At 42.1% G+C, this 1,147,506-nt stretch overlaps 15 protein-coding genes, 2 long non-coding RNA genes, 3 other non-coding genes and 4 pseudogenes across 44 annotated transcripts; 15 read left to right on the top strand and 9 right to left on the bottom strand.

Moving 5' to 3' along the window:
* Positions 1–39,314: 39,314 nt before the first annotated feature.
* On the top strand, positions 39,315–39,388 carry TRNAS-GGA (transfer RNA serine (anticodon GGA)). Its single transcript has one exon. It is a non-coding gene; the product is annotated as a tRNA-Ser (tRNA).
* Positions 39,389–43,838: 4,450 nt separating this feature from the next.
* On the bottom strand, positions 43,839–59,186 carry PTPN18 (protein tyrosine phosphatase non-receptor type 18). 4 transcript variants are annotated; one of them, XM_031451170.2, is made up of 15 exons: positions 59,030–59,186; positions 56,758–56,866; positions 56,388–56,464; positions 56,213–56,308; positions 56,063–56,101; positions 47,831–47,899; positions 47,167–47,229; positions 46,812–46,954; positions 46,335–46,401; positions 46,175–46,252; positions 45,999–46,088; positions 45,647–45,735; positions 44,774–44,982; positions 44,249–44,323; positions 43,839–44,024 (listed from the first exon to the last, which is right to left on the bottom strand). In XM_031451170.2, the coding sequence occupies exons 1-15, from the start codon at positions 59,120–59,122 to the stop codon at positions 43,957–43,959; spliced, it is 1,365 nt and encodes a 454-aa protein (XP_031307030.1). In that variant the 5' UTR covers positions 59,123–59,186; the 3' UTR covers positions 43,839–43,956. The 4 variants fall into 4 exon arrangements, with proteins under 4 accessions (XP_031307030.1, XP_064340722.1, XP_064340723.1 ...); XM_064484652.1 differs by lacking the exon at positions 59,030–59,186 and adding an exon at positions 57,107–57,916 and having other exon boundaries at positions 56,758–57,016; XM_064484653.1 differs by lacking the exon at positions 59,030–59,186 and adding an exon at positions 57,107–57,907.
* Positions 59,187–64,318: 5,132 nt separating this feature from the next.
* Positions 64,319–68,023, bottom strand: IMP4 (IMP U3 small nucleolar ribonucleoprotein 4). The gene is made up of 9 exons (XM_010982103.3): positions 67,871–68,023; positions 67,617–67,725; positions 66,231–66,314; positions 65,427–65,536; positions 65,216–65,348; positions 64,975–65,129; positions 64,785–64,879; positions 64,588–64,661; positions 64,319–64,501 (listed from the first exon to the last, which is right to left on the bottom strand). The coding sequence occupies exons 1-9, from the start codon at positions 67,871–67,873 to the stop codon at positions 64,389–64,391; spliced, it is 876 nt and encodes a 291-aa protein (XP_010980405.1). The 5' UTR covers positions 67,874–68,023; the 3' UTR covers positions 64,319–64,388.
* Positions 68,024–68,552: 529 nt separating this feature from the next.
* CCDC115 (coiled-coil domain containing 115) lies at positions 68,553–72,556 on the top strand. Its single transcript, XM_010982102.3, has 5 exons — positions 68,553–68,804; positions 68,881–68,984; positions 69,072–69,154; positions 69,796–69,927; positions 71,729–72,556. Exons 1-5 carry the CDS (start codon positions 68,694–68,696, stop codon positions 71,839–71,841), a joined length of 543 nt encoding a protein of 180 aa, XP_010980404.1. The 5' UTR covers positions 68,553–68,693; the 3' UTR covers positions 71,842–72,556.
* A 1,223-nt stretch (positions 72,557–73,779) lies between these two features.
* TRNAE-UUC (transfer RNA glutamic acid (anticodon UUC)) lies at positions 73,780–73,851 on the top strand. The gene has a single exon. It is a non-coding gene; the product is annotated as a tRNA-Glu (tRNA).
* Positions 73,852–90,797: 16,946 nt separating this feature from the next.
* On the top strand, positions 90,798–137,268 carry TUBGCP5 (tubulin gamma complex component 5). 6 transcript variants are annotated; one of them, XR_010380525.1, is made up of 24 exons: positions 90,798–90,978; positions 93,301–93,354; positions 93,477–93,585; positions 108,329–108,425; positions 108,831–108,910; positions 109,311–109,446; positions 114,166–114,283; positions 114,839–114,928; positions 115,696–115,789; positions 116,256–116,502; positions 118,101–118,303; positions 119,347–119,462; positions 120,796–121,064; positions 121,987–122,185; positions 123,374–123,562; positions 124,453–124,635; positions 126,046–126,069; positions 129,858–129,942; positions 130,046–130,166; positions 131,086–131,264; positions 132,594–132,719; positions 133,292–134,117; positions 135,060–135,160; positions 136,888–136,918. XR_010380525.1 is itself a non-coding variant. In XM_064484651.1 (24 exons), exons 1-24 carry the CDS (start codon positions 90,833–90,835, stop codon positions 136,932–136,934), a joined length of 3,099 nt encoding a protein of 1,032 aa, XP_064340721.1. In that variant the 5' UTR covers positions 90,798–90,832; the 3' UTR covers positions 136,935–137,268. The 6 variants fall into 6 exon arrangements, 4 of the variants coding, with proteins under 4 accessions (XP_064340721.1, XP_064340720.1, XP_031307027.1 ...); XM_064484651.1 differs by having other exon boundaries at positions 114,169–114,283; positions 133,292–133,380; positions 136,888–137,268; XM_064484650.1 differs by having other exon boundaries at positions 133,292–133,380; positions 136,888–137,268.
* Positions 110,092–110,560, bottom strand: LOC105090767 (procathepsin L-like; annotated as a pseudogene).
* Positions 137,269–171,578: 34,310 nt separating the features above from the next.
* CYFIP1 (cytoplasmic FMR1 interacting protein 1) lies at positions 171,579–265,224 on the top strand. 2 transcript variants are annotated; one of them, XM_064484646.1, is made up of 31 exons: positions 171,579–171,706; positions 201,490–201,607; positions 201,692–201,781; positions 201,973–202,050; positions 202,231–202,332; positions 203,176–203,357; positions 205,368–205,464; positions 205,584–205,712; positions 211,170–211,274; positions 213,397–213,488; positions 216,268–216,385; positions 222,518–222,640; positions 224,050–224,175; positions 228,037–228,203; positions 229,421–229,568; positions 230,698–230,851; positions 231,816–231,972; positions 233,011–233,107; positions 235,028–235,104; positions 235,200–235,308; positions 236,194–236,313; positions 238,107–238,306; positions 244,730–244,817; positions 249,709–249,852; positions 250,058–250,148; positions 252,753–252,883; positions 258,549–258,621; positions 260,912–261,006; positions 261,780–262,018; positions 262,434–262,581; positions 264,447–265,224. In XM_064484646.1, exons 2-31 carry the CDS (start codon positions 201,491–201,493, stop codon positions 264,609–264,611), a joined length of 3,762 nt encoding a protein of 1,253 aa, XP_064340716.1. In that variant the 5' UTR covers positions 171,579–171,706; position 201,490; the 3' UTR covers positions 264,612–265,224. The 2 variants fall into 2 exon arrangements, with proteins under 2 accessions (XP_064340716.1, XP_064340715.1); XM_064484645.1 differs by having other exon boundaries at positions 201,486–201,607.
* A 1,283-nt stretch (positions 265,225–266,507) lies between these two features.
* On the bottom strand, positions 266,508–283,897 carry NIPA2 (NIPA magnesium transporter 2). Of its 7 annotated transcripts, none has more exons than XM_064484647.1 (8): positions 283,583–283,897; positions 282,723–282,858; positions 280,060–280,180; positions 275,947–276,174; positions 274,508–274,564; positions 272,793–272,883; positions 271,439–271,599; positions 266,508–267,830 (listed from the first exon to the last, which is right to left on the bottom strand). In XM_064484647.1, exons 4-8 carry the CDS (start codon positions 276,083–276,085, stop codon positions 267,196–267,198), a joined length of 1,083 nt encoding a protein of 360 aa, XP_064340717.1. In that variant the 5' UTR covers positions 276,086–276,174; positions 280,060–280,180; positions 282,723–282,858; positions 283,583–283,897; the 3' UTR covers positions 266,508–267,195. The 7 variants fall into 7 exon arrangements, with proteins under 7 accessions (XP_064340717.1, XP_010980409.1, XP_064340719.1 ...); XM_010982107.3 differs by having other exon boundaries at positions 283,610–283,897; XM_064484649.1 differs by lacking the exon at positions 280,060–280,180.
* Positions 283,898–286,608: 2,711 nt separating this feature from the next.
* On the bottom strand, positions 286,609–331,333 carry NIPA1 (NIPA magnesium transporter 1). Of its 2 annotated transcripts, XR_010380524.1 has the most exons (6): positions 331,171–331,333; positions 313,799–313,846; positions 312,791–312,881; positions 296,596–296,756; positions 289,492–294,789; positions 286,609–288,904 (listed from the first exon to the last, which is right to left on the bottom strand). XR_010380524.1 is itself a non-coding variant. In XM_031451161.2 (5 exons), exons 1-5 carry the CDS (start codon positions 331,331–331,333, stop codon positions 294,278–294,280), a joined length of 975 nt encoding a protein of 324 aa, XP_031307021.1. In that variant the 3' UTR covers positions 289,017–294,277. The 2 variants fall into 2 exon arrangements, 1 of the variants encoding a protein (XP_031307021.1); XM_031451161.2 differs by lacking the exon at positions 286,609–288,904 and having other exon boundaries at positions 289,017–294,789.
* Positions 331,334–357,756: 26,423 nt separating this feature from the next.
* On the top strand, positions 357,757–534,230 carry HERC2 (HECT and RLD domain containing E3 ubiquitin protein ligase 2). 4 transcript variants are annotated; one of them, XM_064484642.1, is made up of 93 exons: positions 357,757–357,997; positions 358,443–358,545; positions 369,514–369,628; positions 384,891–385,028; positions 394,206–394,425; positions 398,099–398,199; positions 398,693–398,849; positions 400,134–400,244; positions 400,797–400,968; positions 402,597–402,770; positions 404,440–404,628; positions 405,206–405,357; positions 407,352–407,509; positions 407,599–407,712; positions 408,772–409,023; positions 413,278–413,471; positions 418,275–418,475; positions 422,464–422,692; positions 422,819–422,943; positions 426,607–426,785; positions 429,339–429,523; positions 431,627–431,782; positions 432,462–432,647; positions 436,462–436,632; positions 437,023–437,126; positions 438,262–438,412; positions 440,513–440,727; positions 441,006–441,138; positions 441,237–441,364; positions 441,452–441,647; positions 443,781–443,914; positions 444,519–444,692; positions 444,773–444,909; positions 445,029–445,180; positions 445,848–446,039; positions 451,177–451,364; positions 452,533–452,725; positions 454,012–454,194; positions 455,588–455,769; positions 456,308–456,455; positions 456,539–456,735; positions 457,147–457,377; positions 458,187–458,325; positions 460,473–460,616; positions 462,823–462,965; positions 465,768–466,035; positions 466,179–466,315; positions 466,989–467,087; positions 470,853–471,021; positions 471,112–471,237; positions 472,337–472,445; positions 472,564–472,703; positions 477,074–477,264; positions 477,993–478,098; positions 478,187–478,278; positions 479,343–479,518; positions 482,511–482,622; positions 484,066–484,147; positions 484,252–484,395; positions 485,856–485,946; positions 486,256–486,433; positions 486,619–486,700; positions 486,788–486,959; positions 487,698–487,842; positions 488,489–488,714; positions 494,699–494,870; positions 495,715–495,904; positions 496,604–496,744; positions 500,550–500,741; positions 503,272–503,425; positions 506,328–506,435; positions 507,860–507,991; positions 508,524–508,682; positions 508,766–508,884; positions 509,400–509,525; positions 509,941–510,096; positions 510,723–510,838; positions 510,922–511,120; positions 514,962–515,176; positions 517,595–517,772; positions 518,393–518,554; positions 520,613–520,704; positions 520,919–521,058; positions 521,723–521,910; positions 522,401–522,598; positions 525,124–525,207; positions 528,757–528,898; positions 529,003–529,197; positions 529,825–529,937; positions 530,499–530,689; positions 531,540–531,645; positions 531,941–532,153; positions 533,293–534,230. In XM_064484642.1, the coding sequence occupies exons 2-93, from the start codon at positions 358,474–358,476 to the stop codon at positions 533,563–533,565; spliced, it is 14,514 nt and encodes a 4,837-aa protein (XP_064340712.1). In that variant the 5' UTR covers positions 357,757–357,997; positions 358,443–358,473; the 3' UTR covers positions 533,566–534,230. The 4 variants fall into 4 exon arrangements, with proteins under 4 accessions (XP_064340712.1, XP_064340714.1, XP_064340713.1 ...); XM_064484644.1 differs by having other exon boundaries at positions 357,757–358,074; positions 436,477–436,632; XM_064484643.1 differs by having other exon boundaries at positions 357,757–358,074; positions 454,015–454,194.
* TRNAG-GCC (transfer RNA glycine (anticodon GCC)) lies at positions 510,455–510,526 on the bottom strand. Its single transcript has one exon. It is a non-coding gene; the product is annotated as a tRNA-Gly (tRNA).
* Positions 534,231–540,736: 6,506 nt separating the features above from the next.
* On the top strand, positions 540,737–717,149 carry OCA2 (OCA2 melanosomal transmembrane protein). The gene is made up of 24 exons (XM_031451151.2): positions 540,737–540,847; positions 557,073–557,366; positions 574,533–574,631; positions 575,613–575,792; positions 578,671–578,728; positions 580,630–580,702; positions 586,546–586,706; positions 588,410–588,492; positions 589,182–589,335; positions 610,201–610,272; positions 611,517–611,582; positions 614,560–614,616; positions 615,702–615,826; positions 618,945–619,083; positions 624,252–624,384; positions 628,474–628,621; positions 631,460–631,517; positions 634,499–634,607; positions 661,010–661,137; positions 690,942–691,001; positions 691,629–691,733; positions 697,982–698,075; positions 707,313–707,406; positions 716,696–717,149. The coding sequence occupies exons 2-24, from the start codon at positions 557,119–557,121 to the stop codon at positions 716,778–716,780; spliced, it is 2,529 nt and encodes an 842-aa protein (XP_031307011.2). The 5' UTR covers positions 540,737–540,847; positions 557,073–557,118; the 3' UTR covers positions 716,781–717,149.
* On the bottom strand, positions 679,541–680,028 carry LOC105102684 (small ribosomal subunit protein uS12-like; annotated as a pseudogene).
* On the top strand, positions 693,858–694,403 carry LOC105102687 (large ribosomal subunit protein uL22-like; annotated as a pseudogene).
* An 18,596-nt stretch (positions 717,150–735,745) lies between the features above and the next one.
* Positions 735,746–866,434, top strand: LOC105102688 (ankyrin repeat domain-containing protein 26-like). 3 transcript variants are annotated; one of them, XM_064484639.1, is made up of 39 exons: positions 735,746–735,893; positions 740,375–740,461; positions 770,417–770,545; positions 800,015–800,144; positions 801,301–801,434; positions 802,641–802,777; positions 807,146–807,432; positions 808,109–808,223; positions 808,386–808,559; positions 814,808–814,914; positions 816,205–816,342; positions 817,789–817,871; positions 819,943–820,095; positions 820,698–820,749; positions 821,128–821,197; positions 823,872–823,932; positions 824,020–824,207; positions 825,483–825,612; positions 826,018–826,079; positions 828,590–828,683; positions 831,116–831,144; positions 831,334–831,406; positions 833,148–833,399; positions 834,989–835,059; positions 836,225–836,941; positions 839,012–839,166; positions 839,659–839,826; positions 842,186–842,219; positions 842,498–842,639; positions 844,795–845,005; positions 846,189–846,372; positions 847,211–847,348; positions 848,792–849,304; positions 850,775–850,927; positions 857,291–857,664; positions 858,245–858,435; positions 860,031–860,241; positions 864,949–864,994; positions 866,156–866,434. In XM_064484639.1, the coding sequence occupies exons 7-35, from the start codon at positions 807,218–807,220 to the stop codon at positions 857,393–857,395; spliced, it is 4,587 nt and encodes a 1,528-aa protein (XP_064340709.1). In that variant the 5' UTR covers positions 735,746–735,893; positions 740,375–740,461; positions 770,417–770,545; positions 800,015–800,144; positions 801,301–801,434; positions 802,641–802,777; positions 807,146–807,217; the 3' UTR covers positions 857,396–857,664; positions 858,245–858,435; positions 860,031–860,241; positions 864,949–864,994; positions 866,156–866,434. The 3 variants fall into 3 exon arrangements, with proteins under 3 accessions (XP_064340709.1, XP_064340710.1, XP_064340711.1); XM_064484640.1 differs by lacking the exons at positions 735,746–735,893; positions 740,375–740,461; positions 770,417–770,545; ... (5 more) ...; positions 808,386–808,559; positions 814,808–814,914 and having other exon boundaries at positions 816,209–817,046; positions 817,789–817,874; XM_064484641.1 differs by lacking the exons at positions 735,746–735,893; positions 740,375–740,461; positions 770,417–770,545; ... (5 more) ...; positions 808,386–808,559; positions 814,808–814,914 and having other exon boundaries at positions 816,209–817,057; positions 817,789–817,874.
* Positions 866,435–886,078: 19,644 nt separating this feature from the next.
* On the top strand, positions 886,079–891,002 carry LOC135321199 (uncharacterized). The gene is made up of 3 exons (XR_010380765.1): positions 886,079–886,209; positions 889,177–889,283; positions 890,598–891,002. It is a non-coding gene; the product is annotated as an uncharacterized LOC135321199 (long non-coding RNA).
* A 1,081-nt stretch (positions 891,003–892,083) lies between these two features.
* LOC135318436 (ankyrin repeat domain-containing protein 26-like) lies at positions 892,084–929,163 on the top strand. Its single transcript, XM_064485392.1, has 19 exons — positions 892,084–892,271; positions 894,342–894,509; positions 895,108–895,159; positions 895,539–895,608; positions 899,979–900,072; positions 902,499–902,527; positions 902,717–902,789; positions 904,644–904,717; positions 905,209–905,350; positions 907,502–907,712; positions 908,894–909,077; positions 909,927–910,064; positions 911,509–912,021; positions 913,514–913,666; positions 920,028–920,393; positions 920,974–921,164; positions 922,760–922,970; positions 927,678–927,723; positions 928,885–929,163. Exons 1-18 carry the CDS (start codon positions 892,160–892,162, stop codon positions 927,687–927,689), a joined length of 2,793 nt encoding a protein of 930 aa, XP_064341462.1. The 5' UTR covers positions 892,084–892,159; the 3' UTR covers positions 927,690–927,723; positions 928,885–929,163.
* A 20,222-nt stretch (positions 929,164–949,385) lies between these two features.
* On the top strand, positions 949,386–954,339 carry LOC135321198 (ankyrin repeat domain-containing protein 7-like). The gene is made up of 3 exons (XM_064485403.1): positions 949,386–949,541; positions 952,509–952,615; positions 953,930–954,339. Exons 1-3 carry the CDS (start codon positions 949,389–949,391, stop codon positions 954,069–954,071), a joined length of 402 nt encoding a protein of 133 aa, XP_064341473.1. The 5' UTR covers positions 949,386–949,388; the 3' UTR covers positions 954,072–954,339.
* A 1,076-nt stretch (positions 954,340–955,415) lies between these two features.
* On the top strand, positions 955,416–966,215 carry LOC135321115 (uncharacterized). 4 transcript variants are annotated; one of them, XM_064484637.1, is made up of 7 exons: positions 955,416–955,603; positions 957,674–957,826; positions 958,440–958,491; positions 958,871–958,940; positions 963,309–963,402; positions 965,829–965,857; positions 966,047–966,215. In XM_064484637.1, the coding sequence occupies exons 1-7, from the start codon at positions 955,492–955,494 to the stop codon at positions 966,152–966,154; spliced, it is 618 nt and encodes a 205-aa protein (XP_064340707.1). In that variant the 5' UTR covers positions 955,416–955,491; the 3' UTR covers positions 966,155–966,215. The 4 variants fall into 4 exon arrangements, 3 of the variants coding, with proteins under 3 accessions (XP_064340707.1, XP_064340706.1, XP_064340708.1); XM_064484636.1 differs by having other exon boundaries at positions 957,674–957,841; XM_064484638.1 differs by lacking the exons at positions 965,829–965,857; positions 966,047–966,215 and adding an exon at positions 965,119–965,257 and having other exon boundaries at positions 955,422–955,603; positions 957,674–957,841.
* Positions 966,216–968,483: 2,268 nt separating this feature from the next.
* LOC105104713 (ankyrin repeat domain-containing protein 26) lies at positions 968,484–992,487 on the top strand. Its single transcript, XM_064485391.1, has 11 exons — positions 968,484–968,680; positions 970,832–971,042; positions 972,224–972,407; positions 973,257–973,394; positions 974,839–975,351; positions 976,844–976,996; positions 983,358–983,723; positions 984,304–984,494; positions 986,089–986,299; positions 991,002–991,047; positions 992,209–992,487. The coding sequence occupies exons 1-10, from the start codon at positions 968,551–968,553 to the stop codon at positions 991,011–991,013; spliced, it is 2,109 nt and encodes a 702-aa protein (XP_064341461.1). The 5' UTR covers positions 968,484–968,550; the 3' UTR covers positions 991,014–991,047; positions 992,209–992,487.
* An 11,241-nt stretch (positions 992,488–1,003,728) lies between these two features.
* On the bottom strand, positions 1,003,729–1,005,663 carry LOC135321185 (basic proline-rich protein-like). The gene has a single exon (XM_064485390.1). The coding sequence runs from the start codon at positions 1,005,661–1,005,663 to the stop codon at positions 1,003,729–1,003,731; it is 1,935 nt and encodes a 644-aa protein (XP_064341460.1).
* A 63,705-nt stretch (positions 1,005,664–1,069,368) lies between these two features.
* LOC135321197 (programmed cell death protein 6-like) lies at positions 1,069,369–1,070,402 on the bottom strand (annotated as a pseudogene).
* A 68,052-nt stretch (positions 1,070,403–1,138,454) lies between these two features.
* On the top strand, positions 1,138,455–1,139,300 carry LOC135321196 (uncharacterized). The gene is made up of 3 exons (XR_010380764.1): positions 1,138,455–1,138,576; positions 1,138,766–1,138,971; positions 1,139,152–1,139,300. It is a non-coding gene; the product is annotated as an uncharacterized LOC135321196 (long non-coding RNA).
* Positions 1,139,301–1,147,506: the final 8,206 nt, after the last annotated feature.

The following is a 1,147,506-nucleotide window of genomic DNA, read 5'->3' as shown; positions in this document are numbered from 1 at the left end:
GCCGTACCAGTTTCTCTGATATTTTTATTTAATAGATCAATATTAGGCCTAAGGAGTATTCTGTAAATGCTTAAAATGGATTTAATCGTGATCATTTTGACATCTATGATAAATACTAAACAAGGTCATACATATCTTACTAGACAATTTTGAGTTTTCACCTACATATTTTTAGAGGATTTAATTTTAAAAACTAGCATTATTTAGCATTTTGAGTTATGTGTGCTTCGGGAGGGTACAGCTCAAGTGGTAGAGCATCTGCTTAGCATGCACAAGGTCCTGGGCTTAATCCCTAGCTCCTCCCCTGAAAATAAAAAGTAATAAATAAATAAATGAATAAACCTAATTACCTCCCCCTCACTAAAAAAAATACTTTAAAATTGAGTTATGTGTGCTTTATTTAACAACTGAGTGAAAATACGTAAGCATTTGTATAAAAAGTTAAATGGTAGTACTTTGCAATCTGTATTTCTTATTGAAGTTTTATACATTACTTTATCATTGTTCCCGAATATGTTGTCCTACACATATAATAAACAGAAATGTGGATAATTTTTAAAAAAAAAGAAAACAAGCTTATGGTTACCAGGGAAAAAGGGGTAGGGGTGGAGGGATAAATTGGGAGTTGAGGATTTGCAGATACACACTACTATATACAAAATAGATAAACAACAATGTCCTACTGTATAGCACAGGGAACTATATTCAATATCTTATAATACCTATAATGAAAAAGAATATATATGTATAATTGAATCACGATGCTGCACACCAGGAATTAACACAACATTGTAAATCAACTATACTTCAATAAAAAAGAAAGAAAGAAAGAATATGGATTTTACCAAGTAAGACTTAGGTGAGGGACACTCTCAAGTTATTTATCATTTTGTCAGGTTCTTTCCATGTTCCCCTAATCACTATAACTGATTCATTTTCTGGATTTGTAGAAGTAAATTATTATCAACAAATAATTAAATATGCAGATATTAAAATATGTGGTGAGAGGGAGGATATAGCTCAGTGGTAGAGTACATGGTTAGCATGCATGGGGTCCTGGGTTCAATCCCCAGTACCTCCATTAAGATAAATAAACAAACAAACAAACCTAATTACCTCCCTTGCCAAAACAAACAAACCAAAAAAAACCTATCAAAAAAAACATATGTGGTGAATATTGAATGACTACACTCCACTGAAACCAGTAGAGACTGCCACTGGTTAACAAGTACTTTCCAATCAGGCATCTCTCTTGGGTTAAGAGCTTTGGACTTAGCAATAACTTCCAGAGTCCTGCAGGTGAAAGTTTTGGCTTTTCCCCTAGAGTCTCTTCTTCCTTCAGTATGATTCATCAACTGAAACAAGGAACTGCTCCTACTCACCTGTAACTATGTCTTGTGATTAGAGCTACCTTCCTTTCCCCACCAGTTCACAGAAACTACCTGTATAGGGCAGGAGACTTTAATTCTTCCCCAGTGAATCAATCTACCGCTGAATGTTCCAGCTTGAAATAAAAATACTATGAGGTTCAGGCTCTGGAGAACACATTGTCTTTATGACAAGAAATGAGTCTGTCTTCCTTTAGGCAATGACAGTTTGCCATGGTGGAAATTTAGGAATGTCAGAAGATCTACATTTTCTTTTCCTTATGTTTTAAGTCTTTTCTAAGCTATGAATCATGTTTTTATATTAATATTTTTTGAACTCCAGTTTATTCATAGGTTGTTGGAATATTATGCGTCCTTATTTTCAGTCGTCTCCAAAATGCTATTTTCTGAATTCCCTTGTCCATGAAACCTGAGGAGCCTAACTTTTTAAATTGTATTTTATCATTCAACTTTGTTACAAAGATAAAAAACTGTATGTGACAATGAGTGTGTATATGTCCATGAATAACTGAAAAATTGTGCTGAACACTGGAATTTGACACAACATTGTAAAATGATTATAAATCAATAAAAAATGTTAAAAAAAAAAAAAGATAAAAAACTGTATTTGCCTTGAAATGCTGAATGCTCAAACTACCTCTCTCCAACACAGTGCTAAACTACACTGGGAAAACAAGCTTCACAGGAAACTTCCCCCAACCTACACTGGTTCACCTGCTCCTTTTGCTATTCGACTTATACCCTTGAGGTAGAAATGTAAATATGTTTCTAATGATCAAATTCACAAAAGGGGGAAATGCCACACTCTTCCAGGCACCAGATGCTACTAAGAGAAAGGGCCTGCCCACTTTGAAAACAGCTGACTGTGGACAGGGCTCAGGGCTGTTTGAATCAGCACCCTGGAGAGCACTCCCTGTATCAGGTTGAGCCGTGTTCCTGTCAATACTGTCACTGTCATTTGTGACTCAATAAGAAAACCACTTGTGCACAATTTTTTTATTAGACTATTTTCTCCCCCCCTCCCCAATTCTACCTCCTTTAGTGCCCAAGCTCAGACAGTTTCACTAGCAAAGCACTATTGTGGTTATTTTAAAACCAGTTTCCTGAGTTGACTGGGCAGCAGTTTTCCTGAGTAATGAATTAATCAAACAATGACTAACTGTCCAGTCCCCACAATGCCACTCTCAGTGTCACCCCCGAATATACACTGCACATATCTTGGCTCACTGCATGCATATGCCCAAGGTGACTTGATATTAGTTAATATTTACTGGTTCACTTATTCCATTTTGTCTTGATCAAAATTTTGTATTAGAGGGTATGCTTAGGTTTACTGGAAGTTCTACAGAAATGGAAGATCATGTTTTAATTTACAGAATAGGTATAAATCTCATAGTTAGAATAGGCTAGTGTTTAGTTGCTCAGTATGAAGTGGGCTTCCACCAACAGCCCACTATTTGTCAACCAATCCATTAAAATGTAAGAAGATTGATCCTGCCAAGAAAGAGAACAAAAGAGCAGTCCCTGATTCACAAGCTGGCCCACATTTATAGCTCTTCCATGTTATTCTCCTGTTGGTCATAAACAATCTCCTGGGACACTAATGTCAGAGAGAATTACTCTGAAACCATGCTAGAATAAGGCAGAGAAATCCACTTCATAATTTTGTCTAAGCAGAGAAAATAAAGTCAATGAGCCACCCTCAAAATACCAAACTCCCCCTATTAATACCGAAACGAGTCCCTGCTACTTCTTTTCCAGTTTACAGCTTCATTCTCATTCTAGATTCTTCTCTCTCTGGGTAAAATTTATTGAGTTACCCAGTCACAGAATTTCCCCCACTTTCCAACTAAGCAAAGTCCCACTTTCTTAGATCCTCTCCCAAATCACCCAAACAAAGCTCAAATTCTATAAACAGATTCTTTGAGGGGGGTCATGAGGTCTGTTCATTTACTTATTATTAATTTTTGGGGGTTGGGGTTTTTTCAGTGAAGATACTAGGGATTGAACCCAGGACCTCGTGCATGCTGAGCATGCGCCCTATCATTTGAGCTATGCCCTCCCCCATAAATAGGTTCTAAAACACTTCCCTGAGAACCCCATGGTTCCCCGTGGTGTGCCCTCCCCCTCACTGCAATGTGGAATGAACCCAACTTGTTCAACCACAGGTGTGCTCTCGGTGGCCTTCGGCTTTGGTGCTTCTCTTTATATTATCTTTCCTGTAAAACTGTATCACCATTTACTTAGTAATATCTCAGTGTCAGGGACTTTGCATGTATTTTCTTGAATTTCAAGATAACTTTGCAACCAACAGTTGTTGGGGAAACTGAATCCCCATGAAAGTGGTTTTCCGCTTTGGAAGTCACAAAGGAACCAAGATGCAAAGAGATAATTCAAAGTAAGGTCTGTCTGTCATCAACACTCTTGTGCTTATTTTTAAGGTACTTCTCAATATATATTTTCAATATGCGTTAAATGTATGTTTTCTCAGAAAACTTTGGTTTTCTAACTTATTTGTGGGAAAGGTGTGACAAATGCCCCCTGAGGCTTCAGCTGTTACCTGATGGGACCCTGAACATGGGATCCAGCTAACCTGTGCCAAGGCTGAGCCAAAGCACCTCAAAAGCCAATGGTGAATTGAAGACACTCCATTAGCTAACTCCTGAAAAAAAGTAGGCCTGACGTACTTTTTAAAATAATCATCTTGGAAGACTTTATCATCTACCTATTGGCTTTAGCAGGAGGGCAGAAGGTTATAGAAAAAAATGAAAGGACAATGGGAAATCATGTTTGGGAAGACACGCTGTTATGCATGCCTAACCTTTCAAATGCACAGGGTGTATCAGTTTCCTCTTGCTACTGTAATAAACTGCCACAAACTAGCAGCTCAGAGCAACAAGAATTTATTCTCTTACAGTTCTGTGGGTCACAGGTTCAACATGGGTCTCACTGGCCCAACATCAGGGTGTCAGCAGGGCTATGTTCCTTTCTGGAGGCTCTAGAGGAGGATCCACTTCTTTATCACTGGGTTGTTGACAGAATTCAGTTCCTTGTGGTTGTAGGACTGAGGTCTCTGCTTCCTGAATGGCTGCCAGCTCAGGACCATCCTTAGCTCCTAGAGGTTGCTTCACAGCCTCCTTCCTCTGTCTTCAAAGGCAGCAACAGCAGGTGGAGTTCTTCATGCTCTGAATCTCTCCTCCTTCCTTCTCATCTCTCTAACCCACACTTCTGCCTCTCTTTTATTATTTTCTCATATGACGAGATTGGGTCCACGTAGATAATCCATGAGATCTCCTCACCTCAAGGCCCTTAATTGCATCTGCAAACTCCCTTTTACATATAAGATAACACATTCACTGGTTCTGAAGATTAGGACGCTGACATCTTGGTGGTGGGAGTCAGGGTGGGGTTGGGGGTGGCAAGGAAGCATTATTCTGACACTACACACCAGCAGAGGCCTAAGATGGAAAAGACTACTCAGAGGACAAGACATTTCATTTGTAGTGACGTAGGAGAGACAGCTGAGAAAGACAGCTGGCCCTTCCAGACGTGAAGAGGTCACAAGCTCTCTCCCATACTAAGATTTTAGCTCCCAGGCTCCTGAGGACTCTGTGTCTGCCCCTGTGCCCTCTTTGATTTCTCTAGTTCAAGAAGTTCTTAAACTGTGGACTTTCTTGGTGAGAAAAGCACAATAATATTGACAGATGAAAGTAGTTATTAAAAATCTATCCGGCTGAAGCAAGACCTTGAAGAGTTTTACACTCTGTAAATTAATTCTTGGCTTTTATATCTTCTTAATCATGAATTAAAAACTGTAAAACAGACATTAAATCAAAGGCAAATAAAAAGTGAAGGATTAAAAGAAGATAAAGAGGGGAGAAAAGGGAGAGTTTTGAGAGCAAAACTTATTCTTATTACTATTATTATCATTTTTTGAATGACTACTTTTTTTATTTTTGAAAAACATTTCTTTAATGACAACATTTGGACGTATCATCCAAGTTAGTTTTAACGCATCTAAGATTCTAGAAATTAGATTACACAATTATCCTCTCTATTACGGTAAGAGTGTCAAAATCCAGTATTACTGGATTCCACAGCTAATTCCAAAACCAGAAACTCAACAGCTACACAACTTAGGTGAATATTTCCAATGGCAAGAATAACACAGAGGAACACATGATTAAAATCCTCTGATGTAATGGCTAACTGTGGGTGAAATGGCATTTTTTTTTACAGTGTATGTATTTTATAATCACAGGATAATGCTGCAAGATAAGGTTTTGGGAAAAGAATTATTCCTATATACTGTTCACGGGAGTGTCAATTAGTGTAAACTTAAGTACAGGGTAATTTGGTAATATCTCTCAACAAATAAAATACATATGCCTTTGGTCCAGCAATTTCATTGCTAAGAATTCATCCCACTTAAATATACAAAAATGTGTGTACACGCATGCTCATTTCAGTAGGTCTCAATGTAGGAAATGGAAGGAACTTAAGTATATGTCATACTATTATTATCATTTTTATTGTTCAGTGCAGAAAGCTGTAAAGCACAAAACAATCTCTAGGAAATTGCAAAGAGTTCTTCCCATTACTGGCCTCAAGGCTTTTTCTTAAATTGAAGTATAGTTGATTTACAGTGTTGTGTTAGTTTCCAGTGTACACCAAGGTGATTCAGTTATATATTTATATATATGTGTGTGTATGTATATATATATATACATATACATATATATATGTATATATATATATATTCTTTTTCAGATAAGATATTTTTAAAATAAATGGTCATAAACTGACAAATATTCATGATGGATCACACTGGGAAGATGGAGCACAGAATGAAAAGATCAATGTCAAAACACACATTTATTCCAAAGAAAAAAGTTCTGTAGGATTATTCACTTGCTGAACAACTGTGGGACTGTTGGCCATGTAAGCTTTGATATCACGAAGTTAGCCTAAACTCGTGTATTTTCCCTGAGGATCATTTAATCTTTCCTTTATTACCTGTGATCTTGTGTCTTCCCAGACAACTATTATGATGAACCCTCTCCAAAAATAAATGAAGCAGTGGGGACGGTATAGCTCAGTGGTAGAGTGTGTGCTTAGCATGCATGGAGTCCTGGGTTCCATCCCCAGTACCTCCATTAAATAAATAAAAATAAATAAGAACCTAATAACCACCGGGCAGGCTCCTGGAGGTTTTAGAGCGGGCAGAGAGCCAGATATGAGCAGAGAAAGGGAGCCACGGGGCCAGATGCAGGAAACCATACATCTCGTGAACAACGGGGGTGTCTGGACAGACAGAGGAAAGCAGGAACCTCTGGGCCGATAAGTGATCACACATTTTGGGGTGGCAGGCAAAGAAAGGTAGGAAAAGGCAGGAATCGCCAGTGTCCAAATGTAGCCTTTTGCCCATTATGCCCTCATTTCAATAAAATTAGTCTTGCAGATTAGAAGCACCCATCATGCACCAACATCATGACACTTCCAATCCAGACTAAATACAAACCAAAATCCCTCCTCTCCTTGAGAAGGTGCAGCTGGGATGCAAATCAGGGAATACGAGCCCAAATCCTTCCCTCCGCAACGAATATTCTGCCCATCCATTTGTACACCCTATGTAACAGGCTTGCCAGAGAAACTCAGGGCAGCTGCTCACCTGAGCCTGCCTGCTCTCCCCTTGAGAGAGGCTCCAACAAGAATAACCCACCCTGCTGCTGGAGAGTAGGAAAGTCTGGCTTCAACCCCAGATCCTCTGACACACATCATGCCCTGCTCCTGTGATGCAGCTGGAAGGAGGGCAGCTGAGTCTGAACTCATCACTGTCCTGTGCGCCCCCTTCACCTGGGGACTAACAACGATTAACAGCACTGATGATAAATTCCCAGGGACTGTGCCAAGCCCTTGACATGGAGTCCGACAGAGGTCCGGGAAGGAGCTGTGAGGTGGCCCTGAAGCCATTTCCTGTCCCCGCAGAGACTCGCAGAGAGCATCCCTGCTGAGAGCAGGGGAAGAGGCTCCTGCCTGCTGAGGCAAAGCATGTCCCTCTATTCACTAAGGTCAGGCTGCCCCCTCCAGACGCGGCAAACAGGAAAGTGATGTGTAAAATTACAGACAAGGGGAGGGTGGAGCTCAGCGGCGGAGCATGCATGAGGTCGTGGGTTTGACCCCCAGCACCTTTGTTAAATGAAAGATAGTAAATAAGTAAACCTAATTATATCCCCCCACAAAAAAAAAGACAAAAATTAAAATAAAATTATAGAAAGACCTCAGAGAAATTGCAGGTTTGGCTCTAGACCACTGCAATACAGCAAATATCGCAGTAAAGTGAGCCACACAAGGTTTTCGGTTACCCAGTACATATAAAACCTACGCTTACACTATACTCTAGCAAGTGTGCAGTAGCATTAAGTCTAAAAAACAATACCTTAATTTAAGAATACTAGATGGCTAAAAATGCTAACCATCATCTGAGCCTTCAGCAACTCATAATCTTTTTGCAAAAATAACATCAAAGATCACGGATCACAGATCACCCTAACAAAGATGCAAATAATTGTAAAGTTGGAAATATTGGAAGAATTATCAAAATGTGACATAGGGACACAAAGTGAGCAAAGAAGGTTGGGGAAATGCTGCCAACAGACTTGACCAACTCGGAGTTGCCACAAGCGCAGTGTCTGCAAAGCCTAATAAAAGGGAAGTACAGTACACCCGAAACTGACACATTGTAACTGACTGTATCTAAAATTTTTTTAAATGTACAATAAAATGAGGTCGGCCTGAATAAAACTGTGACAAAATTCTGCCACTGTTTTTTTAAAAAAGCCACCAATTAACGTCCAGCATCACCATCTCTGATGAAACCTGTTCTGGCTGCTGATCTGCCCCCTGGCCTGGGAGCCCCTCAGGAAACCATGGGAGCAGGAAGCCGGCCCTCATCTGCTGATAAGACAAACACCCCATCCTCACTTGCTGGCCCCACCCAGGTGGCAGGAATCCCTGAGGGTGTGGTCCCCCATGCAGACTCACAAACATGTTTCAATATATTAAGGCAAAAATTACAAAGTTGTGTTGAGAATATATCTCCTAATATTATCATTTATACACCTGAAGACAGCACATGGTCTGTGTGTCCAAAATGAGCGTTTACTAAACTGAAGCATTTAGTAAAATTTCTAGAAGAGTCTGAATGAAGCAATGTTAAGATTTTTATCAGGGGCTGGGGGTGGGGGGTGTATAGCTCAGTGGTAGAGTATGTGCTTAACATGGATGAGGCCCTGAGTTCAATCCCCAGTACTGCCATGAAAAAATAATTTTCTTTAAGAAAAGGATCTTTATCAATCAGACACCCAAGGCTTTGGGCCAGTCCCCAGGTGTGGAGGGAGAGTCTGCCCCTGGGTTCAGGTAGACAGCTCCTTCCCAGCTGTGGAATCTTGACTGCTCCCCGAATGGCCCATGTTTCTTCTTATCTACACATGCGTGGCAGTACTGACTTCTTGGAGTTTCTGTGGCTGAAAGATCAGCCCCCGTCCCTGATGAGCCTAATTGAAGCTCAGAGACAGGGTCTTAGAGCATAGTAGAAAAGAGGCAGCTTTATCCCTTTGCCAGGCAAAGGGGACTCACAGCAGGCTAGTGCCTTCAAAACTGTGAGCCCATCTTGGGGGTGGGGTGGGGTGGTTATATAACCATAGCTTCAACAGTAAGGCATTAATAACAATCAACAGAATTTTTCTCCTCATAAGACTCGGAGCAGCATCACAGCGTCTCCAGGTGACCAATTCTATAGAGGTTAGTGGTTGTCACTCTTTCAATCTCTTTATCTTGTAAGTGCCCACAGCGTTGTCTTCCAGGTAATTCAGCCTATTTCGTAAGGTTACAGTTCTGTGACCTTCTCCCTGGAGAACAACTCAGAAACCAAGCATGATTATTGCTTTTGGTCACTGGAAAAAAGCAGAGACAGTAAAATTAATAGCTTCATGTTAACAATGGGCCTGGAGCTGAGAACGTCAACCAGTCAGTCAGATTAGCTGGCCAGATTAAGAGTAAGCATAAGAGTAAGCAACCATTAGCCTAAGTGTGGCCATTTTATTAATTCTCCTTCCAAATCCCCACTGTCAGTTTCTCTCATTCCGTTTCTATGGAAACAGGGAGATGGGCGTCTTGTTCATTCGGCTGCTTCCTGCTGAACGGGGGCGTAGTGTGGGGGTGAAATGGAACAAGCAAACCCAATCCTGCCATGTGGCTGGGGGTTTAAAAAGCGCCTTAGAGGCATGTTTCCCACACATTAGACAACAGAAAACAGTTCATCTAAATATTATATATATACACCAACTCCTGTTAACAGAAACGATAGCAGAAACTGCGGAATTCCCATAAGAAAGGATTTGAGACCTTGGGCTATCCATGAAGAGAGACCAGAAAACCAGGTGTTAACTTGCAATGTATCTTCTCGCACATATGCATCTGAATCCTCTACAGTATGCATTTGTTGTTCTGTGTCCTTAGGGCAGTTGTGCCGTTTCTGGATTCACCTAGTAGGAAAATACAACAGGCAGTGTGGGTAACAGCACAAGTTCCTCCTTGCATCACAGAGAGACACTCGGTTTTGCAAGATGGCTCCTCTCAGTTGTGCCTTGGCGTTGAGCAGAAGTGTCATTGAGGGCCCTTTGGGTGAATTTAGCTAAGGGCTCCATATGGAAGGAATGCTTTCCAAGCCTATGTTAGGTAAAAAGAAGTTAAGCAGGTGATTATACCATTAGAAAACAGACCGGCTCCAGCAAGAATGCAGGTATGGCAGGTTAGCATATGGGTGAAGGGTAGTGTTGTATAGCAATGACCTTGAACCCATGGAAACCCAAGGGTGCACCTCCCTATCCAACCGGATGGCAGCCAAGGCCAAGTATTATTTCCACATAACCATAACATGCTGTTAGGAGCATTCCAGAACATGTCTGTCCTCTGCTCCCAATTTGTGGTGAGCCAATCGGTATTTTTAAGAATAACAATCTGAGTACAGGCTTCTAGAGACGTCCATCCCATACACTGGGTGGAACGCTTGGATGATTCTAATGAATGATCTCATTGTTCCCAGCATAACAGGGCTGGCATATTGAGTCTCCTGAACTCAGGAGTCAGCCAGCAACTGTCCCTCCCACATCTGACTTCACCCTCCTTTTATTCTGTGGGAATAATCAGGATCTGGGCTCCATCTGTGTTCTTTTCGAAGTTCGAAGTAGGTACTCATTCGCGGTGTGAGAGTCCCCCACAGGAGAATGAGAAATGGTAGCCCGCTGCTTCAAGAGTGTTATTAATGGGCCAGCCTAGGGGATCATAATTAGTGATCTGTTTTGCACATCGTTCAGGTTTTAGCAGAGCTGGGGTCATACCAAAGCTGCATGCCCATTCTTTGGGCCTGAATATATTTAAATAATTATTTCCAGTCAGTTCCCTGGAGAGGGATACCCACCAAGGGAGACCAGGGTCTCCTGAGACCAGAAGTTGGCTACAGACCCAACAGTTAGAATAATTAAATGAGTTTGCATATGAGGAGGCCCATTGCATGAAAACATTGCCAGCTGCAAAAGGAAACTGCATAAGGAAGACACATTTAAGTAGAAATATTTTTCATAAACAAATGTTTAAGTCCCCCTAAAGGTTAGATATTCCACTCAGCTGTGCCCGTAGGAGCGGCTGACATGTGGCCCTATGGTTTGATTCCACAAAGTTGGAGCGATTTGTGAGAGGTGAGTGGCACGTGGTAGGGTCCCTTCCACTTTTCTTCAAGTTGTTGGTCATGTCCTTGTTCTTTCCGGACCTTTAATAACACCTGGTCTCCTAGTTTAAATGCGTGTAGAGGAGTGTCTAGCTGAGGCGGGAACCTGGAAGAAACAAGCTCATGTGTAATAGTTAATATTTGACCAATCTGCAGTTATGTATAGTTTGACCCTGGTTTCTTGGGTCAGCTGCAAGCTTTCCCCTTTTCTTCTAGGGCTTAGAACTGGTCTCCCCAAAAACAATTTCATATGGGCTTAAACCAAGCCCGCTTCTCGGGGCTACCCTTACCCACAGCAGAGCAATAGGCAATACCTTATCCCATTTTAGTTGAGTTTCTTGACATAACTTGTCTAAAGTTTTCCTGAGTGTATGATACATTTTTTCTGTTCTTCCTGTAGACGGAAGCCTCCATGCAGCATGTAATTTCCATTTAATTCCCAGATGTTTACTTACTTGTTGTAATATTTCTGCAATAAATGCTGGTCCATTGTCACTTTGGAGGGTAGACGAAATCCATACCTGGGGATGAGTTCCTTGAGAAGTATTCAAGTGACTTCTGTGGTCCCTTCCGTGTAGGTTGGGAAAGCTTCAGTCCATCCTGAAAAAGCATCTACCAAGACTAACAAATAACGAAGGTTACCTGTGGTTCGAGGCACCTGGGTGAAGTCCATTCGCCAGTCTTTGAAAGGGTGGCCTCTGATGTACTGAGTTCTTTGTGGGAGGATTTTCTGAATAGATTTTGGGTTATTTTTAAAGCAAATTGGGCATCCTTTAATGACTGTATGGCTTGATGGAGTTTGGGGGCTCCTATCCAAGGCTTAATTAGGTCCATTAAAGCATCCCTTCCATGGTAGGAATCGTGTATATGTTTGATTGTGGGCCACACCAAAGTCCGAGACAAGATCAGTCCGCGGTCATTTAGTTTCCAATTGTTGGAGGGGTCTCTTTTGTCAAATCCCCACTCAATGGCCCTTTTACTGTCTTCTTCTGAATACAAGGCTGGTATTGAGTTTAACTTAGCTGAGGAATTAGCGCCCCCTGGGCTGGAGGTGAATGTTCCTAGAAGGCAGCAGTTTCTGCAGCCCGACCTGCCATGTGGTTTCCTGGGACACACAGCATGTAAGCTTTCGGTGTCCAGGGCAGCGCATGATGGAAACAGCTTCTGGTTCATTTACAGCCCGTAAGAGGGCCAATATTCCCTTAGGATGTTTAATCTCTTTGTTTTGAGGTTAAGAGACCCCTCTCTTTCTGAATTGCTCCCTGGGCATGGACCACCACAGGTGCATATTTAGAGTCCGTGTAAATGTTGACCCTTTTTCCCTTTGATATCTGGAGGGGCCCAGGTTAGTGCTATAAATTCAGCCTTTTGGGCGGAGGTGCCTGGGGGGCTCTGCACAGCCTCTTATCTGGTAGTTACTATGTAACCAGATTTGCATTGGCCATTTTTTATGTAGCTGCTCCCGTCTGTAAATAGTTCCCAATCAGGTTCTGGGAAAGGTTTGTCAGTTAAATCTAATGTGCTTGAATAAATAGCTTCTAATGTTCCCGGATAGACATGATCTAATTTGCTGTTTTCAGGTTCTGCTGTGGGTGTTGGTAACAGGGTGGCCGGATTTAAAGTCATCACTGTTTTTAGAGTGACGTTTGGATTGCCTAGTAAAGTTGCTTGATATTTTCCCATTCTTCCTGCGGTGAGCCAATATCCTCCTTTTTGCTCTAGTGATACAGTGACCTGATGAGGCCTGTGGATTATTATGGGCTGTCCGAGTGTAAAGTTTTCCGCTTCCTGTAGTAAGTCACAGGTGGTGGCAGCTGCTCACAGGCATAGGGGCCATCCTTCTGCTGTGCTGTTCAGTTGCTTGGACAGATCTGCAACTGGGCGGAGGTTAGTCCCAAGCATCTGGATTAAGACACCCAGTGCTGTCCCCTGTCCTTCCTGCACATACAGCCTGAATTCCTTCTTCAGGTCTGGCAACCCCAATGTGGGAGCTGAGAGCAATCAAGTCTTAAGAGTGGTGAGCGCCTGCCGGCATTCCCCAGGCCATACTGAGGGCTCTGTGTCTGTGCCTTTTAGAACATCATAAAGGGGTTTGGCGATCAGTCCAAAATTAGGTATCCAAAGTCTACAAAATCCAGCCATTCCCAAGAAACCCCGTAACTGTTTTTCATTACTAGGGGACTTTTAAGGTACAGATTGCCATCTTGTGGTCATATAAGAGATTGCAAGTTCCTTGGGCTATCTGGCTTCCCAGGTAGGTTGCTTGCTTCCTGCAAATTTGGGCTTCATTGGGGCATATTTTTAATCCACACCAAGCCAAGTGATTAAGCACAGTTATTGTGTTTTCCTTACAGTTATCAAGGTCTGGGCTTACAATTAATAACTCATCTGCATATTGTTAAAGGACTCCTTGATTCAGGTGTAGATTTCTAAGATCCAGAGCCAAAATTTCATTAAAGATGATAGGGGAATTTTTAAACCCCTGAGGAAGCACAGTCCAGCAGTAGTGAGTCTTGATCCTGGTGTTAGGATCTTGCCATTCAAAGGTCAATAATAATTGTGACCTTTTTCAAGAGGTATGCAAAAGAAGGCATCTTTTAAATCCAGGACTTTAAAATACTCAAATTCTCCAGGAATTGTAGCTAACAAGGTATATGGATTTGGTGCTGTTGGCTGGATGTCTTGGTCAATGTCACTGATGGCCCTCAAGTCCTGCACAAATTGTTATTCTTCGGAATGGGGTTTCTTAACTGGCAATATTGGGGTACTGTAAGGCAATCTGCAAGGCTTAATCAGTCTATATTTAAAGAACTGGCTGTATTCCTTTTAGAGCCTCATCCTTTAATGGATACTGTTGTTTCCTAGCATTTGGCTTTAATTGGATATTTACCAGGGTGGAAATCTTGCCCATCCCGGGATCCCGCCAGCCCAGATGGTTTTACTTAATTTTTGCAGGATTTCTTCCGGAATCCTTTCAGGTTCTTTGGGTGTGGAGTTTAGTTCCTGTTGTAGCCTTAGGGTGGCATCTGAAGGCACAGCTATGCAAATCCTTTGGGTCTCTAGGGAGAAAGTTATCTGGGCATTCAGTTTGCATAGAAAATCTCTTCCCAGCAGTGGCACAGGGCGCTCAGGTGCATGTAGAAAGCTATGTATTAAAGTCCTTCCTCCTAATTTGCATTCCAGAGGTTGTAACAGTGGGTTTGTTATCGGCACCTCTGTAATTCCCACTGATGGGACAGAACAGTGCTCCCAAGTTACAGCTCAGAACTGAGTATGCCCCTCCAGTATCTACTAGAAGGTCCACTAGTCGGGACCCGACTGTCAGCTGTACCTGAGGTCTTGAGTGGCAGTTGTTTTGGGGGTCTCTCACATGGCTAAGAGCCCTGGGCCGTCAATCACTATCTTCCTTGTCACACTGGTTGGCTTTGTCTTATCTCCCTTTTGCCCTTTGGGCTTCTGTTCACTAAAGGCCCGGGGTGATTCGCTATCATGAGTTAACTGGCTTTCTGTTTTTCTCTTCTCCAGCATCACAAACCTTAAAGGCAACTTCCAATAATTCTCCGGGGGTTTTGGCTACTGCTCTTTCAATCTTGTTTAATTTACACCTTATGTCATCTGAGCTTTGGCTTATGAAAGTCATATTTCCCACGCGTACATTTTCAGGACCGTGGTCAGGGTTTATGGCGGGTACTTTCAATAGCGTGATGGACCTGTTCCCGAAAGCGGAGGGGTTTCCAGTCGGTTCCTGTTTAGGGCTTGTGCATTGTTAAGCCAGTCTGTTCGGGGAGCCCTTTCTGAGGCCGGCTAGGACACACTGTCTGTACTGTTTTAGGATCATCAGAGCTTTGGTGGTATTGGGGTCCCAGTTTGGCTCGGCAGCAGGAACAGCTAAGCCTATGCTGGGTATTTCTGGGTTCCCTTGACTTAGACACTGGGCTTCCTTCTGACCATTTTTTCTTCATCTGAGGTCAGTAACACCCCAAGCAGAGACTATATATTGGCCTAAGTTGGGCGATGGGTTGAAAATATAGACTCAAAAAGTTCAGCCAGTTTTCTGGGGGTCGTCACTATAGGCTGGGTGCCGATTTCTCCAGCAGACCACATCCGTGGTTGTGCATGGGCTATCTGCCCAGACGTAATTAGCGGCGAGTCCATTTGCCCTGATACCAACTGGCAACTATCCCAAAGGGTATTGCCCTGCTATAGGCAGGGGTTTTCCTGAGCCAAATTGGGTGCCCTGTTGGGTCTTGGAGGGGGAGACAAGATCTACTTCCCCCCGCCCCCCGGGGTGACTGGAGGGGGCAAAGGGTCCATAGGTAAAGCTGGGTATAATTGGGGAAGAGGCAAAGGGGCCAAGGTAAGCAGGCAGGTGGAGTTTGTCACGGGAGTGAGCGATAGAAGGCGAGCTGGGGGAGGTGGCAAAGATGTCGGGGATGGCAGTGCAACCGGAGAAGTGGTTGACAGGCCCTCTGAAGATGGGAGGAGCGATCGGTTGAGCTGCCAGAGGTGGCGGTGGAGTGGGAGCAGCAGGGGAGTCTGGGAGAGCCTCATCCCCTGATGAGTCCTCGTCCTCCGGAGGGGGGTTCATGATTCTAATTGTTCCTAAATCTTCCTCCATCTGTTCATCTGGTGTCTTCTCATTAAGTATTTTCCCTGACTTTTTTCTTTGTTTTAGGAGGGGTTTTCTTTCTTCCCTCACTTGCTGGTAACCTTTCTCTGTTCATAGTTACAATCTTTTTCTTCTTTTCTTTGACCCATCAGTCTGGTACCTGGTTTATTCTCTTCCTCACTGTGGGCCTTCATAAAGGCTTGCACATATGGCATTTCATCCCATTTACCACTTCTCTGGCAAAATAGTTCTAACTGGAGAATGGTGTAGTAATTTAATGACCCTTTTTCAGGCCACTGTTCTTCAGAGCCTAAATTGTACATTACCCAAGCAGTATCACAGTAAAATGCCATCTTTTTCTTAGTCATAGGTGGATAACTATAATTAGACCAGTCATTCAATGTCTTACCCAATGCGCTATTGGATGGAATAGATGGTGCACCCCCCATAGTAACTTATTTCAAATACAAAAATACAAATACAGATTTCAGGTTGTAATGTCAGGCCTTCATCAGTAGATGGAAGCACAAACCTGTAAATGACAGGTTAGTCAGTCCAGCTATGAAAACATGCAGATTTTACTTTTGCTTCCAAATTCTCTTAGCCCAAGATCTCCGTTACAGGTGGGTACCCGCTGTGCTTCAGATTTGGATGGGAATTCTCCACCTGTCTAATCAGACAACTGCCAGTGGGAGATCAAGGGACCTCAGTCATCACCAGGTACTCACCCTAAGCCTGTAGATTGGCTGTGACACTTCAGAAGAAACAGAGCCTCCTGTTTTCCTCCAAAGAGTTAGTTCAGGTGACGGCGGTCCATTGACGGGGGGAGTGGCAAGGCGTGAAAGGATCCCCAGAGTGAAACAGGCCCTGGCAGTTGCTGGGCTCCATTCTCCATTGCCTCTCCTGTCAGCACAGAGGGGCAGTCGTTCAAGCCTTGCTGGCCAGGCAATTGGGTGGAACCTGAAGACCCCTCTTAGAAAAGAGTCTCACACCTCGAGTTGGGTGCCATGAATTTGTTGCCAAAAGATCGGCCCCCATCCCTGATAAGCCTGACTGAAACTCAGAGACAGGGTCTTAGAGCATAGAAGAAAAGAGACAGCTTTATCACTCTGCCAGGCAAAGAGGACTCACAGCAGGCTAGTGCCTCCAAAACCATGAGCCCATCTTGGGGATGGGGTAGGATGATTTTATAGCCATAGCTTAAATAATAAGGCGTCAATAACAATCAACAGAATTTTTTCTTCTCATAAGACTCGGATCAGCGTCACAGCGTCTCCAGGTGACCAATTCTATAAAGGCTAGTGGTTGTCACTCTTTCAATCTCTTTATAAGTGCCCACGGCATGGGCTTCTAGGTAATTCAGGCTATTTTGTAAGGTTACAGTTCTGTGACCTTCTCCCTGGAGAACAACTCAGAAACCAAGCATGATTGTTGCTCTCGATTACTGGAATAAAGCAGAGACAGTAAAAGTAATAGCTTCATGTTAACAAGGGGCTTGGAGCTGAGAACAGCAAGCAGTCAGTCAGGTTAGTTGGCCAGTTTAAGAGCAAAGGTAAGAGTAAGCAATCTGTTAGCCTAAGTGTGGCCATTTTATTAATTCTCCTTCATTGCTAGGAAGATTACACAAGATGAGCAAAATGCAGGACACAGGGCCCTTGGTGCATGAATCACAGCCAGGTCCCAGCCTCTCGGTCCTCTCTCCTTCCCTCCCCTGGGCTGATGTCCCTGTAGGACAGATGGGAGGGACCGGAGCTCACCAGACAGGGGCTGCCTGGATGTAGAAGGTGCCTGTGGCCACCGCCTGCACCAGACTTCCTGGGTTTTGTGCCTCGTGGGGGCTGCAGGGTTTGTCCCCCACCTCCCCCGCCCCGTCCTTCACCACACCTCCTTCCTGGCCCATCTCACCAGTCCCCACACCAGGGCAGAGACCAAATGACAGAAAAGGCAAATGTTTCCGCCCCAAGTGTTCCAGCTTGAGGGCCTATGCAATCAGGCTGTGGTTTTTCATCAATAGCCAAGAAATCCTGTACAATGAACATAAATACAAGGAAAACTATTTCAGCACATGACTTCTGAATAATTTTTTTGTTATGGTGCATGGATCAGATGCTTCACACATACTATGCTATTTAATACTGTAAGGATAAATGTTTTCAATGAATCCCTCCTGTTGTTAAGATGGAAAGAGAGCTTTCCCCCACCTTTCCTAGGCCATTTCTGTGAGAAACTTAGTGACTGTGAATCCTTCCTTTAATCTTTTTTTCTTTGTCTTTTTTTTTTAAGGGGACAAGTAATCAAGTTTTGTTCTGTTTTGTTTTTTTATTGTGGGTACTGGGGATTGAACCCAGGACCTTGTGCATGCTGGACACACCCTATACCACTGAGCTATATCCCCTTCCCCTCTAATCTTTTTTTTCTTTATTTTTTTTTACTTATTTTCTAAATTGAAGTACAGTTACAATGTGTCAGTTTCTGTTGTACAGACAATCTGGTGTAGGCAGTTCGGGACCTTTTGACTTCATCACCAAGTACCTTCATGAGGAAGGTACTTTGTACGCCTGAGACTCAATTCCCTAATCTGAAAAATGGAGCAGGAAATATCCGCACCACAAGAGCTGCAAGAACCAAGCTTGATAGCAGACACACACGGCAGCAGCGCCAGAGCGCGGCCCTGATGGAAGGCTGGGGTGCTGGAAGTGCGGGACACGCGCTCTTCGGAACCGTGCTCGGTGCAGACAGTGTAGCCCAGGGCTTACGTGCTTTCCAAGTTGCTGGACACGACAGCGGACTGTGAGATCCACCTATTGAACTGTGACCAGCGGAAAAGGAGAAAAGTAGTCGAAAACATCAAAGCACTTCTCCAGTTAAGGGGAAAAATTGTTCTCAGGAACCTTTATTTTGTGTCTGTGTGTGAGCGTGTAGGAATGGACTGAGACCCGAAAACTGTTTCTTAGTAGGGAGGATGGAAAACTTTTGGAAGCTTCCGAAATAAACTCTTTAAGGGGCTGGCATTGGAGCAACACAAAGAAGAGATTGATGAAGGGCCACTAGGAAAGTGGGCGGAGAATCGCGAGAGGGGCTCCTGTGGGTTTAGGAGGGCAAGGACAGCAAGGCGGGCACCAAGCGGGCTTGGACCATGTCCCCTAAGGTAGTAAGACGTAGGGACAGCCGGGGGCAGGGGCCAGCGGCCAGGCCACCCCTGGAGCCGCACCACTGACCCTGAAAGCGAAGACGACTGGCTCCACCCGGCCCGCCCTCCCGGGCTCTGGGCTCCCGCAGGTCCCGCCCACAGGCCCCGCCCCCACGACGGGCCCCGCCCACGACGGATCCTCGCCTGCTGTCCTTATTTCCACTCGCCTGACTGTTTCAGGCTGTAGGTGTGGCAATATGGCAATTTTACGAATTTAGTGAATCACCAGCCGCTGTTGAGAAAGTTCCGCTGCCTCCACAGGAGCGGGCTTCGCTGAGCAGCTCTGGGACGCACACGGAGTGGCCTGTCAGCACAAGGGGACCCAGCGGGCACCAGAAAACGGGGACGAGGAGACATTCTAACAGGGTGTTAGGGTGCAAGTCGGCAAAGGAGGCTGCGGCAGGGTGTGCTCCCATCCCGGGGCCTGAGGGGCAGGGCCGGTGGGCAAGGACCCTGTGGACAGAGCGCGGGAAGGGGTAGGAGTAGCTGCCCGGCTCTCTGTCCCTCAGGGCTGCGTCTCAGGGGCCTCCTAGCCAGGGAGCCCTTGCCTGTGGCATGCAGGTCGCCTCCGGAGTTTCAGGCAGCTGTCCAGGGTAGGGGTTGGTCTGACCCAAGAATCCATCACTTCAGAGAACTTTGGAAAGACGCAGTGAGAGGGGGGAGGGTATAGCTCAGTGGTAGAGCGCATGCTTAACATGCACAAGGTCCTGGGTTCAATCCCGAGTTCCTCGTTAAAAAAAAAAGTTAATATAAATAAATAAACCTAATTACCTCCCCTCCAAAACAAACAAAAGAGAAAACAAAGCAAATATTTTTAATGCAGTGTACTTAGTCATATCAAAGACTCGTGTGTGTGTTTTTAATAAAACTGTTTAAAAGAAAACCTCATTTCTCTTTTTCATGTAATAGCAGTTGACATCTATGGTAGGCAAATTAATGGCCCTCCTAAGATGTCCCCATCTGAACCCTGGAAACTGTGACTATGTTAGGTTATATAGCAAAGAGGAAGTCACTGTGGATTATCCAGGTGGGCCCAGTGGAATCAGAGGGGTCCTCAAATGTGGGAGGAGGCTGAACGTCAGAATCACAGGAGATGCGTGGTTGGAAGCAAAGTCAGAAAGACATATTCGAAGATGCAATCTGCCAGCTTTGAAGATGGAGAGATGGAGGAAGGGGCCAAGAGTCAAGGAACAGGAGCGGTTAGCCAGAAAAGTTAAGGAAATGGCCCTGGAGAGCCTCCAGAAGGGAACTCAGGCTTGCCAACACCTTGGCTTAGCCTAGTGAGATCAACGTCAGACTCCTGACTTACAGAACTGTAAGGTAATTTGTGTTGCTTTTAGCCAGTAAGTTTGTGGTAGTCGGTTACAGCAGCTAGAAACTAACACAGCGTCCTACATGAGGAGCCATTGGTCTATAGCATACTCCTGATCTACCTAATATCCCAGTCAAAAAGGAAGACGGACACCAAGCCTGTGTGCTCCAGAATAAAGAAAGAGCTCAGTCCTGGTAACCATCACTGTCCTCTGAGCACTCACAGGCCACCACTCATAACTCACCTCTGGGATCTGGCCCTCCGATGCCCTGGAAAACCTAACTTATCCTGATGAGCACCCAAGGGCACATTTTACTTATGAAACCATGAGCAAAGAATGCTCCAGTTGTTTTAAAGAGAGGGTTATGCACACAACTTATATATACTTGCATCTTTCTGCAAGACTGGGTGAGAAGTTTGCTAGAGAGAGGGTTGGGTGCATGGAACCAGGAGGAAGATTCCTTATACTGTACGTATTTCTGTGTGTGTGTTTTGAAGTATTTGTATAATTTTACCGGTACCATTTCTTTACTGTGATTATGTGATGTTTTTCCTGTAAAACACAAACAGCTAAGGAGGAAGAAGTGCAGAATACAGGTGGAGGCCTGTGGGTCAGAAGCAGCACACATGAAAAAACCTGGGGGAGTCCTTGTTCAACTGTGGGGGCCACATGAACAGCATGGCAATCTATCTGCTGTATTTCCACTGGGAGCCTCCGTTACTAACCCATGTTGCCCTTTGTTGGAAGATAGGATATTAAGGGTTCTCTGAAGGCACTGTGACCATCGAAATCATGGTAGTGTGACAGCAAGCAGGGAGCTAGAAATGAGCAAAGGGAAATGCAGACCAAATGGCAAGAATTGGGCAAAAAGGAGAGGGGCACGGGCCAAATGCAGGAAACTCTACATCTTATGAACACCAGGGGTCCCTGGGCAGAGAAAGAAAAGCAAGAACCTCTGGGCTGATCAGCGGTCACACATTTTGGGGTGACAGGTGGCCTGGAGGCCAACAAAGAAAGGTGGGAAAAGGCAGGAATCTCCAGTGTTCGAATGTAACATCTTGCTCATTATGCCCTCATTTCAATACAATTAGCCTTGCAGATTAGAAGCACCAATCATGCACTGAGGCCATGACACTTCCGATCCAGATTAAATAAGGACAAAAATCCCTCCTCCCCTCAGGAAGGTGGAGCTGGGATGAAAATCAGGGAATAGAACACTAAACCCTTCCCTCCCCAATGAACCCTTTCCTCCCGTTCATTTTTACACCCTATGTAACCAACTTGCCAAAGAAACTCAGGGCACCTGAGTCAGCCCGCTCTCCCCCTGAGAGTGTCCTATCCATCCCTTAAGAAATCCTCACTTTACTTTCTTAACCTCTGTGTCTCATCTCTGAATTCTTTCTGTGACAGGACAAGAACCTAATCACTGGCAACAAAAGGAGGTGGTAAAAATCCACTTCCACAGAACTCAATAGCAATAAGGTAGAGCTTTGCCTGCCTGGGACACTCAGGCCTGTGAGTGGGGTGCAGCATCCCCTCGGACACCCTCTACTTTGCCATGGAACCAGCTGCAGCAGCCGTTGTGGACAAAAGGTCATCAACTTGTGCTCGCTGTTCCTACACTATGAGCTAGCTTCACCACATCCTTCTCTTCCTCATTCTATTTTTAACATCACTGAGACAAAAAAGGGTTGTTAAGAAAACAGTGTGCATGAATGCAAACAAGCCAAAAGATCAAGGTAATAAATAAAATTGACTGAATGATATTCGATTAGAGCAGAAACCTTTTACAGAGATGTGCTCTCCAGGCTAACATATCCCTGGCTTTCCCTATATCCACCAGCTTTCTAGAGCAAAACAGTGGAAACAGGTAATGTAGAAATATAAGATGGGACAATATCCCCACTTTCAGCAGTCATTATTCCTCCCTTTTTCTCGAGCATAAAGGAGATGTGCTGTGTATGCCGGGGCAGCTGCAGCCAATTTTGAGGCCATGGCTGTCACCAAGCATCTGTGCAGTTTGCTTCTAAGAGCTGGTGTTTTGATCCAGGTTAGGAGGTTAATTCCAAAGAACATTTATCTTACTTAATTTTGAGGGAGAGTCTCTGTAAGGAAAGAAACAATCTCTTTCATTTTTGTGAGTAATTCTTGCAAGCCTGTTGTCTCTAACCTCTGGGTTTTCTGGCCAGTGTCTGTTGCTGAGAGAGCCCTGCGGGAGAGGGAGGACCAGAATCCACTCAGTGTGGCTCCTGGTCACTTGCAGCCTTGTTGACCCAGCGCAGGGCTCAGAGGCAAAGCCACAAAGAGGCTGTGTCCCGGAAGTACCTCTGCTGACGATTAGAGTCCTAGCTAAACTTAACGTATTAAACAGAACAAATGTGTCAAGCAAAAATGTAGTTCCTCTAGTCTCTTGTGGTCCCTGGCCTGTGAAGTGTGTGATTCTGGGGATGACGGGTTGATGACAGGGACTTTGATGAAAAGGTTTTTTATTTTAACAGTTTTGTGTGAATTTTGATACACATTAAGAAATGTAACTAGCAAAACATGACTATTATTAAAGATGCAACCAAGTTTAAAAAAAAAAAAAGATCTAAAGTCAATTCAGAGAAAAACGTCAGGAAAAAATAGAATAAAAACTGAGATATCCATGACAAATATCACGAGTTGTAGGCCAGTGACTGATGCTGGGAAAGGCAGATGCAGCGCGGGTCAGGCCCTTCACAGCTCTTGCCCAGACCAGGCCAGTATATCAAACAGCACACAGCCAACTCCTCCACTCTGCAGACACGTGCCCCCCTGCCGCCCCCTCCCCAGCTCCCGACACTTTATCCCCTGACTTGTCTCGTTTAGGGATTTTCATTAGAAGAGCCTCCTGTAATTTCACCTCTCTGACACACCTCTGTTTCCACTTTTCCACACTCTCTTCCAAGAAGAAGCATGAGGCTATTTGCATGCATGTTTTCCCATGGTCGTTGTATTATTACAGATAATTTGCATTTGGTGTTATTTCAAACAGTGTTATATCAGAAGCATTTTCCTTGTTGCATAATAGTTGTCATTTTTAAGGGTTTGGTTGTTTCCAGTTTTTACAAATGAATCTCATTGGACACATACCTTTTGAACTATTGAACTATTGGTTATTTTGGGAGACTAAATTCATGCAAGTGACATAAATGGGTCAAAGCATATAAACTATCGTCACTTCCTAACTGTCCATACCCACGAATCTTGATGCTTCTTAGCCCATTAAAAAATGATGACCACCTTTGCTCTTATATGCAAAGAACCTTTTCAAAGAAAGGGAATTTAAAAAACTTCAGCGGAAAAAAAGGACATGAATGCTATCTCAGAGAAAAAGAAATACACTTGGCTGTGAGCATATGATACATGCTCAGACTCACTGAGCATTGAAGTTTTGCAAATTCAAGCAAAAAAAGGATGCCTGGTGAGGTCTGAAAAGTTTGATGACACTCCCTGAAGGTAAGGTCCAGGAACCAGCCACTTTCATTGAATTTTTGCAGACATGTCAATTGACAAGGTTTTAGGGGACGATAATTCGGCAATCACTGTCAAAATGTAAAATGTCTGTGCTTTCTGACCCAGCGAGTCTACTTCTAAGACGAGGTCTTGAAGACCCAGAAAAGTACACAAAGATAAATGAACAACTGTATTCATGTCAATATAATTTTTAATAGTGAAAGCCAGAGGGATTTAAAATTTCCACCAATGGGAAACCTGGTGGAATAAGTTAGGATACGTGTACTTCAGAGCCTTGCCACCGACAGGAAGCGGGTGTCTGCTGGCATGGGACAGGCATCTGCTGAGGGTCAAGCCCCGGGCTGCGGCTGCCAGAGCCTGTAATGTGAGCACTACCGGGTATTAACATCGGAGTGGGAGGCGTGTCTGATTCTTCACTTTATATCCTTACTAGAATTTTGTATAAAAGGAACTTATTACTTTAGAAATGTAAAACATTAAAGAAAAAGAAAACTTCTCACTTAACAATCAAATATATATGCATGTATGTGTATATATATATATGTGTGTGTATATATATGTATATTTTAGAAGGAGTCACTTGGAACATGATTGACGAAGGAACCATGGTATTTCCTTTCTCATTAGAACCTGCCGGTGAACACGTCCTTTTTCTCTCAGTGAGTCCTCAAGTGACCAAAAGACTAGCCTTGGTGTCAGAAAATTAGCATTTTTCTCCTCTCACTACTCAGTCCCTGAATTTCTCCATGCTAAAAGCTGGGTAGGAAATAAATTATCTTGTCAGTTATGGATGGGAAAAATTGAGCACAAGGAATGCAACTGACTGCCAGAAGGGTGTGCAGACTGCAGTCCGGGGAACGCTGGCCAGCGCTGGGGCCAGGGCACCTCCACCCTTGCTCTCTGCTGCATGGAAACAGAACTTGTGCGCCAAACCCCACTTTCCACGCACGCCAGCCTCAAAGCTCTGAGCACTGTCCACAGAGGTTAAATGCAAGCCTGCCTACAAACGCTGCTGTGCCCCGTGTCCTGAGACGCACTGCTGCACCTCCAACCGGCTCCACCCCAGATCCGTGCCTGCCAAGGGCCAGCCTCGGGAGCAGGGCTGCCCAGGAACACTTCCTGCCGAGATGGAATATTCTGGACCTGCGTTCAGCAGGCCACTGCAAACCACAGATGCTTACTGAGCACTTGAAATGTGGCTAGAGCAACTGAGGGACTGGGTTTTTAATTTTATTTACTTTTAATAAGCATCAGTTTAAATAGCCCCATGTGGTTGGTTACTGGCTACCGTGCTGGACACGTGATGCTCTAGAAATGAAATATCCGGTGGACCAGCAGCCTTCCTTGGGGTGTGTCTGGAGAACTCTGGCAAACCCGACAACACCATATTGGATTGTGGTTAGCTGGACCCAGTAAATCACTTTATCAGGGAACTGTGTGTGCAACCCAAGAAGGAAGGATAGAAAACAAAAAAATAGCGGGAGAAACAGAAGAGAGGAATAAGAAAGTGCCTGCTTTTTGAAGAATGGCAAAGTGACAGGGCCTGCAGGGTTTGTGGTTGTATCTGAATGGTCTTGGCCAACGCCCCAGGCCTGCTGAAGTCTGGCTGCACAGCCTCCTACAAGGGTCTTTGCCACTTCCGGCCTCTCAGCCTGAATTACTTAATAAACCTAATCACCTGCTTCCTCACTAAAAAAAAAAAAAATTTTAAAAAGAAGGAAAAGAAAACAATGTAGTGGTAAGTTAAAGGTTACCCTTTGTGAATCTTGCCTCCTCCCTACCCCGACGGACCCCCGTTTCCACACCCTCCCCTGTTACCGAGTCCAAACTCGTTCTGCTTACCGCACAACAATAAATCGAGAGATGAGGTGTTGGGGCAAGGAACAGCAAGTTTATTCTGAAAGCCAGCAGACCGAGAGGATGGCAGACTAATGTCTTAGCAAGCCATCTTCCCCAAGTCAGAATTCAGGCTCTTTTTATATAAAAAACACGGAGGGGGTGTTTGGTTGTTGCAAACTTCTTGCTGTAGGAATCCTTTGTTCCTGCAGCTGTCCATGTGCCCCCGTAAAACCCCTAACAAAACAAACGTTACTCTCTATTCTGCAACTTGATGTCTTTACGTGAGTGCAGAGCTAGCAAGACTAAGCCTAGAAAACAGGGCGCAGGATTAAACCCAAAGGAACAGATCTAATATGGAGTCAGATTTGTTCTTTTCTTTTACACCCCTGCCGGACACACCACACGTCACTGGCCGAGGACAGCAGCAGTCCTCACACAACACACCCTGTGTTTGCTCATCCCATGTTCCACGTGTTACCAGACGCAAGTTCGGGTGCCTGCTGCACCACAAGGCCAAACAAAATGAAACATCAGAGTTTCGAGCAGAGAAAGGTTTATTGCAGGGCCGAGCAAGGAGGACAGGGTGACTCATGCCCAAGAAATCCCCAAACTCTCCGAAGGATTTCAGCAAAGCACATTTAAAGGCCAGGTGAGGGGGGAGGAGTCACAGGATACATGATCAGCTGGTGCACAATGCTCTGATTGGCTGATGTGGAGGGAACTGGGGGGTCAGCACCATTAACCCCTAGGCACCAGAAGGTCTGGGGGCAATGCGCCGTTGACCATCAAGTAGTTAGTTTCTTCCCTTGTGGTTTTTAGCATCTGAAAAACTCAGGAAATATACATGAGATTCTATTATCTGGGTCCTTCAGAGAGGAGCTGCAGCAGAGGACGGGGGAAAGGGTCTGACTCTGGAAGGCTCCCCAGGGTCCTGCTCAGTTACACACAGGAGACACCAGGGCCCGCCACGATGCCAGGCTGGCCGCTGCGTGTCAGGGCTGCTGTGGTCTTTCTTGCTGCCTTTTCACCCCAGGAGTCCACTTTGGGGGACCAGCCCTAAACACACTGATACACATGCAAGTGAAATGTATGTACACCCCAGCATTGTTATTAACAGAGAAAATACCCCATCAACACAGGCACAGTAAAGATGTTCTGTGAAGCGAATATATACCACAAGGCACGCTGTGAGGACCAGCTGCTGGAGCCCTCAGTCACAAGGTGCCACGCTCGGACGGGGCTTGATGCTGCCCTGACAGCGATGTCCACAGAGAACGCAGATACTTCAAGGCGCTTCAAGAATAATGGCAAATAGAGGGGGAGAGTGTAGCTCAGTGGTACAGCATGTGCTTAGCATGCAGGAGGTCCTGGGTTCAATCCCCAGCACCTCCATGAAAGATAATAATAATTATTATACAAATTGAATTACCTACTCCCACAAAAAGAAAAAAAGGATGACAAATGGAAAAGCGAGGCATACAGCTGCAAGTATAGATATGTATAATCTTATCAACCGTGTAAAAGGAACTGACTTATTCATTCAATAAATACTTCCCGAGAATTGACTCCCTAGGGGACGGACGCACGCTTAGCCCATCTCTTTCTCCGTGACTCATGGCGATTTTAAAGGGAGATGGCATAGAAGGTCCTTAGGGAGAGGCTGGCTAAGCCCCTGGACAAGGCTTCATGAGGTGTCCCCACCCGCTGTGCAGGTCCAGAAATTGGATTTTTTTTCCCCCGATGCCCAAAATTGATGAGGCTTCTGAGGACCAAATAATGATGATAAATTCATAATTCAATAATTGCCAAGGTGGCTAATGTGCCATTAGAATTCCACTTTCTTCAGTGCCAATGGAGATAGAATTCTCCAGTGGGCGGAGAACTCAGGGATCCCTCGGGAGCTTTCTGGCCGGTCCGAAAAAGCCCTAACTCAGCCTTTGAAGAGAACTGGCTGACCCTGGAATTAAAGCCAGAAGAGGAGCGTCTTGGAGGAGGGCCACCCAGGCCACAGTGGGAGAGAGCTCAAGCCCCTGGAAGGGCTCCTGATCCAAATGACCCACTTTTGCAGGGCTCCTAGCAGGCCATGACCTGCCAGCTAACACATTTTGCATTTTATATCTACTGTGTAAAGCCAATGATCCAAACTTAGAAGCTGAAACAATAACACTTCTTGTCTCAGTTTCCCTGAGTCAGGGATCTGGGCGTAGCTTTGCTGGGTCCTCCAGGGCCGAGTGGCTCTGGTGGCTCAGGACACACTTTGTGTCTGTGTTCATGCATCGTTGGATGTTTTATATTTGCATGCTCATTTCCAGCAAAGCCTCACCCTGACTAGGCAGCTAAGCACAGGAAGTTTCAGTGCTACTTTTTTCAAGTCTGAGTATTCAAATAAGTCCTGACCCGACCACTGGATTTGATGCGATCTGACCATGCAGGTGGCAGGTTAGTGCCCGAGCCAGTCTGTCCAGGGGGGTCAGCGTGAGTGGGATGAAGTGGGCGTCCCCTCCTCCCAAGCCTCCCTGAGACAGTAGATCATCTTGCTCCTGGAGGGTCCCTAGTGCTTGAGGCCTTATGTCTTTTTTATTTTATTTTATTTTTTATTGAGGTGTAGTTGATTCACAATGTTAGTTTCAGGTGTACAGTAAAGTGATTTAGTTATACATATACATAACTATATAGATAATATATTTTTGTTACTGAGTCCAAACTCGTTCTCTTGCTGCACGATAGGCCAATAAATCCAGAGATGAGGTGTTGGGGCAAGGAATGATGACTTTATTTGGAAAGCTGGCAGACCGTGAAGAGGGCAGACTAATGTCCTGGAGAACCATCTTCCCCAAGTCAGAATTCAGGCCTTTTATACTAAGAAGGGGGAAGGGGTGTCACTGGTTGTTCCAGACTTCTTGGTGTCAGACTCCTTTGTTCTTGCAGCTGTCCACATGGGTCAGGTCATGATGTCCCTGCAAACCTCCAACAAGACAATTGTTATTCTCTGTTCTGCAACTATTTATCTCTATATGAATGGGAAAGTGTTATACCCTTAAAGGTCAGAGCCTTGAGAATGGGCTCTCCTGTCTATTTCAGGCTCTAGGCAACATCCTTTTACAAAAGGTGCAGAACCAGCGTGACTGAGCACAGGAGACAGAGCACAGGGTTAGAGCCAAGGGAACAGATCTCATGTGGAGTCAGATTTGTTCTTCCCTATTACATTTTCAGATTCTTTCTCATTATAGCTTATTACAAGAAATTGAATATGGTTCCCTGTGCTGTACAGTAGGTCCTTGTTTAAACCCTCTCTTACAGACCAGAGGCCAGACCAGGGTGGGGGAGGGGCTGAACAGGGTGCCCCTTCCCCGCATTGACCATGCCCCCCACCCCTCTGTGCACCAGCCCCTGGTGCCCCTTGCTCTTCCACCCACACACTTGACACGTGGCCCTGTGGATGTGAATGTGATGACAAGACTCAGCGTGGTCAAAGGCCCTGAAGGAAACTCTGTCCCTTAACCTAGAGTACACCCTGGGGGAACCAGAAACCAGGCTAGTGACTCTGACCTGGAAGCCCCCCATCTCTGCTCTGCTCTCCCTCCTCCAGGACTCAGGCGTAGCCTCGCTGGGCATGGGATGAGAGGCCACCCGAGATGTGGGCTTGTCTTCTGCTCACGAGCTGGGAACGTCTTTCCTAGTGGTCCTCAAAATGCACGGGAATTGCAGTATAAATAAGATGATTGATCAGTCGGTCCTGCTAGTCCTAGACCCAGTGGACAATGCCTGGTCCTCTTGCTGTGCTGAGGGACAAAGACTCTGATAAACTCACTCTGCCTCTATTACTGCCAGGAACTCAACTCTTGAGCCTACTTTTCTACAACTGACCAGTCCCAAGCAAGGCAACCAGGTTCCTTTCCAGACTTTGCATCTGCACTCCCTTTGCTGTGCCTTCATCCTGGCTCACATCCACTGATGCCCGTCTCCTAAGTGATGTCTTTGTCTCTTCTGCCTGCCTCCTTTGTGCCCTTTTTCCTCATCTAGAAAACATAGTGCTTGCTAGTTCTAATATACCACGTTTTGGTTTTTTTCTCTCTCCCTTCCCCAATTCCACGTTAAAGCTAAAATTTCCTACTCATCTTAGAACCACGAAATTCAGTTGCTGGGGGAAGGGATATAGCTCAGTGGTAGAGCACCTGCTTAGCATGCATGAGGTCCTGGGCTCAATCCGCAGTACCTCCATTAAAATGGAGAAAAGAAACGAAATATTTAAGAAAATAAAAAATAAAAACCAGAGAGCAAGTTTTATTTAAAAAAAAAAAACTCAACTGCTTGCAAGAAAAGAGTAATGAGTCTCTTTGAAAAACTGAATATATCAAGAATCTTAGAATTTGGGGAAAATGCAGAAAGAGCTGATGTTGACAAAAGAGTGTGTGTGTGTATACGTGGAAGTGGGGGAGTAGGGGAAAGAAAGCGAAAAATTGGTAGGGAAAAGCTGTGAAGCGTTTTATCCTCTTCCAGAAAATGGTAATGTAACAGAAAAGAACAAATCTAACTCCATAATAGATCTGTTCCTTTGACTTCAACCCTGTGCCCTGTTTCCTAGGTTTAGTCTTGCTGCTTCTGCACCTTTTGTAAAAGAAAATCAGGCTATAGCCTGAAATAGACAGGAGAGCCCATTCTCAAAGCTCTGACCTTTAAGGATATTAACACTTTTGCATTCCTATAAAGGTAACAAGTTGCAGAATAGAAAATAATGTTTGCTTTGTTGCAGGTTTACAGGGACACCATGACCTGACCCACATGGACAGCTGCAAGAACAAAGGATTCCTACACCAAGAAATTTGCAACAACCAACCACAACTCCTCCCCTTTTTAGTATAAAAGGAGCCTGAATTCTGACTCGGGGAAGATGGTTCTCCAGGACATTAGTCTACCGTCTTCACGGTCTGCCAGCTTTCCGAATAAAGTCATCATTCCTTGCCCCAACACCTCATCTCCCAATTTATTGGCCTGTCATGCAGTGAGCAGAATGAGTCTGGGGTTGGTAAGAGTAAAGCCACCCTAGAAATACATTCATTACTCCCCAAGAGGACACTCAGTCCTGGGAAGCCTAAATCTCTTTGTAATGCACCGTCAAATGAAGCATTTTTCAAACATGAAATTCTCTAGACATCTAAACTTGTCTTTCCAGAGAAAAGGACAAATATAACTGAATGCTAATCTTGTACGGGAAGAGAGGCACTCAAGACGAGAGCCAGGCACACGGCTAGTGTTAATTCTAAATTTCATAGTCTGATTATTTTAGTGTGATCAAAATCCTACCCCCCAACTCAAACAGACTTTATAAAGGTTTGGATTGGAGAGGGTTCACAGGATCCCGAAACTTGGAGGTGGATCATTGGATTCAAATCGTAATGTGGATAGGACAGGGAGGATGACTGACAAGGACTCACAGAGCGGGTCAGATTACCAGGAACATAGGAGTGGATTCCCACCCCAACCAACCCGCATTCATGTGGATTTTTTTTTTTATTCAACTTAATTGGCTATTCCAAAGATTTTTTTAAAGATTTTTTCCCCTATTTTTGACGATTGGGGCCTTTAAGATGCACGATGGAATTGTGTTTTGCATTTTTTGGTAAAAGGAGCAAAGTGAGGACCTGGAGAGATACGCTGGCTCAGTCTCCTGGGAAGGATTCAGCACGAGTAGATGGTAAATATTTCAGGGGGGTGGGGTGGGGTTGTTTAAAATAGTAAATCAGGAAGTCACTTCTAAATTTAAAGAAAACAAAATTGGAGTTGAAGGAAAAGTAGGTTTCCAATTGGCTATTGCCATTTTTCTTTGAAAAACAGTAAACTTTTTTTTTTAAATTAAAAAAATAAAAATCACCTATGCAAAAGGAACAAACTAAAGCCTCTGAACAAATAGTAGCCAGAGTTCTGCCTTTCCCACCTGGCTTCTCACGCTCTTGTCCCGCGAGGTTGGGGGTCCCAGGTTGAGGGTGGAGCATATGAGATGCCCCCATTTTCCAAATGTCACTGGGGGGGTGGTACATGCATATACAGTAGGCACATTTTGGGGGAAGTCAGGAGTCCCAGGAAGCAGCCTCGAAGTTTCAGGATGGAAAAGCAGGTGGTATAAATGAGGGGACAAAATCATGTTTCAAACACCATTTCCTGGTTGTCCTTGCCAATCTCTGTGGTGTCCTTTCTATGCTGACAACTTCGCCCATAAAAAGAGGGCACAGCCACAGAAGAACACTGTGCAGGAGCCCCATAGGTTTGAACTTCTCCTCTGAAGTAGGTGAAGAGGGGGACAGGGGCCACAGCTGACGCAGGGCACACTGGAGTCTCCCCCACTGTGCCAACAGGTCGCACAGACAAGCCTGCCTTTCAAGACCCTTCCAGGAGAGTGCTTTATTCGGCTGCTTTTAACAATTACACAGCACTGTCCCAGAGGGTGACCCCCATCTTCACAGCCAGACCACCCCTCTCCCTCTGCTCCAGAGAAAATCACGTTCTAGTGAACTTTTGAGGATACATCCAGAGAGTAGATTCTTAGTAAACTGGTTTGTTAAAGTGTCACACTGTCAAATAATGCTTGCAAACAGTTACCCCAGTGTATTCTCCCACTGGCAATATAGGAAAGGATCAATTCTTATTTTATGGGGTCTCTGTGGTTCCCTTTCAATGACCTGCCAGGAGTAAACATAAGGTCAACTCTCATTGGTAATTAACTTAGCCCACAAGTGACTGAATTCAGTGAGGGCAGCTCAGCCCAGGTGTCATTTCCTCTGGGGGTGCTCCTGGCCACCCATCCTTCCTCATTCTTTACTAGATCAAGACACACCCACTCTTGCTCCCCTGTGTGGTTTACTGTACTTTTCATACGGATAGGACAATGCTTCCTTGTCTTTCTTCTCCCCTCCTCCCTCTGTCCTGTGGACCCGCGTGAGGTTTCCCCAGGATTGCACCCACGTTGGTTGCCCTTAGCTCACTTCTCAATACATCTGTCCTATCTGGGGAAAGCAGAAATACAGCTGAGTCCTCTCTCCGAGGCTAGGAGGTACTGATCATGAAGTCGATTCCCTCCCCCACAGAACAAACCTAAATTGAGAAATAAAAAGCCCACAGCAATTCACAGCAATTGTTTCCAATCTGTATTTTTCCCAACACCACCAGGCAATTCTCCAGTTCTCAGCAGACGCTGACTAGGTGTCCCACAAGTAAAGCTCAGTTCTGACATCTACCTGCAGATAGCATCAGATCCCGCAGGTTAAGGGCTCAGTCCTATGAGACTGCCCCCACTCCAAATGCCAACCGCAAGTCCAGGTTGTTCCCTGTGCTTCTGACCAACTGGCTGTCACCTGGAGGTTCTCCAAACCTCCTCCTTGGGCTCAATTAATTTGCTAGAGCAGCTCACAGAACTTAAGCAAACAGTTTACTTACTAGATTACCGAGAGATTACAAATGATACTTGGGGAACGTGGCGGGCTGGTGCGCTGGCAGTGAAAGAATTTACCAAAGGCAAAGGATGAGAAGAGAAAAGGAGTGTATTAGGTTACTCTGCCATAGACCACAGTGGGCCGCACAGACAAGAGGTTCCTGTGTGAGCACCAAGGGTCGGTTGTTGGGGTCTTTTATGGGTAAGGGGTTGGTGAACACAATGGGATGGGGGGCTGTGTGCATGCACAAGTCTGATTGGTTGTAGGTGAGGTAAGAAGTTTAGGGTCCGTGAAGGGTGGTGGGGTTTATGATTCACAAAGTAGAAGCATGGGCTGAAGCAAACCAGCCTGAGCTGTTGTGAGACCAGACATTCCCTAGGGCTATTCGTTTGTCAGGGCAAACACGCCCGGTAAAGAATGTACTTCATCTTTTGAGGGATCGCAGGCAGAGATCTCAGAGCCCACGAATGGGGGTTGTTGGACTTCGAAGGACACCAGTTGGTCCCACAATGCTAAATGAGCAAAGAGATTCACAGGGTGAGATCTGGAAGGGTCCTGAACACAGGAGCCTCTGTCCCTGTAGAGCCTGAGGTGCGCCTCTCTCCCAGCATGTGGATGCATTCTGGTTCACCCAGCTGGAAGCTATCCAAAGCCAGAAGGTCACAGGTGGAGGCTGCATTACGCGGGCAGGATTGGTTAGATCATTAGCCGTTGGAATTGAACGCAATTTCCAGCCTCCCCAGGTAGGGGGCTGGTACCGAGTGTTCCAACCCTCTAATCATCTGGTTGGTTTCCCTGGCAACCAGCCTCCAGCCTTAGTTATCTAGGGGTTTTCCTAAAGTCACCTCATTAACAGAAAGTCGGGTGTGGAAGCCAGGAGCTTGTTATCAGTCGCCTGACACCCGTTTCACCTTCACAGCACTGACGCACTTTCAGGAACTGAGGACAAAAGACCGACGCTTACAATAGAAGATGCTCCCATTGCTCTTATTATGTAGGAAATGCCAAGAGTTTGGGGACGTGGGAGCCCAGAACCATAGACAAAGCCCCAAAGATATATTTATTATAAATGACGATATCACATATTTGGTATTTTCGATGTTTCTTGATTCGAAAGCATCCACTGTACACAGGACAATGTGCATTTGGGAGATTTTCTGGTAGCTGTAGAGCTGCTGACCCCACACTCTTGTGGGGCCCTTGACCTGTTCAAAGGTCAGGGTGGGGAAGTTCAACTTAAGGCTCTTAGGCTTGGCTACACTATAGAGCTCTTTCTCGCTAAGTTTCTTTTCTTATTAAATTCAAAGAATATTTACCAACCCAAACTTTGCTAAACCCATTGAGGGCATCCGAAGATGCTAAAAACTGGGGTCTTGCTCACCACGATACCTTTAACAACATAATGCAAAAATTTATATTTGTGCCACTTGGAAAAAGTGCTGGGAACTGGAGAGGTCATGGAGAGACAGGAAGGAAGTGGGCAGGGCACAACTATTAAAGGAATGACACAGCAATTGAAGATTCAACTCCCAGTAGATCTTGGGGCCCAAGATGGTGGAAGATTCAATTCCCAGTAGACCCTGAGCCTCATTATAGGCTCATTATAATACATTAGCATGCTAAACTGCACTCCCTCAGGCACCAGGACAGTTCTAAGGCTGACCATAAAAGGTGAAAAAGTAGGCGGTGGCCCGCTTCCTGGGCATCCCAGCCTCTTCCCCAAAGTGGTTGGAATAGTCCTCCCACTTGTTAGCATAGGAAGTTACCGATCCCATAAAAACCACCACCGCCACGCCTCGTGGCTGCCCTCGTTGGCCCTCTGAGACGGCTGCACTCCGCCTGTGGCTGTGTGTCTACTTTTTACTTTAACCGCCCCCACATCTCACAGCTGATCTCACTTGCCTAGACGACGCCATGCTCTGAGGCCACCACCTCTCACCTCTCAAGCTGGCCCGCATCCTACCTATGGAATGTGCACCTCTCTGAATAAATCTAGCTTTATTCAATTGTGGCTCGCTCTAGGATTCTTTCCTGTGTGAAACCAAAGACCCTCACTTGATGAGGTGCGTCCCACGGACTTGACCAAGACCTGGGACACAACCGTCCTCTTGTGCCCCATTTTCCTGTACCAATGGCAGTCAGCCTGTTGAACTTGTCAGTCATCAATCCCCAGATAGCCAGCCAGACATACAGACCTCTTGGACGAGTCACCCTCAGAAAGAAGGCGGTAGGGCCATAGGTTTGCTTGAGACCCGTGGGATTCCACTGAAATCTTTTTTAAATTGCATTTTCTATTTATATTTGGATATACTTCTTGTGAAATTACTGATTGATGAGAACGCTGGTGTGGGTTTACAAACACTGGTCTTGCTTTTACTTTCTTAAGGATTTATGTCCCCTAAAGCAATTTGTATATTCTAAAAGAAATGTGCCATAACAGAAGTAAATAAAGTAAGTCCCACTTAGGAGATAATTTATTCATACATGGACCTTGGGCTTGGGCTAATTTGAGCTATTATCAGACACTGACCGATGAACAACAGCTATTTAGTGATTTCTTCCATGACCTTCTCTGAGTCTGCAGTGAGCTCCCTGCAGGCTTTCCAACAAGACCATTTTGCAGGGACACAACTGAGCGATTCAGCTCACTGAACCAAAATCCACATTTACAGAGCCGTTCTGTGCAGAGTATGCTCCGAACACACAGGCAGCAAAGAGGAGCAAGACACATCCCTGACTCGCAAAACTGCCCTGCAGCCCCAGGGTCATGACAGCCCAGACAGGACCAGGGCTGACACCAGGTGCTCCGGGAAATGGAGGTGGGAGAGGGAGGGCAGGTGCGAGGATGCTCCCTACTGCACTGGGCAGGTGAGATGCCAGCTGGGTCTTGTGGGGTAAGGGAGGCTAAGACTGTATGAGAAAAGGAGGGAGCCCAGGGGAAGGCAGTGCATTTGCTGGGAGTCCTGGCTTTGTTGGGGTGGGCAGTGGGGGGCAGGTGGGAAGCGGAAGTGAAAGGCTGTAGACTCAGCATCCTCAGACCTCAGAGACTCCCGTTTATATTAGGATTTGAGAAGTTCGCTGAGGACCCCAGAGCTAAGCAAATTCTTCACCTCTGTCCTTCTGCAGCATGAGGTCAGATAGCCACTGCCCAACATCCAGAAGCATCTTTAGTACCACGTTTTGTGTCTGATGGTAATGAGATGTATTTGCACAGGCTGAGAGAAAGAGCACTGAATTAAGAGTTAGGAGACCCAAACCAAGTTTCCATCACTGTGGAAAACACCTCTGCATCAACCGGGATTAAAAACCACACACGAGGCCACAGAGAGGGCCTAGTTTTTTCTCAAAGATGTCATGATCTAAAATAAGAAACAAACGCCGTATCCAGAGAAGGAAAGTTAGAAGATGTTGCGGGGGGAGGCTGAGGGAGGAGTGTTAGAGCGTGTGCTTAGCATGCACGAGGTCCTGCGTTCAATCCTCAGTGCCCTAATTAAAATAAATATATAAATAAACAAACCTAATTACCTTCCCCATAAAATAAAAATACATATTAAAAGAGTTGCATATATTAAAAAAAAAAAAAAGAAAGAAAGAAAGAAAGAAAGGCGGGAGGAATCAGTGAGGGTTGTGTGGAAGAGATGTCACCGGCTAGCACCCTACTTAGACACGGATGACAGCCTGTCCCTGTCTCCTGGGTCCTGGCAGAAGATACAGGATAATGAGGTCAGAGGTCAAGGGGCACGCATCGTGCTTGCATCCTTTGCCCCACATCCCAGTGGGTCGTGTGAGAGACGGGTACCACTCACACAATGGGCTGTGTCACAGCTGACGAACACTGAGCTCAGGGACCATTCCAGCGGGAGACATCACCTCCCTGAAAGTCTCCTGCTGCAAACGCAGCTCTGAGAAGGGCCCAGGGAAAGAGCGCTCAAGACTTGGAGTCTTGGCACACCCAGCATCTGAGCTCCTGTGGCTGCCACAACAAATGACCATAAACTAGTGGCTTAAAACACCAGGTCTGGGATCCAGAGGTCTTGAACGGAGGTGTTAGCAGGGCTGGTTTCTTCTGGAGGCTCAGTGGGAGAATCTGCTGCAGGCTCTCTGCCAGCTCCTGGTGGTTTCCTAGTGGCTTTCTTTGGCGTTGCTTGGCGTGTCGATACCACCATCTTCAATGGCCTTCTCCTGTCTCTGTCTCAAATCTACCTCTCCTTTCTTGTCTCAGGACATCGGTCACCTGATTTAGGGCCCATCCTAAATCCGCGATGATCTCAGGGTGCTTAAGTTAATTACACCTCTGCAGACCTGCCCATCTGCACCGCAGAGAGAAATCACTCACTGTCCCTGCGATGTAAGCAGTTCTCTTCGGGAGAGACAGAAAAGTGTCTCTAGGCATATGACCCTGGAATACAGGCTACCCTCCAGGGAAAGAGGGCTTTCCCTCCTGGACCCTCTCTGTCTTTGGCTTGCTGTTCAGTCGTCCTTGGAAAGCCAGCCAGTGCCTCTGCCCTAAGGCAGAGGGATGTCACGCAGGAACAGGAGACGGTTAGAAGCACTGTCTCCCCAAAAGGGGTGGAGTGATGACAGGGAGCAAGAGCTTTACAGGGTCGCAGCGAGAGAGGTGACCAGCCCTTCTGTATGTGGAAACCACCGTCAGCACCCGGGTGTTTAATCTGAGCAAAAAGGGAACCACAGGAGGATTCTGAGCAGAACTTCGTGACCTGACCTCAGGTGCAAAGGCATCAGACCAGCTTCTGTCTGAGAACAGACTTCAGGGAAGCAAGGTGGAAGCAGGGGACCAGCTCAGGAATGCAGGAAATGGGCTGGTGGGAGCAGGTGGCAGCCAAGGAGGTAAAGGGAGGCAGTAAGAGTCCAGTTATATACTGAACATAGGACTGGGAGGACCTGCCAACCACTTACAGGAGAGAAAAGAGTCAAAGGGGAGTGGCTTCTGGGTTGGATGGGAGGACGCGGAGCAAGGAGCTGGCATGAACTGCTTTCCTATCTCAGTGGAGTCAGTTCCAGTAGGAAGAGCAGGACTTCAGTTTAGAGACTATTACATTTGAGATGCTCAAGTGGAAAGGCTGAGATTTGGACTTCAGTGGCCTGTATTTGAGCCAGAAATCAAGAATTTGGAGTTGTGGGTGTTTAGCAGGGATTCACACCGGCGGTTGGATCGATCCCTTGGGAGGCTGTTTGAAGAGACAGGAGCACAGAGCCGTCAGTCAGGGATTCAGAGAGCAAACAGCCGGGGACAGGCAGGAGTGGCCGGCTGGGCAGGGAGGACGGGAGGGTGGGGTCCAGACCCCCACATCAACCCAGCGGTCAGAGCAGGAGAGAATCGGACGCTGCTGCCTGGTGAGGGTGACAGGCTGGGGCTCAGCAGCATGGAGGGCACGTGGGAAGATGGGGGACACTCCTCGGAGTCAGCTAAACTTTTGAGGAAGCAGAAAAGGGGCAGCGCAGCGACCAGAGCGGGAAGTGGGGTCCCAGATGCCGTGGGCGGCAGGGTTCAGTGCGAGCTGCTTTTCTGGGAGGTGCGGCAGCCAGTGAGCCCGGGAAAGGTGGCAGCCAGTCAAGGGTATGCGCTCACACCAGCTCCACTGAGCTGCACTGGCAACTGAAGTTCAGTTCTCCTGGGAAGGTTTTGGGAGCACGTGAAAATGCATATCTCAGTTCTCCTGCCCAAGGGGCAGTTAGGTATCTAGACACCCCCCCCCCCCACCATGCTTAAGTGTCCCTGGGCAGAAGGGGAGGTGTCATTCCAAGGATGTCATTCCACTTCTGGTCACCAAGCACGTGGGCAGGTGGAGGCAGGAAGGCCGATCCTCACTCAGAACAGGGCATGACTGTGCTGGACGTGGGACCCAGGGGACCAGAGCAGTGCAGGCAGGAGCTAAGTGGATCACACGCAAACACCCAAGCGTGGACGGTCTGAGCAAGTGAAAGAAGGCAGGGTGGTGAGAGCACTGGGCCCCCAGACGGCCAGCCCTCCGTCAGGTTTCTCATGCTTTTATCAAACATACTTTATGTGTATCCAAGGAAAAACATATTTATATATGTACATATAAAATATTTTTTAATAGAAGTTAAATCATACACTTTCTTTTTTTTTTCTTCATTTTACAATGTGATCTGGAGATTTGTCCACACCAGTGCATAGAGGTGTTCTCAAACCCCTTTTTAAACTGCTGCGTAATATTCCATCACAGCATTTATTTAACCAGGATCCCACAGAAAGCACTTGAAATGTTTCCAATCCTGGGGGAGGGTATAGCTCAAGTGGTAGAGCACGTGCTTGGAGTGCACAAGGTCCTGGGTTCAATTCCCAGTGCCTCCTCTAAAAATAAGTAAATAAACCTAATTACCTCCCTCCTCCCTCCAAAAAAAAGTTTCCAGCCTTGTGCTATGCAGTGAATAACATGGTGTAACAGGCACTGGGGAATTCTGAGAGTACACGTGTAAGATAAACACAGAAATGAAATTTCTGGCTCAAAAGAACATGTACACTTTATATTTTAATAGTAATTGTTAAAGTGCTCTCCATAGAGGTTGTCTGAATTTACACACCCGCTGGCCCTCTATGAGAACACCTGTTTTCTCACATCTTAGCCAACACTGTGTCATTAAACTTTATGATTTTTGCTAATATAAGTGACGGCAGCTAACTCGGTATAATTCTGATTTTCATGGTTTTTATTACACGTGAGATAGGGCATCTCTGCACATTTTTTAGACCGGGGACTTCATTGATTGATTCATAGAAGCTTTGTACATCTCAGAAAATCAGCCTTTTGTTCGATCTCAGATGTAAATTTTTTTCAAGTTTGTCACTAATTTTCTGACATGCTTATGGTGATTTTGGGGGGACTGAAATTTTTTTTTGCATTAACACTTATCAGTGTTTGGGGGCTTCTGACTCACCTTTCCATAGTTAGCAAGGAATGCTGCAGTCCAGAATTATAAAGAAATTTTCCCATAATTTCTTCTAAGACTTTCCTGGCTTAATATTTTACATTGAAATCTTGGATGCATTTGGAATTTAGCCTGCTATAATGTACATAGCTCAAACTTCTTTTTTCCTAAATGGCTACTCAATTATCTCAATAATCTATGTTGAATAAACCATTTTTCTGCCCACTGATTCAAAATGCAACTGTTATCAAAGACTACAGCCACTGGATTTTAAGCAGGAGAACGTATAATTAAATTTACTTCCATTGATTTCTGTCTTCGATAGAGCTTTTGATATTATCATTTCAACTGTGTAGAATTCTGTTTTATTCTGAGGACAATCCCTGAAAAAAAATAAATCTTATTTTCTATGTCTACTGTAAAAATCCAGATTCACAGTCATGTATGTGGCAACCCTATGATAAATGTAACTCTACTGACCCAATTTATAGATTGAAAAACTGGAGCAGTGAGAAATTAAGAAACATGCTCAAGGTCACACTAGGAAGTGACTGAGTCCAAGCTATGAACCACTATGATACAGGCCTGCTTGGTTTGTTTTTTTTTTTTAATGGTTATACTTTATTTTTATTTATTTTTCTTTTTTTCATGTATTTTTATTTTAACTTATTATTTTTTTCTCCCCCTAACTGGGGCACTGGGGATTGAACCCATGACCTTATGTACGCCAAGCACGCATTCTTCCACTGAGCTATAACCCCCACCCCAGCCCAGGTCTGCTTGATTTAAAGAAACATCGAATGATGCTGTGCTGATTGCAATTGTTACCAGGCTCTGTCAAGCGGGGACAACAGAGTTACCTCTACAGCAGGGCTGCTCTGCAGATTAGTGACCCAGCTTATGTGCACATCAGGCACCCAGGCAGTGATAGCTATTTGTATTAATTTACTGACTTAGGGTCCCTTTTTCCTAGAGACATACATGTCCTTACCACCAAACACAGAGACCTCCAGCTAGGATCCCAAACAGCCATTTTTTCTGAGCCTCCTTTTCATCTGCAAGATGGGTGTGGTAACAAGACCAACTTCCAAATATTGACTTACAGATTGAATGAGATAAAATCCGTAAAGAGCCTGGCCTAGGGCGCTCTGCCTTGCAACCTTACGAATGCAACCCTCTGTGGCTGGATCTCTTCCCACTCTGTCCTCAACGTTAGCAGCACTGCTCTTCATTCTGTCCAAAATGGGGAGCTCAGAATTGCCAACAGCTCAGCCTCAAACCTAATCGCTGAAAAATTCTCATCTGAATCGTGTACTGCAGCCCCACTGTCAGGGTTTCAGATGGGATGGGCAGCGAGGGCGCTGGCCTCAGGGCGGGATCCAGAAGACCCATGTTCTAACTGACACTGGTTTCTCTTTGCTTAAGAAGGAAATACGCCTCTTCCTTCTGCCGTTGGCCCCTCTACCACTGCTTTCCCCCTCCTGGTCTCTGGAGTGCAATGACTTAATATTTTGGCTTTGAGGTTGCTTTACATCCTAAATGACACTTTCAGCCTCCTCTGCCACCAGCAGCCCCTGGGCCTCCTGCCTCCCTCTTTCCATCCAGATCAGCTCCAACTTGCCCCTGAGAGTTTGCGCCCCAGGTGGAGCTGCCCGCCTGGTCCCCATGAAGCTGGAGAATCTCTAGCTTCTCTGCAATCCCTAGTTTCTGCTGGTTGAGCCGCTTCTTGTGCAGACTTCACACATTTGAAAAATTAAGTCACTGCCAGCAAGCACTATTGTTGTCAAGAAAGGCCAGTTTCATTCTCCTTCTACTAACATTTAAAGGGCAAATGACTTGTCTCAGACCCGATTATGAACGCAAGGGCTCGCAGCTAATCATGGGCTAACATTCATCAAGCACAAGGTAGGCGCTGAAGCTAAAGCTTTATAGTCTCTTTTTCCCTGAATTCTCACAGTAACCAGAAGAGAGATGTGGGCCTGGCTGGGCAGGGGGCAGGTGGAGGCTTTGGTGGTCCACACTCATCCCAGACACAGGACAGCTTTCCCACAGCCTGGGGAGGCACTGTGCCGGGAAGGGACGGCTGGGAGTCCGCCTAGATAAACCTGACATTGTCAGACACCATCAGGAGGAAGACCATGTCTGAGGGAGGTTCACTGAGCAAGATCAGGGTTTTGGAGCATCGAGTGTTAATCCACTCATCTTTTTGTCCACCTGGGGTTCTAAAGGTCTATCTGGATGCGTAGCCCATCTCTGTCCCGCGGAAGATGTGTGTGGCTCACTAAGTGTCTACCTGTCTAGATGGGGTCTGTCTGGCTGCTGTCCTTCCGGCTGGGATCTGCGTGTCTGTCCAGCCATGAGTTTGTCTGAGAATCTTATCAAGCTGAGAGTCGGTCCGTCTGGAGTTTATTTTTTCAGCTGAGTCTACTTGGAGGTTCACCAGTCTTGTCAGTCTGAGGTCAGGCCATCTGACTGTGAGGCTAGAGGGCTGTCTTGCTGGTCTCAGATTTGTCTACCAGGCTGGCAGTCTGTGTGAATCTGCTGTCCAGCTCAAGGGCTTGGGGCTTGTCTGGCTAGGAGCCTGGGTGAACAGCTAGGGGAATAACTTGTTGGGAACTCATTCATCTAACCGGATGGGGGTCCAGCCATTCATCTGGTTTGGGAGTCTGTTCATCCAGCTTGGGGTCTAGCTGGCCAGTTGGCTTGGGGTCCATCTATTTCTCTGGCTGAGGACAGTGTCTCACTGTGGCCAGGAATCTATCTGACTAGGGGTCCACCCAAAAGTGGGGTCCTATGTAGCTGAGGGCTGGGAGCCCATCTGGCTGGTGGAGAGTCCCATCTATCTGAAGGATCTGCAGTGTATGTCCAACTAGCAGATGGTCTGGGTGGTGGGGGATCTGACTGGCTTATGATGTTTCTCTAAAGGTCCATCTGCCTATCTGATCAGTTGATCACCTGGGGAGGGGGTCCACCTGGCTGTCTTCCCAGCAGGAGACACATCAATTTGTCTGCCAAACTGTGGGTTCTGTGTACTTGGTGAGTTGGTGGGGGTCTGTCTACCTGTCTGCCTAGCTGGAAAAGTCTGGCTGGCTAGGTGGGTCTGTGTGGCTGGTATCTGCCTGGCTGGAAGTCCATTCTGCTAGCTGGGAGTCTGTGTGACTAGAAGGTCTGTCAGTCGGTCTGCCCATGTTGGGGTGGGTCTGTGGATCTGGGAGCTCTAGCTGAGAAGACATCTCTATCTGTTTAGCCAGAGATCTGTTTCTGTCTGTCAGAGAAGCTGTTCAGCCAGGGGTCTATCTGGCTAGTGTCTTCTGGTGGCCTAGCTAGGGGAGGGAATCTGTCTTTCGGGTGGTGTCTTTTGCTGGGGGGGGGGGGTCTGTCAGGCTGTTGGGTGGCCTGTCTCTCTGGCTGGAGGTCCACCCATCCAGCTGTGCCTGTCCCTCTGCAGGTCTGACTGTCTGGGGTATGGCTACCTCCCTGTCCAGGTTGGGGGTCCATCTGTCTGCCTGCCCATCTGGGGAGTTTCTACCTGTCTGTCTGAAATAAGTCTGCTTGGTGGTTGTTATGCCTGGCCTCCATCAGTCTGAATGGTGGATTTGGGGTGGGGCCCATCTATTTCTCTGTGTCATCGGCTGAGTCTCTGAGCGAGGGAGACTCAAATACTGACACCAACCAGTCCTTTAAGTGCTGATGGGGACAGTCTCCAGAAGCCTACCTGTCCATCCGCCCCTTCACAACTGGAAGCCCTGCCCCAGACCCTTGGAGTTGAGTTCATTCTTGAATCTTCTCAGAGTAACTTCACCAGCCATTACCCGCCAACTACCTGCCCAAGCCTCAGGCCTTGAATGCTACAATCACGGGGCCAAAACCTCATCTCCCACACGGAGAAACCTTTATTTTGATCCGACCCCCATTCCCAGTGCCAACACTTCACAGAGCAGAGCAGGGCCCTCAGCTCCCATGCGGAGCAACAGGCAGGCAGCTGCGCAGCGCTCACACCCGGGTCCACTCGGCAGGGGGGTCCCGGGGTCCTTTAGGCCTCCCAATGCGCATGTTGAACCCTGGAAGAGGAAGGGCACCGTCGGTCTCACGGAGAAGCTGAGGCGTGGAGAGGCTGGCCACTGGTGGAAAGTCATCTCCAAACCTCCAGGTCCTCCTGGTTTACTGCGGCCACATCCACAGGACTCCGCGGTTGTGAGTTCCCTGCCACCATCCCTAAACCCCAAACGCCTGGGACTCAGTCAAAGCTGCAGAGAGCCCGAGCGCCCCGGGCGGTCTGACTTACCTAGCCCACCGCTCTGGGCTCCGTCCACCACGTCCTCGTAGGCGCCGGGCCCCGCTGCGCTCTGCTCAGCCGGCACTGCGGGCAGAAAACCGCCCTCACCGAGTCAACTCCGGCCGCCCCGCGGAGTTCCGGAAACCCACCCCGGGCAAAGCCGCATCCTCCCCAGCCCGAGAAGGAGGCCTAGGCGAAGAGGACCGGGCCCTGCCGGAGAGGCGCGGCCAAGACGGAGACCTCGGCCCGGACGAGGTGGCCTGGCCAGAGAAACGTCACGGCCTCGGGGCCGCGGTTGGGCCCGCGACGCTTCCGGGCGTGACCGGGGGACCGGCGAGAGCCGCAGAGGCGTGGCCGGGGAAGCCCGCACGTCAGCGTCCGGGGCGCCGCTGGTCCGGGCTTGCGGGCGTGGTTGGGGGGGGGGGGTCCTCGTGGCCGCCGGGGTCCTCCAGGCCGCAGCCAGCGGGGAATCGGGAGAAGGAACAAGTAGGGGGCGGCCCTCCCCAGCCCCGCGCCCCTGTTGCCTGGACTCACCGCGGCCGGGCAGCGCCCCGCGCGTGTCCTCCGCGTGCGACTGGGGCCGCCGGCCGCGCGGCATCACCTGGCTGTAGACCGGCGCCTCCAACGCGCTGCGCGCCCGCGCGCCCGCCGCCTCCCCGGTACCCGCGGGGGCCGGGCGCTTCTGCACCACCGCGTACGTGTCGTTCATGGCGAGGGCCGGGGGCCCGGGCACCGAGATGCTCCTGCGGGAGGGGAGGGCGGGAGGAAGTGAAACGGCGGCGCCGAGGAAAGGAGGGGGCAGCGCGCTCAGCGCACAAACCACTGGCTTCCTTCCCGCCCAGGCGGCGCGCAGTTAGGGAGGGAGGAGGCGGAGGCTCTTGTATCTCTGGGGAAGGGGGTCTCATTTCTGTGTCCCTATCGCCTGGCAGGTTGCGTGCATGAAGGAGCGAAGCCTGGCAGGTGAATGGGGCGGGTGCTGGAAGTGAGGGGTGGTCATCTCCGTGTAATTCTTTGTTGAATAAATGAATGAGGAAGTGACATCTAAAGGGAAGGAAGGGAGAGCCTCAAAATGGAGAACTGGTCTCAAGGACCGAGGGCTGAAGGCTCCGCTGCACCCGACAGGAGGCCTGACAGGTGGGCAGCATCAAGAAATACCTGCTGAATTAATGACTGGGGAGCGGGGAAAGGGTTAACATCGCCCTGTAGGGCTCGCCTTAGAGGCTGAGACGATGGGATCGCTGGGATTAAGGAGTCAGCCAGCGGAGGGTTCCAGAGCTCCATTCAAAGGGCCAGTGAATATTTGAAGTGAACGGCAAGGAAGGGGCTGGTGTTTCCAGCGTGAGGAAAGGGTTCGCCTCCAGGCGAGAGAAATCGGAAAGGGAAGAATGCGGGGATGGAGCTGGGTACCTGAGGATCCCGCCGGACGGGCGGGCTATGGCAGCGAGGGCCTGGGAAGTCCGGACGGAGAGGGCGTCGTCGTAGAGCGGGGCACAGTTCTGGGGGAAGACCGGAGGGCAAGCACGTGAGGCTTGGGAGGAAGCTATCCGGGCTCCTGACGGAGGTCACCGTGGGCCACTGTGGGGGAAGCTTAAGAGGGGACAGTCTGATAAGGCAGCAAGGAGGAGGACAAAGGTAGGGATCACAATGTGTCAGTCCCTGCTCCCAGGAGGAGTCCAGGGGCTGGACCCTGCGAAGGTGGCGGTCATAGACCTCTTCTCTGGGTTCCGGTCTCTGAGGGTTGGAAAGGGGGCCGTGGTACCTCCTTGAGGTTCTGGTAGTGAGGGCTGGCATTTTGGAGCGCTGAGAGGAACATCTGAGCCACCGTGTGGTGCAGGAACCTGTACTGCTCCTGGGGGGCAGAGGGGGGAGGGGTCATCGGGAAGGGCAGACGAGGAGGAGGGACATGTCTTTGGAAGGAGGAGTTCAGGCTCCCACCTCAGTCTGTACCGCTGAAGGCCGCTGCCTCCGAATCTCGAGGACCACATTGAAGAGGCTGAAGTTAGGTGGGATCATCTAGGACAGAGAGACGGGTGAGCAGGACCTCGTGGGCAAAGGACCCAGACTGCACAGGTGCACATGGACACCCTCTTCCTACCTGGGTCAGGAGCAACTGTCTCACATAATCCACGGTGCACAGGACACCTGTTCGCCCACAGCCGGCGCTGACAAGTGAGAATCAGAGCAAGCTAGGTCAGGGACTGCCCACAAACCCCCTTTAAACGGTATTTGGGGTTGGGTGTGAGGGCCTTGCGGGGGGCGGGGGGGGGGGGCCCTGCAGCACCTTTTGATTCCCAGAATCCCAGATTATCATTTGAAAGGAAAACTTTTAGATTGCTTAGAGTTGCTGAGTATCCGCTGTGTGCTTCCTCCCCAGCGGACAGTCTGTGCTCAATAAATGCCAACAATTTTGGTTGCAACTTGAGCAAGCTTGGCCCCTGGTTTCTCCGAATGGGCACTCAAACGGCAAGACCGGCTCCAAGCCCTCCCTGCACAGTCATCCCCTGCCTCCCTCCCCCATCGCCTTCCCCTCTGTCTCACCAGACCACCCCCCAACAAAGCCCGTCTCCTAAACCTGCAGTGGACACAAAGGGGGCTGGGACCAGATTCCTGGAGGCGACGGGCTTCCTCCACCATGGCAAGCACGTGGTCGGGATTGCTAGGGACCCCTCTGTCTGGCCAGGACATATACTGCAGTTGGTACACACAGCGGGATTCCTGAAACACAGGAAAAGAGGGGGAAAGGGTGAAAAAAGAAAGACAAGCATTTATTGAGCCCTTACTACATGTCAGCCCAGTTCTACACATGTTCCATTTAAACGCAACAGGCAGTAACTGAGAGATGGGTATTACTGTCCATGCCCATTTTACAGATGAGAGGCAGGAAACAGCCCTTTCCGTGTGGGAGTCTCCTCTTTCCCTTTCAGTACCTTCTGGAAGGTGACCTGGAGGGTCCTGAGCATGATGTCTGCATTCAGCCACATCTCCCTTGTCTGTGGATGTGGAGGAGGTGAGAAAAGGGCGGGGAACGAAGATCACAGGTGCCAAAAGACATATTTACAGAAAACAAAGCATTTCTGATTAAAGATCAAATACGAAAGCATCTTTTCGAAAAATTCATTTAGCCCAAACGTCCCCCATGACTTTTGTGAAGGAAAGAGGAGAGAAAGAGGAACTATGGTTAAATATCCCACATGCTCATTTCCAGTGAAACAAATGTCTTTTGTTCTAAAAGAAAACAGTTTCACTGTATTTATTCAGGACCAACTGTGTGTCTGACTTGAGGTGAGAGATTTTCCTGAGTTCTTTGGGGACGGTAAGGGAAATAAGTTTAAGAACCCAACCAAGGCAAGTTTATATTTACAGAGATAACCATGATTATAGTTCAAATGCAAAAGCAATACCTAATGAGTTCTGACTATTTGCATGCTTTCTGCAGTGTGTGCGTGTGTGCATGTGTGTGTATGTGACCGTGGGAAAACTGTTCATCCTTTCGGGCCCAGCCCACAAGATTGCCAACTCAGAATCTCCTGTGAAATGTCCCACAACATCCCAGACTCCATCAAATGCTGTCCCCCCTCTGCCCCAGCTCACCAGAGTGATGTAGAAAAGCCCAATCTGCAGCGGTTCCTGTTCTTGGGCCCAGTAACGCTCACACTTTTTCTACAAAAGGCAAGGGAGGAAGGGCAGGGGGTGAAGCGGGGGTCTGCCTCAGAGTTCACGTTGATACGTGCACACGCCTACTGGACAGCCCAGGTTGCTGATGGAAGCACAGGTGGCGGCAGCCACGAAGGAGGCCAGCACCCAGACTCAGTAGAGATGAGAGCTTCCAACAGTGCAGGAGGAAGACGGTCCAGAGTGTTCTTCTGCTTGTAAGTAACTAAAAACCTCCATGAAATATACAAGCCATTATTTGCAGACATGGGACCTGAACATTGCAGGACTGTGATCACTGACCAAAGGGAAACACATGAATCGAACCCTAGGACCACCCCAGCTTACTGCCTAGAGGCAGTCACCAGGCTGCAGGGCACAGAGACTGATGATCCCAGTAAGTTGAAAAGCCAGAGATCATGGCCCAGGAGGTCAAGGCAGAGTTCTTGAAAGAACAGAGCTACAGAAACCAAAGCAACAAACTCCAGGACTCTGCATAGGAATCCCCTTAAAGCTGGAATAATAATCTGGGTACATAGAACCAGAAACCCCCAGAGGCCAGGCAAGAATGACTTCCCATGAAAGAATAATAATGTTCATCTCATTTCCTAGTACTCACAATGGGACAGAAATAATTTACATTTCCTCCAGCCAGAGAGGAGAGACCTGATTGGGCGTTCAAGAGGGAACTCGAAGGACACACATCAGAAGTAGAACAAATTTACTTCTAGAAGAAAGGCTAGTCTAGGCCCGCCCCGCTACCCAAAGCTTAAAAACAAAACTTAAAATGATCAAACACCCAAAAGTAACTTAACTGCCTTCCAGAAAAAGTTCAACACCCTTTAAAGGAAGATAACAAAGCCCAACACTTACTTGTGTAAAATTAAAAATATTAAGCATCTAATAAAAATTTACTAGACATACAAAGAAGTGAGAAAATGTGACCTCTACCCAGAAGAAAAAATCAGCAAAAGGAGACCCAATAGAGATGAGGAAAAAAGCAAAGACTTTAAAACAGCTTTTATAAATATTACAAAATATATTCAAAATGAAAAGGAAAACATTAAGGTGATGAAAATGAAATGAAAGCTATAAAAAAGACCTCAGTGGAACTTCTAGAGAGGAAAAATTAAATTTATGAAATTGTGGGAGGGGATAAATTTGGGAGTTTGAGATTTACAAATGTTGGCCACTATATATAAAGATAGATTTTTAAGAGTTTCCTTTGTATAGCATAGGGACCTATGTTCAATATCTTGCAATAACTTTTAATGGAAAAATATGAAAATGAATATATATATATGCATATATATATATATGCATGACTGGGAACATTGTGCTGTACACCAGAGAAAGACACATTGTAATTGACTGTACTTCAATTAAAAAATTCACTGTCTAATAGATTAGACATCAGAAGAAAAGCCCAGTGAACATAAAGACATAGCAATAGAAACTATTCAAAATGAAAAGAGAGAGGAAAAAAATGGGTAAAAAACGAACAGAGAATCAGATTCCTGTGAAAATATATCAAGTGGTCTAATGTATGTGTGTCTGTAGTCCAGAAGGATAGGGAAGAACAGAAACTATTTCTGAAGAAACTAGAGCTGGAAATTTCTCCAAATTTGATTAAACTATGAACCCACAGATCCCAGAAGGTCCGTGAAGCACAGGGAGAGAAAAATCATAAAGCCACACCAAGGCAGTTTGTGAACAAATTGTTGAAAAACAATGATAAAGACAAAAATCTTAAAAGCATCACACACACGAGACACATTACATACTGAGGAACAAGGATAAGAATGACAGCAGAGTTTTGTCAGAAACTCTACAAGCCAGAAGTCAATGGTGGGACATCCTAAAACTGCTGAAATTAAATAGCTTTCAGACACACAAAAGCTGAGACTTTATCACAAGCAAGCCTGCACTATGATAAACACTAAAGTAAGCTCTTCAGACCAAAGGAACATGACACCAGATGAACTACAGACCTAACACAAAGGGGTGAGGAGTAAAGAAAAAGGTAAGTACACAGCTGGATGTAAAAGGTATCTCTCATTTTTAACATCTTTAAAAGGTAATCTAATGAATTTTACCCCAAAAGGAGGAAATAATAGCAATCCTTCACAAACTACCCCCCGACACACACAAATTTGAAGGGACATTTCCCAACATATTGTATGAGGCCAGTATTATTCTGATACCAAAACCAGACAGAAGAGCGGAGAGGGTGTAGGTCAGCGGTAGAGTGCATGCTTAGCATACCTCCATTAACAAATTAATTAATTAAATAGAATAAATAAGTAAACCTAATGACCTCCCCTCAAACCAGAGACATCACAAGAAAACTACTCAACGTCTCAAGAATACAGACACAAAACTCAACAAAATATTAAGAAATGATTACACACAGGGACCAAGTGGCATTAATCCCAGGAACCCAAGGTTGGTTGCATCTATGAAAGTCGAACAATATCATGTACCATATTAATAGAAAATAAAACAAAACCACATAATCAACTGAATAGATGCAGAAAATATTTTTGAACATCTTTCATGATAAAACCATGAAAGGAACTAGACATAGAAAGGAAATTCCTCATCATGATAAAAAAAAAAAAAACCCAAATCTACCAAACCCTACAGCTAACCTAGTACTTAATCATGAAAGACTGCTTTGCACTTAAGATCAGAAACAAGACAAGGGTGTTTGCACTTTCCTCTTCTGTTCAACTCTGTACTGGAAGTTGCAGCCAGTGCAAATACAAAAAAAGAAATGAAGGAAGGAAAGGAGAGAGGGTGGAAGGGAGGAAGAGAAAGAGAGAGAAAAAGAAAAAAGACAGGGAGAGAAGGAATAAGAAAGACAGGAAGGAAGGAAGGTTACCCAGATTGGAAAGGAAGAAGCAAAACTATCTCAATCTGCAGATAGCATGACGTTATATATAGAAAGCCCTAAAGAACACACACACACACACAATTAGAGCTAATAAATGAGTTTGGCAAGGTTGTAGGACACAAGATCAACACAGAAAAAATTGTTATCTTTGTACCCTAGAAATTGATAGATTCAATTCCCATCAAAATCCCAGAAGGCTTTTTGAAGATATTGGCAAGCTGATCTTAACACTAATATATAAGCATTAATACGTTAACATTAATAAGTGTCTTGTGGATACCCAAGACCACACTTAGGAATTCAGTGCCCTGCGTATTTCCTGAGGCACTCTGTATGGTATGTAGGCATCTCTGACTAGCATGTACCAAAACCTCAGACTCCCAGAAAGAAAGCAGGTGTTCACATAAACCTATTGTCACATAAACACATTGTCTGTATAAACAGTTGAGGTGTAGTGAGCCACTCTCACTGGAAATCCTATTCCTAGCCAAGAGCCAACCTTGCAGGAAAATCTTTTTAAGCATAAATAGTTATGCCTGCTATGTTGATTCTTTCCTGCACAGCAAGTGACCCAGAAAAGCCAACACAGTCTTGAAAAAAGAAGAACTGATTTGGAGAACTCATCCTTCCTGATTTCAAAACTTATTACAATGCTACCATAATCAAAATCATGCAGGACTGGCACAAAGATAGACATATCAATCAATGGAATAGAGCTGAGAGTCCAGAAATAAACCTTTACCGTCATGGGCAACTGGTTTTCAACAAGGCACCAAGACCATTCAATGAAGAAGGCACAGTCTTTTCAACAAATGGTGCTGGGACAAATGCATATTGACATACACAAGAATGAATCTGGACCTCTAACTCCCACCATATACCAAAATTAACTCAAAATGAATCAGAAACCTAAATGTAAGAGATAAAACTATAAAACACTTAGAAGAAAACATAGGAGTAAATCTTTTTGACCTATGGTTAGACACTGACTTCTTAGATACAACACCAAAAGCACATCAAAACAACAGAAAGGAATTTTGAATTCCTCAAAATTAAACAGTGTTTATGTATTGCTAGTGAGAGTATAAAATGGTGCCACCATTGTGGCGGGGGGGGGGGGGGATTAAACACAGAATTGCCGTATGAACCAGTAATTCTACTTCTAGTATATACCCAAAAGGACTGAAAACAAGGACTCAAAATACTTAATATACCAATGTTCATAGCAGCACCAGTCACAATAGCCAAAGGTAGAAACAACCCAATGTCCATCAACAGATGAATGGATAAACAAAATGTTATTCAGCCCTAAAAAGAATGAAATTCTGATACATACTGCAACATAGATGAACCTTGAAAACAGGATAACCGAAATAAACCAGAGACAAAAGGACAAGTATTGTATGATTCCACTGATACGAGGGACCTCAAATAGGCAGCGTAAACCTTGTGAATGGACTTAATGTTTCTAAATTGTACACTTGAAATCGTTAAAATGGCAATTTTTATGTTATATATATTTTACCACAACTGGAAAAAAAAAAAAGACTTGATGAACATCACTTCACACCCAGTATGATGGCTATAATAAAAAAGAGACAGTAACAAGTGTTGATGAGGATGTGGAGGAATTGGAACCTTCATACATTGCTGGGTGAAATGTAAAACAATGTAGCCACTGTGGAAAACAGTCTGGCAGTTCCTCAAAATGCTAAAAATAGAGTTACCACATGACCCAGCTATTCCACTGCTAGGTATGTACCCGAAAGAAATGAAGACATAGCATCTGCATGAAAGCTTGCACGTGAGTGTTTACAGCAGCACTGTTCATAATTACCAAAAACTGGAAACAGCTCGAATTCTATAAAGTGATTAATGAATAAATAAAATGTGGTATATCCATTCAATGGAATGTTATTCAGCAGCAAGGAGTGAAGTAGTGCAGTATTGACACATGCTACACTATGCCTGCACTTTAAAAACACTACGCTTAGTGAAAGAAGCCAGTTGCAAAAGACAACGTATCATATGATTCCAGTTATATGAAAAGTCCACGGTGGGCAAATCTGTAGAGACCAAAAAAGAGATTAGGGGTTGTCTAGGGTGGAGTTTAGTACGAAATGGAGTGTGACTTCCAATGGATAGAGAGTTTCTTAACGGGGTGATGAAAATGTTCTAAAATTTACTGCGGTGATGGTTGTGTAACTCAGGAATATACTAAAAACAACTGAAATTGCACACTTAACGTGGATGAATAGTATTTCAGTAAGGTTGTTTTTTAAAAAAGATAATCTATATCAAAAATAATAGCAGTGTGCTGTGTAGTATATTTTATATTTTGAAGTAAATCCTATGGCAACAATAGCCTAAAGCTTGGAGAGAGAAAATTGAAATATGCTATTGTAAAGTTCTCACATTTTACAGGAAATGGCATAATATTATTATTATTATTGTTAGTCTACATTCCATGAAGCACACAAACACATAATACAAAGAGGTATAACTAATAAATGAATAATGATTATGAAATGGATTTATTAAAATTCTCATTTAAAAAGAAGACAAAAGGAGAAAAGGAACAAAGAACAGATGGAACAAATAGAAAACATAGCAAAACGGTAGATTTAGACACATTATTGATGATTATATTAGAGACTAAATACTCCAATGAAAGGTAGAGATTGTCAGACTGGGTAAAAAAGTAAGTCCCCACAATACGCCAGCTATAAGAAACACGCTTTAAAGATAGAAATGAAGACAGATAAAAAGTAAAACAATAAAAAATATATATATCATGCACACTGTAATCTAAAGAAATTTAAATGGTTCTATTAATATCAAAGTACACTTCAGAAAACAGAATATTGCCAGAGACAAAAGGGACATTACAATATTGAAAATGGGACTGATTTACCAGGAAGACATAATCCTAACTGTATTTGCACTTAACTATAGGGTTTTAAAATACTTGAAGCAAAAACTGACAGAACTGAAAGGAGAAACCGAGAAATCTAAAATTAGAGTTAGAGATTTCAAAACTCCTCTTTCAGCAAATAATCAAGCAAGCAGATAAAAAAAAGTAAGAATAATAAGATCTGAAAAATATTATTGACAAGCTCGTCTTGACAGAGAACAGTTGTAGGTTCCAACACTCCTCTCTTGTCAATTGATGAAACATCTAGAGAAAAAAAAAAATCAGTGAAGATCCGGAAGACACAGTAAAGATACAGAAGATATTAAAGTGTCTTTCAGAAAGACAATCAATTTGACCTAATTGATATTTATAGGACACTCCACTCAAGAAAACCAGAATACACATTCTTTTCAAGTGCACACAAAACATTTACCAAGATAGATCATGTTCATGGCCACACAACAAGTTTCAGAACATTTGGAAAGACTGAAAACATATAAAGTTGTTCTCTGACCACAATGGAATTAATGGAAACTTAATAACAAGAAGATATATGGAAACGTCCCCAAGTATTTGGAAAGTAAGCACAGCCATGGTCAAATACCATCAGTCAAAGAAGAAATCAAGGAAAATTAGAGAATACCTTGAACTTATTGGAAAAGAAGCCACAACATACGCAGTTTGTGAGATGCGGCTAAAGCAGTGCTTAGAGAAAAATGAATGACATTAAATGCTTACATGTGAAAAAAAATCACAAATTTTATCATCTAAGCTTAAGGAACTAGAAGAAAAAAAAAGAGGAAGTTAAACCTAGATAACCAGAAGGAAGGAAATAATAAAGGTGAGAGAAGAAATTAATCAAATAACAATGAAAAAATAGAGAAAATGAATAAAACCCAAAGATGCTCCTTTCAAAAAATAATAAAATTGATAAAACTCTAGCCCAGAGATTGGCTGTTTCTATAAAGGGCCAGATAATAAATATTCCAGACTTTGCGAGCCACAGAATCTACCTAACTTACAACTACTGAACTTGGCCCTTGTAGCATGAAAGCAGGTTTCCACACTGTGTAAACAAATGGACATGGCTATATTCTAATATGTTTTATTTATAAAAACAGACAGCAGGACAGACTTAGTACAACAGCTAAAGTTTGCTTGTCTTTATTCTAGCCACACTGCACAGGGGTGAGAGACAGACCACAAACTACCAAAATTAGGAATGAAAAAGGTGCAACACTGCAGACTGGACAGGCTCCATGATGGGCCAGCTGTCCCAGAGCAGGACTTTCCCACCTCCAGTCCTGGCCACAGAGCAGGCCAGGGTGCAGAACCCCTGTGCCTTCACTGCTGACGTACATTTACCAAGTAACGAATTTATTCTAACAGGCAAAACAAAGATCCCTGCCCTCCTGGAACTTTTCTTCTAATCAGGGAGACTAGGGATAAAGAATACATTTGTAGAGTATCTTGTATGTTAGAAGTTGGTAAGAACTTTGAAGAGGGTGGGGTATAGCTCAGTGGTAGAGCACGTGCCTTGCATGCACGAGGTCCTGGTTTCAGTCTCCAGTGCCTCCATCAAAAAATAAATAAACCTAATTACCTCCCCCCTAAAAAAACCAGAAGCAGACAAATAAATAAGTAAATAAAACAAAGAGAATAAAAATTTGTGGGGAGGGTATAGCTCAGTGGTAGAGTGCTTGCTTAGCATGCACAAGGTCTTGGGTTCAATCCCCAGTACCTCCACTAAGAAACAAATTAATCAAAATTAATTTAAAAACACGTAAGTAAACTTAATTACCTCCACCCCATCCAAAAAACAAAAACAAACAAAAAAAGAACTTAGAAGAAAAAATGAAAGTAGGACAAGGGAAGGAGAGTGGGAGTGCTGGGAGTTTCAGATGGGGCGAGATTCAGGAAGATCTCATTGAGGAAGCAGCATTACAGCCAAGATGTGAAGGTGGTGATGGAGCAGACGAAAGGGGGTATGTCCCAGACACAGGGAACAGACAAAGCATAGGACCCAAGACAAAGCAAAGGCCAGAGAGATTGGAGTGGACTGAATAAAGGAGAGAGGTGGAAAGAGATCGGAGTTGTACTGGGGAAGCCACAGTTACGGGGCCTTCTGGTCTATGGTATGGAATGGGGTGGAAAGACCAGCAGGTCATTGGGGATATAAGCCCCACGAATAAAAGGAAAAAGAACAACAACAAAATTAGAGTAATAGCGGGCTCCAGCAGTTACAGGGGGGTCATTCCAAGGAACTGGGCTCTCGAGTCCTAGGGTCAGGGAGAAGCAAGCAGGATTTCTCCCGCCTCCTCTGTGCACAAAGACATGCATTCCAGGGGCTGAGGACACCTACCCGCCCGTTCTCCGTCTCCCGGCAGGCCATCAGGACCACCTAGACGAGAGGGGTAAGGGAGAAGGAGGTGATCTGGGCTGGGGGTGGGGGAAAGAGGGCCAAGGAAGGACCCAGAATGTTGGCCCCACCTCACCCTCCCCTCAAGCTGACCTTGACCCCAAACTCCCAGATCAGGCGCCAGAAGTCCAGCAAGGTGTGAGGCAGTGGTCCTTGTGTGGCGATGTAGGCACGCCTTCCGTCTGTGCCCTGGTAAAGGCTGAGCTCACCATGGAGGTCCCACTGTCGCCCCCACCCCCTCTGCCCCGTCCCTGACTCCCAGCCTGACCCTGATGAAGTTGCCGTTGATGTAGTCGCCGTGGCCCTCTTCCTGGAGCAGGGAAAGGCTCACTCGTGTCTGATCGTCTGCCAGCGGGAGAGATGAGAAACGTGGAGTTTGGGAGTGACAGGGGCATCTGTTGGGGTCCTGGCTAAACGATAGCAGGCGGTGGCACGCCTAGCAGGGATGCCACCGAGATGCACTTGGGAAAAGTGCGCTCGGAAGAAGTGCAGCCAGGCTCCGGGAGGGGGCGTGCTGGGAGCCCAGTGGTGACAGAGGGACCCGCGCGAACGCCTGGACCGCAGGGCAGCGGAGGGCGTGCGGAGCCGCACGGACTCCCTCCGGAGGCCACCCACCCACCCACCACTCCCCGACTTACAAGGCACCACGTCTTTGTAGCGGTTCTTCCTCATGTTCTCCGGCCGATTACCGGCCTCGGTGGTGCACACGTTGTCGGTCTTCCAGGCGGCTGAGCGGGCCCGGATGTCCTGGAGGGGGGCACCGCGAGAAGACCCGGGGGACGGAGGAGAGAGCCAGAGAGAAGCCAGGTCAGAGTCCTGGGACAGAGGCTTTTCTAGGGATGCGCGGCACGTGGCCTGTGAGAGGTGACCGCGGCGCCCAGATAGCACAGAACCTGCCTAATGATAGCGATTCAATAATAGTAGCGACTCAGAGCGCCGTCTCTATGCAGGGCTCTGTGCAAGGGCATTGAACAACCTGGAAGGTACCTCCAAAGCGGGTACTCTTATTGACGTTCCCATTGTGCAGGCGAGAAAGCCGAGGCACCACATGGTTGAGTGACTTGCTGAAAGTCCCATCCAGGAGTGTTGAACTCAAGACTTCTCAGCATTTACCTTCAGTACACTCAATGTGTATTACACTGCATTGTGAACAATAATTGTAACACAATATGTATTTAATATACCAAACATGATGCTACACAATGTATATGACAATATACAATGTATGTGAACTATAATGTATAACATGACATATACTAGATACTATAGTTAGATTACTGTAATTAGTGAATAGTGTATTACCATCATCAGGTATTCGTAATCATGACAATAATAAGTAACACATACGAAGCCACCTCTGGGGGTGACCATCTTTCTAAGTGTACTTACACCCATCAGGGCATTTAAGTCAAGTCCTCATGGACACACTAGTGCACTAGGTACCACTATTAATATTTCTACTCTACAGATGAGGAAACCAAGGCCTAGAGAGGCTCAAAGACTCCTGTGAGGACAGGAGGCTGCCTGCCAGAGGATAGTCTCCAGCAACTGGCACTGCTCACCACCACCCTTCTGCATAGAGGTCCTTGGCAATGCTCACTGTCCCACAGCCGGACCCAGATGGGGATGATGTCATGCACCACCTGGGTATTGTAAGTTTACATTTATTATCTACATTTTCATATTGACTAAATTACATATTTTGCATTTTATATATGTCTATGTTTATATTTGTGTAAATTTAGATTTGTATCTACTTTACCTGTTTGTTACATATTTGATTTCTTAGGAACTTGAATAATTGCTTATTTTATAAATTACAATTCTATCTTGTATTTATGTTCTATTATTTCATGAACTTAAATAATGTTTATTGTGTAAATTATAATTTATAACTATATTTATACATGTTCACTGTATATTTTATAGTCATTCGTAAAATTATTTCATAAATTTGGTTATCTATTTTGTACTTAATGATTATATAAAGTGATTCATTATATAAAGTACTTATATGCATATATTTATCAACTTATTTCTAAATGAAAGAAATGTCACCATATATTGTGTTTACCTGTTTGCACTGCACATTTCTATACGTTATATTTGAAACCTCTCCGTATGTGTAGTGTGTGGTGCCTACGACGCTGCTGCATTAGCACTCATTACATACGGCTTGCACTACCTATTGTAACGTTCATACTATTTATAACTAGCGACAAAGCGCCTACAAAATGAGAGCTCAGGATATGCTAAGCGCTTTTTTACTCACACTAGTTATTTTAATCCTCAGGCCAGTTTGGTGATCAACGTCTGCATTTTACCCAAGGAGAAACCGAGGCCAGAGGGGCCAGGTAAAGCGCCCCGAGCCACAGCGCCCATTAGAGCCGGTGTCCACACCCTCACCGCAGCGCAGCCTCTTGGTTCCTCTTCGCCCCGACCCAACCCCCCGCCAGCCCCTTCCGTCCCAGAACCACAGGAGTGACCGCCGGGTGGCCTGGAGCGAGCGGCCGGGCGTCGCGCGTCCAGCGCAGGTGTGCCACAGCCCTCCCCTCTGGGGGGGGCCCGCCCGCCCAGCCTTGCAACGGGACGGTTCCGGGAGCGCGGAGAGGGAGCAGGGACTCGAGGGCATCTGCGGCCCCGCCCGGCCCGGCCGTGGACTTCGCCCTCTGGGGCGCTTCGGGCAGAGGGTGAAGACAGACAGGGAGAGAGCGCGACACAGAGAGGTGCTGGGGAGAGAAAACCAGAGAGACCTCGAGGCGAGGAGACACCCCTGGACGCCGAAAGAGAGAGAGAGGCAAAGCGCGGCAGGGCGCACAGGAGAACGGGCGCACAGGAGAACAGACGTCCGGACCGTCCAGGGAGAGGAGCCGGAGCGCGCCGCGCGGCTGTCCTCACTCGCCCACTCACGCTGAACTCGCTGGCAAGGACCGCCCCCTCCCGTCCGCCTCGCGCCTCCAGCTGCTCCAGGAAGCTCCGCGCCGCGTCCAAGCTGCCGCTCATGGCGCCGCCGGCCAGCGAGCTCCTGTCCAGCTGCGGCTCTGCGCGCTCCCCAGCTAGCGTAGACTACGCGGGAGGCTGCCAAGGCCCCGCCTCCGATCTTGCCAGCCAATAGAAGTGCGCAGCGGCGGACAGGGCGCGCCCCTCGGCCAATGACATTCAGAGCCCGCCCCAGCCCCCCCACCCCAGATTCCTGGACCCCTGCGGCCGCCAGAGCGCTCGGTACCCCCGCGCTGGGCCGGGAACGTGGATCCACCGCTGGCGCTTCCCTTTTTTATGACCGCCACACTGGCTGGCTGAGTCTACATGGTCCTGTGTACACTTCCTCCCGCTTGGATCCAGGGTCTGCGCGGGGCAGGGCAGACGGCCGCGCGCCCTCGCCCCGCCTCCGCAGTCCGGTGTCCTGGGAACTAGGCTTCCTCCGGGTCCGAGCAGGGGTGGCGGAGCAGCTGTGAGATGGACGGGCGCCGAGATCGACCTGCAGCTCCTGCCTGGGGGACCCGGGTTGGGGTGGTCCTGAGCTTTGCGCCCCGGCGGGTTCCGAGGTGGGTCGGGAGAGGCAGCGGCAGGGGAAAATGACACGAGGGCACGTGGGCTGTGAGAAAGACTGAATCCGTGTATTTCCCGAGATTCCTTCTTTATCTGGATCGGGATAGGAGGAGCTGGGGGCACCAGGATCCAGTACTAACTTGAAGATCTCAACCTGCATAAACCTGCTGGGAAACTGAGAACCAAGGCGCTGGAAGTGGGTTCCAGGGAACCAGGTGTTCTCAAACGTTTTAATAGTTTCCCTTCTTTTATTTTTCTTTTTATGTCCCCACACCCTCATTTTCAGAAAATGTGGAGCATGCTGGGGGACAATTGCTACCCCAGCTCCCAGGGCCACCAAGGGGAGGCTGGAGAGAGCAAACAGGAGCCTAGGGGCCTGGCCAGTGTAGATGAGCTACCCCACCACACCTCAGGGGTGAGGAGTGTGGATTAATTCATTAGGGAGTTATAAGAGTGTTATTTAAACCAAGGGTGGGCAAACTGTTTCTTAAAGGGCTTGGGTCCCTGTCCCAGCTATTAACTCTGCCATAGAGTGTAAAAACAACCATAAGCAACATGTAAATGAGTGAAGCTGGCTGTGTTCCAAACTTTAACTTGTGGACACTGAAATTTTAATTTCATGTGTCATAAAAAAAATTTGGGGGGCAGCCTGCAGGCTGTGGTTTGCTGACCCAAGTTTAAGTGACTGAGAGGTCAAAGCAGGTCAGTGAGATGTTTCACTTACTGAGGGATCAGTAGGAGTCACTGTAGAATTGGTGTTTATCACTGTCATATTTGAGAGTTCAAAGATGGTCAGTAGTGATCACCGAGGATGGACACTGATAGTGAATTCTTTGGAGGCCAGTAGAGTTCCCTAGACGTTCATGGACTGTCAGTGTGTTGATGGTCAGTGAGAGACAGTGAAAGTACCAGGGGCCACCGGGACTTGGAGTGTTAGTTTACTAAGTAATCGAGGGGACAGAGTCAGGGAAGGTCATTGGCGACTCCTACTCAGGCCCATAGTGTCAGTCAGACTTCTGGGATGGTCATGGGTTGTTGGAGTCTCAGGGTGGCGGGGATACAGAAGTATCAAGTGAACTTTGAGAAGATATGGAGGCTCCCTGAAGGAGTGAGAGAGACTCTTGAGTCCCCGAGGACTCATGGGCAGTCATTTGGGACCAGAGGATGCCAGAGTAAACAGGGAAGAGCCACTGTGGGATTACGAAAGGTCTTTGGGGACCCTGGTGGTAGGGGAATCACTGGGAAGTCGAATGGTCATGGGAGACAGTAGTGTCTGGAGAGCACAGGCAACACTGCAGGGTCAATGGGCTGTCCCTGCCATCTGTGATGGCGACCGGGAGGTAGGGCAACTTTCCCAGGGGCTGTGTTCTGGCTAGCTGGGGAGCTTCTGTTGGACTAGAGGCTGACGGTCTGTTTGTTCGACAGGGTGAGGTGTACCTCTGTCCCCCTGGCTTGGGGAGCATCTGTCTATCCTACTGAGGGCCTGGCTTTCTCATAGGCTGGGGTCTTTCCTACTGGCAGAAAGTCTATCAAGCGGAAGGTTTAGCGGGCTAGTTGACTGGATAGTGGGGTGTCTCTTTACTGAGTAATGTCTCTGTGCAGTTGCGGGGGTCTGTTCTTGAGAATTGTTTTTTGGTTGGCTGGGGCCACCTTCCAACTGGCTGGAGGCGGGGTGGGAGGGGTGTCCATGTGTCTGGACACAGGTCATTCTGGATGCCTGGCTGGGCATCTTCCCACCTGTCTAAGAACCTGTCCAAGAACCTGTCCTTTTGTTTGGTTGTCTGTCCTGCTGCAGTCTGTCTCTCTCTGAGATTCTATCTAGAAGTCTGTTTGTCTTGCCAGGGGTCTATGTGTCTTTGTCTGCCTGTTTGGGGGTCTCTCTGCCTATCTGGCCTGTGACAGAAGTGGCTAATATTGCAGTCCACCCGCTGTGCTCCCAGCAGGGTTGTGTCTGTCTTTCTGACTGCATGTCCACTCCCAGCTCCGTGCCCTGCTCTTACTTTACTTGCCTGTCCTCCTGACACTGACCACCCTGCCATGTCTCTCCAACATACACACTCTCCTGGCTTGCCCTCTGCTCAGCTCAAGCTGGGTGTAGGGGGTGGGAAGACCCCCCCCCCCATCAAGACCTCCTCCAGCAGCCCTGGCCCGCCCCTCTTCCTTCTCCCAGAGAACTGCAAGCTGTGTTCTTGTAATGGGACTCACTGCTACTGGTAACCCTCTTGCGCACCCTACTGGTGGCAGTCATGAGTAGCGGGAGCAGAGCCCTGCCCTGCAGATCCTGAGCACCCCAAAAACCAAATGCCAGAGTGCTAGCTTAACTGGCCACCCGACAGAGCCAAATGGACTGAGTGCTGGAAGGTGCTCACGGAAGCTTTCACAAGGCTGTGAAGAACCGAGCCTACGCTGATGTCGCAAATTCGTAACTTACACAGTGGAGAAACCTGGCAGACACCACTGTCACCCTAGAAAGCTTGTGGGGAGTTACTTTGAGACTATTGACATCCCTACTGTACAGTTCTTCTCTGACTTCCTTTTTTGCTAAGGCACAGAAAGGAAGAAATTTGAAAAACTTATCTCACTGCTTCACTGTTAAGAACTTTTGGGTTGAGTGGGCTGACCTGGCCCATCCACAAGTCTGGCATATGGCAAACAGGAAAAATGCCACTCTCTCCAGTTACAGTGGCAGGTGGTGTCCACCCGTGATTGGAACTAACTGCCTTTGGAAGGGCTTTTGTTCCAGACTCTGGAAATTCCACAAGACAAACCAGGTTCCTAACTGAATAAATTCCAAAGAAAAAGATTAAAAGAGAGAACCCTATAGGTTAGGAGACTTAGAACTTATATAAAAATGCTCATAGCAGCATTATTCAGACTAGCCCCAAAGTGAAAAATAACCCAAATCTCATAAAGTGCTAATAAATAAAATACAGTATGCACATGCAGTGGAATACTATTTAGCAATAAAAAGGAACGAAGTGCTGATTGATGCAACAACATGGATAAACTCTGGAAACAGTGCTTAGTGAAAGAAGCCAGTCACAAGACACCACGTGTTGCATGATTCCATTCCTATGGAACGTCCAGAAGAGGCAAGTGTACGGAGACCAGAAACAGACTAGTGGCTGCAAGGGGCTGAGGGTTGGGAGACAGTGGGAGGGGAATGACTATGGGGTCTCTTTCAGGAGGGACAAAAATGTTCTAAAATTAGATTGCAGTGATGGTTGTACAACTCTGTGAATGTGATTTAAAAAAAAATTTACTCATACAATTTAAATAGATTAACTGTGTGACATGCAAATCATCTCAATAAAGCGGTTTAAAAAAATATAAACTTGTCCATGATTTACAACGAATGGACCTAAGTTGGATTCTAGTTCAAACCATCATACCATAATCAGGGAACATTGAATATTAACTAGGTATTTAAAATAACATTATTGGAGTATATAAAGAAAGAATTTGGAATAATTGATCTTTTTAGGTGTGACAATGGTATTGTTATTCTTGTTGAGTCTTCTCTTTTAGAGACATATGGAAATACTTATGGACTAAATGATATGGTTTCTGGGATTTGCTTCAAAATAAACAAATGGAGTGGATACAGGGAGTGAGTGGGGCTACGAAGGAAACCAGACAGGTCAACACTAAGATGGACTCATGGACTCACTGCACAGTCCTTTCTGCTCTTATGTTTGGAATTCTCTGCCATTAAAAGATTTAAAATAATCAGTCACTATAGAGGTGAACAACTGTTTCTATAAAGAGCAAACAGGTCACAGAGAACACACACATATCAACAGCCAATGAGCATCTGAAGATGCAGAACCTCCATCATAATTAAAGAAATGCAAATTCAGTTGGGGAACCACTGTGAATCCAGAGCTTGGCCAAGATGGAAAGTCTGACAGCGCCCAGTGCCAGCAGGGACACAGGCACTCAGACCTACTGACAGTGGCTGGGAGAGACAGCCTCCTGGAACACAGCTCAGCAGCATCTGTGATCATTTTAAAGATGAAAGGCCACCTGTAGGAGTGTGCTCATCAGACCACTCGCACAAATGTGCACAGAGGTGCATCCAGTGTTCTTGAATCAGTGTTTGTTAGTAAAAAAGGAAACAACTTGAATATGCAGGCTTTAAAGAGGGGTGAATCCACTCATTCCAGATAACCTAGGTATATCCTTGGTAACCCAGAGAGGTCCTGAAGAGATCATTAAAGGGAAAGGTGGCTATTATAAAGCTCTCCTCCACTGGTGAGCCTGAGTGCCCTGGGTTCTCTGGGGAACTCGAATGACACTCAAAGGAGGCCACAATGAACTGAATAAATGATTTGCAGCTTACTTATTCTCTGTCTGTCCCCAGCTGAGAGCTCGCCCCCAGCGCCAAGTCTTGCTCAAAGTGACATCTCTGTGCTCATAGTACTATCCCCACTCCCAGACGAAGAACTCACAGGGCCTGACTCCTGAGTGACAGCAGCCCTTCCTGTGGCCAAGGGGCAAGCCAGAGCATCGGCCCTGCCTTGTCCTAGACACAGTGTCGCCGCCAGGCCTGAGAATGCCCCAGAGCTGTCAGGTCCCCGCCTGAGGGGACCCCACCTCCTTCACGCTCAGCCTGACAGACTGGTCGCAACCACTCAGAGGCAAACAAGGTGCTGTGGCACACAGATTTTATTCTGACCCCTCCCCAGTTCCCGCTCCACATGCTGACCGGTGAGCGGGCTCACTCGGCGCTCAGGAAGACCCTCTTGTGCGCGGTGTTGGTGTAGGGGTGCCAGCGCCACTCCACATCTGCGGTGGCCTCCTGTTCCAGTGTGCCCAGGCGGATCATGTACACTGGGGGAGGAGGAGGGGAAGGCGATGCGGTCACCTACACAGCCAGCATTCCCACCACCAGATATGGGATAAAGCCCCCAACTCACACTTCAGCTCAAAGCGAGGCCCGACCTCGGTCAGCTCCACGTCGCGGTGGTTGGTCTTCTTGTACACATGGTGCCTGGGGCAAGGGGGACGGCACAGGGGTGAGGGGAGGCAGGGAGCAGCTACAGGGTCAACAACAAACAATAATACAGGGACACAAAGGTCAAGACGCTACACAGGGCCCAGCCCACAGACCCACCGGAAGGAGATGTAGTCCTCCTGGTTGGCAAAGGTAATGACCCGGTGGCTGTCATCTTTGGGCACAGGGAACAGGTAGCGGAGTATGTCAGAGACCTGGGGCAGAAGGAAGGAGAGCGACAAGTGCCTGGCCCGGCCCCATCCCCTCGCCCAGCCCCTAGCCCTTGCTCAGCCCATGGTCCAAGACTTACCCGCTTACCCAGGCGGGAGGAAAAGCCATGCATGATGAGGTGAGGCTTAGCCTCAGACATGGTGCCCAGGTCAGGGATGTCGTGCCGCATGACCACATTGCACAGGGTGAAGTACGCAGTTGGGCCAAAGGGCAGGTGGCTGACAATAAGTCCCACTGGAAGGGCCAGGCAAGCTGTCAGAGACCCTCCACTCTCAGCCAGCCAGCCTGGCAGCCACCCTGCTCCCTCCCATCAGACTTACCAGGTGTGCCTCGATGCTCGTGGACAACCAGCAAGTCAGTGACCCCGTTGGCTTTGCAGGCTCGCACCAGGGCCCCTACCTCATGCCGGCCACGGTTCATGCGCTGGGCGCCCGGGAACACCAACTTCAGCTCCTGCACACAAACTCGCTCCCGTTAGGACTGGGGTCGCTGGGGCCTGAGCATCTCCCACTCACTCCTCAGCACTGGTACCTTTGCAAACATCTTGAGGCGGGAACTGGGATCTCGGGAGGTAGTGATCATGATCTTGGGATCCTCAACTCCTGCCCACCGATACTCATCATCCACGTGGCTGGTCACACCTGTCAGGAGCATGAGGCGCAAGAACGTGAAGTTGTCTAGGGAAGGGCGATGCTAACCTGGGGTGGCCAAATCCACCCGGAACAGCACTATTTGATTACACCTTCAAGGCTGGAAATGCAAGGGGGTGGCCCCCAGTCACGCTGGCTACATACATAAGGGTGACTGAGGAACTGAATCTTTACATCGGATTTAATTTTAGTTCACCTAAGCTGCAGTCATCACATGGAGCTAGTAGCTATCATGTTAGCAGAAGTCCAGATTCCATTAAGGCCAAAGGTAACAGGCTCTTCCATCATAACAAACATTTATAACGTTTCTTACTTCTTTCACATTTGTTTAGTAATGCAATGAATGAAACATCTGGGTGCCAAGAAAGTGCTAGTAACTGAAGGCAAAGCAGTGAAAAAATGGACACTGTTCTGCCCCAGCAGAGCCCACATTCCTAGGGAGGCAGACAAGTAACTGACAAAACAAAGCAGAAAGTGGGCTAATACTAGGTCATATAAACAGAGCTGGGAGCATTCAGGGAGAGGTCCTCGAGGTGACATCCGTGCAGAGCCATGAGGCACCTGGGGGACAGTTTCAGGAGCAGGAGCTGCACAGCCTTTCTTCAAGGTGTCTGAGAAATGACGTGGAAGCCAGTGGGCTCAAGTGCAGGGAGCGGATATGGCCCACGGGGTCAAGGAAGGTCACCTTCACCGCCAGCATCGTCAAACTCCAAGGACCCCTGTAAGGCCAGAGCTTCCCTGCGTAACTCGGTGGGAATCAGGCGGTTCTCTGTAGGAGGAAGACAGAGGGACTCAGTGAGACATGTGCAGGGAGCCTTCAGTTTAAACAACACTGTATACACCTGATGGAAAAATACCCTGTGAACTAAAGCTGGGCTGGGCAGAGGGCCTGAGCTGTGGGCATGCCCACTTTGGAGCATGCCCTGGAACCCAGGACTTCTCTCCAACATGCCCTGGACAAACTCCTGCAAACGGAAGAGAACGTTCATAGCAGCAGGGCAGCCCCAAATGAAAAATAAGCTCAACGCCACCCACTGGGAAATGGATGAAGACCCTGTGGAATATTCACTTCAGGGAGCCCCCACGCCACTCAATCGATCATAGAAACAATGCCAAACAAAAACACAAAGCTGCAAAAGAATACACACAACCTAATACTACCCTTACAACTAAGAATTCTACCAATATGATTTAAGGATGCAAACATGCATGATATAAACAAAAAGAAAAGCAAGGAAGGGGGTTTATTTTTAAACAACATTCAATACTGTGATTATCTAGGTTGGGGAAACTATTTCTGAATTTCAATATATTGATCATTTTTCATCTCTTAACGTGGGCAGATAAATCACAAGCCTTTAACATTATGCTTAATATAAACACATACACATACCACATATGCTTTATACATCTAAAACCTAGGAAAATCAAAGTGAATTTAAAACGGAGATATTGAGCTGATGTACTATCAGATAGGAAACAGAGCTCCACTGACACAAGAACCAACAAAATCGGGATAAATATGGCATTTCCAATCAGGCACGTGTGACAGACTCTTCATTATTCATTCGTTTGGTAAATGGAAAGTGGGGAAACTCTTGCAAAGTTAAATTCCTAATTTACAACGCAAAAATTAAGTTCTACTCGAATTAACAGTTTTAAAATACAAAGGAATCGTAACAGCGCTACAAGACAATAAGCTATTCTTGTTACCTTGTAGTGGAAAAAGTAGCAAGAAGAAAAATGACAGGGGCGGGGGGAATATCTATAGGACCACGTAAATCTTTTTAATTTGGGAAGAATAAACACTGTAAATTAATTAACAAGCGAGCTGTAAAATCTGGATGCTGCAGCAGCAAAAATTGACAATTCACAACATCGTGGAAGGGGTATTTGCAAACCAACAGGAAGACCCAACAGGCAAAAAGACCAGTAAATACTTAAAAGGACGCTCACCACACTAACACAAGTGGTAATTAAACGCGTTTTATACTGAGGAGCCTTTTCCGCGTTGGTTTTTAAAACACAAGCCCAAGGTCTCTATAATGACCGGGGGGCGGGACGGACCTACCCTCGAGCGCGCGCCGAACCTTGTCCTTCCTCTCCTGGGCGGTTCGCTGAGCCTCTTCCCGCGCCTTGCGGTACAGGTACTCGCGGCGAAGGCGGGCCTCGCGGCGCAGCTGGGGAACAGTGGGCCCGCTCAGATGACTCTTTGGCGCCACGCACGACCGGGCCTCGGAGACACCCGCCCCGAGCCCAGAGGCCACATCCCCAGCCTCCGCGAGCCCCCAGCCTCCAAATCAGGAGCTTAACCATCCCTCCTACCATCCTGAGCGCGGCTCCCACGTGGGCCCAGGAGATTCTGCCGGAGTCGCTGGCGCAAGGCAGCCCTCGCTTCCGCCCTCAACCGAGAAGGTCGCCAGAGGCCTCACTAGACTCACTAGACCGGGGTTGCCGAGAATGCCCAGAGTTAAAATGGCGAACGGCGGGTGGGAGCAGCAAGGCGATTGGCCAGCCCGGAGGCGCATGCTCATGGAGCAACCAATAGGGTAGGGGAGTGTCAAGTGTTGTCACGTGGCTTAGGACGGCCGTAAATAAAGGCGTCCGTCCGTGACTACGCTACCTACCATCGCGGAGCGGGATACTCAATTTTAAGATGCCGGGCTGCCAAAATAATGATAATTGTTGGCTCGAAATAGCCCCGCAACTATAAAAGCAGCACAGCGATCGACCAGAGAGTCGCCTACCGGCTCCTTCTGGAATTAAATTTAAAGCCGCTCCTCCCTTAAAATGGTTGCCGAACAGCTACGCCTCCTTTCATCGTCACGGCAACAGCCCAACTTTTAAAATGAAGCCGCTTCCAGAAGCAACTGGGAACCACCCACGGCTCTCGCCGGCTGTCCGGGTGGCTAGTCCTCTTCGGGAGCTAGTCACCTCCCCCAGGCCGCTGAGGGGAGAGCGCTTGTCCTGCTAGAGAACCAGCCGGCAGCTTAGGCCGGGTGGGCGTCTTAGGCCAGCGAGGCGTCTTGGGGGGCGGGGGACGCCCCATCGAGGGCGGGTCTCGCGCGCCTATTGGTTGTCTTGCCGGCACAGCGGGCGCTGATTGGGCAACTTGGAAGGAGCCGGCACCCGACTGTGTGCCGAGGCCATGGCGGCGCCGGACTTGCGGGCCAAGCTGGACTCGCTGCTCCTGCAGCTGCTCGGGGACCTGGAAGAACTGGAGGCGAAGCGGGCGGCGCTGAACGCCCGGGTGGAGGAGGTGGGAGCCTGGGGACGGGCGGGCCTGTCGGCACGCGGAAGTTACCGAGTTTCACCGCTCTCCTCTCTCTTCCCAGGGCTGGCTCTCGCTCTCCAAAGCTCGCTACAACATGGGTGCCAAGTCGGTAGGGCCCCTGCAGTATGCCTCCCGCATGGAGCCCCAGGTCCGCGTCGGCACCAGGTGAGGAGCCTGGCACGCTGCAGCGGGTGGACAGGCGGGGTCCGCGCCAGGGCTGCCAAAGATCCAACCTCCCTTCTCGTTCTTTAGCGAGGCCCAGGACGGACTCCAGAAGTTCTGGTTGGTGAGAGCCGGCACCCAGACTCCAGAGGAGGTGGGGCCCCGCGAGGCAGGTGAGCCACCGCTTTTTCCCTTAACAGCCCGTCTCACTGTCAAAGACACAATGCACGCGACAGCTGAGGAGATGATTTTACTCAGGCTGTTGTGATAGAACGCCCCAGATCTGAAGATCAGAATGTCTCAGCAGAGTGGGGTTTTTCCTTAGACTTTTACAAGGAGAAATAGACAAGTTGTAGGTGAAGTCCTTTACAATTGGGATTGTTTTGCAATCAGAGGAAGTCTCAGCTGAACAGAAGATGTTTATTTCAGTATCTAGCTAGTTTAGTGGGATAGACTAATCTCAATTAATCATTCGTAAGTCAAAGAACCCTGAGTTGAAGGGTCTGTCTGACCTTTCAGCACATTCAGGCAAAATGGGAAATGTCAGTGTGTGGCTTTTTCACAGGAAAACGGGGAGGGGGGGTCATCTGCTGGTTTTATGACAGTCATGAGGAAGAGTAGACAGACTCATCTGAATCACAAGGGGAAGGGTGGTTGTTTGTGGTAAGCTGTTTTCCAGAACATAAAAGGTTGAGAGGATTTTCCACCCATCAGTATTTTCAGGGATCATGAGCTCAGATCACGTTCAGTGTTGTCACTGAGAGGAAAAGGGCCAGGTAACAAGACCCCCAACCTCCAGCCTTCCTTTCTCCAGCTCTTCGCAGGCGCAAGGGCCTCACCAGGACCCCAGAGCCAGACCCCTCGCCAGCTCCCCAGGACCCTCTGAACTGGTTTGGAATCCTGGTTCCTCACAGTCTGCGGCAGGCCCAAGCCAGCTTCCGGGAGGGTGAGTGCCCCCTACCAGGGACCTTCTATCTACTAATGCCAAGGCCAGTCTACACAGGGCTTTGCTGGTTTTCCCCATTGCAGACTTTTGTTGCACACCTACTATTTTTTCAAAAAGCATTTATTGGCTATTGGCAGAGTTCTAGGCTCATGTTAGGTTTTGGGAACATAGCTGGAAACAAAAGGGACAAACACCCTCAAAGGATATTTATTCTGTTGAGAGGAGAACGACAACATGCACACAAAAGAAGTAGGCCCTAAATATACTACCAGGTAGTGAGAATTGCTGTGAAAAAATAAGGTAGACTGTAGTGAATGAAGTGGACTGGGGGAGCTGTCTTATAAGGGTAGCCTGAAAAGACCCTAAGAGATGAAGGAGAGAGCTTTGTTCATGTTCTGGGGGAACAGTGTCCTAGGGAGAGGGACCAGCCAGGGCTGAAGCCCTGAGGTGGGGTTGTGTCTGGAATGGCAGAGAGGAGGCCAGTGGGCTGGACTGGAGTTGGTACAATGGGGTGTGCCAGGCCCTGAGGTCAGAGGGGGCTGGACCCAGGTGATTCAAGAGCTGGGTAGGTCCTGATGAGGACTTTGGGAGTGACAGGGTGGCTCTGAGCAGAGGGAGGTGCAACTGGACTTGCAGGGTGACAGGAATCTTGAGGATGCTGGGGAAACAGACAAAAGCAGAGGAGAGAAGCAGGTGGCAGGGAGTAGCCAGCGTGAGATGCAGGTGGAGGCAGTGGAGGACGGGGGTAAGTGGTGGGAAGCTGCAGGGTTTTTGAGTCAAAGCCACAGATGTTCGGGAGTCAGGGAAGGAGAGTAGTGAAGGATGCGTCCACACTCTCCAGAATGCCTGAAACGTGGATGCCCTCAGCGGGGGTGGGAGGGCCACCGAGCAGCAGCTGAGAGGAAGTCAGGAGTTGGGTGTGGGTGTGTTCCTAGTGCTGTTGTGTGGCGGAGATTCTGAGTGGGTGGCAGAGATTCTGAGTGGGTGGTTGGGACCATGCATCTGGGGTTTGGAAGAGGCATGAGCTGAGAGAGAGAGATTTGGGAGCCTACTGTGTAACACTGGTTTTAAATTCCCAAGTTGCTGATACAACAGTATTCAAGTTGAAATGAGATAAGATCAGCAGAGGGTCAAGGAGTGTGGACAGGAAGTGAAGGGAAGAGGAGAGGAGAAGCCAGTCCAGGAGACTGAGAAGGAGCAGTGGGGCCAGAGCAACACCCAGAGGGCAAGGTGTCCCAGAAACCGAGAGGAGAAAGTGTGACCTAGAGGGAGGTGATCAGGTGTGCGGCTCGCTCTGCTGCCGGGCACGCAGGCTGAAGACAGGACTGACTGGTGGGCTCAGGGGTGTGGATGGCCCAGAGGACTTGACAGCAGCTGTTGGAGCAGAGGCATCAGGTGAAAGCAACCTAGAGGTGGATCCCAAGTGTGGGCCACTCCTGGGGGCAGAGAAAACAGGTAGAAGAAGAGAGGGTGAGAGCAGTGAGGGACTGTGATAAGGGGGAAAAGAAGGAAGGAAGGGAGACAGTGTTACGATCTGTGAATTTTTAGTTCCTGGTGGGTGATATAAGGGAGTCGAAGTCTTCTGAGAAGGTGTCATTTTAGCAAAGATCTGAAGGAGGTGAGGGTGTGGGTCCAGTGAGGTTCTCAAGGAGCCAATACAAGGTGATACCTGGAATGTTTTAGGAAAAGTGTGGAGGCCAGAGAGGCCTGGAGGCTTTGCAATCCCTGGGGATGTGCAGCACCCCCTGAGTCATGTGTCACACCACAGATACCATGGTTACAATCTGTCTTCTTCTTCTAGGTCTGCAGCTGGCTGCCGACATGGCCAGCCTACAGAGCCGCATCGACGAGGGTCGCAGCCAGGTCCGGGGGCTCCAGGAGAAACTTAAGCAGCTGGAGCCCAGGGCTGCCTGACCTGCCACCACAGAGGCTGTTCTTCAACGTGGCTGTCTTCTCTCAGGCCTTCTTCCTTCACAGAATCCGCCCCCCCCCCCCCCATATCCCAGCTAATCCCCTTCCTTGAAATTTCTCTGGTCAGCATGTTTCCAATTTTATTAGATGTGAAAGTTTGAAGAGGCAAACTAAGTCATGTTCAAAGTCACTACTGTGAAAGCACTTCTAGGCTTGTGTTGTCCTGGGACATATTCACGTGGGGAAGGCACAAAGCAGTTAGGTTAGTTCGTATTACGTTGAACTGTAACCACCTCACACATAAATCAGCTGTGGCTTTTCATTACACAGTGAAATACTGCCCAGCCAGTGGCAGGGAAGGAAAAGAAGTAGGTGCTTCAGTTTCACTAGATCCTGAAACCTGATTGTGATGGAGGTAAAAAACGATACACGGCTAGCAGATGAGGACAGAGTGATTCCTCCTCAATAAAAAAAAACCACAAACACCTGAGTGGATGGGCAGCCCTTAGCAGGTTTTAAGCCAGAAAGTTAAAAAAAAAAAAAAATCTGACCTAAATTTTCAAGGGAACTCTAGCAAGAGACCTTTCAGGTTTTTAAAAATCTATCTTTATCTTTCCAGGAGTGAGTTTTTTCATTTGTTGAAGGGCCAGTTGTATTTCCTGTTCTGGGAATTCTGTGTCCTTCATCTTCCTACTGGCTTGTTGATTTTTTTTTTTTTTCCAGTGTCTAGGAGCTAATCTTTATGTTTGGGGGATATTAGTCTTCTGTTCATAATATGAGATGTAAATATTTTCCCCCAGTTTGTCTTTTAACTTAGGGTGGTTTTAAAAACAGTTTTATTATAAATAAAACATATGACATTAAACTGCACAGAACAATTGAATAGCTTCATGGAAAAGATGAAAACTATCGTGAATGTCACCCTGCTCTTGTGTTTTAAGTCAATTTTTGTCATAGAGTTGAATTTATCAATCACCTGTTTTATGATTTCTGGATTTGGGGTTGTAACTGATGCGATAAGGGAATTCTCCAGGGTTTTCTCCAAGAACGTTTATGTTTTCACTTATGTATGGGGTGAGTCCTGCACTCAGCTTCCTCTTTTCTACCTTCCTCTTTTCCACTCTATGTGGACCACCCTTACTGCTGATTCGAGATGGCCCCTTTTTCTTTTGCTTAATCCCAGTGTAGTGTACCAGTACCGTATTTTGGGGGTCCATCCTGTTTCATTGATCTTACTGTCAATTAAGACACAGGTACGACACTTCTAATCTTGAGTGTATAACACATACTTCAACCGCAAGTCAAATTTTCCGATTGGATTGAGGGGGAAATCTTTTGGAGGGGGTGGGCAATGTTGAACTTGAGTTGTCTCTGAAAAAAGCCCAATGGAAGCATTCAAAAGGAGACGCTGGGACTAGAGAAAAAAAGGACGCCCCTCCCCAGAAAGGTTGAATTTCAGGCCGAAATACTGCTAGTAACCAAGTGCCAACCTCTGAGATTTTCAAGGCAAAATGAGTGAAAGATAGCATCCCGGTTTCGCGTCTCAGAGAAGATTTTCACGTGGAACTCCGATCCTGGGTGGGGGCGGGGGTCTTTTATTTTAGATGATAGTTAATGTTGCAATGGCCCTCTTTCATTTACTGTGGTCTTTCGGGTGAGGCTAGGGTCCCCGCAGGGCCTGTAGGTGGGGACGCGGAGGGCGGCTCCGGTTGCTGGGGGCGCTTTCGGGAGCAGCAGTTCCCGCCCACCGGGAGGGGCCCGGATGTGTGGTCCACCGCTCGGCGGGGAGCTAGGTCCGTGAAGCCAGGACTCGCGCAGCCGCAGTCAGGACGAATTTCTCCTGGAGAGGAGGCCCGAGGTGCGCAGCTATTATGTGGAGGTGCAGACGACAGACTGACGTAGATTATATATACCTCAATGAGGAAATCGTTTCTTAACAGTTCCCATATGGTCTAGCGGTTAGGATTCCTGGTTTTCACCCAGGCGGCCCGGGTTCGACTCCCGGTATGGGAACAAAAGATTCATTTTTCTTTTTCAACTTGGAAATTTTTGCTTGAATTTTGGCTTTTTGCCACTAGAACACCGTAGATCAAACTGACTGTTTCTCTCCATTTAAACCTAGAGAAATTGAGCCCCATCCTTCAGTGTTTAGATCGGAAGTGTCGATTTTCATCACATCATTAGGTAATTGTTTTCTATCAGTGACTTTTATTAAGATACCATATACACTGCAGCCGTGAATTATATGAATGTTTAAACATTTGCTGTGGAGGGCGACCCTTGCCCAGCTCCTCCCCCGAGGGCTGTGCGGGAGGGAGAGGCGGTGCAGGGGTCCCAGGACTGAGGGGAGGGAGGGCGAGTTGCGAGAGGTAACCCCAGCGCTCCCTGACAATTTAACTCTCTCTAGTCCTGCGGCTGCTGTGTTTGCCCTGTGGTCCAGTGGTTAGTGTTCCTGGTTTTTTTCGCGGGAGCAATCTGTGTCAGCCGCAAACCACCCGCCGAGCCCCCCACTTTATGAAAAAGACTTAAAACTTTTAAGTGACCTTCTCCTGCAACACATGCACACTCCCCACAGAAAGGAGAGCCAAAGCCACAAACATGAGTCAGTAAGTGCTTTCCTCAGTTTTCCATCTCTTTTTTTATGGTTGGATCAGTTAATCCAGGGAGGTTATGTGCAGGCCTGAGGTCCTGTCTCCAGGAGTGCACTTCCACACTTGTTTATTCATTCACAGTTGGGGGGTAGGGGTGTGGAATTACCTCTATAATCATATTAATTTCAAATGTAGAACTCAAAACAGGATACAATGGTTTCTGTTCTGGCATGCAAAGAGCATAGAAGTCATCACTCTTGTCCTCACAACTAGAAAAAAGCAGAATAAACTACAACTCTTTCTAGATCATGAGAAAATTGAAGTCACACGGCAAGCTGATGCCTTGAGAACTGGAGAGAAGAGTGAATACAGAGTCGTAGCTTAATGGTTCCCAAGCAGCTGCTAGAGTCAGCATGAGTCAGGAAGGAAGGGGACAGGGCACAGCCATTCAAGAAATAACACAGCAATTAACACTGAGGAGGACAAAAATTGAACTCAGGCCCAAGGTGGCGGGAGATTTGACTTCCATTGACCTTGAGCCTCATTATACGCTCATTGTAATATATGAACATGGTAAATGGCACTCCCACAGGCGCCATGACAGTTCTGAGGCTGACCATAAAAGGTCAAAAAAAGTGGGTGGTGGCCCAATTCCTGGGAATCCCAGCCCCTTCCCCAAAGTAGTTGCAATAATCCTCCCACTTGTTAGCATAGGAAGCTATCAAGCCCATAAAAACTAACATCACTCCCTCGCCTTCTGAGATGGGCTATTAAGACAGGATAGGAAAACCAGACGAGATTCTTGGTGCTGATCCTTAGCTGCTCTGGGTGGCTACTCTAGTCTTCAGAGTTTCCCTCTTTTACTTTAAGAGCAACTACTCATCCCAAATTCCCCACAGATAGTGGCCAACTTTTCTGAAATCCAGATAGGTTTTCTAATGCTCAGCCCTTTCTTCATCAGTTCTTCCTGTCACTAAGAAATCATCACCTAGGAAATGCTTTTGGAGAAAAATTGTGTTAAAGATCCTTTGTTCTAGAGGAAGGACAAATGGACCTGCTGTAGCCCCAGGTTGTGGCTCCAGCATTCACCTGGGACTATGGGGGTATTTGGGTGCTAACAGAGACACAACTAAAAACGACACTATACTTCAAATTTAAAATTAAAATAAAAAAAAGAAAAGGACACAACGTGGGTAGGGTATAGCTCAAGTGCACATGCTTAACATGCATGAGGTCCTGGGTTCAATCCCCAGTACCCCCTCTAAAAATAAATGAATAAATAAATAAATAAATAAATAAATAAATAAATAAACCTAATTACCCCCCACCCAAAAAGACACTTAAGAAAGGAAAGGGTAAGGAAGACAGGAGGAAGGAGATGAATGAACATAGACTTCTGTCCTCACCTCACCCAGGACAGTATTATTTGCATTGCCCTTAATGCAACCCCTTTCCTATCCCAACATAGACAAAGCACGTCTATGCTTCATACTAAAAGTTTATCCTTATGGAAGAAACAGTTCTAAGGGAAGGAAATCCTGTTAGGTTTTCCAAACCAAACTCAGTTTGACTCACAGCAAAGCCAATGTAGTGACACAGGCTTGTGGTGAAGGCAAGTACAGCATTAGTTGCAGGGCGCCAAGCAAGAAGAGCAGGCAGCTTGTGTTCAGAAGTCCTGAACTCCCCAATGACTTTCAGAGAAAGGCTTTTAAAGGCAATGTTAGAGGCTGTCAGTGCCATTTCAAAGGCGAGAAGGAATGGTGTGTGGATCTCTAACTTGTTCTCACAGTGAGGGCAGTGGCAACTGGATGGTGCAGGGACTTAACAAAGCAAATCTTGTGACTGCGCTTTGCCCAGAGTAGAGCCCCAGAGGCAAGAGCGCTGTGGCAGTAGGTGTTTGTATGTGAATGTCAGAAATGCTCTTTCTGACCTGACACGAGTGTATCTGGTGTAAAAGGCTCAGGGAGACAATTCTGCTTGTTGTTAAGAACTTCGAAAGTCTGGTGATACTCCACACCAGTGGTGATGAGCTACAGAAGAGGGGTGGGATGGAGAGGAGACACAACAATGCGCAGCATTAGGAGTGAGCTTCAGGTGGTCTCCAACACTTCAGCCAAGAATAAGCAGCTGCCCTTTTCCACTCAGGCTGGAGAAGAATGGAAATGTTGCTTGGTTTGTAAGCTCCTACAGGGCAGGCAGAGCAAGAGGCTATTTTAAGCTTGTGTACGAGGCCACTCTGATGTCTTGGGAGCTCCTATCCAAGCACAGAATGGGTGTTGCGGGTAGTTCACAGCTGCCAGTGATGGCTGGTCTTGGCTCCCTATGTCCCAGGCTTCTCCCGATTCTCAACAACGTTTGTCAGTCAAAGGCAGAGGACTCTTATTGACCTGAAGGCACAGAAGAGATACAGGTCAAGAACCACGGGACTCTATCAGGTCTGATGAGACTCACCCTCTGTCTGCACAGAGCTTGCAGTCCAGCAGGGAAATTAAATGAGAGAATCACAAGTCTGATGTGTCTGTTACGAAGGCCGAAATCCAGATAGTCTAGGAGTTGATGGTGAGGGTCAGGGAAGAGCTCCCTGAGGAAGGAGTTTAAACTTGCGATGAAATAAGGAGGAGCTGGCTGGTGAAGAACATGGGGAGGAGCTCTCTAGGCAGAGAAATGCATGTGCAAAGCCCTGAATAAGGAAGTCCAGGGTGGCTGGCAGGCAAGACGGAGAGAAAGGCAAGGACCATATCGTGGAAGGCCCTGGGAGCCTCAGCCTAAGGATGGCAAGAAACTATTCAAGTTGTAAAGCAGGATGAGGTTCTTATTTCTGAAAGGCCACATTGTCTGCTGTTGGGGGAACAGATTGGGAGGGACTGGGCATCATAATCCAGGTGAGAGACGGTGGTGACTTTACCTAGGATGGTGACCACTGGAACAGAAAGTAGAGTCACCATCACCCTGAGAAGAACGTGGTTTGGCTCGCCTGCTCCTCCAGGGAGAATGAGAGTCATGTGGAGCAGAGACGCCCCAGCTAAGCCTGGCCTGGATGAGCCAGCTCCTCATCTGCCGATGCAAGAGGAAGTCCAGCTGAGCCTCCCAGCCAAGTCAAGTTCACACCAGTTGACTGCCCTTAGACATGTGATAAGTAATAAGTTGCTATTTAAGTTGCTGAGTTTTGGAGTAGCTTGTCATGACACAATGGCAAAATAATGAGCATCTGGTGTAACACCTAAAGTTATTAATTTTTCAGGGCCACTAGAGAACCAAAGCTTAGGTAGAGGAACTTGGTGAAAGCTGTGGGTCTCCCTGGAGGGCTGTTTCTACACATATCTTCAGAGCACAGGCCTTTCCCTTCTGAGACTGTGTATTAGAAGAACAGGTGTCTCATGTCCTACAGACAGAGGGCTCACAGATTGTTGGAATCCCTTAGGGTGGATATTAGGAACAAAAGGGAAAGAGAGAGAAATACAAAAACAACAGTAGGAGAGAAAGAGAGAAATAGAGAGACAGACAGATAGACAGATAGAGACAGAGAGGTTGAGAGAGACAGAGATGGGGAGGAAAAGAAGAGAAGTTGAGTCAGCAGGACTTATGATTGCTGTGGGGAGACTGGGCGTGCGGGGAGCCTGGGAGAAGTCCCGAGTCTCAGGCCTGGATAACTTAGCGGACGGGGGATCACTGGTTGAGACTGAAGGCAGGAGGAGGCACCGTCTGAAGCATTCTGCCCCTGCTGGATTCAAATAACTTAAACTTCAAACAGAAAGACCAGAGTCTATAAATTTATCTTGGATTCCCAAAGGTTGAAATTATTGTTTGTTAATTTTATTTTGCAAAAAAGAAACAATTCACTGGAAGAGAGCAATTTGATCTTTTTCAAGAGATTTCACCAGTAGCTCTCTGCAGAACAAGCATCATGGTTTCGTAGGGAAAGCCTTCTGTAGGTAAAATCTTCGGGGAAGGAAAGATGGTAAGGGAACAATTTTCTATATTTAGCAGAACTGGGAATGAGATATTCTTTTAAAATTTATTCAAGTGTCGTTGACTTACAATGTTAGTTTCAGGTGCACAGCAAAGTGATTCAGTTATACATAAACATATGTGTATATGTGTATTTCTTTCTACACATGTTATTTTTTTAATTTCTTTTTTGGAGGTGGTTTATTATTAGGTTTATTACTTTTTTAATGCAGGCACTGGGGATTGAACCCAGGACCTCAAGCATGCTAAGCACTACACTCTACCACTGAGCTATACCCTACTCCCAAAATTACTTTTTTTTAAAGTTAGTTTATCCCTTCTTCTAGTGTACATGAGTTCCTGTGTGTGAGCTGGAAGGGGGCAGGGCCAGAGTTGGAGGAGGAAAACTGTGTGCACAACCACAGGGAGCCTTTTCACCCACATATGCCTGAACACTGGATTCCTTGGGGTGGTGATGGGGACTTGGGGCTCCTGCACTTTAAAAAATTTAGCAAATTCATTCTGGTATATTTTCCTTCTGTGCTGTTGAAAACTGCCATTTAAAATTATGAGCCATTCAAGATGAAAAAGAATCCAAAAACATAAAAATATTTTTGGTAGGGAGGGAGGTTTATTTATTTTATTTTTTAGAGAAGGTAATAGGGATTGAGCCCTGGACCCCATGCATGCTAAGCATGCACTCTCCCACTTGAGCTATACCCTCCCTCCAAAAAACATAAAAATATTTGAAAGTTTTTATTTTAATAATGAAACTGGGAAAGTCCCAAGCAAAGTGGGATGGTTAGTTGCTTTAGTATAATCATCTATGGTGTATTTTACCCATGTGTATCTTGAGATGTTTTTAAATCAAGAAAGTTCTACTGTACATTATGGCAGAATAAAATGTCCCTCGTTTTTGTGCCCCTCTCAACAAGAATTATTTGGCATCTGTGCACGGATGCAAGTGCCTTTGACGGAGCTGTGGATGCCAGCACCATATGCCAAGGGACCTGGGAAGAGTCTCACCTCGCCCCCCTCCACACCCCGAATGCACTGGGTAATAGGCAAATACCCTTGCTCCTGGCTTTGGAACATGCAGTGGCCAATAAATCAGCTCTAACTCCTCTAGGCCAGGGTCCAGTTCCCTCTGGAAAACACTATTTTAGCCAATGACCCACGAATGAGAGCACTTTTGTGGAAATCCAGGTTTCCAGAGGAGAAGTTCCAGCGCATCATGGGAACCAAAGGGTGAGTTTGAGTGCACTGGAGAGGCATCCTGAATCCTGGGCTGCATGCGCGGTGGGTGGAGAGACTAGGAGAGTGGCAGATGGCACTCTCTGAGAGCCTTAAAGTGTCACTAATCCTACTAACTGCATCATAGGCTCTGTCAGGAAGCCTGCCCACAAGCTGATGGGAGCACCTTGCCTGAAGATCCCCCAACAGGCCCACAGGCATCCCAGCCCTCAGTAAGCCCCACTGCTCCCCTCCCCCCAACCCCTCCCTCGGTGCCAGCTCCCAACACCGCACACTCGCACACTCCTGAGCTTTGGCAGACAGCTAGCTGTTGTGCGTGCACGGAAAACTAGCCCAGATCAGGCCTGGGAGAGACTACAAACTTGAGTTTGAGTCCCACGTTGTGGAAAACAAAGGGGAGTGCATCCAGGCTGGTGCATTGCAAGATCGAGGGAAGGCATACAATCTTAAGAATTCTACCCGCTACCAAGAGGGAGCAAGAAGGGTGGTGCAGGTGTACCCACAGAAGGCCCAAGAAGTCCTCAGAATCACTAGCAGCACTGATAGAAGGTTATTTCTCTCCTGAAGGCCATTAGTAAAGCCTGAAGGAGGGGACTGCTATTTCAAATGCAAAGACAGCAACGCAAAACTTAAAGGAACGTGAAAAATCGAAGAAACCTGACACCACTGAAAGAACACAACAATCTTCCGGTAACTGATACCAAAGACATGCAGATCTGCAATTTACCCAATATCGAAATTCGAAATAGTTGTTTTAAGGAAACTCAATGAGCTACCACTGCTGCCCTGCTGCAGGCTGTTCACCACCTGCTCAAAGTGCTGTTGCCCCCTGTCCAAGCTGGTACCGAGGAGACTCATAATTTATCTTCTGGGGACCAACAGGGCTGGCAGGACTGCTAACTACAAAGCATCAAATGGGCCCTTCCGTCTTCTTTCCACCCTTTTATAAGCCTGACTTCTTCCCTGATTGATATTATTGAATGTCAGGCAAATGCCCCACAGTCTGAAAACGACAAATGGCTGCAAAAGGGTGACAATTACCAGATGGTTTATGCTTTGGTGCCTAACAGACTTCATGGGAGCCCCATTCTTTTGCTCTTACAGTTTGCATTTCTTCCGCCAGATGCAACATGTGTGCAGACAGGAGAGAAGGAACTGGAAAATAATTTTGTGGTACATTCACAAAATTTATGACCAGATTATTTTCCAGTGCACTGCTTGTAAATCTCACCAAATTTCTGGAGGAAACTAACATACTTCAGGAAATCCTCCACTCCAAATGGGTTTATAGATTTGCCTTTAAGCTTGGACTACTCTCACCATTTGGTTATTGTCTGCATACTTGGTGGATGGACTGAATACTATCCAACTAAACATGCTGATGCCACAACATTAGTGAAAAACTTAATAACTGACATTATTCCCCCATTGTGATGTTACTTTATGGATCGAGTCAGTCCAAGGAACTCATTTTACAGCAGAAATAAACCACTTGCTTGCAGAAATTTGGGGGGGCTCATTAAAATTTCATACCCTGTACCATCCCCAATCCCAGGGCAAGTAGAACATAAAAACATAGACATAAAGGACTTTAAGAAAAGTCTGTCAGTGGCCAACAGGTGCATGAAAAGATACTCAACACTGCTAACAGCAGGGACATGCAAATCAAAATCACAATGAGGTATCGCCTCACTCCTGTTAGAATGGCTATCATCAAAATACATAAAGAACACAAACAGCAAATGTCAGCAAGGATACGGAGAAAAGGGACCCTTGTGCACTTTGGGTGGGAATGTAAACTGGTGCAGCCACTATGGAAAACAGTATGAAGGTTTCTCAAAAAACTAAAAATAGCACTACCATATGGCCCAGCAATTCCACATCTAGATATATATACAAAAAACCCAAAAACACTAATTCAAAAAGATACAAGCACCCCAATGTTCACAGCAGCATTATTTACAGTTGCCAAGATATGGAAGCAACCTAAGTATCCATCAAAGGATGAATAGATAAAGAAGATGTGTATGTGTATACATATGTATACAATGGAATACTACTCAGCCGTAAAAAAAAAGAATGAAATTTTGCCATTTGCAGCAGCATGGGTGGACTTGGAGGGTATTATGCTAAGTGAAATATGTCAGACAGAGAAAGACAAATACTGTATTATATCGCTTACATGTGGAATCTAAAAAATACAATAAACTAGTGAATATAACAGAAAAGAAGCAGACTCACAGATACAGAGAACAAACCAGTGGAGGGAGGGGTAGTATGGGGCAGGGGAGTGGGAGGTACCAACTACTGTAAGACAGGCTACAAGGATGAATTATACAACACGGGGAACAGAGCCAATATTTTGTAATAACTGTAAATGGGATGTAAACTTTTAAAATCGTATTTTAAAGTCTATTAAGGAACTAGATTTTAAATGGCCTGAAGCATTACCTCTGACCGTTACAAAGAAAAATCAAGAATACTCCAAGTGCAGGCATACATTAGAAATATTGTGGGTTTTCAAAAAAATCACAATAAAATAAGTCACACAAATTTTTTGGTTTCCCAGTGTGTATAAACGTTATGTTTACACTATGCTGTCTATTAAGTGCACAATATCATTATGTCTAAAAAGCCAATGTACATACTTTAATTTAAAAATGCTCTATCCCAGGGATGCAAACAGGATTTTTTCATTATCTGCAAATCAACGTGAGATGCTACATTAACAAACTGAAGAAAAAAACCATGTGATCATCTCAATGGATGCAGAAAAAGCTTTTGATAAAATTCAACATCCATTTATGATAAAAACTCTCCAGAAAGTGAGTATACATGGAACATACCTCAACATTATAAAGGCCATATATGACAAACACACAGCTAACATCATACTTAATGGGGAAAAGCTGAAAGCATTTCCTCGAAGATCAGGAACAAGACAAGGATGCCCACTCTTGCCACTTTTGGAAATCCTAGCCATAGCAATCAGAGAAGAAAAAGAAATAAAGGGAATCCAAATTGAAAAAGAAGGAGTAAAACCGTCACTGTTCACAGATGACACGATACTATACATAGAAAAATCCTAAAGAAGTGACCAGAAAACTACTAGAGCTCATTGATGAATTTGGTAAAGTTGCAGGATACAAAATTAATATAAAGAAAATGGCTACTTTTCTATAAGCTAACAATGAAATACAGAAAAAAAATTAAGGAAACAATACCATTTACCATCACATCAAAAAGAATAAAATACCTACGGATAAACCTACCCAAGGAGGCAAGGGACCTGTACTCTGAAAAGTATAAGACACTGATGAAAGAAATTGAAGACGACACAAACAGATGAAAAGATATACCATGTTCTTGGATGGGAAGAATCAGTATTGTTAAAATGTCTATACTACCCAAGGCAATATACAGATTCAATGCAGTCCCTATAAAATTACCAATGACATTTTTCACAGAGCTGGAATAAAAAAATGTTAAAATTTGTATGGAAACACAAAAGATCCTGAATAGCCAAAATAGTCTTGAAAATGGAGAACAGACCTGGGGCAATCACGTTCCCTGACTTCATCAAAAATAAACCCGTGCACTTATGTCAATTAATCCATGACAAAGGAGGCAAGAATACACAATGAAGAAGGGTCTCTTCAACAAGTGGTGCTGGGAGAACTGGATAGCTACTTGTAAAAGATTGAAATTAAAACATTCTCTAACACCATGCACAAAAATAAACTCAGAATGGGTTAAAGACCTAAATGTAAGATCAGATACTATAAAATTCCTAGAGGAAAACATAGGCAGAACACTCTTTGACATAAGTCACAGCAATATTTTTTTGAACCAGCTCCTAGAGTAATGGAAATAAAAGCAAATGGCATATAATTAAACTTAGAATCTTTTGTACACCTAAGGATACCATCAACAAAGTGAAAACATAACATACAGAATGGGAGAAAATAATTGCAAATGATGCTACCAATAAGGGACAAATTTCTAAAATATACAAACAGCTCACACACCTTAATATCAAAAAGAAACAAGCAACCCAATCAAAAAATGGGCAGAAGACCTAAACAGGCATCTCTTCAAAGAAGACATACAGATGGCCAACAAGCACGTGAAAAGATGCTCAACAGCACTAATTGTGAGATAAATGCAAAGCAAAACTGCAATGAGGCATCACCTCACACCAGTTAGAATGGCCATCATTAAAAAGTCTACAGATGATAAATGCTGGAGAGGGTGTGGAAAAAAAGGAACCCTCCTACACTGTTGGTGGGAATGTAAATTGCTGCAGCCACTATGGAGGACAGTATGGAGATTCTTTAAAAAACTAAAAATAGACTTACATATGATCCAGCAGTCCCACTCCTGGGCATATATCCAGAGAAAAATACAATTCAAAAAGACACATGCACCCCAATGCTCACAGCAGCACTATTTACGATAGCCAAGGCATGGAAACAACCTAAATGTTCATCAACAGATGACTGGATAAAGAAGATGTGGTATATTTATACAATGGAACACTACTCAGCCATCAAAAAGAATAAAATAATGCCATTTGCAGCAACATGGATGGGCCTGGAAATTGTCATTCTAAGTGAAGTAAGCCAGAAAGAGAAAAAAAAATACCATATGATATCATTTATATGTGAAATCTGGAAAAAAGAAGGATGCAAATGAACTTATCTACAAAACAGAAACAGACTCATAGACACAAAGAACAAACTTATGGTTACTAGGGGGTAAAGGGGGCAGGAAGGAATAAATTGGAGATTTGAAAATTGCACCTCTTGGAGAGTGATGGATATGTTAGCTATCTTGATTGTGGTGGTGGTTTCATGGGTGTATTCATATATCAAAATTCATCAAATTGTACATTTGGAATATGTGTAGTTTACTGTACAGGAACCATACTATAATAAAGTGTTAAAAATTTAAAAGAAAAAAAGAAAAGGATAATCCAATGAAAATGTTTTAACTTTTTATTTTGAAATAATTTCAAACTTAGGAGAAAAGTTGCAAGAATTGGACAAAGAAAACCTGTATGCTCTTCTCTCTATTCCCGTGAAGTTAAGATTTTACCGTCTTTGCTCTCTATTTTTCCTCTTCTTTTAATTTTTTTTTCTGAGCTTTTTCTGATCAAGTTGCCCCATCACTCCAGAATATATCAGTGTTTGTCCTGCTCCTGCGTTATTCAACCATCAAAACTGAAAAATCAAAATATATTCAGTATCTTGTAGCAGCTCACGGTAAAAAAGAATATGAAAATGAATATATATATGTTCATATATGACTGAAGCACTGTGCTGTGCACCAGAAATTGACACAACACTGTAAACGGACTATACCTCAATAAAAAAAGATAAGAATGTTCCATCCAGAAAATAGACAAAATGGAAAGATATAAAGAAAATAAAAATCATCCATAATTCTACTCAACCAGAAAAAAAAGCTACAAAAACCAGCACGGAGACATTACCACCCAATCTTCTGCCTCCATTCAGATTTCACTTGATTTGTTGTCAAGTTATGCTCTTGACAACAAAAGAATCCAGCCCACAAATACATGTACTGTGTTCAGTCACCACATCTCTTTATAAACTCCTTCCATCTGGAACAGTTCGTCAGTCTCTGTTTGCCTTACAGGAAGATGATGCCTCGTGTGGGCTTTCCTGATGCTACCTCGGGATTAGATGCGAATGTACACTTAGCCCAGGGACACCACGGAAGGGACGCCCTGTTCTCTACATATCTTATCAATCAGCAGTACTGTGGTTTCCGGTTACCCTGTTACTGACAGTAACTTGCTCGCTTGGTTCAAGTGCAGTCTGCAGGCTTTTTCACTTTAAAGTTCTTTTCCACTTTGTAATAAATCAGTATTTCATGGGGACATTTGTATTAACAGAGCAAATAAATACCCTGTGACTCCTCAAATTCCACCCGCTAATTTTAACATCCATTGATAACATTTTTATCGTTGTAAAAAAATACTTAATATAAAATTTTCTTTTAAATTGTTTGTTGTGTTCTTTTATCTCATAGTCAATCAGGTATGTCCACGAGAAGAGGCCCAAGCGAGGCTCAGGAAAGACAAAGTTTACAATACTCACAAGTCCTAGAGACCGGATCCTAACATGCCTGCAGAGTCACAGGCGAAGTGACAGATTTTGATCAGGTACAGAAGACAGAAGCCAGGGTTAAGCTGAGCCTTTACTGGGGTTTCCAGGGAAGCAGCAGGAAAGGCCAGTCTGAATACTTTCAGTGGGCTCTAGGCTGCAGGAGTGGTCCCTCGCTGCCTGGTACCTGACTGTAAAATGGTTGAGGCAGAGGACTATTTTCTTCCTGGGGTACAGGAGCCGGGCAGAGGAAGTATCGCCTAGATTGGTTAGTTTCCATGTCAATGATATACTGCTAGCTGAGTCCTTTGCTGTCTCTAAGAGCGGGCTAGCCTCAGGAGAAGCGGTCTTCCTTACCCAGAAAGCATTTTTTAAGATGTCAAAATATCACAAATATATGAAATATATATGAAAAAATTTAAATATACAATATACCATTTTTCAGTGTATAGATCAGTGACACTAAATATTTTCATGTTATTGTCCACCATCTACACTATCCATCTCCAGCACTTTTTCATCTTCCCAGACTGAAACTCTGTGCTCATTCAACAATAACTTCCCATTCCTTGCTCCCCCAACCAGCCCCTGGCAACAACCACTATACTTTCTGTCTCTATAAATTTGACTAACTGTCTCATGTAAGTGGAATCATACAGTATGTGGCCTTCTGTAATTAGCTTATCTCACTTAGCATACTGTCTTCAGGGTTCATCCATGTTGCAGCACGTGTCAGAATTTCGTTCCTTTTTAAGGCTGAACAACATTGCACTGTATGGAACACGTATATCCACATTTTGTTTATCCATTCATTCACTGATGGACATTTGTGTTGTTTCCATATTTTGGCTAATAGGCATAGTGCTGCTATGACTATTAGTGTACAAAGATCTTTTGAGTCTCTGCTTTCAGTTCTTTTGGGTCTGATTGCTAAATCATGCACTAATTCTACGCCTCATTTTTTAGGAACTGCCATACTGTTTCCCACGCTGGATGTACCACTTTACATTCCAATCATGTAAATGGGGTCCAGTTAGACAGTAAATTCCCTGTCAGCACTGAGATTTCTCAAACAGGTATTTTATTTGGGGTCATCCTAGAGACACAGTCTTATGCTGCCAGAAGCCAGGCTAGAGTTTGGTCAAGTTTTTCAGTGCAAGGGTTTGGATGGAGTTGTTCTGTGCAGAGCATTCTGCTGTCCTCATCCCTTAGGCCTCCCAGAGTGGCCAGTTTGCACCAACACAAGGATGTGAGTCCCATGCAGGGGTGTGGGTGGGCGTGGACAACTGTTGTGGTCACCCTCTCTGGAAGCATCCTTCCAAGCCTCTAGGAAACACTGTGTGAGGTGCTCCCCATGCTGGGAGTGGGAAGCTGGTCCCAGACACCCTTTCCAGGCCTTCCTATCTGGTTTCTGCACACGGAAACATTTTCTAGAGGGGCAGGTGATGAAGGGGTCCATGAGGGACTGTGGTTGGACCATCTGCCTCTCCACAGGCTTCCCTGGCTGGCCACTGCAGAGACATGGAAAAATATTTACGTGGTACATCTGACCACTGAGCCACACGTAGGACTGTGGCCAGGACAGTGATGGGCCTCCCTTTCCATCCCAGGTCAGTCTCTGCCTCCAAAGGGGACTTAGGAAAATTTTTAACAGGCACATCTGGTATCTAGGCCCCATGCAGGACTGTCTGGGCCCCGGTACCGTCTCACGGCCTCCCTACCCAGGGCTATGCACAGAGAGGACTTAGAAACGTTTTCCACGGGTGACCAGGCCTGAGCCTGACCATGGTCAGGACACCTCCATGGGGCTCCCTGCCATCCCAGGCCAGTGAGAGCTTAGGAAAGTTGCTGGGTGCTGCCTGCAATGACTGGCCCTACAGAGGACCTCGATGAGGCTGGGTGTGATCTCAGGGTGTATCTGACCTGCCTGTGTATCCCCTTCTCTGGTGGAGACATGAAAATATTTGGGGGGCTGCATGCAATGACCAGGCCCATATGGGAAACCACCAGGCCTGGGAACCCCCTTCTTGGCTCTCACTGGCTCACATCATTGGCTGGGACTTAGGAACATTTTAGGAGTGCCCTCTATGACCCTTCTAGGGGCCTCTCTGGCCAGCTCTGACCAATCCCTATTTGTAAGGGGGATCTGGCAACCATGGTCGGGACTAAGGCGCCCTCCTGGTACCTCCTTGTTGGTCACAGGCTGGTGTCCACCTCCAGCAAGGGACATAAAAAGTTTCTGGACCTTACAAAGCACCCTCCCTGGGCAGGCCCTGATGACCTGGGCAGATGCCCACATCCTCCAGAGGTGGACATCCAGAGGCCATCCAATGACCAGACCCACACAGGACCAGGGCCTGACCTTTAGTGCCCTCTCAGGCCATAGGGGTTCCCCTCCTCCCCTACTTTGAGGGGACTGTTTTAGGAGACACACTAATGACCTGGACTCATGCAGGACCATACCTGAGTCCACCTGCCCTCCTCCACTTCCCGCCTGGCTGGGGCTAGAGTGTGACTAGGAACACTCAGTGGGTGCTGCTGACAGCCAGGGCCCCTCCCCAGGCCTCCTTGGTAGGCTGTTTACATGTCAGTCAGTGGAAGGGGAGTGAGAAACATTTGTGGGAGGGACCTTTTCACTTTGGAGTCAGGTACCACCCAAGGGGCACCCCAGTTCTGGCCATGGTCCCACCTATAGATGCAAATTACCAAAATGTTTATGTCTCCCTCTCTAGGGGGCAATCACCAAGGCAGGCATGGGGCTCCGGAAGGGGCACCTTGGGCCTGGCTGTGGTCCTGCCTGGGGACTGGTCTTTGGAGTCACCCTCAAAACATTTCTAAGCCTCTCCCTGGAGTGGAAAGGCCTGGGCAGGCCAGGGAGGCCTGGGGAAGGAGCCTGGATGGGTCCTGGTATTGGGAGTCCCACCCCAAAAGTTTCTAATTCTCCCTCCAAAGGCCAGAACCAGCCCAAGTAGTACAGACAGGCCTGGGGAGGACACTCTGGACAGGCCACAATCCTGCATGAGTCTGGTCATTGGCTATATCTCCCCCAAGCATTTCCAATTTTCCTCAGGCTAGTGATGGATATAGAGAAGGGCATTGCCATCCCCAAATTTTTGTTAAGTCCCCTCAGGAAGCCAGGACAAACTTGGCTGGGCATCTGGGGTAGGTATTCTTAGACTGGCACAGTCCCATGTGTGGCACATTCAACAGAGACACCCCTGAAATATTTCTAAGTCCTTCCACAGTGGCCACTGGGACAGGCTCAGACTGGACAAGAAGGATGGGGATGGTGCCCCCTAATCAAGCTACCATCGTGTGTGGGGCCTTTCCAGAATTTTTCTTTCCAGAACCTTTCCAGAAAATTTATCCAAGGGCCATCCTTGAGGGTTGCAGAGTACACCCAGGCCCGTTTGCCATCCTCTTTGTATAGTCTTCCTAAAATGTTCCCACGTCCCCTGAAGAGTGGGTGATCAGTCTTAAAGTCCCACAGCAGGTATCTGGGGCCCAATGGTGTTTTGAAAGGAGCTCAGTCTTCAGAGGCACCAGAGACACCTTTGGAAAATTTTTCCAACTCCTCTTCCAGAAAGGGGAGACTGGCCCAGGCCAGCCAGGGAAGCCTGGGAGAGTGGCTCAGTCCCTACCAGTTCAAGTTACTGCGAGCACCCTGTTGTAAGTCTCCCTCCAGAGGTCAAGACCAACCAGCTAGGTGGGGAGGTAGAGGAGGCACATATAAGTGTGTATGTATATTTTGATTTTTGGAGATGTACAACATGCTATTATAGATTTGGAGTGCTAAGTAAAATGTGAGCTGCATACACAAATTTAAGAGTTACACAAAAAAATTGTTTTTAAGTTACACAGATGATAGCTGAAACTGGGGTAGAAAAGATTGCCTAGGAAGCAAGTATAAATCCCCTTTCCTAGAGTTATTTCTACTGCTATGAGCTTCCTCTTCTTGTGGGATTTGTGCAATGGTGTGCAGTGTATGTTTTAGGTAGTTGCTATGGCCTGGGTGTTTGTGTCCCCCGCAAGATTCATACGTTGAAATCCAATACCAATATGATGTTATTTGGGAGGTGATGGCATTTTGGGAGGTGATTAGAAAAGGAGGGTGGAGCCCTCAAGATTGAGATTAGTGCCCTTATAAAAGAGGCCCCAGTGAGCTCCTTGCCCCTGTCAACCGTGAGGACACAATCAGAAGTCTGCTTCCAGGAAAAGGGACCTCACTCAACCATGCTGGCACCCTGATCTCAAACTCCAGCCTCCAGAACTATGAGAAATAAGTTTCTGTTGCTTACAATCCACTCAGTCTGTGGTAGTCTGTTACAGAAGCCCAAACGGACCACGTCAGTGGTGTATTATCAGCTATCTTTTTCTACAGTAATGCAGTGTAATAAATCACATGAAAACCTGCTAGATCTAGAAAAGAAAACAAAAATTAAAGAGTTCCATGCAACAAGTCTTGGAACGGTTATGAGCAATACTTAACAGAAAGTTAGTTTAAAACTAGTTTTAATTACGAACAACGACAAAGACCTTACTCCACCTCTAGCGGACAGGGGTTTACCAAAATCACCGGGGACAGAAGGAAAGGCAGCGCTCCGCCCCTGTGCGGGACAACGCGCTTTCCGTACACCTGCTGCAGTGCGGGCCACGTAGGGCGGCCGGTGCAGGCGCGGGGACTGAAACGGCACTAGAGATCACCGCTAGGAGGGGAAACCGACGCCTGGAGAAGGAGACAACTAACGGGTCATGGCACCTGCAAATGCAGATACACTGAGAAGTGGCTGTTCTCAAAACATCAGCAGTTAAACCACCAACCGAGGTTAGCCTGAGACTATCAGTAAGATAACTAATAATAATGACTAACCCTCTGAAGACGCGCCTAAATTTACCCACGTGGTACCAGCGAACACACAACTGAGCCACCAATAAAAATACGCGTGGAGACTCGACGCTGCAGCAGCGCGAACTCTCGCGAGAGCCGCGCAGCCTCTCCGAGGCACCAGCAGCTCGAACTCTCGCGAGAGCGGGCGCGACCTCACGGAGGGCGGTGGGAGCGCGGGAGATATGGCGTCGCCGGCGCCGTCCTGGAGCCGCCTGGACCCACAGCAAGAGCGCGACGTGCGCGAGCTCGTCCGCCGGGTGGCGGGCATCCAGGACGAGGCGGACCCCAATTTCCAGCTCGCCCTGCACTTCGCCTGGTCCAACTTCAGGTGTGGGCGCGGCACCGGGGCCAGGGACGGGACGGGGTTAGGCGAGGGGAGGGGCGCGCGGCCGGACCCCCGGCACAGCCCCCGCGCGCCGTGCTGCGTCGGCAGCGCGGTGCCCTCCGCCTTCTGGTCCCCGGCGCGGTGACACACGCAAGCACAAACAGTGGTTGTGGGTGGCTGGGGGTCGTCTTCCCGTTCTAGAGGCGCGCTCCTGGGGAACGGGTCTGTCTGTCCTGTTGCGCTCCGCCCACTGCACTTATCGCCGGACAGTGCGCATCAAGTATATTTTGAATGGATGGGAGAGTGAAGTTTTAGAGCAAAATAGTGGTCACATCCTATTTAAAACCGCATTCTCATTTACTCCCTCTTCCTGCTCTGGCCACTCCAGATCTTCCTTACCCTACTTATCTTTTTCTTTTTTCCAAAACGCATAGCGTTACACATCGGATAACTTCTCTGTTGTTTACTGTTTCTCTCTTCCACTCCCACCTTCAGTTCCACGAGGGTAGGGATCTTTGTCTGTTTTGTTCATTTCTTATCCCAGAACCTAGAATAGTTCTTAGTACAAGAGTACACCAAATCACGTAATATACCTTCTCATACAGTTTCTAGTGTAATTAATTTTTAAAGATTTATCTGGTTAGATACTTTCGTGAAATCAGAGCTCTCATTTTTCTTAATGGAAGATGTAAATTAGACAATACTGTTATGATCCTTACCTGAAACTATTATTGAAAGAGTGTTAGTCATTGTTAATATTGTACCTGTTTAATTTCATTAGAAATCTTGAATAGTAAAGTTTTTCAGAATCTGTAATCTTGATTATCAGCCTTAATGATCATACATAAAGTGCTTACTTGGTTTGTAATAAGAATAGACAATGAGTCTAAAAGCCTACCAGGTTTCTGAAACTACTCAATTCTTAAATGTGACTTACAAATATAACAGCCTCTGAATAGGTCATGTAAGATAGAAAAATGTAAATGTGAAATCCTAAATAATTTTTCTGTTGATATTTCTGAATGACAGTAGGTAGATGGACATCATTTTAGAGTTGGGAACAACATTACAAGTTACTATCTCCTTTTACACATTGAAAAGCTAAATTATAGTAGGTAAAGTAGTGTTCCACTCAGCCATTTACTGGGTTAGAATTAGATATGTTATTTCGTAGTATAATTTACTTCTTTTTTTTTTTAACAGTTTTTTAAATAGACTTACTTTATTTTTATTTTTGTTTTCTTTTTTTTGAAGGGGGAGTCAATTAGGTTTATTTATTTACTTACTTTTTTTTTAATGGAGGTACTGGGGATTAAGCATGCACTCTACCACTGAGCTTATGCCCTCCCCCACAATTTACTTCTTTTAAGTACAGACTATATGGCTTTGATACTAAAAGAGAAAACAAGAGTTGGGTGACCTATATGGTAATTTCATGTTGCTTTAATCCATCAGAAAAATGAACAGTTCGTGCCTGCTTTTTTAAAAATTGTGAACACATTCTAGGCCCTAGAAATTCATAGGTAGATGAAGCAGTAGCTTCTATCCTTAAGGAAGATAGACAAAAATTAATTACATGTGATATAAAACAGGGGTTCCTAACCTGAAGGCCTGAAGATAGAATTCAGGTGTTATGGATTTGGACAAGAGAAAAATTACACTAACCTCTAACTAAAAAGTAACATTTCCTTCAACTGTGAGTGAAAGCAGCAAGCAGTAATAGCTTATGCATGAGTGTCACCAGCAGAAACCACGTATTTCACTATCATAGTGTAGTTACTGCAGGTATTTCTAGATGTTATTTACTGTTACTGTCATGTAGTTATGAACCCACTACTAGGTCTTGTTATTTAGTGCTTTAATAAAGAAATATATTTCTTACTATGTTACACACTTTAAAAAAAATTCACAGCTGTATTTCAGTATACTTGATTTCTTTTTTATTTCATTTTATGATTTGAAAGCATTATTCTGAGAAGAGGTCCCTGGGATTCCCTGGGCTTTGCTATGGCATAAAATGATTAGGAACCCCCACTGTGGAATGTGCTCTGCTGGACCTAGACACAAGGCGTTACGGGCAGACAAAGGAGCCAGAGGGCAGGACTGGGAAGCTCAGGACAACCTGTGTCCTGTGGAAAGGATGCTTAAGCAGTCTGAGATTCAGTGGTTATTTGCTTGGATGATGGAGGTGATACAGGGAGAGAGGTGCACTCGTTGGGAACATAAAGCTGAGTATAGAGTGTCTGGGGGGATGGGGAGGGCTATGAGACTAGTCTACTTAGCTATATAACAAGATTAATAGAAGAATTACATTTTATCTTTTAGATTTCATCGTTTCCTGGATGTCAACAGCCATAAAGTAGAAAAGACAATAGAAGGGTAAGTCAGTTTCTTTGTATATATATATATGCGCATATTCAGAAATAATGTATCTTTTTCTTTCTGACCTTTTTATTAATAAAGCTTTATAATTATGAGTTGATTTTTCTAATATATTTTAGAATTTATGAAAAATTCATCATTCATTCTGATCTCAGCAAAGCTGCTAGTTGGAAGAGATTAACTGAGGAATTTCTAAATGCGTCACTTCCAAGCATAAAGGAAGTAAAGGTATGCTATATTGTGAGAGCTCTGTTGTAGTTTACTGTTTCCAATCTGATTATTGTCAACTGTTTCTCTTAATATGTAAACATTCATTCTGTATTCGTATTATCCACTGGCTAGAGCAGAATCTCCTGGAAGTTGACTTAAGTGTTGCCATCAAATCCAGTGTGCCTCAGGCTTGTGACGAAAGAAGTGTGTTCTTGTTTGTCTTCTTAACCCCAACGTACTATGGAAATTGAGATCAGAGATTGGCACAAATGATAGCAATGGCTGGCTGTCTTAAAACAAGCACAGACTTCCCGATGTCGCTTCCCAGGGAAGTCGCGTGGGGATGTACATAATTCTTCGAGTGACAATGCAAATGCAACAGCACATGCGGTGTCGCAAACCAGGGAAACTCACCTGAGTCTTGGTGTCCAGGGTTTTTCTAGGGGTCAGTCACATGGATATGCAGTGCCCACCTGGCTGACCTTAGATGCTCAGTCTCCGCCCCCCCCCCCTCCCCGGAACAACAAACCAAGGACCTCATGTGTACAGAATCATTCACCATAAGTCACATTGTTAGCATAAATAATGGTCAAACTGGTAATAATGTGGCCCAAAGACTCTGGCATACAAAAACACTCTTCTATCTGGATAACCCAAGGGCTCAGAAGGTAACTCTCAGAAGCCAGTCAAGGGCCAGTCCTGAAGACCTTTGAGATGTTCAGGGTTTGGGCAACCCAGGCCTCCTGAGTTAACCCTTCATTGCATACATATAGTAACACATAATCTTCACAGTAACCTCTGTAGGGTGTTCAGTTACTGATAGGCTTTCCCTTTGTGTACGCTTTGTTGGAGCCTAAGGAAGAGAACTTTAGATAATTTTTAAAACTGTCCATCAGTTTAAGGAAGGACTATAAAGATACTTCGGAAAAAGAGAACTGCAGTGCTCTGAATCCGTGCCCTGAGGGTTAGGGGTACACTTCCTTGTATTATTCTTGCCGGGATCATTTTGAAAGAGAAGGAGGCAAACCTTTTTTTAGATCTCTTCTTGTTTCATCTTAATATGACTGTAGAATTTAATAATTTAGGCACCATGACACCATAATATTAATAATAAAAATAGTGGCAAGCATGTTTAGAGCACTTACTATGTGCCAGGCACTGTTAGTCCCGTGAAGACCATTCTCAGTAGGTTCTGTTATCGCTTTGGCCAGGCAGATGCCCTAATCTCAGTTTCATCTGTACCAATACCTATGTTGTACAGAATGAAAGAGTGAGTGTCACTTCTGATTCCTGCTTTGACCTTTTCGTTACCGTCTCTGGGCATTTTTCTGTAGACCCCCAGCTATAGGGCTCACCCAACACAGTGAAACTGTATTCCCGGCTTTTCTGCAGCACATCCTGTGTCCTGTGCCTGCGCTGCCTGTCCCCTCCTCTCCTGCCCGAAGAATCTCATCACTTAATAGTAAAGGCACATCTTGTCTAGACATACTGCGTATTTAACTTACTGTGTTTGTTATGTTTATTTCCTGTCTCCCCTTTACTGTAGAAGTTTTACACATGTAAGCACCTAGAACCGAGTAGACAGTAGATATTTGTTGAAGAAATAAATCTGTGTGGTCCTTTCTGCCTTGCCGTGCCTCTATCCTCGGCTCCTGCCCCACTTTCTCAGCAGAGTTGATTGCTCTTTTCTGCTTTGCGGGGGCATCTGACAGGTCTGTTGTAGTGTAGCAATAATGTCACGCTTTTTCAGCTTTATTGATTTATACTTACATACCATAAAATCTGCCCACTGTGAATGTTCAGTTCATTGATTTTTTAGTATATATGTAGTCACGCAACCACAGTCCAGGTTTAGAACATTGCCATCGCCCCAGAAGTTTTCCTAAAGCCCCTTTGCAATCAGTACCCACTTCCACCCCAACTCTAGACAACTATGGATCAACTTGCTATACATTTTAATTTGCCTTTCTGGACATTTCGTATAGATAAGATCATACAGTTATCCAGTTTTCGTGTCTACTCTTCTTTCATGTTTTTGAGGTTCACCCTTGTAGCATGTGTTCATAGTCTACTTTTAATTACTGTGTAGTATTCCTTGGATGGATATGCCTCATTTTGCTTATTCACCAGTAGATGACATTTGGATTGTTGCCAGATTTTGGTTAGTATGAATGACAGACTGCTGTGAGTATTCTCATACAAGCTTCGCATGGACATAAGTCTCCACACTTCCTGATAGATCTCTACAAGTGGAATTGCTGGTTTATATGGTAAGCTTATGTTTAACCTTTTAAAAGCTGCAGCATTATTTCCCAAAGTGGCTATATCATTTTATATTCCCACCAGCAATGTATAAGGGTTCCAGTTTCTCCACATCCTTGCCAACACTTGTTGTTTGTCTATTTGATTGCAGACATCCTAGAGAGTAGGTAGTGATACTTTGTTGTGGTTTGATTCATATTTGCGAAGTGGCTAATGATGTTGAGCATTTTTTCATGTGCTTTTTAGCCATTCATATGCCTTCTGTGTTCATCCAAGTCTTTTACCCATTTTTAAACTGGCTTCCTTGTCTTCTTATTGAGTCATCGAAGTTGTTTATATATTTCTCATAAAAGTTCTTCATCAGAATGTGATTTACAGATATTTTCCTCCAGTCCCTAGCTTGTCTTCATTTTCTTAGTGGTGCCTTTTGAAGCTCAAAAGGTTTTCCTTTTAATTAAATCCATTTTAGCTATTTCCTTTTTTCATGATTCGTGCTTTTGGTGTCATATCTGAGAACTCTTTCCCTAATTCAAAGATATAAAGACTTTCTTCTGTGTTGTCTTCTAGCAATGTTAGCACGTGCATTTAGATATGTGATCCACTTTGAGTTAATAGTTGTGTGTGTTGTAAGGAAAGGATCCAAGGTGGATTTTTTTTTTTGCCTACAAATATATCCAATTGTCCTGTCACTGTTTGTTGAAAACACTGTTCTTTTCCTATTGAACTGTCTTGGCAACTTTGTCAAAAACAAATTTACTGTAAATGTAAGGATTTACAGGCTCTCGGTTGTTTTCATTACAGGTCCCCCACTGTATGCCTGTCCTTACATAAATACTACACTGGCTTTATTACTGTAGCTTTACAGTAAGTTTTGGGATCTGGTGACAGAAGTCCTCCAACTTTTTTCTTTTTCAAAACTGTTCTGTTTCTCCTAGACTCTTTGGATTTCCATACGTGTTTTAGAGTCAGCTAAATTTCTGCAAAAGCCAGCTGGAGTTTTGGCAGGGATTGCACTGAATTTGTACATCAATTTAGAAAGTAGTGCCATTTGCTAGGCTGAAGTGTGTCCCCCCAAAAGATATGTTCAAGTGTTATCCCCTGATACCCCTGAATGTGACCTCATTATACGGTCTTTGATAATGTAAGCAAGTTAAAATGGCGCCGATGAAGTGGAGACCCTAATCCAGTGCTGGGTGTCCTGTTCAAAATAGGAATTTGAATACAGAGGCACACACAGGGGAACACTATGCAATGAAGGAGGCAGAGACTGGAGCAATGCAGCTATGAGCCAAGGAACACCAAAGATTGCCAGCAACCGTGAGAAACTAGGAAAAGTCAAGGAAGCATTCTTCCCTTGAGCCTTCTGAGGAACATGGGCTGACCTTGACCTCAGACTTCTATCCTTCAGAACTGCGAGAGAATAAGTTCTTTTTGTTTGAAGCCACACGGTTTGTAGTATTTTGGTAAGGAAGCCCTAGGAAACTGATACACAGTCTTACCAATATTAAATCTCTTAATTCATGAATATGGACTCTTCATTTATTTAGATCATCCTTAATGTTTCTTACCAATTTTATTTTTTCACATACAATTCTTGTACTTCTTTCACATTTATTCCTAAATATTTATTCAATTTGATGCTAATATGAATGGAATTGTCTTCTTAATTTCCTTTGTGGTTTGCTTATTGCTAGCATATAAAAATATAACTCATTTCTATATTGATTTTTGTACTGTAAACTCATTCTAGTAGTTTTCTTCTAGATTCCTTAGTATTTTCTACCCTTTGGATCATGTCATCTCTGACTAAAGACAGTTTGACTTCTTTCTTTCCAATGTGAAGTGTTTTTTGGTTTTTGTCTTACTGTACTGGTGAAAAGCTCCAATACAGAACAGAAGCCAAGTGCACATCTTTGCCTTGTTCCCAGTCTTAGAAGGAAAGCTTTAGTTTCACCCATTAATTACCACGTTAATTGTAGCTTTTTCACAGATGCCCTTTATCAGATGGAGGATGTTCCTTTTAATTTCTAGTCTGTTGAAAGTTTTAATCATAAATGAGCGTTGGCTTTTGTCGCATCTCTTTCTGTGTCTTTGAGATAATTCTTTGTTTTTTGCCTTGTATTCTATTCATATATCTTAGTCAGCTCAGGCTGCCATAACAAAATACCACAGGCTGGGTGGCTTGTAAATAGAAATTTATTTTCTCACACTTTTGGAGAGCAGGAGTCTAAGATCAGTTTGGTTGCTGGTGCGGACTCTGCCTGGCTCGTAGGTGGCTGCCTTCTCCCTGTGCCTTCATGTGGTGGAGAGAGCTCGCTAGTGTCTCTTCTTAGCCCATTGGACCAGTGCTCCACCCTCAGGACCTAATTACCTCCCAAAGGCCCCATCTCTAAATACCATCATATTAGGGGTTAGTTTCAACGTCTAAATTTGAAGGGGACACAGTCAGTCCATAACATATGGTGTATTGCGTTAAATGATTTTTGGATGTTAATCTGATTTATTTGTGTGTGAAGTGAGAAGTACATTCCTACTACTTAAGGCCATTGTCAAGACTGTCCTGGCTTATACTTCCTGTGGGCTCTCTCTCATCTCTGTTCGTGAGCAGCTTGGGTCCACTCTAGTCTCTGCTGTGCACGTCACAGCCTCTAGTCAACCCAAGACATGTGGAGAGCTTAGCAAGCCCCCTTCGATTGTCTTGCATCCAGGAGCTCCCCAGTAAATCCCCAACTATTTGGCTGGCCTGTCGCTTGCCCAACATGCAGGCCTGCGACCACTGGCTCCCCCACTCACTTGCCACGGCAGTCACCACTAAGACACTGGTTGCATAGCTGCCAGCTTTCACTTCCTGTCCAGCCCTGGATGAGCTACTGCTCCGATAGGGCTGGTGGGAGGAGGGAGATAGTTCCAGGCTTATATGCCTCAGACTCACACTGTTCTTACCTGAGGTCGTTTTCATGGATAAACACTTCTCTGCAGTTGTATGACTATGCTTGATCCAGAGCGCTGAAATGGTTGTCTTTGGCAGTTTTGTTCAGGTTTACAGTTACTTTGGAAGGAGATTTGAAGGCCACCTCCCTGCATCATGCCAAAAGCAAATCTCTAACCCCCTGTATTTAAATTTCTATATAGATAGGGATATATAGTTTCCATAGGAGTTACTCAGTAAATGACAGTTTACCATCCTCTGGACTCGAAATGATGTTTGGCAAAGTAGATTGAGTTATTTCTTATAATAAGAGAAATAACCAGAGACTTTGGCATGTCTGTAAAACCCCACTAGAACTAGGAATTCTGGTTCTTAGTAGCTTTGGATTTCAGGGGATGTGGAAGTGGAGAAGTTAATTCTAACTTTGAGATTCAAGACCACCTCTGATATAATGTACAGCACACGGGGCTGCTGCTTTCAGCGTGTATGTACATGTGTTTCTTGACTTTGCAAAGAGTAGCAGGAATTATGCAGGTCTTCATGAGACAGCCTCCGAAGGGACGTGTGGCTGATGTGGAGATGGAGTTCTGACTCTTCAGCTTCATCGTGAAGAGATAACATGAAAGAGCAAGTTAGCCCATGTCTTAAAGGTTTAAGAATTACAGTTTATATCTTTTTGTTTTTAATTAAAATGTAATTGGCCTACACCTGACTATTAGTTTCAGGTGCACAGTGATTTGATATTTCTAGTTACCATATGTCACCATACGAAGTTATTACAGTATTATTGGCTATACTCCTCCTAGTGTACACTTCTTCTCTGTGACTCATTTATTTTGTAATTGGAAGTTTGTACCTCTTAATCTCTCTTACGTATTTCACTCATTCCATGCTCCTCTCCCCTCTGGTGACCACCCATTTGTTCTCTGTATCTGTGACTGTTTCTGCTTTGTTATGTTTGTTTGGTTTAGTTTTGTTCATTTGTTTTGTCTTGTAGATTCCACATAAAAGTGAAATCATATGATATTTGTCTCTGTGTGACTTACTTCACTTAAGCATAGTATCCTCTAGGTCCATCCGTGTTCTTGAAAAAGGCAAGATTTCATTCTTCTTTATGCCTGAGTAATAATCCATTGGATATATATACACTGCATCTTTCTTATCCATTCATCTATCAGTGGACACTTACATGGCTTCCATATCTTGACTATTGTAAATAATCCTGCAGTGAACATAGAGGAATTGTTTTGAATTAGTGTTTTGTTTTCTTAACATAAATACCCACAAGTAGAACATTTCTCCAAAGGTGAAACAGGTGAAACATTTCTCAAGGTGGCCAACAGGCGCATGAAAAGATGGTCAGTATCCTAATTATTAGAGAAATGCAAATCAAAACTACAATGAGATATCACCTCACACCAGTCAGAATGGAGATGGTGTGGAGAAAAAGGAACCCTCCTACATTGTTGGTGGGAATGTCAATTGGTGCAGCCACTGTGGAGGTTCCTTAAAAAAACTAAAAATATACTTAGCATATGATCCAGCAGTCCCACTCCTGAGCATATATCCGGAGAAAACTATAATTTAAAAAGATACATGCACCCCAGTCGTCATAGCAGCACTGTTTACAGTAGCCAAGACATGGAAACAACCCAAATGTCCATCAACAGATGACTGAATAAAGTAGTTGTATATGCACGTGCGCGCACACACACACATGCCTATATACACACGTGCGCACACACGATGGGATATTACTCAGCCATAAAGAAGACTGAAATAATACCATTTACAACAGCATGGATGGACCTAGAGATTATCATATTGAGTGAAGTAAGTCAGAGACATATTATGTGATACCACTTACGTGGAATCTAAACAAAAAAATGATACAAGTTCTGTTTACAAACCAAAAACAGACTCACGGACGTAGAAAACAGACTGGTTACCAAAGGGAAAGGGCGGAGAGGGATAAATTAGGGGTTGGGGATTAACAGACACACATTACTTTATGTAAAATGGATAAACAAGAACCTATTGTACAGCACAGGGAACTATATTCAATTTCTGGTAATAACATAATGGAAAAGGATCTGAAAAGAAAATATATATGTATGTGTATGTATAACTGAATCACTTTGCTGTACACCTGAAACTAACATTGTAAATCAACTACACTTCAATAACAATTTAAATAAATAAATAACTGCTTTATTGTAGTGAAAAAAAAAATACCCACAAGTAGAATTGCTGGATCATATGGTAGTTCTATTTTTTTAATTTTGAGGAAGCTCTGTAGTTTTTTCCATGGTGACTGCACCAATTTACATTCCCACCAACATTGAACAAGAGTTCTCTTTTTTCCACATTCTTTCCTACACTTCTTATTTGTTGTCTTTTTGATAATAGCCATTCTGACAGGTATGAGGTGATGTCTCATTGTGGTTTTAATTTGTATTTCACTGGTGATTAGTGATGTTGAGCATGTTTTCATGTCTCTGGCCATGTGTATGTCTTCTTTGCAAAATGGCTATTCAGATCCTCTGCCCATTTTTTAATCTGGTTGTTTGTTTATTTGTTTGTTTTTTGATGTTGAGTTGTGTGAGCTCTTTGTATATTTTGGATATAAACCCCTCTTGAGTATATTATTTGCAAATATATTCTCCCATTCAGTTGGTGGCCTTTTCATTTTGTTGATAGTTTCCTTTGTTGTGTAAAATCTTTTTAGTTTGATGTCTCATTCATTTATTTTTGCTTTTGTTTCCCTTGCCTGGGGAAACATACAAAATATATTGCTAAGATTGATGTCAAAGATCATACTGCCTTTTTTTTTTTTTTGGAGTTTTATAGTTTCAAGTTCTACATTGAGTTTTTAATCCATTTTGAATTTATTTTTGTGCATGGTGTAAGAAAGTAGTCCAATTTGATTCTTTTGCATGTAGCTGTCTGGGTTTCCCAACATCATTTATTAAAGAGGCTGCCTTTTCCCTATTGTATGTTCATGCTTCCTTTGTCATAGACTAATAGACCATGTAAGTGTGGGTTTATTTCTGGGCTCTCTATTCTGTTCCATTGATCTATGTGTCTGTTTTTGTGCCAGTACCATACTGTTTTGATTACTATAGCTTTGTAGTATCGTTTGCAATCAGGGAGTGTGATCCCTCTGGCTTTGTTCTTTCTTAATATTGTTTTGGCTATTCAGGGTATTTTTGTATTTCAATACAAATTTCAGAATTATTTGTTCTAGTTCTATGGAAAATGTCATTGGTATTTTGATAGGGATTGCATTGAATCTGTAGATTGCCTTGGGTAGTATGGTCATTCTAACAATATTAATCCATAACCATGGTAGACTTTTTTTCTTTGTGTTGTCTTCAATTTTTTTCACGACTGTAATATAGTTTAACAACTATAGGTCTTATAGATCTTAGATTCATTCCTAGGTTTTTTTTTTTGATGCAATTATAAATGGTATTATTTTCTTAATTTCTCCTTCTGATAGTTCATCATTAGTGTATAGAAATGCAACTGATTTCTGACTATTAATTTTGTATCCTGCAACTTAGTAATTCATGAAATAGTTCTAATAGTGCTTGGTGGTATCTTTAGGATTTTCTGAATATATTATCATGTCATCTGCAAACAGTGACAGTTTTACTTTTTCCTTCCCATGTTGAATTCCTTTTATTTCTGTTTCTTGTGTGATTGCTGTGGCTAGAACTGTGTTGCATAAAAGTGGCAAAAATGGACATCCTAGTCTTGTGCTTGATCTTGGAGGAAATGCTTTCACTGTTGAATATGTCAGCTGTGAGCTTCTCGTATATGGCCTGTATTATGTTGAGTTATGTTCTCTCTATACCCATTTTTTTGAGGTTTCTTTTTTTTAATCATAAATTGTTGTTGAATTTTGTCAAAAGCTTTTTCTGCATCTACTGAGACGGTACTATGATTTTTACTCTTCAATGTACTAATGCGATTTATCACATTAATTTGCATACATTGAATTATCCTTGTATCCCTGGGATAAACCCCACTTGATCATGGTATATGATCTTTCTAATGTTTTGCTGGATTTGGTTTGCTAATATTTTTGTTGAGGATTTTTGCATCTATGTTCATCAGTGATATCGGGTCTGTAATTTTCTTTCTTTGTGGTGTGTTAGTTTGGTTTTGGTATCAGGGTGATACTGGCTTCACAGAAAGTTTGGCAGCATTCCCTTCCTCTTCAGTTTTTAGAATACTTTGAGAAGGATAGATGTTAACTCTTCTCTGAATGTTTGGTAGAATTCACTTGTGATGCTGTCTTGTCCTGGACTTTTTGTTTGTTAGGAATTTTTGATTACTGATTCAATTTAATTACCGGTAATCAATCTATCTGTATTTTCTGTTTCTTCCTGATTTAGTCTTGAGAGATTGTACTTTCCTAGGAATTTATTCACTTCTTCTAGCTTGTCCATTTTATTGGCATATAGTTTTTGTAGTAACCTTTCATGATCCTTTGTATTTCTTTGGTGTTGATTGTAACTTCTCCTTTTTCATTTCTGCTTTTATTGATTTGGGCCCTGTCTCTATTTTTCTTGATGAATCTGGCTAAAGGTTTATCAGATTTATTTTTTCAAGGAACTATTTCTTAGTTTCATTTATTTTTTTCCTATTATTTTTTCATTTCTATTTATTTCTGCTGTGAGCTTTATGATTTCTTTCCTTTTACTAACTTTGGGTTTTATTTGATCTTTTTCTAGTTCCTTTAGGGATAAGGTTAGGTTGTTTATTTGAGATTTTTCTTTTTTCCTGAGTTAGGTTTGTATCACCATAAACTTCCTTCTTAGAACAACTTTCGCTGTGTCCCATAGATCTCAGATTGTTGTGTTTACATTTTCATTTGTCTTCATGTATTTTTTTATTTCCTTTTTGATTTCATCAGTGACCTGTTGGTTCTTTAGTGGCATATTGTTTAGCCTCCACATGATTGTGTTTTTTGCATTTTTCTTGTAGTTGATTTCTAGTCTCAGCATTGTGGTCAGAAAAGATGCTTGATATAATTTCAGTCTTAAATTTGTTTAAGACTTGTTTTGTGGCCTAGCATGAGCTCTATCCTGGAGAATGTTCAATGTGTACCTGAAAAGAATGTGTATTCTGCTTTTTTGAATGGAATGTCCTACATATATCTACCAAGTCCATCAGATCTAATGTGTTGTTTAAGACCAGTGTCTCCTGATTGATACTCTGCTGGATGATCTGTCCATTAAGTTAGTAGGGTGTTAATATCCCCTACAATTATTGTGTTATTGTCAGTTTCTCCCTTTATTATTATTTGCTTTTTGTTTTTAGGTGCTCCTATGTTGGATGCATGTATATTTACAAGTGTTATATTTTCTTCTTGGATTGATCCCTTGATCATTACATACTTTTTTGTTTCTCAATACAGTCATTGTTTTAAAGAATGTTTTGTCTGATAGAACTATTGCTACAACAGCTTTCTTTTTCTTATCATTTTCCCAGAATACCTTTTTCCATTTCTTCACATTCAGTTTGTGTATGTCTTTAGAGCTGAAATGAGTCTCTTGTAGGTAGCTTAAATATGATTCTTGTTTTTGTATCCATTTAGCCACTCTGTGTCTTAGATTGGATCATTTAGTCCATTTACATTTAAAGTAATTATTGATAGATGAGCACTAATTGCCATTTTGTTCATTGTTTTGTGATTGTTTTCATATTTCTGTTTTGTTCCTTCTTTTTTCCCTCTCTTCCGTGTGATTTCTTGATTTTAGTGTTCTGTTTGGATTCCTTTCTCTTTTGTATGTGTGTATGTATTATAGATTTTTGGTGTGTGGTTACCATGAGGTTTATATATAGCAATCTCATATGTGATTATTTTAAGTTGCTGATCCTCTTAAGTTCAAACACATTTTCTACAACCCTGCACTTGTACTCCTCCCAGCATTTAATGTTTTTGACATCATATTTCCTATATTTTGTTTTCTGTATCCCTTAATTACTTACTGTGGATATAGTTCATTTTACTACTTTTGTCTTTTAACCTTCTTACTAACTTTATATGTGGTTGATCTAGTACTTTTACTGTGTATTTGCCTTTATCAGTGAAACTTTTCCCTTTATAATTTTCTTATTTCTAGTTGGGCCTTTTCTTTTCCACTTAGAGAAATCCCTTTAACAATTCCTGTAAAGCTGGTTTGGCAGTGCGGAACTTTTTAACCTTTTGCTTGTCTGTAAAACTTTTTAATCTCTCCTTCAAATCTGAATGATAGCCTTGCTGGATAGAATATTCTTGTTTGTAGGTTTTATCCTTCCATCACTTTAAATATATCATACCACTCCCTTCTGGCCTGCAAAATTTGTGCAGAAAAGTCAGCTGACAGCCTTTGGGAGTTCCTTTGTAAGTGACTTGTTGCTTTTCCCTTGCTGTTTTTAAGATTCACTCTTTAATTTTAATGTTTGCATTTTAATTACAATGTATCTTGGTATGGCTCTCATTGGGTTGATCTTGTTTAGGACTCTCTGCTTTATGCTCCTGGATATCTGTTTCCTTTCCCAGGTTAGGGAAGTTTTCAGCTGTTATGTCTTCAAATAAGTTCTCTGCCCCCTTTCCTCTCCTTCTTCTTCTGGGACCCCTATAATGTGAATGTCAGTACGCTTTATGTCTCAGAAGTCTGTTAAACTGTTCCATTTTTTAATTTCTTTTTTCTGTTCAGCTTGTGTGATTCCCACTACTCTGTCTTCCAGCTCACTGATCGGTTCCTCAGTATCATCTAATCTACTGTGAATTCCTTCTAGTGTATTTTTTATTTCAGTTATTGTATTCCTCACATCCGTTTGATTTCTCTTTATATTTTCTAACTCCAATAAACTTCTCACTGTGTTCATCCATTCTTCTCCTGAGTCCATTGAGCATTTTTATGGTTGTTACCTTAATCTCTGTATCAGGTAGATTGCTTATCTCCACTTTGCTTCCTTCTTCTGGAGTTTTATCTTGTACCGTCATTTGGAACGTGTTCCTCTGTCACCTCATTTTGCCTATTTCTGTTTTTATTTCTATGCATTAGGCAGAATGGTTACATTTTCCAATCTCGGGGAAGTGGCCTTATGTAAGAGGTGTTCTAGGGAACCCAACAGCACCCTCACCCGTGGTCACCAGAGCTGTATGCTCCAGGGGTGCCCCCTCTATAGGCTGCATGGGCCCTTCTGTTGTGGTGGACCAACTACTGTGGGCACACTAGTAGGTGGCCCTGGCTCCTGGCCGAGTCAGCTGCCAGGCTCATATAGGTCTGCCAGCTGCTGGTAGGCAGGACTGGGTTCTGTGGGACCTGGGGGTCCTGAGACTGGTGCGAACCTACTGGTGGGCAGTGCTAGCTCCTGGCACAGCTGGCTATAGGAGCTGAGGGCTCCTGGGGCTGGTGCTGGCTTGCTGGTGGGAAGGTCAGGTCCCAGGATGACTGGCTGTGGGGCCTGGGGGGCCTGGGGTTCCTGGGACTGGTGCCTGCCTACTAGTGTGTGGGGCCAGGTCCTGGGCACAGTGGTAAGCAGGGCTGTGTCTCCACATGGCTGGCGGCTGGCCTTGGAGTCCAGGGATTGTTGCTGACCTGCTGGTTGGGGAGTAAGCCCCCTGCACTAATGGGCTAGGGGAGGACTCCAAAGTGGTGCTCGCCCACATCAAGGCTCCCCGAGATGGCTGCCGCCAGCATGTGGGTCCCCAGGAGGAGTCCCAGTTGCCTCCTGCCTCTCTGTGAGTCTCCTCAAGATCAACAGGGTGGGTCTCATCCAGGTTTCTTTCAAATTACTGCTTCTGCCCTGGGTCCTGGAGCACGTGTGATTTTGTGTCCACCCTTTAAGAGTGGAGTCGCTATTTCCCACAGCCCTCTGGATCACCTGACTATAAGCCCTACTGGCCTTCAAAGCCAAGCATTCTTGGGGGCTCGTCTTCCCAGTACAGGATCCCCAGGCTGAGGGGCCTCATGTGGGGCTTGGATCCCTCGCTCCTTGGGGACAACCTGTGCAGTTGAAATTAACCTTTGTTTATGGGTCACTGACCTGGGGATATGGGTCTCCACCCCTCTTACCCATCTAGGTGTGGTTCCTTCTTTATATCTTGCGTTGTAGAAGACCTTTTCTACTGGTCTTCAGGGGATTCTCATTGACAGCTGCTCTGTAAGTAAGTGTAATTTTGGCGTGCCCGTGGGAGGAGGTGAGCTCACCGCCTCCCGGTCCTCCATCCTGGTCACTCTCCTGTGTTACGTTCCAGAGCCCTAACTCTTAACAGCAGTCTTCTGTTTCTTTAGTACAATTAGTGACTTTGGTCAAAGCATGATATTAGCTGATTGACAGGTTATGTTTTTGACCATAATTTTTAGTTCAGTGTTTACCCAGAAGTCCTCTAGGCGTCAAGCTCCTTTATAGATGTTAGCGAAAAAAGTGAACAAGGCGCAGCAGCAGCAGGGGAATGGCGTCACCTACGTCCTCTTCCCAGGACCGCGTGCTGCTCTTGTGCATCCTCACGCAGCTACAGGGCAGTGGTTCTGGCCCTTGGCAGAGGAGGGTGGTCTGAAGGGTGCGGCGTGTGCCCTTCCTTTCTCTGTACGTAGTCCTCTCTCCTCTTCCTCTGGTAACGCTCGCCTGTTTCAGGTGCACTAAGTCCTCCCAAAATAAACAGTCTGACATTAGCAATTATTGCTAAATAATAGACATATATTAACAGTCATTTTCTTCAAGTATTTACATTTTAGACCAGTTTTCTCTGTGGAATAAAAATTATTTTCTTTGTTGAAGGAATTTAAGGCATTCCCAAGCAGAGAAATTATCCACAAAAGGGCAACTCCTTACAGTCTTGCTAGTGATATATTGCCTTATCATTCCCGGGAAAGTTCACCAAGTGTCTCCTGTGTCCATCACTGGGCTGTAGGAATGTGAAATAAACAGGACGTGATCATCACTGCCCACGTAGTTATTGAATGTGTATTTAGTATAATTATGATAAAACACCATGTACTGTAGAACATACAGGAAGAGGTCATCTGAGACTTCACTTACTTCCCTGAATTTAATTCATCTCCTGTCTCCTTTCCATACTTGGTTTATGACTTTTAGCTCATTTTGCATTTGGAGTATTTTTATTTTTTAGCAGTTTTTTAAATGTGATTTTTAAAAATATAATTTAAGTTTTAAAAAAACATAAACGTTGAAAAATAGTAAAAGGAACTCCTGTGTACCTTTTGCTGAGGTTCGGTGTCCTTTAATCCGGGACATTCCTCAGCCTTTCTGTTCTTGACTTGACACTGAAGAGAACAGGGCGATTGTTTGGTGGCTTGTCCCTCAGTTTAGGCATGTCTGACGGTTCTGCCTACGAGTCAGGTAGTGCATTGTTACCTGTACACGTCTGAACTATAAAAATAAGTTTAGAGGTTGGGATTTATTTAGGTATGATCTGTGTTTTCTCAGACCAGGAAAAAGATTTGAGGACATAACTGTCATGGGGTTGTCATCTTTTCCCTCAAACTAGTTTAGAAAGCTCTTACCAACCTCAGTGATTCATATTTTTCATTTCTTGTTTTAAAGACAGATGCACATTATTCCATCCTGTCCCTTCTTCTGTGTCTGTCTGATTCGCCTTCAAACAGCAATTATGTGGAAACACCAAGAGAAAAAGAAGTGGGTACGTTACCAAATACCTTAATATATAGCAAATGAAAGAGAAATTGGTTTTATGACTTAATTACTAGACATTGAGATTTTTATAAAAAGTTATAACACTTTGTGAAACTAAAATATTTCTGTTGCACTGAATGCAATTGCAATTGTAAATTTTCGTTTAAAATATAAATTCTGACTTTGTAAATTAAATGACTTCAGCTCCATAAAGAGAAAAATCATTTTTAATATAAAGAAATTAAAGTTCTAAATGTATTAGAATGTCAGTTTGAGTGTTTTCAGTATTTTTGAACTTTCATTTCCCAGGTGTATTTTATTTTTGAGTTTTGTTAGGCTTTTTTAACTGTAATTTAGATTGTTTTTCACATATTTTTGATAAAGCTGATGAGATTCCTCTGTTACGTTTTAGAGAAGAAAGATGATTTTGACTGGGGAAAATACTTGATGGAAGGTGAAGAAGTTGACCTTGGTCCAAGTGTAGACACACCGGTAAGTGGCAGCAGTTTTGATACTGAAAATATAATTACACGCCAGGTGATACAGATTATTTCTGTGGGTCCTTCTGTCCTACGGCACCTCACCTAAAAGAGGAACACTCTTCACTGTATTGGAGTAGTTTACTATGGAAGTTTCATTAAAATTTTACATCAAAATTTTAGTACTAGCAAGTTGAATAGAATGAATAGAAGTATCACTTAAGGAGCTGTTAATCTTGGGATTTTGCCACCAAAAGTAATTGCATCATAAAATAGTCATTTTCCAGACATTTAGGGAAAAGTTTCACGTGGTATAGTTTTTACTTTTCTTCTGAAGTTTTCCTGATCTTGTCAGTAAATAGCTCCATTGTTATGCACAGTAAGGCGAAGGTGTATTTCCTTCTTCTAATCAGAATTGGTCTGAAGACAGTGAAGATGAGAATGAACAGCAGCCCTTAAGCAGAGAGGACTCTGGGATTCAGGTGGACAGGACGCCCTTAGAAGAGCAAGACCAAAGCAGAAAGCCAGCGCCTCGCATCAGCTGGAAAGGTACTCTGTGTTCTGGGATGCTGGCATCATTTTCTTATTTATTTATTTTACATATTCAATCAAAATTTATTTTAAAAGGTAAAATTTTACATATTCTTCTTAAAAATGAAAATTTAAAAATCTTAAGAGTCACGCAGTGAATCTTCAACATATAAAGCTATAGCAGAAATTAAAGTAGTGATAACATTAAAAAAATTTTCTTTTTAATAGACTTTATTTCTTTAGAGCAGTTTCAGGTTTACAGCAAAACTGAGTAGAGAATACATAGTTCCCATACAGCCCTCCCCTCCCACTCATATAAACTCCCTTACCCTCAACATCCCTCATCAGTGTGGCATTTTTGGTACAATCGATGAACCAACATGGGCACATTATTATCAATCAAAGTCCATAGTTTACATTAGGGTTCACTTTTGATGTAGTACATTCTGTGGCCTTTGACAAATGCATAATGACATGCAGCCACCACTATAATAAGTAGTAATAACGTTTTACCCTTATAAAAATGTCATAGAATTCAAACCACAGCTTGGATCCTCCATGATTCAAGTGTCTTACGTTACACAGTACGGGTTTGGTCAGTTTTAAGGTAGACTTCCTCCCGACACGCTCTCCTCAAGTCCTCTGTTGTCACCGCCCGTCAGCTCACACAGTGGGACAGCTGGCTGCTGTAGCAGCTCCACGAGGGTTGTTCTGGTCTCTGACCATTTCTACATAGCCATTCCAGCCCCATTCTGAACCCCAACTGTCCTAGACAATCCAAAATGTATTGTTTCTTTTTTTTTTTTGAGTCTGTTCCTTCAAAGCCATAGCCAACCACCAAAACATCATGATGCAGGTCTTTGCTGTTACAGTCTGGCTTGTGGTAGATGCCTGATCCACAGAACTGGAGAGAGGCATGGCCTGCATCAGCAGCCACAGAGATGGGCCCCACACTTGACACTGCCTCCATAAGGGCCTTCTGCTGCTGACAGATGTCCGCGAAGCCAGTGTCATTGGCAGCAGAACACTCCGGTTTATAGTTACAGCTGTTTGTATCCCTTGCAAGACATGGCTAGGATTCCTCTGAGCACAGGCCTCTGTTGTCCTTAACACACTGGAAGGCATTGTCCATCAAGCCACCACTGCAGCCTTTGTTGCCTTGAGGCTGAGAGTAGTCCACCAGGTTCTGCTCACTCAGTGAAACAAGTTTGCTAGTTTTCCAGAACACCTGTCCTGCAGGGGCACCAGTGGCAGTAAAAGCCCAACAAGAACCACACTGACCCTGATTCTTTACCGGAGTTACATAGCCTTTCTCAGTCCAAGCCACAGATTGGCATCATTTTCTAATAGAAGAATTCTCTACAAGGAAAGGCAGCCTTTGAGAGTCAGTTCCATGTGATTTAAGATGTGGTAAGCTCTGCCATCCTTATAAAACAAATCTTTTTAAACCATTAGTAGATCTTTCTTCTGTGGTGCCTAAGAAGTAGCTCTATAGAATTAATGTTGAAAGGGATTTACAGTGCGATTTTGGACTCTTTTTTTAATTGTCCTGAGAACTTCGTTAGTCCTAAATTATTGTTTATTTTTTTATTGGAGAAGGATTGGTTTTGCTGAAGTTCGCTGAATAAAAGGAAAATATCTGTACAATTTAATTTTAAATTTGAATGTCTGGTTTTCCAGTTTTTAGTGAAGAAAAGTAAATTGTATCTAGAAACAGCTGGAAGCAACCTTAGAGATGAGATCATCTAATCCTACATCTCATTTTGTAGGTGAGCAGAGGTGTGGTTACAGTGGTTTTTCCACGGTCACAGCTGTGAAGCTAACCCCAGAAGCTGGGGTCTGTGACCTGGCCCTGTTCACTACACGTGGTCCTCTCCAAGTGGACAGAAAATAATTAAAGCTGATTTAGCACGCTAGCAGTTTTCTGGTTTCTCTTCCTTTTCTTTTTAATTCTTGAATGGGGCCTTTAGGACAGAGTGTGGATTAATCAGCTCAGGGCACATCATCGTCACCAGGCCTTTTAGTTTAGTGTGTGTCTTCTCTTCTGCTGGTTCTGATTCTCACTCCCCTTTCCCTTTGTCTGCCAGCCCAGTGACAGTTACATCCTAAACTAATGTATTTCGTACCTGTTCTCACGTATGTTGAGTTCTTGTAAAGTGCTTTGTGTTGATTGGTGTATTCTTTTCTTAAATTACATACTGGTGTTACGCTGTGTGCAAACCTTGTTCTATTCCTGTTTTCATTTAACTCTTTTAAATCTTCCCGTGTCAGTCTGTGACCATCTCTACTGTCGATCCTAGCACGGCATAGGATGCTGTCGTTTGCAGCACTGTGTTTCTGTTACTGCTTCTCTTGTGGACAGGCCTGAGCTGCCTTCACGCCTCTCCTTGCGTGGGCCCATTATGGACCTGGCCCACAGTCTCGTCCCTGCTTGAGTAGACCCCCCTCTGACTGGGTCTGCAGTTGTTTTCATTTGCATCTGTCTGACCACTCGGGTAAGTACTTGGCATCCTTCAGGTCCCTTAGTCTTGTCCCCTCTATGATGTACACATTGACATCTTTTGCTTGTTTTTCCTTGGAGTTTCATGTCCTTCCTGCCCATGTGTCTAGATAGTAATTCCTAGATTTTAGACATTGCAGTTACTTTCCCTAGCTAGTCTCCTGTTAGCATTTTTCATGGTATCTTTCAAACAGAATCTGTGATTTTAAAAAATATATTTTATTGTACTCAAATCCGTGAATTTTTCATGATATGGTTAGTATTTGGGCCTTGATATTTTTCTCTGCAAGAACATTCCCCTGTATTTCCCTTCTGTGTGCTTTTTGATAGCTGGTGTCTAGGTCTTTCATGACCACCAGATCCTCTTTTATGTATGAAATGAGGTTAGAGGGTCCAGCTTATTTTTCTCCCATGTCATGAGCAGATTTCCCAGCAGCATCTCGGGAACAGTCCCTTCTTTCCACATTGCTGTGTGGTTCTAACATTTTGTATATCGATACCTGTTTTTAATTTCTGAACATTCACTTCTCTTCCCTGAGTGTGAGTGTGAGGAACAGACTTTTTATTTATATGGCTTCGTAATACGTTTCAACACGTGGAAGGCAAGTTTTCCCCTTACCTCCTTTACCCTTTTTCCAAGTTGGCTTAGCTATTTATGACTTTTATTGTTCTGTGGACATCTTAGGAGCAGTATGATAAGTTCTTTTTAAAAAATCCCATTGGAATATCTGTTGGGATTGCATTTTTATAGATTTAGCTTGGGAGGATTTAACATCTTTACTATGAAAATATCTGCAGTTATTCTGGTTTTTATACGTTTTACTAGATTTTTGGAAACTTTCTTTATAAAGATCTTAAATATTTATTAATTTCTATGTGTGTTAAACTTGTTATTGTGAATTGTGTCTTTTTTGTTTTGTTTATTGCTGGTGAGGGGACACTATGGGTTTTTGTAAATTGTTCTTATATCCAGCATTCTTGCTGAACTCATGCTAGTTATAATTGTTGATTCCGTTGGGTTTTTTGTGTAGGTGGTCGGTGTTGTTTGCAGACATTGACAGTTATATCTCCTGCCAGTTCTTAACCTTACAGCTTCTTTGTGACTCATTAGCCAGCCCTCTAGTCTGCAGAGGAAGCAGTGACAGTGGGCGTGGGTTTCCTGGAGTAGGTTTTATCCCAGGAGGGTTGCCCCTCAAATTCCTCAATTAAGTGTGATGGTTTTGGGTGTAGGTTCTGGATATGTGGCCTTTGTCAAATTAAGACAGATTTCTTCTATTCCTGTTTTTCTAGGAGTCTTTAATCGTAAATATATATTGGACTTTATCAATTGCTATTCTTTGTCTGTGAGATAATCCTAAAACTCTTCTCTTTTACTTTATTACAGCATTGATAGATTTTCTAATAGTGAATCATTCTTGAACTCCTGAGCTAAACTTCCTTGAGCATTGCTATTTTTTACTATATTATTTTATTGAGTTAGCTATTTTTTAATTTAGGATTTTTAATCTTTATTCTTTGATGAATTACTTTTTCTTATCATATCTTTATCTGGTTTTAGAAGCAAGGTTTTATTATCCTCATAAAATATTAGTCAGCTTTCCCTTTTTCTGCTTTCTACAACCATTTATCTAATCCTTTAGAGCTTAGTACCAAGTCCTGAGGCTTTGGGGGTGCTTGGGAACATCTTTGGTTATCATTTCAGTTTCTTTCATGATTATTGAACTATTTAAATGTACTGTTTGTATCTTTTTATTCATGGGGTCATTTTTTTTACCATATTTTTATTTACTACATATACTATTATAAACATATACAATATATGCTACAAAAATTTTTTTTTAATTTAACTGTCAAGGAAGTATGTAGTGTTTTAATACAATGACACGTTTGTATTTTATTTCAAATTGATATGCATATCACCCATTTCAAACCGTTAATAGTGAAATTCATGCAGTCGTTTTTAAATTGAGCAGTTTTTTTTCTAGCAGTGACAGTTAATTAAATTTTATGTCTCTCTCCCCTCTCTCCCCCCATATATGTGTGAATATTTATTTTTATATATATATATATATATAGTTTTAAGTAAATATACAGATGTTGTCTGGTGGCTGTTCTTTTAAAGAACTTTTTTTCAGTTGACTATTTGAATGGAGTCTTAAGTTCAGCTATTGTGGCAAAATTGATCAAGTGTTTTTTCATTAATTCTTAGCACAAAACGTAACCAAATTCCCTTCCAGTAGACGAGCCAGATGCCCGGAGCTGGCTGGAGCAGAACGTGGTCCGTCAGTACTGGACAGCCAGGTCCTCAAGGTTTCCTCATAGTTTACATTTGCACTCCAATCTAGCTGCTGTCTGGTGAGAGGCTAAATTTTTCATTTAATGTGTTGATAGAAGAAACTTTGATGTTTTAATATTTGGTTTTGATTTGTGATTTAAATCAAGTGCTTCCTTGAAATTTAAACTTTTTTTAACAATTCCAGTTGAACACAGTTTTAAATTATTTAATTATTATTTTTAAAATGCATTTGTTATTCAACTGTAGTCTGTCTTTTGAATTGTTATTTTCAGAGTTATCGATTGGTATATATGAGGCCATTTATTTGATTACAATTTTAGTGCACCTACTACAAAAATAGTTACCTTTTTTCTAAAACACCAATAATACATAGTTTTAAACATTTGCCTAAGTCAGCAATAGACATAACACTTGCACTTGGTCTGAAAGGGCTTCTCAGAATATTTCAGTTGACCTGTGAAAATGAATATGGGGAGACATTTAAAGCCTGTATTATGCTTATTTGCGTTTTGATTACTGTCAAATTACCACTAAGTCGCATATATTCTCTGAGACATGTAGTTTTACTTAGTGAGAAATCTTTTCATTGACATTTGACCTTTGCTGTCTAATAGGGATCAACACTTGTACAGCAGTGATCCATTATATGTTCCAGATGACAGAGTTTTTGTTACTGAAACGCAAGTTATTCGGGAAACCCTATGGTAAGACCTGTTGACCTAATTAATAGTCTATGAGACACAGAATTTTGGTTTTTTTAAAGAAAAGTGTTCAAAGATTTTACAGATGTAAATTAGAAACTGGTCGTTAGGTACGAACCCAGAACAGTTCCCTGTGGGCCTCTGAGCTTGGACTGTGGGACTCAGGAAGCCCAAACTCCAGATTTGACCGTGGGGATTGTGAGAATTTGATACATTTACCTCTTTTACATTTTAAATAACTTTATATATGATTTAATTAAGATTAGACCATCACTTTTTTAATAGCTGGATTGAAATTAAAGTTTCTAGTTTGCTGCTGACTGCTTTTTAGGCAGAGCATATCAGTGAGAGTTACCTGTGTCGATACCCTGCCTAGAAACCAGGAGTCTAAGAATTTAGACTGTGTTCATACAAACATGAAAGTGAGAAATGTAACACATGGTGCTGTTACTACTGAGATTTCCAGGTTCTGTATTCCATAAAATACAAAACTGGCATTCTTAAAAATGGGACGATCTCTTTAGACCACCACATATGTGAGGAGACACTTTGACAATACTATTTTGTACTTTTTTTTAAAAAGAAGATATTGAAATATTTTGAGTCTTAAAAGTAACAGGTAAAAAGATTGATATCTTTAATTTTCTGTCTGACTTCTTTGCTCTTCCCCGGAGCCCTCTTCTGAATCTTTCATGAAAATTTCTTAGGCGTTAATGTAGCGAATATTTTTCTAAACTTAAAATACATTCATCTTTTTTATTTCATTTCAGGTTACTATCAGGGGTAAAAAAGCTCTTCATATTTCAGGTGATAGATGGGAAGGTGACTGTGAGAAACAATATTATAGTAACTCATTTGACACATGTAAGTTATTTGTATTTATTATCATTAAATATATATAAAATATATATCACTTATACATATAAAATATTTTCATATTTTTCCATTATGGGTTATTATAAGATACTGAATATAGTTCCCTGTGGAGAATTCTTTAATATTGTTTGTGATGTTTATATTCAGTTTTGATTGGTGTTTTCTGCTTTTTATTTCTGTCATTCTGTATTATGAAAGCTGTCCACTATAATTTTTTGCTTATAGTGCATTTACCTTATATGCGTGTGCTTTTAAAAAGTATAAGCCATAGTTCTGTATTTTGTAAAAATTAATGCTTTGAACTATTTCCTTTGAATTTAAAACTAAAGATTCGTTCTACTGCTTTGTCTTGTACTAAGCATGCTGTTTAAAACACAAAAGAAGTATTTTAGACTGAGGGGGATACACATTAAAATGCCTGACTCTAAATCATTGTGGTTTGCTTCTGTTGTAGAGTTGTTTACGGTCAGTGTTAGAACAGATAGCAGCGTATGGCCAGGTTGTGTTTCGACTCCAGGAGTTCATTGATGAAGTCATGGGGCATAGCTCCGAGGGCGTGTTACCTGGGAATGGCTCCGCTGCGAAGAAGCCGACTGAGGCGCCCTTTAGAACATACCAGGCTTTCATGTGGGCGCTGTACAAGTACTTCATTAGTTTCAAAGAGGAACTCACGGAAATTGAGAAGTGCATCATCAGTAACGGTATTTAAATATTCTCCTTTTTCACTCTAAGACACAGAACTCCTATTTTGAATGCCATTAGGTTAATAATTGATACACAGTTTAAAACTTACATGGCAAATAATCTTCCTGAATACACTCATTTTTTAAAAGTGTTTGAAACTTGTGTTTTTAAGCCATTCATATGTCTAAAAATCCAAGCAGTACAGAAAGATTTATAGTGAAAATTCTTCCTCCTGTGCCAGTTCCCCAGCCCAGAGGCAACCAAGTGATCGATTTCTGGTGCATCCTCCCAGAAATAAATCAGACACATGCAAGCAGTGTGTGTTCTTACACGCACACGTACTAGGCTATTAACTGCTCTCTTTAAATTGTTTTCTGATTTAAATACTGAGGACTATACCCTGCAGGTATGTAAAGAGCCTACTTGTTCTTTTTTGCAAATTGAGCATTTTGTTGTGTGGATAGATCACTCGCCCTTTGCTGGATGTTTGGCTGTTCCTGATCTTTAGCTATTGCCAGCAGTGCTGCAGTGATAGCTGCCTACATGTGAGTGTTGTCCACGTGTGCAGCAAGTTGCCCACAGGGTAAATCCTTACGAGTGGAATTGCTGAGTCAAAGGGTATTTGATGGCGTATGTGATTCCAGTAAATACTGCACATCATTCTCCACAGAGATACAGATAGATAAGTTTACACTCTTGCCAGCAATGTACATGAGAACCCATTTGCTCACAGTCTTGCAAGACAGTGGGGTAATATCCGACTTCCTTGTCTTCACCAGTATGATAGGTGAAAATGGTAACCCACTGTAGGTTTTACAACTACTGCAAAAAGTAGCACGGTGGGTGAGGGGGAGGTTACAGCAAATGGTAGAGAGCATGCTTAGCATGCATGAGATCCTGGGTTCAATCCCCAGTACCTCCTCTAAAAGTAAATAAATAAACCTAACTACCTCCCCCCAGCCAAAAAGAAAAAGGCAGTGCAGAGAGGTCCCGTGTTCCCATAACTCAACTTCCCCCGGTGTCGACACCTCATAGAATTATAGTACGTTATCAAAAGTAGGGAACTGACACCGGCACGGGACATTTACAGGCCTGACAGGGTTCCACCAGTTTTGCAGGCACTTGGTATTTTGCAGGGAGGTGAGTGATGTCTTTGTATAGTACTGTGACATTTTATCACGTGTGGATTTGTATGACCACCTTCGCATTTAGGATTCAGAGCTGTGCCATCCCGACCAAGGAGCTCGCTCTTGCTGCCCTTAGTTAAAGTCGCCCCTCCATTCTCCCCTCACTAAAACAGGAGCCCACAGTAGTCTGTATTTTATTTGCCCGGTGTAGTTTTAATTTGCATTCCTCCTTCATAAGCGAGGTTGAGTGTCTTTCTGTTTATTTAAGAATCACTTGAATCTCGATTTCCATGAATTGTCAGTTCCTTTATGCATTAGTTTTCTACTGAGTTGTCTTTTCTTTCTTTAGGGAAATCAGTTCCTTGTGATGTGAGATTAAAACCCAGCATCCTCCAGTTTGCCTTTCCATAAGTGGCTTAGCGTTTATGTCACATTGGGAATGCGGGTATTTTTCCTTGCTAATATGTTTAATTTCTTGATATTTACAGATACTACAATAACTCTTGCCATAGTGGTGGATAAGCTGTCACCTCGACTGGCTCAGCTCAAGGTTCTGCACAAAGTGTTTAGCACTGGAGTAGCAGAAGTTCCACCTGACACTCGGAATGTCGTCCGGGCATCTCACCTGCTCAACACGCTGTACAAAGCCATCCTTGAATATGACAACGTTGGAGAAGCCTCTGAGCAGACCGTATGTGGGACCCTTGTCTAGTCTACCGTGTGAGACTCCAGCCTGCTCAGCCACAGGGGTGCTGGGTAGCCTGCCCTAAGTCTTTGTAAAAATGATGTGTCAGACAGTTGTTCAGTTTTCAAATTAGCTTCTAAATTCAAGGCAGCACGAAACTAGCTTTTCAGCTATAATTGCCAAGATCGCCAAAAGGATGAGGCAAGAATAAAGCAAAACGTAAAAGCAAGAGATGAAAAATAGCTAGCTGACTTATACAGATGTTTGCAATAACAAACTTTCTTAAATAAAAATACAGATCTGTTATATGAGGTCTCTAGAATAGTCAAGTTCATAGAAACAGGTGGTTCCCAGGGCCTAGGGGAGGGGAGATGGTTAGTGGGTACAGAGTGTCAGTTTTGCAGCGTGAAAAAGGTTTGAAGTTCTGTTTCTGCAGTATGAATACACTTAACACTGCTTAACTGTGCACTTTAAAATGGTTAAGATAGTATAGTTTATATTGTACATTTTTTTACCATAATTTAAAAAAATACAGATCTGATTAGAGACTATGGTCTAGAAAGCTGCAGGTTTCTCCAGGCACATATTTTAGGTTTTTTGTCTCATTTGTGAGTATAACTGTTTTCTCACCATTTTGGTGCTACAGTTCAGTGTAAAGGAGGTTGGTTTCTTTGGCTCTATAATTTCTTTTTTATTGGAAACTGCAGTAGAATGAAATCACGTCCTTGTTCATGGACGTCTTGCTAATAGCACTGTTTGGGCAGGAGACCCATACACCCCAGTTTGAGGTCCAGTTGAGAACTGTTGTCCCTGTGTACCTTTCACTCTCAAAAAGGTGCTGGTATGGACAGTATGGTGTCCTCATATTTGGGTGAGGTTTTTTTCAGAAGGATTTTATAGCATATAGTTTGGAGTTTTAATTTCTTACTTGGTTTCAAAAAAACATAGAAATCAGATTGCTTTTTAAAAGGCACTTGAGAAATGCTAAAACCTCATTGTGTCCAGAGACAAGAGGGTTCTGAGAGCGGGTGTGCGTGGCGCCCCCCCAGGTGTCCTTGCTGTTCTCGCTCTGGGTGGAGACGGTGCGGCCCTACCTGCAGACTGTGGACGAGTGGATTGCGCACGGGCAGCTGTGTGACTGCGCCAAGGAGTTCATCATCCAGAGGTGAGGGGCGCGCGGGCCCGGTCCCCTCTTCTCTTACTGCCGTCCGCTTCGGTGATGCTGAGGGGCTGCAGTGCAGGTGGCAGAGCGGTGTCGCCACACGCCAGTTCTGTTGCACTTTCAGAGAAGACATCAGGTACCAGCCAGAAAGCATCTTTTTTCCAAGTTTTATGTCAGTTCACAGCTTTGCTTACTAGCAAATTGTATTTTTGAACGGCAGTCTGTTTATGGCTGGCTGGTCTGGTGGAAGGCACACTGTGCCCTTAAAATGAGTTAGGTGATGTCAGGTGGCTTCGTTAACGGGAGTCAGTGGGAATAAATTATCGGTAAGATGAAGGATGTGAAAATATTACAGAATATGCCTCTAATATATTTATTTCTCCTAATTAGTAACCCTTTTTTAATACTCTTTTAAGATAATATTTAATAAAATAATTAAAGAAAATCTTAATCCAGTTATGATGGTTCCCCTTCACTTAATTGGTTTTTCTGAACACTCATAACTCAGTCTTAAGTTCTGCACTCTGTTTAGATATGTGGGGGTTTTTTTAAATATTTCATTTACTTATTTATCATTGTATTATTTAATTATTTTTTTATTATGGCAGCAGTGGAGATACTTAGGTTTACTTATTTATTTTTCTAGAGAAGGTACTGGGGATTGACCCCAGGACCTCGTGCATGCTAAGCACACTGTACCACTGAGCTGTACCCTCCCCCCTTAGATGTGTGTTTTTACTGATAGCTATCCATCTAACTCATCAAGAAGAGTAACCTTAGAGCCCCAGAAAGGTAACCGTGTTTACACAGTGCTCATGTAAATGAGCCAGCCTTTCTTCAGCTGCGTTTTGGGTGTGTCCTTTTGTCTTGTTTCATCTATTGCATGTGAGAATTTTGTGAAAACTTGATTCTGACTGTTCTTAGAGGGTGATGGATGACCCCCATTTCATTGTTAAAACAGTCCAGATAAGAATCTCTGGAAAAAAAGACTTGGAAGTCTGGAGAGTACTTTGACAAGAGGTAGCAAGATGGGTAAACTTTTATTCTACCTTTAAAGAGGACCAAATTAATCATATTTTGTTTAATTCTAATTCGGGAAATTTTGTCTGCTTAGTTAAATTTTACCTATGCCGTTCAGAGTATTTATCCACTTTTCTGTGTTAAACTGAAAGCAGATAAAACTTCTGTCCCATTTCTACCTGAGGATTGCATTGTTTACTAATAATTGATATGACTGTGTTTAGGAATGTCTGGACAACATGCCTAAGCTAGAACAGATACACTGTTGTTTTTAAGGAAGAAAAGATAAATTTAAAAAATTTTGTAATCTCTTTAGAAACAAAAATGTTCCGGTAAATCATAGAGACTTTTGGTATGCAACTTACACGCTGTACAGTGTATCAGAAAAGACAGAAAATGAAGAAAAAATGAGTGACAACGCCAGCGCGAGCTCCGGCAGTGACCAGGGGCCCTCCAGCAGGCAGCACACCATGGTGTCCTTCCTGAAGCCTGTCCTCAAGCAGATCATCATGGCCGGCAAGTCGATGCAGCTGCTGAAGAACCTGCAGTGCGCGGACAGCACTGCGTGCCAGGCCACGGCCAGAGGTTAGCCCTGCGGCGCTGCCATCCTGGGGGATGTGTGATTATTGTGCAGTTGCAGAATTATCAAAGCCTTTTATTTTCATGGAAATTCTCACCATGATCAAATTAATAGGTCATGCTGCTTCTGTTTGAAAAAAGCTTGTCCTCATTGGAAACTTCTGGCGCGGGGTTTGGAGGGCAGTGGTAGTAAGTTCCGTATGCATTTTCTTCACTCTTAATTCCTTAGGGCTGATCCTTTAACAGTAATTCTCTGGCATTTCTTAATGCACTGCAGCATTTAGCATCTGAGGACCGTGAACTCCGGCAGATAGGAATTTGTTGGTGAGCGGTTCAGACTTGATCATAGATTTTGAGAAAATCTTGATATAATTTCTGGTCTTTTTTGATGCAATGTAAGTAATAAAATTTTATCAGCTGACTACAGAGGCTTAGAGAGGTACAGATATGACCTTAGTTGTGTTGTTTGTAAGTCACCTTAATGTTATCTTAGTTACTTTGTGGTATTGCGTCAACTTTAATAATATTTTCACTTCACAGAATATTTCCTTTTTTACTGAATAATCAAATGTAAAGCTCTTCCCATGCCACTGTTGGAAGTGCTTTCCCAATGAAGTCACAGCTCCTATTAGTGTTATCATAGTGCTGTCAGGTGTAGTGGTAACTTTTAAGCATCCTGCTTCGGCTGTTACTCTGTTCAGAGAAAACTAGCTTATACTTTGAATGTTCAACCATGAACTTTGCAGTCATCTAACGGGGGTATAAAAATGTTCCCTTGTGCCGAACTGTAAAGGTAACAGAACAGGGATAGACCCTCATGGCCCAAAGGGAAAATCCCAGTCTACATTTAGGTAAGATTACTTAATATTTCTTAATGTTGCTTATTTACTAGAACACAGTCCACCTTACACATTTTTTTATGTTTCAGATGCAGAAAGAAAAAGCCTCTATACGCTCTTTCTGGAGTCTGTACAGTCTCGTCTTCGGCATGGAGAAGCGCCCACCGCCCAGGCCCTCCCTGAGCCACAGACCCCCAGAGAGGCCCTCGTGAAGATGCAGTCCATCGCCGAAAGGCACCTGGAGCTGGATGACGTTCATGACCCACTGCTGGCGATTAATTTTGCAAGGTGATACACGCCTGCAGGATTTTCAGTGATTGAAATGGCAGAATCTGTGCTGCAGTATTTAGTAACTGTTTATCTCTGCCAGGTAGGGCTTTCCAGCCTTAAAAATGGAAACCTTTGAAGCCTCTCCTTCCTAATGAATGGAATACAAGAAGACACTGTGTTCACTTAGCTCGGATGTATAACTTGGTCTCCTTATTGTTTGTGAAAGTCCACAGATTATCATGTCCCTAAGGCCATTGGCCAGTGCTGTCACTCATACAGAAGATGCTGGTGGAAGTGGGGGTCGTGGGGTCCTTGGACACGTTGAGTCAGACCCTCCCTATGTTTCTTGGCCCTCAGGTGCTTTCAGGCACTTAGCCCGATTGAAGTGAGCCGTTCAGACGCATACAACGCCCTGTTTATTGTCCAGTGGTCATATTTACTGGCTCCGCTCCAATGGCTAGAAAGACCTACTCAGTACCTGACCCTAAAGGGAGGAGCAACTCCGTGAAGGACTGGTTTACACAAAGAATATTTTGAGGGTGTTTATTTCTATAAGCTTTGCTATAATAGTTGTATTTTTAAGACTAAAGGTAAAAACGGGACTCCGGAGTTTTGATATAAGGCAATTCTGTTGAAATTAATGGATATGTATATGTGGTGTGTGGTGTGTACATATCTGCATGTCTGTATATGGAATGTTGTTCAACCATAAATGACGCTTTGCCATTTGCAGCAACATGGATGGACTTGGAAATTATTATGCCAAGTGAAGTAAGCCAGACAGACGAAGACAAATACTGTATGACATCACTTACATGTGGAATCTAAAAAAATTAAGCAGACTAGTGAATATAAGAGAAAAGAAACAGACTCACAGATGTAGAGAAGGAACTAGCGGTTACCATGGGGAGCGGGGACCAGGGAGCGGCAAGATAGGGGCGGGGGCTTAAGAGTACAAGCTACTGGGTATAAAATAAATAAGCCGTGAGGGTTTGTTGTACAGCACAAGGAATATAGCCTGTGCTGTAAAATATAATATTTCATAATAACTGTAAGTGGAGTATCACCTTTAAAAATTGTGAATCACCATGTTGTACACCTGAAACTTATATAACATTGTGAATCAACTATACTTCAATTTTTTTAATGATTTTTTTAAAAAAAGAGAACTCTTTTTTCAAAAAGACTCATGTTTTTATGTTAAAGGTTGTATTTGGAACAGAGTGACTTTTACGAGAAGTTTGCTGGTGGAGACATATGTGTGGATAGATCATCAGAATCTGTGACTTGCCAGACTTTTGAATTAACGCTGAGATCTTGCCTGTACCCTCATATTGACAAGCAGTATCTAGATTGCTGTGGAAACCTCATGCGAACTCTAAAAAAGGATTACAGGTGTGTAGTAGCCAGTAGTTTGTTGTATCTTCAGAATAGTTGAAATTTTCTTTTTTTAAACCTGGATTTCAGGTTAATTCTTATTAGAGTAGGAAATGGCTATGCAACAGTTTTCTTTTGAGAGGATCAATTAACCATGAATGTTTTCTTAACCTGTTGTGAAATTTAATTCTTTGTTTCTGAGAATTCATCCCAAATGAAATCTAGCAAAAGTTTGTTGTACAAAAATGCTCATCATGAAGTTTGCTCTCAGAGGGAAAAACGTGAAATTACTTAAGAATGGATGACTAATGGGGGTGGGGGCATAGGGTATAGCTCAGTGGTAGAGTGTGTGTTTAGCATGCACAAGGCCCTGGGTTCAATCCCCAGTACCTACATTAAAAAAAAAAAAAAGAATGGATGACTAGTTCTTTAAATTACAGCATATCTGTAAATTGGGCATATCCATCTTCATGTATGAACTTTACAGTTCATACAAATTATGTTTAGAGTTTTGAATAACTTAGAATTTCTGAAAGCTTAGAAAGCAGAATATATAATATGGCAGGAACTATATGTATTTTTAGTGCATAAAAAAGAAGACTGGAAAGAAACACCCTAAATATTAACAGTGGAAATTCATCATGAATAGTAGGATTTGGGTATTTTTTGTTACACTTTTGTGACTTCGCCAGTTTTCTTCAGTGTTACAGAAAAATAACTTACTTCTTTCTGATAATTAAAAGTAAAACATAGGCTATTTTTATTATTTTTAGAAGTCTTTAAGATGTGTTAGTATGTCTAATTTTAGTAAATATAGAACGTAAGTCTGTTTCACTTGGTTTAAATTGATCTAGAATCCCGTCTTACAAGCCTAAGACCTTCCCGTCACGTATTTTCTCTCCATTCAGGTTGGTTGAGTACTTGCAGGCCATGAGAAACTTTTTCTTGATGGAAGGAGGAGATACCATGTATGACTTCTACACATCAATTTTTGATAAAATCAGAGAAAAGGAAACCTGGCAGAATGTGTCTTTTCTTAACGTCCAGCTCCAGGAAGCAGTAGGACAACGTTATCCTGAAGACAGTTCTCGGTAAAATATGGGCGGCACCTTGTAATGTCAGAAAATAGCCCACATGCCAGGAACTCCCCTGGGACCTTCTCAGGTGCTATTTAACCCTCACACTAATTAGAGCTCTTCTACACATTAGAAAACAGGCCCCGGGGACGTGCCCACGGAGGGGAAGAGTCAGTGGGGTGGGGCCGTGCGATCTGCCCGGGTCTGGGCCGTCCTCCTGTGACGGGGGTCTGTGCGGCCACCTTCCCGCCCCCAGGCCTCGCCCCCCCGGCGGCCGCTGTTCTGACAGTGAGAGCAGGGCCCTCACAGAGCCTCGCTTCCAGCACAGACCGGTCACAGCACGCCCACGGTCAGCAGAGGGAAGCAGATCCCACCACCTTCAGGGCAGGGTTGCCTGTTTCCAGGCTGCTGTACCGGCTTCTCCCCAGTCCGGAGGCTGACCTTCCGCCTTCCTGTCAGCTGCCTGCTGAGCAGCTTGGCCAGGGCCATGGGTTGGGGCCACTAAACCCTTGTGTCGCAGAGGCTCATCTTCCCCCGCGCCTGGCGGGCCTGTTTCCTGTCCCATGTTCTTGCTTAGCTGCCTTTCTTGGCTCCCTCAGTGGCCCTTCGAAGCAATAATGATAATAATTAACATTTATCACATGCCACGTACGGCATTCTTTCCCCGGTTACTGACCATCTGCTACTTAGGAGTAGATAAAACAATTCCTTTCCTATGTCATGTGTTAACTTTGATTTTTCCATAAAAGCAGAATATTCATCCATTACATGGTTAGTAAAAGCCGGGTAACTACTAGATTCTTATCATAGTAAAAAATTAGTGCCCAACAACCCCGAAGGGGCTGTGGAAAGTTATATTTTTCACTATCAGTAGAAACTCGTGAATTTTGTTATCTTTAGTATGTTTCCATTTATTACAGTTATTCCTCTGGTCTTTCCCAGGCTGTCCCATCTTTACCCAGAGAGAACTCCCTCACTTGACCCTGGTAATCTTGGGGAGCATCCTTACTTATAGAACTGGATGTCCAGGCTCATCCTGTGCACGTCCCGCCCCAGGCTGCGCACCACTCCCCAGAGCACTGATCCTGTCTGTTCCGTGGCTTTAAAAGCCTGCGATCTGGATGCCAGAGTATTGTCTGTACTGAAGCATCAGTACTTCTGGGCTCGCTCAGCAGATGGAGCTAGGAAATAGATAGGAAGAAAAAAATCATAAGCTCGTATTGATATTTCCAATATGTATTCAAAATAACAGGATTTCAGTTCTTTGCTTTTCCTTTGTGTCTTTTCCCTTGAGTCTTACTAATGTGAACACTTGCTGGTTTTATTCTATTATAAGTCTTAATAGTCCCAAAGTAACAAGAAGAGCAGCAAGCCCCCTGAGAGTTTAAAACATGCCTGATTGTTTTCTCTTCCTTGTACGTTCAGGTCGTCAGAATCCCGTATTTCAAGGTCAGTTGCAGTAATTCTCCGCGTGATTATACCACTGACTTAACTTAGGGTCAGGTTCATTTGTTTTAGTTTACTTTCTGCTTTTAGGAATTGCTTTGTTTTTGTTTTTTCTTGATTCAGTTTTGGTTTTTAATTATGTAAAACGGCTGTATATCTCTTAAAGTTAAAATCATTGGTACGAAGATCCTTTTAGGGAGCTCTGGTTTCTAGTCCTGTGCTGCCCACTTTCTCCCTTCCCTAGTAACCATTTTTATTAGATTTTATTTTATCCTTACAGTGTTTATTTTTTGGCACCAAAACCGCATGTGTATGAATTCCTTTTTCTCCTCACATGTCACACAAAAGGAAGCACATGGTGAACACTCTCCAGCACCTGCTTTGTTTTTCTCAGGTGAACAGTACATCCCAGACCCACTCCATCTGCAGGCTGGAGAGCCTGACCTCACTCCTTTACGGCTGACTGGCCTTCCACTGTGTTCATTGACCAGGTGTCCTGTTGGTGGACGTTTGAGCTTCTGTTCTTTCGCTGTGTGTGTGCAGTGACTGGCCTTGTGCATGTCACTGCTGGTTTTTGCCAGTGTGACTTCGGAGTATGTTTCTAGAAGGAGAGTGCCAGGTGAAAGGGTAACCACGTGTGTAGCCATCCTAGCTGTTACCGAGTTCCTCTTCATAAAGGCTGTGTGTTTGCTGATTGCCACCAGCTGTGTGTAGAGGGGCTTTCTCCACAGCCTCACCAACGGAATATGTTGTCAGATTTTTGGATTTTTTGCCAGTCTGATGATGAAAAGCGATTATCTCAGTGTAGTTTTAATTTACATTTTTCTATATGTGAGCTTAGTCATCTTTTTATGTTTATTTTTGCATTTCTTTTTTTAATGAAGTATAGTCAGTTACAATGTATCAATTTCTAGTGTGCAGCACAATGTCCCAGTCATGCATACACATACATATATTTGTTTTCATATTCTTTTTCACTAAAAGTTATTAGAAGATATTGAGTATAGTTCCCTGTGCTATACAGAAGAAATCTGTTTTTTTAATCTATTTTTGTATATAGCAGTTAATATTTGCAAATCTCAAACTCCCAGATTTACCCCTTCCCACCCCCCGTTTCCCCTGGTAACCGTAGATTGTTTACTATGTCTGTGAGTTTGTGTCTGTGTTGTAGGTGTGCTATTTAGCGCCTCTTTTTCTTTTTTTAGATTCCACTTATGACTGCATTTCTTTTAATACGAACTATCCATATTTTTCACTACTATTTCTATCCAGATCAGGTTGTTGATGTTAATCCTCTCCATTTTTAGGAGTTCTGTTTATAGATTTACCAACTTGGGATTTGTATTTTTGTCCTTCTTATGACATAACAATTTCCTGTTGTTTTGACATGCAGACTTTTTTAGTTTATCTCTTATTACTTCTGAATTTTGAGTTAAGAAAGTTTTACTGTCTCTCAGGTTATGAAGAAATCCACTCATCTTTTCTTTAAATGCTTGAATGGATTTTTTACATTTAGTTGTTGATCCATATGGAATTTATTCAGCTAAAAAAACATGAGAAATAGATCCAGTTGTATCTTTTTCCAAATGATTAATTGATTCCCATCACTTATTTCTTTTTAAAAAAAAATCCACCTTTCCCTGTTTATTGGAGGTGTCACTTGATCGTTAAATTTTCACGTACACTGGAGTCATGTGCATTAGGTCTCTTACTGGATTTTCCATCCGTCTCATTGTTCTGTTTATTCACATGCCAGTAGTATTCGGTTTTAATTATAGAGTTTTCCTGGCTATTGTTGCTTATTTATTTTTCCAAATGTACTTTATCATCGGCTTGTCTAGCTTCCTCCACCAAAACCAAAACCAAAACCAAAACCAAAACACAAACCTTGGTGGTATTTTCATTGAGGTTGCATCCCATTCACAGATTAACTCAGGACAAATGAGCCACCCCATTGGGACCCCTCCTCCTATGACTTCCATGTGTTCTAGGTGCTCGTCTGTGCCCACCTGCTTGCTGAGGCCGGGCCCCTGAGTCTCCTTCTCAGTTCCAGGCTTCCCTGCCCTGCCCACGCCCTCCCATGTCCCTGCTGCTCCTCTGCAGCCTCCCTGTGGGCCCATTGCCCTCTACCTGCCCTTGGCGTAGCTTCTCCTGCCTGGGGCCCTTACACCCATATTGATGGCCTCAGCGACCCCTGATGACCTGCAGATCAGTACCTTTAGCACAGGTGTCTGCACAGCCAGCACCTCATGACTTGTCTCAGATGTCACATATCCAGTGGTGACCTTATTGTTTCTTAGCCCTTTGTTTATCCTGGAGGGCAGCACGGTTCATCCCAGTGCCCAGGGCCATGTGTGGCTCACCCTAGACTCCTTCCCCTCCGCCAGCCCCCACACATCCCTGGCCACTCAGTCCTGCCTCCTGGACAGCGTTCCCGGTCCCTCTCGTCCCCATCCCCCTCATCCCTCTCGGTGCTCACTCGGGGGTGTCCCCCTGCCGCCTCCTGACCTCTGCCTCTCAGCTTCCCTCCCTCCCGCTTGACCCCCGCCAGGCCACACTGGAAAGCCGTCTCTCCGTGCCCCGTGACAGATGGTCCGAGCTGCTCGCAAGAGAGAAAGCTGCTCGCTGTCTGGCTTGTTTTCCCAGCCCCGTTTCTTGCACACAAAAACGTGTAGACACATCATGTTCTGTCTCCACCATACTTTTTCCATTTCAGGGGTTTGGACTACTTCTAGTTTCCCCAAGAGCTGTACTCTCCCCCAGGAGCCTCCACGTGTCCCGCATCCCCCAGTTACCTGCTCTCTCGTGTGCGTGGCCTGCCAGTGGTCTGCCCTCCTGCAGAGCTCTGCCGGCCTGGCGTGGTGACAGGAGGGTGACTACGTGTTTCCTCTGGGCTGTGAGCCCCTGGGTGGGGGAGGGGTCGGCTTTCTGTCACCTGCCTAGTGCAGTGCCTGACAAGGTCTTCAGTAGGTGCCTACTGAGTGCTTCGTGGATGCACATGTAGCAGACTTATGAGCAAAAAATTCTGACTAGCCTGTGACGCGGAATGAAGTGGCTAACTCATAAATCACGCACCAGCTTTCACATGTCTGGTTCAAGGCTGACTCCTGCCTCCTCCTCACAGTTAGCCCTCCGTGGGCTGCTGTCACAAGGTGCCCCTGCGCCCCTGGGGGAGTAGGGTCATTCTCAGCCCGCGGAAGGGACTGCAGCGAGGAGGGAAGGAGATGAGTCCTGGCCCGGGGGCGTTTCCGTGCCCTGTGGCTGCTGCTTGCTTTCTGTGGGGAGTCCCATTCAAACCCGCCGGGGAGGGGTGGACGAAGCAGGGTGACGCCCGCGCTTTAGAAGCGGACCCCGTTCTTGCCCCGGCACGCGCACGCGCGCTGTCCCGCGGGAGGAGCGCGCCCCGCCCGCCGCCCCCAGCCGAGGGTCCGTCTCCTGGGCCTCTGGCTGAAGTGTACCAGGACCGAGTGCCTGGCGATTGCAGTTCATCTTCCCCGACCCGTCTTTTTTCCTAAGTAACTTACTGTAGTTGTTAAGTAGCTCATCTGTTTTAGAGCGAAACCCCTTACTTGAAAATTTTGCCCCTCTTTATTTCTAAAACCTGATTTCTATCCTAGAATATGTGCTAGAAAATATGTCTTTATTGGAATATTTGTAGTCCTTTTATGAAATACAGTCTTTTGGAATATATAAATAAAATCACTACTAAAATGCTAACGCTTTTTTTAAAGAGCATTTTTATAAGAGCATAGTGCTTTTCACAAAACTGAAGCCGATGTTTCTTTATCTAGTCTGTCTATCTCTTTTGAAAATGTTGACACAGCTAAGAAGAAACTGCCTGTTCATATCTTAGATGGTCTGACCCTGAGCTACAAGGTATGTGCTCATAATCTTTGTAAAAATACTATTTTCCATTAAAATTAAAACATACAAGTAATAGGTTACTTTCTATTCTAATTTTCTGGTTTTGTTTTCATAGGTCCCATGGCCTGTGGACATTGTTATAAGTTTGGAATGTCAAAAAATTTATAATCAGGTGTTCCTTCTCTTACTGCAGATTAAGTGGGCAAAATATAGTCTGGATGTTTTACTATTTGGTGGTAAGATTCGTTTTCAACAGACAAATTATAATTTAATTATAGTCCTGAAAAAGAGAGGTTGGTCGTCTTTGGTCATTTTTCATGTGTACACAAGTGCCAAATTGACATGTATTTATAGCAGCAGTTTCATAGACAGACCTCAGAATTAACTTCCCTGAATGAATACAGTTAATCTAAAATACAGTAAAGAGAGTGGGAAGGGATAAGTTTGGGAGTTTTAGATTTGCAAATGTTAACCACATTTGTAAATGTTAATCATGTAAAAATAGATTTTAAAGAAACAAACTTCTCCTGTATAGCACAGGGGACTATATTCAATATTTTATAATAACCTTTTTAAAAAATTTTTAATAGACTTTATTCTTTTAGAGCAGTTTCAGGTTCACAACAGAATTGAGCAGAAAACAGAGTTCTCCCTCCCCTCCCACACATATATACTCCCCTACCCTCAAACATCCCTCATCAATGTGGCATATTTGGTGCAGTCGAACCAACATGGGCACATTCAGTATCTTATAATAACCTTTAATGAGAAAGAATATGAAAATGAATGTGCAGGTATATGCGTAACTGGGACGTGCTGTACACCAGAGATTGACATGTTGTAACTGCCAGTACTTCAATTAAAAAATAAAGTATGATAAATTAGGAATTCAGCCAGAATAAGAATTCTTAGACTAGGTGAAAATTTTTTATGACAAGTTAATGGGACTCTGTTTACATTTTTGATGCCAGTGATAAGGTGATACAGCAGTTCTCACTGCCTCACCTTCCAGAGACGCTGAAGGTGAGGTCCCTGCTGTGAGTCCAGCCGAGGGCCCTTTGCAGGGCCGACAACCACCCGTCCCAAGTCCTGCCCTGGGCACGTGGGGTCGGGTGGACGCTCTTCCCACCCACTCTGCTCTTCATTCCTTTACAGAGCTAGCTAGTCCTGCTGAAAAGCCACAGCTTAAAGAAGGGCTTTCCTGTGATCAAGACACAGCTGCTCAGTTTGGACCACAGAAGAAGCCAGTAAGACAGCAGATACATCGCATGTTCCTCTTAAGAGTGAAGCTCATGCACTTTGTGAACAGCTTGCACAACTACATCATGACCAGGGTGCGTGTCTGTCCATCCACTCAGTTCTGTCACCATGTGTGCGGCTATTCACAGCGAATTACAAGTAATGTATTTATAAACATGAAGATGTCCACAGAATGCTTACAGACCATACATGTGGAAACAGCACATACTAAAAACTTGCTCATAAAATGATATGACAGCAGGGGAGGTGTTTTTTAAACACTTCCAGAGCCTGTGTATCCAGAGACTGCTGTCTCTCCTGGCCAGCAGCCCTCTGGGATGGACACCCAGAGCTCCCCTTTTGGAATTGCCTTCAGGACTTACCACATAGTCCCTTAAATTTCATCAGTGGTGACAGAGCAGTCCCTGGAAAATGGCTCCTGTTTTCAGTGAAGCCTAAGAGCATGTGTCAGGCTGGTGCAGAGTGTAAGGAGGAAGGTGCGGCCAAGTTACATGCTTTTTTCTTAAATACAAGTAACTCATTACAAAGTAAATAAAACTGCAGTTCTCACATGTGTTAAAACCCGTTCCAGGGGAAGTTCTGAAGACGAGTTCAGATACTTGAACAGTTGTAGGCATTATTAGAGGACAATACTTAGTGTTTAAAATGGTTGCTAACTATTTGTAGGCATTCTAGCAGACAGGGTCTAGAATCCACTGTGGTTCGGGTGCAGGGAGCCTTTGAAGCCTGTGTTTCAGACGTGCACACGGTAGACACGCTCCCTGCTTCCCGTGCACCGGTGCCTTCAGAGGGCCAGCCGCAGGCCCTTAATTGTTGAGAGTAAATGGTAGGAGTTTAAGTTTTTGCTTAAATTTGTTTTTTTCTACTTGCAGTACAATTATGCTTCTTTTAAAGAAAGACCATTGTATAAACAATGGAATTTATAAAAACATATAAATTAAGTATACCTGACGACTTTTTTAAAAATTAGTGCATTTCCTATAGGGTTTGATATTCTTGCCCCTCCGCACAGGAGCAGCCTGTTAGTCCAGAGTGAGGCCTCCCCCCACTGTGCAAATGGGTGTCCTAAAGACTGTGCCCACCGTCATTCTAGGGTAAGAGGGCCAGCCTGTGAGAAGGGTACTTTCGTGGGGAGGGTGTAGCTTAGGGGTAGAGCGCACACCTAGCATGCACAAGGTCCTGAGTTCAACCCCCAGGACCTCCATTACAAATAAATAAACCTCATTACCTCCCCCCAAAATAAAAAATAAAATTAAGAAAAAAAGAATGGTACTTGATACGCTTTACAGGTGTGACTGTTGAAGGAAGAAGTTGAGGGGAGTAGAAGAGGGTGGTGAAAAGTTACGTGTGCGGCACACACGTTCTCGAAGAAGAAATCTGATTCGGCCTCTTTCTCTTTCAAGATTCTTCACAGCACAGGGCTGGAGTTTCAACATCAAGTTGAGGAAGCCAAGGATCTAGATCAACTGATTAAAATTCACTATAGATACTTGTCAACCATCCATGATCGATGTCTGCTCAGAGAAAAGGTACGGGAGCTGTCACCTGCAACCTTGGCCAGTGAGGCTGGGCCGAAGCAGCCAAGGGAGGTGTCTCTCTGCTTTATTGTTTTGTACTTATTAAGCGTCTGATCTGCAGAATGTTCTTTAAGGAAGGACCAGATCAAATGAGGTCAGAAATTTTTGCCATATTACTGGAAATTATTTCTAAGAGAAACAGATGACAGCTGTGTTGTGACAGTCAGCAGTCACTCAGCCCTGTGTTAGATTCAGTGGGAAAATTTTATCTGCAGTTGTGGAATAAATAGTGCTCTCGTCAGGAAGTGCGTCCCGCTTGGTGTGAACGTATGGCATTAAGTCACCTTACAGCCATTGGAATGACTGGTGAACGTCCATGGCTGTCCCAGGAGAGGGCACTTGCCAGCTCTGTAGCTCAGACTCCGCTGCGGATGCGCCTGTGCTGTGGGTGTGGCACCGTGTTCAGAGCCTAGCACCCTTCCTTGTATGCAGAAGGCACTCATTGCCCCGATGAGCTTTTTCTGTGACTCGTTTGAGTTAGGTGAAAGTGTTGGTGTCAGTGCTCTCCCTGGCTTTCCCTCCAGGTCAGCTTTGTGAAGGAAGCCATCATGAAGGTGTTGAACTTGGCCCTCATGTTTGCAGATGGTTGGCAGGCCGGCCTGGGGGCGTGGCAGTAAGTACGAAGCTCCTGCAAACTCTGTGCTGTGACCGTGTCCCCTTCCCTTCTTCCTCTGGGAGCCTTGTTTTTCATCCAGACAACAGATCACGTCCACTTATACTTTTAAAAAAAGAATCAAAGAATTGGCTTTGTTCATCTAAACTAGGCAGCATCAAGACTTGTGCAATTCTTTTATGAATGGTGAAACAATAAGAAAAATCTGAAGTCTTTGATTGGGACAAGCAAATATCCGTAAATTACATTCATGTTTTGCCATATAGGTTTTGTTAAGTTTTTGTCACGGATGCCGTCAGACATGCAGAAGTGAGGGCGGGGGGCGTAACAGACCCTGGGACCATTACTCCCCTCGAGCAGGTGCCAGTGACCGCCGGGTCTGTATTGTGTCTACTGCCCACCCCCGTGTGCTCAGTTATTTTAAACCAAGTTCTGGACACCATGCTAGATTATAGTCCAAAGTTGTATCTTAAAGAGCTCTAAAAGACTGTATGTTTTACTTCTAGGGTGTTTATTATTCACACCCATCGCATAGAAAGGCAGAGGACAGTTGAGGGCCCAGGAGCAATTCCGTCCCGTCCTGCACACCGTCCCCTGCTGTTCCTTGGACATGCAGCCAGCAGCTCGCCCCTGTCTGGCTTAGAAACTTGGTGCGATGCTGCTCTTGCCCCTGAAGTAAAAGTGCGAGTCTGGCTGACCAGGCTGTCGGGGTAACAGCTTGTACTTAGTTGGTGTTGGTAAGGAGCTGAGAATTCGTTGTAATCTGAAATCTTAACCTGCGATTGTATCAGAATACTCTAAATGAAGAAACTAAGGCAGTAGATAAAGTTCATAGTTGCAGGGATGAAAGAAGTCTTGTTGGTGGAAAGTCTCGAGTGTGGCGAGCGGACTTCTCTCTCCACGTGCTGTCGGGTGGACTGTGTATGCTTTGCAGGAACTGAGCTGTTCCGGTTTCTTCAAGTAGATAGTAAGAAAAAAGCAGGGAGGTGAGGAGGACTTAAGCATATCGGCCATTGCAGTTTATGGAAATGGACTGATCCAGATTCAAACTTTGGGCAGAAAAGTGAAAAAACTTTCAAGCGTCAGTGAAATTTGAGCACTATTTGATGATTTTTTTTAAATCGTTAGGTGTTTTTAAGCAAATGCTGTTGAGGTTTTTTTAAAGGAATCTCTATCTTTAGTGTATGCACATTGAAATATTTATGACTGAAATGCTGGGATGTCTCAGATTTACTTCTAAATGGGGCTGCCTGGGGATGGGGGGTGACTGCTCAAGCTGGGTGTGTTTGCTCATTCCCATAATAACAAGGTTTTAAATGATTTTTAGATGTAAGGTTTTATATCTTTAATGTGCTCTTTATTTCAAAAGAAGATGCGGCTGTGAACGTGAAAATGCAGACCTGCACAGTAGGGAAGGCGGGTCCCCAGGTGTCCTCGCTCTGGAGCTCAGGGCCGTCCTGAAGCTGCGGTTTTGTGTCCCAGTGATGCTTTCCTTCAGACACTGAAAGTTCCTATTTTAAAGTGGGGCAGGAAATGTTATATTTTGCTTTATAATCTTTAGAGTTAGGACGCTGAATAATTAAACTGAAGCACATTTGAAATTACTTCAAAAGTATTTGACAGCTTACCTCTTAACCCCTTGTGCACTTACTTAAATCGAAATTTACTTTCTTTCCCAGAATGGAATCTATTGAGAAAATGGAGTCTGATTTTAAAAACTGCCACATGTTTCTTGTAACCATTTTAAACAAAGCTGTCTGTAGAGGATCCTTTCCCCATCGTGAGTATCACACTGAAATGTCACAGCTTTATGTTTCCTTGTAACTAAGTCCACACATTATTGTTTTGGTACTGATCTCATGAAGAATTAGCATTTTTCACCATTTCTAACCTGGAAAGCCCCTCGGCAGTTGAATTTTACCCCAGTTACAGTGGTGCGAGTGGATCAGTTGAGACTAAAGACCTGTTTTCTTGTTTATCACTTGGTAGAGCAGTGGATTTCCAAAACCATCGTTAAAGCAGACGGCAGAATAGGTTTCAGTCACCCTTCACTGTCATGTGTGGCCTTTGTAACAACTATTCCTTTTCAAAAGATAGGGGGTTTTTTGGCGGGGAGGGGTGGAGGCTTGTTTTGTTTTTAGCAATTTTAAAACTCCCAGTGCTGCCTCTTACACAAGGAAATAACAGGCCTGACAGTTGAGAACACAGCGTGTGTGAAGCAGACAGAGAGGTCTGTGGGCCGAGTCCTGGGGAAAAGAGAGCTGCTTGATCTGCAGAGACAGAGGGCAAAGTAGCATCTTTCTGCAGCTTTTTTTTTGGAAAAGAATACAGGGCTCATTTTTCCCCCTATTTCTGAATATTCAAATTGTGATATGCTGCTCATTAAGAGTAGCTAAACGTGTTTTGAAACACTGTTAGAGTAACAGTGCGAGAATGCCTAATAAGCAAACAAACAAAAACATATTTTGTTTAATCCTGTCAAAAAGTTGTGAATGCAAAGAAGTCTTAAATTCTGGGATGATGTGAGCCCTTAAGTGCTGAGCTGCTGCACCTGCAGTATGGACAGGTCGGGAGTGACCGGCCAGAGGCACGTAGACCTCGCCAGATAGAGAAACCTGCCGAGCATGGGTGATGTGTGTGTGGCGGACTGGAATCCCAGGCGCCGGGATCGCAGAGCCAGCCCCCCGACCCCCAGCCCTCCCGTGTGGGCTCTGTAAGTGGCCGTGTGGAAGCTGGGGGCCAGGTGGGAAAACAGAGAGAGCGCTCTAATCTCACAGAGCTCAGATCCCTGTGTGCCTGTGTCAGAGTGTGTCAGAACTGAGCCCACAGTGAAGAGGCATTCTCTTACTGTGCATGTATTTAAAAACAAACAAGTGAGGGGGGAGGGTATAGCTCAGTGGTAGAGTGTGTGCTTAGCATGCACGGGGTCCTGGGTTCAGCCCCCAGTGCCTCCATTAAAAATCAATTAATCTATCTATCTATTTAATTACCTCCCCCGTAAAACAAACAAAAACAATAAAAAATTTTTTAAAAATAAGTGTCGTACACCCCTGCTGCCACCTCTCAGTCCCCTCCTACCCAAAAAAAACCTGTTAGAAATGTGTTAGAGGAAACATTGGTGCATTTGTTCATTTTTGTACTGGAGAACTATTATGCAAGTGGATTCCATTTGTAGGTTAGAACATGGCGTTTTGTTATTGAGTCCAGATTTTTTGACATTTGGAAGAATGATTTGTGCAGATTTTTGTTTTCGAAAACTAAAATGATCTGAAGTAGAAGTTAATACTTTTTCAATTTGTATTTAAATAATGAAGATGATCTTTATTATAAGTTAAAAATCAGTGTTTTAATTAAAAGTAGAAAATGTGTCTAAATACTTTCCAGGTTTGAATTTATTAAAGCCTCATTCAGACATTTTCAAATACTTAAACCTATTTTGTGGTGACAAGGGACAGACTGGGATTTCAAAACGTAGAATAGGTAACCTTGTTTTCATTCCTCCCACAGTGGAGTCTCTAGCACTGTCGCTCATGGCTGGCATGGAACAAAGCTAAACATCTCCAGTGCGGTAAAGATCTCAGATTTAATCTTCATACAGATACATTTCGACCACATGCAGCTGAGAAACGGAAATCTATTTTGGTTTATTTTAAAAAACTGTTGTCTGCTATCTAGACAGATGTTTTTGGTGTTTTCTCTGAAAATTATTGATTAGTATATAGGGTTATGTGTATAAAATTGTGTCAATAATGCAAAGTGTATATAAGCTGTTTACACTTATATTTCCTACTGTAAGCTGCAGATTTATGGTATTGATACCTTTAAATATAAAATATATCATTTTTGAAAATGTAATTATTAATATTAAAAATAAATTAAAGCATTTTAAAGTATTTCACTCCCCTTTTGCTCAGTCACAGAAGTTTTCGCACAGAGTTTTACATGCTCTCTTCCCTAAAGCTTGTGTTAGATTCGGCAGTCTGAAAAGAAGTATTTTTTTGTGCCTGGGAACTTCCAAAATGGAAAATATCTTCAACCAGTGTCAATAAATGAAAAAGCCAGCTTCACTTAGGGCCATCTGTTGGCACATCCTATTAGTTGGCATTTGTGAGTAATTTTTATGAGTTAACCAGTTACATCTTAATTACAATTGCGTTTACCATTCAGTTCGCCCACATTTTCTTTCTATACTTCTTGGCATGTCTCTGGCACTTACAACTCAGCACTGCACTTCCTACTTATTTTTTAAGAACAGCTGCTGAACTCCAGATAGCCTGAGAGCTGAACACCAGGGCCCGTCCCCCTCGACACAGCCTCGTTCTCCTTGCAGCATCAGCATTTCCTCGCGCAGAGGCCAGGTCTGCTAGCGGCCCCTCCTGGGGGCCAGCCGGCTCTCAGGCTTCACTCTGAAGTCTTGGAAGAAATTTACCGAGGAGGCCTTCAAATCTCAGGGATGAGAGGTGACTTCCAGGTCTCGGAGACACGCTGCAGTATAACCTAACAGCTGTGCGATGCGGGAGGCGCCTTGTGGCCTGGTCCTGTCAGTCAGAGCCCTGTAGGAATGGACGGGAGCCTCTGCTCTCTTCCAGGTGTCATGATGGAGCTCTTTTGGTAAATGCCATGATGTACATTAAATTGCCCTCTCCTCTGTGTGGAAGAGGTTGGATCCCTCTCACTTAATTTTTCTGGTGGTTCCTTTTGGTATCTTATGATCTTACAGTTTTTCCAGTTGGGCACATAAAGAGCTTGGAAGTCATCACTCCCATCTTTGAAACCAGAAAAAAGCTGCACAAACTGGAAATCAGTCACTCTTCTTAGATTCTCCAGACTTCAGGTCACAGGGCAAACTGCTGCCGCAAAAGCAGAGAGAAGCCGATGCAGAGAATCACATGGCAGCAGAGCAGCCGCACAGCTCTGCGCGAGCCGGTGCCGGGAGCTGCGGGCTCAGCTGGCAGACCACCGAGGCTCCATGTGGACAAGACTCTCGGTTAAAATCTCCAGGGGCCCAAACTTGGGCAGGTGGGGCCCACTTCTGTGAGTTTTAGGAGCACTACCGGGTTCTCCCAGTGAAGATCAGAGGGAAGTCCTCTTGTGCTCCTGGCAGGAAGACGGGAACTGTGTCCATTTTGCAGCAGGCCTGAGAGTGCTGTTCTCAGTGATGCCCAAGTCGAGGGAAACTGAGTAGAGCCTAACCCCTTCTAGCCTTTCTGTGTCACCTGTGTGTGTGTGTGTGTGTGTGGAGGGGAGATGACTGAGAAGCACCTGTGACGGTCCCAGCACGCGGCACAGGCTCACTACAAGACAGAGGACTAACGCGGCAGGGTGCCTTCCCTCCCCGACACCTGCTGCCCTGTGTCAGCAGGGCTCCTGTGGAACGGGTCCATCACAAAAGGCCTGTAGACTAAAACTCTATTTTAACAAGAAGTCTCTAGGGAAACCTGACCACAGCAGAAGACAAAAACCAAGAGATTAGAAGGAAATTTTAGCCTCTGACACCTACAACTATAGAAAAAACAACAGTCTAACTGCAACCCCAGATAAACCTAAAATGTCGCACTAAAGGCCTGTTTACCTCATGTCCTTTTACCTCGTACATCATGCCCAACTTCTAACAAATTTACACAACATACTAAAAAGCAAAGAGATTGAAGAGACAGAGTAAGCCTCAGAACCAGACTCAGACTTGGCGGAGGCGCTGGGATGACCAGGCTGGGGTTTAACACACCCACGGTTAATAAGCCAAGGGCCCTGGTGGGAGACATGGCAGACAGCCCTCCTGAGGCACCACCACCCTGTCTTGATCGCCGCCGCTGGGTGGGAAGGTGTGAAGTCAGGAAGTGTGATTCCTTTGGTTTTGTTCTTTTTCAAGATTCTTTTGGCTCTTTTGGCTCCTTTGCATTTCACTACAGATTTTAGGAACAGCTTGTCAATTCCACAAAAAGGCCGTTGGAATTTTGACAGGGTTAGCATTCTGTCGGTAGACCCAACTGGGGAGATGTTTCCATTTTCATGATACTAAATTTCTAACCCATGAGCGTGTCTTTGTTCTTGACGTAGGTCTTCTTTAATTTTTTTCCAACAATTTAAAAATTTTTAGTGTGCTGGATTTGTATTATTAAATTTATTCCTTTTGCTATTGTTGATGCTATTGTAAGTGGGGTGGTTTTAATTTAATTTTTAATTGGTCATTGCAAGTATACGGAAACAAACACAGGTTTTTGTGTGTTAATCCTTATCCTGCAACTGCTGGACTTGCTTATTAGCTCTAATGTATGTGTGTGTCTGTTCCTTAGGATTTTCTGTACACAAGTTCATGCCATCTACAAATAGTTTTACTTCTTTCCTTCCAGTATGGATGACCTACGTCATTTTCACACCTAGTTTCCCTGGCCAGAACCTCCACTACTAAAAAGAAACACTGTCCTTAAAATCAAGAAGGACTGCCATTACCATTAAGAGAATGCAATTATATGAAAATTCTTATTCACATAAAAAGTGACTTGCTGAAACCAAGGCAAAAAGTAAATTTAATGAAATGAAGATTTGAAGTTGTAAATTATTTCTGCTTTTCTACTAAGCCAGGCATTAAAAGAGATTTCAAAAAATGGAAAGCAATACCACTCTCTCACTAATGTTCTTTGTTTTGGAAATAATTATTTTTCATAAAAATATATTATTTATGTTAACATGTAATAGGTTTATTGCTGTTATTTTTAAGTAAATAAATAAATCTAAATTTTCTCAAAAAAAATTATTCCTGCTTTTATTTTTATTACCCCAGCTTGCCCAGTTGACTGAACTCAATGTGCTATAAAGTTACTCTTACATATTTTGCTGTCAATTTTGTTATGAAGATAAAATTGTCAGGTAAGAAGGTAAAACATACTTTATTAGTTTTTAACATGATTGACAAATTTATACACTCAAGTCTATGACCCTCTTGCCCCAGATTAATTTCACCTGGATGGTAAATACCTTTATGCCAAATTGCCTTAGATCACCCCTTCGCCTCTATGAAGGGTCTTGCTTTTACCTGCTAGAAACATAATGCTTGCTATTTTGTCAGCTATGCTTAAGATTTTAAGCTTTCTACAGAACGTTTAAACCAGCACATTTAGTTGTTTTCAATGAAAAAATTTGTTCTGAAAAACCTCGCCTGCCAATAACCAAAATAAGTCTCCCATTTAAAGGAAATGAATTACTCTAGAAATAAGCCTCCCAAATACGGTAGCAATAAATAAGCTGCAGTCTGGCACCTATCCACTGTGACTCTGAGTTTATACATAAGATATTTTTCACTCCAAATATAAAAATTTAAGAACTACAAGAGAACTTTGAAAGTACTCTATACAACTTTTCATAAAAAAAAAAAAAGGGTCCTTCCTGCTCCAAAGATTTTTTTTTTAATTTCCCATGATTTCCCTTATGAACTTTTCATTTTTATATTTAAACATTTGTTCCATCTAGAATTTATCTTGATGTAGAGTGTAATGTGTGAGACCAACTTGGGAGTAATTTCCTAGGCGAACTGATCCGGGAAGGCCTCCTTGAGTAGGTGTCTTTCAAAAGTCATGTCATGTCAGTTGTGTAAAATGGGGTGGGAGGAATGAGCCTGGCACGTCCATGACAACGCAAGACCTTGTAGCTGGAGCACAGAGAGGAAGGGGCATGGCCAGGAGACAGGCTTGGAGAGGTAGGTGGGCTGTGTCTTGCTGATAGATCAGTTGTGGGGGTTGAGAGGAGAAGTCCAGGAGGAGCCCCTGCGGACAGGAAGCTGGTGCCCCCGACAGACCTAAAACTGTGCTATTTGCCAGTGGCCTTCCAAGTGCAGTTTATGTACTCTTGGGGTACATGACTCCACATGTTATGTGGGCATGGAAAGTTTAAAGGAATTTCTACCTGTCAGTCCTAGAATTAGGATTCAGAAGTGACATGGTTGGCCTGGGCTATCACCTATGAAATTAAAAGATGAAATCAGACATTTTTCTGACGGGAAGTAATCTGACTTGACTAAGTCAATCAGGATGGTTTTGTCAGTGAGGTTCTGTCAATTGCATTAGACATAAGGCTGTTTACCATAAATTGCATAGGTAATGTGTAGCTTTAAATTTAATGACAATGTATTTAAAGCATTTGTGATAAACTAACAGAGCAGAAATTTTACCCTTTGCAAAGATTTTAAATATAAACAAAGAGGTGTCAACTTTAAAATGTTACGAGAGGATACAGATTTATAAAATTTTTATTTAGGAGACAAAATGTTTGAAGAACACTGAGTTGGAGCATAGGCTCAACTTCTGTAAAACAGAGATCAAAACACATTTCCATGAGGAAACAGAAGTTCATTCTCTTTCCCATGACAGCGCAGACGTCCAGCGTGGTTCAGGGCGACTGAGCGCCTCTGTGCCGTGAGGGTGAGGATGCAGGTTCCTTCCGGCTTCTTGCTCCAACCCTGCCTATGGTAGTGCGCTTATAGCCAGAGCTGGGGGTAGCATTCTGCCCACCTTCCAGCCCACGGGGAGAAAGAGAGGAAGCAGAGACAAGCATCTGTCCTACGTGTCATACCTAGGGGCAAGGGGGCTGAGAATTTAGCTGAAGGACCTAGAGTTCCAGCCTGTTTCAAATACTGGTATAATTTACCTGTGCTCATTTCACTCTGATGAGACTGATCTGGGATCCAAAATTTTCTATCTCAGAAAATGCTCTACATGCTTCCACTTTGGGTTAGGATATAAAGGACACTAAAGACCTTCACTTCTGTGGTTAACAAGAAAAAAATAAGACAAAACAAAATTTGTACTTTCCTATGGGATTAGTCCAGACTGTGTACAGAAACCTTGAGCTGAATTCTAGAGAGAAACAAGCCCTAAGAGAGCAAAGAGCTATGCAGCTTGCATACCCTGGGAGGGATGAACGGTGACAGTGTGGGCTGGCAAGAGGACCCCGTTGGCCACAGATGGAGAGAACACACAGGGAGGAGAAGACAAACTTTGAGTCTTTGCCAAGCAGTGCAGTGTGGTAGGATTGCATGGAAAGTGAAACCTGCAAATGCAAAATCAATTGCTTGTCCCAACAGTTTTCTCCCTGGGTCCTGCCCAAATTTTGCTGAAAAGGTGGCAGGAGATAAAAAGCTGGGAGTGGAGGAGTCCTATGCATTCTGAGTGATTCTATTCTGGAGATCTAACAAGGCTAATCCAAATGTGAACCAAAAATATCTGAAACTGCAGCCCGACCCCTCCCAGTTCAGATACTCACAAGATAAAAAGGTAGTGGTATTGGAGGTTAGACACTAGGAACCACAGATAATTTCAATATGACTAGGGAGGCCCAGGTGCAATTCAATTCAAATCTAGGTGGAATCTGAGAAATCCTTTCCCATCACCAAATATAAGACTCAGATTCTAACACTTACACTCATTCTCCTTTTTTTTTTAATTGAAGTATAGTCATTTACAATGTGTCTATTTCTGTTGTACAGCATAATGTCCCAGTCTTGCATATATATATATGTACTCTTGGGGTACATGACATATATATATGTATACATATATATACATATATATATATATATACATATGGTGTACAGCATAATGTCCCAGTCTTGCATATATATATATGTACTCTTGGGGTACATGACATATATATATGTATATATATATATACATATATATATGTATATATATATATACATATATATACATATATATATACATATGTTCATTTTCATATTCTTTATCATTAAAAATTATTACAAGACATTGAATATAGTTCCCTGTTACTCCCATTCTGATGTGAGTGTGTGCGTGTTTTCCCACACCAAACAATTCTGACACCAGCTGGCTTACAGTTCAACTCAATTCTGACACTAACGACCTGCAGGTAGACTCCCATCCCACAGGTTAAGGGCTCAGCCCTCAAGACTGCCCCATACCTTACTTCAGATGCCAATCACAAGTCCAGGTTGTCACCTGTGCTTCTGAAGAACCAGCTATAAATCAGAGGTGCCCACGACTCCCTGCTTGGGTTTGATTAATTTGCTGGAGTGGTTCACAAAACTCAGAGAAACATTTTACTTACTAGATTACTGGCTTATTATGAAAGGATATAATTTAGCAACAGCCAAATGGAAGAGATAGGTAGGGCACGGCATGGGGAAAGGACGTGGAGCTTCCATGCGGCCTAAGTGTGTCACTCTCCCAGCACCTCCACGTGTTCACCAACCCGGAAGCTCTCTGAATTCCATCCTTTTCAGGTTTTCATGGAGTCTTCATTACATGGACATGATTGATTAAATTATTGGCCGTTGGTGACTGAACTCAGTCTCCAGCCCCTCTTCCCTCTAATCACATGGTTGTTTCCTCTGGTGACCAGCTTCCACCCTTAGGTTACCAAGAAGCTTTCCAAAAATCACCTCATTAACACAAAGAACGTGGAAAAACATCTTTAAAGTATTGGAAAAGACCACAGGTTCTAATGATGGCAGAGTGGTGCACATTGGACTAAAATTTATGCCAATAATGATAAAGTCTGAACAAAATTTTAAAATGATACTAAAAAAATTAACAAACAATACTTTATTGCTCTCATCACAGGAAATCCTAAGGATTTTAGGAGTTCTGTGCCAGGAACAGAGATATAGATCAAATATATATTTCTTATCTTAAATCAATATCACAAGGACAGACAGAGTTGCATTCTATAGGAAACAAAACAAAGCAATACCAGTGTTCAGTGCTCTTTTTATAAGCAATGCCTAAAATACCATTTAAAACTAAAATTACACTGTATAGCACAGGGAAATATACACAAAATGTTATGATAACTCACAGAGAAAAAATGTGACAATGAGTGTGTATATGTCCATGAATGACTGAAACATTGTGCTGAACACTGGAATTTGACACAACATTGTAAAATGATTATAAATCAATAAAAAATGTTAAAAAAAATAAATAAAAATAAATAAATAAAACTAAAATGGCTAAGTGTAACCCTATATAACAAAATGTGACCCATAATCAAGGGAAAACATAGTCACTGGAAGCACAGCCACAATGGACTCAGTTGTTAAAATTAGCAGACAAGTACTCTGAAATAAGTATTATAAGCATATTGAAAAATGTGCAGGACTAGATGGCATCCATGGTGAAGAAGATAGATACTTCAGGAAGGAAATGGGAGGGCTTAAAAAAAGGAAGCTTTAAAACTATAAATTATATATCCTGAAACTTAAAAATTTATTAGATGAATTTATGAGCAACTCTGCTGACACTCAAAACAAAAAGCTTAATAAAGCTGAAGACATCACTAAACATTACAGAAGGAAGAGAGAGAGAGACAGAAATTGGAAATGAAAAAGTATCAATAATTTGTGTGATAATATCATGTAATCCAACATATATGTAAGTGATGACCTAGAAGGAAAGGACAGAGAGAATGTGCCAGAAAAACGTCTTAAGAAACAGTGTCCTACATAGTACTACCCAAAACAATCACATATTTAATGTGATCTCTTTCCAATTACTCATGACACTTTTCACAGAAATAGAACAAACAACCCTAAAATTTGTATGGAACCATAAAAGACACAGAATTGCCAAAGCAATCTGAGGAAAAAGAACAAAGCTGGAGGCATAACCCTCCCAGACTTCAGACAATACTACAGAGCTACAGTAATCAAAACAGCATGGTACTGGCTCAAAAACAGACATATGGATCAATGGAACAAAATAGAGAGCCCAGAAATAAACCCATACATCTGCAGCCAATCAATTTGCAACAAAGGAGGCAAGCATCTACAATGGAGTAAAGACAGTCTCTTCAGCAAGTGGTGTAGGGATGACTGGACAGCTGCATGGAAATCAATGAAGTTAGAACACTCTCTCACACTGTACACAAAAATAAACTCAAAATGGCTTAAAGACTTAAACATAAGACAAGACATGATAAACCTCCCAGAAGAGAACATAAGCAAACATTCTCTGACATAAGTCAACATTTTCTTAGATCACTCTCCCAAGGTAATACAAATAAAAGCAAAAACAAACACATGGGGCCTAATGATACTTGAAAGCTTTTGCACAGCAAAGGAATCCATAAACAAACAAACAAAAAAATAACCTATAGACTGAGAAAACATTTGCAACAATGCAACTGAGAAGGATTTAATTTCCAAAATATACAAACAGCTCATACAACTTAATAACAAAAAAGCAAACAGCCCAATAAAAAAATGGGCAGAAGACCTACCTAAACACACATTTCTCCAAGGAAGACATACAGATGGAAAGTAAGCACATGAAAAAATGTTCAACTTCACTAATTATTAGAGAAATGCAAATCAAAACTGCAATGAGGTATCACCTCACACTGGTCATAATGGCCATCATTAAAAAGTCTACAAATGATGAATGCTGGAGAGGGTGTGGACAAAAGGGAACCCTCCTACACTGCTGGTGGGAATGTAGTTTGGTGCAGCCATTATGGAAAACAGTACAAAGTTTCCTTAAAAAACTAAAAATAGACTTACCATATCCAGCAGTACCACCCCGGGCATATATCCAGAGGGAAGTTTAATTCAAAAAGATACAAGCATACATTGTTCATAGCAGCACTGTTTAAAATAGCCAAGATAGAAGCAACCTAAATGTCCATCAACAGATGACTGGATAAAGAAGATGTGGTATATAGATAGATACAATGGAATGCTACTCAGCCATAAAAAAGAATGAAATAATGCCTTTTGCAGCAACATGATGGACCTAGAGATTATGATACTAAGTGAAGTCAGACAGAGAAAGACAAATATCATATGATATCACTTATATGTGGAATCTAAAAAAATTGATACAAATGAACTTATTTACAAAACACAAACAGATTCACAAAAACAAACTTATGATTACCAAAGGGGAAAGTGGGGGAAAGAAAATTAGGAGTTTAGGATTAGCCAGTATAAACTACTATATATAAAATAAACATCAAGGACTTACTGTACATCACAGGGAACTATATTCATTATCTTGTAATAACCTATAATGGAAAAAATCTGAAAAAGTTTGTATTTAAATATATACAACTATATAAATATATAACTGAATCGCTTTGCTGTACAGCTGAAACTAACACAACATTGTAAATCAACTATACTTCAATTAAAAAAAAAAGAAATAGATTCACAGACAGAAAACAAATTTATGGTTACCAAAGGGGAAAGGCGGGAGGAGGGATAAATTAGGAGTTTGAGATTAGCAGATACAAACTACTATATATAAAATAGATAAGCAACAAGGACCTACTGTACAGCACAGGGAAATATATTCAATATCTTGTAATAAACTGTAATTGAAAAGAATCTGAAAAAGAATATATATATATATGTATAACTGAATCACTTGGCTGTACAGAAACACGACATTGTAAATCAACTGTACTTCAATAAAAATTTTTAAATTTTTTAAAATTCAAAGAAATAGTGGCTTAAACTTTTCTTAATTGGATAAAAATCATGAACCCACAGATCTAAAAAAGTCAATGACTCGCAAGTTAGCTAAAGGAAAAGAAGGCCACACCTAGGTCCCTCATAGTCAAACAGTTGAAGATAAAAGATAAAATCCTAAAAAGCAGCCAGAGGGAAAGAGATCCATTACGAATGGGGTAACAATGATAGGAATGATACTGAATCAAAGCAACGAAAACAAATTGGAAAAAATTATTTAAAGTGTTGAGAAAGACAGCTGGTTCCAGTCACGGCAGAGTAGAGCATATTTATGCCAATAATGATAAAGTCCAGACAAAATGTTAAAAATGGTTCCTAGAGAAAGAGAGAAGCAGAAAATTCAGGATATTTACTCCTGAGAAGGGACCGACACTGGGTGAAACCCACATTTTCAAGACTTTCTTTAAGAGCACTGCCAGGATGCACGGCACTGCCAGGATGCACGGCGCTCCCAGGATGAGCAGATAGTTCTCAACAGGAAAGCTGAAGTCTCACCAGCTTGGGCTCCACAACTGCCAGGAAGGCTACAAACAAGGGGAGCCCTGAAACCTGCATTGCACTCCTCTCACATCCTTAATTGACTCCTAAAGACACACGTGTATGACAAGACCTCCGAGAGTAAAGGAGTGAAGGCCAGCTGACAGTGAAAAGCGCTGAACGAGGACTTTGAAAGCTACTCCTTGGGGGAGAAAGTATTAAGACCCATTAGGTTAGACTCAAATAAACGAGGGAAAAAAGAAAGCAAATTAAACCAAAAAAAAATTGAGGTTAGATAATGAGGAGGATAAATAAGGCAATAAAGAAAGAAAAAGTATTTTATGAGTTCAACATAACCAAGATAACATATTTAAAAGGAACTGCAAGAAAAGAAATTTACAGAAAAACACCCCTCGTGAAATTTATACCAAAATTCTCTAATGAAATCAAGTCCTTAAGCAAGTCACATTAGCCACAGGGGTTTATCCTTGGAATGCAGGGTTGGTTCAACATTTGGAATCAAGCAATGTAATTCATCATATTAACAACACAAAGGACGAAAATTATCTAATCATCTCAACAGATACAGAAATGTATTTGAAAAAAGCCAATGGCCATTCATGATAAAAGCTCTCAGAGAAAAGCACTTTTTCCACCTAATAAAGAGCATCTTTTTTAAAAAATCATATTTAATGGCAAAAAATTGGGTGCTTTACCCCTAAGGTTGGGAGCAAGGCAAATATGCCTGGTTTCAACACTTCTATGCAATATTATACTGAAAGTCCTAGCCAGTGCAATAAACAGGAAAAAGAAAAGTCACAAAATTTGGAAAATAAGACACAAAAATTGTCTTTATTCACAAATGACGTAACTGTGCATGTAGAAAGTGTAAAGGAATATCAAACTAGAACGAATAAGTGAATTTAATAAGTTCACGGGACTCAAGTTCAATATAAAAATACTTCTATATAATACCAACAAACAATTGTAAATTGTTTTAATTATTCCCTTTTTTTCTTTTAAATGGAGGTCCTGGGAATTGAACTCAGAACCTCGTGCACGCTAAGCATGAGCTCTACCACTGAGCTATTCCCACTCACTGTAAATTGTTTAGAAATTTTTCCTTTTTTAAATTATTTATTTATATATTTATTTTTTGGTGGTGGAGGAGGTAATTAGTTTTTATTTATTTACTTTGACGGCAGCACTGGGGATTGAACCCAGGAACTTGTGCATGCTAGGCAAGCACTCTATCACTGAGCTATACCTTCCCCCCCCACTGAAATTTTTTTAATATGAATTAGCAAATTAAGTAAAGTGGCATTTACAGGATCTTGGTGTTGGGTATATAAGTGTTCACCGTAAAATTCTTTCAACATTCTTGTATGAAATTTTCATAATAAAATAAAGAAAATCATAAAATATAACATCAGAAATATAAACTTTTTAGGGATGTATTAACACAAGATATACATGATGTCTACATTGAAAACTATGAAATTGCTCAGGGAGATTAAAGACCAAAATGAAAAGATATAGCATGTTTATTAATTAGAAGATTCAACATGATTAAGATGTCAGTTCTTCCCAGCCAATCTATAGAATCAGTATAATCCAAATTAATTCCAGCAGGCATTTTGTGGATGACAGGCTGATTCTAAAATGTAGATGAATATGCAAACGACCTAGAATAACCAAAGCTTTGAAGGACAGGAACAGGGTTAGAGGACTTAAGGGACCTGATTTCAAGACCTTCTGTGAAGCTGCAATAATCAAGATTAGTGTGGTCCATGCAAAAGCCTAGACAGATTAATGGAATAGAAGAGAGTCCAGAAATAGCCTTGTATCTATATAGTCTATTGATTTTTTTTTTTACTAAGATGCCAAAAAGCTTAATGGAAAAAGGAAAACTTTTAAACAAATATTGCTAGAACAACTGGGTGGTTCCAACTACCTTTGATCCTTGAAATAACATGGGGGTTAAGAGTGGCAGCCACCACCCACCCTGTCCCCAGAGCAGCTCAAAATCCAAGCTTAACTTCACAGCCGGCCTGCCCTCCACATCCGCAGTCCGGCATCCGCAGATGCAACCAGCCACGGATCATGTGCTACCGTATTTATTGAAAAACTCTGTATATGTGGACCCGGGTAGCTCAAACTCATGTTGTTCAAGGGTCAACTGGATGTGACATTCTGGAAAAGGCAACACTATGGAGACAGTAAAAAAAAAAAAGATGAGGGGTTGGGGGGTGAGGAAAATGAATGGGCAGAGCACAGAGGATTTTAGAGTGGTAAAACTATTCTGTATAATACTGCAGTGATGAATGCACATCATTATACATTTGTCCAAACCCATAGAATGTACAGCACTAAGAGTGAGCCATTTGCCCTGAACTTCCTGTGAACTCGAACAGCCTAACTTATGGCCTGTCAAACATGCGTTGCATGGCTGCTTTAACCATTCAAGAAAAGAAAGAATTATTACCCAGGTTATTTAGAACGTCCACTTTGAAGACAAGGAGAAGTGCCTCCCTTCCTAAGACACCCACGCTCGCCCTCCTCTGAAGATGAGTTTCCCCTCCCAGGCACCCGGCTCGTGCTGACTCGTGTGTCCGCGCTCACCTGTGACTGCACATCTCTGCTGAACCCTTGAAGCAAGGCTCCCCGTCGTGATTGAACGTTTTTTGTTCTGATGACGTATTTACTGTGCTGAAAGCCATACTTCTCTAGACCGCTTTCCTCCTTGGTGGAGTCTGCACTCGGGCTAGTCCTCAGCTTGGCTTGAATAAAACTCTCTTTGTTCTTCATTACAGATTGTTTGCTGATTGTCTGCGTTGACATTAGATCCATCAGTTATAACTAACTCTGGTACTGCTCTGGTTGGGGGTGTTGACATGGGAGAGGCTGTGCCTGTGGGCGGGGGGAGGGGAGGGGCAGGGAATATATGGGACATCTCTCTTTGTACCTTCTGTTCTATCTAGCTGTGAACTCAAAACTGCTCTGAGAAAGTCTTTCCTTAAAAAAAGAAGAAAAAAAGTAACACATGGCTGACACAAATAACAACATAGATGAATTTCAAGAACTTTTTGCTGGTAAAAAAGAAGCCAGACTTGCAAGGTTTCATATTGTATGATTCTATTTATATAAAATTAACAAACAAACTAATCTACAGTGACAAAAATTGGAACAGTGGTTGCCTCTCAGCAGGGCGCGGTGCCTGAAAAGGCACAGAGGGAGAGCTTCTGGGGTTTGGAAATGTTCTATAGCTTTACTGGTTAAACAGTGATCACATTTGCTAAAACTCATTGAACTATATAGATTTAAGATCTATGCATTTTACTGTCTAGAATACCTCAATTCTAAAAAGTAATTTTTAAAAACTTCAGCACAATTCTATACCGCTACACACTTACTAGGATGGTAAAAACGAAACAAAAAACTGACAGTAGCAATGTCTGGAGAGGAACCCGAGCCCCTGCGGTTCCTGGGGAAGGGGGATGTTTCTCCTGGTCCAGGTAGCCCTTCTCCTCAACCACTGTCCTAATGAGTAAAATGTCAAGCGTTTGTAAATGTTGGAGAAAGTGATCAAGACAGATGAGCTGATGAAAACATTTGGAGCTCAGCTGAGGACTGAGCTAGGCTCAGAAGGCAGGGTCATCTGCTTTGGGAATACCTAGCACAAAAGTAAATCATCAAAATGTGTGCTTCAGCACAGTCTGGGTCTTGTGGAGAGGCCAAAGCTGGTGGGGAGGAAAGCTGGAAAGGCCAGCTGCACTGGAAACCGCACTGGAGTGCAGAGGGCTGGGTGTCCCTTCAGGCGTCTGTGACGAACCTGTACGTTGCAAGTAACAGAAGCAAACTGTACTGTCTTTTGCTGCACAAAAAATAATCCCTGACTTTTTTGCGTCTTAAAACATTGATTATTTCACAGCTCCTGAGTCAGGGATTTGGGTCTGATTTAACTGGGTGCTGCCAGCTTAATCAAAGTGTCGGCCAGGGCTGCAGTGACCTCCTCACTTGACAGAGGCAGTCGGCCTCCACGCTCACACACAGGGGCCTCTGCAGCGGCAGGGCCTCACTGGCTGCTGGCCAGGACGTCCGTTCCTTGCCAGGTGGGCCTCTCTGCGGGGCTGCTCACCTCGCAGCAGCTGGCTTTCCCCAGAGCAAGAGATGAGAGAGGGGACCCAAGGTGTAAGCCAGTCTACTTAAAACCTATTAGGAACGTCATCTGATGGCTTCTGCTGCATTCTGTCCATTAGAACTGAATCTCTAAATGCAGCCCACGCTCAAGCAGAGGGGACAGCGTAATGGAGGGTATACCAGGAGTCGGGGATTCGGGGGACCATCTCAGAGGCCATTTACCACCATCTGCCCTGCAGATTGACCTCCTGGTCATTCATGGCACTCAGAATACCAAAATACATGCACTGTCCTCCGAGGCCCCCGCACCCTATCCGCGGCAGCATCAGTTCAGAGTTCAGAGTCTGATCATCTGTATCGAGTTCACCCTCTTGGGGCGGGTGATGGGGCATCTCGGGGTCGTTCCTTAAGTGCGTCTCCTGGCTGCAGTTCCTTTATTCGAACTTATGTGAACCTAAGACATAAGCGATCTCCCCCCCACCCAGCACGCCGTGGTGGGACAAGTGTAGGGTAATTGTTAGGCTCACACCTGTTCAAACAGGGTAGGAGTGGGCAGATCCATAGCAACTCTGTAATCAGATGGACAGAACCCAGAAGTTCCTTGACTCGGTCTAAATGTAACAGGGAAGAACAAATCTGACTCCATGTTGGATGTGTTTCTTTAACTTTAACCTCTGTATTCTGTTGCTTTTGCTACGAGTTAAGAATATTGCCTGTAGCCTGAAATGGACAGGACAGCCCACCCTCAAGGCTCTGACCTTTAAAGATATAACAGTTTTCCATTCATCTAGAGATAAAAAGTTTCAGAACAGAGAATAACATTTGTCTTGTTGGAGGTTTAGAGGGATGCTGTGATCAGACCTATAGGCCTGCGTGGACAGCAGCAAGAACAAGACTCCTGCACCAAGACGTCTGCAGCAACCAGCCACACCCGCTCCCCTTTTAGTATAAAAGAAGCCTGATTTCTGACTCCGGGAAGATGGTTCTTTGGGACACTAGTCCACCATCTTCTCAGTCTGCTGACTTTCCCAATAAAGTCCCTATTCCTTGCCCCAAAACCTCATCTCTGGATTTGTTGGTCTGCCATGCAGTCAGCAGTACGAACTTGGACTCAGTAACATGAAGACCTGAATTTTCCAAAGCTCTTTGCCTTACCCTCTGGTCTCTTGGTCCTGCACTCAATAATCCATTCTTTTTCCTAAAAGGTGTCACATTTGGAGCTGAGTCATTTTCTCAACCTGGCTCCTGGCAATAAAATTCTGGGGGTCTAAAGCCCTTCCTCATTCATACAGTTGCTGTTCCCTTCAGTCCAAAATGGCAGTTCTTCTGGTGACATAATACTATTAAAAACTCTGTAGGTCTCCTGTGAATCTTTTCAAGTTCACTCTATTAGACAAGAGCCACATCCACAAATTTCTTTAAAATAGTTGACCCTTGAACAACATATTTAAACTGCACAGGTCCACTTACACATGGATTTTTTTTCCCCATGGTAAATACTGTAACTACAAAACCAGCTCAAACGTATCCTGTTTCTGACAAGATTATCAAGTTGATTTTCAGAGACAACAGAACCAAACCGCCAGTCACGCAAGTAAAGCATGCGCAGAGGAGAAAATTTTGATCTCAAATAACACCCAGAACCAGAGTTCCCCCCTCACTCCTGTGGAGCCCAAAGACAGAGACATGAGCAAACCAGAATGCTGGGGCCCTTGCGGAAGCGAGGGGTCCGTCACGCGGGATGACCCAGGGCCGAAGCCCCTTTACCACACCTTGTAAACGTTCAAAGTCCCAAACCCTCCAATTGAAACTTGTCCCGCCAGCACTTCCACACACCCGCCCTTCTTCCCGAACTCACAAAGCTTTGACCAAACGCCAGAGCAGAGGCGCCGATCTGAACTGTATATTTGATCTTGGCACAACAGCCTTTTAAAAAAATATTAGCATCCTTTGCCACATAGAGAAACAGAACATTTTCCAAATCATTCATTCAGGCTCCTTTTTGTTTAAAAGTCCTCTCGAGACACCACTCTCCTCTCACATTTGACTATGACCGGCAAGAGGAAACCAGGCAGCATCTCCAATAGTCTGCTTGAAGACCTCACTAGCGAGATGGCTCAGTTCATTAGATATATTTTCTTCTTTCCATAAACCTGCAGGCAACAACATTGTTAAACTGTCTCCTCCAGTTTTCAGTGATATTTGCTCCCATTTTTTTTTTTTGAGATCTAGTCAGTTTACAGTGTTGTGTCAATTTCTGGTGTGCAGCACAATCCTTCAGTCATACCTGAATATACATATATTCATTTTCATATTTTTTTCACTGTGAGCTACTACAAGATATTGAATATATTCCCCTGTTGCTTCCTTTTTATCTTATTTTTTCTCATTTAATTTTATTATTTTCTCTGTTTTCATTCAATGAAATTAACACTCATAACATAACCCAAGATCTAGAATATTACCAGTTACTTACATTTCATTATGTGTTACTTCTCTGTTTTTGTCACTCCTCCTGCACAGAGAGAAATGCTATTCTGAATTTTATTTTATTTACAGACATTATTTAAAGAGGTATGCCTAAGTGCTGTTTAGTTTTGCTTGCCTTCTGGAATTTTGAAAAAGGGAAGCTTCTGGTATTTGCTCTTAGGACTTAACCTAACGTTATTAAGATTGATACACAAAATTGCTGTGTGTTAACTGGTTTCCACTTTTATATAATAAAATGAACGTACCACTATTTATTTGTTCATTCTCCTGTTACTGAGTATGTGGGCTGTTCCCAGTCTTTACTATCACTGACAGTGCTGCTGGCAACAATGTCCCACGTCTCAAACCGAACGTATGCGATGGTTCTTGTTTGGTATATGCCGCTTCCACTTGGGAACTGATGAGTCCAATTCATAGACATATTCAACTTACAAAATAATGCCAAAGTGTCCCAATGAGAAAGATACCTCAAATGATTCCAAATTTGTTTTCTCCCTTTATTTTAAACTCTCTCCAGAAACTTCCTTAAAGCCCTAAGTTCTAAGAACTTTGTGTTCTAGGCACTTTACGTTATCACTAACCCTCATCTCAGACCCTGGTTTTAAAGCCACATTGTAAGGTTTTGTTTCAGCAGCATCCCTCCCTCAGTAACAAATTCAGTATCAATCAAGATTCAATGTTGAGGGGAGGGTATAACTCAGTGGTAGAGCGCCTGCTTAGCATGTATGAGGTGCTGGGTTCAATCCTCAGCTCCTCCATTAAAACAAATAGGTAAATAAATAAACCTAATTACCTTCCCCTCAAAAAAATTAAATAAAAAAATTCACTGGGGAGAGGGTACAGCTCAAGTGGTAGAGCACATGCTTAGCATGCAGAGGTCCTGGGTTCAATCTCAAGCACCTCCTCTAAAAATAAATAAATAAACCTAGTTACCTCCCTCCCCCAAAGAAAAACAAAAAAGCATTATTAAAAAAAAACTCAATCCAAGAGGCAGAACCACTAGTATATATGAGATATGTGTATATAAGAATAATTATGTATGGATTTGTCACAGTGATTTTGCTATAAGGATGTGACCTTGCACAGTTGTGGGAGCTGGCTTACAGGTCCCCACGGGCTGCATCTGCATCAGATGCTGGAGTGTGCTGTCCATAGGGCTGGTGGGTCAGGAGGAGAAGACGGATGTGAATTGAGAGGAAAAACAAGCTGGAGCTTTATGTTAAGCCGTTATGTTTCCACAAGCATGTGCCAGAAACCCCATTTGGAGAGACTGAAACCCACGTCCGTTCCTGCTGCCTCTGACTTGGTGGTTGTGGGTGTCCTACAAAACTGGGGTCCTTCATCAGCTAAACACATGACCAAGTGTGCAAGTCAAAGGTTGGAAGAGAAGGCAGTGGTTGCATGTCTCGCCGCTGCTTCGGGTTAACTGTCAGACATACAACACATGTGGGGGCTTCAAATAACTGCTGCTTCACCCCCAAGTCTCCTGTCAAAACCTCTGTTGTTCAGTGGTAGAGTGTGTGCTTAGCGTGCATGAGGTCCTGGATTCAATCCCCAGTACCTCCACTAAAAATAACAAATAGATAAATAAACCTAATTCCCCCCGCCAAGAAACTTTTAAAAATAAATTTTAAAAAAGGTTTTTAAAAAAAGGACTTTTGTTATCATCCCTCAAGAACATATAGGAAAGAGAACACAAGTTAGGTCAGGTGTCCATCCCAGCTTCAAGGAATATGAGACCAGGTTGTCCAAATACAGCTACTGAGACCCTGGCACTGTGAAGTGGTGGACTCAGCTAAGAAAGAATTAAGTTTCTGCTTAATAGAATAAGAAAGAAAAAGCATTAATTTTGGAAAAGAAATGAAATTACCATCATCTGAAGGTAACATGTCTTCCTGGAACCCCTTCCTCTCAGAAACCAGAGAACGATGCTCTGCAACCAGCAAGAATGCTTTCCTAGACACCAATGGTAAGTTATAAAACATCCTGGAGAACAATAACCCATATCCCGAAAGAGTCTTGCTACATTCGGGCTAAGTTGTGTGGACTTCCTCCTGTGTAGAATGAGGAATATATCAGGATTCGACTGAACAGAAATGACAGAAACCCCAAAATACCAAGGACATAAAGAAGTTAGAAATTTGTTTCTCATGTTAAAAAAAAACACAAAACAAAAACCTCTGGAATGAGTGCAGCTCAAGTATGGCAATTCTCGGTGATGAGGTTGTGGAGAGGGAACGCCCCTTGTCATTTCACTAAACAAAGCATGTTGTGGCCCGTAAGCCATTGGCCACTGCAGCCGCCCCCAACTGTGCGCCCTCAGGGAACTCAGGACGTGGGAGGCAGGGGGACAGGACACTGGCCCGAGCTCGCTAGGTGCACTTCAAAGGAGTGATTTCAGTGCACCCAGACTCTTGTGTTCACCCATACACAGGAAAACGCTAAATTCACTAACTGGAGATGTCTGGTTTTCTTTAATAATTAGCAGTAATCTTTCGATGTTTGACTACTTGTTTGCTTTTGTTTTTGCAAAAACTCCTGTATATCCTGGCTCCTCCCTTACCTCTTCAGAGCAGTCCCTCAGAGCCATCTGAGAGACTGTATCGGAGCTCAAGTCCTCAGTAACAACCCCCCAAACATAATTCTCAACTTTCAGATTGTGCTTTTATTTTTCCCACTCAACAGGGTCATAGAATTAGTTCTTTTTGGCGCGCCATCCTCAGCTTTCATCTCATATTTCATGAGGGTTATTTTATCAGCCAGCAGGAAAAAGGAAGTGCTGGAGACTGACATATCCTCCCTTTAAAAACACCTTCCAGAAGCTGCGCACCTACTTCGGCTTAAGTCACATCAGCCAGAACTTTGTATCTAACTGCCGCTGGTGATCAGGTTCTCGTCCCACCGCGGGAAGAATTCAGAGATGGGACACGGAGGTTAAGACAGTAAAGTGCGGATTTATTAAAGGATGGACAGCGCACTCTCAAGGGGGAGCGGGCGGACTCAGGTGAGCGGCTGCCCTGTGTTTCTCTGGCAAGTTGGTTACATAGGGTGTAAAAATGAGTGGGCAGAATGTTCATTGGGGAGGGAAGGGTTTGGGGACATATTCCTTGATTTTCATCCCAGCTGCGTCTTCCTGAAGGGAGGAGGGATTTTTGACCTTATTTAGTTTGGATTGGAAGTGTCATGGCATTGGTGCATGATGGGTACTTCTAATCTGCAAGGCTAATTTTATTGAAATGAGGGCAAAATGAGCAAAATTCTGACACTAGAAATTCCTGCCTTTTCCCACCTTTCTTTGTCAGCCTGCAGGCCGCTTGTTACCCCAAAATGTGCAACAGCTTATCAGCCCACAGTACTTGCTTTTCTTTGTCTGCCCAGGGACCCCTGTAGTTTACATGATGTAGGGTTTCCTGCATTTGCCCCATGCCCCTCCTTTTTGTCCAATTCTTGCCATTTGGTCTGTGCCCCCTTCCTCTGCTCATATCTAGCTCTCTGCCTGCTCTAACATAACTACACCTAACTGTAAGCAGGGCAGGGACGTGTGCACCTGGATGATTAGGCAAAGGTGGTCCTGGAGGTGATCCAACCACTAACCAGGAAGCAGGGAAGCAGGTATTGTGGGCCACCATCAGTGTCTACCACAATAAAAGCCAGAGAGAGAAGTGAGTACCACCACACTTCACTTTCTGTTTTGTTTTGATTTTGGTTCTTATTGTTTTAAAAACTGATTCTGGGAGCAAAAGTGCAGTAGATACAACATAGGGTCCTATCCCAACAAAAACATGAAGAAAAATTGTCAGAATCAACTTTGCCAGAACTCTGGAATAGTCAAAGGTTAACAGCAACCAAGCAAGCACTGAATCAAGAAAAAGCCAACTTGAAAACAATAGAAAAGCTTTGCCCATTTTTATTTGTCTTTGTCCCATCCCCTCCTCAACTTGCTGGTGACCCTGGAGACAGAAGTTCACGTTCCCAGTTCAGGATCCTGGTCCCTGGTTTCAGAAGGAACAAACCACATCTTATTTGTAACAAATTATGTTTGTCTGTTCCAGACTACCTGCAGCTCCCTGACAGAAGGTACTTGCCTTTGTTTTGCCTAATTTAAAACTGAGTTACTCAGGGAAGAAATTCCTCAAAAACATTGTGAGGCAAAAGCCATTCAAAGCTGAATGGGGCTAAAGATTACAGTTGAGGCACCTAAATTCTGGGAAAAAAAGCCAAGGAGAGCATTTCTTGAAGAAATTAAGGCATTCAAAATAGCATCAAAATGTATAGCATCAAATGTGCCTATTGTAATGAGGCCACCCCAAAGGCCCAAAAGGAGAGGGTTGGAATTGGTGACTGGGCTTCATGGAGATTCAGGAGAGGAGCGTGTTTGCAGATGGCACAGGAGCTCTGCGACCTCTCCCCATGCCTTGTCATATGCATCTCTTTCAGCTGGATTTCCTGAGTCATATCCTTTTGTCATCAAACATTATCTAGTGGCTCTTCTGAATTTCTTCATCCCTGAAGAAAAGTCATATTCTGAAAAGGCATGTTTGCTGCAATAAAAGAAGCCAAAGCAGTGGAGGAGCAGATGGTATACATCTGAAGGAAATGAAATCACTGTCTTGAAGAGAGAGCTACATCCCCGTATTTACTGCAGCATTATTCACAATAGCCAAGAGATGCAAACAACTTGTGTCCATCTACAGATGAATGGGTAAAGAAAATGTAGCATATATATGTAGTATATATTATACAATATATACTAATACATTTATAATACATATGTTATATATAATATATAATAATATATCTATATTATCCAACCATAAAATAGAAGGATATTCTGCCACTTATAACAACATACATGGACCTTGAACTTAATGACTATCAGTTTAATCAAGTGGATATAATTATGGGTCAACATACATGAACCCCATTGTAACCACAAATCAAAAACCTACAGTAGATACACAAAATCCAAAAAGAATGAAACCCAAGGATACTACAAAAGAAAACCACCAAACCACAAAGGGAGAAAAAAAAAGAAAAGAAATGAACAGAGAAGAACTACAAAAACAACTGGAAAACAAGTAATAAAATGGCAATAAGTATGTACCAATCAATAATTACTTCAAATGTTGGTGGACTACTAAATGCTCCAATGAGAAGACATAGGGTGGTTGATTGGATGTGGAAAAAAGACCTTTCAATATGCAGCCTACAAGAGACTTGCTTCAGGGCGAAAGACACACACAGACTGAAGGTGAAGGGATGGGAGAAGATATTTCATGCAAATGGAAATGACAAGAAAGTTGGGGTGGAGTCAGAATGGCCATCATTCAAAAGTCCACAAATGACAAATGCTGGAGAGGCTGTGGAAACAAGGGAACCTTTCTACACTGCTGGTGGGAATGCAGTTTGGTGCAGCCACTGTGGAAAACAGTATGGAGATTCCTCAAAAGACTAGGAATAGACTTACCATATGACCCAGTAATCCCACTCCTGGGCATATATCCAGAAGGAAACCTAATCCAAAGAGACACTTGCACCCCAATGTTCATAGCAGCACTATTTACAACAGCCAAGACATAGAAACAGCCTAAATGTCCATCAACAGATGACTGGATAAAGATGTTGTGGTATATTTATACAATGGAATACTACTCAGCCATAAAAATGACAACATAATGCCATTTGCAGCAACATGGATGTCCCTGGAGAATGTCATTCTAAGTGAAGTAAGCCAGAAAGAGGAAGAAAAATACCGTATGAGATCACTCATATGTGGAATCTAAAAAAAAAAAAAAAAACAAAGCATAAATACAAAACAGATATAGACTCATAGACATAGAATACAAACTTGTGGTTGCCAAGGGGGAGGAGGGTGGAAAGGGACAGACTGGGAGTTCAAAATTTGTAGATACTGATAGGTATATATAGAATAGATAAACAAGATTATACTGTATAGCACAGGGAAATATATACAAGATCTTGTGGTAGCTCATGGTGAAAAAGAATGTGAAAATGAATATATGTATACTCATATATGACTGAAAAATTGTGCTCTACACTGGAAATTGACACAACATTGTACACTGAATATAACCCAATAAAATAATAAAAAAAAAAGAAAGCTGGAGTGGGAATACTCATAACAGACAAAATGGATTTTAAAACAAAGGCTATAACAAAAGACAACGAAGGATATATTATAATGATAAAGAGATCAATACAAGAAGAAGATATTATACTCATTAACATATACACACCCTACAGGAGCACCTAAACATATAAAGCAAATACTAACAGATATAAAGAGAGAAATTGACAGTAACACAATAATAGTTTAACACCCTACTGAATCAATGGACAGGTCATCCAGGCAAAATCAATAAGGCAACAATGATCTTAAATGACACAGTAGAACACTTGGACTTAATTGATTATCTATAGGACATTACATCCAAAACCAGCAGAACATATGTGCTTTTCAAGCGCATATGGAATGTTCTCCAAGATAGATCACATTCTAGGTCACAAATCAAGCCTCAACAAATTTAAGAGAATAGAAATTATGTTAAGAATTTCTTCCTACCACAATGATATGAAACTAGAAATCAACTACTAAAAGAAAAATAAGAGAAGAACAAACACATGGAGACTAAATAACATGCCACTAAAAAAAAATCAAAGGGTCAACATTGAAATCAAAGAGGAAATCAGAAAATACTTCAATACAAATGAAAATGGAAACATAACTTTCCAAAATCTATGGAATGCAGCAAAAGCAGTTCTAAGAGGGAAGTTCATAGTGATAAAGGCCTTCCTTAAGAACCAATCAAACAAAAAACTCAAATAAACAACCTAACCTACCACCTAATTCTAAAAGAATTAGAAAAAGAACAAACAAAACCCAAAGTTAGCAGAAGGGAGGAAATAATAAAGATCAGAGAAGAAATAAATCAAATAGAGATTTAAAAAAATAGACCACAAATGATAAATGCTGGAGAGGGTGAGGAGAAAAGAAAACCCTCCTACACTGTTGGTAAGAATGTAGTTTGGTGCAGCCACTGTGGAAAACAGTATGGAGATTCCTTAAAAAACTAAAAATAGACTTACCATATGATCCAGCAATCCCACTCCTGGGCATATATCCAAAGGGAATTCTAATTTGAAAAGACACCTGCACCCCAATGTTCATAGCAGCACTATTTACAATAGGCAAGAGAAAGAAACAACCTAAGTGTCCACTGATAGATGACTGGATAAAGAAGTTGTGGTATATTTATACAATGAAATACTACTCAGCCACAAAAAAGAATAAAGTAATGCCATTTGCAGCAACATGGATGTACCTGGAGATCATCATTGTAAGTGAAGTAAGCCAGAAAGAGAAAGAAAAATATCATTTGATAACACTCATATGTAGAAACCAAATTTAAAAAAACATACCAGTGAACTTATTTAAAAAACAGAAAAAGAAACAAACAGAAAACACATTCATAAACATATAAGACAAACTTATGGTTACCGAGGGAAAAGGTGTTAGGAAGGGATAAATTGGGAGTTTGAGATTTGCGGATACTATTATATATAAACTAGATAAACAACACGTTTCTTCTGTACAGCACAGGGAACTATATTCAATATTGTCTAGTAATCTATAATGAAAAAGAGCATGAAAAGGAATGTATGTATGTGTATGTATGACTTATGTATGTATATGGATGACTTAAACATTATGCTGTACACCAGAAATTGACACAACATTGTAAACTGACTATATTTCAATTAAAAAAAATTTTTAAAAGCCACATACAAAAAAAAAAAAGAGTTATTGGAATTCAGTAAAGCATTCCCCATAATGAATGGTGAATAGCAGCTGCTTAATATATGCACATATTAATTTTCTGGAAAAAATAATAGAAAAGATCATTGAAACCAAGAGCTGTTTTCTGTTTTTGTTTTTGTTTTGTTTTTTAGAAAGATAAACAAAATTGACAAACCTCTATCCAGGCTCAAGAAGAAAAGAGAGAGGACCCAAATAAACAAAATAAGAATTAAAGGAGCAGAAATAAGAAAAATACCTCAGAGATACAAAATAATTATGAGAACACTATGAACAGTTATATGTCCAAAAATTGGACAACCTAAAGAAATGGACAAATTTCTACAAACATACAGTCTACCAAGACCAACTTAAGAAGAAACAGACAATTTGACGAGTTTGATCACTAGAAGTGAAATTGAATTTGTAATTAAAAAAAAATCCTCCAAGCAAGCAAAAGTCCAGGACCAGACAGCTTCACAGGGGAATTTTACTGAACATATAAGGAAAAACTAATACTTACCCATCTCAAAATATTCCAAAAAAAAAAATTAAAGAGAAGGGAACATTCCCACATTTATTCTACAAGATCACCATTACCTGATACCACAAAGGTACTACAAAAAAAAAATCATATAGGCCAATGTCTTTGATGAATAAAGATACAAAAATTCTCAACAAAATATTAGCAAACTGAATCCAACAATACATAAAAAGGGTCATACACTGTGATCAAGTTGAATTTACTCAGGTTCACAAGGATGCTTCTACAGTCACAAACCAATCAACATGATATATACCACATTAGCAAAAGGAAGGATAAAAATCACATGTTCATCTCAATAGACACAGATACAGCATTTTACAAAAATCAACATCAATTCATGATAAAAAACTCTCATCAAAGAGAGTATACAGGGGACACATCTATACACAATAAAGAGCAAAAAGGCAAACCCGCAGCCAACATCATACACAACAGTGAAAATTTGAAAGCCTTCCCGCTAAATTCAGGAACAAGACAAGGATGCCCATTCTCACGACTTCTATTTAACACAGTAGTGGAAGTCCTAACCCGAGCAATCAGACACGAAAAAGAAATAGAAGATATTCAAATTGGAAGGGAAGAGTTAAAATCGTCACTATTTGCAGATGAAATAATACTCTATATAGAGAACCCTAAAGTCTCTACCCAAAACCTATCGGAACTAATAAATGACTTTAGCAAGACTGCAGTTTACAAGATTAATATACAGAAATCTGTGCATTTCTATACACTAGTAATGAAATATCAGAAAGAGAAAGTTAGAAAAATCCTGTTTAAAATTGCATCAAAAAGAAACAAGAAATAAACTTCAATAAAGAGGTGGAAAACCTACATACTGAAATCTATAAAACACTGAGAGGAAAACTGAAGATGATTAAAAGAAATGGAAAGATAGCCCATGCTCTTGGATTAGAAGAATTAATATTGTTAAAATGGCCTCACTACCCAAAGCTATCTACAGATTTACTGCAATACTTATCTAAATATCCATGACATTTTTCACAGAACTAGAACAAATAATGCTAAAATGTATGGAACCACAAAAGACCCCAAATTGCCAAAGCAATCCTGAAAAAAAAAGCTGGAGGTATCACCCTCCTAGACTTTGGGTTCTACAAAGCTACAGTAATCAAAACACACAGATCAGTGGAACATGATAGAGAACCTAGAAATAAACCCGTGCACCTATGGTCAATTAACCTATGACAACAGAGGTGAGAACATACAATGGAGAAAAGATAGTTTCTTAAACAAGTAGTGCTGGGAAAAGTGGACAGCACATGTGAAAAAAAAAATAGATTAGAACATTCCATCATACCATATACAAAAGTAAACTCAAAATGGTTTAAAGGTTTAAATGTAAGACCTGAAACCATGAAACTCTTAGAAGAACATAGGCAGAACATTCTTCAGCATAAGTCATAGCAATATTTTCTTGGATCGGTCTCTGAAGTGAAAAGTAACAAAAGCAAAAATAAACAAATGGTGTCTAATTAAACTTAAAAGCTTCTGCACAGCGAAGGAAACCACTGACAAAATGAAAGGACAACCTGTTGAATGGGAGAAAATATTGCAAGTAATGTGACTGACAAGGGGTTAACACCCAAAATAAACAAACAGCTCGTGCAACTCAACGTCAAAAAGATAAACAACCCAATAAAAGAAAGGGCAGAAGATCTAAATAGACATTTCTCCAAAGAAAACATACAGATGGCTAACAGGCACATGAAAAGATACTCAACATCACTAATTGTTAGAGAAATGCAAATCAAACCTACAATGACTTATCATCTCATGTGGATCAGAATGGCCATCATCAAAAAGTCTATAAATAATAAATGCTGGAGAGGGTGTGGAGAAAAGGGAACCCTCCTACACTGCTGGAAGGAATGTAAATTAGTGCAGCCACTATGGAGAACAGTATGGAGATTCCTTAAAAGCTAAAAATAGAGTTGCCACTTGATCCAGAAATCCCACTCCTGGGCATATATCCGGAAAAGATGAAAACTCACGTTCAAAAATATACATGCATACTATGTTCATAGCAGCACTATTTACAATAGCCAAGACATGGAAGCAACCTAAATGTCCATCAACAGATGACTGGATAAAGAAGATGTGATATATATATATATGAATATTACTCAGCCATAAAAAAGAATGAAATAATGCTACTTGCAGCAATATAGATGGACCTAAAGATGATCATACTAAGTGAAGTAAGTCAGACAGAGAAAGACAAATATCATATAATAACATTTATATGTGGAATCTAAAAAAAATGATACAAATGAACTTATTTATAGAACAGAAATTGACTCACAGGCATAGAAAACAAACTTATGCTTATCAAAGAGGAAGCAGGGAGGGATAAATTAGGAGTTTGGGATTAACATATACACATTACTATGTATAAAATAGGTAAACAACAAGGATCTAATATATAGCACAGGGAACTATATTTAATACCTTGTAATAACCTCTAATGGAAAAGATTCTTAAAAAGAATATATACATATGTATAACTGAATCACTTTGCTGTACACCTGAAACTAACACAACATTGTAAATCAACTATACTTCAATAAAAAAAATTTTTTTAACTACTACAAAGCTACAGTAATTATAACACACAGTAGTTATAACAGTGAGGTACTGGCATAAAGACAGACATACAGACCAGTGGAATAGAATAAAAAAGCCCATGAGTAAACTCTCACCTATGCAGTCAAGTCATTTTTCACCAATAAGGAAATAAGGTACTTAAACAATGTGCCCTTAGCATGTCAATCACAGCTAAAAACAAACAAACAAAATCCTGATCTAGCAATTCCAACCTGCTTGCCAGGTCTGAGTCTGGTTTTAATGTTTGCTGTGTCTCTTCAAATTGTTTTTTGCCTTTTAGTATGCCTTGTAATTTTTGCTGAAAGACAAAAACAATGTACTGAATTAAACAGGCCTTTCCTGATGATGTGGTAAGGTGTGGGGGGAGGGGTAGCATGCCACAGTCCATGAAATCATAGTTCTTAGTGTTTTAGTGAGCCGGTGCCCCTGAGCTGCGAACTTCATAAGTGTTTCTCAGTTTTTCCCCTGCTTTCAATGGAAGAGGATGGTTGGAGGGGCTGGCATTGAGTATTTCCCTTCTTTCAGATTGGTTGAACGCTGATAAAACTGCAGTAAGTTAGATGTTGTTGAGATAGTTCTCTTGAGGGCAGGCTTTGTTAAGAACAGAGCGCTCTGGCATATTTCAAAAGGGTTCCTTTTCCCCTCCTTCTGCTGGAAGCACAAGGGGATTTTTTCCTCTGACCTTTACTATGAGTACCTGGTAAGGCTCCTGGAGCTAAAACTCACAAAATTACCAGCACAAACCATCTAAGAATGGAGTTTTCATTAAGACAGTTGTTTCAAAGTAATTGTCAAATAAATTTGAAGGCTATCTTTAGGGTCATTTTCTAGAGATTTATTCTGTTTCTTTGAATAAGTCAGGGGTGTTGCATATTGGGCGTTCTGACAATCCAGGCATCTCTGCCAGTCTTTGTGGCCTGACTCTGTGCAGGGAAGCTCTCCCCTAACCAGTGCAGCGGGAGGGCTCAGAATGATCTCAGGGCTTTTCTGGTGGTGCATATTACTGTGTGTGTTTGTGTGTGTTTTTTAAATTCTTCTATATACACAGCTGCTTTTCAAAATATCTTGTATCTGTAAGAGTCTCATCCTTCGCAGGGCCTGGGATGTTCTATTGTACTCCTCTGTACACAATCTCTTGCTCCCAGGTACCCATAGGTCTGACATCCCTCTGAAGCTCTTCTCCATATCCTGGCACCTCCCTGCTGTCATCAGCTCCATTGGGCTGCACCTTGCAGGCCTATAAGCCCTGTACCTGCCCAGCTTCAAGCCCAAAGAAAGAGCCTGCAGTCAGCAACAGAGACATCAATTGTTTAATGGATAGGGAATCTTACATGTCTGAAACATGGTCCTGGAGTGACACCCCACAGTGTGCAGGCGGAGGTGGGAAGGACATGGCGGCAGTCTTCACCACCGAGGGAAGGGAGGTCACCATTTACAGGGGAACTGATGTCAGGTTGGCTCACTGGTTACCAAGGAAACCAGTAGAGGGGCACACCCCTCACCGCCGGTTTCCTAGGCTATCATAGTGGAGATGTTCTAATCTAAAGCTAAAACAATCATTAGCTAGGGCTGTTAGAGCAGGCAGATAGCTAGATATGAGCAGAGAAAGGGGGATGCAGGCCAAATGGCAGGAATTGGGCAAAAAAAAGAGGGGCACGGACCGAATGCAAAAAACCTTACATCATGTAAGCACCAAGGGGTCCCTGGGCAGACAAAGAAAATCAGGAACCTCCGGACTGATAAGAAATCACACATTTTAGGGTGACAAGTGCTCGGGAGGCAGAAAAAGAAAGGTGGGAAAAGGCAGCAATCTCTGGTGTCTGAATGTAACCTTCTGCTCATTATGCCCTCATTTCAATACAATTAGCCTTGCAGATTAGAAGCACCCAACATGCACCAATGCATGACACTTGTATCCAGACTAAACAAAGACAAAAATCCCTCCTCCCTTCAGGAAGGTGGAGCTGGGATGAAAACCAGGGAATATAACCCCAAACCCTTCCCTCCCAACGAACATTCTGCCCACTCACTTTTACACCCTGTGTAACAACTTGCCAAAGAAACTCAGGGCAACTGCTCGCCTGAACCTGACCACTCTCCCCTTGAGAGTGTACCATCCATCCCTTGATGAATCCCCACTTTACTTTCTTAACTTCCATGTCTCATCTCTGAATTCCTTCTGAGACAAGAACCTAATCACCAGCCACAGGGCGCGGGCAAGTATGCAGGAAGGTCAGTCATGTGAGTAGGGAGGGTGTACGGGAAGCAGGCACTGGTCAAGCAGGGGATGTACAGACAGCAAGAGAACAGCCATCCTGAGCGGCCTGACCACACATCTTCCAACCTGATACCCGACTAACCCACCATCCCCATCAGTGCTCTGAGTCAGGGGAGTCAGGGAGACAAAACCAGCCCTTCCACCAGCCCCAAACAACGTTGTAAACAACTTCTGCTTTTTCCCCTCCACCCTAAGGGAGGGACCAGACATTAAGTGGCTTCCTCTGTCTGCACGATGCCTGGGTTGGGGTGAGCAAGTGTGATTAAAAATGTCATGAGATTTTTGTTTGGAATGTTTTGAGCGTGGCTGTTTCTTGGTTGTGCGTTCATTTGGTTGCTGCAGATCCTTCACTGGTTTCTAGAGTTCTCACAAAGCTCCTTAGGTCAGTATGATGGTTACATGGTGTTTCTGTGGGGAAGTGAGGGCCTGGAGCTTCCTACTCTGCTTTCTTGCTCACAGCAACCAATGCTATCTTCTGTATTTGGTAAAATCACATAATAAATTTGAGATTCATCCATTTTGTGATAATACTTGGATCAGTCAATCCTTCCTCTTTATTACTGATATTCCATTGTATGAACATACCACAATTTGCTTATCCATTTTCCTAGTTATGCACTTTGAGCTGTTTTCACGTTTTTGCTATTATGAATGAAGTTCATAAGAATGTTCATGCACAAGTCTTTGTGTACAGATACATTTTCATTTCTCTTGGCTAAATACATAGAATTAGAATTTCTGCACCATAGCATATATGTATGTCTAACTTTATGAAAGAATTCCAAAGTGGTTTCTTCTTTGAAGTGTCCTAGTTTTATTGGGTTGGAATTTAATTGTTGATTTGTAGGGGTTCTTTGTATATTCTCAATACAACTCTTCCACACTTGCACCAAGACTGCTTCCAGTCTGGCAGTTTATTCTCTTAACATTGTCTTTTGATGAGAAGTTTACATTTTTTGACCAAATCATTCATTATTTTTTTCTAAAGGTATTAACCAAAGAAGTTAGTACATTTTCTGTTCTAAGACATCTTTGCCTATCTCAGCCCTAAGGTTCTGAAATTATTCTGTGTTTTCTTCTAGAAACTTTGTTTCTTCACCTTCACATTTAGGTCTACGATCCATATTGAGTTAATTTGTGTGTGTGGTATGGGCAAGGGGCTCAAGGTGAGACAGGATGGAAGAGAGTAAGGCACAGTCATTAAAGGAATGACATAACCCTTGAGGATATGGCATAAACTGGTTAGAACCAACTAGGCCCAAGATGGTGGAAGATTTGACTTCCAGGAGACCTTGGGCCTCATTACACGCTCACTGTAATACATTAGGGTGCTAAATGACATACAAATGACATACCCAGAGGGACCCTGACAGTTCCCAGGCTGATCATGAAAGGCCAAAAAATTGGGTGGGGGGCCCAGTTCCTGCAGATCCCTCCCCTTCCCCCAAAACCCTCCCACTTGTAAGCATAGGAAATTACCCAGACCATAAAAATCAAACACCCCTGAACCCTGAGGCCACATTCCCTTCTGAGACAGACCACATTCTGTCTATGGAATGTGTATCTGTCTAAACAAACTTGCTTTCATTTTGCTGTGGCTCACCCTTGAATTTGTTCCTGGGAGAGACAAGAACCTATTCTCTGGTAACAAAGGTTCAGTTTTTCCCACAGTTATGCAGTTACTTAGCACCTTTAACAAGAGACTTTCTTTATGATACAAGTGAACTTATTTACAAAACAGAAACAGACTCACAGACATAAAACACACACTTATGGTTACTAAAGAAGAAGAGGGGAGAGGGATAAATTAGGAGTTTGGGATTAACCATATATAAAATAGATCATCAACAAGGTCCTACTGTACAGCACAGGGAACTATATTCAATACCCTGTAATAACCTATAATGGGAAAGAGTCTAAAAAAGAATAGATTTATATACATATGCATAACTGAGTCAGTTTGCTGTACACCTGACACTTACACAACATTGTAAATTAACTATACCTCAATAAGAAAAAAAAGACTTTCCTTACTCCTTTGAACTCCCTTGACATCTTTATTAAAAATCAACTGACCATATAGGTGTGAGCTTGTCTTAGTCTGTTTGGACTGCTGTAACAGGTAGACTGAGTGGCTGATAAACAACAGAAATTTATTTCTCACAGTTTGGAGGCTGGAAAGTCCAAGAGCAAGGTACTGACAGATTTTGTGTCTGGTAAAAGTCCACTTCCTTCTTCACAGACCTATAACCTCACATAGTGGCGGGGATGTGTGATTTCTTCTCTGATTAAAGGAATATTTAGAAATGCGCTGTTTAGTTCTATAATATTTGGGCATTTAAAAAGTTATCTTTTTCTTACTGCTTTTTAGTTCAGTTTTGTTGTAGTCAAAGTTCTATACAGTTTCAATCCATTGAAATTAATCCACTGAGATTAGTTTTACTTCCTAACATATGTTACATTTTGTGTGTGTTATCTGAAATCTTTTAATTCTTCTCTGTACACCTTGAGAGCTCAGTATAAATATTTTGAACATCTTTTATTAAACACAATGTATTCTGTATTTTGTTTTGTGAGGATACTGTTGAGGTCAAATAGGTCAGTTGTTTTAAATTTTTTTTTTGTATCTTTACTCTTTTTGTTGTCTGCCTGTTCTATCATTTACTAAAAGACAGGTGTTAAAATCTCTAATTGAGACTGTGTATTTGAAATATTTCAAAGCTTATTTGGTGCATACACATTAAAAATACCATTTTTTCCCTGAATGAATAGACCCATTTATCTTTTTCAAATATCCCTTCTAATATCTGGTGACAGTCCTTGTCTTGATACTAATATAGTCACTCCTACTTTCTTATGATTAGCATGTGCATGATAGATGGCTTTTCATCTTTTAAAATTTCAATCTCTTTGTGTCCTTATATTTAAAGTATGTTGCTTTTAAACAGCCATATATTTGGGGTTTGTTTTTATCCAACGTGACAATTTCTTTTAATTGGAATGTTCAGTCTATTTACATGTAATGTAATTACTAACATGGTTGGATTTAAGCCTGACATCTTGCTCTCTGTCACTGTGTGTCCTATGTGCTTTTTTCTCCTTTGGATTGAGTTTATTTTAACATTTTATTTTCTCTTCTTGAATTTTTGACTATGCCTCTTATTTTTTATTAATTGCTCTAGGGATTACAGTATTTTTAAATTATCACAATATACCTTGAATTTGTATTCCTTCACTTCACCTACAGTGTTAAACAAAGAAACAAAAAACAAAACAAAACAAAGAGACCTTTGGAATCTAACTTTGAGACTCAGCCCAAGGCAGAGAGAAGCAGTTTTCTTCTGACTGAAAATGTGTAGGCAGGCTGGGATCCAGAAAGTCCCTCAAAACCCATGTTGTGCAGGAGTGTGGTGCACCTCCAAAAACTTCTAGAAAAAGTGGTCTCTGAATATTCAGACAACTGATGGATTCTGGTTTGGTCAGGATCCATTTGCTGTAACTTTTTGCATTATCCAGAGGACCCCCAGGGAATAATCAAACTTCATGTGTTTTTCGTAGTCTAGTACCTGCTGCCCATCTTTACTGTCCTCCCTTCCAACTAACCGCGTTGGGGGTGGCGGCGAAGGGCGAATGGGTGGAGTGGGTGGGTGGGGCTTAGGGACCCCCATTCCCAGCATTCTGCGTTTCCATATAAGGAGTTATTTAATTGGCCCCTCTGAATTCTGTGTTTGGGGGCTAGTTCGTTAAGATTTGTCAGCCATTCCCACAAGCGTGCGCACGCAATTGTCCGGCCCAGAGGGGAGACTGAGTTGTACAGATGCGATCACTGCAGGGGCGGGTCCGGGTCACTTTCTCCCAGTTGGCCCGGTTCCGGCGGAGTGTCCCGGTCCCACCCGGCACCCCGGCCGCCTGTGGCGCTCCGGCCCGCGGAGCGCAGGTGCGCGCGCCTCGTCCCTGGCTGTGGGGCGCCGGGCCGGGTGTCCCCCCAGGTTCCTTTTGAAGCCTATCCCACCCACCGCCCGGACCCCGTGGAGCCCCGGGACAGGGTGTGAACCCCGGCTCTTTCCGGCCCAAGCCGGGAGGCTGCACGGGGAAGCCCCTCGTCGGTCCCCCTCCCCTCCCCTCCCGCGGTCCCGGGCAGAGCTGAGGTCGCCTAAGCCGGCAGGTGGCCCTCGGGCTCCCCTCCCGAGGGAGCGTTTTCCGCCCAGCCGAGCGCTGGGCGGCGGCGCGGTGGAGGGCGCCCGGCGCGGAGGAGCGAGCGGACGGGGCTGCGGCCGCAGCGCGGGGGGAGGAGCGCCAGGAGGAAGGGGCCGAGCCGGGAGAGCCCCCGCCCCGGGAGGAAGGGGAGGAGGCCGGGTGTTTCCTGGCGCATTCCCGGCCCGCCCGATTGACTCACTCAGCCAGGAAACTCCCAGGGCCTGCCCGGGACCCCCCGAGCCGCCTCCGCGGACCCAGGTGAGGAATGCCGCTGCCCCGACCCGACCCGCGCCCCCCGCGGGGTCCCGGCCGCCCTCGGAACCGAGCCGGGCGGCTGGGGCGGGAGGGGTGCGGCGGCGGTGCCGGGGCCTCGCGGGCGGCCGGGACTTGATCCTGGGCAGCGCGGCCTCCCCGGCGTCGCGGCCTCCCGGGGTCGCCCCGGCCCCTGCGCGCCGCTGACCCCGCGTCCCGGATCCCTGGCCCCCGCGCTGCGGCCTGGGAGTCCCGAAGCCCGACCCGCACCCCCTGCCCCAGCGCCCCCGGCACGTGGCGGAGCTCCAGTGGGGAGTGGGTGCATTGGGGTTTTTCAGTTATTGTTGGAAAGTAAGGAGCCGGCGGTTTGCACTGAGGTCGTGCGAAGAGACCTGAGCAGTTTGCTTTGTGCCTTTTTCTGAGGGAAGGAGAGAGACTGTGGCCGAGCGAAACCATCTTGCAGATTCTTGGAGAGAGGAGTTTGAGGCTTTGTTAAGGAGCCGAGATTGTTACGTGGGCAGCGCGGTTCCGCACAGCCAGACCGAAGGGTGTATTTTAAGCCTGAAAGACGTTCTCCCAATTCGCGGAGTTTGGTGGGCGTGAGAAAAGGGTGGAAGATTGATTTGGAAATGGGGTTTAAGGAGTGTTTTCTAAGTCGAGAGGCGTCCGGACCACGTCCACTCCAGGGTTAGGTGTGCGCGGCAGGATAGCGATTGCTCGGGAAACCCTGTGCTGGACGGTTTGCGCGTCTGCGGGCGCCCGAGACCCGGGAGTTTCCTTTCCCGGGGAAGTGGGTGCTGCGCGCCCCGCACCGTGTTTTGCCCAAGCTTGGCAAGCCGGGGGAGTATTCCTGCCGGTTGTTACGTGATTCCGTCCATGATCGTGATTGAAGCGGCAGTGATCCCCGTGCCGTAGCTCGGGTTGCTGGGCTTAACTCACCACCAGCTCCGGCGGCTGGTGTTGGAGAACCCGGTTCCGGCCGCCCCGGGAGGCGCGGGCCTCGGACGCTCTGCGCGGTGCCGGCCGTCCCTTCCCTCTGAAGGCCTGTCGTGATTTTCCGGGGAAGGCGCAGATCCGCACGCCCAGAACCCGAAGGAGTAATCCCGTTTTAAATAAACGTGGGCCGCGGCAGGTGTGTGTGGGAATTCAGTAGGAAGATGGTGCGAACGCCGCCTCCGCCGCGCAGCCGCGTCATCTCTGTGACAGAGGCCAACAGGGAAATGTGGAAAAGACGTTTCTTGTGTGAATGCATACGTTTGTGTGCTGATAGAGCGCTCCAGGAAAAGTTACCCACCAACTGTGTTTGTACGTGTGTTTGTTTACATTTATTTTTAAGTTTATGTATAGTTAAATTCCCTTTGTGTTGGACAGTTCACTGAGTTTTGACAAATGCATAGAGTCGTGTGACTGCCACCACAATCAAAATACACAACAGTTCATCACCCCCTAAAGGCCTTCTTGCTGTTCCCCGTTCTCAACTCCTGACCACGATCTGTTCTTCATTCCTGCAGTTTTGGTTTTTCCAGAATGTCTTACGTGGTTTTTGAGTCTGGCTTGTTCATTTAGCATGATGCCGTTGAGATTCATCCATTCTCTCGTTCGTCTCTTTAACGTCTCCTAAAGACGTTTAAGTTTGAAAAGTGTACCTCTTAGGATACAACCTGAGCCATTCGAATAATATTTGTTAAGTCAGGAGAAAAACGACAGAACATCAGCTTATTAAGAAATTTAAACAGTATTGGGGGTGGGGGGAAAAAAGAAATGTAAACGGTTCTGAACTACATATACTAAAAGTGAAATTCTCTGAGTACTTCTTGATCTACAGCGTTTTCTGTGCATGCATATAGGTTTTGTTTTTTGTGTGTGTTCTTTTTCGTAACATAATGAGATTATATTGTATGTATCATACCTTTTTACTTAATGATTCTGGATTACTTGAAGATCTTGGAGAGCTTAAGATGTTGGCATTTACAGTATACATACACATAGACATCCTATCCCATAGTATAAATGTACTATCATTTATTTAATCAACCACCTGTTAACTGGCATTGTTATTTTGCATTTGTCACCCCGATAGTCAATGCCTGTGTCTGTATCTTTATATATATACACCCAGGTTTATCATTCTGGAAGTGAAATAATAACTAACATTTCTTGACTACTTATTTTGCTCCAGCATTGTTCTAAGCCAGGGTTACTTTTCCTGTAAAGGTCCGGATAGTGACTATTTATGGCTTTGCAGGCCATAGGGTCTCTGTCACAACCTAGCCAATTCCGCCGATGTCGCACCAAGTCAGCATAGACGATCTGTAATGAATGAGTGTGGCTGTGTTCCAATAAAATTTTACTTCTGGAAACAGGCAGTGAGTGGGCTGTAGTTGGCCAACTCCTGAGTACTTTACGTAATAATTATTCTCACAACCCTCAAAGGTCGGTGCAATTTATTATTCCTACTTTATGAATGAAGAAACTGACAAAGAGATGAAATATGTGTTCAAGGTTACATGCCTGGTAAATGGCAGAGCCAGACTTTGAATCCAACCTGACTGCACACTTCTAAGTTAAAAGTTAGGAAGAAGCTGCCAAAAATGCCTTCCCCCAAATGTTAGACCCTGGGAACTGACACTCACGCATCTACTCAATCACTCACTTATGATTCTTTGAAGGCACTGTGCTTGCTCAGGTGCCACTCCAGAATCACCAGTCTCCACTCCCCAGTTGGACCAGTGTCCCCTCAGCCCTCTTACTGAGTGACTGTGCCCTGGCTTTTGAGCTGTGTTTCCCTAGCACCAGCATATAGAGGTCAGCTCAGTCAGTGCTTGGGGCTGCCCAGCCAGCCAATGAGAGGAAAGACAGATTTCTGCAGGTGGGGTCAGGTTGGGTCCAGGCAAGTCTTTGTTGTTGAGGTCGGCTGCAGTATGATCACCCGGAACGCCGTTGGCTACATTCCTTGGCCTGCCTTGGCCCATTTTTCTTCTTCAGTGACGTGGAAAAAGTACCTATTAGATTGTTGTGAAGATCAAATGAGATAATGTATTTAGGAAATATACTGTGTAAGGGACTGTTACTACTGGTGCCATGTTTTCTACAGCTTTTATATAACTAACCAGCCCTAGCTACTCTCGCTGTTTTTGCAGCTAATTTTTAGCCGGCCCTCAGCAGCCACAGGTATAGCATGAATTAACTACATCTGCATAATTTTGAAACTTTAGCCAGTGCAGTAAGGTCAGAAAAATAAATAAAAGGCAGATTTGAAAAAGAAAATAAAATTGTCCCTACTTGTCCCAGGGAATCTATGAAAAAAACTACTAGAACTAGTAAGTGAGGTTAAACATGGTCAGAAAATACGGTCACTGTAACTCAGTGTTATTTCTGTATATTAGCAATGAGCAATTAGAAAGTGAAATTTTAGAAAGTACCATTTTCAATAGCTTCAGAAAAATAGATCCTGAGATGTCAATTGAATAAAACGTATGCAGGGCTTAACATGCTGAAAACTACAAGATGCTGATGAATGAAATCAAAGATCACGTACATAAATGGAGAGGATTATTATGGTCATGGATTGGAGCACTCACCATAGTAAGGATGTCCGATCTCTCCACATTGATCTATAGATTGAACACAATTCCAGTCCAATATTGCAGCAAAAAATATTTTTAACAACTTTATTGAGGTGTGATGTACATACTGTGAAATTTACCTACTCTAAATGTACAGTGATTTTTAGTAGGAAGTTGTGTAGCTTCACCATAATCCAGTTTTGGAATGTACTTACCACCTCAGTAAGATCTCTCATGACCTTTTACAGTGCATCCCCATTCCTGGCCCTTATTCCAGCTCATCACCACTTTACTTCCTGTCTTTTATAGATTTGCCATTGCTGGACATTTAACATAAATGAAAGTATACAATTTGTGGTCTTCATGTGTGGCTTCCTTCACTTAACATAACATTTTTGGAGTTCATTCCTGTTGTAGTGTGTGCCAGCATTTCATTCCTTTCTGTTGGATTTCACATTTTGCTTAAGCATTCATCACATTCTTTGCCTATTATGAATAATGCTCCAGTGAAGACTCATGTGCCCATCTTTATGTGGGCATATGCTGTCATTTCTCTTGGCTAGAAATCTAGAAGTGTTATTGTTGCGTCAAAAGATATTTATGTTTAATTTTTAGAAATCTCAATAGGCTGTTTTTATAGATAAAAAACAAGCTGACCCTAAAATTTATACGAAGGGAAAAAGAAACTGAAATACTGAAAAAATGTTTAAAAACAAAAACAAATTGGAGAAATCACCTGATTTTTTTTTTACTGTAATAAAATAGAAATAACCGAAAATTCACAGTTTTAACCATTTTAAGTATACGAGTTAGTAGCATTGAGGCCATTTGGATTGTTGTGCAGCCATCACCACCATCCATCCCCTGAACTTTGTCATCATCCCAAACTGAAACTCTGCACCCATTTAAACGTTAACTCCCCACTCCTTTATTCCCCCAGCTCCTGGTAACAACCATCCTTCTGCCTGTCTGTGAACTTGACTGTTCAGATACCTCATGTAAATGGAATCGTACAACGTTTATCCTTTTGTGTTTGACTTATTTCACTTGGTATAATGTCTTCAAGGTCATCCATTTTATAGCATGTATCAGCATTTAATTTATTTTAAGGCTGAATAATATTCCACTGGATGCATGTACCGTATTTTCTTTATCCATTCGTCTATTCATAGACATTTGGGTTGTTCCCACCTTTTGCTATGAACATGGGTGTACAGATAGCTCTTCAAAAGCTTGTTTTCAATTCTTTTGGATACGTATACTCCGAACTGGAATTGCTGAATCATATGATATTCCAGTTTTTTTTTTTTTTTGAGAAATTGTCATACTGTTTTCCGTAGCAGCTGCACCAGCATGCCTATACCAGCAACGCACAAGGGTTCCAGTTTCTTCACATCCTCACCAACACTTGTTATTTTCTGTTTTTTTGTTTGTTTGTTTTTTGTTTTAAATAATCATCCTAATGGGTGTGAAGTGATAACTCATTCTGGTTTGGATTTGCATTTCCCTCGCAATTAATGGTGTTGAGCATCTCTTCATGCACTTATTTGTCATTTGTAAATCTTTGTTAGAGAAATGTCTGTTCACATCCTTTGTCCATTTTTTGATCACGTTGTTTGGTTTTTTGGTGTTGAGTTGTAGGAATTCTTTACGTATTTTGGATGCCAGTCCATTATCAGATACATGATTTGCAAGTATTTTCTCCCATTCTGTGGGTTGTATTTTCACTCTCTAGAGAGTGTCCTTGGGTGTACAGAGGTTTTTAATTTTCACATCCAGTTTATCTCCTTTTTCTTTTGTTACTAGTGCCTTTGGTGGCATATCCAAGAAATCATTGCAAAATCCAGCATCATGAAGCTTTTCTCATGTATTTTCTTCCAAGAGTTTTACAATTTTAGCTTTTGTGTTTAGTTTTTTTGTTAATTTGGGTTAATTTTTATATATAGTGTAAGATGATGGTTCAGTTTAATTCTTTTGCTTGTGGTTATCCAGTTTTCCCAGCATCAGTTGTTAAAAAGACTGTCCTTTTCTTCACTGAGTGGTCTTGACAGCTTTGTTGAAAATCATTTGACCAAACATGCCAGGGTTTATTTCTGGGCTCTCCTACTTCGTTGGTCAATGTGTCAGTCTCTATTCTAGGACCACACTGTTTTGATTACTGTAGCTTTATAGTAAGTTTTGAAATCTAAGTGGGAGATTTTCAGCTTTGTTCTTTTTCAAGATTGTTTTGGCTATTCTGGTCTTTTGAAATTCCATAATAATTTTAAGATAGGTTTTTCTATTTTTGCAAAAATTCTGTTAGAATTTTGAAAGAAATTGCATTGAATCTGTAGATGGCTTGTGTTATACTGTCATCTTACCAATATTAAGTCTTCCAATTCATGAACATGGAATATCTTTCTATTTATTTGTGTCTTTAATTTCTTTCAGCAGTGTTTTATAATTTTTGGTGTACAAATCTTTCACCTCCTTGGTTAAGTTTATTTAAAACTTTTTTTCTTTTTGATGCTATTGTAAATGGAATTATTTTCTTGATATCCTTTTTGGATTGTTCATTGCTAATGTATAGAAATGCAGCTGATTTTTATGTGTTGCTTTTGTATTCTGCCGCTTTGCTGAATTCATTTACTATCTGCAACGGGTTTTTTGTGAAACCTTTAGGATTTTCTACATATAAGATCATGTTTTCAGTGTTTTCATGTATTAGGAGGCTGTGTTGTTAGGTGAACATATGTTTATAGTTGTTACATCTTGCTGATGGAGTGACCATTTTATCATGAGGTTTCTAGTAACAATTTTTTTTCAAGTCTAGTTTGTCTAATACTTGCCCAATAGTAGTATTGCTACTTCTGCCCACTTTTGGTTTCTCTTTGCATAGCATGTCTTTTTCCATCCTTTTAGTTTCACTCTGTTTATATCTCTGAATTTAACGTGTCTTTCATAGATAGCATATAATTGGTTCATTTTTTTTTAATCCAGTCTATCAGTGCCTACCTTTTGATTGTCTAGTCCATTTACACTTAATGCAGATACCTTTATGACAGGATTTACACCTGCCATTTTCTTAGTTGATCTCTTTACGTCTTCTGTCTAGAGACCCTTTGGCCGTAAGTGTGGGGCTTAGGCACAGCAGCTCTGTAGGAGCCCATAGAGACATGAGTGGGGCTTACCATTGACACCTCTGGCCTGATTCAGGTTAGCTAATAGAATTTCAGAGCACCCCAGGGATAAGATTTTCATTTATATGAGTTTTTTGTGTTACAGGCCTCTCAGAATGTGGTCTCAAGAACATAGGATGTGTTTTTCACGTGTGTTGGTTTGAGTCTGGTGTGCACTCGTGCTGTTGAGCATTCATTGACCCGGCTGTGCCCTCATCCAACTTCATCCACTTGTCTCACCTCCATGCAAGGCTGTGGGGACAGAAATCATCAGCCTTGGACTGGTTGTAAGACAGGTGGACAGTGATAGCTACCGTGAGTTTGAAACAAGCTTATTTGTCATTTGTATTTATTTTTTACTCTTTTGGGGATGAAGGGGGAGGTAATTAGGTTTACTTACTTATTTCATGGAGGTGCTGGGGATTGAACTCAGGACTTCGTGCCTGCTAGGCATGCGCTGTACCCCTGAGCGCTACCCTCTCCCCTGTGATTTGTATTTATATGTCAGATACTTCCCTAGCCAAGCTTGTCAGGCTCTGTTTTTCACTCTCCCTTGGGGGAATTTTGCTCCTCGGGGGAGAAAAGCCAGTGCTTAGAGAGCAGTGACTTCCATCTGGGAACCTGATTTCATAGAAAGATTTTATGCCGAGAGCCAGTAAGGTCATCCTTGTGCTCACATTGTCCTGGCCAGGACAGTGGTGATGGGCAATGATTCATCCTTGAAGATACTCACAGAAGAAGGTGCACTTTACTCTGAAGAACAACATAGCCCCGAGTCAGAAGTGGTGATGAGGATTTGCATCATTTTTATTTATTTATTTGCCTTTTATTTTATTTATTTATTTTTTAAAATTGAAGCATAGTCAGTTACAATGTGTCAGTTTCTGGTGTACAGCACAATGTCCCAGTCACGCATATATATACATATATTCGTTTTCATATTATTTTTCTTTGAAGGTTATTGTAAGATATTGAATATGGTTCCCTGTGCTATACAGAAGAAATTTGTTTTTCTAAATCTATTTTTATATGTAATGGTTATCATTTGCAAATCTCAAACTCCCAAATTTATCCCTTCCCCCTCCCCACCCCACCAGGAACCATAAGATTGTTAACTATGTCTGTAAGTCTGTTTCTGTCTTGTAGATGAGTTCATTAGTGTTCTCTTTTTTTCTTTTCTTTTAGATTCCACATATGAGTGCTATCATATGGTATTTCTCTTTCTCTTTCTCTTTCTGGCTTACTTCACTTAGAATGACAATCTCCAGGGCCACCCATGTTGCTGCCAGAGGCATTATTTTATTCTTTTTTATGGCTGAGTAGTATTCCATTGTATAAATATACCACATCTTCTTTACCCAGTCATCTGTTGATGGACATTTAGGTTGCTTCCATGTCTTGGCTATTGTATATAGTTGTGTCATATTTAAATCCATGACTCAAGCTGTTCCACAATTTTCTTCTTTTCCCACAAATCCTGCCTGGAAGAATTGGTCTCCACAAAACCAATGAGCTTTAAAACCACCTGGACTTGGCTTTTTGGAGTTGCCTACCCCCAGGGATCATGGCATAACCAAGTGTGTTAAATCAAGCAGAGCTGTACGTGTGGGTAATTACACAGACTCTGGAGGGTGGGCTTTGCTCCTGCCCTGGAGACCATACTGATGGTTTTGTACACACAAGTTGTGCTTTTCCCTTTGCTTTGATAGGGTGGGGGGTGTATATTAGTCAGGATTCTCCAGAGAAACAGAACCCATAGGGTATTGTATATATAGAGAGATTTATTTTAGGGAGTTGGCTCATGTGATCATGGAGGCTGGCAATTCTGGATTCAGAGTAGGCAGGCTGAGACCCAGGAAGAGCTGATGTTGCAGCTGTAGTCCAAAGTCCGTCCAGAGGCAGAATTCTTTCCTCTTTAGGGGAACTTGCTTGTTTCTTGTCAGGCCCTCAACTGTTTAGGTGAGGCCCACCCATGTTCCGGAAGCTCATCTGCTTACTCAGAGTCTGCCCATTTAAATGTAAATCACATCAAAGAACCACCTGTGTAACAACCTCTACATTGATGCTTGGCCGAAACCTGGATCGTACCATAGTAGCCGAGGTGACACATAAAATTAATCATCACAGTGGGTCATTTTTACGTTGTATTTTAATAATTTGCGTTTTAGGTCATTGTCTCCTCCAACAAAGATTGGCTGAGTGCGTACTTCAGGGTAAGCCCCGTACAAAGGGCAGAAGTGGAGGGGGTCCCTGCCTTCTGGAACTGCCAGCTGAGTGAGGGGCCCACCCTCCCTCCACCAGGAAAAGGGAACACATCCTTACTGTCAGACCTTGTACACAAGCTGTGAGAGGCTGTGACCCTCTCAGTGGCCACATAGGCCCCGCATCCACCAGAGGCGGACAGAGTGGGGCGCGTTCTCTCTGGGGATGCCTCTGCCAGGATGGCCCAGGTCTGGGGTAGCTGCCAGCGAAGACGTGAATCCTGCTCTGCACTTCCATGTGACCCTGTGCCAGGTTCTCTGTGTATCGCCTGGATTCCAGGGGCACATTTTGGGCTTACCTCATAGATTGTCTGGGCTTAATTGTGATTCTGGAAAGGCTCACAAGAAGCTTCTTGAGCTCTCAGTTGGCCTGATTCTGCCTCAGGGTCAAGACAGGAGGAGAAATGTGCTGCATTATCCGGCCGCACTCAACCTGGGGGTGCCCACAGGCTGGGCGGAGTTGTGAAGACACGGCTTTCTAAGGACTCCGAGCGTGAAAGGCTTAAATTCCCACTGAATTCCCTTTGTACATAGGTCAGGTGCATTTCTGCAGAGTTAGCCAAGGTTGTGTAGTTAGTTGGCGCGGGTAGTAATTAGATTTATTTACTTAATTATTATTCTTAATGGAGGTACTGGGGCTTGAACCCAGGACCTCATGCATGCTAAGCGTGTGCTCTACCACTTGAGCTGTACCCTTCCCCTGCAAGAGTGTGTATTTGAATGTACTTAGAACTCTGTGCCTTGGGAGCTTGTGAGTTGGTTTAGAGCGACTGGGATGGACGTCCTGCTGGACAGCCCCGCCGGCTCTCCCAGAAGGTCCTGCCCTGGCCTGCTGGCCACAGCAGTGGACACAAACGTCATCCGTCCCAGGTCCCCCAGCCCGCCAGGCCAGGCGTGTTCTGGCCAGGCCGTTCTCACAACCCTGCACAGCTCTCCCGGCCTTGGAACCGTCGGTTCCCTGAGGATGGCAGCCCCAGCCCTGTTCCCAGCCTTCTGCCCCTTCAGCCGGCAGCTCCCAGGAAGGGGTGCTGGGGAGCGCCCGCCCTTCCTCCCACAGCCCTGGCCACGTGTCCAAGTAGAGGCTTCCAGGTACCTCAGGTTGCTTGAAAAAGTTTAAATAACTTATGCACACTTATTCAGGATTTCTCCTTTCATTTTTTTTATGTTTCTTTATTAGCTCAACCTGCAAAAAAAAAAGACGGAGGTGATTTTGAGAATCACAGGATTTCACCTCCCAGTATTCATACACTGCTTACCCCATCCCTAAAGCGTCTCTGTGCACGTGCCCCAGTTGGTATCTCTGTCCAGACGTGCTGGGTGCACAGTTCATGACAGCTAGAGGTCTTGAAAAGATGTAGAAGGCAGCACTGTGTTTGCCGGGCGGTGGTCGTGTCCACATGCCAGGTGTAGAAGTCCCCACGTGGCACCCAGGAGCCAGGCTGGGGAAGTGCAGTGGGGGCTGCGCTTGCCTGGGGCTGTGGGTCCTCCTGCCTTCCATCCCCGGCACATTTGCAGGAATGAACCCTTTTTCAAGGTTTGTGTATTACTTTGCTAGGGGTCCTGTACCAAGGTACCTCAGATCTGAAGCCAGGAAGTCCAAGATCAAGGTGTCAGCAGGGCTGGTTCTTTCTGAGTCCTCTCTCCATGGTGTGTAGATGGCCGCCTTCTCCCTGTGTCTTCACATGGTCTTCCCTCCCTGCCTGTCTATGTCCTGATCTCCCCTTTTTATAAGGACACCAGCCACATTGGACTAGGACCCACCCTATGACCTCATTTTACTTTAATTACCTCTGTAAAGACTCGTCTCCAAATACAGTCACACCCTGAGGTCCCTGGCAGTTCTTTTAGTTACAGGGACAGGGTGCCCGGGAGCCCTGGGAGCCTTGAGGACCAGGCGAGGAGGCAGGGGCAGGCAGGTAGCTGTCAGGGAGGCTTCATTCCTCCTCTTCCTGTAAAAAATACAGATGCTCCAGGGTTTTATTCTGTCATTCTAAGGGATTACATGGTACACACGACGTTGGAGACAACTGCCCTAAAGTATTTTCTTGAAGTGTGGGCCAGGGACTCCACATTCAGGAGGGGTGGGCTGGACGTTACAAATGCAGGTGCCCCGAGCACCCCAGCTCCACTGAGACGGGGCAAGGTATGAGAGTCAGTGTTTGTGCTAAGTCTCTGGAGTGTTTGTTTTAGTTGGCAGCCAGCTGGTACCCCAACTCCCAGGGCATCCTGGGGTGCCACTTACAGGATTTTGTGATTCTCTAAATAAAATACAGGCACACCTTGTTTAATTTTTCTCCACTTTATTGTGCTTTGGAGATAATGCTTTTTTTTTTTTTTTTTAAATAAATTGAAGGTTTATGGGAACCCTGCATCGAGCAAGTCTGTTGGTGCCATTTTTCCTTCAGCATTTGCTCGCTCATGTGTCTGTGTCCCATTCTGGTAGTTCTTGCAGTATTTTTAACTTTTTCGTTGTTTTTATATTTGTTAGGGTGATCAGAGATCTTTGATGTTACTATTGCAAAAAGATCATCAGGTTCTGCCGGCTCAGATGATAAAATGTAAACACGTGCGTGTATGTTTACATGTGCGTTTGCACATCCACATTCACACCTAAACGTGCATCTTAGTTTCTCAAGAGAAAGCACGTTATAAACAAGGGGGCTGGAGTAAGTGACAGGGGCATTTTTCAGCAGTAATGTATTTTTTAGTTTAGTTATGTACATTGTTTTTGGGTTTTTTTGAGGCGACATTATTTATACTCTTAATACCAAGTAATTTTAAGCTGTTTTTACATTATCACAATGGTATGCTTTTCAAAACACATTTCCGACACCCTTATTATTCCCCCCCCAAGTATTGTCATCAGATACTCCTGGTTGACATTCCTTTGGGACTCTTGGCCTGTCCTCTCTGCTGTTGCAGGGCAACCCCACACATTATTTCCAACGCACAAGCAATACTAAAGCACGGTGAATTTCCAGCCTTGATAAATACCGTTATCAGAAATAGTCTTGAATTTCTTGTGCACACCATAAATAAAAATAGTCTACAATTTGCTTAAAAGCCTGGCAGAGTTGGAATGGTGGCAAAAGGGATGTGGGACATTTGGGGCAGAAGCAGCATGAATCAATCAACCACGTAGTTGAGAATGATACTGAAAACAAGCTCATAGTTATTAAGCTCTTTTGTGTATCAGCCACTGTTTTATTGAAGTCTAGTCAGTTTACAATGTTGTGTCAATTTCTCGTGTGTACATTGTTTTTTAAGACATAATGCTGTTGCCCACTTAATAGACTACAGTACAGTGTAAACTTTATAACTTTATATGCCCTGGGCAACCGGAGAATTTGTGTGACTTTTATTGCAATATTTGCTTTGTTGCGGGGAGGTTGGAACAGAACCCACAACATCTCCGAGGTCTGCCTGTACTCACCTTAGCAGCTTTGTTCATTGTGGGCAATTCCATACTGTGCAGAGGCACAGAAAGTAGCGTTATGAACCCTCAACAGGTCTCAGTTCCCCGTAACCCCTGCTCAGGCACACATCTGCAGTCAAGAACTTAGGTCTGTTTTCAGCGTTTTTAATTCCTTTCCCCTTATGTTTAAAAAAGTTTCTAGGGGAATGTTCCATTTTTCACTCTTCGTAAATAATTTCAACCTTACAAAAACTGCAAAAATAAAAATAGTGCACAGAACACATGGCAAAACTTCTTCCCATCCATTTGAGGCCCTTTATCGCTTAACCCTTCAGTGTGTATTTCCTAAGGAGAAGGCTGTTTCCTGACGTGCCCACAGAACAGTTACCAGCTCTGATCCTTTATAGAAAAAGTGCTGATCCCTGTCCTGGAGACCCCATTGCACATGTTAATGTGCAAGAGTTTTCCTCAAGGTTTGCAATAACAAAGATCCTGTAAACCGCCTCTGGAGGTGGTGCGCAGACTGGTCCATTAGTGAGTGGAATGGTATACAGCTGTAAAAAGAGCGCTTCAGAGCAGCACGTGACACTGTGGACGCCTCTCAGTGGCGTTAACAGCAGTGCAAGGAGTAAGTCAGACGGTTATAGATAGCATGATATCCCTTTTATAAAGGCTGAGTTTAAAAGTGCCTTTTGAGAATGTGTAGAAGTGAGATGCAACTTATACAGAAGCAGGCAGGGGATCAGTGCTGGGGTGGGATTCACTGTCTGCATGGGCAGGACCCTGGCTTTTGCTGTGGATGGTGCTTCATCTGTCTTTGCTTCACCGTTAAACTTAGCAAGGTGAGAAGGGGCCAGGACCAGACTCTATCATGCATCTGAGGTTCAACGAAAGAATCCCTGACATCAGTCCGTTCCTGAACTGTTAATCGATCTCAGTATTAACCTTAAGTTAATTCTTTGGGATTACCTCAGAGCTGTGTCTCAGATGGGCAGTTGTTTGCTTTCTGACAGAGGGCCAGCACTTTGCTCAGACGGGGGCTGTGGGTTAGAAACTGCTTCCTTCCCTGGCTGGGGCTGGTAGACTTCTTCCTACTTGGTAAATTTTAAGTGAAAGAGGAAATTCCAAAGGGAAAAAAGGCTGAAAAGTTGATACGGTACACATTTAAAACTGAGGTTTCAAGAAAAAAAGTCAGTGGTTTGAAGGCAAGTAGTCTGACCTAGGAAAAGTTTTTTGAAAATTTGTAATTTTCACACAGTTTTATTTTATTATCATTATTTTTTAATTGAAATACAGTCAGTTACAATGTGTCAGTTTCTGGTGTGCAGCACAATGTCTCGGTCATGCATATACATCCATATATTCGTTTTCCTATTCTTTTTCATTAAAGGTTATTTCAAGATACTGAACGTAGTTCCCTGTGCTATACAGTGTCTTTAACATCAGAGGGTGTAGGGAGCGCCTGTGGATATGGATGAGGAAAATAGCAAGATTCGAAGGACAAAGTAACAGGGAAAAACAAACCAAGCTGGCAAGTCACATAAGAAAAAAAAATGGGTTATTGTATAAAAATTTGTTCAATCTGAGTAGGAATAAAAGGAATGCAAATTAAGAAGAACATTTAGGTGCGGTTCCACTTGATAAATTGTAAAAATGAAAGTGACCCCTGATTTGACATATTGTGAAGTGACCACAGTAAGTCCATTTAACATCCGTCACCGCACGTACAACATTTTTTCTCTTGTGTTGAGGACTTAGAAGATCTATTCTCTTAGCAACCTCCATATACGCAATGTAGTATTATTAACTATAGTCACCATGCTGTACGTTACATCCTGGTGATATTTATTTATAACTGAAAGTTTGTGCCTTTTGACCCCCATCACCTGGTTTTCCCACTCCCTACCTCTGGTTACCACCAATCTTTGGGTTTTGTTTGTTTCTTTCCTTTTTTATTTTTACTTTTTAAGATTCCATAATTAAGTGAGATCATACAGTATTTGTCTGACTTACTTCACTTAGCATGATGCATATCTTGGCTATTGTAAGTAATGCTGCTGTGAACATGGGGTGCAGATTATCTTTTTGAATTAGTGATTCTGTTTCCTTCAGATAAATGGGCAGAAGTCGGATCGATGTATCACCTCCTGCTGATTTGAAGACAGTCATGAGATTTAAGAATCCTCTCCTGGGGTGTGCTGTTAGGAAAGTCATCTGAAAACACAGTTGTCTCTCGGTATCTGGGGGATTGGTTCCAGGAGCTCTCGTGGATACCAGAATCCATGGATGCTCAAGTCTCTTATATAAAATGGCATTTATAGCATGAATACAGTCGGTCCTCCGTAACCCCAGGTTGTGCATCCGTGGGTACGGAGGACCCATCATACTGGACTTTTCTGCTCAGATACGGTAATCTTAGGCTTTTCTCTAGAAGGTAAACACTTGTTAACTTAAAATGGTGAATACAAGCGGATGGCTTAGAAGGACCCCGGGGTCCGAGGCCATGGTGAGCATTTATGGGGCTGTGTAAGCGAGGCTGAGGCCCCCTTCCAGTATGACGGGTGCTGGTGATGGAGCCTGGGCGGGACGCGTCTGGGTCGTTTGTGGGGACTGAGCTTGGGGTGGGCTGGAAGGGCAGGCCCCACCGTGCGCTCCGGGTGGCCATGGGCCATGGGGGTTCTGGACTGTGCAGCTGTTTCTGTGGTGGTGGAGAAGATACGCTGAGGCTTGGTGAAGGCACTGCTCTCTGCCTTTGTCCCATCGAGGCCAAGAGCCAGCTGAGGGCTTCCTTGGCCGAGACAGATTTCCCACACGTCTGGAGAGGACCCGGTGGTAGCTGGATGAAAGAACCAGGATTCTGGTTCCCTGAGAAGAAAGCTCGCCTTCTGTAAGTTCCATCCCCACTTTCAGAATTGGTGCCTCTGCAGGAAAGCCTTGGATCTGATGCCAGCTTCCTGGGAATCATGGGAGTCACAGGGTGAGGAGGAAGACAGCAAGACTGACGCTTTCAGCCCTAGTGGCAGTTTTCCTAGGTAGAAACTGGGGGCTGGGATGTAAGTAAGGTGGTGCCCAAGGTCACGACCTTGACCTCAGGCTGGATGCCAGAGAGGAGCAACACTGGTTGCAGTCTGGCCCGGGGCCGCAGCCAGTCTGGAGCCCCTGGAGGGGTACACCTGGACTGGGAGGCCATCTGGCTGCTCCAGAACCACTAGGAAGCTTTCCGGAACCCTGATGGGTGCCTAGGTGCACCCCTACACCTGGAAGGGGATGTGGGAGGCCAGGGTCCTTACTGGATCAGGGGAAGGACAAGGAAGGAAGAAAAGGCACTTTCACAGGTGGTGTGGGGAGCCCGATGACGGTCGTTGTCTGCAGCCCCCTCTGCCCCAGGCAGAGTCCGAAGGAGGTGGCCCGAGGAGGTGGCCGTGGTGGCGTGTATGTGCAGGATGGTCAGGGTGAGGTGAGGCGGCTGCAGGGGCTCCATCCTCTCCGGCATTCAGGGGCTGAGTGCCCACTGGCCTGATACGCAGTGGTGTCACTTTGCCAAGTGCTTAAGTCAGTGCTGGGCACCTGATGGGAGGCTTGGCAGTCACTCGTCGGTTGGTCCAGACAGGACTGCGCAGGCGCTGGTGGCCGCACTGCTGGCCGGGGTCCGGGGTAGCAGGGGCCGCGGGGGCCCAGCCTCCCCTGCGGTGCACTGGGGAGGCCTTTGCACCTGGCTGGCCGGCCTGCGTGTGGGCTCCGTCTCCCTCTGCTTCTGGGGCAGGGAGCTGTCCCGATGTCCTGGTTGATGGGGAGCCCCCAGCCTGGCCGCGAGGTTGGTGGCACCCTCTCTGTGGTCTGACCGCCCTGCCCCCCCCAGTGCCAGAGACCGCCAAGGCTGGCTGTGTCCTAGAAAGAACACACTGGGCCAGGCAACTGCCATCTTCCCTCGTGTCCCAAACACACACTGGATTCTGTCTGAAAGATGAGGAGCCACCACAGTCACAGAGAAACATCAGGGTTAGTAGCCCACTGGCTCCCGGATCCCAGACAGAGGAGGACCCTCCCCATCCCAGCATCTGTCCCACAGCCGTGAGTCCGGCTCCCTCGGCCTCACCTGGTTGCTGGCTGTCCGGCCGTGACAGCTGGGGAACATTTCCATTTTCCCACTACTTCTGTGTAGTTTTTTATAGAAATCTCAAGAGGAGCCCCAGTTCATAAAATAAAGGCAGGGCTACTCTCTTGCTGTCGTGGGGTACCCTGGGGTTCCACGGAACATGGTTTGAAAACCACAGCAGTGTGTAGAGGCAGCCAGCACAGATGTAAGCAGGAGCGCGACAGGATCCAAGGTGAAAGGAATTAAGAGGGGGCGTGGCAGGCGAGAGTGAGGCTTGGGAGCGCCCCAGGTGGGGAAGGGGCTGGTCCGGCCCTTGGGGCAGCGGTAGGAAGGCTGGGGAAGGGGGTCGGCATTCAGGAGGCGGAGAAACCCCTCTGTTTTGGAAAGACCCTGTCCCAGGGGCAGCCTGACCCTGGCCGCAGGGGCTGACAGACTCGAGATTCCCAGACAGACTCCAGATTCCCGGACAGACTCCATCCCAGACTTCACCTTACTGTGATTTTCAAGCAAACTTGATTTTTGTTTCTCTGCTGATACAGCCCTTCTTTTGAGGTAATTGCAGAAGAGACCAGTGCTGCTTTTGAGGCTGGAAATTTTGTGCCTTAAAACAGTTGAATGTCTTTGGTAGTACAGTTGGGCGGAAGGTGACATTTGGTTTTGAATTACGAAGTTTCTGCCTACTGACCCCAGCAGCCCCGTTCTCCTTCCCCACCCCACTTGATCTGAGGAAACATGCTGAGGTTACAAAATTGTTTTAAAACGTGGGAGAGAAAGACACCTTTGAATCAACTATGCTTCTCTTCCTCAGATGATTTATTTTGCATGTGAACAGACTGCACAAAAAAATGGATGCATAGTGTTATTTGCATATAGAAGAGGAAGAAAATCAATGTCTTGCACATGTTAGCAGAAACATTTTGTAGTTTGGAAGATCCTCTTTCCAGCAAAGCCCCCCTCTTGGCTCAGGTCACGTGGGCTGACTGGTAGGGTGACAGTGACACACGCGTGGTGCTCGCTGCGGTGCCACAGGCAGGACGTCTGGATGGACATCAGAGCTGCCACTTCTGCATTCTCTCTCCTGTGGTTTCACCATGTTTTGCAATCTTGCTGTCCCGCTGCCTTGCAGTTCTATTTTAAAGCCTCCTGGGTCTGAGCACAGCGCCCACTTGCCGGCCCGTGGCTGAGACGCACCCTCACTTAGCTGACAGTGGGCCCCGCCTGTGTCGGATGCCACCCCACCTGGGTACGGCTGCCGCCTGCCCTCCCTGCCCTGTCTGGTCCGGCACCGTCCCCCCCACCAACCCGCCAGGGTGGTCCAGCTCCTGGCCCCTGCATGAGCATCCCCGCGCCTCAGACTTTTCTCGGGCACCCAGTTGCCCGCTGCTGCCGGTGGTACTGCTGCCTGACCCTCCGGGGCCTCAGGGTCAATTTTTAGTCCCATTTATGAGCCGGGCTAGCGGCCACCCAGCTCACACCCCCCACTCCGCCCCCGGTCTGGTTCCCAATCCCCGGAAGTCGATGGTTTATTAAAAGGCGAGCACCTAGTGTAACAGTTTTCATTTCCATTTTCACAGACAGTAAATTATCCAGTTAAGACCTTGTCTTGACAGAAGTTATAGATGCTGAGTTCTTTTGTGGCTGTGTGAGACCCATTGGATTTAAATGTTTGATGTGCAGAAGATCTAAGCTTATCTGCTTTGGAAGCAGAAGTAGCCGGGAATAGGGCTGGCTTGCTGTTTCTGTCCTGAGCTGCCTCTGTTAGTGTTTTTAACTAGCACTTCTGAATGGTCCCCCTCCTCCAGCTGGTGTCCCTTTGTCCCTGGGCTCACCCTTTACTGCAATTTATTTTCTCTTGCTTTTTGTTTTTACCTTCTATGCTGGTAGATGAGGGGCCTCTTTCAAATACTTGCAGATTATTCAGTCAGAAAGTGTTCTAGCAGTTTTTTGTTTCCAGAGCAGTACTAGGGAGAAGGTCATAGAAAAGAAGTGTATACATCTCTATGGTGACAGAAGTTTATCTTCTAATCTGGTAAAACACAAGGCCCCCCTTCATGGCCTGTGTCCTGTACCAGGGTGGCCCCCACAGGTGGTGTGGACTGAGGTGGTCCGGGCTTGGAGGAGGCCTTGTGTGTGGGTGGCAGCTCCGTGACACTGTACCTTGGGCCCTGTAGTCACCCGAGATGCTTAAAGGGCCTGGACCAGGCCTGGACCCCTCAGGAGTGGATGCCTCCACACTGTGCTCTCTGGGGCCTTGGCAGGGTGTCTGGACTGCGGACCCCTGAGGGCACCCCAGCTCACTAGGGCGCCCCCCACCCCCGCCTGTCTTCACACCTCACGTGTGAAGCCATCTTTCTCATTTTGCTCCTTTGTTTCATCTTTCTCTGTAGCCGATGTTCTGACGGGGTGCCTGCGTTCTCCCAGTGACGCTGGGCTTGTTGAAAACACACACACACAATTTTTTCCTCTTTCCCTTTTACTTTCTTGACACCACCTATGCTTCCAGGTGGAAAATCAGTCTTGCTGCTTTAATTGCTATTAATTCTTGGCAGCCTAAGTGTTCTTTTTTTTCTTTTTTAAGATCGTTGGGTTATGTAAGGACTCATCTGTTACTACCTTTAACTGAACCACCAGCAAACAGAGGAGGCTTCCCTGTCTTCCCGCCCACCTTCCCTCATGCTGCTCAGAAACGGGGAAGATGACCAAGTCATAGTTACTAAACAGCAGGGGTTCTGTTACCCACCGTTCCTGGTTTCGAGGTGCGTGGCAACTGCTGCCATTCACAGAATCATCTTGCCTTGTCCCTGGATTGCTCACCGCAGCCCTGTCCCCATCCCTAATCCTGTCCCCTTGACCCTGAAAGCTGGCGGGGGTTTGGGCTCTCGCTGCCCCTCTCCTACCCTCAGGCCTGGCTGGCTTCCCTACACCTGCAGTCACCCTGGTGAAAATCGCCATGTTGACCTCTGCCTGCCTGTGTCCCTGGCCCCCATGGACGCGGTGCCTGGTGCCAGGGTCAGGATGGCTGTGTCCCCGCCTCTGCCGTGTGGCTCTGAGCCTTGCTGTGCTCATCTGTCAGAGTGTGATGACCCCACCTTGGGGGTGACCGTGAGGACAACTTGCTGGGAAGATGAAGGTGGTCAAGGCTGAGAGGTGGACAGTGCCCAGTTGGGGAGGAAGGGGGTCAGCAGTGTGGGGTCTCTACCCTGGCGCTGGCAGCCTCGGCCTCCTGCCCACCTGAGGTTGCTTGACCCCCACTCCTGGTCCCCTGATCCCATTTGGGGTCCCCTGATGCCTACCTGTCGTGGCCACTTGAGGTTCACAGTATTCCTTCCCTGGGCCCTAGTTCTAATCACACATAGGCTCCAAGTCCAGCCGAGGGATGAGAGGAAAGGGTGCCCCCAGTCGCCCCCGCTCATGAGCTGTGCGGGAAGCATCGTCGAGGTGCTGGTCCTGTGCGGGCCCATGCAGTGGTCCGTGCATGGCAGGAGGGGGTGGTCCCCTTATGGAGGCAGGATTTCAAAGACCCTGCCCTGCACAGAGCTGAGCCTGGGTCTGGGTGCAAGATGGTGTGTCTGCTCTGGGCTGAGTCAGAAGAGGCCCCTGGGCCCTGGGAGCCCCTCACTCAAGGGCAGGGAAGGAGGAGGAAGTAGCCGGGGTCAGGGTCTCGCTGGCTGGGAGCGTTCTGGTGTGTCACAGTTCTCCTTCACCTCGACCCTGCTTTGGGGGGCTTGCCCACACCCCTCCTCTCCAGCTCATGGGCACAGACACACTGTCTGCATGCCAGGGCCCTGCCACGGGAGCCAGGACACAGCCACAGAAAGGAACAGGCCAGTTAGGTGCGACACACAGCGTGGGGTGACTTGTTACCAGCTCGGAGCTCTGGCTCTGCTCTTGGCCACCCCACCACCGACGGGGACCATGCTGACTGGCTGCCCGGAGCCCAGGTGTCCCCAGGGCGCTGGGCACCCCTGAGTCAGGGACACACGGACAGCAGCAAATGAGATCAATCTGTCCTTTTTTGAAATCTTTATTTTTAAAGCTCTTAAACTTTCAAAATCAAATAGTTGATAGCTTGTTAAAAGGCAGCCCCCCCCCGACACATTTAAGTTCATTTTTATAACGTGAAAACCGTTGCAATCAGAAACAAAGTTGAGGGTTGGGCACTGCTGCTGAAAAAGCAAGCCAGTCGAGGAAGAGAAAGCCTGGCTTTTACGTAGATGTGTGGCCTAAACCCGTTGTTTCACCCCCATGGGGAGGGTGGGGATAACAGACCAGAACTGCCCACGCTGGCCCTTTCTGACCGGGGCCGTAGCGGGTCAGCTGGCCTTTTTTGCTGCCAGCAGTCTGCTTTTTCTGCATCGGGCAAGTATTGTTTCGTGATCAGAGAAACACAAGCACGTGCTGGTTTTCGGGGTCACTCAGCACGAGGGCGTGAGCAGAACCGTCTGGGCGGTTCTGCTCTGCTGGTTCTTGGCTGTGTTGCTGGTCTGCTCGGGCTGCTAGAGCAAGTACGCAGCCCAGGCGGCTCAGGCGACAGGAATGCATTGCCTCCCAGTTCTGGAGGCTGGGAGGCTGGGAGGCTGGGAGGCTGGGAGGCTGGGATCCAGGTGCTGGCAGGGTTGGCTCCCTCCGGGGCCTTTCTCCTTAGCTTGCAGACAGTGGCCTTCTTACGTGTCCTCACGTGGTCTTCAGTCTGTGCCTGTGGTCACGTGCCACCCTGCTGTGACCAGGCCCTAAGCCGTGCACATCTCTGTATGAGCCCATTTGAGCTGGACCAGCAGAGACAGAAATGTAATCGAGCTGTTAGATGGTAACTCCTCGACGTGGCATCCTGGCAGGTCTGATTGCGGTCCAGACTCGTTACTTTCATTACGCTCTCGGGCACTGGCACCGTGGAAGGCGGTTGTGATGGCTGGTCGGTCCTTCAGGTGCAGCTAAGGCTCGGTCCCAGGGCCGAGCAGTGACCAGGCACACATCCCGGGTCGTGCGGGAAGGAAACCCCAGTGGGCTGGAGCGAGTGAGGGGAAGGGGCCGGTCGGATCCCTGACCTGCGGGCACAACAAACGTGGACCTCATTCCCTGAGCAGCAGGCCACCAACGAGGGGATGGTCAGAGATGCAGAAAAGGAAATGGGTTTACAGGAAATCTTCGGGTGGAGTTGTGAGGGGCCGGAGAAGATGTCGGGATGGAGACCTTGGGGACTTGGATTCAGAACCAGCTGTTCCTTAACGAGTGAGAAGAGGCCATGCCGGCAGGCCCTCATGGAAGATGCACACGCCCTCGGGGGTGCCCCCAGGCCCTGGGACCGGGTGTGTGCCAGTCAAACAGCTCCCCGCGCCAGGTGATGGTGGGGGGTCTTCGTGACCGAAAAACTCAACAGGAAGGAGCCTCAGTGAGTGACAACAGGGCCTTGGCTGGTAGTCCACACGAAGCTGAAAAGATGCTGTAAAGAATGTCCAACAACTTGAACGTTTTTAGTGGAAGTTGGAAGGAAAGAGCAGCTGACGAAAACAGCTGACGTTACCATGTTTCTATGAGGGGTCAGGGGAATCATGGAAGATGTCTTTTCTTTTACCTTTTGTGTATTTTCTGATTTATCTACAATGCATATTGATTTCACTTTTGCTCCTAATTTTTAAAAATTTTTATTTAATTTTTTATTTACCTTAATTTAATTTTTTATTTTAAATCATAAAATTTACCACTGTAACCATTTTTAGGTGTCGGGTCCAGGGCAGTCACAGTGTTGTGCAGCCAATCACCACCGTCCAACCCCATCGTCCCGTTTTCCCAGACTGGAGCTCTGTGCCCATCAGACAGTCCTCCCCAGCCCCCGCCTCCTGCCCCCGGGGACCAGCGCGCTCCCTCTGTCTGTGAATTTGATCCTCTCACACGAGTGGGATCGTGCACTATTTGACCTGTGCCTGCTTCTGTGACACTTGGCACGTTTTCAGGGTTCATCCATGTTGTCACGTGTATCATAATTTCCTTTCTTATTAATGCCAAATAATATTCCATCATATTGTAAACCAAGACAGAGAAAAAAGGTCCTGAAACACTGATTTGAAATAAGTTGAGCATTTGATGTTTGTCCCGGGATGTGACCTCAGTGTGTCACAGAGCCTTTCCTTAACCCTCCTGCACCACGTCCTCTGTAACTGGGTGGTCCTGTCCCATCCTGGGCAGAGGCATGGGAGGAAGGGGCACTGGGTGTGGAGGCCAGGGCTGGTCCTGTGGCTGTGTGGCTGTCCCTGGGTGGCTGGATCAACTGTTTTCTCATTGACGATGGTGGCGAAGGGGATTGGGGAACTGGGGAAGGCCATCAGCTTTGAGATGCCCTGTGTGGACCCCACTGGGGCCCTGGCAGTGGCTCTCCAGGACGGTGACCAGGATGAGGACATGACTGTGCACCCCTCCTCTGGGCGTCTCCTTTCTTGACTGTGTGGAATAGGAAGTTGTGATGAGAGAAGGAAGTGGTCATGGAAGGACACTGCTGTCATTGTTTTGAAAAATTGCTGTGACATTTAAAATGTGTAGTCAGAACCATGCAGAAGAGACCTTGTGCTGCTGTTGGAGGGCTGTTCTGTGGCATGCCCGCCAGGCCCCGTGGCTCCCTTGGTGTCCGTCCCGCGTGCTCTGCTGATTTCCTGTCGCGGGCTGAGAGCTGTCGCCGAGAGCCCTGCCCGCCGCCCAGGGGGAGTGACTTCTCCTTTCAGCGCTGGCGCCTGGTGTCGTTGGATGCGCCCTTGTTAGGCGCATCCCCGCTGAGCGTGCTTCTGTCCTGGCGCAGCGCCCCCTCCACCCCCGGTAATGTCCTGCCCTGCGACCCTCGGGGCCTGCCGCTCACGCAGGACTCCAGCCTCCTTCTGGCTGTTCTTGGACGGTACCTCTCTTCCCCGTACACTGTCAGCCTTCCTGCTTAAAGAGCGAAAACTGACAGGATGGCTGTTGTTCAGGCCTGTACTTCTAGCTAAACGGGCCTAAAGTCTAACACGCTCCCTTCCCTGTGCTCTCCCTTCTCAGAAGAACTTACCTTTTACTTTTACCCTGAAGGTCTGGAAAGAAGGTCATGGACTGAACCTCAAGAAAATGGGCAAACCCTCCTCAAATTCCTCCATAACACAAGTTCTTACCAAGATGAAAAGAGTGTCAGAATGCAACACCCTGTAAAACGCCCTGATTGTTATCCCCTTTCCTGTTCACCCAGTTTCTCTATAAAACGTCAAGACCCCAACCCCAAGAGGAGCTCAGGGTCTTTAAGGCACGAGCCTGCGTGACTCCCCTGGCCTGGCAAAGCAATAAAGCTGTTCTGTTCTGTCCTCCCCAATCTCTGCCTCCAACTCTTAAATCCGCTCTCTGGGGACGGAGGCCGGTTTTTTGACAACACTGTCATTGTGTTTGAAGTGAGTTTCTTGTGGTTGGCATATGGTTGAGTCAGCAGTTTTTTAATCATACTGATGGTGTCTGTCTTTTAATTGGTGGGTTTCAGCTTCTTTGCGATAATCTGATTATTGATAGGTTTGGGGTGAGGTCTCCCATTTTATTATTTGATTCTGGTTAGATCCCTCCCTGTTTTTTTGTGGGGGGGGTGGCAATGGTGCTTATAAACAATGGAAATTCATTTCTCACACTTCTGGAGGCCGGAAGTCTGGGATGAGGGTGTCAGGGTGCCCCCATGGGTCCCGGTAAGGGCCTGTGATATTTGACTTATAGTAAGGAATACACATTTGGTCTTTGTTTCTGCCAGAGAGCTTTTAAACCCTTGGGATTTCCGAAGTGAGGAGAGTGATAAGGTGTCTGTGTTCACAGAAACCCCCTGTCAGCCACACCTGAGTTTATGTTAATGCGGTGCCTTCTGGAAATTGACCTAAGGATGAGGGCTGGCTGCTGGGAAACCAATTACAAGAAAGGGTGGAACCTTCCCTCCACCCCCTGACCTCTGGGGAAGAGACAGGGGCCTGAGATTAAGTTCAGGAGCCAGTGGCCAATGACTTAATGTCACACCTGTGTAATGAGGCCTCCATTAAAACCCAGAAGAACGGGTTCAGAGAGCCTCCGGGTTGGTGAACACGGAGATGCGGGGAGAGTCACACGCCTGCAGGGGCTCGAAAGCCTGTGCCCCTCCCCCCCACCATGCTCTGTGCGTCTCTTCTGTCTGGGGATGCTCCTGAATTGTTATCCTTTATACTAAACCAGTAATCTATTTTTTAAATTGAAGTATAGTCGATTTTACAACATTGTGTTAGTTTCTGGTGTCCAGCAAAGTGATTCAGTTATACATGTATATATATGAATTTATATATATTCTTGTATATGTATGTGTTCATGTATATATGTATTCATGTATATACACAAATATATATATACTTTTTCAGATTCTTTTTGATTATGGTTTATTACAAGATACTGAGTATAGTTCCCTATACTGTACAGTAGGAGCTTGCTGTTTATCTGCTTTATATATAGTAGGTTCATCTGCTAATCCTAAACTCCTGTCCTCTTCCTTTCTCCTTTGGTAACCATAAGTTTGTTTTCTCTGTCTGTGAGTCTGTTTCTGTTTTGTAAATAAGTTCATCTGTATCATATTTTAGATTCCACATATAAGTGATACCATATAGTATTTGTCTTCCTCTGTCTGACTTCACTTAGTATGATGATCTTTAGGTCCATCCTTGTTGCTGCAAATGGCATTGTTTCATTCTTTTTTATGGCTGAGCAATATTCCATTGTGTGTGTGTGTGTGTGTGTGTGTGTGTGTGTGTGTGTGTGTGTGTGTGTGTGTGTGTATGTATGTTTATCCATTCATCTGTCGACGGACATTTAGGTTGTTTCTGTGCCTTGGCTCTTGTCGGTAGTGCTGCTGTGAACTTTGGGGTGCATGTATCCTTCCAAATTAGAGTTTTCGTCTTCTCCCAATATGTGCTCGGGGATGCGATTGCTGGATTATAGGGTAACTCTGTTTTTAGCTTTTTAAGGAACCTCTGTACTGATCTCCATAGTGACTGCACCAATTTACGTTCCTACCAACAGTGCAGGAGGATTCCTTTTCTCCACACCCTCTCCAGCATTTATCATTTGTAGACTTTTTAATGATGGCCATTCTGACTTGTGTGAGGTGATACCTCATTGTAGGTTGGATTTGCATTTCTTTAATAATTCGTGAAGTTGAGCATCTTTTCACGTGCCTCTTGGCCATCTGTATGTCTTATTTGGAGAAATGTCTGTTTATGTCTTCTCCTTATTTTTTGATTGGGTTGTTGATGTTTTTTGTTATTGAGTTGTATGAGCTGTTTGTGTGTTTTGGAAATTAATCCCTTGTCGTTTGTATCATTTGCGAATATTTTCTCCTAGTCCCTACATTGTCTTTTTTTTCATTTTGTTTATGGTTTTCTTTGCTGTGCAAAGGCTTATCCCATTTGTTTATGTTTGTTTTCACTTCTGTTGCCTTGGGAGACTGACCTAAGAAGACACTGCAGATTATGTCAGAGAACGTTTTGCCCATGTTCTCTTCAAGAAGTTTTGTGGTATCATGTCTTTTATTTAGGTATTTAAACCATTCTGGGTTTATTTTTGTATATGGTGCGAACTGTTCTAATCACATTGATTTACATGCTGCTGTCCAGTTTTCCCAGCACCGCTTGCTGAAGAGACTGTCTTTTCTCCATTGTATATTTTTGCCTCCTTTGTCAAAGATTGATTGACTGGAGGTGTGTGGGTTTATTTCTGGGCTCTCTATTCTGTTCCATTGATCCATGTGTCTGTTTTTGTACCAGTACCATGCTGCTTTGACTACTGTAACTCTGTAATATTGTCTGAAGTCTGGGAGGGTTATGCCTCTAGCTATGTTCTTTTTCCTCAGGATGGCTTTTAAACCAGTAATCCAGTAAGTTAAATGTTTCTCAGAGTTCTGTGAGCTGCTCTAGCAAATTAATGGAACTAAAGGAGGGGGTCATTGGGATCTCCGACATATAGCTGGTCAGTCAGAAGCACAGATGTCAACCTGGACTTATGATTGGCACCACAGGGAGTGGCCGTCTTGTGGGGCCGAGCCCTTACCCTGTGGCATCTGACACTGTCTGCAGGTAGATGGTGTCAGAATTGAGTTGCAGGACACCCAGCTAGTGTTAGGTGGTGTGGGGAGGCCCACACCTTTGTTACAGAATCGGAGGGCCCTTTTCTGGGTTGCAGACTCCAACTTCTCATTGTGTCCTCATGTGGCAGAAAGAAGATCACTATTTTTTGCATTGCTGTTTCCTTTTTCTGTCATCTCTTAGGTTATTTGAGTATTTTTTAGCAGTCCATTTAAATTTATTTTTAAAAAATCTTTTTATGAGTTATGTATATTGCTTCGTGTAGGTTTTTTAAGTGGCTGCTTTAGGGATTACAAATACATGCTAACTGTTCAGTCTATTTGCACCACTTTAAGTGGAATGCAAAAATCCTACACCATGTAGGCCCTTTTGCTGTTAGCGAGTCAAACTCGTCTGCTCGCTGCACGACAAGCCAGTGAATCAGGAGACGAGGTGTTGGGGCAAGGAATAATGACTTTATTTGGAAAACCAGCAGACCAAAAAGATGGCAGACTAATGTCTTGGAGAACCATCTTCCCCAAGTCAGAATTCAGGCTCCTTTTATACTAAAAAGCAGGGGCGGGGGGGGGGGGTTGTGGCAAACTTCTTGGCGTAGGATTTCTTTGTTCTTGGAATCCTTTGTTCTTGCAGCTGTCCATGTGGGTCAGATCATGGTGTCCCTGTAAACCTCCAACAAAACAAACATTATTTTCTATTCTGCAACTTTTTACCTTTATGTGGATGGAAAAGTGTTAATATCCTTAAAGGTCAGAGCCTTGAGAATGGGCTGTCCTGTAGATTTCAGGCTTTAGGCAACATTCTTTGAGGAAAGGTGCAGAACCAGCGTGACTGAGCACAGGGTGACTGAGCACAGGGAACGGAGCACAGGGTTAGAGCCAAAGAAACAGATCTAACATGGAGTCAGACTTGTTCTTTCCGATTCATTGCCTTCCCCCTTTGTGTGATAGTTCTCTTATATGTTACATTTATATACGCTGAAAACCCCATCAGACAGTATTTTAACTTGCTTTCAGCCACCAAACATTTTTTCAAGAGCTCTGGAGGAATAGTCTATTTTGTTGACTCACTATATACCATTTCTCTTGCTTTTGCTGTTTTTCATGCCCCAGGTTTCCTTCTGGTTTAATGTCCCTTGTATTTGAAGAACTCACGTTAGCCTGCTTCTATGAGTCCTCTTGATTTTCCTTCATCTGAGACTGTCCTTCTTTCATCTTCATGACACTTCTTTTCTTTCCACCCTAAAATGTGTCATCTCACTTCCTCTGGTCCCCTGACATTCAAATTGGTGTCCTCCGGGTAATGAGCCACTTTTCTCTGGCTGCTTTCAAGGTATTTTTTCATTGTCTTAATTTTTGAGCAGTGTGACAGTGATGTGTCTGGGTATGGGTCTTTTAGGTTTATCTTGCTTGGGATCTGTTGAGCTCCTTGAATCTGTAGACCCAAGTATAGCCACACTTGTGAAGTTCTCGGTCATTTTCCAGCTGTTTTCCAGCACTGCCCGCTGTCTGCTTCCCGTCTCGCACCCTGATGACACAGTGTTGGACTTCTCCCCTTGTTCCCAAGGCTCCCCCTTGTCCTAAGTCTCTCCATGTTTTTTTCAATCTTTTTTTCTCTCTGTCATTCAGATTAGATCCTTTCTATTGCTCTCTTAGAGTTCACTGAATCTTTCCTCTGCTCTTAATAAGCTCCTGTGGGGAGTTCTTAAAATTTCAGTGGGGTTTTTTTTTAGGTCTAAATTTCCATTTGGTTCTTTGTATCTTTTTATTTATTTATTTGCTAACTCCCCATTTTTGTCTCAGGAGTTTGTTTCCAGCATTGTTATAGTAGTTGCTTTAAGTCTGGTGGATAATTGTAGCATCTCTGTTCTGGCGTTGCTATCTGTTGCTCATCTGTTCCCATAGGAGTTAAGACATCACTGGTTCTTTGCTGAGGAGTTTGGATTGCAGTTGGACATTTTGGATATTATAATAGGAGACTCTGGATCTTGTTTAAATCTTGGGAAAATTGTAAAATTTTTTTTCTGATTTTTTTTTTTTCAGCAGGCAAACAAACCATCTGGTTCGATTTAGGCTGCAATTCTGACCTGCCCTCTATGGGTTGTGGTGTAGTGTCAGGTGTCCTGGGGGCTCAGTAGTACCATTCTGATTTGTCCTGCATATGCCTCCTGTCGCCAACTGGGACCTGGCTGTGGACTTGGTCTTGGGGGTGTGACAGTCAGATCCGCGCATGTGCAGCTTGGACACCAGCCTGACATTTGCCAGCAGCTTTGTGGGCTTGCTCTTCCAAACGTCTTCCTCCCCACAACTGCCCCTGGGGCTTTCCAGTGCCCAGGGTTCCCTTTTTGTTCTCTGACCAGCACACCAGGGCTTTGGGAGCTTGCCCCGCCGCGCACTTCCACTCCCGCGCCTGGTCTGGGGCCCAGTGCCCGGGGGAGCAGCTGGGTGCTTCTTCTGTTCTGTGTTCTTGTCCAGCTCCTCTGCTGCTCTTAACTCGTCAGAATGAACAGAGCTGCCCCACGCATCCTGTCCGGGGTCAGGGCAGCATTCAGCGGGAAGAGAGTGCTGGTTCCCTGTCCCTGGAGCCAGCACAGGTGTATCCATGAGTCCGGCTCCACTTATGCGCTTCTGAATGCCAGCCACGGAGTGTCTGCTGTCGGTCCTCTGCCAACAGCCTCCTCCTGGTTTCCTTCCCTTGGCCCCCGGCCTCACCTAAGTGGGTATTGCAGGCTGTCTTGTGCTCCTGGAGACCAGGCTCTGGCCTTTTCCATCCCCGTCCCTAGCGTGTGGCCCTGCTTGGAGGGCCCGCTGGGGAAGCATCAGTGGCGGGGAAGCGCTGTTGCCCCTCCGAGGCTGTGCTGGCTTCCTGGGAGCCCACATGCTATTGTAGGAGCCCTTTCCTCCTCCACCTCAGTGCAGGGGTTGTCAGACCCTTGCAGAGAGCCCTCTGGGACTGTGGCCCAGAGGTAGGAAGGTGACAGGAAGCGATGGCATGTGTGTTGGCCCATGTGCCCTGCACCACGACCAGGAGAGGCTGCGATGTGACTCCCCTGCTGGTGAGCCCAGAGCAAGATGCCAGACCCCGGGGACGGGACCCCAGGAGAGGACACAGGGGAGCAGGGGCCTGAAAACCCTACCCTGGAAGGACTGTCAGGGTGCCACTGCCCGTCCTCACGGCACAGGTGGCTTTGTGCTTTGTCCTAAGCCAGGATGGCGGCCCAGGTGACCCTGGAGGATGCGCTGTCCAATGTGGACCTCCTGGAAGAGCTGCCTCTGCCTGACCAGCAGCCCTGCATCGAGCCCCCACCATCCTCACTGCTCTACCAGGTGGGTGCTGGGCGGCTATGGCTGGGGAGGTGGGGGGGACAGCCTGTGATGCTGATGTCTGCATGATGGTTTTCTTCCTTTCAGCCAAATTTCAACACTAATTTTGAAGACAGAAATGCATTTGTCACCGGCATTGCAAGATACATTGAACAGGCGACCATCCATTCTAGCATGGTAACTCCGTCTGCCTGTTTCCCTTGGGGGGATGGCACAGCTGAATGGCAAATGTCACTTGTTCTGTACTATCCTGATAGGATACCTAGTAAGGAAGAAGAGAAGAAGCCGAATGATGTTAGCAATTTGGCATCCCCTTTCTTAGAATTGTTCTCCTACTTGCCTTTGATTTGCCCTGTGTACCTTTGCAGAATGAGATGCTGGAGGAAGGCCAAGAATACGCTGTCATGCTGTACACCTGGAGGAGCTGCTCCCGGGCCATCCCGCAGGTGCCGCCTCCCAGCCAGACCCCACCCCATCCCTACTGGCCACGCCCTGCCCCAAACAGACCGGGTCCCGCCCCCCCTGCCCAGCCAGACCACGCCCACCTCCCGCCCACTCCACCCCAGCGCCCTCCCTGTATTCTCTCTGGGTTGAAACCTCTCTATGTCGTGATTGTTTACCCCCAGGTGAAATGTAACGAACAGCCTAATAGAGTGGAAATTTATGAGAAAACCGTGGAGGTCCTTGAGCCTGAAGTCACAAAACTGATGAATTTTATGTACTTCCAGGTAAAACGGTGAAATAATCCCCGGGGTTTAATGCAGGGGGTGGGATGCTGGCGCCCTCTCACACATCCATCACCAACTGCTCACTAGAAGTGCATATAAATTACAGTCGACACAGCAGGTCTGAGACCCAGGAGAACGAATGAAGCCTTTGACAGTCTAATGCTTTACTGTCCCTTTCAGAATAAGGGCTGCATCTGTGTTTCACTTCTCTTCTGCCTTTGGGAGTGAATTTATTTCCCCACATGAAGGCTGCTTTCCACCAGTGTGCTTGCTTGGCCTACTTTCGATTCTTCTGGTTTTCAGGTGCTTTTGCCTCGATTGTCCACTCTGGTGGGCTTCACCCTGGCCTCAGCTCCTTCTGGCCCTTGGGCTAGGCAGAGGGGCCACAGAGAGGGGACTTGCTGGCTTTTTCAAGACATACTTTAGAAATGTGTGCAAGTTTTTGTTAGATTCCTTTAGCAAAGGGAGAGAACTTATTAAGTGATAAATTTGTTTGATCTTAGGTTGTCAGGTGGACATCCCCCCGCCCCCCTTTTGAGCTCTGAAAGCTAAAGCACCTGCTTTACAGACGTTCTTTGGAGTATTTTGCTCTGTAACCTTGCTGGAACAAGCAACACAATTCTTTTACTTTGGGGACCTTGTTGGTAAAGGGCACAATTAATTCCCCTTAACAGAGGAAAGGCAGTTAGAAATCAGTTTCTGGAAACGCGTGTCTTTACCTGAGCTGTAAACGTGCACTTGAGGGGCCACCGTTTCATCAGCAAGTAACGCGAACCTGGGCGCTGGGCTTGCGGTCGGCGAGTCCCTGAAAGTGGCGTCTCTGCCCTCCCTTCCTCGGCGCAGAGAAACGCCATCGAGCGCTTCTGTGGGGAGGTGCGGCGCCTGTGCCACGCGGAGAGGAGGAAGGACTTCGTGTCGGAGGCCTACCTCATCACCCTGGGCAAGTTCATCAACATGTTCGCTGTGCTGGACGAGCTGAAGAACATGAAATGCAGCGTCAAGAACGACCACTCCGCCTACAAGAGGTGAGCCCGGAGCACCCCGCGCGTTGCGCGCGCCCCAGTCGGGCGCGTCTCAGCACCGCCGGCGAGCGGCTCTGGGCAGGTCACCGCGCTGCTGTGCATCCTGGCAGGCGTGTGTGTGGCCCGACTGGGCTCTGGATGCCCCGGGAGGACCGGCCTTGGCAGGTGGCTCCGCCCCTCGTTCCCTGATTGGCGCGTCCCCGCAGGCGCACACCCTCGCAGCGGTGGGCACATCTGGCCCCTGGACCACAGGCTCCCCTAGACCAGCTCTCCTCCCGGGCAGTTTTCTTTCTGAGTGTAGAGACCTGGAGGAGAGAATTGGAAAAGGTGGGCTTGACAGGCAGCGTGTGTCTGGGGGACTGTGAGTGCGTTGGTGGCCAGCAGAACAGAGACCCTGTCCTCTGATTGTCTTCAGAAAGTCTGTGCCCAGGACAGAAATCCAGGGTTCATTCCGAAGCAGGAAGGGAAGAAGATGACAGTTGGGATAGGTTACCGGTCTTTGCCGTGAAGCTTTTCTTTCGGAAAACCCCCGAGGCACTAGGTTGCACAGACAGGTCCTGACGTGGGCGTTTCCACTAAACGTTTTAGGGGAAGCCCTCCGTGTGCTCTCACACTGCTTGGCAAGACCTAGAGACTCGGGCCGAGCCACGCAGGATTCTTGGACCTCAGCGTACAGGTCCTTCTGTGTCCACCTTCCCCTGTCAGCCCCGGGGGTTGGTCACGCAGCTGTCGTTTTTCACAGATACGATAAGTGAGAGTCAGGGTTCAGGAGGTGTGGTAGTGATTTATAATAAGATATATTTGGTCCTCATCCCCATTTTTGGCACAGAGCTCCTGAAACCCTTGGGATTTCCTGTGATGAGAGCAATAAAGTGTCTTTTATTATGTTAACGCGCTGACTTTTCGAAAGCCCTTAGGTAACCTGAGGATGGGGGCTGGTCACCAGAGGAACCAACCCTGTGACTAGAGGGTTTCAACTCTGGGTCCTATCCTCCTGACCTCAGGAATTGGAGAGGGGTTGGAGGTTGAATCCATCACCAGTGTCCAGTGATCAAATCAGGCTTATGGATGAAATCCTCCGTAAAAACCCCAAGGGAGGGCATGCAGGCAGCTTCCAGGTTGGTGAACATGTGGAGGTTTGGGGGAGAGTGGTGCTTAAAGAGGGCATAGAAGCCCCCTACCCTTTCCCCATACCTCGCCCTCTGTATGTCTTCCATCCCGTGGTTCTACATTATATCCTTTATAATAAACTGTTCATCTAGTACATTTCTCTCAGTTCTGTGAGCTGCTCTGACAAATTAATTGAACCCAAGGAAGGGGCTTTTGGGACTGCTGATCTGTAGCTGGTTGGTCAGAAGCACAGGTGACAGCCTTGACCTCCAGTTGGTGTCTAAAGTGGGGGGATGGCGCACAGTCTTGTAGGACTTGAGCTCTTACATTGTGAGGTCTGATGGTGTCTTCAGGTGGTGTCAGAATTGAGTTGATCGTAGGACACCCAGCTTGTGTCAGGGAATCGCTAGGCGGTGTGGGAAATCCCACCTCCCATATTAGAATTGGCACCAGATCTTTAGGTTTGTCCAAGATGGAGCTGCAAGTCGGTGATGGAATCAGGATTCTAACTCAGACCTTTGGCACCAAAACTGTGGTGTGGTCCCTGACCTGTGGGAGGTTCCTGGTGGAGAAGCTGAATGATGCTGTCCATCTTAGTCACCCAGCTCTGGGAGTCACGGGGAGTGGCTGCCTTTCTCAGACTTGGGGACAGGGAGCCCAGGGGAGAGGCCAGTGTGTGGGTGCCCTTTGGGGACGCCTGTGGGCTGTGCTGCCACATCTCTGAGGAAGTCCGTCAACTGGACAGTGGGGTCCTGAGCTGTCCTGGTTGCAAAGAGACTTCCCTGGAGTTCAGTGGAAAGCCGTAGGAGGCTGAAATCCTAACCAGCTTCTAAGATGCACATTTTAAGCCATTAAGCATGTTGGTTGATGAACCCTGGTTTGGTTTGGTTTTTTCTTTCATAGGGCTGCTCAATTTTTACGTAAAATGGCAGACCCACAGTCCATCCAGGAATCACAGAACCTGTCCATGTTCCTGGCCAACCACAACAAGATCACACAAGTAAGTCACGCTCTTGCCCCTCGGGGGGATGTGGTGCATCCCCGCCGGGGGACAGAGGCGGGTGGGTGGTCTGGGGAACAGAGAGCAGTCAGTGACACAGGTCTCGCTCGGTGTTTCAGTCTCTGCAGCAGCAGCTCGAAGTGATTTCTGGCTATGAAGAGCTCTTAGCGGACATCGTGAACCTGTGTGTGGATTACTACGAGAACAGGATGTATCTGACGCCCAGTGAGAAACACATGCTTCTCAAAGTACGTGTGTTGAGGGTGGGCTGCCCCAGGACCGTGAGAGAGGGGCGGCCTGGCTCTCGTGAAGAGGCTGCACTTTGTCTGTGATCCTTTTTGCCAGACTTTTCTAATTCTCCTGCTTGAGGGGGGTGTGGGTGTGGGTGTTTAGGGGTGTGGGTGTGTGTATACATACGGCATCCTCCACCCTGCATGCCTTTTGCACTACAAGTCCTTAATGCATTCCCGTGAGTATGTTCTGAGCTTGACCCCAGTGCCGGGTGGATCACGTGCCCATCCCTGGATAAGGTGAAGAGGTCGTGGGTCAAGGGCTTCTCTCAGCATGAAGCTTCATAGGTGAGGTTGGTCCGCCTTCTACTTGATAAGGATGTAACTCCTAGAAATTCAACGGACTATGTCACCATGATCCCAGTAGACTTGTGTTGGTCAAGAAACATGCCATTTAGCATATTCTTCATTATTACTCTGTTTCAAATGGGGGAGGTTTTCAGTGACGTTTCTCAGGTGATGAGAAGATGAGAAGACACTTCTGCCATTCCCTCTACCCTCTCTCTGCCTTCACGGAGGGCAGCCGTGGGGGATCCTGTGCTGGGTGTCCTGCTGACCCAAACCCCTCTGCAGGTGGGCGCAGCTCTGAGACCTCTTCCTCGCAGGAGAACAGCGTGTAGGGGTCAGAGCAAGAGGGCACTGTCCAGTGGAGTGCTTTGTGATAGCAGAAACATTCCGTTTGCACCTACTGGTGCAGGAGCCCCCTGGCCATGGGTACTTAGGAAAGTCCACATTGAGTATTGCATTGTGCTTGACCAGAGATGGAGCTGGTATGTGCACCTGAAAGGCAACCCAAGAAATGACATAAAATAGCTTCACAGGAAGGGATAACCATTCACTTCTGGGCAACTTTTAATGGTGCTTTTTACCAGCACTAGAAGTATTAAAACTACAGAAAGAAAAATTTCATTGTTAAGGCAAATTTCAGTAAAGACAGTAGATCAACTACTTAACAAAGCCAGTAAGAAGGTTAAAAGACAAAAGTAGTAAAATCATCTGCAGCCACAAGAGGTTAAGTGATGCACAAAACAGGAAGATGTAAAACATGATGCCAAAAACATAAAGCATTGGTGGGGGAGTAAAAATGCAGGGTTATTAGAATGAATCCAAACTGGAGAGATCATAACTTAACATACAGGTTGCTATATTGAAACCTCATGATAACCACAACCAAAATTTTATAATAGATACACAAAAGACAGAAAGGAATTCAAACAGACTACTAAAGGTAGTCTTCAAATCACAAGGCTAGAGAGCAAAAAAAGAAGAAAGGAACAAAAAGGAGCTACAAAAGCAACCAGAAATGAATGAACAAAATGGCAGTAAGTATGCACCTGTCAGTAATTACTTGGTGAGTGGACGACATGCTCCAGTCACAAGACATCCAGTGCTGAACGGATTAAAAAAATGCTGCCTTTAAGATTCTCACTTCAGATCTAAAGACACACAGATTGAAAGTAATGGAGTGGAAAATGATATTTCACACAGATGGAAATGAAAAGAAAGCTCGGGTGGCAATACCTACATCAGACAAAATAGACTAAAACAAAGACTGTTAACAAGAGTCAAAGGACGTAACATGTGATAAGGACAGAAAACACAGCCACGTGGAGGCTAAACAACATGCGACTAGAAAACCAGTGTGTCACTGAAGAAATTAAAAAATACCTGGAGACAAATGAAAATGGAAACACAGTGATCCAAACTGTATGGGACGCAGCAGAAGTAGAGTTCTCAGAGGAAAGTTTATAACGATACAAACCTACCTTAGGAAACCGGAAAAATCTCAAATAACCAATCTAACCTGACACCTAAAGGAGTTAGAAAAAGAACAAACGAAACCCAAAGTTAGTAGAAGGAAATAATAAAGAGTGAGAGTGAAAATAAATGAAATAGTGACTAAAAAATAACAGAAAAAGTCAATGAAACTAAGAGCTGGTTCTTCAAAAAGATGAAATCAATAAACCTTTAGTTTGTCAAGAAAAATATAGAGAGGGCACAAATCAGTAGTCACAAACGAAAAAGAAGTTACAACCAACACCACAGAAAGTCAAAGGATTGTAAGAGATTACTACAATTGTATGTCAATAAAATGGACAACCTAGAAGAAATGGGCAAACTGCTAGAAACATACAGTCTCCCAAGATGAATCAGAAAGAAATAGAAAATATGAACAAACTGATTACACTAATGAAATTGAATCGGTTATCAAAAAACTCCCAACAAACAAGAGTCCAGGACCAGATGGCTTCACAGGTGAAGTCTACCAAACATTTAAAGAAGAGTTAACACCAGTCCTTAAAATGTTCCCAGAAATTGAAGAGTAATGAAGGCTTCCAAACTCATTCTGTAAGGCCAGCATCACCCTGATACCAAGACCAAAGATATCACACACAAGAAAATTACAGGCCAATATTACTGGTAAACATAGATGCAAACATGCTCAACAAAATATTAGCAAACCAAAGTCAGCAAAATACTAAAATGATCACACACCATGATCAAGTGGGATTTATCCCAGGGATGCGGTGATGGTTCAACGTCCGCAAATCAATCAGTGTGTTTCACCACGTTAACGAATTGAGAGGGGAGGGTACAGCTCAGTGGTAGACCACATGCTTAACATGCACGAGGTCCTGGGTTCAATCCCCGGTACTTCCATTAAAATAAATAAATAAATAAATAAACCTAATTACCTCCTCCTAAAAAATAATAAAATAAATTTTAAAAACCAGTTAAAGAATGAAAATCATATGATCACCTCAGTAGATGTGGAAAAAGCTTTTGACAAAATTCAACATCCATTTAGGATTAAAAAAATCTCAACAAAGTGAGTATAGAGGGCACATATCTCAACCTGATAAAGGCCATATATGACAAGTCCACATACTCAACAGGGAAAGCATTTCCTCTAAGATCAGGAACGGGACAAGGATGTCCACCACTCTCACCACTTCTATTCAACATAGCATTGGAGGTCCTGGCCACATCAGTCAGACAAGGGAAAGAAATTAAAGGAATCCATACTGGAAACACAGCAGATAGTATGATACTATATATAGAAGATACTAAAGACACCAGCAAAAATCTGTTAGAACTAATCCATGAATTCAGTGAAGTTGCAGGATATAAAATTAATATACAGAAATCTGTTATAGTTCTATACACTAACAATGAACTAACAGAAAGAAATTTTTTTTTAAATCCCATTTACAATTGCATCAAAAAATAAAATACCTAGGACTGAATCTAACCAAGGGCATAAAAGATCTAGACTGAGAAAACTAAGACATTGTTGAAAGAAACTGAAGACAATGCAAACAAATGGAAAGATCTTTTGTGCTTATGTGATTGGAAGACTTAATATTGTTAAAAATGACCATACTACTCAAGGCAATCTGCAGATTTCGTGCAATCCCTATCAAAATACCAATAACATTTTTCACAGAACTAGAACAAATAATTCTAGCATTTGTATAGAAGCACAAAAGACCCTGAATAGCCAAAACAATCTTGAAAAATAAGAAGAAAGCTGGAGGTATCACACTCCTTGGCTTCAAACTATATTACAAAGCTACAGTAATCAGAACAGGATGGTACTGGCACAAAACAGACATACAGATCAATGAAACAGAGCCCAGAAATATATCCACACTTAAATGGGCAATTAATCCAAGACAAAGTGGGCAAGAATATATGACAGGGAAAACACAGCCTCTTCAGTAAATGGTGTTGGGAAAACTGGACAGCTGCTTGCAAAAGAATTTTACTGGATTAGTCTCTCGCACCATACACAAAAATAAATTGAAAATGGATTAAAGATTTAAATGTTGAGACCTGAAACCCTAAAACTCCTAGAAGGAAACATGAGCAGAATGCTTTTTTTTTGGTGGGGGGTTGGGGAAAGATTATTAGTTTTGTCTGTTTGTTTGTTTATTTAATGGAGGTACTGGGGATTGAACAAAGGACCTCAGGCATGCTAAGCATGTGCTCTACCACTGAGCTATATACCCTCCCCCCCTGCAGAATGCTCTTTGACATCAGTTTTAGCAATATTTTTTGGATCTGTCTCCTCAGGCAAGGAACGCAAAAGCAAAAATAAACAAATGGCACTACATCAAACAAAAAAGCAAAGGAAACCATGAACAAAATGAAAAGGCCACCTGCTGAATGGAAAAGATATTTGCAAGCAATATATCCAATAAAGGGTTAATATCCAAAATACGCAAAGAACTCGTACAACTTACAATCAAGAAAACAAGCAATTCAATTTAAAAATGGGCAGAGGATCCGAACAGGCATTTTTCCAAAGAAGACATACTGATGGCCAACAGGCACATGAAAACATGCTCAATATCACTCATCATTAGGGAAAAACAAATAAAACCACAATGAAATATCACCTCACACCTCTCTGGATGGCTATAATAAAAAATACAACAAATAACAAGTGTTGGTGAGGATGTGGAGAAAAGGGAACCCTCTCATGCCCTGTTGGTGAGAATGTAAATTGGTGCAGCCACTACAGAAAACGGTATGGAGGTTCCACCAAAATTAGAAGTAGGATTACCATAGGGTCCAGCAATTCCACTTCGGGATGTTTATGTGAAGAAAAAATAATTTGAAAAGATACATGCACACCAGTGTTCATTGAAGCATTGCAACAATGGCCGAGACACAAGCAACCTAAGTGTACATTGATAGATAATAATAATATGTACACACACACACACACACACACACACACACACACACAATGGAATATTACTCAGCCATGAAAAAGAATGAAATCTTGTCATTTGTGATAACAATGGATGGACCTTGTGGGCATTATGCTAAGTGAAATAAGTCAGTCAGAAAATGACAAATACTATGTGATATCACTTATATGAGGAATCTAAAAAAAATGAACAAACATAAAACAGAATAAGCAGGGTTCCCAGTTCCCAAGGGAGACGGGAGATGAATGAAGTAGGTGGGAGAGATTAAGAGGTACCGACTTCCAGTTATAACATAAATGAGTTGTGGGAATGAAATATACAGTATGGGGAATATAGTCAATAATACTGTAATATCTTTGTGTGGTGACAGATGGTAACTAGACATCATGGTGATCATTTGTTTTACTGTTTAGAAGAAACAAATCACTGTGTTGTGCACCTGGACCTAACATACTGTGGTAGGTCAATTATACTTCAATTTTTGAAAGAAGAATGAATTGTCATATCAAAATTATGAACTGAGGGGGAAGGTATAGCTCAGTGGTAGAGCGTGTGCTTAGCATGCGTGAGGTCCTGGGTTCAATCCACTGTACCTCTATTAAAAAAAAAAAAATTATGAAGTGTAGCAGTGTAACTTCTCGTGGGTAATTAAACTTGCAGGTCCGAGCTGTATGTGTCGTTCTGTGATTTGCAGGTCATGGGCTTTGGTCTGTACTTGATGGATGGGAGTGTCAGCAACATTTATAAACTAGATGCCAAGAAAAGAATAAACTTATCCAAAATCGACAAGTACTTCAAGGTGAGTTACAGTTTTTAGCTAAACCTTTTTATCGAAGTGCATGCAGTTTGAGCTCTGGGAGGCGAACCCCCGTGACCGTGTCCCGCACTGGGGAACGCAGGGGTGGGGGTGGGGGCGGGGAGGCGGTCTCCTCCCCCGCGCTGGTTGTGCCCGGGTTTGACCCTTGTCTGAAGGAGTCATGCCACGGGTACTCTTTCACATCTGGCTGCCCTCACTCTCAGGTCGTCCACGTGGGAGCCTGCAGCTGCGGTTCTTACATTTTCACTGTGCTGTAACACTGCATGTTCTGATTAGACGGCAATTTATTCATCCAGTCTTTCGTCATGAACGTGAGCTTGTTTCTGGATTTTGTAATTGTCCAAACAGTGCTCTGATCTGTGCACATCTGCACATTTCTGTTGCATGACTACCAGTGGTGGATTGGGGGTCAGGGGAATACACATTTTCAGGGTAGTGGATCAGTCTAACCATGCTCCCCTGTGGCTGAGCTGACTCACGTCCCCACCAAGAGTGAGTGAGCCTTCTCGTATCTCCATGTCCTCGGCAACGCTTGGCTCTGGCAGTTTTTGGTGGAGGGCCCTCCTGAAGGGTGGGTCCATATGTCATCGTCATCCTCGTGTTTCCTTGTGGTTTAGCTGCTGTTTCCCTGATGGCTTTTCACAATATTACCAGTCTTTTGTGTGTTCTCTCTTGTGAAGTGTCCTTTCAAATCTCTTACTCTTTTTATTTTAGATATTTATTTTGTTTTTATTTATTTATTAATTTATTTAAGTCTAGTCAGTTACGTGTCAGTTTCTGATGTACAGCATAACGTTTCAGTCATACATATACATGCACATATATGTTTTCATATTTGTTTTCATTATAGGTACAAGATACTGAATGTAGTTCCCTGTGCTGTACAGAAGAAATTTATTTTTTGTCTACTTTATATATAGTCGTTAGTATTTGAAATCTCTTACTGTTTTTACCCTTGTTGGTTTGTAGTTCTTTATGTACTCGGGGGGGTGTGTCCTTTGTCGAATACATGTGCCCTGAAATACATGCATTTCTCCTTGTGGTTCTTTTTTCCACTTTTTTGCAGTCATTTGGCGAACTGAGGTCCTTAATTTTAATGTAGTTCAATATATCAATCTTTTATGTCCACTTTAAGAAATCTCTGCTAAAGCGGGCTCTTGAGGATTTTCTTTTGTGTTACCTTGTAGAAGCATCACTGTTTCCTTGTCCATCTAGATCGGTAATCCCCCTGGAACTGGCCTCGTGTCTGCTGCGAGGTGGAGGGTTGCCATCCTTGGATTTTTCTCCCCTACTGCTCTGCAGAGTCACGTGGGTCATAAAGCAGGTGTCTGTATATGCGTGACTCTGCCTTAAGCCCTCTGCTCTGCCCACTGGTCTGCACTTCTGCTCTGGGGCCAGGCTGACTCAGTTGCTGTAACTTTCCAGTAGGTCTGCTTATCAGGAAATCTTCGATTTGTGTTCTTCATGATTGTCTTGGCCATTTTAGAATCGGCTTGCTGATTTACACACACACACACACACACTCACACACACAGATACACACACCCCACATAAACCATTTTTCCTCTTGGAATAATGTTTCAGATTCCATTGAATCTAGAGATCAATTTAGGGAGAATGAATGTTTTTAAAATACCATGTCTTCCAATATATGAACCTAATGTATTTCTCCATTCACTTAGAATTTTTAAAATTTCTCTAGAATTTTTAGAGTATTTTTACTTAGAAATCCTGCACATACTTTGTTAGATTTAATATATGTATGCTTTTTTGATGCTATTGCAATTTTTTTCTTTAAGTTTTCATTTTCGAATTGTTTTTTCCTAGTATATAGAAATACACTCGATTTTTTTTTTTAATGAGCATGGATCTAGCAACAAGGTAGGTTAATTTTAATATTTGGTTTTATGAACATTGCTTCTTAACTTCTATTTTGTTCTTCTTAAAGTGAATGTAGAAGCTGTTTGCAAGTTTTTTGCAGTAGTGACTGGCGGAGATAGCATTCAGCCCACAGTCATTATTAGCATTACTCATCCTTCTTGCGATTGTATTTGGTGACTAAACACATATCATGACCCTGGGTGTTTTTGTTCTTTTAATACAGCAGCTCCAGGTGGTTCCACTGTTCGGGGACATGCAAATAGAGCTGGCGAGATACATCAAGACCAGTGCCCACTACGAGGAAAATAAATCTCGGTAGGCGGAGGGGAAGCTGGCGGGTCAGTGTGTTCCCCTGGTGGTTATGATGGTCCGTTTATCAATCCAGAGATGCCACCGTTGACAGTCTCCACCACATGAAACCGAATGCCTGAAACAGTAGCCTCTTCCACACATGGATGGTGACATTTAAGTTCATTTACAGCTGATTTCTGCATGTTAATCCTGCTGACTTCTTTTATTAGCTCTAGTAGTTTTTGTGTGGCACCTTTAGGGTTTTCTGTATAGAGTATCATGCCATCCACATACAGTGACAGTTTTACCTCTTCTCTTCCAGTTTGGGTCCCTTTTATTTCTTTTTCCTAAATTCATTTACAAATACAATTGATTTCCGTAGTGGAACAGCCACGTGTCAGATGTTTAATACTTAGGGATGCTGTGTCAGTCAGCACAGGGGTAGACCTTTGCCATCATCCCAGAGAGTTCTGTTGGCCAAAGCTGCTCACCAATACGGAACTAGAAACAAATTCTCTGGGACCAATGGTGTGTTGGTAAATGCTTCACCACCAGCTTGTTGTGGGGCGGGGCGTGTCTGCGTGTATCTAACAGAGGTCACAGAACCACCACTCAAGGGCCAAATCCAGGCCACGCCTATTCTTCTAAGGCCTCTGATTGAGAATGGTCTTTACATTTTTTAAGTTTGTGTTTTTTTAAGATGACAGCTCTATGAGACATGGGACTGAGACAGTGTGGCCCTAAATCCTAAAATATTTGCTGTCTGCGCCTGTCCTGAGAAGCTGGCCGACTTCTGCCATAAGGGATCTGCAGCTCCAATCACAGTGGTGATAAATTCGCCGTGTCTTGATTGCAGATCCCGCGAAGCCAATTGAGTCTCCTAGGATGCTCTTGTCCACTTCTGCCAAACGTGTGGTCACCATTCAGCCGAGGTTTTGAAAAACGCAGCTGTACCTCAGTCACTTGTTTTACTCAAGGGTCAGCAGGCTTTTTCTGTGAAGGCTAAACCATTCAGCACGTGAGGCTTTTCTGGCCACATGTGTCACACATCCTTTTTTGTTGTTGTTTATTTTTTTAAATGACTTTTTAAAACTGAAAACCTTTTGTATGGCTGTACCAAAACTGGCCCTTGGCTGTGGTTGGCTGACCTCCATGCCAGCTCACTTCCTGACCCATCTGCTGTCACGTCTGACACGATAGCCTTCCTCTTGGTGACATTCACTAAACTGGAACTGCTTTGCACTCCAGCATCCATTGGAGCTCCGATCTGGAGTGTGTGCTGATTTCCAGGGTGTGAGTGGCCCCGTCATGCCTGAGTTCAAGTTAGCACCCTGCAGTGTAATAGCTCCTACCCTACCAGTCAGGTCTAGGTCACAGATAATGGTAAGAGCATCAAGAAGCAATGACTTTTGCAGACTTTCTTTGTTTTTCATAGTATTTCTTTTAAGTTGATGACCTTTAATACCAATGAAATGCTGTGTTTCACAGCCTCCGAGGGAGGGAGCAGTCAGCTCCGAGAGCCCAGCCCCGTGGCCCAGCACTCGTGTCTGGGCCCAGACAGGGTGGGCGCAGGGTGGGCAGGTGTTGGCACCGGGCTCCGGGGCGTGCAGGGGAGGCGGGTGTGTTGAGGGTGGACCTGGCGCGGGACCTGGGCCTCATGTGCGCCCTGCAGACTCGGGGAGCTGCCTTGGCTAATGCCTCCGTAATTGTTACATCACCCTGTAGTGGAATCAGAAAGTTAAAAAGGGATGCTGCTTGAGACAGTGTACTGAGCATCTTGAAAACTGGTCACCTGAGTCCCTCCCTTCAAGCAAAGGGGACCAACTCGTCAAAAACACGGTGAGGGTTGGTGCTGAGTGTGAGGAACCACCCGCTGTCTGAGCCCCAAGGCCCGTGCTTTCTGCCCAAGAGCTCCAACAGATTTAATTCTTTTTCTTTTTAAACTTACTTGTTTTTGTAGGGGTGGAGGAGGGAGGTAATTAGATTTATCTCTTTATTAACTTTTAGAGGAGGGACTGGGGATTGAACCCAGGACCTTGTGCATGCTAAGTATGCGCTCTACCTCTGCGCTATAAACCTTCCGCCTCAGATCTAATTCTTAACACACTTTCCCCCACTCCGTTGATGGGATCAGTTTGCTGCTGAAATGGTGTGTTGTGCATGTAGGTAGTTATGGCAACACTGTCTAAGTTCCAAGCGATGTCAGTTCCAGCTCTCCTGTTAAGGACGGCGTTTGTTCCTGAGTCTTTGGCTGGCTCGGTTTGTACAAGCGCTTATGTTCTCGCATGTGAGTAATAGGGGAACATTAGTTCTGCCAACTCTGCAGTGAGGTGTCGAGGGGTCTTGGCATGGGTGATGCGTTGTCCTGAATCCAGCAGCTTTGTGGAAGGCAGTTTGTTTTTAAATTATTTTATTTTATTTGGGGGGGGAGGGGAAAGGGGGGTAATTAAGTTTAATTATTTCTTTACTTTTAGAGGAGGTACTGGGGATTGAACCCAGGACCTCGTGCAGGCTAAGCATGCACTTTACCCCTTGAGCTATACCCTCCCCCCAGTAGTTTGTTCATTAAGGAGAAATTAGGATTCTTTTTCCAGAACACAGACCTGAGAAGGGAGCACAGCAACCCCGACACCAGGAGATGAGGCAGGCCCGACTCTGTTACCTTGCAGAGAATCCCACGTTCCCTCTGCACCGCCTCCTCCCTGCGCCATGCAGGGCTCCCAGGGACGGCGGGCGGGCCTGCTGAGTGTGTGCCCTCGGCCAGGTGCCCCTCAGGTGACCCACATTCTCGCTTCACCACCAGGTGGACGTGCACGTCCTCCAGCAGCAGCCCACAGTACAACATCTGCGAGCAGATGGTCCAGATCCGGGAGGACCACATGCGCTTCATCTCGGAGCTGGCGCGCTACAGCAACAGCGAGGTGAGCGGCCCCCGCCCGCCGCTGACACTGGGGCCCTGGGCCCTGGGGGTGGCCCTTGCGTTCTCTGCACCCAGTACTGCCTTCAGTTGCTTTGAGAAACATAGTTTAGTGCCATATACTTCAAAAGCGCTCACCATAATGGACGAGGCAGTGCCGATAATCATGGAGTTTGTTTGAATCTGTTCATCCGTTAAGAAAAGCATCTTCTTTTTCAGAAAAACATAATGGGGATCCCAAAAGAAAGGGCTGAGGCGGGACCATGAGTGAAGTGAATTTCCTTGTTTAATGGTTCCACGCTGCTAGGAGAGAGCCAGGGGGAGGGGAGGACGTCGGGAACAGACTGGGGGGGTTCTGACTTGTGCCCCTTTTGCGTGTAGAGGGAAGAAGTGCAGGAGTTCCTGGGTCGGGGAAGGAGATGTCGGGGGGCCCAGAGGAGCCTGGAGTAGGCATAGGAGGAAGGGCTGTCTCTTCGGCTCCGGGCCTTGTTAATTCCTTCCAGCTTTGCAGCCAGGATTTGTGTGTCCTCGTTTGGGCTGGTCGTGTTCCCCACACCTGTGCCAAGCATGGCTCTAAGCCAGCGCTGCTGGCATGTGGGGTGTACAGGAAGGGGCAGGTGTCTGAGGGGGAGCAGCGAGGGTGTCATTTCTCACATCTTAGTGGACAAGGCATTGAGGTCAGGGTCAGAGTGGTGGTCAGTGGCGTGGATGCTGTGAGCGGTCTAGGGGGACCCAGGGACTTGGGGCCACATACACAGGTCTGGTTTTTCAGATTCTCAGGAGGACCGTTACATCTGGGGGATAACTCTGTCTTCTGGCCCTGACCACTACAGGACAGTGAGCACCCCATCCCTCACTCCCAGGCACTAGTCATCATGTAACCAAAATGACTGAAAGACAGCCCAAATGCTTGGAGCACGTTGCTTCCTTGCAGACCCCTCGTCAGCAGCCAGCTCCCCAATGAGGAAGCGTCACCTCACCCCTCCTCCAGAGGCCAGCGCGGCCCGCAGGGTAGAGGTGGGGGCCAGCCCCCAGGACTTCAGAATGTGATGGCAAACTGAGTTTATGAGGAGCTCACAAACAACACGGAAAGCTTGTTTCCACCTCTCTAAACAGGCGTGTCTGGCAGCATGTGTGGTTCCTGTCTGCCTTCTGGGGTCTGCTCTGGTACTTTGTAATAAGATGAAGGTTTTAATAAGAAAGAGATCTACTTTTGAATGCTTTGCTCAGTTTATTCTTAAACAGATTTATGTAGAATCCACATACCAGACAATTCACCCATTTAAATTGCGCAGTTGGAAGGTTTTCAGTGTATTTGCTGAGTCCTGCGGCCACAGTCCATCCTGAGCACTTTCATTGCTCTGCGCCATAAGCAGTCACTCCGCGGCCCCTTCCCTCAGCACCTGGCATCTGCGGCCTGCCTGTGGGTTTGCCTGCTGGACATTTCGTATAAATGGAATCATGTAACATGTGGTCCTTGGTGACTGGCTTTTTTCATTGAACATAGTGTTTTCAGGTTCATCCATGTTACAGCATGTCTCAATAATTTTATGGCTTATTTATAATAATTTTAGGCTGAATAATACTCCACTGCATGGACACACCACACTTGGTTGATTTGTTTATCTGAGGTTGATGGATGGACAGTTGGGTTATGAATAACTCTGCTGTGAGCATCTGTGGACAAGCGTTTGTGTGGACGTAAGCTCTCATTTCTCTTGGGTAGCTCCCTGGGAGTGGAGTTGCTCTGTTTAATATGCTGAGGAACTGCCAGGCTGTTCTCAAGGTGGGCGCACCATTTTACATTCCCACCAGCAGGGTGTGAGGGGTCTGACTTCTCCACATGTTTGTCTACACTGTTGCTGTCTGTTTTTGTGATTCTGGCCAACCTAGGGACTAGGAAGTGGACCCTGGCTGTGGTTTGGGTTTGTATTTTCTTGATGACTAATGAAAGTGAGTACCTTGTCATGTGCTCGTTGGCCGATTGTGTGTCTTCGTTAAGAAATGTCTCTTGAAGTGCCTTGCCCATTTTTAAATTGGGTTATTTACCTTACTTTTTACTCTTGAGTTGTGTGAGTTCTTTTTTTTTTTTTTTTTTTTCCCAAATCGAAGTATAGTCAGTTATAGTGTGTCAGTTACACATCAGTTTCTGGTGTACAGCATAATGCTTCAGGCATACATACACATACATGCATTTATTCATTTTCATATTCTTTTTCATTATAGGTCATTACAAGATATTGAATGTAGTTTCCTGTGTTACACAGAACATTTTTGTTGTTTATCTTATATATAGTAGTTAATATGAGTTGTGTGAGTTCTTTGTATATTCTGGATACCAGTCCTTAATCTGTTATATGATTCTCAGATATCTTCCCCTGTTCCTTTGGGTGTCTTTTTGCTGTCTTCATGATGTCCTCTGAAGCACAATTTTTTTTATTTTTGATGTAGCCCAGTTTTGTCTATTTCTTTCCTTTGGTTGTTTGTGCCTTTGTGTCATAAGGAAGAAACTATTGCCTAACCCAAGTCACAAAGATTTGCCCCTTGTTTTCTTCTAAGAGTTTTGTAGTTTTAGCTCTTCTATTTAGATCTATGATCCATTTTAAGTTACTTTTTTTTTACATGGTATAAAATTGATGGTCCAGCTACATGCTTTTGTGTGCGGATATCCAGTTTTCCCAGTATTGTTTGTTAGACTCTTTTTACCCCTACTGAAGGCACTTCATCAAAAATCAGTTGGCTGTACACCCCATGTTCATTGCAGCATTATTTACAATAGCCAAGGCAAAGAAACAGACTAAGGGTCTATAGACAGAGGAATGGGTCAAGAAAATGTGGTGTTTGTTATGCAATTCAGCTGTAAAAAAGATGGAAATACTGCCATTTGTAACAACATGGATGGACCTTGAGGGCATTATGCTAAGTGAAGTAAGTCAGCAGAGAAAGACAAATACTGTATGATCTCACTTTTATGTGGAATCAGAAAAATCAAACTCATAGAAAGAGAACAGACTGGTGCTTGGCAGAGGCAAGGGGTGGGATAAATGGGTGAAGGTGGTCAAAAGATACAAACTTCCAGTTATAAGATACACCAGTTCTGAGGATGTAATGTACAGCATGGTGACTACAGTTAACAATGTGGCATGGTAGATTTGAAAGTTGTTAGGAGAGTAAATCTTAAAAGTTCTCATCACAAGAAAAAAGATGATGTGAGTTGGCGGATGTTAAGTTGCTGTGTAATCGTTTCACGGTGTGTACCTACCAAATCATGCTGTACACCTTAAACTAACACAAAGTTATGTATCAGTTGTATCTCAAAAAAAAACTGGGTTGGGGGGAGAAAGAAAATCAGTCGACCGTAATCCTGAGGCTTTATTTCTGGCCTCTCAGTTCTGGTCCATATGGACCTTTATGTCTTTCCTTATGCCAGTACCACACTGTCTTGATTATTTAGTTTTATGGTAAATCTTAAAACCAGATTGTATAAGCCTTCCAGTTTTGTCCTTCTTTTTGAAGATTGTTTTGTCATCTTTGTCAAGATTATTTGTGGATCCTCTGCATTTCCATATGACTTTTAGGATCAGCTTGTCAATTTCTGCCCCCCCCAAGGCATCTGGAATTTTAATGGGGATTGCAGTGAGTCTGTACATTAGTTTGGGGAATATTCGCATCTTAACAATATTGAGTCCTTCAGTCCTTCAGTCCATGAACACGGGGGATGTCCTTCCATTTATTTAGACCTCCTTTAATTTCTTTCAACATTGTTTTATCATTTTCGGAGTACATGCTCTGTACTTCTTCTGTTAAGTTTATCCCTAAGTATTTTATTTCCTTTGATGCTATTGTGAATGGAGTTACCTTATTAATTGTATTTTCAAGCCATTTGTTGGGTTTCTTTTGGCCGGAGGGTAAGCGTTTGCTCTGAGCAGGGCCGGCGGCTGGGTTGGAGCATTCCACAAGGACATCAGTGCAGGTGGGCGCAGGTCCTGCGGCCCCGGGAGCCCCCAGGTCTCCTCGCTTTATGACGGTGACCAGAGGCAGGTTCTGGGCAGTTTTGTTTGGTTTTTTGTTTTTGTTCTTACTTCCCCCGTGATGTGAATGTCCAAGCGTACAGAGGGAGCCCCATCCTGGCCCCTCGGGTGCACACTCAGCTTCCTCGCCTGCCGCTCTCAGCTGCTCCTCCAGCCCTACGCCTCCATCTGGCACTTCCTCTGAAAATATTTCCTACGTGTCTCTACAAGATAAGGGCCCTTTTTACACACAACCATGATACCATCACCCCTAAAAAGCCCACAGGTACACATTCCTTAACATTGAATAGCTGCTCATTGTTCACATGTCCCCAGTTCACTCATTAGCACCGGTGGTTTATTTTCCAGGTTGGTTTCCTCAGGGTCCACAATCATCCGGTGCACCGCAGTTGGTCCATGTGCCTCTCCGGCATCTCCCTCAACCCTATGTTGTCACTCTTGTCATTTACCGTTTCCTCTGCCCCCTGTGTGTCCTGTGTGCTCCCGGGTCAGCGGCCGGGTGAAACTGCACTCTCGTCCTCCTGGCCCCTTCAGTCCTGCGGCCCCCATGCTGAGGGCCGCGGGGGTCCGGCTGGCTCTCTGGGTGTGGGTGGCAGCGTCCCTGCCAGGATGCGACATCACCAGGGCTCAGCCCGGTGGTCCTCTCAGCCCCTCCCCAGCTGCTTGCTTCACGGTCCTGTTCCTCCCGGAGACACACAGGCAGGATTCCTTTGCTTTATGTATCAGTTGTGAAAATAATTGATTTCCTGGCATCTTCTAAAGTAACAAACCAGTTTTTCTGAGTAGTGTTTTGAAGTCAGACTACTTTAGCTTCTTTCTGTCTTCTTCTTTTTCTCCCATGCTGGAAGTCTGGTTCCTAATGACTCCAGCATATTTTGACATGATGCCTCAATATGCATTCAGCAGTCTTAAAATAGCAGTGCTGGCCCTGCTAATAACAATATTATTACTAGAAATTCAGATTTATTCTGCAGTTGGTTTTGTCCTTAGGTTTCTTTTGCTAGGAATGTTAAGTCAAATCATTGTTTTTCAAAGTCGCTGAAGTGGCTTGTTTTATGTTGGTCTCAGCCTATAGATAGCCTGGAACTGTGCCGCTGTGGCAGCCCCCACAGATGTCCCCCCGCCCTGCACCACCCTGGAGCCAGCGCTATGGCTGGACCGGCCCTTGTGATTCTTACTATGATTGCAAGATGCCCTCAGCAGTGGCCATCAGAGAACTTTTGGAAAAAAGGGTTTATGACTCACAGGTCCTAGGCGGTACACAGCATGCCTGTGAGGTCCTAGGTAGGGAGGGAGGGAGGGAGCACCGACCTGGGGTTCTGCCTGTTGGGGTTGAGGGTGGGGTCCCAAGGGTGGCACAGATTCATTCTCTGCTGGTAAATTTAAAACACAAGAGCGGAAATTAGGGCACAGGAGGAAAAAGCAGAGGCTACAGTTATCTGGGTCACTGTGGGCTTTCTTCACAAGGGGAACTTCACGGTGGGCTGGCTCATGTGTTTATTCAAGATGGATGTCTTTGAAATGGTTGCCTGGGCAACCCAGATCCTCACATTGGGCCCTTACACTGTGTGGTTCCCGTGTGTGGTCATGGTGCCACTTCAGGACTGCGTAGTTCAGTTCATTGTTTCATTTTGCTTTTGAGTTTTGGGGATCGCTTTTCCCCCCAACTGAATTTTATGTCATGATAACAAACCATTTATGTGGTTCCAAAGTCAGATGTATCAAAGAAGGTATATTCAAAGAAGTACGCCTTCCCCTCCACCCTACGCCTTCCCACCCTGTAGATAAACATTCTTAAACCTAAGTTTTCGTTATTTGATATAAGCAAATACACACGGTGTGTGCGGTTTCCTTCATTCGCTACGTGGAAACATGCCGTGCACACGTTTCTCTCAGGACTGTGTCTGGAGACCCCTCCAGCATGGTCGGTGCTGGCCTTTCTCTGCTTTGAGCTGTGGTCCCCCCGCCTTGTGACGTGGTGAAGAGTCTGGTGTTCACATCATTTCCTACTTTCGTGAGTGTACAGAGTTGGGTAGGCTCCTAGAAGGGGAGTCATGGGTGGTTCCCTGGATGTGGGCGACTTCCTGATGCTCTGTCATCCCTAGGTGGTCACGGGCTCCGGCCGCCAGGAGGCGCAGAAGACAGACGCCGAGTACCGGAAGCTCTTCGACCTGGCGCTGCAGGGCCTGCAGCTGCTGTCCCAGTGGAGCGCTCACGTGATGGAAGTGGTGCGCTCTCCCACTTGGACTTGGAAACTTTTCTGCAGCAACTTCGATCTTTGGATCAAGAACAAATTGGCTTTGGAGGGAGGGTATAACTCTGGTAGAGTGAATGCTTAGCATGCACAAGGTCCTGGGTTTGATCCCGAGTTCCTCCATTAAAAAAAATTAATAATAAATAAATAAATAAACCTCCCCCCCAAAAAAAAATTAGAAAAAAAGAAAAAGAACAAATTGGCTTTTTACCTTTGATACTAGAAATCAGAATATGTACGAATTTAAATGTTTCTCAGATAACTCGATGTATATTTCATTTACGTATGTTACAAATACAGGGCCGTATTTTTTCTTTTTCATTTTTCAGTTTTATTAGAATTGTTACAATTTGACTGCACATATGCAATATGTCGCATGTAAATATATATACACAATATATTGCACATATTTTTAAAATTTACATATATGCACTGTTTACTGTTTCTAAGAACATTTAGAGCTTTAACTTTTTTAACTTACATAGTTATCAAAAGAATAAAGCCAACTACAAAATAAGAATTAATTGAAAAAGATACATACACTCCACTATTAGCAGCAACATTATTTACAATTGCCAAGATATGGAAGCATCCTAAGTGCACGTCACTAGATGGATGGATAAAGAAAATGCAGCATATACATGTAATGGAACACAACTCACCCACGAGAAAGAAGAATATTTTGCCATTTTCGTACAGGGCCTTATCTTTTAAAACATTGACAGAATTAAATTTGTACCATTATGATGATGTTTAATTCTCAGTTATTTAAACAACAGTCTGTGTAGTTCCAGCCATCAGTTTCTTTTATTTAGAATTCGTAGTTCCTGATGCCATAGAAAGATTTGGATACCCATGTCATAGGAGATTTCCCCTTTTTTTTGTCTAATTTGATCAGACACGGATTATTTTATTTGGATGGGTATCTGATCATATGAAAGGCCGGGTCTTTTAAAAGTGGTGATGAAAGGCTTATTGTAGTCTTGGACAGTCTACACAAAACGTCCGGGCCATTTTACCTGATGTAGTTCTTAAATTCCTAATGTATTACTTCAGCCTGAAGTCATGTGGCCAAAATGTTCTGCAGTTTTATGGAGATGGACCGTGTGTGCATATGTTGTGTGTGTGCATATATGTGATGTCTGTATGTGCAGGCTCATGCGTGTGCACAGGGAGTGTGTGCATGTGGTGTCTATGCGTGTGGGTGTGCACGTGCACCTGTGTGCATGCGTGTGGGGTGTGCGTGTGTGTGAGCACGCGTGCCTGTGCATGACTCTCAGGCTCAGCAAACGTTAGAAGACTGACCTTTGGTGGCTTTGGCGATGTCCTGAGGTGGATTCCGCATTCAGTGTGGCTGTCTCCCCTCTTTTTTGCCCACACCAGTATTCTTGGAAGCTCGTGCACCCCACGGACAAGTACTCCAACAAGGACTGCCCCGACAACGCCGAGGAGTACGAGCGCGCCACCCGCTACAACTACACCAGCGAGGAGAAGTTTGCCCTGGTGGAGGTGCGCTCTGTCTGCCTGCCTCTCACTCTGGCCTTCCGCTGTCTTCCCTCCCCAAAGCAAACGCAGAAACGTGAATAAACGGCCAGTTTTACGTCCTCGTGTCTGTGGAGGGCAGCCCTTTGCATCTGTCATGGCTAGCAAATCAGAGAGGAAAAGAGGTTGTGGGTTCCTGGTCTCCACGTGGACCCCCGGGGGCAGGTCAGGGCTCGTGTGAGCCAGAGCAGCTTCAGGGTGTCACACGGATGCCAGGGGGAGACTCCGTTGTGGCTGTGCGGACCCCAGCTCCTGGCCCTCCCGTGTGTTGGCCGTGGTTCCCCCAGCTCTGCATGGTCTTCCTGACCCTTTTGATGAACAGTTCTTAATTTCTGTGCCAAACATTTTCTTTCCTTTTGGAGCTGTGCATTTTCTGCTTCGTTTAAGAAGTCTTTGCAGACTCCCAAGGTCACAAAGATAGTCTCCTACGTTGTCTTCTAATGCAAGTCTGCCTTTCACATTTAGATCTAAAATGCGCCCCAACCCCCCAACTGCTTGACTTGCCACCTCTGTGGTGAGTCAGGTGGCCGTGCCTGGGCGGATGTGTCTCTGCTCGTGTTCTAATCCGTTGGTCAGTTTGTCCTTTCCTGACGCCCCTCTGTCTTAATTACAACAGTGAATTGTAGGTTAAAGCAGGTCTTTCTGTCTTCAAGAGTTCCTTGACTGTTCTTGCCCTTCGTGTTTTAATACACATTTTAGAATCATCTTTTCATATCCCAGGGAAACCCGTTGGAATTTTTCATGAGGATATGAATAAACCTATGTAGGTCACTTTAGGAAGAACTGACACATTTATAACGTTGTCTTTTATGAATATGCTGTGTCCCTCTAATTGTTAAGATTCTCTTTAATTTCACTTTTCATCTGTAAAAAGCTTGCACATCTTTTATTAGCTTTATTTCTAAATGTTTGATATTTGATGGATTAAGTTTTTTTTTGTTAATCACTGGGGTTTAAAAATCAAAATTATTTTTTGTGTCTTTCCTTGTATCTACCAACTTGTCCAAACTCACTTACTAATCGTAATGCAGTATCCATAGATTCTTTTGGATTTTCTCCTTACATAATCGTATCATCTGGAAATGATGACAGTTTTATTTCTCTCTCTTCTTCCCCACCCCCATCACACTGGGTAGGATCCCTCCTCATCACATAGAAGGAGGCTCCAGGCATCTTTGTCTTGTTTCTCATCTCAAAGGGAATGCTTTCAACAATTCACCATATGATGTATGTGTTGTAGATCCCTAGTAGTGAGCCTTCATCAGAGCGAGGAAGTTGCCTTCTATTCCTTGTTTGCTAAGAGATTTTATCATGGACAGATATTATTTTTCTAAAACACTTTGTATCCATTGAGACAGTTGTATGACTTTTCTCTTTTATTCCATTAAAGTAGTGGATTTACATTGATAGGATTTTTTGCATCAGGTTTGATGTTAAGCCAGCCTTGCATTCCTGGTATAAACTCAACTTGATCATGATGTAGTGTCCTCTTTATATATATATATTGCTGGATATATGTTGCTAATATTTTTATTTGGATTTTTACATTAAAGTTAATAAGTGAGAGTGGCTTTTAATAATACTTTTTTCTTTTAATGTTTTATTTGAGAACACTGTTAGATTTACAGAAAAATTGCAAAGATAGTACTAGTGAATTCCCATATACCCACACCCATTTTCATTAATTACTAACATCTTACATTAGTATTGTTGCATTTTTAATAAACCAATTTTAATACATTATTGTTAGCTGAAACCCATGCTTTATTCAGATTTCCTCACTTTTCCCTAATGTCCTTCCCCTGATCTGGGTCCCACATTACATGTCATCACGTGTCCTTTGGCTCCTCTGGGCTGTGATGGTTTCTGAGACTTTCCTTGTTTGCAGTGGTCTTCATAGTTTTGAGGAGTACTGGTCAGTGTTTTTAGAATGTCCTTCTGTTGGAATTTATCTGATGCTTTTTTCATGATTATGCTGGGGTTGTAGCTTCTGGGAAGGAGGACCACAGAGCTGAAATGCTGTTTTCATCACATCATATCAAAGGTCTGCGCTGTCACTGTGATTCATCACTGCTGGTGTCGCCCTTGCTCACCTGGCTGAGGGAGTGTCTGCCATGTGTCTCTGTGGTGAAGTTACCCACACCGAGCACCACCACCCCCTTTCTATAGGGTGCTTTTGGGAAGGAAAACGCACTGGGCTTAGCACACACCTAAGGAGTGGGTAATACTCCTTTATACCCTTCCGTTCTATTTCTTGGATGCTGGCTTCATAAAATGGCTCGTGGAGCACTCCCTTCTTTCCTGTTGTCTGTGGTGGTTTGTATAAGATGTTATTTTTTTCCTTAAATGTTTTCTCGCATTACTGGTGAAGCTTTTCCTTTATGGGATGGTTTTTGAAACTTTTAGTTTCTTATGTAAGAGTGTGCAGGGGGTAGCATATAGCTCAGTGGTAGAGTGTGTGCCTAGCATGCACAAGGTCCTGGGTTCAATCCCCAGTACCTCCATCAAAAAACAAAATCAATGAATTAAACAAACCTAATTTACCCCCCCAAAATTTTTTTTAAAAAAGTGTGCAGATTTTCTGTTTCTTCTAGTGTCAGTTTCTGTAAGTTGTATTTTCAAGGATTTTTAAAGAATCTTTCTAAATTTCCTAATTTTTTGCCATGGTTTTTTTGTTATAATTGGTTTTCATCTTATTTTGGCAACACCTTTTTTCTCCACACACCATACAGCTCACCCATTTAAAGTGTGAAATTCCGTGCTTTGTGGGGGATGTACTCACAGAACAGCAGTCACAATCAAGTCTGGAACCCTTTTACTACCTCTCAAAGAAACCCGCACCCATTAGTAGCCACCCCCCCCACTCTCCCCTTCCTTTGGCCTGTGGCAACCACCAGTCTGCTTTCTGACTCGGTAGACTTGCTTATTCTGGACATTTCCTATAAAGGGAATCATGCAATGTGTGGCTGTGATTGGCTTTCACTTAACAACGTTTTCAAAGTTCACATGTGTGTCGGTATTTCATCCTTTTCATTGCCAAATAATGTTCCATCCTATGTGTAGATCACGTTTTATTTATCTGTTTGTTAGCTGATGGACATTTGAGTTCTGCTTTTTCACGTAGGAGTGATGCTTCTGTGAACGTTTGTGTGCAGGTTTTGGTGGGCTTGTTTTCGCTCCTGATGACACACTTGGAGTGGAATTGCTGGGTCATATCCATCTCTGGACATGAAATAGAGAATTTGCCTTTTTAAATGGAATTTTTCCCTTTTTTTTTTTTTTTGGTGGTTGTTATTAGAAAAGCAAACAAATCTCCAAAGCAAACAGATAAAACATGTATGTTTCTCTGTAAATAAGGATAGTACAGTGTCTCTGATGCCATCACAGAGATGAAGTCTGAGCAGTGCATTTTCTGCCAGCCTTTTTCTGCATATTAAATCACTGTGTCATTACTGTTGAACAGATGGGATTTGGGCTACCAACTTGTAACTTCTTTTTTCTTTTTCAGATAATAACTCATTTGCCTTCCTAAATCTTTTTCTTCTTTTTCTTTTGAAGTCTTTCACAGAGAGATACACCCTGATGGATTCAGAAGTGTTTTGAGTCAGTTATCAGATGCCCCTGATAGCTCCAGGCCAAGCAGATCCATCACTGCCCTCAAGGCAGTCGTGGTCTGATGGGGTCAGACCCAGGAGCAGGGACAGGTGCAGAGCAGGAGGCCAGGAAGAGGCCCTGTGCACGGGGGAGGCAGCCCCCCAGCGTGTGCCAGACCTGTGGAGCTCGGCTGTCACCCTCCAGCACACTGAAGGTCACCTGTCACCCCTGCAGGTCATCGCCATGATCAAAGGCTTGCAGGTGCTGATGGGCAGGATGGAGAGCGTGTTCAACCACGCCATCCGTCACACCATCTACGCCGCGCTGCAGGACTTCTCCCAGGTCACCTTGAGGGAGCCGCTCAGGCAGGCCATCAAGAAGAAGAAGAACGTCATCCAGAGGTCAGCCCTGCCACACACACCTCCCTGCACATCTTCATACGCATGCTCAGTGCACTTATCATCAACCTCCATCCGCCCCTTTGGTGAATTTCCTCTAAATGTAATGCATTGGATCCAATTCTTAACCTGAACCGCCCACAGTGAATTAACTGCAGAAGGTCTAAGCAGTCTGGAGACCCAGGGGCAAGGGTGTGTTTACCTGGGGCCTGGGGGTCTCTCAGAATCCATGTGACAGTTCTGTCCAGCAGGCCTGTAGGGACACACCGGCCAGCATCTCACCTCCCATCTTGTGTGGTTATCATCCGTTCCTTTTGGCCCTTCCTACAAACTGGTCAACAACTACGTACATATGGTCAAGCTCCTGTAGCGACTGTGAGCTAGTTTTCTTTTAATGTGTAGCTTTATAAAGTCTTTCAGAGACATTTTTGCACAGTGTAGCTCACAGGGGCTCACACAAGTGTTGATTTCACTTTGTCGCTTTATGGTTGATGTAATTGTCACCCGGTATGGTATGACTTTAGCATTACTAAGATTTTCCACTCTGAGGCTTCCCAGTTTTTGTTCCCTCGCCTGGAGGACTTAGTGGAGGCTTTCATGTTTCCAGTAATGCCTCGGTGTTGCTCACGCTCACTGTGATGCCGCCTCACTAAGTGGGAGGTGTGCCGTGTAGTCTAAGAGTCACTCCGGTCCCCACCAGGTGTTCAGGGTGGGTGCGTGGTTGCCTGTGCTCCAAGGGTGGCGCCTGGGGTGGTCTCTGCACGGTGGAGCCGTGTTGGGGATGGGACCATATTCCAAATGGGTTGGGGACACAGGTCCAGTCCCCACGGTTGTGTTGGTGACCTCATGTTCAAGTCAGAAAATGGGATCAGTCACAGGGAAGTTGAGTTTCAGGTCTCGGTGAATGTTTGTGTTTTGTACACTTGCTGCCCTTGGCATGACTCAGTGTTTAGGAAATCAAACATCACTTCCGGGCTAACTGGTGCAAATTGCAACTACATTAGCTCTTCTGGGGTGAGTAATGTCCCCAAGAAAACAATCTATTTTTAAAGTTTCATGTTGGTCCATTTGAAATGGACCAGTTGAAACTTTCAACTGGTCCATTGCCACGTCCCCTGAGTGCCCCCGGAGGAATTCATGTGTAAGAGCTGGCTGTGTGTTAGCTGAGGACATGCCGCCAGCACTGGCGTCTGCCCTGACCACTTGACCGGGCGGGTTAGTGTCCTGCAGGCCATTAGGAAGACCGTGTGCGACTGGGAGACAGGGCACGAGCCCTTCAACGACCCAGCCCTGCGGGGCGAGAAGGATCCCAAGAGCGGCTTCGACATCAAAGTGCCGCGGCGCGCCGTGGGACCCTCCAGCACCCAGGTTCTCGTGCCCCGCTCCCCTGCCTCCACTGTCCCCTGGGTGGGCTGACCATGAGCTGAGGGGGCGGTGGGGTGGCTGGGAGTGAAAGGACCTCAGGCAGGTCAGGTATTGCCCGTGTTTCTTCTCGTTTATGGCCTGCCCGAGTGACTCTGGAGCCTAGACACCCTGCATTTCAAGGGTTTGGTCATTTGCGTGCAGAACTTTATCGACTGTGTGAACACCTGTCCTAAAAAATGCGGGTCAAAGTCTACGTGCTAGTGTTTATGCTGTGTTTCCTGATGGGTGCTTTAATGTCATGATAATAGTTCTGACATTGGATCTAAAAATGATCATTCCTAAAGATAGAATTTGGGGAAAATTGAAAACGGCTTTGGCGTGTCCCCAGTCTTCAGTTCCCTCACCTGGCTCGCTCTGCCCCTCCTGCGCCCCTTCCCCTTCCCCGCCCCCGCCCCATGCAGCTTTCCTCCACCCCTCTTACCTGGTGTCACAGGCCCTCTGCTTTCCCCTCCTGTCTGGGGGCTTCGCACTTCTTACTCGTGTCTCTGTGTCGGGGCTTCTCTCCTGCCAGGCTTGCAGGAATTCCCAGCAGAGCACGTTGCTGGCTCTGGACCAAACCGCTCGGGCCCCCGGGGCGGAGGCGCTGCGGCGCGGGGAGGATGCTGGCGCCCTCCGCGCCCTCGCTGCGCGCCCGGCCGAGCCGCGCGTGACTAACGCTGTCTCCCCGTCTGTCTGTCCCCGTCTGTCCGTGTCTAGCTCTACCTGGTGCGCACCATGGCGGAGTCCTTGCGCTCCGCCGAGCTGCTCAGGCAGCTCAAGTCTGTGGGCGCGGAAAGGCTCTTGCATGTGGTTAACGCGTTTCTGAGGCAGTCCTACACCTATCCGCCTCTTTTAACCTTCGGTGGTAAGCTACTGTTTGTTTTTCTTGTTGACGTTTGCGGCACGAGGTGAACCGCTCTGCTCCGAGTTCTTGGTCCCCAGCCGCAGCGACCCGGCCGCTCCGATGGGCTCCGCCGCCCCGTGAGGAGGCGCGGTGGCCGCGGGGCAGCCCCTCTCTGGTTGACCTGCGTTTGTGTAACTAATGTGCCATGTGTATTTTTCTCCCCCGCCGGTGTTTCCTTGGATAACGCAGCTTTACATGGTGAGAACCATGCTAGAGTCCCTCATAGCAGACAAAAGTGGTTCCAAGAAAACCTTGAGAAGTAGCCTGGAGGGGCCCACCATATTGGACATAGAAAAATTTCATCGAGAGTCATTCTTCTACACTCACTTGATAAATTTCAGTGGTAAGGGCTACTGCTGACCAGCACCCGGCCTGGCATGTTCTAACACCACTAACACCGCCTAGAAAGCTTCCGCCTGCCTGGCCGTCCCCTGCTGCGGTCCCTTCCTGCGCCCAGGTGGTGACACGTGTAACCTGCGTGGCCTTCCCTCACCTGTCGCTTTAAATGCCCAGCGGGCCAGGGCTCCCTCCATGTGGCGTGGCCCTTAGAAGGCTGAGGCCCCTGGGGCCAGGGCTAGCTCAGTGACCTGGATGCAGTCTGAGTAATCCGCACTAGGTCAGCAACACAGGCCAATGTAACCGTCACCTGGCTGGCAACCCAGGCAGTAAATACCAGCAGCCGCCCCAGCTGCCGTGTGTGGAAGGTGGCAGGTGGCCCGACAGGACAGCCTGTCCGAGGATGACCGGGGCGCCCTGGGGGTGCCCTTAGTCATCATGGAGTCGCCCACGTTTCTTCCTGTGCTGCAGCCACGGGTTCAGAGACGGAGGACTCTGCCTTGGCTGCGGGCACTGCAGATTAGAGCAATAGTAAGGCTGTTGTTTTCCACTTCACAGAAGGAAGGAAACATTTGTTTTCCATCTGTCTCTGTTTTGCACTGAGACTGCATGTCATGCTGCATCTATATCCCAAGTGAAATAAAGTAATCCTGTTTTTATTTCTCCTTTTTAAAAAAGGACATTTTTTTTTCCACCTAGTCCCGCCAGAAGGCGCGCAGTGTTGATGAGGTCCCATAGCTGGGCGCTGGTGTCAGGGCCGGACGCTGACTCTGCTCTGTGTGTGAGCGAGAACAGGCACGTCCGGGTGGCTTTGCCCGCAGCCACACGTTGTGCGAGGCACTGGCGGCCATTCCCCGCTCGCGTCCACTCCCCGGGCTCAGGGCTGAGAGCCTGGCCCTCCCCCTCGCGTCACCGCGTGGAGTCTTTTCTGCTTGCGGAAGACTAACGTGGTGTCGTCTGAATCCCTCAAGAGACGCTCCAGCAGTGCTGTGACCTTTCGCAGCTGTGGTTCCGAGAGTTCTTCCTGGAGCTGACGATGGGCAGGAGGATCCAGTTCCCCATCGAAATGTCCATGCCCTGGATCCTGACGGACCACATCCTGGAGACCAAAGAGGCCTCGATGATGGAGTGAGCGTCCCGGGGGCCCGTCCCAGCCTTGCATTTGTGGTGGTCCAGGCCCTTGGTGGCACTGGGAGGTGGGGGAGGGCTGGCCGTACTCAGCACTCGTACTTGGTGGGGTAAGACTTCCGAGATCAGTGCAGGGACCAGGGGTCTTGGCTTCAGAATGAAGTCAGGTGCTCAGGCAGGAGCAGTGACGCAGGGGATTGAGTCCACGGTGTCCTGGTGCTGGTGAGGCCTTTGGAACTTGGCAAGTGGAGAGGTGGCGTGGCCTCTGAACCACATGAATTTGGGCAGGGAAGTGTTCACTAAACATTTTTGTTTAGAGTTTGGGGCCCAGGGTCCGGGCAAGGGGTCAGAGACCGAAAATCTGAAGTCCATGGAGGGAAAGTAATAGAAAAGTGCAATGTCGCGGGGTGGGCAGACTGGGGCCCCGGCCAGCAGTCCTCCTCCCAGTCTCCTTACCTGTGCTCATCAGGAGGGTGGCCTTCCCTCTGTCTGCAGCGACCCTGGCATCTTCCAAAGCCTTAGAGGCCTTGTCAGCCTGTGTCTGACCTCTGGGGTTGCACTGGGCCCACTGCTTACGTGCCTTGAACCCTCAGAGAGCCCTTACCTGGGGAGAGCCCTGGCCTCCGCCCTTTGCCCTGGGGGAGGGGAACTTTTGGCTACACCAGCCATGCTTGGGGTCAGCTGTAGGGCCCAGGGGGACCTTCATATGTTTTTAAGTCAGATAGTTTGTTCTTAAAAATAAGAAAATGACTCATTTTTATGGTTATAAAAAATACTGCAAATTGGGGTAAGAGTCTTTGAAATGTGATAATCGAGAAGATGGAGTCATAGGAGGCCCTGGTGGCCCTACCAGGTGCCCGGGGCCTGGCTCAGGCAAGCGCATCCTGCTAAGGGGAGGCCAGCCTAGGGGGGCCACCAGGAACCGCGCCTGGCGTTGGGAGTAAGAGACTGTTTTTCTTCATGAGAGGAAAACAGTGAAAATACATCTCGTGGGGACTGAGAAGGCGGCGGGGCTGACCCTCCCCCGTCCCTCCACAGGTATGTCCTCTACTCGCTGGACCTGTACAATGACAGCGCCCACTACGCCCTCACCAAGTTCAACAAGCAGTTCCTCTATGACGAGATCGAGGCAGAGGTGAGGCCCTGGCACCTCTAACAAACTTTTTTAGTTTCTTTTTCCCCTGAGTATTAGAGGGAGCAAACTGGCTTTATAATACAAGGACATTTAGACGGTGGAATGCACTTTTGACATAAACATTTCTGGGTGAAATCTGTGCTTTGGGCATCTACACAGGATGATGGGGTTCTTACAACGTCAGCTCTTGGGGGACGCCTTTTTCACGTCACACACATTGTAAGCACTGCGTATCCTTGGCAATCTTCAATTATGAATACAATCTAGAGCGGGGGCTCTGAACCACCCCCTATTTTATTTCTCGTTTTAGCTTTCTAAATTGTTTCTATTGGCGGGGGAGGAATTAGGTTTTAATTTATTTATCTTAAATGGACGTACTGGGCATTGAACCCAGGACCTTGTGCATGCTAGGCGTGCACTTTACCACTGAGCTACACCCTCCCCCTTCCTTTTAGCTTTTTGTTTTTCCTTACTATAAATAATGCTTTGATGAACTTCCTTACCATGTAACATTTCAGTTGTGTTGGATTATTTCCTGAGGACACATTCCTATAAATGGAATTATTAAGTCTATGTACAGGCAGCAAAGGAGAGAAATCTTATTTTCTAGCTTAAGATAAAAGAGAATTTTGGGGGAGGGTGTAGCGCAAATGATAGAGCACGTGGCTAGCACGCACGAGGTCCTGGGTTCAATCCCCAGCACCTCCTCTAAGAGTAAATAAACCTGATTACCTGCCCCAATTTTGAAAGATACAAGAGAATTTAACCTCAACAGATTGCATTATTCAGCTGGGTCCCCTCCTTGACATCCTCACAGAGACCACAGGAAACGCTTCTTTGGGGAGATGTCACGGGCTCCCGGGTGAGGCAGGGTGGGCCAGGGGCAGAAACCCGTGGGTCCTGGGGCAGCTCTCTTCAGAGCACACGGTGTCCTCATCACAGCTGGGGGGTACGAACCCCATTTATAAGTGAGGATGTGATTTTAAGGGTGGTGTCACTGGACTGTGTCCACCAAGCATCTCCTGACCCACCTTGGAGCCCAGAGCAGCTGGCGCTCCCCCCGGGGAGGCCACGGGTGGCAGCTCCTGGGAAACGCAGCCTGGCACTGCCCCTGGGGCGGGGACCCCGAATGCGTGCACACTAACCCCGTGAGAGCAGCGTAGGATGAACAGAGACTTTCCCGTCTTCCTTTGTATGTGAGAGAATGGGAGCATGTTTCACCATCAGTAAGAAAGGTTCTGACATTATTGTCAGTGGTCGTTTGGTGGCCACTCGTGGCCACACTGTGCATGTTTAGTCTGCTGTTGGGCCATAAGGTTGTTTCTTGTTTCTCTTTTCTCATAAGAGCCTTTGTTGGTTGCCGTAACAGAAGGTTGGGTTTTTTTGTGTTTTGGCTTTTGCTTTTTGCTTTTTTAAATTTACATTCCCAGAACTTCTTTATCTTATAACTGGAAATTTATACCTTTTGCCTGCCCCTCACCCTTTTCTCCCGTGCTCCACCTCTGGCACCCACCAGTCTGTTCTCTGAATTTATGAGTTTGGGGTTTTTTAGATTCCACACGTGAGATCATGCAGCATTTGTCCTTCTCTGTCAGACTCCTTTCACTTAGTGTAATACTCTCAGGGTCCATCAACGTTGTCAAAAATGGCAGGATTTCCTCCTCTTTTATGGCTGAGGAATATTCCATTTTAAATATGTGTGTGTATGTGTATACACACACCACTGATTCTTCATCCATTTATCCATCACTGGACACTTAGGCGGTTTCCATATTCTTGGCTGTTGTGAATAACTGCAGTGAACACTGGGGTACAGTTATCATTTTGAGTTAGTGTTTCCGTTTTCTTTGGATAAATACCTAGGAAGTGGCACAGCTGGATCAAAAGAGTTAATTTCATGCAGGCTTTCTTTTTTTCCAGGTGAATCTATGCTTTGACCAATTTGTTTATAAGCTGGCGGACCAGATATTTGCCTATTATAAGGTTATGGCAGGAAGGTGAGTCTGTGGCGTAAGATCTTGGGCGATTTGATCTGACATTTCTGTTAAAATTCACAGCAGATGAAAAATGTCCTCTCTTCCTTCCCTGCTAGTTTGCTTCTTGATAAACGGTTACGGTCCGAATGCAAGAATCAAGGGGCGACAATCCATCTCCCGCCGTCCAACCGCTACGAGACGCTGCTCAAGCAGAGACACGTGCAGGTGAGCCAGGCCTCTCCTGGGCGTGGTGAGGCTCGGAGCCGGCAGGGACATAGCGGGGTTTTCTTGGCACTCCCCAGGTTCTGGTAGATGTCGTATGTTATATGGCTGCGGGAACATCCTTAGAAGGAACTGAGATTTTAAAGACAAGCAGTTTCTCTTGGATAACCTGACACACATCGGAAACTGCCTGGGGCGGCTCCTCTCCAAGAGCCCAAAAGTCAGAGCTTAAAAGAAAGATGTGGACACTGGTCAGCTCAGCGAGGCAGAGATGAGCGTTTTCTTGGCCAGCACAGAGAGTAAAGATACAGTGCTTGTTTTTTGTTTCTTTAAAAATAATATATGCGCATCACCAAAAGTTAGGAAAATTCAGAAAACAGTGGGGAAAATTTCATGTAATCCTGTGTACTGATCACCACCAATTCATATTTGGGAACATTTTCACCAGGGTTTTATCTGTATTTTTATGTTATCGAAGTGATGCTCTGGTTCACACATGTTAGGACTCTGCGGTAGAGATGGAGTGGTGTCCTCATCTTCATCCTTGTAACCTGGGGGGTGAGGCACACACAGGCTGCTCCGTGCTGGGAGGTGGCCCTGAACTTCCCCTTATGGGGGGGGTCCCTGACAGACCCAGGTTCTTCAGGGTACCTGTGGAGGTTTGGGGTTTCTGTCCGTGATGTAAGTGTAAATTCCGTGCAGGGACGCTACAAAAGTCCTTTACAGATTTGACAGACCTGCAGAATTTCAGCTCTAGGAAAGTAAGGCATTTGATCATATTTTCATGTAATTTGTCTTATCCTTTGTAATCGATTTCTGGGGATAAATATGTATTTTCTTCTATTTGTTTTTTTTTTTGTTCCCACGCTCCACCCTCCATGTCCCCAGCTCCTGGGCAGGTCCATAGACCTCAATCGTCTGATTACGCAGCGCGTCTCGGCCGCCATGTACAAGTCCCTGGAACTGGCGATTGGGCGATTTGAGAGTGAAGACCTGACATCAATAGTTGTAAGTGCCCTCCCTTTTCTCGGGCCTCGCAGATTTGGGGGAGAGAGGCTGCAGGAGTGGAGCTACTTTTACTTTTGTCCTGATTGATAAGTTGACCCAGTGGTAAATTGAGCTTTTGCCTAGAAATCAAAGGTGTGCCCTCACTGAGCTTGGCCTGTCCTTGGCATCTTCTTTTAGCATCTGCTCTTAGTATTCACAATTCTGAATTGACTTCAAAGAATAAATCATTACACCTTAATATGGCAAAAAATATGGCAAAAGAATGAAGGAGGAAAGTTTTAAAAATTGAAAAGAAACAGAGACAGACAAAAAGGATTGAGAGAAAATCATGTAAAAGATCCAACACACGTATCACAGACGTCCCTGAGGACGAAAACCAAAGCAACAACGTGAAACAAATATTAAAAATGGTATCTCAGGAAATGGTATCTTTGATGAGATGAAAAATGGAGTGTGTGTGGTGTTTGTGTATATATATATATATAGAGAGAGAGAGAGAGTGCGCACCTGCATCATGTGCCTGGGAGAACTGACCCAAGGTGGCCAACACCGAGGAGTGTTGTACTGAAAGTACTGGACTTTAAAGGAGAAGGAAAGTCCCTTGGGTGTCTGAGCAGTGTGATCAGGGACAGAAAGTCCGATCGCCAGCAGGGAAGGAAGTGCAAATTAAGGATTTGGTGCCATTTCAATCTTCCAAGAGTAAAGGCTGCAGGCAAGGACTCCAGGAAGACTGTTCCTTCCTGAGAAGCAGCTTCTGGGGTGGGGGTGTCCCCTTGGGGTGCCCTCTGGGCAGAGAGCATCTCTGTTGGGTGGCGGTGAGGGAGCCCTCCAGCGCTTCCTCAAGATCCAGCGGCTGTCTGGGATCGGAGGCCCCCAGGGGCCCCTCCTGCAGCCTGGCTTGGTCTGGGCCACAGTATCTTCCCTGGCCTTGGTCTTACATGATTCGGATGAAAACCGTTGGTTGAGGCTTTGACCGAGGCCCATGCCGCCCAGTACAAGTAGAATGCAGCCATGGAGATCATTTTAAACATCACATTAGAAAAGGAAAAAGAAATAGGGGACATTAATTTTAATAGTCTATTTTATTTAACCCACTATGCCCCCAGATGAACAGTTCAACACACAATCATTGTAAAAGCACACTGACGTGGGTAGCTTACATTCTTTGCTTTCACACTCGGTTTCTGAAATCTTGTGTCTCACGCATGGCACACCTCGCTTCAGACCAGCCACATTCTCATTGCCGTATGTGGCTGGTGGCTGTGCGGTGGCTAGTGCAGACCTGGGCAGGTTGGTGGACAGTCAGTGTGACGGCCTGGGAGGCCCGCTTTGAATGTGCTGGCCTCTGTGGTGAGGCTGTGCTTTGGAATACCTTCAGGTGCCTTAGGGACGCCGACTCAGGCCAACACCTGAGGACACACGGCCTCCCAGCGCATGGCTGTGGACACATCCTAGTGCTCTCTGCCCTGTGAGGGGGTTGGAGGCCAGCAGTGGACAATAGGGAGTTGACCGCAGTGGAGAAAGGACAGTGACCCTGGGGGTACAACTGTGGAAAGGAGGGCGTTGCAGGAGCAGTGGAGAGGACGTGCTGAATTGGGGTGTGGGCAGCAAGCGCGTGTCCCCTGCCAGGCCCCCGTGTGCTCTTGGCCTAGCCCTCGGGCCCCACGGCACAGCCCCTGGCCACCCACTCCCTGCTCTGTCCACCCCCATCCCTCTACCGCTGCCCGCACAGGGGGTGGAGGCTGCCGCACCAGGCCCGGTTCTGTCCTCACACCCTGTCTCTGGTCCCGTAGGAGCTGGATGGCCTCTTGGAAATCAACCGCATGACCCACAAGCTGCTGAGCAGGTACTTGACTCTGGACAGCTTCGACGCCATGTTCCGGGAGGCCAACCACAACGTGTCGGCGCCCTACGGGAGAATCACCCTCCACGTCTTCTGGGAGCTCAACTATGACTTCCTGCCCAACTACTGCTACAACGGCTCCACCAACCGGTGAGCTCGCCGCCTCAGGGATGGTGCTGGGCGCCCCCGCCAACGGGCATCTAGCAGGATGGTCTCAGGGCCTCCACCCTGCCCCCCCGTCCCCCATCATTTCCCGCGTCCAGGGTGCTCAGGCCCTCCTGGTCTCCCGTGTGTGCAGGTGCAGCCGTGGGCCAGCCCGTGGGAGTGTGGCGGTCGCGGCTCGGGCGGACTGCATGGCAGGGCCGGGGCTCCCGTCCGGAGCAGCCCCTGCGGCCCGGGGTGGGACCCGTGCTGCCCGTGGACGGCGGCTGCCGGGTCTGCACTTTGAAGTCTGCAGACGGTGGAACGTGCTGGGCGCCTCTCTTTTTGTGGTTCTACTCTGAGATGTTGGGGCACATGAGGGTCAGCTGGTCAGCCACCCACCTACCATTTTACTCCTCTACTGAGCAGCGCAAAGCAGCCCACTGGGTGGGTGGCATGGCTGCTGGCCGCAGGGTCGTGCGGTCCTGCCTCATGAAGCAGCTCATGTCCTGGGGTGGCCCTGGGGCGGCCCCTGCACTCTGGGCGTCCACCTGCCTAAGGCTCGTCCTCCCTGCGCCCTGTTCTGTGTCAGCACACGCCAGGGACACGCAGGAGTGTGCGTGTATGTAAGAGAGTGTGTGTTAGTGAGTAATAGAGAAGTGGGGGAATATGAGTGATGGTGGGTGTGTAAGAGACAGTGTGTACGTGTATGTGATGTCTGTGTGAGTGTTATTACCACTGCTTAAAAGTAAGTGTCTTTGGCTTTTACTTTGCTTCATTACTGCATCTCAACATCCCACCACGTGTTGGCTTAATCATGGCTGATATCTAGGCCTAGATTTTTGTGCCTTGATCCAGAGGGACTGAGCTTTGAACCTGAGGGCAGAAGGGAGGCCCTTCTGCAGCTTGATCATACCTGCTGTTGCCCTCGTCTGTCTGGGACCAAGCGTTCGTTTTCTGGTGGGGAGGCAGACCTGTTCCCGGTGTGTGGAGCTGTGCATCAGAGCCATTGGCCAGGCCCCTGGGAGCAGAGCGGACACGTGCTGTGGCCACAGCAGCCACAGGTGGAGAAGCCTCCTTGGGTCAGGGGTCCCCATGGCTGGCTGGGTACAAGCCACCGGAACCAAACTTGAGTGACCACGCATCCCTGTCAGCTCTCTTTTCAGTGCCCACTTTCTTGAAATAGGTATTTTTCAAGTTGTTACAGAATTAACTGAAAATATATTTTTATTATGCAAGTAATGCTTCATAATTGTAGAAAAACTAGATATCATATATATATATACTTATATACATGGAAATAATTAAATTCCTAATGATTTCCATTGTAAAAATGTCTTCTAGAGTTTTTGCCATACGGTCAAATATAATGTACACTTTTTATCTTGCAGAAATGGTTGTTACTGGGGACACTGTTAAATACACATTGTTTCTCCACGTCATAGATCTTGGAGAAGAGCACGCCATGTTAGCGACGGTGTATATATGCTTGTACTTCTGAAAATCTGTTTAAGTTATGGCCAGTGTTTGCAAGATTTTCGTTACTTTGGTTAGTCCGTTTGGAACCTTTAGAATGAACTTCTGTTACGTCTCTTAAGTCATTTTTGCCCAGAGCTTAGAACTGGCATCTCCAAAGGTGAAATGCAGCAGAACCCCAGTGTTGGCAAGTCCAGAAAATGTGTTATAGTCGGGGCGGTGGGTGGGGCAGAATCAGGCCACACAGGGAGCTGTGATTTTTTTAGTATTACTTTGGATTGCATATTTGATTGTCTAGCATTTTGTCTCCCTTTTAAGGGATTCCCAGAGATACTGCAAAAGGAACAGTTGAAGTGTTCCCCGGGCCCCTTTTGTGCCCACTGCATTGCATGCATACATTGCCCACCTGTCCTGGTCAACTTGGTGACAATAATTAAGATGGGCCGAGGCCTCAGAAACACCAGGAGCCGTGGGAGGACTGCGGAGGGACACGTGAAAGTGCCATGAGGAGGAATGTTGGCATGCGCTGTAAACCCTTCTGTTGAATCACTGTGTTTTCTGAAGGATGCTTCGGGCATCTGGATGGAAGCTGGGTGAGGAGTGTGCAGTTGGGGAAAGAGATTCTGAGGCTCCGCCCTCTGAGCTGGGCCCACGTGGGTGCCCTCACCCCAACTGCAGCTGCTGATAGGGAACAGCCCTGCTGTCCAGGGCCGCCTGTCCTGCTGGCGGCAGGAGCCCTGATGTCAGAGCCGAGGTGGCCAGAAGTCAGGTCAGGACCTCCGTCTTTGGTTCCCAACATGATATCTAACGTGAATGTTGGTGAGCAGAAGGCTGCCTTCGCCTGGTACTGCGCTGGGAGCCCGCGGGCGGGTCTGCAGAGCCCGCCCAAAGCCCAGGTGCCTGGAGGCCAGGCGATCGCTCGGGAACCCAATGTCACGTGTGTCAGAGCTGTGAGCTTAGCGTGTGTGCTGGCTGGGACCAGCATGATATAACCTCAGCCTCCTGACGCCCAGAGACCTGGGGTGCAGTTAGGGCAGGCACACACCAGAGCAGCGCTGGGGGCCCCCCCTTTGCATCAGTGCCAGCAAGAGCCATTCTGTATTTTTAGCGCATCTTTCAGGGAACCCTTAATGCTTCATTAGCTGGAAAAGGCGTTTTGTGTGTCCAGAGTGAGAACCGCAGTGTGCGCCCAGTGTTTTAATTCCCGCCTCAGGGTTTCCCGAGAGCCGCTTGCAGGAGCCCAGGACTCCCTTTGTTGTCTGGCGTGTCTGCTTGTTTTGCTGCTTATTTCTGATGCATGAGTTACGCCTGGTGACTCTGGGAGGGCGCTTAGGTGGCCTGTGACTGCAGTGTAACCTGTACAACTGCTCACCGCGACAGTGCTGTAGCCTTGGCAGTAAGCCAGCTGCTGGGCTCAGAGTCGGGCCTCTGGCTGGAACAGCACCGAAGGCGGGTGTGCCCTGAGTGGGGTGTGGTGCTCCACGAGGCTGTCCCACCGCTGGCCGTGCTCAGGGTGGTGGCTGTGAAGTTTCTCCACTGGCGTGGTACCATTTTTCTGTTTGAAGTTGGTAAGTAATTTATGAGGAGATAATTTGAGACTTTAAATAAGCTGTTTCTTGTTAAAACTTGACCCACTGATTTCAGCACCTGTTGGTGATTCTCACCCAAAGCCGTTCTCACTGCGGCGGCTGAACGGTGGTGATGTGGGAGCTTTTTCCTTCCATCTACAGATGGTAGTTGGCATTCTGCTGTGTGCACTTGTTAGTGTTCGTTTATTTGTTCATTTATTATGAGTGAGGACTCAGGGATCCCAAAGCAGGGTTATGATCTGTTACTGGCGTGAATTGATTTTGTGGCTCGAGTCGGCCGTGTTTTGGCCGGTGGGATCCCCTCCCGCCTCGTCTCTGTCTTCTGGGCTGTCCCCAGGGCTCTGCAGCCCTGCTCTGCCTTCTGCACCACAGGAGCTTCCAGGTTCATCTTGGAATTCTCCTACCTTATCCTTGAAATCTGTGATTCACCAGGATTCCTTTTAATGCAGAACATTTTAAAATTAAGCCAAGCCTGCGTGTTAGGTATGTCCTTGCCTCTGGTCCCTCTGGGACTCAGGGAAAGGACTTCTCTGGACTCTTCCCACTAGTGGTGTGGCCAGCAGTCCCCGGCCTGCAGCCACATCCCTCCAGCCTGTCTCTGTCTCTGTCAGTACGTGGCGTTTTCCTTCTGTGTCTGTGTCCTCTTCCTGTGAGGACGTGAGCCCTGCTGTACTGGATTAAGGGCGCACTCTGCTCCAGAATGACTTCATCTTGACTAATCTGCAACAACCCTGTTTCTGAATAAGAGTGCATTCTGAGAGACTGATAGTTAGGACTGCAAGTTCTGTTTTGAGGGGACACAGCTAAACCCCTCATGTTTACATGTGCCTCCTTCTGTCCAGCTGTCTGTGCGTTAAAGCCGTGAATTCACACTGCGGTTGTCAATTTCCGCTCAGCACCGCAGGCTTCGGTTCCATTCTTGTAACTTCTTTCTACACTGAGGATTCTTGTTTCATCTTCTTAGTGTATTCACTCATTTGCTCAGTTCTAGAACGTGCAGAAAGTAGCTTCAGAATTACTGACCCTACCCACTGCAAAACGCAAACCTACTAACTGGCACTCAATATTTGTTTCCTTTTTTTTTGTCTTTAGATTGAGAAATACATATGGTCAAAACATGGTGTTTAACAGTTGTTTATGGGGAGAGAGGAGGGTGTAGCTCAGGGGTAGACCGCGTGCTTAGCATGCACGAGGTCCTGGGTTCAATCCCAGTGTCTCCGTTAAAAAAGTAAATAAACCTAATAACCTCCCCCCAAAAATTTTAAAAATAAAGTTGCTTAGGATAATGGAATATCAGAGTTTGGATTTACTTTTTTGCCTCAAACAAGTGGGAATCTGCACACAATTCATGAAGCAACTGTTTTCACTGGATGTTCCCCTGAGGGAAAGGAAACAAGGGGTGTGGACTCTGACTTCCCTGGCTTTCTGCCTGGAAGCACTTTGGACATCTTGCTCTGTGGAGGAGACGGATTGGAAATCGAGGAAGCCGAGACAGCTGGAATTTGCAAGGCAGATTATGGGAGAGGAGAGAGGTGGGCAGAGAAACAGTTCCTGAGACCAACTTAGGGGCCCTTTTCAGTCTTTGCTTGAATTTTAAACTCCGTGCACAAGAGCAGCTGCTGTAGATGGAACAGTTCCCAGAGCTCACTGGGCGTTGCCTGCAAGAACGGAGAAACCTCGCTGAGCACTGGGCACTCGAGAGAGTTGCCAGAAGGGCCTGTCTTAGTACCAGCCCTCGGGGAGTGACTGCTGCACACCCTGACAGGTCATGAAAGGATCCAGCTGGCTTGCAAGCAATTTAACCATCTGCCCACAAACACTCAACACTGTTTGAAGGATGATGACAAAATCCAGCCACTCAGCAACATGCCGCTTCTGCGCAAACGCGCTCAGTGCTGCGCTGCCTCCCCTCAGATGCGCGTGTTCATTTCATGCGCTGGTGTTGTTTTGACAGTTACATCCTTTGTTAATTTCTTAAAGTGCAATATGTGTTAATCAAGTTCTTAGAATTTAGTAATGAGCAAATCTGTGTTTTTGTAATCGATGCATAGTTTTGCAATGTTGTGCTAGTTTTGCGTGTACAGCATAGTGACTTAGTCATATATATATATATATATATACATATTTGTCTGTTCTTTTTCAGATTCTTTTCTACTATAAGTTATTCTAAGATACTGAATATAGTTCCCTGTATTATACAGTGAGGCCTTTTTGTTATCTATTTTACATACAGTAGTTAGTATCTGCTAATCCCAAACTCCCAATTTAGCCCTCTCCCCACTTCCCCTTGGGTAACCATAGTTTGTTTTCTATGTCTGTGAGTCTGTTTCTGTTTTATATATAAGTTCATTTGTATCGGGGTTTTTTGATTCCACGTACAAGTGGTATCATATGATATTTGTCTTTCTCTGTCTAACTTCACTTAGAATGACTATCTCTAGGTCCATCCATGTTGCTGCAAATGGCATTATTTTATTCTCTTTTATGTCTGAGTAGTTTTCCATTGTATAGATATATCACAGCTTCTTTATCCAGTCATCTGTTGATGGACATTTAGGTTGCTTCCATGTCTTGGCTGTTGTAAATAGTGCTGCTGTGAACACTGGGGTTATGTATCTTTTTGAGTTAGAGTTTTCTCCAGATATACGCCCAGGAGTGGGATTGCTGGATCATGTGGTAGCTTTATTTTTAGTTTTTTAAGGAATCTCCATTACCATTTTCCATAGTGGCTGCACCAAACTACATTCCCACCAACAGTGTGGGAGGGTTCCTTTCACATTTTTTTAATCGTGCATCTTTGCAAAAGTTATATGTTTAAACGAACCCTTCTGACTTGAAAGTGTTAGCAGATTTTGATGCTTCTGCTTTAAGATCCAAGCATTTGATTTTCAGTGGCTCCTAATCCGTCATGAAGCCAGTTTCTTGGCCCAGCTAGTGTGCTTATAGACTCACCTCCTATTAGCACGTAACCAGTGACCTGAGTGACCGCCTCACTGCCCCGTCTGCCTTCCTGCTCCAGTGCCTGCATCACTGTGGTGTCCAGAGGCCCAGCCAGGCCTGAGCGCCTGGTCATTCCCAGTTGTCAAAGGACTGAATTAGGCTTGAGGTGGTTCTGGTGCCAAGTTTGGAGACTGTTTACGTGCTGGACGGCCCTGGTGTTCTCACTCTGTTCCTCACCTTTGTATACATTTCTCATACTTTAGAGTATTTGTGTCTCAGAATTTTCCTGTGTGATAATTACGTCAGTTAATTGGGAGGACGCTTTAATTGATGAGTGATAGGGAAGTTCTGAATTTTAAAGAACTACCATTAAACTTTTGATTTTCTTTCTTTCTTCTTTTTCTTTTTTTTCTTTTATTCTGTGTAGATTTGTTCGGACAGTATTACCATTTTCTCAAGAATTTCAAAGAGATAAACAGCCAAATGCACAACCCCAGTATTTGCACGGATCAAAGGTAAGTTCTTTTGTGTTTGTATTTTGAAGTTTAGTTTGAATCAGTTTAGTTGCAGTGATTTAAATGTATCACACCATGTATAAAATGTTACAGTTCCCTTCTGCTGGCCCCTTTCTGACAAGTAATGTGGTGCTGGGCAGCCTTCTGGCCACGGAGTGGGTGTCGGGCTGGACCCAGCCTGACCGCTGACACCTATGGAAGTGAGATGATTGGCAGATTTAAAGAATTCAGAACATCAAGCCAAGAAAGTGTGTGGAAGAGGCTTGGGGGCACATTTGTGACGGAGGGGCAGGGGGCCCGGCCAGGTGTGACACTTTGAAGGGAGGAGCTGAGGTGGGAGGGGGCACGCGGGAAATAGCTGACACCCAGAGACCACAGGCACGTGGGCACAGGACGCCCACTGGCTCCTGAGATGAGGCACATGTCCGGGCTGACGGCGGCCAGGTGTGCAGTGGCAGGGACATTATTAAGCGTTAGTATTGTGAATATTTAAAGCACTCTTACAATTTGATGAGAGACACTCTGGTTAAAAAAGAAGAGAGCCAGATGCAATGAGCAGACCTTTCCCAAAAATGTAGTAGAAAAATAAAAATAGGTCCCAGCCTCACCAGTGATTGAAGAAAAAGATACGACAGCAGTGAGACGAATTTTGCCTCTCAGATCAGAGAAGGCTCGGGGAGGGAAACTGCGTTAAGTGTGGCCGCAGGAGTGCACGTGAGACCGTGTGATTCGGGGCGGCCATCTGCCAGCACTCACCAGTATTTAAATGTTCTCACTGGTGGGAAGCCGGACCCCTGAGGAAATAAATCACTCGAGTACAAAGTAAGATCTGTTACCGGCGTGATACACAACATTCTCATAAAAAAATGGCGGCAAACTCACTGGCCATCAAGAGCACTAGGACAAGGTTCTGTCCAGGGGATGCAGTGCCATCACTGAAAAGGAGCACGCAGACCCTGCCGACGGGTCATGGGGCGCAAAGAAGTCAGCCTCCAAACAGAATGGTCCCGAGATGGGGATGCCCTCAGGGGAAGGCTGTGCTGGTCGGTTTCCCTGGGTCTCCACAGCCTCTGGCCGGCCTCCTTCGGGTCTCTGGAAGGATGCAGTCCCGGGGAGAGGTGGTTCTGAGAGAGGCTCCCACCCTGGCACTGCTGGCCACCGTGGGGTGAAGGGCCCCTCGGCAGCATTCCCTCCGGGAGCACTTGCACAAGGAGGCAGCAGCGTTTCCGCTTCTGTGCGACAAAGCCGTGAGCCCACGGGGTCCCGAGGCGCCAGGGGTCCCCCTTCACACCTTCCATGTCCACGGCGGGTGCTGCAGGCTGCCTGCAAAGCAGGTGTCCACCTGGAGGGAAGGAAAGAATAAATTATTCTTTTTAAAGCAACCAGTAGTGACTGAACTTGACTGTAGGATTTCAGCCTGTTTGAGAAATTACGTTTGTGTTATTTGTATTCTCACAGCCTAAACCAGGACTTTTTTTTAGAGTGTTTGGACTCATAAAAAAGTCTAACAAGTTTGCATGAACAATGCTGATGTTGACTGTTCCTCTTACATGACACTTCTTTTGAAGATCAAAAAGAGGCGGAATGCCAAAGCCCAGTGCCGTGGAGCTGAGCCGTGCTCCTCGTGAGAAGGCGCTGTCTCTGCGGTGCGAGGTGCGCCCCGCACTTAAGGTGCTTGCCCCTGTGAGGCTGTGGGATGCACGGGAATCCGATCGTTCTTTTGTTAGGAGTGGTGAGCTTGGGCTCGTGTCTCAAGTTCTGACTTAGCTGAGTGCCCCCTTACGATGATGTCTGGTTAGTTCCTGGTAGTGGCACCGCTCTGAGTGAGCACGCCGGAGCAGGTCACTGATGCTCTTTCCTATAAGAGTGTCCACACTTCCCAGTTGAAGACGCACAGTGTCGGGGCATTAGAGAACCCAGGGCAGGTGACTAGTGGGTCTGGAGCCCGGGTCCTCTGGTTTCCGGGTGAGGCATCGGGCGTGGCCAGCAGTGTTTCTTGAATTGAGCTGGGAGGCTCCCCTCCGGGTCTGAGTGGTTTACAGCGGAGGTTTTAGAATTTTGCCCTCTCCAGAGACAGTGCCCCCTCCCCTCCCTCTCAGTAGTGACATCGCTCTGGTTTTGTTGTCCCTGGGATGTGCCATCTTTGGGGTGACTGAGGTCACCAGGAAGCCAAACACTGGTCAAGGGGAGCGGAGATTAGGTGTCATTGAGCCCCAGGTCCCAAGCACGTCAAGGATGGCTTTGGAAGTGAAGTTTCTCACTTGTAACACGAGGCCATTTGATTTCACTAATGGTTTTTTTCAGCATTACAACTTATTATCAAGAAAAACCTCCCCCAGAATCCCAGCATTGAAAGCACCGCTGTGCTTTGAGGAGGGATGGGGGGAGGAGGTTGTGTCTGAGCCCACGATCATTACATGGTCCTTTCGAGTCTGATAGGGTCGTAGGCATGGGTGTGGGACAGGCGTTTGACAGTGTTTCCACCGTGGTCAGTCTGGCATCTGATCATTGGTTTAGACTCAGACTTTGTGTTGTGGGAGTCCCAGGACCACCTGCACGTTTGGTAATTCTCCAGATGGACTCGCAGCTGAGTTTATTACGACAAAAGGACACAGAACAGGATCAGTGAGGGGGAAAAGATGCAGAGGTGGTGATGGAAGTGGGCGCAGGCTTCCTGTGGTCCCTCGTGGGGGCGCATGGGGCCTGGGATGCAGAGTGTTCCCGCCCAGGAAAGAGGAGCCCACAGAACACCCGGGGCCGAGGCTTCACTGGGGCTGGGGGCAGAGGCACGGCCACCTGTGTGACTGGCCCCCATCACCAAAACCCCAGAACCCCCGGAAGGAGAGGAGGAGCGCCTCCTAAATCACTGTTTCTGTGAACAATGTAGACAAGCTTGGACGGCATGGCTGTGCCCCGGGAATAGAAAACAGCTGTCAATCGGTAACACAGGCAACAGTCCGAGGGCTGAGTTCCCAGGAGTTGCAGGCTGGCGTGTTGGAGCTGAGCAGCCAGGCCTGCTGTGCCGAGGTTTTATAATCCTTGCTGTCCTGATGTGGCTGTCTGTGTATGTAGAGGAAATATTTAAGGCAGTTACAAAGGGGGAAGAGGGGAAGATACAGGGACCTAAAAGGAGGTCAGAGTGGTCCCTGCACTTAAAGTGGTAGCATGCTGATAGCGGTAGATTGTGGTGACTTACGTGATGTACGATGTAAGACCTTGACCCTGACAGACCTGCGCAAGGGGTGCTCTCAGAAATACCGCAGGTAAATCACGGTGGAATTCTCAGGCATGCTGAAGTGACCCGCAGGAAGGATGAAACAGAGCCTACTTAAATATCAGTAATTACATTGTGTGTAAATATATTAAATGCCAGTGGTCTGAAGACAGTTACACGGTAGAGATGGGCAGAGTGGATTAAAAACATGACTGTATAAGAAGCTCACTTCAAGTTAATGATACACGTAGGTTGGAAATAGAAGGGTGGAAAAAGATGGATCATACAGACATTAATCAAAAGAAAGCAGGAGTAGGGGAGAGGGTAGAGCTCAGTAGTAGAGCACATGCTTAGCCTGCGTGAGGTCCTGGGTTCAATCCCCAGTGCCTCCATTTAGTTAATTGATTAATTGATTAATTAATTAATAATTACCTCCTTCCCAATAAAGAAAGAAAAGAAAGGAAGGAAGCAGGAGTGACTGTATGAATGTAAGATAAAGTAGATTTCAGAGCCAAGAATATTACCAGGGACAAGAAGGGACATTACATAATGATAAAAAGATCAAGCCACCAAGAAAATACAGCAGACCTGAATATTTATGCACCAAACAACAGAGTTTCAAAGCACGTGGACTAAAAACTGTCGTAAGTGAGAGGAGAAATGAACAACTGCACAGTTGTAGTTGGGGAAGTCAGCCTTCCTCTCACCTAGTAATTGAAACAGTCAGTACAGAAAGTCAGCAACGAAAACAGCTAAACGCCATCAACCAGCAGGTTGATTATTGTTGACATGTCAGAGCACTTCACCCAGCAACAGCAGAACACACACTCTTTTTAGGCGCCCATGGAGCATCCTCCAAGATAGACCATATCCTAGGACAGACCACAACAAAATTAAAAGAATTGAAATATTACAGAGTGTGTTATCTGACCACAGTGAACTCAAACTAGAAATCAGTAACAAAAAGATGACGAGAAAATCTCCGAACACTTGCAGATGAACACATTTCTAAATGATCCCTGGGGCAAGAGGAAGTCTCAAGGGAAATTTTTAAAAAGACATTGAACTAAATGAAATGCAAATACATCAAAATTTGCGGGGCGCAGCTAAAGAAGTGTGCGAGGGAAATGCATAGCTCTGAATGCTTGCATTAGGAGTCTCCGTGCAGAGCGTGTGCCCATGTCCTTAGACAAGCTTGGAGGTCCCCTCTTACAGGAAGCCACCCTGACTACCTTTCCTGCCAGCCCACCCTGTGGGGCCTGCTGTCCCTACTCCCTGTGCATCCTGAGCATGCAGCTCCCCCTACCCCATCAGAGTCTGTCCTGGATGTCTCCCTCCGGAGACTGGGAGCAGTTCCATGGGGGCAGCAGTGAGGCTCTAAGATACATTCATTTCTCCTTGCAGGACCTCAAAATGCTTTTTGTGGGACCAGCAGTTTATTAAATGCTGAAAACCAAATGGCTTTATTTGCTTCTGTTTTAGCAAGCTTGTTTTCACATCTTCAGGTTGAAAACATGGATACCAGGAAGGGTGGTCTAACAGGTGCTCCGGATCCTTCCACCCGAGGGCCCTGTGTACTGATGCACTTTGCCAAGCAATTCCTCCTCTTCACGTGTGTGTAGGGGCTGCGTTGAAACCCCCAAGACTTCATCAAGCACTGACGTTCTCTGTCCCCAGGCTTTGAACCTGGCCTACTCGAGCATTTATGGCAGCTACCGCAACTTCGTGGGGCCCCCGCACTTCCAGGTCATCTGCCGGCTGCTGGGCTACCAGGGCATTGCGGTGGTCATGGAGGAGCTGCTGAAGGTGGTCAAGAGCCTGGTATGTGCCCCTTGGGTGTGCGGCCTTCCTGGGGGAGGATTCTGCACCCACTTCCTCGGGGGGGTGCTTTCCTTTCCAGCCAGTGATTCTCGGTCCTGGGTCATCACAGTGCGTTTTATGAACAGACTCCTTTTCCCAAGTCCCCGTCACACCTTGGCCCGCGGGGCAGTGGGGGCTGGTGGCTGACACGGCCCCTCTCCCTCAGCTGCAAGGCACGATCCTGCAGTACGTGAAGACGCTGATGGAGGTGATGCCCAAGGTCTGCCGGCTGCCTCGGCACGAGTACGGCTCCCCCGGTGAGCGCGGCGCCTCCCTGGGTGCACGGGGGGCGGGGCCCGTGTCAGCCCGGCCACGGGGAGGGACACCAAGTGGGCAGTCACTGACAAGGTTGCCATCTGCTTTCCCCGCTGGGAGGAGGTGGGGGCCAACCAGAGCCTGATGGTCTGCAGCCTTTCAGCCAGGAGCAGGCTGCAGGAGGGTGTGTGGGAGTTGTGGGGCGGGGGTGACAGGGCTCTGAACCCTGTGCGCCTCAGCTCTCCTGCAAAACCTGGATCTTGAACATCACTGACCAGGGAGGGGCAGGGAGCTCGACTGCCACGTCCAGCTGCCCGCCGGGCTTGACCAGCTCCACGCAGGGTGCAGCCCATCTGTCACATTGGCTGGCCGGCTATAGGGCCCTGGGGCAGGGGTGCCCTGCGGGGTGCCAGCCCTGCACGGCCTGACCAGCACTGGTTTGGAGCTCCGCACACAAAAGCCTTTGTGGTCTCAGGCAGCATTGTCCGTGATAAAACGGGACTGCAGGAGCCCTTGTCTCGTACAAAACTGCCTTTTATCTCGTATCCATTAATACTTCCCTGAGAGCTGGACGACTGCCTTGCTAAGTGACTTGGGCCCACATGTGGACCACCCAGGGGAGGCTGCTCTGATGGGCAGTCGGCTGGTGAGGCTGAGCCCCCGGGGCTGTCGCTGGTGTCTCGGGAGACGGCGAGGTGACGCATTCGGCCACTGGGGTGACTGTCGGTGAGCCTGGCTCGGGAGCCTGAGTCCAAGGTCAGAAGTAGATGGGTAACGCTGGGGTCATAAAAGTGGTGCTCAGATCCTGGCCAGAGGGGGGCATTTTTAATGTTGTTGATGAAGCCATTTAGGCCAAATCCAGAGCTGGTCTGGGGCAGAGCTGTGGACTTTAGGGCCGCTCCCCACACGTCCTCGCCCCGCTGGGTGGCCGGGCCCGTGGCACCTTGTGCGCCTCGTGTAGATGACACTGTGTTGCTGGGGGACCCTGCTCTTTAGTGCCTGTTGGGGGGCTACACGTGTGGAGGAACATCCCCCCCCCGGGAGGGTCCGAGCTCACGCTGGGTGATGTGGAGACCTGGGGGGCGGGTGGTGTGGGGCGTGGACCACGAGAGGAAGGGATGGCCTCTCAGACGGGCAGGGCCGTGGGTGCTTGTGGATCAGCACTCAGGGCTGACCCATTGGGATGAGGAGTTTGAAATCTCTTAAGTCTCCAATTTTGTCCCTCTCTGGTTGTTTTGGCTTTTCCACATCTTCTGTGTGACTATCCACTCTGGAGTCAGCTCCAGGATTTTTGACTGGGTCAGCGTTGAGTGCAGGATTGAGTCAGGGGACACTGACTCTCTGTCCAGGCTTTGTGTCTTGTGTCTTTTCCTGCCATATCACAACATCCAGGGCTCAGGAGCCCTGGGGGAAGCTGTGCGGGTTTCACCATGGAGTAGGCATTTAGCTGCAGGGCTTTGGTTTAGTCCTTTATTGGATTAAGTACACTCCCCTCTGTGCCTGTGAAGTGAGTTTTATCGAATACCTTTCCTACTTCTGCTGGGCATGATGCCTTCTCGGAAGATACAGGCAAACCTGGGAGTCATGGTGGGTTTGGTTCCAGACCACCGCAAAGAAGTGAGCCACGGAACTGTTTGGTTTCCCAGGGCATGTGAAATTATGTTTACGCTTGACTGTAGTCTGTTAAGTGCGCAACAGCATTATGTCTTAAAGAATGTACACACTGTAATTAAAAACACGTCGTTGCTAAAACATGCCAACCATCACCAGAGCCTTTAGCAAGTTGTGACCTTTTTGCCATAGTAACATCCAAGATCACTGATCACAGATCACCCTAACAAATAAAATAAATGATGAAGGAGTTTAAAATGGGGGCGGATATAGCTCAGGGGTAGAGTGCATGCTTAGGGAGCACAAGGTCCTGGGTTCAATCCCCAGTACCTCCATCGAAAAACAAACTAAATAAATAATTACCTCCCCGCTGCAAAAAAAAAGGAAAAAGGAAAATTTTTTGAAATTTTTTAAATTAAAAAAATAGAAAAGGGTTTAAAAAAATTAAGGGAGGGTATAGCTCAAGTGGTAGAGCGCAAGCTTAGCGTGCACGAGGTCCTACGTTCCATCCCCAGTACCGCCATCAAGATAGACAGATAGAGAAACAGAGAAATAAATAAATCTAATCCCCCGAAACAAAGACCAAAACCAAATAAAAAATAAAAACAAAAATATGTATAAACGAAAAACCCTAAAAAAAATTTTTTTTAACTTTAAAAAATACTACAAGAATTACAAAATGTGACAAAGAGACATGCGGTGAGCAGATGCTGCTGGAAAAATGGTGCCTGTAGACTTGCTCAATGCAGGGTCGCCACAAACCCTCAATGTGCAAAAAGCACAATGTCTGCAAAACATAGTAACACGAGCTCTGCCTGTGGTGGACAGACCACCACTGCAGGGACGGTGCTGGGATCAGGAGACGGGTGGCCATGCCCATGGTGGGCACAGTGGCCATGTCAGAGGATGCTGGCCGGGGACCCCAGGCGGCACCCTGGGGCATCTCCTGCCCCTCCAGCCTCCCCCAACCCCAGCCTCACGCTCCCTCACCACAGGCATCCTGGAGTTCTTCCACCACCAGTTGAAGGACATCGTTGAGTACGCAGAGCTGAAGACAGTGTGCTTCCAGAACCTGCGGGAGGTGGGCAACGCTGTCCTCTTCTGCCTGCTCATCGAGCAGAGCCTGGTGAGTGCCCAGCCCTGCCCGGGTCCTGCCGGGCCCCGGCCTAGGGGTGATGGGAGAGGGAAAGCTTCAGAGACTTGCTCTATTGGGATTATTAACGATGGAAGGGGAGCAAGTGTTCTTTCTTCATGACTATTTAGACTTTAATTTGAATTTGTTTCCTACAATTGAAAAACAGAAAAACTTTCAAATTAAAATGAAACATTTGTTTCCTTTTTGGAAATACGATTTTAAAACTTCAACAAATGATGTCATCTTTTTTTGTTGTTGTTCCTATTCTATTTTTTTCTCTACATATGATGTTATATTTATCTATATATAGTTCTAAAAACTGTTGAGTTTTTTTCTATTTGTTCTATTTGAAACCCATTTTATTAAATAAATTTGGAAAATTTGAAAAGTCTTTAAAAAAAGAAAAACAGAAATGCAATGAAGTTCGTTAAAGAATGGTTTACTTTGTGAGCATCATCAGAATGTTTTATTATGTATTATTTGCTGCATCTAAATGAACATATGTGACATACACATAAGGTATAGAGCACCGCTGCCCGGGAGAGCTGGCTGTGATGGAGAGGTCAGATCTGAGGCTGTTGAGCCCTCAAAAGTGTGGCTCCGTGTGACAGAAGAACTGATTTTTACATTTTACTGAATTTTAGTTATTTGATGTTTAAAGAGCTGCGCATGCCCCATCCCCGCCGTGGTGGAGAGCGTGATAAAGCAGACACTGGGACCCCCTCAGCACTAAGAAGTCAGTCACATGTGGAACACCTGCTTTCTCCACTGATTCCTCTGGTGTCATTTAGCCTGTCCCTCTGTCCCCTGTAGGTCATGTCAACTGACAGCTCTGAACTGAGGGCCTAGTGAGTGTGACAGGGGCTCTCAGGGGCCTCGCTCTGCGTCTCCCTCAGGACTGCTGTTAAACGCTCCCTTCGTGATGTGTGTCCATTGTACTATAATTTGAGTAACTTCTGTGTTACATTTGATGCACACACCTCTCCCTGTCTGTGGCTTGAGTTTTCACTCTGGTAGTGGTGGTATTTGATAAACTGATACTCTTTGTTTGAATATAGTCACTTTTTTTCATGGTTAACACATTTTGTATCTCTTGAAAGAAGTCCTTTTCTACCTAGGAGTCATGAAGGTGTTCTTGTGTATTTCCGTCCACACGTGGTGGGTTTTGCTTTCAGTTCTAATCCTTCTGGGATTGGCTTTGGTGTCTCATGTGAGACGTGGAGGAAGTCTCTTTGTCCCTCTCTGGGGGGGTGACCAGTTGTCCCTCCTTCCACGACTGCAGGACAGTGCCTCTCCCTGCTGGTCCCCAGGGCCGCTCTGTCCCCCTGCAGGCTCCGGTGGACACGCTGCTGCATCTCTTGTCTTCCTTCCATGTCCCGCTGGTCTGTGCATCTGTCCCTGGCTTCCAGCTCGTAACCTTATGTGTTATAGCTCCAACTTCTGTCCTGACACCTGACACGACGTGTTCCTGACCTCGTGTCTTCAAGTACCTGCTGCCTTTTCATGGATCCTGGTTCTGCTTTGAAAGGATTAGAATCAGCTTGTCAAATGGATTGAAAAAGCACATTGGGATTTCAGCGGGAATTGCATTGCCTTTCTAGCTCCATGTAGGGAGGTCTTTGCTCTGTTGCTTCTTTCGGGGGGGTGGGTAATTAGGTTATTTATTTATTTTTAGAAGCAGTACTGGGGATTGAACCCAGGACCCCACGCATGCTAAGCACACGCTCTGCCACTTGAGCTGTCCCTCCCTGCCTGCTCTGTTGCTTCTTAAAGCAGTCTCTTGTCTCTGGGGCCCTGGCAGCTTGGCAGGGGCAGGGTCGTGTTTTGCAGAGACGGGGACCAGGGTGCCCCGTACACTGTGCTGCACATGACAGTCAGACTGCCGGGCCTGTAGTGGCTGGCTGAGCCATGGGACTGGCCGCCTCGCACCTGTGTCTGCAAAAATCAAAGTATGTTGGATACGGCCTCTGGTTGAAACCCACATCCTCCAGCTTCCCTTCTGCTGCTCTGCTCCCAGGAGACCCTTTCCAGAGAGAGGGGACCCCCAGGCCCTCATTGCCCCACCCCCCGTGACTCGCACAGCTGCCCTGCCCTACAGCACCGGTGGTGGGAGGGGGAGTGGCGGGTGGCTCCCCGAGGAGCAGGTGTCCAGGGCAGCCTCACCCCAGAAACAGCTGAGGGAGAGCTAAATCTTCACCCTAAATACATGTGAATTTTTAACAACCAAATAAGTGAGGGAAAAATTCCTTTAAATAGTAATCACTTATGAAATTGAAATATTTACTATAGAACAGTTCCCCTCACGTGTGGCTTTTCCTGAACACGCACATGAAGTGCAGCCTCGTCCACGTGTGTCCAGGCCTGAAGGTGCCCCTTAGTCACTGGCCCCAGGGCAGGGCAGGGGGCTGCCCTGTGGAATTGATCAGGTTAGTGGCAGAGACTCCTTAAAGGCTGGTGTCTCTTCTGGTCCAGATGCCCTTTTAGGAAATAAGATAAACTGTTAAAAGCTTTTCCTTTACAAAATAGAAAATGTCAAGGACTTCCTTATATGAGCAGAAAATAATTATGGACCCAAACTCCTAGGGTCCTATTAGGACTAACAGATGCCCACAGCTATATATAAAATACATAACCAACAAGGGCCCCCTGTACAGCACAGGGAACTGGATTCAGTCTCTTGTAATAACCTGTAATGGAAAAGAATAGACATATATACATGTATAACTGAGTCCCTTTGCTGTACGTGTGAAACTAACTTGTAAATCAACTACACTTCAATTAAAAAAAACTCTAGTTTTCTGGTGATTGATGGCCCTGAGTAAATGTTTCCTTGCAGACTTTTTGTTGTTTGGCCTAAAATAACTGCAGATGGGTCAGGTTCACTGCCTGGTGATTCACCTACAAATGGGTAACCTTGATGATACAATAATCTTAGTACATCTCATTGCAGTGTAACATAATGTAACGTAACACGATAATGCAATACGATAATATAATATAATTATATACTGTTCCACAAGAAAAAAAATGCAATGATGGAACCACGGGAGTTTGAAGCTGGAGGGGCAGGACTTACTATCTCTTCTCAGCTCAAAGGAGTTGTCAGGATGACACTTGGACATTTGTTGCTTCTGGAAGGAGTGTGATCCTGTGTTAGACACTTCAGAATTGCGGGAGGAGGGTAGAGCTCAGTGGTAGAGCGGGTGCTTAGCATGCACGAGGTCCTGGGTTCAGTCCCCAGTACCTCCAATAAGATAAATAAATAAATAAATAAATAAACCTAATTACCTCCCCCCCAAAAATAAATAAATAAAAATAGTAATGAAAAATACTTTAAAAAAAAAAAAACTTCGGAAAAGAGAAATCTCAGACCGATGAGATCCTTACCTGCCCAGACCCTTCAATCCCCCTGTTATCTATCGCTGGATGCCCTTCTGAGTTGTCTGGGACTCTCAAAGACCCCCTAGCCCTGGGGGCCCCGGCTGGCGCCAGAAATTTGTTCAGTGACCAAAAACACTGATCTTGCTCTGAATCTCTGCACTGGATGGATGCTTCTGACTCTCTGAAGAAGGGCTGTTTTCATTTTGGTTTTCAAATTCTGCTAAACCCAACCCAAAATTTTTGGTAACGTAGGTTTTTTTTTTACCTTGTATTTGTGTATGCTCGCTAAATTTTTTGTTTTAGATAGCTTTACGTTGCTTGTTTTTTTTTTAAATTGAAATATAGTCAGTCACAATTGTGTCAATTTCTGGTGTACAGCATACTGTCCCCGTAATGCATGTATATACAGTTCTCTTTCATTAAAGGTTATTAGAAGATATTGAACATAATTCCCTGTGCTGTACAGAAGAAATTTGTTTTTTTAATCTACTTTTATATATAGTTAATATTTTCAAATCTCGAACTTCCAAATTTATCCTTTCTCACCCCCTTTTTCCCCACCACTGGTAACTTTAGATTGTTTACTAAGTCTGCAGGTCTGTTTCTGCTGTGTAGATGACTTCATTAGTGCCCTCTTTTTCCTTTTTTTAGATTCCACATATGAGTGGTACCATATGGTGTCTTTCTTTCTCTTTCTGGCTGACTGCACTCAGAACAGTGATCTCCAGGTCCATCCCTGTTGCTGCATGCTTGTTTTTAATGCTGATATTTATGGCCATTCTCCCTCTTTCTGTGGTTTGGTTTGGGGGCAGAAGTTTGAGCTCATTGGCCGTGGCACCAGGTGGCCAGGTGGCCCATCTGGAGTGGCATTGCCGGTGGGCAGGGTGCTTTACCACCGTTAGAGACCCCTGCCTGTGTGGCTCTGTCCCCGCGATGCCACCCACTGGCCGGGCCACTTCCTTGCAGTCAGTCACCTTCCAAATGCCCTCCCGCCCTCTGTTGGTGCAGGCAGGCCAATCACCCATCTCCACTTTGCGTTTCTCACTTGACAGTAAGTATGTCCTGGAGACCACAGCACATGGGTAAGTGGTGACGTTCCTTAGCCTTTTTGTAGCTGCACAGGCTCCCACGGACACCTCCCTCCTTCCTGTGTTTGCAAGGTGCGCCTCACAGCCCGATGCTTTCCTTCCTTGACCGTGTCCCCGCCACCACACACACACTCCTAGTGCAGGAGGCCCGGGAGCAGGTCCTGTGCGTGCTGGCCCAGAGGGTGCCTGTCACGTGTGTTCTGCGCACAGGACTCGGGCACAGGAGACCGGGAGCTGGGGGGTCAGCATCCCTCCGGAGGGTCTGGTGGAGCTGGGGTGGCTGGCTGGCTGCTGCGCTGGGTGTCTGTTAGGTGATGGTGGGACCCTCACCTGATGGGGACAGAAAGCCTTCGCTCCCTCCTGTTGGTCTTAGCTTTGCTGTCACCTTGGGGGAGCTCCTCAAGGGAAACTCTTGGCAGTCAGGATGCTGTGACTCTCTGACGCCCACTTCTCTGTTTAATAATCTGCTTTGTTACAGTTTCCGGGTGGGTGGAGAGTAGGAGGCGCGGGAACTCCTGCCCGTCTTCTGCCCTGAGGTGATGGCACCACGGTCGGGGGAGCCCTCCACTGTTTGCGGGCCCCGGACTCGGGAAGGGCGCCCTGTGCATGACCACCTTTGGGTGCATGGTGGGGCTCTGGGAGTTCTGTCGCCCCTGTGACGCTGGAAGTAAACTCTCCGCAGTGCGTTCTCCTGGAGGGTGGCTGGGCCATGCGTGGTGCAGGGTGTCGTCAGCTCTGAAGGAGCTGGTGATATAGCAGCACGCTCAGGGCCACTGCTCGGAACTTTGTCTGGGGCTCTGGGGACACTGGTGCCGCCCCTTCCTGCTGCCTCCCGCCCTGTTTGCACAGGAAGTGCCTTCTTTCTGCCTGTGCAGGGAGGGCTGTCAGACTGTAAATGCTGGAAAGCAAAGGCCACATTCAAGGCTGGGGTTGTGTGTGCCCACGTTGAAATTAGCCAAAAGTAAGTAAACTGAAAATTCAGTTCCTCAGCCACATTCCAAGGACTTAATCATCACCCGTGGCTGGCAGTACCTCAGAGGACAGCAGACCAAGAACATTTCCAGAAGCCCTGAGACTCCGTTTACTTTACACTAAATGACAAAGATGTGCCTTGTTTCCAGCACTGATTTCTTTGTCCATCTTTGCTGCGAGATAAACTTCCTAACGCAGCCTTCTCTCTGTTCTAGTCTTTAGAAGAAGTCTGTGACCTGCTGCACGCAGCCCCTTTCCAGAACATCTTGCCAAGAGTCCACGTGAAAGGTGAGCCAGTGTCCTCTGACCAGGGTGGGGACACACGTCTGTGTGGCCAGAGGACTCAAGGCTGGTTTTTTTTTAGTTTAGTGCCATTCATTGGGGTAATTGGTAATTTAATATAGTTAAGTGAGTATTGAATAACTGAAGTATTTAGGGCTGGAATGATATGTCTTGGATGTGCGTCAGAAAAGCTTGGGTGGGGGAGATGGTACAGCTCAGGGGTAGAGCGTGTGCCTAGCCTGCACAAGGTCTTGGCTTCAGTCCCCAGTATCTCCATTAAAATAAATACATAAACCTAATTAACTCCCCCACAAAAAAACCCAGAATCGCATAGGAGCAGGAATGTCGAGTATTTGTCCAGTGAGCGGCAGGAGCTCGTGATCCTTGCAGCAGGTGGGCACAGAGGGCGCAACTGTCCTAAGCTCTGCTTTTGATTACTTTGGATTTTTCAATATGTTTTAAAAAGTGGGATTTTTTTTCAATACATTTAAAAAAGTGAATATTGAAACCAGTGGGGGTTTTGGATGGGGAAGGGATGAAAGTCATCATCCTCTTCTCCATCAGCTAAGCTCCACCTGGTTCTGTTGACTGTTCCCAGACCAGTTCTGTCCTCTGCTTTCACATGAGTCCACACCATCAGCATGTCCCGTAGAACCTGGGTCACTGCACTGGCCTCCTAACTGGTGTCCCTGCTTCCACCCCTGCGCCCCCTGCAACTTACTCGCAGCAGAGCAGCCCAAGTGAAATTGTAAAGTTGTAAATGAAAAAGTTGTAAATGAAAAATCACTCCCCTGCTCGGACCCCTCCAAGGCTCCCCAGGACCTCAGGCCCTGTTCTCCTGGTGGGATGATTTAGGTGGGGAATTCAGGCCCAGCTGCCCTAACAGATAAGATGTGCGGCCCCCAGAGATGGAGGTCTGGGGCACTTAGCTCCTCCATCCCAGGCAGAGCTCTCCCTAGTTCTTTATTTGCATGTCAAGTTTTGTCAGATCTTCCCAACAGACCTGGTTGAAAAGATAGCAGGGATATCCCCATTTTACAGCTGGGCAAACAAAGGCTGAGAGACGGGAGGAGACCCACTCATGGCCACTCAGTAAGTGGCAGACAAAGTAAAATCAACAGGTAAATAGAGAACAATTGTGATACAGCCATACTCGGCAAAAAAAAAAAAAAAGGAATGACTGATATATTGAGACATATTGAGATAACATAGATAAATCTCAAAATAATGATGCTTAGTGAAAGAAGCCAGACGGAAAGGGAGTATGGCTGTGTGCGTCAGTCTGAGTCTGTTCAGGCTGCTGTAACAAAACACCACGGACTGGGTGGCTTAGGAACGGCAGAAAGTTATTTCTCACTGTTGCGGAGGCTGGGAAGTCGGATCAAGGGGCCGGCAGGCTCAGTGCCTAGTGAGGTCCCGCTCCCTGGTTCACAAGCAGCTGTCTCTGTGCTGTGTGCGCCCGCACGTGGCGGGCGTGCAGGGGAGCGCTCCACAGCCCCTTTCGCAAGGACACCGATCCCAGTCAGGGCAGCTCTGCCCTCAGGACCTAATTACCTCCCACAGACCCCACCCTCAAATACCATTCCTGTAGAGGTTAGGATTTCAACATAGGGATTTTGAGAGAACACAGGCATGCAGTTTATAGCAGATTCCACTTACAAAAAACCCTGGAAAATGCAAACTCGTCTGCGTGACAGAAAGCAGATCAGTGGTTGCGCGAGGACACAGCATCCCTGAAGAGGGTGTCAGGAGGATCAGGGATTATAAAGGGATGGGGGGGAGGGGTGGACATGTGCACTGTCTGGCGGTTTCACAGATGTACGCTGTGTCAGACTTACCAAAACGTACACTTTGAATGTGTGCAAGATGCTGTATGTCAATTATAGCTCAATAAAGCTGTTTTTTTCTTTTAAGTGCATATTGAGGGGGGAGGGTATAGCTCAGTGGTAGAGCACAAGCTGAGCACGCACCCGGTCCCAGGTTCAATCCCCGGTACTGCCATAATTAATCAATCAATCAATCTAATTACCTCCCCCTGCAAAACAATTAAAATAATTTTTAAAAATAAAATTTAAAAAGTGAATATTCAACAGAAAATCCGTTTTCTGTTTGAATTAAAATAGCAAATGTGGCAGTTCTATAAAAGAATTTTCAAAGAAAATCTCCATGTATAATGTTAACTTAAACATCTTTCATTTGTGGGGGGTTTATTTGTTTTATTAATTTATTTTTGCCAAGTTAAACTTGTGTCACTGTTTTTCATACAAAGGGAGAAAACTTTTTTTTTCCTCTGCAGAGGGAGAGAGACTTGATGCCAAAATGAAAAGGCTAGAATCCAAGTACGCCCCACTGCATCTGGTCCCTCTGATTGAAAGACTGGGAACCCCTCAGGTAACACGCCTCTCCCGTGAGCTGGGCCTCCACGTCGGGCTCTTGGCTCAGGCTCTGGGTGAGACCCAGACCCGAGGTGTCATGAGGTTGGACGGCCCCGCTCATCCGCTCAGGCCCCCGTGTCTCCAGTGGGGTTCGTAACAGGACCTTGTCTCAGGGTGGCCGCGAAGGCTTAGTGAGCTAACTGTGGAAGGGGCTGAGCCCGCCACCTGGCAGGTGAGACACACACTGTAAACGTCACTGTTTTGTCCATCCCTTCACAAGAAGGCTTCCTCATCGGTTTCTAAGAACAGGAGACAGTGGGAGTCTCTGGGACAGGAGGCAGGACATCCGGGAGGAGGTCCCTGATCCTGTATCAGCCTGAGCTACATCAGGGTCTCAGCCTCCGCACTGTTGCCGTTTTGGAGCAGATGCTCCTTTGTTGGGGGGAACGTCCTATGAACTGGGACATTTAGTGGGATCCCTGGCCTCTACTCACTAGATGCCACTAGACTCACCCTGACCTGTGACAACCAAAAATGTCTCCACGCATTGTCGGATGTCCTCTGGATGCAAATCACAGTTGTGCCTGACAGTTCTTGACCCCAAAATATATCAGGGCTGCTAAGACATATAGGTAATGATAGTTGATGTTATTTATTTTGCTGATGCCTGTTTCTCAAAACCCTCTTCTGCAAGCTGGGATGGTTTTCTAGTCAGAAAGAAAAGTGGAGCAGTTGGGGTTCAGGACTCCAGCCTCCTGCCCTGCCCATGACATTTCGTCCTTTCCACAGCAAATTGCAATAGCGAGAGAGGGGGACTTGCTGACAAAGGAGCGTCTCTGCTGCGGCCTGTCCATGTTTGAAGTCATCCTGACTCGGATCCGGACCTTTCTGGACGACCCCATCTGGCGTGGGCCGCTGCCCAGCAACGGGGTCATGCACGTGGATGACTGCGTTGAGTTCCACAGACTGTGGAGTGCCATGCAGTTTGTCTACTGCATTCCCGTGGGGACCCACGAGTTCACCGTCGAGTAAGCACGTGCTCAGCGGAGGGGGGAGGGGGGAGCAGAAGCTGGTTCTGGGCCAACACAGAAGACCCCCTGCGCCTGGAAACAGACCCCAGCATCACTGGGCGGCTGTAATGCCCCTTATGTGACAGGGAGGGCTCGGGGCCGGCCTTCTGGAATTCTCTGAACCCATGGGCACTTACACAAGTCAGGCATGCATTTTCCTAGGTAGGAGGGCCACAGCTTCTTGAACTCATTTTTCAGGGAGGGGCCATGAGCTAAAAAAGGTTAGGAAACAGTTTGCCAGCAGAACCCAAAAGAGGTGTTCACCAAAGCAGGGGCACGTCCGTGCTCCGCGTTCCCTGCCCGGCCCCGCCCCGCGGGTGGCGTGGCCACTGGTGTCTGAGCGCCACCCCCCCCCCCCACTTCTCGTCTCCAGGCAGTGTTTCGGCGACGGGCTCCACTGGGCCGGCTGCATGATCATCGTGCTGCTCGGGCAGCAGCGGCGCTTCGCCGTGCTGGATTTCTGCTACCATCTCCTCAAAGTCCAGAAACACGACGGCAAAGATGAAATTATCAAAAACGTGGTATGTGGATATTTCACAAAAAAAGGATACTTTCTGTTTATGAAAAGCTGTTTTCCTGGGGATGTTTCTCATCCCAGCACTTAAGGTGCCACCAACTGGAGATTTCCTTTTGCTTCCCAAGGGAATCTAAATGTAATTGGTAAGTAAAGGAGTCTGGCAGGTAAATACTGATGGTTCCATTTGCCTTCCGTTTTCAGGGTATGTAGACCTACCTCCTATATAGTCTTATAAAATCTGCATTTTCAGATCATTGGCACAGTCTTCCAGTCTTCTGGCTCCCTTTGTTGTAGTTAAAGTGTGTTTGGGGCTATCTTTAAAGATTTTTTTGTGTTTGTCATTTTATGGACTCTTTGTTGTTGAATTCCAGAAAATACTCTGCCATTTGCCGTTGCAAATATTTTAGTTTTTCTTCCATTTGGGACTCTGGTTAGACATGTGTTAGACATTCTTAGCTGCTCTCTACTTATCCTACAGTTTTCTAGGTCCGAAGTCCGGTACGGCTCGGCTCAGCTGGGTCCTCTGTGCACTTTCAGTATCCTAGGGCTGTGTTCCTTCTGGGGCCTCTGGGCATGGATCTGCTGCAGACTCACTCAGGTGGTTGGGTCCATTCAGTTCCTTGCAGTTGGACGACTGAGGTCCCGCATCCTTGCTGGCTAATTAGCCCACATCCCTTCTCATGTTTAACTTTCTGCCATGTCTCTCCTGCCTCCAGCTGGAGGAAGTCCTCTGCACATGATTTGATTGGGTCCATGTGGCTACTTTCCCTGTTTTGAAGTCTGTAAGCTTGACTACATTTGCAAAGTCCCCTTCGCCATGGGAAGCTAGTATGTTCACAGGTCCCAGGGATTGGGGTGTAGACATCTTTGTGACTCAACCTCTCACCGCCCCATTTCCTTGGCTCTCTGGGCTCTACCCAGAGTACTTTCTTCGTTTAACTAACTAACGTCAGCTCAGTCTGGTATGCTACGTGTCTACTTTTGAAAATCATTAGTTTATATTTAAAATTTTGATTTAGTTTTTCAAATCTTGGTAGTACTTGATAATTTTACCATCTCCATGGAATTTTTCCATTTTTTACTTGTTTACACATTTCATGTGTCTTATATTCTGTATTTTAAAATTCTAGTATCTGAGGCCTCAAGGAGAAGTCTAAAACTCTGAAATGCTTCATTCTGTGTTGGTTTTTTATTTGCCACTCTTGTTTGACTGAACTTCGTTTGGGTTGCTTTTCTCCCAAGATTTGCATTCATTGCTTATCTCCCAGAGCCATTACCAGCTTGGGGCCACGTTAGCCTGAGAGGTCCTGGCTTCATGGGGAGCCTCCAGGTGCAGTCCACCTTGCTTCCAGCCCAAGCCATCTCTTCACCCCGCTGCCTCTGGCAGCATCCATGCCTGTGGAGGTCCTGGCTTTTGCTTTAGTTCCTCCATAGGCAGAACCAGAAGTGCTTTTTGAAGTTTGTTCTGTTTTTGTACTTGTGTGTGTGTGTGTTCTGTTATAGCAGAAGGGTCTATAAAGCATCCTGTCCACAATGGCTGGAAATCTTTAAAACTTGTGTTAGTTCTCTGGTCTTTCTCCACTGATCATGTTACTTTCGTCTTTCCATTACTAGCTTTTAGGACACTGTAGGTTCTTAATACCTGTTTGTTGAATGAATAGATCTGCAAGTTGTACAGATGAATCTACCATTAGCATGAAACCAACAGATAATTGTTTAAATGCAAAATATATTTATCATTCCAGTAGTTACATTACGGAGACGGTATGTGTGTAATTTTTCCGAGATGTGAAAATGGCTGACATTTTGCAACATGACAAATAAACGGACAACTTTATTAGTAAAACACCCTAATTTTAACTGTTGTAGCCTCTGAAAAAGATGGTGGAGAGAATTCGCAAGTTCCAGATTCTCAATGACGAGATTATCACCATCTTGGACAAGTACTTGAAGTCGGGCGACGGCGAGAACACACCAGTAGAGCACGTTCGCTGCTTCCAGCCGCCCATCCACCAGTCCCTGGCCAGCAGCTGAGGGCGGGTGTCCCCTGTTTCTGAGTCCTAGCACTGACTACATTTAATAACGCTAACAGCATGTTTTTCTTTCCGTAAACTATTTAGTGAGATTTTTAGGGACTATTTTTCAGTATCTCTGTGCCTATGAAAGGGGTGCTTTTCAATCTAAAAAGCTTAATTTTATAAAATTGACTTATTTTTCTAGACTAAAATTGTATATGCTTTTGGTAATTGGGAAGTCGGAGAATATTGGCTGCTGGTTACCATCATGTTCTTACAAAATTATTTTCCATTTTTCTGTGGAATGTTCCAACAGCTAGCTGGGTCATGAAGTGCTGCTCAGGTCATCCACTGACCCTTTAGCAAAGGATCTGTAACAGGGAAAGATTTGTGGACTTAAGCGAGAAACTTAATGCCAGCTAATTGTGATAAAACCCGTTACCCTTTAGAATTAAACAGTAATTAATTAGCTTTTGTTCATGGATTTTTCTGAAAACCTTTTCTAAGTCATTTTGTTCCCTTTGTGTCAGTTTCAGAACTTGATTTCTCTGCTTCTACTAAATCCAGTTGTGACAAAATCTAATTTGTGAGGTATGATTTAAAGGTTACAGAAATAAAACTGATAAAACCTGTTTCTGTCCATTTGTCACTGGGCCCCCGTGTGGGCAAGGTACTTTCTCTGCTGACCCGAGTGCACAGGCCAGGCCAGGAGGCCAGGTCACCTGCAGCCTTGTGAGAAGAGACAAGCTCATGATGATAACTTTCATATGGCTTTGGAAATGTTACTTCCAGAATCCAGGGGCATCATACACGCTACCAAAAGTGAATCTGTGAACTACTCTTGTTACTATTCAGCCTTGAGTTACATGCAACAGAACTGTTCTTTACATAAAAAGTTACCGAAAGATGTTGCTTTTGGTAATGGGAAATCATAACCCAGGAGCCAGTCTTCTGCTACAGATTGATAGTATCTGTGCTCTCCGTATAATGGAACATATAGAATATGATGAAACATTAAGTATAATGACTGAATTTAAGTAATTCACATCACTGAGTTTTATAAGACTTAATTATAAACCAAATAAAAATTTCAAGTGCTGTACGATGTTAAAGAATTTATTATTAATAACCTCTGCATTCTCAACGAGGGCAGTATCACACCCAAAGGGGTGAAAATTGGTTCTCTGTTGTATACAAAACACAGATATACATAGAGTACATAAACAGAGTGTATCTGTGGTGGTAAAATTACATGGAGAGGCAGTTAAAGTCTACAAAGGCTCCTTAGAGGGTCAGTAATAAAATGTCGGGAAAATGGAATTTACTTCGTGAAACCTGGATGTCACCTCTGCCCTGACAAAGCCGTGGACAGTGAGGCTCAGTGCCGGCTGGTTACATGATGGGCTGAGCTGGGGGACCCTGGGCAGGGGCAGCAGAATGGAAACAAGTTCTTCCTACCCCAGTGGGAATTAGCTGTCAATATTTTTTAAGGCCAATTAATCCCATCTGTGATGATAGGTTTTGAAGCTGGATGGAGTTCATTATACTAGTCTACCTTTTTTTGCATATATTTGAAATTTTCTGTAAACATTTTTTTCCCATGGATGTTTTTAAAAAACTGAAATATATAGTGGTCCGAACAAACTCTTAAGCAAAGTAAAATATGTGATACAAAAAGACTGTATTTTATAAACACCGTTTATTCTAAGCATTCAGACTTAGAAAAGAACTTTGTTTCAATTTGTTTTTATTATAACATGAGCTAGATTTAAGAAATTACCCTAGTCTTCTGACTTTATCTCCCAGAGTTGTTAGATGAGCTAAATGACAATATAACTCATTATGAAAATATACTGAAAAGTACAAGAGCTGATGTAACATGGTAATCACGGTTCCAGGTATCAAGGAATTAGAGTAACTGAAAAAAAAAAAAAAAAACAAAACCAGCCAGGCTGCAGCCCAACAGAAAAAAACAGGTTTAACAAGGTGCCGTCAAGCAAGACCATCAAATGTGCACGATGTCGAGTCACAGCCTGAGAAATATTTCCATCGGGTGATCTCCTACCTTGTTTGTTTTATTAATGAATTTCCTTCATTTAATAACTTAGGAGTCTCTTAAATTAACATTTCAAAATTAAAATCATCAAACAGGTGCCATTTTTAAAGGTAAAGTAAACTACAGGATAATGTATTGAGTTAATTTTGTTCTTTTTTAAATCAAAAAGCTTTAAAATGGTTAAAGAGATTGATGGAGTGGGGATGACAAATGTACATTTCAGACTTTCATCACCAATGAAAAAATAAAGCATTTTTATAGACTTAAAACTGTCATTAGTGCATTTAGATTTTGGTGAAGGAAAATTTAAAATACCTCTACAATAACACAATGTTAATAGAAATTGGCCATGTACTGAGGTCATTTTAGTGAGCTACCATCATTTAAATATAAGAAAAGTAATTTCTTGGTCCAATTTAGTGAAACCTTAAAAAAGATTGTCTCTAGAGAACATTATTTGAGAACAATGCTTTTTCAGACACATTCTGATATTCAAATCCACTTTATAACACGGTTACAGATTAACCTTTTAATTACATCTTTCTTACTAAAAAGCTGTCAGACTTCCATTTCTTCGGGAGATGTTTTCACCAGTGTGTTGTTCGATTCCACAGGTTAAGCTCTCCTCATTATTATTAAGAACTTCATACATGTTAGTGAGACTGCCATTCATCGCTTTGTCATCTTTCCGAAAAGACACAGGCAGACTTGCTAGACTAAAGCTGACGTCTTTAAAGGCATGCAACAGAAATATTCCCACAATGATTGTAAAGAAGCCACTCAGAGTACCAATGACATCATCAACAGGCATATCTTGCCACTCCTTGAAAAGGATAGCTGAACAAGTTAAAACTGATGTCGTAAAGAATACGTAGTATATTGGAGTCACGATGGAAGTGTTGAATATGTCCAGGGCCCTGTTCAGGTAATTAATCTGTGTGCTCACACAGACTATAAGGCTCAGCAGCAGAATCCAGGCCAAGGGGTGTCGCAGCACAGGCTTTCCAGCAAACAGCTCTTTGATAGCAATGCCCAGGCCCTTAACACAGGAGACTGAAAATGCTCCGATCACAGAGCAGATTGTGATGTACACAAGAATGTTTGTCTGTCCATGGCGAGGTCCCACCACAAAGATTAGTATCAAGGACACAATGATCACAAGTGTTGCAAAGGCCACAAAACCTGCAGGAGGCAAGGAAAAATTCTATTCAGTCAAATGTTTTACGGACTGAAAGAAAACTGAGAATCCAAAACAAGATATTAACTCAAGAGGAAGGAGAAAAGGTGTGGCCCTAAAACAAAACTCAGCCTGCTTCTGCTGGGGCAGTACACGCGTGAATATTTAGCCAGATGCACACGATGGAAGCTTAACACAAACCTGACAGCAGTACACAATCCAGGGGGCTGAACCTGCGGACACGAAACCTCAGGTATGGAGGACGGATTAGAAAGTGGGTTTTCTCGGGCGTCCCTACCCCATGTTGTTAAAGGGTCAAACGTATATCAAAGAAAATGGAATAAGGCTGCCCGACCGCTGTCTATTCCAGAACACCGTGCTACTCCCCACCCACTGGTGCTCTAACTCTAAGGACAAATGCAATCAGAACAATAAAAAAAAAAAAACAGTGGAGAGAAGTCATGAGATGACCCTGAGATGCTCAACAGTTTACAGATGCTAAAGAACATTTGTCTAAAAAGGAGTAAATGTTTAAAATCTTTGGGGACGACCACTAGGGTAAAGAACAAATCAATACAAGAACTTGGAAATCACTGGCAGGGTTCCGGCTGGATACAGAGACCTGAACTCGGCATGGTAAGAGCTTCCGATGGGGCAGCACCGCGGGCTAGGCGCTCTTCTCAGCAAGTTGCACTGAGTAACTCATTAAATCCTCACAATTACCCTGTAACACAGACACTGTCATCTCCATTTTAAGACAAGGAAACTGAGACACAGCAGTCAATCTTTCCACTTCTCAAATTCTGCTATTAAAATGAACAGTTAATAGGATTTTTAAGGAAGCAAACACAAAAACAAGAATAGGTGACAGCAACATTATGAAATAACTGATACGAGCAGATCTAAGAAAGCTGCAGCCAGTATCAGCAGTGACTGAAGATCAGACAGTGACTCAGTTTGCAACAAAGCATGCTCTAAAGATGCAAACTACCTCTGGAAGTGGGGTGACGGGGAGACTGAAAACAGGAGGCCTGGCTGCAAGTCCATTCAGGAAGCAATGAGACCCCAGGTCCCTGCCTGGTTCTGAACACCTGAGTGACTGCTCCTCAGGCCACCGTGAGCAGGACGACCCTAGGCCAGCTGGGTGTGTGCTGCTTCGCCAGAATGGGGGCTGGAGTAATGCATGTGTCTAAGATGGTAACCTCCTCCCCACTTGAATCATCGGATGCTGGCAGCCACACTTTGCTGGGGATCTGGCCAGCCCAACTCAGAAGGCAGTCAAGGATCACCAGGAGAGGCCAAAACAACCAGAAAAACAAAGCCTTTGTTGGCTCCATATAAACAGAGGGAAACTTTAAAATAGGTAAATTGCCACCCCCAGCCCCCCAAAAGAAAACAATTAAAACTACCATTAATATCCTCGGAGAGACAATGATGAAATATGAGAGCAATCAAAGCAGTCAGAACTGGAGGGGCCACAATCTGGGGAGAAAGGAAGTCCACTCAGGGCAGCAGCAGAGTCGAGAGCAGGAGTGAGGGTGGCGCAAAGGCCAGCAGACAGTGGTAACCTGGGGCCTGTGGGAGTTTCAGTAGATAAGGTTAAAAGAAAAGGTGGAATTTTGGGCTGCCTAACCTTAAGCTGGGACACAAGGGCCAAGATTCCAGGAAGGAGGAAACTGAAGAGAAGTGAGCACACATTTCCGTGAGCAATTCCCCTTAGGGAGCCTGTGGGCACAGAGCTACACACACCGAGGTCAGAGGAGCCAAGCGGACAGCCTGGCAAGGCCAAAGGGCTGAGCAGAGAGGCCTGAAGTCTCGGGTGCCGAGACAGACACTGGCATCCACAGCTCACCAAGGTGGAGAATCCAAGTGAACATCCCAGCCTAACCACTGAGAACCAGAGGGCTACGGCCAAGGATAAAGGCAGAATGGAAAGAACCAGCCCCAGTAAAGCTTGAAACAATACTTCAGGCTGCAGGCGACCTGCTGTGCTCTTATCTGCCCACCTCAAGAAATTTAAGTTCTGTCTGAAGGAAGAAAACATCACTTTAGAGTCTTCACACTTTTTAATATACTACGTCCAGCATTCAATCTAAAACATCCAAAGACAAAACTACATGACTGAAAACCAAAGGAAAAACAGATCCCAGTAACAGGCCCACGAACAGTCCTGATACTGAAGTCTGCATACAAAGACACCAAAGCACCTAGGACGGCGGGGAGCGGCCGCACCCCACCACGCGTGCGTGGCTGCCGGGGCTGCGCTGTACGTCTGGAAGCTGGTCAGAGTGTGACTTATGTCATGTGGGGTTATTGCCACAATTAAAAAAAAATCAAAGAAGGAAAGCAAGCTCTTGGAAATTAAAAATACAACAGCAGAACAAAAAACTCAAAAGAAGGGCTGAGGAAATCTCCCAGAAGACAGAGTAAAAAGCCAAAATGGTAAAAATATGAGAAATACGTGATAAAAAACTATGTAAGAAAATTGATGGCCTAGTTTAGGAGGTCCAATCAGCAGGAAGAACATGAAGAATTTCACAAATAGAAAGCAGAGAAAAGACTATAAAAGGAGTAATTCAACTCCCCAGAGTAAGGCATGATTCTCCAATTAAAAAGATACATCACGCACCTAACACAATGGGTAAAAACGGACCACATCTAGGCACATTACTGGGAAATGGCAGACCATGAGGGCAGAAAGGACATCCTACAGGTTTCCAAAGACAAAAGATCAGTCTCATATAAAAGATAAAGAATCAAGGGAAAAAGAAAAAAAGAATCAACTGTGTGTGTTTTCTCAGCAGCACCACTGGAAGTGACGAGGTAATGAGGTCACCATGGTAGACTAAAGACATTTTGATCCATGTAAGGTCGCAAAGTCTGATCTCTTCCTGCACCTCTCCTGTCTCCTACCAGAGCAGCTCCACCAAAACGAAGGTGCAAACCCAGGACTCAGGAAACAGGATCCAAGAAGGAACACAAGTGCGAAGGGTCCCCCAGGACACTGATGAGGGAAAACCCACGATGTCAGCTGTGCTGGTGGCCTCAAGACATCTGTCAAAACTGAGGCCAAACAAGGCTGTGGGAGAGAGTGCCATGCAGAGGTGACAAGGCGAGAATACCGAATGCGTCTGAAATTACTGAGAAGAGCAGAATTAGGCCACTGGGGAAGAGTTTCAGGATGGACAGAAATTCGAAGAAAACTAAGCAAACAAGATCAGTATTAGTTCAGGAAAATCACAGGTCAAACAAGAAAGGAAAAGTGATCATACGCATTATATGTCCATGCTGAGAATAAAAGTTGAGTAGTGATGATAAATAAAATAAGTCATTTAAACAGAACTAAAGAGATATGCAATTGGTAACAGACACAATAATGCCCAAAGGCAAGCAAGTGGCAAGAATATAAGCATGTTATTTAGAGACACCAAGTTAAAGAACAAAAGAAACAAGGGCTTAGGGGGCGGGTGGGGGAGGAAAAGGACCACAATTTTCCTAATAAGCCTCGTAGAACAACTGGCCTCTTCACATGCACGTAAAATTTTGATTGCAATAAAAGCTAAGTTGAAAAGTAGAATGCAGTAAGACAAGTAAAACTCTTCTTTTGTCTTACCTGGATCCCCTAGCTTGTGAGACATTTCATTTAAAGTCTCAATCTCCTCTTCTTTTGGAGCATGAATAACCATAACTGTAGATCCCAGGATACTAAGCAAACACCCAATTTTTCCATGAAGATTAAGCCTTTCATTTAGAAAGTATGAAGACAGAATGGCACTAAAATGGGGGGAAAAGTGGAGAACATTAAAATAATTAGCTACTTTTCTCATTTTTAAGTATCAGTACAACTCAGAATTTAAATTACTGAACTCCAACTAAAACAGTGAGCTTATGAAGATTCTGGCTTCCAGCCAAGGTGAAGAAAGTGCACATTCAATTATAAAATGCAAGTTTCTGGGGAACCACCTGCTTCATCATACACTAAATCAGTATAGTTACCATCTTCCCACTGTAGGACATCAAGGTGAAATTTGTAATAAACAGAGCTATGATACAAATTTATATTCTAATTAAAACTCTACATCCAAATCAATAATTAAAATTTGCTCAACTTTAATTTATCCCTACTGGTTGATGCATCCTTTGTACATTTTCATTTAATTCTATGTAATCTGCCTATTAATTAAATTTTCAAATTTCAATACTGTATCGCTAGTTTTATCAAATTCTTTCTAAAAAGTACAAATCTATGAATATAATAATGGCATTACATAGAGAAAATTTAGGATAAAATGACATGTTCCATAATATATCTTTATATATTTTCCATAATATATGGCATCTTACATCTTTATACATTTTGTATACTATATAGTATCTTAAAAATAACATAATCTGCATATAATATTGATTTCTGTATATACTATCTTGAAAAAAAAACACGTATCAATGAGCCAACTTTAGGAATAGCAGCCAAAATCCAGACTTCAATATGGGCTTAGCTGTTTGGGCTAATGATTAAAACAACAGAAACAGAAGTCTTGGACTCATCCTTCCCAACAAGTACCCAGGCCAGTCTGCAGCCTTGCCTCAACCCATGGTTTTCTGTAGAAGGTACAGATGTCTATTCATCACCAACCACCACCTACCAAAGTATGCATGTGGCAAATGATCAACACTGCTTAACACATGCAACTTGGAATTTTGAAAAATTGAAATTAAAGGAGAACCAGTGCTGGCTCTGAATATAAGCAAGACAAAGCATAAAAGCACTTTCTCCCATAAACTGACAGCTTACCTGTGCACAGAGGGTAACTTTTCAAAAGCAAATTATTACACAGCGTAAAAAAAAAGTTCTCAAGGTTGTTTAAATGTAAATTATGCTGAACATATGTAATCAGATGGTACTGTAAACTTCACCGACTGAAACACCAACTGCTGTTTCTGCGTGTGGAGGGTAGGGGCCTTACCTTACTAGGACACTGAGTGCTCCTAACGGAGTCACTAGGGTGGCTGGTGCAAAAGCGTACGCAGCAAAGTTGGCCACCTCGCCAGCTCCCACTTGGAGACAGAGAACAAAAGAAAACTCTCAGATACAGGAATACATCCACTCAAAATGGAAATGCCTGCATTTATTTACATATTTTTATGTACTATTTGAATCGAAATTACTGTCTCCGTATTTTCTCCCATCCATTCATCAGGGTTGTCCTGTAAGTTATCAACATTAGAGTCGAAACCAATCAGAAATACAAGTCTATAATTTTAATTGAAAAGATCAAATTTATGCTTATATATGGGTTTATTAATTTAAAATTTAATAGATATTTATATCCTACGACCACAAACACAAAAAACAGGCTGCCTGACTGTCCTCCAGCACAGTAACTGGCTTCAGAGGGACCACTCCAAGCAGTCAAGGCACAACGTTAATGTCTCTGACGACCTGGGCTCGGAAGTCACACGCCATCACCGTACTCTTCGATCACACCAGGCCAGCGCTAATTCAGTGTGAGAGAGACTCACTCAGAAGTGTGAATACTGGGGGTGAGAACCTGGGTGGGCTATCCTGGACACTGCCTACCACCCCCTAATAGGCCAGCTGCTGTTTCCTCCTGCTTCACGTGTTCTCCCAAACAGCCACGTGGCCAGCCCCCTCACTTCCTTTGTATATCTTACTCAAATTTTATCTTTTTGGTGAGGCTTGCCCTGGCCCCCCTCAACTGAAATCTAAACCTCTCTATCCTTCATTTTATCACATCCCTACTCTACTTTACTCCTAGCAAATGTTGGCATTTATCACTAACAAACACCTTTGAACTTATCTTGTTTACTGTCATCCATGTACAAGGTAAAGTCTCATCTGGGTAAGGATCTTTCTGTTTATTTGACTAGTATACCTCTGGCACCTACAACTCCTGGTGTAGGAGAAACGATCAAGAAATATTTGCTGAATGAATAGTCAAATCAATCTCTTCGTTATTTCAACTGCTCTTCAACTTAGAAAAAAAATCGCATAACTTAATCCTGAATATTTTGAAGGCTCGGTGTCTTAAGGATCACTTTTTCTATGTACCTTTTTACAGGTTATTATCGAAATAAGCATGGGAAGTCTTATCAAATGCATATCTCCTTTCCAATTTGGAATGAAAATCAATGGAGAGGCAGGAATTAAAAACAGGATGTTTTCTGTATCTTTCATTTTCAAAATCGCCTTTTTGTTTTTAAGGATTTTTTTAAATTTACATTTATTTGGGGGAGAAGGACGTCATTTATTTTATTTATTTATTTTTAGAGGAGGTACTGGGGACTGAACCCAGGACCTCGTGCATCCCAAGCACATGCTCTACTGAGCTATCCACACCCCCAAAATCACCTTAAACTGAGCAGAACCTTTTCAAATGCGTGCGCATACATACACACACACACACACACACACACACACACACAGACATATTTCAATCAGATAGGAAAAAGAAAGTCTTCTCATTCAAATTAAATAAGCTTTTTAACTGCTAAATGACTTTTATAGGTTTTACCTTTACATATTTTGAGTTTTGTTCATTTAAAAAAACAGGATTTATTTGAAGTTTTAAAATTTGCTGGTAATATGAGGCTATAATAGTGTATGTAAAAATTTCAATGAACAGCAATAGTATCTTCTTGGAATGTTTTCTATACATACTTGATAGCAGTCCAGCCCACCACAACCATTCTTTAAGATATGCATGGCCACCTTGACCTGTGAATGAAAATATATTTCACTTCTTTGGAAGATTATCAGACCCTTGTAACTTCATGACAACTACCAGTAATGACAGATTTTAAAGTCTCATTTGCTGATTATTCCTACTCTGAATAGTTTTCATCATGATTACACAGGGGATGTCTTAGATAATATTTTTATGATTATCTTAGAAAAGGGGACGTGAGGATCATGAGAAGGTGAGTGAAGGAATTAAATCAAAACTCACATTCAGTTCATACTTCATTCTTTTCTGAACTCAGTTTCAATAAATAAAGAGAATGAACCACAAGAAGTAGCCCAACTTCAAATGAATTAGTCAGAAAGTGGATAAGCCATTTAGGTGTGGGTTAGCCCCACTTATGAGACAGTGCCCAGGGAGAAAGGGGTCCTATACTGACCAGACATAAAAAGATGAAGCACCGCTCACAGTCTGGGGCTTCCAGGATACTTAACCTGCCTGTTTACTCGACTATCTTCCAGACCAAATTAATAAAATCAGAAGCAATCTGCACTTAAGCCTTTGTTCAAAAGAAAAAGCCAACGGGAATGAACCCTTTGACATGCACCTCCACCATGGACAATGAATACCTGCCTTAGGAATGAGGAAAACGCGTGTTCAAGCAGTGTATGCCAACACTTTCTCCCTTCTTCACTAAAATCTAGTAGAGGCTATTGTTTGCAGACAGCTTGATTAGGTTTGGCCATACAGATGGCACAGGAAAGAGAAAGGTAGTTATTTTTTTTTACTGCCAAAGCAGGTTTCCCTATGAGGTCAGAACTGGGCCTGGAACTGAAGCAGAGACTGAATGACGGAACACGACTAGTATGCAGCAGGATGCTGGCAGCTGTCGTGACGCCCCAGACGAAGTCAGAGGGGGTTTAATCACGTCAGGTCTTGTGACTTGTCAGCAGTTTCTGGGAATCACTCAGCTGATTACACTTCAATGTAAGAAGGCCCTCTCTTTCCTTCCTGCTAACTTGTGATCATCAGGAAAAATATCTAAGGTAAAAGTCAAACTTCTACTATCACAGACAACAGATCCTAGCCTTCAATAAGATTCTGATTCTATCCAGATATCCTCATTTCCTCCTCGGCAGATACATCAAAATGTAAAGAAAAGGCTGGATGGGCACTGGTCTCTATTTCCACTTTGACAATAATGGCAAGAGTGAGTACTTCACTTATTTCAACATCTTCTTACTTTTTATTTTTCTCATTGCAAAAATAATGTTTGGTTTTCTATAAGCACTTACAACTCTTGCACAGTTCAAAGTTCTGAATATAGTCACTAGGAAGGAAGATGTGGTCCCCTACAGTCCAGCAACCTAAGTATGTTCACTGATACCACTTCAGAGTCACACAGGCCACAACCTACCTGCCCTCATGGAGCCTTTTCTGGCGAGTCGCAGAAGGCCTTTTTTTTTCAAAATGAAACTCCCTCCAATGAAAATGCTGGAGCTCATAGCCAATCCCAGACCAATATAAAAGTCATACTTTCCACGCCCCTGGCTCATTTCGTTTGCTACTTAAGTTACTGTGAATCACATTGATCAAGAACAGAGAAACTGCTGGTGCTGGAGGCAGGATGATGCAGTCTTCAAACCTGAACGATGCAAAACAAGATGAGATTTTCACAGGATGATCACGACTCAGTCACAATCACATGCAATTCAAAATTTCACTCCATTTCTCTTCTCATAAAAGAATTTTACTACTATTAATAAAATATATATATTTACCATTTACATTTAGCACTAATCTAATTCTACTTCTTCCACCTACGGTGAAAGATGGGATCATGAAATGAAACCATACTTAAAAACCGAACTCATGGAAACACGGAACTCATGGAACTCATGGAAAACCCCCAGAGGCAGGGGTAGAGAGCAGGCCAAACGAGTGAAGGGGGTCAAAAGGTACAGACTCCCAGTTACAAGACGAGTAAGCCCTGGGGATGTAATGCACAGCACACTGACACAGTACAATACTGCACTGTATCTGAAAGCGGCTAAGAGAGTAGGTCTTAAAAGTTCTCATCGTAAGGAATGAAAAAAGTGTAACTGTGTGGTGATGGATGGCAACTAAACCTACTGTGGTGATCATTTTGTGATATATACATTATGTGGCACATCTTAAACTAATACAATGTTAACATGTCAGTTATAACTCAGCAGAACTGGAAAAAATTTAAAACCCATATTTAAATTGATTTTATAAACTCTGGTTTCATATTTTAAAAACATTTCCAGTCTTTGCTGGACAGTCCATAGTAACAAAATTTTGCTGATAAGAAAAAAAATGAATGAAAATCAAGCATAAAAATATACAAATCTACTTTATAAATATATTTACCAAGTTCACAGATGTGCCCTTTTCGATATTCTACACAGAGAATCAAAAAATTTTCTCACCCATATATTCTCTTTTTAGAAATCTATATAGATAGAAACATATGGTAATTTATTTCTTATTTAACCTATTTGCGGGTGTGTGAGGAGAAGGCAGGGTTCACATTACTTTGTTAGCAGAGGATAATAACTCCAGCAGACAGAAGTTGCCAGGGTTTGTATGTGGTACTGGTGGGCTTTAGAGAACATGAGTGCCATGGACCCTAGAGGACTCAAGCCATAAGACCAGACAGGATGCAGAGGCTTACCAAAGACCGCAATTTTTTTCCCAGTCAACTCAGAACCCTGCTGACAGACAAACTAAAGCAGAGGAAAAAACATTACTCAGCTACAAGTAATGATGGTTATAACTATGACTGGTTATAACTAACTGCCAGTCCAACCTTCTGGTATGTCTTGAGATTTTTTTTGTCCTACAATTTAACAATTGAGTCCCAGAACTAAAATGCAATTCAGTCAGGATCCTTAGTCATTAACCCTCACTGACTAGCCAAGTTTTTCCGTTCTTCAGGTTAAGGGACTCTGGCCTTTAACAAAGGCAATGTAACTTCCTATAAACCTAGCTCCTCAAGTACCTTATCCATCCACTCAGTTTTCACTGAACACATGTTATGGGAGCTAAGCATTATGCTAAGCTCTCTGGATGAAATGGTGATAGCTTTTAGTCTTCGTGGGGAAACAGACAAGGAACAGATTGGGGTGGAGGCTGAGAGAAACAGGTGAAGGTAACAATGTAGTATCTTTGTATGGTGACAGATGGTAACTAGGCTTATGGTGATCATTTTGTAACACAGTAATGTCAAATCACTATATTGTGCAGTGGGAACTAACACAGTGCTGTCAATTATACCTCAAAAGGAAAAAAAAAGAAATTTTGATATTAAACTTCCAGGTGTGACAAAACATTTTTTACAATGGTGCTTTACTATAATTGATAAAGATTTGAGAAGGTACTTCAACACAAAAGAATGAAGCTCTCTCTCTGCAAGTATGTCTAGTTTTTCAAATCTGGTGACTTAGTCTGAATCAACTCCTTCACTTCTACATATCGATAAATAGAAACGACAAAAATGAAAGATAAGTTTCAAATCTATAATTAGACTGCTCTACCACACACACACACAAAAAGATTGTAACCAAAAAAAAAAAAAAAAAAAGTATGCTCACAGTGTTCCCACCACACCCTAAACAACTGGTTTATCCGTGTTCATGACGCAGTCACCCTCAGCAGAGTGCCAGCTCCTGGCTTCCTGCACACAAGCCACCTTTTTCACCCTGTGAACCTAGCTATCTAGCGGTTTCAAAATATGCCTTAAAACACTGGGTGAACACAGATAAATGAAAATCATATTTACTGGCCTTAAAAAAGTTAGCTATTCTTGAGTGGTCATTTAATAGACAGAAAACCACTGCATCATTCAGATCAGTAGCCTAACATGCAACCACTGTTTTACAGCCTGTAAGATGAAGAACTGTAACAAGCTCTCGGTGTGCTGGGAAGTGACAGTACCACATACAAGTAACCATGCAAAGATAAGAGTAATCAAGGTTGGAAAAAGGGAGAACCTAGCTACCAAACACGGCAGCCCGCTGGGCAGGTATATCTTTCTCATGAGCAAGAGTCACCGAACTTTAACAAAACATAAAATCCTCCTTCTCCTTTAACCATTATCTTCATGGAACATTGTTTTAATTATCACACAAGTTCTACTGAGGAAGTGATTTCTTAAAATTCCCTAGTTCATCAATCTCCCTTTTGAAGGTCTGAACAGAACAAGCCAACCTATAGTCTGATAATTCTGGAATCAATAAAATGGAACTTAGTTATCTGCAGAGATGATACCCAGAAACAAGTAAGGTTTACCTGTAATTCCAATCCCAGTATAATGACAGCCTCACAAATCCAAAATTTTTTTCGATTTTAATTATATAAAACTGACCTTCAAATACCAAATTTATAACTATTTTACTAATATTTACTTACACTTATGTTAACTTTCACTAAACACACGTGACATACACGTGGTCTAAGGTCTAAAGTTAAGACCCAAGATCACGTTTGGCCTTGACATCTGGTCACTGGGATGACGAACCACAAGTTCTCGCCCTCCCCGACTCTGCTCCCATGCCAGGTCCGAAGCCTAACAACCCACCTCATCATGGGGACTGGGCACAGCGCCTGCTTATCTTTGAGTAGTGCGCGTCCCTGCCCTGCCGCAAGTGTGCGGTGTCCTCCCAGCCGTAAAAGTGACTAATAAACTGCTCACGTGTGCCCCGTGTCAGGTGCCACAGGGAGGAAATCCCTCCTCTACCAACAAGGTGAAGAAGTGATTAAAATAACACTTTACAATGGAATCTTATTCATTTTATCCTGGGACCACTGAGAGTTCATTGCTCTTAACTTTACTATGCCTATATCTAAATTTTCTCCACATTTTACATAAAGTTGCACACCTTTTTACCTTTTTAAATTTGTATTTATTTATTATGGAAAATTTCAAAAACACAAAAAGTAGAGAAGGCCTTTTTTGGTCTGTTGGATCAATCTTATCATGCGTGTGGCTCTAGAGAGCTGACCCCTCTGCCCACCTCATTTCTCAACACAGGATCAAGGCTCCCTTCAGACAAGTGTCATCACTGCCCAGACACACCACAGCCCTCCCGCTCTCCATCCCACTACCTAAAACCTGCCCTTCGCCCAAGGCCAGCTCACACTTCAAGCTGTGCTACAAAGACTTCTCCAAGAGCTACAGCCCACGGCATTTTCTCTCCTTGGCACTTACTTTATTTATAGATAGCTTCAGAAAACTTGATTCCCAATTGCAGTTCTATCTTCGAATATAAACTCTAAAGTTTCTTCAAGACAACAACTTTTGGGTTTTTTTGGTGGTTTCCTCACAGAAGGCACTCATTTATACTGGCAAATTTGATTTGTAAGCTTTTCGAGGTTCGTTCACTCATGGAACTAACCGTGGGGGGCCGGGGGGAGGATGACAAGTAACAACAGTTGCGTGCCGTCAAATTACACAGCAGTCTCCAGCCACTAAATTAAGTAAATGAAATGATCTCATCTGACTTACAGTTTGAAAACAGGACATCAGTGTGAAAGTCCTGAAAGGAATAGTTGCTTCACTATTTTCGGACCTGGTAATGTTCTGCTCCCACTCTGTGTAAGTGAAGCTCAATCACAGCCGGGAGAGCCTAAAACAGAGATTATTTTTTAATTCCTTAAGGATTAGCTATGAGACAGAGTCAGGTTTAAAGACAGCTAAACAAGAAAACGTGGTAAGTTTCACTTCAACTAAGTTCCCAAACCAAAGATGACGGGCTGGTGGTGGTAACCTGTCCATCTTACCTCTCAGAAGGACTCGGGGGAAGGTCCCACTTACCCATGTCTGGCTGTTACTGTTATTTATATGTGGCCATCTGTTCCATAAACATATACTGAGCAGCTATGATGTGGCAGGCTTTGGAGTCATAAAGATGAGCAAAGTCCCTGTCCTCAAGGACCCCACAAACAAGCAAGAATTATGAAAATAATCTATTCAAATTGTAAACACACTTCTACTTTTAAAGACTTCTCAAATTTCCAACCTGTTCCTTCTAAACTTTCACACACTTAATCTTCACAAGTGGCTTTTACTAATATTTATGAATACTTAAAATGTTAACTTCCACTAAATTTAAGTATGTCAAAAGTGAAATTTAAATATCTCCAAGAAAACAAAATTATGAAATTGGTCCATCTCCTTCTAAAATGTGGAGAACACATAATTTAAGGAACAGAAATACATGGACAGCATTCTAATATCTGTAAGAAAGGCCTACATTAAGATTTGCTTTGCAGCAGGGAGGGTATAGCTCAGTGGTAGAGGGTGTGCTTAGCATGCACAAAGTTCTGGGTCCAATTCTAAAAAAAAATGCAGCTCTTAAAAAAAAGGATTTGCTTTGCAAAGTGACTTTCATCAATCAACAAAGTTAGCTAACTTTAAAAATTATACCAACTAAAGTACATTTATAGCTTTAAACTTGTCACAGTACTTTTGACATTTCATTTTCATAAAAGTATAAAAAGACAAGTGATAAGAGCCTCACGATGAAAAAAGTAGGCACAAAGATGTTAAGTAACTTATGCAGCTGTGGGGCAGCAGATTTAGGGTTAGAACCCAGGTCTCCTCATTCTCAGCCTTTTGCCTTTCCCACTGAAGTCTCCATTTAGGCCCCAACCTGGAACACAGGCCAGGCGCAGCTCCAACCAGCCTCTCAGTGTAGGTCATTGTCTTCCTGTCCAACCTGCTCTTCCTTGTGTCCTGACCCAGGCTCCACCATCCCCTTCACCCAGACTGCAATCAAGGGCAAGGGTGCCAGATGGATTCTACCTCTGAAATATGGCCTCGCACCTCCCGTCTCTTCCAACCCTAATCCAGCTTTAAAACATGCTGCTGCCACAATGCTCTCTAAAACACATCGCTGCCATCTCATTCTCCTGCTTAGAATGGCTCTTCACTTTTTACGGAAGTAAGTCCAAATTTTCTAACCCAGAAACGAAGAACTCTCACCACTTGTTCCAAATCTATCTTTTAAATCTTTGCTTCCCAATACTGTACTTCATGTACCCTGACTCTACCCTAGGCCAACACACTACTGTTTTATCCCTTTCATCTTTAAGGTCCTACTTCAAAAAAGCAATTCCACAATGAAGCCCTACTTGAATCTAGTAAGACAATCTTTTCTGGATTCCCTAGCCTTTAACCTGAATCTCTCTCTAGACACTTTTCTAGCCTGTATTATTACTAATGTACGTAACTCATATCCTCTTCGTTGCGGACAAGGGGTATGATTGTTTATCTCATTTAGTCAATCAACAAATATTTACATGAATACATACTATGTTCGAGGAACAGGGATATAGCAGTGAGTACAACAGACCAAAACCCTGCGCTCGTGGAATGTACCTTCTGTTGCAGGTAGGGCAATACAATAAACAAAGCAAATAAGGACATTACATTGGAAGGTAGTGAATACTATGGTATAAAGAAAAGCATGTTGAAGACACTGGGGAGTTGGGATAGGGGGCTTCTATTTTAACCAGGCTGGTCAGGAGGCCTCATGGAGAGGGTAACATTGAGCAAAGGCTTGAAAGATACTAAAAGAACAAAGCAGAGAAGAAGCAAGTGCAAAGGTACTGAGGTATGAGCAAGTATGCCATTTTCTAGGAAAAGAAAGGCCACTGTGGCTGACACTAACTGAGCAAGGGCAGGTGGGATACCACAGGGTACTTTTATACAATAGAAATATCCTGAAAACCAGTGTGATTGTTCCTTATTATCATGTCTCCCTAGTAGTAATATCTATCACTTATCGAACACCTATGAAGGCAGTGCTTCAGGTAATTGATATGTTAATTCTAATCCACAAAATAATGAGAAAAAGTATCATTACTCCACTTTGTAGATAAAGAAACCAAACTTTCCAGAGGTTAAATCACATGTAGAGGACCACACAGAAAGTTACACAGCCTGAACTGGAACTTAAGTGTCCACCAGACTCTACTTCTGTATACACAGCCCACATCATTAAAACCGCAGATTTCTCAGTCTTCACTTCTGCTTAGTTTCCACTGCTTTAACTTTTTCCAGTCTCTCATTTGGCTATTTTTAAAAGCAATACTAATAAAAACTACAGAACCTAAATCTCCAAGCCTATTAAGAAACATTAGTTATAAATTAAAATTTTAACTTACATGTAAGTTTAATATGGTCTCTCTTATGAAAAAAAGGCTGGAAGAGGTTTGAGATGACTTATTCACTCTCATTTCCTCGTTAATAATACCCTTTATTCTCATTTAAAGTTTTAAGCCCTGGCAGAGTAGCTCCAGCCTGGAAAGAAAAAAATACAGAATTGGGCAAAAGGGATGAATAGTTACTGAATACTTTTTAAAAATTTTTGGTTACGAGCCTGCATACTCGTTTTACTCATCAATTAACACAGTACCTACTCAACCGGGCATAACATACTGCTTCAACAGCTTCCTGGTATGAACCAAAATCTCTATTCTCTCACATTCATTCTTATTATTTAAAAACAAAAAATCACTAAGTGGGCTCACGGTATATAGAGAATTTCTAGACACAGAACCATTCCTGTAGTAAATGAATTGAAAAATCTAGTAGAGGTTCAAGAGACATGAACACTAAACTACAATGAGTTTAGTAAAGTTGTATGAAGAGGAAGAGAGGATTCAGTGGCTTTACAAAAGTTAGGAAATTAAGCAAGCCACGTTCAAAACGTTACAGCGACATCTAAAGCTTGTTCAACTATCAGTTAATATCTCCGCAGGAGCTGAAACAATCTTCTAAAACTCTCAACAAAATGAAACTATTTTAATGAACTTAATGACCACGCGCCCCGCACAGGGCCAGGCCAGGTTTCAGTGGGATTTACTGGCAATCCAATTCATGGTGCTACTTCTCGATGCAGATTAGGAGGAAAACCTCTTCCATCTCAGAACACGCGTGGCTCAGCGTTCCCCAGAGCCCTGAAGGGTCCTTCCCGACCCAAGATGGGCAGGCACCCACCCACAAGTAGCCCCTTGGCGCTTGCCTGAAAGGAAGAAAGTGGCGACCTCACCCCGGTCTGCAGGCCCGCCGCGCGGCTTCCTGTCCACTCTCCGGCCCCGGTCACCTCGGCTCACACTCCCACACAGGCCGCACTAGCCACCCCCTCCTGAGCTCGCGTGGCCAGCGCCTTCGTCGCCGTCCAGTGGGAGGTGCAAGCATCCGGGGCTGCAGCCGTGCGCGCCGCCTCCTCCATGGGGGAGCGCCGAGGGGAACCCGCCCCGGACGACCTCCGGTCCCCGCCGCCGCCACCGGGACCAAGGGGCGCCACCGAGGAGAACCTGGGCGCGGCCGAGTGACGCAAGAGGCGGCGCGCGCACGCGCAGTGCGGGGCGGCAAAGTTCCCGCCCCCGACGCGCTTTCGGGTGGTGTTCCGGTTTCTTTACCAAGTCCTGGTTGGCGGAGCGCAGGGGGCGGGCATAAGGGAGAAGGGTTGGAGGCAATGTTTTGCAAGCTAGTTTGCTGACCAGGGGACGAAAGTCCAAGTACCGCGTGCCACGAATTCCCACCTGCGGCAAGCATGTGAGGTTGCAGTTCAAGCCCTGTCCCTAGAGGGAAACGGTCCTGAGAGAGGGCAGGGGGCGGGGCGCAGGGGTGGGTTTGGGATCGCAGAGAGGCTAGACCAAGTGCGGGGATAGGCGGAGTAAGGCCTTTCCCAAATATTAACTAAGGGAACCTTGGATAAGTTTGTGGTTTGGTAAAAGCCCGTGAATGAGAAGGGTTGCCTGCCGTGTTAGTAAATAAAGAATGTTGTAGCCATCAAGCCACTATAGCCACCTTGATGGTGAGCCCTGGGGGATCTCAGGATGGAGACAAACGGGCTGCTGCTGCCAAGTCCTCGCCATCCTCAGGGTGAATGGGAACTGAGGGGACTCAGGATGGGAAAGAAACAGATATTGGTCCCAGATAGCCAAGGTGCATATGAAAGGAATGATTTCAATGAGCCCAGATTCTTGCACTTCCCATACATAGAAAAGTGCTAAATTCATTAACTTGAGATGTTTTGATTTTCTTTAATCAACAGTAATCTTTTGATGTTCTGACTACCTGGTTTTTGTTGCAAAACCCCCTATAAATCCTGGCTCCTCCCTTACCTCTTTGGAGAAGTCCCTTAGAACTATCTGAGAGGCTGTCACCTGGCCTTGAAGTCCTCAGAAAATCCGCCAAATAAAACATAATTCTCATCTTTCAGGTTGTGTAGTTTTTCAGTCGACAAACCCATCTCCCAACACTTGGAAGAGAGATTTATTTTTCATGAGATGCATAGGAAATCCACCTTGGCTGTCCCACCTTGGCTCCTCCTGGAACATAGAAATTTCCTGGGGGGAGCCCATCATCATGATTTCCTCAAAACAGGACACACAGAGGGCTCATTAATAAGAAGCCAGGAAGAGCAACTAGCTTGATCTGGAGTGAGACCAGCTAATAAATCAATAGTTCCTTGGTTACACGTGCAAACATCCTTTGGGGATGTTCTACCAGTTTTTGACTAGATACAAAAACACTATTACACCAAATTTAAATCATTTGGGGTGGGAATCTTTCTAAAATGAATTCTGTGCTTATATAGCCAGAAAATGCCAAATATAATTTGCTCTTTTCAGACTGTAGTCCCATTGGACTATTATGTTCTAGACTGCACAGCCCCTAACCACCCTGGTTTCAGTAACTATGCAGCTTCTAATCTAAAATTTTTACATCTTCTGTGAGCTTGGCAACCAGACAATGGGGCTTTTTAGAACTGGCTCAGAGGAACTTTTTTGCTTACTTTTTGGTCTCAGCCGAATTCTGGCTAGATGGCATCATCAAATAAGAAATTACATTGACTATGGAAAGATAGTTGGCAAGCCGGTCTCTGGTGATTGTTAAAAATGGCTCTGATTCTCGACCTGTCCTTGTGCTCATACATTTTGCAAAGTTGCTTTGCAGTCCCACTTCATCCTCTGATTCTGCCTTCGCCTTGGGACTGACTTTGGCCCAGAAAATATGCTGGTTCCCAGCTTAAATCATGACGAGAAGAAGCCTGGACTACTTTGCTGGATGAGGAGACCACGTGGAGCAGGGCAACTTGCGAGGCCACCTAGCTGACCCTTCATTGAGACCAGAGATTGAGTCAAGTTGGTTGAGGTCCACATAGACATATGAGAAGGAATAAAGGAATCTTGTATTAAGCCACTCTTTTTGACATGGATTGGTAAGTAGCAGTAATAAATCCCAACACATACCTCTGGGAGACAGATGGCTGTAATGAAAGTCATGGTTGGTTTGTATGAACAAGAATGCTTAGAAATTTTGTTGATTTAACCTAACAAATGAATTTGCTTGCAGGTCTTTTCTGCCAGTATTCTAATCATCCCAGCCTCATCTAATCCTCTTTTTTCTCATCATTGTAGCCCACCCATTCATTATCCTCTCACATTCATTATCTGGACCACCCCCCACCACCTGCTGCCAAACCTCACACTCACTGTCATATTGCACAGTGTACTGTTTTTATAAGTTTATGTAATATTGCTTGCTAGTACGATGCAAACTCCTTAAAAGCCCAAATCACATCTCCACCACATGATGCTTTACACCCCATATGGATCATGAGATATTTTTAAAGTTTTAAAAATTGAATGCCTTTTTATACACTGCTGGTAGAATTGTAAAATGTTACAACCTCCTTGTAAAACAGTTTCACAATTTCTTAAAAAGTTAAAACATGAACCAACCATACAATCCAGCTGTTCTACTCCGAGGTGTTTTTACCCAAGAGAAATGAAAGCATATAGCCATTAAAATATACCATGTAAATGACTGTTACGTGAATGTAAATGAGCACTCAATAACGGTTTTAGTTATAATAGCCAAAAAATAAAAACAGTCCCAAAGCCAAGCTTATTTGAGGTCACAGATGACCTACAAATGTAATAGGGCACTTTCTGAAACATTTGTTGGAGGGAGAGGGGGGAGCTCTTTGAGAAAGACAGTAATAACTTGAAGTGAATTAAGTAGAACACTAGGATATGCATTAAAAGCCAGGAGTTGGCTTTTTTTTTTAACACCTTTATTGTTGTATGATTCCTGCACAGTAAACTACACATTTCAGATGTACAATGTAATGAATTTTGGTATACACACCCGTGAAACCACCACCACGATCAAGATAGCTGACATTTCTGTATAACTGAAAATTGTGCTCTACACTGGAATTTGACACAACATTGTAAAATGACTGTAACTCAATAAAAAAATTGTTAAAAAATATATGTATACATATATATGTACTTTTCTGTACAACTGAAACATGGTAATCAACTGTACTTCAATAAAAAAGTAAAAAATAAATTAAAAAAAAGAAGCTACCATTTCCATCACTCCCCAAGAGAAGCAAATTTCTAATTCACAATTTATCCCTTCCCACCCCCTTTACCTGCTGGTAACCGTAGGAGTTGGCTTTTAATAATTGCCTCACTTGATGAAATGGTGGGTGGATCTGGTAGACAGAATAATGGTCTCCCAAAGATATCCACAGTCTTCATCCTCAGAACCTATGGCTATGTTACCTTGCAGGCAAAAAGGACTTTGCAAGGATATTAAGTTAAGGATATTAAGATAATCTTGGAATATCCAAATGGGCTCAAAATGATCACAAGGGTCCTAGTAAGAGGGAGATAGGAGTGTCAGAGTCAGAGAATGAGATATGACCATGAAAAAAGGCTCAGAGATGCAACACTGTTGGCTTTGAGGATGGAGAAAGGGGAACAAGCCAAAGACTGTGCCAGGCCTCTAGACACCGAAAAAGGCAGAGAACAAATTTTCCTCTAGGGCTTCCGGAAGGAATGTAATCCTGCCCACATCCTGAATTTAGCCCAGTTCAACTTGTGCCGGACTCCAGCCCCCACAACTGTGAGATAATAAATTTGTGTAGTTGTAAGCTACAGCGTTTGTGGTAACTTGTCAGAGCAGCAGTAGAAAACCAACACGGTGAACAAGCACACCGAGCCAGGGGAAGGAGGGGCCTCACTGACATCCCCCGGGCATCTTCAGCCAAAATAAAAAGATCCCATTTTATGGACAACCTAGTTTGACTTTTCCTCCACCTTCCAGGCCCTTCTCTGTTGTTTTACATGGATTTGTTGCGTTTGCTTCTTGGCTGGCATCTCTCCTACCCTGCTTGGCGTGGTGCACCTCCAATCCCAACTCTTACCAATAGTTAACACCTCTCATCTCTGAACTGCTAATACAGAGAGAAGTATCTTATTATTTCTCTTTGTTTTTTAACTGTGCCTCAGCTTTCCAACACAAAAAGCCTTTTTGAAACTACTGTATGAGGTTCAAAATGTGGTGTGATCAACATCACAACAGATTCTGACAATGTCATGCCAAAGGGACACCTGACAGAGGCGTGACTCATCAGCAGAGGAAGCAGAGAGCTGGCAGCATGCCTGACTGCCTGCAGTCCTCAGCACCAAGTGTAGAACTCAGGTTCAACAGGACTGTGCTTGGCTAGCAGCTAATGATTTTATTGTAGTAACCAACTCCAGCAAGCTTTTGTAGAATTTGGTCCTTACACATTTCACAACCCCAAAAAACTGTGTGAAAAGGATTATCCAGAGAGACAATTGGTGCTTTCTTAAAATATTTGTGTCTGATTTCTGTACAGGTATACTGTAATCAAAATGTGAATAATTCAATCCTTTTGGATAGACCTGAAGAAAAAATATTTCTGCTCAAATATTTTTTTCATTTAATAAAATTATTTACAGGACACTAAATAAAGATTAATGACAAGATTTCTGATGACACTGGGAGTATTAAAATGTGTTATGACTCTCAAATTTTCGATGAATTTAAAATGTTATGTATAGCCCCTATAATTACCAATATGGTGTTGTGCATTTCACAATCTGCTAAGCGGACAGATCTCTTACTAAGTGTTCTGACCCCCTACCCCTGCCAAGGGAACTTTGGGAGGTGTTGTCTATGTCTGTTGCCTTGATAAACCTTGGAGCCATGTTTACATGTGCCCAAACTCATCAAATTGTACATGTTAATTATGCACAGTTCCTTGTGTAGCAATTATGCGTCAATAAAGCTGTTAAAATACAATTTTCCAAATGTTAGATGTTATATACCTCAAAAACATGTACAAGGTATCAACATACTAAAATATAGCTGGTTTTCTTTAACACCATCCTTTCATTGCATCGGAAGGGAACCACTGGATGTTGAAGTCCTTCACACATCATGGACTTGCTCCCTAAGAGATGCACAGGGTGGACATTTTCTACACTGCGGTGGAGCCGTGGGCTATTCGTTCCTGCAAAGAAAGTGGGAGACGTTTGACTGAGGAATTAGGATGATGTGGAACGTCAGACCACACAAATATTTCACGGAAAGGGTTAAAAACACAACCAGTGTTCAGCTAGAAATAAGTTATTTTATTTTAAAACACATACAGATTAATAAATATTATTGGAAAACTTAATAAATAGCCTTTTTATTTACATAAGGCAATTACAACATGCTATGATTACTTCTAGAAAGCAAAAATATAAGCAAGTCTTAGTCATTGACAAATGTGTGTGTATGCTAATTGGAAGCTCCCCTGATACATTTACAGGAAAAAAATTTTATGTAACCAGTCAACACGTTACCTTTTTTACCTTCTTCTTTCACAATTATATTCCATTTTACAAGAAAGTAATAGTTATCATGTAAAAAGGCAAAAACACTCAGGAATGCTACTGAAAAACAGTAGCCTCAAATTTTCCCAAAGTGCAAAAACACTGACGTAGGGGGTGACAGGGTGGGGTAAATTATTATAGTCTGACAAATAAAAGAAATATTCTGAACTTTTCAATGTGACCCTTTGGCACTAGTGGTTTGGGAGACCCTGACATTCACCTGGCGTCAGGTAGCTTCATGGTCAGGGCTGAGCCACTTGGAAGCAGAAAGTTCGGCGTCATTTATCGTAAATTCAACACAACAGAATCAATCTGGTTCACGGGTCATTGAATCTTCAGCAGAACATAAACCTGTGCAGAATGTCAGAGAAGCTCATCACACCATCAGAATGTGATCTTTCAGTGCAGCTTTTTTAAGCCCCTGTTTAATTTCCATATTTTACAACGGAATATATAAAACCCTTCCTTTTAAAACAACAACAAAAAAAGGAAATTAAAGTTTCATGGAATCATGCAAACTTTACACCCAGTGCTTCCTTTGCTTACTCAGTGCTTGAAGCTGCGTGTCTGCAGCACGGTCTGAGCAGACAGGATGCTCAGTGCGTCCCTCCAGAGCATCCCTGCCCACGGCGCTCTGGTCTGAGGCTCCCAGCACGCACGCGCTAACCGGCGTGTGCTTTAAAACAGTAGATCTGGAGGACCACACCACCCCTTTAGAGGTAGAGAAACTGAGGCACAGAAAGGTTAAGTGACTCACCTATAGTTGCAAAATTCAAGAAAAAATAGAGAAAAAAACAAATAAATCCTTCTCCCTGGCTCATGCTCTAGGCCCTAGACTAAGCTTTTTTTTTTTTTAATCACATTGGGTACATTTAAAATAATGTTTATTTACATGATCATTGTTATACTGAATATCAACTTTCTACTAGACAACATTTTTTTGATGTAACACAAAGTTACATTTTCTTAAAATATAATTATTTTGTTGCAATTAACAGTGTGTGAGAAACGTGTATGAAAATAAATGCGTTGGTGATACTGGGCCAAATTCTTGTTTCCATTCCTATAATTCTTAATCTTTTCAAGTATATGATGGAGGTATAAGAATCTGGCCAGATGTGAGAAATCACCTATAAACTAAAGGACAGACCCTTAAAATTCATCACCAGTACAACTTTTGAGGTGGAAGTGAGGAATACAGAAAGTTGAGGTATTTTATATGATAAACTCTTTTATGGTGTGACTGGTGCGCAAACTGATTTTTTTTTCTTTCTAACTCAAGTTAACAGACCTCTAGCTATGAATATGAGGAAAACATATGAAAAACTCACACAGACACGTCCTTGGGAGGAAGGTGAATGCTAAGTTCATGTTACGGTTTTGGTCCCTGAGAAGGTTGAACACCAAGATTCCATCTAACCCTGCTTGATGGGTGAACTACTCCCTTGGTGTCAGCCACGGTAAGGACAACTTTTTCAGGCCACCGGAGCCAACGAGACAGTCATGAACGGATCTAAACTGAAGCGTCTTCTCTTCCTAGGTTCCTACACAGTCGCAGGAAGCCTAAGTCAGGATCAAGCAGGCATCAAAGAGCGACGGGCCTAGCGCTGCAGACTTCTTCTGCATCAGCTGAGCAGCTTAGAGAGGAGAGGACTCATCTCCCAACAAGAACCTGGCAGCCCGGCAGTGGCCTGTGAGCAACACCTGTCCCCGTGGACGGCAGTGCCCGTCCACGCCTGGAGACAGCACATCTCAAGCGCTTTACGGATGTCTAGGAACTGGCCTCTGGAAGTAAGCACAGAATTTACAAAGAGCTGAGAGGTCGAGGAAGAAGGGAGGTAACAGGTGACTGCACACTTTAGTAGTGCTTTCTCGATCAGACATGAAACCCAAAGAAAAAAACCCAAAGACAGAATTACTACCGCTGGAATGAACTTCTGGAAATAAAACTGCATGTAACAAACTGGCTTGAAAAGGAGGACTTGAAAGAGTATTTCTTATTGCTGAACCAAGAGCGGCGAAGTGTGTTTCACAAACACTCTAATGTGAAAAGACCACAGTGACATCTGAGTGATGATTCCTCCCTCGAGTCCCAGCTGTGGGCAGGTCTTGCCCTCCAGGTGGCAGGGAGCACCCCGCCCTTCCTCTCCAGAGCCTTCTCCGCAGAGATGGAGCAGTCCTTCAGCACAGCAAACACCCAGGCTGGGCTTGGGGCTGCGTTTGGGTTAGAATCCTGAACAGGTCCTACACTTGATTACTGAGCAGAACAGGAAGCAATTGTTTTAAATGCAAAGATTTAGATGAGAAGACAAGGCATTGTCCAAGCAGGAGAGGAGAGAAATGGCCTATTTAAGTATCTCTCCAGAGTAAATCTGTAAGTTGTGATCACAAACATGGTTTTAGAGGAGGCTTGAAAACAAGCAGACAGCAGGCATTTTCCCCTTAGTTTTATCAAAGATAAGATGCAAAGAACGGCCTAATAATGCAAATGTTTTATATGTATTTACTTTTGGAAAGACCAGTAGAACACCTATCCCCATTCTGGGCCTTCCCTTTTGAAGCTTTTATTTTTTTATTTTTTGCAATTCCAAATAAATTATTAAAAAAACATGAATTAGTAAAATAAATACTATTAAGTCAGAAGTAATTTGTTCTATGTTAAACTTGAAAATGAGGCGGTTAGACTGCTGATCGTGTCAATTACTTTGAGGCGAGAGTCATGCATTTGGAATATAATGGATGATCTGAACATTGTTCCACTGGAAGAAAAGCTGGGTATCACCCCCAGAATAACTTGCTGAACAGATGTAAACTTGGGAGAGTCAAACTGTCCTGGGGACACATCACCTTCAAGAGGAGACAGGCTATTAATACTTCGAGATTTTGTTTTACTCTAAAAAAATCACAGGGAGATAATCTGGAAAACCTCACCTCTAAGTATCTGCAGTATAATCATGGATTAGCTGTAGTAAGAACACCAATAGATGCATTTAAATAAAATAAGCTTCACATGTAAGTTGTATCCCCCAAAATGGTAATTTCCATATGACACGGGAACTTTCTCATTTTACTTGTACGGCCACATGTGTTCTTTGAATATCTCAGACTCCTTACCTAGGAAACTATTTTAATGCCTAAAAGTATATTGATACTGCTACATTATATTTTCAGGAAGTTCAGTTCAATAAATTAAAGCCTTCATTCCTAAAAATACTGATAAAAAACAAACCTTCAAGAGTTGACAAAAAGAGTAATGAGTTTTTTGAGCATTTGTTAACTATCAGTTACTGTAATTTTTTTTAATTTTAAAATAATCTTGTTGCTGCTCTTAGCTCATAACTCACAACCCATGATCATCATACGTACTTTTAATTCATAAAGGTGTTTTTTGCTCTGTGTTAAACTATCCTCATTTTATTTAGCCTCCTTGTTCCACACTCTAGGGAACTACTCCTTGGGTCTTTAGAAATATTCTTTCTGTCTGAAAAACAAATTTTCTCCTATTGACATCGCTCAGTCACTTTAATTGGGTGTTACTAAATTTCATGTTTTACTTCACCAGACCCACCTTAGCCAATCTCACCTTTCAACCTGGCATAATTCCCTAATTAGAGACAACATTGTACATGAAGCACGTGATATCTCGATGAAACATCTGAACCACTCTGTGCTTTGTTCCCATTTAATACACATGGAAGGGTAATACAGACAGACAAATGGCCTCTTTGATCCAAATACTGGATTAGTTAATTAATGGTGAATTTTGCACTTCAGAAGTTTAATGAGAGGTTGGGTGAGGAACTGTAGGGTGCGCTGTCATCTCAAACAACAGGGAGGTGGCTAAATTAATTGTCTTCATTTTTGCTAGAAATTCTTTTGAAAACTCTGTGTGTTCCAATTTGTAGAAACTGCCCTAAGCTTCATTTTGCCTTTAACGTATTCCTGAGTTACAGGGAACTCATATGTGCTCCTGAACACTTACTCTCTCCTTTAACAGCCTTACTATCAAGTTAAATAATTTATTTCTTTTGAGTGGCCACAGTGCTTGCTGAAAGAGAACACGGATATATTTAATACTGGATCCCAGTTACATTAGACTGAATGCAAATTAAATACCTCACGCTCCCTAAGTCAACTCTCTTTAACTGGGCGATCACTACATGCTGAAAGGGTCAATTTACTCCAGTGTGTCTTTAGTCTGGACTCTTCCAATGAATGAATATACTATTATTCCTAACTGCCTTGAACATTGATATTTTGAACAGTGAAATAGTAAAAGTATAATCAAGGAGGCTGCAGTATTCCAATCTAAGAGAACAGACACACAGGAATAGTCAAATTAAGTGAATAGTTCAAGTGGTAAAAGGCACTGAAATTGATCTGAGCTATTGAAATCTTCCTGCAAATGGAACAACTCCATCTTGTCCATTCATTCTTCTCTATTTGCAATTAAAATGCCTTGGAGTGGGGGTGGCTAGGAGAGTCAGCTCATTAGAGGATTAAAAACAAATGCACGCACCTCTTATTTGAATGAGGTACCTGAAAGTTATACATGCTTGACACGAAATACCCAAACTACAGACACATTTGCTGTAGAGTCAGACTTCAAGACAACAATTTCTCCCATTTCCAAAGTAAGATTCTAAGTTAAGGGTATCTGCTCCCCTGCAAAGACTAACCAGAAAAGGCCCATCTTTATTTTCTACTTAAATAATGTTGAAATGTTTTCAAAGCAAAGAGTATTCATGAAAGCTTCCAGGTTAATAGCAATGAACGTGAGATCAGAGAGATGGGGCCCAGGCAACCACCGAGCAACTCCAGCGTGCGGAGGGCCAGGCCCCCACCCTGGTGCTGAGCAACACGGCTTCACTCTCCAGCAGCCCACCCACCAGTGTACAGGCAACTCTAACACCAGCGATTCACGGTCTCTTCCACTTTACATCAAACCAGGACCAGAAACCACATCCGTTTCCTGTTCCTCAAGCCATCCAACCTCCTGCTGCAGCCTAGTCTGTTTTCACGTTAGATTTGTTCATCTCCCCCAGGTTGAAGTTGAACTCTTTGAACACCTGTATGAGGACAATCCCGACGGAGACGGTGGTGAACCCGCAGGCCATGCCCAAGAAGTCCACCAGGCCCACGTTGCTCCACTCCCGGAAGAGGATGGCCGAGGCCAGCAAGACCAGCGTGGTGAACACGACGTAGTAGATGGCCCCGAACACGGAGGAGTCGAAGCATTCGAGCGCCTTGTTGATGTACCTGAACTGGACGATGATGCTGCAGCCGAGCACGGCCAGGAGCACCAGGCACAGGCAGAGGGCCCGCTGACTGGACGGGTTGTTGTGGAAGATGTCTTGCGCCGCCAGCCCAATGCCCTTGGTGGAAGGCACGGTGAAGCTCCCCAGCAAGGAGCAGATGCTAATGTAGACCATGATGTTGGTGGGCCCGTGGGCGGGCGCGATCCAGAAGATGAGCAGCAGCAGCATGAGCAGCACGATGCACAGATAGCCCACAAACACTGCAAAACAGAGGGCGCACAGTGACCGGGAGGGGCTGAGCAGAGCCGCCCCGTCCCGTCCCCCGCCCCCGCCACGCTAGCCGCCGTGACACCCTGCTGCTCCAGCTGACCCTTTCCAGATCCGCTGAGCTCATCCCTCAAAAAGCATTCCCAACATTCTTTTCCCCATTCAAATATTCATAGCTCCTACATGTTTACATGTCAACAAAAAAGTCCTCTAACAGCAATACCTTCATAACAGTAAAAGACAACAGAGATGCTTTGAGAATTTTTTCAAAGTCATTTCACAGGCTAGTCAACTCAGCAAACGCTAGGCAGAGGGTCCTCCTGTGGGTGGGGGGAGGGAAAAGGAGTCACATGGGGGTCTGAAGGTATATGTAGGAAAACGAGAGTATTTGTGCCTGCTGCAGGGATCGGGGGCAGAGGCCAGCAGCCCTGGGATGTGCGGGCAGTTCCACACAGAAAATAATCATGTTCTCACAACTTCTGAATGTTGCCTTGGACCGTTAAGTGGAAAACGTTTATACATCAGAGCGTAGAACTTGTTTTATGTATAAAACAAAGTAATTGGCAAGGATATAAAAACACCGAGTTTTTCAGAACCTCAAGAGCCATTCTCCATTTCAGAGGGTCCCACTGCTGATGGCAAAGCCCCCAGTGTTTGAATCAGTAACAGGACACCTCCACGTCAGTCTGCTCTGCACCTGCGGATCCCCAGCCACTCCACACACACACGGGGGGGGGGGGTGTCTGCGGGCTTACTATGCCTCCTGGAGCTGTGCCTGGGCACTGTATTTCATTCCAAAGCACTGACCCTGAGGCATTATGTTGACTGCTGTTTTGTGTAGAAGGAGGTTGTATTTTCCATGAATTTCGTTTCCAGGCGTAAAGGGGGTGCTAGGAACTGGGCCTGACTGGGCTGGGAATAGCGTGGACTGTACCAGCAGGCAGGTGATGGGGGTCCCCACCTCCCCGAGGGTAAGGAAAAGGACTATGGAGCCCTGCTGGGAGGATTCAGGAAGATGCTGCAGCTGAAAGCTTCCTGGGAACCTGACCTATAGGCTGGGGAAGCGGCAGTGCAGAGCAGATGGTCAAACACAAACCAGGGCTGGACTGTGTTTGGGGAAAACCGGAAGCAGCCTGAATGCTCATGTGCAGGCTTCATTTCAGGAAAAGAAGCTGGGTCTGAGTGGTTTTCTCTCATGGCAGGGAGGGGGCAGCACTGCTGTGATTACACTTACTAAAAAAATTGATTAATTAAAAAAAATTACGTCCAAAATACATACAAAAGATATATACATAGGAGTGGGGTCAGGGAGAGCATAGCTCAAGTTGTGGGGTGCATGCTTCACTCCCGGCTACCTCCTCTAAAAATAAAGAAGTACACACACACACACATATCTCTGTGGGGAACCTAAAGATAGATGAAACCGGGCGCCAGCACTCAGAGAGCTTCACATCAGAGGGGAGAACAGATGGTCCCGCAGGGAGCCGCCCAGGGCAGGGACAGCAGGAAGGAGGTGGGAGGGACGCCCGAGGGGCTGAGCCGCAGCGGACCTGGCGCCACGGAGGCGGAGGCAGGCGGATGGGGAGGCTGTCAGTGCACAAGGTCTGGGTCCCAGGAGGCAGCAGAGGGGCCAGAACAGCAGGTGTTGGCTCGGGTTGGCTCGCCCGCCCCGGGGCCCCGCCTGCAAGCCGGGTGGCTGCGGACAGTGGTGGGCCTGGAGCACGGACCACAGCGGGGGCGGAGGGTGCAGCTCCGCCGGGAAGGGTCCCGCTCACGCTGGAGGCGCAGCTCAGAGGTACCTGGGTTGGTCAGCTTCTCCTCCAGCTCGGCCTGGGTGGTCACACTCTCAGACTTCGGGGAGTGGATAATCAGCACGACAGAACCCGCACAGCTGAGCAGACACCCCAACTTGCCCAAGATATTGAGCTTCTCTTTCAGAAGATAAGAAGCTAAAATGGACCTTTAATTTTAAAATAAGAAAGCATTAAAGATGAAACCAAACTAGCTGACCTGTTCCTACTAATTGCAGATATTTTATTAAAGTTACATTTTCTTTAGAGTCACATTTTATTTTCAACTTCGTTTTTAAGAGTAGAAAGATTAGGATTTATTGAAGTTGCTATTTCAATACAAACAGGATTTTCATTTTCAATTCCATGCATTGCCTGTACAGTTAATGATATTCTCAACTCTACTACTATATTATATTAATTATATTTCAGTAGATATGAAATATACTAGAGTAGAAAAGTAAGTTTTATGATAAACCAAAAATAAAAATATTGCTTCCTTATTTTAAAATCAGTCTAAAAAAACTAGGTTAAGTAGGAAAATAGGATAGAAAATTGTTACAATAATTATAAGTAATTCATGATCAAAACACTTAAGAGAAAACACACAAATAAGGAAAAATCACAATGCTAACAGTAATTGTACTATGGTGAAAGAGAATGATCAATTATTTTTCTCTTCTCCAGCACTGGGAACTTTTAAAATGTGCTCACATTACTTCTTTAAAGCAAAAAAAAAAAAAAAAAGAAAGAAAGGAAAAGAAATTCCTCAAAAAACATCTATAATCCTAACGTTAGGAATAATGTTTATTTCCCTGTGAGACAGGAGGGAAGGGGGCAGGGCACAAACATAAAAAGAATGACACAGCAATTGAGGACAGGACAGAAACTGATTAGAACCAAGGTGGCGGGAGATTCAACTCCCAGTAGACTTGGAGGCCCAAGATGGCAGGAGATTTGACTTCCAGTAGACCCTGAACCTCATTATACACTCATTGTAATGTATTAGGTAAATGGTACTCCCATAGGTGCCATGACAGTTCCAAGGTTGGCCATAAAAGGTCAAAAAGTGGGCAGCAGCCCAATTCTTGAGAATCCCCAACTCTTCCCCAAAGTAGTTGGAAATAATCCTCCCACTTGTTAGCATATGAAATTACCGAGCCCATAAAACTAACAACCCCACACTTCTTGGCCGATCTCATGTTCCTAGACGACCCCCTGCTGTGAGGCTCTCACCTCTCAAGATGGCCTGTGTTCTGCGTATGGAATGTGTGTCTCCTAAGATTCTCGCGCTCTCTCGCCTTCGGAGACAGCCCACACTCTGTTGAAGGAGCGTGCACTTCTCTGAATAAATCTACTTTTACTCAACTGTGGCTCGCTCTTGAATTCTTCCCTGGATGAAGCCAAGAATCCTCACTTGGTGGGGCATGTCCCAGGGGCTCAACCAAGACTTGGGACATGGCCACTCTCTTGTGCCCCATTTTCCTGCAACACTTGTGTAAATCAGTATATAATTTGAATTGGAAAACCTGGGCTTTTTCTAAATCATGGGATTGATGATTGTCACTTAGCTTCCATCTTCCCCTTATGCCGCTCTGTGTCCCTCCCCAAGGAGACCCAGCAGTGTAGCTGGGAAAATAAGCAACATCACCAAAAGAAACCACACAGGACATATGAATACACAACTGGATCTTAAACTGAGGGGCTCCACACAGTTGGATTAAGAGATGCAAACCAGAGGAATGGAAGGCCTGATGAGCCAGAGGTGGACTGGAGTCAGCCTGGGATGAGGGGCGGGCCTGTGCCAAGGGCGGAAGGGGCTGCCATGCATGAAGGAAAGGAGCAGGAACATACTGGCCATGAGGTCAACTCATCTCCTACTCCACTCTTAGTCTTATACCGGAGTACAAATTAAGCAGTACTGATATAAAATAAGAGTGTTTAACAGAAAATTTGAGGGATAGTCAGGCTGACAGGTCAGGAATCAACTGCCATTGAAAAAAAATAGTTTATTACTCACAGTTTCCAAGATGAGGGGGTCACAGCACCCCAGGCAGGACCACATGGGGAAGGAAGCACCGGGACTGGTCAGGAGGCACGGGGTTGGGGTTGGGGGGGAGACTGTGGCAAGAGCCTTTATTGTGGTTTCTGTGGGAAGGAATGTGTGAGTCAGGGTGAGCAGCTTAGGACTGACTAATGTGAATAATCAGGGGGCTCTTGGGCACAGGGGCGGTCCCTAGCTGTCTGTCACCCGGTCCTGGGGACATGAGGGCAGGAGGGTGATAATCCAATAAAGGTGGTTGGAGCGTGGGCTCTGGATCTCGGTGGGTTTAGATTTGAAACTCATGCCCGAGCAGGAGAAGACCTCCTCCTAAGGAAGGGAGAAGGGGCCAAGGGACACAGGAACCAAGGTAAGGGGGCTCAGGCACCTTATTGGACTGTCCAGATCAAGGCAACGTGCGCCACATGCATGTAGGGCAGATGTTAGAGCATCAGTTTACAGATGCTAGAAACACAGTGTCATTTAAGGACACACCTAGAAAGGATCTGGGCAACGGCTCCCTTCTGAGTGTGCGCCTCGTGGGGAACCAGTCTTCGCTTCCCCTCTGTGGTTATGGACAACCCCACAGTGGCCAGAATGGGGGCATCCACCTAATAGGTGCCTCCCCCAGGAGGAAATCTCCAACTGTCTAGGCTCAAAATCTTTCTCCCCTTGCTCTTCCTGGGCTGCAGTAACTAGAGCTTGCTACGTTCTGAGCTGAGACTCAATGAAAAACATACAAGAGCTCTTTGACTTAAATCAGGAGTCAACAGACTAATGGTTGAAAGCTCAATCCAGCCCTCCACCTGTTTTTGTAAACATCTTATTGTCTCATAGTCATATCCACACAGTTAGTCTGGTCTCTGGCTACCTTCCACCACAATGACAGAGGCCAGCAGCTGCAACAGGGGTCATACGGCCCACAAAGCCTAAAATATTTACCATCCGGCCCTTTACAGAAAAAGCTGGCCACCACGTAAGTTAAATGATCTGCAAACCTAATCACACACCTACCAGGAGAGCTGGCCTGAGGCGGAGGCACAAATTACAGGTTGGCATCAGAGCCACAACAACACAGAGGAGCAGCGACCCCACCTGGGGCATGGGTGGGGCTGGGAGGGTGGAGTGAGGAGCAATGAGATACAGAAAAGGCAACGGAAAGAGGGGGAAAGAAACTTAAAGTCAAGAGAGACAATAGACTATTAAATTGACAGTGATAGGAAACAGAGAGTGTGCTGCAGAAATGACAGCAGGGTCTTGAAGAGAAATCTGTACACTCATGTTCACAGCAGCACTATTCATAGTAGCTAAAATGTGGAGGCAACTCAAGTGTTCACTGATGGATGAATGAATAAGCAAAATATGATATATACACTCAATGGAATATCACTGTGCCTTAACATAGGAAATCCCAGCCCACACCACAAGATGGATGAACCTGGAAGATACTATGCTAAGTGAAACAATCCAGTCATAAAAGACATATACTGTATGATTCCTCTTACGTGAGGCCCCTCGAGCAGTCAGATTCACAGAGACAGAAAGCAGAATTATGGTTGCCAGGGGCTGGGGAGGGGCAAGGAGAGGCAGTGTTTTTAATGGATGTAAGGTTTCACTTTTACAATATAAAAAGAGCAGTGGAGATAAATGGTGTTGGTGATCACACAATACTATGAATGCATTTGATACCACTGAACTGTACACTTACAGATGGTTAAGATGATCAATTTTGTTACATGTATTCTACACAATAAAAAAAAAAAAAGGGAGGGGGAAGCATGGGGCAGCTAGGGCGGGAGAGTGCTCACACCCCGGTAGGGGTGGCCACGGAGGAAATTCAGACTGTCAAAAGGAAACATACACCATGGAAAGATTCACTAAAGGACAAAAAATGCTGCCGAGTTAGGGATTTGGGTTTAGGAAAACTCAGGGATTGACTAGCTTGACTGGATACTTTATTATATATCATGTGCTGTCACATAAAATCAAATCAACTTTTTAAGAAAACAACTTAATCAGGACAGTTTACTTGCCAAAGCTGCGATATTTTATAGTGAAAAAATGAGTGCTAGTTTCATAGGTAAAAGTCAGACTTTTTTTTAAAGTTAAGAGTGCATGTAAATATATTGTTCTTGAGTGACATAAAAGGCAAATCTGTTAGAGTACACTCACTTTCTGCTCGCATATTTATTTGGGACAAGGAATGAATCTATGTATCTACATGATTCAGACAGTATTTTCTAAAGCAAATCTTTGAAGAAATTGATGCTGCATTTCCAAGACAGTGGTAGCTACAAACCTTTTTCAAATCACAGCATTAATAATTACTTAGTAAATACATTGCTAGAAGGTTACTAAAGAAAAACCAAAGGAGAAGTCTTTCAAATTTCTACCTTTCTTCTCCTGGACGGTGGACAGTACTTTGTGTCATACTGAATGAGTACCAAATATCAAAACACTGTCTTAGTCTTGCTTGCCCAAATTTTACTGTAAACAATGATATAACATAAATGGTAATTTGAAATTAAAAAACGACAAAAATGCCTGCACACTACCAAGCACCTCCTTCCATTCCAAGCCTCTCCTCATCTCTGTCCAGGTCCACGTGTTTCTCCCTGAGCCCACCATGGGCTGCACTATACTGTCTGTCCCCTCATCCCCCCCGAACGCCCAGGAAGTTTACTGTATCTGTCCTGTGAAAAGTGTGAGTGCAGCTGTGGCACATGGAGCCCAATAAATGAGCTTTTGTTTCTTTCATTTATTAAACCATTCAAATATGCTACAAAACAGTAATTTCCTTTGATGATTCAATATTGTTTGACATTTATATTGGTACACAAAGCTATAATAAACATTTTTTCCCTAATCATTTTCTATGATTAAATTTCTAAGTGCAAGACTCTCACTTTAAGATCAAGAACACCTGGAAGATGCCAAACACTCAGTGTCATTCCATCTTCTGAAAACCTGTACTAGTTTGAAATGGACATCATTCTATTTTCTTTCTTTCTTTTTAACAGCTTTATTAAGATACAGTTCACATACCGCAAATTATGTGTACATCTAAAGTGTGCATGCAGGTGTATATACCTCTATCAAAATCCATCAAAGTGGTACATCTGAAAGATGTGTAGTTTACTGTACAGGAACCAAACCACAACAAAGGTGTTAAAAAAAAATAAAGTGTGCATTCAGTGGTTTAGTATATTCACAGAACTGTGCATCCATCACCATCATCAATTTGGGAACATTTCTATTACACCAACAGAAACTCATTATCACCCTTAGACATCACTCACCAACACCCTGCATGCCCCATTCCGAAGCAACCATGAATCCATTTTGTCTATATATAGCTGCCTATTTAGGACATTTCGTATAAATGGAATTACACAATATACGGTCCTTTGTGAGTGGCTCCTTTCACATAAAATAATGTTTTCAAGGTTCAGACTATGTTGTAATATATATGCTTATTCCACTTGTTTTGTTTTCTAATAATATTCCATTGGATGGACACTACCATTTATTATATGTTACATAATATTATATATGATGTAACCATTATATGTTATATAGTATATGTCCATCAGTTGATGGACATTTGGTTTGTTTTCACTGTTTGTCTGTTGTGAACAGGCTACCACGGACACTTCTGTACAAGTCCTTGTTTGAGCAGATGTTTTCATTTCTCTTGGTCATGTACTAACAGCAGGTTTTCTAGGACATACAGTAACTCTGCCATATAATTTGGATATTAACCCCTTACCAAATCTATGACTTGTAAATATTTTCTCCCATTCTATAAATTCCCTTTGTACTTTGTTCATTTCCATTGCTGTGCAGAATTTTTAGTTTGATATAGTCCAACTTACTTAATTTTGCTTCTGTTGTTTTTGCTTTTGATGTCAGATCCAAAAAATCATTGCCAAGACCAATACCAAGGAGCTTACTTCTATGTTTTCCTTCTAGGAGTTTTACAATTTCAGGTCTTACGTTTAAGTCTTTAATCTGTTTCAAGTTGATTTTGTGTACAATATAAGATAGTGATCCAATTTCATTTTTTACATGTGACTGTCCAGTTCTCCCAACACCATTTATGTTTATCCTTTCTCCATTGTATATTCTTGACATTTTTGTCTTAAATTAATTGATCATATATGTATGGGTTTGTTTCTGGGTTCTTTATTCTGTTCAATTGATCTATGCGTCAGTTTTTATGCCAATACCATACTGTTTTGATTACTATAGTTTGTAATATAATTTGAGGTCAGGAAGCGCGATGCCTCCAGTTTTGTTCTTTTTTTCTCAATATTGCTTTGGCTATCTTTGTCTTCTGTGGATCCAAACAATTTTTAGGACTGTTTGTTCTACTTCTGTGAAAAATGTCATTGGTTCTTGATAGGGGTTGCACTGAATCAGTGGACTGCTTTTAGCAGTATGGACATTTTAACGTTATTTCTTCCAATCCATGACATGGAGTATCTTTGCACTTACCTGTGTCTTCTTTGATTTCTTTCATCAGTGTCTTAACAGTTTTCAGTATACAGGTTTTTGGCCTTCTTGGTTAAATTAATTCTTAGGTATTTTATCCTTTTTGATGCAATTGTAAATGGCACTGTTTCCTTAATTTCTTATAGTTCATTCTTAGCGTGTAGAAACACAACTGGTTTTTGTACATTGATTTTGTATCTTGCAACTTCAGTGAATTCATTTATTAGTTCTAACTGCATTTTTTGGAGTCTTTAGGATATTCTATAATATAAATATGCCATCTGCAAATAGAGACAGTTTTACTTCTTCCCTTCCCATTTAGATACTTATTATTACCTTTTCTTGCCTTTTTCTGGCTAGGACTTCCAGTACTATGTTGAATTAAAGTGGCAAGACTGGGCATCCTTGTCTTGTTCCTGATCTTAGAGAAACAGCTTTGGGCTTTTCACTGTTAAGTATGAACATAGCTTTGGGATTGTCATATATGACTTTGATTATGTTGAGGTATGTTCCCTCTGCACCTAGTTTGTTGAGAGTTTTTATCAAGAATGGATACTGAATTCTGTCAAATGCTTTTTCTGCCTCTATTGAGATGATCATATGATGTTTATACTTCATTTTGTTAATACGGTGCATCACTTTGGTTGATTTGATGTGGATGTTGAACCATCCTTGCATCCCTAGAACAAATCTCACTTGATCATGGTATACAATTTTCTAGTGTATTGTTAAATTTGACTTGCTAATATTTTACCGAGGATCTTTACATCAATATTAATCAGTTATACTGGTAAGCAATTTCCCTTTTTTGTAGTGCCTCTGTCTGGTTTGGGTATAACGGTAATGTTGACCTTATAAAATGTTGGAAGTGTTCCCTCCTCTTTTTTTGGAAAGAATCTTCTTTAAATGTTAGATAGAATTCACCTGTGAAATCATCTGTTCCTGGACTTTTCTCTGTTGGGATGTTTTTAATTAATGACTCAATTTCTTTACTAACAATTAGTCTATTCAGATTTTCTATTTCTTCATGATTCAGACTTTGGTAGGTTGCATGTTTCTAGGAATTTATTGTTTTTTAATAGGTTGTCCAATTTGTTGATGTGTAATTGTTCACAGTAGTCTCCTGTGACCCTTCCTGTGTCTGTGGTTCAGCTGTAATATCTCCTCTTTTATTTCTGATTTTATTGGAGTCTTCTCTCTTTTTCCTTCAATAGTCTAGCCAAAAGCTTGTCAATTTTATCTCTTTTTAAAAAGCAGCTCTTAGTTTTGTTAATCTTCCCTATTGTTTTTGGACATTATTTCATCTACTTCTTTTCTGCTTTTTATTTCCTTCTTCCTGCCTACATTGGGGATAGTTATCTTTTTCACTAGTTCCCACCTTCCTAGAGGTGAAAAATTAGGCTGTTTGAGATCTTTTTCCTTAATATAGGCATTTATTGCTGTAAACTTCCCTCTTAGATCGGCTTTTGCAGCATCCCATGGGTTTTGATATGTTATGTTTCCATTTTCATTTGTTTCAAGATACTTTCTGATATCCCATTTGATTTCTTCTCTGACACACTGGTTGTTCAGGAGTTTTTATCTACTATCCACATTTGTCAATTTTCCAACTTTCCTTCTGTTAATGATTTGTAGTTTCATAATACTGTGATCAGAAAAGATATTGGGTATGATTTCAATCTTTTTAAATTTGTTAAGACTTATTTGTGACCTATCATATGATTGATACTGGAAAATGCTTCCTGTGCACTTGTGAAGAATGTATTCTGTGCTGCTGTTGGATACGATGTTCCCTATATGTCTGTTCAGGTCCATTTGAGCTAAAGCAGGGTTCACGCTCAACATTTCCTTGTTGACTTTCCATACAGATGATCTATTCATTGTTGAAAGTGGGGTACTGAAGTTCCCTACTATTATTGTATTGCTGTCTATCTCTTCCTTCAGATTGGTTAGTATCTGCTTAATATATTTAGGTGCTCTGATGCTGGGAGCAAATATATCTGTGATTGTTATTTTTTTTGATGAACTGACCACTTTATTTAATGATCTTTTTTGTTCTTTGTTACTGTTTTCAGGTTAAAGTCTATTCTGTCAGATATAAGTATAGCTATTCCTGCTCTCTTTTGATTTCCACTTGGCACGAAAGATATTTTTCCATCCCCTCACTTTGATCCTTTGTGTTTCCTTGAAGCTGAAGTGAGTCTCTTGTGAGCAGTATATAGCAGAATCATGTTTTTTAAATCCACCTAGCCACTCTATATGTTTTGATTGGAGAATTCAATCTATTAACATTCAGAGTAATTATTGATAGGTAGGGACTTATTAATGCCATTTCATTAACTGTTTTCTGGCTTACTAGAGGAGTTCCCTTGTACCTTTCCTTCTCTTATGCAGCCTTCCTTTGTGAGCTGACAATTTGCCATAGTGGTATGCTTTGATTCCCTTCTCTTTTTTGTTTGTGAATCTACTGAAGGTTTTGTTGTGTGGCTACCATGAGGTTTACATTAAAATATCTTAGAGATGTAAGTCTTTTTTACATTGATAACAGTTTAACTTCTTTTGCACACAGAGCTCTAACCTTTTACTCCCTCCTTTTAATGTTAGTGTGGTTCCCAGGCTCCCCAAGGACAGGAGAGGGGAGTGGGGGAAAGGGTCAAGGAGGGACTCGGGCTGCTGGCATCAGTGACGGTAAATACCTGTGGGGCAAAAGCTGGTGAAATACGCAGGGGTCCATGGTGGTCATGCTGGCTGTTAGTTTCTTCAGTAGTGAAATCTGAGTTCTTCTGCAGAGGTCCCTGTGAACCACAATCACTCCCCCTGTGTGGCTATCACCAGTATCTCCCGCTTTTCTTCCACGTTCCTAGCCACGTGAACACACATCAGTGTTGCCAGCCTGGGTGGGACCTCCGTGTGAAGGTCTGAAAGCCTGAGGAAACTGGTGCTCACTCTACTCTTCATTTCCCTGCCAGGGGAGCTCTTCCTACCTAGGAAGCTCCCTCATGGCGCCAAGCAGCGTCAGCTCAGGGGATGGGGTAACGCTGCCAAAAGGACGCTGTCTTTCTTCTTTTCCTGTGCAGTTATTCTCAGATTTTTGGTTCCACTGAACCACTAAATCTTCTTAAGTAGACTTCAGACCTCTCCCAGAGCTGTTTTTATTCATGGATAGTTGATTTTTGCAGTGAGATGGAGGCTGAGTTCTCCTACATCACCATTTTGGGGATGTCACCTCCCCATCCCCAAATTTTCATTTTCTTGATAGCATTCTTTGAAGGACAAAAGTTCCTAATTTTTATGATGCCCAATTTATCTATTTTTCTTTTGTTGCTTGTACTTTTAGAAACCATTGCCTAATCCAAGGTCACAAAGATTTATACCTGTTTTCTTCTAAGAGTTCTATAGTTTAAGCTTTTAAATTTACACCATTGTCCATTTTGAGTTAATTTTTCTACACAGCATGAGGTGGGAACACAAATTCATTTATTTGCATGTGGGTATCTAGTTGGCTCAGCACCATTTATTGAAAAGACAGTTGTTTCCCCACTGTATTGTCTTGGAATCATTGGCAAAAATCAGTGACTATAAATGTTTAGGTTTGTTTCTGGAACCTCAATTTCATTCTATTCATCTACATGTCTATCCTTATCCCAGTACACCATTTTGAAGTAGTTTTGTAGTGTACTGTAGTTCTGTAAAAAGTTTTGAAGTCGGGAAGTATGAGTCCACCAACTCTCTTCTAATTTATCAAGATTGTTTCACCTGTCACGGGTCCCTTGCATTTCTGTATGAATTTTAGGAATAGCTTGTCAATTTCTGCAACTAAGTCAGCTGAGATTTTGACAGACATTGCATTGAATCTGTAGGTGAATTTGGGGAGCATTCCCATCTTACTAGTATTAATTTTTCTTACCTAAGAAAATGGGCCATTTATTTAGGTCTTCTTTGATTTCTTTCAAGAATATTTTTGTAGGTTTCAGAGTACAGGGTTTGCACTTCGTTAAATTTATTCCTAAGTTTTCTGTTCATTTGATACTATTGTATATGAAATTGTTTTCTTAATTTCATTTTTTGGCTTGCTCACTGCTACTGTATACAAATACAATTGATTTTTGTATATTGGTCTTATATCCAGCAACCTTACTAAACTCATTATTAGTTCTAACAGTTTCTCAGTGGATTCCTTAGAATTTTCTATATACATGATCATGTCCTCTTTAACAAAGGTAGTTCGATTTCTTCCCTTCCAGTCTGGATGCCTTTTAATTCTTTTGCTTGACTATTTAATTCATTTGCTTGTACCTCCAGTACAACGTTGAATAAAGTGGCAAAAATGGCCATCCTGTCTTGTTCATATTAGGGAGAAAGTGTCCAGTCATTAACCAATAAATATGTTAGCTAAGGCTTTCTCATAGAGGTCCTTTGTAAGATTAGGAAGCTATCTTCTATTCTTAGCATACTGATTATTTTCATCATGAAGCAATGTTGAATTTTATAAAATAACTGTTCTATGTCTATTGAGATATGGTGTTTATCCTTTATTCTACTGATGTGCTGTATCACATTAATTTACTTTTAATATTAAAGCCACCTTAAATTCCTAAGATAAATCCCACTTAGATGGATATAACCCTTTTTTACATATTGCTGGATTCACTTAGAGTATTTTGTTGATGACTTATCCATTTATATTCGTAAGATAATTGGTCTGTTGTCTTCTTGTGCTGTGCTTGATTTTGTTACCAGGGTAACACTGACCTCACAGAGTAAGTTGAAAAGGAGTTAATTCTTCTTTAGTAGAATTAATCACTGAAACCCAGCTGTACCTGAGCTTTTCCCTGATGAAATTTTTCGATTACTAATTCCATCTCTTCTTATAGGTCTTTTCAGATTTTCTATTTCTTCTTGAAACAGTTTTGGTAGTTTGTGTCTTTCTAAGAATCTGTCCATTTCACTTACATTATCTAAGTTGTTGGCATACAGTTTATAATATTTGCTTATAATTCTTTCCATTTCTGTACAGTTGGTAATAATGCTCCCTTTCATTCTTAATTGCAGTATTTTAAGTCTTCCCTCTTTTTGCTTTTCAGTCTAGCTAAATAAACTCATATCAATTTTGATAATCTTTTCAAAGGACTAACTTTGGTTTTATTGATTACTCTATTGTTTTTCTGTTCTCTATTTCATTTATTTACACCCTAATCTTAATTATTTTCTTTCTTCTACTTGCTTTGGGTTTACTTTGCTTTAGCTGAATCCTATAAGCTTTGGTATGTTGTCTCTTCATTTTCATCCATCTCAAAGTATTTTCTAATTTTCCTGGTGATTTCTTTTTTGATCCATTGTTCATTCAGTAGTGAGTTATTTAATTCACATATTTGTGAATTTCACAGATTTCACTGATTTCTCTAATTTCATTCCACTGTTGTCAAAGAATTATTTCAATCCTCTCAATTTTACTGATGATTCCTTTATGGCCTTCCACACGGTCTAATCTGAAGGATGTTCCACGTACACTCAGGGAGAATGTGAACTCTGTCGTTGCTGGGTGGAGTGTTCTATTGATGTCTCTCCTAGTTGGTTTATAGTGCCATTCAAGTCTTCCATTTTCTTCTTGATCATTTGTCTAGTTTTTCTATCCATTACTGAAAGTGGGTTATTGAAGGCCTTGACTATTGCTGCTGAATTTTCTATTTCTCTATTCTGTCAGGTTTTCTTTTATATATTTCAGAGCTCTGAAACGCTTTTTTCCACTGTACTTTTTCTGAGTTATTTCCATTGTGGTTTCTCCAAGGCTTATCAGAATACACTTCAAACTGATACTAACTTATCTCCAGTGCGATATAATAATGTTACTCTTATATAGCTCTATTTCCTCTTCCTCATGTTTGTGTACGTATATATGATGTTTATTATATCTATTTGCTTATGTGCATTTTATTGAAAATGAGGTTTAACATTAGTGGAATAAACTTATTTTCCTATGCATAAAGTGATACGTTCTACTCTTTATCATTTTCTCTATTGAGATTTTCATACTATTTTGGTCAATTTAAGAAATTCTTTATATCATCACTTTAATTATTGTCATATTTGGTTGAAACCTTTTTTCCATTCTACTTATCATTTATTGTAGAAAATTAACATTTTCATTGTTATTTCTTCAAACTTTTGAAACTTCTTATCCTAAGATTTGAAACATATTACAAGAGTTTTCTTATACATAGGCCATAAACTCTGGGAACATAGCTAAACTTTTTTTTTCCTCCTCTTTTACAGATTAAATCTTTACATCATTTACTCTGGGTTGTGCTAGAGATGTAGGTCTTTTCAGTGAAAATCAGAGATGGAAAGTCTCAGTGGCCACATGCCACAGATGTTCGGGCAGGTGCTGATGGAGATGCTGTTTGATACCCTGGATTCACTGCAGTTTTACGCAGCACACTTCGCACTGCTGAGTGGGACAACACACCTAGGCATATCACACAATGCCATCACACAGGTCAGGCACCAAATGTGGCATCAATGAGCCATTCAATGTTCTTGTTTCTATTTTCACACTTGGTGGACATCCTGTATATAATGCCTAATTCACTTAGATCATATTTTGAAGATGCTATCATTAGGATTTAAACTGATGTTCTATTTTTTTTTTTTTAACTAGAGAGATAACAACTAAATGCAGCTCCTGGTACTAGACTGGATCTTGAACTAGAAGGAATAGTAATGGTATAAAGAATAATGGTATAGACTAATGGTATAATGGGTCAATTAACAAGATTGGAATAGGGAAGGAAGATTAGATATATTTATTATAGCAATGTTAAATTTGTCAAAATTTGTTAAAATGTTAAATGTCAAAATTGACACTACTGTTATAAAGAGGATGTCCCTAGTCTTAGAAATACAAGTCAAAGTCTTTAAGAGTGAAGAATCATGATAGATATATATATAGAGAGAGAGATCTATACATATAAACATAACTACTCTCATATGGATCAAAAAAAAAAAAAACTCCAAAAAACAAAACAAATACCACATTCATAATAAAAGAGTGCTTCTCAACCAGGGTTGATCTGCCCCATAAGAAGGCATTTGCTTATGTCTGAGACATTCTGGGGAGCGAGGGCTCCTGCTGTCTGGTGGATGGAGGCCAGGGATGCTGCTGAACAGGTCAGGCCCCCAAAACAAAGAATTATCTGGTCCCAAATGTCAATCGTATCGAGGCTGAGAAAGCCTGATACAGAGAAAGCAAATGATGGAGCCAGTGGGGTAAGATGTCAACAACTGGTGTGTCTGGGTGAGGGGTATATGGATAGTTTTTTGGGGCGGTGGTAATTAGGTTTACTTGTTTTTTATTTATTTAAATGGAGGTACCGGAGATTGAACCCAGGACCTTATGCATGCAAGGCACGCACTCTACCACTATACCCTCCCCCAGAATACTGTTTTGATTATCCTTAAGCTTACAATTTTTCTGTAATTTGGAAATTAATTCCAAATAAAATATTTTTTAAAACATCTTAAAGAGCACTATGTTGTGATGATCACTTTATCATACATTAAACCACTGAAGACAAAAGCAGACCTATTTGGGAGCTCTCTATTCTATTTCACTGATACACAGACACTTTTTTCCAGTGCCACACTCTTTTCATTTCTGTTTCTATATAATTCTAGCAACCTCAACCCATTATCAAGAATAGAACTTCTTTTGAAACACACTACATATGTATATACATATTGATATCTTAAGTTTTTCCAAATTAATTTTAATTTTCTTCTTTTTAAAAAATCTTTCATTGGGATCTTGAGTCAAAAGCACTCTTTTTAACTATAATGCCATCTCACAATTCTTTTGGAAACATCTTCTGAAGACATGGAGCAGTGAACACCTCTGGTGAGAAGACAATTATCACAGTGCATGAGAACAGACCGTTCTTTGGAAATCAATGGAGGAAGGCATTTTAATGCGTGCACATTAAATGTGCAAAGGTCACAGGGTTGGGTCGTTTATTTGCCTGATTATTTTTCAGGAAACGGAGGGTGAGACTGGGTGAGAAGTGAGACTTTGAGAAGCTGAAGTACCGATTCTCCAATGAGAGCACCTCTTGTGAAATCCAAGATCATACAAAATGCACAGTGATGTTAAGCCACATGGGACACTAGGCGTATGTTTGGAACAATTTACTGCAAAAACATTTTCAAAGGTTCACGTGTGGAAAACACTTCCGTGCTTTTTAGGCCACAGACCCTTGAAGCCTGAGTGATTTAAGATAAACAATTAAACACATCTATCACAGACACACTTCTCTGCAAGGATTTGGAAGTCTGTCTGGAATACAGCAGAAAACCAATGTATCAGTGAGTCAGAAACCTGGATTTTATTTATCTTGTATCTCTGTTTACCAATGATTTCTTCAAAGGTAAAATAATGTAAATAGGTTCACATGAAGATATGTGTTAATATACTTAATAAATGTCTTATAAAATCATTTTGTAGGTAAGCCAAGTGTAATAAAGAGAAATACTGCATTTGTGGTAGCTGGCAGCTTTCATGTCCAAAGTCCTCTCTTTTCACCTTTGCTCCATATCCGGGCAACCTGATAAGGACTGTTCACACCCTCAGGCTCTGGCATCCTCAGTCCCTTGGCACTAAAATTTCAATTCCCAGCCTCAGCATGAGAATCTCCACCCGGCTCACCTCCTAACTGTAATAAAAACCCCCAAAGCCCTGCCTTGCTTCTGTTCTACTCCAGAACAAACCAGAGCCATCCTGCTTGGGTGATCCGTTTGCTGCTAACTGTTGTGAGTCGTAAATCCTTTCACATCCGTGGGTGCCCGTGTGTCACATGGCCCAACCTCCATAATTTCTTGTGGCGGGGGACTGCCCAGCATCCAGCAGGGGATGCTAGGCACCCAAATAAAACACTAACTGACTAGTTTTGCTTACTGATGCCTCAGAATCACTTGCCAAGGAGCTGGGAAGACTCCAGGAAGTCTTCCAGAGCCAAGAGCAGAAGAGTGATGGCATCACATTCACTGGGACCCATGAGTAAGGTAGGATTTGAAATATACTAAAGCACATGTCTAAGAGAGGGTTAATAATCCACATAACTAAATTTGAATGGGTAAAACTAAACCATATGGTGTGCGATTCTGAAGACTTATCTCCAGTTCCAATTTTACTTTTATTATTTTAACAGAAACATTTAAAATGAAAAGTTTTGAAAATTACCATATGATATCACTCATACGTGGAATCTTAAAAAAAAAAAAAAAGAAGACAAATGAACTTAAATATAAAACAGAAACAGACTCAGGGACACAGAATACAAACTTGTGGTGGCTGGTCAGGGTGGGTAGGGACAGACTGGGAGTTTGAGATTTGTAGATAATGACAGGTATATATAGAAAAGATAAACAAGTTTACACTGTAGAGCACAGGGAAATATATTCAAGATCTTGTAGGAGCTCACGGTGAAAAATAATACAGAAGTGAATATATGTATATTCATGTATGACTGAAAAATAGTGCTGTACACCAGAAATTGACACAACATTGTAAACTGACTATAACTCAATAAAAAAATAAAATAAAATAAAAATAAAATGAAAAGTTTTCTTAAGTTAAACTATGTATTAAAAACCAAAACACAGAATCGCAGCTCTCACCCAAACGGCACTCCAAGGGCACCAAGAGGAGTCACCAGGACCGTGGGGACCGCCGTGTAAGCCAGGAAGTTTCCAATCTGGCCAACAGCCACTGTCAAGAGAACCACAAAGATGTCACTTGCAATGACAAACTCTGAGCACTCATCACAGAGCTGAATTCTGCAAGACCCTGCTCTGAAACGGCTACTTCTTTTCCATTGCTGGTGAGGAAGGAAATGTGGGGCTCATTTGCATGCTTCAGGGTCCTGAGGACAGCAGGCCCCATGGTGCCACTGGCCAACTGCCAGGGGAGTAGTTTCAACCCTCTATGGGAATTCCCAATCTAACCGGCAGTGACTGACAGTGGGGGCGGCGCAGAGTATATTTCCACTCTCTTCTCAACATCTGTTTTAAGACAGATTGTGTAGACGTCCCATGTCCCTTCAAGCAGCCTGGGATCTATCCCAGTGACATGCTGCTGGCACATCACGGGGAAACTACTGCCTGCAAAGGACTGCACCCGGGGCTGCACTGAGAGAGAGCTTAAACGGGAGTTCTCCAATGAATCCACGTCTGCTGGAAAATTTCTTGCTTAAAAGACAATGTGTGACAAATAGACCTCGTGATATTTTGGAAATATCTAACATAATTTTTCTTCTTTATATATTTCAAGTTCTGAACTCTAATTTTATTATTTTTCCATTACAGCACATGACCTCTGATCGTGAGGCTGGGCGAAGAAACTCTCCTTTGTAAAACCAATTGTGTTGAGCAGATGCCAACAGCCCAACTACCGATGAGGAAGCAGGAGTTGTTTTAATTTGTTCGGACCCAGGACAGTCTGACCTGGACAAAATACAGGGCTAATTGCAGGCAGCAGAAACCTCTGCCTCCTCCTTCCACAGCCTCCCACACTTCTGGTCCTCATTCCAAAGAACAAGCTAGAGTCATCCCACCCGCTCCAGCCCTGCCAGACAAGTGACTGACCTTAAGAAAAAAGAGCAAGTTCCTCACCACGCAGGTACTTACTTGCAATTGTGCCTGCCCACCACACAATGTCTGTTAAATAGGAGGTACCTATAAGAGAGGAATGTCAGCGAAGTATGAAGCAAGAGATTTACAAGCTACATACTTAAGAGGAATTTTTAAATAAAAGCTAAAACGGAAAAGAATAATGAATGCCATTCTGCTTATTTATCCGACAAAGAATCTTTGAATTAGTCTATAAATAGCAGCATGAGAAATCACTAAAAGTGGCAAAGATACTTTTTGCAACCAACACAAGTGGGCCCAAACAAATACAATCTTGATAAAATTTTTTTTTCACTCAACACATCATCCAGAGACATAAATGTTCTTTGGAATAACATTTTACATATTGATTTCAAATGAGATTTAGCCTTCAAAGTCCAATTCTCTCATGCATTTACTGAAACCTATTTATATGATAATTTTACTAGCACAGGGTTCAATGACTTGCTACTTAAACAGGTTATTCAATGTTCATAATATAGACCTGAGACAGGCTGGGTCCTGGGGTCTGGGGCCCTTTGGTGCAGTGCTTGCACCTGGACAGACATCTCCTGGAGCAGCAGAATACAAACAAACTATAAGGGACTAAAAATAACTGCACACACAGTTGGAGCAAATTATGAGCAAAAAAATACAAAAAGACCAAAACCCAACTGCCACTTCTGAGGTGCTGGGAGCAGAAGCAGGGCCCTGCTTGTGATCCCTGCACACAGCATCACCAAGGGGGTGGGCACACCACCTTTGCTACCAGGTCCACCTCCACCCTCACCCATTTAAGGGACCAGTTCACCCCACCCTCAGAGCGCAAGCAAGGGAAACTCTTATTTGTTTTCACTTCCTCCTTCACTCACAGCATGAGTCTCAATAAAGCCTTGCCTGAATTTCTCATCTGGCCTCTTACCAATTTCTAATGATTAACAAGTCCAACAACCCTGGTCAGTAATAGAACCTTTGTGGCATGGCTCTTTTTATAACCATTTGAAAATGGTTGAAAGCAGACCCTTACACTCACTGGACAATCTGACACTGCACACAGTACTTTCTCTTTTGCTCTCGTGGATCACCCTCCTACGTTCCCATGCTGTCCAAGCAGGCAGAGGTGCAGGGGCAGCTGTCCAGGTCTCCCCACCACATCCCTTCCTCCTTCTGTCCTTCAGATATGTCAAAAGTCTGAAGTACGTTTTTCCATTTCAGATTAGAATATCTGATTCTTATTGGATGTTTTAAGTCTCAGTAATTTGATATAATGAACATATAGAAGCCAGCCTGCTTCACCGAGGAGCAGAGCTACAGGTATTTAAAAAGGACTTTTTAAAAAACAGGACCAATAATAACGACAGGGTAGGAGGAATGGTCAAGTTCAAATATCATCATTTAGTAACATCACAGTAAAGACAGATTCAGGCAAGAACCATAAATGGAGACTAAGACAAGTGACTGAAAGTTTGCTGAGGAACAAGACTGTCACGTAGTCTCCATGAATCACCCCCATCGGTTTTTTATTAATCACAAAAAGAAAAAGTTATTTTTTACAGCACTCTAAGATCCTGACAGACATCACCTTAACCAAGAGTCAAAGTTAACACCATCAGCAATGGGATGAACCAATATCCTATGCCTCCGGAGGGTGCACTGAGAAGGGCACATCACATCTGTGGTGCACCTGCCACAGGGCACCATCTGAATCCAATCACGAGGAAACAAACAGACCACACATCAGCTAGCCTACGCTCTTCCAAAATGGCAAGGGCATGAAAGACAAAGGCTAGGGAACTACTGCAGATGAAAGGAAACTAAAGAGATGTGGCCAAGAAAGAGAAAGAAACATACCATACGGTACCACTCATATGTGGAATCTAAAAAAAAAAGAACAAAGAGAAAAGAGGACACTAACGAACTCACCTACGAAACAGGAGCAGACTCACAGACATAGTAAACAATCTCATGGTTCTACCCAGGGGGGAAGAAGCACGTGGGAAGGGATAAATTTGGAAATTTGAGATTTGTAAATGTTAACCACTATATATAAAAACAGATAAAAACCAAATTTCTTCTCTACAGCACAGGGAACTATATTCTATATTTTGTAATACCTGTAATGAGAAAGAATATGAAAATGAATACACATATACATATGCATGACTGGGAGATTGTGCTGTACACCAGAAATTGACACGTTGTAACTGACCACACTTCAATTAAAAAAAGAGATGTGGCTAAACACAATACACGACCCTAGTTGGAAAAAAAGGTTGCTACAAAGGACAGCATGGGGCAAATGGCAAAACTTGAATGTGGGCTATTGTAGACAACAGAGTAACAAAACCTCTCCACTTTCTGCAAGAGAATATGACTTATGGTCCACTTTCTGGCTCTATAAAGCTGACAGTCACGTACGCAGGGGGCAACACTTAAGGTAAAAATGACTTCTGATGGGCAAATGGAACCTGACTGGAGGTCTGTGAACACCTACTGAACATTATCACTCGGGCTCCCCTGAGGACAGAATCTCTGGGCACAGGCACAGCTCTTGTGGGGCCTGGAAGCTCTGCCTCTGTGACCATATACTGGGGGGCATTAGGCTTGTAAAGCTGCCCAGCTGTGGCACTACCTGCTGCAATCCTGCCTCTGAGCCTCTAAGCAATGCTCTGCCTCTGCTGCCAGCCTGCAGCAGCGGGGGCTGACACTGGCTGTGGCTCCTGTCCCATGTCCCGAGTGGGTCTGCAACTGCAGCCCATGATGTCCTATACGTCAGAAAGTATAGCTGAGTCTAAGAATGCTCTGCAGTGAACACTGCAGAACAATTATCAACCATTAGTACAGAATCAACACTGAATTTCCCAAATGTGCTAATCACACTGTGGCTAGTTTAGACAATGTCTTTTACTTATATGCAGCATTTATATTAAAAAAAAAAAAAGTTCCAGAATTTCCAAAGCAATCCTGAGAAAAAAGGCATCACCTTCCTAGGTTTCAGACAATACTACAAAACTATAGTAATCAAAACAGTGTGGTACTGGCACAAAAAGAGACAAAGAGATCAATGGAACAGAACAGACAGCCCAGAAATAAAGCTACACACCTATGGTCAATTAATCTATGACAAAGGAGGCAATAATATACAATAGAAGAAAGACTTCAGCAAGTGGTATTGGGAAAGCTGAACAGCCATCAGAACACTCCCTCACATCATACATAAAAATAAACTCAAAATTATTTAAAAACCGAAATATAAGACATGACAACATAAAAGTCCTAGAAGAGAACAAAGGCAAAACATTCTCTGACATAAACTGTAAAAATATTTTCTTAGACCAGTCTCCCAAAGTAAAAGAAATAAAGGCTAAAATATACAAATGGTATGTAAACTTAAAAGCTTTTGCACAGCAAAAGAAACAAACAAAACAAAAAGACATCTATGAAATGGGAGAGAATATTTGAAAATGATGCAACTAACAAGAGGTAATTCCCAAAATGTTCAAACATTTCACACAACTCAGTATCAAAAAAAAAAAAGATCAAAAAATGGGCAGAAGACCTAAATACAGATGACCAAGGCACATGAAAAGATGCTCAACATCACTAATTATTAGAGAAGCAAATCAAAACCACAATGAGGTATCACCTCACTCTGGCCATAATGGCCATCATCAAAAAATCTACAAATAATAAATGCTGGAGAGAGTGTGGAGCAAAGGAAATCCTCCTACATTGTTGGTGGGAATATAAATTCATGCAGCCACTACGGAAAGAGTATGGCAGTTGCCTAAAAACTAAAAATAGAACTACCATATGGTCCAGCAATTCCACTCTTGGGTATATATAGGGAAAACACAAAAACTCTAATTTGAAAAGACACATGCACCCCAAAGTTCACAACAGCACTATTTACAATAGCCAAGACATGGAAGCAACCTAAGTGTCCATCAACAGATGAATGGATAAAGAAGATGTGAGAAATATATAGATATATATATACACACATACACATTTACATATACATATACTGGAATACTACTCAGCCATTAAAAAGAATTAAATATTGTCATTCACAGCAACATGGATGGACCTAGAGAATATCATACTAAATAAGCCAGAGAAAAACAAAGATTATACAATACCACTTATATGTGGAATCTAAATATAATGCAAATTAATTTATGTACAAAGCAGAAACAGATTAACAGACACAGAAAACAAACTAATGGTTACCAAAGGGGAAAGGGGGGAAGGATAAATTAGTAGGAGTATGGTATTAACAGGTATACACCACTATATATAAAACAGATAAGCAACAAGGATGTACTATATAACACAGGAAACAATACTCAGTATCTTATAATAACCTACAGTGAAAAGTAATCTGAAAAAAATATGTGTGTATATATATACACACACACACATACACACATACACATAAGTGAATCACTCTGCTGCACACCTAAAACACTGATATTGTAAATTAACTATGCTTCAACAAAAAATTAAAAATAAAAGCCAAACTCACAGATACAAAGAACAAACTGGTGGTTGCCATAGGTAGGGTGTGAAGGGGGTCAAATTGTACAAACTTCTAGATATAAAATAAGTAAGTTCTGGGGATGCAATGTACAGCATGATGACTGTAGTTAACAATACTGTATAGTGTATGAAAGTTGCTAAACAAGTAGATCTTAAAAGATCTCATCACAGGGGAAAACTGTATCTAAGTGTGATAATAAATGTCACCTAGACCTATTTTGGTGATCATTTCCGTAAATATAGAATAATTATGAAGCATACCTGAAACAAACATAGCATTATATGTCAATTATATATCAATTGTTTTAAAAAAGATACTATTGAAAATAACAAAAAATTTTTTGTGAATCACCATTTTGTACACTTGTAACTTACATAGTATTGTACACCAACTATACCTCAATAAAAGTAAAACTTAAAAATCAGTCATTAATCTGCACTCACCTCATTAAAGGAAGTCTACCAGTTCGTCAAGAGACATACATACATGCAATGAAATAAAATAAAAGAAAAAAAATTTAAAGAAAAAAATGTCCCTGTACCTAATAAATGCATGGTGTTTGTTTAAAAATGAAAAGTCATAAAGTTCACTTCCAAATGCTGGTATGAGGAGACTCATGGACAGTTCCTCAGCAAAACAATCATAACTGGTAAATAAAGTAGCACAAAAATAAATTTGAAGTCTCTGGAAATTGTCCCAAGAGCTTACAGCAAATGCAGAAACATTTATTCAAGAAAATCTACAGAATCTCAGCAAGAACAGTAAGTCTTTAGCACATGGGCCAAGACCCACTCCCTCTCTCCCTGCTGCAGCTAAGCTTGATAGAAGTTCCACTCCAGGCTGATATGACCAAAAAAGACCGGGCTCCCCTCCCCTTCTGCTCTCAATCATCAGGAGAGCAAGCTTCCAGCATTTCTAATCCCTTCCAATTGCATCTGAAGAGGCTAAATATCTGGTTGGTACATCCAACAGGTTGGTGACTCCCTTCCTTCACCCAGTCCCTACTCTTAGGGTGGAGACTCTACCCCAGGTATAGCAAGACCTGATCATCCTGTCACAAGCTTGAAGGAAGGCAGCAGGTCCTACATCTGGAGAGGCAAGCAGAGAAGATCAGAGGATACCTCCCCTACCCAGTAACTGTTCTCAACAAATGCACCTGCCTGAATTTAACTGGATAAGACTGTGAAACAATTAACTTTTGTTAAATACAAAGAAACAAGAAAATGTGGGGAAAATGCAGGCCCCCCCCCCAAATAAAACCTGCCTGTAAGAGGACCTAGATGTTAGATTTAACAGAAACTTCAAACCAGGCACTAAAACTATGCTCAAATAACTAAAGGAAACTTAAACCTAAGGAAGTAAAAGAGGATATATGACAGCTTATCATCAAATAGAGAGTATCAGGAAAGAGATAGAAATTATTTTTTTAAATGCCAAATGGAAGCTCTGGGGTTGAAAAGTACAACAGAAAGGAAAAAAAAATCAACAGAAAATTTGAACTTCCTTGCAGAAGACAGACTCAGTGAACTTGAAGACATGTTGATAAAAATCATACATTTTGACGAACACAGAGAAAAAGGTACAAAGAAAAATAAATGGAGCCTTACAGAAATGTAGGACATCATTAAGAATATCAGCATAGACATAATATGACTATCAGAAAGAAAGAAAAGAAAGTATCAAAAAAATATTCAAGGAAAAAAACAGTGAAATTTACCAAATGGGATAAAAATCTACACATCCAAGAAGCTCAAAAAAATCCAACAGGACAAACACAAAGATATCCACATCCTTTCACATATTGGTAAAAATGCTCAAAGACAAAATTCTGAAGCAAGAGAAAAACCACTGACAAGGGAATCCCATTAAGATTAACAACTGACTTCTCAGCAAAATAGTGGGGGCAAGAAAGCAGTGGAATAATATAGTCAATGTTCTGAAAGGGAAAAAAAACTGTCAACCAAGAATCTTATATCCAGCAGAACTATCTTTCAAATATGAAGCCAAAACAAAGACATTCCCAGATAAGCAAAATTAAAGAGAATCCATTGAGAATAGCCTTGCCCTACAATAAATATTAAATGAAGTTCTTCAGGCGAAAGCAAGTAACCCCAGATGGTAATTTGAATACATACACACACACAGACACACACACACACACACACACACACACCCTCTAGCAATGATAAAGGTAATTATGTAATTATAAAAGACAGTATAAATGAAACTTTACTGTCCTTTCTCATTTTAACTGATTTGAAGAGGTACTGAATGAATACATAAATTACTGTATTGCTGGGCGTATAACATACAGCATTATATGTACGTTATATATAACATACAGTAATATATTTGACAAGAACAGCACAAAGGACATGTGTGTAAGCAAAGTTTTACTGAGTAAGGACACGGTAACCTGGTGGTAACTTGAGCCACAGAAACAAATGAAGAGAATAGGAAATGGCAAATTAGAAAGTGACATAACAAACACTATAAATTTATACTTGCTTTCTTTTGTTTTCTAAGCTTATTTAGAACATGAAATTATATAAATTTTACATTATCTTAATTATAAGTCAAAACAATATATTGTTGGGTTTGTAACATAAAAAATGTAACATGTACAAGAATGATAAAATAAAGGAAGAAGCAATGTTGCTATATAGAAGTAATGTTTCTTTAACTGGAGTTTAGTTAAAGTATAAAGTAGATTCTGTAAGTTAAGATGCATTGGTAAGCTCTAGAGCAAATAACTAAAAAATATGGTAAAAAATCATTAAAGGAACTAAAATGTTACACTAGAAAAATTCACTGAATGCAAATAAAGGAATAAATGAATAGAGGAACAGAATATGACAGAGAAAACAAAGAGTAAATGGCGTAAATTCAACTGTAATGATTAAAACATAACATGTCAGTTGGTTTACAGTGTCACTGAAGTCTTCTATTTCCTTGTTGATCTTCTGCCTAGTTTTTCTATCCGTTTTTGAAAGTAAGGTACTAACACCTCCAACTATTGCCTTTTAATTGTCTATTTCTCTCCTGGGGCTTTGTTGTTAGGTGCATATATAATTGTTATATCTTCCTGATGGATGGATCAATCATCGTCATAAAGTGTCTTTCTTTGTCTCTAGTAACAATTTTTGTCTTAAAGTCTATTCTGTCTCATATTAGCATAGCCACTCCTGATCTATTTTGTCTGTAAGTAAGTATTCGTATTCTTCCTTTTAAACAACTGAACGTAATTCATTCTAGATTTTGAAGCTCATTTTGCTAGAAGATGCACACAATAATTTACTCAACAACTTTTCCAAGCTCTATATATGATATTAAAAAGATTTTAGGACTTTGAAATTGAGGAATCAGTCACAATCTTTCCTGTTGTGGGTGCAGGGGTGTCTATGTTGAGGGCAGGGAAAGGCCAATTCCCTTTATTGTAATGAATATAGTTTGGTCATGAGTGTTTATGAGTCACAGGATCGCTGCCACCACAGCAGCTAGAATGTGGGCAGCCCTCCTGCAGTGAGAGCCGGTCCAAGGGTGCCAGTGGCCAGCACAAGGGGACCCACTGAGGCACTCCTCTTTCACTGCTACAGTTTTCCCCACACCATTAAACAGCATACAGCACATGCTTTTTGGTGGCTTGAAATGGATTCTGTTACTAAAATGGGAAAGAACATGGGATACCAGGTACCCAGGGATGGGGAAATAAGAAGCTTTTGGTCTCCCTTTAGTCAAACGGTACAGGTCAGTTCCAAGTGTTTTGGGGGGACCCACTCATACCCCCAAGGAGGAGCTTGTATTTGCTGAAATCCAAAAGGTACTGTGATCACCCTCAGCTTTTAAGCCAGTATTAGGCAAAATTTTCCTGATTCCATGGACATCAAATAAATCAGATTTTCTATCTGGACATTTGCCCCACATTCCTAACTGCAGATCAAAGTAATGCTCTTCCACATGGTCCACAAGGGCCCAGTCCAGCAGCATCCCCTGTGCCCTGCCCTGAAGGAAGTCCATGGTTCTTCCTGCCCACCTGCCTGTGCCTAGCCTCCTCACTTGGCTGGCTGCCCCAGGTTCCATCCTTTTGCAGCCAAAAACTCCTAGTTGTCTGCACTCCATGTTGGCTTTTGGGCCCTAACACAGATATTATTCTCATATCCTAAAAAGACTTGGTTCCTTCATAGTTTCACCTTCACTGCTGTCCCTAAAAATCCTGAAGTCACTCACCTGACACCCCCAGAAAGTACCTGTTCAAACCTATGTCCATGCTCTCCTCTTTCCAGCTGAAACCTGGGACTCTTCAAGTTCTTTGGCCTCAGCAAGAACAAAGAGCCTCAGAATTGTAGAACGCTGAGGATCTTGTTTGTTCACCTGACTACACTCGTGCCTCCTCCCCTCCACTCCCAGTTGTGGGTTACAAAGGTAGCAACGGTTAAGGTTTAGAATTTTTTTTCCTCATGCTGGAAACCTTGGATGCTAACTGAGAGTTGAATGGCTGTTTATAACAGCTGAACTATAAGACAAAGAAGTGTTGTGCAAATACAAAAGGGGCTTGTCGGGATGATAATGTCAACTGGCAGTGATGCTGTTCAACCATGGACTTGTGGCTTCTAAATCCTTCCATTTAGCTACACATGTAAATCAGAAATAGTCTTAAAATATGACTTTGAAGCATAAAAATACAGATAGTCATCTAGCTTATTTACCTTCTGATTATACACAGAAAAATTGCTTCCATCCCTGGGTGCTCCCAACAGAAACAGCAGAACTTGCTAACAGCCAAGCAAGAGTGGATCACTATGTCTTTACTAATTAATTAATGCCCTGACTTCAAAAAATGTGTAAAAAGATGTTACATGGTTTTTACAGAGTTCTTAAAAAAGGACTATCAAGAAATTTTCTTTCCTGTCACCAACACAGCTAGATAAGGGCATTAATTAGACCCAATCTGACCACCTGGTTTTCATCAACTTATGAATGAATTTTGTCCTTGAAGTTGTTTGTATGTTGGTTGTTAGATGTGCAGATTTATTTTCCTAAAGAAATAGCTGGGCAATCTTGAAAAAGAAGAACAAAGTTATGACTTATACAACCTGATTTTAAGATTGGCTGTAAAACCACATAATCAAGACCGTGTGGCACTGACATAAGAAAAGACATGTACGATAAAACAGAACAGAGCTCAGAAATCGACCTGCACTCAGATCATGGACTAAAGCAACAGTGTAACTAAATAAGGAAGTATCTTCAACAAATGTTGCTGAACCAACTGTATACCAGTAGGGAAAATACTGAACCTTGATTCATATCTTAATCATACACAAAAATTAACTCAAGACAGACCTAAAGGTAAAAGCTAATGCTATAAAATTCCTAGAGGAAAACACAGGAGGATGCCACTGTGACCTGAAGCAAAACAGAGATTTTTTTTTTTAGGCAGAAATAAAAAAGTACTAATCACATGGAAGAGGAAAAAAAACAGATAAGTGAGACTTGATCAAAATTAAACACTTCTGCTCTTCAAGAGGCACCTTTAAGAAAATGAAAATGCAAGCCTCAGGGAAAATATTTGCAAATATTTCCTGACAAAGGACTTATATCCAGATTATATATATAAAACATATAAATATATACTGCCCATCAATAATAAAAAGATACAATCCAATAAAATATACGCAGAAGTCTTGAAAAGGTATCTCACAAAAGAACATATACAAATGGCCAATCAACTCATTATAAGATGCTGAAGATCATTTGATATCAGAGAACTACAAATTAAAAACAAAATGAGATACCACTGTACACCCGCTGGAATGGCTAAAATTAAACGGATGACAATACCAAACGCTGAAGAGAATGTGGAGACCCACCTGGGACTCCCGTTCGTTGCTGACAGGAGTGTAAAATGGTATGCCTGTAGTGGGAAATTGTCCAGCAGTTCCTTAAAGTTTAGTTATATCTCTACTCCATGACCCAGCACTGCATGAGCCAGCAATATTACGCCAAGATATTTACCCCAAAGATATGAACACTTTAAGTCAAAAAAGAATTAATTAAGAACTGTCACTGCATCTTTACTCAAACAGCAAAAATTTGGAAACAACCAAATGCTCAGAATGGATAAGCAGACTGTGACATATTCAAACAATGGAACACTGCTCAGCAACATACGTACCACTGACACAACATGATGAATCTTCAAACCATAATCTGCAAAGAAAGGGAAGGAAGGTGGGAAGGAAGGAAAAAAAGAGGGGAGGTGTACCAGTGGTAGCAATGCATGGGTCAAGACCAGATCTCAATTCCAAAAGACAAACTGGGGGGAAAAAACTGATGAGATAATCACAGAAATCCAAACACTGACCAGATATGTGAGAACATTGAGGAATTATTGTTAATTTTTAGGTGCAATGAAGGTATTACAGTTATGTTTAACAAAGAGATACTCACAGAAATACATAAGGGAGATGGTATTCTGCCTGGAATTTGTCAAAAATTCCACTAGGGTGGAGGCCGAGGGCTGGCACTGGGGTACAGACGAAATGAGGCTGGCTCAGACTGATGACTGTTGAGGCTGGGTGACAGGTACACGGGGGTCCATTTTGCTGTTTTCTCTATGTATATGTTTGATATTTTCTGTAGTAGAAAAGCTTTTTTTTGTTTTAATTTTTAAGGACAGATAAAAGTTTTTGGAACGTCTGATAGGTGTTATTTTATGATTCTCTACCTTACATATATTTTGTACATAGGATTTATTCATTAAAATTCAATTTTGAAATATAAGCATTGAATGTGACTAGGAAGAAACACATCTTAGTTGTAACAGTAGCTATCTCAAGGTAAGGAGATGAATACTTTTTATTTTCCTATTCGTAGCAGCACATATTTCCCAGGTTTTAAACAATGACCATATATTCTATAATCAGGAAGATGCTCTTTTTTTTTTTCACTTTTTCTGCATAAATTTTTTTTCACTGAAGTCAGTCAGTTTACAATGTTGTGTCAGTTTCTGGTGTCCAGCACAATGCTTCAGTCATACATGAACATACATATATTCGTTTTCATATCCTTTTTCACCATAGGTTACTACAAGATGATGTTCTTTTAAAACATGACTATGTCCAGGTTCTGGGAATTCATGGTAAACTCTGAGTAATCATATCACACCGAAGAGCTCTGACTGGGCACCAACAAGCAAGGTAAACCTGGCTGATCCAGACAGTATCTAAAAGGGGTCAGTTTACAGCCACAGGGTCCTGGCCCCCCAACTGGGGGGTCAGGGAGTGCGGGATTGGGCATATTCTTTTTGAAAAGTGGTCTTTCTAGTTGCTTATGGTTAAAAAAATTTTGTAAAGGGTTGTTTACTCATTAAGGGCTTAATTAAAAGACTGGAAATATAAGTTATATTATATTTTATACTATATCTATAAACATTTTTGAGGAAAAAAGATAATCTGTCCAACAGCAGTTCAGTAAGACCAAGGGGTATCTCGTGTAGGAATTTATGTTAGTGATCTAGTCCCACTTTTGTCCTATGAAAATATGAAATTCGTATCTGCCTTACTGTCTTTAGGTATTATTAACATGCACTTATAATAACCCATTATCAGAGTACCAGCTTTCTCCAAATGAATTGTGAGAGTTCTCATCAGAAAAGCCTTATCTGTAGGTGAATTTATCTGTCTCTCCCCTCGCCTTCCCTGCAGGGAACAGAGGAAGAAAGACCTTCAAAGTCAGCCGGAGCTGGGTTCCGGCCCCGGGACCACCAGCCCGGCACCAAGTGCATGCGTCTTCTACCTCTTCTGTAGCCCGGTCCGTACACAGTCCCCTCCCACACTGGGCCTGGGCTGGCTGAGGACGCCAACAGGATGTGGCAGAAATGGCACTGCAGGACTTCCAGGGCCAGGCCACAGGGATCCACGCAGCTTCCACTTTAGCCTTTGGAAAGTTTGGTGCAGGGGAAGCTATCTGCCATGTCTGACTCCTCCAGGACCACTGCGGCGTAGGGGAGCCTCCAGGGAACCGCAGGGAGGGATGGAGGGAGAGAGGAGGGAAGAAAGGCAGGACAAGAGAGGGGATTGGGCTCAGGGAGCCCCCAGCTATTCCAGCTTTCCCAGACAAATCAGTCAAGAACTCACATCTCAGATGACTCGAGCTCCAGCCACCACCTGACTGCAACCCACCGGAAGACCCCAAGGGAGAGGGGCCCGTGTGAGTCCAATGAGTCCACGGAACCATGGCAGATGCTCAAGTCTGGGACATGATGAGCCTTCCGTGAGGAGCAGCCTTCCTTATCTTCTCTTCTCACAGAAACACTGTCAGGTAAACTGGGTATGTCCAGGTGATGGCGCTACTCACATGCTCTTAATGCGCACACTGCTTACTCTGACCTGGCTGTTTCTTATCGATGACCTCCCCTTGGGGCTGGACAGAGATCAGATAGGGTTACAGATTTTCAGATCTAGCAGTAGCTCTGGATTCTGTTACTTAGTGGAGGCCAAAGGTAAATGAGGTCAGCTCTGAATAATTTGAAGAAAGCTCAGAAAGTTTCATAAAACATCAGGTTCAGTTTTACCCTCTCCACTCCATGGTTACTCAAGGCCAGTGGACAAGACGTGTGCCCGGCCTTGAAGACCTGGGATCTGGGAGCAACACAGACAAGTGAACAAGCCATCATCCCCCAGGCTTCAGGGGCAGAAGTGGGCAGAGGACAGTCACCAAGAAGACACATAGTGGGAGAGGAATCTAACCCCATCTGTCAGGGTCTGGAGGGATCGCAGAAGCAGTGGAGACTAACCGCAGAGCAAAAGGCTGCAGATAACACGTCTCTGCCTCCTCTCTGGGTGTGGGGGTGCACGCACCTAGGTGTGTGCCTGGGAGTGGAGGAGAGGCAAGGAGAAAATGTGTGCGTCCCACAGCCAGGGAGCACACGCCCTTTGGTAACAAAGTACAGAACGCTTGGGACTAGCAGGCAGGGTGCCTGGATCCCAGTTTCCACTCTCAGGAGACGACTCACTCACTTTCCGAGCATCTTAACAGTGTGATTACATAGCTATGCTGTACTCCTCTCAGGAAGGAAACTATGAAATATGAAAAGAACTTTTTTTATTGGGGTAAAATATACAGAACATGAAATTTACCATTTTAACCATTATTAAGTGCTCGGTTCTATGGCTTTAAGCACATTCACCATGTTCTACAACCATCACCACCACCCATCTCCAGGACTTTCTCATCTTCCCAAACAGACACTCTGTGCCCATCAAACACTAACTGCTCATCTCCCTTTCTTGCAGCCCCCGCAACCACCATTCTACTTTTTGTCTCTATGAACCTGATTATTCTGGGTACCTCACATGAGGGAATCATACAAGGTTTGTCCTTCTGTGACCGGCTTATTTCACTCAGCATCATGTCCTCAAGGCTCATCCATGCTGTAGCACGTGCCAGAATTTCCTTTCTTTTTAAGGCTAAATAATATTCCTTTGAATGTATACACTACAATTTGTTTATTCACTCCCCGTCAGTGGATATTTGGGTTCTTTCCACCTTCTCTCTACTGTGAATAGTGCTGCTGTGAACAGGGGTGTGCAAATCTGTTCAAGTCCCTGCTTCCATTTCTTCTGGATAAATACCGAGAAGCGGAATTGCTGGGTCATATGGTAGTTCTGTGTTTATTTTTTTCAAGACCCTCCATGGTGTTTTCTGTAGCGGCTGCATCGTTTTACATTCCCACCAAGAGGGGAATTCTGATTTCTCCATATCCTCACCTATGCTTGGTATTTTCTGCCTTTTATTTTCTTTCTTTTAACAATAGCCATCCTAATGGGCGTTAGGTGGGATCTCCTGGTTCTGATGAAAGGGATTTTAGAAATCTCTGTTTTAAAAAATCATTCTTCCTGGTCTAGGGCATTCTATATAGAGTTACTTACCCATACAGTTCTCCAAAGCCTCTAGCAAGTCCAAGCATATGACCCTCCCAAAACTGTCCCCACACTCTGAGGGCAGGACATCCCCTGCACTCGCCCCTAGATAAGAGGCTCCAGGCCATCCTAGTCTAACCACTCGCACAGGAATTCTAATGTTGGAACGGGGTTTCTACAAACACTTTCACACCCGATGATTACCTTGTTTCCCTCATCTAAGCTCTGCTTCAGCTGGGCTCTAACACTAAACAGACTATCCGTGACCTGTGGCCCCACATGCCCGCCTGCCCTCTTCCCATCTGCAGAGTCCTTCAAAGCCACCCCAGGAGTCAGGCGGTTCACCTTGAGCCTGTGCCATGGATGGCACTCCATTCATTGGTAAGGTCATTTCCAGAGTGAGTGAAATCTGGTAACAGAGGAGGCCACACCCCAGCCCCGCTCCCCACCAACATCACCAATAGAAGGGCTGTGACCAGAATGTGGCTCTCCTGAAGCTGAGACTTCAGAGAAATGCTGGCATATGGCAATGCACTGAAGTTGAAACTTTTAGTGAGATGGAGCTTTTTACATTGTAAGAAATCATCAGGTCTCCCTTAACACAAGAACTTGACTCCCCAGTTTTTAGCTACCTCCTCTTTCCTCCCATCTCCTGTATTTCAGTCATTTTAATAATGACCAACTCTGCAGCTTGTTAGCAGAAGTAGGAAAAGGTTTCACAAGGAGTGGATCCTGGTGTCTGTCCTGCCCAAGCGAGCACACAAGGATGGACTCTAACAATCCGTATCCTCAGTACCTACGACAGTCCCTGACACATACCAAGAGTTTCGTGAACATCTGCCGAACAAATAAAACGAAATTTATCAAAACAAGACTATATATCCCTCAAACAACAAGGTCCTACTGTATAGCATAGGGACCTATGTTCAATAGCTTATACTAACCTATAATGAAAAAGAATATATATGAGTGTAACTGAATCACTATACTGTACACCAGAAACTAACTCAATATTGTAAAACAATGTTACTTCAATTAAAAAAAAAAGTCTATTATCTGTCTTCCACCACTATAAGCAACCCAGCTAGTTTGAATTCGCAGTGGTGGGTGGTAACTGGGGAAGTATGAAATTAGCAAAAATCACATTTTCACTTACTAATTTAAGGGCACAGTATGCAGGTATAAATCACTGTATCAATCTTTTCTTTTCAGGTTGCTGCATTTTTTATTTTCTTATTCACTAATTCCCTTGAACATATAAGCTGAGCTGAAGTAACATATTTAGTTTTACTCATTGCATTTTGTTAACTCAAGTCTACATTCACGTGTCTTTAGATTTTACCTAATGTCTTATGGCCATGTGTCCTCAGACTCCTCCTGGCTTTCATAGTCTTTCAGATTTTACAACCTTGACAGGACTGGTGAGGTATCTTGCAGGCTCTTCCTGAATTCAGGTTTGTGTGAGGTTTCTCTCATGGTTAGACTTGATCATATGCCCAGCCTATCAAATCACTGCAAACCCTCTGCCCACCCCTGGAGCCACACAGACAGGTGCTCCCTAAAAAGTGCACTGCTTCCAGATGTCACCTTAGAGACAGGTCTGCATCCGAAGGAGACAGCACTTGGTTTTATTTAGATTTCAGGTACAGACTGCAATGTCTTCGTTGTTTCATATTTTCACTGGAGACTACAGGCCACTTTATCTCTTTCCTCACTTCACTCCTGGCTGACCATCCAGGGCACTGGAGAAAGTTTCACTTGCAGTCTAGAATCTGAACTATTAAAATGAGTTTACTTATTCTCAGACCTATGACCTGGCGGTCTCCTTCCCGGAGAGTTCCTAACACTATTCCTGCAGAACACAATAAACCACCACAGGCTTTCTCAGGACTTCTGGACACGTTTACTTTCATCTTCAAAGCATGTACGACTTGCGTCCAGTAACAGTCTCAGGCCTCTCCCAGAACAGGAGGCTGGCAAAGAAATCGGCTGCATCTCTCACCTTCCGCATTAATAAGGAGTGGTATTTGGTGGCGCAGCCACCCAGAGACTAATCAGTTGGCCCATTTTTTGTTGTTTTAATCTGCCCTGCGTTTTCTTCACACTGAAGATCACTTGTAGTTGGGTGGGTCACATCTAAACCAGAGATGGCTCCGTGAAGGACCCCAGGAGCCACAGGAAAGCATGCACCTCTCGCTGGACCCTGAGAGTGAGCGCCTCCTTGGCCCGCAGGTCCCACCCGTTCCTGCCTAGCGCACGGCTCTTACTTCTGCACTGGCGTGGCCACTGCAGGGAGCGAGGAACCAGCAGGTCCTGCCTGCAAGTGCAACCCAGGCAAGCGCCACAGCAGGGGCAGGAGCCCTTCGCTCCTTCTTGGGCAGGCATGGGGCTCCAACCATTCTGGGATAAACAGGAAGCTCTCCCTAGCAGCCGGTGGGTGCGGGTGACAGGGACACCTGGGCTCCAACCAGAGGGCAGGTCGGTGGGCTGCGCGGCTGCAAGGGGACTGAATCTGGGAAGGAGTTAAAGAGGTCAGCTGGAGAAACCCTGTAAAACTGGACAAGGCCTCTCCAGCCGCCGAGAAGGGAGAAAACCGGTGGCGGCGACACAAACCATCGCTCAGGGCACAGCGGGTGATTCTGGGGCCGCTTCTGGAGCTGCGGGAGGACGAGACGCGGCCGCGGTGGAGATGCTCCGGGCGTGCAGGGCCGCGTCCGTGCCGGCGCCTGCGGTGGGCGAGGGCCCTCTCGCCCGTCTGCGCAGCTCGCCCCTCCGAGGTCCCCGCCCCGTGTCCGGACCCGGGCCGGCAACGACCCGAGCCCACGCCCGCAACTTGCGGCCGCTGCCCTCCCCACCGCCCGGCGCCGGCTCCCTCCACGCACGCCCCCCCCCTCACCCCGAGGAGGGCTCGCGGCCCGCCCTACCTCGCCTCTTGGCGCGCACTATGCCCTTCTTCTGCAGCACGAACGTGGACCCGTTCACCAGGCTCGACACCACGGCCACGCCCAGGCCGAGCGACACGGCGGCGGGGCTCGGGCTGCGCGCCCCCTCCCCGGCCGCCGCCGCTGCCGCCGCTGCAGTCCCCATTCCGCCCGCGCCCGCCCTCCGCGCCTGCGCCTGCGCGCTCGCCCGCCGGGCCTGGGGGCGGGGGCGCTCCGCCGGCCGGACCCGCGCGGGGGTGGGGGGTACCCCGGGCCCGGCCGAGGAGGGGTGGAGCCTCGGCTCCGGTGCCGCCGCGCGGCGGAGGGCGGATCCGGGGGATCCGGGGAGAGGACGAGAGCGACGAGGAGGGCGGTGAGGATGAGGAGGGCTGTGGTGAGGAAAGGGGTGAGACGGTAGGTGGGTGGGTGAAGGGGCGAGGTTCCCAGATTGGGCAAGTGCAAATACAGGACGCCCAGTTAAATTCGCATCTAGGTACATAGTTTTTAGTGGTTTTCCCATGCAATACTGGGGGCTAGAAGAGGGCAGGCAAACCCAGCCCTCGCTGGGTCGCGGTCCCCACCAGAACCCCTGGTCTGGGGCTAGCAGGGAGCCATCCGTGGGGCCTGAAATAAGGGCGAGTCAGCTATGGACACTCAAATGGGACCACTGTATGAAGTCACTTACTTCCGCTCTGGAGCAGTGAGCTTGTGACTACACCGGCTAATTTACTAATTTATTATTAATAAAATATATCAAAAATACAGAAAACATGGGGAAGTATTTTGAAATTAGTTAATCCCACAAGCCTAGGCTAATAGTTATTATTTTAAGTGTTTTCTCACCTAAAGTACAATTCCAATTACAATATACAAAGTATCCTTTTAATTTAGTATATCATAATCATTTTTTACGTTGCTACGTAACGATAATTTAATGACGATATAATTTACTATGAAGTTAATTACCATAATTTGTCTAACTGTTCAGCTGCTGTTGGTGGTTAGGTTGCTACCAGTTTTTTTTTCTATTATAAATGATGCCATAATAAATGTCTTCGTAAATTTTCAAACTTCTAAAGAGCATAAACCAATACCTATACACAGCACTATTAGTTTATGAAGCAATATGAAATCATATACTATTTCTGTATGAAAACTTTTATACGGGAATGAATCCAGTCCGTTGCTTATTTTTTTGTTGCTGTTATGGTAACATATATATAGAACATGAAACTTGCCATTTTAACCATTTTCTAATGTACAGTTCAGTGGCATTAATTACATTAACAATGTTGTGCAAACTCACTACTATGTATTTCCAAAATTTTTTCATCACTCCAAACAGAAACTCTAACCATAAGCAGTCATCTCCCATTTCTCTTTCCCCCTAGTCCCTGCTAACTTCTAATCTAATCTACTTTCTGTCTCTAGATATTTCATGTAAGTGGAATCACACAACATCTGTCCTTTTGTGACTGCCTTAGTTCACTTAGTATAATGGTTTCAAGGTCCATCTGTGTTATAGCATGTGTCATTGCTTATTATGGCTGAGTAATATTCCATTGTATGTATATATGGTAGTTCCCCTTATGCAAAGTTTCACTTTCGTTGGTTTCAGTTACCTGAAGTCAGCCGGGGTCCAAAAATGTTACATAGAAAATTCTAGAAATAAACAATTCATAAACTTTAAATTGCACGCCATTCCAAGTAGTGTGATGAAATCTTATGCCTCCTGCGTGGCACGAGAATCGTCCTTTTGCCCAGTGTATCTCATCCACTTACTCCAAGCGTCTTGGTTATCATATCGTCTACTAGGTGTCACAGTGCTTTTGCTCAAGTAACCCTTATTTTACTTAAATTGGCCCCAAAGTGCAGGAGTAGTGATGCTGGCAATTTGAATATGCCAAAGGGAAGCTGTGAAGTGCTTCCTTAAAGTGAAAAGGTGAAAGTTCTTGATTTAATAAGGAAAGAAAACAAAAATCATATTCTGAGGTCAGTAAGATCTACGGTTAGAAGGAATCTTCTATCCATGAAATTATGAAGGAGAAGGAAAAAGAAATTGATGCTAGTTTTGCTGTCACACTTCAAACTGCAACAGTTATGGCCACAGTGCATCTGAAGTGCTTGATTAAGATGAAAAAGGCATTAAATTTGTGCAATAGGATATTCTGAGAGAGAGACCGTATTCACTTTTATTCCAGTATATTGTTATAATTGGTTTACTTTATTATTGTTGTTGTAAATCTCTTACTGTGCCTAATTTACAAATTAAACTTTATCATAGTTATGTATATATGTATGTATATGAAAAAACAGTCTATCTAGAGTTCAGTACTATCTGAGGTTCCAGGCATCTGGGGGTTTGGAGCGTATCACCTACAGGTAAAGGGGGATTACTGTACAACAACATTTTATCTCTTCATCAAAGTGTTGATGGACACTTGGGTTGTTTCCACCTTTTGGCTGTTGTGACATTGCAATTACCATTGGCGTGAAAGTATCTCTTTGACTCTCTGACTTAAATTCTTTGGGGTATATATCTAAGGGTGGATATATATCTAAGTGGAATTGCTGAGTCATACGGTAAATTCTGTGTTAGCTTTTTGAGGAACTGCCAAAATTTCCATAGCCACTGCTGTATTTTATGTTCCCACCAGTAATACACAAGGTTTGCAATTTCTCCACATTCTCACCAATACTTACTGTTTTCCCATTTCTGGTTTTTTTTCTTAAATCCTGGTGGGTATGAAACGCTGTCTGCCAGGAAAGCTTGCCTGATCCTAGGAGGCCAGAGGTTTTATATGTGGTCAGTCACACACCAAAAATTTAAGGAAATCAAGTGTTTGGCATAAACCATGTTGTTTGTACAATTTAGACACAATGAACCACTGATTTTTTAAACACCTTTATTGTGATATGATTCTTGCATAGTAAACTACACCTATTTCAGATGTACAATTTGATGAATTTTGATAGATGTATATACCCATGAAACTACCACCGCAATCAAGATAGCTGACATTTCCATCAGTCCCCAAGAGGGGCAAATTTCGAATTTCCAGTTTATCCCTTCCCACCCGCTTTACCCCTGGTAAACATAAGTTTGTTCTCTATGTCTGTGAGTCTGTTTCTGTTTTGCAGATAAGTTCTTTTCTGTCCTTTTTTTAGATTCCACATATAAGCGATATCATATGGTATTTTTCTTTCTCTTTCTGGCTTGTTTCACTTAAAGTGACGATCTCCAGGTCCATCCAAGTTGCTGCAGATGGCATTATTTTATTCTTTTTTATGGCTGAGTAGCATTCATATATATATGAATGTATATATTCTTCTTTATCCAGTCTCTATCCATGGGCATTTGGGTTGTTTCCATGTCTTGGCTGTTGTAAATAGTGCTGCTATGAACATTGGGGTGCATGTGTCTTTTCAAATTATATTTTTCTCCAGATATATGCCCAAGAGTGGGACTGCTGGATCATATGGTAAGTTTATTTTTAGTTTTTTAAGGACCCTCCATACTGTCCTCCGTAGCGGCTGCATCAATTTACATTCCTACCAAGAGTATAGGAGAGTTCCCTTTTCTCCACACCCTTTCCAGCATTTCTTGTTTGTGGACTTTTAAATGATGGCCATTCTGACTGGTATGAGGTGACACCTCTTTGTAGTTTTGATTTGCATTTCTCTAATGAAACTCTCTTATCAGTTAGGGAAATAGATAATGATGGAGTTGTGGGAGGCCTAACTAAATCCACGTCCCAGACACCAGCCAGTGGAAAACTTTGCAAGCAGACCTCTCTCAGGACAGTAGTCTCAGTCCTTCTATGCTAGCTCTTCTGAGCAGCATCTTACAGTAAAATTCTTATCATGGAGTTTTCTCTTGTTCACTGGGTAACATTACCTTCCAGACTGGTTTCTTTATCTATCTATCTATCTATCCATCTATCTATCCATCTATCTTCTGTATCTATCTATGTATCTATGTATCTATGTATCTGTCTATCTATCTATCTACATCTGTCTTTTTCTTTTCTTTGTTTTTCCCTTTTTGCTGTTGTATGTTTGCAATAATCACCTCCTCTATACCAGAAATCAACTAAAGACAGGGAAGTATGCTCAAAAAAGTTATTAGACTAGATAAACTAGAGATTACAAAGCCAACAGACTTATTCTATTCATTTTAAAAGCAGGAGAAATTCAATTCTCACTCAGAAATACTACTTTTATTTTACACACAGAACTAGCAAGCTGTAAACTTGATCAGAACTGCCTAAAGTATTGTCTGGTGGAAAATGTTATTAGATAGGCTATGAACAACTGGGTGACCATACAGAAAACATTAGCTTGGATCTATTTCTTATAATTTATAGCCAAATAAATTCCAAGTAGATGAGTTTTTTTTAATGCTGAAGAGTCTCAGTCCACATCTTGATTTCAGCCTTGTGAGACCCTAAGCAAAGGATTCAATTAAGCCACACAGAGTCCTTACCCACAGACGCTGGGATAATAAATACTTTTTAAGCCTCTCAATTTGTTGTCATTTGTTTTAACTAATGTGGTCTGCTAGCTTCTTTGTGGTATAATTTTATTTTTTTACTCTATCTTCCATATTACCTATAAACTGGATGCTACTTCTACATATCTGATTAGACTCCAGTTCTACTTTTTAATATTAAAAATAGGACATAGATGGTGCTAGTGGTTTTATTTCTATGGCACCAAATCTGGAGGCACCCATGTGTGTATAGACTATTCCATTAAGTGAATACAACATGATTTATCCATTCCCTTATTGATGGATATTTAGGTTGTATCCACTTGGAGACTATTATGAATAAAAATGGCTATGCACATTCTTACACGAGTCTCGTTGTGGACATGTGCATTCATTTCTCTTGTGTACACCCCTAGGAGTGGAGTTCTGGAGAGAAGGCGTATGCTTAGCTTTGGTAGAAACTGCAAAACAGCTTTCCAATGTGATTGTAGCGCTCTGTACTCCCACCATTGTTTGACATTTCTGGTACCACATCTTTACCAACACTTGGTATAACACAGCATTTAACTTTTTTTTTAACAGCAACCTTATTTATAATTGCCAAGTTATGGAAGCATCCTAAGTGCACATCAATAGTTGAATAGATAGTGGAGATGCAGCATGTATATATATATATATGTAATGGAATACAGCCCACCCATAAAAAAGAAGGATATTTTGCCATTTGCAGCCCTTCATTCACTTTTTTTTTCACTTCAAAAACCAGAATTGTATAACTGGCAGGGACATTTCCATTACATCAAAAACAACAAAATACCTAGAAATAAACTTAACCAAGGAGGTTACCTAAACTTTGAAAACCAAAATGACACAAAGGAATGGAAAGATTTCTTGTGCTCTTGGATTGGAAGAATCAACACTATCAAAATGGTCACATTACCCAAAGCAACCCACAGATCCAACACAAACCCTATTAAAGTACTCATGACATTCCTCACAGAACTAGAACAAACAATTCCAAAATTTATAAGGAGCCACAAAAGACCCCAAACAGCCTAAGCAGTCTTTTGCAGGTCTCTCTCTTTTTTTCTCTTTCTTCTTCTTGTTCTCTTTTCTTATGGTTTGATGACTAGAGAAGGTCCTTTAACATTTGTTGTAAAGACATAGCATTTAACTTTTAACAGATATTAAACAGTGGAAAGATCCAAGGTGGTATGCCTGTTCCTGAGGAATACCCAGTGAAGTACCAATTTTGTTCATCTAATTCTTGTACTAAAAAGCACGATGCAGGCAAGTTGGAGAAGGAAGCCTGCCAGAACCATCCCAGTGAGACACATGTCCCATACACTCAAGTCCCAGAAGGAAGAGAAGTTGAAGGGGTTCCTTCTGGGCACGCTGGTCTCTTGTGGCCTTTCTTGCTTGGAGGCGGTGGGGGGAGTGGGTGACCAGAAAGCAGTGTCTCCTGCCCCACCCTCCACTGAGGGGCCAGCGCCTTGACTTCTCTTTCAGGATTTATGAAATCCATAGGTCCTTGGTATTTATTCATTATTGGTATTTATTCATTAAACATGGTTGAAAGCAAGGTCTTCCCAGCTCTGTTGGGTGATAGGTCCCCATGAAAAGAGCTGGGGCTGACAAGGGGTCCTTTCCTGGAGGAGGCAGCCCTCTGGTCAGAGTCTTTGGGCCTCCAGGTCTGGTGACCGAGGTGAGGCTCCCAATGGAAAGCCTTCTTGCCTGGGAGAGGGAGCCTGTCAGGGTGACCCCAGCAGGCCCCAGGGCCTGTCATGGGGCCAAGTGGCCTTGAGAAGTCAGTGTTTGGCCCCATCGTAAAGGGCACCCAGGCTTTGAGGGTATGTAACTCTAGGCCAAGTCAGGCAGCTCTGAGCAGGGCTGAGGCAAGTAGAGGGAGGCCTGATGGCTCTGACCTTGAAAGAGGCAGAGGCCTCCCAGGCACAGGTCTAGGCAAGTCTTGGGCACCTGCTGTATGATATCTAACCACACCCAGGAATACTGACCCCCACACCAGTAATAGGTTTCTAGAGCTGAAAGGGTCACCTATTCTAAATCAACCCACCCATTTTATACAAACTGGAGGCACCGTGGGGTCAGCAGCAGCCTGTTGGGAGCCATGGCAAATGGACTGGATTTCACTAAGTGCAGTGGTAGTCTCTGAGGAAAGCTTTGGTTTTGGAAAAGAGAGGATAAATATATTTTAAGGTGATATGGGTAGTTCAAAATGAGGTTTCGAGCTAGACCCACTAAAATGTTTTTATGTGTGAAGAATTTCCCACCTCCAAAACTCTCCCAGCATTTCTACTGAGGTTAACTACCCAGGTAAAGAGAAGGAAGAATCCTTTGTGGGGAGTGAAATTTATTATTTTATTTAAAAAAAACACTTTTATTATATGATTCCTGTATAGTAAACTACACGTATTTCAGATGTACAATTTGATGAATTTTGATAAATGTGTACACCCATGAAACCACCAGCACAATCAAGATAGCTGACACTTCCACCGGGGAGTGAAATTTAAATGCCTTTGATTGTACATAGCGATCTGTCCTTTTTGTTTTTGTGGTTTATTTATTGTGAAATGTAACACATATAGAAAAGTACCTTGAACAAATGCACGTGAATTAAAGTATTATCAAGTCAGTTCCCAGCTAACCACCTCCCAGACCAAGACCTAGATTGTTGGCAGCAGCCCAGAAGCACCTGCCTCCTTCCGCTTCAGAGCCACCTCCTCCCAGGCTGGAGGGGACTACTCTCCCGCTTTTCTCTAGGGTTTATATCCTAAGGGTAGTGCAGGGCTCAGAAAAGTATGGCCTCTGGACCCAGCTGGTTTTAATATATAGTCAGCTCTCGGTATCCACGGGTTCCACATCTGTGTCTCTGATGCGGGAAAACAGATGTGGGGCGTGAGGAGGGCCATGTTCCAGGTCTTGGTGGAGCCCCTGGGACGGGCCCCGCCAAGGGTGGGTCCTTGGCTTCGCGCAGGAAAGAATTCAAGAGCGAGCCACAGTTGAGTGAAGGTAGATTTATTCAGAGAGATACATTGAAATGCAAGAGAAAGGCCACGAGGTGTGGGGGTTGGGTGCTCAGATTAAAAGTAGGTACACACTCCACAGACAGAGTGTGGGCTGTCTCTGAAGGGGGAGGGAGGACAGCCGCGAGGCGCCGTGTTGCTGGTTTTTATGGGCTTGGTGGCATCATATGCTAATAAGTGGAAGGACCAGTCTAAGGGGGAAAGGCTTGGATTCCCAGGAAGTTGGCCATTTCCCACCCTTTGACCTTTTGTGGCTAGCCTTGGGACTGCCAAGGTGCCTGTGGGCATGTTATTCACCAGGTTAATATATTACAATGAGCGTGTAATGACGCTCAAGATCTACTAGAAGTTAAATCTCTCACCATCCTGAGCCTCAAGGCCTACTAGGGGTTGAATCTTTCACCATTTTGATGTTAATTGCTGTGGCCTTCCTTGAATAGCTATGCCCTGCCCCCTTCCATCCTGTCTCAGATTCAATCAACCATAGATAGGAAATATTTGGGGAAAAAATTCCAGAAAGTTCCAAAGAGCAAAACAATTTTGGCTCACTGGCAACTATTTACAAAGCATTTATATTGTATTTACAACTATTTACATAGCATTTACCTTGTATTAGGTATTATAAGTAATCTAGAGATGATGTAAAGGGCACAGAGGAGAATGAGCCTAGGTTCTATGCAAATACTATGTCATTTTATATAAGAGACTTGAGCATCTGTGGATTTTGGTATTGAAATGGGTCATGGTGAGGGACAACTGTAGAGTTTCAGTGGAATACAATCACACCCATTTCTTTAAGTACTGTCTATGGCTACTTCCATGCCACGAGAGCAGAGTTGAGTGGTTGCTATAGAGACCTGGGTGGCTTGCTAAGCCTAAAATATTTCCTGTCTGGTTCTTTTCAGAAACAAAAAAGCTGCCCCCTTGTGTAGTATGTAATCTACCAGGCTGGTAGTTTGCTGCCCCCTGGTGGAGTGAATGCTCTACCAAGCTGCTGGGAGGACTGGCTGCTGTGGGCTCTCACTTCTCTGGCAATTTCTCTTGGCTGTACAGGGAAAACCTAGCCAGAGGGTCCCTTGGTGCAACCCACAGTCCACTGATGCTATTACAAACGAATGTCAAAAAAAAAAAAAAAGGAATTATCCTTTAATTTCATTCTTGAATTTGTTGATAGCTAATCTATAGAAATAGATTTTTAAATCTTGCTTGCTGAACACATTTATTAGCTCTAAGAGATATTTAGTAGGCTCTTCAAGATTTTCTATATAAAGCTTATGTCATCTGCAAATAATTTTACTGCTTCCTTTCCAATCAGGTTGCCTTTTATTTCTTTTTCATGCTTAATTGCTTCTGCTTGTTAAATAGGAGTAGCAAGAGCAGACATCATTGTCTTACCCCTGAACTGAAGGGGAAAGCTTTCGGTCTTTCAACATTAACTATGATGTTGGTTGTGAGGCTTGTGTTTGTTTGTTTTTCATTTTGTTTTGTCTGTAGATGCCCTTTGTCAGATTGAAGAAGTTTCCTCTTATTTCTAGTCTGTTGAGAAATTAAAAAAAAATCATGAATGGATGTTAGATTTTGTCAAATGATTTTTCTGACTTTACTGAGATGGTCATGTGTTTCCTTCTTTTCCTATTAATCTGGTGTTTTACATTGATTGGTTTTCATATGTTGAAACAACTTTGCATAGCTGGATAAATCCCACTTGATCACTGTGTATGAACTTTTTTATATGCAGCTGGACTTCATTTGCTGACATTTTGTTGATATTTTTGCTTCTGCATTCATAAGGGATAGGTTTGTAGGTTTTTTGTGATGTCTTTGCTAGTTTTGGTATCAGAATAATACTAGATTCAGAATGGGTTGGTAAGTGTTCCCTCCTCTTCTATTTTTTTGAAAGACTTTGTGAAGGATTGGTGTTAATTCTTCTTTAAATGCTGGTAGAATTCACCAATGAAGCCATCTGGTCCTGAACTTTTCTCTGTGGGAAGTTTTTTGAATACTAAATCATACTTTTTACTTTCTATAGGTCTATTCAGATTTTCCATTTCTTCTTAAGTCAGTTTCAGTTTTCATGTCTTTCTAGGAAGTTCTCCATTCCATCTAGGTTATCTAATTTTTGTTCATGTATATATTTTTATTGAAGTATAGTCAGTTTACAATGTTGTGTCAATTTCTGGTGTACAGCACAATAGTTCAGTCATATAGGAACATACATGTATTTGTTTTCATATTCCCTTTCACCATAAGTTACTACAAGATATTGAATATAGTTCCCTGTGCTATACAGTATAAACTTATGTTTTGTGAGAATCTTCCTGTATTTTGAAACGAGAGACACTCTGCCAGAGTTCAGCAGGTGTTCTGTGCGATTCAGTGAGTTTGTAGATGTAATTCTTGGTGTATTTCCAGGAGAGGGCAAGCTGTGAGTCTCTCTACTCTGCCATCTTGGCTCAACCTCCTAATTTGTTGATATATGATTTTTCATAGATTTCCCTTATAATTCCTTTTATTTCTGTGAGGTTGATAGTAATGTCCCCTCTTTCATTCCTGATTTTAGTAAGTCGTGTTGTCTTTTTTTTCTCTTGGTCAGTCTAGAAAAGACTTGCCAATCTTGTTGGTCCTTTCAAAGACCGAACTTTTGGTTTTGTGAGTTTTCTGCTGTTTTTCTAGTGTCTGTTTCATATTTCCCCTCTAATCTTTATTATTCAATCCTTCTGTTTGCTTCGGGTTTATTGTGGTCTTCTTTAGTTAGCTCTTTTTCTAGTTTCTAAGTTGGAAGCTTAGATTATTTTTCTGAGAGCCTTCTTTTTAAATATAGGCATTCACAACTCTAAATTTCTCTCTAAGCATTGGTTTTTCTTAATGCCATAAACTTTGGTACTTTGTGTTTTCATTTTCATTAATCTTGAAAGTGTATTATAATCTCTCTTTTGATTTCTTCTTTGGTCTGTTTATTGAGTATGTTTTTAAATTTTCACATATTTGAGAAGTTACCAAATTTCCTTCTATTATTGATTTACAGTTTCAATGGCATTAAAATTTATTTGTTTAATCTCAATCCTTTTCAATTTATCTCTCTTTTTTTTGGGGGGGGAGGTAATTAGGTTTATTTATTTATTTATTCTTAGAAGTACTGGGGATTGAACCCGGGACCTCTTGCATGCTAAGAACCATTCTACTGCTTGAGTTATATCCTCCCCTCAACAATCCTTTCAATTTATCAATGCTTGTTTTATGACCTAACATACGGATTACCCTGAGAAATGGGCCATGTGTGCTTAGGAAGAATATGTGTTCTGCTGTTGTTGGGTGAATTGTTCTACAGATGTCTGGTAAGTCTGTTTGGCTATGATCCTATTAAAATCACCGATTTCTTTGTTGAACTTCTGCCTAGTTCTATCTATTATTGAAAATGAGGTATCAAAGTCTCCAGCTACTACTTTAAATTGTCTATTCTCCCTTCAATTTTGTCAGTTTCTGCTTCATGTATTTTGATGGTCTGTTATTAGGAATATATAATGTCCTTCTTTATCTCTTAGAAAAGTTTTATTTGAAGTTTATTATGTCTGATATTAGTATAGCCACTTTGACTCTTTTTGGTTACTGTTTGCAGGTTTATCTTCTTGCATCCTTTTACTTTCAACCGAGTTTTGTCTTAGAATCTGAAGTGCGTCTCTTACTGATAGCATATTGCTGGATCATGTTTTCTTTTTTCCTTTTTGAATCCATTCAGTCACTCTCCACCTTTAGATTGGAGAGTTCAATGCATTTCTATTTCATGTAAATACTGGTAAGTAAGAGCTATGTCTTTGATTTTGCTCTTTTTCAATATGTCATGTCCTTTTTGTTATCCTGTTCCTCAGTTGCTGTCATTTTATGCTCAGTGAATATTGCCTAGTGTACTGTCATGAATTCCTTTCCATTTTTTGAACTACATAATTTTCAGTTGTTTCCTTAATTAATACCCTGTTGGTCATAGTTAACATTTTAATTTACAGCAATATAATTTGGATTAATACCAACATAATTTCAATATTATGCAAAAAAGCTTTGCTTCTATACAGCCCTGTTCCTCCCTACTCTTGTGCACCATTGTCATTTACATTCTTACACTTTGTTTGCCCATCGACATACATGCATAACGACTGCTTTATGCAGTTGTCTTTCAAATGAGATGGGGAAATAAAGGTACAAAATATATATTTTACTTTCTTTTATATTTACTTACATAGTTATCTTAATAAGTGTTCTTTATTTCTTCATTTAACTCCACCTACTGTCTAGTGTGATTTTATTTCAGCCTGAGAGATTCCTATCAGTATTTCTTATAAGGTAGGTCTATTACTCACACATTCTCTCAGTTTTTGTTTATCTAGAAATGTTTTAATGTCTTATTCATTTTTGAAGGATAGTTTTACTGGATACAGACTCTTGGCTGACTATTTTTCTCTTAGTGCTTTAAATACATCAGCCTTCTTGCCTCCATGATTTCTAATGAGAAAAGAGCTGTTAGTCTAACTAAGGATGTGTTGTATGTGATAAGCTGTTTCTCTCTTCTTATTGCTTTCAAAATTTTTTCTTTGTGTTTTGGTTTTAAGAATTTAGCTGTAATGTATCTTGGTGTGGATCTCTTCATTTCTCCTCTTGAGAGTTCGTTGAGCTTCATTGATGTATGTCTTCATGCCTTTCCTCAGATTTGGGAAGTTTTTGGCCTTTATTCAAATATTTTTCAGCCCCTTTCTCTCTCTCCTCTTCTGTAACTCCCATTATGTGAATATTTGTACACTTGATTTGTACAGATCTCTGAGACTTTGTTCATTTTTCCCTTTGTTCTTTTTTCATTTTTTCCTCAGACTAGATAATTTCAATTGACCTGCCTTCAAGTTCCTGATATTTTTTTCTTTTTCCTGCTTGAATCTGCTGTTCTGCCCCTCCAGTGAAATCTTCATTTCAGTTATTACACTTTTCAACACCAGAATTTCTATTTGGCTCATTTTTATAATTTGTGTCTCTTAACTAATGTTCTCTATTTGATAAGATACTGTTCTTAACGTTTCCTGTAAACATGGTATTCTTTAGGTCTTTGAATATATTAAAATAGCTGATTTTACATATTTGTCTAATGGAAGCAACCTAAATGTCTATTGACAGATGTCTGGATACAGCAGATGTGGCATATTTATACAGTGTAATACTATTCAGCCATAAAAAATGACAACATAACGCCATTTGCAGCAATGTGGATGTCCCTGGAGAATGTCATTCTAAGTGAAGCAAGCCAGAAAGAGAAAGAAAAATACCATATATGCAATCTAAAAAAGAAAAGAAAAGAAAAGACAAATGAACATAAATATAAAACAGAAACAGATTCATAGACATAGAATACAAACTCGTGGTTGCCAGGGGTGAGGCGGGTGGGAAGGGACAGACTGAGAGTTCGAAATTTGTAGATACTTACAGGTATATATAGAATACAAAAACAAGATTATACTGTATAGCACAGGGAAATACATACAAGATCTTGCGGTAGCTCACAGTGAAAAAAATGTGACAGTGAATATATGTATGTTTGTGTATAACTGAAAAATTGTGCTCTACACTGGAAATTGACACAACATTGTAAACTGACTATAACTCCATAAAATAAAATAAGTAGTTGTGGTATATTTATACAATGGAATACTAGTCAGTCATAAAAAAGAATAAAATAATGTAATTTGCAGCAATGTGATTGACCTAGAGATTGTCATTCTAAGTAAAGTAAGCCAGAAGGAGAAAAAAATTACCATATGATATCACTCATATGTGGAATCTAAAAAAAAGGAAAAAAGAGGATGCTAATGAACTCATCTATAAAACAGAAACATACTCACAGACATAGTAAACAATCTTACCATTACCAGGGGAAAGGGGGTGGGAATGGATAAATGTAGGAGTTTGAGATTTGCAAATGTTAGCCACTATATATAAAAACAGATTTAAAAAACAAGTTTCTTTTGTATAGCACAGGGAAGAACTATATTTAATATCTTATAATAACCTTTAATAAAAAAGAATATGAAAATGGATATATGTATGTATATACATGTCTGGGACATTGTGCTGTACACCAGAAATTGACAGATTGTAACTGACTGTACGTCAATTAAAAAAAAAATAAAATCATGGAAAAAATCTTTGTCTAGTAAGTCCAACATCTGGGCTTCCTTGGGGATAGTTTCTATTGACTGCCTCCTGCTGCCTGGTTTATAGGCCATGTTTCTTTAAATGTCTCATATTTTTTGCTGAAAAGTAGACATTTGAAATAATATAAGAGGCAACTCTATAAACCAAATTCTTTCCCTTCTCCAGGGTTGCTGCTACTTGTTTTTGTCTAGTGAACTTCCCAAACTAATTCTATAAAGTGTATATTCTTTGTCATGTGTGGCCACTGAAGTCTCTGTTCTGCTCACTTAGTACTCAGTTAATGATTGAACAGAGATTTCCTTAGATGCCTGGAACCAAAACCTCTTCCAATCTTTGCCAAGGAACTCTGTGTGCAAGCTAGGGCATGCTTTCAACACTAAGGCAGTTGACAGTTCTGCTTTAGCCTTCACTTCCTGCTTGCACAGAGCCTCATGGTCGGCCACAGGTGAAATGTTAGGTCCTCCTCTGGTATTTTCTGAGCATGCACACAGCCTGCACATGCATGTGGCCTTCTAGATTCCTAGGGATATATTGGAACTTTTCAAAGCCCCTATGGACATCTCCTTTTTGACGTGTTAAATTTTTTTGTCTATTGTTTGCCCCAAATGTTAATTCACTGCCTCAGGCAGCTGCAAAGTTAAATATTTGCCTGTAATTTTTTAAAATGAACACCTTCAGGGAGAAAACTTTTTGCCCTGGAAGAGGTACAAATCATTTCAAATACACCCTTGCAAATGGAGTCTTTGAGTGAATCACCAGACAGGTAAAATAGTGACAGTTCTTTGGAAATGAAACTTTGAAAGAGCTCCAGCCCCACTGTTCCGCCAGTGCCTGCCAAACTGCTTGATTGCACATTTAAACAAAAATTTTTAGTGGAGGTACTGGGGATTGAACCCAGGACCTCATGCATGCTAAGCATGGGCTCTATCACTGAGCTATACCCCCTCCCCACAAAAATTGCTTTTTAAAAGTTTCCTGATGTTTGTTACTGAGGTGCATCTTGCAATCATAATGACAGCTACAAGGGCTGCTCCAGCCACGACACTGGCCCCCATCCTCATCATCAGGGAAATATCCACAGGGATGCCACAACCAGTGTGGGCTCCGGTGAGTGCCCTAGGCATTCCCAGCTAATAGCATCACTACAGGTATGCTGAGACCGACAAAATAAGATGTCAAAGTTTCAAGTATGAGTGCCTATACTTACTGGACCCAAAGTCTCCAGGTTCAAAAGATAGAGAACTGCTCACTGGGTGTCCAGGGCTGACCTCCTCTTATTGGCATCAAAGTCTAGGTCCACAGTAGAGGGACAAACCAGAATACACAAAAGTTGGGCACCTCTGCTTGTGGGCTCTCATGCCTCTAGGTTACAAGTATTGGCAACTATTCTGAGACTAAGGACTTGTTTGTTCTTCTTGGGAAGCAGGACTTTAGGTTCCTAATATGGGCTACTTCTCTCAGCTCAGCAAAGCCCATTCTGTTCTGCTTGTTGATCTCTGGTGTCTGGGAACCAGCTATGAGCAACAAGCCCTTGTGTCCTCTGTCAACACAGAGATTCAGTATCTTAGGGCTCTACTCAAGTTTGGAAGAATAATCCCAAAGCAGCAAGACCTGGTCAAATCCCCGTGTTAAAATGAGCCTCTAGTTTCTGAGTATGATCCACTACTCCTCAAGCATCAAAATTTCTTTTCTTTCTTTTTTTAAACACCTTTATTGTGGTGTGGTTCCTGTACAGTAAACTACACATATTTCAGATGCACAATTTAATGAATTTTGATAGATGTATACAGCCACGAAACCACCGCCACAATCAAGATAGCTAACATCTCCATCAGTCCCCAAGAGGTTCAATTTTCAAATCCCCAATTTAATAACAGAAACAGACTCATCACAGACACAGAGAACAAACTTATGGTTACCTGGGGTTAAAGTGAGTGGGAAGAGATAAGTTGGAAAAACTTTTTCTGCTTGTGGAAGCCAAAATCTCTAGGGTTTGAGTAAGACAATCGACTTCCAAAGCACTGTTTTCTTCCGCTTCTTGAATCTCAGGTCTCTAGTTCTGGATTTGGGCAGCTGCTGTAAGGACACCATATCTTGTCTCCTCACCTTACTACATCCCAGGTAACTACGTTCTGAGTATCACAACTACACTCAGGGCATCCGTGTCTCATCCCATTTGTTGGATAGATCCCAGATCTCCATGTTCTGAGTATAGGCACATAACTTCGGGGTCACCAAGACCACATCTCTTCTATTTGTTGGATCTCATATCTTTAAGTTCTGAATATGGGTAAATCATCTCCAGACACAGAAGCACAGGCTCCCCTCCTAGTTGGGATCCAGGTCTCTAAGTTCTGGGAATGAGCCTCAACTCTCTGGGCAACAAGGCCACTATTCCTTTCCTTCCTATCCTGGTAGATCCCAGACTTCTAAGTTCTGAACATGGATAATTTCCCTAGAGTAAACAGCCTCATCTCCCCTGCTTGTTGGTCCCAGACTCAGAGCCCAGTATGAACACTTACTCCTGGGAATTTAAGCCTTGTCTCTCAGACTTGGGATCCCCAGGTGTCTAGGTTCCAAGTATGGGCAACTACTTTCATGTCACAGGGCTTTCTCACTCTATCATTGCTTTAGCTCTCAGTTTCTATTTGCATTTGACCCTAGAGATAGTCTTGAAGTTTTTTAACTTGCTTATATTTAGACTGTAATGTTGCAGGAGAATAGGGGGAGAGAGAGGATGGTCATGTCCCAGGTCTTGAGGGAGTCCCTGGGATGCATCACCAACTGAGGGTCCTTGGCTTCAAGCATGAAAGCATTCAAGAGCGAGCCATGGAAAGTTGAAAGTGAGCTTAGTTAGAGAGGTACACGTTCCACAGGCAGAGAAGAATGTGGACCGTCTCAGAAGGTGAAAGCGGCCACAGGGTACAAGGGTGGTCAGTTTTATGGGTGGGGTAATTTCATAGGCCAACAGGTGGGAGGATTATTCCAACTATTTTGGGGAAGGGGGCAGGAATTTCCAGGAATTGGGCCACTGCTCACTTTTTGGCCTTTTATGACCAGCCTCAGAACTGTCATGGTAACTGTGGGTGTGTCATTTAGCAGCTAATATATTGCAATGAGCCTACAATGAGGCCCAAGGTCTACTGGAAGTTGAACCTTCTGCCATCTTGGGCCTAGTTGGTTCTAACCAGCGTTTGTCCTACCTTCAATGGCTGTGTTATTCTTTTAATGGTTGTGCCCTGTCTCCTTCCTTCCTGCTCAGTGATACCATTTCCAATATATCTAGGTGTTTTTAAGTGGCAGGGTTCTTTTTTTTTCCCAGAAAATCTACTCTATTACTCCACACAAAAACTAATAGAGCTGATAAATGAATTCAACAAGGTTGCAAGGTACAAGATTAACATACAGAAATCTGTTGCATTTCTTTACACTAACAATGAAATATCAGAAAAGGAAAGTAAAGAATTAATACCTTTTAAAATCACATAAAAAATACTTAAGAATAAACCTAATCAAGGAGGTGAAAGACTTACATGTGAAGAACTACAAACATTGATTAATGAAATTAAAGATGATTTAAAGAAATAGGAAGATATCCCATGATCTTGAATTGGAAGAATTAATATTGTTAAAATGACCATACTACTCAAAGCAATCTACAGATTTAATGCAATCCCTATCAAATTACCCAGAATATTTTTTTCACAGAACTGAAACAAATAAGCCTAAAATTTATATGGAATCACAAAAGACCCAGAATTGCCAAAACAATACTGAAGAAAAAGAATGAAGCAGGAGGCATAACCCTCGTTGACTTCAAACAATACTGCAGAGCTACAGGAATCAAAATAGTATAGTACACACCTATATCAATTAATGATCAACAAAGGAGGCAAGAATATACAATGGAGAAAACACAGTCTTTTCGACAAGTGGTGTTGGGAAAGCTGGACAGCTGTATTTACATCAATGAAGTTAGAACACTCCCTCACACCATACACAAAAGTAAACTTGACAGGGCTTAAAGATTTAAACATAAGACAAGACACCATTAGCCTCCTAGAAGAGAACACAGGCAAAACATTCTCTGATATAAATTGTAGCAATGTTCTCCTAGGGCAGTCTACCAAGGCAATAGAAATAAAAGCAAAAATAAACAAATGGAACCTAATTGAACTTATAAGCTTTTGCACAGCAAAGGAAACTATAAGCAAAGTGAAAAGACAACCTATGGAATGGAAGAAAATTTTTGCAAATAATGCAACTGACAATGGCTTAATTTCCAAAATACACAAACAGCTCATACAGCTCAATAACAAAAAAACAAACAATCCAATCCAAATATGGGCAGAAGACCTAAACGAGCATTTCTCCAATTAAGACATACAAATGGCCAATAGGCACATGAACAAACGCTCAGTATTGCTAGTTATCAGAGAAATGCAAATCAAAACTACAATGAGGTATCACCTCACACCAGTCAGAATGGCCATCTTTCAAAAGTCCACAAGCAATAAATGCTGGGGAGGGTGTGGAGAAAAGGGAACCCTCCTACACTGTTGGTGGAGAAATGTAGTTTGGTGGAGCCATTATGGAAAATAGTATGGAGATACATTAAAAAACTAAAAATAGACTTACCACATGATCCAGCAATCCCACTCCTGGGCATAATCTGGAGGGAACTCTAACTCAAAAAGATACGTGCACCCCAATGTTCATAGCAGCACTATTTACAACAGCCAAGACATGGAAACAACCTAAATGTCCATCGACAGATGATTAGATATAGAAGCTGTGGTATATAGACACAATGAAATACTGCTCAACCATATGAAAGAATGAAATAATGCCACCTGCAGCAAAATCAATGGATCTGGAGATCGTCATACTAAGTGAAGTAAGCTAGAAAGAGAAAGAAAAATATCATATGATTTCATGTATATGTGGAATCTAAAAAAATGACACAAATGAGTTTATGTACAAAACAGAAACAGACTCACAGACACAGAAAACAAGCTTATGGTCACCCGTGGGGAGTGGGGTTGGGAAGGGATAATTTGGGAGTTCAGGATTTGCGGATAGTAACCACTATATATAAAACTGATTAAAAAAAAAACAAGGTCCTACTTTATAGTACAGGGAATAATATTCAATACTTTATAATAGCCTATAATGAAAAAGAATATGCAAAGGGATATATATATATATATGTATGTACAACTGAATCACTATGCTGTACACCAGAAAGTCACACAACATTATAAATCAACTCTACTTCAATTAAAAAAAGAAAATCTGTTCTATCATATTTCCAGAAATCAAAATTTGCTAAATTTTTAACTAAATGTTTACACTTCACTTTTTTGTAGTAAAGTCTTATTTATTTTTAAGAATATAATTTAATCTTAATATGCTTAAAAAATTAGAACATACAGATGAGCATAACTAAGTAAATAATAAAAAATTTTCCCACTGTCCAAAGTTTATCTGTATTAACCCCTTACAACATACATTTGCAGACCTTTTTCTATGTGTGCACACACACATACACGTAGTTTTGCTAAAACGTTTCTGTCCTGTACTTGCTTTCAACTTGTTTTTTCCTTACCAATGATATCTACCTTTTAAATATCAGTATAAAGTCACATAATTTAAAACCCAACTCTTACTCAGATTTTTTTCTACTTTCCTCCAAATGGTTTTTAAATGGAAATTGTCAAAAGTATACAACCCAGGACTCTGCATTTATATTTGGTCTCTTAAGTCCCTTATGTGTCTCTTAATTCTCTTTTTGTCTAATTCAGACTCTTTCACACCATTGACTTGTTGATGAGACTAGGTCGGATTATTTTCTTGTGATGAGTTTAGCTTGTTCCTCTAATTCCTATGTTTCTTATAATTCAAAACATATGAGCCTAAAGACTTGATAGATTTAACGAAAACACTAAAAAAATACTAGAATGTGTCATGGGTAATATTGTGCATTTCATACTGTGTCAGAAGACTCAAAATATCTAGTTGACCTTTCATAAGTGGCATTAAGAGTGGCCACTGGGTTAGGATGATGTTAGTTGAGATAATTAAGGTTTTCCCCTTGTGACTAGAAAGCCATCTGGTTAGTGTTGCTGTAGGAATGCCCAGTTCCCCATCAACCACTGAATTCATCATGAGTTGCCTGAGTCAATGTCATTAGGAATTGCAAAACAATCCTTCCCTATAAGGCATTACTTTTACATTTACTATCTGGCTTATTCTTAAAAGAGTATCATCAGAATAGGTGGAGATATGCTGCAGAAACAACTGGTGAATCCCAATGACTAAAAAAACCCACAAAAGTTTGTTTCTTGGTCAAGCTACATGTCAAACATGTGTTGATGGTGGGACCTCTGGTTTCACAATCACTTAATGGACTCAGACTGATGGAGGTTCAAATTCAACACCTGCTCCTACAATTGTCATGCAGAGAAAAAGAATGCTAGAGGGTCTCCCATCAGCAACTTAATGTTCTAGTCTGGAAGTGACACACGCCACTACTACCCATGACTCACTGACATGACACTGCCTCACTTCAAGAGGAAATATGATCTTTCCCTGTGCCTGGCAAGGAAGAGGAATTGTTGCTGGTGCTACTGCTAGTTGCCGAGCACTTACGAGTTGCCTGACATCTCATATACATTGTCTCCCACTGGCTGAACATTCCAAGAGGTGGGTAGTGATACCCCCACACCAGAGATAAAGAAACTGAGGTAAAAGAATTTCTGCAAGATCATATAGAAGGTAGCTAACTCAGAACTCAAGGCCAGGTCTCTCTGACTCTACAGCACACAGAGGAACCTTTTAGTGGGATGAAAGTGTCTTTCTGTTTTCTTCATCTTTTCTTTAGGGATGAGTGTTTGGCCTTTGGGGTCTCCTTGGGCTCTGGATAACTAATCGGAGCTAGAGTGAGGCCAAGGGGAATGAGAATGATGCTGACGATGGCTAACATAAGTTAAGATCTTACTTGGCACTCCACCAAGTGCATTGCATCAATTACCTCAGTCCTCAAAGTAACTCTATGAGATGAATACTTCATTATCCTCATTTTAGAATGAGACTAAATAACTCACAAAAAGTCAGATAGCTAGTAAGTGGCAGAAACAAGATTTGACACAGGCAGTCTGACTGCAAAGCCCTTCCCCTAAATCATTGCAAACCTGACTAATCAGAGAGGTAAAGACATTGTTAAGAGACATGTTACAAGCGCTTACCCAACTCATGCATCTTATCTGAAAATGCATGAACCTATAGTTTCTGCTGAAGGACTGGGTCTGAGTAGGTGTTTTGTACTTCATGACTCTCCTCCTGGCTCTGATGATTGACCCAAGTGTGGACATCTGCTTCCAGAGAGAGAGACCCTCTCTGTGGCCTGGGAATAGTCAAGGGGGTGTCCTCTCTTGGAAATTGGGAGTTGGGATGAGGGGTCAGACAGATATTGGTGGGTCTTTGAGCCATGTATAAACAGATGAAACCCAGACAAATTTCTGAGGAAAGATCTTTACAAGCAGAGAAGATAGCAAGTGCAAAGGCCCTGGCACAGAAACATGTTTGGCATGTTGGAGAAATAGCAAGAAGACCATTGTACTTGGAGTGAAGTGGGTAAAGAGGAAAGTGGAAGAAAGAAAGGACAGAGGAGTCAGGAATAAATCAAGTATGGCTTATAGGCATTATAATGATCTTGGATTTTACTCAAAGTATGATGAGAAGCCATTGGAGGGTTTTGGTCAGGGAGAGAGGTAATCTAAAGCGTATTTGAAAAGCATCACATGTTTTCTAGGTGGAGATCAGATGACGGGACACAAAAATGGAAGCAGGGGAGCAGTTAGGAGGCTCTCGCATAGATCCAGGTGAGAGATGGAAGTGTTCTGGGTCACATTATTGTGGAGGTGATGGGAAGTGGTCTGATTCAAGACAGAGCCAATTGGATTTCTTCTTGGATTGGATGTTGGGCATGAGAGAAAGAGAGAACTTGTGGATGATTCCAAAAGTTTTGGCCTAAGCAACTGGGGTGATGGTGGTCTATTTACTTAGAGGAATAGGAGTTGGGGAGGGGAGATCCTACGTTCATCTTTGGACATGTTATAGTTGTGATACATATTATTTTGCAAGTGGGTCACTGGATGTAGGACTATGGAATTTAGAACCGGATATCTATACATCTTAATTCCTCAGTTCTGAGGTACACATTTGCCATAGATTAATATCCCTGAAATCAGGATACATCCTGTTATCAATGGCTGTCATATAAGCAGAAGTTGTGACTTGGTTATGACATCTTCTTGGACACCTTTTAGTAAGATCAAGAAAATAATGGCATTGATGTATCTCAGATTTAATGAAAGATGTCACACCTGGGAGTTATTAGCATATTGAAAGCCACAGGAATAGATCACATTTAAAGCAGAGAGCTAGGGAATAAGCTTGGGTCATTCCAACATAGCAAGGACAGGACAAGAGGAGCCTGATAAGGAAGTTCCAGTCACATAGGAAGAAACCTAGGAAAATGTTAAGAAAAGGTTTCTATGATGAAGACATGAGCAACGGTGAACATACTCCTGGGAACTCACATATGGTGAGGACTGATGACTGCCATGCGACCTGGCCAAATGAAGGTCTTTGGTAACCTCTTCAAGAGTGTTCTGGTGAAGTGGTGGGAATAAAGCCTGCTTGGTGTGGTTCATGGTGGGATGGAGAAGTCAAGGTGGAAAGTAGAGACCACTTGAAAAAGATTTGCTATTAGAAAAAAAAAAAAAAGAGAGCGAGAAATGAAGTAGCTTCTGGAGGGATATGTGCTGTTCAAAGGAAGGTCTTTAAAGCTAGGATCCTGGGCATATTTATAAGTTGAATGAACAGATGCAGCAGGGAGGGAAGGATGGAGGAGAGGCAAGGAAAGGACTAATGACCTGAGTGGAGTCATGGATAGGTGAGCGGGTGGATCCAGAGCACTAGGAGGGGGACTGTCTACCTGTGAGATATGGGAAGCTTTATCCACAGTAATAGAGAAGAGAAAGAAACCACAATAGGCATGGTTATGATGGTACTTTTCATGGTGAGAAATTTCATTAGTTAGGGTGCTTCTGGCAGCACTAATATCTGGTTGTTAATTACTTCTAACCTCAGTAAGTCTTGGGGTGAATTGGCTCAAGACTGGGTGAGGGGTACATCTCCTATCTTCCATCCCTCCGCTCTGCTGCCCCCAGCTGGCTGGCTTTTCTTCCGCAGGCCTGTTGTACCCTGGGTAACAGGTAATCATGAAGGACTGGAGAATGGAAAGAGTTAAGAAGCAGATGTTCAACAGTGTGCCTCTAGGAGTTCAGCTACATTCCAAGTGAGTGGAGTGGACTCACCTAGGGTTAGGTTTGCCAGGTAAGTACAAGTAAGGAGGGAGAGAGGAACAAGCGATCAGAGATAATGGGCAAGCAATATGGTAGGCCGAAAAATCTAACTTGGCAAAAGAGACAAGTGAGGATGTAAGTCAGGACTCCTAGAGGGGTTGAAGACCATTGGCATAGTTACTAGAGGTTACTAGAGGAAGTGAACTAGAAAGATAAGATGTGGTAACTGAAGAGTCAGAAGCTGACGATGGTGATCTTCAAGGTGATTTGGTGAATGGAACTCATCAGGGTGGTAAGTGGCTCAGGTGGAGCAGGAAGCAGGATGTTTAAAAGTGAAGCCCTAGGCAGGAGAGTTAGAGCACATGCTCAGCAAGCACGAGGGCCTGGGCTCAATCCCCGGTACTGCCATTAAAAAAAAAAGGAATAAATAAACCTAATTACTTCCCTCCCAAGGAGGGAAAAAGCGATTTCCTGATGAACTGAGAGGTGAGGGCACCGGGTGGGCGACTCTTGTGCTAGGAAAGCCCTTGAGAATGGATCCAATGGTAGTAGTGGGAAAAAGGTCATGAGCTGAGTGCTTAACTCTTTAGTGAACATGAGCAAAGAAGTGAGGAAAAGAAGTGTGGATTATTGCAATCAGGGGCAGAGGGTGGTATAATATGATAGCGTGTGTTTCAAAGAAGTTCAGTTTTGTGTTTTGTTTTGTTTTCTTAAGTGAAGCGGGAGGAATAATGGTGTAAGTAGCAGGGAATCATGTCATGCTCTAAGATGTACGGATGTGGGAGAATAAAAAGCCATTGTTGTCCACAGGAAACAACAGGTTTTTCATTAGAATAGCAATATGCTGAGAATATTACAAAATAAATTAAAGATGCTGCTGAAGACAGTCTGTAAGTCCCACAGTGTTTAGGGGTAGAGATGGGGGAAATAGATGAGCAGTAGGAACCTAAATAAGATTAGGGAAATACAAACTTTAAATTTATTCAACTTCCCTATTTTTGTTATTGTAGTTGCCTGTGCTTTTGGTGTTATGTTTAAAAAATCATTACTAAGTCCAATGTCAGGAACTGAAGCGTTCCCCCATGTGTTCTTCTAAGAGTTTTATAGTTTTAGTTCTTATTTTTAGGTTTGATGAGTTAATTTTTATATATGGTGTAAGGTAAGGGTCCAGTGTCTTTCTTTTGCATATGGATATCCAGTTTTCCCAGAACCATTTATTGAAAAAGCTCTCCTTTCATCACTGAATGATCTTGGCACCCTTGTCGGAAGTCAATTGATCAGATATAGGAGCATTTATTCTGGGTTCTGTATTCTATTTCATTGATCTGTATGTTTATCCTTTTGGAATTATCACACTGTTTTGTTTACTGTGGTTTTGTAGTAAATTTTCTTATCAGGAAGTGTGAGTCCTCCAACTTTGTTCTTTCAAGACTGTTTTGGCTTGTAATGTAGGTTTTCATAAATGCCCATTACCAGGTTGAGGAGTTCTCTTCTCTTTCCAGTTTGTTGATAGTTTTTATGATGAGATGTTGGATTTTGTCAAAAGCATTATCTATATCTGTTGAGATGATCTCATGGTGAATTATGCTTAGCTTTGAATGTTATATCAATCTTGAATTCTTGGGATGAACAGTTATCATGTATTATTCTTTCTGTATATTGTTGGAATCTACTTGCAAAAAGTTGACTAAAATTTTTTACATCTATGTTTATGAGGTATATTGGTCTTAAGTTTTCCTGTAATGTCTTTTCTTGGTTTTGTTATCAGGGTGATGCAGGGCTTACAGAATGAAAATGTTCACTCCTCTTCAATTTTCTGGAAGAGTTGTATATAATTGCTGTTTCTGGGCCTGGAAATTTCTTTCTTTGGGAGGTTGTTAACTATGAATTTAATTTCTTTAATAGGTATAGTCCTGTTCTATTTCTTTTTGAGTGCGTTTTGGCAGTGTGCAACTTTTATGGAATCAGTCTGATATAAATTGTCAAATCTGTATGCATAGAATTGTTCCTAGTACAGGTGTCCCTTGCTTTTCACAAGTTCACTTTAAGCCATTTTGCTTTTATGAAAAGATCTACATTACTACCTGCTTTCGCTAACCAAAAGAAATCCCAAAAGAATTTTTGTTTTTATGAAAAAAGGCAAAAAATGAAAATAGTGTTCAGTGTTTGTTTTGCAGCGAGCTGTTGTAGAGGTAGCCTGCACCCCCAGAAGTGAGAGTGGCACCACGAAGCTCCTTCCCTAGGAACTACCCGCAGCATCTCAGCATCAAGCCACCGTAACTTTGAACTGTGTCTGTGATTGAGATTTATCTCGATTTATTTTGTGCATCCCTTGGCAAGATGTGTCCCTAAGGCAAATGTTTCTTTGCTTTATGCCATTTCTGCTGCCAAGGTTTCATAGGAATTTTCTACTTTCAGATAGTGAAGGAAACCTGTATTTCGCTGTCTTTTTGAAGTCTTTAGTGATAACTTTTCTTGCATTCCTGATACTGGTAACTTGTGTTTTCTTTTTTTGGCGGGCCTATCATATCTTACTATCTTTTCAAAGGTCCGGCTTTTATTTTCACTAATTTTCTCTATAGTTTTTCTGGTTTTCAATTTCATTTCTTTCTGCTCCTCTATCATTTTCTGTCTTTTGTTTTAGGGTATGTTGCTCTTCTTTTTCTGGTTTCTTAAAACGTAAGCTTAGATTGTTTACTTAGGGCCTTTCTTATTTTCTAAAATATGCAGTTAATGTTATATATTTCACTTTAGTGAGTACTTTAGTTGCATACCACAAATTCTTATGTTTTAACTTTTGTTCAATTCAAAATAGTACTGTTTCCTTTGAGATTTCTTTAACCCACGGATTATCTAGCGGTGTACTGTTCAATGTCCAAGTGTTTGGAGATTGTCCTTAACTCTTACTCATTTGAAGTTAATTCTATTATGACCAGAGAACATACTTTGTATGACTTCAATCGTTTAAAATTTCTTAAGAATTGTTCTATGGGTACTGGTTCAGTGGAACTAAAAGCTCTCATTTCCTCCTCCGATCCCCCGCTACCAGCTCCTCCACGCATTCCGCTCAGGGTTGCAGTTAACATTCAGTGAGACAGACAAGAGGAGGCTCTAGCAGCCCGCCGCCAGCCACACCTCTAGCGCCAGCGCCCACCCACGCCGCCCAGCCCTGCAGCACTAGGGTCTTGGACTCGTAGAGCACCAGCGCGCCGGCCGCCGTGCGAAGTCCAGGAGCGGAGCGTGTGCGTGCGTGCGTGCGTGCGTGCGGCGGAAATCCCGCCTCCCGGCGTCTGCGGCTGGCCCTGACCGAAAGGGGGGAGCTCAAGGAAAAAGAGTAGCGGGATTGAAGGAAACAGGAGATTTGGGAGGAGGGGCGAGAAATCTTCTTTTTCCCATTGGCTGGGCCCGCGGAGACGCCTCGCTGCGATTGGCTGAGCAGCGGGGGCGGTAGCCCACTTCGGCCCGCCCCTCCGGCCGCAGGAGGCGCCGGGATCGCGAGCGCCGGGGGAGCCAGCATCGGCTGGGGCTGTGTCCTCACGCGCCGGAGCCAGGCGGCCGGGCCTCTGCCGTCGGGTCTTCGTCCCCGGAGGACGGCGAGGGTGGCCGGCCGCGGGGGCGGTGCGGGCCGTGGCCGGGCCGAGCCGGGGAAGGCGGGCGTTGGCGCATCCGAGGGACCAGGGCCTGCGCCGACCGCCCGCGGCGCGCGTCCTGGGCTGTCTTTTCATTTCCAAGTGATTATTGTTTTAGATTTTTTTCTGCAGTCGTGAATTTTGATTAATTTACTTCACGCAGCAGCCGCTAGTCTGAGGTAAAGCGGCGTTGCATGCCGGTGTCATTTGTCGTTGAGATGTGGGCTCCCCGCAGCCTGTGTGTTTACCTTTTGGATTTAAGGGAAGGGGATGACATTGTGATCTGGTCTCTGCTCGTCCATTCTCAAGGTCTCGCCGACACGGCACAGAACCGGGTGAATCCCCGTGAGACTCTTACATGGACTGGAAATAGCCCTTTTCCTTCCTCGCTCCATCTTTCTCTTTCCGTCTCTCCTCCTTTCACTCCCTTCCCCCAGCGCTTCTCTCCTTCCTTCTGTTCTGTCTTTTGCCGCATTAAAGCTTGCGGGAGGGTCTTTGTAAAATTCTGAAAAGCTTTAGATCTTCAACATTTCTGTTTTCCTCGCAGGTTTGACGACCGCTAGGAAACCGGAGGAAAGATGCCTTCTGATTCTTTCTGTTTGGCTGCCCAGGCTCGACTTGACTCCAAATGGTTGAAAACAGATATACAGGTGAGGTTTTGACATACCTTTTTCTTGGTGTTTTCCTGCGTCTATAGTTAAATTTCTGGTTAAGGCTTTCTTTATGATATGTAAGGGGTTGCAAATTGGATCTTGCCATGTTAGAGAAGCAGGTTTACTTTCTATAACTTAAAATGTACCTTTATTGTACCAGTTTTTATTGCTGTTTTTATAGTGTGTGGCTACATTTTAATAGTGCGAGGAACTTGAGATATAGTTATGCAAACATTTTTCTTAACTATTATTTTTAAGAAGTCTGTTTCATTCTTAGCCATATCTTGGTGACTGTTTAGTGATACTTTTTGAGATGTTCAGTTAATTATACTGGGGAGAAGTGACGTACAGTTTTATCATGTCCTGCAGAAACTCACTTGTTTTTACGGAATTCTATGTTTGTGTTTCTGGAGAGAGAGTCCAGTTGAGCAGTTTTGTATTTGTGAGTGGTCTTATTGAGAGGAGTGCTCGGATATTCGCGTTGGAAACAAAATGCTGGTGTTAGACTCTCGGTAATTTCAGGGTTTTCCAAAAATTATCAAATAAATAATAACGGTAATATTTCAGTAGACTAGTCTTTACCCCAAGTTAGTTTTGTTGCAGATGGTTTGGAAAAACTGCTTTTGTGACTCTCTATTACCTTCAGAAAGAAGTGTCTGAAATTCTTTGTGATAAATATGTGTTGTTTTTCTCTTCCCTGAGGTTAACCATTTAAAGTATTTCTCAGGTAATCTTACCTTTTTAAAGTACAGTCTGACGTACTGCATGGAGGTTTATCAAGTCATGTATTCTGTAAGCAGTTGGTCATAGCTACTTGTAGTGCAGCATTATTGCCTTTCCTAAATTTTTTTTTTTTTTTTAACAGTCTTGAGTCCAGGTTGGTATGAGAGCCACGTGTTAGGAACTGTGCTGTGGATGATGGGATTGTTGTTCATGGTGTGATGTTAGATAAGAAAAACAGGAAGAATTAGGTCCAGAACCTGGCATAGTAGTGACTCTTGGTTTGTTTTTGTTTCAACATTGCCTTTTATGTAGCAATTCCTCTCTGTTTACCTTTGTCTTTTTTTTTTTAAGCTGTGTTGGGGGAGGTGAGAAATGAATAATTTCTTATTTCTGAAATCTTGAGATTCAGGCAAACCAATTTTAAGAATTGTTTTTAAAACGACAGTTTCTTTTTATTTATTTATTAAGGGGGAGGGTAATTAGGCTTATTTATTTATTTATTTTAATAGAGGGACTGGGGATTGAACCCAGCAGCTTGTGCATGCTAAGCAGGTACTCTACCACTGAGCTATACCCTCCCCACCGAAGAATTATTTTATATTCATGTTTATGTGTTATGGTATTTGTTGAAGTAAATGACTTAATGAAGTTTTTTTCCCTTAGTAATCATAATTGAATAACTGCTAAATACGAGTTTTAGCATCTTGATCTAAAGCCAGTTTAATGCTGAACTGAGGGCTAATGATGAGTCCGACAGATACACATAAAAGTGAAACACCACTTAAATGCCTTAGGGTGCTTACCATTTTACTTTTGACTTATTTAATGTAGTGCATAGTGCTTTACCCTTCTAGATATTTGAATATCATTCAGAACCCTTCCGGACTCCCGGGAATGAGTGAAGAGACCTTTTTGGGTAGTGCATCCGGGGAAAAATGTAGTGTGGATGTTGAAGCTGTGAAAAAAGTGATTGCTGACCTGGGCTTTGTACAACTGCTCCAGCATTGCTTGTTAAATGTGAGGAATGAACGTTGTTTCACCCTGAGGAATGACTTAGATGTTGTTTGACTTGTTGGAATCCTTCCTGAAGGCACCTGTCATGGGTGCAGGCCTTACACTGACAAGTTTTCTCCTTACCTTGTGAGGCATGTCTCTCTGTCTGGAGTAGGAAGTGTCCCATCCCTCGGGTGGGGCTTTTGTTTTGGGAATAGGATTGACACCTGCTTAATAAACAGTATATGGGGTAGAAACACATTTCTTAACCATAGGATTTAGCTAATCTATTTTCTATGGCTCTTTTTGTTTGAAATGCCCTTACAGTTTTTAGTGACATTAGAAAGGAACAAATTTTGGAGATTGTGAAAAGTTTTATTATGTGCGTATTTTAAAAAATATAGACGCTAATCCTAGACTTTCTTGACTGGAGACATTTAGATGCCTCAGGCCTGGGACCTTGCAACTAACTACCTCTAATGGGGTGTCCATTATGTGGCAGGCATATATCTGGTAATATGTCTGGTTTTTTACATATGTAATGCTTTTTACCTCTTCTGTACTCTTTGCTGATTGTTGCATGGAGTCTCTCAAATCCGCAGGTTCTCCTTCACAACTTTATTGAAGATGCAATAAAATACAGAGCTAAGAAGTGTTACCTACATAGTCATCACCATTACTGTTTTTATTTACAGTAAAAGTCCTTCTGTTTGATGTTATTGGTGGTTTTTCCTAATGAACCAAAAAGTTAGTTAATCAAAGGAACTAGAAAACATAGTACATGATACCTTAAAAGCTTTTTATTCTTTAGACATATATGCATACTTGTTTGCTAGTTTTGATGTAAAGCTAAAGGTGTCTGAGCATGGGTCCAGGAATGGCGTTTTCCTGTTCTTCTTTGCATAAGCTGTACTCAGATGAATCTCCTACAGTTTCTATTTTTGGGTTCTTTGAAGTGGAACATGAAATTAGATATGTATGAAGCAATTTTTTAAACTTTTTATTTTTAAATAATAATAGACTCACAGGAAGTTGCAGAGAAAGTAGAGAGGTCACTGTGTACTCTTCACCCAGACTCCCCCTGGGTTACGTCTTATGTAACTGTAGTGCAATAGTAAAACCAGGAAATTGACATCAGTATGGTGTGTGCATAGTTCTATGTTGTGTTACCAGACTTGTCTATCCATGTACCCACCACCGCAGTTAAGATCCAGAACTGTTCCAAATGCCAAATGACATCTTTTATATGAGGAACCTAAAAAATAACAACAGTAATAATAAGGGCACAAATGAACTAATTATTATTTTGATTTCTTGAATATGTGTAAGCACATCTGACTGTCCTTTATGATTGGATTACTGCATTCTGTTGATTCTTGTTTTGCAGTTGGCTTTATTCCTTTGATAACTATGTAAGTTTAAAAAGCTAAAGATCTAATCTGTTCTTAGAAACAATAATTAGTACATATATACAAACTTAAAAAAATTGCAGTATAGTGTATATACGTATTTACGTGCAATATAACGTGTATGTGCAGTCAAACTGTAATAATTCTACATTCTACCTAATAAAACTGAAAAAGGAAAAATTTTAAATACCGAAAGATTAAAATACATAAATAAATTAAAAAATAAAAGGGAGAGTCAGTCTGGATAAATAAAGAAGACCCAACTATTAAAAAAAAAATCCAGAACTGTTCCATCGCCACAAAGATCCCTCTCCTGCTGTCCTTCTGTGGTCACACTCTCCTTCCTCTGTGTCTCTGACCCCTGGTAATCACTAATCTGTCTTCCAGCTCTATAATTTTGCCTTTTTGAGACTGTCATCTGGTATGTGACCTTTTAAAATTGGCTTTGTTCACTTGGCATAATGCCTTTGCCCATCGAAGTTGTTGAGTATGTCAGTAATTCAACTCGGATTGAGTTCGTCTCCTTCTGATCATTGATTTGAGATGATTAAGCATAAAAGTGAGCTTTTAAACTTAAAGTTGTTAAATGTATATATTGTCACTTTATACTTAGAAATATCAATAGATTAAAAAATGTAAACATGAACTTAGTAAGTTCTATTCTTGGGTTTTTCCAGTTGGTAGGTGATTCATAGAAATAAAAGAATTTTGTAAATAGAGGTAACTTACTTGATTTTCATAATGACTTCTTGTGATTACTTTTTTGTCTGTGGAATAGGTAACATTGCTCACTTTTATTCATGATTTTGGTTATTTGTATCTTCTCTATATTTTGTATCTGTCTTGTCAGGGGTTTATCTATTTTGTTAGTCTTTTTTTTTAACAGAGGTACTGGGGTTTGATCCCAGGACGTCATGCATGCTAGGCGTGCACTCTACCCCTGTTAGTCTTTTGAAGAACTTCTAGCTTTGATTCTTGGAAAAGACTAATAATAGTTATAAGGGAAAGAAAATGAGTTTACCATCAGACTTTGACAACAAGGGCTTACGTAGAAGAAAACTGAGTAACGTATTTAAGGCACTCAAGAAAATAAAATACGAGCCAAGGATTTTATGTTCTAAGAAAACTGACTTTTCAGGTAAAAAGGATACAAACTTATCAATGAGCAGGAACTCAGAAAATACTGTTTCCATGAGCCCTTCCTGAGGAATTGAGCAGAGAAAGGTCTTCAGATGACTGAATGACTGTAGATTGACGTGAAGACTGGCGGTGGGCATTAAACCTGTAGTTATGGGTAGACTGCAAAGTAAACGAGTTTTAAAAGGGAGAGAGCAAAGCACGTTACAGCCGTAACTGCTCCGCAGTGTCTCATCTGGTAATCCTGTGCGTTAAAAATTTTCACTTTAGATGTTGTATTTTTCATCTCTAGAGGGTCTCTTCCAGTCTTTTTTGTATCTTCCGTTTCATTTGTCACCATGTTCATATCGTCCTCTCTGTGAGTATATAGAGCATGCCTATAATAGAGTTTTTAATGTTCTTCGTTGCTAATTCCATCATCTCCATCATTTCTGGTTTTATATCAGTCAATTGACTCTATCATTTCTATTGATTTATTGCTGTGGTTATGGGGCATGTTTGCATGCCTGGTCATTTTTTATTGGATGTTGGACATTGTAAATAGTAATGTTATTCTGTGCTGTATTTTGTTTTATTCCTTCAAAGAGCATTAGTTTTGTCTGGCTTGCATGTCAGTTACTTGGGATTAATTTGGCCTTTTTAAAGCTTGCTCCTAGGTTTGTTTGGGCTGACCTAGCACAGCCTTTAATCTTGGGCTAATTTATCTGCCTTATTAAGGCAGTCTCCTCCTTAGGGCTCTGTCTAATGCTTGATGTTTTGGGAGGTCCTTCTCTTCTGGTTGGTGGAAACACAAGCTTTCCCTAGACTGAATCATGGGAGTTCCACCTGCTCCTTTTCAGTGCTGCTTTCCCCAGCTTTGGTGGTTTTCTCAACCCATGCCCTGTACCCAGCCAGAGTCTCAAGGGGTCCCCTCTGCCCATCTCCAGAGATCACTCTCTCTGCAGCTAATCTCTACTGGATTCTTGCCATTTTCACCTACTTACAGCCTATCTGTCTCCTCAATTCAGCAAGACCTCTGGGCTCTATTTGGGTTCCCTTTTCCTGTGTTACAGCCTGGAAGCTGCTTCTAGGCATTACATGTGGGCAGTTTGTAGCCCTTACTTCATTAATTGCCCTTTTCAGGGGTCACAGTTCTGGGTTGTCTGTTTGAAAACAGCTGTTTGATACATTCTGTCTGATTTTCTACCAGGGAGGTAATTGCTAAAGAAATTAATCCTTCGCAGGTGAAAACACAGGCCTTCCCAGTCTGCTTTCAGTCTCATTCACTGAGTTCTTAATTTTAGATATTGTCCTTTTTGGTTTGAGAATTTCCACAATTTTATTTGAATGAATTTTATTGAAGTATATTTAGTAAAATGCTTCTACTTTTAATGTTTAGTTTGAGGTGTTTTGGGGCAGTTTGCTTAACTTGCCACAGTAGGTACATTTCTGTAGTTTCTGTTGAAATTTTCAATCTGATCTTTTAATTGCTTGAACATCAAACCTTGTGCAGCCTTTTTAATTCCTCGACTGTGTCTCCCCTTCCCTTCGGGTTGATGTCCCAGCATGCTTGTGGGCCGCCCTTCTACTTCCTGGTCTTGGATGTAATGCCACGCAGGAAGGCTATTTTAAGATTATGGCCTCCCAACCGCCTACCATGGAATTGTAGGTGACATAGTCTGGAAGTTGGGGGGAGAGCAGGAGCTAGGTTTCCATGGGGTGAACTTTACCATTTGGCAAGGAGAGATAAAGGAACTGGGTATTTTGCCCCCGCCTTTGGACTATTCTGTGGTTTCTTCTTGCAGACTCTGTGGAAGAGCCCCACAGGCCTAGTGAGATGACCTGCTGTATCTGCAGCCCAGGAGTGGGGGCCAGTGCAGTAACGCGGGAGTCAGGATAGTAAATACTTCTGTGGGCAGTATGTTCTCTGTGGCGACTGCTCACCTCTGCTGTGCTCATGTGAAAGCAGCCACAGATGGTACAGAAAACAAGCATGTGTTGCTGGGTTCCAGTAAATGTTACGGATACTAAAGTTTGAATGTCATAGTTTGCATAGATCATGAAATATCTTCCTTCTCTTGACTATTTTTCAACCACTGAAAAATATAAAAATCACCCTTAGATTGTGGGCCATATAAAATCGGATCATGGGCCAGATTTGGCCCCTGGGCGGGGACTTAATTTGCTGACCCCTGTAGTAACTTGCTGTGCCCCGGGCTTCCTGTGCTGCTTTGTCCTGCCTGCCCCTCTGCCCTTCCCTCACTGCCCTGTGCTGGCATCTGCCAGGGAAAGTGTCACTCAGCACTTTAATCAATTGCTCGGAGTTGCCTTTTTAGGGCGAAGTCTCTGTGTCTTTGTTTGTTTCCTGGATCTACTCTCGGTCTGTTTATGCTGTCTTCCATTTTTTTCATTTTTCAATCATGTGGTCTTATCTTACGCATTATTTTTGTTTTGAGTTCAAGGCGTTGCATATGAAAAATCTGAGTAAGGGTATTCTCCAGAGAGGGTCTTCCAGACTGGTAGCATGGTGCGCAGGGTCACTGCAGAGCAGTGGGGAACTGGGATGACTCAGACCTGGGTCCTACCGCCCAGCTTGCACCTCACCTGTATTTCTGGGGTGTGGCCCATCGAGGTTCTGCTTGAAGCATGGCTTGTTGACCAGGCCTGTCCCCTGTGAGACCAGCCTCTCTCTCCACAGCTCCACTGAGCTCTGCTTGGTCTCAGCCCTCAGGTGCTTCTCAGGGAGGCAGCTTTCAGCTCTTCTGCGCTGTTTTTTGTTTGTTTGTTTTTTTAAATACTTCTTTCTTTCTTTCGTTTGTTTGAGGGGGGAGATAATTAGATTTCTTTACTTACTTATTTATTCCAGTGGAGGCACTGGGGATTGAACCCAGGATCTCGTGCATGCTGAGCACGCGCTCTACCCCTGAGCTACACCCTCCCCCCTTGAACAAGTGCTCTCAAACTGACAAGTTGAAGTGGTTTTTGTTGCTTGTGCAGGCTGTTCTTCCAGGGCCTTGATTATTTCCCAGTTTTCCCAGCTGCTTTCTCCTTGGGATCCTGGGCTTCCATCCCAGTGCCTTGGAAACTGCTCTCCCCAGGGCTTCATCTCTGCTTTCCACAGACTTGATCTTTTACCCCCTCCTCCCAGGGAAGCTTGCTTTGCTGCCTTAGCAGTGTTCGTCCTTCCTCGAATCCTTTCAGATGCCCGAAATGTTGCAGTGTGAGTGGTGGTTACTCAAGTCCCCGTATGCAGTGATTATTTCCCAGTTTTCCCAACGTGACCCAAGTGATGAAAGCATGGGCGGTAGCAATAGTTTGTTTCCACGTCAGCTGGGCTGCTTCCTTGGCTTCTTCTTTTTTTAAAAAAAATGTATTTATTTATTACAGTATTATTTTAATTCTTTTTTTGGGGGGGAGGAGGTAATTAGATTTATTTATTTTTGGAGGGGGTACTGGGGATTGAACCCAGGACCTTGTGCATGCTAAGCATGCACTCTACCACTTGAGCTATACCCTCCCCCGCTCCTTGGCTTATTCTTTGTAAATATTTCATCCCCAGCCTCCCTGGGGCTATCCTGGTGAGCAGTCGGGGCTGAGGATGTTGGTCCACCATTTCTCCTTGGGTGTGGGCATCTCCTCTGGTCTATGGCCTCTTTGCTGATACCTCCTAGATTTAAACCTCTAGCCCCGAACACTCTACTAAGATCTGAATTTGTATTTGCAGTATGTGTCTGTGTGAGCGTGTGAAGGTGTGTACCTGTGGGTGTGCGCCCATGGGGAGACGGTCTCCACGTTGATGTTCAGTAGTTGATGCAAATCTCAGTGGTTAAAACTGAGCTAGTTCACTCTCATTCTGATTCTGTTCCCTCACTCTCTTTTCCCCCTTTCACATCTGATCTGTCCCCTTTGATCTAAAACGTCTTAGATACTCTTCTTCCCTTTTCTCTTCTTAGGCTGTCATCCTTTTTTGGGGAACTCTTGGTAAAGGCCTCCTTTTCTCTGTTTCTAGTTTCTTCCTCTGTCTCCGTACACTGCAGTGACACTGAGTTATGACTTGCGGCATGACCATTTAGTCTCTGGTGCCCCTAAAGGTGGCGTGGGACTGCTGGAACATGGCCCACAAAGGGCTATTTAGTCTGGGCACTGTTTGCCCCCTAGGCCTTGTGGGTCCGTGTGGAGACTGGACTGAACCCAGCGGCAGGTCTTAGCTGCCCTCTTACCTGAATCAGCAGGTAGGCCAAGGCTTTCCATTCCCTCATTAAAACCTCAGAGGCCCTGAATGTGCATGGCTCACTTTTTAGAAAGGAATTACTTCTTCCTCTACAAGTTAATACTTTGGCCAATAGTCATATGTTTTGGTCTCAAGTATATTTATGGCAGTTACCTTATTAGTGATGTGAACAGATGAATTATGTGTGCTGAAAGAAAGTTGTGGCTACCATGAAAACTGAGTTGGTTGCCGAATTGGTTTTCTGTTGCTATGTTGTTACAAGTCACTGACTGCAAATTGAGCAGCTTTAAGCAACTCACGTGTACTCTCTCCCCCTTTCTGTGAGTCCATAGTCTGGCCATGGCTTAACTGGGTCTGCTTCAGGACTCACAGGCTGCACTCAGGGTGCTGGCCACTCTGACTCCTCATCTGGAGTCTCATTGAGGTCCTTGTTGGCAGAATTCAGTTGTTAGGGTTGTGGGACTGAGTCGTGGGCCCCCAGGAGATGCCCCTCTCCACAGGCAGCTCATGGCACTTCGCTCTTCTGGCTGGGGAGAGTGTCTTTTCTGGAGGGCCCCCTCCTCTTAAGGGCTGTCACCTGACAGGACCCTGGGACAATCTTCCTCTTGACTAACTAGAAATCAGCTGATGTGAGACCTCAGTTATATATGAGAAATTCCTTCACCTTTTGCCACAGAAGGAAACAAAACCTCATCGCGGGTGTGATGTCCCAGCCTATTCACAGGTCCCGCCTACACTCAGAGAAGGGATTCCACAGCGTGTGTGTGCACTGGGGGCAAGGATCTTGAGGGCCGTCTTATATGTGCCTACTACACATTGCTTGGATAAAAGTGAGATGCTAAAAAAAATGCCTTGTACAGGTTAGGTAAGAGAGAACTGTGAAGGACGGGGTGGGGGGAAGTCTTGAAAGTCTAGGAGAATTCCGTACTAAGACTGCTCACAAAGTGCCCTTCAGTCTTGCTCCGTTTAAAGAAACAGACTGGAGGTAGTGGATGCTTCATGAGAGTGGTGAATGCTGGAATGGTGACAAGGCATGGAGTAGTGGACTTGTGAACAAAGAAAAGGCCCTGGCCTTCCATTAAAAGATGGGCAAACAGATGTGTCTGTTTTAGTGTCAAGTGTCTTGTCTGTCTGATCGGAGGGCTGCTGTTGCACCTGCAGTTTTCAGAAGGGCCGCCTGCTCTGGGTGTGCACCACGCCCCCGCCCTTCACCTGCTGCCTGCTCTGGGGAACCTTTTCTGACTCCCTAAAACTGACAACCAACAAGAGCATTTTTGTTTTGTTGTTGAGTATCACTGTGGACTTGTGTTTTTATTTGCTTTTTTAAGTTCAGTATAGTTGTTACATATTTTGATGTTCAGTTTTGTCCTAAATTTGCCCAGTGGAGTCCCCTTCAGGCTTTGAGCAGCCTTTTTGGTGCAAACCTAAGATATTCTAGGCTCATCTTTCTGCCTTGGCCCTCAATTCAGCCTTTTTTTCCCCAGAGTCTGGGTTTCACTCAGTGGGAAGTGGTACTTGGAAACCAGTATCTTAGTGCTTGGTACACTCATTGCTGCCAGAGTGCCATTGATTTTACGTCTTTTCCAAACAGAGCAAGCAGATATACAAACGTAAATTCATAGTGAGGTTTCCAGTTCAAATTGTTCATAAAAATTTCCTTGATTTTATCTTCTAGTAATTCTAACATACTTTACTATAAACATACATTGTATGACATTAACATTGCTTTATCATACAATATACATGAAGTAGTTTTAAAATTTAATGTCATTATCATGATTATGAATAAGATCAATTAGTAAAGTTTAAGTTCTTTTTCCTTTAAAGTGTATGCAACTAAAGATGTATAGTTCAGAAGGCTCTTGATACACAGTTGACCCTGAACAACGCAGGTTTGGACCGCGTGGATCCACTTTTCCGCAGGTGTTTTGCAGTTGGTTGAGTCTATGGGTGTGGAGGGCCGATGGATACGGAGGGCCGACTGTAAGTTCTGTTTGGGTTAACCCCCGAGTTGTTCAAGGGTCACCTGTACCCTTCTTTTTATAGAAGCACAGGTTAATTTGCTTGTTACCAGCTCTCAGTTTTGCTTTTTTATGATTTAATTGTAATTTTTGAAGATGAAAACCATTTCTATGTTTTAGAAGTAAATATAAGGTATTTTCTCAGACTCGGAACCTTACTTTGATTCGCCTCTGCTGCCTTCCATCCATACCCCTCTTCCCATCTCCCCGTAGGTAATCATGTTGTGTCTGGTTTACCTTTCCAGAGCACGTGTGCACGTGTATCTTTTTCCTTCTATCTTCAGCAAAACTTAGCATAGTATATAAACTGTTATGCACTGTCCCTTTTTCACTTAGTTATATTTCTTGGGATGATTTTCATTAAATGTTGAATGATTGAATACTAAGTGGGAATGAAATTTTTTTCATGTTATTGCTTAAAAATTGCATTGTACGATCACTTTGTTAAGTTTGTTTTATTTTTCATTGCCAGCTTGCATTCACAAGAGATGGGCTCTGTGGTCTGTGGAATGAAATGGTTAAAGATGGAGAAATTGTGTATACTGGGACAGAATTAACACAGAATGGAGAGCTTCCTCCTAGAAAAGGTAAGGGCCTTTTACTAGTATTTTTCAGTTTGTGAAGACCTTTATGAATTGCATTTCATACAGATTTTAGAATGTGGTGTAGGAATAGGAGCGTATCTGATCTTAACTCTGAAGTTCTGTTTCACGTGATGTCTAAATGATAGTTAATATTACGAGCTGCCTGGATTTCATTGTTCTCTGTGAATTAAAGGCTTTTTTTTTTTTGTAAAACCACCTTTCTGTGGTGTCCTTCTCTGATGTCTTGTTGGCAGCTTATACGAACTCCAGTTAATGTTTTAAAATGTTGGCTAACTCTAAATCGTGGTTATTATAAGGTTGAGTGGAAATAATTAGTATTCCTGAAATTTTTCCCAAATGCTTCTCCTGTGGGAGTGTATAAAACACTCTTTGGAAGTCTTTGGCCTGTGGACTGGACTTGGCTCTTTCATTTTATTGTACATTGTTGTCTATGCAGGGAAATACCAGTGAACATTCTTACTTAGGCCTGTAGCTCAACGAATTCTGTCATTTAGTTGTTCTTGACTTTGTGAATCAGAATCATTGTTCGGGCTTTAAAAAGGAATGGATGCCTGTCCTCACCTCAAACCTATAGAATCTGAAAAGCCCCACTTGAGACTCACTGCTGAAGTTTTAGTCCTGCTGTTTGAAAATCATCAAAACGGATAAAAGTACTGTTTTAGAAGGTAGTTATTTTTCTCTTTGGGGAATGAATTGGGATAGCGTCCACTTGAAAATACATCGGAAAGACATTGATATGTCTTTTCAGTTACAATGTCTAGCAGAATTAGCTTTGTTTTGTTGCTATTTGATTGTGAAAATTTCCACACACCTGGAACAATGAAAGGTCTACGCAGCGAGCAGCCGCACATTCTTGCCCCGTATCCTGCCAGTCTCCATCCTCCTGTCCATTGGTGCGTCTCACCTGGCTCCCTCAGACACCACATGCGTGTTATTAGCTAGGTCAAGTTCAGTGTAGCCTTTTGTCTTTAAGGTAAAACGTTTGCATAATGAAATACATATGTTTTAAGTTTACTGTACCACCAGTTTTGACAGCTATAATCTGTGTAATCTAAACCCCAACATTATGCTCACTTAGAAAGTTCTCTCTCCCCCCACCCCGGCTCAGAGGCAACTGCTCGTCTGATCTTTCTCTGACATGGATTAGTTTTGCCTTTTCCAGACCTTCATGTACATAAAATCGTGTAATCATGTGTGCTATTTTGTGTCTGGCTTCTTTCACTCTGTAATGTTTTAGTAGTTTAGTAGTTTCTGTATATATTCAAAAAATATTTTATTTATTATTGTATTATTTTATTTTGGCAGGGGGAGGTAATTAGATTTATTTATTTTTAGAGGAGGTGCTGTGGACCGAACCCAGGACCTCGTACATGCTAAACATGCGCTCTCCCACTTTATACCCTCCCCGTTTCTGTATATTTTTGAAGATTTCGTAGCTCTTCTTTCCCAGCCCTCCAGTATTGGTTAGTGTATGAAAACAGTGTTTCCCAAAGTGTTTTTTTTGTGAAATATCAGTTCTAAAAGATGCTCTGAGAAAAACTACTTACATGGAAAAATTCAGAGTGTGTTTCTTACTCATTACAGTCAATGAATATTTTTTGTTCTTTGTTCTTTTAAAAGTCACATGGTTAGAAAGCAAAGCATAATTGTTCTTTATGTGGGTCCCAACTGAATAGTTTTTCCGCGTTCAGTAAAAATTTCTATTTTGAATATGGCATGGTATGTGCTTTTTAGTATCAGAAAATCCTTTTTTCACAGATAGGCTTAGATGTGCCAGATTTCACCTTTAAGACTATGTACACTACCTGTGGTTGTATTGTAGTTGATTGTAAGGAGAATAGAGACTAGAGGAGAAGTTCCTTCAACACTCAGATTTCTTTGCTGTTTTCCCTGGGGATCTATGACTTTCTTCCGCACACACCCATCCTGGGTTGGGCTCTTAACTATTGTCAAGCTTGATCATGGTTTATTTCTGTGAAGTAGTGGCTTCTAATGACTTGCACTTCCCTTGGGGTAAACTTACCTTTCTTTATTTCACAGTCACTTCTAGAACTTTCTGGTTCTACTGATGAGGACAGAAAGCTACCTCCCAGGTAGCAGTAAGCTTTGAATACAGAAGCTTACTTCCGGGGGGGCCTGCCCTACAAAAGATAGGCTAGATGGCTTACGCTTTTTTTTCAAGTGAACATTTCTTATTGACATCCTATTTAGGATGGTTTGTGTTTATTATTTTGAAGGAAAGTAGAGGATGGAATAGAATGTAAAGAAAGGAAAGCTAGGAGGATACTAAAAGATGTGCTAAACGTATTTTTTAATTTTTGTCTGGCGCTGGCCTTGTGAAGAACTTAAGTATCAGGAATTGCTTCCTTTATTGTAAACCTTTCTCATTATTCCATTTAGTCCTTGGCTCTGCCAAGAAATGGAGGCCACAGTTGGCACAAATAACAGGGCGAAGCTAGAAACTGAAGCCAGACCCTCTTGAAAGAGTTTCATTGCTCTTTCTGTTATGCTACAAATGTAATTTATTGACATCAGGACTACCTTTCTGTAGTTCCATGGAACTGCAAAATTATTTTTGTTTTTTTCTGGCTTCATATTGTACATAGGTGTGTTAATTGTTTTGAGGATTTAAAAAAATTTTTTTTCTTGGTCTAGTCAGTACTCTTTCGGTATGTGTTCCAATTTTAAGAGCTTAGAGATGAGTTTTTGATTGACTGATTTATTTTTTAGACCGTGAACAACTTTTCTGCTGATTTGAATAGTTTTTCTGTGGAGGAGGTAACAAAAAAACATTAAATGTGGCCTTTCCCCCCAGACAACTCATGAGTATTTGGGCCAAAAAGACATTGACATACCAAAGTATGTAACAAGATGGTGAAGACACCATGATGCCACCCACACCCGGGGCTGGGGAAGGTCTGGGGTGGAGTGTTTCCTGCGGGTTAGTCAGGGAGACCTGGCCTGGGTTCAAGGATGGTGGTGTGTGGGGTCCCCAGGGAGAAGGGAGCACAGGCCTCCAGGTGGAGGACTGAACAGCGGGGGTGAGGAGGACCGGGAGCAGTAGAAGTGGGTGGGCCAGGCCGGAGGGAAGTGGACTTTTTTGAGTGCCTAGCTGCATCTAAATCCAGGAGGGCACACCTGCTGATGCAGTGGCCATGCTTCCTGGGGGACCCATTTATACACTGAAGTTTAGAAGCCACCGTGCAAAGGGCCATGAGTGTTAGGAAGTGTAGTCAGGACCTGTCCTCCTAGCAGTGGGGGCTCAGAGAATCCTGATTCCATAGCCCAAGGGTTCTCAAGCTTTGTGGTTAATCAGGATCACCTTGAGGGCTGGGGCAGACCCCCAGGGCTAGCCCCACCCTTAGAGTTTCTGATTCCCTGGAGTTGGGATGGTGTCTGGGAGTTTGCGATTCTAGCATGTTTCCAGGTCCCACTTATGATGCTTGAAAGAGCTTCCTCGTGTACTCCTTATAAAAGAGATTAAACAATAACAGCAAATGACCACAGTTAGGTTTCCCTCATCAATTTATTCTGTCCTTCATAATGAATTCTTATTGCTTTGAAGCTTGGGTCCTTTATGGAAAGCTTACCCCACTCCTGGGAGCCTGCCTGGTGTCTACTGGAAGCAGTGATGTCAGCTCCTGCTGGAGTCTGTTCCCTACGGGGTTGGTGCTATTGTTTTTGTGTGTTGAGGACCCAGTTTCCGGTCTTTAGCTTTGGAAAGAAGCAGATGATGAGACTTGAGGCTCTGGTTGACAGATCATGCTTAGCAACACTGTCAGAATAGACAGGAGTACCATCCTTCGCAGGGTGGGTTTCATGGCTGTTGTGTGAGGATTTGGTCCTTGTCCACCCTGGGGGTTAGAACACAGCAAAAGTAGCGAGGCATGGAAAGCATCCCTAGGGCCTCCCACCCTCCTGGGAACTGCATTGTGTTTGTTTAAGTAACCTTCTGCTTGTCCAAGGTTAATCAAGGGAACAGTAGTTTTCTCCTTTTGATTTGTCAACTCTCCCCATACTGTGGCCCTGAAGCACAGGGATGCTCTAATGATAGCAGCGAGCGCATGGGGAAATAAGGAGCATCCCAGCTCTACCTGACTTTATTCCCAGCCTTCCCCTGCATGTGGCTGTTGCATCATGAACTCCGTGACGTGGGAGCCAGCGTTTGTTACGCTGGTCACCTAGGAAGAGCCTGAGGCCATCTGGTTGTAAAAACACCTCTACAGTTTTATAGTTCAGAATTTAGGCTATGATCCTGGGAAGATGGCACCAAACAGCTTTGGGAGGAGGCTGGTCTGGGCTCGAGAGAGGACGGCTGTGCTGTGGTCACAGAGAGGAAGCCTAGGACTCATACCTTTGTTCATTGATCACCTTTGTCAATCCTGATGTATTTTTGTGGGTTTTGTTAACTAAGGCAGTTAAAATTCGCTTTCCCTCAATCTTCTGCAATTTACTATATCTGCTCAATTATCTCTTAGCATCTCCTTTCCTGTTCTGGCTTAACTGGACATTTTCCTTTAAGACAGAAGTTACTGTCTTTCTTCCTTGATAGAAACATTTATCGTCTTGCATATATATTTCCATTTCTGTGCCACCATTCTTTCTAGTTTAATCTCAGCCATCAATATTAACTACAAATTTTATCCAAGTTAAACAGCTTCTAATTCAGATAGTGGTTTCACACCAATTCTGTGATTCTCCAGCACCATCTGGGTGTCTAATAATTCAGTCCAGTTCTGACACTTAACTACTGGACTTACCTCAGGCCCTGCAGATTAACGGCTCAGTCCGATAAGACTGCCTCCACTTAAGATGCCAGTCACAAATGGAGTTCCCAGAGTGCTCCCACTTCTGCCTGGCTGACTACAAATTTGGAAGTTTCCATGACTGCCTCAGGTTCAAGAATTCACCAGAATGACTCAGAATGCAGGAAAACTCTTTGTTTTTTGGTTTAGTCAGTCTGTCTGTCTGTCTATCTATCTATCATGTATTTTTTTATTGAAGGATAGTCAGTTATAGTGTGTCGATCTCTTGTACACAGCATAATGTCCCAGTCATACATATACATGCATATATTCATTTTCATACTCTTTTTCATAAAAGGTTATTACAAGATATTGAATATGGTTCCCTGTTACTGGTTTATTTTAAAGAGTACAACTCAGAAGCAGCCAAATGGAAGAGATGCAGAGGGCGAGGTGTGGGGCAGGAGCTTGGAGCTCCCATGGAGCGCCCATGCCTTCTCGTGACCCTCTACCCTCCTGGCACATCTACGTTTTCACCAGCCTGGAGTCTCCCCAGTCTCGTTGTTCAAGAGATTGAATAATTTAATCTCCAGCTCCCCTCTCTCTGGAGATCGGTGGATGGGGCTGATAGTTCTCACCCTCTGATCACTATTTATTTTTTTGGTGTCAAGCCCACACCATAAAACATTCTAGAGGCCCCGCCCTGCACTAGCTCATTAGCATGAGCCCAGGTGTAGTGAAAAGGGGCTGGTGATGAACAGCAAAAGACACTCCTATCCTCAGTAAGTTCGAAGGGTTTTAGGAGCTCTGTGCCAGGAGCCTGGGGCAAAGACCAAATGTATATTTTTATTATACTACAGATAAAAAAAATGGGAAGTAGGTGTTAGAGCATTTTAGCAGAGCTCTGGAGTCCACATCATAAGAGCCCCATTTTGCATGTTCAGTGAGCACGAAGAATGTGCTCAAGTTACAGCTGCAAAGGTGTTTTTGCATCCTGCCATTGCAGTAGCAATAAGAGGCAAAGGATGTGTGCATTTTTGTTTTGTTTGTTTTAAATTTATTGATAGTTTCTATTTATTTTTCTATTTTTTAGTTTGTATTGAGGCACAGTCAGTTTACAGTGTTGTGTCAACTTCTGGTGTACAGCACAGTGCCCCAGCCACACATGAACATACATATATTTATTTTCACATCTTGCATTTATTTATTAACCTTTGTTTGGTGACTTCTAGCTTTTGTGTAGAGGTTCACACATTAGCTGTTGATGAAATCAATTCAATCTTGGGCCAGCATCTTTAAGTTGATGAAAGACTTGAACATTGCTTTTAAGTGAATACACTACGGGACAGTGCTTTTTTTTTATTGATATGAAAATTTTTGTCAGAATTTTAGAATTAGAGTGAGTCTTATATTTTCACAATCTTACATGTGGAAGTCATGTCAACTTCCTGATGAATAAAACTCAAGTAGGAAGTCAGAAAATTCAGAAGAACTAGACTCTCTTTGTGTGAACAAGCCCAAGGCTAAGAAAACGTGCACTGTGTCGTAATCCACACTGTTGGCGCATCAGGGAAGGGACATAGAGGCGTTTTAAACCAGTTATCAAGTCAGTCTGCTTTATCCAAGGGTTCACCTAGATAATGTGAATTTAGATTCTAAATGTAAAAGTGCTCCTGAGTTAGAGGTTTCTGAGAAATGTTTCTTCCTCCAGCACTGTTGAGCTGTAATTGACATGTAATATCTTGTGTCAGTTGAAGGTATATAGCGTGATGATTTGATATGCGTATCAAATGAAAAGATTACCACTATAGGGTTAGTTAATACTTCCGTCACTTCATATAATTACCACTTTCTGGAGTGTGGTAAGAATATTTTAAGATTTACTGTCAGCAACTTTCAAGTATACAAGACACTGTTGTTAAGTACAGTGACCACATTGGATGGACCCTAGCTCCCAAGAACTTACTTTTCTCATCTCCTCATTGCTGACATCTCCCCATTCCCCCTCCCCCACAGCCCCTGGCACCCACCAGTCTACTCTCTATGATTCGGCTTTTTTAGATTCCACATGTAAGTGAGTCATATCATGTGTCCGACTTTAGTAACGTCCTAATCACCCATGGTGTTGTAAATGACAGGATTTTCTTCTTTTTTTAATGACCAAATAATATTCTTGTGTGTGTGCGTGGTTGCGCGTGTATATGTGTGCGTTTTCTTTATCCATTCATCCCTTGATGGGTACGTAGGGTGTTTCCACGTCTCAGCTATTGTGAATAATACTGCACCGAATGTGGGAATATAGATATCTATTTGAGATAGTGATTTCATTTTCTTTGGATGTTTATCCAGGAGTGGGATTGCTGAATCATATGGTAGGTCTGTTTTTAATTTTTTTTGAGGAGCCTCCATTCTGTTTTCCACAGGGTCTGTGCCAACTTGCATTCCCACCAACAGTACACCAGAGTTCCATTTCTGAGAGACGTTTCCCCACCTCCCCCCAAAAGGCTGACCACTCTTTAAAGTATCAGAAGCTGCTTCTTTTTCTGGGGATTCTTGATTTCCATTTCTTTGGGTTATGTGTTTTATTCTCTGTAAACTAATCAGAGTAGCAATGCCACTAGATTTAATAGACTTCGAAGTTAACAATTCGTTGCAGAGGTAAGGAAATACACATATGCAGTGAAGGGTACTTCCAGTGGTACTGGATATCACGGACCTGCTGGCTAAGTAAGGTTTTCTGTTGAATGAATCTGAATTATTTTTAATCACCCAAATTTCCACCATAGTCTTCTCCACCCCAAAACAAGTCTGGTCCGCATTTTGGTATCTGGTCTTGCACTTGGCTATGGGACAGTAAGGTTCACAGACCCTGGGGCCACAGAGGGGTAGCTCTCCTTACCAGCCCAAGACTCGGTGAAATAAACACTCCGAGTGCTATCTGGGTGGTAAGAAATGCATTTCAGCAAGACTGAGATGCCTTAGTAGTAAGATGTGCTATTATTTATCACCAGGAGAGTCTGCGCTGCCCGTGAATATGATGCATCTCAATTTGACATGCTGAAATTTGCAGAAGGTGCATCTCTGGACTGATGAAACACTTACTTCATGGGGTTACTGGATTGATTAATGAGTAGAGTATGATTTATGACATGTGCAGACTAGTACCTGGCTCCCAGTCTGTGCTATTTAAGGGTTTGTGGTTCTCACAGCGGTGGTTTAAGTGCAGGCAGAAGTGTCAGTGTCCCGTCCCGATGAGTCCCCGGTGCTGAGCACAGTGCCTGGCACATAGGAGATGCCAGTCCTGGGATGAATGATGTTCGTGTTCCTGTGTTAAATCATCTTGTGATGGGACATGCCTGCCTGAGCGACTGGAATGCCTGGTTTTGATTAGAGGAGCTGCAGCAGAGATAAATTCAAATCTTTTATATCACACACTTATTTTAAAATTCAGTGTTAGAACTTTTTAATAATTTTACCTCATTAAAAAGTACTTATATTGCATGTCCAGGTTATAGCATCAAGAGCTAATGCAGTTTTCAGTAAAAAGTGAGTTCCTTCCAAATCCTGTTCTCCAGATACCTTTCTTTCCTTCTCAGGAGTATTACTAGGTTTAGTTTCTTTTGCAGGGGTAATATACGGGCATGTAAGTATATGTATGAAACACGCACTTTATTTTAAATAAAAATTAAAGCCCTCTATGATGTGAGGTACACCAGAATTTAGGAGAAGTATATAAAAAGGTGTAACAGTACAACATTTAGACTTTGACCCTCAGCCTCTGGCTGGACTTTATCCTTCTTTGAAATCAGTAAATTGACCCCTCCTGGGCCCAACTGCACTGAGTTAAAGAGAGACCAGTTGACCTCTCCTGGGCCCAGCTGCCTTGAGTCAAGGAGAGACCAGTGAGTGCGTGGGAAGCACGGCCCAGACTGCAGCTTCCCTGCAGACTGCAGGTGGGCTGCTTGGGGCCATGGGCCATTATGGGCTGTACCACGAAATCAGAGCTTCCTCCTTGCTCCCCGTATCAGCCCTTCCAGATCCTTCTCCACACTGTGGTCCCAGGGACTTCTCTGAAATGCACTCTTCCCTAGGGGGACTCAGTGAATTGTGCAGTGTGTGGGTTATTCCTTCATTCACTCTTTGGTTCACGGACTCTTCTGGCTGTTGGTGAGATTGGTTGTAAGCACTGGGATGTGGTGGTGAATGAGCCAGGCATTGCCCCAGCTTTCCTGGTGCTTACATCCTGACTAAGACAACTGGTAAAAAACAGATAATTTGGCAGTGGGAAGAAAACAGGTACGAAGAAAACAACAGGTTGGTGATGCAAGAAGCTGCCAGGGAGGGCCCCTGAGATGAGGAGCCAAGGCCCCCTGAATTCACACTCAACGCTCTTCACCCTGCCTGTAAGGACTCTGTATCTGCCCTGACTTGTGAGGGCAGGCTCTGTCCTTTTCACCCTGGTACCCACGGCACCTGGCAGAGAACTGGCACACAGGAGGGATACAGTCAGAATTTGTCATGAGTTAGTGAGTTGTCTCTTGACTTGTCATGGCTTTACGCTAGGGCTGTACCAGTTCCCCAGAGGAGGAGGGGGCACTGAAGATGAGTGCCTCTTTCTGTGTCACTCAAGTGGCTACTTTGAACTTTTTTGCTCTGTTCACGCCTACTGAGTAGTCTTCCTTAACTTTGTCTATCTTTTAAAATCCCATTATTGATTTGATGGATCACTTTTATTTTTCATATGAGAATTAAATTTTCCTGTTAAGTGAAATAGGCATCTTCTTTCCTTAACCTGCTCATAAAATCTTTGAATTGTTTGTGAGGTTGCCATGTAATCAGTACTATATTTGTAATAAAATGAGCTAGACGTTGTAAATATTGCACTGTATCTTTATCATGCAGTGGAGACAAGGGAAATTTGAATGTTTACTTCTGAGTTTGTGTTCCATTAGAAAGTTTTCACACCTAAAATCTCTGAAAATTGTTCTTGTGCTTTGTAAATAGAAAAAAATATTTCAATGTCATACAAAAACATATACTGTATCTCTTTTTAGCCCATCTTTAATTATTTGGTACCTTAACTAAGCCGTGGTGCCCAGATATTTATTTGGTCAAATACTATTCTGGATGTGCCTGTGCAGGTGATTTTTAGGCGAGATTCACATTTAAATCCATGGATTTTGAGTAAAGCAGATTACTCTTCATAATACAGGTGGGCCGCATCCAATCAGTTGAAGAGCCTGACTAGAGAAAAGACTGACCTCCCTCTAACAAGAAGGAATTCTGCCTCCAGATTGCCTTTGGACTCAAACTATAACATCAGCTATTCTCTGGGTCTCCAGCCTGCTGGCTTGCCCTGCAAATTTTGGACTTGAATGTCCACAATTGTGGAAGCCAGTTCCTTAAACTATATCAGTCTTTCTCCCTCTCACAGTGCACCCCTCCCACTCCCACCAGCACACCCACACCTGTTGTTTCGGTTTTTGTGGAGAACCCTCACTAAGACACTTAGTATTTTATCACTTTAATTGGAATGTAGAAACCTTACCTTGTCCCCCTTTGTCAGGGTTCTATTATATGTTACATCCACATGCTTTGAGAACCTTATTAGACAATGTTTGCATTTTTACTTTCAATCATCAAACTTAAAGAAGCCAAGAGAAGTGGAATTTATTATATTTACTCAGGTGTATGCCATTGCTGTTGCTCATTCTTCATTCTGGCTGTTCCAGATTTCCTTCTGGTATCGTTTCCCTTGTTTTTAAGATCTTCCTTCAGTAATTATATTAAAACAGGTCTACTGACTACAAATTCTAATTTTCTTCATTTAAGAATGATGCATATTTTTTGCTAAATATAGAATTCTAGTTGATAGTTGTTACGTTTCAGTACTAAATTTAAAAAAAAAGTAGAACCTTACTCTCAGGCCTTGTACCACAGTTGGCCTTTTGATGCCATGACATCAGTTTCAGCCTTGGTGATGACTGTGACTTTTCGGGAGTAGGAGACTTGCCCCCTAGGAAGTGAGACAAGAATAAGGCAGTTGAGGCCTCGTGTTGTGCCCTTAGTGTATGTAGAGACATATCGCCTTGAGTTATATTTTGGTATATATAAATTTGGTATTTATATTTCTATTTGGCTATATTACAGTTTGGTAGATTCCTAGGGTCCTTTAGCCCAAAAAGAGCAACTCTAAGGTTTTGGCCAAGGGTTTGTAGAAATACGCACATGGGGCCATTTGTTGGCCAGGACATCCAGTGCTAAGACAACTGCTTGAAATGAAGTTTGGCCATTTGTGGGTTCCATCCTTATTGGGGACACCCTGGCTAAGGGCTGGAGGCAGCAGCAGCCCACTGTGTTCTACCACATATGGTGGCGGTGATGCTGTGTGTCAGTGTGTGGACTCCCTGCACTGTTCAGTCAGTTGATCTCACGGGCTCTGCCAGTAGCTCTGAAGTCTGGAGAAGGGTGACTTCCAGCACTGTGGCATCTGGCAAGGGACTGAGGACAGGGAAGACCACCCATCCTGCAGGCGCAGTATGCTGGGGCCCCGGGTTTGGTTTGATGCTGTAACTGAGCTGAGCTTGTGGAGTGCTGCTTCCATGACCCAAAGCACAGTGGGGAGCTGGGTGTGAAGGGCCACGGACTCAGGGCCGTTGGGAGCCTCAGCATATGGCCGGCAGTTTCCACGCTAGTGAGGTGTATATATGGTGTCGGGCTGAGAAGGGCTGGTTCTTGCATCTGAAGCCTCAGGCCAACATGTAGTCATCATATGTGGTCCAGAGACGCCAGGGAGTGTGAGAGGAGGCTGCTGAAGCCTTTTCTGTGAAGGGGTGTCTGACAACACTAAGGGAGAGTGTCTGTTAATTTCCTGGGGCTGCTGTGACACAGTACCACTGCCTGGTGGTGTAAACAACAGAACTGTATTGTCTCACAGCTTTGGAAGCTGCAAGTTGAAATCAAGGTGCTGGCAGGGTTATTTCCTTCGGAGGATGGTGAGAGAAATCTCTGTCCCAGGTCCTTTTCCTTGGCTTGTAGGTGGTCATGTTCTCCCTGTGTGTTTATATTGTCGTTCCTCTGTGCATGTCTGTCTGTGTTCAGATTTCCTCTTTTGGTAAGGACACCAGGCATGTTGTATTAGAGCCCACCTCGTGACCTCATCTTAATTTGATTATCTGCAAAGACCCTATTAACAAATACGGCCACATTCACACATACTGGAGGCTAGGACTTAAACATCTTTGCGGGGGAACCCAGTTCAGCCCATAGCAGGCCCCATATTTGTCAAGCCAATTTGTAATTGCTTAAACACTTGGTTTAATTTTAATTTATTACTCGTTGTGTCAGAGTGTCCATGCCCGCTATGGGATATTTTGGGGCAGTGGGTTCTGTGACCATGGGGAATTTCGGCAAAGTCCTGGGCTTACATTGGGCTTGAATTAACCCCTTTACTGGGCCCACTGCTACCCTGGGTGTTTTCCCCACAACCTTGGGGATCAGGAGCTTTGTTTTGACAGAGCCGTGGGCAGCGGAGTGGTGCAGTGGGAGGGTGCTGGGCTCCCAACCCAGAGGTGGATGCATGGAAACCATCCCCGGCTGCAGCCTCGCCTTTCCCCACAGTGCACGCCCCCTTCTCCCTGCCCCTCCTCACACTCTACGTTTCCCCAGTAGTTTAGATTTCAAGCTGAGTAAACCTGGGCTGTGGGTTCCTGTCTCTGTACAGTCACTGGTAGTGAGGATCTTCTGTGTGGTTATGGGGAAGATTTGGGGTCCTGGGGACCTGTCTCTTCTTCTTGGGAGAGCCCCCGGGGTTGGGATCCACATCCAATAAGGTCATTTTTTTCTTTACCCTGATGAGGGTCAAATGGAGGAATGCAGGAGCTGGCCCCACGTCCCCCACACAGATGCAGGTACTCCCCTGTCACAGAGCGGGCCGGAGGTGGGCTTCTGAGCTTTTACTGAGGATGGAACCAAAGCTGAGAGACGGTAACTGACCTCAAGCCTTGTTGCTTGTACAGATTAAATTCCAACAATCAGGTTTCCAGTCCAGGGTGCTTCTCTCACACTTGGGAAAAAACCAAAAATGAACAAATCTCTGTCCTTAATCACAAAGTCAGTAATGACTATTTCATTTTTCAATTTTTAGTGAAAAGTAGTATGTGAAAAACACAAGTGCCAAAGTTATTTGGCCTTTCTCTCTCTTGTCTTATTTTTTAAAAAGTTTTAATTCTGCACGGCCTTAATTTGTTACAGTGACAGTGGCTGTGGTATCTAAAATAACCATTGTTGTTTGGTCAGTTGCATTTGCGTTGCCCTATTGTAAAAGTTTTGCCTTCTAGCCAGTGTTTTTCAGTCTTGACTGAATATTAGAAACACTCGGGAACTTAAAAATGCTGGTTCTCAGGCCATACTCCAGATTACCTGAATCAGAATCTCAGGTGATGGGACTCAGGCTTGACGTGTGTACGTGTGCACATGTGAGCGCGTGAGTGTGTGTGTGTGTCTGTGTATCCCCCTCACCCCCTGCTTCTGATGTACCGTAAGAGTTGAGAACCTGATTCCAAGCCTGACTTTTACTAATGACTGAAGCAAATCTGTTGTGCTTAATTTAGAGGTTCTATGTGGTTTTATATTTGTAATGAATAAAACTGTACACATTACCAAAAATCTGTATTTAATGCCCAAGAGGTTGTTGGATATTTCTAAATAGATAAGAGAGGTACTGTTAACCGTAACTGTGGCAGGAGGTTGAAAGAAAGACATTTGAAGTGTACTAGTGACAAGGGCCCTTTCTTGGGCCTCAGGGGCAGAGGGTTGAGTTAATGACACTCTTCAGTTCCTGGAACAACATTTCTAAGTCCGTATTTTTAAACGTTTTTCTGTTGAATCTGTTTGTTTTTATGCCATTATAAGACACTCTGGTGTCTAATGTGCATGCATTGTAAATTTGTGTAAATGAACTATGTGGTTCCTTGGCCTGGGTTTGTTCCCTTTGCCAGGCCAGTTGTGTCTGGGGAGCAGTGGCCGCTGCGGGTCTTCACCCTCCACATCCTCCTGACCACCGGTCGGGGTGAGAGCTCTGTGGGCATAGCCCTTGGGGGACCTGGAGGACCTTCCATGTAACTCAGCCACCCTAGAGTGCTCTGCAGGCTGACTGCGGGGTCCGCCCTCCCTCCAGCTGCGTGTGAAGATTTGTGCCTCTGGACCCAGAGTTCTGCTGACACGTGGCATTATTTCGTTATTGAAGTTAGCATTGAGGGCTTACTCCCTGGTATGCATTGTAAGCACTTGGGGTCTAGCAGAGAGCAAAACCAGATGAAAAAGGAAAAAAAAAAATTCTACCTTGGAGTTTATATTTTGACTTTCTAACAAGTGCCAATTTGTTGAGTGTAAAGTAATATTTCATTGTTTTAATTTTTTTTCTAAATATGAATTTGAGTATCTCTTAATAGCATTAGCTAGTTGGGGTTCCTTCTATTGGATATCTGATATTTTTCTTACAGAATGTGGGAGTTTCTTGACTATTTGCCCCTTGTTGGTTTTATATATTTTTAGATACTCCTCACTGTTTGGGATATGATATACCCTCTTTTACAGATTTAGATGTAGAGTTGACCCCAACAACACAGGTTTGAACTACGTGGGTCCACTTATAAGCAGATTTTTTTTCAGTAGTTAATTCTGTGGCGCTGCATGATCCTTGATGGCTTGAATTGTTGGATATGATAGAACTGTGGATATGGAGGGCCAACTGTAAGTTACATGCAGATTTTTGACTGCATATGTTGTTCAAAGATCAACCGTATATTTCTAATTATGTCATATAGCAAGTAGTTCATTTAGGAAGGGCCTTCTAGGATAGGACACATTTACACCTCAAGGTTAAGATTAGTTCTCTCTTAACATGCTGTGTAAGGAGTTTCCATGACGTTTGTTCTTGACTAAAACTTGTCATTAGCCTCAAGTCAGGGTTCTCAGTTTTCTCCTGTGTGCCAGTGCTCTTGAATTATGCTCGTGTCAGAAGTCATGGCCCTGTGTAGCCCTGGTTCTCCGTTGGTGGTAGCCAGGAAATGTATAGAGTTGAAAATAATTTTAAAATCATATTCCCATTCTCCATCCTCCCTTCCCGTGGACACACAGCATCTGGAAATCACTGGATAAAAGCAATTAATGTACACATCAAAGATTAAGTTTCTTAGTTGTGAAATGTGGTAAGAAATTGATGGCATATTTTGGAGGACATGCTTCAAAGAAGAATTTGAGTGATACATTGATTTCTTTATTAAAAAGGTCACTGGACCATTTATTACTTCATAAATCACCCTGTAGCTGATGAGTCATGTAATTTTTTTCCCCCCAATCACCAAGTGGTCAGCTAGTGATGTGTGTTGTTACCTAACCTTTTCATTTCTGGGGCGACCTTTGCAAAGAGACGGGCAAGTGGATGATAACGTTTTAAAAGGCAAGTTATACACTTAAATTTTTTTTTAATTTTCCAGATGATGGTATTGATACTCAGATTGGAACCAAGAAAGAAGATCTGAATGACAAAGAGAAAAAAGATGAGGAGGAAACTCCTGCACCTGCATATAGGGCCAAGTCAATCCTAGAGAGCTGGGTATGGGGCAAGCAACCAGGTATTATGATCTGAGATGCTGGTATTTTGAAAGCTTGATCTGGTACTCATTTTCTAGATACTGTAAATGGGGTGGGGTTTTTTTTTGTTTGTTTGTTTGTTTGTTTGTTTTTTTGGCTCAGGAAATTTTATTTAACTGAACTAGAGTTGATTTGTAATGTTATGTTAGTTTTTGCTGCATGATGTTAGTAATTCAGTTTATATACATATGTGCCTTTTCATATTCTTTTTCATTGTAGTTTATTAAAAGATGTTGAATATAGTTCCCTGTGCTATACAGTAGGACCTTGTTATTTGTCTGTTTTATATATAGTAGTTAGTATCTGCAAATCCCAAACTCCCAATTTATCCTTCCCCACACCCTTTCCCCTCTGGTAACCATTAGTTTGTTTTCTGTGTCTGTGAGTCTGTTTTGTAAATAAGTTCACTTGTGTCATTTTTGTTAAGATTCCACATATAAGTGATATCATATGGTATTTTTCTTTCTCTTTCTGGCTTCGCTTAGTATGACCATCTCCAGGTCCATCCATGTTGCTGCAAATGGCATTACTTTATTCTTTTTTACGGCTAAGTAGTGTTCCATTGTGTAAATATACCACAACTTCTTTATCCAGTTATCTGTCAGTAGACATTGAGGTTGCTTCCATGTCTTGTCTGTTGTAAATAGTGCTGCTGTGAACATTGGGGTATGTGTATCTTTTCGAATTAGAATTTCCCCAGATATATACCCAGGGGTGTGATTGCTGGATTGTATGGTAAGTCTGTTTTTAGTTTTTTAAGGAATCTCCATACTGTTCTCTATAATGGCTGCACCAAACTACATTCCCACCAGCAGTGTAGGAGGGTTCTCTTTTCTCCACAACTTCTCCAGCATTTATTGTTTATGGACTTTTGAATGATGGCCATTCTGACTGATGTGAATTGAAGCCCTTTTGTAGTTTTGATTTGCATTTCTCTGATAATTAGTGATACTGAGCACTTTTTTCATATGCCTATTGGTCATTTGTAAATCTTGATTGGAGAAATATTTGTTTAGGTCTTCTGCCCATTTTTTGATTGGATGTTTGTTATTTTTTGCTGTTGAGTTGTATGAGCTGTTTGCATATGGGTCATGGAATTTTAAAAAATTGAACTTAAAATTTTTTTATATTGTGGTGGACCATACATAACATATACATTTTACCATTTCAGTCAGTTTTAAACGTACAGTTCAGGGACATTAAATACATAACATACTGTTGTGCAGTTAACGACCACCATCCATTGCCAGAGCCTCTTCATCTTCCTAAACTGAAACTTTTGTTCTTTTGTACTTAAATGATAGCTCCCTTTTCTTCCCTACCCCCAGCCCCTGGAAACCACTGTTCTACTTCATGTTTTCAGTGTTTTGACTAGTCTAGTTACTTTGTATAAGTAGAATTATATAATATTTGTCCATTTATATCTGGCTTGTTACTTTATTTAGCATAATGTCTTCAAGATTCATCCATGTTGTAGCATGTGTCAGAATCTCCTTCCTCTTTAGGGCTGAACAGTAGTCTGTTGTATGTATATACCACATTTTGTTCATCCATGGATGGGCATTTGGATTGCTTCTACCTTTTGGCTGTTGTGAATAGTGCTGCTAGAAACATAAGTGTACACAAGTTTCAGTGTCTGCTTTCAATTCATTGTGTTCATACCTAGGGTCATGTGGAAATGCTGGATTGTGTGGTAATTCTGTTTAGCTTTTTCTTCCTTCCAGTTTTATTGAGAGTGATTGACATACAGCACTGTATAAGTTTAAGGTGTACAGTATCAATGATTTGACATATATGTATGTGTCATGAAATGATGACCACAGAAAGTTTAGTGAACCCCATCATCTTATATGGATACAAAATTGAAGAAATGGGAAAAAAATTTTCCTTGTGATGAGAAATCTTAGGGTTTACTCTCTCAACAACTTTCCTACATAATAGACAGCACTGTTAATTAACATTTATCATGTTGCACGTTACATCCCTGGTACTCATTTATCCTATAGCTAGAAATTTGTACCTTTTGACCTTCCTCATCCCATTCTCACACATCTCCACCCCCTGCCTCTGATAACCACAAATCTGATCTCTTTTCCTATGGGTTTGTGTTTGAAGTATAACTTACTTTACTATGTTAGTCCGTGTTACACAACCTGATATTTCTGTACATTTCAAAATGATCACCACAGTGAATCTAGTTACGATGTTACCTAATTAATGACTGTATTCCCTACCCTGTACATTTCACACCCGTGACTCATTTCTTTTGCAGCTAGTTATCTGTACGTCCTAATCTCCCTCACCTATCTCTCCACCCATCCCCAACTCCTCTCCCTTCTGGCAACTACCTGTTTGTTCTCTGTATCTGTGACTGTTCATGTCTAGTTATGTTTATTTACTTGTTTTACTCTTTAGATTCCACATGTAAGTGAAATCATATAGTATTTGTCTTTCTCTGACTTACTTCATTTGGCATAATACCTTCTAGGTCCATCTGTGTTGTCACAAATGGCAAGATTTCATTCTTTTTTATTGCTAAGTAATATTCTGTGTGTGTGCGTGTCTACATCTCTATCTGTATCTATCACATCTTCTTTATCCATTCATTTATTGATGGGCATTTAGGTTGCTTCCATATCTTGGCAACTGTAAATAATGCTCCTATGAACATAGGAGAACTTAAATCTTTTTTAATTAGTGTTTTTGTTCTCTTCGTATAAATACCCAGAAGTGGAATTGCTGGATCATGTGGTAGTTCTGTTTTTAATTGTTTTGAGACATCTCTGTACTATTTTCCATAGTGGCTGTACCAGTTCACAGTCCTACCAGGGTTCCCTTTTTTCCAGTTCCTCGCCATTTTAGGCCAGTGTTTCCTTATTGGTTTCCTCTATGGATGATCTGTCCATTGATGTAAGTGAGGTGTTTAAGCCCCCTACTGTTACTCTGTTACTGTTAATTTCTTCCTTTATGGTTGCTGTTATTTGCTTTATGTATGAGGTGGTCCTATGTTGGGTGCATATATATTTACAATTGTTATGTCTTCTTAGATTGATCCTTTGATCATTACATAATGTCCTTCTTTTTCTCTTGTAATAGTGTTTGTCTATTTTGTCTGGTATAAGTATTGCTACCCTATCTTTTATTTTCAGCTGGAGTAGCATAGAATACCATTTTCCATCCTCTCACTTTCAGTCTGTGTATGTTTATAGATCTGAAGTGAGTCTCTTGTAGGCAGCTTATTTATGGGGTTTGTCTTTTTTGTCTATATTCAGCCACTCTATATCTTGTGAATGGAACATTTAGTCTTTTTACATTTAAAGTAATTATTGACAAATGTATATTTATGCCATTTTGTTAATTGTTTTGGGGTTGTTTTTGTAGTCCTGTGCTGTTCCTGTCATCATCTTCTACTCTCTTGCCTTGTGACTTGATGACTGTCTTTGGTATTATGTTTGATTTACCTATTCTTTTTGTGTGTGTGTGTGTATTTATCACAGATTTTTGGTTCGTACTTACCATGTGGTTTGTATATGGTAATTATTTTCAGTTACTGACTTCTTAAGATGAAATGCAAATCTAAACAAGGGCCTTGCTGGGTAGAGAATTCTTGATTGTAGGTTTTCCTCTTTCATCGCTTTAAATATATTGTCCATTCCCATCCGGCCTACAGAGTTTCTGCCGAAAAGTCGGCTGTTAGCCTTGTGGGAATTTACTTGTACACACTTGCTGCTTTTCCCTTGTTGTTTTTAATATTCTCTTTAACTTTAATTTTCGCCATTTTAATTGCGGTGTATCTTGGCATGTCCTCTTCGGGTTCATCCTGTGTGGAAGTCTCTTTGTTTCCAGGATCTTGACGTCTGTTTCCTTCCCCAGGTTAGGGGAGTTTTTAACAACTATGTATTCAAGTAAGTTCTCTGCCCTTTATCTCTCTCTTTTCGGAGACCCTTATAATGCAAATATTTGAACATTTGATGTTGTCCCAGAGGCCTATTAAACTGTCCACATTTTCAAAAATTATTTTTTCTGCTCAGCTCAATTGATTTCCAGTACTCTGTCTTCCTGTTTGCCTATCCTTTCCTCTTCGTTAAAATTCTCACTGTGTTTATCCATTCTTCTCCCAAGTTACTTGAACATCTTTTTGATCATAACTTGAGCTCTTTATTGGGTAGATTGGTAATCTCCACTTCACTTAGTTCTTCTGGGGATTTATCTTGTTCCTTCCTGTTAGGAACATGTTCCTCTGTCACTTCATTTTGCCTAATTCACTGTTTTTATTTGAATTTGATAGGTTCATTTCCTGATCTTGGAGAAAGTGGCCTTTTGCAGGGCACATCCAGTGCATCTCAGAAGCATATTCCCTTCTTGTCACTAGAGCTATATGCTCTAGGGGTGCCCCTTATGTGTGTTGTGTAGGACCTTCGATTTTAGTGGGCTGAGCTTGGTCTGGTAGGCAGGCCCAGATCCCGGCACGGCTGACTGAGAGACGTCCCAAGATGTTCTGGAGCTGGTGTTGGCCCACTGGTGGGTGTAATGGTGCCCAGGGAGTCCCTGGATTGGTGCTGGCCTGCTGAAGGCGAGGCCAGGGCCTGGAGCTAGTGCTGGCTCACTGCTGGAGGTAGGGTCTTTGTTCGCAGAGCCTGGGGTTCCCAGAGCTGGTGTCTGCCACCTGGTGGGTGAGGCTGGTTCCAGAACTAGTACTGGCTCACTGGTGTGTGGAGCTGGGTCTTAGGATCTCTTGCTATAGGGACCTAAGGTCCAGAATTGGTGTTGGCTCGCATATGAGTGGGCTGCATCCTGGGCTCTCTGGTGGACGTGGTTGTATCTAGGGCAACTGGGGTTCAGGGGATCCAAGACAGTTGGCCAGTTGATCAGTGGGTCTGTGTCCTCGTCCAGTTAGTTGCTTGATCTGGGGAGTCCAGTACTGGTGTTGACAGGCTGGTTGACGGAGCTGGATCCTGGCACTCATGAGCTAGAAGGAGGATTTCAAGATGGTGTTTGCCAGCTCCAGTGTCCTCGTGGTAGAAAAAGCTCTGAAAAATGGCTCTGCCAGCGTCTGTGTCCCCAGGGTGAGCTCCACTTGCCTCTTGTCTTCCCAGGAGACTCTTAAGATCAGCAAATGGGTCTGAGCGAGACTCTTTTCAAATTACTGCTTCTGCCCTGGGTCTCAGAGTGTGTGAGATTTTTGTGTGCATCCTTTAAGATGGAGTCTCTTATTTCCCACAGCCCTCTGGGTCTCTCAAAAGTGAGCCCTGCTGCCTTTCAAAGCCAAACATTCTGGGGGCTCATATTCCCAGTATATCACTCCCCCCCCCGCCATGCTGGGGTGCCTGATGTAGGGCTCAGACCTCTCTCTCCTTGGGGAGAGCTTTTGCAATTGTGATTAACCTCCCATTTGTGGGTCGCCCACCTGAGGGTATGGGTCTTGACTGTACCGCATCTCCATCCTTCCTCCTCATCTTGGGGTTCCTTCTTTATATCTTTATGTGTAGAAGATCTTTTTTGCCAGTCTGCAGGTTTTTCTCATCAATATATGTTCTGAAATTGTTGTAATTTTGATGTGCCCTTGGGAGGAGGTGAGCTCAGTTTCTTCCTACTCCACCATCTTGGCCACTCCCTCCTGTGGGAATGCTTTTAAAAATATTTGGTAGCATTCTCCAGTGAAGCCATCTGGGCTGTTAAGATCTGCTGCATATTTAGTCACTCCTACGCTGGGTGCATAAGTATTTACAAATGTTATATCCTCTTGTTGGACTCACATCTTTGCCATTATGTAATGCTCTTCTTTGTCTTTTATTACAGTTTTGTTTTAAAATCTGTTTATCTGATACAAGTATAGGTACCCTAGCTTTCCTTTAGTTTTCGTTTGCTTGGAATATCTTTTTCCACCCCTTCACTTTCAGTCTGTGTGTTGTGTCCTTATGCCTGAAGTGAGTCTCTTGTAGGAGTCTTTTTTTTTTTTTTTAATTTTTATCGAGATGTAGTTGATTTACATACTCTGTGTCTTTTTATTGGCAGATTTACTCCATTTACATTTAGAGTATTATTGGCATGTTTGTTTTTATTGCCATTATGCCAATTGTTTTGTTAAGTTTCTCTTCCTCTGTGATTTTATGGCTCTCTTTAATGGCATTCTCATTATCTTTTGTGTATCTAGTACAGTTTTTTGTTTTGTGGCTACCTTGCGGCATACGTGTGACAGCTTGTTATTGCAGTCTACTTATAACAACCTAATTTTGAGCACATTTTAAGCTTTACATTTTTATCCTCCCTCCCATGTTTTATGTATTTGATGTCATAATTTACAACTTTGTATCTTGTGTGTCCCTTAAGTATTTTAGTTGCAGTTATTTTTACTGCTTTTGTCTTGTAGCTTTTATACTCAGCTTATAAATTATTAATCAACTATTTTATTATGTGTTTACTTTTACCAGTGAGACTTATACCTTCAATTGTTTTCTTGTTACTAACTAATCCCTTTTCTTTTCAGCTTAAAAGACTCTTTTTACCATTTCTAAAAAGGCTGCTTTAATTATAATGTGTTTTGTCGTGGGTGTCTTTAGGTTCCTGTTTTTTGGAACTCTCTGGACTTCCTGTATCTCAATGTTCGTTTCCTTCCCCAAGTTAGGGAATTTTTCAGTTATATTACTTCAGATAAATTTTCTGCCCCTTCCTCTGCCTTGTCTCCTTCTGGGATCCTGATAATGTGACTCTTAGTCCACTTGATACTGTATTGTATATCCCTTAAGCTATTTTCACATTTTTAAACTGTTTTTTCTTTTTGTTGCTCCGAGTGGGTGAATTGCAGTGCTTTGTCTTGGAGTTCGCTGATCCTGCTGCTTCACGTAGTGTGCTGTTGAACCCCTCTAGTGTATTTTTCAGTTCCACGCAGTTTTATTTTGCAAGGGTATTTTCTCTCTTTATTCAGATTAGGCAACTTCTGTCTTCTAATTTAGTGATTTATCTTTTTTTCTCATTCTACTGTTGAGTCTGTTCACCAGATTTTTAATTTTGATTATTAAAATTTTCATTTCCAATTTTCCATTTGGTTCTTTTTTTTTTAATAATAAATCTCCTTTTTTTTGGTCTTAGGTTTTCTATTTTTTCATGTTTCAAGCATGTTTACTGTTGCTTTTTGAAGCATTTTTATCGTGGCCACTTTAAAATCTTTGTCAGAATATTCTAACATCTCTGTCATCTTGGTATTTCCATCCGTTGATGGTCTTTTTTTTTTTTTTTAATCTTTTTAATTTTGAGATAACCAAGATTTAGATACAGCTATTAAAAAAAAAAACAGAGATATTGATTGTCTTTTTAAAATTCATTTTGAGATTTTTCTGGGTCTTGGTGTGATGAGTGAGTTTCTGTTGAAACATGGACCTCTTCATGTAATGTTCTGAGCCTCTGTTTTGTTGGCTTTCTGTGATGGTGTTCTGGCTGGGCAAGAGTGTGATGTACCTTGTTACTGCCAGGTGGGGGTGGCAGTTCTACTGGCTCCCCACATGGTCCCATGATTTGTTTGTTTCTTTCTTTATTCACCCACTTGTTTCAAAGTGTCCTACGATGAATGACTGGCTGGCTAGGCATTCAGGCTTGGGCAAGGCAGACACAGGTCAGACACCAGGGAGAGGAGCGTGCAGGTGCTCAAAGGCCTGAGTGCTCACTTTGAGCTTCATGGTTGTTTCTGGGCTTTGCAGCTAAAGAGAGGAGAGTCATGTTATTATTTAAAAGTAGAAAAACAAACAAATAAAAAAAAAAAAAGAAAAGGAAAAAACGAAGAGAAAAATAAAAAGGAAGAAGAATTTTTTAAAGTAGGAAACTGACTATTGAGAAAGGTGAAGCTTTTTCTAGAGCTGATTTCTGGAAGAAATTCTGCACAGGGGATGTGTAGATGACCTGTCCTTGCGGGGCTGTCTCAGTGAAGCCCCACATGTGTCTGCAGGGACCCAGGCAGCTCTCCGTGCTCCGTGTGAAGGGTAGGGATGGTACCTCATGTGTAAATCTTTCTGCTGCTTCATCTTGAGCCCGATGTGGAATTTAAAGTGTTTTTTTTTTTTTTTTATCTAGTTTTCTGTTAAGTGCTAACTTTCTTAAGTAGTGGAGCTTTCCAGACCTAGCATCCAACCCCTGGTGTCTGGATGTGCATTTCTGTGCCAGAGCGACTGGGTGGAGAGAGAAGCTTTGTCCTGGTGGCCTCCCTAGAGAGTGGTGAGGTGTGTCCATTCGATGCCTGCTGTGATCTCCTTTCCCATAGGAAATACATGTTCAGGTCATGGGTAGGCAAAAAACCAGCGTCTTCCATATAGGAGTCTTTAGGGGTGTGATTGTTGTCTTGTAGAATATGAGACTGCCAGACTGATGACTGTTTTTGCTTCATGGCTGATAAATGTCAGAGACAGAAGACAAGCACAGGACACATCCCCTGCTGTCACCACCACTGGGTGCTCTACTGGTGTAGGGAGTTGGCGGAATGCAACTTAATTTACAGTTTAACTTAAGGCAGCTTTGTGGTTAATTGCAAGACTAGACTCTGAATTATTTTCATTTATGTAATTTTCTTCTAGGGACTTAAAAATAAGTCCTTAATTGTAGAAGTTTTCAAACATACACAGTAGAGAGAATAGTATAATGAAATACCACTTACCAGTAGTACATTCTAACAAGTTATTTTATTGTCCTTTGAAATAATCCCCTAAATGTTACCTTTCATGAGCCAAGTATGCTGGGAAATTTGTTGAAATTTTGTTTTTATTTTGCATTTTGTTTCATAACATGAAAATGGTGTAGAGTTTTCCTCTCTGTCTCGGAAATGTGTTGCTTGGTAAGTATTGACTTTGTAATTTTGTGTTAAAAAATTTTATACCGTGTTAACAGGAGGCAGTATACTATGGTGGATGAGAGTGGTCTGTCCCGTGTGCCATGCCCACCTGGGTGACCTTGGGCAAGCTCTCTAGGCCTCAGTCTCTCCTCCATGGAATGCATGCACGCTGCTACCTCTCGATGGTGCCTGTGAGGGTTACCTAATGTGTGTGAAGTGCTCAATACCGCTTGCCGCACGTGTCAAGCACTGAAGTGTTACCCGTTATTGTTACCCATTTGATCAGCATTGCAGTAAACTGCCCATGACGTTGAGAGGTTGGATGTTTTCTCTCGTTTTCTAGATGTGAATGAACTGAAGGAATGTCTTTCTGTGTTGGTCAAAGAGCAGCAAGCTCTGGCCGTGGAGTCAGCCACCACCACCCTTTCAGCCCTGAGACTCAAGCAGAGGCTTGTCATTTTGGAACGCTATTTCATTGCCTTGAATAGAACTGTTTTCCAGGAGAATGTCAAAGTTAAATGGAAAAGCAGCAGCGCTTCTTTGCCTCCTGTGGACAAAAAAAGGTAATAATATAATGAAGAAAGAATCCTGATACCAGCTAAATATAAAACTCAGACTGTTTTATTTGGGAAAGTTTAATTAATGCTCTCAGCGTAGCCTCTTCTTTCATGTCATCCTTGCGTTCCCTTTTTTCATGTTCCGTATAATCTGAAGAATGATTTTCCCAGTTTGCTCAAAAAGCAACAGGGTATGAGCAGTGCTATCTGTACCATCATTTTAAAATAGAAGACCCTTTTCTATCAGTAACTGTAGAAGCCAGTCAGAAGTTTAAACCAGCATGTCCAGATTCGAAAATGGGATCTGAGTAGTACATCCTTTTTATTTTGACTTGTTTGGGTGCTGGGTAGGGAGTTGTCAGACTGCCGTGGTGCTCAAGCTGGTCTAGCTGGGGCATTCTCTTCTTAAAGAGATGCTTTCAGGTACATGACCTTCAATATATTGGCATACATCAGCAGGTCTCCTTTGAAGCATTAACTAGTAGCCACTAGAATGCTCAAGATTTGTGTAAAATTGTACTTTTCCAAAATACAGCAGTCTACCAGACTTTTGTTCCCCGAAGTCTAGACTAGATTTCCAGATAGAACTCATTTTATGTAGTTAAGTGAGTTGATGTTCTTTGATTGTAATACTGACTTTCACTCGCTATAAAGTGCATGGGAAGTACAGGAGGTGGAAAGAAACAGGTGGAAAAAACCGTATTTTTCCATCCGGAGACATAAAGTGCTAAGGGTAGCACATTTCCTTGGTTTTTTCCTTGAATCTGGTTGAATTCACATTACGTGTCATGTATTTGATCGTAGTTTTAAGATAAACCAGGTGACAGAGGGTTCCTGCCCGTGTGGTGATAGCCAGTGGCACAGTTCTTTCGTTCCTTCTTTTTTTTTTTTTAGTGTTTTTTTCTTTTAATGAGGGGAGATAATTTGGTTTATTTATGTATTTGTTTTTGTAATGGAGGTTCTGGGACCTGGGGCCTCATGCATGCTAGGCATGCACTCTACTACTGAGCTGTACCCCTCCCCTCCTCTTCGTTCCTTCTTGAGTGGAAGGTGGGCAGCCGCCTGCGATGGTGATGCCCAGGGAGGGTCTGTGTATGTGGGGGGTGGTTTCTAAGAGTCTCTGAGCACTTCCGTTGAGTCAGCCTGCACTTCCTAAGATGCAGGAGTGGCTGAAAGCCCAGCTGACTCCCTCTGTGCTCTTTCCTTTGTGGTGATGTAAGAGCTGATGGATTTGTCGAACTCTTTCTTTCATTAAATGGAGGAAATTTCTACAATTAAAAAACTTTTTTTTTATTTTGACATAATTTGTGAATTCACATGCAGTTGTAAGAAATAATACAGAGAGATTCCTTACACCTTTCACCCAGTTTCCACAGTGGTAGCCACTTGCAAAATTAGTACAAAATCATCAGAACTAGGATATCAACTTTGATACATTTTACCTGTCTTCCTCTGATTTCCCATTTTATGTGCCCTCAATTCTGTGTGTGTGCATGTTTCCATGTGGTTTTATCACAGGTGTAGATTTCTGTCAGCACTGCCACAGGCAGGGTACGGGACAAGGATTCTTTTTTATAGCTGCACCCATTAAAGCTGTTCTCCATATCTATTTGTAACCTTTGAGGTTGACTCTTCCACTCGGCATTATTCCCTTAAGATTCTGTCCATTAGGAGGTGCACGTGTCGTCACTGGGGAGCAGGATTCCATGGATGGAGGTCCCACAGCTTTACCCCTCACACGCTCACTTATTTATAATTTTTGAGTATTATGAGTCAAGCTCCTATGAATATTTGTGCACAGGTGTTTGTGGGAGCCCAAGTTCATCTCTCTGGAATAAATGCCTTAGGGTGCAGTTGCTGGGCCTACGTTTAGGTTTGTGAGACATTGCCATTCTGTTTCCAGAGTAGCCGTGCCATTTCACAGTCTCACCAGCCATGTCTGAGAGGTCCAGTTGCTCCATACCCTCATCAGCACTTGGTGTTATCAGTTACTTACTTTAGCCACTGTCGTAGATGTGTAGTGTTATCTCCTAAATTTGTATGGCTTTCTTTCCCTGATTTCTCCACTTGTTGGGTAGTAGTGGGTTTTACCTTTTTTGTGGAACTAGCTATGGATTGGATAGTTGATTGGTGTGGATGGGGGTGGGTCCAAGCTATTTCTATTTGTTTTCTTAAGTATCTATAAAAGAGAGAGCCGCTTGTTGAAGATTTAGCAATTTTTATACTGTCCAGATTTAGGACTGTTGGGCTCTTTCTCCAGGGACAGGGTCATGGTTGGTGAGGGGGCCGCAGCTTCATGCTTCTCCTGGGGTGGCTTTCTCAGAGGGAGCCCTGTGCCGACTGCTCCTCCCACCTCTGAATTGACTCAGCTTGTGTACTTCCTGGATTTAGACCACATATGTTATTGTACATCTGTGTCTTGTAAAGCTTGTAATTCTCATTCAGTCTAAGCTTCTTTATTCCTTTAAGATAAAAGATACTCCTTTAAGATAATTGTTTTAAGATATTCCTGTCTCCCAGGCACCCAGTCCCCTTGTAGGAGGCAGCGACTGGGTAGTTTCTTGTGTTTCCTGATAGAACTCGCCAAGCACACACCCTACGCTATTCAGCATTCACAGACGTAGCATTCCAGCTGCCTCTGTTGGGTCCACGTTCCATACTGCTAGTTTGACTTGATATTGTGTCTTGAGGAGATCATTCCATATCAGTACCCATCTTTTTTTTTTTTAATTAAGGTGTAGTCAGTTTACAATATTGTGTCAATTTCTGGTATACAGCACAGAGCTTCAGTCATACATGGATATACTCAGTACCCATCTCTAATAGCCTTTGCCCCAAAAGCAAATTATAATAAACTCGAGGAATAGAGTATATTGTAGAAATACTCAGCAGTACAGAGTTGAAAATAAAATCGCTTATGACCATGCATGATTGAGTTTCCATTGTCCACACATTTTTGTATTCTAGTTTTTTTTTTAAGATGATTTTTATGGTATACCATTATATAACTTCTTAAAACATGCAAAATGAAACCATCTTGTTAAATTAACATATATAAGTAGTAAAAAGCCTAAAAAGGTACCTGAGAATGATCAGCACTAAATTCAGGAGAGGATAACCTCAGCAAGGGGCGGGGGCGGGGGCCGGGTGAAGGAAAACAGCACAAAAAAGGGGCCTGCAAGCCAGGCGGTCACAGAGGCCTGAACAGGGGGAGAAGCGGCGCAGATCCCACAGGCCTGGGTGTGAGTCTCGGGCACTTATCCTGTTGTGCTTGGGGTGCTCCCCACCCCTCATCTGCTTTTTCTTTACTTCATGAGGTATGAGGTTTAACCCCCCCTTTTATGCATTTATCTGTTTATTTTCTGTTTACCATCTCTCCCTCCTCAACTACTAATATTAGCTAGCTTCCTGAGATTTTTTCATGACCATTCTCACAAGTCATTTAACATTCTTTGTAAATACCTTTTTTTTCCCCTCTCAAAGAGAAAACTTTTTGTTTACAAAGGATGTTTGATAACAGTTTTTAAAGCGTGAAACTTGAAGTCATTTGTGATCCTGTCTCATGAAACCCATTGATCAGATTTTGGGAGAAAGCCTTCCGTATTATTTATTGTATTTTAGTAATTGCACATGCCTCTGACTGACCAGTTCTCACAGTCCACGTGTATGTTGTCCGCAGTTCCCGGCCCACGGGCAAAGGCGTGGAAGGCCTCGCGAGAGTTGGATCCCGAGCCGCTCTCTCCTTTGCCTTTGCGTTCTTGCGCAGAGCCTGGCGGTCAGGTACGTGTGCCAGTGTGTTCTGTTTTCTGCCACATCAGTATTTGTGGGTTCTCTTCTCACTTCTGCCACCACATGCCCCTGGGTTGATCCCAGGTGCTCTCTGTGCCTCATTTTCCTTTGTAAAATGAGAGGCTTCAAAGCCTGTTTGACTTTTCAGGTCTGTGTTACTTGAACAAAAAAAAAAGTAGGGGTGGTTTGTATGCACACATATCCCAGGTAAACCACTGCAGTGCCTTAGTGCAGATTTATTTTCTAGGAGAGCCAGAAATTAGCATTGCTCACAGGAGAGTCATAAAAGAAAGAATTGACCTTGAGATAACTGTTATATTTTGGTCTCTGAGTTCTTGGAGTAGCCAAGAGGAAAATGAGATTGAAAATGTGGCAGTGGCATTCTCTCCCTCTGGGGGAAGGAGATCCGCCTTGGGGAGTGGGGCGAGCCCTGCCCATGTTGCTACTGGGGATGGGCGGCCTCATCTGCCGTGTGTGTGCCCAGGGGAGGACGCGGACCTCTGCAGCGAGCTGTTGCAGGAGTCCCTGGATGCCCTGAGAGCCCTGCCCGAGGCCTCGCTCTTCGATGAGAGCACAGTGTCTTCCGTGTGGCTGGAGGTGGTAGAAAGAGCAACCCGGTTCCTTCGGTCTGTTGTGACGGGGTAAGTCACATCTCACTGTGTGAATGGTTCTGCCATGTTTCAGCTTGTCTCACCTTCTCCTTAGAGCTAAGAAACCTAGTAGGTTGGTTCCTGGTGTGTGTTTGCAGCACATCCTCAGCAGTAGGATTCCAGGTCTTGGTTCTCAGCTTTTTGAACGTGTGCCTCTCGATATTCTGATTGGATCTAGCAATCTGTCACATTGAATGGGATGGGAAATGGAGAATGCTTTTGCGATTTATTTTTCTCAGATGTTTTATGATAATGAGCTCCTGCTGTGTCCCCCTTAGCGCACGTGCAGGTGCCGCCATTTTGAGTGGCAGATGTTGTCTCAGGACAATATGGGGTTAAACAGTTGCTCAAATTCGAAATCTTCAAACCTGCAGCCAGTCTTCTTAGTGTAAAAAAATTTGAATGTGGATCGTTTTTCTGTAAGGAAAACCATGAACTCTGGTTTTGGGTGCTATGTATTTTGGTTAAAGGTTTTTAAGTTTGAAGAAAATGTATATACTCAGTACAGAATTCAGCAACAAAGAGGAAAAGGGAGTCTTCTCATTCCCTTCACCAGATGCCACTGCTGTGTCCCTTCCAGCAAGCGGGGACATCAGTGGTCTCTGTGCATTGGCTGTGACTTTGGCTCCCTGGAGTGCTTTCGTGAAGGCATTGCCATGGGGTTTGGGGGTGAGTTCCCTGAAAAAGGCTTGGAATTGATTTTAAAAATTCAGCTGTAATAGTGGTTTTGGAAGAGCCTCCCTCCTCCTTCTTGGGTTAAGAAGACTTATTATTTATTACTGGGGAACAAGGCAAAGTTAAAATTATTTCTTTGATCAGAGATAAAAATAAGCATAGATGTTTTATCTGGAATCTTAGATGGTTTTAGAAATTGATTCTTCTCCAGTTCTACAGAAGAATGTTGATACTCTAATAGCCTCACATGTCACTGAAACTAGAAACATGTCTAAACATTTTTCCACTTGTGTTTTGGATGATGTTATAGGTAGTCTTATGCTGCAGCAACTTGGAGTATGTCTTTTAACATAATCATCTTATAGTATCTGAATTAACACTTCTAATAAAAGCATATCCTTACAAGTTAATCGCACACTTTAGAATCTCTGATTAAATTTGAGTAAGCAAGTCTTGGAGACTTGATTCTAAATATTAAAAATGTATTTCTCCATGGAAGAGTGAATATAATTAATTTAACATTAATGACATGCTCATTTTAACATGCTGTCTTTAAGCTCTGTTGTTCCTTTGGCCCTGCATCCTCCGCTGTCATTTCAGGGATGTTCATGGAACGCCTGGTACCAAAGGGCCGGGAAGCATACCCCTGCAGGACCAGCACCTGGCCCTGGCCATCCTGTTAGAGCTGGCTGTGCAGAGAGGCACACTGAGGTGAGGGGAGCCACAGGCCCGGAGTACTGTAGGGAGACGCCCTGTGTCTGAGCAGCTGTTGCATTTTATCTGCATTTCATATTTGTGATTGTAACAAATGTGTGATGTTGTGTGATCAGAGAAACGTGTCCTAGGAAGGGCCCCCTTCTTTCAGACCTGGGCACACTTAAAGTTTTCTTCACTTCTTTTTTTATGTTCAACTTTCTAGTAGTCAAGGAACTGTCCTTTGTTTGTTTCTTAATTTTCTTTAAATAGTTATTTGTATTCTATTAATTTAAGGTCCTAGAAATTCCCTGTTAGAAAGTGCTATTTGAGCTTCTTAACTGATTGTACATTTCTTATCCACAGAAGATGGGTGTCTTGTGCTAAAATCTTGGCATTTGTTTATAGTGATTTTAATGCCAAGAATTGTTTTCATGGCTTTGTTTTAGTTTCCCGTCAAATCTAAAGTATTTCTTCAATTTCATTTAGCCGTCTGCTTTTACTTTTGACAGACTGTGGGAAAAAAGTTACTCTGTTTTTTCTAGAGAGTAAAGATATTTTCTCTCTTAGCCAAATGTTATCTGCCATACTGTTGCTGCTCCAGTTGTGGGACAGTGGGACTCAGGAAACTGACAACGAGCGGTCTGCCCAGGGCACCAGCGCCCCCCTCCTCCCTCTGCTGCAGAGGTTCCAGAGCATCACCTGCAGTAAAGACGCCCCTCATACAGAGGCTGACGCTCACGTAGGTGTCATCGCGAGACTCGGCGCTTACGTAACTTTCTTTGTTTCAGTTACGTTGTAAAGGAGTTAGTCTTTTACAAACAAGGCCGGATCACACGTCTGTGGTGTAGTTGCCCCAGGGGGAGTGTGTATTTGGCAGTTGCAACAGCGAGTCAGGTGTGGAGCAGGTGTGGGAGGTCACGGGGCAGAACATCCCAGGAGCACAGTCAGATTCTGTGCAGCAGCTGAGGGGTGGCCACAGCCAGCTGCGTCCTGCAGACCCCAGGCCCTCTGTTTGTTCTGGAGTGTGTGTTTAGCAGGAGGAGTGTGTCTCTTATCACACAGCAACTTATGCTTTCAGGGAGACCCACCTGCTGCCTTGCTGGCCACGCAGTCTGTGCGGGACTGGAGTCGTCAAGCCCTTTGTGTTTGTGGGTTTGGTGCTTGTTTGCTCCCAGCAGCCACATGCATTGTCCTCTGGCTGTGATGGGGCTGTGGAAGACAAAAGAAGGCACTCTCCCCTCCACGTGGGAGCAAGTTAGTAGAGGCAGGAAGATGGGTAAAAATCCTGACAGTATTTCAGGAACAAAGCGTGAAAGTCAAGTGCGTCCTTAGGGGACTTGCAGTGATGACCTGGGGAGGCGGCGCGGGGAGGGGAGGGGAGGCCGTGGTGGGGAGGTGCATGTGTCTGGTCCAGGGGTGGTGCTCCACCGTGAGGCCTCACTCTGTCTGCGCTGAGAGTGCACACGGGTCGCCTGCTGGTTACTTCGGATTGATTTTGTCCTGGCCTGAAGAGCCAGAGAAGTCTTCTATTCCCTCTCCACACCCCTCCGTGTGCCATTTCCGGGGAGCACCTCCGATCAGCGAGCAGCAGCTCTGCTGGTGTCACAGAGCCGAGTCTGGAGTGCACACTTAAAAACAAGTATTAGAAAAAGAGCATTGGAAGTAGTGGCTCACCATGACGGCCCTTCCTGGGCGCAGGGCACCACAGGAGGTGTGTTATCGAAGCCATCACTGTGTTTAGTCCCAGGATGTTGAGGCTGGTGGCCGAGCAGGGCCTACCTGGGCCTAAACCCCTGAGACCGCTGCTTTTTAGAGGTACAGGTTTTATCTTGCAGGTCTTTTCTGGAAAGACTTAGCCATCCTGTTTCAGCCTAATTATTCTATTACTTTGCAGTCATTGATGGTGATAAGGCTCTTCTGCCTTTAGAAGAAGTAGAATTAGTCCTTCATGTGCAAATAAACTTAGGTTTTCTGATGAGCAGGCAGCATGTAGATTAAAGTAAGTGGGTTTTGTTTGCAGTTTTCAAAGCTATGTTGAGGTACAGGGCTGTGTTCCCAGGAAGCTTGCTCTGTGTTCTTTGAAGGGCCCTTGGGGTGGGGAGCCTGCAGAGTGGCTGGGATGTGTCCCTTAGCTGTGTGAAGTCAGCGCACAGGGGACGGATGTGTAGACATGGGGGCGGTGCCAGGTGCAGTAGGTGTATAGATGTCAGCGCATCGGCTGCACTTTTTATTTGAGAGTCAGAAAGCAGCAGATTTATAAAGAATGTCTAACTGTGAATACCCAGGAGTGGTTAAAGGCTAATGGTGGTACTTAAATTTTCTCCACCGTTTCGTTTCTGAAGATGCTTCTTTACATTTCTTCTCTAGCTTCTATCTGGCCCTCTGAGCCCCAATGAGAGTTTCCTGAGGTACCTTACTCTTCCTCAAGACAACGAGCTTGCCATAGACTTACGACAAACTGCCGTGGTTGTCATGGCCCACTTGGACCGCCTGGCCACCCCCTGCATGCCGCCTCTGTGCAGCTCCCCGACATCTCACAAGGTATGTGTGGAAGCCGTGTTGATTCCCTGTGCTTGTGCTCCTGAGTTCTCATTCTGTACCTGGGTCTGGAACTGGGGTGGAGCTGGCTTTCAGCTCATAAACATGTGCACACTTAAAGGTGTTGCTAGTGATGAGCGATGAGCAGGCCGAGGCGCACAGGGTCCCCCCGGGACCCAGGTTCCAGATGCAGGTGGCGCAGCCCCAGAACCCCCTGTGTTCACACAGCCACGTGCTGTGCTGCCTTCCTCTGATGTGTCTGACACTAATCTACGTGGGGGGGGGGCGCCTGCCACAACCACCGAGTGTCGCACACGGTCACATCTGGTCATCACGCCACCGCCCCGTTGTGCGGAGAAGGAGGCTGCCATTGGGAGTGGGGGTGAGCTTTACCAGGGTCACACAGAAGAATCCTGGTTTTGAAACCAGGTTTTTCAAGTTTTAGTTTTTAATATGAAGAGTATTTATTGCATTTTGCTGTTACTTATTTTTTCCAAATAAGTAATACATTCACGTGGTTCCAAAATAAAAACTAAATGCAAAACCACAGTCAGTTCCTCCCCTCCGCCTCCCTTCACCCAAGTTTCCGTCTGTGGCTTCTCACCTTTCCCATCTCTTACGCATCCCGTCAGCCTTCTCCGGAATGACTGTCAGTGCCAGCACGCTGCATCACTTCTGTGGCTGGTTTTCTCACTGAGCAGTGATATTGAGGAGCTCTCTGTAAGCAGGGCTTCTCTGTTTATCTTTAAAAGCAGCCCGGTGGCCCATGAGTGACTGTATCGTGACTTTAAGACCAGCCTCCTATCGGTGGACGCTTGTGTTACTGGAGGTTTGCTGCTCAGCTGCTGCTGTGACGGCTGCCCCGCACCTCCGCTCCCCTGTGTGCGCGTGCGCAGCGCCGACACACCTGCTGTGCCGGACACGTGAGCTGAGTGTCCCCACATTGCTCTGCTGTGGCTTGATCCCTCTCAGCTCCACCAGCAGCGGGACACTTGTCTCCCAGGCTGTGCTTAGGCCTTCGGGTCCCTGCCTGTAATAGTACAGAATGGTAACCTGATGTGGTTTGAGCATTTCAAAATATGTTTAAGGTCTCCTTGTTCTCCTTTTTACTGGACTCTGTTAAAGTGAAATGCTGTGGAAACAACATTTTCGATCACTTCATCTTACACTAACTTGAGGCAGTGTGTAATGATCTGAGTTATTTCGATTTTTAAAAAAAATATTTTTATTGAAGTATAGTCATTTTACAATGTTGCATCAGTTTCTGGTGTCCAGAACAACACTTCAGTCATATAAGAACATACGTATATTCGTTTTCATATTCTTTTTCACCATAAGTTACTACAAGATATTGACTATAGTTTCCTGTGTTATACAGTAGAAGCTTGTTTTTATCTATTGTATATATAGTGGTTAGTATCTGCAAACCTCGAAGTCCCAGTTTATCTCTCCCCACCTGCTTCCCCCACCGACCGCCCCGGTAACCATAAGTTTGTTTTCTATGTCTGTGAGTCTGTATTTTGATATTTTGAATCAGCTTCTTTCTTTTCTTGCTTTGTTTTGATCTTACTGTATCTCAGTGTTACTCCTTGCACAAATTATTCTTTCTTTTGACTCAGAAAGAACTTTTCTGGCTGCCGTAAAGAAAATATTTTCTTACTTTATCTGACAGGGATCATTGCAGGAAGTCATAGGATGGGGGTTAATTGGATGGAAATACTATGCCAACGTGATTGGTCCAATTCAGTGCGAAGGCCTTGCCAGCCTGGGGGTCACGCAGATCGCCTGTGCGGAGAAGCGCTTCCTGATCTTGTCCAGGAATGGCCGGGTGTACACGCAGACCTACAACAGTGACACGCTGGTGGGTGCTGGGCTCGCTTCCCCTGGGGGTCTCTCTGCTATGGATGCTGCAGAGTTCTTGTCTTTCTTTATGCTGATTGATTTCTGAAGATTTATAAGCAAAATCATTATATATTATTAGTCGTGTTTAAAAATCTTAATCGCAATCATTATTGTCAGGATTTGGGGGCAGAGTTTCTTAGTTGTTAGGCTCCGAAACTCCTTCTGGTGCCAATTATAGCCAGCCATTGTTCTCGTTAGACTGTGGGGACCAGGAAGTGACAGTAAGGACCCATGGGGACAGTGGCAGATTGGGACGTGTGTCCAGCTAAAGGAGGGTGCCCTTCACCTCTGGCTGCAAAGTTCCCTCCTGCGGGGGCGGCTCACTCCTGCTGCCGAGCACGTGCAGGCCGCCTGGCCCCTGTCGTTCTGTTGGTGCTGGGCAGGGCGGCTGGACAACCGACTGGCAATGACCCGAGGTTCATGTTTTTCAGTTCAGGAGGGGTTTGTTCAAGTAAGGTACCTAGTTGAGGCGAGTCGTGCTGTTTCCTTTGACCTGGGAGTGCTTACTAATTTTCTTCCTGTTTTTACCCTTTCAGGCCCCACAGCTGGTCCAGGGTCTTGCCTCCAGAAACATTGTAAAAATTGCTGCCCATTCCGATGGTCACCACTACCTGGCCTTGGCAGCCACTGGAGAGGTGTACTCCTGGGGCTGTGGGGACGGTGGACGGCTGGGCCACGGGGACACTGTGTACGTATGGCTGGTTCCTGTAACCAACACTCTATCCTTTTGTGTTGCCGTATCCAAAGGGGTGGCACAAAAAAGTGTGTGAGGTGTTTTCCATCTGCTTGGACATGTAGGGCCAGGATGGAGAGACTGCCAGGATGGATCAGCCCCCCGGCGACATGGTGGGAGTCCTGCCCTCAGTACCGAGGGTGACTTCACTCGGCCTTTGTGCCCCTCCCCCCAGCTTTGGCTACACCAGTTTTAGCCACATCTGCCACACCGCCACGGTGGAGTTTTCTAAAGCGAACCCCACATTCCTCCTCCTTCATTCACGGCTTGAGCATATCTCTATCAGAGGAGGTCCCCTCTCCTTAAGCCATACTGTCATTTTCACAGCTACAAAAATCAGCAGTTTCTTAATATCTTATTTTGTGGAAACTTTCGATTATTGTAAGGGACCAGAAATAAAACAAAAGGGTTGTTCTAAATGCAAGGCTGTGAAAATAGAATTCCAGTGGCTGCCTGAGAATCACAGGGACCCTTTCATACGTTGTTGTGACTGGAGCCTGTTGGAGAAGACACTGGCCTGAGGCTGAAATCGAAGGTGCAGCCCCACCTCCAGCGGGGCAGAGCCATGAGCAGGGGGTGGGCAGCAGCAGAGTCGAGAGGAGACTGTGGAGTGAAGACGGGCGTCCACCAGGAAGGATTCCAAACTGTGAAAAGAGCAGAGTCACGCGTCTTGGGAGCTAGCATTCAGCAGACCTTATATGCCAAACCTGACTATGTAGGGGATTCAGACAGATGTGGTAAAAAGAGAGTGGAAAAGAAGGAGTGATAAGCACAGAACTTAGAATATTGTGACTCTCAGGTTGGCAGTGGGATGGGATCAGCATAGGGTGCACAGGGCTTGAAAGGCTTGAGATGCAGGATGGAGGCATGAGTCTCCTCACTTCCCTTATGTTGTTTATCATTTAGGATGCATAAAATATTTTGTAATAGAATAGTACCCAGTTGAGGTTAAGTACTCAGTTGAGTATCTTGTCCTTTGCTCAAGGAGTTGAGGAAAGGAAAGGCGATCAGTGCCAGTGGTACACGTTGCAGAGAAACTTTGGGGCGGTTGAAACTTGAGCTGAACGGAAGAAAGGGAGATGGTTTTGGAGTAGAGTCACATGTCTCCCTCTCTGCATGTGCCCCCGCCTGTGTGCCTTTATTTTGCAGGAAAATGGGTCACAGACAGTAAAGCGTGTCTTTGGAGAGGCTGGAGGAGATGTTTCCAGTCACAAAAGGCATATTCCAGGTTATAAGCATAGGACGCTTTACTAATTTTGAAAGTGAGGAATCAACTAGTGAGACTTTTCTACCCAATTAATCCTTACTTTTCATTTGTAAAGTCTGGATTGAAGTGTGATTAGCAAACCTTGCTCCATCATTCCTTTTTCATTTAACAGATATGTGTAAATTTCAACCACCTGTACAAGGTTTACAGGTTTATCAGTTTTCCGTGTACAGTTTGGTAGGCTTCTCAGATGCATGCAGTCAGGAACCACCATAACCGAGATACAGAGTGTTTCCATTACACACACCACCAACCCCCCCAGCCCAGCTTTATTTGGACCCTTTTGCTGCCAACCCCTGCTCCCTACATCCAGCTCCTGGTGACCCCTGACCTGCCCTCTACCCCTTGGGGGCATTCTGTTTCTGGCTCTGTCACTTGGCACAGTTCCCGAACTTCATCTTCCCCTGCTGCTGAGCGCTGTCTGTGGGTAGGCCACCGTTCAGACCACCGTGACCAATGCTGCAGTGGACGTGACCACCCGCATCTGTGGCAGACACCTTTGTGATATTTCTGCTGGATGCCACGCTTGGCACTGGGTGCCCTCTTAATGCGGAGGTGTTAGGTGTTTGAATTCTATATTCTTTAATTATTTCATAAGACACCTGAAAGGTGACACTGTCGTGATGCTCTGAGAGTTTATTCCTGGGAGTGTCACTAATAGGAAAGGCTTTTCTCTCCACAGGCCTCTTGAGGAGCCCAAGGTGATCTCTGCTTTCTCGGGGAAGCAGGCGGGGAAGCACGTGGTGCACATCGCTTGTGGAAGCACGTACAGCGCGGCCATCACTGCCGAGGGGGAGCTGTACACCTGGGGCCGGGGGAACTACGGCCGGCTGGGCCACGGTATGTCTGCTCGGAGCCCGCGGGGGTGTGCAGCGTGAGGCTGTCTCTCCTGAGGGACTTGTAGTAATGTTAGTTCTCACTTCTTGAAGGCTCCAGTGAAGATGAGGCCATCCCGATGCTGGTAGCTGGGCTCAAAGGACTGAAGGTCATCGACGTGGCATGTGGGAGTGGGGATGCTCAAACCCTGGCCGTGACGGAGAACGGTACGTGGGGCTCGTGCTGGCCTAGGCAGGCTCTCCGGCGGAGCAGGGCCGCTTTCACAGAGTGGGAGAGCGTCAGAATCTTTACATGGGCCTTGCTGGGTGTCCTCAGCAGAGGGACAGGACTTGCAGGACGTGTGACTTTCATTGCCCAGGGCGAGAGCTGCCATCCTTCCTACTTGGGTGTTTTATTTGTTAACAAAAAATGAAAGTTAAAATGGAATAACTGACGTTCTAAATCATTTCTGGTTATTACGATTCCATTTCTTAACGTTCAGCCACCCTCTATTGATTCCCCGCGGTACGTCCTGCTCAGTCTTTGTGTGTTCTGCAGAGTGATGCTGTATTGTCTGCAGTTTTTAATTTCAGTTTTATTTTTGTGTTCATAGTGAGATTGTACTCACTGAACACTTTTTAAGGGCGTATTTATCAGTTTTTATGATTAGAATCCTGTTAATTTTTTAAACTGTATTTTTCCATCAGTATTATAGGGAGTCTGTCCTTAGAATTGTGGGATCTGTCAGGATCAACCTGGAAACTCTGAGACTTGCTCTGCCACAGAGAGCAATTTTATTTTGTCCCTTTATGTAACCTTTAATTAAATGACACTAACCAGTGTTGTTGGGAATAAATACAGTCACGCGGGTGACTCGAGGTAAGCATGGGAAGAACTGCGTGCAGGCGGACCCAAGAGTGCTGTGCCGTGTGCCATGTGCCGCGGGCCCAGCGACGGTGCTTTCTGGAGGCCTTGGAGCTTATGATCTCTGTTCAGCACTTAGCTGAAGCAGCAGCTTTGAGCCCAGGCTAATAAGGGTTAGGATTTTATTATGCATTTTGTTAAAACAGAAAGGAGAAGCTTTCCATTTCTTAATTGCTTTTATATCAACCTGAATTAAAAACTACATTTCATTTGGTCAGTAACCACCTGTGTAGGTAATGTCAACTGTATACATTCGTGGTCTAGGTTTTTGTGTGTTATAGGTGATACTGATTCTTTTTAGCCATTTACAAGTTCTGTTAAGATGTGCAGTCATGTTTACTCAAATACTTTGTGCTTTTTAGGTCAAGTGTGGTCTTGGGGAGATGGTGACTATGGGAAATTGGGTAGAGGTGGTAGTGATGGCTGCAAAACACCAAAGCTGATTGAAAAGCTTCAAGACTTGGATGTTGTCAAAGTCCGATGCGGAAGTCAGTTTTCTATTGCTTTGACGAAAGATGGCCAAGTTTACTCATGGGGCAAAGGGGACAACCAGAGACTCGGACATGGAACAGAGGAGCATGTTCGTTACCCCAAGCTCTTGGAAGGCTTGCAAGGTGAGTACACATGTAAACTTTTAAGACCATTTGAGGCAGTTTTCTTTAGTAGTCTTTCAAAGTTTGCAGATATTTCTTTACCTCACATTCCATGAATGACCCATCATTAGAAGCTTCTGCCCACATTTTGATAGTATCTATCAATACAGATAATAAATGGAAAGTGACTTAGAATTATTCTCACTAAATTTAATTTGAAACACATTGAATTTTACTAATATTGGCGAGTTCTTTATGTGGCAAGCAGCCATTCATTACTCATTAAGATCTCAGTGAGATTAACTTCTGTTTGGTGAGATCACCTGTAATTATGCTATAGACTTTTTCTTTTTTTTTTTAGTTGAAGATACTGGGGATTGAACCCGGGACCTTGTACATGCTAAGCATGTGCTCTACCCCTGAGCTATACCTGCTTCCTGTAGACCTCCTAAGACTCTGGATATGCAGGGTGTTATGGGAGTACAGAGGGAGATAAGGTTGGGTCTGCCTAGAGTGGTCTCATTTGGACTTATCCTTGATGGATGAATCCTCTTGTTTGGTTTCAAGGGTGTGCAGCATGCATTCTCCATAGAGGAGATGCATGGGAGCCAAGCTATGTAGCTGTACTTTGCAGGTGCCTTCTGATATGTGGAGAGGTTGGTGATAAGTGTATCAGGTGGGCCCTGTTAGTGTCTTCTCTCTGCACTACAGGGGGTGGGCAGCATTTTTTTTCTATAGGGCCGGGCTCTGAGTATTCTTAGATTTGAGGACCTTAAACTGCCCGTCCTGACTACTCAGTTCTGCTGTTGTAGCCCCAAAAGCCACAGACAATATGAAACCAATGGGCCTATGTTCTAATACATCTCTATTCACAGAAACAGGCCATGGGATGCATTTGGCACAAAGAATGATGTTTGTTGGATCGCTGAGCCTGGATTCTCTTTTTGTTTTTGCTTTTTTGTCAAAGGAGTTTGGAAGTGAGAAACTTTTAAGTGGGACTTGCCAGTTTTTTTCCCTTCATTTTCATTTCAAAGCATGTTATTTGATGTTTAGAAGTTTCGTGTGCTTGTATGGTGTTTCTTATTTTGTAAGCTGCTGAGACAAGTTCTAGAGTAATACAGTTGGTTGTATGTTATAGAGCTGTATTTGAACTTCATTTGCCTTCTTGTTTATAGTCCCTTCAGTTAGTAAAGGAACTCAGCTTCCTCAGCTACATTAATTAGATGGAGATAGCTTACTGTGAGAGTATTTAAGTGATTGTTGAGATCATCATTTTGGTGGTTGTTCTTAACTTATATAGGCTCTTAGGATAGAGTTGTGCCTTTTACTGTAGTAAAGTTTTTGCAGCTGAATTATTTTATATGTTGACATGTCTGAAAACACCTCTTGTGTTGTTATGTTAGATATACTAATGAGCAAAAATGTAATACGTTGCTAACACTATTTAAATAGAAAAATTTTTTTTATTTATATCATGTGACTTTGGAGAAAAGTAGATATTGTTTTAGAAAACTTTCTCAATGAAGAGAATCCTTTGATGTTCACCAAGAATAGGCCACATGATCTGATTAAAAAATGGGCAGAGGATCTGAATAGTCCTTTTTCCAAAGACATACAGATGGCCAATGTAAAAAGATCTTCAGCATCGCTAGTCATTAGTAAAATACATACCAAAACATATATGAGATAACACTTCATACCTCTTAGAATGTCTGTTATCAAAAAGACAAGAAATAACAAGAGTTTGTAAGGATGTGGAGAAAAGGGAACTTGTGTGCACTTTGGTGGGAATGTAAATTGGCGGAGCCACTCTGGAAAACAGTATGGAGGTTCCACAAGAAATAAAAATAGAACTACCATGTGATCCAGAGATTACATTTCTGGGTATCTAAAACACTAACTGGAAAAAATATATGTATCCTACAAGTTCATTCACAATAACCAAGAGACGGAAACAACCATTGTGTCAATGGACACATTAGTGTATAAAGAAAATATATATATTTAGTTATTTAGATATGTATGAGAGGCTGGTTCAACATTAAAAAAAATCAGTTAATGTAATCCATGAAATCAACAGACGGAAGAAGAAAAATCACATAATCATATTAATAGATACAGAAAAAAAATTTTTTTGACAAAACCTAACACCTATTCATGATTAAAAACTCTCAGTAAACTAGGAATAGAGGAAATTTTTTCTCAACTTGAATATGTACAAAAAAAATCTACAAAAATCCTACAGCAAACATGATTTTCAATGGTGGGAAACTCAAAGCCTTACCACTAAGATCGGGTATAAGGAAAGGATTTCTCATCTCATGAGTCCTTTTCCAAGTTATACTGAAAGTCCTAACTAATGCAATAAAATAAGAAAAGGAAATAAAAGGTATACAGATTTAGAAGGAAGAAATAAACTTTGTTCACAGATGATGTGATTGTCTATGTATAACCTGAAAGAATTGACCAAAAAACTAGTAAGTGATTATAGCAAGGTTGCAGGATACAAGGTTAATGTGCCAAAGTTAATTGCTTTCTTATATACAAGCAACAAACAAGTGACATTTGAAATTAAATGCATGATACCATTTGCATTAGCATCCAAAGTATGAAATACACAGGTATAAATCTAACAAAGTATAAGATCTATATGAGGAAAACTACAAAACTGATGAATGAAATCAAAGAACTATATAAATGGAAAGATATTCTATGTTCATGGACAGGAAGACTGAATATTGTCAAGATTTCACTTCTTTCCAACTCAATCTGTAGATTCAGTGCAATCCCAGCAAGTTATTTTATGGGTACCAACATTTGACTCTAAAGTTTGTGTGAAGAGGCAAAGGACCCAGAATAGCCAACACAATAGTAAAGGAGAAGAATGAGTTGAAAGACTGAGACTGCCCAACTTAAAGATAAATGCTGGAGAGAGTGTGGAGAAAAGGGAAACCTCCTACATTGCTGGTGGGAATGCAAACAGTTTGGAGAGTCCTCAGAAGACTAAACATGGACTTAGCATATGACCCAGCAATCCCACTCCTGGGCATATATCCAGAGGGAACCTTAATTCAAAGACACATGGACCCATGTTCATAGCAGCACTGTTTACAGTAGCTGAGACATGGAAACAACCTAAATGTCCATCAGCAGATGACTGGATAAAGAAGTTGTGATATATTTATACAATGAAATACTGCTTAGCCATAAAAAAGAATAAAATACCATTTGCAGTAACATGGATGGACCTGAAGAATGTCATTCTAAGTGAAGTAAGCCAGAAAGAGGAAGAAAAATACTAAGATCACTTATAGGTAGAATCTAAAAAAAAAAAAAAAAGACAAACTTATTTACAGAACAGAAACAGACTCACAGACAGAGAAAACAAACATGGTTACTAGTGGGGGAAGGGAGTGGGAAGGGATAAATTGGGAGTTCTAGATTTGCAGATACTAACTAATATACGTGAAGTAGATAAACAACAAGTTTATACTGTACAGCACAGGGAAATATATTCAATATCTTGTAGTAACTTATGAAGAAGAATATGAAAACAAATATATGTATGTTCCTATATGACTGAAGTATTGTGATGTATGCCAGAAATTGACACAACATTGTAAACTGACTACAATAAAAATACATATTAAAAAAACAATACAAATCTACAGTGATCAAGACAGTATGTTATTGGCTAAAATATAGACAGATGATTGGAATAGAAGAGAGGTCAGAAATAGACCCACATAAATACAGTTAACTGATCTTTGACAGAGGAGTAAGGCTGTACAGTGGAGTAAAGATTGTCATTTCAGCAAGTGATGTTGGAACAGCTGGACATCTGTGTGTAAAAAGTGAACAGCTGACAGTGGCAGGAAGCTAAGCATGTGTTGGGGTAGGGAGTATATGGGGAATCTCTGTGCCTTCTCAGTTTTGCTGTGAGCCTAAAACTGCTCTAAAATGTTGAAGTTTTTTGAAAAAAGTGTATTTTGCATGATTATACATTGAGACAGGAGAATAGGAATAGTTAATTGAACATAAACGTCTTTTTCTGAATGAAAATCTGAATAATGAACAGACCTTTTCATACCCTAGAACTGTTCTGTTTGCGATCTGTGGGTCTCAATACATTGTAGCTAGTAAAACACAGCAGGGGTTTTAGTAACCCCAAGTTGACGTTGAATGCCTTCTGACCCGAGTGGCCTAGAGTGAATGTTTCTGTTGCACCAGAAGTCACAGCCGTGAAGCTGTATCTGCATCTCTCTGTCCTCCTAGGGAAGAAAGTGATTGACGTGGCCGCAGGCTCCACCCACTGCCTGGCCCTGACTGAGGACAGTGAGGTCCACAGCTGGGGGAGCAACGACCAGTGCCAGCACTTTGACACCTTGCGTGTGACCAAGCCAGAACCCACTGCGCTGCCAGGGCTGGATACCAAGCACATAGTCGGGATTGCCTGCGGACCTGCCCAGGTACTGAGCAGACAGCTTGGTTGGGTATCTTGTAGAGTTTTGGTTTCCCATCGTCATTCATTGCTAGTGTGTAGAAATACCATTGACTTGTGGGTGTGTTCCTTGTATCCTGTAGTGGTACTAACCTCACTTATTAGTTCTAAGAGCTTCATTATGATTCCTTGGGATTTTCTTCAGAAACAGTTCTGCTGTCTGTATATAGAGAGTTTCATTTCTTATTTTCCAATATGTATGTGTTTTATTTCTTTCCCTTGCCTTATTACACTGGCTAGGGCTTCAGTATGATACTGAGTGAGAGTGGGGAGAGGGTGCATCCTTGCCTTGTTCTTGATCCTGGGCAGAAAGCATTCATCTTTCGTCATTAACTATGATGTTAACTATCGGTTTGTTTGTTTGTTTTTGGTAGTTGCCTTATTAAATTAAGGAAGTTTCCTTTAATTCCTACTTTTTAGAGGGTTTTTTTTTTTTAAATCCTGAATGACTTAAGACTTGGTCAAATGCTTTTTCTTCTCTAATGGTATGATTGTTTTTCTTCTTTAGTCTGTTTATATAGTGGAATAATACAATGGTTGGTTTTCACATATTGACCAAACCTTGCTTTACTGTGATAACCCCCACTTGGCCATGGTGTATTATTCTTTTTATACATTACTGGATTTATTTGCTAATACATTGGTGAAGATTTTTCTGTCATTGCTCTTCAGAGATATTAGTTTGTGGGTTTTTAAATACTGCCCTGTCTGACTTTTTTTTATCAGGGTAAAACTGGCCTCATAAAAAGTTTTGGGAAGTTGTTTCTTCCTCTTCTGTTTTCTAGAAGGGGTTGTATAGAATTAGTGTCATTTCTTCCATAAATGTTCTTCTGTGAATCCACTTGAGCCTGGAGATTCTCAAAAGTTTTTTAACCACAAATTCAGTTTCTTTAATATAGAATCATTCAGAGTATTTCTTCTTGGGGTGAGGGGGTGTCCTGATATGTGGCACTCAAGAAATTATTCCATTTCTTCTAAGTTGTCTAATTTTTGTGTATGAAGTTTTCCTTCTTGGTGCTCTCTTGCTGACTTTTTGAAGTCTTTGTGTCTGCAGTGATACCCTTCCTCTCATTCCTGAAATTGGTAATTTGTGTCTTTTTTTCTTTCCCAGTTTTACTAGAGGTTTGTTGATCTTTTCAGAGAACTAGCTTTTAGTTCCATTAATTTTCCCCTTGTTCTTTTGCTTTCAATTTCACATGTTTCTCTTGTCTGTTTTTTTTTCCCCCTCCCCTTCAACTTGCTTTGGGTTCACTTTATTCTTTTCTTAGTTTCTTCAGGAGGAAGCTTCGGTTGTTGATTTTAGACATTTCTTCTTTTGTAATATATAAGCCCTTGATGCTATAAATTTTTCTCTAATGAGTGCTTTAATTGCATCCACAAATCTCGATATGTTTTCATTTTTGTTCAATTCAAAATATTTTCTAATTTCTCTTGACAATTACTCTTTGACTTACGAATTGTTAAGTGTTTAATTTGAAAGTGTTTGGAGATCATTCTGTTACATTTCTGTTACTAATTTCTAGTTTAATTTCATTGTGGTTAGAGAATGAACTGTATATGGTTTCAGTTCTCATAGATTTGATAAATATGTTTTATGTCTCGTGATGCGTTTGTTCTTAGTGAGCGTTCTGTGTATGTGCTTAAAAAGAGTATGTATTTTTCTGTTGATATATTTTGCCATTGTTGAGTGATGTGTGCTATAAATGTTACTTAGATCTAGTTCACTGATGGTATTATTCAGTTGTTCTAGATCCTTGCTGATTTTCTGTCTTTTGCTTCTATCTTTGTACTGAAATTGCTGGATCATTGTGTTTTAATCTTTAACGTTTAAATCTTTGAGGGACCGCCTTAACTGTTTTTTCCTTAATAACTGCTTGATTTTTACATTTCCACCAGATAAGCACAAGGGTTTAAAATTCTCCACATTCTTGTCAACATTGGTTATTCCCCCTCCACTTTTTTTTAAAGCCATACAACTGAGTGTGAAGTGGTATCACATTGTGGTTTTTATTTGCTCTTCTGTAATGGAAAGATGATGAACATCTTTTAATGTGCTTATTGACCATTTGTATTTCTTCTTTGGAGAAATGTATTCAAGTCCTTTGCCCATTTTTGAATTAGATTTTTTTTTTTTTAAATCAGGTATATGATTTACAAATGTTTTCCCCCATTCTCTGGTCTTCTTTTCATTCTGTTCATAGTATTCTTTGATGCACAAAAGTTTCCATTTTTCTTCTGTTATCTCTGCTTTTGGTGTTATACATATTCAAGAAATCCATCATCATGTAGTAGATTTCCCACAGTCTTGTCTTCTAATAGTTTTATAGTTTTAGCTCTTAGGTTTAGGTCTTTGATCCATTTTGAATTAATTGTTATATATGTTATAAGGTAAGGCTCCAACTTGATTCTTCTGCCGTTTTTCCAGCACTGTTTATAGAAAGGTTGTTTCTTTCCCTATTGGATGGTTTTGGCACTTGTCGAAAATCATTTGACCATAAAGACAAGTGTTTATTTCTGGGCTATCTGTTCTATTTCATTGGTCTATAAGTTTGTCTTTATGCCAGTACCATACTGTTTTGATTTCTATAGCTTTGTAGTATGTTTTGAAGTAAGGATTGTGAGTCTTCCAACCTTGTTCTTCCTTTCCAAGATTACTTTGATTATTTGGGGTATTTTGAGTTTCCATATGAATTTTAGGATGGGTCTGTCAATTTTTTGTTTTATGTATTTTGAAGCTCTTTTGTTAAGAGCATACACATTTTGGACCCTCCAGTTGTTATTCAGTGTCCCCCTTTATCCTTGTTTTTCCTTGCTCTGAATCTCTTTTGTCTGATTTTAATGCAGGTACTTGTTTTATTTTCATTTAATTAATGCTTGCATACTATAACTTTTCCATCCTTTTACTTGAAAAAATTGTAAGAATTCTATTATCTTGTCCTTTGGACTTTTCATTAAAATTTAGAATAATCTTGTCTACATTTGCAAAAATATCTTGTGTGGACTTTGATATGAATTATGTTCAATCTGTTACCAGTTTGTGGAGAATTGACATTTTTGCTATATTAAGTCTTCTAATCCATGAAAATGGTTTGTCTAAACATTTATTTGCATCTTCTTTGATTTCATTTATCAGTGTTTTTTCATCATACAAGTCTTGTCCATGTTTTGTTAAATTTATGTCTTTAACTTTTATCTTGCCTGTCTCATGTATAATGAGTTTTTTGGATGTTATGTATAGTAGCGTCTTTATTTTTTTTTAAATCCTTGTCAAATCTGTGTTTTAATTGGTATATTTAGGTCATTACACTTACTGTAATTATTAACATGTATAGATTTAGGTCTTCCATTTTAGTGTTTGGCTTTTGTCTGTTTTCTGTTGTTTGTTTTTCTGTTTTCTTTCTCTTGTGTTTTTGGGGGATATATGAACTTTTTTTTTAGTATTCCATTCAACTTTATGTATTTGCTGTAGGAGTTATCCTATACTCCCGATCTTTGCAGTCTATTTAGAATCATATTGAATTTATTGAAGTAGAGCTGATTTACACTGTTTCAGGTGTATAGCAAAATGATTCAGTTATACATATATATGTTTATTTTTTTTCAGATTCTTTCCCATTATAGGTTATTACAAGATCCTGAATAAAGTTCCCTGTGCTGTACAGTAGGTCCTTGTTAGAATCAATATTTTACTACCTGAAATATTGGAATATAGAAACCTGTTGTTTAATTTCCAGGTGCTTGGAGATATTTCCAGTTTTTTACATTTACTTTTGTTTTTATTGATTTCTAGTTTCTGTTATTGGTTTCTAACTTAATTTTATTATGTTCTGAGAACATTACATGACTTCAAGTATTTTAAATAGTTAAGAATTATTTTATGACTCAGAATATGGTTTATCATGGTGAATGTTCTTGCAGCCTTGAAAATAATGTGTATTCTGCTGTTTGGGTGAAGTGTTCTGTAAATGTCAACTTGATCTTGTTCGTTGAGGGTTTTGTTCATTTCTTTTAAATCTTCATTTTTGTCTACTATTCTGTTATTAGGAGGGTAGTTTTGATATTTTCAACTATGTTTGTAGATTTATCTGTTTCTCTTTTATTTCTATCATGTTTTACTTCCATGTGTTTTGTAGTTCTGTTGTTAGGGGCATTGATTATTCTGCTTTCTTTGTGAATTGACACTTTCATCATTATATGATGTCCCTTTTTAGACCTGGTAATGTCCTTCTTCCGAAGTCTACTTTGTCCAATATTAATATATCCACTTTCCATCCTTTACTAAGCCTTTTTTTTACGTTTATATTTAAGGTAGATTTCTTGTAGATAGTATATAATTAAGTTCTGTTTTTCTTGCGTTCTAGTGACCTCTGTCTATGTTATGTTTAGGCCCATTTAAATGTAATGTCTACCGTTGTTTTTTGCTTGCTCTCTTCTTCCTTTATTGTTTCCTGACTTTGGGTTTATTTGGATAGTTTTTAGTATTCCATTTTAACTTACTGAATTGTTTAATTTTGATAGTGAAAAGATTTTTAAATAACTTTTTACCTATTGGTGGCAAAACGAGATGGGGTAGTGAAATAAGAGAGAAAATCAAAAGCGGTTAGTATGTGAGTTAGATCACTGTGAAAGTGCTTGTGCATTTGGGACAATTAGAGGTGAATAAGTAGTAATTCAAGGCATCTTTGTCCTTCATAATGGTGACTCTCTCCTGTGGAACAGACTGATAGCTGGATGTGTAGATTCATTTTAGGTTTTTATGTTTCTCCCGTAGAGTTTTGCTTGGTCATCTTGTTCTGAGTGGTCCATTGGCCTCCGTGTGCCTTTCGTGGTGGACATATGCTCGATGACTTTTGAGCAGTTGGACCTCCTGCTGCGGCAAGTGAGTGAGGGGATGGATGGCACTGCCGACTGGCCCCCACCCCAAGAGAAAGAGTGTATGGCTGTGGCAACGCTGAATCTTCTACGACTTCAGGTATTGATGTTTCCCTTTCTCTCCTTATAAGTGTCTTAGGTATTTGTAATCATGTTTATGCATATTAAAGGGTACGAGTTTTAGCCTGTTGAAATGAACTGCTAATGAAAAATTTAAAGTAAGATTATAATGAAATGTAATGTGTCGGAGGCTTAAAAAAAATCAATCTAATTATCTTCTGTTAATCCTGGGAGTCAGTCTCTGCATGCAGGTAAGTGTGTGTATGGATTGTGTTATTACTGCTATAATCAGTATGTTGGCATTCATCAGGGAGTCAGTCTTGAATTTACTGTCACTGTGTGTGAAGAAGTGACTGGGTGAGACAGTAGGTGACGGAGAGACCAGCTAGATGTGGTAGTCAGTCTCTCCTCTGGACTGAGAGGACAGCTTCACTCAGGAAACTCCACTTCCTCGCAGGAAAGGTTAAGGTTAAAGGTCAAAGAAAAGCTGCAACATTGTTTTCCTTTTCCTTTTTTTTTTTTTAAATAAAACTGTAGCAGAAATCTTTGATCATCATGTTTTTCTTTATGATAAAACCCTATGATTTAATGTCAAGAGAACAGTTTTTCTCAGCAAGGTCATTTTCCCCCTTTATAATGCAAGGGTTTCTGTGTGACCCATCATGTCCTCCTTTTTGGCCTTGGCTTCCAAAAAGCGCAGAGCTCAATGTAATGTTCATTTGCAAAATGAAACTGGCAGAAGTTTGGAGAGTCCCTCCCTTCCCCAGAGGTTTTCTGCAGGAGCTCATTCAACAGGACACAGGGGTGTAGTGTCCGTGCCATGGGTCCGCTCAGCTGTTTGTCGCTTCCCGTGGCTTTCTAGAGACATTGCTGTTGGGCTTGGTGCTGTGGGGACCTTGTGTATGTCCTAGGCTCCATTCCATCCGGTCCATATTTGTCTGATGCTGTATGTTTTTCCTTTGCTTTATTCTGTCTTCCTAGGTCTCTGTTTTAGTTGTGTCTTTCAGTTTTCTGTAAAGCTCAATTCTTAAAAAGAATCCAATCTGAGAGTCTTTATTCTGTATGTGAATTTAATCTTTTACAATTATTGTGACTACTAATATATTTGAATTTAGTTTTAAGTTTGTTCATTATTTTATTTGTTTCTCTTTTAATCAAGTTTCTAGTTTTTTTTCCTTTCAAGTCCCTTTAATTATTCCTAAATTTTAAAGTGTAATTTCTGGACATAAATCATGTCATAAAAAATTAAATTTGTTAATTCCACGAAGTGTTAAGTTAATTAGTACTTCTCTTCCTGAAAAATATAAGGGTTATAGGATGCATTAAACTTTTAACTCCCCTTTCACCTTCAGTACTTTAATTATTCAGTAGGCTTATTACATGAGATCCAAGGCACTCTATTTTTTGGTGTGTGTCTTTTTAAAAGAAAAATGCTACCAATTGCAATGTATGTGATACATCCTGATTTTGGAGTTAAGACATGAAAAAATGCCTCTTAGGATTGGTAAAATATATTAATAATTTTCAAACTTTCCTTCAGTTAATTATTATCATAATCGTTATTTCTTAAGAGACCATACTCACTCAGATACATAGTCTTTTTTTTTTTTTTTTTTTTTTATTAAACCAGTTTGTTTTGTCATTGCTACTTATATCCCCTCCCTCCTGGGTACCTCCTTCAGTAAGTTTCTTCGTTAAGACCTGTGAGTTTCATCTGGAAACTCTGTTTGCTTCAACACTACTTAAGATAATTTAATGGACTTAGCTTTTTAGGGTAAATGTTATTTATTTATTTATTTTTTTATTGAGGTACGGTTAGTTTACAATGTTGTGTCAGTTTCTGGTGTGCAGCACAATTCTTCAGTCATACATGAATATACATAAATTTATTTTCGTATTCTTTTTCACCATAAGCTACTACAGGATCTTGTATATATTTCCCTGTGCTATACAGTATAAACTTGTTTATCTATTTTATATAAATCAGTCAGTATCTGCAAGGGTACATGTTACTTTATCAGCACTTTGTCTACAGACAGATGTTCTGTTGTCTTCTGACCTTTATTGTTGACAATGAGAAATATTAGTGCAATTATGTTTCTTTATAGCTAATTTGTCTTTCTCTTTGGTAGCCTTTCAGATTTTTGTCTTTGTTTTATAATTTTCGTTCATTACGTCTAGCTCAGGATTTACTTTTGTATGAATAACTTGAGATTATGACCCTCACTCAATCTGAGATTACGTGTCTGTTTTGAAAAATCTTCATTATTCACCATTCAGATTGCTCTCTCCTTTTCTTTCTACTTTTCCCCTTGGAAAAGTCCTACTAAATGTATGTTGAACTTTCTCATTTTATTTTCCCAAATATCACAACTTACTTGGTATTTTAAAATCTCTTTATCTTTTTTACTGCTCATTTTTTTTATTCTTTCTATTCTGCCTTCTGGGTGGATGACTCAGTGCTCTCCTCAATTCACAAATCCTTCCTTTAGCTAAATGTTCCATGTTTTTGAATTGTCCATTTAACACACTTCTGTGATCACTGCTTCACACATACTGACTCATCAGATCCCTGGACCAGCCCTCTGGGGGCGGAGCTTCCATCATACTGCACAGATGAGGGCACAGAGTTTAGAAACGTCACCCAGGTCGGGTGCCAAGTACCCAGGGTTTAGGGCTGGAACTTGGGGCCCAGGCTCTTCACACCTCTGCCTTGAGGTTTTTATTCCTGTAGCTGTTTTTTTTCATTGTCAGAATTTATGTTTTTGGTGTTTTCCAAGGCTTTCATTTTGCTCATTATAGTCTTATCTTTTGGGTTTTTTCCTTGATCTCTAAGAACGTTTACTTATTTTGTGGGTTCATTCCAAGTTTTTTTTATTGCGGACATCTTTTGGGGCATGTGTTTTGCCTCTTAATCTGTCTGGACCTCTTCCACGTGGTGACCTAGTGTGGCTTGTTCTGACCATGAGGCCACTTTCAGGAGAAGGTTTGTGGAATATCCTTTTGCTCTTGACTGTGGAGATGTCCTTAGAGGGCAGTTTATATTTGTGTCCCTGAGGTTCCATGAGTTCCTTGGCCTCTAGATGAGTTTTATTGTTCAGTTCTTTTTCTTTTTTTAACTTTAAAAAAATTTTAGTTTATTGAGTTATAGTCAGTTTACAATGTTGTGTCAATTTCCAGTGTACAATTTTTCAGGTACACATGAACATAACACATATTCATTGTTGCATTCTTCTTCACCGTGATATTGTTCAGCTCTTGACTTGTGATATCCATACCTGGATGATTGGTATATTTTTTTTTTAACTGGAGGTACTGGGGAGTGACCCAGGACCTTGCACTCTACCCCCCCCCCCGCCAGGTGGTATAAATTTGATTTCACACCTGCTCACAAGGCAGGCCGGGTCTCTGATTTCCTGTGGGGTCTCTTTGTGCCCAGAGCCTTGTGTGGGCAGTGGTGTTGGCCTCAGGCCTGGTGGCTGACAGGCAGGTGGCCTCCCCGCCTTCTGCAGGACGCGCAGGTTCAGTGGGCTGTCTTGGCATTTTGTGTCCCAAAAGGCTTTCATCTGCTCTCAGAGCCCAGAACCCCTGGGCTCCCGCTGTGTGGGTGAGCTCTGGTCTGGCCTTTGAGGCATTTCCTTGTGTACCCTCAGCCTGGCTATATAATTTTAAAGCAGCTCTTTGGTTACATTATAGTCACTGTTTCTGTGTTTGGTGCAGATGGTTGGGGGGCGGGTGGAGGTTGCTGTTTCCACGTGGTTTAACGTCTTTGTTGATCTTGGAGCTTTTCCATGTGTGTACTTATTGTTGGGTTTACAAAATCCCTCTTACAAAATACCTTTACCATGGATTCTTAACTACTGTGGGTAAACATGTTTTAATCTAGTTAAAAATAATACATATTCTAGGAGTTCTTTTCCCTTATTATTTGAATAAAACTCAATTTGAGGTACTATTTCATCTTTAGTAAGATTTGCAAAGCACTGGTTTTTAGGGCTTCTAAGTGAAAACTGTTTTTCTCCTTTCAGTTGCATGCTGCCATTAGTCACCAGGTTGACCCGGAATTCCTTGGTTTAGGTCTGGGCAGCGTCCTCCTCAACAGCCTGAAGCAGACGGTGGTGGCCCTGGCCAGCAGTGCGGGTGTACTGGCCACTGTGCAGGCGGCTGCCCAGGCTGTGCTGCAGAGCGGCTGGTCGGTGCTGCTACCCACCGCCGAGGAGCGGGCCCGGGCGCTCTCTGCCCTGCTGCCCTGCGCAGGTGGGCTTGGGCTCGGAGCAGGGGCATGGTGGGCTGGGCTGGGCTGGAAAGGTGGGCACAGGAGGGGCTACCAGGGAGGGGAGGGGGCTTACCTCACATTGGCAAACATCACTTTCCGTTTTCCAGTATCTGGCAATGAAGTTAACATCAGTCCAGGGCGGCGATTCATGATCGATCTTCTCGTGGGCAGCCTGATGGCTGATGGAGGCTTAGAGTCTGCCTTAAATGCAGCCATCACTGCAGAAATCCAGGTACGTGAGCCGACGGAGGTGATCTTACCTGCCAGTGAGCTGAGATGGAGACACTGTGCGCTGTATTCGTACTCGTGAAGAAATAACAGCCTTTTGCCAGAATTATTAAAAACTGAAACACCAGCAAGACTTTTAGTAACATCCAAATATTCCTGTAATTAAAACTCTTTTATCTTAAATGGCTTCAAAAATATTGTTACTAATTTGAAAAAATGCACCCACTTCAACTGTCTGTTTAAATGAATTTGATAGATACCCTAAGCGTAATATGAGCTCTTTCGGGTCTCCCCAGAAAGTGCCTTTGTGCCCCCTTGCATTTGAAACCAGGACACTGTCCTGCCTCCCTCAGTTGGTGTCAGTTTTGCCAGTTCCGAATGTCATGTAAATGCAATCATACAGTATGTACTCGTTCATGTCAACTTTATTTTGCCTTGATAATGACTTTCAGATTCATCTATGTTGGGTGTATTGGTTCTGCGGCTGAGCAGTGTTCCACTGTATGGTTATAGCACTGCTGGTCTGTCCATTCTCCTGCTGATAGACATTTGATGATTTTGACTCCGTGAAATTGCTAATGATCATGCTGTGTATTTTGCATATGCAAGTTTTTCTATTGGGTAAATACTTTGAATTAGAACTTGCCGGACCCTAGGGTGAGCATGTGGTTACAGTTTCCCAAAGTGGTTGTGCCGTTTACATTGGAACCAGCCTTTGTGAGCGTTCCAGCCCTCGACCTCATCAACATTAGGCATCTTCTTAGCTTTAGCTACTCCGGGGCCAGGGTGGCATGTTAGTTTGTATTTGCATGTGCTAATTGGCCACCATAGCTTCTTTTGTTACTCTGCGTGTTGTAATAGTTTTCGATTTAAAACCTTACACTGCTAAAATTAGACGGAGTGAGTATATTAGAAATATTTTTGAAAATATACTTTGATTAAATTGAAAAACAATCAGAGGAAATCATATACGTAATGATGTTGGTAGCAACAGTCATTCTTTGTGCACCTTGTTATTTTCAGGGACCTGTGCTGGGTACTTTACTTTTTTTCTCTTCTAACCTAGTCCACTGTGTCGAGTGGGAAAAGCTGTCTTAAAATTCCATTTTGTAGATGTGGACAGGAGCACCACAGATTTGCTGAGGTGTCCTGACTAGTGAGTGGCAGGTTTGCTGACTCCAAGCCTCTGCCATCTCCCTGTGCCCCACATGGCTCTGTGTGACAGCTCGCCTGATGGGGCAGTGACTGCAAACGGGCAGAGGCGGTCCACACGTGGGCCAGATGGTAACCTTGACATGACCCAAGCAGTATTTTTAGAACCTGTTAATTTAGTTAGCACTTATGTTTATTCTGTGCTTCCTGCTGGAGAGCGGGACTCGGGAGCGGGAGGAAGGCTATAGAGATATGTGATCCCTCTGATCATAATAAAGGTGCCTAAAAAATAGCCAAAAGGCCATTTACTTGAAACTGAAAATGTTTGGAAGCTACAGAAAGGCATAAACAAAACCCCTCATCATTTAGGAATAATCATTGTTAATATTTTTGGTGTACCGTCTTCCAGACTTTCAAAAGTGCAGATGTTTGCTAATGATACTGCCTGTGGTGCCAGAGCTGGTCCCAGTGACCTGCATCCTTTTCACCCATCAGGTTGCCGTGTCTTGTATGTTGAATATTCTACTGCTATGTCCATTTGTTCTGTTGCTTTGGGGAAGTCTGTCGTATGGAAAGGGAGCCACTTTTTTAAAAAAAAATAATTTTCTATTGATCATTTAGGTTTTAGATATTTTTACTACCATAAATTTTAACTGTATTCATGTAGATTATAACTCATTGAGTATAAGAATGATTATTAGGAAAAAGTTCTAGAAATGAAATTGGGTCAAAAGCACATGCATTTTAAAACTGTGATCCGTGTTGCCTTTTTATCCTTTAGAGTGGGTGGCACAGTTCCAGTCCTGGCATCAGTCACGGTCTGCATGCCCACGCCCCTCAGGGTGGGGAGGGCTGTCTGTATTTAGACGGTTCTGACTTGTTGTTGAAGTATAGTCGGCTTACAGTGTTGTGTCAATTTCTGGTGTCCAGCACAATGCTTCAGTCATACATGAACATACATAGATTTGTTTTCATATTCTTTTCACCATAGGTTACTATAAGATATTGAATATAGTTCCCAGTGCTATATACAGCATGAACTTGTTGTTTATCTATTTTATGCATAGTAGTTACTATCTGCAAATCTCCAACTCCCAATTTATCCCTTCCCACCCCCTTCTCCCTCTGGTAGCCATAAATTTGTTTTCTATCAAACTGTTCTGGCTTTTGCCATTAGGAAATAAAGCCCAGAAGGAAAGAACTTGTTTGCTTTTTCAGAGTAAATTTTATAACTAGAACAATACTTGGTAGGTCCTCAGGAATATTGATTGCATTGATTGGCAACAGATACCTCCTTTACATTTTTAAAAAAACAATAGCTTTATCAAGATATAATTCACCTACTATAAAGTTCTGTCTTTTAAAGTGTATGAGTTAGTGATTTCTTTATATAGTCACAAAGTCATGTAACCATCATCACCACTAATTTCAGAACGTTTTCATCACTCCTAAAAGAAACTCTGTGCCCTTTAACAGTCAATCTCCATTCCCACTCCTCCAAGCCACTGGCAACCACCAGTCTACTTTCTCCCTGTTCTGGACATTTCATATAAGTGGATTTGTACTGTATGTGGCCCTTTGTGTTTTCAAAGTTCGGCCAGGTTGTAGCATCCGTGTTGTACTTCATTTTGTTAAAATTCCTAAGCAATGTTCCATTGTATGGATATAGCACTTTTGTTATCCATTCATCAGCTGATGGACATGTGGGCTGGTCCCTCTTTTGTTATGAATAATGCAGCTGTGAACATTCAGGTACAGGTTTTTGTGTGGATGTAAGTTTTTATTTCTTATGGGCATATGCCTAGGAGTGGAGTTGCCGAGTTTTATGGTGACTCTATGTTTAACATTTCGAGGAATGGCCAGACTGTTTTCTTAAGTGGCTGTACCATTTCACATTCCCAGTAGCATTGTGTGAGGGTTCCAGCTTCTCTGCATCCTTGCCAATGCTTGCTGCTGTTCATCTGTTTTTTAATGATAGCTGTCCTAGCAGACGTGGTTTCCTTGATGACTAGTGGTGTTTAGCATCTCTTCGTGTGCTTGTTAGCCATTTGCATGTCTTCTTTGATGATATATCTATTCAAATTTTTTTTTGCTTGTTTTTAAGTTGGGTTATTTTACCTTTCAGTTGTCAAGTTGTAAGAATTCTTTCTGTATTTTGGACGTCTTGTATCAGATACCTGGCTTAGGCATATATCCCCTTATTTTGAGGGTTATTGCTTCATGTTTACAAAACAGATAGACCCTGCCTAGGTGATCACAGCAGGGGTAAAGAGTTAAGGAACTTCACTGAAGGAGGCTGGAGACCATCAGCACTGGCCGCTTGGACACTGGGTTCGTAGGACAAATTGTTTAGAAACTGAGCAGTGTGATTTCTGACAGGTGGATATGGGCCAGTGTCACCAGTGGTGGGAGTCAGAGCACAAGCAGGCTGTGGGATTAGGGCTCAGTGCAGGATTCACACCTGCTGCTGAGATAACTGGTAACCAGTTTCTGTTTTCTGTTTCACGAATTACAGGATATTGAAGCCAAAAAAGAAGCGCAGAAGGAAAAAGAAATTGATGAACAGGAAGTGAATGCCTCGACATTTCACAGAAGTAGGACTCCACTGGATAAAGATCTTATTAATACGGGGATCTATGAATCTTCTGGAAAACAGTGTTTGCCTCTGGTTCAACTCATACAACAGCTTCTTAGGTAAATAGCAGGAGGTACATTTTAATGGGAGGATGATTGGTTTTCATATTAAGGTAGATGTAATGCTGGGATCTTCTCAAAAATGTGTGTGGTTGTTGAGAAAATACTCTAAAAAATACCTAGGGTAGGCTTTAGGGGAGAGAGCAGGCTCCTAAATACAGGTGAGAGCGGAGGTTAGCGTATGTGAGGTAGAACTGGAGGTTCTGAAGGTTTTCACACCAGAGAAAAGTGTGTGGTAAACAGAGAAGGATTCCTGCCCTCATTAGTAAGCATATAGATAGAAATGGAAATCACCATGGTAAGTTCATTTTGTTTTAAACTGGTCACGTCATTGCCTCATTCTGTAGATCATAGATATATATTTGTAAGACAACTTTTACAAGTGGAAGTAAACAAAAGAATGGTGAGGGTTATTTTTGAAGGGACTGATCAGGAGGAGGTAAGCGTCCCAGTCAAGAGTGTAAACAGACGCCGACCTAGACAAGGGCTGAAGTAGTCAGACCTCGTCCACAAAGAGTGAAAATGCAAGGTGGTTTCCGAGAGGCATTTGTTAGACACTGAAAAATGATTGCTCCTTTGTGTAACACAGCTCTGCTGTTTGTGAACTTGGCTCCTGGTTTATTTTTCACACAGAGAGGAAAGAGAGCCCTGGAGGGTTGGCTCAGACACCCAAGTCCAGAGCAGTGGCGAGTAATATACTGGCATGGGGCAGCCTGCCCCCCACAACTGGGGACAGTAGAATTTACTGGGCACACAGTGAATTTTTAAAAGAGGAAGCTTTAGAGCTAGTTCCTTGCATAGCTTTTTAGTACATGCTGATTTAAAAAGCCCTTTTTCCTATTTTTTCCCCTCTAATCTGATGATGATTGGGTTTTTTTGATTGATAATCACACATTCTGATCTTCAGTATAATGATTTGAAATAAAGTGAATTAATTCAGTGCAGTTGGTGGTAGTGAAGAGAGCTTGGGAATTGCTCCTAGACAATGTCAGTTGTGACCGTTTGTATAAAGCCGGCAGCTGAAACTCTGCCCAGTTTGGCAACTGGGAGTAGTAACAAGCAGTGTTCATGTTGCAGAGTTAATTAAGGATCAAGTGAAAAAATGGACATTGAGTGCTTTGGAATTGAAAGGTAAAAGTTCTAAAGCAAAAAAAGCATGTATTTCAAAGAAGTGCTTTCCTGAGGTCAGCTGCCCCTTCTTTCTCCAAGGAGGCAGTGTCCAGGCCCTCTGGCCTCACTGGCAGAGAGAGAATTCTGGGTTCCCTGTCCTTGGTTCTGTAACAAGTTACTGTTCTCATGAGGGGCCAGGTCTCCTGCTCCTCTGCTTAAATAAGTTCCCTGGGTGTGTAGAGACATCTGATCATCTTACCTGCCCGCACCTGGAAACCACTTGCCACGTTGGCCTGATGAACACTTGAAATGTGTCTAGTGTAGCTGAGACACTGAGTTTTTACTTCGAGTAGTTAAAATTCAGATTTGAAAACTGGGACCTAATTCAGCTATTAGAAAACTTACATGTTGGAAGAAGTTGGCCATATGAATTTACCTTTTCAGCTCTGCCTTTTTTATGAGTCTTGAGTGTACATCACGTTACTTTCAGTGAAAATTTAGTTGCCCAAATTGAGTTGTGCTATCTGTACGAAACGACAATGGCTTTTGAAGACTGTGTATGGGAAGACTAATATAAACACTTAAGTACTTTTTAAATTGGTTTTATGTTGAAGTGATAATATTTTCACTACACTGGAGTAAATACAATATTAGTACTGATTTTTTCATGTTCTTTTCATCTTAATGTATGTGACTGGTCGAACATTTTAAATTACACAGGTGACTCCCTGGCAGCACTTTCCTGTTGGACAGCACTCTCTAGACCCGCCTCACACACTGTCTTCTGAACTTTCCTCTTTACTTTCGGTCCCTCTGGCCCACAGGGAGGAGCTGGCTCCAAAGCAGGTGTATAATGAAGATGTACTTCTTTGGAAAACACAAAACAAAAACTGAAATATGGAGGGACACAGCACCTTAAACACTTTTGGAAAATAGAGAACACGTCCGCAGCTTTCTGACTAACAGGATGCTATGATCCAGGCGCTTTTCATAGTGTAGATAATGTGCCCCATCCTTTGGTCAGCTTTACCATTTACTCCTTACCTTAAGGGTTTGTGGCTGAAGGAGACTCAGTGTGTTGACTTAGCTGATGCAGTTGTTGAAAAATAGTCTAAAGATGTAAGAGATTTTGGAGACATTTCGTGCACTCTATTCCTTGGGAAATCAGGTTGGAGAAACTGCAGCTCTTAGAAGCACATTTGTAGAGCAGAGGGTATCCTCCTGTCTTTTGTGTCTTCTGAGCTCCACTGCTTAGTTTTGGCTGAGGTGTGCTCATTGCAGGCACACCTGGCACACGTTTGGAGAGGGAAGCCAGCTGTAGGTCACCTGGGTGTATGAGCTTTATTTCTGATTTGAGTTTATGTTGTGATTTTTAAATACCCTCCCCCTTTTTTTAAACAGACATAACTTGTTTAACTTTGCATTCCTCTCTCCCCTGCATAGAAACATTGCTTCTCAGACAGTCGCCAGATTGAAAGATGTTGCCCGTCGGATATCCTCATGTCTAGACTTTGAGCAGCACAGTCGTGAAAGGTCTGCGTCACTGGATTTGCTGCTGCGTTTTCAGCGCTTACTTATCAGTAAACTTTATCCGGGAGGAAGTGTTGGTCAGACTTCAGATATTTCTAGTAAGTTACTTAAGTTTTCTTTTTTCTTTCTTTTTTTTGGGAGGGGCTAGCGTAATTAGGTTTATTTATTTGATGGCGGTCCTGGGGATTGAACCCAGGACCATGTGCATGCTAAGCATGCATTCTACCACTGAGCTATATAGCCTCCCCTCTCGTGAGTTACTTAAAATGTTAAAGTGTCTTGTGTGTATTTCTGGCTTTTTCATTTAGGCTTTTTGACATGCCTGTTCTGCATGGCCCAGATGTGTAGTTCTTAACACTGTTAGATGCACCAATTTTGGGAGACTTCATTTTGCATCCACTTTTTTTTGGACAAACGTTCCTGTATTAGATGCATTAATATTTTTTATTTTATTGTGTTAACATTTAAATTCTTTATTTTTTTATGGGGGGATAATTAGGTTTACTTACTTTTTTCATTTAATGGAGGTACTGGGGATTGAACCCATGACCTCATGCATGCTAAGCATGCACTCTACCTCTGAGCTACACCCTCCCCCCAGCATTTAAATTCTTTAACCATCACAGACAGCAACTTGTATGTTCAAGTTGGTCTTATAGAAGATTTATCAAACTTATTCCAGATGTTAGTTAGGGACTGTTGGAGGTGGACATAATGTGGTAATGAAATAGTGACAGACTATTTGTATGTCACCCTGGGAAGCTAGCTGAGTGTAGCAGGAGGAAGGCATCACCGCTGGAGGAAGACTGAGTGAATCTCAGATACAGCCCTGGTTTATTAGCTGCTGGACACAGGGCTGAGTCTTCTGGGGGCTGTAGGCAGCTCACCTGTGGAGCTGGGATGATACCTGATGGTGCCTGCGGGGATTCACATAGGATGATGTGCAAGTGCTCAGTTCTGGGTGTGAAGGGGAGGGTACTTCCCACAAGCCCTGAAGGTGGTGGCTGGCTCTCTCTGTCAGGGATGGAGAGGTCTGCTGCTCTTAGTATTTTTGTAGCTGGTCTATTCTAAAACAACTTAGTTACTTCCTGAAAATCGTTAGGTACTTGTAGCTGATGGAAAATTTCAGGTTGAAATAGGTAAACTTACAGTCTAAAAGAGAGGACCATCTCAGAGCCGTAAAGTCACAAGGACTAAACAGCTATTAAGAGCCATGTAGGGGGAAAAGTTGTAGATTTTATGAGACTGAAAAATGCCTAACTTTGTTCACTGGAAGTAATTTACAGGCATTAAGACATGGACTTAGAAAACATTTGTATGTGGCTATAAGGTATTAAAACTTTTTTTTATTGAGGTATGGTCAGTTTACAATGTTGTGTCCATTTCTGGTGTACAGCAGAATTCTTCAGTTATGCATGAATATACATATATTCATTTTCATATTCTTTTTCACTGTAAGCTACTACAAGTTACTGAATATATTTCCCTGCTATATATTGCTATACAGTAGAAACTTGTTTATCTATTTTAAATATACCAGTCAGTATCTGTGAGTCTATTTCTGTTTTATGTATGTTCATTTGTCTTTTTTTTTCCCTAAGATTCCACATATGAATGATATCATACGGTATTTTTCTTTCTCTTTCTGGCTTACTTCACTTAGAATGACATTTTCCAGGGACATCCATGTTGCTGCAAATGGCATTCTTTTGTCATTTTTATGGCTGAGTAATATTCCATTGTATAAATATACCACAACTTCTTTATCCAGTCATCTATTGGTGGACATTTGTGTTGTTTCCATGTCTTGGCTATTGTAAATAGTGCTGCTATGAACATTGGGGTGCAGGTGTCTTTTTGAATTAGGGTTCCCTCTGGATATATGCCCAGGAGTGGGATTACTGGGTCATATGGTAAGTCTGTTAAAACTCTTAAGTTATGACTTCAGTGTGGTATTGTTACCCAAAGTTTTTAGGTACTATGTAGTGCTGTGTATGAAAATCAACATAACCAAATTCACTGTTTCTCAAATTATGTAATATAGAAGGAGTCAAAGACCAAGTAAGGGTTAATAGCTCCTGTTCGAGGAAATTGTCATGGGCAAAAGATGTATAGATGAAAGCAGAACAGCAGAACAGTTAAGTCTGTCTACAAAGTAATTTCAACAGTGAGAATGAAATTGTCTCAACTCTTTCCTCAAGGTCCTGAACTAATGGGGGTCGGTTCCTTGCTGAAGAAGTACACAGCCCTTTTGTGCACACACATCGGCGATATACTGCCCGTGGCAGCCAGCATTGCTTCCACCAGCTGGCGGCACTTCGCAGAGGTGGCCTGCATTGTGGAAGGGGACTTCACGGGTACCTATCTTGTTTCCTGCCTGTGGACATGTATTTACTCTTGGAGGTTGATGTGATGTAAAATTTATCATCTCCTGATAAAACTGCATGCCTTTACTCCATGCATTGTCTAGTCCTGTTGCCCTTCCTCCTTTGGTTTAGTTACTGACAGTTCTGTAGTTAAGCAGCCTAGTATGGGAGTCATATCAGTGTAAATACAGTTAATGATTTAGAGTCATACCACCATTATTAACCCTTGAATAATGAGGTTAATGGTAATATTTTATTTCAGCAGCATAAGAATTATTTGCAGCTTTTAGGACCTTAATAAACCCCCAATGTTTTTTCAAGTTAATTCTGTGACAGTAGAATATTATTATTGAGTGCTTTTATCTGATAAATGTAGTTGAAAATGGTTTTCTGAATTGAAGACTAGCTAATACTTTTGTATTGAAACACAGTGTTTTTGAAAAGTATTCTTGTAACTCAAGTGGTTCTGTTTGATACCTATATTTGTTTCCTTCAAAATGAAAGATAAAATAACCCTGTAGAAATACCAAAGGACAAGCATTTCTTATTTTGTGATTGATCAGAATTTAAATGTAGCACAAGCTTATAAAGTGGTTCTATAGAATAGACACTTTTGTTTGAGTCTTAAAATGTTTTTTGTTTTGTTTTGTTTTTTTCTTTTTAAATGTAGGTATTCTCCTTCCAGAACTAGTAGTTTCTGTAGTGCTTCTGCTAAGTAAAAATGCTGGTCTCATGCAGGAGGCTGGAGCGGTCCCTCTGCTTGGTGGCCTGTTGGAACACCTGGATCGGTTCAACCACCTGGCACCAGGAAAGGAAAGGGACGACCACGAAGAGCTGGCCTGGCCCGGCATCATGGGTATGGCATCTTAAAGGACTTTCACTGAGGAAAACTTTGTCCTAGTCTAACCTCTTCTTGCCTTTCCATTTGTAAGAATATTTGGCAAAAGAAGACCAGTTACTTGCCATTTTCACTGATGGCCATGTAAGTGGAAACTGAAGATAATCCAAATCAGAAGAGATTTGGGTTTTATTTAAGGAAATTTTTTCTTTTAGTAATACTGGTTGTTACATCCCAAATTGGATTATTTTAGAAAGTTCTGGAAAACTTTCTTGAGAGGTGTCTCCCAGAAGGTACTGTGGAGGTGGTTAGATCTGGTCCACCTCTGGAGGCAGACAGTGGTGTGGGAGGACTTTGTGAACTCACTGGCGTTTGTCACAGTAATGAGCTATGGAATCCCCACAGTCAGCTGAGCACTTCCCACCCGCATTGCCAGTAGTGCTTACCAAATGGGAATGAACCTTGTCTTCTCAAAGTTCTGAACTTTGAATCTAAGTAACCATGCTCTGTATGTGTGGTTATGACTTCTTTGGCTCACAGAATTAATTGAAGTTGTGGTTCAACTCTCATTTTGTAGGAAAGCTCTAGCAAGGTGGACTTCTTCTTTTACCATTTTTTATGACATAGGAGCTTAAAACAAGAAGTGGCAGTTGTCCTGAGGAAAATAACCTTAAGATATTGAGCATAGTTTTTTTAAAAAATCTTTTAGTACAGCTAATATTTTCAGCATCATTCATCTACTTCTGAGAACTTAAATGATCATTTGTTACTTTGGTCTGTACACTATATATATGTTTGAGGGCATATAACTCGATCAGCAGTTCAAATGTACTCACTGTAAAACGTTTTTCGTTGTGAAGTGTAACACATTTGCAGAAGTACTGAAAGCTACTCTGTGACCCATCACAGGGGAAACCGTTCAAGCAGAGTCCTCCCGAACACCGTCTCTTGTGTCCCTGCAAGGTTCCCTTCTCCAGGCTTGTGTGTTTGCCATGCTTCTCGGATAGTCACGTGCCCCACGACAACTTCATCATCCTAAACCGTCTCATGTCTGTTTCCTGGTGGTCTGTAGGGCATGCTTCCCTACAGAAGGCCAGGTTTGCACAGTGACGGCACTGGTCTCCATCTCCACAGACAGGTCTCACTGTTCCACCTTCAAGGCCAAGAGGTCACATGCCATTATTTTTCACTTTTTGTCCCTTTGGGTTCAAGGGCTGTCTTGGTCTCCCGTCTGGAGTGCCAGCTTTGTCTCAGTCAGGTGGCTCCCGTTGCCTGCATCTGTTTCCACCTTTTGGCTGTTGTGACAACTGCTGCTGTGAACATGGCTGTGTAGATAGCTGAGTCCCAGCTTGCACTTCTTTTGGGTACATAGCCAAAAGTGGGATTGCTGGGTCAGGTGATAATCCCATGCTTAATTTCTTAGGGAATTGCCAAACTGTTCTTCACAGCAGGTGTGCCATTTTATATTCCTGTAGGCAAGGCACAAGGAAGGGTTTTAATTTCTCCATCTGCTTGGCAACACTCGTTTTTTTTGTTTCTGTTTTTGTAATAGCTGTCCTGTTAGGATGAAGTGGTGTTATACTGTAGTTTTGATTTGATTTTTCCCTAGTGATTAGTGATGCTGTGCATCTCCATATGTGCTTATTGGGCATTTGCATATCCTTGAAGAAAAGTCTTTTTAAGTCTTTTTCCTATTTTTGAATTAGGTTTTTTGTTGTTATTGTTGAGTTGTAGGAGATTATTATGTATTCTGGATATATATAATATGCAAATATTTTTTTCCCCTTCTGTGGGTTGCCTTGTCACTCTGTTGATAGTGTCCTTTGATGTTTATTTTTGACAAAGTCCAACCCATCTGTTTTCCTTATTTTTGCCTGTGCTTTTGTTGTGTTGTCCAAGAAATGATTGCCAAATCCAATGTCATGAAGCTTTCTCCCATGTTTTCTTCTAGGAGTTTTATGCTGCATAGTTTTAGCTCTTACCTTTAGGTCTTTGATCTATTTTGAGTGAATTTTTGTATATGGTGAAAGGTAAGGGTCCAACTTGATTCATCTACAATTGAATATTCAGTTTTCCCAGCACCATTTGTTGGAAAGACTGTCTTTTCTCTATTGAATGTTCTTGGCACTCTTATCAAAAATCATGTGATAAATATTTTGAGGATGTTTCTGAGCTTTCTGTTCTATTCTGTTGCTCTAAATGTCTGTCATTCTGCTGGTCCCATTCTGTTATTTATTTTTTCTTTTCTTCTTTTTTTGGGTTTAATCGGATATTTTTTAAACTCTTTGAGATAAGATGCTTGTTAGTATACTTATATTTTTGTAGTATGTTTATTGTGAAAAATTTCTAACAAACATAAAAGTAGAGAGAATAATACAATGAACGTGGATTAACAAGTATTCACATTCTCCAAGTGCTCCCACATTTTTCTCTCTGATTGATTGAATTATTTTGAAGCATATTTCTGTCTTTAAAACATCTTAGCACACTTTACCTATTAATGATAAGAACTCTTTTGGGGGAATCAAGCCACAATATCATTATCCTGTCTAAGATTATCAGTGATTTCTTAAACTAACAGATAGTTCATGTTCAATTTTCCATGATAATCTAAAAATTCATTTTTATTAGTCGTTACTTTGAATCAGGTTCTAAACAAGTTCTGCATGTTGTAGTTGGGTGATTAATGCTTCTAGTCTCGTTTTCTCCCCTAACAACATCTCTCTAGGCTGTCCTCTCCCTTTCTTTGGTTGTCCTGTTTATTTTTCAAAGAAGTAGGACGTTTATTTTGGAGAATTTCACATTTTTTGAACTTGGTTAATTGCATTCTCTTCTTCTAGTCTTAACGTCTTGTGTTAGTTACATTTTCTCTAAACTGCTGATTATATGTATAGGCTTGACGAGACTTGGGTTCACTTTTGGTGGGTCAGAGTGTGTCCAGGGTCGTGCTGGGTGCTTTCTGTTTCATCAACTCAGAGGCCTGTGATGCTGGTGATCCCACCTTCAGCTCTGTTCAGATGGACCGCAGAGTTCATGTATAGTGTAGCCTCTGTACAGTCCCCCAGCCACCTTGCCCTCAGCTGTTGGGTAGCACAAGGTACAGTTTGCACAGGAGGGATATGATCCTAGCTTGCTTCGTACCCCCACCCCTACTTCAACCATTTTTCATAATGTTGAGTTTGTGTCTTACTACTTCCAAAGCTGATCAATGAGGTTTTCTTTTTTTGAGTATCCTAAGAAACTCATTGCACTTTATTGATTTTTATATTTATTAACTTTTTTTTAGCTTTTTTCCCTAATACGTACATTTTAAAGTATATGCCCTCAAACATACACTGAGCTTTGTGTCACAAGTGTTTATATGTAGTGTTTTCAGTATTATTCATTTCATTGGATTTTCTAATTTCCATAGTCATTTTTCTCTGGGAATTTGGGGTGACTTATAAATATATTTCATGATTTTCAAATATGTAGAGATTTTTATTTTATATTTTTTGTTACCTATTTCTAATTTAACTACATTGTAGTCAGCATACATGTTCTATAACTTAACTTCTTTGAAATTTTTGAGGTTTGCTGTAATGCTTGGTATATGGCCAGACTCATTGTTCATGCTGCTTGTGTGGTGTTTTTGTTTTTGTTTTTGTTTTTAAATCATTCAGTACCCTTGCTGATTGCTCATTTGTGGTGTTAGTTACAGTAAGAGGCATGTTAATTTCCCATTGTGATCATGGATTTGTCTGTTTCCCCCCGTAGTTCTTTCACATGATTTGTTCTAGTCATTTTATCTATTGATCTATTGATTCATTGATTTTGATTTCTCTATACACAGAGTCATTTTTTACAGGTCAAAACTGTAGAAATAATGAGGAAGTGACACTTATACGCAAAGCTGATTTGGAGAACCACAATAAAGATGGAGGCTTCTGGACTGTGATCGATGGGAAAGTGTATGACATAAAGGACTTCCAGACCCAGTCATTGACAGGAAATAGTATTCTTGGTAAGGCCTCGCTTTTTACTTTATGGTTAGAAGTTGTAGCATGTGTCATTTCAAGCACAGCATTTGGCTTTTAAATGAGCAGTACAGCACTGCTCCAGCCCACATACCTTTTAATCTGTCTGTGACCTTGGTGTCTGTCCCATCACACCAAATTCAGGCACATTTGAAGAATTTCTCACCATTGTGCATTTCTTGTTCCAACACTGATTGGAACTCGTCCCAAGTTCTGAGTTGGCCCAGGGATCCCTGGGAGAGGGGGAGAGATTGTTTTAGTTTGGTAACCCTCACTTTGAAGTTAATTTGACTAGTCTGTTTCCTACTTACCATTTCTACAATTAATGACTAGGGAAATGTACTGAAGTCATGTCGCTTCTGTCTCTTTTGTTTCAGCTCAGTTTGTAGGGGAAGACCCAGTGGTAGCTTTGGAAGCTGCCCTGCAGTTTGAAGACACACGGGAGTCAATGCATGCCTTCTGTGTTGGCCAGTATCTGGAGGTGAGGCCATGTGCAGTGAGCACCAAGGTGGCCATCAGTGGAGACCCTCTCTGGAAATTTGTGATAAATGGTTTTCACCCTGAACTGTTGTTAGCTGGGCCTTTGCAGGAGAGTCATTAAGTGATAAATAGGAAGATATTTTAGAGGTTTTTCCAAAAGTCAGTTTACATTTATTCATGCTAAGATTTATGATGTGCTGGCCTTGAAATTTTTATTTTTAAATTGGAGGTACTAGGGATTGAACCTAAGACTTTGTGCATGCTAAGTATGTGCTTTACCACTGAGCTACCCACCCCCTGAAAAATTATTTAAAAATTTTTAATTTGTAAGAGATGTAGACTGTTTCTCACTCACACACACACACACACACATACTGAGGTTAACCTTTTGTCTTTATGATTTTATTGCAATCTTGTGTAGAAATTTGGAAGAGCTTACCATCTTGGGATGTTTATTGTGGGAGAACAACTTGAGATGTTTATTGTGTAATTTTCTAGAATAGCAATATGTCCTTCCTACATATTCATGAGCATTGGGATTTATATATTGGTGTTGGCTTTCCAGATACGAATACAGAGATAATAAAACTTAAGAAATTCCACAAAGGTCAGGCTTAAAGCATTTTATGAAGAGAGGAATTTGCCAGTCGCATTAGACAATTTATAAGTAAAATTTAAGATTATTTTCATTTGAACTCTGTTTTCTAACTGGGCTTACTCTTTGTTTGAATACATTTATTTCTTCCACATGTGTGGTCACAGTGTGCTGACTCACAGCAGTACTTGTCATCTCATACTTTTTGTTTCTTTTTGGTTTCTTATACCTGTAACAATTGAGTGTATTTTCTGTAGCATTGTATACAATTACTCTGGAAATTTCTGTTTAATTCCTAAGGAATTTTCTAGCTAGGTCATTTATCCATGCTTTGGATTTTCTGCCAGTAGACCTGTGCCTTCACTGACTACTTTGCAGGGTGTGTGTGGTTCATATATTTTGTTATTTTGGTGGCAGCCTGAGCTGTTACAGGATATAGTCTTTATTGTGGCAGAATGTCTTGTTTAGGATAAACACCATTGTTTTATATTTTTAATTAGCCCTGTTTTCTCATACTGATGATGAAATTTATGTTCCCCAGCCTGACCAAGAAGTCGTTACCATACCAGATTTGGGAAGTCTGTCCTCACCTCTGATAGACACTGAACGGAACCTGGGCCTGCTCCTTGGGCTGCATGCGTCCTATTTAGCTATGAGCACGCCGCTGTCTCCTGTGGAGGTCGAGTGCGCCAGTAAGGAAAATTCTGTTCCCTGCTGAAAGATGGGCAGGTTATATCAGCTGAGCCACAAGTGCCATTAAGAGCAGAAGAGGAAGAATCAAAACAGTTGTTGATGAGGGAAAACAAGGACAGAGAGACGACACTGGTCAGTTAGAAGCAGCTGGGAGCGGCTCGTGCTCGTGCCTGTGGCAGCAGAGGGAGCTGACGGGCGCGCAGACAGGCCGGTCCTGCGCGTGGTCTCACTTTCACGTCCTGTAACAGATGGGCTCGTCTCCCTGCGTGCCCAGAAATCCACGTGACGTGGCTCGGCTGTTCTTCTTGGCAACAGTGGTCTATTTGAGGGATTGTGTTTTTACCAGACTCAAATCAAATACATTGGGGGACGGCAGCCTTTGTAATCACCTAGAGTATTAAAATTTCTCTGTATTACATAAGATAGGTTTAAATATTTCTTTACATATTTGTACATCTCTCCGTTTGTCGTCCCGCTGACCATCCCACAAGCATCTGTGGACTAATTACTAGTGTGGCTTATGGTGTCTGGCACTCAGGATGTAGTAGGCACAGAATTAGACACACCCCTGCCCTCAAGTGATCCTTGGGTGGTGATGAGCCAGACATGAAGCAGGTCAGGCTGCACGGTGGTAGAGGATAAAATGCAGATGTTCATAAGTGTTTTGGGAGGTAGGGCAGGGGTGGTGGAGAGAAAGCCTTGATGGAGGTGGAGCCACCCTGAGACTGGAGTCCCAGTAGACTGGGTGTGTGAGGACACTACTGAGAAAGCCAGTTTCACACTGCTCGTGTCCCTGTGTGGAGGGTCAGGGGGTAGGTCTAGTGGGCAGTGGTGGCCGTGGTGCTGGTCAGCCAGCCTTCCAAAGCGAACCCTTGGTGTGTGTGCGGGGTGCCCCGCTCCTGCAGAGTCTCTGCGAGGGTGGGCTGTCCTCTTCTTCCAAGTACCTGTAGACTCTCAGCTTGCAGGTAGGCTTCCTCGTCAGCAAGAGCCTGGGAAGTGTCAGAGCAGAGGGGAGCGGAAGATGCTGTGGGCCCCCGCATGTGGGGGTCTGTCCCCTCTGGGACAGCTAGAGCCACTAGAGATAGAGGGAGTCCTAAATGGAGAGAGCCAGGGAGCGTCTGATCACATTTGTGTTTTAGAGGAATTAACGTGACACTTTGGAGAATGCACGTGGGTGCTCTAAAATCTAAATTGCCAGTGAAAGCACATTGAGTGCATCCCAGATTTGATAGCTTGGGTTTTGGAGGAATATTCTGATAGCCCAAATTATTGGGAAAAAAATCTCTAGTTACATACAAACTGATGCTTTGTTTTTTGGTGACTCCACTCCAGTTATCACCGCAGTGATGATGAGTATCCGCACGTGCTCTGATGGGTGGTGTGTTCTCGTGGAGCCTGGCCTGTTCCTCACACAGGCCTCCTCTGTGGTCTGTTGGGCGTCAGGTCTCCAAGTACCCAGCCCTGATTTAAGATCCTGTGTAGTATGTTGAGTAGTTCTCATTATTCTTCCTTGATTAATGCTCTAGGGGATGTGGCTTCCCTGAGCATGTTTTTCTTCCTAGAACCCTTCACACGTGCTGCTCCTCACCCTGGATGCTCAGTGTGTTTGTCTTCACCCAGATCGCAGCAAGTTCCTTACCGTCCCTCCCAATAGTGGGGAGCTTGCTGCTGCAGACTCATACTTCCTGTAGTTCTTTGCAGCATGTGGTTTTCCCATCTGAGATTGAGTGATCACTCGTGTGAATGGGGCCTCAGTGCTATTCTCCCTGTTAGAAGGCAAAGTCCCCGTCTTCAAGTGGTACCCGTGGATCCAGGCAGCTCCATGCTTGAGCAGGTATCCAGTAAATGTTGGACTGCAACTATTATACTGGGTTCTGATACCGTACTTAAGATTGAATAACCAGAAAATGTCACCTTTTTTCACACTCATAGAGGAATTATAAGCAAGTCATTAGATGCGGCTTTCATATGAATGATGCTGAATTTCACCTCCTAAATCAAGCACTTAGTTCTTTATCTTTTTTGTGTGTGTTTATATTTATTTCTGAATGGTGCACTCAGGTTTCTTATTGCGTAATGTTTGCATATGCACTTTGCAGAGTGGCTTCAGTCTTCCATCTTCTCCGGGGGCCTGCAGACCAGCCAAATCCACTACAGCTACAACGAGGAGAAAGACGAAGACCACTGTAGCTCTCCCGGCGGCACCCCTGCCAGCAAATCCCGGCTCTGCTCCCACAGACGGGCCCTGGGCGACCACTCCCAGGCCTTCCTGCAAGCAATTGCCGACAATAACATTCAGGATCACAATGTGAAGGTGGGCGAGGCCTTCCCACACTCAGGGTCCCTCAGTTTATCTTCGGACTTTGGTGTGTGAACATCTTCATGCTCTTTGGTTAGCTTAGCACGGACTTTGTTTACATATTATTTAGAGGGCTGGTTTTGAGGTGAGAGGCTGGTTCAGTTCAATATGCCAGGGAGGTTTCAGAAGGATCACAGATCGCAGGTGCATCAGAAGCTGTGGCACCTGCTTTGGAATTCCTGGCAATGTTGCGAGGGTGGCTCTGAAGTCACCTCCAGCTGTTTCTGTTGCAGGACTTTCTGTGTCAGATAGAAAGGTACTGTCGGCAGTGCCACTTGACCACACCGATCACCTTTCCCCCCGAGCATCCCGTGGAGGAGGTCGGCCGCTTGCTGTTATGTTGTCTCTTAAAGCATGAAGATTTAGGTATGAAGCCCACTGTTTTAGCTGTACTATAGATCTTTCAGTTGACGTGTAATGCACGTTCGTTCCTACCCTCCCTTTCTTCTCAATGTCTTTTACAGGTCACGTGGCATTATCTTTAGTTCACGCAGGCACGCTTGGCATTGAGCAAGGAAAGCACAGAGCATTGCCTAAGTCAGTAGTGGATGTGTGTAGAGTTGTCTACCAAGCAAAGTGCTCGCTCATTAAGGTAAGTAGGTTGGGATCCTCCCTGTTCTGTGCCTTGTGGCCGGCTGGTAGGGTTATTTGTTAAGGTTTTTTGTATTTAACTTTGTAGACACATCAAGAACAGGGCCGTTCTTACAAGGAAGTGTGTGCCCCAGTCATTGAACGTTTGAGGTTCCTCTTCAATGAACTGAGACCTGCAGTTTGTAATGACCTCTCTATCATGTCCAAATTTAAACTGTTAAGTTCTTTGCCCCGTTGGAGGAGGATAGCTCAGAAGATAATTCGAGAACGAAGGAAGAAGAGAGGTAAGAAGGGAAAAAGCAGGAAGATGCTGTCAGCCTGTGTCCCCACGTGGCTGGCTGTGGTTTGAGTGAAGCTGTTGGCTGCTGCTCACCTCACGTGGCATTTTCAGAACCACCACAGTGCTTGTTACTGTGTATTTATGGTCAAGTGTACAAATCCTGCTTATTTTTCCAAGACAATCAGGTAATGATGCAGCTTTGGGATTGAGTGTGTTATGATTTAGTAACTGATACATTGATCCTGAATATATTATAAACTTTATTAAATTGATGGGGGAAAGGAAGTGTTCTTTTAAATCACTTGTCCTGGTAATAAGGTATGTGGAAATGTTTGATTGTTCAATTAATCTTAACCATTCTTGTGAAGAAATGTTTTTCTTGGGAAATGCTGAGTATCCTGATACATGGAAGATAGTTGTAAAAGAAATCAGAGGAGTTACTACCATCTTCAGACAGCAGCTCTGTAGGGATATGGAGAAGAATGTTTTGTATTAATCAAAATTTGAGTGAAAATACATAAAATACTTTGTAATTTGATCACTTGTGATTTTAAACAAGTCTACAGAAATTTCTGATTATATTCTTATGAATTATTCCCAGGTCAGCTTATTCAGCAATATTAATTACTGAGGTTTTAATGGACATTACAAACAATAATGTCAAGAAAGACTAACTTGTTTTGGAAGCCACCCTGAATTGGTTGTTTCTGGGCAAACCGTTAAACCGCAGCTTATCTGAATCCTGGAGATGCTCTGGCTCAGGAAATGTGGCAAGAACACCTCCAAGATCCCTTTAGCCCAGGCAGCCGTGAAACCCGGGAGATGGGCATCGCAGCTGGAGGGAGGACGGTCCCCTTCCCAGCTGGCCACAGCCTCCCTGGACTCTGAGCTCACATCGTCACCTAAAAGCTTCTTGTTGTGGGTTTATATATTTAATTGTAACGTGTAAATAATTACTATTTATTACTGGTGCTGTGTTAAATATGATGACTTGGTAGGGCTCCACAAGATTCAGAAGAGCTGTTACACTCATGGTCACCATTTATTACAGTGAAAGGGTACAGAGTAAAATTAGCAAAAGGAAAGGCGCATGGAGGGAATTCCAGTGGAGACCAGGCCTGGGCTTCCAGTGTTCCCTCCAGTGAGTCACACAGAGTCATGCTTGGTTTTCTCAGCAGTGACATGTAACATGTGAGGAGGGTTGCTCACCTGAGCCCTGGTGTCCAGGGTGGTTGTTGGGGGTCAGTCATGTGGCCATGCATGGCCAGCATGATTGCTCTCAGCTACCCAGGCTCTTCCCAGAGCAGAAAGAGCCAGTCACTATAAGTCACACTGTTAGCATGAACTGCCTGGTCACACTGGCCAGTGTGATCCTGCACCCCAGGCACAGAGAAACACTCTTCTCAGGCAGGGCATGCCAGGGGCTCGGAGCTCAGTTCTCCAGAGCTGGCCAAGGGCAGTGCTGATGGGATATCATCATGTCATATCACTTCACAAATTTAATAGAAATTTCCCTAATTAAAAAGGCTAACATAGCAAAAACCATCCAGTTGACTCACTGGCACACTGGTGACAGAACCACTGCACTAGTCTGGGGGGGACAAGCTGAGGTCTGGGGACAAATGCCACCTGCCACTTGCTATGTCCTGCCCATGAGCTTAGACTGGGCTTTGCATTTTTTAATTATTAACAAAAATCAAAAGAGGAATAATTGTTTGACACATGAACATTGTATAAAGTTTAAATTGCAGCAGCCATAAATAAAGTGAGCTACTTTTCATGCAGCAGACCAAACGGCGTGCAAAGACTAAAATATTCACTGTCTGGCCCTTTGTGAAAAGGTTTGCCGACCCCTGGGCTCCCCCTTTAGGGCTTCTTAGGGCTTCTCCCCCTCATAGCACTGTCACTGTCTTTCAGTCCCTGACATGGAGTGGCAGAGTGGTATCACTGGATGTCACTGGGGAATAATTACGATAGTTTTTTACTTTTGTAGTTTGAGCATTTGACAATAATATTTATGTTTCTTGAAGTAAAATATTCATATCCTTTACCTTCATGCGTATTTAAATGTTTCTTATTTTAAATTATATTTAATGATTTTTTTTTTTTTTACAACGAATGATGTTTTTAAACATAGTTCCTAAGAAGCCAGAATCTACCGATGATGAAGAAAAAATTGGAAATGGAGAGAGTGATTTAGAAGAAGCTTGCATTTTGCCTCACAGTCCTATAAATGTGGACAAAAGACCCATTGCAATTAAATCACCCAAGGTGAAGTTACGTATTGTGATTCTAAGACTGAATAGAAACACAACACATTGAAAAGGAATCCACGTGTATTGTCCCTTTGTTCTTGAACATCTGCAGAGAGTATGGTGGGTCATTAGAAGCAGGAGTGACTGCTGCAGTGACGCTTAATGATGCTTAATGCACTTGACTTACGCTGCCCTGGTCGACCCATAGCCATAGAAGTGTTTCCTTCTACTGTTAGTAGTACATTGTGTCATTACTTGTTCACCATTCATTCATTCATTTATTCACTCATTCATTGAATGTATTTTTAGCTTCAGAAACTGTCTTTGTCCCTGAAACTATTAAAATGGATGATAATTTAACTGTAAGCCAGGTTAGCCTGTTCCAATATAAAAGTATATATATGTATTAGCCTGTTTTATGTAAGTATAGAGATCATAAATTCACTTATAAGCCTATTTATGACATAGTTATTTTTACCATAAATTAGTTATTAAATTTAAAATATTTTACCGGTTTAAACCTACTGGCATGCATTTATCTTTCACTTGAGTAATTGTTTTAGAGCAGACGTTAATGTAAATAGGGTTAACTAATGGTGACGGTGGTTTTCCTCTGTCAGGATAAGTGGCAGCCACTGCTGAGTACTGTCACCGGTGTTCACAAATACAAATGGTTGAAGCAGAACGTTCAGGGTCTGTATCCGCAGTCCGCACTCCTCAGCACAATCGCTGAATTTGCCCTCAAAGAAGAGCCAGTGGATGTGGAAAAAATGCGAAAGTGCCTACTAAAGCAGGTAAATTTGCTAAGAACATTCTTCCCTGCATTGGATAATACGTACCACACCTAATGGTGGCATGCATTGATGTTTTGCAGTTGGAGAGAGCAGAGGTTCGCCTGGAAGGGATAGATACAATTTTAAAACTGGCAGCCAAAAATTTCTTACTTCCATCTGTGCAATATGCTATGTTCTGTGGATGGCAAAGACTTATTCCTGAGGGGATTGATATAGGGTAAAACTTTATAACATTTTTTTCTTGATTAAAGGGAGCTGTGGCAACAAAGCATTGTTCTATTTTAAGTTGAAAATCTGGCAGTATTCTAAGTAAAATTCTTCATCTTTATTTGAAAGGGAACCCCTTACTGATTGTTTAAAGGATGTTGATTTGATCCCACCTTTTAATCGGATGCTGCTTGAAGTAACTTTTGGCAAGCTGTATGCTTGGGCTGTTCAGAATATTCGAAATGTTTTGATGGATGCAAATGCCAAATTTAAAGAGCTTGGTGAGTTAAAAATCTGATGGTTAAAAGGCTATATTAAAATTGCTTTTGGAGCAATGTCTGCGATCACGTCATCATTGTTCATAGTTTGGCTCTTAATTATATGTTCTGGAAACTTGCAAGTGCTGATTTTTGCTTTGAAGACTTTAATAACTTTGGATATTAGAATGATCATCTAAACTGCTTTAAGCTTTTTCAAATTCTAAACAAAACCTTCCAAAATTTGGCAGAAGATGCAATCTTGTAGTACCCTAATACAAAGCATTTACATTTTAACATTTTTGTCTGTATTACTTACACCATATATCCTAAAACGTGTATCCTGTATTAATACTTAATTTCCTGGACAGTTGGAGCATCTACAGAGAAGTGGTAGGATTGGTTTTGTGGAAGAGAAGTGAAATTTATCTCTTATATTGGACATGAAATGAGTAAGGCACCAGGGCTGTTTGGAGGAGCAGTGTGAGTTTTGTAGGCAGATGGAGACAGATGTATGTTGGAGTGATGGTGGTAAAATTATCACAAAGCACTGCAGGGCGGCCCGATGTCCACACTCTATGGAAATCCACTGAAAAAGACAGAATTTTTTAAAAATTGCTAATACTTTCTGCATCATGTATGTTCTTATATCCACGCATAAGAAATTTATGTAGGTACCAATGCTTTTTAGGTATCCAGCCTGTCCCCCTGCAAACCATTACCCATGAGAACCCATCAGGACCAAGCCTGGGAACCACCCCGCAAGCTCGCTTTCTCCTGGTGATGCTCAGCATGCTCACCCTGCGGCACGGCGCCCACAACCTGAGCCTCCTGCTGAACTCCGGCATGCTCGCCCTCACTCAGACCGCGCTCCGGCTCATCGGTGGGTTGGCAATCCCTAAGTCCTTCTTGGAAACGCTAAGGTTTTGCCTCAATGTCTTTCTTTTTTTTTAATAAACTTTTAAAAAATTGTGGTAAAACACAAATAACATGAATTTACCATTTTAGCCACTTGAAGTTTATAGTTTGTTGTCAGTAAGCACATCCACAGCCTGGTGCAAGCATTACTGCTGTCTGGTTTTGTTACTTTCTCATCACCTGAGATGCAAACCCTTATCCGTCTAGCAGTGACTCCTGAGTTCCCACTCCCCCAGCTGTTGGCAACAACAAACCTGCTTTGTGTCTCTGTGGACTTGCCTGTTCTGTCCGTATCGATGAAATCGTAAGGTATCATAGCCTTTTGTATCATACTGGCTTACTTCATTTAGCGTGTATCAGTATTTCATTTCTTTTGATGGCTAAAAAATATTTTATTGTATGAATATACTACATCTTATTTATCCATTCATCCACTGATGGACATTTGGCTTTTATCTGCCTCTTGGCCATGGTGGGTAGTGTTGCTAGGAACACTTATGTACAAGTTTTTGCTTGCACACCTGTGTCCAGTTCTTTCATTACATACCTAAGCCTGGAGTTGCAGGCTCACGTGGTGATGTGTTCGGCTTGCTGAGGAACAGCCAGACTGTGCCACAGCCCTGCAGCACGTCACATTCCTGCCGGGAGTGGACCAGGGCGTCTAGCTTTCCTGTGTCCTTGCCGACACTAGTTACTACCTGTCTTGTTTTGGTTTGGGGTTAAGGCCACCCTAGTTGGTGTGAAGTGTACTTCAGTGTGGTTTGTTCCGCACTCGCTGATGCTGAGCGATGCTGAGCCTCTTTACACATGCTCGTTGGCCATTTGTATGTCTGTCTATTCAAGTCCTTTGCCCATTTTTAAATTGGGTTGTTTGTGTTGCTGAGTTATAGGGACCTTTTACATATTCTGGATACTAGACTGTTACCAGTTGTATGATTTGAAGATATTTTCTCCCACTCTGGGTTTCATTTTACTTTGATCCATAGAAGGTTTAAATTTTGATTAAGTCCAATTTATCTATTTTTCTTTGTTTTTGGGGGGTGTATTATTTTTATTTTTTATTTAATAGAGGTACTGGGGATTGAACCCATGACCTCGTGCATGCTAAGCATGTGCTCCACCGCTGAGCTGTGTACCCTCCCCCACTATGTCTTTCTTTTGTTGCTAGTGCTTTTGATGCCATGTCCAAGAAACCATTGCCAAATCCAAGGTCTTGAGGATTACCCATAATGTTTTCTCCTTTAAGTCTTAAATTCATGTCTTTGATCCCTTTTAAGGAAAAGTTTTTTTAATATGGTGTGAGATAAGGGTTCCCTTTATTTCTTTTGGCTATCCAGTTGTTCCAATACCATTTGTTGAAAAGCCCCTTATTTTCTCAAGTTCTTAACACCTTTGTCAAAAAATCATTTGACTGTAGATGTTTAAGTTTATTTCTGGACTCTCAGTTCTGTTCTCTTGGTCTGTGTGTCTGTCATTATGCCAGTACCACATTGTTTTGAACACTGTTGCTTTGTGGTGAGTTTTGAAATCAGTAAGTGAATCCTTCAACTTTGTTTCTCTTTCTCAAGATTATTTCGGTTATTTTGGGTCCCTTACATTTCCATATGAATTTCAGGGCTGGTTCTCACATGTCTGCAAAAAAGGCTACTGGGATTTTCTAGGGATTGTGTTCAATCTATAGATCATGTTGGGGAATATTGCCGTTTTAACAATATTGTCTTTCATTCCATGAACATGGGATAGCTTTATAACTGTTTAGGTCTTCTTTCATTTCTTTGAGCAGTGTTATACAGTTTTATTGTTATCAAGGTAATGCAGGCCTCATGGAGTGAGTTAGGAAGTTGTTCCCTCATGTCTTTGGAAAAGTTAGAGAATTGGTGTTAATTCTTCTTTAAATGTTGGGTAGAATTCACCAGTTAAGCCATCTGGTCCTGGGGAGGGGTGGTGGTGGTGGTGGTTGTTGTTGTTGTTGTTGTTGAGGGTTTTTTGATTGCTGATTCAGTCTTTTTACTTAAAGGTCTATTCACATTTTCTCTGTTCTTGAGTCAGTTCAGGTAATTTGTGTGTTTCTAGGAATTTATCCGTTTCATCCGGGTTAGCTAATTTGTTGGTGTTCATAGTGCTCTCATAATTCTTTTTTTTTTCCTATAGAACCAGTAGCAGTGTCTCCAGTTTTCATTTCTGGTTTTAGTTATTTGCATCTTTTTTCTTAGTTAATCTACCTAAAAGTTTGTCAATTTTGCTGATATTTTTCAAAGACGAACTTTTGGTTTTATTGATTCTATTTTTCTATTTTCTATTTATCTCTGCTCTAATTGTTATGTCCTTCTTTCTGCTAACTTGGGTTTACTTTTTTCTTACTTTTCTAGTTCTTCCAGGTGTAAAGTTTCTGATTTGAGATCTTCTTTTTTTAATGTACACTTCTGTAGATAGAAATTTCCCCCTTAGCACTGCTTTTGCTGCATCTCATGAGTTTGAGTATGTTGTGTTTTTGTTTTCATTTGTCTCAAAGTATTCATTTCTCTTGTGATTTTTCTTTCTTTAGCTGATTGTGTGTGGGGTTAATTTCCACATACTGTGAATTTTCCAGTTTTCCTTCTGTTATTAATTTCTAGTTTCATTTCACTGTGATTGGAGAAGATAATTTGTATGATCTTATTCTGTGTGATTTATTGAGACTTGTTTTGTGGCCCAGCATACAGTCTTTCCTAGAGAGTGTTCCCTGTGTCTTTGAGAAGAGTGGGTGTTCTCTTTTTGCATAGTGTGTCTCTACATGTCTGTTAGATCTGATTGGTTTATAATGTTGTTCTTTGCCTGAAATTTTGAGGTACTGCAGGGCCAGCGTTCCAAGTCCAAATCAGAGAGCAAGACTTTCCTAAGCGCTTCAATTTTATCAGTCTTTGTGCCCACATGACCCCTTCAGAAATATGCATCAGCCTCTGTGAGTTAGCAACTAAACTCATTAGCAACTAAAAATGGCTTTAAAAAGTCTTAAAAGTATATTTCCTTCTAGGAAATGAGTTTCTTTTTATGTTGTCTCTCTTTTTTCCAGAGGCTCCAATAGGTAGAAATTATAGCACACATCATTGATTATGGGGGCTTCCTCTGTTAATGGTACTCAAGAGTTTAAATTCCAAACCCGCCTACTGGCTGCAAAAAGCAAGAGAGTTGTGTCCAGTGAATACATGTATTTGTCATTTTCCCTGATATACAAAAGAGATATCATCTTTTGTATAAGAGATGATAAGCACATAATATTTTATATTGATTTTTATGTATACATCCACATATAATAGCCACAAAATACAAAGCCACTTAAATAAAGGATCCTTCTTTTTTCTTATTGTAGAATGTGTTCAAACCCTTAGCAGGAGATTCAGCAGTTTCAGGGTTAACAGTACAGCTGCCACCCATCCCTGTCCTGGGGCCTCACAGGGACACTGCCAGGCTGAAGAAAAGATTGTTTTCCTCCAGTTTATCTAAAGCTTTACTCCAGCCCTGGGATTTTTTAAAATGTAATTTGTTTACTTTTTAATGGAGGTACTGGGGATTGAACCCAGGACCTCCTGCACACGCTCTACCACTGAGCTGTACCCTCCCCCGCCAGCCCTGGGAATTGAATAACCTTTTTTTCTCCCTCTTGGAGGAGAGAGGAACACAAACTTTTTACATTTCTGACCCACCCAGGTCCATCTTTGGGAATGTTGGGGCGCTTTTCCTCCCACCTGGTGGGAGAAGGAAGACCACGGGGTCACCAGGGATGGGCTTTCCCCTCACTTAGGCCAGCAGGCCAACTCATGGGGTTGAATTTACTGCTTTCAAATATATTGGCAAATTTTACTTCTCCCAACTGACAGCTTAGCTTCCGTTTTACACTGTGGGTGTTGCGTGGCCACCAGGGACCAGATTCATCATGTCCCATCCCTTCATTCTTCCTTTTGCTGAACAATGCTTTTGCGATACTTGACTGAGTCAGGGCTATTCTAGAGAACCCGAGCGCTGCCCTCCCTGTTCCTGAGAGCGCTCCCAGGTCCAGTGATCTGCTAACAACTCTCACAGTCATCCTCAGAGCTAAGATTTATTACAGTGAATGAAGACAGGAAAATCAGCAAAGTGCAAAGGCTTGGGGAAGCCAGATGGAAGTCCTCTCCCAGTGGAGACATACAGGATGCGCTTTGTTCCCCCAGCAAGGTGCTGTGAGCACACATGTGAAGTGTTGTCTTCACATGCAAAGTGTGGAGACTCGGTGCCCTGGGCTTTCCCTGAGGCAAGTCATGTAGGTACGTCTGCCTGGCACTCAGGTAAGTTCCAGGCCCCGGAAGGAAGCAGGTTTCAGCAGACACCATGTGGTCTGTGCAGACAGTCGAGGCCCAGGGACGCATTCTTGGTGGTTAGGGGATGGTGGGAGCCCTGGCAAAATCCAGGTTCTCAGAGGCCAACCGAGGGCAGCCTTGCAAGCAGGCCTTTCTGAGGACAGCAGCCTCGGGCCTGCTCTGTTAGCTTGTCTGTTTCCAGTACTATAATTAAAGCTGGTTCATGTCTCACCGTTTGACAGCTAGATGGTTATCTTTTGTTTTTTCTATTGTAATAAAAATATGTGATGCATGTTTTTCTTTTTTTTAATATTTATGTGTGTATTTATTTATTATTTTTTGCAAGGAGGAGGTAATTAGGTTTATTTATTTCTTTATTTTAATGGAGGTACCAGGGGTTGAGCCCATTACCTCCTGTTCGCTAAGTGCACACTCTGCCACTGAGCTACACCCTCCCCTCTAATGCATGCGTTTCTAATTTAAATCATTTTGCTTTTTGGAGCAGGGCATAATCCCTAGAAGAGAGTAAATGCTTTTCTGAGTATTTTTATATCTTTTACATCTTCTGATAATGTATTTAGATATTTAGGTATTTTGTCTTCCCCTTGCCTTTTCCAAAATTCTGATCATCAGTTTTTTATAGTATTTGTTGTACTGATTTAAAAAATACACTATGGATTCTTTAAAGTTATTATCTTCATTAATACTTAATAATTACTTAAAAATATATTAAGAGTAGGAAACTGTGACTCCTGATTGGCTCACCTGCTGTGTTTGGTGCTCCAATAGGCCCCAGCTGTGATAATGTTGAAGAAGCGATGAATGCGTCTGCCCGAGGGGCTTCCGCTACAGTACTGGAAGAGACTCGGAAGGAAACAGCCCCGGTGCAGCTCCCAGTTTCCGGCCCGGAGCTGGCTGCTATGATGAAGATCGGAACCAGGGTCATGAGAGGCGTGGACTGGAAATGGGGCGATCAGGTGCTTAGAGATTTGACCTAAACACATTAGCCGCACATTAGTCACATTCTGTGCATCCTGGCTGGGTGGAACCTGGGTCAGTACCTACCTTCTCTCAGGACACGTGTGACTGACCCATGACAAAGTACCGATTCCCAGGCAGGTGACTAGAGGCTCAAAACAAGGAGGGAGTAGCAGCGGCCGGTCGTGGGGCCCCGATCAGGATCAGGTCTGTGAGGGGTGGGGACTGTTTTCAGAAGACTCCTGGCGTGGGCTCAACTAGGGTTGAAGCCTGAAACGGGAGAGTGAACAGGAGAGAGTACACTTCATCTGAATAATGGGGTCGAGAGAGCTCTGGCACGGTCTCTGCGAGCTGATGGCCACGTGCCTGTTAGCATTCTGACCCGGCAGCCGCAGGCCCACCTTTTGTCTTCTCCCCCGAGCTCCTTCCTCCTGCGACTCTGTGGAGTCTCCCCGGGTGGAGGTCAGGGGCCGGGCCCTGCACCACTGCCCTGGCCACTGGCTCAGGACCGCGTTCACCCTCCTGTGATGTGGAGCCACCTTCTCATGTCCTGGTGTTCTCAGCCTCACTCTTAAGCACACACCTACTGAGAATCATCTCAAAATCAGTGTCCAGAACAGGCAGCAGCATCCTAAAAACAGCTCTTACTCATAGAAATAGGAGGTGGAGGTTCACTCTAGGGTCAGAGAAAACCTGAAGAATGAGCAGGAATGAGGCAGTTCTGGTGCTTGTTTGAGGTTCTGACCTCGTGAAGCCCCAGGAGGGATCGAGGGGCCAAGGAGCAGGGTGGCAGGACCAGGCTGGAAAGTCTCATCTCTGCATTGGCTTAGAGAGGATGCCGACTGAGGTGACACCCTCCCCAGCTACCTCTTCGGTAAAGGAGCACGGGCAGGTTAGCCCCGGTGTTCACTGTGTGGTGATGGTGTGAGCTGTGTGGTGATGGTGTGAGCCGCGTGGTGACGGCGTTCACTGTGCGGTGACGGTGTTCGCTGTGCAGTGATTGTGTGAGCTGCACGGTGACGGCAAGAGCCGTGCATGTTGTAGCGGGTCTGGAGCCCTCTGTAGACGTGCAGCCTGTGCCTGGTGCTGCAGCCACCCTTACAGCTCGTGTTCATGTGACAGACCGGCCCGCACCCTCTTAACCAGTCTCTGTTTCGGCTTCCCCAGGACGGACCTCCTCCTGGCCTCGGCCGTGTGATCGGTGAACTTGGAGAGGACGGGTGGATCAGGGTCCAGTGGGACACGGGCAGCACCAACTCGTACAGGATGGGGAAGGAGGGGAAGTATGACCTGAAGCTGGCGGAGCTGCCGGCCTCCACGCAGCCCTCCGCAGAGGACTCGGACACAGAGGACGACTCCGGTGGGTGCCGGGGGGCTGGCCTGGCAAGCTGTGGGCACATGTTGGCTGGCCATCCTTTCATCTGGGAGTGAGAGCAGCTGTGTAGGCCAGGCTTCCCCGGAAGGTCAGGTTTAAACAGGCCCCAGGTGATTCTGCTGGACTTGACTCCTGTTTTCCTTGGAGACAGTGCGGTGGGAAAGAGAGGGCAGGGCTGGCTGGGTCCTCGCCACTGGTGGGCTTTCTCGGGGCCCTGAGCTGGTGTCTGAAGTAGTGAGCCGGTGCCTGGAGGAGTGGGTGTTACCTTGCCATGCCAGAGCACTGTTGCTTCCTTCTGTCACCTTCCCCCCGATGTCCTGCTCTCAGGCACGTAGTGTGGAGTAGTTAGTCTGTACTTTGCTGCCTTAGGGAAAGCGGAGGTGGGAATTCAGAGTGACCTCAGAAGGTTAAGGAGATGCAGGTTGTGGGAGGAGGGCTTCATGACTTTTTCAGACCTTGGGATGTTGAGATCTTGGTGAGACCGTCCAGGAGGCCAACAGTTTTTCTTGGGGCTCCAGTGTCAGCTGTATGCACAGCACAGGCAGGTTTCCGGAATCACTTTTATCATTAGGAGAGGAAACCCAAGAGGCTGAGCTCATCAGAGAAAGAGTGGTGTGGAAGGTGTCAGAGGCAGTGCTCCGTGCCCGCCCCGTGTGCGTGTTACTCCACGCATCAGATGTACACGGATGACGTCTGCCTGGGGCGGGTTAGGAGTAGTGTGTGCGACGCCACGTGGCCCCGCCTGGGTGGTCAGTGCTGGTTATGTTATCATTGCATCTGACAGTGTCCTGGTCAAGTGCGCCTCCTCCCAGCTCTGCCAGGGAGCTTCACTCAGGAAGTCAGGGCCTGAGCAGGGCTGGAAGGTGGCCTGCACATGTGCGCCCCTAGCTCCCCGTCCACGGAGGCAGCCACTTTATCTTCGTCCAGTGCACAGCCAGCTCGTTAGCAACCAGCTTTCAACATTTGATAAGTTGTTTTTCTGAGAGGTGAGTCTTTGTAATCATTTTAGTTCTTTGAGCTGTATGCTGAGTTGCTTTTAAAAAAAAAACACTTAACATAATTTAAAAGGCTTGTTTCCTTTGAAGAAGGTAGGGATGGAGCTGATTAGGGTGTTTATTTAGTGGGCCTTGAATTCCATCTTTAAATGTAAAGAGCTGCTTCCCTGTCCAAAGTAAGAACAGAAGAATGTGATACTAAATCCCGTAAGTTACACGTGGAGACACTCCCATTTATTTGGGAGTATAGTTTCTAATTCTGATTGTTCTTTTCAGAAGCTGAACAAATTGAAAGGAATATTCACCCCACTGCAATGATGCTCACCAGCACTGTTAATTTACTGCAAACTCTCTGTCTGTCTGCTGGAGTCCATGCTGAAGTCATGCAGAGTGAAGCCACCAAGACTCTGTGCGGACTGCTGCGCATGTTGGTGGAGAGTGGAACGACAGACAAGACATGTATGCGGGGAGTACTGTGGGCCACTGAGTCAGAACCAGGCTGTGAGGCTGTCATGTGTGAGTGGGTGCGTGTGTCCGTGTCCTCCCAGGCTTCCCTGGCTTGTGACCACAGCATTCCAGTCTCTGCCTCATCTTCGCTTGGATTCCTCCTCTGTCCTTTTCTGCCTCTTCTAAGGGCTTTCATTGGATTTAGGGTTCATCCTAATGCAGTATAATGTCATCTCAATCCTTACCTTCGTTATACATGTGAAGAGTTCATTTCCAAAAAAGGTCACAGCTGAGGTTCTGGGTGAACATGACTTTTGGGGGGATACAGTTCAACCCACTAAAGTGTTTGAGTATGTGGATATGAGGGTGATAAGCGTGGAGAGGTTGAAGTGAGGGCAGCGAGTGTGTGTGTATGTATGTGTGCAGGCTTGAGGGCATGTGTGAGTTTGTGCACGTGAGTGTGAGTTTGTCTGTGAGAGTGAGACTGCGTGTGGGTGTGTGAAGTGAACAAGTGAATGTGAATGAGCAGGTATATGTGTGATTGTGCTGGGGTGTGAGTGTCCCCAGCACATGAGGGTTAGAGTGAGCATGGGTCTGAAGGGCAGTGTCCCTGGAAGTCGGGAGAGCAGAAGGGCTGTTCCCTGGGAGCTGGGGAAGAGGGGCTGGTCCAGGGGTCTGAGCAGGTCATGGGATGCCGCCCCGCTGCAGGGCTGCTGCCAGCCAGGAGAGAGCAGAAGCCGAAGGTACCCGAGTGGGGACCCAGGAGGAGCAGACAGGGTCATGGTCAGGTCAGAGTCAAATTGGATAAACCTCATGAAAACCTCTTACTCTCATTCTGCTATTGCAGACTTCTTAAACTTGGGCTGGGAATTTAGGACATAGATTAAATATAAATGAGCTCATGGTGGGTGTTTAAAATATGTGAGATTTTAAAAAAAAAAAGGCTGTTCCCTCACAGAGAGCTGCTGTTGGAATTGTGAGTTGTTTTCCTACTGCCCAGGGAGGGTGAGTGGATGAAATTCCTTAAGGAGTTTGAGTTGCTACACATGCTTTAGATTTTTAACATGTAAAGTGTCCCTTGAGTGGGGAGGGTATAGCTCAGTGGTAGAGTGGGTGCCTAGCATGCACAAAGTTCTGGGTTCAATCCCCAGTACCTCCATTAAAAAATATATATGTAAATAAATCAACATAATTACTTCCTCTCACCAAAAAGAGAAGACAAGAAAAGTCCCTTGAGCTAACTCGAAAGTCTCCTGTTCCTCTCCCACTGAGTCAGTGAAATTGTAATGTATCTGTGAAGTAGTTTCTCCTTGGTAACGTGATGGAGGTCAATTAAAAGTAAAGGTTGTACCGAGTGCTTCTTTATAGAAAGTGGGTGCCAAGCGGCTCTGTCTGGCTCCGGCAGGCTCCCCCAGCAGGCTGGTGTGCCGGGAGCAGCACCGGAGCTGGTGCACCCTGGGCTTCGTGCGCAGCATCGCGCTCACCCCGCACATGTGCGCCGCCCTCAGCTCCCCGCCCTGGATCACGCTGCTCACCAAGGTCGTGGAGGGACACGCGCCTTTCACTGCCGCCTCGCTGCAGCGGCAGGTAACCGTGCTCACCCCTGCTCCGTGTGCGTGTGCGGGCCCCGGGTCGCCGTAAGAGGTGGTGGCAAGTCCCCCATAGTAATTGGTGCTTGCGTTCAGCTAGGAGTGCAGAGAACTACACAGACCAGCTTCTCCAGAGGCCAGAGGCTGTGTGCCTTGATGATGTTATATTGATATAGAGTTAAACTTTAGTTGACTTGCGTTTCTGTGAAGTAAGTTCTGCCATCTGCTCTGATCTGCTTCACAGGAGTTGTAGGATAATTGTCTTAAGAATGAAACTAAAAGGAATTAGTTTTAACTAAATGGGTAACTGCCTGTGTAATGTAGGTATTTTTAACCTACATTTTTTTTTTTGTTTTTAACCTCTGATAATCCATGTTATTCATCAAATTGGATATAATTATCTGGCTGTAAAATAAAGAATATTAGAATGATTAATTGCATTACAGGGACAACAACAACAAAAATACAGAGAAAAATAGATCTTTTCTCTCTCAATCTCTGAGGTTATGATTTTCTTTAACACTCGCCTCAATCAGATCTTAGCTGTCCGGTTACTGCAAGCGGTCCTCCCGTCGTGGGACAGGACGGAGAGAGCAAGGGACATGGAGTGCCTGGTGGAGAAGCTGTTTGGTTTCCTGGGCAGCTTGCTCACTACCTGCTCTTCGGACGTCCCGTTCCTCAGAGGTGGGCGGCCCTCCCCCTCCCCCACATCCGGGGGTCAGCGAGCTGGGCGCCACGCGGCTCCTCCTTTGTGTCTTTCCCCACAGAGTCCACCCTGCGGAGGCGGAGGGCCCGGCCGCAGGCCTCGCTGACGGCCACGCATAGCAGCACGCTGGCGGAGGAGGTGGTGGCGCTGCTGCGCACGCTGCACTCCCTGGGCCAGTGGACTGGCCTAGTCAACAAGTACATCAACTCGCAGCTCCACGCCGTGTCCCACCGCTGCACTGGGAAGCCAGCCGAAGGGGTGGGTGTCGCGTGCCTTTGCACCTCTGCTTGGGTTTTTCTGTAGGATGTTGATTTCCCTTTGAAATTCCCTTTTTAAAGGTTCTGCATTTTAATTTTTTGCAGTGGGGAGGTAATTAGATTTATTTATTTAGTTAGTTAGTTAGTTAGTTAGTTAGTTAGTTTTCCAGTGGAAGTACTGGGGATTGAACCCAGGACCTTGTGCACGCTAAGCATGTGCTCTACTACTTGAGCTGTACCCTCCCCCCTTAAACGCTGTGCATTTTATTCAAAGATCTAGTTTTAAATACTTTGTTCCTGGAAAAAAAGACTGAAGAAATTAACCTAGAAATGAATTCAGCTTAATTGTAAGTGTAAGAAATGGGTGGCACCCTGGACTCCGCTCCCCAAGTTTGCTGTCTGTCTGCGCTAGGCCCTGTTGGAGGACTACTTTCCTGACTCCGAGAACCCAGAGGTAGGGGGCCTCATGGCGGTCCTGGCTGTGATCGGAGGCATTGATGGTCGGTTGCGCCTGGGAGGACAAGTCATGCACGAGGAGTTTGGAGAAGGCACTGTGACTCGCATCACCCCGAAGGGCAAGATCACCGTGCAGCTCTGTGATATGCGCGCCTGTCGTGTGTGCCCCCTGAATCAGCTGAAGCCAGTAGGTGAACTTGTGTTCAGTTCCTGGGTGAAGTGGGAAGAACTTGATTCTGGCCGTTTATGTCTGCCTTCTAGGACGCCATCCAAATTCAGGAAGCCCATCTGCCTTTCTTCCTTTGCATCCTGAAGTCCTGTGGTGAATATGACCTATCTCACAGGATTACATAGATTAGCTCATGTGTCTTATTTTAGCCCAAAAGACATGAAAGGGCATTAGCAACTTAGAAGGTACTGGGAAAATATAAGTTAGTTTTAATTATTTTTAAACTGAATTTATGAAATTTATTTTTATCGAACAGCTCAACTTTAAAAAAAAAGGCCTAAAAATGATTCCCTTGAAAAATGATCTTTCTTCATGTACAAAATCCATAATAATTGTATTGAGTGACATGATTTATGTGGCAGCTAATTTCATCTTGAACCTGTGAATTAGGGATACATAGAGAAAGTGATTTATATTACTTTGACATAACCCAAGTGTGATCTGACTATATCTTTCAATAAAATACCGTTTTTGATTATTATAGGAATATAGGCATGTTGTAGAAAATTTGAAATGTGTAGAAATGTGTGATGTCATGATTGCTGACATGTTGGTAAAGAAAAAATTCACTTAGTTTCTATTTACTATACGTGTAAGTCTTTATCTTGCCTCCAGTGTCATCTTTTAAAATTATTTTCAGATGTAAAAAGACTTAACAGATATGTGTGGTATTTCAGAATTAAGACTCGTAGTTAAGGTAGCTTTCAGAACATTCATTTGCTCTTCTCACTGGACACACGTTGAAGGTTTCTGTGCTCCCTCTTCAGCTCCCCGCCATGGCGTTCAGCGTCACCAACTTGCCCTTCACGGAGCCCATGCTCTCCGTCTGGGCTCAGCTGGTGAACCTCGCTGGCAGCAAATTGGAAAAGCACAAAATAAAGAAATCACCTAAGCAGGGTTTTGCAGGTCAGTACACGCCACGCGCTTCTTGATGAAAGGGCTGCATCTTAACTAGTATTATTTGAACAACGTCTTGTTTTGTCAGAGCAGGTCTGTCACTGCCGAAGTCTTTGGGTTCAGATGGACTGACCACTGGTTGAGTGACAGCGGGCGTGGTGATGAGTGTGTGTGACACCAAGAATGATGCCGTGGTGGGGGTGGCACCCAGAGAACCCCCAGGCCTCCCCACCTCCCAGTGCCAGCGTTTATTCTGAACACGCTTTTTGAAGAAAAGTCTGTGTTCTCTCCCTGCACATTGACCCCCCAGCCGAGGCCCCCCAGCCTAGTTGCCCTTCGGGAGCTTTGCTCCAGGTCTCATCACAGCCAGACCCGGCAGGGCCTGTGCTTCTGGACCTGCCTCGCTTTGTGTCTGTGGACCATGGCTGCCTGTCCGAGGCCGAGGCCGGCCCTGCTCCGGCCCCGCCTTTGGTCTGGGGCGCTGCTCTCCAGTTCCCTGACGTTGCCCCTCACGTGTCCTTTCAGAATTCTTCTCCCTGACTGTTGTTTGCACGTTAGAAATCCTTGTGGTTGCGTCCGTAACTTCTGGCTCATTCTGCCCACTCTTCTTGAGTTTTCTCACCCATTTCTCCCCAATCCTGTAATTCCTGCTGCAGCATTTTACAATGGATCTCTAGTTCACATCTCTGGCTGAAGGGCCAGGTACATGTAAACCACAGCATGTCCACAGTTCAACTAGCCTTGTCCCTTAGCCAGCATTTCCTGTCACGTTGAATAAACCTGTCTGCTGGGTGTTTGAGCTCAGTGCCCCAGAGGCACCTCTGGCTCCTCCCATGCCCTCCCATCCTCATGTCCCCATGTCCCCACGTCCCCATGTCCCCATGCTGCCTTCTGTGGCCTCCAACATGTCCTGCTTTGGAATGCTGCTGCTGTGGCTAGTCTGGCTCTCCTAGTGGTCTGGCTGCATCTTTGTGGCGGCTTCCCTAGTCTGTTCCTCCGTTGGCCTGTGGACATCACTGCAGTCATTTGATTAGATAAAATCCTGTTGCCAGTAGATGTAACTGGTGTTCAGGTTCTTGAACCATCCCAGAGAGAATTCAGGTGAGACACGGAGGTTAAAGAAAGTACAGTGAGGATTTATTCAGGCATAGATAGGGCACTCTCAGGGGAAGAGCGGGCAGGCTCAGGTGAGCGGCTGTGCTGAGTTTCTTTGGCAAGTTGGTTACATAGAGTGTAAAAATGAATGGGCAGAATATTCATTAGGAAGTGAATATTCATTAGAAACGGGCAGAATATTCATTAGGAAGTATATCCTGGTTTTCATCCCAGCTTCACCTTCCAGAGGGGGAGGAGGGTTTTTGTCCTTATTTAGTCTGGATCGAAAATGTCATGGCCTCGATGCATGATGGGTACTTCTAATCTGCAAGGCTAATTTTGTTGAAGTGAGCGTATAATGAGTAAAAGGTTATATTGGGACACTGGGGATTCCTGCCTTTTCCCACCTTTCTTTGTCAGCCTCCAGGGCACTTGTCACCCCAAAATGTGTGATCACTTATCAGCCCAGAGGTTCCTGCCTTTCTTTTCTACCCAGGGACTCCTGGTGCTTACATGATGTAGGGTTTCCTGCATTTGGCCCCATGCCCCTCATTTCTGCTCAGTTCCTGCCATTTGGCCTGTGTCCCCCTTTCTCTGCTCATGTCTAGCTGTGTGCCTGCTCTAACAATCCTACAGAGTGCCATGATCTTTATGAGTTAGAGAACTGTATGTTGTGAGTATCTGACAAAATTGTGTTGTAGGAGTCTTGGCAAGAAAAGGTGAAAGTATTTTATTTATGACGTAGGGATCTGGTTGAAATTTCAGCAACTTGGGAAACATTTGATTATACTAGCAGTAGCTAACATGGCCCTAATTGTGCTAAACCATTGCATCCTCACCCCGACCCGAAGCAGCACATGGGGAGCAGGGAAAGGGGAGACCTCAGGGTGGAGGAGGATGCTCACCCACAGCCCGGGGGAAGCCAAGCCCTTCGTCACTGCCAGGCTTTGGCAAGGTCAGATGGGTCCCTCAGGGCAGCGCCCTCCCCAAGGCTGGACCGCTACTAAGGGTGAGAACCCAAGCAGCCCGCGCCCTTCCTGCTGAGGCCTTTTCTCCCCCAGGACAAGTAGACCTGGACCTGCTAAGGTGCCAGCAGCTGAAGCTGTACATCCTGAAGGCGGGCCGCGCGCTGCTTTCCCACCAGGACCAGCTCAGGCAGATCCTGTCTCAGCCAGCTGTTCAGGACGCGGCAGCTGCTCACGCAGGTGACTTTCTAGGAGCCCTTATAGACCTGTAAGAAAGGCAGGCAAGGAACACGTACGGGTTGCCCATAAAAGGGGGACTACAGATGGCTTCTACGTGCACAAGGAAGATGTGCCACCAGGCCAGTAACTGATGAAACACAGACCACGAGTGAGAAAGACAAAGCCCGAGGGGAGGGAGGGAAACAGTGCTCTGCTGCCTCGATGGTCAAAGTGCGGCCCCAGGACCAGCAGTGACGGTGGCACATAGGAGCTTGTTAGAGGTGTGGGCCCTCGGGCCGCATCCCAGACCTAAGAAGTCAGGATCCGCATTTTTAATAAGGCTCTCGGTGCACGTGAAGTGGGGCTCCTCTGACACTTTGCTGGGGGGGTTAAGTTGGTACAGCCGTCTGCTGGGCATCTGAGGACATGCTAGACTTTAAAATGCATGTGCACACGTATCTATATCTGTACATCCACTGATCAGCAAGTCGTCTTGTGGGAATTGATCACATGGAAAGGCACAAAGAAATGTGTTTATAGATGCTCATTGTGGCTTTTTTGGTCGGTCTTGTGTTTATGCTGAAAACTGGAGACGCCTCAATGCCCATCATTAGGTGGTGTACCGGAACAGTAGTACACCGAGGTGCTATTCACAGTGATGGTACCTGTGTATGCCCCTTACCATCGAAATATGAAAATGATTTTAAAAAACACATTGCTGTGTATGTATATCTGTTTGTAGATTTTCCATAGAGAGTGACAGTAGAATTTCAGCTGACTTTATTTTCTTAGTACTTTTCTGTGTGGCTTTAGTGTTCTAAAATGAGCTCATATCATTTTGAATAGGAAAAAACCCAAAGCTATGAAAAAATTTTGGACTATCTACTGTTGAAAGACATTGTGCTAAATATTACGGGCAACCAGACAGTCCTCGTTTATGGTTTTTTTTTTACTCTTTGGAGTCAGGGTTGGGAGAGAAAATGAAGGCAGGTAGCTCTATCCAAGGTACACACTCGTGTGCTGTGAGATGTCTGAACACAGTTCCACACATGTCCCAGGGATGCTGGCGGCGGAGGGCTGGGCGCCTTTGAGGGGTGAGGCAGGCCCTGGTTGTAGGGTGATGAGGAGTCCCTGTCCTGGGGGAGGAGACGGCAGGAGCACAGGCATGATCAGTGAGTATTTAGGTACTGAGCTTGGCAAGGATCTCAGGGTTTATCAGTGGTCATAGGGCTAAAGCTGGAGAGGTCAGTTAAGTCATGCCCAGGGATTGGGTTGGCTGTTCTGTGGTCACCCTGGTGAGTAGCTGTGGCAGCGTTGAGTCAGGGTTACCATCCTATACTCAGGGCAGAGCGAGAGCTCCAGATGGAGCTGTCCAGCACAGGGCTTGACAGACGACCACAGCCACCTGTTTTATCAAGCTTTATAGAAACACAGCCATCCCTTCCTGTTTACATGTCAGCTCTGGCCACTTTCACACTTCAGTGCCCGAGTTGAAGTGGCTGTGACAGACCCTGTGGTCAGTAAGCCTACACTGTTTACTCTCTCGTGCTTCAAAAAGATTTACAACCCCTGGTCTAGAGGGTTAGTTGAAATTGTATCATTTGGGCCCAGGGCAAAGGAGAAGTGCCAGACACCTCACCCAGAGCTGCTCAGATGAAGACAGTAGACATCACTCTGAGCACATGACACATTCGGAATTGATGTCAGTTTATGGTGTGAACAAGGGGAAAGAGAACAGTCCCTGGGGCCATGGTGCACACTTGGGAGTGTTCAGAAGCAGTGAGTGCTCACCAAGGCAGAGAAGGGACCAGAATTGGACCAAGGGCAGAAGTCTGGGAGATCGCTTTGGTTGGCTCTAAAGAGACAGACAGAAGAACTAAAGAAGGACAGAGGCCAGAAAGCAGGGAGTGGAAGAAGCCTTGAAGATTTTGGTTGGTGAAGTAGAAATCATATCTGGTTTAACATTCTCAATGCAGTGTTTAAAAAAAAAAACAGATTTCTTCTGTATAACACAGGGAGCTATATTCAATATCTCGTAATAACCTTTAATGAAGAATGTGAAAACGAATGTATGTATTGATACACATGACTGGGACGTTGTGCTGTACACCAGAAATTGACAAATTGTAACTGACTATACTTCAATTTAAAAAAAAAAAGATAAAATAGTAAAGAGGTGTTTGTGGTTGAAAATGGAGTGTCATTCGTATTTTGTTTTTAAATTCAGATGATGGAGCAGCTGCGTCCCCTGACCTTGGTGACATGTCTCCTGAAGGCCCGCAGCCCCCAATGATCCTCTTACAGCAGTTACTGGCCTCAGCCACCCAGCCGTCTCCGGTGAAGGCCATATTTGACAAACAGGAGCTTGAGGTACAGTCAGTAGTAGCCTTGGCAGTTTTTATCCAGCACACTAGATTGTCAGCATTTTTTTTTTTGGTAGATGTGTAGGTAGATTTCCTTAAGGATATAGTCTGAATTTTAAATGATATGTCAAAATAATTCTTATGACTAGGTAGGTTTTAAGCATGTTTGTCATAGAACGTTACAATACTGGTTAAAGAATGAGTTAAAGTTTAATCTGATTTTGAATTTCTGTGAATTATTTGAAAAAATCAGCTGGATTCAGCATGCGTTCATTGCTCACGTGTTCTCGGAGGAATCTTTTCCCAGGAAACAGTGTCGTTGAAAGAGCCCCGTGAAGCCTAGGAAGATGGCTCTTGCTGGTTTGTCTCACTCACACCAGAGCCTTTCCCGAGCTGCTCTGTTGAAGCCAGGCTCTCAGTCTACACCCTGTTTCCAAGCACATGGTGCACTGTGTACTCGGGGGTGGACTTGGGCATCTTCCCGCTGAAGAGAGGACATCTGACCAGGTCTAAGCATGATGGGGACTTCCATGGCCCACCACATGGAGGACTAGATTTTTTTTTTTAAATCCTTCTTGCTGGGCAGTCCATCAGAAATTCTGGACAAAGTATCAAAGACAAAAATAAAACCTTGAGAGCTCAATTTGGCAGGCAGAAAACACCCTAGTAGAGATCCACAGAGACCAAGACCCTGCATGGAGCCAGGATCCAGAGCGAGGAAGCGACGGGTGCAGAGGGAGAAGGCGGGAAATGTTGGGCACAGGGGCAGCTGGGGAGGAGGGTGCAGGGCCTTCTGTGACCCCCACCGAGTGCCAGCTGCTCCTTAGGTCTGAACACCTGAGGTGAGAGGCCAGGGTAAAGTCGCCCAAGCCCCTGCCAGGTGTTTTTTCCTGTCCTGCCCTCTTGTTCTTTTCTGAGGCTGCTGCTGTCATCTGGGGATTCCTAGTGAGTTTCTATTTGAGTCTCTTGGCTCACTGTACGGAACTATTTTAAAGGTCAGGTGTGCAGCTTCACTGGGTCTGATCTGCTGTAAACTGTCCAGGAAATCCTTTACACTTTCAGATCTCATGTTTCCATTTGTTTCTTGTGTTACAGTTTTTCAGGTCTCCTGACAGTTCTCATCTCTTCACCATTTCTATCTGTCACTTAAAACACATTTCACCCTTGATACCGGTACATTTGAAAACATATTTCTGATTGTTACATTAAATTTCTTACTTGCTAATTCTGACACCTGGGCCACTCATCGGTCTGCTACTAATCGGTTTCCCCTCCTGGTTATAGTCAGTTACTGGTTTCTACGTCTCCACATGTCTGAACAATGTTACTGTGTCCTGCATGGTTTGGATGTTACGCTGTGTGGACTCTAGTTCTGTCACCGTCCTCTGAAGAATGTGTAATGTTATTTTTGCAGACAGTTCAGTGCCTGGCAGTTTTCCTCAGTCCTTTGGAGGCTTGATTCTAGACTTTCTAGTGACACTTTATTTTTGTTTTGCCCTCAGTCCTGGTTCCTGGTCTCTAATTCTACGGGATTTACAGTGTCTTCTGAGGTTTCAGTGGAAACCTCTACATCATGACCACTGCGCTCAAACGTGGTTGGACTGGGACCTCGTGCCGTCTCCCTAGCCCTGGGCCTGCCCGCAGTTCCTTTGTGCTGGGCTCAGCTTTGTGGTCAGCCAAGGAGTCACGGGTAGTCTGCGTGTGCACTTTGTGGTCCTCCCGCACCCTGCTTGCTCCAGCAGGCCCCTGGCTGCGGTCTAGGAGCACCGCCCCTGTCACGGCTTGCCCCGCGCCTCCCTGTGGTCAGGGTCACACTGTCCCTGTTTTCTCCAGGGCTTGCCTTCAAATATTTTTTAAAAATACTCTGTTGGGAATTCACAATTATTATCAGCAGAGGCTTAGTCTAGTCCACTTCTTACTACCAGATCCAGAACTCCTAGCTCAATCTGGTTCTGAATTACAAGCTTTTAGGATGAAGCCTGTCACTTCTGAGTTGTTCAGACTTCACAGCAAAACCCTAGGATTTTGATACTGCCTAAGCCCTGGAAGGCTCACTGGTGTCTTCTGTTTCTTCCTAATTCCTTCCTCACGTGGTCAGTTTAAAACAAACAGCGAGTCTCAGCTCCATGAGAAGAGGAGCAGATGAGCAGGGAGTTTCACGTGGTTCAGGGAGGGGGCGAGGCGTCCAGAGGCAGGCACTCCCCAGCTGCAGGCCCCAGTGATGCGTGGATTCATCGACTCATTGCAATTTGCTTCCCAGTATTCTTTAGTCCCCTTATTTTTTTATACTATGTTTAACCCCCAGAGAGGTTCTGTTACTCCTCAATAGTTGGGTGTTGATTTGGGGGCACATGGGATGGCTCTGTGCTGTCTGTGGCCTGTCCTACAGATGGAAGAGTGCGGGAGACTGTGGGCACAGCCTGGTCACGGGGAAGGGAGGGGTCCCTTTCTCCTGCCTCCTCAAGCCCCTCACTCTGCATTCACTCCCTCCTCAGCTTGTTGCCACTCGAGCTCAGATTTCAGGGCTGTGAAATTTCCTTAACGGACTTCGATATTTGGCTAATTCACTAGGTAGGTTCTGTGTGTGCCGAAGCTTTTTAACCATCACATTTTTCCTCTGCATTAAATTAGGAAAGTTGGTTCTATCCTTGTTAACATGTTTTATCCATACATTTAAGAATACCCAGTAGGCCTGGGTAAAGAAATATACTTTGCATTGCAGTTCAGAGTGGTCGTCTGTAATTTCCGTTTTCCTAGACTCCCTGCTCCCCCTGACTGATGGCTCCCGGCTCCGCTCTCGTTTGCCCAGGCCGCTGCGCTGGCTGTGTGTCAGTGTTTGGCTGTGGAGTCCACGCACCCAGCGAGCCCCGTGTTTGAAGACTGCAGCTCCAGTGGGGCCACCACGCCTGTCCCTGTGCCGCACGTCCGCCCCATCAGAGCGAAGAAGCACAAGCCGTCGCCTGGTCCTGCTCTGCCCATTGTGGTCCAGCTCATGGAAATGGGATTCCCTAGAAGGAACATAGAGTTTGCACTCAAGTCACTCACGGGCGCCTCTGGGAATGCTGCGGGCTTGCCAGGTACTGCGTTTTCCTCGGGGGTGTTCGACTTCACGTGCCCACCCATTTGTTCGTAGGCCTCCTGGAAAATGCGGCCGTCAGAGGCCCGTGCGCAGCTGGGCGTGTGGTCCTCACCGCGGGGCGCCGTGTGTGCTTGCTCCTAGGTGTGGAGGCCTTGGTTGGGTGGCTGCTGGACCACGCTGACGTGCAGGTCACGGATCTCTCAGACGCAGACACGGGGTCTGAAGAGTGTTCAGACGAGGAGGTGGTGGAGGATGTGGATGACACGGGCTACGCTGTGGTCAGTGCCTCCCTCGTGCCATCTGTCCTGAGCTCTGGTTTCCTCTGCGCCGCCCCACGGGGCCCTTCTGGTTCTGCCAGGCACATGGGGAGGCTCCTAATTGGTACCTGGGTTTTCTGTGCCTTTATTACTTTTAGCTTTGAAACAGACCCTTGTTCTAACATCAAATGATGGGTAGCCATGAGAGGAGATGTTATTAAAAAAATTTTTTTTTTTAAATAGAGGTACTGGGGATTGAACCCAGGACCTTGTACATGCTAAGCACGCACTCTACCTCTGAGCTATACCCTCCCCCTTGAAAAAAATCATTATTTATATGACACATTGACTTCTGACTTGAGTAAGTTGTTTCACAGGATTCATTTGGAAATGCCTCAGAAATTTTTTGTACTTTGAGCTTTTGAGGTTATGTCTGCTTACTATGCTGTTGCTATTAATCTTTTTTTACTATGCTGTTGCTATTAATCTTTTTTTTTAGCCTTTTTTTATTGAGTTGTAGTCATTTTACAATGTTGTGTCAAATTGCTATTATCTTTTTAAAATGAAGACTTTTACAGTGAAAACATAGCATAATATTTCACACTTTCTTTTTTAATATTAGAGGTTTCACACACTTCTTTTTAAGTAGTTTTAGCTGTTTCACCATTTTAAAAAATGTGTTTCTCTTTTGTAGTCGACTGGTGCTGTCGTAACCGAGAGCCAGACTTACAAAAAACGAGCTGATTTCCTGAGTAACGATGATTATGCAGTGTATGTGAGAGAGAATATTCAGGTGAGTAATTGCCTCAGGCTGGAGCCTGGCTTAGGTTTTCATTCAACAAGTGTGTGAGCATCTCAGAAAGTCCAAGACCTGGCAGCAGAGGGCATGGCAGCCAGCAGGGAGGCCTCTGTGGCTGGGGAGAGGACAGAGGAGCAGCAGATGAGCAGGGGGGGTGGCCAGCGCCACAGAACGAAAGGGGGCTTGTCCGCAGTGACGTGGGACAGAGACCTGTGCTTCTCGGTCATCCCCTTTTGGACACCTTTACAGCCTATTTTTGCTTTTTTGAGGGAAGGGGAGAGGGAGGTAATTAGGTTTATTTATTTATTTTATTTAATGGAGACACTGGGATTGAACCCAGGACCTTGTGCATGTTAAGCACACACTCTACCACTGAGCTATACCTTCCCCGTCTTTTGTAAAACATCATTCTCACTGCCATCTAATTTTAAAAGTTTAGTTATGTTTTTTCAACCTTAAATCCTTCCTTTTCCTACTTTAATTCTTTTGTTCTGGTTGGTATAGTTCAGAGAAAATCCCAGAAATCATCTCATTTTACCTGTAAATATGTCAATATGTATCCCATATAGATAAGGATTTTGTTTTTAACATAATTACCTTAAACAGGTACCTAACGTTCCTGACAAAGTAAACAGTGATTCCTCACTATCATCTCGTAACTAATGCTTGCTCAGATTTTCCCAGTGTTCTCAGAAAATGGCTTTTTACAGTAATTCCTTTGAATTTAGCTACTAACAAGATCATATACCTTACATTTGAGTGATAGGTCCCTGATGTGTTTTTTAACCTAGCGCATTTCCCCCTCCTTTTTTCCTTTTCATGTCATTCATTTGTGCTAAAACTACGTTGGCCCACGGTCTTCCTCCCTCTCCTCGGCATCTTCTGTACGGTCGGAGTGAGGGCTGCAGGGTGGTAGGGCTCAGGCTGCCCCTTAGCAGGAATGTATCATAGGGACCAGCACACAGCGTCACTGGTCATCGCTGTCTGTTCTCTGTTAATGTCATTCTTGTCGCCTTCTAGACCTGTCACAAACTTTGTCATCCCTCCCAGATTTATTAGCTGGAGTTGTATTCTTTAAAGAAAACTTTCTTATGAACTCTGGTCACTATAATACAGTTCATATAGGAAAGGCAGAGTAGATGGCTGTTTTTTGTTTGCTTGTTTGCTTGCGTTACCAATTTTCAGAATGATGATTGGTGCCCTTGTACTTAGAAAGGTGACCTAGAACCTTTGTTTTGTCTATTATCATTATTATGAATTTATTGGCCATTATGGATTTGATGTATTTTAGCCATTTTTCCTCTTGGTCATGTTACAGGAAACCACTGATCTTTTTTTTTCTTTTTTAATTGAAGTATAGTTAGTTTACAGTGCTGTGCATTGGTGTACAGCACAATGCTTCAGTCATCCATGTACTTGCATATATTCCTTTTCATATTCTTTTCCTTAATAGGTTACTACAATACATTGAATATAGTTCCCTGAGCTATACAGTAGGACCTTGTTTATCTATTTTATGTATATTAGTTAGTATCTGGAAACCTTGACTCCCAGTTTATCCCACCCCACCCCCCCTTGCTCCTCTGGTAACCAATAAGTTTGTTTTCTATGTTTGTTGAGTCTGTTTTGAAAATAAGTTCATTAGTGTCTTTTTTTTTTTTTTTTTAAGATTCCACATATAAGTTGTATATGATCTTTTTCTTGCTCTTCTGGCTTACTTCTCTTAGTATGACCTACTCCAGATCCATCCATGTTGCTGCAAATGGCATTATTTTATTCTTTTTTATGGCTGAGTAGTATTCCATTATAGAAATATACTACAACTTCTTTATCCAGTCATCTGTCGATGGACATGTAGATTGTTTCCATGTCTCGCTATTGTAAATAGTGCTGCTGTGAACATTAGGGTGTGTGTTTCTTTTCAAATTAGAGCTTTCTCCATATATATGCCCAGGATTGGGATTGCTGGATCATAGGGTAAGTCTATTTTTAGTTTTTTGAAGAATCTCCATACTGTTTTCCACAGTAGCTGCACCAAACTACATTCCCACCAGCAGTGTAGGAGGGTTCCCTTTTCTCCACAGCCTCTCCAGCATTTATTGTTTGTGGACTTTTTAACAATGGCCATTCTGACTGGTATGAGGTGATACCTTATTGTAGTTTTTTTTTTAAATTTTTTATGTTGTTGAGTTATAGTCAGTTTACAATGTTGTGTCAATTTCCAGTGTAGAGCACAATTTTTCAGTTATACATGAACATACACCCATTGTCACATTCTTTTTCACTGTGAGCTACCACAAGATCTTGTATATATTTCCTTATTGTAATTTTGATTTGCATTTCTCTAATAATTAGTGATATTGAGCATTTTTTCACGTGCCTATTGGCCATTTGTATGTCTTCATTGGAGAAATGCGTGTTTAGGTCTTCTGCCCATTTTTGGATTGGGTTGTTTGGTTTTTTTGTTATTAAGTCATATGAGCTGTTTGTATATTCTAGAAATTAAGCCCTTGTCAGGTGCATCATTTGCAGGAATTTTCTCCCATTCCATAGGTTGTCTTTTTGTCTTCTTTATAGTTTAATTAATGTACAAAAGCTTGTAAGTTTGATTAGGTTCCATTTGTTTATATTTGCTTTTATTTGTATTGCTTTGGGAGACTGATGTAGCAAAACGTTGCTACAGTTTACATCAGACAATGTTTTACCTATATTCTCTTCTAGGAGTTTTATGGTGTCATGTCTTATATTTAAGTCTTGAAGCCATTTTGAGTTTATTTTTGTCTATGGTGTGAGGGAGTGTCTAACTTCATTGATTTACATGCTGCTGTCCAGTTTTCCTAACATCACTTGCTGAAGAGACTGTCTTTTCTCCATTGTGTATTCTTGCTTCCTTTGTCAAAGATGAATTGACTGTAGGTCTGTTGATTCATTTCTGGGCTCTCTGTTCTGTTCCATTGATCCATGTCTGTTTCTGTACCAATACCATGCTGTTTTGATTGTAGCTCTGTAGTATTGTCTGAAGTCTGGGAGGGTTATCCTGCAACTTCGTTCTTTTTCTTCAGTATTGCCTTGGCAATTCTGGGTCTTTTGTGATTCCATATAAAATTTAGGATTATTTGTTCTAGATCTGTGAAAAATGTCCTGGGTAATTTCATAGGGATCACATTAAATCTGTAGATTGCTTTGGGTAGTATGGCCATTTTAACAATATTAATTCGTCCAAGCCAAGAGCATGGGACATCTTTCCATATCTTTAAATCATCTTTAATTGCCTAAATCAATGTGTTGTAGTTCTCCGTGTGTAAGTCTTTCACCTCCTTGGTCAGGTTTATTCCTAAGTTTTTTTTGGTTTTGTTTTTGATGTGATTTTTAAAGGGATTTTTAAATTTTACTTTCCTTTTCTGGTATTTCATTGTTAGTATAAAGAAATGCAACTGGTTTCTATATGTTAATCTTGCATCCTGCTACCTTGCCAAATTCATTTATCAGCTCTAGTAGTTTTTGTGTAGAACCATTAGTTTTTGAGTGCTCCCTTGCTTTATGGCACATGTTGACCTAGGTTCAGCTTACGTATTTCCTGCCCCAGACATCAAGACAGGCAATTCTCTAAAGAGCCCTGGTTGCATTTATTGTGAAATGATTTTGAGATCATACTGGGTGCTAGAGGAAATCTTTTCTTAGGAATAGAATAATGCTACTTAAAATTGATCTCTCATCTATATACTGAACTGGACTTTTTAAATTTAATTTGAATTTTAGGTGGGAATGATGGTTAGATGCTGTCGAACATATGAAGAAGTTTGTGAAGGAGATGTGGGCAAAGTTATCAAGTTGGATAGAGATGGATTACATGACCTCAATGTGCAGTGTGATTGGCAGCAGAAAGGAGGCACTTACTGGGTTAGGTACATTCATGTGGAACTTATAGGTAAGAAAATTCTTCATTTGCCTCTTAATTAGATTTAGAATTCCCAGAAATGAACGCTAACTGTAGTTCATTTTTTATTGGAATCTCTAGGCTATCCTCCACCAAGTTCTCCTTCTCACATCAAGATTGGTGATAAAGTTCGTGTCAAAGCCTCAGTCACAACACCGAAATACAAGTGGGGGTCTGTGACTCATCAAAGTGTGGGGGTTGTGAAAGGTAATGTTACCTAGGCAGGAAAGCTTTGGGTGTTGGCTTTTCATCAACTAATGTAAGTAAAGTAGGGCAAGAAAACAAGTATAAAGCAAACTTTACGATATAAAAATAGTGTCCTTCTGCTTGTCAGTGCCCTCACGACCAGGAGCACACCTGCTGTTGGACAGAGTCAGGTGTATTAACTCCCTGCAACTTGGAAGAATGAATACCGTGGAGAATGTGTGGCAAAGTCTGATGGGTTTGCATTGGGTATTTTGGGGAGAGTTCAAGGAGTTGGGGTAATTCTAAGAATGAATGTGTTAATAAACATTACCTAGAAGGCAGAAATATTGGAGTCAGGATGAGGTCATGATTGGCAGGGAAGCAGTCATTCATACCGCCAGGAGGGGATTGTGGTTTGGATTCAGTTGGATGTGACCAGATGTGTTAGAGTGGTTTTGTTTTTATCTCGATCTGTCACAGTCTCAGGCTGCCCTTGTTTCATGTTGGGGTTCTTGTTCCATCAGTCCTTCTGCCAAATGGCCAGCTCCCTCGGTGTTTTTCTCTCTTTTTATTAAATCTGTATAAAAATGTAGGACTGAATTTAAGAAATGGAAATGTGGAAATGATGGGTGTTAAGAACTGGAAACGCAAAATTCTCCTCAGTTTATGTTTAATGTGATACTGTTGAGATTTCAAGTCACATGGCATACTATGCCCATTTTAACAGTTGCATGAAAAATAATTAAATATATGCGTAGTTTTATTTTGTCTTTGAATTCTTTCAGTGCCATTTTTGCTTTATTTTGTTTCAGCCTTGTGGAAAGCCATCTTTCTGCCAGATAGCTTAGATTAGAAATGGCCGCAGTGGTGGGGCTTCCCCAGTGGGCAGGGATGTTAGAGTTTCTTAAGTTACTTAAGAACAGATGGCTTATTTAACATTTTATTTTGGTTTGGCATTTTTCTTCACTTATGAGATTCTTAAAAGCTTTACAAATCAAAACAAAGATAAATTTCAAAAATAACTGTAATATAATATCACATGGTTAGGTATAGTTTTAATTTTAATTTTCAGTTTTTATTGGTGAAAGAGATGTTCCAGGCAATTTCTGTTGTGTCCTAGCTTTCAGTGCCAACGGGAAAGACGTTATTGTCGACTTCCCTCAGCAGTCTCACTGGACTGGGCTCTTATCAGAAATGGAGTTGGTACCCAGTGTCCATCCTGGCGTCACGTGAGTTTTTATTTTTGTATTGCTAGATTCTTTTGGGAGGAATGACTTTCTTTGGAATCAAGTTTAACAAATGACCTCATCTTTTTCTTATCAACTCAATGGCTTATTTTAAAAATAGGTGTGATGGCTGTCAGATGTTTCCTATCAATGGATCTCGATTCAAATGCAGAAACTGTGATGACTTTGATTTTTGTGAAACGTGTTTCAAAACCAGGAAACACAACACCAGGCATACATTTGGCAGAATAAATGAACCAGGTATGGTAGAATGGTAACGTTCTCTTTCCTCAAAATTTATTAGTGAGATAATTACTGTGGAAACAAAGGTACTTAATTTTGATCTTTAAAGCTCACACTTACATGGTGAGCACTGTACTATGTGCACAGTGAAACAGGAAAGATGGTCCTACCCATCTGTGAATTGCTATTTTTTTTCCAAGCAACGAGGGGGTCACTGGAACTAGAGGAACAGAGTTTGTTTGCTTGTATTTCCATAAAAAACTGTAAAAGGATCTCAAGAAACTAATAAATGTTTTGTTGGATGGGATGTGGAATTGGAGAGGTGGAGGGTGAGTCTTTTTATTTGTATGTCTTTTATTACATATTTCTTCACTATGTCAGAATATATACAACATAAAACTTGCCAGTTTAATCACTTTGAAGTGTACAATTAAGGGAATTTGCACACTAACCACACTATTTCTAAACCTTTTTCACCACTCCAAATTAGGAAGGTATCCATTAAGGAATAACTCTCCATTCTTCCCTCTTAACAACCCCTGGCAACCTCTCATCTGCTTTCTGTCTCTGTGAATTTGACAACACTAAGTACCTCTTATAAGTGAAACCACTCAAAATATGATTTTCTGTGTGTCTGACTTATTTCCCTTTGCATTGTGTTTCCAGGGTTCATCCATGTTGTAGCATGTGTCAGAACTTCATTTCTTTTTGTGGTTGAGTAATAGTTCATTGTATGTATATACCACGTTCTGTTTATCCAGTCATCTTTTACGGACATTTGGGTGGTTTGTACCTTTCCACTCTTGTGAATAACGCTGCTGTCAACACTGATGTACAAACCTGTTTGAGTCCCTGTCTTCAAAACTAGGAGAGGAATTGCAGGGTCATTAGGTAGTTCTTTAAGTTTAGGGAGGACTGCTAATGTGTTTTTTATAGTGGCTGCACCATTTAACATTTCTTTCAGCAATATATGAGGGTTCCAGTTTCTCCACACCTTCAGCAACATTTGTTTCTTTTCTTTTCTCTTTTTTCTTTTCTTTCTTCCCTCCCTTCCTCCCTTTCTCTCTTCCCTCTCTCTCTCTCTCCTTCCCTCTCCTTCGCTCTTTCTTTCCTTCCATCCCTCCCTTTTTTCCTCCCTCCCTCAATGACATCAAGCCTTTTTTCTTGTGCTTTCTGCCATTTGTATCTCTTTTTTGAGGACATGTCAATTTGCCCATTTGCCCAAGTCCTTTGCCCATTTTAAAACTGTTAATACTGAGTTATAGGATGTCTTTATGTATTGTAGACAGTAAACTTTTATCAGGTATGTGACTTGCAAATATTTTATCCTATTCTGTGGGTTGTCTTTTCGCTTTCTTGTTAGGATTCTGTGATGCATAAAAGTTTTAAATTTTAATGAAGTTTAACTTATGTATTGTTTCTTTTGTTGTTTGTGCATTTGGTGTCATACCTACTTCTGGTAAGAAACTATTACTAAATCCAGAGTCATGAAGATAAGACCCTATGTTTCTTTCTAAGAGGTTTATAGTTTTAACTCTTCAGTTTAGGTCTTTGAATGACTTTGAGTTAATTTCTGTACACGGTATAATGTGAGGAAAAATGTATAATTTCATTCTTTTACATGTGTACCCAGTTTTCCCAACACTCTTTATTGAAAAGATTGTCCTTTCACCATTGAATGGTCTTGGCACCTTTTTTGAAAATCAACTGACCATAAATGGAAGAGCTTTTCTCCTGGGCTTTCCTTTCCATCCTGTTGGTCACCTGCCTGTCTGTACGCCAGCACCTCACCACACACTGTGATTATGATAGCTTTTGTAGGGGACCATGTGACTCCTCCAGAGTTACTCTTTTTCACGGTTGTTTTGACTGTTTGTTGTCTGTTGGAAGCAAATATGAATTTTGGGATGAGTTTTTCTACTTCTGTAGAAACAGTATTTTGACAGGAATTGCATTGAATCTGTATATCACTAAAATTGTCAAGGGATGGCTTTCCATTTACTTAGATCTTTAATTTCTTTCAGCAGTTTTTTGTTATTTTCAGTGTATAAGTCTTGTGCCTTCTTGGTTAAATTTATCCCTAAGTGTCTATTTTTCATGCTTTATTAAATTAAATTATTTAAAAAATTTTCTTTTTGGAATGTTTGTTGCTAGTGTGTAGGAATATACACTGCATATATACACTATGTATTTTCAGCACATTTTGTGTGTAGAATTTGTATCCGGCAACTTTGCTAAATTATTTAACTAGCTCTGACAGGTTTTCTTTTGGTGGAGTCTTTAGGGTTTTCTCCATGTAGGATCATTTGTCTGTGAACTGAGAGTTCTACTTCTTCCTTTCCACTTGGATGCCTTACATTTCTTTTTCCTGCCTTACTGCTTCAGCTAGGTCTCCCAGCACTAGGGTGAACACAAGTGGCAAAGGTGGTCGTCCTTGTCTTGTTCCTAAATTTAGGAGGGAAGCTTTCAGCCTTTCAAGCATTGAGTATAATGTTAGCTGTGGGTTTTCGTAGATAGCCTTCATCATTTTGAGGACATTCTTTTCTAGTCCTAATTCGTAATATTCTCTTATCTCATGTAGGAGATCTGTGGGATCTACAGAGCTCTCTCCTTTTCTGGGCTAACACCTTTAACACCTGTACTTTATATTTTTTGATCAGCCTGCCATGGGTTTATCAATTTTTTCAGTCTTTTCAACCTACCAGCTTTTGGTTCTGAATTGCTGTCTCTCGTATCATTATCCATTCCTTTCTTTTTCTAATGGAATTTAGATCTAGATCGACCCTCTCACCCTCCTCCCCCCCTTGAATTATTGTTAGTTCATTAATGTCTCACTTTTAGCTTTTCTAACATATGAACTTAAATTTTTAAATTTATCTACAAGCAAAGCTTAAGCTGTATCCTGCAATACTGATATGTGGTGGTATCTCATTATTGTGCATTTGAAAGTATTTTAGAAATTCCAGTGGTATTATTTTCTTGCATTCATTCATTTTTAAGTTTTCAGAGTTGTCGGCATTTTCTACCTATCTTTTTACTGGTTTCTGCATTGCATTCAGATTATGTACCCTGACTGATCCTTGACTTTTTTTTTTGAAACTTGTGTATGACTAAGACTCAGCGTATAATGGGGTTTTATACGTGTTGTATGCGTGCCTAAAAGAATGCCTCCTGCAGTTCTGTGGCAAAGTTAGTGTGCTTATTGTATCTTTTCCTAGCCTTTTACCCTCACTCTTTCTGTAATCTTGTATTTTAGTTACATTTCTGCTGGGAGGTTGTAAATAGTTTTGTTTTGTTTTTTTAATTCCAGTGTGATGATCTTTGTCTTTTATTTGGATCTTTTAGATATTTACATTTAAGGTAATTTCTGAAATATTTTAATTTAAATTGATCAACTTCTCAGTAATCTATTTTCTGTTCTCCCTTCTCTAGTCCATCTTCCTTTGAACTGATAAGTTCATCATTATCTAGCAGCCCCTCACGTCACACACTTACTGGCTTAGAAGTCACACATTTTTAGTGTATGTTTATACACTATATGAGTAGTGTATGTTATATACATTTTTAGTGTTGTTGGTCAAGATACTATATTATCCATTTTTGACATATCAAAATCTAATATTACTTAGTATTTTTATCCTCCTAAGCAATGTAAGGATGTTAGATCCTCTTAACATCATTTATCCTGATTCTGATTATCATGTTTAAAAATTTTACAGACATGTTTTTAACAATACAAGTGATTGCTGTTTTATGTAATCAGTATTTGTTTAGATTTTTTTCACGTCCTTAATATTGTAGTTTTTCTCTGTTCCTTTCTCTATCTTTCACTTCTCATCTCTCATCATTTTTCTCCTGCCCAAAGAACAGCTCTTAATATTTTCTTTAATGTGTCTCTATGGTTATGAATTCTGATTTTGTGTGTCTTTATTTCTGAAAAATATTTTTGCTGGACCTTTTTCTCAGCACTTGAAAAATACTATACTGTGCCATTGTAATTCGGCTTATGTTGTTTTTGCTGAAGTCAGCTGGATGTGTGCTTATTGTTCCATTAGCTCGTCAGTCTTTGTGTTTCCCCTCAGTCTGCTTTTGAGCTATTCTTTTGTTTTATCTTATACGCACTTCATATGCATAAATATGTTTCCTTACATTTATCTTTCTTGGGGTTATTAGAGCTTTTAATTAATTAATTTTCCAGCTTTTTTTGAGGTGTAATTGACACATGATATTATGTAAGTTTAAGTGATGTGATGCTTGAAAAGTGGTGTGATTATTTGTTACACGTATAATTGCAAAATGATTGTCACAGTAAGGTTAATATTCTTTATTTCTTGGTTGTAAAGATTCTGTCCCACACCTATTAACACGGTTTGACCACCATTTAATAGGACAATCTGCAATATTCTGTGGCCGCTCTGGAAAACAGTTGAAGCGTTGTCACAACAGTCAGCCAGGGATGCTGCTGGACAGCTGGTCGCGGATGGTGAAGAGCCTAAACGTGTCATCATCTGTGAACCAGGCTTCTCGTCTTATTGACCTCAGGGAGCCCTGCTGGCAGTCCTCCGGCTCACAAGGAAAGGTGCGTGCCCTGAGGCCCTTCTACACACACTCTGATTTGGATGACTTTACCTTTTAGAGTTTCAACATGAACTTTGAAGAACTAAGTTATACTCTGATGGTACCTGTCAGTTCTCACTTAATATTTTAGTTCATAATTATTTTAAAGTTACAGAGCAATATGCCCTCCAGTTTTTATTGTTAGAAATTTTAAACAATACAGATAAGGAATTTTATCTAATTGGCAAGTGATAGAGGGTATAATAGAGTGTTTTGTTTTATATTGTTTCACTCCTCCATGTGAAATGTACAAGTTCAGATTTGGCTTCTGTTTAGAAGTTTTTCTAATATACCCTGACAAATGTGTGATGATCTTTGGAAGGCTGTCGGAATTGCATTTACTTATGGGTGTACGTCATCCAGACACGCAGGGTGGACTTGGGGAAAGGGGCTTTTTCTCCACCATGACTCTCCTGTTTTCTATAACCCACTCTTTGATGGGTATAAAGGAACCACGGTAGATCAGGAGTCTGTAAACACGTCATTTCTGGGGCTTAGAGGGAAACTTCCTTCTAATGAGCAAGTAATGGAATAGAGTACTCTTGTTTCTGCCAGCTTAAAGGCAGAGTCTTAAGTCTCAAGCCAAATGATGTATTTTAAAAATCTTACTTAGATTTAAGCTTTAGTGATACTATCTTGTTAGCTAAAATATAGCTGAATTTTACTGAGAATGCTTTTTTTTTTTTTAAGCATTGGATTCGTTTGGAGATTTTCCCTGACGTTCTTGTTCATAGATTAAAAATGATAGTAGATCCTGCTGACAGTAGCTACATGCCTTCTCTGGTGGTTGTGTCAGGTAATTGAATTAGCTTACCCAAAAAGTATCTTCTAGCCTATAATAAAAACCCCTTTGTCTGATTCCTTTGTCCTCCCTTTTTTTCTAGGTGGAAATTCCCTAAATAACCTAATTGAATTAAAGACAATCAACATTAACCCCTCCGACACCACAGTGTCCCTTCTGAACGACTGCACAGAGGTAGGTATGTTAGATAGCGTTCCTGTCTAACGTTAGATGGTTTGCAAGTGACAGTGGAGACGACTTGTTCTTTTTAGTTGAGGTATAGTGAGTTTACAATGTTGTGTCAGTTTCTGGTGCACAGCACAATCCTTCAGTCATACATGAATATACATATATTCGTTTTCATATTCTTTTTCACTGTAAGCTACTACAAGATAGAGACGACTTTCTTTGATCATTTCTATACTAACATCGAGCCCGTTTTCCCCTGTAATTAAATAATTGTATTTATTTTAAAATTTGACAGGTACACAACTTGAATTTACTGCTTATCAGATCGGCTTGAAAAGAAAACAAAACAAATTTCTTCCTCACTATCTTTAGTAAGAAGCGGGGGTAAAAATTTCATGGCAAAAGTCATTCCACGGTCAGAAAATTTGATCATTGCTAGCAGTTAGATGATATAAAAAATAATTGTTTTAAAAAATAGTAATTGTTTCAGCTATCATAACGGTGCTGTGGGCATATTTTTTAAGTGCCCATATTTCAGTGATATATGCTGAAAGTTTGAGACAACATGTTGCCTGGAAGTTTCTTAGGACAATCCATATGTGAGCAATATGGGTCATACGTTGATAGTTGTCGAACTAGTTGACGGGGTTATGGGACCCTTTGTACTATTTTCCCTGATTTGTCTGTAATCAGATATTTTTATTATGTTTTATTATGTATGAAGGCTCTGTGGCTACCTGACATCTAATCTCTTTCTTAATACATCTTGGTTTAAGAAACCTTTGAGAAAGGTTTGCGGTCATTCAGTAAGGCTGTCACACTGTTTCACATTAGTAAGAGAATCACCGCGAGTCCCATGCCTTGGAGGGACATCCTTGGTGAATCAGTGACTTCTTTTGGAGGCAGACCCCACTCACATGGCTGCATCAACCCTGCTTAGGATTTCCAGCACTTAAGAAAAGGAGCTCTAACTTACCGCACGTTCCGTGTCTCACACGTCCTGCTCTCCAGCTTAGGCATCTGGTGTTTGTTGCTCTGAAAAGCCTGCAGCTCACTCTGTTTGTGTCTAGTATCACAGGTATATTGAAATTGCGATAAAGCAGTGCAGGAGCTCAGGAATTGATTGTAAAATCCATGGCCTCATCCTGCTGGGACGGATCCGTGCAGAGGAGGAAGATTTGGCTGCCGTTCCTTTCTTAGCTTCAGATAATGAAGAGGAAGAAGACGAAAAAGGCAGCAGTGGGAGGTGAGAGCTGTTGCTGTTGGTGATGCCAGGCCAGAGCTCTTCCTTTCAAAAGCCAGTGTTGAATTAGCTTGTATCTCATAATGAGAATAGATTTATGCCCACAGGACTATTCGGTAAATATTGAGGGTTCAAAATTTATAACTTAATTTAGGAAAATATTTAATGTAGAAGCACATTGTATTCAGAAAAATATCATTTAAAAGGAAGAATAAAGATGTTTAATTTTTCTATCTGTAATGTCACTGTTAGTATTTTGATATACATCCTTGTACTTTACATTTGTCCCTAATTGTGTTTTCCTATGGAGGTGGTATGGTATGTATTTTACAGTCTTTTGTGCTAAGTATTTTATTATTGGTTTTTAAACAAAAAATTTTCATTGTAATAAAATATACATAAAATTTACCATCATGACCATTTTTATGAGTGTAGTTCAATGGCGTTAAGTATGTTTATATCATTGTGCAATTTTGGCCAACACCCGTCTTCAGAATGCCCGTACCATCAGTCTTCTGTTGTATAATTTTACTGAGTGCCGGATTTCATCTTATGATTATGTTCTTGTCTACTCATTCAGGTCCTTAGTTTGTATGAGGCCTGTGGTGACAGCTGTTCCTGAATTTACCCACCATGTATCTAGTGAAGGCTGATTGTAGGCTGAGCTCTGTTCTCTGTCCTGCAGATGCTGTCATGATCATGCAGGATAAAATTAGCCAAGCCCACAAACATCAGAGAGGCCTCTTGGCTGTGGGAAGTGCACGGGGGAGACGTGCCTGGTGCTCTGAGAGGCTGCAGAGGCGCCCTAAGCTGTCAGGAGAATAAGGAGGGCTCTCCTCCTCAAGGCAGAGTGGGCAGGGAAGAGTGTTGGCAGGGGAGCAGCACGTACCACGGGTGAAGTCGGGTCTGCCAGGTCTGCACACATTTGCTGCTTATTCCCAGACCCTGCGGTTGGGTCCTTGCAGGTGTGCACCAGAGGCAGGTCCCAGTGCTGGTCACTGCCCTGAGCACTGAATGCTTTCTAGGGTGTGACGTCAGGGATCTGTCTCTTTGACACAAAGGCGCTTGTCCCTGCAGTGCTATGAAGCACATACTCTTAGTTGTGAATGGGTGGCCACTGCGGTCATTCCAGCTCAGTCCAGGTATCTTAGGTTTGGATCGTGTCTTGTTTTATTTTGGAAGCTTTGCAAAGAAGTTGAAAGGAAAATAGTATTTATAACACTGCCTTATCTAGAATATACGTTATATCACGTTATAGTTCAAACCGATAGTGTCTACATGCATTAATTTAATTACTGAGACCTCCAGTTCATGTCAATAAGTCATAGGGATTTTTAAGAGAAAGGATTACAGATTCACATTTTTTTATTCAGTAGCAACTAAGATGAACTGGGCAAGTAAAATTAATACATATGTGTATGGAAAATAACCAGAAAAGTTTGAGTTTACTCATAGATGAAATTTTTATGTGGTTGAGTAGATTCACAGAAGAAATTCTGGATATTTGAGTGTAATTTTCCTTTCCCTGTCAGGTATCAGTAATCAGCTAATAACCACTGAGTGGCCAGGCAGCCTCCACAGGGCAGGCCCCCAGCCGGGGGGGGGCCCACACGGACCCCCGCAGGCCCTCCTTCCCACGGCTCATGCGTACGTGGTACCAGTCGTCACACGTCTTGACACTGGTGGTGTCCCCTGCATATTTTTGACTAACACTGTTAAAAAGTATTTCAAGTCGTTACGAAGTATTTCAAATAGGTCTTCTGTGTCTGATATCAACGAGAGAGTTTTCCTATATTTTTATCCCCAAGCCATGAAATTTTGATCCTTTATTCATTAGGATACAACATGTTAAAAAAAATCTTACCTCATCTCTGGAGTCTTCGGTTGTCCATCCTAGCTTATAAAAATAGAACAAAAGCAGACGAAAAGCCAAAACCTCAAACACACAGCAAGCAGCAGCTTCTTACCACCTCAGCCAAGAACACTTAACCCTGTTCCAGGCACTTGGTGGTCTCATCAGGTTCAGTAACCAGAGCATCTTGTTGATCAGACTTACAGCCCGTCAAGGGCAGGTCAGGAGATAGGATGACAGAGGTGGCAGGAGCCAGCTGCCAGAACCTCGGGGTGCAGGCAGGTCTCCCAGGTTGGGTGGAGGTGGGGACTCCTGCCCAGCTGGCCGGCAGAGTGGGTGGAGGGTGTAAAAGAAGGAAATCTCATTTGGCCTTGGAGCTTGTGTCTGTCAGAGCACCTCAGAGCTCACAGGCCTGCATCTATTTTATTTTTTTTTCCAAATTAAAAATATTTTTGTTGGTTACTTTTTCATATTCTTTGTTTTCTTGAAGTCTTTCTTTAAAATTTATTTATTTTTGGTTTTTTGGGGAGGGGAAGTAATTAGGTTTATTTGTTTATTTTCAGTGGAGGTACTGGGGGTTGATCCCATGACCTCCTGCATGCTAGGCACGCACTCTACCTGAGTTATACCCTCGTGCCCCCCCCCCCCATTTTATTATTTCTTTTGAGGAAGAATATGACCAGACAGATAACTGGGTTTAGGGACATGGCCACAAAGCCAGCCCCAGTGGTGACTCTTGGGGCCATTTAACCAGTGTTCTCTCCAGCTACCTCTGTAGTAGCTGTGTGTTGAGGTGATGGGCAGAATTGCTCTGAGTCAGTAAAAGCTGTCATGTTCAACTTGGTATATAGGAAGAAAACTGTGGTCTTACAGGAAGATCAGCACCAAATGAAAAAGCTAAAACTAAATTTTAGTTTTAAAAAGTTGCATGCTGGTATCTAGAAATGTGACCCTCTGGAATACTAACCCCTGTGTGTACTTCAGGAGATTACATTTTGAATTTTTTTGTTGAATTAAAACTTTAAGAGTTTCTGATAGTAACCAGCAAACTGTGTGTGCTTGAGGTTGCTTTCCTTTTTATGAAAAAAAAATACTGTTTTTCATTCTGAATCACCTCTATCTCTGTATTTTTCCTTTCGTTAGCCTCATAAGAAAGAAGGCTGCGGGTCTGGAGTCGGCAGCTACGATAAGAACCAAAGTGTTTGTGTGGGGCCTGAACGACAAGGACCAGTTGGGCGGCCTCAAGGGCTCCAAGGTACCCCCACCCGCCGCCCCGGCCCACGCCCCACCCTCGCCCCACCCCACCCCGCCAGCCCACGCGGGCCCAGCCACTGCCAGGCCTCCTGTGATGCTTGTACCTTCTCCATGTGGTTCTTCAAAATTGACTTTTCTAAAGTCCTTCCTGACATGAATCACAGACATTCTCAAGTTTAGTTTCCGAGAAGCCTCTGTCCTTGGAAAACAGTGCAGTTTAGATATGGTTGCATTATTGCTGTTTTGTAAACTAAAGAGTATACTTTTGAAAAGATTTGACAAGCACGGGGTGAAAATCGTCGAGGATAGTTGTATCTATCTTGCCTTCAATACAGTAAACGTTTCTGCTTACCATGAATAAAATAATGTGTAAAAAAGTGCCGTAGTCTTAGTACAGGATGAGCGAGATGTGATTTGAAGAGTAGATACAACAAATGATGCATCTGAACTGGAGTTGATTCAGTGTGGCTCCCAACTGAGAGGCTGCAGAACAGATTTCTCCCAGGGTTCGTGCCTGGAAACAGTTTCTTCTCAGATGAGCATCTGCTGCTTTGTGTTCTGGGAGACTTGGCCCATTATCAGATCCCTTAGTACCTGCATTGTTGAGAAGCTGAAAAGGAAAGTTAGACCTCATTCATTTTAAGTCTTTCTGTTCTAGTGCAACAAAAGTTATCTTATGCAGTTCAGCAGCCATGAATTATATTTGATTTTGAGGTCCCTGCACCGCATTTGGAGGGGCATGGGGGCCAGAAGCTCTGGGAGCCTCGGTCAGGACGGTGCAGGCTGTCAAGGGGGTCCTGAGGGCACGTGGTCCTTGTGGGGTTTGCATGTGAAGGTGGGTTGGCGCTTCGGGGTTGTGATACACATCCTTTCTCCCACGCTGGTGGTGACTGATAGTTTCTGATGCATGGAAATCATAAAGGGTTTCTTAGATGGGGGCTTTAATAATTTTACACTAAATCACACCCATCTCCAATGGGAAATTTAAGCTTATAACTTCTTAGAAAAGACAGAATCAACAGGAATGAGCAGGGCATGACCTGAAATAAAATGTAGTACACCAAATGTTTATGTCCTTACATTATGTGTATTTTATTTTTCACCTTTTATTATGAGATGTTCAGGTGTACCCAGGTAGGAAGAATAGGGACCCGAGTCCTCTGGTTCCTGTACCAGCTTCAGCAGTTACCGGTAGATGGTGTCACTTCTGTCTTTATTTTCTATACCCCCTGACCCCTATTTATTTTAAAGTAAATCTTACTATATCCTTTCATGCTTAAAGTACTTTACTTTGTATCTCTAAGAGAAAAAAACATTTTTGGTTAATAGAACCATGTAAATTAATAGCAATTCTTTGTACCTTCTAATAAGATTACTTGTAATTTTAAAAGTGTATAAAATTATCTTTTTTTCTCTTTTGCTTTTTTAAAAAATCCCATTTTAGATAAAAGTTCCTTCATTCTCTGAGACACTGTCTGCTTTGAATGTAGTACAGGTGGCTGGTGGTTCTAAAAGTTTATTTGCAGGTATGACTTTTCTAATGTTAAACATTTTTAAAAATTATGCTTGGCACTGAAAGCATAGTTTTGTTGTAAAAACTGAATGCTCTGCTCACTCTTGTTCCTGGCAGTGACCGTGGAAGGGAAGGTGTATGCCTGTGGGGAAGCCACCAACGGCCGGCTGGGGCTGGGCCTCTCCAGCGGGACTGTGCCCATCCCTCGGCAGATCACAGCCCTCAGCAGTTACGTGGTCAAGAAGGTGGCCGTTCACTCAGGTACAGGGCCAGGGTTGGCACTTGTGTGCAGACAAGCCTGTTGCTCATGCTCTGTAATTAACTCAAGTCCTTAAGTAATTTTCCCTAAAGTACCACTACATTCTTTTTCAAGTTTTACTTAATTATTAGGAATAAAAATGGAATAATGTACAGCTCCAGGTGGTGTGGAGTTGAGTTACTGTTGCTCCCAAGGCTTTTGGGGACCAGTGGTTGTTGGAATCCCAGGCATGTGGGACGTACCCCTCCAGGGAGGGGGTTTTCAGTCTTGGAGCTGTGGCCTCGGGTTTATAGAATCTTTGAAATCATCGCCTTCAGTGCTTAAATATGTCTTATTTTTCTGGGGAAAGAGCCTGTAACTTTCACGAGATTCCCAGTGTCTGTGAATCCTGGTGATGAGAAAGAACCATTTAAAAAAGTCATACCCCTTCAGTTCAGGAAACTTACTATTCTTTCCAAGCATGATGTGAGGCCTCTGAGGAACGGAGCTGAATTAGATACAACAAACTCAGTTCGTTTCTGTACTGAATAGGGTTAGATTTCACCCCTTATAACAGAAAAATCCAAACAGTAGCAACTTGAGCAAGATAGCATTTAACTCTGGGCTGCTGTAAAAGCCTGGAGGTGGGGTCCGGAGCCAGGGCGGCAGCTCAAGTGCCCCTGGGGAGCGCTGGCCTGCTGTCCGCCCTCGTTGAGAGACGTCCCTGCAGCTGCAGGTGAGCACATGAGACAGACGCTTCCTCAGGCCCACTTGGCCTGTCCGAGAGCTTTTCTGGAAGCCTCACTCACTTCTGTTGCGTCTCTGTCACTGTGCTCTCTGGGCAGGGGAGCCCGGGAAGCGTGAGTTTTAGCAGAGCACATGGCCCTCGATCATGTGGGCTCTGGCGGTGGTGGGATGAGTGTTGGGAGCTGGGAACCTAGGAGCTGGCAGTCACTACTCACAGAGGGAACAGTCCTCAGTCCTGAGCGGGGTGGATGGCCTGGGAGGACGGTCCATGCTGGGGGAGGAGCGTGAGCAGGTTGCTTTGGGGAGAGTGAGCGTAGTGCCTTAATTGCAATCGATGGTACTTTTGCTTAAATAATCCCACTGTGGAGGTGCGTTTCCTGAAAAGCCTAATTGCCTCTGCATTTGACAATTTGTCTGATCCCGAAGGTACTTATTTTTACTTTTTCCATCGGAATTTTGATTTTTTTCTGTATTTAACATAGCAGCAACTCTGTCAATAAATAACATTATTTTGCTGCTTCTTTGCAAGTAAAATTCTTTCTGGGGTTTCCAATTTGTAGTTTAATAATCATTCACTTAGTTTATGTATTTGTCGCCCTGAAATGGTGATGCTCTTTACTCATTTATTCAGCACAGATTCGTTGAGTCCGTACTGGCTGCCAGGCACAGTGGGTAGTTATGCCATTAACTTATGGTAAACCAGCTCGGGCAGCCCCTGTCTGTGTAAATGTTGCAGGTGGACGGCATGCTACGGCCTTAACCGTCGATGGGAAAGTGTTTTCTTGGGGTGAAGGTGATGATGGCAAACTTGGACACTTCAGCAGAATGTAAGAATATTTTCTTCTTTACACGCTAATAAGAAACTGTTACTGATAATGAGAGTGAAGGCCCTTCGAAAGTTATTTTGTAGAAAATTGAATAGAAGAGGTTACTTATGAAAACAGAACTGAAAAATACATTTAAAAAATCTCCATGAATGTGATTTGGCCTCATGTGTTCTGTTTTAAGGTTTGATAGTTCAGCTAATCCATGGCTGTTGTTTTGACTAAATGTGGGTCCATGTAGATGTCCTTTTTTTTTAAGTTCTTTCCAGAAGGCTGAATTGATTATAGGAGTATTACTCGATCTTGCTCTAGGAACTGTGACAAGCCCCGGCTGATAGAGGCCCTGAAAACCAAGCGGATCCGGGACATTGCCTGTGGGAGCTCGCACAGCGCAGCCCTGACGTCCAGCGGTGAACTGTACACCTGGGGCCTGGGAGAGTATGGCCGCTTGGGACACGGGGACAATACAACACAGCTGAAACCCAAGATGGTGATTATACACATTTTTGTTGCTTTCAGAAAGCTTCCCATCTGCTGATTTCCAGAGGAGATGAGCTCCGAGTCTCAAGCAGGTCATAACGACCTGTGCGGTATTGGCTCTCAGTCTGTAGGAAAGAATCCCCTGCTGTCTCAGTGCCTGTGTTTGACTCTGTTTTTACGTTTGTACTTGAGTAGGTGAAAGTCCTTCTTGGTCACAGAGTGATCCAGGTGGCGTGTGGAAGCAGAGATGCCCAGACCCTGGCTCTGACCGATGAAGGTGAGTCCTGTCCTGACCCCACTTTGCCAGGGGGGTTGGGGGCCCCATAATGAGGCACTGGACTAAAGTGTATATTTTTAAACCTAGGTTTGGTATTTTCCTGGGGTGATGGTGACTTTGGCAAATTGGGCCGGGGAGGAAGTGAAGGCTGTAACATCCCCCAGAACATTGAGAGGCTGAACGGGCAGGGGGTGTGTCAGATCGAGTGCGGAGCGCAGTTCTCCCTGGCCCTCACCAAGTCAGGAGTGGTGTGGACGTGGTACGTAAACGCCTGTCTCCCGCCGGCATGTCTGCGCGGGGGGCCTCCAGGGAGGGGGAAACCTTCAAGTTCTTACCCATCCAGGCATCTCTGTCCTTTTATTTATGTCGAGTTGGGGTTAGCGACAATATTATCAGAAGAAATTTCCTGTTACAACTGGGGCATTTACAGAAGAACGCTGGAGAAGTGTAGCTTGTCTTTCTTGTTCAGGTGAGGTGTGTGTAAAGAGTTTCTCCTGCTTTCTTGCCATGCAAGAAGCTTAGTGGTCAAATGTGCGGGAGACAGATTTCTGATTTCTTTGATCCCTGAAAGAGTTCAGGTGTGTTTTGAGTAAAGGGTTATTTTATTAAGTCAGAAAGGAGTGGACTGTCCAGCTGACTGTGGGCAGTGTAATGACCTTAGCTTGAGTGTCATGAGCCAGAAGCAGGTCGAGAAAGAATTAGAGCAGAGAGGTGTTTTAAGAGCCGTTTGAGGCTGAACGTCATATTTTCAATCTGTTTGTGTGAAACCTCCATCAGGAGCTTCAATATTGTGAAACACACATTCAGGATCTTGCTAGCAGAATTAATGAACTAATCTCAATGAATGGTATCCTATTTTGTACTGTGATTTCAAAGACCTTGGGTATTGTATGTGACGTTGTCAGTAAGCTGGCTCCAGCACTGTAGCAATGAGTGTCTTCTGGTGGTGCATCGCCAGACCACAGCCATCTATTAAAATCTGTTGACCTCCTTGCAGGGGGAAGGGGGATTACTTCAGGCTGGGCCACGGCTCTGATGTGCACGTGAGGAAGCCGCAGGTGGTGGAAGGGCTGAGGGGAAAGAAGATCGTGCATGTGGCCGTCGGGGCCCTGCACTGCCTGGCGGTCACTGATGCAGGGCAGGTAAGTGAAATCTTGGCAAGTCTTTGTTGTTTCAGAAGTGCAGCTTGTGAGGAAAGGAGGTGAGTCCTGGTCCTTGAAGAACCAGGAGGGTGGGCTTGGCCCATTGTGTTCCTGTGCGTATCTGCCCAGGAGCCAGCGTGAGTGGGGCACCCGGGAAGGAGGTGCTGACTGACGCAGGTCCCACTCGAGTGTCTGATGGGGAGATGTATGTACTTCATTTCAGAAGTAAAGTTATCCCCAACAGGTGTTCCTCATTCTTCCGCCATGGGAGGCTGTCAGCTGACAGGCTTATAGGTGATACACTCTGGAATTCATTTCTGACAACGAATCAGCACACTGTGCTTCAGTCAGAATGAATTAAAAATGAATATACTTTCTAATTCTGTAAAGCCAAGAGGTACATTACTTGAAAAGTGAGCATATTGTTTTTGATCATTTTTCTTTGCAAAATAAAGGAAAAAATAAGTTACTGCATTTAGTTGAAGAGGAAAACCTCCCTACTTCCTGTAACAGAATGAAATAGATGAATGAGTTCAGTGGGTTGATATTAAGTAAATACTCATCTGTAGTTATTGGCAAGAATTTTGAAATAAATTTAAAGAAAATGTTCTGAAATGTTGAAAATTTCTGTCCCCCTCCCCAACAGGTATATGCTTGGGGTGACAATGACCATGGCCAACAGGGCAATGGTACGACCACGGTTAATAGAAAGCCCACACTCGTGCAAGGCTTAGAAGGCCAGAAGATCACACGAGTGGCCTGCGGGTCTTCGCACAGCGTGGCGTGGACGACAGTCGATGTGGCAACACCCTCAGTCCACGAGCCTGTCCTCTTCCAGACTGCGAGGGACCCCCTAGGTGCTTCCTATTTAGGTAACACAGACCTGTGTTTTATATGAGACCCTTCCGTACGCGGCACCAGCATCACAGAACATTTAACAGCACTCCTGGGTTAGAGGCTTCAGCGCTGTGTGAGCTGCACGCTGAACCAAAGCCTCGGACTCGTCAGGGTGCACTGTGCTGGGACTCCGGCTGGGATGTAAACTCGAGAAGGAGCTAGAATGCGGGTTCTTGTGTTATGATCAGGCCGGCTGTGGCCATGCTGTGCATGTTGGGCAGCAGAGGAGCCTTTACAATAACCCCTTGGTGCAGGCACCGTGCTGGGCTGCGTGGTGTTTTCAGCAGCTCTGTTCAGGTATAATCAACACGCAATAAACCACACTTATTGAAAGTGTCAATTGCCACCAGCTGTGACACGTGTGCACCTGTGAGGGCGGCGCCACGGTCAAGATGATGAACAGACACACACGCTACCTTGAGCTTCCTTGTGCGGCTTCAGGCCCATCCCTGCCTCCCACAGCCACTGACTGCCTTCCTGTCACTATAGATCAACCGGCCTTTTTAGAATTGTACGTAAATGGAATTATACAGTGTGTACTTTTTTCTTTTTTTTTTTAACATTTTTTATTGAGTTATAGTCATTTTACACTGTGCTCTTTTTCTTAATCTCACCTTTTTCAGTCACTGTAAGTATTTTGAGGTTTATCCACATTGCATCAAAATTCCATTCTTTTCAGTTGTTGAATACTATTTATTTATGGGTGCACTGCGGTCTGTTCCCCCATTTGCCAGTTGGCGGACTCTTGGGTTGTTCCCAATTTGGGGGCTGTACAAACAAAATTGCTGGGAACGTTTGTGCACAGGTCTTACAGGGACCTGCACTTGCGCTCCTCTAGGGTAAGGGCCTGGAGAGGAATGCCTGGATCACGTGGTAGATGCATGCTTACCTTCTTAAGACACCTACAAACTGCTTTGCAAAGGGCTTGTTCCAAAGCTCCTCCATATTTTCATCTGTACTTGGTATGGCCAATCTTTAATTTTAGCCATTCTTGTGGATATGTAGTGGTATCTCATTGTGGTTTTACTTTGCATTTCCCTCATGACTAATGAAGCTGAGCATCTTGTTTATTTACCATCCAAATACGTTTTCTGTTGAAGTGTCTGTTCATATCTTTTGCCTGTATTTAAACCTATGTTGTTTTATTATTACTGAGTTTTGAACATTCTTTATGTATTCTGGGTACAAGTCTTTCATCAGATATATGATTTGCACGTATTTTCTCCCAGTGTGGCTTGTCTTTTCATTCTCTGAGGTGAATTTTAAAGGGCAGAAAATTTTAATTTTGGTGCAATCCAATTGATCCATTTTTATCTTTTATGGATCATACTTTGGGTGTTGTGTCTAACAACCTTTGCCTAACTCAAGATCATAAAGACACTTTTCCTGTGTTTTCCTATGAAAGTTCTATAATTTTTTATATTTAGGCATATGCTTGAACTTGAGTTAAATTTCATACATGGTGTGAGGTATGGGTTGAATTTTATTTATTTATTTATTTTTGGTGTAGGGATATTCAGTTGTTTCAGTTGCATTTGCTGACCAAAATCATTGCTTCTCTATTGAAAGAATTTGCACTTTTGTCAAAAATCAGTTGTCATGTATGTGTGGATCTGTTTCTGGATTCTCAGTTCTGTTCCATTGATTTATTTTTGTGTTTTGGTGCCAATACCACAGGGTCTTGATTACTGCAGCTTTATAAAAGACTGAATTCGGGCTTTGCTAATTCTTTAGCTTTGTTCTTTTTAAAATATGTTTTGGGTATTCTAGGCCCTTAGCATTTTGCATATAACTTTTAGAATCAGCTTGTCAATTTTTATAAAGTAGCCTACTTGGGATTTTGATTGCATTGAATATAGATCAGTTTGGGACAACTTCACAGTATTGAATCTTCAAACCCATGGAAGTAGTGTTTCTTCCCGTTTGTTGAAATCTTTACTGTTTCTCAGTAGTATTTTGCAGTGTCAGGGTACAGATCTTGCATATCTTTTGTTATATTTATTCCTAAGTATTTCACATTGTTTATCCTGTTATAAATGATATTTTAAAAATTTATTCTTTTCTATTATCTAAAAATATTCAAGTTGCTCCTAACTAATGTGTAGAAATAGAATTGCTATTTTTAAGGACATTTAGATTATTTCTAAGTTTTGGCTATTACAAATAAAACCTGCTATGGATATTCATGTACAGCATTTTGAGTCAGTCTTCCATATTTTGAATAAATCCCACTTGGTTTTGCTGCTTTTTGTTTCTTTGATTTTTCTGTTGTTTATCTGTTTTCAGTTTATTGGTTTATAGTCTCTTCTTTATCCTTGCTTTATGTTTATTTCCTATTCTTTTTCTAGTTTTTTGAGGTGAGAGTTTCGATCATTGATCTGAGACCTATTTTCTAACAGAAACATTCAGTACTAAGAATTTCCCTCTCACCACTGCTTTAGCTACATGTCTCCAATTTTGGTATGTTGTATTTCTTTTTCATTCAGTTTTATGTATTTTTAAAATTTCTTTTCAGACTTTAATTTTGACCTATGGGTTATTGTTTTGTACATTGTATTCAGTTTGCTAAAAAAAAAATTAGGTTAAGAACTTTTACCTCTTTGTTCATGATAGGTATTAGTCTGTAACTTCCTATTAATATTCTCTGGCTGGCCTCATAGAATAAAGTGGTGAATGTTCCCTTTTCAGTTTTCCTTTTTAATTTGTATAGAATTGATGTTATTTCAGTAGAATTCACCAGTGAAGCCATCTGGGACTAGAGATTTCTTTTTGTGGTTTTGTTTTTTTTTTTTAAACCACAAATTTAATTCCTTTAAATAGCTTCAGGGTTATCTGTTTCTTTTCTATTAAGTTATTTCTTTGATAAATGTTGAAGTTATTAGCATCAGGTTAGCCTCAATATTTGCTTATTTTTCTTTTAACATTTGCAGACTGTAGTAATGTCAGCACTCATTCTTTACATTGGTAATTGTGTCTTCTCTTCCCAGTTTGTCTAGAGGTTGATCAATTTTATTAAATTTTTTCAAAGAACAAGCGTATGGTTTCTTTGATTTTCTCCATTGTTTTTCTGTTTTCTATCTCACTGATCTCTGCTCTAATCTTTATTTTTTTGTTTCTAAAAGCTTAGGTCATTGGCTTAGGCTCTTCCTACTTTTCTAAGTATACATTTACTTTTATTTTCTTGATTAATTAACTGCTGTCATTATGACAGATAATCCTCTTTATCCTGATACTGCTTTGAAATTTTTTGCTTTAAAATCAGATCTGTTTGATATTAATGTAGATAATATGATATAATAACTTTTCTTTTGATCAATGCTATATAGTATTTAAACCATGTTATTCCATATACCATGATGAACTATGGTACGTCTTTTCTATTCTTTTACTTTGAACCTATTTGTCTCTTTACATTAAAAGAAGCTTCCTTGTAGCCAACATATAGTTGGATTTTGGTTTTTAATTTTTTTCTCTGACAGTCTCTAATTGGGGTTTTTATTCCACTTACATTTAATATGGTTATTGATGTATTTGTTTTCTATCAATATCCTGCTCTTTGTTTTCTATTAGTTCTAGCTGTTCATTGTTCTCTTCCGTCTCTTTTTCTGCCTTTCGTTGAATTAATTGTTCTTTATGATTTTATTTTTTCTTCTTTGTTTTCTTTGAGCTCTAACTAATGTTATTTTAGTGATTGCTTTAGGATGTGTATCATGCGCATGTAACTTATCATAGTCTACCTTCAGGTGATATTACACTATTTCATGTGTAGTAAATGAGTCATACATTAGTATATTTCTATTTCTTCTCTTCCTGCCTTTGTGCTATTGTTATAAATTTCTGTGTATGTTGTAAACTTGGTAGTATTTTTTATTAATTTTTTTACACATTAGGTTATCTCTTTAAATGGAGTAAATAATAAGAACATCTCTGTATTTGCTCATGTGGTTACTTTTTCCAGTGCTCTTCATTCCTCTGTGGAGACCCAGGCTTCCATCTGGCACCATTTTCCCTCTCCCTGAAGGACTTCCTTTATTATGTCTTGTAGCTCGGATCTGGGGTTCATCCTTTCAGCTTTTTATGTCTGAACTCGTCATTGTTTTGCTGTGTTCACAGTATATTTTAGCTGGGTGTGAAATTGGGGGTTGACATTGTTTTCACTGAGAATTTGCTGTCATTCTTATCTTTGCTCTTCTGTACCTAACACGTCTTTTATCTCAGACTACTTTCAGGATTTTCTCTTGATTTTCCTGGTTTTTATCTTCATGGTTTGTGTACCTGTAGTTCAGTGTGCTTCTTGGATCTTTGAGTTTATAATTTTCATCAAATTTGGAAAATTTTCAGTCATTGCTTCTTCAAAAAATTTTTGCTGTACCTTTCTCTCTCCTCTTTTTTGGGAGGTCTAGTTTCACGTATATTAGGTCTCTTGAAGTTATCCCACAGATAACTGACACTTTGTTCATTTTTAAACTTTTTTTTCTGTATTTCATTTTGGATAGTTTCTATGCTATATCTTCAAATAAACTAATCTTTTCTTCATTTTCTAGTATGCTGTTAATGTTACCAAACTATTTTGATCTTAGACCTTGTAGCTTCCTCTCTAGAATTATTTTTTTAAGAAACTCAGTCACCTATTAACTCTTTGTTTTAATTGAAGTTTAGTCAAAAATTATTATTTTTAAAGTGTGTTTTTTTTTAATTTTTATTCTTTACAGTGAAGGTACTGGGAATTGAACCTGGGACCCCATGCCTGCTAAGCATGCACTCTACCACAAGCTACACCCACCCACCCACCCCCATCCTCCCGTAGAAATTTGATTTGGGTATTTTTCTATCTTCCATCTCTCTGGTTCTCTTCTTGAACATATGTAATACAGATATAGTAAGTGTTTTAACTTTCCTGCTGAGTGTAACATCTGTGTCAGTTCTGGATTGTTCAGATCTATTGATTTTTCTTCTTTCTGAATCACAGATATTTTCTTGCCTTTCTGCCCACCTGGTAACTTTTAGTTAAATGCTGAACATTGTAAATTTTACTCTGAATGTTTCTGGAGATCTTTGTATGTCTATAAACTTTCTTGAGCTTAGACATAATTAAGTTACTCTGAAGTAGTTTGATCCCTTTGGGTCTTGGCTTTGGATTTGTTAAGTGAATTCAGACCTGATGTTAGTCTCAGGCTAGTTGTTCCGCACCACTGGGTGTTCTGCTCAGTGCCTGGTGAACGGTGAGGTCTTCCCGCCTGGCTGATGGGAGCAGGCACCATGCTGGGCCCTCTGTGCCCTCCCAGCCGGCGTGCCCCAGCACAGTCCTTTTCTGCAGTTCTTTTCTGGCTTTGGGCAGTGCCCTCTCATGTAGGCGCCCATCAGCTTCTGCTGCATCCTCAGGTGGGTTGGGGAGGGGGGCACCTGCACGTCTCCAGGGGGCTCTCTGGGCAGCTCTCTCCTCTTGCATCCAGTCCTGTGAGCTTTGGCCACATTGGACTCCCTGGCTCTGAGCTCTGCCTCCTGTGCCCTGAGAGACCACTGGGCTCCACCTGGTTCCTTCCCTCTGCTGAGGTCTGGGAACCCTGAGGGCAGTGAGCTGAAACATGTGCCCAAGACTGCATATTGTGAAATCATGTCTTTTCACTATTGTTTTGGATTATTTTTTGTCTTGCATTTCAATGACGGTAAACACGCAGAGTTACTGTAGCAGTGTTTTCATAGCTGACGTATGTACAGCTAAATTGCTGTAAGTGCATTCTGCAGGATTTACATCTTTTTGCAATTGTAGTGAACCTTTGCTGAAAGTAGAGAAGTATAATTTTTTCAGACTCTGAAAGACAATAATGAACCTGATACTTAATCTGTGAAAAAGGAAAATGCATACTGCAGTGCATTTTACAAATTACAGGTCGAATTACAGAAATAGAGCAAACTGTAATCTTAAGAATTGAACCCAAACTTTATTTTTCTTTTTCAGGTGTGCCTTCAGATGCTGATTCTTCTGCTGCCAGTAATAAAATCAGTGGTGCAAATAATTCTAAAGCAAATCGCCCTTCTCTTGCCAAGATTCTCCTCTCATTAGATGGAAATCTGGCCAAACAGCAGGCTTTGTCTCATATACTGACGGCCCTGCAAATCATGTATGCCAGGTAGGCTGACTTTTGAAATCACACAATTATGTAAGCATTGGGTTTTTGTAATTTTTTGATTGATCAAATGTCTAGGAGATTGTTAGGTTATCATCTCTAAATATTGTGAATTTTAGGTCATATACCCTTTGGTGAATGATGGTATCTTTGTGCTTTCTTGAATGAAGTTGAAATGTGAATTAAAAAATCAAGTTAAAGAACATTTTCATTATTCCTTATGGCCAGTAACCTCTAAACACATTTGGGGGTGTGGTGAGAGGAAGAATCAGTTGATACTAGTACTCAGTAAGGTTTCAGGCCCTTGTCCTCCCCTTCAGTCTTGATGGGGCAGAGTTTGGCCAGTGTTACCTTTTCCGTCCTTCCTCTCCTGTTTTCTCACAGCCTGAGGAAGTGGCCCACCTGTCCGTGCATCCTGGTTACGGGCCTGATGAATAGAAAGAAATACTTGCACAGGAGCTTGACTCAGTCACTGAGAGGACGCTAGTCCTTGCTGCCTCGCATGAGGCACCCTTGGTGGTCAGCTTTCACTAAACACAAAATTACCCTCAACCTCCACCAACCCAGGGAGATTTCACAGGGACAGTCAGAGGCTTTTCCTGCTTGGGTTTTTATGTTGGCAGTTTCTCCCCTGTCATCACTGTGGCCATTCAATAAGTAACATCAGGACTGAATATTTTAGCTTTTAGCCAGGGAATACATACTAATAACATTCAGGTTTTTTCTAAAACTCTTTTATACTTATCCTATAAATTGAGTGCTCTGTTGAGTGCTTGTCCTGCCCCGACCCTGCTGCCCCGCGGTGGTGACGGGCAGCTTCCCCTGGCCTGGCTTTCTCTCCTGACAGAGACGCTGTGGTCGGGGCCCTGATGCCGGCCGGCATGGTCGCCCCGGTGGAGTGTCCCTCGTTCTCTTCCTCGGCACCCCCTTCCGATGTGTCTGCCATGGCCAGTCCCATGAATGGAGAGGAATGTGTGCTGGCTGTGGATATTGAAGACAGGCTGAGTCCAAATCCATGGCAGGAAAAGAGAGGAGAGGTAAAAGTGCACGGGAGAGCGGTGACGCAGCCTTAGGTCAGGACGGAGGAGGCCGCTGCTTCACGTCTAGTGACGTGTACTTTGTTCTCTCCCTTAATTCAGAGTGTTTTTCTGCCTGCTGCTATGATTTTTGGCTTGAATGAGAAAATACTCTATTTAAAAAGGAGGCTTTTTTAGTGCTTAAATAGAAATAGATTATTCTTTAAAAAAGCTGCTAAATGCTAAGTCCACAGCTCTTTTTTTTTAATGTATTTTGGAGGGGGGGATTAGGTAATTAGGTTTATTTGTTTATTTTTAACGAACACTGAAGCCAGGACCTCGTGCGTACTAAGCATGCGCTCTGCCACTTGAGCTATACCCTCCCCTCAAGTCCACAGTCCTTTATCTGGAGCTCTGAACCCTGAAAGCTCTGAAAGCTAAAAGTTTTTGTAACTTAGTTTGGAGGAAGAGATGTGAGCTCATTTTAGTCATCTTCATGTGACCTGTTGTGAATATTAATAGGTTTTCCTGATACATGAATGTGCTTGGCTTTGCAGGGCTGTCCCAGATCTCATTGAAGGTGGTGGACTGGTGGTGTAAATGGCTTGTTAAGTCTGTAAAGTCTGGAATATGCCAGCTGGCCCTTTTAGAAAAGGCTTTTGGAGGTGGGTGGGAAGTGTGCCGTGCTGCTGAGTCTCTCCTCTTCTGTTTCTGAACTAGATTGTCTCTTCTGAGGATGCTGTGACCCCCTCCGCAGTGACCCCGTCTGCTTCCTCAGCTTCTTCTCGGCCATTTATCCCGGTGACAGATGACCCAGGAGCTGCCAGCATCATTGCAGAAACCATGACCAAAACCAAAGAGGTCAAAGGGCTTTCTTCTTTACCATTTTATTTTGAAATAATCTTAAATGTACTCACAAGTTGTAGAAGTAGGGTGTAGAAATAGAGCACCGTACACTCCTGTGTGCCGTCCACCTACGTTCTCTAACTGTACTCAGGTTTTGCTCGCTGTCCCATTAGCATCCTTTATCAGTAGGACCCAGCCCAGGGCTGAGTGTGGTCTCTTTGGTCTTCAGTATGCAACACTTTTTCAGTCCTTCCTTTTGTCAGAAACACCACAGGAATGATGCAGAGTGCTTTCCGCTGCATCCCAGTGGGTATGTGATGTGCTGCGTAACTTGGGGTGTGAAGTCTTACCACTTGGTCAGGAGTATCTGCCAGGTGTCCCCGCTGGAAGTTAGGAGAAGAATGGTAATAAGTATTCATGGGGAAGCACTTTGAGCCTGTGCGGATATCTTGTCCCTCATCGTATTTTCATCTACCAGTTTGTAGTACCTGTGATGATTCTAGCCGAGTCCATTATCGCTCTGGTGGTTGTTCTGTGGTCGTTGTTCAGAGTTCATAGTTCTTTTTGGACTGTCGTTGTTGTTCCTCTGTAAGGGAGAGCTTTCCCTTCTCGTCTCCTCTGTCTACGTTGGTAAAGATTCATGGGATCCTGTTTTACTCAAATAATGACATGCATCGCTCTCATCATTTGACACCCAAATTGTCCCAGACTTGGCCGTTGGGAGCCCGTTTCTGCTGCTTTGTCCTTCTGACGTCTCCCCATAATTCTTTGAGCATTTCGTTACTTTCTGGCACAATAGTGTGTTCCAGACTCATCTTTCACCTGCCCTGGCCTTGCCCCAGAATCAACCATTTCTCCAAGGAGCCCTGGTTCCTTTTGGTTGATCATAGAATTTAGAAACAAGATCTGGAAGCTTGGTAAACTGATTCCTCCTGGGTGTCCTGGATTTAGGCCCTCTCAGCAAACAGACACACATGCACGCCCGCTTACGCCAAGTCTCTCCCTTGACATCACCTATATAGTGAAAAGCATGACTGGTTCAAACCAGTACTTTCAATTTCAGTCCAACGCCACAGGATTTATCCTTGCTCTCTCCCTTTCTGTATTTTAGGTGTATAATCCTGTTATATGTTGCTGGGTTGCTTTGCTGTTTTGCTGGTTTTTGTGCCTGTGTTCATAAGGCTCACTGAGCTGCAGTTTTCTTATGATGTCTTTGCCTGGTTTGGGTAACAGTGTAACTAACACTGGTCTTCTAGAGTGAGTTAGGCAGTGTTCCTTCTTCTTCTGTTTTTTAGAAGAGTTTGTGAAGGATTGATGTTAATACTTTTTAAAATATTTGGTAGAATTTTATATGTTCTTTTAACATGTTCCCATCACTCTTTTATTTCTTTGTTTCCTGGCACAACACAAAATTCTAGGTTCAACAAGATGTTTTATGCTCCAGCACAGAAATTAGATGTTCCTCCAAGAAGTCTTGGTTGTTTTTAGTGGGGAGTGGTATTTAGAAGCCAAGATCTGGGCCTTCACGTGCTCATTGCTGTTGGGAGGTTGCTGGGCACAACTCTCTTAGTAGATAGAGCTAGGGTGTGTGCACATGCGCGCGTGCATGCGTGTACCCACACAGTAAGTTAGTGGGTTATATTAATACTTGTTTTGTTATATATCTATATATATTGAAAACCATTGGTTCCCAGCAGTCCAATCAATTCTAGTAACTGTAAGGAATCATTCTAGTTTCCCACTTTTCTGTATATATAACTCTTTTCTCTGAAAATGAGAAGCCTGGCCCCTTACGGACAGTTCCATAGCTCCCCCTTAGGTAGCCTGCCTCCCTCTCCCACATGGGCACCTCCTTCTCCTGCACAGCTTCTGGCACTCAAAACCAGTCTGCCCTCTGCAGGGATGACCTCTCACCTGCTTGACCTGTGACCTCCCCCACCCTACCACCCAGGCCAGCTGGCCCAAAGCAGGGACACCTTCCACTTGGCTTGGCTCTGTCACACCAGCCACCCTCCCAGGCGGGCGCCCTCCCAGGCCTGTTGAGGTGCTTCCTGTGCCAGGCCCCCTCTCCCTGCCCATGCTGTCTCCCCTCCAGCACATCCAGCTGGGGAACAAGCACACATTATTTTCAATTACATTTGGAACTCTTGATTTATTGTGGTGTTGCTGCTGACAAAATTATGTCCTATGGGAATTATTCATAACCATCTGTGGTAATAAGAAATTTGCTATTTATAAATTAGGTGTCTGAACTCAGCTTCTGATACTTGGCAATCTTCTAGGATGAGGGTTTAATGCAGAAATTATTCTGAATTGTGGGAAATTTTTGCTTTTAGGGAGAAGAGGGATGGTATCATTTCTTTCCCACCAATTCATGAGATACAGACATTACCCAGGTTATACCCCTAAGTTCCTACCTTTGCAGTTTTGATTTGATACATAAATTATGGCAGAGGAATTTTAATGTTAGCTTTGGGTGATAATTCATATTCAAGGATATGTAGCTAGTGATATTTTTTAGCAATTCCCTGGGACTTGTTCTCTCTCTCTCTCTCTTTTTTTTTTTTTCCTCAAGTACCCCCACCAAAAAAATGCTGGGACTGTTTCTTGTTGTATACAATTTATATATTTCACCAAATGGTTTTGCTGCTCTTCAGCAAGTGAGATTCTGATGAGTTTCACGTACTGATTCCCTGGGTCTTCACTCAGAGGTGGGAGCAGGATCTGTTTCTTTATAGGAAGAAGCAGTGCTCCCACCTCAGAGAGCGCTGGTTTCTAGGGCCACCTTGGGCATTGATGGCACTTGCATATCGGATGGGTCCCATTCCGCTTAAGGTTCCTGGTGGGACTTGTGCTTCCCCCAGCTCAGTTGTGTTTGGCAGGCAGGTTTCACCGAGATCCCAGAAGCAAGGGAGGAGAGAAGGTGGCATCTCCACCATCTTGTTCTTCCTCTGGTGAGCTGGACTCTGCCTGTGGGACTGAAAGGAACCAGGTCCTCCCCTGATCAGCACGGGGTCTCAGTGATTCCCACTCCTGAGCTCAAAAGCTACGGGATTTCCCAGCTCTGACGGCTCCCTGTTCCTTTCTGTAGGCCGAGTCCCACTGCCAGCGTCCAAGAGGCTCTTGTGTGGTGGGCAGCAGGCTGGGGGACGGCTGTCCCGGGTGGGGCACCCTCAGGAGGTGGGGTGGAGGAGAGGGCAGAGATGCAGACGGGCGGCCCCTTTCCTCTGCTGATGTGGAGGAGAGCTCAGTGACCTCAGGTGTGGTGTTTTAACTGACACACTGAATAGGAAGTAAAAGGGGACGTTTTCTTTCTCAAAGAGCCTTGGGAACAAGAGATTATGGGCAATGTGTTACACACCAGTGCGTCCGTTAAATAAGATCCTGGGAAGGAATTATGAAGAAGGTCTAGGAGAAAAATGTAAAAGTACCATGTACAAATTTAGTTGATAGAAAACTCCCAATCATCCCCTATGGATGGGGGCAGGGGATAGATTTTAAGTGGTGTGACTTCATTCCAAGCCTCCCCTTATAAAGAACACCTGTGCTGTGAACTTGATCACAGTGTAAATTGTCATTCCTTCTGACAGCTGCTGTGGGTAATTCATAAAATAGTTACTTGGTCCTGAAAGTGTAGTATGTGGTGGTGGAGATTTTAGGGGCCTGTAATCTCTTATTTCACGGTATTTCATGGTCTTAAATGCCTCATCAGTCCCTTATTCCTTGAGTGGTCATCTTGTATCCTTGGAGTTTATGGGTTAACTGGTGACTGTTTATCTCTGGACACATTGTTCCTCATTTTATTTGTTGGACTTCTTAGGATGTTGAAAGCCAAAATAAAGCATCAGGCCCAGAACCTCAGTCCTTGGATGAGTTCACCAGTCTGCTGGTCGCGGACGACACGCGTGTCTTGGTGGACCTGCTCAAGCTGTCTGTGTGCAGCCGGGCGGGGGACAAGGGCAAGGACGTGCTTTCAGCCGTGCTGTCCGGCATGGGCACCGCCTACCCCCAGGTGAGCTGCGGGCGGGCAGGTGGGAGGTGCTGCCCCCGTCCTGAACTTGAAGGGCTTCCAGGAAAAATGAGTCCCCTCTCTGTCTCCTGTGCTGCAGTGGCTTCTCACTTTACATTTTGAAATTGCTTTGATATTTTAGAATTTAGAAATGTCTAAGTTTTACAAAGTCGGATCTACCAGTTTTTTTCATTTATGACTTCCGGATTTTGTGTTATGCTGAAAATATACTACCAACAGATATTGTTTAAAGATTTCTCCTTGGTTGCTTCTAATTGTTTTTGTGATTCAATTTGTTATTATATTTACCTTTTTGAGAGGTAAAGTAGGGATTCAACTCTTTTTTTCCTAGATGGTAAACATCTTGCCCCAGCATCATTTATTGAATTATCCATCTTTTCCCCAGTGATTTGAAGACCACTTTTATCATATTCTAAATTTCTGTATGTTTTTGGGTCCCTTTACGGACTCTTCTCTGTTCCATTAATCTAATTTTTTTATGCTCCAATACCGTAGTATTTTAATTATTAACTATTTAAAATATGTTTTAATACTTGCTAACACTGGGTTCTGTGGACTTCTGGCTGTGGTGCTGTTCTGTACCTGGTAGCCACCAGCCACATAGGCTGTTAAGCACTTGAAATGTAGCTAGTGCACCTGAGGCACTGAAGTTCTCATTTTATTTAACTGTTTAATGAATTTAAATTTCAGTAGCTGCATGTGGCTAGTCTAGGGTGTACGGTCAGAACTTATCAATATCTCTTAGAAACCGAGCTGAGCGGTCCTGACACCGTTAGGCTTCCTGAAGGGCTCTTGCTTAGCAGTGGCCTTGTTCTCTGCCTTTCCAGAGCTGGCCGTGTCAGGGAGGCCAGTGCCATGTGCTCTGTGCAGGTGTGTCGTCAGTGTTCCTCTGAGCTCCGTATCACCACCACCACCACCATAACCATAAAGTACTTGGTATGGCCGAGTGGTCTTGAGATCATAGTTATGGTTTGGGAGCTATTTTAGGGGCATATTATTTTTTAATTGCATTCAGGAGGAACTAAAAAGTTACAGGTTTCCTACTTTCTAATTTTTTGAGGCGAGTTGATTGGCTGATTGTCAGAGATTACATCAAGGTGAATTGCCATAAGCAAAATGTTGTTTTCACAAGTTTGCTGCATTTGTGAGAGGAAAGGATGAATGAGAAGATCTTGGATTTAAAGTAGTGATGCCCAGCATTTGTCTATACACACCTACGAGGCTTGGTTCTCAGTGCCTTCGCTCAGCATGGAACACAGGTGTTCCCTTTGTTTACAGATAAGGAAACTGAGGCTCTCAGAGGTCATTAAGTGCCTCAAAGGCACTCAGGTTGCTGATGGGTGGGAGAAATGATGTTGGATCCTGCGCGCTCTTAGGGCAGAACCGCATCTGTGACCCCTCTGTCACCCTCTCCTCAGAGCTTATTTGTCTCTCCTAGGGGACTGACTGGCTTTGCAGAGGAAGTTTCTAAACCCCAGAAGAGCCCTGGTGGGCTGTGCATTCAGCTTTGATGATGTCAGTGTCTCAGATTCAGGGGGAGACAGAAACAAAGATGGGACTGTCTTCAGACTTGCCTGTCCAGTGGCAAGACGCTACTCCTGTGTCCTACCCTCACCTAATATTTGGGACTTTTTTTAAAAAGAGAGGAAACATTCGAATTTATAATGATAATGCCTAGATGGCAGTGATCTTAGTTTGTCATTAATAAAATTACTTACTAGGCTAATCTATTTGTTACCTAATATGATATGAGGAAAAAGTAGGTACAAATTATCATTTATTTCTGAAAAGTACAGAATAGAAAATAGTTTTTTTTTTCTAAATTAAAAAGTTTGGAGTTTACTGTGTTACTACTATAATAACATTCTCATTTGTTTTAAAAATAGCAATCAGGGAGTTTATAGTCAGCAGTATTAACCATTGAAATAGTGTGAATCACTAAAATTTTAAAATGCAATCAGAACATTATGGATTGTTGGGAGAATGTGGTTCTGGGGGCTGGCCCTCAATGTCTCTGGTCAAGAGACACCCCCAGGTGTGCTCGTCTTTGTAGCCCTCATTTCAGAGAGTCCACCGCTGTTCGACCTGGGCGGCTTGGTCATTCCTCTCCATGCCTGCCCCCTCCTGCTTGACCCCAGTGCCTTCTAGGATCTGGGTCATTTTTGTCACCGTTCTGCTCCTTCGCTTGATAGTTTTATTCTTGAGGGAGACTTTCTTCACGAGGTTGTGTATGAGGAGAAACTTGTAATCAGAGGCCTTTTGTTTCATCAGTTGGTACGTGTTGGGTGTTTTGTGTGTGTCAGGTGCCGCCTGGCTTCTTGTACCTAGGGTCTCTCCAAGCATCTCTGAGCTGTGGGCTGTCTTGATTTTATAGGTAAGGAAACCGAGCCCTGATTTAAAGTAAATTTCTCAGACTCCCAAATCTTCCACTCTGCCTCGTCCCTGCAGAAAGATCTGGATCAGAGCGGGCATCCTGATGTCTTCCTGCTTTGTCACCCACTTCCTCCCACAGGTGGCTGATATGTTGTTGGAGCTCTGTGTCACTGAGTTGGAGGACGTAGCCACAGACTCACAGAGTGGCCGCCTGTCCTCCCAGCCCGTGGTGGTGGAGAGCAGCCATCCCTACACAGATGACACATCCTCCAGCGGCACAGTGAAGATACCAGGTACTCGGGGCTGGTCCCAGGGAGGAAATGGGGGGGCCCTGCCTGTAGAACAGCTTCATTTCTGCCATGGCATCAACAGAATCCACTATCATAGTTTTATAGAAAAGCTATGGAATTGCACAACTCCTTCCTTGGGTTCAATTAACTTGCTAGAGCATCTCCCAGAACTCAGAGAAACCTTTACTTATGTTTACTGGTTTATTGTAAAGTATGTGAAAAAGGGTACAGATGAATAGTCAGATGAAGAAGTACACAGGAGGGTGTCCTGTAAACGTCTGTGAGGTCAAGGTGGTGGGTGGTCTTGTTGAAATCGTCTGTATCTTTACTGATTTTCTGTCTACTTGTTCTATCAGCTGTTGAAAGTTGGGGTTTGAGGTCCCCAGCTGTCATTGTGGATTTGTCTCCTTTTGACATTTCTGTCAGTTTTTCCTTCATGTGTTTTGGGTCTTTGTTACCAAGTGTGCATATCTTTGTAATTGTTATATATTCCTGATGTTTGACCCATTTTTCACTGTGAAATGTCCCTCTTTGTCTCTATTAACATGTCTTAAAGTCTATTTTGTGTAATGTTAGTATAGCCACTCCAGCTGTCCTAATGGGTATTGTTTGCATGGTAGATATTTTTCTATCCTTTTATTTCCAACCTTTTATGTCTTTGAGTCTAAAGTTTGTCTCTTGTTATGCACCTTTTAGTTAGATCTTGCTTTTTTTAATCCAACCTGGTAGTCTTTGTCTTTTGGTTGAGATGCTTAGGCCATTCACACTTAATGTAATTATAGTTGTGGTTGGACTTACGTTTCTTAGTATGCATATATTTGGGAATGTTTTTATTTTGCCTTCATTTTTGAAGGATAGTTTTGCTGGATATAGAATTCTTAGTTGATAGAAATTTTTTCCTTTTATCACTTTAAATTTGTCACCCTCCTGGTTTCTTGTGTTCATTATTTCTCAGGAGAAGTCATAATCATGTTTGGTGAATTTTTTTTTCCCTCTTGTGGCTTTCATGCTTTTCTCCTTGTCTTTGGTTTTCAACAGCTTCAGTCTAATGTGTGTGGGGTGTGGATCTCTGTGCTTATCCTACTTGGGATTGATTAGTTTTTGGAGCTGCAGATTAATGTTTTTCATCAAATTTGGGGTTCGGAGCTATATCTGTTCAAGCACTTTTTGCCCTTTTTTCTCTTCCCTCTTTTTTTGTGGGGGAGATGCAGAATTCCCATTATGCGTATGTTTGTATACTTAATGTTGTCTCCCAGGTATTTGAGACTTTATTTTTATTCAGTCTTTTTTCTCCTGTTCTTCAGATAGACAGTGATAGAAATTGTGTAGGCTTCAAGTTGTATGGTGATTCGTTTTCTCTGCCACTTCAGAGCTGCTGTTTCATCCAGCTGGTCAATTTTTCTTTTTGGTCTTTGTACTTTCCACCCTCAAAACTTCCTTTTAGTGTTTTTTTTTCGTTGAATCATTGTTCTCACATTTTCCTTGGTTATCATGCTTTCTCTGGTTTTTCACAAACCCTTGGAACATATTTATCACAGCTGCTGTGAAGGTGGTGTCTGCCAGACCCAGCCCCTGGCCCCTCAGAGTCAGTTTCTGTTCACTGATTGTCTTCCTGAGTACGGCTCACACTTCCCAGTGTTTTTGTGCAGCTCATAATTTTTTATTGCAAACTGGACATTTTAGATTGTGTTGTGTCATCTGGATTCTGATTTTTTTTTTAAAGATTTGTAAATGTTGCTATAGTTCTTGGACTGTTTTATAACATGCCTGGAATTAGTCTTTGAAATCTCCCCACTGATGTCACATAGCTGCTGTCATGGCTTTACTTTTTGATTTTCATTTTTGTTTTCTAGCCTGACCTCTAGGATTTGCTCCATATCTGCTTGGCGTAGTGCCCAAGCCTGCTGAATTTTCCCTTCTGTGGATGGATCTCTGCATGGGTGGGGCAGGGAGGGCGTGGAAGTCAGTGTTTGGGCAGTTTTCCTGTGTGTGTACCCGACTCTTCCCGCTTTCCTGAATTCATGTGCCCTGGGTCACCCAGGCCACCATGATGTCCTCACTGCACCCTTCTCTGCTCCCTGACTTCCAGGATCGTCCTGTTAGATCTCTGGCTAGGTCTCAGGTCTGGACCTGCCTAGTCCCACCAGTCCTCGGGCCAGCAGAGAGGCAGGCTCTCCCGCGTATTCTCCATAACCCTGGCGCCCTCTGACTCCCAGGATCTCTGCCAGGCGCTGCCCCTGCTCTGCACCAGCGAGCATCCCTGGAGGCAGGGCCCCTCCTGGCCGGGCTGTGCTCCAGCTCGTGTAGACCAGCCCCAGGCAGGAGCGCCCCAGGCTCCCCCGTCCCTGCCTGAGTGCAGCAGTTTTTCTCATTTTGTTGTTGGCCCTTAATTGATTTGAAGAGCCCTGGAATCACTTTTTCACATTTCCCAGTGGTTTTATAGTTTTGTGGGGAGAGGATTTGCCAACTTCTTCCCTCCACCATAGCCCAGATCTGGCCCTTCATTGATGCTTTTGTAGCCTAACTTGTCCCGCAGAAGACTCTAGACCTGGTGCTAAGTGCTTGAGGGGTGTGATCTCACACAGCTCTGTAAGTGGAGGGGACAGGATATAAAGCTTCGTCTTGCATCTGGGGCTGCAGCATGAGAACTTGCCCGGAAGTGAGACCACCAGACCAGCTGGCCCAGTGAGAGTGTCTTCTGTGGGGGGCAGCGCAGGGGGAGCGGGAGTCAATCTTAAGTTGTTATTTTTTGAGGTTAGTTCTTCCTGACTTTCTGCTCTGCGTTAGCTGTCAGGCATCCTGTTAGTCTCACTGCTTCTGCGTGGTATGTCATGACTTTGGGCCTGGCCTGTGCTGTGCCGGTTGGGAGCGGTCACTCTGTGTGTCCTACTCATTTGTCCTCCAGGCGCGGAAGGCCTCAGGGTGGAGTTTGACCGGCAGTGCTCAACAGAACGGCGCCACGACCCTCTCACAGTCATGGACGGCGTCAACCGGATTGTCTCCGTGCGGTCAGGTGGGAGGGGAGGTTGAGATGCTTCTGTAGAACAGAACAGTGACCATTACTGAACAGAGTGTTACCGCTTCATTCTCACGTGAGATTTCAGGAAGGGATAATACGTGATCACCCACAAAATATAGCAGATTTTATCTGCCAGTACTTTCAGTAAGATCATTATCCAAGTGATGTTTGTACCTCACTCACCCCTGATGGGTGGGACTCCTGGGTGACCGGTGTGAGAGTGGGTCCTTGTTGGGGGCACAGGCCGTCCAGGAGGCTGGCCTTACCCAGACAGTGGAGATAGTGCTGGAAAGAGCATGGGAGGGCCAGGCTCGTGCTACAGAGCTTCATAAGGGGATTTGTTTTTTAATTGATGCTGTGAGGGCTTGGGCTCCACGTGGAGTGTGTGCTCTGTGCGTGGGGAGGCCAGAACGCTGGAGCAGACGGGAACGGTCACCTGCAGGCCTCTCGCTGCTCTGCTGACGGGCTCCCCGAGGCTGAGCAGGGGTGAGTCCTTCTGTACCAGGGCTTGTTAAATGCTCTCCCACAGGGCTTTTTAGAATCATCAGTGCAGCTATTTGTATGTACTCGGGAACTCTTCAGACTATTTTTATCCTTTGTCTGGAGCAAGTGTCCGCTAACATTTCCTGGCATAACTGCTCCCCTCTGCCTTTGTAGCAGAGGCAGCCACAGCCTGAGTGTAAATGATCGGCCTGGCTGTGTCCCAGTGAAATTTCCTCACAAGACATTACTTCAGATGAAGGATGTGGTCACAGATGAGCATGGCTTTCCTTCTGGCATTTTGACAAATGTTGATGTAGTTTTAGTCATGTTGGAGATGTGCCCAGTTTCTCTGCTTCCAGTCAGATCCCTTCTGAGCCACTCCCCTCCCGCTGCCTGGTGGCCCTTCTAAGTAGAAGTCTGGTTGGGGTGGCGCACTGCAGCCCTGTCTCTCCAGCTGCTTCCCGTGGCTTATGGGCTCTGGTGGGGCTGCTCCCTTCCCCCGAGAGTGGCCATTCCATGCTGAGTTGCCCCTGTGGCTCAGGGGTGCCCCTGTGCCTTTGCATATGTGCACCCTCTTTGGGGAAGGCTGGGACTTTGTCTTCTGTTGCCTGGGAACCACTGTCATGTCACACCTTTTCCAGGAAACCTCCCCATGGCCCCTGACCTGGGTGTGGGTAGAGGCTGGCTCTGCAGGCCCCTCACAGCATCACCGGTTCATGTGAGCATCTCCCTTTGGGTGTTGCCTGCCCGCCCTCTGCTTCCCCACTGTTTGGTATAGGGTGTGTTGAGGGCACAGTGTGAACGCACGTGAGGAGTGGGCTGGAGGAGCCGGCTGTGCTCCAGACTGGGCGCAAATGACTCTGCTTTGTGTTTAAAGAAGTCAGTGTTGATGTGATGATGGGTGAACCCAACACCAGTGTTCTTCACTCTACCAGGTCGGGAGTGGTCCGACTGGTCCAGCGAGCTGCGCATCCCGGGGGACGAGCTGAAGTGGAAGTTCATCAGCGATGGGTCTGTGAACGGGTGGGGCTGGCGCTTCACCGTCTACCCCATCACACCAGCCGCGGGTAAGGAGGGGCCTGGCCTCCAGCCACCAGGGCTTGACCCAAGCAGGGTGGACATGCACATCGTTTCCACTGAGCGCCTTGTGGGCTGCCTTCTCCTGTTGTTTGGGGAGCCAGCGTTGCCCAGGGCCCCACCACGGCGAGGGTCAGAGCTGCAGTGAGCCACCTCTGCTGTCCAGCTGCCTGGGTATCTGTCCCCCTCTCCACCCAGTGTTCCCCTGCTCTTGCTGGTTGCCATTCTTAAGCCATTTGACTTTTCCAGTAAAATGTCAGTGTACAGAACGTACTTACGTGACCTAGACAGTGACAGGCCCCTGGACCCCTCTCTAACCACATGGGTCCACCCCTTGTTGGTTGGACTGAGCAAGTCTTCTTGTTGGGGAGCCTTCGCCCAGCCCAGCGGGGGGACGTTTATCGTGTTCTTTTTTCTTTTTTTTTCTTTTTTTTTTTTTGTATATGTATATTTTTATTGAAGTGTAGTCAGTTTACAATGTTGTGTCAATTTTTGGTGTACAGCATAATGTTCTTTCTACAGGCCCTAAAGACCTCCTTTCTGATCGCTGCGTCCTCTCCTGTCCATCCATGGACTTGGTGACATGTCTGTTGGACTTTCGGCTCAACCTTGCCTCAAACAGAAGCATCGTCCCCCGCCTGGCGGCATCTCTGGCGGCCTGTGCACAGCTGAGCGCCTTAGGTAACGGCACGTGTGCTTCCAGGTCTGTCCTGCTCCGAGGGAACCGTGGTCATCCTCTGACCCTGTCTGTCTGCTCATTTCAGCTGCTAGTCACAGGATGTGGGCCCTTCAAAGACTGAGGAAGCTGCTTACAACCGAATTTGGGCAGTCAATTAACATAAACAGGCTACTTGGAGACAACGACGGGGAAACGAGAGCTTTGGTATGAAACATTACGTTACAGTTTCCAGACAGCTGACCCTTCGGGACTAAAATGTTGGCTTTAGTAATTTAAACTCCTAAATAACTGAGGGGAGTTGGAGAATTTTTCACAAGAATGAGACCGCCTCTGGCATCCAGGCCCCCCGTCACTGCCCCTGTGCTGAGGGCAGGCTGGGCTTCAGTGGCTGTGAGAACGGGATTCTGTCTGTTGGACTTTCTGAGTCTGAATCAGCACATCCCCTTTGTTTGGCTGCATGAGGTGGTTACTGTTCAAAGAATGTTTCATTCTCACCATCCCAGGGGTTGGGGGGGGTTGTAGGCCAGAAAGGAACTGGTTCCCGGGAGTGGCTGTCGTGAAATTGAGACCAAACATTCTAAGGTGGATTTTCATGCTGTTCTTTTTTATTTTAGTGTTCATCACATCCTTTTAGATTTTTTTTCCTACTTGAAAATATTGATCACATTGATTGTAATTTTGTTGTACAATTATGATTATAATCTTGCTGTTTCCTTCAGAGTTTTTCAGGCAGTGCTCTTGCCGCCCTGGTGAAAGGCCTTCCAGAGGCTCTGCAGAGGCAGTTTGAGTATGAAGACCCTGTTGTACGAGGGGGCAAGCAGCTGCTTCACAGCCCGTTCTTTAAGGTGACACGCGACTTGTTTTGAAGCGATGGGAGAGCCACACACACGGCTGTCAAGGGCCATGCGTTAAATATCGGGCATCCCTGGGGACGGGGAGGTGCCGCTGGAGTTGAGCATGAGAACCTCCAGGGGTGACCAAGTGATCTGAGGAGTAGGGGACTTTCAGATGCCCTGACGGAGGCAGCAGGGGTGGTAGCAGTTGTTGGCGCCAAGGTCCTGCGGTCCGGTGCATCCCTAGGAGCTGGGTGGGAACAGTCCCCATCCCTGGTGATTCTCAAACCCTTGCTGGGCGCGCGGCAGTCAGCCTGAAGCAGGAGTTCTGAGGGGGGGACCCTCAGAGCCTGTGCTGGGGCTGTCTTTGATGAATGTTGGCCGTGTTGCTGAGTGGCCCTGTGTCGTTAATTTTCGATGACCGCAGGTGCTGGTAGCTCTTGCTTGTGACCTGGAACTAGACACTCTCCCTTGCTGTGCGGAGACGCACAAGTGGGCCTGGTTCCGAAGGTACTGCATGGCCTCCCGCGTCGCTGTGGCCCTGGACCGGAGAACGCTGCTGCCCCGCCTGTTTCTCGACGAGGTACTGCACATTGTTTGGGAATGACGTTTGGAATGCAAACCACTTTCTTTATTCAGCCACAGTGTAAAAAGATACCAGTATTATGAGACACAGTAACATTCCTCTTGCCAAGAAATACTGCCAAGGAGAAAAACCACGTAGGTGAAAATGAATAAACTGACACTGCGAATTTCAGTTTATTTTTAGTAAGATAAACTGAAGATGTAATGATACTGCCTAGGCATTTTATTTTATTTTTTTTATTTTATTTTATTTTATTTTATTTTATTTTATTTTATTTTATTTTATTTTATTTTATTTTATTTTATTTTATTTTATTTTATTTTATTTTTTTATTACTTTTTCTTTTTCCCCTTATTGGAGGCACTGGGGATTGAACCCAGGATCTTGTGCAGGGCAAGCACAAGCTCTACCACTGAGCTATATTCCCCACCCTCTGCCTAGACATCTTGAAATATCTTCAGTGGGGTATAATCAGATTGGTTTTGCTTATTAACCGTAAAATCACAATGTTGGCATTTCCTCATATTCTCGGGTGGGAATTCCTCCTATCTTCTTCCCTTAATATTAGTTGTTTTATTCTTGAGAGAGAAGTGTTTGATTTGTAATCTCATAATATTGTCTAGGTGGCTAAGAAAATCCGCGAGTTAATGGCAGACGGTGAAAACATGGATGTCCTCCATGAGAGGCACGACGTTTTTAAAAGAGAGCAAGATGAACAGCTTGTGCAGTGGATGAACAGGTGATTATGTCAGAAACAGGAAGTAATGCTGTCTGTGAGCGAACTGTGTTTCACATGCAGTTGTTCATTTCATGCTCTTACAGGCGACCGGATGACTGGACTCTTTCTGCTGGAGGCAGTGGGACAATTTATGGATGGGGTCATAACCATAGAGGTCAGCTTGGGGGCATCGAAGGTGCCAAAGTGAAAGTCCCCACTCCGTGTGAAGCCCTTGCAGCTCTCAGACCCGTGCAGCTCATTGGAGGAGAGCAGACGCTCTTTGCAGTGACAGCTGACGGGAAGGTAAGGCTGCGTGTTCTGTGCCCTCCTGACAGTGGACTGAGAGACAGCTGTGGCCGGTGTGCGTCTGTGTGGTTCACAGGATGTACGAAGATTCTGTGCTGAAACATTGTTCCAAGATTAACGGTACTTAGCGGTGTCCTGGAAGCAGAGGGTTTCTGTATGATCTTTAGTGTGTTGTTTGGCCACACAATTTTTTAGTTTGAAATGCAGCACACATACAAAAGTGTATTATAATTGTTTGTGTATTGATAATTTGTTAGATGTACATGTTCCTTTTTTGTTGCTGTCATAGTGCTGTCTTTGAGGAAAGCAGTGCTGCCTGTGTGTGGAGATGGTTGATGTTTACGTATTGGCTTTATATCTAGTGACCTTATTACACTCTTTTCGTTCTTAGTCTCTCAGAATGTTTTCTGTCTTTATAAAGCCGTGATCTGTAAATGAATTTTGTTCCTTCCTTTCCGGTTCACCTGTCTTTTTTTTTACTTTTCTCCTTCTGTGTGGGAGGAGGGAGCTCGTTGTGCAGGGTGGGAGTTGCAGTCCAGTGGTGAACAGGGATGGGGGTAGTGGGTCTGTTCTCGGCTTGATGCAGGCTGCAAAGGAAGCGCTGTGGCTGAACCCTCCACATGCTTACTGGGGGAGTTGGTAGACACTTTTGTCAAAGTAAGGAAGTTCTCTTCTGTTTCTGCTTATGAATGGATATTGACTTTTGTCAAATGCTCTTCCTACGGTTAAAAAATACTACAGATGCCTTCTCCTTCAGTGGGTTAATGGAGTGAATTGGATTGTTTTTCTTGTATCAAACAGTCTTGCCTTCTTTGGAGACACTCAGCTTGGTCAGGATATGTTTTATATTTTTTTTTGCTTTGTGTTTGGGATCTTGGGGAGATGGAGATCATGAATGTGATCATCATAATGTTCCTGTCTTATGCACTCTGTGTCTGGTTATGGCACTGCGTCCGTTATCCGTGTAACTTACAACAATTAACACAATACACATGGATCACCTCAGTTTCTCTGGGGGCCTCCAGCCCAGAACCTCTCATGAGGCTGCAGATGCTGCAGGGCTGTCCTGAGGAAGCCTCGGCTCCCCAGGGCCCCTGGCTGAGGCTGCCCTCCGTTCTCCACCATCTCACATGGCAGCTGGCCCTGTGAGAGTGAGCATGGTGAGGGCGAGGGAGGGTGCGAGCAGGACACAGGTCACAGTCTTCTGTGACCTAATCCAGAAGTGACACCCTGTCCCTGTTGCTGTATTCTGTCTATTAGAGTCAATAGGTCAGCGCACATGCTTGGAGAAGGGGTTACATAGGGGTGGGAACCCCTGGCTGTGGGGACCCCGGGAATAGCATAGGAGGTTGCCCGACAGGAACATCAGGGTCGTGCTAACCTCATGAGAAGGGTTGAAGTGAGCCCTCTTTTTCTGTTTTCGGGAGAATTCTGTCTTTTAGTTGTCTCCTGGCTACTTTAACGTGTGTATTTAAAATTGAGAGTGAATTAGTATTTCTGCCATCCTCCCAAGTAAAGGCTGATCCTTTGTCGTCTTGTGTTTCGGCACTCGCCTCTGCCCGCAATGATAGGCAGGGTTATTATTGTTGTTTTATATAGACCATGTATTTTCTGGATTTACCCAAATGTCACACACATCTTTGCTCACCATTATTTCTTATGTTTCAGACCTTATATCTGCATTCATTTTTCTTCTACTTTAAGTATATATTTTCAGTTTCCTGTAGTGACAGTCTGTTGTTGGTTAATTTTCTGATTTTTTTTGTTTGTTTGTTTTTTTAAATATCTTCATTTTGTTCTTTTTCTAGGCAAGGGTTGCAAACATTTTCTGTAAAGGGCACGCTGGTATTTTTGGCTGTGGGTGTCCTGTAGTCTGGTCTCTGTTGCAGCTGTGAAGGCAGCCTGTGGGGAGATTGTACAGGAATGGGTGTGGCTGTGCGCTAATAAAACTTTATTTACAAAGACAGGTGGTGGGCCTGTAGGCTGTCCTTTGCCAACCCCTGTGCTAGGGTATATAATTTTAAGTTCACTGTTATTTTCAGTCAGCCTGTTAAAAGTTTTATTCTTCTGGTCTTTGGCCTTCATTGTCGCTAATAGGATGTCAGCAGTCAGATTAATTTTTACCCAAGTGAATGTAATAAATCTTTCCTTTGTAGCTGCTTTCAAGATATTTCTTTAGTGGTCCACAGTTTCACTCTGCTATATTAGATATCTGCTTTTTTTGTTTGTTTTGTTTTTAATTTTTCCTGCCCTTTTTTGTATTCCTTTTTTTTTTTTTTTTTGCCAGGTGATGAGGGTTAAGGGGTAGGCTTCCTGGCTCTGAGAAGTGTTCTCTTAACAATTCTGGTAAATTCTCAGACATGATTTTTTCAGATATTGCCTCTCTCGTATTCTCTGTGTGCTATCTACCTACAGCTGGGTTCTGAGTGGTGTTCAGGTGAGGAGGTCTACCCCAAATGACCTCTAACCTTTCCTTCCTGTTTCCTCTTCTCTGTGCTTCGGGGCCATGTGTTGGGTAATTCCTTCAGATCCATCTCCTAGTAGTCTAGTCTGTGGTCATCTGCGTATAATCTGCTGTTTACTACATCTGAGTTTTCATTTCCATTGTTTTTTAATTTATGGAAGTTCTGCTTTGGGTTCTTCTCTTACAGTCTCTTATTCCTTGGGGATACTTTTAAGCTTTCATTTCTTTAAACATAATATTGGACTTTCTTCTAATTCTTTCTCATGGTGCCTTCTTTCCTTTTAACGTGAATCTTTAAAACTACAGGCTGACCATTTTCCTTGGAAACTTTCATGCAGAAATTCTTTGAGGCCTAGCTTGAAGTCACTCATCAAAAGAGAACTTAGAACTGTGGTGTGCTACCAACCTGAGCCATTGTAAATGAAATTCTCTCCCTAAGGAATTTAGATCGTAGGTTAGCATTAATTCAGACTGAGAATCATCTCAGCGACCAGCTTCTGTGGCTGTGAATCCTCAGGAGAGGTTTCCCCTTCCCCCTCAGCCCTGAGTTTGAGAAGAGCTACTTTCTTTGTTCTCTCCTTAGTTCTCACTCACAGTCTGAGTGAGAGGAAGCCCTTGGAGCCTCACCTTCCCCCACAGAGTCTTCTTTTCGGCTTAGCCTCACCCCCGACACCCTGTGCAGTCAGGATCCTCAAGACCTTCCTGGGGAAGCTGACTTTGGGGTCATTTCCTGTCTGAGTTCTTGGTTTCACTCCCTGTTTTGTCCTTGAGGTTTCCTTCCTATTAGGTCAGTGCAGCAGCGCATCTGACACAGTACGAATCAGCATGTAAGTTTTTATAGGAGGGAATATTTGATATGCATTTGGAAGTGGCAGTCCTGATTTTTTTTTTTGATGATAAAGATGTTTTATGTCCCAAATCAATTATTTGAGTGAAAGAAAAACAATATATTCTACTGTGTGATTTATATGCTGCCTTGCTGAAATAGTGAATATATTTGTAATTTTTCTGTGGGTGTTTCTGTGGGTATTATTTACCTGGAATTTACATAAAGTAGATAATGAAATCTTTTGTTTTTCTTGGTATTAATCATGGTTGGTATTCTGAACAAAAATAGTAGGAATGCTTCTAGGGAAAAGACCATGATTTCGAAATATATTTTCTGATTGTATTTGGGATTTCTATCAGTTAAATTTTTTCTTCCATCTTCAGAGATTTGATAAAGCAAAAATGAAGTCTTAAACATTCCTGTGATTTTTAATGTTAACTTTTCTCTACAGTAACGTTTAGAGCATTGATTGGATTTATTAATCACTAATATATATGGATACTTAGATAAAAATCTGATGTTTATATTACTTTTTCTCATCTTAGCTTTATGCCACTGGCTACGGTGCAGGTGGCAGACTAGGAATTGGAGGGACAGAGTCAGTATCCACCCCGACGTTACTTGAATCCATTCAGCATGTATTTATTAAGAAAGTAGCTGTGAACTCAGGAGGAAAACACTGTCTTGCCCTCTCTTCAGAAGGAGAAGTTTACTCCTGGGGTGAGGCAGAAGATGGGAAGTTGGGCCATGGCAACAGAAGGTACTGTGTGAAGACATCATTTTCACTGTTACATTTCCTTTTCTTGTTTGTTTTAATGCTTATGTGGTGCATTGGCACTCTGTGTTTCAGAACAGTGTTTGCAGTTACCTACTCAAACTTAATGACTCACTCATCAGAAATTAAGTTCATGCGGCAGTGTCTGGGCTTGCCTACGTGACCCCTCTGTTGAGGGGAAATCAGTTCTGAGTTTTGGTTTCTGAGCACTAAGTTTGCTTCGCTTCATTTTGTCCTGTTTCCCCACGTCCCCTGAGTCACCCACTGCATCACAGCAGGCATTTTGTTACATGAGGACGGTAAAGCTTTAAATACAGCGGAGCAGAGGGAATGGCAGGAGTGAGGGGAAACGGACACACAGGTTGACTTAGTTTTTTTAAAAAAGCAATCAAACCCACCAGTTTTTAAAAGGTGATTGGAACCACCTGCCAAGTTGGAATGACAGGGACCTTGGTGTTTGAAATAACTAAAGCGTCAGACAGAATGAACAGCAGCCCCAAAGACATTGGATAATAGGCAGTAAAGTGCATCCAGTGATCTACAGGGGTGAGCACTGACAGCCGCGTGTGTGAGGAGGCTATTTGAGAGGCCAAAAAACAAACCACCGAAGGGCTAGGAGCTCACAGAGAGCAGAGGGGAGCGCCTGCTCCCCAGCCCTCATAAGTCCCAGGGCACTGAGGAGAGGACTGAGAACGGTGCTATGCAGAAATGGGGGGAATGAACCGTAGGCTAACTGTTGCTGGGATCACACCAACGAAGCTAAAGAGCAAGACTTGAAAGGATTAAACTGTTTACAAGTAGCTTAACCATGTTGTAGAGATCAAAGCTCAAGAATATTTTTGTGGAAACAAACATATCAAGCACACAGTAAGATAAACTTGGCAGTCTTCTTCACCCAGACAGAGCTTATCAGGCCTGTGTTTCTTCAGTAGTGTTGGTAAAGTTGGATATTCAAATGCAAAAGAATGAAACTGGACCCCTGTCTTAACACCACTCTCAAACTTTAACTCAGAATAGATTAAAAGACTTAACTGTAAAACTCAAAACCATAAAACTCCTAGAAGAAAACCAGGAAAAAGCACAAGCAACAAAAGAAGAAATAAGCAGACGGGACTCCATCAAACTAAAGACTTCTGCACAGCAAAGGAGGCAGTCAACAAAATGAGCGGAGAGCCTAGGGAATGAGAGAAGATATTTGCAAATTATGTAAATGATCAGAGGTTGTTATTCTGCAAAATATATAAGAAACTCATACAAATTAATAGCAAAGAAAAACCAAATAACCCAGTTAACAAATGGACAAAGGACCTGAATAGGCATTTTTCCAAAGAAGACACACAAATGGCCACCAGACACATGAAAAGTCCTCAAGATCACTAATCATCAGGAAAATGCAAATCAAAACCCCAGTGAGATACCACCTCACACCTTGTGAGGCTGTGGAGAGGAGGGAGCCCTCCTACACTGTTGGTGGGAATGGAAATTGGTGTAGCCCCTATGGAGTGTGCTCAAAAACTTTTAAATTGACTTATCACATGATCCAGCCACCTCACTTCTGGGCATATATCTGAAGGATATATAAGGATTGAGTTCTTATCTTGCACCATGTCCAAAAGTAATTCAAAATGACTCATAGTCATAGATCTAAAACCTAAAACTAAAAACCTCTAGAAGAAAACACAAGAGAAAACTTTTGTGACCTTAGGTCAAAGATTTTTAGATAAAACTTGGAAAGCATGTTCCAGTAAAGAAAAACAGGACAAAATGGACTTTATAAAAGGCACTGTTAAGAGGTGGAAAGGACACACTGCAGATTGGGAAAGCGTATTTGCCATCGTGTATCTGACGACAGTCTTATATCCAAAGTCATTAAAAAGAGCTTTCAAAACTCAATCATAAGAAAAGTTTGTTGTCAGTGCTTGCCACATTATATACAGTAAAACTCCTTAAATGAAATGTTGATTTATAGCAAGTATGGACAACCTGTTTCTGTAAAAGGCCAGACAATAATAAATATTTTAGGCCAGCCGCATGCAGTCTGTTGTATATGCTGCTTTCATGAGTTTCTTTGACAACCCTTTAAAAATGTTAAAACCCATTCTCAGCTCACTGGCCTTTCCCAGGCCGGACTCAGCCTACCTGAAGTCTCCAGCCCCTGATTCAGACAGAACACTTCCTCTCTGGCATTAGGGCAGCTTGGATAAAAGGAGACAGGGAGTGATGTGATTTCAAATCCAGGCCTGAATGCTGCTTGTTGATTGCTTTGACAGCTGACTTGAGGGCTGTAGGCTGAGAAGTGTGCAGTGAGTAAGTGGGCAGCAGAGCCAGAAGCCTGACATTGAATAATTTTAAGATATTACAAAAGTAAACTGTTTCACTTATACTTGGTGACCTTTTCTGCAGTCCATGTGACCGTCCTCGTGTCATTGAGTCCCTGAGAGGAATTGAGGTGGTGGATGTTGCTGCCGGTGGAGCCCACAGTGCCTGTGTCACTGCAGCTGGGGACCTCTACACGTGGGGCAAAGGCCGGTATGGCCGCCTGGGCCACAGCGACAGTGAGGACCAGTTAAAGCCAAAGCTGGTGAGAAGGAGCTGTGCTTGGGGGGCCGGGAGGGGCAGCTTGCCGTGGGCATTATTCTTTCTAAAGGTCAAAAGTATTTCCTGTTCCAGATTCTTTTTTTTTTTTTTAATTAATTGAGGTATAGTCAGTTTACAGTGTTGTGTCAGTTTCTGGTGTACAGCACAACTGTTCCAGATTCCTTTAATTTCAGAGTTAAGTTTTGTTTTTGAGGGAATAGAAACCATCTCTGTATGTATTCAGTGATCATTTAAACAGGATAGCATTTGAGATACTCTTTCATCTACACTGGCAAATCTTACTTGGTGTCTGGCCAGATGCTTTGTCTTCTGAAGGCCCGCTGTGTGTTGGGTGAGGCAGCGGAATGAGAGGACAGCCTTCCTAGTGTGGCAGACGGACACAGGACACTGAGACCTGCCTCCTACATCTGAGATGCTTGTAGTTTAAATAGTTGAGGACGTTTTCTGTATTGTCTTACAGAATTGTTAAGATTACCTGTTCTTTGTAAAGATCTAAACCAGGCACCCCTCCCCAACACACAAGTCCCCCGTGCTGCTGCCTCCCCTGGGGAGAGCCTCCTTTCTGTGGTGGTGAGATAACCTCAGCGTCTCTTTTCCCTGCAGGTGGAGGCGCTACAGGGGCACCGCGTGGTTGACGTCGCCTGTGGCAGCGGAGATGCCCAGACCCTCTGCCTCACCGATGATGACACTGTCTGGTCCTGGGGGGACGGGGACTACGGCAAGCTGGGCAGAGGAGGCAGCGATGGCTGCAAAGTGCCCATGAAGGTGCCCTGGGGTGTGGGGTCTCTCGGGGCTCAGGCTGTTCACAGGCTCTGTCCCCAGTGCTCGTGCCCCGCCCACTCTGCGTGCCTCTCAGGAGTGGCCTCCCTTCATCTTTAACATCTCTGTAGAAAATATAATGGGTACTTGGCTGCAAAGGGAGTGAAAGGCCCAGAGGTGCAGAGAGGTTTTAGGTGCTGTTGGTGCTTTGGTGGTTTAGTGTGTGGACCTGCTGGAGGGAAGGAGCACAAATCCTTCCCCCTCTGCGGTTGACAGAGGTCTGCAGCCGTGCGCTGGGCTAGCAGGTGCCGAGAGGCTGCGTCCAGCTCAGCCCGAGCCTGTTAGATGGGCATCCTGGGAGCTGCCAGGAGAAGGGGCCGCAGGCCTGGGATGGGGGCCAGGCCGCTTTGCTCCACTCGAGTTGAGTGGCTCTGGGCAGTTCACTGACGTGATCATGACTGTGCTTTGCCTTTGTGAATGGCTGGTGGCAGAGGGTAGGTTCACTGGTGTATTTAGGTCCCTTGCTGACTGCTTAGCGGCCTGCAGGTCGAGAATGTGACCAGGCCATTCATCTGGGTGATTTGCTGCGGCCTTGGGAGCGGAGGTGCTGTGCGAGGAAACTAGAAGGCATCTCCGCATGACGTTCTCTCTTCAGGGCCCTGAGACTGCCCTGTGGAACTGAGGCCCGTGCAGTGCACAGGTAGCCCCCCCGGGCCGGGGGCAGCCGCCAGAGGCCCCCTCAGACCCGGAGCTCGAGCTGGGACTGCCTAACTGTTCCTCCCACAGCTGTGCTGCCTAGGGCAGCAGCTGCTGGCCACACGTAACTAGTTTAAACCTAAATCAGTTAAGAGTAAGTAAAATTACAGTTCACCCCCTCACTTGTCCTGTCCACATTTCATGTGCCCAGGTGCAGCAAATGCTGCTGGCATCCGGGGTGGGCAATGTGGACACAGCATGCTTCCGTCACCATGGGGAGTGGTATTGGTGGCCGCTGGCGGGAGCCAGAGCCTGGTGAAGATGATGTCACTTGGAGGCACCTGGGCCCTGGGGCTGCAGCTACAAGGAGATACCCCGCTTCTTCTGGGCCTCCTTGCCAGCTGCTCCTGCAAAGGCTGGGCTTGGGGCTGCCTCCTTATCCTTACTACCGCTTGCTGCTTTCCCTTAGAGTGGATGGTATTTTACCCACATTACAGGTTACTTAGGGTTTCCACGTGTCTGGAAAAATTGTTGTGGGCCTTCTTATACTAAGAAGGCTTTAGACAAAGGCTTTGCACCTTCCAGGATTGTACTGTCAGGCACTGGGGGCGGGTAGGGATGGAGGCCATTATTGGTATCACTGTGATGATATAATACAAGGAGAAAACGAATTAAGAGAATTAGGTGATAATTCACTTACATTTAAAATTAAATATGAGCACTTAAGTCTGGAAACAGTTACAGGTAATAAGGATGCAGTTTGCTAGGTGGGAAGAGATACTAAGTGGGTGAGTGAGCCAAGCGGGACCCCTGGGTGCTGGCTGTGAAGGATTTCGCCCCCGAGCATGCAGGGCTGCAGATGGCTTCTAGCACTGGCTTGACCAATGACATGTTTAATTGAATTAACCTGGGCAGAAGGGTAGGGAGTGTCTCTAGGCCAGAATCACAGTCCTCTTGGCCATCCTTCTCCCCGGTACCTGCTGCTCCCTCTGAGAGGGCTGGAGGGCAGATGCCAAGTGCAGGCTTGCTGGAGAACGGGGCCACCACATCACGAAGAGATACGGTGTTGGGAGACTGAATTCTGGGGAAAACGATTGCAGACTTTCAGCCCTGGTGTGTCCATTTCCAGGGATGCGTGTTGACACTTGTGGGCAGCGGAGTGGGCACATGGCCATCTGCAGCAGGCGTGCCCTCACAGCCAGGTGTTCCTGCTCCTTCTGAGAGCGCCTGGTTAAGTGGAGAAGTTGTAGTTAACGTTTGACACAGGAGTGAGGGTGTTCAGAGTAGATTTAGTTCAGTCCTTCTTTGGGCGCAGCAGTCAGCAACAGCCTTGATTGAATCAGTCTGATTGAGCCTTTTCCCTTCTAGATCGACTCTCTGACGGGCCTTGGAGTGGTTAAAGTGGAATGTGGATCCCAGTTTTCTGTCGCCCTGACCAAATCTGGCACTGTTTATACTTGGTAGGAAAGAGACTATTCGTTTAATCCCACCAAAATCAGACTGTTCATTTGAAGTTACATTAACCGTCCTTTTGTAGTAACTTGAAATGTCACTCATGCAGGAGGCTGTGATTTGTGTCCTGCAGCCCAGTGCCTGCACCAGGAGGGCGGGGCAGGGTGCTAAGTGGGATGGCCTTGCCTAGATGTGGGGTGTCCCACGTTTCCTTGTGTTCAGGGGCAAAGGTGATTACCACAGGCTGGGCCACGGGTCCGACGACCATGTTCGAAGACCTCGGCAGGTCCAAGGACTGCAGGGAAAGAAGGTCATTGCCATTGCCACCGGCTCCCTGCACTGTGTGTGCTGCACCGAGGACGGTAGGTGGGAGGCCAGCATTGTAATTTGAACGGCCTTAGACCTGAGTCCACTCAGGGGTGATGCGCAGAGCTCTGAGGTCGGTGCGGGAGTGAGGAGCAGTTATACTGTGTTCTGAAAATACACCTGTGGTTCTTCAGCCCCTGTACTAATGCCTGTGAACATGGTGTGTTTCATGGCTGTGCAGAGACGAGCAAACAGCAGGCCTCATACGGCTGGTTTTAGAAGGGCCCGCTTACAAGGTCGGCCCTTAGCTGATTTCTGAGAACCTGGATTCCAGGAGGGCTCCCACCATACGTAACTAATGAGGATTTGGGAGGATATTTGAAACTATGTAACTGTTCCTTTTTCATTGAACATTTTATTTATTCTCATCAAATATTTAAATTTTTCTATTTTCATCTGTGCTGGACTCATGGTTTCCTAATTCAATGAGTTGTGGTTAAGCTCTTGCTCGTACTTAACCTTGATGCTCACACACTGCACCCCGTTCGACTGCTTTAGCTCCTGAAGTGTCCCCATCATTCCTTGAGTGCTTCCTTGCTTTCTGGCACAGATGACGCCAACTCCCAGTGGGAGTGAGGACTGTATGCAGAGGAAGGCGGTGGAGGCTGTGCATTCGTTGTTCCTAGTATCCAAGTCCTTGTTCTGAATTTACTGTGTTAGGTGAAGTTTATACGTGGGGCGACAATGATGAGGGACAACTGGGAGATGGGACAACGAACGCCATCCAGAGGCCTCGGTTGGTGGCTGCCCTTCAGGGTAAGAAGGTCAACCGTGTGGCCTGTGGCTCAGCACACACTCTCGCCTGGTCAACCAGCAAGCCTGCCAGCGCCGGGAAGCTCCCTGCACAGGTCAGCACTGGCTGGGCCCCCTGGGCTAGAAGGCGTGCAGGTGGTGCCAGAGTTCCCATCTGTGTATTGAATTACACATGTACAAGTGCACGCACACTTCATTTTCACTTACATATTTACAGAGGTATTCCATTGAAAGTAGTTGAGGTTAATCATGGTAAAAACATAGAGTCTTAGAATTAATATTTGTACCAACCATCATCCTGTGTGTCAGTGTGTCACCTGTATTCAAAATCTTAACTACACAGAACTATTCTGATAGTACAGGCTGCACATTTTCCTTAGTAAATATATTTCTATAAGCCAGTATTTTTTTAGCATTCTCCTCAGTTTATGTTTCTTGGCCCTGGCAAACGGCCAGAATATTATTCTAAAACAAGATTTTTCAAACCAAAGTCAGAAGTCACACTGCTTCTCTGTTTTCAAAAGCAGTATTTTCAAGTCCGCCCCTTGGACGGCGGCTCACCTGTGCCCTTGACGTCTGTTTTAGGTCCCCATGGAGTACAACCACCTGCAGGAGATCCCCATCATTGCCCTGCGGAACCGCCTGCTGCTGCTGCACCACATCTCGGAGCTTTTCTGCCCCTGTATCCCCATGTTCGACCTGGAGGGTGCACTCGATGAAGCCGGACTCGGGCCTTCCGTGGGGTTTGACGCTCTACGAGGAATTCTGATTTCCCAGGGAAAGGTACTCCGGTCACAGGTTTTACCATAGGCGACACTGGTATCGTCAGTACATTGTAATCCAACAGAAATCCCTAAACTAGGAATATACTGAATACAGCTCATTTGGCAAATGGTCATTGAGCACCTGCTTTGTGCCAGGCTCTGTTCTGGGTACTTAGAATGCACTGGTGACAAACAGTCAAAAAGCTCCTCCTTTTGGAGCTTATATAAAAAAATGAATAGCGTGGTACTGCATGTCCCCCTGTAATCTCTGTCTTCCTCCTCCCAGAAGGGGAGACGCAAGGTTTGCAAAACAGCCTCCATTCTTGCAGTGTTCTCTGCTGGCCTGGCCTTGAGACTTTATGGCAAGTCCCCACTGGCAGCAAGAGGGAAACATAATGAGAGGATTTCTTCCCCAGGGATACCCAGCAGAGGGGCCCGGAGGTGACGGACTGCTTAGATAGCGGTTCTGTACCAGGATATGTTAGAAATTCCTGCGGGCTCTGAAAAGGACCATGAATGAGGGCTTCTAAAAGTCACCAGAAAATTTTTGACTCATTGATGTTTGTAATAATTTGAACTTTCTAGAAACGGAGTACCTGATTTTGGAGTAGGAGGTGTCCCATTATTGGAAAGCATCAAGTTTCTGGCCAGCAGCTTGACAGGATGTTCTGGAAGTGGCTCAGTCATTGTGTGATTATGATGGGGTGTTTGTGTAGAGAAAAGTCATAGAGGTCAGAGTGAGGGATCTTGATCCTGAAGGGTCCAAGATTATGGCCTGTTTTTTTTTTTTAATTTTTCTTATTGAGGTATAGTCAGTATACAATGTTGTGTCAGTTTCTGGTGTACAGCACAGTACTCCAGTCATATATGAACGTACAATTACAGCCTATTCTTAATAAAATTTAGATGTTTTGGAGTACTGTCCAAATAGATTTTTTTTCAGGATTGGCTTTATATCCTACACACCTAGTGGAAGGAGCCAGGGGCATACTTTTTATGTCTGTGCGTGGCTCAGAGGCAGGTGTGTAGACAGTGATGAGGTTGTGGTAACGGTAAGGTCTCTGATGATGAGCAGGAAAAAATTGTGGCCAAGTAAAATGGATGTGAAACTTAACTTCAACTATTTTTCAATAATAAAAAGTGACAGGTTTGATTACTTTCACCATCTCTTTTAATCGCTCAAAGTGAAGGTGATGATAAGACAAGGAATGAAAAGGGAAAACCCCCTCCTGGTAGGGAGAAACCAGAGCGAGAGGCAGCCCATGTCCCACATTGACTGTGTGAGTGTCTCGCGGGCTGTGCGGTAGGGGTGGGGCGCCCTCCGCAGCGGGGATGTCGGCCTCTCTTCTGGTCCTGGTGGGAAAGGATCGCCTCTGCTGGTGACGGTGCAGAGTCATTACCAGCATGTGCTTCAGAGCCCAGAAGAGAGAGAACCATAGGAGGGCTGGGGGTGCTCCAGGGGGAAGGGGCCGCATGCCCAGTGCAGGGGCACTAGCTTAGCTGGGGGCTGGGCAGTGGGGAGAGCAGAGGTCAGGTAGGTGGAAGGCGGGAGGAGCTACAGGTGTGCAGGAGTGTGTGGGGATGAGCCCACCTCTGCAGGCCCCTTTGTGCTTGGGGGCCATCTGCAGGTCCCCCTGTGTTGACAGGAGCACCCCTGCCCTTCCTGCCTTCAGGGCTTGGCAGTCTCAGGCTCTGACCCGGAACTGGTGTTCAGGCCCTGCAGTGGGTCCCCTGTGCCCTGCCCTCTACCTCCCCTCCAGCCACCCTGTCTCCAGAGGAGGGCACAGTCATCCACTTGGCAAGGCCCTGGGGCTCCCACCCATTCTGCCTCCATTGAGTGTCTCTGGGGTCTCCTCTCCTCACGCACACACGACCACATGCTCCCCGCACCTGGGTCCATGTGGGCACAGCCGGCCTGCCTCTCCCTGGGTGACTCTGGGACCTGCTCCTTTTCTTTGCCGTCTTCACCGTGGGTGTTGCAGGTTCCTTTCAGTGCGTGGTGCTGACACGCTCCCTCCCCCACTGTTCTCCCGACCCCACCCCAGCCCTGACCCTCTCCCCAAGGCTCCCCGGCCCTGCTGCTGCTTTGTGGCTGGTACCTCTGTCGGGACAGCAGTACTGACATCAGTGCCTCCGTCCTGCCACTAACAGACTTGCAGTTTGGCTGGGAAGCCTTGGTTTTCTAGTCAGCCCTCAGAGCCTCGCCTAAGACCCGAGTCAGAGTAGGTGCTCCCTGGGCCCGGGCCCTCCTCCCTCTGTGTCCAGTGCTGGGCCTCCTGCCTCCAGGCGATCAGCTGCCGCCAAGCACTGGCCCCGCCGGCCGCTGAGCCTCTGCGTGGGCCTGGGTGCCGGTGCCAGGCTGCTTCCCGGGCCACCTCACCACTTGCAAAGGGGAGTTTTCTTTTTTTTTTTCCTTACTTGTTCTTGAGAAAATACAATTTTTCGCAATAGATTTTAAACCAAAATATGATGTGAATGTGAATTATCTATGGGTAAGACTTTCTATATCACATTCCAAATTTTGTCTTGTCTGTCGTGTTTTAGGAGGCGGCTTTCCGGAAAGTAGTACAAGCGACCATGGTGCGGGATCGCCAGCACGGCCCCGTGGTGGAGTTGAACCGGATTCAGGTAACAGTCTCTGTTCTTAGGCGTGATGGTTTTGTGGTTGTGAGTCCTGTCCCTACAGCCAGGGGGGAGCACTCACAGCAAACCTCCTCTCATGCCCTTGCCTTACAGAGCAAGGTGCCGTGTGTGTGGGTGTCCTGTGGTGCCGAGGCTGCCAGGTGGGAGTGTTAAGTTGTTTTTAACAGAAAGACGACTTATTTCAGATAACCTGGAAGCACAAATCCAGATGAGCAAAGAGGGAAAAGTAAAAATGACCTGTATTTCTACCACATAGTGAGGACCGCTGCTAACATCTGGGGTGGGGGGCAGGGGGTGTGTGTGTGTGGGTGTGATAACCTCAACTGGAGAGCTCTCCTCTGTAACTTGCTGTCTGTTCCCCTTAACGCATTACAAGCACCCCTCTGTCCCGTGCAGTGGGGCTGTGGGATTGTTTATGTTTACCAGCTGCCTTTGCTGATTCTCTGCTGGAGTTGGAAGGCCATGCCTGCTTTTCTGGGATATGGAAGGGCCAGTATGTGTGGCTCCAGCTCAGTGTGTCCTCAGTCACTTCCTTGGGTTAAGTTCTGGGATGCAGTGCAGGTCAGAGCCTTCGACGCCTGCATTGAATTGTAGGTGGGGGCTGTCCCTGCACCCGCCAGCCTCACAGCGCCCCCGGCTCGGGTGGCTTACCTTGCTAACTTAATAGGCCAGAATCACTCATACTGGTGCTGTCTCAGGGTAGTAATGAAAGAAACGAAAAGTGGACCATCTCTGAATGTATACTGCTGCCAAGTGTAGACAAGCTGAGAGTCAACAGAATTAAAACAAGAGGAACCCTAGCCCTGATGATGACATTGTGTGCACTTGACATTTACCTCACCAAAGAAACTGGCCCCACCTCCGGGAAGAGAAACAGAGCCACGAAGAACAAAGGCTTTGTTCCCGAACTTTAATACTAAACACGTGATTTTTACACTGCTGTTGGTGATGTGATAGAAATTTTCCAGAGTTGTTCTTGGGGGCATTTTTAACGAAGACATCAGTCTCTTGTCCTTTGTTGGATAACATGTGACCACACTGATGGAAGTGGTTTCTTCACCCACGTCATAGTGTTAAATGTGAAGCCGGAGGTCAGTCAGCCCCGTCCACAAACAAATGGGCTGTTTAATTAAGTTCATAAAAAAGCCTTTATTCTTCCCACCTTGGGGGTCATACTGGTTTTCTCTACATTATGAGATCTTAAGTACTCAAGTTCCTAAGTGAGGAAAGCCATCTGGTTCAGACAGTTGGGCATTCCTGGATGGTAAGCCTGCCTTGGGGGGCCAGTGGCCCTACGTGGGTGTGCGAGCCCAGCGGCCTTGGGCATCCGGGGACCGGGGTGACCTGGAAACTGCACAGGCACTGTTCTCAGTCACTGTGTGCTGATGCCTCTTTCCATCTCATCTTGACGTGTCCAGCACAGTGCCTGGAGTCATGCTGATGTTCAGTGTGGGCTTGAAAGAACAGAACAGTAGAGGACAAACAAATTTATATCAGGCGTTGTTTGAAGGCATACAAACAACCTTCAACGCAGCGTGCGATGCGAGTTGACGTTGGAGGGGCCGCTCCGGGTGCCAGCGCCAGGTTTCCTTTGTTCAGAGTTTCATGCCCCGCTCTTGAAGTTAGGACGATCTCCACAAAGATGGAAATAAACAGAGGATGGGGGAGGGGGGCACTTCATGAATCCAGGTTGAACCAGACACCAGCAGTGACCTGGAAAGGTGGTTGGTGTAGGCGGCCTCCTCCCGGTCCATCCCCGGCCTCCAGTCTCCTCTTGTGGGGCCGCCGTCGGAGATATTCTCCTGCCGTCTGTGGACAGTGCTCTAGAGACACTAAAAGTGGCCCACGTTGTTGGAGGGTTTTTCTTTGTTTGAACTTGACTTAGTTTTAGAACAGGATCTGAAACTCAGCGGACTTAAAAAACCTTATATGTATTATAGATAATGCATGCTCGTTTCTGAAATTTTAGACAATTCAGATTAAATACAGTGAAAACCACCTATGTTCTTACTGTCTAGAGGTGGCCACCATCAGGTACACGGGCTCCTGTCCTTGCAGTGTCCCGGCTGTGGTCACACAGGCACGTTCCTTCATCGCAGCCAAGAGCACCAGTCTGTGTTAAATGGCACCATAAATGGAGGTGAAGGGTCGTTCTGAGTGAGAAGTGGGTCTGAGTCTTATCCCTCACGTGGGGACATGTCCCTTCTCCTTTCTGTGACTCACTCTTCCCGGGGTATTTTGCACCTTAGGAAACTGCCTCAAGGTGAAATGAAACAGCATTTGAGAACGTGCAGTTGGATGTGTGGAGTGCGGGAAACTCACTCCCCAGGCAGCTATTACTATTGTTCCCATTGTTCTTATGTTCTTAGTCTTCAGAATGATACTTTACTGCAGTGAGGAGAATCAGGTGTTAAACTGAAGCTAGAACTCACTCAGGAAGAAGTTAAGGGAAGTTAAGGATGGTCAGATTTTAGCCAGAAGAGTCGGCACGAAAGTACCTTCTCGCGATCGTTTTTCCCTTAACTTCACATTTCAGACAGAGCTTCCCTGATGATGATTTTTTAATTTTTTTTCCTTCATCCCTCCCCTCCTGTGTGATTCGGAAACACAGCCTAGGCTTCAAGCTGCGGCTTCCTGAGTCCACACTGAATGAGGGCTTGAGGGCTGTCGGCCTGGTTTGTTGGGAAATCTTAGCTTACAATGAGAAATACAGGTGGGAAAAGTGATGGTACTTGGGGGAGACACAGTGACCCCAAAGGCTGAGCAGCATCCGAGCTGGTGAGGAAAGGAGGGGAGAAGGAATGTTCTGTTCTGGCCCAGGGAGCATATCTGGGTTTGGTCTCAGCCGCTTGGCTGACCCTGCCAGTGCTGGGGGGCTACTGGGGAGGGCACTTCAGGACTCCTGGCCTCCTCTTCCTAGAGACCGTGGTTAAGGTCCCAAAGTGTAAGGCTTCACCAGGTTGCGGTTACTGCCCACCCAGAGGGCCCCGGCCCTCCCCGTGGTCTGTGATTTCCAGAGGGTGTGTTTGCTCAGCCACCACCCGACCTGATGTGCTACACCGGCCCTTACCCCCTGGACACAGCTGTCCAGCAGGCAGGCAGCCTGGTTGAGGGAGGGAGGGAGAGGAGCTCCAGGCCGGTGTTTGGGGTCCTCAGCAGGGGTGGGTGAGGAGGCGAGGATGGGAGTCATTCCTGGGAGGAGGAGTGAGGTGCGGCTTGGCCCAGCAGCCCTCCACGCGTGCACAGGCCTGCTCAGGGGATCGTCCTTGGGTTTGCTGGGTGCTCACAGTGGCCTGAGGTTATCTGGGTGATGCCAGACATCTGAGTGCTGCTGCTTGTCAGTGGGTACAACCCCAAGCTCCCTGCTCCTGTCCCCTGTGACCAGGTCAGGACACGTGAGGGTAATTGGAGGGGCAAGCAGCCAAGGGGCCCGGGTTGGCTGCAGGCACCCCAGGGCTGCTCAGCTGCTGGAGACGGCGCCTGCGTTCTTTTCCGCCGTGGCCCCTGTTCTGTATCTTCTCTCTCTCTCTCCAGGTCAAGCGTTCAAGGAGTAAGGGCGGCCTCGCAGGCCCAGACGGGACCAAGTCTGTCTTCGGGCAGATGTGCGCTAAGATGAGCTCGTTCAGTCCCGACAGCCTCCTCCTCCCGCATCGCGTCTGGAAGGTCAAGTTTGTGGGTGAGAGCTTGCGGGTGCTGAGGGGCAGTGCGAGGAGAATGGGGGAGGCACCGCACGGCGCTCTGGTGCAGTGACGGCGAGCTGCTGACCCTCCTTCCCCCTAGGTGAATCTGTGGATGACTGTGGTGGGGGCTACAGTGAGTCCATCGCCGAGATCTGTGAGGAGCTGCAGAACGGACTCACCCCGCTTCTGATTGTGACGCCCAACGGCAGGGACGAGTCGGGGGCCAACCGTGACTGCTACCTGTTCAGCCCAGCCGCCAGGGCGCCCGTGCACACCAACATGTTCCGCTTCCTGGGTGGGCCTCGCGTGGGTGCCCAGCCGCAGTCCTGGGGCTGTGTCTCCACTGTTAGCTTAATGGGGGTGAGGGAGGTGGGGGATATTTGAAATATCTGCTTTTAGCTTTTTTAGTGTGTAGCTGCAGAATCGTGTAGATTTGGACTGTTAGCAGCTGTGTGCTGAGGACCGGAAGGTGCCTTTGACACTCGGAGGATCTGAGATACCATGTTCCTGCATCTTAAATGGACCTGAAACTTGGGTCTTGGTATTTGGCCAGCCCCTCCCCTATGTTCCACGAGTCCGTGCCCATCACTCCTGGCACTGCCTGCACCTCCCCAGGCCCTGCACCCACCTTCCTTGGGAAGGTCCAGATGTTTGCTCTGCCATCAAAGGAACGTGGGTTGGCCAGTGTGTGGAAGGAGCAGAGGAGTTAACAGACCTGGCCCATGGGAACAGAAAGCAGCGATGGATTTGGAGTGGGACAGAAGGTTTTAAGGACAGACTTAAGTCCCTGTGAATTTGGGTAGTGTTGGTCTGAGGGCACTGAGGCCCCAGCGAAGAGCTGGTCTCCACTGTGTTGTTGATGAACAAGAGGTTTAATCACTGGTTCCAAGTGTCTCCTGTCTCTTGTGCTTTGAATGAGCAGGTGTGTTGCTGGGCATCGCCATCCGGACGGGCAGTCCCCTGAGCCTGAACCTTGCCGAGCCTGTGTGGAAGCAGCTGGCTGGGATGAGCCTCACCATTGCAGACCTCAGCGAGGTACCCTCCGGAGCAGAGGGAGGCAGGAAATGTGACATCTTGTGTGCCCAGCACGGAGCGTGGTGGGGGTACCCAGGGGTCTGTGTAGGAGGTACAGCCTGTTCTGAGGCCCCGACTTCCTCACGGGTGGTCAGGCTGCTGGCTGTGGGCTGCCATCCAGTAGGAGAGAGGGGGTGTGGACACAAGGCCAGTCTGCTTCTAGAACTTGGTAGACCACCTGCTTTATGTGCCACTAATGCAGTCTCGCGAGATAAGAAAGCTCGCTGTCTTCCCCATGGGCATCTGAGGGGCAGCTGGCGGGTAGCTCGGGCCATGAGTGCAGGCAGGACTCGCCTCCGACCAGTGCCTGTTGCTCTGTCAGCGGATGGTTTTAAGGACTCCTCGTTACTTCTGGGATGCAGGGCTTCCCCCCCGCGCTCCTCTCTTATTTCCCGGCACATGCACTTGCAGCCTTGCTGTGCACCCCGGGCAGACCGAGGGCCCCGCGTGGCTGCCCATCGGGAGCTTGGGGTGCGGGGACAACCCTGACTCAGCACACAGACCGCCTTCCCCCCTTGAAAGGTCGATAAAGATTTCATCCCCGGGCTTATGTACATCCGTGACAACGAAGCCACCTCGGACGAGTTTGAGGCCATGAGCCTGCCCTTCACGGTGCCGAGCGCCAGCGGCCAGGACATCCAGCTGAGCTCCAAGTACACACACATCACCCTGGACAACCGCGCAGAGTACGTCCGGCTCGCCATAAACTACAGGTGCGTGGCCGTCTGCTCTCCCAGGTGTCCACTCAGTAAACAGCAGGAAGAGCAGGAAATGGCTTGCTTTGGTGGCTGCTTTTTCTCACGAGTCAAATTTAATGGTCTCGGCTTCCAAAATTGCTTCCTTCGTGATCAGCATCAGAGTACTTGTGATTCTCGCTGAAGTTCTGGGCTCTGACTAGAATACCAAGGTGACAGACTTCCCCTGTTGGGGGACTGTCCCAGTGGCGGTCACAGGGCCTTTGCGTGCCGCCTCTGCTGGGGCAGGGTCATGGCTGGGTCATCTCCGCCCTTCAGGCCAGCATTCAGGTGTGGACGCTGCGTGGCAGGCCAGCCGCGCCCCCTGTGATCTCTGCCCCCACGTCCCCCGTCCGCTCAGCGTGGTCCTGGGGGCCTTGTCCTCCAGAAGCACCTGGCCGGGTGTCAGGATGAGGCCCCGCGTCGGATGGGCTTGACTTGCTGAGCTCTGGCTGAGGGCGGTCCTGGCAGTCGGCCTGTGCCCGTTTCTGGCTGGTGCTCTGACTCGCCAGTCACAAGGGCCCTGGACACAGCATCTGCTTTCATGGGGTTCTCACTGCAGCCATCATGGAGCCTGGCTCTCTGTGTGTCTAATTCTGGCTCCTTCTTGGGAAGGAGAGAAGGCTGAGAACTGTGTCTTGAACTTGGACAGCTGTGGCTAGTTTGAGACTCTCTTCTGTGTGCCAGTCTGCTGAGCTCTGTCTGTGAGCAGCTCTGGGACGCCGCATCTGTAAAGTAGACCCCCCCGCTGGTCTGCGTGGTGAGGCTTGGCATGAGGAGAACTAGGTCACCCTCACCAAAGATAGAAATGCAAAGTGTTTTCTTTCAGACTCCATGAATTTGACGAGCAGGTGGCTGCTGTTCGAGAGGGGATGGCCCGAGTCGTGCCGGTCCCCCTTCTTTCTCTGTTCACTGGATACGAGTTGGAGACGATGGTACGCCGACCCCTGTGGGCTGCCGCCCTGGAACTGCCCGTTTGGTGGTGATGAATCAGGGCCGCTAGTTAACCTCTCAGTTAAATCATGTGCTTGGAGGGCTGAGAGATGCTTGTGCCTGTTGAGTGAAGTAAGACGTGCTGGGAAAGCCGGTGTCCCCTGCCTCCCCGTCACCGCCCCGCCCCACGCAGGGCGGGCGCGGGGCCTGTCCCCCCACCTGCCCCTCCCCAGACAGGCCCTGGTGGGAGTGAGGAGTGCTGGACCCCGTGCTGACGTGAAAGGTGTCCCTCTGCAGGTGTGTGGCAGCCCGGACATCCCTCTGCACCTTTTAAAGTCGGTGGCAACGTACAAGGGCGTGGAGCCTTCAGCGCCCCTGATCCAGTGGTTCTGGGAGGTGATGGAGTCCTTCTCCAACACGGAGCGCTCGCTCTTCCTTCGCTTCGTGTGGGGCCGCACCAGGCTGCCCAGGACCATCGCCGACTTCCGGGGCAGAGACTTTGTCATCCAGGTGCAGCTCCTGCTGGTCCCTTGGGCTCAGCCGAGGGGTGGGCCCCTCGAGCCCAGCCCTGCGGCAGACGGGAAGATGCACGGGTCTCTCCTGTCACTTGGGTTTCTTTCCGGCTGGAAACAAAAATGGAAAACACTTAACTTCTTTGACTCGATAGCTCAAAATTTTATAACTGCAGGTCTTGGGTACCACTACTTTAAAAAAAAATCTTTATCTGGCCACCGACAGAGTATTCTGTTATATTATGTCAGCGTATTCTAGGTTTTGAACACACATCATTTAAAGCATTTGTTTCACTGTCTGGTTGAATTAGACGAATCACTAAGTAATGCTGCCTATTGAGAAGAATCAGCGCTCATCAGATTGAGAACAGTTTAGCTTTGAGTTCTGATTTTGTGGTCTATGGTCAGAAACAGGCTATGTTTACCTAGTGGCCCTGGGGTGAAATGACCTGAGCCCTCCCCACCCCGACCCTCAGCTGACTTTCCTGTAGCAGCACTGTGGGGGCGGGGGGCTCCCACACAGGGCAGATGGGGTGGGGAGTCCACTCTCCTGCACGCTTGAAGGGGTTCCCGGCGAGCTCCTTCCTGGGGGTGTCTGGCCAGGGTTACAAAAGGAGTCATCTCACAGGGAGATCTTTGAGAGCAAGTGTAGTTTTTCTCTTAAAAGGTAGGTAATTTCTGGGTTTTAGCCACAATTCTTGTTGGCTTCCTAGTATCTTAATCTGTTGTGGTTAAAAGCAGGCTGATGGATTCAAGGAAAGCTTTCCCACGTGGGTGAGCTCTAAGCCCTGCGTGCAGCCCCCTGCTCCAGGCCCCGTGCCAGCCGTCTGGGGTCCTGTCTTGTTGACGGGGCTGGGTGGAGCCATCTGACCCTCTTCACAGCATTGATTTGGAAACAGTAATTGTCACAGTAACCAGTGGCTATTTTTTACTAAGTGTCCCAGGAATTATTGAGTTGCTCCTTTTTATTTCTAAAATTGGCTAGATTATGTTTTCTGACATTTTGTTATTCTTAGCCAAACATAATGATGCTTTATGTAAATGAGAGTCAAGAGTCTAATGGACATGATGCAACAGATTGCACATTTACCTGCCCTTGGACGTCGTCTCTGATTATTTCACACTTTTCATCAACAGGTATTGGATAAATACAACCCTCCTGACCACTTCCTTCCCGAGTCCTACACCTGCTTCTTTTTGTTGAAGTTGCCCAGGTATTCCTGCAAGCAGGTGCTGGAGGAGAAGCTGAAATACGCCATCCACTTCTGCAAGTCGATCGACACCGACGATTACGCTCGCATAGCCCTCACGGGAGAGCCGGCCGCCGACGACAGCAGTGACGACTCGGAGAACGAGGACGTGGATTCCTTCGCTTCAGACTCGACACAGGATTATTTGACAGGACACTGAGGCAGAGGGATGCCATCCATCACAGACACGAGACTGAGCGAGGAGGCAGCGCGCTGCAGTCAGTGCAGGGGCCGGTGTGCCAGGGAGGGCGGTCCTCCGACGCCTCAGACAGTGATGGGAAAGCCAGCCTCGCACGTGGAGACCCGCAGGGGTTTCCTCACCCATAATGCTGCATTACACGTAGGACTTATGTGTTTACTACAGTGTGTAAATGTTTCTATAAATACTGACTTGCAGCGTCCGTCCCAAAAAATGAATAAAAAGCCTTTTTACGTGTGGGTGCAATAGGTCTTTTTCCTTCCTTTTAAGTGTCGTGTGTTGTCTTGATTGTACATTGGAAATACTGTGTAACAATTAAATCATATTATAAATATTTCAATTGATTTTACTCGGAATTTGTTTATAAAAAGTTTTTTGAACATAAATGATCAGTATTACTTGAATGCAACCAGAGGTTATTTGAAGCAAAACCCAAAGGAAAGGCCCCTCGGACTCCCTCTTCTCCCCAGGTGCACATTTAGCACACGCGGTCTATAACTTGAATCGAGGCCTTTCTGTGAGCTGTATCATAACTTCTATCATGGAAAGTAGTATATAATGTTTGTGTTATGTATATGCCGAAATTTTAATTCCCTATAAATAAAACATCTGTCACAAGGTTGTAAGCTGACCTTTCTTACCTGGTTAGACTAGCCCCCGAGGCTGTACCACCACCAAAAAATGAAGTATTGTTGGATACAGCTTCAGTTAAAGCCATTCCAGTCTAGATGGACTTTTTTGGTTACAAATACCAAATTCACCCCAGTGACACAGGGAGTGGTCATCAGAGACTGGGAAGGTTCAGGGGAGACATGGGTCAGGATCCAGGCACCAGGAGCCTTCAGGGTCCTCCCCTGTCCTCCACCCTGCCTGCCTTTGCCATCTTGGTTCTTGTCCCATTGGCCTGGTGGCAGGGGAGTGTTTCTGGTCCAGCCGGCTGTAGGACAGGATTTGAGCTGCTTGTTCCAGAGCTCTGTGTGTGGTAGGCTCTGCCCAGGGGAGGACTGAGACTAGCAGAGAAATTGGCCAACAGACCCAGTGCACTAGAACTCAGGTAAACAGTACCAGATGGAGACGAAAGTTAGGTCGTTAATGTTGGGAGACTGTTTCTTTCCTTGGGGATTCAATGCTTTGCATTAGAAGGTCCAAAGAGAAATTTTTTCCTGGCAAATTTCTCATGACCAAATTGGTGAATGCCCAGATCAGCCCTTTTTTTTCAACTTCTCAAAATTTCCATAAGTTGAGAGGTGTTTTTTAAATCATTGTCCTTTTTGTGGTCAGTCAGCTTTGGCTGCGTAACAAACGAGCCCCCAGAATTGGCACACAAGAAGTGTTGATTTCTCTCATGCATCCCTGTTGCTCAGTGTTGGCTGAGTGGCTCAGGACCGTAGGTGGGGCAGGACTCTGCTTCACATGCCCTTCTGACGACCCAGTGCAGGAGAGCAAGTGAGGACGGGTGTGGCCTGCCACTTAAACTGCACGCCACCTCCCCCCTCAGAACCAGCGGCTGGCCAGTGTGCTTCACCTCTACAACAATGTGCCCAAAGTCTGGTCCCTTTAGCGGGTCTACGAAGTCCTCCTTGTAGTCTGGCTACATATCTGCACAAGGCCAAATTTTCTTGATTTTTTTCAGTCAAAACAATAAATGATTGTCCCTTGGTATGTACAGGGGACTGGTTCTAGGACCCCCGAGGATACCAAAATATGTGGACGCTCAAGTCCCTTATGTAAAATAGGGTAGTGTTTGCATATAACCTACACACATCCTCCCATATACTTTATTTATTTAGTTTTTTAAAATTTGGGGGCTGGGGGAAGGTAATTAGGTTTACTTATTTTTTAGAAGAGGTACTGGGGCTTGAACCTAGGACCTCATGCATGCTAAGCACACACTCTACCACTTGAGCTATACCCTCCCCTGATCCTCCCATATACTTTAAATCATTTCTGGATTACTTACAATACCTAATACCCCATAAATACTAAGTAAATAGATGTAAATACAATGCAAATACCATGTAAATGGTTGTCACCAAATTCAAGTTTGGGGAACTTCCTGGAATATTTTCCCTGAATATTTTTGATCCAAGTTTGGTTGAATCCATGATGTGGAACCTGTGGATACAGAGGGTTGCTGGCTATTGCAATTTGTGGACTGCAGAGGACACAGCCCAGGATACAGTCTCTCAGCTCTGAGACGGGTCCATGGAGGCAGGGGAGGAGCCCGGACACAGGAGGTTTTGCAGCAAAGAGCAGGTAGGCGGCACATCAAAAGATTACTGTAAATTAAAGAAAACCGGACATCTCAGGTTAATGAATTTAGCACTTTTCTATGTATGGGAAGGTGCAAAAGTCTAGGTTCATTGAAATCACTCCTTTGATGTGCACCTTAGCTGTCTAGGGCCAGTATCATTTTCCCATCCCGAGTTCCCTCTGGGTGCACCATTGTGGGTGGCAGCAGAGCTGGGCTGCTTGCTTGTCTGTATCTCGAGTTCCCTCTGCTCACGTTCGGGGGTGACCTGATGGCTACAGCATCCTTTGTTTATTGATACAGCAGCCAATATTTTTCATTCATACATTTTTTAAAAAGTGGACTATTACAGCAATTTTAGATTCACAGCAAAATTGAGCAGAAGGTACAGAGAATTCATACACCCCTAACTCCCGCACACATAGCCTCCCCCACTATCAGCCTCCCCACTGGAGCGGTACGTCTGTTACAATTAATGAGCCTACCTTGACTCACCGCTATCACCCCAAGTCTGCAGTTCACATTAGGGCTCACTCCTGGTGGTGTTGCATTCTGTCGGTTTACACAAATATATAATGAAGTGTATTTATCACACAGAATAGTGTCACTGCCCTAGAGGTCCTCTGCTGTGTTTATTCATCCCTCCCTCCCCTCAACCTCTTACAGTTTTATTATCTTCAGAGTTTTGTCTTTTCCAGAACTTCATATAGTTGAAATCACAGTTTGTAGCCTTTTCAGATTGGCTTCTTTGTCTTAGTGGTATATATTTAAGTTTCCTCCCTGTCTTTCCACGGTTTGATGGCTTATTTCTTATTAGTACGGAAAAAGATTCCATTGTCTGGGTGTACCACAAGTTTATCCATTCACCTATAGAAGGACATCTGAGTTGCTTCCAAGTTTTGGCCATTATGAATAAAAGCTGCCATAAACATCCATGCACAGGCTTTTGTGTGAATGTGTTTTGAAAGCCTGTGGATAAATGCCAGGGAGCACAACTGCTGAGTGATACATGGTAAGAGTTTATTTCACTTTGTAAGAAATTGCCAAATTGTCTTCCAAAGTGGCTGCCTGGTTTTGCATCCCCACCAGCAATGAATGAGAGTTTCTGCTGCTCCACAGCCTGTTACATTTTAAAATGCCTTCAAAGTGTAGCATTTAAGCCCAGAATTCCTCCCATCACTTGCATCAAGCCTTCATTATTCAGTTGCTGCATCCTTGGCTAAAGGGCAGTCTATGGCAATTTAAAGCATGACTCTAATGTTTTGTGACATTCCTCCCACTAAGAACTGGAGGCTGTGCCCTTCCGCTTGGACCTGGCCTCTGTGACCATTAGGTTAATGGAAAATGGCAGAGGTGACCCCTGCCAGTCCTGGGTCAGGCCTCCTGGAACTGGTGGCTTCCACTTCCTGGCTCTTGGGCCCCAGCTGCCATGCTGGGAGGAAGCCCAGGAGTCAGGGGCAGAGACTAGGTGGGAGGCAGCAGGACCCCTGCCCCCCCAAAGGTAAGCCAGCGCCCCTCCTGATGCTCCAGCCCCCAGATTCAAGTTGCTTCCTGCTTTGGTCCCATTCTGACTGTCTTGGGGGCAGAGATGAGCTGTTTACACTCTGCAGGTTTGAATTCCAGACCCACAGAATCTACGGGCATGACAACTGGTCACTATTCTTGTTACTAAACTTGGAGTGGCTTGTTACAGCAGTAGCTAAAGACCCGTGTGAGTCTGCATTTGACTTTTCCTCTTCCTGAGGTTACTCTCCACCTTGGCCAAGAGGCAGAAGGAAGCTGCCCTGGCCAGCTGCCCCCAGCGTCCCCTCCTCTCCTGTATCTACTAAGGGTCAGTGCACACGCTGGGCTGAGCCAAACCACCTGTGGGCACCAGCGGATGCGCAGGACCACATGGGCTGTGCCGTGAGAGCAGGCAAAGTCTGGGGACTGCAGAGGCCTGCCGAGCGGGAGGCACAGGGACCCCTGGGAGGGTGGGGTTCATACAGAGAAGCTGCAGGCGGCTTTCCACTGCAGTGGGGGTGGCGGGCTGGGATGGGAATCAATGAGTCACACCTGTCAGTTGAGGATGTGAGGCCACTGGCACCTTCGCTGGATCACCTGCGAACACATAAAACAGGCATGTACACACACTCACACTTCATACAATGTAAGCTAAGGGACTGTATTATGGATATGCTGGAATTCACACATGAAAGTGCAGTGGACCCTTGACCAGTGCGGTGGTTAGGATTGCCCACCCTCTGCACAGTTGAAAATCCACTTGTAAATGGACCCACACAGTTCAAACCTGTGTAGTTCCAGAGTCAACTGTACCGTGTACTTCAAAAGAGCCACCTTTGGCCTTCATGTCTGATTCCAGTGATGCTGCTCTTTGCTGAGAACCTTCAGGGAGCCTGTATTTTGGAATTTCCTGAGCCACCCAGGAAAAGTGCATCTCTGTGGTCAGATCTTGGTCAAATCACCAAGCCATTTCTGAGACTGGCCTCAATCACTTCTGACTGAAGAAATCCTGTCCCCCTTCTGGGACAGTGGGGCCACCCTGACTTCTGCTGCAGGCTCGTAGGGCGGCTGCTGTGTCCAGCCCTCAGTTCCAGATTGGGCCCGGCTTCAACAGCCAAGAGGGTGTGCTGGCAACCCAGCACTGCAGAGTTTTTGGTTTGGTCTCAGAGACCTGCTCTGAGGGGCTTCACTGCCATGTGGGTTTGGACACGGAGGATGCCAGTTCCCTGCAGCATGAGATTTCCTCCATGATTCAGGCCACACAAGCCCATCTCTGGAGCAGGTATAGGGTATATCCCACTACAAACATTTAGCAGTTACACAAGGGACGTGGGGTCACCACATGGCCACTGGGGACATGGGTGTTCAGCACAGAGAGCCATGTGGTGGCCACGATTGCCCTGCTGGTGCTTCATGACCCTACTGCAGACAGGTCAGCCCCCACCCCAAGGTTCCCAATGTATGGAGGCCATTCTGTAACCTAGAACCTTCTGTCTGCCCTGAGTGCCTATGTCACCAAAGGCAAATTCCTGTGTCAGACACACCATGAAGCCAAACGGAAACATCGGAGTTTGGAGCAGAGAAAGGTTTATTGCAGGGCTGAGCAAGGAAGACGGGGGTGGCTCATGCCCAAGAAAACCCCGAATTCCCAGAAGGTTTAAGCAAAGCCTATTTAAAGGCCAGATGAGGGAGGCAGCGGGGGTTTATGTTGAGATAACGGGGGGGGGGGGTCAACACTATCAACCCCCAGGCGCCAGAAGGTCTGGGGCCATATGCTTTCGATCATCAAGTAGTTAATTTCTTCCCTTTGGTGCTGGTTTTTAACATCTAAAACACTCAAAAATATACCTGAGATGCTATTATCTGGGTCCTTCAGAGAGGAGCTGCAGCAGAGGATATGGGGGAGGGGTCTGGCTGGGAAGGCCCCCCAGGGTCCTGCTCCATTACACCTGTACATTAATGCTTTGGGGTCCCCTTGCCACTTTCTGCCCTGTACCGGTGTCCTCGAGGCACTGGAGGACGACTCGGCTATTGATGAGCACAGATGTGCTGTTGTTCCAGGGTGGCCACTGGCTCTGTGGGGGCCCCACTCCCCAAGGGTGGGGTTTTTCGGCGTCCACACGGGCTCCCTGTGACAGTCTGAATCAAACGTGGCACTGGGCCTCCTCTTAGAAAGCTTGGGCTCTCCTGCTGGCATGCCAGCGCGGGAACTGTGCTGGGGTGGTGCCACCGTCATGCTCTGGGAGGCTCCGTGGCCCTGTGTCCTTGGTCCTTGCTCCTGGGCAGCCCCCAACACACCCTGTCCTGTACAACATGTTTGTTATGAAGTCTGTGCCTCCAACCACCTAGCACAGCGGGGCTCCAGGAATAAACGGTTCTCCCAGAGAGGTCTCTAGTGGAACCTCCCATAAGGACACCTCTTTGGGTTCTGCCTGTTACACTGTAAACGAGCCAAGAGTCTTGGACTTCCTGCCAGTCCCTGAGCAGTGCCTGGCAGGGCTACACAGTCCACTGCGGACCTGTGTGTCTGTGTCTGTGTGTATCTGTGCATGCTTGTATGTTGGAGTGTGTTTAGTTATGTGTCCCTCTGTGTGCCTGTTCATATTTCTATGTGTTTCTGCATCTGTGTGTCTCTAGTGTCTGTGGTGCATGTGTGTCTGTGTGTGTTTTTGTGCCTGTGTTTGTGTTGATGTGTGCATCTGTATGTGGGCATGTCCGTGTGTAGTCTACGTGTCTGTATGTGTGTCTGTGTGTGTGATGAGATAGTACTTTCCACGAGTGTCACCTCAGCCAGTGCCCTAGGCTGGAGGCAGAACAAGGCAACGAGAAAATAAGAGGAACAAAAACAAGTTCATACTGTACAGCACAGGGAACTAAATTCAGTATCTTGTAGCAACTTAAGGTGAAAAATAATATGAAAAAGAATATATGTATGTTCCTATATGAGTAAAACATTGTGCTGTACACCAGAAACTGACACAACATTGTAAACTGACTATATTTCAATAAAAATATTTTTTAAAAAGAGGAACGCTGTTCGGTTTATCAGCTCTAGCAGAGAATTCTTAAAACGCAGAACAGGAACAAGCAGGCAAAATCTTCACTCGGTTTGCATTTTCTCGATTCTTGTTCACAGGGAAAAAAGCCTGTTGCACGTACTTGGCTAGCTCCTCTCAAGCGGAGCTTGACGCGCGCACAGCCAGCGGAGGCTGCCCCGGCTCTCAGGGAGGGCTCTGGCCCCTGACCGGGCGTCTCCTGCCTGCCTTTCCTGACTGGCACCTGCGGCTCTGGGGGTGAGGAGCCCCCTCCCAGTCCGGCCGGCCCCGCCCACGTCGGGGGAGGGGCGCCTGCGGGGGCGTGGCGGCGTGGCCAGGCGGCCGGCGGAGCGCGCTCCCGGCTCCAGGCGCTGCCTGCCTCCCCTCGCCGCTTTCAGCCCCGACGGTAAACTCACCCCGGGAGGAAGAGCCAGGCTTCGCTGGGAGAGAGGAGGTGAGGAGCTCACCGAGTGTGGGGAGCGGGTAGGGTGCCGAGTCGTTGCTTTAAAAAAGCAAGGAAAGTTCCTCTGAGGGAAAATGGGCAAAGTGCAAGGCTGAGGAGCTGGTGCGAGCACACGGGCTCCCCACCATGCCAGGCATTTTCAGGGTTTAATGGGGAGCCGCTCCCCGGGAGGCAGGCTCCCCGGCACAGAGGGCGCCCGCAGCAGCCCGGGTGGGCCAAGGGGAGGAGGAAGAGGAGAATCTGGAAGTATTCAGACAGTGAGTGTTCTGCCTGAACTGCCCGGCGGCATCTGCTCCCGCCGCTGGCTTAATCCACGTGAGCACCAGTCAGGCGTCCCTGTGGAATGGAATGCGCCAGGGCCAAAACCTTAAATCCCTCCGCGCTGCTTCCCTGCACTCTGGCCACACACAGTGGAATAGATGGATTTAATGCCGCCAGCTCTTTCCTTAACAAGGATGTTAAGCACAGGCGTCCCTGGGTGTGGACGCGCTTGTGTTTACCAGGGTGGGTACCCAGGGCTCCCACCACACAGCTCTGGCTGCTGGGGAAGCGCCCCAGGTGGCTGGCTGTGCACTGACTTGGGAGATGTGATAACTACAACGTGTAGTGATGCAGAGGAAAAGCCAGCGGGAGGCTGTGAGCAGGTGGGCGGCTGCTCCCTCCTGAGTACGGGCAGTCCACTGTAACGGAAATCATCTGGGGACTGCCATCCCTGGGTGGGCACGGCGTCTGCTGTGCAGGCCCCTGGGGCAAGGCTTGCCAGGGCTTAGGGGGCCTGGGAGATTGACTGCATCTGGGGATATCAACTCTCACATCATTGCTAATAAGGATTAAATCTCTTTAGAAACAACCGTGGTGAAAGCTCTAGGTAAACTGTAAAGGACTGCACAAAACTGCTTGTACAAATGTGGTTACAAACACTTGAGTGTAGTTGTTCAAATCAGGTGTAACGTAGAGGCTTAGGAACCAAAGTTCCTGAGGTTTTATTACACTGATGAAAAGCAAATGCCGATACCGTTCTTGTTTTTTGAGAAGCCACAACCCCCTTGGGGGTTAGCTGAGGGCTTAGGACCTCAGGAATCGTGGGCGCAGGGGAGGAGGCCCTGGCTGCTGCTGGAGACCCAGCCCGTCCACACCTGGGGCACCTGGGAAAGGTCTTACGCCTAAGTCCACGTGGTCACGTGCGTTTTGGAAAGATGGCTGTGGTGAGGTGGTGGGGAGCAGTTAGAGGGCTTGAGAAAGCCACTGCTGAGTCCTGCTGGCTGAGAGGTGGCTGCACAGCCAGGGAAGAGGGCCACTTCCTAGGTGAGGGGTCTGCAGGGTCAGAGGGAGATGTCAGAAGCACTCTGGGTTTGTGATGGGTGCAGCGGAATGATCACAGGGCCCAGGGGTGGGGGCGAGTTGGGGGTTGAAGGGCCAGGCCTAAGGACTTCCAGGGCTGTTCTGGCGCCTTCAAGACACAGGGAGGCAAGAAGGCAGCTGGACACAGTGGTCTGCGCTGCAGAGGGGACCTGGGGACTCACCTGTCCACGGGTGAGAACTTCGCTGCTCACTGGTTAGATTTTACAGAGTTTTGATTCTGGATTTTGTCCTTGTTTCCAGTTGTGCTGCCTGGCGGGGCGGGGCGTTGAGGCACTTCCTTGCTCCTCAGCCGGTGGCTGGGCTGGGCAGGTGGCCCGCGTGCTGGGCACCGGCACCCCCTGAGCGCCCAGGGGCAAGAGGACTTGGGCCCCAGCGCAGGTCTCTTTTTGGGGAGCAGGATGAGTGAGCCAACAGAAATAAGTGAGACAGCCCTAAATGCAGGCAGCAGGGGCTGGTGAAGCGGGGGGGGGGTCGTGCTCCAAGTCTGGGGGCCTCGTGGGACACCCTGTCCTGACTGCAGCCGGCTGGCAAAGCCCATCCCAACTTCCCATCCCAACTACCCTGGGCACCGCAGCGGAAGGGCGACTCTTCGGGCCGCCCTGCTCTGCTCCAGGCTCGGAGGAAGACCAGTGTTCTGTCGCCTGGAAGAAAAATGCTCCACCTGGAGCTGAGATTTAGGTTTTATTTGGTGGACTTAGGGCTTAGGCAGGGGATGCAGCCTCTCAGATCATTCTGAGGGACTGGTCCCAAAAGGCAGAGGAGGAGCCTGGATGTACAGGGGTTTTTGCAACAAAAACCAGGTAATCAGAACATCAAAAGACAACTGTTAATTAGGAGGGGAGGGTACAGCTCAGTGGTAGAGCACGTGCTTAGCATACAGAGGTCCTGGGTTCAATCCCCAGTACTTCCATTAAAGTAAATAAACCTAATTACCTACCCCCCCAAAAAGCTTTAAAAAAGATTACTGTTAAAGAAACCTGGACATCATGTTAATGAACTTAGCGCTTTTCTATATATGGGAAGATGCCAGGTCTGGGCTCATTGAAACCCTTCCTTTGATGTGTACCTAGCTGTCAAGGGCCAGTGTCTTGTTCTTTCCCATCCTGAGTCCCCTCGGGGTGCACACTGGGGGCGGCTGCAGTGGCTGATGGCTTGATGGCCACAACATCCTTTGTTCTACTGAGATGGCAGGTGGCAGTCTTCGCCCACGCCTTAAAAGGAGAACATAAAGGGATCACAAACGACTCTGTGTGGAACATCCTACAGGCTTTTAACCAAGTTCATTCATTGCAAGACCCATCTGAAGGGATTAAGAGTCAGACTCCGAGGTCTGTGGCCCAGCCTGGAGTGGGATGGGATGAAGGCAAAGCCCGCAGCGCTGCCCTCTCCGGGAAGCAGCTGTCTCTGCGCGCAGGGCGGGCTCAGAGGAGGCCGAGCCCCGGCACCTCCCCTCGGCCCCAGCACCTGGAAGGAGTGCAGCAAATGCAGCGGACGCAGCCGCGTGGGCAGTTCTCCTGCACACTGTGTTTCGTGGAGAGGAGCATTCCATGACCGGGGTGTTTTCTCAGGACGTAGATGTTGTCCACAGGAGGAAGGGATTGGCTGTGGAGTGATTTCTTTTTAATAATAAACTTCTCACAGCAGCCCATATACTTTTTTTCTTTCTTCTCTTTTCATTATTGTGTTATGTCATATGATGGAAGAACTTGGAGAAAAGTGTTCTTAAAATTTACGAAGGCACTGTTTGCCACATGACATGTATTGCTGCAGCTGAGGTCCACACTGCTGTATAACCACCAGGCTGGCATGGCACTCAGTAATTCGCCTCATGTACTTGGCACACGTGTGCAGGAGAGGGCACTGTGTTTGCAGGACGGCCGGAACAGCAGCCCCACAGGTGCAGCGCGCCAAGGAGATAACTTGATTAGGTGCAGATTTGCTGGGCTGAGGGCTACCGAGGCCAGGCTCCCAGGACCTCTCGCCCTTCTGCTTCTCAGGCCTCCGCCAGTTCAGATGTACCAAACCTGGTCTCTGATCCGTAAATGCTAAGAAACCCTACCATGCCCACGAGCCCCCGGCCCTGGCTGCGGGTGTCCAGGCCCTGCTGGAGCATGGGGAGCACAGCTTTGTTGATCCCCCTTTCCTAACACCTCCACTGTGGAGTCCTCCCCTCAGGCCCAGCGCAGCCAACAGCAGCTGCTGGGCCAGGTGGGGAGGGCGCAGAGGCAGAACTCTGTTTCCTGAGCAGGGGGCGACCAGTGCCCCGCCCTTGTGCACTGTCCTCCGGCCACCCTTGCACCCTGTCCTCCGGCCACCCTTGCACCCCGGGCTGTCGTCCCAGTGAGCCCTTAACCACCCTGGGCAAATCGTCCGGGGTAGCGCGGCCTGGAGCAGGGTTGGTAGGCACCAGCGGTGGAGGGCTTGGGACAGACTGAGCAGCGGGAGGGGCCCGAGGCCAGTGGGGAGCTCGGCTACCAGGCTGGTGGGGAGGGCGGCAGAGCTGGCGGCGGAGATGGATGTATGTAAGGCCAGGTGTGAAGACTGGGACGTTCCATTAGGTCTGAAGCATCAGCCACGACCATCCATTTTATTCTAAAAATTGGTGGGAACTTGGTCATTTTGGTGTGAGTCTTGCTTAGAAGGAGGGGCCTGGAAGCCTGGCTGGATGGAGGGCTCCTGATCCTGACAGCTGCGCCCAGGGTGCCAGGGATGGCCCCTCTCCTGCTGACCGTAGGGGTCTGTGCCAGCCTGAGCTCAGCCTGGTAGGTTAGTCACATGGGGCTCAGCTGGGCGAGGCCAGACTGAGGCTCTGGGTCCCAGGGACGCTCAGCAGGGGCTGGCGTGCTGGGGGTGGTCCCAGAACACAGGCTGTGTGGGCTGGGGTGTCCTGGTCACTGCATGGGAGGTGATGACCAGGTGCGAGCAGGAGGATTTGGAATGTGTTTGGAAGAATAAGAGGAAGGAAGGGCCCCTGGGTGAGTGGAGCCCTCGGTCACCCCAAGAAGGTGGCCAGGAAGTGGGCTGAGCAAGAAGAGCAGGGTCATCTGGCCGTGCTGAGTGGGGCTGCAGGAGAGGCGGCCGGGAGAGGCCGGCACTGGGCAGGTTGGGTCAGGAGTCAGATGTCTTCAGAGTGGCCGGTGTTTAAAGCCCTAAGACTGAGATCTAGGGAGGGAGGGCCTAAAATGGACATTGGGAAGCGGGGAGGGAGTCAGCAAAGGTGAATAAGAACCAGAGGCTCCATAATCCCCCAAAAGGGGGTGCTGCAGGGAAGGTTGCTGGGAACTCCAGAAAGGGCCGGGGCATGGAGGTTACCCATGACCCTAAGATTGTTTTCCATCAACTTGGGGGAAATAAGCTTAGGTGAAGTGGGTTCAATAAAGAAGTGAATGCAGTCTGGAGAAGTTGTGCTGTAAAGGAGCTGGGTGATGGCTGAAGGACTCTGGGAAGACCCGGAGATTAAATTTTTAATTTTGAGGTAATTGTAGATTTATGTGCAGTTGTAACAGGAGATCCTCTGTGCGCATAAATTTATTCAGTTTCCTCCAATGGCAAACCTCTTGCAAAACTATTGTACATCACTGCCAGGAAATTCAAGATACAGGACATTCCCAAAACCACAGGGACCCCCTCACGATGCCCTTTTAGCCACGCCCACATTCCCTCTGCCCCCACCCCCTACTGAACCCTGGGGGAAACTGCTGATCTGTTCCCCATTTCCGTTATTTTGTCATTTCAAGAATGCTACACACACAGAATCATACAGTATAAAACCTTTTGTGATTAGCTTTTTAAATTTTTCACTCTGAAAGTACATTCACACAAGTTGTGGCATGTATTAGTAGTTTGTGCCATTTTATTGCTGAGTAGGATTCCATGGTATGGATATAACAGGTTGTTTAACCACTCATATGGGTTTTTTTTCCCACTTTCTTTTTTCCCCCAGCTTTATTAAGGTATAATTGACAAATAGAAATTAAATATATTTAAGGCAGAGAACTTGATGTTTTGCTAGCACTCATTTCTTTTCTTTTTTTTCCAGCAAATGCCATTTATTGTTATTAATAACGTTTTCTCTTTTCTTTCTTTTATTTATTGAAGTATAGTTGACTTACAATATTTTATTTGTTTTATGTGTACTACATAGTGCTTCGGTATTTTTATAGGTCTTATATATAAAATTATTCTGAAATATTGGCTCTATTCCCTGTGCTGTAAATTATATCCTTGTGTCTTAGTTATTTATAACTTACAGTTTGTACCTCTCAGTCCCCTTCCCCCATCTCGCCCCTCCCCCATTCCTTTTCCCACTGGAAACCACTAGTTTGTTCTCTTTATCTGTAATTCTATTTTGTTATATTCATTTGTTTTATTTGTTTTAGACTCCACATAAGTAAAAACATACAGTATTTGTCTTTCTCTGTCTGACTTATTTCACTGAGCATAATACCCTCCAGGTCATCATCCATGTTGTTGAAAATGGTAGTGTATCATTCTTTTTATTGGCTGAGTAATATTCCATTCTATATGTACACATGAATATATATATGTATATCACATCTTCTTTATCCATTCATCTCTTGATGGACACTTAGGTTCTTCCATATTTTGACTGTTGTAAATACAACACTGCTACTGACTTTGGGGTGCATATATTTTTTCAAATTAGTGTCTTCATTTTCTTCAGATATATATCTAGGGGTGGAAATTCTGAGTCTTCTGGTAGTTCTATTTTTAATTTTTTGAGGACCCACCATACTGTTTTTCATAGTGGCTGCACCGATTTACATTCTGACCAATAATATACAAGGTCCCCTTTCTCCACATCCTCCCCAACACTTGTTATTTCTTGTTTTTTTTTATAATAGCCGTTCTGACAGGTGTGAGGTGATCTCTCATTGTGATTTTGACTTACATTTCCCTGATGATTAGTGATGTTGAGCATCTTTTCATGTGCCTGTTGGCCATATGTATGTTTTCCTCGGGAAAAAAATGTCTGTTCAGGTCTTCTGCCCATTTTAAAATCAGGTGGTTTGTATTTTTGATGTTGAGTTGTATGAATTCTTTGTATTATTTGGACATTAACCCCTTATAAGACATACCATTGGCAAATATCTTCCATTCAGTAGGTTTCCTTTTTGTTTTGTTGATAGATTCCTTCACTGTGCAAAAAGCTGATTAGTTTGATGTAGTCCCATTTGTTAATTTTTGCCTTTGTTTCCCTTGTCTGAGGAGCCAAAAAAAAAAAATTGCTAAGACTGATGTCAAAGAGCATGCTGTCTATGTTTTCTTTTAGAAGTTTTATAGTTTCAGGTCTTACTTGTAGGTCTTTAATCCAGTGAGTTTATTTTTATATATGGTGGTATATATACATTTTCTATGTTCTAATTTCATTCTTCTTACATGTAGTTGTCTAGTTTTCCCAGCACCAGTCATTGAAGAGACTGTCTTTTCTCCATTGTATATTCTTCCCTCCTTGGTCATAGACTAATTGAACATTGGTCCTTTGTGTCTGTTTATGTACCAGTACCATAATGTTTTAATTACTATAGCTTTGTAGTATAGTGTGAAGTCAGGCAGTGTGATACCTCCAGCTTTGTTCTTTTTCCTCAAGATTGCTTTGGCTACTTGGGGTCTTTTATGGTTCCATATAAATGTTAAGATTGTTCTAGTTCTATGAAAAATGTGATGGATATTTTGATAGGGATTGCATGAAATCTAGATTGTTTTAGGTAGTATGTCTGTGTAAACGATATTAATTCTTCCAATCCGTGAACATGGGCTATCTTTTCAATTATTTGTATCATCTTCAGTCACTCTCATCGGTATTTCATAGTTTTCAGCATATAGGCCCTCCACCTCCTTGGTCAAGTTTATTCCTAAGTATTTTGTTCTTTTGATTAGATTTTAAATGGAATTATTTTCCTGCTTTCTATTTCTGATAGCTCATCTATTTTTCCCATTTTTCTTCCTATATTTGCTTTCCAGTTTCATACTGTTGTGGTCAGAAAAAATGCTTGATATAATTTCTGTCCTCTTAAATGTGTTGAGTCTTGTTTGTGGCCTACCATGTGAGCTATCCTGGAGAACATTCCTTGTGCACTTGAAAAGAATGTGTATTTTTGGATAGAATGTCCTTTAGATATCCATCTATAAATTCAGCTGGTCTAATGTCATCTGAGACCACTGTTTCCATATTGATTTCTGTCTAGATGTTTTGTCCACTGATGTAGGAGGGGTGGTAAACTCTCCTACTATTTTGTATTATGATCAATTTCTTCTTTACATCTGTTAGTATTTGCTTTATATATTTAGGTGCTCCTTTATTAGGTGCATATATGTTAAGGAATGTTATATCCTCTTCTTGTATGGATCCCTTTACCATTATATACTCTCATGTCTTTTGTTATAGACTTTGTTTTTAAAGTCTTAAGTACTCTGTTATGAATATTGCTACCCCAGGTTTCTTTTCATTTCCTTTTGGATAGAATCTTTTTTCATCTCATCACTTTCAATCTGTGTGTCTTTAGCTCTGAAGTGAGTCTCTTGTAGGCAGCATATAGATGGATCTTTAAAAAAATTGAATTAACCACCCTATATCTTTTATTTTGATTGGAGTATTTAGTCTATGGAAATTTTAAGTTATTATTGGCAGGTATGTACTTATTACCATTTTGTTACTTGTTTTCTGGTTGTTTTCATAGTTCTCTGTTTTTCCTTCTTTAGTTTCTACCCTTATGGTGTGGTGATTTTCTTTAGTGGTATGCTTGTATTTTCTTTCTAGTTTTTGTGTATCTATTGCAGGTTTTTGATTTGTGGTTACCATGGGGTTCATGTATGTTGACCTATAACTATATCTATTTACTGTAAACTGATAATCACTTAAGTTCAAATGCATTCTAAAAGATCTACTTTTTTACTCCTCTCCTCCATGTTTTGCGTTTTTGATGTTATAATTTACATCTTCATGTTTACCCCTCAACTGTTTTTGTGTAATTATAGTTGATTTTATAATTTTTTTAGAACAAACAATTCCAAAATTTATATGAAACCATAAAAGACCCTGAATTACCAAAGCAATCTTTTGTAGGTCTTTTTTTTTTTTTTTTCTCTCGTTCTTCTTTTTGTTCTCTTTTCTTATGGTTTGATGTCTAGAGAAGTTCCTTTAACATTTGTTGTAAAGCTGGTTTGGTGGTGTTGAATTCTTTTAGCTTTTATTTATCTGTGAAGGTTTTGATTTCTCCATCAAATCTGAACGAGAGCCTTGCTGGATGGAGCATTCTTGGTTGTAAGTTTTTTCCTTTTATCACTTTAAATATATCACGTCACTCCCTTCTGGCCTGTAGAGTTTCTGCTGAAAAATCAGCTGATAACCTGATGGGAGTTCCCTTGTGTGTTATCTGTTGCTTTTCTCTTGCTAATTTTAATATTTTCTCCTTATCTTTAATTTTTGTCAATTTGATTACTGTGTGCCTTGGTGTGTTCCTCTTTGGGTTGATCCTGTGTGGAACTCTGTGCTTCCTGGGCTTGAGTGACTGTTTCCTTTCCCAAGTTGGGGAAGTTTTCAGTTATTATGATTTTATAATTTTTGTCTTGTAATCTTCATACTAGCTTATTTAAGTGGTTGATCCACAGCCTTTACCATATATTTGCTCATACTAGTGAGATTTTTCCTTTCCTATAAATTCTTACTTCTTATTGTAGCCTTTTCTTTTCCACTTAGAGAAGACCCTTTAACTCTTTCTTTGCAGTCAGTTTAATATTGATGAACTCTTAGTTTTTGCTTGTCTGAAAAATTCTTTTTTTTTGTAAAGCTCTTTATCTCTCCTTCAGTTCTGAGCAATAACCTTGCTGGGTAGAGTATCGTAGATTGTAGGCTTTTCCTTTTCAGCACTTTAAACTTGTCATGCCACTACTTTGTGGCCTGCAAGTTTTCTGCAGAAAAATCAGCTGATAGCCTTATGGTGGTTCCTTTGTATGTGACTCGATTTTTTTCCTCTTGCTGCTTTTAAAATTCTCTATCTTTAACTTTTGCCATTTTAGTTATGGTGTATTTTGGTGTGGCTCTCTTTGGGTTCATCTTGTTTGGGACTCTCTGCTTCCAGTACATGGATATCTGTCTCCTTCCTTATATTTGGAAAGTTTTCATCCATTGTTTTCATCAAATACATTTTCTATCCCTTTCTTTCTCTATGTTCCTTCTGAGACTCCTATAATGTGAATGTCCCTTTCTGGATATGTGATTGGCAAACATTTTCTCCCAGCCTGTAGTTTATCTTTTCATCCTCCTAACAAGTTTTCAGAGGGCAAACATTTTTAATTTTTGGTGAATTTCAATTTATTAGGTGTTTATTTTTTATGGATTGTGCTTTTGGTATCAAGTTTAAGGCTCTTTGCCAAGTCCTAGATCATGAAGATTTTTTTCTTTGTTTACTTCTGTAGCTTATAGTTTTACATTTTACATTTAAGTCTGTGATCCATTTTGGATTAACTTTCATGTAGGATGTAAGATAAAGCTAAAGTTCCTTCCTTCCTTCCTCCCTCCTTTCTTCTTCCCTCCCTCCTTCCCTTCCTTCCTTCTTTGCTTGTGAATGTCCAATTTTTCAAACATTGTTTGTTGAACAGGCTCTATTTCTTGCATTGAATTGCTTTTGCACCTTTGTCAAAATCCATTGGGCACATTGGTGTGAGCCTATTTCTGGGTCCTCTGTTCTGTTGCATTGATCCATGTGTGTATGTCTCTGCCCACACCATAAACTCTTTGTTACTGTAGCTGTGGAGTAAAACTGGCAATCGAATAGATTGTTTTCTCCCATTTTAATCTTCTTTTTCCAGACTGTTTTAGTTATTCTCAATCATTTGCTTTTCCATATAAATTTTAGAATAATATTGTTTATATCTGCAAAAAGTCTTGCTGGAATTTTGATAGACATTGCATTAAATCTGTCTATCAATTTTGGGAACATTAACATCTTGTCTGTGTTCAGTCATCCAATCCATGAACTTGATTTATCTCTCCATTTATTTAGATCTTCTTTGATTTTTCATCAGCATTGCATAGTTTCCAGGATGTGAGTCAGTATATGTTTTATTAGATGTATACCTAACTTTTTAGTAATTGCAAATGGTATTGTGTTTTTAATTTTGATGTCATTATGTTCACTGATAGTATATGGAAGTATTAGATTTTGAAATGTTTATCTTGTATTCTATGACCACTGAACTCACTTATTAGTTCTATGAGGTTTTTTTTTTTTTTGGTACTTTTTTATATAGGAAATCATATCTGCAAATTGGGACAGCTTTATCTCTTAGTTTTCTTTTATCTAAGAATGTGTTGATTTCCCCTACATTCCTGAAGGATATTTTCACTAGATAGAGGATTCTGGGTTGACAGTTCTTTCCTTCCGTTACTTGAAAAATGTGGTGCTACTTCTGGCCTCCATGGTTTCTGTCATTTGAAGTTTTTTTCCCTTATAGGTACATCGTCATTCTTCTCTTGCTGGTTTTAAGATTTTTTTCTTTGTCTTCAGTTTTCAAAAGTTTGACTACAGTATACCTTGGCGTAGATTTCTTTGTGTTTATCTTCTTTAGGGTTCACTAAACTTCTTTGATCTGTAGGTATACGTTTTTGTCAAGTTTTGGGAGTTTTCAGACATTATTTCTTCAAATACTTTTTCAGCTATATAATATTCCTCTTCTACTCTTAGGATTCTTTTTTTTTTTTTAATTGATTTATAATCATTTTACAATGTTGTGTCAAATTCCAGTGTTCAGCACAATTTTTCTTATTTTCTTATTCTTATTTTCTTATTCTTATTCAATCCCCTTACGGGATTCTTATTATATGAACATTATACCTTTTATTATAGCCCCACAGGTCCCTGAGGGTCTGTTAATTTTTTTCTCTGTTGTTTGTGTTAGGTAATTTCAATTGTTCTATCTTCCAATTTGTTGATTCTTTTCTCTGTTTCCTCCATTTACCGTTGAGCTCATCTATTGAATTTTTAATTTTACTAGTGTGTTTTTCAGTTCCATTTGGCTCTTCTTTGCTGAGGCTTTCTATTTCTTCACTAAGACTTTCTACTTTTTTTATTTGTTTCACTTGTTATTACTTGTTCAAGCATTTTCATTTTTCAGGTGCCTTAAAAATTTTTGTCAGATAATTTTAGCATCTGTGTCATTTTGTGTTGTCATCTCCTTTTTTTCAAGTTGAGATTTTTCTTGGTTATCACTGTGACAGGTAATTTTGACTGAAACTTGCGCATTTCAAGTCTTATGAGGCTCTAATTCCTATTTAAGCTTTCTTTTTAGCTGGTTTCCTCTGACACCACTCCAGCAGATGGGACTGTTTCCTGCCTCATTGCTGTCAGATGGGATCAGAAATCCAAGTTCCCCACTTGACCTCAGTTGATATCAAGGTAGGGAAGGGCTTCTTACTTCTGGGTGGAGGTGTGGGAGCTCTGGCTTCCTACTGGGCCTCTGCTCATACCACCCTGGCTGGGAGGGATTGGGGAGCTGGGGGACCTCACTACGGCTCCTCGTGTGGCCTCTAGGGACACAGTTGGGTGGTGGCCTCACTACTGCTGCACAGTGGTGAAAGTTCTGATTCTCCTCTGACATCTCAGCAAGCAGGGCAAGGGGTCTCTCTTACTGCAGGGTAGGGGTGAGGTTCAGGTTTCCCACTTGTGGTCTCCACCTACGTGGGGGGAACATGCATAGGAAGGAGGGGGCCCTAGCACCCAGCAGAGATGAATGTCCCAGCTCCCTGTCCACTTTCTCTGACACCACCCGAGTGGGGATGGGGGACTGGGCCCCTTATTACAGCCTGATGAAGGTGGGGTCTAGGCTCACCACCTGGCCTTTGCTGTCTGGGTGGATGTGGGTCTGCGCCGTTTGGCTGCAGTAGACTAGTTACCATCCAAAAGCTTTCTATCCCGCTAGGCTGCCGCACTCCTGTTCCTCTGGCTAGAGAGGGCAGACTTTTCCTGGGGGGCATTTTTGGTCTGCGTCTGTCGGTGTTTCCAGATCGCTCACTTCTTCAGCTCCGTGTCTGGGTGAGACGTGAGACATCATAAACACCCAAGGACCTCCCTGCTGTGTCATTTCTTGGGTCCCTAACTTGTTTGCCTTCTGCCTGCCTTTCAGAGTCATCTCACAGTTATTTTATATAAAATGTTAGGTTTTTTCATTGTACTACGCTATGTTGCTGGGAGCACAGGTCCTGAGATGTATCTTTTTAGTGGTGATAATATGTTTGTGTGCTGGCCTACAGGATTCAGGACAGGAGCGGAACTGTAACAAAGCAGTCTGAGCAGGTGACAGTGGGCGGACTCCAGTGTGCCCCAGGGCTGCAGGCAGGCATGTCCTTGGGAGGCTGGGCACTGTATCCTCATGGCCTCATTTTGTCCGTGTGCCAGTCCTGGGACTTTTTGCCCTTGGAGACATTCCTTGCCCTCGCTGCCCTCTGCTCTGAATCTCAGTGTCTGGGTCCGGCTCTGGCTCCTGGGTCAGAAGCTTCCTGCTGAGTTTGGCCGGCAGGCGTCTCTGCCTGGGGACTGAGGAAGGAAGAGGCCAGTGCTTGGCGCTGTTTTACCCTGCTTTACGGAGCATCTCTTCTGGGCCCCAGCCTCTCTCAGAAAGGCCCACCATGGTTTCTGCACTCACCTTCTTCCCGGTGGGTCGAGGTTTCCTGCTGCTGCTAGTCTCCGGCCACTAGTAAGCTTCTCAGCACGTCCACCTCCCATGTCACATGTTTGTTTGATTATGTACTCAGAGCAGCTTCCATTTCCTTCTGGGACCCTGGCTGATTCCATCAGTGAAGGAGGGAAGAGGCAAAGTCAGTGGGTGAGATAGAAAAGGAGGGAAAGGAGTGGGAAGGAAATAGGTCAGTGGTAGAGCACATGCTTAGCATGCACAAGGTCCTGGGTTCAATCCTCAGTACCTCCCTTAAAGGGAAAAAAAAAGCTTAAAAAATTAATTAAAAAGAGAAAAGGAGGGAAGATATATAAGGGAGGTGGAGGAGAGCATGAATGAAAATTGCCTTGGGAGATGCAGTAGGATTTCTGGGCGGTGCTGGGGCCCCCCGGGAACCCAAATGTGGAGGCAAGGTGAGACCGTGAGCAGCACCCAGGGTTCTGCATGGCCACATCCAGCCACTTAAGGGGCAAGCCAGGCTTGGGGTCTTGCCACAGGCAGCAGATAGACTCCAGGGGGTGCCCGTGATCCCTACTGCCTGGTGTTCATGCTTTTCTGTGACGATCCCCTGCCCTTGGGTGAAGATGCTTCCAACCGATAGAAGATGGCAAAGGTGATGGACAGGATGTTACACTGTGACTGTGTTACAGTCTATGAAGCTCTTCCTTGCTGATTGTCTCTCCCTGAGATGCTCACTGTTGCTTGATAAAGTGAGCAGACATATGGGGGCCCACATAAGCAGGGGCTGCAGGAAGCCTGTGGGAAGTGAGGGTGGCCTCCAGCCGACAGCTGACGGGAAGCTGGCCCTCAGTCCTGCAGCCACCAGGAAGTGAATTCTGCCAACACCGAGTGATCTTGGAAGTGGATTCTTTCCCAGCCCAGTGACACCTGAGATCCTGGCAGAAGACTCAGTTAAGCCTGCCCCAGTGGCCCTGACCCACTGACGCTCTGGGTTATAAATGTGTGTTGTGTTAAGCTATTGATTTTGTGATAATTTGTTATGCAGCAATAGAGAACTCATGTATCAGGTGACCTTGACAGAATGCAAGAGGAGGCAAGTAAAAGGAGAGTGTCTGCTGGACCACAGAGTCTCACCTGGGAAAGGGGAGTGAGGATGTGGTGGTGGTGGCTGACGTGGGAGCAGGCCAGCTTCCTGCCTGTGCGACACTCACATAACTGAGGGCCCAGGGTGTAGATGCTGAAGCCAAAGAATGACAGGTATAGTAGTGGAGGGAGGGGGAGAGAGACAGACAGAGACAGACAGAGAGACAGACACCACAGACTAGGGCTTGGCTCTGCAGAGAATGACGGGACATGGCCAGGAAGACAGCCATCAGAGTACTATGGGGTGGGTGGTGTATTCCAATGCCAAGCCCTAAAGCAGCTGGAGCGCTTTAGGGAGGGGAATTGATGACAGTGGAGAGCTAAGAGGAGACCTCTGTAAACTCAATGAAGAGGGGAGAGGGGGACCTAGTGCAAAATTAGTGTAACCCAATGGAAAGTGAAAATGGGGGGCCCCTTGTTCAAAATGCAGGAAAAAAATGCTGTTAACAGTACTAAAATATAAGTTTTCCTTTTCCCCACAGTCTCTCTTGTTTTGTCATGGTGTTTTAAGTTGCTGTTCAATATTGTTATAATTATTATTATTATTACTTTATTGAAGTATAGTCAATTACAATGTGTCAATTTCTGGTGTACAGCATAATGTCCCAGTTCCCAGTCATCCATATATGTACATATATTCATTTTCATATTCTTTTTCATTAAAGATTATTACAATATATTTAATCAATATTATTTTTCTAAGTAAAGAAAAATTTAAATTATTATCATATATTTTATTGTTCATCTTTATGCTTCGCAACATCAGTTTAAACTGCAAAATGAGAGCATTTAACTTGTAGGTGGAATCATAGATGTCACACAATTTGTATTTTGTAGCTCAGATGTGCATATGGATTTTGTTCCTACCAGACAACGGACACACTGTGTGAAAACTAACTCTAATATTTTTATTTCACCTTTTGATACAAGCACATTCTATCGGCCCTTTCTGTCTTCTGCTTACTGATGAGTAAGTCATTAAGTTACCTTTTCAACAGAAGGAGTGGGTTAAAGCAGGGAAATCACAGTAATAAGGAAATACTAAGACTTCCTTGGTCACATCTGTGTTTTCTTCAAAAGCTGTTGCCTTTCCAAATTTGAAGTAAACTGTGATTCCACCAGAAACTGTGGTCTCTTGGGCTGTCAGCGCCACCACTCACTCAGTTGTAGACATAACACACTTACCTTGCGCTTGCTTGGAACTCCTACATGTCGTCCAGAATCTGTGATCACGGGGCATTGCGAGTCTCTGTGAACTGAGTGGCAAGGAATGGTGGACCACGAACTACACTCCTTCCACCCCACAGACACGTACATTGCTTCTCAATGCTGCAAATCCTTCTCAAAATTAGCTCACGATGATTTGGGCTTCATAGCAACTCTTGATAGCAAACCGTTGCTGCTGGTCACTGTGGGGTTGTGGGATGCTGCCAGCTGCGCACAAGTAAGTGGCAGTGGGTGGAGACATAATCCCCAAAGTAGAACACCATAGCCTTGCAAGTGTAGTCATTTTTCTCATATTTATAATAGGTATTATTATTTTCTCACTGCAAAGGTACTTGTTTACTAGATACAAAAATCATTAATCAGAGACAGAGACAAAGACAAAGGAGAATGCCCCAGTCATCTGTAACTCCGCCACCCAGAGACAGCCATGATTTGGAGGCTGTGTTTTTCGGTTTTCTATTCTATGTATATACTAGGTGCATATTTATTTCAAGAAATATATCCTAGTGTATCAATGGTGTTTATCATGTTTTAAGTGGTTCCTAATATCAGTATGTCTCTAGAGAGCATGTTTCATGTTTGCATAGTATTTCCTACTGTGTATATGTCACAATTTGCTTAATACTGTGTTGTTGAATAGTTAGGTCACTGCTGGGGTGAAATGTGCTAAAACACACCCTTAGAGATGTGTAGCCACAGTTTTCCCTATGATGTTAGAAGGCTGAAACACAGGAAGGGCCTCGGTGTAAGAGGTGTTTCTGCTGTACCATTCAGGAGTATGAATCCCTCAAGGTGCAAATGATATTCCCAGTTTGCTTTTTATCAACAGTGGTTTCTCCCTGGCTGACCCTAGTGAGAAGAGGGCCAGCAGAAGCATGCGTCTAGAGAGTAAAGACGGCCAGCTGGCCTCCGGCGTGCTGGAGATGGAGATACATCAGACGTCTGCCCCCGCGAGTGCTGGCCGGGGCGGACCGGGGCTGGTGGGGCCCGACACCAGCAACCGCAGGCCACAGCGGGGAGTCCGCCAGGCAGACCCCCTGGGCCCCCACCCCCGGGGGGCAGCCGGGCGGAGCTGCTGGGCTGCCGTGGACCCGGATTTGGACTCGTTCCTCACGGAGCAGAGGTAAGTTTGAAACCATTTTATCTTGGAGGTGTGGATTTCCACATTTTCCCACAATAGTTCACCGATTTTGGCTTTCCGTGAGCATAGTTCCCCCAGGTTTTTTGGTGGGAAAAACTTTCAGATGTTATGGGTGAATCTTTCCAGCGTTAGATCAATTTCCTGGCCTATTTTGAATGAATGCTATTTTCTAAAATGTGGCTAAGGTAAATCCGAAAGATATTAAAAAACAGAAAAGCAAATTTTTGACACGAAGGCTTGGCATTTAGTGTATTATTTAAGGCATTAAAAGTATTACATGAAGCTTTGAAGCATATTTATATATATTTGAACATGTTTTATTCCTATAAATATATTAAGTGAATCAACTGAATGTTGTTTTTCATATCAAAAAATTCTGGATTTACTTGAAAAAGAAAACTTTGATAAACATTTAAGTATTTACCGACGTGAAGAGAGCAAATACGTATAAAAGCCGCATCCTATGAGTAGGTGTCTGTGGTGCCCGTGTAGGGCATACTGAGTACCCAGTCCTAAAAGGATGCAAGGCTAATGGGATTCTGAATTCCAGAAAAAGACTTTGCAGTGAGATGAGAGTCTGGAAAATCAGGAGAGGAAGTATTTTCCAAGTTCTTTCTCCTTACTTACTCCTTCAGTGCACCAGAGGTGACCTGAGGACACCCACCATGCGATTTATGGGTGGGAGGTCCTGACTCTGGGCAGAGTCGAGGGGAGGAGGTGGGGCACACTGGGGGCTGGGGAGGCAGCTGGGCTGCACCAGCAGTCGTCTGAGGATGGCAGGAAAGCTGGGGGGCAAGAGAAGGCCTTTTGTGCAGCTTGCTTATCCCTCTGTGTCCCCATATTGTGAGGACAGAGCCCAGAAGTTTTCACCTTCCCCAAGAGCAGAATAGAAAGTAGGTACAGGGCCTGGGGAGCTAACCTGGAAATCTCAGCAGGGCAAAGGCCCAGCCCTCAGGGGTGCGGCGCTGAGAGTTGATGCAGCCAAGAGGCAATGGCTGTGGAAGGGGACCCCACCGCAGATGAGGCCGGTGAGGACCCAGGGCTGCAGAGGTGAGCACTCTTGAGACACACCTCCCCCTGGTGAACTGCCAGGAGAGGGAGAAAGAGCAACCAGCGCACGGCCAGAGGCAGCTTACAACAGCCCCTTCAGAGTAGCCGTGGTTAGTCCTGCAGTGTGGACAGTGTGAATGAAAAATACTGCCAGCCATGTCAGTAAAATAAAGGATGCTGTGGCCATCAAGCCATCAGCCACTCCCACCACCCCCTGACAGTGAGCAGAGGGAACTCAGAATGCAGACAAGCAGGCAGCCAGGCCTCTGCAGCCACCCTAGCAGTGCCCCCTGAGGGAACTCAGGATGGGAAAGAACAGGACGCTGGCCCTAGACAGCTGGGTGCCCATCGAAGGAGCGATTTCAGTGAGCCCAGACCTTTGCACCTTCCTATGCATAGAAAAGCACTAAATTCCTTAACTTGAGGTATCTGGTTTTCTTTAATTAACAGTAACCTTTTGGTGCTCTGGCGACCTGATCTTTGCTGCAAAAACTCATATATCTTGGCTTTTACCTTGCCACTTTGGAACAGTCTTTTAGAGCGATCTGAGAGGCTGTCATCTGGGGCTTAAGTCCTCAGAAATGTATGCCGAATAAAACATAGCTCTCAGCTTTTCAGTTGTGCATTTTATTTCAGTCAACAGCACCTAGGAAAAGGACCAGCTCTGTGTGAGTGACTGCAAGTGTGGAGGACATAGTGCCACCCCACAGGTGCACTTAGCCGAGCTCATGAGATGACATGCAGCTCCTGGGCCCTCAGGTGCGGTGTTACCTGGTGGTCTCCAAAGCGTCTCTTTCTAAAGGTTGCTTCAAGGATTCCTTACATTTTGTCCTTCTTGTTTCATGAAGATAAGTGGAAAGTGAAAAGAACAAGTGTTCTTATGGGTGATGAGATGTGCAGATCTTTTAAACCTAACATAGGTGAAGGAAGATGGAAGCCATTAGGTTGGCAACAACACCAACTCTGTAACATCAGTGGATTTAAAAATTTTAAACTATTACAGATTTGTGAAGAGAATGAGTAAAACTAAAGAATGCTATGAGAGGCCAAGAATAGATTACTTTATCTTGTGCTGAAAAGATGATTTGGGATTTCATACTTTTTAACTCTGTGAGAACAGTCTCCTTACAACCTGTTTATCTGCTACTAGTTTTGAGCAGCAGGGAAGCGGGCAAGGGTTTGTGGCCTGTTGTGCTGCCTTGTCTTTTTGCTGACAGGAGCCCAGAGGCAATTTCTCAGATCAGTTACACCACTTGTGTACAAACTGGTTAGTGTTTTCTTAGAACTATTAAAATCAGGGTATCAGTACACAGGAAGCAGGAAGGAAGAGACTGTTAGTTATCTACTGCCGTGTAACAAAGTACTCCACAATTTAACATCTTAAAACAACACAGAATTGTTTTCTGACAGTTTTGTGAGTCATGAATCTGTGCCTGGCTTAGCTGGGTCCTCAGCTCAGGTTCTTTCATGGATGGGGTGAGAACACGTGGTCAGCAGGGCCTGCAGCATCTCAAGGTTCAAGTGGGCAGGGTCTGTCCAGTTTTCCCAGCACCTCTTGTGGAAGAACTGTCTTTTCTCCATTGTATAGTCTTGCCTCCTTTGTCATAGATTAATTGCCCATGTAAATGTGGGTTTATTTCTGGGCTCTCTCTTTTGTTCTACTGAGCTATGTGTCTTTTTATTTTTTATTATTGTTACTGTTACTATTATTATTATTATTAGTGCCAGTCCCATGCTGTTTTGATTGCTACAGCTTTGTGTATAGTTTGAAATCAGTAAGCTTGATGCATCCCATTTTGCTCTTTTTAAAGATTTTTGGGGCTGGGGGGTACTGTTTGGTGTCTTTTGTGTTTCCATACAAATTTTAGAATTATTTCTTCAAGTTCTATAAAAAATGCCATTGGTATTTTGATAAGGATTGCATTGAATCTATAGATTTCCTTGAGTAGTATGATCATTTTAACAATATTAATTCTGATCCACGAGAACAGTTTATCTTTCCATTTGTTGGTGTCATGCATTTAGGATGGTGATCTTTCATCAACATCGTATAGTTTTCCAAGTGTAGGTGTTTTATCTTCTTGTTTAGAGTTATTACTAGGTATTTTATTCTTTTTGATGCAATTGTAAATGGGATTATTTTCTTGCTTTGTCTTTCTGATAGCTCATTGTTAGTACAGAAACAGATTGCTGTATATTAATTTTATATCCTGCAAGTTCATTGATGAGTTCTAATAGTTTCTTGGTGGCATATTTAGGATTTTCTTTTTCTTTTTATTTTTTTAACATTTTTTATTGATTTATAATCATTTTACAATGTTGTGTCAAATTCCAGTGTTGAGCACAATTTTTCAGTCATACATGGACATATACACATTCATTGTCACATTTTTTTCTCTGTGAGCTACCATAAGATTTTGTGTATATTTCCCTGTGCTATACAGTATAATCTTGTTTATCTATTCTACAATTTTGAAATCCCAGTCTATCCCTTCCCATCCTTTGCCCCCTTGGCAACCACAAGTCTGTATTCTATGTCTGAGTCTATTTCTGTCCTGTATTTATGCTTTGTTTTTTGTTTGTTTGTTTTTGTTTTTTAGATTCCACATATGAGCAATCTCATATGGTATTTTTCTTTCTCTTTCTGACTTACTTCACTTAGAATGACATTCTCCAGGAGCATCCATGTTGCTGCAAATGGCATTATGTTGTCGATTTTTATGGCTGAGTAGTATTCCATTGTATAAATATACCACCTCTTCTTTATCCAGTCATCTGTTGATGGACATTTAGGCTGTTTCCATGCCTTGGCTATTGTAAATAGTGCTGCTGTGAACATTGGGGTGCAGGTGTCATCCTGAAGTAGGGTTCCTTCTGGATACAAGCCCAGGAGTGGGATTCCTGGGTCATATGGTAAGTCTATTCCTAGTCTTTTGAGGAATCTCCACACTGTTTTCCATAGTGGTTGCACCAAACTGCATTCCCACCAGAAGTGTAGGAGGGTTCCCCTTTCTCCACAGCCTCTCCAGAAATTGTCATTTGTGGATTTTTGAATGACGGCCATTCTGACTGGTGTGAGGTGATACCTCATTGTAGTTTTGATTTGCATTTCTCTGGTAATTAGTGATATTGAGCATTTTTTCATGTGCCTTTTGATCATTTGTATGTCTTCCTTGGAGAATTGCTTGTTTAGGTCTTCTGCCCGTTTTTGGATTGGGTTGTTTATTTTTTTCTTACTGAGTCATATGAGCTGCTTATATATTCTGGAGATCAAGCCTTTGTTGGTTTCATTTGCAAAAATTTTCTCCCATTCCGTAGGTTGTCTTTTTGTTTTACTTATGGCTTCCTTTGCTGTGCAGAAGCTTGTAAGTTTCATTAGGTCCCATTTGTTTATTCTTGCTTTTATTTCTTCTAGGAGAAAATTTTTGAGATGTATGTCAGATAATGTTTTGCCTATGTTTTCCTCTAGGAGTTTTATTGTATCTTGTCTTATGTTTAAGTTTTTGATCCATTTTGAGTTGATTTTTGTATATGGTGTAAGGGAGTGTTCTAGCTTGATTGCTTTACATGCTGCTGTCCAGTTTTCCCAACACCATTTGCTGAAGAGACTGTCTTTATTCCATTGTATATTCTTGCCTCTTTTGTCAAAGATTAGTTGACCAAAAGTTTGTGGGTTCATTTCTGGGCTCTCTATTCTGTTCCATTGGTCTATATGTCTGTTTTGGTACCAATACCGTGCTGTCTTGATGACTGTAGCTCTATAGTATTGTCTGAAGTCTGGGAGAGTTATTCCTCCAGCCTCTTTCTTTCTCTTCAGTAATGCTTTGGCAATTCTAGGTCTTTGATGGTTCCATATAAATTTTATTATGATTTGTCCTAGTTCTGTGAAATATGTCCTGGGCAATTTGATAGGGATTGCATTAAATCTGTAGATTGCCTTGGGCAGTGTGACCATTTTAACAATATTGATTCTTCCAATCCAAGAGCATGGGATATCGTTCCATTTTTTAAAGTCTTTTTTAATTTCCTTCATCAATGGTTTATAGTTTTCTGTGTATAATTCTTTCACCTCCTTGGTTAGATTTATTCCCAGATATTTTATTACTCTGGGTGCTATTTTAAAGGGGATTGTTTCTTTACTTTCTTTTTCTGTTGATTCATCATTAGTGTAAAGAAATGCAACTGATTTTTGAATGTTAATTTTGTAACCTGCTACCTTGCTGAATTCTTCAATCAGCTCTAGTAGCTTTTGTGTGGACCTTTTAGGGTTTTCTATATATAGTAACATGTCATCAGCATACAATGACACTTTTACCTCTTCTTTTCCAATCTGGATCCCTTTTATTTCTTTCTCTTGCCTGACTGCTGTGGCCAGGACTTCCAGGACTATGTTGAATAGGAGTGGTGATAGTGGGCATCCTTGTCTTGTCCCAGATTTTAGTGGGAAGCTTTTGAATTTTTTTTACCATTGAGTACTGTGCTGGCTGTAGGTTTGTCATATATAGCTTTTATTATGTTGAGATATGTTCCCTCTATACCCACTTTGGCAGGAGTTTTTATCATAAATGGGTGTTGAATTTTATCAAATGCTTTTTCTGCATCGATTGAGATGATCATGTGGTTTTTGTCCTTTCTCTTGTTGATGTGATGTATTACACTGATTGATTTGTGTATGTTGAACCAGCCTTGTGTCCCTGGGATGAACCCCACTTAGTCATAATGTATAATCTTTTTTATGTGTTGTTGGATTCTATTTGCTAAAATTTTGGTGAGGATTTTGGCGTCTATGTTCATCAGTGATACTGGCCTATAATTCTCTTTTTTTGTAGTGTCTTTGCCTGGTTTTGGTATCAGGGTGATGGTGGCTTCATAGAATGAGTTTGGGAGTATTCCCTCCTTTTCAATCGTCTGGAAGATTTTGAGAAGGACTGGTATGAGTTCTTCTTTGTATGTTTGGTAGAATTCCCTGGTGAAGCCGTCCGGTCCTGGACTTTTATTTGTAGGAAGGTTTTTAATTGCTATTTTTATTTCCTTTATAGTGTTTGGATTGTTCAAGTGGTCAGTTTCTTCTTGATTCAGTTTCGGTGGATAGTATGTTTCCAGAAACTTGTTCATCTCCTCTAGGTTGTCCAGTTTGGTTCCATATAGTTTTTTGTAATATTCTTGTATGATATTCTGTATTTCTATGTTATTTGTTGTAATTTCTCCATTTTCCTTTCTTATTTTGCTAATTTGTGCTCTCTCTTTTTTCTTCTTTGTGAGTTTGGCCAGAGGTTTGTTGATTTTATCTACTTTTTCAAAAAACCAGCTTTTGGTTTGGTTGATTTTTTCTATGGTCTTGTTAATCTCTATTGTATTTATTCCCTCCCTGATCTTTATAATTTCCTTCCTTCTTCTGCCTTTTGGGGCTTTTTGTTCTTCTTTTTCTAATTCATTCAGGTGGTGGGTTAAATTGTTTATTTGAGATTGTTCTTTTTTGAGGAAGGCCTGTATCGCTATAAACTTCCCTCTTAGCACTGCCTTTGCTGTGTCCTATAGATTTTGAGTGGTTGTGCTTTCATTGTCATTTGTCTCAAGGTATTTTTTAATTTCAGCTTTGATTTCCTCATTGACCCATTGTTTTTTAAATAACATATTGTTTAATCTCCATGCTTTCCTTTTTTTCTCCTTTGTTTCTCTGTTGTTGATTTCTAGTTTCATGGCACTGTGGTCAGTAAAGATGCTTGAGATAATTTCTATCTTCTTAAAATTGTTGAGGTTTCTTTTTGCCCAAGTACATGATCAATCCTGGAAAATGTTCCATGTGCACTTGAAAAGAATGTATATCCTATTTGGGGGGGGGTGTAATGCTCTGAAAATATCCACCAAATCTAGTTTTTCTATTGTATTATTTAATTTCTCTGTTGCCTTATTTATTTTCTGTCTGGAAGATCTGTCTAGTGATGTTAATGCAGTGTTAAAATCTCCAACTATGATTGTATTCCCATCAATATCCCCCTTAATCTCTGTTAGTAATTGTTCCATGTACTTAGGTGCTCCTATATTGGGTGCATATATATTAACGAGTGTAATATCCTCATCTTGTATCACTCCTTTAATCATTATAAAATGTCCTTCTTTATCTTTCTTTATGGACTTCGTTTTAAAGTCTATTTTGTCTGAAATCAGTACTGCAACACCTGCTTTTTTGACTTTTCCATTTGCATGGAATATCCTTTTCCATCCTTTCACTCTCAATCTATATGTGCCCTTCTCCCTAAAGTGTGTCTCTTGTATGCAGCATATTGAAGGTTCTTGCTTTATTATCCAGTCTGCCACTCTATGTCTTTTGACTGGAGCATTTAGTTCATTAACATTTACAGTAATTAATGATAGATGTGTGTTTATTGCCATTTTGAACTTCTCTTTGCAGTTGATTTGGTATTTCCTCTTTGTTCCTTTCTTCTTCCTTTTGTGGTTTGGTAATTTTCCTTTGTATTATCCTGGATTTTATTTAATTTTTGTGACTCCCTTGTAAGTTTTTGGCTTGTGGTTACCCTTTTTCGTAAATCTATTAGCCCATTACTGTAACTGTTTAGTATCACATTAACTGCAAACAGTGACAGGTTTCCTTCTTTTCCACTTTGGATTTCTTTTATTTCTTTTTCTTGTCGGATGCTGTGGCTATGACTTCCAATATTGTGTTGAATAAAGAAGGCGAGAGTGGACATTCCTGTCTTGTTCCTCATCTTAGAGGAAATGCTCTCAGATTTTCACTATTGAATATGATGTTAGCTGTGAGCTTGTCATACATGGCCTTTGTTATGTTGAGGTATGTTCCCTCTATACTCACTTTGTTCAGAGTTTTTATCATGAATAAATGTTGAATTCTGTGAAAAACTTTTTCTTCATCTATTGAAGTGTTCATACGATTTTTATTCTTCAGTTTGTTAATGTGGTGAATCACATTGATTGATTTGTGGATATTGAGCCATCCTTGCACCCATGGGATAAATCTCACTTATCATCATGTAAGATCCTTTTATGTATTGTTGAATTTGATTTGCTAATATTCTGTTGAGGATTTTTGCATGTGTTCATCAGTGACATTGACTTGTAATTTTCTTTTTTAGATTCCACATATAAGTAATATAGTATTTGTATTTCTCTCTCTGAGTTGCATAGTCTCTAGGTCCACCCACACTGTTGCAAATGACAATATTTTATTCTTTATTATGGCCGAGTAATATTCCATCGTGTGTGTGTGTGTGTGTGTGTGTGTGTGTGTGTGTGTGTGTGTGTAGGGGGGTGCACATCTTCTTTATCCACTCATCTGCTTTTGGGTACTTGGGTTGATATCATGTCTTGGCTATTGTAAATATGTTGCTCTGAACATTGGGGTGCATGTATCTTTTTGAATTAGTATTTTCATTTTTCTGAATGTATTCCCAGGAGTGGAAATGCTGCATCATATGGTAGTTCTATTTTCAGTTTTTAAGGAATCTCCATACTGTTTTCCACAGTGGCAGCACCATTTTACATTCCCACCAACAGTGTATGAGGGTTCCTTTTTCTCCACCTCCTTGTCAAATTTGTTATTTGTAGATTTTCGCTGATAGTTATTCTGATAGGTGTGAGGTGATAATCTCATTGTGGTTTTGAATTGCATTTCTCTAATAATTAGCAATATTGAGCATCTCTTACATACCTGTTGGCCATATGTTTGTCTTCTTTGGGGAAATGTCTATATAAGTCTCATATTGATTGTTTAAATTGTATTGTTTGTTTTTTGATTTTGAGTTATATAAGCTATTTGTGTATTTTGGATATTAACCCCTTGTTGGTTGGATTGTTTGCAATATTTTCTCCCGTTCTGTAGGTTGTCTTTTTGTTTTGTTGATGGCTTCCTTTGCTGTGCAAAAGCTCTTAAGTTGGTTAGGTTCCCCCTCCTTTTTTTTTTTTTTTTTTTTTTTTTTGCTGTGGGAAACTGATCTCAGAAAATATTGCTAAGATTTACATCCAAAAATGTTTTGCCTCTGTTCTCTTCTAGGAGCTTTATTGTGTCATGTCTTACATTTAGTTCTTTAAACCATTCTGAGTTTATTTTTGTGTATGGTGTGAGGGAGTGTTCTAATTTGTTTTACATGTGGCTGTCCAGCACCAATTATTGAAGAGACTGCCTTTTCTCTACTGTATATTCTTGCCTCCTTTGTTATAGATTAATTGACCATGGATGCATGGGTTTATTTCTGGACTGTCTATTCTGTCTGCTGATCTGTGAGTCTGTTTTTGCACCAGCATCTTGCTGTTTTGATGACTGTAGCTTTGTAGTATAGTTTGTAATCTGAAAGTTTTATACCTCTAGTTTTGTTCTTTTTTCCTCAGGATTGTTTTGGCAACTTGGGGTCTTTTGTGATTCCATATAAATTTTAGGATTATTTATTCTAGTTCTGTAAAAATGTCATGGACATTTTGATAGGGATTGCATTAACTCTGTAAATTGCTGTGTGTAGTATGGCCATTTTAATAATAAATTAATTCTTCCAAAAGAGCACAGGGTATTTTTCCATTTCTTTGAATCTCTTTAAAATGTTCATCAATGTTTTATAGTTTTCAGTGTACAGGCCTTTCACCTCCTTAGTTAAGTTTATTCCTAGGGTTTGTGTTTCTGTTTTTGTTTTTGTTTTTGATGCGACTTTTAACAGGATTGTTTTTTTACTTTATCTTTCTGATATTTCATTATTAGTGTATAAAAACACAACACATTTCTGTACATTAATCTTGTATCCTGCAATCCTGCTGAATTTATTTATTAGTTCTAATAGTTTTTGAGTGGGGACTTCAGGGATCCCTAAATAGAGTATCAGGTCTTCTGCAAACAGTGACAATTTTACCTCTTCCCTTCCAATTTGGATATCTCTTATTTCTTTTTCTCGTCTGATTGCTATTGGTAGGACTTCCAATACTATGTTAAATAGAAGCATCTTTATCTTTTTCCTGAATTTCGCAGGAAGGCATTCAGCTTTTCACCGTTGAGTATTAGGTTGGCTGTGGGTTTGTTGTAAGTGGCCTTAATCATGTTGCGATATATTCCCTCTGTACCTACTCTGATGAGAATTTTTATCATGAATAGATGTTGAATTTTGTCAAATGCAATTTTTGTATCTATTGATCCTGTGGCTTTTGTTTTTCCTTTTGTTAATGTGGTGTATCCCATTTATTGATTTGAGTTTATTGAACCATCCTGTGACCTTGGGATAAAACCAATTTGATCATGTTGTACAATCCTTTTTATGTATTGTTGGGTTTGTTTGCTAATGTTTTGTTGAAGGATTTTGTGCCTATATTCATCAAAGATACTGGCCTGTAATTTTCATTTTTATAGTTTTGGTATCAGGGTAATGGTGGCTTGTAGAACAAACTTGAGAGTGTTCCTTCCTCTTCAATTTTATGGAATAGTTTGAGAAAGATAGGTCTAAATTCTTCTTCATAGGTTTGGTAGAATTTCCCAGTGAAGCTATCCAGTCCTGGACTTTTGTTCACAGGGAGTTTTAAAAAAATTATTACTACAGATTCTGTTTCACTTCCAGTGATAAGTCCATTCAAGTTTTCTGTTTTTTTCTTGACCAAGTCTTAGCAGTCTATATGTTCCCAGAAATTTGTCCATTTCTTCTAGGTTGTCCAGTTTGTTGGCATATAACTGTTCATCGTATTGTCTTACGATTTTTTTAAAGTCTCTGTGGCATTGGTTGTTATTTCTCCTCTTTCATTCTTTATTTTATTTATTTGGGCCCTCTCTCTTTTCTTCTTGGTGAGCTTGGCTAAAGGTTTATAAATTTTGTTTATCTTTCCAAAAATAACCATTACTTGTTTTTTTTTTTTTTAATCTGTATTTTATTTCCTCTCTGATCTTTCTTATTTCCTTCCTTTTGCTGACTTTGGGCTTTGTTTGTTCTTCTTTTTCTAATTCTTTTAGGTGGTAGGTTGTTCATTTGAGATTTTCCTTGTACCTTCAGGAAGGCCCATTTCACTATGAACTTCCCTTTTAGAACTGCTTTTGTTGCATTCCATAGACTTTGGAAAGTTGTGTTTTCATTTTCATTTGTCTCAAGGTATTTTCTGATTTCTCCTCTGATTTTATCTTTGACCCATTATTTTTTCAGTGGCATGTTTGTTTAGTCTCCACGTGTTTGTTCTTTTCCTGTTTTTCTTTCTATTTTTGATTTCTAGTTCTGTACTGTTGTGGTCAACAAAGATGCTTGATATAATTTCTGTACTCTTAAATGAGTTGAGTATTGTTTTGTAACCTAGTATGTAGTCTATCCTAGAAAACAATCCATGCATGTTTGGAAAAAATGTGTATTCTGATTTTTTTTGGATGTAGTGACCTGTAAATATCAATGAAGTTCAACTGGTCTGTTCTGTCATTTAGGGCCTCTGTTGCTTTATTGATTTTCTGTCTGGATGATCTGTCCATCATTGTCAGTGGGGTGTTAAAAGTCTTCTCTTATTTTTTTGTTATTTTCAAGTTCTCCCTTTTTGTTTGTTAGTATTTGTTTTATATATTTAGGTGCTGCAAGATGGATGTATATATGTTAATGAGTATAATATCTTTTTCTTGTATTGATTCCCTTATCATTATATAATGCCCTTCTTTGTCTTTCATTATAGCCTTTGTTTTAAATTCTATTTGGTCTGATAAGCATATTGCTACCCCTAGTGTCTCGTCATTTCCGCTTGCATGAAATATGTTTTTCCATCCTTTTACTTTCAGCCTGACTGTATTTTGCCCTGAAGTGAGCCTCCTGTAGGCAGCATATTGAAAAGTCTAGCTTTGCTATTCAATCAGCCACCCTATATCCTTTGATTAGAGTATTTAGTTCATTTACATTTAGTATTTATTGATAGATATGTACTTATTTCCTGTTTTCCACTTGTTTCTTTGTAGTTTTCTTTGTTCATTTCTTCTGGCAGAATAGGCCTTCAGGTAGACATTTTCAGGAGAAGATTTTGACATTTACTGGACAACTGCCAGCTTCTGCAACAAGCTGGCTAAGAACAGCCATGCAGTCATGTATGTTTGGCTTTATTGCTAGTATGTCTACTTCATATGCCCAGCTGGGCTCAGTCACCACCTGACCACCCCAAAAATCTGTCTTTTTAAATTATAAACTTGAATTATAAACTTCAAAAATCACACTGTTAGGTTACTAGCTATTTGAGCTTTTTTCCTTAGAGAGAAGAACAATTCAAATTAGACTTCAAATACATTTGATTTTCTTACATTCAAGTAAATCCTAAAATTGTTTCTGTAAATCTCAGTAAAGATCCAAGCTTTTGGATATACCTTTAGACTTTTTTTTTGTGATTAGTAATGAGACAGGAAGGAAGGGAGCAGGACACAGCCATTATTAAAAGAATGACACAGCCATTAGCACCAAGATGGTGGAAGATTCACCTCCCAGTAGACCTTGAGCTTTAATATACGCTCATTGAAATACAATCACTGCTTAATGTCACTCCCACAGGTGCCAGGGCAGTTTCAAGGCTGATTATGATCAGATCAAAGGTCAAAAGGTGGGTGATGGCCCATTTCCTGGAAATTCCAGCCCTTTCCCCAAAGTAGTTGGCATAATCCTCCCCCTTGTTAGATATGAAATCACCTAGCCCAAGGGCTCAACTTGTGGCCTTCCGGTTTTGCTAGTTCACGTGGTGGGGGTGTTAGGCTGAAGAATCAGGAACCTGCGCTCATGTTTCCGCTTCTTTGCTGACAAATGAATACGGATGCAGCCTCTGAGTAGCCGGGGCTGTGGGCTCTTCTTTCTGTGCTTAATTCAACCGAAAAGACTGGCTCTGCTCACACAGAACCATGACAAACTCTCAGGTGAGGAATTACAATCTCCCAGGCCTTCTGAAAAATTGCACATGAGTGGGCGGCAGCTTCCCTGCTCACTTTCCTTCCTCAGTCTGCTTTCTGTCAGTGACGACACACTTTGTTGTTTCGTATGATCACTTTTGAGGCAAACCTAACTTTTCCTCTGCCTGCTACTTTGCTTTTTTCCTTCTGGAAAGATAGGTTGGGCCAGTGAAGCCAGTATGAAAATTGGCCACAAATGATAGATGGATAGATGGATGGATAGACAGATAGACAGATAGACAGACAGAAATAGAATGGCACTTTGCATTCCTTGCTATTGGCCCTGGGCCCCTTGCCAAGCAGAGCTGACCACTGTGTCTTCACTGGCGGTGTCTACATGACATAGGGCTGGAGAGAGACAGGGAACAAACTTCTTTCTCCACCACTGATACCCAAATCACCACCTCCCCAGAGTGTCCTTTGCAATAACCGTTGTCTCTTTTCTGGTCTTTAGAAATGTAAATCCTCTCAGAAGAGTACCTAATATATTAGGTACTCAATATTTTCAACTTTCTCAGAGCCTTTTTTCCCTTAATAAAATGGCAAAAGCATCATAGGACTGTCAAGTGTCTGAATCTAAGAAGACCTAGGGAAACAACATGGGAGAGGTGGGAGGGGTGGCCAACACACTGTGTCCGTCCTGCAGGTTGGTACAGATGGCTCTTGCTAATAACCATGGCAGTGGAATTTCTTGACAATGGTGGACTTGAATCAATTCTGGCTGTTTATAATTTACAGCTTGAGGATTTAAAATGTGACTAATACCCAGGGCTGCGGGGACAAGGATTTGTTCCCTCCCCTAACTGCACCATAATGAGGTCAGGTGCTCTGTGGACCGTGGGCACCAAGACACTTCCTGACCCAGTGACTCCACTTCTAAGACTCTGTCCTAAGGAACTATCAGAAGCAAACATAGAGACTTATCTACCAGGAATCTCATAACCGTTGTTACTTATCTTCATGACAAACTAGAAATTCCCTAAATTTCCAACAATAGATGGATGGTAAAGCTTAATGTGGTGATCCATGTAATGGAATATGATGCCAACATTAAAACTACTTGTAGATGAATATCTAATAACACAGGAAATGCTAATGACATGGCTAAGTTGAATAATCAAAGGACAAAGCAATTTCTGTATGTAAATTATGTCTACTCATGCATATATTTGAACTTGACTTAATATTTATTTATATATAGGAAAAAAGACTGAAAGGAAGTTCTTTAAATGTTAACAGTGGGCATCTCTGAGTTATAGAATTATATACAATTGTTATGTTATTTGTTATCCTCTTCCATAGTTTCCAAGTTATTAAAAATAAATATTTCCCCCTTAGAAATTTGTAGGCACATATGAATTTTGCAAATATATATAGAGTTACTGAGACATGGGGAAAAATACATGCTGTTGAAATTTGTGAATTTTGAAAGCACCCTGGCTTAGATGTGAAGTTAGAGAACTGTTGATGTGATTTCTTTTTTTTTTTAATGGAGTTACTGGGGATTGAACCTGGGACCTTATGCATGCTAAGCAGGCGCTCTACCACTAAACTGTACCTTCCCCCCGACTTCCTTTTTTCAGAAGGAGAAAGGGTCAGGAATAATACAGATGTTATAAATATTTTCTACCTTAAGTCAGAAAGAAAAATGCCAGGATTTCAGTTCTGTGGACTGTCATTTTTGTCTTTTTTTTTTTAATTTAAGTATAGTCAGTTACAATGTGTCAATTTCTGGTGTACAGCATAATGTTTCAGTCATACATATACATACATATGTTCATTTTCATATTCTTTTTCATTATAGGTTATTACAAGATATTGAATATAGTTCCCTGTGCTATACAGAAGAAATTTTGTTAATCTATTTTATATGTAGTTGTTAGTATTTGCAAATCTCAAACTCCCAATTTATCCTTTCCCACCCCCTTTACCCCTTGGTAACCATAAGTTTGTTTACCATGGTGGACTGCCATTTTTATTCCTAGGCTCTTGGAACAATGGAAAATAATATCTGGACAGTGTCAAATTAAGTTTAAATTTGGAACAGCCTGAAGTCTCTTGGGGATATTTCCTAGTGAAATTCATTTTATTTTTGGTGTCTTAAAGGCATAACTAAATATAAAAAAGCTTAGAAACTATTCCCTACACTTAATCATGACTATTAAATACTTTGTGTGCACAAAATGCAACAGAAATGTTAAATAATGAGATCAGGTGGGCATGGCCACCTCAGAGAAAACACAATATACTCTTGACTTTTCCCATTTCTGATTTTCCTTTTTCATGGCAACAAGTCGAATTGTCCTCATTGTGTAAAGTGATTGTGCTGTGAGCTGTTCTGAGACCCTGCGAGGTTGTGCTTTCTGAGGAGAAATAGCACCTCTGCTCTCTTGAACAGTCTCCCCTCTTCAGAGGGCCAGTGGTGATTACAAGCATATTGTTGATTTAATGGTTTAGAAAACTGTTTTATTTTAGTCAAAAAGCCAATCTTATGATGCAAATAAGCTATGATTGCTGGAGTTCAACTCATACGTTATCAAGTATTTGTTAAGAATTTGCACTGACCTGGGTACCACTTAAGGTACCAGATAAAACAAGAATGGCAGTCATTCATAAGGAGCTTACGGTCTAATAGAAATAATTGAATCAATAGCCAAACTCTCTTTTTCTGCTTTCCATTTACATCTCCTTATTTAATGCAACAAAACTGAGTTATTTCCTTTTAATCTACATTATACAGCTGAGAAAATGAAGCTCAGGGTGGTTAAATAATGTGAATGATGTCATGATAACAGTCAGCTTTCGCAGATGCTGTGTAACAAACCAGCCCAGGGAGTGACAGAAAACACCTGGATATTAATAGACTTACTGGGACATTTAGCTAAATGCACCTGAGGCCCTTCTGGATTTGCAGTTATGAGAGGTGAAAATTTAAAAACCCAGCTAATTGAACAGATAAAAGAAGGTGTACTAACTATAAAATCCCTCAGGCAGAATTCCACTTCCACCTCTCCACTCTAATCTGTGCTCATCAAGGCATCGATGCCAGGCTCATTCCCTGCCAGGCTCTCCTCCACTGGTGTTAAAGCCCCTGAAGTCCTCAGTCATCTGTGTTCCCCACTGTAAGTGCCTAGGGCTGCTCAGAGGTGGTGCCCAGAGGACACCAGCTGGCTGGAGACAGACTCCTTCCCTGACTGGAGTGCGACATGATGGGTGTTGTTAGATCCGGTCCGGGACCCTCGGTTTCACTCATCAGCGAGACCAGTCGTCTTGCCTGTGTCACAGGTGCATGCTTGAGTGAGAAAGAGAAAACGGATGGAAACAGTTTCCTTTGCTTTGCACTTATGATCTGAAGTTATTTCCCCAGGTGAGTGTTTCACAGCATCCACAGCAGCTCCACATGGCCTCGGCACCTTTAGGAAAGGCAATGTACTAGAATATAAAATGACATATTCCCAACAATTAGGAATGAAAACGATTTCCACAAGTTTTCATGAAAAACTAGCTGCTTTTAAACATCGAATGTCCCTTAATGAGGGTGACCATATATCCAGGGGCTGGGGGCTCTGTCGTGTCTGTGCCATTATTTCCCTCTTAAAAGTCTCCTGGTTTGGACGCTAAGTTTATGAACAGGCCAAAGCCCAGTGGAAGGGGTTCAGGTGCAGTGTGAACCTTTGCTTTGCTTCAGTTGTGGCTTCTGACCCGCTGAGGGCCCCCTCCCTGCCATCCTGTTTATCATCTTATTATAACTCCATTGGCCAGACTGTTGCTGCTTGATCTCTCAAGGGAAGTTGAAGCTATTAGGATATTTTAAATGTGGGATATGGAAATATTCTGATATTAGGAAACAGAATTTTCTGGATAGAAATTTCTTAATATAAAAGCGCCCATCATATTCTGAATGGTTTTCTCAATGAAAAACTGCACGGAACAGCAAAGGTGGATGGAATCTATTTTAATACTAAAGCGAGCCTAAATGTATGGACCCCATAGCATCTGGTCTCCTGTGTGAATTTCTGCATTGCATTTCCATCCTGGTGTATGCGGGGGAGGAGGGCTGTTTTTTAATGGTCTCTCCTAGAAGTCCAGCTTTTCACAATTCAGATAGAACATGTGAAATTTCCCATTGACTCTTGCGCTCGTTCTTGAGCACCACTGTCATTTTTGTGTTGATGATCCCTTTCCTTCTCTGTGTCTTTCAGGTCTCGCTCTCCTTTACCCCCGTTCTTCAGCACCAGGTCTAAAGACCCCTGCTTTACAGAAAACACTCCTTTGCTGAGGAATTTCTCACAAGAGAAAGGGTGAGTTTTTTTTTTCCCCTTCCTTATAAAATGAAGACATCTCTGAGAATTACCCTTGGCGCTTATGCTGAAGAACTTCTTCTTGAGATGAACTTTTACCTGAAATGTTTGGTCTCTGCCAGATCCTTGTCAATTCAAGGTGTGTTCCTGTGTCTGGCAGTTGTATTCTGTGGCTGCTGAATTTCCAAGTAACTTTAAACAGCACGTGTACACAGTCACACATGCACACAGCTCTGACAGGCCATCTCGCCAGGCCAGGGCTTCTCAACTGGAGGTGGCACTGGCACTGTCTGGAGATATTTATTGTTGTCACAGATGGGGGAGGGGCACTACTGGCATTTAAGGGCAGAGGCCAGGGATGCGCTAAACATCCTGCAATGCACAGGGCACTGCCCTACAAGAAAGACGTATCCAGCTCAAATGTCAATAGTTATGAGGTTGAAAATGTATAATTAAAAAAAAAACTCCACTTCCTATATGTTTGAAGGTCCTTTGGGGGATAAACCCAGGTGGTCCTCGAACTGCTGAGCAGAGCTGATCTGTACAGACTGTCTCCCTTGGGATGAAGGGGCAAACTCAGGCCTCCAGCCTCATCTCCTCTCCCCCCTGCAGACAGACTCCTGGAAGCCTGAGCCACCTGTTCATTGTCCCCTGACTCCCCACACATTACAAACTTGGTGACGTTGTGAGCTGGATGGAGCTGGCCTGAGAAAGGCTGGAAAGGTCCAAACTCAGAACAAGCAGATGTTTTTTGAAGGTCCACAATTTATTTTGAAGATTGAGTGACCCTGGATGATGTCCGTTGAGCCAAGGTTCTGTGATGTCAAGAAAGACCCATTCCCACTAGTTGGAAAGTCCTACAATATCTGTGGTCCTTTTAAGAACCAGGATTGCTTCCACATTTCACACTCACAACTGAGATGAAGTGTTTTGGAGGTGCCACTATTTCCGTGAAAATAACCACAAAGCCTCGATTTCCAGGCCACGGCGCATGCCCGTTTGCCATTCGGAGTCCATCACTGCTGAAGACTCTTGGGAGAGCAGCTCGGCTGAGTGGGAGGGAGAATCCCTATTGGCAGGTTCTTCTGGATCTGCCTCCCCAGAGAAGGGAGAGCTTCTGGACAGCACTCCCATCAGGTTCCGCCGTCTTTCCAAGCTGAGGTAGGTACACTTGGAGTGTCAGTGTCACTGGCACAGGGCTATGGTCGCCCGGCGCGTCCTCCTCGCCTGGGGCAGGGCTGGGGGCTCTTGTCCTCACGGCATCCTCCTGGTGACAGGGTGGATGGAGGTGAGGAAGAAGGCTAGGCGGCACTTTCCCGGAAGGTTAGCTACGTTTTCTCCAGGCCCTGGAGGACAGCGAACCAGCGTGCAGCCCTCGAGGCTACGGGAAAGCCCAGTTACAGACCTGAATGGCCCCTACACCCCTGGCCTTCCTGTGTGTGACCGGGGCCTTCACACCCCGGAGGTCTGCGGCCCGCGGATGGAACAGACGCGCTTCAGCAGTCCCCGCCTGTTTGAGAAGCGCATGTCATCATTCGCAGTTAGTGACGGAGCACGTTGTTAGCAGGGTTGGCGCTAAGCGCCACGCCCTGCCGGAGGGGAACTGCACACGGGGGAGAAAGCGTTTTCGGGGCGGCGGGGGTGCGGGTGGGGGTGCGGGTGGGGGTGCGGGTGGGGCCGCGGAGGCGGGGTCGCGCGTGCGTGGGAGGGCGGGGGCGGCGCAGGCGCGGGGACCGAGGGTGCTTTGGCTGGACCACCCGCGCAGGCGGGGGCGGGAGCGCGCTCTCCCGGCTTTGTCCGCTGGGGCTTCCGTGCCAGCAGTTGCAGGGAGGCTTCTATTGAGAGCAGCACGTTTGAAAGTGGCATTTCCAGGGATAGAATAAGGCTTGAGGACCAGGACCATCAAGGTCCTCATTCTGTACCTGCTCCGAGGTAGCTGAGGAACCAGCGGGGCCAGGTATGCCCGTGCAACTGTCTCTTTGTCGCCTGGTGTCCCCCTCGTGCCATAGCGTTCAGTGAGCTTCCACTAAGACGGTCTGTGCAAAAGCCCGGAAATAGACGAGAAGAGACCTCGCAACTATCAAATATTATTATTTCTCTACATTAGAGGAGCTGTCTTTTTCTGAAGCTGTTTGAAGGGCGGATTGGAGGTGTATGTACCTACATCCCAAAGGGCATCTGTCTGTACCCAGAAAGACCCACTCTCCATTGTCCTGTTGATCTTTCAGGCAATCCTGGGAGGTAGATGTAGGAAGGTACCTCAGGGAGGTTAGGAATTTCGTCTGAGATCATGCAGGTTGTGCAGCGAGCTTAGGGGGAGGAATGTGACCCCAGGCCCCCCACCAGTGCTTGACCTTGGAGATGTCTTTTCCCACCCAGCCATATGTAGTTTCTTTGCCATGACTAGTCTTAGCTCTTGTAGGTGTGACAAATATTTGGCTGAATAGGTGTGACAAATATTTGGCGGGTGAATCTGCTGTAAAATTATTTTAATCACGTGAAGACGTGAACAAGGATCTGGCCCCGTGGGTCTCCAGGATGGTGAGCTCTGACACTCTCAACACCCTTCCCCAGCTGGCTGGCTCACAGCTCCAGAGGGCGCCAGGTTCCTCAAATATCCCATACCATGGAAAACAGAATGAAATACATTTGAGACTTTACATTCAATGGTTGTTTTATCTTCTACTATTCACGGAACAGCTGCCTCACACTTGCCACTTAACTGAAAGACTTAATCCTTTTTAACATGTCTAGAAAGTACTACGCAGGATTATTGAAGAAACTTATGAAAAACATTTTGGATTGTCAGCTCTGCTGAATATGTCAGTTATATGGAAAGAAATTTGTGTTTAGAATAGTTGAATTAAGGCTTCATGCTTTAAAAAAAGTGTTATTTTGATTCCCATTTTAATAGGAGCTGTGGGTCATAATTTGGAAGTGTGAAATGACGATTCATCAGATTTCTTAACTCTAAGAGAATGCAAAACAAGATTTTACCATTTTAGAGGATCAGAAAACTTTTGAAAAAGATGTCCCAGTGTAGACTTTCTTCCTTCGTTCTACAAACAGGTGTCAAGCATAGACTGCGTACCTGCTTCCTTGTGCAGGGGCAGAGCACAGATACTCTGGGCTTTCCCTCGAGGAGTGGCCAGTGAGAGAGCACCCCCTCCCCCAGACCTGGGCAGTGATAGTGTCTTCCAGGAGGTGGGATTTGGAGGGCTCTGGGGAGGTAACATGAGCAGAGAGAAGCCTGGAGGGGCCGAAAAGGATGGGCCAGGCCCCTGTTCACCAAGGGCCTAAGGGCCACAGTTAAGAAGTCTGGTGGCTGGGCCAGGGCCCCATTAGGAGCCCTCAGAGGGTACCAAGCACATGGCCTGATTGTCTATAAAATTATCTCCTGGGGGTGGGTGTTGTAACTCAGTGGTAGAGCTGGTGCTTGGCGTGCATAAGGTCCTGGGTTCAATCCCCAGTGCCTCCGATAAGGGCAAAAATTTAAAATAAAAATAAGTAAATCATTATCTTCTAAGGAATTCTTAGCAGACTTTGCTGGTACAAGTGGTTATAGCACAGCAATGTCTTTTTTGAATTGTTTGGTTATGTCTCAGTCAATGTTTATTTGGTGATCAAATCTGTATTCCCATCTTTCAGAAAACTTAGGGGCAAATTATTGGCAAATATGAATCTGAGAGCCAAGATAAGGCTTGTTTCCAGGAAACTAGTCTTTAAAAGGCTAGTGAAGAGGCCCAAGTCTTGAATTTAAGGGTCTCTGGCCAGAAGCCACGTTCAGACACTTGGGGTTAATTTGGTTCCCCTCTGTAACCTCCACCAAGCTGCATTTCATGAAGCTGTATGCTTACAGCAGGTCAGTGGTGTCCTCAGCAGTGTCCTCCTTCAGCCCATATTATGGAGAGGGTTCCACACATATGCTTTGAGGTGGACATGTCCCAGGATTTCAGCACGTGTCTGAGGTTTGGCGGTTCTGGGCCCAGGAAAACGGGGCTCCCGGGGGTGTGACTCGGGCCTGCCTTTCCTCTTGCAGGTGCTGTGTGCGGTGGCTGAAAGTCTCAGGCTTGTTTGTCTTTGTGGTGCTGTGCACTGTGAGTACCATGGCGCCCCCAACTCTGCTGCAGAGCCTGCACGGGCCTCGGGCCCAGTGGCAGGGCACCCGGGGTGTGGGGCTCACACATTTCTTTGCAGGAGATGCTGAGGGGTGGCAGTCTGGGGGAGGCCTGCTGTTGTCCCCAGTCACATGGGAGAAGGAGTTAACCTGTCCCCCTGGGTCTCAATTCTCACCTTACATGGCTTGCCAAATTCTCTTTTCAACCACACGCAGTAAACATTCTTTATTTGTGTTGTCAAATTAGCATTCATGGGTGGCCCCAGGAATGCCTCAGTGCCCCTTTGAGATGGTGCCCAGCTGGACCACCCTGTTTTGGGGGAGTGAAGTTCTGTGTTTGCCTCTTCTCTGGAGGCTGCCCTGATTCAACTTGCCTGTACATCCCCAGGGAGGGCTGAAGGGCTGGAGGTGACCTGAGTGTGCCGTCTGACTTGAGGGGTCACGAGTTTCACTGCCAGCATCAGGGTGCTGTGTGCTCTGGTGTGGCCCCAGCTGGGATCACTCTGCTGGCACTCAAAATTTATTTGCAGAATGAATGGGTGTGAGGCCCCCGTGTCTGGCTGTGTGTCTGTGTGAGGTATCTGTACCTGGCTATGTTTCTGTGTATGTGCATGCCTGTATGGGACATGTGGGTCATTGGTGGTCTGTGACCATTCTGAGATTTGTGTGTGTGCCCAGGGAATTATTTTGTGTTTGTACCTGGTTTTAGCAATGGCATAAGACAGTTTGTGTGGGCTGTTTTGGGAGACCCCAGTAGGTGGTTGGTGTGTGCTGCTGTGACAGGGTGTGAGATTGTGAATGAGGAAGGGATGGGTGATTACCTGTGCCCTGTGGACTCCGGGACTTGGGTGGCTGTGGCTCTTGTCTGTAGGTGGCTCGTGATGACAGTTGTGCTGGGTGCCCTGGGTGACTGGAAGCTGTGTGCGTGACCACATGCAACTGTGAATACATGGTCCTCATTTTCTGTGTGTGGGAGCATGAGGATGGGGGCCACACGTGCAAGATTGAGTTCCTCTTCTCAGTGTGATGTGTAGAGAACAGTGTTGCAACTCACAACACTGCAAAGGTACGTGAAGTCAGTACTGGCCGCAATGAATTGAGTATAGCCAACTCTTTAAGAACCCACAAAGGAGGGGAGTAGTGACCCAGAGAAAGGAAATCTATGCGTCAAAAAAAACCCCAATTACACGGAATGCTGAAAACTTCATGAATTTACTTTTTTGGCTACCAGTTTGCTTCCCTATTTCCTACTCACAGAATTGTGTGGTTCTGAAGCCCATGCTGCTTAGCACAGCCTGGGAGCTAGGTGCACTGGGGTTTCCAAGGAGGAGGTCAGGGTGAGCCAAGTCCTCTCTGATTCCCCCGAGAGCTGCCCTGAGCTCTGTGGCTGGTCCTCTGACTTCTTCTGGGAGTTGAAATGTCAGTGATTTGTAGGGACAGCCAAAATAGAATTTGAGGAGTTTGTTTGGAATATCTGTAATCTGTTATCTCATCATCACTTTAATTTACTTTGTGATGGTGCGTAAGATGCTTTGCAAATTCCCCAAGCATGTGCTCCCTCTGTCAGTGGGTTGGAGTCCCTGCTCTCCATTATGGGAAAACCACACTTACCCACCTCCGATGATTTGATTTTATGGCTCGGTATTTAATCTTTAAAATTGGCAACTATCAATATTCAAGGTCTATTGTAGCATAAAATAGTATAATGAATCAGAATTTTCACTTTCTAATATCTCAGAGGAGCTACTTAGAGTAAGCTGGTGAATTGGGGCTACAGCAAGCAACACCGTCTTCATACCCCCGTTTTCAGCTGTCATCGCAGTTACTTACATCTGACTGCTCTCATAACCACAAGCCTATCGTAAAATGTTTCTGTTACAGGTTTTATTTAGCCTGTATCCAGATCAAGGGAAGTCCTGGCAGTTGTTGGCGGTGTCACCACTGGAAAGCTACTGTATCCAAACCTACTCTGAGACGGACAGTCGCCCGTGGTTGACGCACAAAGTGAAGAGATTGGAGAACTAGAACTATTGTAACTGCTGCTCCAGGTCCCAGCACGGGCGATCGCTGTTCCTCCCCACCCGAATTTTGGTTCTCCAAGATGTTTGATGAATGGTGAGGCCGCGGAACAGAAGGGGAGGGGCACTAGCGAGACTACAGTTGGTGGGTGGTGGTGGTGAGGTTTTCCATGGAAGGGTGACAGCAGCCAGAAGGTGCACTCTGGTTAAGGCCCGGCTTCCTAGGGCTCTTGGACCTTGGTCTGTGCCCCCTTCCCCTCCTCCTGTGTGTTTCAGCTTGATCGATTCCTAAGTTCGTTGGTTCTTTCCTTGGCTATGTCATCGAGTCTGATGATTGCTTGGTCTCTCACGCTGTGTGCTCTTGCCTTTTTGTAGGACTCCTAATTTGTCGTTAAAAGTCAGGCATGTTCTATAGGATAATAGATACTGAGTGTGTTGTTGGCTCGGGCTGCCATCACAGAAGACCACAGCCTGGGTGGCTTACACAAGACATTTATTGCTCACAGTTCTGGAGGCTGGACATCTCAGGTCAGTGTGTGGGCCTCTTTCTGGCTTGTAGATGGCTGCCTTCCTTCCTGCTGTGTCCTCACAGGGCCTCTCTTCTGTGTGTGTGTGTCTGTCTGTCTGTTGCATAGAGAGTGAGCTGGCTCTCTGGTGTCTCTTCTTATAAGGAACTAATCCTCTCAGATCAAGGCCTCACACTGGAGGTCAGGGCTTCAACATATGAATATACGGTATGTGGCACTGAGGGAAACAGCTTTAAGCTCGGAGATGAGCACACCTGAGCTTCTTGTGGTGTTAGTTGGGGAGGTTGGTGTAAATTTAGACAGAGGTTGGCCGTGTTGTAGTCTGTAGTTGCCTTGGTAACCCTTAGTGCCTCAGTCCCTTGGAGTTCTTGGTCTCTCACTATCTGTCTGCCAGACCCTGCGCTGTTCCTACCCCCTACCTTAGGGGTAGAATGATCTTTCCCTCTCACCTGCCCTCTGCTGCTGGGGTTCCACTGCACCCTCAGGCTACCTACCAGATTTGCTGTGCTCCCCCTGCAAACTCAGGCTTTGTCAGGGGTCCCCCCATTCTGCCCATCTTCCCTGAGTAGCTGCTGGGATTCATGGAGAAGAGCCTATAAGAAGAGGTTAACAGCTCTATTCTGTAGCTCCCAGGGGCTCCCCACTCTCATACTAGCCCACATCTGACCTTGAACAACTTAAACATTTTCTGATTTAATCTCGCCTGCTTCTGTGTGTGGTGGTGGCACCCGTCGCAGAGCAGCCTTGCTCGGCCCTGTCCCTCCCTGCCAGCAGGGGCCTGTCTCACTCTAGAATCCAGCTTAGGTGTTTGTGGTGCATCCTCAGTCTTGATGGAATAAGACATTAACTTATATCTGTCCGTCTTTCTCTAGTTGTAAGTGTGGGAGGGGTGGGTTTCCAGCTGTCTGCATTGGGATATGTGCCCTGACACTACAAGTCTAGAGCCCGGAGCCCCTTAGAATGGACATTTAGATCAGAACCTCTAAAGCTCTCAGTCCAGCTCAGAGCATAGTCAGTGGCGGGTCCTGGGAGGAGGAGGCTGGGAGATGAGGCAGGTGGAAGGGGAGGAGGCCCACGAGGAGGAGGAGGAGGCAGCTGTGGCCAGTTCCAGTATTTCTTTTTTTTTTCAATCTTTTTTTTCAATTGAAGTGTAGTTAATTTACAATGTCGTGTTAGTTTCTAGTGTACAGCTAAGTGATCCAGTTATACACATATATATATTCTTTTTCAGATTCTTTTCAACTATAGTTTATTATGAGATACTGAATATTGTTCCCTGTGCTATACAGTAGGACCTTGTTTTTTATCTGTTGTATATATAGTAGTTTGTATCTGCTAATCCCAAACTCCTGATTGATCCCTACCCCACCCCCAACCCTTCCCCTTTGGTAACAGAGCTCCTTGGTTCTTTTATTTCTTTATTTCTTTGTTTTTTAATTGAAGTATAGTAGATTTACACTGTTGTGTTAGTTTCTGGTGTACAGTACAGTGGTGTTCAGTTATACATATATACATCCTTGTCCATACTTTTTTATTATAGGTTACTATAAGATACTGATATAAGACATTGATACTGTAAGATATAAGTGTATACAGTAGGCTCTTGTTTCTCTACTTTATATGTAGTAGTTAGTGTCTGCAAATCGCAAACTCTCAATTCGCCCCTTCCCATCCCCTTTCCCCCCTGATAACCATAAGCTTGTTTTCTGTGTCTGTGAATCTGTTTCTGTTTCGTAAATAAGTTATTTGTGTCATTTTTTTGATTCCACATATAAATGATAGCTTAGGGTATTTTTCTTTCCGGGTGAGAGGCCTGGATGGCAGATACCAGGGCTGTGTGTTTGGGTTGGAAGTGCTTTGGGAGAAAGCTCCACTCTGCTTTAGCTGGAGAATAACAAAGCTGCCTTCTGCTGTGAACTATTATGTCTCTTTTGTAACCATCTGGCTTTGTCAACTCAGTAATTACAAGGTTTATTTGAGAAGCTTTGTGAAACAGGAAGTGGCGTGACTGCAGGCACCTGAATTTCTTTATCCCTCAGGTGCTGTCTGAGCTTGTTATAGGGGAGGCCTGTCCAAGGCTTCTAGGTTTTTGGACAGATGTCTGTGAGTCTGTTTCTGTTTTCTAAATAAGTTTATTTGTCTTTTTTTTAAGATTCCACATGTGAGCGATTTCATATGGTATTTATCTTTCTCTTTTTGGCTTACTTCACTTAGAGTGACATTCTCCAGGGACATCTATGTTTCTGCAAATAGCATAATTTTATCATTTTTTATGGCCGAGTAGTATTCCATTGTACAAATATACCACAACTTCTTTTTTTTTTTAACATTTTTTTATTGAGTAATAGTCATTTTACAATGTTGTGTCAAATTCCAGTGTAGAGCACAATTTTTCAGTTATACATGAACATACATATATTCACTGTCACATTTTTTTTTTTGCTGTGAGCTACCGCAAGATCTTGCATATATTTCCCTGTGCTATACAGTATAATCTTGTTTAATCTATTCTACGTTTTAAAATCCCAGTCTGTCCTTTCCCATCCCCCCGCCCCCTTGGCAACCACAAGTTTGTATTCTATGTCTATGAGTCTGTTTCTGTTTTGTATTTTTGTATTTATGGTTTTTTTTTTTTAGATTCCACATATGAGTGATCTCATATGGTATTTTTCTTTCTCCCTGTGGCTTACTTCACCTAGAATGACATTCTCCAGGAGCATCATGTTGCTGCAAATGGCGTTATGTTGTCATTTTCTGTGGCTGGTAGTATTCCATTGTACAAACATACCACATCTTCTTTATCCAGTCATCTGTTGATGAACATTAAGGCTGTTTCCATGTCTTGGCTATTGTAAATAGTGCTGCTATGAACATTGGGGTGCAGGTGTCATTTTGAAGTAGGGTTCCTTCTAGATATATGCCCAGGAGCAGGATTCCTGGGTCATATGGTAAGTCTGTTCCTAGTCTTTTGAGGAATCTCCATACTGTATTCCACAGTGGCTTTCCTTGCTTCCCTCTCCCACTCTTAATGATTTAGATGTCTTCTTTTACAATTTTGTGTTTATTCTATTTGTAATTCATGGTAGTTATCACCTTTCTAGTTACGAGTTTCTCATTCTTGTAGCATCCTGCTTCTTTTCTATTTAGAGTAGACCTGTCAATATTTCTTTTAGCATGGGTTTAGTGTTGCTAAACTCTGAGTTTTTGCTTGTCTGTGAAGTTCTTTCTCTCTCCTTCTATTCTAAAGGATAGCCTAGCTGGATAGAGTATCCTAGGTGGCATCTTTTTTTCATTCAGGACTTTGAGTATATTTTGCCACTCCCTTCTGGCCTGTAGTGTTTGTGTAGAGAAATCAGCTGAGAACCTTATGGGGGTTCCCTTGTAACTCACTCTTTGTTTTTCTCTTGCTGCCTTTAGGATCATTTCTTTATCCTTGACTCTGGCCATCTTGATTATGGTATATCTTGGTGTGAGTCTGTTTTGGTTCTTCCTGTTTGGGACCCTCTGAGCCTGCTGTACTTGGATATCTGATTCCTTCTTTAGGTTTGGGAAGTTTTCAGTCATGATTTCTTCAAATACCTTTTCAATCCCCTTTGTTCTATCTTCCCCTTCTGGAACCCCTATTATGTGTAGAATGGCACGCTTTAGATTATCCCATAGGTCCCTTGTATTGTTTTAATTGTTTTTTGTTTGTTTTTCTCTCAGCTGTTCTGTTTGGATGCTTTCTGTCGTCCTGTCTTCCAGGTCACTTATTCGTTCCTTTACATTATCTAGCCTGCTTTGTACGGTCTTTAGGTCAGCTCTCATCTCAGCAAATGAGTTTACTAATTCTACTTGGTTCTTCTTTATAGTTTTTATTTCATTTTTGACATATTTTATATCTCTAAACACTATTTCTTTTAGTTCCTTCAGTACTTTGATCCCTTGTTTTTTTGAAATTTTGATCTAGTAGGCCATCAATGTCTATTTCCTTGATCATGCTTTCAGGGGATTTCTCTTGATCTTTTAATTGGGAGTGGTTGCTCTGCTTCTTCATATTGCTCATATCTCTCTGACACTGTGGCTTAAGGAGTATCAGTTATCTAGTTCTCCTGGAGACTGTGCTCTTAATGATTTTATTGAGAGGTCTTTGTGTCTTCGCCCTGTTTTGTGAACTCAGCTCGCTGTTCCCAGAGGCCCTCCATTGGCGTCTGTGCTGCTTCCAGTGGCTGTCGGCAAGCAGATTGCACCCCCTCCTGTACCACAACTTATTTATCTAGTCATCTGTCGATGGACATTTAGGTTTTTCCATGACTTGTCTATTGTAAATAGTGCTGCTGTGAACATTGGGGTGCATGTATCTTTTTGAATTAAAGTTCCCTCTAGATATATGCCCAGGAGTGGGATTGCTGGGTCATGTGGTTAGTCTATTCCTAGTCTTTGGCAGAATCTTCATACTATTTCCCATAACAGCTGCACAAACTACATTCCCACCAACAGTGAAGAGCACAGATCATTTTGATTCATTTTTCTACCTCCACCAGCTTTCTCTGCTGGATCAACATGACTGGGCGCTGCTGTGTAGAATCCACAGCCTCCAGATCTCGTGAGAGTCAGCCTGGCACAGAGAGAAGAAGCCTGAGTAGTGCAGACATCTGGGCAACACACCAACCCCGGATGTAGGAGCGGAGGGGCCGGGGTGTGGTGGGGGCATAGGTACCGTGGCAGCTGCACTTTGAGGGGAAGGAGCCTCTTGTCCTGATAACTCTTCCCTAACCAAGAGCCTTCACATGCTTTGAAGGGATTTCTCTCTTCTCACTGCAGTGGACGTCACTGATTTAGCTGATTTTGGATTTTTTAGCTCAGTTCTCTTCGTGATTTCTCATTGGGTGCCTTAGGGTTTGGGCATGGATGCAAATTAGATCATCTGTTCGTTCACGCAGCTCTGCTGTCTGCTGCTCACCATGGCTCCAGGAATTGGGGCAGGAGTCTTCTGCTGGCAGCTAAGAGCGGAAGCAGGGATGATAATAGAGTGGGAGGCACCACCTAGACGTTAAGTCAGAGGATTCGGAACACGATTAAGCAAAGTGAAACCACTTGAGCAGGTCAGGGGTGAGGGGCTGACGAAGCCGGGAGCCATCAGGACGGCGGTGCGGGTGGAGGGCACATTTCCTTGTGCACCTTCGGAGGAGGGTGCTCCTGGGGAGGGTGGGGGTGGGGGGCACTCCAGGCCTCTCCGCCTTGCTTTGTGGTTCACCTTGACACCGCCCCAGCCGTGAACCTCAGCAGCCACGCAGACTCCACGTTGCTCCAGGTGGACCTGGCAGGGGCCCTGGTGGCCAGCAGCCCAACTCATCTCGAGAGAGAAGAGCACCTGGTGGTGGAGGTGACCCAGGCCAACGCGCCAGGCTCCCGGCGGCGGTGGCCCCAGCAGGTTACACTTACAAGTTAACTTGAAAGGGATTGTAAAAACTCGTTTCATTTCCATAGAGTTTCCTTTTGAATGAATTGGATGGGAGCAGTATGGTAATGACACCACTGTTAGGCAAACCTTTGTCTTTGAGATTCTCTTGTCTCTAAGTGGATTATAAAACTGTCACCATTTCAGTAAATCAGTAAAGTCAAGCTTTTGAGTTTTTTTTTTTTTTGTTAATTCAGAGTGATTTTACTGGGCAATTCAGGGACATTATTTGAAAGTGTAGTTAAACCGGGGCCTTACCTCGGGGTGCAGAAGATACTCCAACCCCACAGTTCTTGGACACGTGGCTGAGACGGCCTGGTTTTCCCTTATAGAGCTTCTACTTCCACAGCAATGGGACCTGTGCTCAGCATCCAAGCAAAAGCCATGAGTGCACATCCTGCAAAGGTTCGGAGAGCCAGCAGTGGTATTGTCACTGTGTCCCGGAGCCCAGACAAGGCCCGGCTCCTCTCTGTGCATCCTGTTTTGTCTCCCAAGTCTTGGCCTCGGTGACGCCCCTAGTTCCTGGGTTTTCCCTATTACAGCTAAGAGAAGGCAACCCGGCTGGTACACAAGGCTGTGTCATCCAAAATGCAGTGTCTGATGGGTTCCCACACCCATCGCATTTTTCTGCCATGCACAGCAGGGTCACCAGTGCCAAAGTCTCATTATGAACAAAGCTGCAGTTTCATGGATGACGGCGGATACAGCACAGACATTCTAAACCGGTTGTTCTGGCCGTGGTCTTAGGACATAAACTTACCGTCCCCGCCTGCAGCGCACGGCACCCTGGCAAGGGCTCCCTGGTAAAGACGGGGTGGGCACACTTCTGTCTGCTCCGTTGGTGACCTTGCGTGGAGGATGGCATGGCCCTTGCAGCCTGCTGACACAGTTGCCTGCCCTTGGGTGTGTGTCGGACGTCCTTGCTCTGGAAACACGAAGAACACAAGAGATCTTTAGGGAAGGATTTTTTACTGATACCCTGTTTCTAGCACAGAAGTGTTCAAGAGAGCTTTTGTTCTCTCATTCAGGCTTTGACCGATTTCATAGTTCCTATTTCAGTTTCTTTTATGATTTGTGGGTGACAGGACTCCTGTCCACCCATTGAAAGTTCCCTGGCCCCCCAGCCCAGCTGCCTGCCTCTGCCCGGCCAGCCCCTGCCTCCCTGCAGACATCTGGCCCCTCTCAGCTGGCTTCTCAGCTCCCCTGCTCCCGACCAGAGCGTGCGGGCCTGCAGCAGAGAAAGTGCAGCCTGCAGCCCGCCCTCCCACGGGCGCCTGTGACGTGGAGAGGTTCCTGCCTCCAGTTTGCAAACAGGAAGCAGTCCTAAGCGAGCCTTTCTCATCAGTTGCTTCCAAGGGCTCAGAAGAAGCCAAGTCTCCAGTAATATGTAGTGATTTCCTTTTAACAAGTCGTATTTACTTCTATACCTATACTGCTATACATGGATGCTGTATTTCTACTTTGGTGTGCTTTTTCTTCAACAAAGCCCCGTAGATGGTGGAAATGCCAGCTCCACACCCCCTGGCCATTTCTGATGTCTCTGTGTGAAAAGGCCTTGTGCTCCTCTCTTTCTCCTTGTCTTGTTCTAAACAAGTACCTACACTGAGCAGCGCTGGATCCCAGGGGACGGCTCAGGTTCAAAGCCTTACTAGGATTTTACGCTTTGACTTTGATAGGTCACTCACAACTGGACGGTATTTTTAAATCTGAGAAGAAGTGAGCGCGTGGTGGTCAGCAGGACCTTTGAAGTTCTGAGCAGGTGGGTCTTGGTAACTGGGGGTTCGGGGAAGCTCCTCTGGGACGTGCTCACCTGGAGATGTGGGCCCCATGGGACCCTGTTGTTGGGTGAATTGCCAGATCAGTTACGGACTTGGATGAGATGTTCTTGGGTAGACAGTGAACGTGAGGTGGTGGCCGGGTGTCAGAACCACACGTGCTGGGAAGCAAGAGGACTGACTGCAGGGTCTGTTTTGAAGCAAATTGTATTTTACAGCTGATGCTTTAAATTCATTGATATCTGCAACGGGGAATTCTAGGAAATTCTAGGATTCTTTTTTTCTTTAATGCCACTCCAAGTTAATCTGTGCTCTTGGTTACCGTATGAGTTTGCGAGGCTTGCTGTAACAAACACCACAGCCTGGGTGGCTTTGACAGCAGAAACTTATTTCCTCGAGTTGTCGGCAGGGTCAGCCCCTGACGGGGGCTGAGGAGCTCCATCAGATGGGCCTGGCCCCAGGGAGGCTGCACCAGCATCTCCCACAGCTCGCCTGTGCTCAGGGCTCCTCATCTGCCATGTCGGGCACTGTGATGAGTCACTCTGCGATCAGTTCAGGCCATGGTTCCGGCCATGGACGACTGGAATTGGGAAGGACACAGATTGAGCAAGCACTATAGTTGATGTCCAGTCTGTTTCCTTCACCGTGGTAAGACCTTTGCTCCATTCTGCAGGGAACCTGTTTTCATCAGCGTTCGAGTGTCCCTCCAGCAGACCCAGATGGTTCCTCTTTTGATGGCCCATCAGTACCTCCGCGCAAGCGTGGAAGCACAAGTGACCATCGCTGCGGTCATCCTCACCGCGGTCTACGTGCTGATTATATTTGAGGTAATTTGCGTGTCTGCTCTCCGGGCTTTATCTGTGCCCACAAGTAAGTGTATTTCGAACATGGTGGGCACTTTGGATGGGCTCAGTTTTGCTTCTTAATCAAATTGAATTCGCCTTTCCTAAAAAGTACCTTCATTCTAGGTGGAAAATTGCTCTGTGCTGGAATAGTTGCTGAATCTTAGCAATTGACATATGCAAGATGAGTTTTGGCAGGGAACCAGTTTTACTGAGAAAATTAAATATGTACACGATTTTCTCACCTTCACTCTGCTGCTCACACCAAGTCTGACCCTGAGGGGACAAGTGTTGAACCTCTCTGAGACTCAGGGTCTTTTTCTTTCTGTAAGATGGGCATGTTAAGATGCCCCTACCTGCTTCATAGGCTTGTGTACAAGATGGGAACCTAGGAGACCTTGGGCCACATGTGGAGAAGAATTATTATTATTTATCGACTCAGCTAATGAGCCTTTTCACAAATGATCTCATGTCCCATAAATTCGATGTTCCTGGGCAACTCTAAGTGTGGCTATACCTTCAATAGTATGAGGCAAAGCACAGACGCTGCCTGGGCTGGGCAGGTCCACTGTTGGCTTAATTGTGAAACCAGACTGACAGAAACACATTGACGGGAGTGTTGGCTCCAGCGGGTTGAGCCTGAAGGGTCAGGAGAGCATGTGACTGTGAGGCGTGTTTCTTCTCGAGCTCGGGGCAGGGATGAGAAATGCTCTGGAGCGTGAAGGAGATGGCCCGAGGGAGGAATGGCCGGGAGGGTTCCCCAGGATTCCCGCAGTTGTCTGGTCTGCCTGTGAGGAATGTTGGCTCCAGGAAGTTGAGCCCCAGTTGTCCAACAAGGTGCACTCGTTGGCTTAGTTGCCATGTCTCTTATGTTTCTTTTATTCTAGGGCAGCTCTGTTCTCTCTCTTCTTCTGTTTTCCTTTCAATCAGTATTATCATTGTTTCAAAGCTCCCATGACCACAAACACCCTCTGATTTTCTAGAGGGACTCAGAGACTCAGAGACTCAGAGGGAGCTGCGCTCAGGTCTGGGGTTTGTTACCAGGACCAGCAGTGGGGAAAGACCTGTCAGGCAGAGTCTGGAGGAGTCCAGGAGCAGGCTTCTGAACGATCTCCTCTCCAAGGGGCTCCCAAGAACATGCTCCTTCCTCCAGCGGGGGTGTTTCTGCCCAGGGCAGACTCCTTGAGACTCAGAACCCAAGGTTTTTGTTGGGGGTTTGTCACAAGGGCATCCTCAGCCCACCAAAGTCCCAGCCTCCCAGAAGGAAGGCAGATGTTAACCATAAATCACATTTCTATACCAACAGTCTTGGCACCCTGGTGCAGCACAGCGCGGTGCTCCAGGCCCACAGAACAACCTTATCACTTGTTAACACAGGGAACAGCTCAAAAGCCAAGTCCCCAAATGTCAGCCAAGGGCTAACCCTAGAGCAGGCTCTTCTAAAGGCCCTTCTGATGATGACAACCTCAGGCCTGCCAGGTCTTTGCTGCGCCACCAGCTAGCTGAACAATCTGATTCTGTTGTTCTGCAGGATATCCCGCACCCCGTGTTGCCTGAGGGCTTCCTTAGGGGATTAAGTTTTTGCTCTATTTCCTACGGACTACAATTTGGATCTGAAGCCCTCAGGTTCAGTTTTGGGGCCCACAGATTCCACAGGTGTGCTGGGACTCAGGGAGGAGGAGAGTGATGTTTGGGTGTCCCCCTTTCAGGAGCGCTGAGATTGCTCAGTGAGTTTAGGTGGTGGCAGCCCAGGCTGTTCATTGTCACCCTCCCTGCTACCTTTGCTCCTAATGGTTTTAACGTCCCCCAGGGATCATTGCCTGATTCAGTTGTTTCATTCGCATTTATGATAAACTTTCTGTCATTCCATCTCGTGAGTCGTTCTGTATTGAAGAACTTTCTTCCACACAGTTTCATTAATGTGAAACACACTTCCTGCCAGAGACATAAGATAAATTATTTTTAATTATTGATTTTCATAGTAATGAGCCACTTCCAGTGCTTTCAGTGGTATCCACTGAGTTATTTTGTGTCTTAGATTTTTCTGTCATTTTGGATTTAATATATTCAATGTGCTGTAATCAGTTACAATCACTAGTAATTTGAAAAATACAGCCCAATGCCAATTTATTTTTGAAAAGACATTCTGTTATTCTAAGGCTTTTTTGGTCTGTTTTTAATAATTGTACAACCTTTGAAAATTACATAATTTATAAATGTTTATTAATTTTTCATTAAATGACAGCCATTATTAATAGCAATTCAGAAAAACCCCTTTCCTTCCCTGCTAAAACCATCCTGAGGTTATTAAAGTCCTGTCAAGAGGCCAACTCAACATGGCTTATACCCTGACAGAAACAGTGGATACGTGAGAAGAAACTAGATATATTGTTTCATCGATTATAGCTCATGAGGGCACCCTTGGGCTCATTGTAAGTCAGGTGAACTGGTGCCCCTCAGGATAAGGCAGTGCCACCCCCACCCCTCCCCCTTCTACTGCTGCTCTGTTCTAAGGTACTGGCTATATTATCTATTTTAAAACCTTTTTTTGTTTTGAAATAATTAGATTCACAGGAGGTTGCAAAGAAATGTACAGGGAAGTCCTGTGCTCCCTTCCCCAGCCTCCCTCAATGTTAACATGTTACACAGCTACGGTTCAATAGCAAAACCAAGAAATTGACATTCGTACAATCCATAGAGTTTATTCAGATGTGTTCCCTCTGAAAGTCCTGTGAAGCAACATCCATCCCTTTTCTCACCATCCCTAAGGCCTGGAAACTGCTAATTTTTCTTCTCTATAATTATGTTATTTCACCAATGCTTTATTGTGGACTATTGAAATGTATATCTTTTAAGATTGGTTTTTTTTTTCACTTATCATTATTTCCTGGAGGTTCACCCAAATTGTTGCATATATCAATAGTTTGTTCTTTTTGATTACTGAATAACATTTCATATGGTTGGAATGGTTTGTTTAAGCATCTATCCTTTGAAGGGCTAAAAAAATCTGTGTGTGTGTGTGTGTGTGTTGAGCTATTATAAATACAGCTGCTGTGAACATTTAAGACTCAACATTAAAAAACATGAAAATGTGTTTTAAAAACATTTTAAAGTGTTCTTTGTATATTCTAGATGTAAGAACTGTTAAATATGTGGTTTGTAAATATTTTCTCTCAGTCTAATTGATAAACTTTTCCTTTTGTAGATTGTGCTTTTGGCGTCAAGTTTAAGAACTGTTTACCTAGACCTAGATCCCAAAGACTTTTTCCTATGTTCTTTCCTAAAATTTTAATTGTTTTACTTTTTACATTTAAGTCCATGATACGTTTATTTTAAGTTAGTTTTTTCTAAGGTGTGAAGTTTAGGGGGAGATTCATTTTTTAACTTACGAATGTCCAGTTGCTCCAGCACTATTTATTGAAAAGGCTATCCCTTTTGAATTGCTTTTGCTCTTTTGCTAAAAATTCATTGTGCATATTCATGTGGATATATTTCTGAGTTTCCACTGATCTATGTGTCTGTTTCTTCCACCAGTACAACACTATCTTGATTACTACTTGATTATCATAAGTCTTGACAATGTTAAGGGTGATTTCTCCCACTTAAAAAAATTGTTTTGGCTATTCTATAGCCCGTTTCTTTTCATATACATTTTAGAATGGCCTTCCACTTCATGAACATGGTATATCTCTCCATTTAATTAGGTCTTTGATGTTTTAAAAATATTTTTCATCACACAGATCATGTATGTATTTTGCTAAATTTATAACTGTGTTTCCTTTTCTTTGGGACAATTATAAACGATGTTGTCAATGAAAAATCAATTAATAATCAAGTTGAAAGAAAAAAGATAATTTTATTTGAGCCAAACTGAGGATTAGAACCCGAGAGATGAACTCTCAGAAGCTCTGAGAACTGTTCCACCTGTGGAAGGCACAGTCATATATGTTTTTGAAACAGAGGATCCTACATCAGAATGACATGCTGACATTTTATATAAAGTTCACCACAGATGTGTAGTGCAGCTAAGCACATTCAAAGTGAGCAGTAAGTCACTATGGCCCCCTACAGAGTTAGGGAAGAATGCTAGTCTTTTCAGAAGTTACATTGCTAGCACCAGAAGAAAGGGAGAAAAATTGGTCTTTAGAGTTGAGCAGGCACTGCCATCTTCGAGGGGCTCTGGGTAATGTGTAACGCAGACGCACACGGCCCCTTAGAGAGGGACGGAGGAGGCCCAAAGGGAAACAGAGAGAGAGGATTTTATGTTTAAATTTTCTTGTCTTGCCTTAACATGTAAATTTTATTTGATCAATTTCTCCTTTTTTTTTATCATTAATCTTCCAATAGAAAGTATTAAGTGAGCAAATATTTGGTCCCCCAGTGCCAGAGTGATTGCTTACCTGCCCTGGATCCGTCGTGTCTCTTGCTGCCGGGTCTTAGCAGCTTGGTTCTTTCCTTCCTTTTAGGAAGTTAGGCTCGTAGAATAGGACTGATCATAACTCCGGGTGGCCCATAGGACATGCCAATTTTACCCTGTATGTGCATCGTGCATGCCCATTATCTTATCTAGAACTGTAGATATGATCAGTAGTTTCAAGTCATTTAGACATCATTATTTTAGTTGGGGTTTGGATATGAACCAAGATGCCCAAGAGATTATTATTCTGGAAATTATATAGAACACAATCAGTATAGCTAATAAAGTCATAAGCGAGATTTAAGCCATCCCAGAGCTGAACCTTTTACCTAAGATTTCACCTAGGCTGGGAAAGGGATCTTTCAATGCAGAAATTTGATTTTCCATGTGTGTCATTATATGAGTCATACTAGAGAACTCATCTGGTATGAAAATACAATATTCGGTTTATATTATAGCGTAAGTTCCCCTTGCAAAGTGGTTTTAAAAATCAAGAGCCATTTGGTTTTGCAAAATTACTTTCCTATCATAGGAACCTCAGAATTAAGTAAATTAATCAAATGTAGTAAGCAAACATAGAGATACATGTGGATAGGGAAACATTTTATAGTCAATACATTTTATAAGGCAACCCTAGTATCTAATATTACTTGGGTTAGAGATTTAGGGATGATCTGTTGTGTTACAATGGTTCTGCAGTCTCTTCAGCCTTTTGACCAATGAAGACTGATAGATTTCTGAGTATATCTCTGTTAACATATATACTCCTGCATTAGGCACCAAGATTCCCAAAGGATTTTGCCACCTGGCATCTTGGTATCCTGTTCACATGGATCTCCTGACTCTGTAATTGGGAGAGAAAGGAGGTGCCTCTATCTCTTTGTATGTAGATGTCCCAGTAAACATAGACCTTCTACCTTCCAGCTATTAAGAAATTTATGTGCTCACCCTTGGGTCAATTCCATATGAGACAAAACCTGGTGGAGTGCAAGTGATCCCTCCCAGAGTGCTCTTATGGATAACTTCATCAATTGGAAGTTTGTTAACATAGTATTAAACCTTAAACCTTGATCACTTCTCCTGTAGGCTTTCCAAAAGCCATCCGTATGGTATTTGACATAGGGGAGTTGCTGGCACAAGGTACTCGTGTTTTTCTCTTGAAGACATTTGTTAAGTAAGGGACAGAGTTAGTGGGAAGATCCTAGAGTGGGTTGTGTCAGTTCTCAGGACCAAGGATAGTGTTAGTTAAGGCATGAACACATTTATGCATTGGAGAATTTGGACCTGAAAGGTTAGACCAGAGGGAGGTCTGTCTAAGTATGAGGGGGCTGTATCAGTCTTGTATTAGCCAAGGAATTTGATGACAGATCCAACAGTTGATTAAATATAGCTACCTCCAGTAGCTATACTTGTAACAACTTTACTAAAGAATTTTCCTTCCATCTTAAGCATTGGGGCAAAAGTATAGCTAGAAGTAAAACAGTAACTTTCCATTTTGGCAGAGAGATAGACATTTGGTAAACAGTGCAATTGACCAGTGGGTTGGGTCTTACAGGCTTGGTCCAGATTCTGGGGTTAGGTGTCCGCTACTGCTGTCATCTTCTCATCTTAGCTTGGGGATGCTTGTCTTAGCTGAAGTCAGGTGTTAGAAACGGGGGTCAATGTCCATTGACAGATGACTGGATAAAGAAGTTGTGGTATATTTATACAAAGGAATACTACTCAGCCATAAAAATAATATAATAATGCCATTTGCAGCAACATGGATGGACCTGGAGATCATCATTCTAAGTGAAGTAATCCAGAAAGAGAAAGAAAAATATCGTATGATGTCACTTATATGTGGAATCTTAAAAAAAAGACGAATATTATTTACAAAACAGAAACAGACCCACAGACATAGAAAACAAACTTATGGTTATCAGCAGGGGAAGGGAGTGGGAAGGGAGTGGGAAGGGATAAATTGGGAGTTCAAGATTTGCGGATACTAACTGCTATATGTAAAGTAGATAAATAACAAGTTTCTACTGTATAGCACAAAGAACTATATTCAATATCTTGCAGTAACCTATAATGAAGAAGAATATGAAAATTAATATATGTGTTTATATGTGTATGACTGAACTATTTATTATGCTGTATACCAGAAATTGACACAAGATTGTAAACTGGCTATACTTCAATAAAAAAAATTGGAGAACCCCCCTCCAAAAAAAAAGCAAAGAAAAAAGAAACAAGGGTCAAAGCCCATTCAAGGTGGAAGGGCCTTTATAAAATGAGAGATGTGAATCTATGAATTTATGTCTTTCAGTTTGGCTGCACATGGATTAGTTAATAATACCTGCTAAGATCCTTTCCATCATTGCTGCAAATAATCTTTCGTTTGATTTCCTTTCCAACAAACAAAATTTCTAGGTTGTAATCCATGAGTCTTAAAGTTTTTGTTCCCTGGGATCTTGCTGTAAAAGCAGATTGATACTATAAGAAAACTTTGTCCTTTTAACAGAGAGAAAAACCCGTATTTTAGTTTTGTGTCATTTTACCTTTAATATTAAAATTCACTTATTTAATTAAATTTGATCTAATCTTAGTCAGTCCTGACCATGCATAAATTCGTTTTTCAGGGTTTCTTTAAAAAAAATAATTTCTAGACATGTGTCACTTCATAGTAAATCTTTCAATAAGGCCCAAAATAGATGTATTCATAGTCTCAAAACATATCTAGTGTCTCTGTAATAAGAGGTCAAAAGTAGATCAACATAGACTATGTTAGCAAGTAATGTTTCAGTATTTTATCTTATTAAAAATGATCTGGAAAAAGACACTATGAACCATCTACAAAACAGAAACAGACTTGCAGACGCAGTAAACAATCTTATGGTTACCAGGGGAAAGGGGGTAGGAAAGGATAAATTTGGGAGTTTGAGATTTGCAAATGTTAGCCACTGTATATAAAGACAGATTTAAAAAGTTTCTTCTGTATAGCAGAGGGAACTATATTCAATATCTTGTAATAACCTTTAATGAAAAAGAGTATGAAAATATATGCTTGTCTATGCATGACTGGGACATTGTGCTGTACACCCGAAATCGACACATTGTAATTGATGGTACTTCAATTTAAAAAGTGATCTAGACATTCAATGAATTTCCATCATTCAATTTAGTGGAATTCTAAAGTTTTAAGTTACCAAAATCTGGAGAAACTGTTTTTAGGTAGATATACCATAAAACATAATTATTCTTAAAGAGTTCAGCCAAAAACTTTTATCTTATTTATCTCTATTTCAATTGCTTATGAAAATATTATCATATTAAGTTAATTTTGTTTCTGACACATTTTGTAACACAGATAACGTGAGCTTATTGACTTTCAGTAAAACCCAGGTACAATAAAAGTATTACACCTAATGTTGATGACTCTATAGACATGTTTATATTAATTAAACCATCAGCTTGAACTTGTTTTATTCATTGAAAATTAGTCATAGATCACGTGCTCCGTTAAAATTCGGGGCTGCCATGAGTGCTCAGAGCACAAGGTGATCTTTATATTGTGCATCCCTGGCAAGCAGACTTTACTTCGTGGTTGTAGTGGGATCCCCTGTAGGCTTGCTGCATGTCACGAGGATTGATCCTCAGACACTTACAAGCTCGGTTCTCATTGACTGAGAATACCTTGTGGATAGAAGGAACAAGTGCCCCTCTTCTTCGGAGCGGAGCAGGTTCAGTCTCTCATTTTGCCATCAAGCAGTTTGTTTAGATCGTATATCCACAATCTTCCTAATTTAAGCCAAATTAAAAAAAAAAAAAAACAAAAACGGTCAGCCAACCCAGTTCACTCCAGAGCTCCCCCTAGTTCCTGCCTAGGAATTTCTCCCCAGATCTCTTGCTAGGAAATGTACTAGTACCCCTTTAGGACTCTAAGTCCCAAGAAAAACCGCTCGAATAAAATTCAGGACATCATTTAAAACAATATCTTGATACCAGGAGAGCTCACCAAAGCACCTGAGGAATACTGAGACTGGTGGGACTCTAAGCACCAGTTCAGGGGACTCCAGGTGTCTTCTGCTGGTTGCCTCTGATATCCTGCCAAACACGCCAAACAAATGTCGATGGAAATTCAGTTATCAAATTAAGATGAAAAAAGAGAATTTTATTTCAGCCAGACTGAAGATTATAACCCGATAGACAGACTCTCAGAAACTTGAGAACTGTTCCGCCTGTTGAAGGCACAGTCATACACATTTGCATTTCAGAAAATGAATATTCATCTTGGAGACAAAGGCTCCTACATTGAATTGACATGCTGACATTGTATATAAAGTTCACCACAGATGTGCAGTCCAGCTAAGCACATTCAAAGTGAGCAGTAAGTCACCGTGACCCCCTACAGGGTTAGGAAAGAATGCTGATCTTTTAAGAAATTACATCAGAAGAAAGGAAGGAAAGTCCATCTTTACAGTTGAGCCGGCAAAGCCGTCTCTGAGGGGCCCTGGGTAATGTGTGATGCAGACAGGGAGGGAGGGAGGAGGCCCCAAGGGAAACAGAGAGAATTTTATGTTTAAATTTTCTTGTCCTGCCTTAAAATATAAATTTTATCTCATCAGCACTGGGCTTGTATTTTGGTTTCCATTTTTCTTATTGTTGGTGTATGTAAATGCATTTTGTGTATGTTTGCATGTTGATCTTATATCCTGTTACTACTTTATCATTAGTAACAATACTAGTAATATTTTTACTTATTAGTTCTTGGAATTTTGGGGGTAGTAGATTCTGTGGGGTTTTCTTTGTATACAATCATGTCATTTGCAATAAAAACAGCTTTCTTTTTAAATCTGATGTTTTTAATTTTCTCTTCTTGCATTTTTTGCAGTGGCTAAAATAAAGAGTGGATATCTTTGCCTGTTTTTGATCTTAAAGGGGAAGCCTTCAGTCTTCACCATTAAGTATGGCGTTAGCTGTAGATTGTGTAGGTTTTCTTTATGAGATTGAGCAAACCCCTTTCTTTTCCTAGCGTACGGAGAGTTTTTACCATACTTGGGTGTTGAATTTTGTCGGTGACTTTTTTTGCATCAATTAATTTTCTTCATTAGCTGTTTGATATGGTGCTGATATGATTTATTTTAGAACACTGGACCAGCCTTGCATACCTGGAACAAATCTCTTTTCTAATGTGAATATTTACTACTATAACTTTCCCTCTCAGCACTTCTTTAGCTGCATCCTACAGCTTTTGATTCGTTGTGCTTTCAGTTTTATTGTTTTATTTAGTTTCGTTTTTTAAATCTCCCTTGAGACTTCCTCTCCTAGATAATTTAGAAGTGTGTTTTTAAATTTCTAAATGTTTACGGATTTCCTTGTCTTTCTTTATTGAATTGTGGTTTGACTAACTTATGGTCAGAGAACTTATTTTGTATGACTTCACTTTAAATTTTTTTTTACATTTTTTATTGAGTTATAGTCATTTTACAAAGTTGTGTCAAATTCCAGTGTAGAGCACAATTTTTCAGTTATACATGGACATACATATATTCATTGTCACATTTTATTTTTTTCACTGTGAGCTACCACAAGATCTTGTATATATTTCCCTGTGCTATACAGTATAATCTTGTTTATCTATTCTACATTTTGAAATCCCAGTCTATCCCTTCCCACCCCCTGCCCCCTTGGCAACCACAAGTTTGTATTCTGTGTCTATGAGTCTGTTTCTGTTTTGTATTTATGTTTTGTTTGTTTTGTTTTGTTTTGTTTTGTTTTGTTAGAGTCCACATATGAGCTATCTCATATGGTATTTTTTTTCTCTTTCTGGCTTACTTCACTTAGAATGACATTCTCCAGGAACATCCATGTTGCTGCAAATGGCATTATGTGTTGGTTTTTATGGCTGAATAGTATTCCATTGTATAAATATACCACATCTTCTTTATCCAGTCATCTGATTTTTTTATGTTATACCTCAGCTTTATAGCCTATCTTAGTGAATATTCCATGAGCTTAAAGTAACATGATTTTTTCCTGTATTATAACACTAACGTAACATGAAAATAGAAACTACAAAATCAGGCCAAGCAATAACCTGTGAAACCCCAAGACTGCCCTTTTGTTGTGCTTATAGTTACAGATGGTGGAGGGTGTCACAGAGGTGTTAAAAGACGGGTATGTTCAACCATGTGTTCTGAAACTCCTATGCTTCCAGAATTCCCTTGGTGCACCCCACCTGGTGTGGGTCCACTATGAGGGGAGGGATGGATACATACCCCAGCCCTTTCCACAGAGGCAGCATTGCAGCGTTCCTAAGATGCACTCTGGGAATCTATTCTAGGGGTAGAATTTGCCTTAGGTGCGGACTCAGAAGTTGTCTTGGGCCAACCTGAGGTCTCTATCTTCTGTGGGCAGGTGCCCTCAGGCTGTGTTGCCACCTGAACCCCACTTCACTCTAGGAGAGTGAGTCTTGGGGTTGCCTGCAGACCCGCCCACCTGCCCTTCTCTCTGCTATTTCCAGCTGCTCTCCATACGTGCTCCCTGATCCCTGTTGACCTGCTCTGTGATAAGTGTCACACATCACTTTCTAGTGTGCCATCCAGTTCACATTTAGTGGATCAACTACTGGTGTTCAGTGTTGATTCCTGGTGCCTTTGACATTACCTGAAACAGGTTAATAAGTATTTATTACGTAAAAAAGTTTCTAGAGCTCCTTTAAGTATTTGACCGGGGGCTGAGGTCCTGCTCTGGGTCTGGTCTAACCTGGCTCCTGGGAGTGGGAGCACCATTGCCTCTACCCATGAGTGGCTGCCGTGGTTCAGTCTGACCTTTTAATAGCTTGATGGGATGAGATCATTTCAGGAAATGCCTTGGCGTATGTAAACTTCTGGCCCTGCAGATAATCCTCATTGGCACTTTTATTTTTAACCTGAGGATTTGGTGCTGTATTCTTCATCCTTGTAAAATAACTCTTGTTGAAAGCCCCAAGAATAAAATTGGACTGATCTTCCTAATTCTTGAACTTTGCATCCCTAATAGGGCTTCAAGAGATTTCCAAACACGATATCCTAAAAATCCCATTATCACAGCTAGGCTTTTGTGCTCATACTGTATTATAAAGTCGTATCAAAACAGTTTGACACCGTCTTAATGAAAAATATTTCACAACATAAAGGATATAGTACTTTTTCCCCATGTGCCTTTCATCCAACCCCTGTAATTAGTTTGAAGAAGGATTGCCTTTCTGCTCCTTGCTGCTGGAAACACAGTTTTTTCGTGCCCTTTTGTTCACCTTATCTAATTGAAGCAAAATGATGCGGCCTTTGTGTGAGATTGTGTGTCTCATTGTTGGACCCTTTCATATTTAATCTAGGATCTCACGTAGCATTTGGTTCAAAAATTAACTGTGGAGTGAAATTCAAGAAACATGCGTAGAGAACATTTTTAGTCGTCCAGGGGATCTCTACTTTAATTTACAGAAATGGGAAGTGTGTTTGGAGAGAGGGGAGATGCCATATTTCAGAGTACAGCGCACATATCACAATGCTGTTTTTCAGTGGAAACTTCCACGTTCAGTTTTCCTGATTTTTGTCCTTGTATTTTGCATGGCTGAATTTAAATTACAGCCATGGCTAATGGTTCTGCTCTCCAATTCATTTCCTTCTATCTGCAAGTCTCTTCTTAATGTTGAGACTGTTTATACACCCAGTATTGTGACTCACAGAACAGATTGCTTCCAGCAGCATCTGGCAAACTTTCTCTAGCAGACTCCATTACCTTGTTCCAGAGGTACCTTTCCTGTTTTTTTTTTTTTCCCCTCAAATCAAACACTTCAGAACTGAAGGAGAGCTCATGGGTTATGTAACACAAGCCCTTAACAGACAAAATATGCTGAATTGAACAGATGTGTTTGCAACTGAAACAGTTGATATGGGGCATAGGTCTTCCAACCATGCCAGTTTCTCCTGACAAGTTCACTGTCTGATATTTCAAGGTTTCTCAAAGTGCTTCTTTAGTAAAGCTTCCGGTATTTTGCAGACTTGTCTTGAAGAAAGTGTTCCAGCACCCTCAGCTTTTCTGAACATGCAGTCAGTCACCTGGATCAGCTTGTTTGCAGCCAGATCAAATAAGAGGGGAGGGGGGGTGGGGGGAAGGGACACAAAGGAAGCCAGAGCACAAGGAGCCACAGTAAGACCTGAGGGCTTTGACTTCAAAGAAAATGATGATGTTGGTATTCAGCCGGGCTACCGTGTGTGGGTGGAGGGGGGACGTCCAGTTCTGAGAATTCTGTGTGTGTGAATAGGACCCCCACTGCAACCCCATTTTATAAGTGAGGAAATGGAAGCACAGAGAAGTCAAATCACTTGTCCAAGTCCTTGAGGTGGTAAAGATGGAGAGAGGGCTGGATCCCTGGTGGTCTGCCTTGGGAGCTCAGGCTTCCCAGCAGGCTGCATAGCTTCTCAAGGAATAAGGAAGTGTCTGTAGCCAGAGTGGGGAGAGCAACGTGAGGGGTGAGCAAATATCTGTTATGCACATGCCATAGCCTGGCTTTGTATTTGACATAGAATAATATGTTCCATTATCCAATTCTAAAAATATCAGAAATAAAGATGAATAATGACTCCTCTCCCTGCCCTCAACCCAAGACATCCACTTCCTAGTCTCCAGAACCTGCTTGTGACCTTATAAGGCAACAGGGACTTTGCAGATGTGATTAAATTAAGTACTTTGGGAGATTATTCTATCCAGGTGGGTCCATTTCCCTGAAAGTGGAGAAACTTACTGTGGTCAGGAGGGAGATGCACCTTTGGAATCAGGGTCATAGAGAGGTTTGGGGTTTCGTTTGTTTGTTTTTGGTGGAGGGAGGTAATTAGGTTTACTTATATTACTTATTCTTAGAGGAAGTACTGGGGATTGAACCGGGGACCTCATGCATGCTAAGCACGCACTCTACCACTTGAGCTATACCCTCCCCCCACTAAGTCTGTGTTGTTTTAAGCCACCTGGTTTGTGACGGCAGCCCTAGGAAATGAACACAGGAGCCTCCCATGAGGGAGATGTGACACTCCTGTTTCAAGGTGGAGAAGCTTCAAGGGGCCCGGAGGGGGTAACTCCATGCAGGTCCCAACCGTGGTAAGTGGGAAAGGTGGGACTGAGCTCAGTTTCAGCCATGTCTAGGCGCCTTCTCTGAAGAGGAGGGTGGAGGAGCCAGCGGATGCCTCGTGGTTACTGGGCTGCAGGGACAGCTGAGAGAAGGTATCCCAGCCTGGCCTCCCCAGCCTCCTGACCCCAGTGTCCCTTGCACGTGCAGTGAAGTGACGACTTGCTGCTGTATGCAAGAGGAAATCTGAGGTTCGGAGGGGGCTTGCTTCACCCCCGAGTCTGATGATCAGTCAAGGCCTTATCTGTAATTGGAAATAAACTGAGAATTCGAAAATCGCACTTCTTGGGGAGTGATGGAGGTGTTAGCTATCTTGATTGTGGTGGTGGTTTCCGGTGTTACACATCTATCAAAATTCATCAAATTGTACACCTGAAATATGTGTAGTTTACTGTACAGGAACCACATCACAATAAAGGTGTTTAAGGAAAAGAAGATCTGGCTGCTGTGAGCTGGAGGGGACCTACTGGAAGGACATTTGGGCTGGTGTGTGTGAGACTGTCTTGCTGCTCTTTTTCATTCTTTCTTTTTTGTCCTCCTCTGATTGGGTTGTTTCAGAGTTCCTGTCCTCCAGGCCACTTACTTTATCTTACATTTGATCTACTCTGCTGTTGATGCTCTGTTGCATTTTCCTTCCTAGTCATTGGATCCTGTAGCTCCAGAATTTCTGTTTGGTTCTCTTTTATGATTTTTATCCTTTTGTGAATTTTCTCATTTTATTCCTGTGTTGTTTTCCTGATTTCATTGAGTTGTCTTTCTGTGTTTCCCTGTAGCTTGTTGAGTATCCTCAGTACAGCTATTTCCAATTCTTTATCAACTGCACACAAAATTCTGTGCCTTTCAGTTCAGTTATTGGAAGACTGCTCTCTATTGGGGATGACATATTTCCTAGATTTTTTGTGTTCCCTGTAGTTTTGCTTTGCTCTTTTCTCACTGGAAGTAGCAGACACTTTCTCAAATCTTTACTAGTTATATTCAGGTGGGATATACTGTTTGTTGGTCCTGTTATTTATACAGGAGGCTTTCTCTGATCTGGTATGGACACACCTGCTGCTCTCATCTTTATTATCTTTATTTTTATTGAAGTATAGTTGATCTGCAGTGTTGTATTAATTTCAGGTATGCAGCAAAGTGATTCAGATACACACACACACTTTTTCAGATTCTTTTCCATTTTAGGGTCTTATTACAAGATATGGAGTATAGTGCCCTGTGTAATACAGTAGGTCCTTGTCATTTATCTATTTTGTGTATAGTAGTGTGTATATGTTAATCCCAAACTCCTAGTTTATCCGTCCCCCCTCCTTTCCCCTTTGGTAACCATAGTTTATTTTCTATGTCTGGTGGGTCTGTTTCTGGCTTGTAGATAAGTAATAGATTCCACATATGATATTTGTCTTTCTCTGTCTGACTTATTAGTTCACTTATGATCATCTCTAGGTCCATCCATGTTGCTGCAAATGGCATTATTTCATTCTTTTCTATGGCTGAGTAATATTCCATTGTATATATTCATGTTATATCTTTTTCTACCCTTTTACTTTCAAACTATTTGTGTCTTTGTTTCTAAAGAGTGTCTCATATAGTATATTCTTGCATTATTTATTTTAACCTTTCTGCCATTTTTTGCCTTTTGATTGGAGTGTTTAATTCATGTACATTTAATGTAATTGCTGATGAGGTAGGGTTTATCTGTCATTTTGGTATTTATTTTCTTTGTGTCTTGGCTGTTGTAAATAGTTCTACACTCTTCTTACTCCTTCTTGCTGCAATTTTGTAACCTTTTATGGCTTCTCTGGTCCTTACAACTCACCAGGCTGGCTGCTGGAAACCTCTCTTTTGTTTTCCGGAAGGTGGTGCCACTGCTCCGTTTGTGGCTCTCCCTGGCCCACAGACCTGGTCTGTTTTCTGATGGCACTTCATTTACCATTGACAGGGAGTGCTTGCACTACCACACACACACACACACACACACACACACACGGGGTGGCTGCAGAGGCAGGGGAGGGGTGTCACGGGCACCTGTGGGCCTGGGGGGCATCGGAGGGTGAATTTCTCCCAAAGGTTCCTGGTAAGACTTCCTGCTGAAGTGCTGAGTGTAGGAACTGTGTTCCTTAGTGCCCTTTGATGTTATTTGACCCCTTCCTCTCTCCCTCCCCAGTCATGAAGGCCCTGCCTGAGCGCTCTGGTGCTGGTGGGGAGAAGAGGCTGTCGGTGGAGCACGGGTGCATCGCTGTCCTCCCCCATCAGCTGGTTCGGCCCCGTGCGGGGTGGCCTTGGGGGAGGGGCAGTGCTGGCCAAGTTCCTCTCACCCTCTCCAGTGTCTCCTAACCCGTGTTTTTTCTCCAATGATGTGCTGAAATCTCCTCCCAAGAAGGCTGGACTTCTCCAAATTCTCTCTTGCCTGAGGGTGTCTGCCCAGGTCAGCACTCCAGGTTTTCCCTGACCGGCCAAGGCGGGTTGGGGCGGCACTGCTGGCTTCTGCTGGCTTTGCAGCCTTGGCCAAGGTCTGTCTGCTTATTACTGGACGCAGAGGTGAGCGAGCCTCCTCCCAGGCCCCTTGGCATATGTGCTGGACCCTGCTGCTCCTACAGAGACACTTTTCTTCATGGACAGATGCCTAGTTAGCTGTCAAAAATGGGGGACAAAACGGAGGGACATCTCATGCTGCCATGATGCTGACTTCACCTCCCAGTTAGCTTTTAAATGTTCAGAACCTGAGATGGGTAACTAATGTTCTTCCTTGAGCCTCTTTGGTAAATGGAAGGATAAAAGAAGTGCTGGGAGACCCATCAGAATAAGAATGAGGTGCCTAAGTGTCTGCAGACACGCGGTACCCCCGCGGCTCCCATTTCTGCCTTGTGATGTGGTGGCTGCTGGACACTGTCCCCAAGCCTGTGCGTGCTATGCATGTGTGCCTTGGGCTCGACAGACCCCACATGAGGTGGGAAGGGAAGTCTGAGAGCCTTTACTTTGTTTCATTTCAAGTAAACTCTTTGCCGGCCTGGGGAGAAATGGGCATCAGGGGCCCCTCTGTTTGGGGAGGGGCTGCTCACACAGGGCGGTGCCTGTGTCTTCTTGAGCCCCTTCCCTCCCAGTGCCCTGGGGCAATGGCAGGAGCCAGCTGGTCCGTAGTGACGGGGCCGGCAGTGAGGGTGGCTCTCCTGGACGTTCCTCAGCTCTGAGCCCTGTGTTTCTAGACACCCCGGAGAGTGTACAAGTGGTACGGTTCTGGGTCTTGAACTTGATGGCACACGGCCCTGTGTATCACAGGCATTTCGGCACCCCCAGGCTGCATCCAGTTGAAAGCCGTGTACCAGTCACTTCTCACTGCCGTGACGTGGTGGGGTGAATGTGGGCTTTGTGATACTAAGTAAATCTCAGTACTTCTCTGCATTTCACTTTCTTCATCTGCAAAACTTAGAGAGCTCTTCAGTTTGTTGTGGGAGACAAACAGGGCGGTGTGGGCGGGGCATGGACTGGCTGTCCCTGGAGGTGCCACCCTGGCCCGCCATGTCCAGCTGTGGGACCTGGGCCAGCTCCTGTTTTCCTGCACTGGGTCCTTTTGGACCACAGGTTAGTAACAGGGCTCTACTCCCTGCACTGCCTGCCAGGTCGGTCCTCGTTCTACCCTCCCTTGTCTCCTAGGAAGAGGGTGTTCTGGCCCCTTTGCAGGTGATGGGCCTTTGTCCCTCTGCCTTCCTTGTGAATGCAGCCTGGTCCTTTGGTTCTTGGTGGACCGCGCGCCCTCCCCTTGTTGCTGCAAAACTGGCCTCTGCACCCCGAAAGCCAGATTGAGACTTGGAGACAGAGTGTTGGGAGAAAAAGGACAAACAGCTTTATTGCTTTGCCAGGCAAAGGGGAGTGACAGCAGGCTCTTGCCTTAGAGACTGAGTCCATCTTGGGGTTGGAGCCTTGAGGTTTTATAGAAAAACTGGATGGAACCAAAAAGTGATAACGATCAGGGCGGTTTACAGGGCGGTGCACTCCTCTTAACCCCAGTGGATCTTCCTTCATGGAGGAGTTTCGGAGGGTCTGTCCTTCTTCTGAGATTATCAGCCCATTATCTCCTTTCTGGTTAAAGCTATTGAATGTTTGGGAGTTGTTTAGCATAAAAAGCAGTAAGGGAGAGAAAGCAAATTACAGCATTTCTTACTCAGAAAGAATCTGCATCAGGGAGGGCAGTTTGTTTCCTATTCCTTCACCCTATGAGGTCAGGCGTGGTTGTTCCCCATGCCCTGGATGTAGGGATGTGAGCAGAGCGCCCCCCTTCTTCTTGCCTCTGTGGCAGCATGTGCGAGGCAGCCTGGGTCTCGCAGAGCCCTGCCCACCGCCCGTGCTGTGGCTCTGCAGGTGCTGCGCGGCCGGCTGAAAGTGGAGGGCAGCCAGAGCCCCACAGGGAGGGGTGGTGCTGTTGCTGGGAGATGGAACCAGTGTCCAGGTTCTTGTCCCATCCCAGGAAGACTTCAGAGCCAGGATGCGGAGGTTAAGAAATTAAAGTGAGGATTTATTAAGGGGTAGACAATACACTCTCAAGGGGAGAGCGGGCAGACTCAGGTGAGCAGCTGCCCTGAGTTTCTTTGGCAAGTTGGTTAAATAAGGTGTGGAAATGAATGAGCAGAATATTCATTGGGGAGGGAAGGGTTTGGGATCCTATTCCCTGATTTTCACCCCAGCTCCACCTTCCCAAAGGGAAGAGGGATTTTTGTCCTTATTTAGCCTGGATTGGAAGTGTCATGGTTTTGGTGCATGATGGGTGCTTCTAATCTGCAAGGCTAATTTTACTGAAATGAGGGCATAATGAGCAAAAGGTTGCATTTGGACACTAGAGACTCTTACCTTTTCCCTTCAGGCCACTTGTCACCCCAAAATGTGTAATTTCTTATCAGTCCAGAGGTTCCTGCTTTTCTTTCTCTGCCCAGGGAGCCCTTGGTGCTTACATGATGTAGGGTTTTTTGCATTTGGTCCGTGCCCCTCTTTTTTTGCCCAGTTCCTGCATTTGGCCTGCATCCCCTTTCTCTGCTTGTATCTAGCTGTCTGCCTGCCCTAACACATACCATAGCAGCAGTCATCACCACGGTACAGTTTTGGATCTTCCATCCCCCCATCAAGATCCCTAGGGCCTCTTTGCCTTCAGTCCTTTTTGCTGTCTCCAGCCTTTGGCAACCCTGATCTTTTTTGTCTCTGTAAATTACCTTTTCTGGACAGTTCATATAGGTGGGATGTTACAACATACAGTCTTCTGTGTCTGACTTCTTTCACTTAGCCTGATGTGTTTTGGGTCCATCCATTACACAGCATCTATTGGTAGTTGCATGTTGCAGCATGTACTGCATTTTGTTTTATCAACTCACCATGGGTGACATTTGGAATGTTTCCTTTTTTTTTTTTTTTGCCTATTTTGAATGTTTCTATGAACATACATGCTTTATATGGACTATTAAAAGAGAAACTGAGGTATATTAAATTTTTAAGAGTTTATTTGTGCAAAAATGGATTCAAATTGGGCCGCACCAAACCAGAAGCAGTTAGGAGACTCCACCAACAGGAGCTGGGAGAAGGTTTTATAGAGAAAAGCCAGAAGCAAAGCAGGGAAATGATCTGAGTAGCTATAGCGTAAGCATTTGCCTTGTTTGGGAAAGGCTTGTTAGCTGTTTATAATCAACTGTCCTTAGGGTTTGATTTCTTATCTTTGAGGTATTATAGGCTTAGCTTTTTGTTTTCTTACATAGGCTGCTAAAGCATTAGTGTTACTGAACTCAGGTTCAGTGGTTCACCACTCAGAAGCCAATAATTGAGAGGCAAGTGTTGGTAGAAGGAAAAGTTGCTTTATTCAGAAAAGCTGTCAATCTCGGGAGAAGGTGGACTCATGTCTTGAGACCACCTCCAAAGATCCTGCTCAGCCATGACAATTTTTAAAGGGAAAAGGGGTTAATAATTCCAGTTCATCATTAAGGTTAGAGATCAGATTCTTTGTCATTTTCCCACTGTGTGCAGACCTGCTGACTTCTGGTCTTTCTCTGGATGCTGTCTTGCCTGCATGGTCCACTTGCAGTTAGATACTCTCTTGCCCATGGGGTCTGCCTGCAAATTTATTAAGGGGAAGGTAGGGGTAGAAAGCCGTCATTCTTTAACTAGTGAATTCTTCATTCTTACTATTTTTAATCCAGGAAAGGAATCGACAGCTTAGGCAAGGCATTGTGTACATTCAGTAAAGCAAAAATCAGGAGTTAGGTTAAATGTTACATAGTGATTTCATTTTTATGATTAAGGCTTGAGGGAAACAGAGATGAACAGACAGAAAAGGAACAAAAGAGCTGCTTAGATTAGAGCCACCTCAGTATCTCTTGTTTATTTTAACAGGACATGTGCTTTTCTTTCTCTTGGGTAGGTTTGTAGGAGTGGAATTTGCTGGTCATATGGTAAATTTATTATTTCACTTTGTAAGAAACTGCCAAACTTTTTCACAATGGCTGCACCATTTTACATTCCCACCAGCAACGTTTGAGTGTTCCAATTCCTCTGCATCCTTGCCTTTCTTTATATTTTGTCTTAGAAATTCCATGTCCATTTGAATTATAATTAAATAGAAAAAGTACTTTTGTGGTTCAGTGATAACACTGAAGTCTCAATTAGATTAAGCATTTGGCTGGATACTTCTGGTTTAATAACAGTCTCAGTAATTGGGCAGAATTGATTTATGTTGTGGAACTAATGGTCCAGTTGCCTAGAAATTAAATGATAGATAATTAATGACAATTTACTGCAGGCTTCCTTATAGAACATACTTTATCCAGCCTTCTGCTTCTACTTCATGGTCATCTGATTATGCAGGAAATGAAAGCAGCTTTCTTTATTTTTCCTTTTTTTTTTCTTTTTTTTTTTAGTTGAAGTATAGTCAATTACAATGTGTCAGTTTCTGGGGTACAGCGTAATGTCCCAGTCATGCATACATGTGTATGTGTGTGTGTGTGTGTATATTCATTTTCATACTCTTTTTCATTAAAGGTTATTACAAGATATTGAGTATAGTTCCTGGTGCTATACAGAAGAAATTCATTTTTTTATCTAGAAAGCAGCTTTCTTTAGAAGGCAGACTGGTGGTGGTTATGTCTGTCTCTAGGGCGTCCACACTATAAAACAGACAAACCCATGATTTGTTTATTGTCCCAGTAGAGATGTTATAGGATGGCCAGTCTTGACAGATACTTATACCAAAACCGGCTTCTGTGTGTTTTGAACCCCTGTGGATTAGGATGCAGTAATTTTCTGTGTTTCTTTCCAGATCGTTCACAGAACCCTGGCAGCTATGTTGGGTTCCCTTGCGGCGTTAGCAGCCCTGGCTGTGATTGGTGACGTAAGTTTTGATGCTTTGAGTCGAAGGCTTAGCCCTCAATAGAGCACCAGATTCAAAGACAGTCCAAGAATTAGGTGTTAGCTGGTGCTTTTAATATTCATGTACTGTTTTCACGTTTCCCCTGGGAACCATGCTAGAGGCATGGACAGACTTCACAGCGCAGACAAGTAATTAACATTGACTTTGTCACGCATCCCAGCAGCATTATCCTTCATCCTAGCTGAGGAAAGGCTCATGGTGGTCACGCCTTTGCCCAGGCGGTGTAGCTGAGCCACGTTAGAGCTGGCCCTGCATGCTGTCGGCCCTTGGTACCTGGAGGAGGCCATCCTGGCTGGAGCAGAGCGGTGGGATAGATAGTGAGGCGGTGGTGGGGGGACGGTTCTGTCCCAGGCAGAAATCAGGGCGTCCCTGGAGGTGCATGTGTGGGCGGTGATGGCACCCCCTCAGGCTCTGAGCATGTCTGTCCAGCGGGGACATAAGGATGAATGCAGGGAGGCAGGAGAGGCCGAGTGCCTGCCGAGGTTGGAGGCCAGAGTTGCTTGAGTAGGAATGCTGGGACGTGGCAACACACAGAACCTGGAGTGAAAACAACTCTGTGGGAGTCCACGGATTGTTCTGAAAACTGCTACTAAAGGCTGTTCAGTCAGCCAAAGAATACTAACTGGTTTAAAAATCTGTGTGGGGCTATGTTCAGTTAGTTATTGTTTTTTTTTTCTTTTTCTTGGTTAGAGTTGGTGTAAACAAACACTAACCTTGAGGGTAAAATGTCCCAGAATCCTAACACTGACACATAAATCACTGTTATTTTTAATAATTATTAAGAAATAGTGTAGTGGTAGTTACTTAATTTTAGAAATCATTGATGTGGCTCGTGGCATGTGCTGCGGGAAGCTACCTGGACCATCACGCGGTCCTTTTCCAACAACCGGGCTGTCCAAGTGCCCTCGCTTCATGAAAGTCTGTGCTTCCCAGTTCCCCATGACCCGGCCTTCCCTACAGGGACAGGGGCCAGGTTTAAGAAATCTGCTTTTCTTAGTACTAAGTGCATAGATTTGACATTATAATGCTTTCATTAAGAGTATTTTTCATTGATGACATAATCTGACTTCAAAAGCAAGTGGATGGTGTGATTTTTGACTCTGTCCCAACGAGTGGGTTTGATGTGAAAGGCCGTGCGTGTCTGAAGCTTATCACTGGGAGGCTGATGTCCAGGACTAACTGGCGAGTTTGTGCTTTGATTGCAGAGGCCCAGCCTGACCCACGTGGTGGAGTGGATTGATTTCGAGACCCTGGCTCTGCTGTTTGGAATGGTAATGGCAGCCTCCCATTACAGGGACAGGGCTCCAAGCCTGCGGCAACCTGCGACTTCTCTTTTGCTGCTGCTGCAGCTAATTCCTTGTTGTTGTTTTGTTTGTTTGGGGGGAGGTAATTAGGTTTGTTTATTTACTTACTCATTTTAGTGGAGGCACTGGGGAGGGATTGAACCCAGGACCTCGTGCGCGCTAAGCCCGCGCTGTACCACTGAGCTACGCCCCCCCCCCCCTTCTGCAACTGATTCCCAAAGACACTGTGCCGCTTGATAGTTAGGGCTTGACTGAGAAGGTTTGTGCGGTCTAGCTAATTTCTCCTGCGGAGGAATGGAATGATTAGTGCTCTGGTGGGTTAGCTGGAAAATTTTAGTCTAAAGCCTGTCTGATAGTGAAATCATGGTCATTTAGCAAATTAAGCAAAGTTTTGAGTTACTGTCCTTAAAATTTAAAATGGGATGTCCTAAGCAAATGAACCATACAAGGTTTTCAGTGATTGGAAAAGTACCTTTAATTATATGGATAAAGGAAGAAATGAAGAAGTCATCCCTTATTTATCATTATCAGGGGGCCGTTGTGTCCTGTGTGCTGTGAGGTGTCACCGAATCCACCTGTAGGAAGGGAACTTTAAGACGCACTAGCGGGCGAGTGTGGAACATGAATCATATATAGGTGCAGCTTTGAGTACGTGAGTTTGACAAGGGCCTGAACAGCAGTGGGAATGGCTCATGTGCTGTTTATTTTTTTTCTTGGTTGGGAGGGTAATCAGGTTTATTTATTACTATTATTTTTTTAATGACGATACGGGGGATTGAACCCAGAACCTCATGCCTGCTAGGCATGCACTCTACCACGGAGCTGTACTCTGTCCCCACCCCCCCAGTTCATGCATTCTTGAACAGACCCCACAGCTGTGTGATCTGAAGGAGGGTCTTACCCTCTCTTGACTCGAGGACTCACCCTGTGTGAAGCAGGTCGTCATGTATCCTCATTTCCCTGCTAACAGTCTCTCCACCCCAGCACCCTGGCTTTAGTGGACCCAGACTGGCTGCCTCCCCTGTGGGTGTAGTGTGGGAGGCAGGTCGATGCTCTGAACTTAGGCTTCTACAGAGGAGCTAACAGTTGTGTTGGGTCCTGAAAAGGCTGTGGGGTTTGGGCATATGGGAGGAAGGAGGAAGGTGTATCAGATGTTCTATAAAATGAGGTGTTTTTTTTTTAAACTTCAGCGATTGGCGTTAGTTTGCTGGGGTGCCGTAACACAGCACCACAGACTGGGTGATACAAACAGCAGACGTGCGTTTCCTCCCAGTTCTGCAGGCTAGAGGTCCAGGGTCAGGGTGCCAGCAGGGCTGGTTTCTTCTGAGGCTTCTGTCCTCTTCTTATAAGGACACCAGTCATACTGGACGAGGGCCTCATTGTAATTTAATTACCTCCTTAATGTGGTCACCACACTTGGAGCTGTTGGGGGGTTAGGATTTCAACATGTGAGTGGTTTAATTTTTTTCAATTGGAATCAGCTCATTAAGGTTCTGTGATGCTAGGACTTTGGGTGCAAAGACAGCCTATAAAGCCAGGCCCTTCCGTTTCCATCCTATTTCATGCCAGTCCGTCACCCATGGGGCCACTTGCCCAGGCCCTGAGTTCCAGGCTCTCTTGGGGGTTCTGGCAGCAGTCGTGGGGAACAGCTTCCTCACGACAGTGGAAGACCACGCAGGACCTGCCCATCCACGTGGCCATTTGGGTTAGGATGAACGTGGTGGTCACTTTAGACAACGCAGGTGTTGGTACTGGGCTAAATTAATTTTGGGACGTGTTCTGTTTTGCATGTTTCTTTGAAAGACAGTACTGGGCCCACTATTTTCTAAGTACTTTAATTTACATAATTCTATTGAATTTTCACAACCATCTTATAAGGAACAGACATTCAGAGGTGAGGCGAGAAAACTAAAGTGCAGAGACTTAAACACATTTTTTTTTCTGAAGATTAAACATCTCCTGAGGGGCAGGCTTGGCATTTGAACCTGCATCTTCTCACTGCAAGTTCAACACATGGTGCATCACCATCTAAGGGGGTGGAATAGACAATCTTCCAGAAAGTTCAGGCTGGTTGAGGTGTCTGGTTGATTAGACTTAGAATAAATGGGACGTTCCTCTTTGTTACTGACTATGATAGCTATTCTCACCAATTCAGTGTCATCACTGGAAACATGCACGCCAGTAAGCCTCTGGGTTCGTACAGAACCCAGGGAATAATCATTTCAGTGTAACTACTCTTACTTGCGTGTCTTAATCAAATCAGTGACAAAAATCTGTTACATTATTTTAGGAAACAAAATTTAACCCAGTATAAAAGTCTTAAAATGTTTTTTAAAAATCTTTAATGTATTTATTCATTTTTTGTTTTTGTTTTTGTTTTTGTTTTGGAGGGGAGGTAATTAGTTTTATTTATTTACTTGCTTATTTTAATGGAGGTCCTGGGGATTGAACCCAGGACCTTGCATGCCAAGCAGGCACTCTACCCCTGAGCTATATGCTCTTCCCCATTAAAATGTTTAATTGTTGCTTGTGTGGACATTTAGGAACAGAAGGCCACATGCTGGCCCACTTCCTTCCCTGCTTCTAGCTTTGTGACTGTAAGTCACCTCCCATCTCTGCTCGTCCGTCGGTTTCCTGGTCTATGAGACAGAGAGTAATAATAACACCGATGTTCCCTGTGAAGATCGGGTGGAATGATAATGTACCTTGGGCACATGCCCCTGGACAAATATACAAGTGCAAACCCACAAGCAAGGGGCTCGGGGCCTCCACTCAGCGATTTAGTCAGCGGACCACGCTCAGCAGGAGAGTGAGAGGCTTGATGAGGTGGTAGCTTTCAGGAAGCCAGAACTCAGATTTGTAAGTGACCCCTCTGGTGTCGTTTCAGGATGCTACTCTGCTGAAACATTCTCCTTGCCTCTTTTTTTCTTCTTTTCCCCCACAGATGATCTTAGTAGCCATATTTTCAGAAACTGGATTTTTTGATTACTGCGCTGTAAAGGTAGGTTTGATGTAGCACTTAATGGTTATGTATGAATTGATAGACGTATTTCTTACGTGTTTATTTTTCTACTGGTACATATGTAGTGAAGAAAACTGCTATTTAAAGAAAGTATTTAAAAATTCTATCTTCTTTTTCAAAATCACTGCTGCAAGTCTGGGTAGAGTTGCCGTCCTGTGTCAGGTGGCTCTGAGCAGTGCTTTCAGCTTCTCAGCAGTCCCGGAGGAAGGGGACCAGGGAGAAGTCTGCTCCAGCTGAGTGTTTGTCCGACATTCTTTAAATTGGCAGGTTGAGAGCTATGCACTAAACCTGTTTTGCTCTCTGAGCATCCAAAGATTTCAAGGCATCAGCTTCTGATTACTTTGCTTTTTGGTGAAATCGTTTCAATGATTGCTTTCTAAACCTTGAACCTATAAACATTCACTTTTATCACTGGAACCCTGGGAAACCCACCAGCAACTTCCAACTGTCAGAATCTGTCCTGGTCCTGTCTCTCAGGGTAGGCAGGACGAGAGCTTTGCTAATGCAAAGGCTAATTCTGGGCTTGAATTTTTGGTTTTTTGGAAACTGAAAAGTTCTTTTAAAAAATTAAGTCCTCAACAAAGCGCTTTGCAAACTCTGAATGACAGAACCGTGCTGTGATTTTTGCCGTCTTTGTGAACCATCTTGCACCTTGCCAGGAGCTACCTGGCCTCCTCCTCCCAATGCCTTGGTACTAAAAGTACCCCCCAGATCGCCAAAGATCAGCAGACTCTAGGGTCAGGTGGCTCCAACGTCACAGCCCAGGCTGTCCAGCCAGAAGGAGTGTGTGAAAGACTGGAGGTTATACCGGTGGTGGGCCACCTCCTTGTGGCAACTGGACCATCACGGGGCGGCGTGAAGGAGAATCGGATGGAAGGAATGCAGGCCAGGGTGGATTTAGAACGTCCAACTCCAGCCATCCCTGCCCCACTGCGTCCTTGGGTCTAAGTTTTAATTTCACCGTGTGATGTTTATTTAGACCCCCAGTTCTTAGAGACCCTAATGAAAAGTCACATCAGTTCTTTGGCCCCGCTGATCCTGGCTTATTCTTTTTCGTGTCCCAGGCGTACCGACTGTCCCGGGGCCGGGTGTGGGCCATGATCATCATGCTGTGTCTCATCGCCGCCGTCCTTTCTGCCTTCCTGGACAACGTCACCACTGCCCTCCTCTTCACTCCCGTGACCATAAGGTATGCGGAGGGGCCGCCGTGGGCGTCAGGCGTGTGTGGGCTCCTGACCTTGCCCTCCGCCCGTGTGCCCAGGCCAGCCTGCATGCCTGCTGGGACCGTGGCTCAGCCTGCATGGCTGTGACAGCAGCAGAGGTGGCAGCAGAAATGCCTGCAGGAGTCTGCAGACGCGGGCCTCTGTGTCCTGCGGGACAGACCGTCAGGGACCAGGAGGTCTAGCCCACGTGCTCCGTGGGGCGATCAGCCAGAAGGTGGGAAGTGGGGCCACTGTCCTGCTCTGGCAGGCTCCTCACTGGAGGCTCCCAGGACCTGGCCTGCCAAGGCCTTGCCAGGTAACTTTGGGAAAGGAAAATTCCGTTTCATTCCAATTTGCTGCTTTTAATTCCACCTACTTCATTCATTTGACTTTCACTGAGCACAGGAGGCCAACTGCCTGGAGCCTCCTGGGGCTTGGGCTCCAGCCTGGTCATCGTGTGGCTCCCTCCAAGGCCGTGGACACCTGTCTCTACACTTCATGTTTGTTATTTTAAGGATGGTTCCCAGCTTATCACGCACGGTCTTGCCTTCCTTAGACCCATCGTGTGCTGGTCCTGGGGAAACTGAGGGGACACGGGACACGCCCGGTGGTTTCTGGGAAGCTAGGTAGTGAGGGCCTTTAGACAAGTCTCTTCAACTGCACAGATCTGGGTTGTACCATCAAAGGGGTTAATCCAAACTCGTGTTCTGAGGATTCTGCCAGACGAGAGAGTCCCCTGCGCATGTGAATGTCACCAGCAAAGGGGCTGCCTCCAGGGCTCCGTGCTCATTCTGGGCCACGCCTCTGGTGCTGGAGGAGTGGTGACCCTCTGAGGAGGAGTGGGCTGGAGTGTGGGATGGGGAGAGGAGGAGGAAGCGTGGAGCGAGCAGCACCCTGGCATGTGGCCTGCAGTGTCCGGGGTCTGTCTGCTGCCCAGGCTTCCGCAAGCGTGGCCACATTATCCTGGTCCATATGCAGGCATGAATTTGGGGTGAGGAATGCTGGACTCAGCCTTCCTGCACAGGGGGTGTGGCACCTCCCAGTAGCCAGGGTTCTTCTGAGGGTAAATGCGGGATGGAGGGTGTTGTACACTGAAGCACATGCTACACCCAACTCTGCGCCTAGGATCCCTCAAGGGACAAGAGGCCATCCACAGCCACCGCCTCCAACTAGGGGTGGCTGCTGCCGACGCTGGTTTGACAACCACACACGATGCAGCAGACCTCAGCATGTTACTCTGCTCTCTGACGCTGTGACCCACATTCCCAGCGTCCTTGTGCAGCCTGGACAGCCCAGGGTCGTCTCTGCCTTGCTGGGATTTGTTTGCATCCTCTCTGTTCCAGGAACGGGCTTTGTGATTTTATGTGAGAGTGGCAATTCTATTTATTAGTTTAAAAATTACATCTTTCAAGACTGAGGAGTTAGCGTGCCTTAGGCTCACTGTTTATACCACCGTATTCTTCATGACTCTTTAAGCTGTCTCGTCTAACCTGAGCGACATAGACTTTACGGTTAGACAGCCAGGTCCTGCATTGTTGGTGGACACACACTAGTCCTTTTCTTACTAGAAGCAGCTCCTGGGGCCTCCTCAGCTGAGAGCCGCTGCTGCTGCTGCTCAGAGTCTGATCCTTTCTTTCTGGACTCATGTCCCTGGTCCCCGTACATCGCTCCCTTCTCAGCTCTCACTCTGCTCTGTAGGCTGGTCCCCCTCAGGCGAGCTGCTGGCTGTGCTCTGAGCGTGGAGATGGTGGGAAGGACCCTTGAGTGCAGCAGGGCCCCCTGCCCCCGAGATTGAGACCCAGGGCCCAGTTTCTGCATGGAAGTGGGCGCTGTGATGGGCTGGTGCAGGAGACACCTTGATGTGTTTCTGATACAGGAAAAATGAGGGGCAAGAGGATGGCCGTGTCTCAGGTCTCGGGTGAGTCCCTGGGATGCGCCCCACCAAGTGTGGGTCCTTGGCTTTGTGCCAGAAAGAATTCAGGAGCGAGCCACAGTAGAGTAAAAGTAGATTCATTTAGAGGGATACACACTCCACAGACAGAGTGCGGGCTGTCCCAGAAGGCCAGAGAAAGGCCACGAGGTGCCGGGTTGTTAGTTTTTATGGGCTCAGTAACTTCATATGCTAACAAGTGGCAGGATTATTCCAATTACTTTGGGGAAGAAGCTGGGATTCCCAGGACCTGAGCCATCATCCACTTTTTGATCTTTTATGATCAGCCTTTAAAACGGTCCTGGCACCTGTGGGAGTGACACTGAGGAGCTATTGGGTTACAATGAGTGTGCATCGAAGCTCAAGGTCTACTGGGAGTTGGACCTTCCACCATCTTGGTGCTAATGGCTGTGTCATTCTTGTACTGGCTGTGCCCTGCCCCCTTCCCTCCTGTCTCATTTCCTAAACTTTCTTTACTCAACTGTGTGCTCACTGGACACCCCCTGGGGAGCTGTAAACGCTGCTGCCCTGGCCTGCCCCCAGGGATTGGTCTGTCGTGAGCTTGGGCCCCAGGTTCAGGGTTCCCAGACAAACCTAGCTTGTAGCCAAGTGGAGAGCCACTGCTGTAAAGTGTGTGCTGCTTAAGGAAGAAGTCTACAGGCAGTAGTTAAAGGGAAGGGGCCAGGGGACAGCTCAGGGCCTCAGCATTTAGAAGGGAAGGTGGGTAAGTCACTAGGCTGGCAGGCGTGGTGTGAGCCGCTGGGCAGTGGTGCCTTCTGCTCTGTCTCCATCCTGACTTGCAGGGGCCCGGTGGCCAGCGCGAGTTCACCTGTGCTCGCGCCTGCCCTGCACTGAGGACCTGCACCCCGAGTGCTCCCTCCAGACCTGTGCACGGTGGGGCAGGAGGACATCTTCACCTGGATGGCTCAGATGGGTTGCCAGTTAACTTTCAGAGAAATGTGATTCGGAGAGTCCGCTGTATCCCGTAACTCTCTAGCATTCTTGTCATTGTTTATCCCTCAGCATTGCCCTTCTCACCGGAGGGGGTGTGTGTGTGTGCACGCGTGCACACCCTGCCCTTGTACAAGCAAGTGCTTTAAAAATACTTAGTTCGCACATGGGCCTTTCACAGTGTGAATAGTGGGTCTGTTTTCTTCCCCCACAACTCACGACAGATTGTGTGAGGTGCTCAACCTTGATCCAAGACAAGTCCTGATTGCAGAAGTGATCTTCACGAACATTGGAGGGGCTGCTACTGCCATTGGGGACCCGCCAAATGTCATTATTGTTTCCAACCAGGAGCTGAGGAAGATGGTATGTATCAGTATAACGGTGTGGCTTCCAATAAATGCAGACTCCAACTTACTTGCACAGTTAGTAACATCCTCCCCAACGTGGATGTCACCTCTTCAGAGTGCTCCGGTCACCTGGAGCGTGGGAGTTCAGGTGACTGAGCTGCAGTGTACAGGGAAGTGGTCCTAATTGGTTTCATTGCCATTCTGATAACTATTTAAGAAAATGATTGAATAACATGATCTATTTAGTATATTATATTAAACATAGTAGCTTACATTATATTAAACATAGTATATTATATTATTCTATAGTCTCCAAGTGGGAACTGAGGTTTCTTCCAACTAATATTAAGAATAAAATGACCTCACTTTTCAACTGAGGTGGATAAATTCACTGATGAAGAACTTAAGTTTTTTTTTAAAGGGTCAGAAAATGAAGGGATTTTTTTAGGGATTTTTTTTTGAAAGTGCTTATAAACATTAATATATAATTTATTTGTCCACTAAAATAAAAAGTATTAAAAAAAGAGTGCAAATGGTATTTTACACATCTTAGAGTTAAAATTAAATTATATAACTAATTTTCATTTGCTGTTCTTTGGACATGAATTTTCTGTCTCTCTTCTCTGAAGTATCAGTAAAAATGCTTCTGAATTGGAGTCATTTATTATAGATGAGACGTTTATGCGTGTGTGTCCGTGCAGTGTGTCAGTATGTTTTTATATGTACATGCTGTCTTTCATAAAAATACGTGAGCCTTTGAGAGTTCATGGGCGTAAGGTGTCAATGGTCATTTTGTGGGCCCAACATGTTCTAGAGATTCAAAGTATAACTTAGATACTTTGGCTAACCTTTAATACTGGTTGCTCTGAGAAACTGCCTGCAACACCTCACCAGTCTTGGGGGGAGAGCGTAGCTCAGTGGGAGAGTGGGTGCTTGCAGTCATGTCACCCTGCGGCATATCAAAAGGTAGTAGAGCCCTGTGCTCTGTCTTAGGGGCACCCGTCACCCAGGATTGGCTGCATCCACGTGGGAGAGAACTATTTTTAGAGAAAAATACTGTTTTATTATTTTTATTCTACAGTAATCCATTTATTTTTAGAAAATAGAAATAGCACGCACACAAATAAAAAATTGTCATAACCCCCCCTCCCAGAGATAAATCCGCTTAATATTTTGCTGCATGTAGTCTCCAAGAATGTTTGCATGTGAACATGCATGGATTAAAAAGATAATTTCTGCTCTGACCAAGATGGTGTAAGAGGGACTGGACCTACTCTCCTGCTTGAGACATCCAAAAAGATAAATAAACCAAAATCCAAAAAACAAAACAAATCAGATTCAGACAATGGTAATCAAGATACTGGATATCAGGCAAAAAGGATAGTGATCCCTGAGAAATGGGAAACAAAGCATAGGTGAGCCTGTGCGTGCTCCAGCTCACTTACTTGAGAGAGCTTCCAGGATGCAGTGCAGGGAGAGGGAACCCATGGGAGTCCCCACGGCTCCCTGAGTTTGAGGGGCTAGAACTGAGTCTGGAGACACCAGGGCGACTAGAATTTGAAAGACAGAGCCCCAGAGAGGAGAGAACTGCATAGAGAGAGAAGCCCAGAAGATTTGCAGAGGGAGACTACCTGTGACCAGGGAAAGAACAACCCAAAACGATTGGAAGGAACGGTGCTTGGTACACACAGGGCCGGGAGCAATGCCTGTTCCTGCCAGGAGGACTGGAAACCTCTGAATTCCTGAGGCATCGGGTAGAGTGCTCTGGAGGGTCTTACCTGACTTTGGCGAGTAATTATCTCTAGACTGAACAATGCCTTGGTCCCACCTAATAAATCTTAAGGACCCGAAATAATCAGCTTGTTTCTAAGTAGTCTAACTGCATCGAAGAACAAACCTAAAGAATATTTATAGCAACACAAAAATATACGACAACACACAGAGTAAAATTCACAATGTGTGGCATCCAGTCAAAGATTACCAGGCACACAAAGAAGCAAGAAAATATGACCCATCACAAGGAGAATATGAACCATTTGAAGTCAAGCCAGAATAGACCTAGGCGTTAGAATTTGTAACAAACAAGGGCATTACAACTGTTATTAAAACTGTATTTGAGATGTTCATTACGTTAAGCAGAAACAGGAAAGTTATATTAAAAAAAAAAGGCCTAAATGAAACTTCTAGAAATAAAAACTATATTGTATGAGATAAAAATCTCCTGTTAGGATTAACAGCAAATTAGGAATTGCAGAAGAAAAGATTAGTGAGCTGGCAGACATGGATCCAAAATAAAACAGTGAAAAGATAATAAGTAACAAAAAGCATTAATGAGCTAAGGGGAGAACTTCAGGTGGCCTAATGTATCTGTAGAGTTAGTCCCTGAAGGAGAGAGGGGGACAGAAAACCACATTTGAAGAAAATATGGTTTAAAATTTGAATTTTTTTTTTTAAGTGAAAGCAAATTTATTTAGAGAGATACACACTCCACAGAGTGCAGTCTGTCTTACTCAGAAGGCCGACTGGGAGTTGAATCTTCCACCATTTTGGTGTTAATTGCTGTCGTTTCTTGAATGGCTGTGCCCTGGCCCCTTCCCTCCTGTCTCAGTTTCATTTCTAAAGGGAGCCTGACAATAGAAGCTCTGCCAGGGACCGCAGTGTCCCCGACAGTGGGGTTCGCTGGGGTGGGTGGGAGGCCTCCTTTGGCTTGGGATTGAGGCAGGCTCCCGTGGCCAAGAGCAGGCATTTTTCTTGGTGGGTGCCGTCCCCATTAAAGGTCTCTGAATTGGACTATTGTCTGGAATTTAGTCCCTTCCCAACAAGGGGACAGGGCACACAGGCATGAGCAGAGACTCATGTGCAGAGGTAAAATTTTCTAGCAGGCAGCTAAGGGGAGAGGGGTGGTGAATTGGTTGGTGTGGGGCCTTCTGTACATCCCCATTATTGTACAGGATTGGGAGGACAAGGGTCCAGGGAAAGCAGTCTGCGCAGAGTAGGTGGCCTCCATATCTAGTAAGAAAACACTTTCCTACCTGCCACGCCAGGGGTTACCCTAGAGTCCTCCGGAGAAATGACCAGTGTCCTTTGGGAGCCAGGGAGGGTCCTGGGCCTGTCAGTCTTCGGTCCTCTTGGCCTTCATTGATTTGGGAGCCCCAAGCCCCCTTTGGGACTAGGGGCAGGCCTGCTTCCAGTAGCCTCTCATTTGCATATCGGGCAGGGTCCTGGTGGACTTTCCCCTACATGGGGCATTCGTTGTACCAGTGGCCCTCCTGGCTGGACTTAAAACAGGTCCCTTCTTGGTGACACAGTGTCTCTAATCCAGAAGCCCTTCAGGGAGTTCAGGGTTTTCTTAGGCATGAGCCACCCTGTCCTCCTTGCTTGGCCCTGCAATAAACCTTTCTCTGCTCCAAACTCCAATCTTTCCGTTTGTTTGGCCTCACGGGGCATCAGGCACACGAACTTGCCTCTGGTCACACCGTGAGTCCTACCTTTGGGAGCTCTCGCTGCTGTCTGTGTACGAGTCCCCTCACAGAGCTCCATCCGTTATTCAGCTGCTGTTTTCAAGGGCAGCCACTGGATGTGCAGGTAGCTGTGAGAGATAAGAGCTTCAGGTCATTGCACACTGGCAAGCCTAAATTTTGACGCAGCTTACTAATAATGGCTTCTAAGTTATATTGTATCTTTAGCAATATTATAAATGGTTTCAGATCCTTTTCTGGAACTGAGGGAGCCAAATAAGCACATTTTAATAAAAACAATTAATATAATTTAAATCACTCCTTCCAACTCAGTCCTATAGAAGGTGGGCTTTCTGACTGTTGACTTGGGCGTGGTCTCTCAAAGTCATCACTAACATCCCCTGGGACCTACACTCCGTACCCTCATGTGCGCCCCCAAAGGTCCCCAAGTGCAGAGCCAGAATGCCTGGGTTCTGTTGGACCACACTGGCCTCATCCCCGTGGTCCTTCCTGCCTGGGGGTCCCCCAGTGTTTTGTCATTGCCCCCTGACCCTCTTTTGTGGCATCAGCGGTCCATGAACACAGTAGGAAAGACCTGGAGTTCTCACCAGTGAGAAGTTGGTTCTCACGGCCGCTTCCTGGGGACAGCAGCCTTGTCTGTCCTGCTAGAGGTTCGGGGCACCCACCCATATTTGCGGAAGGTTTAAGCACAGATTGAAAGAAAGGACAAAACTGACCAGTGATACTGCTGACCTATTCCCTGACAAATTAACCCAGTGGGGACTCCATCCATCCACAAAGATGTCCTCAGCTGCTGACCGAGGCAAGTAGCTCACAGGCAGGCCGAGGAAGTGTAAGGGAAGGGAGGAGGCACCTGCCTGGGACCCCAAGGCCGGTCGGGAAACCCTGAGGGGGCCTGAGTCCCGATGGCCACTGGGTGGCCTGCGGAGGGCTGTGCTCTCCGGGCACGGGGTGCTCTTTCAAATTGATGGCAGCGACTTCAATGAAATATTTATAAAACCCAGTTTACTTTAAATGGGTGGATACTGCCTCATAGGTTTACGTTTTGTCCCCCTCAGTCCTGCCACCGCATCATGGGGGGACGTGTCAGCCCAGTGGTGACAGGTAGATCCGGCTGAGGTTGGGATTAGGTGTGACGTTGTTTCTTCCTCAGGTTGCCTGTCATTCAGGTAAGAATTGGCCTTTCAATATGAAAGAAACAAATCCTGAATGTTTTCAAAATCACAGTGAAGGGGAGGGTAGATAGCTCAGTGGTGGTGCACATGCTTAGCATGCACGAGGTCCGGGTTCAATCCCCAGTTGCTCCATTAAAAAAAAAAATGGACTTCTCCAAAAACAAGTGAAAATAGATTCCTCAGGTGACCAACGGAAAAACAAAACAAAACACTATTTGGGGGGAAGGGTATAGCGCAGTGGTAGAGCGTGTGCCTAGCATGCACGAGATCCTAGGGTCCATCCCCAGTAACACCATTAAGAAATCAATCGATCAATCAATCTAATTGCCTTCCTCCAACCCCTCCCCCCCAAAAAAAACATGGTGAAGAGTGCCTGTTGTTCAGTGGGCTCCGTGCTGGGTACACAGCCCCCCAGCTGAAGCCTGCCACGCGGTGGGCCTGGCGCTCAGCCCTCCCTGGATCCCCGACCCTTGATGCCCGCACCTCGGGAAGGGCCATCTGTGGTTTCATTTCTCCTCTGCCGTTTCTAGGGCCTGGACTTCGCCGGATTCACAGCACACATGTTCGCTGGGATTTGCTTCGTTCTCTTGTTCTCCTTTCCGCTCCTCAGGCTCCTCTACTGGAACAAAAAGCTTTATAACAAGGAGCCCAGTGAAATTGTTGGTGAGTGGAAGTGCCTCCTCCCATAGCCTCAGAGTTTACTGCCACAATATACATATATATATATTTCCCCCCACCCCAGGGGGAGTTGCCACAGAAAGGCATGAGGTTAATCACATATACGACCTCAGGGAAGTGTCGGTCGCTGGGACACCATGCACTCAGTGTGCCCCCCATATGCCTCTGGCATGCAGGGAGCTTTCAGGGGCTTTAAACCTGTGAGCCGTGCCCCTCTGGTGTTCTAGAGTGTGCAGTGTGGGAAGCAGTGGCCACCGCTCAGTTTGCACGTCGTGACACGTTAAACCATGTGTACACACCACAAACCGCGTGGCTTGTAGACAGACCGCAGTGTTCTAGTATGTCGTGGTTTGAGTCCAAATGTGATTACACAAATGGCAACACAGTCCAGCACGGGATAAAACACCGTGTTCATCAAGGTCGTTTTGATGACACTGTGCTGGACACCAGAAATTGACACGTTGTAACTGACTATACTTCAATTAAAAAAAAAGAGATCATTTTGGTGTGACAGTGACCAGGAGGGAGAGGGCTCGTGGCCATCTCATGGTTTTACATTTTCTTCACTTTAAAGTTTTAGTACATGTTTTATTGAGAACATTGCTGATCAGCATATATTAAAAGCAGTAGGTTACTTGGGAAGCAGCCAGCCGCTGCTCAGCCGGGCCCTGCACAGGTTGCCCAGGTAACGAGGCACACTGGGGTCCAGGAGCGCAGTGATGAGGGTGGGAACCTCTCCCTCACGTGGTTCGTGGTGACCTCACAGAGCTTATAGGTTGTGTGTTCACCTCCCTCATCCTATGTTACTCTTCTGACCTCTGACTTCAGTCTTCCTGATCTTTATTCATTTCCATATAAATAGCTGGGAATCTGTGTGTTCCCACCAGCCCTCCTGCTCATCAGATGGAGACGACACAAGGCAGATCTGCCTTTCTTTTCTGCGAGACTTTTGTATTCAGAATTTGACTTTCTTTGTTCTAGTTACGAAAATGTCATGTATACCTTCTCAAGAGTCGTCTATGTTAAACAAGCTTATTCTTAACAGAATTTAGTCACCCATCTCTACCAAAGAAACAGGATGATAAGCAGAAATTTCTCTTTCAGGCAATATGTATTGATTGCACACACACACACACACACACAAAAACTGGAGTGTTCCTGTGGGTTTAAAAATGGTTCTTTACATGCAGTCAGGCGACAAGAAATTCCTTGGTGGCCACTTGGCCCAGCTCTGAGTGAAGGAGATGTAGGTGCAAGACAAGCCGGCAGCTTCCTGTGCACGGCTGCTCAAGGGGAGAGTGGGCATAGCCTCACCAAACGGGCTCCGAACTGTGGGGGGTGAGCCCAGTGCTGGGGGCTGGAGGGAACGGGGGACACAGACACAGGTGCTGGGGGCCGAACAGGACAGTCCTTTCGGCAGCAGAGCCACGGAAGCTTCCTGCCATGTAGCATAGTTTACTTTATTTAGGAAGAATGTGTTTTCTTGACAGCATTGATAATTCTTCATCCTAGTGGTCTACAGAGCAGGTTACATGGATTTCTTGAGAAAAAAGACTCCTAGATCTTCTTACAGCTTTATAATGGAGGGGACACCTTCAAATAATCCCATTATTTCTCTGTTTTGAAGAAGATTTTAATCAATGTTTGTTTAAAATAATAGTTCTTGCAGTGAGATATCTTGATCCACTTTTGTCATTGCCCAGTGTATTAGTTTGTGCTAGCTGCTGTAACAAAGTACCGCAGACTGGGTGGCTTAATTGACAGATGGCTTATTTCCATACATGTTAACGTGTCTTAATAAGCCACCATAGGTGGCCTATTTTCTCACAGTTCTGGAGGCTGGAAATCCAAAGTCATGGATTGGTTGGCTGTGAGGAAGGTTGTGTTCCAGGCCTCTCTGCTTGGCTTCTAGTTGACCATATTCCTATTCACGTGGCGCTCGCTCATGTGTGTGTCCGTGTCCACATTTCCCCCATTTATAAGGACACCAGTCATTTTGGATTTGGGGCCATACTAATGACTTCCTCTTAACTAACTACATCTGCAGTGACCTCATTTTCAAATCACGTCACATTCTGAGGTCCTGGGGGCTAGGACTTCAACATATGAATTTTGGAGAGACAGAATTCAACCCACAGCAACCAGTTAGAGGTGTTCAAGATGTTTTATCATCAATTAGTATATATAAAGTGAGATAACTGAATACTTGGAGAGCTAGGAATGGAGAGCTAGGAATACTGCTCCATCGCACTCGCTAATCTGTCTCTTAAAGCTTGTGTGGGCACAGCAGCATCTCTCCCCAGCCTCCCCCAACCTCCCTGGTGATCAGAGTGACCCAGGAATACTTGTTAAATATGCAGATGATGAGGCCCACCCCTGGGAATTCTGTGCTGTGAATAAGCTCTTCTGGAGAGTTATCTTGAGATGAGTTTGGATATACAGAAAACAAATCTGCATAGTAGACTCCTTTGCTCTTCCTGAGTAAGGAGGTGAGAAAAGCTTTGAGTGATGTGGGAGGGGATGGTTGGGACCTGGATAATGCTGAAACCCTCCAGCAACGCCAAGACAGGCTGTAAGTCAGCACAGAGGGAGCAGTGCAGAGGCAGGGAAATTACTCTGGGCCACTGTTGGGTATAGGGGTCTCCAATTTGGGGATGCTTGATGTAACTACACATTCCCAAGCCCTACTCCAAACCCTATCCCTACTCCAAAACTATCCCAGAGATTTGGTTTCAAAAGGTCTGTGGTGGCATCCAGAGTGTTAGAATAGGCTTGGTTACCCTGCAGTTAAAAAGTAGCTCTGAAATCTCAGTGGCCTCGTGCCCACTGTGGGCTGGCAGCACCCTGCTCATCAGCAGTTCTCAGAGCCCTGAACTGCTGGTCGTCATGCAGAGACGACCACGTGTTCCACGCCACCACTGACTGATGCAGCTCGTCACCACTGTCACCAGGCCCCCAGTGGCAGGGTCCAGGATGAGTCAGCCTGCCAAGTGTTAAGAACAAGAGAGATTTTGGTTTATTTTTTTGAAAAGCACAAATAATCACGAGAGTCTGCCCCTCTGTTCACCAAATATCAGCTCATCTGCTTCTTGCTACTGTTTTGCACAGAATTTTTGTATGTGCACATTAGGGATATTGATCTGTAGTTTCCTCTCTTGAAATGTCTTTTCTTTGTTGTCCTGAAAGGATGAGTATAGAAATATATTCTTCTCTTTAATTTTTTGGAAGAAATGGTGTAAAATTGCTACTACATTTTCTACTCTCTGTTTCTTTTCTTCCTTTCTTCCTTCCTTTCTCCCAAGTGATTTTTTTATTAATTTTTTTTTATTTTGTGGGGAGGAAGTAATTAGGTTTATTTATTTTTACAGGAGGTACTGGGGATTGAACCCAGGACCTCATGCATGCTAAGCATGTGCTCTACCACTTGAGCTACACCCTCTCTCCCCAAAGAGGTTTTTAACTACACATTCAAACTCCTTATAGATATAGGGCTATTAATGTTATCTATTTCTTTTTGAGTGATCACTGGTGGCTTAAGTCTCAAGGAATTTGTCCATTTTATCTCAGTTTTTGAAATAATTATTCTAAAGTCATTCATAGTAGTTTCTCATTATCCTTTTAATGGTTACAGAATTTTTTACATTGAAGTATAGTTGATTTACAATATTGTTAGTTTCAAGTGTACAGCAAAGTGATTCAGTTATATATATATTTCAGATTATTTTCATTATAGGTTATTATAAGATACTGAATATAGTTCCCTGTGTTATATAGTAAATCCTTGTTTCTTACCTGTTTTATATAAAGTATTTTGTATCTGTTAATCTTGCACTCCTAACTTACCCTCCCTTCTCCCGCTACGGTAACCATACATTTGTTTTCTTTGTCTGAGTCTGTTTCTGTTTTGCACATAGATTTATTTGTATTATTTTTCAAATTCCACATGTAAATGACACCTAATGTTTGTCTTTCTCTATCTGAGTTACTTCACTTAGTATGATAATGTCTAGGTTCATCTGTGCTACTGCAGTGTCAATATTTCATTCTGTTTTACGCCTGAGTAATATTCCACAGAACTGAAGCACGAGATTCATGTCTGGCGCCTGACCGCACAGCGCATCAGCCCCGCCAGCCGTGAGGAGACCGCGGTTCGAGGCTTGCTCCTGGAGAAGGTGCTGTCGCTGGAGCGCCTGCTGGCCCGGAGGCTGCACAGCTTCCACAGGTACCGCACTGGGCCCTGCTCACACCACTCTTGGTTTAGCAGCAGTTCTCATCTTTACTAGGAGCCCCAGTTTAAGGATGAGAAAACAGGCTTAGAGAATTTGAGCAGTTTGCCCAGGGTTATACATCTGGGAAAGTGTGATGTCAGGGTAAGTACTGCCCACCACGCCTCCACACCTAACACTTATTGCACAACAAGAATCCAAAACAATTAATATAACAAATAAATCTAACAAAATACTCTCTAAGTAGGTGATTTCCAGGGAGCTCAAAATGTTACTGAAGTCAAATTCCTGTGGCTGATGCCCCATGAGGCCAAACAAACCAAAACATCGGAGTTTTGAGCAGGGGAAGGTTTATTGCAGGGCCGATCAAGGAGGACGGGATGGCTCATACCCAGAAAAACCCACAACTCCTCAAAGGGTTTCAGCAAAGCATTTTTAAAAGCCAGGGAGGGAGGGGCGTCCTAGGGTAGGTGATCAGCTCCTGCACAATTCTCTGATTGGGTGATGGTGAGTTAAAAGGGCATCAACCCTATGGTGCCCTCAGCACCAGGAGGTCTGGGGGCCACATTCTCTCCATTAGCAAGTAGTTAATTGCTTCCCTTTGGTGGTGGTTTTTAGCATCTGAAACACTCAGGAAATATACATGAGATACTAATCAGGGAGGAGCTGCAGCAGAGGACATGGGGGAGGGGTCTGTCCCTGGAAGGCCCCCCAGGGTCCTGCTCAGTTACTAAAGAATACCTAAGTCCTATTCAATTCATTTCTGGGCATTTGTTTTTAATCAAAGTTGAGATGTAAAGGTTAACAATAAGAGTCCTTCCTTGGATGAGGTGCTGAGTTCCAACCTGTCTTCACTCTGGAAGCACTAACAGGAAAAGCAAGAGCTGTTGCGGTTTGATGAAACCAACCCTGTGTTCCCAGAGAGCTGGCAAACAGACTGAGGATGGGAGCTGGGCACAGAACCGGCACCAACCCCAAGGGTCGTCCAGTGAGGCTGCAGTCTGCTCTGATCCTGGGGAGAGAAGGCCACGGGCGAGTGTATGGGACTCGCTCTGTCCAGACACGCAGCCCAGGACAAAGCCCTGCCTCGCATCCTCGGCTCCATCCCAGCCCAGGCCCTGCCTCTACCCTGTGATGCTGGAGAAGCAGGACCTGTTACCCTCAGGCTACAGGAAGGCCCTGAGTTGCAGGCTGGGGACAGAGTGACCACCTTCAACAATAGGAATAGGTCCCAAAAAGAAAAGCTTTGTAACTTGAAGATGCAGGAGGAAATTGCAATGAATGTATTTACTCTACTGACTCAAGTTTCGGGGAGCTCTGTCTGGCATGGATGTAGTCAGTGTATCTCACGGTTACAAATGGGGAGAAAGCTGTGGGCTCGGAGATGCGCCATGTTTCCATCAGCTCATCCTGTGTTGATAACAGAAAGGGAAACTGAGGCCTGCAGAGGGTAGTGGCTTTGTAAGGCCACTCAGTCACTGAGGAGCAGAATGGACTGAGGGCGATCTAAAGCAAGTGCTCTGCAGGTCTTGTTTCTACATTTTATTCTGAAAAGCTGTCCTGGGAACCACTCATTTGGGTCTGCTGTGATTTCCTGTAGGGTCTGCACTGGCTGCCTGGTCAACCTCCTTTGATACTTACGACTTGTGAGTGTTCATTAAAGCTAAATTCTCCGACATGCAGCTGCTTTTCCCTAATTGGTCACGGAGAAAATAAAGCAGAGAAAGAAGATGTGCTGATAGGGAAGATTAAAAAGGAAAGGGAGGTTGGAACAAATAGATGTGACTGAAATGGAAACTGAGATGGGTGGGCGCCATGACCAGAGCTGGAAGGAAGCTGATTTCCAAATGAAAAAAAAAATCACCACTAGAGCAAGTAGCATTCCTGTTCCTGTTTTTTCCCTTTAGATAAATTGTAAATGTAACATGCCCTCATTTTGAAAAAAAAAATGTAGAGAAGTAGAAAGTGAAGAGATGAAAACCAAGCTGGCTTCCTGTCATCCCCCGTTCCCATTTTGGCCAATGTGCTTCTGACATTTCTGCGGTGCCAGCAGGTGCTGCTGCGGCCTGGGCTCCTCCCTGCCCTCCAGACTTCCAGCCCTTGGGCGTCTGCCTGCTCCTCTTCCGGAGATAAACTCCTGATGGGTGTCTGCTCGGCAGGATGAACAGCCCTGGGAAACGGCTAGTCTCTCTGTGGCTCAGGCTGACCTGTCTCAGCCCGCGGCTCCTCCTTGTCAGTCACACATCCCACTGTCTTGCTTGTGCCAGCCTGTCGCCATCTTACTGGAGTCGTAAATCCATGATCCTCCATGTACCAAAGCCCCCTGCCTCACTGACAGCCAACCAAACATCTGTTCCGCCGTCCCTTTGTGTTCACAGTCCCTTCCTCAATAAAAGACCCTGAGCGTTCATCCCAGTGGACACGCGGGCACCTCTTGTCTGTGTGGCCCGCTGTTGCCAGTAGCAGCGAACCTATTAAACTTTTCCTTTGTTCTTAAACGTCTCTTGGTTTCTGGTAAATTTTTTTGCCACCTGCGATGCCGGCCTGCCACGTGTCCCCCAACAGTTTCCTGTGCTGAGTTCACATATTCCTCCTTAAGCATTCCCGTCATTTCTGGTATTCTTTTCCTTTGGGAAGGTAGAGTGAGCATCCTTCCCAGTCCACGAACACAGCTCCATCAGGCACCTGCACAGCAAGACCTGCGCTGCTCCCTGGCCGCACCTGCATCACATGATGGATGGTACCCTGGCCGGGTCCCCTGCCAACTGCCACCCTGCTGACCTTCCTGCTCGATGTCACCAGGAAAATGATGAGTCTGCCCTTTTGTCTTTCAGACAGATCTCACAGGAAGATAAAAATTGGGAGACCAATATCCAGGAGCTACAAAAAAAGGTATCGTGGTTTCTTTTCTTGGAGATTTCTGACCTGCCTCTTTAAGAACTGGGTAGATTCTTTTTCTTTGCTTCATATGAAGTTGCAATAGAAAGTCATCTCCCTTTTTCCTCCTGTAGTTGTACACAAGACGTAAGTTATTTAGAGTTAATGGGGGGGGGGGTGCATTTTCCAGACATGGTAGGCTTATTTTGTCCAGAAATTGAGAAGTTAAACTTTTTATGTTCCCTTTAAGACAGGGCAGCCCTTTCTGTGGTAATGTGGCATCAGGGAAGGCTGGCGGATGCCTGAGGTTCTCACCCCTCCCTGACCCGGAAAGGCAGGCCCTGTGGTTCCTATAGTGCAGGTGAGGGGAGGCAGGCTGAGACAGGAGAGGTGTGCTGCTGGGGATGGGATGCCTTTTGGGGCAGAGATGGGGTGAGTGTGTTCTGTCGTGTGGCTCTGACTTTGAGGGGGCAAAGCTGATTTGGAGTTATTTTGTTCATTTTCCTGCCTTGGTGGAATTTCTCAACCCATGTGAGGACACACAGTGTCCCTCTCCCAGCCAAGACAGCTCTGCTCAAGATCTGCCAGAAGTCATTTGTATCTTTGGGAAATTTCATATCCAGGTAGTTTATTTCCTAGGGAGAGACTGTGACCAAAGGCAGGTTCGTGTGCCCGCTGCACCATGAGGCCAAATAAACTGTAACATAAGTTTGGAGCAGAGAAAGGTTTATTGCAGGACCAAGAAAGGAAAACCCTGAACTCCCCAGAGGGTTTCAACAAAGCATATTTAAAGGCCAGGTGAAGGGAGGGGAGGTCACAGGTATGTGGTCAGCTTGTGCACAATTCTCTGACTGGTTAATGTCGAGGGAACAGGGTGGTCAATGCTCTGATCCCCTAGGTGCCAGGAGGTCTGGGGGCCATATGCTTTCAGTCATCAAGCAGTTAATGTCTTCCCTTTGGTGCTGATTTTAAGCATCTGAAACACTCAGGAAACATACATGAGATACTGTTACCTGGGTGCTTCAGAGAGGAGCTGCAGCAGAGGATACGGGGGAGGGGTCTGCCCAGGGAGGCCCCACAGGGTCCTGCTCAGTTACAAGACCGCTTACCCACTCTCTATGATGGGAATGTTTTGCCCTTCGCTAAAGGAAATTTAGACACTGGGGGTCCTAGTAGGTAACAGGTTCATTGTGTCCCTCCTCTCAATCTCTGTCCCACTCAGATGGTTAAAGTTAGGGAAGATGGGTATGGCTCTGACATTTGTCTGGGTCTCAGGTTTAGACAGACCCTGCCCACCCTTCTAGACCATAGTTTGGGCTGTGAGTTAGGGAAGAGGCTGCATACTTCTCTGGGTACTCAGTGGACAAGGGTCGGGGAGAGGCGGAAACAAGAAGCAAGGATCTGACTTCTCACTGTGATGGCCCCTGGTAACCAAAGGAGAAAAATCTGACAGACACCCAAAAATACTAATAAGACAAACTTTGGATCATCTGATACCAGCTGAGCAACACTGGAATATTCCTTGTCCTGCCTGCCCTCCACTTCCAGTCCTGGAGGGGTCCGTGGTCATGCCCAGTTTCTGTGGTTAACCTGGCTGCAGGGAAGGCTTGCAGTGCCTCCCCTCACCCCCAGTGAGGTGCCCTGCGCCTTTCCTCCTAATTCTCCGTCACAGACTCATCTGCCAAAATTGGCCTTCGTTGGAAGGTGGGCGGGGGAAGGGGAAGATGAGTGGGGGCTGGCCAAGCCACAAGCCTTGGTAGTGGGTGGGGTAGGGGGACAGGTGCTCAGGAGGCAGCCCCACGTCCTGTGAGCAGGGGACCAGGGGCTGCAGCCAGAGCCTCTGTGACCCAGAACGATATGCTTGTGGTTTTTATGGAAGCAGCTTTAACTGTGTGACCGGAGAAACCAGGAGAGAAAGTCTGTCCTTATCTCTGTCAGTCTGTATGTATACCCACACCCAGGCTCGTGTCCCTGTCTGTGTCTTACCCATCTCTGTGTCTCTGTCTCTGTTTCTACATCTCTATCTTCATCTATACCCATATCTTACCCATATCTCTGTGTCTGTCAATATCTACCTATACCCATTTCTTTAGCTAGATCTCTATTTATAGCTTTATCTATCTAGTCACGTAGACCTAGATATCTTAGACATAGACCGACAGACAAGTGTGCTGGTGGTACCACACTTAAGAAAGGACACAGTGCACATGGCGAGCGTGACTCGCACAGGGTCCTGGTTAGTGGGGCAGGACGACCCTGTGCCCGGTGTACGTGCGTGTTGGGTCCTCCCTCCCTCCCTGCCCCAGCCCCACACAGCTGTGGCCTTCAGAGCACAGCACCTTTTGGGGACCTTGCCCTGTCTTGCCCTGTGGCTCAGGTCCCCTAGAAGGAGGTCTGTGACTCTGAGGTGAATGGAGATGCTGCAGAGCGCCTCCCCTTGGCTCCTGAATGCCTGGGGCAGGATCCCATGGGTGTCAGCTGGTAATCAGGGGGCTGCTAAGTGCCTTCAACGGGAGTCATATTGCAAGAATATTTTAACCTCAGTGCTAGATAAGCAGGGACTTGCATAATAGAGGGAAAGGTGAACTAAAAGGCAGTGAGCACACAGGACCTGTGGAAATACATGTGTCTTAAAGGGCCAGGTCCCTGGAGCTTATGTGTTGCCTCCACAGTGGCTTTGCCGGTATCTCATCTAATGCTGGCAGCAGGGCTGGGAACAGCTTGGCATCTCTGTGTCACGCTGAAAATCTCTTTAGTCAGGTGTCTTACAAAAGGATTGTGCTACTGTATCATTGTGTTTATTTTTCATGAAGATTTTGAATGCTGTGATCTTGAATCTTTGTTTCCCTTGTAACGCATTGTCTTACCTTCTTTCAAGTTCAAGGTGCTATACTTTGTACCATAAGGAGGAATTTGTAGTGATTCAAGTCATGGAGGCTGGTGGGCCCACTGCAGGAATCAGGCCGCGCTGACTGAGCTGTTTTCCTCTCTCACAGCACGGAATATCAGACAGGACTCTGCTCGCCAAATGCCTGATGGTGTTGGGACTTGTTATTTGCATGTGCTTTCTGAACTCATTTGTCCCTGGTGTTCATCTCGATCTCGGTGAGTCTGATTTTTTGAATTAGCTTTTCGTGATAGGCTATCACAGTCTGGAAGGGAAGGTTTCAAAGCTTGTTCCCAAACACCGGCGAGGAGGGCTGAGATGGAGCTTGGCCAGCCTTTGAGGGAAGGTTTTCGGGAGGAGAGGGAGAGGGGAGGGGTTGGGGGGAGACAGATGAACCCCAGGACCATGCACCCTCAGCCCCTCCACAGTCTGACATTAGAAGGGATGGAGAACAGGGTGCGTAGTATCAGCTCAGTATCACGTATAGACTGGTGTACCTGAGCATCGGAGCTTCAGACTGGTGCCTGAGAAGCGCCCCCAGAAGAGGCAGGAGGTCGTATCAGCAGGGCCATAGTCCTGCAGGTTTTGCAGCCCGACCCGACAGTTAGATGAGAGACTACCAGTGAGAGGGCCGGAGAGACCGGTCGTGGTCTCTCTCCCTGCCCAGTGGTTTCCATTTTTCCCAGACAGCAGAACGCTGTTCTCCCACCTGCTCCTGTGGGTTTCCCCTCTCTTGCTCTCACTGGGCTGCGGCTTTCCCTTTGTACTTCCTCAAGGTCTAGGTTGCATGGCTCGTCCGCACCTGAGACATCACCATCTTGCAGAATGAGCTCACTAGGTATCTTATAAACCCCGGGACTTTTCAGTTCTCTATCAATTTTCACGTTTCTCAGATCTTTCTTATTGATGTAATATTTCTCTTAATTGGTGTCATTACTTTAAACTAAATAAAACCACTTCCAAAACCCACCTCAGTTTAAAGTATAGATTTATGAGAAAGTTAAATTGGGGGTGGTGTCAAAGAGTGTTTTCTGTGACCAAAATCTTATGATTTTCCTTCAAAATGAGCTCTGCTAAGATGTTTTAAATATCTTCTAATAAAAATTTGCTTTCCTACAACATTTGAAGAATAGAACTTCTGTGGAAAACAAAGCCTCTTTGTAAAATAGATGGGTGATGTGGGCAGGCTTTAGTTATTCGAACCACAGCACTGCTCCTTTGGTTCTTGGCTGCCGCTATAAATCTTTAGAGTTCTAAAGATTAAACAAATACAACAGAATGGGTGTTCTGTGGGCAGAGGTTTCATCAGCTAATTCTTTAGGGTGTTCACACATTGTTTGGTTTCTAATCTGAGGTTCCACTTTAAAAGGACAGATCATGCATTTAAAAAATTTTTTAGTTTTTACAGTAAAAAATATATAGGAGTTTGCATGCAATTTTGTTAGCACTTGGCAGTGGTCTTAGTATAAATAACAATACTTTCAAAATTTAAAGTCACATCTTTAACCATATGGACTTTTAAAAATCTTGATTACTATGAAATTTTAAATTTTAGCCTAAGAATTCTTTGCTTTTTACTAAGATGTTACATCCCTTTTGTGTGGTTGCTGTGTCTGGGATTGAGGAGTGTATTTCATTGCTGCTTTTAAATCTTGTGTTTTCAGTTAGTATTGTGTACAAATGATTTTATATGGGGATTCTGGAATACATAATCTGTATATTTGCATTTTCACCATGATGGGAAAGAATTAGGTTATAAAGGAGAAAAATTTGATTAGTGTATCTTTAATGGGTTCTCGTCAAATTCACAGTGCTGTGAATTTTAACAAAGATGTAGAGTTACATAACTGCCACTACAATCAAAATACAGAATAGTTCCATCACGTCGCCCCAAATTTCTTTTGTGTTATTCTTTTGTAATCAACTTCTGCCTTAATCCTGTGACTCCAATCTGTTCTCCATCATTATAGTTTTGTCCTTTGGAGAATGTCATAGCCACAGAATCAGACTGTCTGCAGCCTTTGGGACTGGCTTCTCTCACTCAGCATAATGCCTTTCAGATTCATCTGAGTTGTCGTGTGTATCAGTAGTTCATTCTTTTTGTTGCTGAGTAGTCTTCCGTGGTACGCGTGTACCACAGTTTGTTTATCCATTCACCCGCTGAAGGACGTTTTGGGTAGTTTCTGTTTTTGGTGGTTGTATGTTACCAAATCCAAACTCGTTCTGCTGGCTGCACGACAGGCCAATAAATCAGGAGACCAGGTGTTGGGGCAAGGAATAGCGACTTTATTCGGAAAGCTGGCAGACCGAGAGGATGGCAGACTAATTAACATCTTGGAGAACCATCCTCCCCCAATAAGAATACAGGGTCCTTTTATATTAAAAAGGGGGGGGGGTGGTTTTGCAAACTTCTTGGTGTAGCAATTCTTTGTTCTTGCAGCTGTCCACGAGGGCCAGGTCATGGAGCTCCTGCAAAACCTCCAACAAAAAATGTTACTCTCTATTCTGCAACTTGTTATCTTTACGTAAGTGCAGAGCTAGCAAGACCAAGCTTAGGAAACAGGGCACAGGGTTAAAGCCAAAGGAACAGATCTAATACGGAGTCAGATTTGTTCTTTTCTATTACAACTTGAGCTACTCCAAACATTCATGTGCAGGGTTTTGTATGAACCTAAGTTTTTGTTCTCCTTGGGTAATTACCTAAGAGTGGGACTGCTGGGTCATATGCAGAGTGTATGTTTAGCTTTAAAAGAATTTGCTGCACTGTTTTCCAGAGTGACTGTAGCACTTTGCACTTCCACAGTAGGTAGGGAGTTCCAGCAGCTCCTCGTCCTCGCCAGCACTTGGCATGATTAGACTATACCTTTTTTTTTTTGAAATTCCAAGTTTTTTTTTTAATTGAAGTATAGTCAGTTTACAATGTTGTGTCAATTTCTGGTATACAGCATAGTGACTCAGTTTAAATATACATACACACACACATTCCTTTTCATACTCTTTTATTATAGGCTATTACAAGGTATTGAATATAGCTCCCTGTGCTATATAGTAGGACCTCGTTGTTTACCTGTTTTTTATATAGTAGTTAGTATCTGCAAATCCCAATCTCCCAGTTTATCCCTCCTCCCTCCCCCTTCCCCTTTGGTTACCACAAGTTTCTTTTTTATGTCTGTGAGTCTGTTCCTGTTTTGTAAGTAAGTTCATTTGTCTCATTTTTTAAAGATTCCCCATGTAAATGATGTGGTATTTTTCTTTCTCTTTCTGGCTCATTTCACTTAGTATGATGATCCCAGGTACATCCATGTTGCCACAAATGGCATTATTCTTTTTTAATGTATGAGTAATATTTCATTGTATAAATATACCACAGCTTCTTTGTCCAGTCATCTGTCCATGGACCTTTAGGCTGCTTCCATCTTGGCTATTGTAAATAGTGCTGCTGTGAACATCAGGGTGCATGTATCTTTTCAAATTAGAGTTTCCTCTGGATTTATGCCCAGGATAGGGATTGCTGGATCATATGGTAAGTCTAATTTTAGTTTTTTAAGGAATCTCCATACTGTTTTTCATAATGGCTGCACCAAACTACATTCCCACTGATAATGCAGAAGCGTTCCCTTTTCTCCATCCCCTCTCCAGCAGTTATTATTTGTGGACTTTAAAATGATGGCCATTCTGAGTGATGTGAGGTGATACTTCATTGTAGTTTTGATTTGCATTCCTTTAATAGTGATATTGAGCATTTGTTCATGTGCCTATTGGCCATTTGTATGTCATCATTGGAGGAATGTTTTAGGTCTTCTGCCCATTTTTTCATTGGATTCTTTATTTTTTTGTCTTTGAGTTATGTGAGCTGTTTGTATATTCTGGAAATTAAGCCCTTGTCAGTCTCATCATTTGCAAATATTTTTTTCCCATTCTGTAGATTATCTTTTCATTTTGTATATGGTTTTCTTTGCTGTGCAAAAGCTTATAAGTTTAATTAGGTCCCATTTGTTTTTTATTTTTGCTTTTATTTCTATTGCCTGGGTAGACTGCTCTAGGAGAGCATTGCTAAGACTTATGTTAGAATGTTTTGCCTATGTTTTCTTCTAGTAGGTGGACTATGCTTAAATGTAGAACTCACATGTTCATATAGTCACTTGTTTACCTCTCTGCCCTGGTATGCTACCCTGCCCAGTTAGATTCACACATGATCCTAGTCTTCTAAGCTTTTCTCTACTCAGTTCCTTGTGTTAACACCTGACCCATTAGTAGATACAAGATACAGGTTTACAGAATACATAAACAAGCTTCTTATTGATTCTTTTTAAAATTGTACAGTCAGTTACAATGTGTCAATTTCTGGTGTACAGCACAATGTCCCAGTCATGCATATACATACACATATTCTTTTTCATTAAAAGTTATTAGAAGATATTGAACATAGTTGCCTGTGTTATACAGAAGAAAATTGTTTTTTAATCTATCTTTATATTTAGTGGCTAACATTTGAAAATCTCAAACTCCTAAATTTATCCTTTCCCACATCCTTTCCCTGCTAACCATAAGATATTTTACTATGTCTGCAAGTCTATTTCAGTTTTGTAGATGAGTTCATAGTGACTTTTTTTTTTTTAGATTCCACATGTGAATGATATCATATGGTATTTTTCTTTCTTCTTCTGCCTTACTTCACTTAGAATGACATTCTCCAGGAACATCCATGTTGCTGCAAGTGGCATTATGTTGTCGTTTTTTATGTCTGAGTAGTATTCCATTGTATAAATATACCACATCTTCTTTATCCAGCCATCTATTGATGGACATTTAGGCTGTTTCCATGTCTTGGCTATTGTGAATAGTGCTGCTATGAACATTGGGGTGCAGGTGTCTTTTTTAAGTAGGATTCCTTCTGGATATATGCCCAGGAGTAGGATTACTGGGTCATATGGTAGGTATATTCTTAGTCTTTTGAGGAATCTCCATACTGTTTTCCACAGTGGCTGCACCAACCTGCATTCCCACCAGCAGTGTAGGAGGGTTCCCCTTTCTCCACAGCCTCTCCAGCATTTGTCATTTGTGGACTTTTGAATGATGGTCATTCTGACTGGTGTGAGGTGATACCTCATGGTAGTTTTGATTTGCATTTCTCTGATAATTAGTGATATTGAGCATTTTTTCATGTGCCTACTGATCATTTGTATTTCTTCCTTGGAGAATTGCTTGTTTAGGTCTTCCGCCCATTTTTGGATGAGGTTGTTTGTTTTTTTCTTGTTAAGTCATATGAGCTGCTTATATATTCTGGAGATCAAGCCTTTGTCAGTTTCATCATTTGCAAAAATTTTCTCCAATTCTGTAGGTTGTCGTTTTGTTTTTCTTATGGTTTCCTTTGCTGTGCAGAAGCTTGTAAGTTTCATTAGGTCCCATTTGTTTATTCTTGCTTTTATTTCTATTGCTTGGGTAGAGTGCCCTAGGAGAACATTTTTGAGATGTATGTGAGATAATGTTTTGCCTTTATTTTCTTCTAGGAGGTTTATTGTATCTTATCTTATGTTTAAGTCTTTGATCCATTTTGAGTTTATTTTTGTGTATGGTGTAAGGGAGTGTTCTAGCTTCATTGATTTACATGCTTCTGTCCAGTTTTCCCAACACCATTAGCTTTATCCAGTCATCTGTCAGTGGACATTTAGGTTACTTCCATGTCTTGGCTATTGTAAATAGTGCTGCTGTGAACATCAGGGTGCATGTATCTTTTCAAATTAGAGTTTCCTCTGGATATATGCCCAGGATAGGGATTGCTGGATCACATAGTAAATCTAATTTTATTTTTTTAAGGAATCTCCATATTGTTTTTCATAATGGCTGCACCAAACTACATTCCCACCGATAATGTAGAAGTGTTCCCTTTTCTCCATCCTCTCTCCAGCAGTTATTATTTGTGGACTTTAAAATGATGGCCATTCTGAGTGATGTGAGGTGATACTTCATTGCAGTTTTGATTTGCATTTCTCTAATAGTGCTATTGAGCATTTTTTCATGTGCCTATTGGCCATTTGTATGTCATCATTGGAGAACTGCTTGTTTAGATCTTCTGCCCATTTTTGGACTGGGTTGTTGTTTTTTTGTTATTAAGTTCAATGAACTTTTATATCTTCTGGAAATTAAACCTTTGTCAGTCTCATCATTTGCAAATATTTTCTCCCATTACATAGGTTACCATTTTGTTCTGTTTATAGTTTCCTTTGTTGTGCAAAGCTTATAAGTTTAATTAGGTCCCATTTGTTAATTTTTGCTTTTATTTCTATTGCCTGGATAGACTGCCCTAGGAGAACATTGCTAAGATTTTCATTATTGTGAGAATTTGGTATATTACTGATTCAGCCTGGATTGTCTAGAGAGTGAAGCCTGAAGCAAAGGCTTGTAGGGGTTCTTCACTGGGGAGTGTTATCCTAGGGAAGAGAAGTTGGAGACAGAGAGGCAGAATGGTGAGGCAGTGAGTCAAAACAAGGCTGAATCATCATCTAGCCACCATTATGAGCCACTGGTCACTCCATCCCATAGAACTATCTGAGAAGAAATAGGGAATGTGTCTCTGGACTGTCCATGAGGCTGCGTGGGAGAAGGAGCGAGCGTTCACCCACTGGCACCCATCGCCCATTGGTCCAAGCTCCTCCCCCTGGAATGCCAACTTGCATGTGCATCCAGCTGCTAAATACACGAAGGCCACACAACAGAGGAGCCCCAACTGGAAGCAGTGTTGGTGCATGGGTTCAAAGGCAGACTTGGTCAGGGTGCACCTGTAGGAGGGCACGTTTACACAGAGCTGGCCACTGCCACTGACTTCTGATGAGTGACAGGAGGACCCCAAGGGACACCCAAAGGTGCAAGAGGTGGAACAGCAGTGAAGAAAGAAAGTCAGTAAGGGCCATGGTCAAGTTCATGTGCATCTGGGAAAGCGATAGTACTCCAGTGTGCAAGGATCTTTATCTGAAACATACATTGGAATTAAGTCCCAGATTGCCCAGCTGTTATGTACAGACAGGTCTGTAGTCCCCACATGAGATTCTTGGTGCCAGATATGTTTCAAAATTCAGACTTTTTGTTTGTATTTTACAAAGAGAATTAAGTGAACACACTGAATTGTATATAATGTAACACCCCTGGGGTGTTTGGGACCAACATCCTGGCCTTCAAACATTAATATTTCTGCAGTGAAACATGAATATTTATACAAAGTGGGATAAATTGTGATGACAAATAGCCTTATTTTAGCTCAGATCAGGTTTTGTTGAATTTTGACATAGAACTTGTAAAAAAATTTTGCTTTTCCAAACTTTATGATTTTAGAATTGCAGACAACTGATCTCTAAGAATCAGTGAGCTGGCTTTAAAATGTCTCTGGCTTTGACATTTATAACCTTGGTTAGCAACTTTCTAGCTCTCCTTCTTTGATAATTAGTTCAGAACGTCCCCCTAGGTTCTCTCACAGTGTGTTTGATTAGATTTCAGTTCTGGAGATACTTCTCTAATTATTTCCCTGATATCGTTTCAAAACTGCAGGTATTGTCAATGTCTTTTGGTGTCCTCTGTTGAGAAATTTTACTGTCTTTGTTAAAGTATTTTTAGCCACCAATAAAGCAATCTACATCATCAGTCTGAAGCAGCAGAGGGGATTATTAGAATGATACTGGGCTAACTGGCAGATTCCAAGGGACAGTGGGCTCCGGGCGGTGGGGCGGGGGGGCAGCCGACTTAGGAAGTGGAAAGCATCCAGAGAGAAGGCGTGTGTGCTCCAGCCCCCAAACACCCTTACTTCTCTTCCAATAGCCTCATACTTCTCCATGGACCATTTTCTTGTCTTTTTTCTGCTCATGGCTGAATAGAAATGGTCTCATTAGTTTCCTGATTTATAGGCGCTCAGTTTCAGCCACACAGAGAGAAAAGGCTATTTTGAATTCCAGATTCCCCGGTGAAGAGTTTGATTGGCCCAGGTTGGATTAGCTTTTTTTCCTAATCTAGAAAATTATGACCAGGATAATGGGGGCCACATGTTAAAATATGACCAATAATTTAAAAGGGAAGTTAACTAAAATATAAAAAGAATACCTATAAATCAGTAAGAGAAAGGCAGAGCATCCAATAGAAAATGGACAGGAATCCTGAATGGACACTTCACACCAAAAAAATAATAAAATGACTGAAATTACCAATAAGCATATGAAAAGGTGCTTAACCTCCTAAGTCATCAGTAAAATGTGATTCTAAACCACAGCTTGACACCACTACATCCACACGTAAATGGCTAAAATTAAAGGCTGGCAACACCAAATATTAGAGAATGTAGAGCAGGGGGAAGTGTCGTACAGTGTCATACAGGTTGTAAATTTTGTACAGAGTCTTTTGAAAATGACTTTGCTGCAACTGCTGAAGTTTAGGACAATGCATATCTACTGCCCAGAAAATTTGTCTTTAATTATATGCCCAACAGAAATGTACACATATGCATACAAAAGACACGTCTTAAAATCCTCATATTTATTTATGATATTAATTAAGATATTTTAAATTATATTAATTATAATATTTATTTATAATAATAGCCCCAAGCTGGAAGCCATTCACATACATATCCACCCTAGAACTGATCAGTAAATCGTGGGATAACCGTAGAGTGGAACACTGTACAGAAATAAAAAGAAATGGATTATTGAAACTGAAACAGCGTGACTGAATCTCACAAACATGTTGAACAACAACAAAAAAAGTCTGATACAAAAGAGTGCATACTGTATGATTTTGTGTATGAATGAAGACTCAGGAACAGGCAAGTCTACTTTATCGTGTTAGGAGTCAAGGGCTGAAGGGAAAGTGTGAGGAATGGAAGGAGATTTAATTGGGCTTTTAGAACATCACTAATGTTCTGTTTCTCTCCCTGGGAGGAGGTTACATGAATGTATTTCCTTTAAATTTTTCCTTACAGATTTTTTATTGCGATATAGTTGACATAAAGCATGGAATACAGTATTTTTGGTGGGGGGTGGTGTAATTAGGTTATTTATTTATTTATTTAAATGGCAGCACTGGGGATTGAACCCAGGACCTTGTGCTTGCTAGCAAGCACTCTACCACTGAGCTATACCCTCCCCCTGTATTTCCTTTATAATTGAGCTATATGGTTTATTTGAAATCAATGCCCTTTTCTGGATGTATGCCATAGTTCAAGCAAAATGTTGATTAAATAATTTAATGAATACATTCACTGTATCATTCAGAGCCCTCCCAGAAAACAGACTGCATATACTCACACTTGGTAATTTGAATAGAATTTACCAGTGGGCAAGACAGAGGAACCATGAAGGGTAGAGTGGTGTCCCCGAGGCTGTGTGTGTGTATGACAGAGAAAGAGGTTCCTAGGAACTAAAAGGATGCGATGACAAGGCCACCTTGACAAGAGCTGTGAGACCTTCAGTGAAAAGTCCCTGTAGGGAGGGGTCCAAAATAACCCATGCTGTGAGCCCTCTCACCCTCTCTCCACCTCCCGCTGGGGCTCCCCTTGGCACAGCCCAGCTGGAATCCTGGGCCCGAGAGCCTCCTGATGTGTGGTCCGCAGGGCGGAGAGCAGGAGGGGCTGGAGGGATGTGGAGAGGAAGGGGCAGCTCAGCGGGGTCCTGCCCACCCACATTCCCCATCACTACTGGTGGGAAACTTTAGTTGCAGCAAAACAATAGGATCACTATTTTAAGATCACCTTTATTCTTTCAATTTCACCTCTTTAAAAACAGCTGACTTGTAATTGCGCTGTTTCCTGAGCCTGATTGGAAGCCACATGTTGCGTTTCTTAAACCTGACTGGAAGCTGCCAGGTGTTGAAATGGAGCCGTGAGCTTTACTCCGAGCTTTGACGTCAAAGCTGCTGCTGGAAGTTTGCAGCCGCGTCCTTGAATCGAGCAGGGAGAAGGCAGATAGGAGGCCAGATTGTTCTGGCCCTAAGCACAGCTGCAGTCTTCAGTGGCCTGATGCCCGTGGGCGCCTGCAGTGCGCCTCAGTGGCCGCTGTGAGGAGGCTGTGAGGACCGAGTCACCTCGTTCGGCCAGAGGTCTCAGAAACAGCACCTGGAGCAAGGCTGAGTGCCACGTTGAAAGGACCGTGCTTAGGCAGGCTGCTGAGCCGCTCAGGAAAACACGAGATGATGAAAATGGCCTTGCTTTTGCTGGATTTTAAAGGGGAACTAGAAAGAATAGGACTTTTCTCACGATAGGGCACCGCACAGATTATATAGTAATCGTGCAGGTAATGAGATGCTCCCTCCTCTTGGTCCGAGGCCTTTGCCCTGCGTGTGGTTAGTAGAACTTAACCCCTTGGTGACTCCGCTCTTTGTCACCTTCTGATCCCACTCCTTCGATGCTGCCTGTCCTACTTGCCCACCCAGCTGTGGACTGGGAGCTCCCCAAGAGCAAGCTTAGGCTTGTGCCCTGGGAGCTCAATGCTTGGGTGAATGATTCAGCGGTAGATTTAAAACTACCCCATGGACAACATAGTGTTTTTCTGCAACTGAAAGTCCTGAATTATTTGTGGTAAATTTCATGTGGCCAGTTTTAGGCAGTTGATGGCCAGTACACATGAGATGCCTCACCAAAGGGAGGCAGACAGCGTGGCTTGTACTCTATCTAGTATGCACAAACTATTTGTGAGTTTTTCTGGTTTGAAGGATGAATATGAGGTGTATAACTTTTGAGACATTCTCTGGAGATTCCTCTTGTGTGGCTTAAAACATGTAAGTTATGATACCACTCATATGTGGAATCTAAAAAGAAAATAAGAGGACACTAATGAACTCATCTACAAAACAAAAACAGACTTGCAGACATAGTAAACAATTTTATGGTTACTAGGGGGAAGGAGGTGGGAAGGGATAAATTTGGGGGGTTGAGATTTGCAAATGTTAACCACTGTATATAAAAACTGAAAACAAATTTCTTCTGTATAGCAAAGGGAACTATATTCAATATCTTGTAATACCCTTTAATGAAAAAGAATATGAAAACAAACATATGTATGTATCTGCATGACTGGGACATTGTGCTGCACACCAGAAACTGACACATTGTAACTGACTGTACTTGAATAACGTATTTAGGTTATTTCATCTTAACTTTAGGTAGTGGATTCTTCAGGACAGTATTGTTCAAAGGCACCTGCAAAATGTCCAGAGCCGGACCGGGTACAATATGTTCCTTTTTTTTTCCATTTGGGAGAAAAGATATTATTAATTTTGGTTTTTTTGTGTATATATATATATATTTTATTGAAGTATTGTCAGTTTACAATGTCGTATAATATGTTCTTTATAAAAGACACTGCAGGGTTTCAGGTAGAACACAGTCAAGTTGCATCTCTGAGCGCAGGAGACACATTGCCTTTGAGGGGGGAGGTTTCACACGTGGAGTTACCAGGTGTGTTTTAGGTGATGAAAGCATCCCATTTGAAGACTGAGCACATGAGAGGGGTCCACCCTGGTGCGATGGAAAGGTATCCTCACAGACTGGGGGTTGAATCTTGGTTTTGCCCCCCAGAAAGTCACTGAAACTGAAGGAAACTAGTTAATCATCGAGAGCCTCAGGGTTTCCTCATGGGTGGGGTTGCTGTGGGGTGACCAGCAGGGCTGTGCCAGGAGGCTGCTCAGCCAGTGGTGGGGGCCCTTGTTCTGCCTTCCTCTGAAACTTATTTAGGAATGGGGGTAAAGGGACCCCCATTAGCTCTCTGTTTTGCATTGAAACCTGGCCCCTGCTGGAGGCTTGAGTGAGAACGTACAGAGCCTCGTAGAGATTTTGCTGTAAGGAACAGCAAAGCTCTTGGTGAGAGATTAAGGCTCAAGGAAGGGATTGATAGATGCTCCATGGGATAAAGGCGGCTCCAGCTCAGGTAAATGTTGCTTTTACCACTCCATCCTTTATTGTTGGCTGTGGTTGAGGCGCCAGTGCTGAGTGAGAGCAGAATGGAACATTACTGGCAGTGGCCTGGGGCACCCCTCAAGTGCCACTTGGACTCTTCAGTGAAGGCACCAGACGTGCTTGCGTCCAGGCAGTTTGATTGGCACTGCTGGTTCTGCGGGCAGTGCAATTAAAATTAAGGAAGAAATTGAGGTTTTGTAGGGACAAGGGAGACTTCCTTCCACTGTATGTTATTATAGGGAATTTTTCTGACACAGTAAAACTCCGTGAATACATACCCTCTTCTAAAGTCGGATTCATGAGTGCTACGATAGGGGTTCTGGCCGGAAGGACATCCAGCCCTCCTCAAACGATGAGGAAAAGTAGTCTTAGAGGAGCGTCCATCTTCCTGACTGAAATTTCTCTTAGGATCATGGAAAATACCTTGTGTCTTTACTGATTTTGGAGAGATTCTTATTGTCATAGAGCAGAGCAAACAACGGGATGCCGCTTATGGTTGTAGAAAAGCATCACCTGGGGAAAGGGCAATTGGTCCATTTTTTTCTTACTGAGAATTTAAAGAAAAGATCTGATGAGCTGTCAAGGCATCTTTAGAGGAGAAATCAAGGAATCAACCATCAGGTGTGATGGATCAGGGAAGCAACTGTTTGTCCTCAGTACTGCGGTGGGTGCTCTGGAGCATTCAGAGAAAATTGATAAAGTCTAGGTAGGCAGATGGAAAAGGCAGGCACTCCAGCTCCTTTGCTTAGAAAACTTCAGTGACTTCTCTCTGTCTACAGAACGAGGTCCCCAAACCTTTGCATGCTATATAAGGCCTTCTGATCAACCTCACACAAGCAAGGTGACAATGCACTTCCCAAGCAGGACATCTTTCTTCTTTTATTTTTTATTGTGGTAAAAATATATATGTGATATATCACAGAACATTTGTCATTTTATCAGTTTTAAGTGTACAGTTCAGTGAGTGTTAATTACATTCACAATGTTTTATAACCATTATCAGAGGTTCAAAAGTTTTCATCACCCCAGACACTTTATAACCATTAAGCAGTAATTCCTCATTCTCTTCCTCTCTTCCTTCAGCTCCTGGTAACCGCTAATCTACTTACTCTTTTAATGAATTTGTTTATTTTAGATATTTAATATAAGTGGAATTGTATATTTGCCCTTTTGTGTCTGGTCTTTTTCAGTTAGAATAATGTTTCCATGGTTCACCTGTGTTATGGCATATCTCAGAACTTCATTCTTTTTCATGAAAATAAAATATGAAAAATATTCTGTTGTATTTATATGCTACATATTTTATACATTCATCTGTCGATGGACACTTGGGTTGTTTCCACCTTTTGGCTGTTGTGAAAAATGATGCCATGAACATGGGTATACAATTAGCTGTTTGAGTCCCTGATTTCAGTTGTTCTGAGTATATGCCTGGGGGTGGAATTGCTGGGTCATATGGTGATTCTGTGTTTGGCTTTTTGAGTACCTGGCAAACTATTTTCCACAGAAGTTTCACTATTACACATTCCCACCTGAAATATGTAAGGGTTCCAATTTCTCTGCCTCCTCTCCAACATTTGCTATTTTCTGTTTTTTTGCCCTAATTATAACCATCCTAGTAGGTGAGAAATGGTATCTTACTGTGGCTCCGATTTGCATTTTCCTAATGACTAACAGTGGTATCTTTTTGTATGCTTTATTGGCTGTTTGTATATCTTTAAAGAAATGCCTATTCAAGTTCTTCACCCATTTTAAAATTGGGTTGTTTGTCTTTTTGTTGTTGAGTTTTATATATATTTTATATTCTTCGTAGTAAACCATTATCAGATACATGATTTGCAAATATTGTCTCCTATTCTGCAGGTTGTCTTCTCACTTTCTTGGTAATGTCTTTTGATGCACCAAAGTTTTTAATTTTGATGAAGTCAATTTATCTATTTTCTTTATATGTTGATTGTACTTTTAGTGTCATATCTAAGAATCCATTGCCAAGTCCAAGGTCATGAAGATTTACCTTTATCTTTTCTTCTAAGAGTTTTATGGTTTTAGCTCTTATATTAAGTCATTGATTCATTCAGAGTTAATTTTTGTATATGGTGTGAGGTAGAGGTCTAACATTATTCTGTCACATGTAGAAATCCCGTTGTTTGTTGAAGAGATGATTCTTTGTCTATTGAATGGCTGCGGTGGCCTTGTCAAAAATCAACTGGTCACAGATATATGGATCTATTTATGGACTCTAAATTCTATCCCATTGTCTGTCCTTATGCCAGTACTGCACTGTTTTGATTACTATAGCTTTGTTGTTAGTTTGGAACTTGGAAAGTATGAGTTCTCTGACTTAGTTCTTTTTCAAGATCGTTTTGGTTTTTTGGGACTCCTTGTAATTCCATATGACTTTGAGACTTGGATTTTCCATTTGTGTCAGAAAGGCACTACACTTAATCTGTAGATCTCTTTGGTAAGTATTGACACGTTAGGAATATTAAGTCTCTACTCGAGAAGATGAGATTGTGTTTTCAATTATTTAAGTCTTTGTTAACTTCTTTCAGCAGTATTTTGTAACTTTCAGTGTATAAGTCTCCTTATTGGTTTATTTATTCCCAGGTATTCTATATTTTAGATGCTATTGATGTGGAATTGCTTTCTTAATTTTTTTCAGATTATTTATTGCAAGTATATAGAAACACAACCTAAATTTGTGAGTTGAACTCATACACTGCAAATATCTGTAGTTTTCTTCTGGATTCTTTGAGATTTTTTTCTTCTGGATCATGTCACCCATTAATAGTTTTACTTCTTCCTTGGTTTCCAAATCAGGTGTTTTTTCTTTCATTTTCTTGCCTAATTGCTCTGCATTGAACTTCCAGTTCAGTTTTGAATAGAAGTGGTAAAAGTGGGCATACTTGTCTTGATCCTGATCTTAAGGAAAAAGCTTTCATCCTTTGACCAGTGAGTATGATGTTAGCCATGGGTTTTTTGTAAAGTTCCTTTATCATGTTGACAAAGTAATTTCTCTTCTCTTCTTAGTTTTCTGAGTATTTTTTAATCATAAAGGGATGTTGGATTTTGTCAAATACCTTTTCTGTATCAGTTGAGATAATTGTGTTCTTTTTTCCCCTTTATTTATTAATGTGGTGTATGACATTGAGTTTTTCCATGTTGAACCACCCATGCACTCTTGGGATAAATCCTTTTAATATGCTGTTGGATTCTGTTTGCTAGCATTTTTTGAGGATTTTTGTGTCTATATTCATAAAGGATAATGATCTGTAACATTCTTTTCTTTTACTGTCTTTATTTGGGCTGGTATTAGGGTGATGCTGGCCTCTTAGAATGAATTAGGAAGTATTCTTCCTCTTCTGCTTTTGGAAGCATTTGAGGAGATTTGGTTTAACTCTTCTTTAAATTTTTGGTAGAATTCTCCAGTGAAGCCACTACTGCACTACTCTCTCTTATTGGGAGCTTTCTGATTAGCAATTCAATCTCTTTACTTGTTTTAGGCCTGTTGAGATTTATATTTCTGAGTCACTTTAGGTAATTTCTGTGTTTTTATAAATTTGTTCATTTCATCTAAGTTATCTAATTTGTTGGTGTACAATTATTAATAGTATTCTCTTAAAATTTTTTTAAAAAATTAAAAAATTTCTGTAAGGTCAGTAGTAATGTCCTCACTTTCATTTTTTTTTAACTGAAGTATAGTTGATTTACAATGTTGTGTTAGTCTCTGGTGTACAGCATGGTGATTTAGTTACACACACACACACACACACACACACACACACACACACACATTCTTTTTCATTATAGGTTACTTACAAGATACTGAATATAGTCCCCTGTGCTATACAGTAGGACCTTGTTGTTTATCTATTTTATATATAGCAGTTAGTATCTGCAAATCTCAAATTCCCAATTTATCCCTCCCCCAAGGTAACCATCTTTGTTTTCTATGTTTGTGAGTCTGTTTCTGTTTTGTAGATAAGTTCATTTATATTATTTTTTAAGATTCCACATATAAGTGATATCATGATATTTTTCTTTCTCTGTCTGACTTACTTCACTTAGTATGATAATCTATGGTTCCACCCATGTTGCTGCAAATGGCATTATTTCATTCTTTCTCATGGCTGAGTAATATTCCAGTGTGTGTGTGTGTGTGTGTGTGTGTGTGTGTGTGTGTACCACATCTTCTTACAGCAGTCATCTGTTGATGAGTGTTTGGGTTGTTTCCTTGTCTTGACTATTATAAATAGTGCTGCTATGAATATTGGATGCATGAATCTTTTGAATGAGAGTTTCCATCTTTTCTAGATATATGCCTAGGAGAGTGATTGTTGGATCATATGGTAGCTCTATTTTCAGTTTTTAAAGGAACCTCCATACTGCTTTCCATAGTGGCTGCACCAATTCCATTTTCACCAACACTGTATGAAGTTTCCTTTTTCTTCACACCCTCACCACCATTTGTTATTTGTAGTCTTTTTGATCCTAGTCATTCTGACAGGTGTGAAGTAATATCTCATTGTGTTTTTTAAAATATTTTGTGAGCAATAAAAATGCCATCTTTTTTAAGTCAGAATTTTTTTAACTGAATTATAGTTGATGTACAGTATTATATACATTCCAAGTGTATAATATAGTGATTCACAGTTTTTAAAGATTATGCTCCATTTATAGTTATAAAATATTGGCTATATTCCCTGTGTCATACACTATAGCCTTGTAGCTTATTTTATACATAAGAGTTTGTACCTCTTAATCCACCAACCCTATATTGCCCCTCTCTCCTTCCCTCTACCCACTGGTAACCACTAATTTGTTCTCTATATATCTGTGAGGCTGCTTCTTTTTTGTTATATTCACTAGTTTGTTGTATTTTTTAGATTTCACATGTAAGTTATATCATACAGTATTTGTCTGTCTCTGTCTGACTTATTTCACTTGGCATAATACTCGCCAAATTCATCCATGATGTTCCAAATGGCAAAATTTCATTCCTTTTCATGGCTGAGTAGTATTCCATTGTGTATATGTGTGTGTGTGTGTGTGTGTGTGTATACACACACACCATCTTCTTTATCATTTTATCTGTTGATAGAAATTTAGGTTGCTTTCATATCTTAGCTATTGTCATTAATGCTCCTATGAACATTAAAAATTAGTATTTTTGTGTTTTTCAGATGCATACCTAGGAGTGGAACTGTTGAGTCATACGGTGGTTCTATTTTTAGTTTTTTGAGAAACCCCCATACGTTTTTCCATGGTGGCTGCACCAATTTCCATTTTCGTCAACAGTGTACAATGGCTCCCTTTTCTCCACATCCTCGCCAACATTTGTTATCTGTGTTCTTTTTCATGATAACCATTCTGACAGGTGTGAGGTGATATACTTCATTGTCATTTTGATTTGCATTTCCCTGATAATTGACAATGTTGAATATTGAATGTCTTTGTGCCTTTTGGCCAGCTGCATATCCTCTTTGGAAAAATGTCTATTTAGGTCTTCTGTCCATTGTTTTGATTGGGTTGGTTTTTTTTTTGTAATTGAGGTGTATGAGCTGTTTGTATATTTTGGAAATTAAGCCCTTGTTGCATTATTTGCAAATTTTTTCCCCATTCTATAGGTTGTCTTTTCGTTGTGATGATGGTTTCCTTGGCTGTGCAAAAGCTTATAAGTCTGATTAAGTCCTATTTATTTATCTTTGCTTTTTTTATTTTGCCTTGGGAGACTGACCTAAGAAACCATTGCTATGATTTTTGTCCAATGTTCTGTTCTAAGAGTTTTATGGTGTCATGTTTAATATTTAGGATTTAAACCATTTTGAGTTCATTTTTGCATACGGTGTGAGGAGCATTCTAGTTTCACTGACATGTAACTGTCCAACTTTCCCAGCACCACTTGTTGAAGAGACCATCTTTTCTCCACTGTATATTCTTGCCTCCTTTATCATAGATTAATTGACCATAGGTGTATGGGTTTAATTCTGGGCTCTCTAATCTGTTCCTCTGCTCTATGTGTCAGTTTTTGTGGTGATACCACACTATTTTGATTACTGTAGCTTTGGAGTATAAAGTCAAGTCTGGAAGGGTTATACCTTCAGCTTTGTCCTTTTTCCTCAGAATTGCTTTGACAATTCAGAGTCTTTTATGATTCTATATAAATTTTAGGATTATTTGTTTTAGTTCTGTGAAAAATGTCCTGGATATTTTGATAGAGATTGCATAGTAGATTGCTTTCAGTTGTACGGCCATTTTAACAATATTAATTTTTCTAATCCAAGAGCTTGGCATATCTTTCCATTTTCTTTAATTCATCTTTAGTTCCCTTTATCAATGTTCTATAGTTTTCAGTGTAGAGGACTTTCACCTCTTTGGTTAAGTTTATTCCTAGGTTTTTTTTTTTTTTGACACAGTTTAAATGGGATTTTTAAAAAACTTTCTGGTATTTCATTGTTAGTATAAAGAAATGCAACAGATTTCTGTGTATTAAATCTTTGCTAATGGTGCTGGGAAAACTGGACAGCTACCTGTAAAAGACTGAAATTAGAGCATTCTCTAACACGATATGCAAAAGTAAACTCAAAATGGATTAAAGACTTAAATTTAAGACCAGATACTATAAAACTCATAGAGGAAAACATAGGCAGAACACTGTTGGACATAAATCACAGCAACATATTTTTTGAACCAGCTCCTGCAGTAATGGAAATAAAAGCAAAAATAAACAATTGGGATCTAATTGAACTTAAAAGCTTTTGCACAGCTAAGGATACCATCAACGAAATGAAAAGACAACCTACAGAATGGGAGAAAACATTTGCAAATGATGCAACTGACAAGGGACTAATTTCCAAAATATACAAACAGCTCATACACCTTAATATAAAAAAAAAACAAGCAACCCAATAAAAAAATGGGCAAAAGATCTAAATAGATATCTCTCCAAAGAAGACATACAGGTGGCCAACAAACACATGAAAAGATGCTTAACATCACTAATTGTTAGAGAAATGCAAATCAAAACTACAATGAGATCTCATCTTACACCGACCAGAATGACCATTATTAAAAAGTCTACAAATGATAAATGCTAGAGAGGGTGTGGAGAAAAAGGGAAAGGAACCCTCCTACACTGTTGGTGCAAATGTAAATTGGTACAGCCATTATGGAGGACAGTATGGAGGCTCCTTAAAAAACTAAAAATAGACTTACCATATGATCCAGCAAGCCCACTCCTGGGCATATACCCAGAGAAAAATATAATTCAAATAGACAATGTACCCCAATATTAAAAGCAGCACTATTTACAAGAGTCAAGACATGGAAACACCCCAAATGTTCATCAACAGATGACTGGATAAAGAATATGTGGTAATTTTTAAAATGGAATACTACTCAACCATAAAAAATGCCATTTGCAGCAACATGGATGGACCTGGAGACCATCATTCTAAGTGAAGTAAGTCAGAAAGAGAAAGAACAATGCCATATGATATCGGTTATAAGTGGAATCTAAGAAAAAAAGGACACAAATGAACTACTTATTATTTATAACTTAGATGATTGATTGGTATCTTGAATATGTGTAAGCACATTTGACTGTCTTTTATGATTGGATTACTTCATTCTGTTAAGTCTTACTTTGTGGTTGGTTTTATTCCTTTGATAACTATGTAAGTTTTAAAAGCTAAAGCTCTAAATTGTTCTTAGAAACAATGAACAGTACATATATGTATATTTTAAAATGGTTTTATCTCTCAATGAGTTACTCTTCCTAGAATAAACTTTGTTTAGCCTCTCAAAAAAAGAATATCCCCCAAAAATCTTTGCTGAATTAATTTATTCTAATAGTTCTGGGTGAACACTATTGTTTTCAGTATAAAGTATCGTGTCATCTGCAAATAGTGACACTTTTATTTCTTCCCTTCCAATTTAGATCTGTTTTATTTCTTTTTTCTTGCCTCACTGCTGTGGCTAGGACTTCCAGTACCATGGTGCATAATAGAGGTGAGATTGGGCATCCTTGTCTTGTTCCTGAGTTTAGTGGGAAGGCGTTCAGCTTGTCACCGTTGAGTAGTATGTTGGCTGTGGGTCTCTCATAAATGGCTTTTATTACATTTGAGATATGTTCTATCTAAACCAATTTTGGTGAGAGTTTTTATCATGAGTGGATGTTGAATTTTGTCAAATGCTTTTTCTGCATCTGTTGAGATAATCATGTGGTTTTTTTGTCTTTCCTTTTGTTAATATGATGTATCACATTTATTGATTTGCGTATGTTGAACCATCCTTGTGACCCTGGAATGAATCCAACTTGATCATGGTGGATTTGATACAGGTGCAAACTATGTCTTTCTTCAGGATGTGCTGGTTGTTATCCCTTTGATAGGCGGTATGGTTGGTGTTGGTGAATCTAAATTCCGTGCAGGATGTGAGGCAGGACTTCCTCTCTGCCCCATGCCTGTTGCGCCCTGTCAGGGGTGGGGTCTGCTCCCTAGTTGTTGGAGTAGAAGCCCTGACGCTCAGGCTCTGCCAGGTTCCAGTGCATTTGAGTGTGTCCCACTGGAGGTGAATGCTGAAGCAAGTGAGGCCCACGCAGTGGCAGAGTGCATAAGTGCCACCTGTGTCGGCATCTGTGACTCTGCTCAGAAACAGCCCAAGTTTGCATCCTTTTCCCTGTTATGTTTATCCCAGATCTAGTGCAAGGCTGTGGTGTGGACTGAGCTGCGGTTGGGGGTCCAGAGGTTGCGGCTGCAGGAACTGAGGTGGCTGCACTGCTGCCTGAGATCTGGGCTGCCTCCATGACAGTCTTCTCCCAGGACCTGTCTGCCCCAGATCTGGCGCTGAGCAGAGGTGTGGGTTGGGCAGAGCCAGGATGCTCTTGGTGGAAGATGAATCTCTGGGTGCTCCTATAGCGCCCCTTGAGTTGCTCATTTTGTTGTATACCTTGTGATGCTGTTGTTGAAAAAGGAACGTTTGCTTGTTACAATGTTGTACCTCTGTAAACCAGGATCTCTCCTTTACCCAGCGTTTTCTCTTTTTATTTTGAATCACTGAAGGCTGTAGCAGTTCATTTGTTTTGTGACTTTCCCAAACTATTTTTGCATAGACTATATTTCTTGTCATGCATGGTCACTCAAAATCTGTGTGCCTTTGTGGGTTCAACTAGTGTTTTGACAGATATCCTTGATAGCCAGGAGCTAAAAACCAACAGCAAATAAACATGACAATCCCAGTCTGAATGGTGGATGGCTCTGGAGAACTCCTTTAGATGAGAACAGACAGACGTGATACTTTATGCATCAGGTCTGCTCTTCTCCTTTTGAACTAGGGACCAGGGTCTCACTCTGGAACACAGGCTGTCATCACTTCAAGATCACTGAAGTGTTGCAGGGGGAGGGGGGCAAGGGCAAGTGAAAATGCCGCAGAGCTTTCCTACCATTTTTTTTTCACTGAAGTATAGTCAGTTTACAATGTTGTGTCAATTTCCAGTTTTCCTACCATTTTGAAATTACCTTTTTCTTGATTTATTATTTGCTTGGTTGCTGTAAACATTTGACTCTTTTCTAGAGTTCTGACAAAGTTTGATTTCAAAGTGTGTGTGTGTGTGTGTGTGTTTTTTTAAATATATTTCTACATAGGGCAGGAGTGTGGAACTGCCTGTCCACCCTTTTGCTGATGTCACTCTGACGTCTTCCTTCTTAATGCTCTGTGATGTGCTTTTATCTTTGTCTTGGGTGCCCTTCCCTCTCTCCCTGGAAAGTCTATATTCATCCTCTGAGATCTTGCCTGAATACCCCTTCTTTATGAAAGCTTCCTTCAGACACTGTATTTTGTTAGTCTCTTTCTGTCTGCTCCCTCATTGTTTGTGTGTATACACACTATTACATTCAGTATAACTGTTTACTTACAGTTGGGTGTTCTCCACCAGATGGTAACCCTTTTGAAATTCATGTGGCATTCTGCTTACGTTTTCAGCCATAACCCTTAAGCTCAGAGCCTGGCACAGAGTGGGCCTCCAAACGTGGCACATAGAAGAGTTCAGATTAAAGGGGACACTCAGTGAGGACCAGGTGGATAGGAGCATCCTCTGACATGGTGAGAAGGCTGGTCTTGCAAGAGTATGGAAGAGGGTACACTTTAGAAAAGAGAAATTAGGGTGGATGGTAGTAGATGAGGGGTAGTTTGGATATGTGTCTTCAAATTCTACAGGTCATATGCAGTAACTGTCATTTCCATAAAATAATCTATATGTACGCCCTCAAAGGTAGAATAAGCGTAATGGAAAAAATTGGAATCAGCACGTATAAAATTGTAATGTTAGTTTAAATGGAAGGTGGAGGATTGTCAAGAATTGTTGGTTGACAGGATATTTGATTCACCCAAATAATTCTTATTCAAGAGATCTTTCTTCTCAAGGATGATAAACAATTGAGGTCTCAACACCTTTCTGTTTTTTAATGAACACTTCTCTGCTTCTCCTGGTTACAAACTGGCCTAATCCACTTTGTTGGTCTTGGAGGACCCCTCTGTCCTTCTGGTGGACAACAGCAGCCTCTAGCTCTTGAAGGTGGGAGAAGGCTGCCTGTGTGTTGGTTTAATGAAAGCCACATACATAAATATCCATCAAATACACATTTGGTTACAAGCAAGCATAAATCAGTTTGTGCAGCTGTTTCCTTAATCTGATGATAAAGCGAGTTCTTCGACTTTTAGTTTACTTTGCAAGAAACATTTACAATGAACAAAAAGATGGCAGAAATATTCTGATAAAGTTCAGTGAGCTTTAGAGTTGGCATCAGACACTGCACGTTTAGGGGTGAAGTGTCGAGCCCTCTCCCGGATGAAGAGCAGAGCTCAGGCGTCACACCAAAGGTTTCCTCGGGCCTCTTTGAAATCCCTCCTTCCTGACTTTTCCCGGCACCTCTGTCCACAGGCAGTCTTTGATTTGTTCTCTGTTGCTGTAGACCAGAGGTTGGCATGCTTTTTGTAAAGGACCAGAGATCATACATATTTGAGGCTTTGTAGGCTGTTGTGGGGTTCAGCTGGCCGGTGCACCGGCGGTAAAAGAATTTACCAAAGACAAAGGATGCAACTAGAAAGGGAGTGCGTTAGGTACACTGCCAGAGACAGTAGCAGGCCACACAGATGAGAGTGGCCTGTGCGAGCACTGAGGTCGATTGCTGAGGTCTTTCACAAGGGAGGGTAACCTTTAACTCCCTGTGCTTACGTGACATCAGGCAGAGAGCGGGGCTGCGGGGCGCACGATCAGCTCATACACAATTCTCTGCTTGGTTAATGTTGAGGTAGCAGGGAAGGGAGGGGTCATGAAAGGGTGGGGCTGGGGGTTGTGGTCAGGGGCTGTGGCCGCTCCTGGTGGTCAGGCTTCCGGGGATCGTATGGATGATCCTTACCTCAGCTAAGGCAGGGCTGTGCTGGGACAGGACTGTTCTTTGCTATCTTTAGAGGGCAGCAGCCCGGTGCCTGAGGGGCCTTGGAGTAGGAACCTGCCAGATGTCTGTGGACCCCACAAAGGCCATACACTTTCTGTTACAAATACTAAATACTGCTGTAGTGGCACTAAAGCAGCCACAGAAATTGTGTAAATGAGTGGTTGTGATGTGTTCCCATAAAAATTGATTAATAAAAAACGGACAGCAGGTCAGATTTGACCCATAAGCTGCAGTTTGTCAAAGCTTGCTACTTACGTTTTCTAGAGGTTAATAGAAAAGAGTTGTATATATAATATTTTTTCATCTGGCATCTTTTAATTAGCATAATTCGATTAATGAGCGTCAACCATGTGGTAGCATACATCAGTAATTTGTTCCTTTTTGTTGCTGAGTAGTATTCAGTGGTTTGAATATGCCTAATTTGTACATCCATTAACCTATTGATGGACATTTGGATTGTTTCAGTTTTTTGATTATGACAATGAAACTGCGGTGATCATCTGTGTTCAATTGCTCGTATCATCATGGACTTTAATTTCTCTTGGGATAATACCGAAAAGTGAAATTGTTGGATCATTTAGTGGATTTATGAATGAGTTCTTGAAAACTGCCAAACTGTTTTCCAAAGTGGTTAATACTGTTTTACAATTCCAGCAGCAGTATGTGAGATTTCTAGTCCTTCCTTATCCTTGTCGACACTTAGTTTGGTTGGTTTTTTTGACATTATATATTCTAAAGTACATAGTGAAATGTCATTGTGGTTTAACTTCACATTTCCCTGATTGGTAGTGATATTTAGCAACTCTTCCAGTGTTTGTTTGCTATTCTTGTATCTTCAGTGAGGCGTCTCTTCAAGATAGTCACCATTTAAATTGGGTTGTTTATTTATTTTTGAGTTTTGAGAATTAAAAAAAAAGTATCCTGGTTATGAGTCCTTTATCAGATAGATGATTTACAGATGTTTTCTTCTAGTCTGTGACTTGTCTTTGCTTTTTCTTAACAGTGACTTTTGAAAATATGATTCAATAAACAGATGAAAGTTAAAAAATGTGTTTGCATGTGGATCTCCAATTGTTGCAGCACCATTTATGGAAAAAAATATTCTTTCTTCACTAAACTGTCATTGAACCTTTGTTGAAGATCAATTGACCTTTAACTTGTGGGTGTATTTCTGGACTCTCCATTGATCAGTTTGACTATATTGATGTAATACTGAACTGCTTTGATTCACATAGCTTTATAATAAGTCTTGAAGTGAGGTAATATATGTTCTCCAATTTTATTCTTTTTCAAGGTTGTGTTGGCTATTCTAGGTCCTTTGCATTCCCCTATGAAGTCTGGGATTTTTACAAAGCATTCTAAGGAAAAACTAAAGGAGATCTAAATAAATGGAGATATATACCATGTTCATAGATTAAGAAGACTCTATATTGTTAAAATGATAATTCTTCCCAAATTAATCTATATATGGTATCTCTGAGGTGTCCAAACTCCTAACTCCTGATGTTAATACCTGTGCATGTTATGTTACATGGCAAAAGGGACTTTGCAGGTAGAATTAAGGTTCCAAACCTTAATATAGGGAGATTTTCCTGGATTATCCGGATGGACCTAGTGTAAAGACATAGGCTTTTAAAAGTGGAAGTGGAAGAGAGGAGAGTCAGTTAGAGAGATGCAGTGGAAGAAGTGGCAGGGGAAATTGGAACTGTGAGAGCAACCTGACCCCCTATTACTGGCTTTGAAGACAGAGGAAGGAGGTCATGAGCTAGGGAATGTGGGTGAGCTCTAGAAACTGAGAACAACGCCTGGGTGACAGCCAGGAAGGGAGTGGGGATATCAGTTTTACACATGCAAGGAATTGAATTATGTCTTCATTCCAAATGAGCAAGGCAACAGATTTTCTTCTGGTGCCCCCAGAAAAGACTGCAGCTCTGCCAACACCTTGAGTTTAAGATCAGGGACCCAGGTGCACTCACCAGACTTCTGACCTATGACAACTGTGATGTAATAAGTAGGTGGTATTTTCAGCCACTCCATTTGTGGTAATTTATTATGGCAGCTATGCAAAACTAGTATCCTTTTTATGCTTGTATAATCTATAGCCATATCACTGATCTTATTCTTAATATTGGCATTTTCCCCCTTTCCAGTTTTTTTCCAATTCATATTGGCTAGGTTTTATCAATCTTCTTGATCTTCTCAAAGAACCAAGTTTTGGTATCATTGTTTTTCTCTCATATTTTTCTAATTTCTATTTCATTGGTTTCTGATCCAGCAGATTTTTCTCCTACTTATTTTGGGGTTTATTTGCTCTAATCAGAAACAAATGAGCAGACTCTTTGAACACAGACTTCAAAGATATACGGATGGCACATAAGTACATGAAAAGATGCTCAACATCATTGGTCATTAGAGAAATGCAACTTGCAACCACAATGAGATACCATTTCACACCCTTTGGAATGTCAAAAATCAAAAGAGCAAAGTGTTGAAAATGCGGACGAACTGGAATTCTCATATACTGCTGATGGGACTGTAAAATGTTACAATCATTTTGGAAAACAGTTTCAGAGTTTCTTAAAACATAAGTATTCCATAATACTAACGTATCATATGATCTAACCATTCCAGTCCCAGGTATTTACCTAAGGGAACTGAAAGCGTAATGTACATATAGGTAATTGTATATGAAAGTTCATAGCACATTAATTTGTAATAGGCAAACTTTGGAAGTAATGCAAATGTCCGTCAGTGGTGAATGGGTGTGTATATTGTGGCAAACCATACTGTGGCATACTACTAAACAATAACAAAGAATGAACTATTGGTCCACACATCAACACTGAAGAATCTTAAAATAATTGTGCTGAACGGAAGCAGTCAGACAAAAAAATGCATGCTGTATGATTGCGTTTATAGAAAATGTAAATTCATCTATAATGAAAGAAAAAAGATGAATGGTTTCCTGGGGGTGAAGTGGGGTGGCCAGAGGAGGGAGAAGGAGACAAGAACATGGACGTGAGTAAACTGCCGGGAATGGTGGATATGTCCATTATCTGGATCATTGTGTTTGGTACTTGGATGTCTACACTGGCAAAATATGACTTGTACATTTTGAAGTATGTTCAGTTTATAGAATATCAATTATACTCAATAAAAAAGCAATTTTAAGATAAAAATTAGTGTGTTAACCACTAAAGTACATCCATAACTCCATTTATTTGTTTTTCAGGGTGGATAGCTGTTCTGGGGGCCATCTGGTTGCTAATTTTAGCTGATATCCATGATTTTGAGATAATTCTACACCGAGTAGAATGGGCAACCCTTCTATTCTTTGCAGCACTCTTTGTTCTGATGGAGGTAAGACTTTAGTAGAACTTTTACAATATGAACTTTTACTTGATTTTTAGATTTATATTTCATTTAGTGTATGAAGAAAGCCCAAAGTCTGTAAGTCTTTTTTTAATTCTTTTTATTGAAGTATAGTCGGTTTACAATGTTGTGTTGATTACTGGTGTACAGCATAATAGTTCAGTCATACATATACATGCATATATTTGTTTTCATATTCTTTTTCATTTTAGGTTACTACAAGATATTGAATATAGTTCCCTGTGCTCTACAGTAGAAACTTGTTGTTTCTCTATTTTACATATAGTAGTTAGTACCTGCAAATCTCGAACTCCCAATTTATCCCTTCCGACCCCCTTCCCTCCAGTAACCATAAGTTTGTTTTCTATATCTGTGAGTCGATTTCTGTTTTGTAAATGAGTGCATTTGTCTTTTTTTTTTTTTTTCCAGATTCCACATTTAAGTGATATTATATGTTATTTCTCTTTCTCTTTCATTCTCTTTCTGGCTTATTTCACTGAGAATGACAATTTCCAGGTCCATTGATGTTGCTGCAAATGGCATTTTTCATTCCATTGTGTGTGTGTGTGTGTGTGTGTGTGTGTGTGTGTATACACATACCACAGCTTCTTAATTCAGTCATCTGTCAGTTTAGGTTGTTTCTATGTCTTGACCATTGTAAATAGTGCTGCTGTTGGGGTGCATGTATCTTTTTGAATAAAAGTTCCTTCTGGAAATATTCCCAGAAGTGGGATTGCTGGATCATATGGTAAGTCTATTTTTAGTTTCTTGAGGAATCTCCATACTGTTTTCCATAATGGCTGCACCAACCTGCATTCCCACCAGCAGTGTAGGAGGGTTCCCTTTTCTCCACAGCCTCTCCAACATTTGTTATTTGTGGACTTTTGAATGATGGCCATTCTTACTGGTGTGAGGTGATACCTCATTGTAGTTTTGATTTGCATTTCTCTGATAATTAGTGATATTGAGCATTTTTTCACACGCCTATTGACCATTTTTATGTCTTAATTGGAGAATTGCTTGTTTAGGTCTTCTGCCCATTTTTGGATTGGATTGTTTCTTTCTTACTAAGTTGTATGAGCTGTTTATATAGTCTGGAAATTAAACCTTTGTCAGTCGCATCATTTGCAAATATTTTCTCCCATTCTGTAGGTTGTCAATTTGTTTGTTTAGGTTTTCTTTGCTATGCAAAACCTTGTAAGTTTAATTAGGTCCCATTTGTTTATTTTTGCTTTTATTTCTGTTGTCTGGGTTGACTGCCCTAGGAAAATATTGCTAAGATATTTGCCTATGTTTTCTTCTAAGAGGTTTATAGTGTCTTGTCTTACGTTTAAGTCTTTAAGCCATTTTGAGTTTATTTTTGTGTATGGTGTGAGGGAGCATTCTAACTTCATTGATTTCCATGCAGCTGTCCAGTTTTCCCTACACCATTTGCTGAAGAGGCTGTCTTTACTCTGTTTTATGTTCTTGCCTCCTTTGTCAAAGATTAATTGACCCAAAGTCTGTGGGTTCATTTCTGGGCTCTCTATTCTGTTCCATTGATCGATATGTCTGTTTGTTTTTTTTAGACCAATACCATGCTGTTTTGATGACCATAGCTCTGTAGTGTTGTCTGAAGTCTGGAAGGGTTATTCCTCCAGCTTCCTTATTTTTCTTCAGTATTGCTTTGACAATTCTGGGTCTTTGTGATTCTTTATACATTTAACTCTTTCCACATATTCACTAAGTGGAAAATGATGGGGGTTGTAATTAGACTATTTTAATTAAACCATATTTTATCGCAGGCACCTAAATATTATCTGATAAGATTATTTATCTGGTTGCTTTTGTTTTTTTTAACTACCTTTGTGGTTTGTAAACTTGTTCTAATTTCATTTACTACAGAGTAAAATTTGCTCTAAGTTGGGTTTGGAGCAAAATGACTTGTTACAGAAAATTTACAGGGTAATATTAATTTGATGATCTATTCTATGTAACATTTAAGTAAATATTCTGTTATGGAAAAGACTATATGAAAGAAAATAAGGAATAATATATGTTATTTAAATTACAATTGTTATAAAATTATTCACAATACTTTTCAGTCTTGAGACTTGATTTATAAACCTGTGTCCTTCTCAAATACAAAGCTTTGCTCATGGAGAAAAAATACTATTCCTCAAAGGACCCCTTCAAGCATACCTAATGTCTTGTGTAATTACCTTAACTTGCTGATGGAAGACTCATCTAATATTCATCCTTCTCTCTGTTAAAACTCTGACACTTTTTTTTTCTAATTATTTTTTGAAGGAGTCTCTTGAATCACTGAAGTCTATGTCTTTAACTCATAATGAATTGTGTTGATGTAATCAAGTGACTCAGGTAGACCCTCCAGATCTGTCAGGGAGTCATGACTTATATTCTGCTTCCTCACTTCCCTACTGAAAAAGTTCACCCTTTCTCTTCTGGGTCTCTTTCCACACTGAACACACAGAATATGGAGGGGAAAAGTCTGGCTGCTGTTTCATGATTGGGCTTTGAAAGTCCCTCCTTCAACTCATGTTTGTTCCAGGTGTAAATTGGTATTCATTTGGCATTTTTGTTCTCAGTTTTTTACTTCTCTTTGTCTTGGTGGGGTAAAACATTGGAATCTTTAGAGCTGCTCATTGAAATACAACTTACATATCATAAAGTGCACTCATTTAAAGTGTACAATCCAATATTTTGTAGTAAATTTCAAATGTTTTCATCCCTATGCCCCTCATGCCTATTTATAGGCAGTTCTAGCTCCCAACTCTGGCTCCAGGCAATCACTCATCTTTTTCTTCTATCTATTGATTTGCCTTTCCTGTACATTTCATCCAAAAGGACTCCTATACTGTGTCGTTTTTTCTGTCTGGTTTCTTTAGATCAGAATAATGATGTTGAGGTTCATCCATGTTCTAGTATATATCTTAGGTTAATTTGTTTTATTGCTGAATAGTATTACACTGTATGGGTATACCATATTTTATTTGCCTATTATCCAAAAATTTGTGTGTATTTCTGTATCAGTCTTTGTGTGAGCATATGTTGTAATTTCTTTTGGGTAGATGCTAAGTCTTATCATAAGTTTAGCTTCTTAAGAAATTACCTGAGTGGTTTCCATAGTGACTATATCATTTTACATTCCCACCAGCAATGTAGCAGGATTTATTTCTCTACATCCTTACTATCGCATGTTATCTTTCATTTTGATAGTAGACATTCTAGCAGGTGTGAAATGGTATTGAATTGGGATATTCAGCATCTTTTCATGTTATTAGCCATCTCCATTCAAATCTTTTCTCCATTTTCCTCTTGGATTGTTTCCTTTTTATTAAGTCATAAGAGTCCTTTATATGATCTGGATACAAATCCTTCATAAAATACGTGATTTACAAATATTTTCTCCCAGTCTTTGGCTTTCTTTTAATTTCCTTAATGGTGCATTTTGAAGGGCAATTAAAAATTTTGTTACAAGTTTTGTATTTCTCTTGTAAAATTTATAACTGTCTGTTATATTCTTTTTGATGCTATTTTGAATGCAGTTGTTCTTTTAATTTTATATTTCAATTATATGTTATCATTATATAAAAATACGATTGATCCTTTAATATTGACATGTATCCTATGACCTTGCTGAACCTACTTATTAGTCTAGTAGCTGTTTGGATCCCTTAGAGTTTTATTTCATGTATCTGCAAATAAAGACATTTTAATTTCTTTTCTGATCTGAATGCATTTAACTAGCTCACTCTTTCCCTGTCTCCCCCAGCTACCCTCCTTTTTCCTTCTCTTTTTCCTTCCTGTCTTGTTGGCTAGAACCTCTAAGTTCAATGTCATGACCATTGACATCCCTACCTTATTTCTAACCTTAGGGGGCAAGTATTCAGTTTTCACTATTATGCATAATGTTAGTTGTAGGTTTTTTTTTTTTTTTTTGGTAGACATTCTTTACTAGGTTGAGAAAGTTAGTATATAGTCCTAGTTTGTTGCGAATTTTTATCAGAAATATATATTGGAGTTTTTCCAAATATTTTGTCTATATCTATTAAGATGATTGTATTATTTTTAACCTTGAATCTATAAATTTGAATCTATTAATATGGTATACTACATGAACTGATTTTCATATATTAAGTCTGCTTTGCATTCCTGAAATAAATCTCCCTTGGTCATGGTGTATATTAAGTAGTTGAGTTCAATTTACTTTTATTTTGTTGAGGATTTTTGCATCTATATTCATGAGGGATATTGGTCTGTATTATTATTTTCATGGGATGTTTTGTATGGATTTGGTATTAGCATAACATTGAATGAGTATAACAGAATGAGTTGAGAAGTATTCTCTGTAGAAGAGTTTGTGAAGGATAGGTTTGAAATACTCAATAAAAGTTTCTAGTGAAACCATCTGGGCTTGGAATTTAATTTGTGGAAAGAATTGTGTGTTTGTTTTCACTAATTCAATTTCTTTTGGTCAGTGGAGATTTTTTTCTTTCTTTATGAGTAAATTTTAGTAATTTTTGTCTTCTATGAATTTGACTATTTCATCTAAGTTGTCTAATTTTTGGCATAAGTTGTTTATAATATTGCCTTATAGTAAGTTTTTATTTCTGTAAATTCATTAGTAGCTCCTTTTTCATTTCTGATTTTGGTGATTTGTGTCTTCTCTTTTTTTTTCTTGATCTGTCTAAGCAAAGTATGACAATTTTGTTGATCTTTTGTAAAAATGGAAATTTTAATTTCATTGATTTTCTTTTTTTTTCCATATTAAATCATTGGATAATCTCTTCAATTGGAAACATATTATGTTTTATTTTTCTTAGCTGGGAAGCCTTTATAGACCTTACTTTCTAAGCTTTAGCTTGTAGTACATTTCATCCAAAAATGTCTATTCTCTCATTGACAAAGACATTTTATATTTTCATGAACTTCCTCTTTTTCCGTTATAGACATGTATGTCCTTAAAATTCTCAGCCTGAGAAAAACTTCCTCAGACTCCTGAATTAGCCAGAAAGAAAATCCATTTCCAACAAGTTTCTTTTCAGCCAACTCTCAGTTCCTGGTTTCCTCTTGCCTTTGCCACCTGGAGCTTCTCATTTGAGTGGTCCTCTGGATAGATCCAGGTGCCTAGAGGCAGGCCAGTGAGGTTTCTGGGCCTGCTGCCTTGGAGGTCAGATTAATTTCATAGATTTTCTTTGTACATTTTTTTTGTTTTCTATTTCATTGATTTCTGCTCTTTTTATTACAGTTTGACACTACATACGCATTATATGGCATGTAAATACATACATAGAGGATACTGCACTTTTTTTTAGTTTACATATATGTACCGATTATTGTTTCTAAGAACAGATTAGATCTTTAGCTTTTTAAACTTACATAGGTATCAAAGGAATAAAGCCAATTACAAAATAAGAATCAACAGAATGTGGTAATCCTAAAGGACAGTCAGATGTGCTCACACATATTGGCTCTAATATTCTTTCATTTCTGTTGGTGGACATGGAGGGCTGGTATTCAGGTGGTAAAGACCAAGAGTGAAAATAGGAAAGGAATTTATTAGGTACACTGTCATGGACACCAGTGACCACACAGACGAGAGGTGCCTGTGTGAGCCCAGACTGTGAAGGTGCAGGGTCTTTTATTGAGGAAGAGGCTGTGAACACAAAGGGATGGGGAATAGATTTCTGACTGGCTGTAAGTGATGCAAGGGGCTTTGGTATACGGGAGGATAGTGGATTTATGACTCCAGTAAGATGGAGACATGGGCTGACACCAGCAGGATGGTGGGGTTTTTGACTCAGATAAAGAGGAAGTGTGGGCTGGGACAAGTCAGCGTGAGCTATGATGAGGTGAGCCATTTCCCAGGGCTGTTAAGGCAAACACATGTCAGGAAAGGATGTACTTTGTCTTCCAGAGAGGAGCAGGCAGATGTCTAAGGGCTGGAAGTTTGGGAGTCAAAGGGCCTTGGCAGGCAACAGTTGGCACCACAGTTTATTCTACTTACTCTTGATTTAGTGTTCTCTTTTTTCCGCCATTTGTTCTTAGGGTAGAAGCTTAGGTTATTAACTTGAGAGCTTTTTTATATTTTTGTATAAGCATTTAAGCTATACATTTCCCCTAAGCACCATTTCTCTACGTCCCTTTAAATTACGTGGATTTTCATTTTCAATTGGTTCAAAGTATGTTCTAATTTTTCTTGTAATTTCTTTTTTGATGCATGGGTTATTGGGATGTCTTTTTTTAAATCACGAGTATTTGAGGATTGCCTATATTTATTTGTTTTTGACTTGTAATTTAATTCAGTTGTGGTCATAGAACATATTTTGCATCAGTTCAGTTGTTTAAATTTTATTGAGACATGTTTTATGGCCTTGCATTTTGTCTTTCCTAGAGAATACTGCACTTGTTCTTGAAAAGTGTATGTATCCTGCTGTTTGGTGGCAGGTTCTATACATGTCAGGTACGTCATGCTTGTAAATAGTTTTAAGTCTCATACATGACCTGTACTCTGTGTAGTTGTTCTATCAATTATTTAGAGTAGGGTGTTGACATCTTCAACTCTTGCTGTTGAATTGATGATTTTTTTCCCCAGGTGTATCAATTTTTGCTTCATATAGCTTGAGGATCTGTTGTGAATCACATGTATTTTATAATTACTATATCATCCAAATGAATCGAACTTTTATCATTATTAAATATTCCTCTTTTTCTTTAGTAATATTTTTGTGTTAGAGTCTATTTTGACTGACAATGATATAGCCACTTCAGCCCTCGTTGGTGGTTGCTTGCATGAGCTATCATCAAAAAAAAAAATCCAGTCTGTCAGTTTCTCTCTGATTTGAATTTGATGTGAATCTATTCTCATTTAATAAAATTATTCATATGGTTGGGTTTATGTCTGACATTTTCCTATGTCTCATTTCTTTTGTGCCCCTCTCTTCTCTTTTACTGCTTTCTTTGTGCTAAATATTTTATTAGGTACCATTTAAATATTTTTCTTTGTTTATTTTTTGCACCATATTTTTGAATTATTTTCTTATTGGTTATGTAGGGATTAACCCCTATAACATGCATCTGAATTTATTACAGTTACTTCAGATTAATAGTAAGTTAATTCCAGTAAAATATATAAATCTTCCTCCAGCATAGCTCCAGTTTTTTCTCTCTCCTTTGTGCTTTTATTATCACATATATCTTTGTTATATGCCTAATGTACAGTTTCATGATCATTGTTAGTATTTTATGATATTTTTAAATAAAGAGAATATAAAAATATATTCACACAATATTATTTATATATATGTGTATATACATGTATATGTATATGTGTATATATATGTGTGTGTGTGTGTGTATGTAATTACCTTTCCATGGCTCTTAATTTCTTTGTATGGACTCGAGTTGCCATATGGTGTCAGTCTGAAGAAAGTCCTTTAGTATATCTTGTAGAACAGGTCTGTTAGCCGCACATTCTCTTAGTTTTTGTACATGAATGCCTTTATTTTTGCCTTCGTTTCCAAGGGGTAATTTTGCTGGATCAATATAGAATTCTTGGTTGAAAGGGTTTTTTTCTTTCAGCACTCTAGATCTGTCATCTACTGCCCTCTGGTTTCCATTACTTCTTATAAGACGTAAGCTGTTAATCATTATTTTTTCCCTATGCATATACAGTCATTTTTTGTTGCTGCTTTTGAGACCTTTTTGTCTGTCTTTTAATAGTTTGACTATGATGCATCTAAGTGTGGATCTCTTTGTGTTTGTCCTACTTGTATTTCTTTGAATTTTTCAGATTTGTAGATTATTTTTTTTAAAAATTCAAATGAGTATTTGGGTTGTTTTTGGTTAATATTCCAAGACATTATTCTCCCTTCTTTTTTCCCTTTAAAATACTGTATTTGTCTCTCTTTCTGGGACTGCCACTAGTTATGTTGGTTCACTTGTTCGTATTCCACAGTTCTTGATCATTTTTTTTCATATTTCTTCATTCTTTTTTCTTTTTGTTCTTCAGATTGGATAATTTCTGTTGATATATTTTCATTTTCAGTGAGTCTTTTTATATCACCTGAAATATGTTGCTGACCTCCTCTGGTAAAGTTTTCATTTCACTCCTATTTTTCAGTTTATGGAATTTCCATTGTATTCTCTTTAAAAATAATCTTTACGATATTCTCTACCTAATGCATCACTGTCATCATTTTTCGGTTCTTTAAGCATGGGTTCCTTTAGTTCTCCGAACATATTTAAAATTCTGCTTGGAAGTCTTTTCTAAGCTTGACACCTGTGCCCACCTTACAGATAGTTCTATTCACTGTTTTTCCCCCTAGAATATAGATTGTATTTTCCTGTTGTTGCTGAAAACTGGAAACCTTAGCTAATGTATTTTAGCAACTCTGGCTGCTGATTCATCCCCCTAGGGGGGTTGCTGTGGATTTTATTTATATGAAACCATTATAAATGTCATTGTCTCTTGAAACAATTTTTATCTTAAAATCAATTTTGTCTGGAATTAGTATAGCCATGCCTACTCTTTTTTGTTTTTCTTTTAATACGGTATATATTTTTTCATAATTTTACTTTCAACATATTTGGGTCTTTGAATCTAAAATGAACTGCTTGTGGATAGCATATAGTTGGATCATATTAAAAATCAGTTCAGCCAATATCTGCCTTTTAATTGGTGCATTTATTCCACTTACATTTAATGTAAATACTGAGAAGGTAGTATTTATGTATACCATTTTCCATTTGTTTTTATATGTCTCTTTAACTATCTCTTTTCCTGATCTTTCTATTAAGATTTTTACCTCTGTTATCATACATAGCTGTTAGGCTCCACTAATTCCCAAATTATTGCTCTAGTATTTTTTTACAATGCCCTGGATCATAAATTTCTCCACAGAGTGGTCCCGTTAAATTTGCTTCCCTTTGCTGGGATAGTTTTTGAGGCTAATCTTTGAGGTTTGTTCAGACCCCAGAAGGGTTATTCTTAGCTCTTTCCTTGGTTCCCTCTGGTAAACTAGATGGCCTATAGTTTATCTTGTTACTCTCAAGGAGATAAGAGCTTCCTCTTAATTGCTTACCATCAAATCTCCATTGTTTCTGAGAGCATCCTAAGGCTTGAACTTCCCAACACCCTGTTTTAAATAAAATCAGTTCCTTTGGGGAGAGTTCCAGAGCTCTCTTTTCTTTCCTGCCTCTCCTCCTGGGCAAAATCTCTGAGCCACTGCTAAATAGCTAGGAGCAGGGGCAGTGGCCTCTTTCTCTTGGAGTGACACATCTGCTTTATGATGAAAGCACTGGGTGGGGTCAGAAGTGTCTGGTCTTCTAGGCTTGCCTCTCCTGCTGTGAAATTTCCACCCTAAAATTGAGCAGAGTGGAGGCAATTGGGGTCCCAGTGTTCTTGTTCTGATGCACCTCAGGTAGAATTTTCACATGAATGGCAACTGGGTGGTGGAAGAGAACCCCGATTTCTTGGCCAGGCTCTCCTGCAATTACACTCTGCAACAGAGAGCTGGAGAGATAAGGAAAGCTAGTATCTGCTCCTCCCAGGAAGAGATTGTAGTTCTTGAGTGTGAGTTGAGGGAAAGGGAGCCCTGTGTTCTTGAACATCCCCAGAGAGTCGCCATCATTCTGAGTCCAGGGTGAGGAGTGGATCATAATTCAAGTGCCACTGACCCTTGTTCTTATCAAGATTTTCTTGAATAAGTGTCCCTTCACTGGCTATATGCCCTTAGGACAAATTCCAGAGACTTTCATAAAATTTTTTTTCACCACTTACGGCTATTTTGCTGGTGAGTGGGCCTGCAGGACTCTTCATCTGGCCATTGGCCATTGCATGATTAAACTCCTCCCACATTCCTTTTTATTTGTTTCTTTGTTTTTTAATTTTTTTGAGTTCAATAATTGATGATTTCTAAAGTTATTAATAGTTCCAAAACATGAATTATATTAGCAACTGAGTTTTCTTTGAGGAGTATTTCAAACTATATTTATCTCACTATAACAAAACAAATCGGTCTTCAGCAAAATAAAACCAATTAACATGGTCTTTAAAATTGACCTGGAATATTTCACAAATGCAATGATGTTTCTAACAGGTTTTTTTTTTTTTTTCTGTTTGTTTAGATACATTAGCGAGGGAATATTTGGGAATATTTTGCAGTGTTCATTTTATTTTCCTATTTCTTCTTTGAGGCCAGAGTGATAATTATAACATACAGGGCACTCCCAGGGACTGATGGAAGCTGCAGAACCACACCCTCCCCTAGCCTACATCCCATTCTGAATCTATTAGGACCATGCTTGTGTTTCCTTACTCCCCTATACGTTGGACCACCTCATATAATTATATCAAAGTAATAATGGTTCTTTGAAAAGAGCCATATCATATTTACTTTCTTGGATATTTAATTTATTTGTAGACCACTTGGGACTTTTTAATCTTTTATTATTTCTTATATCTTCTTTACAGCTCCTTTTATTCCCTCTAACTGACTCTAGTTTTTCTTGGGCAATTAGGGGAGCCACACTGGGCATCTTGACTTAGTCACCTTGACACTGGGAAAGGCTCTTACATCTGTTTCTTCTCATTATGTTCATTGTTCTGCAGCAAGGCGGAGTTTGTCTCACTGTTGCCTGTAAAATTTGTATCCTGATCATTCAGATACTTAAAAGCATTGATTATATTCATCTTAATAAGTCAGTATCATTTTATAAAATTTACTTATATTGATTTTTAAAAATTTTATAGCAACTATAGATATATAATAGATTTTCACCTAGAAAAAATAAAGGGATTTCATTTGTGTCTGAACTTAGTGTCAACAAAACCAACCCAACAAAGTTGCCGCTTTCTAATAATTAAAGAAAATTCTGAAATAGACATTGGTTCAGGTATTAATTCAAACAGGTGATTTTGGTGCTGAAACCAACAGGGAGGGTTTCTGATTTCAGCTAATGGATACACCCATGCCTTAGTTTCCAACCTCCATGTTTCGATGTAAGTCTTAAACAGAGTAATTCTTTAAATTTTCCTGATACCATACCGTCGATCTAGAAAGTCAACAGGGGAATGAAATATTGATTATTGCATTTTAAATTTTGTTCAAAGTATTGTACAAATTGTAGTTTTCCAGGAAGTTCATTGATTATTCAACTTGAGTAGTCTAAAGTGTGGGGAGTTTAGGATCAACTAAATCTCCAAGTATAACCTTCACGAGGCCAGTTCAGATGCATACCTTCCTCAGCTCTGTGTTGTTGTGGGGCAGCCTAGTGCTCATTCTGACAGGGCCTAAACCCAGAGGGGACAACAATCAACTGGGCAACTGGGCAAGATCCTCTATCATTTTTCGAAACAGAAAAATCACTTGTAGGACTCACTTTAAGATCCAGATGCTGTCAACTCTGCTATTTCATCCCCAGATGCTCTAGTCCATTCTGCTCCCCCTCATCCTTACTCAGCAGAGCCTCACTCTGCCCCTCCTCTCCATGACCACTCTCAACAACTTCATCAGCCTCAACCAGAGTTGTATGGCAGCTGGATCTAGCCTCTGACATGATGGGAAATAGGTGGATTGGAAGCTCTTGCCGATGCCATGAGTACCCCAGGACCATGAGAGCACTACAGAGGGCACACTTGGGGTGGCCTGTGGACCAACCCCAAGTCCAGGAAGCCTCATCCAGTTCAGGTTAACAGCTTAGCACAATGTTTAAGAACACAAACTTAGCATCAGAGTGATCCATGTTTAGATCCCAGCTTTGCCACCTCCTAGCTGCAAAATTTTATGCAAGTTACTTGGGACCTCTAAGCTTCAATTTCCTTGTCTTTAGAATAGATTAATACTAATCTTGCAGCTGTTTGTGAAGAACCAGTAAGATCATATATTTAAAGTACTGAGCCTTGTGTTGAGCTCATCACAGACGATACTCAAAAATGCTTTCTCTTATTTTTTATTATTAATTTTAATTAAAAGCTAGTTCAGCCTATTCATGAATTAAACCAATGTCAGCCCAGAAAAGTATGAAGTATTGTACACAGAGGTTCTAAAAAAACTCTTAACCACACAGTCATAGATACCTGGGTCCCTGCCCCAGGGGCCATTCCCTTCAGACTGGATTGCCCTCATCTTCCTGTCCTAGCCCTAAAGCCCTGGTTTCATAACTGATGTATAATATCTACCTTTGATCTCTTTCAGATTTTGAGGGTTTCTTGATCCTTTTCCCTGCCATTTTGGACCTGAGCTCCCTAGCATACATTTTGGGTCTAATATTGTTACCAAGTCCAAGCTCATACTACTTGCCACATGGCAGGCCAGTAAATCAAGAGGTGAGGTGCTGGGGCAAGAAATAGAGACTTTATTTGAAAAACCAGCAGGCTGAGAAGATGACGGAGCAGGGTCCCAAAGAACCATTGTACCCGAGGTAGAATTCAGGCTTCTGTAATACTAAAAGGGCAAGGGGTGTGGCTGGTTGCTGCAGACCTCTTAGTGCCCAAATCGTTTCTTCTTGAAGCTGTCCACATAGGACTGGTCATAGTATTCCTTTAAACTTCCAACAAGACAATTGTTATTTCCTGTTCTGCAACTTTCTAATCTATATGAAGGAAAAGTGTTTAAAGACTTTAAAGGTCAAGGCTGGGAGGCTGGGCCTTGAGAAAGGGCTGTCATGTATATATCAGGCTCTAGGCAACATTGTTTTACAAAAGGTGCAGATCCAGTGGGACTAAGCACAGGCAACGGAACACAAAAGGTTAGAACTAAAGGAATAGATCCAATATGGAGTCAGGTTTGTTCTTCTCTGTCACAATGTCTCATTTCATGTGGCTACTGGCTCTGTAACGTGCCCCACTTGGAAATAGACAATGAGTCAGCACTGTTCTGTCTTTGGAAAGCAGTGAAACACTTGGGCCCATTAAGCCATGTTGCAGTGACTTTTGTTACCAAGGTCAGACTGTCTTCTAGAAAATTTGGTCAAATCATTGAGGAGTTGGTACAAAGAAAGCTATAGGCATTTTGAGTCTTTGTAAATTTGAGAAATGGAAATCCTTAGATCTTGCAGTTTTTAAAGTTAATCAATGAAATAGTCTCTGCTAAGGAATATTATCTGACTTTCCTTTTTATAGGGATTTGGATGTTAAGTGGCCTTTAAAGCTATGTTTATGATTGTCTGGATGACTCTTGGAGGCAGAGCATATATAAACAAGTTCAATATAGAAGTATTTACCCTTAGAAGAAAATCTTGAATGAAACTGTCTTGGATCTGAACTGATGGACACATTAAATATTTAAAGATTTTCATTGCAGAGTTTTGGCCCCACTTTTTTCCAGATTGTAGTAGTCTCTTCTTAAAATTTTAATACGTTAGGGGAAACCTCCATTCAATATTCCCACAGATAGCACTCTACAAATGTGAGCTCACAGTTTAAAATTGCAAAATACATAGGGAAACAAATCATCATGAGTGAGAGTGAGCAAGACATTCTTAGGTTGTAATATTTTAAGAATGATGAGTAAAATGATTAAGATTTTATATATGCAGCTTTTCCCTTCTTTTGAGAAAACAGCAAGGAAATAGATTTTTATGTATTACTGCCTCAAATCAGGTAACTTTTTGGCTACTGAGAACAGGAAATAATGACAATGCATGGATATTTCAGCAAAATGCTTTTCTGACCTTTTGGAGATAGTATAATATTTTTAAACCTCTACTTTTAAATAATTTTAAATTTATTAAAATGTCTCAAAAATGAGAATTCCCTTCTCAGTGCATCATGTTGGTACAGATACTGGCATGTCTTATTGCTGATTTTAACATTGGTCACTTGGTTAATGTGGTATCTGCCACTTTCCTCTACTATAAAGTGAAACACTGATAAATTATCTTGTGGGGAGCTACTTTGGGACTATATTGATATTATGTTTTTTATCAAACATTTCTTCACTGATTTTAGCATTTATCAATAGCTCTTTGCCACCAACAATAACTTTTAGTGTTTGCCTAGTATTGACTTTGTTTATCCTTGTTTTTTACACATTTGTTAACTAAATGTTACTGAGTCCAAACTGGTTCTGCTCACCACATGACAGGCCAATAAATCGGGAGATGAGGTGTTGAGGCAGGAATAGTGACTTTTTTCAAAAAGCTGGCAGACCAAGAGGATGGCAGACTAATATCTACCAAGTCAGAATTAAGGCTCCTTTTATACTACAAAGGGGAGCAGATGTAGGTGGCTGTTGCAAACTTCTTGGTGCAGGAATTCTTTGTTATTGCAGCTGTCCATGTGGGTCAGGGCATGGTGTCCCTATAAAACCTCTAACAAAACAAGTGTTATTTTCTATTCTGCTGCTTGTTATCTTTATACAAGTGCAAGAGTGTTAATATCCTTAAAGGTCAGAGCCTTGAGAACAGGCTCTCCTGTCTATTTCAGGCTAAAGGCAACATTGTTTTACAAAAGGTGCAGAAACAGCAGGACTAAGCCTAGGAAACAGGGCACAGGGTTAAAGCCAAAGGAACAGATCTAATATGGAGTCAGATTTGTTCTTTTCTGTTACATAAAGACTATCTGTAAAGAAGAACAATCTTTCTCCTTTATTTATTTAAATATGTATTTGCATGAGTAAAATCTCATGGATATTTATTTTGTTCTGTAGGTTATCACTCAATACTACCATTGTTTATTTTCTTGCTCAAATTGTTCCAATGTTGGCCATTAGGAGGAGCTTCATGTTAGCTCTTGTATTTTTTGGACTCACCTGCATTCATTTTGAAGCATTTCCTAATTTTCTGGCATCATAAAATGTTCCTAATTTACTTTGTATTTTACATGCCCTAGTCCTGGCTTCTCCAAAAAAAACACTCTCATCCCTTTTACTGGAGAAGGGTATTTAGAAACCAAGATCTGGGTGCTAGATATGCTTGCTGCAACTTTAGGTGTCCCTGATTTTAGCCTTTCTCAGGAAACAGCTGGGCATACATGTATGTGTGTTAACACACAAACACACACACATCTACACATCCATGTCTGTTTCTGTCAATGTTTGTTTATATATTAAACTAAGTGAGTTTATGTTGATACCTTGGATCCCCATCCAGCACTACAAGTTTATCACCCTTTGCTCTCCTTACCTATGGGATGTGGCTCAACAATCCATACCTGCTTTAGGAAGGTGTATAAAGAACTGAACAGATGCATGTGGAGTGGGGGTGGGGATGGTTCACAATGTAGTCTAGAGGAGATAAACATCTGTGGGGTAAGAACCCAGTGATGACAGGAAAATGCAACTCATTTTTATTCTTTTTCATCCTGACTAACTTGAAGTTCCCTAATGATGAAACACTAGATTGCACTATGACCTCTAGGAGTGACGTGCAGCTTGGTTCCCCTCTTGGTTTTTGGTTTCTGTTTAATATACCGATATGAGTGTGCAATCTCTGTGTTTGCATAGGCAAACAAAATGAATTTAAGTACATTTTCTAAGATCTTTCTATTGAAATGAATTACTTAGAAATAAGCTTTCTTTTATAATTATATAAATATATATTACAATTATATAAATATGTAATTTATATAAATATATACAAATAATAATTCCAATAATCTGGAATAAATTATAGAGCTTGGGACTATCTGGTCTTTGAATGTTCAGTGTAATTCCTCTGTGAAACCATCTGTGTCTGATTTATTTTGGGGGGAGGCAGACTAGTCATTTCTTTAGTAACTTTCTCTGTTTCTTTGGAAGTAGGTCTAAGCTTCTTAAATCAAATGAAGTTAGTGTTGGTAATTTTTATTTCTTTAAGAAACTGTACATTTCATCTCAATTTGAAAATTTATTGTCACAGAGATCTCCAAGTTAGTCATTCATGATTTTTAAAAAAATTCCTCCTCTTTCAGTAGTTATTTCCTTTTTTATATTTTATTATTTTGAATATTTGTGCTTTATCCTCTCTCTCACCCCCCACAATCAAGTTCACCTGTGGTTTGTCTATTTTGTTAACTTAAAAGAAAAAAATCCAGGATTTGGCTTATTAATGAGAGCTACTATTTCTCTGTTCTCTATGTCCTTAATTTTGGCTTTAACTTTATAATTCCCCTCCTTTATTGTGGTTTACTTTGTTCTTTTTCTAGTTTTTATATTGAGAAAATAATTGATTTGTTTCATTTTTATTGATAAATATGTTTTGTGAAATGATTTTCGTCTGACCACTGCTTTAAAATGTATCCTTAGACATAGGCAGTGCTTCATTGTTTCCTTTTAAAAATTATACTTTCTTTGTATTTCTCCTTTTACCAAAAAGTTGTTTGAAAAGGTTTTTAACTTTGCATATAGAAAGCCTTGTTGTTGTTTTTGTTGTTAGTAATTTCTGATTTTATTACATTAGAAATGTTTAAAAAATATTTCTACTTTATGGAAGTTACTGGCATTTTCTTTCTAATCTTTGTATATTGCATCAACAACTTTGTGAATGTGCCATGAGCATCAGAAGAAAATTTGTATTCTCTGTCTTCAGGGTGTAGTGTTCATATAAATCCATAGTATCTTTCCTATAGATTGTGTTGTTTAAATATTTTGTCTCTGTAGTTTTTGTCCATGTCTTATACTGAATGTGGTGCATTTATGTCTTCAATTACTGTGTTTCAGTCTTTGCAACTCTTGTAGTTTGGCTTCATACAGGCTGTTTCTCTGTTACTTAATTTATAAGTATTCATGAATGTTATACTTGCATTATTATCTGCCAAAATTGTGGCTTTACCATTAAAAAATGTCCTTCTCTGTTATGTTTCCTTTGTCTGATATCAAGATTACTATACCTGCTTTTTTGTTTGTGTGTTTCTGTTACCTGGTGTTATCTTTCCCTACTCCTTTATTTAAACCTTTTGAAATTCATATTTACTGATATGACTGTTAATTTTAATCTCTACTCTGATATAATATTTTTATTATGTGTGTTTTCTTGTAATAGTAGTTATATTCATTTCTCTATAAGGTGTGTATGCATTGTTCATTGATAATTTATTTTGACATTTGGAAATATTAGTGTTTTTATTCTAGTGGTTACTTTTATGCTTAAGTCTTTTTTAATGCTTTTAGTACCTAATGCACTTTTTAACCTTTATTATCTGGATTTTCAGGTTTTTTCAATATCTTTATGACTACCTGTTGCTTGTACAACAATGAGATTTTTCTGTTTTTGTCTCTCTCCCATTTACTAACAGGTTAATAGTTGCATTATTTTTACTTTATCATATAACATAATGATTTTCTAATAGTCTTTCACTTAATCTATATATTTATTTATATTTATATATTTATATCTGTATCTTAGATGTACATGTCAGTATTTTAAAATGCTGGCTTAGTTCTTTTGTTGAAGTTTTCCCAGTAATGATTGAGGAAACTCATTCTCTAGTACAAGGGTCAGCAAACTATGACCTGTGGACCAAATCTGGCTGCTGCTAGATTTTGCATATAAAATTTTATTGGAATACAGTCCCATTGATTGATTTATTGCTAATAGCTGCTTCTGTATTACATTTGCAGAGTTTTGTAGGTGCAATAGAGATCTTAGGACACACAGAGTATAAAACATTTACTCTCTGGCCCATTTTAAAAAATGTACACCTGCTTTAAAAGAGTCTTCAGAAAGGGCTAATGGGCGCTGAAATTCCTAAGTTCTTGTATGTTGAATATCATTTTTCTACAGCCTGGATGTTTGAAAGACAGCTTGGCTGGATTTAAATCCTTGCTTTACCTTTTCTCTCATTGATTTTTTCAAAAAATGCTCTTCCATTGTTGCTTTGTTTTATATTGTTGATTTTGAAAGGTCTAATGTCAGTCTAATTCTGTTTTTGCCTATGGGCCTTGATGGTATTATATTCTTCCATGAAATCTAAAAGTTTTATTAGAATGTGTATCAGAGATTTTAGGGTTTTTTTCCTTAAATAAGCTAAGAAGAATGAGTTGAGGTACGGTGGCTTTTGATCCTTTCAAAAAGGCATTATTACAATTTGTTAGCAGAATTATGGCAAAGATACATTGGGAACTAGGAAAAATTATTACCTGTGAGGAGGTGTCAAATGCAGAAAGAGGTGCAAATTATATTTCTCAATATACAGTTTATATTCAGTTTTTTCTTCGGTTTTATTGCGATATAATTGCTATACAGCACTGCATATATTTAAGGCATACAGTATCATGGTTTGACTTACATGCATCATTAAGTGATTATCACATTACGTTTAATAAAAATCCAACATCTCATACAAATGCATAAAGAAAGTAATAGAAAAATTTTTTTCCTTGTGGTGAGAACTCTCAGGATTTATTCTTTTTTTGCTTATTTTTGGACACATGAAAATCTATTATTATTGTGCTTTCACCATCAAAACTCACGACCTTGGCCTTTCCTTCCTGCCTCTGTACAAGGCCAAAGGAGAGACGCTGGCTGCTCTGACCGCCTTAAAGCATACTCCAGGAATGTCGCCGACAGCATGACCTTTGCAGCCAGATCCAGCCACCCAGAACGTCATCATTTTCCTCAGTAAAATTCAAACAACCATCATTGGGAACAAAGGTTGTGATAAATATAAATATATATATATATACATATATATATATTTATTTATATTTATATTTATATATATAATATTAACTTATTTATTTTGCCATTCTTGATTAGCTGAACCCTGACACACTTCCTGATGGCAGAATTTGGCTATTTGGCTTCAACCCCTACTTTTCCAAGCACAAGTAATTCCTTTTGCATGAGAAGTGCTGTGCCCAATTGGGCTTTCTCGTACTATTTATCATGCCACTTCTGGTCTCATTGGTGGCTGTGGAACTTCCTGGCAGTACAAAGACTGTGACATTTGCCCATCCTGCTGATGCCACAGGCCTGAGCAAAAGAGCAGGATTTACTCTTTTAACCATTTTCATATATAATATGTGTCAGTGATAATTATACTGGGCATGTTGTACATTACATCCCTAGTATTTATCTTAGAACTATTTCCCTTCCCTCTATCCCCACCTCTGGTAACCACAAATCTGATCTCCACTGCACCTGAAAGAATAAATCAAACTAAGGGGGTAAAAGACCTGTACTCAGAAATCTATAAGACATTGATGAAAAAAACTGAAAATGACACAAACAGATGGAAAGATATATAGCATTCATGGATTTGAAGAATTAATATTATTAACATGCCCGTACTACCCAAGGTAATCTATAGATTCAGTGCACTCCCTATGTAAATATCAATGTCATTTTTCAAAGAACTAGAACAAATAACTCTCAAATTTGTATGGAAAACTTAAAGACCCTGAATAGCCAAAACTATCTTGAGAAAGAATAACAAAGCTGAAGTTATCATGCTCTCTGATTTCAAACTGTATTACAAAACTACTGTGATCAAAACAGTATGGTACTGGAACAAAAAAGGACACATAGATCAATGGAACAGAATAGAAAGCCCAGAAATGAACCCACACTTAATAAAGACAATTAATCTAAAACAAAGGAGGCAAGAACATATGATGGGAAATGACGCCTCTTCAACAAATGGTGTTGGGAAAACTAGACAGCTACATGCAAAGAATCAAACTGGATTACTCTCTCAAACTATGCACAAAAATAAACTTAGAATGGATTAAAGACTTAAATATGAGACTTGAAACCATAAACTAGAAGAAAACAGAAGCAAGGTGCTCTTTGATATCATTCTTCATAATATATTCTTGGATATATCTCCCTGGGCAGGGGAAATTAAAGCAAAAATAATAAAATGGGACTACGTCAAACTAAAAAGCTTTTGCATAGAAAAAGAAACTATCAAAGAAATGAAAAGGCCACCTAATAGGAGAAGGTATTTGCAAATGATATATTCAGTATAGGGTTAATATCCAAAATATATGAAGAAGTCATACAACTCAACATCAAAAAAGCCAAATTAAAAAGTGTGTAGAGGTTCTGAATAGACTTTTCCAGGGAAGACATACAGATGGCCAACAGGCACATGAAAAGCTGCTCTATTAATCATCAGAGAATCTCTAATCAGAGAAATGCAAATCAAAATCACAAAGAGCTATCACCTCATACCTGTCAGAATGGCTGTTACAAAAAGACAAATACTAGTGTTGATGAGGATATGGAGAAAGGGAGCCCTCGTGTACTATTGGTGGGAGTGTAAATTGGTGCAGCCTTTATGGAAAACAATTTGGAGATTCCTCAAAAAACTAAAAATAATTTTTTACTAACATATGATCCAGCAATACCACTCCTGCATAGTAGTTTGAAGAAATCAAATCAAAACAAAACAAAACAACCCTCCCAAAACCCACTATTAGAAAAGATGTATGCACTTCTATGTTCATTGCAGCATTATTTACAATAGTCAAGATACGGGAGCAACCTAAGTGCCCATCAATAAATGAATTGGTAAACGAGATGTATGTGCACGTGTGCGCGCATTAACACACACACACAGGACTATTACGCGGGCATAAAAAAGAATAAAATACTGACATTTGCAACAACATGGATGTACCTAGAGGATATTATGCTAAGTGAAATAGACAGAGAAAGATAAATACCATATGATTTCACTTACACATGGAATCTGAAAAACAAAACAAAACAAATGAACAAAAATAACAAAACATAAACAGAGTAATAGGTACAGAGAACAAACAGGTGGTTGCCAAAGGGGAGGTGGGTAGGGAAAGAAAATAAATAGGTGAGAGAAATTAAGAAGTACAGACTTCCTGTTAGAAAATAAATGAGTCATGGGTACTGAATGTACAGTGTGGGGATATGGTCAATAACTAAGTAATATCTTTGTATGGTGACAAATCATTACTAGATTTACTGTGGTGATCAGTTTGAAATGTATAGAAATATTGAATCATTATGTTGTGTAACAGGAACTAACATAGTTTCGTAGGTCAATTTTATTTCAAAAACAAACAAAAAACTCATTAAAAAAAGAGATCGGATTTGTGGTTACCAGAGGCAGTGGTTTGGGGGGGGGGGTAATTGGCTGAAGGTGGTCAAAAGGTACAAACTTCTAGTTATACGGTAAATAACTACCAGAGATGTATTATACAATGTGATCAGTATAATTAACATTGCTTTATGTCATATGTGAAAGTTGTTAAGAGAGAATTCTGAGTTCTCATCACAAGAAAAATATTTTTAAAAATTTTACCTGAATGTGATGATGGATGTTTACTAATCTAATTGTGATAATCACTTCGTACTGTATTAAATCAAATCATTATGCTGTATACCTTAAACTTATACACTACTGTATGTCAATTATAGCTCAATAAACCTAGAAGAAAAAAAACCAAAGGGAACAAACAAAATATATTATAAATTTGCTGACCTGAATGCAACTGTATTTATAATTACATTAAGTGCAAACAGTCCAATTAGAAGGAATTTTTGAGAGAGTGGATGTAGAAGACTCTAACATGTGATACCTACAAGAGACATAATTTTAATGTAAAAACACAGATGGTTTGAAAGTAAGTGAATGGAAAAATATATAGTATGCAAACAGCAAGCATTAAAGGCTAAAGTGACATAAAGTAGACTTCAAGACAATGTTAAAAGAGATAATGAAGGACATTTAATAATGATTACTAGAACATCTTATTAGGAAGACATAACAACTAGAAATGTTCTTAATGAAGCCTTAAAAAAGTGATTGTCATTAAATTAAAACAGAAGAGACAATTCCATAATCATAGAAGATTTTATGACCCTTCTCTCACAATTGGTAGAACATCTAATCAAGGAAGTCATGAAAGCCATAAAAGATATGAAAAAATTGTCAAACCATTTTACTCTAATTGACATTTGTAGAACACTGCATCTGACTGTGCACTAAGATTACAGCATTACAGTGTAAGGACTGTATATTCTGACCACAGCAAATTTAAGTGAGAAATAAATAACAATCAGATCTCTGAGAAAACTCCAATGTTTTCGAATTCAACAAACACTTTCAATCAAATCATGAGTCACAAGAAATCACTAGGGAAAAACAAAATATTTTAAAATATTACCAGTACTGTCATGTTGCAAGATTGTTTTCTAAGAATTAGATTCTAAGTATGATAATTATATTCTCAGTATTATATTCTAGGTGAAACATATATATCTTTTGAAAATATTGTTTCTGAAATTAGCTTTTGTAGACCAATTCTTTAGTGCAAAATGCAACCTGTTTTTGCTCATTATGTGGCAAAATTCTAACTGTCAGGACCAAAGGTTAATCTCATAATTGCATACAGCCCCATAGAGATTGTCTTCTCATTGTTTTATTAGTCCTGAAAAATAACATGGAAAAACTAAGAGTGAAGAAATAAATAAAGTGCTCTAATGATGAAAAAATAAAATAAAATAAATGTCAGTGAAAATACACCACATCAAAAAGTTTTGGATGATACTAAAGTTGCCTGAGTGGGGAACTTACAGATTAAATACTCGTAAAAGGAGAAAGACCTAAACCCAATTATCTAACATCTCATATTAAGTAAATGGAGTGGAAAAAAAAGCAAAATAAAATTCAAGTTAAGTATAAAGAAGTTAAAGGTAAGATCAGAATCAACAAATTAGGAAACAAGCAGATAATATAAAAAACAAACTAAGCCAAATCTGGTTTTAAAAAAGATCAACACCATTGACAAACTTTTAGCTAGATAGATCAAGAAATAAAAGAACACAAACCACCAATATCAGCAATAAAAAGGGGTTATCAACATAGGGAATACAAAAATTAAAATAATAATAAGGTTACTGTTAATAACTTTATATCAACAAACTCAATGACTTATGTAAAAGGAAGCATATTCTTGAAGAATATGTGATCAGAAAAAGTGCTTGATATGATTTCTATCTTCTTAAGTTTATTGAGACTTTTTTTCTGTGGCCTAGCATGTGCTCTATCCTGGATGATAGATAGAATGTTCCATGTGAACTTGAAAAGAATGTATATCCTGTTGGTTTCATATGGAGTTTTTAATACATGTAGTATTTGATAATGTGTTACTTAAGACCAGTGTTTCCTGATTGATTTTCTGTCTGGGTGATCTGTCCACTGATGTAAGTGGGGTGTTAAAATGTCCTACTATTATTGTGTTACTGTTAATTTCTTCCTTTGTGTCTATTAATATTTGTTTGATATATTTAGGTGCTTCTGTGTTGAGTGCAGATATATTTAAAATTGTTGTATCTTCTTGGATTGATTCCTTGATCATTACATAATGTCCGTCATTGTCTCTTGCTACAGTCTTTGTTTTAAAGTCCATTTTGTCTAATACAAGTATTGTTACTTTTTCATTTCTATTTTCATGGAATATCTTTTTCCATCCTCTCATTTTCAGTCTGTGTGTGTCTTTACATATGTAGTGAGTCTCTTGGAGACAGCATATAAATGGGTCTTGTGTTATTGGTTTTTTTTTTTTAATCCATTCAGCCACTCTGTGTCTTTTGCTTGGATATTTAGTCCAGTTACATTTAAAGTAATTACTGATAGATTTGTGCTTATTGCCATTTTGTTAATTGTTTTCTGGTTGTTTTTGTAGTTCTTTTTGTTCCTTTCTTTTCTTTTGCTCTTTTGCTCTATTTCCTTGTGATTTGATAACTATGTTTAGTTTTATGTTTGGATTCCTTTCTTTCTCTCTCTCTCTTTTTTTTTTTTTTGTATGTATCTATTGTAGGGTTTTGGCTTGTGGTTACCATAAGTTTCATGTAGAATAACATACATATATATCATAAATGTCATCTTTATGATTATTTAAGTTGATGATCTCTTCAGTTTGAACACATTCTAGCAGACTTGTAGTTTTACTCCTCCTCACTCATGTTTTATATCTTTGACCATGTGTTTTACAGCTTTGGTCTTGTGTACCCCTTAGTGACTTACTGTGGATATGGGTGATTTCACTACTTTTGTCTTTTATCTTTTGCGCCAGCTTTGTAAGTAGTTGATCTACTACCTTTACTGTCTGTTTACCATCTCCAATGAGGTTTTTCCTTTCATAATTTTTATATTTCTAGTTGGGGTCTTTTCTTTTCCACTTATAATAGTGCCTTTAACATTTCCCGTAAAGTCAGTTTAGTGGTACTGAACTCTTTTACCTTTTGCTTGTCTATAAACTCCTTCCCATACGAATGATATATTTGCTGGGTAGAATATTCCTGGTTGTTGGTTTTTTCCTTTCATCACTTTGAATGTATTGTGTCACTTGCTTCTTGCCTGCAGAGTTTCTGCTAAAAAGTCAACTGATATTCCTATAGGAGTCCCATTGTATGTACCTAGCTGCTTTACCCTTGCTGCTTCTAAGATTCTCTCTTTAACTTTTGCCATTTTAATTACAGTGTATCTTGGTGTGGATCTCTTTGGGTTGATCTTGTTTGATACTCTCTGTGATTCCTGGACCTGGTTTCTTATCCCTGGTTAGGAAAGTTTTCAACTATATGTCTTCAAATATGTTCTCTGGCCCTTTCTCTCTTTCTTCTCCTTCTGGGACCCTTGTAATGCAAATGTTAGTATGGTTAAACTATCTCTTAAACTGTCATTTTTTTTAAATTCTTTTTTTCTTTTTTCCATTCAGCTTGTGATTTATACTACTCTGACTTCTAGTTCACTGATGTTTCTTTGTATCATTTAATCTACTGTTTATTCCTTCTAGTGTTTTTTTTTTAATTTCATTTTTTTTCCTTTGGCTCTGTTGTTCTTTATATTTTCTCTTTGTTAAACTTCCCAGTGTGTTCAGTCTTCTCATTTATTTTATTATCTTTATGAACATTACCTTGAACTCTTTATTAGGTAGATAGTTTATCTTTGCTTCACTTAGTTATTCTGAGGTTTTATCTTATCTCTTTATTTAAAAAATTCTTATGTCTTCTCATGTTGCCTAATTCTCTGTTAATTTCTATGTATTAAGTAGGTCAGTTACATTTCCTGATCTTAGAGAAGCACCTTATGTAGGAGACATCCTATGGTGCCCCGCAGCATACTCCCCTCTGGTAACTAGAGCTATATGCTCTAAGGGTACCCCAGTGTAGGCTGTGTGGGCCCTTCTGTTCTGATGAGGCCAACTACTGCGGGCATGCTGGTAGGTGGGACTGACTTCTGGCTGGTTGGCTACCAGGTCCTGCCTTGTGAGGTGGCTGCTGGTCCACTGGTGGATTGGGCTTGGTCCAGGGGGCCCTGGGGCTAGTTCTGGCCCACTGGTGGGCAGGGCCATGTCCTAGTGCAGCTGGCTGCAGGGCCAGTGGGGCCTGGAGCTGGTGCCTGCCTGCTAGTGGGTGAGTAAGCCCCTGGCACTAACAGACTAGAAAGAGAACTCCAAGTGGTAGCTGCCATCACCAGTGTCCTCATGGTAGAACAAGTACCCAAGAATGGCTGCTGCCAGCATCGTGTCCCCATGGGGAGTTCCCATTGCCTCCTGCCTCTCCAGGAAGTTCTCTCAGATCAGTAAGTGGGTCTGACCCAGGATCCTTTCAAATCACTGCCTCTTCAGTGGGACTCAGAATATGTCAGATTTTGTGTGTGCCTTTTAAGATTGGAGTGTCTCTTTGCTACAGCCCTTTGGCTCCCCTAAATGCAAGCCCCACTGGACTTCAATGCCAGATAATTTGGGAGCTTGTCTTTCTGGTATGGGAGTCCTGGGCTGGGGAGCCCACTGTCAGGCTCAGATCCCTTGTGTCTTGGGGACAACCTCTCTAATTGTGATTGTCCCCCAGCTTTTGAGTTGCCCATCCAGGGGTGTGGGTCTTTACTGTACCCTTCTACCTGTCTCATGGTTCCTTCTTTATATCTTTAGTTGTAGGAAGTATTTGCTATTAGTCTTCAGGTTGCTCTCATAGATAGTTGCTCTGTGCGGAGTTGTCATATCGGTGTGCTAGTGGGAGGGGTGAGCTCAGGGTCTTCCCACGCTGCCATCTTGGACAAATGTCATTTGTGATCAACTGATTTTAAGTGAAAGTGCCAAAGCAATTCAATAGGGAAAGGAACATGTTTTCAACAAATGATGCTGGATCAACTGGATATATGTATGGAAAATGAAAAGAGTGCTACGGTGGATTTTACTATTTTGTATTTTCACTCCTTTATCAGTTTAGTAATCTCTTTAGTGAAGTTCTCCTTTTCATTGCTAAACTGGGGACTTGTGACTTTTATTCTATCATCCTCTTTCTTCCTATTTATTATTCTCCATTAGCATGTAAATTTTGTCATTCCTTTCCCTCAATTGAATGTTTGTTTTCTATTTTATTATTTTCTGCTCTTACAAGTATTATTTTCTTCTTTTTATCCTTCGGGTTAAATTTGTTTTTCTTTAACTTCTGAAAATGGATGCTTAGCTTTTTGATTTTCATGCTTTATTTTTTCCAATATGGTATTTAAATTTCCATTTGGCATAGATTTAGCTATATCCTGCAAGTTTGGATATGTATTTTGATTGTATTTATTTTTTACTCATTCTGGCTTATTTTTAATTTTTATTGTGATTTCTTGAATCATGTTTATTTTTTCTTAATTAGCCAATTTCTCAAAATGGTTGTGGATGTGTCTTATTGTCCTTGTGGTTCTATTTATGCTTATTTATTTTGAGACTGTGTTATTGGGCATATATAAATTTAGAATTGTTAACTCTTAATGAGGAACAGAAAGTTAGAAAACTTTCATTTATTTTTCTATCCTTTAACTTTCAGATTTTCTCACCTTATGTTTTAGATGTGTCTTTTGCAAATAAGTGTATTTGGGCATAAAATTCAAATTTTTAGTCCAGTATGACAATCTTCATCTTTTTAGTAATATATTTATTCTATTTAAATCTGATGACATTACTGATACATTTGGGTTTAAATCTGCCATCTTTTTGTCTGACCTTGTATATTTTTATTTTCAATCTTTTTTCTTCCTTTATTTGAGTTGATTGAGGATTATGTAAAATTCGATTTCTTGATTTTTGGCAGTTATATCCTCTTTTAGTGGTTTACTCTAGAGATGACAACTTAACATCCTTAACTCATCAAGGGTCAGTGTTAATTGTTAGTTTTACACTCTTCAACTCTAATTTCTTCAAACAAAATTCCTCTACTATATCCTGGACCTGCGGATTCTCATTCCTGCATGTTTGGGGGTGTGTCTAATCTGTTTTGGTTGTTTGTGCCCTCATTCATGTTGCTGGTCTTCTTGTGTTCTTTTTTTTTTTAATTTTGAAAGTATTATTATTTTTTATTTTGGGGGGCGTAATTAGGTTTATTTATGTACTTATTTTAATGGAGGTACTGGAGATTGAACCCAAGACCTCGTGCATGCTAAGCACATACTCTACCACTGAACTGTACCCTCCCCACTTCTTGTATTCTTGATGATGCTAGATTATAATTTTGTTACTTGATTTTAACCTGTGGGACCCTTGAGAGGCTACATTTGAAGTGTGTTCTTCCAGAAACTGCCTGTAACTGCTTCTGCTGGATACCAGGGGATAATTTTTTCAGCCTGTTTCAAGGCTCAGTGTGAGTGTACTTGCTTCAGCTTCCAACCTTACTGCCACTCACACCTCAGTGCTCTGACTTCACTGCTTGGTTGTCATCAAGTTCAAGGCAGTTCCACCTTTCTTTGCACCCAAGTCTGTAGCTCCCAGCTGCAGGAAACCTTTTACATGAGAAGGGGGATTCCTTGGAAAACATTACAATGTCTTGCTAATCCAGTAATGCCCTTAAAGTGTATTCTATCCAGGATCTGTTTATTTGTCTGCAGAAGGGACCTTAAGACCTCCTAGTCCATCTTTTTGGAAGGACTAGTAGCACTGATTTATTGCATTTGCCTAATTTCAGTGGGGCAGGGATGTCAGATCAGCCATAGCAGCGTTTTGAAACCTGCCCCTGCAAGAGGATAATGGTGTTTCATACTGTGAGTTACATCATGTTACACAATCATCTTTTCACTGTATAAACTGAGGAGGAGACAAGTAATGTGCATAATCCTCAACTATACATACATTGTAGTTTGCTCAAGTGTAAAATATATATTGTATGTTTACAACTTGAGGCTTGACTGAATTAGGTGTTGCATAGTTACTTCACTTGCCATTTTATAAAGGAGGGCTTACTAGCTATTTGCATTTTCCTCATATTTTGGCTTTTTTTCCAATTATGAGGTCAGCTTTTTTGAACTGAGTTAGTAGATGCAATGTCCCAGTATTTTGAAGATTTTCTTTCATTTTGTCTTACACTGAATGCCACAGACCATGATTTTTGGGGTAATTATATGACACTAAGTCTATAAATAAATAGTTATCTTTAGGCACACAAAGTGTGCACAGAATACTGTGTGTGTATGTTTGTATGAATGTGTGTGTGTGTGTGTGTAAATATACTCACATGTATAGCCATCTCTATTTGATATCTAGCAAAAAGTTTTGATCTTGTTTAGACCTCTGACTTTTCTTTCAATCAATATATATAACAAAAAATACATATAATATATATAACAAAATATATAACAATTTTTGCCTTACATTCAATGTTTTTTGCAAATTAAAAATTTTTATTGTAGTAAAATTTGGATTACTATAAATCAGTGATTCTTAACACTGATTTACAGTGATTTTGTAGTGATACTGGCACTGTCTGGAGACATTTTGGTTGTCACACTGGGTTAAAGGGAGATGCCACTGGCATCTGGTGTGTAGAGGCCAGGGATGCTGCTGGACATTCCACAATGCACCAGACAGCTCCCCAAACAAAGAATGATCCAGTTCCGTCTGCAGTGCTGAGATTGAGAAACTGCTCTAAATAGATTTATATTTATGATTCAGTTGATTTAATAGCAACCTTGATTGGTAACTGTGATTGAAGACCCAGCGTGTGGGCGCCATAGGTTTTAAATGAAAGCTAACAAATAGCTCTGGGGAAGTTGTAAGCTTACGCTTAAACATAGTCAGGCTGATGTTTCCAGTATTTACAGTCATCAGCAAGATGACATCACAGCGAAAAGGCCACCACTGAGAGGTGCTCGGCAGCTACGTCACCCCCACGTCTGGTTCCCTGTTGGTGCTTCCTGCCCAGGATCCGTCGTGGACGGCAGAGCATCTCCTGAGCAGAACAGCTCCTGCACTTTTATCTCCTCCGTCTTACCTTCTTTCCTGTCTTTCCCTGGACACGATTTTCTGAATCTGTCTAGTATTATGAAAATAGTTGCATGCTTCAGTTAAATAGACCTTCCCTTCCTTTCTTTGGAAGTTATAAAAACCATACATTTTCCCTTTCTTTCTCTCTCTTACCTCCCCCCTCTTCCTTCCTTCCTTCCTTTCTTTTCCTGTGGGCCCAGAGTGCACCATTTACATTTATTTTTATTTTTCTTAAACTCTGTGAAGTTTCACCTTAAAAAGAAACTTGAAATGCAACTTATTTGAAAGACATTCTACATGGAGAGGGATTTTGCTGTGTACCGGGGAAGAGTTCTCCTAGACACCGATCTTAAAATAAAGAGATGGCCTTCCATTCAAATGTACATTTAATATGGACGTTCACATAAATTAATGAGAAGCTCCTGCCTCTGCTACTGTCTTCTCCACGAATCTTCAATGTGTGTATATGATAGCAAAGTATTTATAGACTGTGTGTTTGACTCAGATCTTTTATAAGAAATGAGAGCCTGGCCCTACCTGTGTTCACTTATTTTCATTGTAAAGATGTGGTTTTTTTTTAAATGTGCATATATTCTTGGTTTTGAACTAATGCTCTTCCTATACCCCTTCTTCTAGGCGTTGGCACATCTCCACTTAATTGAATATGTCGGCGAACAGACTGCTTTGCTAATAAAGGTACACTAAATGCTGCGATATAATGTGCTCCAGCCACTGTTTCTTTGATTTTTATTTTAAAAACATTGGGGCAAGAAGAGATCACATTAATTATGTAAAAAAGTATAGCAAGGGACCTGTTTCAGCCTGCGTCGCCTAGAGATGAAAGGAGATTTTTTTCAAAGAATGTATGATTGGGGGAAGCCTGCAATTTTACTATTAGCTTTTAGTTAGAACCTTTCTAGGAAGGAGAGCAATGGAGAGAGCAGTCTCAGTAAGTGATGCACAGAGGTCCCAGCCCTGGCGCTCTGGCAGGAGCTGAGGTCAGTGTGACCAGTGTGTCACCTGGTGTCCCATCAGGAACAGGGCCACCCCTCTGCCTGCTCCCTCCCAGGAGCTGGTTGGCTGGAGCATGGCTGGGATTCGCTCCTCTCAGTGACCTGCAGACCCTAGCCCAGGCTCCTGGTAGGGGTTGGGAAAGCCCAGGCTGGTCCTGTTTGCATACCTGGGTCTGCCTTATGTGGAAGAGGAAGGAGCGAGAACCCCAAGTCCCTTCCGAGTCTCACCCGTTCTAGCATCAGATTGTCAGTGTGTGGGATCTAGCAATGTGCTAGGATACACAGCCCTGCTCTTATCTGCTCCTTCCAGATGGTCCCAGAAGATCAGCGCCTCGCAGCTGCCATCATCTTGGTGGTCTGGGTCTCGGCCATTGCATCGTCCCTGATTGACAACATCCCCTTCACTGCTACCATGGTGAGTCCTGGTCTCCTCCGGGTGACGAGGGTCCAGCTTTCACCTGGACACAACCTGGGCTCACCCTTCCTTCCAGAGGAAGCAGAGAGCGAGTCCTGTCCCTTTGCTCACTCACAGGTCTAGGGGACAGCTGCAGGGGAGCCCAGACAGCAGCTGGGAGCGAAGGGCCTACAGCTGTGGTGGGCAGTGAATTTGGGGTGGCTGGTTGTTTCAGGGTCAGTCTGACTGGGAGCTGCTGCCTCTCACAAAAAAGATAGTCTTTCATTTTTTTTAAAAAAGAAAATTGGAAGATGCCAAAGACAGAGGCTGGCTGAATGTGTTCATCTCTTATTCCCTACAAATGCAAAAGCTGTTCTAGCTGGCGTGTGTACCGGTGAAGAGTGTGTGGCTTCTGGTGCTTGGCTGGGTAGGACTTTGAATTTTCTGTGTGGTCTTGACCCAAGCTGAGAACAGAGGTCCAGCTAGAGGCCTTTTACAGGGCTGCTGACCCCTGTTCCTGCTGTGTCTTCTGACATCACGGATTGCTCAGCTGAGGGCAGAATTGTGAATCCCAGGTGGGAACAGGAACCTGGGGTCCTGTCACAGCACCTGAGGTCTCCCATGTGCTGAGCATGCGTGAACACCTCTCCCGACTGGATTCTGGACAGAGCAGTCTTCTTTCTTGTTCTTGTGAACTTCTGGGCCACTCCTCTCCCATAGGACCTTCGGGTGACTTGGACTCTGTGTCACCACACATTGCCCCGAGTCACAGCACCCGCTGGGTTGACACTCCAGTTTCCTAGCCATTGTTCTTCTGTGGTCTGGATTTGGTAATTCTGGGTTAATTCTGTGGCTGTGATTATTTCTGCATGAAATCCAGAGTTAGAGAAGTCACCTGGCTGTCGTTGAATGTACTGGTTTCAGCTCAGTGGACACTATCATTACTGTTGCCCTGCAGAGGGCCACGGGCAGAAGACCTCTCAGACAGGCTAAAACAGCAGGGTCCTGGGCTTCTGGGATGCCAGGTCAGCTTGTGTGTGAATCGCTTTCTCAGTTGAAATGGACTCTAGAGAAGACCCTGTGCATCTGAACCCAGTGTGACCGCAGCCCATAGGGTTCCAGCAGCAAATCTTCATCTGAGCTCCCTCAGGGCCCCGTGAGCTCACAGCAGATACACACTCTGTCTTCTGCGGGGCTTTTAGGTTTCAGGACCCACACCCTCTTGTGGACTGAATGAGGTGGTCCCTGTTGTTGAAAATTCAGTTTCCTCTATTTAAAAAAAAAAAAATGGCAGTTTTGATATTTTTATTCCCCCAATTGTAATAGTTACTTAAAATTTAAATCAAAAAAATACATCAGGGTAAAGAAGATGTGGTATATTTATTCAATGGAATGGTAGTCAGCCATAAAAAATGACAACATAGTGCCATTTGCAGCAACATGGATGCTCCTGGAGAATGTCAATCTAATTAAGCCAGAAAGAGAAAGGAAAATACCATATGAGATCGCTCATATGTGGAATCTAAAAAAATAAAAAGAAAGAAAGAAAAGAAAAAGACACATGAACATAAATACAAAACAGAAACAGACTCACAGACACAGAATACAAACCTGTGCTTGCCAGGGGGGAGGAGGGTGGGAAGGGACAGGCTGGGAGTTTGAAATTTGTAGATACTGACAGGTATGTATAGAATAGATAAACAAGATTACACTGCACAGGGAAATGTATTCAAGATCTGTGGTAGCTCACAGTGAAAAAGAACGTGACAATGAATATATGTATGCTCATGTATAACTGAAAAATTGTGCTCTACACTGGAATTTGACACAACATTGTAAACTGACTATAACTCAATAAAATAAAAATTTAAAAAATACCTCAAGGGCATCATAGAGGAAAAGTGTAACAAATATCTCTATACTTACCACCCAGAATGAGGAAAATCAAACATTTTATTCCCTTTGCCTCAGGTTTTCTTGTTTGTTTTGTTTTAAGAAATAAAACATCATAGATGGTTTTACATTCTGTGCTCCTTCCCTCAGCCCCAGCACCATTCCATCCTTCTGTCTCCTGAGGGAACTACCCTCATAAATCTGGGGCAGGTTCTTCCTTTTCTGGTAAGTGGCCTGAGATCACCTCTAAAAATGGCTCACTATTCACCTGACCCAGAAAACCCCATAAAATCATGCCAATCAAGAGATTCAGATCTTCCTGTTCACTTTAAGAACACTCATGAGACTACCCAGGCCATTAAGGGTATGCATATCTGAAAAGCCACTAAGTATCCGAAGGCTGTCACTTTACAGAAGCAACATGGGCCAGTCTGTTGTTACACTGGTGGGGTTGGCAGGTGCGCCCAGGCCAAACAGTGGGGCTGGACGCAGGGTCAACGGCCCAAAAAGAGTGCTGAATTTTTACTGCATGTGCTCAAAAATGAAAAGAGTGATGCTGAACTTAAGGGCTTAGATGTAGATTCTCTGGTCACTGAGCACATCCAGGTAAACAAAGCTCCCAGGTTGCGGCGCAGGACTTACAGAGCTCCTGGTTGGATCAGCCCTTACACTAGCTCTCCCTGCCGCATTGAGATGATCCTCGCTGAAAAAGAGCAGATTGTTCCTACACCAGAAGAGGAGGTTGCACAGAAGAAAAAGATATCCCAGAAGAGACAAAAACTTACGGCCTGGGAATAAGTTCAGAAAAAGTAAAAGCAAATAAAAGTAAAGAAAAAAAATCTGGGGCACATCATGATGCAAGGGACTAAGAGAAGGATCTTGCTTTATGTGGGTCAACAGGGGATGAAAACCACATCCTGAGAGGCCAGAGCAGCAGCTGCACGCAGCCCACCGGTCTCTGCCGCCTGACTTCACCACGTCGGCGCGTGGTGTGCATGTGCGTCAGAGGAGAGCGTAGACGTTTCTGCCTTATTCTGGAAGTGGCACCCAAACTGGCCCGTCACGGTCCTTGGGTGGGAAGTGGGCACGTGGCCCTGCCCCAGTGCAGCGGGCTGGGACGTGTGCGGGGCAGAGCTGGGTGGGCACTGAGGTCTGTGCCACCATCCCTCGCTCTCTCCTCCCTCCTTTTCACTGGGCTTGTCTTTTCACCACTTCTTTCTCATTTAATTGGGGTCATCAGGGGATGTGGGCTGTAGGGTTTCATACTCAAGACACCCCCGAAGCGCCCTTTGACCCAGCACACGGCCACTCTGCCCCGCATGCGAGTGGAGTTCTGCACGTGCCCACGGGCACAAAGCACAGGCACCGTGTTGTCAGAACCTCATGTAAACTCACTCGCATCAGTCAGTCCTGCTGGAGCAGATCGCTTTACAGATTTGTGCATTTCAACCCAGAGTTGAGCCCACTTTTGCTGACACTCTGCTGGAGGATTAGGCTGTGTCTCTTCTGCATGGCGGTTTTGTAAGATCTCTCTTCATTCTGCTCTGAGCCTCTTGCCTTGTTTATCTTTTCCCAATCCTTTATTTTCAGTCTTTTTGAAGTTTGTTTTTGAAATCCCGTTTTAGCTGGCTTTTAGTTTTAAAAGCCATATGCAAGATAGATTTTTAAAATTCCAAGCAGACCATCTGTTTTTTTAAGAGAATCATTTAGCATGTTTAAATGTATTGTGTTGACTGAGGGGCTTGAGTTTATTTCTACTGTTTTATTGTGCTTTTGCATTGATTATGCTTTTTCTTTGCTGATCCCTTTTTTCCCCCTGTCATTTCCCGATTTCTCTTGCATTGATTAACTGGTGTGGAAATATTTCAACATTTTAACAAAATTTCCATTTAGGGAAATCACTTTGATGTCTGCCCACCTCTCCTTCTTTTCTCTTCTTCCATCTGCAGTTGACTGGGAGCTATGGGAGTGTTACCGAGTCCAAACTCGTTCTGCTCGCTGCATGACAAGCCAATAAATCGGGAGACAGTGTTAGGACAAGGAATAGCAACTTTATTCGGAAAGCCAGCAGACCGAGAGGATGGCAGACTAATGTCTTTGAGAGCCATCCTGCTCCAGTCAGAATACAGGCCCCTTGTATACAAAAACAAAAACAGAAACGAAAGAAACAGGGGAGGGGGTGTGGTTGGTTGTTGCAAACTTCTTGGTGTAGGAATTCTTTGTTCCTGCAGCTGTCCACGTGGTCGTGGTGCTCCTGGGAAACCTCCAACAAAACAACTGTTATTTACTCTCTGTTCTGCAACTTTGTTATCTTTACGTGAGTGCAGCGCTAGCAAGACTAAGCCTAGAAAACGGGGCACAGTGGTTAAAGCCAAAGGAACAGATTTAATAGGGAGTCAGATTTGTTCTCTTCTATTACACAAGGAGCAGCAGTACTTCCTGGGACTTACTCTTGTCACAGCTAAACCTACAGCCCCAGAGCGGCTTGCAGTAACGTGGGGGTGCTTCTGTTTAGTTCACCCACCTTCCACTGGTCAAGCAAGCCCCTGGCCAAGCCCGAGTCAACGGGGTGGATGGTGGCGAAGTGCATCTGTCTGTTTCACCTGGGGCCACTGCAGAGGGCACGCAAGTGAAGTCCCATTGCAGGAATAAAGGGCTGGGGAGTCATCTAATCTTCCCAAATGAGCTTTTGTGACATCAGGAGACCTGGTGTCCAGCAGAGTGTGGCTCTTTGTTTCCTAATTGTGTCCAGCAAATGAAATCACATCACATGTCATTTACATAACTCCATATCGTTTTTAGCTTTCTGTCTGCAATCTGCGATGGTCCTTTACATATGGGTTACTCTTGAAGCCCTCCTCCCCCTGATTTTTAAAGAGGTTCACACAAGGCAAGTGCCTGGAGGCAGCAAGTCCAGGGGGTCCCTCCTTAACCTCTCATGGGTTGCCCCGAGATGCCTAGCAGTGATCACGTGGCGGAAGAATGCTGGAAGCAGGCCCAGTACCTATGGCCTCTTCTGTTCCTCATTGGCAACAGGAGCTACAAGGGGGCCCATTTTTGGAACACAAATTTCTCGCAGAAACGTCATGACTGCTAGGTGTTTTATCGATTACTACAATGTGAAATTTACCTCTGTCAGAATGATGCACTGAATGGTGTCATGATTTATGAGAGAATACTACTTTTTTATTTTATTTTATTGAGTTATAGTCAATTTACAATTTTGTGTCAATTTCCAATGTAGAGCACAATTATTCAGTTATACATGAACATACATATATTCATTGTCGCATTCTTTTTCACCATGAGCTACTACAAGATCTTGTATATATTTCCCTGTTCTATGCAGTATAATCTTGTTTATCTATTCTGCATTTTGAAATCCCAGTCTGTCCCTTCCCACCCCTTGCCCCCTTGGCAACCACAAGTTTGTATTCTGTGTCTGTGAGTCTGTTTCTGTTTGGTGTTTATGTTCATCTGTCTTTTTCTTTTTCTTTTCTTTTCTTTTCTTTTCTTTTCTTTTCTTTTCTTTTCTTTTCTTTTCTTTCTTTCTTTCTTTCTTTCTTTCTTTCTTTCTTTTTCTTTCTTTCTCTTTCTTTCTTTCTTTCTTTCTTTCTTTCTTTCTTTCTTTCTTCCTTCCTTCCTTCCTTCCTTCCTTCCTTCCTTCCTTCCTTCCTTCCTTGATTCCACATATGAGTGATCTCGTATGGTATTCTTCTTTCTCTTTTTGCCTTACGTCACTTAGGAGAATGCTACTTCTTAGTTGTTGAATCTGATGCCTGTTGCATCTCAAACATCAGCAGATGTGGGATGACGACACAGAGGGCACTGGTGAGAAATGGCTTAGCATCAGTTTACCTGCATGCAGTTTGGAATCAGAACCACGTTCAAGTCTGGCTTGGCCACATACAAGACCTATGTCTCTCCATGCATCCATGTCCTCATCTGTCAGTTGAGGGGTAACAAACACACCTGCAGGATGTTTGAGGATTACATAACGTGATGTATGCATGGAGTTAGTGTAGGACTTGGTCCACTGCAGGGCTGATAAATATGGGTTAGATATTTATTTATGGTCCCAGGCACTATGTGAGATTCTATGTGACTTCACCCCATTTAGGATCCACAGCAGCAGCCAGGGGCAGCTGAAGAGAGTGAGACCCAGTTGGTCATGTGATTGGAAACAAAGACTTACTGATGGGCTCAGACTCAAGGTCTTGTGGTTTCCAAAGTTCACTTTGGTTTCCCTTTGAGCATCCTATGCTCCATACAGTTGGACTGCTGAAAAAGTGGTTTGGATTTTGCAAGTTGGTCAGAGAATGGGCAGCTCCCCTGGGCTTTCATGGACATGATGTCAGTGTCCTTTTCCTCCACAGATTCCTGTGCTCCTGAACTTGAGCCAAGACCCCGAGGTCAGCCTGCCTGCACCACCGCTCATGTATGCCCTGGCCCTTGGCGCCTGCCTAGGAGGTAAGGGGGTGCTAATGCCCTGAGGGAGGACCCCCTGACACTCTGGTGAGCCTTAAGTGATGACTAATCGCACGTCAAATTGAAAGAGAGTAAAAATAGTCCAGATGATTTCCTGAGTGGAAACACATCTTCACCTTTGAGTGGAGCAGCTAACAATTTCTACTCAGTTCCTCTGTAAAGCCTGTCACTTCCCACGCTCTGCAGAACTGCCCGACATTCTAAACCCACAGCCAGAGGATGATCATTCTTGATGTCTCCAAGTTAACGTGCTCCCACACTGCGTGCGGTGGTGGCTTATACTTCAAAAGAGATTTTGAATCAGAAGCCATCCTCCGGGGCACTTTCTTACTCCCTTTTTAAGGAGTGTCTTTTGGGGGAGGTGGTGTGAAGTGATGAATGGGTGAGCTAAAAAATAGAGACTCTAGCCTAGAGTAAGAAGAAAGATAAAAAAAAAAAATGGCTTTTTTGACAAGGGGAGTGTATTGTCTTTGGGAGACATTGAAAAGTTAGCCAGAGAAATTGTCAGGAGAGACTAACTTCTGGTGAATAAACACAACGGCTTTGGATGTGATTGTCTTTGGAGGGAGCTGCATTAGAGTCCTTCTCACTTAAGGGGGCCTAATAACCTTTGGGAACACAAGAGGATTGTGAAGAATCTTAGATAAACACACTAGATACCAATTTTTTTCATTAAAAAAACTTTTTTAATGGAGGTACTGGTGCTTGAACCCAGGATCTCATGCATGTTAATTAAGCATGTGCTCTACTGCTGAGCTTCTTCCCTCCCCACTGCGAGCTGCCTTTAAAGGTTTTATTTTTACATCCAGGTGTGCTTAGATAATCTAGCTTTCTTTGTTCTTTGTTTGATCTCTGACTATTAAATCATTAAGTTTCTTTGTAGCTTATCTTTGTAAAGGGAGAGATTAATGTCAATCAGTGAAGTTGCTATGATTTCTGGAGACAGTTAATTCACCTAACTCAGCAGCTGAGGCCTCAAGTTCTGAGTGCGGACTTGTTAAAATGGCTCCCGTCTAAGACCACCCCCAGGAAAAGCAATAATTGTGTTCACAGCCACATTTAACATCAGTGGTGGAAACAGAATCCAAAGACATCTGGAAGTGTGTCCTCTGTGTGGAGTTTTGTTCATTAAACCTTGCTGAGCATCTTCTGTACCCTGACATTGTCTTCCCGAGTAAGGAGATAATCACTTAAGATTAGAACATAAATGGATGCTCTCATGGCCATGTGCACCGAATGCGCAGGGAACACTGGTGAGACTGGAGGAAAGTCAGGAATGGCTCTCCAGAGAGGTAATTTCTGAGCTGGGTCGCAAAGGATAAGAAGCCTCCTGGGCTAGTTCTGATTCCCCTAGAACACGGAGAATAAATGTGGAGGGGATTATCAAGGAGAGAAGTTAACATGGACCATTTACATAACCGAAACTAGGATTAAACATTTGTTACCTGAGCCCCTTTCGGAAGCAGGAGTGTAGCTGTAACAAGCAATGAAGGTGTTAATCTGTGGGATCTTTTTAACCCACTAGCCCTGGTCATTGAGTGGTACCTTTTCCTGGTATGGCAGATGCTCAGTTCTGCTGGTTATTAACTATACATTTATTCTGTTGGAGGATCTTCTCTCATTAACTCAGAGTTTGACATTTTAAAAAATTGTGGTAAAATATACATAGTGTAGAGTTTACGATTTTAAACTCATGTACAGTACAGTGACCTCAAGTGCATTCATATTATGCCGTCATCACCACTATCATCTCCAGAACTTACTCATCATCCTTAACTGAACCTTTATACCCATTAAACTGTACCTACCCATTCCCACTGGGTTTAGCATTTTGAAGATCAACTTTTTTAAACTGAAGTATAGTCAGTTATAATGTGTCAATTTCTGGTGTACAGCATGTTTCACTTCACTTTGAAGTGAAGTTTTCATTTCGCTTGAGAAACGTCATTTGTTCTATAAATTGGTGTGATTCACTAAACAGTTTGAAAGTAAGTCTTTCCTAGTCGCATCTCAATATCTTTTGGCTGCTCTTTTTACTAAGAGCTAAGAACTATTCAAATAAGTCTTCAGAAAAACCTGCCTTAGCCTGGGTTTCCTAGAAAGCAGAAGTTGAGGCAAGTTTGTGAGCTGAAGCTTTACTGGGATGTGCAAGCCTAGGACAGGAAGACTGAGGGAGGAAGCGAGGTCAGGCGGTGAAGGAGAGAAAGCGAACACATGGTGCATTACTGAGCTAGGAACAGCTTCAAAAGAAATCCAAGCCAGTTTTTAGTTATGTGGTACATTTTCTAGGCGGTTCCCATAGGACATTATGCCTTGGAAGAGGAGGAGGAAAGAGAGGTTTGCCTGTCAGTTCCACACTGTCCTCTGCCATCGGTCAAAGTTTGCTTTAGGTGACTTCTGAATCTGTGAGGAAATGTAAAGTTGCAGGAGACCATTGCTCCCAGCACAAGGGAGAACAAACAACATGAGCTACAAAATTACAATTTTCAAAAGCCATCAGAATGCTGAAGATGCAAAGGAAGTAAATTCCAGAGAGTGATAAGCCCTTCATAAGGGAGAGGAGAACACGGGCGCTGTCCTCTCTGGCTGACGGTGCCAGGAGGCCGAGTGAGACCTCTCAGTGTCTGTCCTGAGTGTGCAGTGAAGCTGGGGACGCGGAGGCAGCCATGAAGCTTCGGAGACATGCTGGGCCTTTGCAGACCCCATGTAGTCAGCGGGACAGACAGCCAGGACAGAACTTCAGAACACAGAGACTCCTCCACAATCAACAGGTCGTAAACCTGTTAGAAAATCGATGACTTGGCTCGATAGCCAGAGACCCAGAATCTTCCTGTGCTCAGTATCTCTGTTTCAGAGAACTCTTCATCCCGCTTTCGGACCATCTGCAGCTAATGGCAAATTGAATCCAACTCTAAGGGTACCCAAGCCAGGTCCAGCTCAGCAACAGATCAGATTGGCCTCATGCCCTGTGCGGACAGCCTGGCCCAAGTGAGGACGCCCTTTTCAGCACGTGCATGTGTCTGAGCGTATGTGTCAATATCCTGTTTCAGTCTCTGCAGTTCCTCGCGTAAAACGTCCGACATCCCATTACCTTGATAAAGGGCAGCTGCAGAATCCTACAGCCGACATCAGCCTCACTGCTGAAAGGCTGAATGTTTGTCCCGTGAGATTGGGAACAAGGCGAGGATGTTTGTTCTCATGTCTCTTATTCACCATAGTTCTAGAGCAGTCAGAGGGGAAAGGAAACGAAAGGTATACAGATTAGAAAGGAAGAAATAAAACTGTTCCCAGGAATGTTGATATATCCTCCATTTGTATATTTTAAAATACTCTTGTATATATACCAAACAAATCTTACTATGATTTTGGTAGAAATTGCATTAAACTTAAATATTCATTTGGGGACAGTTGACATCTTTACTGTGTGGAGTCTTCCAATGCATGAACATGGTATGTCTTTCCATTTATTTGGATCTTTGGATTTATTTGTATCAAACAAACAGATGACATGATTGTCTTTGTAGATCCCAAGTAATCTATAAAAAAAAACAACCCCACAGAAAACCATATAACTAATTTGTGAGGTCAGCAAGGTCACAGGATATATGCTAGACATTTTAAAAATCAATTTTAGCAGTGAACACATGGATACTACAATTAAACATACAATACTGTTTATAATTACTCAACAAATTACACACTGAAGTTGAAAATTAAAACATGCTGATGAAAGCAAGCAGTGAAGCTCTCTGTACTCCCTGTACCTGGATATCTGTTTCCTTCATTAAGTTTGGACATTTTCAGCCATAACTTCTTCAGATACATTTCTATTCCCTTACTCTTTCCTCTCCTTCCGGAGCCCTTATTATGTGTAAGTTGGCACACTTTATATTACCCCATAACTCTCTTACGTTTCTTTCATATTTTTAATTTGTCTTTCTGTCTGCTGTTCTGATGGAGTGACTTCCATTATTCTTTCTTCCAGATCACTGATTTGTTCTTCTGCATTATTTACTCTGCTATTGATTGCCTGTAGCTTGGCTTTTATCTTGGCAACTGAGTTACTTAATTTTGAATAGTTAGTCTTTATAGTTTCTACTTCCTTGTTAACGGTGACCTACATTTCAATCAATACTCTTTCTTAATTCAGTTAGCACTTTATTACCAACATTTTGAACTCAGTATCTGGTAGACAATTATCTCTGTTTCATTATTCATTTTTCCAGGGTAATTTCTCTTCCTCTTCCAATTGGGAGATCATCTGCATTTTCATTTTAACTTAACTTTTTCTGTCTCCATGAATTTAGGTGAAACAGTTCTCTATTGTGGTCTTGAAGCGGTTTTTTTTTTTTTTTCTGAGTTATAGTCAGTTTACAGTGTATCAATTTCTGGTGTGCAGCACAATTCTTCAGTCATACATAAATATACATATATTCATTTTCATATTCTCTTTCACTGTGAGCTACTACAAGATCTTGAATATATTTCCCTGCGCTATGCAGTATAAACTTGTTTTATCTATTTTATACATACCTGTCAGTATTTGCAAATGTGGGTGTATCCCTTTGTAGACCCTAGAAGTCCAATATTTTTGGTGCGAGGCCTGTTTTTGGTATGGATGCTTGCCTCATCTTTCCACAGAGTTTGCTGGTTCTTATCCCCTTGATAGGGCTTGTGATTGGTGTGGGGGTGACCAGGCCCTGTGCTGTACTGGGCCGCCGCTGGCTGTCACCGCCCTGTTGGGGGGCAGGGCCTGCTCCTCAGTTTGGAGTAGTGGCTATGAGGGTTGGGTTCAATAAGGCCTTGTTACCCTTAAGTGTGTGCTCTGTTCTCAAGGAGGTGAGCACCGAAGCAAGGAGGCCTGCGTGGTCACGGTGAACCTACGTGCCACCTGTTCGACATCCACGGTTCTGCCCAGAAGCAGCTCAGGGTCTCACCCCTTTCTCCATTGTGTATGTCCCAGACCTGGTGCCAGACTGTCGCTGGGGGCAGCGGGGTGTTTTGGCTGCAGGAACTGACGTGGTCGTGCTGCCGCCCGGGACCGAGGCCGCCCCTGTGGCAGGGCTCCTCCAGCTCCTCTGCCCCAGATCCGGCCCCAGGCTGCGCTGTGAGGCAGCCGGCGCTAGGGCACGCCCACTGGGAAAGGGCTGGCTGTGTCCTCCTCCCCCGGGGGCTGTCCACTGGAGATGAGAGATTCTGGGTCGCCACCCATCATCTCGGGTGTGTGGCAGCAATGTCTGCTGGTGCCAGGCCCATGCTTGCACCCGCCTCTGCCATGGGCAAGCTCACAAAGCCTGCCGCCACCAGAGCCTTGCCCTGCTGGCAGCCACACCGAGGACGGTGCTCCTTTGGGGACCTATGCGCGCTGATAATGGGGCTCCTATGGCAGACCTGTGCCCAACTCTGCATCCACTAATGATGGGCTCTGGGCTACACTCTAGGCCCTCTGTGCTGTCCTCATGCAGCTAGACCATGTCCTCTCCCAGAACCTACCCACTGAAGCCCGAGTTTCAGTGACTGGCTCCTGCCTATTAGCAGCCCTGCCCCCAGTGCCGGTTTCTGGCTTGGAAGTGCAGTGAGGCGGGATTTGTCAGCACTGGTCTCTCTCTGCCCTGATTGTTAGCAACCTCCTTGCAAGGAGAGTTCAGGCCCCTCCAGTCCCTCTGTGTGTGCTGGCAGCCCTCTCTCAGAAGGCACGCGGAGCTCCCAGGGCAAGGGGCCACCCGTGTGGACCTCCCTCTCTCACAGCGCCCTCCCAGGGTGCTAGTCCCCTCCCAGTACCTTGTTTTTTTTTTGGTCCTACTGGAGTACATGGGACCTTACCTCTTTGCTTGTATAATAAATCTTCTGCCAGCTTTCAGCTGATTTTCTATAAGAATTGTTCCACGTGTTGATGTATTTTTGATGTGTTTTTGAAGGGCAAGGGAGCTCCACATCTTCCTACTCCGGAATCTTGATTGGTAGCCGAAAGGAGTGTTTTTCCAGTCATTAATCCCTGATAGGAGGGAAGGAGGGGGTTGCCTTTTTAGAGCTCACATGTGAACGTGACCCTGGATCACGTGTGAAGGCCTCTCTTGTCCAGAAGCAGAGCTCTCCATGTTAAGTCTTGTAAACCTGTTAGAAAAATCGGGGTGGCAGAGCAGGCCCGGCCCGACTGCTGAAGTGTGTGTTCTGCGGTGGAGGCCAGCGGGGCAGGGTCCTCTGAGGAGCGTGGCCTTCCTGTAGTAACAGACTCATCAGGCCCTGGGAAATAACCCCCAGGCAGGATGGTTCTGCAAGAGTGTAGACTCTTGCCTAGAGCAAGGGTCAGCTGGCTGGCAGGGTGATGGGATGGGGCATCGGTGTGTCAGCTCCTAGCTGGGGCCAGCATCGCCACCTGCTTGGGGGCCCCCAGACGCTCCGCACAACTGCCTACAGGATGGCTTCAGGCTTGCATCATGAAGCCCGAGTCCCGCCCTCTCTGATCTTCCTCTGGAGTCACAGTGTCTGGCTGGCGTCCTGGCCCCACCACTTCCCAACCCCGACAACTCAGCATGTTACCTCTCTGTTCCTCAGTTTCTTCGTGGGGACACTGGGGGCCTCGAGAGTCATGGCAAAGATGAGATGATAAAGGCCCTTCAGGTCCTTAGATGCTTCTGGCCCCAAGGGGATACTAGCAGACATCTGGTCTTTTCCTTTTCAACTCCTTCTCCAGGAGAACTCACCCCTCACCCAGGCCTGTGCGTTCCTTCATCTCATTCTCCTTGGAGACTCCTAAGTCACTTTGTCACCCATGGCTTCCTTGGGGCTGCCCTGCCTGGCCACAGCCCCGATGAGCCAGCCCCCTGAGCACTTGCCCTCTGCCTCTCTGATCTCATGCCCACTGCATGTCTCCCACCTGGTGTCACATCCTGTCTCCCCACTAACAGGCTCCCTGGGAAACCCGGGGGGACGTGAGCTGATTTCCGTGGAGAGTGGCTTCTTGGGGTGGGAGGGAGAGCCTGCTGAGGGTTGGGAAGTTAGAAAGAAGCTAATGGAAATCTGGGTGTCGGGGAGCAGGTGGGATAAAGGCCAGTCTCCGAACTGAGATGGAAATCCAAGTCAGTGCTGGCCATAACGAATAGACAAGCTTAGGGGATTTGTTATCTTACAAGTTCTTGCCTTCCGGGTAAGGGTGGTTCAGGTGGGTCCTGCTTAGGGTCTCGCGAGGCCGTGATCGAAATGTCTGCAAGCTACGCCCCTCCTGGTAGCTCTGGGGATGTCTGCTCCCAGGCTAACTCAGGTGTTGGCAGAATCCAGCTCCTTGCAGCCCCAGCTGGCTGTCAGCTGAGGCTGCCCTGAGCTCCTTAGAGGCCTGTCTGGTACATCTCAAACCAGCACTAGTGTGTGGAATCCTGCTCATGGCGGGATGACCCCCGGACCCCTCCAGCCTGCCTCCGCGGGGTCTCTCCCACCTGCCCTTTGCTGCAGCCCCAGGGGGCCCCCAGGATCCCTCCTGCTCTCCCTCTGAGGCTTCTGTTCTGCTTCTGTTCTGCTTCCAGAACTGGAGACAGTTCTCTACTTTTAAGGGTTCATGTGATTCCATTGGGTCCCCTCGGATAAGTCAGGGTAGTGCCCACCTCAAGGTCTGTAGCCTGAATGACCTGTATGTAGTCCTTTTGGCCGTACGTGGTAGCATAATGACACAGCACGGCTCCTGAGGACCAAGGTGCGGCCTCTCTGTGGGGTAGGAGGTGCGCATCCATCATCCTACCACCTGGAGCAGCCAGTATCATCTATAGCCTGGTCTGTCCCCCAGCCAGGCTCTGTGCTTCCGTTGTCACCGCCCTGAAGTCTGTCGTACACAGCAACTCGTGTGTTGGCCTGTCACGCACCCCCCCCCCCCCGGTATGGGGCAGCTGTCCTTCTGCCCTTGGTGATGGGGTTGCTCCCTCTGCCCTCCCACTGCCCTCCCACCTCCATCGCACCCTTCCTAAAACGCTGGGTGGGGCCGTGCACTTGAACTACAGTGAGGAACAGGGGTGTTGTCACAGAATGGGACACCAGGAGCACAGTGACCACAGGCAGATCGGGGCTGACCTCGAGGAGGCAGGTCCTGCCCAAGGCGTGGGCTCGGTGGTCTTCGGTGGTCTGGAGAGACCCTGTAGGTTTTTTATTGCACTCTTAAGATCCAAAATCTTATACTTTGGACACATCAAATATATTTCATCCTTAGAGCAAGTGTATAAATGGGCTATGTCAAAGGTTTTCACTGACAGCCCAGTCTAACCCTTACATGGAGTAAAGGTGGAGGGGGTGAGATGAGGCTCTTTGCGAGCCTTCGCGCTGGCAGCCTGGCCGTGTTTCAGGACAGTGGGAGGGCGATGTGGGGGCAGCTGCATTTCACCAGCTTCCTTGGTCCTCCTCCGCCTGCTCTGGTGTCCAGTCTCAGAAAGGCCACTCCCTCGGGCCCCTCCGTTGTCAGCAGCTCCAGACTTGTGCCTCCCAGTTCACAGTCCCCAGTGATTCACGCACAACTGTCAGAACTGAACTAACTGGGCTGAGCCGGAGTTGTGCACCCAGCCCTGAGCACGGACCTCTGCCACTGGGGACAGGCGATGCAGATGGCTCGACCAAGTAAATTCACCCTTCCCTGAGCTGGTCACTGTGTCGGGCGCTGGGCTTGGCCCCCATCCCTCAATGTGAGGCCACCCTCGTGTACACACTCTCCCTGCAGATCCTGCCTGCTGTCACAAAGGGCCACCCAGAAAGGCATTTTATAGCCTTGTTTACATCCATCGTTCCACCCACACTAAGGGTTTCCTGGTATATGTCCAGGTCCGGAGTCCCAAGCAAGGTGGTTCTCGTCTGAGATTCCATTGCTTTGAAGACGCACGTTCTCTCCTGTGGATGTTGGCCCGACTTGCGTTTTCCTTTAAAAGATGTATGCCACCACGTCCCACGGTGATTTGCCAATTCTCCTTACCATTTCCTCTTTCCTATCCCATACGACAGCAGCAGCCCTATACGTAAATAAATTTACTATATTTGCAAGCGGTGAATTAATTTTTTGGTTGCCAGTGGGTTTTTGTTTGTTTGTTTTCTGCAGATATTTGCATAGCAATCACTTTGGCAGTGCCTGTAAAGTAATCATCAAATCAAAAGCACGTAATGAGCCAGATATTTTAGAACAAAAGAGAACAGAAGCCTACCACCAAGATACACTGAGATTTTGCTCTACTTTTTGAATTTTGATTCCAGGCAACGGGACACTGATTGGAGCATCAGCCAACGTGGTTTGTGCCGGAATTGCAGAGCAGCATGGGTATGGATTCTCTTTCATGGAATTTTTCAGGTACTTTGAAAACTCATTGAAAATTTCTGTTTATGTCCCTAAGTTTACTTAATTAAAGAAACCCAACAATACATGCTGTTAAGCACTAAGATGAGAAAATGTTTTCATAATTAGAGAGTAATTAGGTTTTTTTAAAATAGACTTTGTTCTTTTAGAGCAGTTTCAGGTTCACAGCAGAATTGAGCAGAGAATACAGAGTTCGCACATAGCCCTCCCCACCCACACACGTGTACTCCCCTCCCCTCAACACCCCTCATCAGTGTGGCGTATTTGGTACAATCGATGAACCAACATGGGAACATTATTATCAACCAAAGTCCATAGTTTACATTAGGGCTCACTCTTGATGTTGTATATTCTGTGGGTTTTGACAGACGCATGACATGTAGCCACCACTACAGTATATCATACAGAGTAATTTCATTGCCCTAGAAATCCCCAGTGCTCCATCCCTCCCTCCCTCCCTCTCCCCAAACCCCTGGAAACCACGACCTTTTTATTTTTTCTGTAGCTGTGCCTTTTCCAGAAGGTCATTTGGTTGGAATCATAGAGTTTGCAGCCTGTTCAGACTGGCTTCTTTCATTCAGTAATAGGTCTTTTAAGTTTCTTCTGTGTCTTTCATGGCTTGATAGATCTTTTTTTTTTTACTGCACATATATTTTTAAATTTACATATATGTACTGTTCATTATTTACAAGAATGCTTAGAGCTTTAGCTTTTTAAACTTAAGTAGTTCTCAAAGGAATAAAGAGAGTGATTAGATTTTATGTTGTTCTCTCGAAAATTCCAATGGGGACCTGTGCCTTGATGGCCCATGATAAGGGTGCATAATGAGAGTCTGACATCCTCCTGCTGATTGCCCAGGGAAAAAGCTCAGAATTGAAGGGACCCAGGAATATTGCAGCCTGGGAGCGGGCATCTCTCAGGAGACAGCACAGAGAGGAGGCCCTGGAGGGGGAATGCAGCTGACGGCAGCTCCCGCCAAGGAGGACCGCTTTGGGGTCCTGGCCCCTGCGTGCTGGTTTTCATATGTACCACTGCACTTTGGAGGCAGGGAGTGGGCAGAATGGACATTGGTGGTTCCTGTAAAATGGCACTGCCAAAATGAACTGACCTTCATTTGGCATTAAGCAAGATTTCTGTTGAAGTTCTCGGACTGTAAATTCAAGTCTGGCACACGCATGGAGACAGTTCTCAGAACCAGCCCCGCTGAAGATCTGCAGCAGCAGCTTTGGCTGAGTGGCAGTCATCTGCAGGTCGTGGTCCCTGCCCTGGGACCTGTGCCTCTGCGGTGTACTGCTTGGCTGGGCTGAGCTTGGGGACGGAGCCTTGACCATCATACCCAGGGGAGGAAACATCCATACCTCCGTATAGTAGGATGCTGGCTTTTGGCGGACTTACCGTACTGGCCATGCCCCTCCATGAATGACTAGCAATACTTGGCAGTTTTGCCAAGACATTAATTTGAATGACACTTTTGGGAGACACGGGTGTGGGGAGGAGGCGCTCGGCTGGAGACTGAGCCACGGGGCCACTGCACTTGCAGCCCTCAGCTGGACTCTGGGTACCCTGTGGACCCTGCTGCTGAGGGGTAGGATCTGAAACTTAGCACTTGACTGACGTCTTCTGTTTAGATTCTTATCTGCCTCTTCTGAATATAAAAGAAACAGTCTTATCACTTAAGCAAGATCCTTTCAATGAGAAACAGAACCAGTGCTCTGAGGGCGGCCGCAGTGGGAGATGCAGACTGGGGCCCGGCAGCTGTAGGGCTCCCTCATTTGGACCAGGTTGCTAATTCCTGCACTGCTGGAAACTCTTTACTCTTTTCAGCCAAGCATGCAGTGCCCGGGCCCCCTACCTGCTGGCGACCACAGCGGGGCTCCAGACAACAGGGACCTTAGGGCCGTTAGCAACACTGGTTGGTCTCACAGGTAGACAGGGGAGGCCCAGTATTAATATCATGAAAAATTAGAGGGGTTTAGGGCAACAGTACACCTGATCTGACATTTTCTCCAGTGGAACTTTGGAAAAATAACCAGGACACTTGCCTGACTGAAGGAGTCCACCAGGACTTGCAGACATTTGGGGTTCAGCTCCAGTGGTGACACATGTGCACTCTATAAACTTTTCAAATAGGCCTTGTGTTTCTTTTTTCCTTTTATTACTTTTCTTTCTTTATTATTAAATATATATACACTTTGGGGGGGAGGGAGGTAATTAGATTTATTTACCTATTTAATGGAGGCACTGGGGATTGAACCCGGGACCTTGTGCATGCTAGGCACGTGCTCCACCACTGACCTGTGCCCTCCCCCAGAGCCAGCATTGTCTGATGTTGGAGGCTGAGGGTGGTGATCATACATCAGGCCAACTTTGGCCTTCAGTCACTGCTCAGCGAGGGAAGTTGCAATCTCCTAGGCATAGTTATAAACACCAATGCATAATTAAGGTCAAACTCCAAATGTGGCAATGTGGGAGAAGGTGCCAGGCAGTTTTAGAAGAGGTACTGGACAGAACTTTTTAGGGAGGGTCTCCGTATCATTCCGGCATCTACAGGACTGTGTGACTCTCCATTTTTTCTCAGTGGGGAATCTCAGCACGTAAAGGGGCTTTGCCAACATGGGGTTGAGTTTAAGGAAGCAAGAGGCTGGCTGACTGCAGGTCTGTTGAGGGGAGAGAGGAGAGTCCAGCCCTACATGTGGCCGAGAACGTGGGTGTTGGTCAGGAGATGGGGTGCAGAGCGAGCTGGCTGAGGGGGCCGCAGAGTGTGCAACGAAAACGCCTTTCCTGAGAAAGAACAAGCCCAAGACATGACTTTCTTCATTTTTTTGTCTTTTATTTGCTCAAGATGGTGGATACCTTTCATAAGGTTGAATGCGTGGAAAGGAAACCACCCAAACTGGAGTCTATTCCGATGGAACAAAAGCACATTTTTAGAATTGTATCTTCAGATGCCTCTTCCTTCCCAAGCTTTGCCCCTTCACCTCGCACTGCTCCTTGCTGTGATTTTTGCCGTTTGCCTGACATCGTCCCCAGGCCTCGCCCCGAGGACACTGGGGCTGGCAGCCGGCCACCAGCTGCAGTGTGACGGGGAGCGGGCTGCAGGCGGCAGAGGCCTTCTCCCCACTTGAATGTGCCTTCTCTGCTTCAGCACGCCTTGTGGTTACCCATCTTCTCCCCCGCCTGGACCCTGTCTCTCTGTGGGAAGTACGACAATGGGGCTTTATTTCTGTGAGGTAGGAAGCTTCTTTTTCCGTGAAGTTTAGCTAGGCATCACCCCGGGAGACCCAGGAGATGCGGCTGTTCAAGTCTACAGGGGGGCTGACGAGGAGACAGGGCCCCCTGTCCTGGGGCCCCGAGCAGCCCGAGGACAGGCAAGGGGCTGAAGAGCATGGAAGGCGGCAGGCTGTGGGAGCTGGTGTGCGCCTGTGTGCCACCTCCAAGGGCCTGCAGAAACAGAAGCTGTTGTTCTGCTCAGAGCATGCTTTATCTTCGTAGAAAGGAAAGAGTGAAATGGTTTTCTGATTAAGAACTGGAAACAGGGTGTCTTACAAAGCCTTTTGGGAAGGAAAAGTAGCAGGAATGGTTTCAGTCTAAAACGGAAGTAGGAGACTTCATTAGTAAACATTCTTTTTGGGAAACCAGGTCTCTTTCCGCATGAGGGGCTCAGCTCTCAGCGTCATGTCTGGCCTCCATGCATGCAGTCTGGAAGCTCCTGTGTGTCGCCACAGGCACGGTTTTTATTTTTTTATTGAAGTAGAATCAGTTTACAATGTTGTGTCAGTTTCCGGTGTACAGCACATGCTTCAGTCACACATACCCATCCACATATTCCCTTTCATATTCTTTTTCACTCTAGGTTACTACAAATATTGGCTGTAGTTCCCTGTGGTGTTTATTTATTTTATATGTAGTAATTAGTATCTGCAAATCTGAAAGTCCCAGTTTATCCCTTCCCACCCCCTCCCCGGGTAACCATAAGAATCACAGGCATGTTTTTAACCTAAAACTGGATACATCTAACGTAGGATTTGTCAGGGCATCTTTGTGACATCTTGCATCTTGATTTGTGCTTTTGACAGTCGAGTGTTTTGGTCCTTGGTGACAGAATTTGATGTTTAGAGCCAGGATGGATTGAAAACAATCCCCGAGGGGAATGAACACATAATGTGAGCTGGACGGTGTGCAAACACGCTTTTCCTAGGCCTTTGGTGAAGGTATTGTTTTTCTGAGAGACTTGGGGAGTAAGACAAATGAATCTTTTGGGAAATGTAGAGGCTCCTGGCAAAGTGGAGCATAATGTGTGTGTCTGACGTCCTGCTGGCCGCCACAGGAAGTCATGACTGTCTTCTCCCCAAATAAGCCTCCTTCTAGCAGACTTTTCATCGGGCAGAGAGTGAAGCACTGAAACACCAATCAAGCTAACTGCACCCCCAAAGAAAAAAGCAGTGGGGGCTCAGCCCAGGAAGGGGGGCCACTGGAGAGAGCTGCCCGCATCCTTGTCTTGACCCATCAAATGCTCAGGCAGGTAGTGTTACTGAGCAGTTTGCTGGCAGTGCCCAGCTTCATCGCTAGCTCTGACCCTCACATTAGAGGGTTCTTTTTGTGTTCAGAGGCTTCCGTTTGCTGTCTCCTCTCTAAAAAGGGGCAGCTTACCTCAATGAATAATTTTTTGGATTGTAAAAGCACATTTTCCATCCGTGGAGCCCCAGCTGTGTGTATCTTTATGGGTTAAGGGCTCTTTCAGGGGTTTTATGGCACATGCGAGTATCTCTGTACTATTCTCTATTTGCAGGTCGTAACCCAACTAACAGATAAAGCAGCTGGAATCTAAAGTGCTAAAGCTTACAGTTGACATAACCCCTTTTCTCCCTTCTGTCTATCTCTCAGCCTCTCTCTCTCTCCTTCCCCCGACCCGTTCTCTTCCATTCATACATTAGAACTTATATCTGCTATTTTATTTTTTTCCTGTTGATTACCTCTAAAAGTTTCTCTGTTTCTTTTTTATGCCTTCCTGTGGAGGTGCCGGCTCTCCCTGGGGCCGTCGCCCGAGGGGGCGGGGGCGGGGGCGGGTGGGCTGCAGTGTTGCTTCCCCGGTGGTACTTGACTGCAATAAGGCAGTTTTGTGTAAAAGTTTCCTGTCTTGCTATGCTGTTCCTTTTCTGGTCCTTTGGCTAGAGAGAGCAGACTTCTCTTGTTTTGTTTTGGTTTTTAACGCTTCCCAGCTTCTTAGTCTGGGATAAATGAGGAAACAAGAAGGGAACTCATCGCTATGTCATTCCTCACAATCCCAAAGCCCTCAGCTGGACCGCTTTCCTCTCTTCATCTGCAGTCTCCTTGTATGTGTTTTATATGTAATGCCCAGGCGTGTAAGCTGTGATCAGAGGGACAGGAGGAAGTGCAGCTCCATACTGCTTCAGAGCCAAAAGCCTGACATATAGTTTGTTTGTAAAGCAACTATATTCTCTTCTCTAAGAAACCTGTGTGTGTGTGTGTAGGCATGTTATGGAGTCCAAACTCATTCTGCTCACAGCACAACAGGCCAATAAATCAGAAGATGAGGTGTTGGGGCAAAGAATAGTGACTATTTGGAAAATCGGCAGACTGAGAGGATAGCAGACTAATGTCTTGGAGAACCATCTTACTCAAGTCAGAATTCAGGCTCCTAAAAAGGGGAGGGAGTGTGCTCGGTTGTTGCAGATTTCTTGGTGTAGGAATTCTTTTGTTCTTGCAGCTGTCCATGTGGGTCAGGTCATGGTGCCCCTGTGAAATCTCTAACAAGACAAATGTTATTTTCTATTCTGCAACTTGTCAGCTTTATATAAGTGAGGAAGTGTTAATATCCTTAAAGCTCAGAGCCTTGGGAACAGGCTGTCCTGTATATTTCTGGCTAAAGGCAACATTGTTTTACAAAAGGTGCACAGCGAGCAAGTCGGAGCCTAGTAAACAGGGCACAGGGTTAAAGCCAAAGGAGCTGATCTAATATGGAGTCAGATTTGTTCTTTTCAGTTACAGGCACTCCGTGCTTTATCCTTTGATTTTGTGCACTTTCTAATCCAGTCAGCGTGCACTCCGGGTAGGCGCCCCACTTTGAGGAGCAGCGGCCTGTGGCTGACATCTGCTGAGGGCTCATTATATGAGCACACACTGGTTGGAGAGATTAAACTCAAGGTCTAAGGGAGTAAACTCATGCAATCCTCATAATAACCTTAGTAAGTAGATACTGTTGTACCTACTTACCATTTTATAGATGAAGAAGTTGGGTCAGGCAGATGTTTAATATTTTCCCAAGGTCGTGCAGCTGGACAGGAGCAGAGGCCTGAACCGGCATCCTGTGGTCCCTATCTCATGGGAAAATGCATGTGGGTTTTGAAGCCAGAAAATCATCTCTGCCTCTTAGCAGTGGCAAACTTTGTCAAATTCCTTAATATAGCCAAGCTTCAGTTTCTTCTTCTATAAAATAGAGGTAAAATGATCTGCCTTATTGTGTTTAGAAAATGATAAATAACATCTACGTAGTCCTTAGTGAACAGCAGACGTTCAGTAAGTTACTTCTGAGGGCGTATCTGCATTGTGCGGTTTACCTGTACCTGCAGAGGCTCAGTAGTGATTAAGAGTATGCAGTCTATAGAGCTAGACGGATGGAATTTAGATTTTTGCACCATAACAAATGTTGCCAAGTGACCTGAGCAAATCCGCTTCCTTCTCCATACCTCATCTATGCAGTGGGTATGATGACACCAATCTCAGAAGGTGGTGTGAGCAGTTGACGAGGTCGCTGTGTGAGGACCTTCACGGTGTCTAGACACTCAGTGAACAGTTGTGTTTCTGAGAGTCTAAATGCACCAGTCCCTAGACGAGGCCCCGTCTCTGGGTTGGTGCCATCCCTGAGACACCAGCAGCTCTCACTTGGGAGTGTCAATGAAAAATATTGACAGCTGTGGCAGTAAACAAAGGATGCTGTGGCCGTCAAGTCATCAGACATGACTGCCACCCCTCCCCTGACAGCAGAGGGAACTCAGGATGCAGACAAGCAGGCAGCCTGGCCTCTGCAGACACCCCTGGTTGTGCCCCTGGAGGGAACTCAGCATGTGGAAGTATAAGACGCTGGCCCTAGATAGCTAGGTGCACATCAAAGGAGTGATTTCAGTGAGCCCAGACCTTTGCACCTTCCCATACTTAGAAAAGGGCTAAATTTCTTAACTGGAGATGGCTGGTTTTCTTTAGCGGTTGTCTTTTGATGTTCTGACTACCTGGTCTTTGTTAGAAAAAACTCCTACGTACCCTGCCTTCTCCCTTGCCTGGGTGGAACAGTCTCTTAGAACTATCCGAGAGGCGGTGTCCAGGGCTTGAGTCCCCAGGACGTCCACCAAATAGCTCTCAACTTTTAGGTTGTGCATTTTATCAGTTGACAGGAGCCTGGCAGGGCCGTCCCACAAGGAACTTCCTCTGGGCTAGGGTTCCCTCAAAGCAAGGTCTACTCTTCATGGGATCCATCCCTTGGCAAGGCAGACTTGCTTCTGAAATACGGCCAGGTGCCCCAGCGCCCGGGCTGACGTACTCCGCATCTTACCCGACACTGGCTCACTCTGTACAATCTGTCACAGCGGAAGGAAGGTTTTGTGATGGCTTTGACGCTGAGCACTGACCCAATACTGTCCCTGGATTTTATTTTTCCAGAATTCAATAATTAGGATAAATTGCAGACATTATTTTCTGTGAGACTACTCCCCACATCCCCACAGGGAAAGGAAGAATGTCATAATCTTTATTATTATTAGCACACACTAGACTCCTGCCACTGAATTTTGAAGCCTTTTGGAACAAAAATTGTAACCGTTACAAGGGACCTCCCCCAGTGACAGTGCAGCGTTAAGCGATGGCTTCAAAACATGGATTCCAAACTCCAAGTGAGGACCTATTGGGATTTCTTAGTCAGGATGGGAATTTGTGGAAATACAGGTACATTGTGGGACACGTATAATGAGGGAAACTTTCATCTTCTAGTGACTTACTTTTGTTTTGGGGCATGCCTACACGTACACCTTGCACCTCACAGAATACGGAAGAAAATCCTGTTCTCCCCTCTTCCCTTCTTTAGACAAGTGATTATTTTTCAATCCTATCTCTCAAGCTACCCCTAGCTTTCAGCATGAGGAATTTCAAGGGTCTATGGAAATGTGACATTTCTGGGGTTAAATCAGCTCTCTTACAAGGACAATACTTGTAGTAGCTGACGGTGAAAAAGAATATGAAAATGAATATATGTGTATTCATGTATGACTGAAGCATTGGGCTGTACACCAGAAACTGACACAGCATTGTAAACTGACTATATGTCAATAACAAAAAATAAATAAATAAAACTTAGTCAGCAACATGAATGGACCTGGAGATCATTCTAAGTGAAGTAAGTCAGAAAGAGAAAGAAAAATACCATATGATATCACTCATGTAGATTCTTAGAAGAAAAGAAAAAAAAAGAATTTCTCTAAAAACCAAGTTGTTCTATTTGATTAGTTAAGTTCAACACTGATCACAAGATTATCACACAGATAGTTTGACTCATTTATTTAAAATATTTTTGATTATAATAATATGTATGAAAAAATCTATGGAACTGTGTATTATTCAACAAAATTAATACGGTCTATGCTAGGTGCCATACTAAGTGTTGGCAATACAAAGGTAACAGAAATAAAAACATCCAACTTCACTGGAAAAAAAAAGATGATGCAGGCACAGAACATCAGAAATTTAAATCATGGCTCAGTTACATGACATTGGCAGTTGTGAGTAAGTGTTATCATCAAAACCAACCCTCTAATGAACAAATCGAGGCTCTAAATTACAAATTTGGGGGGAGGGTATAGCTTAAGTGGTAGAGTGAGTGCTTAGCATGCACGACGTCCTGGGTTCAATCCCCAGTACTTCCACTAAAAATATGTATCTGTATATAAATAAATAAAATAAATAAATTACCTCTCCCAAGTAAATAAATAAAAATTGGACATGTTAAGAAAAAAGATGAGCTTAAAAAAAAATGTGCAAGCTAAAAGCAAGTCTCAAATAAAATGGCACACAATGGGGGCCATCTAATGAAGGCATGCATTCAGATCATCTAGGCTGAGCCCAACTTTTTGATTTCTAGAAATAAGAGGTAATTACCTTGGTGGAAACAGAAATCTCCTAAGGCTGCATTCGTTTGCAATAACATCATAAGATAATCTAGGTCTCACAGTACTTTCCAGACACCAGACACCAGAATTCACTTTTCTTTGTGTTTCAGGTTGGGCTTCCCAATGATGGTCGTCTCCTGCACGGTTGGGATGTGCTACCTCCTAATCACCCACGTCGTGATGGGCTGGAATTGATAGCTCTCCAGTGTGTGAAGACTAAGGTAAACTTGATCCATCACCAACATCAGTGAAAACTGCCCCACTGGGGGTGCTCTGGAATGGAGACTTTGGCACACACACTTTTACTTGGGTGCATGCTGGCAAATACAAAAATATATTTTGCTTTGCTCTGTAGGAAAAGCCACAAATGCTAGAATCCACTCCAAATGGCTCATGTTGTTTAAATGTCACTTTTCCTGAGGCTTTCAGTAGTTTTCTTCATGTAATCACTTTTCATGTTAAAATAATCTACATTCAAATTGTACACCCTCTGAATACATACTCTTCTTTGGAAAGGCAGACAGTTTATAAAGAAACTTTATATGTGTTAAAAAAATATATTATCCCTTGACAAAAAGTCTTAGAATCTGTTAGTCTCTTAATTTTTTTAAGTAGTTTATAGCATGTAAAATTGCATTTTCTCCATTTATGTTTTTCTCTGAAGTTTTTAAGTCATCAATTCAAAGTCTAGAAACTTGACTTGCAAAAGTGCTTTTTTAAAAAATGACATTTTAAGTATTTACCAACCTGCAACGAGCATCTTCAGTTTTGAAGGTGAGGCACGCTATTTCCATCAATTACACCAAAGTGTGGTCAATACAGTCAGCTCTGTGCACCCACAGGGCTCCAGTGGTCTGGTCTGTGCTTACCAAATGCTCTTCTTTTGTGGAACATGACATGTGAGGCAAAGACAATGAGAGCAAAAAGCAGGAGGGAGCTGGGCTTCAGCTGAGGTCTTGTCTGCTGTGCTTGGTCAGTTCCATGGCTGTGCCCCAGGCAACAGGCCTCTTCAATTTCCATCTACTGTGTGGGTGATACTTTGAGATGAGAGGAAACTATTTACTGGGGACTCTGCTCAGGAGCAATAGTTGTGTAAGTGTCTGAATTCAGAAGGTTTCAGATCCACAGGGCACCAAGAACTGGAACGCTGGAGACCCCATTTCTGTCCTCGGCACCCTCCGACTGGGCACTTTTGAAACGTGAGCCTGTGCGTGGGGGTGGAGGGAGGGGAATGAGAGAACTGCAAGCAGGTCAGAGGAGCTGCACCCAGGGGTTTCACCACTCGGGGGGCTTTCCTCCCCTGTGATAAAATCCGCATCTCCTACAGTTCCCAGCTGGACCCCTGAACAGCAGAAGGTGCTCCATTCAGAGCTACGGTTACGTGCTGAGCTTTCAGGGACAGAGGCTGGGTTGGAGCCTAAATGCACAGACTGGGAGAGAAAAGGATTTCAACTACTCTGACCACTTCCTGCTGAATGAAACACAGCGGCCAAGCCTTCATGTTTCAAAAGTGCCCAGTTGGTGAGGAGACCCACCGCAGGGCAGGAGAAGGGAAGGAACCTCCTTAACCCAGGCCCCAGATGAGCAGACGGCCCAGTGACACTCACTCAGCCCAGAGGGCCCTCAGCCTGAATGTGAACGTGGGGAACCCAGGCAGAAGTGGGCGCCAGGCCTCCCCTCACCTGCGCAAGGTGGTGGCGGCTCTCAGCACCCACCTGTCCAGCCTTCCTTACTGAGTCACAAGGGAACTGGGTGGGAAGGATTTCAGCCTCATGTGTTTGGCCCTGCATGGGGCTGGGACTCCCCCTCCATCCGAGTGGAGGGCAGTGATGTCCCCGGAATAGGGTGTGTCTGGAACCAGCTGCTCCAAGTGCGCTGTGGGGGTGTTTCCTGGCACCACAATCTGGAGGGGAGGACCTGACAGATTCTAACAACCCAAATGCTTACTGAGTCTTATTAGCATAATAATGTTTATAGTAAAGGCCTGAGTCTTAGTACTATTCCATTTTCTAAGTAAATTAATAACACAGCAGAAGTTACTAATTTGAGTAGGAAGAGTGTCAGAACACCTGAGGGAAAGTAAATTTACGAGACTTTATAAAAAGAAGCAGGGACCATGAACAAAGATAAACAAATGTTGAGCCTGTCCGAGTGTTGATTTGCACCCTTGTGTGCGGCAGGACGTGTTCAGACAGCACTGCCCTTATCCATCGCAAGGAGTAGCTCCATTTTAATAGAAAAACCTCTCCCTGAGAAGTGTCTCTAACATTCGGGCTACTTACTCCTCTGCACAAAGCTGTGAATTCCAACACTTCAAAAGTAAGCTAATAATTGAGTTACAATCCATATCTCTGCCCTCACTGTGCTAGAGGTTTGCCCCATCACTTTAAAAAAATGCCCAGGTCTGCAAATATTGCCGGCGGGGGGAAGGGGTTGGTAGTGGAAATTGCTTTCATCTGAACATTTAAAATCAGCAGGCCTTTGTTTAGGACTTAGAATGTTCTAGATGCTGGCAGAGCACGCCTGGATCCATTAGGCCCTCTGGTGGACCCTGCCCTTTGAATGAGGTGACCAGGTGGGGAGCACCGAAATACGGCTCAGTTTAGTCTCACACTGTGTTTTCAAAGTGCAGCGGGGATGTTCTCCCCCAATTGCTAGAAGAAAACTAGTGCTCCCGTGGGTTTTTGGTGAATTTTGAGGGAATATGATGTCCTAGAGTATGTGTCACAAACACCTTCCTGACCCAACAGCTAAAGCTGTCCCTGCTACTGAGCACCCCCACCCCCCCACGTCCCGCTGTGCTGGCCGGGGAGGGGGCTGGGTCTGCCTCCTCGGGGCATTACCACCCCTCCCAAGCTCCCCTTCCGACCCCTTAGGCTGGTGGGAAAAAACCCAGGTGTCAGGAAAATTGCTGAAGCTGGACTGTCCTGGGACGGTCTCCCACCCTCTGGTGGGGAGGGGCTGGTGTCTCCCTCATGGATTTCAGCCTCTCCTCAAACACATTTATTACCGCCCTCTCCCCCCAGAAAGTCTTCATGCCAAATCTTCCCTTCCCAACTCCACCAGAAACCTGAATTATACACTCAAAGAGGGCAGCGCGTTCTCCAGCCACGAGGCCGACTCCTGTAGTTTTGTGAAACTCTCCATTTCTCTTTCCCAGTGTCTCACTTTGCGTGATAGTCTGTCTGTCAAACCCCTCTCTTCACACCCTCTTACTCATGATCACTCAGAGCAGGGCTAACTCTTAGAGCAGCGCCAGAAGCCTTCTAAGTCAAGCACCGAAGGTGTAAAGGAGAGAGAGTCCCCACAGAAACTGGCAGCTTCCCAGGCCCGGAGGGGGTAGACTTGGGGTGGGCAGAGCGGAGGTAAGAGAGGGAGGCAGGTGCAGGAGCATGCCGGCTGGGAGCCACATCCGGAGGGAGAGACAGAGGCACGTGCGTTCCTCTCCAGTCCACAGTCTCGTGCTGGCGCTCTCCTTTGCGGGAAAGCATCCTTCTGCTGGGGCTGGAGGTGCAGAGCGCACAGGGGGCCCGGCGGCGAGGACCCCGAGGGGCAGGTGTGGTGACCAGGTGTCTGCTGCCCAGGGTCCCCTGCTCCCCACATGGCAGCGTCCGCTACGTCTCTGTTCCCTTTTCCGAGCTCCCACTTTAGCTCTCAGAAGGGTCCTCCTGCCCACTAAGTGACAACCCTCTTTGTCTTATTTCTCATCTAAATACACGCTCCCAACAATGGTATTTTGAATGAATGAGTAGAAATTAGGAAAGTTGTTATGAAGCTGGAGGCTGAAAGCCCACAAGGTGCAGGTGCAGACAGCGCAGGATGGTCTTCGGGTCCAGAATCATCTAAGGATTCAGCATACGGGACGGACAAGGCTTCACCTTCCTGCATCGTGAACCTTGTGGTTTCTTTCCTTTGGTTCCACAGGGTTAGTAGAGTCGGTTTTTAAAGTAGAGCCTTGGCTATTGAACTGCATTAAGCGGAGTGAAGGAAAGGAGTTCCTCCCCATGTAGAGAGCCGCAGGAGGGACGTCCCTGGCTACCTGGGGCCGCTGGGCTGAGGGAGGCAGTCAGGGGATGATCTGGCCGCCCTGGGGTGTGGCCACACAGGGTTTTGTGACATCACCGTCAGTGCAGACCCCAGGCACAGAGAGAGCGGGGTGAGGGTCAGCTGGGGACAGGGCCAGGCCGGGGTCTAGCCTGCCGTCAGCGCGGGCAGGGCTCTGCAGGGGGAGCAAATAATCCGGACACCCGGGCCTTAGAAGGACGAACAAAGGTGGGTCTTGCTTTTCCCATACACCAGGCTCTGCTCGCTGTGGGGATCCAGGCTAGGGGAGCAGCCGTATCTCAAAGGTGGCCTTTGCCACACACGCAGGGAAGTGCCTTCCTTCCCCCCAGGTCCTGCTCGCACCCAGGACTGGCTGTGTCCCCGGACCCCAGGCAGAATCCCTTGTGGCCCCGCCCAGCCACCAGGGGAGCAGACCCGGGACCCTAATACCTGCCAGGTGGGAGGTGGGGGGGCTGCAGGACTGGGGACCCCTGGGACAATGAGTGGGAGACTCCCCACCCTATATGGCTATGTGCGCGCTAGGTGGCCCTGGGTTCCTGGACGTCTCTCTTCCTGGCGGCCCCTCCCCGGGATCCTGGATGTTGAGATACATCTATTGCGTTCTTGCTCTATGTTCTCTTCAAGGCTCTGGGTCTGCGAGGGGGACCAGGGCAAGCAGTCCCCACCCCCGGAAGCCCCAGTCGGGTGGAAGTCCACAGGGTTTCGATTGCTTTGTGTTCACTTGACCACTGGGGCCGGAGGGGCTCCTGCGGCCATGGGTAAATGCGGCAGATACACAGAGACCAGGACAACTCGCAGCAGAGATAACAGGGCTCAGCCTCAGGGGTGCACCATGGGTGTAGACGAGGTTTTGGCAATTGTGGGCATCGGAAACACAGTGGGAAAAGACGCAGACCCTCAGGGCTGAGGTGTCCCGGTCAGCGGAAGGTGGGATTGGCAGCCCCGGCAGGTGACTGTGTCACTGGTGGCGTCCTTGTCCTCCAGGTGCTCAGAGCCCGGATGAGAGGATCCGGACGCTAAACTGGTTGACCTCACTGCCCCCACTACCGACAATAGCACGTCTGCCATCAGTGCACACCTGGTGATGGGGGTCCTCATGCGGCCACTTCATGAAAGGGCAGATCACGTGTGACGCCCAGCACCTTCCTCCCGGGACCCCAGCCCCTGACGGTGGCACGTAGGCAGCTGGCTCCCGGGGCTGCAGCACCAACACCACTGTAGACACCAAGTGTGCACCTGGCAGGTGTAAACACACCCCACCCTCCAAAGCTTCTATTTGGAAGCAAACCCTTTAAGAAACACGGCTCACCTAACAGCGTTCAATACACATTGCTCCAAAACACAGCCAAGCTGGTGGGTGTCCTGCCGCCCAGACCAGCAGAAGAGCTTCTCCTTATTTGTTTTCCAGAGTGAAAAATTCACTAAGCCCTTGGTTTCCTCTCATTGCCTCCTGGATTTAAAAAGCTTAGGAATAATCTAAGGTCTAAATGATGGCCTTTCAGGAAAAAAGTGTCTTTCCCTTTGGCAATGCACACAATGAAGGTATAATGCCACGCAGAGGAGATTGCTCCTGACGCAGCTTGAGTAGCTCATGTTTTGAATTTGTCTTTTCCAAATCTCTTATGATAGAAAATGACAGTATTTCTCTCATGGCTGTCCCTATAAAAATACAAGAATAAAAACTGATGTTTAAATGACTTCAAGTATGTCTGTATAATTGCCCGGCATGGGCTCCTACATCACAGGTGCCCACCAGTTAAGTAGATTCAGTATCGTGCAGCAAAGGTCAGCGAGTGAGTCTATTAATTCTCATAATAAAATGAGAGAACCACGAACCTTACTTACGCCCCACCCCGCCGCGGGCCTCTGACGGAGTCCTCGTGAGCAGTGGCCGTTTTATTTAGCGCTGAGGCTATGACAGAACCTGCGCAGCGCTATGCATTATACACTCCCTGTCTAGCCATGGAGCAAACGGCTTGGTACTTTCTGCTTCCACTTACAAGCGCAGCCAGTAATTGGAGCAGCTTTTCCACGTGGCTCCTCTGCTGTCAGGCGTGTCAGTAGCCTGGCTTCCCCGGAGCCTGGACGTGCGGTGGGAGGGGCCCTGGGGAAAGATTTTGTTGTTCTTTACAGTCAATAGTTTCCCTGCCTTTATCCCCTGTGTTTGCTTTCCTCCCCTCTACACAAGGTTATCTGCTTCTTTTTGAGAAAGTGGTTATTTGAGAAGAAAATTTGAATTAAAAAACAGTTACCTGTTTAAATATTGGACCACTGTGTTATATTGTTGTCAAAATCCAAGGAGATCTGACCTTATGGTAGTTGGAGCACAGTGGAAGTACGTTTCGGTTTCCTTGGGGGGCAATATTTGTTCGTACATACCTGAGAGACTGGCAGCATGTCCCCCAAAATGGAACTCCCCAGAGTCCACCGACAGGTGAGTGGGTAGACAAAGGGGGCGTGTCCACACAGTGGGATACTGGCCGCCACGAAGAGGGATGCAGAATGACACGGGCTTCAACCTGGATGAGCACATGCTGAGCGGAAGAGGCCAGTCACAGACGACCACACGTCCCATGATGGCACTTACGGGAAAAGTGCAGAGAGGGGAACTCTGCAGAGATAGGCTAGAGCAGTGGTTAACTGGGCTGGAGTAACTCCCACCTGCACCCAGGATGCACAGCAGAGCCACAGAGCTCAGCCAACCCACAGCCAAGTGCATTGTTCCGAACCACTGCACTGGGGGTTTTTGTTCTGCAGCACAACTTGCTAAGAGCTCACTGATGCACAATTGATGTCACAGCCAACCTCAGGTCTTCTGGTCCAAGACTTGACCTGTCCTCCCTGCTGTCAGTCCCTCTGTTTCTTGTAATACCATCAACCACTCATCTGCCGTTAACCGAGAATTGAGCACGTTCACTGGTCTGCACACAGGCTGGGCTGCACTTGGCACGGATGTTGAGACTGCTGGTCCTCAGTGCAAAGTGTGGCCGGAGGAGGCCCCAGTCACTGAGCTGCAGAATGGGACCAGGGGTGAAGCCCACACACGCTACAGGCCAGGCTGTGCCTTCTCATCACATGTGGCCGCACGCCGTCTCTGTGCCCGAGACAGAGGCGACACCTCCTTTGGCTGCGTCCCAGACCCTTCCCTCCCCAAAGGGAATCAAGACAAGACTGCAAGTTTATAAATAATTTTTTTCATTTTTTTCAATGTATGGATTTTTTAAAATTTTTGTTTTGTATTGAAATATAGTTGATATACAATGTCGTGACTTCAATTTATTTTTGCTTCAAGCATTCCACCATGTGGGGAGGGGTGTTAGGACGAGAGGAAGTCACACCTCAGTTCACAGGAAACAGCGTCCCCTTCTGAAGGATGGCTCATTGGGCCACTGACTTCAGTCTTCTCTGAAGGCTCCTCAGAGCCGCCCGGTGTCCGTCGGGGCTGGGCTGCTGCCACGTCAGGGCTCTGACTTCCGCACCAGGACCCGGATGGGCTCGTGAATACTTCCCCCTCTCCCATCTCTGAATCTCCACGGAAGGGCACCCACCGAAGCCCTGGGCAGTGTGAGCTGGTTCCAGGAGAGGTCGCAGGGAAGAGGCCAGCGCTGTGTCCAGGACACGGCACCTGCTGGAGAGAGAACCAAGCACCAGCTCCGTCTGCAGGGGGACTAGAGGGGCTGTGGGATGGACAAGTGTGAAAGTGACTGTCTCATGCTTGGGAGGTTATGCTCTGAACACGGGCACGTTTGGGGCAGGCACCCCCTCCATGGCGCCAGCACAGACTCGCCCTCTGTGTGTCTGCAGGGTCTGGATGCGGCCGTGGGCAGTCAGGACACTGAAGTGTGGCTGGCTGGCACCTGCCCGGGATGGGACCTCAGTGTCATCTGTGTGGGGAAGACACCTGCTCACCACGTCCCTCCCATCAGATACCAGTGTTGAAACTGTGCGGCTGACACACCCAGCTGGCTGCAGGGCAATCCAGATGGCAGAGGCCGAGGGACGGCCGTGCCAAGACTCCTGGAGGAGACCCCTGCTCCTGCTAATGGGACAGCTACCTGGCACTCCCCTGGGTGCCCTGTCCGCTCCGTAGAGGGAAGAGGCAGGACCTTCAGGCGGGCTGTGCTTTACCACGTGGCCAGTAACCGGACAGGCATCCTCTAACATGCATGAACCTGTGTATACATATCTGTGCAGGAGGCTGTTACACGTACAACTTAATTTTTTGTGTTTCACTATGGTAGGTTGATGGATGTCACAATTTAAAAGACAACAGCAAGGAGCTGGACTTGGTTCCAAGATAATTTGAAGAGAGAGATGTAGTAAAAAAAATTAAAAAAAAAAAAGAGAAAAATGCAGCCAAGTCTTTTCTAATGTTTTATAAACCCTGACTCCCTTTCGGAAACCTGAGATGACCTACGCCCTCCTGCAGACCCTAAGTGTGATTTGGGAAGAGATGCTGAAGAGCCTGCCTCAATGACAAGATGCCAAGTGCTCTTTACGCACAGACCTTGTCACAGTCCCTCTAGGCTGGTCGCCTCTGGCTCAGCCGCCGCCGGGATATTGGGGGTAAGCCGGTGGCATCAAACTGCCAGGACAGCGGGTGCCTTTTCGGCTTCTTTCTGTAAACTCACCTGTACCCGGCATGTCTCACGGGGGCAAGGGGCCATGGCTCCTACATCCTTATCTTCCAGGCTGCCGGTGCGGGGAAGCAGCTGCCGGAGATGGGCTCCCTCTGAAACACATGCGCTCCCTGTGGACGGTCCCTCCCTCCCCCGGGGACTGGTCAGCGCTGTGACCCGGCCGTGCAGTCCAGGGCAGAGACACATTCTGATGCAGCGCGTTAGAGGTGCCCTCACCTGGACATTGAAGCTGTTGTCTGCATCCCACCTGACTTAGAAATTCCGGTTTACCCCTTTCACAGGTCGGTGAAATTTCTCCTTTCTTTCACAATGGCCCCAGATCTGGGGGGCAGGGCTGCGCAGATTAAATGTGGATTTGTTTCCTATGCAATCGAGAAACCCTGTGCAAACATCCTCAGTGTGGACTGCTTCTAAGTCTTGTTTGAGAACTCAGCTTGCCTCCGTGCCCCCTTCTCCTGGGCAGAATGAACCCTGGGGGCACGCCAGGACCCCGGTGGGTGAAGGTGCAGCGGCAGATCCGGGGCACAGTCAGGGAGGGCGGCAGCCTTCCAGCGCCTGCTCACTCCCATGCACGTGGGAGAGTAAGGGAACCCTGAGTATTTCTGCGGCGGACAGACACGCTCACACACCGAAGCCCCTCATCCCCACCTGACTGTCAAGTTCTCTTCAACGTGGTGTCAGTTCTTAATCCTAGAACATACGCGGATGGAGGGCGTGGGGAAGAGAGCAATGCAAGCTTTGCTGAGTGAAAATCAAGAGGGTTTCCTGTAACCTCATCTGGTGATTTGGTGATAAAACTTCTTTTGAAGTCAGCACATGGCTTCCCCTCCACGACTGGACTTAAGGCTCCAAGCCATCACCCAGCACTTCACACAGGTGGCAGCGTCCCTGGGACCAGTCACCCAGCACTTCACACAGGTGGCAGCGTCCCTGGGACCAGTCACCCAGCACCACACAGGTGGCAGCGTCCTTGGGACCAGTCACCCAGCACCACACAGGTGGCAGCGTCCTTGGGACCAGTCACCCAGCACTTCACACAGGTGGCAGCGTCCCTGGGACCAGTCACCCAGCACCACACAGGTGGCAGCGTCCTTGGGACCAGTCACCCAGCACCACACAGGTGGCAGCGTCCCTGGGACCAGTCACCCAGCACTTCACACAGGTGGCAGCGTCCCTGGGACCAGTCACCCAGCACCACACAGGTGGCAGCGTCCCTGGGACCAGTCACCCAGCACCACACAGGTGGCAGCGTCCCTGGGACCAGTCACCCAGCACTTCACACAGGTGGCAGTGTCCTTGGGACTGGCGGAGGGCTGGGTGGCTTGATGGTGTGGGCCGACCACTTGCTTATTCCAGAGTTTCTTCCACCACATTTCTTTAAAAGCTCACTTGAAAGAGGACTAGAACTGGGAAGCCTTCAAATTCAATTAAAGCTTTCAGTGCTAAACTTTATTTGGACATTTGAAGTGGACGCTCTCCCTCCCTTCAAGAGGCTGCAAAATTTGTTTGTTTTGAGTATAGGATGTGAGGCAGGAAGGATCTCTCCCTGCTTTAGCATTTATAACTTTTAGATACTTTTTTTTTTCAGTCATACTGGAGGGACTCTTCACCATATCAAGTGTCTGTCTTTTGAAGAAGTTAGTTTAAGGTAAATACACCATTTGATCATTGGAAATTGAAAGCAATTTCGATCTCGAGAGGATGGAGGCAGTGGTTTGGAAAGAAGAATCACTATATTGTAAACATTTTCATATAAAACATTAGGAAGGAAATAAGAACATTTAGACCTAATGTTGGTTTTTAAGCAGCTTCCACATTCTCTTTTTTTCTTACTACTCTTTCTTTTTCCATTCATGGTTAACCAGTTAGTATCGATAGAACAGATATGAACTTATATTTTAAGTACGTATCAATAGTACTCATCTAAGGTACTAACAGGATTTGCCAAGGAAACATACAGCCCTGTGTTGAATGTTAAGAGAGAGAAATTGACTGCAAGACAGAAGTGCCCTCCCTTTGCACCAGGACAGGATGCAAAGAGGCTACGGTGAAGAGACCTATTTCCATCTGGGGGCTGCGTCATCTCAGGACGACCGTGAGGGATGCTCCAGATCCATCCAGGGACTGTGTCATCTCAGGACAACCGTGACAGATGCTCTAGATGGGAGGAAACTGTGGCTCCAGGAGGCTTGAGAAATGTGCCTCTACAGACCTCGTTCTGGGCGAATTTGTTTATGCCAGATTGCGGCACAAAACGGCAAAGTGGACCAGTGTGGGGTAAAGACAGACGTGGCAGAGGAGAGAACGAGGAAGATCACCTTCTCCTAGTCACCGCAGTGTGCTGTCCCCTAATCTCTGGTCATCACAGCTCCAATGTTATGAATCATTACTTACTGATCGGCCTAAGTGCCCTTCTTGTCCTGTGATAGTGGAGCGTGATGCTATCTGATTTCCCACCTCATCGCTTCTCGGCCTCTGGCTAAGATCAAGTGCTTTCCCACCTCATCTCTGCATGACGACCATGCAAAAAGCTATCTTTGTTTTTGAGATTAGATGGAACACCACAGAAGGCATTGTGTATATGAGCAGAAATATTATACCATCGATGTGGTCTCAGCTTCCCATATAAACAGAGCACATGTCAAGTTTTCCCAGGTCATGAAACCATTAGCACTGACGGCTTCTGAAAGGCCGTCATTAGTCATTAGTACTCACGCTTGGTGCACGTGCGCCGTTTGGAAATGAAGTATCCTTCATTGATGTGATGTGCCACAAGTTTCAATGGTTTTAAGCAGAGGGGACACATAATTCCACTGTAATTTGAGTATGATATTTCAGTCGGTTAATTGGGTTTTCTTGAATGGATGCACAAGAGGGCTTTTTTTTAAACTGAAGTATAGTCAGTGTACAATACTGTGTCACTCTCTGGTGTAGAGCATCATTTTTCATTGTACATACATATATTCCACAAGAATTTTTGATGCGAACAGGCCATCCGCATTCTATGTAAGAATAAAAATGCTTGAAACACACTATGAAGTACCAGCCCCGTCACAGGAGGAAGCTTATAGTAAGATGACCACTTGCTCTCAACAAGTGGGTTCAACGTTTAATGGCATACACTTGTAGGCAAAAACAAAGTGAATATGGAAGCACACGCACAACACACACACAGAGCCCAGACACACTTACAAGGAGTATCCATGTGCATTAGTATGTAAGATGTGATGTCGGAGGCTGGCCTGCAGACACTGAGGTCCCAGCTGATGAGGGGAAGGGCACTGGGAAGTCTTCTCCAGTTTGCTCTCGCTGGTTCCAAAAGACGTCATTTTCATCCAGTCAACTCTTTACTTCACATGGAATTTAAATGAAAGCTCATTAATCACTGGCACATTGACCTCTTCCCAGTATCTTTCCTTTCTGTCTTCTCTGCCCCAAAGAACATGGCGAAACTGGTTTGGCAGAAAGAAGAGAGATGTACATTTCAGCGAGTAACGGGAAGAGATCAGGGAGCTGGAAGACGTGGCTTTAATAATTTACGGAATTGGGGACGATACAAGCGATTGGCTGAGATGAGAAGGTGGCTGCTCCTTGTAGACGACTGTGGCCAAGAAGTCACTTAATTGGCAAGACAATTGGGAAAGGAGATGGTGGGTCTCAAGACGATGCTTGCTGCTGTTCCTCCTGAAGATGCTGATGAGGAAACATCCCAGGTGCAGAGCAGGTAGGATGCCCACTTTCTTTACGGCTGGAAGACAGAACTGTGGTGGAAGCTAGGGCCTCTCAGCTGAGAGTGGACGCTGGTTGCCAAGATCTTCTTCTGGTTCAGAAGGTCTGGGGTGGGACCTGAGATTCTGCTCGTCTAACTGACCCCCAAGGTGGATGGATGCTCATGACCCCAGGACAACAGTTTGAGTAGAAAGGCCTATCTGAAAAATGGAGAAAATGCAGGTCTTAAATATTAATGTTTAAGGACACATATAGATAAAAGCACATTTTAGATAAAGATGATGAATGACAATGTGTCACTAAACTCACTGCAGAAGTTTCGGGTCACCCACTACAGTTATGTACGTTTAAAGATCCAAACATTTAACTAGCACCATTTTCTTTATTTTTATCTCCCTTTGCCTCAAGGGCAAAACTTAACTAAGAACAAAATGAATTACTAACGGGGAGGTCACCCTCAGCCTGTCATTTCTGATACATAGTAAAATGAGAATTTCTTTTGTGTTATGAATGCCTTATGAGAGTATTTCATGAGGTAGACACTGCATTTTCAAGTGTACCTGTTTATGGAGTTCGAGGCATATTTCTTGGTTTCAAAGATGACTCCCTGCAGAATATTTGGTCACAAAATTAGGAAAGAAACCAAGCTTCAGACATCGTGGTAATTAAAAACCAATAGCTATGATTTGGGGAGAATTGTTGACACACAAATTACCTGATGTGATCTGTAAACGATCAGAAGTGGTGCTGACTTTTGTTGTGAAGGCTCAGGACATCTGGAGGAGTGATCTAGAATGCCTCTTCTTTCTTAAACAGTGAAGAACCCTATTTCTCATTCTCTCTCCCTTGACGTACAGTTGACCCTGGAGTAAGGCAGGGATTGGGGCACTGACCCCCACGTAACTGCAAATTCATGTTTACCGTTTGACTCCCCAGAAACGTGACCACTAATGGTCCACTGTTGACCAGAGCCTCACTGATAACATAAACAGTCTGTTAACACATCTTTTGTATATGTGTTATACACTGTATCCTCCCAGTCAAGTAAGCTAGAGAAAAGCAAATGGTATTAAGCAAACCAGAAGGAAGAGAAAATACATTTACAGCACGTATGTGAATCTATGAAGAAGAACCCATGTCTAAGTGGACCCACGCAGTTCAAACCCGTGTGGTTCAAGGGTCAACCGTAAGTATTCACGGAAGAAACTTGGCACTGAAGCATCTGCCCGGGGCACTCGGAGGATGTGCGGCTCAGATGGGAACTGAGCACAGACATATGAACTAGATCTTCTCTTGACCCCTTTCCCGTCGTCTTCTCCCACACTGACTTCTGAGAGTCTCTGGTGTCCAGGGGTCCTTGTGGCCCACGTGGTGGTTCGGAGCACTGTGGGTGACTGCAGCGTGGTCCTGAGATGCTCCTGTAGAAAACCGCACCATGCGTCCCAACACCCCGTGGCTGAGACCTGCGTGCCCATCACACCATCGGAGCCCGCGCGAGGGAGGGACATGGGTTTTGACAGACACGGGTGCGTGAGCTGTGCAGGCAGCTCGGTAGGAACACAGCCACGTAGAACGGGCTCCGTGCCTCATGAAATTGGCACAGATCATCTAGACTTGTCTTGGGGAAGGCGGCGAGGAGGGACGTGAGTGGGCAAACCAGGATCGCGGCCCCGCGGGTGTCACTGGAGCCCAGTCAGGACAGATGAGCTTCTCCAGATGTGGCTCCGCCTCGCTGGGCCCAATGTCGCTGAACAGCGGAGCCCTGGTGAGAAAGTTAGTGGAGCAACGAGGCAGCTGGATGGAGAAACAGACAAACGGATCGAGCGCCTCGCAGACCGACTGGGGCTTAGGATCCCACTGGCCTGGTCGGAGGCTGGTCCTGAAATACAGGAACAGAATCACTTGCTGGCCAAGCACAGCACGTGGTGCCCAAGGAGAGAGGACCAGGATGGCACCCCCAGGCCGGGGGCTCCTGTCTCCGTGTCCCCACAAGCCTCCCCTCAAGACTCCTACTGTTTTAACCAATAACAACCTTATTCTCATCTCTGCCTCCCCTCTCTGCTCTGATTCTCTCTTCTTTGCAATCAGACAACCTCTTAAAGTGCATTAATAATGACACAGTGCTAACGGTCTGGGGACCCCAGGTGCACTGAGGTTGAGGATGAGTCCAAGGTGATCAGCACCAGGGGCCCCCCAGGGGCCACCTGGCGAAGCATGGGGGTGGTGAAGCCAGGCTTGGAACCTTGAGCCTTGGGTGGAGGGTTCTCACTTCTTTCATTAGAAAGCTGTTGGATCTCCATTCCGTATGCACAGATCTCTGGGAAGTTAACTGCACTATCAGCGGTAATTTAGGACTTCTCATGAGCAAAATTACTTTTGGCTTTTCCCAGAAACTCCCTCAGAGCTCGTCTGTGGGGCTTGCAGACCTCAAGGCTACAGTGCGACCTGCGACGGCTCCCAGCCTGGGCATCCTGTCCTCAGGGTCCCCAGGCAGACACACAGCAGCCCTGGGCCTGGCTGTCAGTTGTGGAAGTTGCTCTAACCTGGTGATGCGGGTCCCGGGGGGGCAGAGGCCTGGGGATTGCAGCCAAAGGCTGTGGGCGGTTTTCATCCTCTGCCTCGTTTTAGTTTTAAAATTTTTTTTTTCAGTTTTATTGAGATAAAACTGCCATATAACATTGTATAAGTTTAAGGGGCACAACATGGTGACTTGATACAAATGTGTACTGCGAAATGGTCACCACAAGGTGGTGTAGTGGACATCCGGCCATTCACATCGTTATGTATTTGTTTTTCTTGTGATGAAAATGTTTAGGATCGGCTCTCAGCAGATTTCAGAAACACAGTAGCACGTTGTTAACTGTGGTCACCGAGCCGCGAGTATGTCCCCGGAGCTGACTCACCTTATAACTGGGCGTTCATACCCTCCGACCACCTTCAGCCACGTCCTCTCTTCTGAATCCGTGTAATTGCACCCCAAGTGGGTGTTTGGGTCCCCATGTCATGAATGGAAAATGGGGTCTTGGCTGGAATTGGTGTTGGCCTTGGAGTACTATAAGCAGTGACTCTAAAAACACAGGGCAAAGCAGGCCTGTCCCACCCTCTGTGCTGGGGGACCACAGTGGGGACAGGGGGGACCGTGACAAAGACTAAAATCTGAGGAGGGGCATATACCACTGAGGTCATTGTCCTTAGTGTGTCCTTCCCACACAGGACACGCCACACACCCCTGTGCACACACATGTAAGTACACATGCCACACATGACCACAGTAGCAGAGAACGGCCCTCAACAGAAAAATCAATCAGAACCTGTTTCATCACAAAGAAATCCTCACGAATGACTGGCCATGAAAACAATAAAACAAAAGTGTTGGAAGATGCTGGTTCTTTAAAAGGTGGACCTTTGCCGACTGCATCCAGCCTGGTAAAAACGCAGATGGGGAGCCTCGCTAACTCCCTGCTACGCCCCGCTTCCTCGCTGGTCTGCAAAGTCTGCTTCCAAGAGCGGCAAGACAGAGTGGGGGGAAGTAGGGACCCCAGAATCAGAAGTCACAGCATAAAACAGGGGTCCAATTTACTGTTTATGAGGGTGAAAAGTGAACAGTATCTTTTGTAAGATGTTCATGTGTTTTTGAGATCCAGTTGAATGGATACAGAGGAAGCACTTGAAATGCCTTTTGGATTAGGGTTTCAATCCTCGAAGCAACACCCTGAAATTTCATTTTTAACACCCTGGAGCGACCACCATTAGAAATTCATTGCCTTCAGTTAAGGGATGGCTCCTATTATGACGACGCAAAACTCCTAAGAAGACTCCCGCATTAAGTACTTATCAGTAACCAACACCTCCTCATGAATTGGTTTGTCCGATCTTCTTTGTTGAAGACCAGAGTCCCTGTTGACCCAGGGGCAGAAACTTCCAGAGGGCAGCGCTGGCGGGGCCCCTTTCAATGCAGGGCACCGCCTGGGTGGGAACAGGCATTTCGGAATGAACGCCTTGTCCTGGAATCTGCCTGCCTCCGCGGGCCTTTGGACGTCTTGTCCTGGGGCCGAGCGACCTGCGGGAGGGCTGGGCCATCCCACTCTTGGCCCCGAATTGGGCTCCTGTGACTTTCTGGAGGCCGGCATCCTAGCCAGAGGTGCGCCTGTTTACTGGACTGTGATTCTGCACAGACTGCGAGGGATACTTGCTCGTGGGCCGTGAAGTGTTGTTTTCGTGGTTTTAATCAGCGTGTAGGATGGGGATCGGACTGAGCGCAGCAGATGAAGTGCCGTTCAGGCGTGCAAGCAGCTTCCCTGGGAGATGAGACCCTGCCCTTGGCCCCACCTGACCCCTCACTCAAGTGGTCACCTGCAAGGATCCTTTGTGGTTTTGAACTTGCCTCCTTCCAAAAGCCACTTTTTCCTATAAACAATTGTATTTGGGAGTGAGAAGAGTGTGTCATCACTCAAGAATAGCCGGTGACATTGACAGGAAGGATATGACAACAAGTTAGTAGCTTTGGTGAAAACTTCACAAGTATTAAGCTATTCAACATTAAGATTTGTAAGATTCTTAGGAAACGTAATAAATGCGTAACATAAAATTTTTTAGCAGAAAAGATACATCTAAGAACGAATTGGGCGTGTGTGCATACTCACCTGAGCGCCCGTGTGCGTGTGAGCTTAGGTGGGCAGTGAACACTCCTGGCTCAGCAGTGCTTTATCAGAGCGCTTTTAGTTTGTTTTAAACCTAAAACATGATTTAAAAAAAATCACTTTAGAGGGACAGTCTACCTTCCTTTTTTCCCTAAAAAAATTATAGTAGTCAAAATAAAGGAAGTAAAAGAAGACTTGCTGTGTTTTTGGGAAGGCCTTGTGCGTCTATCCTAAATTTCTGAGATTCTGATCTTGCAGATTTTGAACTCAATTCAGTCATGGAGAAAGGACCAGTTCCTGGCCTGAGTGATGACAGAACAGAAGGGAACCTAACAGCACTAGTATTTCTTTACATCTGTTAAATGAAGGGTTTACTCTATGGGAGTATCCAAGATTTTATTTTCATAAAATCGTTTAACCTTGAATGTGTGTTCACAAGAAAGGGCACGGTCGGAGTAAAGAATTCAATTGGATTTGATCACTTTAGGGCATGGGTAATTGACAGTATTAACTTTAAACACAGAAGATAAAAGAGGATGGGTGGGACCTTGAGCACATTTCCTTCTTTGAAACTCAGTTTTCTCATCTATAAAATGGAGGTAATACTGCCCACCAGGGAGGTTTATCTCACAAATAAGATGACGCATTCCTTTATTCAGCTAAGATTTACAGAGCACCTACTGTGTGTCAGGCAATCTCAGAGATGTCAACTTTTCAATGGTGGAAAAACCTGACAAGGCCCCTTCCAATGAGGGGATTCCTCTCTAGTGGGGACACAGATCACTGGCAGGCAAAGCAAGGACCCGCAGAGGATGCCAGGCAGGACCAAACGCTCTGAGATGGAGGCTGGCAGAGGGCGCTGAGTCCAACATCCCGGTCCCAGATGCCGAGCATCAGTTACACAGCAGGCGTGGCCATGCCCATGGAGGGTGAGCCATGTCCACCCGTGACCCCTGTCTCATGGAAGACTCAATGGTAATAGTAAAGGGAAACCGATTTCTCAATCCCCACCGTTCATCTCGTGTGAAAATAAGTTACATAAGCAGTGTTACTTCAGTGGAACATAATCACTCCTTTGAGTGAAATAATTAAGAGTTCTGCCATCTGGGCGCCCTGTTTCTTGAAGGAGTCAGCTTCGCAGGGACCCCCTGGCGTGAGCACTCAGCCCCACTTACAGTCCGCCCGCCCCACCCCCACCCAGTCCTGGGGCCTGGCTTTCCACCCGCCTGGAGACTGCGCGGCCGCTGGCACTGCTATCCACCTGGCCTTCCTTGGCCAGCGCCTTAATCAGACAATTCCTTGCTTCTGCTGGAGCCCTCTGTGGGCCCAGTCTACAGGGCGCTTAAGCGATGCCGGCGATAAACATGGTTTCATACAGTTGCTGCTCTCGGGTTCACTGAGCAGGGACACGCTTTATTTTTGAGGACGGAAAATGGCGTTAAACTGGTTTATTTATATGGGGTTGCGGCCAGCATAGAGGACACTCCTTAGACCAGCTCCACTTTAGAGATGGCGAACAGAATGAGGCAATCGATAGTCTACATGGGGGATCGACGTTCTGCAAAATGATGTCACAATTTTCAGATGACTTTTTCAAATTTCAGACACTTATTTTAAGATAAAGGAGGAAAAAAAATCCCGTGCTGTTGCAAATTAGAACGCTGCTTTGTGCAACTCGAACGAAACACACCTGGTGAAGACACACAACTCTATATACACACACCTCCATAGACACACACACCTTGCACCGTGGGGCCTTACGGCTGGCGCCGGCGCACTGGGCGCCCCGGGAGGCACCGCGCACGGGGGCGGCGGGCACGCAGTGGCATCCTCCGGCGCCCGGAGACCCCCGCTTTACCCGCCTTACTCGCCGTTCCCCACGCAATAGTTGGTGGGCCGTGAGGTGCGCGCGCTCCCCAGTCGTGCCTGCCAAGCGGCCAGGGTGAACGTGCCTGCGGGGGTAACGGATGCGAGGCCTGGCGCTCCCGCAGGCGCGAGCCCCGCCCCTCTGCAGATGTCTCCCGCGGCCTCCCCCACTGTGCTCCGTGGGCGGTGCCTCTCCGGGCGCCCAGTGCGCAGGCGCCAGTCGATAAGCCCAGTGGTGCAAAGAGCCCCAGTGGGTCAGAGCGGCGGCGGCGGCGAGGATCCCTGGGCTGGCTGACTGAGGTGCGGTCGGGCCATGTCCCCAGGCACCTGCTGAACTGGAGTGCCCGAGGATGTCTACGCTGAGGAAGGTGCGAGCCGCTGAGCCAAAGCCGCGAGGGGACCCAGCGCGGGTCGCGGGAGCCTTTGGGGGTTGGGGGTGGGGCGAGGGCTGCGCGGCGAGAAGGACAGCTGGGGCTCCGCGAGGGCGGCTGGGTGGGGGGCGGGGACCCCGGGGCAGCCTTGCGCGGGGCCCCGGCACCCGAGGCTCCCACGGGTGCGGGAGCGAGCAGCGAACGGGGCTTCGCGGAGAGGTGATTCTTTTCTCTTGGCCCCGCTAGCTTGGGGACCCGAGGAAACCTGGGAGGGGGCGCCGGCCGCCCAGGGGCTGCGCTCCCCGCTCAGGCTAGGCAGCACGAGGGGATGGGGGTGGCAGCAAACTGCACCCCCTCTCCCTGCCCAGCGCGGGCAGGTAGGCCGACCACTCCTGGGAATGGATGGAAGGCGCTGGGAGCCTGGGCTGCGTGCACGGGGCGTGGGCTGCGGCTGGGAGGCGGGAGGAGTCAATTATACCGGGTGCTAGGACCCGGCTGGCTGCGCGAGGCGCGGGCAGGAGGGCGCCGCAGCGGCGGGGTTGGGGTAGAAGGCGCCTGGAATCCCGGGGCAGCGCGGGGGTCGCGGGCGGGCGGCGGGCCGGGCTGGCTGCAGAAGTCTCCCGAGTGGTGCAGCGCGATTGGGGACCAGGGGAGGTGGGCGAGCTGGGAACTGGCGGGGCTTCTTGGGGGAGGGTTTGGCGGTCAGGAAAGCAGCCCCTAGCGCTCCCTCCTCGGTGGGAGGAGTGGGCATTTTAGGCAGGAAGGAGGGAGGCACTGGTCGACTATTTATATTTGTCTTATACATTGAAACGAACTGTATCCTTCTTTTAGGATTAAAAAGTTACTTGTTCGTGTATAGTTTATTTATTTATTAAATTGTAATTAATTTTTATTGATGTACACTTGATTTATATCATGTTAGCTTAGGTGATGTACAATTCCTTTATGGTTTTTTTTTTTTTTAAATCTTGTGACTGCATTTGTGTATTTGCTTTTATAAACTTGGAATCAGAATGGAATACACAATCATGAGTGGAATTTCTTAGCTATTTTGAAGTGGTTCTATTTAATGTGTTAACTATGATTTAGAATGGACAGATAGAAATACGAGAATTTGGGAAAAGTAATAGTAGGCCGCACATTTTCTTGTTGATCTTGGAAAAGGAAATTAACAGTGTCTGTTACAGTAGAGTGTATTGATTTAAGGGTTACAGTAGAAAATAATTTAAGGAATTAGGAAGATAAAGGGTCTTGGTCCATGATGATTTTGTATCCTAGACTATTTTAAAATACTTGATAAATGTGTAACTTTATTTTCTCCACTGGATTTCTTTGATAGTGATATCCAAAACAAATTTGAAGTTATTTCCTGTTAGTTTGACATTTGTTATCCTTGCTTCCTAAATTATCTAATTTAATCTCATTCTCATTTCACCAATGACAGAAGTCAGATTAACTAGTTTGTTTTCAGTGACCTGCAGTGAGTTGTAGAGGCAAGACACCTTTTTATGTTAGTGGATTGGGAAGAAAAACTCATGAAATCTCACAGACTTTGTGTTGTGGATGACTGAAAATAAACTTACAAATTAAAATAAATAATTTTGTTCACTAAATAATTATAAATGTAATTAAATTTTTGCTAAGTCTTTTTGTGAGGTAAGTAAGCAAGCAAAATAATTAGATAAGAATTAGTATGTTTTCTTGTCTTTTTTTTTCCCTTTCTCCCAATAGGACCAGGCATATTATCAGTCATTTCAGGTTTCAGAATATAGTTAAAAGTTTTTCAACTTATTTTGAAGGAAAACATATTTATTACTTTCCATACAAATAAGGGAAATTTCTAAGAGATGTATTATTTAAAGTAAAAAACTCCAGTAAAAGTAAAATCCTGGTGTTTCTTAAAGGTCTAAACGTTTTTCTTTGTAAAAGTGAAAGTTACAAAAGTTCATTATGTCTAGGAAAAAGATCACCTATAGTCTCATTATGCTAGTCTTTCTTATGCACAATTATTCTCTTTTTCTACTTTGTTATGATTATAACGTATTTAAAGTTTTAAAAAAAATGTTTTTAAAGCATAAACTCAGTTATTTCCCATGTTTTTCATTTGGTCGGCACTGGTAAGTCCTCTTCTGCAGGTGCCAGATTCATAGTATCGTAGTTGGAAACATGTAGATGTAAATAGTGCGTGACCCAACTATTTTGTTGCATGGAGAAAAAGGAAGATGGGTGCAGAAGGCATAGGAGCCCAGTATTAGTTGTACTTTGAATAGCTGTTTTGAGGTTATACACGAGCTTTTGTGTCTAAATTCTGTTACTTTTTGAGATGGTGTCTCATTCAGGCAGTAAAAATTCTGGAAAATCGTTGGCTTAAACTTTGTGGCACAAGGGCCGCACATCTCATACGGCATCATGATCAACTGAAACAGGGATCAGCAAGGTTTTTTTCTTCGTACGTTTCCTGTAATACTATTTTATGCTCTGTGGGCCATAGGCCTCTGTCATCAGTGCTCAGCTTTGCCATTGCAGCACGAGGCAGCCACAGACAGCATGCATGTGAAAGTGGCTGTGATTCGGTGCGGTTTTATTTATGGACATGGAAGTTTGAATTGCATATAATTTTCACATGTCATGAAATATTCTTCTTTTGATTTTTTCCAGCCAGTTAGAAATGCAGTAACCATTCTTGGCTCATGCTGGTCACCATTTATGGACCCCTGGTCTGAAACTGTGTTGTCCAATTCAGGGATCATTCACCACGTGTGGCTATTGGCTATTGAGTGCTTGAAATGTGACTAGTCCAAATGGAGATGTCCTCTAAGCTTGTAAAATACAGAATTTTGAAGACACTTTTAAGAAAGAAAAATAACTCATTAATAATAATTACTTATATTGATTACTTGTCAAAATGATAATACTGTGAATGTATGGTGTTAAGTAAAATACTACAAAAATTAATTTCACTTTTCTTTCCACTTTTGAAATGTGGCTAGTAGAAATTTAAAACTATACCACACAGCTCACATTTTGGGTTGTTTTTGGACAACCCTGATCTACAGGAATAAATTAGAGATGGCCAAGGTTCTAATAGGCTCTTTTCATTTCACGTAAAGGTGGTGCTGGTGGTTGTATGTTGTTGAATGGGGTGTAGTGGAGGAGGGGAAGTGATTGCCTACACGTGATGTTTGGAGAGGAGACATAATTTTCTTGTTCTAAGGAAGTTCCACCCCTGAGTGGTCCCTAGCTTCTGTGCTGGTGGAGGTCCTTGGAGGAGATCAGAGTTGACTCAGGTGGTGTTTTTGGCCCTTCAGTCCTAGACTGGTCTAGGGCCTAGGAGTGTCTTGGCGCATAAAGGGTCTTTTTCCTGGAGCTGGAGGTCAACCCTGTCTTCTGACTTGCTGGTCTTCTTGATATTTCTCTAGTGTTAATTGAAGGGTCAGATGCCTAGTTACGGGACAGATCTGTTTCAGTGGTTAGTGAAGTTAAAGAAGAAGATGTCTATAGATTGGAAGGGAACAAAATTTTTTAGTGAAGTGCTTTATGTTAAATAACATTAATATTTATAAAATATTTCCTATCTTAGTTTTATGAAGCTGATCAAAGTAGGAGTGTCTCCTTTTGGGATTGCTTTCAGGAACCACTACCTGCTGCACAAGAAGAACAACGTTCTTTTGTAGCCACATCTTAGTTATTACTCAAAGTCCAACCACACAACTTCCTCTTCATAGCAATTCATTGTGTTAGACTGTCACCAGATTGACCTTTCATAGTCTCATATTTGTTGCCATACAGAAGAAGGAGAGTTTGGGGGGGGCCTTAGGATGTGCTTTTAGTAATCAAATTGGAGAAAAGTCCTAGAGAGGGGGCTGCCAGAATCAGCTCTTTACCAAGCGATGTGGAAGTATTTTAACAAGCAGTATGTCCACACTAATGGGTGATAATTGAAACTTGTGGTTACCAGAGGTAAAGTGGGTGGGAAGGGATAAATAAGGAATTCGACACTTGTACATCTTGGGGAGAGATGAAAATGTTAGCTATCTTGATTGTGGTTTCATTGGTGTATACATTTATTAAAATTTTTCAAATTGTACATCTGAAATATGTGTAGTTTACTGTACAAAATCATACCATAATAAAGGTGTTTTTAAAAAAAAGCCTTGTTTTTCAGCACTCAGATGGCTTTGCATCTAGAATTATGGGTACAATTTAGGTTCTGTCGGTGGGAAGCTTCCACTGACAACGAATGTCCATAGCAACTGGCCCCCGCTGTTACTGCCTAGTCACCAGCCTTGTAGGGGTTTTGATTTTAAGTGGGATAAAGTGCTTTCCGTCTGTATGTTAACTTGTATTTGGAGCCTAATAAATCTAAGTGCGAACAGTACAATTATAAACTGCTTTAGAGCAATTCTAGCCTCTAGTTTGTTAAGCTGAAAATGATAGAAAAATAGATTGTTTAAAATACCCTTGCTTTTCTTTCCTAGAGTTATGAAAATTTGAAGTTGCTTTGGAGACACCATTACATTGTTCTTTAAATTCTGTGAGTTGATAAACGGTACCATCCCAGCAAAGTAAGTATCATATTTCTTTTTATGACTATAAACTATTACGAAACTGTATGACAAGGCTCATTATGTCTTGTTTCACTTTTTAAAATACCCCGATGGATGGGAAACAAATATTATAATAAATAATTAAGCAGGTCTTTGCACCCATTTCTCTGCTCCCAAGCTGCTCCAGTCCTAAAAGGCTAGTGTGTTTCCAAGCGTCGCCAAAGGATTTACAGTATATACAGTATAGATGTCAGATTAAAAAGAAAGTTGTATCTTTATTCCTCATTCAGCTGACGTGGATTAAGGCGATTTACTTCTTAGATGCTAGTTTTTTCTCTGTCAATATGGAGGTTGAATCTTCGGGGAGGAGTGTTGTTGCTTTATTGCAGGTAGCTGAGGAGTAAATAATCCATTTCAGCATACGTACACAATGGCCTCCAGCCCACCCCTGTAACAGATTTCATGATTTTGATCCATTGGCTCGAACAGCAGAGCGTTTTGTTTTGCTGAGGTGAAAAGCACCCTTACAGTTCCAGACCAGTGGTTCTCCAAAGTGTAGACTGGAGTTGCCCTCAAATAATTCCAGGACTGATTTCTTTTAATATTTAAAAAAAATTATTTTTTTGCCCCTCCCCATTGTTTGGGGTTTGGAAGGACCTGGCTGGGGCAACACTTAAGACTCAAGCCCATCCTGGCATACCTGTTAGTGAGCCAGAGTTGGCCTGGGCAGCTAAGCTTCCTTAGGAGAGCAGCCTGTGGGCTGGGGGCGGACCCAGTTCTCTGAGGAGACCTTTCCCTGTTCAGCTGGCCCTCCCCTTCTTCCAGACCAGGGAAGGTCGTGCCCTGCGCCCCATAGATCTCACCAAGCTCTCTGGTGCCCTCCACAGCCCCTTGGGAGAGGTGCTTGCTTTTCCCTCCCAAGGTAGGGTATATACCTTGTAGCATTTATTTACTTATTTATTTTTAACTGAAGTATAGGCAGTTATAATGTGTCAATTTCTGGTGTATAGCCTAACGTCCCAGTCATGCATATATATACATATATTTATTTTCATGTTCTTTTTCATTAAAGGTTATTACAAAATACTGAATATAGTTCTGTATGCTATACAGAAGAAATTTGTTTTTTAATCTATTTTTCAAATTTATTTATTTAAAAAGTTTTTTTTGTTGGGGCGGTAATTAGATTTGCTTATTTGTTTAATGTTTTGGAGGAGGTGCTGCGGATTGAACCCAGGACCTTGTGTATGCTAAGCATGTGCTCTACCCCATTTTTTAATCTATTTTTATATATGGTGGTTAACATTTGCAAATCTCAAACTCCCGAATTTATCCCTTTGCACCCCCTCTCCCCGGTAACCATAAGATTGTTTACTACATCTGCAAGTCTGTTTCTGTTTTGTAGATGAGCTCATTAGTGCTCTCTTTTTTCTTTCTTTCTTGCTCATCTTCTTTTTTTTAGATTCTACATATAAGTGATATTATATGGTATTTTTCTTTCTCTTTCTGGCTTACTTCACTGAGAATGATGATCCCCAGACAGATCCATGTTGCTGCACCTGGCGTTATTTTATTCATTTTTATCACTGAGTAATATTTCATTGTATAAGTATACCACAACTTCTTTAGTCATCTGTCAGTGGACATTTAGGGTGCCTCCATGTCTTGGCTATTGTATGTAGTGCGACTTTTTTTGTGTGTCGATACCTGCTTTGGTTTCTGAAATTTATTTAGTTTCAGACTTTATTTGTAAAGTTAAAGACTTTGATTAGTGTTTAAGTGATTAGGGACTTCAGCTTAGTGAAATTGACATATCAGAAAGACCATCTTAGTGTTTGGTTTGTCTGCTGTAGTTTCCGTGTTGTCACTTAAAGTTCTCAGATCTGCCTAGTTACTGATAATGCAAGCTACCTTGGAGATCGTTCGTTGAGTTTCAGACCATCCATGTAAAGCAAATGTTGTAATAAAGTAAGTCACATGAGGTTTTGGTTTCCCAGGGCATATAGAAATTATGTTTATACTGTACTGTAGTCTATTCAGTGTGTGGTGGCATTATGTCTAAAAAAATACCTATGTTCCTCTTTGATTAAAAAACACTTTATTACTAAAAAATGCTACCATCATTTGCGCATTTAGTGAGTCATAATTTTTTTTTGCAATAGCAACAACCAAAGATTGCTGATCACAAATCACTATAACGGATGTAATAATAATGAAAAAGCTTGAAATACTGTGGCAGTTACCAGAATGTATCACAAAGACACAAAGTGAGCAAATGCTGTTGGAAAAAAATGGTGCTGATAGACTTCTCCCTTGCAGGGTTGCCACAGATCTTCAATTGATAAAAAAATAGAAGTGTCTGTGAAGCACAATAAAGCAAAGCGCAGTAGAACGAGGTCGGCCTGTAGTCCATTCTGGGTACTTCCTTCCTATTAAAGCTCCTTCCTTCAGGCTTCAGTTGCCCAGGGATAAAGTCTGCTGTGGTGGCAAAGTGAGGTGATTCTGTCCCAGTGCAGCGAGATCTTCTGTGTGAATTTAGATGAGTCACTCCTGACCCCGCACAGTGGAGGACTTTTCCCCAGAGGCCTGTGGAAAACATTCCTCCTCCACCCCAGCTTTCATGAGTTCTGAGCCTACCAGTAAGTTTCAGGAGGGTCTGCTTTTATTGCAGGTGTAATGAACAACTTTGCAACAGGTTCAGGGAATGTTTTGACAGGCAAGGTCTTTTATCAGCTTCTGGGAATCGGCACAGACCTATTCTGTAAATCCTGCGTCCTGGGAAGATGGAGGTGATGCTGCTGACAGTGGCTGTCGCTGCCTTGTGTCTGTCTAAGGAAAGCACATCTACCTCCGCTCCCATCAGGCTGATCCTTCCACTTTGGTCTTGGCTTCAGTCTTGTCTGGAGACTCCTAGTCCCACTTGCCCTCTCGCCTGTGTCTCGACTGCTTCTGTTTGGTATTTTTAACCTTCTGCTCTTTGAGGGCAGCTTCACTCTGTTTCAACATTTCTGTCACTAAAGGAAGCAGCCCTCCCTTGACCTTCATGCCTGCTTCCATTGCTGCCCTGTCTCTCCCCTCCTCCCAGGGTTGGAGCTGCATTTTCCATTTCTTCACATCTCTTCTGTCTTTAGCCCCCTCCATTCTGCCTTTTCCCCTCAAAATGCCATTGAAACAAAACCACTTTCCAGCCAAATTTTCCAGCTGTAAGCTGCCATGATAAGTAGAAATGATCCTAAGAGGGGCCACAGAGATGAGGGGTATGACGGGCAAGAAAGTGCTCAGACCAGGTCTGCAGTGTTAGGGAGAGGGGAACTAACCATGCCAGTTTCCCCAGGACTGTCTTGGTTTTATCACTGATAGTCCTGTGTCCCAGGAATCCCCCTGGGCAAACCCGGGAGCCCATTTGGGACACATTACTATGCCCCAGCAGCTGTCCTGGATCCACTTCTGTGTCTGTACTATGACCATGTTGCCCACAACTGCTCCTAGCCACTGATTAGCACAGTAGGGGCACAGTACAAGCCCATTTCTGGAAGACATGGGATTTCTTTATTGCGCGACTTAGGCTCTGGGTCTCCCCTTTGGCCTGGCCAGAAACAGAATTATTCTGCAGTTTCAGACGTTCTCCTCAATCCTCTTTGTTCCCCTGTTCCTTCTGTGTTTGCATTTTACTTGATTTTTTTTCATCTGCTTGCTGTTCTTCAGTATTACATCTGGTGAAATCTACACCAGCCAGTTTGTGCCTTCCTTAAGTACTGCCAGAAACTGTCTGCTCTTTCTCCTGTTACAAACTTACAGCCTAAGAAAATCTCTTCACTCCTGCTATCAAAAAAAAAATACACAGATATCCAAACATTTTGCCGCCAATATAACTTAAGCCACAACTCTCATGTTGTGTGACTATTTCAGGCGACAACAGGAATAAACTGAGGGATTAGATTTAGAGAATTTTAGGGGGGAGCTCTCTGGGGAATGAGGCCTTCAGCATCCTGAAGCTCCACGCCACTCTGTGCCCAGTTGCATGCAAACATGTCTTTCTCAGGGGTGAGTCTAAATTCTGCAAATGTCCTGAACCATCCAGTCAACTAGCACCAACATTTGAAAGGAATCCAGTGTGGCCCAAAAGCAATGGCAGAGATTTGAGACGCCTGGGGCTTGCACGTGCGGGCAGGGCATGCTGGGCCACAGGGCCTCTGCGCGCGGGGCAGTGGCTCGGGGTTCCGAGGCACACGGGCACTGTGATGAGCGGCGTTGCTAGGCCATGATTACTGTGTACTGATAGAGTCCAGCAGACACAGCTTCCCAGCCAGACCCCAGTGGTGGCGGAAAGCCTAGTGGTAGAAATGTGTTGAGCCCATAGGCCCAAAAATGAGTAGGTTTTTTTGTTTTTGCTGTCAGAACTGTGAGCCACCTGTGGGCTCTTCTTCCATTAGCCCTCAGAGAGACCGCAGGAACTCCCAGCCTGGATATCGCATCTGAACAAAAGATATGAAAAAGATCCACGTAGCTGCCAGCTTAGGAAACATCTGAAAGACCCAGCATATTCTCTTGCTAAGAAAAAAACGGCCTGGGCGAACCAGATAAAAAGAACAGGCTACAGGCGTTGGGGACAGGGCGGGGCGGGCCTGGGAGGAGCTGGGGGCCCAGCCACCTGGCAGCTTCCCTCTGGGGCTGCTGGAAACCAACGTGGGGTCCAGTGCCCAGCCGACTTTATAGGCAACTAAAGCTTTAACTGGTTTTGAACCCGCTCATAGTTCCCCTTAGCACTTTCCTGACAGTTTTTAAGTGATTTAACTGCATATCAGTAATAACAGAAACCAAATTAAACATAAACATAAAATGGCATCTTATTTTGAATGTACACTTTTATATATAGGAAAGTGTGTAATGAGAAAAATAATTCCCGTGATAGATGAGCCTCTGGGATAAAAATTCTTGGGATAAAATTCAAGATCCGTTTTAAATCAGTGTACACGTTTGTACATGTGTTCTTTACTGAAGGGCCTTAGAGGACAACTTTCAAGTGGGGAGATGGCTGTGTTCTTGAATAGGTGGACTCATTTTTTAAAAATGTGTGGTCTTCCCATGTTTATTCAGTTTTACATAAACCAAGTAAACATTATCATGGTTTTTAAAAATTTTGAGTTACACATGCTGTTTTTAATTCTTGTGATAAAATTCAAATTTCTGTGTAGTAGACAAAGACAGAGCTTTGCCCTTCTAGATATCAGAATGTGCTCTAAATTTCCACAAATTATTCATTTACCAACAACTGAAAAAACAGATAAATGAACGGAACAGAAAATGCCCAAACACCCAAGTATATGTAGGACTTTAGGACTTGTCACTGATGAAATTTCATATAAGGATAAGTTATTCATAAATGGTGGAAAAATAATCTATTTAGAGAAAAGTAGCCAGATTTTTACCTCACAAAAATAATTTTCTGATGTATAGATTAAAATTTTTAAATATACAAAGTGAGAGAAGTACCAGAAGAAAACATAAAACTCCTATTTATACATTTTTTATGCTGACAAAGACATTCCAAAGAAGGACTTGAAAAGCAAGAATCTGGAGGTTGACTTAACAACATAAAAAAATTAAAACCCTGTAGATCAGAAAATAAGATTAACAAAATAAAAGACAGTGTTTTAAAAGATTTACAGTGTGTATCAGACAAAAGAAGTCTTCATTTTTACTGACAAGTCTTTGAAAGCAACAAGCAAAACTTCTAATTTGAAGTTGGGCAGAGTCCTTTTTTTCGTATCTGTAAGTGACCAATGGATACAGGGAAAAATATTTAGCATCTCTGGTCAGAAAAGGAACTTAAATGAAATACCATTGTCCCTTCACAAAATTCGTCAGGATGAAGACCAATGGTACGTGTATTGTTGATTCAAGTTTCAGTTGCTTTTGAGTTTTCAGAGAGATGATTTGCTGGTAAGTCCCCCATTAAAAAGTGTGTATTCCCTTTATACGCCAATGCTGTTTATACTATTTAGAGGTAAATAATTAGAGATAAATTAGAGATAAGTAACATACAATTTGTTTTTCTCAAGACTACCTAAAACAGCAATGTATAAAGGAAAACTCACAAAGGACTTTTTTGGTATGGAGTGATATTTGACCATTGAAGGTGGCATAGATAATAGATGTATGTTGACCTGCAGAGATGTCCTTTTGAAGATCATTGAAAAAAAGAAAAAATCAGTTTTATTACATACAAACACAAGAAGGCTATGGTCTTAGCCAAAAATATGTACACAGATGTGATGAAAATTTAGTTCTGGGCATTTGCATTACATGTGAAGATTTTTCTTTTAAAAAAAATCTGTGATTCTACAATGAATATGTACAAAAATTCTAGTAAATGTTTATTATTAATGAAATACTCCTGGGAAAGAGCAAGAATATGAATCTTGCACAGATAAAAATAATTTCTAGTCCCAGCAAGGAGGGGTGGGGGCACAGTCCACCTTCTTAGCCGTTTGGTTTCCTTGGTAAGTGGGGCACCTGTCCAGGAGGGCATGATCTGTGAACTGGGACCCCGGGTGGGCCTCCATGGCAGCAGGGCAGGTAGGGAACCCTGCAGACACTTGGGAGGGGAGCCCCCATTTGAAGGAAGTGCAGGATGTTAAGGGAGGCTGGGGCCTTAGCCAGGGCTGGGAGGGCAGCAGGGGCCAGTCTGGGCTGGGCTTTCCTGCCAGCAGGTCATCACGGGACCAGGTGATGTGGTCCAGGGCCCTTGGCCTCTCCTGAGCCAGTGGCACTCATGGATCCCACAGAATAGCATCTGTAGAGGCACAGAATAAGCTAAGTGAAGTTACAAAGGAGGTTGGTTATCCTGGACCTGTTTGTATTCACGGCCCCAGTCAGAGTACCCTAGGTGAGAAACGTGTTGAACCAGCGTGGTGCTGGAGAGGATCAGAAAAGGAGAAAAGAGGTGGCCAAAACCCCGGGAAGAGGGTGCAAGTGTGGCATCCAGGAAACATCAGAAAATCTCAATCTTGCATCCGTGTATCAGGGTCCCCAGCACTGGGGTGGGAGGCCTGAGGGCAGATCTTTGGGCTGGGCAAGGTGGAGGTCACTGCCACCTTGGCTGGGGCAGCTTTTCTCCTTCCTTCAGGGTGGAGTGTGTACAAGGGGTGTGTGTGCATGTGTTCAGTGCATGGGGCACGTGTGTGCACATGATCATGCCTGCCCCCTTCCAGCATGTCAGTAGGTACGTGTGTGCATTGCGTTCTTTTGTGCTTGTGTGTGAGCGTGGGAGGTACTCGCATCCACCATGTGTGAGTGTGTGTGTAGGCCGCTTTCAGCAGTTGTGACAAAGCGCGTGTTGAGGCTGTGTGGCAGGGCTGGGGGCCTTGGGGGAAGATGGCTTGCAGGGCCTGTGGGCTGGGGCTGCCACGATGTAAAGTGGGGAGCTCGGCTGCAGGACAGGACACGGTCACTCGGCCCAGAGGCAGCTCAGACCCCATGTGAGTGCCCGGGACTCCGAAGGCCTTGATGCTCTGAGACCTTGAAGTAAAGATCTTGGTGGTGGTGACAGCAGCCACATCTGAGTGTCTCCTTTGTGCAGGAAGCACCACCTGTCAATCAGTTTACTCCTCCAGCAGCCCGGGGATGTCTCCTCAGCGAGGCGGCCCCTTGCGCAGGGCCTTTGCACAGGCTATTCCCTGGGCTGGAACACACTTACCCGCACACCCACAGGGCCCCTTCCCTCAGCTTGTCGTGCCCTGGCCATCCTGACCCCCTGACCGTGCTGCTTCAAGTGGCAGCAGCCCCAGCCACGCTCTCACTGCACCCTGTCTCTTTCTCCTCCCACATGGCATCGCCTGTGAACACTGGGTAATTCCTGTGCCCTTATTCTCTATCCTGCCACGATGTAGCCCCCAACAAGGCAGAGGAGTTTGCCCTGCTGGCTGATGAAACCCGGCACGCAGGAGGCCCTGAATTAATGCTTATGTAGTGGAATGAGGCACAGAGATGTTAAGGCAGCAGCCAGGGTCACACAGCTTGTAAAGGGGAGACAGAGGGCAGAACCAGCTCTTGTCCCCTGGTTGTCCCGCCCGTGGTGTCTCCTGCACTGCACTTTACTGGTAGGAGGAGTGTGTGTGTGCACATGTACGTCAGGGTGGGGTGGCACGCAGACTAAAGAGGTCCAGCAGTCATTCAGAAGACACGTAGCTGAGCCAGGCAGGTGCCCGGCCCCAGTTCTTGCTGGCTGAGCCTGTGCTAGGGAGCTTCGCCCCTCACCCTGGTTAGGGGAGGCTGGGTCACATGAGTCCCTCCATCTGTAGCCCAGCTGGGAGCCAGCAGGAGGCCCAGGCCAACACGTGGCCCTTTTTCAGGCCTGCCCCCACCTGGCCTGTCCAAATGTGACATGGCTACATCACGCATCTGGCTGGGAAGTGTTTCTTGGGCTAGAGCAATTGTCCTCTGTCCTCCACCTCTGTCTCTGCCTGGTGGCATCTCTGCAGCTACCCTCCCGCTCCCCTGGCCTCTCAGCTCCATGCTCCTCTCTCTCTTATGGTAGTCTTTTGTGCATTTTCCTACCCCTGGCCAGATGGGCCAAGTCAGGACCCATGGGTGCTGGGGTAGGGGGTACTGGGGACTGTGTCGGGGAATTCAGAAAGAGGTCCTGTCCCCTGTGGTCCTCATTTGCACATCCATGCGTGGGGCTGAGGAGGAGTCCCTTTGCCCCAGGACAGGCCCTAACTTCAGAGGCTCTGGACCACGCCCTGGATGCCTGGGGAACCAGCCTGGTAGGCGAGAGCAGGGTAGGAATGGACAGGGGCTGACCCATTGCCTCTGCTGCCCCACCTGCTGGGCTGAGGAGAGCTCTGCCCAGGAAGCAGGAAGGCCTAGCAGGATGCAGGCCTCTCGCAGGGCCCTCATCCCGGCTGACTGGGGCCACGGGCCAGGGAGGCCACAGCCTCCAGGCTGGGCCATCAGGGTGGGAAGGAGGCTGGGAGCCCCCTCACCATGTGCCCTCTCTCCTAGGTGGCCAAGGCTACCTGGCCACCATTAATTGGCTCTGTTAATCCAGTAGTGAGACAGAAACGAGGCTTACAGACAGAGGGGGCATTGAGCCAGGGAAGAATGGCTGCTTCTGTCTGGGCCTGGAGGGGCAGCCCAACCCCCAGCCTTGCCCACTCCTCTGCTGCCCCCTAATAGCCCACCCAGCCCAGGAGCCCTGTGGCCACCCAGCAAAGGGGGTCTTGAGAGCCTCGCCCAGCACTGCGGACCTCAGGAGTCCTTGTGGACAGTCCCCCATTGTGGATGCAGTAGTCTGAATAACATTTGTCAAGTGTCAGTTGTGAGTGGGACACACGTTAAAGATGTAACAATGACAACAAAACTAGCAGCCACCACTCGCTGAGTGTCCCTCCGTGATGGGAGCACGGCCAAGGTCGTGGGCAGTCTGTTTCTGGGATCAGGGCTCCATACGTGATGCAGAGCATCCACCAGTAGTTGAGTGTCCCTCTGTGGTGGAAGTGCAGCCAAGGTCGGGGGGTGGTCTGTGACCAGGATCAGGGCTTGTGTGTTATTGGGGCCAAGCACCCTGTGTCTAGGATCAGAAGTCAGTCTGTGATGAAGATCAAGGCTCAGTGTGTGACCAGGGTCATGTCTAGGCTTGGGGGGTCAGTCTGTCCTGTGAGCCACTGGCCCCTTGCCTGGCCTATCCTGATCTGACCCCTCCTCTGCGCCCCCTCCTCCCACCACATCCTCACCACCTGAGTTACCAAGGTAACCAGCCCCAAAATAATAGGTGTTTTAGCAGCTGAGGCCTAACCTGAGTCTATCCTGAAAGACTGAGTGCTGCAGCAGTTGCCTTGGAACCAAGGGGCATCCTCTCTCTCCCACTCATTGTCAGTTTCCTCGTCACTCAGGCTACCAGTTGGGACCTGGGCTGGGACAGCAAAAGGGGGATGGGCAGGACGTGCCCACCCTGGCCATGCTTCCAGTCCTGTCTCCTGGATCCCAGGCTTCTGTCCCTTTATCTCAGTGTGATGGGGTGGGATGGCTCAGCAGGGAGACCACTGAGGTGTAGAGTGCCAGGCGGGGGGCCCTGTGGTCAGTTTTGGCAGGCAGCCTTAGTCTGGGGGCCAGTGAGCAGAGCACTTGGAATATGATCCTGGGTTTGATCCCAGCTCCTCTCCTTGTCAGCCTGGTGGATAACTTGGCGCCTCTGCATCTCCCAAATAGGCGTGGTCATAGGCTGTTGAGGTCCCCTAAGCGAAGTGGCAGTGATGAATGCCTGATGTCTGGGTAGCCTCGGCTCTCATACCTTCAGAGCCGCTCCCCTACCCTGTCCCGAGGGCATGGAGGCAGTCCTGGGGCTCCCTGCCTTCCTCCAGGCCCTGGTCTGTTCCCCTTCTCCTGCCCCTGGCCCCCAGGGTCCTTCCACAGCATTCCCAGTTCAGGGTGAAGTCCTGTTTGTGCAGTATCCTTGAGACCTTGGCTTCACCTGTCTTCTGAGACTTGGGCCTCCACACCGTCTCCAGGGCAGACCCTCCTGGCTGTCTGGACCACGTTTCTTTGAGCCTCAGTTGTCTCTGCTGTACGTGGAGTGAACATTTGGTTCCTGGATGGTCTGAGACTCAAGGCTTCTGTGTACTGCGGTGACCAGCACGGAGCAGGGGCAGGGGGGAGGCAGGACTCCCTTACCCAGGTTGCTCCCCAGAGAGCCAACCTTGGTGGGAGCAACCTTCTTTGAAGAGTGTGGAGCCCCATCCCTCTCGGCCCCGTCCTCAATGGGGGAGGCAGGGCATTGCTTCACGTGGACAGGCTCACATCTTCCCATCTGAACAATGAGAGCAGAGAGGCCTCCCTTGTGGGATCACAAGGCATCGTGCTCAGACCCAGGATGGGGCTCAGAACCAGGCCCTTGGCCCCCCAGAGTCAGGGTCCATGCAGAGCTCAGCCCTGCCCCCGCCCGCAGCCCTCCCTGGCAAGTCCTCCTTGGGCCTCTGCTGCACAGCTGGGAGCTCAGGGTTCAAGCACGGTGCACGCCCACCCCAGTAAGGTTGGAGCCACCCCTTCTACCCGTCCCTTGTCTGGCAGAGGGGCTCTGCCTCTGGGTTCAGGGGAAAGTGGGACCCGTGGGAGGGTGGGCTCTGTGAGAGGAGAGGAGAAGTTTCTGCAAGGGCATGGGGGGGTGTGGAGTTCTCGGTTGCCACATAACTCAGCAGGGAGAAGGAGCCCCGCCTTCCAAATTGGGGGAGTTAGGGGTGTCCCTTCTTAGTGACCAGTTCATTCATCAGGCCCCCCTTGATGGTCAGTTCCCAGCACAGGCATGGGGACTGCTGGGAGGGGACTCTGCACCTGTCCAGCAGACCTCTCCAGAGGAGAGCACCTGGACACTGCACCTGCTGGCCATCAAAGTGTGTTCCCTGGGATCAACTCTGATCCCAGCAGCGTGCCCGCATCTGTCATTCCCACTATTTCAGGCATCAGTCCATCCTCAGATGACGGGTGTGAGGCTGGGATGGGATGTACTTGATGGGCCCATGATGGTGGGTGGCGGGGCCACCATGTGAACCTGGCCCTTTGGCTTCAGAGCCCACCCTCTGGGATCTGTGCCATCCTCATTCTCACCCCAGGAGGTGGGTCTGCTCCCCAGGACCACAGAGAAGCCAGGCTCCAAGTGGCGTTGGGGACCCTCTTGCCAGGCCAGGTGTGACCTGCCCTCAGGCAGCCCAGCTCCCCTGCTCCAGTCCCAGTGGGGTAGGTGGCATGGGGCAGTGGCCGAGGTGTAGCTTGGGTCCTAGAGCTGGGCCTTGGCAGTGCCGTCTCCTTGGTTCCTGGTACGTGGGTGCCATGTCAGCATATGCTGGGTGCCTGGCCCGGCCTGAACCTGGCCCACAGTAGGTGCTTGGTGAGGCTGCGTGCCCTTGTTGAGTTCACCCTAACCCTGCTTTGCTGGTAGGGCAGAGGCCTCAGGGCGATTCTGAGAATAAATAGGATAATGGCACCAGGGTCCCTTGAAGAGGGAGTGATCTGGGAACCTTAAGTGTGGCCTTCGGAGAGAAAGCCTGGGTGAAGCAGCCTCTTCCCGAGCCCATCAGCATGGCCTGGAGTGCTGGCCCCAGATGTGAGGCCTCTCCACTCCTCACTCCTCAATGGCTCCCCGGTGTTTAGAAGCTGTCCCTCATCGTGTCCCCCGTGGCACTGGGGCTACTAAGGGGCTCAGGTCTTTGGGGGCATGAAGTCATGACTGCCGAGGGGAGAGGGCCAGGATAGAGAAGACCCAGGAGAGGGCTGAAGGAGGGTGGCCGGAGGGGCCTGGAGGCCCTCAGCAGCCAGTCTGCTGGGTGTCGGGGAGGCTCGGCCTGGTGCTCAGCCAGCAGCTGTGAGACCTTGATCACTCATACTGTCCCTGGGGGGCGTGGGAGAATGAGCACACAGGTCATGGCTGGGGCAGGAGCGGGATGAGGAGGAGACTGATGCTCAGAGGAAACTGGACCGAGGACCACAGGGAGGGGGCAGCAGGGTGCGAGGACCTGTGCCCAGGAAACAGAGCCCGAGCACCATCCTCAACCCCATCTCCCCATCACCCTGTTGTGTAAGGCAGCACTGGGATGGGTGGGGTGTCTTTCCTTCATTCATTCATTCATTCACTCTTTAGACCTAGTTGGGGCTCCAGCTCTGTTTCCAGCCCCCACACTGGGGACCTGGACGCAAAGCCAGTGGAGACCCTGGCCCAGCTGCCTGTAGACAGTGCTGGAGGGCACCGAGCCTCCAGGGGGAAGTGGGGTGGGCACCGGACCCCAACTTCCCCGGCACCTCTGCCCCTCCCTGCCCAGCCGGCCTCTGCATCACACCCCACTGCTAATCCCCTCTCGGCCCACACTCGCCTCCTGACCGCCGGGCTGCTGTGTCCCAGATCTGTGCTTGGGAGGGGTCCTCCCCTGAAGGACAGGTCGGAGCCCGTGCTCCACCAGCTGCTCCCCGGGTGGCAGCAGGGCACACGGGAGTACAGTGGGCCTTCGTACAGGGCGCCAAGTGCAAGGGCCACGGGGTGGAAACTTGAGACTGCTTCCTGCAGCAGTGCCCACGGCAGGGCTGTGCCGAGGGACATGTGGGTGGGGGACCTGTTGGGCATGAACCACGAGGCAGGGGCGAGACCGCGTGGCATCTCATTGTGGGAACCTTGCAGTGTCCCTGGGGATGCTGGGGCCAGGGGGGTGATGGTGAGGGATCACGTGCATGTGAAGCATTTGTTTTTTCCTGTATCGAGCTGAGCTTGGCTTCCACTCTCAGGGTCTCAGTTTCTTCTCATGGCTTCCTGCCCCTTTGTCCCTGTGTCAGCATCCCTGTGGCTCCAGTACCTGCATCCTCGTCCTCTATGCATGGCGGCATCCTGCGGTGGATGGAAGTGGCACCCTGGGCGTCGAGGAGCAGATGCAGTGTCACGTGGTGGTGGCACACAGCAGGGGGAGCGTGCCTGATTGGGGCCCTTCTTCAGGGTAGCAGCCAGCCAGAGCCCCCAAGATGAGCACCAGCAATGCAGCACCCGGTGGTGTCCCAGTGAGTGTCCCCCCACCCCATTGCTGGCCTCTGGGGAGGGGCTTCCTGAGAGACCGTGTGGGCTTGGGGCTCAGCTCTCCTGGGAAATGACTCCCCCTTGTGACGATGAATTTCCTGGAGGGGTCTTGGCCTTCCTGGCCCTGCTGCCAGCTCTCCACCCCTCTTCCTGTCCCCACCCCCACTCACGTCCCGGCCTCTTGGCAGAGCCCTGTGAGATCTGTGACGAGGACAGCTTCGGTGCTGTGCTCTGGAAGGAGATCCTGGCCAGAGAGGTGGCCGCAGTCTGGTGTCCTCACAGTGCCGCAGGTGAGGACTGAGGGGTGGGTGTCGTGGGGGACTCCTGTCCTTGAGATGCTAGCCCACGGAGCTGTCAGCACAGGTCACACGGCCATACCATGCCCAGGAAGCCCGGGCCCTGAAGCCGGGGCTGTACAGGTGAGGTGGGGCGGAGGCTCAGGACCACCGTGTCCTGAGAGTTCACCAGGAGCCAGCGCCTTCATTAAGTCCTTTAGTGCAATGTCCCATGGAGCCACCCATTGACACGTGGGAAACTGAGGCACAGAGACGTTAACACAGTAGCCGTGGGCTTGTAGGACCACTAAGTGGGAAGTCGGCTGTGAACGTGGTGGTCTTAATCCCCGTGCAGCCCTGTGGAGTGATGGGAGGTGTGGAAAAGGCAGAGTGGGCTCCCAGAAGGGGCTTGGCACATCAGTGCGTTGATGTCCTTTGCCCCTCATATTTAAAGAGTGCAAGCAGGTTAGGAGTTGTCTTTGCTGTGCAACATTCAGGAATCGACCCTCCCTGAGCCTCTGTTTACTTTCTGTAAAACAGTGTGTTGTGGGTTCCTTGTCCCCCCAGGGATCCTCCCCCTAGGGGGACGGTGTGTTCCCAGCTGTGGTTGCAACCCCCCCACCGTGTTTTGTTTATAGAACAATACGTGTCTGGGTAGTGTATTGCAAATCCACAGAAGTAAAGTGAAGAAAACCCAGGTCGTGGGATGGTGTGACTTGTCTGGCCTTTTGTCTGCGTGTACGACCATATTTTCCCTCGTTTTGATTGTGCACCATGCACTAGAGCAGGGTCCTATCCTGCCCTGTGGCTTCTGTTGGGTGACAGGGTTGTGGCCGTCCCCTAGGGTCATCGCCGTCGTGTGTGTGCGCGCAAGTGTGCCTGGTTCCCTGGGAGTAAGTTTTGGGTCACAGCCTGTACCCGTGTTTAAGGCAGTGGACACCTGACGTCAGTCGGCCCCAAGGCTGCCCGGTGCCTGCTGCGGCACACCCAGGCCATCGGGTCCCCTGCCCCCATGGGTGGAGCTGAGCAGGGCCTGCCCGGCTGTTGGTTTTCCCCGGGGCTCTGGATAGTAAAGGTCTCTGCCCCCACGCAGGTGGGGTCCCTGAAGGTGTGGCTCTTGCCATGTCCCAGGACCTGGTGCAGTGTGTGATGTGAAGCATTTGCTCAGAAATGGTTTAAATGAAAGACACCTAGGGAGGCCTGTCCCCTGTGCTGGGTCATTTGTAATGTGGCCACGGGCAAGTTTCTGCTTCTGGTGCTAAGGGTTCCAACTGGAAGGGCTTGTTCCTGGGAGCCATGGGTGGGACTCCTGTGCTTGAGGTGGGCACCCATCTGCGAATCGGGAGACAGAGCTGACCCGCTGTCTCCCCAGGCCTCATCCTGTGATGCTGTGAGCTGGACGAGGAAGGTATCACCTACTAGGAGCCCCCACCTACGTCCACTGTGTCTCTGTCGATTACCCAAATATCCAGATAATGGTCAGGCTGGGCCAGGGGTCCCCTACCCAGCCCAACCCATCTCCCCAGGGTCCTCCTCTGCCCTCTGTACGCTGACAATCCTGTGTCCCCAGTGGCACACTATGCGGACGTAAGTCAGCCATGGCCATGACTGGGGACTGCAGAGGACTTTCTTGGTGTGGGAAGTCCTTGGTACCTGTAAGTGATGGCACGCACCCCTTCTATCTTCCAGGCCCAGGAGCAATTGGCAAAGGCTTGGTGTGGACTGCCCGGGGAGGCAGTCTTTGATGTCATCCAGATGCTGGAGTGGCCACCAGGGCATATAGAACTGGGCTTTAGTTCCTGCTCCCCATTTGGGCTCAGAGAGGGGACAGGAGCTGTCCAAGGCCACAAAGCAAGGCTTAGATGCCTGAGCCAGTCCCTTCCCCATTCTGGGTCTCAGTTCCTCCCCCTCAAACTCTTACTCTGTGGGAAGAGGGTAGGCAGAGTGCCGGGCACAGGGTGGGCCCTGCAGTGATGGTTGGGTGGGGCCCGTGGGGCCGGCAGGTGGCCTGAAAGCTCCCCTTCCCTTCCAGGACACCACCAACCAGACTTGTAGTCCGTGGCCAGAAACTGATCTGTAAGTTCATCTGCGCTTTGTGTCCTTGGGGCCTCGGGCCTCGGGGGGAGGCCAGCCTAGCAGGGGAGGGGCGCAGACTTCAGGTTTGGGGGCCACTGACTCCCCCACTCCATCTGTCCTGCACGGTCTCTCTGCCCCGGTGAGGGTCTAAGGCGGCAGGGTCCCACCCAGCTGGCTTCCACCCCTCCCAGGGAAGTCCACAGTTGGGGATCCAGAGGGGTGTGGTGGTCCCCCCAACACCGGCCAGGTTACATGCAGGTGGTATAGCTTTGCAAGAGCACCGCCAAGAACTGGCACAGCAGGGTGAGGCCCCGAGGGATCAGATGGGAAGCAGACCGGGGTGCTCCTGGGGTTCTGGGCTAGTTCCTTGTCAGGCGGTAGCACCAGCCCAGGCCAGGTGCTGCAGCAGCGGGAACCAGGGGGTCAGGGCACTGGGCTGGACTGACCAGGCAGTGATTTAGAGTTACAGGGCCCTGCGTGGGTGCCCAGAGCCAGGTGTCCTCCCAGACACAAGGAAGCAAAGAGACAGGTGGAGAGCTATGTAGTAACAGGGAAGAGTTTTTGTGCAAAAGCCCTGTAATGGGGGCAGCATCCAGAAGTGAGGAGGGTCAGAATTTGTGGTGACAGGGTGGGAGAGAACTTAGTGACCAGGTCCCAATGGGCCAGATCACCCTGGTGGTGGCTGGGCCTCCTCCCTAGAGGTTTGGTGTCCATTGGGGTGGGTCTGTATGAGCTGCATGTCATTGTCACCAGCTGCCTCTCTCATCCCTGGTTCCACCAGTCCCCAGGCCAGCCTGTGGGCCAGGGTGTACGTGTGGCAAGTCCCTACTGCTGGGCGCGGTGCAGTGACGGAGGTGTGTAAGTGAGGTCAGGGAGGCTTCCGCAGTGGCTGGCCCTAGAGGAGTCTGTGTTTTTCTGTCAGAGAACAGGAGGAAGCTCTTTAGGCAGAAACACACTTTGAGCAAAGGTGTGGAAGTTAGAGGGTACAGGAGGAATGCGAGGCCAGGACGAGTAGGCGACCGGAGAGGAGGATGGATGGGCGCCGGGGGGGAGGCTGCAAGGGGCGTGGGGCCAGTTTGTAGGGCTGCGTGTCAGCAACTATGGAAGTTATCAGGGAGGGATGTGACTATCATCCATCCATCCTTCATCCACCTGTCCACCTGCTCAGGTATCCACCCACCCACCTTCTATCCTTCTACTCGCTTGGCTATCCACCCACCTACCTATCCACCCATTCACTCACTCATCCACCCATCCAGTCCCCCAATCCATTCATCCATCCATCCACCCACCCATCCATCCACCCATCGACATATCCACGTATCCTCCCATCCACCCACCCATCCGGTCTAAAGCGATTACTGATCACTGACAAGGCACTGCTCTAGGAGGACTGCCTTGTCAGTGGTCAGTAATCACTCCAGACCTCAGCCTCCTCTGATCCCCAGCGAGGAGAGACAGGAAAGTGGGAACGTATAGTTGCCTTTGAAACAGTCAGGTCATGGCACAGGCCAAAAAGTGGAGCCAGTGTACCGAGTGGCAGGTGGGGTGAGGTGCCTTTCAGGGCAGGTTCACGGAAGCCTGTCTCAGGTGGTGCTCCAGCAGAGGCCTGACAGCACTGTGTACCGGGTGTCTGGGGACAAACATTTTGGCAGAAGGAACAGGCAGTGCAAAGGCTCTGTGGTGGAGGTATCTAGGGCCATCTGGCAGACTCCACTGCCCTTTCCAACTCTGGGTCTGGGATTGTGAGGACGGGCTGGGGCAGGGGCCTGGGCTTGGGGAGAGCAGGGGCAGACCCCATAGCCTTGGGAAACTGGCTCTCTGGCTTTGGTTGCTGTCAACTGCTTTTCTCTGGGTTTTGCACGTGGTGCAAGCTCTTTGTTCAAAGTGGAGTATCAAAAAAGTTGAAAAAAGAAAAAGGAAGAAAGAGGGCCCACGTGCTCTCAGGGCCCAGGCTGGCCATCGTGGGAGGTTACACTGTGGCTGCAGGTCCGTTTAATGTGGCCCCTTGATGTCATTACAAGCCCCTCTCCAGTGGCTGTTCGAAGGCTGCCTGCAGTGCACTGGGGATGCCCATTCACCCAGTGGCCCAGCACCCTCGCTAAGACAGCTGTGCTCACATTTCTGATTGTTCCCTAGGCCTTGAGTCCCCTGGACAGTTTCAAGATCTTGGTGGTAAATTGCTTTCCAGAGATGTGGACCCAGCCCCTTGGCCCCCAGGGCAGCAGGCTGTGCACAGTCTGGCCAGCCCAGTGAGTGTGAAGTTTGCAGTCCCCAAGACTGTGGGACCTGGGGCAGATTCCACCCTCTGGGAGCCTCAGCCTCCCATCCTCGGGACCAGAGTCAGCCTGCTTGCGGGTGGGGGCAGAGAGGTGATGGGGAGTGGGCCCCTAGCGTAGGGACGTCATACAGGCCAGGCCTGGGCCAGACACCCTCCACGTGCTCATCCTGCTATGCCAGCGTTTCAGGAGGTGTTCTGCCTGACACTGATCCCACGTGGGCTCCAGGAAGGGCAGAGTTCATACCCACCGTGTCTTGTTCTCCTGGGTCCACGTGCCTGGCAACCATAAAGGCTCTCAGAAGTCCCGTAAGCGGCTCCTGTTCCATTGGGTTGTAGTTTCCCTAATTAGTGGGCACTTGGCACCCTCACTGAGCTGGCAGAGCAGACAGTAAGACTGGCTGGTGGAGGGTGTGACCTTCCCGCACAGTCTGGTGGGTCCTTTCTCAAAACCTGACCCCACTCCAGGCACCTTTAGAGCCGGCTGGCTGAGGAGACCGGGGCACGGAGTGCCATTGCCAGGCCCAGGGTGGCCCCATGGGTCATGCCAGTCTGTGCTCTCTCCCTGCCTGGGCAGACCCCAGCCCTGCCGGATGCAGCTGTCCTGGGGGACGCTCAGGACCCAGGCCCATCTCCCTCCCTGGGGTCCTCACCCAAGTGCATGTCCTGGGCCCTTTAACACCCTTGCCCCATCCCTGTCCCTGGTTTCCTTAGAGAGGGCAGTGAAGGGGCAGGCCAAGGGGGACAAGAGGAAGGGTGTCCAGCTCACTGTCAGAGTCAGCCAGTTCCCAACCCGATTTCTCTCACGCTAGCTGAAGGGCACTGTTGGGTGCTGCAGGGCCAGTGGTGGCCCTGGTGTCTAGGGGGCTGGGGCGGGGTCCTGTGTGCTGGGACCATCACAGACATGTGCTTGAGGGTCGGGATACACTGGTGTGGCTGGGTTAGGGGGCATCTTGGCGTGGGGAGCTTTCCCGGGTGGAGTTCAGGGCACAGGATTCTCCTGCGGGGCTGCGTCTGGCTGCGTCTGGTCCCTTTGTTTTCCGACCCCTGCGGGCCCAGTGTGTGTCGGTGGGGGCATGCAGTCCTATGAGTGGGGTGTTCACAAGTGACGAGTGTCAGGGGTGAGGCCTGACAGGGTAAGCAGCGAGTGTGGGCAGCTCTGAGCTCACGGGATCTGCTGGACAGGCTGGGGAACAGTGCAGGGCAGTTCTGGGAGGATGCCTGCCCTGGTGTGGGGTGCTCAGGGCAGCTGCAGGGCACTGGCAGTGGTAATGGTTGTGGTGGTGTTGATGGTGGTGAGGTGGTAATGCTGGTGGCACTGGCAATGGTAATAATGATGGTGGTTGGTGATGGCACTGGTGGTGGTTTCAGTGGGAGCCGTGAGGGTGGAGGCTGTGGTGACAGTTAAGATGGTGTTGGGGATGGTCTGAGCAGTTTGGGGGAAATTGTTACTGAGTCCAGACTCCTGCTTGCCGCACGACAGGCCAATAAATCGGGAGACGAGTTGTTGGGGTAAGGAATAGCGACTTTATTTTGGAAAGCCAGCAGACTGAGAGGATGGCAGATCAATTTCTTAAAGAACCATCTTGCTCCTGTCAGAGCACAGGCTCCTTTTATACAAAAAAGAGAGAGAGAGAGTGGGTGGGGTTCGTTGTTGCAAACTTCTTGCTGTAGGAATGCTTTGTTCTTGCAGCCATCCATGTGGGTCAGGCCATGGTGTTCCTGTAAACCTCCAACAAAAGCAAAGGTTATTCTGTTTTGCAACTTGCCATCTCTGCCTAAGTGCAGAAGTGCTGACATCCTTAAAGGTCAGAGCTGGGGAGTAGGCTCTCCTTTCTATTTCTAGAGAGGCTAAAGGCAACATTGTTTCCTAAAAGGTGCAGAGCTGGCAAGGCTAAGACTGGAAAACAGGGCACAGTGGTCAAAACTAAAGGAGCAGATCCAATGTGGAGGCAGATTTGTTCTCCTCTGTTACAATTTGAAGCCCCCCTTGTTACAATTTGAAGCCCCCCTCCTCGTGGGAACCAGGACACACCGGGGGCAGTTAATGAGGCTGAGTAGGTGAGGGGGCTGGGCGGGAGGGCAGAGCAGAGTGCTCATGGGGCCACGTAGTCTGGGAAGGTGTCTTGGAGGAGACAGAGCTGAGCTGGCAGGGGTAGGGAGGTTTGGGATCTACTGGCGCCATTGCAGGTGCCCAGAACCCAGCACGCAGCCTGACCAGGCCGGCCAGGGACGAATTTGCTGAGTGACCTATCGGCTTGAGGTCGAGCTGCGCCAGTGGTTGGAGCGTGATGGGGTGTGGGTGTTGAAGCCCCACGGCTGGCATGAGTAGGTGGCAGGCCTGACAGAGGTGGGCCAGACGTGCACCAGGTGAAGGTCTGAGTGAGGGCAAAGGGCTCAGGAAGGGGTGCAGACCTCTGAGCTGGGCGGGGTCAGCAGATGCCCTGGGGTTGTCGAGACGCTGGCTCCCCCAGTGCGGTACACTTCCTTGCAGGGCTGGGGAGCTGAGGGGCCCCCCTTCTGCAGGGCCTCTGTGACCCTGTCCAAGTGGGTGGGGTGGATCAGGTGAAGAGCCACCAGACCCCAAGGATGGCCAGGTTTCCAGCCTTGGGGCAGGCCTGCGGCTGGAAGCTCTGACTCAGCATGGCCGGCACCAGGTGGGAGCCAGGAGTTTGGCATCCTGGGCTATGTGAGAAGCCTTTGAGGCCCTGGTCACAGACCTGTGGATGCTAAGTGAGCCTTAGACATCGTCAGTGCCTGGAGAGCCCGCCCCCCATGGGTAGGGACACAGGCCTGAGGGTGCATGGTTCTCACCCAGCAGCTCACTCAGCCAAGACCGAAGTCAGGCCGATCTCCATCCCCCAGGGTCCCCTCAGGTCACAAGCATTGCCCCTACCCCTCAACAGAGAGGACATGGTACTGATCTGGGGAAGCAGGTGTGGGCCTCTCTGGGGAGGGGGGTTTTCACAGGCTAGTGGTCAGAGGGGAGCTGGGCACAGAGTGGGAGGTTGAGGAGGCTTCCAGGAGATGACAGTGCCTCGGGAGAGCCCTGAAGGAAGAAGCTGAGTCAGCCAGGGGACAGGAGGGGATGTGGTCAGAGGGAATGGCCAAGGTGAAGGCCTGGAGGCAGGAGAGGGCGCTGTGTTGTGAGTCCCCAGCAGCTCCATCCCAGCTGGCATGTGTGGGCGGGGCCGCCCGCAGGGTAGGGGGGACCTGCGAACCCTGATGAGCTCCAGCTGATTGGGGGAGGTGGGACCCGGGCAGGGAGCCCCAGCCCAGCAGCCGGGTAGGACCTGTAGGAAGAGCCAGGTGCAGTGCTCAGGAGCTTCCAGCTTATCCAGGTGGGTTCCCTGGAGGAGGCAACCCAGCACAAGCCTTGGTCTGTGGGTCAGAAGGCAATAGAGGTGGGAGGTTGGCACTCTGGATGTGTGAAGTGTGATTCAGCAGCACTTGTACCTGGCATTGGTGCTTTTGGGAGCCCAAAGGCCCAGCTGAGGAGTTTTGAGGGGCTCCTAGAAGCCTCTGCCTACAGAGACACCTTGCCCACTCCCTGTTCCTTCACTGGGGCTAGCTGCACCCACCCTGGCTTCTTTGTGCTGTGTGGGAGGACAGATATGAGGCCTTCCCACTGCTGTGTGAATTAGCCCACGAAACCCCAGGGGACCCTGATGCCCACAGTCCTATAATAACACCTGCTTCGCAGGCCTGCGTGAGGCATCCAGAATGCCGAGAAGGCCCAGGCTCAGTGGGAGGGCACGTAGGCTGCGCTCTCCATGCACAGTCTTTGTTAGTGTCCCTTGACCTCCCATGAGGCCTGTATCCGTTGTCTCTCTGAACAGCACGCGGGTTGAAGATGTGTGCCTACTTCACAGTGGAGGCACTTTGGCCCTATGTGGCCAGCAGTGGCCTCGGCTGTCCAGTTCGCCCTCGTGGGGCTGGGCTGGACCAGCAGGGAGCTCTGCAGGGAGCAGGACGGCAGGGGAGCCGCAGGCTGAGCCTCCTCCCAGGCTCTGACACACTGGGGCCCCAGGGGTGGTCCCCTGGGGGACGTTGTGAGTTGGGTGGGGGCCAGGCTACTCCCCTCTGGCAGCTGGTGACAGGAGCCAGGCTGCCTTCTCTTAGTGACCACCCGGGACACCAGGATAAGGCTGTGGCCCCACACAGGGTCTGAAGTCGGAATGAGGCAGCTCTCAGAGGGCGGGGTTGCAGGGAGCTGGAGTTCCCCGTCTGAGTGTGGCTGGTTGGGGGAACTCAAGGGGGGAAGTGGGGAGGGTCAGAGAAGGTGGTGGGCCAGTCCCTGGGGCCTGTGGGGTCCCTGAGGGCAGCATGGCCTTTTTGTCTGAGTGAGGAGGGAGCAGCAGGAAAGTTTTGAGCAGAGCATGTGTCCTGGCATATTTCCAATGATGGCACTGTGCTGGGGACAGGCAGAGGCAGGCAGGGTGGAGGCCGGCAGTGGGTCCCACCAGGGTGGTGACCACGGAATGGAAAACAGCAGTGAGAGTCTCGGTGCATTTTGACATGAAGGCTGGTTGCTGATGGGTGTGTGGGTATGAGAGGGAGGGAGGCGGGAGGGGTCCTGAGGTTGCTGCCAGCTTGGAGGGGCAGAGAGGGTCCATGCTGCCCAGCCATGGGGCTTCACTTGTCCCCGCATAGCAAGTGTTGGCTGGGCAGTCTGCCCTTACTGGGGTGCAGGCAGCGGGGTGAGCAAGCCAGATCCTGGTCCCGCCCTCCCAGAGGAGGATGCCAGCAGGATCATAAGGCCATCATGTGGTGGGAGGACCCACGGGTGGTATGCAGCTGGTGGCTGTGCAGGCCTCGAACAGCCACCGGAGGGGCAGCTTACCATGGCAGTGACTGGCCTAACACACTATGAAGGACAACTTGGCATCGGGGGGATGTGGGATCGGGAGGCCAGCTGTCCAGGGAGCAAGGTGGGTGGATGTGGGTGGCATGGGGGTGGAAGGAGGTTGCTGGCTGTATTCTTGATTGACCAAGGGATCCGAGGGCTGGGGAGCGGCAGAGGAAACTCAGGTCCCAGCTCAGGGTCAGGCCCTGGGGTGCTGACTGAGGGCAGAAGAGGAGCTCAGAAGTGGAGTGAAAGGGACAGGTGGTTGTCCCTGGGGTTTGGTGACATGTTGTCTTTGGGCAGAGCAGGCTGGGTGGAGCCTGTGGTGAGGAACTGGAGGCCTGCCAAGGAGTGGGCAGTGGCTGGGCCTTCCTGGAGACTCTGGTCTGATGGGGGAGGCACAGCCTCTTTTCTGGGAGTTCTGATTTGAGGGGCCTGGGGCCGCCTACAACCTCCCCTCAACTCGGGCAGCTCCCCGCTCCTGGTGCTGGGAGGGGCCCCTGCCCCAGCTCCTTCTGTCACCCTGGACCTGGGGAGTGGGGAGGAGCAGATGTCACTGACCTAGATTCCTCAGGTTTGAGCCCAAGAGTGGGGGCCTGGATCCATGACCCAGGTATTCCAAGTTTCTGAAGTTCAGATAAGAGGCAGCAAATGGTCTGCCACATGTGGGAGCGGTCACTGTGTGCTCAAGGAAGGAAGGACCTGCTTGTGTTGCAGAGATGGTAACAGGTGTCCCCTGCAGCAGGAAGGATTTCAGTCAGACATGGGGAAGAACTTCCAGATGTTGTGGGTGTATGAGGATGTATCCTAGAGGTGTAACTGAAAGAAGGAGGGCCAAGGATCCCCTGACGTTTGCCAGGTCAGGGTGTGCCTAAGATGCAAGAGAGGGTCCTCCGGTCAGAGACCACAACCCACATGTCCTGCTTGGGGCCAGTCCTTGGCTGATGTGCAGGGCAGCCTGGAAAGCTCTGCAGATGGCCCAGGAAACCTCCGTTGATGGGGCTCTGCCCTGGTGTTGAATGGGCCTTAGGGAGGCCCCCCTCCACCTGGTCTGTGTGTTGGACCATCCTTGAGGGTCCCTTTCAGGTCTGTGATTTCCAGTCCTGATTGCACAGCTCAGGTGTTGTAGGCTTTGCGAGGTGGAGGGGATATAAGGTGGTGAGGCAAACAAAAACTGGAATCCTGGCCCTCCTGTGTTTTACTGTGTGGCGTCCGGCAATCCTCCCACCTCTGTGAGCCTCAGTTTCTTCACAGAGCTGAGCTGTGAATTATTGCCAAGATTAAATGAGAAAATGGACAGGAAGCTGTTAATATTGAGATGGGGGAGGGGCAAGGAGAAGCTTCCTGTCCCTGTGCTGGAGGTCAGGAGCCCGTGCATGCTTCCCTGATCGTCTCCACCAGGGACTGCAGAGCCAGGGGACACTTGATGGGGGAGAGGCCGAGGCCAAAGAGCCCGCGTTGCAATCCTCCAAGTTCTGAGTGAGCCCAGCAGGTGCCCGCCTCCTGGGCTGCCAGCCTGAGTAGCTGGTTCTCTGGAGGGGCCAGGGCTGCAGGCTGCGGGACCACGGGAGACAGCGGTGCAGACCTAGCCCCTCGGAAGGCAAGGAGGCCACAAACCCTCGGGGACCAGAGCCCCTGGGGACCCCCATTCGTGGGGACCACAGCCCATAGGGGGAAGGGTGGTATCCTGCAGTAAGGTGCAGGCAGGTTGGAAACCCAGGGCAGCCACCCCGAGCCTGGGACGTGGTCAACAGGTGCAAGTGCAAGGTCACTTCTGTGTTGCCGTGGGCCTGGGCTAGGAGCGGTCCTTGCTGGGGTCGGCCATTCAAACGTCTAAACGAGTGAGAGTGGAGGTCGGGGTAGGACGGCGCCTTCTCCACTGCTGGGCGGGGACCAGTGTTTGTGTCTGGGACGTGCCTTAGTGCGGGTGGGGAAGGGGCACCTGTGAGAAGGCATTACTGCTGCCCCCACCTGCTCCCTTCACAGCTGCTAACGCCCAGGATGATGTCAACCATGTGCAGGCACTTGCCTCCCTAAGGACTCGGAGCTGAATGTCCCCTAAGCATAGGGTGGACTGTGGCCTGATTGCAGGGGACTAGGTCGAATGTGACAGCAGTGTGGCCAGGAGGGGTGTTCCCAGGAGAGGAGGTGCCGGCTCTGTGCGTCCTGCAGCTCAGCCTCTCCTGACACATAACCTTTGCCATCGCACTCTCGGGGCCTGTCCTACCACCTGCAGGTCACCCCTCTGCAAGGACCTGCTCTCCGGCCCTCTGCCCAGCATCCATCAGCCCCAGTTCTTACATGGTTTGGAAATGTGTGTTACTCAGTTGTCCTTGTCCCAGTGGCCTCCATGAAGGATCCCAGGCACCATTTGTTGGGTGGGTGGGCTAGCGGCAGGTGGAGGGGCAGCCAGGGGTCAGGGTGCTGTGCTTGTATGAGAGGTAACCGGGCTGGGAGTCGGGACTGTGGTATCAAGTGGGTAGGGCAGGGGTTCGGTGGGGAGCAAGGGGCCTCAGAGAGCGAGGGCAGCAGACCTCGAAGGAGTGTGCACGTCCTCTGCTCCAATTTCCACTGAACTCGCCCCCTGTCCACATTGCTGACCCTCCACCTCTACGGGGTCCAGTCCTACTTGATGAGGGGGCATCTTCCCAGGGGCACACGCAGCCCCTTGCCTCACCTTCCCCTGGGGTCTCCTGGGCTGGGCGCCAGAAGCCTGTGGAGCCCCAGGGCCCCACTGCTGAGTCTGTTTAGGGACTGTCGACTAAAATAAAACCACACAACGTGAGAGTTGTGGGCTAAGTCTTACTGGGGGCAAAATGAGGACTATAGCCTAGGAGACAGCGTCCCAGAGAGCTGTGAGAAGCTGTTCTGAGGAGGTAGGGGAGAGCTCAGTGTTACATGTGGTTTCAGTGAAGAGGGGGTTGTGCGCGCAGTCAAGCACACACTTAGGCAGAGTCTAGCTGCTCGTCAGGGGGAGCGGTTGTCACTGTTGACAAATTCAGTGTTTTTCCAGTTCGGAGGAGAAACAAGAATTTGGGCTCATAAAATCTCCTGAAAATATCTAACTATCTGAAGGCCTGCTCTACCAGTTTTCCCAGAGCAGAGAGCGCCTCATTCCTGATCTCCATCCTGAACGCCTTCCAGGTGTGTTGGAGGTCAGAGGCTGCAGTGGCTCACAGCTGAATCCAAGCCGAGTTAGATGGTAGGTGGCAACGTGATCCAGTCCTTGTAGAGGCAGATGGCGAGTGCCAGTGTTTAGTTAGCAGGACGGTCTGTCCATCAGCAAGCCTGGGGCTGCCCCTCCCAAATCTCCCTAGAACCTGGCCCCTTTGCCCTTCTCCACTCTACCCAAGGTGTGCAGGCAGGTGAGGCCTCAGCTCCTTTGAAGCCCTCGCAGGTGCCCTTCCAGCAGAGGAAACCTCGAAGCCCTCAGCGTCTGCTGCCAGTGTCTGTGCCTTCAACACAGCCAGCGTCGAGGGGACCTGGCCTTGAGATCCGTGCCTTCCCTGTCCCCACTGCAGTGTTAAGCCTTGTCCTGATGGCTTCAAGGATTGTGTGTCACTCCTCAAATGTCTGTCTGTTCCTAAGTCCCCGGGCTCTGCCCTCTCACTGAACCCTGAGTTAGACTCCTTTGTTCCCCAGACTGACCCCAGCCACCCCCCACCTCCCCACAGGCCCTCCCCCTGCCCAGGGGCAGGTCCACCTGCAGTCACGCTGCCCCCCTGCTGAGCTCAGTGGCTTTGATTGAAGGAATGAGCAGGCGAGGGAACAGCAGGTGTGGAGGGGGCTGCGCCAGGGTGGGTGGTGAGGACCCTGGTTGCTGATCCCCCCGGGGGCTGACCTCGTGGCCGGGCCGGATCGGGCTGGTGCTGACGCCTCCCCCCCCCCCCCGAACTAGTTTTATTCCTTTACGTTTTGGAAAAACTCCCATTCTCACAAAGTAGTTTCTTTTTCCATTTTAGGGAATTACATCTCTCTTTTGATAATTTTGTTTACTAGTGTTTGTTTCACGTGACAAATGGTTTTGTTCTTTGGAAAGGCTAAGCCAACCGAATGAATACTGACATTTAGGTCTAGGGCCGAAGAGAAATCACTTTCTTCCTACCACCAATTATGCTGCGGGCATGAAAAGCATAAAAGTGAAAAATAGAGTCACCATTCATTACAGATCTTTAGATTCTGTAGTGGCTCATTTGGCCAGAATAGAAGGAGTTACAGAGAAATAGGAAAGAAATCGCCTAAAGTTTTCTGGAAAAAGACGGCTTTTTGTACAACTACATACTCTATCCCCCAAAATCTTACATGTTGCTTTTATGGAATAAAAAGTTGAGTGTGTAAACATATATAAATTTATGTATAATATATATTTTATAACATATAAATATATTTAGTGGAATATATATACACATATTTATATATGCCGTTCAGCATATCACAGTAATTAATGACCGAGAAAATCAGTTTTCTCAAATAAAGATAGCCTATCAATAGCTTTCTTTCTGGAATACAATTTTGAAAATGTTTAACCTTAACCTTAACTACACCACTAAGTACAGGTTGACGGATGATTACACAGATCTTAAGAGCAGTGATAAAGACCACTATCAGTATCAGAAAACCTAATTGCCTTATCTTCATTCTAAATTAGACAGTTTGGTCGTTTTACAGTTTATCAGTGTGTAGCATCTTTCATAAAGTTAGTAAATTGACTTTTTCAAGGATGTATTGTGCTTGAGTATCCTGAAGGTGAAACAAAGATTTATTAAGTATTTTCCCATGGCAAGAATATCCTGTAGGAGTTGCATTGGACCAATTAGTTGAATTTCAGCTTTTCTTTACCTACTGTGATTTCTGTCTCCTTTTCATATTTGAGGGACTTTTGCATATCTTTCTTGGCTCAACAAATGACAAGTGTATTGTCCAGCCATGTTTTTTTTGTCCCTTTAATTATGGAATTGTTGCTGTTTAAAAGAAATTTCACAGACACATGCAATTCTTCCCAAATACATCGCACCAATACCACATTTTTTACATGATGAATAGACATAGTACGTCCTAGGACTTGTGAATAGTGAACACTGTGACGTGCTCTCTAACAAACTAATTTAGTTAAACTGATGTCTTACTGCCACCCACTGAAGTCCCATGTGTGCTGTGTTCTGCATCTTTAGTTTTAAAATTTGCAGTCATTCCCAATGTATGTAAAGTTTCTACTCCCAGAAAAGTGCACATGTTCATTCAGTTTTAGGGGTAGGCATTTAGCCAGCCACTGAAAGTAATATAAAACTAACGCAAAATACAATCATTTACCACAGGAGTTTGGATTTGTTGAATGATGTGTAAACATACTGGCATCATTGCTGCCGGGGCAAAGCACCACAGAAGCCGACTTGTAACAGGGTGACGTGCTTGTGTGTTACCGAAGAACAGCTAATTTGAGCTGGAACGGTCAGGGTCAGCTCTGTGACATTTCTGGGAGAGTAGAACCCAAATAGCCACCTACTTTGTGGGTGTGTAGAGACCACGGGGAGTTGAGAATTATACCTAGCAACACAAATGTATCTTGTTCAGGAGAGTGAAGAGTGTGACGTAACTGAAGGAAAGGAGCCACACAGGGAAACAGTGACAACTGATGACTAGGGCAGGTTGCATTGCAGAGGCTCTTAAAAAAGAAATGTTTCTGAAAACCAAATCTAAAGATCCATTGAAACTCAGTGAAGGTTTTTTGAGTAGGTGAGTGAAAGAGTAAAATTATGACTTAAGATAAATTGAGAGCAATGCTTACTAATATGTCTTCCCAGGATCGTTGATCAACAGTTTCTCCAAAAGGCTCTCCCAGGTCAAACCAATGGGGAAGTACCGGGTGTCTTTACTCTGGGTTTTCTCTAAGACATTAATATGTTAATGGGCACTTTGATGTTCTAAAGGAAAAGACAGCATTTCCCAAACGTATTTGACCACGGAACACTGTTTAGGAAAACAATGCGGGGACCACGTATCCCATATACTACTGCCAGTGTGTCTACGACCTGATTTATGTAAGATGGGGACTGATGTATAATTTTAAATCACTCACTTGATTTGCAGCTTAATTCTTTGTTCCCAAATTGGTGGCAATGCAAGACCTCTTCATTTTCTCCATGAGTGTATGTGTGTTTTGGAGTCTTCTACTGCCAAGAAGTTAGGAGGTGGTGGGGTGTGGAATGACGCTTCCCTGGCCCTCTGTGTTGTCTGAGTACCCTGGGTGCCTGCTGAGCTGTCCTAGTTGCTGCCTGGTCCTGGGGAGCCGGCCTGCGCACTGTTGCTGAGAGCTGTCTCATCACATCCAGTGATGTTATTCCTTCCCTTCCATTGTGAGACTGATGGGAACGGTTTTCCCTGATCTGTTCCGTGTTGAGGTGCAGGAAGTTCTGTGTGACTCTACCAGGCTCCGTCTTAGAGATGCGAGTTTGCTGTTCTGTGAGGGCTTCCTGATTCCTCTTGTTTTCTGTGGAGGAAGTGGTGCACATGTCCTGTATACCTCATTGTTCTGGGCTTTCCCCATGAGATTCCCACCTAAATCTTCATGAATTGTTTTTGTTTCTTATGAAACTGAAAGTTAAAACTCATAGGCGACGAACAGCTCTGTTATTCCTCATATTCTTGTGTAACTTCTGTTCTCTGAGGAATGATCTGTCTCTTTAAGACAGGTTAAGACGGAGTAATATAGAGGCAAGAAATGCGTGAGGGGAAAAATCAATGATTATTTTATAGATACTCCCTACCAGATTTCTTAATACCCTGTGGAAAATGCTGGTCTAAAGAACGGAGGGTTAACAACTCATGAAGAAGAGTAGGTGCATGGTAGGAATGCTGTCTTGAGTCTTGAGTATCGTGTGTGGTCGATGACAGTCACAGCCCTCAGTGAGTGATGAGTAACTCGTTGTCTTTGTGGTCCTTCGTGCAGCCCTCCCCGACGTGGACTCATGTAAAGCGTCTTGCTGTTGGGAAGTCTTCCTCTACCCTATGAAGAAGGCCGGGCTCGCTTGCTGAAGAGATGGGGATCCGCCTAGAGCCAGCGCCAAGCAACAGACACGTGAGTCAGCCCCAGCTGCACCGCCCACTGGCTGCAGGTGCAGAAGTGACCTTAGTTGAGATGCAGACTGCCCCGATGCGCCTCCACCAAAGGGGTTAATATGGGCCATAAGCAGATAAAGTGGTTATCTAACCCATTTTTATTAAATGAATATAAACATGGAGAATAGAGGAGGAAGAAAAGTGAGACAATATGTGAGGAATAAAGATAGAAGAGAGGAAGGGTCAAAGGTGATCACGGCCATTTCTGCTCTTCAGGGACTTCGAGAATCGTGGACAGGCATGTGCGCAGACCTGTGGTAGATGGGCACTTGGCCTCGTACTGTCCTTGTGGGTTTGTGTAAATGACTGCCGCTGTCATTCACGTTGATTCCAGGAGTTGTTCTGTTGTCACTGATGAATTCAAAAACAGTTATCTGGACTCCTCCCCCAGCCACAGCATCCTCACAGCAACTGCCCAGAATCCTCCCCTCCTTCCTGCACTTCTCACTCACAGTCAACCGCTTTTCCCGCTCCCTTCCTGCCACCTTCTTTCTTCCTTCCAGGAGTTTCTAAAGTCAGTCACCTTTGTTCCTTCTATTCCAGCATTCTCCGGTTATGCTGCACCAGTCCCATACAAGACCCTCCCTCTCTGCCCCCTCTCTCTCCCCCATCTCTCTCTTAGATGCAGAGTCTTCACCTTGGAGTGTAGAGTGACTTGCCCAAGGCCACAGACCCAGTAAGAGGTGGAGTTGCCACCCAGCTCCTAGGAGAGCACAGCCTCTGGGTGGGATGCCCCATTGCAGATTCCAGGCAGCCGGGTCAGAAGAGAGAGCTCAGCCCTCCTTCCACATTAATGGGGGAGCTGGACAGATTCTTTCCATTACCTTCATGATCTGTAAAATCTGAAACCATTTCCTGTTTTTGGCTTGAATCTCAGACCATCGGTGCTATCTGAGAGAGAGTACAGAGAACATTGGGGGACACCCTCCTCCCTGCCCCCTTCTCCCTGGTAATGAAGTGCTTGATTCAGTAGGTGGCACTGTGGTGCATGCGCTGAGCTTGAGGGATGAGGAAAATGCCCTCTCTCCTCCATTCTAGTGTTTTCCTTCACTAATAAGTTAGGAGACCTTGGGTGAATCTTTGAACCCCTGGGTGCTTTCAGCTTCCTTTTGTGTAAAACAGAGATAAGCATATCTGCCTTTCTGGCTCTGCAGGATTCTGTTAAGGATCAAATCGTGTAACACACACGATGATGCTCTGGAGTACCCAGAAGCTCTTCATTTTGTATTTCTAGGTATATTTATATTCATTAGGTTTAAAAACTAAAATGAATAAATTCCTCTAAGGGCACAGAAGAAGGACTCTTTGTGTCTTAGCTGACTGTGTTTATCCTTAAGGATAACCATTTATTTGTTTCAAGGAAAAGACCTGGCTCTCAGTAAAGATGTTCATGCCTTTTCAGGACATGAAATGTGCTTTGGATGTGCTTTGTTTAAATTTCACCCCAGGGAACCCAGCTCAGTAAACACTTTCTATGTGTAGGCCGGCAGCACCCATAATCAAGGCAGTGAGACTTAACCTAACCTTCAGAATGAAAGTATACATAGAACCCTGATTAAATAAGTGTTATTTCCCTGCTGAGAATCTTGGTTGGGGCTCAGTTCTTACTGTAACGTGTTATGCAAATACTATAGAGAGCATGGGTGAGTCTCCTCTATAGCAAACCACGTCTTTGATTATAGCAACACAGGGCTGGGAATCAAAGATTTGGGTTCTAGTCACTGTTCTGCCAGGGACTCACAGTGCAACCTTGAGAGAGTCACTCAATCTTCCAGAGCCTCAAAGTCTTCATCTTGTATGAGGGACATGAAGGGCTTGCCCCCTTTGGCTGCCCCTCCCCCACCACGGAGTCTAGATTTTCGAAAACATCTACTAATCTGCATTTATTCCCTGATAATTAATTCATTTCCCCAAGTCTAAAAATCAAAGACATTTGTAACTGGTAGCCAGAGATTCTGACCAGACTTACATAATCAGAGTTAACACACTGAGCTGAGATCATTTCAGCTGGAAGCAGAGGAGTGTGACGTTTAGTTTGTCATGAAGCTTCATGATGGGTGGGGGTGGATGTGTTGGGCTTTTTGCAATACTGACAGTAACTCACCAAGTCCTGTCACTGCCTGTGCCCAACCCCGAAGTTCTGTATAAAGGGTGGGAATCACCCAAGTGCCCACTCACTCCAGGTTTTCATCCAGCTCTAGGAATCTCAGATGCGTTTATCCTGGGGATTTAGGAAAGCACACCACCTCCAGTGTCCCTGGCCTCAGGACTCTTCCATTCTAGTGAAAGGGGAGACAGACAAAAAACACCCCAAAATAATAGGTGACCCATAAGGTATCTTAGAAGGTGATAAGTGCTTCAGAAAGAAACACAGCAGAGGAAGGGGGTGAGTGGTGGGGCAAGGCTGCAGGTGATGGTCAGGGTAACATCTGAACAAAGGCTCGAAGGAGGTGAGAAAGCAAGGCACACATGACTAGAAGGGAAACAGCATTTCAAGCTGAGACAACAGTAGATGCAAAGGCCCTGGGGTGGAACATGCCTATCATGCTCAGAGACCAGCAAGAATGCCAGAGAGGCGGGAGCAGAGTGAACCTGGCAGGTAGTCAGAGATAAGCTCAGCAAGGTGAGGAGAGCCGCTCTTGTAGGACTATGGGCCAGTGTGAGAGCTTGGCTGTTACTCTGAGTCATGCAGGAGCCATGGAAGTGTAATAGGGAAGAACCTCTGATTCCATGTTGGGTCTTTTTCTTTTACTTTAACCTTTCAAAAATACTGTACGATATGCATACAAATTTGAGAAATAGAAAGCTGAACAAGATGAATTGGTTTTCTTTACTTCTGAGAGTATGTAATATGCGGACGCTAATGCTTCCAATAGGGTGAGTTTAACGTGCAGAGTTTGCTAAACATCTGGGGCATGGAGCCCTGTTCATCCCCTAGAGTAACACCTCTCCTTGAGAAACCTCGATCCAGACCGCAGGAACAGTCTTAGGACTACAACGCCATAATTATCATTAAAAGCAGGAATATTTTCTATCCAAAATGGATTGTTTGCTGTTCTTGCCTGGAGACAGATGAATAGATGAGATAGTATTACTACTTTTAGACACCAGTTTAATGGTTCTTTCCATTTAGATTAAATTCAATCAATGAGTTTCTGAGCTACAACTATGTTGCAGACCCAACTGTCTGGTTTAGATACCATTTGCATCTTCAGGAAGTTCTCAGAATTCCAAGCAGGAGACAAAACACGTGGGAACCCTTATTTGCCATAAGTTTTGATAAACGCATTTCCCAATGTATCTACAAAGATGATAGGAGAGGAAAGTTTGGGGAAAGAAAATAGCAGAGAAGATGGAAATAGGGCAGATCTTAGAGCCAGCAAACGTGGGTTTGCATTTTACTTTGCCATTGCAGATGTGCGACATCTGGGGAGGTTGTATAGCTACTCCAAGCTCATAATGTGGATTAAATATCACTGCAACTCAGGGTTGCTTGGGAGGGTTAAAGGTCATAAATGCATGCCCAAGCTGGCTTGTTGTAGGTGCTTAGTCAGTGGTGGCTTAACCAATTCTGTTGATGGCAATAACAAATGAACACAGCTATGCCAATGACGCTCCTGCCTGGAGAATATAATAAGGTTGGTTTCAGAAAACTTATTGAGAGGTATTGATATTTAATTTGCTCCCAAAATAATGGCTATGAAGATAAATAAGATCAATTCAGAGGACAAGGGAAGGAAATCGCACTGGGGCTTTCGGCATGAGTTAATGCCCAGCTAGGTTGTGAAGACTCTTACGCAGAAAGATAAGGTGAAATAGCTGATGCACACTTTGGGGGTCCCACTGATGGTTTTGAAAGTTGCGGCATAGTCAAGTTCTATAAAGATGCACCGGGACGACCCTCTCTTGCTGAGGTGTAGACTGAGCTCTCCACACCTGCTGACCACTCAAGAGCTGGTGATGAGTCTCGCTGCCTTGTGTACGGCCCACTGAGCTTTAAATTTGTCTAGAGCCCACATTTGGTGATTCTGGGCCCAGATCCACTCCAGCTGCCTCCCTATACTTTAGAAAAAGTGTTTTCACATTGTGCTGTCCAGAATTTCAAAGTTCATTGGAGACCATTAATTCAAGAGTTCCACATCAATTCTCATCTCTTGCCATTTAAAAATATTTATTCTGATCAACTTGCAATAAACACACATACACACACACAAGCACGCACATACACATGATTCAGATGTTTTCTGTGCCGAGTGATAATAGTCAAGGTCCCGCCAGCAATGTCAAGGTGGGCTGCTAGACGAACACGTTCTTAAGCAGGTCTCAGATTAAAGCTTCTCCCACAGGCTTTGGGAAGTATCTTAAATTCTTATTGCTAGATCAGTGATTAGTACAGCGACAGCTCAACGCCGTTTCTTGTTTTGTATTTTATTTCTTTAAATTTTATTTTACTTCAGTACAGAGCTTCATATATTTGTTCAAGTGAAATTGTTTGAGCAAGTATGCTGCTATTTATCCACTTGGATTAGGATTTCCCTGATAATTCACAGCCGACACAAAATGTAGAAATTGAATCCTGATGTGCATATGACCACACCTGTCATCCATAATCCTGATTTAAAATTTTTGTGTTTTTCAAAACGTTCACATTGGGTTGAATTTATGACGTGAAAAATAAAAATTTAAGTCCATAAATAGGTATAATCTGTTTTACGTGTTAGGATTCCACATTAAATTTTAGTTGGAAAGAAAGGAAATTTTCTGATTTAAAAGGAAAGTAGAGAAAACCATTGCCCTAGACCATACTTCTTTTCTGATACCTGTGACTAAAAGTTTCCCACTGTGGAAAAGCAGGGAGGGAGAGGTGATGATGGCCGAGTCTGTGCATAACAGCGCAGACTCCACACGTGAAGGAGGAGGAAGTCAAAGGGTCAGTTACTTCACTGTCGAATCCCTGAATGCGTGACGATTTGTTCTCTGTGTACTGAAGGAGAGAATTTGATTTCTCCTATTGTTGCTGCCCTAAACCTTATGACTCTGTATTTTACCAGTGACACTAATCAAGAGAAGAGGAAGATGTGCCTAGTTGTTTATTTAACACACACCCACACACTCACACACATGCACCCACACAACTTCAGATCAAAAGCAGCCTAAATGTGCTTTTATGCGATAGGACCACGGATGCACTGAGAGGACCACACAGGGGCAGGCACAGTTGTCTTGGTTCATGCACGATGCACATCAGAAGTAAATAATACTGCAGCAAGCTGTTTCCTCCTGAAAAGTGACATTCACAGGTCTCAGTAGGTGAGGGTTTCTTCCTGGCTTCATGCAGCTTGGATGAATGAAGGCTGGCTTTCCAGGGTCCAGCCAATGGTATTTATGACAAAGCTAAGATAACGATGCTTGAGAGATTTTTCAAGCACTATCACCATTTTAGAGCCAAGTTGAAAAAATATCCAAGTTATTCTTCCCATTATACAGATGAAGAAGAGAAGTTGTGCAGACCTCAGTGATGACTGCTTGTCTGCAGTGGCACAGGAGTGGAAAGACGGATAGAAAATCAATTTTCAGGTCTGCACCCATTAGTGATTGCTTTTGAATGAGTTATTAACCCCACTGAGCTTTAATTTCTTTATCTGAAACATGGGGTTGAAATACCTGGTGACTGATGATCACCTAGAAAGACAGCAAGTGCAATGACAATGATTGAACTCTCTACAGAGAGTCAAGGGCACAGGTGGAATTAGAAAAACACGCACTTCCTTCCCGATATCCTCCCCTTTCTCATATTTCCAGGCTGAAAAAGATCACGAGTGCGCAGTGTTGTCTGTGAGGATTAAAGGATATAAATTCCTCTGTAAGCTGGCAAGTGGTAGATACTTAATAAATGGTGGTCAATGATGTTCTACTGGTGGAAATATATGAACAAAGCAACCCCAACGCTATTTCTTACTATCTGGTACAGGCCTGTGAGGGATACCATGTAATGTGACATCTCATTCCTTCACCAGATAGGAAGCTCCTTGCTGGATGCTAGGTGTGAAGTTCTGGGGTAGAACAGGGTTCAGTGTTAAACCTCCTTCTCAAGACTGGGCGGGAATGTCCAAAGCTTGTGACAAAGGTGGGGTCTGAGCCAGACTTTGAGGGAGAGGAGAGAGTAGGGTGAACAGCAGGAAAGGAGAAGACACTTTGGGGAAATGATGGATCCCTGGAGATAAAGAGATGACTTTGTGACGGGGCATAGGAAGATTCTGAAGTGGCCACAGAGAAGGGAAGTGCCCAGGAGAAGAGGACAAGGGGGGATGTCCCAGCACATGTGGAGAGCCCTTAGAACCCAGCTGGGGATTTAGGCTTCTTTTTATTGGAAGCAGGGGACCCCAAGATGATTCCTGAGCAGAGAATTGTCATGATGGAAAAGAGTCTGGTAGACAGTAGAGAGAAAGCATTCTGGATGGCTTGGAGAATAGAGACTAAAACCAGAGAGGCTAGCGAGTGAGTAGTTGCATTTCAGGAACATGGTGATGGGGACATGGACCAGAGCACCTGCAGCTACTGTAAGGAGGAACAAGAGACGTAGATGCTGTGGGAAGGAAAGTGAGAGTTTCAAACACTGTGCAGTGGAAGGGATGTCCCGTGTAATGAGGTCATGTCTTTTGTTGGTCCAGGAACATGGCACAGAGGAAAGGAAGCTGGAAATGCCATCAGAATTGCAATCAATTGATTTATGCAAATGTTTAATTTCCCCTTTGTCTTCCCAAAAGGGAAGACTTATAATTTGCACAAAGGTGTTATTAATATCTAGAGCTTGGGAAAACAAAAGCAATGTTTAAACTTCAGGCCTTTAAGTCTTCCAGTTTGCACTGCTCTCTGCCTTACTAAATTCACCGCACTGGGGACTGATGATCGCAAGCCCCTCTCTCCACTCACTTTTCCTCTTGATAAAACATTAAATCGGTGCATTTCCCACCCCACCACTACCCCTCCCTTTTCCTGTCTATAAAGAGTTTTTTCTGGTAACTGAAATTCTGTTTAAATATGATAGAGTTCTCAAGGGAGCAATGGCTGCAGTTATGGTATTTCAAATCGTTAGATTTTGAGACTTTAAGTGGTTAAATAGGTGCCTGTTAGAGTTTATAATTCAAAATGCTTTCATCGTGTGGGCATGGGGCAGAGGCAGACCTAGGGCAGGTTCACTGAGGGGTGAGGAGGGCTTAGTCTGGGCTCTCGCTGGAGGCTGCACTGGCGGCTCCAGTTAAATCTTAAATGCGCATCTAGGAACTTGCGAATGGCAAGTGTGTTTGCTGCTTACTCATCCGAGCCATATTTTGTATTTTTGGCCCCCTTTGCTGGTGCTGTTGGAATGGTTAGTGTGTGAGTACGCGTGTGGGAAGACGGGCTATGTATGGGAATTACAGGGGCATGGGGACTACATTTGGACAAGAATATTCCAGGTCAGTGTTTCTCAAACTTCTTTTTTCACCATCAACCCCCATCTCCCATCCCTTGAGGCCTCTTCAACATTTTTTTCCTAATTTCCCCCTATTACTAAATTTCAGTATCAAAGACATGCAGTATATTAGTTTATGTACTTAGTGTATATCTGTACTTTAGCCATAAAAAGGGTAATCATTTCTGCTTTCCCAACCAGTTTTCTCCCCCTAGGAGAGAGATCTTCCCTGTAGAGAGTGTATGTTTCATTGGAGTAGAAACTGTTACGTGTCTCCATCACGTGCTGTATTGATGGTAACTACAAAGAGATGAATAAACTCAAAGGAGGGGCAGTGGGTTGAATAGTGTCCCCAGAAGGATATGCCTCCATTCTCATCCCAGAACCATTGACTGTTACCGTATTACCAAAGGTTGTCTTTTTTACCAAACACCAATTCTTAACCAAAGTACATTTGCTAGTAAAATTAAACTAAGACTCCAGGGATAAGATCATCCTGGGTGGTCAGTGTTGGCCCTAAATCCAACTGCCCTAATAACAGACACAGGGAGGAAAGACACAGACACAAGGGAGAAAGGCCCTGGAAAGATGGAGGCAGAGACTGGAGGGACGCTGCTGCAAGCCGAGGGGTGCTTGGGGCCTCTAGAAGGGATGTGTCAGGCTACTGGGAAACCTCCCCTCCGGGTTTTAGAAGGAGCCCCATCCTGCTGACACCTGGATTTCAGGCTTCTGGTCTCCAGGACTAAGCGGGAGGACATTTCTGTTGTTTTAAGCTACTCAATTGGTGGTAATTTGTTACAGTGGTCCCAGGACCGCTGTAACAAATTATATAGGGGAGCATGGTCAACTGTCCATCAGAGAGTATGAGGAAATCTCTAGAGGACATGGCTTTGAGCTGGATCTAGACGAGTAGGAGTTTGGCAGGTAACGAAGAGGAAGAGGATTTAGCAGAAAGAACAGGACATGGAAATAGATGAAAGGCAATGAGGACGTGGAGGTACTCACTTCCCGCTTCAGTTCTCCCTGACCTACACAGACATTTGAAAGACCTGCAGAGTTTAGTGCTGGACCCTTTTTAGTGTCTGTTTATTGTATCCACTGAAGTGAGGTCATCCTTTTCACAGAATCTTTCTACATGTTGGTGACTCCCAAATGTTTATCTTCAGACCTGCCCTGCCCCCGCAGTGGAGACTCATACCCAACTGCCACCTGACGTCTGAATGATCTTGGTTACTGACCTCTAATATAGACCCACTAGTACTCTGAAATCTGGGTAGACAGCAGCTTATACATGTGTCCTCGCCCTGAGCGCGCAGCCCCGCCCACAGGCCACGAGAGCCAATCCGCGCGCACTGCCCAACCCCGCCCCTGCGCCCTCCTCTGCCGCGCCCCTCCCTCCTCCCACCCAATGGTCACTTCATCAGGTGCGCAGGCGGCAGTTGGTCGAGCGGGTGGTGGCTCTGCGGGTCTCCCCGGGGGCGCCGGTCTTGCTCCCACCCGCCAGCGGCGGCAGCGCGGTCCCTCCGCAAGGCGCGGCGTGGGCCGAGCGGCGGCCGCGGAGCTTCGTGTCCGGCATGGTGGCGGCGGGCGCGGGCCCCGAGGCGGTCCGCGGGCAGGTGCTCGACATGGGCCGCGCTCCAGCAACCTGCTCCCACGGCGTGCTGTGGTGAGTGTCCGCCCCCGCCTGGCCTCGGCGGACGCAGCTGCGCCGTCGGGCCCGGCCCCGAGACCCCAATCCCGAGCCCGGCCCCGACCCCAGCTGGGCTGCCCCGCCGTCCGTGCGCCGCGGGTGTTGGAGGGAGGGGTAGGGGCCGGGCCGCTTGGCGCTGCTCGCGGCGCTTCCCTGGCTGCCCTGGCGGCGCTCGCTGGGCGCGGGGAGGGGGGTGGGGTGGAGGCTGGGAGCCCGGCACCCAGGGACCCCCCCCCCAGAACGGGAACAAGGCTCCCCAGCCCCGTGTGCTGGCCTCGCGGCCTAACCCTTGACGTCCCACTGTGAAGCCGCGAAGTCCTTCAGATGCTTGCAGCGGCAGCCGCAGTCTGGAAAGCGGTTGGCAGGGGCGTGTGTGCGCAGCCCTGAAATCATTGTCTTGTCTGCCCCCGTCGCCTGCGTTTTCCGCGAACGGCTTTGGTTCAGCACCTTCCCTGGAGCCAGTGGAAATTGCCCATCACGTCCGGGCCCTTAGAAGAAATTAATGCTTAAACGTGTACTGAGAAAAGTCCTTAGTTTCATGACATGTCAGTTGAGAAGTTTTTTGTTCTTGGTTTTTTTTAATCTGTTAACAATTTTTCCTAGCCTGAAGTTAATTTAGATCTGATAACTTTCTATCACTGCTGTCAACTTACGTGACATGTTTCTCTTAGATGAAATGTCAAGTCTTCTTAGTGTAATTTTTTTCCCCTTTCTTAAGTAAGATCTAAGTACAAATAATGGATTGGAATCCTGGGTCCAGATGATAGCTTTTAATCTTCAGGTTGATGATATATAAGCTTAATCTATGTTATGCTTTATTAGTATTTAGTAAATGTTGGTTAACAGTGCTGGGTTTATAAAGGATTTCTTGATTATTAATGATATTTAAATAACTGATATATTTACTTATTTAATTTTTCTAATTGAGATGTAGTTACAATGTGTCAATTTCTGGTATACATCATAGTTTGTCATACATATATGTACATACACGTATATTTGGCTTCATATTCTTTTTCGCTAAAGGTTACTATAAGATACTGAGTATAGTTCCCTGTGCTATAGAGAAGAAATTTGTTTTTTGTCTATTTTTATTTTATTTTATCTTCTTGATTTCTTGATTGAAATGTTAATAATATTTGAGTCACTGATATTTTTTAAAGCTTGATGTTTCCAGAAGGACTTAAAGATTTTGAGGAAGAAAAATTTTTTTTCATTTTCTGGATCTGTTCAGTAGGAATTTTGCCTTTTCTGTACAAAGTTCTTTCCTAATCATTATGTAGAGGATATAAAGAGTGGAGTCTGAACTGAGCCCTTCCGAGTGGGTGTGGTTTTGATAGGAAGACAATAAGTGCGAGTGACAATCTAAGCTGTGGAATCCAGTCCTGGAAAAGGACGTAGGTGGCAAATTGTGGAGGACTCTGTAGGCAGAACGGAGTTTGCTTTTATATCTGTGCGATGGAGAAGCATCAGAGTTTTTGAGAAGAAGCAGGCACATGATCAGTTTTGAGATTTTTGGAGAACCTACATGAACACTGGTGGAAACGACAGGAGAAAACTGAGGTGGAGAATCAGGCTATGTGACCTTCTGGAGGTGAAGTGATGTAGTGGCATGGAAGATGGAGACATTAGAGTCAACGGGCTCTTGTCAGAGGAGTAGTGGACTTTTCATCATGGCAGGTATGGGATGAATCAAAGGATGATGAGGTCTTACAGGGTAAGATGCTAAAGAGGAATTTGGATTTGGGAAAGATTCTAAGACAGGACCTGGTGATGTGGTATGGGGAAGGCTGTTAATTCCAAGGCTTCTAGCTTAGGGGCATGGTGGTTCCTTTCTGTAACATTCCTTGTTAGAGGAGGAATGCTGTAGGCAGAGGAGGTTTTTTAAGGAGAAATAGTGAGTTCTGGTTTGGACTCGTTAAGTTTAGGATGCTGTTGGCCCTTTAGGCTATATCCAGAAGGTATCCTGAAAATAGGAGGGACGTAGAATCTGGAGGTGAAAATTTGTGTAAGTGGTAGTCTGGTGTGGATGAACACAGATTCTTATTTGAGATCATAGGTTAGGTGAAATTGCATGCATATATTATGCGTGTTTATGTCTTTAGCAGAGAATCTGTAGCGTTCAGTACATTTTCAAAGTGTTCATTATCCCAGAGAGATTAAGAAGCAGTGAGACAGAACAAAAGAGCGAAGAAGGAACCTTGGCAAGCAAGTAGTTTTAAGAGGTGGGAAAAGGAAGAGGAAGCTGAGGACTGGTGAGATGTGTAAGACTTGGGGAAAAGGGAAAAATGGTATGAAAGAGAGAAGTTCAAGTTGTATGTTTCATCATCTAATTAAGTATCTATGTTGGATAAATTCAGCTTGAAACATGTTCTGAATGTGACTGAGAGGTTGTGAGGTCATCTCCATAGAGATCGTAATTGAAGCCTCGAGAAGGGACAAGATGAGAAAAAACGTGTGAGCTGAGCTGAAGGAATGCCTGACTTTAGGTGTCCAGAGCGGGCAAGCTACAGAGGAGGAGGAGGAGGTGTGGTCAGAGACCAGAGACCTGGGAGTCAACACTGTCAGCGGAGCTGGGGGACACAGTGGTCACTAGGGATCGGTAGTGAGGACTGTAGAGAGCACGGTTCAGCGGGAGGACAAACTGTTGGGTTTGTTGACGTTCAGCTCTCCTAAAAACATAGTTTTAACCAAAATGCCATTGTGCTGACATTCCTGATAATACAGTGTCTCGTCCTGTTAAGGTGTCTGTGACTCTGGCAGGCCAGTCAGAACTGCCATTTAGTCAGCACTTTCTGTTACTTTTGTTTTATTTTAAGCAGATATTAATCAGTCCTCTTACCCACACTGCAGGGGTGATTCTTTTCAGTAAGTGGAAATTTGAGACCCAGCGAGGTTACTTAATTTGCCCACAGATACCCAACTAGGAAGTGGTAGAGCATCTCTGGTTCCTAAGTGATACTCAACCAAAGATCAGAGTTTAGAAAATACATGCTTTCAATAGTAGAAAATATCTATTGTCTGCTTTCTGTGTGATTTGCTTTTTTAGCTTTTTACAAAAACCTTTCATGCAAGGTCTTTCACTTAGAATTCACTGAGCACTAGTTCCCTGCGAGGACTCAAGGGGCGCCTGCCCTTCAGTAGCTCCTGCTGCAGACAGCGGGATGCAGTTGGGCGGGACCACGGAAGGCCCGTGGGGAGGGCTGTGAGGGCAGAAGGCCGAGGTGGCGTGGGGCTGCCTGTGTCTGGTTTCACAAACCTTGATGCTGGGTGTGGATGTACGACCGGGAGTTTGCCTTGAGACGTGCTCTCCAGGTAGAGCAGAATGCACATGCCAAGGCACAGAGGTCTGAGCGCGGCACATCCTGTCAGGGAAACCAGGAGTTGTCCGGGAAGGGAGGGTGTGGGTGGGCGCCTTGGGGAGAGGGCTGGAGGGGAGGCAGCTGGGATGGGAAGGGCTGAGTTCTGAAGGTCTTTGTTTTCTAAGGAGCTGGGACTTGAGTTGGTAGGTGAAAGCCACTGAAGGATGCCCTTTTCCTGCTGGCTCCTCATCAAATTTTGTGTTTCCCTTGTTGTCTCTCTTTGACTTCCTACTCTCTGTGCTTGTTCTCTCTTCTTTCTGGTTACGTAGGGGTACTCAGTGGGTGTGATTTTCCCCCCGTCTCCAGGGGCATTTTGACATGTATGTGGATTTTGGTTTGCTTTTTGTTGTTACGTTGATTGGAGGTGTTATTGGCCTTCGGTGTGCATGTGGTAGAGGTGGACGTGCCCAATGATCCACATGCAGTGCGCACGCGGCAGTCAGTCCCTGCACCGGAGGAGCGTCCTGTTAAGATGCCAGTGGTGTTCCCCTCCAGCCCATCCCCAAGAACCGATGGGCCCTGGGCAGGTCCTGCCTCCCTCTGAGATTCATCTCCTTCATGACCTTGCCCTTGTTACTCTCTGCTCTAGCCCTCCCCCAATCCCACCCCGGAACTTTGCTGGGTTTTGGTACCACCTGTTTGAAAGGGAGGACCAGCAGTAGTATAAATCCTCTACAGACGCTCCGGACCAGATTCCTAGTTATGCTGGTTTAACTGTTAATGTAACTTTTAATAAAAAAAATGTCTCTTGTATGGTTTTTGGAGCTCAAAGATGTGAGGAGACCATCTCACATGAGCAACGGAACATCCAGAGTTTCTGAACAGTTTTGAGTGCAAGTAAAATGCAGACAGAATTCATTTTGGTGTCAGTAACATCCCTAATAGTGCGCTCCTGTTGGTGGCTGTAATTGGCTATAGTATGTATGCCATTCTGCTGAATTTAATTTGTATGTTCTCAGTTCTCAAGCATAAGTAAAAAGGTGTTTTTGAAAGGCATCCAAGTTGAGTTTTCCGGGAACTCTGTATAGTTTATTCCTCACCTCGCGGTAAGGTACCTGCTAAGTAGAAAACAACCAAATTCCCCGACAGACATCTCCAGCTACCCGACCCCACGTCCAGCCTGCTCTGCCTGCCCCCCTGCCTGACCCTGAGATGCTCTTTCTTCCTCTTTGCTTTTGTTTCCTCTTTCACTTCTTAGGGCTCCCATACATTGGAAAGAAAACAGCATAGATGTTCTCCAAGTTCTCTCTCAGGTGCACAGTCTTAGGGCAGGCTCTGGGCTCTGAAGCCGGCCGTGGCTGGGGGGAGCTGGGGGTGGGGTGTAGGGGTGAGATCTGCGTGGACTTCACCGTGACCAGCTGACTAGCGTTAGTTGCAAGCTTGCCTTAGGTGCTATGGTTTCAAACTCATTTTCATATTCACCTTTGAGGTTTGTTTTTTTTTTTTTTTTCTTTTTTTTTTTTAGCTTACAGATAAGGAAACTGGGTCTCAGGTAACTTGTCTAGGGTTCAGAGCCAGTAAATGTACAGCAGAACTGAGATTTGTTTAGACCTCAAAACGAGTAATGTCTTTTTCCCTGAACTACTATAGACTTTCCTGTGTTAGAGCGAGTTACCTGGAAACGTGCTTCCTGCAGCCTGGGTTCCTGAGTTTGTTGGCACCAAGGTATAAAAAGATGATTGTCATGACCAGCTTGGGCCTGTTGTGGAGATGCAAGAGGGAGGAACCAGAAACTTGGAAGGGGTGAGGGAGGTAGGGTCAAAGCAGCTTCACTTTTCTCAGAAGGGTGTTTACCTGTGTTTATCCTTCTCACTCCTCTGTCCTCCATCAGTTTCTTGATTTTCATTCATTTAGTAACGTTATTGATTGTGTTCCTGGCTTGTGTGCTAAGCAATAGGATTGAAGTAGTTTTTACACTTTGGTGTTTACAGCCTAACAGGAAAGTAATCCCATTTACTGAATATGGTGAGGTGCAGAGTGCTCCCTTTTCTACCCATAAAAAGTGGAGCAAAGTTTTTGTGGAGTAGTCCGGGAGGATTTCCTGGAGGAAGTGCTCTTTAAGCTGGGACCTGGAGAATGACGTGGAGCTAGCTGAGGGAAAGGTGGGGAAGGGTGCTAAAGCGTTTGAGGCACGGCTTGTAGAAAATGGGCTGTAGAAATTGGGGAGTTTGTGATTCAGATCCAGGGCTGTTTCTGATGATGTTGCAGGGACAAGAAGAGCAGTTAGTTTCAGGTATGGACGTAACCAGGAACTAAAAACTAGACCAAGGCAGCTACTCCCCTCCCTCTTTACATTTACAAAATCTTGTTGCAGCCTGCATCTCTGCACAGCTGTTTTGTTGTTGTTGGTTTTTGTTTTTTTCTGTGTTCACTTTTACCACATCCCCATGCACTTGGCAGAAGAGAGCTGACCCTAGCTGCCCAGAGGTGTGTGTCTTCAGAGCACTCTGACTCCTGAGGGAGAGGATCTGATCCAGCTTGGGCCAGTGTCCACCACTGGTCGTTTCAGCAGGAGAGGGGCTTTGGGTGGCTTTCAGGGCTCTTCTGCCTTCCTGTCTCTGGCGGTGTGGAGGTGTCAGTCAAGCTGGGCGGCATTCTTTACAATCTCTGTAATACTGGATACATGTATAACATGAGTCCTGCAGCCTAACAGTAAACACCCAGGAACCCACTACCGACTGACTGACTTCAGAACAGGTTATCTGGGCCCATGTTCTGATCCGTGGCTGGGCATCTGTACAATAGAGCAGGTGAGAGTCTGGGCTCTGGACACCTGTCTGTGACCTGAGCTTGTTTTTCTGTCCTGTGGAGAGGGGGTAGCGATACCCACCTCAGGGCTGGGAGGATTGGGTGAAACACACAGGTGAGCGCTGAGCCCTAGGCCTCGGGTTAGTGCTCTGGTCGTCACTCCCTGGGAGTGAGCGGCCCTGGCGGGGCCGGGGTCCATCACCTCAGTCTCTTGGACATCGTCCTGGAGTGCAAAGCAGAGTCCGCGAAAATGAGACTGTCAGGCTTGGGTCCCACAGCGGTGTGGGCTAGGGCAGCCCCCTCTCCCGGTGAGATTTGTCAGTTAAAGCATCTTCTCTGCCAGGCCCTGGTCCCGTTCCCCGGCCTCCCTGAGGGATGCTGCAGGTCCTGTTGGAGACAGACTGATAAGGAAATGGGTTACTGTGTCACTCTGTAGAGTGACACACTAATATAAGATCACTCAGGATAGAGCCGCTGACTCCACCTGGGCTTCCCAGTTACTAATTAATTCAGCAAGTGGTGTGTGTCTGCACTGGCACACAGACTAGCCATTCAGCTACTTCAGTGAACAAAGCACCAGGTCCCCAGGCAGCTCGTGGTCGGTGGATGGCTGGCTTGGAGAGAGGATTAAAAAGGCTTGTTCAGGCCTTGGCTTTAGGTTCCTTCTAAAGAGTTTCTTTTCATTTCTCTTTTTTATTGCACTTAACACAGACACAGGTCTAAGATACTCTTTTTTTTTTCTTGAGTTTATTGATAAATCATTTGATTTTAAGTGACCCTCCCCATGTTTGTGCATCTGGAAAACTGAAAAAGGTGGCTTATGCACAAACCTGTTTTTAAAGTGGGTTATTCTTTTTATCGTAATTAAATGAAGATAAACCACCTCTGAGCAGTTCCTGCAGTTAGCAGATACTTTTCTTTTGTCTTACATATGCCCCCTAAAATAATTTTAGAGACTTTGAAGCCGTAACATGATTATCCCCCCTATTTAAGAATTATATAATGTGTTGTAAGACATAAAACTATGGTTGAGAAATGAAAAATGGGTGGCACATCCTAACCCAGAAGGTGAAGTTTCTTTTTTGGCCAGAGTCTTCTACACACATTCAAACTTTGTCGCTGTAGTTTGCATTTTGTGCTGGCACTGATGGGTTTGTGGTTTCCAAGCCCAGGCACTCCCAGAGCCTCCTGCCCGGGTGCTGGGGGGGGTGCTGGTGGTGGTGTCCAGTGGAGACTCTGAGAGTTCCCTTTGAGGCAGCCTGGAGGCGCCGGGCACAGGGGAAGAGTGTGAGACTGCCACTGCTGCTGACTGTCCGGGTCCCACATCTGCAGTTTGGACTTTATTACTTCAGGTTAACGAGCTCCCTTCAGTTGCTCATCCCTGTCTTTATACCATCCTGGTTTTCTTTTAAATTGACCAAACAGCAAGCAGAAGGAGGCTGTCCCTTGTTCTCTGCTTTTCATTTTAAAACAGCTATATCAACATAGTATAAAACTCATAAAATTCAAATGTTCAGTTCACTGCATATTTACAGTTGTGCAGTCATCACCAAAGCCATTTTAGAACATTTTCATCATTCCAAAAAGCTTTTTATCTGGTGTTTTCCTCACCTATAATATTTTGAGATTCATCCATGTTATTGCCAGGACAAGTAGTTCTGTAGCTTTTTGTCATCAAACAGTAATTAACTGGATGGCTTCAGTAGAGTATGGACATTTGGAATGTGTCCATTTTTTGTCTGTTGTGAATAATTGTGCAATGAACATTCATCTCTAAGTTCTTATGTGGACATACATTTTCACTTCTTTTGGGTACACAGGGTTAGAGTTGCTGTGAGCAAGTGATGTGTGTGTGTGTTTTGGGGGGAGGGGATGGTAAATGATTTTATTTTAAAGCATAATAAGACTGCAGGTTAACTTATCAAACAAACACGAATACCCTGTGCACTGGCCAGTGTGCGGGCACTGGAGCTGGGTGGAGACCAGACCTGGTCCCAGCACTTGCAGGAATTTACTCTCAGAGGGGGAGGCGGACTATCCTGCACACATGATGCTTCAGCCACTGCTAGGTGCTGTGAAGAAAACCAGGACGTATTAAAAGAGTAGAGAGTGGAAAGAGGAGGCCATAATTTTTTTTTCTATAATAAAGATGTTTTAAATGCTGTGTATTTAACAGATTTTTTCAGCAATCTTAAATGTATAGAAATAGTGTAAAGAGAGTATAAAGAAGGTTTCTCTCTGTGTCATGAGAGTGAGTTCCTGGTACAGTGCTCCGTCTCCCCAGCACACCCCACGCGGCACCCCTGTGGGACCGTAACACAGCCGTGCGCGTCGGACAGGGCGCGCCAGCCGGGACTGCTTCCTGCCCTTCCGCCCCTGCTTGGCATGTCACATGGTGCACGTAGCCCCTGTCTCCTTGGTCCCCTTCAGGCCAGAGCAGTTCCTCACACTTCCTTTGGCTTTAGTGCCTTGATACTTTGTCAGATTGATATGTTTTTAATTTTTAAAGAAACCACCAAACCATTTTCCAGAGTACCATTTTACCCTCTGTCAGCAGATATCAGGTGTTTCAGTTCTTCATCTCCTTCCCAACACCTCATTTTGATTCTGTCCCGTCTGGAGAGGGTGTGAGTGGTACTACATGTGGTCTCGCTCCGCCTCTCCCTCATGTCTATGACACTAGTGTCTCTTTATGTGCTTACTGACCAGTTGTGTATCTGGTTTGGTGACATGTCCTCTCATGTCTTTCACCCGTTTAAAAATCCTCGTCTCTAATTTGACTACAGAGATGCAACCAATGAAGGAACTATTAATAACTGGCAAATCGATTCATGTTTAAAAGCCCAAAATTAAACCCTTGAGAAAAATGACTATTTTCTATGCTGTACAGATAAAGTTGGGACTTCCTAATACTGCTGTAGCAGAGGACTAGTTTACCTCGACGGATTGGATAATTTACACGTATTTGACTGAAGAGATTTTAAGCCAGTGGCTGGAATGAATGCTCCTGCTGCCATGTTGTCATTGGGAACAAATGTATAATGAGAGAATGTGGCGTTTCAGAGAGAGGGAAATTCTTAAATAGAACTGATGAAAAGTAATCCTGGAAGAAAACAAAGTTTAGTGCAGTCTTATTTATAGAACAAGTAGTGTTAACTGAACAGCTAAAGAAAATAAACAAAAATACATTTCTCCAGTTAATACCTAAATTGCCACCAATCACAGGTCAGGCTTGCAAAATAGAGAATAAAACCTGCAGGATTCACCTGGGTCACAAGGATTTATCCTGAGTCAGTGACTGAGGTCAGGGGACTGCTATTATTGATTGTTTCAGTAGATATGGGAGAGTGCTGAGTTTGGGGCTTGTTCGAAATTTCCTTCCCTTTTCAGTCTGTCAGTGCTGAAGCCATCCTGAAGCTTGTATGTCCCTATTGCATCATCTTTCTCTCTGTTCCGTGGTCGAAGATGCTTTTTTTCTTTTTAAAGGATCAATATACTGCTTTCCCGGGTGTTAATTGTTACAGGAGGACCATATAGGCCTATAAAAATACCCGATGTTATGTTTCAGACCAGTGGCACACCGTTTGAAAGTAGTGCTAGGTAACGTTTTCCAGCTGTTTCCAGGAAAGTCCACCTCTTATTGAGCCATTCCACCTGTTTTGTATTTTGCTAATGTTTTCAAGCATCCTTTCAGGACAGCTCTGATCCCGTAATATTCAAATGATGATAAAGGTGATATTCCTTAGGGGTGTTATCAATTCTTTTTTTAGTCCAAAGTGAGCTGGAAGAAAAAGACATCTGTGAGTCTCTGTCCGCTCTGATGTACCTGCTAGAAAGAGCCATTTATTTCCTGCTACTAGGAAAGTCTAATAAGACAGAAATTAATCAGGAGAGTGCAGCCAGGCGGGCGGAACAGGAGCCATGGCGGCTGCGAGAACCTAGTGAGCATGAGGCAGCCACGGCAGGGCATGGCTCCCGGGGCGGGCCGGGCCTCGCCTCAGGGGCCTCTCACAGTGACATGGAAGAGGAGGGCAAGAAGGGCAAGAAGAGGGAGGGCTAACATCTGACTGTATTTTTCAACAAGATCGGAAGTGAACAGAAGGGAATGCACAGTAACTGTTGGCAGAAGGGGAGGAACCAGAATTCCCCCAAGGAATACCTCCTCAGACTTTCCAACGGGCCGGGAATTGAGTCACCACTTAAATGAGTATTCCTAAAAGGTGAAAAGAGTAGAGACAAGAAAGCCCATGAGAAGATGACAGAGAAGTGCCCTCTGCACACTGTGGTGCTGTCCCTGCCTGAGCGCGTGGAGCCCAGCAGACTGCTGAGCGACTGTACTGAGAAGGAGGTGAGGTACTTAGGGCAGTTAATGTCCGTAGCAGGATAGCTGAATCCCTCCGGTAGGACCGAAATCCTGCGTTTCATAGACAGTGCAGAGAGAGCCCACCAGCTCCAGACCGAGGAGCATGATGCTGTGATCAGCCTGTCTGCGTGCAACGTCAAGCTGGCCTGAAGGGATGGGGAGGACACCATCTTCAGGGTCCCCATCCATGACATCACTGCCGTGTCCTGTGTGCAGGATGACACCTCACACCTGGTGATCCTGAAGACAGCCCGGGCCCCGGCATCTCCCCCAGCCAGAGTGTGTGTGCAGAAAGTTCCAGAGGCCTCGCCACAGACTCCCTGTCGGAGAGCGGAGTGGGGCCCATGGAGGCGTGCTGCCTGGTGTCCTGGCCGCAGAGAGCAAGGTCGCTGCAGAAGAGTCTTCCAGACTGTGTACCCAGAGTCCACCATCGACTCCCTGGACAGAGCCGTATTTGATGGGGCCTCGACCCCCACCCACCACCTGTCTCTTCACAGTGATGACTCTCCCACAAAGGTGGACGTGAAGGAGCCCTATGACACAGAAGCCAGCACCTTCTCCTTCCCTGGGTGTGTGCACATGGAGGACGTCTCGCCCTTGTCCTTCTGCATACAGATGGCACCGCATGCCAGGACAGTCAGCTGGAGCGAGCTGAGCTGCTGCAGGACTACACGCTCACGCTGCACACCAAGCTGCCATCGCAGAGACCCAGCAGTTTGCCTCCCTGCTGCACGAGCATCGCGCCAGGGCCTCGGTGCACGAGTTCTCCGTCAACCTGCGGCAGCTCCACGGGGACGGCCACCAGTTCCTGCTGCTCAGTCTGCGGCCCTTCATCCCTGAGGAGGACAGCCAGCACTTCGAGAACTTCCTGGAGACCACTGGGTGTATCAGTTCCTAGCTTATCTTCTCAGGATTTCTGCTGCCATTCATAGAATTGGTAAGTTCTTTTTTTCTAGGGAAAAAAAGGCAGCAAATGTTAGGCTCCTGGATTATAGCTAAAAATGTCCTTCTTTATTAGTTCTCTGATGCTTTACAACAGACTAAAAGTTTTTGCATCATTTTTATAGTAGTTCTGTGTGTTTATTGTTTAAAATTACCTGCTTCACCATTCCTAGAAGTTGAACTCATGACTTCCGTGTTCACTTTTGAAAATAGTATCTTTGGATGAATAACTGCATTAAAATTTTGTTACAAACCCAAGTCTTCAGTCTTTTCCTTTTTTCATGGTCTGTGGTTTGGAGTGAAGGCCTGGAAATTATTTGATCAGTTCCCCAAGTTGAGTGAAATGCACAGCCAGTGTTTAAAACCCCTAGCATAACCATTCTTTTGCCAAATTATCTTCAGTGTCACCTTGGTCATACAAATTTCCACACGATTGTAATTTTGTTCCTTATCTTTTATCCTCTTCTGTTATCCCACCCCTCTCTCTGCTACATTATTACCTCTCTCTCCCCTATTGTAGGATAAATACTTAAGTTTCTCTGTAGTTGTCACTGTCATTGCTGGAGAGGAGAGTCATTTAAATAAAATATAAACTTATTTTATTAAATGTTGAAGGGAAGTAGCTCTGTGACTAGGCGGCCAGAATCCATTCCACTTTCTTCTGCTTTTTTCTGGTCTACTCATGAATTCCTTCCTCTGCCCAAGGAAATAGAGAAATTCCCATGAAAGTGTCCCTGACACAACAGAAGAAAAACTGGAAAATTCACATATACGTCGACAGTAACAACACAACCAACCAATGGACCAAAAAAAAAAAAAAAAATCAAGAGAAATTAGAAAATACCTTAAAACAAATGAAAACAAAAAACATAAACATGCTGTACCCAAACTTACGTGATGCAATGAAGTATATACTCAGAGAAATGTATAGTTTTAAATGCCCATGTTAAAAATAAATATCTCAAATCAGTTAATCAAGAAGAATAAACTAAACACAAAATGAGTAGAAGGAAGGAAATAGTCAAGATTATAGTGGAGATAGAGAATAGAAAAACAAGAGAGAAAATAAATGGACCAAAATCATTTAAAAGGGCAACAAAATTGACAAAACCTTAGCTAGAGTGATCAGAAAAAAAAAAAGCCTCAAATCACTAAAATCAGAAATGAAAGTAAGGAAATTACTACAGACCTTAGTTCCAAAGATAGCACAGAATTGTACTCTTAAAAATAGTTAAAATGATGAATTTTATGTTATGTAATTTTACCTCAGTAGAAAAGCCTGTATTGGATTCATGAACTGTCTGGTTCCATTGATCTGTATGTCTTTCCTTTCATCAGTACCATATTATCTTGAGTGTTGTAACTGTCACTTTATAGTAAGTCTTAAAATAAGATTTTCTTCTTTTCAAAAACATTTTTGCTATTCTAATTATTATCACTTTCTGTATAGAGTTTAAAATTAATGTGTCAATATACACAATAGGTAATACTGGGGTTTTTATTGAAATTGCGTTAAATATATAGATTTTTTTGTTTTAAAGAATTGATACTTTAACTCTATGGAGTCTTTCAGTCCATGAGCATGATCTATCTTTCCATTTACTTAGACTTTCAGACATCCTTTGTTTTCTTTCGTTAGCTTTTTTTAGTTTTAAGTATACAGCGCCTGAATGTATTTCTTAGATTTGTATCAAAGTATTTCCTTTTTTAAAAAAAGAAGCTATTTAAATGGTATTTTAAAAAAGAGTTGGCTTCTTATTTTTCATTAATATTCTATACATTACAATTTAATTTTTGTACGTTGACCTTTTATTGTGCAACTTTGCTAAATTCACTTACTAATTCCAACTTTTTATAGATTCTGGAGATTTCTGCTTTCATGATCATGTCATCCTTTCCAATTTCTATGCTTTTTCCCCCTTGCTTTATTGTACTGACTAGTCAATGTAGGATGTTGAATAGGAGTGGTAAAAGTTTTATATCCTTGCTTTGTTCTTGATTCTGGGATAAAACGTTAAATCTTTTACTATTATGTATGAAGTTAGCTGTAGATTTTTTCTGTAGATGCCCTTCATCAGATTAAGGAAGTCCCCTTGTATTCCTAATTGGCTAGAGTTTTTAATGATGGATATATTTTGAAAGTTTCAGGTTTCTTTTCTGCATTGGCTGATATAATCATATGGTTTTGATTTTTTCTTAGTCCGGGGAGCAGCATACTGTGACCCACAGACCGAATCCTGCCCACTGGCTGTTTGTGTAGAGGCAGCAAGCTAAAACACATCTTTTACATTTTTTAACGGATTGTAAAAAGAAGAATAATATTCTGTAAAAAGTGTATGTCACCCACAAAGCTTAAAATATTTGCTGTTTGGTCCTTTACTGAAAAAAATTGCTGCATCATCCTTTAGTCAGTTAATATAATGGGTTATATCAGTGATGTCTCTTTAACTAGGTTTGCATCACGAGAAACCGCCCCCCCACCACTTGTTTGTGATGTAGTATTCCTTTTATAAATTTCTGGATTTAATTTGCTATAATTTTACTAGAAAACTGTATGTCTATTTTCATAAGATACTGATTTGTAATTTTCTTACAAGGTCTTTTAAGGCTAATACTAGCCTCAAAAACGAGTAGGGGATTGTCCCTTTTTTCTATTTTTTATTTAAAAATGTTTTCTTAAGAGGCTGTGTTTATTTTATGTTTATTTTATGTTCATAGCAAAATTGAGCAGAAAATACAGAAGTTACCCCTTGCTCCCAGACATGCACAACCTCCCCCACTACCAACGCTTGTACCAGAGAGTACATTTGTATGTTATTGGATAATCAATCTAAATTGATACATCATTGATACACTACACCAAAAGTCCATTAGGGTTCACTCTGTGGGTTTTGACAAATGTATAGTGACATGTATCACTATTATACTACCATATGGAATAGTTAACACGGCCCTAAAAGTCCTCTGTGCTCCACAGAGTTATTTCCTCCTCCCTCTTTCTGAACCCCTGGAAATCACTGATCTTTTTACTGTCTGCGTAACTGTACCTGATCTAGAATTTCATATATTGGAATCATACAGTATGCAGCCATTGTCTTATTTCATTTAGTAATGGGCGTTTAAGTTTCTTCCACGTCTTTCCATGGCTTGAGAGCTCATTTCCTTTTAGTGCAGAATAATGTTACATTGCCTGGATGTACCATGGTTTACTTATTAATTCACCAAATGAAGGACAAGTTGGTTGCTTCCAAGTTTTTGAAATTGTGAATAAAGCTGTTACAAACTTCCATGTGCAGGTTTTTGTATCCATGTGCAGGTACACAAGCTTTTAATTCCTTTGGGTAAATACTGAGGGGTACGATTGCTGGATCGTGTGGTAGGAGTATGTTTAGCTTTGTAAGAAACTGTCCGGCTGTCTCCCAAAGTGACTGTCCCATGTTTGCATTCCCACCAGCAAAAGAGGAGAGCTCTTGTTGCTCCACATCCTTGTCAGCATTTGGTGTTCTCAGTGTTACAGATGTCTGGCCATTCTGATAGGTACGTAGTGGTATCTTACTGTTGTTTTAGTTTACAACTTTCTAACGGTATATAATGCTGAGCATTTCTTCATATGTTAATTTCACATGTTTATCCTCTTCAGTGAGGTATCTGTTCAGGTCTTTTGCCCATTTTTAAATCAGGTTTTTATTTAATTTTAAGTGTTCTTTGTATATTGTGAATAACAGTCCTTTATTGAATAAATCTTTTGCAAATATTTTCTCTCAGTTTGTGGCTTGTTTTCTCATTCTCTTGCCAGTGTCTTTCACAGAGAAGAACTTTGTTGTTGTTGTTATGAGTGCACCTTATCAATTCTTTCTTTCATGGACCGTGCCTTTGGTGTTATATCTCAAAAGTCATCACCATACCGAGCACCATCTAGAATTTTTTCTATGTTACCTCCTAGGAATTTTATAATTTTGCATTTTACATTAAGGTCTATCATCCATTTTAAGTTACTTCTTTTTGAAAGGCATAAGGTCTGTCTCTAGACTCTTAGGTTTTTTAATATGTGGATGTCTGGTTGTTCCACTGCCATTTGTTGAAGAGATTATCTTTTCTCCATTGTCGTACCTTTGTGATTCATCAAGATCAGTTCACTGTAGCTATTCTTTATCAAGTTGAGGGAGTTCCCCTCTATTCCTAACTTGCTGAGAGTTTTTTTTATCAAGAATGAATGTTGAACTTTGTCAAAGATTTTTTTCTGTATGCATTGATATAATCGTGGGTTTTTTTCTTCTTTAGCTGCTGATGTAATGGATTGCATTAATGGATATCCAAATGTTAACCAACCTTGCATAACTGGGATTAATCTCACATAGTCTTGGTGTATAATTCTTTTCATATATTGTTGGTTTTGATTTGCTAGTATTTTGTTGATGATTGTTGCATTTGTGTTCATGAGAGATAGTGGTCTGTAGTTTTCTTGTAAAGACTATCTGGTTTTGGTAATGCTGGCCTCATAGAATGAATTAGGAGGTTTCCCTTATTTCAGTATCTTCTGTGTTTTCATAGAAATTTTTGAATGATTTGTTGCAATTTTGTGAAAAGTGCCATTGGTATTTTGATAGGTGTTGCATTGAGTCTGCAGATTTCCTTTGATTGTACGGTCATTTCAACAATATTAATTCTTCCAATATATGAACACAGTATACTTTCCCACACAAAAGACCTAAATAGCCAAACAGTCTTGATAAAGAAGAACAAAGCTGGAGGTATCATGCTCCCTGACTTCAAACTATGCTACAAAGCTACACTCATCAAAACAGTATGGTAAAGGCTAACCTTTTCAACAAACGGTGCTGGGTCAGTTGAATATCTATATGAAAGAAATAATGTGACTTGATCCTTAACTTAATACCATACGTGAAAACTGACTCCATATGGATTGCATACCTAAATGTGAAGAAAAAACAACTTGACTTCTAGGCTAAAACATGAGAACCACTTCATGATACACACCTGATAGTTGACATCTAAAAGATGGAAACAGCAAGTGTTGGCATGAATGTGGAGCAATAGCAAATCTCACACACTCTTGATGGGAGGGAGCATAAGTTGGTCCAACCACTTTGGAACGTTGTTTGGCGGAGTGTGCTTAAATTAAGCCAAACCCGTGCATACCCTGTGACCCAGCAATCCTACTCCTAGGTCTATACCTATCACCAATAAGCACATATGTTTATTGAAAGACATGTACTAGGATATTCATAGCATTAATTATAATAGTCCCAAGCTGGAAACTGTAAATATCTGTCAACAGTGGTGTGGGTAAACAAATTGAGACACACTAAACTACTATGCAGCAATGAGAATCAGATACCTATAACTGCATGTGATATGGATGAATCTGACAAAGACAACATGAAGGAAAATAAAACTACAGTTGATCCTTGAACAACACAGGGGTTAACCTGTGTGTAACTTACAGTCGGCCCTCTGTATCCATGGTTACTCTGCTTGTGTAGATTGAACCAGCCACAGACTATGTAGTCCTGTACTATTTACTGTTGAAATATATCCACATATAAGTGGACCCACAGTCCAAGCCAGTGCGTTCTAGGGTCAGCTGTGTGTAGTATACCACATAACACACGATCTGATTCCATGCATGCAAAGTACAAAACAAAGCAACACTAATCTGTGCTCTCAGATGTCAGGACAGTGGCTACCCTGAGAGGTTCAGGCTAGAGGGAAGTTGAGAGGGCTTTGGGGGTCCCAGTATGTTCTCTTTCTTGATAAGAATGCTGACTTCATAAGTCTGACCAGATTGTGATATTTTGGGGGGCTTTTAGACATGCAATATTGCATTTTTCTGTATGTACAGTATTTTTCAGTAGAATGTTTAAAAATGTTTCCACAGCACAGATGTGTCATAATTTATTCAAACTTCTCTGTATTTATTGGTCATTCAATTGGTTTCAGCTTTTTACTTCTACAAATATTGTGAAGTAAAGATCTCCATACATATTTGATTCATGGTGGTCCTCTTTAAGAATAAATCATTCATATGTTAAGTGGCTGAAGTCTTCACGCTAAAAAAAATTGTGATATTTCTTCCCCCCAAAATGGGAAACTCAGATTTTCATTTTCACTAGCAAGGTTTGTATTTTTCCTCTTACAGTCTCATGAGAATGTCTTGTCTTTTTCATTGTGTTTCATTTCATTTCCTCATTTATAATAGATTCAATCATTTTGCTTTCATAGATGTTGCAGATACTTTCCCTAATACAGCTGCTCCACATTGAATTTGTTTATAGTCGACTTTCTATAAAACTTATGGTGATTTTAAGTACACAGATACTTTCATACCATCCCTCTGAAGAAGAGGTAAATTCCTGTCTTTCAGCATGGACTGGGCTTTAATGACTTCCTTTTAATGAATAGTATGTGATAAAGTGACAGCCCTATGGAGAGGCTTACATGGAAAGGAGCTGAGGCCTCCAGCCAACAGACATGTGTGTGAACTTTCATAGAAGTGGATCTTTCAGCCTAGTCAAGCCTTCATATGACCACAGCCCTGGCCGATGACTTGACACCAAAGCAAAGCCACCCGCCTAAGACACTCCCTAAAGCCTTGCCTTCAGAAATGTGTGAGATAATAAGTATTTGCTCATTTAAACTGTTAAATTTTGTGATCAATTTCTATACAACAGATAAGTAATATACAATTTTTAAACTTTTTATTTTGAAACACAGTGTATGTGCAAAGAAGTAAATGAAACATAGATATACAATTTAGCAAATTATTTTAATGCAAACGCGAGTGCAATGGTTATGAAATAGAAAATTGCAGGTCCCCAGAAAGAATGTGCATGTTCTTTCAAGTTCAAAACATCTTACTCCAGTTTGTATGCAATCATACTCTTGAATTTCATGGTAATCATTTATTTGCTTTGCCTTATGGTCATATCTCCTATGTTTACACCTCTGAGCAATACAATTTAGTTTTGCTTATTTTTGAGTTGTATATTAATAGGACCTATAGAATCATAGGTTTATTTTGTTATACCTTATTTCTTCTGTTCAACCTTCTGTAAGAGTCACCAGTGTTGCCCGTAGCTCTAGCTTGTTTGTCTGCGTTACTGTAGAGTATTTCTGTTGTTTGATTCCACCGCAGCATATTTTTCCATTTTACCTGTTAAATATTTTCTAATTTGGGATGACTCTGCTTGCTTTTACAGTCCTGTTCATATTGTAATGGTTCACGTGTGCAAGAGCTTCTCAGTGATATATATCCCTAGGAGTGGTGATATCTTCTTAAGATCTTGATTTCATTTTCCTCAAATCTATATCCCCAAATGGCTTAGTAATTGTATCTTTAATTTTTTTAAGGAAACTCCATACTGTTTTCCATAGTGGTTGCACCAGTTTATAGTCCCACCAATAGTGCGCAAATGTTCCCTGTTCTCCACATTTTCACCAACACTTGCTATTTCTTGTCTTTTTGTTGTTGTTGTTGTTGTTCTTTGTTTTCATTGAACTCAAAATAGCTAGTAACAAAAACATCTAAAAATATCTCCAACATTTAATTCTTCAGTTATTTTTGGTTGATGACATTTGATTATTTAGTTCCTGCTTGTTTCCATCATGGAGTAACAAGTCTATCAAAATATATCTGAGAGTTTGCAGCAAGCTTTAAACCTGTATACTTAGATCCTAACCCAAAACCATGATTTAGTTGTTAGTTTTAAATCTAAATTTTTTCTGCCACACAGAAGCTTATTAAACTAATAATCATAAATAAGCTAGCTATTAATTAGTTTTCAAGAAAATGCCCAAATACAGCACATACATACAGGTCACATATATCCTTTCGTCGTTTACTACTCATATAATATGAGTGTAAAATGTACAGTGGAGTTACATCATAAACACATTTAATTTACATTAATTCAATATGTCATGTCAGTGAAAAGGAAATAATGAGGAGTAAGGAAAATAACAATAAAGCCATGGCTAGAAGAAGCTGAAACAAGTTTCAGAGGCACAGTCAAGGAAATCAATACCTACTAAATGAACCCAGACTCTCTGACATACCGCTCTCTCGCGAGTGGTGAAATTCACAGCCCCAGTTTATTTCTTGTCTTTTCAATAATAGCCATTCTGACAGGTGGAGGTGATATGTCATTGTGGTTTTGATTTGCATTTTCCTGATGATTAGTGATGCCAATTATCTGTTAGTCATTTGTACGTCTTCTTGGGAAAAATATCTACTGAGGTTTTCTGTACAATTTTAAAATCAGATTGCTTTTATTTTGCTCTTGAATTGTATGAGTTCCTTATTTAATTTGATATTAACCCCTTATCTGATAGATGGTTTGCAAAGATATCCTTCCATTCCATAGGTTGCCTTTTCATTTTGTTGATTGTATCTTTTTTTTAACATTTTTTATTGATTTATAATCATTTTACAATGTTGTGTCAAATTCCAGTGTTCACAATTTTTCAGTCATTCATGGACATATACACACCCATTGTCACATTTTTTTCTCTGTGAGTTATAACATTTATTGTATCTTTTGTTGTGCATCATTCTTTTAGTCTATTGTAGCCCCACTTATTATTATTTTGCTTTTGGATGGAATTTCGCAGTTCTGGCCTCTTGACAGTTGAAATATCTTTTTAAGATCAGTACTTTAAGGCTTAAAATCCTTTTTATGATTTAAGGGGTCTCATTTACATTTAAAACGATACTCTAGGATACATTTTAAACTTTCACAGCGGGGCGTGTTTCCAGATTTGGCAAAGGCCTCAAACAGAGAAAGAGCTTTTCCTAACAGATGAGTGAGCTGGAGAGAGCAAAGCTGACACTTATCCCTGTTTTACTCCAGACCAGGATAGGTGGACAGCAGAACAGTGTGGTCCTGCAGAAGCTGAAGCCTGACACTCCTTACACCATCACCCTGTTCTCCCTGTGTTGTGATGTGGAAGGAGGTCGGGTGACAGGAAGAGGCAAGACCAGTAAGTGAGCCTGGACTCCTGTGGCTGTTTTAGTAACCGTCATGGGGGTGGAATCTCATCTTCCACTGGAAACACTGGGGTGACACAGAGGTTTGCTAAACTTTCAAAATGCATGTTAATAATGCTCTTTTTCTTTCTTTCTTTCTTTTTTTTTTTTTTTTTTTTGTCTCTGTTGGGGGTGGGAGTAATTAGGTTTTATTTATTTTTTAGTGGAGGTACTGGGGATTGAACCCAGGACCTCGTGCACACACTAAGCATACACTGTAGCCCTGAGCTATACCCTCCCCCCAAAGATCTAAATTGCTTTTAATATCCTTACTGGAGTTATTTGTCTCTGGTCTTGGAGAATGGTGTTTATTACCTTCTAGGATAACACAGACAAATGAACAAACTATGCTCTGAGGCCAAGATACCTTGTGGAGGGATGAGATGTGTACCTGATGATCACATTTTTTTCCTTTATTCACTACTTCAGCAGGTATTTGTGGGTGCCTACTAAAGGGATCCTGTGTTCTAGGGTTCCCGGGACCCATCAGTAAACCTGGGCTTCATGTGTGCTGGGTTGTTAGGGTTATGCGTGGTGTGCTTTCTGTGCATTTCTGAACCTTTGAATACCATGAGAAACCTCGATGTACGACCCTTCCACCAGCACTTTGAATGTTCGCTGGGAGCACACAGAGCAAAATCCTCATCAGTACGAGCTCTCCTATGCACCCACAGCAGGTGGTCTGGAGGAACTGGTCACTATTTCCTGTAGGGAAAAGTGTGTGTTAGTTTCAGCTGTAGATTGCAAAGTGAAGATCAAGCGTTAACTAGTGTACCATAGCGCCGAAGGAGTTCATGTTCCTTCTGTAGAACTTGACGGAGGGTAGTCGGTTGGGGCCTCAGTGCCTGGGTGATGGGGGCTTTTGGGGGACTGGGGCTGGGGGATCAGATCATTCCAGGGGCTTTTCAAGAAGGAGCTGGGCGTGTGCAGAGAGGCCTTCATCAACTCTTAGAACAGTTTGTATGGGGGCACATTCTTAGGTTCCAATAGTACAGAACCTGCTTCTTGACTTGGTTGTCAGTTAGTATTTTGAGTGTTTGGTTGTTCAAAGTATTATTTCTTATACAAGGTTTTCAAATCAAGTATTTTACATTTTATTAAAATCTTTAGGTGCCAATCCCTGGGAATACCAATGATGCTGTTCTTAGGAATCTGCAGCCAGATGTCCCAGACACCGTTACAGTGGTTCCCCTTTATCCTGAGGGCGATGGAGGGCGTACACCAGACACTGGAAGGACATGGAAGTAAGAAGGCAGACAAATTCAGCGTTTTCATGATGCATTTTGCTTTTTAGTATAGTGTAAAGTTTAAAGTAGAAAGAAAATTTGGGAAGTACATAATGATGGAATAAAAATGTAACAATTACACATAGTTTACCTTCCAACCCCCACCAATTGTTAATATTTTAGTGTATGAAGTAAAAGTCACATTCTTCTTAAGTGGTAACTTAAGGATTTCTAAATGTGTTTACAGTTATCAGTGTTCTCTGTCACTGACAAAAGTTCATGAGCTTTGCTTTGTGCTCAATAAATTTGTACGAAGCAGTGTTTTGTCACTAGCTTTCAGTGTTGGTTGTTGAAATCTGCTGGTCGTGTTACTTGATAGCACGTTTCTCTGCTGATGAAGTGCTTTTTGGCATTGGAAATCTCTGTGCTTTCATTTGCTACTAACATGTTGAGAAACCAGTTTATAGTGGTTTTACAATTCTTTGTAGTATTGTTTAAAGGCTTCGGTGCATACCTCTAAATATTTTTTTTGGCTTAAAAATATACGTGCTGATGGCTCAAAGAAAGCAAGTATGGATGACATCTTTTGGCAAAAGATTAGTGATCTAGAAAAATGATGTTATTGCTAAAGTGGAGTTTGGAGCTAATACATGGATTTAATTTGCATGTTTTTCTAAGTCCCTATTGGGGCAGTTAATTGAGAACTGAGTGTATCTTTGATTTCTCCCTGTGTTTGCCTTTTCTTTGAATCACAGAAGACGTTCAGTGTCTGTTGAATGAGAAGAAATGAATGATTGAAACCAGCTAATCTAGCTGCCCGGATTAGATGGGCGTCCTCCGTGTTGTCAGTTCTCATTTAGAGGCAGAGATGATAGAATCCTCTTGTGTCTCTCTCCATGACCTGTGCTGGAAAACTGAAGCTGCTTTTCCAGTTTCTCGCTCTTGCCCCTTGTCCCTTGTCCTTTTGTGGCCAACCCAGTATTACTACTTTTACTCCCTTGTTTTTATTGACAACAACTTAAGCTTCTGTAGAGACCAAGGCCCTAGCTGGCTGAGTTTGGCTAAATGTGGATTTGGAGAGTTTTCATGTGCTTTTGTGTGTAGATAATTCAAAGTTTAAGGAAGTCAGTATTTCTCCTACTACAGAGCAGAAGTTCAGGGTAAGTGATAGCTTGCCATGTGTAAACAGGCGTAAGAAATATGTGTTGCCTTTTCTTTTCTCAGTGGTGAGAGGACTGGCCAGAAACGTCCAAGTGTACAATCCACCGAACAGCGGGGACGTTGGCTGGACCCTGCCCCTGGCTGGTGCAGCAGCGCCGCGTGTGTGTGCTCCCCTGGCTGGCATGAGGCCCCCGGAACCTGTAAGTACTGTTGTCAGCTCAGAGCTGGCAGAAGAATTTCGTAGATTTTACGGCGCCTCCTGCTGTGGTTGCTGGTGCAGGGCAGTAGATGAGTTGGTGTGGCCCTGGGTCACGTGCACACTCATTTCCTGATGAACTTAGCCTCATGTTTGTGTCATGCTTGGCAGCCTGTGAGAACGCAGGCCACAAACATGCCTGCGTACAGTGCTTAAGTGATTGCTTTTGATGAATTAAATCGTAAGGGTATCAACTGTAGGGTTAGTAAGCAAAAATGAATTTGGGGAAAATGCAAATTAGCTATATATGAGTTAAAAAACCCCAGTAGTAAATGCAAATCATTCATAGACCCTGTCAATATGGGCTTTCATTGTAACAGACACGTCTTTGTTAGGAACCTACCTGAAAGTTTGCCTTCATTGGCTCGTAACAGATTGCCAATCTGTTTTAGTACTATTCCATTTTCTAAGTAGATTAATAATACAGAGAGCAGAAATTACTAATTTGAGTAAGAAGAATATCAGAACATCTGAGAGAAAGTAAACTTACAAGACTACAAAAAGAAGCAGGGACCATGAACAAAGATAAACACAACTTGAGCCTGTCCGAATGTTGACTTGCATCCTGTGTGTGGCAGGACGTGTTCAGACAACACTGCTCTTATCCACTACCTGGAGTAGCTGTTTTAATAGAGAGATCTCTCCCCGAGAAGTGTATCTTAGGTGTACATGTCTCTAACATTTGGGATGCTTTGGGGTCACTATCATAAGCCCTGGATGTTGTATGTGAGAACCTTCCCCAGGAACCTAAATGGGAGGTTGTTGAAGTAGCTAAGGGTCAAGTGTGAGCTCACATTTAATGGAGAGGGAATTTATGAGAGTAAATTACATCCAGTGCTGTGGCCTGGGCAGATCTCATGAGGTAGCGCAGAGGTTGACTTCTGCTGTGTCTGGGCTCAGCCCTTATTACAACTATAAACGTTATAATGGTGACTAATAAAAGACTCGGTAAGCATTTGGATTGTCGTCAGACAGAATTTGTCAGGTCCTCCCCTCTAGATTGTGGTGCCAGGAAACACACACACACGGGGCACTTGGAGCAGCTGATTCCAGACACACCCTATTCCGGGAACATCATTGCCCTCCACTCAGATGGAAGGGGAATCCCAGCCCCGCCCAGGGCCAAACACATGAGGCTGAAATCCTTTCCACCCAGTTCCCTTGTGACTCAGTGAGGAAGGCTGGACAGGTGGGTGGTGAGGGGGGTGCTGAAAGCTGCCTCCACCTTGCGCAGGTGAGGGAAGGGCTCACGCCTACTTCTGCCCGGTTTCCCCACGTTCACATTCAGGCTGAAGGCCCTGTGGGCTGAGTGAGTGTCACTGGGCCGTTTTCTTATCTGGGACCTTTGTTAAGGAGGTTCCTTCCCTTCTGCCTTGCAGTGGGTCTTCTCACCAACTGGGCACTTTTGAAATGGGAGGGCTTGGCCTCTCTGTTTCATTCAACAGGAATTGGTCAGAATAGTTGAAATCCCTTTCTCTCCCGGTCTGTACATTTAGGTTCCAACCTAGTCTCTGTCCCTAAAAGATCAGCATGTAACCATAGGTCTGAATGGAGCACTTTTTTTTTTTTAACATTTTTTTTATTGACTTATAGTTAGTTTACAATGTTGTGTCAATTTCCAGTGTTGAGCACAATTTTTCAGTTATACATACACATACATATATTCATTGTCACATTTTTTTTCCTTGTGAGCTACCATAAGACCTTGTATGTATTTCCCTGTGCTATACAGTATAATCTTGTTTATCTATTCTACATGTGCCTGTCAGTATCTACAAATTTTGAACTCCCAGTCTGTCCTTTCCCACCCCCACCCCCTTGGCAACCACAAGTTTGTATTCTATGTCTATGAGTTACTGTTTTGTATTTATATTTTGGTTTTTTTTTTAGATTCCATATGTGAGTGATCTCATATGGTATTTTTCTTTCTCTTTCTGGCTTACTTCCCCAGGAGAGAGAGGGCAAGACCAGGAGAAGGCAGGCCCAGGTGTGGGCAGGCCAGGAGAGGGCAGGCCCAGGTGAGGGCAGGTCCAGGAGAGGGCAGTCCTAGTGGTGGGCAGACAAACCCGAGGGCAGACCCACGTGAGAGCAGCCTGAAGAGAGGGCAGACCCAGGAGAAGGCAGGCCCAGGAGAGGGAAGCCCCAGGAGATAGTGGGCAGGTCCAGGCAAGGGCAGGCCCAGGTGAGAGCAGGCACAGGAGAGGGCAGTTCAGGAGAGGGTAGGACCAGATGAGGGCAGGCAAAGGACAGGGCAGGCCCAGGTGAGGGGAAGCCCAGAAGATAGTGGGAAGGACCAGGAGCGAGCAGGCCAAGGAAAGGGCAGGCCCGGGAGAGGGCAGGACCAGCTTAGGGCAGGACCAGCTTAGGTCAGGAACAGGAGAGGCTAAGCACAGGTGGGGGCAAGCCCAGAAGGCTGGTCCAAGTGAGGGTAGGTCCATGAGAGGGCAGGCCCAGGAGAGGGCAGGAACAGGAGAGGTCAGGCCCAAGTGACAGCATGTCCAGGTAAGGTCACAGCCAGGTCATGGCAGGCCTAGGAGAGGGCAGGTCCAGGAGAGGGTACAATCAGGAAAGGTCAGGCCCAGGAGAGGGCAGGCCCAGGGGAGGGCCGGCCCAGGAGAAGTCCTATTAAACTTCCAAGAGATGACGTTGAGAGGCAATGGGTATTTGAGTCTGGAATACCGGAGGGAGGTCTGGATTGGAAATAGCAGTTTGGAAGTTACCAACTTGTAGATAATACATAAAGCCCTAAGGCTGATGTGGGCGGCAGCAGAAAGTAGTAGAGGCCAGAAGACTGAGCCTCAGGGGTGCTGTGTGCCAGCATTCAGGAGCTGGGACTGAGAAGACCGGCCAGGGCCATGGGAGGAAACCGGAGTAGCCTGAGACCCGGGAAGCCCCGTGAAGAAAGGGCTTCAGGAAGTTGGGGAGAGCAGCGGTGGGAAGTGTGGCTGCTGGGCCGTGCGAGGAGAGGACTGAGAGCTCCCCGTGGAGTCAGCACCTGGTGGGTGGTGGGTGACCCTGTCGTGAGCAGTTGCAGTGAGTGGACACACTCGGCTTGGATGGAAAATGAGAGGAATCAGAGGCAGCGAATGGGAACAGCTCCTTTGCAGGGGCAGGAGGCATGTGTGCTGGAGAACAGAGAAATGGGGCTGCAGCTGGAGGGTGAACGCATCTTTTTTTAATAAGATGAGAGCAATAACAGTGTATGCTAATAGAAAAGGTAGATTAAATGGGGAAGTTTGTAACACCACATTCCCTTAGGTCACGGGAGTTGCAGGTGAGGGCAGGTGGGGGGCACAGAAATGCCCCTGAGAGTCAGCTTCAAAACACTTGCCAGGTCCAGTCCACTCAAGACCAGCTCCCAGGAGTGTCAGCCACTTAGGAACTCTACCGCCCCCTGCAGTTTTGATCCTGGCAGGGCCAGAAGCCATGATTAGCCAGCTGGGGGAGGAAGGATGGAGTTAGGCAGGAAGAAGAGGCCTGCCCTGCCTTCCCCCCCCTCCTGCAAGTGGTCAGCCAGCAGCATGGCCTCACTGAGTAACTGACGTGGTCTTTTCATAGTTATGTGGTTAAAAAGTTCTCAAATGTTATACCATGCTCCCACATAAATCTTGGATTGATTCAAGATTTAATTGGTAGAAATAAAAGAAAAAAAAAATACAGTGAAGAAAGCATGTAAACATAAGGCAGAGCCACAGAGCAGGGTCAGCAGACATGAGGAAACACATTTTCATTTCATCTGGAGAGCGTGTATTGGTTTCTCAAGTTTGTACTTAATGATGCATATTGCCACAATCTCTGAAACCATGAAAACAGCTTTCTGCTGTTTGCATCTGCTAAATTCCCTGGAGACTGGCTGGGGCCCAGAGGGATGGGGAAAGGAATAAACAGGGATAAGGAGGTACAGAGACTTTTGTTGGGGAGCTCTCTGGGGGACTAGGCCTTCAGCATCCTGTGGTTCCACCCCACTCTAACCACAGTTGCATACAAACATGGCTTTCTCAGGGTCAAGCCTCACTTCTGGAAATGTCCCAAAACACTCAGCCACCTAGCACCAACATTTGAAAGGAATCCAAAATGGCCCATAAGCAATTGCAGAGATTTGAAATGCCTTAGGCTCCCAAGTGCGCACCAGGCACACTGGGCCTCTGGGTCTCTGTGCACACTCACAGGGACACTGGCTCTGGAGGGACAGTTGAGGGACAGTTGAGGGTCAGTGCTGTTGCTAGGCTGCGACTGTTCCGGACCAAACATTCCGAGCCGTTGAGCTTTTCAGCCAAGGTGTGGCAGCGAGACCTCTGTGGCTCTTCTGCAGCGCCAGCGCTGAGATTGGGAGGTGGCAAGAGACCAGGAGGGAAGTGAGCGGTGTCGGAAGGCGATAAGCCAGATGAAGAAGAGACTCACTGAGTTCGCGAGCTGTGTGGGCTTCAGCATCCATCAGAGAGAGCGCAGGAATCATGAGAACCCCGTGCCTGGGTATCATGTCCGTAAGCGCGAACTAACTCCGTTCCACAAAGCCGCATATTTTGGTCATCTGGACACAGCGGAGGTGTTGCTGTTATATAACGAAAATGTTGTAGACAGCAGAGACAGGAAGAACAGGTAACAGCGGCGGGACGGGGCGGGGCAGGCCTGGGACGAGCTGCCAACTATGGTTTTAAGACATGAATTTTAAATTGCCTTCCCATGTCAGAGATGTTGAAGAGTGAGAAAATGAGCATGTTAGAATCATTGAAGTACAGTGTTCTCTCTCATCCTTGCAGCAGCAAAGTAGATACATTATCACTTTACTTAATTGAAATGTTGTTTTTGTAAAATAGTAACGGTAACAATTATAACATTATCTAACAATTATTGAGCTGTTATTTTGTGCAAGGAACTGCCAGACACTTTGCATAGCTTTTCATTTAAGCATCACAGCGGCGTCCTGTAAGATAACTACTACTTCATGCCCATTTTGTTGATGAGGAAATTGAGGCACAGACAGGCTAAGTGAGAGCTAATAAGGGACAGTGTTAAAGTAGAAGTCAGACCCAAGGTGAGCTGAATCTCAACGGCATGCCCTTTCTATTCAAACAGGTGGTTCTTCCATTAATGTGGTGAGTAATAAGAGCTAATAAATACTGTTCTTTCCCCGTAGAAAGAACTAAGATAAGAAGACTAAATGTCAGTTTTAAAGGGGTAGGAATAGCATGCTGTTGAATGTTTACAATTACACGAGTAACTGTACCTTTGAACTAGTACGCTCTAATTTCCTAAAAAGTCCTCATGTTCGCAGGACTGCCCTGCACTTGGCCTGCACCACCGGCCAGTCATCAGTGGTGAGTCTCCTCATACATTGGGATTGTAATCTGAATGCTCGTGACAAGGAAGGCAAGACAGCTCTCATCAAGGTGTGTAGCAGCCAACCATGTCCACGTGAGATGGATTCGATGTAATTACTTAGAATAAAAATGAATTTATCTGTTTTAAATATAACGAACTAATGGAACTTGAGGAATGTTAACTTGGAATGCCTAGCACTTACAGTCTGTTTCTTGGCGTGATACCAACAGGCTGTACAATGCCAGAAAGAAGTATGTGTCACTGTCCTGCTGGAATACAGAGCTGACCCAAATCTTGAGGACAACTGTCAGAACACTGCTCTGCATTACGCCGTCTTGGCTGGAGATATATCAATTGCAGCAAAGCTGCTCCGCTATAATGCAAATATCGAGGCGACAGACAAGGTATAGCTCAACTGACTTTATTTACAAGATATTTGAAATACAGTGTCTTTTCTAGCTACAGGTGTTTTATTTATAGTAATATGTATACTGAATACAGTACATCAAGCCCTGTTATCATGGAAACAACTCCAAAGCCAAGGCCAGGGGCTAGAGGTAGTGCCCACAGAAAGGGCAGAGCTCTGTCTCCCAGCCGCACTTCTACCCCAGAAGGAACAACGTCCCATTAGGAAGTGCCTGGGAGTGGGTGGTAGGCTCAGCGCCTAAAGAAGATGAAGGCTTGCGGGGAGTGAAGTGATGGCAAGGGCTGGGTGCCTGCCTGGGGGTGGGTGGGAGGAGGAAGGAGCCCAGTACCCAGCAGGGGGAGCTGGGTGACTGCACCTGGGCAGGGGAGGCGGCAAACTGCAGGCCCTGAGCACCCCAGGATCCCAGGTTCTAGAATCTGGGTAAGTGAGGTCAGGTCATGTTTGACAGCCAGCCAGCAGGGGCATTCGCTTGTGCTGGTGGCCACATGGCCCTCCACATACACCTTCACCTTGGGGTCTTCCATGCTCAGCCGGGTGCAGCTCCCCTGCAGGGCTGTGGCTGTAGGTGGGGAGCAAGTGATGGCGCAGCTGGTCCTCCTGCTTTTCCTCCTGGCTCTCCCCTGAAGATTTGGATTGAATAAGTCTACTCAGGTCTGGACACAGTATTTAGAAATACTTCCCTGAGATTCTGATACAACCCTTGGTTAAGGACTATTGAATGGATACATGTAATACATGTAAATTCACAGATCTCAAAAATAAGACATCTCTGGAAGATCGGGAGTTTGATAGATGCTGCTGCTTTCAGTGCTCTCCTTTCCAGCCGTGTTAGCCTGACTTACCCGTCTCTTCCTCTGTGATTGAGGAGTTTATTGGTAATATTACTGGCAGTATCTGTTGCCTTGAAGAATAGCTCCTTTTCCCTTCTAACCACTGATCATTCAGTGGCACTCAGACAGTCTTAGAAACTTAGTTGTGGTGAGTGATTCAGTAAGTAGAGTCGGACCCTTTAAAGATTTTGCACCTTTTGTTCCCATCCAGGTCATTAGGTCAGTAGGTTTTTTTTTTTTTTTAACATTTTTTATTGATTTATGATCATTTTACAATGTTGTGTCAAATTCCAGTGTTCAGCACAATTTTTCAGTCATTCATGGACATGTACACACTCACTGTCACATTTTTTTCTCTGTGAGTTATCATAACATTTTGTGTATATTTCCCTGTGCTATACAGTGTAATCTTGTTTATCTATTCTACAATTTTGAAATCCCAGTCTATCCTTTCCCACCCTCCACCCCCCTGGCAACCACAAGTCTGTGTTCTCTGTCTATGAGTCTCTTTCTGTCCTGTATTTACACTTTGTTCTTGTTTGTTTGTTTTTGTTTTTGTTTTTTAGATTCCACATATGAGCGATCTCATACGGTATTTTTCTTTCTCTTTCTGGCTTATTTCACTTAGAATGACATTCTCCAGGAGCATCCAAGTTGCTGTAAATGGCATTATGTTGTCGGTTTTTATGGCTGAGTAGTATTCCATTGTATAAATATACCACATCTTCTTTATCCAGTAACCTGTTGATGGACGTTTAGGCTGTTTCCATGTTTTGGTTATTGTAAATAGTGCTGCTATGAACATTGGGGTGCAGGTGTCATCCTGAAGTAGGGTTCTTTCTGGATACAAGCCCAGGAGTGGGATTCCTGGGTCATATGGTAAGTCTATTCCTAGTCTTTTGAGGAATCTCCACACTGTTTTCCATAGTGGCTGCACCAAACTGCATTCCCACCAGCAGTGTAGGAAGGTTCCCCTTTCTCCACAGCCTCTCCAGCATTTGTCATTTGTGGATTTTTGAATGACGGCCATTCTGACTGGTGTGAGGTGATACCTCATTGTAGTTTTGATTGGCATTTCTCTGATAATTAGTGATATTGAGCATTTTTTCATGTGCCTTTTGATCATTTGTATGTCTTCCTTGGAGAATTGCTTGTTTAGGTCTTCTGCCCATTTTTGGATTGGGTTGTTTATTTTTTTCTTACTGAGTTGTATGAGCTGCTTATATATTCTGGAAATCAAGCCTTTGTCGGTTTCATTGGCAAAAATTTTCTCCCATTCCGTAGGTTGTCTTCTTGTTTTGCTTCTGGTTTCCTTTGCTGTGCAGAAGCTTGTAAGTTTCATTAGGTCCCATTTGTTTATTCTTGCTTTTATTTCTTCTAGGAGAAAATTTTTGAAATGTATGTCAGATAATGTTTTGCCTATGTTTTCCTCTAGGAGGTTTATTGTATCTTGTCTTATGTTTAAGTCTTTGATCCATTTTGAGTTGATTTTTGTATATGGTGTAAGGGAGGGTTCTAGCTTCACTGTTTTACATGCTGCTGTCCAGTTTTCCCAACACCATTTGCTGAAGAGACTGTCTTTATTCCATTGTATATTCTTGCCTCCTTTGTCGAAGATTAGTTGACCAAAAGCTTGTGGGTTCATTTCTGGGCTCTCTATTCTGTTCCATTGGTCTATATGTCTGTTTTGGTACCAATACCATGCTGTCTTGATGACTGTAGCTCTATAGTATTGTCTGAAGTCTGGGAGACTTATTCCTCCAGCCTCTTTCTTTCTCTTCAGTAATGCTTTGGCAATTGTAGGTCTTTGATGGTTCCATATAAATTTTGTTATGATTTGTTCTAGTTCTGTGAAATATGTCCTGGGTAATTGGATAGGGATTGCATTAAATCTGTAGGTTGCCTTGGGCAGTGTGACCATTTTAACAATATTGATTCTTCCAATCCAAGAGCATGGAATATCTTTCCATTTTTTAAAGTCTTTAATTTCCTTCATCAATGGTTTATAGTTTTCTGTGTATAATTCTTTCACCTCCTTGGTTAGATTTATTCCCAGATATTTTATTACTGTGGGTGCTATTTTAAAGGGGATTGTTTCTTTACTTTGTTTTTCTGTTGATTCATCATTAGTGTAAAGAAATGCAACTGATTTTTGAACGTTAATTTTGTAACCTACCTTGCTGAATTCTTCAATTAGCTCTAGTAGCTTTTGTGTGGACCTTTTAGGGTTTTCTATATATAGTAACATGTCGTCAGCATATAGTGACACTTTTACCTCTTCTTTTCCAATTTGGATCCCTTTTATTTCTTTCTCTTGCCTGATTGCTGTGGCTAGGACTTCCAGGACTGTGTTGAATAGGAGTGGTGATAGTGGGCATCCTTGTCTTGTCCCAGATTTTAGTGGGAAGCTTTTGAATTTTTTTACCATTGAGTACTATGCTGGCTGTAGGTTTGTCATATATAGCTTTTATTATGTTGATATATGTTCCCTCTATACACACTTTGGCGAGAATTTTTATCATAAATGTTGAATTTTATCAAATGCTTTTTCTGCATCGATTGAGATGATCATGTGGTTTTTGTCCTTTCTCTTGTTGATGTGATGTATTACATTGATTGACTTGCGTATGTTGAACCAGCCTTGTGTCCCTGGGATGAACCCCACTTGGTCATGATCTATAATCTTTTTTATGTGTTGTTGGATTCTATTTGCTAAAATTTTGGTGAGGATTTTGGCGTCTATGTTCATCAGTGATATTGGCCTATAATTCTCTTTTTTTGTAGTGTCTTTGCCTGGTTTTGGTATCAGGGTGATGGTGGCTTCATAGAATGAGTTTGGGAGTATTCCCTCCTTTTCAATCGTCTGGAAGAGTTTGAGAAGGACTGGTATGAGTTCTTCTTTGTATGTTTGGTAGAATTCCCCAGTGAAGCCGTCCGGTCCTGGACTTTTATTTGTAGGGAGGTTTTTAATTGCTATTTCTATTTCCTTTCTAGTGATCGGATTGTTCAAGTGTTCAGATTCTTCTTGATTCAGTCTTGGTGGACAGTATGTTTCCAGAAACTTGTCCATCTCCTCTAGGTTATCCAGTTTGGTTCCATATAGTTTTTCATAATATTCTCGTATGATATTCTGTATTTCTATTTTGTTTGTTGTAATTTCTCCATTTTCCTTTCTTATTTTGCTAATTTGTGCTCTCTCTTTTCTTCTTTGTGAGTTTGGCCAGAGGTTTGTTGATTTTATTTACTTTTTCAAAAAACCAGCTTTTGGTTTGGTTGATTTTTTTCTATGGTCTTGTTAATCTCTATTGTATTTAATTCCTCTCTGATCTTTATTCCTTCTGCTGCTTTTTGGGGCTTTTTGTTCTTCTTTTTCTAATTCATTCAGGTGGTGGGTTAAATTGTTTATTTGAGATTGTTCTTTTTTGAGGAAGGCCTGTATCGTTATACAGTAGGGTTTTTCTGATTGCAGTAATAGGAATTCATGAGCCTTCTTTTGGTTAAAGCTGTGTGACAGACTCTTGCAATATATCTGTTAGATTCATTGAGCCCTAGCATAACCAAGATGACAGTTTTTTTTTAAATTAAAGTCTAATTGATTTACAGTGTTGTGATTGTTTCTGGTGTACAGCAAAGTGATTCAGTTATATATATATATATTCTTACTCAGTTATATATATTCTTATTCAGTTATATATATTCTTATTCAGTTATATGTATATACATATATATATATTCATATTCTTTTCCATTATGGTTTATTACAGGATATTGAGTATAGTTCCCTGTAGTATATACAGTAGGACCTTGTTGTTCATCTATTTTATATACAGTAATTTGTATCTGCTAGTCCAAAACTGCTAATTTATTCCTCTCCCACCCCCTTTCCCCTTTGGTAACGATCAGTTTGTTTTCTATGTCTGTGAGTCTATTTCTGTTTTGTAAATAAGTTCATTTGTATCATATTTTAGAATCCACATATTAAGTGATATCCTATGGGATTTGTCTTTCACTGTCTGACTTACCTCACTCAGTATGATAATCTCTAGGTCCTTCCATGTTGCTGCAAACGGCATTATTTCATTCTTTTTTATGGCTAAGTCGTATTCCATTATATATAAATATACCATGCAAGATGGCAGTTTTAAACATCAAGACCCATGACATTAGTAACAAATTGGAATTGTTTTAATAATTTAGTTTCGGCCATCTTATGAACTAATAATCCATTTGATTAACAATTTGGGAGAATTAGATACAGGTAGATTGTAGTTTTAGTAGGCATTGGAAAAATTCTTGTGAGTCTTAATCACAATTTTTATTACATGTTGGGGCCCAGTGTTTTTGTGTGTAAGATGTATGATTCTAAAGAAAGGCAAGGTTTTACACACAAATACTTGATTTATACCCTACTGTTTGGAAACACCTCAAACATAAAAACACAAGTGGGCTATAGACTAAACATGGCCCTGGATATGTTCAGTTTGTCTCCACACATTGAGTCAACATTTAAAATATAGGAGACTTGTGCAGAAATCTACACTTTAGAACTTCTCCTAAAGAATCAAATCTGGTCCCCTTTGAGCCCAGGCTTCTATGTGGTCTGCTCTGCAGAGGTGGCCCCTTCTCGGTGGGGCGTGTGTTCTCCAGTTTGCTGTCCTCACTTGTGATTTTCACTTGGGCCACCTATGTTGCCTCTGTAAGCATTTGAATTTACAATTCCTGTTTGTATATTTTGATAAATATTTCAAGATTTTAAAGACAATCTATATTAATTTATAGTTTATTTCATATTTTGTAATAATCCCTTAAGAGTAGTTGATTTCATATTTTGTAATAATCCCTTAAGAGTGGGATGGAATTTTTCAAATTAGAATGTATAAGTTGGTTTAAGAAAAACTTTTTCTTTACATGCAAATAATCATATTCCCATTGGAATGTCTCCAAGCTTTATGAGATTAGTCATAGTTGTAATTGGATAGGTTATACATGCTGCAGACAGTATGGTATCTTTCTCCTCAGCGTGGCTCCTTAAAAATGTAGTTGATTCAGCAGCTAAATGGTTCTCTCTGGAGCAGTGTTTAGAGTGTCAGGAGTAGTAGTTGAGCAGTAAGGTAACTAGAGAATGCCTGACACACGCTGCGATAGAAGCGAAGGTTCTTGGAACCAGCTAATGTCTGAAGTGAGTTTCAGAGAATGACTTCCCAGGGAAACTTTTGAGGAGGTCAAGGAGGAACCTTTTAAAGAGAAGGGGCATAGAGGGGCGAGGAAGAAGGGGCTGCTTGTTATTTACTTTATAGTGTATGTTTAAGTTCTTTAAGAGACTTAAGTTTTTAAATTCAGTTTTGAAATTTATATGTAATTTTACACATTATCAACTGTTTTTACTGTTTTACAGTATAACTTCACACCACTTTTACTCGCCATCAGGGAGAACAAAGAAGAAATGGTCAAATTTTTGATAGAGAACGGGGCAAATGTACATGCAGTCGACAAGCTGCAAAGGTACAATAGTTTGTTCTCTCTCTCTCTTTTTTTTTTTTTAAATCTTAATGTTGTTCTAGAGCAGTAACAGCCAATCAGAAAGATTAACTTAATAAGAAGAGGATTAACTTAAAATCAACACATCATCAGTCAGGTAGAAAAGCAATTCTGCCTGGTGTCACGAAGAACGGTATGCAGCAGGACTCATCTTCCTTTATGGTAGTGACTGCTGTCGTTTGCAACCTGATTTTTTTGGTCATGTGATCTTACCATAGTTCAGGGATTTCATTTTAGTTTTATTAGTATGGACTCTAGTTTTAATTTACCTTATGAGACAGTGTTGAATTTCTTCATTCTTTTATAACTTTTTAACCTCTTCTTGGTACTTTTTTTTCTTAAAAAATGCATATTAAACAAAGAGGAGTTTGTTTTGTCTTTTGGATGACTCTGCTTTAAATTACTTTCTTTGAAGGATACTGATGTTATTAGGTTATCACTGAGTATCACTAAGAGAGTAACTATGACCAGATACTGTGGGCTCATCAGTTTTTATCCTTTTTCATTTCTAGTACATTTTGTTTTTATTTTTAATTGATAATAGTAGAAGGAAGAAAAATAGCTTTAAATATTGAATAAACATTCCCTTTAAAGAAGACAGGTCATTGGTGGATGATAAAGAGGAAAGAGCTGGGCTTTAGAGTCAGACGAGGTTGAATTCCCAGCTCTCCTGCTGGTCAGGTGTGTTACCTGGGGGACATGACTTACCACCAACCAGTATGTTTCCTGTCACGTAAAGGAGGGTCGTCGTACATCCTTCAAGGGGGGTTGTGCCTAAGAAAGACCATACGTAGACTGTTCAGGTTAGTGCCGGCCACATGCTTCTCAGCGTGTTAACTGCAGCCGTGACTATTTTTGTTGCTGTTTTTATTCATATTACTGTTTTCAGCCTGCAAACAGCTTCTCCTTACCTGATCTCTAGCTGATTTTAAAGTATTATATTTCAGACTAGGGAAGAAATGGGGAATCCTTTAAATCTTTACCTACTTCAGATAAGTGACCTCAGCATCCTTTCTTGTCCATCAGAGGACTTTAAATTAGCCACTTCTACTGTGTGTTACCCAAGTAGGACAGGAGGCTTTTTTGTCCCTCCATTTTGGCCTTCGAGGTGATTTGCAAAGATGAGCACTTGAGCATGTAAGTGGTCAGTTCTCCAGGGGTGGGCAAGATATTAACTTGGTAAACTAGACCAAATTAACTGCTTGAGTTACGCTAACTAAGTTCCTAAGGGTGAAGTTGTCTCTTTTATTTTAGATCAGCGCTCACGCTTGCTGTGTTTCATGACTCACCGGACATAGTCAAGCTGCTGCTTCAGAAGCATGTTAATGCCAGTTCTCGAGATTTACAGGGATGGTGTCCTGAACAATACGCTCGTTTTAACGGTTTTAAACAGTAAGTGTTTCCATTAAAGTGCCAGTTATCTCTAAACTGAGGTTGGAAGTGACCTAACTGTTACTTGTTACGTGACAGGTGAGAGTTCCTAGTTGGGAGCAGGCACTTTGGGGATGGCAGTGAGACCCTCCCCATCACCAGCTGGAAACCAGCAAAAGGCCAGACTAGTGAGATGGAGCAGTGGGCACGGGGTTCTTTATCTCAGGGTTTGTAAGACATTTATCCTTAGGGTCCTGTTGTTCTCCATTTCATTCCAGTGTAACACCTATGCGTGGGGTACAAATAATGTCACATACCTGATTTTTCTAACTAGTTGTTTGGGTCTTGAAATGTTTAGTAGAGCAGAAAATCCTGTATTTTCCTTTGGGGACTTTCTTCTATAATCTTCCTCTTGAATTTTCCAGGAACCTAAGGGATTCCCTAAGGCCACAGTGACAGTCCTCTCCCACAAGGCATTGGGGCAGGGCGAGGGCACTCTAATCGTTCTCTTGTTTCCTTTGATTCTGTTGCTGCAGCGTTGGTACTAAAACTAGTTTTAACAGGATCTCCTTGGCAGCTGAGTCTGGAGTCTGAGTCTAAAAGTCTCTAAAGACCTTTAATAAAACTTTAAAAGAAGAAAAGGAAAAAGAAACTGGTCCTGCAGTCGGGTCATTGACCTCTGCTCCCGGGATGCCTGTGCTGATCCAGTTTCCGTGGTCTTCATGGTGATCGACACGTAAACTTCAGCGTGACAGCTTGTTTAGTTCTCATACATATGCTTGTATGAGGTCATATATTTATAAATAAATGTAGCTACAAATTATGTAGTAGCTGAGGTGTCCTGAATTATAAACCATGAGGAACACCTAATCACCGTAATTTGTAACATTTTCTGAAAACTGCCACATTTAAATGTTACACCTGGGAAAGAAAACACACATTGGGTTTTATTTGGGATTCTCAAATAGTTCCAGCATTTAAGTTCAGGAAGAAATTATTCCATTCTTCCACTATTTCTCTGAGCATCTGGGGGATACATTATCTCATTAAATCTTCGTAATACTCTTATGAGTATTAATAACTAACTGCCTGACAGTAAGATCCCAGTTTTATAAAGGAAGACTTTGAGCTGATGAGAAGCAACTTTTCCAGGAACAAATAGTTGTTGGTTATAGAGCTGGGACTTCTGAGTTCGAGATACCTTCCATATGTCAGGCTCGCTTTAGTTAACTTGCTGAGCTGTACTGCCCTCAGCTCATGACAACTTCACCTTTTTTCTTTTTTAGTTGTACATGCTAAATTTAAAAGTTTGTAGATTGTACAAATTTGAAGTATATGGGACAATTTGAAGGTTTGCTATTACCTCTGATATTGTCTGAAATAATCTAAGAATTTAATATTTTTGGTAATTGTTTTTATATTAGTATTCAAGTAGTAATATTTATTTATCACTGTTTTTATATGTAGCATTTACCAACTGATTGTCGACTACAGAGACGAAAAGATACCAACTACTCCCCCTGAAAATAGCGACCTAGGACAGAGTTCGGGTAGTAAGTTACTCTTGTTGGGCCCATCATAGATACGGAAGTAAGAGTGAGGAACTTTTGATAATGAAAGAGCAGTGAAAAAAGCCAGTGTGTAAATTTCATGCATGTTTTTATTTTTTTCATTTTTTCTTAATGGTCTAGTATTCAGAATTACTTAAGAAGTTAATTGTAGGTAATTTAAAATCTGAGACAATACTGTCTGAAAAGAAATTCATTTATTTAATCATGGCCCCTGAAATCCCATATTATATTTTTGTGTAAATAAGAAAAACAGGTTTTTAACTTTGTTGTACATTTCCCCTAACATTATAACAAGTTGGCCTTGTTACAGAACTGGATCTTTAGTTTTTACAGCAAATGGATTACATTGGGTAAATGAATGCTAGTTATTGCACAGTGATTAGCCTCACTAAAAAGTGATTGTCTTTAAAACTGGGAGCTCAGCAATACCTTCCTGGTGCTGTAAACAAATGGCCAACAATTAGAACTGCACAGCTGGGCCAGTGTGTAGCATACTAATAAGAGATTGTTTTTTAAAGATACCTAGTGATAGTGCAGAAGTCAGGAAAGCAGTGCCTTATTGAGAAGCACTGGTTACTTTTCGCATCATTACACCAACAAAGTCTCAGTCTCACCGATTGCATTCCTCAGAAGTGCAAACAGAATGTGACATGTTGCCTTTGTGAGAGTCAGATGTTTTCTTCTCTTTTTTGGGATACTTGTCATGAAAGTATAATTTTGTTAGAACAAGATTTTCTGTTGCCATTAGTTAAAGGATTGTCATAATAATTACTCAAATAGCACAACTCAGGACTTAACAAATTGTAATAAAAGCACAGAAGTACTTCACATAAAAAAAAAAAAAAGACTGTGTTGCCTAGGTGTGACCCCTAGCGTGCTGTTCAGTCTGAACTGTATGAGGGCACCTTTAACTTGGTAGGCCTGGATCAAGCAAAGAACTATTGTAGGAAATACAAAGATGGAATAGACAGAGTTTTGGTCTTCAGGGTGCTCATAACACAACAGAGTTGTCCCTGGTTAATGTCTGTATGTTTTTTAAACAGGACTTCCAAAGAAAACATTCTTATCTGTTAATTGATCCACTTAACAGATGACTATCGAGTGTCGTTTAGGTACTAAGCACCACTCTGATGTTACAGCATGCAAACAGGTCAAAAGCACAGTTCCTGGCCTCCTGGAGCTTGTTACTGTCATCCTCATTTTTATGATTTGCTTTAATTTATTCTGTGCTTACTGTGTCCCAGAGCCCACGAGGACTTTGTAACTGTATTTATATATATTTTTATGGGTATTTAATATGTGCCAAATACTTTAAGTCCATGGTGAGGAAAGAAGTTTTTGAAAAGTGGGTAGGATGTCAGGTAAGCCACGCAGAGCGAGTAGAAGTTTGCCAGGGAAGGATGCAGAAGGGCAGTGTTTGGTGGGCGGAACATCTTTGAAGATTACATTTGGCAGAAAGGACAGCGGTGCAAAGGCTAAGATGTGCCAGTGAACTTTGCAGGATCTATGAGTTTCGTTTTGTTGGTGCAGGAAGGATGCTGTAGGAATGGTTGGGAACGAGGTGACTACGTAGCTCAGGCACGCTTCTGAAAGCCTTTCTAGTAGTATAGAAAGGAGGAGGTCTGCTGTAGACCTTGGGAGATGTGTCAGAGTGCTTTTAGCCACAAATAATGATAGGAGGCCTAAGTAACAGTGGCTACAGCAGCAGGAGTCAGGATTGTTTAGAAGGTTTGGTGATGTCATCAGGATCCCAGACGCTGTCCCTCCTTCAGCTGTGAGGCTGCTGGTGTTTGATGTCGCCTTTCCTGGTCTGCTGATTAGCGGCAGCTCCAAGCATCATATTCTCGCATGGCAGTATCCGCAGACGAGGAGGGCTGCTTCTCTCTGCATGTTTCCTGTTAACTAGGAAGAAAACAGAGAAGCTTCCGGTAGACTTCCCCTAGCATCTTATTGGCTGGGTTACATCACGTACTCATTTCCTAAACCAGCCACTGGGGAAGGAGATGTAGTTACTGTGATGACTGTAGAATAATCATTTCTCTTTTTGCAGCTAAGGAGAGTTTACCTTCTTCACATACTGGAGCAGAGAATATCCAAGAAAAGTTGCAATTGTCCGGCAAGGATGACGAAGAAGAAATGGTTGTCGAGTTGGGAACCAGCAATGGCAGCTGCACGGATTCACCAAAGAATGTTGAGCAGAAGAGTAAGAAGATTCAATTTGAGTCTTGGGGTTTCCTGTTATGACATAAAGCAGGGATGCACAAGCTTTTTCTATAAAGGGCCAGAGAGTCAATATTTTAGGCCATGTGGTGTCTGTCACATCTACTCATGTCGCCATTGCAGTGTGAAGGCAGCCCTAGACCGTATGTGAGCAAATAGGGATGAATGTGCCCAGATAACATGAGGCTGACAAAGCCAAATGGCGGGGTGGGTTAGTCCCATGGGTGTCATCCAGAAACACCACGCTGTGTGAGCTTGACGTCAGTTTATGATGCTGATTCTACTAACGATTACCATTTTTTGTGAGTCTCATAAAGTTTGGTTGGGATTTTGGTCCTTGTAAACAGTTCACTTTAAGATATCAAATTTGGATAAACACCCTTTTTTTTGATAAATATAAAGGAGGGGAAGTGGTTTTTATGCATTAATTACCTACCAGGAGTATACTCAATATTCACTGAAGTGTGTAGTCTCCAGGTGTGGTCCCAAAGGAATGCTTTTTAACAAAACATTGGTCTTACACTTTTAATATTCTGTGTTTTTCTATTGCTGATATAGAATGTTTTTTACTTTTTTCTTTAATAGCGGATTTAGTGGTTGAGTTTTCACCGAGGTTTGAAGACATCTCTGTCACCAGGTAGGATTTTATGGATTTTTCAAAATATGTTGACTAAGGGAACACAGAGAAAAGAAACAAGGCTTGTTGAGTGTCCTACTCTGGGTTAGACACCGTGCTGTGTACTTGACATTTGTTACCTCGTACAGTCACCACAACAGCTTTGCAGAGAAGCTGTGCTGTTACAGCTTACTATTAGTTAGTTAGGCAGCTGTGGTTTAAGGAGGTTGACTAGTTGACCCATGATTCCATGGTTAACAAGTAGTTGACCTGTGACTTAACCATCAAGCAGCCTGGCTCCCAAATCTGCTTTCTTATCCCTCAGCATAGACTTTTGTCACTTTTGTTTGTTTAAAGAAATGAACTCACTCATTTTTGATGTGTATTTTTGCTCCAAAGTATTTCACCCAAACATGATGTTGATGATTCAAGGCCTCCATCAGATGGTGACTTAGATCTTGCTCCCAAGGTAAAGTGTTTTCTTGTGAAATTAATTTTTCTGCTCTGAATTTAGTTTTGCATAGTATTTACTCCTAAAATTTAGCAGTGGTCTGCCTATCATTGTTTTATGTTTGTGTTAGAAAGTTGGTCAGAGTAAACCATTTTATAAAAATATGACAGGTTGAATTTTTTTTTTTTTTTTTACTTTGGTAAATACTGAAGATGAGGCTGAAGCAGAATGGACTAGAAAATAGATTGTGACAGGAAAACTGTACTGTGAAAAGCTTTCCCACAACAGAGGAAGTGTGAAGCTTGGCCAAGGATAAAGATTCTTTGACTTTTAAACCACACTGACGGGACTTGTATAATACTTGTGCCTCAGGGACATCTTCAGTGCACAACAGCTACTTACTGTGATCATCATGGCATCTTCCTGGGGCCTTTCAGTTCCAAAACTACGTAGCATGTATCTTTTTTTTTTTTCCCCTTGGACACTTTTTGTTTTGGTATCAGAGAGTTGTGAGGAAAGAGGGTTTTTTTTTTTTCCCCTTTATTTCTATCTCTGGTTCTGCATTAAGACTAATAGTTGAAATTATAGAAATTTTGAAATTAAAATTCTGTTTCTCAAAATCCACGTTATAAAGAGATTCCTCTGTGTTTTCTAAATTACCTCATTACGAGTATATTCAAAACTCTTCATCTAATTGAAGAGTACATGTTTTCCCTAAAATAAAAGCCAGCTCTCAAAGTAGACTCCTAATAACCATATGATAAAACCTACTTCAGAATTCTTTTGTATTATAGTTTTAAAAAGTAGGTGCAGTCCTCGTGTCCCATTCTAAAACTTCAAGTTTCAGATATTTTGTAGTATAGTTATTTACATACTCATTTTATAGCCCCTGCATCAGCATACACCGCTAGAGATTAGGGAACGTAATTGTGCATTTCCTGGAGCACCGAGAATAAGGTCTTAAATGTAAGAAGCATTTTATTATTTTTGAATGTGAATGCATGAAGAGACATGGAATTCTGCATAATGCTACAGGTACTATAACATGCACACACTGTCATAATGAAATCTATTTGATGGTACTATGCATACTATGTCATAGTGAAATCTATTCAAATTCTAAAAATATGACTTAAATTTCTATTCCCTTTGTTTAGGCTGTAAAAGTTCAGTTGTTATGAGAGGAAGTATGTCATAAATGCCAAGGAAATAGATAAGAAGTATATGAGAAATAGGAAAAGGTTACAGTCTGTTTTTCAGTGTCCACCAACTGTGAGCTTAGAATTTGAGATGAAAACTTTTTAACCTTCTTTTAGCCCTCTCTCATGTTCCATTCAATATATCTTTTCAAGCTATATAATATCCTTAGAATCCTGACCACCAGTTCTTTCTCTAGGTGGAAAGCTGATATGTTAGGAACTTTTAAAATCTGTTTTTCTCTCTCTCTAGTAATAATTTGCAGTGTTCCCAGTAATAATTTGCAGTGTTCAGGTAGGGAGAGATGACCATGTTCAACTGAGTGACTTGGAGTGACAAAATTTAACTCTCACTTATAGTAGTATTTACAAACAAACAGTTGTAGAGTAATACAGGTCAGCATTATTGGGGATACACTATGAACAAAGGCCTTTGTTTTATATATATGTTTCATATATCATGTATTTTGATATTTTTATAATACTTGCTGAAGAATAATATATATACTTTCATATATAATTTATACATTTTTACATATATAATAAAAAGGTAAAACAGAGGCTTTCACTCATAGTATATATATCCCTAACAATACTGATACAGCCCTGATCTATTATCTATAGATGCTGAAATATATATATTTCTCCACATGCCTTGTTATACTTACATTTTCCTTTTTTTCTTGCCTGAAGTTTGTACTTGACTAGTCATGTCTCACTTTTTCTTTTCTTCCTCCTCCCCACTTTTTTTTTTAATGGTTTGTCCCAAACCTAATATTTCTTTGCAGAAAACACTTCTTCAGTGTCTGTTCTTTCAGTCCATCTCACTCTGCCTCTGTGAACATGTTTAGTTACAGCTTTCTGTTCACTATGTGTGTGGCTTTCACTCATGAGTCATTGCCCTTCAGAATTACTTTTGTTTTTATTCCTCTTTCTTAGAAGTAGCTGAATTTGAACAATCATTTGTCTTTAGCTTTTTGGCGAATGGGATAGAAGTAGCTTATACTGTTTGCTGTTCTAACTCATCCAAATAAGATACTGCTAAAAAGTAAACTCTCGTATTTCCCCCATGAGAGAGAATTCACACATATATAAATCATGCAAGCACATTTCAAAATATAACAATTACTTTAAATTTCTTAATGTTAGTTTTTTCAATAGGACTCTAAACAATAGAACTCCAAACTATCAGGGATAAGTTTTTGTTCTAGATCATTTTGGTCAAGAAAGTCATCTAATGGATACCATAATGTTTGTATAATAATCAATGAAGGGTAAAGAAAGTAACATTTTAGGACCCCTGAGGTCATCTCTCATAATCCTCACCCCATGAGAAGATGTAGGTTGGTAAATGACAGACCCAGAACTTGAATCCATATCTGAATGACTCCAAAGCCAGCGCTCTTTGTGTTAGATCATCTAGGAATGGGGAATGTTGTAATTACTTTATTCAATTTCATATTTGTTGTTCTTAAAGCTGTTATTTTCTTCTCTAGAAAGTCCGGCATCCAAGATTTGCAAAGCCAGTTCAGGCCTGGCAAGAACCCATGATAAACAGTAAGTTATTTGAAGACTGTCATTTTGCGTTTTCACTGATGAGAAATTATAGATAATTTCATCTACCATACCTTGTTTTCACTACAGCAGAGGCAAAAGATGGTGTTTTGAAACCAGGAACTAGCACCTTCTTTGAGGACAATAATTCTAATAATGAAAATGAAGATGCGGTTACAACCTTTTCCCAACCATCAACCAAAGTTCCAGGCTTTTCTCATCCTGCCTTCCCAGCACCGGAACCTCTCATGTCTTCAGCAGTCCTTGGTGTTACAGAGGTAAGTCGTTTTGTTTTTAACTTTTCCTTCCTGTGCTTTTTCACTTATCATCCCCCTGATTCTCATGGGGATGAAAAGGATCCTACACAGAAATGGAAGTCCTCAAGATCACAATAGAAAACAGTGTGATAACAAGAGAGGTACACGTGCAGGACTGAGATTTGTAAAGGTTGGTGGCAATAAACAGTTCTCAAATATGCCATTAAGAAAAGAAAGAATAAGGAAGCAACTGGAAAGAACAGCTGGATGAATATGAAGATGGGCAGGGGTACAAAGGGGAAGGATTCATCTAATAAGGACAAGATGAATATAAAGATAAACGAGTGTCAAAATGAGAGAGATTATTATACAAACACAGCAGAAATAGTGGGGTTAAGTGAGAGCAGGAACTCCATAGTACACATTATGAGAGAAATCATCTTAAATTCAAATTAAGAGAAGGAAAAGTCAGCTCATGGAAAAAAGTGCTCAGACTCTTCTGAAGGACATATAGCTGATTTTATGAACAACAGAAAGAAAATTTGATCCTCACCTTTTTTCTTTTTGGTTATAGAAGTTTTTTTTTTTTAATTCAGATGTAATTGATGTACAGTATTATATGAGTTACAGGTGTGCAGTAAAGTGATTTGGTTACACATACATATGTACATATCTAATTCTTTTTCTTTCTTTTCCATTATAGTTTTTTATGAGATATTGAATATAGTTCCCTATGGAAGTTAGTTTTAACTTGAAGTTATTTCTTTTTTTAGCACATTTAAATTAATGAAGTGATGTCTTATATTTAATCTAGCAAATTTTGTCTCTCCATTCCGTCCCCAGTAACTGAGTTCTAGTTTTCCATGTGACTTCTCATGCTGTTTCACACCTCGACCTTTGGCTCCGGCTGCCCTTTTTAGAATCCCCTTCACATCTGCTCTTTGCACTGGGTCTGTCTTTTAAGACACAGTCTGGTCTTCCCAGCATTCCCTGAGCTATTGACACGCAGCAAGTCTCTTCTCTCCGTTGTGCCCTTACTGTATCTGTTCACTTCAGGTGTAGAGCTGTTGAATGATACTTGTCTGTGTTGATTCATTTTCATGTGTGTCTGCCTCCCCTAGAATATAGAGCAGAATCTGTCTTTTATATATATTGCCAGCTTCTCCCAGGATAATGCCTATGATCTGATGGATACAGTAAATATATGCTGTCTTCCTGACTGATTGAATGACCAAGTGTGGGAATATGATGTCTTCTGAAGTTGGGTTTTTGTTACATTTTGTTTTGTTTTTATAGGAGGAAGCAAGAAAGCCGAAAACTGGGGGAAAAGAGACCGGCACTCGGACTATTAACAGTGTTCTAAAGGAGCAAGCAGATCATAGCAAATTGATTTCTTCTGACGGAGCACACAAAATTGACAGAGGTGGTAAGTCAGTGAGCATCTATGGATTTTCTTCTCTGCTTAAAAGCTAGTATGGTTGGAGGGGGGAGGGTACAGCTCAGTGGGAGAGCGCATGCCTAGCATGCACGAGGTCCTGGGTTCAATTCCCGGTACCTCCGTTAAAAAAAAAAAGCTAGTATAAAAAACCTGAAGTGTGTAGATCCAAATAGGATATCCATTTCTTCTTAAGTGTTTTTCTTTTGCCATCTTCCTTCATAAATATCCCAACTACGACCAAGTTTTCTTCCAGAAAATGCTTCAACCCTCTGAAATTCTTTTCTGCCACTTTAATTTATTGACATATTCATGAATCAGGATAGACTTATATATGTATTTAAACTTCCCAGTGGTATGTGTTCTCATTAATGTATCTGTGACTGCATTTTGTAGACTCAACATCAGCATTAAGATTCGAAGAAAAGGAAGATCTCAAATCACCCTGGGATTCTGAGGTGCTGCCTTCTACTATTATTTTCAAATATAAGAATTGTATGATGTTAAAACATAAATGGAGGGATGTTTTGACTTTGCTTTCTCACTTTTACATTTGCCCAGCAAAATTATTTCCTCATTTTAACCTACGCTTAGTAAAGTCATTCCGTGCTACATGTCATACCACTGCAGAGTGCACTTCTGTTAATTTTCCAGACTCACCTAATGGAACTGGTGTATGTAGTGCAAAAACCAAGGCTTAGAAGTCATAGGGAATCGGTTTGGGTTCTGAAGTTACATTTTCTAAAAACTAAAGAAAATAATTCTTGGTCAGCCTGTGACCAGATGTTTGTTTCTTTGTTATAAATGAATGTGTAAAACCCTTAGTGAGATTTAGAGAGAAACAGGTTGTACTAAAAAAAAAACACACACACACAAGAAAACTGTTTTTGTTTAACCACTTTGACCTTGAAAAGACAGTGCTTGTGACTTGAAAGTATTATTATATTTGGATTGTCAATTAGAGCTGCAACGAACATTTCAGGAGAAGCAGAATCATGGGGAATAGTAATAAGCATGTGGGGTTAAAATATCAGCAGTTTGGTTTAGTGATGTTTTACTGAGGACAGCCCATTTTGGGTAGGGAAAATAGCGTGCACTGAGTACCTTTATGGCGACCGGACTTGAAGCTAAGTACAGGGTAGTGGTGACCTATTCCAAGGTGATAGCCGTGGAAAGAGGTCAGAAGAGCCTGAACTCTTGGATCCCGGCAGCTCCTGCCTGGTGGCACAGCACTGTACTTGAAGTCAGGAGATGTGGTAGCATCCTGGTTCTGACCCACTGTGGGATCTTGGAAACACTTGTCTGACTTGTTTGAATGTCAGTGACCTCGTTCAAAAACATGATACTGATACCTACCTCTCAGGTTATGTGTCGTGAACAAAAATGTGGTAACAAGTGTGAAAACACATTGTCAACTGTAAAGGGTGCTATAGAAACGTAAGACAGAATGATCACAGTGGCCACTAGTGGCCTACTGAAGTGTTGAGGACACTTTTTTAAAATCTGAAGGATAATAAAATGGGGAAGTTAGAGCGGGCATGGGGAGTTCTCATTTGGGGTATGTTAAGTGTCAGCAAACTAGTACCGGACATCTCCGATAGGTATGTAGTGCTTTGGTACTTGACGCCTTCTGGGGACTTTAGATGATTTGACCTTAAATAAACTCCTGTTCCTGAACACCGACTAGCACCAGGCAGCTAGACACTGAATGTAGCAGTTGAGGGGTTAGGCTGTAGTGGCAGGAACACAAGAACAAGTAAACAGGAACCCTTTATCAGAGACAGTAAGTCCTTCACTTAAGGAACGTGGAGAGCGTTAGGTTAGACAACAGTGGGGGAGTTTGTAGTTAGGCCGGGGGTGGAGTAAGGGTGGAATTTAGGTAGTCAGAAAGGAGCTGAGTGTGACCAAAGCTGCCAGGTGACGGACAGGAAGGAGCCAGTCACACGAAGGTCCCGGGGAGGGATTTTCTGGACAGAGGGAACAGCGGGTCCCATCTGCTCATCACGGTGCTCCAGCGTCTTGGAGTGGCCAGGAAGCAGCAAGTGTGTAACCGTCCTTAGGATCACTTTTATTATTGTTGTGTGTAGAGAAGAGAATGTGCATCATAAGGGCCTGGCACATGCGGGTGGTCACTAAACAGTGTTCTTATTCTTCCCTTAGTAAAGTAAAGCTTATGGTACTTTTTTGAAGAGCTGCATAGCTACAATTAAAATTTCTCTGCTGTTAATTTAAACATAAATGTTTTTCTTTCTACTTTGGTACTTTATTCAACTATTTTTCTTATGAATAAAAGTTTTATCAAATAATCGTTAGATTCTGCTAAGCCTTTGTTTACTGAAATGTAGCAGTTTCCACAGTGTTCTTTTAATACTCAACATGACAGACTCCAAGGCTTCTTTTCATGCCAAGTATGTTATTTTAATATTAAAAGCAATATCTGTCCTAAGAAACAGTTTAAATTTATAGCATGTATACTTATTAAAGAATATATTTAAATATGTATGTTTTTAATTTTATTTTTTATTGAAGTGTAGTCAGTTTATAAAGTTAGTTTCAAGTTTACTGCAAAGCAATTCAGTTATACATATAAAAATGTGTATTTTTTAAAATGTCCTCTTCTTTTGTCGAGGAATGCAGAATGGAATTAGGTATTTTGAAGTTAATTCTTTGTTGAAATCTGCACATAAATCAGTATTTTGTCTATGAAAATATTTGCTCTGGCTTTCCATGCTCAGTTTACAGAGTCAGAAGCCAACTGAAGATAAAAGATAGACTTGATCTAGAGAGTCTATATGAAATTTTCTCTTTAAATGTTTGGGTTTCCAGGATATGCTTATTTTGTTTTTAAGTCTAATTGCTTTTAAAGTAGGAAATTTAAAAATAATAATAAGGTAGGAAACACAGGTATTTTCTTAGAAAGGGATAAGGGAATCTTTATGCAACTCATTATTAATATTAATTTTAACAGAGTACCTCCGAGATTCAACTACGGAGCCATGTTGGTCATTTATCTGGAGCTGCAGGTCTAAGAGAAAAAAATACATTAAATGGACAAATAGAAAGTAAGCACTGTATTTTATAAAGAAGTCATTTGACAGAATGTTGATTTAAAACAAGGATTTGGATCTGTTCTCTTAACCAAAGAAAATCACCTGTTGAACGTATAGTGAGAAAAAAGAGGAGGAAAGGAAGTAAATTGTATATCTTATCGGGTGTCAGCAAGAGATTAAACTAGAATGCTGTTTAAGGAGCTCAGTTGTTAGCTTTCTTTCAAGATGCTCTGTGACCTGAGGACAGTCAGGAAATCAGGAGGAGGGAAGGAGGGAGCGAAGAATGAGAGAGGTAGAGAGGAGGGGAGTAAATGAAGGAAAAGGAGGGGGGGGTCCCTGGCAGGAGGTGGTAATGAATGTAGAATAGTTCTTTAGAAGAAGGAAGAGGAGTGTTTGAAATGAGGTGGGTATGAAGTGAGCTGCTTCCAGCACCAAAGCTTGTCCGGGAAGCTCAGCAGAATGTTCCACTCCCCCGTCCCCCGATCATTAGGAAGGCGGTGAGGACTGCGGTACCTGATCACGCAGAGCTGGGTGTGCCTGCCGTGGGTGAGCACAGGCGTGTGTGGTCAGCTGTCAGTGTCTGGACCTTCGTGTCATGCAGCGTGCTGCTGCCTTACAGGATGGTGTCTCATAGGCCAACAGAAGAGAGTGGGAAAGAGGAAGAGGGCAGGGTGCGTTCCGGGGAGGTCAGGGGCGCTGGAGCCTGGTAAAGAGTCCACTGGAAAGTCTGCAACTCCTGATGCAGCTTTCGGGGAAGTGTTACAGTGAGACGCGTGCGGCTGGATTTCAGAAGGATCAGTTAAGTCCAAGTGCTGCAGAAGCAGACTCGGTATAGATCAGAGTTGCTCACGTTTTACTCAGTCACCTGGGGACCCAGTGAAAAGTGCACATTCTGAGCAGTGGGTCTGCGTTTCTAACAAGCTCTCAGGTGATGCCCTTGTTGCTGGTCTTCAGATCACGCTCAGAGGGTAGACTTGTGTTTAGGGGAATCTGGAAAAAGAGCCACTGGGGAGTTAAAGACACAACAGCATCAAGGAAAAGCACGATTTTGTGTTTCTTTGTGAGCACGTTCATAGCCAGAGCGAGGCAAAGAGTTGAAGTAGAAATTAGAGATGTAAGCTACTGCTGCTAAGCAGAGAGGGAAAAGAAATGGTGGGCATCATCCATCCAAAGAATAGAGAAGGGGAAGAATTAAGACCACAGATCTAGAGGTACCTTTGAAGAGGAAAGTGAAAGGAAGGAAGGAGGGAAAAAAGGCCGCAGGTAGGTGATGTTGGAATTGAGGGGAAACTTGCGAGGACTCCTTTTTGATGGCGTCAGTATATTTATAGAGAAGCAAGGTTAGATCGTTGCCACTCCAGAGAATACTGGAATCAGGAGGCGGCCTAGAATTGGGGTAAACCACAGCTACTCCTCCTATCAGGCTTCAAAGATATATGTTGTATTGGTATTTGTTACTCAAGTGAGATTAATTTGAATATGAAGCATTGGCTGTGGTTTTTTTTTTTTTTTTTTTTTTTTACTGATACCTAATTTTTTGATAAGATAGTTGTTTCACAGAAATGCTTTTAAACATTAGCCTGATTTACCAAACCAATTTTGGAAATAATAGAAATTAATAGAATTCATTCCATAAATGCTAAAGTTGTTATTTTCAGTGAATACTACACAGGTTTTGAAATATAAAAGACTTTTAATGTCTAATAATTCTGTGGCAATGAAATTTTTTTTGATCACCAGATTTCAATATTGAAAACTCAGTATACATTCTTTCTTGCATGAGTGGATCAAGAAACTTTGACGGCTAGAGGATCCAAGAAATGTAGGCACACCAACAGCCCATGTGGGTATGGAAAAAAATGGTTATGAACGATTATTCTACAAGTGTGTATCCAAGCCGATCAATTCATAACACTTTCTCTGACGAGAAGTGAATTGCACATTCAAATGAACTGCCATCACAACTGTGGACTTCCTAAATCACAGGACGAATTGAAGAGCGTGGTAAATACTTGTAGTCTAATGGTGTCAGTCGCGTGGAAGATGTGCTGTTGCGTTTTACCGTCAGCTTTCACATTTGTCTTCTTGGAGCCGTGACTTGCTCCTCTGATTGGAGATTGCTTTTCTCCTCCTCAGGCAGCATGTTCACACTGGTACATGTGCACGTTTCTAGTTTATAAAGTCATTTGAAACATAATCGTACTTTTGAGATCTTACCTGCATGTTTTGTTAAACCTATATTCCTGCTCTTTATTCAGTGTCTATAATGGATTTCTATTTCTGCCTTGTTGCTGTCCTAACTGCCCCTGAAAAACAAAACACCGAAACCTAACGTGTTCATTTCCAAAGCAAGCATGAGGATTGCGCTCAGTACTAACTGCATGACTGGATAGTTGGCTTTCATATTTACTTATAATTGATTATGTTTCCCTTTTGGCTTTTAGATTCTACTGAAAAGTATCCTCACCTGAAGGTAAAAACTTTTATACTTTTATCTTGAATTTTTTTTTTTTTTTAATGAGGGTACTGGGAATTTAGCCTAGGACCTCATGTACTGCTAAGCAGGCACTCTGCCACTGAGCTAGACCCTCCCCCCTTGAATTATTACTACAGATTGTATCAAATGTACATTATTAATCGGTTTGTTTCAAAAACCATTCAGCCTGCAGTTGGAGTGAAAGATTCTGTTCCTAAAAAAACAGGAGCAATGAAGAATTTTCAAAGATTCAAATCAGGTAAATTTTGCAATACAAATTTAACTCTGAAATGAAGTACAGTGTTCTTCTTCCTAACTCCTTTTACTTTTTCAAATTTAATTGAAAGATGACATAAGTAAGGCAGATGTTATGATCGGTATCCATGTTTGAAAAATACATATAAGCATAAGAAATAGATTTTTTAAATGTCAGCTTTGACTCGGATGTTTCTATTGATGTTGGGAGACACTAAAGTGCTCAGTTTGGAGTCCGTATACTTCTCGGGGATTCTGAGAGATTGATTATTAGGTTCTAAGATTTTTCCAGAGTTTTAAAATGCTTAATTGAATTCTGGCTTTTACGTAGGGTAAAGCTTCACTTGCTAACATGTCAGTCATATTTCACTTTAATTATTTCATCTAGTGCTATCACATTGACGATATTTATTTTTATATTTACTTATTAATGGAGGTCCTAGGGATTGAACCCAGAACCTTGTACATGCTAAGCATGTGCTCTACCACTGAGCTATTTCCCTAGCCCAAAGATCTTAAGCCAACTGAATGTTTTGATTAGGAGTGTGTGTGTGTGTGTGTTGTCTTTGATTATTAAAAATGATGGAAGTTATTAGTCCTACCTTAGTATTTGGTAGACGTGATCTTTTAAAACAATAATCCTAAAAGTTCTGGGGTGTAGGACATTTCTTTATAGTATTAAAAGTTATTGAGAATTCTGAAGAACTTTTAAGTGGGTTGTATCTATTGATGTTTAGTATATTAGAAAATAAAACTGAAAGATTTAAAAAACAAGCACACACAAGCATTCCATTAGCCATTAGAGCTATGATGTTATCATATGTCATGTATCTGGAAACCTCCACTGCACACTTAACGGAGAATGAGAATGAAAATAGCGTTCAGTATTATTGTGAAATTAGTTTTGACCTTCTGGACTCCCTAGATGGAGGGAACTTGGGGCTTCAGGGCTTGTCAGATGACACTTGAGAACTGCTGTTTTAAACAGGGCTCATGGATGTGAAATGATAAAGGGGCCCTTGTGATGAAGTGGGCTTTAAAGTTCACGTCTACATTTCTTGCCTTTTTTTCTTTAACTTGTCTCTAAAAGTTTACATCTAACAACTTAATTCTTTTAAGAAAAGGAAAACATTTTTGTTACATATTCCCTGCCTCGTGGCACTCTGTACTCTTTGGATCTAGTTTGTACCTAGACTTATCCTATTTTTATATGGAAAAAATTAGTCACTCAAGGCTATCCTTTCTTATATAAATTTATGATGTTTATCCAAGGCTTAAGGTAAGAATTCTGAAGATATTGGTACATTGGGGAAAGACTGTCTCATTGTAATTTAAGTAGTACCATTCAGTAAATTTTTCTTAAAGCCCATGTGTCTAGGACACAATACTGTCATGCATATTTAAAAGTCTAGTAAATGGCTGGTTAGACATACATTTTGTTAATGAAAAAATTCATATGTTGAAGAATCATAATTATTCATAAAGCTCTTATGGAATATAGACTGTTTTATAGAGAGTGATGAGTGAATCCAAATAAGTAATACTAGGAAATTAAAAGTAGAAAAAAGAGACAGTGGTTCCCTATGTGAACAGCAATGACATGTAAAGTACAACCAGCTGGGAAGGAGCAGTGTGTATGGGGGGAGAGGAGGATGTGGGGCTGCTGCTCTGGAAAGAGAATTTGTGTAAGTTAGTCAAGTTTGTATTGTTATTCACATTCTAATATGTGGAAACTTTGTTTTCAGATCATTCAGACTGGGATTCTAGTTTGAGCCTCAATAATGAGGCTGGTCAAAGAGCTGAGCATTTGAAAGTTAATAAATGTCCGTTGGTATCACAATCAGTGACCACAAACCAGTCAGCACCCACAGAACTGAGGCAGACGGCCCTACTAGATAAAGACCGGATGAATATTGAAGCCGTGTCTCTGTCAGAAAATGCAGCGCTCCGTGGCCTGTGTGAATCACAGCTGCCAGAGAACAGAAGCAGCCAAGAAGGTAATAAAGCAGCATAGAGAACTAGCCATAGTCTACCTGTGCGTGGCTTCACCATACTCTGACTTTGCAGAAATCACTTTGTGGCAGGATCGCCTTTGTGTTTACTCCTTTTATGCAACCTACAACCAGACAGTACCTTTTGGCATGACATTTACATTCATCCTCTGACCAAAGCAACATATTAAATAGCAAAGAGAATTAGGAGAAAGTAAGTTCATTCAGACTAGTATTTAGCACACTCCTGAGAGCGGGTAGGAGGATGATGTCCAGAGCTTTGTGACTAGTTGGGAAACCTAGGTGGACATCCAAAGATTCCCTTCTGAAAATATGGCTTCTTAGCTTTTTTATCTAGCTCTGAATTTTTAAGTGTTTGTTATAGCTATATTCAGTGTAACTGAAAAAGCACCTCTGCAACTAAATATCAAAATATTTCTGGTATATTCTCTGCCTTTCTGTATTTTAGAAGTGGCTTTCCCAGCGGTAGTGGCAGTCATTGGGAATTTGCTACACAGGACCTCCTTCTTAACTGTGTCCACGTAGTATATCAGCTTGTTTTATTATTTTTAATGGATTGACAGGGCGAAAAGGATATTGGTTTTTAAGGAGTGCTTTATCACTTAAAAATAATCTATGGAATATCAATTCTAATTCTCCTAGGATAGCCAGTCTGTTGATTAACCACATCTAATATGTGTTCTACTTTATATACCAATTAATTTAGTGCCTTAATGAGTGATATAATCAGAGCTGTAGTAGAAAGTCATACAATATTTTTTTGCTCCTATAGTTTTTTCTTTTCTTTCCTTACCTGTAGAATTAATGTCATATTTACAAAAGATTCTCAGTTATCTCCTATAGTAGTGACTACAAGCTATAAACTCGAAGTTTTTCTTATAAATACTGTTTATACAAAGATACTTTTAAGAGTTTGTCCTCGGCAGCAGAGGAGCAAAGAGGATAGACATGTAAAGAAATAGTTTACAGTTCAGCTGGTGAAGACACACTAGAAAAGTCTGTGAAGTACCAAGGTAGCTCCAAGGAAAGAGATCCCTGTGTCTCTGCAGAAAGACAGCTGCAATCAAGGAGGACTTCACAGAGCAGGCTGAGTCTTCAAAGAGGAAAAGGAACTTGTCAGAACAATAGAGGGAAACGTTCAGATAAAGGAAAGATAAAAGCATAAAAAGTAACAGTAATTTTGGAAACCATGAATAACATTGCTCTTGAAGCTTGGTATGTTGTTAAAAAGGTACTGTTAGGAGGTAGAGAAGGTGACTTTGTATATTTCTACTGTATTTTTAAATTTTGTTTTATTTCTCTGTTTTGTTCATGTCTGGTGAATCAATTTGTGAGTGAAACTTTGAGATGTTTGTATGCCTTTAATCTGGTAACATCTAGTATTTCCCAAATAGTTTGTTGAAATTTTAAATAATTAGAAGTATTTCTTAAAGAAGTAAATATCCAGCTAAAGATTAAGCTTAATTTAAACTGTCAATTGATGAAATGTGTTTTACGTTTTTATAAAGATGATGCCTTTTATCTAGCTGTTCTAAGTAGTGAATTTTAACTAAGCGTATTCATTTTTTCATCAGACCTAGACTTAGAAAGGACTTCTGAGGAAGAGGAAGAAAGACGTGATGGAAGGGAAAATAGCCACTCACAGGTATGTACAAATGTAAATTTAAATTTCTTGTTTAATACTGTTTTTTGTGCTTTGATAACACAGTTCAAAAGAAATTGCCTTTCAAACTAGACTTTTAGAGTCAATAAATAATTATTTAATATCTAGTTTTTAATAGCATTTTATCTAGTCACAAAACTTAAAGTATTGTTAGGATCTATAATAATTTATAGTTAAACTTTATCCTTGGAATTGAGGCAAAAAACCTTCCTGAATATTGTTTACTTCTTCCATTTTTATAACTTCCTCACATGATAAATGTGAAGGTGATATCAAATATTAAATCATGTGATTAAGCAGTTGAAATTGTAAATAATATAGCAGTGATGGCCACCGAGTTAGTTTCATGTAAGGAACAGTCATTCCCAGTGGTCCAAAATTTGCAGTTTCAAATTGCAAGTCATTAATGCCAAGATGAAATTTCTTCTGTCTTGTGATCTCTATGTAATCAATTTCAGAATCTACAATCAGGGAGAGAATAGGGGTCATAGAGTCAACCCAACTGCCTAGTAAGAGAATCAAACCTTCCAGGATTGGATCTTTGCTGTTAGGGAACAGACAAAAAGTTTCTAACTTATTTCATTTCAGGGTAGGAAATCAGTAAGTATTATTAACAATTCTTTTATTCACTCTCACTAGTGAATGTTAGAGTATAATATAACTCGGTGGATGCAGAGAATACATATTGAGATAAGTCACTATCATAGTATATCGTTTGCATTAAAATTCAGGAATTTGTTCCTCTTTCTGATTGATGTTAATTGATTTTGGCTCCTAATAATTTGCAGTTTGCCTTTTCTCCAGTTATTAGTCCTTTAAAAAAAAATCTTTACATGCACTGGAGGGGCTCACTATTTAAGGTACGAGAGGTGAAATATTTTTTAGTGAGGAAATCTTTGTAATGTTAAAAATCTAATCTCCTCTAATTCTTGGTAGATTTAACATGTGTGAATTGTTTAGTTCAAACAAACAGTGACAAAGTTAGGTTTCTGAGTTCCTGTTTTTCTCCTATTTCAAGGCTAAGGCAAGTTTTGTTTTACTTCTTAGTTTGTGAGTAGCCAAACATAGATTGGTTTGTTAAATCTTAATTATTTTCTAATTTTTCTTTATCCATACTTGACTACTTAAGGATAAGTGTGTTTTACAGGCATGTACTGTGAAAGAAAAGAAATCTGAAGATCAAATCAAGCAGATTAATCTTTCACTTGTGCATCTGCAAAAAATGCCTAGAGAACCAGAAATGAATATGGAACATGACAGAAAGGACGTACCTGTATCTTCAAAACATTCTTGTGTGGAGAAGCATGAGGACATGTGGGTCAAACAAGGCAAATTGGACTGGAAAAATACTTCCGAATTTATCACAAAGAAGGCAAATCAGAAAATCAGTAAAATCCTTGAAAAATGCAAAATTATTTTTCATCGTAAGGGAGGGTCACTACGTGACAACTCTGAACTACATGGTGATTTAAAGGAACTACCTTCCAATGTGACAGATAATATATTTGATAGTGAGGAAAAAGATGCACCTGGAGCCTCTGTCTCTGTAGGATCCCAGGCATTCTCTGAACACAAAGAGCCCAGTCTTGAAAAAGTTTCTCCATCTTATTCCAAGTCTGAGTCAACAGAGTATGGTTGCCAGCCATCTTCAAAACTTTATTTAAATGAAAAGAAGTTAGATGAAAATGATAAGCCAGACACTGAACGCATTAACAAAAATGAGAGTTTTTATAATGATAGAGAAAATGAAGTAAGGAACCGAGTTCCATTTAAAGTGAAAGAAGACCAAGAATTTGATACAAAAAGAAAACAAAAAAGGAACCAAAATACTCACTGGAAATCAGACATTGGCCGTGCACCTCAGGTAAGTGATCCTGAAAGCCTTTTTGGTTTGTGGCTTGCCTGCTCCAGTGAGATGAAACACACGATTCAAATAAAAAGTCATGATATGTCTGCTGTTTCAAATACTTACAAGAAAACCAAACCAATACAAGACCAGCTCCAGAAGCCATTGCTTGCAGATAACTGCAGTGCTAATAACTAAAATCATGGACCCTGAATTAGGAAATGTGAGTTCTTCTCCATCAAATGGTAACAGAACATCCAAAGTATATCTAAAAGATTTACTCCAAGATATGCAAAGGTTTCAGAATGAGGTAGGCATGTTACAAGTAGAATTCCTGGCTTTGGAAAAAGAAAATTCAGCTTCAGAAAGAGGTAGAGGTTCCTTTGCTGCTACTCTGTTTTTTCTCTTTATCAATAATCTCTTCCATTCTGATCCACATTTGATCTGATTTTCCAATTATGAAAATAGCCTTTGTATAAAACGGGGTCATCTAAATATGTAATCGTGTAGAAACAGACTATTTCTGCCATCTAAATAACAGGAATTCAGGGAAGTATTTTCCTGGGTTTTGTTCTTTAATCAACCTAAGTCTCTGTGCCAGTCTTCCGTATGATGTGGGAAAGTAATTCAGCTGTGTGCCACGTGACCTGAGCCAGAATAAACGCGAGTGAAATGGCTTAGGAAATATAATAAGCTCAAGGGTTTTGTTTTTTTGTTTTTTTGTTTTAATCTATTGGCTTAAATGTAAGTTGCACTTCCATAGAATGGGAAGGAAGCAGTGACTGAGAGGGGATACAAGCACACACTCCCACTAAAGTGATCTGTGTATTGTGCTTTAGTGAGTGCGGGCTTATCTGTCTTAGTGATCACTGAACACTCAGAATTCCATCATGGCCACTTTGAGATATTCTTAAGAACAAATACATGTGCTCCCACATATTCTTGAATCACCACTTTCGGGTGTTTCTGTTGAGTCAGACACTTACATTGTATTATGTAATAAAATGTAGTAAGTTTTGACATGTATGATTTTATCATATAGGTAGTATGAACCCTCAGCAAAAAAAATTCAGTGTTTATCTCCAAAGGAGAAAACTTGAGTTTTGAGATGCACTGAATGATTTTTTTTTACTTCTAGTAATAGATTTTTTAAATGTGTGTGTTCTTTTGTGTGAGGTGCAAAGAGTGTTAAAGATAGAAATCTGAAGGTGTTCTCCTTTAATAGAAAAGGGAGATGAGCAACTTTGCCAAAGTCACACTTTTAACTTATCTGATCAATTTGATGAATTTATTTGGTAGCTTATTAGATTCAGTGTTACAGAATTGTATCATCTCTTTTGACACCGTAAAATGCTGGGGAATACTGCTTTAGGGAGTTTGGACAAATCACTTAACCTTTCTTGGTTGTGTTCCCGTTTTCAGTAAACAGTGGGGCTAAAGTAGATCATTCATTACTCCTATGCCATCGAGCTATAAAATGGTCATGGTTATTGAATGTGAAATTGGGAAGCATTATTCCTTTTGCAGAATTCCACACTTACTGGCAATTCATCAGTTTCACTCCGCTCCTTTCAGTAAACTTGGGTTTATATATTTTATTAAACACCACTTTTTTGATACCCCAGGATCCAAATGAAACAAGAATTATAAAAAGTAGTGGGGAAAGGATAGCTTTAGCACAGAAAGAAGAATGTTTCCTTTCTGTTACTGAAGCACCAAGCTGTGACATCTTCTAAATCTGGCTGTTTAATACAAAATCTAGGTGGTAAAGACAGGAGAGGACAAATTTTATGCCTTTGTCTTTTTATTTCTTTGTCTCTGCCATTCACATGGGGAAGAGTGGATGTAAGAGCACAACACTCAGAAAGTCCTTTTTGAAATTTTAGAAATTCTGTTTCTTTTCCTCAAAGAGAAAGAAGCAGAATTTACAAACATTTCAATGACTTGAAATGATAAAATTAAAATAAGCACAAAAATATTTTTATCATTGAAATCAGGGCAAACTGAGTCAAGTGATAAAATGAATGAGAAAGAGTCTTTATAATGAATGAAGTGATAATTACCCTTTGTATCAAACTTTCACTAAAGGTTGAAGTAGAAGAGAACAGGAACAAAAGTAGTGAACTGAAAGGATCAGAAACCATGTGTGATGGCAGTTATTACAAAGGATTAACTCAGCAGAGGAAAAGGGGAAAAACTGATGACCAGCAGTTTCCTGCTCTGCAGAAAGGAAATTCTGATAGGTAAGCCTAAATCAGTATTCAACAGTAGGTAAGTATTATTTTCCTAGATACTGTTCACAGTTTCTTCCCAGACTCATCTCTCTACTTGCTTCCATGTATTTTGTACTCTTCCTTCCAGGTTCCCAGGACACACCTAGATGCCATGTGCCTAATCTTTGTGCTCACATTCTAATCTCTTAAGTAGAATAATTTCCTCCTGTCTCTTTTGTTCATGACCTCCTGTTTATTTTCCCTCTTCTTAAAAGCCTTCCTTATGCTCACTTTAGCTGCTACATGTCAGCTCTTGCATATCACATTGTATCATAATTGTGTATCTGTCTTTGAAGCAAGAATTTGTGTTTCCTTGCATATGGTTGGCACTTGATAACCATTTTGTGAATTAATAAATGATTGAAGATAGGTAAGAGTTGGAATTTTACAAAAATTGTTGTTTTTTGATTTATCAGTAGAATTAGTTTTTAAAAATTGACTTTTTTATGGATTGTTTTACAGTAGCTGTCCTGGCTTGTGTATGACGGAAGTAAAGAATAAAAGTGGAAAACGGACATTAAAAGCATCTGTGACTTCACGTTTATTTGCGAAGACCGCCTCACTGGCTGGTGGTCTCCTACACGTGAATGACAGCAGCAGTTTAAGTGAAGGAGATCAAGATTGTGGCAGGTAAAATCTACAAATTCTTTATTTCTAGGTGAAGACGTATTAGCAGTGATTACCTTCTCTGGAAATAGAACAGCAGCATATAGTGCAAAGGCCAAGGCAAGAGGATTCTCAACTGTGTCGGAGGAACTCTGCCAAAAGGCTAAGATGAGAACAAGTGCCTTTGACTGAAAGTAGTTTCAATAATACGTCCCCAAGGAAGCCGGGCTGCAGTGAGTCAGTGTGAACAGCCCCTCAGAGGACATTTCTTGGGAAGGCAGGAGAGGACTAGGCGATAACTGAAGGGGAACATGGGGCTCGTGGGGGTTCCCTTTCTTTTTTTAATGATGACATGGTAGTTTGTAGACCATGTCTGTATGCTGTTGGATGTGATTCCGTAGAAGACATGTTTTTCAATTTCATCTTGTTTGCATTTCTGGTATTAGAAAGTGTATTGACTGTACTGTGTTATCTTTAAAATATTGTAGTAAGCTTCTATTCGTGTATAGTTTTGTTGTAAGGTCTTACTCATTAGTTCTGAAGCGTAATATTCTTACACAATTGAATATTCAGGTAATGACTTTAAAGTTACACCATTGTCCATAGATTTTTAAAAATTGTACACTCATAATAATTATACAAACACTTAGGCCATACTGAATAGGGTTTAATCATTCCTTGATGATTCTAGATTTTATAGTGTCCTTGACAGTATCATCATGAGTGGCTGTGGTTTTGTATGCTATTGTAAAATACCAGATTATATTAACTTAATATTTGTTTAGATTCTAGGAAGAACGGGAAGGTTTTGTTTATATACAATAGAATAATAAACTATTAACAATCTATCACAAATGATTACTTTTGGATTACTAAGTTCTAAATTAAAAAAGCCATCATGCTCCATAAGGACATGTCAAATGCATGAACAAACAGCTGAATGGATAATGAATGCCTGCTGATTAATGTCTTTAGCAAAAGCAAATCTTTATTAAAAGTAGATTTCCAGTATTGCCTAGGTCTAGTCTTTTTATTTTTAAAAAATAGGTGTTATGATTCAGAAATTATTATTTTAACATTTTTTTATTGAGTCATAGTCGTTTTGCAATGTTGTGTCAAATTCCAGTGTAGAGCACAATTTTTCAGTTATACATGAACATACATACATTCATTGTCACATTTTTTTTGCTGTGAGCTACCATAAGATCTTATATATATTTCCCTGTGCTATACAGTATAATCTTGTTTATCTATTCTACATTTTGAAATCCCAGTCTGTCCCTTCCCACCCTCTGCCCCCTTGGCAACCACAAGTTTGTATTCTGTGTCTGTAAGTCTGTTTCTGTTTTGTATTTGTTTTGTTTTGTTTTTGTTTTTAGATTCCACATATGAGTGATCTCATATGTTTTTTTTTTTCTTTCTCTTTCTGGCTTACTTCACTTAGAATGACATCCTCCAAGAGCATCCATGTTGCTACAAATGGCGTTATGTTGTCGGTTTTTATGGCTGAATAGTATTCCATTGCATAAATATACCACATCTTCTTTATCCAGTCCTCTGTTGATGAACATTTAGGCTGTCTCCATGTCTTGGCTATTGTAAATAGTGCTGCTATGAACATTGGGGTGAAGGTGTCATTTTGAAGTAGGGTTCCTTCTGGACATATGCCCCAGAAATTATTATTTATAATTATACCTAGATATAGAATAATAATAGAGATTCATTTACTCCATTAGTTAAAAATACTTAAATATTACTTTCTTTGCATACTGTGAAGTGCAAGTATTGAAGCCAGATTGCCTGGGTTGGAATTCTGGGCAGACATAGGGGCTTCGACAAATGACTTAGCCTTTCTGTGCCTCATTTTCTTCCTGGGTAAAGTACCTAATATATTACCTACCTCCCAGGATTGTTGTGAGGATTAAAATGTCTTTAAGACACGTAAAGTGCTGATAATAATGCACAGCAGTTGCACACTAAGTCCTCAAAAAAGCTAATACCATGATTATTAGAAAAGGGTTTCTTTCATATAAGGACTTAAGTAATACTTTCCAAATGGGTTTTATTGTCATAAAAGCCAGTTTTTATTGAAAAAGACAACAACAATAAAATCCTGGTATAATTTTTCCTATCAAATAATACAAGTAATGTTATGTTCTTCCTTTTCCTTTGCTTGTCCTCTTGATCTAAATTTAATACTTTGTTAATAATATAATTGATATACTTCCTTTGTCCTTTAATGTTACTGTTTCATTTAATCCCTTTTATTGAAAATTAATTATCAATGCAAAGATTTTTATATAAAAAATAATAGATGTACATATTTCTTGTATTTTCAATATTTAGTATTTGTCTTAAATGAATTGCTTTTTTCTTTTTTCAGGTCTTCAAAGAAAACATCTACTAAAAAGGACCAGGTATAGTAAAATATTAATTATAAGAGTATTTTCCTGTAGTAAAAAATTTTATAAAAGATAGAGTGGAAAAACAGAAAATCCTCCTTTGTTGTAGAGACATTTACTTAAAGATAATTTAGAAACACTATAGATTAAGTTAGCCTTTTGACGAAAATCAGGTCTTTCGAGAAGTGTCTGTTTTTGCTCTCATAAAAAGCTGGATATCTATCATCTCTGTACACTGAGCATATTTTATAACTATGTTGGAGACACTGTGAAATAGCATTATTTATTTGTAGGTCAAAGAGCAGATGAATTCTGTGGATGGCCTCGATGACTTAACTCTGTCACCAGAAACAGCTTCCAAGGATTGCGAGTCGCTTTTCCCTAATTATAAGAATACCCTGAGGCTAATCGAACAACTTGGTCCGGAGAGTAAAGGTAGGACCCCCTTATGACTACACAGCCTTTGTAAGTATCTCGTGGTAACGTGTGCACACCTAGTGCCGCCCAGGGAGCACGGCTCCGTTACAGTCCCCTGCGTCTCAGAAACCTGCTCTGTGTCAAAGCAGAAGCAGACGTGTTGTGCGCTGCCAGCCAGGGGCTGTGACCGTTCCCTCTCCCTGTGCTTTCTGTTGACTCTGCTGCTCCTACGCCTTCACCCAAGGTCAGGGTATCACTACTTCCCTCCTAGAACGCTGAAATCACCTCAGGACTTTCTTCTGCACCGTTCCACCTCCTGGGACCTTGGTCTACACCGCAACCATGATTACTAGACAGTTTTTAAAATTCAGGTCTTTGTTACTCCTTGCCTAAAATCCAGCTCCTGCCACTCGTAGCTCCATGGTTAAAGGCCACAGTCCTCCGGCTTCGTCTTGTTTCCTTTTATTACCCTTCTTTCCACATGAATTTTAGAATCAGCTTGTCAATGCTAAAAAAAAAAGTCTGCTAGTGTCCTGGAAATGAGATGTAGATTATGTTGAATCTGTAGATTAATTTGGGGAGAATTGACTTCTTAACAAAATGAAATTTTTAATCCCGAACAAAGTTTATTTCTCCATTTATATAGGTCTTCCTTGATTTTCTCAGCAATATTTTAGAGTTTTTAGTGTCTGGGTGTTTCCGTCTTTTATGAGTTTACCTGTATTTCTTATTTTTCAGTGAGATTATAAGTAGTATATTTTTATTTATTTGTTTGTTTTAAAATAATGTATTTTAAATTTTAGTTTCTGATGATAGAAATACAGTTGATTTCTGTATACTGACTCTGTGCCCTCCAACCTGACTGAACACATTTGTTAGTTCTAGTATCCTTTTTATGGATTCTCTCAGATTTTCTATGTAACCAAAGGTGGTCAAGATTTTTCTTCTTTAAACTACTGTCTTACTAAAGATAGTTCACATTTAAGACTTGCAGCCAGTAAATACATTCTCTGTTACAGCTTAGTCAGCTCTGTCACCATTGCAACAAGAGTAGCCATAGACAATACACAAGTTAATGGACGTGGCTGTATTTCAGTAAAAGTTTATTTACCAAAGCAAGCAACCCAGCCCACAGGTTGGAGTTAGCTGACTCGCACCATGTAGTCATATTCCCCGCTGATTAGCAGACACTTTTACCTCTTCATTTCCCATCCAGATGCCTTTTGCTTCTTTATTTTGCCTGATTGCACTGGCTCCAGTACAGTGCTGTTTAGAAGGAGTAAGAGTAGCCACTCCTGTCCGGTTCCTCACCTTCTGGGAAAAACATTCCGTTTCTCACCATTGCGTATGGTGCCAGCTGTAGGCTTAGCACAGATCTTTGTCATAGTGAAGACGTTCTCTTGGTTCCTACTTTGCTGGAAGTTTTTATCAGGAATACATGTGGAGGTTTGGCAAGTGCCTCTTTTTATCCACTGACATGATCATATGGTTTCATTTTTAGTTTGTTAATATGATGAATAACATTGATTTTTACCTGTTAAAACAGCCCTGCATTCTTGGGATACACCCCACTTGGTCACGATGAATTATCCTGTATTGTTGGATTTAATTTGCAAATGTTTTGTTTAGAATTTTTACCTCCATTTTCATGACATTAGTTTTCTTTCTTGTAATATCTTTGTCTGGTTTTGGATTCAGGGTAATGTCAGTTTTATAGAATGAGGACATATTTCTTCCTCTTCATTTTTTGAGGAGAATTTGTGTAGAATTGGTATTAAATTTTCCTAAAATATTTGGAAGAATTCACCAGTGTAACCATTGGGACTGGAATTTTCTTTGTCGTAAGGTCTTTAAATAGGACTTTTGTTTTGGTTTTTAAGATGTAGGGGTTTTTGGCTTATTTGTTCTTTCTTAAGTGAGCTTTTGTAATTCCTCTCTTTCAAGGAATTTTACCCACTTCATCTGAATTGTCAAATTTATTTGCATAATGGTCATAATATTACTTTGTCATTCTTTTAATATCTGCAGAGCTTAGAAGAATGTCTTCCACATTATAGATGCTCAATATCCATTTGTTCAATGTATGGATGAATGAATGTGAAAATGCATGGTCTTTTATACACAAAAATTATTCATGTATTTTGTTTCTATTTTTGTTTTCTTCCTAATGCAGATTCTGATAGGTTATTGAAAATTCAGGATCCAGTTGATTCATTCAGATCAACAGAACGTAAAGAATCTGACTGCACAGAACTTAGAGGAAAACTTAAAGAAATGGAAAAGAAGGTGAACTGGCTACACACAGAGCTGCTGAAAACAAGAGAAGCAAAATCACAGTTAAAACTTCAAAATGTGGAGTGGGAACGAGAGCTCTGCCGCATGAGGTACTGAATTTCTTGGTTTTAAAGAAATATTTGAACTCTTTATATTTACTTTAATACTGTAGGTATGTAGGAGAAGTCTTATAATTGCTAACTTCCCTTTTGGGATTTTACAGGGGAGAAAATTTCATTAATATTGTGGAATATGAGACTCTTGGAAATAAGGCAATATATATATATATGTATCTCCTCATTCTATATTTCTTTAAAAAAAAATCTTTGATCCTTATCTCTCAATTGTCCTCCAGAAAGTTTATATTACTTTACATTCCCACTTGCAGAATTATGAAATGACCATTTTTCTCAAGGCAGAAACTTTAAAAAAAATTTATGCAGTTTGATTCTTAACATATGAATGGATGGACTGAAAAATAAAGTGGAAAGTGATTACTGGTTAGTTTATTCAGCATCGCTCTCATACAGAGATAAGATTAGTTCAAAGGTCTATGCTGAAAGCACGGATTACTCTTTATTTTTTAATCACTTACTATGGATCCTGCCTTGTACCAAAAGGGATTTAAAAATGATTTACTAAATAAATAATGTTCAACAAGGTAAGTTCAAAGTGTTGCAAAAGAAGAAACAAAGTGTAGGGAATCAGGGAGTAGGCTCCCCAGCCTCGCCTTGGATTATGCTAATTAGCGGGTCTGTGCTCTGGGAAAGATGCCTGTGGATGTCACCTTCCGCTGGAGGTCATGTAGGAGTCCCTGTAATACTTCAGGAAGTTGAAATTTTCTCTCTCATGAACTTGCAAACTTGTTTCTAAATAGCAGCTTCTCTTTTAAGTAGTAACTCAATTCTCTGTCCCAATGAAGGAGTAATTTATGACTATGTGGGGAAAAAAGGGTAATTTTCAATTCAAACCTTACTGAATAATTGCAAAATTTCTTTCCTACACTATTGACCAGAGTTACTCTTGACTGAAACTCAGTAGCATTGTCTTTTCATTGCTACTTTTCAAATTGTGTGTGTGTGTGTGTGTGTGTGTGTGCGCGTGTGTGTATAGATCTATCTTTATGAAGAGATTGAAGTGAGGAATTTAAAATATGAGACTTAGAAATGAAAAAAAATTGAGACCATAGAAACTCCATTAGGGTAATAAATCAGCATGTGAAGAACCATATCATAAAATGAACTTTTTATTTTCTAACAAAATAAATTTTAAGGTAAGCATATTTCACTGCAGATTCGCATTAGAACAAGAAACAAAGAAGAAGAAAAATGCTTATTTATTATATGAAAAATCTAAGGATGACTTAAAAAGAAAAGAGAAACAATACAATGAGCAAGTTTCCATGAACCAACAACTTGAAATCACTGCCCAAGCACTAGAATGCAAACTGAAGAGCATAAGGAATAAACCAAATCAGGTAAATTAGTCTTAATGTGAAAATTTCATACCTCTAACACTGTTTCATCAATATTATTTATAATATTCTTTTGAATTAATCTATACTTTCATTTAAAACAAATAAAAGTTGTCTCATCCTAAATATGAAGTATGACATTTAGAGCTTAATTTACTAATTTCTTGGTGTTCTCGGCATCTAATAGATGCTCTGTGTCTTTTCTGAATGAAGGAATGGAAGTTAAATTGAGCTTAATCATCAACATAAGGATTGATAGTTTTGGTCCATTCAACAAAGTAACAAGTCTAATTCTTAATTTTGGCTTTTTGAAGTTAAAATCCAGGCTAAATTGCCTTGAGACTATGATGGAACTGGTTAAATGCCTTACAAAGAAATTTTCTCTCATTGGGATTTCAAAATTTGTAGATACTGACAGGCATATGCAGAATAGATAAACAAGGTTATACTGTATAGCATAGGGAAATATATAGAAGATCTTGTGGTAGCTCACAACAAAAAAAGTTACAATGACTATATATATGTTCATGTAAAACTGAAAAATTGTGCTCTACACTGGAATTTGACACAACATTGTAAAATGACTATAACTCAATTTAAAAAGTGTTAAAAAACTTTTTCTTTCATGATACTACATCCCTTGTGTTTTTGCTCTGTGATGAATTTAGCTGTCACATATATTAGAATTTGAGTTATTTCTGTGCATTAGAGATCCCTGTGCTTAAAAAGACTACTTCTTTTTAACAGGTTTAAAATTTTTTTTTAAAGATTCCCCTTCTAAGCTTTTTTTTGACTTTTTTTCATAGTATAAAACCCAAAACCTAATGAAATGTGTCTCCAGGTTTTAGAAGAGCGAAATGATGCTCAGAGACAACTTTCTCGAGTGCAGAATGCCAGAGTAATACAAGATGAAATCCTGGCCCATCATCTTTCCCAACAAAAGGAGGCAGAAAAGGCTAATAAGAAAATGAATGCCAAGGTATTTTCTTTAGTCATCTTCAAACGTGTGTCTATGAATTTGTATACTTATATAGTTTAAAAACCAATACTGTAGGTACAGAAAGTATAGAGGGTTTTAAAAGCCTATATATGTAAATATATTTTCTGGAGGTTTCATTTCTGGTCCATTGGATAAAGCAATATTTTGAATTCAAATCTATTTGCTGGCAACAGTGCCGTAGTAACATTCACAATGGCCTCATCCTAGGAGAGGCTGTTAATATTGTCCATAGGAATCGATGAACTTTCAATTATTTCAAAACTGTTGCTACTAATGGCAGGCATTCTAGTTTCTGGCAGTGATCTCACTCCTTTGATAGATGATTGGAGAGGTTACTTTATCATTTCCACTGATGGTAAGGAGGGAAAAGCGCAGCCAGTTCAGAAACTGTAGTTTGGGTGTCATTCTCATACATGTGATAAAAGTAACGCTCTGCTCCATGTGGTATCCGATTTCAGTACAAGGAGCTTTTGAATATAGTGATAGATATGCCATAATCTGTACTTAGTGATAATTTATTGATCAGTATTTTATTTTTAATAGAACAGTTCACTGTGTTTCCCTGCTATTTCACATCCATTACTGTTATAAACACCATGAAGAAGAAAAAAAATTATTGCAGAAGCAAAAAGTCCCCTGGTTTTCTAAGAAGAGCTCTGTAAATTTGACCTTCTTTACCTTTAGTGTATTCACCATTAGGGAAATAGAAGGCTTCTGTTGTGTTTATGTATTTATCCTAGAGAAGTAGCTTTGGTTTGGTGTAAGAGTCAGAGAGTCAGAAGCCCTAGGGGAAACCCTGCAGCTTGCTTGTGTTTTTAACCCTTTATTCCGGAATTGTCACAGCTAACTGAGTTAACTGATGTTTGTAGATGTGCTCAGTACAGTGCTTAGATTTATCACTTATCCGTAGATGTAATTCTTATAACTCACTCTAAAAATGTTAGAAAGGGAGAATATTTATGGAATATTCTCAGGAAAAAAATTTTTAGGAAATTTAACCTATCCCAATATATACAGAGCTAAGGCACTTACTTTGGGGGTAGCTGTAAAGGCTAGATGTCAGATACAATTTTTAAGTATAGTCAGATTTATTCATTTTTTATTTTAAGCCTTTTGGGTTTGTTGCATTTCAGAGAAAGAAAGGCCTTTCCAGTTCTGAGCTTCTTAAACATCGTTTCGTGGTTTCTTTTTTACTTTCATGGATTCACTGTCTTTAATTAAATTTTTGAACTTTTGGGGATTTCTGCTTGTTTAAAGTTTGAGATTTGTATCCACCTTAAGTTTTTCCAGTTGGATACCCAGATATTGCAAACTTATTGTTGTATAAACTTAGAGATTAGTCTTTGACTTCAAAGGAAATTATGATATGTCAGTTTATTGCGTACAGTTCAAAGAGTAAGAGATGAGGGGTTTCACTTACAGGACACAATGGATTTTGAGCTGTCTGACCCAAAAGATAGCAGCGAGGTGCTTCCTCAGCAACTTCCTGAAGCTGAACGTCAATTCCGTGGCCCAGAAATTGAGCTCCATCCCAGGAGAGATGCTCTTAGACCAATGAAATTGGTATTACAATGTGTGCATAGAGACCGAGGCCAAGCCCAGCATTCAAACAAGGAAACTGAACTCCTGTCTCAGAGCAAACAAGGGGAATTCAGCAAATACATTGGAAAGCAGGCATTCTTGAAGGAGACAATATGTAAACTACAAAGTGAAAACACGTTGCTTCGACAGCGACTGGAAGTTGCTCAAAATGAAGGCAGAAGCGAAAAGACAATACTTAATACCCCACAGCTGTTTCTGGATCACATGGGAAAACTTGAAGCCATGAGCAGACGAGTTCTGATGCTGGAGGAAGGAAACAAGGAGTTAATCGATGAATGCAGATGTTTAAAGCACAGACTGTGTCAGTATGAAACGGACAGAGCAGAAATGGAAGTAAGTACCCAGAAAGGGAACCAATTTTCAGACTTCCTCAAAGAAAATTCAAAGTAGTATCTGATGAAAGCTAAACGTTGAAACTAGTTGAATATGAGAAATGTGCGGTCTATAAATATATACACTGTAAAGCAGCCTAAAGGCATTTCTTGTATCCAGCAAACAAAAATTAGACCTGAGAGGTGCTTTACTTTGAGTAAAGATGCCGTGTCACCTGAAATTCTAAGAGATTAAGCTATAAGTTGTTGACAGATGCAGCCAGGTCTTAGTAATTTATACTGCCCAAATCATTTTAATCTTTCTGTCACCACATTTTAGTATCATGAAGCAGATAAATGAAATGCTCAGAACTAAAATGAGTATTTTGAAATTAAGATTCAGTTGTGTGAACCAAAAAAGTAAACAAACAAAAAAAAAAAAAAAAAGAGAGAGAGAGAGAGAAAAGATTCAATGGTGTGGATTACCTTGACAGTTAAATCCAGATTTCCCAGATGAACTGATGTGTAAATGCTGTATCTTGCAGTAATTTTCCTTCAGTAGCTTTTCATACATTTTTATTTGATATAACTTTATTTTTATTCATGTCATTTGGAATTAAATTTAGAAATATTTCCATCTCAAATCATGTATTGTTATGATCTCTCCACTCCTTGAAGGCATCTACTTTTCATTCAGTCATAATTTGGGACAAATGTAAATTTTAGCAAAACTGTGTTTGACTTAGTCTCCCATGTTGTATTTATAATTTACTTTGAACATTTTTTCAAATAATGTGCTCACAGTTCTCATTGCAAGGCTCAGTTACTGTCATTTGGATCTAAGTTTGTCCAGTACAGAGGAACTGGAGCGCTCTGTGATGTTCGAGTTTGGCACTGGGGTCCCATTTTCAGACTGAGGAGGAGCAGCCAGAGTCCTGAGTGGCAGGAAGGGAGTGAGTGGGAGGGGTGGGGGGAGCCGTAGGAGCTGCAGTCCAGGAGGCAGGGGAGGCCAGGTTGTCTCGGGTCCCCAAAGGCCACTGGAATAACCTCGCTTTTATTGTGAGATGGGAGTCTATTGGAAGGCTTTAAACACCAGATTGAATATGTGAAGAACTCTGAACTTAAGCCTCTAATGAGAAAGAGGGAGAGTGTTCCACAGTGTGGAATTTACCACCACTCATCCCACCCACACACCCCTTTCTGTTTGAGACTTCAGTGGGGGTAAAGCTTGGCCACTTCCTGGGAGGGGCAGGGAATGGCTGGTGGGGCTGCATCCATCGTCTAAGTTAACTTACTGTTGGTAAGGCAGGAGGGTCACTCCTTCTGTGTCTTTAATGAAACTCAGTAAACAGGAATGTGTGCCTATGAGGAAAAGAAGGTGAACTGATGTCTGTGGGGATAGTTCTCAAAGTCCATTTGTTGGAGTTACATATAATTAACGTAACTTAATAATAAGGTGAATTAAAATTCAGTAACAGAGTTATCTCTTTAGGCCCATATGAGACAGCTTCAACAAGAACTGACTGACACCCGAAAGAAAGTGTCCATGTTGGAAGCGTCCCTGGAGGTGACAGCACATCATAAGACTAATTCAGAAAACAAGAGACGGGATGGAGAGAGGAAGTCACATCAAACTGCGAATCCAGTACGTATGAAGTTCAGCACGTCGGCCGTGAGTGTGCAGCGCAGAGTGTTGCAGGACACTAGCTTTTCAGGGACAGCTTTCTTTTGCATCTTCCTTATAATTTCACTTTTATTATCTTTATAATGCACTTGTTTCTTAAACTTGGACTTTCATCCTGCCATTCTTTATTTTTTTCTTATAATATTTACCCTTAGAATAGTTGAGAATTATACCTCTTTCCTCACAGAAGTTAACTTTCTTTTTCCTATTAAACAGTATTTGTTAGTGATCTCTCACCACAATGAGGCAAGCTAGATCAAATCAGAGGATAATGTTTCATGGAATGTACCAGAAAATTGTCATGTCTCATCTTCACTTTTGTGAATGGATATCGAATCTGTGTGTATTTATTTCATGGATTTCAGAATGCCTTGTGCAGAAAGGTCATTATACAAACCAGTTGAAGTTAGGCATTGCCTTCATTTTCTCTTCATTTTAGACATGTTGTCAATGCACGGAGAAATTCAGATCACATCTGTACACCCAAAATAGAGAATTAAGAAAATTGTCTAGATCCTGCCTTTGGATTTTTTTTTTTTTACTTTGTTCAAATATAATTCACATATTATAAGGGGATTGCATAACTCAAGTGGTAGAGTGCATGCTTAGCATACACAAGGTCCTGGGTTCGATCCCCTGTACCTCCTCTAAAAATAAATAAGTAAAACTTAATTACTTCTCTCCACCAAAAAAGAAAAAAATTCACGTATCATATAATTCGCCCATTTAGGATGCATAGTTAGTATCTCCTAGTATATTCAGAGATGTGCAGCTGTCACCACAATCAATTTTAGAACATTCCCATCACCCCAAAAAGAAAGCCTGCATCCCTTGGCCATCACCCCCAGCACCACAGCCCCCCCACCCCCTGGCAACCACCAGTCTGACTTCTGTCTCTATAGATGTGCCTGCTCTGGGTGTTTCCCAGGAATGGAATCACATGCTGTGTGGTCCTTCATGATTAGCTTTTTTCATTTGACAAAACGTCTTCAAGGTTCATCCATGTTACAGCGCTTGTCAGTGTTTCCATTTCTGTTTATTGTCGAACAGTACTCGGTTGTGGGGCTAAACCATTTACCCATCCATCAGTTGATGGACCTTTGGGTTGCCTCTGCTTTTTGGCTATTGCTAATAATGCTGCTGTGAACATTTCTGTCCAAGTTTGGGTGTAAACATGTTTCCATTTCTTTGGGGGACAGACTTAAGGATGGAAATGCTGTCATATGGGTCATATGGTAACTCTGTTTAACCTCTTGAGGACCTGCCATGCTGTTTTCCAGAGTGGCTGCACCATCTAACATTTTTATCCAAAGTGTATAATTCTCCCAATTTCTATGCATTCCTGTCACCACTGGCCACCAGCTCTCCTGCTAGGTGTGAGCTGGCATCTCATTGTGGCTGTGATTTGCATTTTTCTGATGACTAAGAATATTGGGGATGTTTTCATGTGCTTATCCATTTGTGTATCTTCTTTGAAGACCTGTCTGTTTAGGTTTTTGCCCATTTTCAAATTGGGTTGTCTTTTTATGATTGAATTGTCAGAGTTCTTTTGTATCCTGGGTGCAATTCTTTGATCAGAAGTAGGATTTTCAAGTATTTCCTCCTGTTCAGGAGCTTGCCTTCTTACCTTCTTGACGGTGTCTTTTGAAGAGTAGAAGTTTTTAATATTGATGAAGTTCAGTTAATCTATTTCTGTCTTTTACTGTCGTAAGAAACAAGTGCCAGATCCAGTCATGAAGACACACGCCTGTGTTTTCTTCTAAGAATTTTGTAGTTTTAGCTTTTTCATTTTGAGTTAATTTTTTATATATTGTATGAGGTAGAGGTCGAATTTTGTTCTTTTGCATGTGGATATCCAGTTGTCCCAGTAGCATTTGTTAAAAAGACTATTATTGTCTCATTCAGTTATTTGACACTCGTATTGAAAATCAATTGACTGTAAATGTGAGGGTTTCTTTTAGATTCTCAGTGGTGATGCATTGATCTATGTCTGTCCTATGCCAGTACCAATTCAGATGTTCTGAGAACTCTTTCCGAGTCTTCTTGCATATTTCCAGTTGTTTTACATAATAATAAAAAGTCAGTGTCACGGAATGTCTGTAACTCTACTTCTGTGGAGATTTGCTGCTTCGTGAAGGTTCCTGTGGCCAGCTTATGGCTTGCTGACTCTGTGACATGACAGAAAGTAGGCTTGCAAAGGTAAAGTCCATCCCTTCCCCCCCATTCAGACCTTTAGTTTCTCACCCAGTGCCTCCCACTTCACTCCAGTTTCCATCAAATCATGGTCACGGGATCTGCTGACTCAGTCTGCAATATACTTCATTATGTTGCATTCAGTATAATTCATAGACTCATCCATAGATTTCAGTATCTAGAGGCAAAAGGTTAAGCCTGGAAAAGATTAAATCAACCTTCCTCTTTGGAAACCTCTCTAATCCATCCTCTTGCCGTTCACGATGAAGTCCTCTTTTGGCTTGGTTCTTGTGTGTAACACTGGTGCCGATCTTGTTCTTGGTGTACATCCTGCATCGTCAGCTCCCTGTGTCTACCTCCTTTTACTTAAAAGGAGAGGCGCCTAGCTGTATTCTATAGCTTAATGCATAATTAATGAAATAAATATTTCATCCCATCCAAGGAAAATTTTCCAAGAGTACAGCTGTTAAAAATTAGATAATATTCAATCAGTTTATCAGAAACAGATAACAGATTAGTAACTTGAATTTCAAAAGTTCAAAGCCAATCTCTGATATGGAGAAGCATTTTGCTACAACATGAAGCTGAGACAATCTTACCTTCCCTTCCCAACAAGCTTTTAAGTAAGGTAAAGGAAAAATTGTATTTAATTTAAATACTGCGAAAGGACATTACATTTATGGTTCCATAATATTTTATTTTGTCTCTGAGGAAAGGAAAATGAAGAGTGAGTGCTAGATTAATACGTTCTCAAAGCTGCCTGTCTCTTAGAATTTCAGTTAATTGAAATGAGGTAAAAAGGCTGATTTTGGTAAACTGACTCTTTCTATTTGTTTTTCAATTATTAGACTTCAAATCCTGTGTCTCCTTGCTCACCAGTCTTCCTTAACCTCAAAGTTGAGGGGAAACTGTGAAATACATGCCTGTTTGTAAGGAGCTGTAATGGGATGGAGCTCTAAAGTATCTTCCCTCTCGCTAGTTCTGAGGTCTTTCTTTCAGTTATCTGCTGCTTCTCATCAGCACTTTGTCATTAATAAGTTAATCTCGACGTTTGTTACATTCCAGTTTATAGGAGACCAATTTCTACTATATTCAAGTTACATTTCTTACTGTCTTTTTTCATCCACTTTTGTGCTTATCTGTTTTTGCCTAACAAACTCCCCAAAGTTCAGTGGCTTAAATAAGCATTTATTTTGTTCACAACCTGCACTTAGGAAAAGTGTGGCCAAGACAGCTGGCCTGTATTCCTCTCAGCTTCAGGTGGGGCAGCTCGAAGGCGGGGGGCTGGAATCACATGAAGGTTCACCCATTGATGTCTGATGGTTGTTGTGGGTGGTGGGCTGTGGCTTAGGTGGGGCGGGCAGGTGGACCCCCTCCCCTGGAACACGTAAGCTGTCTCTGTGGCCTGAGCTTGCCCACCTGAGACTGGGTTCCAGGGTTAAGAGCGAGGCAGAAGCTGAATTGCCTTTTCAAATTGAGCCCTGCAGTTCACTCGGTGTGACTTTCACTGTTTTCTTTTCATTAGGAGCAAGTCACTTAAGGTTGGCCCATATTCTACCTTTTTTATGGAATTTAATTTTGAAAATTTATGGAGACACTCAAAAACCAGCGTAATCTACTCACTAGCCACAACGTTTTGTTACTGCTTCCACACAAGAAATCCACTTATCCCCACTCAGTCCCCAAGCAGGTCTCGGTCGCTGTGGTGTTAGGCTCAGGCTCCAGTCCAGGGCCTTACTTTCCCATCTTCCCCAGGTCCAGGTGGGGCTGAGGTTCCTGGGCGTGGTGGTTCTGGAGTACAGCCCTTGGGAACACTCCCCTCAGTGCTGGGGCTTGAGGATAAGGAGACACGGGTTATTTACCACCACACACCCGACATTCTGCTGAACTGCTGAGGACTCCGTCTCTCACAGCTGAAAGATGGGAGGCACACTGGCCTGTAGCAGTTCTGAAGTGCAGCCTGATGTTGCGGGCTCTTTGATTAGGACTTAGTCCTAACCCTGGGGGGGTTTCTTCTTCGCCGCCCTCTCTGAGCTCTTGGTTCCGTCCCTTTCATGAGCAGTGACCTGCGTTTGCAGCTGAGTGGTTCTCTCAAGCCAGCTTCCTCCTCGTAGACCTTCTAAGAAAAACCCAAAGGCCTCTTCCCATTTTGCACTGTCTCTGTCTCTTTCAGTCCAAGCTAGCAAGCAATAGTTTTGCTACCACAGTTCTCTTTAAAACTTTGAGTTTCCTGTGAATTTTATTGGGGTTCCTGCCATTGGAAAAGCTATTCTCATGTCTTTTTGAGATAAACTCTTCACCTTGGGCTTCCTGTGAAGCTGTTGTGGGACCGTGCCTTTGAAATTCTTACGCTTTTAAGATCTTTAAAGGAATTTGAGGCAGCACGTTAAACCTCTCCACGGTCTCAACAAAGTCTTGGCTTCATCTTTAGACTGTTTTCCTGGCAGCACCCTAGATTTGATCTTCGCCCGGAAGCCATTTCTCTGCTTACCCATTATGTGACAATTGGGCGTGTGGAGATGCTTTAAATGGGATACAGATATTTGAACCCAGTGAGTCCTGGTTCCTTTCTATTTAATAATCTTTCTGCTTGTTTTAGCTTATCTCTCTCATCAATTTTACTTTCAGCTGTTCGGTAGCAAGGGTCCCGTTCCCTCCGGTTTCAGTGTCATTTCCTTCCCTGGCCTAGAATCCTTCACTCTCAGCCCTTCAAGGGCCCTCAGGCTTCCACTCACAGTCTCGTGGACACTTTGGGCTTTCACTCTTACTCGTCTCTACATCTGTTTAGGTTTCACCTACCTCCAGGTGCAAAGGCATCCCCACAGTTTGGGTTCTTTTCTAATGGTTGTGCCCCATTTTAATATCAATATCTGTGCCAGTGATTTATTGCTAATAATTTATATAATAAACTGCCTCAAAACCTAGTGACTCCAAACAGCATTTGCTTGGTTCCCAAATCTGTGTTTAGACAAGGCTCAGTGGAGCCAGCTCGTTTCTTCTCCACTTGGCATCAAGCAGGCACTAGAATAATCTAAAGGCTTGTTCATGCACATGTCTGGAAGTTGGAGCTGGGTGTGGTTGAGGACATTCCCTGGGGTCATCAGCTGGGACAGCTGTGTGTACAAAGACTCAGTAGGTGGCCTGGGCTTCACAACGTGGTGGCTGTGTTCTAAGGGTGAGCATCCCTATGGAGTGAAAGTCAGAGGCCATTTAACCTTAGAAACCACACAGCAGTGTCCCCGCATTCTGTCCCCTGGAAACCAGTTAACTGAGGCCAGTACATACTTCAGGGGAGGGAATTTCACAGGGGAAGTGCCAAGGAATTTGTAGAGATGTTTTACAACCACCAGCTCCGCCTGCCTTGTCTCAGCAAATAATCCTTCTATCTGAAGGAAAGCAGTTCTTCCCAAGTCAGTGTCACTGAAATTCCAGCAAGTTTTTTTGTTTGTTTTTGTTAAGTATGTTCTCTTGTTTTGTGGAGAGCCACAAAGGATTACAAGAATTAAGGCTTTTTTGTGTGTTTAGAAAAATGTATCGGTCATCTTACTAAACCACTACACTAGGAGATGGATTTCTCCTTAACTCTGTGAATCATTCATTGCTCCTTGGCATGCAATTCAAACTAGCATAAAATATTTGTATTTCAGAGAAAGGCTTATGGCATTAGAATCCATATTTGTAAGATGTATTAATTGCAGTCTTTTTTTCAAAGTCTTGTTTTGGGAGGCATTTATTAATTCAGCCCTAAGTAAGTCAATATGATCTCCCTAAACTTTAAAAATCATGAAGAGTTGAGACTTGGGGAAGGAAGGGCTAAGAGACTTTCTAGTAAGAGGTGACTTGTAGTCATTTTATGTAGGAAAGACATGAAACAACTACAGAAAATAAGATTGTAAAATCAAGTACAAATGTATAACAAAGATGATGAAAATAAACAGTATATTTTTGTGACTCTTAGTGGTTTGAACTTTTTTTGTTGATTTTCTGAGTAATTTGAGTTTCTCCATTCCACAAGGTAGATATGCCACTTTATTGTAACTGAATTTATTTCAACCTTTGATGCTGGGTTAGAGTTAGGCTGTTCTCAGTCTGCTAACATCATTACCAAACAATTTTATCTTTTTCATGCAGAATGCTGATCTTCCAGCAAAAGAGGAGTCTACATCTTCAGTAGTTCTCCATCTGAGTGCAGAAACTCAGCTTCTTCTAAAGGAATTATTACCCTATTACCTGTGAAAGAGATGCAAAGGAAATGTGAAGCTCTAGAGGAGGAGAAGAAGAAGTTGGAGGAAGAAGCAGTAAATCTGAGACGTCACCTCGAAATGAACCCAGTGGAACGCAGCCAAGTGGAGCATTACAAACGGGAGCCTGGAGAGCAAGCAAGACGGGATGCAGTAGAAGCACTGAAAGAACTCAGGCGGGCTGTGCAGCACGGACAGGAAACTGAAGAACAAGCAAGACATGATGTAGTAGAGAAACTAAAAGAAATCAGCCAGTTTTTACAGGTGAGACACTGATCTGTAACGTGCTCTAACGCACTTTGCTGAGAATGACAGTTCTGATGTGTACATTTTATGTGTTTCCTCTACTTCCCATATAGCAGTTGGTTTTGTAGATTTCTGGAAGGAAGGCCGCATTTGTTACTCCCTTTAAATAATTCAGTTTCCATCATCACTATCACTAAATTGATCTTTCAGAACAATTCTCACTAGAGAATCATTTTTAAGACCAATTGGTGTAAGTCAAGACTACTAGGAGGAGAAGAATATATTGTGATGTAAATACTGTGCCACACTCGGGGATTGCTCTTAAGTTGTATTGTTCAACTTTTAAAATTTTAAATTGATCCTTTTATTCTTTGAACTATCACATTACATGAGTACTAATATAAGAGTGATTCAACTTTAATTTTGTAATTCAGATTTAATTCACTTGACACTGATGATAAGTAGTTTAACATTCAGCTTTTTTCTCACACTTAAAATTGCTCTCTGAGTCATTGACTCAAAACTAAAGGGAACAAATAGACTGTAATTACTCAGGTTATAATTATTTTTAAAGTTGTATCCTTTTAATTTGCTTTAGGCACAAGCAGGATTTCAAGAAAACGTGTTGACAGAGTATAAGCGTGCTTCAGTTAGTCAAACGGAACCCAGAGTTAAAGATCTGGAGCCTGAACTTAAAAGTGATGGTAATGAAAACAAATTGGAAAAATACAAACAACTATACCTGCAAGAGCTAGAAAATAGAAAGTCTTTGGCAAGTGAACTTACCTCGTAAGTCAAAACGTAGAATTATAGAAAATAACTCAGGTCATTAATTTGCCTCTAAGGCATAATTCTTACTGAGCCGGGTTCATGAGGTGAGCAGCAAGTGAAAACTAACTAGATAGTGTAATTTGGGGAAATGATGTTAGCAAATGAACTCCCCTTTAAAATGTCAGTCCAGGGCAGTTTGCATCTCCCTGCCTTTTGTTGCTTTTACACGACTTTATTTTTTATATTTGCATATATTTAACCTGATCTAGTCTTTAAGCTAGGGGTTTTGCAAACTTTGTAATTTAGACAGCCATATTATCACAAATTTCTAGCTGGAATTCCCATAAATAGAAATGTTAATGAGTTTAAAATTGACTGTGTTTTGGAAGAGCACAATGTAAACCCAAGGGGCCCCATGCTGGTGTTTGGTGAATTTACGTTCTTGATTGTGATATTTGGTGTCACCGCTCGTGGGCACCCTGAGACGAAGTACTGTACCCTTCTAAGTTTGTCTCCGCTACATAAAGGCATGCTTGGGGAATAGGGGGAACTTCACATAGGGGTGAAGGGCAGCATAGTGGTTCACAAAGTGGCTAAGAAGAATGTGGTGGCCTGCCCGAGGGGGTGTGTGGGAGACAGAAAGGGCGGGTCCCACCTCCGGTGCCTGAGTAGCAGTGTTACAAGCTACAGGTCTCCCCGCTCTCCAAAAGTAGAGCGTTCCTATGAAAGTTGTCGATGTAAAGCAAAGAGGCAGTTACCTTAGGACACATCTTGCTGGTGGATGCATGAAATAAATATGCATAAAGCACAGGCGCTCACGGACACAGTCCTAAGCCGTGGCGGCGTGATGCCGGGACACTGAGTGTGGTTCTGCGGAAGGAGCTCGGTGGGGCCCCTCTCGCTGCTCGGGGCGCTCGTTGCCCCTCTGATGGCTCGGGCTAAAACAAACACCCAGCGCTATTCTGGCTTTTTGCTTTTTTCCCATAAAAGTGAGAATCCGCTTGAGAGTTTGTTTGATTATGGAAAACAGGTGCTGATGCAGGCCTCTGGTAAAAGCGAAGTAACAAAGTGAGCTTTGGGAAATTGGGGGACACTTGAAATTGCCCCTGGCGCTGTCGGAGTTCTTTCCCACCATCGACTGTGCTGCCTGGTGCCCCCCAGAGGTGGTGGCTCTAAACTGTTGCTCAGTGCCGCATGCTTCCTTTCTCCCAGGTAATGAGTGAAATGTGTATATAAGGGGGGTGAAAGCAAATGCTTGAAAATGGCTTTGAGGAATGGTTTATCTTTTATTTCTAAACTGGTTTACTGAGGGTGAGTATGTCTAGATGCAGCCGGTGCAGAAGGCAGTGGGGGTCCTCTGTGGGGGCGTCTCCATCTCTGACTCTCCCCACTTTGAAGTACTTGTTAGTTAAGCGCCCCCCCCCAGGCACGTACGTCCTTCTTTAGGACAGTTTTAAACTGTAATTGTTTACAGTAGGTCTTCGCTGACGTATTTTTGGTGTTAAAATGCAGTTTAATGGGACAATCTGTTTACTATTATAGCAACTGTAAAAATACACATCACTTAGGAAGAAAATGAAATGAATGAAATCTGTGTTTTGCGATCCTCGCAGGGTTAATGAGAGGCTGGCCGAGGTGAGCACTAAGCTTCTGCTGGAGAGACAGCACAAGAGCTCTTTCCCTGGCTTTGTTCCTGCAAGGCCTGTTGGCGCACCTCCTTCTGCTGCTGGTACTAGCGTGGAGGCCAAAAGGAGTCCTACTCGAAGAAGGCGCTTCAGGACTTTTTCCGACCCTTCAACTAACTTGAGCGTTCCCTTGTTCCGGGTTAGTTATATTATCTTTTTTTCCTTGGGTTTCAGATTTCTGATACAATTCTTGTTTTTAATTTGATGAAATTCTGAGTTGTTTCTTTGACTGATGCACACTAAGTAGAAGCCATCGTTAATTGTGCTAATAAAGAAAGGAGACAAATTTTATAATTTTTTAAAGTCCCTGGACTTGTAGTTTTCAAGAGATACCTGTCATTAACTTTATTCAATAGATGCAACTAAACTGACAAATGTTAAATTTCTTAAAAAGCTCCATTTTAAATTCTATTTTAGAAGTTAAGTATTAGTGCCAAATAACTAGAGATCCACTTTCCATCGATTGGCTTAGTTTCTGATTGATTTCGTTTTGGCATTGGTTGATAGTAATTTTCAAGTTTTGCTGCAGCCCAGTTTTTCTACCCCTAAGCACAAGTAAATGATTGGCATTGAGCTACTTAAGCACATGCGGATGCTTTTTATTTAAAGGAATCCAAGATAAATTCTTTTTATGAATTCAATAAACTTGTAACACTAAAAATATTAAGTTCCGTTTTTAAGTTTAAAATTTTTATCATTTTCTTCTGTAAGAGTACATCCTTAATTGCTATTTTACTTCTAGCATTGTTATTTTAATTGTTATAAAATGTCTTACTGAGCAGTTGTAGAACATTTCTAAATACGTAGTCAAGGAAAGCAAATACTTCAATTTTTAACAAGAAGTTCACTTATGTCTCTGTCTTACCCTCACCTGCAGGAATACCGAGGTGGCAACGATAGTGAGTCTTTAAATTACAACCAGTTTTCATTGTGTATCGTTGTTAAAATAGCCATTTAAAGCGGTACGCATTGGTTTATGGTTTGATGGTGTTTTCATGATCTTCTTGATGCAGAGAAGGGTAACACGGGCCCTTGTTATGTGAGGTCTCAACCCATTTCTTCTCACTTGGCTTCGTGTCATAATAAATCAAAGAAGAATAAAGCTCAGGTTTCGTAGACAGTGTTGTGGATAAATTGAGTCTAAGTGCTTCAGAGTCATGAAACCGGAGTGCGTGGTGTTAAAAAAAAAAATGCATGGCTAACACTTCCGCCAGTGGCTAAGCATGATGCAAACTCGAAATGTTTTCATTAGTTGTCACCAAAAAATCGACAGTGTGTCACTTTGCAGGATGATGGTGGAAGAGTGTGAGTGCAAAAGCAATGCAAGAGAAAGCTCCTGAGGACAGTTTTCTCCTTTAATGTTTTTTGGGGAAAGAGGTGTCTATGTTTTAGTACTTCTAGATACACTGGAAAATGATTTATTTTAACCTCAGTGTTGTAGTTCCGAGGTACACGTGGTTCTGTGGGGCCGTGGGGCCGAATCATGCTAGGTTTAGCAGGGAGGTTAACAAGCCCCGCTCTGTCCGGGTGCAGAGACACGTCTCCCTCAGCACTGCCGGGCGCCTCACAGGACTTACTGTACATTTACTGCTTACAGATTTCTTAGTCAGACTTAGAGAAAGAAGGTGACTTGTGGAATTGCTAGGGATGTAATTATTTCTGCTGGGAAAACATAAAGTAATGCTATGAGAGGTGTGAACATACTGTTTAAAATGACAGGAAGGGATGGGTTTTTGCATGGGGCTTAACAAAACAACAGACTTCCACAGCTTTTCAGCTATGGGTCTAGAAAGCAAAATGTTAAAAATGGCATTGCGGTTGAATTTAACATTCTCCTTTATGTGCAAGGTTTTAACATTTTGGACTGTTCCTACTGTGAAGTTCCAGCTTACTCAGCATTTTGTTCTAACTTGACAGAAGTGTTGCTCTAAGTCTGTGAGTTCAGTCGTGCTGGTTGTCGAAGCAAGTTTTTTCCAGTTCGTAACACTCGGGTTTATTGCCTCTCTTACCACTGAATGAAGTATAGCCTTGTCACGTGACATCGTTGTAGCGGTGACAGATGGACCCCGTATCTGTTTTGCCGATTTTTACCCTCAGATTTCACATTCTAGTTTATTTCTTTGGGTGTTTTGTCCTACATGTCAGAAGCAATTTTACAATTTTACTCAATTGTGTTATTTAATTATATTACTATAAAATACAAAAAGTTAAAATTATCCTGAGCAGATACATCACTGTTAGATTTTCTTGCACATAGAATTTTTTTTCTGAGAACTGAAAACTTAAAAATGGATTCCAGACAGTATTATAACAGACAAAATTTCTCTGTTTTAAAGATTATTTTGTGTTCAAGAGTGTTTTAGTATTGGTATGCCTAACGTGAAGCATGGCCACAATAGTTAATAAATGTCCTTCAGATCTATTTTAAATAGGAAGACTAAATTTTACACTCATTGATTTTGGACTTTTGGTGTATTACTGACACTTTCAAACATTTTCTAATGATTTATTTAAGTAACTTAAATTTCTCAAATGTCCATTCAGTTTAGCAGCCCTTTTTCTAAATGGGATTATAGCAGTGCACCAGAGCTAAAACGATTAACATTCCTAACACTTTAACTTTTGACATGACACAGCACTGCGTCTCAGCAGAATCTGGTCACGTTTCTTTTAAAAGAAGGCTTCCAAGGCAATGCACATCCACTGTGAATTTTAATTCTAATCAAACTATCACAGTAGTTAAGCTCACTTGTCATAAGACAGAGGCAGAGTTCAGTAACCTTGTTTCTGCTATCAGCTCTCTGCCCTGTGGACTCCCTCCTGCCCTCATTTCATTTTGTCTGAATGGACAAATGAGGAAGCGTGCTATCTTTTGAAAGACAATCACTCAACTTCTTCCAGTTCTTTTTCTTTCATTCACTTTTTTCTCTGTACTTAATTTTTTAGCTCCTTGATCAACAAATACTTTCTCATTTCCTTTCTCTGCAGCAAAATACATGCATTTAATAGTTACAAACTGACAAGTGTCATTTCCTTCATACATTAACCTATTTACAACAGGATAATGAATCAAAGCAGTTAAATGACTTGATTTTATTTCATTTGTGGAATTGTTCTTATGTTTATTACATTTAAAATAAGAATGGTACCAAATTTTAACTGAAAAGTATCAATAATCTGAGAACATATTCACTTTGGAAATGAAGGTGTGTGTATACGTGTGTGGCAAGTGTGTTTTTATCAAATTGATCTCAGAGAGGGCAGCATTATCTTCCAGCCTGTGACCTCAGTTTTGACCTCAATCCTGCAGTGTCCCCAGTGGGACCTTCCATTTCTATGGGACATAGTCTGCAAACTGCCAGTTAGGAGAGAATGCTCCTAATTAAAAACCATTAGAATTAAAACTTGCTGATACATTGTCTTCCTGTGTATAATTTTCTCACCTTTCTGTGTTTTTGTTAAATGGAAAAGTTTAAGTAAAGCTGCAGGTTCCTTCTCCTTATTAATGTTGGACTTCAGACCACTTCCACCATCTGGACATGGGGGTCCTCACCTAGAAATAAACATAAAGGTCCCAGAAATACCTATTTAGGAAAATAGCTTTGCAGAGGAAAAGATAGTAATCTTACATTCAGCTCATGTGAAAATGTGATCTACATTTTGCATAGTGTTTATTAACGGTTATATGAATTTATTTCAGTAAAGTCTTCTCCCTTCATCTGTTAGGCATTTTTCACTTCACAGGACCCACCTGGCACTGTTGCCACGTTGTTGATGGCAGAAGGCCTCTGTAGAATGCTCTTGTCAGACAGTGTTACGGAAAACAGTCTCTGAAAATACTGGCAAATGGTAGCCCCAAATTTTGTCTTTGCACCTAACATTTACAAAGGCCTCGGCTCTCGTGTCGCTGTTACCACCGCAGTGTTTCTTATGTCTGGTGGACTAGTTTAGACCCTGTTTAGTGAGCGGGTGACTTTTATAAGAAAGGTTTTTAAAAGAACACTGTAGGTGGGGACTTTTGCAGTTTGAAATGTCCCCACACATTTCATAATTAAATACCTAACTAATTAAGTCAAGTTTCAAAAAGTTGGCCCTAATTTCTAGAATGGAAACAAAGTTACATTTAAAGAATTACGTATTGTTTTCCGTATTTCTAACTCTAGGAATTTGTGAATCAGAATCCAACTTTTGTAACTGTCGCTAGTCTCTCCTTTTCTTTTCTTCAAGCAGATTTTGTGATATAAATATTTTAGTCATATACAGAGAGCAAAATACATTTGCTTAACTTGTTTGCCAGTAGAATTTTCACTTGACATTATAACAGAACACTTTTCTTCATTTTATGCATCTGCAATTCTGTGCTAAAAACTTTAGCAAGAACAGACCTTAAAATTAAAAGTGCAGGAATGGAAATCTCATTTTAAGGAAAAATCCATTAAGGTTAAAAAAACCTAAACTTTTATAAAGGGCAGTTTTTCTGAGAACTGCAGAGTAATGCATTCAGTGTAGAACATGACTTGAATTGTTTAAACTCTTTGTACTAATAAGATCGGGCATCGCCCTCTGAGATTTTGTGTATCCGACAGGGCAGTGTTTATTGTGCTTTCCATCAGGGGAATCTAAATAGCCTTTCATATATATGTTCTGTATTATCTAAAATCAAAGTAAGTTAGAATTTATTTTATTTTAGTCCTGTGATTATTTTTTCTATTTAAGCAATCCTCAAGTAAGGTCAAGTCTCTAAAAGTATTTATTTAAAGGCCACATTTCATAAGCTAGCTGTCATTCCTATGATAGTGTTTCATATTTAACTTACACATTAAAAATAATATTTGACTTATTTCAGATGCGGAAGTAGTTGGAGAATAATACAGATAAAGAATTAAAAGAAGGTATGTTGCCAACATTTCTGAATTAAATTTAGACATTGATTTCCGAAATACACTGTAAACAGTAAATGGCATCCCTTTCTATTGTTTGAATAACAGATACTATGTTAAATTTTTTTGTTACACATATCTAATGAAAAGTGTAAAAGCACAATTTCATTCATAATGATAAGTGTACTTATTCCTCATTTATTCATCATGATCCATAGCTTTAAAAAAAATCTCAGGAAGTCTGTGTTCTCTATTTCTGGCTGTGCCCTTCCTCTTCTGCTGTCCCCGTGGGCCTGTCACCTGCACACGGACCTGTTCTCAGAAAGCATGGAGGTCATCAGCTTCTCGAGTTTGGTAGTGACTGAGGCCAAAAACCCAGACTCAAGCAATCACAGTTCATGTACCTGTCCCCTGGTGGATGACAATTAATTTCCTGTCATTCACTTTGTCAGGGGTTAACATTTTGCCCTCAGGAAAAATTCCAAATTCCTTAGCTTGGAAGAAAAACACCCACATCGATCTGGCTCTTGCCAAAGGCTTCAGCCGTATCTCTTTACTCCCCTGCTCTGCCCCTGTGCTCCAGTGGCTGGTCAGACTGCGTCCGGCTCCGCGGGCGCCCCACCTGCCTCTGCTCTGTGTGTTTGCTTCTTGCCTCTCCCGCCCACACTTTCTACTCCTCCTTCGGGTATCTGCTTACACGTCACGGCCACCAAAGAGGGGACAGTATTGGCACAAAGCTGGACGTCCCTTCTGAGTGTTCCAAGTGTGCCCTCTTTTATACCTGTCATGGCATTTATGTCTCTGTACCGAAATTGCCGGTTTATCTAGTTTTCCAGTTTACGGTACATTATTTTTCAGGGTGGGCTTTGTCATCTTCATCTTGTGATTCCAGTGCTTGTCACAGTGACTTAGTACATGGTTGCCGAGTAAATGAATGAAGAATGAGAAAACCGGGGGCTCTGATCCTTAGCCACAGGAGCAGTTAATTCAACATGCAGCCGTGGGCAAAGTCTAGAGTAGTAATCTTGTATTTTGTGTTGTAATCGTGTGTAGGTATTTTTCGTTCTTCTTAAAACTTAGAAGAGTCTCAGCTTTTCTTAAAAAATAAACTGACATTTAGTTACCTATGAAGTATTTTAAGTAAAGAATCTAATTCTTTCATTTTCTTTCCAGCTACTACTGAACTTGGATCTAAGTCCTAGAGACTCTCTCACAGCCTTGATGGACGAATCAAGTCTAAGTCCAGATCTGGTTTCGAAAGCACGTGAAGAATATGTGGAGATTTTGAAGAATAATTATATGATGTGCAAGATAAATAGTAAACATTTACCTGCTGGGCTGTTTGCTTAACATTTTATTTACTTTCCATTATGTAAGATACTGACCCTGTTTATTAAGGGAAAATACTCTTGCATTCTATGGGCATGATTAAAATTGATGTAGTATTTTAAATCACGTTTCTCTGCATCTCATTGACTTCTAAGCAGATTTTGGGAATAAAACCCAGCACTCGGGAGTATTATATACTCAAACTGAGCCCAGATGCCAGCTGTTTAAACAGCACCCAGCCACCCACCAAACTTGTCGATATTGAGCCGTGTTGATTGATAGCTTTTTTGAATTTTCCAGCGTTAATCACTGTCTATAGACCTAAAGATTTAGGCGGACAGGGCTTGGATCTTCTGTGGCTGTTGCAGTGTTCTGATGGATCACAACAATCATTACAGTGCCATCAAGCTTTCTATATGTCACCTTAAACACTGATTCACAGATGTTTCCTCATGGAGAAACGAAATCTGCCTCAGGCTTTTCATTTTCTCTATTTACTTTTTGGAAACAGTCTTAAAATTAGAGACAAGTTCTCAGCACCAGACTCAAACGGACATTGTCACAAACATGCCATCTCTCCCATACATTCTCCTAAGGCGTTATCTATCTTCCCTAAATGTCACTTGTACCATAAGTGCCCTTTCTCTCCCTTCTCACCAAGAAGTCATTTGTTTTTCAGAAAATGCCTTTCTCCTTTTCCTGTCACTTATTAAATTGCATATAAGCCCCCACTTTTAGCTACCTCTTCAAATCCCATTGCTTTGTGAACTCCGGCATGTATTCATACATAATTTTTTTCTGACAGTAATCAGCTTTAGTCAATTTAATTTGCAGGTTCCCAATCACTGAATGTAAGATGGTAAAGGAAATACTCTCCTTCTCAACAATTTCCAGGAGCTAAATTTTTAATAACTCCTACTTAGATCCTTTATTCCCTTTTCTGTCTTTTCAGTGTGCTTACTTGGCAAAACTCCCAACTGCACAACAGACTGATTGTCACTCTTCCCCCTTACATCCCCCCAGGCATCTAAGTGCTGCTGAAGAAAGTCACGCACTGCCCAGCGATCCTACTACTTTTATTTAGTTAACTTGCACCTTCTTCCTTCTCAGTGACGATTTCAAATTTCCCTCTCTGTAAACATCTCCCTCTGTTTCTTCCCTCTCAGATGAACCAGACAGTCTTACTTCTGACGACAAACTTCCTGAAGGATTTGCCTGCTTCCCCACCAGCAGTCTGTCCCCACCCATGCTGGTGTGTCTTCCCTTCCTCCATTCCCACGCAGCGAGTCACTGATGACTCCCACGTCTAAACCAAAGTGACACCTTTCCAGCCCTTGTCTAACTGAACTTCTCATTCCTCCGGGCATTCCATGTAGCTGACCTCTGTAACTGACCGCTGCCTGCAGCTTCCTCTTTAGTCTTCAGCTGAAGAGGATGTTGAAGGTGAGGGCTGCAGCCTTCTTGGTGAATTCACTCAGTTTACCCTGGCTGTCTCCCAAGGAAGTACACGTGTTATTCAATTTTTATTTTTCTCCTGTTAGTCTGCCTCATGTCAGGTTAATTCTTAGACCAGCCAGATGAGTCTAGAAGGGTGGAGGGCCGCTCCCCGCCCCCACCCCAGCTCAAGCCTGAGCACAGGTGGCTGTGCTCATTCTCAGCTGGCGAGGGCGCTGCCGCGCCTGCAGGGAAGAGGTCGATGGCAAACTCTGCTATTCCTACAGCACTAGCCAGTGAGCTGAAGCTCACCTGAACGTTCTCCAGGCTGAGCTGGGGTCACTGCTCCCGGCAGCAGAAGACTGCCTTTGTGAAAGGAAAACAAAAACGGAGTCTGCATTGCTCGAGAGGGCTCACGAAGGAGGTGAGAGTTACGCACGTCTCAGCCCACAGAGAACCCGGCCCTGTGAGCATTTATTGCCCTAATGAAGTCATCCGGAACACCTGCCAGAAACTTCAGCTTCCCTCCTGCTCTGCTCTCTCAAGACGGCCCTACAGTCCTGAGACGCTCTGCCCCCTTCCCATCCCCACACCGTCTCATACCTCAGGTCTCAGTGCACCACCACTGTTTTATTTTCCTCTCTGTTTTCTCTTTGGCTTTTTTAGTTATTTGCCTTTTTAGTGATGTATATAGTCAGTCAAGATGTGTCTGTTTTTGGTGTACAGAAATGGAATTGACCTTAATCTACTAACAAAGAATGTCAAACAGTTTGCGTTAAATGTTCATGTTTACTTGTATTAACCAAAGTTTTGCAGCTGAGCTGTACTCTGCTCAGGACTAAAATGCTGTTGAATTGTTTCATTAGTGCTGTGCATACGCTCTGATGGGAAAGCTTTTGATGTCCTAACAGAAATACATTATGATCTATTTTTCTATGGAGTTGTTTCTATTATCACCTTTTATTTTCACTTTTATTTAACAGCAGTACCTCTTTTCCTTTTAATCCAATTTTATATGCTGCTAAATATATTTTAAGTATAGTGTGTTTGCAAACCTTGGTAGCCATGATGAGAACTTTATCATGTGTAGTAGGAAAAGCTATGAAAATAGGTAGATTGTAAACAGAAAATATTATGTTGTAACTGTATGAATTTTTAACTGCTGTAGACTGGATTTTTTAAAAGAATGTAAAATTTATTCGCTCAGAATTATTAACTTGTAAATTCTGGAAGTTCAATTTTTATGTGGATGGTATGACACTTGAAAATACTGTCTTGGGGTTTTTCCCTGAAAATACCCAGATGTGGCACCAGTGGCAGCAGGGGCACCAGAGGCAGCAGGGACAGCAGAGGCACCAGAGGCGGGGGAGAGAGGAGGAGGAGGGGGACCCTGAGCAGCGGCGGCGGCAGGAGGAGGAGGAGAAGGACCCGGAGCGGCGGCGGCGGCAGCTCAGCAGGAGGAGAAGACCCGGTAGGTATTCACGCTCCGCGGAGCTGAGCCAGACGCGTCTTCTTACACACAGGTTGCCACTTCCCGGGCTTGAGAGTGAGCGTGGTGTCGGCAGAGGGAGATGGCCTGGGAGCGCATTATTTCATATTTATGTTAGTTGTGTGGGTCCAGACTGAAGATATAAAATCCATAATTTAGTACAGGTTGTGGATAAAAAAATAGTGAAAAATCCTGAGCTAAAGGGTCACACTCAGAGAATGCCATCAATGTACCACTGTCTGCTGGAGGTGGAGACCCACGGGAGAGTCCACTGGGGTCAGCGCTGGGTGCCAGGGGTGTTTCAGCGTCTTGTCTATGTCCCAGGTTATGAAAAGCAGAGCACTGATGACGTCCAATAGGGAGATGACCAAGTACCAGAACCTGCAAATAGAGAATTGAGGTTTCATATTGCCTTTCAACACTGAAAACCTGAGCCAAGTACAGTATTTTTTTCAAGTTTTGGCTACATATTCAGAAAGATATGAGCCTTATACTTTTTGCTTATCTAAAAATAAGGCAGGATTTCATAGGATTTGCAACTGGGTTAAGACAAACTTTAGGGACATTAAAAGTGGTGTCTAGGTTACTTATGTTTTCATGGGAAAATGTTAAGTGTATACAGACTTTCACATTAAATTTTTTCCTGGAACATGTACTTGGAATAATAAGCAATTATATTCTGATCTCAATACCATGTACTATTTATAGGTAGAGCTCTGGGAATTTAAAAAATCATAACAAAATCCCAACAGATATTCATTTTGTATGACATTGGGGTTGTAACATGTGAATGATTGCATAGAAGAAAGAAACCCTCCAGCAAACTTTCCTGAAATTGTGTGGGTGATGGAACAGAAAACATAATAAATATAGAAAAAAAGTGAAAATACAGCTTTTAAAATATATTTAGGGGAGATGAAGTTTAATCATATAAAAGCTTCTGGAAGAGTGTGTGTGTGTGTGTGATATATATAATTGTATTAAGAAAGCACATTTGTGAGAAGTAGGATTACAGGTACTTGTAAAAAATGTGGTTTAGTAGTGTTTAGGAGCATGGATTCAAAAATAAGACTGATCCGGGTCCAAGTCCTGTCCCCTGGAAACCTGGTTAAATTCTGTGGCTGAGCAAAGTTACACAGCTCCTGGGGGTACTCTTTTCACTGTATTTGATATGAGTGGCTCTTGGTAGAATAGTGTGCTGTGACAGTCATGGTACACCTAGCACTTAAGAACGTTATGAGGATTATATAAGAAATGAGTATAAAGTACCAGACTTATGCTCAGTAATTTCTCACAAATGATTATATTATTGTTTATTTTTGCCTATTTTTCTTGCAGAGCTTCTAAAAAATGTCATACATTATTTTTGTAAAGAAAAATAAAAACAAAATAGACCTACAAAAGTATCGGGCATGGAAGTTTACTTTTATAATACATAGGGCAGCGTAGGGAGACATTTCTATTACAAAAAGCTAAAATTTTCCCCCCAAATTTTTCCTACACTGATTTTTTCCCATTATTTCATCAGAAAATGCAAGTGAGGGTAAGGTTGATTGGGCCTATCAGCACTATCTATATGAGGTTTATGCTGAAGGTAAAAATCAGTACATTGCTTATTTGTAATCATACAGTATGGAGTAGGTCTATGTAAATTGAACATTAAATTAAGAAATATTTATTCCAGTCATATCTCTTCTGTTATACTGAAACCATAATTAACTATAGCCATAATTATTGCATCCCATTTGAAAAAAATTAATTCCAGCCATAACTAACGCTTTGTATTTGAAAAGAAATGACATTTTGGAAGATGGTAAATTTAGGGCAGCTACACATTCTTTGCTGCCCCTCCCACTGAGAAGTGAAGGTTACTTCCCCTACCTTGAAACTGGGCTAAATTTAGTGACTTGTTTGACCAAGAGAAATGTAGGAGAAATCACTTTCTGGGACTTCCAAGGCTATGGCATAAAGGACCCTGCAGTTTCTGCCCCAGCCTTTTAGAATACTCGCTTTGGGAGAAGTTGGCTGCTGTGTAAGAAATCTGACTACCTTGGGACCACTGCACCATGATGAAACCCGTGGTGACCACATGGACAGGCTGTATGTAGAAAAAGGGAAGGTGTGTAGGCAGCCCAGCTATGTCAGCCATCCTTAGGTGTCAGACACAGCAAATGAACCACCTTAATAGACGTATGAGCTCAGGTGATGTGACAGAGAGAGAACTGAAGAATCTAACCAACAGCCAGAGTGAAATCTAGACATATGGCTCCAGTAGAGGAGTTCCAGCTATCTCCAGCCAGTCAAGCCATCCAAGGTGAGGCCCCGTACCTCTTAAAGAAACGCACCACCCCCATTGTATTCTGCCCAATTCCTGACCCACAAATGATGACTGCAACGGAAGGTATTGTTTTATGCCTCTTAAGTTTTAGGGAGGTTTGATACACAGAAATAGATAACCAGAATCGAACCCGTATTTATAAATCAGAGGCACTTCAAGTAGATTTACTACTAATCTATGTAACTGTCCTTCTTTTCCATGAATCACACACTCCTAAACCAGTCATTTACCAAAACTGAGCCGAATGTATAGTCACAAAATCTTGCTACATGGGTGATCACAACATAAGCAGCAAACTAATGAAAAGATCCAACATATTTTTTTCAAAGTATCAGCCGTTGCCACGTGTTCTTACCAAAGCAAACTCATGAGCTATCCTTCCATCTGGAGGCAGTTTTGCACCAAAACCTGCAGCTGGGAACATTCTATCACCGTCACAATCTTGAACGGTCTCCCCCACTGCTGTCAGCGCCGCACCGCAGGTGTGCAGTTTTGACAAGGATTCGTGTAGTGGAGAGAAGGGGGCTGGGCAGGTTGCCTGATGACAGAAAAAATACTTGAAACATAAGTGATCAAGCTAAAGATGTAATTTTTGGACATTTTTCTTGGTGTCTATTTCAGATTGAAGTACTAAAAATTATTTGTTTCTGCCTACATTCATAGTATGTTAAATAGTTTCTTTTGGATAGAGATTGACATAGTGGTATGTATTACATTAGACCAGACATGTAGAAAGTTTCTCAAATATATGCTAAGCATATGCAGCTTTTTCTCAAACATTTCTTCTCATTGTCAATGCCGTAGGCTATTCTTGAGTTTCAGTCTCAGAAGAAGGGTAAGAGTACTTTTGTTAATCTTGTTTTATTGTAATCTTTATTTTTTTTGCCTATAGTCGAAGGCCCCAACTGATTTAATGGGCTTCAGTTATTCTGAAGCCTTCTTAAAGTTGTATCACAAATAGAAATTTATTAAATACTATGCCATATCTTAATTTAATCACTTAAAAAGAGAAGAGCATAATGATTTTGAAATTCATGCTAGTTAATTAGCAAGATCTGAAAAAAGTATTCAGTTTCTAACTAGATATTAAGCTAGGAGCCCAAAGCCTCAAAGTCAAGTCTTGCCATTTCCAGGACGACAACTATAAAAGCCTGTAGTAAACCCCACCGCAGTGGTTACTGGGAAGACAAAATAAGATTATGTACGAGGAAGTGATTAAAAATTATGGAGCACCATAGAAATGCAAAGTTTAGCTACTAATGCTATGATTGTGTGGGTCATCCAGAAGGCTCTGAATTTTCAGTATGCTCTGTTGTGGGATATTGCATTTGAATAAAGGTGAATTTGAGAGAGAAAGTAATTCATGTGCTACCACTTAAACACACTGAGATTCACATTCACTTGCCCTAATTACCAGCACAAAGGCAGCCTCAAAGTCCACTTAGTTTCTGAAGTGAAGGTGGAAATTAAATGGGACTTGTCATAGCTCATAAAGCGCAATTCTGCATTAAAATATTGCCTGAAGAAGGAAAGCCTCAAGGCATAGTTCTTTTCTGACAGGGAAAAAATAGTAATAAGGCCTTGAGATCCAAAGGAAAACAAAATGAAGGAAAGATCTCCCTTTGGTTTATAATGCATATAATTGTACCCAGAACATTTTTGGTTTAAAAATAATTCATTGCGTAAATGCATATATATTTCCAAAGCGTTACCAGCATTCAAGGGCTGTTTCCACATGACAGAATTTCTAAAATATGCATCCTTTGACCAAGATGAGCCTTAATGTTCCCCTCAGCTGGACTAACCTTTAGAAAGATTTCTCCTGACTCCAGGCCCTTGACCTCTTATTTCTCAGAGTATAGACTTTAGGAAACTTGGAATTGCACATTGTTTCTCTGCTCCTTTGAGATGCAGATCTTCTGTAATCCTGGAGTGTCTTTCTCGGGGCCCTGGGAGCTGGCCCTCTGACGTGTAACCATCAAGGAAGGGAGCCCCTGGTCTCTGGGAGAGCTGGGGCCTAACAGCAGCAAGAGGGACTTAGTAACCGCAGCAGCCTGATCACCCAGGCCAGCTCCCCACCATCAGCCCTCAGCGCTTTCCCGCTAGTTCACCACAGCACTTAAAAACCCTCTCACCGTTTGTTCTGGAAGAGCGGAATTCAATTTCTCTCTTCTGCTGCAATAGCTTCAATCTCTATTGCAAAAGTCCTGAGTCAGGTCTTCCTTAGCCGTTCATCTGGTGCAGTTTTCCTTTGACCCTTCTTTCTAAGATAGGGATTTTGCTTCTTGGTTAAAAGCCCACTGGAGACAGAGCTAAACATTACCACTACTTGGCTAAGTGGTTATTTGACACAACTCTCAAATATAAGAACTGTTACCCAATGGTGGCAATATGCAACTAATCCTATTTCTCTAAGAAAACCACAATTTACAAAGTTAAGATAAAAATTCCACTAATACCCCACGTATCTAAACATCTTAGCCTATCATGTGTAGCAGAGCTCAGTCCTACCTGTTCAAAGATGTTCTTTCCAGCATCTTCGTCCTGCCCAATCTCTTCACTATTCCACTAGTGATATCTTCCTGTCCATCCCTACCTCTCAGTTTGCCATTCTGTCCTGAGATTCACTTTCTCCTCCTCCAGCTTGGGTCTTCTCACATGCATTAGACAACCTTTCTTATTTATTCCAGCTCTTGTTGTCTTTCCTCACCTCCTCTCATGTGCTTGTGTTGTGCACCACGAAATTCAGCAGTTCTTTGAATCTGGGACCTGTTTGTACCACATCTGTTTCAGGAGCAGTGCATATGAGAAATGAACTTGTAGTAGGTTGGTAACACTGGGTTGTCAGCGAATAACAATAAGAATTACGAAAGTATGAAATCTAACATGAACTTACTTCAGATCTCACTTAATCTCTTTAATAAACCTATGACATGGGTACTTTTATTACACCCATTTCTCAGATTAAATAACTTTCAGATTAAATAACTTGCCTGAATCATATAGTAATAATGGGTCAAACTAGAATAGAAATCTAGGCAGACTTCATGGGCCTTACTCTTAGCTATAACTCTTTTCTTACGGATTTTGTAATATTTTAAACTCTGAATACTATCAAACACGTCTGATTTTGTTTTAGAGGTACACTATGCCTTAATTTAAAAATTCACACTTGAATAGGCTCATTTTTAAAAGTTTTATTGAGATATAATTCATATAACATAATTAATCCATTTAAAATGTATAATTCAACAATTTTAAGTATATTTACAGATATGTACAATGATCAATACAATTTTAGAAGATTTTCATTACCTCAAAAAGTGTACCTATTTACTATCATTCCTTATCACTCCATCCAGCCCAGCACTAAACAATGGCTAATCTACTTTTTGTCTCTATCAATTTGCCTATTTTGGACATTTCATGTACAATAGAATCCCATTATATGTGATGTACTGTGACTATCTTTCACTTAGCAGAGTGATTTCGAGGTTCATCTGTGTTGTAACGTGTCAAACTTCATATTTCACTCCTGTTTATTGCTGTATAGTATTCCATTATATGAATATACCTCATTTTAAAATCCATTTATCAGTTGATGGACATTTGGGGTGTTTCCAAATTTTGGCTATTATGCTGCTATAAACATTCATGTACAAATTTTTGTGTGGACATATGTTTTCATCTCTCTTGCATATGTGTCTAGTGGAATTGCTGGGTCATATGGTAACTCTATGTTCAACAACTTTAAAAACTGCCAAAGAGTTTTCCAAAGTGGCTGCAGCATTCTACATCCTCAGCAGCAGTATAAGAGGGTTCCAATTTCTCCATATGCTTGTCAACACTTGTGACCTGACTTTTGGATTATAATTATCATAATAGGTGTGAAATAGTATCTTATTATGGTTTTAATTTGTGTTTCCTGTTATATAAGTATGCCAAGTACCTTTTCTTGTACTTATTGGTCAGTTGTATATCTTCTTTGAATAAATGGAATATCATTTTAATTGGGTTATTTGTCTTTTTTGAGTTATAAGATTTCATTACACATTCTAGATAAAAGTCCGTTATGACATACTCGATCTGCTAATATTTTATCCCATTCTGGGATTTCTCTTTTCGCTTTATTAACTACATTCTGTGGCACACAAAAAAGTCTGAATTTTGATGGAGTTTAATTTACTTATTATTTGCTCTTGTTGCTTGTGTGTTTGGTGTCATATCTAAGAATCAACTGTCAAATCCAATGTCGTGAAGGTACATCCCTATGTTTTCTTCTAATAGTTCTATACTTTTAACACTTACATTTAGATTTTGGATCTATTTCATATTAACTTTGCATACGATGTTAGCTAAGGATCTAACCTCATCGTTTTGCATGTGGCCACCCACCTGTCCCAGTGCCATTTTTGAATAGACCCTCCTCTGACTGAATTGTCTTGTAATCTTCTCAAAATCAGTTAACCTTAGATGCATGGGTTTATTTCTATTTCAGTGATCTACGTATCTATCTTTATGCCAGCCCCACACTGTCTTGATTACTGTTGCTTTGTAGGAAATTCAGAAAATGAGGAATATGAATTTTCTTACTTTGTTCTTCTTCCAAATCTGCTTTGGTTCTTCTGTGTCCTTTTAAATTCCAGACAAATTTGGGGGTCAGTTATTCATTTCTTCAAAAAAGGCCTTTCAGATTTTGACAGAGTTTAAAGTAAATATTGCCATCTTAACAATGTTGAATTTTCTCAACATGCTTTCCACTTATTTAGATCTTTAATTTCTTTCTAAAATTTATCAGAATCTAATTTTAGGGTATACGTTTTGCACTCACTTTGTTAAATTTATTCCTAAGTACTATTCCTTTTGATACTATTGTATGGAATTGTTTTCCTAATTTCATTTCACAAGAGATGTCTCTTGCCTGAGTATTCATAAAACTATCACACATAAGTCTTTGAAAGATTTTGCTTAGGAAGCATTATTTTAGCTGTCTTTTTATGTTTTGAAAGCAGACAACAGCAGGATTTCAAGAAACCCAGATAGGAATACTATAGAATACTATAACAAGGCATGCCTGCCAAATGTCACAAGTCAGTTTTTGGCTGAGACCACTGTAATAAAGACAGGTTTCCAAGAGAAAAACAAGCAGAAGTTTATTAACATGTACACCTCATGTATATATGGGAGATACCCAAGGAAAAATGAGTAATTCAAAGAGACAATTTAGAATTGCAGCTTATATAGCGTCTTCAACAAAGAATAAATTTGTGGAGAAATGACAGGACAGCAGAAAGAAGGTTCAGGCCTCCAGGGGTTGAAATAAAGGTTGTTTAGTAAAGTTTCTTATGCAGATTCCTCTGGTTCCAAAACTCAGAAGGATAGAAAGAAAATTATTTGTCCTCCCCTGTAGAGCCCAGGAGGATGGAGGAAAAATCTTTTTCCCCTTATGGGAAAATGGGGTGTCTAATGGTGTGATTAACTTTTGTCCTTTTTGGTAGAAATGGGAGAAGGAATGGCTGTGAAAATGTATGTCCTACTTTTAAGCAAATAAGGGAAGGTGGGAGCTTTTCTTTTATCCTCAGCTCAGAGTTCTTATGCCCAAATCATACATCTGGGAGTGGCACACTCTGCTACACTTCAGTTCAAAAGCCGACTCTATGAAATAAGCCACAAAGCAAATTAACAGGAGAATAGATTCACAACTTTATTATTTTTAATATTGCATACACAAGGAGTTTCACAGGAAAAAAAGAAAAGTACCTCCCCAAAAGGGGTGAGATTTGAGAGCTTATATACAACCTTAATAGGGGAAGGGAATGGGGGGATGCGGGAATTCTAGGGGAGAATAAAACGTTTTTTTGAAAGATAAAGGGGCCCTTTCTAAAGCCTTTTTGTTTATTTTGCTTTCTTTAACTTTGCTGCAGAAGCTTAATTGTTTCCATTTGGGCCGCGGCTCGGGCGGGGCTCCAGGGTGGTTAAAAGCTGCCTGGTGGCTGCAAGCAGAAAGGCTCAAGCAGAAGCCCTGACACCCGGGAAACGCAGAGGCGCCCCTCAAGCGCCCCGGAGCTCCGGAGGCTCCAGTCCTGCTCGAGGATGAGCCTTTGGAAGAGATACTTGCCCTGCCCACCCTGGGGTCAGCAGGCTGAGAGGTCACTCAGATGGTTGCCCACCGGGAGGATGCCTTCCACCGGCTCGCCTAGGCGGTCGCTCCGGGGAGCCGCGGGAGGGGGCGGGGCCGGGCGGCTCCCGCAGAGCCGCGGGGAGGGGGCGGGGAGGGGCGCTGCCGCAGGACCGCGTGAGGGGGCGGGGCCGGGCGGCTCCCGCAGAGCTGCGGGGACTGGCGGCTGCAGCAGGACCGCGGGGAGGGGGCGAGGCCGGGCGGCTCCCGCAGGACCGCGGGGAGGGGGCGGGGACGGGCGCTGCCGCAGGACCGTTGGGAGGGGGCGGGGCCGGGCGACTCCCGCAGAGCCGCGGGGACGGGCGGCTGCAGCAGGACCGCGGGGAGGGGGCGAGCCCGGGCGGCTCCCGCAGGACAGCGGGGAGGGAGCGAGGCCGGGCGGCTCCCGTGGGGAGGGGGCGGGGACGGGTGGCCGCTCCGGGAAGCCGTGGGGAGCGGGCGGCGGGGCGGGCGGCTGCCGCAGGGCCGCGGGGAGGGGGTGGGGCCGGGCGGCCTCCCCGGGAAGCCGCGGGAGGGGCCGGGGCCTGGAGAGACGGTAGGGGCGGCGGCTCCGGAGAAGCCCGAGCTCACCGTGGCTCTCATGGCTCGGCCGCGGGAACGGGCGACGGGAACCACCGAGTTTTAGCCCGAAGTCCCGGTCACCTCTCGGTACGCCCCCACCCTCCTCGCCCCTTGCCTCCGGAGCTCGCTCTGCCGCCGCCGCCGCCGCTGCTGCCGCGTCGTACTGTACCCGATCCCCGTCTCCTTTCTCCTTTCCTCTCGTGTTCCCGTTGAAGAAAAAGATATATCGCAGCTTCATTATACATACTACCTTTCAATACGTGTATGCACTGTAATTTTTTTTCACAAAATTCTTTGTCCTTTTACCCCACCTTCTAAATCAGAGAATGTTTTAAAAGTGAGAAAAATAGAATCCATGTATTTAAATTCTACCCTTAACCATTTCATGTGGTAATTACGATTTTAAAAATTGACATGTTTTGATGAGTCATACTCATTTTGGTTTTGTTTCCAAATAATCGCATTACACTTTTTTTCACAGATATATTCGTGAATAATGTATACTTTCTAGGAAATAAAGTTTGAATCCACTTATCTCACTATGCTGAAGAATTTATTATTTAGTGTCAATTTAATTAAAAGTCACAATGTTGATTTAAGTCAGAAAGTAGGGATTTAAATTAGATGCTGTCATAAATTGCAAGATAATTTCCCTTCAGTCGACTTTGCTGTTTTTAAATCACTTTTTCATTTCATAAATGGTAGAGATATTATTATGAATACCTTTTAATGATAAATAATTCTCTGCAAATAGAATATACATATGTATATCTGTATTTGTATCTGTGTCTATATACATCTGTAGTTAAATATTTCTCCTGCAAAGTGACATCCTACTACCAAGAAAGAAGACCTCGAAAATATTTTTTATAGTCAAAAAGAATATACTCTCTCATGGTATCTGTTAAACTCAATCTGTGTCTTGCCATTTTAATAGGAAAATAAAATAATTACAATAATCTCATTTTATGAGTTCCTTTTCGATCCCCTTGGCAATGAGACCAAAATAGTTAAAATGTATTTTTTGGAAGAAAGACTATAAATATTATTTTAAATGAAGTCTCAATATTTTAAGTACATCCAGGACTGTTCTAGTTGAAGGGATTAGTTCATCATAGTTGTACATGTTCATTTTCCTACACAATTTTTTAAAGAAATATGATTAGAATTTACCCAGCATAAATTGTTTGTTCTCATTACTTGCTACTTTTGGTGGCTGACGTATCTCAATAAATCAACAGTTACGTAGCTTTAAAAATTCTAATGTTCTGATTGCATGTAAATGATTAATTTATTCTGATTTACCTACAATATTTGGATTAAATATAAAATATTTTGATTAGATATTTCTTATTAAAATAATACCAGGACTATTAATAAGAATGCTTAAGTAAATGCATTTGGAGAGTATGCTCACTGACGTTTAAAAAGGATGTTTCCTAATATAAATGCAAACACCAGACACTTTTAAATGCCTTTTTGAAAAGCAATATTAATAATCTGAGATTTAATTTTTTACTTGTAATCTCTTATGATCATACTTTTATTGAGAATACAGAATTAATTTGAGAAAGCGAGAGTTAATACAAGTGTAGAGTTGTACTGTTTTTATTTTTATCTGAAAAATATATTGTTTTAGTTACTTATACTTTACTATGTAAAAACCAAACATCTTGGAAAATCAGGAGAGGATAAAAATTCTTACATAATATTTTTCTGGTAGTATAAAATATTACCTGACCAAATTTGAATTATGTATTAGAATTTAGTTTTAATAATTCTAGCTTAAACCTTTATTTAGCTCACAAACAATTCATTTTAACCACCCAGTCAAGGCTTTTCCCTAGAAGTAATGCTAGAAATAATCAAGACATGCAAGCTCAGGTTTGTTTTCAGAGATGTTCTTCGGAGTGTTATTTATGAGAATGAAGATTCTGGAGGAAAAAAACTAATAGTCAATAATACAGAAATGTTTGACTTAAGTGTTGCGTATATGAAACACATACTAAGAATCAAATTTTGGTTAATAGTTAGTGGTCAGTGAAATGTTAACGACACAAGTCATGAAATTCAGAAGTACAGGCCTATATATAAGCCTGCTTATTCTTAGTTACATGAGTATAAATCTGTCTATAAGCATAAGCACACAGACACATACACATATATGTATACATACACACACACATACACGTTGATGAAAATAAATCTTGGAAAGAATTGCAGAATGTTAATAGAATTAAGGTTGTTTTTCAAATTAAATATAACATACAAACATAGTAAATACTCATTATAGCCATTGAGTTCTACAGTGCTCATAAACTTATCCCATCCTCCCTACACTTGTAGCTCAGTTTACAGATATCGGTAAAGTCTACATCAAAAATGTTCACAGTTTTAAATTCAGGTAATACACCGTAATAGTATTAACCTATAAATTGAGGTTAAAGAAACATTGTTAAATATTAAAATATAGTAAGACTTAAGTGGTAGGATGTTTTAATTTGAATGTGTTTATTGCTTGGATTCAGTGGGAAAAAATTATAGGGCTAACCCATCAGAAGTTAATTGATGAATAAATTCATAGAAGAGTACTTATCCTAAAGAATAGATGAACTGAGGTACAAATGAAAGCTTTGGCCTTGGTGGGGAGAGATGATTCTAAGAATAGACTTTGTAAGTTTTGTGCTTGAAGGTATACATTGGGCTAGAGGACACAATGCAAAGCTTCTCATCAACATATAATAAAGCGCTGTGGAAAAGTGTTGACTTCCTGAATTATGCAGATGGTGTCACATAAAGTAAATTAAAAAGAAAAACATGCTTATACTTAGTTATTTGTAATAGATAAAGATTTCATATATCTACACATTATACATTTTATACTTTTCCAGTTTGTATCTTATTTTCAGTTCGTATCTTTTTTTCTTATCTGCTTGATCCAAACTAAGGTATCTGAAACTGTGGATATATATAAATTAGTATCATATTTGAACATAGCATTATTAGCAAAAGATTAGAGGATGTCATAGGAACAGTTTTGTGAAGAAGATTGAAGATTACAGGAGATGATTTTCTATTTCCACTAATTCTTTCTTTTAATGGTACGCACACACACACAAGACTGAATACACAAAATGTGCTGAGAAAATTACTAAACTGGTATCAAAAAGAAAGTTTTCCACAAACACACTACTTCTGTATCTCAATCCTTCACATTGATGACTTTATGCTCAGTTAGTCATCTCTTTTTTTAATAATCACTTTTAGTAAACATTTGTTTTTGAGAAGCTGTCTTGAGGGAGCTCAGCTATTGGATTTAGAAGAAAATCAAAGCTTCTGTTATAAATATGTTCTCAGAATACAAGTACTATAGTACTAGTATATTACAAGGTATTATAAATATATTCAAAGAAAACCATGTTTAAGATTTAAAGGAAAGTATGATGACACTGATTCAAGAAATCAATGATAACAGCAAGAGATAAAAATTACATTAAGAAAACAAATGAAGATTTTAAAATTGAAACATTCAGTAACTAAAATTAAAAACTCACTGTTGGGGCTCAACAACACATTAGAGGTGGCAGAAGGAACAATTAGTAAAGTTGAAAACAGGGCAAAAGAGATTATCCAATCTGACAGACAGTAAAAAATTAAGATAGTTTCTCGTAGAACTGTGGTACACCAGTAAGCGTGGCAACACGCACAAAACTGGCAGACCAGAAGAGAGAAAAATACAAAAAAATTTAGAAGGCATAATGCCTGAAAACTTTTTAAATTCAAAGAAAACATTAATCTGCACACCTAAGTTCAACAAACATTACAGAGAACAAACATAAGAGATTCACAACTAGACAGCACAGACAGTTGAAAAGACAAGGAGAAAATCTTAAAAGCAACGAGCAAAACAATTCATTCTGTGCAGCAATCCACGAGATTAGCAACTGACTCCTTATCAGACATATTACAGAACTCCTTTAAGGGCCTCGTATTCGTAAATAGTAAAGCAAGTGTACATATTTTGTGGCCTTCACTTAGGATAGATAAATAGCACTTTTCTGGTGTTCAGTCAATATCAAAAATGCCTTACTTGATTGGCCTTTGGAACCAAGTCTGTGCAAGAAGACTGGCTTGCCTGGATCTGGGTGTGAGCCAAAGCTTGAAGAAATATAAATCAAGGGCCAAGTGAGAACACCAAGCTTGGTAACGTAAAGAAAATCGTATACACAATTTGGCTTAACACGTTTCCGGTGAGCCAGAGTACCGGCGCATGGAAGAAATAGGCAGGCAGGAACCTATTTCAGTGATCAGATGAATGCAGATCACCTGGAAAGACTTGGGAGTAGCGTAAATGGCCCATGAATAGATATCTTCACTAAAGCATGATGCACAGCACAGCATGTACATAAGCTGACTCATTTCAGTTGTCAGAGCTGTAGTGACAACACAAGGACCTACTCCTTTAACAGTAAATGAAGGGGAATCTACCTACACGGCTGGAGTATCAGCACAATGTACAGAAGAATAGGAGGGCAAAATACATATAATTTTCAAAAGACTGGGATGTGCTGCAGTGTTATTAAACAGCATGGAAAAGCTAAGAAGTGTGAAAAATCTTTTAAATTGTTAGATGTTACAGGGTCACTATTAAGAAAGTGGTCAAAGTACTAGGAAAATGATCCATAATTTAAAGAGAAAGTGTTGAGGGTTTTGAGAGTAGTGAGCAAATGTATACCAAGAGTAGGGCAGGAACATGAGAGGGCAGGCCCAGGAGTGTGCAGGCACAGAAGGGAGCAGGAGAGGTGAGGGCCAGCCCAGGAGTGGTCCTATTAGACTTCCAAGAGATGACGTTGAGAGGCAATGGGTATTTGAGTCTGGAATACAGGAGGGAGGTCTGGATTGGAAATAGCAGTTTGGAACTTACCAGCTTGTAGATAATACATAAAGCCCTAAGGCTGATGTGGGTTTCAGCAGACAGTAGTAGAGGCCAGAAGACTGAGCCTCAGGGGTGCTGTGTGCCAGCATTCAGGGGCTGGGACTGAGAAGACCGGCCAGGGCCGTGGGAGGAAACCAGAGCAGCCCGAGACCCAGGAAGCCCCATGAAGAAAGGGCTTCAGGAAGTCCAGGAGAGCAGCGGTGGGAAGTGTGGCTGCTGGGCCGTGCGAGGAGAGGACTGAGAGCTCCCCGTGGAGTCAGCACCTGGTGGGTGGTGGGTGACCCTGTCGTGAGCAGTTGCAGCGAGTGGACACACTTGCTTGGATGGAAAATGAGGGGAATCAGAGGAAGTGAATGGGAACAGCTCCTTTGCAGGGGCAGGAGGCGTGTGTGCTGGAGAGCAGAGAATTGGGGCCGCAGTTGGAGGGTGAACGCATCTTTTTTTATAAGATGAGGGTAATAACAGTGTATGCTAATAGAAAAGATAGTTTAAATGGGGAAGTTTGTAACACCACATTCCCTTAGGTCAGGGGAATTGCAGGTGGGGACACAGAAATGCCCCTGAGAGAGTCAGCTTCAAAACACTTGCCAGGTCCAGTCCACTCAAGACCAGGTCCCAGGAGTGTCAGCCACTTAGGAACTTTACCGCCCCCTGCAGTTTTGATCCTGGCAGGGCCAGAAGCCATAATTAGCCAGCTGAGGAAGGATGGAGTTAGGCAGGAAGAAGAGGCCTGCCCTGCCTTCCCCCCCCTCCTGCAAGTGGTCAGCCAGCAGCATGGCCTCACTGAGTAACTGACGTGGTCTTTTCATAGTTATGTGGTTAAAAAGTTCTCAAATGTTATACCATGCTCCCACATAAATCTTGGATTGATTCAAGATTTAATTGGTAGAAATAAAAGAAAAAAAATACAGTGAAGAAAGCGTGTAAACATAAGGCTGAGCCACAGAGCAGGGTCAGCAGACATGAGGAAACACATTTTCACTTCATCTGGAGAGCGAGTGTTGGCTTCTCGAGTTTGTACTTAATGATACATATTGCCACAATCTCTGAAACCATGAAAACAGCTTTTTGCTGTTTGCATCTGCTAAATTCCCTGGAGACTGGCTGGGGCTCAGAGGGATGGAGAAAGGAATACACTGGGGGATAAGGAGATACAGAGGTTTTTGTTGGGGAGCTCTCTGGGGGACTAGGCCTTCAGCATCCTGTGGTTCCACCCCACTCTAACCGCAGTTGCATACAAACATGGCTTTCTCAGGGTCAAGCCTCACTTCTGGAAATGTCCCAAAACACTCAGCCACCTAGCACCAACATTTCAAAGGAATCCAAAATGGCCCACAAGCAATTGCAGAGATTTGAAATGCCTTAGGCTCCCACGTGCGCACCGGGCACACTGGGCCTCTGGGCCTCTGTGCACACTCACAGGGACACTGGCTCTGGAGGGACAGTTGAGGGACAGTTGAGGGTCAGTGCTGTTGCTAGGCTACGAGTGTTCCGGACCAAACATTCCAAGCCGCTGAGCTTCACAGCCAAGGTGTGGCAGCGAGACCTCTGTGGCTCTTCTGCAGCGCCAGCGCTGAGATTGGGAGGTGGCAAGAGACCAGGAGGGAAGTGAGCGGTGTCGGAAGGCGATAAGCCAGATGAAGAAGAGACTCGTTGAGTTCGTGAACTGGGTGGACTTCAGCATCCATCAGAGAGAGCGCAGGAATCGTGAGAAGCCTGTGCCTGGGTATCATGTCCATAGGTGTGAGCTAAAGGAGTTCCACAAAGCCGCATATTTAGGTGACACGCATACACTGCAGGAGCTGCTGTCACATAAGAAAAATGTAGACAGCAGAGACAGGAAGAACAGGTAACAGAGGTGGTGCGGGGTGGGGCGGGCCTAGGCGGAGCTGCCAACTGTGGTTGTAAGACATGGATTTTAAACTGCCTTCCCATGTCAGAGATGTTCAAGTGTGAGACAATGAGCATGTTAGAATCATTGAAGTACAGTGTTCTCATCCTTGCAGCAGCAAAGTAGATACACTATCATTTTACTTAATTGAACTGTTGTCTTGGTAAAACAGTAACGGTAACAATTATAATATTATCTAACAATTATTGAGCTGTTCAACTGCCAGACACTTTGCATAGCTTTTCATTTAAGCATCACAGCGGCCTCCTGTAAGATAACTACTACTTCATGCCCATTTTGTTGATGAGGAAATTGAGGCACAGTCAGGCTAAGTGAGAGCTAATAAGGGACAGTGTTAAAGTAGAAGTCAGACCCAAGGTGAGCTGAATCTCAACGGCATGCCCTTTCTATTCAAACAGGTGGTTCTTCCATTAATGTGGTGAGTAATAAGAGCTAATAAATACTGTTCTTTCCCCATAGAAAGAACTAAGATAAGAAGACTAAATGTTAGTTTTAAAGGGGTAGGAATAGCATGCTGTTGAATGTTTACAATTACACGAGTAACTGTACCTTTGAACTAGTACGCTCTAATTTCCTAAAAAGTCCTCTCATGTTCTCAGGACTGCACTACACTTAGCCTGTGCCAGCGGCCAGTCATCGGTGGTGGCTCTCCTTATCCAGCGGAAGTGTGACCTGGATGCTCGTGATGAGGAAAGCAAGACAGCTCTCATCAAGGTGTGTAGCAGCCAACCGTGTCCACGTGAGATGGATTCGATTTACTTACTTAGAATAAAAATGAATTTATCTGTTTTAAATATAACGAGCTGCTGGGACTTGAGGAATGTTAACTTGGAGTGCCTAGCACTTACAGTCTGTTTCTTGGCTTGATACCAACAGGCTGTACAATGCCAGAAAGAAATGTGTGTCACTATCCTGCTGAAACAGGGTGCTGACCCAAATCTTGCGGACAACTGTCAGAACACTGCTCTGCATTACGCCGTCTTGGCTGAAGATACATCAATTGCAGCAGAGCTGCTCTGCTATAAGGCAAACATCGAGGCGATAAACCAGGTATAGCTCAACTGACTATTTACAAGATATTTGAAATACAGGGATTTTTCTAGCTACAGGTGTTTTATTTATACTAGAATGTATACTGAATTCACCAGGCCCTGTTACCATGGAAACAACTCCAAAGCCAAGGCCAGGGGCTAGAGGTAGTGCCCACTGAAAGGGCAGAGCTCTGTCTCCCAGCCGCACTTGTACCCCAGAAGGAGCAACTTCCCATTAGGAAGTGCCTGGGAGTGGGTGGTAGGCTCAGAGCCTAGAGAAGATGAAGGCTTGCGGGGAGTGAAGTGATGGCAAGGGCTGGGTGCCTGCCTGGGGATGGGTGGGAGGAGGAAGGAACCCAGTACCCAGCAAGGGGAGCTGGGTGGCTGCACCTGGGCAGGGGAGGCAGCAAACCACAGACCCTGAGCACCCCAGGATCCCAGGTTCTAGAATCTGGGCAAGTGAGGTCAGGTCATGTTTGACAGCCAGCAGGGGCATTCACCTGTGCTGGTGGCCACATGGCCCTCCACGTACACCTTCACCTTGGGGTCTTCCATGCTCAGCCGGGTGCAGCTCCCCTGCGGGGCTGTGGCCATAGGTGGGGAGCAAGTGATGGCGCATCTGGTCCTCCTGCTTTTCCTTCTGGCTCTCCCCTGAAGATTTGGATTGAATAAGTCTACTCAGGTCTGGACACAGGTATTTAGAAACACTTCCCTGAGATTCTGTTACAACCCTTGGTTAAGGACTATTGAATGGATACATGTAATACATGTAAATTCACAGATCTCAAAAATAAGACGTCTCTGGAAGAGCGGGGGTTTGATAGATGCTGCTTCTTTCAGTGCTCTCCTTTCCAGCCGTGTTAGCCTGACTTACCCATCTCTTCCTCTGTGATTGAGGAGTTTATTGGTAATATTACTGGCAGTATCTATTGCCTTGAAGAGTAGCTCCTTTTCCCTTCTAACCACTGATCATTCAGTGGCTCTCAGACAATCCTATAAACTTGGTTGTGGTGAGTGATTCAGTAAGTAGAGTCAGACCCTTTAAAAATTTTGCACCATTTGTTCCCATCCAGGTCATTAGGTCAACAGGGTTTTTCTGATTGCAGTAATAGGAAATCATGAGCCTTCTTTTGGTTAAAGCTGTGTGACAGACTCTTGCAATCTATCTGTTAGATTCCCTGAGCCCTAGCATAATCAAGATGACAGCTTTTTAAAATTAAAGTCTAGTTACAGTGTTGTGATAGTTTCTGGTGTACAGCAAAGTGATTCTATTATATATATATATATATTCTTATTCAGCTATATATATTCTTTTTCAGTTATATGTATGTACATATATATATTCATATTCTTTTCCGTTATGGTTTATTACAGGATATTGAGTATAGTTCCCTGTAGTATATACAGTAGGACCTTGTTGTTCATCTATTTTATATATAGTAGCTTCTATCTGCTAGTCCAAAACTGCTAATTTATTCTTCTCCCACCCCCTTTCCCCTTTGGTAACCACCAGTTTGTTTTCTATGTCTGTGAGTCTGTTTCTGCTTTGTAAATAAGTTCATTTGTATCATATTTTAGAGTCCACATATTAAGTGATAGCCTATGGGGTTTGTCTTTCACTTTCTGACTTACCTCACTCAGTATGAGACTCTCTAGGTCCTTCCATGTTGCTGCAAGTGGCATTATTTCATTCTTTTTTTTATGGCTGTGTCGTATTCCATTGTATATAAGTGTACCATGCAAGATGGCAGTTTTAAACATCAAGACCCATGACATTAGTAACAAATTGGAATTGTTATAATAATTTAGTTTCAGCCGTCTTATGAACTGATGATCCATTTGATTAACAATCAGGGAGAATAAGAAACAGGTAGACTGTAGTTTTAGCAGGCATTGGAATAATTCTTGAAGTGGATATTATGAGTCTTAATCACAATTTTTATTTCATGTTGGGGCCCAGTGTTTTCGTGTGTAAGACATATGATTCTACAGGAAGGCAAGGTTTTACATACAAATACTTGATTTACACCCAACTGTTTGGAAACACAGAAAACATAAAAACACAAGTGGGCTATAGACTAAACATGGCCCTGGGTATGTTCAGTTTGTCTCCACACATTGAGTCAACATTTAAAATTTAGGAGACTTGTGCAGAAATCTGCACTTCAGAACTTCTCCTCAAGAATCACATCTGGTCCCCCTTGAGCCCAGGCTCCTGTGCGGTCTGCCCTGCAGAGGTGGCCCCTTCTTGGTGGGGCGTGTGTTCTCCGGTGTGCTGTCCTCACCTGGGACCTTCACTTACTAGGGCCACCTATGTTGCCTCTGTAAGCATTTGAATTTACAATTCCTGTTGTATATTTTGATAAGTATTTCAATATTTTAAAGACAGCCTATATTAATTTATAGTCTACTTCATATTTCATAATAATCCCTTAAGAGTGGGATGGAAGTTTTCAAATTAGAATTTATAAGTTGGTTTAAGAAAAACCTTTTCTTTACATGCAAGTAGTCATATTCCCATTGGAATGTCTGCAAGCTTTATGAGATTAGTCGTAGTTGTAACTGGATAGGTTATGCATGTTGCAGACAGTATGGTATCTTTCTCCTCAGCGTGGCTCCTTAAAAATGTAGTTGACTCAGTAGCTAAATGGCTCTCTCTGGAGCAGTGTTTAGAGTGTCAGGAGTAGTAGTTGAGCAGTAAGGTAACTAGAGAATGCCTGACACACGCTGCGATAGAAGCGAAGGTTCTTGGAACCAGCAAATGTCTGAAGGGGGTTTCAGAGAGTGACTTCACAGGGAAACTTTCCAGGAGGCCAAGGAGGAACCTTTTCAAGAGAAGGGGCACAGAGGGGCGAGGAGGAAGGGGCTACTTGTTATTTACTTTTTTATAGTATATGTTTTAAGTTCAGAGGCTTAAGTTTTTAAATTCAGTTTTGAAATGTATATGTAATTTTGTACATTATCAAATGTTTTTACTATTTTACAGTATAACTTCACACCATTTTTAGTCGCCGTCAGGGAGAACAAAGAAGAGATGGTCAAATTTTTGATTGAGAACGGGGCAAATGTACATGCAGTCGACAAGATGCAAAGGTACAATAGTTTGTTCTCTCTCCCTCTTTTTTTTTTTTTTTTGTTTAATCTTAATGTTGTTCTAGAGTAGTAACAGCCAATCAGAAAGATTAACTTAATAAGAAGAGGATTAACTTGGAATCAACACATCATCAGTCAGGTAGAAAAGCAATTATTCTGCCTGGTGTCACGAAGAACGGTATGCAGCAGGACTCATCTTCCTTTATGGTAGTGACTGCTGTCATTAGCAACCTGATTTTTTTGGTCATGTGATCTTACCATAGTTCAGGGATTTCATTTTAGTTTTATTAGTATGGACTCTAATTTTAATTTACCTTATGAGACAGTGTTGAATTTCTTCATTCTTTTATAATTTTTTTAACCTCTACTTGGTGTATATTTTTTTCTTAAAAGATGCATATTAAACAGAGAGGAGTTTGTTTTGCCTTTTGGATGATTCTGCTTTAAATTACTTTCTTTGAAGGATAGTGATGTGATTAGGTTATCACTAAGTGAGTATCACTAAGAGAGTAACTATGACCAGATACTGTGGGCTCATCAGTTTTTATCCTTTTCATTTCTAGTACAGTTTGATGTTTTTATTTTCAATTGATAATGGTAGAAGGAAGAAAAATAGCTTGAATTATTGAATAAACACTCCCTTTAAAGAAGACAGGTCATTGGTGGATGATAGAGAGGAAGGAGCTGGGCTTTAGAGTCAGATGAGGTTGAATTCCCAGCTCTCCTGCTGGTCAGGTGTGTTACCTTGGGGACATGATTTATCACCAACCAGTACGTTTCCTGTCACGTAAAGGAGGGTCGTCGTACATCCTTCAAGGGTGGTTGTGCCTAAGAAAGACCATGCGTAGACTGTTCAGGTTAGTGCCGGGCACATGCTTCTCAGCGTGGTTAACTGCAGCCGTGACTATTTTTGTTGCCATTTTTATTCATGTTACTGTTTTCAGCCTGCAAACAGCTTCTCCTTACCTGACCTCTAGCTGATTTTAAAGCATTATATTTCAGACTAGAGAAGAAATGGGGAATCCTTTATTTAAACCTTTACCTACTTCAGATAAGTGACCTCAGCATCCTTTCTTGTCCATCAGAGGACTTTAAGTTAGCAGCTTCTACTATGTGCTACCCAAGTAGGACAGGAGGCTTCTTTTTTGTCCCTCCATTTTGGCCTTGGAGGGGATTTGCAAAGATGAGCACTTGAGCATGTAAACGGTCAGTTCTCCAGGGGTGGGCAAGATATTAACTTGGTAAACTAGACCAAATTAACTGCTTGAGTTATGCTAACTAAGTTCCTAAGGGTGAAATTGTCTCTTATTTTAGATCAGCGCTCATGCTTGCTGTGTTTCATGACTCACCGGACACAGTCAAGCTGCTGCTTCAGAAGCATGTTAATGCCAGTTCTCGAGATTTACACGGAATGTCTGCTGAAAGATATGCTTGTCGTAATGGTTTTAAACAGTAAGTGTTTACATTAAAATGGCAGTTATCTCTAAATTGAGGTTGAAAATGACCTAACTGTTACTTGTTACATGACAGGTGAGAGTTCCTAGTTGGGAGCAGGCACTTTGGGGATGGCAGTGAGACCCTCCCCATCACCAGCTGGAAACCAGCAAAAGGCCAGACTAGTGAGATGGAGCAGTGGGCACGGGGTTCTTTATCTCAGGGTTTGTAAGACCTTTATCCTTAGGGTCCTACTGGTCTCCATTTCATTTCAGTGTAACCCCTATGTATGCGGTCCAAGTAATGTCACATATCTGATTTTTCTAACTAGTCATTTGGGTCTTGAAATGTTTAGCAGAGCAGAAATCCTGTATTTTCCTTTGGGGGCTTTCTTCTATAATCTTCCTCTTGCATTTTTCAAGAACCTAAGGGATTCCCTAAGGCCACAGTGACAATCCTCTCCCAAAGGCATTGGGGCAGGGAGAGGGCATGCTAATCGTTCTCTTGTTTCCCTTGATTCTGTTGCTGCAGCGTTGGTACTAAAACTAGTTTTAACAGGATCTCCTTGGCAGCTGAGTCTGGGTCTGGATGTTGCTCTCTAAAGACCTTTAATAAAATTTTAAAAGAAGAAAAGGAAAAAGAAACTGGTCGTGCAGTCGGGTCATGACTGACCTCTGCTCCCGGGATGCCTGTGCTGATCCAGTTTCCGCGGTCTTCGTGGCGATCGACACGTAAACTTCAGCGTGACAGCTTGTTTAGTTCTCATACATATGCTTGTATGAGGTCATATATTTATAAATGAGTTTAGCTACAAGTTATATAGTAGCTGAGGTGTCCTGAATTATAAACCACGAAGAACAGCTAATCACCATAATTTGTAACATTTTCTGAAAACTGCCACATCTAAATGTTACACCTATAAAAAAAACACACATTGGGTTTTATTTGGGATTCTCAAATAGTTCCAGCATTAAAGTTCAAGAACAGATTATTCCATTCTTCCCCTATTTCTCTCAGCATCTGAGGAATACATTCTCTCATTAAATCTTTGTAATACTCTTATGAGTATTAATAACTAATTGCCTAACAAGACAGTAAGATCCCAGTTTTATAAAGGAAGACTTTGAGCTGAAGAGAAGCCCCTTTTCCAGGAACAAATAGCTGTTGGTTATAGAGCTGGGACTTGTGAGTTCGAGACACTTTCCTTATGTCAGGCTCGCTCTAGTTAACTTAATGAGCTGTACTGCCCTCAGTTCATGACTACTTCACCTTCCTTTTTTTTCTTTTTTAATTATACATCCTAAATTTAAAAGTGTAGATTGTACAAGTTTGAAGTATCTGGGACAGTTGAAGTTTTGATATTACCTCTGATATTGTCTGAAATAATCTAAGAATTTAATATACTTGGTAATTGTTTTTGATATTAGTATTCAAGTAGTAATATGTATTTATCCCATGTTTTTATACACAGCCTTTACCAGCTGATTGTCGACTACACAGATGGAAATATACCAACTACTCCCCCTCAAAATACCGACCTAGGACAGAGTTCTGGTAATAAGTTACTCTTGTTGGGCCTACCATAGATAAGGAAGTAAGATTGAGGAAGTTTTGATAATGGAAGAGCAGTGAAAAAAGCCAGTGTGTAAATTTCATGTATGTTTTTATTTTTTTCATTGATTTTTTCTTAATGGTCTAGTATTCAGAATTATTTAAGAAGTTAATTGTAGGTAATTTAAAATGTGAGACAATATTGTCTGAAAACAAATTCATTTATTTAATCATGGCTCCTGAAATGCCATATTACATCTTTGTGTAAATAAGAAAAACAGGGTTTTAACTTTGTTGTACATTTCCTCTAACATTATAACAAGTTGGCCTTGTTACAGAACTGGATCTTTAATTTTTACAGCAAATGGATTACTTCCGGTAAATGAATGCTTGTTATTGCATAATGAGTAGTCTCACTAAAAAGTGATTGTCTTTAACACTGGGAGCTCAGGAATACCTTCCTGGTGCTGTAAACAAATGGCCAACAATTAGAACTGCACAGCTGGGCCAGTGTGTAGCATACTAATAAGAGATTGTTTTTTAAAGATACCTAGTGATAGTGCAGAAGTCAGGAAAGCAGTGTCTTGTTGAGAAGCACTGGTTACTTTTCACATCATTACACCAACAAGGTCTCTTTCTTACCGATTGCATTCCTCAGAAGTGTAAACAGAATGAGATATGTTGCCTTCATGAGAGTCAGATGTTTTCTTCTTTTTGGGGGATTCTTGTCATGAAACTATATTTTGTTGGAACAAGATTTTCTATTGCCATTAGTTAAAGGATTGTCATAATAAATACTCAAATAGCACAACTCAGGACTCAACAAATTGTAATAAAAGCACAGAAGTGCTTCACATGAAAAAAAGAAGACTATGCTGCCTAGATGTGACCCCTAGGGTGCTGTTCCACCTGAAATGTATGAGGGCACCTTTAATGTGGTAGGCCTGGATCAAGCAAAGAACTTCTGTTGTAGGAAATACAAAGATGGAATAGACAGAGTTTTGGTCTTCAAGGTGCTCATAACACAACAGAGTTGTTCCTGGTTAGTGTCTGTATTTTTTTTAAACAGGATTTTCAAAGAAAACATTCTTATCTGTTAATTCATCCACTTAACAGATGACTCTCAAGTGTCTTTTAGGTACTAATCGCCACTGTGACTTTACAGAACGCAAACAGGTCAAAAGCACAGTTCCTGGCCTCCGGGAGCTCGTTATTGTCATCACCATTTTTAAGATTTGCTTTACTTTATTCTCTGCTTACTGTCCCAGAGCCCACGAGGACTTTGTAACTGTCTTTATATATATTTTTATGGGTATTTAATATCTGCCAAATACTTTAAGTCCATGGTGAGGAAAGAAGTTTTTGAAAAGTGGGTAGGATGTCAGGTAAGCCATGCAGAGCGAGTAGAAGTTTGCCAGGGAAGGAGGCAGAAGGACAGTGTTTGGTGGGCGGAACATCTTTGAAGATTACATTTGGCAGAAAGGACAGCAGTGCAGAGGCTAAGATGTGCCAGTGAACTTTGCAGGGTGTATGAGTTTCGTTTTGTTGGTGCAGGAAGGATGCTGTAGGAATGGTTGGAAACGAGGTGACTACGTAGCTCAGGCACGCTTCTGAAAGCCTTTCTAGTAGTATAGAAAGGAGGAGGTCTGCTGTAGACCTTGGGAGATGTGTCAGAGTGCTCTTAGCCACAAATAATAATAGGAGGCCTAAGTAACAGTGGCTACAGCAGCAGGAGTCAGGATTGGTTAGAAGGTTCGGTGATGTCGTCAGGATCCCAGACGCTGTCCCTCCTTCAGCTGTGAGGCTGCTGGTGTTTGATGTCGCCTTTCCTGGTCTGCTGATTGGCAGCAGCTCCAAGCGTCTTCTTCTCACCTGACAGTATCCGCAGGCGAGGAGGGCTGCTTCCCTCTGCATGTTTCCTGTTAACGAGGAAGAAAACAGAGACGCTTCCGGTAGACTTCCCCTGGCATCTTACTGGCTGGGCTACATCGCATGCTCATGCCTCAACCAGCCACGGGGGAAGGAGATGTAGTTACTGTGATGACCGCAGAATAATCATTTCTCTTTTTGCAGCTAAGAAGAGATTACCTTCTTCGCATACTGGGGCAGAAAACATCAAAGAAAAGTTGCAATTGTCCGGCAAGGACGACAAAGAAGAAACGGTTGTTGAGTTGGGAACCACCAATGGCAGCCGCATGGATCTACTGAAGAATGTTGAGCAGAAGAGTAAGAAGATTCGATGTGAGTCTTCGGGCTTCCTGGTTGTGACATAAGGCAGGGATGCACAAGCTTTTTCTATAAAGGGCCAGAGAGTCAATATTTTAGGCCATGTGGTGTCTGTCACATCTACTCATCTCTGCCATTGCAGTGTGAAGGCAGCCCTAGACCGTATGTGAGCGAAAAGGGATGACCGTGCCCAGATAACACGAGGCCGACAAAGCCAAATGGCGGGGTGGGTTAGTCCCATGAGTGTCGTCCAGAAACACCACGCTGTGTGAGCTTGACGTTGTCAGTTTATGGTACTGATTCTACTAATGAATATCATCCTTTGTGAGTCTCGTAAAGTTTGGTTGGGATTTTGGTCCTTGTAAACAGCAGTTCACTTCAAGATATCAAATTTGGATAAACACCCTTTTTCTTTTTGATAAATATAAAGGAGGGGAAGTGGTTTTTACGCATTAATTACCTACCAGGAGTATACTCAGTATTCACTCAAGTGTGTAGTCTCCAGGTGTGGTCCCAAAGGAAAGCTTGTTAACAGAACATTGGTCTTATACTTTCAATAGTCTGTATTTTTCTATTGCTGATATGAAATCTATTTTACTTTTTTCTTTAATAGCGGATTTAGTGGTTGAGGTTTCACCGAGTAATGAAGATATCTCTGTCATCAGGTAGGATTTTATGGATTTTTAAAAATTACATGTTGACTAAGGGAACACAGAGAAAAGAAACAAGGCTTGTCGAGTGTCCTACTCTGGGTTAGACACCGTGTTATGTACTTGACATATGTTACCTCGTACAGTCACCACAACAGCTTTGCAGAGTAGCTGTGCTGATACAGCTTACTGTTAGTTAACTAGGCAAGTGTAGCTTAAGGAGGTTGACTGGTTGACCCATGATTCCATGGTTATCAAGTAATTGACCTGTGACTTGACCATCAGGCAGCCTGGCTCCCAGATCTGCTTTCTTATCCCTCAGCATAGACTTTTGTGACTAGTTTGTTTAAAGAAATGAACTCACTCATTTTTGATGTGTATTTTTGCTCCAAAGCGTTTCACCCAAACGTGACATTGATGATTCAAGGCCTCCATCAGATGATGACTTAGCTCTTCCTCCCAAGGTAAAGTGTTCTCTTGTGAAATTCATTTTTCTGCTCTGAATTTAGTTTTGTGTAGTATTTACTCTTAAAATTTAGCAGTGGTCTGCCTATCATTGTTTTATGTTTGTGTTAGAAAGTTGGTCAGAGTAAACCATTTTATAAAAATATGACAGGTTGATTTTTTTTTCTTTTCTTTTCTTTTCTTTTTTTTTTTTCCTTTGGTAAATACTGAAGATAAGGCTGAAGCAAAATGGACTAGAACATATATAGTGACAGGAAAACTGTACTGTGAAAAGGTTTCCCACAACAGAGGAAGTGTGAAGCTTGGCCAAGGATAAGGGTTCTTTGACTTTTAAACCACACTGACGGCACTTGTATAATACTCGTGCCTCAGGGACATCTTCAGTGCACACAGCTACTTACTGTGATAATCATGGCCTCTTCCTGGGGCCTTTCAGTTCCAAAACTGCGTAGCATGTGTCTCTTTTTTTCCCCTTGGACATTTTTTATTTTGGTATCAGAGAGTTGTGAGGAAAGAGGTTTTTGTTTTGTTTGTTTGTTTGCTTGTTTTACTTTATTTCTATCTCTGGTTCTGCATTAAGACTAAAATAATAATTGAAATTATAAAAATTTAGAAATTAAAATTCTGTTTCTCAAAATCCATATTATAGATTCCTCTGTGTTTTCTAAATTATCCCATTAAGAGTATATTCAAAGCTCTTCATCTAATTGAAGAATACATGTTTTCCCTGAAATAACAACCAGCTCTCAAAGTAGACTGTTAATAACAACCATATGAAAAACCTACTTCAGAATTCTTTTGTATTATAGTTTAAAAAAGTATGTCCAGTCCTCGTGTCCCATTCTAAAATTTCAAGTTTCAGATACTTTGTAGTATAGTTATTTACATACTCATTTTATAGCCCCTGCATCAGCATACACCGCTAGAGATTAGGGAATGTAATTGTGCATTTCCTGGAGCACCTAGAATAAGGTCTTAAATGTAAGAAGCATTTTAGTATTTTTTGAATGTGAGTGCATGAGGAGACATGGACTTCTGCACCACGCTGCAGGTTATATAACACGCACACTCTATCATAATGAAATCTATTTGATTGTACAGGTAATATAGTACACGTACTACGTCATAATGAAATGTATTTGAATTCTAAAAATATGACTTCAATTTCTATTCCCTTTGTTTAGGTTGTAAAAGTTCAGTTGTTATGACAGGAAATCTGTCATAAATGCCAAGGAAATAGATAAGAAGTATATGATGAATAGGAATAAGTTACAGTCTGTTTTCCAGTATCTACCAATTGTGAGCTTAGAATTTGAGATGAAAACTTTTTAACCTTCTTTCTAGCCCCCTCTCATGTTCCATTCAATGTATCTTTTCAAGCTATATATTATGCTTAGAATCCTGATTACCTGTTGTTTCTCTAAGTGGAAAGTTGATGTGTTAGGAACTTTCTAAAATCTATATTTCTCTCTCTCTAGTAATAATTCACAGTGCTCAGGTAGTGAGAGATGACCGTGTTCAATTGAGCGACTTCTAGTGACAAAATTTAAGTCTTACTTATAGTAGTATTTACAAACAAACGGCTGTAGATTAGTACAAGTCAGTATTACTGGGGATATATTATGAACAAAGGCCTTTGTTTTATATATCATATATTTTGATATTTTTATAAAATTTGCTGAAGAATAATATATATACTTGCATATGTAATTTATATATTTTTATATATATAATAAAAAGGTTAAACAGAGGCTTTCCTTCATAGCATATCCCTGACGATACTGACACATCACCCATCTATTATCTATAGATGCTGAAATACATGTATTTCTCCACATGCCTTGTTATACTTACATTTTCCTTTTTTTCTTGCCTTAAGTTTGTACTTGACTACTCATGTTAAAACATAAATGCAGGGATGTTTTGACTTCACTTTCTCACTTTTACATTTGCCCAGCAAAATTATTTCCTCATTTTAACCTACGCTTAGTAAAGTCATTCCGTGCTACATGTCATACCACTGCAGAGTGCACTTCTGTTAATTTTCCAGACTCACCTAATGAAACTGGTGTATGTAGTGCAAAAACCAAGGCTTAGAAGTCATAGGGAATCGGCTTGGGTTCTGAAGTTACATTTTCTAAAAACTAAAGAAAATAATTCTTGGTCAGCCTGTGACCAGCTGTTTCTTTGTTATAAATGAATGTGTAAAACTCTTCATGAGATTCCGAGAGAAACAGGTTGTAGTAAAAAAAAAAAAAACCCACAAATACTGGTGTGTTTGTTTGTTTGTTTAACCACTTTGACCTTGAAAAGACAGTGCTTGCGACTTGCAGGTGGTATTATATTTGGATTGTCAATTAGAGCTGCAAAGAACATTTCAGGAGAAGCAAAAGCATGGGGAATAATAATAAGTATGTGGGGTTAAAATACCAGCAGTTTGGTTTAGTGATGTTATACTGAGGACAGCCCATTTCGGGTAGGGAAAATAGCGTGCACTGAGTACCTTTATGGCGACCGGGCTTGAAGGCAGCTAAGTGCAGGGTAGTGGTGACCTATTCCAAGGTGACAGCCGTGGAAAGAGGTAAGAGCCTGAGCCCTTGGATCCCGGCAGCTCCTGCCTGGTGGCACAGCACTGTACTTGAAGTCAGCAGACGTGGCATCCTGGTTCTGACCCACTGTGGGATCTTGGAAACACTTGTCTGACTTGTTTGAATGTCAGTGACCTCGTTCAAAAACATGGTACTGATACCTACCTCTCAGGTTATGTGTCGTGAACAAAACTGTGGTAACAAATGTGAAAACACATTGTCAACTGTAAAGGGTGCTATAGAAACATAAGACAGAATGATCACAGTGGCCACTAGGAACCTACTGAAATGTTGAGGACACTTTTCTAAAATCTGAAGGACAATAAAATGGGAACGTTAGAGCGGGCACGGGGACTTCTCATTTGGGGTACGTTAAGTGTCAGCAAACTAGTACCGGACATCTCCGATAGGTATGTAGTGCTTTGGTACTTGACGCCTTCTGGGGACTTGAGATGTTTTGACCTTAAATAAACTCCTGTTCCTGAACACCGACTAGCACCAGGCAGCTAGACAATGAATGTAGCAGTTGAGGGGTTAGGCTGTAGTGGCAGGAACAGAAGAACAAGTAAACAGGAACCCTTTATCAGGGACAGTAAGTCCTTCACTTAAGGAACGTGGAGAGCGTTAGGTTAGACAACAGTGGGGGAGTTTGTAGTTAGGCCGGGGGTGGAGTAAGGGTGGAAGTTAGGTAGTCAGAAAAGAGCTGAGTGTGACCAGAGCTGCCAGGTGACGGACAGGAAGGAGCCAGTCACACGAAGGTCCTGGGGAGGGATTTTCTGGACAGAGGGAACAGCGGGTCCCATCTGCTCATCACGGTGCTCCAGCATCTTCCTTGGAGTGGCCAGGAAGCAGCAAGTGTGTAACCGTCCTTAGGATCACTTTTATTATTGTTGTGTGTAGAGAAGAGGATGTGCATCATAAGGGCCTGGCACATGCGGGTGGTCACTAAACAGTGTTCTTATTCTTCCCTTAGTAAAGTAAAGCTTATGGTACTTTTTTGAAGAGCTGCATAGCTACAATTAAAATTTCTCTGCTGTTAATTTAAACATAAATGTTTTTCTTTCTACTTTGGTACTTTATTCAACTATTTTTCTTATGAATAAAAGTTTTATCAAATAATCGTTAGATTCTGCTAAGCCTTTGTTTCCTGAAATGTAGCAGTTTCCACAGTGTTCTGTTGATACTCAACATGACACACTCCAAGGCTTTTTTTCATGCCAAGTATGTTATTTTAATATTAAAAGCAATATCTATCCTAAGAAACATTTTAAATTTATAGCACGTGTACTTATTAAAGAATATATTTAAATATGTATATTTTAAATTTTATTTTTTATTGAAGTGTAGTCAGTTTATAATTTTAGTTTCAAGTGTACTGCAAAGCAATTCAGTTATACATATAAAAATGTGTATTTTTTAAAATGTCCTCTTCTTTTGTCGAGGAATGCAGAATGGAATTAGGTATTTTGAAGTTAATTCTTTGTTGAAATCTGCACATAAGTCAGTATTTTGTCTATGAAAATATTTGCTCTGGCTTTCCATGCTCAGTTTACAGAGTCAGAAGCCAACTGAAGATAAAAGATAGACTTGATCTAGAGAGTCTATATGAAATTTTCTCTTTAAATGTTTGGGTTTCCAGGATATGCTTATTTTGTTTTTAAGTCTAATTGCTTTTAAAGTAGGAAATTTAAAAATAATAATAAGGTAGGAAACACAGGTATTTTCTTAGAAAGGGATAAGGGAATCTTTATGCAACTCATTATTAATATTAATTTTAACAGAGTACCTCCGAGATTCAACTACGGAGCCATGTTGGTCATTTATCTGGAGCTGCAGGTCTAAGAGAAAAAAATACATTAAATGGACAAATAGAAAGTAAGCACTGTATTTTATAAAGAAGTCATTTGACAGAATGTTGATTTAAAACATGGATTTGGATCTATTCTCTCAGCCAAAGAAAATCACCTGTTGAACATATAGTGAGAAAAAAGAGGAGGAAAGGAAGTAAATTGTATATCTTATCGGGTGTCAGCAAGAGATTAAACTAGAATGCTGTTTAAGGAGCTCAGTTGTTAGCTTTCTTTCAAGATGCTCTGTGACCTGAGGACAGTCAGGAAATCAGGAGGAGGGAAGGAGGGAGCGAAGAATGAGAGAGGTAGAGAGGAGGGGAGAAAATGAAGGAAAAGGAGGGGGGGTCCCTGGCAGGAGGTGGTAATGAATGTAGACTAGTTCTTTAGAAGAAGGAAGAGGAGTGTTTGAAATGAGGTGGGTATGAAGTGAGCTGCTTCCAGCACCAAAGCTTGTCCGGGAAGCTCAGCAGAATGTTCCACTCCCCCGTCCCCCGATCATTAGGAAGGCGGTGAGGACTGCGGTACCTGATCACGCAGAGCTGGGTGTGCCTGCCGTGGGTGAGCACAGGCGTGTGTGGTCAGCTGTCAGTGTCTGGACCTTCGTGTCATGCAGCGTGCTGCTGCCTTACAGGATGGTGTCTCATAGGCCAACAGAAGAGAGTGGGAAAGAGGAAGAGGGCAGGGTGCGTTCCGGGGAGGTCAGGGGCGCTGGAGCCTGGTAAAGAGTCCACTGGAAAGTCTGCAACTCCTGATGCAGCTTTCGGGGAAGTGTTACAGTGAGACGCGTGCGGCTGGATTTCAGAAGGATCAGTTAAGTCCGAGTGCTGCAGAAGCAGACTCGGTATAGATCAGAGTTGCTCACGTTTTACTCAGTCACCTGGGGACCCAGTGAAAAGTGCACATTCTGAGCAGTGGGTCTGCGTTTCTAACAAGCTCTCAGGTGATGCCCTTGTTGCTGGTCTTCAGATCACGCTCAGAGGGTAGACTTGTGTTTAGGGGAATCTGGAAAAAGAGCCACTGGGGAGTTAAAGACACAACAGCATCAAGGAAAAGCACGATTTTGTGTTTCTTTGTGAGCACGTTCATAGCCAGAACGAGGCAAAGAGTTGAAGTAGAAATTAGAGATGTAAGCTACTGCTGCTAAGCAGAGAGGGAAAAGAAATGGTGGGCATCATCCATCCAAAGAATAGAGAAGGGGAAGAATTAAGACCACAGATCTAGAGGTACCTTTGAAGAGGAAAGTGAAAGGAAGGAAGGAGGGAAAAAAGGCCGCAGGTAGGTGATTTTGGAATTGAGGGGAAACTTGCGAGAACTCCTTTTCGATGGCGTCAGTATCTTTGCACTGAAGCCAGGTTAGATCACTGCCACTACAGAGAATACTGGAATCAGGAGGGGGCCTATAATTGGGGTAAACCACTGCCACTCCTCCTATCAGGCTTCAAAGATACATGTTGTATTGGTATTTGTTATTCAAGTGAGATTATTTTGAATATGAAGCATTGGCTGTGTTGTTGTTGTTTTTAATGGTACCTAATTTTTTGATAAGATATTTGTTTCACAATAATCCTTTTAAACATTAGCCTGATTTACCAAACCAATTTTGGAAATAAAAGAAATTAATAGGATTCATTCCATAAATGCGAAAGTTGTTATTTTCAGTGAATACTACACAGGTTTTGAAATATAAAAGACTTTTAATGTCTAATAATTCTGTGGCAATGAAATTTTTTTTGATCACCAGATTTCAATATTGAAAACTCAGTATACATTCTTTCTTGCATGAGTGGATCAAGAAACTTTGACGGCTAGAGGATCCAAGAAATGTAGGCACACCGGTAGCCCATGTGGGTATGGAAAAAAATGAATATTTTGATGAACGATTATTCTACAAGTGTGTATCCAAGCCGATCAATTCATAACACTTTCTCTGACGAGAAGTGAATTGCACATTCAAATGAACTGCCATCACAGCTGTGGACTTCCTAAATCACAGGACGAATTGAAGAGCGTGGTAAATACTTGTAGTCTAATGGTGTCAGTCGCATGGAAGATGTGCTGTTGCACTTTACCGTCAGCTTTCACATTTGTCTTCTTGGAGCCGTGACTTGTTCCTCTGATTAAAGATCGCTTTTCTCCTCCTCAGGCAGCATGTTCACACTGGTACATGTGCACGTTTCTAGTTTATAAAGTCATTTGAAACATAATCGTACTTTTGAGATCTTACCTGCATGTTTTGTTAAACCTATATTCCTGCTCTTTATTCAGTGTCTATAACGGATTCCTATGTCTGCCTTGTTGCTGTCCTAACTGCCCCTGAAAAACAAAACACTGAAACCTAACGTGTTCATTTCCAAAGCAAGCATGAGGATTGCCCTCAGTACTAACTGCATGACTGGATAGTTGGCTTTCATATTTACTTATAATTGATTATGTGTCCCTTTTGGCTTTTAGATTCTACTGAAAAGTATCCTCACCTGAAGGTAAAAACTTTTATACTTTTATCTTGAATTTTTTTTTTTTTTTAATGAGGGTACTGGGAATTTAGCCTAGGACCTCATGCACTGCTAAGCAGGCAGTCTGCCACTGAGCTAGACCCTCCCCCCTTGAATTATTACTACAGATTGTATCAAATGTACATTATTAATCGGTTTGTTTCAAAAACCATTCAGCCTGCAGTTGGAGTGAAAGATTCTGTTCCTAAAAAAACAGGAGCAATGAAGAATTTTCAAAGATTCAAATCAGGTAAATTTTGCAATACAAATTTAACTCTGAAATGAAGTACAGTGTTCTTCTTCCTAACTCCTTTTACTTTTTCAAATTTAATTGAAAGATGACATAAGTAAGGCAGATGTTACGATCGGTATCCATGTTTGAAAAATATATATAAGCATAAGAAATAGATTTTTAAAATGTCAGCTTTGACTCGGATGTTTCTATTGATGTTGGGAGACACTAAAGTGCTCAGTTTGGAGTCCGTATACTTCTCGGGGATTCTGAGAGATTGATTATTTGTTTCTAAGATTTTTCCAGTTTTAAAATGCTTAATTGAATTCTGACCTTTACGTAGGGTAAAGCTTCACTTGCTAACATGTCAGTCATATTTCACTTTAATGATTTCATCGAGTGCTATCACATTGCTGATATTTATTTATTTCTGTACTTATTTATTAATGGAGGTCCTAGGGATTGAACCCAGAACCTTGTACATGCTAAGCATGTGCTCTACCACTGAGCTATTTCCCTAGCCCAAAGATCTTAAGCCAACTGGATGTTTTGATTAGGAGAGTGTGTGTGTGGTGTCTTTGATTATTAAAAATGATGGAAGTTATTAGTCCTACCTTAGTATTTGGTAGACATGATCTTTTCAAAAATAATCCTAAAAGTTTTGGGGTTTAGGATATTTTTTATACTATGAAAAATTATTGAGAATTCTGAAGAACTTTTAAGTGGGTTGTATCTATTGATGTTTAGTATATTAGAAAATGAAAGTGAAAGATTTAATAAACAAGCACACAGAAACATTGCGTTAGCCATTAGAGCTATAATGTTATCACGTGTCATGTATCTGGAAACCTCCACTGCACACTTAACGGAGAATGAGAATGAAAATAGCGTTCAGTATTATTGTGAAATTAGTTTTGACCTCCTGGACTCCCTAGATGGAGGGAACTTGGGGCTTCAGGGCTTCTCGGATGGCACCTGAGAACTGCTGTTTTAAACAGGGCTCATGGATGTGAAACCAGTGATATAATCAGAGCTGTAGTAATAAGTCATACAATATTTTTTCCGCTCCTATAGTTTTATCTTTTCTTTCCTTACCTGTAGAATTAGTGTCGTATTTACAAAAGATTCTCAGTTATCTCCTATAGTAGTGACTACAAGCTATAAACTCAAAGTTTTTCTAATAAATACTGTTTATTCAAAGATACTTTTAAGAGTTTGTCCTCTGCAGCAGAGGAGCAAAGAGGATAGACATGTAAAGAAATAGTTTAGAGTTCAGCTGGTGAAGACACACTAGAAAAATCTGTGAAGTACCAAGGTAACTCCAAGGAAAGAGATCCCTGTGTCTCTGCAGAAAGAGAGCTGCAATCAAGGAGGACTTCACAGAGCAGGCTGAGTCTTCAAAGACTAAAAGGAACTTGTCAGAACAATAGAGGGAAACGTTCAGATAAAGGAAAGATAAAAGCATAAAAAGTAACAGTAATTTTGGAAACCATGAATAACATTGCTCTTGAAGCTTGGTATGTTGTTAAAAAGGTACTGTTAGGAGGTAGAGAAGGTGACTTTGTATATTTCTACTGTATTTTTAAATTTTGTTTTATTTCTCTGTTTTGTTCATGTCTGGTGAATCAATTTGTGAGTGAAACTTTGAGATGTTTGTATGCCTTTAATCTAGTAACATCTAGTATTTCCCAAATAGTTTGTTGAAATTTTAAATAATTAGAAGTATTTCTTAAAGAAGTAAATATCCAGCTAAAGATTAAGCTTAATTTAAACTGTCAATTGATGAAATGTGTTTTACGTTTTTATAAAGATGATGCCTTTTATCTAGCTGTTCTAAGTAGTGAAATTTAACTAAGCGTATTCATTTCTCAGCAGACCTAGACTTAGAAAGGACTTCTGAGGAAGAGGAAGAAAGACGTGATGGAAGGGAAAATAGCCACTCACAGGTATGTGAAAGTGTAAATTTAAATTTCTTCTTTAATACTGTTTTCTGTGCTTTGATAACACAGTTCAAGAGAAATTGCCTTTCAAACTAGACTTTTAGAGTCAATAAATAATTATTTAATATCTAGTTTTTAATAGCATTTTATCTAGTCACAAAACTTAAAGTATTGTTAGGATCTATAATAATTTATAGTTAAACTTTATCCTTGGAATTGAGGCAAAAAACCTTCCTGAATATTGTTTTCCTGTAGTAAAAAAAAATTATAAAAGATAGAGAGGAAAAACAGAAAATCCTCCTTTGTTGTAGAAACGTTTACTTCAAAATCATTTAGAAACACTACTGATAAAGTTAGCCTTTTGACAGAAATCAGTTCTTTCGAGAAGTGTCTGTGTTTTTGCTCTCATAAAAAGATGGATATCGATCACCTCTGTACACTGAGCGTATTTTATAACAATGTTGGAGACACTGTGAAATAGCATTATTTATTTGTAGGTCAAAGAGCAGATGAATTCTCTGGATGGCCTCGATGACTTACCTCGGTCACCGGGGACAGCTTCCGAGGATTGCGAGTCGCTTTCCCCTAATTATAAGAACACCCTGAGGCTAATCGAGCGACTTAGCCCGGAGAGTAAAGGTAGGACCCCCGTGTGACTACACAGCCTTTCTAAGTGTCTCGCGGTAACGTGTGCACACCTAGTGCCACCCAGGGAGCGCGGCTCCGTTACAGTCCCCTGCGTCTCAGGAACCTGCTCTGTGTTAAAGCAGAAGCAGACGTGTTGTGCGCTGCCAGCCAGGGGCTGTGGCCGTTCCCTCTCCCTGTGCTTTCTGTTGACTCTGCTGCTCCTACGCCTTCACCCAAGGTCAGGGTATCACTACTTCCCTCCTAGAACGCTGAAATCACCTCAGGACTTTCTTCTGCACCGTTCCACCTCCTGGGACCTTGGTCTACACCGCAACCATGATTACTAGACAGTTTTTAAAATTCAGGTCTTTGTTACTCCTTGCCTAAAATCCAGCTCCTGCCACTCGTAGCTCCATGGTTAAAGGCCACAGTCCTCCGGCTTCGTCTTGTTTCCTTTTATTACCCTTCTTTCCACATGAATTTTAGAATCAGCTTGTCAGTGCTAAAAAAAAAAAGTCTGCTAGTGTCCTGGAAATGAGATGTAGATTATGTTGAATCTGTAGATTAATTTGGGGAGAATTGACTTCTTAACAAAATGAAATTTTTAATCCCGAACAAAGTTTATTTCTCCATTTATATAGGTCTTCCTTGATTTTCTCAGCAATATTTTAGAGTTTTTAGTGTCTGGGTGTTTCCGTCTTTTATGAGTTTACCTGTATTTCTTATTTTTCAGTGAGATTATAAGTAGTATATTTTTATTTATTTGTTTTAAAATAATATATTTTAAATTTTAGTTTCTGATGATAGAAATACAGTTGATTTCTGTATAGTGACTCTCTGCCCTCCAACCTGGCTGAACCCATTTGTTAGTTCTAGTAGTGTTTTTATGGATTCTCTCAGATTTTCTAAATAACCAGAGGTGGTCCAGCTTTTTCTTCTTTAAACTACTGTGTTACTAAGGATAGTTCACATTTAAGACTTGCAGCCAATAAGTACATTCTCTGTCACAGCTAATCAGCTCTGTCACCGTTGCAACAAGAGTAGCCATAGACAATACACAAGTTAATGGACGTGGCTGTATTTCAGTAAAAGTTTATTTACCAAAGCAAGCAACCCAGCCCACAGGTTGGAGTTAGCTGACTCGCACCATGTAGTCATATTCCCCGCTGATTAGCAGATAGTTTTACCTCTTCATTTCCCATCCAGATGCCTTTTGGTTCTTTATTTTGCCTGATTGCACTGGCTCCAGTACAGTGCTGATTAGAAGGAGTAAGGGAAGCCACTCCTGTCCGGTTCCTCACCTTCTGGGAAAAGCATTCCGTTTTTCACCGTTGCATATGGTGCCAGCTGTCGGCTTAGCACGGATCTTTGTCATAGTGAAGACGTTCCCTTGGTTCCCAGATTGCTGGAAGTTTTTATCAGGAATAGATGTTGAGGTTTGGCAAGTGCCTCTTTTTATCCACTGACACGATCATATGGTTTCTTTTTTAGTTTGTTAATATGATGGATAACATTGATTTTTACGTGTTAAAACAGCCCTGCATTCCTGGGATACACCCGACTTGGTCACGATGAATTATCCTGTATTGTTGGATTTAATTCGCTAATGTTTTGTTTAGAAATTTTACCTCCATTTTCACGACATTAGTTTTCTTTCTTGTAATATCTTTGTCTGGTTTTGGATCCAGGGTAATGTGAGTTTCATAGAATGAGGACATATTTCTTCCTCTTCATTTTTTGAGGAGAATTTGTGTAGAATTGGTATTAAATTTTCCTAAAATATTTGGAAGAATTCACCAGTGTAACCATTGGGACTGGAATTTTCTTTGTCGTAAGGTCTTTAAATAGGACTTTTGTTTTGGTTTTGAAGATGTAGGGCTTTTTGGCTTATTTGTTCTTTCTTAAGTGAGCTTTTGTAATTCCTCTCTTTCAAGGAATTTTACCCACTTCATCTGAATTGTCAAATTTATTTGCATAATGTTCATAATATTACTTTGTGATTCTTTTAACATCTGCAGAGCTTAGAAGAATGTCTTCCACGTTATAGATGCTCAATATCCATTTGTTCAATGTATGGATGAATGAATGTGAAAATGCACAGTCCTTTATACACAAAAAGTATTCATATGTTTTGTTTCTATTTTTGTTTTCTTCCTAATGCAGATTCTGATAAGTTATTGAAAATTCAGGATCCAGTTGATTCATTCCGATCAATAGAACTTAAAGAATCTGACTGCACACAACTTAGAGGAGAACTTAAAGAAATGGAAAAGAAGGTGAACTGGCTACACACAGAGCTGCTGAAAACAAGAGAAGCAAAATCACAGTTAAAACTTCAAAATATGGAGTGGGAACGAGAGCTCCGCCACATGAGGTACTGAATTTCTTGGTTTTAAAGAAATATTTGAACTCTTTATATTTACTTTAATACTGTAGGTATGTAGGAGAAGTCATAATTGCTAACTTCCCTTTTGGGATTTTACAGGGGAGAAAATTTCATTAATATTGTGGAATGTGAGACTCTTGGAAATAACACAGCAATATATATATATATATATATCTCCTCATTCTATATTTCTTTAAAAAAATTCTTTGATCTTTATCTCTCAAGTGTTCTCCAGAAAGTTTATATTACTTTACATTCCCACTTGCAGAATTATGAAATGACCATTTTTCTCAAGCAGAAACTTTCAAAAAATTTATGCAGTTTGATTCTTAACATATGAATGGATGGACTAAAAAGTAAAGTGGAAAGTGATTACTGGTTAGTTTATTCAGCATCGCTCTCATACAGAGATAAGATTAGTTCAAAGGTCTATGCTGAAAGCATGGATTACTCTTTATTTTTTAATTACTTACTATGGATCCTGCCTTGTACCAAAAGGGATTTAAAAATGATTTACTAAATAAATAATATTCAACAAGGTAAGTTCAAAGTGTTGCAAAAGAAGAAACAAAGTGTAGGGCATCAGGGAGTAGAGTCCCCAGCCTCGCCTTGGATTATGCTAATTAGCGGGTCTGTGTTCTGGAAAAGGCACCTGTGGTTGTTATCTTCCCCTGGAGATCATGTAGGAGTCCCTGTAATACTTCAGGAAGTTGAAATTTTATCTCTCATGAACTTATAATCTTGTTTCTAAATAGCAACTTCTCTTTTAACTAGTAACTAATTTCTCTGTCCCAATGAAGAAGTAACTTATGACTATGTGGGGAAAAGAGGGTAATTTTCAATTCAAACCTTAGTGAATAATTGCAAAATTTCTTTCCTACACTATTGACCAGAGTTACTCTTGATTGAAACTCAGTAGCATTTTGTCTTTTCATTGCTACTTTTCAAACATGTGTGTGTGTGTGTGTGTGTGTGTGTGTGTGTGTGTGTGTATCTTTATGAAGAGATTGAAGTGAGGAATTTAAAATGTGAGACTTAGAAATGAAAAAAAAATTGAGAACATAGAAATTCCATTAGGGTAATAAATCAGCATGTGAAGAACCAGATCATAAAATGAACTTTTTATTTTCTAACAAAATAAATTTTAAGGTAAGCATATTTCACTGCAGATTCACATTAGAACAAGAAACAAAGAAGAAGAAAAATGCTTATACATTATATGAAAAACCTGAGGATGATTTAAAAAGAAAAGAGAAACAAGACAGTGAGCAAGTTTTCCTGAAGCAACAGATTGAAAGCACTGCCCGAGCACTAGAATGCAAACCGAAGGGCGTAAGGAGTAAACCAAATCAGGTAAATTAATCTTAACGTGAAAGTTTCATATCTCTAACACTGTTTCATCAATATTATTTATAATATTCTTCTGAATGAATCTATATTTTCATTTAAAACAAATAAAAGTTATCTCATCCTAGACATGAACTATGACATTTAGAGCTTAATTTACTAATTTCTTGGTGTTCTTGGCATCTAACAGATGCTCTGTGTCTTTTCTGAATGAAGGAATGGAAGTTAAATTGAGCTTAATCATTAACATAAGGTTTGACAGTTTTGGTCCGTTCAACAAAATAACAAGTCTAATTCAAATCCATGTGTTAATTTTGGCTTTTTGAAGTTAAAATCCAGGTTAAATCGCCTTGAGACTATGATGGAACTGGTTAAATGCCTTATAAAGAAATTTTCTTTCACTGGGATTTCAAAATTTGTAGATACTGACAGGCATATGCAGAATAGATAAGCCAGATTATACTGTATAGCACAGGGAAATATATGCAAGATCTTGTGGTAGCTCACAACAAAAAACAGTCACAATGAATATATATATGTTCATGTACAACTGAAAACTTGTGCTCTACACTGGAATTTGACACAACATTGTTAAATGACTATAACTCAATTTCAAAAGTGTTAAAAAAGTTTTTCTTTCATGATACTACATCCCTTGTGTTTTTGCTCTGTGATAAATTTAGCTGTCATGTATATTAGAATTTGAGTTATTTATATGCATTAAAGGTCCCTGTGCTTAAAAAGGCTACTTCTTTTTAACAGGTTTAAAATTTTTTTTTAAAGATTCCCCTCCTAAGCTTTTTTTGACTTTTTTTCATGGTATAAAACCCAAAACCTAATGTAATATGTCTCCAGGTTTTAGAAGAGCGAAATGACGCTGAGAGACAACGTTCTCGAGTGCAGAATGCCAGAGTAATACAAGATGACATCCTGGCCCATCATCTTTCCCAACAAAAGGAGGCAGAAAAGGCTAATAAGGAAATGAATGCTGAGGTATTTTCTTTAGTCATCTTCAAACGTGTGTGTATGAATTTGTATACTTACATAGTTTAAAAACCAATACTGTAGGTACAGAAAGTATAGAGGGTTTTAAAAGCCTATATATGTAAATATATTTTCTGGAGGTTTCATTTCCGGTCCTTTGGATAAAGCAATATTTTGAATTCAAGTCCACTTGCCGGCAACAGTGACGTAGTGACATTCACAATGGCCTCATCCAAGGAGAGGCTGTTAATATTGCCCATAGGAATCGATGAACTTTCCATTATCTCAAAACTGTTGCTCCTAACGGCAGGCATTCTAGTTTCTGGCAGTGATCTCACTCCTTTGATAGACGAATGGAGAGGTAACTTTATCATTTCCACTGATGGTAAGGAGGGAAATGCGCAGCCAGTTCAGAAACCGTAGTTTGGGTGTCATTCTCCTACGTGTGATGAAAAGGAACGCTCTGCTCCATGTGGTATCCGATTTCAGTACAAGGAGATTTCGAATATAGTGATAGATATGACGTACTCTGTACTGAGTGATAATTTATTGATCAGTATTTTATTTTTAATAAAGCAGTTCACTGTATTTCCCTGCTATTTCACATCCATTACTGTTATAAACACCATGAAGAAGAAATCAAAATTATTGCAGAAGCAAATAGTCTCCTGATTTTCTACGAAGAGCTCTGTAAATTTGACCTTGTTGACCTTTAGTGTGTTCACCATTAGGGAAGTAGAAGGCTTCTGTTGTGTTTATGTATTTATCCTAGAGAAGTAGCTTTGGTTTGGTGTAAGTGTCAGAGAGTCAGAAGCCCTGGGGGGAAACCCTGCAGCTTGCTTGTGTTTTCAACCCTTTATTCCAGAATTGTCACAGCTAAATGAGTTAACTGATGTTTGTAGATGTGCTTAGAACAGTGCTTAGATTTATCATTTATCCGTAGATGTAATTCTTATAACTCGCTCTAAAAATGATAGAAAGGGAGAATATTTATGGAATATTCTCAGGAAAGAAGTTTTTAGGAAATCTAACCTGGCCCAATTTATACAGAGCTAAGGCTCTTACTTTGGGGGTAGCTGTAAAGGTAAGAGGTCAGATATAATTTTTAAGTGTAGTCAGATTTATTCTTTTTTTTTTTAAGCCTTTTGGGTTTGTTGTATTTCAGAGAAAGAAAGGCCTTTCCGATTCTGAGCTTCTTAAACATCCTTTTGTGGTTTCTTTTTTACTTTCATGGATTCACTGTCTTTCATTAAATTTTTGAACTTTGGGGATTTCTGGTTGTTTAAAGTTTGAGATTTGTATCCACCTTAAGTTTTTCCAGTTGGATACCCAGTTACTGCAAACTTTTTGTTGTATAAACTTAGAGATTAGTCTTTCACTTCCAAGGAAATTATGATATGTCAGTTTATTGCGTACAGTTCAAAGAGTAAGAGATGAGGGGTTTCACTTACAGGACACGATGGATTTTAAGCTGTCTGACCCAAAAGATAGCAGCGAGGTGCTTCCTCAGCAACTTCCTGAAGCTGAACGTCAATTCCGTGGCCCAGAAATTGAGCTCCATCCCAGGAAAGATGCTCTTAGACCAACGACGTTGTTATTAGAATGCGTGCATAGAGACCGAGGCCAAGCCCAGCGTTCAAACAAAGAAACTGAACCCTTGTCTCAGAGCAAACAAGGGGAATTCAGCAAATACACTGGAAAGCAGGCGTTCTTGAAGGAGACAATATGTAAACTACAAAGTGAAAACACGTTGCTTCGACAGCTACTGGAAGTTGCTCAAAATGAAGGCAGAAGCGAAAAGACAATACTTAATGCCCCACAGCTGTTTCTGGATCACATGGGAAAACTTGAAGCCATGAGCAGACGAGTCCTGATGCTGGAGGAAGGAAACAAGGAGTTAATCGATGAATGCAGATGTTTAAAGCACAGACTGTGTCAGTATGAAACAGACAGAGCAGAAATGGAAGTAAGTACCCAGAAAGGGAACCAATTGTCAGACTTCCTCAAAGAAAATTCAAAGTAGTATCTGATGAAAGCTGAACGTTGAAACTACTTGAATATGAGAAATGTGCGGTCTATAAATATATACACTGTAAAGCAGCCTAAAGGCATTTCTTGTATCCAGCAAACAAAAATTAGACCTGAGAGGTGCTTTACTTTGAGTAAAGATGCCGTGTCACCTGAAATTCTAAGAGATTAAGCTATAAGTTGTTGACAGATACAGGCAGGTCTTAGTAATTTATACTGCCCAAATCATTTTAATCTTTCTGTCACCACATTTTAGTATCATGAAGCAGATAAATGAAATGCTCAGAACTAAAATGAGTATTTTGAAATTAAGATTCAGTTGTGTGAACAAATGAGTAAACAAACAAACAAAGAAACAAAAAAAAAAAAAAAAAAGAGAGAGAGAGAGAAATAAAGAGAGAAAAGATTCAATTGTGTGGATTACCTTGACAGTTAAATCCAGATTTCCCAGATGAACTGATGTTTAAGTGCTGTATGTTGCAGTACTTTTCCTTCAGTACCTTTTCATACATTGTTCGTTGATATAACTTTATTTTTATTCATGTCAATTGGAATTAAATTTAGAAATACTTCCATCTCAAATCATGTATTGTTATGACCTCTCCACTCCTTAAAGACATCTACTTTTCATTCAGTCATAATTTGGGACAAATGTAAATTTTAGCAAAATTGTGTTTGACTTAGTCTCCCCTGTTGTATTTATAATTTACTTTGAACATTTTTTCAAATAATGTGCTCACAGTTCTCATTGCAAGGCTCAGTTACTGTCATTTGGATCTAAGTTTGTCCAGCACAGAGGAACTGGAGCGCTCTGTGATGTTCGAGTTTGGCACTGGGGTCCCATTTTCAGACTGAGGAGGAGCAGCCAGAGTCCTGAGTGGCAGGAAGGGAGTGAGTGGGAGGGGTGGGGGGAGCCGTAGGAGCTGCAGTCCAGGAGGCAGGGGAGGCCAGGTTGTCTCGCGTCCCCAAAGGCCACTGGAATAACCTCGCTTTTATTGTGAGATGGGAGTCTATTGGAAAGCTTTAAACAGCAGATTGAATATGTGAAGAACTCTGAACTTAAGCCTCTAGTGAGAAAGAGGGAGAGTGTTCCACAGTGTGGAATTTACCACCACTCATCCCACCCACACACCCCTTTCTGTTTGAGACTTCAGTGGGGGTAAAGCTTGGCCACTTCCTGGGAGGGGCAGGGAATGGCTTGTGGGGTTGCATCCATCGTCTAAGTTAACTTACTGTTGGTAAGGCAGGAGGGTCACGCTTTCTGTGTCTTTAATGGAACTCAGTAGAAAGGAATGTGTGCCTGTGAGGAAAAGAAGGTGAATTGATGTCTGTGGGGGTAGTTCTCAATGTCCATTTATTGGAGTTATATATTATTAATGTAACTTAATGATAAGGTTACTTAAAATTCAGTAACAGAGTTATCTCTTTAGGCCCATATGAGACAGCTTCAACAAGAACTGACTGACACCCGAAAGAAAGTGTCGATGTTGGAAGCGTCCCTGGAGGTGACAGCACATCATAAGTCTAATTCAGAAAACAAGAGACGGGATGGAGAGAGGAAGTCACATCAAACTGCGAATCCAGTACGTATGAAATTCAGCACGTCGGCCGTGAGTGTGCAGCGCAGAGTGTTGCAGGACACTAGCTTTTCAGGGACAGCTTTCTTTTGCATCTTCCTTATAATTACACTTTTATTATCTTTATAATGCACTTGTTTCTTAAACTTGGACTTTCATTCTGCCATTCTTTATTTTTTTCTTATAATATTTACCCTTAGAGAAGTTGAGATTTATACCTCTTTCCTCACAGAAGTTAACTTTCTTTTTCCTATTAAACAGTATTTGTTAGTGATCTCTCACCACAATGAGGCAAGCTAGATCAAATCAGAGGATAATGTTTCATGGAATGTTCCAGAAAATTGTCATGTCTCATCTTCACTTTTGTGAATGGATATCGAATCTGTGTGTATTTATTTCATGGATTTCAGAATGCCTTGTGCAGAAAGGTCATTATACAAACCAGTTGAAGTTAGGCATTGCCTTCATTTTCTCTTCATTTTAGACATGTTGTCAATGCACGGAGAAATTCAGATCACATCTGTACACCCAAAATAGAGAATTAAGAAAATTGTCTAGATCCTGCCTTTGGATTTTTTTTTTTAACTTTGTTCAAATATAATTCACATATTATAAGGGGATTGCATAACTCAAGTGGTAGAGTGCATGCTTAGCATACACAAGGTCCTGGGTTCGATCCCCTGTACCTCCTCTAAAAATAGATAAGTAAAACTTAATTACTTCCCTCCACCAAAAAAGAAAAAAATTCACGTATCATATAATTCGCCCATTTAGGATGCATAGTTAGTATCTCCTAGTATATTCAGAGATGTGCAGCTGTTACCACAATCAATTTTAGAACATTCCCATCACCCCAAAAAGAAATCCTGCATCCCTTGTCCATCACCCCCGGCACCACAGCCCCCCATCCCCTGGCAACCACCAGTCTGACTTCTGTCTCTATAGATGTGCCTGCTCTGGGTGTTTCCCAGGAATGGAATCACATGCTGTGTGGTCCTTCATGATTAGCTTTTTTCATTTGACAAAACGTCTTCAAGGTTCATCCATGTTACAGCGCTTGTCAGTGTTTCCATTTCTGTTTATTGTCGAACAGTACTCGGTTGTGGGGCTAAACCATTTACCCATCCATCAGTTGATGGACCTTTGGGTTGCCTCTGCTTTTTGGCTATTGCTAATAATGCTGCTGTGAACATTTCTGTCCAAGTTTGGGTGTAAACATGTTTCCATTTCTTTGGGGGACAGACTTAAGGATGGAAATGCTGTCATATGGGTCATATGGTAACTCTGTTTAACCTCTTGAGGACCTGCCATGCTGTTTTCCAGAGTGGCTGCACCATGTAACATTTTTATCCAAAGTGTATAATTCTCCCAATTTCTATGCATTCCTGTCACCACTGGCCACCAGCTCTCCTGCTAGGTGTGAGCTGGCATCTCATTGCGGCTTTGATTTGCATTTTCCTGATGACTAAGAATGTTGGGGATCTTTTCATGTGCTTATCCATTTGTGTATCTTCTTTGAAGACCTGTCTGTTTAGGTTTTTGCCCATTTTCAAATTGGGTTGTCTTTTTATGATTGAATTGTGAGAGTTCTTTTTGTATCCTGAGTGCAAGTCTTTGATCAGATGTAGGATTTTCAAGTATTTCCTCCTGTTCAGGAGCTTGCCTTCTTACCTTCTTGACGGTGTCTTTTGAAGAGTAGAAGTTTTTAATATTGATGAAGTTCAGTTAATCTATTTCTGTCTTTTACTGTCGTAAGAAACAAGTGCCAGATCCAGTCATGAAGACACACCCCTGTGTTTTCTTCTAAGAATTTTGTAGTTTTAGCTTTTTCATTTTGAGTTAATTTTTTATATATTGTATGAGGTAGAGGTCGAATTTTGTTCTTTTGCATGTGGATATCCAGTTGTCCCAGTACCATTTGTTAAAAAGACTATTATTGTCTCATTCAGTTATTTGACACTCGTATTGAAAATCAATTGACCATAAATGTGAGGGTTTCTTTTAGATTGTCAGTGGTGATGCATTGATGTATGTCTGTCCTATGCCAGTACCAATTCAGATGTTCTGAGAACTCTTTCCGAGTCTTCTTGCATATTTCCAGTTGTTTTACATAATAATAAAAAGTCAGTGTCACGGAATGTCTGTAACTCTACTTCTGTGGAGATTTGCTGCTTCGTGAAGGGGCCTGTGGCCAGCTTATGGCTTGCTGACTCTGTGACATGACAGAAAGTAGGCTTGCAAAGGTAAAGTCCATCCCTTCCCCCCCATTCAGACCTTTAGTTTCTCACCCAGTGCCTCCCACTTCACTCCAGTTTCCATCAAATCATGGTCACGGGATCTGCTGACTCAGTCTGCAATATACTTCATTATGTTGCATTCATTATAATTCATAGACTCATCCATAGATTTCAGTATCTAGAGGCAAAAGGTTAAGCCTGGAAAAGATTAAATCAACCTTCCTCTTTGGAAACCTCTCTAATCCATCCTCTTGCCGTTCACGATGAAGTCCTCTTTTGGCTTGGTTCTTGTGTGTAACACTGGTGCCGATCTTGTTCTTGGTGTACATCCTGCATCGTCAGCTCCCTGTGTCTACCTCCTTTTACTTAAAAGGAGAGGCGCCTAGCTGTATTCTATAGCTTAATGCATAATTAATGAAATAAATATTTCATCCCATCCAAGGAAAATTTTCCAAGAGTACAGCTGTTAAAAATTAGATAATATTCAATCAGTTTATCAGAAACAGATAACAGATTAGTAATTTGAATTTCAAAAGTTCAAAGCCAATCTCTGATATGGAGAAGCATTGTACTACAACATGAAGCTGAGACAATCTTACCTTCCCTTCCCAACAAGCTTTTAAGTAAGGTAAAGGAAAAATTGTATTTAATTTAAATACTGCGAAAGGACATTACATTTATGGTTCCATAATATTTTATTTTGTCTCTGAGGAAAGGAAAATGAAGAGTGAGTGCTAGATTAATATGTTCTCAAAGCTGCCTGTCTCTTAGAATTTCAGTTAATTGAAATGAAGTAAAAAGGCTGATTTTGGTAAACTGACTCTTTCTATTTGTTTTTCAATTATTAGACTTCAAATCCTGTGTCTCCTTGCTCACCAGTCTTCCTTAACCTCAAAGTTGAGGGGAAACTGTGAAATACATGCCTGTTTGTAAGGAGCTGTAATGGGATGGAGCTCTAAAGTATCTTCCCTCTCGCTAGTTCTGAGGTCTTTCTTTCAGTTATCTGCTGCTTCTCATCAGCACTTTGTCATTAATAAGTTAATCTCAACGTTTGTTACATTCCCATTTATAGGAGACCAATTTCTACTATATTCAAGTTACATTTCTTACTGTCTTTTTTCATCCACTTTTCTGCTTATCTGTTTTTGCCTAACAAACTCCTCAAAGTTCAGTGGCTTAAATAAGCATTTATTTTGTTCACAACCTGCACTTAGGAAAAGTGTGGCCAAGACAGCTGGCCTGTATTCCTCTCAGCTTCAGGTGGGGCAGCTCGAAGGCGCGGGGCTGGAATCACATGAAGGTTCACCCATTGATGTCTGATGGTTGTTGTGGGTGGTGGGCTGTGGCTTAGGTGGGGCGGGCAGGTGGACCCCCTCCCCTGGAACACGTAAGCTGTCTCTGTGGCCTGAGCTTGCCCACCTGAGACTGGGTTCCAGGGTTAAGAGCGAGGCAGAAGCTGAATTGCCTTTTGAAACTGAGCCCTGCAGTTCACTCGGTGGGACTTTCACTGTTTTCTGTTCATTAGGAGCAAGTCACTTAAGGTTGGCCCATATTCTACCTTTTTTATGGAATTTAATTTTGAAAATTTATGGAGACACTCAAAAACCAGCATAATCTACTCACTAGCCACAACGTTTTGTTACTGCTTCACCACAAGAAATCCACTTATCCCCACTCAGTCCCCAAGCAGGTCTCGGTCGCAGTGGTGTTAGGCTCAGGCTCCAGTGCAGGGCCTTACTTTCCCATCTTCCCCAGGTCCAGGTGGGGCTGAGGTTCCTGGGCGTGGTGGTTCTGGAGTACAGCCCTTGGGAACACTCCCCTCAGTGCTGAGGCTTGAGGATAAGGAGACACGGGTTATTTACCACCACACACCCGACATTCTGCTGAACTGCTAAGGACTCCCTCTCTCACAGCTGGAAGGTGGGAGGCACACTGGCCCGTAGCAGTACTGAAGTGCAGCCCGATGCTGCCGGCTCTTTGATTAGGACTTAGTCCTAACCCTGGGAGGGGTTCTCCTTCGCCGCCCTATCTGAGCTCTTGGTTCTGTCCCTTTCATGAGCAGTGACCTGCGTTTGCAGCTGAGTGGTTCTCTCAAGCCAGCTTCCTCCTCGTAGACCTTCTAAGAAAAACCCAAAGGCCTCTTCCCGTTTTGCACTGTCTTGTCTCTTTCAGTCCAAGCTAGCAAGCAATAGTTTTGCTACCACAGTTCTCTTTAAAACTTTGAGTTTCCTGTGAAGTTTATTGGGGTCCCTGCCATTGGAAAAGCTATTCTCACGTCTTTTTGAGATAAACTCTTCACCTTGGGCTTCCTGTGAAGCTGTTGTGGGACCGTGCCTTTGAAATTCTTACGCTTTTAAGATCTTTAAAGGAATTTGAGGCAGCACGTTAAACCTTTCCAAGGTCTTAACAAAGCCTTGGCTTCATCTGTAGACTGTTTCCCTGGCAGCACCCTAGATTTGATCTTCGCCCGGAAGCCATTTCTCTGCTTACTCATTATGTGACAATTGGGCGTGTGGAGATGCTTTAAATGGGATACAGATATTTGAACCCAGTGAGTCCTGGTTCCTTTCTATTTAATAATCTTTCTGCTTGTTTTAGCTTATCTCTCTCATCAATTTTACTTTCAGCTGTTCGGTAGCAAGGGTCCCGTTCCCTCCGGTTTCAGTGTCATTTCCTTCCCTGGCCTAGAATCCTTCCCTCTCAGCCCTTCAAGGGCCCTCAGGCTTCCACTAACTGTCTCGGGGACACTTTGGGCTTTCACTCTTACTCGTCTCTACATCTGTTCAGGTTTCACCTACCTCCAGGTGCAAAGGCATCCCCACAGTTTGGGTCCTTTTCTAATGGTTGTGCCCCATTTTTAATATCAATATCTGTGCCAGTGATTTATTGCTAATAATTTATAGAATAAACTGCCTCAAAACCTGGTGACTCCAAAGAGCATTTGCTTGGTTCCCAAATCTGTGTTTAGACAAGGCTCAGTGGAGCCAGCTCATTTCTTCTCCACTTGGCATCAAGCAGGCACTAGCATAATCTAAAGGCTTGTTCATGCACATGTCTGGAAGTTGGAGCTGGGTGTGGTTGAGGACATTCCCTGGGGTCATCAGCTGGGACTGTTGTGTGTACAAAGACTCAGTAGGTGGCCTGGGCTTCACAACGTGGTGGCTGTGTTCTAAGGGTGAGCATCCCTATGGAGTGAAAGTCAGAGGCCATTAACCTTAGAAACCACACAGCGGTGCCCCTGCATTCTGTCCCCTGGAAACCAGTTAACTGAGGCCAGTACATACTTCAGGGGAGGGAATTTTGCAGGGGAAGTGCCAAGGAATTTGTAGAGATGTTTTACAACCACCACCTCCGCCTGCCTAGTGTCAGCAAATAATCCTTCTATCTGAAGGAAAGCAGTTCTTCCCAAGTCAGTGTCACTGAAATTCCAGCAAGTTTTTTTGTTTGTTTTTGTTAAATATGTTCTCTTGTTTTGTGGAGAGCCACAAAGGATTACAAGAATTAAGGCTTTTTTGTGTGTTTAGAAAAATGTATCGGTCATCTTACTAAACCACTACACTAGGAGATGGATTTCTCCTTAACTCTGTGAATCATTCATTGCTCCTTGGCATGCAATTCAAACTAGCATAAAATATTTGTAGTTCAGAGAAAGGCTTATGGCCTTAGAATCCATATTTGTAAGATGTATTAATTGCAGTCTTTTTTTCAAAGTCTTGTTTTGGGAGGCATTTATTAATTCAGCCCTAAGTAACTCAATATGATCTCCCTAAACTTTAAAAATCATGAAGAGTTGAGACTTGGGGAAGGAAGGGCTAAGAGACTTTCTACTAAGAGGTGACTTGTAGTCATTTTATGTAGGAAAGACATGAAACAACTACAGAAAATAAGATTGTAAAATCAAGTACAAATGTATAACAAAGATGATGAGAATAAACAGTATATTTTTGTGACTCTTGGTGGTTTGAACTTTTTTTCTTGATTTTCTGAGTAATTTGTGTTTCTCCATTCCACAAGGTAGATATGCCACTTTATTGTAACTGAATTTATTTCAACCTTTGATGCTGGGTTAGAGTTAGGCTGTTCTCAGTCTGCTAACATCATTACCAAACAATTTTATCTTTTTCATGCAGAATGCTGATCTTCCAGCAAAAGAGGAGTCTACATCTTCAGTAGTTCTCCATCTGAGTGCAGAAACTCAGCTTCTTCTAAAGGAGTTGTTACCTGTGAAAGAGATGCAAAGGAAATGTGAAGCACTAGAGGAGGAGAAGAAGAAGTTGGAGGAAGAAGCAGTAAATCTGAGACGTCACCTCGAAATGAACCCAGTGGAACGCAGCCAAGTGGAGCATTACAAACGGGAGCCTGGAGAGCAAGCAAGACGGGATGCAGTAGAAGCACTGAAAGAGCTCAGGCGGGCTGTGCAGCACGGACAGGAAACTGAAGAACAAGCAAGACATGATGTAGTAGAGAAACTAAAAGAAATCAGCCAGTTTTTACAGGTGAGACACTGATCTGTAACGTGCTCTAACTCACTTTGCTGAGAATGACAGTTCTGATGTGTACATTTTATGTGTTTCCTCTACTTCCCATATAGCAGTTGGTTTTGTAGATTTCTGGAAGGAAGGCCGCATTTGTTACTCCCTTTAAATAATTCAGTTTCCATCATCACTATCACTAAATAGATCTTTCAGAACAATTCTCACTAGAGAATCATTTTTAAGACCAATTGGTGTAAGTCAAGACTACTAGGAGGAGAAGAATATATTGTGATGTAAATACTGTGCCACACTCGGGGATTGCTCTTAAGTTGTATTGTTCAACTTTTAAAATTTGAAATTGATCCTTTTATTCTTTGAACTATCACATTACATGAGTACTAATATAAGAGTGATTCAACTTTAATTTTGTAATTCAGATTTAATTCACTTGACATTGATGATAAGTAGTTTAACATTCAGCTTTTTTCTCACACTTAAAATTGCTCTCTGAGTCATTGACTCAAAACTAAAGGGAACAAATAGACTGTAATTAATCAGGTTATAATTATTTTTAAAGTTGTATCCTTTTAATTTGCTTTAGGCACAAGCAGGATTTCAAGAAAACGTGTTGACAGAGTATAAGCGTGCTTCAGTTAGTCAAACGGAACCCAGAGTTAAAGATCTGGAGCCTGAACTTAAAAGTGATTGTAATGAAAACAAATTGGAAAAATACAAACAACTATACCTGCAAGAGCTAGAAAATAGAAAGTCTTTGGCAAGTGAACTTACCTCGTAAGTCAAAACGTAGAATTATAGAAAATAACTCAGGTCATTAATTTGCCTCTAAGGCATAATTCTTACTGAGCCGGGTTCATGAGGTGAGCAGCAAGTGAAAACTAACTAGATAGTGTAATTTGGGGAAATGATGTTAGCAAATGAACTCCCCTTTAAAATGTCAGTCCAGGGCAGTTTGCATCTCCCTGCCTTTTGTTGCTTTTACACGACTTTATTTTTTATATTTGCATATATTTAACCTGATCTAGTCTTTAAGCTAGGGGTTTTGCAAACTTTGTAATTTAGACAGCCATATTATCACAAATTTCTAGCTGGAATTCCCATAAATAGAAATGTTAATGAGTTTAAAATTGACTGTGTTTTGGAAGAGCACAATGTAAACCGAAGGGGCCCCATGCTGGTGTTTGGTGAATTTACTTTCTTGATTGTGATATTTGGTGTCACCGCTCGTGGGCACCATGAGACGAAGTACTGTACCCTTCTAAGTTTGTCTCCGCTACATAAAGGCATGCTTGGGGAATAGGGGGAACTTCACATAGGGGTGAAGGGCAGCATAGTGGTTCACAAAGTGGCTAAGAAGAATATGGTGGCCTGCCCGAGGGGGTGTGTGGGAGACAGAAAGGGCGGGTCCCACCTCCGGTGCCTGAGTAGCAGTGTTACAAGCTACAGGTCTCCCCGCTCTCCAAAAGTAGAGCGTTCCTATGAAAGTTGTCGATGTAAAGCAAAGAGGCAGTTACCTTAGGACACATCTTGCTGGTGGATGCATGAAATAAATATGCATAAAGCACAGGCGCTCACGGACACAGTCCTAAGCCGTGGCGGCGTGATGCCGGGACACTGAGTGTGGTTCTGCGGAAGGAGCTCGGTGTGGCCCCTCTCGCTGCTCGGGGCGCTCGTTGCCCCTCTGATGGCTCGGGCTAACACAAACACCCAGCGCTATTCTGGCTTTTTGCTTTTTTCCCATAAAAGTGAAAATCCGCTTGAGAGTTTGTTTGATTATGGAAAACAGGTGCTGATACAGGCCTCTGGTAAAAGCGAAGTAACAAATTGAGCTTTGGGAAATTGGGGGACACTTGAAATTGCCCCTGGCGCTGTCGGAGTTCTTTCCCACCATCGACTGTGCCGCCTGGTGCCCCCCAGAGGTGGTGGCTCTAAACTGTTGCTCAGTGCCGCATACTTCCTTTCTCCCAGGTAATGAGTGAAATGTGTATATAAGGGGGGGTGAAAGCAAATGCTTGAAAATGGCTTTGAGGAATGGTTTATCTTTTATTTCTAAACTGGTTTACTGAGGGTGAGTATGTCTAGATGCAGCCGGTGCAGAAGGCAGTGGGGGTCCTCTGTGGGGGCGTCTCCATCTCTGACTCTCCCCACTTTGAAGTACTTGTTAGTTAAGCGCCCCCCCCAGGCACGTACGTCCTTCTTTAGGACAGTTTTAAACTGTAATTGTTTACAGTAGGTCTTCGCTGACGTATTTTTGGTGTTAAAACGCAGTTTAATGGGACAATCTGTTTACTATTATAGCAACTGTAAAAATACACATCACTTAGGAAGAAAATGAAATGAATGAAATCTGTGTTTTGCGATCCTCGCAGGGTTAATGAGAGGCTGGCCGAGGTGAGCACTAAGCTTCTGCTGGAGAGACAGCACAAGAGCTCTTTCCCTGGCTTTGTTCCTGCAAGGCCTGTTGGCGCACCACCTTCTGCTGCAGGTACTAGCGTGGAGGCCAAAAGGAGTCCTACTCGAAGAAGGCGCTTCAGGACTTTTTCCGACCCTTCAACTAACTTGAGCGTTCCCTTGTTCCGGGTTAGTTATATTATCTTTTTTTCCTTGGGTTTCAGATTTCTGATACAATTCTTGTTTTTAATTTGATGAAATTCTGAGTTGTTTATTTGACTGATGCACACTAAGTAGAAGCCATCGTTAATTGTGCTAATAAAGAAAGGAGACAAATTTTATAATTTTTTAAAGTCCCTGGACTTGTAGTTTTTAAGATATACCTGTCATTAAATTTATTCAATAGATGCAACTAAACTGACAAATGTTAAATTTCTTAAAAAGCTCCATTTTAAATTCTATTTTAGAAGTTAAGTATTAGTGCCAAATAACTAGAGATCCACTTTCCATCGATTGGCTTAGTTTCTGATTGATTTCGTTTTGGCATTGGTTGATAGTAATTTTCAAGTTTTGCTGCAGCCCAGTTTTTCTACCCCTAAGCACAAGTAAATGATTAGCATTGAGCTACTTAACCACATGCGGATGCTTTTTATTTAAAGGAATCCAAGATAAATTCTTTTTATGAATTCAATAAACTTGTAACACTAAAAATATTAAGTTCCGTTTTTAAGTTTAAAATTTTTATCATTTTCTTCTGTAAGAGTACATCCTTAACTGCTATTTTACTTCTAGTATTGTTATTTTAATTGTTATAAAATGTCTTACTGAGCAGTTGTAGAACATTTCTAAATACGTAGTCAAGGAAAGCAAATACTTCAATTTTTAACAAGAAGTTCACTTATGTCTCTGTCTTGCCCTCACCTGCAGGAATACCGAGGTGGCAACGATAGTGAGTCTTTAAATTACAACCAGTTTTCATTGTGTATCGTTGTTAAAATAGCCATTTAAAGCGGTACACGTTGGTTTATGGTTTGATGGTGTTTTCGTGATCTTCTTGATGCAGAGAAGGGTAACACGGGCCCTTGTTATGTGAGGTCTCAACCCATTTCTTCTCACTTGGCTTCGTGTCATAATAAATCAAAGAAGAATAAAGCTCAGGTTTCGTAGACAGTGTTGTGGGTAAATTGAGTCTAAGTGCTTCAGAGTCATGAAACCGGACTGCGTGGTGTTAAAAAAAAAAAATGCATGGCTAACACTTCCACCAGTGGCTAAGCATGATGCAAACTCGAAATGTTTTCATTACTTGTCACCAAAAAATCGACAGTGTGTCACTTTGCAGGATGATGGTGGAAGAGTGTGAGTGCAAAAGCAATGCAAGAGAAAGCTCCTGAGGACAGTTTTCTCCTTTAATGTTTTTTGGGGAAAGAGGTGTCTATGTTTTAGTACTTCTAGATACACTGGAAAATGATTTATTTTAACCTCAGTGTTGTAGTTCCGAGGTACACGTAGTTCTGTGGGGCCGTGGGGCCGAATCATGCTAGGTTTAGCAGGGAGGTTAACAAGTCCCGCTCTGTCCGGGTGCAGAGACACGTCTCCCTCAGCACTGCCGGGCGCCTCACAGGAGTTACTGTACATTTACTGCTTACAGAGTTCTTAGTCAGACTTAGAGAAAGAAGGTGACTTGTGGAATTGCTAGGGATGTAATTATTTCTGCTGGGAAAACATAAAGTAATGCTATGAGAGGTGTGAACATACTGTTTAAAATGACAGGAAGGGATGGGTTTTTGCATGGGGCTTAACAAAACAACAGACTTCCACAGCTTTTCAGCTATGGTCCTAGAAAGCAAAATGTTAAAAATGGCATTGCGGTTGAATTTAACATTCTCCTTTATGTGCAAGGTTTTAACATTTTGGACTGTTCCTACTGTGAAGTTCCAGCTTACTCAGCATTTTTTTCTAACTTGACAGAAGTGTTGCTCTAAGTCTGTGAGTTCAGTCGTGCTGGTTGTTGAAGCAAGTTTTTTCCAGTTCGTAACACTTGGGTTTATTGCCTCTCTTACCACTGAATGAAGTATAGCCTTGTCACGTGACATCGTTGTAGCGGTGACAGATGGACCCCGTATCTGTTTTGCCGATTTTTACCCTCAGATTTCACATTCTAGTTTATTTCTTTTGTGTTTTGTCCTACATGTCAGAAGCAATTTTACAATTTTACTCAATTGTGTTATTTAATTATATTACTATAAAATACAAAAAGTTAAAATTATCCTGAGCAGATACATCACTGTTAGATTTTCTTGCACATAGAATTTTTTTTCTGAGAACTGAAAACTTAAAAATGGATTCCAGACAGTATTATAACCTACAAAATTTCTCTGTTTTAAAGATTATTTTGTGTTCAAGAGTGTTTTAGTATTGGTGTGCCTAACGTGAAGCATGGCCACAATAGTTAATAAATGTCCTTCAGATCTATTTTAAATAGGAAGACTAAATTTTACACTCATTGATTTTGGACTTTTGGTGTATTACTGACACTTTCAAACATTTTCTAATGATTTATTTAAGTAACTTAAATTTCTCAAATGTCCATTCAGTTTAGCAGCCCTTTTTCTAAATGGGATTATAGCAGTGCACCAGAGCTAAAACGATTAACATTCCTAAGGCTTTAACTTTTGACATGACACAGCACTGCGTCTCAGCAGAATCTGGTCACGTTTCTTTTAAAAGTAGGCTTCCAAGGCAGGGCACATCCACTGTGAATTTTAATTCTAATCAAACTATCACAGTAGTTAAGCTCACTTGTCATAAGACAGAGGCAGAGTTCAGTAACCTTGTTTCTGCTATCAGCTCTCTGCCCTGTGGACTCCCTCCTGCCCTCATTTCATTTTGTCTGAATGGACAAATGAGGAAGCGTGCTATCTTTTGAAAGACAATCACTCAACTTCTTCCAGTTCTTTTTCTTTCATTCACTTTTTTTCTCTGTACTTAATTTTTTAGCTCCTTGATCAACAAATACTTTCTCATTTCCTTTCTCTGCAGCAAAATACATGCATTTAATAGTTACAAACTGACAAGTGTCATTTCCTTCATACATTAACCTATTTACAACAGGATAATGAATCAAAGCAGTTAAATGATTTTATTTCATTTGTGGAATTGTACTTATGTTTATTACATTTAAAATAAGAATGGTACCAAATTTTAACTGAAAAGTATCAATAATCTGAGAACATATTCACTTTGGAAATGAAGGTGTGTGTATACGTGTGTGGCCAGTGTGTTTTTATCAAATTGATCTCGGAAAGAGAGGGCAGCGTTATCTTTCAGCCTGTGACCTCAGTTTTGACCTCAATCCTGCAGTGTCCCCAGTGGGGCCTTCCATTTCTATGGGACATAGTCTGCAAACTGCCAGTTAGGAGAGAATGCTCCTAATTAAAAACCATTAGAATTAAAACTTGCTGATACATTGTCTTCCTGTGTATAATTTTCTCACCTTTCTGTGTTTTTGTTAAATGGAAAAGTTTAAGTAAAGCTGCAGGTTCCTTCTCCTTATTAATGTTGGACTTCAGACCACTTCCACCATCTGTACATGGGGGTCCTCACCTAGAAATAAACATAAAGGTCCCAGAAATACCTATTTAGGAAAATAGCTTTGCAGAGGAAAAGATAGTAATCTTACATTCAGCTCATGTGAAAATGTGATCTACATTTTGCATAGTGTTTATTAACGGTTATATGAATTTATTTCAGTAAAGTCTTCTCCCTTCATCTGTTAGGCATTTTTCACTTCACAGGACCCACCTGGCACTGTTGCCACGTTGTTGATGGCAGAAGGCCTCTGTAGAATGCTCTTGTCAGACAGTGTTACGGAAAACAGTCTCTGAAAATACTGGCAAATGGTAGCCCCAAATTTTGTCTTTGCACCTAACATTTACAAAGGCCTCGGCTCTCGTGTCGCTGTTACCACCGCAGTGTTTATTATGTCTGGTGGACTAGTTTAGACCCTGTTTATTGAGCGGGTGACTTTTATAAGAAAGGTTTTTAAAAGAACACTGTAGGTGGGGACTTTTGCAGTTTGAAATGTCCCCACACATTTCATAATTAAATACCTAACTAATTAAGTCAAGTTTCAAAAAGTTGGCCCTAATTTCTAGAATGGAAACAAAGTTACATTTAAAGAATTACATATTGTTTTCCGTATTTCTAACTCTAGGAATTTGTGAATCAGAATCCAACTTTTGTAACTGTCGCTAGTCTCTCCTTTTCTTTTCTTCAAGCCGATTTTCTGATATAAATATTTTAGTCATATACAGAGAGCAAAATACATTTGCTTAACTTGTTTGCCAGTAGAATTTTCACTTGACATTATAACAGAACACTTTTCTTCATTTTATGCATCTGCAATTCTGTGCTAAAAACTTTAGCAAGAACAGACCTTAAAATTAAAAGTGCAGGAATGGAAATCTCATTTTAAGGAAAAATCCATTAAGGTTAAAAAAACCTAAACTTTTATAAAGGGCAGTTTTTCTGAGAACTGCAGAGTAATGCATTCAGTGTAGAACATGACTTGAATTGTTTAAACTCTTTGTGCTAATAAGATCGGGCATCGCCCTCTGAGATTTTGTGTATCTGACAGGGCAGTGTTTATTGTGCTTTCCATCAGGGGATTGTAAATAGCCTTTCATATATATGTTCTGTATTATCTAAAATCAAAGTAAGTTAGAATTTATTTTATTTTAGTCCTGTGATTATTTTTTCTATTTAAGCAATCCTCAAGTAAGGTCAAGTCTCTAAAAGTATTTATTTAAAGGCCACATTTCATAAGCTAGCTGTCATTCCTATGATAGTGTTTCATATTTAACTTACACATTAAAAATAATATTTGACTTATTTCAGATGCGGAAGTAGTTGGAGAATAATACAGATAAAGAATTAAAAGAAGGTATGTTGCCAACATTTCTGAATTAAATTTAGACATTGATTTCCGAAATACACTGTAAACAGTAAATGGCATCTCTTTCTATTGTTTGAATAACAGATACTATGTTAAATTTTTTTGTTACACATATCTAATGAAAAATGTGAAAGCATAATTTCATTTATAATGATAAGTGTACTTATTCCTCATTTATTCATCATGATCCATAGCTTTAAAAAAAATCTCAGGAAGTCTGTGTTCTCTATTTCTGGCTGTGCCCTTCCTCTTCTGCTGTCCCCATGGCCCTGTCACCTGCACACGGACCTGTTCTCAGAAAGCATGGAGGTCATCAGCTTCTCGAGTTTGGTAGTGACTGAGGCCAAAAACCCAGACTCAAGCAATCACAGTTCATGTACCTGTCCCCTGGTGGATGACAATTAATTTCCTGTCATTCACTTTGTCAGGGGTTAACATTTTGCCCTCAGGAAAAATTCCAAATTCCTTAGCTTGGAAGAAAAACACCCACATCGATCTGGCTCTTGCCAAAGGCTTCAGCCATATCTCTTTACTCCCCTGCTCTGCCCCTGTGCTCCAGTGGCTGGTCAGACTGCGTCCGGCTCCGCGGGCGCCCCACCTGCCTCTGCTCTGTGTGTTTGCTTCTTGCCTCTCCCGCCCACACTTTCTACTCCTCCTTCGGGTATCTGCTTACACGTCACGGCCACCAAAGAGGGGACAGTATTGACACAAAGCTGGACGTCCCTTCTGAGTGTTCCAACTGTGCCCTCTTTTATACCTGTCATGGCATTTATGTCTCTGTACCGAAATTGCCGGTTTATCTAGTTTTCCAGTTTACGGTACATGATTTTTCAGGGTGGGCTTTGTCATCTTCATCTTGTGATTCCAGTGCTTGTCACAGTGACTTAGTACATGGTTGCCGAGTAAATGAATGAAGAATGAGAAAACCGGGGGCTCTGATCCTTAGCCACAGGAGCAGTTAATTCAACATGCAGCCGTGGGCAAAGTCTAGAGTAGTAATCTTGTATTTTGTGTTGTAATCGTGTGTAGGTATTTTTCGTTCTTCTTAAAACTTAGAAGAGTCTCAGCTTTTCTTAAAAAATAAACTGACATTTAGTTACCTATGAAGTATTTTAAGTAAAGAATCTAATTCTTTCATTTTCTTTCCAGCTACTACTGAACTTGGATCTAAGTCCTAGAGACTCTCTCACAGCCTTGATGGACGAATCAAGTCTAAGTCCAGATCTGGTTTCGAAAGCACGTGAAGAATATGTGGAGATTTTGAAGAATAATTATATGATGTGCAAGATAAATAGTAAACATTTACCTGCTGGGCTGTTTGCTTAACATTTTATTTACTTTCCATTATGTAAGATACTGACCCTGTTTATTAAGGGAAAATACTCTTGCATTCTATGGGCATGATTAAAATTGATGTAGTATTTTAAATCACGTTTCTCTGCATCTCATTGACTTGTAAGCAGATTTTGGGAATAAAACCCAGCACTCGGGAGTATTATATACTCAAACTGAGCCCAGATGCCAGCTGTTTAAACAGCACCCAGCCACCCACCAAACTTGTCGATATTGAGCCGTGTTGATTGATAGCTTTTTTGAATTTTCCAGCGTTAATCACTGTCTATAGACCTAAAGATTTAGACGGACAGGGCTTGGATCTGCTGTGGCTGTTGCAGTGTTCTGATGGATCACAACAATCGTTACAGTGCCATCAAGCTTTCTATATGTTACCTTAAACACTGATTCACAGATGTTTCCTCATGGAGAAACGAAATCTGCCTCAGGCTTTTCATTTTCTCTATTTATTTACTTTTTGGAAACAGTCTTAAAATTAGAGACAAGTTCTGAGCACCAGACTCAAACGGACATTGTCACAAACATGCCATCTCTCCCATACATTCTCCTAAGGCTTTATCTATCTTCCCTAAATGTCACTTGTTCTACCATAAGTGCCCTTTCTCTCCCCTCTCACCAAGAAGTCATTTGTTTTTCAGAAAATGCCTTTCTCCTTTTCCTGTCACTTATTAAATTGCATATAAGCCCCCACTTCTAGCCACCTCTTCAAATCCCATTGCTTTGTGAACTCCTGCATGTATTCATACATAATTTTTTTCTGACAGTAATCAGCTTTAGTCAATTTAATTTGCAGGTTCCCAATCACTGAATGTAAGATGGTAAAGGAAATACTCTCCTTCTCAACAATTTCCAGGAGCTAAATTTTTAATAACTCCTACTTAGATCCTTTATTCCCTTTTCTGTCTTTTCAGTGTGCTTACTTGGCAAAACTCCCAACTGCACAACAGACTGATTGTCACTCTTCCCCCTTATATCCCCCCAGGCATCTAAGTGCTGCTGAAGAAAGTCACGCACTGCTCAGCGATCCTACTACTTTTATTTAGTTAACTTGCACCTTCTTCCTTCTCAGTGACGATTTCAAATTTCCCTCTCTGTAAACATCTCCCTCTGTTTCTTCCCTCTCAGATGAACCAGACAGTCTTATTTCTGACGACAAACTTCCTGATGGATTTGCCTGCTTCCCCACCAGCAGTCTGTCCCCACCCATGCTGGTGTGTCTTCCCTTCCTCTATTCCCACGGAGCGAGTCAGTGATGACTCCCACGTCTAAACCAAAGTGACACCTTTCCGGCCCTTGTCTAACTGAACTTCTCATTCCTCCGGGCATTCCATGTAGCTGACCTCTGTAACTGACCGCTGCCTGCAGCTTCCTCTTTAGTCTTCAGCTGAAGAGGATGTTGAAGGTGAGGGCTGCAGCCTTCTTGGTGAGTTCACTCAGTTTACCCTGGCTGTCTCCCAAGGAAGTACACGTGTTATTCAATTTTTATTTTTCTCCTGTTAGTCTGCCTCATGTCAGGTTAATTCTTAGACCAGCCAGATGAGTCTAGAAGGGTGGAGGGCCGCTCCCCGCCCCCACCCCTGCTCAAGCCTGAGCACAGGTGGCTGTGCTCATTCTCAGCTGGCGAGGGCGCTGCCGCGCCTGCAGGGAAGAGGTCGATGGCAAACTCTGCTATTCCTACAGCACTAGCCAGTGAGCTGAAGCTCACCTGAACGTTCTCCAGGCTGAGCTGGGGTCACTGCTCCCGGCAGCAGAAGACTGCCTTTGTGAAAGGAAAACAAAAACGGAGTCTGCATTGCTCGAGAGGGCTCACGAAGGAGGTGAGAGTTACGCACGTCTCAGCCCACAGAGAACCCGGCCCTGTGAGCATTTATTGCCCTAATGAAGTCATCCGGAACACCTGCCAGAAACTTCAGCTTCCCTCCTGCTCTGCTCTCTCAAGACGGCCCTACAGTCCTGAGAAGCTCTGCCCCCTTCCCATCCCCACACCGTCTCATACCTCAGGTCTCAGTGCACCACCACTGTTTTATTTTCCTCTCTGTTTTCTCTTTGGCTTTTTTAGTTATTTGCCTTTTTAGTGATGTATATAGTCAGTCAAGATGTGTCTGTTTTTGGTGTACAGAAATGGAATTGACCTTAATCTACTAACAAAGAATGTCAAACAGTTTGCGTTAAATGTTCATGTTTACTTGTATTAACCAAAGTTTTGCAGCTGAGCTGTACTCTGCTCAGGACTAAAATGCTGTTGAATTGTTTCATTAGTGCTGTGCATACGCTCTGATGGGAAAGCTTTTGATGTCCTAACAGAAATACATTATGATCTATTTTTCTATGGAGTTGTTTCTATTATCACCTTTTATTTTCACTTTTATTTAACAGCAGTACCTCTTTTCCTTTTAATCCAATTTTATATGCTGCTAAATATATTTTAAGTATAGTGTGTTTGCAAACCTTGGTAGCCATGATGAGAACTTTATCATGTGTAGTAGGAAAAGCTATGAAAATAGGTAGATTGTAAACAGAAAATATTATGTTGTAACTGTATGAATTTTTAACTGCTGTAGACTGGATTTTGGAAAAGAATGTAAAATTTATTCGCTCAGAATTATTAACTTGTAAATTCTGGAAGTTCAATTTTTATGTGGATGGTATGACACTTGAAAATACTGTCTTGGGGTTTTTCCCTGAAAATACCCAGATGTGGCACCAGTGGCAGCAGGGGCACCAGAGGCAGCAGGGACAGCAGAGGCACCAGAGGCGGGGGAGAGAGGAGGAGGAGGAGGACCCTGAGCAGCAGCGGCGGCAAGAAGGGGGGCGGCAGCTCAGCAGGAGGAGAAGACCCGGTAGGTATTCACGCTCCGCGGGGCTGAGCCAGACGCGTCTTCTTACACACAGGTTGCCACTTCCCGGGCTTGAGAGTGAGCGTGGTGTCGGCGGAGGGAGATGGCCTGGGAGCGCATTATTTCATATTTATGTTAGTTGTGTGGGTCCAGACTGAAGATATAAAATCCATAATTTAGTACAGGTTGTGGATAAAAAATAGTGAAAAATCCTGAGCTAAAGGGTCACACTCAGAGAATGCCATCAATGTACCACTGTCTGCTGGAGGTGGAGACCCACGGGAGGGTCCACTGGGGTCAGCGCTGGGTGCCAGGGGTGTTTCAGCATCTTGTCTATGTCCCAGGTTATGAAATGCAGAGCACTGATGATGTCCAATAGGGAGATGACCAAGTACCAGAACCTGCAAATAGAGAATTGAGGTTTCATATTGCCTTTCAACACTGAAAACCTGAGCCAAGTACAGTATTTTTTTCAAGTTTTGGCTACATATTCAGAAAGATATGAGCCTTATACTTTTTGCTTATCTAAAAATAAGGCAGGATTTCATAGGATTTGCAACTGGGTTAAGACAAACTTTAGGGACATTAAAAGTGGTGTCTAGGTTACTTATGTTTTCATGGGAAAATGTTAAGTGTATACAGACTTTCACATTAAATTTTTTCCTGGAACATGTACTTGGAATAATAAGCAATTATATTCTGATCTCAATACCATGTACTATTTATAGGTAGAGCTCTGGGAATTTAAAAAATCATAACAAAATCCCAACAGATATTCATTTTGTATGACATTGGGGTTGTAACATGTGAATGATTGCATAGAAGAAAGAAACCCTCCAGCAAACTTTCCTGAAATTGTGTGGGTGATGGAACAGAAAACATAATAAATATAGAAAAAAAGTGAAAATACAGCTTTTAAAATATATTTAGGGGAGATGAAGTTTAATCATATAAAAGCTTCTGGAAGAGTGTGTGTGTGTGTGTGATATATATAATTGTATTAAGAAAGCACATTTGTGAGAAGTAGGATTACAGGTACTTGTAAAAAATGTGGTTTAGTAGTGTTTAGGAGCATGGATTCAAAAATAAGACTGATCCGGGTCCAAGTCCTGTCCCCTGGAAACCTGGTTAAATTCTGTGGCTGAGCAAAGTTACACAGCTCCTGGGGGTACTCTTTTCACTGTATTTGATATGAGTGGCTCTTGGTAGAATAGTGTGCTGTGACAGTCATGGTACACCTAGCACTTAAGAACGTTATGAGGATTATATAAGAAATGAGTATAAAGTACCAGACTTATGCTCAGTAATTTCTCACAAATGATTATATTATTGTTTATTTTTGCCTATTTTTCTTGCAGAACTTCTAAAAAATGTCATACATTATTTTTGTAAAGAAAAATAAAAACAAAATAGACCTACAAAAGTATCGGGCGTGGAAGTTTACTTTTATAATACATAGGGCAGGGTAGGGATACATTTCTATTACAAAAAGCTAAAATTTTCCCCCCAAATTTTTCCTACACTGATTTTTTCCCATTATTTCATCAGAAAATGCAAGTGAGGGTAAGGTTGATTGGGCCTATCAGCACTATCTATATGAGGTTTATGTTGAAGGTAAAAATCAGTACATTGCTTATTTGTAATCATACAGTATGGAGTAGGTCTATGTAAATTGAACATTAAATTAAGAAATATTTATTCCAGTCATATCTCTTCTGTTATACTGAAACCATAATTAACTATAGCCATAATTATTGCATCCCATTTGAAAAAAATTAATTCCAGCCATAACTAACGCTTTGTATTTGAAAAGAAATGACATTTTGGAAGATGGTAAATTTAGGGCAGCTACACATTCTTTGCTGCCCCTCCCACTGAGAAGTGAAGGTTACTTCCCCTACCTTGAAACTGGGCTAAATTTAGTGACTTGTTTGACCAAGAGAAATGTAGGAGAAATCACTTTCTGGGACTTCCAAGGCTATGGCATAAAGGACCCTGCAGTTTCTGCCCCAGCCTTTTAGAATACTCGCTTTGGGAGAAGTTGGCTGCTGTGTAAGAAATCTGACTACCTTGGGACCACTGCACCATGATGAAACCCGTGGTGACCACATGGACAGGCTGTATGTAGAAAAAGGGAAGGTGTGTAGGCAGCCCAGCTATGTCAGCCATCCTTAGGTGTCAGACACAGCAAATGAACCACCTTAATAGACGTATGAGCTCAGGTGATGTGACAGAGAGAGAACTGAAGAATCTAACCAACAGCCAGAGTGAAATCTAGACATATGGCTCCAGTAGAGGAGTTCCAGCTATCTCCAGCCAGTCAAGCCATCCAAGGTGAGGCCCCGTACCTCTTAAAGAAACGCACCACCCCCATTGTATTCTGCCCAATTCCTGACCCACAAATGATGACTGCAACGGAAGGTATTGTTTTATGCCTCTTAAGTTTTAGGGAGGTTTGATACACAGAAATAGATAACCAGAATCGAACCCGTATTTATAAATCAGAGGCACTTCAAGTAGATTTACTACTAGTCTATGTAACTGTCCTTCTTTTCCATGAATCACACACTCCTAAACCAGTCATTTACCAAAACTGAGCCGAATGTATAGTCACAAAAACTTGCTACATGGGTGATCACAACATAAGCAGCAAACTAATGAAAAGATCCAACATATTTTTTTCAAAGTATCAGCCGTTGCCACGTGTTCTTACCAAAGCAAACTCATGAGCTATCCTTCCATCTGGAGGCAGTTTTGCACCAAAACCTGCAGCTGGGAACATTCTATCACCGTCACAATCTTGAACGGTCTCCCCCACTGCTGTCAGCGCCGCACCGCAGGTGTGCAGTTTTGACAAGGATTCGTGTAGTGGAGAGAAGGGGGCTGGGCAGGTTGCCTGATGACAGAAAAAATACTTGAAACATAAGTGATCAAGCTAAAGATGTAATTTTTGGACATTTTTCTTGGTGTCTATTTCAGATTGAAGTACTAAAAATTATTTGTTTCTGCCTACATTCATAGTATGTTAAATAGTTTCTTTTGGATAGAGATTGACATAGTGGTATGTATTACATTAGACCAGACATGTAGAAAGTTTCTCAAATATATGCTAAGCATATGCAGCTTTTTCTCAAACATTTCTTCTCATTGTCAATGCCGTAGGCTATTCTTGAGTTTCAGTCTCAGAAGAAGGGGAAGAGTACTTTTGTTAATCTTGTTTTATTGTAATCTTTATTTTTTTTGCCTATAGTCGAAGGCCCCAACTGATTTAATGGGCTTCAGTTATTCTGAAGCCTTCTTAAAGTTGTATCACAAATAGAAATTTATTAAATACTATGCCATATCTTAATTTAATCACTTAAAAAGAGAAGAGCATAATGATTTTGAAATTCATGCTAGTTAATTAGCAAGATCTGAAAAAAGTATTCAGTTTCTAACTAGATATTAAGCTAGGAGCCCAAAGCCTCAAAGTCAAGTCTTGCCATTTCCAGGATGACAACTATAAAAGCCTGTAGTAAACCCCACCACAGTGGTTACTGGGAAGACAAAATAAGATTATGTATGAGGAAGTGATTAAAAATTATGGAGCACCATAGAAATGCAAAGTTTAGCTACTAATGCTATGATTGTGTGGGTCATCCACAAGGCTCTGAATTTTCAGTATGCTCTGTTGTGGGATATTGCATTTGAATAAAGGTGAATTTGAGAGAGAAAGTAATACATGTGCTACCACTTAAACACACTGAGGTTCACATTCACTTGCCCTAATTACCAGCACAAAGGCAGCCTCAAAGTCCACTTAGTTTCTGAAGTGAAGGTGGAAATTAAATGGGACTTGTCATAGCTCATAAAGCGCAATTCTGCATTAAAATATTGCCTGAAGAAGGAAAGCCTCAAGGCATAGTTCTTTTCTGACAGGGAAAAAATAGTAATAAGGCCTTGAGATCCAAAGGAAAACAAAATGAAGGAAAGATCTCCCTTTGGTTTATAATGCATATAATTGTACCCAGAACATTTTTGGTTTAAAAATAATTCATTGCGTAAATGCATATATATTTCCAAAGCGTTACCAGCATTCAAGGGCTGTTTCCACATGACAGAATTTCTAAAATATGCATCCTTTGACCAAGATGAGCCTTAATGTTCCCCTCAGCTGGACTAACCTTTAGAAAGATTTCTCCTGACTCCAGGCCCTTGACCTCTTATTTCTCAGAGTATAGACTTTAGGAAACTTGGAATTGCACATTGTTTCTCTGCTCCTTTGAGATGCAGATCTTCTGTAATCCTGGAGTGTCTTTCTTGGGGCCCTGGGAGCTGGCCCTCTGACGTGTAACCATCACGGAAGGGAGCCCCTGGTCTCTGGGAGAGCTGGGGCCTAACAGCAGCAAGAGGGACTTAGTAACCGCAGCAGCCTGATCACCCAGGCCAGCTCCCCACCATCAGCCCTCAGCGCTTTCCCGCTAGTTCACCACAGCACTTAAAAACCCTCTCACCGTTTGTTCTGGAAGAGCGGAATTCAATTTCTCTCTTCTGCTGCAATAGCTTCAATCTCTATTGCAAAAGTCCTGAGTCAGGTCTTCCTTAGCCGTTCATCTGGTGCAGTTTTCCTTTGACCCTTCTTTCTAAGATAGGGATTTTGCTTCTTGGTTAAAAGCCCACTGGAGACAGAGCTAAACATTACCACTACTTGGCTAAGTGGTTATTTGACACAACTCTCAAATATAAGAACTGTTACCCAATGGTGGCAATATGCAACTAACCCTATTTCTCTAAGAAAACCACAATTTACAAAGTTAAGATAAAAATTCCACTAATACCCCACGTATCTAAACATCTTAGCCTATCATGTGTAGCAGAGCTCAGTCCTACCTGTTCAAAGATGTTCTTTCCAGCATCTTCGTCCTGCCCAATCTCTTCACTATTCCACTAGTGATATCTTCCTTTCCATCCCTACCTCTCAGTTTGCCATTCTGTCCTGAGATTCACTTTCTCCTCCTCCAGCTTGGGTCTTCTCACATGCATTAGACAACCTTTCTTATTTATTCCAGCTCTTGTTGTCTTTCCTCACCTCCTCTCATGTGCTTGTGTTGTGCACCACGAAATTCAGCAGTTCTTTGAATCTGGGACCTGTTTGTACCACATCTGTTTCAGGAGCAGTGCATATGAGAAATGAACTTGTAGTAGGTTGGTAACACTGGGTTGTCAGCGAATAACAATAAGAATTACGAAAGTATGAAATCTAACATGAACTTACTTCAGATCTCACTTAATCTCTTTAATAAACCTATGACATGGGTACTTTTATTACACCCATTTCTCAGATTAAATAACTTTCAGATTAAATAACTTGCCTGAATCATATAGTAATAATGGGTCAAACTAGAATAGAAATCTAGGCAGACTTCATGGGCCTTACTCTTAGCTATAACTCTTTTCTTACGGATTTTGTAATATTTTAAACCCTGAATACTATCAAACACGTCTGATTTTGTTTTAGAGGTACACTATGCCTTAATTTAAAAATTCACACTTGAATAGGCTCATTTTTAAAAGTTTTATTGAGATATAATTCATATAACATAATTAACCCATTTAAAATGTATAATTCAACAATTTTAAGTATATTTACAGATATGTACAATGATCAATACAATTTTAGAAGATTTTCATTACCTCAAAAAGTGTACCTATTTACTATCATTCCTTATCACTCCATCCAGCCCAGCACTAAACAATGGCTAATCTACTTTTTGTCTCTATCAATTTGCCTATTTTGGACATTTCATTTACAATAGAATCCCATTATATGTGATGTACTGTGACTATCTTTCACTTAGCAGAGTGATTTCGAGGTTCATCTGTGTTGTAACGTGTCAAACTTCATATTTCACTCCTGTTTATTGCTGTATAGTATTCCATTATATGAATATACCTCATTTTAAAATCCATTTATCAGTTGATGGACATTTGGGGTGTTTCCAAATTTTGGCTATTATGCTGCTATAAACATTCATGTACAAATTTTTGTGTGGACATATGTTTTCATCTCTCTTGCATATGTGTCTAGTGGAATTGCTGGGTCATATGGTAACTCTATGTTCAACAACTTTAAAAACTGCCAAAGAGTTTTCCAAAGTGGCTGCAGCATTCTACATCCTCAGCAGCAGTATAAGAGGGTTCCAGTTTCTCCATATGCTTGTCAACACTTGTGACCTGACTTTTGGATTATAATTATCATAATAGGTGTGAAATAGTATCTTATTATGGTTTTAATTTGTGTTTCCTGTTATATAAGTATGCCAAGTACCTTTTCTTGTACTTATTGGTCAGTTGTATATCTTCTTTGAATAAATGGAATATCATTTTAATTGGGTTATTTGTCTTTTTTGAGTTATAAGATTTCATTACACATTCTAGATAAAAGTCCATTATGACATACTCGATCTGCTAATATTTTATCCCATTCTGGGATTTCTCTTTTCACTTTATTAACTACATTCTGTGGCACACAAAAAAGTCTGAATTTTGATGGAGTTCAATTTACTTATTATTTGCTCTTGTTGCTTGTGTGTTTGGTGTCATATCTAAGAATCAACTGTGAAATCCAATGTCGTGAAGGTACATCCCTATGTTTTCTTCTAATAGTTCTATACTTTTAACACTTACATTTAGATTTTGGATCTATTTCATATTAACTTTGCATACGATGTTATCTAAGGATCTAACCTCATCGTTTTGCATGTGGCCACCCACCTGTCCCAGTGCCATTTTTGAATAGACCCTCCTCTGACTGAATTGTCTTGTAATCTTCTCAAAATCAGTTAACCTTAGATGCATGGGTTTATTTCTATTTCAGTGATCTACGTATCTATCTTTATGCCAGCCCCACACTGTCTTGATTACTGTTGCTTTGTAGGAAGTTCAGAAAATGAGGAATATGAATCTTCTTACTTTGTTCTTCCAAATCTGCTTTGGTTGTTCTGTGTCCTTTTAAATTCCAGACAAATTTGGGGGTCAGTTATTCATTTCTTCAAAAAAGGCCTTTCAGATTTTGACAGAGTTTAAAGTAAATATTGCCATCTTAACAATGTTGAATTTTCTCAACATGCTTTCCACTTATTTAGATCTTTAATTTCTTTCTAAAATTTATCAGAATCTAATTTTAGGGTATACGTTTTGCACTGACTTTGTTAAATTTATTCCTAAGTACTATTCCTTTTGATACTATTGTATGGAATTGTTTTCCTAATTTCATTTCACAAGAGATGTCTCTTGCCTGAGTATTCGTAAAACTATCACACATAAGTCTTTGAAAGATTTTGCTTAGGAAGCATTATTTTAGCTGTCTTTTTATGTTTTGAAAGCAGACAACAGCAGGATTTCAAGAAACCCAGATAGGAATACTATAGAATACTATAACAAGGCATGCCTGCCAAATGTCACAAGTCAGTTTTTGGCTGAGACCACTGTAATAAAGACAGGTTTCCAAGAGAAAAACAAGCAGAAGTTTATTAACATGTACACCTCATGTATATATGGGAGATACCCAAGGAAAAATGAGTAATTCAAAGAGACAATTTAGAATTGCAGCTTATATAGCGTCTTCAACAAAGAACAAATTTGTGGAGAAATGACAGGACAGCAGAAAGAAGGTTCAGGCCTCCAGGGGTTGAAATAAAGGTTGTTTAGTAAAGTTTCTTATGCAGATTCCTCTGGCTCCAAAACTCAGAAGGATAGAAGGAAAATTATTTGTCCTCCCCTGTAGAGCCCAGGAGGATGGAGGAAAAATCTTTTTCCCCTTATGGGAAAATGGGGGTGTCTAATGGTGTGATTAACTTTTGTCCTTTTTGGTAGAAATGGGAGAAGGAATGGCTGTGAAAATGTATGTCCTACTTTTAAGCAAATAAGGGAAGGTGGCAGCTTTTCTTTTATCCTCAGCTCAGAGTTCTTATGCCCAAATCATACATCTGGGAGTGGCACACTCTGCTACACTTCAGTTCAAAAGCTGACTCTATGAAATAAGCCACAAAGCAAATTAACAGGAGAATAGATTCACAACTTTATTATTTTTAATATTGCATACACAAGGAATTTCACAGGAAAAAAAGAAAAGTACCTCCCCAAAAGGGGTGAGATTTGAGAGCTTATATACAACCTTAATAGGGGAAGGGAATGGGGGGATGCGGGAATTCTAGGGGAGAATAAAACGTTTTTTTGAAAGATAAAGGGGCCCTTTCTAAAGCCTTTTTGTTTATTTTGCTTTCTTTAACTTTGCTGCAGAAGCTTAATTGTTTCCATTTGGGCCGCGGCTCGGGCGGGGCTCCAGGGTGGTTAAAAGCTGCCTGGTGGCTGCAAGCAGAAAGGCTCAAGCAGAAGCCCTGACACCCCGGAAACGCAGAGGCGCCCCTCAAGCGCCCCGGAGCACCCGAGGCTCCAGTCCTGCTCGAGGATGATCCTTTGGAAGAGATACTTGCCCTGCCCACCCTGGGGTCAGCAGGCTGAGAGGTCACTCAGATGGTTGCCCACCTGGAGGATGCCTTCCACCGGCTCGCCTAGGCGGTCGCTCCGGGGAGCCGCGGGAGGGGGCGGGGCCGGGCGGCTCCCGCAGAGCCGCGGGGAGGGGGCGGGGAAGGGCAGCTCCCGCAGAACCGCGGGGAGGGAGCGAGGCCGGGCGGCTCCCGCAGGACCGCGGGGAGGGGGCGGGGACGGGCGCTGCCGCAGGACCGCGTGAGGGGGCGGGGCCGGGAGGCTCCAGCAGGACAGCGGGGAGGGAGCGAGGCCGGGCGGTTCCCGCAGGACCGCGGGGAGGGAGCGGGGACGGGCGCTGCCGCAGGGCCGTGAGGAGGGGGCGAGGCCGGGCGGCTCCCGCAGGACCGCGGGGAGGGAGCGGGGACGGGCGCTGCCGCAGGACCGCTGGGAGGGGGCGGGGCCGGGCGGCTCCCGCAGAGCCGCGGGGACGGGCGGCTGCAGCAGGACCGCGGGGAGGGGGCGAGCCCGGGCGGCTCCCGCAGGACAGCGGGGAGGGAGCGAGGCCGGGCGGCTCCCGCGGGCAGGGGTCGGGGACGGGCGGTCGCTCCGGGAAGTCGCGGGGAGGGGGCTGTGACGGCGGAACGCTCCGGGAAGCCGTGGGGAGGGGGCGGCGGGGCGGGCGGCTGCCGCAGGGCCGCGGGGAGGGGGCGGGGACGGGCGGCCGCTCCGGGAAGCCGCGGGGAGGGGGCGGGGCGCAGGGGCTGCCGCAGGGCCGCGGGGAGGGGGCGGGGCCGGGCGGCTCCAGCAGGACCGTGGGGAGGGGGCAAGGCCGGCCGGCTCCCGCAGAGCCGCGGGGACGGGCGGCTGCAGCAGGACCGCGGGGAGGGGGCGAGCCCGGGCGGCTCCTGCAGGACAGCGGGGAGGGAGCGAGGCCGGGCGGCTCCCGCGGGGAGGGGGCGGGGACGGGCCGCCGCTCCGGGAAGCCGCGGGGAGGGGGCTGTGACGGCGGAACGCTCCGGGAAGCCGTGGGGAGGGGGCGGCGGGGCGGGCGGCTGCCGCAGGGCCGCGGGGAGGGGGTGGGGCCGGGCGGCCGCTCCGGGAAGCCGCGGGAGGGGCCGGGGCCTGGAGAGACGGTAGGGGCGGCGGCTCCGGAGAAGCCCGAGCTCACCGTGGCTCTCATGGCTCGGCCGCGGGAACGGGCGACGGGAACCACCGAGTTTTAGCCCGAAGTCCCGGTCAACCCTCGGTTCGCCCCCGCACAGGCCCCCCCCCCCGCCCCTTGCCGCCGGAGCTCGCTCTGCCGCCGCCGCCGCCGCAGCCGCCGCCGCCGCCGCCGCGTCGTGTTGTACTCGTTCCCCGTCTCCTTTCTCCTTTCCTCTCGTGTTCCCGTTGAAGAAAAAGATATATCGCAGCTTCATTATACATACTACCTTTCAATACGTGTATGCACTGTAATTTTTTTCACAAAATTCTTTGTCCTTTTACCCCACCTTCTAAATCAGAGAATGTTTTAAAAGTGAGAAAAATAGAATCCATGTATTTAAATTCTACCCTTAACCATTTCATGTGGTAATTACGATTTTAAAAGTTGACATGTTTTGATGAGTCATACTCATTTTGGTTTTGTTTCCAAATAATCGCATTACACTTTTTTTCACAGATATATTCGTGAATAACGTATACTTTCTAGGAAATAAAGTTTGAATCCACTTATCTCACTATGCTGAAGAATTTATTATTTAGTGTCAATTTAATTAAAAGTCACAATGTTGATTTAAGTCAGAAAGTAGGGATTTAAATTAGATGCTGTCATAAATTGCAAGATAATTTCCCTTCAGTCGACTTTGCTGTTTTTAAATCACTTTTTCATTTCATAAATGGTAGAGATATTATTATGAATACCTTTTAATGATAAATAATTCTCTGCAAATAGAATATACTTATGTATATCTGTATTTGTATCTGTGTCTATATACATCTGTAGTTAAATATTTCTCCTGCAAAGTGACATCCTACTACCAAGAAAAAAGACCTCGAAAATATTTTTTATAATCAAAAAGAATATACTCTCTCATGGTATCTGTTAAACTCAATCTGTGTCTTGCCATTTTAATAGGAAAATAAAATAATTACAATAATCTCATTTTATGAGTTCCTTTTCGATCCCCTTGGCAATGAGACCAAAATAGTTAAAATGTATTTTTTGGAAGAAAGACTATAAATATTATTTTAAATGAAATCTCAATATTTTAAGTACATCCAGGACTGTTCTAGTTGAAGGGATTAGTTCATCATAGTTGTACATGTTCATTTTCCTACACAATTTTTTAAAGAAATATGATTAGAATTTACCCAGCATAAATTGTTTGTTCTCATTACTTGCTACTTTTGGTGGCTGACGTATCTCAATAAATCAACAGTTACGTAGCTTTAAAAATTCTAATGTTCTGATTGCATGTAAATGATTAATATATTCTGATTTACCTACAATATTTGGATTAAATATAAAATATCTTGATTAGATATTTCTTATTAAAATAATACCAGGACTATTAATAAGAATGCTTAAGTAAATGCATTTGGAGAGTATGCTCACTGACGTTTAAAAAGGATGTTTCCTAATACAAATGCAAACATCAGACACTTTTAAATGCCTTTTTGAAAAGCAATATTAATAATCTGAGATTTAAATTTTTACTTGTAATCTCTTATGATCATACTTTTATTGAGAATACAGAATTAAGTTGAGAAAGCGAGAGTTAATACAAGTGTAGAGTTGTACTGTTTTTATTTTTATCTGAAAAATATATTGTTTTAGTTATTTATACTTTACTATGTAAAAACCAAACATCTTGGAAAATGAGGAGAGGATAAAAATCCTTACATAATATTTTTCTGGTAGTATAAAATATTACCTGACCAAATTTGAATTATGTATTAGAATTTAGTTTTAATAATTCTAGCTTAAACCTTTATTTAGCTCACAAACAATTCATTTTAACCACCCAGTCAAGGCTTTTCCCTAGAAGTAATGCTAGAAATAATCAAGACATGCAAGCTCAGGTTTGTTTTCAGAGATGTTCTTCGGAGTGTTATTTATGAGAATGAAGATTCTGGAGGAAAAAAACTAATAGTCAATAATACAGAAATGTTTGACTTAAGTGTTGCGTATATGAAACACATACTAAGAATCAAATTTTGGTTAATAGTTAGTGGTCAGTGAAATGTTAACGACACAAGTCATGAAATTCAGAAGTACAGGCCTATATATAAGCCTGCTTATTCTTAGTTACATGAGTATAAATCTGTCTATAAGCATAAGCACACATACACATACACATACACATATATGTATACATACACACACACATACACGTTGATGAAAATAAATCTTGGAAAGAATTATGCAGAATGTTAATAGAATTAAGGTTGTTTTTCAAATTAAATATAACATACAAACATAGTAAATACTCATTATAGGCATTGAGTTCTACAGTGCTCATAAACTTATCCCATCCTCCCTACACTTGTAGCTCAGTTTACAGATATCGGTAAAGTCTACATCAAAAATGTTCACAGTTTTAAATTCAGGTAATACACCGTAATAGTATTAACCTATAAATTGAGGTTAAAGAAACATTGTTAAATATTAAAATATAGTAAGACTTAAGTGGTAGGATGTTTTAATTTGAATGTGTTTATTGCTTGGATTCAGTGGGAAAAAATTATAGGGCTAACCCATCAGAAGTTAATTGATGAATAAATTCATAGAAGAGTACTTATCCTAAAGAATAGATGAACTGAGGTACAAATGAAAGCTTTGGCCTTGGTGGGGAGAGATGATTCTAAGAATAGACTTTGTAAGTTTTGTGCTTGAAGGTATACATTGGGCTAGAGGACACAATGCAAAGCTTCTCATCAACATATAATAAAGCGCTGTGGAAAAGTGTTGACTTCCTGAATTATGCAGATGGTGTCACATAAAATAAATTAAAAAGAAAAACATGCTTATACTTAGTTATTTGTAATAGATAAAGATTTCATATATCTACACATTATACATTTTATACTTTTCCAGTTTGTATCTTTTTCAGTTCGTATCTTTTTTTCTTATCTGCTTGATCCAAACTAAGGTATCTGAAACTGTGGATATATATAAATTAGTATCATATTTGAACATAGCATTATTAGCAAAAGATTAGAGGATGTCATAGGAACAGTTTTGTGAAGAAGATTGAAGATTACAGGAGATGATTTTCTATTTCCACTAATTCTTTCTTTTAATGGTACGCACACACACACAAGACTGAATACACAAAATGTGCTGAGAAAATTACTAAACTGGTATCAAAAAGAAAGTTTTCCACAAACACACTACTTCTGTATCTCAATCCTTCACATTGATGACTTTATGCTCAGTTAGTCATCTCTTTTTTTAATAATCACTTTTAGTAAACATTTGTTTTTGAGAAGCTGTCTTGAGGGAGCTCAGCTATTGGATTTAGAAGAAAATCAAAGCTTCTGTTATAAATATGTTCTCAGAATACAAGTACTATAGTACTAGTATATTACAAGGTATTATAAATATATTCAAAGAAAACCATGTTTAAGATTTAAAGGAAAGTATGATGACACTGATTCAAGAAATCAATGATAACAGCAAGAGATAAAAATTACATTAAGAAAACAAATGAAGATTTTAAAATTGAAACATTCAGTAACTAAAATTAAAAACTCACTGTTGGGGCTCAACAACACATTAGAGGTGGCAGAAGGAACAATTAGTAAAGTTGAAAACAGGGCAAAAGAGATTATCCAATCTGACAGACAGTGAAAAATTAAGATAGTTTCTCGTAGAACTGTGGTACACCAGTAAGCGTGGCAACACGCACAAAACTGGCAGACCAGAAGAGAGAAAAATACAAAAAAATTTAGAAGGCATAATGCCTGAAAACTTTTTAAATTCAAAGAAAACATTAATCTGCACACCTAAGTTCAACAAACATTACAGAGAACAAACATAAGAGATTCACAACTAGACAGCACAGACAGTTGAAAAGACAAGGAGAAAATCTTAAAAGCAACGAGCAAAACAATTCATTCTGTGCAGCAAACCACGAGATTAGCAACTGACTCCTTATCAGACATATTACAGAACTCCTTTAAGGGCCTCGTATTCGTAAATAGTAAAGCAAGTGTACATATTTTGTGGCCTTCACTTAGGATAGATAAATAGCACTTTTCTGGTGTTCAGTCAATATCAAAAATGCCTTACTTGATTGGCCTTTGGAACCAAGTCTGTGCAAGAAGACTGGCTTGCCTGGATCTGGGTGTGAGCCAAAGCTTGAAGAAATATAAATCAAGGGCCAAGTGAGAACACCAAGCTTGGTAACGTAAAGAAAATCGTATACACAATTTGGCTTAACACGTTTCCGGTGAGCCAGAGTACCGGCGCATGGAAGAAATAGGCAGGCAGGAACCTATTTCAGTGATCAGATGAATGCAGATCACCTGGAAAGACTTGGGAGTAGTGTAAATGGCCCATGAATAGATATCTTCACTAAAGCATGATGCACAGCACAGCATGTACATAAGCTGACTCATTTCAGTTGTCAGAGCTGTAGTGACAACACAAGGACCTACTCCTTTAACAGTAAATGAAGGGGAATCTACCTACAAGACTGGAGTATCAGCACAATGTACAGAAGAATAGGAGGGCAAAATACATATAATTTTCAAAAGACTGGGATGTGCTGCAGTGTTATTAAACAGCATGGAAAAGCTAAGAAGTGTGAAAAATCTTTTAAATTGTTAGATGTTACAGGGTCACTATCAAGAAAGTGGTCAAAGTACTAGGAAAATGATCCATAATTTAAAGAGAAAGTATTGAGGGTTTTGAGAGTAGTGAGCAAATGTATACCAAGAGTAGGGCAGGAACATGAGAGGGCAGGCCCAGGAGTGTGCAGGCCCAGGAGAGGGCAGGCTGAAGTGGGGGCAGGAAAATGAGAGGGCAGGCCCAGGAGTGTGCAGGCACAGAAGGGAGCAGGAGAGGTGAGGGCCAGCCCAGGAGTGGTCCTATTAGACTTCCAAGGGATGACGTTGAGAAGCAATGGGTATTTGAGTCTGGAATACAGGAGGGAGGTCTGGATTGGAAATAGCAGTTTGGAAGTTACCAACTTGTAGATAATACATAAAGCCCTAAGGCTGATGTGTGTGGCAGCAGAAAGTAGTAGAGGCCAGAAGACTGAGCCTCAGGGGTGCTGTGTGCCAGCATTCAGGAGCTGGGACTGAGAAGACCGGCCAGGGCCATGGGAGGAAACCAGAGTAGCCTGAGACCCGGGAAGCCCCGTGAAGAAAGGGCTTCAGGAATTTGGGGAGAGCAGCGGTGGGAAGTGTGGCTGCTTGGCCGTGAGAGGAGAGGACTGAGAGCTCCCCGTGGAGTCAGCACCTGGTGGGTGGTGGGGGACCCTGTCGTGAGCAGTTGCAGCGAGTGGACACACTTGCTTGGATGGAAAATGAGGGGAATCAGAGGAAGTGAATGGGAACAGCTCCTTTGCAGGGGCAGGAGGCGTGTGTGCTGGAGAGCAGAGAACTGGGGCCGCAGTTGGAGGGTGAACGCATCTTTTTTTATAAGATGAGGGTAATAACAGTGTATGCTAATAGAAAAGATAGTTTAAATGGGGAAGTTTGTAACACCACATTCCCTTAGGTCAGGGGAATTGCAGGTGGGGACACAGAAATGCCCCTGAGAGAGTCAGCTTCAAAACACTTGCCAGGTCCAGTCCACTCAAGACCAGCTCCCAGGAGTGTCAGCCATTTAGGAACTCTACCGCCCTCTGCAGTTTTGATCCTGGCAGGGCCAGAAGCCATAATTAGCCAGCTGAGGAAGGATGGAGTTAGGCAGGAAGAAGAGGCCTGCCCTGCCTTCCCCCCCTCCTGCAAGTGGTCAGCCAGCAGCATGGCCTCACTGAGTAACTGACGTGGTCTTTTCATAGTTATGTGGTTAAAAAGTTCTCAAATGTTATACCATGCTCCCGAATAAGTCTCAGATTGATTGAAGATTTAATTGGTGGAAATAAAAGAAAAAAAAATGCAGTGAAGAAAGCGTGTAAACATAAGGCTGAGCCACAGAGCATGGTCAGCAGACATGAGGAAACACATTTTCACTTCATCTGGAGAGCGAGTGTTGGCTTCTCGAGTTTGTACTTAATGATACATATTGCCACAATCTCTGAAGCCATGAAAACAGCTTTTTGCTGTTTGCATCTGCTAAATTCCCTGGAGACTGGCTGGGGCCCAGAGGGATGGGGAAAGGAATACACTGGGGGATAAGGAGGTACAGAGATTTTTGGTGGGGAGCTCTCTGGGGGACTAGGCCTTCAGCATCCTGTGGTTCCACCCCACTCTAACCGCAGTTGCATACAAACATGGCTTTCTCAGGGTCAAGCCTCACTTCTGGAAATGTCCCAAAACACTCAGCCACCTAGCACCAACATTTCAAAGGAATCCAAAATGGCCCACAAGCAATTGCAGAGATTTGAAATGCCTTAGGCTCCCACGTGCGCACCGGGCACACTGGGCCTCTGGGCCTCTGTGCACACTCACAGGGACACTGGCTCTGGAGGGACAGTTGAGGGACAGTTGAGGGTCAGTGCTGTTGCTAGGCTACGAGTGTTCCGGACCAAACATTCCAAGCCGCTGAGCTTCACAGCCAAGGTGTGGCAGCGAGACATCTGTGGCTCTTCTGCAGCGCCAGCGCTGAGATTGGGAGGTGGCAAGAGACCAGGAGGGAAGTGAGCGGTGTCGGAAGGCGATAAGCCAGATGAAGAAGAGACTCGTTGAGTTCGTGAACTGGGTGGACTTCAGCATCCATCAGAGAGAGCGCAGGAATCGTGAGAAGCCTGTGCCTGGGTATCATGTCCATAGGTGTGAGCTAAAGGAGTTCCACAAAGCCGCATATTTAGGTGACACGCATACACTCCAGGAGCTGCTGTCACATAAGAAAAATGTAGACAGCAGAGACAGGAAGAACAGGTAACAGAGGTGGTGCGGGGTGGGGCGGGCCTAGGAAGAGCTGCCAACTGTGGTTGTAAGACATGGATTTTAAACTGCCTTCCCATGTCAGAGATGTTCAAGTGTGAGACAATGAGCATGTTAGAATCATTGAAGTACAGTGTTCTCATCCTTGCAGCAGCAAAGTAGATACACTATCATTTTACTTAATTGAACTGTTGTCTTGGTAAAACAGTAACGGTAACAATTATAATATTATCTAACAATTATTGAGCTGTTCAACTGCCAGACACTTTGCATAGCTTTTCATTTAAGCATCACAGCGGCCTCCTGTAAGATAACTACTACTTCATGCCCATTTTGTTGATGAGGAAATTGAGGCACAGTCAGGCTAAGTGAGAGCTAATAAGGGACAGTGTTAAAGTAGAAGTCAGACCCAAGGTGAGCTGAATCTCAACGGCATGCCCTTTCTATTCAAACAGGTAGTTCTTCCATTAATGTGGTGAGTAATAAGAGCTAATAAATATTGTTCTTTCCCCATAGAAAGAACTAAGATAAGAAGACTAAATGTTAGTTTTAAAGGGGTAGGAATAGCATGCTGTTGAATGTTTACAATTACACGAGTAACTGTACCTTTGAACTAGTACGCTCTAATTTCCTAAAAAGTCCTCTCATGTTCTCAGGACTGCACTACACTTAGCCTGCGCCAGCGGCCAGTCATCGGTGGTGGCTCTCCTTATCCAGCGGAAGTGTGACCTGGATGCTCGTGATGAGGAAAGCAAGACAGCTCTCATCAAGGTGTGTAGCAGCCAACCGTGTCCACGTGAGATGGATTCGATTTACTTACTTAGAATAAAAATGAATTTATCTGTTTTAAATATAACGAGCTGCTGGGACTTGAGGAATGTTAACTTGGAGTGCCTAGCACTTACAGTCTGTTTCTTGGCTTGATACCAACAGGCTGTACAATGCCAGAAAGAAATGTGTGTCACTATCCTGCTGAAACAGGGTGCTGACCCAAATCTTGCGGACAACTGTCAGAACACTGCTCTGCATTACGCCGTCTTGGCTGAAGATACATCAATTGCAGCAGAGCTGCTCTGCTATAAGGCAAACATCGAGGCGATAAACCAGGTATAGCTCAACTGACTATTTACAAGATATTTGAAATACAGGGATTTTTCTAGCTACAGGTGTTTTATTTATACTAGAATGTATACTGAATTCACCAGGCCCTGTTACCATGGAAACAACTCCAAAGCCAAGGCCAGGGGCTAGAGGTAGTGCCCACTGAAAGGGCAGAGCTCTGTCTCCCAGCCGCACTTGTACCCCAGAAGGAGCAACTTCCCATTAGGAAGTGCCTGGGAGTGGGTGGTAGGCTCAGAGCCTAGAGAAGATGAAGGCTTGCGGGGAGTGAAGTGATGGCAAGGGCTGGGTGCCTGCCTGGGGATGGGTGGGAGGAGGAAGGAACCCAGTACCCAGCAAGGGGAGCTGGGTGACTGCACCTGGGCAGGGGAGGCAGCAAACCACAGACCCTGAGCACCCCAGGATCCCAGGTTCTAGAATCTGGGCAAGTGAGGTCAGGTCATGTTTGACAGCCAGCAGGGGCATTCACCTGTGCTGGTGGCCACATGGCCCTCCACGTACACCTTCACCTTGGGGTCTTCCATGCTCAGCCGGGTGCAGCTCCCCTGCGGGGCTGTGGCCATAGGTGGGGAGCAAGTGATGGCGCATCTGGTCCTCCTGCTTTTCCTTCTGGCTCTCCCCTGAAGATTTGGATTGAATAAGTCTACTCAGGTCTGGACACAGGTATTTAGAAACACTTCCCTGAGATTCTGTTACAACCCTTGGTTAAGGACTATTGAATGGATACATGTAATACATGTAAATTCACAGATCTCAAAAATAAGACGTCTCTGGAAGAGCGGGGGTTTGATAGATGCTGCTTCTTTCAGTGCTCTCCTTTCCAGCCGTGTTAGCCTGACTTACCCATCTCTTCCTCTGTGATTGAGGAGTTTATTGGTAATATTACTGGCAGTATCTATTGCCTTGAAGAGTAGCTCCTTTTCCCTTCTAACCACTGATCATTCAGTGGCTCTCAGACAATCCTATAAACTTGGTTGTGGTGAGTGATTCAGTAAGTAGAGTCAGACCCTTTAAAAATTTTGCACCATTTGTTCCCATCCAGGTCATTAGGTCAACAGGGTTTTTCTGATTGCAGTAATAGGAAATCATGAGCCTTCTTTTGGTTAAAGCTGTGTGACAGACTCTTGCAATCTATCTGTTAGATTCCCTGAGCCCTAGCATAATCAAGATGACAGCTTTTTAAAATTAAAGTCTAGTTACAGTGTTGTGATAGTTTCTGGTGTACAGCAAAGTGATTCTATTATATATATATATATATTCTTATTCAGCTATATATATTCTTTTTCAGTTATATGTATGTACATATATATATTCATATTCTTTTCCGTTATGGTTTATTACAGGATATTGAGTATAGTTCCCTGTAGTATATACAGTAGGACCTTGTTGTTCATCTATTTTATATATAGTAGCTTCTATCTGCTAGTCCAAAACTGCTAATTTATTCTTCTCCCACCCCCTTTCCCCTTTGGTAACCACCAGTTTGTTTTCTATGTCTGTGAGTCTGTTTCTGCTTTGTAAATAAGTTCATTTGTATCATATTTTAGAGTCCACATATTAAGTGATAGCCTATGGGGTTTGTCTTTCACTTTCTGACTTACCTCACTCAGTATGAGACTCTCTAGGTCCTTCCATGTTGCTGCAAGTGGCATTATTTCATTCTTTTTTTTATGGCTGTGTCGTATTCCATTGTATATAAGTGTACCATGCAAGATGGCAGTTTTAAACATCAAGACCCATGACATTAGTAACAAATTGGAATTGTTATAATAATTTAGTTTCAGCCGTCTTATGAACTGATGATCCATTTGATTAACAATCAGGGAGAATAAGAAACAGGTAGACTGTAGTTTTAGCAGGCATTGGAATAATTCTTGAAGTGGATATTATGAGTCTTAATCACAATTTTTATTTCATGTTGGGGCCCAGTGTTTTCGTGTGTAAGACATATGATTCTACAGGAAGGCAAGGTTTTACATACAAATACTTGATTTACACCCAACTGTTTGGAAACACAGAAAACATAAAAACACAAGTGGGCTATAGACTAAACATGGCCCTGGGTATGTTCAGTTTGTCTCCACACATTGAGTCAACATTTAAAATTTAGGAGACTTGTGCAGAAATCTGCACTTCAGAACTTCTCCTCAAGAATCACATCTGGTCCCCCTTGAGCCCAGGCTCCTGTGCGGTCTGCCCTGCAGAGGTGGCCCCTTCTTGGTGGGGCGTGTGTTCTCCGGTGTGCTGTCCTCACCTGGGACCTTCACTTACTAGGGCCACCTATGTTGCCTCTGTAAGCATTTGAATTTACAATTCCTGTTGTATATTTTGATAAGTATTTCAATATTTTAAAGACAGCCTATATTAATTTATAGTCTACTTCATATTTCATAATAATCCCTTAAGAGTGGGATGGAAGTTTTCAAATTAGAATTTATAAGTTGGTTTAAGAAAAACCTTTTCTTTACATGCAAGTAGTCATATTCCCATTGGAATGTCTGCAAGCTTTATGAGATTAGTCGTAGTTGTAACTGGATAGGTTATGCATGTTGCAGACAGTATGGTATCTTTCTCCTCAGCGTGGCTCCTTAAAAATGTAGTTGACTCAGTAGCTAAATGGCTCTCTCTGGAGCAGTGTTTAGAGTGTCAGGAGTAGTAGTTGAGCAGTAAGGTAACTAGAGAATGCCTGACACACGCTGCGATAGAAGCGAAGGTTCTTGGAACCAGCAAATGTCTGAAGGGGGTTTCAGAGAGTGACTTCACAGGGAAACTTTCCAGGAGGCCAAGGAGGAACCTTTTCAAGAGAAGGGGCACAGAGGGGCGAGGAGGAAGGGGCTACTTGTTATTTACTTTTTTATAGTATATGTTTTAAGTTCAGAGGCTTAAGTTTTTAAATTCAGTTTTGAAATGTATATGTAATTTTGTACATTATCAAATGTTTTTACTATTTTACAGTATAACTTCACACCATTTTTAGTCGCCGTCAGGGAGAACAAAGAAGAGATGGTCAAATTTTTGATTGAGAACGGGGCAAATGTACATGCAGTCGACAAGATGCAAAGGTACAATAGTTTGTTCTCTCTCCCTCTTTTTTTTTTTTTTTTGTTTAATCTTAATGTTGTTCTAGAGTAGTAACAGCCAATCAGAAAGATTAACTTAATAAGAAGAGGATTAACTTGGAATCAACACATCATCAGTCAGGTAGAAAAGCAATTATTCTGCCTGGTGTCACGAAGAACGGTATGCAGCAGGACTCATCTTCCTTTATGGTAGTGACTGCTGTCATTAGCAACCTGATTTTTTTGGTCATGTGATCTTACCATAGTTCAGGGATTTCATTTTAGTTTTATTAGTATGGACTCTAATTTTAATTTACCTTATGAGACAGTGTTGAATTTCTTCATTCTTTTATAATTTTTTTAACCTCTACTTGGTGTATATTTTTTTCTTAAAAGATGCATATTAAACAGAGAGGAGTTTGTTTTGCCTTTTGGATGATTCTGCTTTAAATTACTTTCTTTGAAGGATAGTGATGTGATTAGGTTATCACTAAGTGAGTATCACTAAGAGAGTAACTATGACCAGATACTGTGGGCTCATCAGTTTTTATCCTTTTCATTTCTAGTACAGTTTGATGTTTTTATTTTCAATTGATAATGGTAGAAGGAAGAAAAATAGCTTGAATTATTGAATAAACACTCCCTTTAAAGAAGACAGGTCATTGGTGGATGATAGAGAGGAAGGAGCTGGGCTTTAGAGTCAGATGAGGTTGAATTCCCAGCTCTCCTGCTGGTCAGGTGTGTTACCTTGGGGACATGATTTATCACCAACCAGTACGTTTCCTGTCACGTAAAGGAGGGTCGTCGTACATCCTTCAAGGGTGGTTGTGCCTAAGAAAGACCATGCGTAGACTGTTCAGGTTAGTGCCGGGCACATGCTTCTCAGCGTGGTTAACTGCAGCCGTGACTATTTTTGTTGCCATTTTTATTCATGTTACTGTTTTCAGCCTGCAAACAGCTTCTCCTTACCTGACCTCTAGCTGATTTTAAAGCATTATATTTCAGACTAGAGAAGAAATGGGGAATCCTTTATTTAAACCTTTACCTACTTCAGATAAGTGACCTCAGCATCCTTTCTTGTCCATCAGAGGACTTTAAGTTAGCAGCTTCTACTATGTGCTACCCAAGTAGGACAGGAGGCTTCTTTTTTGTCCCTCCATTTTGGCCTTGGAGGGGATTTGCAAAGATGAGCACTTGAGCATGTAAACGGTCAGTTCTCCAGGGGTGGGCAAGATATTAACTTGGTAAACTAGACCAAATTAACTGCTTGAGTTATGCTAACTAAGTTCCTAAGGGTGAAATTGTCTCTTATTTTAGATCAGCGCTCATGCTTGCTGTGTTTCATGACTCACCGGACACAGTCAAGCTGCTGCTTCAGAAGCATGTTAATGCCAGTTCTCGAGATTTACACGGAATGTCTGCTGAAAGATATGCTTGTCGTAATGGTTTTAAACAGTAAGTGTTTACATTAAAATGGCAGTTATCTCTAAATTGAGGTTGAAAATGACCTAACTGTTACTTGTTACATGACAGGTGAGAGTTCCTAGTTGGGAGCAGGCACTTTGGGGATGGCAGTGAGACCCTCCCCATCACCAGCTGGAAACCAGCAAAAGGCCAGACTAGTGAGATGGAGCAGTGGGCACGGGGTTCTTTATCTCAGGGTTTGTAAGACCTTTATCCTTAGGGTCCTACTGGTCTCCATTTCATTTCAGTGTAACCCCTATGTATGCGGTCCAAGTAATGTCACATATCTGATTTTTCTAACTAGTCATTTGGGTCTTGAAATGTTTAGCAGAGCAGAAATCCTGTATTTTCCTTTGGGGGCTTTCTTCTATAATCTTCCTCTTGCATTTTTCAAGAACCTAAGGGATTCCCTAAGGCCACAGTGACAATCCTCTCCCAAAGGCATTGGGGCAGGGAGAGGGCATGCTAATCGTTCTCTTGTTTCCCTTGATTCTGTTGCTGCAGCGTTGGTACTAAAACTAGTTTTAACAGGATCTCCTTGGCAGCTGAGTCTGGGTCTGGATGTTGCTCTCTAAAGACCTTTAATAAAATTTTAAAAGAAGAAAAGGAAAAAGAAACTGGTCGTGCAGTCGGGTCATGACTGACCTCTGCTCCCGGGATGCCTGTGCTGATCCAGTTTCCGCGGTCTTCGTGGCGATCGACACGTAAACTTCAGCGTGACAGCTTGTTTAGTTCTCATACATATGCTTGTATGAGGTCATATATTTATAAATGAGTTTAGCTACAAGTTATATAGTAGCTGAGGTGTCCTGAATTATAAACCACGAAGAACAGCTAATCACCATAATTTGTAACATTTTCTGAAAACTGCCACATCTAAATGTTACACCTATAAAAAAAACACACATTGGGTTTTATTTGGGATTCTCAAATAGTTCCAGCATTAAAGTTCAAGAACAGATTATTCCATTCTTCCCCTATTTCTCTCAGCATCTGAGGAATACATTCTCTCATTAAATCTTTGTAATACTCTTATGAGTATTAATAACTAATTGCCTAACAAGACAGTAAGATCCCAGTTTTATAAAGGAAGACTTTGAGCTGAAGAGAAGCCCCTTTTCCAGGAACAAATAGCTGTTGGTTATAGAGCTGGGACTTGTGAGTTCGAGACACTTTCCTTATGTCAGGCTCGCTCTAGTTAACTTAATGAGCTGTACTGCCCTCAGTTCATGACTACTTCACCTTCCTTTTTTTTCTTTTTTAATTATACATCCTAAATTTAAAAGTGTAGATTGTACAAGTTTGAAGTATCTGGGACAGTTGAAGTTTTGATATTACCTCTGATATTGTCTGAAATAATCTAAGAATTTAATATACTTGGTAATTGTTTTTGATATTAGTATTCAAGTAGTAATATGTATTTATCCCATGTTTTTATACACAGCCTTTACCAGCTGATTGTCGACTACACAGATGGAAATATACCAACTACTCCCCCTCAAAATACCGACCTAGGACAGAGTTCTGGTAATAAGTTACTCTTGTTGGGCCTACCATAGATAAGGAAGTAAGATTGAGGAAGTTTTGATAATGGAAGAGCAGTGAAAAAAGCCAGTGTGTAAATTTCATGTATGTTTTTATTTTTTTCATTGATTTTTTCTTAATGGTCTAGTATTCAGAATTATTTAAGAAGTTAATTGTAGGTAATTTAAAATGTGAGACAATATTGTCTGAAAACAAATTCATTTATTTAATCATGGCTCCTGAAATGCCATATTACATCTTTGTGTAAATAAGAAAAACAGGGTTTTAACTTTGTTGTACATTTCCTCTAACATTATAACAAGTTGGCCTTGTTACAGAACTGGATCTTTAATTTTTACAGCAAATGGATTACTTCCGGTAAATGAATGCTTGTTATTGCATAATGAGTAGTCTCACTAAAAAGTGATTGTCTTTAACACTGGGAGCTCAGGAATACCTTCCTGGTGCTGTAAACAAATGGCCAACAATTAGAACTGCACAGCTGGGCCAGTGTGTAGCATACTAATAAGAGATTGTTTTTTAAAGATACCTAGTGATAGTGCAGAAGTCAGGAAAGCAGTGTCTTGTTGAGAAGCACTGGTTACTTTTCACATCATTACACCAACAAGGTCTCTTTCTTACCGATTGCATTCCTCAGAAGTGTAAACAGAATGAGATATGTTGCCTTCATGAGAGTCAGATGTTTTCTTCTTTTTGGGGGATTCTTGTCATGAAACTATATTTTGTTGGAACAAGATTTTCTATTGCCATTAGTTAAAGGATTGTCATAATAAATACTCAAATAGCACAACTCAGGACTCAACAAATTGTAATAAAAGCACAGAAGTGCTTCACATGAAAAAAAGAAGACTATGCTGCCTAGATGTGACCCCTAGGGTGCTGTTCCACCTGAAATGTATGAGGGCACCTTTAATGTGGTAGGCCTGGATCAAGCAAAGAACTTCTGTTGTAGGAAATACAAAGATGGAATAGACAGAGTTTTGGTCTTCAAGGTGCTCATAACACAACAGAGTTGTTCCTGGTTAGTGTCTGTATTTTTTTTAAACAGGATTTTCAAAGAAAACATTCTTATCTGTTAATTCATCCACTTAACAGATGACTCTCAAGTGTCTTTTAGGTACTAATCGCCACTGTGACTTTACAGAACGCAAACAGGTCAAAAGCACAGTTCCTGGCCTCCGGGAGCTCGTTATTGTCATCACCATTTTTAAGATTTGCTTTACTTTATTCTCTGCTTACTGTCCCAGAGCCCACGAGGACTTTGTAACTGTCTTTATATATATTTTTATGGGTATTTAATATCTGCCAAATACTTTAAGTCCATGGTGAGGAAAGAAGTTTTTGAAAAGTGGGTAGGATGTCAGGTAAGCCATGCAGAGCGAGTAGAAGTTTGCCAGGGAAGGAGGCAGAAGGACAGTGTTTGGTGGGCGGAACATCTTTGAAGATTACATTTGGCAGAAAGGACAGCAGTGCAGAGGCTAAGATGTGCCAGTGAACTTTGCAGGGTGTATGAGTTTCGTTTTGTTGGTGCAGGAAGGATGCTGTAGGAATGGTTGGAAACGAGGTGACTACGTAGCTCAGGCACGCTTCTGAAAGCCTTTCTAGTAGTATAGAAAGGAGGAGGTCTGCTGTAGACCTTGGGAGATGTGTCAGAGTGCTCTTAGCCACAAATAATAATAGGAGGCCTAAGTAACAGTGGCTACAGCAGCAGGAGTCAGGATTGGTTAGAAGGTTCGGTGATGTCGTCAGGATCCCAGACGCTGTCCCTCCTTCAGCTGTGAGGCTGCTGGTGTTTGATGTCGCCTTTCCTGGTCTGCTGATTGGCAGCAGCTCCAAGCGTCTTCTTCTCACCTGACAGTATCCGCAGGCGAGGAGGGCTGCTTCCCTCTGCATGTTTCCTGTTAACGAGGAAGAAAACAGAGACGCTTCCGGTAGACTTCCCCTGGCATCTTACTGGCTGGGCTACATCGCATGCTCATGCCTCAACCAGCCACGGGGGAAGGAGATGTAGTTACTGTGATGACCGCAGAATAATCATTTCTCTTTTTGCAGCTAAGAAGAGATTACCTTCTTCGCATACTGGGGCAGAAAACATCAAAGAAAAGTTGCAATTGTCCGGCAAGGACGACAAAGAAGAAACGGTTGTTGAGTTGGGAACCACCAATGGCAGCCGCATGGATCTACTGAAGAATGTTGAGCAGAAGAGTAAGAAGATTCGATGTGAGTCTTCGGGCTTCCTGGTTGTGACATAAGGCAGGGATGCACAAGCTTTTTCTATAAAGGGCCAGAGAGTCAATATTTTAGGCCATGTGGTGTCTGTCACATCTACTCATCTCTGCCATTGCAGTGTGAAGGCAGCCCTAGACCGTATGTGAGCGAAAAGGGATGACCGTGCCCAGATAACACGAGGCCGACAAAGCCAAATGGCGGGGTGGGTTAGTCCCATGAGTGTCGTCCAGAAACACCACGCTGTGTGAGCTTGACGTTGTCAGTTTATGGTACTGATTCTACTAATGAATATCATCCTTTGTGAGTCTCGTAAAGTTTGGTTGGGATTTTGGTCCTTGTAAACAGCAGTTCACTTCAAGATATCAAATTTGGATAAACACCCTTTTTCTTTTTGATAAATATAAAGGAGGGGAAGTGGTTTTTACGCATTAATTACCTACCAGGAGTATACTCAGTATTCACTCAAGTGTGTAGTCTCCAGGTGTGGTCCCAAAGGAAAGCTTGTTAACAGAACATTGGTCTTATACTTTCAATAGTCTGTATTTTTCTATTGCTGATATGAAATCTATTTTACTTTTTTCTTTAATAGCGGATTTAGTGGTTGAGGTTTCACCGAGTAATGAAGATATCTCTGTCATCAGGTAGGATTTTATGGATTTTTAAAAATTACATGTTGACTAAGGGAACACAGAGAAAAGAAACAAGGCTTGTCGAGTGTCCTACTCTGGGTTAGACACCGTGTTATGTACTTGACATATGTTACCTCGTACAGTCACCACAACAGCTTTGCAGAGTAGCTGTGCTGATACAGCTTACTGTTAGTTAACTAGGCAAGTGTAGCTTAAGGAGGTTGACTGGTTGACCCATGATTCCATGGTTATCAAGTAATTGACCTGTGACTTGACCATCAGGCAGCCTGGCTCCCAGATCTGCTTTCTTATCCCTCAGCATAGACTTTTGTGACTAGTTTGTTTAAAGAAATGAACTCACTCATTTTTGATGTGTATTTTTGCTCCAAAGCGTTTCACCCAAACGTGACATTGATGATTCAAGGCCTCCATCAGATGATGACTTAGCTCTTCCTCCCAAGGTAAAGTGTTCTCTTGTGAAATTCATTTTTCTGCTCTGAATTTAGTTTTGTGTAGTATTTACTCTTAAAATTTAGCAGTGGTCTGCCTATCATTGTTTTATGTTTGTGTTAGAAAGTTGGTCAGAGTAAACCATTTTATAAAAATATGACAGGTTGATTTTTTTTTCTTTTCTTTTCTTTTCTTTTTTTTTTTCCTTTGGTAAATACTGAAGATAAGGCTGAAGCAAAATGGACTAGAACATATATAGTGACAGGAAAACTGTACTGTGAAAAGGTTTCCCACAACAGAGGAAGTGTGAAGCTTGGCCAAGGATAAGGGTTCTTTGACTTTTAAACCACACTGACGGCACTTGTATAATACTCGTGCCTCAGGGACATCTTCAGTGCACACAGCTACTTACTGTGATAATCATGGCCTCTTCCTGGGGCCTTTCAGTTCCAAAACTGCGGAGCATGTGTCTCTTTTTTTCCCCTTGGACATTTTTTATTTTGGTATCAGAGAGTTGTGAGGAAAGAGGTTTTTGTTTTGTTTGTTTGTTTGCTTGTTTTACTTTATTTCTATCTCTGGTTCTGCATTAAGACTAAAATAATAATTGAAATTATAAAAATTTAGAAATTAAAATTCTGTTTCTCAAAATCCATATTATAGATTCCTCTGTGTTTTCTAAATTATCCCATTAAGAGTATATTCAAAGCTCTTCATCTAATTGAAGAATACATGTTTTCCCTGAAATAACAACCAGCTCTCAAAGTAGACTGTTAATAACAACCATATGAGAAACCTACTTCAGAATTCTTTTGTATTATAGTTTAAAAAAGTATGTCCAGTCCTCGTGTCCCATTCTAAAATTTCAAGTTTCAGATACTTTGTAGTATAGTTATTTACATACTCATTTTATAGCCCCTGCATCAGCATACACCGCTAGAGATTAGGGAATGTAATTGTGCATTTCCTGGAGCACCTAGAATAAGGTCTTAAATGTAAGAAGCATTTTAGTATTTTTTGAATGTGAGTGCATGAGGAGACATGGACTTCTGCACCACGCTGCAGGTTATATAACACGCACACTCTATCATAATGAAATCTATTTGATTGTACAGGTAATATAGTACACGTACTACGTCATAATGAAATGTATTTGAATTCTAAAAATATGACTTCAATTTCTATTCCCTTTGTTTAGGTTGTAAAAGTTCAGTTGTTATGACAGGAAATCTGTCATAAATGCCAAGGAAATAGATAAGAAGTATATGATGAATAGGAATAAGTTACAGTCTGTTTTCCAGTATCTACCAATTGTGAGCTTAGAATTTGAGATGAAAACTTTTTAACCTTCTTTCTAGCCCCCTCTCATGTTCCATTCAATGTATCTTTTCAAGCTATATATTATGCTTAGAATCCTGATTACCTGTTGTTTCTCTAAGTGGAAAGTTGATGTGTTAGGAACTTTCTAAAATCTATATTTCTCTCTCTCTAGTAATAATTCACAGTGCTCAGGTAGTGAGAGATGACCGTGTTCAATTGAGCGACTTCTAGTGACAAAATTTAAGTCTTACTTATAGTAGTATTTACAAACAAACGGCTGTAGATTAGTACAAGTCAGTATTACTGGGGATATATTATGAACAAAGGCCTTTGTTTTATATATCATATATTTTGATATTTTTATAAAATTTGCTGAAGAATAATATATATACTTGCATATGTAATTTATATATTTTTATATATATAATAAAAAGGTTAAACAGAGGCTTTCCTTCATAGCATATCCCTGACGATACTGACACATCACCCATCTATTATCTATAGATGCTGAAATACATGTATTTCTCCACATGCCTTGTTATACTTACATTTTCCTTTTTTTCTTGCCTTAAGTTTGTACTTGACTACTCATGTTAAAACATAAATGCAGGGATGTTTTGACTTCACTTTCTCACTTTTACATTTGCCCAGCAAAATTATTTCCTCATTTTAACCTACGCTTAGTAAAGTCATTCCGTGCTACATGTCATACCACTGCAGAGTGCACTTCTGTTAATTTTCCAGACTCACCTAATGAAACTGGTGTATGTAGTGCAAAAACCAAGGCTTAGAAGTCATAGGGAATCGGCTTGGGTTCTGAAGTTACATTTTCTAAAAACTAAAGAAAATAATTCTTGGTCAGCCTGTGACCAGCTGTTTCTTTGTTATAAATGAATGTGTAAAACTCTTCATGAGATTCCGAGAGAAACAGGTTGTAGTAAAAAAAAAAAAACCCACAAATACTGGTGTGTTTGTTTGTTTGTTTAACCACTTTGACCTTGAAAAGACAGTGCTTGTGACTTCAAAGTATTAATATATTTGGATTGTCAGTTAGAGCTGCAAAGAACATTTCAGGAGAAGCAAAAGCATGGGGAGTAGTAATAAGTATGTGGTGTTAAAATACCAGCAGTTTGGGTTAGTGATGTTTTACTGAGGACAGCCCATTTCGGGTAGGGAAAATAGCGTGCACTGAGTACCTTTATGGCGACCGGGCTTGAAGGCAGCTAAGTGCAGGGTAGTGGTGACCTATTCCAAGGTGACAGCCGTGGAAAGAGGTAAGAGCCTGAGCCCTTGGATCCCGGCAGCTCCTGCCTGGTGGCACAGCACTGTACTTGAAGTCAGCAGACGTGGCATCCTGGTTCTGACCCACTGTGGGATCTTGGAAACACTTGTCTGACTTGTTTGAATGTCAGTGACCTCGTTCAAAAACATGGTACTGATACCTACCTCTCAGGTTATGTGTCGTGAACAAAACTGTGGTAACAAATGTGAAAACACATTGTCAACTGTAAAGGGTGCTATAGAAACATAAGACAGAATGATCACAGTGGCCACTAGGGACCTACTGAAATGTTGAGGACACTTTTCTAAAATCTGAAGGACAATAAAATGGGAACGTTAGAGCGGGCACGGGGACTTCTCATTTGGGGTACGTTAAGTGTCAGCAAACTAGTACCGGACATCTCCGATAGGTATGTAGTGCTTTGGTACTTGACGCCTTCTGGGGACTTGAGATGTTTTGACCTTAAATAAACTCCTGTTCCTGAACACCGACTAGCACCAGGCAGCTAGACAATGAATGTAGCAGTTGAGGGGTTAGGCTGTAGTGGCAGGAACAGAAGAACAAGTAAACAGGAACCCTTTATCAGGGACAGTAAGTCCTTCACTTAAGGAACGTGGAGAGCGTTAGGTTAGACAACAGTGGGGGAGTTTGTAGTTAGGCCGGGGGTGGAGTAAGGGTGGAAGTTAGGTAGTCAGAAAAGAGCTGAGTGTGACCAGAGCTGCCAGGTGACGGACAGGAAGGAGCCAGTCACACGAAGGTCCTGGGGAGGGATTTTCTGGACAGAGGGAACAGCGGGTCCCATCTGCTCATCACGGTGCTCCAGCATCTTCCTTGGAGTGGCCAGGAAGCAGCAAGTGTGTAACCGTCCTTAGGATCACTTTTATTATTGTTGTGTGTAGAGAAGAGGATGTGCATCATAAGGGCCTGGCACATGCGGGTGGTCACTAAACAGTGTTCTTATTCTTCCCTTAGTAAAGTAAAGCTTATGGTACTTTTTTGAAGAGCTGCATAGCTACAATTAAAATTTCTCTGCTGTTAATTTAAACATAAATGTTTTTCTTTCTACTTTGGTACTTTATTCAACTATTTTTCTTATGAATAAAAGTTTTATCAAATAATCGTTAGATTCTGCTAAGCCTTTGTTTCCTGAAATGTAGCAGTTTCCACAGTGTTCTGTTGATACTCAACATGACACACTCCAAGGCTTTTTTTCATGCCAAGTATGTTATTTTAATATTAAAAGCAATATCTATCCTAAGAAACATTTTAAATTTATAGCATGTGTACTTATTAAAGAATATATTTAAATATGTATATTTTAAATTTTATTTTTTATTGAAGTGTAGTCAGTTTATAATTTTAGTTTCAAGTGTACTGCAAAGCAATTCAGTTATACATATAAAAATGTGTATTTTTTAAAATGTCCTCTTCTTTTGTCGAGGAATGCAGAATGGAATTAGGTATTTTGAAGTTAATTCTTTGTTGAAATCTGCACATAAGTCAGTATTTTGTCTATGAAAATATTTGCTCTGGCTTTCCATGCTCAGTTTACAGAGTCAGAAGCCAACTGAAGATAAAAGATAGACTTGATCTAGAGAGTCTATATGAAATTTTCTCTTTAAATGTTTGGGTTTCCAGGATATGCTTATTTTGTTTTTAAGTCTAATTGCTTTTAAAGTAGGAAATTTAAAAATAATAATAAGGTAGGAAACACAGGTATTTTCTTAGAAAGGGATAAGGGAATCTTTATGCAACTCATTATTAATATTAATTTTAACAGAGTACCTCCGAGATTCAACTACGGAGCCATGTTGGTCATTTATCTGGAGCTGCAGGTCTAAGAGAAAAAAATACATTAAATGGACAAATAGAAAGTAAGCACTGTATTTTATAAAGAAGTCATTTGACAGAATGTTGATTTAAAACATGGATTTGGATCTATTCTCTCAGCCAAAGAAAATCACCTGTTGAACATATAGTGAGAAAAAAGAGGAGGAAAGGAAGTAAATTGTATATCTTATCGGGTGTCAGCAAGAGATTAAACTAGAATGCTGTTTAAGGAGCTCAGTTGTTAGCTTTCTTTCAAGATGCTCTGTGACCTGAGGACAGTCAGGAAATCAGGAGGAGGGAAGGAGGGAGCGAAGAATGAGAGAGGTAGAGAGGAGGGGAGAAAATGAAGGAAAAGGAGGGGGGGTCCCTGGCAGGAGGTGGTAATGAATGTAGACTAGTTCTTTAGAAGAAGGAAGAGGAGTGTTTGAAATGAGGTGGGTATGAAGTGAGCTGCTTCCAGCACCAAAGCTTGTCCGGGAAGCTCAGCAGAATGTTCCACTCCCCCGTCCCCCGATCATTAGGAAGGCGGTGAGGACTGCGGTACCTGATCACGCAGAGCTGGGTGTGCCTGCCGTGGGTGAGCACAGGCGTGTGTGGTCAGCTGTCAGTGTCTGGACCTTCGTGTCATGCAGCGTGCTGCTGCCTTACAGGATGGTGTCTCATAGGCCAACAGAAGAGAGTGGGAAAGAGGAAGAGGGCAGGGTGCGTTCCGGGGAGGTCAGGGGCGCTGGAGCCTGGTAAAGAGTCCACTGGAAAGTCTGCAACTCCTGATGCAGCTTTCGGGGAAGTGTTACAGTGAGACGCGTGCGGCTGGATTTCAGAAGGATCAGTTAAGTCCGAGTGCTGCAGAAGCAGACTCGGTATAGATCAGAGTTGCTCACGTTTTACTCAGTCACCTGGGGACCCAGTGAAAAGTGCACATTCTGAGCAGTGGGTCTGCGTTTCTAACAAGCTCTCAGGTGATGCCCTTGTTGCTGGTCTTCAGATCACGCTCAGAGGGTAGACTTGTGTTTAGGGGAATCTGGAAAAAGAGCCACTGGGGAGTTAAAGACACAACAGCATCAAGGAAAAGCACGATTTTGTGTTTCTTTGTGAGCACGTTCATAGCCAGAGCGAGGCAAAGAGTTGAAGTAGAAATTAGAGATGTAAGCTACTGCTGCTAAGCAGAGAGGGAAAAGAAATGGTGGGCATCATCCATCCAAAGAATAGAGAAGGGGAAGAATTAAGACCACAGATCTAGAGGTACCTTTGAAGAGGAAAGTGAAAGGAAGGAAGGAGGGAAAAAAGGCCGCAGGTAGGTGATTTTGGAATTGAGGGGAAACTTGCGAGAACTCCTTTTCGATGGCGTCAGTATCTTTGCACTGAAGCCAGGTTAGATCACTGCCACTACAGAGAATACTGGAATCAGGAGGGGGCCTATAATTGGGGTAAACCACTGCCACTCCTCCTATCAGGCTTCAAAGATACATGTTGTATTGGTATTTGTTATTCAAGTGAGATTAATTTGAATATGAAGCATTGGCTGTGTTGTTGTTGTTTTTAATGGTACCTAATTTTTTGATAAGATATTTGTTTCACAATAATCCTTTTAAACATTAGCCTGATTTACCAAACCAATTTTGGAAATAAAAGAAATTAATAGGATTCATTCCATAAATGCGAAAGTTGTTATTTTCAGTGAAAACTACACAGGTTTTGAAATATAAAAGACTTTTAATGTCTAATAATTCTGTGGCAATGAAATTTTTTTTGATCACCAGATTTCAATATTGAAAACTCAGTATACATTCTTTCTTGCATGAGTGGATCAAGAAACTTTGACGGCTAGAGGATCCAAGAAATGTAGGCACACCGGTAGCCCATGTGGGTATGGAAAAAAATGAATATTTTGATGAACGATTATTCTACAAGTGTGTATCCAAGCCGATCAATTCATAACACTTTCTCTGACGAGAAGTGAATTGCACATTCAAATGAACTGCCATCACAGCTGTGGACTTCCTAAATCACAGGACGAATTGAAGAGCGTGGTAAATACTTGTAGTCTAATGGTGTCAGTCGCATGGAAGATGTGCTGTTGCACTTTACCGTCAGCTTTCACATTTGTCTTCTTGGAGCCGTGACTTGTTCCTCTGATTAAAGATCGCTTTTCTCCTCCTCAGGCAGCATGTTCACACTGGTACATGTGCACGTTTCTAGTTTATAAAGTCATTTGAAACATAATCGTACTTTTGAGATCTTACCTGCATGTTTTGTTAAACCTATATTCCTGCTCTTTATTCAGTGTCTATAACGGATTCCTATGTCTGCCTTGTTGCTGTCCTAACTGCCCCTGAAAAACAAAACACTGAAACCTAACGTGTTCATTTCCAAAGCAAGCATGAGGATTGCCCTCAGTACTAACTGCATGACTGGATAGTTGGCTTTCATATTTACTTATAATTGATTATGTGTCCCTTTTGGCTTTTAGATTCTACTGAAAAGTATCCTCACCTGAAGGTAAAAACTTTTATACTTTTATCTTGAATTTTTTTTTTTTTTTAATGAGGGTACTGGGAATTTAGCCTAGGACCTCATGCACTGCTAAGCAGGCAGTCTGCCACTGAGCTAGACCCTCCCCCCTTGAATTATTACTACAGATTGTATCAAATGTACATTATTAATCGGTTTGTTTCAAAAACCATTCAGCCTGCAGTTGGAGTGAAAGATTCTGTTCCTAAAAAAACAGGAGCAATGAAGAATTTTCAAAGATTCAAATCAGGTAAATTTTGCAATACAAATTTAACTCTGAAATGAAGTACAGTGTTCTTCTTCCTAACTCCTTTTACTTTTTCAAATTTAATTGAAAGATGACATAAGTAAGGCAGATGTTACGATCGGTATCCATGTTTGAAAAATATATATAAGCATAAGAAATAGATTTTTAAAATGTCAGCTTTGACTCGGATGTTTCTATTGATGTTGGGAGACACTAAAGTGCTCAGTTTGGAGTCCGTATACTTCTCGGGGATTCTGAGAGATTGATTATTTGTTTCTAAGATTTTTCCAGTTTTAAAATGCTTAATTGAATTCTGACCTTTACGTAGGGTAAAGCTTCACTTGCTAACATGTCAGTCATATTTCACTTTAATGATTTCATCGAGTGCTATCACATTGCTGATATTTATTTATTTCTGTACTTATTTATTAATGGAGGTCCTAGGGATTGAACCCAGAACCTTGTACATGCTAAGCATGTGCTCTACCACTGAGCTATTTCCCTAGCCCAAAGATCTTAAGCCAACTGGATGTTTTGATTAGGAGAGTGTGTGTGTGGTGTCTTTGATTATTAAAAATGATGGAAGTTATTAGTCCTACCTTAGTATTTGGTAGACATGATCTTTTCAAATATAATCCTAAAAGTTTTGGGGTTTAGGATATTTTTTATACTATGAAAAATTATTGAGAATTCTGAAGAACTTTTAAGTGGGTTGTATCTATTGATGTTTAGTATATTAGAAAATGAAAGTGAAAGATTTAATAAACAAGCACACAGAAACATTGCGTTAGCCATTAGAGCTATAATGTTATCACGTGTCATGTATCTGGAAACCTCCACTGCACACTTAACGGAGAATGAGAATGAAAATAGCGTTCAGTATTATTGTGAAATTAGTTTTGACCTCCTGGACTCCCTAGATGGAGGGAACTTGGGGCTTCAGGGCTTCTCGGATGGCACCTGAGAACTGCTGTTTTAAACAGGGCTCATGGATGTGAAACCAGTGATATAATCAGAGCTGTAGTAATAAGTCATACAATATTTTTTCCGCTCCTATAGTTTTATCTTTTCTTTCCTTACCTGTAGAATTAGTGTCGTATTTACAAAAGATTCTCAGTTATCTCCTATAGTAGTGACTACAAGCTATAAACTCAAAGTTTTTCTAATAAATACTGTTTATTCAAAGATACTTTTAAGAGTTTGTCCTCGGCAGCAGAGGAGCAAAGAGGATAGACATGTAAAGAAATAGTTTAGAGTTCAGCTGGTGAAGACACACTAGAAAAATCTGTGAAGTACCAAGGTAACTCCAAGGAAAGAGATCCCTGTGTCTCTGCAGAAAGAGAGCTGCAATCAAGGAGGACTTCACAGAGCAGGCTGAGTCTTCAAAGACGAAAAGGAACTTGTCAGAACAATAGAGGGAAACGTTCAGATAAAGGAAAGATAAAAGCATAAAAAGTAACAGTAATTTTGGAAACCATGAATAACATTGCTCTTGAAGCTTGGTATGTTGTTAAAAAGGTACTGTTAGGAGGTAGAGAAGGTGACTTTGTATATTTCTACTGTATTTTTAAATTTTGTTTTATTTCTCTGTTTTGTTCATGTCTGGTGAATCAATTTGTGAGTGAAACTTTGAGATGTTTGTATGCCTTTAATCTGGTAACATCTAGTATTTCCCAAATAGTTTGTTGAAATTTTAAATAATTAGAAGTATTTCTTAAAGAAGTAAATATCCAGCTAAAGATTAAGCTTAATTTAAACTGTCAATTGATGAAATGTGTTTTACGTTTTTATAAAGATGATGCCTTTTATCTAGCTGTTCTAAGTAGTGAATTTTAACTAAGCGTATTCATTTCTCAGCAGACCTAGACTTAGAAAGCACATCTGAGGAAGAGCAAGAAAGACGTGATGGAAGGGAAAATAGCCACTCACAGGTATGTGAAAGTGTAAATTTAAATTTCTTCTTTAATACTGTTTTCTGTGCTTTGATAACACAGTTCAAGAGAAATTGCCTTTCAAACTAGACTTTTAGAGTCAATAAATAATTATTTAATATCTAGTTTTTAATAGCATTTTATCTAGTCACAAAACTTAAAGTATTGTTAGGATCTATAATAATTTATAGTTAAACTTTATCCTTGGAATTGAGGCAAAAAACCTTCCTGAATATTGTTTTCCTGTAGTAAAAAAAAATTATAAAAGATAGAGAGGAAAAACAGAAAATCCTCCTTTGTTGTAGAAACGTTTACTTCAAAATCATTTAGAAACACTACTGATAAAGTTAGCCTTTTGACAGAAATCAGTTCTTTCGAGAAGTGTCTGTGTTTTTGCTCTCATAAAAAGATGGATATCGATCACCTCTGTACACTGAGCGTATTTTATAACAATGTTGGAGACACTGTGAAATAGCATTATTTATTTGTAGGTCAAAGAGCAGATGAATTCTCTGGATGGCCTCGATGACTTACCTCGGTCACCGGGGACAGCTTCCGAGGATTGCGAGTCGCTTTCCCCTAATTATAAGAACACCCTGAGGCTAATCGAGCGACTTAGCCCGGAGAGTAAAGGTAGGACCCCCGTGTGACTACACAGCCTTTCTAAGTGTCTCGCGGTAACGTGTGCACACCTAGTGCCACCCAGGGAGCGCGGCTCCGTTACAGTCCCCTGCGTCTCAGGAACCTGCTCTGTGTTAAAGCAGAAGCAGACGTGTTGTGCGCTGCCAGCCAGGGGCTGTGGCCGTTCCCTCTCCCTGTGCTTTCTGTTGACTCTGCTGCTCCTACGCCTTCACCCAAGGTCAGGGTATCACTACTTCCCTCCTAGAACGCTGAAATCACCTCAGGACTTTCTTCTGCACCGTTCCACCTCCTGGGACCTTGGTCTACACCGCAACCATGATTACTAGACAGTTTTTAAAATTCAGGTCTTTGTTACTCCTTGCCTAAAATCCAGCTCCTGCCACTCGTAGCTCCATGGTTAAAGGCCACAGTCCTCCGGCTTCGTCTTGTTTCCTTTTATTACCCTTCTTTCCACATGAATTTTAGAATCAGCTTGTCAGTGCTAAAAAAAAAAAGTCTGCTAGTGTCCTGGAAATGAGATGTAGATTATGTTGAATCTGTAGATTAATTTGGGGAGAATTGACTTCTTAACAAAATGAAATTTTTAATCCCGAACAAAGTTTATTTCTCCATTTATATAGGTCTTCCTTGATTTTCTCAGCAATATTTTAGAGTTTTTAGTGTCTGGGTGTTTCCGTCTTTTATGAGTTTACCTGTATTTCTTATTTTTCAGTGAGATTATAAGTAGTATATTTTTATTTATTTGTTTTAAAATAATATATTTTAAATTTTAGTTTCTGATGATAGAAATACAGTTGATTTCTGTATAGTGACTCTCTGCCCTCCAACCTGGCTGAACCCATTTGTTAGTTCTAGTAGTGTTTTTATGGATTCTCTCAGATTTTCTAAATAACCAGAGGTGGTCCAGCTTTTTCTTCTTTAAACTACTGTGTTACTAAGGATAGTTCACATTTAAGACTTGCAGCCAATAAGTACATTCTCTGTCACAGCTAATCAGCTCTGTCACCGTTGCAACAAGAGTAGCCATAGACAATACACAAGTTAATGGACGTGGCTGTATTTCAGTAAAAGTTTATTTACCAAAGCAAGCAACCCAGCCCACAGGTTGGAGTTAGCTGACTCGCACCATGTAGTCATATTCCCCGCTGATTAGCAGATAGTTTTACCTCTTCATTTCCCATCCAGATGCCTTTTGGTTCTTTATTTTGCCTGATTGCACTGGCTCCAGTACAGTGCTGATTAGAAGGAGTAAGAGAAGCCACTCCTGTCCGGTTCCTCACCTTCTGGGAAAAGCATTCCGTTTTTCACCGTTGCATATGGTGCCAGCTGTCGGCTTAGCACGGATCTTTGTCATAGTGAAGACGTTCCCTTTGTTCCCAGTTTTCTGGAAGTTTTTATCAGGAATAGATGTTGAGGTTTGGCAAGTGCCTCTTTTTATCCACTGACACGATCATATGGTTTCTTTTTTAGTTTGTTAATATGATGGATAACATTGATTTTTACGTGTTAAAACAGCCCTGCATTCCTGGGATACACCCGACTTGGTCACGATGAATTATCCTGTATTGTTCGATTTAATTCGCTAATGTTTTGTTTAGAAATTTTACCTCCATTTTCACGACATTAGTTTTCTTTCTTGTAATATCTTTGTCTGGTTTTGGATCCAGGGTAATGTGAGTTTCATAGAATGAGGACATATTTCTTCCTCTTCATTTTTTGAGGAGAATTTGTGTAGAATTGGTATTAAATTTTCCTAAAATATTTGGAAGAATTCACCAGTGTAACCATTGGGACTGGAATTTTCTTTGTCGTAAGGTCTTTAAATAGGACTTTTGTTTTGGTTTTGAAGATGTAGGGCTTTTTGGCTTATTTGTTCTTTCTTAAGTGAGCTTTTGTAATTCCTCTCTTTCAAGGAATTTTACCCACTTCATCTGAATTGTCAAATTTATTTGCATAATGTTCATAATATTACTTTGTGATTCTTTTAACATCTGCAGAGCTTAGAAGAATGTCTTCCACGTTATAGATGCTCAATATCCATTTGTTCAATGTATGGATGAATGAATGTGAAAATGCACAGTCCTTTATACACAAAAAGTATTCATATGTTTTGTTTCTATTTTTGTTTTCTTCCTAATGCAGATTCTGATAAGTTATTGAAAATTCAGGATCCAGTTGATTCATTCCGATCAATAGAACTTAAAGAATCTGACTGCACACAACTTAGAGGAGAACTTAAAGAAATGGAAAAGAAGGTGAACTGGCTACACACAGAGCTGCTGAAAACAAGAGAAGCAAAATCACAGTTAAAACTTCAAAATATGGAGTGGGAACGAGAGCTCCGCCACATGAGGTACTGAATTTCTTGGTTTTAAAGAAATATTTGAACTCTTTATATTTACTTTAATACTGTAGGTATGTAGGAGAAGTCATAATTGCTAACTTCCCTTTTGGGATTTTACAGGGGAGAAAATTTCATTAATATTGTGGAATGTGAGACTCTTGGAAATAACACAGCAATATATATATATATATATATCTCCTCATTCTATATTTCTTTAAAAAAATTCTTTGATCTTTATCTCTCAAGTGTTCTCCAGAAAGTTTATATTACTTTACATTCCCACTTGCAGAATTATGAAATGACCATTTTTCTCAAGCAGAAACTTTCAAAAAATTTATGCAGTTTGATTCTTAACATATGAATGGATGGACTAAAAAGTAAAGTGGAAAGTGATTACTGGTTAGTTTATTCAGCATCGCTCTCATACAGAGATAAGATTAGTTCAAAGGTCTATGCTGAAAGCATGGATTACTCTTTATTTTTTAATTACTTACTATGGATCCTGCCTTGTACCAAAAGGGATTTAAAAATGATTTACTAAATAAATAATATTCAACAAGGTAAGTTCAAAGTGTTGCAAAAGAAGAAACAAAGTGTAGGGCATCAGGGAGTAGAGTCCCCAGCCTCGCCTTGGATTATGCTAATTAGCGGGTCTGTGTTCTGGAAAAGGCACCTGTGGTTGTTATCTTCCCCTGGAGATCATGTAGGAGTCCCTGTAATACTTCAGGAAGTTGAAATTTTATCTCTCATGAACTTATAATCTTGTTTCTAAATAGCAACTTCTCTTTTAACTAGTAACTAATTTCTCTGTCCCAATGAAGAAGTAACTTATGACTATGTGGGGAAAAGAGGGTAATTTTCAATTCAAACCTTAGTGAATAATTGCAAAATTTCTTTCCTACACTATTGACCAGAGTTACTCTTGATTGAAACTCAGTAGCATTTTGTCTTTTCATTGCTACTTTTCAAACATGTGTGTGTGTGTGTGTGTGTGTGTGTGTGTGTGTGTGTGTATCTTTATGAAGAGATTGAAGTGAGGAATTTAAAATGTGAGACTTAGAAATGAAAAAAAAATTGAGAACATAGAAATTCCATTAGGGTAATAAATCAGCATGTGAAGAACCAGATCATAAAATGAACTTTTTATTTTCTAACAAAATAAATTTTAAGGTAAGCATATTTCACTGCAGATTCACATTAGAACAAGAAACAAAGAAGAAGAAAAATGCTTATACATTATATGAAAAACCTGAGGATGATTTAAAAAGAAAAGAGAAACAAGACAGTGAGCAAGTTTTCCTGAAGCAACAGATTGAAAGCACTGCCCGAGCACTAGAATGCAAACCGAAGGGCGTAAGGAGTAAACCAAATCAGGTAAATTAATCTTAACGTGAAAGTTTCATATCTCTAACACTGTTTCATCAATATTATTTATAATATTCTTCTGAATGAATCTATATTTTCATTTAAAACAAATAAAAGTTATCTCATCCTAGACATGAACTATGACATTTAGAGCTTAATTTACTAATTTCTTGGTGTTCTTGGCATCTAACAGATGCTCTGTGTCTTTTCTGAATGAAGGAATGGAAGTTAAATTGAGCTTAATCATTAACATAAGGTTTGACAGTTTTGGTCCGTTCAACAAAATAACAAGTCTAATTCAAATCCATGTGTTAATTTTGGCTTTTTGAAGTTAAAATCCAGGTTAAATCGCCTTGAGACTATGATGGAACTGGTTAAATGCCTTATAAAGAAATTTTCTTTCACTGGGATTTCAAAATTTGTAGATACTGACAGGCATATGCAGAATAGATAAGCCAGATTATACTGTATAGCACAGGGAAATATATGCAAGATCTTGTGGTAGCTCACAACAAAAAACAGTCACAATGAATATATATATGTTCATGTACAACTGAAAACTTGTGCTCTACACTGGAATTTGACACAACATTGTTAAATGACTATAACTCAATTTCAAAAGTGTTAAAAAAGTTTTTCTTTCATGATACTACATCCCTTGTGTTTTTGCTCTGTGATAAATTTAGCTGTCATGTATATTAGAATTTGAGTTATTTATATGCATTAAAGGTCCCTGTGCTTAAAAAGGCTACTTCTTTTTAACAGGTTTAAAATTTTTTTTTAAAGATTCCCCTCCTAAGCTTTTTTTGACTTTTTTTCATGGTATAAAACCCAAAACCTAATGTAATATGTCTCCAGGTTTTAGAAGAGCGAAATGACGCTGAGAGACAACGTTCTCGAGTGCAGAATGCCAGAGTAATACAAGATGACATCCTGGCCCATCATCTTTCCCAACAAAAGGAGGCAGAAAAGGCTAATAAGGAAATGAATGCTGAGGTATTTTCTTTAGTCATCTTCAAACGTGTGTGTATGAATTTGTATACTTACATAGTTTAAAAACCAATACTGTAGGTACAGAAAGTATAGAGGGTTTTAAAAGCCTATATATGTAAATATATTTTCTGGAGGTTTCATTTCCGGTCCTTTGGATAAAGCAATATTTTGAATTCAAGTCCACTTGCCGGCAACAGTGACGTAGTGACATTCACAATGGCCTCATCCAAGGAGAGGCTGTTAATATTGCCCATAGGAATCGATGAACTTTCCATTATCTCAAAACTGTTGCTCCTAACGGCAGGCATTCTAGTTTCTGGCAGTGATCTCACTCCTTTGATAGACGAATGGAGAGGTAACTTTATCATTTCCACTGATGGTAAGGAGGGAAATGCGCAGCCAGTTCAGAAACCGTAGTTTGGGTGTCATTCTCCTACGTGTGATGAAAAGGAACGCTCTGCTCCATGTGGTATCCGATTTCAGTACAAGGAGATTTCGAATATAGTGATAGATATGCCGTACTCTGTACTGAGTGATAATTTATTGATCAGTATTTTATTTTTAATAAAGCAGTTCACTGTATTTCCCTGCTATTTCACATCCATTACTGTTATAAACACCATGAAGAAGAAATCAAAATTATTGCAGAAGCAAATAGTCTCCTGATTTTCTACGAAGAGCTCTGTAAATTTGACCTTGTTGACCTTTAGTGTGTTCACCATTAGGGAAGTAGAAGGCTTCTGTTGTGTTTATGTATTTATCCTAGAGAAGTAGCTTTGGTTTGGTGTAAGTGTCAGAGAGTCAGAAGCCCTGGGGGGAAACCCTGCAGCTTGCTTGTGTTTTCAACCCTTTATTCCAGAATTGTCACAGCTAAATGAGTTAACTGATGTTTGTAGATGTGCTTAGAACAGTGCTTAGATTTATCATTTATCCGTAGATGTAATTCTTATAACTCGCTCTAAAAATGATAGAAAGGGAGAATATTTATGGAATATTCTCAGGAAAGAAGTTTTTAGGAAATCTAACCTGGCCCAATTTATACAGAGCTAAGGCTCTTACTTTGGGGGTAGCTGTAAAGGTAAGATGTCAGATATAATTTTTAAGTGTAGTCAGATTTATTCATTTTTTTTTTAAGCCTTTTGGGTTTGTTGTATTTCAGAGAAAGAAAGGCCTTTCCGATTCTGAGCTTCTTAAACATCCTTTTGTGGTTTCTTTTTTACTTTCATGGATTCACTGTCTTTCATTAAATTTTTGAACTTTGGGGATTTCTGGTTGTTTAAAGTTTGAGATTTGTATCCACCTTAAGTTTTTCCAGTTGGATACCCAGTTACTGCAAACTTTTTGTTGTATAAACTTAGAGATTAGTCTTTCACTTCCAAGGAAATTATGATATGTCAGTTTATTGCGTACAGTTCAAAGAGTAAGAGATGAGGGGTTTCACTTACAGGACACGATGGATTTTAAGCTGTCTGACCCAAAAGATAGCAGCGAGGTGCTTCCTCAGCAACTTCCTGAAGCTGAACGTCAATTCCGTGGCCCAGAAATTGAGCTCCATCCCAGGAAAGATGCTCTTAGACCAACGACGTTGTTATTAGAATGCGTGCATAGAGACCGAGGCCAAGCCCAGCGTTCAAACAAAGAAACTGAACCCTTGTCTCAGAGCAAACAAGGGGAATTCAGCAAATACACTGGAAAGCAGGCGTTCTTGAAGGAGACAATATGTAAACTACAAAGTGAAAACACGTTGCTTCGACAGCTACTGGAAGTTGCTCAAAATGAAGGCAGAAGCGAAAAGACAATACTTAATGCCCCACAGCTGTTTCTGGATCACATGGGAAAACTTGAAGCCATGAGCAGACGAGTCCTGATGCTGGAGGAAGGAAACAAGGAGTTAATCGATGAATGCAGATGTTTAAAGCACAGACTGTGTCAGTATGAAACAGACAGAGCAGAAATGGAAGTAAGTACCCAGAAAGGGAACCAATTGTCAGACTTCCTCAAAGAAAATTCAAAGTAGTATCTGATGAAAGCTGAACGTTGAAACTACTTGAATATGAGAAATGTGCGGTCTATAAATATATACACTGTAAAGCAGCCTAAAGGCATTTCTTGTATCCAGCAAACAAAAATTAGACCTGAGAGGTGCTTTACTTTGAGTAAAGATGCCGTGTCACCTGAAATTCTAAGAGATTAAGCTATAAGTTGTTGACAGATACAGGCAGGTCTTAGTAATTTATACTGCCCAAATCATTTTAATCTTTCTGTCACCACATTTTAGTATCATGAAGCAGATAAATGAAATGCTCAGAACTAAAATGAGTATTTTGAAATTAAGATTCAGTTGTGTGAACAAATGAGTAAACAAACAAACAAAGAAACAAAAAAAAAAAAAAAAAAGAGAGAGAGAGAGAAATAAAGAGAGAAAAGATTCAATTGTGTGGATTACCTTGACAGTTAAATCCAGATTTCCCAGATGAACTGATGTTTAAGTGCTGTATGTTGCAGTACTTTTCCTTCAGTACCTTTTCATACATTGTTCGTTGATATAACTTTATTTTTATTCATGTCAATTGGAATTAAATTTAGAAATACTTCCATCTCAAATCATGTATTGTTATGACCTCTCCACTCCTTAAAGACATCTACTTTTCATTCAGTCATAATTTGGGACAAATGTAAATTTTAGCAAAATTGTGTTTGACTTAGTCTCCCCTGTTGTATTTATAATTTACTTTGAACATTTTTTCAAATAATGTGCTCACAGTTCTCATTGCAAGGCTCAGTTACTGTCATTTGGATCTAAGTTTGTCCAGTACAGAGGAACTGGAGCGCTCTGTGATGTTCGAGTTTGGCACTGGGGTCCCATTTTCAGACTGAGGAGGAGCAGCCAGAGTCCTGAGTGGCAGGAAGGGAGTGAGTGGGAGGGGTGGGGGGAGCCGTAGGAGCTGCAGTCCAGGAGGCAGGGGAGGCCAGGTTGTCTCGCGTCCCCAAAGGCCACTGGAATTACCTCATTTTTATTGTGAGATGGGAGTCTATTGGAAAGCTTTAAACAGCAGATTGAATATGTGAAGAACTCTGAACTTAAGCCTCTAGTGAGAAAGAGGGAGAGTGTTCCACAGTGTGGAATTTACCACCACTCATCCCACCCACACACCCCTTTCTGTTTGAGACTTCAGTGGGGGTAAAGCTTGGCCACTTCCTGGGAGGGGCAGGGAATGGCTTGTGGGGTTGCATCCATCGTCTAAGTTAACTTACTGTTGGTAAGGCAGGAGGGTCACGCTTTCTGTGTCTTTAATGGAACTCAGTAGAAAGGAATGTGTGCCTGTGAGGAAAAGAAGGTGAATTGATGTCTGTGGGGGTAGTTCTCAATGTCCATTTATTGGAGTTATATATTATTAATGTAACTTAATGATAAGGTTACTTAAAATTCAGTAACAGAGTTATCTCTTTAGGCCCATATGAGACAGCTTCAACAAGAACTGACTGACACCCGAAAGAAAGTGTCGATGTTGGAAGCGTCCCTGGAGGTGACAGCACATCATAAGTCTAATTCAGAAAACAAGAGACGGGATGGAGAGAGGAAGTCACATCAAACTGCGAATCCAGTACGTATGAAATTCAGCACGTCGGCCGTGAGTGTGCAGCGCAGAGTGTTGCAGGACACTAGCTTTTCAGGGACAGCTTTCTTTTGCATCTTCCTTATAATTACACTTTTATTATCTTTATAATGCACTTGTTTCTTAAACTTGGACTTTCATTCTGCCATTCTTTATTTTTTTCTTATAATATTTACCCTTAGAGAAGTTGAGATTTATACCTCTTTCCTCACAGAAGTTAACTTTCTTTTTCCTATTAAACAGTATTTGTTAGTGATCTCTCACCACAATGAGGCAAGCTAGATCAAATCAGAGGATAATGTTTCATGGAATGTTCCAGAAAATTGTCATGTCTCATCTTCACTTTTGTGAATGGATATCGAATCTGTGTGTATTTATTTCATGGATTTCAGAATGCCTTGTGCAGAAAGGTCATTATACAAACCAGTTGAAGTTAGGCATTGCCTTCATTTTCTCTTCATTTTAGACATGTTGTCAATGCACGGAGAAATTCAGATCACATCTGTACACCCAAAATAGAGAATTAAGAAAATTGTCTAGATCCTGCCTTTGGATTTTTTTTTTTAACTTTGTTCAAATATAATTCACATATTATAAGGGGATTGCATAACTCAAGTGGTAGAGTGCATGCTTAGCATACACAAGGTCCTGGGTTCGATCCCCTGTACCTCCTCTAAAAATAGATAAGTAAAACTTAATTACTTCCCTCCACCAAAAAAGAAAAAAATTCACGTATCATATAATTCGCCCATTTAGGATGCATAGTTAGTATCTCCTAGTATATTCAGAGATGTGCAGCTGTTACCACAATCAATTTTAGAACATTCCCATCACCCCAAAAAGAAATCCTGCATCCCTTGTCCATCACCCCCGGCACCACAGCCCCCCATCCCCTGGCAACCACCAGTCTGACTTCTGTCTCTATAGATGTGCCTGCTCTGGGTGTTTCCCAGGAATGGAATCACATGCTGTGTGGTCCTTCATGATTAGCTTTTTTCATTTGACAAAACGTCTTCAAGGTTCATCCATGTTACAGCGCTTGTCAGTGTTTCCATTTCTGTTTATTGTCGAACAGTACTCGGTTGTGGGGCTAAACCATTTACCCATCCATCAGTTGATGGACCTTTGGGTTGCCTCTGCTTTTTGGCTATTGCTAATAATGCTGCTGTGAACATTTCTGTCCAAGTTTGGGTGTAAACATGTTTCCATTTCTTTGGGGGACAGACTTAAGGATGGAAATGCTGTCATATGGGTCATATGGTAACTCTGTTTAACCTCTTGAGGACCTGCCATGCTGTTTTCCAGAGTGGCTGCACCATGTAACATTTTTATCCAAAGTGTATAATTCTCCCAATTTCTATGCATTCCTGTCACCACTGGCCACCAGCTCTCCTGCTAGGTGTGAGCTGGCATCTCATTGCGGCTTTGATTTGCATTTTCCTGATGACTAAGAATGTTGGGGATCTTTTCATGTGCTTATCCATTTGTGTATCTTCTTTGAAGACCTGTCTGTTTAGGTTTGTGCCCATTTTCAAATTGGGTTGTCTTTTTATGATTGAATTGTGAGAGTTCTTTTTGTATCCTGAGTGCAAGTCTTTGATCAGATGTAGGATTTTCAAGTATTTCCTCCTGTTCAGGAGCTTGCCTTCTTACCTTCTTGACGGTGTCTTTTGAAGAGTAGAAGTTTTTAATATTGATGAAGTTCAGTTAATCTATTTCTGTCTTTTACTGTCGTAAGAAACAAGTGCCAGATCCAGTCATGAAGACACACCCCTGTGTTTTCTTCTAAGAATTTTGTAGTTTTAGCTTTTTCATTTTGAGTTAATTTTTTATATATTGTATGAGGTAGAGGTCGAATTTTGTTCTTTTGCATGTGGATATCCAGTTGTCCCAGTACCATTTGTTAAAAAGACTATTATTGTCTCATTCAGTTATTTGACACTCGTATTGAAAATCAATTGACCATAAATGTGAGGGTTTCTTTTAGATTGTCAGTGGTGATGCATTGATGTATGTCTGTCCTATGCCAGTACCAATTCAGATGTTCTGAGAACTCTTTCCGAGTCTTCTTGCATATTTCCAGTTGTTTTACATAATAATAAAAAGTCAGTGTCACGGAATGTCTGTAACTCTACTTCTGTGGAGATTTGCTGCTTCGTGAAGGGGCCTGTGGCCAGCTTATGGCTTGCTGACTCTGTGACATGACAGAAAGTAGGCTTGCAAAGGTAAAGTCCATCCCTTCCCCCCCATTCAGACCTTTAGTTTCTCACCCAGTGCCTCCCACTTCACTCCAGTTTCCATCAAATCATGGTCACGGGATCTGCTGACTCAGTCTGCAATATACTTCATTATGTTGCATTCATTATAATTCATAGACTCATCCATAGATTTCAGTATCTAGAGGCAAAAGGTTAAGCCTGGAAAAGATTAAATCAACCTTCCTCTTTGGAAACCTCTCTAATCCATCCTCTTGCCGTTCACGATGAAGTCCTCTTTTGGCTTGGTTCTTGTGTGTAACACTGGTGCCGATCTTGTTCTTGGTGTACATCCTGCATCGTCAGCTCCCTGTGTCTACCTCCTTTTACTTAAAAGGAGAGGCGCCTAGCTGTATTCTATAGCTTAATGCATAATTAATGAAATAAATATTTCATCCCATCCAAGGAAAATTTTCCAAGAGTACAGCTGTTAAAAATTAGATAATATTCAATCAGTTTATCAGAAACAGATAACAGATTAGTAATTTGAATTTCAAAAGTTCAAAGCCAATCTCTGATATGGAGAAGCATTGTGCTACAACATGAAGCTGAGACAATCTTACCTTCCCTTCCCAACAAGCTTTTAAGTAAGGTAAAGAAAAATTGTATTTAATTTAAATACTGCGAAAGGACATTACATTTATGGTTCCATAATATTTTATTTTGTCTCTGAGGAAAGGAAAATGAAGAGTGAGTGCTAGATTAATATGTTCTCAAAGCTGCCTGTCTCTTAGAATTTCAGTTAATTGAAATGAAGTAAAAAGGCTGATTTTGGTAAACTGACTCTTTCTATTTGTTTTTCAATTATTAGACTTCAAATCCTGTGTCTCCTTGCTCACCAGTCTTCCTTAACCTCAAAGTTGAGGGGAAACTGTGAAATACATGCCTGTTTGTAAGGAGCTGTAATGGGATGGAGCTCTAAAGTATCTTCCCTCTCGCTAGTTCTGAGGTCTTTCTTTCAGTTATCTGCTGCTTCTCATCAGCACTTTGTCATTAATAAGTTAATCTCAACGTTTGTTACATTCCCATTTATAGGAGACCAATTTCTACTATATTCAAGTTACATTTCTTACTGTCTTTTTTCATCCACTTTTCTGCTTATCTGTTTTTGCCTAACAAACTCCTCAAAGTTCAGTGGCTTAAATAAGCATTTATTTTGTTCACAACCTGCACTTAGGAAAAGTGTGGCCAAGACAGCTGGCCTGTATTCCTCTCAGCTTCAGGTGGGGCAGCTCGAAGGCGGGGGGCTGGAATCACATGAAGGTTCACCCATTGATGTCTGATCTTTGTTGTGGGTGGTGGGCTGTGGCTTAGGTGGGGCGGGCAGGTGGACCCCCTCCCCTGGAACACGTAAGCTGTCTCTGTGGCCTGAGCTTGCCCACCTGAGACTGGGTTCCAGGGTTAAGAGCGAGGCAGAAGCTGAATTGCCTTTTGAAACTGAGCCCTGCAGTTCACTCGGTGGGACTTTCACTGTTTTCTGTTCATTAGGAGCAAGTCACTTAAGGTTGGCCCATATTCTACCTTTTTTATGGAATTTAATTTTGAAAATTTATGGAGACACTCAAAAACCAGCATAATCTACTCACTAGCCACAACGTTTTCTTACTGCTTCCACACGAGAAATCCACTTATCCCCACTCAGTCCCCAAGCAGGTCTCGGTCGCTGTGGTGTTAGGCTCAGGCTCCAGTGCAGGGCCTTACTTTCCCATCTTCCCCAGGTCCAGGTGGGGCTGAGGTTCCTGGGCGTGGTGGTTCTGGAGTACAGCCCTTGGGAACACTCCCCTCAGTGCTGAGGCTTGAGGATAAGGAGACACGGGTTATTCGCCGCCACACACCCGACATTCTGCTGAACTGCTAAGGACTCCCTCTCTCACAGCTGGAAGGTGGGAGGCACACTGGCCCGTAGCAGTTCTGAAGTGCAGCCCGATGCTGCCGGCTCTTTGATTAGGACTTAGTCCTAACCCTGGGAGGGGTTCTCCTTCGCCGCCCTATCTGAGCTCTTGGTTCTGTCCCTTTCATGAGCAGTGACCTGCGTTTGCAGCTGAGTGGTTCTCTCAAGCCAGCTTCCTCCTCGTAGACCTTCTAAGAAAAACCCAAAGGCCTCTTCCCGTTTTGCACTGTCTTGTCTCTTTCAGTCCAAGCTAGCAAGCAGTAGTTTTGCTACCACAGTTCTCTTTAAAACTTTGAGTTTCCTGTGAATTTTATTGGGGTCCCTGCCATTGGAAAAGCTATTCTCACGTCTTTTTGAGATAAACTCTTCACCTTGGGCTTCCTGTGAAGCTGTTGTGGGACCGTGCCTTTGAAATTCTTACGCTTTTAAGATCTTTAAAGGAATTTGAGGCAGCACGTTAAACCTTTCCAAGGTCTTAACAAAGCCTTGGCTTCATCTTTAGACTGTTTTCCTGGCAGCACCCTAGATTTGATCTTCGCCCGGAAGCCATTTCTCTGCTTACCCATTATGTGACAATTGGGCGTGTGGAGATGCTTTAAATGGGATACAGATATTTGAACCCAGTGAGTCCTGGTTCCTTTCTATTTAATAATCTTTCTGCTTGTTTTAGCTTATCTCTCTCATCAATTTTACTTTCAGCTGTTCGGTAGCAAGGGTCCCGTTCCCTCCGGTTTCAGTGTCATTTCCTTCCCTGGCCTAGAATCCTTCCCTCTCAGCCCTTCAAGGGCCCTCAGGCTTCCACTCACAGTCTCGGGGACACTTTGGGCTTTCACTCTTACTCGTCTCTACATCTGTTCAGGTTTCACCTACCTCCAGGTGCAAAGGCATCCCCACAGTTTGGGTCCTTTTCTAATGGTTGTGCCCCATTTTTAATATCAATATCTGTGCCAGTGATTTATTGCTAATAATTTATATAATAAACTGCCTCAAAACCTGGTAACTCCAAACAGCATTTGCTTGGTTCCCAAATCTGTGTTTAGACAAGGCTCAGTGGAGCCAGCTCATTTCTTCTCCACTTGGCATCAAGCGGGCACTAGCATAATCTAAAGGCTTGTTCATGCACATGTCTGGAAGTTGGAGCTGGCTTTGGTTGAGGACATTCCCTGGGGTCATCAGCTGGGACTGTTGTGTGTACAAAGACTCAGTAGGTGGCCTGGGCTTCACAACGTGGTGGCTGTGTTCTAAGGGTGAGCATCCCTATGGAGTGAAAGTCAGAGGCCATTTAGCCTTAGAAACCACACAGCGGTGCCCCTGCATTCTGTCCCCTGGAAACCAGTTAACTGAGGCCAGTACATACTTCAGGGGAGGGAATTTCACAGGGGAAGTGCCAAGGAATTTGTAGAGATGTTTTACAACCACCACCTCCGCCTGCCTAGTCTCAGCAAATAATCCTTCTATCTGAAGGAAAGCAGTTCTTCCCAAGTCAGTGTCACTGAAATTCCAGCAAGTTTTTTTGTTTGTTTTTGTTAAGTATGTTCTCTTGTTTTGTGGAGAGCCACAAAGGATTACAAGAATTAAGGCTTTTTTGTGTGTTTAGAAAAATGTATCGGTCATCTTACTAAACCACTACACTAGGAGATTGATTTCTCCTTAACTCTGTGAATCATTCATTGCTCCTTGGCATGCAATTCAAACTAGCATAAAATATTTGTATTTCAGAGAAAGGCTTATGGCCTTAGAATCCATATTTGTAAGATGTATTAATTGCAGTCTTTTTTTCAAAGTCTTGTTTTGGGAGGCATTTATTAATTCAGCCCTAAGTAACTCAATATGATCTCCCTAAACTTTAAAAATCATGAAAAGTTGAGACTTGGGGAAGGAAGGGCTAAGAGACTTTCTACTAAGAGGTGACTTGTAGTCATTTTATGTAGGAAAGACATGAAACAACTACAGAAAATAAGATTGTAAAATCAAGTACAAATGTATAACAAAGATGATGAAAATAAACAGTATATTTTTGTGACTCTTGGTGGTTTGAACTTTTTTTCTTGATTTTCTGAGTAATTTGTGTTTCTCCATTCCACAAGGTAGATATGCCACTTTATTGTAACTGAATTTATTTCAACCTTTGATGCTGGGTTAGAGTTAGGCTGTTCTCAGTCTGCTAACATCATTACCAAACAATTTTATCTTTTTCATGCAGAATGCTGATCTTCCAGCAAAAGAGGAGTCTACATCTTCAGTAGTTCTCCATCTGAGTGCAGAAACTCAGCTTCTTCTAAAGGAGTTGTTACCTGTGAAAGAGATGCAAAGGAAATGTGAAGCACTAGAGGAGGAGAAGAAGAAGTTGGAGGAAGAAGCAGTAAATCTGAGACGTCACCTCGAAATGAACCCAGTGGAACGCAGCCAAGTGGAGCATTACAAACGGGAGCCTGGAGAGCAAGCAAGACGGGATGCAGTAGAAGCACTGAAAGAGCTCAGGCGGGCTGTGCAGCACGGACAGGAAACTGAAGAACAAGCAAGACATGATGTAGTAGAGAAACTAAAAGAAATCAGCCAGTTTTTACAGGTGAGACACTGATCTGTAACGTGCTCTAACGCACTTTGCTGAGAATGACAGTTCTGATGTGTACATTTTACGTGTTTCCTCTACTTCCCATATAGCAGTTGGTTTTGTAGATTTCTGGAAGGAAGGCCGCATTTGTTACTCCCTTTAAATAATTCAGTTTCCATCATCACTATCACTAAATTGATCTTTCAGAACAATTCTCACTAGAGAATCATTTTTAAGACCAATTGGTGTAAGTCAAGACTACTAGGAGGAGAAGAATATATTGTGATGTAAATACTGTGCCACACTCGGGGATTGCTCTTAAGTTGTATTGTTCAACTTTTAAAATTTTAAATTGATCCTTTTATTCTTTGAACTATCACATTACATGAGTACTAATATAAGAGTGATTCAACTTTAATTTTGTAATTCAGATTTAATTCACTTGACACTGATGATAAGTAGTTTAACATTCAGCTTTTTTCTCACACTTAAAATTGCTCTCTGAGTCATTGACTCAAAACTAAAGGGAACAAATAGACTGTAATTACTCAGGTTATAATTATTTTTAAAGTTGTATCCTTTTAATTTGCTTTAGGCACAAGCAGGATTTCAAGAAAACGTGTTGACAGAGTATAAGCGTGCTTCAGTTAGTCAAACGGAACCCAGAGTTAAAGATCTGGAGCCTGAACTTAAAAGTGATGGTAATGAAAACAAATTGGAAAAATACAAACAACTATACCTGCAAGAGCTAGAAAATAGAAAGTCTTTGGCAAGTGAACTTACCTCGTAAGTCAAAACGTAGAATTATAGAAAATAACTCAGGTCATTAATTTGCCTCTAAGGCATAATTCTTACTGAGCCAGGTTCATGAGGTGAGCAGCAAGTGAAAACTAACTAGATAGTGTAATTTGGGGAAATGATGTTAGCAAATGAACTCCCCTTTAAAATGTCAGTCCAGGGCAGTTTGCATCTCCCTGCCTTTTGTTGCTTTTACACTACTTTATTTTTTATATTTGCATATATTTAACCTGATCTAGTCTTTAAGCTAGGGGTTTTGCAAACTTTGTAATTTAGACAGCCATATTATCACAAATTTCTAGCTGGAATTCCCATAAATAGAAATGTTAATGAGTTTAAAATTGACTGTGTTTTGGAAGAGCACAATGTAAACCCAAGGGGCCCCATGCTGGTGTTTGGTGAATTTACGTTCTTGATTGTGATATTTGGTGTCACCGCTCGTGGGCACCCTGAGACGAAGTACTGTACCCTTCTAAGTTTGTCTCCGCTACATAAAGGCATGCTTGGGTAATAGGGGGAACTTCACATAGGGGTGAAGGGCAGCATAGTGGTTCACAAAGTGGCTAAGAAGAATGTGGTGGCCTGCCCGAGGGGGTGTGTGGGAGACAGAAAGGGCGGGTCCCACCTCCGGTGCCTGAGTAGCAGTGTTACAAGCTACAGGTCTCCCCGCTCTCCAAAAGTAGAGCGTTCCTATGAAAGTTGTCGATGTAAAGCAAAGAGGCAGTTACCTTAGGACACATCTTGCTGGTGGATGCATGAAATAAATATGCATAAAGCACAGGCGCTCACGGACACGGTCCTAAGCCGTGGCGGCGTGATGCCGGGACACTGAGTGTGGTTCTGCGGAAGGAGCTCGGTGGGGCCCCTCTCGCTGCTCGGGGCGCTCGTTGCCCCTCTGATGGCTCGGGCTAAAACAAACACCCAGCGCTATTCTGGCTTTTTGCTTTTTTCCCATAAAAGTGAAAATCCGCTTGAGAGTTTGTTTGATTATGGAAAACAGGAGCTGATGTAGGCCTCTGGTAAAAGCGAAGTAACAAAGTGAGCTTTGGGAAATTGGGGGACACTTGAAATTGCCCCTGGCGCTGTCCGAGTTCTTTCCCACCATCGACTGTGCCGCCTGGTGCCCCCCAGAGGTGGTGGCTCTAAACTGTTGCTCAGTGCCGCATACTTCCTTTCTCCCAGGTAATGAGTGAAATGTGTATATAAGGGGGGTGAAAGCAAATGCTTGAAAATGGCTTTGAGGAATGGTTTATCTTTTATTTCTAAACTGGTTTACTGAGAGTGAGTATGTCTAGATGCAGCCGGTGCAGAAGGCAGTGGGGGTCCTCTGTGGGGGCGTCTCCATCTCTGACTCTCCCCACTTTGAAGTACTTGTTAGTTAAGCACCCCCCCCAGGCACGTACGTCCTTCTTTAGGGCAGTTTTAAACTGTAATTGTTTACAGTAGGTCTTCGCTGACGTATTTTTGGTGTTAAAACGCAGTTTAATGGGACAATCTGTTTACTATTATAGCAATTGTAAAAATACACATCACTTAGGAAGAAAATGAAATGAATGAAATCTGTGTTTTGCGATCCTCGCAGGGTTAATGAGAGGCTGGCCGAGGTGAGCACTAAGCTTCTGCTGGAGAGACAGCACAAGAGCTCTTTCCCTGGCTTTGTTCCTGCAAGGCCTGTTGGCGCACCTCCTTCTGCTGCTGGTACTAGGGTGGAGGCCAAAAGGAGTCCTACTCGAAGAAGGCGCTTCAGGACTTTTTCCGACCCTTCAACTAACTTGAGCGTTCCCTTGTTCCGGGTTAGTTATATTATCTTTTTTTCCTTGGGTTTCAGATTTCTGATACAATTCTTGTTTTTAATTTGATGAAATTCTGAGTTGTTTATTTGACTGATGCACACTAAGTAGAAGCCATCGTTAATTGTGCTAATAAAGAAAGGAGACAAATTTTATAATTGTTTAAAGTCCCTGGACTTGTAGTTTTTAAGATATACCTGTCATTAAATTTATTCAATAGATGCAACTAAACTGACAAATGTTAAATTTCTTAAAAAGCTCCATTTTAAATTCTATTTTAGAAGTTAAGTATTAGTGCCAAATAACTAGAGATCCACTTTCCATCGATTGGCTTAGTTTCTGATTGATTTCGTTTTGGCATTGGTTGATAGTAATTTTCAAGTTTTGCTGCAGCCCAGTTTTTCTACCCCTAAGCACAAGTAAATGATTAGCATTGAGCTACTTAACCACATGCGGATGCTTTTTATTTAAAGGAATCCAAGATAAATTCTTTTTATGAATTCAATAAACTTGTAACACTAAAAATATTAAGTTCCGTTTTTAAGTTTAAAATTTTTATCATTTTCTTCTGTAAGAGTACATCCTTAACTGCTATTTTACTTCTAGTATTGTTATTTTAATTGTTATAAAATGTCTTACTGAGCAGTTGTAGAACATTTCTAAATACGTAGTCAAGGAAAGCAAATACTTCAATTTTTAACAAGAAGTTCACTTATGTCTGGGTCTTGCCCTCACCTGCAGGAATACCGAGGTGGCAACGATAGTGAGTCTTTAAATTACTACCAGTTTTCATTGTGTATCGTTGTTAAAATAGCCATTTAAAGCGGTACACGTTGGTTTATGGTTTGATGGTGTTTTCATGATCTTCTTGATGCAGAGAAGGGTAACACGGGCCCTTGTTATGTGAGGTCTCAACCCATTTCTTCTCACTTGGCTTCGTGTCATAATAAATCAAAGAAGAATAAAGCTCAGGTTTCCTAGACAGTGTTGTGGTTAAATTGAGTCTAAGTGCTTCAGAGTCATGAAACCGGACTGCGTGGTGTTAAAAAAAAAAATGCATGGCTAACACTTCCGCCAGTGGCTAAGCATGATGCAAACTCGAAATGTTTTCATTAGTTGTCACCAAAAAATCGACATTGTGTCACTTTGCAGGATGATGGTGGAAGAGTGTGAGTGCAAAAGCAATGCAAGAGAAAGCTCCTGAGGACAGTTTTCTCCTTTAATGTTTTTTGGGGAAAGAGGTGTCTATGTTTTAGTACTTCTAGATACACTGGAAAATGATTTATTTTAACCTCAGTGTTGTAGTTCCGAGGTACACGTGGTTCTGTGGGGCCGTGGGGCCGAATCATGCTAGGTTTAGCAGGGAGGTTAACAAGCCCCGCTCTGTCCGGGTGCAGAGACACGTCTCCCTCAGCACTGCCGGGCGCCTCACAGGACTTACTGTACATTTACTGCTTACAGAATTCTTAGTCAGACTTAGAGAAAGAAGGTGCCTTGTGGAATTGCTAGGGATGTAATTATTTCTGCTGGGAAAACATAAAGTAATGCTATGAGAGGTGTGAACATACTGTTTAAAATGACAGGAAGGGATGGGTTTTTGCATGGGGCTTAACAAAACAACAGACTTCCACAGCTTTTCAGCTATGGTTCTAGAAAGCAAAATGTTAAAAATGGCATTGCGGTTGAATTTAACATTCTCCTTTATGTGCAAGGTTTTAACATTTTGGACTGTTCCTACTGTGAAGTTCCAGCTTACTCAACATTTTTTTCTAACTTGACAGAAGTGTTTCTCTGAGTTCAGTCGTGCTGGTTGTCGAAGCAAGTTTTTTCCAGTTCGTAACACTTGGGTTTATTGCCTCTCTTACCACTGAATGAAGTATAGCCTTGTCACGTGACATCGTTGTAGCGGTGACAGATGGACCCCGTATCTGTTTTGCCGATTTTTACCCTCAGATTTCACATTCTAGTTTATTTCTTTTGTGTTTTGTCCTACATGTCAGAAGCAATTTTACAATTTTACTCAATTGTGTTATTTAATTATATTACTATAAAATACAAAAAGTTAAAATTATCCTGAGCAGATACATCACTGTTTGATTTTCTTGCACATAGAACTTTTTTTCTGAGAACTGAAAACTTAAAAATGGATTCCAGGCAGTATTATAACAGACAAAATTTCTCTGTTTTAAAGATTATTTTGTGTTCAAGAATGTTTTAGTATTGGTATGCCTAACGTGAAGCATGGCCACAATAGTTAATAAATGTCCTTCAGATCTATTTTAAATAGGAAGACTAAATTTTACACTCATTGATTTTGGACTTTTGGTGTATTACTGACACTTTCAAACATTTTCTAATGATTTATTTAAGTAACTTAAATTTCTCAAATGTCCATTCAGTTTAGCAGCCCTTTTTCTAAATGGGATTATAGCAGTGCACCAGAGCTAAAACGATTAACATTCCTAAGGCTTTAACTTTTGACATGACACAGCACTGCGTCTCAGCAGAATCTGGTCACGTTTCTTTTAAAAGTAGGCTTCCAAGGCAGGGCACATCCACTGTGAATTTTAATTCTAATCAAACTATCACAGTAGTTAAGCTCACTTGTCATAAGACAGAGGCAGAGTTCAGTAACCTTGTTTCTGCTATCAGCTCTCTGCCCTGTGGACTCCCTCCTGCCCTCATTTCATTTTGTCTGAATGGACAAATGAGGAAGCGTGCTATCTTTTGAAAGACAATCACTCAACTTCTTCCAGTTCTTTTTCTTTCATTCACTTTTTTCTCTGTACTTAATTTTTTAGCTCCTTGATCAACAAATACTTTCTCATTTCCTTTCTCTGCAGCAAAATACATGCATTTAATAGTTAGAAACTGACAAGTGTCATTTCCTTCATACATTAACCTATTTACAACAGGATAATGAATCAAAGCAGTTAAATGACTTGATTTTATTTCATTTGTGGAATTGTACTTATGTTTATTACATTTAAAATAAGAATGGTACCAAATTTTAACTGAAAAGTATCAATAATCTGAGAACATATTCACTTTGGAAATGAAGGTGTGTGTATACGTGTGTGGCAAGTGTGTTTTTATCAAATTGATCTCGGAAAGAGAGGGCAGCATTATCTTCCAGCCTGTGACCTCAGTTTTGACCTCAATCCTGCAGTGTCCCCAGTGGGACCTTCCATTTCTATGGGACATAGTCTGCAAACTGCCAGTTAGGAGAGAATGCTCCTAATTAAAAACCATTAGAATTAAAACTTGCTGATACATTGTCTTCCTGTGTATAATTTTCTCACCTTTCTGTGTTTTTGTTAAATGGAAAAGTTTAAGTAAAGCTGCAGGTTCCTTCTCCTTATTAATGTTGGACTTCAGACCACTTCCACCATCTGGACATGGGGGTCCTCACCTAGAAATAAACATAAAGGTCCCAGAAGTACCTATTTAGGAAAACAGCTTTGCAGAGGAAAAGATAGTAATCTTACATTCAGCTCATGTGAAAGTGTGATCTACATTTTGCATAGTGTTTATTAACGGTTATATGAATTTATTTCAGTAAAGTCTTCTCCCTTCATCTGTTAGGCGTTTTTCACTTCACAGGACCCACCTGGCACTTTTGTCACATTGTTGATGGCAGAAGGCATCTGTAGAATGCTCTTGTCAGACAGTGTTATGGAAAACAGTCTCTGAAAATACTGGCAAATGGTAGCCCCAAATTTTGTCTTTGCACCTAACATTTACAAAGGCCTCGGCTCTCGTGTCGCTGTTACCACCGCAGTGTTTCTTATGTCTGGTGGACTAGTTTAGACCCTGTTTATTGAGCGGGTGACTTTTATAAGAAAGGTTTTTAAAAGAACACTGTAGGTGGGGACTTTTGCAGTTTGAAATGTCCCCACACATTTCATAATTAAATACCTAACTAATTAAGTCAAGTTTCAAAAAGTTGGCCCTAATTTCTAGAATGGAAACAAAGTTACATTTAAAGAATTACGTATTGTTTTCCGTATTTCTAACTCTAGGAAGTTGTGAATCAGAATCCAACTTTTGTAACTGTCGCTAGTCTCTCCTTTTCTTTTCTTCAAGCAGATTTTCTGATATAAATATTTTAGTCATATACAGAGAGCAAAATACATTTGCTTAACTTGTTTGCCGGTAGAATTTTCACTTGACATTATAACAGAACACTTTTCTTCATTTTATGCATCTGCAATTCTGTGCTAAAAACTTTAGCAAGAACAGACCTTAAAATTAAAAGTGCAGGAATGGAAATCTCATTTTAAGGAAAAATCCATTAAGGTTAAAAAAACCTAAACTTTTATAAAGGGCAGTTTTTCTGAGAACTGCAGATTAATGCATTCAGTGTAGAACATTACTTGAATTGTTTAAACTCTTTGTACTAATAAGATCGGGCATCGCCCTCTGAGATTTTGTGTATCCGACAGGGCAGTGTTTATTGTGCTTTCCATCAGGGGAATCTAAATAGCCTTTCATATATATGTTCTGTATTATCTAAAATCAAAGTAAGTTAGAATTTATTTTATTTTAGTCCTGTGATTATTTTTTCTATTTAAGCAATCCTCAAGTAAGGTCAAGTCTCTAAAAGTATTTATTTAAAGGCCACATTTCATAAGCTAGCTGTCATTCCTATGATAGTGTTTCATATTTAACTTACACATTAAAAATAATATTTGACTTATTTCAGATGCGGAAGTAGTTGGAGAATAATACAGATAAAGAATTAAAAGAAGGTATGTTGCCAACATTTCTGAATTAAATTTAGACATTGATTTCCGAAATACACTGTAAACAGTAAATGGCATCCCTTTCTATTGTTTGAATAACAGATACTATGTTAAATTTTTGTGTTACACATATCTAATGAAAAATGTGAAAGCACAATTTCATTCATAATGATAAGTGTACTTATTCCTCATTTATTCATCATGATCCATAGCTTTAAAAAAAATCTCAGGAAGTCTGTGTTCTCTATTTCTGGCTGTGCCCTTCCTCTTCTGCTGTCCCCGTGGGCCTGTCACCTGCACACGGACCTGTTCTCAGAAAGCATGGAGGTCATCAGCTTCTCGAGTTTGGTAGTGACTGAGGCCAAAAACCCAGACTCAAGCAATCACAGTTCATGTACCTGTCCCCTGGTGGATGACAATTAATTTCCTGTCATTCACTTTGTCAGGGGTTAACCTTTTGCCCTCAGGAAAAATTCCAAATTCCTTAGCTTGGAAGAAAAACACCCACATCGATCTGGCTCTTGCCAAAGGCTTCAGCCGTATCTCTTTACTCCCCTGCTCTGCCCTTGTGCTCCAGCGGCTGGTCAGACTGCGTCCGGCTCCGCGGGCGCCCCACCTGCCTCTGCTCTGTGTGTTTGCTTCTTGCCTCTCCCGCCCACACTTTCTCCTCCTCCTTCGGGTATCTGCTTACATGTCACGGCCACCAAAGAGGGGACAGTATTGACACAAAGCTGGACGTCCCTTCTGAGTGTTCCAACTGTGCCCTCTTTTATACCTGTCATGGCATTTATGTCTCTGTACCGAAATTGCCGGTTTATCTAGTTTTCCAGTTTACGGTACATGATTTTTCAGGGTGGGCTTTGTCATCTTCATCTTGTGATTCCAGTGCTTGTCACAGTGACTTAGTACATGGTTGCCGAGTAAATGAATGAAGAATGAGAAAACCGGGGGCTCTGATCCTTAGCCACAGGAGCAGTTAATTCAACATGCAGCCCTGGGCAAAGTCTAGAGTAGTAATCTTGTATTTTGTGTTGTAATCATGTGTAGGTATTTTTCGTTCTTCTTAAAACTTAGAAGAGTCTCAGCTTTTCTTAAAAAATAAACTGACATTTAGTTACCTATGAAGTATTTTAAGTAAAGAATCTAATTCTTTCATTTTCTTTCCAGCTACTACTGAACTTGGATCTAAGTCCTAGAGACTCTCTCACAGCCTTGATGGACGAATCAAGTCTAAGTCCAGATCTGGTTTCGAAAGCACGTGAAGAATATGTGGAGATTTTGAAGAATAATTATATGATGTGCAAGATAAATAGTAAACATTTACCTGCTGGGCTGTTTGCTTAACATTTTATTTCCTTTCCATTATGTAAGATACTGACCCTGTTTATTAAGGGAAAATACTCTTGCATTCTATGGGCATGATTAAAATTGATGTAGTATTTTAAATCACGTTTCTCTGCATCTCATTGACTTTTAAGCAGATTTTGGGAATAAAACCCAGCACTCTGGAGTATTATATACTCAAACTGAGCCCAGATGCCAGCTGTTTAAACAGCACCCAGCCACCCACCAAACTTGTCGATATTGAGCCGTGTTGATTGATAGCTTTTTTGAATTTTCCAGCGTTAATCACTGTCTATAGACCTAAAGATTTAGACGGACAGGGCTTGGATCTGCTGTGGCTGTTGCAGTGTTCTGATGGATCACAACAATCGTTACAGTGCCATCAAGCTTTCTATATGTTACCTTAAACACTGATTCACAGATGTTTCCTCATGGAGAAACGAAATCTGCCTCAGGCTTTTCATTTTCTCTATTTATTTACTTTTTGGAAACAGTCTTAAAATTAGAGACAAGTTCTGAGCACCAGACTCAAACGGACATTGTCACAAACATGCCATCTCTCCCATACATTCTCCTAAGGCGTTATCTATCTTCCCTAAATGTCACTTGTTCTACCATAAGTGCCCTTTCTCTCCCCTCTCACCAAGAAGTCATTTGTTTTTCAGAAAATGCCTTTCTCCTTTTCCTGTCACTTATTAAATTGCATATAAGCCCCCACTTTTAGCTACCTCTTCAAATCCCATTGCTTTGTGAACTCCTGCATGTATTCATACATAATTTTTTTCTGACAGTAATCAGCTTTAGTCAATTTAATTTGCAGGTTCCCAATCACTGAATGTAAGATGGTAAAGGAAATACTCTCCTTCTCAACAATTTCCAGGAGCTAAATTTTTAATAACTCCTACTTAGATCCTTTATTCCCTTTTCTGTCTTTTCAGTGTGCTTACTTGGCAAAACTCCCAACTGCACAACAGACTGATTGTCACTCTTCCCCCTTACATCCCCCCAGGCATCTAAGTGCTGCTGAAGAAAGTCACGCACTGCCCAGCGATCCTACTACTTTTATTTAGTTAACTTGCACCTTCTTCCTTCTCAGTGACGATTTCAAATTTCCCTCTCTGTAAACATCTCCCTCTGTTTCTTCCCTCTCAGATGAACAGACAGTCTTACTTCTGACGACAAACTTCCTGAAGGATTTGCCTGCTTCCCCACCAGCAGTCTGTCCCCACCCATGCTGGTGTGTCTTCCCTTCCTCTATTCCCACGCAGCGAGTCACTGATGACTCCCACGTCTAAACCAAAGTGACACCTTTCCAGCCCTTGTCTAACTGAACTTCTCATTCCTCCGGGCATTCCATGTAGCTGACCTCTGTAACTGACCGCTGCCTGCAGCTTCCTCTTTAGTCTTCAGCTGAAGAGGATGTTGAAGGTGAGGGCTGCAGCCTTCTTGGTGAATTCACTCAGTTTACCCTGGCTGTCTCCCAAGGAAGTACACGTGTTATTCAATTTTTATTTTTCTCCTGTTAGTCTGCCTCATGTCAGGTTAATTCTTAGACCAGCCAGATGAGTCTAGAAGGGTGGAGGGCCGCTCCCCGCCCCCACCCCTGCTCAAGCCTGAGCACAGGTGGCTGTGCTCATTCTCAGCTGGCGAGGGCGCTGCCGCGCCTGCAGGGAAGAGGTCGATGGCAAACTCTGCTATTCCTACAGCACTAGCCAGTGAGCTGAAGCTCACCTGAACGTTCTCCAGGCTGAGCTGGGGTCACTGCTCCCGGCAGCAGAAGACTGCCTTTGTGAAAGGAAAACAAAAACGGAGTCTGCATTGCTCGAGAGGGCTCACGAAGGAGGTGAGAGTTACGCACGTCTCAGCCCACAGAGAACCCGGCCCTGTGAGCATTTATTGCCCTAATGAAGTCATCCGGAACACCTGCCAGAAACTTCAGCTTCCCTCCTGCTCTGCTCTCTCAAGACGGCCCTACAGTCCTGAGAAGCTCTGCCCCCTTCCCATCCCCACACCGTCTCATACCTCAGGTCTCAGTGCACCACCACTGTTTTATTTTCCTCTCTGTTTTCTCTTTGGCTTTTTTAGTTATTTGCCTTTTTAGTGATGTATATAGTCAGTCAAGATGTGTCTGTTTTTGGTGTACAGAAATGGAATTGACCTTAATCTACTAACAAAGAATGTCAAACAGTTTGCGTTAAATGTTCATGTTTACTTGTATTAACCAAAGTTTTGCAGCTGAGCTGTACTCTGCTCAGGACTAAAATGCTGTTGAATTGTTTCATTAGTGCTGTGCATACGCTCTGATGGGAAAGCTTTTGATGTCCTAACAGAAATACATTATGATCTATTTTTCTATGGAGTTGTTTCTATTATCACCTTTTATTTTCACTTTTATTTAACAGCAGTACCTCTTTTCCTTTTAATCCAATTTTATATGCTGCTAAATATATTTTAAGTATAGTGTGTTTGCAAACCTTGGTAGCCATGATGAGAACTTTATCATGTGTAGTAGGAAAAGCTATGAAAATAGGTAGATTGTAAACAGAAAATATTATGTTGTAACTGTATGAATTTTTAACTGCTGTAGACTGGATTTTGGAAAAGAATGTAAAATTTATTCGCTCAGAATTATTAACTTGTAAATTCTGGAAGTTCAATTTTTATGTGGATGGTATGACACTTGAAAATACTGTCTTGGGGTTTTTCCCTGAAAATACCCAGATGTGGCACCAGTGGCAGCAGGGGCACCAGAGGCAGCAGGGACAGCAGAGGCACCAGAGGCGGGGGAGAGAGGAGGAGGAGGAGGACCCTGAGCAGCAGCGGCGGCAAGAAGGGGGGCGGCAGCTCAGCAGGAGGAGAAGACCCGGTAGGTATTCACGCTCCGCGGAGCTGAGCCAGACGCGTCTTCTTACACACAGGTTGCCACTTCCCGGGCTTGAGAGTGAGCGTGGTGTCGGCAGAGGGAGATGGCCTGGGAGCGCATTATTTCATATTTATGTTAGTTGTGTGGGTCCAGACTGAAGATATAAAATCCATAATTTAGTACAGGTTGTGGATAAAAAAATAGTGAAAAATCCTGAGCTAAAGGGTCACACTCAGAGAATGCCATCAATGTACCACTGTCTGCTGGAGGTGGAGACCCACGGGAGAGTCCACTGGGGTCAGCGCTGGGTGCCAGGGGTGTTTCAGCGTCTTGTCTATGTCCCAGGTTATGAAAAGCAGAGCACTGATGACGTCCAATAGGGAGATGACCAAGTACCAGAACCTGCAAATAGAGAATTGAGGTTTCATATTGCCTTTCAACACTGAAAACCTGAGCCAAGTACAGTATTTTTTTCAAGTTTTGGCTACATATTCAGAAAGATATGAGCCTTATACTTTTTGCTTATCTAAAAATAAGGCAGGATTTCATAGGATTTGCAACTGGGTTAAGACAAACTTTAGGGACATTAAAAGTGGTGTCTAGGTTACTTATGTTTTCATGGGAAAATGTTAAGTGTATACAGACTTTCACATTAAATTTTTTCCTGGAACATGTACTTGGAATAATAAGCAATTATATTCTGATCTCAATACCATGTACTATTTATAGGTAGAGCTCTGGGAATTTAAAAAATCATAACAAAATCCCAACAGATATTCATTTTGTATGACATTGGGGTTGTAACATGTGAATGATTGCATAGAAGAAAGAAACCCTCCAGCAAACTTTCCTGAAATTGTGTGGGTGATGGAACAGAAAACATAATAAATATAGAAAAAAAGTGAAAATACAGCTTTTAAAATATATTTAGGGGAGATGAAGTTTAATCATATAAAAGCTTCTGGAAGAGTGTGTGTGTGTGTGTGATATATATAATTGTATTAAGAAAGCACATTTGTGAGAAGTAGGATTACAGGTACTTGTAAAAAATGTGGTTTAGTAGTGTTTAGGAGCATGGATTCAAAAATAAGACTGATCCGGGTCCAAGTCCTGTCCCCTGGAAACCTGGTTAAATTCTGTGGCTGAGCAAAGTTACACAGCTCCTGGGGGTACTCTTTTCACTGTATTTGATATGAGTGGCTCTTGGTAGAATAGTGTGCTGTGACAGTCATGGTACACCTAGCACTTAAGAACGTTATGAGGATTATATAAGAAATGAGTATAAAGTACCAGACTTATGCTCAGTAATTTCTCACAAATGATTATATTATTGTTTATTTTTGCCTATTTTTCTTGCAGAGCTTCTAAAAAATGTCATACATTATTTTTGTAAAGAAAAATAAAAACAAAATAGACCTACAAAAGTATCGGGCATGGAAGTTTACTTTTATAATACATAGGGCAGTGTAGGGAGACATTTCTATTACAAAAAGCTAAAATTTTCCCCCCAAATTTTTCCTACACTGATTTTTTCCCATTATTTCATCAGAAAATGCAAGTGAGGGTAAGGTTGATTGGGCCTATCAGCACTATCTATATGAGGTTTATGCTGAAGGTAAAAATCAGTACATTGCTTATTTGTAATCATACAGTATGGAGTAGGTCTATGTAAATTGAACATTAAATTAAGAAATATTTATTCCAGTCATATCTCTTCTGTTATACTGAAACCATAATTAACTATAGCCATAATTATTGCATCCCATTTGAAAAAAATTAATTCCAGCCATAACTAACGCTTTGTATTTGAAAAGAAATGACATTTTGGAAGATGGTAAATTTAGGGCAGCTACACATTCTTTGCTGCCCCTCCCACTGAGAAGTGAAGGTTACTTCCCCTACCTTGAAACTGGGCTAAATTTAGTGACTTGTTTGACCAAGAGAAATGTAGGAGAAATCACTTTCTGGGACTTCCAAGGCTATGGCATAAAGGACCCTGCAGTTTCTGCCCCAGCCTTTTAGAATACTCGCTTTGGGAGAAGTTGGCTGCTGTGTAAGAAATCTGACTACCTTGGGACCACTGCACCATGATGAAACCCGTGGTGACCACATGGACAGGCTGTATGTAGAAAAAGGGAAGGTGTGTAGGCAGCCCAGCTATGTCAGCCATCCTTAGGTGTCAGACACAGCAAATGAACCACCTTAATAGACGTATGAGCTCAGGTGATGTGACAGAGAGAGAACTGAATAATCTAACCAACAGCCAGAGTGAAATCTAGACATATGGCTCCAGTAGAGGAGTTCCAGCTATCTCCAGCCAGTCAAGCCATCCAAGGTGAGGCCCCGTACCTCTTAAAGAAACGCACCACCCCCATTGTATTCTGCCCAATTCCTGACCCACAAATGATGACTGCAACGGAAGGTATTGTTTTATGCCTCTTAAGTTTTAGGGAGGTTTGATACACAGAAATAGATAACCAGAATCGAACCCGTATTTATAAATCAGAGGCACTTCAAGTAGATTTACTACTAATCTATGTAACTGTCCTTCTTTTCCATGAATCACACACTCCTAAACCAGTCATTTACCAAAACTGAGCCGAATGTATAGTCACAAAATCTTGCTACATGGGTGATCACAACATAAGCAGCAAACTAATGAAAAGATCCAACATATTTTTTTCAAAGTATCAGCCGTTGCCACGTGTTCTTACCAAAGCAAACTCATGAGCTATCCTTCCATCTGGAGGCAGTTTTGCACCAAAACCTGCAGCTGGGAACATTCTATCACCGTCACAATCTTGAACGGTCTCCCCCACTGCTGTCAGCGCCGCACCGCAGGTGTGCAGTTTTGACAAGGATTCGTGTAGTGGAGAGAAGGGGGCTGGGCAGGTTGCCTGATGACAGAAAAAATACTTGAAACATAAGTGATCAAGCTAAAGATGTAATTTTTGGACATTTTTCTTGGTGTCTATTTCAGATTGAAGTACTAAAAATTATTTGTTTCTGCCTACATTCATAGTATGTTAAATAGTTTCTTTTGGATAGAGATTGACATAGTGGTATGTATTACATTAGACCAGACATGTAGAAAGTTTCTCAAATATATGCTAAGCATATGCAGCTTTTTCTCAAACATTTCTTCTCATTGTCAATGCCGTAGGCTATTCTTGAGTTTCAGTCTCAGAAGAAGGGGAAGAGTACTTTTGTTAATCTTGTTTTATTGTAATCTTTATTTTTTTTGCCTATATTCGAAGGCCCCAACTGATTTAATGGGCTTCAGTTATTCTGAAGCCTTCTTAAAGTTGTATCACAAATAGAAATTTATTAAATACTATGCCATATCTTAATTTAATCACTTAAAAAGAGAAGAGCATAATGATTTTGAAATTCATGCTAGTTAATTAGCAAGATCTGAAAAAAGTATTCAGTTTCTAACTAGATATTAAGCTAGGAGCCCAAAGCCTCAAAGTCAAGTCTTGCCATTTCCAGGACGACAACTATAAAAGCCTGTAGTAAACCCCACCGCAGTGGTTACTGGGAAGACAAAATAAGATTATGTACGAGGAAGTGATTAAAAATTATGGAGCACCATAGAAATGCAAAGTTTAGCTACTAATGCTATGATTGTGTGGGTCATCCAGAAGGCTCTGAATTTTCAGTATGCTCTGTTGTGGGATATTGCATTTGAATAAAGGTGAATTTGAGAGAGAAAGTAATTCATGTGCTACCACTTAAACACACTGAGATTCACATTCACTTGCCCTAATTACCAGCACAAAGGCAGCCTCAAAGTCCACTTAGTTTCTGAAGTGAAGGTGGAAATTAAATGGGACTTGTCATAGCTCATAAAGCGCAATTCTGCATTAAAATATTGCCTGAAGAAGGAAAGCCTCAAGGCATACTTCTTTTCTGACAGGGAAAAAATAGTAATAAGGCCTTGAGATCCAAAGGAAAACAAAATGAAGGAAAGATCTCCCTTTGGTTTATAATGCATATAATTGTACCCAGAACATTTTTGGTTTAAAAATAATTCATTGCGTAAATGCATATATATTTCCAAAGCGTTACCAGCATTCAAGGGCTGTTTCCACATAACAGAATTTCTAAAATATGCATCCTTTGACCAAGATGAGCCTTAATGTTCCCCTCAGCTGGACTAACCTTTAGAAAGATTTCTCCTGACTCCAGGCCCTTGACCTCTTATTTCTCGGAGCATAGACTTCAGGAAACTTGGAATTGCACATTGTTTCTCTGCTCCTTTGAGATGCAGATCTTCTGTAATCCTGGAGTGTCTTTCTTGGGGCCCTGGGAGCTGGCCCTCTGACGTGTAACCATCAAGGAAGGGAGCCCCTGGTCTCTGGGAGAGCTGGGGCCTAACAGCAACAAGAGGGACTTAGTAACCGCAGCAGCCTGATCACCCAGGCCAGCTCCCCACCATCAGCCCTCAGCGCTTTCCCGCTAGTTCACCACAGCACTTAAAAACCCTCTCACCGTTTGTTCTGGAAGAGCGGAATTCAGTTTCTCTCTTCTGTTGCAATAGCTTCAGTCTCTATTGCAAAAGTCCTGAGTCAGGTCTTCCTTAGCCATTCATCTGGTGCAGTTTTCCTTTGACCCTTCTTTCTAAGATAGGGATTTTGCTTCTTGGTTAAAAGCCCACTGGAGACAGAGCTAAACATTACCACTACTTGGCTAAGTGGTTATTTGACACAACTCTCAAATATAAGAACTGTTACCCAATGGTGGCAATATGCAAGTAATCCTGTTTCTCTAAGAAAACCACAATTTTCAAAGTTAAGATAAAAATTCCACTAATGCCCCACGTATCTAAACATCTTAGCCTATCATGTGTAGCAGAGCTCAGTCCTACCTGTTCAAAGATGTTCTTTCCAGCATCTTCATCCTGCCCAATCTCTTCACTATTCCACTAGTGATATCTTCCTTTCCATCCTTACCTTTCAGTTTGCCATTGTGTCCTGAGATTCACTTTCTCCTCCTCCAGCTTGGGTCTTCTCACATGCATTAGACAACCTTTCTTATTTATTCCAGCTCTTGTTGTCTTTCCTCACCTCCTCTCATGTGCTTGTGTTCTGCACCACGAAATTCAGCAGTTCTTTGAATCTGGGACCTGTTTGTACCACATCTGTTTCAGGAGCAGTGCATATGAGAAATGAACTTGTAGTAGGTTGGTAACACTGGGTTGTCAGCGAATAACAATAAGAATTATGAAAGTCTGAAATCCTACATGAACTTACTTCAGATCTCACTTAATCTCTTTAATAAACCTATGACACGGTTTCTTTTATTACACCCACTTCTCAGATTAAATAACTTTCAGATTAAATAACTTGCCTGAATCATATAGTAATAATGGGTCAAACTAGAATAGAAATCTAGGCAGACTTCATGGGCCTTACTCTTAGCTATAACTCTTTTCTTACGGATTTTGTAATATTTTAAACCCTGAATACTATCAAACACGTCTGATTTTGTTTTAGAGGTACACTATGCCTTAATTTAAAAATTCACACTTGAATAGGCTCATTTTTAAAAGTTTTATTGAGATATAATTCATATAACATAATTAATCCATTTAAAATGTATAATTCAACGATTTTAAGTATATTTACAGATATGTACAATGATCAATACAATTTTAGAAGATTTTCATTACCTCAAAAAGTGTATCTATTTACTATCATTCCCTATCACTCCATGCAGCCCAGCACTAAACAATGGCTAATCTACTTTTTGTCTCTATCAATTTGCCTATTTTGGACATTTCATGTACAATAGAATCCCATTATATGTGAGGTACTGTGACTATCTTTCACTTAGCAGAATGATTTCGAGGTTCATCTGTGTTGTAACTTGTCAAACTTCATATTTCACTCCTGTTTATTGCTGTATAGTATTCCATTATATGAATATACCTCATTTTAAAATCCATTTATCAGTTGATGGACATTTGGGGTGTTTCCAAATTTTGGCTATTATGCTGCTATAAACATTCATGTACAAATTTTTGTGTGGACATATGTTTTCATCTCTCTTGCATATGTGTCTAGTGGAATTGCTGGGTCATATGGTAACTCTATGTTCAACAACTTTAAAAACTGCCAAAGAGTTTTCCAAAGTGGCTGCAGCATTCTACATCCTCAGCAGCAGTATAAGAGGGTTCCAGTTTCTCCATATGTTTGTCAACACTTGTGACCTGACTTTTGGATTATAATTATCATAATAGGTGTGAAATAGTATCTTATTATGGTTTTAATTTATGTTTCCTGTTATATAAGTATGCCAAGTACCTTTTCTTGTACTTACTGGTCTTTGTATATCTTCTTTGAATAAATGGAATATCATTTTAATTGGGTTATTTGTCTTTTTTGAGTTATAAGATTTCATTACACATTCTAGATAAAAGTCCGTTATGACATACTTGATCTGCTAATATTTTATCCCATTCTGGGATTTGTCTTTTCACTTTATTAACTACATTCTGTGGCACACAAAAAGTCTGAATTTTGATGGAGTTCAATTTACTTATCATTTGCTCTTGTTGCTTGTGTGTTTGGTGTCATATCTAAGAATCAACTGTCAAATCCAACGTCGTGAAGGTACATCCCTATGTTTTCTTCTAATAGTTCTATACTTTTAACACTTACATTTAGATTTTGGATCTATTTCATATTAACTTTGCATACGATGTTAGCTAAGGATCTAACCTCATCGTTTTGCATGTGGCCACCCACCTGTCCCAGTGCCATTTTTGAATAGACCCTCCTCTGACTGAATTGTCTTGTAATCTTCTCAAAATCAGTTAACCTTAGATGCATGGGTTTATTTCTATTTCAGTGATCTACGTATCTATCTTTATGCCAGCCCAACACTGTCTTGATTACTGTTGCTTTGTAGGAAGTTCAGAAAATGAGGAATATGAATCTTCTTACTTTGTTCTTCTTCCAAATCTGCTTTGGTTCTTCTGTGTCCTTTTGAATTCCAGACAAATTTGGGGGTCAGTTATTCATTTCTTCAAAAAAGGCCTTTCAGATTTTGACAGAGTTTAAAGTAAATATTGCCATCTTAACAATGTTGAATTTTCTCAACATGCTTTCCACTTTTTTAGATCTTTAATTTCTTTCTAAAATTTATCAGAATCTAATTTTAGGGTATACGTTTTGCACTCACTTTGTTAAATTTATTCCTAAGTACTATTCCTTTTGATACTATTGTATGGAATTGTTTTCCTAATTTCATTTCACAAGAGATGTCTCTTGCCTGAGTATTCATAAGACTATCACACATAAGTCTTTGAAAGATTTTGCTTAGGAAGCATTATTTTAGCTGTCTTTTTATGTTTTGAAAGCAGACAACAGCAGGATTTCAAGAAACCCAGATAGGAATACTATAGAATACTATAACAAGGCATGCCTGCCAAATGTCACAAGTCAGTTTTTGGCTGAGACCACTGTAATAAAGACAGGCTTCCAAGCGAAAAACAAGCAGAAGTTTATTAACATGTACACCTCATGTATATATGGGAGATACCCAAGGAAAAATGAGTAATTCAAAGAGACAATTTAGAATTGCAGCTTATATAGCATCTTCAACGAAGAATAAATTTGTGGAGAAATGACAGGACAGCAGAAAGGAGGTTCAGGCCTCCAGGGGTTGAAATAAAGGTTGTTTAGTAAAGTTTCTTATGCAGATTCCTCTGGTTCCAAAATTCAGAAGGGTAGAAAGAAAACTATTTGTCCTCCCCTGTAGAGCCCAGGAGGATGGAGGAAAAATCTTTTTCCCCTTATGGGAAAATGGGGTGTCTAATGGTGTGATTAACTTTTGTCCTTTTTGGTAGAAATGGGAGAAGGAATGGCTGTGAAAATGTATGTCCTACTTTTAAGCAAATAAGGGAAGGTGGGAGCTTTTCTTTTATCCTCAGCTCAGAGTTCTTATGCCCAAATCATACATCTGGGAGTGGCACACTCTGCTACACTTCAGTTCAAAAGCTGACTCTATGAAATAAGCCACAAAGCAAATTAACAGGAGAATAGATTCACAACTTATATTTTTAATATTGCATACACAAGGAGTTTCTCAGGAAAAAAAGAAAAGTACCTCCCCAAAAGGGGTGAGATTTGAGAGCTTATATACAACCTTAATAGGGGAAGGGAATGGGGGGATGCGGGAATTCTAGGGGAGAATAAAACGTTTTTTTGAAAGATAAACGGGCCCTTTCTAAAGCCTTTTTGTTTATTTTGCTTTCTTTAACTTTGCTGCAGAAGCTTAATTGTTTCCATTTGGGCCGCGGCTCGGGCGGGGCTCCAGGGTGGTTAAAAGCTGCCTGGTGGCTGCAAGCAGAAAGGCTCAAGCAGAAGCCCTGACACCCGGGAAACGCAGAGGCGCCCCTCAAGCGCCCCGGAGCTCCAGTCCTGCTCGAGGATGAGCCTTTGGAAGAGATACTTGCCCTGCCCACCCTGGGGTCAGCAGGCTGAGAGGTCACTCAGATGGTTGCCCACCTGGAGGATGCCTTCCACCGGCTCGCCTAGGCGGTCGCTCCGGGGAGCCGCGGGAGGGGGCGGGGCCGGGCGGCTCCCGCAGAGCCGCGGGGAGGGGGCGGGGACGGGCGCTGCCGCAGGACCGCGTGAGGGGGCGTGGCCGGGCGGCTCCCGCAGAGCCGCGGGGACGGGCGGCTGCAGCAGGACCGCGGGGAGGGGGCGAGGCCGAGCGGCTCCAGCAGGACAGCGGGGAGGGAGCGAGGCCGGGCGGCTCCCGGAGGACCGCGGGGAGGGGGCGGGGATGGGCGCTGCCGCAGGACCGCTGGGAGGGGGCGGGGACGGGCGGCTCCCGCAGAGCCGCGGGGACGGGCGGCTGCAGCCGGACCGCGGGGAGGGGGCGAGGCCGAGCGGCTCCTGCAGGACCGCGGGGAGGGAGCGAGGCCGGGCGGCTCCTGCAGGACCGCGGGGAGGGGTCGGGAAAGGGCGGCCGCTCCGGGAAGCCGCGGGGAGGGGGCGGGGCCCAGCGGCTCCCGCAGGACCGCGGGGAGTGGGCGAGGCCGGGCGGCTCCCGCAGGACAGCGGGGAGGGAGCGAAGCCGGGCGGCCGCTCGGCGAAGCCGCGGGGAGGGGGCGGGGCCGGGCGGCTCCCGCAGAGCCGTGGGGAGGGAGCGGGGACGGGCGGCCGCTGGGGGAAGCCGCGGGGAGGGGGCGGGGCCGGGCGCTGCCGCTGGACCGCGAGGTGGGGGCGGGGCCGGGCGGCTCCGGTAGGACCGCGGGGAGGGGGCGGGGAAGGGCGGCCGCTCCGGGAAGCCGCGGGGAGGGGGCGGGGCCCAGCGTCTCCCGCAGAACCGCGGGGAGTGGGCGAGGCCGGGCGGCTCCCGCAGGACAGCGGGGAGGGAGCGAAGCCGGGCGGCCGCTCGGGGAAGCCGCGGGGAGGGGGCGGGGCCGGGCGGCTCCCGCAGAGCCGTGGGGAGGGGGCGGGGACGGCCGGACGCTCGGGGAAGCCGCGGGGAGGGGGCGGGGCCGGGCGCTGCCGCTGGACCGCGAGGTGGGGGCGGGGCCGGGCGGCTCCGGTAGGACCGCGGGGAGGGGGCGGGGAAGCGCGGCCGCTCCGGAAAGCCGCCGGGAGGGGGCGCGGACGGGCGCTGCCGCAGGACCGCGGGGAGGGGCCGGGGCCGGGGCCGGGGCCGGGCGGCTCCCGCAGAGCCGCGGGGACGGGCGGCTTCCGCAGGACCGCGGGGAGGCGGCGGGGCCAGGCGGCTGCCGCAGGGCCGTGAGGAGGGGCCGAGGCCGGGCGCCTCCCGGAGGACCGCGGGAGGGAGCGAGGCCGGGCGGCTCCCGCAGGACCGCGGGGAGGGGGCGAGGCCGGGCGGCTCCCGCAGGACCGCGGGGAGGGGGCGAGGCCGGGCGGCTCCCGCAGGACCGCGGGGAGGGGGCGAGGCCGGGCGGCTCCCGCAGGACCGCGGGGTGGGGGCGGGGACGGGGACGGGCGGCCGCTCCGGGAAGCCGCGGGGAGGGGGCGGGGCCCGGCGGCTCCCGGGGGACCGCGGGGAGGGGGCAGGGCCGGGCGGCTCCCGCAGAGCCCCGGGGAGGGGAGGGGCGGGGCCCGGACGCCGCTCCGGGAAGCCGCGGGGAGGGGCCGGGGCCTGGAGAGACGGTAGGGGCGGTGGTTTCGGAGAAGCCCGAGCTCACCGTGGCTCTCAAGGCTCGGCCGCGGGAACGGGCGACGGGAACCACCGAGTTTTAGTCCCAAGTCCCGGTCACCCCTCGGTTCGCCCCCGCATACGCCACCCCCTCCCCGCCCCTTGCCTCCGGAGCGCGCTCTGCCGCCGCCGCCGCCGCTGCTGCCGCGTCGTCTTGTACCCGATCCCCGTCTCCTTTCTCCTTTCCTCTCGTGTTCCCGTTGAAGAAAAAGATACATCGCAGCTTCATTATACATACTACCTTTCAATACGTGTATGCACTGTAATTTTTTTTCACAAAATTCTTTGTCCTTTTACCCCACCTTCTAAATCAGAGAATGTTTTAAAAGTGAGAAAAATAGAATCCATGTATTTAAATTCTATCCTTAACCATTTCATGTGGTAATTACGATTTTAAAAATTGACATGTTTTGATGAGTCATACTCATTTTGGTTTTGTTTCCAAATAATCACATTAAACTTTTTTTCACAGATATATTCGTAAGTGAATAATGTATACTTTCTAGGAAATAAAGTTTGAATCCACTTATCTCACTATGCTGAAGAATTTATTATTTAGTGTCAATTAATTAAAAGTCACAATGTTGATTTAAGTCAGAAAGTAGGGATTTAAATTAGATGCTGTCATAAATTGCAAGATAATTTCCCTTCAGTCGACTTTGCTGTTTTTAAATCACTTTTTCATTTCATAAATGGTAGAGATATTATTATGAATACCTTTTAATGATAAATAATTCTCTGCAAATAGAATATACATATGTATATCTGTATTTGTATCTGTGTCTATATACATCTGTAGTTAAATATTTCTCCTGCAAAGTGACATCCTACTACCAAGAAAAAAGACCTCGAAAATATTTTTTATAGTCAAAAAGAATATACTGTCTCATGGTATCTGTTAAACTCAATCTGTGTCTTGCCATTTTAATAGGAAAATAAAATAATTACAATAATCTCATTTTATGAGTTCCTTTTCGATCCCCTTGGCAATGAGACCAAAATAGTTAAAATGTATTTTTTGGAAGAAAGACTGTAAATGTTATTTTAAATGAAATCTCAATATTTTAAGTACATCCAGGACTGTTCTAGTTGAAGGGATTAGTTCATCATAGTTGTACATGTTCATTTTCCTACACAATTTTTTAAAGAAATATGATTAGAGTTTACCCAACATAAACTGTTTGTTCTCATTACTTGCTACTTTTGGTGGCTGACGTATCTCAATAAATCAACAGTTACGTAGCTTTAAAAATTCTAATGTTCTGATTGCATGTAAATGATTAATATATTCTGATTTATCTATAATATTTGGATTAAATATAAAGTATCTTGATTAGATATTTCTTATTAAAATAATACCAGGACTATTAATAAGAATGCTTAAGTAAATGCATTTGGAGAGTATGCTCACTGACGTTTAAAAAGGATGTTTCCTAATATAAATGCAAACACCAGACACTTTTAAATGCCTTTTTGAAAAGCAATATTAATAATCTGAGATTTAATTTTTTACTTGTGATCTCTTATGATCATACTTTTATTGAGAATACAGAATTAATTTGAGAAAGCGAGAGTTAATACAAGTGTAAAGAGTGTAGAGTTGTACTGTTTTTATTTTTATCTAAAAAATATATTCTTTTAGTCTTTATACTTTATTATGTAAAAACCAAACATCTTGGAAAATCAGGAGAGGATAAAAATCCTTACATAATATTTTTCTGGTAGTATAAAATATTACCTGACCAAATTTGAATTATGTATTAGAATTTATTTTTAATAATTCTAGCTTAAACCTTTATTTAGCTCACAAACAATTCATTTTAACCACCCAGTCAAGGCTTTTCCCTAGAAGTAATGCTAGAAATAATCAAGACATGCAAGCTCAGGTTTGTTTTCAGAGATGTTCTTCGGAGTGTTATTTATGAGAATGAAGATTCTGGAGGAAAAAAACTAATAGTCAATAATACAGAAATGTTTGACTTAAGTGTTGCGTATATGAAACACATACTAAGAATCAAATTTTGGTTAATAGTTAGTGGTCAGTGAAATGTTAACGACACAAGTCATGAAATTCAGAAGTACAGGCCTATATGTAAGCCTGCTTATTCTTAGTTACATGAGTATAAATCTGTTTATAAGCATAAGCACACATACACATATATGTATACATACACACACACATACACGTTGATGAAAATAAATCTTGGAAAGAATTATGCAGAATGTTAATAGAATTAAGGTTGTTTTTCAAATTAAATATAACATACAAACATAGTAAATACTCATTATAGCTATTGAGTTTTACAGTGCTCATAAACTTATCCCATCCTCCCTACACTTGTAGCTCAGTTTACAGATATTGGTAAAGGCTACATCAAAAATGTTCAGTTTTAAATTCAGGTAATACACAATAATAGTATTAACCTATAAATTGAGGTTAAAGAAACATTGTTAAATATTAAAACATAGTAAGACTTAAGTGGTAGAATGTTTTAATTTGAATGTGTTTATTGCTTGGATTCAGTGGGAAAAAATTATAGGGCTAAACCATCAGAAGTTAATTGATGAATAAATTCATAGAAGAGTACTTATCCTAAAGAATAGATGAACTGAGGTACAAATGAAAGCTTTGGCCTTGGTGGGGAGAGATGATTCTAAGAATAGACTTTGTAAGTTTTGTGCTTGAAGGTATACATTGGGCTAGAGGACACAATGCAAAGCTTCTCATCAACATATAATAAAGCGCTGTGGAAAAGTGTTGACTTCCTGAATTATGCAGATGGTGTCACATAAAGTAAATTAAAAAAAAACATGCTTATACTTAGTTATTTGTAATAGATAAAGATTTCATATATCTACACATTATACATTTTATACTTTTCCAGTTTGTATCTTATTTTCAGTTCGTATCTTTTTTTCTTATCTGCTTGATCCAAACTAAGGTATCTGAAACTGTGGATATATATAAATTAGTATCATATTTGAACATAGCATTATTAGCAAAAGATTAGAGGATGTCATAGGAACAGTTTTGTGAAGAAGATTGAAGATTACAGGAGATGATTTTCTATTTCCACTAATTCTTTCTTTTAATGGTACACACACACACACACAAGACTGAATACACAAAATGTGCTGAGAAAATTACTAAACTGGTATCAAAAAGAAAGTTTTCCACAAACACACTACTTCTGTATCTCAATCCTTCACATTGATGACTTTATGCTCAGTTAGTCATCTCTTTTTTTAATAATCACTTTTAGTAAACATTTGTTTTTGAGAAGCTGTCATGAGGGAGCTCAGCTATTGGATTTAGAAGAAAATCAAAGCTTCTGTTATAAATATGTTCTCAGAATACAAGTACTATAGTACTAGTATATTACAAGGTATTATAAATATATTCAAAGAAAACCATGTTTAAGATTTAAAGGAAAGTATGATGACACTGATTCAAGAAATCAATGATAACAGCAAGAGATAAAAATTACATTAAGAGAAAACAAAGATTTTAAAATTGAAACATTCAATAACTAAAATTAAAAACTCACTGTTGGGGCTCAACAACACATTAGAGGCAGCAGAAGGAACAATTAGTAAAGTTGAAAACAGGGCAAAAGAGATTATCCAATCTGACAGACAGTGAAAAATTAAGATAGTTTCTCATAGAACTGTGGTACACCAGTAAGCATGGCAACACGCACAAAACTGGCAGACCAGAAGAGAGAAAAATACAAAAAGTTTTAGAAGGCATAATGCCTGAAAACTTTTTAAATTCAAAGAAAACATTAATCTGCACACCTAAATTCAACAAACATTACAGAGAACAAACAAGAGATTCACAACTAGACAGCACAGTTGAAAAGACAAGGAGAAAATCTTAAAAGCAATGAGCAAAACAATTACATTTATTCAATTACTATCAAATTTTGATTTAATTACAAAATGGATTTTTGTTTGGCTTTAGATTTACAAATTGTGTCCTAAATGTACTGAAATAGCTTTCCCTTGCCTAGCAAGATGAGCAACTTAAAGATACAATTTCATATATTGGTTTGTAAAGACATATAATCCCTTTTCAACGGATACTATGTCTTCTTTAAATAAATTCTAAGCAGATAATATTTTTATTAGATCCTATTTTTAAGTTATTTCATTCAAATTGACTCACTGACATAGAAAACTAACTTATTGTTACCAAAGAGAAAAGAATGAGGGAATAAATTAGGAATTTGGGATTAACAGATACACACTATTATATATAAAATAGAAAAACAAAGACCTACTGTATAGCATAGGGAACTATATTCAATAACTTGTAATAACCTATAATGCAAAAGAATCTCAAAAATAATATATGTATGTATAACTGAATCACTTTGCTGTACACCTAAAGCACTATAAATCAACTATACATTAATAAAATTTTTTAAAAATATGTTTAAAAATTAAAATATAAAATTTTAGCACATACATTAAAAATAAAATTATTTCATTTAACATTATACCTCAGAAATTGACAGCATTCTATACAAATTGTTTTTAAAAACACACCGGTTTTAAAATTTACGCTGATAGAAAATCTTCCATTATTTTATTCTTACTATTGCAAATTGTTCTCATCTGCAGCATAAAAGAAGTCTAGATATTTAAAATCCATAGTTGCACAATTAAGCTTCACTGTGCATGTGCTCTGTTCTAGGTCTGATGGGAACTCTTGTTCATAGAAAATTAGCACGGTTCCTATGCTTCCAAAACTCAGAGCCTTGTGAAATGGCAAATATTTAAAATACCATAATTTAAAGAATACTATAAAAACGTAGAAAATGAGGGGGAGGTTATAGCTCAGTGGTAAAGTGCAAGCTTAGGGTCCTGGATTCAATCCCCAGTACCTCCATTAAAATAAGGAAGTAAGTTAAGAAATAAATAAATCTAATTACCTCCCCCAAACAAGCAAACAAAAAACAAATTTTAAAAAGCAGAAAATAATATGGAGCATAGTTATTTAGTCCCCAGCAGGTGGCATATACCATGTTTGAAGAAAACATAACTTGCTCTGCATCTTCAATAGTGACAATGAATTAGAAGTTGAGAACATTTTTTTCCCATTGAAAAGTTAATAGGTCGAAACAGTAAAAACATATGATATTCTTAATGAAGCAACGGAGATTCTTTATTCATTTATGCATTCATTTCAAAAGTTTTAATTTATCGTCTTCTATGAATATTGATGAAAATGCTAAGGTGGCAAGTGGGGCTATATCTCAAAGGGGTTTGAATGTCTTCAGAAGGCTATTGGGAGCTTTGAATGGTTTGTAAATGAAAAGCGTATGAAAGGAATATTTGCCTTTTAAAGCTCTTACTGTGACAGTCATGTGGTTGACAATAGAGGGTAGGGGACCAGATAGAAAACACTAGCAACAGTCTTACGGACAGAATTAAGATATTGGCATTGAAGATGAAAGTAAGGGCGTTGCTTGGGAAAATCTTTAGAATGGTTGGAAAACTCACAGAATGAACTAGAGCTGTGCTGTCCAATATGGTAACCATTTGCTGCGTGTACATATTGAGCATGTGAAATGTAGCTGGTGTGACAGAAGAATTGAATTTTTAATTCTACCTCATTTTAATTAATTTGTTTAAAATTTTTAAATTGAAGTGTAAAAAGCTTTTTTTTTTCCTGTTAAATATAGCTTTATTATTTTGGTGGGACTTCCTTTTACTTTGCTTCATCATATAAAAAGCTATTGTTATATCATAGTCCATTTTTCCAGGGTGTGCATCATGTCTAGTATTAGGGATAATTTATCAGTGATCTGGTCGGTATCAAGGGATGGTCACAGTTTGTATTATTTTTTTTTCTATGCACCCTTATAACATTTTAAGGTGTTTATTTTAGGCAGAAAGCACAAGGTACAGTGAAGTCTGTGAAAATTGTTATTTGGTAATTAAATTAAAATACTTAAACATAATATAATTTAATTATTTCTCTGTATGACAAATAACTAGTAACATTTTTTTCAACTTGAACCAACAAAAAATGCTATTCATGAAAAATCAACTATGATGAAGGGGTCAGTACTACCTTGGAAACAATTGAAAAGAAAGCCTGGAAGTGCCATTTTACAGTTTGAATTATGAAGGGCAGTTGTAATTTGCTGCCTCAGAGAAAAATGAAAAAGCTGTTTGTAAAATAAAAAGAAAAAAATGATCATAAGATGTATGATATCAAGATGTTTTCAGCAAATGTATAAATTTGATAAGCAGTTTCTTCTTAATGATAAAAAAGGAATTGAACAAATTAGTCACTTGAAATAAGAATTAAATGCTCAACAAACATTTTTTTTTAAAGTGTTTAACAGGCTCTGAACTCTTAAATTTCGCCAGAAATAAATTGGCTCTGATACTTGTTCATAGACACATGTACACTCCCACAACCAATTTTAGGTGTAGCAATGGTAAAATAAATTATTAATTTAGTATTTTAGTTATGGCAATTTTGATACAAAATAATGAGGGAAAAACCTAAACCACTAATTTACAAAAAGTTAATTATCTTCCATTAAAGAAACAAACAATTGCATATAGTGAACAAGAATTTCTAATATCAAATTTCAGTTGATATAAAATTGGAAAAATTGCAAATACTCTTCTTTACATTTACATAAGCCATGTAATATGAGAAAACTGCCCAAATTAATATTGTGGTATGTTTTGCTCAAAGGACTTCCAAATTCATGCGAAAATGTCAGTTAAAAACCTGAAGAATCAAACTCATGACATATATATTTTAAGAAAATTTATATCTGTTAAATAAATATTTCAGCTAGATATGATTTAATTAGTTTCTAACATGATAGATGAGTTGTTCCATATATTGTAGGTCAAGTATAAGGATTTATTTGAACTTAAAAACAAGAGACCATGTATCATTTCAAAGTTTCTTGGATATGGTTGTTAAAAATCATTCAGTTGTTAAAAATCATACATGCACTAACTGTGAATCATCACATTTGTGAAACTGTTGAAAGAAACGAGAAACAATGAATTCAAAGACCTATTTTTATTGCCAACGCTTCTCAGTTGAGTTCTGAATGATTTTTATAAATATTTACCATCCTGTTACTTTCAATTCAAGATCCTCTTGAAATTAAAGGAATTCTTGCCAAATATTCAATAATCAAAGAGCAAAATCGGCAGTGTGCTTTATGCTTCCTCACTGAAACCGTAGCAGATACGCAAGAGATAAATTTTAAACTTCAGCAGAAGGAAAAGCTAACTTGTTAGAGGGATATGATTATTTATATTGAAAATAAGCATTTTATAATACAATGTGATGATAATTATTTCACATATTTTAACATGGATCAACGTGCATAATATTTCTATTACTAGTTAGCAGTGGTAAGTAAATTGGCTGCAAATGCTGTAAGAAAAATTTGAATAGTATTGTTGATATAAATAAATTTAGAGTTCAGTATACACAATGCCTCTTTCAAATTGATGTTAATAAAACTAAGATGACATAAAAGTGAATTTACTTAGCTTGGACAGAATTAGTTGTGAAACTTACATGCATTTGCTTTTATGTCAGATCAAATCTTTCAAAGTTGAACAATTTTGTCAACAGAAATGAATATTTTAAAAAACACTTTTCATAACCTATTCAGTTCTTGTAATTTTTATTATCTTTGGGTCAACTTGCTTATATAAATTTAATATTTCAATTGTAAATTTTATGATATCTAGATACACATCAAGTATCTGTTTATGAAAGTTTAGTATCTGGATTTTTATATGCTGAAGCTGCAAAATACACACTGGATCATAAATACTTTGTAGGGATAAAAGAATGTAAAGTATCTCATTATTTCATTGATTACATGTTAAAATGCAACAGTTTTTATTTATTGGATTAAGTAAAATATTTATTACAATAATTTACTGTGTTATATTTTTACTATTTCAAATGGATATTAGAAAATTTTAAATTTCATAGGTAGCTCTCATTATATTTCTATTGGACAACAGAGAAAGAGAGAGAGATTGATAATCTCCATTTTCTGGGTCTAGGTAGGTGGAAATCATGTTACCTTTTATACTAAATGAGTTTCAAATATCTTAATAACAGTACATTGAACAGTAAAATATATGTGTATGGAGCTCAAATAAAATATCTTAAATGAAGATAAAAATTTGATCCTTTCCAGTGAATAGGGATTGTATGGCTGATAGAAGAGAAAAGAGCTAGAATGCAACTCAGGACAATCTATAATATTTAAAGAGAAGTCCTATAAAAAAGAGGTTATGATGAATACCAAAAATAATCAAGATCAACTTAAGAAGAAAACAAAAGCAGGTTTCTTTCTGGTGGGTAAAACCTTCCAAGACTATGAACAGAGTAATTAATTTTTTAGAATTAGGATTTCAAATGCTGTGCAAATAAATCCAAACTACAATGAAGTGTCACCTAATACTGGTCAGAATGGCCTTCATTAAAAAGTCTACAAACAACAAATGCTCGAGGGAGTGTGGAAAAAAAAGGACCCTCCTACACTGTTGGTCAGAATGTAAATTGGTACAGCCACTATGGAATACAGTATGTAGGTTCCTTAAAATACTAAAAATAGAGTTGCTATATGATCCAGCAGTCCCACTCCTGGGCATGTATCTGGAGGAAGCTCTAATACAAAAAGATACATGCATCCCGATGTTCAGAGTAGCACTATTTACAATAGCCAAGACATGGAAATAACTTAAATGTTCACTGACAGATGACTGGATAAAGATTATACACACACACACATGCGCACGCGTGCATCAGAGTTAGTTATATTTTATGTTTTATTTGAAGCAACACAATGGAATATTACTCAGCCATAAAAAAGATGAAATAATGCCATTTGCAGCAACAGGGTGGACCTAGAGATTATCGTACCAAGTGAAGTGAGTCAGAAAGAGAAAGACAAATACCATATGATATTACTCACATGTGGAATATAAAGTATGATACAAATGAACTTATTTACAAAGCAGAAACAGACTCATAGGCAAAACAAATTTATGGTTACCAAAGGGAAAGGGGGTGAGGGAAGATAAATTAAGAGTTTGGGATTTAACAGATATAAACTACTACATATAAAATAAACAACAAAGTCCTACAGTATAGCACAGGGAGCTATATTCAATATCCTGTAATAAACCATAGTGGAAAATAATATGAAAAAAATATATATATACACACACACACATATGTATGTGTATATAACTAAATCACTTTGCTGTATACCAGAAACTAACACAACATTGTAAATCAACAATAATTCAAGAAAATTTTTTGTTTTAGAGTTGTCATTTGCTTTTTATGAACAAAATTTTCTCCATAATTTTAATACACGATATTGAATAGGAAGTGAAAATACTAGTAAGATAATAGTAAACTTCTCTTTAAGCTGTCAGATAACAATCAAAATCAGTTTTCAATACAAAAACAAAGTATAAATGACCTATTAATGTTTATATTAACTGCTAAATTCTGTAGATTCTTCATGTTCCCCAGTATTTCCATGCATCCTAGAATAGCAGGTATAATTTTCCATCACATTTCACAGGATGCAAAAAATAAATACATAAATAAATATATAAGATATGTTCAAATAATTAATTTTTCTATTATTTTTCTCATTACTGTAGTTTTTGTTATACTGAAACATTGTGATACATAAATTAAATCATCAGAATATTTCACTTTTCCCGATCTGAATAAATCTTGCCCCAATTAATTTTTAGTAGATGAAGAAAAGCAATCACATTTCTTAAAAACTCCAGTGCAAACCCTACTATTTCAAAATATTCTCTTCTAGATTCTGTCATTAGTGCCAGTTGTGCTACAGAGAAGTAAAGAATTTGCTACCTATATGTCATATTTTTTACAGCTATTTTATTCTGCTTGCCAGTAACTTTACCATGTAACAGCAGTTTTCACTACATAGTCCTATGCAATCCATTAAATTTTTAAAGTTGAAAACTTGGCATTGGAAATTATGTCATCTTTAAAACAAAATGTCAGGTTCATTCATGCTGTGGAAAACTATTATAATTCAATTTCTGTAAACTATGTCAGCCTTGCAAATAATCACTCACCTGTTACATCCTCCCAAGCACTGAAGACTGGTTTTAGAACCTTAACTTTCCCTGTGCTTCTGAAGCAGCAGGAGTAGAATAAATTTGCTGGACTATACCATTTCCATCACTTTCTGCTTCCTTCTGACTTAACCAAGAAGTTAGTTAAAACAGGACAAGTGAAGAGCAAAACCTCTAACTGAGTATCTAAGCACTTTCCCACTTTGTGATTGGCCAAACCATTTACTTGGTAGTGGCCCTATTATTTTTGCTAAAAATATATTTTACAGCAAAATGAGTCAGGTTAAAAATATCTGACTTAACAATATGCTGTCTGTGTGGATTTTCTTTTTATTACACTTCAGATCCAGAGGCAAGCCAACTGTCACGAACTGGCATAAAATATCAACTCGGCAGAATTGATGCTTCCTGTACACCTGTCAGGAAGGCAGTATTTTTTTAAATGATTGGTCCTTTAGAAATATAACATCATCATGCTAATATAAAAACACACCATAGGACAATAAGAATCTTTGATAATTATAGTAACATGATTGCTGCCTCGAGACAAAAAGAAAATAAAAAGAAATAATAGTGAAGCAACTTGAAGCAAATAACACAGCAGGTAACAGGCAATGGTGTCTCTCAGAGCAAAGCATGTCATACTACTTTCATTCTTCAAAAAAATTCTCATGCTCAATTGAAGTATTGGAAGAAGAAATAGAAAAACCATGTTCAAATGTTTAAATCTGAGGAAAATAATTTGTGGAGTAAAAATTGCAACAACAAAAAGAAAGGAACAATTTTGATGAGTCAAACAATAACAGTTTTCAAATTGCATAGAATTTTAAGTATCTGCTTCAACTTTCACAATTTAAATATAATAAAATGGAGACGCAGGAGGAAGTAAAACCTGTGAGAAAAATCATGGTTGGAAATAAAATGTTTTTTTTTTTTTAATTATCTGAAAGATAATTCAATAGAGGTAGTAGGAAGTTAGAGAGTTTTTGGAGGCAACTTGAAACATGTCTTGAACACTATTATTGCTTCATACGTCCAAGAAAAATATAAGTTCATGAAGATAGGGGTTAATGAATGAATTGTGATAACACACCTTGAAGCAGTGGAAATACGTAAGAGTAATAGATATAACAGAATTGTATGCTATAGGCTGTCTTAATGTTTCTTTTTGATAAAAGTAAGAAAACTGAAATGGTGCGTCCCTAAATTTTCAGAAATAATAAGTAATGCTTTAAGAGACATGTCAAATTGTAAAAGAGATAAAAAGATAAGCAAAAGAAAATTAAAGCATTAATAAAGTGCAGGTTAAGTGACATAATATTAAATCAAATGGCAAATTAAAGAACATCATAGGAAAACTAAAAATTAAAACAAAAGATTAGAGGAGGAAGAGAAAAAAAGATAAATATGAATGCATTGATTATTTAATTAATAAAAATTATATACAAAATAATATTTTAAATGTCAGAAAATGGTAAGTCAGTTAATATTATGTTGCACTTTAGTATAATTTAAAGCAACCAGTATTTATTAAGTCTCTACCTCTAGAGCATTGTGCAGATTCCTTGGCAATATAAGATTGCTAAGTACTAAGCTGTTAACCTCACATATTTCTCTGTAACATGAGGAAGCTATAATATGCATAAATTACTGGATACAAGGCAGATTGTGCTAAGAATTATAATACTGATACGAATGAAATTTAAGGTTGATGTCAGATAGGAAGAGTTTAATTTCAACTAGAGAGCATCCAGAGAAATGTGTCTGAGGAGGATAGAATTTCAACAAGGTGAAGATGTTTGGTGTATATTTTAAAGTAGGGAATGGGTTTGTTTTGTTTAAAAAAAATTATAATTCACTCCAGGAATAGCATAAATAGAATAAGAAAGCAAAATAAATACCCACACACACAAAAACTCTCATGACAAACATATATATGGTAGACGAAGAATACTAAATTCTGTTACACTGTTAAGTATAAATTGATTAAATTCTATTCTATTAAGAACCACTGGTTCCTCCATAGGATTCACAGGCTTCTGAACCACTAAGAAGTCTATGATCATATATGGAAGCCGTTTCCTCTGGAAACAACGATCAGCCTCAACAGGTTATTATCAGATTTAGACTTGTTTTAACAACAATGTCAGGAAGTCAAACAGAAGACAGAAATCATCAATGGTCAAAGAAGTATGGTGATCATTTTAATTAGAATTTCCAGATTAGTATATTTGGAAATGTCCAACAGAGGACAAGTGTACTTGGAGAAATTTGGCCAGCAGCAACCAACTGAAGAATTACAGAAAATAACATTAGCACCAGAGCTACTGTGTGTGCTGGATATTTGGGGCTGGCTTGATAAAGATTGGGTTGGTTAGGGGAGTAAAACAGAATTTCCCTGTATTAAAAAGTAATTAATGGTCTAAATTCTGTTATACATGTAAAATCACAAAAACATAAAGTCTTATCATGTAGTCAGATTTAAGTATATTTCACAGTGAAAGCCAAAGAAATGCATTTTTTAAAGTTTACTTTATGGAGGCAAAAGATATGTTTACTAGCAATGTCATTTGGCGATTTGTTGGGTGGACTGCTTTGCACACAAAGCTCTGCTTGGTGATGGGGGCTGATTAAGGGAGAGGAAGATAAACAGATGGTGCCTCCTTGGGTCTGGAGTGCCACCCTTTCCCATGGCCCCCATTTTCAAAACACCAGCACAGGGCTCAAATCATGAATCTGCTTTGAAACTTTCCTTTTCTTTCTCAAGCTAGCTCATCAGTCTGTCCTGTGACTCCCAGTGCTTTGATCTCCCTTTATAATAGTGTTTATTAAAGTATATTAAAATTATTTGTTCATTTCTTTCCTAGTAGAATGAATTATGAATTCTTTGATGGCATAGAGAGACCATTATTCAACTCTTTCTGATTTTCAAACCCACCATTCTAAACTTAGAGTTAAGTAGACTTAGAAAACAGGAGCTCAGCAAAAGTTTATTGAAGTGAAAATGTCCCCCCACAAAAAATGCCCACAAGGCTTTAAACTTACATTTTCATATTTCAGATACCATCCTAAAAATACTTTCAAAACCAATAAAAAGTAGGAATTAAAAATAGTAGAAATTGGAGATTTCCAATAATATTATAATAGAAAAATTAATAACATCCTAAATAAGAATTACTCAACCAATGAGACTGTATTAAAATTGATCTTACTCAGCTTTACCTAAATTTTAAAAAATGTTTATATACTGAGTGACATAGATATACATAATAAATGAAAAAGCCTTATTATACATCACATATCAAGCAATGCAATATGTTTTGAAATTACAAATAACAAAAAGTATGTAAGTATAAAATAAATTCTCATATGTACTGGCTAAATGAGGGAGGAGATTCAGAACCAAAAATTAAAATATTAGAAAATAATCTTTTGACATAGTGAGGTTAATAATACTTTCTCAATGGAGTATTTGGAAAAAATGTTTTACATGACATAGTAAGACATAAAGAAAAGTTGAAACAGTGAAATGTCTCTTCCTAAAAGTTCAGAAAACAGAAAATCAAATAAAAATGGAAGTAGTAAAACTAAAAGTATAATAAAATTGGGGAAAAACATACTATTTATATTCACATTTCATTCCTAGAAAAATAACAGAATACTTGAACTATGGGTTCAACCCAAAATAAAAGAAAATGGTTCAAAAAATAAAATCAGGAATATAAATTATAAAATGATGATGACTTATGTGAACATTATCAAATCATTTGGAGAAATATAACAGAAATGAAAAAAAAAAATGTAATACCAAAACTGAGGCAAAATATGATTAGAAAAAAAACAGAGTATGCAAGAAAATAATTTAAAGAAATAGCTTTTCATACTCCAAATTTCTACGAACAAAAAGGTGTTTATTAATAAATCCAGAGATAAAATGAACCAAATACTGGCAAATAGAAGACAATCACAGATAAATGGAAGTCCCGACTAAGGTTAAGCAAAGTTTACCCCAAGATTGCAAGTCTGGTCACCATCCAAGGGAAATGATTAATATACCTCATCATTTTACAGAGAAAACTAGTAAAAATTATATAATTAGATACATAAATTCCAGAAAATAATCCATAAAGTTTAATATTTATTCTTTAATTAAAACTTTTAAAAGGTACAAAGACCATATTTAAACTTTTTCATAGCAAAGAATATACATTTAAGCAATTCCAATATAGCATTGATTTACAAAACCAATTATTTGGATTTAGGGTATGATTACTTACTTTATCAAGGAGCCTGCTGATTTACAGAAAAGAGCATCTACTCCCAGGCTTATCTTAAATAGCTTATCTTAAACAGTAATATATAACAAAAGGTAATTTAAAACCTGAATTATATCATTAAATGTTTAAGAAATGCATCTTCTTTTATGTTAATATGTTATTGAATAAACTGAATTAAATATGCTTTGGCATTTTCAAGTAAATAATATAGTAGTCATTGTTGTAATAGTCATTATTTGTGGCAATGCTTACTTCATAAAGCAGTTTCTCATGCGGATCTATTTGGAATCATGATAATGTTAAATTTATAGAGAATATAAAAGAGAGGAGGAATCTGAGCCTAAAGCAAAGATGGCACTTAAGGTCATCTGGCCAGTATGTAGCTAGTATTAGAATCCATGTTCTATCAGATTAGAGATTGAGAATAATCGTAATAAATGTTCCAAAATTAATTGACTTTCTGATGTACTGAATATTATTTGAAAATACATGCTGAAGGGGCCTCACAATGAAAAATTATTTCTGGTAGCAGTGGTAATTTATCAGGGCTCAGTCATTCTTTGGGTTCTTATTGTGATGCTAATGGAAGTAGTGATATTTTGAGCTAAGGGACTTGAGTACAAACCATTCAAGGAAAAGCAGTTGGGTTATAAATTCAAAATGAAAGTAGCAAAGGTGACTCATATTTTTATGCACTGAATACAGATATAATATTTTAATATATTCTCTTATTTCCTAGAAAACATTGGGTATCCAAATAAGTGTGGCCACCATTAACGGAGTTAGAAACATTTGAAGTGTTTAACAACGGAAAGATTAGGGCAATAGAGATTGATTTTTCTGAGTACAGGTTGGACCTAAACTACATTAATGAATTCAATTAACCATAATCCAATTCAAGTCTCCAAATATGTATTGAGTGCCTATTCTGTTTATAAGGTACTTATGAAAGCATGCAGATCCCATGCTGGGGATTTAAGATTTTTGACATTTTCCTTTTTACTTGGTAAGAGTCATGAGTTAAGGAAACATGTTTCATTTCTTTTATACTTCTAAGAAATTATTTCACAGAAAGATTTCCAGGAAGTCTGGGCTACTGAAACTAAAGAATATAAGTAAATATGAAATGAGACTTTATACACACACTATTTTACTGCATGTAAAAAATACAGGAAAAAAATACAGTTTCAGGCAGCAGTAAATATAATTCCTAATAATAGCATCATAGCACCTAAGCTTTCCCCACGGAATATATATATGTATATGTATTTTTTTTTATTCTAACAGCAAACTATAACTTAATGAAGGATTCAACAAAGCATGTCCAAACACTAACATGAGGCCTGTCCCTCTGACAACATAACGAGTCTGACCTTTCTGAATTGTTACCCCTGACTTCCTCTGTTTCCATTGCCTTCCCTTCATCTTGCAGCATGCAAAATAAATTGCTCTGTTCAGAAATACTCACTCCAGAAAAGAAATAACCTTACACATTAGAAAGAATTCAAAATTCATCTCAATCTCTGGAATTTTTGGTCTCCCCTCAAAGTCAATGAAATCCCATTTGGTGTGAAGAAAAGAACAAGGGTTTTGAGTTGTGCAGGCATGGTTTGAACTCAGTTTTCTCCACTTGCTAGCTACTTTCCTCTTTCTAAGTTGCTTCCTCAGATTTAAAAAGGAGCTAAGTCTGTCACTCAAGGTTGAGGTGCTTGCATGAGAGACACTCACAGTCTACAGCAGACAATGAAAAGATGTCTTTTCCTGTCCTGAAGATGAGAAAAGAAATGAGGAATCAGAAGTAGAAATGCTTAATAACTTATCTGACTGAGGGAAGTGTACTTTAGAGAAGAAAAGAACTATTATAAAAATTGAAATAACAATATAGGAGGCAAAATTCATAAATTATGAATATTTGTGCTTAAATATATAATTCATAAGAATGCATATACTTCTTATTTAAAATTGTGTTTATTCACTATCAACAAACTTTTATTGACTGCTTTTAATATGGGGTTTAAGAAATACTTGAAATATTTGTAACACAATTGCTTCTTTTATCAAAACACCCTTCTCAGAACTTGCTGACCCAGTCTAATTTTATCCATTTTCATAGTTTTCATAAAATCTGGCTGTACATCTTCTAGGTGGTTTCTCTGAGATTCTCTTGTGTACTAACAATAATCAAGCCAGCCTGAGAGCCTATCCACTGCATTTTATGCAAGGAGTCTGTGTTATATGACCCTATCCTTATATGTAAATTCTCAGTAATAATCTGAAAGAAAAAAAGAGTTGGAACTTGAGAATTAAAAACCAAATGAATGGAAAGGCCGTGCAGGTTTGTTTGTTTGCATAATATAGTTTTGAGAAATGTAAAGTGAACCCACTCTTCTTTGTTAAAATGAAGAAAGGAAGGATATTAGACATGGGTTTTGAGATGTTGATGGAACCAAGTCAACACATCCTGCAAATTATCTCTCATGTATTAGTTTGGGATTTCAATAAATGGCACTAATGGAGAATGTATTGTGGAGAGTGGTGAAAATTCACCATGATGTACATAGAAATACTTTCCTTCAGTTGTACCAAATTGAGTAAAACAACTCATGTTACACAAAGCTCTTTTATCTCAAGCTTCTAAATTTTTTTTGCTGAAGTAATCAGAACAGAGAAGATAGCAGTTTACATAAACAATGGAAACATTTGGTTTTGATCTTAAATCTTAGAAATAGGAAAAAAACATTAATAGTTGTGTATTAATATAAATATTAAATCTGATTCATACACATTAAGTCATTAGATCACAAAGAAGTCAGCTTTATGGAATGTGGAAAGGGGCAGGGTGATGGCCATTTGAAGTAGGATGTTGGTTCAAATGTTAAAATAACATGAATTATCAAAGTAATTAATGTGAGGGGAATGAGGTAAATGTAAAATACAAGCTAAAAATCTGATGAGTGTCTTAATCTTGTAAAGATACATCATTTTACTTCCCTCCTGTGTAGCAAAATTGGCATTAATCCAATGCCAGCATTTCATCAAATATTCAGCATTTCAGTATAATCATTCATAGATCCTTCTATTGCTCTTTTAATCACATATTAAAAAACAATACAAAAGAAAACATAATCTACTTACTGGAACACTGTTTCCCTAACACACATCTCCAAAAAAGACAAAAATATGAAGTTAAAAACTATGACAAAATCTGTTATATTTATATTTAGTTATTTCTTTTACTCTTTGCATGTGTTGACCTTGATAAGTTAGCTCAAGGTTTATTTCATGTGAATCACTAAATGAAGGAGCAGAGATTTGAATTTAAATTTGAAAGTATTTAACAAGTCAGTGAGGAGTTCTGAGGCAGGAACTAACATGGAAAAAAGAATGGGTAAGGAGCACAATTTGCTGATTATAAACTATTATATAACTGTACAAACACTGTTATAGAAGTACATGTGGGATCTTCATTAATACTGGATAAACTACTTTATATCAGTTGGCTGTAGACATGGGAGTCAATAAATATTTTAATTGAAAATTAAGGGCAAATTACATGAGATTAGATCACAAAATGATGCATTTCATTGGAAAGTTTCAAATATCTGTAGGACATTAATACTTACCTGTGATAGAATAAAGATTTAATATAGAGAATCTGTAAATAAACTAAATTGATATTTCATGATAAAAGAATCACATTGAGAGAGCTAAACAATTGCATGCTTTTCTTTGGTTTTACGTTCACAGAAATCCTCCTTCAAAATGAAGTCTATCTTCTCTTACTGTAGTGACTAGATATTCGTCTTTATATTTTCAAAGTTTAGGTAAGGGCATGACACACACTTTCCCTCAAATAAATGATTGATGGCTGAAGGAATGTGTGGATGACTCTCAGAACTGAAATGTAAGCCACTGTTTTTTTCTTCTGTGGAAACGAAATCTTCCGACCACTGTATGTTTCATAACTCCTAACCTAAACTTGTCAATCTCATAGTAGTCAATTCAAAATAATACTGTTCTAATAAAAGGTGTAATAAACCAAACTTGACTTAACAAAGAGAAAATGATAGAAACAATTAAATATTTACATGAAATAGCACAAGATGTAACCTAATATGTCTAACATCTTTCTATTTATTTTGAGGCCTTTGAGAATTTTGCTTTTGAAAGAATTTTATAATTAGAATGTAGTCTTTCTAAGATGGTGAGATTGCAATAATCTATGCAATGAAGTGAGCTTCAAAATATTGAAAAATGGTTGATTGCTAAGGACTTAAGCATTGATAATATATAAAAATTAAGTTCAAAATGCCATTTCTGATTTTCATCTATTAATATATTAATGAACACTGCCAAGCTAACACAGATATTAAAGATTTCCTAGCACTTTGCTAGAAAATTGATTTTAAGGGTTTCTGTTTGACCTTCTTTAAAAAGATTTAACAGATAAAAGGGCACTCAAGTACCAGTAAAATTTATAGATGAAAGATTTTTTTTTTAAAGCCATGAAAAGAGCATTGAACATGAATTCAATACAGGTAATCATGGGCCTGTCAGCATTTCCATTGCAAACTTCATTTAGTAGAGTTTATGATCTCCATCATCTTATAAACTATTAAGCTAGAAGTTGTCACACAAATTAACAAATTAACAAGCCTGGATGCAAATTTGTTTACACAAAATATTTGAATCAGTTCAGCTGTTTTGATTTAGGCATCAGCCAAAAAACCTTAACTCAGAGTTTCTCCATATATGTGAACAGTGAGTAAATATTTTTTCTAGACTACATAGTTCAGTCAGTTAGAGCACAGAGCCAAGAAATTCAGGGTACTGCATTTCATCTCCAGGAGATTCAGTTGTATTTATTCTGCCTGTTCTCCTAACTTTGATCCGTTATCTCGCAAATGCAGCTTTTAGCAACACAGAGCTCAATATTAGAACATACAGATAGATCAGCATAAATTCGTTATCAACATTTGGGGGAAATTCAAACTACAAACCTCCAATAACAGGTTCAGAAGAGTCATATCTGCATATAAAAATACAGTTTCAACATTGAAAACAAAACCATTCCTAAAAATTACAAATTACCTGAAGTTAAAGTCTTTTCACAGTATGTTATTTTGCTTTCATAGAATAATAACAAAGTAGACTTATTTTCACTTCTCTATATTAAAATTCTCATAACTAAATACAGCTTAAAATTGTATTTTATTGACTCAGTTGATCAGCCCCAGATATTATAAAAGCAAATGAAATTAAAAACATTTTTTCTTCATGTTTTTCACATCAGACAACCCTCATTGTGTAAACAAACAAGGAAACAAAAAAATATGTCCCTGTAGAAAATTAAAATAGATATTTGAGAAATTAGAATAACATCAAACAATAAAACACAGCTGATAATTTTATTAAGTAGCTGTGAATAAATAAACAAGTGGCTAATGGGAATGTGAACAAGCGCAACAAAAAGGCATTTTAATTATCAGTCCTTTTCCCTTTTCCCTCACCAAGATTATGAAAATAAAACATCAAGTCAACTTGTGATTTAAAATTTTAATAAACTAAAATAAATCAGTACAATTATAGGATCAATTTTAAAATGGAGAACTTGGCTAACATTTAGTCAGTTTTCAACATTAAATGAAACTGTGGAATGTATAATTGTAGGAAATAGACTTTGAGATGTATTAGAGGTATACATTTATCCCTGACTTTTGGCAACCTTGGAGAGATCTACATCTAGCTGTTATAGGAGGCAAGACTATTTAAAATAAGCCATCCCATAACAAAATGTCCAATGTAATAAGCATATTCTATAACTAATACATACGGTCATTATTAGAATATTTGAGCTTTAACATTGAAAATAAGAGTTAAGATAGCTCTAAAAATATACCCACAAAAAAGTTTTAATAATGCAAATAGAAAAGGCAGGTTCATTTTTGGGAATCTGAAGTTCAGAAAAGATGAAAGTATGATAGTACTTCTGGTTGCATATGAAAATACATTTTATCATATTAAAAAGAAAATGAAATGCTAATTTTGAGGACTTAAATAAAATTTAATGCATCTTTTTTTTTTCTTTTGTAGACAATGATATATGGGGACAATGCCCCCATTTAATTTTTAGTTAATCTTTAGATTGCATGGTAAGTTTCTTATTTACCAATATTACTACACTCATGCATCTATGTCTTCAGAAAGTATTGTTTTGAGTCTGATCAGGATTTGTGGATAAGGACCGTTCTCTATTCTCAAGGAGCTTTACTCCCATAAACCAGTTAGGATTAAATAGAGGCTCATAACGCAGTACCCAAGAGAAACATGCACTGAGCAGAGAATTGAAAGACTATTTTGCACTCTCTTACTTGACAACTCTCTTCATCTCTCTGAACCACCTCTTCTTTACGTGAAGATGCACAGCTACATCTGTACTTTTAACTAAGGTGGAAAGAAGTATGGGAGGGAGTAGACCAAGTGGATGAAGCTGAAATATGAATGCTTTTTAAAAGGCACCTTCCCTTGCCCCCACAAATAAATCTAATGTACGCTCTCTGACTAATAGACACTAGACAAATATGTTATAAGGGCTTTCCTATTCTTAAAATTCTGTAGAAGCAAATGGAAGATTAAAGTACCAAATGGAACAAATTTATTTGCCAAGGTTTATAATACAACTGGTAAATGATTTTTATACCAGCGTGTTATTTCATATGTGAAGTTCATAAATTCATCTGCAGTCATAAATTTTAAATTTTCCTCAGGAGCAGTGGTTTAGAATCTAAGGGTTATAAGTTTTGATTCTGTTGTTTTGCCCTTATTGCACTAAATAGTTTTATATCTTATAGAGACATATTTAACTTATGTATTATTGTGCATTTACTTCACTTACTATTGCTCATATAACCGGAAAATATTGTTCATATCTATCTTACAGAATCATTAAGAGAATAAATTTCGGCAAGTTAAGTAAAAGATGTTGAAAATTTTAAAGCTGAGAAGTTATGTATTATTGTAGCCATAAGGTATCTATATACACACACATATATACTGCACAAGAATATTAATTTTAGGCTCTCTTTTAAATACATTCTCAAGATCTCAGTTTTTCTCTTAAAAATGAAGAGTTTTAATTAGTAGCTTAGTCATTTATAGTTTTAGCTTTTGATGAGTCTATGAACTAATGAATCTATTATCATTTCAGATTTCACCCAAATAATAGCTAACCATATAATCCTGGAAAGTCACTGCACCTCTCTGGCCCCAGGAAATGTGGATAATTTATAAATGGAGATAAGAATCTGTACATAAGAGATAACAGCTATCTCACAAGATGCTTGTTAGAATTCAAAGCAAGAAAATGAGAGAGAGAACCATTGTTTGAGATAACACACTCTGTACAGAACTCCCCACTGCTCATATTTTATACAGTAAATGCGCATGCCTATCTTGGTACCACTTCCCCAAATGTAATAATGTCTTATATCCTGTCTATATATGAAGCACCTGTGAGCAGCCTGGAGTCAGCCTTGCATAATGCACTTGTATAATGGAAAACTATAGCATAACTGTTGCTTTTTCAATGTTATTTAGGATTTTAAAAATTCACTTTGCAGAGTCTATTTCCATTTATAAATTTCCTTTTAAAGTGATATCCAACCGTATTTTTTAAATTGTCATAGTTAAAAAGAAAACCTCATTATTACTTTAAACTATATAATCATAAATATTCCTCTAAAATTTGCTAACATAAAGCAAAGGAAGGAAGGACTTTATAATCTTGAACATTACAAACTCAGCTTTGAAGAGAATCACTCATTACATTTTATGTATTTCAATCACTTTCTAAACTTTTGAACACTTCAAGTTTAGCAGCATTCATTATTTTGGAAATTTTACTCCCATATCTTGACAAGACTTTAAAAATACTTCACACATCATTAAAATTGAAGATAACTCCTTAACATTATTGATTAATCTTACATGATTAATATTTATAACATGTGCTATTACTTTTATGGTAGAGTTATCCATGAGACCATCATCTTATATAGATCATGTGAGAGATATGTGCAGATGTAAGTGCAGATGAGAGAGAATGCATACATCATATGTTAATATGGCCCAAACATATTATAAACATGAAGAAAATAAATTAGGAACAGATTTGTTTAAATTTAAAAGCTTTCAAATAAGAAATTGTGTCCAGATTAAGAAAAGAAATAGGAATTTGATTTTTAAGTACTAGCCCTCAAAGTTCTTTATAAGACATTAAAAAACAGTCAATACACTGGTTTTATTTGTAAAGGCTTATGGCATCAAGAAATAGACTTTATTGAAGATATGATTAGTTAGTTGATGTACGTATTGTAATAGTCTTAGATACATGTTCAATCCATAATTGTTTTTTTGTCTTTTACCAAATAAGTAGTTAACATTAAAAAAAAATTACCACAAAACATATAATCACTAATATTCTTACATAGTACTAATTGATACATGGTACTTAGATATTAACTTTTGTGACTGTTTTCATTGGTGCTATCTGAGCAGACTCTGTAGTCAAATTGATATGGTGTAGTAAAAAGTGAGTTGAACATGAACTTGAATGCCCAGTGGTATAGTCTCAGTCCTGGAGATCACTACCTTTGTAACTTAGTGAGAAACCACTTATCCTTTCTAGGCATGTGCATTTACTGTATAAAATATCAGCAGCCAACTAGCTGGTGTTTAAGAATTTTTCCAGCCCAAAAAATACCCTGGATTTGTGACAAGAGAGTTAACAGATTCATGTAAGTACATTAATCAATCAATATGAAAATAAATCAATATTGGGTCACAATGGATGATATTAGCCCAGGAGTAGGGGTAACATTTTTAAGCTATGGGTCTGCCCATGATTCATAGAGCCAGCAGCTGAAGCAACTGTGTAAAGTTGATAAGCCGAGATTTCAGAGTGTTTCTCCAATGTATAACAGCCTGGGAACTTGGCCAAAGTGAGCTGATAGCTCGTGAGAAGATGCTACATTTTTTATTTACTGCTGTGGACAAGTTAGGGCTGGTGGTGTTAGGGATGAAGTGTGTAGGAGTTCATACTGGCTTTGTGCATGGAAGTGTATTTTAATAATACTGATGATAGCTACTAGTTTCAATCACTATATATGTTAGATGTATAATCTTCCTACTGAAATTCTAATTTCCCTTTTAATAGCTAATGAAACTGAAGCTTAGGAAAATGGAATAGCTAGGACAAAGATGGTTGCTGGCAGAACCATTATTTGACTTCAGGTCTTGTGGCTCCAGAGCCCTCGCCCTTTCTGCTTTACTGTAGTGGTTCTCATATTTTAAAGCACATCAGAATTACCTGGATGACTTGTTAAAAACACCAGTGTTGGTGCCCAAAGACCAGGGCATCTGTTTCAACAGGCCTGTGGTGGGGACCTGAGGATTCATATTCTTACCAAGTTTCCAGAGGATGCTGATGCTACTTGTTTATGTTCACTTTGAAATCACTGCAATGCAAACATTTATGAGTCAATAGAATAATATTTTGATATCTAATGCCACATGATTACCACTGATATCTTATTATCCAGTTACAAGGTATATGATGCATATGCTAATTTTGTAAATGTTGACTCTCTGGAAATTTCAAATTGAGTTGTGGGCAATGGGCCATGATTATATAGAAGGTATTAATCCTTAGGAATCCTCAGCCAGAATCAAGCAGTAGCTTAGCAAAGGCAGGATGACATGAAATGCATTTGATGCCTGCAAGACTGGAGGCTTGAGAGAAAGAAAGATGACCATCAGCACAAGAATCTGAGACAAGAATACTGGAAAATATTCAACAGATTGATTTTTCTCAGTGACGTTCATGTAAAAGTGCTATTCTTGATGAGAAGGAGAGCCTCACAAAGGGTCTAATTCTGAGAAAATCTTGTAGATGTGGAGATTGATCTTCCTGGAAAGTACCATGAGTCACCCTACCTGTTCCCTCTGAGAGAGAAAAGATGAATTGGTAATGACAATGTCTGTTCTATCATCCTTACCAGATCTCATGCGAAATCCAAATCAGAACTGCCAGTTTATCCCTAAACTACACACTTCTTTGGATTATGAGTATGGGGAATAGACAAAAGAGACAGAAAGAGAAGCTATGTATTAATGTTACAATAAAATGGCCTTTAAGTTTTATTGGTATCTTGGGAATTTTTCCCTAATCTTTTCATTTGCAGTCATTTTATTTCTAATCTCTCAAACATGGGAATTCAGAGTAAAGGGTTACAAATTTTCTCAGTCTTGTTGCCTAAACTAACAGGTTCCTCACCAGACATGTTGCTTGGTGCTTCAAAGTTATTTTGCAATCTGGACAAAATATTGAAAGTATTTAACATCCCAAAGCTCTTTCTGGAGACCCTGATGTTTAGAAGAAAGTCACATCATGGGACACAAGGAGTATTTTTGTGGCTGTAAGGAAGTGAACTTTAGTAGCTTTCACTTACTTGTATTTGAGATTAGACAAGCATTTTAGCTTTAGAGTTTTTTTTTTCACATGAGTACAAGCACATTATTAATTGCTCTAACTCCCTTATTTTTTTTATTAGATCTCACTCATGATAGAGTTTTACTGTATTTAGAATCCTGTATAGATGCCATTTGCTACTGCTTTAGTATTTCACTCTCTGTAGACACCAAGTTGTGTGTTCAGGGAAAAGACGTGTATCCAACATCCATTTAACTACCCTGCAAATTGTAATGCGAATTAAAATCATGAACATTTATAACAACTACTGCAACTAAACCTAGGCTCCTAGAATACTTAATCATTGAGTAATTCTACCCCTTTTCTCCTTGAAGGATCTCAAATGTGCTGGCATCATGTTTTCAAGAACCTGAAACCTTCTCCTTAATTCTGCTCACACACTCTTCCTACAGGGGCTTGATGCAGCCCTTAGGTCGCCACCCTTCCCCAACCCCCTCAACAATCAGAAGATTGGGGAAAATACAGTGCTGCAAAATGAAACTTCCCAGTGATTTCAAGAAGAAAACTATCCAGGGGAACTTCAGCTCAGAATTCTGGGAGCTCTTCAAGCCTTTACAGGGCAGTAAATTGGGTTGGCTTAGCAACTCAGTGGTGCAAAGCCTCCCCAAAGGCTCCGTGTTCAAGAAGGGAATCTGCCTGCTGTCTGAGTCTATCATTTTTTCTTTGGTCGTCCTGCTTCATTATTATTCTGCATTGCACTGCAATCCTCGCGCGTGTCCCGCTTTCAGCCCCCAGCTGGCCTCTCTAGCGAGGCTGGGAGAGGACCACACGGCAACCGGGAGGACCTGGTACTGTTTCATTTCTTCTGCCCTTTCCCCTAGGGTCCAACAAAGCCCTTGTGGCGATTCAACCCTGGGACTGCCCCTCCCACCCCCAGCTTGCTTTCCTCCCAGCGACACAGCTGGGCTGGGGGTGAGGGGGATGGTAGCAGAGCAGCAATCCCCATTACTTGCTCCGCAGTGAGTTTTCGAACGCCCCGGGAGCCTGTTAGAGAAGTTGTTTCAGTGAGGGCAGTGCTGAGGTCAGCTTAGGGAAAGCGCGACATCAGTGGCCACAGCACCACCGACCATCTAGAGTCCCGGGAACAGAAACGTACTGTTTGTAACCGCCACCCGTTTCCGCCTCGGACACACACCCACATCCTCTCTCAAGGGCTCCAAAGGCTCCTTGGTTTCAATCCATGTGGACCTCCTTCTCCCAGCAACACACACACACACACACACACACACACACACACACGCACGCACTCCCTCACTCTCGAGTCAAAGGCCAAGACCAGCGCTCAGTTTCAACCCCAGGTGGTCCATGAAAATTTCAGGGAGTCCGACTTCCTAGAAGCATAAAGCAGTCCCAGAGGAAACAGAGGGGAGGGATACCTGTCCATACTGTAGCAGGACAGGGACCCCCGACTCAAACATGAAGGTTCTCTCTCAGCATCTGTCTCAGTCTTGCTAACCTCAGGGGAAGGGTTTTGATGGTGGCGGTGGCAGTGGGTGGCTTTGTGTTTGCTGTTGTTACTGTTTTGTAAAGACATTAACCCAACCTACCAACCTTTGAAAAACTCCCTCAAGATAGGACAGAAAATTTCCTAACGTTGCTGTCAGATCAGACTGTCGGCTTCAGGTTGGGGAGTGAGGGTTATCAGTTGAGTGGACAAGCACGGGGCTGAAACCTCCAGCGCGGCCACCTTGGGGTGAGTGAATGGAGCCAATGAACGTTGCTGGCAGCATTCCCGCCTCATGGACACCGAGAGCCTTTCCAGTAGTAATTAACTGCGGGAGAGGGTGCGAGCTCCGCTCTTCCAGAAGAGCTCTGTGGCAAGAGTAATACCCAGAGCACAAGGAAACATAGATCCTTCTCGAAGTCCGGGGTCCTACGAGAAGCCCCGAAAGCAGCTCTGGCACAGGGTGGGAGAGGCTGCCCACAGGCTCCCTCCAGCTGTGCCCCGAGGTCGGTGCCTTCTGTACCTTCCCTGCACCATTTGTGCACTCCCCCGGGAGCTCCGGAGAAGCAGCGTGGGAAAGCACCCCACGGGTGTCTGTTTACGTGGGCGGGACATTTAAGCATGACTTGGAGATTCACAGTTTCTATCTGATTGAAACCTAAAATAGACGCTGCAGCTGCAGGCTGCGTTTCAGAAACCTCAGCTTGCTTGTGTGTGTGTGTGTGTGTGTGTGTGTGTGTGTGTGTGTGTGTGTGTGTTTCAGCCTGAAATAGGTATGCATCAAGTCTAAGCATCCCCTGCCCTGCCTCTCCCCACCCCCCAATTTGGTGCCCTCTATGGCCTTTTACTTCAGATGGTGACAGTGGAGATAAAATGCCCAGATAGGGCTGCGTCTCTTTTCAACCCCACTGGAGTTGTTCAGGCCTACTACTGAAAGCCACTTTGTCTTCTGCTCTGAGGCGTTTCCTCCCATTGAGCCTTTTTGTCATTGCTGTCGCAGGCAGAGGTGAAATGGTGGAGGGATGAAAAATGTGGACAGAAGGTGGAATTCTCGGGCCGGAGCTGTTCACCTGGAAAAGCGCGTACCTCCAACTTCCTGAACCCCAGCACTGGATTAGGACCTGCAGAGCCCTTAGAAGGACTCCCCATCCTGAGCTTCCCCGTGGGCATGAAAGACCGGAAGAAAAGCAGTGTGGAAGACAAAAGAGGTCATAGACATCGGGGGAAACAATATTGGAGCCATTGCAGCAATTTCAGTTTTAGGAAAAGTCTTGAGACTCAGGTGAAATTAAAACAAAATAAGGAGAAAGGGAAAGAGAAGAAGAAACAACTATCAACATTGGCACTACTGGTTGACCAGGAGCAGGTCTATAGCAAAGAGCCTCTGTAAGTTTGTGTCTCAGAATTTGAGGACAGCGCTCCAAGTTGTAAAATATAGGAGATGACTCTCAAGTGGCAGATAAGTGGCAATGAAGAACCTTATTTACCATTAAAAAAAATTTAGTGGTCTGTAGAAAATTGATTTTGGATGGGATCAAAGCAGAGTGTGAAATACTCCTTCTTCCCAATGTCCTCGAAACTGGAATATACTCAGTGGACTGATTATCTCTGTCCAAAGTACAGGAGAGGATTCCCATTTCCAGTGCCATTCAAAGCAAACCAACATGCCTTTCTTTTCTATCGACGCGTCTTATCAAGAAAATACGGTAGGTGCGGGCAGCCGGGCTGTAATTGCAGGCGGCGCGGCTCGTGTTTGTCAGGCTGGCGTGCTCTCCCTGCTTCGGAGACTCCTTCTCTCCATCTGCCCCCCGAATGTGTTTTGACTCAACAGGTGTCACATGAAAACTCCCACTTAACCCTCGGTCATCTTCTAGCAGGGCCACCTCAACGTTTTTCTTGCCACGAGCTGTTGCTGGCTCCCTGCGCCTCCCCCACGCGGAACGCGCGTCTAGCAGGCAGCCCCAGGGCCATCCATTAACCACCGACTCCCGGAGGTAGGCGAACTAAGCAGAAATGTGAGGCCCCTCACACGTCGAGCCGGCGACGAAAACCCCTTGTAAGCAACTACTCGGCAGTGTAGTTACACCGTTTAGGACAAGCATTTTGGCTTAGAGCTGCGCTAAGACTCTAAGGGGAGAAATCAAGCTTTAAGGAGCAGGTTGGGATTACAAGGCAGTTGCTGCCACAGAGATCAGGGACGACTTCTTGGCATTTAGGGATATAAATTAAAATTCGAGACATGCCACCCATCACTGGTCCTTTTAGAGGAAGAGGTAACCCCTCCAGCTCCCTCCACCCAAAACATGAATTATCATTTCCGCTGAATGCAAATGGGCTCCCTTCTGTGGGAGGACAGCCAGCTGCAAGCTGGACAGTAAACTGTTTCATAGCGACGCGGCCCGATTGCGGTTCAGAGGCACTCCTTTACAAAGGAAGAAGCGTCCGGTTTGTGTTGACCCCGGTGGCGCGCCTGGGCCAAACTCGCTCCCCCTCCACCCGCCAACGCACACACACCGCCCACCCCCGACACACAGACACCCGGGGATTGAAACTAGCTCCACTGAAAACGACATCCGTCGCGTCGATGTGAGCTGCCATGAGTATGGGGAGGTGATTGTTCAAAAATGATGGCATGAGTCATAAACACCGCCTGAGTATTCTTTGCAGCAATTAATGGGCAGCAGGGTGCAGGAGAAGTTGTAGAACTGAGCTGAGGATCTATTTTCTCCCCGAGGACAGCTCTCCTTCCAATGATCCTGACTGTCCCTTGCCTTCCTGCTTGGGAATAAATTTTACATCCCACGCATTCCCCTCCCCTCCTTGTCTGTGCATGTGACACTCACTCTCTACCTGTCTGAACGCCGAGACTTGCTGGGGATTTTCTTTTTGGTCGTCAGCTAATGACTTTCCTTCTACCTTCATTCATCCCCAAAGGTGGCTGTTTACACTTCGTGGCATCTCAGACCTTTTAAAAGCCCCCATTTAAACCCAAACCTCTACCACAGGACCTAGGGAAGCTCCCCTATCACTTATCAACACACAAGAGGCCACGTAGAAATAATTCATATATGCATGCACACATTCATTTGGGGGGAGGGAGATGCTTGGAAGACCTCTGTGCTCTAAAGCATTTAAAATAAGCACATTCTTAACATGCCGGTAACTTTCCTACCTGAAAGGGTTAAAAAGCATTTAAACAAGCGTCTTTAATACAAATATTCCAGCCAAAGCATCTAACCTCACTGGTTTGACTAGAAATCAAGGTAATCCTCACCACCAAGAAAGTCTTGCAGAGGAATTCTGCCTGGATATCCACTAGTTAGAGGCTATAGGAACCAACTCACGTATTCAGTTGAGCATACTGCAAGAATATTTATTGAGCACAAGCTCAATCACTGCACTGAACGCCAAATCTGGCAAGCAAAATGCATTTCCTATCTGAGGGGGGAAAAGGAGCTGTGAATCAACTCCTTCAGTATTATCAAGATTATTTTATTGGTGCAAATTTGCAAAGTAAGTGACCTCTCTCCAGCGACAAGTCAGCTCACCTCCATCCAAAGCAGAGGGGACCCCCGAAAGCAAACCTACCTTTCATACAAGACGAGGTTCAATAAAACGACGAGGTTCCAAAATGTAAATCCACTTTTAATCCCCATTTTCTTCATCAGGAAGAAGTCTAGGCGGCCACATCTAGCGCATTTTCTCGTGCCAGGCTTCGGGGGTTTGGATTCCTTTGCTCGGCTTTCCCCTTTGCGGATCCCTTTCATATTATTCGCGGGCTCCTAATTCCTGCTCCTCGGCTTGGCGCAGGGAGTTGTTGCTGTTGTTGGTGCGCGGTCACAGCTCGGAGTGAATGGTGTTTCTGGGATACCACAGCAACCTTGAGGAGGACTCAGCCATCTCTCTCCAACGGGGGCACAAAGTCTCCGCTACTCTGGATTCTGTCTTTTCTTGTACGTTTTTCCCCTCCACCAAAATCTACCCCAATTCTAGCTCGTTATAGCAACCACCAGACACCACTAGTGAGCGTCTTAGAGCCCGGCTCCTCGTTTAGACAAACTCCCCACAATATTTGAAATTAAGGGGCTTGATTTTTTTGCCCCGAATAGATCAATTCTGCCTGTAAAAGAAGCCCAAGAAATATTATATTAGTGAGCTCTCCTTTGCAGCCTGTGAATATAGAAAGCATGTTAAAGGAGTATTTTAATCGGAGAATCTGTGTTGCTTTTGGGGAAACCGTGATGATAATGAATCGGACTCCATCGATGCCCACGTCGTTATAAGACGACATGTGTTACTACTGTAGTCGCAGCGTATTTCAGGGAGGCGTCTCACATTTACCATCCTGTGATTTAATCGAAAAATGGGAGATCACAGGGAAAAATTTATTTGCACACGTGTATTTACATATTCAAGTGCCTACATGTAAACGCATAACCGGTTTTTTTTGATTCATTAGGCAAACCGATTTCATCCGTGACCAGGGCGGACGTGAGATGGGGAGGGAGTCAGTCATCTCCCCAAAGAGTTCGCCCTTTCATCCTCCCTACCCCATTTTCAGTTGATGTGTGCCGCAGTTAAACTACTTTATCTGTGGTACTTATCTGGAACAGACCCATTTGTCTTCATTCTGAATCGTTCCCAAATATTTAAATGGGAGGTTTCTTTCAAAACGGGTAACATATGTATCTACACATCTGGACCTGGCAACGCCACACACCACTCAAGGGTTAACATCGTACAAGAGAAGAGTTCTCGCGCCATCTACTGGCCATGGCTAAGCCTCCCGCTTTTCTTTCTATTAAGGTACCCTACTTCCTCATCCCAAGGTGTAGGGGAGCTTCGTCCGGAGACCAGCGTGTTTTGATTTCCTAATCTTTTTTTGGCTGGACTTGGCTCAGATCTTACAACTCACAAGTTCCTTAGACTAGGTGCCAGATTGGAGATCTAACTTTTTCGGGAATCTGATACCATCTCAGGAAGGGGAGGGCTGCAGCACTGGTCCTGGAATAGATCTTTGCAAAGGCTTCTGTCTCCATTTGCATGCTGAATGCTATCAGGGGGATTAGTATTTATCTACAGGGCTTGGTTCAGAGGACTGGACTGCCCAGTTTGAGTCTGCAGCTCTCCACATTGCCCACAAACGATGGCTCCCTTCCCATACACCACACGATTACCTTGATCACCTTTTGTCTCAGGGCTCAACTTGGAGCTGCCCGCTCAGGAGAGCAAGGCTATTGCATCTGGAGGGAATTGTGCTCTGGGAAGTGAGCACAGTGCGAGCGTCTATAGGCGTGTGTGGTGTGTGGGTTCAATCTGCAGGCATAGGAAGGATTCTGAGATCTCCGGGTATGTGGCATTTTGTGTGGGCCTGTGATTCTCCCAGGGAGTGTGTGTGTGTGTGTGTGTGTGTGTGTGTGTGTGTATACACACACACGCAGTATAGTGAAAGGTAAGTGTGTGTTTATGGAAATGATGGAGAGTATGATTTTCTATGTATGGGTGTTTTCCCAAGTGTGTTTGTGTAGTATATATGCGTGTGAATGAGAGAGAGAGAGATTTCTCTCCCGGGTAGGGAGCATTAGCAAGAGGCAAAAGCTGCAGACGCCCAGCTGACCTCATTAAATTCGGAGAGGTACTTTCACATGAGATGTGGCAGAATACTGTTTGTTCTTGCCAGTGCTTTCTTTTATTGTCTGTATATGCAGATTCCAAGGGAGTGGGCGACAAGGTTGGGACTAGACCGAGATTGGGAGGATCAACACTGAAAACGTCATTAGCCTGCTCAGCCACCTTGGTGGCAGCTCTGGCAGTGATTTCAGTCAAGATGTCAGGGTGTGTTGCTGCTGCTGCTGCCTTTTCTTGATCAGACAAGGAGTTAGATGCAAACAGGTCCTTGGACTTAATGAGGACACTCAACAAAGTCCTCCTTACCAAGTGTACAGAGGTTAGTCACCTCAACTGATTTTACTTTTCATTAAAAAAAAAACCAAAAATATTGGGTGTATGTAATCTATTTGAACATGTGGGTGTTTATCCCAGCAGGAGGACTTTACATCCCAAAACTTTATTTCTCATAAGTGAGAAATATTTTGGTAATTATTGTGCAGAAATAAACTTTGACTATGGGACCATCATGACTACTACTAAGATACCAATTTCTAATATTTATTGTCAGACATACTAATCCTATAATCTGATTATCTCTCCCTAAAGGAATCCTGCCTATCATTTCAATGTGAAGTTGTTAAAAGATTTATCTGGTAGCTCATAATACATTGAACAATACTGTAGTTTCTACTTTCTACAGCTCATAGTAAATCACAAGCTATTTTTTTTACTTGCATCTTCCAGCTTCTGAGACAGGATGGACAAATCATATTTCACTGATGGGAAAAGCTAAGGCATTGGGGAAATGAAGTGCTTTATCCAAGGTCATCATCAGAAGCCCTGACATTTAGTCCAATACATTTAGTGCTGGGTCACACTCTCGTCTTTCATGCTAAACAGCCTCCTCTTCAAGGGAGCATTTCCAAAGGTATTCCAGAAACATAACATTATCAGCCAAAATCCTGAATGAGAAATTCCTCAATTTCTCTTGAAAGAAAAATAGTATCTAAATTTGGGTGGGAGAAATCATTTATCTCAGCTGATCTGTAGGAAAGCAGCACAGGTGTACATAGATTTATTTAAGACTGTTAGAAAAAAAAAAGACTGTTAGAAAAAGAAGATTAAAAAATAATGAACATAATAGCAAACATTGAGTGCTTACTGTATGTCTGACATTGTATTATATTTACATGATATATCATATTCAATCTGTTTACAACTTGCTGAGACAAGTACTACAATTAGCCTCATTTTATAGGTGAACAAATTGATACACAAGGAAGTTAACTATCTGACTTGCCTGAGGTAATATACTTAAGAGGAAATATGAATCTATGGTGTCTAATTTTTGGGTCAATATGCTTGCCCACTGTACTGTCCTATGCTAGCTCTCAAAGATGCTTGTTTTAAAATAGTCTAGTAACAGAGAAATGATTTTTATAGTAAACACACCTGGATAATTTTAGATAAGCAAAGATATAAAAAATTTACAGGTGATCAAATTTTATATATATATATATACACACACACATATGTGTGTTACATATATGTGCTACACACACAAAGAAAAACATTTTTTTCTTTTTAAACTTGTCAGTTACTAAAATTCCCCTTCCTTCCTTCCTTCCTTCCTTCCTTCCTTCCTTTCTTTCTTTCTTTCTTTCTTTCTTTCTTTCTTTCTTTCATTCTTTCTTTCTTTCTTTCTCTCTTTCTTTCTTTCTCTCTCTCTTTCTTTCTTTCTTTCTTTCTTTCTCTCTTTCTTTCTCTCTTTCTTTCTTTCTTTCTCTCTCTCTCTCTTTCTTTCTTTCTTTCTTTCTTTCTTTCTTTCTTTCTTTCTTTCTTTCTTTCTTTCTTTCTTTCTTTCTTTCTTTCTTTCTTTCTTTCTTTCTTCTTTCTCCTTGCAATCTACTGATCTGCTCACATACAGGTCAAGGGGAAAAGTGGCTTGGTAAGGATCATCAAGCCAATCACAGTGATGAAGTACCTCAGAGAGTTCTTAACAAGAGTTTAGATCAGAAACATACAGCTTCTTTAAACTGGAAGTACCAGATTCCCATTCCGTTTCAGTGGCTCCCCAAATACCTATGGAATACAATAAAATGTGATCTTAAAATAGGCTTAGTTGTCATTTAAAAGGGAGAAAATAAGCACCATTTCCAAAATTGCTCCATGTTAAACTAGGTCGTTGACATGTACTTATTCTGTTTTAGCATCACAAGGGCAATATCCCACAGAAAAATGAACGAAACAGAATGAGTACACTGAGAAAAAAGCCAACATAAATACTTGGGAAGAGGTTACATTTAATTTTGAAAAGACTTGTATGTGCTTTTGATATTTGTCAACTTATAAAGTGTTTTTCTTAATTCGTGTCACGGATAGACAGATTTACACAAGGATTATTGTTCAAATACACAGTAAAATAAAACGTTGATTTACAAGTAATGAAGCAGGCATTTTCCTATTTGTTCCCAGTTTTTATTTAGAATTTGTTGCCAGGAGAGTAGGAGAAAAAGAGGAATTCATTTTCTCATTTTTCTGTAAATGCCCATTCTTGGGTCCATCTCTCTAACCTCTCCAACTCTTGGGAAATAAAGCATTCAGATTTAAATGTTGAATCTAGAATAATGTAGGAATTCTAAAGCAAATCTATACATTGCCTTGATTTGCAATAGCCCCTATTTGCTTGAGGAGAAAAGAAAGAGATCTAATATTCATGATAAAGTAACTTTTCTTTAAACAATCTTGTTTAAGAAGATAAATTATCAGGTGGCTAAAAGTGTCTGTCCTGCTGTTAATCAGGAAGCACTGTTGAGACTGGAGATGAGCCTCTTGGAAGTGTTACTAAATGTGCTCTCCTAGGCGCTCGTTCCTCTTAGGCCCTGACCCCTCTTTCAGTTTAATAGTGGGGCTTAACAGGCATTTCAGTCTTTTTAAGTTTTAACCACATTAAGAAAGTCAGAAATTGAAGTTTCTATGCCACAGAAGGGTAATAATAGTGTATTTTAAACAGTGAGAGAACATAAAAGCCTTAAAACTGAAGGCGGATTTGCAGCACATGGACAGACTTGGAGGGCATTATGCTAAGTGAAATATGTCAGACAGAGAAAGATAAATAATGTATGATATCACTTATATGTGGATGATATGATGTACATATATATGGAACCTAAAAATACAACAATCTAGTGAATATAACAAAAAAGAAGTAGACTCACAGATATACAGAACAAGCTAGTAGCTACCAGGGAGGAGCAGGGAGGGACAATAAAGGGGTGAGGGAAGTCCACACTATTGGGTGTAAGACAGGCTCAGGGATGTATTGTACAACATGGGAAATATAGTCACTATTTTGTAATAACTGTAAATGGAAAGGAACCATTGAAAGTTGTATAAAAATAAAAACTTTTTAAAAAACTGAAAGCAGTATCTATGGCTGTATCCACACAAACAAACTTATTTCACTTACTTATTTTACCTACTCGGATGCCAAAAATCTTATTTTTGACATGAGCCACATATATAATAAATTTAGAACATTAACATCCCAAGACTTTTAGCTGGTGCCTTCTTAAAAATAGACAGTATAATATAAAATACATGATAATTTAGTATAAGCTGTGTGAGCACATTTCCCTGAAAGAAGAGAACCATGGTAAATAGTTGGGGAGCATGTGGTAATGATGCTAAAAGGAAGGAGACAAAAATGGAAAGAATCTTTAAAGGCTATTCTGTTTGTCCTGAAGTATATTTCACTCTCCTGCTAACCCTGGGCCTTCTATCACTTAACTTGTCTCTGCATAGAAAAATAGAAATAAAAAGTTAAACAAAAGGATAATAAAGCTAAACAATCAGGATAATCCAGGTCTCTTCTTTTCATAAGTAATAAAGTTGTTTTGCTGACATGATCTGAATAAATCTCAATTCCCAGTGTGGCAGACCTTCTTATCATTTCTTTAATATAGTTATGTGGTATCAGCCTCAGATGCACTTGAGGATACATAAATATTTAGAGAACACAAATCAAATGCGTGGATTTCAAAAGATACCAAATCTATCAACATTACTATCAAAATGCAATGCATATTTGATTTCATGCCCTGAAGTTATCTGCCAATAAACTCATTTCTTCTACTTTTTTTTATCATCTACTAATCTGCTAATCTTTTTTATCAACTGCTAATCTTTTTTATCAACTGCTAATCTTCAAAATTGGTTATAATATCTTGAGATAAATGCATATGTTCAAATATTCAGAGTTCAGGAAAATCACTATGCATTTTATTTTGCAATTTGCTAGTCTATCATAGATTAGGTAACATGTGTGAGACCTTCTTTACATTTTCTTTCATTTATCTGCTTAAAATATCAGTTTTATGAAGTTTTGCTGAGAAATCCAAATTTAAAAATAAACAATTCTACAACTGAAAGTGAATTCTGGAAAGGTGCAAGCTTTAAATTGTATTTGATCACAATCCCACATGCCCCAACCAAGCAGAACACGGCCTACAGGTAGAAGGCGAGTACATGTCTCCTGTGCTTGGGCTTTCCTTCTACAAGATGGTGAAGTGATTTTGTTGGTGATAAAGCAGAATTTATTAACTTTTAATAAATATAATTGTGAGATTATTCTTTCCTAAATATTTGTAAACTTAAAGTAGAGGAATTATTAATAGTAGAACTGTTGGAGGTTTCAGAAATATGAACTCTATAATCCATGTATATGGATTCATATGCCAGTGTCTGAACCATATTAAAAGTATAAATATTCATTACTGCATAATTTGACCCAGTGTTTAACCTTCTCAAATGATCACTAACAACTCTGTTACTTCCTTGGTTTTTCAAATTTATCTAAATTTAACAAATGTTGAAATATTTCTCAGAATAAAAGTACAGTAAGCCAAAAAATATAAACGTCCTTTCTTCAGAGGAAGCTAACAGTGACCTTGACTTAGAAGGATCATTTTGGCCACCAAAGGAAATGAAATCAATGCAGCTGATTTTGGTCTGGTTACACATAATCCAATTTGGATTATAAGTACAAATAGCTGCCCCACCTGGACAGGGATCAATTTCACTTTTACTCTGTGTGTAGCAAGTATCATTTTCACCTCTGTATTCATTTATTTAAGAAATCATTTTGAGCTCCTATTACAAGGAAATGAAATCAAGATCTACACAGTATTCTGAAGGAGATGTCAATGTAATAGAAGGGATAGAATATACTCTTAAGTAACAATAGTGAATGTCAATAGCATAACCATTTTAAGAGACATGCCTGTAAAACACCAAGATGGTGGGAGATTATTTATAGTTGGGGGTAATGGAGAAAATTTCAAGGTAGAGGTATACATTTGAGCCATTCTAGAATCATCTGGGGATGTTTGGCAGAAAAATATCTTGGTGGAGAGGTTATTTTCCAGAAATATTTTAAGTAAAGCTAGAAACTCTATAAGCATATTTAGGATTTGATCAGTTTGTTTCAGACATGGCAGATGAGGCCAGAGAAGTAAAATTAGCCAGGGAGAAGTGGGGATTGGGAGACAATAAGTGTTCCTGGCAAATATTTTCTACACTTTCTCTCTCTTTAGTAGACCCTAATGATTGGTCAACTCAAGTAATCCAGGGGCACATTTTTAAAACAACTCAATCAATGGATTGTTTCACTGAATACACAAATCAATTTGTTTTGGTATTTCGTATGCAGTGGTTTATAAACAGAATCAATTTAACCTTTTAAGTTGATTGAAGTCATCAGGCATTTATTATTAACATAGTAAATAAGGTTTAATAATCATTAAATAATATATTACTTAATATTAATATAGCATATAGTAAATAAAATATATACTATATAATATTAGTGTTAATAAATACATAGTATAAATCAGTAGATAGATCTGGAATTTTTTGTCTTTGTTTATTTATAGTAACACTGAACAAATACTGTATTTGCAAATATGTAGAAAATTTAGCTCATTACCCAGAATATGAATACCAATCTGAATTTTGGGAGATTTCACATGTCTAAAATGGACAATGAATCTGGAGCATGACATAAGATTTCTATATAGATACAATAACAATAGCATCTCTTAGAAGGTTAAGCCATCCAACAATTACAATGTGGTTATCATTCAGTTTGTCCATTTCAATATTTTTGCTTCTCTGGGAAGAAAAAGAATATTGATCCTTGTTTTTCCCAGTTAGCTTTGCCCTTTTCTAAATCAAAACAAGTAAGCAAAACACAGTCAAAACAAACAACAGTGACAAAACAATTAACAAACAAACACTTCTACCTCGTTAAAAATCTTGCACACTCTTTTATGGAGCAGCATACAGTAATGCATTTTCAGATAAAAAACTGGGATTGAAAATACCTTTAGGGTAAGAAAGCTACACTTTGTGATAACAGAATGAGCCTTAATTTTTCATCTGTAAAATGGGAATAACTGCTTACTTCACAGAGTTTTTATTAACATTCTCAAGTGGTGTGATTACAGAAGTTATGTTCCTATATATATCCTTAACTCTACATACCTTTTTATAGTACCTCTAATGGGTTGAATAATGCACCCCACAAAATGATATTTCCAAATCCTGACTCCTGGAATCTGTGAATGTAATTTTATTTTTAAAAAGAGTCTTTGCAGATGTAACTAAGATAAAGATCTTGAGATGACATCATCCTAGATTGAAGGTGGACCCTAATTCCAACAGCAAATGTCCTTAAAAAAAGAGAGAGATCTAAGATGCAGAGACACAGAAATCTATTTGAAAAAGAAGCAGAAATTGGAATGATGGGTTTACATGCCAAAGGGTGCTGGCAGTCACCAGAAACTAGGAGAGAGGCATGGAATAGCTTCTCCCTCAGAGCATCCAGAAGGAATCAATCCTGCTGACATCTTGATTTCAAACTGTAAGAGTTGTTTTAAGGCAACAAATTTCTAGTAATTTGTTGTCTCAGCCCTAGGAAATGAATACAGTATCCAAGACTGCCAATGACATTGGTTTTAGGAACGTGGTTACTAGATTCCAGTTTGATCTCTGATATCTGTTCTCCCACCCCTGCCCCCTCCCCCCACTAACCCACGGGCTCTTCTTCCTACCCCCACCCTAAGTGGGAGTATTCTTGACTGGAACATTTTGAGATCTTCGTAAGTTTTCATTAATATTCTCTCATTTCAAAATGCTGATGTATTCTTATGACTGTCTAGAATGCTCAGGCCCCAGCTTGAGCCCTAACCATGTCCATTTTGTTCTCTTCCTAACATCTCAGAGACAATGTGGCTAATATTGTACTCATCCTCTTCCATGTACTCCTCCCTCCCTAGATTTGCTTCTTCTGATTGAACTTCTCTGTAATCACTCTCTTTTTCATCTCAACTACTCAGAGTCAAAACCTTGTTTTTCTGCCTCTCCCTTCCCTAGCTAGAGTCAAACACTAATGTCTGAAAGTGCCTCCTTTATATTAGACTCCGCTACCTTCCTTTCCACTCTGCTGCCATCATGGGAACTCAGATACTAATTATCTCATGCATTTATTACTGCAACTACCTTCTAATTACTCACGGGCCTTCAGGCTTACAGCTTCTGCTCCGTTCTGTCGTGCACTGAGTATGACCACTTCATCATGGCTCTTACCTTCTCAAACAGCTTTCACAGCACTCTGTTAACATTATCTTCAGGATAAACTGATGGTCTTAAATCTCACAGTCAAGCCCACTCATGGATATTTCCTCCTTCTAGTGAGTTGATTCTGATCAATTCAAACTCTGAATGTGTTTGCATTCTGCATCTGAGCCTTAGTGGATGTTGCTCCCTTGGCCTTTAATACTTGCTTATTTTTTATTAGCCTATCCAAATTCCAAATTTCAATGCCGAGTTCAGGTCTTATTTTCTTCAAACATGTTATATTTATCTATTTCAATGACTTTAAGCGTGTATGTATCAAGTCCATATAGATTAACTTATGACATTTATACTACTTTATTTTTGTTTTCTTATTTTCAGTTTATGTCTTTATAAATATATTGAAGCATGTTAGGATTTATTTAGAACATATCTTTAAAATGTCCACAGTGAACACTTTTTATACTATACGTTTTAATACATATTTGCTGAATGCCTAGATTATGACATTTTGACTACTTAACTCTTTGAGTTTATTCTTTATTTAATTGATGGAAACATAGGTGTGTGTATGTGTATACGGGTGTAGGTGTATATATGCTTATGAGAAATACAGGGAGGAAAAGAGACAAAGGGAGGGAGGGAGGAGAGGGAATACACATAGTACAAAAAAGCATGGAAAGGAAAGGTTTGTGTCCACTAACATTAATTATAATAAAAGGTTTGATAACTAATGCCAGAGAGACTACTCTCTGGTTTCCTCCTTGGTGCCGAGACACTCTAATTTCCCATGCAAAAGCAGTTCTGTCTAACTGTTTGGCAGATTGTTTGAGCTGGAATTAAATGTGCACAGCTGGTACCATCTGTTGCAAATTCTTTAATTCTTGTTATCTCTTAAACAGCTTTTGGTTTTGTTTTATTCATAATTCATTTTTGGAGAATGAGGAAGACCTATTGGGGTCTTAATATTGTTTATTAGATGTATTTCTGATTCTTGATTAGTAAGCCATAGAGGACACTGGTTGATCAATATCACTAAGTATCTACCTAGCTTTACCCATGACCAGACTGTTTTTTTATTTACAACCAAGGTTGGTTTTAGGTAGTCAAATAGATTACTTTCTTAAGGTTATGTATTGTGATGATAGTAATATTTCAACTATTTTCCCTATTTTGTACCATTTTTATTTCATTTCTTTTTTTTTTTACTTAACTTCACAATTGAAGTCTATAACTTTTAAATCAAAATTTCCTAGCCAGTAGACAAAATCAGAAACTTAGAAGTTGTACCTGTTTCCTCTCTTTCCTTCAACTCTTTCTTATTCTGTTTTCTTAATATCTCTCAAATCAATGTCATCCTTGGAATCTCATCATCACTGACTTTGTGTAGGCCCTCAGCATGTCACTTCCCAGCCCAATTCAACGCATTCTCCCCTGCAGACTCAGAGTGATCTTTCTGATACATAACTCTGATCATTATAGTCTTGTACATAAAACTCCCCAATGTCTAAATATTTCCTTCAAATTATTTGAAAAATACATGCATTTCTACCAGTCACTGCTGGTCCCTTTTCCTGACTTCTTCCCTCACTTCTATTCCCATTTTTCCTGGAAAACTCCAGAATAGGCTTCAAACCAAAATCAAGTGATTTCTTTTTTTCCTTTTTGCACAATTAAGTTCTTTTTCTCCTTGGTTTGAGTAAAATGACCTTCTATATTCTGGTAGGAACTAGTGCATAATCCTGTTGGAAACTTTATCATAATATATTGTCATTTTAATCTGTTTAGCCTTTGTATGAAAGTTTGTGGTCCCAATGCACAATGTCTTTTTTTTTCAATACTTCAAATACTAGTCCAGTGCCCTTCAATATTAGACATTTGATAAATTATTGAACGGATAAATAAATGATTGAAAAATGAGACCCATAGTGAAATTGGCAGGAAAGAATTAAATTCATAGTGCATAAGTAGAGATCAGTTATAAATGAAGGCAAGAAATTTAAATTTCGTATCATAATATAAACATGAATACATATTAAAAACAGCATTTTTTCTCATTGTGTTTTGAAGTTATTCTCAAGTAATATGACCCTAATCTAAGGTCTTTAACACCTTTAATCAATGGAAATAAAGACAGTTAAGGCAGCTACATGGCTGCCTGGGTGTAAATTTAGTTTGGTATTGACCAAATTCATGCTGATTGGTTGTCTTCACTTTGCACAGAAGCAAGCAACTAGCTTTTCCTTTAGTCTGACATTTGTCTGATCTGGCATGGATAAGATCTATTTAGCTCAGGGCATCCTGCTTAAATGCAGAAAAAAATATGGGGAAGCCTGATCAGGGCACTAAATTGTATAATTGTTCTGAGTATTTAAGAAGTTGAAACATGTAAGGAGAAAATATTCAGGAAAATACAGCAAGTTTTCTGGTATTGTGGAATTCATGTCAAAAACCTTCCTGTTTATGGCTTTTGAGATGCTTGCTGATCATTCTCCAAAATACTAGAGAGAGATATTATGATAGTATCACTATTTTCTGGCAGATAATGATTTTGCATTAGTCAAATTCTGATAATGTTGAACAGCTTTCTCTCTGTAAGCAGCAATTGGAATTTTTCTTTGCCAGAAACAGGTGAATTTCTAAGATTTTAGTCTCCATCAAAATGACCTGATGTTCTACTGAATCAAAGGGATGGAGCAAGGCCCCTGCATTTTTAACATGCTTCTTTATAGTAGAGGTTAAAAGAGGATACTGAATTTCCCAAGGGTCAGTTTTCCCAGGAAAGAGAATAGGCATCCTTGTAGGTCCACCCAAGCAAACTTTTGGGTGCTATGGGCTACTCAGTGAATGGAAAAACAGGCATAAAAAAGATTAAACAGAAGAAAAACATACCTACCATTATAATTAATTTAACTGTGCCAGTTATATACAAAAGCTAATTTTTCCTCAATACAAATTATAAAATTGGATCCCTGACATGCTGTCATAATATCTGGAGATCACACTAATCAGTTAACACACAGGGAGACCCTGGGAGAGCTGAAGCAGGAAGGTGCAGAGAGGAAGAGCACGCTGTTAACTTGTTGCTAAGCAAGTTAAGCTGCTGCTCAAATAAACAGTTTTGCGTCAGTTATTTGGTGATACATATATAATCTGCATGCAGACGAATCCTGAAACTGACACTTTTCATATACATAGCAAAGCTGAATATTTAATATACCTGTAAGCTTTTATTTCCTTTTTCCCTTGCCAAGCAAGCCAGTTTTTAATTCAAGTAGTATGCAATCAAAAGCTATTAGTATTTATAGCATTGGAAATATCTCAATGTATTATATTAATTTACTAGAAAGTTAATGAATGTGAAATGCTAAGGGTACACTGGCTTTTTTTGAATTTAAATGTGTAGTTGAGTAGTTCTATCAACCTCTAATATTTTTATAGATCATGCATGTGATTTTGACATGGCAATTTTTCAATATTGTACACATATGTCACTAATGCAATTTTTTTCAGGTGTTCATAACTCTGGGGGAAAACTTGAATCTCAGAATTTTCCAAATATCTGAGCACATTATCATTTAAGTATCATTCAGAATAATTATTTTGAATAGATTTTGCTTCAAAATGCAGCACGTACTTCCTATGTATATGTTTCGATGACTCAAAAATTAGATATTAACATCAGTTTTTTTTCTTTTTTTATTATGTGAGTTTCAGGTGTAACATCCACTTCTGTAGGGTGGAATATAGATCTCTGATGTGACTCTTATGCTTTGGTTGACAGGAAGATTGAATTCAAATTGCATCTCAGCTCTCATAACAGTTCAGGGGCTTCTGACTTGCTTGACTTTCACTCTCACTCTGCCCCTGTTTCTGACACAATGTTATTGGACGTTATTCAGAAATTCCTCTACTCTGGACTGCATATGACCCCTGTCCAGCCAACATGAACTTGATAGGTTTTTAGGGACCTATTTTAAATAATATTTTCCTTGTTTTGCTTGTTTTTGTTTACTTTTGTTTTTCTGTTTGTACAACATAATCTTAACTTTTCTTTTTTCTAGTTATCTCACTCTGGTTTCCTTTCTGGTTATTACCTCACCCTCCTTGTCTGCAGTTTTTATAGAGCTGCCTGTCAAGGTTTCTGAAGATCCCTAACCATACATGAGCACATGACATAGCTTTGTTCACTGTGATTCACTTTAGATCCTTTGAATCTTTAACAGCATCCAAAGACTGAAAAATTATTTGAGCTGATTTAGTATAGTGGTGAAAACCAAACCCTGCTGTAAATTACTTCCTACTACATGGAATTTCCAGTTTGCCCTGTTTCCTCACTTTTCTAGGTTTATTTTTCATCTTTTTCTTTTTCAATTTTGTGAGAAGCCCCAGGATCTCTAGATCTCTATGATGAATTCTTGCTTTGCATCTGCTAGCCAGAATTAATTTCTATTACTTAGCTCCACTAATAGGAACAGTCTCATAGTGCGTACCAGGATAAGATAGCCAAAAACAAAATTGCCAAATGTTTGAGTTCTCTGTTTAATTAAGAAGCTTTTCCCTTTCACTGAAACCCTTCCTTAAGTTAGGTATTACCCAGAGGTCTTGAATAGATGAAGAAAAATAACATGTGAGACTCAGTGAAGCCCTTTCCTTTTTCTATAAGTGTGTAGTATTTTGCTCATTATCATCTCCATTATTCAGTAGCTGTCTCAGAGTCACTGATTATCACTGGAACACACTGCCTCTAACACAACCGGCAGTTTCTGTTGCTTTTACCAACATAAATTCACCCTCCGTTAGTGTGGATATAGTATACACTCTCTGGCTCTTATTCCCAGGAGTTTATTGACACCCAGCTAGATCTGGTGATGAGGAAGGTGGCCAGGTGGTCTGAGAGCATGGCAGCATGAGAGCTGAAGATGTGGGTGAGAAGAATCCTGCAGGTCTACTCTACTGTGCAAAACCCATCCCTTGATCATTGCTACTCCCTAGCCCTCTGGCTGGACAATTCTGCTCTTCTTCCTTTCTTTAGAATTTTCTATGTCATTTAAAATAATTTCTTGTAAGTTTCATAAAATATTTTTCATAAAATACATGATGAGTACACATATACACATATGTTTTTGTGTGTATATCCATATTAAAAGAATACACATTGATTTGATAGTTGAGGGTCATTTATATCATTTTTATCATTTTTGTAACTCACACTTTTTTGACAGAGAAGTGACAGGTCATTTCTCATTTCTGTCCCTTCAAGCTGTCTGTTTGTCTGCACATCTATCTGGAGCAGTCTCTCACCTTCTTCTTTGTTTACTGTAATTATGTAGGAGCTTGGAAACCCACACAACAAAATTCTGTAACATTATTTCGGTATAATAAGAAATAGGGTCCCAGAGAGAAAATGAGAACCACTACTGTGAATAGTGTATGAGTTTCAGTGTGTGTTGTTTGTAATACTATTTCATTACTCAGAACTCTTTTAGGCTCACTTGATTACACTTACGTCTGTGTTCTCTATTTATTAATGGACATAGTGAACTGAATTTGAGAATGGTAGGTTAATTTACTACCTTTCATTTGTTATTTATACCAAATCTGTGAGGTGATCGATATGAATATTATCTTCAGAGGGTTTAAATTGATTGCTGACAGTCACAAAATAAACTTAGCGGAACCTAAAACAAATGAAACCGTGGCTCTGGTCAGGTCTTTTTCTTCACAGTGTCTGTGTGTTTTGCTGGCAAGGCTTGTCTGCACCTGCAACCTTCTTGAAAGGATTGTCCTTGGGCATCTCAGTGGGAAACTTGAATTGCCTGGGAGTCCGTTTCACCCTCTGCTGGAAGTGGCTTATTGCCAGTGCTTTCCCTATATGGGAGGCTGAAGTCCCAGACCCTCTGTCTCAAGATGGACAAAATTTAATGTGTACCACCATCTCTCTTTCTCCACAAGGTGTTGGTTCCAAGACTCCCCAGCAGAGACCAAGTTGTGAGGATGCTCAAGATCCTTATACAAAATGGCTGGTGCAGTGGGGCTCTCTGTATCCATGGGGTTGAATTTGAATGTGGTTTGTTGAATCCATACATGCAGAACAGGTGGATACAAAAGGCCGACTGTCAGTTCTATTCCAGTTTTTCTCAGGTGATGAATTAGGCTGGGTCTTTTAACCTGAAGTCGCACCTTGCTTAGCTTCTTTTCTTTCCTTGTTATTTCTTGCTGCCCCACGTTAGAGCTCGAGGCAAAAGGAAGAACGTGTGCCCGTGTGTATACTTACCAAAATAGTCTCCCACATTTCAAACCAAGTGGAATTAGTCGCTGTAAGCTTTATGATTCAAAAAATGACAATACATAAAGTCCTGTGAAGGAAACTTAGCATAGAAGCTGTGGATGTGCCTGCACGCGGGACATTTCACAGAAGTGGCCGGACTTGTCTGCAAACAGAAATTCCTGCCAAGTGACTCTGCCCATTCCCAGGGGAAGCATTGCTTGCAAACAATAATGTTTATTAGTTCCTCAAAAGGAACAGGCCTGAGAACAGGAGAGCCTGAGTGTAATTAAGAGAAGGAAGCCTTAGATGTAGTGCGCATGCGTCAACCTAAAAAATGTTTACTCTCTGTGCTTGGCAAGAGTTACTCCTTTGTGTAGATGGTATAAAAAATAAAGGAACCCGAATCTCGGGAGACATTTTGCACCACAGCAGCTCTGTGATTCATTTCGTCGGCAACATCTGGCGCCCAACGTGGGGCCCGACAAACCCGAAAGGGTAAGCACCCCGGGGAAAGAAAGGGGGACTTTCGGGATTAATATAGATAAAACCGAAAGGGTACAATAAACATCCCGGAAAAAGAAAGGGGGACTTTCGGGATTGAAATGGGGAATTCTAATTCCTTGAAAACTCAATATTTGGACCTAATACAAGGTCTGTTACAATCTGTGGGAGTTAAAGCTTCCTCAAAGCAATTAAATGAATTGTTTGAGACAGATAGTGAAGCTAATTATCCTCCTGCTGAATTCAGTTCCCTTATCTTCAGAAGGGAAAAGCCAGGAGAAAGATTCTCCAACCCCCCCCCCCCAAAGCCTCCTCCTAAACCTCCAGATGATAGTTCTGATTCTAGTGAGGAGGAAGAAGAAGAAGAGGAAGAGGAAGAAAGGGAAGAAAGGGCAGCAAAGGGGGGTTAAAAATTTGATAGATTAGTTTTTACTATGGCTGAAATGTTTCATAAAATGATGAATAAAGTACAGGCAAAAACGGATTCCAGGAAAGTCTCTGCTGTGCCTGTGAATCCTATCGCCCCTTCATATGCCTCCCTATTTCCCATAGAAAAACCCAAAATGTCAGATGTAGATGTGGGCCGAGAAAATCGGCGTTTTACTTTTCCTGCTACTATGTTTTATGATGATGATGATGATGATGATGATGATCTTTCAGCGCCACCTAGTGGCTTTATTGATCCTCCACAGCTTTTTCCAATTACTCGGGAGCCTGGACCTCCCAGAATGATAAATGTAAATTATATGCCTATGGAATATAAATTTTTTAAGGATTTAAAATCTACAGTGGCCTATTGAATAGGAAAAACAAAAATGCTCCTTATCCTTATCTGAGCTTGGAACTGTTTCTAATGTATGGAAGAGTAGTTCTTCATTATCAGTTCAAACAGCAGCTGAAACTACAATTACAACTTTTTTTATATTGTAAATATACCCATTAATATTTGGGGCAGGGACATTTTAACAAAATTAGGTGTGACCTTGTCTTTTCCGTCGGAAAACTAATAGCCACTGCTCAGCGTCCTCGAGCACTTCCTTTAAAATGGATTCTTACAAAACCTAAATGGATTGAGCAGTGGCCACTTCCTGCAATTAAACTCGAGGCTTTAGAACAATTAGTGGCTGAACAGCTATCTGCTGGCCATATTGAACCTTCTACATCTCCTTGGAATTCTCCAGTGTTTGTTATTAGAAAAAAATCTGGAAAGTGGAGATTTTTAATAGATCTACGTGAAGTAAATAAATGTATAGAACCTATGGGAGGATTACAATTAGGCCTCCCTTCTCCTGCTATGATTCCACAAGGGTGGAACATTATGGTGATAGACCTAAAAGATTGCTTTTTTACCATTCTTTTGCAGTCAGAGGATAAAGCAAAATTTCCCTTTACTGTTCCTACGTATAATCACAGTCAACCTGTCAAACGATATCAATGGACTGTATTGCCACAAGGTATGGTTAATAGTCCTACTTTATGTCAGGAGTTTGTAGCTTGAGCTTCAGAACCTGTACAACAATCATTTCCTCAATATCTTTTATATCACTATATGGATGATTTATTAATAGCTGCCCCCACTAAAGAATTAAAATCACAAATTTATCAAAAGGTTTTAATAGCATTGTCTGATTTTGGATTGTGTGTGGCTCCTGAAAAGGTTCAAGAAGATTTTCCTTATTCATATTTAGGATCTATATTGGAGAGAACTCATATAAGACCTCAAAAAATTCAAATTCGCAAAGATCAATTAAAAACCCTTAATGATTTTCAAAAATTGTTGGGGGATATTAATTGGCTTAGACCATCGATTGGTATTCCAACATATCGGTTACATCATTTATTTGGAACTCTAGAAGGAGATAAAGCTCTTGATAGTCCACGAACGCTTACACCCCAGGCTATGGAAGAGCTTATATATGTTGAGCAACAAATTAATACTGGATATTTATCATATATTAATTTACAAAAACCAATACAATTAATTATTTTTCATACTCCTCATACTCCTACTGGAGTAATCTCCCAGGATATTGCCATTATTGAATGGCTCTTTCTTCCTAATCGGATTAATAAAAAATTAAGTATATATTTGGAGAAGATTGCTTTATTGATTGCCAAAGGAAGAACATGAGTTCTTCAATTGACCGGGAAAGAACCTAATGAAATTATTACTCAATTAACACAAGCACAGATTTCAAAAAGCCTTCAGTTTAATGAAGAATGGCAATTAGCCTTATCAAAATTTCCTGGACAATTGTCTAATCATTATCCTCATTCTAAACTTTTTGATTTTTTTCGACAGACACCTGTTATAATTTCCAAGGTAATCTCTCCCGCTCCTGTTTCAGGTATGACCATTTTTACAGATGCTAATAAAACTTCTGCAGGATATTGGACAGAAGACCGACAAAAAATTTTTAACACATTCGTTCTCATCTGTACAACTTGCTGAATTATGGGCAATATTGTTAGCTTTACAGGATTTTTCTTCAGAACCTCTAAACATTGTTTCTGATTCTAGATATGCCACATTGTCATGCTCCTTGCTTCCAGAAGTGGATCTTCCCTTGTTTTTAAAAAACTTCTATTGATAAACTTTTTTTTCAAGTGCAACAGGTATTGCTTCAGCGTCAACATGCTGTATATATCTGTCATATAAGAGCTCACTCTATGTTACCTGTTCCTCTAGCTAAAGGTAATCAGTTAATAGATTCCTTATTGTTTCCTCTTCAAGCTACAGAAAAAGAACATCAGCTTCATCACACAAATGCTCGAGGACTTATCAATTGACATTTTGCACCACAGCAGCTCTGTGACTCGTTTCGTCGGCAACAGTCCTGTGTTGTTCAGTCTCTTTGCACACTATTGTCACAAGCTTACTTGGCAGGAGATCTGAGCCCCCTGGGCTGATTCAAAATGCTGTTCCTGTTGTGCAATAGCACGGGGTTATAAAACCAACAGAGAGCAGCACAGTAGCCTGCTGAAAAACTTGACGTTTTGTTCATCATGGCTTTTTTGTATTCATTTTGGTTTATGTATAATCTTGCATTAAAATAAAATTTATTTTGAGTACTGAGCTTTCTGGCACCTGAGACTAGTGCCTCACTTGCCTCCACACTAATCCTGACTTCGCTTTCCTGTCCTGCTTCCCCCAGTCCCTTTTCTTGTTTCCACTGGGAACACTTCCGCTGTAACTCATTTGTTTCCTAAATCTGTGTTTTCTCTTAATGGGCATTGTTAGAATACTCAGACAAATTCTTGTCTTAGGGTCTGTTCTGGGAGAACCTGATCTAAAATAGTGAATACCCCAACTTGGATTAAATCAGATTGTGGACTTTTGGCCAGTATTCTATGACACTAGACTTTGCCTTGTTAAATAATACTTCTTCTGTTGTTTAAAGTTGCCTTGATTGCATACATATAGTTAAGTCTTACAAGAAATAAATTTATCTTTTTTACAATGTACATGAATTGTATTTGCTTAATATGGAACTCAGTACTTATATTTTTGTCCCCATGAACACCATTAGTTATATATAGTTGAATACATCATTATCTTATATCTTACTGTTTATATTTCCAGATCAATCATCTCACTGTAAATAAACATTTGCTATTCTATAATCTTAACCACTTTAGGCAGTATTAGACACAAAAACAAGCAAACATTTGCTGTTAGTTAAATTATGGCTTTTTATTTCCTTGTATAAATCAAGGTACATTAAAAAGACAAATTCATTTACATTTATATTAACTAGACAAAAATGAAACCTACCATATCAAATCAAAAGATAAAGTAGTTTAGATTTTGTGTCACTAAATAAAAACAAGGAAAAATGCTAACTCTAGAAGAATTTGAGATACCTTTCAAGAACGATGTCTACTCATATAGTGAGTTTGATAGAATAAAGTAAAATATGTGTAAGAGATTTTAGTTTTATGGTCTTATGACACCAAATAATCAATGTAAGTGAATTTGAAATATTTCATGTGGATGGAATACCAGATTAAGTTACACACTTTAAACTCAAAAGACCCCATGAGCTTTTCCTATCATCCACTCCATTCCCAAGTGGGAGGACTGCAGTTTTCAGGTGTCCAGAAGGAAGCCAAAGGAGTTTGCGGGAGATGGCCAAGTGCAGGGTGCTTCACCAAGCCCACTAGGGGGAGTTTCAGTATCTGAATGTGGTGCCATGGGGCTTGCCATATGCTGAACTCAACCAGCCAGGAAAACTCTATTGGAAATTGTCTAGATCTTCTAAGCCTTGCTCTTTTATTTCTTTATACTATTAACTAAGATTTTCAGTAATTTCTTACCCTTGGAATCTTAACTTACTGACTCTTTTAAATGAGTTCAGTTGTCTTTTATTTGACTTTAATCTAATCCTAAGCCAGTACTAATTAATCAATCCACTTATTTATTCATTTATTTATTAGCTTAATAATGATTTATTGCATGACTTCTGTGTTAGACACTGTACTGTTACCTGAGAGACTAATAAACAAAGTTAAGCAAAGTTTTTGTCTTCAGAGAATTTACAATTCAGTGGAAGAAAAACAAAACAAAACAAAACCCAGAAGATTACAAGATAGCATTATCGCTATGATAGGAGACCCTATCATTTTTAAGGAGAATATGAGGATTCAACAGAGCATATTCAAGAACATTTTGTTCATTTTTCAAGGTTGGAAAAATTTCATTAATCTGACACTTAAAGTATGAATACAACTTAGCCATGCCAAGTTGAATGGGGAGAGGACAGGGGAAATATTGATGAAAATAAAAATTCTACACAGAGCACAAGAATGAAAGGAAGGGAAAATGGAGATCTCAGTGCACTTTATTTTATTTTAATTTTGACATAATGGTGTCATTCATAGCATTTATTCAAATGACCATTGACTTTTTTAGATTTTATCTTCAAATTATCATTAGATGGATGAAATAACTTCCTAATTCATCTCCTTAAAATTTAAACACACAATGGAGTGGGTATTGCCAGATACAGATTTGAGATGAAGGCCCACAAAATTGGATGGGAAAGGAAAGACAAAGGTAGAAAGGACAATGAAGTAAGGCTCATTAGCTCTCTTTGTTGTCCTTTCTTATGTATTAAAAAACAATGGTGTAACATACTGGGGTTAACTAATTGGAGAACTAAGAGGGTTGAACTAGATGAAGCAGTTCGGTGGGTGACGATAATGTCTAACATGTGACCATGGGTACAGTTAGTGGAAGTGGAAGGAAACTAAAGGCTTTTCCTAGAGATTAAAAAGTTACAAACAGAGAAACTGGGGTATCGGAAGGATTGTCCACATAGACATTGAGTCATCCAGACATATGGAGAACCTAGAGTAGAGAAGATGGCTTTTACTTAAAAAAAGAAAAAGGAAGATTGTGGTCGAGAGTGAGTTAACAAAAGTGAACACAGAGGTGGGATAAGCCAATGATGCACAGCATCCACAGAATAGAAGGGCTTTTCACAGGAGCTTCGAGAAGTTATGAAAGTTGTGGAAGATTTGTGAAGTAGAAAGATATGATCGTGGCTATATTCAGAAGGACTGGCTGAAACTGAAGTACCATCTATGAGGAATCTGTAGTGGAGGAAATGCTTTCAATTTGGGAAGGTTTAATAGACTAATCATGAGGTGCTTTCATATTTTAATTTTATGACTCTATCAAGCTTTTGAAATGTAATTTTATTTTAGTACATCCAAATCCAAATTTATTTTTTTTAATTATTGATTTATTTAGCAAATAGTATTTGTATACCTCTTGATAAGACTGTCAGAAGTGACTTAGTTGTTCCTGTGGAGCAGAAATATGAAAATCCTTAAGTTGTAAGTTCTTCATGAGGATTATGTTGAATAATGAAATTAAAGAACATAGCATAAAGGATGATACTGGACAGTGTTGATCAGAAAAGTGATTCACTTTATTGAGGGAAGAAAATGTATCAGGATTGATAATAGAAATAAAATGTACTGTCACTACATTGAGGACAAAAATATAATGTGACTAAGACATTATGGGAGCTATAGACTGAATACTTGTGCCCCTCGCCCCCAGTTCTATGTTAAATCCTACTGTTCAGTGTGATGGTATTTGGAGATTGGGTCTTTGGGAAGTTATTAGGTCATGGGGACAGAATCTTGATTCAGCCATTAATTGGTGATAATCCCAATGCTGAGAAACATTATTTGCCAACATTCAGTCAGTTATTTTATGTCGGGTCTAGAACTCAGACCTTTTGATTTCCCTTTTATTTCCACTAAGTCACATCTAGTTCTGAACAAGTTTAAAGAATAATATTAGTCTACTACATGAAAGAGTATGAAGATATAATTAATTAACCCTAGAAAAATAATGATAATTCATACATTTTTCTACCTTGACTTGTGAATAGACCTGTGTGTAGTATGTCTCACATACCACAAGCAAACCTTAGGATATTGAGCTGTTAATGCCTCAGCAATTTACTTGAACTCAGTATTGGTGACACTAACACCCAAATAAATGGAAGGAAGTTAAAAAAAATTATTCTTGTTTCAGAGAACAAAATAGAAAACTAAGTCTTCAATAATTTTTTCATATCACTGTATTTAAATAAGCAAAACTCCTATTTATTTCATTAAACATAAAATTAATTTGTGCTAATTAATCCAGTTTCCTTTTATATGTGCACATTTTCCCAGTCTCCTAGGTAGTTGCAGCTTTAGTTATCACTTCTGTGGCTTGCTTTGCTCATACTTATACCTTTCTTATTAACAGCTCTCCCCCAGCTAAATTCTTTTTTACCTCTAGCACTACTTTAATGTTGCCAGAAATCATAAATGTAGCATGCCTGAAATGATTTACCAACTTCTGCTAAATACATTTTTCTGCATTCTCCATTTTGCTCATGGCATCACCATCCTTCCAATAATTCAGACTTTTAATGTTTGTTATTAGTACCTTCCTTCTTGCCTATTCAATCCAATTAACACACAGGGAACGACTTTCACGTTCCCAGCACTGCCAGATACCATGCCTTATAAACCACATTCTGCCATTTTGTAATTTTCAGGCTACTAGGACAGATAGTTAACCATAAAGTTACAGTCCTGTAAAATAATACTATAAAAATATCCAAGGCAGCTTTGATATTGTATACCAGAAACTCCTAACTGATGTTGGAGGAAATGAGGAGAGGTAAAAATAGACTGAGCAGAAGTCAAAGAAATCTTCCTGGATAAGGTAATGCCAAGTACTGGCAAGTGCATCCATGAAAGATTCCTTGTTATGCATTGCTTCATCTAAATGAGGTTATTCTAACTGGGGCTCTCACTGCATCTAGAATACACTGTCGCAAAGGTGTTCACCAAAGATTCCTTCCCTCTTGTTTCTGTTTTATTCCTGTTTGCTCATTCACAAGAGTATCAGTTATTGGTCATCTTGGTTTTTTTCCTATCTCTGTTCTTCATATTCTCCTACCAGCCAACTTGAAATGTTTCCCATTGCTCACTAGTCTATTACTCAGCCCACAAACTGGGTTCATCCTTGTTTGTCACAATTCACACACGCTAATTTGCTCTGTCAGTATGGTACTCACCAGACACACATGGCTATCGAAATGACAGGTTAAAGTAATTAAGATTGAATATATTTATAAACTGAGTTCCTTAGTCACAGTGCTACATTTCAAGTGGTCAGTAACCCCGTGGCTAGTGCTGTCGCACCGGATAGCACGTATCCTGGATATTTTCACTCTCAGAAAGTTCTGTTACACAGTGCTGCTCTCATTTCTCACAAAATTGAGGTAAAATATTTTGCTTCTTCCCCTTCCTCACCTACTGATTTTTCTCCCCAGCTTCTCTTCCTAGAATGCCCTTTCTTCTATTCTCTTTGCTTAAATCCATTTTGCTGGTTTTCTTCTCCAGGAAATTTTCCCTGATCCCTATGCCCAGGAGTACTGCTTTAATTACTTAATTTTCATAATTTATCAGTCAAGCTTTAACATTTATCACTTTATATCTTGCATTTTAGATATTTTTGCATGTGTCTTATTTATCCACTAGAGTATAAGCTCTCCAGCCACCATTTTTTGTTTATCTTTGTGTTTTCTACATCTACCACATACTTTACATATTATCATGTATTTTTTAAATGATTAGATTTAAGTCACATTTAGTTCTTAGATTTATACGTGTGGTATTCATATATATGCATATTTTAATAAAAAAAGATTTGGAAAGAGAATACTTGGAGGCTTATATTTAAATATCTGGAAGATTGTAATGTTATTACTTCTATGTATTTGAACTAAGACAGAATGCTTAAAAATATAATTAATACATTATCTCTCAATTAAAGAACATGCAATTACTGCAATCTATGAGAGGTTTAGAAAAATCCTTATTGGCAGAAATTAGCAGCATTAAAAAAAATCAGTCAAGAAAAAGATTCAGTCATTTTTTTAATTTCACCTTGATATTTATTTTCAAACTATTGATAATACAGGTGCCTTCAATTCTGATCCCCAATTAAACCACGTCTCTCCTCATAGATGCTACTTATCAGGCAGTATTGTGTTCTCAGTACTTTCAACTTATTTTTAAACATATCAGTGTTCCCTATAGCTAACAACAAACAAATTTCCAAAAATAAAGATTTCAATGATCTAAATTTGTTATTAGAACATATGGATATCCATCTAGAAACTCAGGTGTGTAAGAAATGTAATTTAATTTTTCTGTTACTGAATCATATCAAGTATGAGTCCTTGTTCTACCACATATCATGTGCGTAATCTCTATAAATTCAGAATTCTCTCACTTTTCCAAAGCTTTGTGTAAGCTCTGGAGGACTTAGGAAGTGTAAAACCATGGCTGGAGAGAGGAGTGGTGGCTTTTTTTCCTGAGCATCATGAGTCTAATCGCACCTGCGGTCCTATCATCCTGCTTGACATCAGGATATTTATCCACTTTAGTTGCCTCTGCGCCATTCTTGACCCTTAACCAAAGTTTCTCCTTATTTGGTTCACTCTCTGCTTCATATATGTCCCTCTCAGGGGCAGGGAAAATGTTCTACTCTGTCATTTCCCCTGTGTGGCCATGGGAAACCTTATGTTCAAAGCTGTTCACTATTATATGCCATTTTTGGTGACATAGTAACATAGTAAACATTTTAATTATCCTGATCCAAGCTGAGTGTGGGAATTCTGAGCCCATATCAGGATTCTGCCCAGGGGAAAAAAAATTCTTAGCTGCTTTTATTCTGTTGCTTCTGCCCTATGCTAGTTATAAACAGTCCTGGTTCTTGCCTCACATGGGATTTTCCTGCAAATAGGAGCACGGTGCATCTGTGCTCCTGGAGGTTGAAAATCTGGGTGGAGCCCGCCAGCCTTCTCTCACACAGGGCTGGGACTCCAAATGGATTTCATGTGGAACACATGATAAAGGACCACCTGAATTTCATCTGATTTTTATTTCCTCCTATTTGGAGACTAGCCTGGCTCTTTAACTATTCCACTTTTTCTTCCAAATGATTCTCCTAAGGAAAATGTTTTTAAAATTAAAAAAGAACTGATGTCTGTGTTTGGCTGTATGTGGGTCGCAAACTGGCCTCCACATATGGAGGCAAGGCGAGACCTAAGAAAGAGGCAGATTACTCCAAAGAGTTAGACGGTGGTTTTAATAAGCAAGAGAACTTACCTAGAAGTCTTGTCTTGGGTGGCTGAAAGACAGACAGATCTGTGCCCCCACCAGGCTCTTAAAAGTTTATATAGAGGACTTAAAAGACAGTCAAGTGCACTGTCCTGATGGTTTCTAAAACATGTTGCTCACTCCAGGCTGCGTCCTTGAAAGTTACTCTCACTGTGGGAGTGGTGGGAAGAGCCTGCATTCCAGGGACAGGGGAGGGGGTGAGGAGCCTCCAGTTGCCCGGATCCAGCTCGAGAGTCAACTGGTCGTCACATCCACCCAGTGACCTCCTCCAGCACTGATACCATTTCTCTTCTAAGGTGATGAATGTTGAAGATCAAGCCGCTTATAAAATGGGGAGGAGGGAAGTAAGACAGTGAGGAAGAGGAAAGGGCAAGAATAGTTATGACTATCTGGCAAAAATGCAGCATGGGCTGATCCATTTTAAACATCATCCTATTAAATACAGAGTAAGCTAGCATTTTATTCAGGACCAATTTTGAGCCAGGCTCTCTGCCCAGAAGTTTCCAATATATATCTTAAATTTCAAAATAATCTATTTACAGCAGACTTCTGATACTTCATCTAATACTGTGAGGCTAAACCATTTGCTCAGGATCCCACAACTTGTGAATGAAGGATGTAAGATTTGAACCCAGGCCTTTTCTCTTCAAGTCAGGTGATATAATTCATATTGACCTATACTGACTACATTGACTACATTATCCACTCACTAGACAACAGTTAAATACCTTCATTTCTCTTTATGTATAAATGTCATTGATTTAAAAATTTCTCTTTAGTATTCCCCAAATAGAATGAGTATAGAATAAAGCAAAGCTTTCTGTATTTCTTTTTTTTTTTTTTTACAAAATCATGTTGCTCTATTCCTATCTAATTTGCAGTTGTAAAAGAATCCATCCATTTGTTAATTATATGATTTATTACTATAATAAGCTAGAAAGGAAAATATATTTTCTCTGCTTCAATTTTTCTCATTATACTATGAAAGTTACTTAAGGCAGTGCATCCTCTTGTGGGATCCAAATTTTTCTGGAATCACCAAGGCCATTTTGTATTTCTTCAAAATGATGAAGTGAAGTCCAACAAGATATTTTATTTTATGACATAAAAAACTTTTCAATTAACCCTTAAACATTAAGTCCCACCATAGATAAGCATAGATAAGCACTCCCTTAAGGAAACTGTGGTGTATAATGGGGAAAATACAGAGAGGGTAAAAATATATATTATATCTAACATCCTGGGAAAATAAATCATATAAGAAATATTTTACCTCTGGTATGTATAGTGAAATCAGCTCATGGGAAACAACAGTAAAAGCAGCATTAGAAGTAATGTAAAACCATTTTAAGTGGAATGTAATTCTCTAAAAAATGACAAGTTGACAGCTTAAAGAGCCTCAAGCTTCATCCTGCCAATGTTCATTTCTCTTCTGCTTTTTCATTTGAAGTTGCTTCTAAAAGATGGGCACTGTCAAAAGTATTCCTGACAATTCTAAGTACATCAAAAAATGGCTTTCTTCATTTCCAAATTTGATTGGACATAGGATGTTAATTTTTAAATTTATCTGTAAATATTAAATATTGAAATATCATCTAAATACCTATGTTGTTAGAAGGCATATTCTGATTTTGCGACTATGTCATCATTTCTCAGAATTTCTCATTTAACAGTGACATTATTGAACAAATTTATTTTTTTGAGAGAGAAAAGTCTTCCAACATAATGAGAATAACCACAAAACCCAAAAGTGCGTATCTCTAAGGTAAATTAAAAAATATATATATAAAATGTGAAATAAGAATATATGAAAATATATGTTCAGTTTATATATAGATTTATAAGACAAAACAATCATTTTTATTAAAAATAGTTGCAGTATGTATTTCCATACTTTTGGATAACCTGGAGAAAACTTATTTCCATTATAATATTAATGGGCAGATGCATCATCCTTGACTATAAAGAGAAATTATGACAATGAGTGAAATTTAGGAAAAAAAATCAATAGACATCTATTTCTCTTCTCCCCTTGGTGCCCTGAAATGGATATTCCACAAAAGTGAATTTGTATCTGCTTCTTCAAGTGAAATTCATGTCTAAATCACACAGTGTTGAATGCTGAGTATTAAAACAAAAAATGGTTACAGAGGACTGTCTTTTAAAATCTCCTGGTTTAGTGGAGGAAACTGAAATTGTGGTATATTATTTTGATCAAGTGCAATGTTTGGAAGTGCAGTATGAACACAGTGCTAAGAAAATACAGGTTACATTAGTGACTATGTTGCCTGGAAGAGGAAAAGAGTCAGGTGAGGTGACATGGAACTGCTCAGAGAATAATGAGAATTAGATTTTTTTGTTGGTGTAGGAATAAAGGAAGGGCATCACAAGCAGGAGACAGTATGTGGAAATGAAAAATAGTGAAATGTCACTTTGAGTTTTGTCTTTAGAAAAGAAATTTGTATCAGAGAGGGGTTGACTATTCTATTACTATCATTTGTTTCTTTCCTTTGATTTAAATAATTTCAAAGAAGAAATGAGTTTAACAATTTTATTGAGCTATATCTCACATACAATAAAACTTATACATTTAAAATGTACAATACAATATTTTTTAGTATATTCAAAAATATGTGTGACAGTCAATTTCAGAACATTTTCCTTACCTGAAGAACTCCTGTATCCTTTAGCTATTGCTACCCTAATCCCCTGCCTTATCCTCTCAACCCTAAATAACATTACTCTACTTTCTATTTATATAGATATTCCTATCTTAGGCTTTTGTATGCATGGAAGCATATGGCATGTGATCTTTTGTGACTGGCTTCTTTCTCTTAGCATGATGTTTTCAAGGTTCACCCAGGCTGTAGCATGTGCAAGTGTTTCATTCCTTTTGTGACCAAATAATATTCCATTGTATGTATATGCCAAATTTTATCAATTCATCCACTGCTGGACACTTGGCTGTTTCCACATTTTTTTGGGCTATTATGAATAATGATGCTATAAACATTCACGGACAAACTTTCGTATAGATGTGCTTTCATTTCTCTTGCATCTATAGCTAGGAGTAGAATTGCTGGGTCATATTGTAACTCTATTTAATCTTTTGAAGAACTGCCAGACTGTTTTCCAAAGTGGCTGAATCATTTTACAGCCTCACTAACAGTGAATGAAGTTTCCAACTTCACATCCTTAACAACTAATTTTATATGCTTTTAAACTTCAGCTATTCTAGTAAGTGTGAAATGATATCTCATTATGGTTTTGAACCCTATTGGTTTTGATAAATTGACATCTATATGTCTATCTATCTGCTATTATATATAGTGTTACAAACACATTCATAAAAATATTTAGACAAGTATTTGTACTAATGCTTTTTATTAATACTTTATATTTAATGTCTTTTAAAAACAAACATTTTATTGTAGTTGCAACTTCCCTTATTTTGAGTTTTAAATTTTTATTATGTATTCATGTCTTGCATATCAAAAAATACTACATGCAAATATTGAATTTATATTTTAAATGATGTTAAATATTTTAAAATAATATCAATGGAAAATAAGAGATCATATCAGGTGTAAGAAAATTAAGAAAAACTAAATGACTTCATATGTTTCAATGGGAAAAGAATAAAGAGATATTATTTCTAGTGATAATTAGAGAAATGTAGATTAAAAAATGTTTAAGCCTAATGATAGTTAACTTGTAAAGTTAGGAAAAGGAACTAAATAGGAAAAATATGTAGTAAGTTAGCGAAAAAAGTAAATTTATAAGGAAAAAGCATGAAAATACGACAAAATTTAGAGTAAAATGCTATACAAATAAATATAAATGGCTTAAATTTACTTTTAACATACATACTTATATTGGGTAACATACATACTCACATTGGGTACACATGCACATATGTACACACACACTACAATTCTTTTTCTGTACCATTAAGCAGACAATCTTAAAAGTTATTTAGAAATATTCTTTTTCTTTTTTTTGCCTCATCATGGCTTTAGTTTTAATTTCTTCAATCATTTTCAAAACTGGACATTTCTGATGTTTACTTCCATATGAAATACACACATTTCTTTTATATTCCTTCTTTCTGTCCTTTGCCTGTTTATCTTTTTTTTCCTCAATTTTTTTTTAAATTGCAGTTGTCAGTTACAGTGTGTCAGTTTCTGGTGTACAGCACAATACCCCAGTCATGTATATATATACATATATTCATTTTCATATTCTTTTTTGTTAAAAATTATTACAAGATATTGAACATACTTCCCTGTACTATACAGAAGAAACATTTTTAAAAATCTGTTTTTATATATAGTTTGCAAATCTCAAACTCCTAAATTTATCCCTTCCCACCCCCTTTCCCTGGTAACCATAGATTGTTTACTGTATCTGCAAGTCTGTTTCTGTTCTGTAGATGAGTTCATGGTGTCTTTTTTTTAAAATTAGATTCCAGATATGAGTGATGTCATACGGTATTTTTCTTTCTTTTTCTGGCTTACTTCACTTAGAATGACGGTCTCTAGGTCCATCCATGTTGCTGCAAATGGCATTATTTTATTCTTTTTTTATGGCTGAGTAGTATTCCATATATATATATGTATATATGTATGTGTGTATATATATGTATATTGGTGTATATATATATATACACCAATATATATATATACATATATATATATATATATATATGTATATATATATGTATATATATATATATATATATATATATATATATACACCACAACTTCTTTATCTGGTCATCTGTCAGTGGACATTTAGGTTGCTTCCATGTCTTGACTATTGTATATAGTGCTGCTATGCACATCAGGGTGCATGTATCTTTTTGAATTAGAAATATGTATGAGATGTAAGGTGGAAAAGACAGGATTGATATTGAAGGCTGACACAGAAAATAATGAAAACTGTCACAGAACTCCCAACCTTAACAAGAGCAAAGTGATATAAGAGTAAGTAAATAAATAAGTATGGTCAAACTTTAAAAATAAAATTGATTTGTTCCATCATGTGCTGGAGGTAAGAGTGGACCATGCTCAGGCCAGTAGAATCCCCCTAGAAAATCTTTTACTGGTGGGAAGCAATATTCTATTCTATTCTGTGGTAAAACTTGCACTTGCTACTGAGAATGGCTTTCTTAGGGTTTCACCCCTATCATGTGGGTGTATGAGAGACCAATGAATCTTCATTTTGCTACCATTTGAATTTCTTTTACTATTGTTAGTAGGTTTGTAAGTGTTCTGAGTTTCTCTAGGTGGATAATACCATCTATAATAATTTAATACTGAGTTCTTCTTGCAGCTATGTGTTCAGCATGTTTCCTTATTGAATTATTGTATTAGCTAGATTGAATTATTGTATTAACTATTGTATTAGCTATTGTATTACCCAGGTAATACAGTCCATCTGTGTTTTCTTCACACCTTTAAGACATACACTTCTAATGTGTCACCATTTACTTGAAACATAGTCATTGTTATATAAAGGAATATCCTTTAAAAAGTTAATAAAGATATTTTATTATTTTCTCAAATGACATTATATAATGTCCTCAAATGACACTGCAACATTTAATAACATTTTATGTAATTTTTTTTCTTTTGATTCAATAAAATATTAAATTATAAATGTTAAAACTAAAATTTAATGTGAAGTATATTACTTTATATTTAATAATTTATCAAATCAAAATTATATATAAGTGAAAAATCCTAGTATCAAACTATACTTACATTCCCAAAATAAAATAGATTTTAGTCATTGTTTTAACATATTTCCAGATTTTATTTATAATATGTTGCATTTTTAGATATATGCTTACCTAAGCTTATTTAGTATTTGAGTAAAAGTTATGCTAAAATATTTTGACATAAGGGTTAATGGGATTTGAAATATTAATTGGGGTACATTTGTATATTCTACATTATAATAATACATTTAACATGAGATTTATATTTTTCTTTGTAAATTTGAAAACCAAATCTATTAAGCCATCTTTATCCACTTTGATTTTGAAATTCACTCCTTAAACAACTTTTCCTAATTTTTTTCATTGATTCAATTTGTCAGTTTTTATCAACTCTTGTCAATGTCTAAGAATAAATTTTTACAAGATATTTACTTAGTTTCTATAGTTATGTCCACTTCTCACACAAATTGTGTGCATTTCTAATATTTATTTATTTTTATTTTTCTTGATTTGATTTGGAATTACACTGCATTTTTGAATGAGCCAAATCTAGAATGTAGTTATCAGAAAAACCTGTGGATTTTCTGTAATTTCTGTGTACCGCTATTATCATATTTTATCAGTTTTTTATCATTTTTATCATTTTTTAAAAAAATTTAGTTATATGCTTTATTTTATTGTCATCCCTTCTCTGAGACATTTAAATATGAGAATATTCTCTGGTTTCAACTTTGCATTTAGTAAGTTTTAATGGGTTGAGCGTTCATGTTTTGTTCTATTTTATATCGCAGTTTCAATTCCTACTTGGGCCAATAATTTCTTTAAAAAATTTTATTGATGTTTAGTTGATTTACAATGTTAGTTTCAGGTATACAGCAAAGCAATTCAATTATACATATACATACATACGTATTTTTTCTTTTCAGATTATTTTTCATTATATGTTATTACAAGAAATTGAATACAGTTCCCTGTGCTATGTTACAGGTCCTTGTTGAGCTAACAACTTTTAAAAATCTTTTTCAAGTTCTAGGCAGCTTGAAATTTCATTTCATTTGATAGGTTATGCTATTTTTATTATTTCAAATAATTAAATTAGTCAAACATAATTTAGTTAATGTAATTAATTCATTCTAGACATAATGTGATCTTGTGTTGGATGGCTTAGTTTACTAGGGTTGCCAGAATCAAATACCACTGACTGAATGGCCTAAACAGCAGGATTTTTTCCTTGCAATTCTACCATCCTCAAGTCAGGGCTTCAGATCGGTTCCTTCTGTGGTCTCTCTCCTTGGCTTAAAGGCAGCTGTCTTCTCCCTGTGTCTTCACATGGTCTTGCCTCTGTGACAGTCTGTGTCCAGGTTTCCTCCTTTTGTATAGACACCACCCATATTGTATTTTAATTTAGTTATTTTTGGTGATGTGGGTGTTGTTGGGTTTTACCATTTATGATATACTTTCTTTTGGGGAATAATGCTAGTAATATTGTTTTTCTGATTATGCCTTTACCTTTTAAAAATTAACATTCATGTTGACATTTCACTTTTCTACTCTGATAATGCAATCAGTGGCGTTATTCTTGCAATACCAAAGTGAATAATGTTTATAATTTAAGAAAATATTTTGTCAAACCTAACCCTTCTTATAATATAATACAATAGTAAATAGATTGTGACAGTACTTTTTCCAACATTTCCAATATTAAAAAATAACTATAATCTTGAGAAAAACATATTTTTGCTATAGGTACATTTTTGTACAACCATAATTATTTTTAAATGCCATTAAACATTTTCTACTTCTTAATTAGATTAATACATATTTAAATATATAGAAATAAAGTATTTGTATATTAAATTCAACATGTAAACACATTTTTCTATATATAATTTTTCATAATCATTGTGCTCTGTGGGAAGATTAGTTAATACTTTAACCTAGCCAACACACTTTCATAAAAGAAAGAAATTGTATCTGACATTTGAAAATATTATTTGTAGCATTAGGCTCTAAGCAAGTGTACTGGAAAAAAAAAATTAACCCAGTAAAATTCTGTTTAAAAATTTTTTTTTTTTGACAAGGGCCTGTGTGCTTTATTGCTTGTGCTGCAAATGCAAGTGAATAGAGTAAACCTCTTTAAAAAGTAAGGCATGGTAGCAGCCTTCTGTGCAAGTTCCATATTATTTAAAATTCCTATTGGCTAATAAGGTATCTTCACTCTAGAATGGGAGCTATCTAGAAAAGCACATGATGAGTTCTATGCATGCAGAAGATGTGAAACATCATTACATCTCACCTCATGGCACAGGTGAAGTCTCAAATCAAATGTCTACATCTGACACGACTATTGTTACGGTTGTGAAACATTAACCAGCTTATCCACATATGTACATTTGGGTCCCCAAATATTCGTTATACAAAACCTAAAACAGGAACAGTATCTAACTGCATCCGTGTTCGTTTTGTTAAAATAAGAGATTTGGCATTTTCAGTCTCTTTTATCCGTAAGCCATGTTGGTACTTGCAGAAGGCCCATGTCATACGATGCTGAAGACCATGGAGAGGTACTGTTCATACGACACCTGAATCCAACCATCCTGGTCCGTGTCGTAGCGTCTGAATATATCTGTCAGCCTCTGCAAGATGATGCAGCCCTGGATGAAGTCGTCAAAGGCAATCTGACCTCGTCCTTGTCTGTCGAACTTGCGAATGAGGATGTCATGAAACTGGTCGGAGAGCCGGTACCCAAAACCTGAGGGGGCTTGCTTGAGCTCGTTCCTGTCGATCATGCCCGAGTTGTCCCTGTCGTAGGTGCGGAAGCCGTGCTGCCAGTTCGCGATGTACTTCCAGACGCCTGTGAACTCGCTGAAGCTCACGCCGGCCTTGTTCTCCCGGTCAAACATGGAGATGATCGACCAGTCACTGGCTTAAACGGAGTCCACGTGCCATTTGACAGCGCTTGTTGAAGCTCCTTGTCCGATATCACGCCGCTCCTGTCTTTGTCAACCCTCCGGAAGACGTTCCACAGGAAGCTCTGGTCCGGCAGCGCGGCGCCCGCGGCGGGGCCGGCCCCGCGGCCCAGGCGGTATGGGTAGGCGGCCATGGGCCGCGGCGCGGCTGGGCCGAGACTCCGGCTGGACGCGGGCGGCTCCCCTGTTTAAAATTTTAATGCAGTTTCTTTGGAGTGTTGTTTCACATATTTGGCAGCTCTGTAGAAAAAGCAACATGATCAGTTTGTTTAAATGAATGTTATGAAAGCAAAAAAAATCTATACAACAGACTTAATAAACTTTGTTATACAACCAACAATTCAAAGAATTGAACTATTGTTTTAATCAATATTTATGTCTTCTTACAAATTGTTTATAAGCTAGTATCTTTAAAGTTTGAAAGATGAAAAGTGATGAGTTTTACACAGTCTGGATTACATAAAATAAGATTTGGGCTGGACTTTCTAAACTGTTTAGTATTCTGTTATATATACAGAAATAACATTTGTGTATTTTGTAGTGCCTAAGGGCATTTCAGAATATTTAGTCTACCATACGGCTGGAAGTGGAAGCCCACTGTATTGCAAGCAAGGAAGTTATATTAATTTAAAACATTATTTTAATTAGTGCCTAGTATAGTGCTAGCTGCTATGTTAGGTTTGGAACCACACCACCAGTAAAATGAAGGAATGTTATTATAATCATTAGGTGAGTGGATGGAGTGACAGTGATGTAGACACAATTAAAAATTTACCATGAAATAAGTAACTGTCTTTATTGCACCCCTCCTTCCATTCATTATGCTCCATATTCATTGTCAAATGAATAAAGCTTATATACTCTGCAGTATTTCTAGGATTCTACATAGTTCAGAATGCTATTACTTATCATATACATTAACAGTGTCTGGAAAATGTTTCAAGGAACAATAAAAGTAGCTTTTTAAAAAACCAATCTATTCTAATTTAAGATAAACCTTTAATTTTTAGAACAGTTCTAGATTTTTGGTAAAATTACACAGAAACTGTAGCGATTCTCCATATTACTTAGGATATTACATTAATATGATACATTTGTTCCAATTAAGAAAACAATATTGATGCATCACTATTAAGTCCACATTTCATTAAGATTTTCTTAGTTTTTACCAAATGCACATCCCTTTTATGTTTGGCATTCTAGCAAGGATACCAGATTACATCGCGTCATTCTGTCCCCCTTACTCCCTTAGGCTCCCCTTGGCTATTTCATTTTCTCAGACTGCCTTTGTTGCTAATGATCCTGACAATTTGGAGGGGTACCAATCAGATATTTTGTAGAATACCCCTTAACTGATATTTTGTCTATTTTCTTGTGATTAGACTGGGGATATAGGTTTTGGTGGAAAGATCACAGAAATAAAGGACCATTTTCATCAGATTATATCAAAGGTACATACTATTAACATGACATCATTTTTTATGAGGACCTTGATAATAGGTTTCTGCACTGTAAAATTACTCTTTTCCCCCCTCCTTCTATATTGCATATTTTGGAAGGAATCACTCCGTGCATGCCACACTTAAGCAGTGAAGAGTTGATGCCCCATCTCTTTGAGAGCAGTATTGACATAAATTGATATTCTCCTGTGGGTAGATTTGTTTATTCTTCCTTATTTATTTATGTATTTTTCATGTATTTAATAATTTATTTAATCAGAATGGACTCACGGATGATATTTAGTTCATACTTTTGGTTATAAATCCAATGCTATTTATTTATTTGTTTATTTGTTTATTTTGTTGCTGAAATTGTTCCAGGTTTGGCAACTTGGAGCTCTTTAAATTGGCTCCTGTGTCTCTTTGGCATACCTTTTTCATTGTGTATTTTTCTTTTTTGAGCACTTCCTTACTTTCTGACACTACAACATGTTCTAAACTCATCTCACTTATTTCCTTCCCCAATTTTAAAATGAACCATTTATTCAAGAGCTCTGGTTATTTTGTGTATTTTTAATAGAGTTCTATTGCTTTGTTACATTTTGTATTCCATCCTGGGATTCTTCTGACTTCCTAAATGATACCTACTCAGCCCTACCCTCTGGATCTCAAGCCCTGGAAACTGCTAAATTTTTACCATCACTATAGTTTTCTTTTCTAAGTTCTATAATTGGTAATCATATAGTTTGTAGCTTTTTCAGATGGGCTTCTTTCATTTGGCCACATGTATTTAAGACTCATTAATTTTTTTTGTAGTTTGATAGTTCATGTATTATTATGGTTGAATGATACTCTATTGTGTATATGTATAGATGTTCCTTAGTTTGTTTATTCATTCATCTATTGAATGACATCTTAAGCTTCCACATTTTAGTGATTTTGAATAAAGCTGCTGTGAAGATACCCATGGAGGTTTTTATGTGGACATAAATTTTCAAATCAGTTAAGCAAATGCCTGTTAGCACAGTTGCTGGATCATATGATAAGATTATTTTTAGCTTTGTAACAAAATGCTAAATTATCTTCCAAAGTTGCTGTAGTTTTGCACTCCTACCAGCAATGAGTGAGAATTACTGTTGATCCATATTCTCACCAACAATTGGTATTGTTAGTTTTTAGAATTTAAGCCATTCATAATAGATGTGTACTCACTGTTGTTTTAATTTCCAGTTCCATAATGATAAATGATGTTGAACATCTTTTTATATGCTTATTCACCAACCGTACATTTTTTGATGAGTCTTTTTTGGTTTTATTGTTCAGGTTTTTAATTAGATTACTTCTTATTTTTGAAATTTAAGTGTTCTTTTTATATTCTGGATACAAATCCTTTATAATATATGTGTTTTGCAAATATTTTCTCCCAGCCTTTGACTTGTGTTCTCATTTCTAACAGAATCTTTCACAGAGCACAAGTTTTAAATTTTAATGTGGTACAACTTAATATGATTTTCACTCATGGATTGTGCTTTTGGTATTGGGTCTAAGAGTTATCAAAGGCAAGGTCATTTGGATTTTCTCCTATGTTATCTTCTGGGAACTTTATTATTTTGTGTTTCCAAATAGGACTGTGATTAATTTTGAATTAACTTTTTATGAAAAGTTTAAGATTTGTGAGTTGATTTATATTTTTGCATAAGAAATCCATTTATTCAGCACCATTTGTTGAAAGGACTATCTTTTATAGTTGCCCTTGTGCCTTTGTAAAAGACCAGTTTACCAAACTTGTGAGAACCTCTTTATGGGTTATATATTCTATTACATTGATATGTGTGTCTCGGCTTTTGCCAGGATAAGCTCGTCTTGATTACTGTAGCTTTAGAATAAGTATTGGAATTGAGTAATGTGAGTTTTCAGCTTAATTCTTCTTATTTAGTATTGCGTTGGCTATTCTAGATCTTCTGCCTTTCATATAAACTTTGAGATGATTTTGTTGATATCTTCAAAGAGCTTGCTGAAATTTTTATTGAGATTGTGTTGAATTTGCAGATCAAATTTGGAAAAACTGATGTCTTAACAGTTACAATTGAATTTTGCAGTCCAAGATATGTATGCCATATATGCATGTGTGTATGTATTCCATACATAGATACATAATAAATAGGAAATTAAACAAATTATAAGCAGTATTAATACAGTAAGTGCCTGAACTACTCAATTATGGTTGAAAAGAAGAAGCAGAGTGGCACAGAGTAACAAGTCCTAAGGTGACAGAGCAGGAAAATGACTTTTTCCAAAAGATTATGTATTCACATTAATAATTTTCAATTTATTTAACACTGCTAAATACATAATATTTAGTATCTCAATTAGAATCATCTATAGTTAATAAGTGAAAGCCAGAAAAAGGAACAATATAGACTAGTAAAAGAACTGAAGCTGAGCCTAAAACTCCTTTATCTCTTTTTATTTTCATCTTCATGTTTCATTACTCAGTTTTTTATCACAGGTATCCTTAATGTTGAACCCAAATTGCTAAGCTCCTTTAACAGTATAAATATATTTCTTGTCTTTGTCTAACTAAAAAAATTAGAATTTTAGAAAGAACAATTATATTAATATCTAGGAACATCAAAGATTTAAAAAATAGTACTCAAAGTTTAAGTGGAATAATGACTTAAATCCGCATTTTTACAATACTGGGATGTTTCATAAGATTTAATTCATAAAGGACACTAATAAATTTGTCTCATATTTATGTTTATGCTACATTTACATATCTGTCAATGACTTCATATGGAATTTTATGTCACTTTAGACTCATTTCCAAAGGTTTTAGTATAGACATAAAAATAACATATTCAGTAAATTATTTTTATGGGAAGACCAATTGCAAATGTTCGATATTTTGCATGAATTAAGGCATACTATCTCTGCGTGCTTGAGTTTGCATTCTGTCAGGGCCAGTTGCATGACTTCAACAGAAAAGGAACACAAACTCACTTTATCTGGGTAAGATGGTGGAGAAAAGGTAGTTATGATTTTGTCAAATTTCAAGTTATTTGTTGTCTTATTTTGCCCTTGGTGTGGACAGGGTAACTGCATGGGATTACCATGAGGGTTTGCTGACAAAATCCTCCCGTGGATTAGCTACTTCAGATTCATTAGCTGCCTGATGGCTTATAATACCAAAGTTTTTGTTTCACGTACCATATTACTATCTGCTCTCTCACAGGAAACTTACTATACCAGAACATTTGTGTAGCTGTAGCAGTGAAGATGGAGTCACCACCATCAAATGCATGAGCTCCTTGTGTAGAAGGCACACTTGAGCTGCATTAGAATGCGCCTCAGCTGCAGACCCCCTCCAAGGGCTCAGTGTTTGCAGCAAGCCTGCGTCTTCTCTCCTGTCACAGTTGAGCTCTTTTCACCTGGGGTCTACAGAAAGATGCTTACTTTTGTCAGCTCCCACTTGGTTAGTCTCATTTTTGAGGCATTTTACCTAAATTTGAACCATCTAATATTGAAGGAAGGAATATGTATTTACCCAAATTGACCCTTCCCACCATAAAGATAGTAGTTTTAAACCATAATTTTTAAAATCTATAAAAACAGGAAAAAATGTTCAAAATTAAGACTTGTCACCCAGGAAAGGATTCAGATGCACTGTGAATCCTTCCTCCCCTACTCCCCATCCCTGCTCCCTTACTTCAATTAGCTTCAGCCCAGAGAAGTCATGTCCCTCTGAGCAAAATTATGTCAGAGTAGATATCAGCATGGTCACAAGACCATATTAACTCTAGGTCTTGTACTAATACTAGGAATCTTGGACAAATCAAAATTTGTCAGTGTTCATTTAGTAAATTTACATTAAGGAGCACACCTCTAGCCTTCCCCCCCTCCCCCAATTATGTGGAAGTGCTTTTGCTCAATGATTGTAGACTCTAAGATGAAGTGTTTTTCTGGTGAGCAGGGGGCAGAGATCTTAATCTTCCTCTAATGTGTGGGATGGTTCTGGACAATAACAAAACACAGTACTCAGAATGGCAACAATGCCAGTCAAAAAACTCCTTCTTCCTGGCCAGATCCCATACATATTATGCACCATATTTTAATCAGAAGTTTCAAAATGAAATAGCTTTGTCTACTCTTACCAATTAAAATTTCCTGTATCAATTAAGCACCTTTACTTTTGCACTTGGAGGCCACCTGTTCTAATTAGAAAATTATTTCTAATACTCAGTCTTCTGAATACCATTATTTGTAACCCAGTTAGCTTGTGCAAATCACAATGCTCCAAGGTCACTGCTCTCGTTTCAGCCTGTCTGTAAGAGCAGAGAGATTAACTCACACATCTTAGAACAGAGTTACTCACAACCAAGGGTGATGCCAATACTTTAACTTATTTCATATCTTTCACGTGATCTGATCTCCTCATCCTCTTTTTTCCCCCTGTAGTTAGTTAGAATTGCATCAGTATAAGCAAGAGCACTTCTCAGCTCCTTTTTCACCCTTTCCCATATCTAATACCTCAACAGTTTGCCAAAGCATGCTTGGAAAGTTGCTGCCTGCCAGGCTGGGGCTTGCAAGGCCCACAGGACCTCGGCCATTAACAGCAGCACCATTATAGACAGCTGCCTTCCTTCCAGCCACAGGGACCACAGTTTTAGTATCTGCTTCCTTGCCAGCCAGACACCTAATCTGGTGGCTTTCTGTTTCTTCTTTTGTAAAACTTTAGGGGCCTCTTGTATTGAGGCAATAGAAGCCACAGTGAAATCATATATTTTTTTACATGTTTTGCTCACTTCAGATTCTAGTGTTTTGTTTTTGTTTGTTTTTAACCAGTTGGCCAAAGTGCCACAGAGCCTTGAGTCAAAAGGGAGGAGAGCACGCTTTGACAACTGTTCTTCCCAGTTCTCCAGCTACACAGCGTTTGTTGTCTGGCACAAGAAGGGTTAAATTCTGAACCTGTTTGCTTTTTCTGGGATCCTATCCTTCCATCTTTAAAAAGAATATCTCCACAGGTCGGTAAACCAGAATGTGATGCCTTGTGCTAAATTTACTTTAGGCATCAGTCTGCAGGGCTTCCAGCCTGAGGATGGTGAAAGGAAGTTGGCCAAAGACTCAAATGACAAAGGCCCTTTAATATACACAAAGTTGCTACACAAAGCCAGGAAAACAACAGTAGTCACAGTCAAAAGGACAAGCTTCTCTGACTTCAGATCCCTACAACAGTACCCAGTGCCACCCCTGAGCAGAGTGAGTAGTCCACTGCCCCTTTTGCAGAGCCATGCTTTGCTGTTTTCTATGGGGATGTGATAAGTCTGAGATTCAAGCGGTACCCTGGTTGCCAATGAAAGGCACATAACCGCTAACAATTTAAGTGTATGCCTAGGCATTTGTTGTGGGACTAGGTGAATCGAAGGTCAGTTTCCCAGGTGCATCATTTCTTTGTTATTCCAGGCTTTAGGCTTCCTCGAATTCTAGTCCTGTAGATAATTGGCTCCAATTTCTAACTACTGTTGAAAATAAGTTTCAGCAATAATTATTTTCATACTGTCATTGATTGTTTTTAGGAGATCATTACCAAAATAAAAATGATTTCTGCTAAGTAATAGAGCACATAAATGTTACACTGCAGATCATGCTCCTTGAAATTGGATGCTCCACAGTGGCATTTGTCAGGTTTCTTTCTAACCAAGTTAGAGAGAAATTGGTAATGCATTCTTGGAACAAGAGTCCAGCCAAGTGAATCTCTGGGAAAAAACAGCATCTATAATATAATCTATAGTTTGGGAATCTAGGTTTTCAAGTAACTACAACTCAAGGGCTAGATTGGATTTAAATGGCCTTCTTAAGGACTGTTCTAGGTATATCTGCAGATGTCTTCAAACACTTTTTATTTTAAGTTGAAATATTATTTCTTGTTGAACCACAAAGCTGCTGGCATTTTCCAATCTTATTAGCATGTCAGCACTAGCACCTGTTGATATGGCAAACTTAAACTTATCTTTCCTTCAGTCACTTATACAGAATCACTCCATCCAAAACCAATGCTACAAATGGTCTGTTAGTCAACTCCCCAGCTTAGAAAGTAAGACTTCTACTCTTCTTTCTTATGTAAAGTTAGATTGTAAGGTTGTTCATTGAGGGTACATTACTTAGTTTAAGAATTCTTCATTTATTTTTATTTAATATTATACTCATATCAAGAATTATCATAGAAATAGCAAAATGGACATTCCTACCACATTAGTTGTAAAATTTTTCTCATGGGCACAGATGGAACTTGAAGTTATCCATTAAAGTTTTCCTGGTTAAAATTTCTTAGAATTTAGTAGTAGAAAAAAGAACTTGAAAAATTTGCATTTTTTTTGTTATTCATAATAAAAATGATAAAATTTTGATCTCTTCTTTATTATTCTAACTTTCAAGAAATGTACCATATTTTTGAATGAGTAGACTCCTCCTAAGGTGTTTGATGAGCCTCAGAGTTACCTATGACAGGGCCAAATCCTATGATAAATTCTTTCTAACACTCTCTTTTGAGATGCCCTGTTGCTCCTTTTGATGAGTGTTTTTCCTGGCTGCCATGAATCATAAAAATAACTTGTTTAGCCATGAGTGTGTTACTGCTGGTCTTTGATTAGAAGGCACTGATACTTTATTCAACAGGAACAGAAGATCATGAACACCTATTCTGTATTTGCACAATGCTAGGCATTTAAAGATGCTGTAAAAAAAGGACACTCTATTCTCAAGAAACTTAATGTTGCATAGGATAGAGAACGATAAGAAAATGAGTAAGTTCACTTCAGTATGATACAAGTCTTAGCATTTAGAAAATGTTTCTAATATAGTCTATCAAGTGTTACTAAGAAAGTTACAAGGCTAAACAAAAATACGGAAGTACTGAAGGTTTTAATTATGCAATTGACTTCTTCTTCCCATCAGCGTCCTTACAGATTCAACCTTGGGGCACCAAGGGAGGAGGCGATATTAGTGGTGTGGGGATGTCTCATATTTCCCTTCATAAAGATGCATCTGTTTGGTACACACTGTCTGAGTATTTTCTCCTCTCATAATTGCCATTTATATTATGAAATATTGTTTATTTTGTTCTCCTTGAGTATGTTTGCTAATAGGATAGTCTGTCTTACTCAATATTTGGTTCTAGCTTATTGTGTCAATGGCATCTCCTGAGTCATTTTTATTGTTTTTGAATTAATCAAGATTTGGAGTGCATGAATAGATTTAAACTGTCAGTCCAAGGATTATGTTGTTATTTTTGATGTTGCTGTTGTTTCATACTTAGGACTCTGTCTTGCATTTTTTCCTTTTAAAGAAGATGCTAATTTTTACTGATTATTTTTCTTGCTGATGCTAGCCTAGCATTCAATATTTTCTGAAAATCCACCTTAACTAAATTTCCATTTCATTGCTGATCTCCAAATTTTTAAGATGTGTATGTTTGTGTGTGTGTGTGTGTGTGTTTGTGTGTTTGTCCCCAGTGGTAAATGATGTGTAGTATTTACTTCTTTAAAACTTACACCTGGAGTAATTTAGAATGAATTTTGAATTCCCTTAAGAAAAGAAAATGATGAGAAGAAAACTCAGTATAGTTTAAAATGCTTTATTCATAGATACTGGAATTTTAAAAGTTCTACTAACCAGATGTAACCATTCATTGGTATGCTAATTTGCATCAACAGTACAATTTTATATTTCTTATTTAATCCTGATTTCTCTTAATAAGAAGACTAAATATCCTGAATAGTAAGGCCATAGGCAGGTGTTAGTGCATGCATACATGTTCTGTGTGGAAACAATAAGAATGAAATCCCTCTTAGAATAAGATGTAAGATTCTGGAATATTTTTTTTCCTTTTTTATGTTTTTTTAATTGAAGTATAGTCAGTTTACAATATTGTGTCAATTTCTGGTGTACAGCATAATGCTTCAGTTACACACAAACATAAGAAGTTTTATCGTTGGAGGGTAACTTAGAATAAACTTGTCCACTGAAAACATGTTATGGATGAGATAATAAACTAATTTTGATGGCTTATTTATTAGTTACTTTGTACATTGATTTACTCAGTATTTGTCAGGAGTTAATCATTTACCACTCATTGTTATAAATGAATCAGACAAGACCTTTTGCTCTCCAGGAGCTCAAAATTAAATAGAGAAGACAAAATGAAGCACCTACTACATAGCATTGTGCTAAAAGCTCTATGAAGTAAACATGGATGCTAAGGGTGAGTAATACTATCCAGGAAGAGTTTGGTAAAAGTGAAGGATGAGAAGGAATTAGTTATATACACAAAGGGGTGTAGACACTTCAGGAAGAATAAAAACCATATGCAAGATTACGGAGAGGAGAAAAAGAGGATGCATTTGGGAAATTCAAGCATTTGTGTGTGAATGGAGCACAGGGAACATGAGGTAGGGGAAGTATTTATGGACCAAATCCTGAGGTCCAAATTCATTTATGCTAAGTTTGTCTTTACTAAAGGAGGGTCACTAAAGTATTTTAATCAAGGAGATGACACTATTATATCTGGGTTTTCTTAATTTCATCTATACTGTAGAATGAAATCTCCAAGTACAGGGATAAGCAGTCCTAGTTAAGTAGCCGATGTAATTAGCAAAAAACCAAGGTGGATCTGAAACAAGGCAGGCAGGGCAAGTATGAATGGAGAGAAAGGACTAGTGACATATTTTGGGGGAAAACTGTTAAGATTTAGGAGCCACTTGGATAGAGTAGATAAAGAAGAGGAAAGCACTCTGCTTTTAGGGGCATTAATGTGGTGGATGATCACATGATTCACAAAAGAAATCATGATATAGAGAATAGGATGGGAAAATCAGTTTGGACCCACTGAATTTATATTATTGTCAAATGGCCCCTAGTGAAGATCTGGTAGGCAGTTAGACATGTCTGCCTGAACTTCAGCAGAAAGTCTTATGTTAGACTTACAGCTTATCTAAAGACACACAGTTGTAACAGATTCCAGCATTACCTCTCTCAACACTCATTCCTGATTCCTTTCCTCAGCTGGATTATTGGCTCTATTTGTGTTTTTCTCCATCATAGCAGTAATCATTCTGCTCTTGAAATATCTATTTACTTGCATTAAACTGGTAGTTTGTTGTTGTTATGGTTGTTATTTGTTTTGATCACAGAAACAGTTACTCTAACAGGGTTAGACAAACAGTAGACAATAAATCCTTGTTAATTTCCCTCTGTCCCTCCTCCTTCCCCATCCCCCACCTTCTTCATTCTTTGCCTTCCTTTTTCTCTTTCCTTGTTTTCATCCTTCCTCTCTGCCTCTTTCTTGCCTTATCTTCTTCCCTCCTTCTGTCTCTACTTCCTTCCCTCCTTCCTTTATTATTACCTTTGTAGATATTTACAGAGCATCTACATGACAGTGTTAGCTATACAGTGGTCAACATCGCAGACATAGTTTTTGATCTTCTGAGATTTCACTCTAGTGGGGGAAAGGGGAAATAAAGAGGTGATTTAAAATACATACTTAATCTAAATTGTTATAAGTTCCATGAAGGAGACAAACATAATGAAGACTTTACACATAGTACTGATTGCTATGTATTAAGGCTTCCATTCAAGACTTTCTGGCCCTTAGTAAGCATTTAATAAATATGTATTGAATAAATGAAAACTGAATTCACTGAGACATGAATTAATAAGTATATAACTAGAACCCGGTTTTCTGACTCTTAGTAAAGTTCCAGTTCTAGTTTGGGTTATATAACAACTTATTTTTTTTTTTGTACTCTGACGTCAAGGCTAACTGGAAAAGTTATATCAATGCTGTAAATATAATATTTCATTGAAATTGCTCTTAAAATTTCAAATCAAATTTTGCTTTCTGTATAGGAGCTGTGTATCTCATACCACCCCTGCCATGTAAAGCATATTTAGCTGATTTCTAAGGTAGCATATGCAAGTAACTTTCTCTCATTTAATTTTATTCACTTTCTTCATGTAACTTCTCACTAATTGACATGATCTTAATCATTAATCTTTTTCTTTATTTCAATTTCATCCCAACTAGAATACAAACTTCAGAGGAATAGGAACTTTATACATCTTCTAGCTCTTGGATTGCTATCATGTAGAATTCTAGATAAATTATATTGAGTGAATAAATAAATGATTATGAATCACAATTTAAAATTCTCTATAAATGTTTTAGAGGTCTTAAAATTAACAACAACACCACAAAAAAACCTTATCTGTGCTGTATTGTTTTACTACCAGAGAATTTCTTGTGCTTTTCAAATCATGATTCCTTTCAAAGATGTAAATTTATGCCATGTTGACAACATTCTGGTGCAGTGTTAGAGTGGCAGATTCAGGGATAAACTTTAAATTCCTTTATGGACACTTTTATTTATATATAAATATTTTATTTTTTCAAGGTTTCACTTTGGTATCTGACTGAATGGTGTAGGCACATTTTTAGTTTGAAACCTAGAATTAATATTTAATGTTACTCAGGCAATATTTCTTTACAATAAACATATATTCATGATCCAACCTCTTTTTCCTTTGCTTTATGCCTCTTAAAACAGAGCATCTAGGTTTTGCAGTTTTATTTTCACAATATAATGTTTTCAAACAATAGTTTTCCCAAACTTTTTTCCTAGCAAAGAACTTTGTTCTGAAGACCCTCACTATGAACTCTCTTGGACCCCTTTGGGTCACAAATCATGTATTTAACTCAATTCTGAAATCCTTGATTTGTTTTAAAAACAGGTTTAAAAATCTTATGGCTGGATGTATACGTGGACTCTGTAGTCACTTTCTGCTTTTGTGAGTTTTCAAACATGTTTTTAGCTCACAATAATATATTTAATGACTTTCTGTATTGATTTATAACCTGTCTGTAAGTATTATGGATTATATTCTGCAAGCTATGAATGTTAAAATATTAGGAAGTTCTTAGTAGTATGATGAGTGAATGCCTGTTCTGCTTGGGTCAGCACTGAGAGCCTGGGCCTTTGAGTAAATTAGAAAGAGCAGCCAAGGGTCTGGAAAAATTGCAAAGTTTATCTTATCATCATAGTTTTAATTATTTTTGAATTTTATATTGTTTTCTTCTTTAATAATTAATTCCAAATTCTATCCTTCCCTAATTCACTAATAAAAATTTCCCAAATTGCTTTGTGCTATTCATTTTATGCCTTCTAGCTAATGTAATTCCTCCATAGATTATTTTAGAGAGAAACAACTTCTAATAGCTACTAATAATAACAGTATTATATTCATTGGCAGCCATTTTCATGTATTAATTCCAGTAGCAAAATGAAAGCACAAGTTCACAATTTCTTCTTTTTCTTGCACTTTCTTATATCTGATTGCAGAATGTGTCAGGAAATGTCTCCATGGCCATCTTTTGATTTTACTAGAGCAGGGTTTTACTGAAGCTTTATGATGATTTTAGCTATGGACTATGAAAAAATGGAAATTCATTTACTGTCCACTTACAGTTAGACGTTAGATTGTTGCAAGGAGAAGGAATTAATAAAACTGCAGTAGTATATATTTCTACTCATCTTTATTCCCCTCCCAAGCATCTTGGCAATGAGAATTCAACCTCTAGTAAATCTTCCAGCAACACACTAACAAGAAAAAAATTAGGCTACATTCAGTTAAGGCAGCATCAGATAGTACAAGCTTCAACATTAGACAGTTTGGGGGTGAAGTCTGGCTCATGCAGAGCTAAGCTGTTAGAATTTGAGTGACTTGTTCTAATTCTCTATTTACGATGGCCCTTGAGTGAGTTGGGCAATCTGGGAAGGGGAGGGGGAATTTTAACAGCATTTCTCATTTCCCCCTGACTCATCATTAAGAGCAACAAATTAAGCAATGATTTTGCTATACTTTTGAGGAATAGGATATTTATTGGGGGTAGAATGAAAAAATAGCACATCAGCAAACTAACTGTTATACCCCAATTATTTCATCCGGGTCCCCAGGGTATGGTGTTCCTGCTGGATGCCTTGGCTGGGGATAAATGTAATAGTGATAGGAGTGGTGCTTCCTAGACTAGGACTTGTGTGCTGCCAAGTTCCCACTTTACTTCTTTCTTCCTGGCAACTAGGGAGTCAAATATGTTCACTCAGCATCATCTGATTAAGCAACCGCAATATTTTGACCTCTATAGATTTCATTGTTTTAATAGTGTTTTTCCTGGATACAGTATCAGGGGTTGAGCCCTCTTTACGATGGCGCATCATCAGATTGTGTGTGTGTGTGTGTGTGTGTGTGTCTGTGTTACTTGGGACTTGTTGCTAAGGTACCACACCAAGACTGAGAGCCCACTTCTCATTGGTTGAACTGTTTCTATTGTTCAGTACATGATGTCATGAAAAATACCTGTTATTTTTATTTATTGCTCCTTCCATCAACTCTATAGTCTCACAATATCCCTGCTGAAGGTAATGCTCACTGAATTTTTTAAAGATAAGCAGCTTACACAGTATCCCCTGGTAGAAACAGAAACACATGCAGCCCGCTAAATTTTAACTACCAAAATGAATTTTCAAACGCATGGAGCAAAAAATTCAGCTACAGTGTCATATAATATTTAATCTAAATCTTTCAAAGAAACAAAAATAAAGAAATTAATCATGGGCCCCTCAATATACTGACCTTGATAACTTTATGTTAGTTATTTATTTTGGTTGCCTTATTGTATGAAATTGTTGAAGAATAGATAGTAATTTAAGAAAAGTGCTATTAAATTATTTGCTTAATATATGTTCTAATATAAGCTTTCTTATTGAACAATCAGTTGTTCATTATTCATAATAGAAGCTCATGCTTGGCTCATTATAGCTGTTAAATGAGTGTATTTTAATAAATGAATCAGTGAAAAAACTGGCCTTTCCATTAAAGAACTAGAGGTATATCAGGAGAATGTTATAATTTCTTAACACTATTGTGTGCACTTAAAAAAAGCGTAGTACATGCATAATATCCTTGTCATAATAATTTCTTTGGATGTGATGAAAGAATAATGGATTCAATTCTGGTTCAACAAACAGCTTCAAAAATAAGGAGATTTTAATGCTCAAGAATCTACAGATTTACTATGTGATATATCACTTGAAAAATAAGAATGTGAAACTTGGGTTAAATTTTGAAGCAATCATGAAAATATTACCAAGTATAATATACTAAAGACATAGTGATTTACATTTTAATGATGAGATTAAAGGTGATGAAACTATTTTAACCCAGTTAAATAGTAATATATCTAACAACTGAATAATGGAAATAATCTATATCTTATAATAAAGCAAAAATTTTATATGTGAAATCATGTAATACATATATTAAATTATGCAAAAATTCCCTCATATTAAATTATCCTTAAACTTTTGCCATTTTGATTTAACCTTTGTGGCAAATAAGTTGTATGGTTAATCAAATCAATCAAAAATAATTTAAAAATTAGGAAGGTACTATTATTTGAGGCCTTAATGAAAATACCAAAGGGTGTAAGTAATGCTATCAGTTTGTTTTCAATTGTATGATTTCCTTTATTCCCAATAAATTTATAAATTCCTGAAGACAATGGCCATGCCTCTTCTGTATCATGGTATCTAATTTCGGGTTTAATGTACAATCTGTGTTTGAAATGCTTTTTGCTATGCGGTATCCATACCAACTAGTTCAAGCAAGCTCCTCCCCGCGTTCACCTTCTCTTCCTCTGCTGCCTCAGTTTGCTGACCTGGGTAAAGTATATTTGGTATTACTGCAATTTGGTTGACTGTAAATATTCTGTTTTCTGTAAATTGCCTTTCTTAGGTCCATTGTGGTGATAAGACTGCATATTTTTGCCATCCCTCCTTCTCTTTAACTGAAATGTCCTATAAGTATTTTTAGTTTAATGCCACTACTTTACAAATAAAGGAGATCATGAATGCCCAAAACTTTAAAAAAATCTTGAGAGAACAGATGCTGAGGTATTTGCTTTCTGAATTCAATAATTCATGAAGACTTTTTAGATGACTATTCTTCTTACTTCTGTAAACTTTATCTCTCTGGAGCTACTTGGCTTTTTCTGTGACTAAGCTGTTCTTAAAAATGCAGGGGTAGATCGAAACGTGGGTACTTGAATTCCTTGATAATTTTGTATCTATATAAGAGCAAAATAAGTCATAAATATTGTTTCAACACGACGTCATCTTACTATGCTAGGTAATGTTTTATTTATTATACTGCCTTGTCTTAACACTATGTTGTCTTAATAAAAATATATAACCATAGTAAACATTATTCTATGTATATAGCTTATACGATAGGATGCCTGAATACCCACCATTTGTGAAAGGTTAATTACATCAACATTTTTAGTAAAAGTTATTGAGCTGAAAATATCAGTATTAGAAAATCCTTGGATTTCCTTGCACTGATATACCTTGAAAAAAGTAGTTGTGACTTTGGTTAGGGTCATAAAACAGAGAAAAGATCAAAAGTACCCTCAGTAAAAATGATAGCTTGATCTACAACATATATGTCAGCTCAGCAATAACTGGTAATTAAAGACCATTCATCCAAAATTTACTTCAGATGAGATCTTGCAAGATCTCCTACCCGGGAGGTGAAAACAATTTCTATGGGAACAGAGGAGGAGGGCCATGAAAAAATAACTTGTCACATGAATGTATAAAAAGAATAAAGGATCATCTTTTAAACTGTTAAAAGTATAAAACTGAAGGCAAAAAAAATGAGAATAAATTATTATATAAAGAAAAAGATTCTGAGACATATTTAATAAAATATCATGAAGTTGTTGAAAGCAGGGCAGCCCCCTTGACATTAGGTAAACATCTGCATTGTGAGCACTTGGACTATATCATTTAGGGAGATTTGTCTCTCATACAATTCTCTGTCTCTCAATGTTTCTCTTCTATTCCCTGGTGTGTGTGTTTCTTTTAATCTACTGTGGTGGTCTGATACACTGGTCTTTTCTTTTCTTTTGATACGTTGATATTTTCAAAATGTTACAGAAAGTTCTTCTTTGTGGGAAATATGATTCAAAAAATCAAAATATAAGAAAGAAAAAACATATTTAAAATCTATTAATTGAGTACATTCTAGAGTAGGAATTCTCTTAAAGCTGGTGGAAGAAAGTCTATATTTGCTGTCATCTGGGATATTAGAGGTGAACACAGAGTAACATGAGAACAGAGAAGACCTGCATACCTAACTCTGAAGACATCATGGAGAAGTTCCACAAAAATTGTTACTTAAGCTGAGAATTTTAAAAATGTTTTTAAAGTAATATAATTAAATGTTATCATCATTTGTATAATACTTAGATGTCATAAATGAATTTTAAATTTAACAAATCTAAAATAGGTCTTAATTTATCTCTAAGAATGTTTTCATTCCCTCTGTAGGTGCTTTGGCAACTTATACAACCATTCATACTTTTGTTCTCTTTCCTGCCACACTCCATCATCCCATCTAATCCCAAAATCTTATCTCTTAAGTCTCAAAATATATCTCCAGTTCAACATTTCCAACATCTTAACATATGCCTGCTCAAAATGCCAGGATAGTCACCTGAGCTACTACAGTATTTCTGCTGATCAATCTGATTCTACTCCTCTTCTTTTTAATCTATTCTCTGTTCAGCAGAGCATAGTTAAAGCACAAATCAAAGCATACCGTTCCTGCTATCACAATTAGAGAAAAATTAAACTCTTCACTGTGCCTAGACATCTCTGCAGGAGCTGCACCCACCAGGTCTCCAAGCTTCATCTTATATGACTCTTCTCTGTGTTCATAGTACTATGTTCACTCTGACCTTTCTCGATCTCAGACATCCTAAAATTTGTCATCACTTGGTTTTGATTTCTTATGCTAAGCCTCCAAATCCTCACATGGCTGTTTGTTTTCATTCAAGGGTCCACTGAGACATGTGTCTATTGTTTAGAGGATTTGCATGGGAACCCTAGTTAAAGTTGTCCTCTTAGGCTGTGCAGGGGCTGAGCAGTTAGTCTTAACTTATTTTATTTACTTTAATTTTGTAAAATCCCTCTTTATTGGCTATAATTGTGGCTGTAAGACTCTATGTATTTGACAAAACCCATACACTGTGCACATCAAACAGTATATTTTACTGTATTTAAATCATAAATGTATACATACATACATACATACATACATGCAATAAGTACTATGGAAAGTCTTTGTAGTGTTTTTATGAAGGGGCTGATCTATCTGTTTTTTTATTTCAGAATGATTATTTGGAAATTAGGTGGAGAATGAAGAAATGGTGGTCATGGTGGCAGAACTGAGGAGCAGGAGACCAGTTGGGAGGCTATTAAGCAGTGGAGACAGAGATCTTCAAGACTTGGGTTGGTGGTAATCTATGAAAAGTAGAGAAATGAGCTAATAGAGGGTATGTTTTGGAGGTTGAGTGCCAAGATATGATAATAAATAAAATATGTGTGAAGGGTTATATAAAAAGAAAGAATGCCAATCTTCAGTGTTTGTCCCAACTTTTGCTTTTTTCTATATTGTTTGTTATTTCTTTTCCCAAGAATTGTAATCTGTTGGCAAGGAGAGGAAGGAAGGGTAAGAAGAAGTAAGCCCTTCCATAGTGGTTGCGTTGTTTTCCACTGAGTGTGTCCAACCAATAGACATATCTAATTTTCATCTCCTGTTCTTTCTGAGAACTTGTTCCCATGTATTTCACTTTGAAGACACTGTGGCCAATTAATTGAACACTTAGTAACTGTCTTGGCCTTTCACGGGTCTCTCACGTTAGGTTTGTATGATTATTGATGATTAATGGGTTAGATTATCTCTAGTTTGAGACTTTTTAAATTAGGAAGTTCTACCTAGAGTGCTTTGAAGTATTTTGAAATTGTCCATATTCTCACTGTGCCTTTGCTTATTAGCTCTTGTTTCGATAGGTAACATGATGGTTACTGTGCAGTTTTCGATGTTCTCTTCTCTTTGTTTGATTTCACTCTAACATTTTTTGTGCATTTTAGTGTCACAGTAGAAACTCAGATTTACTGGTTCTAGGTCATGTTTTATATCTCCACAAGGATAGATTTTTTTTTGAGGCAGCATATCAAAGGCATTTGACACTTATTTCCCCCTATTTAATTTGAAAGTTGGAAGGAAATTTGAAAAAAGGAAGTTTATATTATAATGATATTTAGGAATAAGAACCAACCCATTAGATTAGTGAGTGGCTTTCTTGCTCTCTCTCTTTCTGCAGTGACAGATTGCTTACTCCTAAGTCTTACCTGTCCCATGTAAGGAGATAGTAGCTGTAGGAGAGAGCAGTGCTGTGCAATGTTACTAAGGCAAACAAACAAACAAACAAAACAAACCTGAGGCCTTAAGTTTAGAGAAAGCTGGGCATTATTCTACACTCTTATTCATGCCTTCCTTTCTTTGAACGCCAATTATTTCTTGACTGAAAATTCAAGGTAGATATATTCCTCTTAGTCTTTAAGTGTTGAAAAAATTGTATTTGAAAAATATTCAGGATCCCTTGGTACATTAACTACATGACTGTATCTGCTGATATGATATAAATATGTACTATTTTGTCCCAGATCTTTGAAAAGCTGGACACATTTCAAATTTAGAGATATGTATCAATACCTTACAAAAATAATCTTATTAAATGCTGTTTTTTACAGAATGGGTCTGAAATTTTAAAAAGTAAGGTGTAGATTATGTAGATTCTTTGCAAGTAGTACTTATGTACAGTTTGGTGCAAAAAGAAAAAGAAAAAGGAGTTTTTATTCTTAAGAGACTTGGAGTCTGATGAGATTGATTTTATCCCAATTGGGAAAGTGATTCCCTAGCCTCATGGCTATACTCTCCTAAAACTCACTCCACATACACAAAAAAATGACTTCAAAATTTTATTTGGCCTATAATTAATGCCAAAATTAATTTCATGATATTGTTCAGGAGAAATTACACCTAACACTTGGTGCTTTTATGGGTCAAAAATATCTATTCATTGTTACTTTCCATATCTCAAATTTCATTTTGCCAAATATTTTCTTCTGTCTATTTCAAATTTTGCTGTTATTGATCCTGACTGACTGATACATGTTGGCTTTACTATCTTCCTCCTCCTGCAAAATTCTAGAGGAACGAAGTACATTATGCTTATTTGCCTAAGGTAGTATATTTCTAATCACATGCGTTCCCCCAATACTTTATCTTGTTCATACCATTTTGTCTTTTCACCCTTTATTCCCTCTGGCTGAAAGAACTTCTCCTCTCACTTCTACACCTTCTTAAGTCTACTCTTTTTCTAAAATTTACTGCACAAGTATAACCTTCTCTGAAAAGGCCATTATCTTTATGCCACTGTTGTGCTTTGTGTTTGTTTCTCTTAAACCTCCCATCCCAGTATATTGAGTAATGATTTGTTTACCTGTCTGAATCCCCTACAAGACTGAAGATAGAGCTAAGATGATTTCATCTCTCACAGTGCAGTGCACTTAGCAGACATAAAAAAATGCTTTGAAAGACTGTAAGAAAGAATAAGTCAATTACTAAAGAAGAATTAGTTTATTTTAAAGAATTAAGCATTAGAAACAATCCACCACAGGAGCCAACAGTTTGTTGCTCTATTGGCTGTTTGAATGAAATCCCTGCACTTTGGGAGGGAAGGAAATCTGACTGAGAGTGAAGCAGAATCTGAAGGCTTGTCAACATGAAAATGTGCTTTGGGTGATCATATTTTGAGACTATTTTGTGATCATGTCCTCAACGTGATCTCAATGAAGAAAGTCATACAGACTGGATAAGGTTTTCTGTCCCTAAAATTCTATCCTAATATACAAGTTCATTAAAGCCAGACAAGAATAATAGTCAACCTTTCAAAGGATTCTGTGATCAATCTGAGACAGCATGCATAAGAAGGGATTCACTTACAAAGAAAATTGCCGTTATAGAGTTATCAGAACCGGATGCTCTGAGTCATCTAAAGTACAAACTTCATTTCTTCAAACTTTAAATTTTCATGAAGTTTAGAAGTTTAATGAATCCTTTCTCATTATTGCTTCTGATTTCTTCCTCTCTATTTCATTTTTTGTTATCAATGAAGGAAGAAAATTGATATCATAGATTAGGTATTTTTTTTTTTGTTTTGTTTTGTATTTTTCTTTGAGCAATGGATAATTTGTCTGGGCTGTGAATCACATATGCTAGAAGATTCCAACTATCTATAAATATACAGAGCAATCACTCTACTCAATATCACTTTTCCTGCATGAACTGAATCCTTCTCCCACATTCCCCACCATAATTCTACAAACATTTATTGAATATCTACTACATAAAAGTCACTGTGCTATACTATGGATCACTGGCAATGTTTTAGGCAGAAATTATGCAAACCCACATATCTCTTTTTATATCTCAAATCCCTATTGGTTAAAAGAAAAAAATGTGTTGCTGTTAAGTCATTTTACTGATTGATGGGATTTGGAGGACCACAGAGAACTAATCAGTTAAAGAATAAGGAGATAGTTTTCATCTTAGATAGAGGGAGTTTAAAAATCAGAATAAAAATTCAAAGTAAAACCAAAGGGAGGGAGAAAGCAAAACACAGAGAAATATTTTGATATTTGTTGAAGTATTTCAAAAATAAATTAAAAAAATATTTCTACTAATGAAAGCATACTATAGCTCTAATGTTGAAAAAGCAGAGTTAGATTTCTATACATACGTTGATGTTGCATATTTCTATACTTATCTATCTATAGAGGTAGACTAGATAGATAGGTGTGCATTTTGAATTATTTTGATGAATCATCAGAATTATATGAGATTGATTTATTTTGTCCACTACTGATTATGATTTCCCCTGAAATATCTGCAATCTCTTTGCTAATTCCTCTTAGGTATCTGTTACAAACATTTACAAGAGGGCTGACTTTTAATTAATATGAAGTGATAGATTATTGGATCAAAATAAATCTAATTACCTTTTGGGGTGATGTCACCCTTGATTTTGGCTTCATTATCCATGTGTTCTGTCATCTGGAGCACTATTTTTGTGAAATACACATGGATTAGTGATAAGATTTAATTCAAACCAGAGTTTTGAAATTTAGTCACTATATAACTTAAAGAGTAATCTGAAGATTTCCATTTCTTTCCAAATAAATGTGTGTGGTGACAATGAAATCTCACATAAATGATATGAGGATTATATAAAATAATATATGCTCAAGCACTCTGTAAACTGTAAAGAATTCTTTATACTGGTTATTAGCTGTATGCTTTATCTCATGAACTGGAACTGCATGCCTGAAGGTTTTCCAGTTAAACTCTCTCAGCAGAAACAATGTTTCACCCACCATTATGAATGTAAGTATTAATTTAAATTAAATGCAGGTATTCATTTAGAAATGGAGATTTCAAATATAGTCTAAATTCAAATATATAAAATTCCATAAAAATGGAATAGTGAAATATAAATATTAGTGCAACACTTTAAAACTCCTAAAATCTGTTTGGTTTTTATTAACTTTGCAAATAGTTGTCTCATTCAGCACAAATGATAGTCTATTTCTGGACTGTCTCATACAAGCAAAAGTTAGCATAGGTCATGGTATTTCATTGCAACCATAACCGGAAGTTAAAGGGGACCATCAAGCCTGGGAAACAAACCCAGTTCTTAGATTTGATAATTAACTGGAGTTAGGTATCATTGATGATGTTGTTTTACCCTGAGGCATTAAAAATAATCTTGCTTTATACTTTCTCAGCAGAGAGATTCAGGAGAAAAGTTATTAATGCAAGAGTGTTATTTTCTTTCACATGCAAAAGGTATGAGGAGGATGATAGTTTGCTGGCTAGTATGCCCAGACTTGGAAAGGTTCATGCTACTGGGATAATGGGGGATTCAGGTTTGAAACAAAGTGGATAGTAAAAATGGTTCAAGCTTTCACACCTCATCAACAAAGCAGTTACAGTGTATGTTCGGTTTCCACAATTATCTCTCTCCCCCATACTCCAGCTATTTTGGGTTGATAATTCATTGAAAATCTCAGGGCTTTTGAAATTGTCTACAATAATCTTCTTCCATTTATCTTTCCATCTTGTCAGTGTATAATTTTTGTATTTATATTTCCATATTTTATTTACATAATAGTAGGCGTTACATTTGTAAAGTATTTCTTACAGATTTTTTGTCAATAAGACTGCATATATTTTCATCCTTATCCTTCCAAAGACTATATCATGATGTTTAGTATTTAGATGATAATTTTTTTCTGGACAAATAAATTGTTTATTAATTAATGCTATTTGTGACGCTAGATTTACATGAGTGCCTTATTTATAAATAATGTATAATATTTGAAATGTATGCTATATATAAATTTAAATTAGAAATGATGGTAGGTAATCTTTGTACCACTTCTGGTATTACAAAATTTATCCCACTATAAAACCACTCATTATGTTTTGATTCCTCATTTTTTAAATAGAAATATTTTATCTAAGTGATAATGAATTTTATTTTACCAAGTTTTCAGAAAGGCAAAATTGTAATAAATAGGTGAAATCATTTACCTTCATTGTGTCTTACTGCTGGATTGTGAATTTTTATCTCATAAAAATATTTTTATGTAAATTTTATCTTTCAGTATGTATGCATTCTTCAGACTTTGAAATTCTTATTCACAGCACTCTTTGCTTTCATCCACCAACTATTACCAGCCTTTGCTAGAGTGCTTCATATGTTCTCTAGATATTGATTTTTCCCTTTACTAGCACTCAATTTATGCCCCCAATTTAATGCTTTAAAATCAATGCATTAAGATAAGCAGGTAAAATTTAAACTTTCTCATCATTTTAAGTATCTGCTTACCATTTTTGCAATAAAGTAAAATGTTTCATCTGAAAAAAAAATTACTGAAAGTTTAAAGGGAAGAAGTACAATAGAAAGATGCAGAAAGAATAATAGTACACCAATAAATTGCTCATAAAGAATACTACAAGCAGCAGTGATGAAAACAATACTTGTGCCAATTGCATAGTAAAAAGAAAAAGCATGGAGAAAGTTAAGAACACAGCTTGCTTTCACTCCTGGCTGGTAATTTTCCATTAATCTCCCCCACACACCATTGCCTTCAGTGTACTTAGGAGCTGGATTATTCAAGGTATTGTAGCTGGTCATACATTCTGAAAAAGACTGCTGTGTTTTGAATAAGGCAATTGATTGCCCTTTGGCTGTGAAGGCAAACTTTCTGATCATGTTCACCTACTCATTTGACAAATATTTATGTGCCTAGTCTATGCTAAGGACACAACCATGAACCACAGAGTTTCTGTCCTCAAGGAGATTTCTGCATTGGGGTGATTGCTTTTACTGTTACTTTCTTTATCTTGCTGTTATAGGCAACACCAGCATTAATGAGATGGCTTTCTGGCCAAGATGAAAAGATCCTCTGTTTCAACCAAGCTGATCAGTCTAACGGGACTTAGAACCTGACATCATGAAAATTATTCCTGTTGGAAGAGGGTTTTTTTGTTTATTTGTTTGTTTTCATGTCTGTGAATTCCACAGGGTGCTTGTCAAATTTTAGTGGCTTGAGTTATTACATAGGAAACATTTAAAATGCAAACTTCCAAGACCCACCTTTGGAGATTTTACTTAAGTAAACAAGGCTGATGCTCAGAAACTTGGATTTTAACAAGTACTTCAGGTATAATCTATATTTTAGGGGGGAAAAATCTTAATTTCAGATTGTAGAGTTTGTGTAGATTTTAAAATATTTCTGAATTTAAGCATTTTTTTGTTGTTTGTTTTCCCCCTTTACAGGATTTAGAACATTTCTATCTTGTGGCAGTTTCTTGTCTGAGTGTGGGATATTTCTATACAAATTTTGTTTTTCTTTCTTTCTCTCTCTTTGCACAAATTATTTTAAAGCTCAACAAAATTGCCTAAAAGAGAAGTTGAACATATACTATTTTGATTACCTAAATATATACTGATGTGGTAGCTGGAAAAGTGTGAAAATGAGAAAAAAATTACTGAGAAAAATCTCTTAGTTTTACAGCTTCAAGTAGGGCAGTGGTAGAAGCCAAAAAAAGTTTCTTTTCTTTTTTTTTTTTTTTTTAACACTGAATCTGCAAAGTCATGTCAAGTACAATGGATTTGGAATGTCAGCACCCTGATTAACTCAGGTTGTCTGAACTATAATCTCTTAAATTACTTTTCTCTTTCTGTTGAAGTTCTGCTTTCTCTTTTATGGATAAAATGTTCCAAGTTTAGTGTGATCTGGCTAATTTTTCCATGGTCTTACATCGATTCAGGTCAACTAAAGATACTACAAGGAATCTCTAGATTTATGCAGAGTATAAAGTATGGTTTCTCTCAAAGACAGATCTCTGTGTCCATCTGTGGGATTTCTTCCAAAGACAAGGATTTCTTAGTTTCTGTAACCTTGAAAGGATTGAAAGTCATAGGCATAGTGCTACTGATCCAACCATGAAGTGCTAATAATGTGAGGTATGGAAACCTGGTTTGAAAAGTTCCCTAGAATTCAGCACACAAGTTTCCATTTCAAGCTATGCTTCTGCCATCTTCTCTAAGTTGTTGCAATCACTTGGTGATGGAGTTTCACCAACTTGAATAGGAAGTGTAATTTTCTTTTAAGAATAAGCTCAGATAAATCAAAGAAATTTGAAATGCATTCTTTACTTTTATTGAAATACAGCTGATTTACAATATTGTATAAGTTACAGGTATACAATACAGTGATTCACAATTTTTAAAGGTTGTACTCCATTTGTAGTTCTTATAAAATATTGGCTGTATACCCCATGTTGTACATTATATCATTTTAAAATTAAAAATTCAAAGTATGTAGAACTCTACTATTTATGAAATTTCTGAATATATGCCTACACATTTTTCTGTTTCTATGGTATTTAATTTAATGAGAGCATTCACCTATGTTTACCTAGGGCATTGGCACTATGAAACCCAGAAAAAGGTAATTTAGCACCAATTCCACTGCTTCTCAAGAGTTTTACAAATTACTTCAGTGTAATTTATTTGTTGTCAGTAATTCTCTATATTTAACTCTAGTTAAGTTACCCAAATTGTTCTGTTTTTAGAATGTTCTCTTCTAAGAGATAGTAGTCCAGGAAACAATTCTACTTGTTTCAATCTCTAAATCAGCTCTATCTCAGCAGTTCTCAATTTATACTGAGAAAAAAACAAGAAGGAATGGACTTAACTGAGGCATGAGTGATATAGGTTAGATAGGGAGAAGAAACTCCTGACCACAGGATTTTAAAACCTTGGGATGAATTACATGGGCAAGTTATACAACCCCTCTTCAATTGAGTTCTTAAAATATATATGATTTACATGTCTCAGTGATGTTCTTGAATATGCCCCCAAGAGCTATTAGATTCTAAATTTTTTTATAAATTCATGTTTTGCATTTAAGAGAAATGAATTGTCCCTATTAGTTTCTATAATTAACTCATACATGGCTTGATAGAAATTACTGAGTCCACAAGTTAACAGAATTTAAACTGTAGAACGTTTGTTATTTCTGATATACTCCATTTGAGTAACAGATTTTCATTTTTCTGAAGAATTACCTGTCAGCCTGACTTAATGGGTGTTACAACTGATCATGGGAAAACTACATGATGTGTATATTTTTTTTCTTAAATGCAATTCACATAAGGGAACAATGCTCTATTGTGATTCTTCTGAACTATGCAGGGGATAAATATTTTACAGGATTTTATTTAAAAATCACATTAATACCCTAATTGGAATTTTAAATAACCATAGTAGAAACATATAATCAAGATATTTCCTCTGCTAGAATATATTTGTTTAGAGAATTGGCACCCTTCTGAGATTCAAAAAGTTACAGAATGAGGGTGCTAGAAATGATCTCTAAAGCCCATTTAAGCTCCATGATGCTCTGATTACTTGAAAGTACTGGTAGAGTCAGGAAGCGTGTGAAGAGAATTGAAAATTTCTAATCCTCCTCTTTGTTCCCTCAATGACTAAACTGCTCCCTATTTGCATCTTAGAGATACAAATAAAGGCTAATTTAAAAGTAGAAATTAATTTCCTATTCTGTTCACTGCAGAATGCCGTACACTTGAGTTTATTGTTTATGTAATTTGGAAAGTATAGAAGTTAACATTACTTAATCAAACCATTGCTTTCTAATAATTCAATGTGATACATCGTTTGTTTTTTTTTTGAATGTTCAGATGCTTAGAATTTTCCCAAAGTATATTACTTAATGAGTAGCTAAAATGCCCTAAAAAGAATAATGAATTAAATGATGCATCACTTAATAATAGAGAACCCAGAGAATGCATACCATCTTAATATATTTTTCCATATACAAGTGTAGCATTTTTTAAATGTTAAGGAACACATCCATAGACTAATTCTGTATGGTTATATTATCATTATTATTTAGGCATGTGGGAGGATGGGAGGATGCCCCCCCCAACACACACACAAACATTCACACTACAGTTAACAGAGTATAAATTTCTGGTGATATCAATTGACTTCTTAGAATAACCATAAGCATCTTATTTTATTTTTTTCATATGCTTCCAACTTATGAATTATTTATGTTTCCAAGTTGTTTATAAATGAGTTTTCATATTTTAGGAATATACTTTTTTAATGAAGCAGTGCTATAGTGCTAAGCTACCAGATCAACCCACAAAAACCTAATTAAGTCAATTTTGGATATAATTGTATTACTGGAACAAAAAGAGCTGCAGAGATTTTTAATTGAAATGTACTATTTGTGAGAAGAATAATAAATTAGACCATGAATTAATTCAGATAATATTTAAAAAGCAAGGCATTGTAGGAATGATAAAAAAGTCATTAAGAACCAGGGCCCAGAAAAGAGGTGGTAAATAAACTGTCCCCTCCAAGCTAGAAATCCAGGTGTTCAGAGGGAAAGCATTGTAGGATACTTACTGGGTAAACCATCCTGTGTAAGATAAGGCATGATGTAAATTGTGAGACTGTTACCATTATGTTTTCATCAGAAATATTCTATATTCTCCCACTGAATTGAGAGTTACCTTCCCTTTGTGTGTGTATATATGAGAGTTTCCTTTTCACTAGATTGCCCTCCTATCAGGCAGTTAAAACAACTTACTGGGAGTCAAGAGAATATATATTTATTGTGATTTGAGACCCTGAAGTATTTACAGTTTTATCATCTTGCTCTTCAGGGGAACTAGGTAGAGGTTTATTAGATTTGTTCAGAAAACTGGAATATTCCTACATCCGTAACTACAAAATCCGTAAATTCAAATGTAGACTTGAACAAATCACTAAACTTATTTTTGTTACCCCAGTTACCAGCCAGAGACAGGGGGTAAACTTGCTTTTGGTGAAACGTTGAACAGCTTAAATTGTGGCAGCTGAAGAGCATGCTTAAATGTAGGCGGCACTTTCTTGTTGACAGTGAGATTCCCCAGAAAGACTTCCTAAGGGAGAAAAAAAGAAACAAATCAAGTAAAAACGTTGTTCTCTTGTTTATAATGCTAATTTAAGTGTCAACATCTGTGCATTTGTTTTCAGCCCTAGAGGTATTACACAGATGCCTCAAGGACCTCTGAGAGAGGGTAAGATGCATGGGATGTAATGTTTCATGTGAACTCTGTTATTACCTCATTCTAGGTAGTGCTTAAGGGTTCTTATGATTATAAGAACTGCATATATAAATCAGCTTGTTGGAGTTCTTTATGTAACCTACATATGAGTCCTTTATGAGTCCAGATATGTGTTGCAAATATTTTTTTCCCAGTCTGGCTTGCCTATTTATTTTTTCATAGATGCATTTTAGTAAGCAGCAATTTTTAAATATGGTCAAGACAAGTTGATATATTTTTCTTTTATGGTCAGTGAAATGCAAATTAAAGTGCAGTCTAAAAGCACTGAAATCAGGATCTCAAACAGAAATTTGCCTCTGTGTTCACTGAAACATTATTCACAATAACCAAGATGTGGAAACAACCTAAATGTCTGTCAGTAGATGAATGGATAAAGAAAATGTGGTATATACATACAATGCAATAATGAAATGCTAAAATGAAATGTCTGTCACAGAAAGACAAATCTTGCATGATTCCACTTCTATGAGGTATCTAAAATAGTCAAACTCACAGAAGCAGAGTTGAAAGGGTTGTTTCCAGGAGCTTAGGAGAGGGGAAAATGGAGAGTTGCTATTCAGCAAGTATAAAGTTATATAAGATAAATAAGTTCTAGAAATCTGATGTATAACGTTGTGCTTATAGCTAACAATACTATATTGTACAATTAAAATTTTGTTAAGAGAGTAAATCTTATGTATAATATTACCACCATAATTTTTAAAATTATGGCATAATTTGATACATTCATTTTTACAAAGATAGTCATTAAACTTTATAATCCAAAATCAGAAAGAAATCTAAATGTATGTGAATTAAAAAACAGAATAGTAATTCAGTTATATTCATATAGCTATTAGAATGTAGCATTAAAAAGGAACTATTTATTTGAAAAATAGCCTACCTAGTTATAAAGTCAAGTGGAAGAAAAATATAGATTTTGTTATACCATTTATTTGGGGAAATATATGTACGCATATACATTTTACTTGTAACTTATTTAAAACTTATGTGTCCCCATATGTTTAAAGTCTATTTTTGGACACTGTATTAGTGTTATTGCTTTGTTTAGCTTTATATCAGTGCTAATGAGTCTTGATTATGATTATAAACTATCCAGAAAAAGGTTATACTAGCAGTCATAAACATATGGAAAGATGGTCAACATCATTTTCATCAGAAAAATGTAAATTAAAACCATAATGATATATCATAATACACCCACTAGAACAGCTAAAATGAAGTGACCAGCAACCCCAAATGTTGGAGAGGATGAAGGAAGTGGAACTTTCATACATTGCTAGGGAGGAGGGTGTCTAATTGTCAAATCACTGTGCAGAAATATTTGTTAGTTCCTTAGAGATGTTAAACATACACCGACCTTTTGTTTCAGCAGTTCCAATCCTAAGTGTTTGCAGAGAATAAATGGAAACATACATCCACAGGATGGATTTTAACAATTGTTCATTTTAGCTTGATTCAGTTTAGGAGAGTATTGGAAGCAACAAAAATATCCATCATTAGAAGAAGAAACACATTAGTTGATGTATACAATGGAATTCTACTGAGAAGTTAGTTGGAACAAACTAGTAATAACTAGTAATACATGTCAAAACAGGGGTGAATCTCAAAAACATTACACTCAGCAAGGAAGCCAGACCTAAAAGCACAGACAAATTTATCCTATTTTAATAAAGTTCAAGAAATTCTATGTGGAGGCCACTGGAGGTGGATGGACAGGAAAGGCATGAAGCAACCTTCCAGGATAACGTTCATGCTCTATTTTCTTCATTGGGGTTTTGGTTACAAGGATGTATACATTCATCAAAACACTTTGTACTATACCCTTGAGATTTGTATTTTTACAATAAAATGTATGCATGTAGTGGCTACCAGCCTAAAATCTATTTTATATACTCTTTAATATACAACTTCACAAGGGATATTCACACATTTTTGGAGACAGATTTAGTTGTAATTTATTTATTTATTTATTTATTTATTTATTTATTTATTTATTTATTTATTTATTTAAATGTTTCTTTTTTTATTGATTTATAATCATTTTACAATGTTGTGTCAAATTCCAGTGTTCAGCACAATTTTTCAGTCTTTCATGGACATGTACACACTCACTGTCACATTTTTTTCTCTGTGAGCTACCATAACGTTTTGTGTATATTTCCCTGTGCTGTACAGTATAATCTTGTTTATCTATTCTACAATTTTGAAATCCCAGTCTATCCCTTCCCACCCTCCGCCCCCCTGGCAACCACAAGTCTGTTTTTAGTTGTAATTTATAAATTAAACCCCCCTGAATTTTCTAAAAACTCAAGTGACCTGACAGGGATAATTATACAGGGCAGGGACTCTCATTTCTTGTCCGTTGCAGTCTTCACTACACAACAGAGCACTCCAGGTTAATTCCACCATCTAGAATATTGGAGAGCAGCTCTCTGGATACAGCAGAACAGAGGCAATCAGACCATAGGCTCTGGAGTCAAACTGACTTAGTTTAAAGCCTGGCTACATCACTTAGCTGTGATCTTGGGTAAATCAAAATTAGCTTATTTAGCCTTCCAAATCCTTGGTTTCTTCCCTTGTAGAAAAGGACTAATAATTATAAATTTATCAGTTAATTGACATCAGAATAAAAGATGTTACTGATAAGAAGCACTTGCTACAATACATTACCTGCCATATAAGTGCTCATTAATGTTTCTGAATGCCATAAAAATAATAATTTATAATAATTACTATGTCATGAAGTTAATTATATATTAATGTAATGACAATAATATCTGTTATATTAATGACATAATTAATTACTTCTATAGTGGCTACAGGGGATATGGTGGCTAAATTACTTCCTGGGAAGTCCAAGTAAGATGGGAACGGAATGGAATCCTGATGTTACACAGCAGGACACTGAATTCAGGGAACAATGAGAAAGGGCAGGGACTGTACAAGCAAACTTTATCTGTTGCTTATAAGTACAATTCATTCACCACAGAGGAAGACCTGTCAGTACCTCTCAAGGAACACATACTATCCTGTCACTGTCACAGAAAGCAGCGCTTTATTGTCTTGACGATAGATGGCAATGGTAAAATTAGACCGCAGTAAAAAGAGCCAGATGACAGAAAGGGCATGGAATCAGGGCATGGAAATGTTTACAATGATGAGGTTTCCCTTTTTGGTTTGGGTGACCTATTTTGGCTCTATTAAAGGCAATGAATAATGGCATTCTGCCAGGGCTGTGTTATATACAACTTTACAATTTGTTTTTTTTTAAACAGTGGATTAAATAATACATTTTATCTTTAGAACAATTTTAGATTTACAGAAAAATTGAGCAGATAGTACAGGGTTCCAATGTATTCCCTTCCACCCCCAACGGTTCCCCTAATATTAACATTTTACATTACTGTGGTATGTTTATAATTAGTGAACCAATCCTGGTACATTATTGTTAAATAAAGTCTGTAGTTTACATTAAATTTACTCTTGTTGTTGTACAGTTCTATGGGTTTTGACAAATGCATAATGCGATGTACCCACCATTGTAGTATCACACAGAATAGTTTTACAACTTTACCTATTCAAGCCCACCCATCATTGCTAAACCCTGCCAAGCATTTGTCTCTTTACTGTGTCCAGAAAGCCATACGGTTAGAATGAAATAGTAGGTAGTCTTTTGGGGATGGCTTCTTTCACTTAGTAATAGCCTTGTAATTATGTTTCTTTGTGTCTTTCCATGGCTTCATAGCTCATTTATTTTTATTGCTGAATAATATTTCATGGTATAGATCTACCGCAGTTTATGCACTCATCTATTGAAAGACATATGGTCAGCATCCAGTCTGGGCATTTAGGAATAAAGTTGCTATAAATATTAATGTATAGCTTTGGTGTGGCAACAGGTTTTCCGTTCAACTAGGTAAATACCTAATAGTATAATTGGTAGATTTTATGCTAAGACTATATTTAGTTTTAAAAGAAATTGCCAGACAATCTTCCAAAGTGACTGTACCATTTTTCATTCCCACAAACAATGAATGAGGGTTCGTGTTGTGTCACATACTTACTATCATTTGGCATTGTCATGTTTTAGTCATTCTAATAGGTATACAGTGGTATTTCATTGTTTTAATTTATAATTTCTTATTGATATCTGTTGTTTAGTATCTTTCCTATGTTTATTTTCTATCATATATCTTCTTTGGAGAGAACATATTTAGATATTTTGCCCATTTTTTAAATTGTATGGCTTCTTTTCGTATGGCTGAATTTTAAGAGTCTTTGTACATTTTGAATACAAGTCCTTTATCAGATATGTGATTTACATATATTTTCTCCCAATCTATGTTTTTAAAAAAATTCTCTTAATATTGATGCTTGCTTAGTAGAAGCTTTTACTACTAATGAAGTCTAAGTTATTTTTTTCTTTCATGGCTCATGCTTTTGGTGCTGTATTTAAAAACTCCTTGTCAAACCCATTGTCACCTAGACTTTCTTTTATTATCTTCTAAAAATTTTATAGGTTTGTGTTTGACATGTATGTCTGTAATCACTTTGAGTTAATTATTGTGGAAGTTGCAAGACCTATGTCTAGAGTCATTATTTTTGTTGCTTTTTCATTTTGATATCCAGTTAGTTGTTCCAGTCTCACTTGTTTCAAAATCTATACTTTCTCCATCAGGTTGCTTTTGCCTCTTGGTCAAATATTATGTGACTCCATTTTGTGGATATATTTCTGCTTTCTTTGTTCTGTTTCATTGGTCTGTTTGTCTCTTCTTTTATTAGTATCATGCTGACTTGATTACTGTGACCTTTATAGTAAGTCTTGGAATTTTGTAGTGTTAGTCCTCCAAATTCGTTCCTCTGTTTCAGTGATATGTTGGCTATAATGAGTCTTTTGCTTTTGCATATAGTCATTAGAATCAATTTGTTGATATAGCCAAAATGAGTTGATGGAATTTTATTGGAACAATATTGAATCTGTAGGTCATGAGGGAAAGAATTGACATCTTACCAATATTATCTCCTTAATATTGGACATAGAACATCTGTCTATTTATGTCTTCTTTGATTTATTTCTTCATAGTTGTATAGTTTTCTTCGTATAGACCATGTACATATATTATTAAATTTATTCTTTATTTTTTTTCATTTTATGGATGCTTACCGTCAGTCTCATAATTTGACCTTATGTAATATATAACTGACTATTTCAAATGACATCAAAAATAAGATATAGAACATTGAAAAACACAGATGAAAGTTGGAGAAGTAATATCAACAGGTAATCTCCACAGGTGTTTTCTTTCTTCATATAAGCAGTGATCTGATCCAGATTTTATGTTTGAGTTTCTAGGTGGTTCATACAGGTCATCACTTAGCCATGGAAGCTATTTAGATCATAAAGATCAATTTTATACTCCAATGACTATATAGTTTTGAACATTTTCCAGAGTTCCATTCCCCATATATCCATAAATTATAAGTTTGTTTACTATAAACAACCTAGATATCAGGTAAATTATGCTAAAAGTATTCCATAGGTAAGGACTTCATTTTATCTTCTGTTAGTAATTATTATCCAGAGGACATTTGACCTTATTTTCTTTACTGGGGAGGGGGTTTGGATTTCAAACCAACTACTTCCTTTACTGGGCCTTGTGTGGAGGTACTTTGGAGATTGGAGCAATGGAAAAAAGGAAGGTAGCAAGAGCTTCTGAGAAATTTTACAGGTTTCAGTAAGTAAGAGAATTACCTGGTGAAAATCTCTGCTCAGTTATTTATTTAGGATAGATTCCAATTATTTATTCTCATTTTTTTCCCTTCTGAAGAGCTTATAGAGATACTAATCTCTCTCTCTCTCAAAAAATTAATGACAGAATAGTTTCTCTTTTTATTCATGGCCTATGCATAGTATATGTATTTACTGCATGAACCTATGAACCTATTTTTGGCCAACCCTTTTGGAATTTTTTTTTTTTCTAATTTAGTTTCTACCCTACCATATCCATTAAACCTGTCTTCATTGTATTTTCAAGTCTAATAAGTATTATAGTACTTTGAATCATATATTTTAAAATTTTGACTATTCTTGCTAATCTCCTTTTTTTCCCCCTAGCTAAGTCTTTATCCTGTTTCTAAACCTTACTTCATCAGAAAATTTGTTCAAGACTTCCTCTTAATTAGGACTAATTAAGTTTTCTCAATTATATACTTTCATGTTAGCCTATATGTTTCTTTTATCCCTCTTAGTACTTTATAATTAGTATTCTGTAGTCATTTATTTCCCTGGTCACCATCAAGTTATAAACTTTATGAAGACAAGGCTATGTCTGTTATTTGCAAAACTATATCCTCAAAATATTGCCCATGATAGCTACTTAATAAACACTGGTAGAATGAATATCTGCTTTTCATGGGCAACAATATGCAATTGTGAAATGATCTAAGACTTTTATGTTAGAGACATATAGCCTTGAACCACAAGTCTACTATTTATTATTTGGGTGGCCTTGGGAAAGTTACTTAATCTGAGTCTCAGTTGCCCTTTTTGTACAATGTGGGAAATCATATATGGTGTTGGGTATTTTGTGAGATGTAAGGTGGGAAAATGAATGCTTAAAACAGAGTATGGCTCAGAACTGATTTTAACAACTAAGGCTATTACCTTTCTCAAACTGTAAACTAGTAGAAAGCAAGTAAGTGATGTTACCTTAACTGGTACACATCACAGAGCAATGTTAATGGTAACCCTCAAGGACTTCTGATGAATAAATTAATTGTGTTACTTATAAAGTAATTTATTCTTATGTTTTCTTTTAGCTAATATAGACAAATGTCACTGAACTCTAACCTCTATAACACAATTGGATTTTTGTTCATCTTGGGTCGCTTAAAGTAATTTTTGCTGTATAACAATCCTTTACACTTTATGTTGCCAAATCACTTTTATGTTATTTATTGATAACTTCAATATCTCTGAGAAGGCAAACAAGAAAACATCTTTCCAGGAAAAAAAAAATTTAATTTTACTCAATCCATTTGGTGTGGATACAGCAGTGAAATTACATAAAGAATCTCTGACATTTTCGGAGACATATTTTGTGTGTAAAGTCTTCAGACTCATTTTCCAGTACTGATATTCTCAATTCACTAAACTGCTCACCCTAAGTATTTTAGTTTTGTCTTACAGACATGATCTTGTGGCATAATTCCAAGAGTAAATTCAAATAAAGCTGCAGTACATAGGGATTTTCTTTATTAGTCTTTGCATTAAAAAGTTTGATCGATGCTCAATCAACAGCATGAAGGAAATAATTTTGTATTACTCTCCCCTAACATACTCCAGTCCCATTTTAATCTTTGCACTATGGAATATTACATGAGAATTTATCAGATTCTGTATTTTTACTTTAATTATCTAAACCTTTTGATTGATGTATTAATGTAATCTCTTGGTGAAGAAAGATAGCTGAATCTATTTGGCAATTCTGTTTTTAGATTTAATCATCTGCTTCAGAAGCACATTGAAGTGACAAGCACAGTGTGGCTATCTTGCATATACATTTGATAAATTACGTGAGCATTCTTCATTTTATTGCTTAAATCTCTATTTTCTTTAAGAATGATTTTATAATAAACAAAATCACTACTTATTGCAAATACCTTGTATATTAGCAATTAGTTTATAATCTGTATCACTGAACATGACCTACTATGTGTATCTTCATTTTCCCCTGAAATTCAAATTCTTGATAGCTGGTAGAAATAGTGTTTAAAAATTAGTCTATCTTAGCTAGTTCCAAAACTCTTATAGAAATTAAAAAGCTAATTTAATTAAAAATTTAAATATGCAGCACTATTTATTTTAAAAAATCAAGACTAAAAGATGAATGTTCAATCAGAACATAGCATTTTTTGATGCTATATCAAATAAGGTTATATAATTCTTCTAGTTAATAACATGTTTTTCTTGGGTCTGATCTTAAAATGGACATAGGCAGCTTAGAGAGAAGTCCAGAATTAAAGGTTTGGGAGAGGATGAAGAATAGAATTCATGAACAATGGCTATAGAATTGGGATATATTAAACCTGAATGTGAAACACTTAGTAACTGTCTTCACGGGTTACTTAGTATACAGAGGATGATGGGTAGTTGTTATTTATGAAGGTCAAAGAACAGGGCAAATGAAACAGGAATTTCCTGAGCGTGAGAACCAGACATATTTTGGAATTATCTCCTTTGAGTTTTATTTTGAAGCAGCCTGATTTCTTATCTATCTTCTGGTTTAGAAATAAGTCAGCCACAAGGCAAGGGATAGATTAGGTAATCTATTAAAATTCCAACCAGTGTTGTTATCCATACACTGATTCACTTCATAAATTTTCCATTTTTGCTTTAGATTCTTTTTTTCTGGGCTATCTTCATTTGTTCATTTAAATAAAAGTTAAATCTGAGTATAACAACTATTTAGAGCTTTCTTCTTTCTTTCCTTTTATTCCTATACCTAACTGTCTGCTGTGAAATAATTTGGAAACTGCTTTTCCCCCTAGGTATATAACTTCATGATAATTGAAGTCCTGACCTTAATTATTTCTTATGGGGTGAGAGGGAAAGGAGTGGATTGATTCTAAGGCCGCAAGTGGTAGTTTCATTAAAAGTATTTTCTTTTTGATTACTGTATTCAAGAGATTGAATTCTTATTCATTTTATCTAAACTTATTAATCTCACCATCTCTTGCCTCAAACATTTCATCTATTAATCAAATGAATTTTCCAAAAAATTAACTATTTCAAAATAAACTGTTCATTTCAAAAGTATTTTGTAAAGAACTGCTCAAAGTTTACAGACAATAAGTATGTTTTAAATTTTGCTGAAAGTGAACCTGTGGAATATACCTTGGAGAAATAGCAAAGTGAAATATTAGAGCTCATTAACCTTGATTACTGTTATTTCATATATTTTACAAATATTGGTTTATAATACATCATTCATGCTGAGGAAGCTTAAGGAATGGCCTATTATTTAGAGAAATCATTGACATTTAATTAATATTAGTTAAGTTCTTTACTTTCCTAGGTTTGAGGATCTAAAATAATTGTTTCAAGGTAAAAATAAATACTTTATTTCTAATGCATGTAGTGCAAGTTCTAGGAATCCTCAATACAATTTTCATTGATCAGACTGACCTCATTTGAACTTCATCATTGATTTTTTTCCTTTTAGTGTCATTGAAAAATTAAACAAAAAAAGAGTTCACTTAAACACTCTTGAAAGTACTTGAAGCATATTATGGATAAGAATATAAAATTTCAGCTTTGTATATTGCACTAAGTATCAATAAATGATCACTGCTTTTGGACAGTTGCATCTACATTTTACAAAGCATTTAAAAATTTTGATATTTTTACTTAATATTGTTCTTGATATTTTCAGTATTAGGATAGTTTATAATTATTTGTTTTAAAATAAAATGATATCACATGGAACTTAAATAGGATGAATACCAAGGCAAAATGGAAACATACTTTATTTTTGCATTGTAATTATTTTTTAGCTTTTATTTTGCAGTAATTTCAGACTTTTAGGTAGGTTGTGAAAACAGTACAGAGTTCCTGTATACATACTCTTATCCAGCTTCCCTTAATATTAACTGCTATGTAACCATAGCATAACTGTCAAAACTAGGAAATTAACATTTGTATAATACTATTAGCTGAACCGTAGACTTTACTCAATGTGGACTACCTTTTAGCCCATTCATATTCATTCTTTACTGTATTTCTATTGATTATTATTTGTAGTATAAAAGTAATATAATGTAAAGGTAATATAATAGAAAATTTAGAAAATAATGTAAGAAAATGTAATTTTCCCCTAAATTCATTAAGTTCTGTAGCTTCTGCTATTTCTATATATTTTCTATTTTTCTCACTTACAGTGAAATTGTATTTTTCTTTGAAATGAATATTACTTAAAAAAATCTCTTATATTTGTATATTACATACTTTTGAGCAGTAAATAATAAAATAACAAGGCAACAAGTGAAATATTCCAATATATCAGTCATTTTCCAGTTATTCTGCATACTGATCTAATTAAAACTTTACAACTGTATGTACTTATTGTTATAATTCTCATTATATTTTCAAGGTTACACAAGTATTAGAGCTTGAATTCTAGACCAAGCATTCTAACTTCAAATATGTCCATTGTTCACTGCACTGTATTTTTCTTAAGTTAAAAAACAATTCCACCCCAAATGTGTATTTTTCAGATGAATAATCATGGTTTAGGGTTAAGTAGAAACATCAGAGTAATGGGGAGCATATTAATAAAACTGGATTTGCATATTACCATGTTAGTACAGTGTAACTTCGAAGAAGACATGTAAATAGTGTTGATCTATTTTAACTATCTGTAAAATATGAGTAATACTACTTTAAAAAATTGGTACAAAGCTTACATAATATAAAATATCTAAATTTTTCTAACATAAAGAATGACAACTAACACCTATTAGGTAAAATTTAGTTCCTTTCCTATACTTCTCCTTTTGTGTATTTGAAATAGAAGATGTTTCCACTTTTCTGTAAAGCTTCTTAAAAGGAAAAATGACATTTGTATATACATATAATTTTATAAATCTAAAATACTAAAATATATTTTAAAATAACTGTAAACTCTTCTTTTTTCCCTCTTCTGTAGAATTGCAGAGTAGCTCTTGTGGAAACCCAGGAGTTCCACCCAAAGGTGTATTATATGGTACAAGGTTTGACATTGGGGACAAGATCCGCTACAGCTGTGTAACTGGATATATCCTCGATGGCCACCCTCAGCTCACCTGTATAGCCAATTCAGTTAATACAGCCTCATGGGATTTTCCTGTTCCCATCTGTAGAGGTAAAAAGTTTATTTTTATGTTGACTGAATGTTTGACACAATGAAAATATTTTAAAAGTAAGGTTTGTAATCCGACATTATATTTGCAAGACATGCTTGGTGTTTGTTTTATAAAATCTGAAGCTTAAAAAATGTATATATATATAAAACACATACACTATATGACAGATTAAGAAAAATATTTGCTGAGATAAGACAATGTTATTTGTGAAATGACACAGTGGAATACATTTCTGTATTTATACATGCATTATATATAGAGATATGTCTTCATATTTATGTTAGAAAACATGGAGTTTATGATATTTACAAGTTTAATTAGTCTGTCAAAGTCATGATTTTGTTTTCATTTTGAAATATTGACTGAATCTATGGATCTTTTAAAGATTTCTCTAGAGGATTTAGCATGGGAATTTGTGAAATTCAGAATTCTGTATAGTTTATTATTGATATTGGGAAGGATCATTTGTATTATGAAGACGACATAATATACTAATGTAGACAAAGGTTCAAAGTATATAGCCTGGAAGATAGAACGTGTTCAACATTAACTGAATTCATGGATGAATTTTTTTTTTTAAATTCGTGCATGAATCTTGCCCACAGAAATTCTGTAGACTGGGCTTTCTTTTCTAACAAGCAAAAGACAAATGAGTTATATTTCATTCTTTTGGCATGTGTTTCTGTAATTCCTCTACAAATGGTAGGAATGTCTAACTACTCATCCAAATTACTATGTAGCTTCCTCTTAAACACATAGCTGCAAATGCATGCTGGAGAGACCCCTAGAAATCAGAGATAGTTGATTTTTTTTTTATCCCACCTTTGACAATTACCATATGTTACCTCAGGCAAATCTTGTCAACTCTTCGTAATTCATTTATCTCATTTAACCAAGGAGGAAACAAGCCCACCTGTTCCATTTCTTAAATAAATTAGCCTGTACCTGCCACTTAGTAATATATTAGCCCCATGTTGGCTTTCTTTTAATGTTAGCTCTCTCTGCTGCTCCTGCCATTTCTTTTGTTGCTGTTGTTGTTAATTTTTTTCCTACTTTATTTATTATTTATTTATTTAAACAATATTGAGGTAGCATTAGCTTATAACATTGGCTTATTATGTAAGTTTTATGTTCACAGCATTATGATTTGACTTCTGTATGAACTATAGCCTGTTCACCACTAAAAGTACAGTTTTCATCCTTCACCATACAGTTGATTCCCTTTACCCATTTTAACCCCCTTCCCCTCTGGTAACCACTAATCTGTTCTCTGTATCTATGTGTTTGTTTTGTTCTGCTCATTTATTATTTAATTAAATTTAATTTTTTTTTTACATATGATTGAAATTGTATGGTATTTTTCTTTCTTCATCTGACTTAACTCACTTCGCATAATACTTCCAAGATCCATCCATCTTGTCTCAGATGGCAAGATTTTGTTCTTTTTTATAGATGAGTAATATTTCATTGATGATAAATACCATATCACCTATATCCATTTATCTGTCTTTGCTCATTTAGGTTGTTTCCACATCTTGGCTATTGTAAATAATGCTGCCATGAACATAGGGGTTCATATATAATTTTTAGTTACTGTTTTTCTATTTTGTGGATAAATACCCAGAACTGGTATAGCTGACTCACATGGTAATTCTATTCTTAATTTTTTGAGGATCCTCCATACTGTTTTCCATAATGGCTGTATCAATTAACATTTCAACCAACAGTGTCTGAGGGTTCCCTTTTCTCTCCATCCTCTCCAATATTTGTTATTTCTTGTCTTTTTGATAGTAGCCATTCTAATGAGTATGTGATGAAATCTCATTGTGGTTTTGATTTGCATTACCTTAATAATTGGTAATGTTGAACATCTTTCATGTCCCTGTTAGCCATCTTTTTGTCTTCTTTGGAAAAATACCTATTTAGATCATTTGCCCATTTTTTTGATATGGTTTTTGTTGTTGTTGAGTTATATGAGTTCTTTTTATATTTTGAATATTAACCCCTTGTTGTATATATGACTTTAAAATTTTTAGATATCTTCTCCCTTTCAGTAGGTTGTGTTTTCATTTTGTTTGTGGTTTCCTTTTCTGTGCAGAAGCTTTTCAATTTGATATAATCCCATCTGTTTTTTGTTTTGTTCTGTTTCATTTTGCTTTTGTTTCTCTTGCTTTAGGAGACATATCCAGAAAGATATTGCTGAGATCAGTGACAGTGTGCCTATGCTTTCTTTTACTTTTTTTTGTGATTTCATGTCTTATATTTGAGTCTTTAATCCATTTTTAGTTGCTTTTTGAATGTGGTGGAAAATAGTGGTCTAGTTTCATTCTTTTGCATGTGGCTGTCCAGCTTTCTTAGTGTCATTCATTGAAGAAGCTATCCTTTCTTATTGTGTTTTCTTTGCTCTTTTGTCATAAATTAATTGTCTATATGTGTGTGAGCTTATTTCTGGGCTCTCAGTTCTGCTCCACTAATACATATGTATGCTTTTCTTCCAGTATCACGCTGTTTTGGTTACTATAGCTTTGTAGTTTAATTTGAAATCTGAGAGTGTGACATCTCCAGCTCTGTCCTTTTTTCTTGGAAAATTGCTTCAGCTACTTAGTATCTTCTGTAGTTTCATATAAATATTAGCATTTTTTCCTGTTTCTTTGAAAAATGTTGTTGGAATTTTGATACAGATTATATTTAACCTGTGGATTGCTCTAGGTAGTATAGACATTTCTAACTGTTCCATTTCTTTGTGTCTTCGGTTTATTTCAGCAGTGTCTTATAGATTTTAGTGTACAGGCCTTTCAGCAACTTGTTAAAATTTATTCCTAGGCATTTTATTTATCTGTTTATTTATGTTGCAATTATGAATAGGATTGTTCTCTTAATTTCTCTCTCTTCTAGTTTGTTGTTAGTGTGTAGAAATGAAAAAAATTGTATATTGATTTTGTATCTTGTAACTTTATTGTATTCATTTATTATTTGTAATAGTGTTTTTTGGTGGAGTCTTTAGGATTTTCTATATAATCATGTCATCTGCACATAGTGACAGTCTTAACTTCTGTTCCAAATTGGATTCTTTTTATTTCTTTATTTCTTTTTGCCTAACTGCTTTGTCTAGCATTTTTAATACTGTGTTTAATGAGTGGTGGGAGTGGGCATCCTTATCTTGTTCCTCTTCTTAGAAAAAAACAGCTTTCAATTTTTTATCTCTGAGTATTATGTTAGCTTTGGCTTTATCATATATGTCTTTTATTATGTTGAAGTACATTTTTTCTATACCCATTTGATTGAGAGTGTTTTTGGTCATAAAAAAGTGTTGAATCTTGTCAAATACTTTTTCTGTATCTATTGAGTTGAATATATGATATTTATCTTTCATTTTGTTAATGTTACATATGTATATTCACTTTGTTATTTTATATATAAATATAATCTCACATTGATTTGCAGATGTTTAACCATAGTTTCATCCTAGGAATTAATCCCACTTGACCATGGTGTATGATCTTTTTAATCCACTGCTGTATTCAGTTTGTTAATATCTGTAGAGGATTTTTGCATATATGTTCATCAGAGATATTCAGCTATAATTTTCTTTTTTTGTGTTGTACTTGTCTGGTTTTGGTATTAGGGTAATGATGGCCTCATAAAATGAGTTAAAAACTGTTTTTCCTCTTCAGTTTTTGGAAGAGTTTGAGAGGAATTGGATATTAATTCTCCTTTGGATGTTTGGTAGAATTCACCTGTAGAGCCATTTTGGTCCTAAAATTTTGTTTTTTGGGAGGTTTTTGATTACTGTTTTAATTTCTTACCAGTGATTGGTCTATTCAGATTTTCTGTTCCTTCATGATTTAGTCTTGGAACATTGTATGATTGTTAAGAATTTATTCATTTCTTCTTGGTTGTCCAGTTTATTGACATAGAGCTATTCATCGTATTCTCTTACAATCCTTCATATTTCTGTGATATCTTTTGTTATTTCTTCTCTTTCTTTTTTGATTTTATTTACTGGAAGCTTCTTCCTTTTATTTTCCCTAGTGATAAAAGCTAAAAGTTTGTCAATTTTGTTTATTTTTCAAAGAACTAGCTCTTCATTTCATTGATCTTTTCTGCTACCTGTTTAGTTTCTATTTCATGTATTTCCACTCTGATCTTTATTATTTCCTTCCTTCCACTCACTTTGGGCCTTGTTTGTTCTTTTTTTTCCCCCTAGTTCTATTAAGTATAAAGTTTGAATATATATTTGAGATTTTTCTGATTTATTGAGGTAGACTTTTATGGCTATAAACTTCTCCATTGGTATTGCTTTTGCTGCATCCCATAGATTTTGGTATGTTGTATTTTCATTTTTGTTTGTCTTCAGGTGTATTTTTTATTTTCATTTGATTGCATAATTAATCCAGTAGTTGTTCAGTAACATGCTCACTTTTCACAAACTGCGATTTTTCTAGCTATTTTCTTATACTTGATATCTAGTTTCATACCATTGTGATCAGAAAAGATGCTTGATATCATTTCAGTCTTTTTAAGTTTATTGAAATCATTTTGTGTGTCCTAACATCTATTCTTGATATGTTCCATGTACACTCAAAAAGAATATGTATTCTGCTGCATTTGGATGTAATGTTCCATAAAATCTATTGTCCATATTGTCTAATGTTTCATTTATTGATGCTGCTTCCTTGTTGACTTCCTGTCTCAATTATCTATTCATTGGTATAAGTGAAGTCTTAAAATTCCCTACTATTATTGTGTTGCTGTCAATTTCCCCCTTAGCTCTGTTACTAATTGTTTTATCCATTTTAGAGCTCCTCTGTTGGGTGCATATGTATTAATAACTGTTGTGTCTTTTTGATGAAAAGTCCCTTTTATCATATTATGTCCATCTCTATCTCTTGTTACCACTTTTGGTTTGAATTCTATTTTGTCTGATAGAGTATGGTTATGTCCACTTTTGTTTGGCTGTCATTTGTATAGAGCATCATCTTCCATCTTTTCCCCTTGAGTCAGTGTTTTTCTTTAGAGATGAGTTGAGTGTCCTGAAGACAGCATGTACTTGGGTTTTATTTTTTATTCCATCCAGCCACTCTGAGTTTCAATTGGTGTTTCAATTAAGTCCATTTACATTTAGGGTGATCATTGATTAATGAGGACCTAGTACTTCCATTTTGTGTTTTGTTTTCTGGTTGTTCTATATCTCTGTTGTTGTTGTTGTTTTCCTATTGTTTCTGTCTGCCATTCTATTTTGGTAAATTTCTTCCATATTTTTCTCTTTTTTCTTTCTTTTTTATGTGTCTGCTCTAGTTTCATGTTTCATGGTTTTTATGAAGTTTGTATAAAATATCTCATAAATAAAATAGTCCTTTTCCTCTTGATAGCATCTTACCTGAATTTGCCTCTATGGGTTTTGTCATTTTTCCTCTTTCTCTTTTATGTTCTTGTCATCTCAAATATCTCTCTTTATTTTGTGGTTTTATTACCAAAATAGAAGCAGCTATAGTTATTTTTACTGATTTTCCCCTTTATCTTTTATTCTAGAGTTAAATGTTAACAACCTACAATTTTCTGATTTCAATTTTATGATTCTAATTTCTCACCTTAAAATTTTATGTAATTTTTTCTTTTCATTTCAGGTAGAAGGGCTCTTTTAAAATTTATTGTAAAGCAAGTCTGGTAGTCTAGTGGTGATAAACTCTCTAAGCTTTTTTGTTGTTGTTGTTGTTGTTCTGGGAAAAGCTTTACTTCTTCATATCTGAAGGATAACTTTACTGTATAGAGTATTCTCAGCTGGCAGTGTTTATCTTTCAATATTTTGAAGATGCCATTGCACTCTATCCTGGCCTATAGAGTTTCTACTGAGAAATCTACAGATAGCTTAATGGAGTTCCCTTTTTAGGCTGTTATTCTTTTTTATATGACTGCTTTTAAAATTCTTTGTCATTGACTTTTGACAGTTTCAATATATTGTGTCTTAGAGAAGGTCTTTTTGCATTGAGGTAAATAGGTATTTGCTTTAGCTTCATGAACTTGTATATCTAATTCCTTCCCCATGTTTGGGATGTTATCAGCTATGATTTCTTTAAATAAACTCTCTGTACCTTTTTTCCCTTTTTTCTCACTTGGGATACCCATTACCCTAACATTTCCTTTCTAATAGAGTTCTCATAAAATATTTCTTTTTCCTCTTCTTCCTCCCTCCTCTTCCTCCTTCTTCCTCTTCTTCTTCCTCTTCCTCTTCTCCTTCTTCTTCCTCTTCTCTCTTCTACATTTATTTTTTCTCTATTTTTCTTTTTGAGCTTGCTTATTCTCTCTTCCATATGATCTGGTCTATTTCCAATGCTTTCTAATGTATCTTTCATCTCATTTATTGAGTTCTTAGCTCCAGAAGTTCTGTTTGGTTCCTTTTAGAGTTTGTCTCCTTGGTATTCTCTCTGTTTAATAACTTTATTCTTGAGTTTATTGAACTGTGTTTCTGAGCTTTTTGTAACTCATTGAGTTTTTTCATGACAGCTATTTTGAATTCTCCATCAGTTAGTTCACAGTATTTTGTGATTTTAAGTTTGTTTTCTGGAGAATTGTTATTTTCTTCTTGTGATTCTGTGTTACTGTGGTACTGTGGTTTTTCATGGTGCTTGATGAGCTGTTTCTATGCTGCCACATTTGAAGTAGTGAACACCTTTATTATTCAGGTAAATTAAAAACTTTTTCTAATGATTTACTAGATTAGTAATTAGAGGCCTTTCTTTTGTTTTTCAGTAGGTTGCATTATAACACAAATTTTTAGTTTCTCTCACCTGAGCTGCCACTGGTTATATTTGAGAGTCAGCACTTTGCACCCTCTGCCACCTTTGCCAGAGGTATCACTGGTTCCCTCATTGTAGTTGCTTATGCCCTTGTGCCATTGTTACTGTTGTAGCTGGCATCATTTCCTGGGCATTGAGATGGCAGGCACCTCCACTGTGTCCAAGAGCTCCTGAGTCACAGGCTCTGCTGCATTTGGGGAGAAGGGAAGTATAGGGAGTCTTTGGTGCCTCTGCTGCATCTGGAGTTACTGAGTTTGCAAGTCTTACTGCTGTGGATGGAGAGGACTGGAGTTGTAGGTACCTTCATGGTTGGTAGGACCAGTTGCAGGCCCCACTTCCACTGCTGTCTAGTTCCCTGTGGCAATGGGAACCACCTCAGCTGAAAGCCTGGAGGCTGGAGTCATGTATGCCTCCTTCCCTGCTGCTACCTGGTTCTCTGGGGCTATGGGCTTAGTTGCTATGGCCAAGGGTACAGGACCACAAGCACTGTCTCTGCTATTCCTTTTATTTTGCCTTCTCTATGTGTCCCAGTCCACCCACCTTTATGTGTACAGGTGTGTGGAACTCCCTGTTATTCAGGTATGTTGGGCCAAATCACTTTTGTTGAGTTGTGGATGTTTTACTGGTTACAATTTGAAGGAGAGAGACAAGGAGAGCATCTCATGCCATGTTGATGCTTATGGCACCCCCTTATTTCTAGTTCTATGACTGTTGTTAGCTTATAGTATACACTTATAGTATACTAGGAAATTCATAAGCATACTCACTTTTAAATTTCACAACAGTACAAAACTGAAGTTCAAAAAATTAAAAAAAAATTTCTCAAGGTTACCCAGTAAATGTCAAGAACTATGAAAAGTCTGAGATTGTACTTGATTTACAGTTTAACAATTTATCTGCCACAGTTTCTTGGATGGTGATAGAAGACACAAGACTCTTGGATCAGAAACCAAGGAGGGTTTATTATTCACCAAAATGTCGGGAGACAGAGTATCAGCATTTTTGCCAATTCTCCAAACCCCAGTTCTGATAGAATGCATGAAGAGTATGAGATACCTGCATATGTAATATGTGTTATTATAGGAGGGGGATCATGAGCTTATAGAAATCAAATCCTCTATAATGGGCATGCCTGCCCGTTGCTCTTGGGAGAGGTCCTTTCTCTTTTTCCCAAGCTTTTGAACAAACTGCTTTCTCTTGGTAGAAGACATTGTTTCTGTGCCCTGAGCCTATTTGCTATGCAAATGTCTTTGAAAAGACAGTATGGTACAAAGAGAAAGACAGTGGGAATCTCTGCTCACAGACGTACATCAATGTCAGAATTCAATGAAAAAATTTCTTGCAGTTTGGGGTGTGGTGGGGATGCCAGATTTGATGCCATTCTGTCAGGTTCCAAAGCCTTAGCTTGTTACCATTTGATACTTCACCAAAATTTTTTGCATATCTCTTCAGAAATGTTTTATTATAAGAGAGTAAATGGAGTTTTATAGCTTAATCATTCAAAAGATGTTTATTTAGTTTTTAAGGCACAAAACGCCCTGAGTCAAAAGTATTTATTAAGGTACTTAAAGCCAAGAAGAATTTTAAGAGGTTTCAGTGGAGTATTTCTAATACTACCTGAAAGTTAATTTCTGTTGTGGTACTCCTTCCTTTCCTGTTTGGTTCAGGTAAGAGCCTGTGGGGTCAGAAGGATCTGAATCTAAATACTGATTTTGCTACTTACTGACTAGACCCTTTGAGCAAAAATTGTATTATTTTGGAAACTATTTCTTTAGCTATAATAGAATGAATAGATAGACAGAAATACCAATATCACAGTACTGTTGGAGTTTAATATGATAGCATATATAAAGTGCCAATTATCTACTGAGTTACTTAAGTAGCTCACCCTTTCCACTTTTCATTAGTACTTCTTATCATCTCCTCTTTAAAGAAAGGAATTACAATTAACAAAAACTGGATGGATAATATCATTTATCTTTATATCCACATCTAACCCTAAAGCCAACACTTCTATTTTTGTTGTTGGTTTTGTTGCTATTTTGTTTGTTTTTGCCTGAGTGTATACTCTACTTCCCTACTCCTCATCCCCAAGTCTCTTCATGCTTATTTCCTTTGACTTGCATTCTAACCTCTGTAGCTTTTTAATCTATCAAAACATGACACCCACTGTTTTTTTGAAATTCAGTCTGCTTCAGTTTGCCAAACTCATCTTTTCTTTTCTTTGACAATAATACTGATGACTACAGTTACTCATTCAAATATATTTATTAAGGGCCCACCCTATGCAAAGCATTGTTTTATGTGATGAATATAAAAATATGATTAAGAAACACTTCTTGTATTTAAGAATCCAGTTCTAATAGGGCTGATCATACTGTCATCAGATTGTTATAGTAATGTGTGATAATTGCTTTAATATCAGAATCTGTAGACTGTTAGGCACCTTGAAAAGGAAGACCTTAATTCTTCCCAGTTGAGTGGAAGGAAGTTCAAGTGCTTTAAAAGAGAAAATTTCAGAGGCCTTGCTAAAAATACTAACTATACAGAGTAATAACTTTTTCAGTGAGGCAGTAATTTTCCTTTCTAGTCTCAGAAGTAGTTCTCATATGTTATTAATATTCACCAGGTAAAGGTAGAGTCTGTGAAGTGATAACTTCATAGAGCACATGATCTAGTTTTCTAAGGAGCAATTTACCACCCACTAACCACTTTTTAAATTAAAGCTTAAAGAGTAGACAAATAGTATATTTGGATGTTGTGTGGTTGTCATTTTAAGAAAAAGAAAATACAGACTTCAATTCATGGCTTCCCTCCTCTACTTTCTGCCACTTGGTAGCATACTGACTCTTTAATTTATAACTTTGCAGGGTGCTGATAACACTGCAATGATTTGCTTATTGCTTTCCTTAGAGCTTACGTATTCTTGATGAAACTGTTACTTCCAGAGAGTTCTTTTGATGCTTCCTAACCATGATAGTTTAATTAAGAATGAATGCCACATCAACCTAGAGGGTATGATGCAAGGGTTTTTGTATTTGTTCATAAGCACGATAAATTTTATCAACACCATCTGTTAGTATTCATAAAGTCAATTAATTGCCTGATGCTGGGCTAAACAGTATTATATAAAAAATGAATACAAATTCCTATGCTCTAAGTCTGGAATGAAAATACCTGGCATACATGCCTTTTCTGTACTTCTTCCTTTAATAGACATTTCCATGACATTTATTCACACTGAGCTTTAATATGGTCTCAGAGTCCTTCTTAACTCGGTGTTCCCAACACTCCTTACAAATTAAGAGTGGTTGACAGACGAGGAGAAATGGATTTGCTATTCCTAGATTAAACATTCTAAAATTCATAATGATATTTTATATTCAGAATGGCCTTTTGGTATACATAACCTAGGGCAAACTAATAAGTGTATGAGAAAGTTACACATAAATTATATTGTCATAAATGTACCTAAACCTGGATTCACACAAAATCAAACCACTGATGATGGAAGAATTAGCATATTAAGATTTAAGGAGTCAATCATAGAAAATTTAAGTTTATATTAGCATGAATTTTAGATTAATTAGAGAAAAATTTAAAGGATGTTATATTTTCTTGATGATTGAGTATGTTTATAACCAAAAGTAAAGATAACAGTATTCATACGAGGTTTCAGGGAAAGCACTGATCAGTGAAGGGATACGATGTTGTAAAGTGTTGATGGAGTTTACTTTTATGTGGCAGGTGAGATCCTTTTGAGGAATGCTTGGATGTTAGTGATGTAGATGCCATACACTCAATTGGTGCCATGCAACCTAAACCAAAATTTTCACAGTGCAGCTAAGCAAAAGGGCTAATGAAGAAACTGTTGCTTCTGACAAAGCAAAAGAAGTTGAAGTTAGCAAGATTAACAATGAGAGTGAAAAGGGTTTTCCAAGTTTTATTCTTGGGAATAAGACTGCCTTATACTGCAACATGGTATATAAGAGAAAATAGCTGATAGAAAAAAAAGCTGCAACTTGTTTTGTCAAGACAAAATTTTATTCTCCTGCTAGAAACCTGGATCAACAATCTGGATAAAAATGTGTGATACCAAAACATGGAATTAGGATGTACAATTAAGGACTATAGTTGGAGAAGGGGAAAGAGGAGGAAATGTTTAGCCAGTTGTTTTCTGTATGCAAATCATACCAAAAGCCCTCCAAAGAAATGGCAACATCTAATCAGAGGCTGTAAGTAAAACAAATCAACCTAGTAGAGCGTGTAACAAAAAAGTAATATAGTTATCCCTCTGTATCTATGGTGTATGTGTTCCAGGACCCACTGGGAACGCCAAAATCCGTGTTTACTCGGGTCAAATAGTCAGCCTTCTGTATCTACAGATTCAGCATCTGTGGATTCAACTACCTGAGGATCTTAAATATAGTAGTACGTATATGTACTGAAAAAAATCTGTGTTTAACTTCGCCTGGGCAGTTCAAACTCGTGTTGTTCAAGTGTCAGGTGTACCTGTAAAGGACACAGTGTTGGGGCTGGTGTGAGGAGGCTAGTAAAGTGTGTTCATTGTGTTTCTATGTTCTCATGCTTAGTGCTCTGGAAACCACCTCAAAAAGGCATTAGAAAACAGAAAATGTAATTTATTCTTTGTGTATGTCCTGATTACACACTTATACATATATAAATGCTGAGGAATGATATTCAGAAATATACTACATTTATAATGCATCTGGTTATTGATAAAACCCAAGTAAAAAGTAATTAAAAAGGAAGAAAACTGGAAAATATTTTATTGAATTAAAACCCAAAACACATAAGTAACTCAGTGTTATGCTTCTGTTCATTCCCATGTAGTGCTTAAACGTAATAATCTGAGAATTGAAAAATGAAACTATTTGTTTTTGTAAAATTTCCTGTACTTTCTTAACAAAGTTGTTTTTCTGTTTGTTGTAACATTACTTTTTAAATATTTTTCTTTTGAAGCTTAATCTGTGGTTCCTTTTTAAAAAAATGCTTGATAAAACCTAATAAATTGCCATCTGTTTTTCCTTAAATCCACTCCCAAAGAAGAGACTGTTTTAATGTAACTCACTGAATCATAGAAAGATTAGTATTAGTAATAAACTGTTCTATGCCAAATGAAAAAAAATTCTCAAATGCACAGTTCAGTATCAAAATGTCATGTCAGGCCTTGCATTAAGAAATCTTTCTGAGATTTTTCCAGTCAAGATGGCAGAGTAGTAGGACCACGAGCTCACCTTTCCCCGTGACTACAACAAAATCACAACTGACTGCTAAACAACTATTGAAAAACAAAAGACTGGAACCTAGCAAAAAACATCATCTTCAACTGAAAACATAAAGAAGGAACCACAGTGGGACTGTAGAAGGGGCGTACTCTCTATATAACCGGGCCCCATCCCCCCCCCAGGGTAGACAACCCATAAGCTGAAGAATAATTAAGTCATAGAGGCCCTACCAGAGGAGTGAGAGTTTTAAGCCCCACGTCAGGCTCCCCAGCCCAGGGTTCTGACATTAGGTGGAGGAGGAAACCCCAGGACATCTAGGGTTGAAAGCCAGTGGGGCTTACCTCCAGGAGCCCCATAGGACTGAGGGAAACAGAAACTTCACTCTCTTGGGAATGTACACAGAGTCTTGCGTGCACCAGGTCCAAGGGCAGAGGCAGTGATTTCATAGGAACCTTGGCCAGATCTGCCTGCTGGTTTTGGAGGGTCTCCTGGGGAGGTAGGGCACTCCTGGAGTGTTCATCTACATGAGCTTTCCTGGAGGCTGACATCCTGACTGTATCATTAGCACCAAGACCTAGCCCCACCCAGCAGCCTGTAGACTGAAGAGCTAGGAAGCCTCAGGCCAAACAACGTATTGGGTGAGAATACAGCCCTGCCCATCAGCAGACTTCCTGAGCTACAAATGCCTCTAGACATGGCCCTATCCACCAGAGGTCCAGGATCAAGCTTCACCCAGCAGTGGGCAGGCACCGACTCCTTCTGCCAGGAAACCTGCATAAGCCTATAGTGCAGCCTCATCCACCAGGGGACAGACACCAGAAATATGTGGGGGAAAAAAAAAACAACTTTTTGAGAATTGGGGCTTTTATAGTTTGATTTAGTTGATTTCCAAAGATGTTATTTTAAATATTATCTTAGGAAATCTTTTACCACAGACTTTGAGTTTTTCTACTACACTTACCATTACTATCTGGGCAACATTATTCGGGCTAAAATCTTTCATTAGTCCTATCATTTCACATAAAGGAATTTGGTCTCTTTATGTGAACTGCTACACTTGATCGTAATAAGGAAAAGATTTTCTGATTGCCTTTTAATAAACAAGCAAGATAAGCATAAGTCATTTGATAATAGGTTTATTTTAACACCTCAAAGACTGGCAGAAAAATCCTAGTGATACCAGGCCACAAGGAAAAATTTCTAAGTGTCTCAGGTGACTTGCTGTTTCTTCATCTCTTCCAGGCTGTTCCATCAACAGTCAGGCCAACACTCAGTCACCTTCTCATGTACCCTAACCTTGTTCTGAAAAGTCTCTTTGTGTGATAAAAGAAAATGAAAACATCCTGATTAAATTGGTTTAGTAATGTCCAGCATGATGGACCAAAGGATGCACAGTTTGTCTGTAAGGGTTTAAGATCTGTGAGATGATTGGCCTTCCCACCATGTATTACTTGAATGTGTTGTTTCTTATGTCAGAAATTGAATTTTTTTTATCTATCTCAGGAGATTGTGAATGTTAGAGAGACTGGAATAAATGAGATAATATTTAAAAAATATTTAATGCCTCACACATAGAAGGTATTCAGAAGTTGCAAATTGTTCCCAAATACATGAAAAAGTAATTTAAAAATAATATAAAAGTAAAATATATCACTTGTGTTATATGTGTGTTTAGAATATTTTAAAATATCTATTGACAGTTAAACATGTGCCTATAGCTCTGAAGTATTTTCTTTAAAACAAGAGAGCAAAAAACTCTGAAAAGGGTGGATTCTGAACTAATAAAAATTTTGGTTTGCTTTACATCTTTGCCACTGAGAAGACATAGAACCTTTATGGAGATATTTATTGTTTCAGATGTCAGTTTTCTCCCCTATATAATAGGGGAGTCCTTAGTACTCTATAGTTATTATAATGAGTATTATATTAGTTAATGTATGTAAAATGCCATATCTGTAATATTTAACAATAAGTTGACTATTTATTGTCATCAACAAAACAGGCATTTGAAAACTGATAGTACCAGATAATTGACATATTTAGGTTCTAGGTCCATACAGGGAGAGGAATTAATTTTTCTCAGAGTTGTAGTGGTTAAGGGGAACTTTAAACCCCATAATAGCCTAATAAAATAGGTTGGGATCAGGAAGTAATACACATCGTTAGTGAAAATATGTTTCCCGTGGGTAACAGCATTTCTGAGTCATTCATTTCTAGGGGTTCTTTCATGTGAAATATATTTAATAATTAAACTGGTATCTGTTAATAAGTCATTACACACATGTCATACAGATAAGTACCATGATGGATGAAACAGACCTATGTCTCTTGAAACTCATAGTCTGTTGAATATGGGCCCTTTTTGGGGGGTGATGATCCATTTTTTGGCCTGGGTTATTGCTCAAATATGTGTACTTTAATTCCATGCATAATGTGGAGTTCTCATATAAAAAATAGGTGCTGGCCTTCTGTGTGTTTCTGATATTTAGAGAAGAAAATCAGTGCTTTCTAGTTTTACCATATAATTGCTACTGCAACTAGCAGGTCATGCCTTTAATGTTGAACTCACGCATTATTTTCCCCATTTGGTATTTCTGAATTATATCTTCCTCCATTCAGGAAGCTATTTACTTTTTTTCACTTTTCCATCCTGTATATAATAACTCAAACATTTTTGTTGCCTTACTCTATGGTCCAACAAAAATTCCTTCACCTGTCATTCTTAGTTTAAATTAATCCATTTTAATTGACAATAGTGGGGGGGTTGTCAACATAATTTTTCATTGGTAATAGAAATAGTTTTAGAAAAGGCTTACTTTTTAGTTAGAATCAGAATGACCTATAAAATAATACTTTGAAGAAAAATGCTCTAGATTTAGTATCTAATTCCATGTTCTACTAAGTATCATAGGGGGAGAAATGGCAATATTAGAATATCAGCATTTCTAACTTTCACAATCTTATCCCTATGATTAGCATGAATATTTTATTACCAGTAGTATATAGTCATGGTTTTATAAGAACATTTTCTTTTCTACAGCTAAAAGCACAAGATTGGTACTTGGCCACTTATAATTGTTATGTATAATAATATACACTACTATTTTAAGTCTTAAATTAGCTACTTGCCTGACAGATAACAAAGAATATTGATTGCATTTACCATACTCAATTCTGTACTCTCTGAAAAAGGATGAGAAATAAACTTGAGAGCAGACACGCAGCCCAAGTGAATGGAACATTAAGCGCACCATTAGACCAAGGAAGATGTAGGACAGCTTTCAGGGAGCTTAGGGAAAAGCTTGTAACTCTTCGAAGAGGAAGGAGGAAAAAGTAGTTACAAGTCAGGTACATAAGGCCTAGACAAATCCATGACCAGATGGAAACATTCTTGAATTCTACTACTGCTGTGTTTACAAACACCTCATTTGAAGACCAGAATTGTTCCCCAGCATATATGTTATTCATGCCATTTACAAAATCAGAGTGCTGATCTTAGAGCAGGAGGACCACTCTAAAGCAATAGGATATGATAATTACAGAAGAAAAATAGGTGGGGAAAGTCTGATTGTTCCAATCTTAAAAGTTGTGAAGCTATGTGTACAACTTGTAAAAAGCGAGGAAGCACAGGGATGCTGAAGAGAACAGACTTCAGAGGGAACATAAAGGAGGCTGCCTAGATTTTGAGAAAGCAGTCTCCGAGCATGAGGTTGTGCTGTTGGCACAGCAATCACACAAGTGACTGAAAATTGTTAAAGTTTTTTTATGGCCAATGACTTACACAGGAGGCACAAATCTCTGTTAATTGTATAATAAGTGCATTGCTAAAAGCCTCCTATGAATTAAGCAGGGGAGATCAGTTAAAGAGGTAGTGGCTTACTCTTTACCTGTCAAGTGACTATCACCAAGTTTGACAGCCAAACATGAAAATAAAGATCAAAAGAAAGTGGACTTTTTAATCATGGATGGCTTTCAAACTCTATAAGACTCTATGCCTCTTTAGCGTCATGGAAAATTTTACATATTATTGCACTTAGGATTTTCATGATTAGCACACACTTTTAAATGAGATACAGTGGAAAAGTGACAGCGGGGAAAGTATGAACGGCACATGATTATCAATGCCCTGAGTCATCATTGTGGCAAGAAAATGACCAAGCTGATTGGTACATACACATCCTGTGTCGTTTTTGTTTTTGTTTTTGTTTTTTAAGGGGCAAGAAGAGAGATCCTGTATGCACAGTGGAAAATAATGAATGGCAACTCAGGTGTTATACTGGGCAGTTTTGGAAAGAAAGTGTTATACATATAAATTTGGTCAGCTCCTTGGGTGTCCGATGATTTGAGGCCCACTCAAAAGGATGCCTGCTCTCTAACCAAAAATACGTCTCTCATTTATTGAGGTGTCTAAAATTAACACCATCCTTCATCAGTTTGGATTTATAGATGGAAAGGAAGACCCTAGCTCTATTGAGGAATGAGATAAAGAACCCTGAACAGCATGAAGGTGCTTTGTATTCAAAAGAAGACACAGAAAGGGCAGCAGAGAGGAAATGGAAGGGCCTCGTTGATAGTTCTTCCTAATACTGTCCAAGAATTTGGTCCAAATGGAATGAGTGATACTTTCTATCCTTTTACCTTACTCACTGAATTGGCCATTTTGGCCTCAGTTATTCTTGCTGCTTACTAAATTGTGTTTTGTGTATTTATTATGAAGTCTTTGTTTCTTTTTGAAAAGTAATTTTGCCATTTGTCGCCTTTCCTGATCGATTCCTTTCCAATCACCGTTAATGACTATTGATTGTGACAACTTTCAGCTTCAGATGGAGTAACTGCCTTAATATAGAGAGATTTTTTATCTCCAATCCAGATATATTTTTACCTAAATCTCTTGAATATGTTTCAGATAGAGCGTTTATAGGAACTATACGCATACACTATAGAAACGTTTGTATATATCTTAAGACACTTGCTCTGTCTAGACAGTTACCCTTATCTAGATGAGGAATTATCTATATGATTATTGGAAAATTACTATGGGCTTGTATAAGTTACTGAAGAAATTTAGGAAAGCCTATAGATTTCACATCTAGAGAATCTGTTCATTTATCATAATTCTCAGGTGTCTCGTTGTGCAGTAGGTAGCACCTCAGTCTCATAATTCTCAGATAGTTTAACTTTTCAGTGAATAGAACTTTTCTTAGAGTTATAAGGGTTAGAGGTCATGGAATTCTAAGCATCTATTCAATGCAAAAGTCTCTGACAGTTAATAATGCAGATTTTGCATGTCATTTCCAGAGATGAGGAACTCACTACTTTGTAAGCATAACATTCCATGCCTAATTGAGGATGAGTTTGAATCCTTCCTTTCCGTTATCCTTCTACTCCTCCAATTCAGTTTATCTCAGAGTCCTATAGAGTAAGTCCTCAATATTTTCTCTCATCTCCATCCCCTTCATTACTCCCCTTTTTATGTCCTCATCACTTCCAACTGCATTACTGAAATAGCCCAGTCTTCCCAGAGAGTTCTCCCCACCCCTTGCAACCATTAATTCATTAATTCACTTTTTTTCTGATCTTATTACCTTTAATGACTTTTTATTGAAGCATAATTGGTTTGCAATATTGTGCTTGTTTCTGGTGTACAGCATAGTGATTCAGTGTTATATTATATATATATATATATATATATATATATATTCTTTTTCAGATTCTTTCCCATGATAGTTTATTATAAGATGTTGAATATAGTTCCTTGTGCTATACAGTAGGTTCTTGTTGTTTATCTATTTTGTATATAGTAGTTTGTATCTGCTAATCCCAAACTCCTAATTTTTTCCTTTCCAACCTTTCCCCTTTGGTAACCATATGCTTGTTTTTTATGTCTAAGAGTCTCTGTTTTGTAAATAAGTTTATTTGTACCATTTTTTTAATTCCCCATATAAGTGATATATGATATTTGTCCTTCTCTGTCTGACATTCTTCACTTAGTATGATGATCTATAGGTCCATCCAGGTTACTGCAAATGGCATTATTTCATTCTTTTTTATGGCTGAATAATATATATATATATATATACACATACACCACAACTTCTTTATCCAATCATCTGTCAATGGACATTTAGGTTCCTTCCATGTCTGGGCTATTGTAAGTAGTGCTGCTATGAACATTGGGATGCATGTATCTTTTTGAATTAGAGTTTTCTCTGTATATGTGCCTAGGAGCAGTATTGCTGGATCATATGGTAAGCCTATTTTTAGTTTTTTAAGAGATCTCTATACTGTTTTCCATAGTGGCTGCACCAAATTACATTCCTACCAACAATACAGGAGTGCTCCCTTTTCTCCACACCGTCTCCAGCATTAATTGTTTGTGGACATTTTAAAGATGGTGTGTGATGATACCTCATTGTAGTGTTGGTTTGCTTTACATTTCTCTAATAATTAGCAATGTTGAGCATCTTTTCATGTGCCTGTTGGCCACGTGTATGTCTTCTTTGGAGAACTGTCTATTTAGGTCTTCTGGCAACCATTAATTTATAATGCTATCAGAGTAGTTTTTAAAACTGGACATCTGCTTCTGTCACCTGCTGCTTTAAACCAGACTTCTTGACATCATATTAAAGACTCTGGTCCCAGCCAACCTCATTCTTTCTCTCCAACCTCATTCCTATATCCAGCTTTCAGTTACATCCTATACTTCAGCCATTGTGAATAACCTGTAATTTGCAGAGAGCTAGCATTTCCTCACACCTCTCTATCTTTGTATGTGTTATTCCTTCTACCTGAAGTTTCCTCCTCTGCCTTCCTATGGCCAAGCTAATGTTTCAAAATTCAACTGGGGCATTGTTCCCTCTGTGAAGCTCCCACAGCACACACGCATACCTGGACTCATCACACTAAATTAGAATTGTTTTCTTCTTTATTTTTCAAAGACTGTAAACTTTGTATACCCAATATCTACAGTACTATTACGGTACCTGAAATATAGCCAGGTACTCAATTTTGAATGAACGTGAGAGATTTATGTTAAACAAAATATTACCTATGCATGGGTCTATTATCTATGCATGGATCTATTTTCCAGATAATAGCCCTAATATTTGAAGACAGCTATTATGTCTAAATATATCTTCTTATTCTTAACATCTCCTTTAATCCACAGCCTGGCCATATTTGCCTTGGTGACCGCAAATTCTTTTTGAACAGATTTCCTGTTCAGAATACTGTTAGATCAGTACTTACAACCCCATCTTGCTTTCTGACCATCTGTTTCCAAAATTTCTTAACACACCATCTAAAATTTTTCCAATTTATTTCCTAAGAGTAAAACTAGCTATGTTCTGAATAACTCACTTCCTCTGTCATCACTTATTCCTAAAGGTATCCCCTCCAAGAGAAAAATCACTAAAATCTCATTTTATTAAGTCATCTAATCTTTGCCTCCAAGCTTTTTTTAAGCTACCTCCTAAGTGTGGTAATACATTTAGGTTAAACAGCTCCAGTAATGGTTGAGGGACAAGGGCAAGAGCTTAAATGGCATCTTATCAAGAGAGTGCCTAGCTTTGATGAGCAAGAGAGGATGTTTGTCAAATTCTGTGTCTTAACTCAAAAAGTTAACACTGCTGGAAACCCTATAAAGCTAATAAGCGTTTTCTTTGTTTTCATGTAATTAGCTTTGAAAGATCAGTCCTTGGGAAAGTCTTTCATTCCTCCTTAGAATTATTTAGGAAGGTGTTTGAAGGATCTAGAGAGAAAATCAACTAATTACCTGACCAATATATGGTACTCCTAGGACTTTCTAGGTGGAAGAATCAGTCTGTATAGAACAATACAAGTAGATAAGCATACCTGCTTTTAAAAAAAGTTAGCCCTGGTAGCAAAATTACCATCAGATTTTCAGTACCTCCCCAGTTTGAGAATAGGTATGGTACATAGGTATCTGTGATATTACTTCCTGTACTTAACCATATGTTTAAATTTTCCATAATTCAAAATAAAACTAAAAATAACTTTTAAAAGCTATGTAGAACATTTCCCTTGCATTGCCCCACTGCTTTATTTAATTCCTTATGCATCTATTAAAGTTACAAACAACAACAACAACAAAAAATAAAGTTATAAACAAGAGTATATACTATACGTGAAATTTATTGTCAATATGAAGTATTTACCTAGGCTCTGGTGGTTTTTTTCAGAATATTTACATATTATGTCATAAGTACCAAAACTAGTCAGCTCTTCAAAAGCTGTTGTCTTTTTTTTTTTTTTCAAATGGCACTGGAATAAACATAGGATAAGTACTTCTCTCTCCATTTTAGAAGAGTGAATAGGGTTGTAAAGGATTCACTGACTTGCTCTGTGTTTTCTTGAATCACTACATCAAGTTTCCTGAAATGATAACATATTTTATAGCCTCCAGAAAGTTTCTAGTCATTAAATGTCTTCATACCTTAATTACCTCTACCATTACTGCCCATGTATAACAACTTAAATAATGACAACTTTCTGAATTTACTGATACAGTAGAATTTTTGTTTACTATTTAGATTTCTAGATATAAATTTTAAAGCCCAGTTATTAAGATTAATTAAGAGAGAAAGTATTGTACTTCATGGTAATTTAAATTATTCTTGCCTTACACTTTCCAATTACTGATTCATTGCTAAGTGAAGTACAGAATTGCTATTTCAGATATATATCTAGTTGTTAGATTCTAGTGTGTTAGCAGTCATCAATATGTCTTTTAGAATCTTAGAAATAATTATATAGAACATAAATTTATTTTTGAGCATGCTTTCAAAATATCTAAAGCACTGTTTTTGGATTTTAGTGTCAGAGTGCAATAGTCTCATTATTTTGGCTAGAAATTCATTGTTTAGTCTTTGCATCTATATGGAGGATCTCATAGGCTCCATCTATAATAAGCAGCTTATCCAGTAAGTTAATTTTTTAAATGCTGCTCAAAAAAAGAGGCTGCCTTCTTCTGATAAACCCCAGACTTTAATAACATGTCCTCTGAATTAATTCTGTAAATACAGTACTAAAGTTCAGTGTAGCAATCTGGGCTGTTTAATTAGCTCACAGCTGCACTGCTGGGATAACATTTCTGGTTGAGGAAGTAGCGTTGGTTTTCATTATTTGGGCTCTGGTTCATAGTTCAGTGGTCATTTCAAGTTTTCTTAAAGAATTGCTTGTCTTTGCTTTCAGAGAAGACCATATGCTCTGTTGCTTAACCATTACTCAGAAACATTTACTAGTGTTCTTGCCATGACAGTACAGCCATTGATTTGGCCTTAACAAAACAAATGTTGGCAATCTTCTAGACATAGAGGGATCCTGTATGATCAAAAAATTATCTGAGTTATTAGTTTAGCTAGTATATAAGTCACACAGATAGAACCTAAGTCTCAAATACTTTATTATTTCAAAGCTCTTTAAACTTTTAAAATCTCCTTTTTAATGATGAATATGGATTATAAAATTTTAAAAATCCTTTTGAAGCTGTATACAGTTTAACTGTATTTTCAACATTGTCCAGTAAATTGTATTATTTTTACATATACTAGAGAATATGAAGGCTTAATATAAAATGTGGCAGGTTATGTGGTAAAATGAAGAATATAAACACCTTTCATTTAGTGTCCACTAGAAGAAAACTCATGATCTAATTTTATCCTCACAGCCACAATAGAATGTCGTCCCCATTTTGCATAGGGGAGAGCTAAAGAATCAGAGCAGTTAAGGCATTTGCTCATGGCCACACAGCTGGTAAATTTTGGAATTAGAATTCAAATCCAGGCATGCCTTTCACTAAAGCTCAGGCTTTTTCTAAATGTCACATTGCCTCTTCCTCAAAGCCAAGTTTAAGATTCATCTTTCCCATAATAATCTTTCCAACAAACTTTAATTTTATCGGCACTAATTTATGTACTATACCATCAGATTTATGTAGTTCTTAGAATTGGTTTTCTTACTAGTCCATGACTTGTCAAGGCTAGTAGATGTGTATATTCCCTCGGTCCAGACACTGCTTCCTTTTATGCCCCACAGTAAGAAGTGCTCTGGACAAAGTATACAGTCATTTACACTGGTTATGCCAGAATGTGATTGCAGAGAGCTTTCACTTTCCACACTATACATATCTGTATTGTTTGAATTAGAAAAAATACACATACATACTTGTAGATAATTATCTATCCCTAGTACTAAAAATGATAGTATATCTGGTGTTACTATTTGACTTCTTGCATATTAAAAAAAAAAAGGAGTTAAACAGAGGAGGCAGCTTAATTATTTTTCTGTCTATAATAGTCATGGATAAGGTTTTAAGAATGTGGGAAAAGATGACTTAGACACAGAAATAAGAATGTGAGGCTATTAAGTACTGAGCATTTCATTCTTAAAGACATGGAGAGGAATTATAAATGATAGTGAGAATGTATATAACAGAAAGAGGTGGCAAAACATATACAAGAGAAGCATCAGCATGATGGGAGGAAAGAAACACACTTTCTACTTAAGAAAATGAGAGAAGTAAAAACATTACAATCTTTAGTTAGAATAGGACTACCTCAAAAAACAGTAAAAGGAATATGGAAGGCCATAAATGCATGCTATAATATCAGCAGAATCCTGGTAGCTCAAAGAGAATTTAACATGACCAAACCAAAATGATGACATTTTCATCCTTTTTGGTAGATATTTAGTGTGGAAGTGTTCTTGTTGTCCTGTAAACAAGGCACTACTACTTGGGAAAATTAATTTTTGCTGTGATAAATTCTTTGATGGTGGAGTGGCTTCATACAATTTGTGCTGAAATAATGAATTTACCAAGTATGAAAAATTAAATTAAAAAAGTAGATGAATAATATAAGAACTGACTTGAAAATGGCCAAACACACTTTACTCAATGCAGGGATTGTGTGATGGTAGCAGAGCATTAGAAAGAGGCTAGAATTTGGAACCGAGAAAGCCAGAGTGCAGGGGAGGGGAGTCTTGACAAGGCAAGGGACTTAGCCATCAGGACATTTTTTTTAAGAAATAGGCATCCTTAAAGTTCAAGATGAACCCATGAGGTCAGAAACTAAGCAACAAGCAAGCAGAAGTGAGTATAAATAGATGTGAGAATTAAGTCTAATCATTGGGTCAGAAACTGAGGAGGCGAGCAGAAGATGTAGAGGACACAGTTACTGGAGTTCAGAGAGCTAGGGACAAAGAGTGGTTACTAGTATGGTTACTGGCAAAGAGGGAGAACCTGGGGGCCATAGATTTCAGAAGAGAAAGGTAAAGCAGATAGCCAGAACTTGCCTGGTGGTCTGGAACCAGAAAATTCCTAACAACTGGGTGAGTAGAGTAAACATAACACTTTGATTATGTGAAAAGCTGTCTCCAGAAGTTTCTCCATCATTACCATAAAGACATTTCTTAAAGAAATCAGTATTTCTAGGTCTCAAAGTGCAGAAATAGGAAGATGCACCTGAGCAGACACAGCTTCCTGTCAGGTTTTCATGGTGATAATCATTCAATAATGTTATCTACAACATTTCAAAGTTGGTGTACCCTCCCTGTCTCTGCTACAAAGTGACTCCTTGTCTGTCATCTCAGCCCTATCACTAGAAAGTCATCTAAACTATTTCTCATGTAACTATGATTTACGATTGTGTTTTCCCTTTCAATTCAGTCACTTGATTATTCGTATTCTGATGACATTTTCCCACCTGTTAGGTTATGCCCTCAACTTAACTAAATGAGGTATTTTACTTGAACGACTAGTTTCAACTATGAGCCAGTGAATCCCCAATACCTATTCCTGAATAACATCTGAAGCAGATTCTGTAGCTTTCTGGGAACTTTAGACTATGAAAACTTTGTAAAAAGATTTACCCTCCCCCTCATTGTCTCTGTGTACTTTTTCTCCCTCCCTCCCTCCCCTCTCAGAGTTATGACTCTTCCAGTATTAAGGACAGAGAGGATGGAGGAGGGGAAAAGGGCAAAATCTCTTTTCTTGGCTAGATTCTACTTCAAGCCCCTTTGAAAGTTGATGCCTTCAGCATGGCAGACATCCAAATAATGAATCTCTTGTAGGTATATGTGGGAACGTTTGAAGAGCCCGGCGGGGCCATTGGTAGGAACTGGTACTGATACACCACTAGCTAGAAGGCAGGATTTCTGGCTTTACACGGGGTTCAGTTCTGGCTTCCTGCCTCCCTGAGGTCTAGCCACATCTTCTATCATTAAAACTCCAAGTTTGTAGATTTATAACTTATTTCCTGGTTCACTAATCCCCTGAGCTGATATCTGCTTACTGCACCCTGGCTGTTCTACTTTTGAGTTCTCTATTTCCACTACTGCAGATTTTTTCTTTGTTTGCACTTAGCTGTATATTAATACTGTTTGCTATGTTTTTCCCAGTGTTTACACACCACACATACACACGCATTTGGAGAATGGGGTTGCGTAATGCAGTAGATCTGAAGAAGGGTTCTAATATGTGAATTCTGAGAAATGCTCACCGAATGAGTCTGTGATATGGATGGAATTGTATCCTCCCTACCCCAAATTCATATGTTGAAGCTCTAACCCCCAATATAGACATAGGGCATTTGTGGAGGTAATTAAGGGTTAAATAAGATCATAAGGGTGGGGCCCTCATCCCACAGGACTGGGGTCATTATAAGAAGAGGAAGAGACACCAGAGATCCTTTTCCTCCATGCACGCACACAGAGGAAAGGTCATGCGAGGACAGAGCAAGAAGGTAGCTGCCTGCAAGCCAGGAAGAAAGGACTTGCCAGAAACCAACCTTTACGGCACCTTGACCTTGGACTTCTAACCTGTGAACTGGATGAATATAAACTTCTGTTCCTTAAGCCATCCAGCCTGTGGCATTTTATTACAGCAGACTAATACAGTCTGATTATCAGTGCCCATGCCCATGCCTACTGAGGAGCTCTGCACCAGACCCCCTTGAACTCTTAACAACTGTAACTACAGTGGGAAACCCCAACTCTGAGTCACCAGAGAACATTGTGTGGACCTATATTGCTATAAAATTGTACTCTAAATTTGCCTGGGCCTTGGATAACATTTTCTTTGTTCTTGCTCATCCTTCAGTTTCTTTAATCAACCCATTCCATTCCTTACTTAGCCTCACTCCGTTTTGGCTGATGACTATAGGAACCGCTGTTATATCAGGAATATTGAGATGGCATTTTTGAGCCTATGTCATCCTTCCTCTAAACTTAAACTTTTTTTTTTCCTTTTTCTTCTACATCAGAAAAGAGGTGTTTCTCTTTCTTTTCAAGGTGAATCCCCTCTGTTTTAGATCCTCCCTTCTCCTGACCTCTGCACATGCTGCCCAGCATTTTCAGCTTCCCTCCTTTGACCCCTTCCTCTCTGCCATCAAAAACGCATAAATCAAAAAATTGACTTTCAGTGACCTGGTTTTTGATGTCTGGTAAATTGGCTTTTTTCCAATACAACTGATCCTTGAACAACCCAAGTCTGGGTCCACTTGTATGTGGATTTTTTTCAGTACCATTTTTTCTGTACCATTCTCAGTTGGTTGAATCCAAGGATTCAGAACCTCTTGTGCAGAGGGAGGGCTGACTGTAAAGTTATAGGCAGATTTTCAGCTGCCAGGCGGGTGGCCGCCCCTAAACCCTGTGTTGTTCAAGGGTCAATTGTATTTCTATCTGGAAGAAAAAAAATGACCCTGAAACAAGTTCCCTCAGGTCACAAGAATAAAAGAACAAGGCAGTGGATATAAATTTAGAAGTCATCATTGAAGAGGTGACATTTATTTATTCATATCAAACTAATTTAATTTTATGCACCCATTATGTGCCAGATCTTAATAGAGGTGGCATGTAATAAGTGTTAATAAATGTTTCTTTGTGTAAAAGAATAGATGAATTACTTACCTTGATGATAATGCCTCCTAAATAGATATATTTCATGTTTTCTTTCCTTAGTAAGATGAGAGGATATTTGTCAAGATCAACAAATGATTAATGAATAAATTAATGAGTAACACTATCCTTATTCTCAAGGGGCCAAAGTCATGAAAATGGGTGAACTTTATGAAAGTTAAGATAGAAAGAAATGCTCAAGTGTAAGAGCTTTATTGGAAATAGCCAAGGAAAGAGAAAGAAGAACCAGTGAAGAACACAAGAGAATATCAGGACAAAGGAGGGAAAGAGACCATGAAGTGCGTCAGTTACCTAAAGGCACCATAAAAAATGGAGCTCTTCTAGCTCCACTCTAAATGGTCCAAATCAGAAGCTCTGCTGCTGTGGCCCCAGGAGCGTGTGTTGCTAAGCTCACACTAGTAATTCTGCACATTCCTAATATCTTGAAAAACAGAGGAGAAGTTTCAAAGGAAAGGTGGAAAAATTATCTAAAAATATAAGCACTAAAAAATCTGAAAAACATGAAGTGTACCACAAATGTGAGAAAATCCTTCTGATTTTCCTATTTTTAGCATAAAAAAATACTGACGTAAGCATACACCAGGGATGGTGGAACAGAAAGCCGTAAGCCTGGATTCTTGATGGCTATGTTCAGCAGCTAAATCGATCATACCATCACCTACTTCTGAACTTCTGTTATGAGAATAACTCCCTATTCATTACAATAAAGTAGGTAGGGTAAAAATGTATATTATTGTTTACAGTGAATTGACTTTGTAATAAGGGGTAAAGAATGAATGCTTAAGAATAATAACAGTTATTGAGCATTTACTACACACCAAGTGTTCTGTTCAGAGTTTTGTGTAAACAACTCACCAAAACCTCACGACAACCTCCTATTAGTGGGAAAATACATGAGTTACTCGTGGAGGTGAAGGATAACAAAGGTAGTAAATATTTGTTTCATAGATCATGAAAGGATAGGAAAATAGATGTGGGAAACTTGCTAATTCTCAGGTACATCTGGCATTTCTCCTGCCCATCTTTTGCATTAATTTAAATCTTATATCTGTTTTGTGGCACAAGTCAAATCCACATCCTCCTTTAGGAAATCTTCCTTAACAACATTTAAATAACATCTTTCCCTTTTTTTGACTCTCTGGAATTTAGATTTAGAGCCATGACCCTATGACCTAGATTATACATTTGGTGGTAGAAAAAAATGCCTTAGACCTAGAAGAGTACAGGATGTTAAATAATTCCTGTCAAATGATGACATTTAACCGTTTTACGTTTTTCACCTATAAAAATTTTCCATTATGTGACTTGAAAATTCTTATTTTAGGTTTACCTGTAATCATCTTCATTTAAGTCAGCAAATGTAGTTAATTGGTTACTAATAGATAACAGTTCTTGTGGTTTTCAGCTAAGTTATGTTTCTCTTCACATCTCTCTCTGGTGATCCAGGTTAATGGAAATTTGAGAACATACGTAACTACTTTTTATGAAGCATTAAATATTTTTCTTCTTTTGCCTCCCTACACAAGTCAGTTCTCTTTAGCTTCCTGCAGTGATTAGAACTGACACATTCACATATGTATAAATGCATATTTTGGAAAATACGGTTTGAAAAATATGTTGCTGTTGGTATGTCTCTATTTTGTACTATTGCTAGAGGCATGTGACAGAATTCTTGAGGAAATAAAGATCCCAGTGTTTCCCTTTACACTTAATTACACTGAGAATTTTAGGAAGCTATCTCCATGAGTTATACAGGGCTAGTTCATATTGAATTGATCAGCTTATCAGAAAAGATGTCAGTAGTTTAGATTTATGCCCCTAAAAGGAATATACTTTAATAGTTTACAAAATACATTACTCTGAATACATGGCCTATCTTCAAACAATGTTAACATCCCAAAGAGTAACTGGCCATAGGATTTAAATACGTTTATAAATTTGCATTGGAACTAAAAAAGATATTCAAAACTTATTAAAATACACTTGTAAGATTAAATATTTAAAAGTAAATTGAATTATTATATTATTATTATGCAGTGATATATCACTGGATCAATTAAATCCATAGAATAAGTGAGTTCTAAGATTAAAAGGATTTGGTTTTATCATATACAGTGGCATCTTCAAATTTAAGTAGTTTCATTTTTTTAGGAAATGCTAATTAAGCAATCAAATATTTTCTTGATTTTTACAATGAAAAATATGCCATTAAGATTTCAGTGCTAAACTTCTGGGAGAAAAAAATGAGTTTCCTAATGTAATGTGTACAGTTATTTATATATTGCTTTCTATTAGAAGAATGAAAATATAAAAATCAGACTACACAGTACAATCATCTTGACTATGACAGCAAAAATATCTTATTGTATGTGACTCACATTTCATTAAAATGCATATAAATATGTTCTGGGATATATGTGTATATAATCTACATAAATGAAAACTCTATTGAAATCAAGTTCTCAAATGAAGACGCTGAGTAATTTTTCATGACCACAACACTTTAAGAGAGTATATTTTATTATTTGGAACTTCAATAAACCCACAAAGTGAACAGATTCTAGTTTAATCTATTATCCATTTTGCTAGTGCACTATAGCAATGAGTCATATATTACGTTAATGTCAAATTCTTGATTAAAGTAGAATACATAATTCAATTTTATACTGCGACTTCCTTGGAGGAAAAGTTGGACGAGAGCCAGTGATTCTTAAATGTCTCTAAGCCGTTTTGAAAAGTTAATCTGTTCCTCTGTTAAGATGTTTTGAAATAGTGTCAGGAAGGGCTATTGTACCCACCGACCAATTTCTTAACAGTGATTAAAGAGGAAAAATGGTGCGATCTTGCCCGGTGCTAATTTTGCATGTCAAGGGCACAGCTCAAAAGGTTGGTAGTGTTTGACCTGGTAAGACACATAAATTGATAATTTTTTTTTTCAACAGGGTTAACTTTTAATTTTTTGCTTTTTAAACTTTTTACATATTTTGTTTCTAATCCTTCCAAAACATTTTAATATAAATGCTACCAGAGTGAACCTACATAATAAAGTCCTTCGCATATCCTGTTTGCTTTTAGGAAGACGTTATTAACATTAATTTTTCCAGTCCTGGAGTTAAGAGAAAGGAGGAGCCTCTGCAGAGCTTATCTTTTGTTCTGATGAAGTGGTCCTGAAAACACTGACAAGGTCTCTCGAAGAGCCGCGACGGTTAGTTCAGAGGTAAGACGAAGATGGAGCACGATGTCTTAGGTAAGACACGAATCTTTACACACGTATGTATGCGTGTGAAGGAAAAACCGTTTTGTCACTCCAGCGGTTTCTTTTTTATTAACTTGCAAAGTCTATTGAAGGTTGGGGCAAGGCCGGTCACCTTTCAGCGTATCAGTCTCAGCACGTTACCCTGTGTTTTGTTTTGTTTTCATTTTCTTTTCATCCCAGGAAAGGTGCTGGTTCGAGATGCTACAAGTGAACTAAAAGAGCCAACAGCTTGGCATAGGTAGAAAAAGCAAACTCAAAACGGAAACTCGGGGACTCTGAACGCGGATCCTGAGGGGCCTGCCTGCACCGGCCCAACGCCTGCGTTAACCCTTTAGGCGCTGCAACAGGGATCCCCGGAGTCTACAGGCCGACTAGCAGGAACAGAGGTGAGGAGCCGGGGCCCATTGGGGGTGTGGGCTGTCCTCTCCAAGGAGGCACTTCTGTCGTCCGGCGCCTGGTCAGGGCCCAGGATAGGCACCGAGTCCCTACGGAGTGGAGCAGAGACGTGGCGAGGAACCGCTCAGATGTCCGTAGATGCGGGCGTCAGCTTAACCTGTCCTCGCCAGGAGTGCTCGCTCGCCGAGTCCACCCGCCCACCTCCGGGGCTCTGGAGGGCCGCAGGCCTGGGGATGGCTCGGGCGGGGCCCCAGGTGAAGGGCGCCCGAGTTCGTCTGAGGCAGTCATCGCTCTCCAGCCTCCACAGTCGCGGGAGCAGCCGGACCCGCACCGAAACAGCAGCTGTGACTGACAAGTCACCGCCCGGCGCGCCCGAGCCCCCCCCCCCGCCCCCGCCTCCCCCCCCGCCCCCGCCTCCCCCCCCGCCCCGATACGTCATGGAAACACGGACGTCAGAGCCTCTCAGCCAATCCCTGGCAGCGGCCGGAGGAATGGTGCGAGCGGGAGGGGGCGGGGGCAGCGGTCGGCCGAGGCGTTAGGCGGAGGAAGAGAGGGAGGGGCGCGCGGAGGCGCGAGTCCCCCCGCCCCTCACTCGGGCCACCCTTTCCCCACCCCGCGGCAAGTTCTAGTCGCCGGGGGCACGCTGGACTGCCGGCGGTGCGCTCGCCGGGTCCTCCCCTTAAACGTCCTCTCCGCGCCGCTCGGCCCCTAGTCTCCGTCCTAGCCGCGCTTCCTCCGCGCGCGCGTCCCTGCCCGCCCCCAGGCTCCCCGCGGGCCGCGTCACGTGATCGCGCCTAGCCAAGGCGGCGGCGGCGGCGGCGGCGGCGGCGGCGGCGGCGGCGGCGGCGGCGGCGGCGGCGGCGGCGGGAGAGGCGGCGCGAGGTTCGGCGGCGGCGGCATTGGCACTTGCTGCGCTGCCAGCGTGGAGCGGGAGACGTGAAGGTGTGGAGAAAAGGGAGCGCCAGACCGGAACGGGTGAGTTCTCCTCCCCTGTCTTCCCCGGCAATCTTGCGGGCCACCCGGTGCAAACGGGGCCCCTGCCCGAAGCTTCGCGAAGCCCCCTTGTGCTCGACTGTCCGCTTCCCGGGGGCCGCGGGCCTCTCCTGGGGCGGACCGGGCTGCGGTGCTCACGAAGGGGCTGCACCCCGCCCGCTGCTGCTGTTGCGGACGGCGGCGTGAGGCCGGCGGAGCTGCCCGTGGTGAGCGCGGCGCGCCCTGTGTGCGGCTCTGCGGAGCCCAGGAGGTGGGTCCTGCGGGGACTCGGGCGGCCACTCGGCGGCTGCCGGGCTCTGTGCGCGGGCCGGGCCGGGCGCCGCCGCCGCCTCCTTCTCCTCCGCCGCCGCCGCCGCCTCCTCACAGTGCAGCGTGAGTAGGGAGCCCCGGCTGGTGGACGCCGAGCCTCTCGGCTCTACGGCCGCCTTATCCTCGAGGTGCAACCGAACCTCCGCGTGGCGCCCGGAGTCCTGCGAGCCTCCTTCCGACGCGCGGAGGACCGAGCCCCCCTTCTCTGCGCTTCCCGCTGTCCTCGCCGCCCCTTCTCCCGACCCTCCTGCAGCCTCCCCTTCCTTTCCTCCTCAGAAAACGGTTCCTGCTGCCGGGCGAGGTGAGTGTCGGCTGCCTCCCGCCCGCGGCGGGGGCGGCGGGGCAGGTCACCTGCGGGGGAGGCCGGGCGGAACGCTGAGGTCGGGGCGGCGCGGCGGGGATCCTGACAGCTGGGTGCTCCGCGGACTGCGCGGATTCCGGAGAAGTTGGCGGGGGCGTTCGGGGGGCCCCTTGCAGGTGGTCTCCCGCCGTGCCTGCCCCGGGAAACCGTAAAGGTGAGCGGGTTCTTATGCGTGCGCCCCAGCGCTGGGTCCGGCCAGTAGTCTCCGCCCAGGGCCCGAGGGACGGGGCTCGGTGGTGGGACTTCGCGTCTGCACCCGCAGTTCTTTGGCTTCTCCCAGCCTCCTCGGCCCATCCTGCCGCCGGTCGCCCCCGCCCCGGCGCCTGGTGACCTTGAGGGCAGCGGTGCCCAGCACTGTTTCCCCGCGCCCCGGGAGGGTCACCCCTCTAATCCCCGGCTTCGGCCCCACTGGCGCTCCGCAGGCGGAGAGTGGGGCCCACGTTGGCCCCCGGCCCGGGCCGGTTGATTGATGCGTGTCACACCGGACGGTGATTCCCCGGGAGTTGGCGAATTGCCTCGCCTTTCTCCCGGCGTCTCCTGTCTGGCCCCCCAGGATGTTCACGGTTGCTTCCTATTCGCTTTTTTAGACTTAGTTTAAAAGAAAGGGAGGAAAAAACCCCCTGCGTCCTCCACTTCTTTTTGGGAAGGGTCAATGAGAAAGAACCGCGTTCCATTTGCGGTGTTGTGGGGTGTGCTCCCTTTATTCCTTCCTGCGGGAGAATCCGGTGGCTAAGCTAGTTAGCGACCCCTGGTCTGCGCCGCGGTCACTAGCCGGGTTGGTCTCTGTGCGCATTTCATTCACCAGTTTTCTGCGGGACTCGCAGCGCTGGGAGTACTCGCATCCTGTGCGGTGCCGCGGTGCTTGGCGCTGAAGGAAGGGCGAGAGGTGCAGAGGGGGTCTTTAAATCTGCGGAGGTGTCGACCGATCTCTGCGGGCGTGTATTTGCTTTTCCTGGGGTTAGAGCGCAGCAGACAGCCACCTTTCGCTATGCATAAGCTGTGCATGCTACTTTTCTGGGTTTCTTAATCATTTAATGGCTTCTGTTGGTATCGACTGCTATTCATGATAAATTAGTTGTATGGGTTTTTGTTCATATGAGTGTGGATATCTGCATATATGTGGACCATCCGCCTTTCAACATGGAAGCCTTTGTTGTGTTTAACCTCCTCCACCTGAAGACAGTCTTACTTTAAAATAAAGCTCTTGTTCAGCGTGGGTGTATTTTATAATAAGAAGTACTTGTAAGGATCTGCTTTGTATGAGGCTTTCTTCGGGGTGAGGGTGTGTAACCCTTTGGATGGTGGCCCACGTGAGTGAATGAAGGGCCTTCACTGCTTGCCCTCCTGCCAGCCTTCCCCAGACTCCCTGCCCTTGTGTGTGGCAGAGGCGAATTGGGGGAATTAGAGGGATTGGAGGAGAATCTGCCTTTTGTACTTGAGCGTTTCACTTGGATCTCCCTTGCCCTCTTTTTCTTTTTCTTTTTCTTCTTTTTTGTCCTGGTGAGTTCAAATTTGAAGTAAATGAAACATTTTCCTTAAAGGGCATATTTGAAAAACTAGTATATGAAATGGGTTTGATTTGGCCGTGATTTCAGGGGGATGTTTTAGTAGTTTCTTACTTCGCATGAGACAGTTAAATTGCTGTAATTAAGGGTGGATTTCTCTTGATTTTGGCTTGGGTGTAACTTTGAAAAGTAACTGTTGTTTCCTACCATATAGTCTGCAAAAGTGACTCACAATCGGGTGAGTTGAGGACAGAGCGCCACCTTTAAAATTTCGGCATTTTCTTTTATTAAAATGGTGAAAATTACGCCTTCTTGATTTTTATTGCAATTGTCTTTCCTGGCACCCCCATTTAGATGCATAAGGTGAAATTGTCTTCATTTTCTTTGTAATTCCTCACTCTGTAATTCCTCACTCTGAAGGTGGGATTTCTGCATTTGTATGGGAAATCATGGTTTTTTTAATGGAAGCTTGGAATTTAATCTAGAACTCTGAGATGAAGCAATAAACTAGATTTGATTTGTGCTTATAATAAAATAGTGGGGGCAAAGATAGTGTGGATCTACTTAGGAAAAGAAGTAAGGAAAGTAATAGCTTCATCATAAATAGATGTTTATTTAAAACTAGCCATCGCCACTAAGTTAGGGTACCTACCAGCATGATAGTGGTTTTATAAATGTTTTTAGCTTCAAGTGCTATTAGCAGATTGTAAAGTAAACATGCAAAAAATTAAGCTTGTTTGAATAAGGTATAGTAATTCTTTTTTTGCTTTTCATCTTCCGACAGCTTTCCTTTTATGGTTTGCGAGTTTTACAATTGTTTTTAAATAATACAAATGAGGATTTCCAGCTGGAGTACTTACACTCAAAGTTGTTGAAGACCATATTGGAAAAAGTGGTTTCTGCGTATGGCTCTTCTCAAATGTATCTCATATAAAAATAAATGGAGTTTTTAATGCTTAGAAAACAAATGCTGTAGTGACAGCTGAATGGGTGAAATTTCTTTCCTTGCCCACTTGTTCTCTCCTGCACCCTTCTCCCCCATATCAAAAATTTAAGGTACTCTAACTCTTTAGACACAGGGTACTTTTTGATGATTATGACTGCAGGTGTAACATAAAGAAAAAAAGATTTAGCTTTTCAAGTAATGAATAAATTAATGTGTGGATATTACCCAAATATAGTTTTAATTACAAACCACAAGATAGTACCGTTTCTGTCTGCATTTAAGTTTTAATTCCGCACTTGCAGTTTTTACATAGACTTTTGTGCGCATAAGCTATTGAGCTATAGATAGTTTTATTAAACTAAAAAATCCACTTGAGATGAAAGGTGGTTTATGCTCGTCAATCTGTAGAATATGGTCCCAGGTTAAAGGACATTATTTGAGCAATGAGGTTGATGTATGCAGAGTGATTACATATCATTATGCATACTTTGATAAAATCCTTGTTTTGTGGGTTATTTTTACCAGTTTCTTCTGACAGATTAACTTTGTTTTGGATGAAACATTCTCTTGCCATGTGAATTGAATTGCTTAGGTCAACAAGTTTTAAGAGGAATGGCTCATTAAACCATTGGTGGTCGTTAGTAACAGAAAAGTGTCCCTTTTTTCCTTACGTTTTTACACATGCATACAATTGAAACTGGTCATTTTCACTTTTTAAATCTGGAATTTTGTAATGAATGAGATCATGAAGCAGAAACTTAAGAATTAAATTTTTGCAGCTTGGGTAAGAGTATTGCCCAGTTGAAAGGGAATAACTATTTTCTAGTAAGTATCATGATGTATAGAAGGGCACTGTGAGAGTAGCTTATTTTGGAATATATAGAATCTGAAGTAAAGTTGAAGGAAAATGATACAATAGTTAAGGGAAAAATTTTCCCCCAAAACTTTAAAAGATTTATCTTTTAGCTTTTATAAATGTTTTAGGTACACACACAAACATCATTGCCTTGTTAAAATTTTTTATTGTGGAAACTGCACAACATGTCAAAGTAGAGAGAATAATATACTTACTGACCAGTTTTGACAGTTAAGAATTCATGGTGCATCTAATTTCATTTCTGTTTTTACACAAGAAACAGGTCTATATAAATGGGAACATAGGGCAGATACTTGAATTGAATTCCTATGTTTTATATTTGTAATTTATAGGATTTACACAATAACATCCAATATCTAATTGCATCCGAAAGATCAATTTTTATGTTCATTGTTTCTGTGATAGCCTGTTTTACAGCAGGCACCTAAAGACAATGTCTCTTAAATTTTAATGATAATGCCTTTGATTTAAAAAATGCTTTACAGTATTATAGAATGTATTAAATACTATCTCATTTGATTTTCACAATAAATATTTCTGTGAAGTGAGTAAAATAGATAGCTGTGCCTTCCTTTTTCTTAGGTAGGTGAAATAATTTGTCTAGGCCCTAAGGTCATAGAATCTGGCCAGCAGCTGGATTAACCAGAACTGAGCTCTAGGTGGCTTCTAGGTTTTGCTTCATTGCTCTTTCCATTACACATGTGTATGTAAGTATATGAAAGTTATATAAGTTTATGAAAAATCAGTTTCTGACCAGAGTAAATTTAATAGTAGATTATAAACAGTTTTGTTTGGATTTAACTTTATAAATTTAATCATTGCCTCTATTTGGTGTTATGTAAACAGTTCATACCCTGATTTTGTTAACAGCCGAGTAAATGAATTTGATCATATTTGAAATACTGTATTGTTAATATGATGGATTGGATGATCTTTAAGTTAAGAATTTTATTCTGAAAGACCTGTTGGTCTTTGAAATGATTAGAGGATATTTTAACTTGAGTTAAAAATTAAGTGGCCTATACTTAAAAGTTTCTTCTTTTAATTTCTGCTGTGATTTTTTTAATGCATTTGTTTTTCTGCCACAGCATATTTATTACCTAAGTCTTTTTGAAATATTAATTTGGTATGTAATGAAATTTAATTTTAAAAGGCCACAAATGAGATTTTAGTTTTCAAAATCGAAAGCCTTGTTATAAATCTCACAGGGAAAGTGGTGGTTCTCCTGTATGTGTGCACGAGGACCGCCTTGGGGAGTTGCTGAAAGTGCAGGTCCCCTGGCGTTGCCCCTGCAAATCTGATTCAGCAGTTATGGGGTGGGGCCGAGGAGTCAGCATCTTGAGAAACACTGACCCTGAATTTATATCTAGGTTAAAATTACGTTACATAGTAGAGATCCTTTATAAATTGGAAGGATGACATAGATGTATTTGATTTTGAACGTGGCAGAGTTAGTGTTTTCAAGTAATTTTGACTGTTATAGCCAAGTTTGATTTGGGATTTGGTGATTTTTATGACAGTTGTAAAACTGGCAAATTGAAAATATTTTTGTTATCTGTGTGCAGTCTTTCAAAAGATCCATCTACAGTTATTTATTAAGTTAGTTATTAAGTGCTATAAAGTCCTGGACACAGAATGTTCTTCTCTTTTTTGTGCCCCAGTGTCTACCATTTTGAAATGACTTGAACAGGGGGCTCATTAATGTAAACATAATGCATGCTGTGTCAGTACAGTACTGTACATTTATACCTTAGTCTAGCGCTTAATTTTTGTAAGAAGGGAAGACTTTGGATGTTCCTTCAAATTAAAAAGACATAAATTGATGGATAAGTAGTATACCTTATTAATTTCAGTTAACAAGTAGTTATTCTTTCCAAAAATAGCAGGTTTGTCCTTAATGACCTTTCAGATGTAAGATAATGATATAAGACTAATTGGTAATTTATCATCTGTGCAAGAAAACAGAAGTTAACTGCTATTATATGTAAATATTAAATAACAGTTTATGTAGTTCAGTACAAATGTACTGTAGGGTCCATTTGACGTAAACTGATCTGACTTTTTTAACCATTTTATCTAGTGCTGTGTACCCCATATGGATTTCTTTCTATTTAAGAGCAGATTTAAAATGCAATTGTTTTTGCTTTACTTATGACACTGTAGTAAATAGCCTGCATCTGTTTTTAAAGTACATTTTATAATGAAATTAATTTCAAAACAAGTCCATCTCAAGACTGTGCTGAAGTTTTTTGTTCATTTTTTCCAAAAACTTAGGCTTGTTGGTTATGCTTTAGGATATATTTAGGAATCATAAGTTATAATTTACTAATGCTTGTGGAAATCTAAATTAATAAAGATTTCTGGCAGAGAGATCCAGATAAACTGTGGAAGAGACTTTTCACCATATTCTTTTAAAGCTATTTTATATATAAAAACAGGACTGGGACTGTTAATTATTCTAAACAGTATGTAGTGTTTTTAGTTACCTCTTCGGTAAGAATATTATTTGGTATTTCTAAGTACAATAACTTCCAACAATGTGGAATCTCAAAATTCAGGATACCTGTTTTTTATTAATGTTAAAGTCACCTGGGCCTCTGGAGGAACGCGTAAGGATGGTTTTGAATGGACCAGTGCTTGCTTACATTGTGAAATCTGAGATTATACCCTCTAACTGTAAGCTGGTATCACTACTGTAAAGACCTGATAAATTTATGACTGAAAGTTGTATTTTCTGAAAAGTAGCTCTTAAAAAGAATTTGTTTAAAAGGTGCCTTTAAAATAACTTGATTATTAACAATGTGAATTTATTGTTCATTGGGTTAACTAAGTTTGCTCCCTGAAAGATGTTAAGCAGTGTTTCACTCTCAAAATTCTCAAATCTGCTGCTTTAATCTACTTTTGATATTTGTGCCAGATTTTTGTTTTGTTTTGTTTTGTTTTTAAATAGCTTTCCTGCTGTCGTTTCTTCAGTAAAAGCTTCAGTGGTTCCTCATTTTTCTCTTTATCAAGATGCAACTTGACTTTGAAGACCTTTTAGCTCCGTATTTTCTAAAGTGTGTTTTAGAACCCTGATTCTAAGAAATATTAATAGGGATTTTATGGAGGGGAGGAGAAAACCCAAATCCAAGATATGCTGGTTTATGCAGTTTTCCCATTTGGGACTTCTCCCATACTTTGGTATACTAACATGGACTGAATCTATCTAAATGTGTTTAGCATTTTGCTCCCTTATTTCACAGAATCCCTTTTAGTGAAGCATCCACTTGTTACTTTGTATATTACTTAACCAGGGTCACCACTTTGCACACCTCCAGGAGGTGCTGTTCGCATAGGACACAATATAAATCATGTTTCCTGGAGTTGAGAGCAGTGTGCAGGACTGTAGTACTGTTGACTGCCCGCTGCATGGCAGTCATGTCTGACAGTCTTCTCCCTACACTCTTCTCACATCTTTGGCTTTGACTTCATAATGTTTTTCCTCTCACCTGATAGGACCTGTGATCTTGTCAATCCAAGGGTGGCCATATGTCA

Source organism: Camelus dromedarius, chromosome 4, assembly GCF_036321535.1.
Source record: "Camelus dromedarius isolate mCamDro1 chromosome 4, mCamDro1.pat, whole genome shotgun sequence".
Taxonomy (NCBI): Eukaryota; Metazoa; Chordata; class Mammalia; order Artiodactyla; family Camelidae; genus Camelus; species Camelus dromedarius.
The sequence above is the reverse complement of the archived record's forward strand: the minus strand, read 5'-3'. Positions and strand labels throughout refer to the sequence as shown.

Excerpts from the sequence above, each read along its gene's own strand:
- PTPN18 (XM_064484652.1), bottom strand. The coding sequence starts at position 57,196 with ATGGGACTTTCAGCAAGTCACTCAACCATGTGGTGCCTCGGCTTTCTC. Across the intron at positions 56,309-56,387 it reads TCAACGGCAACTTCATCAGG|GGCACAGACGGAAGGCGTGC; the intron begins GTCAGGCTGGGA and ends AGCCTTTACCAG. Across the intron at positions 46,402-46,811 it reads CCCCTTTGTGTCCACTGCAG|CGCCGGCTGTGGGCGAACAG; the intron begins GTTTAGGAGACG and ends CTCACTTGTCAG.
- IMP4 (XM_010982103.3), bottom strand. Across the intron at positions 66,315-67,616 it reads GGTTCGGCGCGCGCTCGAGG|AGAACCGCCTGATTCCCACC; the intron begins GTAGGTCCGTCC and ends TTCCTCCTACAG. Across the intron at positions 65,130-65,215 it reads CGAGCATCGAGGCACACCTG|TGGGACTTATTGTCAGCCAC; the intron begins GTAAGTCTGATG and ends TGGCCCTTCCAG.
- CCDC115 (XM_010982102.3), top strand. The coding sequence starts at position 68,694 with ATGGCGGCGCCGGACTTGCGGGCCAAGCTGGACTCGCTGCTCCTGCAG. Across the intron at positions 68,985-69,071 it reads CAGGTCCGCGTCGGCACCAG|CGAGGCCCAGGACGGACTCC; the intron begins GTGAGGAGCCTG and ends CTCGTTCTTTAG. Across the intron at positions 69,155-69,795 it reads GGTGGGGCCCCGCGAGGCAG|CTCTTCGCAGGCGCAAGGGC; the intron begins GTGAGCCACCGC and ends TCCTTTCTCCAG.
- TUBGCP5 (XM_064484650.1), top strand. The coding sequence starts at position 90,833 with ATGGCGTCGCCGGCGCCGTCCTGGAGCCGCCTGGACCCACAGCAAGAG. Across the intron at positions 93,586-108,328 it reads CAAGCATAAAGGAAGTAAAG|ACAGATGCACATTATTCCAT; the intron begins GTATGCTATATT and ends CTTGTTTTAAAG. Across the intron at positions 119,463-120,795 it reads AAGGAGTTCATCATCCAGAG|AAACAAAAATGTTCCGGTAA; the intron begins GTGAGGGGCGCG and ends TAATCTCTTTAG.
- CYFIP1 (XM_064484646.1), top strand. The coding sequence starts at position 201,491 with ATGGCGGCCCAGGTGACCCTGGAGGATGCGCTGTCCAATGTGGACCTC. Across the intron at positions 222,641-224,049 it reads GCGCTCACGTGATGGAAGTG|TATTCTTGGAAGCTCGTGCA; the intron begins GTGCGCTCTCCC and ends TGCCCACACCAG. Across the intron at positions 250,149-252,752 it reads GCACGAGTACGGCTCCCCCG|GCATCCTGGAGTTCTTCCAC; the intron begins GTGAGCGCGGCG and ends CCCTCACCACAG.
- NIPA2 (XM_064484647.1), bottom strand. The coding sequence starts at position 276,085 with ATGAGCCAGGGGCGTGGAAAGTATGACTTTTATATTGGTCTGGGATTG. Across the intron at positions 274,565-275,946 it reads AAAAGGCTCCATGAGGGCAG|GTCAAGGTGGCCATGCATAT; the intron begins GTAGGTTGTGGC and ends TTTCATTCACAG. Across the intron at positions 267,831-271,438 it reads TCACAAGCTAGGGGATCCAG|GTTTTGTGGCCTTTGCAACA; the intron begins GTAAGACAAAAG and ends TGCCTCCTGCAG.
- NIPA1 (XM_031451161.2), bottom strand. The coding sequence starts at position 331,333 with ATGGGGACTGCAGCGGCGGCAGCGGCGGCGGCCGGGGAGGGGGCGCGC. Across the intron at positions 313,847-331,170 it reads AGTGCGCGCCAAGAGGCGAG|GTACCTCCTATTTAACAGAC; the intron begins GTAGGGCGGGCC and ends CCTCTCTTATAG. Across the intron at positions 312,882-313,798 it reads GTGGGCAGGCACAATTGCAA|TGGCTGTTGGCCAGATTGGA; the intron begins GTAAGTACCTGC and ends TTCTCTTGACAG.
- HERC2 (XM_064484642.1), top strand. The coding sequence starts at position 358,474 with ATGCCTTCTGATTCTTTCTGTTTGGCTGCCCAGGCTCGACTTGACTCC. Across the intron at positions 525,208-528,756 it reads TGGAGTTGAACCGGATTCAG|GTCAAGCGTTCAAGGAGTAA; the intron begins GTAACAGTCTCT and ends CTCTCTCTCCAG. Across the intron at positions 528,899-529,002 it reads CTGGAAGGTCAAGTTTGTGG|GTGAATCTGTGGATGACTGT; the intron begins GTGAGAGCTTGC and ends CCTTCCCCCTAG.
- OCA2 (XM_031451151.2), top strand. The coding sequence starts at position 557,119 with ATGCGTCTAGAGAGTAAAGACGGCCAGCTGGCCTCCGGCGTGCTGGAG. Across the intron at positions 615,827-618,944 it reads TTCACTCCCGTGACCATAAG|ATTGTGTGAGGTGCTCAACC; the intron begins GTATGCGGAGGG and ends AACTCACGACAG. Across the intron at positions 628,622-631,459 it reads AGGCTGCACAGCTTCCACAG|ACAGATCTCACAGGAAGATA; the intron begins GTACCGCACTGG and ends TTTGTCTTTCAG.
- LOC105102688 (XM_064484639.1), top strand. The coding sequence starts at position 807,218 with ATGAAGAAGAGACTCACTGAGTTCGCGAGCTGTGTGGGCTTCAGCATC. Across the intron at positions 831,145-831,333 it reads AAAAGTATCCTCACCTGAAG|CCTGCAGTTGGAGTGAAAGA; the intron begins GTAAAAACTTTT and ends AAAACCATTCAG. Across the intron at positions 839,167-839,658 it reads CAGAAAGGAAATTCTGATAG|TAGCTGTCCTGGCTTGTGTA; the intron begins GTAAGCCTAAAT and ends ATTGTTTTACAG.
- LOC135318436 (XM_064485392.1), top strand. The coding sequence starts at position 892,160 with ATGTATTTATCCCATGTTTTTATACACAGCCTTTACCAGCTGATTGTC. Across the intron at positions 904,718-905,208 it reads GGGAAAATAGCCACTCACAG|GTCAAAGAGCAGATGAATTC; the intron begins GTATGTGAAAGT and ends ATTTATTTGTAG. Across the intron at positions 910,065-911,508 it reads ATAAGGAAATGAATGCTGAG|GACACGATGGATTTTAAGCT; the intron begins GTATTTTCTTTA and ends TTTCACTTACAG.
- LOC135321198 (XM_064485403.1), top strand. The coding sequence starts at position 949,389 with ATGTGTGTCACTATCCTGCTGAAACAGGGTGCTGACCCAAATCTTGCG. Across the intron at positions 949,542-952,508 it reads ACATCGAGGCGATAAACCAG|TATAACTTCACACCATTTTT; the intron begins GTATAGCTCAAC and ends ACTATTTTACAG. Across the intron at positions 952,616-953,929 it reads GCAGTCGACAAGATGCAAAG|ATCAGCGCTCATGCTTGCTG; the intron begins GTACAATAGTTT and ends CTCTTATTTTAG.
- LOC135321115 (XM_064484636.1), top strand. The coding sequence starts at position 955,492 with ATGTATTTATCCCATGTTTTTATACACAGCCTTTACCAGCTGATTGTC. Across the intron at positions 955,604-957,673 it reads CGACCTAGGACAGAGTTCTG|CTAAGAAGAGATTACCTTCT; the intron begins GTAATAAGTTAC and ends CTCTTTTTGCAG. Across the intron at positions 963,403-965,828 it reads ATTAAATGGACAAATAGAAA|ATTCTACTGAAAAGTATCCT; the intron begins GTAAGCACTGTA and ends TTTGGCTTTTAG.
- LOC105104713 (XM_064485391.1), top strand. The coding sequence starts at position 968,551 with ATGAATTCTCTGGATGGCCTCGATGACTTACCTCGGTCACCGGGGACA. Across the intron at positions 976,997-983,357 it reads CACATCAAACTGCGAATCCA|AATGCTGATCTTCCAGCAAA; the intron begins GTACGTATGAAA and ends TTTTTCATGCAG. Across the intron at positions 984,495-986,088 it reads TTGGCAAGTGAACTTACCTC|GGTTAATGAGAGGCTGGCCG; the intron begins GTAAGTCAAAAC and ends CGATCCTCGCAG.
- LOC135321185 (XM_064485390.1), bottom strand. The coding sequence starts at position 1,005,663 with ATGTATCTTTTTCTTCAACGGGAACACGAGAGGAAAGGAGAAAGGAGA.